Source organism: Mesoplodon mirus (assembly GCF_964341445.2).
Source record: "Mesoplodon mirus genome assembly, chromosome: X".
NCBI lineage: Eukaryota > Metazoa > Chordata > Mammalia > Artiodactyla > Ziphiidae > Mesoplodon > Mesoplodon mirus.
Window position 1 is genome coordinate 106,598,838 of NC_138981.1, and position 1,153,433 is coordinate 107,752,270.

At 38.6% G+C, this 1,153,433-nt stretch overlaps 3 protein-coding genes across 5 annotated transcripts; 2 read left to right on the forward strand and 1 right to left on the reverse strand.

Annotated features, from left to right (window-relative positions):
• Positions 1-128,474: 128,474 nt before the first annotated feature.
• On the forward strand, positions 128,475-130,213 carry TEX13D (TEX13 family member D; the record flags this gene model as incomplete). Its single annotated transcript, XM_082609319.1, is given in 4 exon segments — positions 128,475-128,690; positions 128,694-128,786; positions 128,878-129,403; positions 129,485-130,213. Coding segments are annotated over 4 exon segments (1,497 nt in total). The 3' UTR covers positions 130,147-130,213.
• Positions 130,214-141,576: 11,363 nt separating this feature from the next.
• Positions 141,577-160,566, forward strand: SH2D1A (SH2 domain containing 1A). The gene is made up of 4 exons (XM_082610508.1): positions 141,577-141,807; positions 154,333-154,396; positions 159,043-159,187; positions 160,199-160,566. Exons 1-4 carry the CDS (start codon positions 141,671-141,673, stop codon positions 160,237-160,239), a joined length of 387 nt encoding a protein of 128 aa, XP_082466634.1. The 5' UTR covers positions 141,577-141,670; the 3' UTR covers positions 160,240-160,566.
• An 8,864-nt stretch (positions 160,567-169,430) lies between these two features.
• Positions 169,431-772,752, reverse strand: TENM1 (teneurin transmembrane protein 1; the record flags this gene model as incomplete). Of its 3 annotated transcripts, none has more annotated exons than XM_082610702.1 (32): positions 169,431-170,189; positions 175,930-176,072; positions 176,653-177,873; positions 178,718-179,105; positions 185,178-185,474; positions 204,321-204,556; positions 205,696-205,868; positions 217,224-217,734; positions 219,533-219,899; positions 253,562-253,716; positions 281,914-282,146; positions 287,319-287,339; positions 295,398-295,647; positions 303,055-303,198; positions 317,724-317,991; positions 322,853-323,114; positions 327,764-327,883; positions 344,856-345,072; positions 356,293-356,439; positions 358,279-358,302; positions 359,874-360,059; positions 431,806-432,006; positions 435,702-435,896; positions 437,453-437,554; positions 442,335-442,545; positions 443,640-443,839; positions 468,186-468,335; positions 502,848-503,086; positions 528,100-528,340; positions 676,560-676,616; positions 678,242-678,502; positions 772,536-772,752. In XM_082610702.1, 32 exons carry the CDS (start codon positions 772,750-772,752, stop codon positions 169,431-169,433), a joined length of 8,196 nt encoding a protein of 2,731 aa, XP_082466828.1. The 3 variants fall into 3 exon arrangements, with proteins under 3 accessions (XP_082466828.1, XP_082466826.1, XP_082466827.1); XM_082610700.1 differs by having other exon boundaries at positions 468,186-468,338; XM_082610701.1 differs by lacking the exon at positions 287,319-287,339 and having other exon boundaries at positions 468,186-468,338.
• Between the last annotated feature and the right edge of the window lie 380,681 nt (positions 772,753-1,153,433).

Sequence of the window (1,153,433 nt, forward strand, 5' to 3'; positions counted from 1 at the left end):
CTCTAATTTGAAAAGATACATGCACCCCAATGTTCATTGCAGAACTGTTCACAATAGCCAAGGCATGGAAGCAACCTAAATGTCCATCGACAGATGAATGGATAAAGATGTGGTCTATATATATATATATATATATATATATATATATATATATATATATATATATATGTATACACACACACACACACATATATATATAATGGAATACTACTCAGCCATAAAAAATAATGAAATAATGCCATTTTCAGTGACATGGATAGACCTAGAGATTATCATATTAAGTGAAGTAAGTCCGAAAGAGAAAGACAAATACCATATGATATCACCTGTATGTGGAATCTAAAATATGACACAGGTGAACTTATTTACAAAACAGAAACAGACTCACAGATATAAAAAACTTATGGGTTTTTTATAGGAGAAAGACAGTGGAGGAGGAGTAAATTAGGCATTTGGGATTGGCAGATACAAACAACTAAATATAAAATAAACAGCAAGGTCCTACTGTATAGCACAGGGAACTATATTCAATATACTGTAATAAACCATAATGGAAAGGAATATGAAAAAGAATATATACATATATATGTATATATATATATAACTGAGTCACTTTACTGTACACCAGAAACTAATACAACATTTGTAAATCAACTATACTTCAATTAAAAAAAAAAAGAGTAACGGTGTCTTCCTCCGAAGAGGATATGGATTTGTTTCTGTTAGGCACTTGGGGGTACGAGCAATATGGGACTGCCTTAAGTCTAGTTCAAGGATTGAAGTTCTCAGAATGACCCAGAGAGTCAGATTTGGGCTGTATCCTATGTAAGGACTGTCCCAATTCTGGTTCACCATTTCCCTGAGGGTGTAGCATTTTGGGGTCCAAGCTTATTGTGGGGAGAGTCTCCTGTTTGTGAGGGCTCTGGGCTTTGACTTCTGTCCTGCTGCCACTTGTTCTGTGAGTTTCCAATGTGAAAATTTGAAGTTTTTGTAATTGTCAAAAAACCCCAGGGAAAAAGTTCCTTTTGTTCTTATTCACCTCTCTGGTGAATATTTTCCCTTTACTTTTGGTCTGGTAGTTCCACACTGTCTTGTTGGGTCTTTTATGCTTTTAAGATGGTGATTTTTATATTCTTATCCAGGGTTTTCAGTTGTTTTCAGTAGGAGGGTTGTCCAAATAATCTAGCCCTCAATGACCAGAATTCGGAAGCTAGCATTTAATTCCATCCCATTTTATTTTCTCTCTCTTCTGCAAGGTGAGAGCCATTCCTGTCTGTTCTTTCAGGCTCAACTTCTCATCTCCTGTATGTGAAGATATATTTCCACAAGAATAAGCAGTAGTTATAAGGCAAAGGACAGTTCCCCAGGGCAAAAAAACAAAACCCTGCAGAAACATAAGGTAACTCTAGTTCAACTACACCCAACGATTTTTGCAACACTTTACATTACCAAACAGAACTCAGTTCATCAGTCTAAAAACATCTTCATTCAGGTTGCTTCATAGTTTCCTTCAAGAACAAAGCATCTGGGCTTCCCTGGTGGCGCAGCGGTTAAGAATCCGCCTGCCAGTGCAGCGAGAAGCCCACGCACCGCAATGAAGAGTGGCTCCCGCTCGCCTCAACTAGAGACAGCCCGCGCGCAACAACGCAGACCCAACGCAGCCAAAAAACAAAACAAAACAAACAAAGTATCATTACTTGCTTTGCATGTCTGGAACTGAAGGGCCCGTTCAAGGGTTCTCCCCAACCTCTCCCCAGGAAGGAGCAGTTTGAACTAAAGATGGATTCACCTTTCCAGTTTCCGAGCTCTGTGCTTGTTTTTTGTAAATAACAACCTTCTCAACTTTTATGCACCAATATTTTCAAAAAATTCCTAGGCCTCACAATTCATTCTAGGCACCTTGCTAACTTTCCTTCATAACAGGCAGAGTCCAACTGACTCTTTCCTCCATTGTTCATGTTCCCAACCTTGGATAGTTTAAATGGAACAAACGTTGATAACCTGCAACGCTGCCTTTTGTAAAAGCTGCCTGTTGCTGAATAGGTCTTGCCAACACATTTGTTTATAAAAAACAGGCACCTCTGTGGCAATATGTTATTCCAATGATGCTATTTCCATTCTACCAGTACATGCCAGAAATGCAATTGTTCTGGTTAATTGCCCTTAGTACAGTGGAGTCAACTGTTTAACTTTACATTTTTTGGTCTTGTGTTTTGGCTGGCTAAGAAGCCCAAGCTGAGGTGTTTACTGAATAGGAAGAATATGAATAAGAAAGAGGGTGGTACTTGAAGGGGCTCTCTATTGGTTTTTAAATTTGAAAATTAGTGCTCACTGTCCAGCAAGTTTTCATTCATTATTTGATATAAGCACAGGATATTTCAAAGAAGCATCTTAAAATATTGAGTTTTAGAACAATTCGTTTTAACACGAGGAATTTTGTATAGTGGGTATAGATGGGAAATGGAGGGAGAGTGTCTCTGTGTAATAGAAAATCCATCAGAAAAAAGGATGAAGGGAGGGAGGGAGGGAGTCAGCTGCTTCTTAGGCAAAGGAGAAGAATGGACAATTTGGTTAAAGCTGGCCACCTGCCTCCTCCTGTCCCTCCAAGTCTGTAGGGACATTAGTTTAGGATATTCTAGGTTATGACATGGTAACAAATAACTCCCAATGTTAGTGCCTTAATGCAACAAAGATGTATTTGTCTCTCATATCCAATGTAGGCCTGAGGGACTTCCGAGCGCAACTGTACCTCTATGTGGTAACTATTCCCTCCTGACTGATGGGGACTTTGCCATCCGATAATTGTACCCTCTTAAACATCTGGTTGTTTTAACCTTAGTTGATGTAACATTGGAAGAAAGAGAGTTTGAGGATCTTGCACAAGCAATTAAATACTCTGTTCCAGAAGTGATACATGCCACTTCAGCCCGTAAGCCACTGGCCAAACTTGTCATATGGCCCTGACCAAGCTCATGATGGATGGAGAAGTGTAATCTCCTATGTGCTTGGAAGGAGAGGAGAATCAGACATCAATGAGCGTGAGAAGTCTCTACCACAGAGGCGCACAACCGAGGCTCTTTCCCTGTCTTGCAAGTTACTGTGTCATAAAACGTAAGTGTAAATGTATGGTTCTTAGCCACAAGATACAAGCCTGTCAGATGTATGGCTGTGGCACACGGTGTAGAGGAAGGAGCCATTTGTTTTTAGAAAAACTCACTCCCACTCCTACTGCCATTAGGATAAAGTCCAAGTTCTGATTTCCTGGTTTGCAAGGCTCTCCACTACCTTGTTAAAAAGAAAAGCTCCAGGCCCAAAATAGCGTCACTTGTGCTAAGGCCTATGATACCAAACCTAGATTTAATGCCTAACATAATTGCAGTGTTGACATTCACTGGAAATGTAATCTTCATCACCCAGCCTGGAACTTTCTGGTCAGCACTGACAAGGTCATTTGTCATGTGGGCTCTCTCCATCTCCTGGAGAAAAGACAGTTTATTTGTCTTCCTCACCAGGATGTGAGCTCCATAAGGGCAGAGACCACCACGTCTGTCTTGTCCAATGCCTAGCGCATGGCTTAGCAATTAATGGGTGTTCATAAACATTTGTGAATGAATTACTAAGTAAAGGAATGAATGAATGTCAGACATTCTGTAACTCCTGATGTCAGGATTCTCCCGGTACCTCAGCCTCCAAAGAAATTGCTGAGTTTTCCTGGGAAGGAACTCCCACCGATTTTCTTGTTAAATTTGACCCATATATGCAGCACAATCTTCCAGATACACACAAGGCAAAGCAGCCAAGTTCAGGGGTTGGAGGATGAGGCAATAGGGCAGTGGTGGTACTTGTGTTCCTGGTAGGTTAGTAGTATTGCCTGTGTAGATGAAGGCTGTTTTTTTCATACTTGTAATTACAAAATTTTTTAGACAATTTCAACACAATGTAATAAATGTTATCATAAAGATATGTGCAGGAAAGTTCTAGTGATTAGTTATTCATTTACACTAGTATAGTTATTCATTTACACTACCTACAGCATTTCCTCTTCATTTTTGGGTCCTCAGTGTCATGGCCATTGCCTCTTGCATCACAGAGATTTTTTTAAATTAAAGTATAATTGACCTATGACACTATGTTAGTTCTAGGTGCACAACATAGTGATTCCTAAAATTTTTCTTAATATCACATCTGTCTCTCTCAAGTGGAATGCCAATTCCATGAGGACTGGTGCCAAGTTTTCTACTACTTTTGGAGGCCTCCAACTTTGCTGGTCCAGTGCTTACCAGTAGATAAAGCAGCAGCCCCAGGGGCTGATTGAAAGTTTGTGTGCAGGGAGATTGATTGAATGCTTTGTTTAGCTCACCTGGCCAGAGGTAGCAAAGTTTGGCCATTGCTGATTGGTTGCTGATGATTTTGAGGCTCACTGGCAAAGATAACCGGATGAGAAGCGTGCTCTTGCCCTTGTTTTATAGTGGTGTGGGGTGTCCTCTTGAGTGCAGGCATGGCCATATGCTGATACTGGGTTATTGTTATAACAACTTTGCTGTGGGAATAAAGTTTCTCCCCAGGTCTTTGTTATTCATTTTAATGTGTAAACATGTCAACTACAGAGTCTCCTTGGAAAATCCCACCAGCCACTTCTGAAAAGAAAAAGGGGCGCTTTACATCTGGAGGAAGAGATTACTCTTGTCGTACCCTCTGTATAATGAATGTCACAGTTTTGATTTTACTGTGCCTTTTAGTCTTCTCCTGGAGTTTAACTAACCATGAACCCCAGAGAACCTATGGTGACTTCACCTAATAATTAACCCAGGTAGGACTGGTGCCCTCTCAGCTCTATAACAATTGGAACCCTGGAAGGTAATCTGTAAGCTGGTACAATTACCTTCCAGAAACCCTCCAATCCTGTCTCTTCCAGACCAGAGGCATACTGAACTACACTGTAGGTCTTGTAAAACAAAAATTCGAGGGCTATCTGAGTCATGATTCCTTCAGTGACTATTCTTTTGCTAACAGATCCTCTACCCTTAGTCAAGAGGTGACCACCTGACCTGAAGTGGACTAATCAGAATCCTTCCCCAGAATTTTTCATACTAATATAGGACGTGAGCTGTAAAGATACAAGCCAAGATCTGTTTAAAGCCTTCTTCCCTACCTTGTGTAGAAAATCTGACAGCAGGAGGTAGAAAAGTTAACATTCCAAGAGAAGCAACGATGAGAGGTAGAGAAATGGAGATCTAGAGACAGTGAGCAAGAGCCAGCTAACGGTATTTGTGTCCCTTCAGCCAGTCATCACTGAGGTCAGCTCCATCCCTGCCATTTATACATTTTTGGTTCTTGAGTCAATAAAGGTACTCCCCCACCCCCATTGCTTATTTGGCTCAGGCTAGTTTGAGTTGAACTTCTACCACTTACAACTAAATGAGTCCTGATTAATAAAGTGGTTTAAGCAACTCTCTCTCTTCTTATTCTTATTTTAATGTGACTTTATGTCAGTGTTTCCCAACTCTTTTACATCACAACACAAATGGAAAGTGATTACATTTGTATGGCACCTGGGGGTAAGCTGGAGGGGATTTGTGGGTGTCTATATGGGACAACATTCATTACTAGTTTGTATCATTCAATTACGGTAAGAAAAATGAATAGAAAATATTCAAGAACATATTAAATTTTTTTTTTTTTTTTTTTTGCGGTACGCGGGCCTCTCACTGTTGTGGCCTCTCCCGTTGCGGAGCACAGGCTCCGGATGTGCAGGCTCAGCGGCCATGGCTCACGGGCTCCCTAAAAGCTCCATGAGGCCAGGGCCTAAGTCTGCCTTGTTCTCCACTGTACTTGCCACACCTGGCGTAGGCTCTGCCTGGCATAGAGTCAGCATTCAGTACATATATATATATATTTTTTTTAGTATGTATGTATGTATGTATTTATTTATTTATTTTGGCTGTGCCGGGTATTAGTTGTGGTATGTAAGCTCTAAGTTGTGGCATGCAGACTCTCAGTTGCGGCCTGAAAACTTGTAGTTATGGCATGTGGGATCTAGTTCCCAAACCAGGGATTGAATCCAGGTCCCCTGCAGTGGGAGCACAGATTCTTACCCACTGGACCACTAGGGAAGTCCCCTCAATATATATTTATTGCATGAATTGAACCAAACTCTATTTGGCTTGGTGACCCAAGAAAATACATTCCTTTCTCTAAGCTCTATCTGTAAAATGAGGGCTATGGGGTAGATACTCTCCAAGGTCCTTTCAAGTCCTGACATTTTAGGGTTTACTTTCCTCAAACCTCAATCCAATCCCAGTCATATTTCTTACTGATGACTTCACCTTCCATTTTGTAATCCACAAATTGTCCACTGAGATCTTGCAATATATCCTGTCCATTTCAAAATTAGTTTGCATAGCTGCCTCTTCCCCCTTTTATTGCCTCTTGTTTCAAAGAAGAAAGCTTTCTCCTTCCAGCCAAAGCTCACTCCTTCATCCATACTCTCTACCCATCCCTGCCATTCTCCTCTGGGAGCTTACTTTCATCCATTCATTCAATGAACATTTGTTGAGCATCTACTATGTGCCAAACCCCATGCTAGACACCAAGGATAGAACTATAAGTGTCTAAGCCCTACCTTCAAAGGCTTTATACTCTTCCTCTATCATATCTCTGTAGATGCTCTCAAATCTTTATCTTCAGCCTAGATACTTTTCCAAAGCTTCTAGTTTTTTTTCCTGGGCATCTCCATATGGATGTCCCATCAGTCCCTCATATTATATATGACATAGCCCAAACTAAACTCTCTCCTCCAAACTGTTTTCACTGCTTGTTGATATTCTTACTTGTGTTAATAATTCTATCATGATTTGAGTCATGCAGATTTGAGGTCCCAGAGTTACAGTTGCTTTCCTTCTTTTTACTACCTGTGATAGGTGAATAATGCTCCTCACACAATATTCACACCCTAATCCCTGGAACCTGTGAATGTTGTCTTGTATGGCAAAGGGACTTTGTGGATATGATTAACAATCTTGAGATGGGAAAATTATCCGGGTGAGTTTGATATAATCACAAGTGTCCTTAAAAGGGAGAGGCTGAGGGAAATTTGACACAGAAGAGGAGAATGCCATGTGACTGTGCAGGCAGAGATTGGAGTGATACAGCCACAAGGCAAGGAATGCTGGCAGCCACCAGAAGCTGAAAGAGGCAGGGAACAGATTCTCCCTTGGAAACTTCAGAAAGAACCAGCCTTGCCTAAGCCTTGAATTTAGACCCATAAGACTCCTTTTGGATCTCTGGCCCCCAGAACTATAATAGAATAAATTTCTGTTGTTTTAAGCCACTAAATTAGTGGTAGTTTGTTACAGCAGTAATAGGAAATGAGTACACTGTCCTACCTCAAGTCCATTGCTAAGTCCTTTTGAGTCTCCCTCTACCTGTCTTCCAAATCCATTCTTCCCCACAGCATGGCTACCACTAAGGCCCAGTTCAAGTTCTCATGACCTTTCCCCCATGTTACTGAAATAGCTTTCTAGCTAGTCTCCCTTTCTTTTTTTTTTTAATATTTATTCATTTATTTATTTATTTGGTTGCAGTAGGTGGGCTCCTGAGTTGCGGCTCACAGGCTCCATAGTTGTGGCTCATGGGCTCCTTAGTCGTGGCTCACAGGCTCCTTAATTGTAGATCGCCGGCTCCTTAGTTGCGGCATGCATATGGGATCTAGTTCCATGACCAGGGATCGAACCCGGGTCCCCTGCATTGGGAGCATGGAGTCCTATCCACTGCGCCACCAGGGAAGTCCCTAGTCTCCCTTTCTTAAGTCTTACCTCCTCCGATTCATCTACCAGACGAATGATGTTTTTTGTTCTAAAAACAAAGTGTGGATCCTAACTGTCTTAAGTATTCCAAATATTTTGGCTGTAAATCATTACTTGAATACATCCAGAGATGAGGAGCTTCCTGACTTATGATATAGTCAAAATGATGATCAGATAACTCAAGTTGTTTGACAGTTATTCCTATAACATTTATTAGCCAGAAGTCTACCCATCAGGCCATTCCTGGTTTCCAGTCTCTACTTCTGTCCTTACTGTGCAGTTCATTTGGCTAAGCTGAACTACCTTTCCCAGAATTTCCTTCCCTGTGTAGGGAAGACAGATTCTTGTGTGACATTTGCAAGGTGGAAATGAAGCAGTAGCCATTTTGTAGCTCATACATGTTGTTCATCTGTTGACTCACTTCGTTGGTATGAGGCAGTCTGGGCCTGCCACTGCCCTACTTTCCCACGGATCTCTCTTCAGCATCTCCAACTCCTGGGACAGGTGTGTGTGTTTCTCAGGACACCCATACTACCAAAGTCAGTGGCGACCAGAACTGACGCGGGTTTTGGTTTCTCCTCCCGAGCTTCAGCTTGCGCTTGTGGGTTTCAGTGTGTCCTTGCTCTGCTGCATTTTACATCCATCTTCCCTTGCCAACTGCCTGCCCTGTGGACTTCAAGCTGGAATATCCGATGCAAAGACCACAGCCTGATAGAGATCCAGAGAATGCTTAACCAGCTTTCACAATTACATAATGTCAAATCTCTGTAGCAAACCCATATAACCTACATCTATTCAGGATATAGATGTAGGTATAGTGGCTCCTAGTGGCTAGGGCCACTCCTAGCGCCTCTGCTTCTTGAATTAAACCCTGACTGATGCACTCCCCCTGCTGGGACCATTTACTAGGGGATCATCCATTTCCTGAGCTACAGTGCCAGCTCTGTCCCAGGCTCTAGGATCCACCCTGACCACAGGCCAGAGGGAAGTCGGTGATGGTAAGCCAGCACTCTGACACTCTTCCTCAGGTCACTCTTGCTTCTGGGCCAGCCTCGAGTTCAGGTCCCACTTCTGATAACTGGGCAGCTGCCTTCTTCTTGAGACCCAGTCTCCTCCAGGTTTGATAACTGGGGCCTGAGTGAGGTACACTTTTGTTCTCACCACGTTCTCACTGCAGCCCACATATGAGACACTGAGAGGATAGAAACCAGAGAAGCTCCTGAGTGGGGACTCATGAACCGCATCCTTAGAGTGCTGTCATTGATTTACACAACTCCCATCTCCTTCGGCACTTATGTGTCTCCCCTTAAGTCAGATTCCTAGAAGAGGGAGTTAAGTTGGTCTAGCTCAGGTCACATGCACATCCTTGTGTGCTAGTGATTGGCAGTACAACAGAATCCTAAGAAGTGCAGGGGACGCAGATCCTGGGTGGACAGAAGTGAGATGTGCATCACATGTCTGCCAGCTTGGTTTATCCCCAAACCTTCAGCTCCACCCAGAAGTTCACCTTTCCTCAATTATTTATATCCCATCAGAGGGGGCCTAGCAAATTTCCAACTATAGCCCTTCCCAGTGCTGTTTGTGGACTACATTTTTTTTTTTTTTTTTTGCAGTACGCGGGCCTCTCACTGTTGCGGCCTCTCCCGTTGCGGAGCACAGGCTCCAGACGCGCAGGCTCAGCGGCCATGGCTCACGGTCCCAGCCCCTCTGCGGCACGTGGGATCTACTGGACCGGGGCATGAACCCGTGTCCCCCGCATCGGCAGGCGGACTCTCAACCACTGCGCCACCAGGGAAGCCCTGTGGACTACATTTTGCTGTGGTCTCAAGGTATGAATTATTCTGCCTTTTGGAATAACGTAGAATAAGTCAATTCCTCTTTTATACAACATTTCTTTCAAGAGTTTAAAACAAGCTTCAGACTCTGCTTGACCTCGTTCCTTCCCTCTACCTTGGAGCGGTGTCTTTTTCAGACTAGACATACTTCCCAGTTCCCTCAGCTGTTCCTCATGGTCCACTTTGAGTCTGCTTTTTGACAGCAGGAACTATACCTTAAGGCTTGGCACAGAGTAGGTGCTTAGTCACTGATCCATTAACGTGGTTACTATACTAATCACTCTCCTGGTCAGTCTTCTGGATGCAGTCAAATTGGCATTGGTTTCTTTCTTTCTTTCTTTTTTTTTTTTTTTGCAGTACGTGGGCCTCTCACTGTTGTGGCCTCTCCCGTTGCGGAGCACAGGCTCCGGACGCGCAGGCTCAGTGGCCATGGCTTACGGGCCTAGCTGCTCCGTGGCACGTGGGATCTTCCCAGACCGGGGCACGAACCTGTGTCCCCTGCATCGGCAGGCGGACTCTCAACCACTGCGCCACCAGGGAAGCCCTGGCATTAATTTCAATCGTGCACACAGACTGGTGCAGAAGAGAGTTGGGGGGATTCTTTCTTTGGCCGGGATGCTATGTTTATCTGAACATAGTCCACTGAGCTCAGACCACATTTGAGAACATGATAGCAATAGCTCCATGATGACTGATGAGCTCACTTCTACTCCTCACAAACCCCACAAAAAAAGTCCAGAAGCTTGCTTAATTGCATTTTCTTGAAGCTGCTTCAAAGGGATGCACTGGCAGCAAACCAGTTGTGCCTGTGAAGGAAAACATCTTAGCACCCACCAGCGTGTCTGCACCGCTATGCTGCCCAGGAATGTTAATTCTAGAGAAATAAGGGAAAATGAGCAAAAAGAAGAAAGTAAAATCCCACAATTCTGCCATCCTGAGGCAACCACCATTAATACTTTGGGTACAATATAGTTTATAACCTTCCAGGTTTGAATTCTGACTCTGCTAATGCTTTTTGACTTTGGGCAAGTTTTTAACTTTTCCTAGCCTTAATTTCCTCATCTGAAAAACTAAGATAATAATGCCAATCTAGCAGGGCTGTCGTGAAGATCTGACAAGATAATTTATGTAAAACACTTAACCCATAGTTACGCTGAAAATTGTAACTATTATTATTTTACCAGGTTATTCCAATTCCAAGTAACAGTCTTAACCACTCTTCTGATCTTTCTTGTGATGCTTTTCTTCCATAAAAAAAAAAAGAATGAGAATATAGATGGAACAAAATTGGCCATAAGCTGATGATTATTGAGAACGTGGGTTCATTGTACTCTTCCCTCTACTTTCTTTTTTTTTTATTAGTTTCTGCTTTATAACAAAGTGAATCAGTTATACATATACATCTGTCCCCATATCCCTTCCCTCTTGCGTCTCCCTCCCTCCCACCCTCCCTATCCCACCCCTCCAGGCGGTCACAAAGCACCGAGCTGATCTCCCTGTGCTATGCGGCTGCTTCCCACTAGCTATCTATTTTACGTTTGGTAGTGTATATAAGTCCATGCCTCTCCCTCACTTTGTCACAGCTTACCCTTCCCCCCTTCCCTCTACTTTCTATATGTGTGTGGGAATTTTCCATAAGAAAATGTTTTTAAAAGACAAAAAACAGGGCTTCCCTGGTGGCGCAAGTGGTTGGGGGTCCGCCTGCCGATGCAGGGGACACAGGTTCGTGCCCCAGTCCGGGAGGATCCCACATGCCGCGGAGCAGCTGGGCCTGTAAGCCATGGCCGCTGGGCCTGCGCGTCCGGAGCCTGTGCTCCGCAACGGGAGAGGCCACAACAGTGAGAAGCCCGCGTACCACAAAAAAATAAAAACAAACAAAAAAAAAAAAAAAAAAAAAAAAGACAAAAAACAGTAAGAAACCCTGAATTTAGATGTTGCCCCAATTTCTTGTTACAAACTCGTTTTCTACAGCTTAGGAGCTAGCAGGAAGGGACCTTGCAATTTGGGGCTTGCAAGTATGAACTGGGGCCCAGAAGTAAGGGTATTTTGAGATGTAAGTGTGTGGCCATGAGCATTCGTTTTGGATTGCATAGTTTATGGATATTGAGGTGAATGAGTGACTTTCCCCCTACAGGGCATAAAGCCTATGAGAGGTGGTCGGGGCAGTATAGAGGTCTGCGTAGAGAGGCTAATATGGTGGTCACCCGACTGTGATGTTGAATAGTTCTTGCTATGAAGACCCTCTGGTACTGCCTAGTTGCTGACCTTCTTCTGTCTCCCTTCCATCCTGTGAGCTTCTCCCTATCAGCTCTGAGGGCCTATTGTTAACTTTTCAGGAATTTTGGGAACCAGATAATGTCACGTCAGTAGCTTGCAATTGGCCATGGTGGGAGTATTTATATGATGGAAATAAGTAAACCGTACGAGTCAGATTTTTTGTTGTTGTTGTTCTGAAGAGCTGGTTGTTAAATATTTACCAGTGTACCACCGACCAGACCATTCCAGTAAATTCCCTTTTTACTCAAATGAGCCAGAGGTGGATTCTGCCACCCCTCTCCTAGCTTCTCCGAGTAAAACAATTAGTAAAAATGTATACCTCGAAGAGAGAGAACAGCTTATTACTGCTGCTGCCTCGAAGAGCTAAACGTGGCATGGGGCTCTTTTAGAGTCGGTGACTCCACAGATACCGTTAAAGTGCTTAATTTCCTTTTCTAATTGTCAAACAGCTCTTTGGGGGAATTCTAAGTGACAGGTACCAGCACTGGAGGCCTCAGAGAAGGCAAAATGCACAGCCTCTTCTTGAACACCTCCAACCTGATACATTCTGTGGTGTCATAACAAGCCTCTGTCTTTCTCTCTTTCCCTGTTCGCTGAGATGGAGGACTGGGTAGCACACGTCTCAGATTTAGTGGTTCACTGGTTCCTACTATCATTTCCAGTTTTCTCTCTGGTTTTCGAATACAGTTTTCCTATGGCATTGAGGAGACCTGGGTTGTACACTTAACTTTGTCACTAACTCACTATGTCAACTTGGGCGAGTCGCATCTCTTGAGGTTGTGATCTATAAATTCACGCTGGGCTCTGGCATTCTCTAATTATGCTTGTTGCTGTTAGAGTAATGGGGCTACTACTGATTTCCCCCATCCCAATGTGTGTTAATGTTGTCTGAAAGCTTATCTTAAACAAGTTTTTGAACTAGATGATTTTTTTTTAGTGAGCTGAATTCACTGCTGTTCTAAAGGTTCAAATATCATAGAGTTACATAGAGTAAAATGTGAGAGTCCTTCATTCCTTCCCATTCCCCCATTTCTCTTCTTAGAGGTAGCTATGGTTATTAGTTTGTGTGTTTCCATCCACTTCTATTAAAATGAATTTACATATATACGTAAATACATATACATGTATGCAGTATACACACACACACACAGGCAAACGGGATTATACTACACATCTTGGTTTATTACTTGCTTTCATGGGCTGAATCTGAGGATATCGAATCAGAACAATAGTGTAGACAAGGGACTCATCTTCAATGCCCCATTTCCCTCTACATGGCTATTTTGCTGTCTGATTTTGCTCTCCCCTCCAAGTCCCAAATTCTCTCACCCTCCCCCCTGACACTATAAGATAAGAATATTTGGCCTCCCCATCTGAGATTTGGGCAGAGGAAGAAGCCAATTGCCGATGATGTTAGGTTGGAATTTCTGTCACCATAGGGTGTATATTGCAGGGTCTGTGATGCCATAATTTACTTAACCACTCTCCTATTGGGCACCCCTGTTTGCCTTCAGATTTTCACTATTACAATCTTGCAAAAAACATCCCTGTAAATATATCTTTATGCATGTGTGTGAGTGAATCCATAAGCTAAATTCCTTGAAGTGGAATTACTGAGTTAAAAGGAATTCACATTGAAATATTTGAGAGATTATTACCAACTGCACACTAAAAGTTATTATTTCATATACCACCAATAGCATGTGAGGGCCTATTTCCTCACACATTATTGTCAGTACTAGATATTCTCAATCTTCTTAGTTTTTGCTAACTAATAGACCAAGGATAATTTCATTTTAATCAGCACTTCACTAATAACTAGTGAGGTTGAACACCTGGTATTCATGACAAGTGATCACCTATTTTTCATCTTAAGAATTGCCTGAAACATCAGTGAAATGGCAAAACAGGGAACTCCAAAAGTCCATCCCTCCAAAAAAACAATGAAAAAACCTGTGAACGCCGTCAGAATAAACTTTTTCAGAACTCTGAAAACTAAACAAATACTTACAACAACCAGGGGAATACTTAATCAAGAAACTGTATCTGAATCTCAGTAAGAGAGATTTGTGGCATTTAAACTTACCCTGGTACCACTCCCTACCCCAAGCTTGGCAGTGGCCTTGAAGACAAGAGCCCATATTCCTGGTACAAGCACCCAGTACTGGAGGAAGTAGAACAGACCTTATTCTCAAAGAACTGTGGTTAATATTTTGACCTATCTGGTATCTCCCTGGAGGATTAGCTCAAAAGGCTTGCATTAATTTTACCTAACTTGGAACTTTCCCAGGGCTAAGGTGGCTACCCAGGGGATATTGGTTGAAAATATTTAAAGGCAAGTGTTTTTAGCTGCTGCTCCCTGGAGTAAGGGATAACAGTAGTAGCAAACAATAGAAAACTGAAAAGCTTGGGAGGAGAGGCTGGGAAATGAGATGCTTTGGGGGACAAGAGCTTTGAAAAGCTATGTATTCCTGGGAATCTACAAGGCCACGTGTATGCCCAAGGCTGTGCAAATGCTCAGGAAAGATCTGAGAAGGTTGTAAGCTCTCACCTATGGCTCACTTCGAGGATCTGGAATCAGGGAGGGAAGGTCAGGCAGAGCTGTAAACTGCCTGATTGCTAGTTGATGGCTCAGCACAACACACACAGAGCCCCTCTGCACAGACCAGGAGATTGTTGCTGTAGTTCCAAGGCATTTAAGGAATTCTCTGTTAAATAACTAGCTGACCACTAAGTGTATGGAAGAAGGAGTTCAGTGGCCACACATGACAAAGAATACAAACCTTACAAAATTAGTTCAGAAAAGTCACTAAAGAAAGAAACAACAACCCTTCTCAAACTCTTCCAAATACAGAACAATAGAGAACACTTCCTAACTCCTTCTATGAGGCCAGTATTACTCTGATACCAAAGCCAGACAAAGATCCCACTGAAAAGAAGAATACAGACTAATATCCCATATGAATATAGATGTAAAAATCATCAACAAAATACTAGCAAACTGAATCCTGCAGCATATTAAAAGGATTATACTCCATGACCAAGTGGAATTTATCCAAGGTATGCAAGGGTGGTTTCAACATATGAAAATTAAACAGTGTAATATGCCATATTAGAGGATGTTAATATTCTCTAATTAACATTCTCATATTAAAAGAATGAAGGATAGGACTTCCCTGGTGGTGCAGTGGTTAAGAATCTGTCTGCCAGTGCAGGGGACATGGGTTTAAGCCCTGGTCTGGGAAGATCCCACATGCTGCAGAGCAACTAAGCCCGTGTGCCACAACTCCTGAGCCTGTGCTCTAGAGCCCATGAGCCACAACTCCTGAGCCCATGTGCCACAACTACTGAAGCCCACACACCTAGAGCCCGTGCTCCACAACAAAGAGAAGCCACCGCAACGAGAAGCCCACGCACCACAACGTAGACCCCACTCGCCGCAACTAGAGAAAGCCTGTGCGCAGCAACGAAGACCCAACCAGCCAAAAATAAATAAAGAAAAATAATTTTTAAAATAAATTTTAAAAAACTCTTTAAAAAAAAAACAAAACCACGAAGCTACAGTAATCTCAACAATGTGGTACTGGCATAAGTACACACATAGAGACCAAAGGAATAGATTTGAGAATCCAGAAATAAACCCATACATTATGGTGAATTTATTTTTGACAAGTCTGCCAAAACTGTTCAATGGAGAATAAATAGTCTTCAATAAATGATGCTGGGACAACTGGATACCCACACACAAAAGAATGAAGCTGGACCCCTATCTTAAAACATATACAAAAGTTAACTCAAAATGGATCAAAGACCTAAATGTAAGAGCTATAAAACGCTTCGAAAGAAACATAGGTGTAAATCTTTGTGACCTTGGATTAGGCAATGGTTATTTGAATATGATACCGAAAGCACAAGCAACAAAAGGAAAGACAGTAGATAAATTGGACTTCATAAAAATTAAAAACTTTGGGCTTCCCTGGTGGCGCAGTGGTTGAGAGACCGCCTGCTGATGCAGGGGACACGGGTTCGTGCCCCGGTCCAGGAAGATCCCACATGCCGCGGAGTGGCTAGGTCTGTGAGCCATGGCCACTGGGCCTGTGCGTCCGGAGCCTGTGCTCCACAGTGGGAGAGGCCACAACAGTGAGAGGCCTGCGTACTGCAAAAAAAAAAAAAAAAAAAAAATTAAAAACTTTTATGCTGCAATGGATAATACCAAGAAAGTGAAAAGACAATCTACAGAATGAGAGAAAATATTTGGAAATCATATATCTGATAAGCATCCAGAATATATAAAAACTCTTACAACTCGACAACAAAAGGAAAAACAACCAATTAAAATGTGCAAAGAAATAGACATTTTTCCAAAGAATATATGCAAACAGCCAACAAGCACATGAACAGATGCTTGATATCATTAGTTTTTAGGAGAATGCAAATCAAAACCACAATGGGATACTACTTTATACCCACTAGGATAGCTATATAAAAACTAACAAACAAAAAATCTGAGAAAATAACAAGTTGTAGCAAGGATGTGAGAAATGGGAACGTTCATACATTGTTGGTGGGAACTTAAAATGGTACAGCCGCTGTTGAAAACAGTTTGCCAGCTCCTCAGTAAATTAAACAGAATTACCAAATGACCCAGCAATTCCACTCCTAGGTATATATTTGAGAGATTTAGAAATATATGTTCACACAAAAACTTGTGTTTTTGGACAGCCCAAATGTCCATCAACTTATGAATAGATGAAAAAATGTGGTATATCTATACAATGGAATATTTCAGTCATAAAAATGATGTATGTATTGATACATAATACAATGTGGATGAACCTTAAAAACATTATGCTAAGTGAAAGTAGCCAGACACAAGAGGTCACACACTGTATGATTTAATTTACATGAAATATCCAGAATAGGTAAATCCATACATTTATGTCAGCGGTCCCCAACCTTTTAGGCACCAGGGACGGGTTTTGTGGAAGACAATTTTTCCATGGACCTGGGGTGGGGGGATGGTTCAGAGGGTAATGTGAGCACTGGTTCAGGCAGTAATGTGAGGGATGGGGAGCTATGGGGAACGGCGGGTGAAGCTTCGCTTGCTCGCCCGCTGCTCACCTCCTGTTGTGTGGCCTGATTCCTAACAGACCTCGGACCGGTACTGGTCTGTGGCCCTGGGGTTGGGGATCCCTGATTTATGTAGATTGTGGATTTATGTAGAATGTAGATTAATGGTTGCAAGGGGCTTGGGGTAGAGAGGAATGGGTTACTTATTAGGATGATGAAATGTTCTGGAATTTGCATAGTGGTGATGGTTGCACAACATTGTGACTGTATTAAAAACCCTCTAATGGAAAAAATTGCCTGTTTACATCTTTTGACTATATTTCTATTGTATAGTTGGTGTTTTATTAATTTGTGGAAACTCTTTATATTTGGTGGATATTTATCCTTTGTTTTATATGCTGCAAATATTTTCTCCCAGTCTGTTGCTTGTCCATTAAATTTGTTTGCATTATTTTTTGCTGTACAGAATTTGAAAATTTTTACATAGTATGATCTGTTAATATTTTCCATTATGGCTTCTGAATTTGAAACTTAAGAAGATATTTTCCATCCCAAGATTATAAAAATGTTTTCAACATTTCCCTCTACTCTTATTGAGCTTTTTATAAAATGTAGATTTTTAAAAGGAAGTAGAATTTTTATATGTTTAGCATAAAGTGGGAGTTTAACTTTATTTTTTTCCAAATGGTCCCACACAATTCATTGAATAATTCATGCTTTCCCCACTGATTGGAAATGTTCCCTGTACATATTTTGATAATAACATTGAAAATGTAGTCGTCTTTCACACTTAGGTCTTTCAGAGAGTCCTCCATAACAACTGATGGTCAGTGTAGCCTATTCTATTTGAATTATAGACATAAAAACAATGATTTTTATACCTATGCAGTTATTTTAACTATTTTCCCCACAAGGCACTTTTGTATCTCTTAAATTATTTGATTGTCTCAACATTTTTCATGGTGGGTGTATTTGTTTGCTAGGGCTGCCAAACCAGAATACCATAGACTTGGTGGCTTAAACAACAGAAGTTTGTTTTATCATAGTTATGGAGACTGGAAATCCAAGATTAAGGTGCCAGCAGGGTTGGTGTCTGATGTGGACTTTCCCTTTGGGTTGAAGATGGCTGCCTTCTTCCTCTGTGCTCACCCAGCCTTTCCTAGGTGTGTGCATGGGGAGAGAGAGAGAGAGAACTCTCTGGTGTCTCTTTTTATGAGGACACTAATCCTATCAGATCAAAGCCCTATCTTTATGACCTTATTTAACTTTAATTACTTCCTTAGAGGCCCCATCTCCAAGTACAGCCACCCTGAGGGTTAGGGTTTCAACATAAGAATTTGAGAGACACAAACATTCAACCCATGATACTCCATTCTTTGTCCCCCCAAATTCATGTCCTTCTCACTTGTAAAATATATTCATCCTACCTCAATAGCCCCCAAAGTCTTAACTCATTTCAGCATCAACTCTAAATTCCAAAATCTCAGCTAAATATCATTTAAATCAGATATGGGTGAAGCTCAGGTATGAGCATCCTGAGGCAAAATTCCTTTCCAGTTGTGAACCTGTGAAACTAGACAAGTTATGTGCTTCCAAAATACAGTGGGACAGGCATAGGACAGACATTTGCATTCCAAGAGGAAGAAATAGGAAAGAAGCAAGGGGTGACAGGTCCCAAGCAGGTCTGAAAGCTAGCAAATTCCATTAGACCTTGAGGTTTGAAAATAAGCCTGCCATCCAGACCAACTGGGGTTTGCAGTGTTGTCCCCATGGCCCTACGTAGTGTTCTCACCCCTGAAGCTCTGCTGGGTGGTGTTCCAGCCCCTGTGGCCCTGCTCCAGGTTGAGGCAACCTGGTCTGTTGAAACTTGAGAGGTGGGCCTACCCTCAAAAACTGAGGAGGAATCAAGTATGTCCCCTGGGACTGTGGTGGGAGTGGTGGCCCTAATGGTCTCCAGTCATTCTTCTCTTCTGTGGAAGGCTGACACACGTTCACAGCCAGATAATTCTATGATCCCACCCTATAGAACCCAAGAAGTTCAACGGCCTTCTTTCTTTTTGAAGCCTCTCTCCCCCTTCAGTGGGAACTGGCAGTGTTTCTGCTTGTCTAATCCCAACATCTCTTTATTCAGTGATAGTCTAGCCACGCCGTACATGTTCTCCTCAGAACATCCATTTTCATATTTTGCAATATGAGCAGGGTGAGAATTTTCCAAATATTTAAGTTCTGATTCCTTTTTGCTTAACAACTTCTTCAATTTCCCTCTCCTCTCACATTTTACTATAAGCAGTCAGGAGGACCTGGGCCACACCTCCAACATTTTTCTTAGCAATCTCCTCAATTAAATAGCCAATTTCATTGTTCATAAATTCTGTCTTCCACAGAACACTAGAACACAATTCAGCTGGATTCTTTGCCACTTTATAGCAGAGATCACCTTTCTTCTAGTTTCCAATAACCTGTTTCTTGCTTTCCTTCTGAGACCTCAACACCATGAACTTTAATAATATTTCTACTAACATTCTGTTCATGAATATTTATGTGTTCTCTAATAAGATGGAGGCTTTCTCTCCAGCTCTCCTCTTTTCTTTCTGAGCTCTCCCCAGAATCGCCTTTAACATTCACATTTTTACCATCAGTCCCTTTAAGGCAATCTAGGCCTTTCCTAGTCTGCACCTCAAAACTCCTCCAGTCTCTACCCATTACCCAGTTCCATAGCCACTTCCACGTTTTAGGTAGTTGTTACAGAGGCACCACACTTCTTGGTACCAAAATCTGTATTAGTCAGCATTCTCCAGAGAAACAGAAACAAACTGCCCTCCCTAATGTAGGTGGGCCTCACCCAATCAATTGAAGGCCTGAATAGAATAAAAAGGCTGACCTTTGTGTGAGTAACATAGAACTCCTCCTGCCTGAGCCTTTGAGCTGGGACATCTGTTTTTTCCTACCTTTGGACTCAAACTGAAACACTGGTTCTTCTTGGGTTTTGAGCCTGCTGACTTTCAGACTGGAGCTACACCTTCAGGTCTCCTGGGTCTCCTGGGTCTCCAGCTCACCAATTGCAGGTCCTAGGACTTCTCAGCCTCCGTAATGGTGTGAGCCAGTTCCTTATAATCACTCTGTCATTCATTCTCTCTCTCTCTTTCTCTCTCTCTTCACACACACACACACACACACACACACACACACACTATAGTTTCTGTTTCTCCCGCAAACCCTGACTAATACAGTGGGTGAAGCAAGTATTATTAACCTCATTTTGGTGATGGGTAAGTTAAAGCACAAGAGTGGTTAAGTCTTACTAAATAAAGCTCATTAAATGAGTTACAAACTATGACTAGGTCTTTCAGTTCACAGCCTCTTGTCTACTCAGTATCCCTACTGAGAATGCACATGGTGAAGGTCATTGTACCTGCCTACATTTTATAGTGTATCAACTCCTCTGAAGCAATGAAACCTCCTCTCAGTTCCTTGCATTATATTGATACTGGATAGCAAAAGCCCCTCTCACTTTAATATCCCTTTGAAAGCAATTTCCCTGTTTTGGGGTCAATGACTTGTCCCCCATAGAGAGTCCCAGGAGGCCTGACTTCTAGGGCAATACTTAAAAACATTACTTAGTAATTTTTCTTATTAAGAACTTACTTTTGGACTTCCCTGGTGGCGCAGTGGTTGAGAGTCCACCTGCCGATGCAGGGGACACAGGTTTCGTGCCCTGGTCCGGGAAGATCCCACATGCCACGGAGCGGCTGGGCCCGTGGGCCATGGCTGCTGGGCCTGCGCATCTGGAGCCTGTGCTCCGCAACGGGAGAGGCCGCAACAGTGAGAGGCCCGTGTACTGCAAAAAAAAAAAAAAAAAACAAAAACAAAAAAAAACAAAAAAACGTTTTAAAGTACTTTCTTCCTAAGTACTTTCTTATTTAGCCCTTAGAAAAAGACTTTATTCCTTTCTCCTTCCTTTCCTGCATCCATTCTACCTACTTTTGGCCAGAGGTCATCAATTTCATTTTGGGAAATTCTCTCTATATGTAATGGATAAAGTCTGGCAGGAATATTAAAGATACCTTGTCCTCTCCTAACTCAGGAGCAGTGATGTGGACCCAAGCTGGGTCAGTTAGAAGCTTCCACTTGGATTTGGCTAGTGAGTAGAGTGATAGAGACTAGACAAGATGCTAAGCAGTTCTTGCTCAACACCTTCTGGAGTTGCCTGGTTTCTGCCCTAGTTTCTGGAGAGCTGGGTTCGCCAGCCTTTTCTTAAACCTGTTTGATCCCCTGTATCTATCCTTCAATTAAATCCCTCTTTTTTCCCTAAGTTAACCAGAATTGGATTTTGTTATTCACAACCAAAAACCCCAATTCATATAGTACAGGTGATTCATTCAGCAGATATTTATTAAGTATTTACTATTTTTCAAGCACTGTGCTAGTCAGAGGGGAGGGCTTTCCAAGTGCTTAACAGGCTGATCTCTTTTTGTCAATAAGAGAGAAAACCCGGGGCTAACTCTACAAGCCTTCATTATAAGTGCCAGGAAAGAAAGAGACTCTGGGAAACTCTCAGTGAAGTACTGAGAGTTAATTATTAACTACCATTAAATAAAGTTTAATAGAAACAATAAAAACATGAATGTTGGAATTGTAATACTTTTCTCTAACTGAAATATTTAATTCAGAGCTGTAATAATTTTTAACTTTGTCATGAGTTTCTTTGGAGGTCACATGTATTGTTATATTCTGGTGAGGTTTGAGTAGATCCCTGTTGCTAACCACTCAGGAACACAGTACATAGTGTTGCCTGTATGAGAAGTAGCTCCATCACAGAACAACGTTGATTATTTGAAACATCTGTGCTTGTGATTTATTAATAGACATGAGGCGAAAGATACTCGGTATTTCAGGCATTTAAAAGATGAAGGGGTAGTTTGAGGGAATGAGTGGTTTGGGGGAGTTAAATACTGATTCCTCGCTACTGCACCCCATGGAAATATACAGTTTAAGCTCTGATATTATCTTAAAGATCTTGGAATTCTGGATGCTGCTTCATTAATAAAGATTTTAGCAATTTTGGGGGCTTAGTAATTGGCTCCGACATGACCTTTTCATTGGAACATTTAGGCTCTCCTTTCAGATTCCAGACATAGAACTGGTGTAGATTCCTTGGCATAATTGATCTGGAGCTCAAATTTAAAGGCACTATTTTCTCTAGCAGAAGCATCTGAATTCACAGCTCACATATCTCCTGATCAGTGGCCAAGTGTCTCTTTGAACTGGACTTTGGTTTCAACTGCCTGTGAAAGAACATGATTCTCCTGATCGCCCACCAAGCATTCTTCTCATTGCACTTTCATGTGCCCTTGAAAGAGCCTATCTTTCCAACTGGCCCTCACATGGGTATGCCTTTCAAATTGGGTTTCCATCTCTCTTAAAATTCTCATTTAAAAATGCTCTTGGTGACGTGAAGCTAATATTTATTACAAATCTTTGGTGTGAATTTTGTGGTATTTAATTTCTTTGTGTTCAGAGAAAAAACAAAATTAAAATTAATACGTTTGAAAAACTAATGCAATTTTGGAATGTCCTCTTCATCCATGACATTTTATTTTAGCAAAATTCATAAGGTGTACATTTCTTAACTCATACAAACCTTTCAAATGATGGGCCACATAATTCACTAAAAAAGGAAAAAATAACCAAGGCGCCCTCCAGGGTCCCCAAAGTTAGTTTTGTCAATACAGTGCATTCTAAATCACACCATCTTAAACATAGCCTGCAAATTTGGTGGAAATCTGTGTAGCTGTCTCCATACCACAAAGAAACAGACAAAACTGGATGTTAATTACATATAGATAAGACACAGGTAATCTGTCCAATCAGTGATGACTCTGGCCCTTTCTTCCTTGACTCCTGCTACTCCTTAGTAACTCCACCAGAGGGCAGGCAGTAAACGAGAAAGGAAAGGAGAGGCCTGGCTGTGAGGCCCTCACGACATGAGGAAGGACTCAAGCTACCTAAACCCACTCTGTACTCACTCCCCCATGGTCCTGGTGGGTCTAGCTTATTTGAGTGAAGTTCTTATTTCAGATAGGGACACTGGGTCCAAATCATGGCTCAGTCAGTTCAGGCAGTCAAGAACTATTTATTGAGTGTCTGCTGTATGCGAGGCACTGTTTTAGGCACTGGGGATACAAGACGAACAAAAACATTAGCTTCTGGAACTAACATTCTAGTACTGTATTTTCATAATCCCTGTGAGCCTCAGTTTCCTAATCTGTACCATGGGGGCAATAATACTAGAGTTTCTGTGAGCATTTAAATGAGATACTTACACATCTAATGAAGTTTCTGGATTTATTATAATTTACAGTTTGTACACAGTTTTACATAGTGTTTATAAAGTTTTGTGTCTGGGACTTCCCTGGTGGTCCAGTGGGTAAGACTCCATGCTTCCAATGCCCAGGTTCTATCTCTGGCCGGGGAACTAGATCCCACATTCCACAACTAAGAAGTCTGCTTGATGCAAGTAAAGATCCCACATGCTGCAGCGAAGATCCTATGTGCCACAACTAAGACCCAGCGCAGCCAAAATAAATAAATAATAAAGAAATAATAAAGAAACATTAAAAAAATAATGCTGCTTTAAAAATAAATAAATAAAATTTTGTCTTCTACTTTACATTTTCATGAACGTTTTCCTATGAATATTTCTTTTCTACTCAGTATTTTAACAGTAATGTAACATTTCATTGTGTCAATTTATCATAATATTTAAACGTGACTCTGTTCTATTGTATACTTGGTTCATAGCAGGTTCTCAGTAAATATTTGTTGAAAGAATACATGAATACCACACATTTATATTATTTGCATCTTTTCATTATCACAAATAATACTCTTTTTAGCTTTTGAATAATCTTTCTGGGAAAAGTTCTAAAAGTAGGATTATTATATCAAAATGCATGACACAAGGCATGAATATTTCCATGATCCTCAATATATATTACCATCATGCTGCCATGAAGACTGTACTAATTTACAATTAATGACAACCACATTGTGGTTTAATTTGTATTCTATAATTATTCATATTATCTAAGTTCTTTCATATAGTTACTATGTGGATATCTCTGTTGTAAAACTTATGTGTTTGGGCTTCCCTGGTGGCACAGTGGTTAAGAATCCACCTGCCAATGCAGGGGACATGGGTTCGTCCCAGGTCCGGGAAGATCCCACATGCCGTGGAGCAACTAAGCCCATGAGCCACAGCTACTGAGCCCACATGCCACAGCTAATGAAGCCCGCGTGCCTAGAGCCCGTGCTCCACAACAAGAGAAGCCACTGCAATGAGAAGCCTGTGCACCGCAACGAAGAGTAGCCCCCCGCTCACTGCAACTAGAGAAAGCTGCGTGCAGCAACGAAGACCCAACGCATCCAAAAATAAATAAATTGATAAAAAAACAAAAACAAAACAAAACAAAAAACAAAAAACAAAAAAAAAACTTATGTGTTTGAGGGGCAGGATACTTTGGGGGGAAGACAGGGAAGACCCTACATGTAGGATGCTAATTGAGGAGGGCGAGCCTCAAAACTACCCCCTAAGCCATCAGGCCAGCAGGAGCAGAGAATGAGGTGACAGAGGAAGAGTGATGCAGAAAATAAATCAGAGGGACGTTGAAGAGATATGTTACCTTTTTGCCAAAGACTAACAGATGACAGATAAAGACTGTTACCACAAAGGAGTACCTCTTTGTTACATCACAGCAGGGGTGGGGCTGTTTTGTGCAATGAGCACCTGTGACATTGGAAGTGAAGTCTGCAAACCCTGCTGTCTCGGTTGGACTTGAGAGAGCTGATGCAGCACTGGGCATGGAAATGTTGATGAATTAGTATGAATTGGGGCCTGGTTAGCAATGTGATTTGCATACCTGTGGTTTGGGGTTAGGCATGCCATATCTTTACCTCTTTGCCCTGACGAACACAATTGGTTGAGAGGTTGAAATTAAGCAATGAGCCTTTGATCTGAAATGGTTTGGTAAAATAAGCAATTGTGTGGTTTTGAAAAATAATGTATTTTGAAATGTTTTCAAACCTACAGAAAAGTCACAAGTGCAGTACAAAGAACTTCCACATCCCTTTCATCTAGTTTCCTAAGTGTTAACATTTCACTGCAATTGTGCTCACTTGCTCTCTTTCTCCCTGTATAGTCCCCAGACTGACCCAGCAATGTTTCATTTTCCTCACTGGTCCAGGATTCCATCCAGGAACATGTGTTGCATTGAGTTGTCATATCTTTCAGGCTCCTCCAATTTGATTTTTTTTTTTTTTTTTTTTTTGGCCACGCTGCACGGTGTGTGGGATCTTAGTTCTCAGACCAGGGATCAAACTTGCACCCCCTACAGTGGGAGGTGGAGTCTTAACCACTGGACTGCCAGGGAAGTCCCCAGGGTCCTCCAATTTGAAATAGTTCCATAGTCTTTTCCTATCTTTCATGTCCTTAGCAGTTTTAGAAACTTCTGGTTTTACATTTTGTAGGATGACCTACATGTTTCCTTAGGACTAGACACAGGCCATGTTTTCTTCTCAGTGCATCACATCAGAGGGCACACAATGCCAACCTGTCCTGTCACTGGTACCGTTAACCTTGATCACCTGGTCATGTTGGTGTCTGCAGGTTTCTCCACCATAAAGACACTACTTTTTTCTCTTTGTAACTAGTATTTTGTGGGGAGATATTCCCAGATTATGCCAACGTCCTGCTCCTCATCAGTCCTCCGCCAGCCACCCTTAGCCTCCTGAATCAGCCACTGTTTGTCATGGTGGCCAAATAGTGATGTTCTAGTTCCATCAATCTTTCTACATTTATCAGTTGGCATTCTACTATAAAGAAAAAACAGGATCCTCTCCTGTTCCAACTCTCTATTGCTGTGTATCAAAATATTCTCAAACTTAGTAGTTTAAAACAATAATCATTGATCTAGTTCAGGAATCTGCATCTAGGCAAGGTGACGTATCAACCAGTGCAGTCGACTGGGTCTGGAGGATCCACTTCCAAGGTGGCTCACTCACGTGGCTGACAAGTTGGTGCTGACTTTTGGCTAGGACCTCAGTTGGTCAGCCTGAACCACTACATGAAGCCTCTCCATGTGGCTGCTTGATTTCCACTGTAGCATTGTGACTGAGATTCAACAGCAAGCATCCCAAGAGAGTAAGGTGGAAGCACATGGCCTTTTTCTGATACAACCTCAGAAGTCACAGGGCTTCACTTTCATTGTACTCTCTCGTTTAAAGAAGTTACAAGTATCCACCCAGGTTCAAGGGGAGGGGACGTAGCATTTACCATTCAGTGGGAAAGTTGTTAACATCACATTGTAAGAATGGCATGTAGGATAGAATATATTGTGGTGGGCTTCGTTGTAAACTACAGTCAGCCCCATTCCCCATTTGTTTATTCATTCGTTTATATCAATATGGACTCATGGATTCCAATTTTGTATAATCGGTTGTAATCCATTACTATCATTATTTATTTTGATGCTCAAACTGTCCCACATTTGACTATTGGGAGCCCCTTCCAAGGTGGTAGCTGTATTCTTTTGACATGTTCCCATTATTTTTTGTGCATTTTCTTTGGTGGAGGGTGGTACATATAAACCATGATCTGGGTACTTGGTGTACTCATTGCTAACAGGCTGTCATTGCCTCTAGGTCCTCTTAAAGACAGAGCTAATCGTAAGAGGGCCTAGAATAAACACACACACACACACACACACACACACACATACATAGATAAATACATTTCTCCATCTCTCTGAGTATAAATGTTAAAAAAGCATGGGTTGGGCTTCCCTGGTGGCGCAATGGTTGAGAGTCCGCCTGCCAATGCAGGGGACACGGGTTCGTGCCCCGGTTCAGGAAGATCCCACATGCGGCGGAGCGGCTGGGCCCGTGAGCCATGGCCGCTGAGCCTGCGCGTCCGGAGCCTGTGCTCCGCAATAGGAGAGGCCACAACAGTGAGAGGCCCGCGTACTGCAAAAAAAAAAAAAAAAAAAAGCATGGGTTCATATCAAAACCTCCAATTTCAACTCAGAATCTTGGGGTTCAGTCTGGTCTTGCTCCTTTCCATGATTTTTCTATATTCTCCAACAGTAAGAAACCTGGTGTTTATTATCTTCAATAAAATCCTCACTTATTTGGTCAATTAATATAACCGGTCTCCCAACTACACTAGCTTTTCTCCTCCACCTACCACCCCTGCACCCTGCCACCAGCACTCTGCATTCTCAGATATCAGCAGGCACGTTGCCAGTGTGCTTCAATGTGGCATCCTATACTGCTTCAACAACCCATATCTTTGGGCACTAACAGGCACACCTCCAATGCATCTCTGTGCCGCTCCCCTCTTCTCCCCCTTACCATCCCATGCCCTTGGGTGCCACTGGGGATAATACTGACATCCCTCCATACAGCACCTCCTGTATCCATCCCTAGCGCTATATCCTCAGGCACCAGCAGGCATACCACTGACGTGTCTCCACATGGCAGCTCTCTTCACTGCCACTGACTCCTCCAAGCTTGGAAGGGAAGATGGAAAGGGAAAGTAAGCAATTGTGTTTTAACATGATTGAAACTAGCCAACACGTGGTCCAGAGTCCTCTGTCTTTGAACATCCACACTAGCTCCTTTTTAATCATTTAAAAATGCAAACTTGATCTTGCTGTTCTGTTTCTTAAAACCCTTGGATGATTTTCAGGCCCTAAGGCTAAAATCCACAAACTCTAATATGACCTACAGGACCCTACATAATTTGACCAACTGCCTATTTTTCCAGTATAATCTCTGTTTTATTTCTCTGGGTTCAGTCAGTTTCCCAGAGCAGAATCTTCCAATCTCCAACTTGGAGTGTGTAAACTTTGGCTGCCAGTATTTTTGGGAACTGAGCCAAGGAAAGGGACCGGAGGTCTCAATGATCAGAATGCAGACTTTAACTTAATCCCTATTTTCAGAATGTCATCTCGTGCTTGGTTTAAGTGTCTCATCCTTTACTCAGATGGAGGAAGGGATCTGGGAACTAGCTGCTCCTTATAAATATGTTCAAGCAATCATCCTGATTCCAACTCCATACTCCCACTTTCAGAGATACCTGGTACATTTAATGCTTGAGACTTTTGGGGTTTGCAGTACAAATAGCTTCCTTAGGGTTCAGCTTTCTCTAGTCTGCTAAATCAGTTACTACTCGTTTATCCATTTTCTAGTTTCCACATTTTGCTGAAGGTAGGTGGGGGGAGGGTGTTGTCTTGCCTGTTGTAGCCTCTCTTCCCATTTCCTTTGTCCTCATGGTGTTTGGCCTTTTAATTCCTTTACTGTCTTTTTTGTGGGGTCTCAGGAAGGAGCTAAGTGCATGTGTTCAACTCACCAAAGTTAACTGGAAGTGGAGTTGTCTTAAATAGCAAACACCCTGGTTCCTTTTAAAGCAGATTCCATGAACACAAATTGGATTTCATAGAATCATGAAATATTATATTATAATTAGAAACACTTATTCAGTCCAGTGGTTCTTTTTTTTTTTAATAGACTTGATTTTTTAGAGCAGTTTTAGGTTTACAACAAAACTGAGAGGAAGATACACACATGCATAGCCTCCCCCATTACCAACATCCTCCACCATAGTATTAGTACATTTGTTACAATTGATGAATGTACGTTGACACATCACCACCCAGAGTCCATAGTTGACCTTAGGGTTCACTCTTGGTGTTGTGCGTTCTATGGGTTTGGTCAAATGTATGATGACATGTATCCATTATTATAATAACAATCAGAGTATTTTCACTGCCCTAAAAGTCCTCTGTGCTCTGCATTCATCTGTCCCCACCCCCACCTCCAGAGATCACTGATCTTTTTACTGTCTCCATAGTTTTTCCTTGTCCAGAATGTCATATAGTTGGAATCATACAGTATGTAGTCTTTTTAATTGGCTTCTTTCACTTAGTAATATGCATTTAAGCTTCCTCCATGTCTTTTCATGGCTAGACAGCTCACTTATTTTTATTTATTTTTTAAAAACATTTTTTAAAATACTTATTTATTTTTTGGCTGCGTTGGGTCTTAGTTGTGGCTCACGGGATCTTCGTTGCCATGTGCGGGATCTTCATTGCGGCGTGCGGGATCTTCATTGCGGCATTCAGGATCTTTATTTGCAGCATGCAGGATCTTTAGTTGCAGCATGCGGATCTTTAGTTGCAACATGTGAACTCTTTTTTTTTTTTTTTTTTTTTTGCGGTATGCGGGCCTCTCACTGTTGTGGCCTCTCCCACTGCAGAGCACAGGCTCTGGACGCGCAGGCTCAGCGGCCATGGCTCACGGGCCCAGCCGCTCCGTGGCATGTGGGATCTTCCCGGACCGGGGCACGAACCTGCATCCCCTGCATCGGCAGGCGGACTCTCAACCACTACACCACCAGGGAAGCCCTGCAACATGTGAACTCTTAGTTGCGGCATGTGGGATCTATTTCCCTAACCAGGGATCGAACCCGGGCCCCCTGCATTGGGAGTGCAGAGTCTTAGCCACTGGACCACCAGGGAAGTCCCAGCTCATTTATTCTTAGTGTTATTCTTAGTGTTGAATAATATCCCATTTTCTGGATGTACCACTCCTTGTCTTTTTACCACCAGGTACCTCTTTTATTATATATTCACCTTCCCTCACCAAATACCCATATTTGAAAAGAGTTAGACTTCCAAAACTCAGTTTGAGAAACTATGGTCTAGTCAGTGCCCTCATTTTACAGATGAGGAGACTGAGCCCCAGAGAGGAGAGGTGATTCGCCAAAATCTCACAACTACTGATGGGGTTCAGGGCAGGCCATCCCAAGATGTGCCACTTTGGCATGCAGATTACTTTGAGCTGAAAACAATCAAGGCCCAAAAGCCTCAGGAAGAACTTTTGACCCCTCCTCTAACTGCCTAGAAGAATTTACATAGAGGACCTGTTCTAGGAAGGGAGGTATCACCATGGATAACTACAGCATAATATGAAGTAGGTTTGGTGGGCAGGGAGGAACCTAGCAAAGTCTGTTTGTTAAAATTTCCCTCTGTGTCCCACTGTTTCTGTTTGGCCCAGCAAACGTTTGTTTACAAACATTTGCTCTTTTTCATCTTCCTGTGAATTGCCTTCCTTCCCTTTGAAGTCCCAGACCCTTACCTGCTTCTCCTTAGTCCAGGATGACATATATACCCTACTTTACCTGACTGTCCTATGGGCCTCATAGTCCTACGGAGCCCGCATATGCACAAAATTAAATCTGATTTTCTCCTCCTATTAATTTGTTTTATGTCATTTAAATTATTTGACCAACTAAAAGAACCAAGAGGGGAAGAGGGAAATTATCTCCTCCCTGAAACTAATGAGGGGCCACATTAGGATGTGAACCCAGGTCTCCTGCCTTTTGCTCTAGTGCTCCTTTTAGATCTATGATATAAGATTTATGTTCCCCCAAACTGATAAGCAGGTGAGGGAAATCTTTCCTTCTGACTCCATGCAGTGGTTTTTTCTCAGCAGTATCATTCGTGGCATTGAAACATTACTGCTTCTGGTGCCTAGGAGGAAAACGCCTCCCTCCCATCTTGAGGGCCACAGAGGGCTAAACGCACTGGGAATCACTGAAGCTTTCTCAGGGCCCTGGGGGAACTGTTTGCTTGAAATGTAATAAAGGTTCCTCTCCACCAAACATGGAGAAAAAGCAATGCTGGGAACACGTCAGAGTCAGCGTGGGAGGTCTTGTCTCTCCTAGTCAACCAACCAATCATCAGGGATAGATTAGACTCCTACTGTGAGCTCTTCTATGCTAGAAGTTACCAAGGATACATAGGCTGTGCCCTGAAGGGATTTATGATCAAATTGCAGAGACAAAACGTTCTATCCTCTCAACCTCTCTGAAGGCACGGCCTTTGTCTTCCCCATTTCTTGCCGGCCTCAGTGCACCTGGCCTCCTTCTGGATACATGTTCGTTATCTATGGTTTGATTAAAGCTTCTTTGTTGCACTATTTCCTCTCCTACAAATGAGGGGGCTAACGATAAAACCCCTACTGTTTGTATAGGCTTTGTAGTTTACCGTGATCTCAGTTAATCTTCTATCTTATCTTTTTCCTCAGCGCTTTGTACACAAATGTTATTGATTCCCTCCAGAGGCAGCCATGTGTGGTGGAATAAACAGCATTAAAACTGGGGTCTTAGGGCTTCCCTGGTGGTGCAGTGGTTGAGAGTCCGCCTGCTGATGCAGGGGACACGGGTTCGTGCCCGGGTCCGGGAGGATCCCACATGCCGCGGAGCGGCTGGGCCCGTGAGCCATGGCCGCTGGGCCTGCGCGTCCGGAGCCTGTGCTCCGCAACGGGAGAGGCCACAACAGTCAGAGGCCCGCGTACCGCAAAAAAAAAAAAAAAAAAAAAAAAAAAAAAAAAAAAAATGGGGTCTTAGCACATAGCCCTTCAACTAACTATCTGAGTGTCACTAGGCAAGGTGCTCCCCCTCCCCGGGCCTCAATTTACCTACATGCAGAAGGAGGAAAGGGTTTGGATTCCACTGAGGCCCCTTCCAGTTTCTAGTTTGAGTGCAGCACCATTGTGTGGTTTTTGCTATGGGTGTTGGTCCAAACCAAAGGGCAGGAACAGGATGCAGTCTGATAACCAGGGACAGAGGAGGAGTGGTTGAGCAGCTTTGCACATTTGTGGGTGCCTCACTCCCTGTCCTTAGATTTCCCAGGCTGTTTAAGTTCACGATACCAGGGCACTGCTTGTCCGCCCCCTGCCATACACACCATGCCATTCAGGGTTTCTTTCCCAGGGTCTGCTTTGAAGCCAGAGGAAGATTTTCAGAGCTCTCGAATCTTCTTACTTCTTGCCCTCTTGACATCTGAGGCCTGAAAAGAACTTGGGTTGCCTGCCTAGGCAGGCTTCCGGAGGCCACAGGCTTCTGTCTTCAGGGGCTGGGGGCAGGAGGATGCCCGAGCGAGCGCAGGCAGTCATTGTTTGGGTATTGACTCAAAGGAGGCAGAGCCACAATGCACAGGAAAAAGGATGAGCTCATGACGGCGAAATGAAAAGATTCTTATCTTGGAAACAGCGGTTTCTTATGCAAAACAGGGGGCGGCAATGTGATTGTGCCCCACGGAGTACATTCAACAACAGGGATTTCAAATGAAGAAGCTGTTTTGCATACCTACGGGAGCGGCAATGGGCCAGATTGTTCATTAATTAAAAAGGGGGGGGGGCGGGTGCTGAAAAACCCACGCTCGCACTTGCTGCGGAACCGAAATAATTCATTTGCCTTCCTCTCAGTCCCAGTTGATCAGCTGGGAGACAAATGTTGTTTTTTCAACCGTAGCCACCTCTGGAGAAAGGAGGGGAGGGCAGAGGGGGAGGGAGGACGGGAGAAGGTATGGGCGGGGAGGGCAGCCCGTCACAGATAACTGGAATAGCGGAGATCTCTCAACCATTTCCACTTGGTGTTCAAATGTATTGTACAGAGGTGGGTGGCTTTTTTGTTGCCTTCTTCCCCCGCCCCCGCCCCCAGGAGATTTACCTTCCTAGTTCTGTTTGATTTCATATGAAAGAAGTCTAAGCGAATCCCCATTGATGGGGTGGAGAGGAAAGAAAAGAAGAGGGTGGGAAAGGGAGAGGCTAGGAACGTGTCCCTTAACTACACTCCCCCTTTTTCCCCAACTCTGACATGTGGTCCCCTGAGCGGATGGACCAGAGCTGTGGCTGTCCCGGAAATTCCAGAATAGAGGTCACCCACTGAATGGGTAATGTCACACGTGGAGAGCTGGGTTGAGTGTGGTTGCAGGTGGGAGGCAGTAACCCCTCCCATGTAACTTTCCTACCAGCCAGACTGCTCTGCTTCTACTGCACATGATCTTTTGATTTAGGAATAAGATTGGTTATCATTGATCAAGCACTTTCATATACATTACTTCCTATGTCATCTCCTATCACTATGTTACACCTGGTGTCAGGCACTTTCACTTATGTTACTTATTTGAGCTTCTTAGTTACCCAGGGAGATAACTGGGTATTATTGCTCCTGTCTTAGAAATGAGGAAACTGTGGCTCGGACACATTAAGTGGGTCACCCAAGGTCACAGAAGTTGGAAATAACAAAGCTAGGATTTGAACCCACATTGGTCTGATGTCAAAACCTGTGCCCTAAACTACTGGGCAACGCTGACTCTCCTCCCTTTCCTCCCTTCTTCCCTAAATAGTATTTGCCCAACTGTTAATCAAAAGGCAAACCTCCCAAGGATGGCATTCTGGCAAGCAGGGCAAGGATGGAGGTCCTTCCTGAATGTGCGACATTCCCCCCAAACACGCATACCTTCAGTATGGAAGACAAGCTAAGGAAGACAAGCTTGGTAGACCTTTTCTCTACCATAGGCTCACAATATGATTCATGTTTTTCAAAGTCCAGTTTATGGAGGTATAATTTTCATACAGTAAAATTCTCCTTTCTAAAGTGCTGTTCAATGAGTTTTGACAGACGTCTACTGTTGTGTCACCACCAACACAATCAAGATATAGAATACTTTCATTACCCCCCAGAAGTTCTCTGAGCTCCTTTGCAGTCAATCCCTTGCCCCTATACCCAACCTTTGGCAACCACTCATCTATTTTCTATTTCTGTAGTTTTGCCTTTTCCAGAATATTGTATAAATGGAATCATATAGTATGTATACTTTTGAGTTTGACTTCCTTTATTTAGCATAACGCTTTTGAGATTCATCCATGTTTTAGTTCAGTCCTTTTTATTATCAAGTAATATTCCACAGTATGATTGCACTATAATTTTTTTTTTTTTTTTTTTTTTTTTTGCGGTACAGCGGGCCTCTCACTGCTCTGGCCTCTCCCGTTGCGGAGCACAGGCTCTGGGCGTGCAGGCTCAGCGGCCATGGCTCACAGGCCCAGCTGCTCTGCAGCATGCGGGACCTTCCCGGACCGGGGCACGAACCCACGTCGCCCGCATCGGCAGGCGGACTCTCAACCACTGCACCACCAGGGAAGCCCTGCACTATAATTTTATACATGCATCAGCTGATAGACATTTGGGTTGTTTCCAGCTTGTAGTGATAATTAATAAAGCTGCTATGAATATTTATATACAGGTTTTTACATGAATATATATCTTCATTTCTCTTGGGTAAATAACTAGAAGTTGATTGCTGGGTTATAGGGTAAGTGTATACCTAACAACAAGAAAAAATCCCTGCCAAACTTTCCAAAGTGGCTGTACCATTCTGAATTCCCTTAGCAATGCATAAAAGTTCTAGTTGCTCTGCATCCTTGCTAATACTTGGACAGTCTTTTTAATTTTAGTGATTCTAATAGATGTGAATTTTAGCTGACTGTAGTTTGACTTTGCATTTTCCTAATGAGTGATGATGTTGAAGGTCCTTTCATGTGCTTATTTTCCACCTGTGTCTCTTCCTTGGTGAAGTATCTATTCAAATCATTTGCCCAATTTTTAATTGGGTTGTTTGTGTCTTTATGATTGAGTTTTGAGTTCTTTATATAGTCTGGGTATATGTCCCTTATCAGGTGTGTGTTTTGCAAATATTTTCACCCAGTCTGTGGCTCACCTTTCATTTGCTAAGCCTGCCTTTGGAAGAGCAGAAGTTTGTCATTTTGATGCAACTCAATGTATTAAATTTTTTCTTCTATTGTTCATTATTTCTTTGGTTGTATCTAAGAAATCTTTGCCTAACCAGAAGTCACAGAGTTTTCTTTTTTTTTTTTTTAGAGTTTTCTTTTTGAATATGTTTTATTCTAGAAGTTTTATAGATTCAGCTTTTACATTTATGTCTATGATCCATTTTGAATTAATTTTTATATATGTATATGGTATGAGGTAGGGGTTGAGGTTCATTTTTTGGCGCATACATGTCAAACTGTCCTGGTGCCATTTTTTTTTTTAAATAAGTTTATTTATTTATTTATTTTGGCTGTGTTGGGTCTTCATTGCTGTGCGCAGGCTTTCTCTAGTTGCAGCGAGCGGGAGCTACTCTTCGTTGTGGTGTGCGGGCTTCTCATTGCAGTGGCTTCTCTTGTTGCGGAGCACTGGCTCTAGGCACGCAGGCTTCAGTAGTTGTGGCATGCAGTCTCAGTAGTTGTGGCTCACGGGCTCTAGAGCACAGGCTCAGTAGTTGTGGTTCATGGACTTAGATGCTCCGCAGCATGTGGGATCTTCCCAGACCAGGGCTCGAACCCATGTCCCCTGCATTGGATTCTTAACCCCTGCACCACCAGGGAAGTCCGCCATTTGTTGAAAAGATTATCTTCTTCCCACTGTATTGTTTTTGCACTTTTGTCAGAAATCAACTGACCATACATATGTGGATCTACTTGTGGACCCTCTAGTCTGTTCCATTGATATATATGTCTATCTTTTTTAAAATAAATTTATTTATTTTTATTTATTTATTTTTGGCTGCATTGGGTCTTTGTTGCTGCTCACGGGCTTTCTCTAGTTGTGGTGAGCAGGGGCTACTCTTCGCTGCGGTGCACGGGCCTCTCATTGCGGTGGCCTCTCCTGCTACAGAGCATGGGCTCTAGGTGCGCGGGCCTCAGCGGTTGTGGCATGAGGGCTCAGTAGTTGTGGCTCGTGTGCTTAGTTGGCATGTGGGATCCTCCCAGACCTGGGATGGAACCTGTGTCCCCTGCATTGGCAGGCGGACTCCTAACCACTGCGCCACCAGGGAAGTCCAAATTACACTGATTGATCTTCAAATGTTTAACCAGTCTTGTGTTTCTGGGATAAACCTTACTTGGTCATGAGGTATTATCCTTTTTATGTATTGCTGAATTCGATTTGCTGATAATTTGTTGAGCATTTTTTGGCCTGTGTTCATGAAGGATATCGGCCTATAGTTTTCTTATAACACCTTTGTCTGGTTTGGTATTTGTCTGGATTGGGTTTTGAATTGAAGTTATTTTTCAAGCGGAGGGGCTGGTCTGATGCAACAGTGTTATAAGAAGGCCAAGTTTCTCAGAGGCACTCAGTTTGCCTTCCTTTACTCTGCTGAGCCACACTACTGACCTTCCCACAGCTGCAGATGGTGCTCGATCCTCAATAGTCCCTGTGCTGCTCAGAGCGCTGGAATTTTCTGTCTCCCTTCTCTGCTCCATTTCCAAACCAACAACATGATGCACAAAACAATAGAGACCTGCTCCCTATGTGTAATATTTACCTAATCAGTTACATCAAACATCAGAGGCCCAAGAGACCCGTAGTCATATCTCTGTCTATGCTTCGAGTCAACTTGAATGCGCTCCAGGGATGCCTGTACACATGGTCACCAGGGTGCAAGGGATGTCGAGGGAAGATTGCATCCAGCTTGTGAATGGGAGCACTTTCAAATCATCACCTGTACTTAGCAAAGGTTTGAGAGTTCTCTGTAGTATCCTGAGTATTTGACAACCATTCTGATGCTGAGTAATGATTACAGCCGTACATAAAATAGAAAGATTAGAGTCTCCGTTGCCTGCTTAATACGTAAATGTATCCAGTTATGTGTGAGTGCTTTTAATGAAGTAACTTGCACTTCTGTTTCCTACACTGAGAGTGATTGATGCAAAAAACACTTTATAACCCCATCAGAAGTTAGCAGCCCTTTGAAAGGGCTCTGTGGTGCTTGCCTAGCCTGGGGCTAGGAGGCAGTAGGAATGGGTTTTAGCCCTGGCTTTACAGTTAATTTCCACTTTTTTTGGGCAATAGGAAGTAGACTGCCTTATCCCCAACTGAGCTCAGAGAATTGTTGGTGATGGATTGTGAAAGAACTTCACTCACTTATTTACTTTAGATTGGTTCTCATTCCAACATACAGGAATGGATAATAAAAATAGTAGCTACCGGGCTTCCCTGGTGGTGCAGTGGTTGAGAGTCTGCCTGCCGATGCAGGGGACACGGGTTCGTGCCCCAGTCCGGGAAGATCCCATGTGCCACGGAGCAGCTGGGCCCGTGAGCCATGGCCGCTGAGCCTGCACGTCCGGAGCCTGTGCTCCACAACGGGAGAGGCCACGGCAGTGAGAGGCCCGTGTACCGCAAAAAAAAAAAAAAAAAAAAAAAAAAAAAAAGTAGCTACCACATGCTGTGCTAAGTGCTTTGCTTATATCATTTCCTTCAATCATCATACCAATCTTGGAAGAGAGGAATTAATATACCCCTGCTTTATAGATGGAGAAACTGAGGTTCAGAGGAGATAAGTCCTTTGCCCAACCTCACCTTGGTAAGTTAACGGCTAGGCTGGGATTGGAATTCAGATTTCCATGGCTACACCTCACTGTCTCCCAATACTGAGGATGCTGACATCTGTCTGAATTTTCTCACATACCCGTAACAGGATGAGCTTGGAAGGACAAGGAGCATTCTGTGTGTCTGTGATGAGGAGCTAGTTGCAGACAGTGACTAGGGTTGAGCACTTCCTTCTGCACCCTACCACACACACACTGTTCCCAGTCTTTCAGGAGAAGGGCCATGATTTGAAATGCATCTCTTCTGAAGTCCGGCTTAAGAAGCATGAATGAGTTCCACCTATCTCTGTAGCAGAGGAAGGTCTTTCTCTGCAGAGGCCTCTCAGTGGCTGTGGGAATTAATTGGAAAACAATTATATATAGCACTTATTAAGCACCAGACACTTCTCTAATCCCTTTATACATAGTAATTCCTAGAATCCTTATAACAGTCCTGTGAGAATCCTTATTATTCCCATTTCACAGATGAAAAAACTGAGGCACAGGGATGTTAAATAATTTGCCAAAGTCTCCCAGCTAATAAGAGGCAGCTCTGGGATTTGAACCCAGAGAGTTTGGTAACTCTAGACCTGTGCTGGTCCATGGTAGCCACTAGCCATATGTAGCTATTTAAGCTGAAATTTAAATGAATTAAAATTAAATAAAATTTAAAAGTCAGTTTCTCAGTCATACCAGCCACATTTCAGGTGCTTAATAGCCACATGTGGCTAGTGGCTACCATACGGGATAGTGTATTTGTAACACATTTCCATCATCACAGAGAGTTATATTGTGTAGCACTCAGCTAGATTCTGTGCTCTTAAATGGCTAAAAGGCATTTAAATGGTATGGCCCTCTCAGAGAACAACCTGAGTACAGCTCCCTATGTTCCTGGGTTGGTCTCCTCTTAACTTTCTCTCCAATTTTCTGTCCCATTCCCGCCCCTTCCTTTTTTTTTTTTTAGCTTGACTGGTGAAAGGAGAGCATTTTCAGCCCCTTTAAAAACTCTGAGCTAAGTCTCATCTGCGGACTCACTCCCGCTGCCCCCTCCACCACCCCAACCAGGCTCACCTGACCTCAGACCCCTACTTATGCTTTGATGTTTGAAAAGCCACAGCCTCTGCTCAGGACTTTGTGTTAAGCCTGCAGACCCCTCTGGAAGCCTCAAGTCATGGCAGTGAAAGGAAAGACGCCAAGTGGGTGTTGGCTGTTAAGCCCCTTGCTACTTCTGTCTCTAGACCTTGGCCCTTATCAAATCAGTGCTGCCTACAGGAGGAGAAAAAAATAAAGGAGCTTCCAAATAAGTGTCAAAGTCTGTAGCAGCTCTCCTCCGCTACACTGATTTATAGGCAATACCACAAAATTCCTCATGACTGGGGCCAGCAGCCAAGTGATGGACAATGATTACCAAAGGAGATTTTTGTGGGTTTTCAGAGGCCTAACAAAATAGGGTCCTCCTTATTAGCAGGTGGCTATCTATAGGGAAACAGACAAAACTCTATGTCCCTCCACCCCTAAAATAAATCTTCCTCTGGACCTTGCAGGAAGTCTGCGATGCTTCCTCCCCTTCAAAGTGAGTGTGCTGTTCACTCGTTGGCCAACATATCATGTCAACGTCAATGGGGCAGAGTGTTGCCTATTCTCCCCCCGCAGGGCCCTGAGATGAGGGTGGGGATGTTTTGATGAGTGGGGAGTAGTTTGCTGAAAAGTTACAAATACGCCAGACACACTCCAGTTACTTCTCTCTTTAGCCTGTGGTCCTGTCTGCAGGTTCAAATTCAGTTGCAAGGAAGGTTTGCAAGGGTTCTTCAGCAGCACAATGCCTGTCATAAATGGATATTTCTCAGGGTGTGCCAGGACCAGAACTTCGAGAATGATAATGACAAGTTTTCAAAAAGAATGGGGAGGCCACGGAATGGTTATCTGTGGGTAGGTCTTGGCATCTGTGATTGATACAGCAGGTGCTTTGCTGTCATGTTGACAGGAGGTGAGGGAGGGTGGTGACAAGTATCTTACCAAGTACCCAGCACCTGGGTGAGAGGTGACTTGGAGAGGCTACCTTTGAGTCAGGGTTGTCCCCTCTCCTTGTTATTATTCTTGGAAGCAACCTGTTGCCCTCATGTGTGTTGTTATGAAACCTTTGAAGGCGAGACACAACAAGTGTCGGCAAGGATGTGGAGAAAAGGGAACCATCACGCACTGTTGGTGGGAATGTAAATTGGTGCAGCCACTATGGAAAACAGTATGGAGGTTCCTCAAAAAACTAAGAATAGAACTACCACACAATCCAGCAATTCCACTGCTGGGTATTTATCTGAAGAGCACAAAAACACTAACTAAAAAAGATACATGCACCACTATGTCCATTGCAGCATAATTTACAGTAGCCAAGATATGGAAACAACCCAAGTGTCCACTGGCAGATGAATAGATAAAGAAGGTGTGGTATATATATACAATGGGATATTACTCAGCCATTAAAAAAAGAATGAAATCTTGCCATTTACAGCAACATGGATGGACCTAGAGGGTATTATGCTAAGTGAAATGTCAGACAGAGAAAGACAAATACTGTATGCTTTCACTCATATGTGGCATATAAAAAAAAATCAAACAAGACAAAAACAAAGGCATAGATACAGAGAACAGAGTAGTGGTTACCAGAGGGGGAAGGGTGAGGGTGAGGGCAAAATGGGTAAAGGGGATCAACTGTATGGTGATGGATGGAAACTAAATTTTTGGTGGTCAGCATGCTGAGGATATACAGAAGGAGAAAACATAATGTTGTACACATGAAACATATAATGTTACCTCAATAAAAAATAAATCTAGGGCTTCCCTGGTGGTGCAGTGGTTGAGAGTCTGCCTGCTGATGCAGGGGACACGGATTCGTGCCCCGGTCCGGGAAGATCCCACATGCCGCACAGTGGCTGGGCCAGTGAGCCATGGCCGCTGAGCCTGTGCGTCCGGAGCCTGCGCAACAGGAGAGGCCGCAGCGGTGAGAGGCCCGCATGCCGCAAAAAAAAAAAATTTAAAAACAAATAAATAAATCTAAAAAAAAAACCTTTTCAAAATGCCTTGCTGGCCCATCTGAATAGTAATAATGAGCTCTCATGCCTGATTGGAAGGATTATTCCAACTATTGATATATTGGGGGAAGGGGTGGGGATTTCCAGGAACTGGGTCACTGCCCACTTTTTGACCTTTTATGGTTAGCCTCTTCAGAGGCTGTCATAGCACCTGTGGGTGTGTCATTTAGCATATGCTACTGTATTACAATGAGCATATAATGAGGCTCAAGGTCTATTGGAAGTCGAATCTTCCGCCATCTTGTACCTAGTTGGTTCTAACCAGTTTTTGTCATGTCCTATGGCTGTCATTCTTTTAAAGGTTGTGCCCTGTCCCCTTCCCTGCTGTTTCACCTCCAGCATAACCCACCTCCCACCACTGGCCAAGGTCCAGCGAGGACAGCATAGACGCAGGAATCAGGGAATGTTCTGTGCTGCCCTGTCTTCTATCTTCCTGAGCTAGATGTCCAGCATGCCTTGCTGATTGCTGATGCTTATGGGGATTAAGCCATCCTTTCAGGACCATGGGGTGCTTGAAATGGCAGGTTAACAAAATTGAGCTTTATCTTGTAGGCAGAGGTTAGCTGTGGAAGGGTGGTGTGCTGGGAGTTAGAAGGAAACCCTGGGGGAAAGGTGTGCTCTGGGATGTTGTTGTAGAAAGATAAGCAGGAAGCAGGAGCAGCTCTGCAGGGTAAACAAGGTGAAGGCATCACCTCAGAGGGATGATCCAAGGAAGACTTTGTGCCAGTTAATCACAATAGCTGGCTCCCCACCTTCCAGCAAATGGTTACGAAAAGCTGGTCACAGCTCTCAAGTGTGCTGTAATTATCTGTTTACTTGTCTGCCTTCCCTGCTTTTCTATGAGTTTTGAGAGCAAAGGGGCCTAGTTTTATTCCCCATTTCCTAGCACAGGGCAAGACCTGGAGTAAATGCTTGTTTGAATGATGGGAATTTCATAACTTTGCTCACAGATACTGCAAACAAATGCCCATCAAGGACTGCCAATCCTTAGCAGTCTTTCCTACTTATATATTAGGCACCTGGGTAGAGCCATTGGGGTCCTGCTTAGCGGGCTGAAGCAGGCCTTGACTAACCAGAGAATAGTTGGCTAAAATGGAGTACTGGTGTCTGGCAGAGGTAGTTTTTTCCCTTAAGGGCCTGTTAAAAGTTACCCTGAGGCTTGTTAAAATGGTAAAGAAGACTTTCTTCAAGACTGTTGCAGTAGGGGAGAGAGACTGAACTCAACTCTTTTTTTCTTTTTATAAATTTATTTATTTATTTTTGGTTGCGTTGGGTCTTCATTGCTGTGTGCGGGCTTTCTCTAGTTGCAGCGAGTGGGGGCTACTCTTTGTTGCAGTGTGTGGGCTTCTCATTGCAGTGGCTTCTATTGTTGCAGAGCATGGGCTCTAGGTGCGTGGGCTTCAGTAGTTGTGGCACGTGGGCTCAGTAGTTGTGGCACACGGGCTTAGTTGCTCCACAGCATGTGGGAGCTTCCTGGACCAGGGATCGAACCCATTTCCCCTGCAGTGGCAGGCAGATTCTTAACCACTGCACCACCAGGGAAGTCCCTGAACTCAACTCTTAATGTAACAAGGACAAGTGAAGATTTAAAGCCAATGAGCAGGGTGAGGGGGTAGGTGGATGCAAAATTACTAAGAGGAATTTGATTAGATGTTGTTATGGACTGAATGTTTGTGTCTCTCCCATTCATATGTTGAGACCCTAATCCCCAATGTGATGGTATCTGGAGGTGGGGCCTTTGGGAGGTGATTAGGTTTAGATGAGGTCATGAGGGTGAGGCCCTCATGATAGGATTAGTGTTCCTATAAGAAGAGGAAGAGAGGCCAGAGCCCCTTACCCTGACCCCTCCCTCTTCCCTCTTTCCCTCTCCCATGTGAGGACACAGTGAGAAGGAGGCCATCTGCAAGCCTGGAAGAGGGTTTTCATCAGGAACTGAACCTGCCAGCTTCTTGATCTTGGACTTTCCAGCCTCCAAAACGGTAAGAAATAAACGTTGTTTAAGCTATCCAGTGTGTAGTAGCTTGTTACAGCAGCCCTAGCTAAGATAGACTAAGGGTGAGGGAATTCTTGCTAAGCTGGCTTAACAGTATTATTACTAAAGGGAAACCAAAGACTTAGAAATCAAAGGTGAGGGGTAGGAACTTGATCAGACATCAAGGGTGATCAGGAATCTCAGGTGGGGGAATTTTCCGCTAAACTGACTTTGCAGGATTCTTTGCCAAAGGCAGGCTAAGGACAGGGCTGAAGGGGAGGTCTGGCCGAAAAGAGGGCTTAGAGGAGCCTGACTAAATTTTGGTCAAGGAGGGAGTCTGCTGGGGCATAGCTTTTCTCATTATGTCTGGCATCTGCCACACCACTGTGATCTCCATTTGCCCAGGCAAATTTTGCATAGGCAGGCACACCTGGTGGGAAACCTAAGCTGATGCTGGTGGTTGCCAGGTGGAGCCGTCCATTAGAATCACCTGCGGAGCAGCTTTAACAATACCTATGCCTGGGCCCCATACCTGCTAAATCTGAATTGATGTGGGGATGAGGCATCTATATATTTAAGAAGCTTTCCTGGTGACCTTCATTATCAGGCAGGTTGGGGACCCAGAGGTTTACACGATGCATTGACCACGAGGGCGATAGAAAGGGAATTGGAACTGATTGTTGGGGAGGGGGTGGGGAGAATGCTGGAGGGGATCCGACGTCTACTTTGCTCCCTCTCCCCATAGACATGGGTTCTCTCCACATTTGCAGGGTGCCAGGACTTGCGTACTCGGCAAAATAGCAAAGTAAGTGAATAGTGTTTGTAATGTCTGCCACTTTTGCTTCTCAGGTCTTTGTTTTTTTCTTTAACCCCTTCAGAGCATCTGTTCCCCCTCAGACATCTGGTACCCTCACCTTCTCTCTACTCTCTTCTTTCTGAAAGAGGCTGTTCACTAAGGTTCGTACTTTTGATGAGGCAGATTGGCATTTTTTAAAGGGGGCAGATCCAGAAGTTAAAGAACTGGATGTTCCAAAGTAGGAAATTCAGACATCTGAGAGGTGGCAGCAAGGTTGTGTGTGTGTGTGCACGCGCGTGTGTGTATGTTCGTGTTCGTGTGTGTGTCCAGAGGTGGTGAGGGAAAGGCTCTCTAGTATCCCTACAACTGACACAGACATAGCTGCTTTCTTTCCCTGTGCCTAAGGTTGGCTCAGATACGTTGTCTATGCCCCAGATTCCTAGGACTTTCTGGGAGCTATCAGGCAGACTTCTATCTTTTCCCTAAAAGAACAGAAAAATGAAAGGTTTAAAGCTAAACACTGACTCTCAGGTAAGATGCAACCCTTACTGAAATAGCACTATGTCAGCAGAACACGGTCTCATTGGTTCATTCTCAAGCAAGGTCAGGACATTATTTCTGGCAGCTTCTGAAAGCCACAGCCTGTTAGAAAAAAGCCTTCTTCCTGAGGGTTTAATATAGCTTGCTCTCACTCACTCTTCTCTGGAGCGCACGTGCTCTCTTTCTCTCTTTTCTTGGGCCTCCTTTTAAAATGCTAATTAAATTTGTTTGATCTCTGCTGCCCCCCACCCCTAGCTAATTTTGGAGATCAAGAAAGGGAGCTTGATATCTATAAAAGATGTGCCTGTTTTTCCACCTGAGCTACCTTTGTATTTCATTCTGTTTTATTACAGGAAATTGTGAGGGGGCCCTAAACACTAACATACATAACATTGATTGTATTCTGCATAACAAATTGGATTAGGATAATTACCACACAGATGTTAAAAAACGCTGAATGCAAATCAATGCAATTAGTCATGACTTAATATACTATAATTCACACATTGGAACGTCTTATTGTGATTATACTATTTTAGAACAAAATGCTTTAACAAAAAAGAGGAAGAAAAGAATTCTTTTACTCTGGTGCTGCACGTGCTCTGAACGAGAAATTGTTTTATGCTAATTTGGAATTTCACTACTCAGAATTCTTATTAACTAATCAGATCCTTCAATTTCTCTTGCCCCCTTTTATATAGAGAAAGCTGCTTCTTTAGCAAGACAATTTCATGCGCAATTCAACTTAAATGCCACCATTATGAACAAAGGAATTTGCACACGGATGCTTTTGACAAACATGGCTTTAGAAAAACAAGCCTTGGGTGGTGGGGGGCAGGGCCACCCCCCCACCACTGATAGCCGGGACCCTGAAACAAAGCAGACAGAAAGTAAGCAGTTGGAATGAATCCAAGTCAGCCAGCAAATAGGCGGATCTGTCACAAGGGCAGTAGGCTCAGAGCTGCCACAAAGGGTTGTGCAGCTTGTGCCTAGCTGAGGGGGCCCATGGGGGCTGAACTCCAGCCCAGGATCCATGCACCAAGCTGCACAACCAGGTGACCCAAGGAAAGGATGCCTTTTTCCAATTCACACAAAGGTGTCTTATGGGTACAAGGCAGGAGTTTGGTCAAAGAGAGGAAAAAAATTCTCATGGCCAGAAACTACAGAAGCTGGGACCTCTGGAGTCTGAACTGTGAACTTGAATATAATTCCTAAATTTTCTGGTTTATCCTAGAGCACCCCCCTGCCCCCCTTGTTTAGAATTCCCCGAGATCTAAGTTTTCGACTCTGGAGTGCTTGTTCTTTGTAATTGCTATCATGTCAAAGCTTTGCACACCCAACTGAGCTGGGGGACCCTTGAGGGTGTGTGTAGGAGGAATTATTTTCCCTTTATTCTTCTAGGTTCTTGGCTTAGACTCCCCACCCCGGAATAAAAACAGATTAACAGGAGAAAAACAAGTTTAATAACATGGTGAGAGACCGGGAAAACTAACTCCTTGAAATGGGCTAAGCCACCACCTTAAATACCATCTCCAGCTAAAGACAAAAGATGCTGGGGGTAGGGTGGCCAGTTATGGGAGGATATCAGGAAGAGCACAGTAAATGAGGGTATGGTTGTTATGCAGATTGAAGTGATTGCCTTCTCCATTGATATTGGATATATTTACACTAAAATTAGTGTTGTTTATCTGATATTCAACTTCAACTTGGTGTTCTGTGTTTTATCTGGCAACCCCACCTCAGCACAGAGCACAGAGCTTGTGGATTAAAACAGATCTAGGCCAGTGGTTAGCACATTTGAGTGTGCACCAGAATCACCTGGAGGTGATTAAGACACAGACTGCTGGTTCCCACCCCCAGAGTTTCTGATTCAGCAAGTCTGGGGAGGTGCCCCCAAATTTGAATTTCTAACAAGTTCCCAGGTAATTGGGTGCTGCTGGTCTGGGGACCACACTTCAGGAAACCACTGCTCTAACACAGCCTCAATAAATACATCCAATGGGAGTGAAGCTCTTGTTGCCAAGTTGATAATAAGCAAGCAGAAAGCTTCGCAGACTGCTTGCAGCAGGTCTGGGGGCTCCCAGGCAGTGCTCCTTCAAGGGGAGTGTAGTCCCCCGTGCTGCCCTCAGCTACCTCCCTGCATAATCCCTCTTGACTGTGTTAGGTTGATGATAAGCAAAATTGTGGTTTGGATTCGTTGCTTCTGGTCTTGTTTGTACCTACAGCACCGTCAACTCCTCTACCTCTGTTCCTTCCTCTAGGTGCCAGTGTCTTTCCATTCTCTAAACCAGGGATGTGAAGACACTGATTCACTTTGAGGCTTTCTTCCTTTCTTCTGGGCAAGTCACCAGAATGGCCCTTTAGTTACAAAAATAGAGATGACTACATGCCCATTGTCATAGGATATTGACACTTGTCAGGATGTTATGGGGGAAATTTGTATAAGGAGTATCAGGATTTCTATTTGAGATTGAGATCCCGAATTTCTGACTGAGATCCTGACCCTTTCTACTTGAGGCCCAAAGTTATTGTAACATAATTGGGATGGACTAGGGTGGCCCTGGCCCATTCCAGGCTTCGAGAAAGGGTAACAAAGCTCCAGAGGTAAAAAGCATGAGGGTAGAAGGAGCCAGAACCAGGTGGCTGGCCTCTGCACTGGAGGTCCTGTGGTACAAGGGGGATTGGGAGACATTTCTGCCAAGTCTTTGAAGCCACTGATACCAAAATCTGCCTCAACATAGCCCCTCCCAGGAACAAAGTTAAGCCACAAGCAAAGATCCATGTGTATGAAAGAGTTGGAAGAGCTGCAGCCTACTTTATCTAGAAACATTTGTCTGGGGCAATCAAGTCCCATCATCCTTATGGGACATAACCGGCCCAGCAGTCAAGGTCGTATACAGTCATCCCTCAGTATCCGTGGGGGGCTGGTTCCAAGACCCCCACGGATACAAAAATCTCAGATACTCAAGTCCCTTATATAAAATGGCAGCATAGTATTTGCATATAACCTAGCACATCCTCCCCTATACTTTAAATCATCTCTAGATTTCTTATAATACCTAATACAATGTAAATGCTATGTAAATGGTTGTAAATACAATGTAAATGCTATGTAAATAGTTACCAAGGCATTGCAAATTCAAGTTCTAGTGTTTGGTACTTTCTGGAAGTTTTCTTCCAAATATTTTCGATACGTGGTTTGTTGAATGTGCAGATGTGAAACTCACTGATACAGAGGGCCAATTATTGTGGTCTCAGGGAGTGTCTGATACCCTGTGTTCTAAGGGACCCCAAGATAAAGGCTGAATTTTCTGTCAATATGGGCATATAAAAATTCAGTCATAATAATTTGAACACTGAAAGAAATGTTAAAATTTGTACTTTGAGTTGGTGAAGTGGCAAGTACTTCTTATGCATAATATATATACGTTGTCACCCCTCTCTTTTGCTCTCATGGTAGACACTGTTATGTGATCACAGCCCTCTTTCCCATTGAGCCTGAGCATGCCTTTTTGTATCCTTCTGTTATTAGTTAGGGTGTTCTTGGTTGCAAGTGACAGAAAAACTTAAATCCTTATCTAGCACTTACTATGTGCCAGGCACGGTTCTAAAGGCTTTATAAATTTTCACATTCACAGACTCTTTTAAATAAACTATAGAAGGTAGAGTTATTATCCCAATTTTACAGATTAAACCAAAAGGGGATTTTTTTTTTTTAGTATGGATTCAGGGGTGTCTCACAAAACCCAAGTGAATGTAAGTGAACTTCAGAGATGAACTGGGACTATGGGATAAATACTGTCTGGGTTCTCTCTCTACCACTTGTTTCTCTACCTCTTTGTACTGTGTTCATTCTTTTCTCTTATATTAGATCACCTTTCTCTTTCTAGTCCATATGGAGGAAAATCTGGTGGATAATACCACCCAAGTTTTACATGTTTTGAATCTGATCACCCAGAGAGAGAAACTGAGCTCTCTTAATTCACACATCCTCTTGGAGGGAACTTATTAGCTCAGTTTGGGTTAGGTGTCCAGCCCTGGATTCAGTCTCTTGGGGATAAACTTTGGCTAACCAAATGTAACTCATAAAAGAGGGATTTACAAAACCATGGACAGAGGGCTGCAAGTCATGTTGTAGGAACAAGTAGTTCCTACTGATACCATGTGGAAAGACGAAGGAAAGGGAAAAGTCCTTGAAATGAAGTATAGGGAAGACAATAGCTGTTCACAAAATCTTAACTCACCATCCCATCTGCCTTCTACCAAGTGATCAGGACTGGTACATGGTACTATTTGTCATCTCTGCTCTGACGTCTTCCCTTTAGTATAGGTAATGAATGTGGTCGCCTCATTTACATTCATTGCATTGGTCCAAAGGGAGGATCCTCATATCTGTCCCAAGTTGTCCCTGTTCTCTGCCCCTGTGGCACTTTTCTGTTCATGTGCAATATTGCTTGATCTCACCCTGCAGGTGAACTCAGTCAACTGAATGCACTTTCAATGAGCTTTTCCTAGACATGGTGACAGAGCTGTTATGGACAAGGAAATTACCCCAGATAGGGATATGGCAATTAGAGGAGTGAGGCAGGGTGGACGTGTCATTAAGAACATTTGTCTGTCTGGCAATTTAGGCAGGACCTCAGAGGGTAATAGTTAGGCCCAGAAACTGAATTTTGTTAGAGATGCTTAGAGGTCAGTAATCTCCTGGGGATGGACTCATGCTAACCAGATTTAAATAACAAGCGATAGCGATCCAAAGCCAGAATTCCAACTTATTCATTTTCAGGGGTACAGATAACTGTTAATCAGACTGGAGTTGGCATGTCAGCCTGTCAGGCCAGATTTGAAAGGGAAGTTTAATGATAGTAGAAGGCTGGGGAGAAAGGAATGAGAACTAGGGGAATTCCTTGAACTATCTCAAGGGCATCTGCCATCCACCTGTGATAGCCCCACCCTAGGAACAGATCAGAGAACAAAGACTAAATACTCATATTTGTTTATGAGAATGAGCTTTTCTGGACCAGTTGAGCAACAATTGAGAGCTTCTTGTTCTTTGACTCACCACCTTCTAGATCTCCACACTAAGCTCTGCTTTGGTTAACACATCTATCCTCAGCTTCAGTCAAATTATCATGCAATAATTACCTCAAACAAGTGTTCTGAGAAAGGAACCTGGTTCTGCCGGGTGATAACTGATGGTTGCAGCTAAAAATGTTTTCCAAGTCAACACGAGTTAAACTTAAATAGGTTTCTTTTCCATAGGATTTCTCAGAGCCTTTAGTGAACTAACATGCACTGCGAATTTCTAATAGAAGTCTGGAGATCACAGATTTATTTGACCACTTAGTTGTATTTTTCAAAAGAAGTCATGACGGCAAGTATATTGGTTTCCTACCATTGCTGTTAACAAATCAGCATAAACTTCCGGGCTTGAAATGACACAAATTTATTATCTTACAGTTCTATAGTTCAGAAGTCCTGAAATCAAGGTGTAAGCAGGGCTGTGTTCCTCCTGCAGGCTCAAAGGGAGAATCTGTTTCCTTGCTTTTTCCAACTTTTAGAGACCACCCACGTTCCTTCTCCATCTTCAAGTCCACAGAATAGCAACTTTAAATCCCTCCCCTCTTTTTTCCCCTCTACTCTGCCATCACATCTTCTGACTCTGACACTCCTGTCTCACTCTTATGAGGACTCTTGTGATTCAGGATAATCTTCTCAAGATATTTAACTGAATTGCACTTGCAAAGTCCTTTTTGCCATGTAACCTAACATGTTCATAGGTTTTGGGGATTAGGATGTAGATATCTTTGTTGCGGGGTGGGGGGCTCATTATTTTACCTACCACAGGAAACAATGGGAAACACTGGACTATGGTATTAAACACGCTAATACAATCATAGTCTTTGGAGACTGTGCTAAGGTCAAACTTCATTGAATTTGGGTGAGTTCCTGACATTTCTCAGCTAACTGTTTAGAGGTTAGAATGGGCTCCTGTACATCTCACAGAATTCTCAAAGGGTACTTACTACCTGTACGACCTAATGCTCTCTTCTTGCCGGGCAGTGGCAAAAGCTCCTGGATGGAAAAAGAGGAAGGGCTTGTGCACTGAAGAAGGGGACTTTCCCCAAGACTCCTTCCCAGAAACATGCAGTTCTCAGAGACCAAATTCATGTAGAGGAATTCCATGGCAATGGGTTAAAGTTACTTGTTTAATCGAAAGTAAAGATAATCTATTATTTGAAATGGAAATTAGGGCTCCAGAATGTCTTAAATGAGAGTGTTACCACGCTGGGAAACCCCCTGTCGACTTGTGAGCCAGAAAGTAAGGCTGCAAGCAGGTGACCTTTTCATGCCACCCAGACATATTTGTGACAGGTGCTGCTCTGCGTTTGCAGAAATTGACACCCAAAGTTCTTCACTTTCCTGCAGAGAAAATTTGATCTCTTTTTCTCTTCCTCTAAAGATATTTTAACACATGATGGTAATAATTCTTGACTTTGATCTAGTTTCTGTTGGGTATAGGGTCCCCAAAGCTGATGATGTCACCAGAAACCAAACTGAAGATGGAGTTACTGAAATTCCGTTAAACACTACTTTGACTACTTAAGCACCTGACTGTGCTAAAGATTCCATTGTAGGGCTTCCCTGGTGGTGCAGTGGTTGAGAGTCTGCCTACCGATGCAGGGGACGCGGGTTCGTGCCCTGGTCTGGGAGGATCCCACATGCCGCAGAGTGGCTGGGCCCGTGGGCCATGGCCACTGAGCCTGCGTGTCCGGAGCCTGTGCTCCACAGCGGGAGAGGCCACAGCAGTGAGAGGCCCGTGTACTGCAAAAAAAATAATAATAATAATAAATAAATTAAATAAAATAAAAAAAATAAAGATTCCATTGCAGAGGGCAAGTAACTCAGATTGTTGAGAAATAATTCCACATGAGGCTTTGGGTCTGCTTGGGAAAATACATACCAGAAGTTCCCAGACATTTTTTCTCACCAAATCTCAATAGCCTTTTCTTCACTCCCATGTTTTTCTTGTTCCCACTGACTACCCTAACTTACTAGATTTTAAAAATATTTTGGCTCCAGTGACCAAGCCCTATGCTAGTTTTCCTTCTATCCCTTTGGCCACACTTCTTGTACTTCCCAATTCTCTTTTTTTATTTTTTTAAATTTATTTGTTTGTTTTTATTTTTGGCTGTGTTGGGTTGTCGTTGCTGCGCGCGGGGCTCTCTCCAGTTGTGGCGAGGGGTGGCTGCTCTTGTTGCGGAGCACAGGCTCTAGGCGCGCAGGCCCCAGTGGCCGCGGCACGTGGGCCCAGCAGTTGTGGCTTGCGGGCTCCCGAGTGCAGGCTCAGTAGTTGTGGCGCACGGGCCCAGCCGCTCTGCGGCATGTGGATCCTCCCAGCCCAGGGATCGAACCCGTGTCCCCTGCACTGGCAGGCGGACTCTCAACAACTGCGCCAACAGGGAAGCCTTCTCTCTTTTCTTCATTCGAACTATGAATTCTCCTGAAGACACAGTCATTGGCACTCTTCTCTTTTCTTTATGTGTTCTTTCATCCATCCATCAAACATTTTTAATGTTTATTTATTTATGTTTGGAGACTTAAAGTGCACTCTGGGGATACAGAAATGTATTAGATATAATCCTTCTGAGAACTCAAATTAGGGAAGGAGACGGACAGGAAATCAATGAACACAATATAGTATAATATCTACTATGAAATATATGTGAAATCTTTTAATGGAAATCCATGGCAGAGGCATCTATATGTGTTTCCAAGTGGGACGCTTTCAGGTGCAAGTAACAGAAAACTCAAGATGACTTAAACCATAAAAACAAATATTATTTCTTATAAAAAGATATATCTAAAGGTAGAGAGGTCCCAGACCTGCTCAGTTCAGTAGCTCAAGGACCTCACTAAGAACCCAGTCATTTTCCATCTTTTCATCTGCTATCTTTAGCATATCCCTTGCAGAACTGCAAGATGGTTGTAGCAATTCCACATATTACATGTAGAAATTATGATGTTCATCTAAAAAAGTTGTTTCCTGCAGTGTGTTTAATTTTATGAGTAAGAAAATCCATCTCCCATACCCCCACCCAACTTCCCCTTGGGACTCATCAGCTATAATTACCTAAGTCAATTACTGACAAGGGGAATGAAACTACCATGATTGGTTTAGATGAGTGGATCTCAACTCACAGCTTCTCAACAGTGGATCTCAACTTCCCCTCGGGACTCATCAGCTATAATTACCTAAGTCAATTACTGACAAGGGGAATGAAACTACCATGATTGGTTTAGATGAGTGGATCTCAACTCTGCCTGCATATGAGAATCACCTTGGAGAGCCTTTTAAAAGCCCATGCCCCAGGACTTCCCTGGTGGCGCAGTGGTTAAGAATCTGCCTGCCAATGCAGGGGACATGGGTTCAAGCCCCGGTCCGGGAAGATCCCACATGCCGTGGAGCAACTAAGTCCGTGTGCCACAACTACTGAGCCTGCGCTCTAGAGCCTGCGAGCCACAACTACTGAGCCCATGTGCCACAACTACTGAGGCCCACACGTCTAGAGTCTGTGGTCTGCAACGAGAAGCCACCGCAGTGAGAAGCCCATGCACTGCAACGAAGAGTAGCCACTGCTCACCGCAACTAGAAAAAGCCTGCATGCAGCAACAAAGACCCAACGCAGCCAAAAATAAAGAAAGAAATTTATGAGATGCAGACGTAGAGAATGGACTTGAGGACGCGGGGAGGGGGAAGGGTAAGCTGGGATGAAGTGAGAGAGTAGCATGGACATATAAACACTACCAAACGTAAAATAGATAGCTAGTGGGAAGCAGCCACATAGCAAAGGGAGATCAGCTCAGTGCTTTGTGACCACCTAAAGGGTTGGGATAGGGAGGGTGGAAGGGAGATGCAAAAGGGAGGAGATATGGGGATATATGTATATGTATAGCTGATTCACTTTGTTATAAAGCAGAAACTAACACACCATTGTAAAGCAATTATACTCCAATAAAGAATGAAATTTATGGAAAAATAAATAAAAGCCCATGCCCCAGCATGTCTTAGAGCAATCAAATCAGAATCTGACTGTAGGATCTGGACATCAATGTTTTTAAAGTTCCCCAGATGACTCCCCTGTGCAGCCAAGGTTGAGAACCATTGGCCTAGACCACTCCCTCTGAGTTTTTCCTCTGCAGCAGAGGCATGCCTAGCCTCCCTTAGGAGCACAAGTATCTGCTATAGGACAAAACTGGGATTCTGTAAGCAAAGAAGAAATGAGGAAAAGCTTTGTGGTAGGCAAAGCACAATGTCTGCCACAGTAACTAAACAACATTCATGATTTCAACTAGCACTTCTATGTGGAGACTGACGCTTCTGGTTCTGACTTCATCTGAGCTCCTGACCTATTTCTTCAACTGTCTCCTAGCATTTCTACTTGGAGTTTTTGTCTGCACCTCACTCTCAATTTGTTCCAAGCCAAGCATTCCAGCCTGCTTTCTGTCCTGATGACATTATTTCTATCATGTGGTACCAGCATTCTCAGCGTACTTCAGGCTCAAATTCTTGGAATCTTTTCTTATCCATCCTATTTTTAAAGTCACCCTGTTTTTGTTTAGTTTTGTTTTGTATTTTTTTTACCCTTAAGCTGCAACATTTTAATTCTACTCCATCATATCACCTTCTCTCCTTGTTCAGGCTGCCCTACAGCACTGCATGCTTGCCTTCTGTAACAGCTACCTAGCTGGTTTCCTGATTCCAGTCTTTCACTCTTTGGGTCATTCTGCATATCACTGTAGCTTCATATTCCTAAGATAGTGCCTTCTGCAGGTGATTCTGCCTTTTGATAGTTACAGATTCTTACCTGTTTTCAAGGCCCTTCAAATTTCAAGCCCTCCACATCTTTTAAGGCCTGGTTCAAGCCCTAGTTCCTCCAGGAAGCATTCTCTGTTTACTCCAGTCCTCTTGCATTCAGACAGCTCTTGGTTGAACTCTTGACTCTGCTACTTACTACCTATGTTTCCTGGGCAATTTGCATAACCTGAGTTACGGGTTCTCATCTGTACAGTGGGGATGATACTAGTTTCTACCTTGTAGGGTTATTAGAAGGATTAAATGAGTTCCTTTTCTCCCTGCCTCTTTTCTGACCTCTTATGTTGCCTACTCTTTACTACATAACTTTGCCTTTTATTATCTAATGCCCTGTACCCTGGCCTCATTGTTTCATGGATATAAGTATCTTTTCTCCCCAACTTGATAGTAAAGCTCTTTTAAGGGCAGGCACCATACTTACCACTTGTCTCTGATGCCCTCTGAATTCTCCTATGGTACACTGAGCCAATACAGAAGGTATTCCACACATGCTTGCTCATTTTGTAAGTATTTAGTAGCACAAACTAAAAGTACTATAGGAGCTGGGAGGAAAGAACTGTCTGCAGCTTAAGGGGATGGAGCTTCCATGCAGAGTTACTTCCTTTTTCTACCTCCCTTCCTGTCAGCAACTTTCATGCTTGCTTCTCCGCACTGAGTTTCAAGCCAGAATCTTATTTGGATGGAAGAATCTCCACCCCAGTTTATATTGCTTCCACCCTTGGGGCAAGGTGGAGGCCTGAACTGCTGTGGCACTGAACTTGCATTCAGCGACCTGTTCATCACATCAGTAAAGGCCAAAGCCTTTGCCTTCTGGTAGGGTGGGTGGAGTAGTTCTATGTGGTGGTGGTATGATTTTTCTCCTTTGAATCTCTATTTGGCTGTTGCCTCTGAGTGTTACCAAAGTTGTTGCAAGATGATATTGCACATGGGGATTTAAAAAAGTGTGATTCTGGGAATTCCCTGGTGGTCCAGTGGTTAGGACTCCACGCTCTCACTGCTGAGAGCCTGGGTTCAATCCATGGTCTGGGAACTAAGATCCCACAAGCCATGCGGCGTGGACAAAAAAACAAACAAAAAAACAAACAAAAAAAAACTGAGTGACTCTTTGGAGAAAAATGTGTCATGTATTTTGCTCTGTGGCTTTACACTGTTTGGTTTCTTTTGTTTAGTTGTTTGATTCTTTATCTCAATTGTGATATTCTCCTTGCATGGAACCCCATTTGAACCTGAATCTACATAATTGGAAGTTGAGTTGAAAAAATCTCTGGGAGGAGAATTAGAAGACCTGAGTCCTGTGTGTACCTTTAGCCAAGTTACTCCCTTTCATTGTGCCTCAGTTTCATCAATAAAATAAGAATAATGCCTGCCTTACCTATCTCACACTGGTATGGAGAGAATAAGATGATTAGCTGTGTGAGCATGCTTAGGAAAGTGAAAAGCCTTAACAGCTTAGAATGTGTTATTTTAAATGGAGTTTAAACACAATCTGGCTTCAGGGGAACATTCTTTAACCACTGGGAGTTGGTAAATTTGCTTGTGTGATTAAGCATAATATATATATTATTGTCTAAAGGTATTTGATGGCTTCTCTAGCCTTCTCCTTACAGCGTTTATAGTTCTGCATGTGTGGTGGTGGTGGGCTTCTGGAACCTGTACTCTATATGATTGTACTTTGGTTAGATGTGATTTATTTAGAAATCCTCTTTTTTGCACTATAACTAAATCACACCCCTCCCTTTTCACTGTTTTTGTAGGTTTTAAATGTCATAATTAAATTCATTTCAAAGCATAATAATAACAATGAACATTCTCTGAACCCTTACCATGTATTGTAAACTGGCCTTAGTCAATTTAACTGTATCTGTGTTTATTTGTTTGGAGATAATGGGAGCTGACAAAGAAGTTTGAGTTTGAGATGGGTGAGGGTCTCACTTTTTCACAATCTCCCTATGAGGTTATAATGAAAGAAAGTCTTGGATGATGAAATTTTGTCATACACATTAACATTTATTAAATGAATATTCATTAATAACAGTGACAAAATATTTCATGCAACCAGTTCTATAAGCTTGATAATGTCCCAGCAATTAATATCCCTGTCATTTAAAAGGCTTTGACCACAACATGCCTAAGAAAGGTCACAGAAAGAAGGTACAACCACACTTCAGAAGCAGGATTTTAAAAAATTATTCCTTTTGTTAAGGTAAAATTCAGACAACAAAAAATTAACCGTTAATCATTTTAAAGTGTACGATTTGGTGACATTTAGTGCATTCACAATATTGTGTAAGCATCACCAATAATTCCAGAACATCTCATCCTCAAAGAAAATCCTATACCTATTAAGAAATCATTCCCCACTTACTTTCTCCCTCCCCCCCTTCCCAGCCCCTGAAAACCACTAATCTACTTACTGTCTCTATGGATATACTTATTCTGGGAATTTCATATAAATGGAATCATGCAACATGTGGCCTTTTGTGTCTGGCTTCTTTCCTTAGAATAATGTTTTCTTTTATTTTTTTTATAAAGATTTTTCCTTTATTCTGTGCTGTGCCTTTCAACTTGTCACAGTCTTTTTTTTTAATGTCTAAAACATTTATATTAACATATTTCCATAAAAAAACCCAAAGAAAGTTTAGTATTAGTTGTTTTTTTGTTTGTTTTTTTATACTGCAGTTTCTTATTAGTCATCAGTTTTATACACATCAGTGTATACATGTCAATCCCAATCGCCCAATTCAGCACACCACCATCCCCACCCCACTGTGGTTTTCCCCCCTTGGTGTCTATACGTTTGTTCTCTACATCTGTGTCTCAACTTCTGCCCTGCAAACCGGTTCATCTGTACCATTTTTCTAGGTTCCACATACATGTGTTAATATGCGATATTTGTTTTTCTCTTTCTGACTTACTACACTCTGTATGACAGTCTCTAGGTGCATCCACATCTCAACAAATGACTCAGTTTCATTGCTTTTTATGGCCGAGTAATATTCCATTGTATATATATACCACAGCTTCTTTATCCATTCGTCTGTCGATGGGCATTTAGGTTGCTTCCATGACCTGGCTATTGTAAATAGTGCTGCAATGAACATTGGGATGCATGTGTCTTTTTGAATTATGGTTTTCTCTGGGTATATGCCCAGTAGTGGGATTGCTCAATCATATGGTAATTCTATTTTTAGTTTTTTAAGGAACCTCCATACTGTTCTCCATAGTGGCTGTACCAATTTACATTCCCACCGACAGTGCAAGAGGGTTCCCTTTTCTCCGCACCCTCTCCAGCATTTGTTGTTTTTAGATTTTCTGATGATGCCCATTCTAACTGGTGTGAGGTGATACCTCATTGTAGTTTTGATTTGCATTTCTCTAATAATTAGTGATGTTGAGCAGCTTTTCATGTGCTTCTTGGCCATCTGTATGTCTTCTTTGGAGAAATGTCTATTTAGGTCTTCTGCCCATTTTTGGATTGGGTTGTTTGTTTCTTTAATATTGAGCTGCATGAGCTGTTTCTATATTCTGGAGATTAATCCTTTGTCCGTTGATTCGTTTGCAAATATCTTCTCCCATTCTGAGGGTTGTCTTTTGGTCTTGTTTATGGTTTCCTTTGCTGTGCAAAAGCTTTGAAGTTTCATTAGGTCCCATTTGTTTATTTTTGTTTTTATTTTCATTACTCTAGGAGGTGGATCAAAAAGATCTTGCTGTGATTTATGTCAAAGAGTGTTCTTCCTATGTTTTCCTCTAAGAGTTTTATAGTGTCCGGTCTTACATTTAGGTATCTAATCCATTTTGAGTTTATTTTTGTGTATGGTGTTAGGGAGTGTTCTAATTTCATTCTTTTACATGTAGCTGTCCAGTTTTCCCAGCACCACTTATTGAAGAGGCTGTCTTTTCTCCATTGTATATCTTTGCCTCCTTTGTCATAGATTAGTTGACCATAGGTGCGTGGGTTTATCTCTGGGCTTTCTATCTTGTTCAATTGATCTATGTTTCTGTTTTTGTGCCAGTACCATATTTTCTTGATTACTGTAGCTTTGTAGTATAGTCTGAAGTCAGGGAGTCTGATTCCTCCAGCTCCGTTTCTTTCCTTCAAGACTGCTTTGGCTATTCGGGGTTTTTTGTGTCTCCATACAAATTTTAAGATGATTTGTTCCAGTTCCGTAAAAAATGCCATTGGTAATTTGATAGGGATTACATCGAATCTGTAGATTGCATTGGGTAGTAGAGTCATTTTCACAATATTGATTCTTCCAATCCAAGAACATGGTATATCTCTCCATCTGTTGGTATCATCTTTAATTTCCTTCATCAGTGTCTTATAGTTTTCTGCATACAGGTCTTTTGTCTCCCTATGTAGGTTTATTCCTAGGTATTTTATTGTTTTTGTTGCAATGGTAAATGGGAGTGTTTTCTTGATTTCTCTTTCAGAATTTTCATCATTAGTGTATAAGAATGCAAGAGATTTCTGTGCATTAATTTTGTATCCTGCTACTTTTCCAAATTCATTGATTAGCTCTAGTAGTTTTCTGGTGGCATTTTTAGGATTCTCTATGTATAATATCATGTCATCTGCAAACAGTGACAGTTTTACTTCTTCTTTTCCAATTTGGGTTCCTTTTATTTCTTTTTCTTCTCTGATTGCTGTGGCTAGGGCTTCCAAAACTATGTGGAATAATAGCGGTGAGAGTGGACATCCTTGTATCGTTCCTGATCTTAGAGGAAATGCTTTCAGTTTTTCAACATTGAGAATGATGTTTTCTGTGGGTTCGTTGTATATGGCCTTTATTATGTTGAGGTAGGTTCCCTCTATGCTCACTTTCTGGAGAGTTTTTATCATAAATGGGTGTTGAATTTTGTCAAAATCTTTTTCTGCATTTATTGAGATATCATATGGTTTTTATTCTTCAGTTTGTTAATATGGTGTATCACATTGATTGATTTGTGTATATTGAAGAATCCTTGCATTCTTGGGTTAAATCCCACTTGATCACAGTGTATGATCCTTTTAATGTGTTGTTGGATTCTGTTTGCTAGTATTTTGTTGAGGATTTTTGCATCTATATTCATCAGTGATATTGGTCTGTACTTTTCTTTTTTTGTAGTATCTTTGTCTGGTTTTGGTATCAGGGTGATGGTGGCCTCATAGAATGAGTTTGGGAGTGTTTCTTCCTCTGCAATTTTTTGGAAGAGTTTGAGAAGGATGGTTGTTAGCTCTTCTCTAAATGTTTGATAGAATTCACCTGTGAAGCCATCTGGTCCTGGACTTTTGTTTGTTGGAAGATTTTTAATCACAGTTTCAATGTCATTACTTGTGATTGGTCTGTTCATATTTTCTATTTCTTCCTGGTTCAGTCTTGGAAGGTTATACCTTTCTAAGAATTTGTCCATTTCTTCCAGGTTGACCATTTTATTGGCATACAGTTGCTTGTAGCAGTCTCTTAGGATGCTTTATATTTCTGCGGTGTCTGTTGTAACTTCTCCTTCTTCATTTCTAATTTTATTGATTTGAGTCCTCTCCCTCTTTTTTTTGATGAGTCTGGCTAATGGTTTATCAATTTTGTTTACCTTCTCAAAGAACAAGCTTTTAGTTTTATTGATCTTTGCTATTGTTTTCTTTGTTTCTATTTCATTTATTTCTTCTCTGGTCTTTATGATTTCTTTCCTTCTGCTAACTTTGGCTTTTGTTTGTTCTTCTTTCTCTAGTTCCTTTAGGTGTAAGGTTAGATTGTTTACTTGAGATTTTTCTTGTTTCTTGAGGTAGGCTTTTATAGCTATAAACTTCCCTCTTAGAACTGCTTTTGCTGCATCCCATAGGTTTTGGATGGTCGTGTTTTCATTGTCATTTGTCTCTAGGTATTTTTTGGTTTCCTCTTTGATTTCTTCAGTGATCTCTTGGTTATTTAGTAATGTACTGTTTAGCCTCCATGTGTTTGTGTTTTTTACTTTTTTTCCCCCTGTGATTCATTTCTAATCCCATAGCGTTGTGGTCAGAAAAGATGCTTGATATGATTTCAATTTTCTTACATTTACTGAGGCTTGATTTGTGACCCAAGATGTGATCTATCCTGGAGAATGTTCCATGCGCACTTGAGAAGAAAGTGTAATCTGCTGTTTTTGGATGGAATGTCTTATAATATCAATTAAATCTTTCTGGTCTATTGTGCCATTTAAAGCTTCTGTTTCCTTATTTATTTTCATTTTGGATGATCTGTCCATTGGTGTAAGTGAGGTGTTAAAGTCTCCCACTATTATTGTGTTACTGTTGATTTCCTCTTTTATAGCTGTTAGCAGTTGCCTCATGTGTTGTGGTGCTCCTATGTTGGGTGCATATATATTTATAATTGTTATATCTTCTTCTTGGATTGATCCCTTGATCATTATGTAGTGTCCTTCCTTGTCTCTTATAACATTCTTTATTTTAAAGTCTATTTTATCTGATATGAGGATAGCTACTCCAGCTTTCTTTTGATTTCCATTGGCGTGAAATATCTTTTTCCATCCCCTCACTTTCAGTCTGAATGTGTCCCTAGGTCTGAAGTGGGTCTCTTGTAGACAGCATATATATGGGTCTTGTTTTTGTATCCATTCAGCAAACCTGTGTCTTTTGGTTAGAGCATTTGAGCCATTCACGTTTAAGGTAATTATCGATATGTATGTTCCTGTGATCATTTTCTTAATTGTTTTGGGTTTGTTTTTGTCCTTTTCTTCTCTTGTGTTTCCCACTTAGAGAAGTTCCTTTAGCATTTGTTGTAGAGCTGGTTTGGTGGTGCTGAATTCTCTTAGCTTCTTCTTGTCTGTAAAGCTTTTGATTTCTCCATCGAATCTGAATGAGATCCTTGCTGGGTAGAGTAATCTTCGTTGTAGGTTCTTCCCATTCATCACTTTAAATATGTCTTGCCACTCCCTTCTGGCTTGTAGAGTTTCTGCTGAGAAATCAGCTGTTAACCTTATGGGAGTTCCCTTGTATGTTATTTGTTGTTTTTCCCTTGCTGCTTTCAATAATTTTTCTTTGTCTTTTATTTTTGCCAATTTGATTACTATGTGTCTCGGCATGTTTCTCCTTGGGTTTATCCTGTATGGGACTCACTGCACTTCCTGGGCTTGGGTGGCTATTTCCTTTCCCATGTTAGGGAAGTTTTCGACTATAATATCTTGAAATATTTTCTCTGGTCCTTTCTCTGTCTCTTCTCCTTCTGGGACCCCTATAATGGGAATGTTGTTGCATTTAATGTTGTCCCAGAGGTCTCTTAGGCTGTCTTCATTTCTTTTCATTCTTTTTTCCTTATTCTGTTCCTCAGCAGTGAATTCCACCATTCTGTCTTCCAGGTCACTTATTGGTTCTTCTGCCTCAGTTATTCTACTATTGATTTCTTCTAGTGTAGTTTTCATTTCAGTTATTGTATTGTTCATCTCTGTTTGTTTGTTCTTTAATTCTTCTCGGTCTTTGTTAAACATTTCTTGCATCTTCTCGATCTCTGCCTCCATTCTTTTTCCAAGGTCCTGCATCATCTTCACTATCATTATTCTGAATTCTTTTTCTGGAAGGTTGCCTATCTCCACTTCATTTAGTTGTTTTTCTGGGGTTTTATCTTGTTCCTTTATCTGGTACATAGCCCTCTGCCTTTTCATCTTGTCTATCTTTCTGTGAATGTGGTTTTTGTTTCACAGGATGCAGGATTGTAGTTCTTCTTGCTTCTGCTGTCTGCCCTCTGTTGTCACTGTCTTTTTATTTGCTATATAATATTGTTAGGATAAAGCTGAGACTGGGAAGCATGGGGAAAGGTAACTGGAGGAAAGGAAAAGGTGAAGGAATAATTGCTCTGCATAGGCACAACTAAGGCACAGATTTCTTCACAGGACACTGGTCCAGAAAATCAGCATAATGTTTTCAAGGTTCATCTATACTGTAGCATATGTCAGTACTTCATTCCTTTTTATGGCTGAGTAATATTCTGCTGTATACATATTCCACATTTTAAAAATTAATTTTTATTGAAGTATAGTTGATTTACAATGTTGTGTTAATTTCTGCTATATAGCAAAGTAATGCAGTTATACATATATATTCATTATTTTTTTAACATCTTTATTGGAGTATAATTGCTTTACAATGCTCTGTTAGTTTCTGCTTTATAACAAAGTGAATCAGCTATACATATACATATATCCCCATATCTCCTCCCTCTTGCTACATTCTTTTTTAAATATTCTTTTCCATTATGGTTTATCATAGGTTATTGAGTATAGTTCCCTGTGTATATTCCACATTTTTAAATCTATTGATAGGGCCATTTGGGTTGTTTCTACATTTTATTTATTGTGAATAGTGCTGCTGTTAACATTCACATGCAAGTACTTGATTAAGTTCCTGTTTTTAATTCTTTGGGGTATATACCTAGTAGTGGAACTGCTGGGTCATATGGTAATTTTATGTTAAACTTTTTGAGAAACTGCCAAACTGCTTTCCACTGGACTGCCACATTTTACATTCTCACCAGCAATCTATGTGAGTTCCCATTTCTCCACATCCTCACCAACTCTTATTATTAATATATTTTTTAAAATTATACTCATTCTAGTGGGTATGAAGTGGTATCTCATTTTGGTTTTAATTTTCATTTCCCTAATGATTAATGATGTTGAACACCTTCTCGTGCTTGTTGGCCATTTGGATATCTTTCTTGGGGAAATGTCTATTCAGATCCTTTGCCCATTTTTTTCATTGCGTTTTTCTCCTTTGGTTGTTGGGTTAGACCTTTCTTGTTCTTCAGTTTCTCCATTACTACCTTCTTTTATGGTTAACTGATTTTTTTTCTAGAGTACAATTTTGATTCCCTTCTTGGCTTTTTTTCCCCTGTATATTTTAAAGTTTCTTTCTTTAGAGTTTACCCTAGAGATTACAGTTAATATCTTAATTTTATACCAATCAAGTTTGAATTAATACTAATTTAGTATTAATAAAATCAGTAGTATACAAAAACTGCTCCTTTACATCTCTGTGCCCCTGCATTGTGTTGTTATTTTCATAAATTACATCTTTATATATTGTGTGCCAATTAACAGGGCTTTGTAATTATTATTTTACACATTTTCTTTTAAATCATATGGGGACAGAAAAGAATGATAAAAAGGAGTTAGAAATCATATATGCAATATCACTGGCTTTTATGCTTACCTATGTAGCTTCCTTTACTATTGTTCTTTATTTCATCATGTATCTTTGGATCATTGTCTAGTGCGCTTTCATTTCATTCTGTAGGATTCACCTTAATATTTCTCGTATGGCAGATTTACTGGTGATGAACTCCCTCAGTTTTTGTTTATCTGGAAATGCCTTAATTTTTTCTTCACTTTTCAAGGATAGTTTTGCTAGATGTAGAATTATTGGTTTACATTATTTTTCTTTCAAAACTTTAAACATGTCATCCTACTTCCTCCATGGTTTCTGAAGAGACATTGGCTATTAATCTTTTGAGGCTCCCTCATATGTGATGGTCTGCTTCTATCAAGATTCTCTCTGTCTTTTGACAATTTGACTTATGTTTCTTGCTGTGAAGCTCCTTGAATTTATCATGACTGGGTTTAGTTAAGCTTCTTGGATGTGCAGATTCATGTTTTTCATCCAGTTTGGGAAATTTTTGGCTATTATTTCCAACATTCCTTGTGTTCCTTTCTGCCTCTACTCTCCCTCTGGGAATCTGTTTATGCATATGTTGGTACATACTGGAAGGTGTCCCACAGGCTTCTTAGGCTCTATTAATTTTTCTTTACTCTTTTCTCTTTCTGCTTCTCTGACTGAATAATCTCAACTGACCTATCTTTAAGTTTGCTATTTCTTTCTTCTACTTCCTCAATCAGCTGCTAAACCCCTCTAGTGGATTTTTCATTTCAGTTTCCATTTGGTTTTTTATAATTTCTATCTCTTCATTGATAGTCTCTATTTATTGAGACATTGTTCTACTGGTTTCCTTTAGTTCTTTGTCCATGGTTTCCTTAAGTCTTTGAGCATATTTGACAGTTCACTTAAAGTCTTTGTGTATTAAGTCCAACACTTAGGCTTTCTAAGGAATGGTTTCAATTTTTTCCCTGTGGATGGGCCATACTTTCCTGTATCTTTGCATTCCTTGGAAATTTTTTTTTGTTGAAAACTGGGCATTTTGAATATTATAGTGTGGCAATTCTGAAAAACAGATTTTCCACCCTACCCAGAATTTGTTGTTGCTGCCTGTTGTGGGTTTTTCTAAACTATTTTCATAAAGTCTGTATTCTTTGTTATTTGTAGCCCTGAAGCCTCTGTTCTGTTAGCTTAGTGGTCAGCTGGTATTCTGACAGAGTTACCTTAAATGCCTACAGCCAACAAAAGATAAAAGGAAGAAAAAATAATAAAGAAAGAAAAAGGACTACTCTCCTAGTCTTTGCAGGTTGGTTCTGTGTTGGGGTTCTCCTTCAGTGCTTAGCCAGGCTGTTTACAACTCTTAGTCTTTACTTCCTACTTCTATAGAGCCTGAAAGCTAGCCAGACACTAAAGCTTAGGGTCTTCTCTGGCCTTCTATGAATATGCATCCCACGTAGGGCATGTGTATGCATTCCTCGATTCCCTGGTATACATGGGAGCTTGTTAAAGCCTTTATTCCCACATGTAGCTCCTTTCCCAACCTCTTCCTTCCAAGACTTCCTGGTTTATTTCTTGTTGCAAATGTTCCTTTCCCAGACTGCTTCAGCTAATACCTGTACCTTTTTTAATGCTTTTGCCCAGTAAACTGCCCTAGCACTGGGAACTCAGAGTTGGGCAAAACAAAGGGGAGTTGGGCAAAACAAAGGGTAGCTGGGCTCTGGTTCTTGAGAGAAATACCTTACAGGTCAAGGCCCAATTTTTTGAGAATAAGGTCCATATTGCTCCCTCTGGCATTAGCAATCTGCATCAGAGGTGCAGGCTGTGGTTTGCACAGCCACTGCTAGTCTGATGTGTGGGGGGTGGTGGGTGGGTGATTTAAAACAACACTGCACTCTATTACCACAAAGCAGCCTCCTCTTTCTTCAAATCTCTCCCTGGTTATTGTCAGTTTTCGATTTTATATTCAAGAGTTCTTCAAAAGTTGATTTTGGCAGTTTTTGCTGGGTCATTAGTTGCTTTTAGGGAGGATTCTTGTAGTCCTCTATTCTTCTATATTCAGTGACATTCCTCCCAGAAGCAGGATTTTTGTGCCTTATAGTAGACATTAGACAACCAAGAAAAAAATTTTAAATCAATGGCTGGAATAAGGCTCTTTAGATATTTTCAAGTCTTTCATTAATGGTACAGAGAGGTTACAAGATTCGTTAGATTCTTATACCCTGTTCATGCAAGGATGGGAGTGTCTCTAAGATGTTTTTTTAACCAGTTAGAGCCAATTTTTATATTTATCATTCAAGTTAGCAGGCATCAATGAAACAAATTTTTGACATTTGTTATGCTAATTACCAAAGTATAGGTTCCGTTTCGGAGATATAGGTAACAGAAACACTTGTGGTCATCAGCTCTGTATTGTGGCCCTTTCTGCTATAACTCTGGCTCCCTTCCCCCATCTATATCCTGATGAGGGCAAATGACTGACCCTAGAAGTAAAGCTAAAACCTACTGTCCCATATATAATATCACACTGTGTATGCAGAAGTGTTATAAAGTTGATGGCAGACATCATACCACATATATTATGTTTCATACTCACAACAATCCCATGAAGTAGTAGTATAATTATCATCTCTACATTATAGAGTAGGAAACTGAAATTTAGGGAGATAAAGTTATTTGTTTAGGAATGCCCAGCTGGTACTGCTAGAAGTTGGATTTTAACCCAGCTCCTTGAGACTCTACATATCTTAAGTATTACTTTATGACCCAAAGCATCTATTTTATGGTATTTTTTTGGTCATGTGAAGAATGCTTTTAAAAACTTCTGAACACCAAATGTTTTTAATGGTTGGAGGCTAGCCCATAGGTAGAATGTGGTTGCCTGGCTTCATTACCTGCCTTTGGTCCTCTTACATGCTTGCCACATAGCAAGTCTCAGGTCCAAAGAAAGATTATGGGAAATGGGAGCAGTGGCCTCCTTTGGGGGGTGTCTGGGAGGATCTAGTTATGGCTTTAGTGCTTGTGTTGTCCTGCAGTGGACGATGAATTGGACTGGAGCATAACTTTCTTTTTCCCCTCTGCCCTGCCACTAGAGTACTGCAGTGCTTGCTGAGAATTTTAGTTCCTCTGGCCTGTCACAGGGCCCTAGGAGCATACACAAGATGAGATGCACTTATGTTTGATAGACATAGAGAAGGACAGTCTTTTAGGACAGACTACTAGTGATTGTTGACTGGAAATAGTTAGGAACATGAATTCAGTTTTGCTCTTGAAGTATCAGGCGGGTATGTGTTCTCATTAGGGTTTTCTGGATGGACTTTCCACTGACTGAGGGGAGCATATTCAGCTTTCTAGTAACATCTTCAAGTTAACCCCAACAGAGTTAACTTTAAGAAGTGGCAGAAGACGTGGTCATCTACAGAATGAGATTTGAGGAAACCGCTGGCAGTGCATTACTCCCCCCAGTTCTGCTGTCCGTCATTCCACCATTTCTCAATTTGCACCTAGCAAAATGCCAAATTTGGTAGATTCTACGAAAGCCTTTTCAGAATAGACCCCCAACGAAAAGTGACTTCTTTTCCTTTTCATCAACTTTTGGAAGGCAGACAACAGCATAGGGATTGTCAAACTTACACTGAGGGAAATGAGGATGTCAGGAATTTTCCAGATGGCTTGAAATGAATGCAGGTGTGCCTGGAACTCTGCCATTGCTCTTCATCTTGAAATGGTAGTCAGTAAATGCACTTTTGGTGAACAATTCCAATTTTAAATATGCCAGTGGAATATGCTAGCTAAAGAAACCCAGCTATGAATCTGTTTATTCAGCAAATAAGTGTCCCTGTTTCTGAAATTTGCATTTTTATTTGGGTTCTTTAGATTCTTAAAGTGGTTTCAGAACTGTCATCACAAAAGAGAGTTAAAATAAGTAGAAAAACTTATTTAGATGGTGTGAGTTGTAGGGGACCCAGAAGGAGAGAAGAGGAAAGATTTATACTGATGGCCTACGGGGTGTGTGTGTCTGCGTGTCTGTCTGGCAGGGAGAGGTAGCTAACATGTTTACTTTCTGCGAGGCACTGTGCTAAGTATTTTTCGTGTATTATTTCATTTAATTCTGATGTCAACTCTAAGGTAGATACTATTCGTCTCCTTTTGCTGCTTAGAGAGGTCACAGTACAGTAGAGATTTGATTCTAGGTCACAGGAGACCCAGACCCAGATCTGGCTGTGTGACCTTAGGCAAATCACTTCTCTCAGGGCTTCAGTTTCCTCACCTGTAAAATGAAAGATTATCTTTTAAGTACTTTTAGCTGTGACAGCCTATGATTCTGCACCTGCGCTTCTTTCTACTTTTTTCTGGCTGTTGTTTCCTAAAGAGACAAAGGCCAGAAGTCAACAATGACCGACTTGCAAGTAGGAATATTTCAAAATGTAGCTTTACTGTACAACTGAGCTAGTGTCAGAGATGGCAGGTTACCATGGACAATATATTTGTTTAGGTTTTTGTGTTGTTATTAGCGGTAGTTTTTCATTATGTTGATATGAGTTCTCGACACTATTAAAATGCTTTGTTATCACCATTAGCTTTTGTTTTAAGAGAGATTGACACTTACAACATTTATAATAACTTTTTTCTTGACTAAATTTGGATTCCTTTAGTGCTTTTATTACCCCAAAGTGCCGTCCCTGTTGACTGGTATTTTATAGATTCAGTCATTCAGCCACACAAATTAATTGAGCATCTGCTATGTGCAAAATATTTTTCTAGGTACTGGAGATATATCAATGAACAACAACCCCCCCCCCCACATTTCTGCCCTCATGGAGCTTACATTTTAGTGGACTGGGCAAACAATAAACAAAATATAGTAGTTCATTGTACAGTATGTTAAATAAGTTCTATGGCAGAAAATAAAGCATGATAGGGGGTTTGGAGTTCTGAGTACAGTTGCTTACTATCTCCCTGGAAAAATCAGTGTTGGTTCTCATCAGGGCTGGTGGGTGGGTAACAGGAAATTCTGTTAGGTAACAGGAAATTCTTAATTCCTAGGCAATTAAGTGTGGACTTTGGAGTCAGATAAACCTATTTGAATTTACAACTCTGCTCCAAGCTTTATGACCTTGGGCGAATAATTTTACTTCATTGAGCCTTGTATCACTCAGTGTTGAATTAGAGAAGCAGAACCATTAGGAGTGATATAAAACAAAGGATTTATCATGGGGATTTGACCTTAGACAATTGTGGGAGCAGATTAAACAGTTCACATCAGGCTGTTGCTTCTGCATTTGGTGTTGGTCCTGAAGTCAGCAGGACAGATAGTCAGTAAAGATGAATGTGAAGTAGAGGAGAGCAAGGTCAAACTAGAACTTATAAGGACCAGCTGGAACCCATGAAACAAACTGGAATCCACATCAATCTTTCATAGTCTTTTAAGTCTCCAAATTCAAAGATGGGGGTGTCCTGCAGGAGAAGGTGGTGTGCTTCATTATGGAACTAAACTCACACCTGGCCCCTGAGTCAGAGGGGCTGAAGGAGGAGGCTTAGCAGTTGCTGGGGGCTCAGACACTGCCCCACTCCAAAAGCAGAGCCAGGAGAGAAGAGGCAGATGCCTAGGCTGGAATAGCACCTGGCACCCCGCCCCTACCATCTGGGCATAAGAAAATGACGGCTGCCACTTCACTTACATCTTTCAAATTTCATGCAAAATCTCTCTCATGGCCCTGATAAAATTATTTGGAATAACGAAGGAAATTCTAGAGACCCTAGTTCCAGCTTAGCTAGGTTGACAGAATACGAATCCACCACAAGCCTATTTCTTTTTTTTTTTTTTATAAAGGACTGTTATTATTTCCAGCTTTTAAAAAAAATTTTTTTTTTAAACCCACATTTGTTTATTTATTTATTTTTGGCTATGTTGGTTCTTCACTTCTGTGCGAGGGCTTTCTCCAGTTGTGGCAAGCGGGGGGTCACTCTTCATCGCGGTGCGCGGGCCTCTCAATATCGAGGCCTCTTTTTTGTTGCTGGAGCACAGGCTCCAGATGCGCAGGCTCAGTAGCTGTGGCTCACAGGCCCAGTTGTTCCGCGGCATGTGGGATCTTCCCAGACCAGGGCTCGAACCCATGTCCCCTGCATTAGCAGGCAGATTCTCAACCACTGCGCCACCAGGGAAGCCCAAAGCCTATTTCTTAATTGGGATACTAATACCTAACTCATAGGATTGTTGTAAAAAATTAATGAGATAAAATTTGTGTAAAAGTATCTAGCGCATAGTGGGTTGTCAATTTTCTTCCTTTCTCCTACCCTTTGGCCAAGGGATAGCAGAATTTCCGGTATCAGGGCCTGTGGAGAAGGTTTTACTGTTTTGGGGTTGTTTGGGGAGTAGTACTGGGAGAGACTGGGAGGGGGACTTTTTAATCGCTAAACAATTATATCAGATTGCAAGCTGTCTGTTGTGTCTACATTTAGATTGGCCCTGTTTGAGGATGTGAAATGAAAGAGAAACTGAATGACCTAGACCACTGAAGATATATCCAGCATACAAACATACACACATGCAATGAAGATGGATTGGAAAAGATCACATAAGTTGGTGGAAGGCCAATATTTAATCAAGTCATAGTCTAGGAATGTCAGAGCTGGTAGGGAATGATGGGGAAACCGAGGCTCAGAGGGGGGCAGTTAATTTGCTAAAGGCGTAACTTGTTTGACCCAGGAACATTTTTTACAGGATTTTTTTTTAGAATCCTGCAGAGACAGTTAAATACATTTTAAGGATGTTGTCAAAGACTCCATCCACTCTATTATTCAGCGTCCTCCATATGACATCCCCACATGAGAAATTTTAGAACTAAGTGCCAGGAAAAAACTTTTTTTATCCTGAGGAACTGGTATGCTTTTATTCCTCATGGACAATACAAATCTGGTAAATAATCCTGCATGATCATATTGCTTTGGCTGCCAGGATGTTCAGAGCCAAATTTGAAGCTCCAACTTTATTAACCATGTAGGATTCTATGGCTTGAATATCTATGTCCTATTCTGCCCTCTGGCTTTGTGGCTTTTTTTTCTCCCAATTTTAATTTTTAGTTAATATAATTTTTACATGTAATGTGTTGTATGTATAAGTTTGTATACGTAAGTATGTATAAGTTGCCTCAAATCCTCTGTGGTATGAGGAAGGACATTAACATATAAACAGACGAATCCTATATTATTTTACCTCTGTGGTATAGTGAAAAAGCACTGGATTTAAAATAGCTTCTAGTCTAAGCGCTATCATTTTAATAGACTTCTTAGAACTTCAGTTTCCTTTGATCAGTTTGGATAGTGTAACCTCTGGCATCATTCAGATGATTATTAAAGAGGAGAGGTATCTGAAACCTATGTGATGATTGTCCCTGATTTATAAAAGGTGTGTGTGACTTGAAAGAAACATTTTACTCAATTCTGGATAGGAAACAAGGATTAGAGTAAGTTTTAAGATTAGTTAGAGAACAGTACTTAAAGTAAAATATATTCACTTATTTGATTTGATTTAATTTTTTTTTAGTTTTTCAAATTATCATACAGTAAAATTGACTTTTGGGGAAGTACACAGTTACATGAATTTTAGCACATGTATAGATTTATGTAAACCATCTCCCCAGAAACCTTCCTTGTCCTATCATTTTATACTCACACTCTCCTCCCACTCATATGCCTTGATTTTATTTAAAAATGTTCTACCCCAAATTTTAAGAGACTACATTAAGAAGATGAATTTGATTCAACCATTCATTTACTCTAGAGTTCCTACCAGATGCTCACCTCCATGGTAAGTTCTGCAGAAGTATCATATGCAGACCAGGGCTTCAAGGATGTTACAGTATGGTTGGCAAGATCAGCTTAACACATTGGAAGCAATTAGAGGACCATAGAAGACACTGTATAAGCAAGTGCAAATCTGGCACAGATCAGGAGATGGGGAAACATCTGTCTAGGCTGGACTAAAGGCTTCTGTAATTGATGACACACAACTTGTATGTGTATATTTCTTTCTATGTGAGGACAGGTTGGAATGTATTTAGAAATGTAAAGAGTTAAGTTTTGCCTCTGAAAGTGATATAATAGTCTAAACAGATGAAAGGGAATCACATGCTTGTGAGAATATTTACAAAAGTCTTCAGACTCTACAGTCAAGGAAGTCTACCTAAGTACAAAAAATTATTATTTTACTTTTATAAGACGTGGAGAGACATATGACTGCCAAATGGCTTTGCTCTGTGTCCAGAGAAATTTAACAAAGCTGACATCCAGATATCTATTGCAGAAGTCTAACTAGAATTTTCCATTATGAATACAGTACATGTAAATTCTGAACATATGGCTCCCATCAGTGATCTATGAGGAGGTGATAGAATGTAGGTTGGGGAAGACAAGAGGAAGGCCAAGTCTCTGACACTGAAGTGAGAGGCAGCTGGACACCATATGTGTGTGTTTGGACTTGGAGCCAGCTTTATGTCGAGGGAAATAGGCAGTCACCTAAGCCTCGTGATTTGTAGGGTGTGGGGAAAGGATCTTCCTTTGCCAAATTCTTCTCCTACAGGCAAGCCCCAAGGCCTGAACTTCCCATTAGAGAAAGAAACAAAATATTGTTTGTTCTGGAGCCCCTCTCAAAAATGTAGGGAACTGGATGGGGAGGGACACCAATACATTAAGGTGGAAACAGTTATCAGAGACTTGCTGGGGAGGGGTTTATCTAATTAGTCTAGCAGAACTAGAGGGAAGAATAGGACCCATGGGATAGGGTAGGGGTGTGTGTGTGTGTGTGTCTGTATCTGTGTGCACGTGCGTGCATGCTAAGAGTCAGTGTGTTCGCAAAAGCTGACCCCATACAGATTACAATGATAGTATTTAGTGCACATGTATATATCTCAACTCATTGACCATATGTTTGGTGTCTGCAATGGTTTACTCTCTGAGATATCAGGTTGATCGCAGAGATTTACTAAGAATTAATCGAGAAGATGGCCCACTGAAGCGTCGCTGTCCTGAACATCTCAAAGGGCTTTTTTTTTTTTTTGAGGATGAGGAAGAAGTTTATTATCTTGATTACTGTGGCAAAAGTTTCATGACTATATACATATGTCAAATCTTATAACATTATACATATTACTTACTTTCAGTCATTGTATGTCAATTATACCTCAGTAAAGCTTTTAAACCCACACATATAAAACACACATTTTTTAAAAGCCTGGTCATGGGCTAAATTGTCTCCCCAGAATTCATATATTCAAGTCCTAACCCCTAATACCAAAGAATGTGACTATATCTGGAGACAGAGTCTTTAGAGAGGTAATTAAACTGTAATGAGGTTATTACGGTGGGGCTGAATCCAGTATGATGGGGTCTTCATAAGAAGAGGAATTTAGCACAGAGACACGCATGTATACAGAAAAAAACCTTGTAAAGACACAGGGAAAGACAGCTATCTACAAGCTAAAGAGTGAAGTCTTAGAAGAAACAACACTGCCAACATCTTGATCTCAGACTTCTAGCCTCCAGCACTGTGAGAAAATGAATTTTTGTTCTTTAAGCCACCCAGCCCATGGTGATATATTATGGAAGTCCTAGCAAACTAATATACCTGGTAAGAGATTCCACAATTTATATATGTAACTCACGCTCTCCATGTGGCTATAGCATGAGTGCTTTCTTTCCTATCTCAATGATTTCCAGAAAGTGGGGGCAAAGTTAGGAGTGTGAAGCCCATGATGTGAATGGAGAGATTAGCCATTACAGAAGTTGTCACTTCTCTACAAATAACCTAGATACTTTAGGTTAGAAGCAGGACTGTCTGGTGTGTGCGATGCATGCCAGAAGCCCCACCCTTTCTAAGCAAATGAAGTGATGTGGAAAGCAAAGCTTTCTGATTGTGTCCTCTATACTCTGTACTCTAGGTATGGCCCAGCCTTGCACCCTGAAAACTGACCTTACTTCTTAAAACAAAATTGCCTCTTGGGTCTTCTTTCCAAGCTATTTTCAGCAATCAGTCCAACCTCACTAAGCTGGGAAAACATAAAGCTCCCAGTTTGAAAGTGAAGGAAAATGTACTCTAAGAAGCTATGAAGATGGGCAGGATCTCAATAAATGTTGGACTTGACTACTTGAAATGTACAAGTAAAATCAGTCTAGAGTCTTGTCTAACCCTCAGAATATAGAAGGAGCATTGGACCTACAAAGAAGGAACTTTTTGGAACTTAAAATCTAAGGCCAAAAGGAATGCCATGTTCATCGACACCTCTTTGACCTAAAATAGTTAATTTATCATCTCACAATCCCATCTCACTTTGTTAATTCTACAACTGAGCCTTTTGTATTCAGAAAGAAATGTACTTCTCAGATTGGTTTGGGGTACAGAAAATCAACAAAACCCCATGTGGGTGTGGTGTTGGCTTTTCTGAGTTTAATGTTGGATGGAAAATTCAGATTACTTCTCCATGAGTCATCTGAAAAAATTGGATTTGCTCATTTGCAGGCGGAAAATTTAATGTGCCCATTAATTTCTTCAGACGATGACATTTAAAGGTGAAAGTGATAATGGTGCTGGGAAGGTGCCTGGTGATCATGATCTTTATGGTGCGGGGCAGAGAACTACTGTTGCGGTCATGTGAATGGGCTTTGTCAAAGGCAGAAGCCAGGGTTCCCGGATGGTTTCCCAGTAGATTGATAATGGAAATTTCCCATTACAGCTGGTGGGCATGTGATGTATAAGAGATTCATAAATACAATTCTTGGGACCTGAAACCTACTTTCTGCCAGATGAATGGGTGTTTGTAACTTTTGGGTGGTATCTAGGGTTGGGGCCCCGCTGGCTTTCTCAGCAGCCTGCTCCATTTCCAGGGAAGTCAGGAAACTTTATTTCCACCCATGTCCCTCTTACTTGAATTTTGCTCATTTCTCCTTGATCAGTGTTTCATTTACAATGAGAACAGCTCCTCAGCACTGTCCCCGTCCAACCCCTTCATGGACCATTGGACCATACTCCTCAAGCCTTCTATAGGCTAAATAACTTTCTATAGTGACAACATAGGCTTTTCTCAATTCACTCCAGAAGAAATGAATCTTTAGGTTTCTTGCTTTTACAATAATAATGATAATAATAATAGCTAATAATCATCATTTTTAAAAAAGCTAACATTTATTGAGGGCAAATTGCCAGGTAGTGTGCTAAGGATTTTACATGTATTAGTTCATTTTATCCTCCCGATAATCTAATGGGGGTAGATATTATTATTTTGCCATTTTAAAGATTAGGAAACTGAGACTGAGAGTTAATTTGCCCAGGTTCACATACTCAGTTTAACCCATATCTTTCTGTGATGCTCTATAGCTTCTCTAGTTATTAAGAGTACTCTGGTTTTTGTGTATGTTAATTTTTCAAATATATATATATATTTGTGTGTATATGCATAACACATACATATATGTGTATATGTAAGTATGTATGTAAATTTGCTAAATGAGTGCCATGCTACTTTGTGCCATGCTGAGGTATTAACACTTTTTAAAGGAAAGACTAGCTGACCTTCATCTGTACTGAAATTATTCCCTCAGGAATATTCCATTTCTTTTTTCCATTAATAAGCTGCCTTGAAGAACAAATTAGTTCTATGAAGGATGCTACATTAAGTTTCAAAGTGCTAAATCCAAAGGAATTTTAATATTTTCACCTTTATTCTATCCACATGTCATAGTTGATAAAATTCTGCAGTAGCTCCTACTCTGTGCATTGCCTCCCAGTCCTAGGAAATGTCATGTGGTAACTAAGAGGAACCAATGCATATCCCCAGTGAATGGACCACAGGCCACTTTGCAACCCTTTATAGTCTGGTAGGAAGAATAAACTTAAGCATACACTGTAGGTGAAAACATCCCACGCTGCATGTGGCTTTTGTGCACTAAGTATATTTCCAGAGTTGCTCCTGGTCCTTGGAAGACTGAGGAATACAGATAGCAAAGTGGACATTTTTAGGGGGTTTAATAGTGTCTGGGAAGTCAGGGGTCCAGGATAAGCCATTCTGTTTAGGATTTGAAGGCAAGGACCCAAGGAGGATTAGAGGAGTTCCTGGAGTGGAATTCATTAGTTTTGTATTGGAATTGAGCTGCTGGCCCCAGATTGGCGCTGCTGTGTGCCATGTTAGGCTGGGGGCAGAAGGAAGAGAAGCGACACTTGAATCCTAAGCTTGGCTTTGCCATTTTTAGGTGTGCAACTTTGAGCAAGTAAAGTCTTCCCTCTGGGCCTCAGTTTCCTCACTTATAAAGTGGGCATGAGACTACATATATCTCATAGGCTTGAACAACTTAATAAATGGGAGACTGCTTTGAGTCTATAGGGAGCATTAGAAATGTTAGTAATTATTAACAATTATATTTTAGATATTTTGTATTCTATATGAAATTTCTTTATTAGCTTTTCTTTCTCAGAAACATCTACTACTTTCATAAGAATGTCTCACAATATGGAATTGAAAATATTGTTTTAGCACCTGATAGTATTAAGTTTAGCCACTGATCCTCTTTTGTCTTAGCTACTCCTTCAGCCCACTTCTGAGCAGACCTAGGATGGCCTTCCCCTGGTTAAGGACACTGTGTGAGCTTCTCAACTCTCTTAATTACTCTCCCTACCACCCACTTAGTCATTTGGCTTCAAAGTTTATGGCTTGCACTTAATCAGTAACCTAGGCCAGTGGTCTCCAAAGTGGAAGAAAGATGTATGGACCCCCAGGGGGTGTGCAAGATGACCTATTTGAGTATGGGGAAAACATTAAAATTTATATTGAATTTTTATCTCAAAAAGAAAGAAATTAAGCCTTACTAAAGTTTAATCTTTGGATTGACGCTGCTCCCCTCACTTGGATCTCTGAGTTGGATGTGTCACATATATCCATCAGCACCATGAAGGAAGAATGAGTGCTTCACAATTCAAAGTGGTTCTCAGCAGTGGCCTCACTTGTTCTTGCTTTCAGTATATTGCAACATGCTGTGGTCCACCTGTGCAGGGAGAATGTTATGGCTCATATAATCTTAAACAATAGAGTCTTTTGAATACTTTGTAGGGAGAATGACCATTGGAAATCTTTTGTACCACCCAGAGGGTTCACGAGTTATCTTGAGGAAAAGATTTGAAAAGTAGTGGAACTTAGAGACGTTATACTCTTTTCTTTTAAACAAAAACGAGTATTCCACATTTGCTGATTTTTACTTGCTAAGTAGTTGGCAATAATATGATATCCAGAAGACATTATTTAAAAAGAAAAAGACTTAATCTATCCCTTCAAGGTGACTTTTAATGAGTGAAAAGTAACTGCTTTTAAAAAAAGTGTATTTTAAAAATGGATACTGGAAAATGTTTTTATCGTTTATGTGGTTTTGTTGCTTTGTCACCTAAGAAAGATCTCTGGTATCTGCATAATTTTTAAAAATTGAAAAAATATTTCTAACCTCTTTAAAACTTTTCCAAATGAAGAATTTTGCAGGCATAACATCAGGAAATATGGAAATTTGCTAGACAAATTACAACAAAAACCCTTGCATGATTGGAGTATGAAATCTTTAAAACCGCTTTTGTGATGATACATTAAGCACAGACAATGATGTAATTTTTCTGTTTGGATCTATGTGTCTTTGTGTCCTTTCTTTTTCAACCAAGATATCCAGTAAAACCTAGTATTGAAATAACCTAAATTTAGAACCAGTCCTTCAAATGGATATAAGATTTTAAAAATTAAGAACCTGTGTTGTCATATTGCTCTCATTTAATAAATTAAGCTGAATAATACTTTTAAGTGAGAACGAAATTATTTTTGTACCATTAATAAAAATAGTCTTATTTCACTTATTTTTATGGAGGTATAGTTGATTTGCAATGCTATATTAGTTTTAGGTGTACAACATAGTGATTCAAAATTTTTATAGATTATATTCTATTTAAGGTTATTACAAAATATTGGCTATATCCCCTATGCTGTACAGTATATCCTTGTAGCTTATTTCCTTTATACATAGTAGTTTGTACCTCTTAATATCCTACCCCTATCTTGCCCCTCCCTCCTAAAGTTTTATTTTAAATACGACTGATTTTATCTTTTCTCATCCTGTTAAAATTCATATTTTGTGTATGTTTATATCATGATATATGCAATCCATTAGTATAGTTGTAGTATGTATATATAATTTGTAAATAAATTTATATTTACTTTTTTTGGGACTATACACCTTTTTTTAACTTAATTGTATTAAAAATTTGGAGGCCACTGAACTAGACTAACTAGACTACCTACTTGATAGGGAACATAACCTTGAATTGTCTGCCCTAGCTCTTATCAAGAGCCTGGCTGAGATAACTGACATTAGGTAAGGGACATGTTACCCACTCCCACCCCCTCCACTCCTGTAGGTATTATGTGTTCTATCCTTGGCTCAAGGTAGACCACTGAAAGGCTACATATCTAGGAGGTCTAAAGATGGGTTAAAGTGAAAGAGTAGAAGCTGGAAAGGTACTAGAGAATGAATATGGGTCAGTAACCAGAGAGGGAGAAATGTACCACCGTATGGTGAGACTGAAATTTTTTGACGCTCTCCATCTCCAGTTTGACCCACCTTTAATCCTTAGAAAGGTCATCCCAAGATAATATTCTACAGCACATCTCATTCTCCTTATGAACCTCCCTCCAGTCACACAAAGCACACAAGACCATAAAGAGGAATGAGAAGTGCTGAGCAGTATTATCTGGTATTGTTCCTTAATTGTTTTATGCACGTAAGCCCTGGATAATGGAGTAATAGTTAAAAGCAAGAACATCAGACAGACCTTAATTTGAATCCTGATTCCATGGGTTGCTTGCTGACTGTGACTTAGGGCAAGTAATTTAACCAATTTTTTGGTTAATCTTTTTTTTGAATCGTAGTTCCTTCATCCACAAAATGAAGATACAGTTGTCCCCTGGTATCCATGGGGGGTTGGTTCCAGGACCCCTGTGGATACCCAAATCTGCAGATGCTCAAGTCCCCGGTATGAAATGGCATAATATTTGCATATAGCCTACGCATATCCTCCCGTATACTTGAAATCAGCTCTAGATTACTTCCAATACCCAATACAATGTAAATGCTATGTAAATATTTGCTGATGCACAGAAAATTCAAGTTTTGCTTTTTGGAACTTTCTGGAATTTTTGTTCCCTGAATATTTTCGATCCATGGTTGGTTGAAACTGCAGATATGGAGGGCCGACTATAGTAAACCTATCTTATAGGGTGGTTGAGAGGATTAAATTCATGTAAATTCTTGGGTAGCATTTAGTAACGAATCTGGCACAGAGCAGGTACTTAAGAACAACAGCATTATCCCCCAGATTGTTACCTCCTGATGGTTGGGACCATGCTAGATGCTCTATGCTTCTTTCCTATCCCCACACTGCCTAACACAGAGTTCAGAGTACACTAGGTGCTCAGTTAGTACTTGCTGAACTGAGTAGAAATAGTGGGAAAGACATATCAGGACAAGGTTGATTTAGGAATCTAGTGCAAGCTGAGATTAGAAACTTTCAATCAATTTACCTCCTTCAACCCACCAAAATACCTTCTTCTGGGACAGCATTCTGAATTTTTTCTAACCTCAAATCTTAGTGCAGCATCTCTTTTCATAGATTGATACAAGTTTCATCCCTTTAGGGGAAAAACAAAAAGCTTCCCATTTCCATCAGTGGTATCACTTTTTATTAGTAAAGTTTGAAATACTTGGCTCTATTCTCTCCTTCAACCCTAATAGGCCAGTGCTAGCAATATCATTATGCTTCTCTCTGCATAAAAACCATTGAAAAATGGCTCTTCCCTGTTTGCCAGTGAAGCCCAAAGTCCTGAATCTGGCACTGAAGTCCTGACATTTAATCTGGCCACATCTGACCTATCCAAATCTGTTTCCTACCATGCCTCCTGCTCCAGCCAGATGGGCCTTACCACTGGGCTCTAAGCACTATGCACAACCCAAATTCTTATCTTTTCCTTTTGCTAGGGAGGGAATCTCCCATTTCCAAATGTGACACTCTACCTAGCTACTGAATGCCCACTGAGTTCTTGTACAATGCTCACTAGCTATACTGCTCAGATTCTTAGCTAAGTGTTGTATGTTGTATATTTGTTTTCCACAAATGAGATTTGATCCCCCCTGAAGGCAGGGAGAGTTATCTATCACCCGCAGTGCCATGTATTCTGCAGAGCCCATAGTAAGTGATTGATTAAGATGAAAGAACCACAAAAGTGCTTTGTAAACCTAAATATATATCAAAATTCATTCACACATATAATAATGGTTTACTGAACACTTGCTGTGCTGGATAAGTAGGATAGATCTAAGGAATGTGTAAGTATTCCTTAGGGACTCTCAAAGACTCCCGGGGAGGGAAATCTGGTAAAAGATTAGATTTTCTGTAGTTAAGTGGGATAATGCTCAGATTTGGTCATTAAAAGGTTGCGTGACCTCACAGATCAGTGAAATCAGAGATAATTAGGGGGCTTCCCTAGTGGTGCAGTGGTTAAGAATACACCTGCCAATGCAGGGGACACGGGTTCGAGCCCTGGTCCGGGAAGATCCCACATGCCGCAGAGCAACTAAGCCCGTGCGCCACGAGTACTGAGCCTGCTCTCTAGAGCTCGTGAGCCACAACTACTGAGCCCGCGTGCCACAACTACTGAAACCCACGCGCCTAGAGCCTGTGCTCCTCAACGAGAGAAGCCACCGCAATAAGAAGCCCGCACACCGCGACGAAGAGTAGGCCCCGCTCTCTGCAACTAGAGAAAGCCCGTGCACAGCAATGAAGACCCAACGCAGCCAAAAATAAATAAATGAAATTTATTTTAAAAAAAGAGATAATTAGGTTGTAAGTGTACTAACCTAGTTGAAAAAAGAATGCACCCATCAGAAGGGATTTGTTAATATCTGTATTACTCACCATTACATCTTACTGCCCAGAACACAGAGTCAGGCACACAGAAGGCTCTTAAGGAACACTGTTGAATGACTAAAGGTGAGACTCCTGGGAGATTCAATTTACTCTGGGTATGCTGACAAAATAAGGCTCCCGAGATCATAAGCCTGAAAGTCAGACAATGGTAAATTCACTAAGTTGCCGTTGCCCCAAAAGAGTTCTTGGAAAACACCCAGCCAGGTTGCTAAAGAGCCCCCAATCTGTCCTTTTCTATTTGAAACTTCCTTAAAAGCACCTTTTGGCAATAATAACACCTCTTCCTCTCATCTGCGAACTAAAGTAACGATATATTTTTCATACATAATTAAAACACTGGATCTTAGTTTATCTTCTTTTCCATATCTGGCCTACATTCACTGTGTTACATTTTGTAAGTACCACTCTGAAACAACCTACCTTAGTCAGTGTTTATCTCTTACTTGCGGTATTTGACACTCAAATTTTCAGTTAGCCGCCTTCTTCACTTTTAGCAACCTCATAGTAAACCACACCAAAATATGAGAAAACAGTTGCTCATTCTGTCGCCTCAGAAGGCAGGTAATTTGGGAGTCATTTAAAAATACATGTAAAAAACTCGAGCCCAAGATGGGCTTGAGGACTAATTACTATTGCTGTTTTTGCTACTCAATCTAGGGAGGGGAAGTTCCCCAAATGATTTGGGAATCATTTTCATTCCACTGCTCAGAGCCAAATCATCTGGTTTGTGTGCTGAGTTCAAAAAAAACACTGCTGCATAGTTTCCCCAAGGAACAAGCCAGGGAGAGAGAATCTGAAAGATCACAGTAGGTTTTAGGTGAGAACTTCCAGAACTTCCTCAAAAATAAAGGTTACATGTGATAAAAATACTGTTTTCCAGCCATTGCCTCTGTGTTTTCTCTCTTGTATTAAATGGCAACAGAGGCAAAATGCCATTTGCCTCTCTGTTCTCTCTTGACCTATTTTTGGTGCTATTTCCTTCACTTCAGCCTTTTAAGTTGCTGTCCTTTAGTGTGAAGAGTGTGAAAGCAAGCCTGGGGTGAGGATTGATATCTTGGGGGTTACAGGATGCATTTACCAGGCCGTATCAGCATGGGTCCTGTTACTAACTCTGGGAACAAGCACTGTGGCCTGTGTTCTGCTTGGATTGTCTTCCTTTGGCTCTTGGCATGTTGAACTCCTAGTTCTTCATGCCTCAGGTTATATGCATGTTATGTCTTCAAAGAGGCCTACCCTGACCACCCCTTCTAATGTAGCTGGTCTCTTCCCAGCCTATTCGCTCTCTGTATCATATTCCTCTAATGTCTTTCAAAGCAACTTATCACTATCTGAAATAATCTAGTTTATTACTTATTTTTCCCCTCTTTCCTCCCCACTAAACTATAACCTCTACGCAGGCAGGGACCATGTCTGTCATGTTTAGCTGTTGTGTATAACCAATGCTTAGCACAGTGCCTGGTGCATTCTAGGTGATCAGGAGCTATTGTTCGTTCAATGAATGAATGAGGGGGACAGAGGGCAATGCAGGATCGCCACAGTGTTCCTTCTTCCTGGAGTGTACAGCCACAAAACAGAGATTCTGCCAAGATTTGTCAAGCTCACTGACCTCTATCCACATTTGTTGATTCATGTGGGAACAAATGAAATAATCAAGAGACTGAACTGGTTTGTTAGTGATTCTGAAGTTGGATGTGAAACTTGAAGGGCTTGGGAGTTATAGGTAGCATTTTTATTTCTTTCATAGGGTGAAAGGGATGACCTTGGCAGAGAATAGAAGATACAAGAAATGAACAGTTGACCACATTCATGATGTTGAGCAGGATCTAATTTTCTGGACTGTGCCTCATGGTAGAACCATGAGGCTTCTGCTTAAGGATGAAATGTATCTTGTGAAGGCAGAAAAAATAGATTAGTTTAGGAGACTCATGAACCTCCTCAGTGTAGAGTTGCCAGATTTAACAAAATCAAACAAACAAGAAACCCAGGATGCCTAATTAAGTTTGAATTTTGAATTTCAGATAAACAATGAATACATTTTTTTAAAAAAAATTTTTTGCGGTATGCGGGCCTCTCACTGCTGTGGCCTCTCCCGTTGCGGAGCACAGGCTCCGGACGCGCAGGCTCAGCGGCCATGGCTCACGGGCCCAGCCGCTCTGCGGCATGTGGGATCCTCCTGGACCGGGGCACGAACCCATGTCCCCTGCATCGGCAGGCGGACTCTCAACCACTGCGCCACCAGGGAAGCCCAACAATTAATGCATTTTTAATATAAGTATGTGCCATGCAATACTTGGTGTCCTGTATTTTATGTGGCAACCCTACAATCCAGTTTTCATCCAGTTCTCATTACTCTATAGTATTCACAAGAATATTATAAGAACTTTATCAGATGCCTTGCTGACTTCTGGATATAATGTTCCGGTGGCAACATTTCCCAAAACAGTTTCCACGAAACCATAGGGTCCCACAAGATGTGGATATACCTTGATAAATGGTCAAATATGTTTGCAGAATAAACCATCCCCTTTCTTAGACAGTAACAGTGCATATTAGGATATTAAAGGTGCTGAGAAGTACCACAGGAAAGACATGCACACACACACTATCCAGCAAATTTGCTTCCATTTTAAGGCTCCACACTCTCTAGTTGAATTCTCTCTCCTTGAGATTCCCATCCTCATGTCATGTGACCAGCTTTGCTGAAAGTTTTGGCTCTGTCACTGAGCCAGGTTTTATACTGGCTGACTTTACCTTTCCTCATGGGTACAAAGAGCACAGAAACCTGAGATCTGGGCCCTGAAGAAAAATTTTACAGTCTGGCTTAGGGTCTTGCTGCTATCCTCAGCTGTGTGAGCAAGCCAGGACTGTTCAGGAGCCTTCTGAGGTTGTGTGCTCCTGACCGCATATGTGCCCAGCTTAGATGAAACCCTGTAATGGCAATCATTCATTGCTTTAGACATATTTTGTTGTTATGGTTTTTAAAGTAGAGTATAACAATCTTAGTGTGGAAAAAACTAGTTTATCGTAGGAATTAATTTGTGCATAATTTTCTAGGTAAAGTCAAGAATGCATCTTCTTCCAAGGTAAACTTAATGACATTTGGTTTATAAATACCATCATTCCTCACTGTCAGTCCTCTGTGAATGCTCTAGCCTCTGACATTAAATAGAGCAATAAAGAAATCAAACATGCCTACCTAACCTTTAGGAAAATATTTTAAATTATGATTTAATTTTTAATCTCCCATGGCGGCAGTAAAATAAATGATATAAATCTCAACAGGACCAACTGCCTGCTTTGCAATAACACTTAGGGTATGGCCTAGACAGTCAAGATTTCCTCTTAATCATAAACCAATGTGGCACAGGCTGGGAAAAGGGAGGGTGATAGATGTGAACACTCTGCATTTCCTGGGGACCATATATGGTCTTTCACAGCGGTGGAGAGTGGAGAGACGGTTTTGACATGTCCTGTGTTAACAGTTTGGGTTTTCAAATAATGTCTTGTTCTTCCTTGCCACTAAACTTCTCCCTCTTGGCATTAAATAAACAAATACCAACAACCTCAAAACACACAAAACAACCACCACAACAAGAATAAGGCGCTTCCAATGCAGGGGCTGTGAGTTCAATCCCTGGTCAGGGACCTAAGATCCCACATGCTGTGTGGTACAGCCAAAAAATTAAAAAAAAAAAAAAAAGAAGAAGGCAAGAAAAAGTGTGGTTTTTCTGTTTAAAAGAAATGAAAGAATAACTCAGTAGTCTAAAAAGATGGGATTTAAGGTTTATAGAGTCCACTGTGAAATCTCTTACACAAGTAGCTGAGGCCTGGGGCACTAAGCCACAGAAGTGGGAATGGGTAAATTGAGGGATGCCAAATTAAATAAGTTGGCTTATTGTGTTGAAATGATACTAATACAATATATTGTGGATGTAGTAACTAGTTTCTCAGTGTTTCCACAATTTAAAAAGCTAGAATCAAAAACCTCACACCCTTAGGAAGCAAATTTATTAGCTTTATAACATCTTGTGTATAATATATATTACATAAATGAATGGTTATATGAAGCTTAGGTTGTGAATACTTTGAGGCAGGCCAGAATCGGGCTCATATATACGTGCTCAGTACATGTATGTTGACCATGAATGTCTTATACATAACTGCAGTTTCAAGACAAAGTGATTAGATCTATGAGCAGTTGTCTATCCTACCAAATCTCTCTGGAACCTCTGGCAACTCAGCTAATCTCTTAGATTAAATTGACATGGTTTCTCAACCTAGGCATTGTTGACATTTGGGGCCAGATATTTCTTGTGGGTCCTGTCCTTTGAATTGTAGAATGTTTAACAGCATTTCTGGCCACTACCCACTAGATGCTACTAGCACACCCCTAGCTGTGACAACCAAAAATATCTCCAGATACTGCCAAGTATCCCCAGGGGGCCAAGGGGTTGGGTTGAAATTGCCCCCACTTGAAAACCACTGGGTTAGAAGATGGTAAAGGTTCGGGTTTCCACAAGTTGACTATAGTTCCGTATAGATCACAAGGTTCTGCCACACTTACTTTGACAGACAGGATCCAAAGACTTTCATGATTACAAGAGGAGGAGGCTCAAGATGAGAGGCCAGCCCAAAAGTCCACTAAATGGATAAATAAAATGTGATACATCCATATGATGAAATAGTATTTATCCTTAAAAAGAATGAAGTACTGATGCCTGCTACACTGTGGATGAATCTTGAAAACATTATGCTAAGTGAAAGAAGCCAGACACAAAGTCACATATTGTATGACTTCATTTATATGAAACATCCAGAATAGACAGATCCACAGAGACAGAAAGCAGCTTGGTGGCTGCCAGAGGCTGGGGGAGGGGAGATGGGGAAAACTGCTTAATGGGTACCGGGTTTCCTTTTGGAGTGATGGAAATGTTTTAGAACTACACAGAGAAGGTAGTTGTACAACATCGTGAATGTACTAAATGCCACTGAATTGTTTACTTTGAAATGGCTAATTTTATATTATATGACTTTCAATCAATAAGTTAAAAGGAAAAAAAAAGTCCAGACAGATCCAACAGAGGCTCCACCAAGGGAGAAGGGAGCAGACTGGAGGAAGTAGAATTGCCCAGGTTTAAAAACTGTGTTTCATAGAAACAGAGTGAAAAAAGTGGTTGCCAGGGGCTGGGAGGTGGGGAAATAGGCAGAGATTGGTAAAAGAGTACAGACTGTCAGTCATAAGATGAATAAGGTCTGAGGATCTAATGTAAAACATGGTGACTACAGTTGACAACATTGTACTGTATAATTGAAATTTGCTAAAAGAGTGGAACTTTATATATATATATATATGTATATATATACACACATACACACACACACACACACACACATATATATAGTGACTGATGTTTAACTAGATGGGAGGAATCCTTTCACAGTGTACATGTATATCAAACCATCACAACATACACTTTAAATATCTTACAATTGTATTTGTCAATTATACTTCAATAAAGCTGAAAAAATAAAATGCAATCTTGATAACTTTTCTCTTTCATGACACATTTCTTAAAGGGAACTATGAGAATGTGTGGGTGTAAAGGGACATGAAGAAATGTGCCTGTGAAGAGAAAAACATTGGTTGAAGGGACTTTGAAATGAAATGTATTTTGAGTGATCTCAAATTCCATACTGGGAGTTTAGGTGGCTCTTTCAGCTCTTTATGGGGAAAAAAAGGCTTTGGAGTACATCCTTTTCATTAGTATTAGACCAAGTTATTTTATATAAAGAAGAAAAAGAAAGGCAAATGGGGGCTTTATGCTTTGGGCATGCTATTACATTTTTTTCCTTCTGATGCCATCTGTCTTCCCAACAGATTCAGGAATTAGAGGGAGAGGTGAGGTAGAATTTTACCTACATAGAATCACAAACAAATGCATATTTGATCCACTGATGCTTTTCAGACTTCCTCTTTCTTTGTTTTTCCCAGTAGTATCGAAAAGTATTGGCTTCATATCAGATCTAGAAAAAGTTGGAGGGAGCTGTGCACTGACGTGAAAAAAATCACCTGATGAAAATATAATTCCTTCTATATAAGGAGATCCAAAATTGAATATAGATAAACATCTTTTATTGTTTGATTTAAGCATTCCATTTCAATGGTAAATTGTATGAGCTTTGTTATTCTAGTGATGGATGTCTATTAGGAATAAAGACCCAGTGATTGGTTTTGCCTTTTCTAAATTCTGAGAAGGAAGTCTCAGAGGTTTCTGGCACATTTCCTACAGCAAAGCACTGGCTCCTTTTGAGAGGAAGGTTGGTTCTTTGGGCTGGTCATCTGGGGCACTCCACCTCGCTGCAGACTGCCTGCCCTGGACTAGTAGAGACTTCAGCTGGCTGCAAAACATGGCCATCAGAGACACATGCTCTTGCGTCTCTCAACAGACCAGAGATCAAGAAATTAGGCCCTGGACAAGGAACCTTGTGTTCAAGCAAACAGTAGGCGTTGTGAGCACAGTAGAAGCCTAAGCAAAGTTCTGACAGTGTTTCTTGTCCCTGAGAGAAGACAAGCCCCCTCTGTTTCCAACACCTTTGTAGAGGCCTTAACAGTTGAGAGGCAAAGCCGGGAAGGGAGAGGGCCAGACCTTTCAACTCTTCTCCAGTTCCAGGAAAATAAATAAGAATGATTGATTTTTCAGGAAGGGAGCCATGTGCAAAAGAGGGCTCCAGGACCCCAGAAGAAGGCAAGGGGAGGCAGGAGGAAACAGATGTTTGAATAATGGCAAAGGGACCCAAGAGGCTGTTATGCCTTGTCAGTGATGTAATGCTCAATTGAAATGACTCCTAACTAGAGATGTGCAAGCTGTCCCTTGTCCTGGGAGTAAAGACTGTTCCCATGCAGGTGCACGTTCCTAAGTCCCAGACAGCAAGTCACAAATAAACTTGTGCGTGCTCCAATCTGTGTATGTCACTTTGGCCCAGTCTGGGTCTTAACACCTGGATGATGATTACTCTGGGGATAGAGACGAAAAAAGCTTTGTGATGTGATTCAGGAAGAGCCCACGAACCAGGGCTGGAGAGGGCTGGTGAAAGACCTTGAGCAACAGGTTTCTAGCTCTCCCAGTCTTATGCTTTCTTACCCTGCTTTCCTTGGACTGAAGTTCCCCTTTGATAAGACCCAGAACTTTTCTTATCTGTGGATTTCTCCTAGAAATCCCTGACAGTGCGCAGATCCTCCCTAAGGGCACGGATTATCCCTAAGGGCTGGACTACACACTTTATGGTGAGAACTGGCAGATGCCATGAAAGAAAAAAAAGAAAAAAACCTAGTAGAAAACCTACCATTTCCTTTCTTTTTCCCATCTCTACCCCAACTTTATGGTGAGAACTGGCAGATGCCATGAAAGAAAAAAAAAGAAAAAAAACCTAGTAGAAAACCTACCATTTCCTTTCTTTTTCCCATCTCTACCCCAACTTTATGGTGAGAACTGGCAGATACCATGAAAGAAAAAACAGAAAAAAACCTAGTAGAAAACCTACCATTTCCTTTCTTTTTCCCATCTCTATAGATTCATCTTATACCACTCTACCCCCCACTTATTATGCTCTTGTCTCTCTGGCTTTCTATCAGTTTCTAGAACACTCCAGGCTTTATCTCACTACCAGGATTTGGCACTAGCTCTTTTCTCTGCTTAGAAAGCTCTTCCCTAAGATCCTTGATGGCTGGCTCCTACTCATTCTTCAGTTTTCAGGGCCTAGCCAGTACTTAGTACGTACCTGGCACCAAGGAAACACTGATTGGGAGCAGACTGTAGTGGGATGGCTGTGTTTCTTTTGGCCTGGTGATAGGAAGGGGCTGCAGAGAGTTGGTGGAGGGGCCAGGATTGCGGGTGAGAATGAAGATAAAGATGGGGCTGTGAGGCAATTTGTAGCTAGAAGGAACAAATGGAGAGAGTAGAGTGAGCAGGGGAGGGGCAGCGGGTGATCCTTGGGTTTAATCTGTTATCCAAGGCGGGTGGAGTTCTAGTACTGGGAATTCACTGATAGGTGCTGCTATAACCTGAAGCAAGGAGTAAACACCTGGTCAGACTCACTTATTGACATAATCTAAGAAAGCCAAATAGCAGCCCCTGGGATTGCTAGGGAGAATTTCATTTACATTTTTAATTAAGAGGCTGATTATTGAATTATCATTTCTTCTTGGCTGATCTCCATCTTTGAGAGATCTTCTTCCAAACTCCTTCCCACTCATGGCTGGAATAAGTGTCCTTCCTCTGCATACTTCACAGTACTCTCTGCTTCTCTCCAACAAGACACTCATGTCACTGTACTGTGCTTGGCAGGTATGAGTCTGTCTTCCCCATCTGGCTGTGGGCTTGGTGAGGGAAGGGTCTATATCACTAGCAGGTGCCTGGCAAGTGTTAGGGATTTGTTGCTGGATGAATGAATGAAACATTCTCTGAACTTCAATATAGCTGCCCCTATAGTGTGTGTATATATGTGTGGGGGGGCACACAGTGTCTTACCATACCCACTCACTCAATCACTCATTCATTCAACAACCCTTTTTCTCTTTTAAGCAATGAACTCTATCAAGACTTCTACTAGGCGCTAGAGCTACAAAGGCAGATAGTGGAGGAGACAGACAAGCTAACAGGTTATTGCAGTGCAATGTGGTGAGTGCTAAGAGAGGGAATGTAAAAGGTGCTCTGGGGCACAGACAGGAGACTAAAGAGCATTCCAGGTGGAGGAAACAGCATGCGCAAAGGCCTAGAGGAAAGACAATATGGAGCAATTGAAAAAAAACTGGTTGGAGCAGACAGTAAGTCTATTGTTTTTAGATCTGCTGCCAGCCAGAACTTGTGGCCTTGGAAACTACGTCTTTTGGGTGTGTCATCACCCTGGGCAAGTGAGATAAGTCCTCTGACCACTAGCCCACAGACCACGTCCTCAAAGAGCTCACAGAGATGAAATGCACCTGCCTCTCACCCCATCCAAAACACCAAAAACAAAATGACTTACCATAAACAAAGTGAAAAGACAAGTATTAGTATCCAGAGTATATTGAGAACTATAAATCAAGACCAAAAAGGCAATCAACCAAATAGAAAAATGGGCAAATGAAAGGGAATTCATAGAGTAGAAAACACGAACGGACCATAAATAGGAGAAAAAATGCTCAACCTCACTAGTGATCAAGGAAATGAAAATTAAACACAATGAGAAGTCATTTTGTACCCATCAGAATGACAAAAAGTGAAAGTATGATAGTACCGATTATTGGCTGGAACGTGAAGCAAAGAGCAAACTCAAACTCAAAGCAAACTCAAACTCATGTTGAGTAGGAGCATAAGTTGGTTTTGCACACTTGAGAGAGGAATTTGACAATACGTAGTAAACTTGACGCTGTGCACATAACCTAGCAATTATACTTCTGGGTAAATACTTAGATAACTCATGTACATATGGACAAAAGCCATTCATTTTAGCATTGTCTCTAATGGCGAGAAATTGGAAACAACCTGTATATTCATATGTAGGCTTCTAAATAGCAGATGAAAGGAATGATCTATATCCATTTGCAACAAAATGTTGCATGAGAAAAGCAAGTTGCCATATATGTACATTTTAAAACATACCAAAAGTATACTCTGTTATTTATGGAAGCATGTAAATGTATTTAAAGTATAGAAGATGTTCTGGAATAACATACACCAAATTTATAATGGCAATTGCCTCTGAGGAGGGGGAAGGATAATGGTATTGGGAGTGTGGGTCCAAGACAAGCTGAATTTACCTGTAAGGGCTTTCTTTCTTTTATATATAAGCAGTAGTGTGCTGATAAATGTTTAACAACTGGTTCTCCAGGAATTAAAAAAACCCTGATTTATAGCATTTGTAGATTTCCGTGGTATAATACCCCCACCAAGGAAAATTTCAACCTACCAAAGATTTAGCAATCAGCTCTCAAAATTCCCCAAAACTTAACAAAAAGCTCTTGAGAATAAGTTATGAACTGGCTGCAGTGCAACAGTGTGTGTGTGCACGTGCGCAAACTTGAAGGCTTGATGACAATATTAACAATCCTCAGTTCTGTATAATGAAAATATAGGTATTTTTTATATTATCCTCTGAAGTTTTATATACATTTTAAATTTCTTAGAAAAAAAGACAATCTTATAAGAATCAGAGTGAGTAGAAATACCTGACAGTTTAAATTGTAATTGAAAGTAGAATAAAGCAGGGCTTTGTCTTAGATGCCCTTCTCTATACCTTCCATTTAAATAACTTGATAATTGAATATACTGAATAAACACATAGTAAGTCAAGCACCTTCTTCTCTGCTGGTGACATAGTTTTATGAACCAGAAGGAGCCTTCAGAAACAGCAAACTTTTACAATCAAATTAAAAAAAAAAAACTTGTAAGAAAAAACCCCAGCAAACTGAACAGAATGGTGTGAATAATTCCCCAGTATCTCTCACAGGGCCTGACACTTTGTTGATGTGCTGTCAGAATATGTCTCATTCCATGGATGCACCATAAAAACAATTGCTAGATTATTTGGACAATATATTTTTTAATGAGCTTCAAAATCTTAGAGAAGTGATGATATATTATCCTACTGTATATATGCTGTTACTTCTTTCTGTTACTGCAACTGAAAGAGGCTCAACTATTAGTGTGGAAGGAACAGAGCAGTTAAATGTAATAAATAATAGTGCCTTGGTTCCCCATTCCCCTGCTATTTAGTGAGTGCCGAGAATGAATCTAGTTCCTATGCCTTTAAAACAGTTGTGAACTAATCAGGCATGCACTCCACTGAAGCATACACAATGAGGAAGCTATTCTTTCCTTAGTGATTGAATCTTTCCTTTGATTTTTGGAGATCAAAATGGGAAACCAGGAATCCAGAAAGAAATGCCTCAAAATGCCTCCTTTCTCCCTCTTTTATCAACCATTTATAAAACAATTTATTTTAGAAATAATATTCAGAAATTAATTCTATAAATAAGCTATATGATATCTGTTAAAATATATTTATACTTAAAATTAATATTTTATAAACAAATTCTGTTTATAATATTACAAATCAAATTTATAAAAAATTACAAATTTATTTATAAAATAAATTAGGAATAAATGTAGATTTATAAAATATGCATTTAATAAATAATTTATTTGTAGATTTATAATGTATATATGAATTTTCTATATTTTCTAAATAAATTTGTAATTTACAAATAACACTGGAATAAAATGAATATTAATAAAGGATATTTGTGCTTTAGAATTAGATATAAAGAGAATTATTACTTGCTATGATAACTGCATGTAATAAAAAGTCCTGTTATATTAAACATTTGTGTAAAATCAAACATTATAAGTAAAATCCACCCATGGAGGTGCCACACATAGGTTGCATGTTCTTGACCATTTCTAGCTTATGCAGCATGCTTTTTAGACAGATGATCCTTCCATAGATCCAGGTTCATTATAAACAAAGATATACTCACATTCTTGATCAACTGGGAGTCCAGACCTCACTTAGCACATGCCACTGAAGAAGTTGAATTTTCTTATCTTTAATGCAGCCTATGCTTCCAAATCTTCAAATTGGATAGAGCAGAGGGAATTGTTTCTAATACATTAATTTGGACTGTACCACTTATTTTCCATGTGATGTTTTCTTTATTAAAAATACTTTATTTCTTGGAAAGATATACCGTGCTCTTGGATTGGAAGCATTAATATTGTTAAAACGGCCATACTACCCAAAGCAATCTACAGATTTAATGAGATCCCTGTCAAATTACCCATGACATTTTTCACAGAACTAGAACAAATAATCCTAAAATTTATATGGAACCATAAAAGACCCAGAATTGCCAAAGCAATCCTGAGGAGAAAGAACAAAACCGGAGGCATAACCCTCCCAGACTTCAGACAATACTACAAAGCTACAGTAATCAAAATAGTGTGGTATTGGCACAAAAAACAGACATATGGATCAATGGAACAGAATAGAGAGCCCAGAAATAAACCCCCACACAGCTACGGTTAATTAATCTTCAACAGAGGAGGCAAGAATATACAATGGAGAAAAGACGGTCTCTTCAAGTGGTGTTGGGAAAGCTGGACAGCTGCATGTAAATCAGTGAAGTTAGAACATTCCCTCACACCATACACAAAAATAAATGCAAAATGGCTTAAAGACTTAAATATAAGAAAGGACACCATAAAACTCCTAGAAGAGAACATAGGCTAAACATTCTCTGACATAAATTGTACCAATGTTTTCTTAGGTCAGTCTCCCAAGGCAATAGAAATAAAAGCAAAAATAAACAAATGGGACCTAATCAAACTTATAAACTTTTGCACAGCAAGAAAACCATAAACAAAACAAAAAGACAACCTACGGACTGGGAGAAAATATTTGCAAACGATGTGACTGACAAGGGCTTAATTTCCAAAATATACAAGCAGCTCACACAACTCAATAACAAAAAAAAAACCAAACAAGCTGGGAATTCCCTGGCGGTCCAGTGATTAGGACTCTGTGCTTTCACTGCCGAGGGCCCAGGTTTGATCCCTGGTCAGGGAACTAAGATCCCACAAGCCATGCAGGGCAGCAAAAAACAAAAAACAAACAACAACAACAAAAATAAAAAATAAAAAAATGGGCAGAATACCTAAGTAGACATTTATCCAAAGCATACATACAGATGACCATGGCACATGAAAAGATGATCATTATCGCTAATTATTAGAAAATGGAAATCAAAACTACAATGAGGTACACCTCACACTGGTCAGAATGGCCATCATTAAAAACTCTACAGGGCTTCCCTGGTGGCGGAGTGGTTGAGAGTCCGCCTGCTGATGCAGGGGACGCGGGTTCGTGCCCCGGTCTGGGAAGATCCCACATGCTGCAGAGCGGCTGGGCCCGTGAGCCATGGCCGCTGGGCCTGTGCATCCGGAGCCTGTGCCCCGCAATGGGAGAGGCCACAACAGTGAGAGGCCTGTGTACCACAAAAAAAAAAAAAAAAAGTCTACAAATAATAAATGCTGGAGAGGGTGTGCAGAAAAGGAAACCCTCCTATACTGTTGGTGGGAATGTAAATCTGGTGCAGCCACCATGGAAAACAGTATGAAGGTTCCTTAAAAAACTAATAATAGAGTTGCCATATGATCCAGCAATCCTACTCCTGGGCATACATCTGGAGAAAACTCTAATTCGAAAAGATTCATGTATCCCAATGTTCATAGCAGCACTATTTACAATAGTGAAGACATGGAAGCAACCTAAATGTCCATCGACAGATGAATGGATAAAGAAGATGTGGTATATACATACAATGGAATACTACTACTAGACCATAAAAAAGAATGAAATTATGCCATTTGCAGCAACAGGGATTGACCTAAAGAATATCATCCTAAGTGAAGTAAGTCAGACAAAGACAAATATCATATGATATCATTTACATGTGGAATCTAAAATATGATACAAATGAACTTATTTACAAAACAGAAACAGACTAACAGACACAGAAAATAAACTTATGGTTACCAAAGGGGAAAGAGGTGGTGGAGAGATAAATTAGGAGTTTGAGATTAGCAGTTACAAACTACTATATATAAAATTGATAAACAACAAGGTCCTGCCATATAGCAGAGGGGACTATATTCAATATCTGGTAATAACCTATAGTGGCAAAGAATATATATATATATATATATAACTGAATCACTTTGCTGTATACCTGAAACTAACACAATATTGTAAATCAACTACACTTAAATAAATCCTATAAATTCATTTTCCTGTTTTACTAATTGCAATTTTAGAAAATGTACATAATGCTGATTGTAGGGGGAATTCTTGTTTTGTCCCTGACTTTAAAGGAAATGCTTCTAGTGTTCTACCCTTAAGTAAGATTTTGGCATTTGGATTAAAAAACATTTTTATCTTAATAAAGAAACATCCTTGTATTTCAAGTTTATCACGAGATTTTTTTCATTCTGTTTTTTAAAAGTGAAATTAATCAAATGTACTATTGCCATTGTGTTTATAAACACAATATTTTCTTCCTTTGCTTCACTGATGTGATGAATAGTATGGATAGGTTTCATTGTATTCATTATATTCCTGAAATAAACCATATTTAGCAACATATTATTCTTTTTACATGCTGTTGGATTCATTTTGCTGGTACTTTATATGGAATTTTTGCACATATACTCATAGCTAAAATTGGTCTTATGTTTGTGTGCACACACACTATCAGCATGGAATAAGGATTATGATTACTTTGAAAAATAAATTGGAAGGTTTCCATTTTTATCCTTGCTTTTCTATTTAATAACTGTCATTTTGATTTCTTCTTTTTCTTTTCTTGTTAACCTTTTGCTTTGCATTTCTGCTTTATCCCACCTTCAATGTGACTATTACCTGGTATCATTTCACTCAACTGTGAGCTCTAAGAGGGTGGGGACAGGGTCTATATTTGCTCCCCACTCTATCCTCAGCTTCTTGGAGCAGAGATGTAAGAAGATGCATGTGGAAATGATCTATTCTATAACCCAGGGAACTTTGGTGATAGACTTTAGATATTAGGATTGGTTATTTCTTTATATTCCATCATCCTTCTATCACTTGCTTCTCCTATTTATTAACCATTCCTTTACTCCTTAACTTCTTGTAATCTTGCCTCCATTCCCAGTATCTACTGAAACCACTAGCGACATTTTAATTGGCCAGAACCTTTCTCAGTTCTCATTTGCCTTGCTCTCTCTGTAATAATTGACACTGTTGGTGTCTTTAAATTCTCTCTTCCCTTGGCTTCTGGTACTTTCCTTTCTTGCTCTTCCATCTCTAGCTGCTCCTGTCTAATGACAGAAAATAGAGATTGAATGAAATTGGTCTGCTGTAAGACAATCCAGTGGTGGGAGCTGTGGAGAATGGAGAGTACGTGCTTTGTGTAACAGGGCAGGTATATCAGCAAATTATTGTCATGTAAAAATGTGGGCCCAATATTGTAATATCTCAAGATTTTTCAGGAGAAGCTGGACTTTCTTTTTTTTTTAAACTTTAATGTCAATTTCCAAAGTTGGCAACTAATTCAGTTTAAAAAATGGAATCCAAACAAAATATATCTGTGGGCTGCCAGTTTGTGATCTCTGGGCTAGAGAGTTTTCAGACTCATAATTATGATGCTATTTTTCCTATAGGGATTTTTAATAATCAGCTTTTTTGAGATATAATTTGCATAAAATACAATGCATATAGCTTAAATGTATAGGTCAATGAGGTGGTTTTTGTTGTTATTTTTAACAAACGTGTACACTTGTGTAACCATTACTCCATATCAAGATGAATAACATTTCCTTGAAACTTTCTAGTAAATCCTTCCTGACCCACAGCTGCTGTTCTGATTGATACCACCATAATTTAGTTTTGCCTGTTGTAGAACCTGATTTAAATGGAATCAAACAGTATGTACTCTTCTATGTCTGGCTTCTTTCACTCAGAATAATATTTTTGAGATTCATTCATATTCTTGTGCATATCAATAGTTTATTTTTTAAATTGACATGCAGTATTTCATTTTATAAATATAATGCAATTTGTCTATCTAGTTTTGGGGTTGTTTCCTGTAGGAATTTTAGGTAACAACAGAGTTAAAAAATATGGCTATAAATGTTTAGTTATAAAACCTAGACATCACTGAGCAAATCCAGCTTTTGATTAGTTAGTTTTTGTTCAAAAGTAAGTTGCCTTTCTGTTCCACTCACTGCCATTTTCTTTTGCTTGGATTTCTTTCACATCCTTATCACCTTTATCATTCATCATCCATTGTTACCACCAACAAACCACCAGAGTACACTGCAAACAGAGAAACACCCCCTCCCCATTTGACATACTAGTTCCTGATGGCAGTGCTCACTACCTGGTTATAACCTTTATAGGTCTATATGATGCAAATCATATATATCCTAATTAATTAATTGTGTTTGGAAACCTTACTAGTAGGAGAAATGCCTGTTTGTCATTCCTGGATATTTGGACTAGAGACCTTGTTTGATGCATAAACAAAAGGACAGTGAGTGAATTTATTACTGCTCTTATGTTGGCTAGCCTTGAATAATTAGCCATGAAATCTTTGTGAATCTAAACATTGAGATGAAACTACTATATACAAAATATCAGGATATTTGATGTATACATTCATTAATTCACCATTCATTCAACAAACATTTAATTTTGTTTGTTCTGATTTTTAAAAAATTAACACAGTAAATTAACTGACTCAATAGATTAAAAATAGAACTACCATACAATATAGCAATTCCACTCCTGGGTATTTATACAAAGAAAATGAAAACACTAGTTCAAAAAGATACATGCATCCCTATGTTCATAGCAGCATTATTTACAATAGCCAAGATATAAAAGCAACCTAAGTGTCCATCAATAGACAAATGGATAAAGAAGTTGTAAGAGACATATTTATATACACCACACAAAATGGAATATTACTCAGCCATAAAAAATGAAATCCTGCCATTTGCAACAACATGGATGGCCCTAGAGAAGTAAAATAAGTCAGAAAGAGAAAGACAAATATTGCATGATTTCACTTATATGTGGAACCTAAAAAACAAAACAAAGTGGACAAACATAACTAAACAGAAAGAGAGTCATAGATACAGAGAAGAAACAGGTGGTTGCCAGAGGGGAGGAGGTGGGGCATGAGAGAAATAGGTGAGGGAGATTAAGAGGTACACACTTGCAGTTACAAAATAAATGAGTCACAGGTGTGAAATGTAGAGTGTAGGGAATATAGTAAAAAAGTATCTAATATCTTTGTATGGTAACAGATGGTAACTAAATTTTTCATGGTGATCATTTTGGAAGATATGGTTGAAGCACCTCCTGTACCCTTCCAGGGCCCCATTTTCCTCCATCCTTCCCTGCCCCCCCACCCCACCCCATGCACTATCCTGAACTTCATATTTAACATTTCCATGCATAGTATATACTTTCAATGTATACATATCCATAAATGGTATTTAGTATTAGTTTTCCTTAAAACTACGTAAGTGGCATCATTGTGTATTTATTGTCTTGCAACTTGCTCTTTGCTCAGTCATGTTTGAGAAATTTTCCATGTTGATACACGTAGCTCTAGTTCACTCATGTTGACTTATCTATAGTATTCAATTGAATGACTATATCACAATATTCATCCATTACCCTGCTGATAATCATTTAGGTAGCTCTAAGTTTTGTTATTGTAAGAAATACAGCAATGAACATTCTCATACTAGTTTCCTTATGTGCATATGTAAGAGATTCTCTAAAGTATTTACCTAGAAGTGGAATTGCTAGTGCTCCCTCCCCCTCCTTCTCATCAAATGCTTTATTGGCTTATTAACAATTATTTAACTTCAGTTTCTCTGAGACTTTATAAGAGTGCCTTGTATTAGAGTTTAGACTAAGTCAATATAACGGAGATACAAAATATGCTGGCCAAACAAAACAGAAGTATATTTCTCTCATGTAGTACTCTAGAGCTCAGTTCAAATAGCTGGCTCTGTTCCATGAGTTGTTTCAGAACCCCAGGTTCCTCTGTCATAATGCTCTGACATTCCCTAGGGCAGGGAGCCACAAACTATAGTCCTAGGCCAAATCCTGTCCACCACTTGTTGTTTTTTTTTCCCCACCACTTGTTTTTTTGGTTGTTTTTTTGTTTGTTTTGTTTTTCTTTGTTTTGGCCACGAACTACGAGTGGTCTTTATATTTTTAAATGATTGGGGAAAAAAGACTATTTTGTGACATGTGAAAATTAGATGAAATTAAAATTCCGGTGTCCATAAATAAAGTTTTATTGGAACACAGCCATATCCATTTGTTTCCATATTGTCCAAGGTTGCTTTTGAGCTATAGTGACAGAGCTGGGTAGTTGGGACAGAGGCTACATTGCCCACAGAGACTAAAATCTTTATTTTCTGGCCCTTTATAAGAAAAAGTTTGCTGATTCTTACCCTATGGTGTAGTCCATGTCTACATGGTTCATACTGGATAATGAGCATGACTTCTTCACTCAAGCCATGGAAAGAAGGAATGAGGGGTGGAGGATAGCCAGTTTCCTTTTCAAAGGATATAGTCCACTGATATCTCATCGGCCAGAACTTAGTTATCTTTTTGCTCTAATTTCAACTTTATTTTATTTTATTTATTTATTTTTTTTTTGCTGTATGCGGGCCTCTCACTGTTGTGGCCTCTCCCATTGCGGAGCACAGGCTCTGGATGCACAGGCCCAGTGGCCATGGCTCACGGGCCCAGCCGCTCCGCGGCACATGGGATCCTCCCAGACCAGGGCATGAACCCACGTCCCCTGCATCGGCAGGCGGACTCTCAACCACTGCGCCACCAGGGAGGCCCTCAACTTTATTTTTGAGCTCTATTTTCATTCTAATTATTTTTTTTCATTCTGTTACCCGGTTTTAAATTTCTAACAGTCTTTCCTTTTGTTCTCCAAATGTTCCTTTTTTATAGAGCCATGTTTTGTTTTGTGGATGCAAACTCCTTTCTTATCTCTATTAAGATATTAATATTTTTAAAGTTTCCCTCAAATAGTCTGTTTCCTCCAAATTGCTTTTTGAAAAATATTTTATGGTAAACCAAAGATGCAGAAAATAAACAAAACATATAGTTCAATGAACTACTATAAAGAGAACATTCTTGTAACTATTACCCAGATCAAGTGACAGAACTTCGCCAGCTACCCCAGAAGCCCTTCCATGACCCCCATCCCAATCGCAACCCCCTCATTCCTGTCCTAAGAAACCACTATGCTGACTTCCCAGTCTGGTTTTTGCTGATTTCACGCTCATGGTGGAATGCAACATGTTTCTCTGTCCTCTGTGTTTCTGGCAAATTGGCAGGTGAATGCAGAGACTGCATCAAACTCAGGGTTGATTCCTTTGGCAAAACTATAGGTGGTGTTTGGCAAGAATATGGGAGGCATATAGTGTCTGGCCGTCTCTCTTTTTGTGATGTTAGCAGCTATTGATGCTTAATGCTTATATCTATTAAGCCGTAGAAGTTGCAAAATGGTGATATTTTAATTTTATAATTTCTTTTCCACTCATTAGTTGGAATAGATTTATGAAGAGCAATCACCCTCATCTACTATTGGGTTAACCAGTGGCATAGTTCCTGTGATTTAAACATATTAGACCTGTTTCAATTCTCTGTAATTTTTATCAGCTTGGCTAAGCTGGAACGATGTTTTTCAGAATGTTCTTCCCTTTATGGTACCAGGTTAGAATTGGCCAAAAGAGAAATTTGTTTGAGATTTGGAAGGCAGAAATGAAGCAGCTATTTCACTCTCTGAAGGCTGTTGTTACATGCAGTGAGAGCCAGATGCAGAGGTGCCTGCCAGTTCCAGCTTGTCCTTGCTTTCCCCCAACTCAGAGTCCTGCTCTTCTTCCCAACTGCCAGACTTGCTGACTAAGGGTTATCCCAGGCTAGGACTGTGAGTTGCCAGGTAAATCAGGACACCAGTTAAACTGAATTCAGAAAAACAATGGATAATTTTTTAGTATAAGTATGGCTCGTGGTATACACACACACTACATATATATGTATATATACGTAATTTAAAAATAGAAAATATATTTTTATGTAAAATATGTATATAAACACATACATATACACACATACACATATGTGTAAGTTTTATACACATATTCAAAACATACATATATATACATATGTGCCTTTATACATATTACACACACAGATTTCCATAGACTTCTCCATCATCAATCCTGTGAATTCCCACTCTGACACCAGGACATGCCTGGATGTTTTGTGTCTTTCCCCTGATCTTCCAACTCTCTTTCTGATCCTTACTGTCCCAGCCTCTTTCACAATTATGTAAAGTTATATTCCTACAACAAATCTCTTATTCCATAATACATATAATGGTTCAGCTTTCTTGACTAAATCCTTTCTGCAAATACAACCACGTGTTTCATGCCTTGTCCATAGGCCAACTCTAAAATTAGGAAACTAAGTAAAAAATTATATATGTTCATATAATTGTTATTCGATACTGAGTCATGTAATGTTGGGCCAAGAAATGCCAAGCCAATCTGTGTTAAAAGTACATCACATTGGGCTTCCCTGGTGGCGCAGTGGTTGAGAGTCCGCCTGCCGATGCAGGGGACACGGGTTCGTGCCCCTGTCCAGGAAGATCCCACATGCCGCGGAGCGGCTGGGCCCGTGAGCTATGGCCGCTGAACCTGCGCATCTGGAGCCTGTGCTCCGCAATGGGAGAGGCCACAACAGTGAGAGGCCCGCATACCGCAAAAAAAAAAAAAAAAAAAAAAAAAAAGTACATCACATTCTCTATGGGTCCTACTATCAAGGTGAAATGAATTTTCTGTATGTGTGTATTTTATAGTATTTTCTTACAATACATCAGTTGAATAAAACTTATACTAATTTAGTTTGCTTGATGTTTGGAATATGGTTTCTTGTACATTTAAAATTTTTTCTGGTGTTTTATATTAGCTTTATTTCTTTCCTTCCCTCCTTCCCTCCTTCCTTCCTCCCTCTCTTCCTTCCTTCCTTCTTTCCTTCCTTCCTTCCCATGATTGGTAATGTTAGGTTTTTTTAATTTTTAAAAACTTTTTATGGGAACTCCCTGGTGGTCCAGTGGATAGGACTCCACACTTTTACTGCCAAGGGCCCAGGTTCAATCCCTGGTTGGGGAACTAAGATCCCACAAGCCGCACAGCATGGTCAAAAGAATAAATAAATAAAATCTTTTAATTAAAATATAGCACATGTCGAGAAAAATAAAATGATCATAAATTTATCACAAAGTTAACAAACCCACATAACTACAACCAGGTCAAAAAAATAACATTACTAACCTCCCAAATGTTTCCATCATATAGCCTCCCAATTACCACTCCTCATCTTCCTCCAAAATAATCACTGTCCAAACATCTAGCGTTAAAATTATTTTGCTTGTAGCTACGGTAATCAAAACAGTACAGTAGGGCTTCCCTGGTGGCGCAGTGGTTGAGGGTCCGCCTGCCGATGCAGGGGACATGGGTTCGTGCCCCGGTCCGGGGGGATCCCACATGCCGTGGAACGGCTGGGCCCGTGGGCCATGGCCGCTGAGCCTGCGCGTCTGGAGCCTGTGCTCCGCAACAGGAGAGGCCACAGCGGTGAGAGGCCCGCGTACCGCAAAAAAAAACAAAAAACAAAAAACAGTACAGTAGTGGTGCTGGGAAAACTGGACAACTACATGTAAAAGAATGAAATTAGAACATTTTCTAACACTATAAACAAAAATTAACTCAAAATGGATTAAAGACCTAAATATAAGACTGGAAACCATAAAACTCCTAGAAGAAAATACAGGCAGAACGAACACTCTTTGACATAAATTGTAGCAATATTTTTTTGGATCTGTCGCCTAAAGCAAAGGAAACAAAAGTAAAAGTAAACAAATGGGACCTAATTAAATTTAAAAGCTTTTGCACAGCAAAGGAAACCATCTACAAAATGAAAGGGCAACCTACTGAATGGGAGAAAATATTTGCAAATTATATTACTGATAAGAGGTTAATATCCAAAATATATAAACAGCTCATACAACTCAACATCAAAAAAAAAGAAAAAAAAACTTGATTGAAAAATGGGCAGAAGACCCAAATAGACATTTTTCCAAAGAAGACATACAGATGGCCAACAGGCATGTGAAAAGATGCTCAACATTGCTAATCATCAGAGAACTGAAAATCAAAACCACAATGAGATATCACTTCACACCTGTCATAATGGCCATCATCAAAAAGACCACAAATAACCAGTGTTGGTGAGGATGTGGAGAAAAGGGAACCCTTGTACACTGTTGGTGGGAATGTAAATTGATGTAGCCACTGTGGAAAACAGTACGGAGGTTCCTCAAAAAACTAAAAATAGGACTACCATATGTATGATCCAGCAATTCCACTCCTGGGCATATATCTGAAGAAAACTAAAACACTAATTCAAAAAGATACATGCACCCCAATGTTCATAGCAGCATTATTTATAATAGCCAAGATATGGAAGCAGCCTAAGTGTCCATCAACAGATGAATGGATGAAGAAGATGTGGTATATACTACACACACACACACACACACACACAATGGAAATACTACTCAGTCATAAAAAAAGAATGAAATTTTGCCATTTGCAACAACATGGATGAACTTGGAGGGTATAATGCTTAGTGAAATAAGTCAGAGAAAGGGAAATACTGTATGATATCACTTATATGTGGAATCTAAAAAATAATACAAATGAATGTATATACAAAACAGAAACAGACTCACAGATATAGAAAAAAAACTAGTGGTTACCAGTGGGGAGAGGGAAAAGGGAGGGGCAATATAGGTATAGGGGATTAAGAGGTACAAACTACTATGCACAAAATAAATAAGCTATAAGGACATATTGTACAGCAGAGGGAATATAGCCAATATTTCACAATAACTAAAAGTGGAGTATAACCTTTAAAATTGTGATCACTATGTTGTACACCTGAAACTTATACAATATTATAAATCAACTATACCTCAATTTTAAATAAATAAATAAATAAATAAATAAATGATTAGTTCAGTTAAAACAGAAAAAACACTGCTCAAAAAACCCTCAACTGCCAGCAGTTTTTTTTTAAAAAAAATTAATGTTCAGTATACTTGAAAAATTATAAATGAGTATGGTTAAACTGAAAAAAAACTATTTTGCTCATTTTGTGACTTCATATAAGTGAAATCATACAGAATATATTCTTTTATGTCTGGTTTCTTATATTCAATCTTTGTGAGATTTCATCAAACGATTGTGAATAGCTGTCATTTGTTCATTTTCATTTCTATGTTGTATCCATGGTAATATTAGTTTTGATCAATTGGTTAAGTTGCCCATTCTTTTTTTTAAATTGTGGTAGGAATACACATGACATGAAATTTACCACTTGAGAAAGATGTTTAGTACTTTTACAATGTTGTGCAAGTATCACCCCATCTAGCCTTAGAACATTTTTGTCATCCCAAAAGGAAACCTCATACCACTGAGCAGTCACAACCCATTCTCCCTTCTCCCAAGCCTCAGGGAAATGCTGATCTGTTTTCTGTCTCTATGGATTTGCCTATTTCAGATACTTCATATAAATGGAATTATATAGTATGTAGCCTTATGTATCTGGCTTCTTTCTCTCAGCATTTGAGTCCAAGGTTCATCCATGTTGTAACATGTATCAGGACTTTATTCCTATTTATGGCTAAATAATATCCCATTGTATGGTTATTCCACATCTTGTTTAACCATTCATCAGTTGATGGACATTTGGGTTGTTTCCACTTTTTGGCTACTATGAATAATGCTGCTATGAAGATTTGTTATAAATTTTTGTGTGAACATATGTTTTCAGTTCTCTTGGGTATATTTCTAGGAGGAAATTCCTGGGTCATATAATAATTCTATGTTTAACTCTATTGAGGAATCACTAAACTATTTCCCACAGTGGCTACCATATTCATTCCTACCAGGAATGTATGGGGGTGCTAATTTCTCTACATCCTCATTAGCATTTGTTATTTTCTCTTTTTTTGATTGTAACCATCCTAGTGGGTGTGAAGTGGTATCTCGTGGTTTTGATATGCATTTCCCTAATGACTACTGATGTTGAGCATCTTTTTCTGTACGGTTGATAGTAATTTCCCTACTTTCATTTCTGATTTTAGTAATTTCCATCTTCTCTCTATTTTCTTAATTGAGTTAAATGTTTAACAATTTTGTTGATCTTTTTTCAAAGTTCAGAAAACCAACTTTTGATTTAATTGATTTACTTCATTGTTTTTATATTACCTATTTCATTTATATCTGCCGTAAACTTTATTTCCTTCCTTCTGCTAGCTTTGAGTTTAGTTTCCTCTTTTTTTTTTCTTCTTATTGATTATGGTGGAAAGCTAGGTTATTAATTTGAGATCTTCTTTTTTTATTGTAGGTGTTTACATATATAAATTTCCCTCTGAGCACTGATTTCACTGCATCTTGTAGGTTGTTATGTTGTTTTTTCATTTTCATTCATCTTAAAATATTTTCTAACTTTTCTTCTGATTTCTTCTCAGATCCATTGGTTATCTGAGAGTATCCACAAACGTGTACATTTTCCCAAGTTCCTTCTGTTGTTGATTTATACGTTCATTCCATTATGGTCAGAGAAGGTACTTCATATGATTTTAAACTTTTCAAATTTATTGAGACTTATTTTGTAGCCTGCCATATGGTTTATCTGGGAGAATATTCCATGTGCACTTGAGAAGAATATACATTCTGCTCCTTTTGCATGAAATGTTCTGTATACATCTGCTAGGTCTAGTTGGTTTATAGTGTCCTCATTTCCTTATTGACCTTTTGTCTCTTTGTAATTAAAAGGGGAGTACAGAAGATTGCAACTATTATTGTAGTACTATTTCTCATTTCATTCCTGTCAATTTTTGCTTTATATATTTTGGGGCTCTGATGTTAGGTATGATATGTTTAATTACATCTTATACATTGCATGCACATTAATATAGATTTATAATTATTGTTTTATTCATTTGTCTTAAATCATATAAGAAAAAAGGAGGAGTTACAAATGCAAAATACTGGATTTTATATTTACCTCTGTATGTAAAGAATATTTACTGGTGTTCTTTATTTCTTTATAGGGCTTTTACCGTCTAGTGTGCTTTAATTTCAGCCTGCAGGACTCCTTTTAGTATTTCCTAGAGGGCAGGTGCACTAGCAATGAACTCCTTCAGGTTTTGTTTATTTGTAAATGTCTTAATTTCTTCTTCACTGTTGAAGGATAGTTTTGCCAAATATATAGAGTTCTTGGTTAACAAGTTTTTCTCTTTCAGCACTCTATAGTCCTGCCTTCTGTCCTCCAAGGTTTCTAAAGAGAAATTGGCTGTTGATTTTATGAGAATCCCTTATACATAATGAGTCACTTCTCTCTTTCTTATTTCAAGATTCTCTATCTTTCAACAATTTGATTATAATATGTTTTGGTGTGAGTCTCTGAGTTTATCCTACGTAGTGTTTGTTGAGCTTCTTGGATGTTTAGATTCATATATTTCATCCAATTTTGGAATTTGGGGGCCATTATTTCTTCAAATATTCTTTCTGCTCATTTCTCTTTCTTTCTGGGACTTCTATTATGCCTATGTTGGCATGCTTGATGGTATCCTACATGTCCCTTAGGCTCTGTTCATTTATCTTCACTCTTCTTTTTCTGCTCCTTAGAACCTATCTTTAAGTTCTCTCAACAGTTTTTCCTGCCTGCTGAAATCTGATGAACTGCTCTAGTGAATTTTTTGTTTTAGTTATTGTATTCCAGAATTTCTATCTGTTTCTTTGTTTGTTTGTTTGTTTTTTCAAACATCTTTATTGGAGTATAATTGCTTTACAGTGGTGTGTTAGTTTCTGCTGTATAACAAAGTGAATCAGCTATACATATACATACATCCCCATATCTCCTCCCTCTTGCGTCTCCCTGCCACCCTCCCTGTTTCTTTTTTATAATTTATTTTGCTTTATTGGATATTCTCTATTTGACACAGTATTCTCTTAGTTTCCTTTAGTTTTCTGTCCATGATTTTCTTTAGCTCTTTGAGCATATTTATGACATTGATTTAAAGTCATTGTTTAGTTAAGTCCAACGTCTAGGCTTTCTCAGGGAGAATTTCTATTGATATCATCTTTTCCTGGGAATGGGCCATACTTAGTTTCTTTGCATGCCTTGAAATATTTTGTTGATAACTGGACATTTTGAATATTAATGTGGTACATCTGGAGATCAGATTCTCCCCCCTTTCCATGGCTTTTTGTTGCTACTTGCTTTGGGTTACAGTTGTTTGTTTGTTTAGTGACTTTTCTAAACTATTTTTGTATGGACTCTATTCTTTGTTTTGTGTGGCCAATGAAGTCTACAATCTATGAGCTTGGTGGTAAGCTAGTGTGTTGACAGTCTTCTTAAATGCCTGGGGCCAGAGAAGGAAAAAAATCTGCTGCCATTCTTGACATATTAGTTTTGTCTTGGGCACTCCTTGAAACAGTAGCCACATTGTTTACAACTCTGCCTCAGCTTTCACTTCATGCTTATACAGAGCCTGAAGGTCAGCCATAAGTGAAACTTACGGTCTTCTCTGGCCTTCTCTGTTTAGGCATTCAGCCCTGGGTATGTACATGGCCTTCTCAATTCCCTGGAATATCTGGGAGCTTTCAAAATCTGTTATATCCACACATAGCTCCTTTCATAACCTCTTCCTTCCTATATGTTTTGGTCTATTACTTGTCCCTATTGCTGCCCCTTGCCACAATCTGCTGCAGCCAATACCTGTGCCTTTAATTGCTTTTGGTAAATACTACCTAAGAAGCTGTCCCAGTTGTGAGAATACTCTGTTTCATGTGAAACAAAGACAAGCCTTTGTGCCTGTTCTTCAAAGGGCTGCCAGATAGGTAGAAATGGACAAGTCTTTGAGAATAAGTTTTGTTGCTCCCTCTGGTACTAACGACCTACTCCAGGAGTGTGGGCTGCCATCTTTGGAGCCACCGCCAATCTGGAGATTGGGGGATGACAGGCAGGCAATTTAAAATGCTGTATCTCTTTCTTTTACCATGTAGCAACCACTTCTTTCTTCACCAAGCCTTCTCTGTTTGTTTTAAGTTTTTGAGTAGATTCCAGAGTTCTGCAGAAGTTGATCCTGACAGTTTTTGCAAGCTCAATAGTTTCTTTTGTGAAGGGATGGAGCAGTGGAGTCCCCCACTCTGCAATTTTTGGTGCTGTCACTACCCTGTCCATTTGTTTTTATTTTTATTTTTTTATTATTATTTCTTTAATTAATTTATTTATTTTTGCTGTGTTGGGTCTTCGTTTCTGTGCGAGGGCTTTCTCCAGTTGTGGCAAGCGGGGGGTCACTCTTCATCGCGGTGCGCGGGCCTCTCACCATTGCGGCCTCTCTTGTTGCGGAGCACAGGCTCAGTAGTTGTGGCTCACGGGCCTAGTTGCTCCGCGGCATGTGGGATCCTCCCAGACCAGGGCTCGAACCCGTGTCCCCTGCATTAGCAGGCAGACTCTCAACCACTGCGCCACCAGGGAAGCCCCATTTGTTTTTAAAGAAAAATTACTGGGTAGCTGATGTGGGTTTTCTTTTTGCTGTTTTGGAAACCAGGTCTGTTTCCCAGGTAAAGCAGGTCTGTTTTCCAGGTAGCTCTCTTCTCTAACGGCTGACTGGGAATTCTGACAGGGAAGTCTTTATGAGGTAAGGCAGGCTTGGCAAGCTTTATTTTCAGGGTTGGTAAGCTGGGAACTGATTATCTGGCTATGAGCCCTCTAAATGCCCAGTGAAAAGGGCATTTCTCTGAGAAGCTGATATCCAAACTAGAAGTCTTAACTTTCTCAGTGGCATTCATTAGTTTTTAGATAAAAGCCCTCTAGTTTTTGTTTTGTTTTTAATTTTTTTGCTTGTTGGCAGATGCCAGTAACTGGTACTCTGGGCACAGAATTTGGGGAGGATTTTGGTGGTGGAGACTGATGCAGCTGTTCTGTTTTACAAATCTTCAATTAATTCCCCAGTTTAAATCCCCACTTCTCATTCCTGCTCCCTTCTGTACTTGCTGACTCAGAGCCCAGAGTATCTCCAGGGTTCTGCCAGGCAGGCTGGCTCCCATCTCCTCTGTAGCTTCCTCATAATATATTCTAGACTGTGGTTTCATCCATCTGTTTCACCTGCCAACTTGCTCATATCCACTTTCCTTCTCCCAGAAATTTGTTGGAACCCCTTTTGTTGGCAGTCCCCTCACCTTCAACTCATTCTTTTTCCTGTTAGAGATTTAGTCCTTTATGTACTGCTGTACTTTTATTTTAGTGGACTATAGGAGGGATTGTGAACAATGCATATACATAGGTCAATATCTTGAACTGGAGTCTACAAATAGTTTTGAGCACCTTCCCTATACCAGATACTATGCTAGGTTCTGGGGGTATAAAAGTGAGTCAAACTTATTGCCTGGTGTCAAGGAGCTCATAGTGTAGTAGTGAATGCAGTCCTATGCAAAAAATATTAAGATAGAACTTCCCTGTTTCAGTTTTAGATGAGAATCCAAAGTTGAAAACAAAAGGATCACATATTTAAAGCAAGGTGACACACCATTTTAATGGAATTTGCTAAAGGGTGACTTCCAAAGCATGATCTGTGGCCCCTTAGCCCGAGAACTGATTGAGAGAAAAGTAGTAGAAAGGATGATTTTGAAGAGAATTTTAAGAATGCCTTGGAGTCTTTCCTGCTCCTGGGGGAGTGGAGGAGGTACTTCCCACTCACTTAAGTGGAATGAGGCTACAAGAAAAACAATCCAATGGCTCGATATGTATTCTCTGGGGATCGACATTTGCAGGGACTGGCAACTGACTTACATCTGAAAACAAAATCTTAAGGTAAGAGAGGCTATGGCTAAATCAGCCTGTGATAACAGAGGAAAGGGTTGCACTTGCGAAGAGCTGTATTTCCACCAACATATGGGCAAAGCTGTCTGTTTCTGAGGGGCCAGAAATAGTCCCCATGGTAGGAATTTAGAGTTGGGTCATCTTATAAGGGATGTCCCCTAAGAAGAATACTCAGAGGTGTGAAGCGACTGCAACAGAGGAATGGACTGACAGAAACCAGGGACAGAGGAGTTGAAAGAGGCTGTTGCCAAAATAAGTTCACGTGCCCAACACACAGTGGGGCCAAACCAAAACGTTTGGAGTTTGGAGCAGAGAAAGGTTTATTGCAGGGCCAAGCAAGGAGAATGGGTGGCTCATGCTCAAAAGACCTTAACTCTCCAATGCTTTTGGGGAAATAGTTTTTATAGGCAAAATTTGGGGTGAGGGCTACAGGATGAATCACTTTTTTCTGATTGGTTGGTGGTGAGGTAACAGGGCGGTGCTCCAGGAATCCTGTGCTCAGCCTGAAGTTGCCATCCTCCACCTGGATGGGGACATTAGTTCCTGCAGAAGAACTCAAGGATATATATATTGGGTTGGCCAAAAAGTTCCTTTGTTTTTTTTTTGTTTGTTTGTTTGTTTTTGCGGTACGCGGGCCTCTCACTGCTGTGGCCCCTCCCACTGCGGAGCACAGGCTCCGGATGCGCAGGCCCAGCGGCCATGGCCCATGAGCCCAGCCACTCCGTGGCATGTGGGATCCTCCCGGACCGGGGCACGAACCCGCGTCCCCTGCTTTGGCAGGTGGACTCTCAACCACTGCGCCACCAGGGAAGCCCCCTTTGGTTTTTAAGTAAAAATAAAAGACACATTTTTCATTTTCACCAATAACTTTATTGAACAATGTATTCACCCTTTTGTTCCACTACCTGCTGCCATTTTTCAGGCAACTTCATAATTCCATCTTCCCAAAACTTTTTATCTTTTTGAGCAAAGAACTGTTCCAGGTGCCTTTTACAGTCTTCCAGGGAACTGAAATTTTTTTCATTAAGAGAATTTTGTAAAGACCTAAATAAATGGAAATCCGAAGGTGTAACATCTGGTGAATACAGCACATAAAGCAAAACTTCCCAGACAAGCTGTAACAGTTTTTGCCTGGTCATCAAAGAAACATGCAGTCTTGCATTATCCTGATGGAAGATTATGTGTTTTCTGTTGACTAATTCTGGATGCTTTTCGTCGAGTGCCGCTTTCAGTTGGTCTAATTGGGAGCAGTACTTGTTGGAATTAATCGTTTGGTTTTCCGGAAGGAGATCATAATAGAGGACTCCCTTCCAATCCCACCATATACACAACATCACCTTCTTTGGATGAAGACCGGCCTTTGGTGTGGCTGGTGGTGGTTCATTTCACTTGCCTCACGATCTCTTCCGTTCCATATTATTGTACAGTATCCACTTTTCATCACCCATCACAATTTGTTTTAAAAATGGAACGTTTTTGGGCTTCCCTGGTGGCGCAGTGGCTGAGAGTCCGCCTGCCGATGCAGGGGACGTGGGTTCATTCCCCGGTCCGGGAGGATCCCACATGTCGCAGAGCGGCTGGGCCCGTGAGCCATGGCCGCTGAGCCTGCACGTCCGGAGCCTGTGCTCCGCAACGGGAGAGGCCCGCGTACCACAAAAAAAAAAAAAGGAATGTTTTTGTTACGTTTAAGTAGAGAATCGCATGCAGAAGTATGGTCAAGAAGGTTTTTTTCTCTTAACTTATGTGGAGCCCAAACATCAAAGTGATTAACATAACCAAGCTGGTGCAAATGATTTTCAGTGCTTGCTTTGGATATTTTGAGTATGTTGGCTATCTCCCGCATGGTATAACATTGATTGTTCTCAATTAATGTCTCGATTTGATTGCTATCAACTTCAACTGGTCTACCAGATGGTGGAGCATTGTCCAGTGAGAAATCTCCAGCATGAACCTTCACAAACCACTTTTGACATGTTCTATCAGTCACAGCACCTTCTCCAGACACTGCACAAATGTTTTTTTTTGTGTTTCAGTTGCGTTTTAATAAAGCACAATATGCCAAAAATGTTGCTTTTTCTCTTTCATCTTCAATATTAAAATGGCTACACAAAAATTCACCATAAGTTTTTTTTAAATGAACACTGAAATGACAGTTGTCACAATACAATCTAACAAAATTGTTTTGAATGAAGTTAAAGACAACTAAGTGCTACTAGAGCCATCTTATGGGAAAAAAACGAACAAACTCTTTGGCCAACCCAATATATATACATATTTTTTGGCCACGCCGGGCAGCTTGTGGGATCTTAGCTCCCCAACCAGGGATTGAACCTGGGCCATGGCAGTGAAAGCGTGGAGTCATAACCCCCAGACTGCCAGGGAACTCCCTCAAAGTTATTGTTATGTATAGTCCTTGAGAAGGAACTAGGACTCTGCTTTATTGCTGTACTATTGCTTCTTGATTGCTCCTCCTTTGTTCTTGACTGCATTCCTTCCCTTCCCTGATTAGCAACTGTTTGAATTTGCCCTTTGGTACTCAGGGAAGGTCTAGGAGGCTGAAACCTTTTTCCTGCAAACAAGAAACAGGACACAGAGAGGCTTTTGTACCGAGGAAGGCCCCACAGGGTCCTGCTCAGTTTCAAGGCCAGCCAGAGGAGGTGTTGCCCAGGCCAAGGAAACTGCAGGTGAGAGATCTCCAGTGACAGGGGAGTTCCAAGTAACCCCCTGGAGAAAGTATCAGATTTGGACATCTGTGACACTCTCCAATGCCAGGTTAAAATTGAACCAGTGAAGGAAAGCTTGTTTAGGTCCTTCCTTCTAGTCCTTCCCTGTGCTTCAACCCTGGAGGCAGGGTTTAAGGCAGTACAGTGAGTGGAGGAGGAGGGATAAAAGAGAAAAATGGATGAGGGGGGAAGCCAACCACACTCCATACCCTTCCCCCACTGCAAGTTTCCTGGCTGAGTTAGACCTGAGCTGGGAGAGGGGAGAAGCTTGGAAATAGGTGACAGATTGAAGCTGTGATATATTAGACTGGACTGGACTTTTTAATGCCTAAAAAACAAAACTATTTTTTAATATCTGAGAGTGACTGAAAAAGGTATGAGCTCTGTCTGAAATTTCATGCAGGGGTGGGGAAAAATGATTCCACAGAGCTTGTGGTGTGAAGCAGTGGTGTGAAAGAACTATATTGCTTTCTGCTTACACCCTACTGTGTCTAGCTCATTCAATAAACTAGTTTATATAAGTGCCACACTATATGTATAGTCAAGGTTCAGTGAGTGGTAGCACATAGGAGAAAGTAATAAACTCTTCCCAGGGAGGCCAGGGAAGGCCTGACACCTGCTCTCAGAGGAGTTAGTGCTTGAGCTGGATTTTAAAGTACAAGAAGGAATTTTCTGGGTGAGGATGGGGTGGGAGGACATTCCAGGAAAAGGGAATGGTATGTACAAATGTAGGTATATGTGCACGACTGCATGTGGTTTAGTGATTTTGAATTACTAAAGTATAAACTGTGGTTGGGTAGGGAAGGAGGTAGGCTAACATGTGGAAACATGCTTATGAAATGCCTTTTTTCTGAAAGCAACAGAGGGCCAGAAGAGCCAAGTATTTTAAGTAGGGGAGTGACACGATCATGTTTGCATTTTAAATGATCACTCTTGTCACAGTGTGGTGGGTAGATTGGTAGGGACTGTGGATACTGGGAAGCAATGCCAGGTTAAAACTGACCCAGTCAAGGAGATCTCTTGATTATGTAGAAATATCCTAATAATAGACCCATCTAGTTTTAAAAACATTTCATCTAAATATAGTAGGGTTCCCAGCTTGAGTCCTGGCTGGGATTTGGATTTGTCTGGGCTTATGCAATGAACTGCAGGGACGAGCAGCTATAAGTCTTTTAGGATGAGGCCCTATGAGTACTTTTTAAAGAGAACTCATTCTAAGGCAGTGATTCTTAACCTGGACTTCAGGAATAGAATTCATGGGGTCTGTGAACTTGGAAGGGAAAACAATTACAGCTTTGAAATTTAGCATTTTCCCCCAATTATGAACATAGGCAACAAACCACAATGGAGTAGCAGTATCTGTCACTCTGTCATGGAAACAAATCATAGATATTTTTATACCACACTGCAGTTTTTTTCAAATGTCTCAAAATATTATTTACTCATGCACTACTTTGAATTATTGTGGTGTTAGACTTGCTGCTAGATCATTTATTTAACAAGCTAATAAAAAGCATATATATTACCATATAAAATTTGTGTTTAAAAAGTGTTTGATAGGGACTCCCTGGTGGTCCAGTGATAAGACTTGTGCTTCCACTGCAGGGGGTGCAAGTTCAATCCCTGTTTGGGGAACTAAGATCCCACATGCCACGCAGCGAGGCCAAACAAACAAAAAAACCCAAATTGTTTGAAAAACTGTATTTCAACATAATTGGTTTCCTTTGTAATCTGATGTATTTTATTTTATGCATATAAGAACATTATTCTAAGAAAGGGTCCATAGAGTTCTCCAGACTGCCAAAGGGGTGCATGGCATACAAAAAGGTCAGGAACTCCTATTTAAGGAAAATAGAATCACTCAGATTTGTCTCCCTGTCCATTTAAATGTGAGACTGAGTACTGTAGGGGAGGAAAAATTATTTCCCCTCTACCCTCTACATTCTTGGCTGAGACCCCTCCCTGTAATGAAACACTGATTAAATGAGAAAAATGAACAGAAGTTTAGTAGCACGTATTTCTCCTGCATACATGGGAGAGACCCAGGAAAACAAAGTAACTCTGAAATGGCCCAAGTCAACACCTTAAATACCATCTCCAGCTAAAGACAAAAGATGTTGGGGGCAGGGGCAGTTATGGGAGGTTGCCAGGAAAAGCACAGTAAACAAGGGTAAGGTTGTTATGACACTTTAAGTCATTGCCCTCTCCATTGGTAAGAGTTTCTAAAGATTTAGTCACCTTCCCCTCCTTTTCTTGGGGGAAAGACAAGAGAGAAAGAGAGACGTGAGTGCCTTACAAATGGAGATTTCCTTAATGAATTCTAATATATGTAAATTTCTCTCATAAAAGGGTAACTTCTACATGGTTTTCAGGGCTTCTCCTGTGTCTGCTGTTTTTTTTTTTTTAAAAAAAAAACCAACTTAAAATAATCCTTATGCCAAAGAGGTATAGTTTCATGTTGCAAATTCTGCTCCCCTTTGGTAGCTTATGATGAAAACGATATCTGCATGCTCCCAATAAGAATGATGAGGCTTTTAGTTCACTTAAAGTATCCACTCTTCCTCCTTTCACTAAAAAAGATAATAGGGCATAAGCAGCCTTCTTCCCCACTTGTCCACACAGCACCATGCAGATCTGACATCTCTAGACTCCAGTGCCTCAGCTTCAATGAGACATCGAGAAGCCTGGTAGAAGATGGCAGAAGATGACTAGAGGGGGACAGTGGTGCCTGGCTGATGCCATAATGCCCAGCAAAGAGAGTGGGTACGGAAGGTAGAAGCAGAAAAAATGGCAGAAACCACATGGCAGTTGATTAGACAGTGGTTAGAGTTGTTTGTGCTCGTAGGTGATATCCATTCCCCAGGAATGCCTAGAAGGCCCTTAATTGAAGAAGTTGGGGTTTTGGGTGCACTGAGTGGAAGAAGCAGTAAAATTTGCTGATTACATTTAGTTCTGTAGTATCCACAGGCTAGAGGGGCCTGAAGAAATTTGTGTTGTAAAGGTATTTGTTGTGAGAGTAACAGCCATCATGTTGGCTTTTTTTTTTTTTTTTTTTTTCTTTTTGCGGTATGCGGGCCTCTCACTGTTGTGGCCTCTCCCGTTGCGGAGCACAGGCTCCGGATGCGCAGGCCCAGCGGCCATGGCTCACGGGCCCAGCCACTCCGCGGCATATGGGATCCTCCCAGACCGGGGCACGAACCCGTATCCCCTGCATCGGCAGGCGGACTCTCAACCACTGCGCCACCAGGGAGGCCCATGTTGGCTTTTATTATTACTTTTTTATATAAAAGATAAAAACCAAGTGAGTTCTCCTTTTTTGTGTTCAATATTCCATTAGCTGAACATCCTCTACATGTGTTCATAGAAATATTTTATGACCTGAGTGTAACTTCAGAGGCTGAGAGCATATTTCCCCCAGCAGTTGCTTTAGAGCTCACTCGAGTAATCACTTCCCAGCTTCCAGAACAAATCTTAGCTTTCTTGAACGGCAGTATCATCAGTCATTCACTGATGTATATTTGAATGGAAAAAATGCCAGGTGTTTCAGCTTCATCCCTCGCAGGTTTACAATTAAGCTGTCAGTAGTTTGCTGTTGGTTTTATAAGGTTTGTTTGCTTGGTTTGGTTTGTTCGTTTTATGAACAGAAAAGGAATTCTCTAATCCTTTGGGTGGAGATGTGCCACTGGAAATGCTGCTACCCTGTGACAAAAAAACGCTGGGTCTACCATCAGCGGTGTCCACTGAGATTTATCAATTGTAAACTGAGGCTCCTGCATTACAAATGCAGGGTATTCTCTTTTTTTTTTTGGCGGTACGCGGGCCTCTCACTGTTGTGGCCTCTCCCGTTGCGGAGCACAGGCTCCGGACGCACAGGCTCAGCGGCCATGGCTCACGGGCCCAGCCGCTCCGCGGCATGTGGGATCTTCCCAGACCGGGGCATGAACCCGTGTCCCCTGCATCGGCAGGCGGACTCTCAACCACTGCGCCACCAGGGAAGCCCTGGGTATTCTCTTTTTCTGCGGGGTATTAATTAAAACTAGGCCATGGTATTAAATAAAACGATACGTGACAAGTGCTTAGAACAGAGCTTATTGGTACAGAATGAGTGCTTGATAAACGTTAGCTATCATCATCATTATCACCATCACTATCACCATCATCACCCCACTCAAGAAGCATGAATTTGAATTCTACTCTCTAGGCTGCTGTCCTTCTGTATAGAGTATATATGTGAGCAGAGGGGCAGTGGAAGGGAGGAGTTACAGACAAAAAAAGTCTTCTCACTTAAGTATGTGTTTGTTTGCAAGGTTATAGTTAATGCAAAAGGAGATAAACTAAAGGTTCAGCCTGGTAAGGGCCTAATTTGTTTAGGAGACAATTTCCCTAACCTTTTTCTGTGGAAAATTAGTCCTGCATGATTCCCTAGGAGAAAAGAGGTCCCTTGTCAAATAAGTTCGTGAAGCACTACATACTTTAGTTCTCTCTCAATCCCCACTTCGGAGAGTCATAATGTCCTTTAGCACATTAAGAGAGCTGAGAAGTCCTCCAGGAAAAAAAGCTATTTAATTTTTCAAACTCAGTTTGACAAAGTTCCTTGGCCACATAACTCCTTTTTCTGTCACACTTATTAACATCACCAAGCACTACTGTTCTACCTGTAGTGAGTGTCCTATCCAATATACAATCAGCCCTCTGTATACACAGGTTCCAATTTCATGGATCCAACCAACCACTGATCAAAAATATTAGAAAAAAATTCTAGAAAGTTCCGGAAAGCAAAACTTGAATTTGCCACGCCAGCAACTATTTACATTGTATTTACAACTATTTACATAGCAGTGACAATGTATTAGGTACTACAAGTAATTTAGAGATGATTTGAAGTCTATGAGAGGATGTGTGTAGATTATGTGCAAATACTACGCCAGTTATGTAAGGGACTCGAGTATTCAGATTGTAGTATCTGGAACCAACCCCCTGAGGATACCGAGGGCTGACTGTAATTATATTTTCTCCTCTTCAGAGAAAGAAGCTGCCAGTTACTTTCCGTACAAGCAGTCAGAAGGGCACCCTGGAGCAGATCTTTGAGAGGCCATCTCAGTTACGCAGATGTTCACCAGACAGATGTACATACGTCTGGGGCAAGGGTGGGCCAGTCACCATGAGAAGTCCAGGGAGGGAAAAGAATGATATGTCCAGCCTCTCTGTCCTGAGATTTGGAGTTAGGAGGATCTATCAAGTTAGAGAGAGTGGCCATTTTTAAGGCCTAATGCCAGGGAAGGATAATAGGACCCATGAAATAAATTTACCAACAATTTAAAGAGAGGCCGGTCTGGTGGGCTGGCGCTGGCACTGAGTAAAGAGGAGTGCAGGGAGTGGCAGCAGAACTGACGATATAATTTGTGGCGCCCAGTGCAAAATGAAAATGCAGGACCGCTTGTTCAAAAATTATTAAGAATTTCAAGACAGTAACAGCAAAGCATTAAACCAAGGGCGAGGCCCTTCTAAGCATAAGGCCCTGTGCAACTGCACAGGTTGTACACCCATGAAGCCAGCCCATGGTCTTGGTTTTCTGAGGCTGTGCACAAGAGAACTGTTCTTGCCCTGGCTCCTCTAGAGCTGCCTTACTAGGGAGGAAGGAGTTAGGTGTAAAATGAGATTGCTGGCCACTAAGAGCTATAACTAGATCCACTGAGGTCAGTTGCTTCGTATTCTATTGCTGCTGTAACAAATTACTACAAACATTAGTGACTTACAACAACAAGAAGTTAGGATCTTCCAGTTCTATAACTCAGAAGTTTGAAATAGGTTTCACTGGGTTAAAATCAAGGTACTGGCAGGGCTAGTTCCCACTGAAGACTCTAGGAGAGAATGCATTTCCTTGTCTTTCCTAGTTTCTAGAGGCCACCTGCATTCCTTAGCTCATGGTCCCCTTCCTCCATCTTCAAAGCCAGATTATGTTGCATTTTTCTGATCGTTCTTCTGTAGTCACATCTCCCTCCGACTCTACTCTTCAGCATCCTGCTTCCCCTTTTAAGGACATTGGACCCACCTGGATAATCCAGGATAATCTCCCTATCTGCTGATTAGCAAATATAATTTCATCCACAACATTAATTCCCTCTTTCTAGGTAACCTATCACATTCACAGGTTCCAAGGATTAGGACATCTTTGGGGCATTATTCTGCCTACCAAACTCAGGGAGAACCAAACCAAACTGGACCTTGCCTTTAAAACAAATTATTGGTTTTAACATATAAAACATGTCCAAATTTTAAGTGTACAGCTTGATGAACTTTATATAAATATACACCTGTGTAGTGTGTAAATATACACCTGCATAACCACCACTCAAATCAAGATACGAAATAAATCTACCATGCTATCACATGCTCCTTCTCAGTCAATATCCACCCCCAAGAGGTAACCGGTATTCTGTCTTATATCAATGTATCAGTTGTCTATCACAAACCACTCCAAAACTTGGTGGATCAATACAACAAAACAACCATTTTATTTGCTCATAATTATGTGGTCAGGAATTTAGGCTGGACTCAACTGGAAATTCTTCTGCTGGTCTCACCTGTGGTCACTCATTGGTTGCAGTCATTTGACAGCTTGACTGGAGCTGGATGGTCCAAGATGGTGTCATACATGTATCTGGTGGTTGGTACTGGCTGTCAGCTGGGCCCCACTCTCCACAAGGGTATTTAATCCTCAAAGAGGTTAGACTGGGCTGCTTCACATGGAGATCTCAGGGCAGCAAGAAGGCACAGCAAATTGCCCAGAAGTTGTACAGTATCACCTCCACTGCATTCTTTCAGTCAAAGTAAAACACAAGGCCATCCCAGATTCCAGGAGTGGAGAAATAAACTCTACTGCCTGATGGCAGGAGCTGCAAAAAAGCTTGTGGCCATTTTTTTCATCACATTACAATTCATTAATTTTGCCTGTTCTCAAACTTCATATAAATGGAATCATACTGAAAGTATTCTTGTTTCTGGCTTCTTTTGTTTAACATTATGTATGTGAAATCCAACCATGTTTTTGTGTGTGGCAGTAGACTGTCCTTTTCTATTGCTGCTGCTCATATTCCATTGTATGAATATGCCACAATTTATTTATTCATTCTACTACTGATGAACATTTGACTTGTTTCTAGTTTGTGGCCATTATAAAAAAGCTGCTATTATACTCTTGTGCATGTCTTTTGAAGGGCATATGCACTCAACTATCTTGGGTATCAACTATCTTGGCTGTGTACCTAGGAATAGAATTACTGGATCTGGGAGTAGGCTAGTATTAAGCTTTAGAAAATATTGTCGAATAGTTTTCTGAAGTGATTGCATTAATTTACACACCCATAAGCAATGTATGAGAGCTTTGGTTGCTCCACATCCTTGTAAACACTTGGTACTGTCAGACTTTTAAATTTCAGCCATTCTAATAGGTACTTAGTGGTGTATCACTGTTTTGATTTGCATTTCCTTGATGACTAATGATGCTGAACATATTTTCACGTGTTTAACAGTCATTTGGCTATCCTTTTTGTGAAGTGCTTATTCAGTATTTTTGTGACGTGCCATTTAAAAAATTAGGTTGTCTGTCTTTTTCTTGTTGATTTGTAGAAGTTCTTTCTTTAGTCTGCCATGAGTCTGTTATTGTATATATCAACTGGGCCACACAGCAGGAGGTGAACAGCAGGCAAGCGAGTGAAGCTTCATCTGCTGCTCCCCATCAGTCATATTACTGCCTGAACCATCCCCCCAATCGCTCACATTACTGCCTGAACCATCCTCCCCCCCACCCCAATTTTTCGTGGAAAAATTGTCTTCCACGAAACCAGTCCCTGGTGCCAAAAAGGTTGGGTACCGCTGGTATATATGTATTACAAGTGGCTTGTCTTTTCCTTTTCTTAATGGTCTCTTTTGATGGACAGAAGTTCTTAATTTGAACAAAGTCCAAATTATCAATATTTTCTTTTTCCTTTTTCTTTTCCAATATCCAATCCAGGATACCACATTGCATTTAGTTGTCATGTGTCCTTAGTCTCCTCCAGTATGTCACAATTTGTCAGTCTTTGTCTTTCATGACCTTGGCTAAATTTGAATGATCAAGTATTTTGTAGAATGTCCATCAATTTGGGTTTGTTTGATGTGATACTTTATCATGATTGAAATTTCATGATTTCTCTGGGGTTATGGGTTTTTGGAAAGAACACCATACAAGTGAAGTACCCATCTCTTGCATCTTATGAGGGGGGTATGTGATTTCAGTATGACTCATCACCAATGATGTTAGCTCTGATCACTTGGTTAAGGTGGTGTCTGCCAGGTTTTTCCACTGTGAAGTTACTATTTTCCCTTTTTCATAGTCTATTCTTTGGAATTGAGCCATTAATTCCAGCCTACACTCAAGGAATGGGGTGTTATGCTCCCCCTCCTTTAGGGTAGGGTATCTACATAGTTTGTTTCAAATTCTTTTGCATGGGAGATTTGTCCCTTCTCCCCCATTTATATGTTTATTCAATCATTTATTTATATGTGTAGAGACTCTTGGATATTTATTTTATTCTGAGTTATAATCCAATATTATTATTTATTTTGTTGCTCAAATTGTACAATGAACAAATTTGAGCTAATGAAAGGATATTGAATACTATACCAAAAACTGCAGAATATAATTTTTTTCAAGGATATGTGGAACACTTATCAAATATGATCATGAACTGGGCTGTAATGATATGCCTAACATTTCAAATAATTAAAATCTCAGAGAATATACTTTCCAACTTTGATGCAATTGAATTAGATATGAATTACAAAAATATATCCAGAAAACCCTCACATTTGGGAAATTAAGAAATAGATTTTGAAATAAGACTTGGATCAAATAAGACATTGGAAATTAAGAGATATTTTGAACTTCACAACAATGAATATATTACATATCAAAATTTGTGGGATGCAGTTAAAGTAGTACCTGGAGGGAAAGTTACAGCCTTAAGTGTGTATATATTAAAAAGAAGAAAGTTGAAAGTTAAAAAGCTAACCTCATAAAGTTAAAAAAAAAAATTGGTCCAAAGATTGCAGAAAGAAGAAAACAATAAAGATGATGTGAAAGACAAAATCACTGGACATTTAAGGAGATAATTTTATACAAGCTATTGCAATCAGGTGAATATTCCTTAAGCATGTCTCAAAAGGAAGGGGTCTGGGGTTTTATAGAAGCAGGTAAATAAGGGAATTGTAGGTAAGTCTTATGAGATTCACGAGGAGTGATGAAGATGGATCTTACTTGAGGTGTTGAGGAAGAGTGGAGAAGGTGTGTCTTCTTTAGGGATATGTGAGGGCAGGGTGGTCCTTTGCAAGTTGGCGGGAGTACTAAAGGGTGGGAGCACAAAGCTCAGATAATGTTCAACATTGTCAGTAAGAACAGAAATTAATGAAACAGAATATAAAATAATAATACAACAGAGTAGACCAGCAACACCAAAAGTTCTTACAAAAAAAGAACAATAAAGTTAACAAATCTCTAGCAAGACTGATCAAGAAAACACGAAAACAAAAAATTAGACATCACTACATATGCCACAGACATTAAGTACATGATAAGAGTATATTATAAAAGACTATATCGAAAACATTAGATGAAATTGGAAAATTCCTAGAAAAAGATTACATCAAAACTGACTCGGGGCTTCCCTGGTGGTGCAGTGGTTGAGAGTCCGCCTGCCGATGCAGGGGACACGGGTTCATTCCCCGGTCCGGGAAGATCCCATATGCCGCAGAGCGGCTGGGCCCGTGAGCCATGGCTGCTGAGCCTGCGCGTCCGGAGCCTGTGCTCTGCAACGGGAGAGGCCACAACAGTGAGAGGCCTGCGTACTGCAAAAAAAAAAAAAAAAAAAAAAAAACTGACTCAGGAAAAATTAGGCAATTTTACTCCTACTCATCCTTGCATGCCATGTCTCTATAAATTGAAGAAAATTCATGAAAAGTTGTCAGGTTTTTGTGAACACTCCTTCTTTCCTCAGTACTAATTATGGGAATGGAGGTGGGTTTGGAAGCACTAGATACTCCTTTCCCCTGGTTATCTCTTTTGAAAATTTACAGCATAAGGTTCTTCCCCTTTCCTTGTCTGGCTGCTGTTGATGAATTTGGGGCAGTGAAAACAAGACTATTTTTTCTTAATTAGCAATCTTAATACAGAATACAGCAGAATGAAGCAGAATTACCTAATTTCAACCCTCTTCCCTCCCGATTCTTACATGGTTCTTCTATGACAGCCCTTAGTAAAAGCCAAACACATATTCTATGGTAATGTGTAAAGGGGAGCAGCTAATGCAGACATATGTGTTGCTTTCTAATAGTCTAAATTAACATATGGTTAAAGATGAAAAAAATCTTGAATAGTGAGGGTATGGTCAGAATGTAGCTGAGACCAGTGGTCTACAAACTCTAATTAACAGATCAACTGCATCAGGATCACCTGGGAGCATTTTGTCTGGGGCCAGGCCTGGAGATCTGCATTCTATAAGTCCACTGGATAATTCTGCTGGACATTGGGATGGGAATCAATGGCTTGGGAACCACTATCTTACACTGTTTCTCTTAGGCATCAGTTGTCTCAGCTCTGCTATTATGTTTAAGATGACTCTGTTTAGTAAGTTCTGAAATGCAGAAATTCTGTATTTGTAATCAGACTGAACTATAAACTATTAAGACCATTCTGGAGAACAATTCAGCAATGTATAATAAAATTGGAGGTGCCTGTATGGGGAAAATTCCACTTCTAGGCATATACTCACATATATACACCAGTAGACATGTACAGTGTTGTTGATCACAGCTGTTGCTAATGGTGAAAAAACTGGAAAATGCACATTCATAGAGTGAAATATTAAACAGCAGTTAAAAATGAATGAACTGATTTATAGTTATCAACATGTGAGGATTTAGAAAACATCATGTAAAGTGAAAAATGCAAGTTTGAAAACAGTTGATACCATTTACCACAGAGGTAATACTATATATTATTTATGGGTAAATACATATTTATAAAAGCATACCCATGAAGATATACACCAACCTTGGGTTACTTTCAGAGGAAGAAGGAGGAAGGGAGAGAAGGAGAAAATGTGTTGGAGGAGAACTGTAGTTGTATCACTAACATTACATTTCTTTAAAGAAAAAGATCAAAAACAAGTATGCCGTCTTCACCAACGTGTTAGATCCACCACTTCCTAGCTGTGTGATCTTGGGCAAATTACTTATTCTTTATGAGCCCCAGTTTCCTATCTGTAAAAAGGGATAATAATTGTACCTGTAATTCATAAAGTTGTTATGAGGATTCAATGAGGTAATATATAGGTTTTTTTTTTTTTTTTGCATAGTCACCACGTGAGCATTCCCTAAATCACAGCTGTTATTATTACCAGCAAGAAAGTGTCCAAAGCATTCACTCAGCTTGGGTCAGAGCAGATGGGAAAAAGTACATTCCAGAGAGAGATGATGGGTGGCACTTCAGAGCAGATACACCTCTGGGGAGTGTACAGTGCCGAGCGTGCCCTTGAGCAGAGAGAGCAGGGCGGGAATGTTGCCCTCTCATTGTGCTGCTCTGTTGGGTACAGTGTCTGTCTCCCCTGAAGCGTTTGTATAAGTCTGTGTTTCTTGGGGTGGTGGGTAATGAGTGCCCCTATCTAGTACAAGGTTTTAATCTCAAATTTCCGTAGAAAGAGATGGTGCCTCTAGAGTGGTCTGCTGTCTTCCTAGTCACTGACTTGTGAAGAGCAGGACAGTAGTGGAGTGTGGAGCTCAGACCCTGGCAGAGCTGGTAAAGAAGCCACCATCCTTTCTTCTCAGCCTTGAGGCAAGTCTGGAAGGATAACTGATTTCTTCTACCAATGGCTTTATGTCCTTCTCAGGTTCGGGAACTCTGGATAAAGTCCTATCAGCACTGCCTGTTGCCCATTCCTTTCTAATAGCTAAATGGAATCCACTGAGCAAGGGTCAAAAAGGTTATGGAAAAATCACAGGGATACCTTAAGTGGCATTTAAAAAAAAAAAAAAGGCTGTGAGGTGGCATGGGGTTAGGCTTGTCAGTGCTACCCTCACCAGAGAAAAACAGAAGTTGACTTCACCTCTTCCTGTTATTCAGTCATCAGCTATAGCCTATTGACCTTTAGGTATCCAGTGCCCTCAAAAGTCTCCTCCTTGCCTTCAGATCAAAACCAGAGCAGTAGTCATTTTACACTCTAGTATAAATGAATGTATATTAATAATATAAATGTATTTTGGAGATGGTGCTGTTGGTAAGCTATTTCTAAGAACTGCTAGGGCAAAAAGGGCCTGTTAATTTCCTCCAATTCTAGTCCAGTGATTTTTCCCAAAGGCTGCATCCCCAGTTTTTCTGTACCAGTCAGCCTATGCTTGTCCTGAGATAACTAGCTGCTCACAGATCTGCCACTTACTTGGTTCCTCCCCTTCTGCTTCAGCCCCCTACCTTCTGTACCAATCTTAAGACTCTCAGATCCTTGGGGACTGAGAGTCCGTTCCTCTTTGTTTCACACCGCGGCACTTGGCTGATGGCTCATCTGTCCTTGCCCTGTCCTCCAAGTGTGGTGATCCAAGCATGACTTGCCAGTCAGTTAGTCAGCTGGAGCTTAATGCCCCAGAGTTCCTGCCTCCTTGAGTTCTCCAGGGCACCTTGGAATGTGAGCAGATGTAAGAGGTTGTGTATATGAGTGTGTTTGTGGTGGGAATGGGGGTAGGAAGACATAAAATTGTGAGCGATTTCAGGGAAAATGTTCAGTAGTGATGTTACCTACAGATACTTGAGAACTAACATGGAGAAAGGAAATACAAAAATCCAGTTTGTCTGTGTAAAATGAATTTACAGAATCTACTTACTCTTCGTGGCTAATTTTACCATATAGACAATAATAACTATGCAAGTTGTCAATATGGGTCAGATGAAATTAATTGTAAGCTATATTTACTTACAATGTGATATTGTGTTCAGCTATGCTCACACTTGGGTTGATTATCTACTATGGTTTCCTGCCCATGTATTGTGCTCACATGGGGAAAAGAATTCAGGGAACGTGGCTCTAGTATTTCTGAGATTAACTGCCTAGGTGCCTCTTCTCTTTTCTTTTGGCATCTTCTGGGCAGCTATATCGCAGAGGTCACTGTGGGTGCAAAGTACAAGAAAAGAAAGCCTTTGTAATAAAAGGTGTAAATTTTCCTAAAGCAGTATAAAACTGTTCCTCAGTACTCAGCATATATAGCTTATATTTACTGTATATGCCTTTTCTCTATTCTATTTACCACCTCTGATTCCTGGGAGATTAAATCTGCACAAGCGTAGATACATACTAATATGATGAACTTTAAAATGTTATTTTCCTTCCTTTATCATCAATGATTATCATTTAAAGTTGTTATGAAGGCTTTGTGACAGAGGTTACACTAAAATTGAAAGTATATGAACTTACTGAAAATCATGTAAAAATTAGCTATGTTTTTAATGTGGTTTCTCAGATTGATTAATTTATGCAATTGAATTGTTCTATTCTCTTGTAAACATATATTCGCACTTTGCAAACTTGCACACCTGCAAAGTAAAGTGTGGTGGTATTTGTGATGTTATCATTGTTTCATCAAGAGTGATAACTCAGTCAGGTTACTTTTAAAATCTCACTTTACAGGCCATTATCTATCACTTTCCTGTTTCAGTACAGTGGAAATTGATTCCATAAAGGTCTTAAAGATCAAATGTATCTTAAATTTAATAATTTTAAAATACCTTGGCATTTATGAAGTGTTGTTGCATTAATTTAAAAATAGTTTGATGTTGTTATAAAGTTTAACATTGTATGAAAGCACTTCCCCACAAGATACATGCAACAGTTTGGCTATGGTGAATTTTTTTCTTTAGGGATGTGTATGTCTTTAACAAAATTACTTTTTTTGGGGCGGGGGGTGGTCACGTCACCGAGTCCTAACCACTGGACCACCAGGGAATTCCCAAAATTACTTTTTAAAAAAATTGAAACCATGACAAGGACATCCCCTTATAGGTTTCAGTTTGAATTTTAAACAGGATTATAGAAGTCATGGAATCGTCTGTTTCTGTTTCTCCCTCTTTCTTTACCCCCATCTTCCATTATTCTGTTCTCCTTCCCTTTGGCATTTATAAGCGCTATCATGTAAGTAGAACTATGTTAGGTGCTAGCGATCCAGAAATGAAAGGATACAGTCTCTGCTCTGGAGCGACTAGGTCTAGTTGGTGAAAAAGAAGAATAAAAAACTAATTACAGTATGGCTTGTAGAGTGGTCTTCCTGGAGGAGGTGATAGCTGAGCTGGAAGGATGAATGAGAGATGACAAGGAGATGAAATTAATCTTACTTGGATTATTAATGGTCTGGGGCTATGATAGCTTTCTTTATACCAAAAATGACAGAGTAGGGAACCCCAGGGCTCCATCCCTCCATTAAAGCAACTAATGAGCTGGCAAAACCTGTCAAAATCAACTTTTACAGAACTCTGGAGTCTAGTTGAAAACGTATAACAACCGGGGAAAGCTTAACGAAGAAAGAAGCTGCTGCATTGCAGCAAGAGAGTTCTCTGGTGTTTTAAATTGCCTACCAACCCTTCCCCACATACCAGATGGGAGGCAGCCATGAAGACAGCAGCCTGTACCCCTGGTGCAGGTTGCCGAGTACCTGAGGGAGCCATTACAGACCTTATTCTCAAAGAATTGTGGTTGTTTATTTCAATCTGTCTAGTGGCTCCTGGAAGGACTGGTACACAAGGGCTTGCCTTTGTTTCACCCAGTTCAGAGCATTCCCAGGTCTGGGATGGCTTCCCACAAGTGGCATTTGCCAAAAGCACTTGAAGGCAAAAGTATTGGCCAGAGCAGCTTGGGGCAAGGGATAGCAGTCAGGACAAGCAAGAGACAGATCAAAAAGCCTGGTAAGAAAGAATTTGGGAAAGGAAATCTACAGGGGAGTGAGAGTTTTTAAAAGCTCCTGCTTAAGTCAGGGAATTGAGAAGGCCATGCATATGCCCAAGACTGGACACATGTTCAGAAAAGGCCTAATCCTCAGAAAAGATCCTAAACTTTCACCTCTGGCTAACCTTCAGGCTCTGCACAAGCAGGAAGTAAAGGTGAGGGCAGTATTGTAAATGGCCTGGCTAAGCATTGAAGGCGTGTCCCAACACAGACAATCTTCAGAGAGTGGGGAGAGTTTTAAAAACTCTTTTAAAAAATATTATTGGGCTTTAGGTGTTTATAGATACTCTGTCAATACACTAGTTGACCACTAAACTAAGGAACACAGACTTCAGTGGCCACATATGATAAATGGAAATTTTACAAAAATAATTTAGAAAAGTAACTAAAATGACAATAACAAGTAGCAACAACAGACAAAACCAAAAAATTGAGTTAATTTTTGTATATGAGCTGAGGTAATAGTCTACCTTCATTCTTTTACCTGTGGATATCCAGTTATCTCCAAACCATTTGTTGAAGAGACTATTCCTTTCCCGTTGGCTGGTCTTGGTGCCCTTGTCAAAAATCAATTGACCAGAGGTGATAGATTTATTTCTGGACTCTCAACTCTATCCCAATGATCTGCATGTCTATCTTTATGCCAGTATCACTCTGTTTTGATACTCTAATCTTATAAGTTTTGAAATCAGGAAGCATGAAAGCATGAATCCTACAACTTTATTCTTTTTTTTTGGCCGCACTGCGCAGCATGCGAGATCTTAGTTCTCTGACCCGGGATCCAACCCGGGCCCCCTGCAGTGGAAGCACAGATTCTTAAACACTGGGCTGCCAGGGAAGTCCCTATTCTTCTTTTTAAAGATTGTTTTAGCTATTAGGGCTCCTTGAAATTCCATATTAATTTTAGGATCAGCTTTTACATTTTTGCAAGAAAAGAAAAAAGTCTGTTGGGGCGCTGCATTGAATCTGTAGATCACTTTGACATCTTCCAATTCATGAACATGAGATGTCTTTCCATTTACTTAGGTTTCCTTCACATTCAGCAGTGTTTTGTGGTTTTCAGTGTATAAGCCTTGTACCTCTTTGGTTAAATTTATTCCTAAGTATTTCATTCTTTTGATAGTATTGAAAGTGAAATTATTTTCTTAATTTTCTGGAAATGGAATCACTCATTGCTAGCGTACAGAGATACCACAGATTTTGGCATGTTGATCCTGTACCCTGCCACTGTGCTGAATTTGTTTATTAGTTTTAGTAACTTTCTTGTAGATTCTTTGGGAATTTCTCTATATAGGATCATGTCCTTTATAAAGAGAAACAGTTTTACTTATTCCTTTCCGAGCTGGATAGCTTTTCTTTTTCTCACCTAATTCCTCTGGCTAGACGTTCTAGGACAATGTTGAATAGCAGGGGTACAACTGGCATTCTTATCTGTTCCTGATATTAGCGGGGAAGCTTTGAATCTTTCACCATGGAGTATAATGTTAGCTATGGGTTTTTCATAAATGCCCTTTATCAGGTTGAGGACATTCCTTTCTACTTTGTTTTTTGAGTTCTTTTTTTTTTTTCTCATGAAAGTGTGTTGCATTTTTTCAAAAGTTTTTTTGGTATCTATTAGATGATCATGTGGGTTTTTTCCTTCATTCTAGTAATATGGTGTTTTACACCAATATTTATTGAGCCATCTTTGTTTTCCTGAGATAAATCCCACTTAATCATGTTTTATAATTCTTTTAATGTGCTGCTGGATTCCATTTGCTAGTATTTGGTTGAGAAGCTTTACATCTATATTTATAAAGGATATTGGTCTATAGTTTTCTATTCTTGTGATGTCTTTGTCTGGTTTTGGTAACAACATAATACTAGTCTCATTAATGAGTTAGAAAGTGTTCCCTCCTCTTATATGTTTACCTATTTACCTCCCTAAACTAGGGGTCTTGCAGCCCCAGTCTCCTCCACCTCAATTCCCTCCCTCCCCCAGAAGTTCTCTGACCTCCATTGACTCACCCTTCCTTTTAGAACAGGAGTGTGTGTGTGTGTGTGTGGTTGCAGGCCCTAGGTGTGGGATTGGCAACTATTAGCATCTCCAAGGGATCCGTTACGCCAGCTGCCACTGTGCGCCTGCGCCCCGCTGCCTGCTCCAACTCCCCCCTCCCTTCTGCCACGTCTGGGTTCACTGCGGCACGCAGTGCAGCTTCCGTCCTGCTCACCCGGAAGTGGGGCTCTGGCAGCGAGGTTAGTCCCAGCAGGCCTTGCGGGGGCGACTCGGAGCTCGCCCGTGACGCGTGGTCTCTGCGTCTGCCCTTTTGGGGTTGGCGCAGTGAGGGGCTCTGCTTTACTTTCTGTGAGGAAAGCCGGACCGTGACAGAGGAAAGAGGCCGAGGAAGAGGCCAGGACTGGGCTAGAACTGAAGGCGGACTGAGCCGGGAGGTGAGGGGCTTTACCGGCGGCGGCGGCAGGCGGCATCTCCCGTGAGGCGGTTGGTTGACTAGGCCGCAGCGGCCATGGCCGTGGACTTTGGGGACCGTGCCAGCGGGTTCTGCCACAACGAGGTGATCAGATTCATCAACAGTGAAGTCCTCATGAACGGGGGCGGCCCCGATTTCTATGTGGCCTTCTGCTCGCGGCCCTGGAATGAGGTAGAGGATCGGCTGCGCGTTGTCGCTGACTTGCAGGTGCCGTGCACCATCAAGAGGGCCTGTGCCTGGAGCGCGCTGGCCTAGAGCGTGCGTGTGGGCTCGAGGCAGCGGGAGCAGCAGGCGCGCTGGGTTCGGCGGCTCCAGCAGAAGCTAGAGGAACGCGAGGCGGCTTCCTGGGCCCTCTGAGCCGCGGCGCCTGCGCGAGGAGCGCGAGGAGCGCGAGGAGGTGGTCACGCAGCTGCACCTCACGCGGGCCGCCTTGCCGCAGGTGCTGAAACAGCGCGATGTGCTTTGTGGGCGGCTGCTCCTGGTCGACAGGTCGGCACAGGTCACCCCACTGGCCCAAGAGTTGGTGCCTGGGCCTCGAGCCGAGCAACTTGGGGCTGCAGAGTGGCCCATGAGCGCAGAGCAGCAGAGAGATGTGGTAGCCATGGGGGAGCATGACAGGCTGTATTTCAAGAGCCAGATGCCAGCCTCGACGGATGTCCTTTATGTGCCGGGACCCCCGAGTCTCTGGGCCCAGGCCGTGCAACCCCCTCTGCCAATGCCGATACCATACCCATTTCCATTCCATGCACCATTCCCGATGGGATTCCCATTCTTGCCACCTGTACCACCAGCAGTAGTCATGGAAACAGAAGCTGGAGTCGTCCCATTTCAGGTGCCTCCGGAGATCTATCCACCTGGCCCGTGGGCTTTCGGGGAGATGGCCCCACTGTGGAACCAGAGGAGCTACAGCCAGGGGGAAGGTCCTGAGATCCTGCAGGGTACAGTCCCCTTAGGGGATATCAGAAGTCTTAACCAGGAAGGAAGTCTATAGAGGCCCTAGGGGATGGTCCCCCTTAGGGACAGCTGTGGCCTCAGTCACGAAGAAGGTCCAGAGAGGTCCGAGGGAATGGTCCCTCTTGGGGATAGTTGGAGCCACAGCCAGGAAGAAGTCCTAGAGAGACCCCAGGGGACGGTCCACTTGAGGGCTAGCTGGAGCCTCAACCAAGAGGAAGGCCCAGAGAGCCCCCAGGGGATGATCCCCCTGGGAGCCAATGGGAGCTACAGCCAGGGAGAAGTTCCCAAAAGATCCCAGAGGACCATCCCCCTGGGGAACAGCAGAAGTCACAGGCAAGAGGATCCAGAGAGGCCCCAGGGGACTGGCCCCCTGGGGGTCAGCAGAAGCCAGAGACAGGAAGGAGGTTCACAAGGGCCCCAGGGGATGCCCCCGCCACTGTTCAACAGGAGACTCGGCCAGGAAGGAGGTCCAGAGAGGCCTCAGGCAACCGCCCAGGGGGACAGCTGGAGCCCTAGTGGGAGAGAAAACCCAAAGAAACAACAGCCTCAGGGGCAGAAGACCAAGCAGCCAAAAGGGAAAAAAGCCTCAGAATCACACCACCAGGAGAAGTCTGCCTCAGGCTGCAGTTCAGTGAATTGGGAGTGCCCGTGGTGTAAAGCAATGAATTTTCCGTGGTGCAAGGCCTGCTATGAATGCAAGAAAGTCTGCATGGCAGTTGAGAGTGGAGGCCCCGACCCAGGACAAACCCGCTGATTTCGGGAAGGTAAGTAAGAATGGAAATACTCCAAAGAAAAACCAGTTTCCTAAGACTCCCTCCTGATTAAAAAGTAACTCATTTACTTCACAGAAAATTTGTAACTAAAATTATGATATAGAAAATTAAATAAAATAATTCATTGTCCCATTACCCCAAATAACAACTTTTTATCATTGAGTACACATACACACATAGATACATATGGATTTATATGCTTTCTTGTTTTTTTTTCATTTACTTGAGCAAAGACGGATTGCTTTTGAGTATCACACTCACTCTTTAAGGAATTTCTCCTAATGCATTTATGTTTGCAAGTGCTGAATTCTGGATGGCTGAAGCTGATTGGTTGACACCCTGCAGAAGCTGAAGTCAAGACTGTTTTTTCCTTTTTCACTCTTTCCTGTTTTCTTATTAACCTTGTTTTCCAGAAAATGCCATGTCTTTGGCTGGGAACAGCCATGTGTTTTTGGTTATAAGCTATAAGGAATTTTAGGAGCACTGCTTTTCCTTGAAAATGCTATCGTTCCTTTGTAAACTACTGCGGTGTTCATGTTTGCTTCTTGTTCTCGTTTTCTAAGTTTTATAAGTGAGGGCCTATTTTTGTGTCTCTGAGCCGCACGGAATTTGCTTGTTGCTGAAGAATCTGAACCTATCCCATTAGAAGATCTTCCAAGAGCCTAAAGAAATAACTCTTCGTTTCTGACTGACTCACACCTCAGTGAGACCCCCATCCCCCCCCCCCCCCACTGGCTGAAGCCAAAAAGAGTGAGACGTCGGGGAAGAAGAGATGCTTTGGAACTTGGGGGAAAAGGAGGGCAAAATAATTTTGTTAGGATTTAATTTCTCTGTTGGGACAAGGAATTAATTCATAAGATTTGGGGGTTGCAGTGTTAAATTGTATAGATGATAGCAAACGTGACGAATTTCATTTAATTCATTAAACAGTTATTGTCTGATATGTGTTAGGAGCTGGACTTATATGTTATTATCTGGTGCACACATTATAACCTGATTTGGTGAGTTTGGTTAGATAACAGGAGAGAGCCTAATTTGGGATACAAATTATATCAGGAGTGACTTCTTTGCCTTGCATGTAATGTGGCCTTTGGGTAAGCCCAAATGAAATAACATTGAGATATTTCTGCAGTTCCGGGGGCAACAAAGAGACTTTAATGGAAGGACTTGATTGCCGAACTGCTCATCTCACTGGTCCCATGTGAGACAAATGAGTAGTGGCAGAGAGTGGAAAAGTGGCCTAACAAAATTGCAGGCAAGACTTTTCTGTTACTCTCCTGATTTCCTCCCTTGAGAGGGACAGCTAGTTTCCTGGTTGCCTGAAAGACCACTGGGCGACTGTCTTAAAGAAGGACAGTGCTTGGGGGAGTGTTTGAGCCCTCAGCTTCAGGCAGCCACCATCCCAAGCCCCTTTCTGGTCAGTAGATGAAGAACAAAATGGATTCCAAGGACAGACATCATGCTATGGATGGCGCTTCTCTTGGGAGGACTAATTGGATTAAAAATAGAACTGGACTAGGACAAGCACTCTTGAGAATGCTCCTGGGCCCTTCTCTTCCACTTGGTGTGTTCTCTGCCAGCTTCTCAGAGGCAAGTGGAGCCCAGGGGGTGGGAAGTCAGATCAGCCTCCAGTCTGAGCAAAAGGTGTCCTCGAGTTCCCCCGGGAGATCCCCATTCACCAAGCTCAACCTTTGTCAGAGGTTTTCTGATTCTACCTAGTAATACAGAGTGTGCACTTACTTGCTGTGTCTTCTGTGTAGTGTGTACCTCGTGGCAGGTTTGCTCAGAAGCGGCAGTTTGAATCTGCATGTTCCCTGCATCCCACTGAGGTGACAGAGAATCCAATCTCATTCACTATTGAAGGCCCCTCCTCTTCCTGTGAGTTACTCAAGAATGGGAGGGCAGAGGGTATTCTACAGGGTCTTCAATCCATTGTGATTGTCCCTGCTCCCCTCACTGTCCAAGTCCCCATGGTTCCTTGAAGGTGGGCATCTCTGCTACTCCTGGGCCCATAGGGCACGAGAGGTGAGGTGAGGAGGGGGCTTCTGCCTAGGCTGGGAGCCTTAATGCCTGGTGTCCAGGCTCCCTACATGCACCGAGAAGCCATCTCCCTGAGGCCCTGTCTCCCAGAGGTCCCCTGAGCAGAAATTCCCCCCCTGCATTTCTGCCCTGCAAGGCACTGCCCCCTCCCCCCATGCATAATCCCATCAAGGTGCTCAGGATTCTGGAGAACAGCCAGGCTTAGACAGTCAGCTAGCAAGACAAATGTTCCCTGAGGCAAAGGGGGGTAGAGTCTGGCTACCTGCTTGGTGTAGAGACAGGAAAGGGGCAGAGAACAGAACCTGACCCACCAGCATTCTCTTTTCCCTCGGAGTCCTGATTGCCAGGACGCCTGGGTAACTCGGGAGGGCGCTGGGGAGGAGGGGGACCATCAGGGACATCAACCCAAAGCTAGGTTTTCTGGGTTGGAGAATGGCTTTGTGATACACTTGTGTATGCTGATAGCTCTGTAGAATTCTGGGAAGATGAGACTTGGGAATTTTCCAGCATAATCCATTTTGGTGTACCAGCAGATCATTTTAGATCTCACTACATTTGCTTTAATTTATGGTTTCAAATGGACTCTGCTATTCATTGGCATGACTTTAGGTCTACATGAAAGCACTCACCCTGTGCATAGCTTTTATATAGTTTAATATGATTACAGTCTTTCAGGGCTGACTTTTTCCAAAGCAACCTGAATAACTGAGGCTGTCAAATCACTACTTTCTTCTGGAATGGGTACACACAAGAAAAGGCAGGAGGTTTCTTAGGCAAGAACCTGGGCTTTGGAATTAGACCTGAGTTTAGATACTTACTCTGCTGTTCACTAGCTATGTGAACTTAAACAAGTTATTGAACTTCTCTGAGCCCCAGTGAGTGGTTGTTCCCTTTCCCTGCCCTCAGGGTTCTGCTCTGGATGCTGTGGTAATGAGTATAAGGGATTATCAATGGTCATAAGATCATTAATACCATTGAGTGCTTACTATGTGCTAGGCACTCTAAGCACATTACCCTTTTGGTGACTGTAAGGTATAATAGGTACCTGTATTAATAGTTCTTCAAAGTGAATATTATTACCCCCATTTTTTAGATGTGATAACTCAATACCCAAATTTGGGAATTGGTGAAGCCTGGCTTCAAAATAAAATTTTACTGATTCTAATGTCTGCGCTCTTTCCATTATATCACACTGCCTTAACCTTTTACCCTTACTAAGTAATATATTTGTATGTTAACATGGATTATCAATGCCTAAGCCCACTGAAATGACTATAATGGAGAGACTTTGAGGCATAGTGGCGGTCCGGTGGTCAGGAGCTGCGCTTTTAGAATCTCTCAGGCTTTGGGATATGTGATCATCTAGGCTGCCAGTAAGTAGGACCACTTATTATCTCAGGACTGCAAAAAATAAAAAGGGGGGGATGGTAATTTAGGCAGTGGGAGTGGCTTGTATCTGATTCAGCAGACTGGCCTTATGAAAAGATCTTTGAGCTGAGTTCAGTACTATTAAGATAGAGCCCATCTTGATTGCTTAACTAAAGTCTGTCTGAATTACTCAGTTTTTAAGTGGGTAAGGTGCCAGCTGTCACAGTCCAATAGATATGCATATGTACTTTTCAGTGAGGAAGTAGGGGGAAAGGAGACTTCAAAAGCTCCAGACTCATGTTGCAAATGGTAACGGAATCGATGTTTTGAACATCATGGTACTTTACAGATCAAGCAAACAGCATCCATGGAAAGAAGACTTCCTATGCACTAGACAGCGTGTTAGACTCTGTGAAGGTGATCATTATTGCCCTCAGCGATCTCCTGTTCTGTTAGAAGAAATAAGACAAATATACACCAGACACCAGTTATCAGTCCTTTTTCTTCCATTTTTCCAGCATATTTTCTGGCCTGTAGATGTTGGTTTTCAAAGGATTCTGTGCATCAAACAGCATTATTTAATAAATGATTATTTTCTCAGTTAAAATTAAGAAACCTGGGAATTCCCTGGTGGCACAGTGGTTAAGAATCTGCCTGCCAATGCAGGGAACACGGGTTCGAGCCCTGGTCCAGGAAGATCCCACATGCCGCAGAGCAACTAAGCCCGTGTGCCACAACTACTGAGCCTGTGTTCTACAGCCCGCAAGCCACAACTACTGAGCCTGTGTGCCACAACTACTGAGGCCCGCGCGCCTAGAGTCCGTGGTCTGCAACAAGAGAAGCCACCGCAGTGAGAAGCCCACGCACTGCAACGAAGAGTAGCCCCCGCTCGCCGCAACTAGAGAAAGCCCACGTGAAGCAACGAAGACCCAACGCAGCCAAAAATAAATAAATTTTTTTAAAAAATTAAGAAAGCCTGTATAAAGTTGCCTCACACAAGGTTGATATAATTCCAACTACGAGCAGTCATTTGCCATTTAAGTTTAGGATTTTTGTGAGGATTCAATGAATATTATTATTATTACATGCAGCCTAATTGCAGGCAAATGGACCATTTTACTAGGCTGTTTGTAATACTGACAATACCTCAGAATCCATCATTATTGCCTTCTTAAACTTCTATGGACTTTGGGAACACAAGTTAGGAACAAGTTGTATAGAAAGCTAGTAGTTTTAATACATGTTAAATACCAGTAAGTGCTAAAGGATTTTAGAGCAGTCCAAGTTCAGTATGGACCATTTTAGTTTGCAAAACTTCCATGATAGCCAGATTGTGCCCTCATTTGATGAAACAGTTGCTAGAAAAGTTGAGTGTGTTTTACTTCAAAATAATATGCAATATTACAGTTTCACTTGTGACATTCTGCAGCTTTTTGTTTTTATGTTTATATCTACTATTTTATGTTTTATTCTTCATTCTGTACTACATTACAAAAATAATTGCACACGAGGCAGAAAGTTGTGATTACTTTTCTGGTAGGCAGCAATAAACCATACTCCAGTGTTTATAAGATGATGACACAAGAGCCCTCTGAGGGTTTTGTCTGTAAGTAAAAGTTTTAGGATATTTAATCTCATTTATTTTTTTGTTTGATATATATTTACTTTGATCATTTCAGTGAGCCATAGTAGTTCCAGGAAAGAAAAGACTGAGCAAATATTGAAAATTTCATACTTTTACCACTAAAGTGCCTGATATTGTCTAGACAGTTTTGAAACTTCAGAACATATATGACCTGCTTTGTAAAAGACTCATACTATTGAACTACCCGCTGAGCAATGTTTCTAACACTTTTTCATGACATATTTATTATTGAGAAGGAAAAGAAAAATAATGCCAATGTTGCATCTGTAACTACAAAATTCATCCAGAAATCCACCATTAGCTATTTTGCTTGCTGGGATATAATTTTTTTAAAAGATTTATTTATTATTTATTTATTTTGTTTATTTTTGGCTGCATTGGGTCTTATTAGTTGCGGCACACAGGATCTTCGTTGAGTCATGTGGGATCTTTCGTTGCAGCACACGAGCTCTTCGTTGTAGTGCGTGGGCTTCTCTATAGTTGTGGTGTGCGGGTTTTCTCTTCTCTAGTTGTGGCACGCGGGCTCCAGAGCACGTGGGCTCTGTAGTTTGCGGCACATGGGCTCTAGTTGAGGTGCGCAAGCTCAGTAGTTGCGGTGCACGGGCTTAGTTGTCCCACGACATGTGGGATCTTAGTTCCCTGACCAGGGATCGAACCTGCGTCCTCTGTATAGGAAGGTGGATTCTTTATCACTGGATCAGCAGGGAAGTCCCTGGGATATAATATTTCATTTGTATTTACAAAGCTGCTTAGGGAAACATTTATAAAGTCCATTTCATTCTATTCCTTTGCCAAATTTTGGTGTTTGTGGTGTATAGATCAAAGTGGTCATCCATGTTTCAAAGCATCAGAGATTTCCTAAAAAATGTTCAAGCAAAAAAAAAAAAGTATGGATAAAATAGTCTCTTGGACTTTAATCTTTTAGTTTAAGCATCAGTGGTAGAACTTTATTTTTGAGCTTCCAAGAAAGAGAATAGATTTTTACAAGGAAAGCTGGAGGCTCCCTTACAAAGAGGTGATGTTTTCTTGTCCTGATATCATACCTTGAGTGCCCCCAGCCAGGATGAAGGGAGGTAGAAAGAAGATTCAGACACGATCCAAAGGCAATGGGTTTGATGAGACCAAAAGGGCTACATGTTGATTTATTTGTCTGTCAGGTACTGAGATGTGAGTTATGAACTGTTGTTTCTATAAACCCAAATGAGGCAGACCACAGGATTGTCGTTGATGAACAGTGAATGTGAAAGAAGTCAGTGTCAGAAACGATATACTCCTTGTGACAAATTTGCAAAGGGTTCTCTACGAAGGGAAAGAGGAAGGGGAAAGCAATGGAGCTAAGTAGGTGCAGATTCTGTGTTAGGATCTGGGTATGTAAAGAGGAATACGACATCATCCCTGTCTTCTAGGAGTTCACAGACTAGTAGGAAAAAGAAACTTTGAGTGTCTCTTAGTTTCCGGGCACATCGCATATGTCATTTCATTTTATCTTCACAGGGAAAGATAAGTAAAAACTGGCTAGGAGTGGCCTTCATTTGGTGTAGAAAAATAATTGGGCAATAAGACTTTACCAGTATATCCAGGTCTTCCCAGGAGAGAAGATGGCCAGACCACTTAAAAATCAAACAAACAAACTACTCAGGGATCTATTTGCATGCATAAGCTGATGATCCAGATCCCAGATCTTAAAGCCTGGACGAATAGACCTTGACTCTGGAAGAGCCTTCCAAGGCATACTGACCAATGAGGCCCAGGATAGAACAGTGTATCTGATCTCATAAGGCATATATAGATAGACATAGACATGCTACAAGTCAGAGCATGGGAACATTTGACACTTGAGAAGTGTGAGAAGAATATTCTAGAAGTCAAAATTACGGTTGCTAGATAGGAAACTGAAGCCTGACCAATCCGGTGCAGTGACCTCAGAATTAATATTGGGAGACAGAAGAGGATATGGTGAGATGCACAGGCTCTGAAGTCAGCTGCCTGTGTTCAAATCCCAGGCCTCACACTGACCAGTTGTGAAACCTTGAGCAGGCTACCCAGGATCTCTGAGTTTTAGCTTCCGCATTGGTAAAATGGGGATAATAATAGTATTTGCTTCATAAGGTTGTTGATATAAATAAATGAGATAATATATGCAAAGTGCTTAGCAGGAAAGCCTGAAATGTAGTATTCAGTTAACATATATTAGCTATTATTCCAAGAATAAAACCTCAGAAGCAGGCAGAGTTTCAGCTAGAATTAGGGAGTACCTTCTGAGTCATGAAGGAGGTAAACTTAGGACGAGTGAAAGGAACTGTACATAACAGAAAGATAAAGACATTGTCTCGAGCAGGTTGTGCAGGTTTAGAATGTAAGTTGAGTTAAATGTCCCATTACTGTGCCTCTAGAGCCCCATCCTTCCCTCTATCGCAGCTCTTATTGAGTTAATTGTAATTGTTTGTTTGCTTGTCTGTCTTCACTAGACTATGAGCTACTTGAGATCAGGTATATGCTTTTCTTCTCTCTAACCTAAGTACCCACCACAGTGTCCATCATACAGTAGATGCTCATAAATGTTGGTTGAAAGAGTAAACATTTTTAGAAGGCTTAAATAAACACAACACTGTTTCTGAATCTTCACTTACAAAAGGGCATTAGGAAAATTAACCTCATAGGTAAACCAACATATTATCAAAAGGAGGTGCTCTTTTTTTAAAAAGATGTTGTAATTTTTTTCTTTTCTCATTTTTGTAAAGGAAGTCAATTTTAGTAAGAAAGAATGTGTAAACTCACCACAGGTGACAATATCATAACACTGTCACAGGAGAATTCACACCTATAGATGAGCTAGTTGAAGAACAAAGTTAGTTTTGAAAGGTTAGAGAAAAAGATTTTGGAATGTCAGATCCACTCTATAAAACTAACCACCCTTGCCATCATCCTTTTAATTTATCTGGGTTTGAGAATAGCCTAGGGCATTTGAAATGAAGACAATTAGCACCTCAGACAGGGCATCCACAAACAAAATGCTGTCACCTCTCAGAGACCTCAGGAGGTGACAAGTTTAGATAAGAAGATACTTTTGACCTTGGCTGACAGTTTGTCAATGCTTTTATATTTGATTTAAATGGCATTTATATTCTAAAAGGTTGTAGTTTGCTTTAAGCTGTGAAGCTCTCTTCCTCTACCTCATGGTTTTTATTTCGTAGGTTATTTAAAAACAACAAGAACAAAAATCTTTCCTCTATTGGGTAAGACCTGAGGAAACAGCCCTTGCTTCTTGCACACAAATGAGTTCAGTCCATTCTCCCCTCTGGTTCTCTCTAAAGTATGCTTGGCTTTCGTTTAAAGCACAGAACGTTAAAGTTGGAAGTAGCCTTAGGGGTCATCTGGTTCAACTCCATTTGACAGATGGAGAAAATAAGGCTCAGAGAGAGGAAGTGATTTAGTGGCAAAATATGGAGTATAATCAGACTCTCATAATTGCTGGACCAGTGCTTCCAATTCATCTTGCTATTTCAAAAGTGGGCCAGAGGCACGTAAGAACCAAATCTGTGTGTGTGCATGTGTGTATTTTTTCCTCTTATTTTCTTGAGAGCACTAATTTCACTCATTCATTCACACACTCAACAAATACATTTAGCATCTAATATGTTCCAGACACTGAGGCTCTAATGGTGACCAAGGTACACAACATCTTGCCATCATGGACCCTACGTTCTAGTTGGGGAGACAGACAATAAACAATCAGATAATTCTGCTTCTAAGGGAACTATATTTGTATTACGGGGCCCATTCTTCCTAAGTCTTTCTCTATTGGTGCCTCTGCTATCTCTGTTGCTCCCCCCTTGTATTTTTTGCCCTTTCCTCTCTTGTGGGTATGGTGAGAGAGAAGAAAGCCATTACAATTCTTCTTTCTCTATACTTCAGGCTCAGCGTGAGGTTTTGAATTTGCTAAAGTCAGGTTTAGTACTGGTGTAGCACTAGGGTGAAGATAGTATTTTTCATCAACACTGCAGTAGTGGGCTGGCTCAGCTGTCAGGTTGCTTGTGAGATGACAGCGAGGGACTGGATGTGAGAGTTGTACTATTACCTTATAATTTATCTGTTCCTTTTTCATACAGCTTTAGTTGTGCTGAACCCCATCGTACCTGACTGCTTTGACAGGCGTGCTATTTTAGCAACACAGGACAAAACAGAGAACGAAAAGAAGAATGCATGGTACACTTTTGCTGTCAGCTTGAGGTTGCTCTGTCCCTAAATTTGTGGATGATTTGTTCAGGGTTGTTCAGAGACAAAAAAGCTTAGGTTTTGTTTTTGCCTATGTGACACTGAATGTTCTCACAGTTCACCTCCTAGGTGGGCTGTTGTCCATAGGGAGTGAATGAGAGGATCCCCTTCCCTATCTTCTCCTTTCGGGTTTGAAATTCCACCACTCTGGGCTAATCATTTGCCCACTAATCTCTGGGCTAATCATTTGCCCACTCAAAACATAAAAGAGTTCAGGGTGGACTAACTTCTCAAGTCCTTAACATTGGTGTATGCATTCACTTATCACATCAATTTCTTCCTTGACCCAAAGCATGAAAAAGGGTGAGAGGTGGAGTTGGCCATAAGCAAGTGAGGTAGGGAGATAATGAGACAATCTTGGCTCAGTTCCCCAGAGCCATCCCCCAACATCATCTTGAATGCTGTTTTATATTTTTATTCTTGGTGTTGCAGATGAATGTAGGAGGCTTATGTTTACAGTTTATCTACCAAGGTTGATAGATTCTAAGGCCGAGTATGCATCAATCAAGGAGAGTAACTGCGAGCTGCCACTGAAATCGTAGAGGATTGTTTTCAACCCTAGCAGATGGACAGCAAATATCTGGCTTTTGACGTAAGGCAGCTCTGCACGTCTGATCCATCTGTAGGACTAGTGAAGATTTAAAAATTGTTCTCCCGGGCTTCCCTGGTGGCGCAGTGGTTGGGAGTCCACCTGCCGATGCAGGGGATGTGGGTTCGTGCCCCGGTCCGGGAGGATCCCACATGCCGCGGAGCAGCCGGGCCCGTGAGCCATGGCCGCTGAGCCTGTGCGTCCGGAGCCTGTGCTCCGCAACGGGAGAGGCCAGAGCAGTGAGAGGCCCGCGTACCGCAAAACAAACAAAAAATTGTTCTCCCTATTGGGCTCCCAGCTGTACCAGGTTCTCAAGGAACTAGGTGCTGATGTTGTTGAAGAGATACAACAGACAACATAACTTCGGCTACTTAAATTCCAATTTAAAAAATTATTTTACATACTCAAAAGGAAACATGTAGAAGACCGTTCAGCTTCAAACATTAAACAAAGTCTTGTTCTAGTGCAAAAGGAGGAAGTTTGGGGGAAATATTAACAGCACATCTTGAAATAGAAGAGAGAAGGAAATAAAGGTTGAAAGGTTCTAAAAAATTTATGATAGTTTAGCATCAACTGAACTAAAACCATATTCTCTATTAACAACAGATGATAAAAGTTGCAACACAATTCTCAACACTCACAGTGTGATTTCAAACAAGTTCAATGCCCCAAATGCTAGAAGGTGGGCCCTATACATCAAAGGGCAAATACAAGTCCACATAAAGAAAGACAGCACCAGTTAAATGATTTATTCTCTCATCTAAGGCCCATCAGATAGATAAATCTGGAACATTTTTGGATGCAGACTGATTTTTGTACCTCAACCAGCACTTTGGGATCTTGGACAAGAAGGTTGGGAAACTTTGATTTGTTCAGGATCAAGATTGCTGGAGATGACTAGGGCAGGGCGAGAGGAGGCACTTGTCCCAAGTCCGCCGTTCACTTACTACTTGTGGTTCTGTAGGAGCCTCCTGGCTGTGCTCAGGGGTGGCTGTTCACCGACAGTGTTTTGGTCTCAGAACTTTGGGGCCTTTCATTCTCTGTCAGTATGTTTCTGCCCCACATGAAGGTCATGTACAACTTGCCTCTATCATCAACCCCTTTGGGGACTGATTAGTTAAGCTAATTAAGTTAAGTCAGTTAGTTAAGCTAAGTCATGGTGGCCCCCCGGGAAAACCGCAAGGGCAGGAGCATTAGCAAGCATTCCTCTCGGCGTGCGTTGGGAGTACAGGCCAAATCTTGCAAAGACCTTCTTCCAAGGGTCCTCCCCTCTCTGTCCACCCACCCACCCGAACCCTGTATTGCGTGGGCGGGCCTGGGAGGGGGATCGAACCCTACGGCAATAACCAAGCTGCTAAACTGCTGAGCTGGCTTTAATTGAACCGTGAGAGGGAGGTTTTCAGGCAGGTAGACAACATCCTGTTGTTCGGGCGCTCCTCTCTCTTTTTTGCACATCTGGCTGAACTGGGAGGCGGGTGGCTGACTCGTGTTGGGTTGCGGCGGCAGCGGCAGCAGCAGCAGCAGCAGCAGCGGTGGCACCTGCCTGCTGCCGTCCCGTGCCTCGGTGCTCCCAAGAGTTCCCCAGGCCATGGACGCGGTGGCTGTGTATCATGGCAAAATCAGCCGGGAGACGGGGGAGAAGCTCCTGCTCGCCACGGGTCTGGACGGCAGCTATTTGCTGAGGGACAGCGAGAGCGTCCCGGGAGTGTACTGCCTGTGTGTTCTGTGAGTACACAGTGGGAGCCTCCAGTGCCCACCGCGCGGCCCCAGGCCCGGCCCAGGCCCCTCCCTGGGGGTTTCACGCCTGGGCCTCCTGCGGATGCCCTTTGGGGTGGGGAAACGCAGTCTAGAATTTACCTTTGCTGCCAAAAGGACTCAGGCTCCCGATTTCAGTTCTGGCCTCTAATAGAGGCCAGCAAGGTGGAGGCCTGCGATGATGGTGGAGCGGCCAGCTTTGGGGCCGCCAGCTCCTCAGGGAAGGAGAAGCCTCTCTCTCCAGCTCTCTTGAAATGGCTTTGGAGGTGCCTTCCCAAAGGAACGTCAAATTCAAGGAGAGGAAGAAGACTAAGAAACTGAATCTATTACTTTAAGACATCAATACCAGTTAGGTCAGGATGCAGAGAGAGGGATGTTTCTGAATAAAACCACCTCTCTGGATCTACTTATTGAGTTTTCTTTAGAGGAGTTGGCAGGGGGAGGGGGGTTTCAGAAATAGGGCCTTTCTTGACAAAAGCTTGGACTGACAATAGTCATAAAGGGAATGGAGGGAAAACACCCTTGTATGATTCAGTTTTGCTCTTTACCTAAGCATCTCAGTCTAACGCCCCGTTTTGAATCAGATGCACCTTCATCTTTGCTCCAGGGCTCCAGAGTCAGGCAGACCTGAGACCTAATCTTGTGCTGGTCTGATGCTGACTTTGTCAAGTTAACCTCTCAGCCCCTCAGTTTTCTTGTGCATAAAATGTAAATAATATTACTACCTACCTCATAGGCGTGTGAGGATTAAATGCCATAATGCAGGTAGAAAATTGAGCGCTGGACCTGACACACACTAAATGTTCGGTAAAAGTAAGCTGTTGTTGTTATTAGTATTATTATTTTTTCAGTCTCTTTCGGTACTCAGTGTTATTATTGTATTCTTTGTTTTTTTCAGTCTATATCTTTAAGGACTCACAGGGCATTTCTAAGGAAGTACCTAGCTCGATCACTCTTTGTTAGCAGGACAAAAACATCCACGAAAACACCAGCCCTGCACAGTACCTTCTAGACAGAAACAAAATGAGGGAAAATGCTTGGTAGTAATTTCGGTGTCTGACGATACACTGCAAGGTTTTGAAGTTCCTTCTGGGTCATTGAAGAGAGACTGTATTGAGCCTGGTGTTAGAGGATTTTCACTGTTTATTGTGTTTTTTTAAACGGTCGACATGTCTGTGGCAACTCTCAGGCCACGCTAGATACATTTGTTATAAAGGCTTCCAGGGCAATACGTGCAAGCTATTGAATCTCTTGGGCTCAGATCTTAACGTTTTCTTTATATTATTGTTTTTCCCAAGTGGAAACTGGAGACGGTCAGTGAAAGGCAACTAGTATTCCTAGGCTCTTTTCTTATCAAAAGAAGGTGGAGGAAGTGAGTAGACTGGTGAAAGGGGCTTCTTTAGGGAAGCTGACAAAGGAGGTAATGGGCCCCTTAACCTAGAGGTAAAAAATAAGGTACAAAAGAAGCCTAGGAAGGGGTGGAAGAGCAGGGGACAGTGTGTGGCAGGAGGCTCCTAAGACTTCAGACACACTGGCCTCTTTGTTGTTTCTCGAGCTTGCCAAGCTGCTCCCTGCTTAGGATCTTTGCACTTAACTATTCCTTCTGCCTCTTCCCTCAGAGAGGACTTCCTTGACCATCCTATCTAAAATAAGTGCCCTCTCCCTGTCCCAGTTACACTCCATCACTTTATTTTTCTTCAGGGAACTTTAAACTATCTGACATTTGCTTGTCTACTTTTGTCTTGCTGGGCTTTCCTGCTAAAATGTAATCTCCGTGAGGACAGGGACATTGTCTCCCACACCAGGAACACAGCCTGGCACGTAACAGGCATTGTGAGGCACGCAATAGGTGCTCAATAAACGTTTTTGAATTAACGAATGAACTGTCAAGACAAATACCGTTCTTTACTGCAGAAAGCTTTGGGGCTGATATCAGGAGGCCAGGGTGTGGACTGGGGAAATCACTCAACTTCTCTGGGTCTTGGTTTCCATATTTGTAAAACAGGAATAGTAATGTGTGTTCTACCTTCTGCATAAGATTACAGTTGGTAAAAGATGCAAGAGAGAAGGATAATCTTAGCCTTCTTCCCACGTAGGCCAGGACCACATAAGGTATTAATTTAGGCAGGTGGGAAATTCTCAAGTTTTCACCCAAAGTAAATCTTGCATAAATGCAGTTTTTATGACTCTTAGTTCTCCGTGCAAACCTCCTTATGAAGTAGCAGAAAATTGTCGGCAAATTGGGAGTCCCCGTAGCATATCTTTCGATGGGCACACTGAGGCCTCTGAGTCCTGGACGGTGATGGCCAGACTGCTCCAGAGGAAAGACACAAGGATACGTTGCCTTTTATGGCAGTTTCTCAACCTTTTTTGAGCCAAGGATCCCTTTTGATAAACATAAACATTTCATTTCCTCCTTTTTACTACTATGCTGTAGTAACAAAATCAAATTTTATTTTGAAACAAGCCACATACTCATTTTAAACCAAAACATCTATGGTTATGATATACAGCAGAAATAACAATGTAAATGGTGTCATATATATATGAGCAGCAAGGTATAGCTAACAAACATATATTTGACTGTAGGGTTCACTCAGAATAGTTTCTCAATCTGTCTTTTGTTTCTTCTCATTATCCAAGAAGGTTTGGTTGAGTTTCAGTTTCTGTATTTTTATTGTAGAAATAACACATTGCATATGCCTTTCGAACTCTACTTTAAACTATACTTTCTAACTAGGTTTGCTCCTTTCCCTAGTTCTGAGCTCCCAATCCTGGCCTTTAGATAAGGCCTTTTTTTCTCTGTTCATTTTGGGAAATTGAATCTCATAAAGTATTAAATTTTCCGTTTATAGGATTGCTCACTTTCATTTAAAGCGAGAAGTTTTTCTTCCAATTATTTTCAATAAGTAAATCTAGATTTTGGTGTAAGTCTATTAAAAATAGTTCCTAAACACTTATTCATATTGTAGAAAGTTTTTAAAATGTAGATAATGGAAATGAGGGAAAATCATCTATAGTTTTATAACCTAAAGACAATTATTGTTGAAAATTAAGTGGTTTTTCTTCTGTATTTTAATAAAACAAATTGCTTTATAAACACATGTGCTCTTACACTGTTGTATTCTGCTGCATTTTCCACTTAATGTGAAAAAAACACATTTATATATAATGTTCTTACAAATGATTTTAAAACATTATTTTTAATGATTTCATGATAGTCCAACCAGTCCAACTATATTTTCCTTAACCAGTCATCTATTTTTAGACATTTGAATCATTCCAGTTTTTTGCTATTATAAATTCTGTCATGATTCATATTTCAATCCATAAAGGTTTCCTTGTATTTATGATGACTTCCTTATAATGAATTTCAAGATGTGTAATTTTTAGGTCAGAAAACATGAACAGCTTAAGATTCTTGATGTATACATGATCACCAAATACTTTTTCCTAAATGGTTATTCCAGTTTATATATATGCTCACCAGTACTGCATGAAAGTGTCTGTCTCACCGCACCATCCCTAGAAATGGGTATTCTTGTTAAAAAAAAATTCTTCTTGAAATTTGGTGTCTCACTGTTCATTTCATATTTCTTTAGTGATTGAGTGTCTATATGGTTGGTAAACTTGTATTTCCTTGTTCATGAATTGGCTCTTTGTGTACTTTGCCTATTTAACCGTTTGGATCTTACTATTTTCCTTAACACATTATGTTTTTATATACTAATCCTTGATCTATTGAAAGTATCTTTTCGCAGTTTGGTGTTTGCCATTACTTTTCTTTGACACACAAAAAATTAACATTTTTAGTAGTCAAGTCCGTCACTCATTTTCTTTGTGTTTGACTTCCCCCTTTGCTTCCCAACTTAGAAAGTTCTTTGACATGCAGAGATGTCATAAAACTTCACTTCAATTTTTGTTTTAAATTTATGGTTTGGTTAGTTTACACTTAACTCTTTAATTCCATTTGGAATTATATTTTTGTGTGGAAAAAGGATCTAATTTGATTTTGTTTCGAAATAGCTAATAATTTATAAATAGAACTTCTATTCCTGATTGATTTATTAGCCTACTTTACTATACATTAAATTCTTACATATAGCAGTTACTGTTTTGCAGTTATCTATTTGGCTCAGTTGATCTATTTATTCTTGTACCACTAGCGCTATATATAGTATGATAATGTTTTAATACATTTAAAAAATTATTTGCTGTTCTTACCTGTTGGTTCTTCAAGATGAAATCAAGAATGATTTTGTTAAATTAAAAAAAATCCCATTGGGGTTACATTAAACTCATTAATAAGTTAAGGAGGAATTGTCATCTTTAAAGAATTTAGTCTTCCTATCCAAAAACCTGATATGTCTCTCCATTTATTAATTTTTTCATTTACATCCATCAATAGAGGTTTGTAGTTTTCTTCCCATAGGTCTTGCATAGTTTTTGTTGTTTATTTCTAGTTATTGTGAGTATGAATGTATGTGTCTATTTTTTTGTTTCTATCATGAATGGAATCTTTTCCCACTATATTTTCTTTTGCAACAGGAAAGCTACTGACTTTATGGGGGTTTTTTTTGTATCCATTCAATATACTAAATGTTCTTATTAATGCAAATAGTTTAATTTAATTTAATTTTACTCTTTTTGGTTTTCAAGGTATATCAAGTTTCTTTTCACTAAGGTACATGTGAGCCCTCACGTTTCTCCCCTTTTCACCCCTAATGTAGACAGCCATTGGGAAAGTCCTAAATGCCCACTGGGATAGTTTGATGGTGATAAGAGAAAAACAAATTTAAAATATTTAAAATAATTACTTTGAAGAAATAGTTTATTTCTGTACATCCTCTGTACATATCTGAGTTTGCTACTTTTATCTGATGGAAGATTTGGAAAAAGAAATGCTATTATATTCTTTAGCCTCAAGGACATATAATGAAGTTATTTGACATATATGTCTTTAGATAAAAGGATAATTATCTTTTTGTCCTTTAAGATTTAAAGGATGACTAGGAATAAAGTGCCTATCAAACAATTGAACTGGAGAAATGGGTGAAGGAACCGTGACAAAATAAAACTCCAGCTTCTCAGTTGTAATTGCAGGGAACAGAAGAATGAGAAATTAGAAAACTTAGTTAATTTTTGAATACAGTTGGATATGTGTGTTGGCACCACATTTATCTTCATGATAATTGAGGCTACTAGAATTACTTTGGATTATCTAAGTACAATCCATTAATGGCAGAGCAAGCCTGAAGGCCAGCCTAGGATTAAATGTGCAATACACAAACCACCAAATGGACAATTCACAGGCCAATAAATCAAGTGCTGACTCTGGTTGACAATGTAAAATTAAGTTGCAAGATTAGTCTGAAGATGTCATTTAGTTTAAACCAAAAGGAAGCCTAGGTTGACCTCTTTTGGGCTCTCCCCATCTTGTCTCTATGCTTTAACCCCTTCCTTTGCCCTTTCTCTCTGGTCGTAAGGCCAAGCAGACTCCCTCCCTTTTTGAGAACTATGCTTTTGGATTCACCGTAAGATCAATTTGTTAACTCATTCCCTCTGATATAAGAGAGAGGCAGCATAGAAAGATGGTTAAGAGCCCATATCTTACAGCCAGACCCTCTGGGTGTGCATCTCAATTCTGGCCCTTAACCAGCTATTTTACCTTGAGCAAGTTACTTAAACTTTCTGTCTCAGGTTCCTTAACTGTGGAAAGGGTGACGGCAATAATAATACTACAGTACTTACCTCATAGGGTTGTTATGAGAATTATTGCATGAGTTAACATTTATAAAGTTAATATGTAGTAGGTGTTTGTTAATATAAATAAAAGCTCCATAAATAATTGTGAGACAAAGTTAGACCATTGTATGAGTACATAAATAAAACGTTCTGTGGCACTTCAAGGGAAGAAGAGATTATATTTATTGTCATGACTCATCGAAACTGGTATCACATAGTTTTACCATCAAACTTGAAGCTGAATGACTTTTGATGGTTCTGAAAATTCAAATTCACTGAAAGAATGAAGATTGGGCCATAGGAAATTCGAAAACTTCTTGGATCAGAGTGGCTTTCTATAGGTTACCATTCCTCTGGGTATAAAAGCTATGAAATATTTGTTTAAAAAAACAGTCACATTATAATTGTGCCTTGAATTTTGCATGTAACATTCGTTTGTATAGACATAGACAGCCTGGGCACTAGCTTGCTTTATTTGTGGTGTCATGAAGAAGTCAGATGTACCTAAACCTTTTCTTTTGTGTAGTCCTTGAAGTGGTATAAAGAAGGAATTGATGTGGTTTTGTCAATTGTAAAGCAAGATCTGTCCCCAACGCTGACCCTTTGAGAAAAGAAAAAATAAGTCAGGTTGCTTTCTTCTTGTCTCTTTCTAACCAGAACACTTTTTTAAGAGTTGGGGACAGCTTTTGAAAAAATAAAGGCAAATTTTAATATTCGCAGGGACTGAATCAACACATGCTTTGTAGTCATTAAAATGCAAAATATTTGTTTTTTTTAAGAAATTAATTTTTTAAGAAAATTAATTAATGGCAACAACAACAACAAAAATTTCTATTGTTTTCTACCAATTATTTATTTTCTAGATTTTTTCATGATAAATATAAAATTCCAGGCTTATCATCAAGTGTGACAAAAAGGTTTGAAGGAGGAAGGAAGTTAAAATTACACTACATTCTTGGCTTGTCTATATTAATGGGGAGTTAGAGGAAAAATAATCCTAAAAGGGATGTAACAGTTTTTAAAGACGAATGATATTTTTCTGATTTGTGATTTGCTTAGGCTAGATTTGTAAAGCTCCAAATTGTAATCTTACTTCTGTTTCTTTAAAAAAATGTTGTTAGTCACTTGTATAACTTTATAAGGGAAATTACAAGACTTCCCTGGCGGTCCAGTGGTTAAGGCTCCGTGCTTCCACTGCAGGGGGCACAGGTTCAATCCCTGGTCGGGGAACTAACATCCTGCATGCCGTGGCATGGCCAAAAGAAAAAAAAAAGGAAAATTAATATGCAAGGATGCATTTATATTCGTTTAAATTTACTTCTAGTTTATATACATCTGGGGATAGTTTTGAACAGTAATCAGAGTGGCGGCTCTCCTTGTGTCCACTTCTTTCACATACCATCATTTTATATCAACATGGTCCAGGTGTTTAAAATTTTCTGAAAAATGTAGCTCTCTAATACCTTTGAACTTTGGTATAGTTTTGAACCATTCTTTCTGCTGCCATTTCCTTATTTTGAGTAACATTCCTTAGGTTAATTCCATTTTTCATTATTAAAATAGAACTACTATGAAAATCTTTGTGAAATTGCTTTTTCCATTTGATTCCTTAGAGTGTATGAAGATAAAGAAGGTCATTAGGTAAAAATACGCACAGTTTTATGGCTCTTGTTATAATTTGTCAGTTTATTTCCTAAAAGAGTGATTTTTCAGTGGACAGGGAGAGAGTATGTGTAGTTTGGAAAAAACATAATCAATATTTTCATTTACTTTTGTATTATAGAATTATTGTTTCATAATACAAGCTACAGAAAACAAAACTATGAAATCTTGTTGGGGAAGAGGGAGTAAAAAGTTCAGAAACACTGTTCTGTGAAGACCAAAAGCATTGAAAAAGCTTCAGCTTATATTTAAATAAAATTTCATTCTTAAAACATAGACTAAAAAAAAAATTGAGTGACTATGGGGGTGGTGAAAGAAGCCAGCTTGACTTTGGAGAAATTGCCATCAATATTCCCAATGAGGTGTGAGCATTTTCCATGCATTTTAATCAATCCTTCTGTAACTTTAATGTTCCTACAAATCATCTGGAAATTTTGTTAAAACGCAGATTCTGACTCAGCAATTCTGGAGTGGGGCCTGAGATTCTACATTTCTAGCAAGGTCCCAGGTGATGCACTGTTATTACCCTGGGAACACAGTTTGAATCGCACTGTTTTAAATCTCTTCCATCAGTGATATATGAGAGTATATCAACGAGAGTTGGCTACAGGGGATCTTTGGTCAGTGACTTCAGCAACTTGGAAGTGGAAGAGGTGAACTGCTGGCTTGTTTGAGGGGTGAAACAATTTTGCTCATTCAGAAATTTGAGGAGTTGTGGAGTAGGAGATTGTTAAAATTGGATGGGTTAATCACAACGAGCTTTATGTGCCACCAGCACCAGGTTGTTCAAGACTGAAGGAGGTAAGGACTTTTGAAGTGGTACTCAGGTTCCTGCTGCTTAACTGAAAGTGCGATAAGATCAGATTCGTTAGGAAATCATTTTCAAAACAGACTCATTTATTTTGACTAAAGGAGGCTGAATGATAGTAGGGAGATAGATTCATTGTATCTTTTAGAGACCCACTGTTTGAGAAAGTGGAAAACTGATTGCCTATGATTTTGTTTGCATCGTTGCTGAAATTTTAAATAATGCATTTCCACAACACCTTTAATGATACTGAATTATTGCCATTAATCTCTTCCCATAGGGAAAATGGAACTAAAGGCCTATGCTATTTCCCTGCTCCTACCTCCATTTTGCTGTGACTTTTTTTTTTCTTTTCTTTTCTTTTTTCAGCACCTTGTGGGTCTTAGTTCCCCGACCAGGGATTGAACCCAGGCCCTGGCAGTGAAAGCACCGAGTGCTAACCACTGGACTGCCAGGGAATTCTCTGCTGTGTGACTTTAAGAAAACCACTTAAACCCTTATGTTTGGAGTTCCCATGGTGAAAAATGGAAATCAAAGCTCTTGCTTTGTTCCCTGTAGCATACTTACTGAAATCAGTGAGGTACATTTCAATTGCTTAAAAAAACAAAAGACTTTACAATGTAATATTTTATATTTATTTAGCATATTATATATGCTAAAAAGTATACTATAGGCATATATCAAGCTATTTCATATATGATCTAAATATTCTGGCAAACCTTTATAACAAAAATGAAACATTTCCTGTAATTGCACCAGCAAATTAAATTGACCCTTTTTTTGGGTTTCACAAATCGAATGAACCTGATTAGAGTGTTTTAGACCTAATTTTTTCATACTTTAGGTAATAGTACTGATGGATAGTGATTAAAAATATAGTAATTTAATCCACATAAAGACTTTTAGTTCTATAGGGGGTTAATGGTAAGTGAGGTCAGTTACTCAAGCTTGACCCTGTTTGAGATACTTTAGGTTCTTTTTAGGTTTAAACACATTTAATTTTACCAGACTTTAGCATGTACTTTTTTTTCTTCTTTTAAAAAATTTTTGGCTGCACCATGCTGCATATGGGATCTTAGTTTCCCAACCAGGGATGGAACCTACGCCCCCTGTATTGGAAGCATGGAGTCTTAACCACTGGACTGCCAGGGAAGTCCCAGCATGTATTCTAATCAAAGATATATTTTGACCCAAACTTGTGCCAAAGAATAGCAATCAGAAAATGTCTGAAATAAAACTCTGTTAAGATTCAGATTCATAATTTGAAGTAATTCAGCATAAAGTTTACCATACTTTTCTAGGAAGCAAAGGTTTGTTAGGCAAGTTAAGTAGCAGTAAATAATCTATATCCATTACAGTGTGGGGATCAAAAGCCAGGGCTCTAGAGTCAAAGACGCCTGATTTAAATCCCATCTTTGATGCTTGATTTGTAGTGTGGCTTTGGTTACTTAACTTCTCAAAGTCTCAGTTTCCTCATCTATAAAATCAATTTCACAATATAAAGTTCATAAGATTACTGTGGGGCCCTGGGGCCCAAAAGAGATAATGCATGTGCTGTGGGCTGAATTGTGTCCTTGTCAAATTCATGTATTGAAGCCCTAACTCCCGATGGGGATGTACTTGGAAGTAGGGCCTTTAGGAGGTAATTTAGGTTAAATGAGATCATAAGGGTGGGTCCCTAATCCAATAGCGTTCTGGCCTTATGAGAAGAGAGAGAGCACCCTCTCATGTGAGCACACAGCAAGAAGGTGGCTGTCTACAAGCCAAGAGAAGAGGCCTTGGAATGAAACCTATGTTGCTGGCACCTTGATCTTGGACTTCCAGCTCCAGAACTGTGAGAAAATAAATTTCTTTTGTTTAAGCCACCCAGCCTATGGTATTTTGTTATGGCAGCCTGAGCAGACTAGTACAGATTTTGGTACTGAGAAGTACAGTGCTGCTGTAACAAGCACCTAAAAATGTGAAAGTGGCTTTGGAACTGGGTCATGGGTAGAGGCTAGAGGTGTTTGGAGATGCATGCTAGAAAAAGCCTACCAATACTGTGAACACTGTGAACACAGTATTGGTAGAATGATGGATGTTAAAGGTCATCCTGATGAGGTCTCAGATGGAAATGAGGAACGTGTTGTTGGAAACTAAAGGAAAAGCCATCCTTAATTATAAATGGCAAAGAACTTGGCTGAACTGTGTTCTAGTATTTTGTGGAAGGTAGAACTTGCAAAGTGGATATTTAGCTGGAGAGATTTCTAAGCAAGGTGTTGAAGGAATAGCTTGGTTCCTCCTGACTACTTATAAAATGCAAAAGGAGAGACATGAATTGAAGAAGGAATTGTTAAGCAAAAAGAAACCAGAATACAAAGATTTGGAAAATTCTCAGCCTACTCATAAGGCAGAAAAATGAGGAAGCTTGGTCTGGAGAGAATACCAAGGGAATGGCTGGATAATCACTCCTTAAGGAGATTGCCCATGATGTTAGCTAGTCATCTCAACAGAAGCCAGGAATAGAGTTTGGACCAAAGCATCAGAGACACTGTCGGTTTGGACCAAAGGGAACAGGACCGGACAATAGTGCAACTTGGCTGCAAACATGCTTTATCTTTCAAGAAAATGGAAAAATGATCCTGAAGTTGTTTCAGAGATTATCAGGGTTACCACTCCCACCACAGGCCCAGAGGGCCTAAGCCCAGGTGGGCAAGGCTGCTTCCACCTAGATTTCAAAGGTGGGATCAGCTGCCCAACAGAGGCAAGTGGGTGGGGCTGCCCCTGCAGAGCCATGGGGGTGACAGTGCCACCCAGTAGGCCTGGAGGGCAGAGCGTCAATCCAAAAAGGATTATTCTCAAGCATTAAGATCTAATGGAATTTGCCTTAGGAGATTGCGGACATTTTTGGGACCTGTCACCCCTTTCTGCTTCCGATATCTCCCTTTTGGAATGGGAATATCTGTCCTATGCTTGCCTTCCTGTATTTTGGAAGCACATGACTTGTCTGGTTTCACAGGTTCACAGCTGGAGAAGAATTTTGCCTCAGCAGCAGTCATATCCCCAAGTCTCACCTGTATCTCATTAGATGATATTTAGAAGAGACTTTGGACTTTATTTAGACCTCAGAGTTGATGCTGGAATGTGTTTAAGACTTTTAAGGCTGTTGGGATGGAATGAATGTATTTGGTATGTGAGAAGGATGTGAATTTGGAGGTACCAGTGTTGGAATGCTATGGACTGAATCATGTACCCTCTCCCCCCATACTCATATGTTGAAGCTCAACCCCCAATGTGGCTGTATTTGGAGATAGGCCTTTAGGATGTAATTAAGGTTAAATGAGGTTGTAAGGATGGGGCCCCAATCCAATAGGACTGGTAGACTTATAAGAAGAGAGATCTCTCTCTTCACACACACACACATACAAAGAAAAGGTCATGTGAACACAGCTAAAAGGTGGCTGCCTACAAGCCAAGAGTAGAGGCCTCAGAATAAAACCTATGTTACTGTCACCTTGATCTTAGATTTCCAGCCTCCAGGGCTGTGAGAAAATAAATTTCTTTTGTTTAAGCCACACAGACTGATATTTTGCTATGGCAGCCTGAGCAAACTAATACAACATGTAAAACTCTTGGCATGTAGTAGAAATCAACTATACAGATATACAGTATGCGTACACAGTGAATAATGGGGGAAAACGTTTACCCCATCTAAAAGGACAAGCTAATTTCAAGTACTTTAGCAGGACTCCTTTTTAATTTGAATTACTATTAGTACTATATTATAATGTATTATAAAGTTATATAGTAATAGTAATATCATATGAATATACCACATTTATTATATTTATAATTAATATTATTATTATTAACTTAAGTGGGCCTGATAGTACCTTATCCCCAGTGAAATATTTTTACCTTAAGGCTCTGTATGTACTCAAAAAATAATATTACTATGCTTTGTTGAATCTGTTTAATAATTCATAATTTTTACCAATTACAACAGGTCTCTAGTTTCTTTCTGTCCCAACAGTCTCTCACCTTGACAAATCCTTAGAAGTGTGAGCTCCCATGTTTGAAAAAAAATGAAAAGATAAAGAAGGCTTACTAGAAACTGTGATTAGCTAGATATAATATGCAAGCAAGTTAGATTCCACAGGCTTTTCTTTCTATGAATGCAGTGGTGCAATATACGTGTGTCCCAGTATATGTATCATTTATATGTAATAGTTAAAGCTCAAATTTAGAGCATCCATTGTTCTTTTGGAATTTTTCAGTAATGGAAGTTTATTCTTTCACAGGTATCAAGGTTACATTTATACATACCGAGTGTCCCAGACAGAAACAGGTTCTTGGAGTGCTGAGGTATAGCTCTTTTATTTATTTTTGCTTCTGGGGGTATCAGGGAGGTATTTGAAATTTAGACTGCTTTTATAAAAGAGCTGTCAAATCCTACATTCCCAAAATATTCATCAGATTCAAATCACTAAAGCTCCAATCCAAAATTGTTCATGGATCATTAAGAAACCTTTAGAGAATTTTGGTCCCAGTTCTGTTCAGCCACCACTGTATGGAGTGGTCTCACTTTGGGGGAAAGATAACAAAGTTAAAGGATTGTGTCAAACTTTTAGTGCCTATGTGAAATTTTAGAAAGCGTATCAAAAATATATATATAAAAAATCAAATCGACAATTATTTACCAAATGATACTAATGCAAGTGTTGGTTCTGTGGGGGATTAAACAACATGACTCCTGTTTTCTAAGAGCCTGTAAGACCCTTGAGAGATACAACATGAATTAAACAGCAATGTGAGAGCCTGGTGTTTGCTGTCAGGTGGATGTGTGTTCCAGGTCTTATCTACCCCCAACCCCTTTCTGAGAGGTCTATGACCTTGGGTAGGTTACCTAATTTTTCTTTGAACCAGTTTCTTCATCTGTAAAATAAGCCTAAAAATAGTCCCTTACTCATAGGGCTCATTTTGAAGATTAAATGAGATAATGCATATAAAGAAAGCTCTTAGTCACAGGACTAGCAAGCAAGCCCTCAAAAATGGGAACTCACCCAAGTTGCTGAACAATATGATTGTATATAGTCAAGTGCTATCTAGCACAAGCATTTGAAGAATAGAGGATTTTCCAAGTACTAATCAAGGCTGCTCTTCTGTGGAGGCGGGACTCCCAGCTTAGCCATATGGGAAGGACAAGGATAGGTAGAAAAGAGAGAGAGGGAACATTCCAGTGACTCTTAAGCTATGCTCCGCAAAATCCTAAGGTTCTTTCATCTAGTGCCTTGGAGTTGCCCAGGGGGTTACAGAAGGATAGGAGGATGTGTGGGTATGCTTTGGGTCCCCAATTTGTCTTTAATCTGAGCAGTCCTTTTTATTTTGCTTATCAATGGGGGCTCTGAGAAAGATATCATTAGAAAAATGGGTTCTTATGGCTTTGAAAACATTTGAAAGTCACAGTACCATTGCAAGAAATGCCTGTAGAGTGAATCTCTTTCCACGTACCAGGGTAGTATCAATATATTACCATGCTAGCAAAGTAGAAGTCTCTACAATGGAAACTTCTGACTTGAAATGCTTTCTCTGATTTCTGACTCTTTATAAAAATAGTCCATCTTTATAATGAAAGCACTTCATTATGAGCTGTTTGAAAACGTAAATGCTAATATCAACCTCTATTAATAATTCAATCAGTCTATGCATTTAAGAAACTCTGAAGTCTAGACTTAAAAAAAAAAAAGTAAAATAGCTCTAACCTTTACAGATGCACCGGTGAACTAGAGAGCACAAATTGCAGACTACAAATGTTTTGAACTACTGAGATGAATTAGGGCAAGTTTTCAAATACATTGTTGCTTTATATCAGGATAATTGATGCTACCATTCTAATTAGAGGAAAAGCAGTACTATTTCTAATCAAAACGGTTTATCCCCGTTTATTTTTAAAAGTTCTCTGCATCACTGCAGAGATGATTGAATAGGATATTAAATTTCATTTATTATGAGGAATAGTAGTGTATGATATATACATATATAGTTGTATATAATTTGACCAGAAATAGCCCTTCTCCCTAGAGAAGTAGCTTTCAGCTGCTGAAGAATATTCTTTATGGAAAGGATCTTAAATTAGTAGGGCTTAGGTACCATTTTCTTTAAACTTGTTTTCTTCCATTTCAAGTATAACATCATATGCAGATTGTTACATGTTTTTGATCATGTTAGGGAAGAAAGGACTTATTGAACACAAATGCTCTCTCATTCTGTTGTCTGGTCTGACCCGTTTATCTAATAATATTGTAATTATCTGCACCAAGAGAGCAGAAGATTGGCATGTTTTCTCCAAAGGGAAAACAGTTTAAAAAAAAAAAACTCTTTAGATTTATTTTTGAAATGCATATTGCATTTTTTTCTGTCTACTAAATTTGCCTTCTAGTTATGTTTTCTTATGGTGAATATTAAACTAGTGTGTATTCTCAGAGCTCATATCACCTGACTGGAAGAAATTTCTCTAGAGCATATTGAAGACCAGCTATGATCCACAGCATGTTTCCATGGATAACTAAGAGATGACTGTATGGGAAATGTGCAAATTTGAACAATAGCTGAGTTCAGTGACAGGATGGGAGATGTCAGTGGTACAATTCTTGTGGTAAATGTATTTTCAAAATGGGGTAAATAACAGATATTTATATTGCTCTTTGGAACAATGCTTTAGTTTGCCACATTGTGGGAAAAATCTTGACAGTAGCACTAAATTTTCTGTGCAAAGATTGTGCTAGAAATCTAGGTGTGTCTGCAGTTTGTTTCAAAGAGTGGAGTGAAATTGAACCCTGGATCCACTGAACTGCGAAAGACAAATATTATGTGATTTTCTAGCTTTAGGTAGACTTTTAGGTTTTATCATTGCCTAGTATATTAATTTATCTCATATGACTCAGGCTAAAGTTTTGCCAAATTGTTAATTCAGAGAATTCCACATACAGTCACCTGTCATTTATTAATATGTTCATTGTCTGCGGTACATTGTAAAAAAATGTACTAACATCTCCCTGCTGACTTCAGTGCTTTTGGGCTTTTCTGGATATTTGATCATCAGTAGATCAGTGGATGTTAAATAATTTTACTTATTGACCTAAGCAAAGCACTATAAATTCAGTCAGTTATTTGCCAATGCAACATTGCATGCCAAATTCAAATTGCTTTTTTACATTCAGTGCTATTATTCCTCTCCGTTAGCATGGAGGATCAAGTGTTAACTGCATACACATCCTCATAAAAAAGATGCTTCTGTTGATAAATGGTTTTACAAGCCACAAGAACAGGTAAAAAGATGTGTGGTTTGAAATCTTTCCACACCGGGGGAGTGGATTAGTTTCTCTTCTGGTTGGTGACTCTAAATTCACTAGAACCTGTTTGGTCTCTAATCTGCCTAATCTGAAAGGCAAGAGACTGGGTCCTGGGATCTAGAGCCAGTTCTGCCTCTGGTTATCTGTGTGACCTTGGGCAAGCTGAATTATCTCTTTGTATTTCCATTTTCTTATCTGTCAAATGGGAGTAACCAAATCAGCCAATAACTGCCAAGAGATGGGAAAGTGCTTTGAAAATGAAAAAGTACTCTAAGGAAGACATAAGAAGGTTATTTTGTGCCTATGGCCTGCCTGCCTTTGACATTTGGAGATTCTATCCTGGAGCCAAATAACTGTTTGGACCCCTGTAAGAATGGCCATATTATTTTGGATGAGGTCTCAATAGAGTTCTGGGAAGGTGTTTTGACTGTAAGGTTGGAGCTGAGTGGGAGAGTATTCTGTGTCTACTGAGTAGCTGTGTGAGCCTGTGAGCTGACACTAATTTAAAGCTAAAAAGAACTTTTTCAGTGTTTTCAATGAAAAACTCTTTACCCTAGTGTAGGAAATGACCAAGAGTTATAGTGGACAGTGTGCTGTCTTTAGCATTTTGTCTAGCTGACAGACGTCTGTATGCCAGCCTTCATGTTTTCTCATTAAATGCTAACAAACAAATAGCTCCCACCTCAAAAACTTTCTTTCTAGATGGAATAGCTGAAAAACAGCTTTCTAAAAAAACTGGTCATTGTTCAATTGCTTATAGCAATACTATTTTATTTCATGTAAAATGACAGTTTTGAGCTGATGCTTAAAGCTTGGCTCATAAGCTTTTGCAGGAAATTGTTGTTGATTTCAAGTAGTGTCTTTACAAGAGAATTGATGTCAGGAGAGGAGTACATTTTAATAGTCACCTGCAAATAATGATCCCTTCAAAACCAAACAAATAAATAAAGGTGACCTTAGTCTTTCATTTTCGTGTCATAGAGAAAACCTTGTCACAGTGAAGTGTTGACATAAAGAGCAATTTGGGGAGGATAGGGAAGTTTCCCAAGGAAGAAAAAATTTAATGTGTAGGATGAGGCAGGACATATCTTGAAGTGAAAGAGTGTGAGGACTAACTAGCCCTGCACTGTGTGCCTCATAACAGCCAATTTTTAATTTCCTGTGTAGCATTTTATACTCTGGAATGATGGCAGGGAGGATGGGTTGTAGTTGTTGTTTTATTTGTTTGTTTGCTTTTTTTTTTTTTTTTGGTTCTTTAGGCTTTTTATTAATGACCTGTAGGATCTGTGTTTTTTCTCTGTTTAACTGCATCCTCTCTGTTGGTGAATTCATTGTGGGTAATGGCCTGTATACCCTTAGAGGTTCGGGATGTATGATGGGTAGCAGGCAGGAAGGGCAGGGCGGTGAGCAGCAGCTTGTACAAACTAATACCACCCTCGGGAGAACTGAAATGACAGCTCATTAGCTCCTCTTGCAGGGAAATTCAGCCAACCAAAGTAAGCTCTTCTAGAAGGTTGTTTTTCCTTCTTCCTTATGTTTTCAAATATTTGAACAAGTTACACAAATGTTACCTCTCTAAGCATCCCTTGCACATTTTGTAGGCCCTTTTTGTATCATTATGAGGTAGGTGAATAATCTGCTTGGCCTTTTATTTTCCAGACAGCACCTGGGGTACATAAAAGATTTTTCCGGAAAATAAAAAATCTCATTTCAGCATTTCAGAAGCCAGATCAAGGTATTGTAATACCTTTGCAGTATCCAGTTGAGAAGAAGCCCTCAGCTAGAAGTACACAAGGTGCTACAGGTATGGTTTACTGTTGATTTTTGACAGGTTTGGAAGCTTAGGGCTATGAGTCACCCTAGTCATAAACATATAGTTACAGAAAAATGCAATGAGAAAGAAGATGGAGCCAGCAGCCCCAGTGAGAGGGGGCTATTCACATGCTATGATTTCCACATGCTATACTATAAACTTTTAATAAAACTCTGCAAAAATATAAAAAATTCTATGAGGCCACAACATTTTAATCTCTCTTATCCCGTCTTTTTTTCCCCAGCCTGTTTTGTTGCTCCATGAGTACCATTTCACTTCACTAATTCAGACACAAATAATTTGAAAGATGGGACAATTCAGAGAACATCTGGACTTGTCCTTTACTTTTGCTTATTATCAGATAGTGTTTTCCCTTCAGGGATGGAAAGGCTAATGTTAGCTTGGTCCACGTGATCCCGATTTCTGAATTTGTGGTGCTTGAATTAATAAAATTTTATTGTAGCAAAGGAAAGGAAGTTAGTAGACTTTACTTTTCCACTAGCGCAAATTGTTACATCTCCTGAGCAAAGCTATTTTAGTGGACATGTCAAGCTAATCACCGAATACTAGCCAATGTCCTCAGCTGTCAGATTTGTGATAGTTGATATCTATTGAAAGGGGTTAATCATCTATCTGGAGTAAGAGGATACGTGTTGATTGAAACAATAAATATTTATGATAAAATAAAATGAGTTGTTATTTCCTTTTTTGACAGGGACCCAGGCTCAGGCATAAACTGACAATTAGACTCAGACTCAAGTGGTGAATTAAATTAATGAGTAGTTAGCTTTTTTAAAAGAAATGTAAATAGAATTCCAATTTACAAACTGGCTTAGTATTCCATTCTCTATAACAGTTTTAAATACTAGTTGCTTGAGCTATATCATTGGATTGTATCTTTGTGAACTTTATGCAGTTGGAAATTTTATGTTTGAGTTAACCTGTAATTTTAATAGCTTGTAAATTTATCTCTTCTTGATTTTTGTTATTATTTTTCTTTAGGGAGAAGAGAAGATCCTGATGTCTTCCTGAAAGCACCATGAAGAAAAATAAAACACACCTTGTACTTTATTTTCAATAATTTAAATATATGCTAAGTCTTATATATAATAGATAATACAGTTCAGTGAGCTACAAAAGTATTTCTAAAACCATCATAGCCCTGTAATGGAAGCATCTAGCATGATGTTAAAGCTGAAATGGACTTTTCGGATAATGAGGAGCTTTGAAATGAGGATTGGGGAAAAATAATTCCACAGGTTATTTTCAGTTATTGTATTTACAAATGGGAAATGATTTAAAACATAATGATACTTTATAAAAGATTAATGTCAATTCTTGCCAAATAAAAATAATCCTCAGTTTTTCTCAAAAGCACCATTTTTAGTGAAATATTATTTGATAGCTACTGATTTTAAAATGTCTTGCTTGATTATATGGCAGGAAGCTGGTTCGTGTCCCTCGTCTTTGTCATGTGCGGTTCTACATTAGGTATTATGCTCTCTGATAGCTATAGTGTTATAGGCTCTCTGGGGATATATGAAGCTGTGCACTGTGTGCTAAAAACAAGTACTAGATAGAGAGTGAAGAATTTCTGTTTAATTCTGAAAGCAACCTTCTTGCCTAGTGTTCTGACGTTGGACAGTAAAATCCACAGACCAATCTGTAGTTTAAAATTCCCGTAATTTAAAATATGCTCTAAATGTTTATTATATTTGATGCTACAGGATTTGAAATTATATTACAAATCTGATGAAGTGGACTTTTCTTCTTTTCATTTACCTCTGCCCCAGTAGTTGCCACTCCATGTAAAAACAGCAGCTGCGGCTCATCAGCTGTGGCTCATGAGTAGCTGATTTACAAGCAGTCTCCCTATCAGGTGGCCCTACAAGACCATTGGAAGCTTACAGGTTACATTAATTTTTAACAATTCCAAGTAATTGTAACCTAAGTGAGAGCCAAGATTTTAGGCAGTGATGGGTATTGGTATTTTTCTTCTCACATTTATATTTTCATGACTCTTACAATTCAATTATATGTCAAGTTGCTTCAGGCCTCATAGAATTCATTCACTTAGCAAACACAATAGGCACTGGGGTAGAGAAGTAAAAACACCTGGCCTCCACGCTCAGGTGGCCCCCTGCCTAGTTGGACAAGAAAACAATAGCAATAAAAGACAAAAGAAAATAACAATAAAAGACAAGAAAATAACAATAAAAGGTGATAAGTACATGGTAAGTGAGGGTCCCAACATGTAGGTAGATCTGTCTTTTTTTTTTTAAGGTTCTACTCTATTTATAGTTACTATAAAATATTGGCTATATTCCCTGTATTGTACAATATATCCTTGTAGCTTATTTTATACAGAATAGTTTGTACCTCTTAATCCCCTACCCCTATATTGCTCCTCCCCGCTTCTCTCTCCCCACTGGTAATCAATAGTTTGTTCTCTATACCTGTGAGTTTGCTTCTTTTTTAAAATATTCACTAGTTTGTTGTATTTTTCAGATTCTACATATAAGTGATATCATACAGTATTTGCCTTTCTTTGTCTGACATTGCGCTTAGCATAATACCCTCCAAGTCCATCCATGTTGTTGCAAATGGCAAAATTTCCTTCATTTTTATGCCTGAGTAGTAGTCCATTGTATATATATACCACATCTTCTTTATCTGTTCATCTGTTCATGGACACTTATGTTGCTTCCATAGCTTGGCAGTAAATAATACTGCTGTGAACATTGGGGTGCACGTATCTTTCAAATTAGTGTTTTTGTTTTTTTCGGATATATACCCAGAAGTGGAATTGCTGGATCATATGGTAGCTCTATTTTTAGTTTTTTGAGAAACCTCCATATTGTTTTCCACAGTGGCTGCACCAATTTACATTCCCACCAACAGTGTACAAGGGTTTCCTAGGTAGATCTGTCTTTAAAGGAAGAATGAGTTAACCCAGTACTCTGGCCCATGGTCCATAGGAAGCTGGTTCATTATAAGTTTCATTATAAACCAGTAACTTGGAATTCTGGGTTGTACATGAGAGGTGGTGAGCTTGGTTAATAATTAGTGAACTGCCAAGAGACAAAGCTACTCTCTCTGCCGGCAACATCTGATTTCTGAGCATTTAACCTGGATGCTCTGGGAGTGCAAAAGTGGAGTATGGCCACAATGATGTATTGTGCTCCAGTTACCATTTCTAGAAGTAAAAGCATCACTTTAAAGGAATTCAGAAAGCTGACTTTCCAAATAAAATGCATATGTTTAGATACTTTTTAATTATTTGTAGCTTGGGTTTAAATTTTAATAGGTGTAACTAATTTTTACTCTAATTTGTTCATTATGGAATAATCCTAAATACAGGAATTGTTTGCATGTTCCTTTACCAGGGCCTTTTTTGAAAAACCTTTTTTGAATTATTTATGGTTTTTCGTATTTTAATAAAGTATTTGAAAGCTTTATTTTTCTAATTTGTCTTAAAATATTCCTTTCAAAAATATTCAAAGATAGGTGCTATTAATATACTAAATAAAGCATCGATGAAGGTCATCTTACTTATCTTATTGGACTGATTCACTGAAAAAGGTAAGTGCTTTTCTGATTTTGCTATTGTCAAATTTTCCAGTTGATGTGCCTACCCACTGTCTTCTTTTGCTGGCCTTTTATTCATCAAGTTTTTTGCACTTTTTCTTTCCTGGCGTGAGCATCCTTGCTATTTCCCAGTACATAATAGCTTGCACCTTTACAGAAAGGTCATATCCTTGCCATATCTAAAATATTGCCATGTTAACATATACCTGTAAGATGCTGAGTAAAGGTAGAAAAATGCACATATATTTCTAAGTGCACACCTTTCTTCAGGAAAAAACATATGTCAGCAAGCCCACAAGGAACATGACAGTTTATCAAATACTTGTTCATTTTCTCTGAAATTTGTTCTGAAGAGAGAAGGTCAGTAGGGAGACAAGCTTAGGTAATTGTCCATTTGGCTGTTACAGGCAGGGAACCTTTGTGGTAGTACATAGGTAGAATAGGTCTACAGAGGATGCCTCTGATTAAGTCTTCTGGTATAAATCAAGGGCTGGATTTAAGATGTTATTTGTGGTAGAATGGATAGAGAAGTTAAAATGTGAGAACCAGCTTTAAAATCTGTTAAGAATGTTTAGACATCAGCTTATGCTTTATTCGATTCACTTTATTGAGTTCAGAATCCAAAGTCTATTAATAATAAAACCCAGATTTGCCCTTGAGCATTTCAAGGTTACAGATGCCTAGTCTTCCTGTTAGTAGGCTATAAATTCAACTTTGTCGCCTATGTTTGCCCTTGCAGTAAATGGGACACCATAATTTTGCAGTTTGCAGCTCGGGGTGAAGTTAAACTGCCCAGTTTGGACACTTTCACAATTTGGGGTCATTGGCCCAACTTGTAGTAAAAGGCTGAATTTTCACCATTAGGTCATTTGCTTTTTAAATGAATATTTTTATGTGGAAAGAATATAACCTGATCGACTGGAGAGAGCCCATCAACATAGCAAATGAGACTTGAATTTGCTTTTCGGCTTTGTCACTGATTATGCCAGTGACCTTAGGTAAGTCAGTCTGTTGCTGGTATTGCATTTGCCAAATAGGAACAATTAAGTCTTGCTCACCTCACAGGATTATTGAGATACTAGAATTATATAAACTTACGGTAGTAATATTACTAAATGTTTAAATAGCATTGATATTTAAAGATCTCTAAAAGTGAGGGTGAATAGGGAAGTAACATGGAGAAATCCCTTATCTCCTTTATAATTCTCACAACGTAGGAGCTCTTGCTTCTTTCTTTTTGTACTGAGGGTGGGATGCATATTTTGAAAAAACAATCTCCTGGTGTTACCAATATCCCCCAACTCCACTCCCCACCCCCGTTGCTTTTTGCTGATCTGGTGTGTTGAAACAATCAGGATTGTCTTCTGCTCTGTCAATCTTTTCACTGCATCTCTGTATATATCAGTGAATAAAAAGGCAGCAGGGCATTTTAGAGTGGTGTAAATTCCAGGATTCCAAGCAAGTTTCAGTAACAGGCTGTTTGGACTATAGGTACCCCATTACTATCAAGATGAATTTTGGAAGATCTGTTGGCCAGCCTTCCCAGTGTCAATCGTAAATGTTTTTTTGTGAAAAATAAGTGCCAATGGCCATTGTAACTGCCCAGGACTTCGGGCCTCAGAAGAGTTGTTGTTTTTCAGTCTTTCCTGATTGCTTCCCCTGCCCCATTCATTCTTTGCCAATGTGTTGGGTTGCCTTGCTCTCTTAGCTCCCTCCCACCCCTGTTTTTCAATTCTTAATTTTCTTTCTATTGCCGAGAAAGGCATCAGCAGGACAGAGAAATTTTATGAGTCCTAGCCTAGAGGCATTTAAACTTGAAACAGCTACTCTTTTTTAATTTTTATTTTTAGTAAATGGTCATTTTTGTCAGAGATCCTATATGTATGAAAAATAAAAGTGAAGAGGCATCTGCTTAGGATTAGTGCCTTTTTGACTTCTGCACCTATATTTTCAAGGTGATGTGGTTTTATTGCTCCCTGTTAGGGAGCCACTTTTCAAATCTCAGGTGACCAGACTGACTTGAGAATGCAGTTTGGCGCATGAATAAAATGGGACACAGTGTTCATTTGCAATTTTATTTTTTAAAAATGAAATATTCAAAGTACTTTTTTCTTTCAAATATCGACACATAATGTTTAACTTTAAATATTTACAGCATGTTGTTGTGATGCTCTTGTAGAAAAATGCATGCTTCTGGCCTGAAAGCCAGAGCAAAATGCAAAAGACCATTTAACTGCAGCCAGAGAACATGAACCTGTACAGTATCCAGTCACTTTTCAGCACAGGATTGAGAGCAGGAATACAAAACTGGAACCTATTGTTTCCTAGCAACATGGCTCAGGCCATTATAACACAATTTCCTGTATGATTAGAACCTCTAACTGTTGTTATATAGAAACTGAAAATCTTGGCATACACTGTAAACATCTTTACTTCTCATGAGAAAGTAAGCAGCTAAAAAGAATATTTTTCTGACGTAAAGGCTATACTTCTCTTTTTCACCTTCTTTCTTACTGATGCTTTTGCCAGAAGAATAGTAAAGATTTAGACATTGTCATGAACCATACAAGTAAAATATTTTCAAGGACACAATCTGATATACTAACATTTATTTAAGAGGTTAAAGTCCACCACTAAATCTAAGGAAAGATTTTTTTAACTGCCAAACACGTTTCCTTTGACAAATAATGTAAGATGACAACTGCCAAGACAAAATCCACAGCAAGTTTAACTCTAACTATTTTCAGTTACTGTTTAGGAAGTAATTTCTTCTTACACACGGTAGTATAGTTGGTCCTTAATAGCTTTCACGTGAAGGACACACTGAAACAGTCACTATTTTGTGGTTGAATTCTTTTTTGTTGTTGTTTGTTATTTTCTGTTTTTTTTCTTTGTTTTGTTTTTTTGGGTTTTTTTTGTTTTTGTTTTTGTTTTTTTGCAGAATAAAGAACCTTACAGAAGGCTGTGGAAGAGCAGTCTGAGATCTGAAGTACTAGTCAGGTCAGCTATGTGTATGTGAGTTCCTCTAAGAACACAAGAACGTTGCATCCAATCTGTAGCCTTCTGTTTTTCCACAAGCTATAATACATTCCGGTCTCTCCAAAAGTTCCTTTCAATACTTGATTACTGTACTTTTGCTTCCATTACCACTGAACTCCATTACAGTTGCCCTTACAGGAATATATCTTTATAAATGCAAAAACTTTGCCCTGACTCTCTTAGGTGCTATTACAGTAGGGCCTGGTATGGTTAAAAAAATTTTTTTAAAAAGGAAAGAGAGGAAAAAAAGTAGAAACAACATGATAGGATGCTTGAAACTGTGTCAACAGTAATGAAAAAGAACAATCTTACAAAAATTAGAATTAATTGTCTACCTCTCTACATAGCATGTGAATTCCAAATTATACATCGTTAAGTTTTCATACATTTGGCTATGTTGTATATATTATATTATATATATAGTCTATATATTATAGATCTTCTAGATAAATTGACAGTAAAGGACACGCTTATTTTATACATTATTTTGTTGGGTTAAAAATAAAACATATGCCTATTTATATGGTGAGTGTTTTACTAAAAATTAGTATGACTTGGGCTTTATATCCCTTTCCTTCAGGAATCATGCTTCTAATCAGTAATGATTAGAATGACAACTAAAAATAAATATATTTAAATGTCTGTTCAACTGTGAACTTTTCAGCTCATTTGGCTCTCTAGACTGTAGTGCAAGAGTCAAAACAAAATAAAACAAAAAAAGCACAAATAAAATGGGCCTAACTAGGAAAAAGAAACAACCACGGAGTATTCCCTGCCTCCAGCCCAGAATATTCTTCATAGGAGAGCCCAACTGCTGTGCTCTCACTTGAACTTACTTGAATGGTGTGTGGCTGTGTAGTGTCAGCCACCTGTCTTCTGGGTATGAGAAATTCATATATTTCTCTTTAAAATGCTTTTACTTTCATCAAGAAATACAAATGAATTGTTCTTTCATTAATTTAAACTTCAGAACTACAAGTCAATAAAGGCATTCTTTGTAGCCACATGAATAGGAAGTGATGTACTCAATATCTCCATGTTCTTATTAAGAAATGCCAAAATGTTTCTCTTAGATTTACTACTCATTAGTGCTAACCTTTTGGGTTTTTTTTCTCCTTCCTCCTAAAAAACTTTTTGGAAGTGGTAAAGAGAACAGTAATAGTTCAAGGCAGTATTAAAACCACAGCTCTAAGTGATAAAAAGTGCATTTTCTGAATATAATACAAATATAACTTTAAGAAACTAAAGGCACAAATTAAATAAATATGTATTTCAAACTAGAAATGCACAGTTCATGGTAATTACTATTAAGTAAAAGCTTCAAATACTTGTTTCTAATGGATATTTAAAGCAGTTTGAAAATGATACATCATCAGTGAATTGCAAAAAAGTATAATCGCTTAAAGTATAAGCAAAATAGACTCTAATATTGAAATCTTGGATTAGTGATAAAATACATCATCACATTTATGAATGCACTCTTTATATACAGTTCATAAGTTATTTTTCCATTGATTTAAAAGAACATCAGAGGTTCTAGGAACTTAAGGTCCATTTTTAGGCTGGTGTGGCGGTATTCAAATTTTCAACAAGTTTGCTAGTAATTTTAGATCCTGTCCTGAATAAATACTATACCATTAACACAGGCCTGATCCAGGGAAAAAAACCCCAATATGAGTTCATCATGAATTCTTTCTCTCTCTTGGAATACATGTGTAATCCCAACCTGAAGGTTTTGAAAATGAAATGTTGGGATACACCCTCCCCTACTGTCAGCGGGCCCTTGCCTTTCTCTCATTCTACTTTGTGTAGTTAGGAGCCAGACTGTTTAAAAACCTTAATGTGAGCCTGGATTCTGACTTTGCATATTTTCAAAAAAGACTGTCATCACAAAGCAAGGCAATGACCCCACACTGCATTTAGGTAGTGGCTGGGAAGAATCCAAACTGCGACATTCCATCATAAATTCTCCTTCAGACATAGTGAGTGTCCAGACCTGGTGATGAAAGTGCTGAAGCTGGCTCAGGAGAATTTTCCACAGGCCACATTGTGCTGTCCTGTATTTTCATTTGTGGTAACTTACAATTGCACAGCAGTTTACAAACTGTTTCTTTGTCACTGGGCACAAAACTCCCAGCTCACCAAGGGGCTTCTTTTACGACAGGATTCATACAGATTGAGAAACTGCAGCCGATAGTAACACTAATCCTGATCTTTTTCTGCATTTTAAATGATCGTAGAACAAAATAACCCTTCCTGGAAAATAGCTATTTTCCTAGGCAGGAGAGATGATTAAATCAAAAATAAATGGGCAAAGACAGAGAACTAAAATAACTAACCATATAAATTATCTTAGTAAAAAATAGTCTGCCTCTCTATAATTAGTTGAAATGTTTTAGGTTGGAAAGGACTCACTTAATTAAATTTCCTGACTATGGCTGGGAGATGTTCAATACAGAATTGCACATTTGAAAGATAAATCTAAGTGGGGTGAAACAATGTGGCAGCAACTTCCCGTGATGTTTAGTTTGGTCTTCCCTTTGGTACTTTCCTTTCACCTTAGTACTATGTCTATTTTTTTTTAAAAGGTTTTGGCTCTTATGAATTTCTGCAGTAGTAGTGAGTGTAATGTGTCGGCATCCCAGGCATGTATGCCTGTGAAAGCCTATTTTTTTTTGTACCAGAATCACACTTTGTAGTAAATTACCTTTCATGTGCACAAAACCATTGGATTAGTGTATAAATACTGAATCACGAATGTGAAACTATGACCAAAACACACCCTATATATAAATGAGGAATTCCTACCCAGGTTAATAAAAGCTATGTTTTCATGACACCAATACAGCTGGACAACTGAGTACAAAATGTAGTCAAAACAAGTTGGGTGGGAGGAGTTACATTGGCCAGCTGCCTTGGTATCATGTACACACGAGCAAATAGTGGCAATTGGGTTTGGTGACCACACCCACAGGGAAGCGTGGTAGACAGAACCCAGCCACCACACGCCAAAACACAGCACAACAACACGGCATCTATTTCAACAAGCAAGGAGGAATCATCAGGGACGAAGGGCAAATGGGTCCTGACTCTAAGAGATGGTGGCCGAGGACATTTTACACTTCTTTCAAAGTTTCCTATAACAGATCTGGAACACGTGAAAGAGCTGGCAGTCTTTCGAAATGCAAGGTTCAGATATGATTGCACCACCTTTCAAATAGCCCGCAAGTTCTGCCAAAAGCTGAGTATGAAACCACGTGTCACAATTGACGTAGAGAACCTTGGGTTCTTTCTTTATATTTGAACATCTGCATGGCTCCACAAACTGAAAGCGGTGCTTGCTGAAAAAATTTTTTTTAGTTGTTTGAGTTCTACTTGTGTTATTTTGAATACTGCCACACAAGAACTAAAAATTTCTGTCATTTCTTAAAGAGTTTAAACAAACAATATTAAAATACCATCTTCCGTCACATTGAAAGGCAGTTGGATATGTTTTTCCTCCATATTTACATATACAGAGTTCTGATCTAGAAAACCAATACAATAAACCATTTTATGTTTTAAAAACAGGCAGTCTTTGGTGACGCAAAGGCAGAGATTTTTTTTGTTACCTCCTGCCTATTTCGCTCTGTCTCATAAAGTGAATATTGTTGGCACTGTCAGAAAGTTCTAAATACTGCTCAACAGACAAAACAAAATACCCATCATAACTTTGTACTCTCCCAGTGCTCAGCAGCTGCTGCTTTTCCCCCTCTGTCCATGCCCGGATACCCTCTTCCCCTTCTTGCAGCCTTCTTTGTTCCTTAGTCCAGGCCTGGGCCACGGCACGCTGTCTGGCGATCTCCAACACGTGATTCTTTTCCTCTTCGACAGTTGTCCCATACCGGATGTTAAAGCACAGAGCCCCGTGCTGGAGCTGGATATCTGCAAACCGTCTAGTCCTCCCATTCAACACCGAAGTCATCTGGGACACAGTGACATTGACACCATTCTCCAGAATGCGCCTCCCCCCAGTGTTACCGATGAGCACCAGGTCTTCCTCCAGAGACCCAAGCTTAATGAAGTAGTGCGTGTCCCTCCCCTCTATGGTAAAATGTAGGTTTTCCAGGTAATGAGCATTATTGAGAATGGCAGCCAGCCGCCTGCTATCTTCATTGGCTACTCCTATAATATCGGCTGTTACTATGCCATCCTTGATGGCGAATTTTATACCTTTGCCAAAAACAGAAGGAACAGCAGCAAACCTTGGTTGCTTCCCTCCTTCAAGGCACCGTCCATCATTATATCGGGGAGTCATAGGAAGTTGGTCCAAGGAAATGAAATTCCTGAGCTGTTTCTGGAGCTCACATTGGATACCCAGGATGGTCTAGGAAAGAAGAAAGGCACAGAGCAAAGGCAGCAGACCATTAGACACCTAGCATACGCTTGGTGATTGTAGAAAGCAAAGGCTTGCCAGGTTGCTTCCTTCTCTCTTTAATTTGCTGGTTTGTGATTTAAAAACAAACCAAATTTGGAATCTCTTCACCAGAGCTTTGGAAAAGACTAAAAGGTGACTTGATCACCTGGCATATATTTCTTGATATCTTGGTGTTAAGAGTTAAGCATAAGCAAATATGTTAACTTGATACCATAGAATCACAGAGCGAAAAGGCACTTAAGTGGGTCTAGCTCCCCCCAAAGACATTTTATTTTTACCCATTCAACGGACACTGACTAGCTGTTTCTTATTGGATGTAGAGTAATACATTAGCCACAGTGAGGTATAAAGAGACGGTATAAGGCAGCATTCTTGCTTTCAAGTAGCTTATGACCTTATAAATCACAAGGGCAAATCAGCAAGTCCATGGATCTTTTTATGTGGATTAAAAAAAAAAACTTTTTACTATGGCAGATTTCAAACATACTAAGAAATAAAGAGAAGAGAATAATGAACCTCCAAGTATCCATTACAAAGCATCAGAAATTTTCAAAATTTTGTTAAACTTTTTTCAGGACGTTTAATTACAAAAAGCATTTACATGTTATATGTATTTACAAAAAGGGATACACCTATAGTACTTATTTAGAATTTCATTTCCTTTATAATTTTTATACTTGAATTTCAAGCCCTCTCACCCAAGTTTCAGTTTTGTTAAAGCCATTTTTTTTTTTTTTTGGCAAACACAGATATTCCTCTTTCTTTCAACTGAAAGATAAAGTACTTTCTTGTTTTCATTTGTACCACACTAAGTGATGGAATTATCTGCTGAACCTTGAATGTTTTGGTATTCCTATTTTTCCAGACTTTCTCTCTGTAATATTTATTATTTTGCTTCATTACTCTTTTTTTTTCTTGTTTTTTTTAACATCTTTATTGGAGTATAATTGCTTTACAATGGTGTGTTAGTTTCTGCTTTATAACAAAGTGAATCAGTTATACATATACAGATGTTCCCATAACTCTTCCCTCTTGCATGTCCCTCCCTCCCACCTTCCCTATCCCACCCCTCTGGGTGGTCACAAACCACCGAGCTGATCTCCCTGTGCTATGCGGCTGCTTCCCACTAGCTATCTATTTTACGTTTGGTAGTGTATATATGTCCATGCCACTCTCTCACTTTGTCACAGCTTACCCTTCCCCCTGCCCATATCCTCCAGTCCATTCTCTAGTAGGTCTGTGTCTTTATGCCCGTCTTGCCCCTAGTTTCTTCATGACCTTTTTTTTTTCCTTAGATTCCATATATATGTGTTAGCATACGGTATTTGCTTTTCTCTTTCTGACTTACTTCACTCTGTATGACAGACTCTAGGTCCATCCACCTCACTACAAATAACTCAATTTCGTTTCATTTTATGGCTGAGTAATATTCCATTGTATATACGTGCCACATCTTCTTTATCCATTCATCTGCTTATGGACACCTAGGTTGCTTCCATGTCCTGGCTATTGTAAACAGAGCTGCAATGAACATTGTGGTACATGACTCTTTTTGAATTATGGTTTGCTCAGGGTATATGCCCAGTAGTGGGATTGCTGGGTCGTATGGTAATTCTATTTGTAGTATTTTAAGGAAACTCCATACTGTTTTCCATAGTGGCTGTACCAATTCACATTCCCAGCAGCAGTGCAAGAGTGTTCCCTTTTCTCCACACCCTCTCCAGCATTTATTGTTTCTAGATTTTTTGATGATGGCCATTCTGACGGCTGTGAGATGATATCTCGTTGTAGTTTTGATTTGCATTTCTCTAATGATTAATGATGTTGAGCATTCTTTCATGTGTTTGTTGGAAATCTGTATATCTTCTTTGGAGAAATGTCTATTTAGGTCTTCTGCCCATTTTTGGATTGGGTTGTTTGTTTTTTTGTTATTGAGCTGCATGAGCTGCTTGTAATTTTGGAGATTAATCCTTTTGTCAGTTGCTTCATTTGCAAACATTTTCTCCCATTCTGAGGGTTGTCTTTTGGTCTTGTTTATGGTTTCCTTTGCTGTGCAAAAGCTTTGAAGTTTCATTAGGTCCCATTTGTTTATTTTTGTTTTTATTTCCATTTCTCTAGGAGGTGGGTCAAAAAGGGTCTTGTTGTGATTTATGTCATAGAGTGTTCTGCCTATGTTTTCCTCTAAGAGTTTGATAGTATCTGGCCTTACACTTAGGGCTTTAATCCATCTTGAGTTTATTTTTGTGTATGGTGTTAGGGAGTGTTCTAATTTCATACTTTTATATGTACCTGTCCAGTTTTCCCAGCACTGCTTATTGAAGACACTGTCTTTTCTCCACTGTATATTCTTGCCTCCTTTATCAAAGATAAGGTGACCATATGTGCGTGGGTTTATCTCTGGGCTTCCTATCCTGTTCCATTGATCTATATTTCCGTTTTTGTTCCAGTGTCTTGATTACTGTAGCTTTCTAATATAGTCTGAAGTCAGGGAGCCTGATTCCTCCAGCTCCATTTTTCTTTCTCAAGATTGCTTTGGCTATTCGGGGTCTTTTGTGTTTCCATACAAATTGTGAAATTTTTTGTTCTAGTTCTGTGAAAAATGCCAGTGGTAGTTTGATAGGGATTGCATTGAATCTGTAAATTGCTTTGGGTAGTAGAGTCATTTTCACAATATTGACTCTTCCAATCCAAGAACATGGTATATCTCTCCATCTATTTGTATTATGTTTAATTTCTTTCATCAGAGTCTTATAATTTTCTGCATACAGGTCTTCTGTCTCCTTAGGTAGGTTTATTCCTAGATATTTTATTCTTTTTGTGGCATTGGTAAATGGGAGTGTTTTCTTAATTTCACTTTCAGATTTTTCATCATTAGTGTATAGGAATGCAAGAGATTTCTGTGAATTAATTTTGTATCCGGCTACTTTACCAAATTCACTGATAAGCTCTAGGAGTTTTCTGGTAGCATCTTTAGAATACTCTATGTATAGTATCATGTCATCTGCAAACAGTGACATCTTTATTTCTTCTTTTCCAATTTGGATTCCTTTTATTTCTTTTTCTTCTCTGATTGCTGTGGCTAAAACTTCCAAAACTATGTTGAATAAGAGTGGTGAGAGTGGGCAACCTTGTCTTGTTCTTGATCTTAGTGGAAATGGTTTCAGTTTTTCACCATTGAGGACGATGTTGGCTGTGGGTTTGTCATATATGGCCTTTATTATGTTGAGGAAAGTTCCCTGTATGCCTACTTTCTTCAGGGTTTTTATCATAAATGGGTGTTGAAGTTTGTTGAAAGCTTCCTCTGCATCTCTTGAGATGATCATATGGTTTTTCTCCTTCAATTTGTTAATATGGTGTATCACGTTGATTGATTTGCATATATTGAAGAATCCTTGCATTCCTGGAATAAACCCCACTTGATCATGGTGTATGATCCTTTTACTGTGCTGTTGGATTCTGTTTGCTAGTATTTTGTTGAGGATTTTTGCATCTATGTTCATCAGTGATATTGGCCTGTAGTTTTCTTTCTTTGTGACATCTTTGTCTGGTTTTGGTATCAGGGTGATGGTGGCTTTGTAGAATGAGTTTGGGAGTGTTCCTCCCTCTGCTATATTTTGGAAGAGTTTGAGAAGGATAGGTGTTAGCTCTTCTCTAAATGTTTAATAGAATTCGCCTGTGAAGCCATCTGGTCCTGGGCTTTTGTTTGTTGGAAGATTTTAAATCACAGTTTCAATTTCAGTGCTTGTGATTGATCTGTTCATATTTTCTATTTCTTCCTGGTTCAGTCTCGGCAGGTTGTGCACTTCTAAGAATTTGTCCATTTCTTCCAGGTTGTCCATTTTATTGGCATAAAGTTGCTTGTAGTAATCTCTCATGATCCTTTGTATTTCTGCAGTGTCAGTTGTTACTTCTCCTTTTTTATTTCTAATTCTATTGATTTGAGTCTTCTCCCTTTTTTTCTTGATGAGTCTGGCTAATGGTTTATCAATTTAGTTTATCTTCTCAAAGAACCAGCTTTTAGTTTTTATTGATCTTTGCTATCATTTCCTTCATTTCTTCTTCATTTATTTCTGATCTGATCTTTATGATTTCTTTCCTTCTGCTAACTTTGGGGTTTTTTTGTTCTTCTTTCTCTAATTGCTTTAGGTGCAAGGTTAGGTTGTCTATTTGAGATGTTTCCTGTTTCTTAAGGTAGGATTGTATAAACTTCCCTCTTAGAACTGCTTTTGCTGCATCCCATAGGTTTTGGGTCGTCGTGTCTCCATTGTCATTTGTTTCTCGGTATTTTTTGCCTTCCTCTTTGATTTCTTCAGTGGTCACTTCATTATTAAGTAGTGTATTGTTTAGCCTCCATGTGTTATTTTTGTTTTGTTTTTTTTTTTGCGGTATGCGGGCCTCTCACCGTTGTGGCCTCTCCCGTTGCGGAGCACAGGCTCCGGACGCGCAGGCTCAGTGGCCATGGCTCACGGGCCCAGCCGCTCCATGGCATGTGGGATCTTCCCAGACTGGGGCACGAACCCGTGTCCCCTGCATCGGCAGGCAGACTCTCAACCGCTCTGCCACCAGGGAAGCCCATGTGTTTGTATTTTTGTACGTTTTCTTTTTTTTTAATTAGTTTCTGCTTTATAACAAAGTAAATCAGTCATACATATACATCTGTTCCCGCATCCCTACCCTCTTGTGTCTCCCTCCCTCCCACCCTCTGTACGTTTTCTTTATCAGAATAATTTTTTTTTTTTGGCTGCATCATGAAGCATGCAAGATCCTAGTTCCCCAAACAGGGATTGAACATGTTCCCCGTACAATGGAGGCTCAGAGTCTTAACCACCGGACCCCCAGGGAAGTCCCATTTATCAGTATAATTTTTTTATTTTTTTTTTTTGTGGTACACAGGCCTCTCACTATTGTGGCCTCTCCTGCTGCGGAGCACAGGCTCCGGACGCGCAGGCTCAGCGGCCATGGCTCACGGGCCCAGCTGCTCCGCGGCATGTGGGATCTTCCCAGACCGGGGCACGAACCCGCATCCCCTGCATCAGCAGGCTGACTCTCAACCACTGCGCCACCAGGGAAGCCCTATTAGAATAATTTAATTTGTTATTCCCATGCTCTTAATGCACTATGCCCTGAATTATTTTGCAGTTGGAGATCTGATGTTTTAGGTCTCTTAGTGAACAATTTTCTCTATATAGAATCCATAATTGCCCCCCCCCCCTTTTTTAAGATTTTTTTTGATGTGGACCATTTTTAAAGTCTTTACTGAATTTGTTACAATACTGCTTCTGTTTTATGTTTCGTTTTTTTGACCATGAAGCATGTGGGATCTTAGCTCCCCCACCACAGGTCGAACCTACACCCCCTGCATTGGAAGGCAAAGTCTTAACCATTGGACCGCCACGGAAGTCCCCCTCCATAATTGCCCTTGGTAGCCCATTTTAGAATTGTTAAAGTTCAGTTCCACTTTCTTCTTCTGCAGCAGTCATCAAGTCACACGTTAGTCTTTTCTTTTCCCAAAGCTCCAATTCCCTGATCCTTTCCTCATGGAAGCTTTTTTCTACCTCCTCATTAATCATGGACATTTAAGTGAATATTCAAGAAGACTCAAACATAAGTAAGCAAATATATGTTTCATGGTGTTGGATGCTCTTCTGTTTTTTTTCAGCTAAATAGAGATGGTAAAACATATACTAACCTTTCCAGGATCCCACTCTTGAGTTTTTGTCTGAAGCTGTAGAAGCTCGTAAGTTAATTCCAAATTTTCTAATTCTGGTTTGGGAAATCCAGGTAGTACATTGTGTAGTTGGAAACCAAATAGCTCCAACCAACTTCCAATGTCTGTGAGACACAAATTTAAAAGAAAAAAAGATTTTAAAGCCCATACTTTACAACTTTTGTGGAAAGCTTGAAAGATGCCTCTCCTGCCTTCAATATGTATAGCCAATGGTAAGTTAGGGATAAACTCCCCCTTATGTCACCCACTCCAAACATATGATCCTTTCCCCAGGGAAACCTTTTGATTCATGGATAATCACAGAGATCAGCTCAGTTTACTGTGTGGAAATTCTCAATGTGGTAGTGGTAATAAGGCCACACAGACTGTGATATTAGATTTACTTGATGCAACAGAATCCCGATTTTTCTTCTATGAAATTATTTGTAGAAACTTTTTTAAGAGTGAAAACTACAAAAAGAAAGCTTAAAAGGAAAGAGAAAATGTACTGGGATGCAAAAGCATCATGTTTTATGCCAACGTACACAGTTCTGCTCACTCTAGAAGACTGAGGAAGAGAGTGATTGCACAATAACTTGTGGGCTAGCTGGCAGGAAGAGGAAGCATATTTACAAAGGCATTGAGATTATGTGATAAACGAGTTTTCTCTTTACCTTAGCATAAAGTATTACACCGTTTAAATACCTGTGGTATACTTTGCAACATCTTGAATTTTGCCAACTGGATAGTTATTTTCAAAAGAGTAGAGGTTGAATGGTTTAGGAAGGAGGTTCAACTGTTTCCATATGTGATGATTAGGCGTCGTCCATCTACCAGCAACAACATCATAGTCTCTTTGCCCCAGGTGCACTAATTTAGTAAGGAAATCATAGAGTCCTCCATGAAAACCAATGATGACCTGAAAGTCAGGGTAAGTGTCATGATAGATATCTCCATAAGGCGTGTACAGTATCTCTTTTATCACCTGACCTCGACTGCTGAACACAGCTAGCGGGGTTCCTGTATTATCACATGCTACGTAATATTCTTCACCACTGCTTAGCTCCATGGCAATAAGGTGACCTTGGAGATCATAATACAGGGATGTAATCTCTGAGCTCGTGTGGTTGTACAAATGAGTAACTCTTATGGGGTTGGCAAGGTCTGCATAAAAGAACTGGAGGTGCTGTCCTAGGCTGGACTTACTGGCGACACGTCGCCCAAGCCCGTCGTAGTAATACTGCACAGTCCAGCCAGAAGCCTTATTGTAGGCTTTCTGCAGCAGACCATTAGAATTATATTCAAATATGTCATTTCCCCTCTGCCTCAGAAAGCCATCTTCATCCATTTTATACTGAATTTCTCCTAGTCTGGTGATGCGATCTCGGAGGTCATATCGGAGAGGAGTAAGACGAGCACTATTCCCGTGGCTTAAGAGGTTGATGTTGCCGTTCAGATCATAACTATAACGCCACTGGGTTTTATCATTTACAGAAACAGTTTGAAGTTGCCCATCAGCATCGTATTCATAGAAATATCTTGTTATATTGGCATCTACTCCTACTCTGATATCACATATTACCATTCGGCCCATATTATCATATTGAATAGTCATCCAGTAGGCAATTGCCTTTAGGATTTCATACTGGACTTCAATGACTTGTCCATTGGCGTTGAAGATCTTGGTGTGCTTCATCACTGTAGTAGTTATGACCTGATTTAAATCGTAATTAATTACACTGAATTTTCCAAACTGCTCTGTTCTACCAGAGACATCGACATATCGGTACAGATCTATGGGCAAAGGGGTTTCATTTATCACAGCTTGCATGCTGGTGACGCGGAAGTTGTTGTAGCTGTAGTCAAACCGAGCATTCACAAGGCCTTCTTCACTGAATCTGAAAATCTGGCGCCCAATAAGAGGTCCTGAAGGGATCAAAATAAAAATAATGAGAACAAAGCTAGGCGCTCAATACTGAACAATCAGAAAGTTCTAGTGTTCTTTTCTTTAGTATGGATGCTTTTACATTCAAAATAAAATATTAGAGATTGACCTCTGATATCTAATACCTGGGCATCTCATAGATATATATATATTCTCATAGTTGTGGTCACCAAATATGAAAAAAATTTAAATACTGTATATTATAGTTATAGAATAATTTAACTATAGGAACTTTAAAAGTAATAACCCATCCAGTAGTTGAGGTGGTGAAACTGATATTATAAACATGCTTTTTTAAAAACAATTACTGACAAAAATACTTTCAGTTTATATAACCTGTGCTACAAAGTCAGAGAGTCAGGTTTTGACCAACTCCAGCATTCAAGTAACTGGATTTGGGCATTTTATAAACCAAAAGGATGAAATATAATCAAAAGTTGTGACTTTTAAAGACATGTTGCCATCAACTGAGGCTTATAGAGGTTATATAGGGCTTGAGTTAGTTTCAGTGAGACTCATATCTTGCAGCTGCATCTTTGGGAAGATTTGGTGGTGAGTAGGGACTGGTACACAGTTAGACTAGGTACCTAGAATTCAACTTTCTTGAGAGCTGAGACATAGAGAAATGTACTGTATGTTTTTAAGGAATCAGCTTTCATGTCACTTATGTTTTTCATTTTCAATGGAAGATAATTTGATAATGCAAGTGAAATTTGGTTGAATTGAAGAATGTCTATAGGTTACTGCTTATATCTCAGACTGTGGCCAGCAAAAATTTCATAAGACTGATGTGGTTGTATACATCACCACCCTTTCACAACAAACCTGTTTGCCTGTATCTGATTGTGCAAATGAAGCCATCATGCATCAGGTGTATTGTCTTAATCACTCCAGAAGACTCTTCATATGTTAATGTGACCTGGGTGGTATCATACAGAATCTCGGACAGCCTTGCTTGCTTGGTGTACTTGTATAAAACTCTGCGCCCTGTCCCCAGCTGCAGGGTCTGTAGTAGTCGGCCATCTCGACTATAGTCTTGGATAAAAGAAGTGCTACTGTCTGGTGGGGAGTAGATGTTCCGGTAGTAGCCCACTGAAAGCATGGTTTGTAAACTGTGGCGCACCATACTAGGCATGGTGACTGAGAGCAGACAATCCGATTGGTCATACTCAAAGATATAACGCCGCTGGCTATGTAAGAGAAGCATCACAGACTGAAACGAGACAAAGGCACGACAGCATAATAGTACCATTGGAGTTCAGGAGATTAAAGAAAATACACATTCATCCATTCAACACAAATTTATGGAGCACTTACTATGTGCCAGGCACTGTGGTGGACCCTAGTGGATACAGTAGTGGGCAATAATGGGTCTATCCTAAACTTACAGTTTAATGGAAGAGAAAGACAAATAACCAGACAATTATAATATAGTGTGAAATGTGTTATGACAGAGGAAGTACAGGGCGCTTATGGGAAGCGGAGGAAGAGCAGCTAACTCAGACTTAAGAGGTCAAGAAAGGCATCCTGGAGACTGGGACATCTGAGTTGAGACCTAAAGGGTGACTAGGGGTTGGCCAGATGAAGGCAGGGAGGTGGGTGGAACAGGATGGGGAGAGTATTCCTGACACAGGGCATAGCATTGTGAGGGTCAGGATAAGAAAGAGAACATGGCTTTTTCAGGGAATGACAGGAATTTTGTGTGGCCAGAGTATGGGTGTGTTGGAAGGAGTGGGTGAATGGCAAGAGATGAGGCCAGGCAGGTAGGCTGGATCTAGATCACACTGGGCTTTCTAAGCCATGCTAAGGAGTTTGGACTTTAACCTGCTGGCAACAAGGAAAACACTGAAAGCAAATCGAAGGACAGGGCAATCCAGTAGGTATTCCAGAAAGGTTACTATTGCTTCAGTGTGGAGGTGGATTGGAGGGAGGTAAATGAGGGGCAAGGCATGCCTCATATTAAGTATTAGTCACCAAAAAATACTTATTGACTTTATAGAGTAGATGCCTTTCTGAAAAGTTGTATATAAAACATTACTGTTACAGTAGTCCCCTCCTTATCTGCAGTTTTGCTTTCTGAGTTACCCACAGTCAACTGCTGTCTGAAAATATTAAATGGAAAGTTCCAGAAATAAACAATTCATAAGTTTTAAATTGCACGCTGTTCTGAGTAGTGTGATGAAATCTCACGCTGTCCTTCCCAGGATGTGGATCGTCCCTTTGTTCAGTGTATCCACGCTGTATATGCTACCCGCCCGATAGTACAGGAAATATCAGTATATATAGGGTTCCATACTATCCACAGGCATCCACTGAGGGCCTTGGAACATATCCCCTGCAGGTAAGGGGGGACTACTGTATTGCTCTGCAATTCATGTTTTAAACTATATTAGGGAAACATGCCATTAAAAGTGAAGAATTCTCTGGTTATGCAAGCCCTCTCCCCCAAACTGATCTGTATTTCAGAAACAGTTACTTGTTGAGGTATAACGCCTTGCACGTTATGGGTGTTTCATTGATATTGGTTTATCTTATTTTAATTTTAAATATAGACATAAAAAGAACACTATTGTAAGGAGAACTCAAACCCTATTTCTAATTGAAAAGCATTTAAATCTCATCTTTCAATAAAAATAAAAATTGTTGACCCCTGGAAATTCTGATATATCTCCCTAAGGGAGCTTTTACCCCTTCTTTCTTGAGAATTGGCTTATCAAGCAAAAAGATTTAGTTGAGTTTTATTTTCTGAAGTTTCTGTTATGAAAACAATAGGTATCTTTTCATTTTCTAAATATAAATTACATGAATAGTTATGAATATGAATTACATAAGCATATATAACATACTTTTAAATCTTCTAAGTATGAAATTATACTCTAATATTGAACATGCTTCTTCAAACTGCATGTCATCCTTGCTCGTCTGAGAGTTGATACGGAATCGCATGTCAGTACTGTGAAGTCAAAGTCAGCACTTATTTGCTTGTTCACTTATCCTTTCCTTCTTTTCCACCAAGTACTCTGCCTGGGGATACAGAGCTGTGTGGAAATCCTATCACCTCATCACCTGTGGACACCCTGCAGCTCCAGAAACTCTGCTGAACAGAAGGTTAGAGACTTGGAACTCCTGCGTGGGCACGAGGACACAAAAGGGACCACTGAGTCCTTGACCAAGGCAGAACTCAACAGAGCCTGGGAGGAAATTGGTGGGAAATGCCTTTGCATCACCTCTATGCTGAAAGCCAGATTTCTCAGCTACTTTCCACTCTCTTCTGTCAATATGCCATGAACAAATGACATCTGTCACCTGCGATGTGGGCCAGGGACAATCACCATATGGCTCGCACACATTATCTAGTACCAGCCTGCCTGGGCCAGGCCTTTTCCAGTCGCTGCACCAGCCTTGCCAAACATTTATAGCACATCGCCATTGTATTCTCTCCCTGCTCTCATCCTCTGCGCTGCAGTAAACTACTGCCTGACCCTGTTCCTGGGTGGTGCTGATGCTGCGCTGTCTCGAAAGCTCCCTGGTCTGTTTTAAAGCTTCCTGCCAATGGCAAAAATGTGGATGATGTGATTGGAAATCTCATGAATGTAACCATTGCGTTGCCAGACTAGCATTTAGCCCTCACTTGCCTGCTTTTTCACTTTGGGTGGGCATTATTATCAGCTTTTTCAAAAATAATACTTATGAGTCCATCCAGTGCCCATAGTGCAGCTATATGGTAAAAGGCCATTTCTTATTAGTTGAAACGATGGAGTGGGAGACTTTGTATTTTTAAAAAATTGATTGTGAGATCCGAAAAGACTGTGACATCATTGTAAAGAAGAAAACAAGAACAATCATGGCTGTTTACTCATTTGAACACGAGTAGAAATGAGAAATGGCAGAAATTTGAAAAATTTAAGCATTTGAATGACCACCAGATGGCAGTCTGGGGCCACCTGGAAGCACAAGCCAAAGGCTGCATTCTCTCCCTCGAGGCAGCCTTTGAAAATTTCAGCCCCGAAGAGGCAATTTTGTGTAAATGTATCAGACTAAAGCATCTTATTAAATGATTATAAAATATATTTAAATGTATTTAAAAATGAAGTTCTTAAGAACGATTTTAGGAAACGGAAAGATGTAAATGTAAATTTACCGTAATACAAAATTTTAGCCCCACAAGTCTTTAAAATATAATTAACTCAGGGAAGGCTCATAAATCAAGATAGAGAATTAATGACCGCACAGAGAAAATTTAAGAAACAATAATTGATTTTTTTAAATAGAGATGAGATCATTTAAGCCACCGCAGCTATTAGCCAAATAATTATTTTTCTCCTAATGGCTACAAACCATTGTGCATGAAAATGATACGAGTAATTTTTACTTACTCTAGAGGAAGTCAAACAATTTTTACAAAATTTCTGCACATTAAGGTGAAATATCTGCTGTTTGATTTTTAATATATCATGGTATAGGGATGGCAAGCAAATTTACAGAGGTACTACCAGAAGCATTTTGAGGTATAAAAAGAGACTTATATTTTTAAAGTTTGAGAATTCTTACTTCAAAATATGCTACTAGAGCCAGCCTCTTTGTCTTGCTCTGCCCCAGACATAGTGAAAGAATGTTCCAGCGAAGGCCATGTTAAAGAGAGGACTTAAAGAGAGCACGGGGAGGCAGGGAACCTCATCACCTCACTGGAAAAGTTACATGTTAACTGGATTTTGGTAAATTGAATATTCTTTACCTTTTCTTTCTAGAATCACAATTTCAAAGTTGCTTTAATTTCCTTCCTTTTTTCCTTCCTTTCGTTCTTTCCTGTTTTAATTTACCTTCAAGTAGCAGTGACTGCCAGCCTTTAAGTTCTTCGACTTATATAAATACTAGAATAAATACTAGAATGCACGATTTAAATGGAAAGGAATTAACTTTTATTGAATGACTAGATGTGCTGGGTGCTTTATATTGTTATTTCATTTAATCGCTGCTTCTATTCAGTGAATTAATTATTATCACTGGTAATAATAATGTTAATAAAATCAATCTCGTGATAGATGATTTTTGGAAATTAAAGAACCATTCCATAATTATGTGTTTTGTAGGTTCTGAGCTTTGCATAATAGCATTGCTTAAGTCAGGGCTATCTTGTAATTAGAGAACAAATTAAATGTGAAATCAAGAAAGGGAGAAATGTCAACTAAAAGGCACAAGCGATTTGGCTGTCTCACTGGTCAGTTAACTAGTCTTTGGAAGTCACTAGGGCTTTTTTCCATACATTGTTTTGTGACAATAAGGTCTTATTTCTGTCTACTGAAGACACTGACAGTCTCAGGGAGCTCTCTTTGTTGTGTTTTGTTTTTAAAGAATTATTGCCAAGTAAGTTTCTGTAGCAAAACAGATGTATGCGAAGTTTGCTTCACATCATTCTTTGCTGAAATAACTGTGATGAAATCATCAGTTAATCCAGAAAAGGGGAACAATAAAATTGCTTCATTGGTGTCAGAGAAGAGGCTAAATAACTATATGCAGGGCTGAAATTTAAGTTTCAACAGGCTCTTTTGTCATCGTATGGACACAGCCTAAAGGGAAAGTTCTACAAGACATAGAAGCAACTGTCTACAGGCAGTTAGCTCAGTGGCCAGACTGTGAAGCTAATGAGGCTGGGGCTCTGAGTTCAAAATCGTACATACTTTTTTTTTTTTTGGGCTGTCCCCCACGGCTTGGGGGACCTTAGTTCCCCCGACCAGGGATTGAACCGGGCCCTGGCAGTGAAAGTGCTGAGTCCTAACCACTGGACCACCAGGGAATTTCCTTAAAACTGTACATACTCATAAGGCGTGCCAGCTCCTTCACTAGTCACACGTAGACCTGTGGGAGGATCAGCGCAAACCTATCCTCATTCCTGGAAAAACTAATAAGCCTACATTCTGCTAGAATCAGTGGCATCTTTTTTTCATACGATGGTCATCATTACATGCCTTGCCTCTGTGAACGTACACCAAATATTTGAATTCAGTTAATTTTGTAACAAGTTTAGCACTTTGTGGACAGTAGTCATACGATTTTGCCAGTCATCCTTGTTACTAAAATTCAAAAGATAAAAGATCTACTCTGTAAAATTCAGATGTTCCCAGTGTAGAGTACAGATTAGAGATTTCATCGATTTCTTCAGCAGAAAAGGACAGGAGGTGGATAAGGCAGAGAACTCCCTCCTTTACCCTGGCTCCCAAGTGGAGCTCTGCTTTATCTCCTAGGCATTCCCAACTTGGCAAATTCCCCAGCAACTGACTCTGGGAAATAATACAATAGTTTTATAATAACATACAACCGCTGGCACACTTTTTTTTTTTTTTTAACTTTCAGGGGTATATCAGAAAGGCTTAGCATCATTTGGTGCAAATAGTGAAATTTTGCGATGTGAGCTATGAATGCCCATGACTTTTCTAAGAACTTCTAGGGGTGACTTTGCACCGACCACCCTTGAATCCTCAAGGGAAGGCATCTTCCAATTTTCCCAGAAATTAATTCAGGACTGATAAGTTGAATGGATAGATTTGGGAAAGAAGAGACAGTATCTTAGGACATCAGAAATTGAGATGGCACATAGAGATCAATTTCTCTTATTGTCTTCTGATACTGATCCGGCTAGAAATCATTTTGCTGTGGGGGGCTGATGTTTGACAAATGGATCCAGTGATGGGATTAAAATCCTTGCCCATTCCGAGCAGACAGAGGCCACGAGCTCCTATTACAGATGCTACTGGAGAGTCATTACGTACAAAGGACTATTACCAACGAGGTCCCACTGCTACCATTTCCTCAGACCGATTACTTGGGAAAATTAGTCCTCAAATGTATACCGCTAAACCTTTACTGACTATCCTAACAAAAGTAGAAGTCCTTATCCTCTGTGTAAGAGGCTCTTTTCCAGAGCTGCGATACATTAACACGCAATTTTATAATTTTCTACCTATTTCACTTCAGTGTGAGCTTTCATAATAATAAAGATACATTTTCAGGAGCATGAACAAATATGCTCAAATGAGGAGAAATCGAAGCCATTATCCTGACTTCAGTTTGAAAGAGTACCTGGCAGAGCGTGGGGTTTTGGGGAAAGTTTTCAGCTGAAAAACAGCTTATCCTTACAGGTATAATTTGTTGTTGTTACTTCTATAGAGCAGAACAGCCAGAACACAGACTTTTCTCCTGCAGGTCCTCAGCAAGGCGGGTAGTCAGTGCCGCTTTCAATATTCTCATTCGGGAACTCAGAACTAGTTTATTTCCCCTACATGCTTACCTTTTCTAAGTAGGTGTAGCTCCAAATTTTCCCATCAGCCCAAGTTCTTGAAATTATTTTTCCACTCTGGTCATATTCCATTTTTTCATTCCATGTCCCTCGTTGAATAAACGTCACCAATCCTGAAGGTGAATATGTGATATTCACGTCATTATATCTGCTTACGGGAGACCACAGAACAGGTCGTCCAGTCTGGTCATAAAGAATTCGAAGGGTGAATTTCCGATGGTCGTCATAGATCTTTCCTGTGCGAGTCATATGATCAAAATCTATGGAGAGCAGGTTTCTGTTATGGGCCTACAAAAAAGAGATAGGAAATGCATTTGAAGCACTGCCTTAGTTCCCCTCATCAAGTGCATTCACAATCGAAAAGCTTTTTCTGTTTCTCCAGCAATGGGGTCTCTCTTGCCTTTGAATCCGCCTGGCTTCTCCTCGATGAGACTTGTCTTTATTCTCCCAGCAGACTGTACAATCTTGGAAGGTTGGGGCTATGTCTTAACTACCGGTATGTGCTAGCTCCTCAACGTACGGTTATTGATTGCTTTTTCCCAACTCAAGCCTCAAGCGTGCTGATACAATTTTCAGTGATTATGTAATCTTATTTTATGTGAGTCAGATGCCTACCAAGGAACGGGATTTCCTCCCCCTTTTACCAATGAAGTGGCTAAAACACAGAATGGTGAGTTATTTACATAATTAGAAATCAGAAAAAACGAATATAGAGAGCCCCCTCTAATTTATACAGAGATTCCCTTCTTTGGCTTCCTGTTCCTCTGGGCATAGAGCTTTATTACTTCACATTTATCACGGGGGAACACAGAGCAACTCAGATTGTCTCCTGGAGATGGAAGCCCACTCAGCAATGTTTTCATGGAGGCCAGAAGGTAAATGTGGCAGGTGTTGGTAGGTCCCCCCAGTATTTGCGAGGGTGGCACCACTCAGTGAGATTAGAGCATAGAGTTCAATCTGGGTACCAAGTTTAGAAACAATTAGCTCGGCTTGGTTCTGGTCTTAGGCTTCCTTGACTGCATGCCAGCATCCCCTCTGTGTACTTCACGGCCCCGAAGTTGTCCTAGAGAAATCCTGACTCTGAGGAAATTCAGCATGGTCTACACAAGATAACCAAATAACTAAATGGTTTAGTTAAAAAGTTTTTAAATTGGCAAAAAGGCCGCTTTTACTGGGTTTTCAAAGCAACTGGACAACTGACACGATCTGTTCTACTCTTCAGCTAGTAATGCCAATGTTTGGCACTCCCACCAGTAACTGCTACAGCAAGCTGATGGCAACACAGAGCTGAAGAAGGCTCTGGAAGACAGGGGTTTTGAAGTAGGTGGGAGGGAGGCCAAGGGGAGGGCTTTAAAAATTTGTTTTATTTATTTTAGTTTAGCTCAGTTTTCATTTCAGTGAGTCGTTTGTTTTGTTTTATTATAACTTTTTATGTGGAACTAGTCTGACTCACAAGAAGTTGCAAAAGTGGGGAATTCCCTGGCGGTCCAGTGGTTAGGACTCCAAGCTCTCATGGCCCAGGGCCCAGGTTCGATCCCTGGTCAGGGAACTAAAATCCCACAAGCCTCACAGTGCGGCCAATAAAATAAAATATGTAAATTGTTGGAGCTATTAAAAAAAAAAGAATGGGCTTCCCTGGTGGTGCAGTGGTTGAGAGTCCGCCTGCCGATGCAGGGAACACGGGTTCGTGCCCCGGTCCGGGAAGATCCCACATGCTGTGGAGTGGCTGGGCCCATGAGCCATGGCCACTGAGCCTGTGCGTCCGGAGCCTGTGCTCCGCAACGGGAGAGGCCACAACAGTGAGAGGCCCGCGTACAGCAAAAAAAAAAAAAAAAAAAAAAATTGATAAAAAAAAAAGAAGTTGCAAAAATGATACAGTAGCCGTGTAGTCTTCACCCAACTTTCAAGGAAAAGACTTTTCTTTTGGGTGAAGGGGGTCCAAGCATATCTGGAAGGAACCTTCTAAGTTCTTGGCTGAGACCCCCCCCCCCACTGCCATCCTCACCCTGTAATAAAAACAGGAGAAAAACAAACAAGTTTAATAACATGTATACCTCCTGTACACATGGGAGAGACCCAGGGGAACTCAGTAATTCTCTAAAAGGGCCCAAGCCACCACCTTATATACTATCTCCAACTAAAGACAAAAGATGTTGGGAGGAGGGAGCCAGTTATGGGAGGTGACCAGGCAAAGCACAGTAAACAAGGTTGTTATGCAGATTTAAGTCATTGCTTTCTCCATCAGCCTAAAATAATCTTTATACCAAAGAGGTATGTTTTGGGGTGGCAAATTCTTCTCCCCTTCAAATAAAAAAGGGGAAACTTTGAGAAGTATAAACAACTGTGGTTCTCGGGAGTCAGGAGACTGAATTAGCTGCTTGTCTATGCACCAGCCATCTCTTGTATTCGGGCCTTAGTTTTCTTATCTGTGAAAAGGGAGTGATATTTACCACTCTACACCACACACCTGTGTTAAGAATTAAATGAGATTACATATACAGGTACCTGGTGATGTGTAAAAATAATATTAGTAATTGTTGTTTTTAGATATCATTACTTTTTGCATTTTAGTTAGGCTTCTGAATGGGCCCATGTGTCAGATTCCAAGGACTGTAGCTTGGTGTATTAGATTTCTATCTGTAGGAATTGTCAACACAATCCTGAACAGAATATTAAATATCTGTTTAATGAGGTAGGGGAAAAAAACCAACATTAGGATTTGACTACATTAATAATAGTCGGACTAAATGGATTCACTAGCTATTCAACTAAACTTCATGTTCATTTATAATTTTTGTGGTCAAGGATTCCTTTAAATATCTGAAAGCTATATACTGTGTCCCCAGAAAAATGCACATAAGTACATAAATAAACATTTTAAACAAAATCTCAAGTGGGATCTGAAACTCAAACATGAAACCTTTAGGGGTCTTGAGTCCAATTTCAAAATCCTGGCTCAGAAAGACGATTTTAAAATTTTTTTGTTAAAATTATTTTTTGCTATTTAAAAAATTGAGATATAACTGACATATAACATTATATTAGTTTCAGGTTCAATATTTGTATATATTGTGAAATAATTACCACAAAAATCTAGTTAACATCCATCACCATATGTAGTTACAATTTTTTTTCTTGTGATGAAAACTTTTAAGATCTATTCTCTTAGCAACTGTCAAATATACAAAACAGTATTATTAGCTATAGTCACCATGCTGTACATTACATCCCCAGGACTTATTAATCTTTTAACTGGAGCTTTGCACCTTTTCACCCCCTTCATCCATCTCACCCACCCTTCACTACCTGCCTCTGGCAACCACCAATCTGTTCTCTGTATCTATGACCTCTTTTTTTTTTTTTTTTTTTGATTCCACATCTAAATGAGATCCAGAGTTTTTATCTTAGTGGCCTGCATGACTGCAAAGCCAGCATTCTCATTTCAGACTCTGGTTTTCCTTTGCTCAGTAATTTTGTGCACTTTGCTTTTTAAAATAACCTCCTTAACTTCTACCCCATTATAAAAGTGATATTTTTTCATTGGAGAAAAATTGGAAAATATAGAAATATACAAAGAAAATAATCACCTGTAATCCCATCCTTCAATGTGAATCATTGTTAGTACTTTGCAGCATTTCATGCCCACTTTTTTTTTGCATAATCTATGCCCATACAGTTAAAGAATACAATTAGAATTGTACTTAAAGTTTTGTGTCCTACTTTTTCAGCTAATATTTTGTCTTGAGCATTCTTCATGTTATTAAATATTCTTAAAATGTGGATTTTAGTGTTACATAATATCTTCTACATGATAAACATTTATTTTTCCTTTCTCCTATTGTTGGAAAGTAGAGTTTTTGTTTTCCATTTTTCTATCTTTCATGTTTTGTTGAACATTTTTGTAAATAAATATTTCCTTAATACAAAACCCTATAAGGGAAATTACGGGGTCAAATGATAACATGTTAAAGACTCCTGATGCAACTCGAGATATTACTTCATGGTGCACAAAGGTTTACAAATTTATGCTCTTATTAACTAGCAGTGGAAGAGTTCATCTCATTCCATCCTTACCACCACTGAGTATTGTCATTGTTAGTAAGCTTTTCCCAACATGAGAGTGGGAAAATAGTATGTTACTGTGGTTTAAATTTGCATTTATTTGGTTACTAATGAGGTTGAACCCTTTTAAACGTCTATTTGCCACATGTACGTCTTCTATGAATTGTCTGCTATTTTCAACGTCTTTTGGTTTCAGTTTCTTCATCAGCCAGCTGGGGCTAATGATATTTGCCATTAATTTTGAGCTTCTGCAAGAAAAAAAAAAAAAAAAAAAAGGACAGGAAATGTTCCATGCCATGAATTCCAGAAGACTCGTGATTAGATACTCCAATTATTTGGGAGGAAGTCTTGTCAGTTGCAGGGGTAGGTTTCATTCAGGGAATAGAGACACAGATTGGGAAACATGACTCTTTAACCATCTGTAGCCAATGTGTGCAGTGCCGTGGTGCATAAATACACAGTAAACTGCTGTTATCACCTAAAAGGTGATAGAGAAGCGCGTATTTCCTGTCTTTTGATACACAGGGCTTGGAAACCTATACGAAACCAGGTGTTCTTTCTTCTACTACCTTTCCTGTGGTTTTATAGCCACATATCTCTAACTGTAATACTGCTCATTTACAATAGCTGTAAAATATCCATGTACTCCCAGAGACGGTTGAAACTGTTACAATTTATGTTATAATGATAGTTAAAGAGCCAAAGTAACAAGTGATTTCCAGTTCAACTAAATTTGTGGTTTTATTTGTCTGATAGATTAAGTTTACTACTCAAGAACACATTTCTTAATAAAGTCATTACAGCTACACAAGCAGGGACCACTGTTAAAAATCCACTACAGGCACTTCCCTGATGGCACAGTGGTTAAGAATCTGCCTGCCAATGCAGGGGACACGGGTTCGAGCCCTGGTCTGGGAAGATCCCATATGCCACGGAGCAACTAAGCCCGTGCACCACAACTACTGAGCCTGCGCTCTAGAGCCTGCGAGCCACAACTACTGAATCCCGCGGGCCTACAGCCCGTGCCCCGCAGAAAGAGAAGCCACCGCAATGAGAAGCCAATGCACCACAATGAAGAGCAGCCCCTCTTGCTGCAACTAGAGAAAGCCTGTGCACAGCAACGAAGACCCAATGCAGCCAAAAATAAATAAATAAATAAACAAATAAAATTTAAAAAAAAATCCACTACAAAGCGAGCAGAAGAAAACTCTGGCTAATGTTCTTTCCCTGCCTGTCAAGACTTCTGCAACCATGCTTCTGTTTCTGGATAATGCACTCGGATATTCAGATGTTGCTGAAACGCTAGGGTTTTTTTTTTGTTTTTTTTGTTGTTGTTGTTTTTGCGGTACGCGGGCCTCTCACCGTCGTGGCTTCTCCCGTTGTGGAGCACAGGGTCCGGATGCGCAGGCCCAGCGCCCATGGCCCATGGGCCCAGCCGGTCCACAGCATGTGGGATCCTCCCGGACCGGGGCACGAACCCGTGTCCCTGCATTGGCAGGCGGACTCTCAACCACTGCACCACCAGGGAAGCCCTGAAACACTAGTTTTAAAGTCAGGTTTGGAAGATAATGTAAAATTTGGCTAAGAGCTGAAAGGGGGTGAAGGAATTGAAGATGCCACAGCCCCCCACCCTGTGAGTCTCCTATGGAACCCACATGTGAGAAGGCTGAGAGAAAGAATGCTAGGCTGACCACCTCTGACTGCTGGGGTCATGAGCAAGGGTGGGAAAGCAACACGTTCATACAAACTCTTGTTTGCCTGAAAGACAATAATAGCCCTTGACCTAAGTGTGGGTCATCAATCCTTATTTTGGCTCTTCCTCCAAACAATCTATACCAATCTTTGCCCTGGAAAAGAGAGGGGCAAAGAAAAGGTTGACATTTGAGAATAGCCCCAAGTTAAAAAGAGTCTCTTTGGACATTGAGCAAGACACTTGAGTTTGGCAACTGATGAGTTGTATGTTGGGGTAAGAAAGTTGGACTTGGTAATTTTTTTAATAGGGAAAGTATTTATGCTTTAATTTATTCTTTGGTTTTCTTTAGGCTTTTTTTTTTAGCTTTGCTGAAGAGAAGTAAAGAGAAGGGCTTGCTTTTTTGTTCACACTTCGACCAGAAAGGAAAGAGGAAAGAGCATGCACTGGGGAGCCATGGGTTGTGTTGCCAGCAGAAATCAAAGTGCCTGTGAAGGGTGGGTACAGGCAGAAGCTCCAAAGAAAAGTGTCCTCTGCCTCCCCTCACATCCTTTCCTTGCTCTTTCCTAGGAGTTTGAGTTTTAATTGCTTAAGAGAAAGTCCTTTCAACCCCTTGCAATTTGAGATTCATTCAATTAGTAGGATAAAGATATATTAGGTTGATAATATATAAAGACATATTAGGTTGATATATAGATATATAAGATATATAAATATAAAGATATATAAATATCCATAGGCAGCTGCTGATATTTGATTGTTTTGGGCCTACCAAAAGGGCAGTTTCCTATGGTTCAACCCAATACACACACACACACACACACACACACACACACAATGTGCTAAACTCTAAGCTCCAATCACGGCAGTTGATTTTCTTCAGAATAAAGGAGGAGAAGGCTGAATTTTCAAGGATGCTGTCTAGCATTTCAACTCACAAGGCAACTGAGGTACCTGTTTGATTTTTGCTGAAGAAGTTGAAAGGTGAATAAGTGAGATGGGCCAAATAACCACGTTACAGTTTGGGAGATGCACTGCACTTAATTTCCATGAAGCTGTGAGAATGGACAGAATCACAGCTGCTTTTACATTGGTGCCCGCTACTCTATGCTCACTGGTTTCAAGGTAATTAGTACGTGATTTTTAGAAATCGAGCAATACAATTCTACAGATTTTATGTTTTACTGATATTGCTACGCTGACAATCAAAACCGACTTAGGCTTGCTTCTGTTTCACAGAGTTGCCTACAAATGAACAGGGCATGTATGCAGTGTTAACATCAGCCTCCACTGCTCCACCGGGAATTTCTTTATACCTGTTTTTCTTTTTTCCTCCCAAGGCACTCTCTTTACCTTGCGAGCCCACAGAATCTTAGTGCCAGAAGGAATCTTACGACATGGGCTATTGACCTGGACTGCCTGGGTTCAAATCCTGTGTCATCATTTACTAGCTGTGTGCCCTCTGTATGCCTTGGTTTCTTTATCTGTAAAGTGAGAATGTTAATAAGAAAACACACCTGAGGGCTTCCCTGGTGGCAAAGTGGTTGAGAGTCCGCCTGCCGATGCAGGGGACACGGGTTCGTGCCCCGGTCCAGGAAGATCCCACATGCCGCGGAGCGGCTGGGCCCGTGGGCCATGGCCGCTGAGCCTGCGTGTCCGGAGCCTGTGCTCCACAATGGGAGAGGCCACAACAGTGAGAGGCCCGCGTACCGCAAAACAAACAAACAAAAAAACACACCTGATAAGGTGTTATGAGTAATAAATGAGTTAATATATGGCCATACACAGATAAGATTTCAATGAATGTTAGTTGCTATGATTATGATTAATGGTAATAATACTACTAGTCATAATCATAGAGATTGTATAGCTCATATCCCTCATTTTATAGATGGGAAAAGTGGTGTAAAGTTATGGGCGTACCAGTTCTTCTTCAAAACCTTACGCATTCCTCTCACTTGATTTCTGCCATACCATTTAACTTGGACACTTTGTGCACTAAAATAATTTGCTCTTGTTTAATTACTTTCCCGTTGGCAAATTCATCTGGGTAACCGTACAACAGGCATTTAAAAATTTTAATACCAAATCATTAATGCTTATATACAAGTGAAATAGTGTGTGAAATAATACTTTCTGTCTAGCTATCTTTGTGGAGTTCACCCAAGATTAACAAATATAGTAATTTGTTAAATTTACAAATCACAGTAAATTTCTGTGATTTGAAGGCCGCAAGAATCCCCAAAAACCAACACTGCCCAGTGGCCTTGATTCCTTAAATCTCCTGTCTCCAGGTGACTCCTTAGGGGTAAATGCACTGTTACTTGGGACTGACAGCCACAGATATATTTTATTTTATTTTTTTATTTTTTTATTTTTTTTGATTTTAGCTATTTATTTATTTATTTATTTATTTTAATTTTTTTTTTATTTTTTTGCTTTATAACAAATTTAATCAGTTATACATATACATATGTTTCCATATCCCCTCCCATTTGCGTCTCCCTCCCACCCTCCATATCCCACCCCTCCAGGCGGTCACAAGGCACCAAGCTGATCTCCCTGTGCTATGCGGCTGCTTCCCACTAGCTATCTACCTTACGTTTGGTAGTGTATATATGTCCATGCCGCTCTTTCACTTTGTCACAGCTTACCCTTCCCCCTCCCCATATCCTCAAGTCCATTCTCTAGTAGGTCTGTGTCTTTATTCCTGTCTTACCCCTAGGTTCTTCATGACATTTTTTTTTTCTTAAATTCCATATATATGTGTTAGCATACAGTATTTGTCTTTCTCTTTCTGACTTACTTCACTCTGTATGACAGACTCTAGGTCTATCCACCTCATTACAAATAGCTCAATTTCATTTCTTTTTATGGCTGAGTAATATTCCATTGTATATATGTGCCACATCTTCTTTATCCATTCATCCGATGATGGACACTTAGGTTGTTTCCATCTCCGGGCTATTGTAAATAGGGCTGCTATGAACATTTTGGTACATGTCTCTTTTTGAATTATGGTTTTCTCAGGGTATATGCCCAGTAGTGGGATTGCTGGGTCATATGGTAGTTCTATTTGTAGTTTTTTAAGGAACCTCCATACCGTTCTCCATAGCGGCTGTACCAATTCACATTCCCACCAGCAGTGCAAGAGTGTTCCCTTTTTTCCACACCCTCTCCAGCATTTATTGTTTCTAGATTTTTTGATGATGGCCATTCTGACTGGTGTGAGATGATATCTCATTGTAGTTTTGATTTGCATTTCTCTAATGAGTAAAGATGTTGAGCATCCTTTCATGTGTTTGTTGGCAGTCTGTATATCTTCTGTGGAGAAATGTCTATTTAGGTCTTCTGCCCATTTTTGGATTGGGTTCTTTGTTTTTTTGTTATTGAGCTGCATGAGCTGCTTATAAATTTTGGAGATTAATCCTTTGTCAGTTGCTTCATTTGCAAATATTTTCTCCCATTCTGAGGGTTGTCTTTTGGTCTTGTTTATGGTTTCCTTTGCTGTGCAAAAGCTTTTAAGTTTCATTAGGTCCCATGTGTTTATTTTTGTCTTTATTTCCATTTCTCTAGGAGGTGGGTCAAAAAGGATCTTGCTGTGATTTATGTCATAGAGTGTTCTGCCTATGTTTTCCTCTAAGAGTTTGATAGTGTCTGGCCTTACATTTAGGTCTTTAATCCATTTTGAGCTTATTTTTGTGTATGGTGTTAGGGAGTGATCTAATCTCATACTTTTACATGTCCCTATCCAGTTTTCCCAGCACCACTTATTGAAGAGACTGTCCTTTCTCCACTGTACATTCCTGCCTCCTTTATCAAAGATAAGGTGACCATATGTCCGTGGGTTTAACTCTGGGCTTTCTATCCTGTTCCATTGATCTATCTTTCTGTTTTTGTGCCAGTACCATACTGTCTTGATTACTGTAGCTTTGTAGTATAGTCTGAAGTCAGGGAGCCTGATTCCTTCAGCTCCATTTTTCGTTCTCAAGATTGCTTTGGCTATTCGGGGTCTTTTGTGTTTCCATACAAATTGTGAAATTTTTTGTTCTAGTTCTGTGAAAAATGCCAGTGGTAGTTTGATAGGGATTGCATTGAACCTGTAGATTGCTTTGGGTAGTAGAGTCATTTTCACAATGTTGATTCTTCCAATCCAAGAACATGGTACATCTCTCCATCTATTTGTATCATCTTTAATTTCTTTCATCAGTGTCTTATAATTTTCTGCATACAGGTCTTTTGTCTCCTTAGGTAGGTTTATTCCTAGATATTTTATTCTTTTTGTTGCAATGGTAAATGGGAGTGTTTCCTTGATTTCACTTTCAGATTTTTCATCATCAGTATATAGGAATGCCAGAGATTTCTGTGCATTAATTTTGTATCCTGCAACTTTACCAAATTCATTGATTAACTCTAGTAGTTTTCTGGTAGCATCTTTTGGATTCTCTATGTATAGTATCATGTCATCTGCAAACAGTGACAGCTTTACTTCTTCTTTTCCAATTTGGATTCCTTTTATTTCCTTTTCTTCTCTGATTGCTGTGGCTAAAACTTCCAAAACTAGGTTGAATAAGAGTGGTGAAAGTGGGCAACCTTGTCTAGTTCCTGATCTTAGTGGAAATGGTTTCAGTTTTTCACCATTGAGGACGATGCTGGCTGTGGGTTTGTCATATATGGCCTTTATTATGTTGAGGAAAGTTCCCTCTATGCCTACTTTCTGCAGGGTTTTTATCATAAATGGGTGTTGAATTTTGTCGAAAGCTTTCTCTGCATCTATTGAGATGATCATATGGTTTCTCTCCTTCAATTTGTTAATATGGTGTATCACGTTGATTGATTTGCGTATATTGAAGAATCCTTGCATTCCTGGAATAAACCCCACTTGATCATGGTGTATGATCCTTTTAATGTGCTGTTGGATTCTGTTTGTTAGTATTTTGTTGAGGATTTTTGCATCTATGTTCATCAGTGATATTGGCCTGTAGTTTTCTTTCTTTGTGACATCCTTGCCTGGTTTTGGTATCAAGGTGATGGTGGCCTCGTAGAATGAGTTTGGGAGTGTTCCTCCCTCTGCTATATTTTGGAAGAGTTTGAGAAGGATAGGTGTTAGCTCTTCTCTAAATGCTTGATAGAATTCGCCTGTGAAGCCATCTGGTCCTGGGCTTTTGTTTGTTGGAAGATTTTTTATCACAGTTTCAATTTCAGTGCTTGTGATTGGTCTGTTCATATTTTCTATTTCTTCCTGATTCAGTCTTGGCAGGTTGTGCATTTCCAAGAACTTGTCCATTTCTTCCAGGTTGTCCATTTTATTGGCATAGAGTTGCTTATAGTAATCTCTCATGATCTTTTGTATTTCTGTAGTGTCAGTTGTTACTTCTCCTTTTTCATTTCTAATTCTATTGATTTGAGTCTTCTCCCTTTTTTTCTTGATGAGTCTGGCTAATGGTTTATCAATTTTGTTTATCTTCTCAAAGAACCAGCTTTTAGTTTTATTGATCTTTGCTATCGTTTCCTTCATTTCTTTTTCATTTATTTCTGATCTGATTTTTATGATTTCTTTCCTTCTGCTAACTTTGGGATGTTTTTGTTCTTCTTTCTCTAATTGCTTTAGGTGCAAGGTTAGGTTGTTCATTCGAGATGTTTCCTGTTTCTTAAGGTGGGATTGTATTGCTATAAACTTCCCTCTTAGAACTGCTTTTGCTGCATCCCATAGGTTTTGGGTCGTCGTGTCTCCATTGTCATTTGTTTCTAGGTATTTTTTAATTTCCTCTTTGATTTCTTCAGTGATCACTTCGTTATTAAGTAGTGTATTGTTTAGCCTCCATGTGTTTGTATTTTTTACAGCTCTTTTCCTGTAATTGATATCTAGTCTCATAGCATTGTGGTCGGAAAAGATACTTGATACAATTTCAATTTTCTTAAATTTACCAAGGCTTGATTTGTGACCCAAGATATGATCTATCCTGGAGAATGTTCCATGAGCACTTGAGAAAAATGTGTATTCTGTTGTTTTTGGATGGAATGTCCTATAAATATCAATTAAGTCCATCTTGTTTAATGTATCATTTAAAGCTTGTGTTTCCTTATTTATTTTCATTTTGGATGATCTGTCCATTGGTGAAAGTGGGGTGTTAAAGTCCCCTACTATGATTGTGTTACTGTCGATTTCTCCTTTTATGGCTGTTAGTATTTGTCTTATGTATTGAGGTGCTCCTATGTTTGGTGCATAAATATTTACAATTGTTATATCTTCTTCTTGGATCGATCCCTTGATCATTATGTAGTGTCCTTCTTTGTCTCTTCTAGTAGTCCTTATTTTAAAGTCTATTTTGTCTGATATGAGAATTGCTACTCCAGCTTTCTTTTGGTTTCCATTTGCATGGAATATCTTTTTCCATCCCCTTACTTTCAGTCTGTATGTGTCTCTAGGTCTGAAGTGGGTCTCTTGTAGACAGCATATAGATGGGTCTTGTTTTTGTATCCATTCAGCCACTCTGTGTCTTTTGGTGGGAGCATTTAGTCCATTTACATTTAAGGTAATTATCGATATGTATGTTCCTATTCCCATTTTCTTAATTGTTTTGGGTTCATTATTGTAGGTCTTTTCCTTCTGTTGTGTTTCTTGCCTAGAGAAGTTCCTTTAGCATTTGTTGTAAAGCTGGTTTGGTGGTGCTGAACTCTCTCAGCTTTTGCTTGTCTGTAAACGTTTTAATTTCTCCATCAAATCTGAATGAGATCCTTGCTGGGTAGAGTAATCTTGGTTGCAGGTTTTTCTCCTTCATCACTTTAAGTATGTCCTGCCACTCCCTTCTGGCTTGTAGAGTTTCTGCTGAGAGATCAGCTGTTATCCTGATGGGGATTCCCTTGTGTGTTATTTGTTGTTTTTGCCTTGCTGCTTTTAATATGATTTCTTTGTGTTTAATTTTTGACAGTTTGATTAATATGTGTCTTGGCGTATTTCTCCTTGGATTTATTCTGTATGGGACTCTCTGTGCCTCCTGGACTTGATTAACTATTTCCTTTCCCATATTAGGGAAGTTTTCAACTATAATCTCTTCAAATATTTTCTCAGTCCCTTTCTTTTTCTCTTCTTCTTCTGGAACCCCTATAATTCGAATGTTGGTGCGTTTAATGTTGTCCCAGAGGTCTCTGAGACTGTCCTCTGTTCTTTTCATTCTTTTTTCTTTATTTTGCTCTGCAGCAGTTATTTCCACTATTTTATCTTCCACCTCACTTATCCGTTCTTCTGCCTCAGTTATTCTGCTATTGATCCCATCTAGAGTATTTTTTATTTCATGTATTGTGTTTTTAATCGATGCTTGATTCATCTTTAGTTCTTCTAGGTCCTTGTTAACTGTTTCTTGCATTTTGTCTATTCTATTTCCAAGATTTTGGATCTGGGAAATAGAATCTTGGATCATCTTTACCATCATTATTCTGAATTCTTTTTCAGGTAGACTGCCTATTACCTCTTCATTTGTTAGGTCTGGTGGGTTTTTATCTTGCTCTTTCTCCTGCTGTGTGTTTTTCTGTCTTCTCATTTTGCTTATGTTACTGTGTTTGGGGTCTCCTTTTTGCAGGCTGCAGGTTCGTAGTTCCTGTTGTTTTTGGTGTCTGTCCCCAGTGGCTAAGGTTGGTTTAGTGGGTTGTGTAGGCTTCCTGGTGGAGGGGACTAGTGCCTGTGTTCTGGTGGATGAGGCTGGATCTTGTCTTTCTGGTGGGCAGGTCCACGTCTGGTGGTGTGTTTTGGGGTGTCTGTGGACTTTTTATGATTTTAGGCCACCTCTCTGCTAATGGGTGGCGTTGTGTTCCTGTCTTGCTAGTTGTTTGGCTCAGGGTGTCCAGCACTGTAGCCTGCTGGTCGTTGAGTGAAGCTGGGTGCTGGTGTTGAGATGGAGATCTCTGGAAGATTTTCGCCGTTTGATATTATGTGGAGCTGGGAGGTCTCTTGTGGACCAGTGTCCTGAAGTTGGCTCTCCCACCTCAGAGGCACAGCACTGACTCCGGGCTCCTCAATTTGGGATGATGTGTTGTCTATTCATGTATTCCACAGATGCAGGGTACATCAAGTTGATTGTGGAGCTTTAATCCGCTGCTTCTGAGGCTGCTGGGAGAGGTTTCCCTTTCTCTTCTTTGTTCTCACAGCTCCTGGGTCTCAGCTTTGGATTTGGCCCCGCCTCTGCGTGTAGGTCGCTGGAGGGCGTCTGTTCTTCGCTCAGATAGGACAGGGTTAAAGGAGCAGCCGCTTCGGGGACTCTGGCTCACTCAGGCCGGGAGGGAGGGAGGGGCACGGAGTGCGGGGTGAGCCTGCAGCGGCAGAGGTCGGCGTGACGTTGCACCAGCCCGAGGCGCGCCGTGCGTTCTCCCAGGGAAGCCGCCCCTGGATCCCGGGACCCCGGCAGTGGCGGGCTGCACAGGCTCCCGGAAGGGCGGTGTGGGCAGTGACCTGCGCTCGCACACAGGCTTCTTGGCGGCGGCAGCAGCAGCCCCAGCGTCCCACGCCTGTCACTGGGCTCCGCGCTTTCAGTCGCGACTCGCGCCCGTCCGTGGAGCCCCTTTAAGCAGCGTTCTTAATCCCCTCTCCTCGCGCACCAGGAAACCAAGAGGGAAGAAAAAGTCTTTTGCCTCTTCGGCAGCTCCAGAGTTTTCCCGGACTCCCTCCCGGCTAGCTGTGGCACATTAGCCCCCTTCAGGCTGAGTTCTCGCCGCCAGCCCCAGTCCTCTCCCTGCGCTCTGACCGAAGCCCGAGCCTCAGCTTCCAGCGCTGCGCGCCCCGGCGGGCAAGCAGACAAGCCTCTCGGGCTGGTGAGTGCCGCTCGGCACCGATCCTCCCACAGATATATTTTAAAAGTAGATGAATCTATCTGCAAGCAGGCTCCTTATCTAAATTTTCACAAAATGAAACCCTCCAGCAAACCTAGGGAGAAGGAAGTTAAAAGTGTGAAGCAAACACATTTTCTGAGAAAGGAAGGAGACGCTGGAACCCTCTTGGCTGTCTCCCACATTCCCCATCATTTGTCAGCCTGGGACCTTGTGTTTCACCTGGGCTTGTTCCCCCTTTCAGAGCTCAGCTCGCGTATGAACAGTCACATGTTGCATTTCAAAACAAATCTACCCTGTTCTCAGTTATCTTTGAATGGAGAGAAAAACAATCAATCGTGAGGGTTTTTAGATTAGTCTTGGCTTCAGTTTGCTTGTAAACACATAATCATCTTACTTGATTTGATGACTTTGGTTTGAAGTGCTAAGCTTCTTGGGGTTTTGTTTTTTCTTTAAATAAAGGAGGCTGCAGTTCTGGAGTTTTGCTCTAACCTCACATCTCAGTCTGCGAAATCTTGTAAAGAGCTCTGAGGTCCAATGCTGGGATAAGTCTCATTTAATAGCATTATTATCCACGGACACAGCAAGGTGCGATCTGGATGTAGTTCCTAAACCAGTGTGCTTTTGGTGCATGTCTAATTTCTCTATTGTCCAGGGAAATGTATTTATGGAGACAGCCTGATGCAGCAGATGAGAAGGTACATAGACTGGATGGGAAAGTACTTTGCAAGGAAGATGATTCAAATACAACTCAGGTTGGGGGGAAACGGCTTTTTAAAATAAATGAAATTTCAGGACGTTAATGTGATTTATTTCACTTAATGGAGCTGGTGAAGGATGGCCCAGAGGTAACAAATCCCTTGCCTGCTCAGGCTAAGCAGGATATCATGTTTCCCAGCAGTTTGTTTCCTCACCTTGAAGAGGACCCCGAGTGTGTATGAAAAAAGAAAATCACTGATGGTTGGAGAAAAGCAACTCTTGTTGCTTTATCTTCAAGAGAGGTCTATCATTTTCTGATTTTTTTTTCTTTCCACCTAGAAGGTCTGGGGTGGATGTGATAGGTAGCTTTGGGGAACATTTGGTGTCCATCATCTTACCAAGGGAGCCTTTAAACGAACCTGTCATTCTGTGCCCGAAAAATTAGTGTTTTATGACCTGCTGCCCAAGCACATTTGCAAATTACAAGCACACCTCTGTGTGGTTTTTCAGAGAGGAGTCCTATTTCCCCCAGGACAGCAGGGGTTTCTATGTTGTGTGATTATCTGAACCTGTAATTCTGTCTGGAGAGCTCTGGAACAGCAGCTCCTCCAGGAGAAATAGAAGATTCGGTGCAAGGTCTCCAGGTACTTGAGGGCACCAGAGAGCCTTAATCTTTACATGGATGTTTACAAATGGGTCACGACCGCATATTTGGCCCAGAGAGAGAGAAAGTTACATCTCACGTGTCATCAGCTTGCCTCTTGAAAGCTACCATAAGTGAAGGGGGCACCATCTATGAAATAATAAAGTCAGTAAGGAAAAAGAATTTGCCTGGTTAAAACTGGATCCACACCTGCCTTTGGGGAGTGTATTCATTCCATTAAATTGGATATGTCTAATCTGGGGAAACTGAGGCAGTAATATAAGCCAAAGTGCCTAAGGATGGGGAGAGCACGTAAGGATTACCCAGTTAAACAGCCTTCCTCTTGCCTGCCCGGAGGCCGGTTGTCCCGCACCACCCACACTTGCCAGTACATTAGAGTCGATTATTTGTCTCTTTTTGTCAGCACTGAAATGAGGAGTCAGGCCCTGCCAAGGTGGCTCCACTGAGCGGGGCAATGATTTATAGATTAATTATTTTAAGGAACAAGGCAGCACAGCATGATGTAGTGGAAAGAGTGCTGCGCTAGGCGAAGACCTGCATTTTAGTGCTGGCTCGGATCCTTAATAGCTGTTTGACTTTGGGCAAATCACTTAACCTCTCTGGGCCTTAGTCTCCTTATTGGGAAATTGGGAATAACAATAATTGATGGTTGTTGGATTTCCCTGGTGGCACAGTGGTTAAGAATCTGCCTGCCAAGGCAGGGAACACGGGTTCGAGCCCTGGTCCGGGAAGATCCCACATGCCACGGAGCAACTAAGCCCGTGAGGCACAACTACTGAGTCTGTGCTCTAAAGCCCGTGAGCCACAACTACTGAGCCTGCGTGCCACAACTACTGAAGCCCATGCTCTGCAACAAGAGAAGCCACCGCAATGAGAAGCCCACGCACCGCAACGAAGAGTAGCCCCCACTCGCTGCAACTAGAGAAAGCCTGCACGCAGCAACGGAGACCCAATGCAGCCAAAAATAAATATAAATAAATAAATAAATTTATAAAAAAAATTGATGGCTGTGGTGATCAAATAAAATCCTGACTATGAAAGCATTTTATTGATTGTAAGGCACTAAACATATGTAAAGGATTATTATTGTTGTTAGATTTCTAGGAACATGTACAGTAACACCACCTAGCCATTCTTCAGTCCCAGAACCTCAGGAAGGACCCTAGAAGTCATAGAGGAGAGGGCCCTGAATTTGTTGCCCTTATAAGCCGTTTCACAAATCTGCTCAACTCTAGCACGGGATGAGAAACGGGTCAATTATAAATGGTACTAACTAAATAACACTTCACTCTACTCAACACGAAAGAGCCCCCATATGTTTTATGACCACTAGCTTCTCAGTATTAAGAACAATTTGGGATATGAGGTGCAAATTACAATTTACAGTCTCTCTCCATTATCCGTGCATATGGAAGGGAGAAAACAGGGTGGGTGATCGTAGAAAGTAGAAAATACTAAAGTCACACGGTATAGAATGAGTTCTCCTAAAGAATATAAAATCCTAAAGTCACATAGTGTATGATATGATTCATAATCTTTTATTCAGACTATAAGCTGGGGAGGCACTAAGAGATCATTTATTTGATATAATTGTTCTGGGGTGAGTCCCTGAGGTTGATGAGCCATATGTAGATAATTCTGACTTTTCTCTAGTATGACATTTCATTTCACAGGTGAAGAAAATAAAGGCGTTCCTTAAGCCAGTTGTAAGACTTCCCCATCGAGGGTTCTACCCAGGAGCTCTCATTTCTAGAAGAACTCTGATAGAAACCCTCACCGCTGTCACACAGACAGGTTTGACTATTTGGACTGGTTTCACCTCCCAATTCAGTGGCATACCTAGTAAATATTCTGGCCAATGGAATCAAAACATACAAATTGACTTGTGCATGTAGACCACCTTAGTAGCTGTTACAAACAACAAGCATGGAAGTCTGTGTCTTTGTGTTACCAACAGAACTGACTGGAAAGTGAGCGCTAGTGTACATCATTTTGTCCGTATCAAGCCATGGGACTGACTTGACGGCTTGTCACTGGAATTGGGTGGTTGTTTGGCATTGCATTGCGACAGCCTAGAGGTTACCACATTTTTACTGTGAGTGAAATTTTACTGTGAGTGAAGAAAATGCAAGTGTTCCAGGTATCCCAGGCATGACACAGGTGCTCAAAGCAGGCCTCAATAGTGAGTGATCATCTCCCTCAGGCTGGCAGTTGCTCTGGGGCTGATATTGAATGTTACTATACTTGGAAAGTTGGTCACGTCATCCTAACATTGGTTCACGTTCAAGAAGGGACAGGTAGACAGAGCGCTGTGGTGTCTGTAGGCTTCGTGTGCTGCAGAAAGGCAATTGTGATTGAGAGATCCCTGGTTAACTGTGGTGAACGGTGCTTGGTAAGAACTTGAAAACCCCCAAATCTTTCATTTCCCCGGGGCAGCTGTCTCTGAGCACCATTAGCCCAATCTGAGTACTAGTCCTTGACCCCTTTGGCCCTTAATATGTATATTCATGACAATGACATCATTCACTGTTTTCGCCCTTTATCTTGCTTTTGTCCAGATGTTGCCTGATGTCTCACATCCTTCTGTGTGTGCCTGCCTGGCCTTTCCAAATGAAGTGTCAACTACCCCAAAGCAGGGGTCTGGGACAGCTCAGTGGACCTGCTGACCATCTCTAGGCCTTGTGAGGGATTCTGGAGGGCCTCCCGACTAAACACATTTCTCGATCCAGATGTTCTTGGGGCCTGAAATTGCTACTGTCAGAGCACTTTAGCTGGCTAATGACAAAGAAAGCTCCTATTAGGAGGGGGAAGGGTAAGCTGGGACAAAGGGAGAGAGTGGCATGGACATATATACACCACCCAACGTAAACCAGATAGCTAGTGGGAAGCAGCCGCATAGCACAGGGAGATCAACTCGGTGCTTTGTGACCGCCTGGAGGGGTGGGATACGGAGGGTGGGAGGGAGAGAGACACAAGAGGAAGGAGATATGGGGATATATGTATAAGTATCGCTGATTCACTTTGTTAAAAAGCAGAAACTAACACACCATTGTAAAGCAATTATACTCCAATAAAGATGTTAAAATAAATAAATACATAAATAAGAAAGAAAGCTCCTTTTAGAATGTTCATTTCAGGATACTGAACCATTATCAGCCATTAGCACCCTCTCCTGAATTAGTATATCATAGAGCCTTACCCTCAGCCTTCTTTCAAAAGCTGAAACGTTGCCTTTGTTCTGTTCCTTCCGCTGCCGCCACTCGATGAGGTTGGCGTTGTGCTCTCCGGGCAGTGAGATGTTGCATTTGCCCAGGGTGGGGTTGACCGCCCCGGACAGGATGTGGGGCTCTGAGCTGAGGTTGATCTCCATCCCGCTGGCAAAAGTGACACGTAGGGAGCCGTCTGGACTCACCCGATAGGTACTCTGGGTATTTTCTGCAGACAGAGGAGCACAGGAGGAAGACGGGGAAGAAAGGGAAGCACAGAAGCAGAGGAGAGACAAGTTTAGCTTTAGGAGGTTAAGTTTAGGAAAGGATGAGCAGGTGGGGTGCCGTGGACGTAACTGCCCTCTGGGCTAGACAACCACTCTGACAGGCCGACACGCTCTTTGTCCACTTGGGTCTCGTTATGTTCACAGCTGGGCTGTCTTGTTTCTTGGATAAAAGACTCCTGTGTAATACTGCAGGCTGTTTTTGTTTTGAAAAACTTTCTCATTTTTAAAGAATTCCCTCACAAACTCCCTTTCTGACTCGGTGGATTGGCCTCCTCCATTGGATATGCTGGGAGCTAGAATGAGCAGAGTATGAAGTTTAACTCAGCGTCATCACTGCCTCGGGACACCAGCACAGTTGCTGGACTCCACAAAATGATACGCTGACAAAGGTCGCCACCGATCCTTTTAGAGTGGCTCAGCCTAACACTAGGAGGAGTCCTTAATGATTGGGCAGAGAGAAAACAACTCCTCTGCGTCCACTTCCCTCGGCTTCCAAGACATTCTTTCCAAATCCACCTCCCTTCCTCCCTTCCTTCCTGTTTACTCCTCTCTTTCTCCCCCCTCTCTCCTTCCTTCCCTCCTTTCTTCCTTTCCTCTCTCCCTTCCTTCTTTTTCCTTCCGTTCCTTTACTTTCCTCTCTTTGAACAGAATGAGCTTTAAATTCTCTCATTTCCCTTATATTCCTGCTTGGTGTGTATCCTCATTCATCCTTTTTATTCACCCATGTCAGCATTGCTCTAGAATCCTAATCTCAGATGGGACACAGACTTCATTTCTTTAATATAACCCAATCAGAGCTTAAAGAGCTTTACAAACAGTGTTGGGAAATGACTTGATGGAAGAGTAGATTTGGCAGGGATTTAACCTCATAACTCCCACAGGGATGTGGTCCAATGTTGCTATAGGAACTTTGTGAAAGGTGTGACTTTGTCTGGGTTTCAGCCTCCATAGCTGGAATATCGGGAGAAGAAGTCATCTTCTCAGCCAAAAGTGAATTCTACTCATTGACGGTGTGCAGAGGTTTGATGGTAGAAGTAAGAGAGATGCTGTTAGAGTCAGGCAAAGTTGGAAATATTCTTACCTTGTTTTAAAATATATATGGTACTAGTTGCTGTCAAATTGGTTGACATGAGGACGTTTTCGCGGTTGGAAGTATCTAGCTCCACTTTTGTCAGCTTCTCCAGGTCACTGTGGAAGCTGCTGACCTCTCCAGTGGGAAACGTTGCATTGGTCAGATGCCCCTCGGGGTCATACCTGAGGAATGTAACCAATCCCAATGTTGAAGTCTCTTGGCAGTGATAACAGGCTTTTGCAAAATAAAAATCACTTGGCAGCTAATACAGTTTAACTTTGAGTGATAACAAGTATTATTAACCTTGTTCAATAAGAAGAAAAAGGTCAGAGAGATGATTAGTCAAACGAAGGTATTTTTTGCTGCTTCTGAATTCTTGATGACTTCCTTGAGCTGTGCTGTTTTACAGAAAAAATATATCTGGTAATGAATCACTAGGGTGGAAAACTGATTTATGAATCATGTCCTGCTGTGTGCAATGTTGCAGGGAGCCCTCCGTTTGCAATTTGGGTCGATCCCATCAGATGTGATGGGTCACAAGGACCAGCAGAGGGTGCTGTTGACAAAGAAAAAGGAGGCATGACCATCCGCCGCCCCGCCCCGCCCCGCCCCCACCAGCCTGAGAAGGCCAATAAACTGATTTTGCACTGTGATAGGAAAATTATGTTTGCTGCTCTTTAAGTTGCCAAATTTGAAATGAATTAGTCATTCTTCCAACAAAATGACCAAGCACAGAAGACAATGGAAACATGTTCATTAAAACATTCTGGAGCCCTCTGATCTCAGTGTCACTTAATTTTTTAATCTTTTTATAATATAGTACATAATGTGTTGTAATTTGCCTATATGAGTAAGACACCAAAAAGAAATAATTACCCGGGATAATAGGCAATAACCTATATCTAGAAATATAGTCTTGTGAGTCGACTTTTTAAAAAAAAAATCAGAATTATTGGCAATCTCACTGTCCTCCAAATGGAAACTGCTTCCCTGAAGGCTTTTGATGTGGAGCTGTTCTTTTATTGCCAACAGAACCATGAAAAATAAACACTTCATTGAAAGTAAGGACATGCACTTGGAAACCCATTACTGTTTTCAAGTTGCAAATTACAAAATAGTTAAGTACTTTTATTTGCTTTTAAAATGTTAAACAATTATATTCTTTTTACCCAAAGTGAGCAGGATACAGCCTGAACACAGTGGTGGAGTCTGGCTCTACTGCCTTCTCCCTCCAAAATTATGCAAAATGGCCTAGTGATTCAGTGTTAATCCACTACGCTTTAAAGAACTCAGCCTGGATAGCTGCTGAAATTTTAAAACTTAGACCAGCCTTTGGTAGGCTTGGGAAAAGGGGCTAGACATTATTTTATAGGACAAAACTGAACTTGAGGCTATACACAATGCCATCTCAAGTTCAGTTCTGTGTGCACATGAGTGTGTGCACGTGCACACACATGCTATCAGTTAAAACAGTCAGGCATGAAAATAAAAATAATCAAATAGGTCATTTGACATCATAGATATGGCAAGCCCTAGTTGTTTAATTGGATGCACCCTTTGCTTAAATGGATTTCAGTCAAAACGGTTATTGGCATGTTGCAGCTATGCTGCTAAGGCCTCATTATCGAGGAAAGGCTGAAGGGTGCTGTTTGCGCCTGGGGTTAATGGCAAAATCCTCCCCCCTGCTCAGCCCGTTTGCCCATGGCCTGCTCGGGGCTCTGTGGCTGCAAGAAGAAGACCCCTGATGAGAAAGGGGCATGGAAGGGCCTGAACACCTAACACAGCCCCGACTTTGTCTGCCTGGTCTTCCTTCCAGGAGAGAAAACAATATCCTGTTTTGATTCTTGCAAGGTACCAACCTGCTTTTCCCCGTAGGGAGGGGTTTCCAGGCAGCAGACAGAAAGAAGCTGCTGCAGGCCCCCCTCGCTAGGGAGACTGTGGTCCCACAGCCTGGACTACTCAGGCAGTTGCTCTCGGTTTCACATCCGTCACCAGCAACTCAGCCTCATTGGTTTCCCTTTCCTGATTTCTAAAGGGTTTCCTCAGCATTTGGCAAGGTCACTCTTCATTATTCCTCCAGGAGATCTGACCTAAGATGCTACGCATGCAGGTTTCCAACGGGCTTTCCAGCTCAGGGCAGTTTCTTTCTTTCCCAGTCACATAGCCCCTTGTTTTAAAGCAAGATTTCATTGAAAGGTGACGGCAGTGGTCGTGCCCACTTCTCAGGGCAAGATGACAAGATCAGATGTTAACTGAGCCATCCATGAGCAGAGGTCAAAAATCTGAATGAACCTCAGCAGTGGCCTGTGGTGTAATTCCCTGGATAGATGTAGCTGGGAGGCTGCTGCCTGGCTCCTTGTCTGCTGAGAGAGGCTATGGGGTGGGGATAAGATAGAATTTCCCATAGTCCTGCCCAGGCGCTAGAGAGCTAGAAGGTTGTATTGTCTGATTTCCTTTCTGTGGCTGGATAAGCCTCCTTATTTGAAAGTGTACATTTGACTTTATCATAAACAAAGCACTCTACCTTGAGGGCGTTATGCTAAGTGAAATAAATCGGACAGAGTACAACAAATACTGTATGATCTCACTTATATGTGGAATCTGAAAAAAAAAAAAACAAAACCAAAAACCCGAACATACAAAACTCATAGAAAGAGAGATCAGATGTGTGGTTACAAGAGGCGGGGGGTGGGCGGAGGAATGGGACAGAGGTGGTCAGAAGGTTGAAACTTCCAGTCATAAGATACATAAGTACTGGGGATGCAATGTACAACACGACAATAGTTAACTGCTGTGTGGTGTGTATGAAAGTTCCTAAGAAAGTCAATCCTAAAAGTCCTCATCAGAAGGAAAAAAATATTTTTCTTCTTTTTTTTTTGTATCTATATGAGATGACAGACATTCACTAAACTTACTGTCGTCATCATTTTGCAATATATATAAATCAAGTCATTATGCTGCATGCCTTAAACTTATATAGTGCTGTATGTCAATTATATCTCAGTAAAACTGAAGGGAAAAAAACCCAAAAGACAAAGCACTCTACCCCCCAGTACACTCACCCACCCCAATTCTGCTAGTCACAGTCAAAGCAATGGCATTTGGTGGTGTCTGCAGTGTGGTGCCTCTCCTGGGCTCAGTCAAAACCTACAGGCCCAAGTCTCTTCTGTGGGGTCATGTTCAAAGGAAGAGCAACAGGCAGATCCCACAACTTTGGAAAGATTGCTCCAAACTGGATAAGAAATAAAGGAAGCCTTTGATTTCTTATGGCTTGCTTGAGGATTTTTTGGGTTTTTTTTTTTTTTTTGCGGTACGTAGGCCTCTCACTGCTGTGGCCTCTCCCGTTGCGGAGCACAGGCTCCGGACGCGCAGGCTCTGCGGCCATGGCTCACGGGCCCAGCCGCTCCGCGGCACGTGGGATCCTCCCGGACCGGGACACGAACCCGTGTCCCCTGCATCGGCAGGCGGACTCTCAACCACTGCGCCACCAGGGAAGCCCGAGGTTTTGTTGTTGTTGTTGTTTCCCCTCCATCACAGGGGACTGCATGTTTCCAGACTGAATGTCAAAGAAACAAGTTTAATCAAAATCTCTTACGCTGTTCTGTGGGTTTCCCTCTGGTGCCTGCATCCTTTGGTGCAGTGAACACAAGCCAATATGCTGCAACTGATCCTCTCAGGCCGAAACAGGGCTGTAACTTCCACCTCCCTGCCCCGACTCCCCCTCCCTACCCTGGGCTGCAAACTCTGGTTGGTGAATTGTGTGATCAGGCATTAACTGTTGCCTTCATGGTCATCAGGAGTGAGCTTGGTAAGAGGAGATTTGCCATCACCTTGACCCTTCCCGTCCCTGATTTTACAGAGTTCCACCGTGTGCGTGCGCACACACGTCCCCGTGGATCAAAGGAAACATTTGTAAAGGAAATTCAGAATTCATTCTTGTTCTTGAGGAACATATAGTTTATGTTAGGGGAGATGATATTTACACATTATTAAAAATATATTTGGTCTGATATTCTCTCATAAGGGATAGCCTGCCCTTTCCCTTGAGGACAATTTAAGCCAGAGCTAAACCATGCAGGGTAAAAACTAGGAGCTCCTCCATCTTTGCTCTTAAGAAAATATTGAAGATTATAGAAGAAAAACTCATTACTTATTTTTTGTGAAAGGAAATAGACCCTCTTTACCCTCTCATGCCAGAAACCTGACCAACCTAATAAGCATTCTTTAGGAAATACTGGATTACCCTTTCTTCACCAATAACTTCATGTGGCTTCCTATGATTCAGCCCAAGTCCATAATACCCTTCTATCTTCACTTGTCCTTCATTCAATAAATATCAGTCTTGTGCTAGGTACTGGGGATACTGTGGTGAATGAAATTCAAAGTCTAGTAGCGTAGAGAAGATATGCACACAAATCACTCTGATGCCAGAATATTGCCATATACTTCTGTAAACAAGGAGCTGCAGAAGCTCAGAAGAGGCAGAAGTTATTTCCAGGCAGGCTGAGCAGAAGAGAAGGAGGTGGTATTTGAATCCTGGAGGGTAGCTGGAGATCAATCCCTTGGTAGGTAGAGACTGGAGACGGGAGGAAGGCATTCCAAAGGCAGGCACACCGGTGGCTAGGCTGACGATCGAGGGACGCGTGATGCTGGAGCACAAGGGTCCTCTCGCAGGGGAGTGGGAGATGAGGCCAGAGAGGCATGTTGAAAGCAGAGCACGGGGAAACTGGGGTGCCAGGCTCTGGAGGAAAGCATGCAGTCAGTAGACAATGGAGAGGCATAGGAAGCTCTTCAGGGGGAGAACAGTATGATTCAAGCACTTCTTTGGTGGCAGTGAATCTCGGAAGGGAAGCTATGGAGCAGGGAAACCTGTTGGGAGGCTAACGCCTCAGCTTGTGTAAGAGAAGATGGTGGCCTCTTGCCTTTATGAAATGCATTGTGATTGCCTATCCTTGGGACCAGCCTTCCTTCCTAGGTTGTAAACTCTTGCATCTTTAGAGACAGGACATGGTGTCTCATCACCTCTGTATTTTCGGTGTGTGGCACAGAGCAGACTCTCACTGCATATACTTGTTGAATGAGAGAAACAGGATCTGCCAGTGGGAATGGGAAGGAAGGGGTGGGTACGAGAGTCAGCGTGGTGAGAGGATAGACAGAGCCATCCCAGGTGGTGTGGAGGCTTAGCTTACACGGACGTCCTGTGACGTGCAGCTCATCTTCCCAGCCAGGCTCTGAAAGCTCGTTCGGCCAGCAGCCTCTCTTCCTTCTGTTCAGTCCCTTTCTCTTTGGTAGTTCTCTCTCCCCAGCATGAGCCACGACAGTTCTCTCTGCCCATTCCTGAGCCTTATCAAGGGCATAAAGCACAAGGGGAAGGAACTGAGCAAAGGTGTCCAGTCTGTCTCTGGAGTCCTGAAGGAACTGTTGGCAATTCTACGTTCTTCTTGCTTAAATGAAATCCCTCACCTGCCCAGAGGCAGGGGCCTGGACCATGTGGTGCCTTAGTTCTCTCCCTACTCTGAGATTCTCAAAAGCACTGGAAACACTTCGATGTGTTCGGACTGACTATTCACTTACAGAATCAGTTCTGTGTGGGAATCACATCCTCTGCTTAGGCAAATGTCTCACCCAGAGACGTGGCTTGTTTACCTTGCCCCGCCCCCCCCGCCCCCGCCCCCGTCCCACTAATCTAATCAGGGAGGAGGGAGAACCTCCCGTTAGCCATCTTCCATAAGACTGAGCATTTGTAAAACAGCCTAGAAGGCACCCGGAGCTATCGTGAGGCCATTTCCAAGTTGTCAGTGAATGGCGTTTTCTTGGGGGGTTGGGGGTGGGGAATGTGCGAACCAAGTCCCAGGATAGACAGAACACAGAAAACCAGGGATCAAGAGATCATGCTCCCACAAAGGTCAAGGGCCTGAGGAACTGTCAGCTCGGCCTGCACTGGCAGCAGTGACAAAACTGACACTTTGGCCTCAGTCTGGGACCTTTTCAGTTGAGCGTAGCAGAAGCCTTTGCCAGGGAAAAGCTTGCAGAACAAGCAAGGGCATCCTGGCTATTCTTGCAGCCTCTGCTGGGGCAGGGTCATTGCAATTAGGAGCCCGCCAGCCCCTCGGGCCAGAACCCCTGCCTCGTTCCTAGTTCTGCTTTGTCACCTCCCTGTTAGCCATTTCTCTGTGGTCAGCTTTTCCCCTGACACTCAGGACACTTAGGGGCAGTCAAGCATCAAGTACTAATACTTGGGGTGTGCAACTTTGATCCTGGTCCAAGTCAAACGGAATTATGGAAAGCAATGAACTATTTAAACAACATCACACTACACAAGACAAGCCCACATACTACCACGGCACCAGATGCATTTTAAAATCCCATTTGGACTGTCCACACTGTTCAGGGTCATCTGTGTCATTTCTCCCTGCCGTCGTTGCTGATAACCGAAAGTTGAACGGATTACTGGCTTAGCTACCTCTAGGCAGCAGTCTTCCATCCTTCCAACTTTTGCTTCTGTTTCTCTTTTTCTGTTTCTTGTCTCAGAACAGAAATCTGACGTCCACCTTGGCGAAGGATTTGTCACCTTTTGGCCAAAGAAGGCAGCCTCTCTCTCACCCCAGAGCAACGCTCAAGTTCTTTTAGGAGGGCCTGGTAACAGTGGCCCAAGGCCGCCTTCTACCGACCTCAGCGTGGCTGTAACCCTGACTGGAAGAGCAGGTCCGATTCGGTGCTCCCTGGCTTCAGAAGGAGAAGGAAAACCTCGAAGGAGTGCTCAGAAGCGGCTAAAGCGTTGGAGGATAAAAGTGAAAGGAACCAGAGTTTGTACAGAGTAGTCTGGGAAGAATTAGTTTCATTTTGAAGGTTGGGAAGTTGCTCATTCCCATATGTACAGGCAAGAACCGACGGGGACAGCATTCCGTTGGGGACAGAATGCACTGCTTCAGGAGGAAGAGGAACCTTCTCTCCACAGAGGGTTTCGGCATAATACTGGCTAGAGTTGCGAAGGTGGGAGAAGGAAGAAACGGATATCCAGCCCCCCTTCCTCTTTCATGGCGCTCTCATACTCCTCTTGTCTTGCTACCGCAGCAGAAATCTTCTAGCTCCCCAGACTTCCCATGGTCACTCTTGTAATCCCAAATCCTCTTCCTTTTTCTGGAAGGCAGTGGGGGTAGTAGTGGAACAAGCAGTGGGCTAGAAGCTCAAAGATCCGACTCTAGACCCAGCCAACCAGCAACGTGAATGGGCAAATTAGTCCCCTACTCTGGGCCTCCGTTTCCTTATTTGTAAAGTGACCTCTGATGTCTCCTTGTGGCCGTAACATTCCATGATTACCCCCACGTGAATGCCTGTGTTTCTCATCTCTTAATGCCTCAAGATTGGTTACCCAACAACAATGACGTTAGATGCTACTTTTTTCTCACTGCCCGCCGAGTCCTGGTAACAGGCCTGGGCTCCGCTTGCTGTAAGTATCCGTCGGGACCACAAACTATCCGACTACAACATCCTGCTCTCTATCTGACATCATCAGTTCTCCCCTCTGTATTGGATTATTTTCATCAGCACACAAATGTACCATTATTTCTTTCATTTTAAAAACCTCCTTCTGATTACTCTGTTCCCCCTCGACTCCAATTTCTCTGCTTCTCGTTACAGCAGTGCTCTTCAGAAGAGTTCTCTACTCGCTGTCCCCAAACTCTCCTCCCAGTTTCTCTCTTTATTATGATGATTATCATTATTGAAATATAATTAACATAGCATAAAAGTCACCATTTAAAAGTACACAGTACACAATTCCGTGGCTTTCAGTACATTCACGACATGTGCAACCATCAGCACCATTTCTAGAACCTTTCCATCACCCCCAAAATAAACCCCGTACTCACTGGCAGTCACTCCCCATTCACTCCTCTCCCTAGTTCTTGGCCACTGCTAATCTGTTATACTTGGTCTCTATGAATTTGCCTTTTCTGGATATCTCATATAAACGGAACTATATAATATTTGTCCTTTTGTGTCTGGCTTCTTTCAGTTAGCATAATGTCTTTGAGGTTCATCCATGCTGTAGCATGTACCAGAACTTCATTCCTTTTCATGGATGAATAATATCGCATTGTATGGATGTACCACATTTCGTCTGGTTATTCATGACTTGATGGACACGGTTCTCTACACTTCTTGGCCATTATGAATAACACGGCTATGAACATGTGTGTATCCATTACCTCTTAAACCTCCTCTGCTAAAGCTTCTGTCCCCCAGTGCCCACAGCACTGAAGGTAAACAATGATCTCCACAGTGTTGGATGGAACGGTCATTCTCCATGCTTATCTTACTTGACTTATCAGGAGTATTTGACATGGCTGATCACTCCTTCTTCCTTGTGTCCCTTGCTTTACTTCGCTTCCAGGACGTCCCACTCTCCTGGTTTTCTTCCTACTTCACTGGACTTTCTTTCTCAGTCTCTTTTGCTGGTTCCTCTTCATATCTTCAACTCAGTGTTGGGGTGCTCTAGGTTCCATCATCAGATCTCTTTTCTTCCTTGGCTACACTCACTTTTCCATGAAGATCTCGTGGCTTTAAACACAACCAAAACCCTGGTGGACGCTAAATCTGAATCTCCAAATTTCACATGTCCAGCCTCTCCCCTCAATTCCAGACTCATAAATCCAACTGCCAACTTGCTATTTTCCCTTGGACGTCTAAACTGATCATATCCAACCCTGAACTCTCACCCAGCATCAGGTACTCCTTGCCTGGTCTTCCCCATCCTGGTAAATGGCAAGTCCAACACCCACTTGCTCAGGCCAAAAACTTTGGAGTTATTTCTGACCCTTTTTTTCCCTCATACCCCACATCCCATCTGTCAGTCCTGACGGCTCTATTGTCAAAATATATTTAGAATATTATCACTTACTGCCCTCACTCCCTGGTCTAAGTCACCATTTTGCCTGGATTATTGCAATAGCCCCCTCCCTCCATTAGATTCCTCTACTTCCACCATACAGTCTGTTTGCAATACAGAGTGATTTACAAATGTAAGGCAGATTCTGTCACTCCTTTACTTGAAGCTCTCCAGTGGTCCCACCTTTTACTCAGAGTCAAAAAGTCTTTACAGAGGCCTGCAAAGCCCTATGTGAAGTGGCCCTGGCCACTTCGTTATCTTGTCTCCCTACTATGATTGTTCACTCCACTCCAGTCACAGTGGCTGCCTTACTATTCCTTGAACATGTCAGATTTGTTCCTGCTGCAGGGCCTTTGCACTTGCTGTTCACTCTGCTTGCAATGTTTTCCCCCTTCCTCCCCGCCAGATACCCACACGACTCACTCCCTCACCTCCTACAGATCTTTACTCAAATGTCACCTTCTGAGTGAGGCCTTCCCTGACCACCCAACCTGAAATAAAAACCCCTTCTGCTCCCAAATCTTGATTCCCCCTGACCCTGCTTTATTTCCTTCGCAGAACTTATCACCATCTGCAGTTCTGTGCATTTTACTTGTCTCCCTCCAGTACAATGTAAGCACTATGAAGGTAGGGATTTGTATCTGTCTTGTTCACGGCTATATCCCCAGCACCAGAACGCTGCCAGGCGTATACTAGCTGCTTAGCAAATATTTGTTGAATAAATAAATGAATGGTTAAATGGGTTATTTTGGGGTTTTTTTTTTCTCTAGTTTTATTGAGGTATAACTGACAAATAAAATTGCATGTATTTCAAGTGTACAATGTGATGATTGGTAAATAAGTGAACGGTTGAACTGGTTATTTTGAAAACTAGTTAATAATTCTGCCATTTCTTGTTGCTTAACTGAATTTAACCATTAGCTTTCAAAATAGTTATTCGTCGGGCTTCCCTGGTGGTGCAGTGGTTGAGAGTCCGCCTGCTGATGCAGGGGACATGGGCTCGTGCCCCAGTCCGGGAAGATCCCACATGCCACGGAGTGGCTGGGCCCGTGAGCCATGGCCACTGAGCCTGCGCGTCCGGAGCCTGTGCTCCACAACGGGAGAGGATGCAACAGTGAGAGGCCCGCGTACCACACACACACACACACACACACAAAGCTATTTGTCTAATTTCAGCTGCAGTGTGATCTTGCGTGAATTTGTGAAAAAAAGAATTCTCATTAGAACTTTTATCTTTCTTAAAGGTAGTATATTTCAAAATGTGGGCTCTTGAGTCAGACTGTTGCAGTTTGAATCCTGGACATCTCTGTGAATCAGGACAAGCTCACCATGCTGGGCCTCAGTTTCCTCATCCATAAAATAGGCAAACCAGGAGCACGTATCCCATGTTGTTATTTTGGGGATCAAACAAAATACTTTATGTAAATCACCTACCCTAGGACCTAGCACACAGTAAACCCTCAGTGAACAGTAGCTTTTATTACTTTCATTAAGATGTAAGAGAAGTTTTTCAAGAAATAGAGGAAGACCTGCAACAGAAACTGAATACATTTTCCCCAGTGAAACTAAAATAGCTGTCCAGCTCTTTTGTATAAGTGGCATTTCTTTGGGAAATGATCCAAAACTTGAAGGCCAACTGTTTTGTCCCTTTCCTCAGGAGGGTTTTGTGGGATCTATTCTCTTCATATTCCCTACATTCTCACGGAAGAGTCACACCTGGAACTCCTCGTATTTAGTATCTCCGCTTCTCACGTTCCTCAACTTGAATGCCATTTCAGGCTCTGGGTTCAGTTCCATGGATTATCTTCACTTGGTAAACTGGTTAAAAATTCAGCAGTTCCCTTCGTGGGGAAGATGCTTGCCGAGTGCTCGCAAACTAGCTTTCTAAATGGGTTGACTTGCAAATAACATTGTCCAGCCTTAAAAGGCAAGGACAATGGTCTCTATTTCCATGACAGGACACCTCCTAGTAGCCTGCCGTCAGACACACCGTCTGTTAATTCCCAGTTAAACAAAGTTATCACAGATCCGGTCTGTGAATACCCAAATGTATTGGAGTCTTTGCCTTGTGCAGGGAAACTTGGGGGGAGGGCGCAGGACTGTACTGAAGCTTTTGACTCCACATTTCCCAGAAGCAGCCAGTGGAGTGCAGCTTCTCCTGTTTCAGCATTTGCCCCACGTCATTTCACAACTTAAACTGAGTTGGGCTGGGCTGGGCTGTGCACACATTCATTCATTCATTAAACCCCACAGGGATCAATAAATACTAGTTAAACTACACTGCTTCTTTGCTACTTTAGAACTATTTTCTAGTTTTGTCATTTAATTTTCCCTTGTTTTCCCAGCTATGCCGTAAATTTCTCGAGCACATGGACTTCCACCTCATTCTTGTCTCATGCAGTGCCACGCTTGATTCTTCATTCAGCCTATGTTTTTATTATTATGCCCTGCAAAAGTGCTCTGGAGAAATGGGTTCAAAGCCTAGGAGTTGGGTAAAATTTTCTCCTTGACTTATTATTATTTTTTTAATTGTGGCTGTTAGGAGAAAATAGCATGCAACACTCAGCAATTACTAAGTCATTTTCCCACTGTAATACAATTGCAAATGCAAACCTAACAAACCCCATGTTGAGAATTTGAAACTTACTCATAAACGGTTGTCCATCCATTTTCGTTACTTTTGGTAGCCAGAAGCCCTGTGTTCCCTGGATAGGTCATCAAGGCCAGATTGTAGCCTTGGGCTGACACTCTTTTCAGGACTCCGTTGCTGCTTATGGTCAGCCAGTACACCTGCCCGCCAGGCACCACAAGCCAAAGGGGCATCCCGCTTGCGTCTCGGCGAATGTGCACAGAATTGCCGTTGTTGCTGGTAATCGCACCCAAGTCGCCTTCGGCATTGTAGGTGAAATTATACACATAGTCCCTCGTTATCAAGTTCAAGGTGTGCAGGTGGGTTCCATTGACAGTGAACTGGTACAGTTCCTGATCAGCAGGTGATGCAATCTCATAAAGGTTCATGTCATTCAAGTGGGCTTGGTTCCTGCTAATGGTACGAATTCGAACATTCCCAAGGTCTGCCACGTAGAGGGTACCATCAGGTGACACTGCTAAGGAGGAAGGGGCTTTCATCTTTGCATCTTTGGCATAGCCACCATCACCTGTGGGAGAAAGACCCTGATGTTAATAGTTGTGGTCACAAGCATTTATACAAACATACCATATACAGAAATCGCTGTGCATCAAGAATCATTTTAAAGGGAACAATCAGTGAACCAACATTCTCCACATGCCCCAGCTGGATATTTGAAACCCATTATTCACAATTCTTGAGTCAGTGCCACTAAAGATGAACAGTGAGATGCAATTCTCTCAGTTAACACCAGTTTTGTGAAATCGTCAATCCTGCTCTTCTGTATCTATTGCATTGAAAGATACAAAAACAGCAAATGATGACAGCCACCCCAGACCTAGCCAGAGACTTACGCCTGTCCGTGCTCACAGCATCTATCTCAGGGCTTTCCAGTCCTACTGTGCCCAGACACCTTTCTTCTGTTAACTTTCATTGTCACATTGTCAAAGTACACTAAGTCTGCAAGTGCAACAATGATTCAGTACATCAAATTTGATAACTGGAATAAACATTCCAGTCTTGCCTTGAAAGAAAGATACCAATTAGCAAAATAACTATAAAACTAGTTGTCGAGGAAAACATTGGAAATATCAATCAAAAGTCATATTGACCAAGTTGCTCACTCTTGATTCCTCTGTCCCAAGGAAAGGTAAAGATTAAAAGAACCATTTGGGCGTGGATGAGCGGTTTAATAGGACTGCATGCAGCATGGAGGGATGTCCACCTACCAGCAATAAATGCATCTATTGACATTTACAGGACTGTTTACTGTCTGGAATATCCACTCTGTGATTTGGAGAAAAGGCTCTTTTTCCCCCCCTATTTCAATTGGAAGTAAAGGGCACTATTGGTTATGGAGAAAATTTTGGATTAAAAAAAAAACAATGTGGGCTTCCCTGGCAGTGCAGTGGTTAATAAGAATCTGCCTGCCAATGCAGGGGACACGGGTTCGAGCCCTGGTCCAGGAAGATCCCACATGCCGCGGAGCAACTAAGCCCGTGCGCCACAACTACTTAGCCTGCGCTCTAGAGCCCACGAGCCACAACTACTGAGCCCACGCGCCACCGCTATTGAAGCCCGCACGCCTAGAGCCCGTGCTCCGCAACGAGAGGCCACCGCAATGAGAAGCCCGCGCACCACAACAAAGAGCAGCCCCTGCTGGCTGCAACTAGAGAAAGCCCGCGCACAGCAACAAAGACCCAGCGCAGCCAAAAATAAATAAATTAATAAATAAATCTATATATATTAAAAAAAAAACAGTGTAAGTAGGAGACTGATGTCCTGAGAACCCTCCATTGTGAGATTTAATTTTGCCCTTGTATCCTGAAAGCAGTCTGCTTCTAGTCCCTTTGGGTTTCAAATAGCACACATTGTTAATCTGGAAACCAGTCACTTATTGGAAGTAATTTTTTCCTTAGCTAAATCAGTAAATGTAGGTTTTACCCAGCTTCCCTTTCTCCAAAGTACAAATAATATCATGATCTTACATTTGTAGAGTGGTCTTAGCTTCTTAGAGTACCAAAACTTTTATTATACTAGTTTATCTTCAAAACAGCAAGGTGATATAACTGAGACACGTGGTCTCTCTACTTAGCAGATGAAGTGAGTCATGAAGGGGTTTTATGGCTTTCCTAGGGTCACTCAGTGAGTCAGTTGCAGAACAAGGACAAGATACTAAGCGGTCTGACCCCCAATCCATTGCTTTCTCCACTGCCTCACACCAATGTTTACAAGTAATACTTTTCTTCTTTTTTTGACTTTTCTGATGCACGTTTTTCTTTTGAAAACAGAGAGGGGGAGCTGCTGAATTGCTAAAAAGGTCATACCTGAAAAACAGTCACAGTTGGGATCAATTTTGCAGTCACAGTCAGTGGGGGCACCAGCCATGATGGAGATCTCGCCATTGGTGGTAACTTGCTGAATGCGGTTTACTTTCCTCTCGTCTGTTTCAGCTATGAAGAGCAGCCCGCTGTGGGAGACGCTGATGGCCCTTGCCGACTCCAGAGTGGAGTGAATTGCTACCTTGCTGACCAAGAAATGATCGATGCCTGGCACCTGGCAGTGAATGGGGCGCCCTGCAATGATCCGCACTCGCCTGTTCTCAGAAATTTGAAGCACAATGTTGTTATCCAAGACATACAATGAATTGTCCAAGGGATTGACTGCAAGGTCTGTTGGCCACTCTAATCGCACCTGCAAAAAGAACAGAACACACACCATTAGGTTACAATATCTTTCTGGGGCCGTTTTACCTTGAAAGAAAAATTGGTTTATTGGTTCCCCGTCTCATGAATTTCAGCAATGTTGGTGTTATCTGGCAAAGTTCGGTAGGACAGTTGATTAAGTGCTCTGGTAAACACATTTACCATTTATGCCATTTCCAACATAATGTGAATTATTTGCTGCTATAATTCCAGAAGGATCCTTCTCAGAGTGTGCTCTCTGGACCAGCAGCAAGAGCATCACCTGAGAACCAGTTAGAAATGCAAATTCTCACGCCCCAACCTAGACTTATTGAATCAGAAACTCTGGAGTTGGAGCCCAGCCAACCATGTTTTAACAAGTCCTCCACGTGATTCTGAAGCACAATAAAGTTTGAGGACCACTGCTCTAGGGCTTCTGTGGCACTATGAGATGCAAATCTCTCTCACTGCTCTGTAGATGCATGGAACAGCAAAGTCATAGAGGCATCTGGACAACAGAGTGCTAGAGAAACCCGATTTTACTCTATCAGCAACCTTTTGGGACAGGACCTTTCATTGGCACAGACCTAGCATCTGTCTTGTGGAATACTCAGGTACAGTTCATCAGCTGGGGATCTGGAATCCTAGGTTGTAATGCACTGCTCATGTGGCTTGGCCTGGTTCACTCCATATCCTTCTTTCCTCAGCAAAGAAACAGGTTGGTTTGTTCTTTCATTGGATGTTTGCTGAGCACCTTCTCAGTGCTAAGCCTTGTGCTAGGCTTTGGGCATTCAAAAGATCTCCAAAATGACACAGCTTCTGTCTTCGAATGCCTCATGGTCTACAAGAACCCTTGGAGAGCCATCAGGCAATTACTCTCCATGTCATGAGAAGGATGCAGCAGAGAGGACGTGAGAGCTCTTTACCCAGACTAGGAGTCAGGAGGCAGGGTATTTCCAGAGAAGGTGGTACCCAAATAGGGTCTGCAATGACCAGTAGGAGAGGAATGGGGTGGAAATGGCAAGCAGCAGAGTTGAGGGCAATCCAGGGAGAGGGAGCAGCATGGGTAAAGGTTCACAGATTAGAGACAGCATGGCCCATCCAGATACTACAAACAATCCAGTAAGGCTAATACAGGCTGAGTGATGGGAGAGGTGATTGGTGAGAATCAGGAGGTAGACAGTGGCTAGGTATCAGGACTGAATTGTGCCCCCCTAAGTTCATATGCTGAAGTCTAACCTCTAATGTGACTGTATTTGGAGATGAGGCCTTGACAGAGGTAATAAAGGTTAAATGAGGTCATAAGGGTGGGGCTCTCAGGTCCTTATAAGAAGAGGGAGGGCTTCCCTGGTGGTGCAGTGGTTGAGAGTCCGCCTGCTGATGCAGGGGACACGGGTTCGTGCCCTGGTCCGGGAAGATCTCACACGCCGTGGAGCGGCTGGGCCCGTGAGCCATGGCCGCTGAGCCTGCGCGTCTGGAGCCTGTGCTCCACAACAGGAGAGGCCACAACAGTGAGAGGCCTGCGTACCACAAAAAAAAAAAAAAAAAGAAGAAGGAAATACCAGGAATGTGTATGCACAGAGAAAAGCCCATGTGAAGACACAGTAAGAGGATGGGCGTCTGCAAGCCAAGAAGAGAGATCTCAGGAGAAGCCAAACCTGCCGACACCTTGATCTTGAACTTCCCGCCTCCAGAACTATGAGAGTATCACTTTCTCTTGTTAAAGCCACCTGGTCTGCGGTGTTTTGTTGTGGTAGCCCCAGCAGACTAATACACCAGGTAATGGAGAGATGTACATGTCCAGTTTTATTCTGATGGCTTTAAGTAGGGATGTGACATAATCATATTTGGGTTCTAGAGGGATCACACTGTCTGCTGTTGAGATCATATTGGAGGAGGAGGTGAGGTGGGAGACAGGCCGCTAGGTAAGAGGCTCCTGCAGTGGTTCAGGTGAGGGATGATGGTGGCCTGAATTAGGTTGGTGACAGTGGGGGTGGAGAGAAGTAGATGGATTTGAGACACATCAAGGAGTTAGAAGCAAAAGGACTGGTGTGTGTGTGTGTGTGTGTGTGTGTGTGTGTGTGTGTGTGTGTGTGTGTGTGTGTGTGTGTGTCTGGCGTGCTGGTGCCAAGTGCTGTGCTGGGCACTGGGACACACAGGCCAAGCAAACACAGATCTACTCTAGTTCCTTTCTCGACACAGGAGTCACCCCAATGCCTACCCTGACATTTCCTCGACAGCTGCTATTTATCACCGGGCACTTCTCAGAGAACTATGTTACATGCACTCTCGACTCCACCACTCACTTATTCTGTACTTTATTTCTCTTCTCTTATGGCTAAGCAAAGGCAGAAGAGTCTGCCCCATTCCTGGCCAAGATAGTAACAGTAATGTAGCTGCAATTCTTTTTGCCTTGAGTGAAAGCCCGAGGAAAGCTTTGTTTTTCTCACTGAATCCCAAAGTCTGAAAACAAGATATATGCTATCATCACGTTCTGAGGCCCACTATTTCCAGGTTGGAAGAGGCCTTCTACTCAGTAATGAAGTGGACAAAGGCCAGTCTGAGATAAAGCCCTTCTCTCTAATTCTGTCTCTTAATGGAGGGCAACTGGTGATGTTATAAAGAAGACAAAGGTTGTCTTTGACCTCCCCTCTTGTACCACTTGGGACTCTTTGCCCCCTGTCTCTGAGTGTCTCTCCCAGACACCCAGCAGCCTCAACCTGTCCTCCTGGCTCTACATGCCCTCAGCCTCGACATAGGCTGGCCTTCTCTGGTCAGTACCATATGCCTCTGGACAGCTAGGAATTTGAATGCTAATGGAGTATAAAGCTGAGCTTCTGTTATGCGTGTTCTACAGAGCCTTTCAGACTGAGGCCATTGGATAAACATTAAACACCAGCCTTAACAGCTCCCAGAGCAGTTTGCTGTGATGTGTGCCTCAGCACGTCTGTCTGAGGCCCTTGCATGTCAGCACCCTGCCACGGAGAGGGAGAGCAGGGAGATGGAGCGCCTGCGCTGTGGACCCCTCCACAGCCCTCACTCTGGACCTCTATACACACCATCAGGCTGCTACAGAAGCTGTCTGTGCACGCTGGGCCTCTGGAGCACAGTCCCCCAGGAAATAAGCTGGGGCTGGCTGAGGAAGAGGAAACCAATTGATTTCAGCCCAACACTCGTATTTTGATCAAGTCTGAAGTCAGTGACCCAGAAAAAACAAAGCTGGCAGAAATGACGTTCTAATTATCCCCACTCTGAGAGCTGAGGCCGGGGCAGAGGCCGGGGACGGCACACACCTGGCAGAAGTCAGAGAAGGACATGTCTTGGACTCTGTTCCCTGCTGTCAAGGCTGCCTCTGAGACAAAGGCTGGTAGTTGGAAGATGAGCTGTTAAATTCTCCAACTCGCCCAAGCTGATTTAAGTCAACACTATTGGTGTCATGTTTATTAGGTTTAAAATTGCCTCAAAAGTACACCAGCTATTGTGTCTGTTTGTTTTCTGTTCCATCAAATAAGTCACCCTCTGGCAGTTTCCTGTGACTAAAGTGGCCTCTGTGCTTCTGAGACACTTTCTGTACGAGCTACACAGAATCCCTTTAATTCCCATTTGATTTGTCTCTGAAAACGCCTCAGATGAAAGATGGGTGGCTACTTAGTAGTCTAGGGTCTGTCTTTTCAGAAACTTGATCTTTTCACCTCTCGTAGGTTGTTAGTTCCTTCTATCTGCTTCTCATGTTAGATACTCCCTTTTCCACGTAATTTTTCAAGGAACTGGTGCTTTATACCAAGGCATTTCCATAACACACAACGTAACATGCGGATTGGAGTCTTTGCGCTCATTCCGGCTGTCAGAATTAGCATCTGTTAGTTGCAGAGAGACCCCAGAATTATAGACTACTGAGGTGGGGCTAAGGTTAACCCCTGAGGGCTGTTGGCATTTGTCCAGGTGGAGAGAAATAAACATTTCTTTTGGGGGTGGTGGGAGAATCTTTGCACAGTAACCCGGTCTGCAGGCAAACCATTTGGCCTAATTTGTGGTCATCGCCCCACCTTGTAAAAATACATTAATTTGCTTGAAATGTCAAAATGTATTCAAGCTAAACTAGCATTAAAGGTCACTGGTGTAGCCGCCAGCTGGTAGAATGTGCCCATCTCCCAACAACCTTCCCTGAGAAATAACCCAGGGCAGAAAGGGGCTCTTGGTCTGGATGTCAAGCCTTGACAGCACCACGTCTTCCTCTGCTAATTGAAAATCTGCCTTGAAGGCACTTGGCTCTCAGGTCAGCCAGTCCCATGGCTGGTTTAAAGAGCCAGCTGATTTTGACCTAAGTAGTAGTTTATAAAGCAACAGAATCCTATCGGGGAAAATCCATGTGTAACAGCAGTATCTAAATGTGAGCCCTTGATTAGATTAAACTAGAAAATTCCTCAGTTATCTCACACTGTAGACACAGACCATAATTTGTAAACGGAGGCTGGTTCCTTCCCATACTACTGTGTAACCCTAGGCAAATGAGGTATCTTCTATGAGTCTCTGATTTCTTCATCTGCAATAAGGAAAAGAAGCTAATGATAGTCTATCTACTTTTCAGAGATATTGCGTGGATTAATTGTGATAAGGAGGCAAGGTACTTACTGAGCCCAGTGCCTGGACAAAGTATGGGATAGCAAATGGTATTAACATGAAAAATGCTCTCAAAGTCATAAACCTTTAGCGCTAGAAGGAATCTAGTCCAGTCACCATTCAATATAGTTCCTTTTCGGCTCCTTTTCCCAGACTGCAGGTGTCCACATAACAGCTTCATGAATTTTGCCTTAGCTGTCCACCACTTGCACTATTATTGCCTTAATATTTTTCTTTAGGGGCTTCCCTGGTGGCGCAGTGGTTGAGAGTCCGCCTGCCGATGCAGGGGACACGGGTTCGTGCCCCGGTCCGGGAAGATCCCACATGCCGCGGAGCGGCTGGGCCCGTGAGCCATGGCCGCTGAGCCTGCGCGTCCGGAGCCTGGGCTCCGCAACGGGAGAGGTCGCAACAGTGAGAGGCCCGCGTACCGCAAAAAAAGAAAAAATTTTTTTTAATTGACCTACTTTTTAAATATACATAGGTGCTGCCCCTTCCTTTGAACTGGTCCTAATCAATAACATCTGTAAAATTACAGGCCCACTCATCTGAGCCTTTAATAAAAGTAACTACTGTTTATTGAGTGCTTCCTATGTATGAGGCTCTTTACATGGATTATTACTTTATATGCTTAGAGCAATCACTTGAGAAAGTAACTATCAATATCCCCATTTTCAGATGTCTGCTCTTTGCCTCTATGCCGTCTGATTCCTCACCTAGAAGAGTGGACAGGTTTCTTCACGCTCTCCTCACCAAGTCTGGCCTCCCCTTTACCTGGTTAGATTCAACCTAAAGGTTGATTTCAACCTTTTTTTGTTGTTGTTGCTGCGAAGGTCAAAGCTCATTAGGAGTTGAGTGATTTGTCTTTCTCTCTGTCATTTGTTATCTTTCAGTTCAATGCTTTGTGGTGCCTACTCTGTCTCAGGCACTATTATAAAGGTAAATAAAAAAGGTCCCTGCCCTTTATGAGTTCACGGTCAAGTGACAGAAGGCAGATACAGAAACAGGTCATTTCAATATCACGTGGTTAAGTGACACGATAGACACGTGCCCAGGATGACATGGGAACACAGAGGAGGAAGTTTGGGGCAATACTCTTAGAAGAGAAATGTAAACTTAATCTTGAAGGATGAAGCAAAGGTACTGAGAAAAAGCAAGGTGGGAAGAGTGATCTCAGCAGAGGGAAAAGAATGAACAAAAGCACAGAAGCACGAAACCATACGGGAGTGTGGAGCTCACCACAGTCTGGGGTTGCTGGAGCGTAAGTAGGGTAGGTAGTGGTGGTAAATGAAGTTTCAGTGTTTGCCGAGGACTAATTTTAAGTCTCTCCACTGAGGCACTATTGTCACTTGGGACCAGATGATTCTTTGTTGTGGGGCCTGTCCTGTGCAGTACAAGATATTTAGCAGCGTCTCTGGCCTTTATTCACTAAATGCAAGTAGCACCTTCCCTTGAGCTGTGACAACCAAAAATGTCTCCAGACATTACCAAATGTCCCCTAAGGGGAAAACTGTCCCTTGTTGAGAACCGCTGCATTAAGCCATGAAGGGCTGTGTAGGCTAAGGACTTTAGACTTGAACTGAGGGTGTTGAGGAGTCAATGAAGATCTTTAAAGTTGGGGGTTGACATGGTCAGACTAGGGCTTTAGAAAGATTACTTAGGCTGCAGTTTGGGGAGCAGGCTGGAGGGAGACCAGACTCATGCAGGAGAATCAATTTGGAGGCCAGATCTTCACCAGTACATTCACACGTTAACATAGCTGTCCCTCCACCCCTCTCGCAAATATCCGAGTGCTGATTCAGATATAGTCCCTGCCTTCATGGGCTTAGAGTCTGCTACACTGTTTCTCATACTTTTTTGGATTTACAAAGCCCTTTGAGAATCTGATGGAAGCTATATACTCTCTCTGTAGAAAAAGGCTCAGATGTAGTAGAAGGAAGTGGTTAGGAGCTCAGGCTTCAGAGTTAAGACTTCCTGGGTTCAAAATTTTGTTATTTGTTAACTCTGTGACCTTGGAGCAAATCAGTTAACCTCTCTGAGCCTCAGGTTACTTATCTAGAAATTGGGTATAGTAATAATACCTTCTCAAAAATTTATTATAGGAATTATACAAAAAAAATCCACATAAAGCAGTTAGCACAGTGCCTGGTACACAGAAAGAGCTCTGCAAAGGCTACTTTTTATTATGGAACATGCCTGTATTTCTTCTCATTCCTGTCTGACTACGGACATGTTCTATTCCTTGGCTATCTCATGAACCCTTATTTGATTTTTTTTTTTTTTTTTTTGGCTGTGCCTCACGGCTTGTGGGATCTTAGTTCCCCAACCAGGGATCGAACCTGTGCCCCCTGAAATGGAAGTGCAGAGTCCTAACCACTGGACCGCCAGGGAAGTGCCTCTCGTGAACTCTTTTTTTTTTTTTTTTTTTCGGTACGCGGGCCTCTCACTGCTGTGGCCTCTCCCGTTGCGGAGCACAGGCTCCGGACGCGCAGGCTCAGTGGCCATGGCTCACAGGCCCAGCCGCTCTGCAGCACGTGGGATCTTCCCGGACCGGGGCACGAACCCGCGTCCCCTGCATTGGCAGGCGGACTCTCAACCACTGCGCCACCAGGGAAGCCCCCTCTCATGAACTCTTTTTTTTTTTTCTTTCTTTTGCGGTACGCGGGCCTCTCACTGCTGTGGCCTCTCCCGTTGCGGAGCACAGGCTCCGGATGTGCAGGCTCAGCGGCCATGGCTCACGGGCCCAGCAGCTCCGCGGCATGTGGGATCTTCCCGGACTGGGGCATGAACCTGTGTCCCCTGCATCGGTAGATGGACTCTCAATCACTGCGCCACCAGGGAAGCCCGTCATGAACTCTTAAGTGCAGTCACATCGTCATGCTCTTTCAAGGTTTCCCTTGCTTCTCTGTCACCAGCCATTCCCTCCTTGTTCATTTATTCCATTGCTTGAGAGTCCTTTTAAGCTATGTGTCCTCCAAGAAACATTTGGCTTATATTGGGATATATTATTTCACATACATTTGTCAGCCAATTTCATGGCTAATATTTCAGCTTATTACTTGGATTCCCCACTGTTATTTGTAACAGTACTCTTGGTGCAGTTCCAAGTGTAGAACATGCTACTTCATTTTCCTTTCTTCTGCCAATAAATGGCTCTTTATCCCATTTTAGGCATTATGCTAGGCACTAAGGAGCCAGCTCTAACCAAGACAGACTAGGCCCTGCCCTCATGTAATTGACAACCTTTGGCTGACTTCATTTCCTTCCTTTTCTAATAGATACAGGGTGTTGCTAGTGACACAGAGCAGTAGACTACTTCTGTTCCACTCCATCTATTTTAAGAAATTACTTTTCATGGAAAAGCCTCAGAAACACATCATGACTGTTACTATATTTTGCCATTGCTACCAAGTGCTAATAACTTCTTTTCCCCAAGTTCAACTGTGCTGAAGAAACCAGCTGTTTCCCAAACGGCCCTGTCTCCCTATCCTAAACAGGACACTTCTCATCTCCCTCCTTTAGTACATTTCCAGCCTTGTGGCTCATCTGAAAAGTGACTGTTTGCTTTTGATCTCTGAGGCCTCTTCAGCAGGAATTTCCAGGAAGCGTATGATTATCGCTTCTGTAGTACGCCAACCTGGGGGAAGATGCAGTGACGGGACGCAGTGCTCTCTGCCAGCTGTTCTGCCAACTCCATGTTAGACTTCCCCATGCTTCTAAAAGCTGACAACTGCAGACTGTTAGCATCACTTTCTGTCAGTTTGCAAATGGCCTTCTCGTTTCTTGACACTGATACTGTCTGAGCTTCTTCAAATTTATAAAAGAGGGAAAAAACCGTCTGGAGAAAGTTTGGTTTTCTGCAGTCGGAAAGCAGGATGACACCTTTGAGAGTGATGGCCCTTATTGATCTTGCTTTTAAAAAGTGGAAGTTATTAGAAGATGAAATACACTAAGACGACACGGACTCGTCAACCGGCAAATTATTTCCCATTATCTCAGATCCACATTCTTGTGTTTCTCTGAATAATGGCTGGAGAGTCTGAGGAACCCCTCAACCTTTGGTCAAGTGTGTCAGCCTGGTCTGTGTCCACGGCTGCCCAATCAGAATAACTGACACGTAAGTCACATTATTCACTGCAGATGAATAGCCAGGATCAATCTAATCAAGAGCTACAATTGCACTGATCTTTAGAATCATTTTGCTGCAGAGCCTACAGATTAAATCACACCTATCCCAATGTTTCAAAAACATTTTGGAAGTTGAGGAAACAAAGCAAAGCAAAACAAACAAACAAAAAAACCCCCAAAGCAGAGCCGGCATGTTTCATCTTGCAATAATTTACTTTTTAAAAGGAAGATCAATAGGAACCATCACTCTGAAAAGTATCATTGTGCTTTCCAAGTGCCCCAAATCAAACTTTTTCCAGATGGCTTTTAGAAATTTGAAGACGCTCAGACAGTATCAGGGTCAAAACAAAATGCTGAACTTGTGGTTACTAAGATGCCTGCGGCAGAGACTACTAGTTCTAGACATACCCTACCATTCTTCCACTCCTTCCTCCTCCTTTAGTGCACTAATCTTAAAATTTGGGCATACTGCTATCTAGAACTGAAGACATTCCAGCCTGATTTGCAGTTATCTGTAGCCATGTGATAAAGTTCAAGGCAATAAGATGTAAGAGGAGGTGTGGAAGTATCCACACTTTTAAATTGATGCTGCTTAAGGAGAGCTGACCCAACTGGAAGGAGCCTCTTTTTGCCCTTCTTCCAGTATGCAATATGGATATAAGTGGTGGGAATTTTAGCAGATGTCTTAGGCCATGAGGTGGCCATGAAAATGGAAGTTCTGTGCCAGGTGGGCAGGGCAGAATTATAGGAGCCTGGGTCCCAGACGACCTCGTGGAACTGCCATCCAGTCCTGGACTATACTAGTCTGGCTGCTATCTTGCTTATATCACTGGTGTGTGTGTGGGGGGGGGGGGGCAGGGGGAAGGGGCTCTATTATTCTCAGCTGAATCCAATCACAACCAAGAAAATGTTCTGTTGTTTTTGACTGGCGCTACTGACTATACCAATATGGTCAATCCGGTCTAACAAATTTCTAGGTTTACATCTCTGGATAAATTAAAATAAAGTGTTTGCAAAATTAAATTAAATTGACATAAATTAATGTCCCAAAGAAACTGACACATGTGCCAAAGTCCACTAGGGCAGCCCTTTGTTATGAGGATGACTAATTGCTTAAACTTAGTGATTAACCTCAAGCATTCTTGAACACCCAGGGCTCCATCTTTGGGTACTTCAAGCTGTTCTTCCAGGTCCATGACTCATTCAGATCCAATGCTTCTCCATTATACTATAAATATTTGTTTGCCTGCCTTTGTCTTCTATTAGGTCTGTGAGTCCTCAAGGGCAGGAATGAGGTCTCATTCATTTTTGTATTTCCAGTATCTGGTATTACAGTTGGCAAGTGTTTATTGAATGAGAACATTAGTGCCTCACTGACTGTAACATCTTCAGTCCATGAATGCATTTTAAAAATTGTAAAACACAAATTAGCTCTAAGAAAAACTAATTTTCATCAACATGTTTCAGTCAGTAAATCTGCGTTTCCAGGGACCCACTGAGGTTAGTGGGAGTTGCCATATTTCCTCAATCTTAAGAAGTGTATTTCCTACCCCTTCCATATTTTAAATTTTCTGAAGTGAGGTTGTGCCTTATAATCAACGCATACATTTAATGGAGCATCTCTCCTCACTACCTAAAGTTATCAAATTGATGCTATGTTTTAGAATACATGCTGTCTTAGAATTGAGGAAATATGGTATTTCCATTTTGGTCTGCAGACTTCGGGGATCCCTGAGACTCTTTCAAGGAGGTCTGTGAGGTCAAAATTATTCTTAATACTATTTGCCTTTTGTACTTTCTTATGAGTATATAGTGGAGTTTTCCAGAGGGTGCCTGAGGCTACTATAGCTTTGTGTTTAAAAAAATTCACACTTTTACTTTCTAATAAGGTAAATAGATAAAACCCACATAGAGAAAAGCTCTTTGAAGTCTCCGACAATTTTTAGGAGTGTAAAGGGGTCCTGACACCAAAAAGCTTGAGAATAGGAAAGACACAGTGAATGAAACCACTCTGTTACATAAGAGTTTCATTCAAGCTCATTAAGAAAAAAGCACGTATCCCTTCCAAGATGGTTCCTGGGGCCATAAGCTCTGTCCAAAAGCACACTGACCGAGTGGCTGAAAATCTTTCCTTCCTCTAGAGACCCAAGGCCTGATGGGTGCTATAAAAGTTTGTTCTCAGAGGCTCCCTCAGAGCAATCAGCACGTACACACTCTGTATGAGTCTGCTGTGTAATTGCCACTACCTCATCTTCATAACAGGCATAATTGCTCTGAGTTTCCGTCACCCTTTCTTGCATCTCCTCTCCGAAGCCTCAATTTTGGAAATGGCACTTGTGAATACACGGAATGTTTAACCACTTCCAGTTTTCAATTTACAGTCAAAGTCATCTATCAGCAGGAGATGAAGGCCCAGTGTGAAAACTACAGAATGTCCTTCAGACTCCACAGCTAATTTGCTTGTAAATTTGATTGTTATTGTAAGAACATATTGTACATGACGCTACTTGCCGATTTACCATTTGTATCTCTCTGTATCTTGGGCTTTATCATTACAATCAAAGAACTTAACACTTTCAGCACTTTTGCGGGTGGGGAGAGGAACATGAAAGTTTTACTGTCTTTTTGCTTTTTCTTTTGTGTCTCTATTTCAATCTAATTTTACATGTATTTCTTAAATTCCCAGTGTATAGCCAGCACTGTGGAAGATACACATACAGAAGGGGAGATGGCCAGAGAACACTCCAAGGTAACACGAAATCCAATGTGAGACCAGGTGATGAGACCATGCATTCTGAGAGAATTTGGAGTAAAGAGAAGACCACTGTGGGTCTTCATGCAGTAGCGGGTGGGGCTCTTGTTGAGAGCCAAGGCTTTGCCTGCGTAGGAGCCAGGGAATTTGAAGAAGGCCCCGGAATCATTTGGTAGCGTTTCTTCCTGTTGAGCAGTTGCAGAAACTTGTCTGTTGCAGGTTGTTAATTTTATAGTATTGGCTCGACAGGATAGACCAAGCTTCCAATTCCCTTTGGCACCTAAAGCAATTTACAGGCCAGAAGTATGACTGCACTGCTTTTATGAAATGTTCTGATTTCATTGATCAGCCACTCTGAGATTATGTTTTCATTTCTGTAGCTACTGCTAACCCTGTTTTCCGGTATAATATTTCAGGAAGGAACTATTAAAAAATTTCACCATGGAGATCTTTAGAAGTGGGCAGGGTTCTAAATGGGAAGAGAAATGTCACAAGTCATGATTGCTCTACTCAAAAGTTTATTTCAAGTTAGACTAGAATTCCACCACAGATTGTGTCTCATCTTAACTCTGTAATGTTTCCAAATGATAAGAACACTAATAAGAACAGATGGCCTAATGAACATTTAGAGGGAAGATTTAACTGGTCTTATTTTCATTAGGCCTCCAGTGCACTTCCGGGTTTTGCCCACCACTTCCCTGTGTGTAATACAAAACAGCACATCCTCAACAGATGGCCCAGCTCAGGCTTCATGCTTCTAGAACTCTGGAGACTGGCCACCTGACCACTTATCATGTGTACAGAATCATTTAAGGAAGCAGGCAGGCTACGGACTTGAGCCTGAACAAAAGCAAAAAATGGTGATGCATATTGAGTACCCGAGCTTCAACAAGAGGGGAGTCAGAATCACTCTAGCAAACAAACTGAGCAGCTCTGGTTGAGGTCTCCCCATAACAGCTTCTTATGGATTCAGTAATGATGAAATCCTCTGTGGCAAACAGTCCACTCTAATTAACATTTCATCCAAACCGTAAGCGTATGTGAGTGACTCTGGCAGCAACAATGACATGGAAATCCAACACCTCATTGCACAGTGTGTTAGTGAGCTATTGTCTCCCAGCTCCAGACTCACCCCTTTAAAGACACTGCTTTGGATGAACCGGTTTGCAGGGCAGAACTAGAGACACAGATGTAGAGAAACAAACGTATGGACACCAAGGGGGGAAGGTGGTGGGGGTGGGTGGGTGGGATGAATTGGGAGACTGGGATTGACATATATACACTAATATGTATAAAATAGATAACTAATAAGAACCTGCTGTATAAAAATAAAATAAAATTCAAAAAAATAAATAAAGGGCTTCCCTGGTGGTGCAGTGGTTGAGAGTCCGCCTGCCGATGCAGGGGACAGGGGTTCGTGCCCTGGTCCGGGAAGATCCCACATGCCACGGAGCGGCTGGGCCCGTGAGCCATGGCCACTGAGCCTGCGCGTCCGGAGCCTGTGCTCCGCAACGGGAGAGGCCACAACAGTGAGAGGCCTGCGTACCGCAAAAATAAAATAAAATAAAATAAAGACACTGCTTTGTGATACTGGGCTTGGGACTCTGCAAACTACATTTCTTTTTTTACCAGTTGGATTTTTGATCCATCCTGACAATCTGGGAAATAAAGCGACTCTGGAAGGCTAGAGGAGGGAGAAGGCACTCACTCCTTCCTGCTTGCTTTCTGTTCCAGTCAGTGTTGATGTAACAGTAGCCCTTCATCCTGGTGGCAGTGGCTGGCTGCACTTTCCAGCTCTTCTCCGTAATCGGAGAATTGGTCTCATCATGCTCCCTCTCAGGGACCGGAAGCAGGCTGACTGGCATCCTCTTCTCAGAGGAGTAGGTCCCACTTCGATGGATCGAATCCTCCACCTCTCTAGGTTCTGACAAGTCCAACCCCTTTCTTTTGTTTCCCCAGCCCTAGAGGTGGGGACTGCCTCCGGCAGATACTATCTCTTTTCTTGCAACCCTCTAACACCTGTGCAGCCCATTCCCTATATTAAATCTCTCTCTGTTAAAATAACTAATTTCTGTTTTTCTGACTGGATCTTCACTGAGATTCACAGCATCAACCCATATACAACGACAAAGGAAGAGCAATACCCACTGCAGGGCAGTGGTAATAGAAAACTAGTAAAAGTGAACCAGAACCAGCAAAGAACTATCTTGTACTGAGAGAATTTATTAGTCAGTAGCATCCTCGGTGTATCTACTGGCCTGTGAAGCTGCCATGTCCAGAAAATAGCCACATAAAATAAATCCGCTGTGTGTGGACTTTAATGAAGTTGGCTGTGATTGACTTTAACCAGAGCTTCTCTGACTCTCTGGCACTGCCATGTTGATGTCCTTACTGTTTAAAAGCTTCTCACCCTTGTGATTTTTGAGGATGATTTCATAGTGGATCATGCCACTCTCCCATACGTCTTTTGGAGAAAGAATTCTGTACTGAATGATTCATAAGGTGGACCCATGACAATAGTTCCTGTGTGCTTAGAATTTACTTATTAAATAATAACACAATGGGCGTTTACTACTAAATGTCTTTTATATTCTCTCTTGCTAGTCTCCTTGTCAGAAATTAGGATTGCTCCTTCAGAATCCTTTTCCCCTCGATTTGGAATGGGGAGTGTATTCTGAGGCGGATCAAATGAACACCTGTTTTTCTTATGTATCTCAAGATAAACACCTCTCAGCAGGTGTAGCCTCTTGGTAAGTGTTTCATATGTTCCCGTGTTCACTTTTTACAAATATACTAACTTCTGCATGAAAAGATGACACTCCTCATGACAGCTAACGGAACTTTCTCTTTGAATTGTGTTTCCATTTAATAAATATGGGTTGGCACTGATTCATGCACTTCCCCCTCCCACAGTTAACAGAGAGTAAGGCTATATTTAAAGATAAAGTCTGAAAGATAGTTAGGCCAATTGGCTCACATACGGACTTAGCCCAGGATGTTGGCCATATAAGCCCTAGATGCTAACCACTGAATCTGCCAACCAGATACCTCTGCATCTTAGAGAGTTCCAGGTTTATTTCAGGTTATGGCGCCTGCCAGGCAAAATGTGTGCAAGACTGACTGGTTCAAAAATAGTTTGCAAGCTTTGCATCTTGTGACTCTCCCTGAACTTTGAAGATGCTCTTCCTCTAGTGCTTAATAGTTTTAATAAGAGCTAACATGCCAGTGTCCTTTGTGTGGAAAGAGGACACTGCTGAGGGAGTTTTATTTATGTGATAAATTATGTTTTCGATATAGAATTGAGCACGGTACTTGACTTTTATTTTAAGGCCCCTGACAACTCTGGCTATTTGCTTGTGTGCAGACATTTCAGCAGAATTTGGATGTGCTGGAGTTGAAGATGTTGGCCTGCTGTTCTCCACTTCTTATATAAACAACCGAGCGTTCACTTTGGAGGGAGCAATGCAAATATCGTTGGTAATAGGCTATTCTACTCTGATTGTGATTTTACCTAAGAGATGTAGGCCTAAAAAGTGCAGTTAAAAGAAAAAGAGTTTGAATGAATTTGGAGAAGGGAAATGATTGATATTTAAAGAAACTCTGGGACTTCCCTGGTGGCACAGTGGTTAAGAATTCGCCTGCCAATGCAGGGGACATGGGTTCGAGTCCTGGTCTGGAAAGATCCCACATGCTGCAGAGCAGCTAAGCCCACGAGCCACAACTACTGAGCTTGCACTCTAGAGCCTGAGAGCCACAGCTACTGAGCCCACGTGCCACAACTACTGCAGCCCACGCGCCAAGAGCCTGTGCTCCGCAACAAGAGAAGCCACCGCAATGAGAAGCCCGCACACCGCAACAAAGAGTAGCCCCAGCTCACCACAACTAGAGAAAGCCTGCACGCAGCAATGAAGACCCCAACACAGCCAAAAAAAAAAAAAAGAAAGAAAGAAACTCTGTGGGTAATTTTAGTGTAATGCTTCTCCCAGTTTATAATTTTGTTAAATTTGGGTTTTTATACATTAGACTTTTTAAAACTGATTGACATGCTTGGAACCTGAATATCTTGATTAAAAAAAAGAAAAAGACAAAGCAACTCATAGACTAAACTTGCTTCAAAAATTCTAGGACACTGCTCTCTTTCTTATTATGAATATATTAGCCTCATAACTTCTTTCCTTTTGATTTTCCACTTAGCTGGGAGCCTCTGTTTTGTCTTGGGAGAGTCATATTCTTCGTATTGACCTAGAAAAACCCTGTCATCTTACTTATCTACTTTCATATTTAATTTTTTTTGTGAAATTGACCCACCTAGGATGGCCACCCACTGAATCAGCTGCTCTTTACCTCTTGATTTCAAAGTGATGGAAGATTATCTAAAATCTATACATCTCAAATTCACAGACGTATGAAACTCACACTACATTCCAACCCTAGCTCCACAGTCCACGTGACACTTCTTGAAAGTACAAAGAGAATGAAGGATTTGGGGCACCATTCAATGACTGCAGTGAACACGCTTTAAGTGATCTAGATAGAGCGTCACATCAGCATTAGGCACATGAAACATTCTGTGAAGGTCACAGTAGATTAAGACCAGTCTCTGGAGCATATGCTTGATACAGCCCATCAAACTCATATACAGGTTTATGCATGCCTCTCTGCAAAAGGTACCCCTATGTACAAAGGACGGAAGGGAAGATTACACAATTTCTATAGCAGTTCCAAACTTCTTGGTCCTTTTATATCTTGGTTCTGTAAATTATCACTTCAATTTTCTGTTCTGTGAATGGAAGGTCAAATATTACTACTGGTGCTGCTGCTGTTCCTCCTCCTAATTTATTGAGCACTTATGAGCCAGGTACTTTGCTAAGTGATTTTTTATATATCAGCATTATCTCATTTAATCCTCACAACTTCCCTATAGAGAAAAGTATCACTGTCACCTCCATTTACAGATAAGGAATTTTTCCAAGAGACACACTTCTAGCAAGTGGTGGAGCTGGGATTCAAATCCAGGTGGTCTGTTTTCCCAACCATTCAACTTTACTGACTTTTTATATTAATATTATTATGAAGGAGAATCTACCCTAAAGGCCTGATTTTTGTCTCCCGCACCCTCTATTAAAGGATTAGAGAAAAGTTTGGCTCTCCTTTGCAGTCCCAGGAGGTGTTTTCCTGCATTTGACAGAGCAAGGAGAGTAGGTCTGGACTAAATGAGCAATAAATAACATTATCCAGGAATGCATTTAAAATAGAGACTGACAATCACAGATATTATAAAATCAGAATAAACACCTTGCAGACTTATTTTGTCCTTGTGTCTTCCCATTTTAGCAAGTGTATGATGAATCAACAGAAAATATTTCCTGAAGATGCCAATTAACATCTTACATCATCCCTTATATTTGTAAAGCAGTTCATACTTTTCCAAGTGCTTTCACATGAAAAAAAGCGATGACACTTAATCAACAATTGGGTCATTTACTGAATTAGCCCTCATAAGGAGGAATAATTAACCAGCTCTAAAATTCTAATGTCTGTTTTCCAAGTGTAGTGCTGAATTGGAAATGACAGAGAAACCTCTTTTGGGTCAAGAAGTAGACAAAAATGATTTAACTTTTAAAAAATATATTGCCACAGGGAGAGACCTTCAAGAGGCAGAGGAGTAAGACATAGAGATCACTTTCCTCCCCACAAATACATCAGAAATACATCTACATGTGGAACAATTCCTACAGAACACCTACTGAAGGCTGGCAGAAGAGCTCAGACTTCCCAAAAGGCAAGAAACTCCCCCACATACCTGGCTGTGTGGCTGACAGGGTCTTCGTGCTCCAGCCGGGTGTCAGCCCTGTGCCTCTGAGGTGGGAGAGCCAAGTTCAGGACATTGGTCCACCAGAGACCTCCTGGCTCCATGCAATTTCAAATGGCAAAAGCCCTCCCACAGATCTCCATCTCAACGCCAAGACCCAGCTCCACTCAACGACCACCAAACTACAGTGCTGGACACCCTATGCCAAAAAACTAGCAAGACAGGAACACAACCCCACCCATTGGCAGAGAGGCTGCCTAAACTCATAAAGTCACAGACACCCCAAAACACACCACCGGATGCGGTCCTGCCCACCAGAAAGACAAGATCCAGCCTCATCCACCAGAACACAGGCATCAGTTCCCTCCACCAGGAAGCCTACACAACCCACTGAACCAATCTTAGCCACTGGCGGCAGATATCCTAAACAATGGGAACTACGAACCTGTAGCCCATGAAAAGGAGACCCCAAACATAGTAAGTTAAGCAAAATTGGAAGACAGAGGAACACACAGCAGATGAAGGAGCAAGGTAAAAACCCACCAGACCAAACAAATGAAGAGGAAATAGTCAGTCTACCTGAAAAAGAATTCAGAGTAATGATAGTAAAGATGATCCAAAATCTTGGAAATAGAATGGAGAAAATAAAAGAAATGTATAACAAAGTACCAGAAGAACTAAAGAGCAAACAAACAATGATGAACAACACAATAAATGAAATTAAAAATTCTCTAGAAGGAATCAATGGCAGGATAACTGAGGCAGAAGAACAGATAAGTGACCTGGAAGATAAAATAGTGGAAATAACTACTGCAGAGCAGAGTAAAGAAAAAAGAATGAAAAGAATTGAGGACAGTCTCAGAGACCTCTGGGACAACATTAAACACACCAAGATTAGAATTATAGGAGTCCCAGGAGAAAAAGAGAAAAAGAAAGGGACTGAGAAAATATTTGAAGAGATTATAGTTGAAAACTTCCCTAATATGAGAAAGGAAATAGTCAATCAATACCAGGAAGCACAGGGAGTCCCATACAGGATAAATCCAAGGAGAAACATGCCAAGACACATATTAATCAAGCTATCAGAAATTAAATACAAAGAAAAAATATAAAAAGCAGCAAGGGAAAAACAACAAATAACATACAAAGGAATCCCCACAAGGTTAACAGCTGATCTTTCAGCAGAAACTCTGCAAGCCAGAAGGGAATGGCAGGACATATTTAAAGTGATGAAAGGGAAAAACCTACAACCAAGATTACGCTACCCAGCAAGGATCTCATTCAGATTCGACTGAGAAATTAAAACCTTTACAGACAAGCAAAAGCTAAGAGAATTCAGCACCACCAAACCAGTTTACAACAAAAGCTAAAGGAACTTCTGTAGGAAGGAAACACAAGAGAAGGAAAAGACCTACAATAACAAACCCCAAACAATTAAGAAAATGGTAATAGGAACATAGATATAGATAACTACCTTAAATGTAAATGGATTAAATGCTCCCACCAAAAGACATAGACTGGCTGAATGGATGCAAAAACAAGACCCGTATATATGCTGTCTACAAGAGACCCACTTCAGACCTAGGGACACATGCAGACTGAAAGTGAGGGCATGGAAAAAGATATTCTATGCAAATAGAAATCAAAAGAAAGCTGGAGTAGTAATTATCATATCAGACAAAATAGACTTTAAAATAAAGACTGTTACAAGAGACAAAGAAGGACACTACATAATGATCAAGGGATCAATCCAAGAAGAAGATATAACAATTGTAAATATTTATGCACCCAACATAGGAGCACCTCAATACATAAGGCAAATGTTAACAGCCATAAAAGGGGAAATCGACAGTAACACACTCACAGTAGGGGACTTTAACACCCCACTTTCACCAATGGACAGATCATCCAAAATGAAAATAAATAAGGAAACACAAGCTTTAAATGATACATTAAACAAGATGGACTTAATTGATATTTATAGTACATTCCATCCAAAAAGAACAGAATACACTTTCTTCTCAAGGGCTCAGGGAACATTCTCCAGGAGAGATCATATCTTGGGTCACAAATCAAGCCTCAGTAAATTTAAGAAAATTGAAATCATATCAAGTATCTTTTCCAACCACAGCGCTATGAGACTAGATATCAATTGCAGTAAAAAATCTGTGAAAAATACAAACACACGGAGGCTAAACAATACACTACTTAATAACCAAGAGATCACTGATGAAATCAAAGAGGACATCAAAAAATACCTAGAAACAAATGACAATGAAAACACAACAACCCATAACATATGGGATGCAGCAAAAGCAGTTCTAAGAGGACAGTTTACAGCAATACAATCCTACCTCAAGAAACAAGAAACATCTCAAATAAACAACCTAACCTTACACCTAAAGCAATTAGAGAAAGAAGAACAAAAAAACGCCCAAGTTAGCAGAAGGAAAGAAATCATAAAGTCAGATCAGAAATAAATGAAAAAGAAATGAAGGAAACGATAGCAAAGTTCAATAAAACTAATAGCTGGTTCTTTGAGAACATAAACAAAATTGATAAACCATTAGCCAGACTCATCAGGAAAAAAAGGGAGAAGACTCAAATCAGTAGAATTAGAAATGAAAAAGGAGAAGTAACAACGGACACTGCAGAAATACAAAGGATCATGAGAGATTATTACAAGAACTCTATGCCAATAAAATGGACAACCTGGAAGAAATGGACAAATTCTTAGAAATGTACAACCTTCCAAGACTGAACCAGGAAGAAATAGAAAATATAAACAGACCAATCACAAGCACTGAAATTGAGACTGTGATTAAAAATCTTCCAACAAACAAAAGCCCAGGACCAGATGGCTTCACAGGCAAATTCTATTAAACATTTAGAGAAGAGCTAACACCTATCCTTCTCAAACTCTTCCAAAATGTATCAGAGGGAGGAACACTCCCAAACTCATTCTACGAGGCCACCATCACCCTGATACCAAAACCAGACAAATATGTCACAAAGAAAGACAACTATAGGCCAGTATCCCTGATGAACTAGATGTGAAAATCCTCAACAAAATACTAGCAAACAGAATGCAACAGCACACTAAAAGGATCATACACCATGATCAAGTGGGGTTTATCCCAGGAATGCAAGGATCCTTCAATATACGCAAATCAATCAATGTGATACGCCATATTAACAAGTTGAAGGAGACAAACCATATGATCATCTCAATAGATACAGAAAAAGCTTTTGACAAAATTCAACAATGATTTATGATAAAAACCCTCCAGAAAGCAGGGCACAGAGGGAACTTACCTTAACATAATAGCCATATATGACAAACCCACAGCCAACATTGTTCTCAATGGTGAAAAACTGAAACCATTTCCTCTAAGATCAGGAACAAGAGGAGGTTGTCCACTCTCACCACTATTATTCGACATAGTTTTGGAAGTTTTAGCCACAGCAATCAGAGAAGAAAAAGAAATAAAAGGAATCCAAATCGGAAAAGAAGAAGTAAAGCTGCCACTGTTTGCAGATGACATGATACTAGACATAGAGAATCCTAAAGATGCTACCAGAAAACTACTAGAGTTAATCAATGAATTTGGTAAAGTGGCAGGATACAAAATTAATGCACAGAAATCTCTTGCATTCCTGTACACTAATGATGAAAAATCTAAAAGAGAAATTAAGGAAACACTCCCATTTACCACTGCAACAAAAAGAATAAAATACCTAGGAGTAAACTTACCTAAGGAGACAAAAGATCTCTATGCAGAAAACTATAAGACACTGATGAAAGAAATTAAAGATGATACAAACACATGGAGAGATATACCATGTTCTTGGATTGGAAGAATCAATATTGTGAAAATGACTGTACTACCCAAAGCAATCTACAGATTCAGTGCAACCCCTATCAAACTACCAATGGCATTTTTCACTGAACTAGAACAAAAAATTTCACAATTTGTGTGGAAACACAGAAGACCCCAAATAGCCAAAGCAATCTTGAGAAAGAAAAACGGAGCTGGAAGAGTCAGGCTCCCCAACTTCAGACTCTACTACAAAGCTACAGTAATCAAGACAGTATGTAGTGGCACAAAAACAGAAATATAGATCAATGGGACAGGATAGAAAGCCCAGAGATAAACCCACGCACATATGGTCACCTTATCTTTGATAAAGGAGGCAAGAATATACAATGGAGAAAAGACAGCCTCTTCGATAAGTGGTGCTGGGAAAACTGGACAGCTACATGTAAAAGAAAGAAAATAGAACACTCCCTAACACCATACACAAAAATAAACTCAAAATGGATTAAAGACCTAAGTGTAAGGCCAGACACTATCAAACTCTTAGAGGAAAACATAGGCAGAACCCTCTATGACATAAATCACAGAAAGATCCTTTTGACCGACCTCCTAGAGAAATGGAAATTAAAACAAAAATAAACAAATGGGACCTAATGCAACTTAAAAGCTTTTGCACAGTAAAGGAAACCATAAACAAGACAAAAAGACAGCCCTCAGAATGGGAGAAAATATTTACAAATGAAGCAACTGACAAAGGATTAATCTCCAAAATTTACAAGCACCTCATGCAGCTTAATATCAAAAAAACAAACAACCCAAACCAAAAATGGGCAGAAGACCTAAATAGACATTTCTCCAAAGAAGATATACAGATTTCCAACTAACACATGAAAGAATGCTCAACATCATTAATCATTAGAGAAATGCAAATCAAAACTACAATGCGATATCATCTCACAGCCGTCAGCATGGCCATCATCAAAAAGTCTACAAACAATAAATGCTGGAGAGCGTGTGGAGAAAAGGGAACTCTATTGCACTGTTGGTGGGAACATAAATTGATACAGCCACTATGGAGAACACTATGGACGTTCCTTATAAAACTAAAAATAGGGCTTCCCTGGTGGTGCAGTGGTTGAGAGTCTGCCTGCCGATGCAGGGGACGCAGGTTCGTGCCCCGGTCCGGGAAGATCCCACATGCCACGGAGCAGCTGGGCCCGTGAGCCATGGCCACTGAGCCTGTGTGTCCGGAGCCTGTGCGTCTGGAGCCTGTGCTCCGCAACGGGAGAGGCCACAACAGTGAGAGGCCCGCGTACCGCAAAAAAAAAAAAAAAAAAAGATGTTCTTTTCCTCAAATCTAGATACGGCAACTAGAAGCATTGTTTATTTAGTGCTATTTTGTAATTTCCAGCCATAAACGCTAATGGATCACTCCTTTACAGGTGAGTAATGTGGAGAGTCACTAGGGACTCCTAAAGTCAACTTTCTTTATGGTTCTTGGTGCTGTTGTCAAATCAGAGTCTGAACAACATTAACTGCCACCTCATGCTGTGTGACAGTATAATTTGATTGCTATATAGCTGGAGGTTTGTGAAACCTTCTTTCCACATGCCAATCACCTAACTGGTGGGGCAAAGGAAAACAAAAGCCAAGGTTACATGTAATGCCATATGACCTCTCTCTTCACTTCTGATTAACATCAACAATTTACAGTTGCAAGTGCTTTTCAGAAAACAAAGGTCTTTCATATTTGTTTTCTTGTTTAACTATCACAATGGCCTTAGGAAACAATACGGGCTTTTATCCCACTTTCTATTGTTGAGGAAGCTCAGACACAGAGACTTTAAGTAACTTGCCTGAGGTTGCACTGCTAATAAATGGCAGAATCTGGACTCACACCCAGGACTGGCTATGTTTTTTCTACTAGACATGCTACCTTAGTCACAGGGAAGTGGGTGATTAGGAAATTGTCCAGAGAACTGGTAAAATATGCCTTAGTACTCCTGAAGAAGTGAATAATTGTTCCAAGCTTATAAACGTGTCTGACAGGAAGTTTGCTCATTTTTAGTCAATTGTCATCACTCTCTAATTTAAGTACTTTCACATTTAAAGTTATCGATATTTTGAGCTCTTTGAGAAGAGCGTGGCTAAGTTAGCAGCGCCTTCCTGCCACAGTTGGCGTAGACTAAGCTTCCTCTTTACCTTAGAGAGTAGCACTTCCCCCTCCCCCATGTTTACGTTCATGAGCCTTTGGATCTGCGGGAGGGACTGGCTGTGACTGATGTGGGTTGACAGAGTGCACGTGGCTCAAATGAATAGAGCAGAACATTCCTGACCTAGGATGCTTATATCTGGACTGCTGCAAGAACCGACTGCCGAGCAGCAAGACTGCTGCACTACTGATGCTGTCCAGGCATGAGAATAGGGAAAGAAAGTGAGAAAATCCATTGGAGGTTTGGTCGGTATGAGTTTATCATTATTATTGTAAAAAAAAAAAAAACCCACGCATAACATTTTTACCATCTTAACCTTAAGTGTGCAGCTCAGTTGTGTTAAGTATATTCACATTGTTGGGCAACAGATCTCTAGAGCTTTTTCATCTTGCAGTAATGACACCCTATATCCATTAAACATTAATTCCCTCTCTCCATTCTCCTTGGTATCTACCTTGCTACTTTCTGTCTCTATGATTTTGACTACTTTAGATACTGCATATGAGTGGACTCATACAGTATATGTCTTTTTGTGACTGGTCTATCTCACTTTGCATTTCCTCAAGTTTCATCCATGTTGTAGGATATGACAAGGTTTCCTTCTTTTTTTTTTTTTTTCTTTGTGGTACGCAGGCCTCTCACCGTTGCGGCCTCTCCCGTTGCGGAGCACAGGCTCCGGACGTGCAGGCCCAGCGGCCATGGCTCACGGGCCCAGCCGCTCCGCGGCATGTGGGATCCTCCCAGACCGGGGCACAAACCCGCGTCCCCTGCATCGGCAGGCGGACTCTCAACCACTGCGCCACCAGGGAAGCCCCAGGTTTCCTTCTTTTTAAAGGCTATATAATATTCCATTGGCTGTATGTACCAGATTTTCTTTCTTGTTATATGTTTTAATACCATCCAATTCATTATTTGGTGGTCACTATAGAAGTGGTTGATTCAGGGATTTCCCTGGTAGTCCAGTGATTAAGACCCTGCACTTCCACTGCAGGGCACGTGGGTTCGATCCCTGGTTGGGGAGCTAAGATCCCACGTGCTGCAAGGCAAGGCCGAAAAAAAAAAGTGGTTGATTTAGTTGTTTAAACTAACCAGCCAAATAGGATGAAGTAAATGGTTGGCACAAGGGCTGTCAAATAACTTTTTTGGTTTCATTTTACTACTCCCTGGGCCTCATTCATCTGCTCTTTGAGCCATTTTCCACTCCCTAAACTTCTCTTATCCTTTTTGTCACCTTTCTTTTACTCCCACCTAGCTGTCCCTGCTGCCCACTGGCATTGCTGGTTCCTGATAGAGGTGTTTACAGATATTTCAGATTAACTTGCTTACATCTTCCCTGTCTTGCCATTTACCGGCAAGTCAGTCCTTCCTTCCACCGCACATCCCTTGGTCTGAATTATCTGGAGTGTGGCCACAGACCGTTTCTTTGCTTTGACAGTGAGATAGGTTCCATAGTCACTGAGGCATTGGGAGGGGGTGGTGGAGGGGGTGGAGGTGGTGAGATTTTCATCTCTGGTGCCAAGAACTTTTAAAATAAACTTTCTTTTTTTTTTCTCCCCGGGAAACCCCTTTATTCAAGCAAACTTATTATAATTCATATTTTCTTGGTTCCCTACAGAGCTTCACAAAATTCAGAAGTCTGTCCCTGCAGGGAATTTCACTTGTAATGGCCTTCATTCCAAAGATATAATTCTGTTCTCTTTCAGTGTGCACATGGGAGAGTGATGGAAGTGCACGAAGAAAGGCAAGTAACCCCTGAAGAACTTGAGTTTCAGTAGCATCCATATCACTCAGGGTGATGGAGGACATTCTGTAGAAATGAAAAGGTTGGCAGGGGAGAGAAGAAGAGACGATGAGGTACATTAGGCAAGAGTTTAAAAAGGGGGAAAGAAGGTGCCTTTTCTGTACTAAAATTACTGTTTCTTTTCTTTGCTCTCCCTGGATTGCTGTAACTTTTCATGCATGAATGTTATTATATATAGTTTTTCAAAACTACAAGAAATGCTGAATCCACTTGTGTAAAAGTGAATTGACACGTAGATTTCAAAGAGGAGGCTTATATTTCTCCTTCTATCCAGTTGTGGTTAGGGTAGCTGAGACTTGCAAAATGTTTAAAGAACAATAGAAAATAGCTTTTCTTCAGGCACGTAGAGACATGAAGACTATCAGGGAAGGCAAAGGTCCGTGGCTTGGGGCAGGTGGTATAATGCAGATGGATGAGAGAGAGGAAAGTTTTGTTTCCTTTGTTAAACAGAATGACCACAAAGAACATTGAGTCAAAGTTACTAAAGTCCAAGATGGGTGAAGGGACTGTAAAATAGCACCAGACTTCTTTAAACTGAGTTCAAGTTTCCTGGACAGAAAGAATTACCTCTTAGAGAGAATTGCAAACGAGTTTTTAGAACCAATTTTTACAATTACTGAGAAATACTGGGCAGTAGAAGATGTGTTGGACGATTAGAGGTGGTTAAACATAGGTCTGACCTCAAGAAGAATCCAAAGATGTGCCCCACAAACTGTAAGGAGGGAACCTGATGTTGATTTAGGAAAGGTCTTGGAATGGGTTATTAAACAGTTGTTTCTTAGTTCTTAGATGAGGAAATGGTGTTTATAGATACTATGGCTGGAAACAAATTATGTCAAGGGATTCTTATTTTCTTTTAAACAGAGTTACCAACTTGGTAAGGTTTCTCATGATACCTTTGTGGATAAGTTAGGGGAAATATAGGTGAGTGTGGTGGCTTTCAAGCTTGTTTTGACTGTGACCCTCAGTAAGAATTATATTTTAGACCATTATTCAGGATATACAATTGAAATAAAAGTTTCATGAAACAATACTTATTTACCCTTATCACACATGATACACTCTGATCTTTTTTTTGTTCTATTTCATTTTTCTTGAAAACTAGTCGTAGGCCATCATATTGCTTTCCTGATCCACTATGAATCACAACCCATAGGTGATAGTTCAAACAGATGGATTCACAGTGTAAGAGATGACTACACTAGTGGTGCCACGGTTTCATCTTGGCCTATATCTATCCATCAATTTTATCATGGATGAAGACATAGAAGGCATTCATCAAGCCCATAGGTGACACAAGGCTGGGAAGGGCAGTGAAGATATTGGATAATAGCAGAATACAAAGATAGGGACTGAATCTAATGAGATGGAATTGAATACAGACTAACATAAGATCCAGTACTATGATGTATGTGTAGTAAGGGTAAGTCAGTATTGGTTCATGAAACTTTTATTTCAACTATATATCCTGAATAATGGTGTAAAATATAATTCGTACTGAGGGTCACAGTCAAAACAATCGAAAAACCAACAGTGCAAGTACAAGATGAGGAGGTGGGGACGAGAGACACGTGAATTTTTAGTCCTCTGTAATCACATCGTATGTCAAAAGTGTCCAAAAATCCAACTCAACTTTAACTGTGGTTTCTTAACCTGTGCTCTTTATTTCCCTAGCATTTTGCACAAGTGCTTTGGGGGTTGCCATGCAAACTACCACTGGGTGGGGGTGAGCTTGAATAGAGAAGGTTCTAGGATACTACTTCTTGTTTGAATTTGCTGTTTGCATCAGTTTTATAAATGGGGACTTCTTTTGTTTGAAGTAAATGTTCTTTGGCAAAAGTCCTTCTGAAAACCACCAGGCAAAATGACCCAAAACAGAGAATATAGAAAGAGGGTTCTGGTAGTCCTCATTCTACCTCTGAGTTAGTCAGAGCACATCTGGATTATTTTACTCATTTCTGGAAGCCTCACTTTCAAAGAGATATTGATAAATGGGAACATGTTCAGAGAAGAATGAGGAGAATGGTCAAGGAACTCAAAACCGTGGCAAGTGAGGTACAGTTAAGTGAATCAGGGCTGTGACTTAGGAGGCCTGAGAGAGTTGTTCACATATATTGAAAAGGCTGTCATGTGGAGAAGGCAGTTTGGTATAATAGTTTGGTGAAAAGAATGTGAACTTTGGCATCAGGTCAACCAGGTTCAAATTTCAACTCTGCCACTTATTGGTTGTGTGACCTTGACCAAGTTTCTCAACTCCTCTGAACCTTGTTTTTCATGTTTATTAAAAATAGGGGAACATAATACTTCCCTTGAAGGACTGTCATGAGGATTAAATAAGATAATATATATGAAAGTACTCAGTATAGTGCTTGGTTCACAAATATATTTATTTCATAGAAGACAGATGAATTCATACCACGAGGCCTAAAGAGTTGCAGTAAAGACTAGATGGTGAAAGTTAAAGGAAGATTAAAAAGTTAGAGGGATCCCAGAAGAGCTTTCCATCAGTCAGAGACATTCAAAGATGGAATGCGCTGCTGGGGAAGGGTAGTGAGTTCCCTATCCCAAGAGGCATTTGAGGAGAGGCTGGACTATTACTAAATGGTGAGAATATTCTGGAGGGAATGACTGGGGAGAGGAGGAGAATTCCCAGTAGACTAGCTCAATAGATTGAATGAATGGGGTCAAGGTTGGTTCCTCCAAAGAACCAGATACTGTTCTTCTTTCATAACCATGAAGGATGCTTCCTTCCACTTGTTAGGCCCATCGGACAAATGAGTGCTTTGGGGAAGCACTTTGTAGTATAAAGATGATCCAACAAGCATATACGGAGGACTGGTTATGTATTGGATACTCAAAGTGTGCACATTATGGACAGTGGGTCAACAGGATTATCTGCATACAAGAGTTCCATGTTGCTTGTGTATCTGCTATTGGGCTGCTTTTGGGGAGAGCACTGGGCTGGCCCCAAGGAGTAAATCAGCTCTCAAATTTGCTAGCACACCAAGAGACTTGGTCTAACTCCCAATTCCATTCTAGTCAGGCACAAGATGGAAGTGAGTTACCAGAGCAAGATGGTTCAAAAGCAGCAACGGAAATAAAGAGCCCAATCTCTTCATAATCAACTCATCTCCTGAAGTGAAAGGCCTGGTTCTTTATAGCAGTGCTTACAATGGGCAGTTATGCTTCAGAGTTTATACCGAGAGTTCAGTTTCACATTTCAGTAAATCAAAAAAAGATATTGATTTTGAACAAATGGCTGATTTTATTGTCAAAGCAAATTTCATTTCTTGAGATGATCAGATTTTACTAAACTCTTTCCTAAGTGCCACTAAACATGCATTCTGTGAATAAACAGCATATTCCTCAACCAAATGACATTTGTCACCCACTAAATACAATTATATTTGGTCATCTCCAGTTGTCATTGAAAATGCAGAAGCGGGAAAACTGCACACTGGGAGTCAGAAAGTTTTTGCTCAACTCTTGGCTGTATGATTTAATAACTCTATGGTCATAGCACAATACATAATCCTTCTGACTACCGGTTTTCTTCTCTGTAGATGGGGAGGGTGGCTTCTTCTCTCATGGGTGGTTGGGTAGTGGAGATAAAATGGAACAGTGTGAGTAAGATGCTTAGCATAGTTCCTGGCACATAGTAAGCTCTCAATAAATAGTAGCAGTTATTATTAGAATTAACAGAAGGAGAATATTCATAATCTGCTGAGGATTAGGGCACGCTTTTGAGGATTGATTCTTCCCAGGGGCTCAGGTTTGCCTCAGAAAAGAACAGAAAACAAAGGCATCACGTCCCAGCTTCCAAAGGTATTATACTATGCTAGCATGAATGGGCCTTCCCATGTTGGGGACTTTTTTGTGTGTGTGTGTGTGGGATTTTAGTTTCCCGACCAGGGATCGAACCCAGGCCCCCCAGGCAGTGGAAGCGCCGAGTCCTAACCACTGGACAGGCAGAGAATGCCCAGGACCTTTTGGTTTTGAAATGTAGGGAGAGTAACAAGGAACTTTAGCAATTGGGTTATATTTCTGTAGAGAAACCTTCATGATGTTGTAAGAGCCCTTGAGAAAACAGTTGATCCATCTTCCTGATTCCAGAGAGGCCTGTATTCCAAGCATTCATAGATTACTGCTATCCAACATTTGCTTTAAAAGTTTCAAAAGGTGGGGATTCTATAAGATCTTTTGATAATGTATGGTACTGCCACATTGTCTTAGAATCAGTAAGCTCTTCCTAAGGTCTGATTCAAATCTTCATGCTGTAGCACAGGCCTTATTTTTTCTCTTGCCTGTGCCTGTCAGCAGAATCTGTGTGCTCTCATTTAGACATTTGTCTCTACCCTCACCCATCAATATATTTTGATTTACTGAAATATACAACTGAGCACTGTGTAAGCTCAGCTGGATCACTGTAAGTACTACTATAAACAACTGGGGCTTTCCTCTTGGAAGGTGTTATGAAGCTCCCTACTCAGCTTTCTTCCTTCTAGCTCAAGACAGCCCATGTTCTTAAGCAGAGTCATGGGAAACCTAAGTCCCCAATCTGCCACCATTGTCTAAACAGACAGTGGAAACTCTGTCCATAGAGGCTGAGCACCTGGGAAGCTGTGCCACACGCTGGCTTCCTCCCAGTAGACACTTTGACCCAGAGCATTTCCTTTGGTGTCTTCCAGCTTTTGTCCACCTGTGCCGCACCTGAGTGCTGCTTTGCTTCAATGCCAGATCCTCCCCCTTCCCAGCTAAACATCTCAAAAGAGTGATCTATTTTCACTTTCTTCACCTCCCACTCTACCACTGCAGTCCAACTCCAATTAAATTGCACTGTACCGAAGGCACTCTTATCAGAGTCACGAATGCTGTCCAACCAAATGGCTTCTTAAAACAACAACAACAACACACCTTATTTTACGTGACCTCTAAGCAGCATTTGATATTAACTGTTCCCTTCCTTTTGAAAAGCTTGCTTCCCTTGCGTTTTTGGACCACATGCATTCCTGGTTTTCTTCCTACTTGTCAGGTCTCTTCATCTCAGTCTCCTTTTTGTAGGTTCCTATTCCTCATCCTTCTCTTGAATATTGTTATGGTTGGAGTTTGGTCTGAAGCCTTCTCTTTTTTTCTGCTTATGTACCCTCCCTGGAAGATCTCACCCACTTCCCTATTTGCCATTACCATGGGATAAAACTGATAATCCCAAATCTCATCTCCATTTTAGGCCTTGATATCCAATTGCCTGCCAGATGTATTTACCTGAACATGCAATGGTACCTCAAACTCAGTTTGCCCCCAAATAAACCCCTCACCCAACCCTCGCCCAAACCTGCTTCTCCTCCTCTTGTATTTCTTATCTCAGCGAATGGTACCACTATACATATACTTCCTTAATTCCAAAATTGTCAGTCGGCAAGTTCTTTGATTGTAGCTCCAATATTTCACTAATCTGTCTAGCTTTCTTAATCCACACTGCTGATACTTTAGGCTTGGCCATTATCATTGCGTGCCTATGTAACCCGCATGAAGCTGAGCAGCTTCACGATCAGGGTCATCACGGAGTTGTATCTCAAAGAAATGTCACCTGAACAGCCAAAAAAAAAATTGGAAAGCAATTTAATTTGCACTGAAGTTTCTTGGAAAGGGACTAATCATTTATTTATTGATGTTTTGTCCCTGTCACACCTATATTGCTTTGACTGCCTCTTAAGTGGTCTCCCTGCCTCTAACACTGTTTCCCTCCACTTGATTCTCTATACTACAGCTAGAATGCTCCTTTAAAAATGAATTTCCGGGGCTTCCCTGGTGGCGCAGTGGTTGAGAGTCCGCCTGCCGATGCAGGGGACACGGGCTCGTGCCCCGGTCCGGGAAGATCACACATGCCGCGGAGCGGCTGGGCCCGTGAGCCATGGCCGCTGAGCCTGGGCTCCGCAACGGGAGAGGCCACAACAGTGAGAGGCCCGCGTACCGCAAAAATAAATAAATAAATAAAAATAAATGAATTTCCATGTTTAAGACTATTTTAAAAATGCATTTTCCTGCGTAATGCTCTCATTGGCTCCCCGTTGTCCACTGGATAAAACTGGAACTCCATCAAGCTTATAAGGTCCTTCACCACATTGTCTGCACTTAACTCCTTCACATTCTTTGTACCATAGTGTCTTTTTCATATTGGTATATGCATTAACTATGCCTGCTGAGCACTTACTATGCATGTCCAAAGAAGGTACAGTGGGAAACTCGCTGGATACATAGTTTGGCAACAGAGAGCGGATTATATATTAAACATTGTGATATTAAATTCCAGGAAGGGAATGAGACCACAGAGAGGATTAGAAGCATTAGGGAAGGGTCCCGTGGAAGAGGTGAGGTGTAAGGAGGGTAGGGAAGGGGATTTGGATCAGCAGAAGAAGTTCTAGTCTGAAGGATTGGGGCCATGAGAAGCAGGCTCCTAATAAAAGTGGAAGGTCATACTCTGGACACTGAAGTAGACATCAGTCCAGCCTCATTGTCCTGTGCCGGCCTAAGAGGAAAAATACCAGATACTCTTTAGGGTGCTTGAAGCACACAACACAAAGAGATGGACAGCCGCGGAGATAGAAGCCAAATAATTTGGACATGAAGCCTGATTTCTCTCCCAGGCTGTCCTGCTGGTTTCGAACATGGACCCTGACCCACCCCACTTAACTCTCCATTCCTCCCCACCTCTCCCCCAAAAAACGATTGTTTTTCTCAAGCTGATGTCGTGTAAGGAATAGGGAAGGGGGCTACTGTCAGGGAAACTGAGGCTTGGAATGAAATGCCATAGAGAAACTGTGACTCTGTCTCCTGTTCAGTGGGCTGGACTCTGCCTGCCAACCTGAAAGGGATGAGGTAGCTTTTACGGTGGCAGTTATGGCTTGCGAGGTGTCGTGTGAAAAAGAACCCTTCTCATGGTGATGAGGATCCTATGTTTGCTCTATTTAGACAAAGAATTCTCTTTTCAGCATAACTTTCCACACCGAAACAGATAAATTGTTTAGAGCTGACTGACTGCAATACTAAGCGTTCTATTTTAAGTTAAAACTATCCCACAAGTGAATCATATACGTGCATCTTCTCTCTTTCATCCCCCTCCTCCATATAAACACATTCACGCCCTTCCTCACTGCCATAAATAATGCTCCTTTTGCTTGCCTCCTGCAGGACTTTGCATCGTGGAAAGTTAGGCTGCTCTAGGACTTGATAGCCTGATCCACTCTTACCTCTCTTAAAGAGGGTTCATTCATTTTGTCAGTTTTCCAGGCCTTCCAATTCCTATTTTATTTTTGTAGTTGACTCTATTTGACTATTTTCTGAGGTTCTGGGGTGAGGCAGGGGCACCTTAACCGTGGAGAATATTGCTGGTTGCCTACTGAAGAGCAATCCTTCATTCCTTGCTAACAGAACCCTGATTTGGGTTCTAGAATTAGGTAGCAGTCTGCTCAGGGAGGTTGACCCAGTTCCAGAGGGTCTGAATCCATTTTGGACATCCCATTTCCCCTTTGCCAGTGACTCACTTCTGGCCAATGTGACACAGGAAGGAAATCTGCTGGCATCTTTGCCTACTTCTGGTCATCTCACTATGTGAATTAATGAAACCTTATTGTTCAAATCACTTTTAGTTAAGTGTCTTACTACTTGCAGTGAAAACCATCCTCTCTGATACACTAACCAATTCTAAAACTCTCAACTTCTACTGTGATTCATTTGAAAAGATAAATAACCTACTTCATCAGAGTCATAGATTCATGGAATGTTAGTTTGAAAGTCCCTTTGACGACTGTCTAGTCTGTTTCCCTCACTGAACATACCAACTGCTTGTGTCTGCAAACTAAGAAACTCATCCACAAGGTGCTGGGACTGTGCTCTATGCTCTGTAATCTCTACATGTCTAATCCTGATTTTGCATAATTCTGGTAAAATCAGAATTTTGAACTCGACGGGAACTACACTGAATTTTCCCTTTTATTCTCATTGGCAAAAGGCTTTCCTAAATACATGTAAAATAGATCTCAGAGGGAATGTTGCTTTTACTTCAAAAAAAAAAAAAAAAACCCCACAAAGAACCGCCCTAGAAATAGCTATTTACATAGACATGAATAATAAGTCATGCTCATATATTCATTAAAAATGATTTCCAGACTTTAGTAGTCAGTACTTTTCCAGATGTGAGTTATTGTATTATTCAAAAAAAATAAAATTACGTATCTTGGACCATAGTCAATAAGTGACATTGGCCTTACCCTCTAATTGATTCAAATTTGAGAGACTTTCATGTTCACGCCAACATTCCACCCCCAGTGTTACTCCCATCCTAGTTTACTCTTTTCTCTCAACTGAGTTTTTCTAAGGCGGAAAAAAGTAACTTAAATAAAGAGAAACTTCTGCTATCTGGTGTTATAATGGATACGCCAGGCTTCCTTTCTACCTAATTTCTGTATGAGAAAATTGTTATCCATTTCCATGATGCCAAATGGCGATAGCGCTTGAAAACCATTGGTGCCTACCTGAGTGATGTCCATTCCCGAGTCACAGCTCAGTGGCTGTGTGGAAGTCAGACCGTTTGAGCCGATTACAGTTGTGATCACAGCATTCTCATCAATTCTCCGAATCATAGTCCCATCCACAAAGTAAATGAATCCATGCCTATCAACTGTGATGCCTGTTGGGGAAGACCAATTGAGCATTAGTAGTCTAGAGGGCCACATGTGCACCAAGATCAGTATTTTGAAAGAAGCCACAGAAATGAAAAGGCATTTTAAAGACATATGGATTCAATTTTGCTCAGCACAGACAGAACAGTAACGGGGGAGGTTTGTTTGGACACACATTCACTCCTCTGTGTATTGAGAAGAAACGACAAAACGTGATATGCGGAGAGAAAGCCAGTCTAATAATTTTGTTGTCCAGTTTTACATTTCCACCCCCCTGATACTTGCTTACTCCCACAAACAGAAAAAAAAAAATCTTCTAAGACAAATGGGAAAAGACAGGGGAGGCAGTGTATGTTACATTTCTTTTAGAGTGCAGATGCACAGGCCGCTGCTTATTTTCATAGTTGCATTAGAAATAACTGACTTGGCAAGCATTAAACTTATTTTCATCAATTCACACTCAGTTAACAGAATCTGTAATAATCCTGATAAACTGGACTGAGTTTTTTCTCTGTATTATCTGTTCAGAGGGGAGCTGGAGAGAAAAATTATGGTGTCACAAAAGGAATGGTTAAGCTTCTAGAAAAAATAAAAGTCAATAAAATTCTCACAGTAGTTTTACACACTGTGCTAATTACAGTCTTGTTTCTTGGAAAATACATAAAAGCAGTTAGAAGGCTGGGGTTCTAATACTGAATGCACCACTTACAACTGATGTGTGACTTTGATTGAGTCATTCAGCCTCCTCTTTGGTAAAATATGGAAAAGATGATCTGCCTGTGATATTGTGATTTATAATAAAGAATTTTGGTCTCCGTTCCGTTTTCTAACACAGAGCTCCTAAAACTCTTGGGATTGCTTGTGGTGAGAGAGATAAAGGTGACTTTTGTTATGTTAATGAGGTGACTTGGGCCGCACTTTGGCCGAAGAATAGGCTGGTTGCCAGGAGAAACCAACCTGGTGATTAGAGGATTGGAACTTTCAGTCCCACCTCCTGACCTGGGCTGGAGATTGAGTTCAAACGCCAATGGCCAATGATTTAATCAATTATGATTATGAGGCCTCCATTGAAAACCCAGAAGGACAGGGTTTGGAGAGCTTCCATGTTGGTGAACACAGGGCGATTTGGGGAGAATGGTGCACCTGGAGAGGGTCTGGAAGCTTCCTCTCCTTTTCCCCATACCTTGCCCCATGCATCTCTTCCATCTGGCTGTTCCTGAGTTACATCCTTTTATAATAAACCAGTTATCTAGTGAGTAAACTGTTTCTCTGAGTTAGCTGAGCCGCTCTATCAAAATAATGGAACCCAAGAAGGGAGTTGTTGGAACCTCCTATCTATAGCAGTTCTGTCAGAAACACAGGTGACAACCTGGACTTGTGATTGGCATGTGAAGTGGTGTTGGGGGGAGGCAGTCCTGCAGGACTCACCCCTTAACCTGTGGGATCTGATACTATTTACGGGTAGATCACGTCAGAATTAAGTGAAATTGTAGGACACCCAACTGGTGTAGAATTGCTTGGTGGTGTTGTTGGTGGTTCTCCCCATGTTGGAAATTGGTCTCAGAATACCTTTTATTGCTTTACTTGGCTAAAGTGACCAACTGTCCTGGCTTGCCTGGGACTGAGGCAGGGTTCAGTTTTAAACCTGCGACAGTCCTGGACAAACTAGGATGAGCTGGTTATTCTATGCCTAGGTTGTAGTAAGTATCTGATGAAATAATGCATTTAAAAAGTGTCAGACACTGATAAAGAACACATGGTTCAACTCCTGCTTCCCTTGCTACTTTGAAAATAACCACATGGCATTACTTTAAAACTAGTTTACAATTTAGTCTTTTCCTAGTTCTCCTTTATTCAGACCTTGTGAAACTCAGAATGTATGTTAAAGTTAGGAAGATCTGTGATAACCAGCATGTCCTCTTAGTGCTCATGCGTGCACCCACATACACGCACACACACACGCACAATAATTTTCCTGGCAAAGAGTGAACTCACCTAAAGACAGTTTATAAACCCAACTTAATAAACTGCTTTTAGATGAGTTAATTCATTGGCAGGAGGTTAATATTAAGGCTCAACTTTATGATGTACTTTGATTAATCCTGATGTTCCTCATGAAGTATTAATCCTTAACATCTATAAAAGTTACAGATTCATTTTTTTAAAATAAATTTATTTATTTTATTTATTTTTGGCTGCATCGGGTCTTCGTTGTGGTGCGTGGGCTTCTCATTGCGGTGGCTTCTCTTGTTGCAGAGCACAGGTTCTAGGCGCACAGGCTTCAGTAGTTGCAGCACGTGGGCTCAGTAGTTGTGGTTCGCCAGCTCTAGAGCACAGGCTCAGTAGTTGTGGCGCACGGGCTTAGCTGCTCCGCGGCATGTGGGATCTTCTGGGACCAGGGCTCGAACCCTTGTCCCCTGCATTGGCAGGCGGATTCTCAACCACTGCACCACCAGGGAAGCCCCAGATTCATCTTAACTTTCCCTGAATGCCTCTAAAGTCATCTACATTTTGGTGAGTTCTCCAAGGAAACCAGCATGTCCAAACAAGGGGAATTCCATGTCAGTAAGTCCCTTTATTATTTTTGGTGGCATAAAGACCTTAAAGAAGGTTTTTAAAAAGACTTTTAAGACCGCGGCAGGTCAAAGGATGATGGCATAGGAACATTTCTTTCATCTCCAGAGTATCTGGACTGAAGATGAATCAAGGGCTATCTCTGCTTTATATTTTTCTTTGTGTTTCAGCGAAATCAGTTTCTTTTTTTGGGGGGGGTGGGGTAGGAGTTTATTAATTAATTTATTTATTTTTGCTGTATTGGGTCTTCACCTCTGTGCAAGGGCTTTCTCCAGTTGTGGCAAGTGGGGGCCACTCTTCATTGCAGTGCGCAGGCCTCTCACCATCGCGGCCTCTCTTGTTGCGGAGCACAGGCTCCAGACGCACAGGCTCAGTAGTTGTGGCTTACGGGCCCAGTTGCTCCGTGGCATGTGGGATCTTCCCAGACCAGGGCTCGAACCCGTGTCCCCTGCATTAGCAGGCAGATTCTCAACCACTGCACCACCAGGGAAGCCCCCGAAATCAGTTTCTTAAATGCCTAGAATTTGGTCTGGTGTGTGGCAGGCCTATGATTTGGGATCACCTTCTATGACCTCTGTATTCAATATCACTGAATGTGAACTTGGAAATTTGGCTGTCATAAGAGGATGAACTGAAAAGATCAAGACTCAGATCTGGAGAGAGAAAGGCTAAGAGCAGACAGGCTTGAAGTGTATGAAATCATGAATTATTTACCAAACGCATACTGAATGGCACTGTGCCAAGTTCTGTGCACGCTAAAGGACGAAGAATTCAGGTACATGGAAAGCAAGACTAAGAGGATACTGTGCAAGTGCTGCTCTAACTGGGAGATGAAAAACTTAGAGAATCAAATCCCTGAAAATTGAAACATTCCCAAAAGGTATAGACAACTGTATTCCTCCAGAAACTAGCAGTACAGAAACATACATCTTTATGCTGACATCAGAGAGGACCGTTCTGTTCCTTGACTACTACACTCCTCACCCCCATCAGAGGGTGGAGTTTGGCCTGATCTGGGGAGGATAATCTTGGACTTACATGGTATTCCCACTTTTAATTTTTGTGAACTTCTAAACACTGAACCGCTCTCTCCCTGTTCCTGTCAGCTGAACTCCACAGATGAGGCTTATTAAATCCTCGCTGTTGGCCTTCGGGGCTCATTTGGCTGACAGCTTGTAGGATACTCTCCTTTCATATATTTGTGTAGCAATTTCTTTTATTGCAGTCCAAATTCCAAAATACTCCAATTTTTGAGATTCTTTAATTAAATTTAATTGGGTTATACTGATGTTTGGAGTTGAAAAAGAAATAGTAGAAAGGGCTTTGAGGGACTGTGTGATAGGTGTTTTATTTATGCATCTAGGCATATTTTATATGTACATATTTTCATTTCCTCTCATTCTCCTACCCCAACCAATGAACCAACCAAACAACCAACACACAGACAAATTCCCCAAACAACTAGTTTTACACTCTTCGCTGGCGAGGTTTAAAGGGTATTTAATTTTCACTGAGGTTAAAAACCAAACTGGAAATCACGGGTAAAAAAAGAGAATTATTTCTGCCATTACTTGGCTGGGGAGCGGGAGGGGGCGTGGTCATCTCCCATAATGAGTATCGTTACAGCCCAGGGATGTTGATGATGCAGTATGATCTATTACTGTTTGTTAGACTGAGTGGGAGGAGGTAGCACATGCCCAGTCTATTTTAAGTTTTATTCTTCAGAGATGGGAACGTGAGTGATTTCAGAGCACATAAAGCCATCTGGGGCTAGCAAGATCTTACAGATTCAGTATGACGTTCATATTTTGATATAGTTGTACCCAGATTTCCAAAATTTGTTACCCAATGCTGTGGGCATAATTTGTTCCAAGGGTCAGGTCCCTTGATGTGCTTACTTGACAGGGTTTTCATTAGCACTTAAAACACAATGGCAGGCACAGTCTTTGAATGAGAAAGGAATTAAACTGCATTGAAAAGACTCACTTCCAGGGTTTAACATTTTAACCAGTATTCATTTTTAGAGCAAGCAAAAAATATATAGATCTGTGCGATTACCACAAGCTTAGGCAGTGATGCAGGGTGGGTGGGATAGAGGTGGGACGAACAACCAAGGAATACACTTCCCTCAGATGCCCAGACAGCATATTTAGCTTGGAGCACATTTTTACATTTGTGAGAAAATAAATAAATCCTTGTAAATTAGTGCATATAATGAAAGCACTGACAGACCATAACCTGGAAGTGTGAATGGTGCTGTCTCCATTCATCAGCATTAAGCCCTAACAAGCTCTTTCTATGGAGGAACCTGCTCATAAATAAAGTGCATCTTGTAAAAAAAAAAAATTATTCACAGTGTCTTATGCAAAGTAGGGGACATTATATAATATCTGAACTGCAGGCTCTTTTCTCTGTGAAGCATAGCTCTGTATGAAACAGCTGCAAATTAACGGGCCAAAGTATTTGACTTCTTCCCTTGTCTTATTATCCTCCAATGAATAAATACTATAATTCTTAAGAAGACAACTGCCTAAAGCTGGGGCAGCCTGGATAGTTACTAATAAATTTATCACCTGTTGGGGAAGAGGATGCTGCTGATGGATACTGAAGCAGCAGGGGCAACCTGATGTGGTATCACTGAGAGTCCAGATGTGGAGGTTAACAGCCTGGAAATAGTAGCTAAAATCCCAAATTAGATAACAGAGAAGATCAGAGTTGTTGGCTGTGCAGAATGCCAATTTCAAATGTTGGCAGAAGGCATCTCTGCATTTAATTTATAAAAATTACAGCTGTTGAGGCCACCTACATTTTTATTATTTCTGTATTAAAAATGAACCTTCTTTCAGAATATAAGCTTTGGAAAGTAGTCATAAAATTCTCTCCATCTACAGCCCTAGCAACCAGAAAACTGAAATACTGCTTTTTTTTTTTTCCTGCCACAATCTGCTCTTTAATTTTATGAGACAGAGGTAAATGGTTAAAATAAACTTTCAGGGGAATGTCCTAAGTGCAATATGGCATCAGCTTGATCTCCAATACTGAGTGTGCTAAATTGTGTAGCTGACATTAGCCAGTTGATCATAAAGTGCCCTTTAAATCAAAGAGAGTTTAATTTTTTTGCTTTGTTTCTGTGCATTTCAATTCTCTGAAAATTGGTATCATATGTGTGGTCTATATGGAAATTCTCCACTAGGCAGAAAAGTCCATTCCCCAACTGATCTAACTACTGTCCACTTATAACTACCTACCAAAATCAGAAAGGGCCAAGTTACTTCTGTACAATAAGCCTGTTATCTTGCTAGTTAGACACCAAATGGAGCTTCTAGAATTTGGAGGGATTACAAATATCTGTGTTTTACTAGGGTTGGAAGGAAGCAGAGCTTAATGACCAGCTGAGATGATTTCACTGTGTGGTTAACAATGAGAACAGGAGTTCTCAAATAAGAGAGTCTAATAAACTTACCGTAACATTACAGGACAAGTGAATAGTGTGAGTTATTTAATCAGATGACCTCTTTAATTAAAAAAAAGTTACACTATATTCTAACAGTAAAGGTCAATTTCCAAAGAATTTAAATACAAATTAAAATGATAAGCATTCAGACTAATATGTCCTTCCTTTCAAGACTCAGAAGGCACTCAGAGACATCACGAGGAACAAGAGATTCGTGGGCTAGTTGACCAAGAATTGTGATTGAGAGAAAGACAGGTAAGGCCACTTGTCTTCACTTTCACTCCTTCTCATTCTCTTAAAGCTTTAGCCTTCCAGGCAAGGCACAGTGAATGAAGAGCTCTCCCACCTCCACCAGCACTATTTTCCTAAAAGTTTACTGGGAAAGTTGTTTTTGTCCTCAATTATTAATTTATTCAGGATTTATTTTGAACCTATTATATGTCAGGCACTGTACTAGGCACTGGGACTACTGCAGACTATAAAACAGATATGGCATTGCTCTTGAGAAGCTCAGAAACCAGTGGGGGAGATGGAGAAATACCCAGGCAATTACAGTGCCTTGAGATAAGCACTAGTTTGGGGCAAGTCCACGGTACCATGGGAGCAGCCTTGGGGGATGGGCTGGGGAAATGAAGGTCACTAGTGTTTTCTCAGATTATAAATCACAGGTAAGCAGACATCTGAAGGACTATGTTGAATTTCTGATGAGCCCAGTGTGAAATCCAGGTAAGCACTACAAAAAACCCATTAAGGCTGACTTTTATCACTAAATAATAACCATTTTCATTTGCTGAGAATACTAAGATATTCCAGGCACTGTGCTGGACTCTTTATATACATTTTCTCTTTTTAATCCTCACAGTAGCCCTGTGAAGTAGGTATTATTAATGTCATTTTTTAGAAGAGGAAATAGAGGTTCAGAGGTCAAATGACTAACTCCAGGTTGCCAATGCTAGATTTAGCTCATGTTTGTCTGACTTTCAATGTCCATTCTTTTGATCACTATCCCATGTAGCCTAAATGGGGCTATCAATCACTTTACCACAGGAGTGGTGTACAGAATGGTTTCTGAGGGTCCAGAAACTCCATGAAATTATCTGCAAAATGTTTTGTGTATGTGTATCGTCATGAGGAGATGGTCCATTGTTTTTGTTAGATGGTCAAAGTGATCCATGATCCCTCCCCTGAAATTGTAAGAATTCTTATATTCCTGTAGAGCTCCTGGACCTCTTCAGAATTATTCTTCAAAGATATTCTGCAGCTTCATTCCTACAGAGCTGGTGAGTTTCAGGAAAGCACCCAGAGCTTCCGTGTGATAGGGACTTTGGTAACTTGACTATTATTTATGATCTACTAAATAAAAAGGAGACCCCAGAAACAAGGGTCACAAACTCATATGTCATCAGGGGACAGGCAGGTGACATTAGTTTGTAAGTTAGGTCAGGTGTTAGATTACACAAGTTCTAGGGGAAACAAAGGTTAACTAAAAAAAGCATGTCCCACCTAAATGCACTCAACCTTTTTTTTTTTAATAAAGACACAGAGTGGGACAAATGAATTATATTTTGAACCAGATTTATTCTCTGAGTTGCCAATTTATGATGCTTGCTAGAGGTCAATCAAGAGGAATATATCGTCAGTGAAGAGGCTGCTGTGAGCAGACAAGATCCATGAACTTAGAATAAATCTAATAACTAGCACTGCTGTTAAAAGTTATGTCCTGATACAGAGATTTCCCATAAACCCCCTGCCTCCACACATGCATACCTCTCCCACTATCAACATCCTGCACCAGACTGGTATGTTTGTTACAATTAATGAACCCACACTGACACATCATTATTACCCAAAGACCATAGTTTACATTAGGGTTCACTCTTGGTGGTGGACACTGTCTGAGTTTGGACAAATGTATAATAGCATGTTTCCACCTTTAGAGTATCAGACAGAGTAGTTTCAGTGTATAAAGATTCTGCTTAATTTTTCTGTGAACCTAAGACTGCTCTAAAAAATGAAGTCCAGTTAAAAAGAAGTTATGTCTTGGTTTATAAGCTCTGAGAAACCAAAGATAATCAAATCTAGTTACAATTCTCCATCATGGGAAAATGAAATCCCTGGATGGCTAGTGACACAATGCTTGCTAAGCACGCAGCTTCTTTTGTTCCCACCAAGATCAAAGCTCAGAATTTATGACAAGTTCATCAAACCAGAAAAGTAGGTGTTCAAGCCGAACTTGACTTTGCTCTTGCTCTGCCCCCCTTCTCTTCCTCATCCTTCCTTCAGGAAGCTCTCCCCCTTTAGTACGGCGGAGACAATGCTATGTATTCAGGTCATCCTATCTATTTTTCTTTCTGAGAATAGAGCTAGATTACATTTCCCAGCCTCCACTGCAGTTAGGTGTGGGAAGAAGTGATATATGCTACTTCTAGGCCTGGCCCCTAACAAAACCTCTGTTGAGCTCCTTTATGGAGCCCCCCCACCCCACCCCCCTAGGCTGGCTGGATGCAGAGTACCCACTGGAGGACTCCAAGGCCTAAGAGATTGACAAGCCACTAGATGGAAGGAGCCTGGCTCCTGAGTCACTGCTAGGAGCAGGGATTTCTCCTATCCTACAGGCAACCTTTACTGGACTGTGACGTGAGCAAGAAATAAACGACTATTTTGTTAAGCCATTGAGATTGTGTGTGTGTGTGTGTGTGTGTGTGTGTGTGTGTGTAATATATAGTTGTTAGCTTGGCCTCACTATTACATTCACCAACCACCAATTCAATTCCTGTTCATCTTCTAAGGTTTTTATGAGATGTTTCTCTTCCAGAAAGCCTTTTCTGCAAACTCCACTTTCTGGTCTCTCTGTTTTCTAACCTAAAGAAGCTTCTTCTTTTTTTTTTCAAATGTGAATTATCCAGGCATGCTTTGTCTAGGCAATAAGCTCCTTGAGGGCAAGAACTGGATTTTATGCTTTAGTTTTATATCTCAACAAATCCAGTAGACCCGGGCACAAATGTTCAATAAACCTTGTTGAATTATAGGCTTAATTGCCACGCATCTATAATGAAGCACATCTATCTTGAATCAAATAAAGCATGCCACAATGTCAATATCTGCATATGAATTTCTCTAAAAATGAGTTTAGAAAGGAGGCAATGGTAATCTCTTTCTCCAAAGACCTTGAAGAGGAGTACAGCCCCCTATCAATTAGTGATGATGAGAATATGGGAAAAAGGGGAATTGACCACTCAGAGCAAATAGCATAAGGGCCATGGATCAAATTAACTGCAACTGAATTTGATCCATGTAGATAGCTACACTGAATAGCTCAGGTTCCCTGCAAATCCACTTTGCTCTATCAACACAACTTTGTGTTACGATCTTATGATCTCTTCCAACCGTACTCTAATCTTAGAAGTTCTAAGGAAACAGCAGTATCTCAAGATTTCACTTAATTTGCTTCACTCTGGACCACATAAGGGAAAGTAGAGAGAACACTGGCTCCAGGGTCACATCAGGGGATCTGGGCTTCAGGATGACCTCTGTTACAGATTAGCTGTAGGACTTGTCTTGATTTCCTAACCCACACCCTACCTACTGCACAGGGTTAAAACAGTGTGAAGCTCACAAGAGCCAATGAAATGAGAGCCCTTTTAAGAGGGCGTAAAGTCTTACAGTGGTGCTAAGTGGTGTCCTAATTGCTCAGTCATTGCTGTAATTCTTTCTGAAAGTGACTTTTCTAAGCCTTAGAACCATAGACAAAGATCTCCACATAGGCTCTGCTTCAACATTTTAGGCTCTTCTATGTTGGACAGACATAGTAGAAGCTTTAAGTCCATAACCCGGGTCAGTGGCAGAGTGCCCTATGTTAGATTCAGCACAGAGACAAGGCAGAGGTTGAAAACAATTTTGTTAGCTTAGGGGAAATACTGCACTACTGAACTACTGGTGTAAAAGCCTTCAGGCTTTTATAAGATTAGCTAAAGTTTTCATCCAGAGAATCAAATAAATGAAGCTCCATGCTGTGCAACTGGCTCAGGGAGACCCTGGGCTGGGGGTGGTGCTGGTGTCTCAACATTTAACAGTGACACCAGACACTAGGGATGGTATGAGTTATTTTTCCTTGCTTTATAGAGGTGTGTGTGTATGTGCGTGTGTGCGTGTGTGTGTGTGTAAGCGATTGGGTTAAATAGACAGTTCTAGTTCAAGTTGAAATGCATATCTCATGTTTTATTTTTGTGCTAGAGTTCTTGCTCAAAAGATGCCTATAGGCTGAGATTTAAGGGGACTCAGTACATATGGGCTAAGATAAATGAGGTTTATTGGACACGAGCTGAATATTTTATATACCCCCCCTTAAAAATTCTTCAATTATCAAGCAACTGTATCTGGGACACTAGTCAGATATATTTTGTAGAAATGCCTTTGTCATCCTAAGGAAACAAACCACCTCACAAGAACCTTATGTGAACAATTAGCTTGAGGAGGGAAAGTTCATTTATTGCCCATGGACCAGCAAAAAACTAATTGCAGATGTTACACTCTGGGGGAAAATAAGTCTCTTTCAAGATATGTGAACGACCAAGAGGTTCTGATAAAAAAGCAAACTAAGTAGAATACCTTGGCCTGAATACTCAATAAAAGGAGGATATGAGGAATTAAGCCTGACAGTGCTTACTATTCACAATAGCGGGCTAACTCAAGAAGAATGAAAATTTCTGCAGGAAAGTTATTTGCATGTAGTATCTATTCAAAGACAACGCGGAAGGCCCATTTAAAATTCTTCCAACGGCCGTACATCTTGACTAATGAAGCTAACACTAGAAGAGAAGTTCAGGAAGTCAGAAAGGCAGGGTGATGAACACTCTGTGAATACAATTTTCAAACCTTTGAAATGAGGTTTAAAGAGACACTTAGGAGGACCAATTTGGGCTTAATCAAAAATATATTATTATAACAACAACAACAAACACAAATATGACAGTTGAGTAAAAGAAAAAAATTAAGCAAAGCAGTTGTCTAATGAGACAAACCACTCTTTGACTTTTTCTTTTCCACGCTCTGACCTACAAGTTTGACAATCTGAGTGCAGAAGAAGGTTACATTGAAAGGTATTGAAAAAAACTGGGATTCGCTGTTCAAAGGGGGCTGGTGACATCTCTGGCCTTGTCTTGATTGAGACTGGGGTTTCCAAGGCCATTTCCCCACCTTTTTTCCTCTAAGTTCAATTACCCAGACATGTTCAGGAGAGCTATGAGAGTAGGAGGAAAGAGTCTGGGGGGTAGAAGCTACAAGGAGATCCTGTTGTGAGGCTGACTGTGACTTTCAAAAATTTACACAATCACCCAGTCCTTGAGATTTTGTCTTTGTCTAATTGCGAGAAGAAAAGCTGAGACGCCCATGTCAGTGGATTACTGTAAAGATCAAATAAAATCACATCGAAACAGAATAGTCTGTGAAATCTTTTTGAAAGGTTAACACAAGTGGTGTTAATATTTCTGTTTTTGATTAACTGTTAGTTTTCTGGCATCTTGCTGTGGATTATCTGTTACATGATGACCTGCTTCAGCACAGCTTGACTTAGATGGCAGGAACCCTCTGTGCCATTCTGTCAGCGTCTCCTCCATGCTGATAGTGAGGAGCAGTCTGTACAGGGGTCCTGTGTTACTTTTCCAGTCAAACTGGTCTACTCACTGTCTCTGAAACACATCTTTCTCTTTCCCTGGTTATCACTACATATTTGCCTGCACTACTCCTGTGCCTGGAATCCCCTCTCCCTCTCCCAGTATCCAGATCCTACTCATTTTTTAAGACACAGTGCCAAGTCTAGCCTCAATAATTATAATATATAAACTAACTCAAAGACTTGCAAATATCTTGATGGAGGTACTTCCTTGTCGAGTATATCAAACAATTTCATCAATCTTGTCTGATGGTAGAAATCTGAGCCTCTTAGAAGAGATGTGTTATTCCGCTGATATAAGTGGCTAGGAATGAGGATCACAGCAGGTATATGTCATTACGTTGCAAATCTAAAGCTTGGCCTGTAACTAAGAGTGTGAGGCTTTTTGACTAGACTCAAGAATGCATTTTACATACTGAGATAGGGCCATTTTAACCAATCCATTTCAAGACCGCCCCAACCTTCGTAGGAAGAGCTGAGTCATTCACTTCCCACTTAGATGGCCTCTTTGTTCTCCACTGCCCTACCCTTACTTCTTTGCCTTGTTCTTTGATCTCATTCCTTTTGGAATTCACTTCACCTACCAGGAAGAGAGGTTAGAATCTAGTCCCTAGTTTTTCTTTACCCACGTGTCCAGTCCTTTTTCAGATTCCTTTCCTTTCTTCCACATCTTCCCCCTTCTGCTCATTTTCCTCTCCCCTTTTCTCCAAATCCCAACCAGCTCTCCATTCTCTGAGCCCCTTGAGTGCTTACAGTTTATATCACACAACCTAATGCTGATTACCGTTTCCTCTGACGATTCCTTCCTTGTCTCCCTAACCAGATCATATTTCACTCACAGGCAGGGATCAAGCCTTTTTAAAGCACTTATAATTTCCAAATTTCCCAATGCAGACCAGATTGTCTGCTGCTTGAAAAGCTTAACAAAACACTGAAGGTCAGCGAACATGGTTCTTTTTCTAATAAGATATACCAGGAGCATGACATGGGTCTGACAGAGTAGCTAAAACCAGTGGGAGTCTTATAAAGAGTATAGTGGGTCACTGACACTAGTGTCTCATTGACACTAGTTAAATATGTTGAAAGTATTAGTTAAGATGATGCACACCTCTGGGCACCTGCTTGATAACCAGGAGATCTTTGTTGTAACAAGAGATGGTTGCAGTGTTTGACGACAGCACTTAGCATAGTTCCTGCCATACAGAAGTGCTTTATGTGTTTATAGAATAATAAATGGCTAAGCTCTATATTAGAAAGAGAACAATTTGAGCAATTAGAAAAAAACAAATTAATAACAGCCAGCAAGTCTAATAAAGAAGGTAAAACAAAAGGAAACAGGCATTTACAAATACTGCTAGATAACATTTTGCAGCTGCAATGGTTCCTTAATTCAACTGTTCAAAATATATTCAGCATTTCCAGGAACTAGGAAGATATCAATTTAGGGCCAATTCAGAAGGCAGCGGTTTTGGTCATGTGTGAACTGACTAATTTTGTTTTAAACATTCAAATAGATTATTTGAATAAAGTCATGCTGTTAAAACTAGACCAGATATACTTGGGAAATAAAATAGTGCCCAGCATTACTAAAAAAACCCAACCAAACAAACAAAAAACAAAAATGAACACCCCCCCCCCACAACCACATAAAGAAAGGTTTTGAGGGCGCTCAGTGTTGATCTCTGGGTTCTCAAAGATTTCAAGCCTAACAGGCTAAAATCAGAAGATTTAAAAGTAGCCCTTCTTCAGACCGCTCTCCCCAGAGATGCCCCCAGTTTTACCACTCTGGGAAAAGTGGGAGGCACCTTTTGAGGGACCTCAAGCCCTAAGGTAGGGCTGGGGCAGTTGACTGCCTACAGTTCTGGTTTTACTTTGTTCAAGAGAACACAGAGAAAAGATTATAGAAACCAAAGTAGGTAGTCTTGGCAGAAGGCATTCTGATGGGTTTTTGACTGGGGGGTGGTGATGGGGAGGAGGACAAAGCAGACCTATCAATCTATTACCATGGCTTCAGTTTCCTTGGGTTAGAGACGCCTTCCACAATGAGGAATGATTCCTGCCTTCTAAGGGAAATTACTGCTGTAATCAGCTTTCTTTCCTGAGCAAATACTGGTAAATTGGGGTACCCATCCACCTTCCTTTCCCCAAAAACCTATTATACAGTGTAACAAGCCTTTTGAAAGACCAAATGGAATAGCTAGGAAATGAAACTGGAAGAAAAATAGAGCAAAAAACACTGCAGCTTCCTGGCTAGGCTTTGATATTTGGGGCTTAAAGACAACCTCACATTTCAGTCATTAAGCCTTTGATTCCTCAGAGAGAAACTTGAAATGGCCCAGGACTCACTCCCGAGGGAACAGTGACTTTCTTTGGTCAATGATAAAGCTGACTCATTATATCAAGGCTCTTTAATATTGAGGAAGTTCAGTGTCAGCCATTTAGGGAACTCCACATATGGACACACACTAGATGTGTTGGTGAGCTCTGAAGCTAATGGAAGAGCCTCACTCACATCCAATCAGTTCAGAAAATAAGGGATTAATACTGGCCACTGTAGGGGTCCCTGAAGACCCTACTCCAGGGCCAAAGCTGGTGTGTGTTCTGATACGTTGGTTCCTGTGCTTTAAAGGTTGTTAAATATTTTGAACACTGTCTCTGTATGAGTGAAAGCCTTATTTAAAACACTTTTTAAAATGGAATTTTCAGGTATAAATTTGCAAGTTGTTTTCTAAACCCTATTTCTGACTTAACATTTTTTTTAATTATGAAAGATTTCAAATGGTCGACAACTCAGAAAATCTTTACACACTGCCATGCATCTACCACCCCAATTTAATAGGTGTTAACATTTGTTTCATATAGCTCTTAAAAAAAAAAAAGAAAATATTATGAATACAGCCAAAACCCATGTCTTTACCTCTGTTCCCTTTTCCCTTCCCTCCCCAGAGGTAAGCACTAGTCTGCAGTTAGTGTGATCGCCTTGCATGTTTTTTTTACATTTTCTACATATGTATATGTCAAAAAATAATATACAGTATGTTTTTATGCTTCAAAAATTTATGTAGGAGATGGATGGTGGTGACGGTTGCACAACAATGTGAATGTACTTAATGCCTCAGAATCGTACACTTGAAAATGGTTAAAATGGGGGAATTCCCTGCTCCAGTGGTTAGGACTCCACGCTTTCACTGCCGGGGCCTGGGTTCAATCCCTGGTTGGGGAACTAAGATCCCAAAAGCTGCAAGGTACAGCCAAAAAAAAAAAGTTAAAATGGTAAATTTTGTTTTGTATATTTTACCACAAAAATATGCTAATGATATCACATATATATTCTTTTGCAATTTTCTCTTGCATTCATGCAACCTTATGTTTTGTGACTATTAATGTTTTTACACGGGTATCTAGTTAGTTCATTTTTACTGTTGTATAATATTCCATCGTTTGACCAAACCCGATTGACAGATTATTAGGTTGTTTCCATTTTTTACACTGTAATGACAGCGTAGCATGTCTCCTTATACACATGTGTACTTGTGACTTTCCATACATTTTTCTTCAGCCAAGCTCCCTTCAGTACCTCTCTCCAAGTATTTTAAAAACATAGTTGCAAGTTTTCCTTTTAGTTGGACAATGTATTTTCCAGGCAAAGAGAATTAAAGTAGGGCTGTGTATATACAATCAACAAAGTTTGACAGAAGAGAATTTGAATACAGTAAAACAATTTTGAAAACAAAATGTTTACTACTAGTCTTGAAAACAATCCAGTTAATATTAGTTTAAAAAATTATTTACTTATCCTCCTTCTTATCATCATACTTTATTTAGTACTTAATCTGTGCCAGATACTGGCTTAACCCATATTGTGTCATTTTATCCTCTATAACCCTATAAGGAAGGTAGGAGCACTGTCTCCATCTTACAGATGAGAAAACAGTGGCTCAGAGATGTTAGTAATAAATTCGAACTCATTCCTACCTGCCTGATTCCAAAGTCTCTGGTTTTAACTACTCTAAACACTTCCCAAATTTTCCAGATTTCACGGGGCCCAAATGGGAAATACAAAGAGTACGATTTAAAGGTCATTGAAAGGCCTGCTCACTTGCCTTAAAAGTACCTTTACTACAGGAAGGCTTTTCTAGAAGGACACAAACTTTAGAGACCTTAAGGACATATATTGCATATATTGCTAAATCTGACCAAATAAAGTTAGAAAACTTCTACATTGTTAAAAGAAATGACAAACTTGGAAAATATTTGCAACACATAGGAGAGACAAAGGGATGCTTTTCTTAATTTTCAAAAGAGAAGGATCAACGGCTCAGTAGAAAAACTGGCAGAGGATATGAAAGTGAGTTTACTGGAAAAGAAATACACATGGTCACAACAGATATGAAATGACACTCCTCTTCACTTAAAATTAAAGAAATTCAAATTAAAGCTACAAGCTATGAGATAACATTTTCCACTGATCAGATGGGCATATATTAAGAGGTTTAATGATACTCAGTGTGGTTGAGGGTATGGCAGAATGGGCATCCTTACACGCTATTGGTGTAATTGTGTTCAATCTTTTGGGAGGGCAATTTGGTAATATCTACTACTGCTGAAAATTAATCCGGTGTATATACTCACAAAAGTGTTCCAAAACACATGAATTAGGTTGTTCAATGCAGTGCTACAGTGATAAAGGATTTTAAAAAAACAACATCAATCAAGAAGCAAATTACTTAATAAATTATGGTATGTCCATATGTTGTAATATCATACATCTCTTAAAAACAGAGGCAGATATATACATGCTTTTATGGAAAGATCTTCAAGAAATATAATCACATGAAAGAAGGAGGGTGAAGAGTAATGTATATGATATGATTCCTTTTATGTAAGAGAAAAATACATATAGAGGTCTCAAAGGAATTGCAAGAAACTGTTAACACTGGTTACCTTTAGAGAGAGGGACTGGGGTGTGTGTGTTTGTGGTAAAGAAGCCTAGAATGTTCTTTCTGTGATTTTCTACAGAGTTCTGACTTTCAAACCACAGACACATATTACTTTCATATTTTTATCTTTCAATATCAATGGGGCTTATCTAGATGGTGAGATTTATAGGCCGTTTTAATTTGTATTCTTTATATTCCTCTTTCTTAAAAAATAAATATAATTAAAATGTCTTTTACTACGGGCCTGCCAGGATGCCTTCAAGGTCTTCCACTGAGCTTTTTTCCTTGGCTGATGGTACAGCCCCTCCAGCACGTCTCCAGAAACATGCTCAGATGAGAGCAACCCATTGGCAACCATCAGTACTATGAGACCCTTTCTGGAGAGCTGTCATTTATGAAAGCAAAGAGACCTGGGTCCTCAGAAGTTGGTCATATGACAGGACAGAATGTGTGTGTTTTAAAATAATATGCTGGGCTTCCCTGGTGGCGCAGTGGTTGAGAGTCCGCCTGCCGATGCAGGGGACACGGGTTCGTGCCCCGGTCTGGGAGGATCCCACATGCCGCGGAGCGGCTGGGCCCGTGAGCCATGGCCGCTGAGCCTGCGCGTCCGGAGCCTGTGCTCCGCAGCGGGAGAGGCCACAGCGGTGAGAGGCCCGCGTACCGCAAAATAAATAAATAAATAAATAAATAAATAAATGAAAGAAAATAATGTTTTGTCTTTTGTTGCATTATAAAAATAATAAATGCTCAGAAAATTAAAGAGAACAAAATCAAATCACTCAAAATTCCTTATGCAGCAATTATCATTGCTAACATTTACTTTATTTTATTTTACTTAAAAAATTTTTTGGCCATGCCGCACAGCATGTTGGCTCTTAGTTCCCCGACCAGGGATTGAACCCACGCCCCCTGCATTGGAAGCATGGAGTCTTAACCACTGGACCGCCAGGAAAGTCCCATTGCTAACATTTAGATAAACTTCCTCTCAATTTTTTTTCTCTGTACATATGTACCACCCCTGCCCCCTTACAGATGTAGCAGTATACAGTATATAGTTTTGTATCCTGAACTTTCCACTGAATATTATTTTGTGAGTATTTTCCTTATACCTGCAGGTTTGGGGGCTATGGGAATGGTCTGTTCTGGGTGCAGACAATGAGGGGAGTGCATTTTTGATACGAATATTAAAAACAATAATAAAACTGATGAATAACAGGACTGTGTTTACTATCCCCATTCACCGGAAATTGTAAACAATGTCAGGATAAAATATTCTTCCCACTGTCCAGTCTCCCTTTAGCATACACCACTGTATGCCCACACAGCTCTGACTAGGGGAGAGGGAAGGGAAAGGCTGGATTTCTATCTGGGGAAGACAGGCTGAGGGCTGCAGGGAGGGGGCTCAGAGTTAGCCAGGGGAGTCCCTGAAAGAGGGAATGAAGAGGAGACATTTCAAACAGCCTCTCCTTTACTGCTAGTTTGTGGCTTAGTTAGATTCAGTTCACTTGAGAATCTGCTTGACTTAAAAAAAAAACTTAGCAGTTGTCTTATGTGCATATAACTTAAGTCATCAGTACCTTCAAAATGCTGGTCTAAATACCCTCTGTTGTGCCATCTCTAATCCTTGGTCTGAAATGGCCAAAACCCGCAATTAATTGATCAATTATAAAATAAAAATGGGCTTCCTGACTCCATTTCCAGATGTGCTTTAGCCTGTGATGATGTTAAAATAATGGATTTCCAAAGTTATCTAGGCTTGCTGCATGTTGTTTGAGTTTTACACTCTACACCTGCTAATTCATCCAGTATGGCTGGAGGATCAATGAAGCTAAAAACATCTTCTGATGACTCCTCTGTTGTGGAGCGAATATTCTTGGTTCCCTGGGAAGTCAACCCACGGTAGATTTCAGATTCCTTCAAGAATCAGCAAAGCATGCTAGACTCACCAGGAAATGACTTCCTCATTTCTTTGATTTTACAGTCAGCTCCATGCATTTGGTAAACTTGAAATTACTGGGCCATCTCATACTGATGGTGGAGCAATATGGGGCCATGATCAAAGCTTTAGCTCTAATACAGTTTCATGTTTTAGAACCTTAAAAACAAACATTTTGCATTGAAAGAAATTTCTTAATTAACTTCTGAAGAATTTGTACATTGAAACATCTTATCCTGCTGGAGAAGACTGATAGAGCAAACGTACTACCTTCTGCTGAAGAGAAACTGTATTTAGAAGGAACTTGCTATTCTCATAAAACTTTTAATAGGAAGAAGTGAATCAAATTCCTTAATTACCATTTTATGGTTGGTAAAAGGGCAAATTACATGCCATCCATTTCTAAACTTCTAAATGTCTCTGGTGCTTTTAATTAAAGCTGCCATCTAGAAACTACTAAAGCAATTTTACGCAATTAGTTATTTATAGGTTACCATAATACACTACTCAAAATATGATTTTAGTGATTTGCAGTCTGTAAGTGTGTGATCCCTGTCATTTTTGTTTGATGGAGAGGGGGTTCTTTTTTTAATCAGCTGAGGTGATGTGACACTGACGAGCTGTGATAAGGAAAGTTTTGGGGGCTAGTGATCTCAAATAAAAAGTGGAAGAATCATAATCCTATTCTGTCTGTCCTGATTTGTAGGGGTTGAAGTTTCATTCTAGACAATACTGCAGAGAAGTATATCATCGTTATTCTCCCATCTCTCTCCACTTTGCTGCCTTTCTGCCCAATACCTAGCACCGCCCTTCCTCATGCTACCTGGAGTAGCTGCCACCTTGGCTTGTCCCCCTCCAGTGATCTCATCTCTCCAAACACAGCCATCCTGTGCTCCATGTCCTTAAAGCCCCCATAAAGTGTTTTAATGAGGAATTAATGTGTTGCTCTCCTAGGCAATATCCTGCATTCAACACTGAAGTTCACATCCGAAGAAAACCCTCATGGAATGAATTTAATGGTAGGCTTCTAAGGGAATTATTTTGGTTACATGGGTCTTGGTGGGGGAGGGGGCTCCTCAAAATAAAACATGTAGAAAGAACCAGCACTAGAATTACTGCATCTCAAGGTCGGGAGGGATCAGCTAATCAAATCACATGTAATACCCGAATCCCACCCTACCTTGACTCCTGCTTCTTTTGTGGCACCATTCTACCCTAGAAATGACCAAGTCTCCTTGGACAATTTGGAACTTGCCTCCTTTAAAAGTAACTTATTCCACGTTTGGGTCACTATTATAAGCAGCATTAGTATTAGCAACCAAACAGCAAGGCTGATCATAATGGCAGGTAACACTTAATGTGTACACCCCACAGGCTGGGCACTGTGCTTTACAATACACTTCACCTGCATTACCAAACACTCTCATGTAGGCACTATTACTCGCATTCTAACTTCATAGATGAGGAAGTTGAAGCTCAGGGAAGTTAGGTGACTTACACAAGGTCACACATTTAATGAGTGGTGGATCTGGGATTTGCATCCAGTTGTTTGACTCCAGAACCTGGGAACTTAGCTCTCATGGTATTTGGCCTCTAAAGTATTATCTGTTTGCTAGAATGCATGAAAATTAAAATAAATGCAGAAGAAAAAGTCATTTAATGTTGTATTTGTAGCTTTATAAAACCTGAATGAACTTAATACAAGTTCCGCTGTATTAACCATGGATGTGACCTGGACCAATTAGCCAAGGCTAGATGTAAGTGCCTTCCTTTTGTCTGACTTCTCCACCAACAGCTTATGGCTTTAGGACTGTGACAGAAAAGGCAGAAAGGTTCTCAGATTCCAGCTGCTGACATAATGTAAGTTCTAAATCTTTTGACTACTCATAAGCAGATGCATTAGACCAACTGTGCAAATAACAAGTTAAGCTCTCATTCTGGTTGTGTCACAGGTACTAAGTCATCAGGTGTAGCTACCGTAAACTGACAGACCAATAACAGAGTTTAGGAAGGAAATACCCAGGAGTGGAAACAGCACAGGATCACTGAGTAATAAAGAACAAATATTTTGCCTGAATTCTAAGGCTTTGTCAAACATATTTTTCTCAAGATGCCTCTGATTCTAGGACAAGGATGTGGGAGGAAAGTTCTCACAGGAAATGTCTTGACACTGAGCTGGGAATTTGGCATGGGTGGTAGAATGTTGATCTTACCCAAAAAGCTGACTTCACTAAGTGGTGTTTCCAAACCATTCTCACATACCTCAAGGCCTAACTGTACTTCCTCATTTTTAGCAGAATAGACCCACTTCTCTAGGACACTGAGGCTATCAGAATGGAGTACCATCGACTTTCTAGCACCTTCTATCTACAAACAAAGTTCTCAGCCTTACACCTACACATTATCTTAGGATGGTCTCTTCAATCTCCCCTCCCATTCAAGGCCTGCTCCAGTTTCCTCAAGATCTGGTTTCATCATTTATCCTCTGTCTCCTGTATCTTCCCATTTACCTATCATCATTGCCATGTCTCCCACAGAAAAAGCCTCCCCTGAGTGCCTTGTCCTCTTACTACTTATCACTCTGTCTTTCACATCCAAGCCTCTCAGAAGAATGATCTTCACTAATCATATTTACTTCCTCACCTCTCACTGGCTCATCAAATGCCTGAAATCTGGCTTCCACCTCTACCACCATTCAGACCACCAAAGGCAGGGTCACCAATGAGCTCCTCGTTGCCTAATCCAATGGCTACAAATGTGTGACATCTGATATTGTTTTTCACACCTTCTTGAAACAAACGATTCCCTTGGCTTCCTGGATACCAAGCTTTCTTTGTTCACTTCCTCTACTTGTGAAGATTTCCTCTCTGTCTCTTTCATTAGATCCTCTTCCATTGCCTACCCTATAAATACTAGCATTCCCCATGATTTCTTTGCCCCAGCCTTGCTCCTGTGCATTTACCCTGTCACCAAAACAATTTATCAAAAATGCATCCATCAATACAGACTGCCAACAAACACATGAAAGAATGCTCAACATCATTAATCATTAGAGAAATGCAAATCAAAACTACAATGAGATATCATCTCACACCAGTCAGAATGGCCATCATCAAAAAATCTAGAAACAATAAATGCTGGAGAGGGTGTGGAAAAAAAGGAACACTCTTGCACTGATGGTGGGAATGTGAATTGGTACAGCCACTATGGAGAACAGTATGGAGGTTCCTTAAAAAACTAAAAATAGAACTACCATATGACCCAGCAATCCCACTACTGGGCATATACCCTGAGAAAACCATAATTCAAAAAGAGACATGTACCAAAATGTTCATTGCAGCTCTATTCACAATAGCCCGGAGATGGAAACAACCTAAGTGTCCATCATCGGATGAATGGATAAAGAAGATGTGGCACATATATACAATGGAATATTACTCAGCCATAAAAAGAAACGAAACTGAGCTATTTGTAATGAGGTGGATAGACCTAGAGTCTGTCATACAGAGTGAAGTTAAGTCAGAAAGAGAAAGACAAATACCGTATGCTAACACATATATATGGAATTAAAAAAAAATGTCATGAAGAACCTAGGGGTAAAACAGGAATAAAGACACAGACTTACTTGAGAATGGACTTGAGGATATGGGGAGGGGGAAGGGTAAGCTGTGACAAAGCGAAAGAGAGGCATGGACACATAAACAGTACCAAACGTAAGGTAGATAGATAGTGGGAAGCAGCCGCATAGCACAGGGAGATCAGCTCGGTGCTTTGTGACCGCCTGGAGGGGTGGGATAGGGAGGGTGGGAGGGAGGGAGACGCAAGAGGGAAGGGATATGGGAACAGATGTATATGTATAACTGATTCACTTTGTTATAAAGCAGAAACTAAAAAAAAAAAAAATGCATCCATCAAATGATCATGTCACTTTCCTGCTTCAAATCTTTTGCCTACAGGACAAAATGCAAACTTCTTATTCTTGCCCTGCTCCTATTACCTCAAATATGTTTACTTTAATAATACTGGATTATTTATAGTTTCCCAAATATACCATTCATTTTACACATGCTGCAGCTTGCCTGTAATTTTGGTGAGGGCTGGCCCTAGTGCCAATCCAAATGGTTATGTCACCATAATGGATCATGTACTAAAGGAATTTAGGAAAAGTCTTATTGCACCCTAGGTGCATAGTAGAACCAAAAGAACATTCTCATATGTGTTTGTGCACTATACTCTCTCCCTCATAGATACCAGTTACATGAACAAGATGTCACTGATGAGAGTTTTACCATCTTTCCACTAACTCCAAATTTAGCCTTTCAAAATAGCATTTAGATACCAGGGGAATCAGTAGAGCTTCAGGATGCACCTCGGATAGATCTGGGTAGGGACAAAAACATTGTTTTTGTCTAGTCTTTATCATACCCAGCTTTCTTAATTGCCAATAAAGTTAAAGGAACTCCTGTGTGATTAGTGTCATGAATAACCTAAAAACACTTTCGGAAGCCATCAAGATTTAAGGATCATTTCCCTCCTTGGGAGTGGCTCCAGGGCTGTTTGCATTTGTGGGGCTATTGCCCAATTCCTGCTGAGTTCTGAGGTCAGTATGCTTAAAGATGCACATGAAAATAGAAATATACTCCTTGGTGAGGTCCAAGAAAACAAAATTAAGTCATTGATTAATTTCATCCTGTCCAGTCGCTCCTTCACCCTCTGTAGCTACTTAAAAAAAAATAAATGTATTCAGCTTGTCACAAATTTTATTTTATATCTCCACCTAGTAGCATTTCACATTCTGCTTAAGTACTTGGTCATCTATTACATGACTCATTAGTTTGAGTTCTCTGTAGAATTAAAGAACGTTGCAGTAAAAATAATAAATGGAACCTAAGTTTCAACTACATCATTCAGGCATGTTTTAAAAGCATCTTTCAAAGTCAGTTCAAACTCATATACAATGCCAGGGATTAGCACACCATCAACTTCTTTGCTAAACTTTTTTCCTTGCCCCATTACATTGAAGTATTGATGAATAAAATGGCAAATGTTTCTCTTTACTGGGATTCAAATCAAAGTGCGTAAAACTGGATCAGATAAAGACTTCTTCCCAGGAGAAGTATCCAGGGGCTATCTTATATAAAACTCTATTCAGGGGTACTTCCATTTTTCCTTTAAACACAATTTTTAGCTACCAGTTGTAGTCAGTTTAATGAAGTTAAGGTTTCCTGACTCCATCTCTTAAGAAAAAGTTGAAGTTCCTAATTGCAGAATCTTCCAAAGAGATGTGACAAGGTTTCCTGGAGATTTATTTGAACAATTCCATTTACAGATTATGCAAATGCTATGGAGTGCATTATGGGTACACTATCAGAAAAATCAGAGGAATAGTTTTTTTTTTTTTGCGGTACGCGGGCCCCTCACTGTTGTGGCCTCTCCCGTTGTGGAGCACAGGCTCCGGACGCACCGGCTCAGCGGCCATGGCTCACGGGCCCAGCCGCTCTGCGGCATGTGGGATCCTCCCGGACCGGGGCACGAACCCGTGTCCCCTGCGTCGGCAGGCGGACCCCCAACCACTGCGCCACCAGGGAAGCCCAGAGGAATAGTTTTAATAGGAAAAGGAAACTGGACTGAAAGTCATTCATCTTCCAAATAAAAATATTTTGTTTTCACTGAATACATGTCATTAGATTGAAAAGCACTTTCCACTATTTCCTACCCTCCTAGAGAAGCCAACAGAGATCATGGATGTTAGCTGAAGGGAAGGCTACCCCGCCCCCCACCCCACCTCATGGGTTTTGGAGTCAGGCAGACCTGGTTTGAATTCCAGTGTTATCTGTAAACTGTCTGACCCTAGATAAATTTCTTAAGGTATCTGAGCCTCTATCTCCTCGTCTTTACAATGGGGATAATACTATTTACCTTGTGAATTGTGAAGATTAGAGATACCCTGTGTAAAATATCTAACACAGTGTACAGCACACAGTAGACACTAAATAAGTTAGAGCTATGGTTATTTTAATACATTAGAGCTGGGAGGGAGATCATCCCAAGCCCTTCAGTTTACAACTGAGCAATCTCAGGACCCAGTGTGTATATGACTAGCCCAATGTAACAAAACTAGTCAATGGCATCATTAAGTCTATTTCAGCGTTCAGGGAGGTACGGTGACTTTCCAAGAAACAGTGGCATTACATGGACTGAACACAAAAGCCTAGGCTCCCTAACCCAGTATTCATAACAGTTTGCTGCCATTTCTCAAAAAAAAAAAAAAAAAAAAAATCCTATGGCTTCTGACCTTTTTTTTTTTTTTCTGACCTTTTGCTGACTGGTTTTAATCCCATTTGATAATTTATTCCAACGTTAGGACAAATGATCTCAAAAGCAAATTTTATTTCATCCTATTTTTAGAATAGATTCAGAAAATAAATTAGCTGTCTTGCAGATTAACATTTATTTGACTTACCTTGCATAATTAAGGACATGCTGGAGAGCCTGCCTGTAATTGCAATATGTTGCTTGTTAAAGTCTTAGAGCGAGCTCTCTTTCCTAACCTAGAAATGATACTCCCTAGATGTACATTTCCATTTTCTACTGATCTACAGCTTTTCTTTATTAGCTTCTAGGTGGAGAGAAAAATCAAACCTCTCCTTCAAGAAATCCATTAAACATTTGCTGTCTTCTAAGGGGGAAGGATGAAGGAGCTGATGTTCATGGTAGCTGTAAAGCCAAAAAACAAACAAATTGGGCTTTCTTGAGAGATAAAGAACCTGCAGGAGAACCTCCAAGACATAATTAGCAATTAGCAATACTCTCCTCTCAATATGCACACTGTGCCCTAATGACTTCTTGCATGATATTTCCTTCCTCTACGGAAGTCTATGAAATTGCCCTGCAGCATTCCATATAATGAGAACCTCACTTCTGAGTCACTGCCAAGGGTAAGTGCTATCTAGATTCAGCGTGGAGATAGGTGCCCTAGCTAGGCATCTAAGTGTTCTGACCAGCATTTTCAGATCAACCGATGTCTGGACATAGGTTCTGCCATCTGAGTGATTTCAAAGATCACTAACAGGGTCCTCAAACACTGTGAATATGGTTGAAGGAGATGTGATGGACACTTAGTGTGAGTCACACATTCCCTCCCTTTAAACATCCTCATTCACTCACTGGATCAGAGCAGATGTTGCCAACAGCAGCTTTAGTACATTATGTGAAAGCTGTCTTGGATGGATTAGACATTCAGCTGTCTGAAGACTGGGCCAGCTGTTCTTAGGGCCCCTTGCTGCTTTGGGATGAATAAAGTGTACCAGATTACTTTAAAAGCTATGCTCAGATAGAAGGTTGCGTAAGTCAAGCCAAAGGAAAATGCGCTACTAGCTATGACAAGAAGAAAAACTTAGTTTAATGTTAACTTTAATAGATATATAAATTTTGGCACTCTCATTACTGACGTTTCCAGAGTTCATGTAAATCCTGCTCATCAGGACTCTATTATTGCTGCTTTCCAAGCCGAAAAAAAAAAAAAAAAAAAAAGCAGAGCTGCAGTGAACCAATTATTTGCTTTATTTGGAAAAGCTGACATTCATCCTCTATGTGGCAGGTTGAATGTGGTAGGTGAGATGAGTGGTTTTCATACCAGCAGCAACTCAGGAGGATGTCAATTTCAGGCACAATACAAGCTTGATTCCTCCCTATTTCTCATGCAGAAATCCTTATAATACCTGTAAGCGTTTTAAACCTGTGTAAAAGGTGGGACCCAGCCTGATGTATTTCCTTGAAAGATGAGCTGATTATATGTTGCACCTGAGTTATGCATTCACTCATCAAATATTTACTGCGGACCTACTATGTGTAAGGATCGAGCACAGGTACAAGAGGAAAAAAGAAACATTTCCAAACACTTTACCATGATACTTATGGGTGGGGACGCTTATGGCCCCTTAGGGAAAAAAGGTCATCCCCTTTAAGTGCCATTGCAATTCCTCTTAGGAATACTTGGGTATGGATAAGTTACCTAATTGGTCAATTACACAAGAAGCATGTGTAGTGGATCTCACACCGTGCAAGATATTGCTGAGGAGGTGGGGAAGAGTCATAAGAAATATTAGATATAGTTTCTCATCTCAAGCAGCTCACTTTGGTAATAAAAAACACTCCATTCATGAAAGGACTGGAAAGTAAAAGAAGGCAAAATATAATCAGGTACTAATTGGGTAGTGGAGACACTTAAAAGAAATTCAGATTTAATGGGCTGGGTTAGCCAGAGGGGCTTTATGAAAGACACATGCCTTGAGTATGGCGTTGAAGAAAGGGACGGCTTTAAACTCCGATTGTAGTTGAAATTTAATCCCCATATGGCAAATGTCAAATAGCTAAAGAGTAACCTCTTAATATTTGAAATAGTAAGTTGACCATCTAACAAATTAAACACATTGACCTCACTATATTTTTTGGCATGGAAAGGTGTTCATAATACATTAAGTATGAAAAGCAAATTACAGAACAGCATTCTATAATGTGATTCCATTATTAGAGAATAAAATATATGATATGCATAGAAAAAGGTCTAGAAGGATATATACTAAAATGTTAACAGTGGTTTTCTAGATGTGGTAGGATTATGGGTGACCTCAATTAAAAACATTTTTTGTGTTCTCTCTTTTCTAATTTTTCTGCAACAATTGTGTATTATTTGTGTAATAGTTAAAAAAAACACATTGGGTTCTTAAAACCCACTACAATGAATACTTCATAAAACCCGCTGAGATAAAAGCACACATACACACAACATCTTGGAGAAGGAACAGAGAATGATTAAATAATAAAGGAGATAGGGTGGATGATATATGATGACAGACTTAAAAGTTGACTATCCTTCAGCTTAGTGGCCTAAGATGGGAATATGATCCAAGTCTATAAAATCATGAAGCTGACTGGGAGAACACGTTTATTTACAAATCCCAGGCAACAGAATTGAGGGTTGGTCCTTAAAGATTGAGAAGCTGAATTTAGAAAAAAATAATAGTAAGGCTGAGCTCTCACAGAAGGCCAAAAAAAAAAAAAATTGGAATTTGTTATACTAGGGGTAATATAAATTGAAAATATAAATAGCTTCAAGAATGATTTAGATAAATTAATGGAAGATAGGTTCATTAAAGGTTGGTTGTTAAGGAAAAGCCAGGAATGTCTAAAGTCTGTGAGATACTCAATATATTTGAAAGCGGTAGAAGGTGGCACAGACCTGACCCCAAACCAGTGCAGGCCACAGTGCTAAAGTCTTCCTCCTGGAGGCTCTCTGCTGGCCAGGAGTTAACCCTTTAGTTGTTGGACTATTGGGAGTTTCCAGGAAGGAGATCATGGGGACAGGCTGGGGTGTCCAGGAGGCAGAGGGTTCTGGGCAATAACTATTTATCAACCAGAAGCATTCCAATATTTTAATAACAGTTATGACTACACTAATGCATATTGGCTAAAAATTAGTCCTGGGTGTGCCTATCTTCCGAGATAGACTTCAGAGATGATGTCTGTCAGAGGTACATTGGGATGGATGGACTACAGTGTGATAACGATCCTAGGATTCTGAGAAGTCAAATGAAACCTTTAAATAACCAAAGGATTTTTAATTTTTACCTCGAGGGCTGTTCAGTGAAGCTTCCGATGCTCTCCCTCCATCTCCACAGTGACTCTGGTCAAAGGGAAGGCACTGATCTCCTGTTCCTGCCACCACTTCAAAATTCTTGGTCAAATCTTTTGTTTCCACAAGAGATTTCAACTTGTAGACTTTTCGGGTATTGGTGTCTGATAGATAAAGTGATTCAGACACAGGGTCCATAGCCAGATAGTATTTGTGAGCAGGACTTGTGCTAAGGAAGAGAAAAGTAAAGTTATTCAAAGCAATTTGTTCAGCATACACTCCCTGGGGTCTGCCTTTTGTCACAAATGGAAAATTCTCTTAAGAGACAAAAGAATTAATGTATCTTCCTTATGTACCGAGGCGATAGATAACCTCTTTGTTTTTCTAGTAATGGGTCTGGTATTAAAATATAATTCAGTGCATACTGCTAACCTGTAATGTTCCTGATATTCCAATACCGTCCATTTGGGGGTAGAGAAAGAAGCAGAAGACAGAAAATCCCAGGAGATACTTTTTCTCATACATACCTTTCATAGCCCCCTCAGTTCTCCAATTACCTACTAGATGACTGCCTGGATGTCTAAGTCACCTCAAACTCAACAAATCCAAAACAGAAGTTATTCTCTTCCTGCCTTCCCCATCCTTCAAAAACCTACTTCTTGTCTTCTGGGCTTCCTGCCTCACCTGCGGTCACTACTGTCCTCCCAGGGTCCTGCTGGAAATTGAAAGGCACGTACAAAAAGTGAGGAGTGTGTCTTAGGCAGGGCTGCGCTGGAGATACTTTTCCACTCCAAGCTTCCTTTTGTTAGCTGACCACTGTACTTCTCTAATACACTTTTTCTTTTTCAGGACATAATAGAAGTGATCATATTTGACCTTGTTTTGGTTATAATTACAATCATCCATACCTCCAAAAGGTGACACTCAAGTAACCTTGATTGGATTTTGGTATTCCTGAAACTCTTCAGTTACATACTTACATAGGATCTTGTGTTATTTTTATCTGCATACGTGGCTGAGCTCATTCATTAGTTTTGACTATTCCTAATATCATTTTTCCAATAGCTGCAGGAACTTTGGTTTGGGGGACATTTTGCTTGAACTTAAGGTTCATGTACTGCTGATATCATCCAAGCTCCCAACATGGAAGTCTAACCCTTACTCTCCCCTTTTCTCTCCACATTGTGCCTAACTGTGCCTGAAAACAAGCTTTCAGAAGATTTGTCCCTCCTGCCATCACATTAGTTCTAACTCTTATCATCTGTGGCCTGGAATATTTTCTATAGTCCTGCCCATAGGAGGTGTCTTTGAAATCTTAAATCCATTTTCCCCCCATACTGACTCCAGGGTTATTCTGATCATTTGGTTCCCATCTTTAAAAACTCTACAAACTTTTAAGTGTTCCTTGGTGTGGTGCACATTCCTTTCTTCATTTAGTAATTAATTCTCTTTAACCTTTTAAGGCTTTACTCAGGCATCACCTTCTGAAGAAAGCCTTCCGGAAATGTCTAGGCTCGGTTATTTGCACTATGCTTACCTCTATTCTCGGGGATCACACATCATATTACTTTTTAAAAAATGTACTGGTATGCCCCAGTAAACCACGAAAGCTTGGAGGAGAGCAATCTTGTCTTATCTCTAACGTGCTCACTGCACAGCACTCTGCCTCACACCCAATGGTCTAAGCCAGAAACCAGAAGCCATTCTTTACTTCCTCTTTCCGCCATTCCCCATATCCAGGAAAACATCATTAAAAAAAAATTCTACCTCCTAAACTCTTTTCCGATCTGCCCACTTCTCTTTATCTCCACCGTCATTAGTCCTGACATCTCTCAGCTGCACTCCTTGCTTGGTAATACCATTTCTGTATTGTGGATTTGTTCATCAAGTCGTTCAGAAGTATCTACTAAGTGCAAACAATGTGCCAAGGAACTGTGCTATGGTCTGGAGACCTACCTGTGTGCCCAATACAACGCCTTGCTGCATGAAACTCACAGTCTAGTGGGGGAGTCAGATCAGTAAATAGGCTATGATTGTCATAAATCCAAGTCTTACAGTAGAAGTAGAAAGGGAGAGAAATGAGCAGATAGGAGGGACACGTGACCTAGCAGCAGCTATCACATTGCATTAGCATTATTTTTTTTAAATTATGAAGTCCATACTTTACTCATATTTCCTTAGTTTTTAATTAATATCCTTTTTCTGTTTCAGGATTCCACCTAGGATACCAAATTATATTTAGTCTTCGTCTCCTTAGGCTCCCCTGGGCTGTGACAGTTTCTTAGACTTCCCTTGTTTTTGATGACCCTGATAGTTTTAAGGAGTACAGGTTAGATATTTTGTAGGATGCCCCCACGGCAACATGTCTGATTTTTCTTTTTTCTCATAGTTATACAGCGATTACAGGTTTTGGGGAGGAAGACCACAAGGGTAAAGTGCCATTCTCATCAAATCAAATCAAGGGTAATAATATCAACATGACTTACTGTTGATGTTGACCTCGATCGCCTGGCTGAGGTAGTGTTTGTCAAGTTTCTCCTCTGCAAATTTACTTTCTCTCTTACTTTCCACATTGTATTCTTTGGAAGGAAGTCATTCTGCCAAGGCAACACTTAAGGAGTAGGGAGTTATACTCCACCTCCTTGAGGGTCGAGTAGCTACATAAATTATTTGGAGTTCTTCTGCATGAGAACCTTATCTTTTCTCCTCCATTTATTTATGAACTCAACCATTTATTTATATCAGTATGGACTCATGAATATTTGCTTTATACTTTGCATTAAACTCCTGTGACTTTATTTTGTTGCTCAAATTGTTCCAGCTCTAGCCATTGGGAGCTCTTTCTGTGGGCTTATGTGCCCCTCATAAACCCCCATCAATGTCGGTGCATTTTGTGTTTTTTTGAGCACTTCCTTACTTTCTGGAAGTACAAGATGTTGCAGACTCATCTTGTATAATCCCTGCTCCAGGACTAGAATGAGTCATTTCTCCAAGGACCCCTGGTTCCTTTTATTGAAGAATGGTATTAGAAACTGAGACCTGAGTGCTGGGTGTAAGCACTATTTTTTCCACATCTCTCTCTCTCCAGCTACACTGTGAACTCTTTGCAGGCAAGAACCTTATTCCTCTCTCTACCTCAGTGCCAACAGAGGGTCCGACAGGGTTGATGTTCAGGAAGTGCTGAACTAAACTGTAGGACATGAAACTAACTAAGACATAGAGGAGTTCGGGCCTTGGCTACTTAGCCAAGCAAAATGGAGGGGAGAAGGTCATTAGAATGATTAAGATACTTCTTAAGGACTGGCATGTTCCTGATTGTATTTGTAATTGCATTTGCCCTCTAAGCATATTTACATTAATGATAGTAAGGCTGGCAAATACTGATTTGAGACCCAGTTTATGGTTTTAATTGGAAAAAAATCAAATCCAATTGGAATACTTGATTTTTTTCTACTTACCTTCATCAAATAAGAGAATCCGGTAGATTCCAGGGACATCTTCAACCCTGGAACCACCATGACAGCTGCTGTAAATAAACTGTAAAGGGTCCCAACAGATTCCAGAATTGATTTGGCAGTCATATCAGACAAAGCATCTCTGTAGCAAAGACTGCTTAAATAGGGGTTTGAGTAAAAGTTTTGACATATTTACTTGCACTTTTTGCCTTCAGAATAAAATTTTTCCAGTGCCCTTAGATCTCTCTAGAATACAGAAGGGGTCACAACCCTTCCCTGAAACAACCTTCAATACTTTGGTAGCCAGTCTGTGGAAGTTTCAACTGAGCCAGATCAATCATGTTTTGTTTAGGAAAAGTCCATAGGCTATTTTTCCATGAGAAATGTTATTTGCACAAAAGCACTTTGGAATGCATTCCATTCATTTATTATTGAATATCCCCAATGTGCCTGTGAGGGAAGTTGGAATTATCATTCTTCTCAAACCTCAGCTGGGGAAACCCAGACACATAGAAGGCTCGCCCAAGGTCGCCAACAAGCCTGTGCTTGGACTAATATTAGATTAGATCATATGTGACTGTGTATGAAAATAAATACCTACAAGAATAGTCTTGTTCTGAAAGTGGCAAAAAAAAAAATCACTGTTACTGTCTTCTTCTAACTATGTTGCTCAGCGAGGCTGTTCTCAAACTTTGCACACTGGCCTTTAGAAAATGGAACAGCCCAATGCACCAAATTCAAATCTGATGGTTATTTTCTTGACAGCCAACAGTCAGGAAGGTCTCCTATATTGAGATGTAATTTCTTGCCATTTCATGCCATTTCCCAAGTGCACATCAGCTCTTTTGAGATTGTTTCTTTCTACTTTGTGAAAACATGCCAAACCTGAGAAAGAAAAACCACTGGACTACATTCCAGTTTGTTCTAATCCCTTGTGTCTAAACGTGTATTGCAATTTGAGATACGTGAAGATTTCTCTTACAGCTTCAGTGTTACACTTATTGTCACCTTCTGGTTAGTTTTATATGCAAGCAATGCCCTTCAACTTAGCAAAGATCCCTTCATTCATGCTAGTTAAAATCACACAGATTGTTAAATGGGCAATTAATGCTTATAATTAATGCTGGGCAACATTTTACCAGTAAGCAATTTGATAACCAACTTAATTTGCTTAAGGAATCAGTTATGCTAAAGTAGCAAGGCTGATCTTGTGCACTGGTATTTAGGAAGTGGCATCTCCCAAACAAAATCCAAATTACAAACCCTATCAGTGCCATTTTGATGACAATTGGCATTTGAAAGTGAACAAATTCAATTTTCTCCTTTGCAATTTCAGGTAATTTAGAACAGTTTTGACAAGTGTAATGCATAAACAAATTGAATACAAATACTCATTATGACTAATTTCAGAGTTATGTGCCCTTGTCAGTAAATGGTCAGTTTAAAGTTTATTATTTTTTGGTGGGATAAAATCGAAAACATGAGGTCACATAAGAGGAAAATGGAAAAATCTTATTCGAGAAGGTCATCATGGGCATCCTCTCTTAATACACACGTCAACTACATTCCTGGAAGCAGGAAGATTGCTGTGCTACCTCTCTTTCTACCTGCAACTTGAAAACATCGAATCTATTTGAACTTACAGACTCACTTGTGATATCACCTAAGGAAAACATAAGCCTGAAAGTTTTGCTTTCCCATGAAGTACTGAACGGCCAGCTTTCACTTATCTTGTTTTCTTTTTGGTATATTCTGATCCTCCAGCAAATTCCCACTTAGTGGAGCTCTCTCCTTTTGGAAGACACTTACCTGAGTTACAACTTCCAAGTTCATGTTCACATTATGCCTTTAACCTTATTTAAGAAGTTTCCCTGTTAGCGCATTATTAGGAGGTGGCATCTTAGGCAAGAAGGGGCATTAGGTAGCCACCCATGTGATTTGCTTACCTATGTCTGGTATCTCTGTTTCTAGGGTGCACAAGGTATCCACGAGTGGCAAGTAAAAGCAAACAGAGAGTCATCAGTATCATTCAACAAGCCAAACCTAACCAGACACACCTATTCCTAACTCAGCTTGTGGCTATTAGAGGGACTCCACAGGGATCACTTAGACATGCAAGCCAAAGTGGACCCAATCCCTCAATCCCTCCAGGCTGCTCCTCCTAAAATGGTGTCAAGGTGACTGAATATCCTGCATGGTGGGTGGGCAAAGCTCTAAGGCAGTTTTTTCAAAAAGTTCACTCGGGACTGTTTTCATTGGAATCGGTTGGGTTCTTGCCACATATGCAGTTTCCTGGGGCTCTCCCCAGTCATATGAATCAGGATCTTGAAGTGGGAGTGGAATTCCCAGGAATTCCATTTTGAACAAACTCAGGTGGTGATTCTGATGCAGAATAAGGTTTAAGAACCACTAGGCTAGGTTTTGAAGAAGTAGCCACTGCAAAGGGTCTGACTGTTCTAGGCTCTATTTTGTTTTTCTGTTTTGTTAAATTTGGAATATTATTTTATTTATTTTTTAATATAGCAGGTTCTTATTAGTTTTGAAAGCCACTTTATCAAAATGCAAACTCTTTCATTATCAAGTCTTGCGTGCAACAGACATCCCAAACCCAACTTTAAGCCACTTATATGATTGCAGAGATAAGATAGGGACATGTCTTGTGAACATTAGCACATTATTTAGCAATATTAAACAATTTAACAAATTGAAAGTATAAAAGTTTTCTCTTCGACCATGATAGAATGTCCCTGGCATCAAAACTGCTGCCTCAAAATAGCTTTGATAAAACACCATTTACATCAAACTCCTAGGGCCTTGTGTTGTCCAGTTATCCATGCACCAAGGGGGCAACCGGGGTGGGCAAAACAGAACTATGTCAGAAGCAGCAGAGCGCTTTGGGAAGCCCCTGATCTGTAATCCTCTTGGCACAGGGCACTGCCTAGGCTATTTCACTCTGGGACCTGGTATGGGTCTTCTCACACTGGGAGCGCAGTCCGTGGACAGGCCTGACTTTGGGTCAAATCTGCCCAGAACTAAAAGGCTATAATCATCTGTGAAATATAGTCATTTAAATTTTAAAATCCTTTTAAACCTGGCCCTTATGCCATTTTGAAAAACATGAAGATAACAAATCTTTTTATCTAAACTAGAAAATGTTCTTATTCTTTGGAACATCAGGAAAGAAGAAAAGATACAAAATGATTTCTTTTGAAGCCATCTGCAACTACTGATTCAAGTCTTTTTAAAGAGAATCTTTCTGGGATTTTACTAGTTGGGTTATGGTGAGGATCCACTGACTTTTCTGTTTCATGGGGCCACGTCAAAAGGGTGGGTATCCCCTGGGTTGACACAAAAGATCAAAAGGTAAGGGTGGGGAGATGTGATTAGAAATCTGGCCCCAGACATTTGAACCTCTTTGAGTTTTTTTGTCTTCAGACACTTGCTTGTTTTTGTGGTCTCTAAATTACAGGGTGAGTGTGCTTGAGGCTGGCTCTAATCACCGTTACAGGGCTGATCTTCCTGAAGGAAGCTGAGTTGTAAAAATACTAAAAGGATCTCGTTAAAGCATGGTTTCATCTACCACAGAGTCTCATGGTACAGAACCATTTGTGTGGCTACAAAGGGTTCTGAAATTCTTAGGTGATGGCAAGGTGTGGGGAGGGGGATGGTCTGACTTTCTTGCAGCTTCTTCTGATCCTGCCAATAATGTCACTGTGAATTTGGAAAGATGTCCCATATTATGCAGAGCAGCTTCTCTCATTAGCATCTCAGAGGGAGGAAGTGAAAATGACGGAATTTATTTCCGGTGTATGACCTTGTTCTGTCCCAGAATTACTTTTAGTTATAGATTTAGGATTGAGCCACCACCAAAGTCGGTCTGCTGTCTAGCTGGCAATGGACTGCATGCTGAGGTGTCAGCGTGTGAGTGCTTCACAAGTGCCTGGGCCCATCAGCGGGCATCACCACCTGGTAACTGACTGACTTGAAGCTTGCAGTGAGTTCGGAGAAAGGAGTGGAATGGCACAACTTTTTAGAGCAAGAAATGCTCCTGATGGTAGGACCTTTAAGTAGATCTCTGATTTTGTTCAGGACCTACATGATTAAAAGGGCTGTCTATTCTTTTTTAATTAAAAACTTTTTATTGAGATATAATTCACAAACCATAAAATTCACGCTTCTAAAAGGTGCAATTCAGCAGTTTCCAGTACATTCATAGAGTTGTGCAACCATCACTATCACTGAATTCCAGAACATTTTCATCATCCCATGAGGAAACCCCGTGCCCATCAGCAGTCATTCCCCATTTCCCCAGCTCCCCCAGCCCCAGGTAACCATTAATCTGCTTTCTGCCTCTATGGATTTGCTTATTCTGGACATTTTATATGAACAGAATCATATAATACGTATCCTTTTGTGTCTGGTTTCTTTCACTTAGCATCATTTCTGACCTATTCTTTGTACATCCAGTGAGGTGGGGGATGGAGAAAAAAGGGACATGCCAACTTCGGAGTTGCTGTCTCGTGACCAGTCGTCATGAGAGTTTGCCTGGCCTGCTCTGTGTTGGTTGCAGCACTTTGCTTGTTCTTCATGCTGTTTTCAGCTTCTTCCCTTATACGTAGCCAGAAATATCTGAAGTCAAAGAACAGACTTCCCTGCCTGCTCATCTTCCCATGGTAGTCTTCCTTTGAAGACCGAGTTCCCACTCCTGCCACTGGTTGACTTCTTAGATCTTCCAACTTCAGCAAACCCTCATCTAAGACTGTCCTCATTCTCTGGCTCTGTCCCTTGGCCTTATCTCAACTTACCTGTCTTGTGTTTAGGGTCCTGCTTTCAGCTAGCAGTTCGTTTGAAAAGCAATCTCACAAACGAATCCATGCCCAGGGATTAATGATGATGATAGCTTGATGGGTCATTCTAACACAGGTTCCTGTGTTGGGGACTCTCGGAGAGGCAATGTCTCAACTCAGAGGAACACATTTCTTAGAGTGGAAATTGGGGCACTGTGGAAGGCCAGCGAAGATGTTTTGGGGTGAGGTAAAGGGAGCCTTTGAGTGTCAATGCTAATACATGAGGTTACACTGGGAAGGTAACCACCTATTTCACCTACATGTAGTTTGTTTCTGTCTTTGTAGCTCCAGTGCTGCTGACAAGAGGAAGGCTCTTGGTCATTTCTCAGATATTTTCAGAGCCCTCAAAGTCCACGTTCCATATGCTCCTTCAGCAGAGTACTCTACAAGTTCCACTGCCTCTCAGCATGCTAACTGCCCCTAAGTGGGTGCTATTCCAATTCTACTCAATCCCTAGTCAATGACAGGAGTTGAGTCCTGAGAACAATGTAGGAAATATTAACCAGTCACTGTAAAAGAAACAGTAACATCTCGAGAAATTTTCATGTCACAGTGACATTTGTCAAGTCCAAATTACTCAAGGTACCAAGAAGCATCTGCCAGGCTCTTATTTTTTTTTTCTTTCTTTCATTTTTAATGAAAGGACAAAATAAATATCTGGAGAATAACAGCATCTTGAAGAATAACAGCATGAGGTTTTTATAAAGAATAAGTCATTTCCAGTTATGCTTAATAAGTTTTCTAATAGATTCGTGAAATTAGAAGATGAGAGGGGAGCAAGAGGATATTCATATTTAAATTCTTGCAAAGCACTTGACATGGTGTCTCCTGTTTTTACTTATATAACTATCCATGTAAGTTTTAGAAAACTGAAAAATGACCCTGAGGCCATAATCAAAGGAAGAGGAAACAGTCATTAATTGATGAGAAATAGTTGAAGGACTTGGGGATGTAGAGAATGAAGAAGAGAAAGCTCAGGAACCTATGGTAATCTGTCTTTACACTTGCGAAAGTTTCTCAGGTAAACGAGGGAAGTGGCTTCTGTGCTTCAGATGTTAACATTTGCCACTACTGAGTGGATGTTTCATGAAGGCAATATAAGGAAGAATTTTCAACAGAGCATTCCAAAGATGCAATGGACTGTCTAGAGAGATACGTAAGTTTTCTGTTATTGAAAAGGATCAAACAAAGTACAGATGATCAACCGTCAGGGATGCAGTGGGCACTACGTTGTACCAGATGCCTCCATGGACTCTTTCTATCGCTAAGCTCACAAATCTGTGATATCACTTTTGTGTTACTGAAATATGTGTGTGTGTTTAAAATTTTAACACGAGAAGCAAGTCACTAGGGATACCTAGACCTAAACTATCTCATATAGAAATAAATCTATCTTAAAAAAAAATCTTCACAGAATGTATTTTTGCGACTCCCTAAGGTTTAATTGCATGATCTTATAAGCTTCCCTTCTTTATCATTTTATCTCAATTTCTCACTGGAAGGAAACACTAAGATGTATATGTGCAGATGAAATCTGCAGTAAACAGGCAAAGGGATACTATATACTTAAATAACAAGAAATAATATTGTTGTTCTTGGCATGTTGCTAATAATAATCACATAACTGACTTTTCCTTGCCCTCCCCATTCAGCCAATGGGGGATCAGCTTGAGGAAATAAATGATCATCCACCAATGAAAATGAAATTATTTTTGAGGTCAGATGAAAGAAACTCAACTGGGGACAGTTTGGATCGGTAGAGCTGAGAGGAAAAATCTATAGTCTTCTAATCTTTGAAATGTCAAGGGGCATCTGGAATTGTTCAATGTGCCCCCAAATGGAACAAGAGGATGAAAGAGAAGGAAATCTAGAAGGGCATCCAGTAGGAGTAAGCTTTATGTCCTCTCAAAATGTCATCAAACTCTGGGCTGAGAAGTACACATCTGTGGATCTTAAAACAAGTTAAACCGTTTAAGACATGTAAGAGGATGCTCAAATATTAACGTGAAGCCAATTTTATAGATAGAAAAGTAGAAAAGAGAGTAGTTAAGTTATATAATGAATAACCTGACAGACAGTGAAGATCTAGAATGTTCTGTATCCCTTTCTGTAACAACTTATTGAGGATATTGCTCTTTCATTCACAGCTTTAAATGCAACCAATAACATAATGACTATATATAGTCTGTGTTTCCAAGGAAACAGGTGACTCAACCAAATAAAATGACTAATATGCACTGGAGGGGGGCAATTAAATTAACTGATTTTAACATCAACCAAAAACTGGTACGAAATGAAGTTTCTGTCTATATACAGTAGAATTCAATGAACATTATGGCTGTGAAGCTAGCAAAGCCCCTTATATCAACTTATTTCTCCCCAGGAAGTTTAAGCCTGGAAAAGTTACAAAGCAAATATAAAAATTCACCAATTGTATGTGAAAGATGCAATGTGTACAGTACAGGCTACCGATCAGGATAGATACTTTTTTTAAAAAAGTGAATCTAATAAGAACTGTATTAGTTTCTGAGTAAACATGACAGATAATGTTTGCTGTCACAGACTGGGTGGATGGTATTGACTGCAGTCAAATAGGGAGTTACCTGTTAATTAGGTCAAAATGATCATATATATATATATATATATATATATATATATATATATATATATATATTCAATCAGCTTATTTCTCCGATGGCCAGTCAGAGGAGTGTCGGAGTAGAGAAGGAAGAACTATTTTTTTCTTCTTGAACCTAATGCAGGGAATCTTAACCATGAGTCTATGAAAGGGCTTCATCCACGGGAGGTGGGGGGGAATGTGGGGAGAGGGAAAATTTGTGACCCCTGAATTTTTTGTGAATGTTTTTTTCTGGGGAGAAGGCCCATAACATACAATAGATTCTCAAAAAGATCTGAGAATTTAAAAAGAGAATGTTAGGAAGAATTGCTCTACAGGAAGTCAGCTCAGAAGAGCCAGCCAGGGAGACTCAGGCTAAGTGAGGGCCTGGGTGTATGAGCTCATTGTGTGCACTCGCCTATGCATTTGAAGAGCTGTGACAGTGAGAGAGAGCGGTGTTTTGGAGTAAGAAGGAGTAGAGGGATCGGAAAATACTTCACGCCATCAGAAATGAATTTTCCTTTCTACTGAGAAAATCACTGCAATTAGGGTCCAAGTTATTCTACTTTAGTCTTCAAATGACTTTATGTTGAAGGTCATAAGGTACTTTGGACTAAAATTCAAATTTGTGAACTGTTAAGGATCCTTGACGAGGGAGAATCTCCTTGATGAATGACAATTGCTCCACCTTAGGTAAATTTGCATTTAAATTACAACGGAAAGGACTAAATTTAGCTGGGTTTTCTTTTTTGTTTTTATAGATAATCCTATGGTTTTTTCCTCTGAGGAGTTATCTATATAGGGGCTAGCTATATAGGTTTTATAGGGTTGGCTATATAGGATCAGCAAGACAAAGTCTCTGTCTACCGGACGGCCAAGATCTGCATGCCTGGAAATATTCAGATGGTGAATGAATTGTTCAGTGCTCCACCCATGTTCCGCATCAGGTAGACAGAACTTCCCTAGGATTTTGAAAACAACATAGAATGCTGTATAAAACATTTGCAAATCCAGGCATACAGCCATCTTGGCCTTCCTTATTGACTTTCCAGTAAGTAGGTGCCCAAAGGGATATAGTGCTTGTAATGACAAATCCCAGTGAGGTATGACATCCCGAGGTACATGAACATTTGATTAGGGCAGGGTGCTATGAATTAGTACCTCTCTAGACTCTGTAGATGTGCTTTATCTTTATAAAATCTTAATTTTACAATCTATTTTTTTATCAGTCAAGGGATTTAACAGCTTCGTTCTCTATGACAGCGTTTGCAATTATAATTAAGAAATGTATTAAAACTGGAGTGAATTAATGTGAAAAATGGATGGGGGCTTGGGACTAGAAGATTTCCCCAGCTAGGTATGAAAGACTAACTCAGTCTGAGAAACAGGAGGTAGATTCCAAAGCAAAGCACGAGAATCTGAAAAATTTCGAGGACTGTCCTTATGTATTCAAATTTCCACGTTTGTGTCAACATGAGTGTTAAATGAAAATGACCCAAGATTTTGCATGTGCTTTCACTGGTCTTGACTGTGCTCCATACATACAAGTTGTTCCATCATTGTCTCTATTCTCCCAGTCACTACTTTTCAGGTCAATGAGGTGATGAATGAGGCAAGAACTGTTTTGTCGAATAGTTTATAGAGTGGCGCCAAAGTCTCCTGGAACATAGGGAAATTTTCAGCCTAATGCCCTGAAGGCATGTGTCAGGGATAAAGCTGTCATAACCAATGAGAAGAAAGGTTCTACCAGTTTACCCAGGGAAAGGGAAACAGGTCTGTTTATCTCTACTGGGATGAGAGAGGATGTTTTCCTTTTCTAGGACTCCGGGGGACATATATTTGTGTCTTATATCCTTATAAAGAGAAATAAAGCTGATTAAGCCATGGTCTATTTACTTGCTATCTTTGTGTAACTTCAAAATATGAAATACCAAGAGGTACGAATTCCTTTCAAAAGGTGCCAAAATACTTCGTACTCTCAAGAAAATTTCTAAAACAGAGGGAGAAAGCCTAAAGATGAATGCTTTAATCATTTTTTCCCAATGGATTAGAGCTTGTAAGGATAAAAAAGTAATCCTTCCTCAAAATGCCACACAAACACAGATGGCCATTTTCCTTTTGATGAAATGACCACTTCAAAAGACTGGACCTGGGGAACTTAGAAAATTTAGCCTTTTGGATTTGACAACACTTCTACCTGCTAGAATGAATACCAGATATTGCTGATCAGTCTTCATAGTGGCCAGAGCAGGGGTTGAGTGACTTACCTGAGCACTCAGAAGTACTGAGATCCACGTCAGTGACAGGAATGCACCCAGGGAAGGCCACACATACAGGGATGTCAACACTTCCTGGTTCTCCAAAGCAGTGCTCAAAGGTTTCTTCAAGTACGAGTAGCCATGGTGACCTATGTCTGTGTCCCTATTCCTGCATCTTAGCTCAGTACTACAATATGGGCAACTGCATTTTCTGCTCCTTCTGGCAATGCCTTGTCTCTTCCTGTTTTCTCATTCTTGCTTTTTCCTTATCCACTAAGCAAACAGAGATTAGAGGAGACTTACCTTAATTCCAAAATACTAACGGAGTTTCCCGAGGGAAATATTCGCCTTACAAAATTGAAGTCACCAACATACACACTACCATCAGGGCCAGAAGCTAAGGCAACGGGAGCAAAGAGTTTGTTGTTGTGGGCGAGGCCATTGCAGTTGGCGCAGGCAACACTCCGTTGGTGTCCATTACCCATTATGGTTGATATGACTGGAGGCTGCTGGGAAATGAACATATTTTCTCCATTCCCTTTATGTATGATTCCTAGATCCAAGGGGAAAAAAAAAGAATTAAAAAAATTACCACACAATATTCTCAGTGATATTTTAATTTCTCATTGTTCAAAGCAGGAAGGAGCGTTGGCCTGCTATAAAAGAACTTGAGAGTGAAGCACATTGCCCCAGGTTTTATTTGACTGCACAGCTGCAACTAATGGCAGCATAACACTTTGCCTCAGTTTGCCCATCTGTGAAATGGAGTAATATACCCAGTCCCTTTAATGTTGATTCTAAATGCCTCAATGAAGCATTTAATGACTAACTTTTAATGATCTCCTGTTCACTTTGGGCTCTGTGAATCATCTGTGGCTCATTTTTCATCTCTGGCTGACTTTCTTCTGATGCCTGGTGCACACCTGTCTGACTTCAAACCACCCACACTATGCAACGGGTTCGTGAAAAGGGAGTATCAGTCAATTTTAATATTAACCTTAGCAAAACACAATCAGGAAGGTAATCTACTTCTGTGAAAAGAAAAGAAATCATATTGCTAGAATGCACTTCAAAGATATAAGAAAAGGACTTGAATTTTCCACTCTTTTGGACCATATCTCACTATCATCAGTGCAGGAAATAGAGATACTGACTTATGAGAATGCTGGAAAATACTTTGCAGTCATTTTCTGTGGGCAATCTCATCCATTCTCACGGCTTTAACTCCCATCTCTCTATGCCGAAACTTTCTCCCGTCTAGAGTTTTCACCTGACATGCAATTTCCTAGTAGATCTCTTTACTTGGATGCCTCACAGGTACCTCAAACTCAACAAATTGAAAACTGAACTCATTATTTTTATTTTATTTTTCTGCACTCCCCTACCAAACCCTCCTCCTCCTCCTGTGTTCCCTACTGATCTTCCGAGGTATCACTAGGCGTGTATTTACCCAAGTTGGGAATGTGGGCACCACTGTGGCTCTCCTTTTCCTCACTCTCTAAACCTAATTAATTACTAAACCCCCATTGAGTCTATCTCCTAAAATATGTTGAACCAGTTTCATGGTCTCCGTTCCTACCACGACTGCTTTCGTTCAGTTTGTCTTAAGTTCTTGGTCTCCTGGTCTCCATGCATACCCATCTCCAAACCACTGTCCACACTCCTGCCATAGAGATTATTTCAATCTGTGGCTTAAAACCTTTTAATAGTTCCACACCCTCTGTGGAGTAAGGGGTCCATTCCTTATTATTAAGGAATACAAAGTCCTTCATGATTTGGCTCTTGCCTCCTTCTTCAGCCTTCTGTCTCATCGCCCTCTCCTGTGTCTCCTGAGCTTCAGCTACAGCAAACTATTTACAAGTGTTTTCACATGCTTCCATTCCTCTCTGCTTTTTAAAAAAAATTATTTATTTATTTATGGCTGTGGCGGGTCTTTGTTGTGGCACGTGGGCTTCTCTCTAGTTGCTGTGCAGCATGTGGGATCTTAGTTCCTTGACCAGGGATCGATCCCGCGTCCCCTGCACTGGAAGGTAGATTCTTAACCGCTGGACCACCAGGGAAGCCCTTCCTCTCTGCTTTTGTACTTTGCTAGTCCCTCTATCCTGAATGCCTTCCTCATCTTGTTTGTTTGGGAAACTCTTACCTATCCTCCAAAGCTCAGCTCAGTTCTTCCCCAGTGCTCTATCCAGCCAGAATTAGTTACTTCCTCCTCTGTATGTGCAGTTTTCCATAGCTCTGTTATAACACTTGCCACATGTATGATACAGTTTTCATCACTTCTCTGTCTTCCCTATTAGAACACGAGCTCCTTGAAGGCACACCCTCTGTCTTGCTCCTTCCTGCGTTTCAGTGCCCATCCCTGTGGCCAAGTTGTTATAAGTGCTCAGTAAATGTTGAAAATAGGCTTTGAGTCTCTTACAGTTTCCTTGTCCAAATTCCAATGATTTTGAAAACCTGCTGAGCCTGGGCAGAAAACCCAAGGAACAAGTACTGCTGTGCTAAATAGCTCAAGTCTGCCCAGAATGAGCCAGGACAGGTAAAAAAAAAAAAAAACAAAGCCATGTGGTGAGAAGGCATGCCAATGTGTCAGGCTGAAGTAACTGACAGCAAATGAATGAATGCAGTTATCCTGTCCAGTCTTATTTTTTTCTCCCATGACCCCTGCTATCTATCTCCTCGGACTACCTGTTACTCTCCCTAAACATTTCCTGAAATGTCTCCCTCAGTTTTCTTCCAACTTTTAGTCCCACAGTCCTACCATAGAAACTACTGATCACTCTGAAATAGGAAGGTTGCTGGCAAAAATAGATAAGAGGGTGAAACATGCACAAAACCATGGCACCAAATATAAACCTAGAAGGGGCCTTCCAGGAAACAGAAATCCCATACTCATATAGCCTTTGGATTTCAACTCTTAAGTAATTTTACTTTCCCTCCCAAGGTGATTTCTGGCTATTTTTTCAACATATGATCTGCAGGACCAGCTATGAGCTTATGCCCCAACAAATTGGTCTGTCATTGTAGAACCATAAGATAGATATCTTGAGGCTCACTACTTTCTTATTTATTTTATTAATAACTTTATTAGGCAGTAAAGAAGTTTCTAAAGATTTAGAATAGTTAATTAAGTTAGATTAATAGGATGGAATTTCATTTCTCAAAAAACACTTAATTGCAATGTGATCAATACTGCAATTTAAATGAATTGGGAGAAAGTGAATGAGAACTGGTATGACAGTTGCACAACATCATTGAAAAGAAATCTCCTGATGATCACTCACTGAATATCCTACCAATGAGACTATGATATGTTCTTTAATAAATGAGAAAACCAACTGTTTAGCATGTCAGTATTTTAGCAATGCACTACAGGGTATATCATTCAAAAATATTTCCAATTATGGGCTTGGAAATAGCAGATTTGCTATTAACATCTATTTTCACAGATCTCCATTTTTTTTATATTAATATAATGGTATAGTTAACAATTACCTTCAAAATGACATGTTATTACCAGGCTCCTGGCAATTTAAAAACTAAGGTGGCTATTCTAAACCATTCTTCTAAGCCTGCAATTCTAAAACTCCTCTTTTCTATTAGAAAGCCCAGCACTCCATCAAAGAAGAAGAATGATTAAAGGAAATAAAACATAAGGCAATGTACTTTCTGATTACATCTCAACAATTGATGTCTTGCTTTCATGCAAGGTACTAAAGTGCCCGTGTACTGAAATTACCATTCCTGTTTAAAGCTGAAGCAATCAAAACAAAAATGGGCAAACCCCTTTTGTATTGCCCCGGAAAGATAGATCATTTTGAAGGGTGTTTTTGTTGTTTCAAGAATCTGTTTAACCTTCCATTACATAGAACCGGGGCATACCATCTAGCAACAATGATTTAACACCAATTCTTCTGCAAAAGGTTGCTTTGAAAATATTTTGTTTATGTTCCTGGAAATCTTGATCAATTACTGCTGCCTCCTTTCCAGTTTATTCTGCCACACATGCTCATTTTGAAAACAGAATCAAATGATCCTGAGACTACACACATTATTTATATGAAGGCCAACTTCCTGCTAAGGATTGGGTGTCTTGTTTACAGTCAACAAAGAAACTCCACTGGCTGGAGCCCTACAGCACATTTTCTCCCTCAAGGTTTCCTTTCCTCTGCCAAAAAGTCAAGCCTGTTGTATAGTAAGTTAAGCACACTTTTAAACACACTACTCATATCTTCCTGCTACCTTGCTCAGAACTTCTTTTGAAGCTTATAAATAAGTTTGAAATAACAATTCCCCTTGGGAGCCAGTGGGTGGTGCTTTATGCTGATTTCAAAGAAGAAACCATTTTTCAGGCTTATGAACAACATGGGACCCAATACATATTTCTCTTAGGACTTGACTGAGAGGATATAAACACAAACTGGGAGATATGCCAACGTGATCAATGGAAACTTACTTGTCCTCCCACTAAAACCATTTGCCAACAAACTACTGGCCTATCTTGGAGGCTAAGTTAAAGGAAATTCTTTATCCATTTCAGACAGATGACGATACCCAATCAGAACCCTGGATTGTTTTTCCTAATAATTTTAAACACTCAACTGGCATAATTTTAAAGAACTGATTTATCTTAAAAGAATAAATATGTACTCTCTGTAATCACTAAGAAGATGTATTTTGAAGGAATAATATTGAAAAACACAAGTTCCTAGTTTTTTTTTTAATCTCACAGTGAAAGCAGGAACCATCTCGATATATCAGGCATAATATTTGGAAACAATGCTCCACAACCAATGGTTAATTGTCAGGTAAATACAATTGCTGCAACTGAAATGACAAATGGTCTGAAAACACTGCCTACTAGAAACTACCCGCTGCATAATGATGTTGGAGCCAAAGAAAAACTGCAGAATTGAATGGCAGCAGACATCCAATCTAATTACAGGTGTCTTTTTAACCAGCGAGAGGAAATTGGGGGAAGACAGATTCTTGTTTCTAATCTGCTATCTGTCTCAGATCAAAAAAGCGGGGTGTCTAAAGAGTTAGGCTCTGGCCTTAATCAGTCAGAAAAGACGGTCTGACCTGAGGGGGAAAGAGCATTGCTTTCTAATTGGTCCTCTCAAAGCTGCTCCTTCACACTTATCATTCCTGCTTCTAAAACTGCGTTTATGGGTGGGATTTAGATTCTGAAAATGTCCCAAGAGAGGTTTTCGTGTCCAAGGGCAGGCTGAAAGGCACCGGCAGAGCTGCCTTCAGATCTGTTTCCTGGCAAGTGTGACCAGTTCTTGGTTAGAAATACAATGTGCCACAAAATGAGATGATAACATGAACAAATCTTCCTTTTAAAAGATCTATCTTAAGTAAGGTTTCTTTCTCAGAATAAAAATTCTCAGAAAGAGACAGAAAGTAGATTTAGTGGGGTTGGGGTGAGTACAAGGGATCTTTTGGGGTGATAAAAACATTCTAAAACTCTGTGGTGGTGATGGTTGCACAACTCTACCATTTACTAAAAATCATTGAAGTGTACACTTAAAATGAGTAAATTTTGTGGTGTATAAGTTATACTTCAGTAAAGCTGTTAAAAAGATTCCCAGAAATAACTTGGTACCTATTACCTAAAAACCAATTACTGGTGAATCAGGGGTGAAAAGGACACATTTGTGGAAATCAGGGGGGCCCCTAAAGCCAACTTTCTGAATGGCTCCCCTCTGTTCTGAATTTTTAAACCTGGGTGAAGCAAATGGTGAGAGAATATAGGACTGGGAGCACACAGCTGGGGGCTGGACTGAGGTCATTTCCACTTTGTGTTTAATGTCAATGACAGGCATTTGAAAGAGACAATCCATACAAGCCAATAAAAGCGAGTGGAAAAGAAACGGCTGCTTAAAATGTCAAACTCTTTCAAATCAAAACAAAAAACCTAATAATTTAATAAGTGGCATCTGCCCTTTCGTTTTTATACTTTTAAAACTGTGATTCTCCTTTTGACAACAGAAAAAAAGTTGACATTTTATATCCGTGCCTGAATCTTTGCTCTTAAAAAAAAAAACAGTTGGAAGTGGAATTTAGGATCTTCCTTGAATGGGGGGAAGGAGGTATAACAAGGGCACATAGCAATGGACTCCATCTTCAGGGCCCACACTGGGACTCTGGTAGGTGGTCTCATTCTGTGGTTGAAGCAAACCTGGTTAGCTTTGCCGATCAAAATTTCCCAGCCTGTGTGGCTGGTTGGATTGGTTGATTTAACTACGGTGCAAGTGAATAAGACCATAGGTGTGGTTATAAAACGGATCTCTTAGCCTTGGTCAGTTCATGGCCTTACAAGATAACCCGGCCTTTCACAAAGGTAAGAGGGATACAAGGGCAGCTGGATGGAAGGGTGTAGCTGCCTCATATATACATTCATTTCCCCAGTCCTGGAGAAATAACCCAAAGTACACATTCTACTAAAGGTTGGTCAGAATCTGCCTCTTTAGATGAAAAGGAATATCATTTCACGGTGAAAACTTACCAGTAGATGTTCAAATGACGCTGGATGGAAACACCAACGATTGGTCTCCCAGCAAAAGGAGATGAAGTGACTTGGATGAAGCATTTATAACCAGGGTAGCAAAATCAGTCTGTCTGAGAGAAGCATGGACTTAAGGGCCACCTGTGGTCTCCTCTCCTGATTTATTTAACATTTAAATTACAAACTAGGAGAAAGTAACAGCAGGAGAAGTGGTACAAAGAAGGCAAAGGTTGAAGATGGGAGTGTCCTGATTCTCACTGCTTTTCCCTCTTTCCTAAGTCCAGGACTTAGGAGGCTTAAAACTAAGTGAAGTCCAGAGCTGTACTCTTTTCCCAGATTCTTTCTCTTCTTCCCCTGTGTTCCTCTTACCTCTTTTTCTCTATTACCCATTACTGTCCCTTTACTCTACCCCTAGCTTCTTATTGCATATACTGACATTTATGTGGATAAAAAACTGGCGTAGAGGAAGAGCACATGGACAGCCCTTGGCCACTTACTGTGAACCCTAGGGGAAAGTAACGTGACTCAGCTTCGGAGTCTTGATTTTTAAATGGGGTTAAGGCCACACTGCAGGGTTGCTGTGTTTAAAATGGGACAGAGTTCACTAAAACTCTTTAAAGACTGTATCACTTAGTTGATTCATTAATTCTAAGATGCACATTTTGCTTCCTATTTTCACATCTCTGGAATAAGTATGTATCTTGCAATCAATGTGTGTCACTGTTTAATTGACAGCATTTTCCATAAAATAATGGTGTACTTATAATCGATGGTGTCTTAGATCATATGAAATACGGCAAATATCATTCCAATTTTTAGAAGTTGGTTACAGTGTCAGATAAACTGGTTAATCACCTGGGATGGCGCACTAATGACATGATTTTTTAAAAATAAGTTTATTTATTTAATTTATTTTTGGCTGCATTGGGTCTTTGTTGCTGCGTGAGGGCTTTCTCTAGTTGTGGTGAGCGGGGGCTATGCTTCGTTGCAGTGCGCGGTCTTCTCATTCTGGTGGCTTCTCTTGTTGCGGAGCACTGGCTCTAGGCGCGTGGGCTTCAGCAGTTGTGGCTCGTGGGCTCTAGAGCACAGGCTCAGTAGTTGTGGCGCACGGGCTTAGTTGCTCCGTGGCATGTGGGATCTTCCCGGACCAGGGCTCGAACCTGTGTCTCCTGCATTGGCAGGCGGATGCTTAACCACTGTGCCACCAGGGAAGCCCCGACAGGTGATTCTTAAAACCCAGTTTCATATAACTTTGTGAAGAGGTCTCACTCTACTAGCACTGATTTGAAATCAGATCCATTTGAAAAGAAATATAATGTGGTCATCTCTAGGTGGTGGACTTATAAGTACTTTTTTCCTTGTACTTTTCCAAATTTTCTGCAATAAGTATTACATATATATGTATATAGCATTAGGAAAATAGTATTAATAAATATCAAAAAATGTGCTTACCACTTTGAGGATTCAAAATATGATGCTTATTCAATGACCAGCCTCCTAGGTTAGAAGCATCCATCTCGAAACCTTGTAAGATAACAGTCCTTTTTTCCCAGAGAATAAAGTCGGGGCACATTTCATATTCATATCCCACAGACACTGCAAACAAAGAGTTAATAACACATTAGAACATTTAAAAAGATTTGCTTCATTTTTGCACTGGTTGGTAAGCCTCTGGCTAACACACCTGCTATTGAATTCTGATTTGGGTTGAAACTTGACCACAAATACTTTTCACCTAGCATAGCATCGGGCATCCAAAAGTGACCAGTCAGTGCATATTGGATAAATATATGAATGAGTGACTCACTGAGGCTGTCATTGGGTACGCACCGTATGTTCTGGACATCAAGCTTTAGTATGGGTTTTTGGGTAAAAGGCTGTGTTGTAAAACTGAAGAAATAAGCTCCCTGAAGGCTTAAGCTGTGGTGATACAATTTCTTTCTTTACCTTTGTAGTAGAAGTGCAGGGAAAGTTGTTTTCTGTTCTCTCTGGAGTGCGAAATGCACTTAGGAAGCTGGCTTTGGAGTACTGGGCCACTTATACAACAACTGACTACACATGAGACTAATAAAAATCGATTTGCCCATTTATATTTTCTCCCATGCTAACTGGCCTTTAGTTTGCCAAGAAGTCTGAGTTTGCTTAGAGTGCTACAAGCACTGTGAGTGTAGATTCCGCTTTGTGCATGTTAGGCTTTGGTTTCTAACCAATGGGACATCACCCAACATTTGGCTCCAACCCTTATGAAGCACGGATGTCGTGCATTAAACTGGGAACCCCAGTATGCTGCTAAAATGGGAAGTGCAGAATGTGGTAACTTGGGTGCCTCTGCTCTACTGAAATATGTAGAACTCAAGTATCCCAAGTCCGAACCATTTTCTCAGCTGGTAAATCTGCTTACCTGTTGGAACCCCAGAGTTCTGACTCTTGAATTTAAAATGCTTTGTGTCCTCATAATGTTCTAAGGCTGAGAGTATTAGCTCACTACACTGCATAGCCCAAAGCTGCTTTTCCCCCTTTCTGGCAGCTTAAAATATCCCTAGCTGGTCGTATGCCATTGCTTTCGAGGACCTGCCTCTACCTGACTCTTCAGATGCCCCTGGAGAACTCGTTTCTTTTTTGGCATCTGGTTATGAAAACTGGTAATGAAAATGTGTGCTTCAACAATGCCAGTGCAATAGGTCCTAAGAGGAAAAATCCAAGCAGACTAGTGTTGGATTGGGGCATTAGGTGAAGAGAAAAGATGGTAATTTTAGTCCAACTGATTCAGGTGTGCACGTGCATGTGTGTGTGCAAGCACATGCACAGATAAGCCAAAAAGTCCTTATGATTGTGAATATACAACTCATTACCTTTGGGGGTCATCTGTGGCCAATTTCAAACCACAGGCTTACTTCTCTTTGTCCCCCCTCCATCAAGGCTTTAATAGGGATCAGGACCATCTTCACGGGTGCGTGACTTGCGTAGCCACACAGGGGCCCACGCTTAGAAGGGCCCCATACTTGGTTTAATGTTCTCCTGTCACTGTCTTGAAATCCTTAATACATTTTTAACAAGAGGCTGGGTATTTTCATTTAATACTGGGCCCTGCAAATTATGTAGCTGGTCCTGATGGGGATGCCCTTCTACCCTGCCATCAGCTGGTGAAGACTCTTGGAATGCAAACTCATTTTAGTATTAGCTCTAACCAAGCACTATTAGCAAGGGAGATCAATAGGGAACAGGAAAGACTAATCATACAGTGGAAATGATTTCTAAAGGGAAATTAGTTTGCGATCATCTGGTTCAATGCTATTCTCTATTAACATGGATAGAAACACAGAATTTCAGTGGTGAAGAGGATCTCAAAGGTAATCTAGTTCAGGTTACACGTGTGGCACAAATCACTGCTGTCTACAATCTCCTTGATATCTTATCATGTCCCCAGTGCTTTGTTAAAACAACTCTGTTATAGTAGAAATAACTGGTTTCAGACCTAGAGTCAGAAGAGACTTCAATTCTTGGGTCTGCCATTAACTAGCTGTGTGGTTGCAGGCATATTATTCTCCGTCTCTGGGGGTCTGTTCTTCATTGGTAACAAAGGAGGAAGGGAGAGGATGGACTAGAATTGGTGGTTCTTAGACCCTTTTGGGTCAGGGAACCTTTTGTTATGAATGTGATAAAAGTTATGGATCTTCCTCCTAGAAAAACGCATAGGCACACAAAATTTTATATATAATTCTAGGGGGATCACTGATCTCCTGAAGTCTAAATAAAGATCTCAGATCAAAAACTGCTGTACTAGATAATTCTTATAGTCCCCTTTTAGCATTTCACTCTATGATTCTAAAGTGCATTCTTTCAAGCTTGTATTTGATCAGTTCAAGTTGGGGAATCAAACCCAAAAGCCAAAGAGAGCACTGTATCTCATGTTGGAAAAATCAGGGGGTGAGAAAGCACACTTAGGGCCATGTTGGTGTGAAGAATAACACAGTTTCTACTTCTCTTGCCAACATTTTTTTTTTTTTTTGCGGTAGGCGGGCCTCTCACTGTTGGGGCCTCTCCCGTTGCGGAGCACAGGCTCCGGACGCGCAGGCTCACCAGGCACGGCTCACGGGCCCCAGCCACTCCGCGGCATGTGGGATCTTCCCGGACCGGGGCATGAACCCGTGTCCCCTGCATCGGCAGGCGGACTCTCAACCACTGCGCCACCAGGGAAGCCCTCTTGCCAACATTTAAAAGTCTTGATTAATAAATAATCACAACGATAATGATTACAAGTTCCCTTAAAGCCACATCTCCTTCCCTGCTATTGTCAGGATCTGCCTCTTATACATTTTAAGCCTGATGTGCTCCCCTAGAATCTCTCCTCCAGAAGGTGATTGTGCAGTTTTGCAAATAAGTAGTGTGCCCTGGTGACCTCTGATGGTGGTTTGGAGCCTGCTTTTTTCCTCTCAGGAACAAAGATCCTCCCAACTCTGTGGCAGGAAATGCTTACATAAAGTATCCTCAGTGCAATGGTAATGAGTCATTCTCTTCACCTCCTCATGTCTGAATTGCTCTCTAGCCCACCACAAAAAAGTGCACTGGCTGCAAACCCCACAATTATATTATTTTTTCCCCTAGTCATAGCAAATAGCAACAAGGAGGCCACTTAATAAGTTCCCTCTAATTTTTATTAGATTTACTTTCTCTTGAGAAAACTCTCTGAGCTAATAATGTTATGATTTATACTTAAGACTTGTCCAAAATTCCAACTGACTTTAATGAGAATGGCTGTGTGTTGGGGTATTTTTGTATGTGGCTCCTTGCTCAGAGCAACAAGGCAAGGTTTCTTTCTGACAGCAGCCGCTTTAACAGAATCCTGGAACTTGCAGTCGGTGCATGAGAAGGCAGACGTTTCACCCCACGGAGTTGAGCTGCTCTCCAAATGCACAAGGAACTGGCAAATACAGTAGCAACCAATCCTAGACTTCCTCTCATGGAAGCAGACTGTAACGCACTGAACGCCTACTCTTTTTCATATAATTAAATATGGGGGAAAAAAGGGCTACTCAGGGGCTGGCACTGAAAAGGCTGAGCCCCGACATTACACTCTGCCTGGTACTGTGACAGCTGAGTCTCAGTTAAATAAGCAGAGTGGACCCACTACCACTTCCCAGGTGGCCTGGTGCCTCTCACATCTGATCATCAACACAGCACGGTGTAGGCAAAGGATTCAGCCTCCGGCATTCTGGAGTGGGACCTGGGAAGAACAGTGTAATAGGAAAGAAAGAATAATTATTCATCAACACTTCAGAGGCGCTATGGAGGATAGACCAGTCTGGCAGTGAGTGGAGATAGGTGGGGAAGGAGGGGGTCCCAGGCTATCCTTCCTAGGAGCTGGTATAGTGGTCCCATGCTGGTGTGTACATACTGGGAAGGCAGTTGAGAAAGAGCCGTTAATATGGCAGAATACTTTCTCTGAACCATGTGACTGCCTCTCTTGTGACACCCTTAATTCCGTCTGGATTTCTGTCTTCCCCTATTCTCTCCCTCACCTTGACACAGAGATATTAATGGGATGTTCCTTAACCAAGAGTCACTGATTGTCAAGATAGCCTTGCTACTTTTGTAGAGGATGCCGTCCTCTGGTCACAGGATTTGCACCTGACTTCACTGTTAGTCATCTTGCAACAACACTGGCTTATAAACAAGACTTTATTCTACTGGCTTATAAAGAAAGACTGCAGCTTGCTCCCCCAAAGCCATTTGACATTAGAAAAATAGTAACTGAATTACACTCTACTTATCAGAGCAGCAGCATTAGTGTGATGCGGGGACTGCAAGAAGGTGGAGGGCCACAGTGCTCCTGACACCCGATTTAGTGACTGTGACATTCACCTATAAGGGCTGCGATAGGAGACTGACATTAAACAGCCAAGGTAAAGATGCCATGCAATGAAACTGATGTGCAAAATATGACAAGATTAAGCAGATGATTTTCAACAGCTTCAGGCTAAGGCTTCAGAATTCATAATGGTTGCATTTATGAAGGCAATATATAATTAAAAGTAGCCTGATAGTCAGTGTGAGAAATTTATGTTACCTTCATGAACTCAAGGAACATCTAAAAATAATTTCATCACATTTAAAAGGTAAGTAACAAGAAGATCGAAACCTTCTTATTGAAAAGAAATCACTAAATAGAACAAGAAATATTTCCCATACTTTTAAAATAGATTAATATAAAACAACAACAATAAAAGACGAGAGGCCTAACAAACCAAATGAAGGCCACGGCCACAATAGACAAAAACTACAGATAAAATGCTATCTACTGAGAACGGGTACCTGCTCCCAGAATGACTTCTACTTTCTCCTGTTCTCTAGTGATTACTCATAGGATAGGATAACCCCAGAGACTCCTCAATTTGACACAGTGCCCAGTGGCCTGAAATGCTTTGTTTATCTATTATTCCTGGCTTACTAAGAGTGTCAGAATCAGGTGATGAATTTTTACCAAGTGCCTTTTCAGTACTTATGGAGATATTCACATAGTTTTCTCCTTTAATCTATTGAGGTGGTAAATTATAGCAATACATTTCCTAACGCTGAACCATCTTTGAGGTCCTAAAATACACTCTACGGTACTTGGTTATGATGTATTATCTTTTTTTTTTTTTTTTTTTTTTTTGCGGTATGCAGGCCTCTCACTGTTGTGGCCTCTCCCATTGCGGAGCACAGGCTCTGGACGCGCAGGCTCAGCGGCCATGGCTCACGGGCCCAGCCGCTCCGTGGCATGTGGGATCTTCCCGGACCGGGGCACGAACCCGTGTCCCCTGCATCGGCAGGCGGACTCTCAACCACTGCGCCAGCAGGGAAGCCCTGATGTATTATCTTTTTAATGAGTCACTGGATTTAATTTGGTAATATTTTACTTAGGATCTGCACCTTACCGGTTTACAAAAATAACCCTACCAGTTTAAACATCATAGTGCTAAAATCGACACAGTAGTTGAATGAAGAGAAAATACAGGTAGAAAAGGTAAAAAGCATCCAGGAGTGAGGTAGCCACACAGCGCTTTGGCCAAGAGGTCCTGTACACTGACAACTTACCTAAGAATTTTTTTTTTTCGGGCTGCTTTGTCCGAGCCTAGCTGCATAAAAGCGAACCCGGAACCCAGATGACCTGTGTACCACAGAAGGCAGGGTGAACAAATTCACGATATTTAATGAGTACTTCCTGTCGTCAGGCACTGGGAATGTGAGAAGGAATAAGACAGAACAAGATAGCACTCCCCCCAGTGGAGCTCGCGTTGCTCACATTCTAGCGAGAGGAACAAATATGAAACAAGACAACACGCACACACACAAATCATGATAACTGCTATGGTGGGAAAGCGCAGGGTATTATGAGACAGCGTAACAAGGGAATTTAAGTTGGAATGGGAAGACAAGGGAAAGCCTCTTCATGTAGAAGGGGTTTACCTCATGAAGAACAGGGAAGAACATTCTAGGCAGAGAGCACGGCATGTGGGCAAGGCTTTGAGGTTTCATATCTTTGGGAGATTGAAAGAAGGTCAGGGTGGCTAGATAGTCAGTGTCTGGGTAGTGCATCAAAAACAAATGAACAGGGCTTCCCTGGTGGCACAGTGGTTGAGAGTCCGCCTGCCGATGGAGGAGACACGGGTTCGTGCCCCGGTCCGGGAGGATCCCACATGCCGTGGAGCGGCTGGGCCCGTGAGCCATGGCTGCTGAGCCTGCCCGTCCGGAGCCTGTGCTCCGCAGCGGGTGAGGCCACAACAGTGAGAGGCCCGTGTACCGCAAAAAAAAAAAAAAAAAAAAAAAAAAAAAGAACAACCCCTTCCCCGCTCCCCCGCCCCTCACCCAGTACAAAAGAAAACAAAAGGTTACTACCTTCTAGCAGTATTTAGGCATTTTTCTTTGGGAGGGGGTTTAAGAAATGGATTCACCTTGAAAATGGACTAGCTATCCTTTGAAACAATGTGATTGATTAAAGGGGATGCAATACTGTAATGGAAAGAAAGGTGCTGGTTATTTAATGACTCAGCAAACCTTCGCTGAGCAGTTCTATGTGCCAGGCAGGTGATTTGCTAAGCATTGCAGACACAGTGGATATTACACAGGGCAGGATAATTTGTCATGTCAGAGAGGCCATACCCTGAAGGGTTACCTGCCTTTTGGAACTTTCATCCATGGCCTCCTTAAAATAATATCACCTGACATTTGCATAACACCTAACAGTTAAATACATTTTTGTGTATATTACCTAATTTGAAGACTCATGCAAGCTCATGAGGAAGATATATTTACTCCCATTTGATAGATGAGATAATAGACTCAGAGAGGTGAAGTGACTAGTCCAAGGTCATCTGACTAGTAGTAAATGGCAGAACCAGAGCTCAAACCCAGTCACTTCTTAGCAAGTGCCTTTTACCTCTATGCTAGATCACAGCTATTAAGGGCAAGACCCATGATTCAGAAGTGCTTTACATAAATAACCTTTTATTTGCTCTGAATTTAAGGTATAAGGATTGGAAGCTAGGGATAACCTTGAAGCAGAAGCACCATGTATCCTGGTTGGCCCCAAACAGTATCCAGTTATGCTATTGTTAACAGCATCCTCTTTCACTCTCAAGAGTATACTGGTTTGAATGACAAATTATATATATGGTCACCTAATCTTGAAGAGATATCGCCATAATGCCCTGAGATGGGTTGGTAGAGGGGCCTGGGAGGCAAGAACAGTCATAAATGCTGACTTGGAAAATAAACCATATGGTTTGGTAAATCATTTAATTTTTCTGTCTCGACTATATTACCTTGCCAATGGCTTTCAAATTCTTATGCCTGAAAGTCATTTAATTGTGACCCAACAATGTGACCCACACATACACACATGTATAAGTGAAAGGAAGTTTTCCAAAACCATACTCTCCTCATAGTTTTACATTCTGATCTATTCTATTCTATTCTATTCTATTCTATTCTATTCTATTCTATTCTATTCACTTATGTTCCATTCCATTCCATTCCATTTTATTCCATTAAAAAATATTGATTGACTCACCAAATGGATTTCACAGTCTAATACTGGGTGTGACCAGCAGTTTGAAATGGGCACAGACCACTTGCTTACCAGAGTGTCAATCAAGGGTCATTTAAAAACCCTGGTAAGCTCTAGGTCCTCTTCGGAGGGCCGGTCTCACATTTTATGAGAAATATTAAAATGGATACAACCCACAACCCATATCCAACATTAAACACATTTCATGTGTAAGTGTGAAAACTGAGTTGGAGTGGACAAGCTGACATAATGCTCCATTTTGCAGACATTTATTTAATCGATTTATTAATGTTGATTCCTGGTTTTCTTAGTCAGCCAATAAATTTATTTTTCAGGTTGTGAAGATTTTTGTAGGTCCTTGAAAAACTCACATCCTTGGTGCTGTGCCTATAAAGCTGAATGGATAAAACAGCCCTGCTCTCAGTGAATGATTACGAATTCATGAGTGGGGAGAAATGATGAAAGATTATTATCTCTGCTAGCTTCTTTGACAGAAAGCCACTGGGGCGTTGAATTGGGTACTCAGTAAAGTGGGTTGGTCCCTTTAGTGAAGAGAGGCAGCAGTAAAAGGCATGCAGAACTCAGGACTGGGAGACCCGAGTTTGAATCCCTGCTCTGGAACAGTCTTTCGGCAAGTCACTTGTTCTTTCTGAACCTGTTTCCCGCTCTGTAACATGAAGATCATATTCATCGTGCCACACCTATCAGGCAGGAATGTTATAAGGATTAAAATGAGAAAATGTATGTGAAAGAACTTTGTAAATTGTAAAGCACTACCCATTTATTATCGAAATATTCAGTGGATGCTATTTTTCTGGCTGACCAGCCTGCTTAGGTTTTACTGAAGGGAAATTTATGAACACTAAAGCCTCATTCTTGGGGATGTTTTGTGTGCACAAAGCAAACTTAGCTTAGCGCCTATTACCATTAATGTTGCCCTGTTTCTCTCTAACACAATTTAGACAGACTCCGTTGCGTCGTGAACCTTTAGGCAGTCTAGTTCTCCCTGAAACACCACTCTTTCTTGCCAAACTACTGTACTAAATAATTATGCGATTGTTGTTGCCAATAACCTTGAAGAAAAATAGAATTGTTTATAGCAGTGCTACTAAAGGCAGATGGCTGATTTCCTGCACTTCCAGGACTCCAAACCACTGCAGTTTAATTTAATTAAAATGAAGACCGGGCAGAATGCGTTATTATATATTGATAAGGTATGCGGACACAGGCGGACATAGGGAATTATTTTGACAAAATTCATATAATGGATGCAGATCAGAGCCCCTGAACAAGCCTGTTTGTCAAATTAAATAAGCCGTCTCTAGAATTTTAACAGCACTGTGAACTTAAAAAAGTTTTTTTTTACAGTTTTGCAAGCAGCAGAGTTGGGAAAGAAACTAACTAATATACAATGATTTCCAGATATCATACCTTATTTAGAGCCAGAGAATAAAGTACTAAGGCCAAATTATTTCAAATGCTCACATGGAGTTTTTAGCAGGGGAGTCTTGTCTGTGTATCAGACAACAAAATCTTTAAGCCGGATGAACTAGTGATTGTGGTTTTTGTATTGCAACCCTGAGGGAGATTTTATTCTTCTTCCACTTGATCAATATTGTACTTGGATTAATCAATCTTATCAGCTGCCATTGATACTTCTCCAAGGAATTAGTTCACACAACCTCTGTTGGTAATTTATTCACTCTGGTATTATCCCTCTAGTTGCAAAATCTGTGTCACTGTAAAAACTGGTGGGATACCCTAGGATCTCAAGTACTCCTTTTCTCATTTTGCCTGTCTCTCAACAATCTATTCTTCTTTTATGACACTCTAGCCCTTAGAGATCACACCAATTTCCCACAGCTGAGCCATGGGGGAAACAAGAGTCCCACATTTCACACTAAGTGGGCATTTCAACTTAGATATTCACCATCATTTCAAATTCAGCTTGTTTAAATCTGATCTCTTTCTCCATCACCCAGAAACAGGTGGGAGAGGTTCATACTTAACTGGCATGGGAAGGAAGAAGAGTGGGAGATCTTTCAAGCCATAGTTTTAATTAAAATCCTAGCTATAACTGGAACTGTAAGAATAGTGGTCAAGGTTTGTTTCCTATTGCTGTTGTAACAAATTATGACGAACTTAAAAGCTTCAAACAAGACAGATTTATCATCTTATAGATAAGGAGGTCAGAAGTCTGAAAAGGGTCTCACTGAGCTAAAATCAAGGGGTCAGTGGGATGAGTTCCTTCTGGAGGCTCCAAGGGAGAATCCATTTCCTTGCCTTTTCCAGCTTCTAGAGGCCACCCACATTCCTTGGTCCTTGGCTCCCTTCTTTTATCCTCAAAGCCAGCAAAACTGCATCTTGCTGTGCCTTTCTTCTATAGTTATATTATCCTCTAACTCTGACCTCCCCTCTGCCTCCCTCTTCCACTTTTAAGGACCCTTGTGATGACAGTGGGCCCACCTGGACAATCCAGGATAATCATTCCATCTCAAGGTCAGCTGATTGGCATCCCTAACCCCATTTGTAACCTTAATTATCGTTTGCCATGTAACATAATATATTTACATCTTTGGGAGGTGGTGGCTATTATTCTACCTACCAAAAGCCTATACTAGGATTTCTGAATTTGAAGCAAATCTGAGAAGTGTCATATATAGTACCATTGTTAATATCTGGTGCAAAATTTAGCCTGTTTCTTCTAACATCAGTTAAGTGATTAAAAAATATGGCTAGGAGTACAACTAAATGTTTGCTTCTTTGTTTAGATTCAATCATATCTATTAAGGTGTGAATTCAATGGTAACATACTTGATCCCTTTGTCTCCATCCATTTATCACCTGAACTATTTATTGTCTGTTATATTCTTAAGGCACTCACAATCCATCTTCAGAGAAGTAGATTGTCCATCTTCATTCTACCACTCATCCTAATGCTTTACCACTGTCAGGAAAATTCCCTTAGTCTCCGCGGAAGTGGAAATGGAGACTAGGTAGTAAATAAAATCCCTTTAACCATGATTAAGTTATCAGGAACACTTCCTACAAGGTAAATAATCCATATTCCATCTTAGGTACCACACCTGAAATTATTTTGGCTGTTTTCCTTGGGATCCTTGCCAATTTTCTTTCTCTACTCTAAAAAAAAAATGTCCCTTAAGTACACATAAAACATCACGAGGAACATTTTTTCCCTCTCCCTTGGATATTTCTGAGTGAGTCAATTGTCTCTTGCTTTTATTACTGTTACTAGCCTTAAAAAGGAACCAACAATATATATTTCAGCATATTAATTAAGGCCATGTTTATAGTCAGAATGCTGGAGCAAGTTTTGACCAGTAACATAACTGTAGAAATAGGAAGTAAAACAACATCCATAGGCAAACAATACGGATGAAGCCTTCATCACTGGTGTGTATACTAGAACATCTTTGCTTTTCTTTGTGTTTTAGTTGTTTATTCAATCATCCATGGATATATCAGAAACTAAGTCATTAAGAGTGCTTAACTACAACAAGGAGGAAAATTTTAGAATCTTCAGCACTGGGAGTATTTAAAAGGAAGATGTATAACACATTTTTATGCATAAAGTGAGGTTGATAAAATAGTGCAGTCACTGTGGAAAACAGTTTGGCCACTCTTCAACAAGTCAAACAATTACCATATGACCCAACAATTCTACTCCTAGGTATATCCCCCAAAGAATTGAAAACAGGTATTCGAACAAATACTTGTATGCAAATGTTAATAGAAGCATTATTCACAATAGCCAAAAGGTGGAAACAACCTATAAGTCCACCAGTTGATGAACGGATAAATGAAATGTGGTATATCTATGCAATGGAATATTAGTCAGTCATAAAAAGGAATGAAGGACTGACACCTGCTATGACATGGATGAACTTTGGAAACATTATGTCAACTGAAAGAAGTCAGATACAAAAGACCACATATTATCTGATTGCATTTGTTTGAAATATCCAGAAAAGGTAAATCCATAGAGACTGAAAGGAGGTTGGTGGTTGCCAGGGCCTGGAGGGGAGGGAGGAGTGACTAGTGACTGCTAGTGTCTATAGGGCTACTTTGTGGGGTGATGATGCAAATGTTCTGGAATTAGATGTTGGTGATGGTTGTACAACATTGTGATAATACTAAAACCCACTGAATGGTACACTTTAAATGGGTGAACTTTATGGTATGTGAACTATATCTCAATAAAGCTGTTACTTTTTAAAAAAAGTCAGGCTGAGTTGCATTTATGTGAACCCTAGCAAGAAATGACTGCTAGACACTGTCTTGGTCAGCTCTTCATCAGAGTACTGGGTAAATTGCTAAGTGTCACAACTTAAGAATAAAATAAAAACAAAAAAACCCCCAAATCTCACAACTTGGCAAGGGTTCTGAGGAAAGCCACAGAGAATTGGAAAACAAAGCCCTATGGAGAAAAGTTAGAGGAATTTTAGATTATTCTAGTGAAGCAAAGGCTTTAGGATAATATCCTGGAGAGGGGAACATGAGGCTTTGAGTAGGCATTAGCCAGGCTGTGATATTTGACTCCCAGCAGGAGTCAGATATCACACTCAGAAGTGTTCACAGCAAAGAGTTGTATGAAGGGACTATTTAAAGAGGCGTGAGCAGGGTGAAGGGAATCAACAAGGGTCGTGACCCACCCAGGGATTGGCAACATTGGGAAGCTGTCTGGGCTTGCAGAGAGGGGTAAGGGGAGGGAGTGATACAGGAGACCAGAGAGAGCTTGGGGATTTGGAGGAGGGGCTACTCAACAGGAGCTCCCATCTTCCAGTGTAGTCACTGCCAGAACTGCAGTGAAGCAGGGAGAGGGATAAATACCCTGACCTCTCTCTCCTTCCACCCTGCTGTCTCCTGATGGTGCCATCCATTGACCAAATCAAGAGGGAAGCCAGAGAGCAAAGGAGTCCAGGCAATGTGGTCCATAGAAGCCAGTCTTTCAAAGCACAGAGAAGGTCACAGAAGAGACTGTGTGTGCATGTGCGTGTGTGTGTGTGTGTGTGTGTCTGGGAGGGCAAATGGAGAATAATTAACACAGTACCTACCTGTTAAGCCCACAGCTCCCTTATTAGAGAAGCTGAGGCAACAAACACCTGCATAGGCGCCATGCTATATACCTTGTGATTCCAATATGCTGACCATACCAGCAACCAGCACTCACTCACCTCATTTAATCGTCATAGCATAATAACCTGTAACATTCTCTTTATGATACCCATTTAATAGATGGAAAAACTGTGGCATTTGGAGATTAAGTAATTTACCCAGTGTTGCATAGCTGCTAGTAAGTAGAGAAGGGATGATTTGAACTCAGGGAGGGAGTCTGGCTCCAGAGTTGTTCTCTTCATCACTACACTCACTGGACTAGGGATTGGGCAGGACTCCACAGGCTGGCCACCGACCTCATTGGTAGTTAGCCTAATGGTAGAGCTCTGCCTTTGGATGTTCTCTACTGCATGGCGATTGGCTGACAAAACCCAATATTGTAAGAGAGATCTGAATGCAAGATACAGAGCAAGACACCAGATCATGGAGTTGGTAAGAGCTGAGAGAAAAAGAGGGTAGTTAGTACCACGGGAGAAGTGATGAGCTCCGTCATCAGTATGGCTGGGTCTCCATGGTGGGAAGCAGTGGACTCCTGCTGCAGAGGGGACAACCAGAGCTGTTGTTCAGCTGACAGAGCAGATGCTGATCTTCTAGGACTACAATGTATCCCGAGCCAGGCTGCAATTTGATGAGGCCCACCTTTGAGGCTGCTGATGCCTTTTCTTGTTCCTTCCTTACTTTCCCCTGTGTCGTTACAATAATTCCTCACTAACTGAGGAAATCTGAACCACTCCATGGTCCTTGTATTCTAATAAAGCCCAACAGAGATGAGTTGATTATTTAAATATATGAGGGTCTCTTGGGCAAAGAAGAGTCACCAGTCTTTTTTTTCCCCTCCCTATGCTTCCCTCTGGAAAGAAAGAGAGGAAATTGACACACTGTAGTCTAAGAAATATAGGTCAGTTATATGCGGATTATACCATGATAGACACTTCCAAGGGAGAATATGAAAAGATCTCCTCTGGAGAACTTTAAAAATAGTCTTCTCATCTGTCCAAGGGTGGTTTCCATGAGCTACTGCCTGAAGGCACAAGAGTCAATGGCTCCTAACTGTGGTTCTGAAGACCTGTCAGGTCTCTTAGGAAGTTTTCACTGTCTTCTACAGACTGAGAGAAATAAAGACATCGGTGTCTCTCTGCCTATCTGTCTGTCTCTCTGAGCATCAGTATTAGATTGCTTACTATCATTTCTTAAGACAGACTATTCCTTTTTTTGATGTTAAGGTATTCCTCCTTGATGAAATTATGGTACTGGTAGGCATTAGTAGATTGTAGGGGCTTTTTTTTTTCCTTTAAAAAATATTCTTACTTGGCAAAATAAAAAGTTGGCAAATCTGTCTCAGTCTCATTTTTAAAAAAATGCCGTTTGTCTGAAGGAATTAAATATCTGAAGACCGTAGACCCCCAAGGACCTCTTAAGGTCCCCGCTATTTGTAAGATTCTAGGTTTTAAAGTCAAAAGGACTAGGAAGGCAGGATGACTTTTTATTTAACCTACCACAGTAACAAGTTAATGGAGTCTAACTATCCTAGGCATAAAAGATAGTACATGGAGAGGGTTGTAAGTTAAAATTTTGTGTTTTCTAAGTGGAAATGACAGTCTAAATGTCAAATATGAAAATGTGACCTGAAGAACACCACACCAAAGGTCACAGTTAGAAGGCAACATTCAGCGCTGGAGACAGTTACAAGTCAGATATTGTGTGATTCCACTGGTATGCAGCCATGATGAAAGAGGAACTAAAATCGTTTTGAAGCAAAAATGTGTCAAAAGGGAACTCTAAACAGGCCCAAAGGGAGTGTTTAAATGAAAAAGTGCCTTAGATCCCTCAAATAGAAGAAAACCCATAATTATTCCAAATACAAATTAATATGCAGCTAGTACTTTCTGTTTTGTGAACACAGCACTGCTATTTACACAGAATTATTTCAACATACCCAAAGCCTCTGCCAGGCCCCAAACCTTCTGTCCATAGATGTCGGTCTTGTTCCAGGCAAATGTGTAGACAAGATTAATTGCAGCAGGAAACCACTTCTGTGTGAGTCGCCCTTCCACAGCTACTGTGAGGTGTACTTTAATCATCCCCACGGGAATGATTGAATGTGTTAAAAGGATCCGTAGCAGGGTTTTATACCCGGGGGTGCGGCTGCTTAGGTAACTCAGCCTCACAAAGCTGGAAGGAATGGGGATCTCCTCCTGTACAACCTGAAAGAAAAAAAGTCACATTGGCTCTTATCAGTGGTCACAGGTAGGCAAGGATACTGCATGCTTTTGTCTTAGAAACATGCCAAAGGAGAGAGCTTAAAGGGATTATGGATGTCAAGGCATTTGGTCTAGAATCTTTGTGAGGCTACATGACCATAGGTTTCGAATTTTGCACCAAATCTGCATGCGGACAAGATGTCCAGCCTATCCTGAGGATTGCTCTCCTTTTTCTCCTTCCAGGAGAGACTGTGAAAATAACAATTTTGGTTTTTCAACAATGTTCCAAAAATTGCTTTGTAGGAGTTGGAGAAGATCACACTGCTGAATGTCAAGGATTTCAGTGCTATGGGTTCCATCAAAGGTTTTTTCTCATATATTCAGACACAAAAGCTTGTTCGATGTGTTAAGTTATATATCACAAACCACTGTTGTAGCTCTTATTCAGGTTAGACTCTCTAAGAGGAAGGACTCTGGAAGTAGCCCCAGCAAGTGATATTTTATGACAGAGAATATGGTGTCCCTAGAACTAATCTTTCCTGATGCCATCAAACTTGCCTTCTTTGGAGCTTTGCAATGACCCCGAGGGCCAACTTTTTAATCAAATTTTGCTTGCATATTTCTCTGTGTTTGGATGTATCAATAGCTAGCAACAAGTTTTTCCAAGCTGGCACCTGTGACTGAGAAGCAAATAACTCCCATTAACTCCTCTGCAAATCTTTTACAAACGTTGGTCCCAGAGTGAAAATAACTCTTGGTTTCCTTAATTAATTACTATTACTTATTTGTTTGTTAGCATGGATGGAGTTAACCAAAAGTGGTCACTAAAACTACATCTTGTATTCTGTGACTTTCAACTTTCCAAATACAGTTGAAGAAAGAGCCCATCCTATTTAACACATTTAAGGGGACGTGGAGAGTGTGGATATTTTTCTGCCCTTACTCATTTTTATCTTAGAACCTTGTCCCTTCTTCCTTTTCCAAACTGGTGCACATAGTAGAACTGATTGTTAAATACTCTCTGTCTCATACTGTCTAGGATTTCTAGTCATTCTTTTCTTTCTGAGGGCACAAATCCCTTCTGTCTATTCTTTGCTCAGTTTTTCTTCCTCTACATTAGCTTTTTTTTTTTTTGCGGTACACAGGCCTCTCACTGTTGTGGCCTCTCCCGTTGCGGAGCACAGGCTCCGGACGCGCAGGCTCAGCGGCCATGGCTCACGGGCCCAGCCGCTCTGCAGCATGTGGGATCTTCCCGGACCGGGGCACGAACCCGTGTCCCCTGCATCGGCAGGCAGACTCTCAACCACTGCGCCACCAGGGAAGCCCTACATTAGCTATTTGATACCAAAGCTGTCCACTGGCTCTATCTTCTTAGGTGCTGGCAGAAGTACAATAGTGAAGGATAGCATGACACTCACCACCATGGTATTTCATTTCCCTAAGGAATCATGCAATCCTAGAGCAGTTTGAAAACTTGTATTGAAAGAGACCCATGCTTCCTAATATCTGTGAAAGGACTGGTGTACCCGCTCAAGGTACTCATTAAATACTATCTAACACCTATCCTTCTCAAACTCTTCCAAAATATAGCAGAGGGAGAAACACTACCAAACTCATTCTACGAGGCCAGCATCACCCTGATACCAAAACCAGACAAAGATGTCACAAAGAAAGACAATTACAGGCCAATATCACTGATGAACATAGATGCAAAAATCCTCAACAAAATACTAGCAAACAGAATCCAACAGCACAATAAAAGGATCATATACCATGATCAAGTGGGGTTTATCCCGGGAATGCGAGGATTCTTCAATATACGCAAATCAATCAATGTGATACACTATATTAACAAACTGAAGGAGAAAAACCATATGATCATCTCAATACATGCAGAGAAAGCTTTTCACAAAATTCAACACCCATTTATGATAAAAACCCTCCAGAAAGTAGGCATAGAGGGAACTTTCCTCAACATAATAAAGGCATATATGACAAACCCACAGCCAGCATCATCCTCAATGGTGAAAAACTGAAACCATTTCCACTAAGATCAGGAACAAGACAAGGTTGCCCACTCTCACCACTCTTATTCAACACAGTTTTGGAAGTTTAAGCCACAGCAATCAAAGAAGAAAAGGAAACAAAAGGAATCCAAATCGGAAAAGAAGAAGTAAAGCTGTCACCGTTTGCAGATAACATGATAATATATATAGAGAATCCTAAAGATACTACCACAAAACTACTAGAGCTAATCAATGAATCTGGTAAAGTAGCAGGATACAAAATTAACACACAGACATCTCTGGCATTCCTATACACTAATGATGAAAAATCTGAAAGTGAAATCAAGAAAACACTCCCATTTACCATTGCAACAAAAAGAATAAAATATCTAGGAATAAACCTACCTAAGTAGACAAAAAACCTGTATGCAGAAAATTACAAGACACTGATGAAAGAAATTAAAGATGATATAAATATATGGAGAGATATACCATGTTCTTGGATTGGAAGAATCAACATTGTGAAAATGACTCTACTACCCAAAGCAATCTACAGATTCAATGCAATCCCTATCAAACTACCACTGGCATTTTTCACAGAACTAGAACAAAAAATTTCACAATTCGTATGGAAACACAAAAGACCCCAAATAGCCAAAGCAATCTTGAGAACGAAAAATGCAGCTGGAGGAATCAGGCTCCCTGACTTCAGACTATACTACAAAGCTACAGTAATCAAGACAGTATGGTACTGGCACAAAAACAGAAATATAGATCTATGGAACAGGATAGAAAGCCCAGAGATAAACCCACGCACATATGGTCACCTTATCTTTGATAAAGGAGGCAAGAATATACAGTGGAGAAAAGACAGCCTCTTCAATAAGTGATGCTGGGAAAACTGGACAGCTACATGTAAAAGAAAGAAATTAGAACACTCCCTAACACCATACACAAAAATAAACTCAAAATGGATTAAAGACCTAAGTGTAAGGCCAGACACTATCAAACTCTTAGAGGAAAACATAGGCAGAACACTCTATGACATAAATCACAGCAAGATCCTTTTTGACCCACCTCCTAGAGAAATGGAAATAAAAACAAAAATAAACAAATGGGACCTAAGGCAACTTAAAAGCTTTTGCATAGCAAAGGATACCATAAACAAGACGAAAAGACAACCCTCAGAATGGGAGAAAATATTTGCTAATGAAGCAAGTGACAAAGGATTAATCTCCAAAATTTATAAGCAGCTCATGGAGCTCAATATCAAAAAAAAAAAAAAAAACCATCCAAAAATGGGTAGAAGACCTAAATAGACATTTTTCCGAAGAAGATATACAGATTGTCAACAAACACATGAAAGAATGCTCAACATCATTAATCATTAGAGAAAAGCAAATCAAAACTACAATGAGGTATCATCTCACACCAGTCAAAATGGCCATCATCAAAAAATCTACAAACAATAAATGCTGGAGAGGTTGTAGAGAAAAGGGAACCCTCTTGCACTGTTGGTGGGAATGTAAATTGATACAGCCACTATGGAGAACAGTAGGGACGTTCCTTCAAAAACTAAAAATAGAACTACCATATGACCCAGCAATCCCACTACTGGGCATATACCCTGAGAAAACCATAATTCATAAAAAGTCATGTACCAAAATGTTCATTGCAGCTCTATTTACAATAGCCAGGCCATGGAAGCAACCTAGGTGTCCATCATCCGATGAATCAATAAAGAAGATGTGGCACATATATACAATGGAATATTACTCAGCCATAAAAAGAAACAAATTTGACTTATTTGTAGTGAGGTGGATGGACCTAGAATCTGTCATACAGAGTGAAGTAAGTCAGAAACAGAAAAACAAATACCGTATGCTAACACATATATATGGAATCTTAAAAAAAAAAAATGGTCATGAAGAACCTAGGGGCAAGAGGGAGTAAAGATGCAGACCTACTAGAGAATGGACTTGAGGATATGGGGAGGGGGAAGGGTAAGCTGGGACAAAGTGAGAGAGTGGCATGGACATATATACACTACAAATGTAAAACAGATAGCTAGTGGGAAGCAGCCGCATAGCACAGGGAGATCAGCTCAGTGCTTTGTGACCACCTAGAGGGCTGGGATAGGGAGGGTGGGAGGGAGGGAGATGCAAGAGGGAAGAGATGTGGGAACATATGTATATGTATAACTGATTCACTTTGTTATAAAGCAGAAACTAACACACCATTGTAAAGCAATTATACTCCAATAGAGATGTTAAGAAAAAAAGAAAAGAAAAATGTTCAGGAATCCTAAAATATGAAGTTTCAAAAATGTCTTCCTCTGACTATAAAGCTTGAACACTTAAAAAGCAGTGTTAGACAAAATGCATAGGGTTGACAACTACCTTTACTAAACACAGCTAAACAAGAGGAGTTGTTATGACTTCTAAGAATAACGACAGCAGACGCAAATTAGACAGTGGAAGAAAACTAGATTTCTTAAGGAGCTTTAATTTCAGAACCACAAATGATCCCACCTCATTGATTATACTGTTATCACTATTGAGCCAGCAAGCTTTGTTCTTTTGAGCACAGTGTTCATCAGGTCAAGGTTTGGGGTCTAATCCTCATGACAGCTAGTTCATCTTGCTTTGTCCCATGGCCAGAGATAGCACCTTATAGCCCCGGCCAATCACCTTGCAAATGTGTGCCAGAGAGATTACATTTGAAGGCTTCTCTTGAAAAATAAAGGGCAGCACATTATAGGGCTGGCAGGAGTACCAGGAAAAGGAATCTAGCCATTATACACTGTTGAGCACCCCATGGATACTATGACTTTATACTTTCAAGGTCACTGTACCCACCTGCAGCTCAGGAACAATAGTTCCCCTCTCTGGACAGGACCCTCCAAATGATGTGAGTGGTGAAGGAAGCACAATAGGGTTTGGGCTGATAAAGTTGGAGATATCGCAGGATGGTGGGTCTGATACAACTCTCTGCATGGTCACTTTCTCCACCACAATAAACTGATTCCAAGGCAACCAGAGTGTCCTCTTCTCAGGTAGGAAAGGTGACCGATCAAAGATTAAGACGACAGAGATACCACCGACAGCTACGAGGTCAAAGCTGAGAAGGCAAAACAGAAGACAGTTTCAACCAAATGAACAACTAAAATAAACTTAAAGTTTAAAAAACAGGTAATTTCAGTGCTCTTTCCTTCTTTGGGGATGCAACTATATCCATTTGTATTCTCTATTTTATTCCTTCTATTCCGTCTAGCTAAATATTCATTCCATGGAGAGTTCTTTTCACTATCCAGTAGACTTGGTGAGAAAAAATTCCACATCACCAGTTGATATTCACCTAGGATTTATAAATCAATTTTAATGCTATCTTAAACAAAATCACTGCACGTATTTCTGCAAAGCCAAATCTGACATCACTGCTACTCCCTGTGCTAGAGAGAACTGAAAGATGGCCAATGAACATTAAGCAACATCTGTAATATGCTGCATTATTCATCTTAAAAAAAATTCCTATAATGTAACTCAATAGAAGTAAGGAGCCAAAAGGTTAAATACCTTGTTCACAGTCACAAACATAGTGTCAGAAACCTGATGGTGACTTTGAGATGTCATCTGGAGAGAGATACCAGCTGAGGAAATTTGTTCAGTGAAATTTTCTTGAACAATACCATGCTTGAACCCTCCACAGCTGGCTACCCACTTTGGCTCCTGATTCTACTTGAACTCTAGATTTAGGATTTCTGGTTCGCTCTAGAATGCCTCTTTGTTTCCTGTTGTAAGGAAGTCTGTAATGGACCCTGTCCATCTCCACTGACAACTCCTTCCATATCTCTGACTAAACAAGACTACCTCTTCTGTAAGTCCATCTCTTGATGTTGTCTCTGAAATGACTCTTCAGCTGGAGCATAATAGACTCAGATTTCAGTTCATTCTGCACTAGATGGCTCTACCTTCCTGCTCTTTTAAGTACAATGATGTCTTTGAGATAATGTACTTGAAAGCATTCAAAAAGCATAAAATACTATGTATACAAGATAATGATAAATATTATCATTATATCTTAAAAATGGATAAAGGGCAATGGATGCTCCTTAATATTCAAAGCAACCTAAATCCACAGGAGAGAGATGTAAACAATTCTGTGTTAAAAAAAAAAAAAAGAACTTTCTTAAAACACTTTTCAGTGGTAAAATGCTCTGATAGTGAATCAGACTTAATTATGGATATCTCACCACTCCCTTCGTATGACATTTATTATATTTATTATAGTATTACCAATTGTGTCCTGTTGCAGAAATCTTTCATGTAAAGATAAGTGGACAGTAACAAAGGATAGCTAATACTGTATTTTTTATTGTTGCTTTTTCAGTCAAGTAGCTGTAATATTAAGGCAGTTTCCAAAAAGAGGATTTGAAGAACTGCATTAGCTTTAGAAAATAATTTAGGTTTGAAGTAAAAAAAGAAAACCCCAAACAGCTTATGGTTTAAGACAGAGAGGCTGAATTCATGATAATACAGGAGCAGTTTAAGGCAAGCGTAGTGGGGGAAAATCCGACGTTACTTGTCAAGAGACCTTTTCTCTGGTTCACATTCTACACTGATTCAACTGTGTCCTTGGGCAAGTTTATTTGCTTCACCCAAACCTCAGCTCGAGTCCTTAAAACTGAACTGCTTATTTATTTGAAAACAAAAACAAATGCAAACACAAAAACAAAATAAACTACCCAAACAAGAACATATGTACCTGGGAATTACTCTCTACTTCTAGAAAGATTAAGCAGACAGGCCAGGCGTCTTGTTTTGTAGAAAGAATGTGATTTTGGCTTCGTACACACCTGGGTTCAAATCTCAGCTTTGCCATGTTAACTTTGTGTCTTTGGGCTAATTATTTAACCTTCATGAACTTCAGTTTCCTCATTAGTAAAATGGGGCTAATATGGTCTATCACTCAGCTACTACCATAAGTGAGTAAATAAGATAAAGACTTAAGAGCCAAGCACATAGTAGGGACTCAACAAATGTTAACTTTCTTCTCAAATCAGATCCATTGCCCTATTAAATTTACAGATGTCTTCTCTTGTAGTTCAAATGAACTCTAGGCCAGTTTTTGATTATCTCCATAAGCAGATACTGAGTTTTAAGTTCTCCTGGGAACTTCCCCTAAGCATCCTGTGTTGGGTTAGTTTTATGTGTCAACTTTGTTGGGCTACAGTACCCAGTTATTTAATCAAACACTAATCTAGGTGTTGCTGGGGAGGTATTTTGTAGATGTGGTTAATATCTACAGTTAGCTGAGTTTAAGTAAAGGGGATTACCCTTGATAATGTGGAAGGGCCTCATTCAATTAGTTGAAAGAGCAAAACTGCAGTTTTTCAGAGGAAGACTCAAGACTGCAGACGTAGCATCTACTCCTTGCCGAGAGAGTCCAGTCTGCTAGCTTACCCTGCAGTTTTTGGAGTTGCCAATCCCCACAATCACATAAGCAATTCCTTGAAATCTCTTTCTCCCTCTCTCTCTATAGTTACCCTTGAACAACGTGGGGGGTTAGGGTTCCATATCCACAGTTCCACATCCACGGATTCAACAGACTGCGAATCGTGTAGTACTGTAATACATGTTTATTGAAAAAAATCCACACGTGGACCCATGCAGTTCAAATCCATGTTGCTCAAGGGCCAACTGTATATATATTTATATATATTATATATATAATATATATATATTATATATATATTATATATATATTATATATATATATATATTTTCAACTTACGATGGATTTATCGGGATGTAATCCCATCATAAACTGAGGAAGATCTGTAGTTCCCCTATGATATTCTACTTCTGAAATGTACTTAACTCAATTTGAGGTAGCAACCAGCAGAGACATATAAATGGAAACTCTCATCACACTGTCACTTTATGTCTAAGAGATGATAGTGGGACTGTCTGGTTGGCATTTGGGGTACATATTTTGAATGCCTACACCCTTTGTGGAGCCTGAGGGAAGAGTTACTGCCAGAGGAGACTCTGGCTAGTATCTGTCATCTATATAAACCTAGTTCTCACAGTGAGCTCAGTGGGAGGGTCCTGGCATTTTACTTAAGATTAAAACCACAAAAATAACAATAAAAACTGTCCTTCTTTAATGCTTTCTGTAAACTGGAAACAGAAAATTTATAGACTTTTTAGACATCACATTTCTTTTAGGTTCTTTTGTGAATATTGAATAATTCACTGAAACCTTTGTAAACAAGCTAAAAAACCTAAGGCCCATCATTTCTCCATGAGAAGCCAAATGTCCCTGTGGGCATATTCTATTTAAAGAAATAATCCATTTCTCAATTTCTGGCACATGGTTGAACCTGCTGGCAAGGGAGAGGCCAGTTTTCTGTACCAGCTACTGGTGCATGAACTACCAAAATTCCCTCATTCAATCTAATTGAGAGAAAAGCCCATTTGAATTAGTAGAGAGCTCTGATTATAGAATATTTGAAAGGAAATAGTTTTTATTGCATATATATATATATATATATATATATATATATATATATATATTCAGACTAGATGCTCCCAGGGTAGTTCTGCTGAGCTTGTTATAATGAATAGATGGCTCATTACTAATTAGCAATATAATTTACATACAAATAATTCATATAATTTCCTAAAATCTTAAAAAGTTTTTCTTAAGTAGGTTTAAATTCTTCCTTATTATCTTCTTTAACTAGTTTTTGTAAGCCTTTTCTTGAGAGGCAGTTGAAAAAATAAATTCAGCATAGCCCAAGTTGAACAATTAACAATTCTGAAGTGGCTAGGACTAATAATAAGGTCTGACTTTAGGTTCTTGAAATGACATAGTCTCTTACACTGTGATAAAGCTTCAAGGCAATAGGTCTCTTTATATGAGTACTGAAGCAGCTTGTTATCAGTAGGACATTTCAAGGGTAGCCATCTGGAGACTAGGGTACCTCAAAGCCATCATTACAATGTTCCTGAGAATTAAAAATAGGTACCTTTAAGCTGGATACATGGGCCTATTGACTCAAATATTCTAAACAAATGTCTACCTGAAAGATGGCAACAAAAATGTTTTTGTGAGTAAATCCTTTTCCAGGAGGAAAAGATTTAACTAGTGGTCTTGCTTTCCAGGTCTCTGAGAACCTGGGGAAGCCCTTAGAGAACAGCTTGGTGGTTGGTGCTTAAGGTTAAATCACTATGGTTATATAGACACCAAGGGAAATTGGTTAAGCTGGCCATGCTTTTCGACCTGTTATAGCCACTAGTAAAACAGGCAGTCTAGGGAGGACACATTTTTTTTTTCTTTTAATGTCTTAATGTGGTTGAATTGTATACCTTTGGAAGAAACCTTTTGGACAACTTTATCTCTGAAATATTTTGAGGCTATCATGGAAGGAACAGCCTAGGTGTTCAATGCTTCATTACCTGCATCATCTCACTGGACTTTGAATTTGGATTTATAAATGATGAAGGCTTAGATGAAGGCTAGACGACTTTCCACATGGCCAGGGTTTCAGGAAGACTTGACAGTAATAGTACAGGGTTGGTTAGAAGTTAAACTTGGTTTGATTTAGATGGAGAATAGAGGAAATAAATAACACTGATGACTTTTTTAGATACAGCTTGAAGGAAGATGGGCTTATAAACAATGTATCACTGGAGCCCTGGTTTGACTCATGGCTAGAAGTCGGTATTTGGCCCGCACAATGATCAGAAGCAGTATTGACGTACCTTCCATCTTGCCGGCTGATGGTAAACCCATAATCACTGTGGTGCAAGAAACTAACATTCACCCCTACTAGAGGGGTTCCATCTACAGCCATCACTTGGCCTCGAATCACACAAGCACGCCTGCAACACAAGATCAAAGGCAAATATAAAAGCATGCAGAAACTAGATTCTAGAAGCCAAGTTGGAGAAAGTTTGGAAAACACAGTTCAGTATAACAAAGAAAACAATAATTTCACCAACGAGTAGTAACTTTTAATAACATTTTGGTGACGGTATGAATATCTTTTTTTACCAATAAAAATTGGGATTATACTCGGTATAGTTCTGAATCCTGATTTTTTTTTTTTTGCGGTATGCGGGCCTCTCACTGCTGTGGCCTCTCCCGTTGCAGAGCACAGGCTCCGGGCGCGCAGGCTCAGCGGCCATGGCTCACGGGCTCAGCCGCTCCGCGGCATGTGGGATCTTCCCGGACCGGGGCACGAACCCGTGTCCCCTGCATTGGCAGGCGGACTCTCAACCACTGCGGCACCAGGGAAGCCCATGAATCCTGATATTTTTAAGTTGGCAGTATATTATTAACATTGTCCAATGTAATTAGAAATTCCTTAATATATCATTTTGATATTATATAATATAGCCCTAAAACAGTATTCCTTGTTTAATCCATTCCCTATTTTAGGATATTTAGTTGTTTCTTATTTTTTTCCTGCATTGAATTTCTTATTATTTCCTTGGGAGATAGTCCTAGTTGTGGAAAGATACTTTTCTCTTATTAAAAGTAATTAAAATGAAAATTAGTTAATACATAAATACACTGTAGACGTGACTAAAGTCCCTGCTGACCACCTCCCTCCCAGTTCCTGGTCTTCTCCCCAGAGGTAATCAGCAATATCACTTTGTTGAGGGCATTTTCTATGCATTTACATACATAGGTGTGAACACTTTTAAGGCTCTTAATACATATTGCTAAATTGCTTTTTCTGGAAAAATATTTTTTTAAAAAAAAAGCAGACTTAGTTGGGAAAATTTTAACAGTTAAAGTCTGCAAAAGAGACATGGTCCCTGACTATATAGTACCATGTTTCTCTGGCCTGATTGAAATAAAATATTTCAGGAGATTTTCCCTTTAAACAAATGAGTTTCATCTTTGCCAAATAAGGGGATTCCATTAGACTAGCCCTTAACAGAGCTGTCTCCCAGGGACATAGTCCACTAAAACGAGTATACTTTCAGCTCTAGCTTGGCCAACAAGTTGTAACAAAGTTTAGGAGCTTGGCAGTTAAGAAGGCCCAGGGGCAACCCCCAAGCACAGATTTTTCACTTGTCTATTGTTACTGGGGTTGGGGGGAAGGGGTCTCACCAGAGTCCAGTCCTAGCGTTGGCAGCCCTGAGCTCTAGAACGTGCATTTTATAGCTGGAGCTGGTAGGGTTGAAGAGGTTGGGCAGGGTCAATGATTTTTCCTAGGGCATTAATGTCATTTTTTTCACCAAGTGAGATTCAGGGTATCCAGGCAAGCTCAATCTTGGATTAAAAGGGGCCATGTGATTTGGGCAAACATGACTTTCCAAAGTAACCATAATAATTCCACCCTGGCATTATAGATTCTTTCAATCAGCAAGTCAAGGCAATGTGTCTAAAGGCTCTTGGCCACAAAGATGGTTCAAGAGAAAAAAAAAAAAAACTGTGAAAAAGCAAACGACAGTTACCAGCCAAAGCTTATGTTATATGTTATAGCCAATAAATATCACTACTAAATTCTATTGCAATCAGAGGAACTGGGATATGTTATACTGATAGGATTTATCCTGCATTACCTAAAGCCTTCCCCCAACACAAACTATAAGCCATTAAGTATTGCACAAAGCTAAACTAGTATAATTGTTGCTATTAGTTCTTTATTGAGCTCTTCAGACCGACATTCCTAGTTCTGACATAAATTAGTGGGTTTCTTCTTTCCAATGAGCTGTCCATCTTATGAATTCTGTAAATAATGGTTCTGAATGGCATGCAAGTGGCACACTGGCACTTGCTTTGCCTTGTCTGATTCTTCCAGTTCCTTTTTGGGGAGATTTTGAAATCCCATTTGTTCTAATAGAGAAGATATTTGAAAGTCACCGAGTTCTGGATTTTGAACTAATCCTGACAGATCTGGTCCCTGGTTCTAAATCCAATGTAACAAGACATGAAAAGAGAAGGATGTCTCTAGTTTTGTACAGTAACATTTTGAAGGTCTTTACAAAGCAAAATTTGACAAACTGGGTATAGATTAAGTAGAAACCAGCTGAGAAAATCTCCTGCAAACTACACAGGGATCGGAGCCAGAGGGGCTGAGAAGAGATGTGCATTAGTGAGGCCACCTTCATTTGAAGATCAGTTCAACATTGCTTCCTGAGCCCTATGTGCTGATGGCTTTTGGGGGTGTGTGGTAGGGGCTAATTATGAACTTGCCAAGGCTTTACCAGTTAACAAGGTGGGCTTTTCAACAATGATGCCTACTTAGGTGGTCGCTGATTCCCTACTGGCAAGACAATTCTACACACACTTATTTTATTTGTTCACATTAATCTAGACATTGTGTCTCCCCACAGCTGTACTAGGCTCAATTATTTTTGTTTTTATTTTGTCAAGCCTAGTTGACATTATTTGCTCATATTTTATGACAGACACAGACCTGTCTCTTCTCTTTGCTGCTCTTTTATTTTCTATACAGCTTATATTTATGAAGGATCCAGGCTGGTGAGTGAGTCTCATAAAAGTCATCATTATTCTGTGCACTTGTGTTCTTCTCTTCCTTCATTCTGTATCTCATTCTGAGTAGACTTGTCTTTTGACTCCTCTGCTCTTTAATATTCCTCATATTTTATGAAGCACACAGATTTGTGTGATAACGACTCATCAAAGTCATCATTATTCAAGACATTGTCTACCTGTTCTCATTCATTTCACTCATCATTCATAAATAATGCTCAGACTTGTCTTTCAACTCCCCTACTTTTTTTATTCCTCATATTTTATGATCCACACCAACTTACAGCATATGATAAAGCCCCATAAAACTTACTATTTTACATTTATCAGCATTGAACTCTCTTTGTAACGTATTAGACTTTAAATGTTCTAAGATTCCCTGTATCTTGCTGCATTTGCTTCCATTATTTATACACTCCATGTCATCCATTTTTTCACAAGAATAACTCTTAGCTCCTTTCATTCCTGGGTTACTAGTACTTACTATAATCTTTGACCACCATCAGTCATCCTGCATCAGTATAAGTTGTCTAAATTTCGGGACAGTATTATTCTTTTTTAATTGGCAGTAATTTGGATTGGCACTACATGCAGAAACCTAGGATAAAAGTCTTCTCAGGCAAACTCTCCACTTCAAAAAGAATGCTCTCAAGTCTGCTCGCTTCCCCAGGCTACTCCAGCTCCAGATGGCCCTTAGGGAACCTTCAGATATAGTCTTGGCAGATATGGTGTATTGTGCCACTTCATACGGCACAATTGCCGCTTTGTGCGCTCCAGCTTCTAAACACAATTTTCTTCATAATTGTGGGGGGTAGCCTTGTATCTGCTTTATTTTTCCTGATTTACGCAACCACTAAAATATACTTTCTCCCCCATGTATATAATCTGTTTATGTTTCCAATATCCAAGGTGGCCTGCATAATTCACCTTTTTCCTAGGTTAGATCCTTGCTGAAGCAGTGAGGCATCTATGGCTGGGGTCTGTCTTCAGTAATCCCACAATCCTACTTTCCGTGTTTTTTGTCATGCCCAATTGCCGTGCCTCCCTGTTTCCTGTCCAGCTTCTTCAAATCACCCTTTAAGTGAGGCAGTCATACTTGGCCTGCCCTTGGCCTGTCCTGAGGAAACATCTTGAACTCTTAAACTTTTGCCACATGAAAAAGTTCAACGTTGAGTCCTAAACCTTTAAGGACCTGTCTTTTCCTGAAACTTTTTCAATTAAGTAATATACGGAATTCTTCTGAACCTTTCAAACTAGATTACAGAAGCTACTGTCTGGACTATCATGAAGCTGGCCCTGCTCATGTGTATAGTAGGTATGTACCCAGTGTGACTGTCTTTTGTGTTGGCTGTGTGTGTGTGTTTGTGTACTCTCAGTGGCGGGTACTGCATGCTTTCCATCTTTGTCCGGGGCCCTCCTTCTTTGATCCACAAACTTGGATGGGATATTTTGCTTCCTTGAACCTCTAAAAACAAGGACTTCTCCCTGCTATTGTGGGTTAGAGCAAGATAACTTGAACTTGGATGAACGTGTCCAATGTGACTTTAAAAAGAGGTATGGGGAAGATCACCCCTCACAAGTGTCTCTTTTCTTCTTCTCTGGATAATACAGGCCAAGCTGTCTACCTGCCGTCGCTATGCTAAAGCAGCAACCTCAGAGGAACTGCTTCTCCCTTTAACTAAATGCTGAATCCTCTAGGTGTTTGGAGCTTGGTCTGAAGAACAGGGCATCTTGGGAAATGCAAGTCAGAGTACACTTTACCAAGAGGCTTATTTAACTAACAAGCTGCTTGTTAGACAGTTCTGATGCAAAAGGTCTAATTCATTCTGTATTTGCTATTTTCGTGGCATAGTCAAATTATCCCTAGCCTTCAATAAATTCTTGGTTTCATTTTCTTCTTCCCTTCTTTGTTGTCTTTTGTCTTTGGTGTCAAATTTCCAATATTCATTCAACACCTCAGGCAAAAAACATTAACCTCAAGCACAAAAGTTGGTTTGAAAAACAAGGCTGAAAACTAAATTGCTGAAAGAAGATGTAATTTACTGCATGGTATTTCTGATTAAAATCTTTAGTAAGGAAAATGAGGCTCAAGGGCTAGGGAAGTTATAGCTATTTGCTTTTGTTGCTAACAGGAGCATAAGCAACCTTTGAAGGGTAACATTCAAAATCAAGGACCTGGCCAGCAGGGGATCTAGCAGCAGGTGGACAGGTTAGGTTGTTTTTTCCACAGGAACAGATGAAATCCTTTCCGCAGCTGACAGCTCTGGTCAAGAGATAGCATGGAGAAGGACTGGGCTGAGAGAGGCTATGTGAATCCTCTGCTCAGTGGCGTTGGAATCCTGCCCTGTAAATTCCTCTTTACAGTGAGTTGTCAGTTGGTTCAAATCTCCAAGGGACAGAAACCTGCTGCATGTGAGGTGTGTGGTTTCATGGTTCTCCTGACATCTTCTCCGCGGGCTTATTATACCGTAACATTGCACAGCTGTAGATTGTGTCATTTGGGCTAAATCACTGCTGTTTCTGGGGGCGCTACTGGAATGCAAATACCTCTGAGCGGTTGGGACAAAAGGCTTATGATGCCCTCTTATCCATCGTGGCACACAATGAATAAAGGATCTTCTTTTAAGAGTGTACTTTTGGGGCTGTAGTATTGGTCCTCAGTCCTTTCTGGTTATCTTTCTCTCGTATACACCAGTGACTCTCAAACTTGATCATGCACCAAAATCACCTGGAAGGCTTGTTCAAACACAGGCTGCTGGGCCTACCCTCCAGAGTTTCTGATTCACAGGTCTGGAGTGGGGCCTGAGAATTTGCATTTCTTGCAAGTTCCCAAGTGATGTTGATGGTGCTAAAGATGGAACTTTAGGGAAAGCAAAAACAGTATATACTAAGCCAGTTAAGGTGTATGAACTCCTGAGGAAGGAACCAGGAGGTGTAAACCACATGTATAAAGGCAGGCAAGTCACCAACTGGTTCACAATCTCACCATTATGAAATCTGAGGCATGAATTTTTAATACTTCCATACAAACCTCTGGAATAGGGTTTGCAAAACTGCAGTTTGGGGAGTCATGTTGAAACTGTCATGACAAAGTGGTGGTTGAACTACAAGATGAACTGTAGGATCCCTTCAAACTCAGAGATTATGAAATGGAAAAATATGTCTTAACCTGATTTATCTGTCCCAAATAAATGTTAATTTCTTCCCCAGCCCTATTATGCTCATTAGTGCTCATATCTGTGCTATCGCACTTGTCATAGCCTGTCTTGGATGAGAGTTATATAGGTCTGTCTTTCTCATTAGATAGTCACTCCAGGGTAGGGATGGTATGATTTTCCTTCCCAGTGTCTGGTGTACACAGCATGTGCTCAAGAAAGCTCCATCGAATTTCAACCCAAATATTTTTATATGAAGTTGTAAAATACTTCCAGCCTATCCCACAGCACTACTTCAAGGGTTTCAGAGACCACTTTGAGGTTCCTGTGTAACAGTTCATTTATTAGAAGCCAGCATTCTGGATTGTGAATTACGACCTTCTCATCATGAGAGTTTTGTCTGATAATTGACTACTTCAGGGAATTAAATAGTACCCCTGTGATTGCAAAGAATGAATGAATAGTCCTCCTCAAATGCTTAATTTATGAACACTAACCCCATTATTCCTTTATATACAACCATGTAATTACAATTTGGTATTTCATAACTCAAATACCTTTGAGGGTTCTAATATTCAGATATTTTGGGGGTTTCCACACATCACATACTAGTTTTTTTTTTTTTTGATGTATGTCATCTAAGCTGGTACAGTACCATGAAAACATTTACTTCTATAGCATAAACCTGTTTTCATGTTCTGAAAATGTGAATGCAGTGAATGTTCATATGCAAACCCAATAAAATCTCATGAGTTTTTAGTTAAATAGAGCAGGCTGATTTAATCCTACTCAGTTGGTCACTAGCCCAAATAAATAATACCTACCAAATGGGTAACATTAAAAGCAGCTGGAAGCATTACCCATCAACATTCTAGGACTTTGGGAAAGGTGGTGCTATTGCAAATGCAGATAGCTTTTTAAGCAGAATTATTTTCCTCATGGCTAGTGATGTTTCAAGTAAAACAAAATGGGGGCACTCACCCTGAGGTAGGGTGCCTATTTTCCCATCTGCCCTGGTAATTGCTTGTCAAAAGTAGGCTTGCTTTGGATGCCTGAAGTCCCCGAAGTAATGGGAAAAAGATCAAGTGTTTTGAAGCAATAAGAAAACTGACAACACAGTCACATTTTCAGGACTGCAGAAGTGCCAGTTTGCTTCATTTAGACACATGATTATTTTTGTCCAGAATTTGAATCCTGAAATATTTGCCCTGGAAGCCCTTGCAACTCTTGAATAGTCTCAAGTTTTATTTTATTTTTTTGGTTGGTTTGTTTTTGTCCTGTTTTCTGCATTACTCAAATGGTTTATCTTTGTAATCAGCCTTACGGGGTTTTGTTAACCTCATTAACCTTTCCTGTCACTTCTCTGTGAATCTGCCCTTCAAATAATGGATAGTCGTTAAATACAGGGCAAGTCTGTCTTGTTGGCTATAGCCTGGCCATGGATTACTCTTCCTTCCAGGAGGAAAAAGTGTGGCCTAACTGTCCACGCCAGTTCTAGCTCTGGCTTGTTAATAATCATCAATGTGACTTTTCCTAAGAAATGGGATTACTCTCAGCCTCCTTTGTTCCTTACGGAAAGTGACAGTGGTAGTTCTTCCCTGTCTTATCCCCAGTCACCTCACAAAGATGCTGTAACAGTAAAGTAACCCAGTAAAGTGATTGTCTTTTGAACTGGACCTTTCAAATTATATTCTATTATGTACCCTATATATATAAAGTATATATATATGTAAATATATGTTTGTATAAATAAGATATTAAGCACTTACTATGAGTCAGGTACCATGCCAGGCACTTTCCTTATTGTATTTCACTTACCATCAATATAACCCTGAGTAGGTACTACTGTTAGCCTGTTTTAAAAAATGAGGAAACACATTCAGAGAGGTTAAAAAAATTGCTCAAGATAACACAGCTAGTAAGTGGTAGAAATGGTGGACGTCTTTTTACCTGGACTCTAAATGGCCTAAGCTGTAGATTTTTTTAGTCAAGATGTAAATAATGTGGCTACAGATGAAAAGAAAATGCTCACCCACAAAGATGGCGCTATCCATAGGATGTCACTACTTTGTAGACATTTACCAGCTGCTGAGCACTTTCTACGTGCAGGGTGTACGGTGGAGATGCACCACAAGATGTCATCTGTTCTTTCTCCCTAGACTTGCATTGACTCTGCCCTCTCCAGGGACAAGATAAGATGACAGAACTAGCTAGAGTCACTGCAAGCAAATCGTATGGCTGAGAAGTAGGTATTAAGGATTTGATCCTTTCGAATTTCAATCCTAATTGAGCAGTAAGTAAGATAGATAAAATATTAGAAGACACCTATTCACACCGAGATAAGCTGTAGACAGCTACTGGTATTACTAATCACCATTAGTAAGCACCTCAGAACATCTGAGTTTCAAAGTATCACAAATAATCAATTGAACAGCTTTTGAAAGATTTGTGCTCAGATTTCTTTGCCCAAGAGCATTTGCAAAGAAGTGAAAGTCACACATTCTTTCTTTTTTGGTACATTTAGGTGTTGACTGCTGATTTCAGGAGCTAGTCAGCACTATAAATCTTGGAACCTTCAGCACTTTGTAAGTTTTTAAATGTGTCTTGAACATGTTTCCTGAACTTTAGCATTAGACAAAATAGTTCTCTGAAAATCAGGAGATCCCATCTTCACGCACCTTTCACATAAACGAGATCAAAGTGCTTTATTAGCAAGTAGCAGCAATCTTCTCACTTGGGACAACTACAGGAGTGATAAGCAAAGGAGGTTGCTTAGGAAAAGCAACATGGGAAGACAGACAGACTCACAAGGAATCATGGCAGAGCCAAACCACTCTTGGGTCCCTTTTCCAAATGTGGGCAGGTTATGTGCAGTGCCTCACTTTAGAAAGAAAGGTGAACACAAGATAGATTTGCAGGTGCTGATGCCTTAGAAAGAGCTTCCCCCAGTCCTTAGTTTATTCAATTTATTCAGCAACTGTTGCATTGTGTGTTTATCAACCCCTAGTTGTGTACCTGGCATAATGTCTTTCACATTCTTAAGATTAAAAATACACAAAGATTTGCCATTAGTTAAGTATACTTGGAGGTCCTTAACTACTAGATTCACGAAAAAGTTAAACACAAAGCAAATGAATTCAAATTTGTTCCTCAGCAAAATTATGAATGATTAGGTACAGACCTTCTGGGGGATACCTGTACATAGACTGTGAATGTTAACTCAATGAATGCTTTAATATTGTAATAACACTGCATTTCCTTATAAATATTCTAAAATATAAGCTTTCCTTACCTCTTCTTTTTCATAATTCCAAATCAGGATGTGGTTTCTACGTATCTGATTTCTTTTAGGGTCAACACTAATTGATGACAATCTGCTATTTTTTAAAATTCTTTTCATGACTTAAATGGTCGAGGGCTGTTGCTGATTTCTCTTTCAGAGGCCATTCAGTTTGTCTGAGGTATTCAGTTTTTCTCAATGTATTCCTGAAGGACAGGCACCCCATCCATTTATCAGTAAAACCTGGTACAATAACCAGTATGTAGTATTTCCTTGAGAAAGGTTTGTTCTACCTTTCTGTTTCACACAATGCCACAGAATCTTGATTCAGTGGACCCTAAAAGTGACAGCCAGGCTCTGGATTGTGTGATAAGCTGCTGCAGAAGGGTCCAGGAGGCAGGAAACATTCTTGCCAAGATCATCTAACATATAGATGAATGCTATGAGCTCTCTGCTCTAGTGTCATCTGCCCAGAGAGGATTTCCCGGACCACTCTGTCTAAAATGGTCACTCTCTGTCCCTAAATTTTCTTTATCTCGTTTGACAGTACTTATACCTACCTGACATTTACCTTTTTTATTATTGTCAGTTTTCCTCACTAGACTGTATGGGGAAGGCAATTTGTCTGCTGTAGGCCAGAGCCTAGGACAGTGCCATTATGCAAACCAAGTAAACACTGCCATGTTCATCAATCTCAAGAGTGAAATGATTAATCTTCCCCAATGTGGATTATCTTGAAAGAAACTGTAGGATCTATCATTACAAATGACACCAAAGTGTGGTTAAATGGGAATTGTTTTGGATGATTGTTTTTTCCCCTTGAATTCATCTGTTTAACACAAACATTTCAAATTGAACTAAAATTATTTATAGGCCCAGATGTCAAAGGATGAAACTTCCTGCAAATAGTTAAGCTGCTCACCGTCCAAATAAGCTTTGTTTTTTTTCTTGCAAGCCATCCAGGAGCCTCCTCAAGCTCACTTGAGTCAATTAGTCCCATCCCTGAGTTTCTGCTGAAAACTTCCAGGTCAGTCTCACTTCTGTAATTGTTTAATGACTTGGTCTCATTTGCTAGAATACCTTGTCTTACATCCATTATGGTTACCTGACTGCTTCATCAAGGCAGTCGAACTTGGGACCCTGAGTTGATGAACCCCAAGCTCCCTGATGTTCCATTATCCACAGAAGTTACTGCAATTTATAATTCATTTAATTCTTTATGCATCTACTTGATGTTTTGACTGCTCCCACCACTAGAACATAAAGGGAGTTCTGTGAATAAAGGGACTCTGTTTCTTTTGTTTACCTCCATCTGTAAAGTTCCTGGCACAGAGTGGGTGACTCAAGAAATACCTGTTGAATAAATGAGTGAATACATATCCTCATCACTTTATAAAAATGAGTTGATAGGAGGATATTAGATTACATTAGAGACAGCAGAGGACTTTGGTATCTCTTGTAGAGAAATTTAAAGTTCTCAGTTACTCTGGAAATACTAATATTTCAATAAAATGTACATTTAAAAAAATAGTAATTTGTATCTGTCAAGTATGGTTATTCTTAAGTCTTCATCAAATCTGAGATCAACAGCAATGATCATCTTCCTGCAACCTTCACCTTAACCTCATTCTTGATTTAATAACTCATTCTGCCATTCACAGGATTTCAAATGGTATACATTCCCAGATCAATTAAGTGCAGAAAGGCATAATTTATTAAACAAGTTATGATAGTAATCATGGCTGTTGCCAGGTATCATGAATAATCAGGTGTATGAATCAAGATTTCATTACTGAATGGGGTATAGTAAAGGAAGGGAAGGACTCGGGTAGGTAAAGAGTTTGCCAAGAAAGCCATGCTCAAGGCATTTGTGGTACCTCAATTTGTTTTGGGGTGCTTGTCTTTGGTTTTCTCATGAGCTGGAACACCAAAGTGAGCCAGTTCACAGCAGTATTCCTACTGACTTCCTGGTATTGCTCCTTATTTTCTAATTTTTTCTTGGTTTCAAATTTTGATTATCTAGCCCACTGAAGGCAGAGAGGATTATTGATGCTTACACAAAGTTATAAATGATGTCAATTATGGACAGGCTCTGGCAGTGGTGGAATGTCTCATAAGTTAAAAAAAAAGAGTAATTACTTTGCTACTGTTATATAATCACTTCGTCCTTTATGAATTTGTTCCTGTGCTATCTGGAGAACAGTAATCTTACCTTTAGGCTGCTTCTACATTTGGGAATCGACTTATTTGAGGTCCTAATATCATCTGTGTGTTCTAGGCAACCAAAAAGAGTTTTTCATTAGCAAATATGAGAAGAGCACTTCAATATCACTACAACTAAGCCACTCACTCATTCACTCATTTTCTTACCAATTTTCTGCCAGATGCTGTGTTTGGATCCGGGGATACAGTGGTATGGTAGATTAAGGATGGCCACAAATTCTTTGATACTTCTCTCCGCTAGAGGTAGGATTTATGACCCTCCCTTTGAATCTGGACAAACTCTGTGACTACTTTGATAAATAGTATATAACACAAGGGACACTGGGACAATTTCTGGACCCAGGCCTTAAGAGACTGGTATCTTGTTGTTTCCTGTCTCTTGGAACGCTCCCTCTTGGAGCCCTGAGCCACCATATAAGAGCTCTGACAAACTCGAGACTGGCTGCCATGCCCATAGGAAAACCAAGTAGAGAGGCTGTAGGTAGAAAGAGGGATTCCTGGCTGCTGTCCAGCTGTTCCAGCCCCCCAGCTATTTGAGTTATCCCAGCTGAGAGCCCAAATATCATGGAGAAAAGACAAGTCATCCTGGCCATACCCTGTCTGAATTTCTTTCTTTTTTCCCTGCCCGGGAAAAGAAAAGAAAAGAAAAGAAAAGAAAAGAAAAGAATTTCTTTTCTTTTTTCTAACCCACAGAATCATGAAATGTAATCATAATAAATTGTTTTAATCCATTATGTTTTGGAGTAGTTTGCTACACAGTTTGATATTTATTTGATAGATAATCAAAACAGGGAGAGAACAAATCAGACTTGATCCTTGTCCTCAAAGAACTTAGATTTTAGCAATGAGGACAGTTCAGAACTTAAATATTGCACATCCCAGTGTGGAGCAAGAAATGGAAATACAGCAACTTCACAGAAAGTTAGCACTAGAAGAAACCTATCACACTGCTCAACCTCTTCATTTTGTAGCGTGTTAACAGTGCTGTCATGTACTTAGTTCTGGATTAAGTTTGGTCCCAACTCTAGAACTTTTCAACTAAGGCTAGGGGTCCCACCAGGAGCAGGCACAAGAGGCAGCTACACCCACACCCAGCAGCATAGCTGCAAAGTTTTAGATCTTTAAATTGTTCTTAAAACTTACTCTAAGTGACAAACAATTGTCAAATGCCTCTCAACATACACATCTTTCTCATAGAAAGTGGACATTTTGCTTCTACTATGGTGGGACCTGGGGGTTTATTACTCTAAGATGTGAGGCAGAATGCACACCAACTTATTCATGAGGTGTCCACAGGTCCCCCCCGTGAACTAAGGGGGGAAACATCCTTCCATTAATGTGGTTTTTAGTTTATGTTCGGTCACTTTTTTTCTCTTTTTAAACCAACACAGCAAAGGTTCAAAAATTAAGTAAAGAGTTAAGATTGGATTTTTAAAGACTCTCAGGGAAACAGATCAGAAAGAAAAAAACGAACACTTGTGGCCTTTCCATGAAAAGCTATAGAAGCTGTGTAGTCCAGAGGTTACGAACTCAAAGGCCAGCAGGGCCAGGCAGGACCTTAAAAGTGAGGGAAGTGAGTCAGGTGCAAGGGAAACAGTGAATGGTGAGCTAGAGAGGCATGTCATAGTCATTCCAGAGGGGTAAGTGGCCCTCAGCTCTGGATGGCCTCTATCAGAGATGTCAAACTTTGTCAATTTTCTAGAGAAGGAAGACATTCCAATTTTTATGTTAGATCTCTTAGTTTCTAAACGTTGGACCAAACAAAATACATCTGTGGGCTGATATTAAGCAATGCCTGATGTAGACACTTGACATGGATTGATGTGGGGATCGGCCTCTCGTGGCTACAAAACAGACAAACGAGTTTGGCCAGACCTTGCTGTCAGCGGTTGCACTAACCCCAGTAGGATTTTGTTTTTTAAATGCACTTCTCCATTAGTGATGATGAGTGAAATGTCCGGCTTTGCAAATTACTGCTGTCATTTAGTTTAATGTACTCTTGTTTTTACATATTTATAAAAACCTTTTACATTATTAATAGTGATTAAATGCTTAGACACTGAAGATCAATAATGCTTCTGTTCACCTATTTACATTATTAAAAAGTAATAAGTCACACAGGGCACGTAGAATATGTGGTTTACTTTGTAGTCATGTTTGGAGTCGACTGAAAACAAGAAACTCAGGCTACAGGGTAAAATGTATTTAAGGAAAAAATGGTAACTGACTTGGGCTTGCTGGAGACTCTACCATGGGCAAGTGGCATGTTCCCAGTGACCTTACACCATGAGGGGCACAGGAGGTCTATGTTCTATGTGCTCTCACATGCCAGTGCAGCCAACTCAGAACAAGAAAGGCTAGTCTCACTTGGATGCACAAGGATGCACAGTTATTTAACCTTTATCTGTCCTTGCAACAGTTAGTCACCTGTATGCCACCATCTTTAGCTCAAAGGCCTCTGATGGTGGCAACACTCAGCAGCAAGTCCTCCGTGTGGGTCACATTTTGCCAGTAGGCAAATGAGCCCCTTGGCAATGCCTTCTTCATCCACCTACTCAGCTATCACTCACTTATGTGGCAAAAGCCAAAGAGGAGAGTGGTTCCCCTGATTATAGTACCTAAGTGTTCTAGATCTGTCTGAGGAGGGCAACCCCACAGTCACAGATGGATAAGGGTCATAAGTCTTCAGCAGAGCTTTCTAAGTAGCCAAAGTGGCTCAGCATAGTGGTTTAGAGGTCAGGCTCTCAGTATGAATCTGCTTGGTTTCAGATCCTGGCTCTGACACTTACTGGTTGTGACCTTGGGCAAGTGACTCACTTGAAATCTCAGTTCTTGTTTTCTCACCTGAAAAGTGGGGATCATAACGGTGCCTACCATATCGGGTTTTTGTAAGGATTAAATGAGATAACACATGTAAAAGCTTAGCAAGAGACCTGACACATAAGAAGTGGTTAATAACAATTTACGCGTAGCAAAAGGCCTGTTTTACCAGTTGTTCAAAAGTGTTCTTCTGGGCTTCCCTGGTGGTGCAGTGGTTGAGAGTCCGCCTGCCGATGCAGGGGACACGGGTTCATGCCCCGGTCTGGGAGAATCCCACATGCCGCGGAGCGGCTGGGCCCGTGAGCCATGGCCGCTGAGCCTGTGCGTCCAGAGCCTGTGCTCCGCAACGGGAGAGGCTACAGTAGTGAGAGGCCCGCGTACCGCAAAAAAAAAAAAGTGTTCTTCTACCAAGAAGCTCATTACCATTGACTCGGAGTTTGTAAATAATGTCACTGAAATGTGTTGAAATGAGCTGGATTTTACAATATCGCTCAGTTTCTAAGTTTCTTGTGTTAACCCAGATGTCATTCATCCAGTATAAATGAGATCTGAGTCACTAGGCTCATGTAAGGACAAGTTGAAATGGGGCAGCAGTGGTATAACAGAAAGATTACAAGAATTGCTACAAAGAAACTTGCTGACTGTGTGATGTTGGGCAAGTTATTTAATCTCTCTGAAGCTCAATTCCCTCATATGTACAATGCACCAAGACAATACCTACTTCACAGGGATACTGTGAGGATAAGATGAAATAATGTATGTTTGAGAGCTGCACAAACTAAAAAGTACTATGGAGATGTAAGAGCTTGTACCTATTATTACTTATACTCTACATGATCAGAATTGGATTGATTTTATCCAGAGATAACCCGAATAACACTGCATGAATTGATTTTTTAAAGGAAATATAGTTACATTGCTTGTCCTCAACCGTTTCCCTTGGAAAAGGCCTGCACCTTTTCTGACAGATTAGACATGTGTGTCAGAGCGGAGACCACTGGATGAAGGAGCCCGTCGTTCTGAATTCAAATGTGACTTACAGGCCAAATGATAACTTGGAGCCTTTTACAAAAGAATGAGGAAAACTCAATCAAACCAGGAGGAGGAGAAGGGCATTAAGTACCACAAGTAATAGGCTTGTTCACTCTGTGAGTGGCTGGCAACGCTGCTGAAGCATGAAGCTGAACCACAGGGGCTGGAGTTTCTCTTCACTTTTCTAAGTTTATTGCTCAAATGCCCTCCTCTGGATCACAGTGACTTGGTTCCTGTCTCTCTCAGGTCCTGACTTTCTCCCTTTACTTGAGTTCAGTGAGTCATTTAATACATATCTCCGTGTCATGGCGGTGGTTATTTCATTTACCTCTTTTTTTTTCTTTTGGACTGACTTTTCCTTAAGCATGAATAATGCTTTTTGTTCCCTTTGTTCCTCTGGTGTGCAATAAGTAAGGCTTCACTATCTCAAGAATTACTTTGACTACAGCCACTTGAAATTACCCCAGAGTTGTTAATGAGCTGAGGGAAATACTTCAAAATGGGGATGACTGAGTCTCTTGGGAGAAGGCAAACTTTGACTAGATCCCCTGGCAGAAAAGGCCTTTCTTGTGATGCATTGGCAGTTGGTTTGGGGTTCTGTCAAATATTTAAAAGGTTAGAACTGCACATAATAAACATAATGAGAAAGTTTTAAGTTTCAATGACAGTTCTAGTGTACAATCTGTGAGAAGGATGCTGAGTGTTTTAAATTTCCATGCACATCATTTTTTTCCCCTTTCCTAGTGTGTATAGGTCAAGATTGAGCTGTGATTTTCTTAGATTATCACTCATATCAATATAAACTCTTGACGGAGTTTTTCTTGGGGCCTGATAACACCCACCAGCATGCAACTGAGTGGGTGGGATGTAGATAGGAGCTCCTGGACAAATACTTTCCAAGTTTTTTTTTTTTTAATTTCTGTTTGTAATAGTCTAGAAGCTAGTGAAATATGAGGAACAGTCAGAGTGAAGGGAAGAGTTTATATTCCATGCTTGGGGGAATATTTTTCTCTTTCTTCCTTTGGTCCTTGTTGTGTCTGAAGTGAGCCTGCAGCTGCCACAGCCATCTTGCTACCAACCTAAGAATGAAGCTTATGCTGAAGATGGTAGAAGAGAGAAATGGAAAGGACCTGGGGCCTAGATGATGTTACTAAACCCTTAGGTCAGCCAACCCCCAAACCCAACTGCTGGACTTTCTGTTCTGAGAGATAAACATCCTTATAGTTTAATAACAATATTTAAACATGTTGAATTGTGGCATGAACAAGGCATGGACATTTTTAAGAGATCAGAAATGTTGACTTCAGTGACTTACTTATATCTAGTGCTAATGACTAAAATATATCATTGCTGAAGATGAAGCTGAGAAGAACAATGAGCAAATTCATGTTATTACACTTCAAATAAGTAAGTTAGTGTTTTAAAATTTCTTCATCTTATGGGTTAGACTTCGGTCTCGGGTCTTTAGTGACAATTCACGCATTTGAGCTTCCCTAGAAGACAGATTTTCACAAGTCTTGCATTTCACATTGGGACATCAGACTCACCCAACTCTTTCATATGGAAACATTTTACACCATGGAATAAAACTTAAAATTTGGCTTTTGAAATTCAAGAATTTTTTTAAGGGATCAATCCAGAAGCTAAACAAGAAATTTGAAAATTATACTTCTGTTTTTGTCATTAAAAGCCCCATTTATACTTTACTACGAATAATACACATCATGTGTTTTTGTGTGTGTGTGTGTGTGTGTGTGTGTGTGTATCTTCCTTTCACGGTTAAGGAAAAACATGACCACTGTTCATTAAGGAGTAGAATAAATACATATATACCTGCTGTCAAATGAGATCTCTGGAGGAATGACATGAGTACTGTCCTTGCCAATGAGGAATTTGATTCGATCATAGAAGAGTCTTGAAGTATGCTGAGAGAAGAGCGGTTGGCTTTGCTGGATGAGGTCAAGAGGATCTGGTGAGCCTTGGCAGAGAGGACTTACATAACAGTTGCTTTGTTGACAACAATCGGGGTCCACACAGTCAGTCAAACCATCTGAAAAGAAATTTTTGAAATTTAGTGTCAAGAGAAGCAACATAGTTAATAACATGCACGAATGGAGAAATATCTAGAATACAGCCAAAGGTAACGGTCCACATTTTGAGTTTAGAATCTATTAAATTCACATGTCTCTCATGAATTATCACCCATTCTGAATTTACATGGCACATCAGTGAAATTCAAACTATTTTGTTCATAAATCTTTCCTGAATCCTCCAGCAGTACTACATTGTTTAGCACTTGAAGAGAGTATTCTGTTAGTTATCACTCTTTTGAAGTTTCTTTCTTCCTCAGCAAGACCATTCCTCCGGGATTGCAACTATTTCTTATAATTTTTTTGAATTTCTCACATCATGTACATTTATGAACACATAATTAACAAATGCTTGCCAACCTGACTTTGTATTTTTTAAAAATTCTCCCAATATACTTGTCTATTCCTAATTCCCACAATAGAAGCTGGTATTCTGATGGTGACAAAGTGTCTAAAGCAGGGCAGTGATTTTCAAATGTGTAGTCAATTACCTGGGGAGTTTATTAAATTTGTATATTCTTGAGTCTCGCCTATTGAAGCAGAATTTCTTCAGAGCCCAGGATTATGCCATATTTAATCTGGGTGATTCTGAAGCATACTAAATTTTCAGAACCACTTTTTTAGGAATCTGTAGAAGTGACTAGAGCTTACTTGTTCCTAACTGCAGTTATTTGAAGCAAATACTAAGAAATTTCACTAAGTATATAGTGATGAATGGCTCTCTTTCATTTCCTAGGCCTTCACCATTTACTCCAGACTCCTGAATCCATGGTTGTTCCAACAGATAAATCACATAAAAGCTTCATTCTTTGGTAGAGGAATGATGTGGGACACAGGGGTTACAGGAGGAGGGGAGACTGTTGAGAACCTGATATAGTTGTTCTTTGGTATCTGAGGGTGATTGGTCCCAGGACCCCCACGGATACCCAAATCCGAAGATGCTCAAGTCCCTTATATAAAATGGCACAGCATTTGCACATAACCTACGCATATCCTCCCGTATACTTTAAATCATCTCTAGATTACTTATAGTACCTAATACAACGTAAATACCATGTACATAGTTGTAAATACAATGTAAATGCTATGTAAATCGTTATGAGGCATGCGCCAAATTAAAGTTTTGCTTTTAGGAACTTTCTGGAATTCTTTTTTTTCCAAATATTTTTCATCCATGGTTGGCTGGGTCCAAGGATGCAGAACCTGAGGATACGAAGGGCTGACTGTAGGTGCACAAGACTGTGTTAGATGCTTGGGGAAGGAAAGAGGTAAAAAGAACACTTTCCCTGTTTTTAGGAGCTCAGAACTTAGGAGGAATAGGTGCATAAAACAGCTGACTCTTACACTAGTTAAACCTGCTATAAGTGTTATAAGAATTACGTGCAAAGAGAAGGGGTTGGAGTGATTATTTGAGCATATGGACACTTCATTCCACACCCAATAAGCATAAAAAAAAAGGTAAAGCCCTTCCATGGTCCTTAAAGCAGACCAGTAGCTCTAATTCAGATGTTCAACAAGGGTAAATCTAAAGATGCTCATCTTCTTGGCTTGCAGTGGAATAGGGAGGTTCAGATGGATCACCCACTCCTTAAGGCTGATGATGAAAGTTACTGGCACCGGTTTCACGCAGCTCTTTTGCTCGCTCTCTCTCCTTCACATGGCTGCCCCTGTTGAGCTGGAGGGGGAAGTACCACAGCTGGGGGCAATGAAAGTCAGGAACACTAAGAGAGCAGCCGTTTGGAACAGTAGCCCTAGGGCACCCTGGAAATATTCTTCCCCACATGAGGTCCTTTCAAATTCCCTGTACCATAGACACTACTTTGATTTAAAATGCAGTTTGCTGCTTCCTGGCCTACCCTGTTTGTTCAGTGTATTTTTGCCCCTGATTTTTACTTCTCTGTATATATATTTCTTTTTCACTGATGAATAACTTTTGTGTGGATTAGTTTCACTAAGAAGTTCCCTTCTGCTCCCCTTTCTCCCCTCATTCAGCAAATTACATTAACAGGTTTTCTATAGATTTTAGATGCCACTATCACCTCTCTCTCCAATGCATTGTTCTCAGCCTCCTATTAGCACATTATCTCTTTACTCTGCCAATTAAACATCTGGATGCACTGGAAAGCTGGCAAAAATATCAATCTGATTAAAACAGTTTTCTGAGGTCTGGAATTGATGCATAATATACTAAACAATGAAAAACTGCTTTTCAGATGGGCAGTCACCTTTATCTTTCAATTGGCAGAAAATGCAGTAGTAATAATCAGATTGGGCATTCACAGGTTTCGACCTGTCAACCACAGAATTCTAACTTATTTTTGAAAAGAAATAGATTTTAAATAAATAGTAATGCCCAAACGATCTTCAAAACCGGATTCTAAAACTAAACACAGAGCCAATTCAAAATTGGGACTCACATTCTCATCTAGTTATGTGCTATAAATTCCAAGTTAATGTTTCATATTCACTAATTGCCTATTATACAGGGCTGACCCTCTAAGACCTCTGTTTTCTGAGAACAGCAAGACTTCTGTTGAATCTAGAAAGGCTGCAGGCAAGCAGACCAACAATGGTATGCAACCCCGAATTATAATTCATAGGTAAGCCCAGTACATGGGCAAAGATCTACTTACCAATTATCACATTGGATAACACTCCATACAGTATGTCTAGACTGTTACAAAGAAGTGCAAATGATATCACACTGCTTGTGTGGGTTTCCTTTTTTCTTTTTCTTTTTTTTTTTTGGCTGTTAATGGTTCTTTTATCGCCCTGAATTGGAAGCTGTGGCACCCTTGACAGCCAGGCTCAAGGTGTCAGATATGGACATATCAAATGTTAGCTTATTTTACTTTTAGGGCCTGTTCCCTTTAAAGGAATAAAAATAAAAGCTAGCAAAATAAAAGGGAGGTTAAATTGTCTTGAAGGACTAAACAGGGCATTCACTGATCCTAGCTTTGCCAGCCAGTTAGGGACTATGCCAGCTGGCTCAGTTGGGGTTGATGAAGGTCAAGGACACTGGTTTCTTCTGTACATGATCAAGTCACTCACTATTAAACTTTTACCTACTAGATGTATGCCCTTGATTGAAAGCAGGATTGGACAAGGGAATATGAACAATATAGGGAAAACCCACATTTTCCTAATCCTTAAAATGAATTTACAAATATATATCCTCTTAGGGACAGCACCCATATTATCACCTTGATAAAAACGGACAACTAGTTCCATGGCAGGCTATCCAAAAGGATTTGGCAACACGTATAGATTAGTTAATATTTGTCAGGTATGGCACTAGTTACTTCCGCATGTAGTATTTTAACTAAATCCTTGTGACAACCCTGTTAGGTAGACATTCTCATCTCCATTCTACAAATAAAGGAAGGGAAGCTGAATGTGGTTGGAAGAAATATGGGAGTCATATTAACACCCAGTGCTCTGACTACAAATCACACGTCCGACATCACCATCCAAGCAGTATGACTAGTACTACTGACCTAGGCTGTAAGACCTCCAAGTGACTGATCAGTGTAGTATTTAGAACACATGAAGTGGTTAAGGTGAAAGAATCAGACGACTTTGATTCTAATCTTGACTTTGCCACTTACAATGTACACGGTCCTGGACAAATCAGTGCAACTCCTGGATTCTCAGTTTCCTCATCTACTAGATGGGATGAGTAGAATTGTTGTAAGGATCACATGCTCTCATAATCCTATCAGCACAGTGCTTAGTGTTCAGTAGCTAGCACTCTCGATAAATGTTACCTCTTGCCATTAACCAAATTATAGACTGTACAGGCTACAAGGAGTCTAGGGATAGAGTCCTGGGGTAGATGCCAATGGTCTGCAGTGGCAGCTTAAAATGTTCAGACTCACTTCTATTTAAGTTGCCTTATCATTGGCCAGAGGGCAGTTAACTTTTCTGTAGCATATTCAGGTCGTTAGAATGTGTTCATTTTGTGAACTCTGCTTGGTTAGGTTGTCAGATGGGTAGGAATCTATGTGGCTCTAAACAGACACTAATGCTACAGTAAATCTTTATTCATTGAATTTCACAAATTCAGAATTTGTTATCATTTGGACAGGGGCTGGACTGAAGCTTAACCTTTTCAGCATCGATAGAATAGAGCGTCTACCAAGCAAATTAATAGTGAAAAAGAAATTGAAGGGCTGATCGTTCCAGTGATTCACTTGAACAAAATCTTCTCGGGCATTTTAGAAACCTACAAACAATGGACTCATTACAAATCATTCAAAAATTTTTACTAAAGCAGGCCCTCTACTAGGCACTCCTGGTAGCTTAGTTGTTGCCATTATATGCATTGAAGGTAATATGACTGTATTTCCTTTGAAAATAGTCTCTAATTCATCTTTTTTCATTTATTCAGGCTGACTTTCACCCTAGTATTTTGCTGTATTGGTAAAAAGAAAGTGGGAGAAGTTCAAGTGCACTTAGTACTGGAACTGCCCAAATCATTGTTATTTCTATAACCTATACATTTATTTTTGCTGCATCAGGAAAGTAAATTGTTTATATGCCACTAATGTTCACGTCCTCCCCACCTGCCATCAGTGGCTTCCCAAATTGCTCAGAATAAAAGCCTGTGTCCTGACCAAGACCTACTTCCTCACAGTTTGGTTCTTTACCATCTCTCTCTTACCTCTCTGACCTTACCTCCCATTACCGTATCCCACAACCCCCTTCCCCACTGTTCCTACGCCTGGAATCTTCTTTTCTCCAATGTCAGTATGGCTCACCCCTCACCTCCTTTAAGTCTTTACTCAAATGCCACCTTCTCAGTAAGGCTTCCTCTGGCCACATTATTTAAAATGCCACCTCTGTCGCACACTCCCTATCCTTTATTTATTTATTTATTTTTTGCAGTACGCGGGCCTCTCACTGTTGTGGCCTCTCCCGTTGCGGAGCACAGGCTCTGCATGCGCAGGCTCAGCGGCCATGGCTCACGGGCCCAGCCGCTCCGCGGCATGTGGGATCCTCCTGGACTGGGGCACGAACCTGCGTCCCCTGCATCGGCAGGCAGACTCTCAACCACTGCGCCACCAGGGAAGCCCTCCCTATCCTTTTTTAACCTGCTTAAAAAACAATTTCTCCATAACACTTACCATCTTCTATCAGACTATTTAAAAATTTTTTTAGTTTATTGTCTGCCTCTCAAAACTAGAATATAAGATCCATGGAACACGGATTTAGTCTTTTTTATTCATTGCTATTTCCTCAATGACTAGAATAGTGCCTGACCCCAAGTAAGCTTTCAATAACTATTTATTGAATGAATAAATGGATGTCCTAAATGTCCTATTTTTAGGACATTTATAAATGCACCTAGAGATTAATAAGTGTTCAATGAATGCATCAAAATATGTTAAGTTACAAATAGATTCTTCATTGATACCACATCTTTATCACACACTTTATATTACTGTATTTCAAACATTCTCATTCATTTTCACCACTACAAAGTAGGAAGATGTCAAGTATTACTAGTCTTAGTCGATAAATAATGTGACAGATCCAGTTATAGAGGGGTTAACTGAATTATAGAGTTTAGATTTTCCAACTTCCACTCGTATCTGGAATCACTTGGCAGTTTAGGCTCTCATAACTAAGTGATGATCTTCTAATAAATGGGTTCCTTGGAAATGAGGGGGGTACAGTCAGAAGAGGATAATTAGGAATATGCTTTCTGCTGCCAGGTCTTTTTTCCCAGCCAAATCTTAAAAGTAAATGCAGAGAGGGGCCCTTAAACAGAGCAAATGTTACCCATTCATTGCTCCTTCTATTTCATTTTCCTATTTATTAAACCCTGCAGCATGCTGGTGACATTCAAAACATGAGGCTTATTGATCCATGAGCTTATATGTGTTCATAATTCACCCATGGCGCTGATTTCTAGATCTAGAAACACTGCATCATAAAACAGGCTTGCAAATAGCTATTGTTCTTAATGAATGGTGACTTGTTATGAAGAATGATTCCTGGAAGATCATTCTCTTTTAGGCAATTAACTTATTGATTTTACCAATGAATATGAATATAGACCACCGGAAGAGTTTATATAAGAGAAGCTTGGACAAACATGTGACCAACACTTAAAAGATCGGGGGAAAAAGACTGTTTTGATTAAACACTCTGTATTGTACATCTTTTTAACCTCCGTGACAATCGTTCCACAGTATCAGAAGTCACCTTCCTTCCTCTATGACTTGAGGGACTAAACTGTAATCTTTGATAGCTGAAGATCTTTAAAAATTTACAATGTTCTGTATAATCTGGCCAGTGCCTACCTTTATATTCTCATCTCCTACCAATCTCTCCCTGACTCCAGCCACAATGACTTACCTTTCACTTTCTAGAAGAGTCTAGTATATTTCCACCTCAGGGCATTTGTACATGCTGTTTCCCTGGCCTGGAACATTCTTCCCCTGACTCATGTGAGGCCTCCCTTGCCACACAGACTTGGTTAGGTCCTGCTATACATGTTTATAGCACTCTAAAAACTTTATAGCACTCTAAACAATTGTAAATATATAGTTATTTGTGTGGTTTCTTGTTTAATACCTAAACCATAAGCTCCATGAAGGCAGAAACTTGTTTGACATTTTCTCCTCAGTGTCAAGCACAGTACTCGGCACAAAGTAGTAATGAATGAATGGAAAATTGGGTGCCCAATCTGAAATGTTTGGCTGAAAGGTAAATAAACCTTTGAGTCAAACATTTGGACCAGCGCTATCCAATAGAACTTTCTCCATTGATAGGAATGCTCTAGATGTGCACCAACACAGTAGTCACTAGCCTCATGTGACGTTGAGCACTTGAGATGTGGCTAGTGCAACGGAGAAATGGAATTTTTAATGTTATTTAAATTGTATTTAAATAGTCATATGTGGCTAGTGGCTACCATATCAGACAGTGCAGATTTTGGTATCTCCAAATAGATGTCAGATGGTCTATAAACTTAGCCAAAGAATACAAAGAAGTTGGAAACTTTTATGAAGTCCAACTTATCATTTTTTTCCTATTGTGGTTTCTTTCCTAGCTTTTATGTTTAAGAAGTCCTTTCCAATCTTGAGATCTACCACCTATATTTTCTTCTAATTGTGTTTGAGTTTTCTTTTGCCTTCAACTCATTAATCAGCTGGAATGTTTTTATTTATTTTATTCTTTTGGAATAAGATATGAATTGAAAATCTAAGGTTTTTTTTTCCTTAATAGTTGTCTCAGCACCACCTACTTCATAATGTTTCTTTTCCCCACTGATTTTTGATGCTGGTTTTATAATATCCTAAATATTTGTACCGGGGTGTGTTCCTGAAGCTTTTATTCGGTTGTACTGATCTGTCTATGCTTACATCAGTACCATTTTGTTTTAATTATCATAGTTTTAAAATATTATTTTAACATCTGATAGTTCTAGCTTGCTCTCACTATTCTTTGTTTTAGCTATTCTGATTCAGTTAATATAATGTCTAAACTTTTTTTCTCATGTCAATTCATATGTGCATGTAATGTATGGTGATTATATTTTTCAAACCCTAAATCAGGACACATGATGAACACATGAAAATGTGGTCACCATAAGGTTAAGTCTCCTCTTCCAAGCACAAGGTTGTGTCCATGGTATGTGCTTGTTAACTAAAGGGATACATGAGGTCAAGACATTTGATAGATTTGTGATTTTTGTAGTAATCAGTTCTTAAATATACAATGTAAAAGACAGTTTTCAATTTTTTGCATGTTAAGAAAAAACTCCAAGGGTTATTTGTTCTTAGTTCTGTTTTTATTATTCAAGAAGCTCTTAGGTAGCTCCTAGACCTGTGTCACCCACATATTCAATGAGCCCAACTAGTTACTAAGAGTCACAATACATTGAATCAGAGTGTAACTGAAGTCAAAGCTTCAGGAAGTAGCAGTAATACTAATGAGTATTCAAAGCTGATTAGAATGCAAAACAAAAAAAATCCTGCCATTCTTTAAGTATCAGCAATGATATGGAGTAATCAGGAAGCAGCTACTTGAAGCAACTGCTTGAAAGTGATTTTTTTTTTTTTTTTGACTGGGAAGATTTCTTAAGAATTAACATTTAAAAAATTAGGACCACTTTTTTCCCCCAAAAGGTTCAATTGGCACTTTCTGATTTAATTAAAACTCACACACATACATGCACAAACAAGTATGCAAATATTAATCATTAGGCATATACAATCATTCTGGATGGCTGGAAATGAATCCAGCCATTCTGGATAGCTGGAAAGCTGAGACCACCAAATTCTGGGCATTTAATATATTCTTAGGGATGTTACTTAAACAGTATAAAAATGGATTTATTGTCCAAAATCTTAGTCATGAGACTTTCAGAGGTTATTTAATCCATCTTTCCATCTCAAAGTAGAACTAAATATTTATTTGTCATCAGTATCATCTTAATCCTACCAAAGGAAAAAATGGTAATTGAATATCTCAAGGAGCCTCCCCCTGCCACTCCCTAAGGAGACAATCATAAAAATACACTAAACTCACATCAGCGTCTTTGATTTTTGATTCCCACATAGATACACAATTTTAAAGGAATGTTCATAGGTCAATACGCATTCAGCAATATCTTCTATACCTTTTGTATCTATATATACCACAGATATTGAAAACTGATAATCCATTATTTCATTAATATTTAATTGATCCATTCCTTAAACATTTTTGGCTCCCTTGAGGTGACCTTGAGGCCACAGAAAATGCTTGATAATTATTCAATTATTTTTATCAAGCTGTACTTTATTAAGCAGGAAACTTATTTTAGCTCAACCCTGAGTCAGAAATTATACTTGGGACTTCCCTGGTGGTACAGTGGTTAAGATTCCGCCTGCCAATGCAGGGGACACGGGTTCGAGCCCTGGTGCAGGAAGATCCCACGTGTCACGGAGCAACCAAGCCCGTGTGCCACAACTACTGAGCCTGTGCTCTAGAGCCCGCGAGCCACAACTACTGAAGCCCACGTGCCTAGAGCCCGTGCTCCGCAACAAAGAGTAGCCCCTGTTCGCCCCAACTAGAAAAAGCCTGCGTGCAGCAACAAAGACCCAACGCAGCCAAAAACAAATAAATAGAGAAGGAAAGAAAGAAAGAAATTATACTTGCATAGGTTGTTAATGTATTTTCTGAGCATAACATTTTAATCAATATATCAATTGAGAAATCTCCATTACTTCCTCCAATCTTTTTTGGAATGAAGCAGACCACCTAGGTTTACACCCTGACTCTATCGTTTACTTTCTATATGATCTTGAGCAGTTTGTTTAACTTCTCGGTGCCTCAGTTTCCTAATTTGTAAAGTAGTGTTAATAGTAGTTTCTACCTCACGAGGATTAAGTGAAATTATTCACATAAAGGACTCAGCACAGTGCCTTGTACATAGTAAACCCTGAATACAAGTAAGCTAATATTATTAGTAATTATATTGGGCATGAAACTATGGACTCTGGGTCATACTTAACATGTAACAAGGAAACGATACAGACAGGATATAATTTAGCGCTTGATTGTATGGTGCATATGATAAACACCATGGTAGGTTGGGGTGGTGGATGTCAGAGGTATCATGGGAGACATGGCTTGAGTTGGGACTTAAATGATGAACTGAGAATGATGGGTGTAGAAGATGAGTCTTGAAAAAAACAAAAAAAGAAAATGAGTCTTGGTGGACCACAGAAGTCAAGTAAATGGTTGATTATGTACCATTTAATTGAAAATCTCACTCTGGCCTCCCTAACAAAAATTTCAAATTAGATAGGAAGTAAACAGTCTCTTCAGAAAATGGTCTGTTATCCTAAATTTAGTGTGTGTGTGTGTTTGTGTGTGTGTTTGTGTGCATGTGTGCATTGATTGCTGTAATTTATCATCCTTTAAGTAGTGCACATGAATTATCTTGTTTAATTCTTATAACAACCCTATTAGACAGTTATTATTATTATCAGCCCCATTTTGAAGATAAGGAAATTGAAGCACAGAGATAGCAAGAAACTTTTCCCAAACCCTACAGCCAGAAGTACATAGCAGAGCTAATATTTGACCCCAGAAATTCTAACTTCAAAGCCCTGTGCTCTTAATCAGAAAGTTGCTTCTACTTAAAATTCATAAGGTCTTATAACTTTTAAAGGTAAACTGTTAGCCAGAACAATAAAAGAGGACACTTTGACACCTTATTTGGTGCTTAAACGATGATTGCTACCTTATTGTTTTAAGCCCCATTTGGATTCAAATGACAAGGTATATAATTGTCTAAGCACAAATAGAAACCTTAAGGAGTCAAATTTAACAACCTACTTCATTTTAAGTTAATATACAGAAATTAGAAATAAATTTTTTTGTCAATTTCATGTTTTCTTGAGTAGAAAGTAAGAGGAAAGTGAGGATTTGTTGTTTTAGGCTCATTCAGAGGTGATTTGGCTGTTTTGAGGCCTGACTGTACAATGTATTAGATGCCTTTGTTTGCTTGATTAAAACAGAAGTGGTTACCCTGAGGCCTTGGAGCCACATATGGCTTTCTAAAACATGTGCAGCTCTTGAATTAAATGTAAAATACTCTACTGTGAATTGTCATGATGCTGTGTCCTTTGAAAGATGTAAAGTGGTACTAAAAGGTAAAGACACAAGAGGGAGCTCTAAATAACTAAGAACAAAGAAAACTACCTCACGATGTGTATAGTGCAAGCTACACTAGCATCTGACAGTTTAGACAGTGGTACGCTGATTTAATTTAGTAGAATAAATGCCACAGATATGGGAGGCAGCATGGTTGTAACAATTAAGAAAACAGAAACTGAAGTCATATAGCCCTGAATTGGAACCTTGGTTCTGTTACTTTCTAGCTGTGTGATCCTGGAAAAGTCACTTACCATCCCCACTCCAAGTATTAGTTTTCCCATTTGTAAACAGGGAAAATAGTACCTATACCTGATAACATTATTGTGAGAATTAAATGAGATATAATACATGGAAAGAGTTTGGAGTATTGCCTGGTTACTGTAAATATTCAATAAATTGAGATTTACAAAATAGTATGACTTTATAAGGATTCCTAATTTTCACTCTTGGCCAGATTGGTCATCACTGTGCTAGAGGCTGGGCTATTCCTTTCTTTTATGAACATTTAATAGATGACTCACCTCCATCATTGTCCAAGTTATCTCCACAAAGCATTTCCATGACAACATTGCAGCCTGTCCCACTCCAACCCACCTGACACACACAGTGCCAACCATTTTGATCCAGGGTACATCGCCCATTTCCAAAGCAGAGCCCCGGGCAGCCATCTGAAAAGACAGCAGAGAGTAACAAATTCAGAGACATCAGAATGGGACTGGCCAACAATGATGTATCTGCCTAGAGGGAAAAATCGAATCATCTGGGCTCCATTCAGATGAGGTGTTGAATAAATGGAAGAGGAGCTTGCTTGCTTATACCACCTTCCCAGGGAACTTGTTATCCCTTACTCTGCTGTGCTTTTCCTTAGAGAGCCAATTAAACATTATTAATGCTAACCCCAATTCCCAACCTCTGATTCAGACAGGATAAAAACTATGATGGGGACAAGACATGTTTTTTGTTTCTTTTCGAAAAAGGTATCTCCTCATCTCAATCAAAACTGGATGGATGATATTGTATCTAGTTATGGCCAAAAAGTTGGGAAAAGACAGCAGTTTCTATGAAGAGATACTTCTCCTAACTACTGCTACTCTGTGCTGATTTTTCCCTTGTGATATGTTGCTTCAGGACTTAGGTATGTTGGTATACAGTTCAGACCATACCATTAATTGCCCATATGGTGCCTTAGAAATGTGCTGCAGTTGCTTTACATCTATTCAGTTCTTCTCTTCAGGATTATTATTGATCTGAAAGCTAAGGATTGATTTTTTTACTTATCTGGTATCTCTCTCAGAAACTAGCATAATAGTATACCTGTAGTAAGTGCTCAACAAATGTTTATGGAATTAATGCACACCAAATTTAGACTTTCAGAATTCTAGAGAATAATTGGATAAATATAGTCAAGAGGAAATTATAATGCTTAAATGACTTCTATCCATTGATAACCCTAACCACAAACACTAACGATGGTCTCTATTTAGACTTTTCTCAGGGATGACCTACTCTTTCTACCAGTGGTTCGGAGATAGGCTCTTCCAAAGGGCAACTCTGCATGTCCCAAGTGCTCAGTGGGCAGATGAACAGAGAGAGCAATAATGGCATATAGCTTCTGGAAATTTCCCCAGTAGCAACACAGGACCAGACCTGGATTTTACAGGAGCGAGTCCAATCAATATTCTTTCCATTTTCTGTCTTTGAAAGAAAATTCCAGAAGTATAAAAAGCAAAAGATTTTTTTTTTAATCTGTAGAAGTAATCCAGTGTTTCTTACAAATGGTTTTCCTAGCAACTCTCAACAGACTAGAGGAAGAAAAGACTTTAAAATAAAATGACAGATGGCTGTTAGAAAGTACGAAAAGATTATATATATATTCCTCACGCACATGTATAAGATTAAGAAAGAAATTTATCTAGTTCCATTCTCATGCACATACAGTGGATAAAGAGAAATTAGGGATAATTTGAGTAGGACATTTTCAATCTTCTGAGGCTGAGGTAATGAAAGGCACCAGGAAATCTGACAGAAAAATCCTTGCAGTCTCTATCGAGTGCAGATCCCTGGTGGGGATGGATGATGAGGTACTAACAGGGGAATAATTCTTCTGCCGTTGTAAGGATACTCTACCCGGACTTAAAGCTATATTGTTATGTTAGAGAAAAAGTTCAGCTGTCTACCTAACCTAGTTTATTTAATAATTACCTCTCTGTCATATAAACAGACAGACACACACACACCACTCGACATCAAGACAAAGAAAAATAATTCTTAAAACTGCTTATCAGTCTATTAAACTCTACGGCAAAAAATGAATCTTTGATATTGGGAAAGCAGATTACTTTTAAGTCTATTATGGCATGAACCTGACAATATTGCACTTAAGTAAGACTGCCAACATTAAAAATAACAACAAACAACACCCAAACCCCACCAACACTTCCTTTCCCACATGCATATTTTCGGTTTAAAATATTTTTCTGTTATAAAACTAGAGAGAACGGGCTTACCTCGGACAGCATCTAAGTAGTGAGCTAAAAAGGGGGGAAAAGAGTGATTGAATGAATTTCTGGGAGACCAAAGCTATACAACAAGTACTAATGGTTTACCATCTGTTGCCTGGGAGAACAGCAAACTGTGAATTCTGAAATGCCTGCAGCTCAAAAGTTGGTACACTGGCCTGTGTAGTTTGTGAATAATATTTTCTGTGGGAAAGATATTAATGGCTTTTCTGCAAGAAACTCTATTAGGCTTCCTAAAAAAGTGTCATATTTCATTAAAAGTATAAGAACTGCAGTTTTACATTTCAGTAATAACTCATGAAAGAGTGCTAGCTTGAACTTCTTATTAGTAATATCTTTAGAAGGGAAGTTCTGGAGTAACCACCTCTGGTAATCATGACAATATTTAAATCCTCCTATGTGAAGGCAATAAACTTACTCTAGTGCAGGAATGTAATTACTTAAGCTGCATCTGAATCTCACCCCTCACCACCTTTTTAATGAATCTTAAGTATTTTCCACAGTCACAGAACAAGACTGACTGTAGTTGAGTAGTAATGCAGTTTATTAAAATTATATGTTATATATATTATACATACTGTACATTACTTTGGCAGGTTCCAACCATTATAACAAAAATCACCTAAAAATGAAAGCTGTAGTACAGTCTAGAGGGGAAAAAAAGCCCGTAAACAATGAATTGTGTATCCAGAGGCCCACGCTTGCTTTTGCACTGTATGAATTTTCTGTGTGCTCATAGAATGACACTGGAACATTCTGTGACCCAGTTTCCTTAGCTGAACAATGGTAATCATACTTGTCCCTCTGTATACGCAGGGAACCTTTGTGGCAGATACATGTGTGTGTCAAGGGCTTTGATATTTTTCTCAGAAAAATGTATTTTATAAATGAAACTTTCATCATTATTAGTGTTTTTTGTGGTGAGAAGACCACGTGATAGATTAATTATTACATAGACTTTCTCACACCCACAGGTGTTCTCCCAGGAAGCAGCCTGAAAATTACTGAAATTGGTGACAAGGGATGAGAGAGGGTGGACGCCTTGGTACGAACTCTCTATACTACCCAATAAACAATTCAACACAGATGTTCTATTGATGGCAGGTCAGGAGTGTCTTCCTTATACACATTAAAGACAGCCCTTAATGATATTGAATGGCCCCTGATAAAGTAGTCCCATTTAATGAAACTGCCTCTAAGTGCTTTCAACCAAAACAACCTATACTTTTCAAAAGGAAAAATGGCCAGTGAATGTTAACTTTACAACAAAAGCACTTTTCTTATTAACTAATGACACTATATTCTAATGTATCATCTTTCATTTGAGTAACTCAAAGCACTTGAAAGCAGAAAATATAAAGAATAATGAAGAAATGAGAAAGGAAAAGACACAGAAATAAGTAAGATTATCAACAAAACAGGAAACCTCCCAGTTAAGGAAACTTTCAAACTTATGGCCAGCCCTCCTACTTCTTCCCTCTTCCCATCTCAAATTCTACAAACAGCTTGGTGATTGACTTGCTAGATTGCTTTACTTCTTCAATTAATCCAATTTACTTGGTTCAAAGTATGGTGGTACTTACCGATTGTACAGTGGTCGCCCTCCCATCCAGGGCTACACTCACATTTTCCATCTTTGCATTGGCCATGCTCAGCACAATGAGAATGACAGGAGCGTTCTTCACACGTTGGTCCTACCCAACCTTCTTCGCATTGGCAAATTCCCCTTGAGCAGACTCCATGGCTACCACACTCCATGGTACAGAGCTCTGTGGGGAATTCAAAGAAGATGTATTTACATATTTTATTACAACCAGAGCCTACTCTTTCAAAAACACATTAGAATTACCAAAATCTCAGTCTATACCTGTATTTAAAATATATAAATAAAATGTCACAAAGCCCTCTAGCATTTGAGTGAATGTACAAGGAACTCTGTTAAAAAAAGGTAGTTATATCTCTATGTATAAAATAAACTCTAAATCATATTGTTTTTGAGCAGTCCACAAAATGATAACAGCACTCAAGGCTTAGAAGTGAAGTCAGTGCCAAACAAATGTCAAGCGGTTTTCACTAAACATTCATTAAGATTACAGATAATGTTGTAGGGATTTTGTGATGCTACAAGAAATCACTGGGGAAAACACACAGTGCCCTAACTTCATTCGGGTTTTACAATCAGAAAGATGATAACTTTCTAATAAAATTCATAATATACAAGAGGTAAAGCTGCCAGTGACAGTAATCAACTGCTTTCTCTGATCATACTAACAATATTTGCATTTAAGGATTTAAAATGACTCTTGGTTGATTAAAACACACAGTCTTCTTATCTCAAAATGCCATTCAATATTTAGCCAATATAATCAAGGTGTATTATTAGCTCTGCCCAGTTTCTCTCTTCTGTATCCCTGACTTTTTTTTGAGAAACACTGAATATTAATAAAATCATGACAGTAGAAAACCAAAACAAAGTTTGGCTAGCTTGTTTCCTCATAAAATTCCCTTGCTGGAGGAGCAGAAGGGAGGTAAAAGCCTATCGAAAGAATGCAATAGGTTTTGGGTACAATTGGCCACATATCCTTGAATGAAAAAGAGGGTGTTCTGGAAGCCAAGTTGTCTATCTTTCATAGTCTCAAATTCTGAAACTGGTTTTATATATTGATAGATATTGACATATGATGATACAAGTATTACCCTATATTACATGTAACAAAGCTCTTCATATGTAACAAAGGTTTCTACTCTATAGATAGCAGAGTTATTTTTCAGTAGGTGAGAATATTCTTCTGATAAAGCCATGATTATGAATTTTATTACTATCTGGATCAATATATTCACAAGTATTCTTTGAGGGTCAAGATATCATAGAAAGAGTACACGGTTTGGAATAAGAATTCCCCTGCATAAAAGCTGTGTATCCTTAGGCAAATTACTAATATGCTTTCTTAATCTCTGCTTGTGTAACTACACAATGAAAGTAATAATATTTACACCTGACAGGGTCATTGGGCAGCTTGAGATACATTTTGGAGGTAGAACCCAATATGAATTCCTTAAGAGGGGATATAGGAAATGAAGGAAAGGGAAAAACAAAAGTTTTGGCTCAAACAAATGGGCGGATAATGCTGCCACTGACAAAATGGAAAAGGATAAAGGAAGAATAAGATGGAAGATCAAACAGATTAACATTGAGATAACGTATAGATAGCCAAATGAAGATGTCAATTAAGCACTAAGATATATGAATTTAACAGGCCAGGGCTAGAGATATGAAATTGGTAACCATTAGCATATAGGTGTTATTTAGCATCTAAGTTTGAGACCAGATGATATCCCCTAAGGAATGAGCCCTGAGGTGTTCCGTGATTTAAAGATAAGGTAGAAAAAGAGGATCCATCAAAGGAGACTGGGAAGGAGAGGGCAGTGAGTGATAGGAGGAAATCTAATAGATTGTGGTATAGCTAAAGCCAAAAGAGGACACTTTTTCAAGAAGAAGGGGGTAGTTATCATAGGGACAGAGTAAAGGGCCAAAGAAGGTGATTAAACAGTGAATCCCACTAGGGGATTATAAGTAAAGAAAAAAGTATAGGAGACCCCTGTAAGTTAATGATCACTCAAGAAAGCAGGTTTGCTTAACCACAAAACCAAGCAGGCTTGCTTAGCAACAAAACCAGGTAACAGAAACATGAGACATGCCCCCAAACAATGAAACAATGGTGGCATGAGACCCACATCCTTCCCAGTGAGCTCAGTAAGTTAATGATTACTAGGACACGCTCCTCTGCACGCACTAAAAACAAAAATATAAGGAAAAGGTGACATTATACTAAAACCTGAAATGATTTAACATATTTTAGTATATGTTACTGCCTTTTTGCTCATTTCCATTGCACCATGACAGTCCCAGCTTGACCATGTAGGGACAAGAAAACTCCCCCACCAACGTGGAGGAGGGACTGATGAGGACGGAATTTTGATGTCTATTCCAGAATGAGGAAGAAGGTGGTTTTCTCCCCCTCCCCACTTTTCCTTTGATTATAAAACTGTAGCCCACTAAGTTCTTGGGGTGCGGCACCCTCTCGCCCACCTGCTTGTAAGCCTCACAAGTGTCCTATTCTAATAAATCACTTCTTATCTATCACTTTGCCTCTTGCTGAATTCTTTCTGCATTGAGACATAAAGAACTGGAGCTCCTCGGAGCCCCTGAAGTGCCACCTAATGGTTTCAGTTACGTAAAAAATAGTGCTCAGAGGTCAAGTGAGACATGGGCAGAGAAGTACCCATTGGATTTACCACATGGAAATTGTTGGTAACTTTAGGAAGAGCTGTATTGATAAAGTGGTAGTTGTAAAGCCAGATTGCACTGGGTGGAAGAGTGAATAGAAAACTGTGTGTGGGATCACCAGGTTGTGAGAAAAGTCTAGGACCCAGACAGTACCAAAAAGGGGGGACTTAGCCTAATAAATGGTAGTTCAAGTAGGTTAATCTTGAATTAGCACCAACAGTCTATATCTTGATTTTGAATCTATGATTGATAATCTGGATTTTAAAATTCAGTTCTTATAGTGAATTTGATATTGTAATTCTGCTCCCCTTAATGGCCTCCCTCAAGACACTAAAAGCTGAACTGAAAGGGCCTTTCTAAGATTAGAAAGCTAAATTGGTCAAAGCCAATCAAGCCAGAGCTGACTGAAACAATGAGAGGCAAACATTTTGCATATATTGCTTTATACAACCATAAATTTTAGACATAAGAGTACATCATTCTGATGATTTCCTGAAAAGTAGTAGGACTAGATGAAATAGTATTCATCTAGTATTCATTCACTGTTCAGAACTAGATGAACAGTATTGGCAAAATGGCAGACTAGGCTATCTTTAAACCACCTTGATATAAACTCTTAGAAATGCTGAATATAATGTAATAATTTTTAAAATTGCTTGTCTTAGTTCACAAGAAATTCTCAAACACTGGAAGCAAAGAGGATGCTAACAGTCAAAGACGTAAGCATATAAGTCAACCCTCTGGCAGCATAGAGGGGTTATTATACCCAGTAATGACCAGGGGCTTGGGTATCTGTGTCCACAAAGGGAAAAGAGATGAGGTCTTTGTCCCATTTAAGATGGGGAGTTGGACGGAAACTCCTGCAGAAAGCAAGGACAATCCCTGAAAAGCTGCAATCTCAATGAGATGGGGACTACTAAACTATCCACTAGCCCAGAGACATGGCAAAGAAGCATTGACTATATAATAGTAACAACAACAACATCAATAACAATTGGGGGGTTAGAAAACAGTAGTGAAATAAAATATTATCTTATCATAATACGTGCAATGGAGTGCCCTGTGTTCAATATTTCTAAAGCCTTGTATTTTTCAGGAGTTAGGTAAGAGATACTTTGTCAAGTATGCATATAAAAATGTAAAGGTGGAGATCTGTTTCTAGTGATTGTGACCTAAGTAATTTTTACTATTCTCTTCTGATGAGAACTAGAAAATCTAGACAAAATATATTTTAAAATTTGCTGGATGTTACTACTAGAATTCACAAAAGGGTAAAGAATTGCTGGGCCAAGTTCCAGGAGAAAACGAAAACCCAGAGAGGTGTCTGATATTTTTGGATGCTTCTTTTCTAGAAGTGTCTGTCAATTCTGGTAGATGCAGCTGGAAGGCTCAAAGGTTGGGTAAAGCTTTTGTCAGTCTCATGGGGACAGAAAAAATACTTGACTGGATAATGGCTACTGAAGAAAACACCAAGCCAAATATTGAAGCAAAACTGAAGGAACAAAACAGAGAAAAAGGCAGATTCACAATTATAGTCAGAGACTTTTATGACCCCCTTTCTCACTAACTAATTGACAGAACAAGCAGACGACTTAGAAAGAATATGGAATATTTGACCAACATAATTAACAAATTTGATATAATTGATACATACAGAACACTGCATTAAATAACTACAACATACACAGAAATTCCAAGTGTACATAGAACATTTACAAATATTGCCCACATGCTAGGCTATAAAGCAAGTCTCAACGTATTTCTAAGTATTGAAATTATATATAGCATGTTTTCTACCTACTATGGAATTAAACTTGAAATCAGTAACAAAAGATAATTATAAAATCCATATAATTTGGAAATTAAGAAATAGACTTCTGAATGAACTACAGAACAGAGAAGAAATCATCATGGAAGTAGGAAAATTTTTTTTTTTTTTTGCAGAACGCGGGCCTCTCACTGCTGTGGTCTCTCCTGTTGTGGAGCACAGGCTCCAGACATGCAGGCTCAGCGGCCATGGCTCATGGGCCCAGCCACTCTGTGGCATGTGGGATCTTCCCGGACCGGGGCATGAACCCACATCCCCTGCACTGGCAGGTGGACTCTCAACCACTGTGCCACCAGGGAAGCCCCTTTCCTTTGTATTTCTAAAGACCAAGCCAGGATGGGAAATATGACTCAGTCATGGGACTTTGGGTTGTAAAAATCCTTCCATTGTGGCAAGTGAAATTAGGGTGAAACACTGGTGAAGGTAGCTTGTATTAATCATGGACTTGAGGACACAGGGATGGGGAAGGGTAAGCTGGGACGAAGTGAGAGAGCAGCATGGACATACATACACTACCACATGTAAAATAGATAGCTAGTGGGAAGCAGCCACATAGCACAGGGAGATCTGCTCGGTGCTTTGTGACCACCTAGAGGGTTGGGATAGGGAGGTTGGGAGGGAGACACAAGAGGGAGGGGATATGGGGATATATGTGTACGTATAGCTGATTCACTTTGTTATACAGCAGAAACTAACACAACATTGTAAAGCAATTATACTCCAATAAAGATGTTAAAAAAATATTTAAAAAAACATTATTCACGGATAGTATGATTGTGCATGTACAAACTACAAAAAGAATCTGTATAGATAAATTATTAGAATTAATGTGTGAATTTAGCAAGATCTCTAGATACATGGTTAATATAGATAAAAAAGTTATTTCTATATATCAACAGCAAACAATGAGAAAATTTAAAAATACCATTTACAATAGCATCACAATATCATATACCTAGTAATAATTTTAACAAAATATTTGCAAGACCTATACTGGAAAACTATAAAACTTTATGAGAGAAACTAGAGAAGACCTGGATAAATGGAAAGCTATAACATGTTCGTGAATTGAAAAACTCAAAATTAAAGATGCCAATTTACCCCAAATTCTTCTGCCGATTCAATGCAACCCCAATCAATATCTTGGCAGTTGTGTGTGTGTATGTGTGTGTTTGTACGTTTATGTAAATTTTGATCAGCCAAAGAAAGAAGCAGAATAAAGTGAGATGACGTACTCTAGCTGATAGCAAGACCTATTACAAAGCTATGTTAATTTAGACAGTGGGCTTTGGTACAATGGCAAATAGACTACTGAGAGTAAATAGAGTCCTAAAACAGATCCATACATATAAGGATACTTGATTTATGGTAAAGGTGGTACTGTAGGCAAGTGGGAAATGACTACTGTTTTATATTAAATGGTTCTGGGAAACTGAATATCCATTAAGAAAAAATTCATCTTTACCTCACCCCATATACAAAATCAACTCCAGACAGAATGTACTAAACATAAACTGATAAAGCTTCTAGAACAACATAAGGAAACAATTTCATGATCTTAGGGTACAAAAAAAATTTTTTTTAACTGTACACAAAAATGCTAGCCATAAAGGTAAAAGACAATAAATTGGACTATATCAAAATTAAGAATTTCTTTTAATGAAAAGATAGAGAAAAAAACATGCTATCAGTGGTAGAGTATATTCACAGTGGTTACCAGGTGTTTCTTACTTGGATAGTTCGCTGTGCTGTACAGTTAGGACTTTTGTCCTTTTCTCTGTGTGTGTGTTATATTTTAATGAAATGTTAAGAAATTAAAGATAATGACCACGGACTTCCCTAGTGGTCCAGTGGTTAAGAATCTGCCTTCCAATGCATGGGATGTGGGTTCGATCCCTGGTCGGGGAACTAAGATCCCACATGCCACGGGGCAACTAAGTCATGTGCCGCAACTACTGAGCCCACGTGCTCTAGAGCCCACGCGCCACAACTAGAGAGCCCGCACGCTCTGGAGGCTACATGCCACAACTAGAGAGAAGCCCACGCACTGCAATGAAGAGCCCACGCGCTGCAACAAAAGATCCCACGTGCCACAACGAAGATCCTGTGTGCCGCATCTAAGACCCAACGCAGCCAAATAAATAAATAAATTTAAAAAAATTAAACCTCCCTTTAAAAAAAATAAAGATAATGACCAAAAGAAAATAAACAGAATATATAACTTCCTAACCAGAAAAAGAGAAATAAGAATGAAGATAACCCAGTCAATCAGAGCAAAGGCAGAAAAAAGTCAATGAAAAAATAAATGATGTAAATAGGAGATACAAAAGAAGATTATAGGATATAACTCCAAACATGTCAGTAATCCTAGTAAATAAAAACAAATTGAACTTGCAATTTAAGAGTGAGACTCTGGAACTGAGTGAAGAAGAAAATCTAGTTATGTTCCTTCTGTTAATAAGAGATGTGCTGAAACACACTAATACAGAAAAGTTAGCAATAAGGGGAAAAAGGCACTGTAGTAAAGTACCAAGAGAAATTTGATATAGTTATAATATTATCAGATGAAATAGATTTCAAGGTATAAAACATTATTATGGATAGTCATTATATAATGATAAAAGGATTAATTCACCAGGAAGATGTAACAAGCCTGATCCTGTAAGAAAATACAGCTTCAAGATATATAAAGCAAAACTTGACATACTTATAATAAGACAAATTGAAAATTTCAACTTCAGGAATAAGAAGATAAAAAATTAGTGGATGTAGAAAATTTGAATAGTACAATTAACAACTTTAATATAATGGACATATATAGAACCCCAAATATATGACTATACAATACATATTCTTTTCAAGAACACACAGAATACCCACAAAACTGACAATTATTAGTTCACAAAGCAAGGCTCAACAAATGACAAAGATTCTACAACATATAGATCATGCTGTTTCAGCAAAATGCACTACAATTAGAAATCAATAAACAAAAAGCAAAAGAAAAAATGCAGAAAAGTGTTCCTTAAAAATAAACTTTAAAATAATTTATGAATCACATAAAAATTATATTGGAAACTAGGAACTGAATAACAATGAAAATACTATTTATAAAAACCTGTGGGATACAGCTTAGACAGTAACTTAGAGGAAATGTACAGCCTTTCATACATTTAATAGAAAAGAAGAACAACTGAAAATTAATGAAGAAAGCATCCAACCCAAGGAGTTAGAAAAAAGACTGCATATAAGTAGAAGGGAGGAAACAACAAAAGTAAGAGCTAAAGTTAATGAAATGAGAAACAAAGAAACAACAGAGAAGATGAACTAAACCAAAATCTGTGTCTTTGACATGAATAATAAAATAGAGAAAGCTTTGACAAAGTAGAACAAGAAATAAAGAAAGGAAATGAACAAGTAAGCATTAAAGATTAAAATATAAAAATAAATGAGAGAGTGCTATGAACAACTTTATGCCAGTAATTTTGAAACCTTAGGTGAAGTAGATTATTTTTCAAGAAAAAAAAATGGATTTGAGAAGAAATAGAAAGCCTGAATACACCTTAATGACATTGAAAATGGCCCAGATGGTTTTACAGGTGTACTTAGCCAAACTTCTAAGAGACGGATAGATAATCTCTATTTTAAGTCACACCAGAGAACACAAAAAGAGAAAAGAATTCCTGAATCATTTTATGAGACTACTATAATCTAGTTCTAAAATAAGGTAAGTAAAGAAGAAGGGACTTTTTTGTAGGCCTATCTCATTTATAAACATGGCTGCAAAAATCTCCAATAAACCATCTGAAAATCAAACCAGCAATGCACACACACGCGCACACACACACACGTGCACACACACACATATAGAAAATTACAACCAAGTAGGCATGAATGCTAGGATGGTTTAACTTTTGAAAATCTATTAATGCAATTCATCACTGAATTAATCCGTTTCACTTTAATCTCATTTCATAATGTATTAAAGAAAAATTATCATCTTATATATGGAAAGATTATTATATAATATTATATATTTATAAAATAGCTCCTATTCATGATGTAATCTCTTAGCAAAATAGGACTAGAAGGGAATTTACTGAATATGATAAAGGTGATTTACCAAAATCCTAAAGTAAGCATCAAACTTAGTAATAAAATAATAGAGTTCCCTTAAAGTCAGAAGTACTACAATTAACTGCTGCTTCAAATTCAGTGTGGTACTGGAGAATTTAGCTAGCACAATAAGGCAACCAAAAATATAAAATGCTTAATGTCTGGAAAGGAAGACACAAAATTGAATATACAGGTAAACTATGGAAACAGGAAGAGAGGATAGCAAAGTTATTGTAAACAAGATCAACAGAAAAAAATCAACAGCCTGTCTATATATCAGGAACAGCCAATTAGAACATGTAATTTTTTAAAAAAGATCTCATTCATAATAATAACAAATCTAGCAAAAAAAAGTTCAACATTCTTTTATATAAGAATTTAAAACTTTTTGAAGAACACATACCAAGACTCAATCAATGGGGAGATATACTGTTTATGGCTCACAAACCTCAATATCATTAAGATGTCAATTTTCCTCTACTAGTTCAACAACCGTTTTCATAGAGCTTGAAAACCTGATCCTAAAATCCATATGAAACAGAAAAGACTCAGAACATTTTGAAGTATATTCATTGATGCGTGTATGTGTGTGTGTATGTGTGTCCAGCCTAAATGTACATCAATAGGAAAATGGATATATAAATTTTGGTGTATTCATACAATGCAAAAAAATACAGAAGTTAAGTTGAATAAAGTAGAGGTACATGCTTCAAAATGGATAAACCTTAAAAACATAATGATAATGGAAGGAAGCAAGTTATTCATATGAAATTTAAACATACGCAGAACAATATAGTTTTATGGGTATATACATATTTGTAAAAACCTAAAAATATGTACAAGAATGATTAAATTTAGGGTAGTGGCTTCCACTGCAGGGAAGGGAGGGGACTGGAAGCACAAAAGGATACACAGGGTCTTATTTGTATTTGTTACTTTTTAAAGCTAAATTGTGGGTTTACAGTTGTTCATTATGTTATTTTATGTGTTTGGAATATTTAGTAATAATATCCAAAAGAAAAGAAATAAAGAATAGATAAGAAACGACTGTCTTAGGACTTCCCTGGCGGTCCAGTGGGTAATACTCCTTCCTCCTGATGCAGCAGTCAAGGGTTCGATCCCTGGTCGGGGAACTAAGATCCTGTATGCTGCAGGACGTGGCCACAAAAAAAAAAAAAAAAAAAAAGAAACGACTTGTCCGCTCTGGCTGCCTCTGAGTCTGAATCTCCCAAAGAACAAATTTCTAGGAGGCACTAGATTGCAAGAGTCGGGGACAGCATTCTCTCAAAGACCTTACATATTATATTGATGCCATACTCAGCAGTGAGCTGTTATAACCATTTGGGGAAATCTCCATAATTTTCAACTTGTAATCTTTTTAAAACCTTCCTGTATTTGTTACATGTGTGTGACCTGAGTGGTGTTATCAGTGGTTTTGTAAATATTTACTATGTTTTTCTATTTAGGTTAATTCCAACAATTTTGTACTTTAATAAAATGTTGTAAACAGTGCAAGAAAAAGAAAAAGAAACAACTGTCTTTAGGGACCACTCTGTTGAATAAATAAGTGGAGATGTGACTTAACCTCAACACGAAACCCCCCACAGACATAAGCCACAACTACTAATCTGATTGACAGTTTCAGCACCGCAAGGATCCAGGTGGGATGCGATATCCGCATGAGTAAGGGAATCCTCTAAGAAATAAATTACTACACACAGAGAAGCAGATCTTCAACAAGAAGCATTCCTCACTTTGAACTGCATCAACATTCCTCCAATTGCCTCCATTTCCAAATGGAGTTTCTGGACTCATACTAAGATGTTTTTCAATCCTAATCTTTTATGATTAGCAGTGGGGTGGGCGTGGGACGACTAACAGAAAACAGATGCTGGCAATTGTATAATTTATAAACATGCTAGAAATGATATTTGCTCTAATATATTTGTCTTATGAATAGTTCTATTCCATGTGTAATATTTTCTATCTGGTTGAAAATACATTAACATTACAGGCTACAAAATATGACAAAAGAATGCTAAAATATAAACATTCTTTTGTGCAAATGTATTGGAAAAGAACATGAAAAATATAGGCAGACACTTTAAAGTTCTACTGAGACATTTCATTTTTAATAAGTTTCTTTATGCATGTCAACAATGAACAACACTTGTATAAATTGAACTGGGATACAACTGGAACACTTCTTTGTTGCATGCTGACAAAGAACAATTTGATTAAACAGTAAATCCTTCAGAGCCTCCCTCAGAACCATTTCTCTTAGGTTTACTTCTTAGACAAAAGTTCCCAGTCAAGTAAATTCTGTTATTCTTAGCACTTTGGCTGTGCCCAACATTAGACAATGATAATATTGGGCACCCTGAAATATTAAATCTGGGTATTAGTTAGGCTCTAAAATACACATTTATGTAACATTTTCAATAATTCAATATGGTATTCTAAACAAAGAAATGACACTTTTGATGTAAAACTTCATGAAAATTAAGGAAGTATTACATGTCCACTTGTTCAGCATCTAGTAGAATCAGTTAAAGATCAAAGGAAATCAGGCTGGGAGCATAAGGAAAATCAAGAATTGGGAATGAATGAACCTGAATAGATAGAGACCTTCTCTTTGATAGACTATCATACAATTTTTATTGGGGAAACTATGAGATTTTCTCATTGTTTTATGTGATTAATATGGGAAATAAGAGTAAGGAAAAAAAGTAAGTTGATTTGATAAGTGTGAGCAGTACAAAGTCAAGCAGGTTAAGGACTGGAAAAGTTTTTACAGTGTATCCCAGGCTCTTCACTAAAATCAAGCAATGAATCAACCAAGAATAATAAATATTATTAAGAATAAAGGTTTGTGTACTTGGTATTATTTTTCAAATATTTGAATCATTTTTATTTTACTACTACAGGTCCTTGCATTCCTCAGTGGCAGACATTCTACTTGAGAGTGGGACTGTTATAAATAACTGTTAACTCTGTAGAACACGTGTTCAGGCTCGTACACATGCAGGTTCGCACACAGACATGCATACACACACACACTTTTGGGGTCCCTGTTTCTCTGAAAAGCAATTGGGAAAATATTATCTATTTTATTGCACAGAGTTAAATTCAATACCACCTCCACCCAATCTTTATCAGTACGTTGCTATGACCAAGATTCGGTTTTACTGTGGGCCATGTATCACATTTTCTGTGTTTCAGGTGTAATAGTGTATCTCTCATTTTAACACAGAAACCTATGACATAAGCATAACACTTGTCTTTCAGCCCCAACATTACAATGAGCTTCAATATATTTTAGTAATCTGAACACTGTCTAACATTTGAACAACAATTTGATTGAAGAGACTACAAATGATACATGTCAGTTAGCTCTTTCTGTACAAATAGCAACATAGAAGCAGCAGTAACGACAACAACACACTCCAGCCTATAAAACTCTTGAGATGAGTCTCAAATTCTCGGATAAGAACTAAATCTGAAGGAATCTAGTATGTGAAGATCAAAAGTTGAATTGACTTTCAGCTTAATGTTTCATGGATTATGGTTATCATATGGCTTTGGATTTCCTTTATAAACTGGTGAACTATTCTTCGGTAAATGTGAAAAACCTGACAAGACAGAAAAAATCATGCCTGGCTTACAACTTTTGAATTCAATAAAATACTCAACTGGGTTTTTTCAGTAGCTAGACTCTTTCCTTTGGAATAAATCCTGTTTGCTCTTTGGCCACATGAAATATCCTCCCATAACTCTAGAGATCATATTTTGTTTAACTCAGTGATCAGAAGCTGGAAACACTGAGGCTGAGGTGAATTTCTACTCATTCATGGCTACAGATGCAAAACTGTCTCAATCCTTTGATTACGAACCCAACATACTCGTCTATCCAATAATATCCCCAATTGGCAAAGAATGTTGATATCTAGACACCTGTCTCACAACTGCTTTTCACTTGACCCAATCAGGTACCAGATTGTCAGGGTAACACCATCACCATTAAGGAGAAAATATTAACTTTGGAAACTCCAAACATATGATTTGTAGCAGGCCCTGTGCTCTGAACTGATTGTTCAGCTGTGGAAAAGTTTGTGTCAGTCTATCCACAGTTTTGTGCTTAGACTTTCTTACCATCGTTGCTACCTATTTGCAGTCTGTGACCACCTAAAAGGGCAAGCCTAACTGGCTCATCAAGGTATTCAACTCATGTCCTTGGCCTCAATAAAACAGTGCCCTCACTCATTAAACTATATACAACTACTACTGGAGCAATTATCATTACATCCTGGCTCAGAGTGGCTACTTAAGAAGTATTTATCGGTTAAGTCAGAAAGCTGTTCTTTAGGGCTTCCCTGGTGGCGCAGTGGTTGACAGTCCGCCTGCCGATGCAGGGGACACGGGTTCGTGCCCCGGTCTGGGAAGATCCCACATGCCGCAGAGCGGCTGGGCCCGTGAGCCATGGCCGCTGGGCCTGTGCGTCCGGAGCCTGTGCTCCGCAACGGGAGAGGCCACAACAGTGAGAGGCCCACATACCGCAAAAAAAAAAAAAAAAAAAAAAAGAAAGCTGTTCTTTATATATAACATTTAGCATTCTTTTTCTCATGATTAGACATAATGTTAAAATTGTGCTAAGGAGAACTTTCTCTTCCTTCTGATTGATATTAGACCTCTTCTTCCCTATTGAAAAAATTTTGACATTACCTCTCTTCTTCCCAAAATGAATTTCATTAAGCACATCTAAAACTCCTGCTTAGTGTTTTTCTGAGGCAATAAGCCTTCCAAGTGAGCACAGAAAGGTCTATGTTCCCTGAAGCTCTACAAATGATGGACTGAGAGATCTTCAGACACATCCAAGCTCCAAAACACATCTGATAGCATACTTCAGGGGTGAAGCCAAAGCTGTTTGCTGGAAGGACACTTCATGCAGACTGGAAAATTTACTCTGAATGAAAGAAAGCTTATATAGCTGTTTTTACCCCATTCAGCACTGTTGCTAAGGGCTCTCTGGATTTAGAAAATGAAGTCTAATTGGAGTCCACAAGAGAGACAAAGCTAGCAGTCATCAGGCAATCTCTGAAACTGTGGTAGGTTCCACCTGCATCCTTAATGTGTAAGGTGTGTTCAAGGCATTACACAGGCACAGAAAGCAGCTTTCTGTCAAAGACCTGGGGAAGGGCTGCATACATATTTACAAAGCTGCCATCATTGCCCAGCAGACCATGCACCTACAGTTTATTTTTACCCCTATAAATAAATATGACACGGAGAAATGAAATGTAAAGAATCCAGAGTCAATAAAATCCTCTGCACGATGAAGACAAAGGCATATAAATGTCCTTATACATCAACTGAATGCACAATTTAGTGCTATTTAATACATTTAGTTTTTAATTTACAATTTTACTCTATGGCAATCACTAAAATGTTTAAATGCGGTATGGTTATTAGTGTCATCTGAACTTTAAGTGACATTCTTTATATGTTTCCTAAGAGCTACCATAATCATTCTTCTAAGAACTAATAATGGGATTATTACTACATAAAGAATTTGACTTCATGTCTATCCTTGTTCCACAATATCAACATTCCAGAGAGGTTGTACTGTACTGTGGGAAAGCTATGGGTAGGGAGTATATTAACCTGGCTATATTAAGACAAAGTTAAAGTCCTTGACTTACTTTCAATTCAATTCAGATATCATGCTACATATTTCTTCTTGGCTAGGCCATCATCACCTTAAACTCAAAATATTTATAACCTACCTTTTAATTTCTACTCTTAATCCCATTTTTTACCCTGATTTCACTTTTTTTAAACATCTTTATTGGAGTATAATTGCTTTACAATTGTGTGTTAGTTTCTGCTTTATAACAAAATGAATCAGTTATACATACACATATGTCCTCATATCTCTTCCCTCTTGCATCTCCCTTCCTCCCACCCTCCCTGTCCCACTCTTCTAGCTGGTCACAAAGCACCAAGCTGATCTCCCTGTGCTATGTGGCTGCTTCCCACTAGCTAGCTATTTTACGTATCTTAGTGTATATACGTCCATGCCACTCTCTCACTTTGTCCCAGCTTACCCTTCCCCCTCCCCATGTCCTCAAGTCCATTCTCTAGTAGGTCTGGGTCTTTATTCCCGTCTTGCCCCTCGGTTCTTCATGACCTTATTTTATTTTATTTTATTTTAAATTCCATATATATGTGTTACAATATGGTATTTGTTTTTCTCTTTCTGACTTACTTCACTCTGTATGATGGACTCTAGGTCCATCCACCTCACTACAAATAACTCAATTTCGTTTCTTTTATGGCCGAGTAATATTCCATTGTATATATGTGCCATACCTTCTTTATCCATTCATCTGTCGATGAACACTTAGGTTGCTTCCATGTCCTGGCTATTCTAAATAGAGCTGCAATGAACATTGTGGTACACGACTGTTTGTGAATTATGGTATTCTCAGGGTATATGCCCAGTAGTGGGATTGCTGGGTAGTATGGTAGTTCTATTTTTAGTTTTTTAAGGAACCTCCATAGTGGCTGTATCAATTTACATTCCCACCAACAATGTATGAGAGTTCCCTTTTCTCCACACCCTCTCCAGCATTTATTGTTTGTAGATTTTTTTTATGTTTCTAATTGAATTTATTTATTTATTTATTTATTTTTAACATCTTTATTGGAGTATAATTGCTTTACAATGGTTTGTTAGTTTCTGCTTTATAACAAAGTGAATCAGTTATATATATACATATATCCCCATATCTCTTCCCACTTGCATCTCCCTCCCCACCCATCCCACCCCTCTAGATGGTCACAAAGCACCGAGCTGATCTCCCCGTGCTTTGTGGCTGCTTCCCACTAGCTATCTATTTTACGTATCTTAGTGTAATTATGTCCATGCCACTCTCTCACTTTGTCCCAGCTTACCCTTCCCCCTTGCCGTATCCTCAAGTCCATTCTCTAGTAGGTCTGCATCTTTACTCCCTCTTGCCCCTATGTTCTTCATGACCATTTATTTTTTCTTTTTGGATTCCATATATATGTGTTAACATACGGTATTTGTTTCTCTCTTTCTGACTTACTTCACTCTGTATGACAGTCTCTAGGTCCATCCACCTCACTAGAAATAACTCAGTTTTGTTCCTTTTTAATGGCTGAGTAATATTCCATTGTATATACGTTCCACATCTTCTTTATCCATTCATCTGTCGATGCACACTTAGGTTGCTTCCATGTCCTGGCTATTGTAAATAGGGCTGCAATGAACATTTTGGTACACGACTCTTTTTGAATTATGGTTTTCTCAGGGTATATGCCCAGTAGTACGATTGCTGGGTCATATATGGTAGCTCTATTTTTAGTTTTAGTTTTTGGGTTTTTTTTGTGGTATGCAGGCCTCTCACTGTTGTGGCCTCTCCCTTTGCGGAGCACAGGCTCTGGACGTTTAGGCTCAGCGGCCATGTCGCACGGGCCTAGCTGCTCCGCAGCATGTGGGATCTTCCCAGACCGGGGCACGAACCCGTGTCCCCTGCATCGGCAGGCAGACTCTCAACCACTGCGCCACCAGGGAAGCCCTATTTTTAGCTTTTTAAGGAACGTCCATAGTGTTCTCCATAGTGGCTGTATCAATTTATGTTCCCACCAACAGTGCAAGAGGGTTCCCTTTTCTCCACACCCTCTCCAGCATTTATTGTTTCTAGATTTTTTGATGATGGCGATTCTGACCAGTGTGAGATGACATCTCATTGTAGTTTTGATTTGCATTTCTCTAATGAGTAGTGATGTTGAGCATTCTTTCATGTTTTTGTTGGCAATCTGTATATCTTCTTTGGAGAAATGTCTATTTAGGTCTTCTGCCCATTTTTGGATGGGATTGTTTGTTTTTTTGATATTGAGCTGCATGAGGTGCTTGCAGATTTTGGAGATTAATCCTTAGTGAGTTGCTTCATTTGTAAATATTTTCTCCCATTCTGAGGGCTGTCTTTTCATCTTGTTTATGGTTTCCTTTACTGTGCAAAAGCTTTTAAGTTGCATTAGGTCCCATTTGTTTATTTTTGTTTTAATTTCCATTTCTCTAGGAGGTTGGTCAAAAAGGATCTTGCTGTGATTTATGTCATAGAGGGTTCTGCCTATGTTTTCCTCTAAGAGTTTGATAGTGTCTGGCCTTACACTTAGGTCTTTAATCCATTTTGAGTTTATTTTTGTATATGGTGTTAGGGAGTGTTCTATTTTCTTTCTTTTACATGTAGCTGTCCAGTTTTCCCAGCACCACTTATCGAAGAGGCTGTCTTTTCTCCATTGTATATTCTTGCCTGCTTTATCAAACATACGGTGACCATATGTGTGTGGGTTTATCTCTGGGTTTTCTATCCTGTCCCATTGATCTATATTTCTGTTTTTGTGCCAGTACCATACTGTCTTGATTACTGTAGCTTTGTAGTAGAGTCTGAAGTTGGGGAGCCTGACTCTTCCAGCTCCGTTTTTCTTTCTCAAGATTGCTTTGGCTATTTGGGGTCTTCTGTGTTTCCACACAAATTGTGAAATTTTTTGTTCTAGTTCAGTGAAAAATGCCATTGGTAGTTTGATAGGGGTTGCACTGAATCTGTAGATTGCTTTGGGTAGTACAGTCATTTTCACAATGTTGATTCTTCCAATCCAAGAACATGGTATATCTCTCCATATATTTGTATCAACTTTAATTTCTTTCATCAGTGTCTTATAGTTGTCTGCATACACGTCTTTTGTCTCCTCAGGCAGGTTTATTCCTAGGTATTTTATTCTTTTTGTTGCAAGGGTAAATGGGAGTGTTTTCTTAATTTCACTTTCAGATTGCTCATCATTAGTGTATAGGAATGCCGGAGATTTCTGTGAATTAATATTGTATCCTGCTACTTTACCAAATTCATTGTTTAGCTCTTGTAGTTTTCTGGTAGCATCTTTAGGATTCTCTATGTAGAGTATCATGTCATCGGTAAACAGTGACAGCTTTACTTTGTCTTTTCTGATTTGGATTCCTTTTATTTCTTTTTCTTCTCTGATTGCTGTGGCTAAAACTTCCAAAACTATGTTGAATAATAGTGGTGAGAGTGGGTAACCTTGTCTTGTTCCTGATCTTAGTGGAAATGGTTTCAGTTTTTCACCATTGAGGGCATTGTTGGCTGTGGGATTGTCATATATGGCCTTTATTATGTTGAGGAAAGTTCCCTCTATGCCTACTTTCTGAGGGTTTTTATCATAAATGGGTGTTGAATTTTGTCAAAAGCTCTCTCTGCATCTATTGAGATGATCATATGGTTTTTCTCCTTCAATTTGTTAGTATGGTGTATCATGTTGATTGATTTGCATATATTGAAGAATCCTTGCATTCCTGGGATAAACCCCACTTGATCATGGTGTATGATCCTTTTAATGTGCTGTTGGATTCTGCTTGCTAGTATTTTGTTGAGGATTTTTGCGTCTATGTTCATCAGTGATATTGGCCTGTAGTTTTCTTTCTTTGTGACATCCTTGTCTGGTTTTGGTATCAGGGTGATGGTGGCCTCGTAGAATGAGCTTGGGAGTGTTCCTCCCTCTGCTATATTTTGGAAGAGTTTGAGAAGGATAGGTGTTAGCTCTTCTCTAAATGTTTGATAGAATTCGCCTAGAAGCCATCTGGTCCTGGGTTTTTGTTTGTTGGAAGATTTTTAATCACAGTTTCAATTTCAGGGCTTTTGATTGGTCTGTTCATATTTTCTATTTCTTCCTGGTTCAGTCTCGGAAGGTTGTGCATTTGTAAGAATTTGTCCATTTCTTCCAGGTTGTCCATTTTATTGGCATATAATTGCTTGTAGTAATCTCTCATGATCCTTTGTATTTCTGCAGTGTCAGTTGTTACTTCCCCTTTTTCATTTCTAATTCTATTGGTTTGAGTCTTCTCCCTTTTTTTCTTGATGAGTTTGGCTAATGGTTTATCCATTTGTTCATCTTCTCAAAGAGCCAGATTTTAGTTTTATTGATGTTTGCTATCATTTCCTTCATTTCTTTTTTATTTATTTCTGATCTGATCTTTATGATTTCTTTCCTTCTGCTAACTTTGGGGTTTTTTGTTCTTCTTTCTCTAACCGCTTTAGGTGTAAGGTTAGGTTGTTTATTTAGATGATTCTTGTTTCTTGAGGTAGGACTGTATTGCTATAAACTTCCCTCTTAGAACTGCTTTTGCTGCATCCCATAGGTTTTGGGTCATCGTGTTTGCATTGTCATTTGTTTCTAGGTATTTTTTGGTTTCCTCTTTGATTTCTTGTGATCTCTTGGTTATTAAGTAGTGTATCATTTAGCCTTCATGTGTTTGTATTTTTCACATATTTTTTTCCTGTAATTAATATCTAGTCTCATAGTGTTGTGGTCAGAAAAGATACTTGATACGATTTCAATTTTCTTAAATTTACAGAGGCTTGATTTGTGACCCAAGATATAATGTATCCTGGAGAATGTTCCATGAGCACAAGAGAAGAAACTGTATTCTGTTGTTTTTGGATGGAATGTCCTAGAAATATCAATTAAGTCCATCTTGTTTAATGTATCATTTAAAGCTTGTGTTTCCTTATTTATTTTCATTTTGGATGATCTGTCCATTGGTGAAAGTGGGGGGTTAAAGTCCCCTAGTATGATTGTGTTACTGTCGATTTCCCCTTTTATGGCTGTTAGTATCTGCCTTATATATTGAGGTGCTCCTATGTTGGGTGAATAAATATTTACAGTTGTAATATCTTCTTCTTGGATTGATCCCTTGATCATTATGTAGTGTTCTTCTTTGCCTCTTGTAATAGTCTGTTTTAAAGTCTATTTTGTCTGATATGAGAATTGCTACTCCAGCTTTCTTTTGATTTCCATTTGCATGGAATATCTTTTTCCACCCCCTCACTTTCAGTCTGTATGTGTCCCTAGGTCTGAAGTGGGTCTCTTGTAGGCAGACTATATACAGGTCTTGTTTTTGTATCCATTCAGCCTATGTCTTTTGGTTGGAACACTTAATCCATTTACATTTAAGGTAATTATCAATATGCATGTTCCTATTACCATTCTCTTAATTGTTTTGGGTTTGTTATTGTAGGTCTTTTCCTTCTCTTGTGTTTCCTGCCTAGAGAAGTTCCTTTAGCATTTGTTGTAAAGCTGGTTTGGTGGTGCTGAATTCTCTTAGCTTTTGCTTGTCTGTAAAGGCTTTAATTTCTCCATCAAATCTGAATGAGATCCTTGCTGGGTAGAGTAATCTTGGTTGTAGGTTTTTCCCTTTTATCACTTTAAATATGTCCTGCCACTCCCTTCTGGCTCGCAGAGTTTCTGCTGAAAAATCAGCTGTTAACCTTGTGGGGATTCCCTTGTATGTTATTTGTTGTTTTTCCCTTGCTGCTTTTATTATTTTTTCTTTGTAATTAATTTTCTACAGTTTGATTAATATGTGTCTTGGCGTGTTTCTTCTTGGATTTATCCTGTATGGGACTCTCCGTGCTTCCTGGACTTGATTAACTATTTCCTTTCCCATATTAGGGAAGTTTTCAACTGTAATCTCTTCAAATATTTTCTCAGTCCTTTTCTTTTTCTCTCCTTCTTCTGGGACCCCTATAATTCGAATGCTTGTGTGTTTAATATTGTCCCAGAGGTCTCTGAGACTGTCCTCAATTCTTTTCATTCTTTTTTCTTTATTCTGCTCTGCAGTAGTTATTTCCACTATTTTATCTTCCAGGTCACTTATCCGTTCTTCTGCATCAGTTATTCTGCTATTGATCCCTTTTAGAGAATTTTTAATTTCATTTATTGTGTTGTTCATCATTGTTTGTTTGTTCTTTAGTTCTTCTAGGTCCTTGTTCAACGTTTCTTGTATTTCCTCCGCTGTATTTCTAAGATTTTGGATCATCTTTACTATCATTATTCTGAATTCTTTTTCAGGTAGACTGCCTATTTCCTCTTCATTTGTTAGGTCTGGTGGGTTTTTACCTTGCTCCTTCATCTGCTGTGTGTTTCTCTGTCTTCACATTTTGCTTAATTTACTGTGTTTGGGGCCTCCTTTTTGCAGGCTTCAGGTTCGTAGTTCCCGTTCTTCTTGGTGTCTGCCCCCAGTGGCTATGCTTGGTTCAGTGGGTTGTTTAGGCTTCCTGGTGGAGGGGACTCGTGCCTGTGTTCTGGTGGTTGAGGCTGGATCTTGTGTTTCTGGTCAGCAGGTCCACATCTGGTGGTGTGTTTTGGGGTGTCTGTGACCTTATTATGATTTTAGGCAGCCTCTCTACTAATGGGTGTGGTTGTGTTCCTGTCTTGCTAGTTGTTTCGCATAGGGTGTCCAGCAGTGTAGCTTGCTGGTTGTTGAGTGGAGCTGGGTCTTGGTGGTGAGATGGAGACCTCTCGGAGATTTTCGCCGTTTGATATTACGTGGAGCTGGGAGGTCTCTGGTGGACCAGTGTCCTGAACTTGTCTTTCCCACCTCAGTGGCACAGCCCTGATGCCTGGCTGGAGCACCAAGAACCTGTCATCCACAAGGAAAAAGAGAAAAAGGCGGAAAAAAATATATATCATTGCTTCCAAAGTCCAGCTCCTCAGTTCGGGATGATTCGTTGTTTATTCAGGTATTCCACAGATGCAGGGTACATCAAGTTGATTGTGGAGATTTAATCCACTGCTCCTGAGGCTGGGAGAGATTTCCCTTTCTCTTTTTTGTTCACACAGCTCCCGGGATTCAGCTTTGGATTTGGCCCCGTCTCTGTGTGTAGGTCACCTGAGGGTGTCTGTTCTTTGCTCAGACAGGTACATGGGGAGTTTCTTGCCTTTTGGGAGGTCTGAGGTCTTCTGCCAGCGTTCAGTAGGTGTTCTGTAGGAGTTGTTCCACGTGTAGATGTATTTCTGATGTACCTGTGGGGAGGAAGGTGATCTCCACACCTTACTCCTCCGCCGTCTTGAAGCTCCTCCTGATTTCACTTTCGTTATTACCATGATAATATTCCTGTGGGGAGGAAGGTGATCTCCACACCTTACTCCTCCGCCGTCTTGAAGCTCCTCCTGATTTCCCTTTCGTTATTACCATGATAATATTCCTGGTTTCCAAACTAGGAACCTTGTCATTATGTGTTCATCTTCTTTTTCCCTTCTGCTCATATCTAGCCAGGTTTTTCAATTCTTCTGTTTTATTTTCCCTTTTTATTTCTCTCTCTGAGAGCCAGTATAGCATAGTAGTTAAGAGTCTGGACTCTGAAGCCTGAATTCGTGGGCTGGAATACTAGGTGAGCTATGGATTAACTATGTGACCTTGGGCAGGTCACTAAATCTTTCTGTGCTTTGTTTTCCCATCTATAATGTGGGCTGCTGTAAGGATCAAATGAGTAAATATATGTAAAGTGCTTACAACAGTGCAGGGTAGATAATAAGTGCTATGTATGTGTTAGCTATCATGATGATCTCTGCTTATCAGGGCTTTCATCATCTTTTGTCCTGAGTCTCACAAAAGCCTCCTTATTGGTTTCTCAAATGTTCTGTTCTCTCTTTAAACACAGCACAACCAATTATCCTCTTTCTTTCACCAATTTGTTTTATTTCTGTCCGTTTGATCTACCAGAAATTGACATACTCTCTCTTCCACTGGTCTGCCTCTCGGATAATTGAAAATAGTTACGTGATCTCAAAGTTTTTCTTCTACCATCCATGAGTTCTTTAGGTGTTCTTCATATTACATGGTTTATTTACAGTTAACATCTTGGTTTCTCTTCTCTGGACAAAGCACAGCTCTGGTCACACATTATGTGTAAAAATATTTCAGTTTCCCAAAGCACACTAATGTCCAAAATCCTTAGCCTAGAAATCGAAACTCTTCCCAACCAAATGATGCGCATTACCTTTCTGACTTTAGCTTTCATTATTCTCCTATTTGCATCCTTTGCTACAGACAAATTTGACTACCAGCCCTGTTCTGGAATCACCTTCCTCTTCATGCATCTGGAGCTACATCATGTTTTCCCTTCCTTCAGTGCTCTTCCCTCGGTCTATCTCTATCTGCCCCAATGTTCCTTCAGCTTACAGCTTGAATGACACCTTCTTAAGGCAACAGTCTATGGTCCATGATGCTCCATGGCAGGGATGATATGACCCTCTTTGTACTCCTACAGTGCTTTGTTCACACATCTATTATGGCTGTTACTGTGTATAGTCTGTTACTGTAGCTCTGTATACATATTCTCCCTACTGTATTATAAGGTGATGAAGGCAGTAGCTGAGTCTCAATCTTTTTTCTCTCGCTTACATTTCCTAACACATGATAAGCACTCAATAAATACATGTGGAATTATTTCATTAATTCACTTAGTAAACATTTATTGAGTACTTCATGTAGCTCAGGGTATAACAGGACCTTAATGTATGTTTTTTTTTTTAAGAACTTTCTGGATTGGTTTATTTAATTAATTAATTAATTAATTTATGGCTGCGTTGGGTCTTGTTGCTGTGCGTGGGCTCTCTCTAGCTGCGGCGAGCAGAGGCTGGTCTTTGTTGCGGTGTGCGGGCTTCTCACGGCGGTGGCTTCTTTTGTTGCAGAGCATGGGCTCTAGGCTCACGGGCTTCAGTAGTTTTGGCACACAGCCTCAGTAGTTGTGGCTTGTGGGCTCTGGAGCACAGGATCAGTAGTTGTGGTGCACAGGCTTAGTTGCTCCGTGGCATGTGGGATCTTCCTGGACCAGGGCTCAACCCGTGTCCCCTACATTGGCAGGTGGATTCTTAACCACTGCGCCACCAGGGAAGCCCCTTAATATATGTTTAATACATTGATTACTGATAAACATAAAAGTGTTTGACTGAAATTCTCAGTCTGGGTGACTACAAAAATGTTGGCACTATTGAGAGAAATCAGGAAGTCTAGAAAAAGCAGTATTGATTGGGATGAGCACTGTGTTTGGTTTTCGATGTGTTCAATTTAAAATGCTGGCAAAAGATGCAGAATGATAGATATTTACGAAGCTGGCACATTGCAAGCTCCATGCTAAGTGCTGTTGTGGATACAAAAAGAAAGCAGGCACTCCTGGGCATATATCTGAAAAAGATGAAAACTCTAATTCCAAAAGATACATGCACCCCAATGTTCATAGCAGCACTATTCACAGTAGCCAAGACATGGAAACAACGTAAATGTCCATCGACAGAGGAATGGATAAAGAAGATGTGGTACATATATATATAATGGAATATTACTCAGCTATAAAAAAGAATGAAATAATGCCATTTGCAGCAACATGGATGACCTAGAAATTATCATACTAAGGGAAGTAAGTCAGAGAAAGACAAATATCATATGATATCACTTACATGTGGAATCTAAAATATGATACAAATGAACTTATTTACAAAACAGAAATAGACTCACTGACATAGAAAACAAACTTATGGTTACCAAAGGGGGAGGGGAGGGATAAATTAAGAGTTTGGGATTAACAGATACACACTACTATATATAAAATAGATAAACAAAAGGACCTACTGTATATCACAGGGAACTATATTCAGTATCTTGTAATAACCTATAATGGAAAAGAATCTGAAAAAGAATATATGTATATGTATAACTGAATCACTTTGCTGTACACAAGAAACTTACATAACATTGTAAATCAACTATACTTCAGTTAAAAAAATTGTTTTTAAAAGGCAGGAAAGGGGAGAGTGTTAATTCTTACGCACTTGGCTGAGATTAACAATAAATCAAAGTAACGAGATAAAACCAGTGGCTATGAGCCACTAAGTTTCTCTGGTAGATACTTGAAACTCTATTTTCATTCTTATCCTCATTTAGTGAGGACTTCATACTATACAATCGTTGGTTTGAAAGGCCTAGAATGTGAGTATAGTTAAGTTTTGCCTAAACTTCAGAAGTCAGTTCTCAGAAGTTACAACCTCCCAAGTCACTTGCAAACCAGCAATAAACACACTAGACAAATGCCTTTGCTCTTTTGGAGGAGCAAAATTTTGTTTTAATTTGAAGTTTGGTTTCCAACTTTTACGAACACCAAGAGCAATCCAGATTCAAAGGACAGAGGTGGCTTCCACTCACTCTGTTGTCAGCTACCTCCTGGGGAAAACAATGTTTTGATCCACCTCTGAGTCAATCACCCCCAGAAACCAAAGTGTCCTTTAACTTGAAACAATATGAAATATAAATGATCAGCAAATAAGTTACAATTATGTGAACTATTCTTTTATCAAAGTAGAAAATATCAGCTAACTTGAAAATTATAGAATGTATTCGCAAATAAAAAACAAATATTTTGATCACTTTAAGGGAAAATAACCCCTTAATCTTTTTCATTTTAGCATCTAAGTCCAGGCTGAGATTTATTTGGTTGGCTCTTATAAAAGGAAATGAAAATCAAAATTCTTATTTAGGTTCTAATATAGTCAACCACATTTCAGATTTTCTTTAACAAGCCTAAATATTAAAACAGCTTTTAAAAATGAGCACATAAAATAAACAAATCATCTTTATCATGAAAGCACTCTGATTTTACTTTCCTGCATATTTAAATGATGACCCTTTTAGAGTTATCCAAACCCTGTAACTGTCAAATTCTTAACTTTCCACTTTTTAATAAAAATGATTTCCATAAAGTTAGAAATTAATCTAACCTGACTCTCAAATCTAATATATTTTAGTGCTGGAAGCTGTAAAAATTCACCTATCTAGTTTTAATAAAGACAGTTTTTTTCAATTTAAATATACATTGCATTGAATAAGCTTGCATGATAATTTCAACAATGTTCATGGGTTCTTTAAATTACCTTCCTGCCCTGTCCAGGATACAATCCAATTTCATTTTTGAGCAACTGAGTTAAGAAAACATTTCAAAATCACAGAGTGATTTCTGAACGACACAAAGTGAAATTATTAGAAGCCGGCCAATCAAATTGGATCTTATGCCTGACTTAAAAAAGTAGTTTGCCTATATTTATGTAAACTTAAAATATGTGATTATTTGGATATATCTAAATGTTTGACTGAAATCTCTTACCCAAATATTTATCTTTGGGAGGATCAGTATTCCTTCCTTTTTTACTTACTTTTAACTTTCTATCCATTCATCCATCTCATAAATATCTGTTGACTGTGCACCACGAGTTAAGCACAATGTGCTAACTGGTGAAATTATAATAAAGATAGATATGGACTCCTAGCCTTCATGAGCATAAAATCTACTGCATAAACATTCAAAGAACTATGTAGATAGAAACCACAGTTAAGTACTATGGAGGGACAATACAAAGTGCAATGAAAGAATGTAACAGGGTGACCTAATTTAATTTGAGGATGTCAGGATTTTGACCTCATTCAGGTACTGGTATTTAAGTTGAAACCCACAGGATGCGTGGGTATATGCGTGTGGTGATGGGGTAGATAAAACAGATAATGTGTGTTCGAAGCAGAGTAAGACAGAGGAGTAGAATGGTGTGAGATGAGACTGGAGAAAAGACAGAGGTCAGAGAATTCAGGGCCTTGTAAGCTTTGCTAAATATTTTGGACTTTATAGTAGTAGCAATGGAAAAGTATTGAAAGGTAGTAAGGAAGTGACAAAAATCAGATTTGTATTAAAAAGGTCTCTTTGGATACAATATAGAGAATGGGGTAGAAGGAAGAAGAAGAGATTCAAGGAGATCATTTAGGTGACTATTATAAGAGCCCAGGTGACAGACGATGGTCGCTAGGGCTAGGGTAGGTGCAATAAGACTTAGTGAATTATTAGATAAAACCAGGGTAAAGGATATGGAGGTACCATGAATGATGTCTAGATTTGGCATGGGTAACTGCATGGGTACTTAGGCTATTTCTATCAATATAGGGAATAATGGAGGAAGAGCAAGTTTTGGGGGGAAGATCATGAGTTCAGCGTTAGACATGTTAACTTCAGGTGCCTGTAAGTAAAGATATCAAGTAAGCAGATGGGTTTATGGGTCTGGAATTAACAGAGGTTAGGACTAGAGATTAAATTTGTGAGTCACAAGTAAAAATAGCAATTGAAGCTAAGGGAATGAATGTAGACTAAGACGAGAAATGAATGGGGCCTAAGACTGAGGAACTTTAACATTTAAAGGTCAAGTAAAAGAGGAAGATCCAGCAAAGGAGAGTGAGAGGGATTCGCCATAGATGTAAGAAGAAAATCAGAAAAACGTAGCATCACAGAAACCAATGGAAGTGTTTTCCATAAATATGGAACAGTTAGCTATGCCAAATGCTACTAAAAGTCAAGTAAGATAAAGATTTAAAAGTGTCCATTGTATTTAGTAAAATGATGATCACTGGTAAATTGAGTGACAGCTGTTTTGGTGAAGTGATGAGGGGTAGAAGCCTGAATCAATAGGTTGATGAATGACATATATTAAGTACATATCATATATATGTATTATATATATTAAGATATATTAAGAGTACATATATTAAGGATAAGGGAATTAAGGCTAAAAACTCTTTCAGAGAAGAGACGTACAAATATGGAAAGGGAGAAAACTAGAATAAACATTGTGGAATTAGAACTATTAATGGAAATTCATAGTTTTCTATAGATAGATAAAGTAATATAGATGTAAATAAGTATATTATGCTTGTAAATGTATGTGTATATTCCCTAGCCCTGTTCACTGTGAGGGTCTAGCAATGAACATACCTAGTGCCCAGAACTTGACTTCTAAATACCATTACAGCAAAAGGAATCAAGCTCTCTGAAGAAATCCTGATTCCAGGGCTAGAACAGGGAAAATACAAAATGAGACTGGAACATCTTATTGTGCCAGAAAGGAATGAAGTGCTCAAAGAATGATGAGGATATGTCAAAAGGACACAAAAGCCAGCTTGAAGGGGTTATTACTGGCCAAAACAAAACAATTTGAGTAACAAAATAAAAATAGCAACAAATATAATTCGTTGAATTATAGGGGAAACCATGAGTTCAAAGAGATATAAAAAAGTGAATGTATAAGGTGAAAGTTTGATGAGTAATAGAATATATACAGTTTCAAAGTACCTCCCCACAAAATACTTATTAATTACAAGTGGAAAGGGGGAGAGTACAATGGAGACACCTTGCAGATACCACCTTAAGTATTAAAAGTTAACTTCACTGGTAGTGGGACAAATCAATAATGGACACCACCTGATGGGATACAATGAGAAGAACACAGCATTAATTCTGTGATATTCTTGCCAAAGATGCATAACCTAAATCTCATTATGAGGAAATATCAGGAAACCTAAAATTGAGAATCATTCTACAAAATAACTGGTGTACAACCTTCACAAATGTTAGTCATTAAAGTCAAGGAAAGACTGAAGCACTGTTCCAAGATGAAGGAAAATAAAGGGACATGACAACTAAAATGTAATGCTTCATTATGAACCAGATCCTTTTGCTATAAGGGACATTACTGGGACAAATGGCAAAACATGAATGGGGTCTGAGCATTAGATGATAGTGATGTCTGAATGTTAATTTATTATTTTGATAGCTGCATTGTGGCTATGTAGAAAAATATCCTTATTTTAGGAAATAGACAATAAAAGAATTGGGGGAAATGGTTCGACAACTTAATCGTACAGGTTCTGGGGGAAATTCTTTACTTAAAATTCTGTACTTAAAATTTTCTGTAATCTTGTGACTGTTTCAAAATGAAAAAGAAGTATGAATGGGAGGAAGTGGAGAAGTGAAGTTGAATCATGAAAGGGAGGAAAGAGATGATTGGCTAGCTAGCAGAGAATGTAGGATTCCAGAAGAAAATTTTTTCAAATGAGAAAGACAAGATCATGTTTAAAAGCTCTTGAAAAAGATATAGCAGAAACTTTGGAGTTAAACTTGTATGTGAGAGAAAATGAAAGAGGGGTAGGGTCTTGAGCACAGGTAGAAGGACTGACATTTGACAAGCAGGAGGAAGAAAGAGGGCATGGGCGCAATCTTATTTAAGATTTGATGGCAGGAAATTGAGAGAGTTCTCATGTGATGGCTATTTTCTCTGTGAGGTAGGAGGCAAGGTCATCCATTGAGAGTGAATGGACAGTGAGGAAGTTGAAAGTTTGGGAAAAGTATTGCTGCGCAATATTACTGTTGAGGGCCAAGGTGAGGTTGGTGATCATGAATTTTTCTTGGTACCAATCTACACAAATGGTGATTTTTCTCCAACAGATTTTGGCTGCTGGGTACAGACAGGGACAAGTTTAACGGGTGACATCGTTCCTTGTTTGAGTTTTGCCAGGAAGGCCCAATGGGGCAGGGGATTTTAGGGTATTTGCAAGAGAGATTGAAATGATAGACCATTTGCATTTGAACTCAGGGGAAATAAGTATTTGTGCATTCTCCCTTAAATGAACTATTTATATAGAAATTCTGTAACCTTTTACTGATGAGGAAAAAATAAAACCCACTGAACCTATAATTTAGTAAACTTCTGAGGTGACAGAATAAATCTAAAGTTGAATACTCTCCCAGTTGAAAATCTTACTCTTCTCAATAAATTACAATAATGTTCCCTAGTTTGCTTATCGTTTGAAATCACTAATGAGAACTTTAAAGCACTAGCACATAATTACAGATTTTAGGTTGAGAAGGTCCTATCTGTTCAGTGTCATTACAAATGGGTTAAATAGATTGATTCTGGAGTCAAAGGACAGCTACTCCTTTGCAGCTAGTGCCTGGAATCTCAACAACTAAAATATTATCCCATTACAGTTCAGATACCTCCATGTCCACATGAACAGCTCCACTGTTATCTGTGTTATTTATTGGGGCTCTGAAGAAGATTTAACTGGAAGCTTCTGTTGCCAAAAATGGAGTTCAAAAGTCACTGACTGATCTAGTGAAAAGAACCCTTAGCCAGTGTGTCAGTTTTCTCACAAATTTTAATCTTAAGGCTGACATTATTTTCCTTACTAGATTTTTAGGAGAATGCACTAAAAAGCATTGTTAAAATAAATGATAATAAGATTACTGGGAATTTGCAAGGAGAAAATTAAGTCTTGAATCTGAGGTGCTGCTCAGGGTAAAGAAGACTTGGGGGGATGGCAGGTGGGTGTCCTAGGCAGAATGAGGGTGCTATGTGTAGAGGAGAGGAACAGGACAGAAGAGCCACATAGGGGAAGGCAAGAGCCTAGGGAGAGGTTATAGGCCACTGAAGATAAACTTTGCTATTTTCACAATTTTGATGAAACCATGTCTTTGAGACAAAGACAAAATGATACAACTCTTCTATAGATTGACTGTGTCCCCACCCCCCACCCCCAATTCATATATTGAAATCTCAATCCCCAGTGTGATGGTATTTGGAGGTGAGAACTTTGGGAGGTGATTAGGTCATGAGGGTGGATCCCTCATAAATGGGATTAGTGCCCTTATAACAGAGACCACAGAGAGCTAGCTCACCCCTTCTGCCACGTGAGGATGCGGCAAGAAGGCATCATCTATGAACCAGAAAGCAGGCCCACACCAGACACTGAGTCTGTCAGTGCCTTGATCTTGGACTTCCCAGCCTCCAGAAATGCAAGAAATAAATTTCTGTTGTTTGTAGGCTACCCAGTCTGTAGCATTATGTTATAGCAGCCTGAACGAAAAAGCCCTTTCCCTGATGTATCACTCGAAGAGTTGATGAAGGCAGAGGAAATGAAACTACAGATGTTTTACCTAGTGTGGTGAGTAGAATAATATGTCCTTGTCATAACCCCTAGAGCCTATGAATTTGACCCTATTTTGAAAAAGGGTCTTTGCAGATGTAATTAAGTTAAGGAGTTGGAGATAATATCATCCTGGATTAACCTGGTGGCCCTAAATCCAATGATAAGTGTCCTTCTAAGAGACAGAAAAGGAGAAGAGAAGGAAGACCATGTAAAGATGGCTGCATAGATTGGAATTATGTCATAAGCCAAGAAATGCTGACAGCTACCAGAAGCTGCAGAAAGCAAGAAAGATTTTTACTCTAGAGCCTCCAGAGGGAGTGCTTCCCTGTTGGTATTTTAATTTCAGACTTCTAACCTCCAGAACTGTGAGAGAATACATTTCTATCGTTATTTAAACAAACAGTGGTTCTACTGTAGCTATCAAGACCACATAAAGTATTCTCAACCTGTACATCTCTTGGCACTAAGCAAGAATAATGATAATAATAGCCATTGCTAGTATTTATTGGGAATTTTAGATACTAGACACTGTACTAAATGATTTAAATGAACTCTTTTCCTTAGTTCTCACAATGGCTCTATGATAGAGGAACTGTTATGAACCCCACTCTACAGATGAAGGGATCAAGGCTTAGCAATTTGCCTAAGGTAATATAACTACCAGGCAGTAGAGCAGGGATTTGAACCCATACAGTCTGACTCTAGAGCCCACACTTTTAACCCCTATACTGGATTGCTTTCAAGAGTAGTTTGGATGCCCTACAGCAGTTGGTAGGCACTTGTATTCTGATGGGCTGGATAAGAAAGGGAATTTCATTTTTAAGTACAATCTAAATTCAGATAGTCATTGCTATATAATAAGCGCAAGTGTACATCAAAATGAAATGGAAGCTTTACAAGATTTCTTATCACTTAGTTCAAGTGACCAGAGGTGACAAAAGCAGAAAAATTGTAACTTTTGCAACACCATACTTACCGCAGCCAACATTAAATTGGGATGTTATTCTAATGTGCCCAATTTTTCTTTTTTTCATTTAAGCTATTTGCTCTATAATATATGCAAATGATACTTTAATAAAATCATTACATTATAAGAATAACGTTTTCACCCTTTAATTTGACTATATTCCTCTTTTATTCTCACACCTTTGCACTAACTTCTGTTGTCAATTTATTTAATCTACATAAATTATTTAGCATAATGGAAAAAAGACACAGTGATATGGTACCATCTCAAAATCAGCAGTTCCCCCTCAAATATGAAGGCACCTCTGCTCTGCCTTGACATGTGGATTGCTCAGCTGTCATAGGAAATTCTTCTGCTTAGACACCTTCCATTCCCTTGGCATTATCTCTTGATTATATTTTTATTTATTTCAGAAGCTAACAATGACATAAGAGAGTACTAATGTGTAGTAGGTTCAATCCCATATTTTTAATATCTCTGTATGTATGAGATATCTTCAAATGTTGCCTTCCTCAAACAGAATCACATTGCTTTTTTCCAAAATTTCATTCCTTCAAGGGATAGAGTTCTTTACTGTTCTGTATTAAAATGCCCCAAATGATCAGTTTTTAAAGCATTGGGGCAGAAACTCATCTTTAGGTACAAAGTCACTGATGTGTGACGTAGAATCAAGAGACCCAGCTGGGAGTCCCAGATCTGCTAATTATCATCCAGATGAACTTGGATATGTGAATTAATCTTTCTGAGTTTACGTCTTCATTTGCAAAAGGAGTACGCTATCACCTAACCTAATTTACAGGAATATCAAAAATATGGTGTAAATATGTGCAAACATTTTGAAAGCTTAAACAATAAACCAGAATAATCTTGATATACAGGAATAGTGTGAGCTTTCATGATAGACAGACTTAGATTTGAATCCTGGATCTGCCATCTTCTAGATGTGTGGACTTGCAGAAATTAATCTTAGTTTCCTAATCTGGCAAATGAGATAAAAATAGCTACTTAAAAGTGTTGTTTTAAACAGGTGATATGGGGACTTCCCTGGTGGTCCAGTGACTAAGACTCTGTGCTCCCAATGCAGGGGGTTGGGATTTGGTCCCTGGTCAGGGAACTAGATCCTACATGCCTCAACTAAGAGTTTGCATGCTGCAACTAAGGATCCCGCATGCCACAACTAAAGATCCCACACCGGCAATGAAGATCCCAAGTGCCACAACTAAGACCCGGAGCAGCAAAATAAATAAATATTTAAAAAATAAAATAATAAATAAATATTTATTTAAAATAAATAAATAATAAATAAAATAAATATTAAAAAAATAAACAGGTGATACGTATGAAAGTATTTAGCACACCGACTGTCATATCATATCATTCCCTTCCTATCTCTCCCCTTTATGCCCTTTCTATTTCTGAAGAACACCCCTAGACCCAGGACAAATATGATAACCCATTTAGGACCAATATTCGGTTTCCTCTACATGGAGCTCATAAAAAAAAGCCCTGAGCATGTAAAGAGAGAAACCGGTCAGTGTATACCCTAGCAGGACTCTCAGGGTTTTCTGGAGACTTTATCAACAACTAAAATTGTTTTCTTTGATACCCTAGTTGGCCATCTCAAATAAAAAATTAAAAAACTCCAGCCTGAAAAGAAAAAAAAAGCCCTGAGGACAGAGCCCCAGGAACTACTGTGAAGTCAAAGTGTCAGGCTCCAAATTTTCTTAGAAAAATCAATTTGAGTCCAACCAGAAAGGAGGCTGCATTTTGGAAAATTGGCCTTTAATATCTAGAGTATGAGTTTTCAAAGTGTTCTCTAAATTCAATACCACTTTCACCATACTAGATGGGCTTTTCTTTCACTACAGATAATAAAAGGGTTGAATTTTACTACTTTTGACTGGGTGGCTTTGTGTGTATAAGAACAGTTTTGTCCTTTCTTAGGTCCAACAGAAAGTTTTACCTTAAAAATCACACATAAAACAACTTTTTTTCTCCTTTGGTCTATTGCTCAAATAACTCCAGGTGTGATCTATATATGGAGTCAAGGGGCAAGAAAATTGCTGGTGAGCTTTGGGAGCAAATTCCATTTTCTAATCTTCAGTATCTTTTCCCAATATTGAAAGCACAGCTACCTAAAATTTATGAATACCCTTCTGGTTTTGTTTTGCCAATTTCGTCTTTGGTAATGTTTGCTTTTCTCAGTATTGTATTTTCAGCCTTTGAGGACTGATGTCACTTGTCCAGTAACCTAACAATGATTTTAAACTCCATTTTCCCATAATGAAAGATTATTAATCCTTGGGGTGTTTACTGTAATACAATGTATTGGATAATATGGAACATGATCTACTGTTCCACTGGAATGCCAATGTCATGCATCATTAATAAATGCACAGTTCCCATTAAGTGAGAGGGTTTTAATTAGCATACATACTTTTGTCATCATATATCAAACCAAGCAGACTTTTTTTCATCTTGTGTTACTTTTGCTGACTTGAAAAGTTGAATTCTTACTGTGGCAGTGTGTATTAACGTCTGAAATTTATAAACCACTTCAGTACGGAAATGACAATTGGATTTTCTCCAAGCTTTCTTTTTTTTTTTTTCGGTACACGGGCCTCTCACTGCTGTGGCCTCTCCCGTTGCAGAGCACAGGCTCCGGACGCGCAGGCTCAGCGGCCATGGCTCACGGGCCCAGCCGCTCCGCGGCACGTGGGATCCTCCCGGACTGGGGCACGAACCCGTGTCCCCTGCATCGGCAGGCGGACTCTCAACCACTGCGCCACCAGGGAAGCCCTCCAAGCTCTCTTAAATAAAGCAATGTGATGATGTTTTTCTTCTTAAAAATAATTTGTGGCACCTTTGCAACAAGACCATATACTGTCACCCTAAACCTGGTGCGTTTGGATTATATAAGTTTAGCTAAGTATGGCCCCCAGACCGCCTGCTGGAGATGCATTAAATATGTAGATTATTGGGCCCTACTCCAGACCTACTGAATCAAAATGTGAGGGAGGGGCCTGGGAATCTGCCTTTTAACAATATTCTAGGTAATTTTTATGCATTCTAATATTTTAGAGCCACTGATTTGGGGGAGCAAGCACTCTTCAATCCCTCTCTTCTTTCCCTCTCTAAGAGCCTTTATCATCTTCTTCATCTGAATCCTTTCTCAGTAACTTCAAGCTGCCCAGTTCGCTGTTAAGAGATGTGTAGGTGTTCCACTGAGAATACAAGATTGGGAATAAGAAGGTTCTAGTCCTCATTTTGCCTCTTATTATCCATATGACCTTGGACAAGTCTTAATATTTCTGAGCTTTATTTTCACCAACTGCAAAATGGTGGAAGGTAGGAAAGGAAGGGGAGGAAGCAAGATTATTAGATGAGTTAATGTTTAAGATTTTGTCTGGATCCAACATTCCTGTATTTTATGAATGTTCTAGCTGCTAGAGGGAGAGTAGCAGAGGGAAAAAGAGGACAGGAGGATAAGCTGAAAAAGTCACTAGGTTTGCAGGAGTGGAATGAGCAGGAGTTTTGGAATCAGACAGACTACAGTTTAGGTCATAGCTCTAACATACTATTTGAGTCATCTTGAGCAAATTACATTACTCTCTGGGCTTTAATTTGCTTGTTTATTAACATGAGGATAATATACCTTATAGAGCTCATCATAAGGAAAAGAGTGAGAACAATATCTGCAACAGCACCCAGCAACAGGTTCCCAATACATCATAGATGTGAGGAGGAAGGAGAGCAAGGGAATGAGACAAGATGGTGGGCCTTTTCGTGCTCTGGTAGATTTGTTTGATAACGAATATTGGTTGGGAACTTATGATGTGCCAGGTACTGTTCCAGGCACTGGAGATACAGCAAAGACCAAAACAGATCATTTCTACCTTGTGGAGCTTATTTTCTGAAATGTATGTGTATGGGGAGGGGGTATGGGTAAGGAAGACAGTAAGTAAATGAATATGGAATATTTCAGGTGGTGATAACTGCTGTGATTAAATGTAAAGCAGTGTAAGGGGACAGAGCGATGGAGGGTGAGGAGTTGCCATTTACATAGGGTGGTCTCTCTAATAATGTATCAATTATTAATAATGTTTCAACTGAACAGATAATTGAAGTGAGAAAGCCTTGAAGCCATTTTGGGGAAGGGCAGAAGGAATAGCAAATAGAAAGGCCCAGAGTGTTGAGGAATAACAAGGAGGACAGAGTCCAAACTATGTAGCTGGAGAGAGTGAATGAGGGAGAGAGGAGACAGTGTGAGAGAGGCCATGGGAGTGGGAGGGAACAGGTTGTGTAGAGCCTTGTAAACTGTGGTAAGGAAGTCAGCTTTTACTCTGAAATGGGAAGACAATAGAAGGTTCTGAGCAGAAGAGTGACACGATGTGACTTACGAAGGACCACTGTGTTAAGAATAGACTCTAGGGGGACAAGGTGGAAATAGAGAGACCAGTGAGAGGCTACTGCAATAATCCAGGCAAGAGATGATGGTGGTCTGGGACCAGGATACTAGCTGCATAGGCAGTGAGAAGTGGTCAGATTCTGGATATATTTTGAGGATGGAGGCAGTAAGATGTGTTGATAGACTGGATGTGGAAGGGAGAGAGAATGATGACTTCACAGTCTTTGGCATGAGCAACTGGAAGAACAAGTTTGCATTTCCTGAGATGGGGAAGACAGTGGGCGCAGCAGGCACGGGGAAGGTAAAGTACATATGCGAATCAGTTGATATCGTGAGAAGAGTCAGTCAACTAACATTTAGTGAGCAGTTCCTGCGTGAGGAGCCCAGGAACAGGTGCTCTGGGATTTTATTAGTAAAGTGCTCTTGTTAGTATTATAAGGGAACTAGGGAATGCCGTCTTTAGCTTTAGCACAGTGCTCAGAAAATTATTTTGGGAATAAGCTGCAGTTTTCCTCATGCAAGGGAAGTACACATTCAGCGTTAATATACATCACTTTTCAGCTTTCCAAAGCCACATTCATTATCTCTGAACTTCAGCTTTAACCAAATCAAATGAAAACTAGTAAAGTTGAGGGGCTGCAACTTTGCTATTTGCTTACTCACAGTGATGCCTTACCATCGCTCCAGTAACTGCCTTAATTGCTTTCTGGAAATAATCCTACCCCATCTGGTGGGATGTTTCTGAAGCATTAAGTGCTCCAAGAAAAAGAGCTTCTGTGCTTTACAGTAAGCGCACTGCCATCAGGAGCCTCACTGACTGTTTTGTACTTCAGTTTGTGCTGCTTCCCAAAGAGCTGAATGGAACGCTATTGTGTCATTTAAATCTAAAGAAGGCATTTGCACGCTGATGATGTTATCTCAAGTCCTAATTTGTGCAAACATTGATCTGCTTTGAACAGAAAAGAAATCTCCACTCAGACAGCAAGGACTGAGCTCAGATTAATAGTCAGGGGAAAGGACTAAAGCACCAGGAAGGGTAAACTTTTTTCTTTTTTTTCATTTTAGGATGCTTTATCAGATTTTCTTTCCAGATTTATTTCTGCTCCAACGAAGAATATTCTTTTTGAGCTAAATCCAATTTGTATATAAAAAATACACACCCATATTGATTTCACTCTGGTTTAAGATGGTATTTTTGCAGTGCAAAAATCTAATCAATACAGTCTTATGAGTTGGACTGGTAATGGTAAACATACTAACAGATATTTCATTTCATCGGGCCAAAGCTCTGGAAATTGATACTACTGAAAAGGAATACTCATTCACCACTGGGTATAACTTTGTTTACCCAACCATGATATAGGTGTAAAGCAGAAATACAATTATGCTGTGGCCAACACACAAGGGGTTTTTGAATAGTAGAACTTGCCTTCCGCAGTCCCCCCTAGGGCCCATAGATTGCACAAGTTGGCAGATCAAATAAGGATATTGTGGGAAATCGTTTACAATGAATGAAGAAAAGCTTAATCTGATAGGGTGGAAAATTAGACTGACACAGTTGTTGAAGAAATAAGAGTCTCCCAAGCCAAGATCAACTTTTTAAAAGTTAAGCTTTTAGAGGAGATGGATTTGCAGATCCTTGAACCAGTGCTGTTGTTTCTTCTCTCACATGTTCTCTAAAACATTCGGTTTTGAGTAAGGCATGCTACAAGTGAAATTTAAGACAGTTGTTGCCAGGGGATCAAATTGCAGCCAACAAGACTTTTAACATGCTTAATCAAAATTGTGGCAATACCGAAGGAACTGTGTTCCATCATTTCTAGTGGACTTGGGGTGGGGAAATGAAATTCATCAAAAGATATAACTCAGACTTGCCTCTGTCTCATGCTCACGTAACCCTTGGTTGCCCTCACTGGAGTTAAGAGTACTTGAAACCTAGAGTGCAGAAGCACACAAAGAGTTGAGACTGGGAGAAATAATTCAGCTGGAGTACAGGAAAAAGCAACATTGCCCCTAAGGATTATGACTCTTGAATATAAGATTGATGCTTAAAGCCAAGGAAGCATGAAGGTAAGGAAAACATATGGCTATGGCTGTAAATATACCGTCACCATAAGAGGTAGATGTTAAAAATTCAGACATAAATTTTACCCTGGAATCACCCAAGGGCAGTCTAGGCAATAAAGATTAATGCCGGTACGCACCATGTTGTGATCACTGTGGGTGATCAGAAGATAATAATTGGTATTTCCTATAATCGATTTGTAAGTGAGGGCTTGCTCACAATGCTTTCTAATTCTCTATCCCAAGTTAACATAGGCACATAATCACCTCATTAGAGATGGATAGCTATTTTTGTTTTGATAATTGAAAAAAAGAGGCCCAGAATAATTTGTTGAAAATCCTATAGCAGTTTCATTGTATTGCTTTAGACCCCTTCAGAAAGTTGACAATGTATAAGCTCAAAATATCATCTGATTCTGCTTATAGTGTGCAAAAATAGGAGCTAATAATTCAGAAATGAATAGGGAAAAAGATTGTCTTCCATGACATACAAATTTATACAGTTTAGGAAGCAGGTATTTGCTCTTTACCTTTGAACATATGAAATAACTGTAAGAGAAACATGTATTTTAAATGTCCAAATTTCAGTGTCCTTGGAATCTACTTTGTAGTAATTGTGTCATAATACAGAAAAGCTATGAATTCTACCTTTGTTTCTTGGTCTTTTACAAGCTTTGTAAAGTTTACTGCCATGTAAATTCTTTGATTATGACATGTCTTGCATTTCTTCCTACTAAGTGTGTGTAGTCAAATCTCAAAAGGAAATATTATTTCTTGGTGGATCCTTAGTAAAATGAGTCAGCCAGATTTAGGTATACTAGTGGCTTGGAAAAGGGATGATGCCTCCTTTACATAAGATCTTTTCTACCAGGGGAGGTACTAGGCACTTGGGAGAAAACATTTAGGAATCTGGTCTTTTGTTCTTCCTTTTGGAGACATTTTCAGCATTATATTGATTTGCAAACATTTATATTGGTTAGAGTTAATAAAATACTATAATTAAATAATTATTCTTTCATATTTAATATACCATTTTATCTCCTAAACATTCTATGAAGCATGCAGCTTACTTTTTTCTGCTTTTTAATTTTTATTTATTTATTTATTTTAATGTCTTTATTGAATTTGTTACAATATTGTTTCTGTTTTGTGCTTTGGTTTTTTGGCCCCAAGGCATGTGGGGTCTTAGCTCCCTGACCAGGGATCGAACCCGCACCCCCTGCATTGGAAGGTGAAGTCTTAACCACTGGAACGCCAGGGAAGTCCCTCTGCTTTTTTAAACAAGAGGAAATAGAAGCTCCAAGAAATGAGTGACTTGACTAAAGTCACAGTGTTGGTCAGTGGCAGAGCTGGAACTAGATCTAGGGCTCCTGACATTCAGCTCTTTCCATTATAGCAGTGGCTCTGAAAGGTAACTCTTGTACTAGTCAGTATAGGTTAGATCAGGTAACAAATGAGCCCTCAGCTCTCAGTGGCTTGAAACAACAGAAGCTTATTTCTCATTTATGCAACATGTCCAAAGTAGTTCAGGAGGTGATGTTGTGATCACTATTTAGAATACTGCCATTATGACATGAGGGTTTTCTTTTAGGGTTTTCCAAGACAGAATAAAAGAACTTGGAGAATTATGCAGTGGTTCTTAAGTGCTTCCCCTTGGAAGTGTTACACCTAACATCTGCTCACATTTCATAGGCCAAAGCAAATCATGTGGTCACACCTAATTACATGGGGGCCCCATGCCCCATAAGAGAAAACAACTGGAATCTTGGTGAACACTAATATGTCTACCACAACACATTTTGTTCAAATGAAATCTTAATTAGAACCCCTGTTTATATAAAACAGATACAAAATGGTGAAGACATAAAAACCTATTTAACTTCCCCTTGCTTTTTTTTAAAAAAAAATTGTTTTTAACATCTTTATTGGAGTATAACTGCTTTACAATGGTGTGTTTCTGCTTTATAACAAATTGAATCAGCTATACATATACATATATCCCCATATCTCTTCCCTCTTGCATCTCCCTCCCTCCCACCCTCCCTATCCCATCCTTCTAGGTGGTCACAAAGCACCAATCTGATCTCTCTGTGCTATGCGGCTGCTTCCCACTAGCTATCGGTTTTATATTTGGTAGTGTATATATGTGCATGCCACTCTCTCACTTTGTCCCAGCTTACCCTTCCCTCCCCGTGTCCTCAAGTCCATTCTCTAGTAGGTCTGTGTCTTCATTCCTGTCCTGCTCCTAGGTTCTTCATGACCATTTTAATGCACAGAAATCTCTTGCATTCCTATACACTAATGATGACAAATCTGAAGGTGAAATTAAGGAAACACTCCCATTTACCACTGCAACGAAAAGAATAAAATACCTAGGAATAAACCTACCTAAGGAGGCAAAAGACCTGTATGCAGAAAATTGTAAGACACTGATGAAAGAAATTAAAGATGATACAAACAGATGGAGAGATATACCATGTTCTTAGATTGGAAGAATCAACACTGTGAAAATGACTCTACTATCCAAAGCAATCTACAGATTCAATGCAATCCCTATCAAACTACCACTGGCATTTTTCACAGAACTAGAACAAAAAACCTCACAATTTGTATGGAAACACAAAAGACCCCTAATAGCCAAAGCAATCTTGAGAAAGAAAAACGGAGCTGGAGGAATCAGGCTCCCCAACTTCGGACTATACTACAAAGCTACAGTAATCAAGAGAGTATGGTACTGGCACAAAAACAGAAATATAGATCAATGGGACAGGATAGAAAGCCTAGAGATAAACCCACGCACATATGGTCATCTTATTTTTGATAAAGGAGGCAAGACTATACAATGGAGAAAAGACAGCCTCTTCAATAAGTGGTGCTGGGAAAACTGGACAGCTACATGTAAAAGAAAGAAATTAGAACACTCCCTAACACCATACACAAAAATAAACTCAAAATGGATTAAAGACCTAAGTGTAAGGCCAGACACTATCAAACTCTTAGAGGAAAATATAGGCAGAACACTCTATGACATAAATCACAGCAAGGTTCTTTTTGACCCACCTCCTAGAGAAATGGAAATAAAAACAAAAATAAACAAATGGGACCTAATGAAACTTCAAAACTTTTGCACAGCAAAGGAAACCATAAACAAGACCAAAAGACAACCCTCAGAATGGGAGAAAATATTTGCATATGAAGCAACTGACAAAGGATTAATCTCCCAAATTTACAAGCAGCTCATGCAGCTCTATATCAAAAAAAACAAACAACCCAATCCAAAAATGGGCAGAAGACCTAAATAGACTTTTCTCCAAAGAAGATATACAGATTGACAACAAAAACATGAAAGAATGCTCAACATCATTCATCATTAGAGAAATGCAAATCAAAACTACAATGAGGTATCACCTCACACCATTCAGAATGGCCATTATCAAAAATCTAGAAACAATAAATGCTGGAGAGGGTGTGGAGAAAAGGGAATCCTCTTGCACTGTTGGTGGGAATGTAAATTGATACAGCTACTATGGAGAACAGTATGGAGGTTCCTTAAAAAATTAAAAATAGAACTACCATATTAGCCAGCAATCCCACTACTGGGCACATACCCTGAGAAAACCATAATTCAAAAAGAGTCATGTACCACAATGTTCACTGCAGCTCTATTTACAATAGCCAGGACATGGAAGCAACCTAAGTGTCCATCAACAGATGAATGGATAAAGAAGATGTGGTACATATATACAATGGAATATTACTCGCCATAAAAAGAAACGAAGTTGAGTTATTTGTAGTGAGGTGGATGGACCTAGAGTCTGTCATACAGAGTGAAGTAAGTCAGAAAGAGAAAAACAAATACTGTATGCTAACACATATATATGGAACCCCTTGCTTTTTTAGAAGATAGTAAGGTACCTTTTAAGGAACCTCAGGATTTAGTGAACACAATTCACAATTCACAATTTACTGTGTGCCCCAGTACACATACAATGCAAACATATAGAATGAGTACCTTTATATTACAGATAAGAAGACCAATAATCTCTTTCAGGGTCATGAGATAAAATGGAAGCTATAATGGGAGCAAATCACAGAATGATCTATTCTTTGTCTCTTGTTTTACTCACTATACTTTGGTTCTCCCACTGTGATACCCAATCCTCAAGAGTATTGTGACTTTTTATGTCACAATGTATTAGGTGCACATGTTACCCATGGTGAATGCTGAATCTCAAGTGCACAGCATGGTTTAGAAACTAAATTCCAAAGGAGGTACACATTTTTAGATTCATTTTGAACTCCATAGCTGCCTCTTACCACTAAGCAACTTGCCTTATATGCAAGAGTAAATGTTTTAATAAAATATGCCTGTAAGTTTTTATCCTTGCTGAATTTTAAAATATGACTGGTTCAGAAAACAAAAATTCTTTTATTGGATTATGGCTGGAAGAAAAATGATCATTTTGAATATAAGAAAGGTCATTCAGTGTCACCAGCTTTTATGAGGAACAGTTTCAATCAAGACAGAAAAAATCAAAGAGTATGTATATTTCAGGAGCACTTGTTTAGGCATAGAATAAAAATGGTTAGAACGGTGATGTCAAGGTGTGCGTGCGTGTGTGTGTGTGTGTGTGTGTGTTGGGGGACACATCAAAACCACCTGGGGGAGCTTTTTCAAACTATACCCACTCTACCACACCCATTCTGATAACTACCCCCTATTAAGAATCTATACTGTGAAAAGTTATCCTTACTGAGAGGAGGAGCCTGTCATAGCCTTCAGGTAGATCAGATAGAATAAAAACCTTCAAATCTAGTAGGTTGAAGCAATATTCTGTACTGCAAACATATGTGACAATGTTTTTCCTAGGAATTAAACCCAGAATTCTCTTTCCAGCAGTGTCATCCATCCATCACCAACTGTGGTGGTAAAAAGCATGCCAACAGCAAATCCCCAAGAGAGAAGACATTTCTTATTGTGCTATGCATTTGAAATGACAACTGATTACATAACTATACACAGAATAATGATATTTTTGTTCAAGGCCTATAATTTCCAAGTTGGGGAAATAGAGGGAAGAGGTGGACCTACTAATCTGAATGTTCTCCCTTTCTCCCTTCCTGCCTCTCTCTCACTCCCATCCATCCATCCATTCATCTACTTATCTATCTATCTATCTATCTATCTATCTATCAATCATCTAAGCACATTCTCACATCAATTTTGTGTTCACATATGAATGCAAAGAATTTTCACATATAACACATATGCAGTCGATCATACAAGAGATTAGCAAATCAATCTACTAGTCCCTCAGTCCATTTTCTTCCCAGAGCAGGAAAGAAAAGAAAATCCATATTCCATTCTATTGCCTAGATGTTACCTTTCTTTGCTTTCTACATTCTGTAAAGCTGAGTGAAGGCCTTAGCTCAAAATTCCCTTTTGGTGTTGAGTGAGGGGTACTATTTGAAGCAAGTTTGCTACAGAAAGATGCTGTCTGCTAAGATGATCAACAAGTTACATTTGTATAGAACTTTACTCTTTACCAAGCACTTTCTGATCCATTATCATAATGCCTCATGTACACCACCTTAAACTTTCCCTGCTTCCTATGCCTGAGGCATTATGAGGAAAAAATAGAAATGACCAGGGCAAGAAATAAAGTTGAGAAAATCCAGGAAAGGGCCACCTGCTGATCCCAGTGTACTTGATTTTAATGTATATGTACACTGAACTTATTACGAAAATAAAATAAAAGAAGAACAGAGTAAGTATCCTAGTTTCAATAAACCATTAAAAAAACCAAGTGTCCTTGAAAATTCAGACAGAATCCAGGCACAGAATGAAGAGACAGTGGGAAATGGAAGAACCAACTATAATATAGGTCAGGCGGTCATAAAGTATTTCATTCTACAAATTATTTTTGTAACCTTTAAATCTGCCCATCTCATCCTGTATTTCATTTCACTGCCTGATAACATCTCACCTGAATCACAAAACTCTTTTCCCCAATGTATTTTCTGTAGCACTAGATGGTTGGGCCTTAACAATACTGAAAACTCCAAGACACTATATCACCCTTAGACCTGGGCAACTAGGGTCTCCTTTGAGCCCATTTTGAATGGCCCCACCTGGCCTTCCTACAGCCACACTCCTCCTTTGGGGCAAGAAGTTCACTGGGCCAATGGTATATGCCTACCTGGAGTTTCCATCTCCAACCCCCATTAGACCACTTCCTGGGCAGCTGGGAGCCTGGAATTCCCTGTCTAAATGGCCTGAGCCTACTATATAGGACTCTGCCTAGTAGGGAATGTATTGCCAATATGTGCACCACTAAGCTTGAGCAATGGCCAAAGGACAATTGTTTTCTGGGGGTGAGAGGGCATGGTATATGGATAGGGTGTATCCAGGAACATCCGTATGAAGCCCCTCATTGATATCAGTGCTGGGAGGAGACGGAGGTCTGGACATAGGCAGGTCTCCATTTGTATCCTTGCTTGAGGCTCCACAAATATTAGCACAAATTTTAGGGGTGGCCATGTTTGCCCCTATTATACTTGTAAAGGATGCAGCCCTCACATAAGATTCTCTTTTGACAGCCTAATACGTGGAATGTCAAGGCAATCTAAAAAATTAGCTGTGGTATAGATTGTTGCACCTAAGAAGTTAATATATCTACCTCCCAAGAAGCTCCATGCTATGCTTGCTGGCCCATGAAAACAGTCTCCAATTCTTCCACTTCTAGGTCATGCATATACAACAAGACTACACTGAAATGGGGTGGCTGCACATAGGATGGCATACAGGAGGAAAGGAGCCAGGGTTTATTCAAGCTAGAAGGGAGGTTACCCAGATAGCATTTTAGACATACTGAACGGTAACTAGAAGGCAGAACCAAGGATGTAAACTAGGAGGAATTGAACATGCTTCAAACTGGAGGGAATTCGGTTGAAGGTATAAATGTAGAAGGGGGTTAAATATCATAATTAAAGAAGTTTGAAGAAAAAAACAAGAATTGAGGTATGAGATGGTCAAAGCCAAATGGTTTAGGATCTAAATCTATAAAATCTGGGCACAGAGTGGGTAATTTCTTTTTTGTGTGTTTTGGTTTGCTTAGTGCATTGGGCCAAATGCCCCTATCTGGGAAGTTATGATAAAGGTATTTCCAAGAGCAAAATAGGGTCTCTTTGCTAAGAACAGGCCAAAGATTTAATATTAGGCCAGTAACTATAAACTATGTGACGTTACGCCTAGAATCCATCTTCTCTACAGCATTCTTAATTCCTGTTTCTTCCACAAAAGGAAGAAGAAAGCAATGTGTATTGATGATAATACAAAGATTTATATTTACTTTTTTTTAAATTACAAATGCATTGGAAGTTTCCTGGGTACTCTTTATTTTTTAAATTAATTAATCCATTCATTAATTTTTATTTTTGGCTGCATCGGGTCTTCATTGCTACGTGTGGGCTTTTTCTAGTTGTGGCGAGCAGGGGACTACTCTTTGTTGCGGTGTGTGGGCTTCTCATTGCGGTGGCTTCTCTTGTTGTGGAGCACGGGCTCTAGGTGCATGGGCTTCAGCAGTTGTGGCACACGGGCTCAGTAGTTGTGGTGCACAGGCTTAGCTTCTCTGCAGCATGTGGGATCTTCCCGGACCAGGGCTCGAACCCGTGTCCCCTGCATTGGCAGGCGAATTCTTAACCACTGTGCCACCAGGGAAGTCCTATATTTACTTTTTAAAAAATGTGTAGCACTGGGTATAGCAGGACAATCAAAACAGTTGAGTAAATACTGGTTGAGGTAGCATTTCACGCCTAGATCAGACGTGTTTCTGCATGAAAGTGTCGTGGCTTCAAACCCTGAATTGAAAGGCTGTTGAAATTCAAGCACACTTTATTGATACTCAAGCATGATCTCAGTTATTAAACAACCTGTACACAGGGTGAACTGGACTTGCTCAAGAAACTTAGTCTTTACTTGAGGCACTTCATGGACTGGGTGAGCTTGAGCAAATCATGTATCTTCTCAGGACCTTGGTTTCCTCATCTGTCTAATGGTAAGAATATTTCCTTACAGGATTGTTGTATCAAATGCAATAATGATTGGGAAAGAGCTTTGAAAAGTGCAATGCCACACAAAGGTAAGGTAGCATTTTTTAAAAGCCAAAACCTCTTACAAAAGCTAACAACTTCTAGGAAATAAGGTGGAAAAAGAAAGATAATTCATATATTACCTAAGTGTTTTCTCTTACTTTATCTTTTTATTTTGGTTTTTGGTAGTGTCATATATTCTACTATCACAACTACTTAATGACTTTTTTTTTTTTTTACTTAATGGCTTTTCAATAGAGATTAACTTCTATGAAGTCTGGATCATTCTGTAGGAAAAGATATTTATTGAGCACCTACTGGAGCCATGAAATAAACATTTTTTCATATTATGTCATTTAATCCTGGCATTATTGGCATTATTATGTTCCTTTAGGAATGAGGGCATAAATATTCCTTGCCATCATTAGTTGTCAACACTCAGATCTGAATCAGCCATTGGTGGATCAAAAAATTAAACTGTTTCAATAGAAATTACTTAGAGTGTTCTTCTTTACGCTTTGTCACCGTGATTAGGAAAGAACTAAAAAACCGTCCTTGCTGTGACTTGCCAGACTTTGGACATGTCTCAGTGTTAGCATGGCACCATCAGCTCAGTTATTTCGTTGGGCATCTTAATGGTTGAATTGACCACATATCTGTTCTGATAGATTGCACAGCAACTGGCTATTAATATGGCCGAAAGCCCCAAATCAACCACAAAATGGTCAATTCCGGGCTGTGTCTAGACTTCTTATATAAAGAAGATGCTAAGCATCTGTCTTCTGTGTCCAGAGAAGACTGGACAAAAGTTAATTGCCTTAAATTAAAATATGTGAAATACTAATTAGCTATGAGCAAAAGTGGAGGCAGTGTTCTCAACGTGTTGTCCTTCTATCATCTGCATCGCAATCATCTGGGAAGCTTGTTAAACATGCTGATAACTGATCCCCATCCAAGGCTTCCCATAATAGAATCTGTGGGGGGGGAGGAGGGAGGAGTGCAAAAATCTGTATGTTCAATAAGCACTCCAGTCATTTCAGATGCACATTCAAGTGAACTTTAAGAAACATATTCAACAAGGGAGTGAGTCCTTATTCTTGGTGAGGGTGCTATGGTAGAAGTCGAATGCATGGTCTCTATGTACCAGACCACCTCAAGTGTGAGTTCTATGAAGGGAGGGAATGGGTTTGGATTCTTTCACCATCTGCATCATGTAAGCACAGTGCCTGGCATAGAGTATTTGTTAAATATCTATAGAATGAATCAGTGGAAGAACTTACATAGGAATTCAGAGAAGAGGGAAAAAAAAAAAAAAAAAAAACCTACCTGCCCAAGATATTTCTATCTGAAGGAGGGAGGCTCTACCTTATTGAGAGTCCTCCCCGCTTTTGGCCCTGATGCTAAGAAAAAAAAGCATCTAACAAGGGAAAGTGGTCTTTAGAAGAATCCTGAGACTCCTCAGAATATGAAGTTCAGTCGTTAGGCTGTTCGTATAATTTTTAGACTTCCTTTGGATCATGCCAAAGTTCTGAGTGTCATTACTACTGATATTAATTAGGTTTCCTTCTTTAAAGCAGAAATTAAGGTGCTTAGTATCTTGCCATATGTCCTAAGAGGTGTCACTGAATAGGTGTCACTAAATAGGAATGCCAAGGGTGACTTGAGACAAAAGGATACTAAGGGATTTCTAATCATCCCTCCCTAATTTTCATGCCTGACTAGATTGAACAGTGCCAAGTATGAGGAAAATGATATATGTGTAATAAAGGTAGGCTTTCTGGAGAAGGTTTATTTTTGAGATAACTGGAGCTGAAGCAGAGGGGAATTGAGAATTGACTAGATATAACACGAAGAGGAAAGGGGGCAGGGAAGAGGCAATATTTCTGACCCTCCTGCCGGTAATATCAAGCAGCAAATGATCAAGTAAAGGTTGGCAGGCTAGCCTCTGCCTTGTAGGTTGCCTCGCTGTAACTCTAATACCTTTGACATATCCTATCTCTCAAATCAATGAATGACTGCATTAGGCCCTTCTGGTTCAGCTTGGACTGGTTCCAAAAACCTAGGGCTTTCCATCTTGCTGCCCTATGATTTTTACTTTAAATTCCTCGGAGACTTGAATTAAGCTTTTGTTCCTGTTATGATGATGATTTTTTTTCCCAGAAAGGAAACTAGTTCACCAGTTAGTTTCCCCCTTCCCTGAGTTCTTTTAGAGTCTATAAGAAATACTGAGATTCCTGGACAATGAGACCTTATTTATAAATTCACCAGAAGAGGCAAGAGGCTGTGGATGAAATGAAAGTGAGGGTTATATATTAAGGAAAATAATACCTGGCTTCTATTCACAAACATATTCATTCTTGAGAACTTCCCCTATCATTTCCTGTGTCACCATAGGAAAGTAAAATCTTTAAGTAAAAATATAGAACCTAAGAACCATGAAAAATCAGTATATTTAAACCAGTACCATTCAAACTTCTTTACGCTGTGGAATTACTCCTACTCTGGGGAATTCTATTCCACCCATCATTTTCGTACTTATTCAGAGAGATGTGGTAAGACTTTCATGCTGCTTGGGCTGGGATGAAACTTTTTGGAATATATTGGTTTATTCATCCTATCCTTATTGATTTATCATACTGCAAATTCTTATGTGTACTCAGTTGCTTTCTAGACTTTCTATCCCATTCCATGATGTGTCTATTCAGGCATCAATACCAACTTGTTTTATTTACTTAAGTTTTATAACACATTTTGACACCTGGTAGGGCATTACTCAGTAGTTTGATACTTTTCTTCACAGTTCTGCACACTTTGTATTATTTAATCTTAAGAATTTTTTTTTGCTTTTGTAAGCATGATTTTTTTCCCACTATATTTTGTCTCTCCCTGCAAACCCTGTTGCCACCATCCTTTTTAGCTTTAGCCTAATCTTCCTAGTTTTTTTCCTTGTCAAATGCCATGAACATCTATTTTAAACACTTGCCTCCATTTCTATATTGTATACCCGTTTCCTAATTTTTATTTGTCTTTAATTACATGCTATTACAAGTAATTAAAAAATACATTTTCATTGTAAAACTTTTGACTACAGATAAAACAATAATACATCTTGAGCCACCAGTCGTAGTTACTTCTCAAGAGGGTAACCACCAATAACTCTTTGATAAAATTCTCTCTGGACATCTTTTTATGCAATAAATTGATATACGTACACAGAGATACATGACTAAACAGTACTTTAACCTAAATGGTATAATATTGTATATATTTTTCTAGAACTAGGAAATATTTCTAAGACAATATTATTGTTCATTTAGAACTAACTCATTCTTTTGGTATATAGCATACCCTAGTCTGGATGTTATATAGTTTAATCTTTACAAATGGACATTTAGATAGTTTGTACACTTTTTTCTATTGTAAAAAATGCCTCTTTGTGCACATGTGCCAGTATTTCTCTAGGATATTTCTTAGAAATAGAATTATTGGGGTGAAGGCTATCTGCATTTTAAATTTTGATGGATACCGACAAAAGACTGTACCAATTAATACACCCACAGGGAGAGTGAAAGAACACTTGTTTCTAGACACTTTTGACTGATATGAGTGAAAAAAGAAGTCTCTTTTTGATTTTTATTTCCCTGATTACTAGTGAATTGAGCATCTTCTCCAGTTGCTTTCCTAAAGACTATCAAGATGGATTTGAACAGAATGGCCCATAAGAAAGGGTATAATGTTCAGAGGCCAGAGTTATACCATGTGCTCTGAGGGCACAAAACAAAAGATGTAATCAAAGGAGGAAGTAATTTCAAGATTATAATCAGTTAACCCTTCTGCCTTTAGGAGACTGCCCAGATTGTTCCTGAATCGTCATAGGCAGATGAAGAAATTGCTGTTCAAATCACCTAAAAAGGAAATGCCATGATTTGCCATCATAAGCAATTCTGATTTTTAAATGATCTCCTCCCCCTATGAAATTTTCCCAGATGGCCAAACTTGATTTATTTTGCTGTATCTTACTTATATCTTTTTACTCTATATTTTTATGGGGTTGGGAACACCTGGTCACTATACCTTATCTGAAAGCTTTACAAGTACTTGAAGACTATTACTAAGTCTCTTACAAACTCTCTTTTCTCTGAATGAACAAGGGCCTTAACTTATCTTCAAGTATCTTTTTGCCCAGAATTTTATGTTGCTCTCTACATTCCTAAGTCCTGTGAGTCCCTAATACAGAAAAGAGTAAAGAAGAAAAAGACACCCCCCCCCAGTCTAGTGAAAAATGCCACTGATATTTTGGCATCTTTCCTTCTATTCTGTACTTTACGCACTTTATGGACATATTAGATACATTTTTTTAGTTTACTTTTGGAATTCCTATATCTTGAGAACCTTCTAATATAAATTAAAAATTCTTTGTAAACATTGTAACTATATTCCAAAACGCACCCTAATCTACCTAACAATCCTGATACTACGGCACATTTAAGTTGTAGCTGATTTCTCTCTCCTTTGAATATCAGGCATACTGTTTGGATTACCATTCTGTTTGTATGTCCCATTCTCACAACACATAGGATTCAGCACGTAGTAGGTGCATAATATAAGCCTGTTGCCTTACACAGAGCCCGAGTAAGTTCTTTTTTCAGAGCTGAAATCATTCTTCTTATGGAGATAATTACTATAAATGGTCAAGGTCACAACCACAAAGCATGCAGTATCACCAGCCCTGAAGTATAAATAACAGGAGCAGTTACCTAGAAGAAGGGGGTAGATTGTATCTTGTCACTCTACTCGACAGGAGTTGCTAGAGACCCAAGGAGATAGGAGAAGAATAGAATAGAACAAAACTGTAGGTACCTGTATTGACAGAGACTGGGTTCAATCCATATAATAGAGAAATCCAGATAGAGTTGAAGATTTCTTAATCCTCCTTATGCAGGGGTAGATGAAGATAAATGTTTTCAGCATGGAGATGTTTCAAATTATTAAGTATTATATTTGGCCCTGATAGTAAAAATGGAGAAACGCTTTGGGCAAGCTAGCTTACACACTGAGAACAGCCTGAATAAATGAAAGATCCAGACAAGGGAGGATGCACTTAAGTTTATTTGTATTGTAATTTGGACTGTTTAAAAACACACCTGCTATTTAATTTCATCCAGTTAACTTTTGAGTTATGTGTGGCAGGTTGGTTTTATTCCCATTTTTTAGCACATGAGCTACTAGCAATTAAGTAACTAGCTACATGTCTCAGAAATGATTTTGAGATCACTTTTATTTTCAGTATACTGCTGGGGTCAGCACTCCTTTCCCTCCGAAATCTAGTTTTATTGAAAATATTAGGTTGAATCATATGAAAATGTCACATTTATAGGTCAAGTATCAGCAATTTCATACAGTTCAATCTAATATTAGGGGTGGGAAAAGAGGAGATGAGTAGCTTGACCATTTCCTCCAGGCTAGTGTCACCAACTTCCTTTGCAAAAAGATCACAGGGTCAAGTCTTCCACTGATAAGAGGTTTGCACGTCCTTTGCAGAATGTACCTCTTACACTGATATGTAATATAAGCAAAATGACGTCCCACCAGAAACCAAAACAGAGCAGCAAACCCTCGGCACAGCTCAGTTTTCAAGAATATTTTAAGTAGACATATGTTTTCTTTTCATTGACAATCCTTGCCCTTGCCAAATCAGGATGACTGACACCATAATTTGCAATTTCCTAAATTTCAAGAGGTTTTTTCTTTTTGATTGCGATACATATAATGGTTTACCTAATTATTTTTTTTCAAGTTTCAGTTTTTGATGTTTAATTTCAAAATCAACTTAAGATGTCTCGAGCTCCATTAATACACTGTGATATTGCTTCACTCATTTTCTAGTGAGGCACTTACTTTAAAAAAATTCATCTTTCTAATGATTTTAAATTACTCTACAGTGCACATACCAATTTACAACTATTACAGAATTTTACATTTTTTTTCCCAAAGCACTTCAGTTTTAAAGATGTTCTGTATTTGGAGGTAGAATGAGAGAGTTAACTTTCAAAAGGGCATGAATACAACTTGCAGCCTCTAAAATTCTCTACACTCTCTGATGTAGAATGTAACCTAAGTAAATAAATTCTTAAGTGTTCAATGGGCACATAAAATAAGCTTAGGCTAGGATTTTACAAAATAATTTTCTTTTTATTCAAACTAATGACAATATTCTTTATAAATGGACATACACTGTGTGTGTGTGAGTGGAAGTGTGTGAATGTGTGCAAGCATGCAGGGGTGTGTATGAGGGAGCAAGCATGTGTTTGAGTGCATGCATGTGTGCGTGATGGTATATTTCAGTATATGTGTGATTGTGCAGTGTTAAAGAGTGTGTGCACGTTGTTTTTGGTGTCTTCTCCCAGTGGCTAAGGTTGGTTCAGGGGGTTGTGTAGGCTTCCTGGTGGAGGGGACTGGTGCCTATGTTCTGGAGGATGAGGCTGGATCTTGTCTTTCTGGTGGGCAGGACCACGACTGGTGGTGTGTTTTGTGGTGCCTTTGACTTTATTATGATTTTAGGCAGCCTCTCTGATAATGGGTGGGGTTGGAGAACTATGAACCGGCAGCCTGTGAAAAGGAGACATCAAACACAGTAAGTTGGGCTTCCCTGGTGGTGCAGTGGTTGAGAGTCCGCCTGCCAATGCAGGGGACACGGGTTCGTGCCCCAGTCCAGGAGGATCCCACATGCTGCGGAGCGGCTGGGCCCGTGAGCCATGGCTGCTGGGCCTGCGCGTCCGGAGCCTGTGCTCCGCAACGGGAGAGGCCACAACAGTGAGAGGCCAGCATACCGCAAAAAACAAAAACACAGTAAGTTAAGCTAAATGAGAAGACAGAGAAACACACAGCAGATGAAGGAGCAAGGTAAAAACCCACCGGACCAAACAAATGAAGAGGAAATAGGCAGTCTACGTGAAAAAGAATTCAGAGTAATGATAGTAAAGATGATCTAAAATCTTGGAAATGGAGTGGAGAAAATACAAGAAACGTTTAACAAGGACCTAGAAGAACTAAAGAGCAAACAATGATGAAAAACACAGTAAATAAAATTAAAAATTCTCTAGAAGGAATCAACAGCAGAAAAACTGAGGCAGAAGAACAGAAAAGTGACCTGGAAGATGAAATAACTACTACAGAGCAGAATAAAGAAAAAAGAATGAAAAGAATTGAGGACAGTCTCAGAGACCTCTGGGACAACATTAAACACACCAATATTCGAATTATAGGGGTCCCAGAAGAAGAAGAGAAAAAGAAAGGACTGAGAGAATATTTGAAGAGATTCTAGTTGAAAACTTCCCTAATATGGGAAAGGAAATAGTCAATCAAGTCCAGGAAGCACAGAGAGTCCCATACAGGATAAATCCAAGGAGAAACACGCCAAGACACATATTAATCAAACTATCAAAAATTAAATACAAAGAAAAAATTAAAAGCAGCAAGAGGAAACCAACAAATAACATACAAGGGAATCCCCATAAGGTTAACAGCTGATCTATCAGCAGAAACTCTGCAAGGCAGAAGGGAGTGGCAGGGCATATTTAAAGTGATGAAGGAGAAAAACCTACAACCAGGATTACTCTACCCAGCAAGGATCTCATTCAGATTTGAAAGAGAAATTAAAACCTTAACAGACAAGCAAAAGCTAAGAGAATTCAGCACCACCAAACCAGCTTTACAACAAATGCTAAAGGAACTTCTCTATGCAGGAAACACAAGAGAAGGAAAAGAGCAACAATAACAAACCCAAAACAATTAAGAAAATAGTAATAGGAACCTACATATCGATAATTACCTTAAATGTAAATGGATTAAATGCTCCAACCAAAAACATAGACTGGCTGAATGGATACAAAAACAAGACCCGTATATAGGCTGCCTACAAGAGACCCACTTCAGACCTAGAGACACATACAGACTGAAAGTGAGGGGATGGAAAAAGATATTCCATGCAAATGGAAATCAAAAGAAAGCTGGAGTAGCAATTCTTGTATCAGACAGAATAGACTTTAAAATAAAGACTATTACAAGAGACAAAGAAGGACACTACGAATGATCAAGGGATCGATCCAAGAAGAAGATATAACAATTGTAAATGTTTATGCACCCAACATAGGAGCACCTCAATAGATAAGGCAAATACTAACAGCCATAAAAGGGGAAATCGACAATAACACATTCATAGTAGGGTACTTTAACACCCCACTTTCACCAATGGACAGATCATCCAAAATGCAAATAAATAAGGAAACACAAGCTTTAAGTGATACATTAAACAAGATGGACTTAATTGATATTTACAGGACATTCCATCCAAAAACAACAGAATATACTTTCTTCTCAAGTGCTCATGCAACGTTCTCCAGGACAGATCATATCTTGGGTCACAAATCAAGCCTCAGTAAATTTAAGAAAATTGAAATCGCATCAAGTATCTTTTCCAACTACAACGCTATGAGACTAGATATCAATTGCAGGAAAAAATCTGTGAAAAATACAAACACATGGAGGCTAAAAAATACACTACTTAATAACCAAGAGATCAGTGAAGAAATCAAAGGGGAAATCAAAAAATACCTAGAAACGAATGACAAATGAAAACACGATGACCCAAAACCTATGGGATGCAGCAAAAGCAGTTCTAACAGGGAAGTTTATAGCAATAACAATCCTACCTCAAGAAACAAGAAACATCTCAAATAAACAACCTAACCTTACACCTAAAGTAATTAGAGAAAGAAGAACAAAAAACCCCCAAAGTTAGCAGAAGGAAAGAAATCATAAAGATCAGATCACAAATAAATGAAAAAGAAATGAAGGAAACAATAGCAAAGATCAATAAAACTAAAAGCTGGTTGTTTGAGAAGATAAACAAAATTGATAAACCATTAGCCAAACTCATCAAGAAGGAAAACGGAGAAGACTCCAATCAATAGAATTAGAAATGAAAAAGGAGAAGTAACAACTGACACTGCAGAAATACAAAGGATCGTGAGAGATTACTACAAGAACTCTATGCCAATAAAATGGACAACCTGGAAGAAATGGACAAATTCTTAGAAAAGCACAACCTTCCAAGACTGAACCAGTAAGAAACAGAAAATATAAACAGACCAATCACAAGCACTGAGATTGAGACTGTGATTAAAAATCTTCCAACAAACAAAAGCCCAGGAACAGATGGCTTCACAAGCGAATTCTATCAAACATTTAGAGAAGAGCTAACACCTATCCTTCTCAAACTCTTCCAAAATATAGCAGAGGGAGCAACACTCCCAAACTCATTCTACAAGGCCACCATCACCCTGATAGCAGAACCAGATAAAGATGTCACAAAGAAAGACAACTACAGGGCAATATCACTGATGAACATAGATGCAAAAATCCTCAACAAAATACTAGCAAACAGAATCCAACAGCACTTTAAAAGGATCATACACCATGATCAAGTGGGGTTTATTCCAGGAATGCAAGGATTCTTCAATATATGCAAATCAATCAATGTGATAAACCAAATTAACAAACTGAAGGAAAAAAAAACATATGATCATCTCAATAGATGCAGAAAGAGCTTTTGACAAAATTCAACACCAATTTATGATAAAAACCCTCCACAAAGTAGGAATAGAGGGAACTTACTTCAACATAATAAAGGCCATATATGACAAACGCACAGCCAACATCGTTCTCAATGGTTAAAAACTGAAACGATTTTCTTTAAGATCAGAAACAAGACAAGGATGTCCACTCTCACCACTATTATTTAACATAGTTTTGGAAGTCCTAGCCACGGCAATCAGAGAAGAAAAAGAAATATAAGGAATCCAAATCGGAAAAGAAGAAGTAAAACGGTCACTGTTTGCAGATGGCATGATACTATAAAAAAAAAAGTCTGTGCACCGGCACCCAACCACATGTTTGCCATGTACCACAATGTTCATTGCAGCACTGTTTACAATAGCCAGGACATGGAAGCAACCTAAGTGTCCATCGATAGATGAATGGGTAAAGAAGATGTGGCACATATATACAATAGAACATTACTGACCCAAAAAAGACACGAAATTGAGTTATTTGTAGTGAGGTGGATGGACCTAGAGTCTGTCATTCAGAGTGAAGTAAGTTAGAAAGAGAAAAATACCGTATGTTAACACATATATATGGAATCTAAAAAAAAAAAAAAGAAAAAAAGAAAAAGAAATGATTCTGAAGAACCTAGGGGTAAGACAGGAATAAAGTTGCAGATGTAGAGAATGCAGTTGAGGACACGTGGAGTGGGAAGGGTAAGCTGGGACGAAGTGAGAGAGTGGCACATACATATATACACTACCAAATGTAAAATAGATAGCTAGTGGGAAGCACCCACGTAGCACAGGAGATTAGCTCGGTGCTTTCTGAGCACCCAAAGGGGTGGGATAGGGAGGGTGGGAGAGAGACGCAAGAGGGAGGAGATATGGGGCTATATGTATATGTATAGCTGATTCACTTTGTTATAAAGCAGAAACTAACACACCATTGTAAAGCAATTATACTCCAATAAAGATGTTAAAAAAATGCCTTTTTAAAATCTGAAATAAAAAAAAGTGTGTGCATGAGTACAAGTGTGTTTAAGAGTGTGTGCATGAGTGTTTCGGTGTACGTGTGTTTGTGCATTTGTGTGGCTGTGAGCATGTTTGATTTGTGTGACTTTCTGGTTTAAATATGTGCTTGGAGATTAAATGCTATGTGCACTTTTATTTAGGCAGTCAGTAGAGTGTGCTCTAGCCTCAGCATAGAATGGGGGAAATGCCCCCCACCAAGTGTATCTGTAACACATCTATAAGATATTTGCATAAACACACATAGAATTTATACCTTGCTTGAAAATTTGCAGGGAAAAAATAGTGATATTTAAATTTTGCCCCAGGATTTTGCACCTGGTTATATCAGTTTAATAGATGTAAATCAGCTGCCAAAGTTGGGAAATGTTCCTTCCTCGTTGCTTTAAAACTTTTTTTGGATTACTTTATTCTCTCTGGGCTCCTTATTCTTAGTGACACATGTCATTTTCACAGCGATTGAGGATACTTTGAGATTGATAGTTAAAAGACTGTAATTAACATCGTTTCCACTTCAGACCACCTTGAGGGCGCCAGGCACATTTCTGGGACCAGACAGACGCCCATTCATCGATACATTTCCCTTTTGTTGGTTAAAGTATGCCGCTCTAGAAGGTGGAAGGCAAAGTCCTAGGGGCCAAACCTACCATGTCATGAGTGCCAGGTTCAGTGCTAGAATCTTTACATACATTACCGCATTTATCTTCATGGCAACCTTACAAAGTAGTGTTAATTCCATGTTTGAGATGAGGTGTTGTTGCTCAGAGAGGTTAAATGAGTTGCTTAAGGTCATGTGGCTAATTAGGGGTGAGGCTGGCATCAAACTCTGCCTGACACTGAATTGTGTTCTTTGTATTACACTGTGCTGAACCTTTTTGACTGAATCTGAAAGTATGATCTTTACAGAATTTATATCTTCCCTCCCTGGGCCTGGGGTTTATTTGATAGCCTGCTACTCTCTGGCCCTCAACTGCCTTCTCTAATGATGCCTAAAAACTTGATTGATATCAAGTTCACATCTATCTACCTTAGAGGTAATGAATAAATTCATGAACCATACTTCCAATGATGTTAAACCTCACTATGTGTTTTTAAAAAATATTTATTTATTTATTTATTTTGGCTGCTCCGGGTCTTAGTTGTGGCACATGGGCTCTTTAGTTGCAGCATGCAGACTCCTTAGTTGCAGCATGACAACTCAGTTGTGGCATGCATGCGGGATCTAGTTCCATGATCAGGGATTGAACCTGGGCTCCCTGCATTAGAAGCACAGAGTCTTACCCACTGGACCACCAGGGAAGTACCTCATTATGTGTTTATTTCAAAGTATACTGGCTTGATTACACTTGTTTTAGAAACTATTTACTAACCATTATGTGCCAGAGATATTACACCCATTTTACAGATACTGACATTGAAAATTCAAGAGGTTAGGTAATTTGCTTAAGACTACATAACCAGAACCGGCCAGCTCTACAGTCCTGTTGACAGCCCTGGCTAAGCTTTTCTGGCAAGGACTGGGTAAGTCATTGGATCTAATCAAGCCTCATTTTCTTCATTTATAAAATGGGAATAACAGTACTCTCACTGCAGGATTGTTACAAGGATGAAAGGCAATATACATATAGCATATTGAACATAATAGTTAATACGTGATAACAATTATCTGAGTCATTACAGTTAATGATGAGTATGGGCTTTGGCAATAAATAGACCTAGCTTCAAAGGTTCTGCCTCCAAATGGCTACGTGATCTCAGGCACACTGCTGAACTTCTTTAGGTTTTCATTTCCTTATCTATAAAATGATGATAGCATTCTATAGCACCTTTCCCCAAAGTGGTTCCAAAGAACACTTCTGTCTCCGCAGGATATAAAGAAATGTTAGGTGAAACCTGGGTTTACTGATCAAAATTTTGTGGGAAGCTCTGGTAGACAGCTTTCCTTATGCAGGGAATTTTTAGAATCTATAACATGAGAATGTGCTTTGTGAATTTTCAAGTGGGAGCTAACACGTAGATATCTCCTTTTACTTTTTCACCATAGAGTGGTTTTTGCTTGTCTATAACATCTTGCAGTAAACAGTTGTATAGAAAATACTTTGGAAATACTGACTTGTCATGAAGATTAAATAGATAATATTTGTAAAGCACATATATAGTAAGAGCTCAATAAATGTAATATCTTTGTCACTATTATTATTATCATAATCATCATTATAGTCATTAATGAGCCCCACCATGGTACAGATTACCTGGGCCAGAAAAGGTATGTCTGATACATTTGCAGAAATAGGGGGTCTTCCAACTTTGCAGACAGAGGTTTTTGTCTGCCAGATTAGGTTGAACTAGTCCAGTGTTGGTAGAAGCTTCAACAGACAATGTACTATATAATAATTATATTGGATGTATCTATCTATATAAAATAGAGTCCTCAGAGTCACCAAAGTGTTCTTTGATGACCAGGATTTTTCTGGTACATCCCAGGCTGGAATTCCACAGGTAGAGACCCTGTTGTTACACTGTCTTTTCTGATTGGTTTAAACATGTTCATGAGACCTTGTGTTTAACACAGGTATCTTCTCATATATGAGAGTTTTGCCTCTTTCCCTCTCCACTTAGCTAAGAAACAATAACAACTACAAAACTTGGCAGAGGTAAGGTGAACCGCTATTGAATGTCTGACTTATATACTGGACTGTCTTCCTTTTGGTCCTGATTCAGTTCGCTGACAATCTGGAAATGATTTGCCCTTACCCTTGTATATCTTCTGTCAAGGTGCACACAGTTTGCTTAGATATACGACCCTTTTAAAATCATCTTTAAAATTTTATCCATTCTCTGCTCCTTTTGGTAGAATTAGTCATATCTTAAGAGTTGAATTCTAGGATGGTGGTGGATCCTATTGCTTTCTACCAGAAGTCTTCAGGGATTATGTGGGTTGCTTCCCCATCAACCAATCTTTTAGAGAGAGAGAGATATTTTTAGACGGAGATGTATTAACCCAAAAGGAAATTTCCTCACACATAAAAAATGTTTTTATGCACCAAACCTGCTGGTACTGAAGAGAAGGATATGGGATAAATCTACAAGAAACTTTGTCTGTATCTAGCCTGGAGGCCAACATTATAGATTTTATTTGCTATATAGGATTATTGACTAGGATTAGCTTCTCTTTCTCACTACCTTGCTTAGATGGATATTATGAAAAAGGCAGAAATTAATAATTTTGTCACTATTTTAACCCTTGGTATAGCTGTTCTAGAGCTTTTTTGCATTTATGTTTGGACTAACAATGCCAGGAGGTTGAGACGATTGAGATGGACTGGGAGCTATCACACTCCATTGATTCCCAGAGACCATTTCAATCCTTCCCTCATGGTCCTGAAGCGAGGGACATCTCTCATTATGAATGGGTTGATGATAATTAAAATGGATACACTCTCTGTCTCTACTGTCCTAGTATCTGGTTTGCCAAGAATGTTGGATAGAGAAAAACAAACGTGGTGACCTTCCTCAATAAAAAGAGGCCATTGGATTTTTATCAAAGTCAAGCTGTGTTTATGAAAAGCTTATTGCTAAGTAAAAACTCAGATTTCATATGACCTTGTGGAAAGATCTGAATTTGGTTGTTCCATCCTGTAAAGAGGCCAGGGTCTGTGGTAGTTACACAGGTATGTACTTAGAGAACAAGGTCATGGCATCTCAGATGACAACTGACAACTTGGTGATCCCGAGCCACCTCTGTCTATGTTTTAGTAATTCCCCCTTACATAGCACACATGATTTTTTAAACAATCAAGCTAAATAAAGCAGCTGAGGAAGATTTCATGGTTGAAGAACCACCCAAGAGCCACTCTGAATGACAAGCTCTAATCCGTGCCAGTTTGCTTATTATCTCTATAGGTTTTCTGGCTGGACTCAAGAGTGTTCTAACTCATTTTATGACACAAAAACTCTTTCGTCCATCCAAGTTAGAAACCTATTACTTCATTAGACATATTATTTAAAACATATGCTGGTTTCCTTCGAGAGATTAAAAGTCTTCGAGAGATTAAAAGTCTGGGCTTCGCAGGCCTATGTTCTATACAAGAAGTAGGTTATCATTAGGCATTTAATTATTCTACTGTTGTCCCACATTTGTATTCTTTATTATATTTTGCAGAACTCTGAGTATAATGACTTGATGCTTCTCCTGTCTTAGGAAATATAAGTATAAGCATTCTTTTATACTTCTTTCTTATGGTTTTATTGTCATAAACTAGAACTGGATTTAATAATGGTTACCCTTGGTGTCTTAGTGTCAAAAAGGACTGTTGATCAATTATACTAAAACCCAAATCATCATTTTTAGTAAACCTTTTCCACATATAGCTGACTTTGTTGACAATCCTATACTACAAGGTACTTATTCAAATTACCTTGCTATCTGAATATGTTCAGTTTAATTTGGAAGATACATTTAGTTATATTATGTTCAGTTTAATTTAGAAGATACATTTAGCTATATTTTCCAGGCTAAACTTAATACTGCCATATGCTAGAGCAATGCTGTCCAATAGAAATATAATGTGAACCTCAAATGCAAGCCACAGATGTAACTTTAAATTTTCTAGTAGCCACATTAAAATATTTTTAAATACAGGTGAAATTAATGTTAATAATATATTGTATTTAACCCAATATGTCAAAAATATTATCATTTCAACATGTTATCAATACAGTAACTAATAAGGAGATACCTTAATTCATTTTCCATACTAAATCTTGAAGAGGATCCGTAGGTGAAGTGTCTCACTGTCCCAATACAAAGAAAGTTTTATTTCCATTGAGCTATGGGTTTGGTTTTATGTTGAGGACATGGTGAGTCATGGAAGTGATCTTGTTGCCCTGATGTGTTGGTTGGAAGCTAGAAAACTACAATGAAATTTGATGTTATTTAGCTGTGCACATGGCTTCCTTAAATAAAGATTACATTTCTTGGCTTCCTTTGCATCTAGGTGTGGTCACATGATTTAATTATTGGTCAATGAGATATAAATAAATGCTTCCAGCAGCAGCATCAATGAAGTCTCCTTAAAAGAGAGGAGACAGGCCCTTTTCTCCTCCATTCTTTCATCTTGCCTGAAATGAAGATGTGGTGGCTGGAGCACTGGCTGCCATTGTGTACTATGAGGATAAGGGTCCCATCTTAGGGATACTAGAGGTGTGAGCCAGCAGAAACTTTCTTTCTGGAGTCACCATATAAGCCTTGGTCTGCCTACCTCTAGATTTCTTTTGTGTGAGAGTAAGGTCAAAGTTATATCTTGTTAAAGCTACTCTTTTTTTTGCCTCCCCTGAGGGAGGTATTTCCTGTTACTGAACCTAATCTTAGCAGACAGATCAGGAATATAAATTTTCCTTGAATGTGATTTTATGATGAATAGCAGGACTTAAAATAAAGGGAGTGAAGAGATAGAATAAATACTTTTTAGCCAACTTTTCAGTGAAACATCCATTCTACAAACAAGAAATAATACCATTTGGGAAGGGACCAAAAAAAAATGTAATGACTTTGGAATAGAAAGAATTTTCATACTCCTTTAAATTAATTCAGCTTTACCACGTCTGAAAATGAATTTCTTTGAGACAGCTACTAATCTATCTTCTACTTACAAAAGATTTGTCTTTGAAATGTGTCTTTACAATGAGAATTGAAATATAATGACAATAATGGCTACCATTTATTATTATAATTTAATGTCTACTATGGGAGAAGCACTATGCTAGGTGTTTCAGATATATTATCTCATTTAACCCTTACAACTACCCTACAAAGTAAGAATTACTTCCCCATTTTACAGGAGAGGCTCGAAGAAACCAATTAGCTTACTCAAGGTTACACAGTAACTCTTAGAAGCAGAGCTGGGATTTGAGTTCATTTCTGTCTGAATTTTTCTATGCTGAATCTCTGACGATTTTCCTAACACTGTTTTTTTTTTTTCCAACACTGGCTCAGATCACTTTCATCAACCTACTTCTCCCCTAAATCATAACATTCTGATAGTCAAGGAAGAGATAGATGCTGGGATCCTGCCCTGTATATATGCTCATTGCCAATTTCCTAGAGATTCAGTAGCAGTGCTGACAAAGGAAAGGTAACATCTGTTGAATTTGAACAAGGCTCTCTGAATGGTATATTGGACAAAAGGTCTAAACCAGAAATCACGAGACTTGTCTCTCATATTAACTATATGCCTAATTAGCTACTTGACCTTACAAAAAATCATTCAACCTTTCTGGGCCTCAGTTTTCTTTTATAACAGGAAGGGCAAACCTAGGTGATCTCTAAGATAGTGTCAATATTCCATGATTATGCCAAAAGTCTGTCAAACAAGAAATAAACAAAGATGGTTGGAAATGAAAGCAGGCAGTAGTATTTAGAATGCTTTACCTTTCACTGCTTGACGTGCAGAATTCAATTTTAAAAATGAATGGACCTAGCAGAGAAGTGTGGGAAGCTCTCTTTGATTGCTGAAATTGTTTACTCTGGACTCCACCGTTAACTGACTGCTATGGCTTCAGAAATATCTTTTGAACAATACTTCTCAGAACATTCTTCCAATGCACACTAACTGAACCATTTTGCTAGCTGGAATAAACTCTTCTAGGTTTGTTGGACTCTAATGTGTTCACACATACCTTAGTAGAAGAAATTCTTGATTTAATTAGAACTTAAATATTTTTTCTCCACTTAAAGTGAAAACGTTAATTATTAAAAATAAATTGAAATGCGAATTTAGCTGAAAAACACATTTTGCAGGCGTATAAATTGAGATCCATAGTGGCTGATTAGCTTAAGATTATATGGAGAGTCAGAGGTATGCCAGTACACCAGAGGCATCTGCTGATCTGGGTGACCTAGAGTTCTGGTGAGGGTCCAGAGTGGGAAACAGATTGTTAGCTGAACCTTGGGCCTGCACAGGATCAGGGATCCATATTAAAACCAATCTAGATGAAAATGTGCCTTGCAGAAACAGACTAGAAGGAAATAATCTGTCTCAGGCTTGGGTCTGAGGATGTTAAATAACAAGCCTCCTCTGATACTTCATGGTGACTAGCCAAGTTTCATGTGGGTTTGGGGCCTGAATTTGTACCATCTGTATGGTCCGAAAAACCGTAACCTGAGATTTTTAATTTAAACTTTAAATTAGTACAAATAGTTACCATGTTGTACACCTGAAACTAATATAATATTGTAAGTCAACTATACTACAGTAAAAAAATAAAGTTTGCCCTGATCTGTAGTGCAGACAGGTTCTGACAGAAACAAATGTAAATCTTCCCCAGACTCAGAATTTAAACATATTTGAACCAACAATTAAAAAATAAAAGAAACAAAAAAGCAAGCCATCATATGCAAGAGTTGACAGAAACAAGAAACCACAGACCAGACCCACAAAGCCTTAACATGATCTATTTTCAAATATAGCATATAAAATAACTATGTTTAGTATGTTTAAAGAAAAGAGAGTAAACAAAAACAGGATTAAGGAGCAAGAAATTGCCAAAAATTAATGAGGCATATTTGAAAAAAAAACTAAATTAAAATTTTAGAAATTAAAAGATATCACTGAAATTTAAAATCTAATGGAAGGGTTAACCATCATAATAAACACAGCTGAAGAGATATTTAGTGAGCCAGAAGACAAATTTGAAGAAATCACCTACAAAACAACAGAGAAACAAAGAAATGTAAAATCGGAAAAAGAATAAAAGACATAGAGACCAGAGTGGGACAGTCTAATGGAACTTCTGAAAGGAGGTAACAGAGAAAGTGGGAAAATCAAGATTCAATGAGATGATGACTGAACATTTTCTATGATTTATGAAAGACATGGGTTCTTTTTTTTTTAACATCTTTACTGGAGTATAATTGCTTTACATTGTTGTGTTAGTTTCTGCTGTATAACAAAATGAATCAGCTATATGTATACATATATCCCCATATCCCCTCCCTCTTGCATCTCCCTCCCACCCTCCCTATCTCACCCCTCTAGGTGGTCACAAAGCACCGAGCAGATCTCCCTGTGCTATGTGGCTGCTTCCCACTAGCTATCTATTTTACATTTGGTAGTGTATATAAGACATGGGTTCTTATATTCAAGAAGCTCTGCAAGTCACAAGCAGGATAAAAACAAAATTAATCCACACTGATCCTTAGGATAGGACACTGGGCTGTGAATTCTATTGTCAACCTCAACTCTGAAGCATACACAATAAAGTAACTTTTTCCCTGTGTCTCACAGCGAATTAGTTCCTTCAGCTATAAAATGAGGAAACTTATTACCAACCCTGCTTAGACCTTATGGATGTTAGGAGAGTAATAGAAACCTGTTTGCTAGGTTATTGGGAATGTGGAAGTACAAGTACAAGTCAAGTTCTTTATAGCAGAGGCAAGTACCCATTCAGAATTTCTATGAGCTCCACCTTATTAAGTTTCCAGGTAAAAATGTATTGTCCTTACTCTTTAATGAAGGACTAATCTCTGTCCTTCCTATGTCTCTTCTCCTTCTTTCCAATGACTCAGAAGAATACATGTAGAGCAAATCTCTGGAACAGTCCTGGAGGTATTTTGTATCATCAAAGCTCAATATGCAATCCACATTCTAATAATGACCCCGGATTATGGCCATAATAATGAAATGAAGAAAATGGATATGTAAGTATTTGGAGAAGAAATTAAAACCAACAGATCAACGCAGGATGTTTTAATTACAGGAATGAAAGTATCCTTCAGTGTATTTGGGGGAGATGTATGGGGTGCTCTTCAATATCTCTAATCATTTGATTTTGCACAGGACTGGGACAACTTATTCTGATTCTTGTCCATGTCCTGGCCACCGATTGTGCACAATTGATTTCTGGCTTCCTTCGAGCCCTCTCAGCCATCTCCACTAGACAAGCAGGCGGCAGGTCAGACTGTGGAGGTGGGCACCCAGGTGGCCACTTGCCCTGCAGGATCTCACCTACAGGGCCAAATACACCTTTTAGATACACCCTTTTCTGGGTCTGTTTTCATTTCATGTAGATAAATGTGAATTGAGAAAAATGCCAAATAGAAAATGAATTGGAATTCAGAATAAGACTTTGGGTAAATGAGAGGAATGCATTTAATAGTGAAGCACAGAATTTTCCTGTTTTCTTTTGATGCCCCTATTGGTCTGTCCAAATGCATTCCTTATTATTAACTGTACTTTAACCATGTAAGTAAGCATGCATCTTCACACTCATGCTTACTTAATTACATTTTCTTGCCTCACAGTTGCCACCTTATTTTAATATATGTCCCTGGTTTCAAAAACAATTTTAAAGCTTTAATGTCCTGGAACAGTCAGTAGAGTTAGTTCAGATTTACAGAGAGGAAGCTGCAAATGTACCTCCTTTTTCAAACTTGTCAAATTGTCAAAAGTTTCACTGGATTTTTGCATTGCAGCCAGCTAATGATGGCAGAACAGGCATGGTTTTTATTGTCTCAGAACAGAATGTAAAAGACGTATTTTGAAAACATTTGATATTTGATGTGCCTTGAATCACTGCACTGTATATATAATCTTATGGCTATTAAATGAACTCTCTTTTATAAAAATAAGGGATTTTTGAATCTGAGAATATTTTGGGGTTCAATTTCTATTTTCACTTGAGACAAAAAAAAACTTCGGGGGTGTCAAACCATCTCTGAGTAGGATGTGTTGCTAGGAAATCATGATAATAGTATGATTTTTTTCCATTTCATATCTACCTCTCAAAAATATTTATGTGGATTCCATCTTACACCCTTAATTTGAATTGAAATTCTATTAAGGATGCTCTTGGGTTGTATTTCTAGTGCCACCAATGAACTTCATTTACTGATTCAGTAAATCTACAGTTAATGTTTTGACCTCACTGTAGTGTTAATGGTGTAGCCACTATGTTTCAAGCAGGGGTTTGTTTTATTAAATCAATCAAATCAGAGTCACCTTAAGGTTTACCCTTTATTTTTTTACTGAGTAGAAAAAGAAATACTTTAAAATAAATTTGATCAGAGGTTGTCATACTTTGAATGCAAGTTAAAAATAATTAAGCCTACATAGGAATTAGTCATAAGCCTTTTGTCCCTGTACGCTAAAAAGAACCTCCCATCATGTTTCGGTGACTAGTTGTCTATATTTGAGCTTTTCTTTAAGTCCAGGGAATTTGTAGCATTATAATATATTAACATTGTTTACTAATTAATAGAAACTTTTCTTCTGAGAACTCAGCTACTGTGCCTAAGAAATTCAAGTGTGTCCCCCGAACTGAAGAGGGAGAAGTACCTGCAATCCTAGGTTCCTAATCTGGGTACATTGATTATCTCTTTTCTACTGAAGATACTTAATAGTAGTTACTTTATATATGAGTGGATTTTTCTCTTCAGTGGCATGATGAATGACTATATCGTTGTGCCCGCAGCATGTACATTAGATTTGGAACAAAGCTTCTTTATCAAATGGCAGGTACAACCCTGCTGTTACTGTAATATCTGTAGGAAAAATACAGCGTACACACTAATCATCTCAAATGGCCTAATCAATACCTGGAAATTGCAGGAAAGTGATGCATTGTATGTGATAGGTATGTAGAATCAGATGAAAATCTTTTGATTATTGGCACTTTCAATAAAGGGGAAAACTAATAATGTTTTAAAAGCATATGATACTTGTGTAATCAAGGAAAGTTTTCCTAGCAATAATAATTATATGAGCCTTTTACAACTTCCTCCTCTAATTATCCATTTTATTAGTAGATGCATATCACCATCCATTAGGCAACACTTAAAAACATAACGAGACATTGTTATATATACACATGTATATGTGTGTGTGTGCATGTATATCTCTACAAATACAGGTAGATTCTCAAAGAGCATGGTCTATATATCAAAGTATGGATGTCCTTATAACGAAAACAAAACTATTTACAATTAATATTTCCTCACCATAAACAATATGGAGTTAAGAGAGTTTATGGACTGCATCCATGAACCACTCATAATCAGTGTCAACAGCTCACTAAACAGTATCAAGAATCAGAGATCTCAGTGTTGAAAGGGGCCTCAAGGGCCATTTGGCTAATCTTCTACCATTTCAAAAATGAGGCAGTTGAGACTCAAAGAAGTTAAATTAGTTACTCAAAGGCACTGTGCTGTGAAAAGACACACAGGTGCACACATACACAAATACACACACGCAGTGTCATCTCTCTGATGGACAAGATGGCCACATGTCATAGGATAGCCTGAAAACAAATATCCTTATAACAAAGCCTTATGGGATCTTCAGGAACTAACCCGGCTTGGATGGGGTACATGATGATAGTACCTCAGATGATTTCTGTTATATAGCAAAACAAACAAACAAACAAACAAACAATATATATATATATATATATATATATATCTGAGGTTCAGAAATACTTCAGGGCACAATGTTCCATCTCTCTAGCTGATTAATCCAGTTCTAAGATCCAGTATAATGAGAGGTAATCACGGTAGAAAGAGCAGAAGCTGTCTTCGCCTTGTGAATGCTTACCTTCTATGAATTTCACAGTCAGTTATCTGAGAGTAAGAATAGACGGGGTGACTCAGAGGAAGTTTCATCAGGAAGAAAGGAGTACAAAGCTCCAAACTCTGTTTTTGTGCTCCCCTTCAAAGACTATGTGACCAGGAGAAGCCAAATTTTATGAAAGACATGTAGTAGATGCATTTTACAATGCTGATATTAGAAGCCAAGGCCAGTTATCTTCAGTATAGGCTAAATGTATTACTGAGATTTCATGGCAAGGAGTTCTATTTTAAGGGAGTATGATTTGACCTGTGGTATATCCAAATCTAAACTATGTTATAACTAGCTTCTATTGTATTCCTCTTGAGGTATTTTTAAAGACTAATGAGTTAACCTTTGTGAAGTACCATGAGACCTTCAGGTTAAAGAATCCTGTATCAACTATCAATTCACTGCCACTAACAATACTCAACGTACCTAGAAAACAGACTAAAAATAATCAGTAAACCATTCACTGCAGTCCCCTTGGTATCAGAGCAGCACAGTTAACATGCTAACAGCTAAGCGTCATGCGCTTAGAGGAAGAAAATGATCAATGGCAAAGAGCATATCCACCACCTTTGAAATGACATGATCCATTATAAGAATCAGATGTTAAATTGCATCCTGTACTGAGCACACTCAAAAGTCTGCACAGTGAGATCATCTCGATGGTTAAGTATGCTCTGTGGGAACAACCTTTATGGAGCTTAAAAATCACAGAAGGACTATTCATACCATGACACCGGAGATTTGGAAGGCATTTCCTCCCCCTATTTTTCAAGTTGGTAGTTTTATTAGGAAGCCTTTTGCCTGAAAGGCTGCAAAGTTTTGGATCATACTTATTCACTCTTCTGCTTCTTTGAGCAAGAGATGTTTCCAGTGTTTTTTCTACTGGGTCTAGAATGGATGAACGTGGCTTTAGTCTGCATTCTAATTTAGTCTGCGTTTAGTCCACATTGTATCTGGACAAGAATGTGTCATTCATGCACTTGATATTTGATGCCCTTCATCTCCTCGAACTTTCCCTTTTCAGTAAGCTAATCTATACACCTGAGTCCCTGGCTCCTTGTCTAACTCTTCCTTTGGTGGGGGCGAGGGTGGAGGCTAGAAGGAACGCTAGATGTAGAATGAAATCAACAGCCCTGGTTTCTACTTGCACGTTTGCAAATTAGCCAGGTCTATGGCCTTGGACAAGTCATTGAACCTTGCTGGTCCTCAGTTTCCTCATGTTTCAAAAACTTGCACACTTCTTGTTCATTGTTTACTGTCTATCTCTCCCAGCCAGACTGCAAGCTCCATTAGTGCAGGAATTTTTGTATTCCTCACTGATGTATCCCAAGAGCTAGCACATGACACATAGTAAGTGCTCAAGGAAAATTTGTTTAATAGAAGAAGTGTAGAGATATGTGGTTCAATGTTTCACAAATGTGGTAGCCTCTAGTTCACCTGTCTCAGCATCCTTAAGGATTCTAGTACACTGAAGCCAGAGAGGTGAAGCAGTTTGCCCCTAGATGTGAGAGCTAGGGAACCATTCTCACCTCCTCATTTAATTGTCCATTGGCCAAACATTTATTGAGCCCCTATTATGTCCCTGTCATATATGTGGAATCTAAAATATGACACAAATGAACCTATCTACAAAACAGAAACAGACTCACGGACATATAGAACAGACTTGTGGTTGCCAAGGGGGGGTGAGGGAGGGATGGATTGGGAGTTTGGGATTAGCAGATGTAAACTACTATATATAGAACGGATAAATAACAAGGCCCTACTGTATAGCACATTCAAGCTCCTGTGATAAACCATAATGCAAAAGAATATGAAAAAGAATGTATATATATGTATAACTGAATCACTTTGCTGTACAGCAGTAATTAACACAACATTGTAATTCAACTATACTTGAATAAAATAAATTTAAAAAAAAAGGCTTTTCCAAAGTCTTCTTGGCTGTAGAGTTTCTTCTCAGAGAAATAACCCATGCCACCCTCTTTGTGCTCTGCAGTACATGGCCTTGGACACAGCCTAGCAATGATACCTCTTTATACATGGTGAATTAGGTGATGGGCTCCCAGAGGACAGTATAGTACAATGGTTCAGTGCATGGAGCATGAAGCCAGAATACCTCAGTCCAAATTCGGACTCTGGTACTTGTTATAGGGGTGACTATGGGCAAGTTATTTAATCTCTCTGTGCCTCAGTTTCCTCATGTGTAAAGTGGGCCTAATTACAGTACTTATCTCATAGGGTTGTTATGAAGATTAAGTGAACATAAGTCCAACAGTTAGAAAAGTGCCTAATACACAATAATTGTTATGTAAGTGTATGCTCTAGGCCATGATACTATATCTGACACATGGAAGGATGGAAGGTGTTTAATAACATTTAGTAAATAAATTAATAATCAGGTTAGAGCTATATTGTAAAGTCCCCTAATATGCAGTTACTTCCCTTTTGTTAACTATCTTCTAATTGTTCAATGTGTGTTCTCCACTAGCTCCTTGCGTGCAAGGACCACATCCATCTTGTTCATCACTATATCCCCAGCACCAAGCACCATGCCAAGCACATCGTAGGCACACTATATTTGCTAAGTGTATAAGTGAGTGATTTTTAAGATTTGCATTTTAGTTATTATTACACTGTCTTTAGCATTTTAATCATTTTCTGAAATTGTAAAATGCAATCCTTTCTCCCATATTATTTCTATGTGAGGCAACAAAATTTTGTACAGTGAAGTATTAGGTTAGAATTAATTCCCTTAACAGAGTGATTCTCCTGTTTCTTTATAGTACAGGATTACAGATTTTGGGTTCAAAACTATTTCAGGTGCTGACAGAGCACCTGTCCTTCTTGCTTATCACGTGCCATTTTACATCCTCAACAAAATTCATCAGCAGAGGCTTTGTAAGAGCTATTACTTATTAATTCTACTCACTTAATGAGCACATGGTCTGAGGATAAGAAAAAATATAAAAAGGACGATCCCTTATTTTTGGTTTAGGTGGAAAAACAAGTCACGTACTCAAATACCTACATCACAATGCCTTTTTGATTCTCTAGCAATGAGTGCGGTAGGATTTCAGAGGATCCTGTTGATGTGACCAGGAAAAGTTTTATAAAATGGCTAAAACTGTAGTTGGTCTGGGTGGATGAGTTGAATTTTTACAGGTGGAGAGGGATTAGCATCCCTGCCGAGGAAAGGGCATAAAGAAAAGTGGGGGTAAGGAGAGCATACAGATTACTTTAGTGCAAGGAGGGATCTATGCAGGAAGCAGAAGTAGAAGATAGGCTGGAGAGAGAGATATGGAATAGTTTTTACTGGGCTTTTGATAACAGGCTAGGATATCTGAAGGTTTTCTATAGACAACGGAGAACTGTGGATGATGTTAGGGTAGAGAAGCAAAGTTGTGGGACTAGTAATTGGGCAGGAACATGGCAATATAGAAATAGAGTAAAGTGCCTGGCTAAGTTGAGTTTTTACATGATGGGACACCCAGTGTAAATATTCTGCAGATGGCTGGAAAGGAAGGACTACTTAAATTTGGGGAAGACATAGATTTCAAATAATCTGTATAGAACTGATAACAAAAGACTTGAGAATGGATGAAATAACTACAGGAGAATACAGAACTATGACAATGCAAAATATGATTAAAAGCCCAGCAGTATGTTGTATATGAAAATCCAGTAAAATACTAGCCTAGGGAATACCTGGAAGCCCTTTAAAACCCACAAAGGCATACAGATCAGAGTTTAAGAGACACTACCTTAAGGTAAAGACCAGTAAGAACTTGGGAGTGAAGGAAGAAGAACAAGAAGAAAACTCTGACATACCTGTTGAGCAGTCAGATCCTGTCCACTTGGGATCGCAGCTGCATGTTCCAGTGTCCAGGAGAAAAGTCCCGTGTCCTGAGCACTGCTCTTGACATATGGGAAGTGGAGTTTCACAGTTGATTCCTCCCCAACCAGTAGAACAGTGACATTCTCCTTTTACACAGATGCCATGGCCAGAACACATTGGGTCTAAGCAGTCCTCTGAAGGCCCCAAAAAGGAGGGAAAAGGTTGAAAGTAAATAAGTGTGGCCAGTTTACCTTAGGACAACGAAACCGAGATACACTGATTTCCTAATATTATATCATTTATGCTGTTTTAATTAGGCAATAAAATGACTCATGTAAATGCTGTGTTCAAACCAGAATATTATTAGCACTTGAAAATATGGTAGGCTATCATAAAGGTTGCAACCTAAATTTAGAAGAAGGAAACCACACATATGTTATGTGAAATTATGAGCAGTGTATAGTACTCCCACGCAAATGGGTGGGTGGACCAGTGTGGGCCTTCAATAAGAATTCCTTGGCTTTGTAAGAAAGATCAAGAATTTTTAGTAAGTCATTCCTCGCCTTTTCTGAAATTGGGATCATAACTCCCAGAAATGGCTTTTATTTGATGTGTCTAGAGGAGTTTTTATATATATTTAAGTTTGGATTATTTAAGGTATTACGTGAGGTGACTGCTGTTTCATGAAATCATACAATATAATCAATTTCTTATAATTTCTCATTTATCCCTAAGAAGCACTGAAAATGCAACATTTTTAACATAATTTAAAAATTCTTTTCCTCGTGGCTTCTCCTTCTACCAGGATGCTGTGACATAGTTTTCAATGCTTTAGAATATCACAGACTCAATTATATTTGTCTCGGATTCTGTGAAGTCTGGAAAATTTTGGACACATTCTAACAAACACTCTATTTTAGAAGTAGATTCCTATGTTTGCCTTGGGGAAAATCATTTTGTGCTTTTAATTGAGCGACCATCCCATGGGAAATGGGAAAGTTGATTTCCAAATTTCTGATCTTCCCATACAAATAAGATGAGAGCAAAATAACTTAACCATGATGAGGATGTATGCTTTGAATTACTTTTCTGGCAATGGAAATAGACTGGTACAATCTGCCATCATCTGCAAGACTGGCCTACTTTTAGGGTGTGGCATGTACCATGGAACAGAGTAAGTCTAACTAAGCAGTATTATAATTAGTGTTATTGCCATTATAATTAGCCCATGATCTCAGGATCATTAGCACAATGCTTTAATACCTGAGCTAATCAGCAAATAAACACCAGAAGGTACACCTGATTTCATCTGTTCATTATTTGGAGGGAGAGGAAAAGTCTAAAATGTAGAATACTGTTTCAGAAGGAGGTAATTTTATTACATCAAAATACAATAATTTAAATAAATGAAATAGTATTTAACTTAATATAGTTTCTTTTTTTAGAAGGCCATCTTCAATGAATAGGCAAGTCATACATAAGTAAGAGGCACAAAGTCATATGGCTGAAAGGACCAGGTTGGTAGTATACATGAATGAGACGGGCTGGATGTAAGAAAACAGGGTGTCAAATGAGTTGAAAATTACACCCCCATGAAAACCTGCCCATGGATGTTTACAGTAGCTCTATTCATAATTGCCTAAATTTGGAAACAGCCTTGATGTCCTTCAATAGATGAATGGATAAACAAACGGGTATATCGAGACAATGGAAGTTCAGTGAAAAGTAAATGAGCTATCAAGCCATGGAAAGACATGGAGGAGACAAATTCATGTTGCTAAATGGAATAAGCCAGTTTAAAATTTTCCATACTGTGTGATTCGAATTATATGACATTCTGAAAAAGGAAGACTACAGAGACAGTAAAAAGCTCAGTGGTTGCCAGGGGCTGGAGTAGGACGAGGGATAAACAGGTGGAGCACAGAGGATTTTTAGGGCAGTGAAATGATTCTGGATGATACCATGATGGTGGATACATGACATTATCCATTCAGCAAAACCCATATAATGCACAATACCAGGCGTGAACCCTAAGTAAACTATGGGCTTTATTTAGTTACTAATCATAATGTACCAATATTGGTTCATCAATTGTAACAAAGGTACTTTACTAATGCAAGGTGTTAATAATAGGGGAAACTCTGTGTGTGTGTGTGTATGTGTGTGTGTGTGTGTGTGTGTGTGTGTGTGTAGGGGTGAGGGCTATATGGGAACTCTGTACTTTTTGCTCAATTTTTATATCAGTCTAAAACTTGTCTAAAAAATAAAGTACATTAATTCAAAAATTAAAAAAACAAACAAACAGGGTGTGCTGGGAATAAGTGTCCAGTTTAAAGGAAGCTGCTGCTAATTGGTTACAATCATTGCCACCACATAGGAATGTGGGCCCAAGGTTACCAGATTTTCTAGTTGTTCAAGAGAAGCTAGAAACAGAGACTTTTATATGACATGTCTCTATTTTAAATTTTGGGAAATACGTCACATTAAACAACAACGAAAACACCACCACTACCACTCTGTGAATCAAACAAAACTCATCCATGGGCCCAGTTCAACCTGTGAGCTCCTGGTTTGTGATGTCTGACTTAAAATATTTTTTGTTAAAAAACTGTATTTGAAAAGTTTATACCTTTAAACATGGCATTCCTTGCTATCTTGGTTATTCTGTAAATTTTCTTAGTGGCCCCTAGAAGGCAAACATAAGCTAAGTCTTTTTTTCAACGACTTACAAAATTTAAATTAGAAGGGTCTAAATTAATTAGGTTAAATGTTTTTCAGGGCAGATTGTAGATGTTGTGATAGACACCATTTTTTGGTGAATGTCTGTGTGTCCCTATAGCATCTGAATGTACAACTTAAAATATCATGGTTGCAGATGGATTCCCATAAAAACAGCTTCCAAAAGTAACTCAGGAACTCTACTGCCTTCCCGAGGACCAATGACATTCATATTGGAACAGATACAATCTTTACACCAAAATTCTACTGTGGCTAATGGGAAGTGGAAAGCTAAACTCTGGCTTGCTCATGGAGTGGAATGAGATTAAACCCTTTAAAATGCTATGTAATAGTCTCAATGAGCCATCTTTAAAAAGCAATTATAGCGCATTTTCAGCAGTCTCTTTCCTGAACAACAGTTGTGATGAGACCATCTCCCATGGTAATGGTTTAATATTATTTCTGAAATCAGTCTTATTTGAGGAATGTGACATGAAAAAGGTCTGATTACTAGTAAATTTATTTTCCAATGTGTCTTCTTTAAATTATAAAACTATTACTATTTTGAAGTATGTTTTGTAAATGATAAAACTATTGTGTGTGTATGTGTAAAGGCTCCTTTGGGGTGAATTTTAATATAAAGGCACTGCCTTGAAACTCATTAGTGGTAAGTCTACTTCCTTAGGCATGGAGGTCAAGTTTCAGCAGGAGGTATGTAAAAATAAACAATATAAAGCAATAATAATAATGGTAATTACAAATCACTCCCAAAGAAAACATTCATGAAATGGTTCCAAATGTGCATGTATTATTATTTTTATTATGTGCTTTAAAGTAAGATGTAGCCTAGTGCACTCTGTAATAATGAAAGCATGTAAATTAACACCTAAAATCATCAGTATGGAAATTCTCAAGTTATAAAACTGTTAAAACGAGGGGGGAAATGCCATTTTTCACTACTGCTCTGCAAGGGCCACAGATAAAGCCTCATGTTAATATTAGAGGCTGTCAGAAGAGACACGAACTCCCCCGCTCCATGTACTAAGTAGACATGTGGAGCATTTAATGGTTTGCAAAGACCACTTACATCTCTACTAGAAACCCAGAATGACACTTTGGACAATTCAGTGAGAGAAAAGCCTGGAGCAATAGATTAACACAGGGCACTGACCTTCCTCGCATATTTCTCCTTTGTATCCTGGTACACAGATGCAGACTCCCATGATGCAGGTGCCGTGGCCAAAGCACGTTGGGTCAATGCATTGCTCTTCTGGAACGTCACACTCTGGCCCCTTCCAGCCATTTCGGCAGACACAGTGTCCTTTCTCGTATTCTCCGTTCCCACCACACAGCACAGGGCACGAATCTGAAGGTTGGTAAATGAACTTGTAATGTTCGCATAATGCTTTTAAAATCTCCAAAGAGCAATTCTCTATTGATTCTCGTATAATATTTCTGGTAAAAAAAATTGTACTATTTCTGTCTTAGCCTTTATTAAATTGGCACATGTTCGTGATTACAAACAGAATTTTCCTCTTATGGGATTGGGGGAAAGATAAATTATAAAAACATCCTGAGTGGAGAAATTATTTCAAGTACTTGCTTTTGATTTTCCCTGAAAATCTGTAAAACTAGTAGGGAGTTATTCATATTATAGAATGTTATCTTTAAAAAGTTGTGCATTTAAAGAGATTTATGCTGGACAGATGTCTTTGCCTATCCCACACTGTGCAGACCTTTATTAGAACACTCACTCCGCTTTGTCACTGTATGTCTCCTTATTAAAAATATGGGCTTCCTGAGGGCAGGGCCTGTACCTTCCTTCTCTTATTCATTTTTTCAATACCAGCCATCACCTCTACTTCTACCTCCCACCTCCTCAAGATCTATCAGAGAACTTGGAACCTAGCAAATGCTGTAGGATTCTCTGTTGAAAACCAATATCGTATATTAACGCATATATTTGGAATCTAGAAAAATGGCACAGATGAATCGGTTTGCAAGACAGAAATACAGACACAGATGTAGAACAAACGTACGGACACCAATAGGGGAAAGCGGGGGTGGGTGGTGGTGGTGGTGGTGGTATGAATTGGGAGACTGGTATTGACATGTATACACTGATATGTGTAAAACAGATAACTAATAAGAACCTGCTATATAAAAAATAAATAAAATAAAATTCAAAATAAAAAAAGAATTCTCTGTTGAATAGAATTTAATCTAAAGAAACGGAGTGGCTGAGAAACCTGAGATTAAAGCATTAGCAGACTGAGAACTTAACGAACACATTGCGAACGAGCAGAAAGCATCTCTAAAGTAATAACTGGAAGTCTATGGGGAAAACACAGTGTGATTTATCTACAGCTTTTCAAGAATTAAACTATGGGCAAGTCTAGTTTAAGTCTAGTAAAGTTTGAAAGTTTAACTTCTGCCTTTCCAGTCTTTCCTTTCTAGGCTACTCACCGATTTGGTGACTGTCCACCCCTTCCAGTTTACCTTGGTGTGTATAACCGGTTACTCACTCTGCCCTTTCTTAAAGTTCATCCATTATAAATGAGTTTATGAAGGGAACAGAAGTATCATGGAGTGGTTGGGTCAGAGGATCCAGGTACAAATCCCAGCTGTTAGATAACCTTGGTATTTCACCTCTCTGAGGTTATTTCTTTGCCCATAAAACTGTGATAATAGATCTACATCGTAGGACTATCATAGGATGTGGGAATTAAAAGAAGTACTGCAAAGTGTTTAGAACAGTGCCTGGCAGAGCAAGTGCTCAGCTTTTGGTAGTGACAGTTCAGGTGTTGCTATTGCTGCTGCTACTGCCACTCCTGTCCCTCCTCTTCCTCCTATTGCTACTAATTCTGAGTTCTCAAATGACATTGAGTTCCCCAATCAATCAGTATAACAGAGCAACCTCACCTCTAGCACAGTCAGGCCCAAGGAATCCTGGGAAGCAGTGACAATGGCCAGAGATACACTCTCCATTTCCATTGCAATTGGTCGAACAGTCATCCATTATTTCTATTAATAGAGAAAAAAAGAAAAAAAAAGAAAAAACCTATAGATTGTAGAGTCCTTAATTTTTCCTAAATTGCAGAAACTCTGGGCCTGTAACAATCTTTGCCCTCTGCTGTCTACAAAGCACTTACTATTTAAAATCAGATGCCAAAGACTTCTGTAAGATGTCATATGCAGTACCAAATTATTAAAAGCATCCTGGATTTGCTGAATTGGCTATTCAGGAATGGAACTAAAAACCAACCTCACCTCTAAAGTGCATAAAGGGTCTAGTTGAGTTGTGTTCTTATGAGACGTTCATGATAAAGCTAAAAATGTACGAGGATTATAGGTCATTTCTCAAAAGCAAAATGGACTTTAAAATGTAACCCAGAAGACGAAGTCTATTGTTTATTTTTCAAATTTAGGTTGTAGCAAATAAAAATTTCTTCTCTAGCACCTAAAATGTTTAGTCTACTATCTCGACAGCTTAAATATGATAATCAGTATTTCATTTTCATTAATAAGTGACAATGGAAAGCTTTTAAAGTAAGTGTTCATATTAAATTCACCACCACTAAAAGCATTAGAACCTAAGTATTTTGTTGAGAAATGCTTTCTTGACTGTAAATGCTTATCAGTTCTTTGCCACTAATTTCCCTTCAATCCATTCTTAGAGAAGAATAGGTTTCAGGGGAATTGAGAAGGCTTTGAAGGTGCCCATAGGTAGTTGTGGTGACATAAAGATGTGCAATGCAACAGTACTTTGATAAGTCTTGTGTTAAGTAACTTGATTGAAGAGGTATAAAGTTATACAAAAATCAGTCTCTGACGATGACGTTAAAAACTGTTTTTAGTTTAAAACTGTATTTGAGTATGATAGCATCAAATTCCAAGTCCATGAACTATTATGATATGCATGTTTTACTCCTGTAGTTTAAAAAAATAATCTTCTCATTACTCTTTTCTGTAAGTTTTCCATAACTTAGCACTCCTGGATTCGGACTTTCATGTTCTAGCCCATTACACTCATACTTCTCGTATGTACCAGTTTTTTCTTTTCAATCCAAATTATCTACTTCATCTAGTTTCACCTGGATAAGCTATTTCCAATTAGAAGGAAATATTCCAGTAAGTAGTCTTGGCATCTTCCATTAAACTATGAGAATTTATAAAGAGAGTTGGGAAATAGCATTTCTTCAACTGTGGCCTTTTGACCACCTATATCAGTAGGATCACATGAGGCAATTAAAATGCAGATACCTGAGCTTCACTCCAGATTTACTGAATTTGTCTCTGAGGGATGCAGCCCAGTAATCTACATTCTAACAAACACCTCAGGTGACTCTGCAGGTGATGACCGAATTAAAGCATTAAGAACCAATGCTTCAGATAGTAAATTTCCAGGTTAGAGGAATTCTAGTCTAGACTTGGAATTCTGCAATAAAAGCAAGAGGAAGAAAGTGGTATCTAGTCCATTTAGGTGATTCTTAGAAAGCTGAGAATGAATCCAGTGGCTGTGTGGATAGCCACCCTATTATCAATCAGAGATTATTCTTCTGACATCCGTGTGAATACAACAGATTCCTTTTTGCAGGTTTATGGTGGCCTGTTTTCTGATCCCTGTGCTAGAAAACTGAACTGGATAAGAAACTGACACGTGGCATTTGCTGAACAACTGGACTGGCAGGAATGTAATATTTGACAATGAGCTAACCATTTTTAACTCATTAAAACATTAGTTATTTTCAGAAAATCATTAATTTATTTAAAAGGTCATTACGAAAAGGCACAAAGGGTCTTTTCTTCTCTTTTCATTCAGAGATGGAACAATTATTATCTATTTTCTTATCTTGCTTTCTTGTACCAAAAAGTAATGGCAGTTCTTAAATCTACATTTGGATTTCCCCTGCCCTGGATGGTTAATAGGAGGCCATGGAGGAAGCTTTCAAAGGTAAATATACTTGAATTTAATTTCACACCAGGTCCTATTGACAACTTTATGGAAGCAGCCTTGTGGGAATGTAGCTATTGTAGAAAACATGTTTAATAAAGTTTGCTACGAAAATGAATAAAAATCCCTACATCTTATTGACTTATCTAAGAACCGTTCCTGGGCCCATAATGCTACACAGAGCTTAACACCTGCAATGCAAATGAGAAGAGAAGGCAATATAGGAGGTTTTGGAAGCTGCCACCTCCACTGGGTATCAAAGAGACATCGGGATAGCCTAGGGACTCCAAAAGGAGGATGGCTACAGCAGAAACACATAAATAACTAGTGATGAAAAAGAATGTGCTTTTCTGTTTATACTGGCCTCCAGGAAGTTTGCCTTCTATCTTTTAAATCTTACTTCAGACTCACTTCCTAGACACCAGTTCATTAGAGTTGAGAATCATTTTAAAGTTCTACGCTTAAAACCCTGTTTTTATGCTACAGCCTAAAGCCCCTTGGTTTCTGCATCTGCTCTGATGATGGGTTTTGCTTCTGGCAGGTTTTCTCATGGGAAAAGCCAAAGCTAACGAATAACCGTATGGAATGAGTATGGTCTAAAGGGCAGGGGTTTGGAATCAGAGATACTGAGTGTCTCCAATCTCAATTTTGCCACTTGTTGGCTGTGAGACTTTACCAAATTATTTACTCATACCAAGCCTCTGATTCCTTACTTGTAATGTAAGTAGCACTATACCTATGCTATCGGGGTTGTGATGAGAATCAAACAAGATAACTGAATGTAAAGCATCCAGTAGAGTGCTTGGGGCAGAATGGCACTCCATAGATGGTATATATTATCATGTTATTGAGCAGGTTGGCTGAGATTAGGGGATATTGATAACTCTGTCTATACAGCTAGAAAGTAACATATAATAATATAGGCTAGTAGCTAGCCTATATTAGTCATTCAATAAATGTTGGTTATTAATGCTGTTTTGATCCCTATGAGTAGCAGACCAAATATAGTTAAGATCAATCAACTGATTCTAACATTATCATGAAATAGACAAAGGAGCAACATTTAGAAAAGTTCATACAGACCTTAATTTGTTTAATCAAATACATTATCCTCTTTTTACTATGATTAAGATAAAGTACAAAAACATAAAAATAATGGGGAGAATTTACAGTGAATAACTTATATACCCTTGACATTTTGGGAAATTTACTTGGATTCTCTTTAAGTGGAATTATAGGAGAAATGTTTCTGTTGCTTCTAATCTTAAAGATAACAGAAAAGTAAAGAAACTGATTTGCATAAGGAAAAGCAAATATGTTGTTGCAGATGAAACTAACAGCTTCATCTCTGGATAACAGAAAATTATATCTCAAAGGTTAGGTTCTTTGCGGGGAGGAAGTAAGGAACAGGAAAAAAACTTCAAGCATGTTTCTGGGTCTATTGATTTTTGAAAGGTTAATGACTTGGTTAGTGTTTTAACTTGAGCTTAGGGGTAAGGATAACAGGAAGAGAGAAAATCTTCTTCACAAATGTTTTAAATCTTCTAAATCCTCTGATTTCTTAGGAGAAACTCAACCTCTCATAACTCATTAGTATTTGCATTATCAAAACTAGGTCTTGGTGGACAAATATCATGAAAGGTGTGTCCGCTGAATTTGCCCCACTGAATCTGTGAGTGGCAAAACAGTGTCATGACTTAAATTTTTTTTTTTTCTAATTTAACAAACACTTTGTCTTTTGAAGATGTAAGATCAGTGGAGTTTTCTCTAGGGGGAAAATCATCAGTGCATTTTTATTGCCTTTCTGATTACTTTAGAGGAAAGTTTTTGATAATCTTGCAGTGGGAATACCATTTTCTACTGACAAAAGGTCTTCAGCATCAAGTAAAAATAAAACATAATTGTTATAAAGAGCAGATGGTATATCTATTAACAGTCAACACAACTTCCTAAACATATGGTTGAACAGGTTAACTAAAGGATAAAGTGGTGAGAGGTGTATAGAAAACTGACAGCTGTAAGACACTTTCCCTTCTTTTAAAAGACGTGTTTTAGGAAAATTCACACAGTAAAATACTGTGTCTATGAGTTGTTTACCCTTAGGGCTCTAAATCTGCTAAAGATCTCAGCTTTATTCGCACAAAGGGTTATGAGGAATGACTTCACCCAAAAAAATGACAAGAGCTTGCTGTCTCTGATTAACTAGGGTGAAAGTGAATAACAGTGTGTGTAGACATTGTATTAAAAAGAACATGCTTTAAAGGGCTCTGAGCGCAGTGAAAGAGCCATTGTGATGATTTTTAAACTAAACAATTCTAAAGAAAGAACTTTGATTGACCCAAGTTATTATCCTTAAGACTCTCCTCTACTCTTAGGTTGTATTTTTAAATCATAATGGTTCTAGAATCAGTTGTTGTAAAGAAGAACTGGATTGATGCTAGTTTTTTCATTTAAAAAGGTATTTATTCGCTTTTTCTTTTTTAATAGAACTTGAATTAACAGGGCTTCTCTTGCTTATTTCCCTTCTTCATGAGGTTGTTCATCTATGTATTCTCGGTAACAGTATTAATATTATCCAGGTAAGTATTCCTGTTGAAAACATATAAAAAGGAGCATGGCAAGTAACCTAAAATGGCAGCAAATAAAGGAGCATTTAAAAAATCTTAATCAGCATTTAAACAACATTACTGACAACAACAATATAAACCTTTCTCATTGTGACCTATCCCGAGTAATGACTTTAAGGTAGAATGAGCAATATGCTTACATAACATCTGTATCACTTTCATCACTGATTATGTCTTTCTGGAGTTACATTGTCAATTCAAAATCATAGCCAAGGCAGCTTACCAATCGCTGTAGTTAACACAAATACTTGCTCCATCTTTTTTCCATCGTTGTAAAATGCCAGATACCAAGGCCCTTGGTCCATATACTCTATGAAACCTGTTTCCTGCAGTGAGGTTAAGATCAGGTTCCGAGGGGAGTGCTGGGTATCATCAGAGCTCTTGGAGTCCTGTTTGACCAGTTGTTTTCCATCCATTAGTTTTACAAAATCAAACTGGAACAAATACAAACACAAATATGAGCCGCTACTTTTACTTCTAAGGCTGATAAACATCTCTCACTTCAATTGTGCTACTTCATACTTCTTTGCTTTGGAGGTGGGCAAAGTGGGAGAAGAGGTTATTCATTCTTAAGAATATCTAAACCCAAAAGCATATTATTAATTCTGAAAAAATAACTGTTTAAAAATAATAAACCAAGAAATATAAAAATTCTTACTTAGTATTATGCAAGAGAATCTTGATATTTTACTAAAGTATCTGAGAGAAGATACTTGAAAATAGACATTTCCCTTGAAATGTTACCATGACCTTCTTTACAAATTAAAAAGAGTTTTACAGTTTTTAAAACAAATAAATGAACAGTTGAAAATTTGAGAACATTCATCATAATTTACTACCTTTGTGGTAATATATTTAAACATTCAAAGACCCTGTCCTTTTTTTTTTCCTAATTGGTGGACAAGCACATGACACACGTATCCCAAGCCCCAGATGGTTATGATTCCCTATGCTACTTCTTAGATGGAGCAGGGCCTCAAATGGGTTCATGTAAGGAAGAGATAAGGGAAGGAAATTAAGGGAAATGATGTGGCAAAGGTTTATAAAAGGGTCTTGTAAACCATAGAGGTTTTACATATTTGTGTTTTTATTAACAATAACAAGGAAAAAATTTTACCTGCAAGATAAAACGTGCCTTTTTGACTCATTTCCCTCTTGATTTGCATTGCTTTATTGGGACCACAGGTCAGGAATGTATGGAAGCAGCGGAGGAGGTGTGGGCACCAAAGCTAAGTAAGAGGAGGGGGCTGGGAAGGCTCATGACCATCCTGTTCCAGGAAGCAGAACTCAAGTTGCAAGAATGTTTCCTTAAACTCCCTTTTTTGAATCTGCTCTGCTAAATGCTAGTCCTTATTTCTCAGTACCATTTTTTTTCATTCGCTTGACTGTGATTATTCTCGATATTTACTCATTACAAAAACTGTCTGCCTTCACCTTTGACTCCCACATACTTTGCAAGTCACAACCCCTAAACTATTCATCTCACCACTCTCTAAAAGGGTCAAGAAATACCTATAATATCAAATACCTGAGTATGTGTAGGTGGAATGTTTCTTCTGCCATAAATTCCCAGCAGAGAGTCCTTGGCTAAAGAAATATTGAATTTCAGATATATAGGATGGTGGATAGTAATCTGGAAGCGCCAGAATAAGCCAGGTGGAATGGTCTGCATGACCTGTGCACCAATGTCAACTTCTCCGGTGTCTATTGCCCGTCCCTTCTGAAACACTGGTTTTAAAAGTAAAGAAAATTATACATAATATTAATCTTAATTTATAAAGCAATGGTTTTTAGATTTTCAAGAACAGGTATATCAAAAAAACTTACTCAGCTCTTTCTTCCTCCTCACCCCACCCATCTTTTAAGACCTTACCCAAATTTAATATCTTCCAAGGAGCCTTCCATAACCAACCACTATATCAGTCTCTCTTTCCTCTAAACTACTATTGCATTTATTTCCATCATTTGAGTCATTTTAACCATTATTTACTGAGTTTTGTCTTGGTAGCTGTAGGAGATACAAAGATGAGTAAAATACAGTTCTCGCTCTCAAGGAACTTTGAATATAAGAGAGAAAATAGAACAAGTACACAAATATCCACATTGTAAAGGAAAATACCTGAGCTGGGTATACAAAGGAAGGAAAAGGTTTTGGTTGGAGGATACTCATCATTCCTAGTTGTCTCAGTCCCCTCAGTCCCCTTCATATTCTTTAATTTTCTCCTTAGCACTTATCACCACCTAACATAGCACATGTTTTATTTATTTATTGTTTATCACCTATTTTCTCCCGATAGAATATAAGGTCCATGAGGCTGTGGCTGTTTTGTTTATTGCTTTATCCCCAGTAACTAGAAAAATATAGGCAAATAGTATGTGATCAGTACATATTTATTCAATGAATGAATGAAAGAATGAATCAGAAAAGCCTATGTATGGGAAGTGGTACTGAAGATGGGCCTTAAAGGATGGAAAGGATTTCAACAGAGCTGTTGGGAAGGATTTTCCATGTGAAGGGAACAGCTTGAACCAAAACAAAGAGGGAAACCATAAAGCTAAGGTGCAGGGTATGGGTATATAGAGAGGAGCAGTTGGAGATAGGGCTGGAGGGAAAGGACGGCATGATAGTCTATAGCTCCTTGAGAGCCAGTCCTAAATAGTTTACTTAGTAAAGGATGGAAAGCCATTAAAGGTTTTTAGAAAGAGGGGAGAGGTTGGGTACATTAGAAAGGCTAATTTTGGGACTTCCCTGGTGGCACAATGGTTAAGAATCTGCCTGCCAATGCAGGGGACACAGGTTCGAGCCCTGGTCTGGGAAGATCCCACATGCCCCGGAGCAAGTAAGCCCATGCACCACAACTACTGAGCCCGTGTACTGCAACTACTGAAGCCCACACACCTAGAGCCCATGCTCTGCAACAAGAGAAGCCACCGGAATGAGAAGCCCACGCACCACAATGAAGAGTAGCCCCCGCTAGCTGCACCTAAAGAAAGCCCGTGCGCAACGAAGACCCAATGCAGCCAAAAAAATAAATTAAAAAAAAAAAAGGGCTAATCTTGAGGCAGAAAGTAGGATGCATTAGAACAGGAAGGCACAAGAACGATATAGGAATTATGGGGCAATAATTCAGGTGAATGACATGAAGATCTAAATTTAGGGTAGAACCAACAGCTCATGTGGAAAAAGTACATTCCAGTCAATTGTAAAATTAATAAGTGGGACTACATCAAACTAATGAGATTCTGCACAGCAAAGGGAACAATAAATAAATTGGAAAGGCAACCTACAGAATGGGAGAAAATACTTGCAAACCATATGCAGCCATCCCTCAGTTCTGTGGGGGATTGGTTCTAGTATCCCCATGGATCCTAAAATCTGTGGATGCTCAAGTCCCATATATAAAATGGCAAAGTATTTGCACATGACCTATGTACATCCTCTCATATACTTTAAATCATCTCTAGATGGCTTACAATACCTAATACAATGTAGATGCTATGTAAATAGTTGCTCACTTGTGGCAAATTCAAATTTTGCTTTTTGGAACTTTCTGGAATTTTTTCCCCCGAATATTTTTTTTTTTTTTTTTTTTTTTTTTTTTTTTTTTTTTTTTTTTTGCTGTACGCGGGCCTCTCACTGCTGTGGCCTCTCCCGTTGCGGAGCACAGGCTCCGGACACACAGGCTCCGCGGCCATGGCTCGCGGGCCCAGCCGCTCCGCGGCATGTGGGATCTTCCGGGATCGGGGCACGAACCCGTGTCCCCTGCATCGGCAGGCGGACTCTCAACCACTGCGCCACCAGGGAAGCCCCTCCCCCGAATATTTTTGATTCCAGGTTGGTTGAATCCGCAGATGCAGAACCCGAGAATATGGAAGGCTAAATGTATCTGACAAGGCATTAATATCCAAAATATATAAAGAACTTATACAATTCAATAGCAAAACAGCAAATAATCCAATTTTTAAAAATGGACAAAGGACTCGAATATATATAAGGACTCGAATATATATATTTTCCAAAGAAGACATATTAATGGCCAATAGGTATATGTAAGGTGCTTAACATCACTAATCACTGGGGGAATGCAAATCAAAATCACAATGAGATATCACCTCACACTTGTTCGGTTAGATATTATCAAAAACACAAGAGATAAATGTTGGTGAGGATGTGGAGAAAAGAAAATCCTTGTGTACTGTTGGTAGAAATGCAAAATGGTACTGCCATTTTGGAAAACAGTATGGAGGTTCCTCAAAAAACTAAAAATAGAACCATCATATGATACAGCAGTCCTACCCCTGGGTATATATCCAAAGGAATTGAAATCAGCATCCCAAAGAGATATCTGCACTCCCATATTCACTGCAGCATTATTTACAATAGCCAAGATATGGAAACAACCTAAATGTCCTTCAGTGGATAAATGGATAAAGAAGATGTGAGATTTTATATATATATATATATGTTACTCAGCCGTAAAAAAGAAGAAATCCTGCCATTGGCAACAACATGGATGAATCTGAAGGGCATTATGCTTAGTGAAATAAGGCAGACAGAAAGAAGTCGATTTCATGGAAACAAGAATAGAATGGTGGTTGCCAGGGCTGGAGGGAGGGGAAAATGGGGTGATGTAGGTCAAAGGGCACAAATTTTCAGTTATAAGATGTTTTGAGGATCTAATGTACAGCATGGTGACTATAGCTAATAATATGGTAATGTATACTTGAAAAATGCTGTGAGTAAATCTTAAGCATTTTCACCACACACACACACACACACACACACACGAGTTGACTGTGTTAACTATGCGAGGTGATGAATGTTTTAATTATCTTGATCTTGGTAATCATTCTACAATATATATGTATACCAAATCATCATGCTGTATACTTTAAATATATATGATCATATTTGTCAATTATGCCTCAATAATGTTTAAAAAAATCACATATTATCTGGGAAGTGTAAAACTGGATTACCCTGAAGAATGGTACAAATATCAACTAACTTCAGATTATTATAAATTTTAAAAATCTTATAATTTCAAGCATAAATACTAAAAACTAAAAATTTATTTTTTGAACTAGCATAGAGAAAATAATACTGAGATTAAAAATAATTTATCTAAACAAAGGTAAGAAGGGGAAGACAGACTAGATGGGACAATTAGAAAACATAAAAGAAGATGGAAGATAAATTTCATATATCTATATCTATAATTAAAAATAAATAGTAATGAGCTAAACGTTTGTGTTAAAAGGTAAGAACCACCATTCGGAATTAAGAAGTAAAATCTAATTATGTTTCTTACAAAAAACATATCTAAAATATAAAGAGTTATTTATAATAATAAAACAAATTATTTCCCCAGGAAGAAAAGACAAAAAAAAAAGAAAAAAAAAATGGAAGAAGACAATGTAAAGGACAGTTCTATAGTAGTGCTTCTCAAACTGGAATGTGTAGGGACTTCCCTGGCGGTCCAGTGGTTAGGACTCGGTGCTTTTCACTGCCAGGGCCTGGGTTCAATCCCTGGTCGGGGAACTAAGATCCTATGAGTTCCCAACTAATGCCCATGCTTCGTGGTCCACAGCCCACATGCTGGGAAGCAAGGTTCTGAGGACCCTGGGAACCTACGTGTGGGGAATGAGGCGGGGTGGTCAAAATTGTAATTTTGTGACTTAGTGACAGTAGCAAAAACAAGAAACCTAGAAGGAGCTGGTTAGTATGAGAGAATGTTAGTGTATCAGGTCTTTATTATTTCTTGCCATATTTTCTAATTATTTCAGCTGTGCTAGCTTAATATAAGTTTCTTGGGATTCTTTATTATGTGGTGGTGGGGAGGGAAGAGAGAGAAGCAGGGGGGCAAGAATTAGTTTGCCTTGATTTTAAGCAAGGAGGATTACATCTCAGGAGGGCAAGTTCAATTTGGCCTCATTTCACTCTGCCTTTATATTTTGCAGCCATCAACTCCTTTTCCACATCAAACACAGTTTAAAAACACACATGGTCTCTGTCCTTTGTGTTCACCCACTATAAAATTAACAGCCCATTAAGAAACACACCTGCAGTGGCTTTATTCAGAGGCCAATGCCTTGCAGCTTTTAACTCCCTAAAATACCTCCATTATTGCTTTCTGTGTTAAGGCTAAGAGTAATAACTATTTTAAGAATGTTCACTGTTAACTGTTAATAATAGATTTCAAATGCAATTTTGAACATAATTATGTACTACAGGACACATAATTTTGTGGAATTGACATTTATAATAAAATACGCCCTTTGAGATGATAAATGACCAACTGAGGACCTTATTTTTCAGTGGAAGTTACTTTTTTCCATGCGAGGCAGAACAGTTTGGTCCCTAAAGGGTTGATTATACATTTAACTCTTAAGGTCCTGGAGCGGACAAATCTCTTCAATCAGCAGTAATTAACAGACCATGTTTATGTGGACACGTCTGTTCTCAATTTAATGTTCAGTTTGTTCAACTGCTATCCTCATTAGGGGCTTTTATCACTTGTTAAAATGCATCATTTGGTCATGCAAACAATATTATAAACCTAAGAATTTAAAATGTTTTAGGTTTAGTTTCCCCAAAGAAGACATACAGATGGTCAAGAAGCACATGAAAAGCTGCTCAACATCACTAATTATTAGAGAAATGCAAATCAAAACATCAATGAGGTATCACCTCACACCAGTTAGAATGGGCATCATCAGAAAATCTACAAACAACAAATGCAAATCAAAACATCAATGAGGTATCACCTCACACCAGTTAGAATGGGCATCATCAGAAAATCTACAAACAACAAATGTTGGAGAGGGTGTGGAGAAAAGGGAACCCTCTTGCACTGTTGGTGGGAATGTAAATTGATACAGCCACTATGGAGAACAGTATGGAGGTTCCTTAAAAAACTAAAAATAGAACTACCATATGACCCAGCAATCCCACTACTGGGCATATGCCCTGAGAAAACCATAATTCAAAAAGACACATGCACCCCAATGTTCATTGCAGCACTATTTACAATAGTCAGGTCATGGAAGCAACCTAAATGCCCATCAACAGACGAATGGATAAAGAAGATGTGGTACATATATACAATGGAATATTACTCAGCCATAAAAAGGAATGAAATTGAGTCATTTGTAGGGATGTGGATGGATCTAGAGACTGTCATACAGAGTGAAGTAAGTCAGAAAGAGAAAAACAAATATTGTATTAACTCATATATGTGGAACCTTGAAAAATGGTACAGATGAACCGGTTTGCAGGGCAGAAGTTGAGACACAGATGTAGAGAACAAATGTATGGACACCAAGGGGGGAAAACCGCAGTGGGGTGGGGATGATGGTGTGCTGAATTGGGCGATTGGGACTGACATGTATACACTGATGTGTATAAAACTGATGACTAATAAGAACCTGCAGTATAAGCAAACAAACAAACAAACAAAACAACTAATACTAAACTTTCGTTGGGTTATTTGTATGTATAAAAAAATTAAAAAAATAAAATTGAAAAATTCAAAAAAAAACACCCAGCATGGCACATGACAAGTGCTCAATAAATGATCGTTATTATTTGTATCTAGAAATGTCATCATTCCTGGTGCTGTGCAATGTAGATTTTCGCCATAGTATTTAGCTCATTAACAGCAAATAAATTCACTTTGAAATAAAAAAAAAGTGACAAAAACATGTTTTAGTTTCAGCAAACAGTATTTTAAAGGTGCTGTGAACAGTCTCCAATGAATATAGGTTCTGTCATTTTTAAAAAATCAGGACAAAACTGGCTGATGGACATTAACCTTTATATATGAGCTTTACTGAATGCTACACCATCTCTCCCTTCTGTATTTTATAGCATCATATATTGCATAATAAGGCCACTTAAATGTTATTCACCAAATCTAAAGAAACTCGGGAAGTTGTGTTGTTGGAGTTTCCTAGTTATTAGCATTACCAAATATCCAAAGCATATATACATGTCATTTATAAAAATGATTTTAAAAGAAGATGGTCTTACTCTTTGAGAGCCTGCATCACAGTTAAGACAAGGTAGGTAAAGAGACGTGACAACATGAATGAACATGTGGGCTATAACTTAAATAAAAATAGCAAAGCAAGCTTTTTGCAGTGATTTGGTATTAGAGAAATCTTCACAGCTTGCAGATGGAAAATTTCTCAGCCCCTAACCTTTTAGAGCTTAGTGCATCAGAAAGGAAGATATCTCCCTGTTAGCAATTTACTTCACTAAATAGACTGTTCCTTTTTCACTTCTCTCAAAATTAGTTATGGATTACAATGTAGTGATTATTGGTTAATTTATTATTTCATTATTTTTCTTAATGTACTTCAAAGGAGGAAACTAAAGAGAAGGAAATTACATGCAGAAAAACAACATGTAATGTGATTTCATGATAAAATTCTGCATCAATATAGGTAAGTGGAATAATTTTGGACAAACTTAACACTGATTCTGATCCTTCATTTGCAAATCGTCAGTGGCAGAGTTAAAATACAGCACTAAGGTACAGATTTCGTTTTAATTATCATTTTAATACTCATGTTTTAATTATCATTTAATCACTTATTTTACTGAAGCATATCAGAAGGCCCAAGAGGGTCATATTCTTCAGTAACAGGCACTTCCTTGCACAAATCCAAGATGAAGTGCAGATAGCCACGGATTATATCAGACTTTGAAGTACTGTAGCTATCACAGTCTCACCAATATCCACCAATTTAGTTTGAGCTAAACACTCTCTTTATAGGTTGCAACACAGGCATCAACTGCAGAGTAGGAAAAAACAATGGCAGATAGGCTGGGTTGGAGGATGGCAAACTGATGGTGCAAAAGGAGAAGGTCAAGCTACCTGAAAGATACAATACAGAGGCTGGAATTGGTGACAGACATCATATGTAGTAGTTCTACTGACTAAACCAAAGCTTCGTTCAGACACATACCTGACTACTAATAACATGATTTTAATAGCATTGTCCTTATAAGAGAGGGGGTAAATAACTGGACATATACATGTATTTGTTTTTTCTACTTAATATAGCTAGACTGGATTCAATGATTCTGTGCAAAACTCAGTGGGACATTAGTAGAAGATACTGACACATGGTTATTTAAAAGATTCCACTATCAGGTCCTTGTGTAAAAATGACTAGGTTAAAGGCTTTGGTTGTGTCCATAACAGCAATCTTAGAAGTCTTTTAAAGACATCTGCAAATTCCATAAAAAGTACCTAAGCTAAAAAAGTACCGTTTTAACTGAAGGGAATGTTGTCCAAAGAGATGAAAAAGAAATATGCCTTAAGATTCTATTTCCCCTTCACTTCATCCTATAGCACAAAAGACACAATCAAGTGGCTTTGGTACGTCTTTCACCTGAATTAGTCCTAGTGTGTCTCTCATGTTTTAAGTACCATCTTCTTTGTGTTCTTTCAAATACAGTGATTGTTTTACAGTAACAAGTCATTGTGAAATTTAGAATAACAGTGCTTGGAGCAAAATGGGCCTATTCCCTGTGATCAAAAGGTGTTAAGAGATGAAAAGGGGATGGGGAAAAACCTAACCTGTCCATGTGGCTTTGTATAATTTTCCTTATACGAACCATTGAAGAAAAGTATGTATTCAACTCTCACTTTCTGGATGGTGTATTACACATGCCTTTTATATTGTTATACCCAGGAGTATGCAGGAGAAAGAAAAGGAAGAATGAACCTTGTACATAGTAGGTGCTTGGTAAATACTGTTTCAGTGAATTACTAAAATAGTAATCTTGATAATTTATTTAGTACTGTTGATCATTTATTTTGACATTTCAGTACAAGGTTTGGTGCGAGGAAGAATTGAAATCATCTACTTACATAGACCTTTGGGAACTGACTGTGAATAAAATATGTTCAGCAATGAAATACCTCTGTCTTACTGACAATGATAATAGCTGATTTTGTAGAAAAGTCCACTAACTAATCTTACACTTGAGAAATACACTACTGTATAAGTGTAAATAGTTATGTCCACACACTGACAGACTTCAGATTCCAGTACAGTATCTTATCGAGTATTGCATACATCTTCTCACACAGAAATAAAATGGCATTGTTAAAATCTTACCCTTAATTAAAGGACTAATTTTGAATTGCATTTTGACTCTATAGATCTATTTTTGAACACATATCAGCATTATTCATAACAGCCAAAAAAGGTGAAAATCCACAAAGATCCATCAACTAATGAATGGATAAACAAAATACGTTATATCCATACAGTGGAATATTATCATACAATGGAATATTATAAAAAGGAACAGGGCTTCCCTGGTGGTGCAGTGGTTGAGAGTCCACCTGCTGATGCAGGGGACACGGGTTCGTGCCCGGGTCCGGGAGGATCCCACATGCCACGGAGCGGCTGGGCCCGTGAGCCATGGCCGCTGAGCCTGCGCGTCCGGAGCCTGTGCTCCGCAACGGGAGAGGCCACAACAGTGAGAGGCCCGCGTACCGCAAAAAAAAAAAAAAAAAAAAAAAAAAGGAACAAAGTAGTGGCACGTGCTACAACATGGAGAAACCTTGAAAACTTTATGTTAAGTGAAGGAAGACAGAAAAGAAAAGGCTACACATTATGACCGCATTTATATGAAATGTACAAATAGGCAAATCTATAGAAACAGAATAAATTAGTGGTAGCCAGGGGCTGGGGGAGAGCTGGGGATAGGAAGTAACTGCCAGTGCCTATGAAGTTTCTTTTTGGCGTGATGAAAATGTTCTAGAATTAAATAGTAGTGATGGCTACCCAACTCTGAATATATTAAGAATCACTGAACTGTAGACATTAAATCAGTGAATTATACAGTATGTAAATTACAGTTAGCCCTCCATATCCATGGGTTCCATATCTGTGGATTCAACCAATGGTGAATCAAAAATACTCAGAAAAACAAAATCCCAGAAAGCTCCATAAAGCAAAACTTGAATTTGCTGCACTCAAATATACAACTATTTACATAGAATTTACATTGTATTCGGTATTATAAGTAATCTAGAGATGATTTAAGGTATAGGGGAGGATGTGCCTAGGTTATACACAAATACTACACCATTTTATATAAGGGACTTGAGCATCCACAGATTTTCGTCCCTGGGTAGGTCCTGGAACCAATCCCCGTGGATACCAAGGGACAACTGTATATGGATGTACATACTCCTGTCACTTGAAAAAAAAATTCTAATCATACAACTGTATATCTCAACAAAGCTATTACAAAAAATATGGTTGGAAGGTATAAATTGCCATGCATAACCTACACACACATTCACACAAACTATCGTGCACTGTCATAAGAGTTTTGATGTGTTTCTAAATGGTATTAGAAGGTCACCTGTTACCTAGAAGCTGAACTGTCTCCTGGCCAGTACTTTTAGGACATGTAATTGGTAGTTCACAGCAGGAATGCCTATTTTCTATATTTTATACAATGTTAGATGTTTGTTATATGTAGGTTACTATGATCACATCCTTCTGGACTTTGGGATAGTGGCAGGAGGGCAGGTCATGGCTCATTTTCTGTAGCTTCCCCCTTTGTATCTTAGAATATAAGTTCCCAGAGGACAGGACAATCACGTCTGTCTAAATTCTTGACATCTACGTACCAGGCATTTAATAAAGACAATTATATTATGACCCTCCTATCCCATAGCTGAGAGTAATGAGGGGGTTACATATCTTCTTGTGCCAGGTCTTGGGAAAGAGAAGCAGCCAGCATAGGCACCAGTTCTCATGGGCTGTCATATTGCTACAGATTTTGATACATTTTGAGAATCCAGAAAATCTATAATTATACCAAATTAAAACTCTGTGACTTCCCTGGTGGTGCAGTGGTTAAGAATCCGCCTGCCAATGCAGGGGACACGGGTTCAAGCCCTGGTCCGGGAAGATCTCACATGCCGCAGAGCAACTAAGCCCGTGCACCACAACTACTGAGCCCGTGTGCTGCAACTACTGAAGCCCGCGTGGCTAGACAGAGCCTGTGCTCCACAACAAGAGAAGCCACCACAAGGAGAAGCCCGCACACCACAATGAAGAGTAGTCCCTGCTCACCGCAACTAGAGAAAGCCCGTGCACAGCAACAAAGACCCAACACAGCCAAAAATAAATTAATTAATTAAAAAAAATTAAAACTTTTCTTCACAAATAAAAGTCATTACAGAGAGTAATAATAATAGTAATCATAACAGATGGTAACATCTATTGAACGTATTTTGTCTTCTTTTTGAACTCTTACCTCTTATTTCCACAATATCAAAGTGTCTCTCTCATACACAGTGTGCCATACAGTTGGTGTCAGTTTATCTCTGAGGCTCCTCCCTCCCCATCTCTCCCCCTGAGAGACTTTGTCCCTTTACCATCTCCTTTCTTACAAGCACCCTCCATGTCTCCCTCTCTATTAGTTTCTTATTCTGTATATTCAAACAACCACATGTCTCTCTTCTTTAATAAAAAAATGGAATAAAATGAAACAACTGCTCCTTCATCTAGTTATCAAACTATTTATATCCTTCCTTTCCTTGCCAAACTGTCTCCATCTGCTGCCTCTATTGCTTCATTATTCATTTACCACATAGGCTATTACCACCTGCATTTCCCCCTTACCACCCTATCATTCCAGTCTCCTAAACATGCGGTCTTTAAGGTCAACTAGGATTGATTTTTCTTGTTTCTCAAGGCTCAGCTCAAGCTACTTCTATAATAACAATCTTTTCATCTTTTCTTTTAAGCCTCTTAGTCACCTAACCATCTTATTTCTATTTCTGTACAACAGTTGGTTGCATGTTATTTTGCACTGTGTGTGTATGTATGCATGTTTCTTCCAGCTCTACTATTTAATAGGGACTTTCTCAAGGGCAAAAGCTATGTCTTCTGCTTCATTTTTTAACTTTCCACAGTACTTACTACAGTTAAAATAGCACCTTGACTCAAAGTAGCATCAAAAATCATGAGCTTCTACTCTATGTTTCTGAATACAAAGATTTCATTTTTCTTCCCTTGATATTATTTTAATGGAGGGTTTGAGGTGGTCAAGAATCTCATACAATTCAACGTTTTACATGTATTCTTCCCTCTCCCTGGACCACTGGCAATGGCAAGACGGTATCCGTGTACAGTCCTGGTGAGGACACCTTTGGTAGGATATAAAATGGAAATAGGAAAAGGCAACTAAAATGACTAAGGGAGCACAGGAGCTACAAGTAGAGTACAGAAGTAAAACCAAAGACTCTTAGTATTAGAAAAGCAAAGGCTAAGAAAGGATTTGTGATTATTATACATGGGATTGCCAAAGTTATGAATAGGAAAAAATGCAGACTTGTGCATTAGATCCTGGAACCTCAGCACTTTATTTTCAAAAGTAAATTTTACATACTAGAGTTACCCTGACTTCACAAAAAAGCTACTAAATGTTTGAACTTCCTCCAAAAATAATACAGGCCAAAAGATATAACTGGACACTCAACAGGATTAGATATACACATGGCTGATAAATTTCTACAATGGACTGCTTCTTTCAAAAAACTAAGACATTATAAACATGTTATGGGAAGATCCCGTAGCTGTCAAAGGACTACTCCAGGAGGATAAATATGTCATTCTATAGCATACCATTTAGTGCCTCTGTCAGGTGTAGACTCTTGGGGTAGAGGGACCAAAAGGCAAACATAGTTCATAGGCATCACAGGAAAGGTATGTTTAAAAAAAAAGTTTAAAAAAAAGGAAAATGAGGATTAAAATGAAACAAGAATGAAACGTAAAACATATATGGCCAAGAACATTTAACATGAATTTTTTATACTGTAAATAAGTTGGCCTTTTAGCATAGTGAACCCTTTCCATAAATCTTTTTAGAAGTCAGGCCTCCAGTATGCTTTAGAAAAGCTTTTGTTAAAACTGAGGTATATTGATAAAGTGATTTAATATAGTTGAAAACAAGTTGCAGCACTCTAGCTGGGACCCCTGAAACCTTGTGTTAGAGAAACATCTATATAGCATTATAGGAAACATTTCCTGTAATTTGCCATCAATCTTTAAAACTAATAATGTTATGCTCCCAACACTGTTGTCGTTGTTAGTGCATTACTACTATTTTATTCATGTGGTTTGTTGTGCTTATATGAATTATTCGCAATTCTACAACAATATCCTAGACTCTAGTATCCTCTAAGTAAAAGATACTGAAACTATGGGCTGACTCAAATGGCAACTGAGTGCATTTTAATATCCACAAGTCCTATGGACGAATATTGAAGAACCACAGAATTATAATACAGGACTGTGTTCCATCTGAATGCACAATGATTACCTGGGTGGGGTTGGTGCAGTTTTTTACTTTGGTACCACAAAATGAATCTTCACTTACTGACTGGGTCTGTGAAATAAATATCGGTGAAACTGTAAGTAAATTTAGAATTCAACCTGTTATTCAGGGCCCACAACTGTTATAGCATAAGTTGCCTCCAAATGTAACTATTCCGTAGGTGGAAAGAAAACAAAACAAAGCCAAAAAACAAGCAACACACACACACACACACACACACACACACACACACACACACACACACACCTCTTCAGCTAAGTCTACAAGGAAAGGAGGTCAGAAAGGTGCATTTTGTGCTGTTGTTTAATTTTCAATTCCCAAGGGTACTTGTGTGTGTGCAACTGTATGTGTTCTCCTTTGAGGAGGAGGGAGTGCTTGGGGAACCTAGATCTTTGGTGTGAAATGTAAGATTTGCAAAGTACTCTTAGGGAGAGGAGGGAGATACAGATGGCAGAGTAAGAGGACATGGAGCTCACATCCCCCTACCAACGTATCAAAAATACATCTACATGTGGAACAATCCTCACTGAAAACTAAATGGAAACTGGTTAGAAGGACTCCTGTACAACCAAGGTTGTAAGAAAGATACACACATAATCGGGTAGGACAGAAAGAAAAGTCTCGGCTTTGGACCTATGCACCTGGGAGGGGAACTGGAGGAAAAGGGATATCACATAGGTGGATACCGGCCCTGGGGAGTGAGCAGGTCGAACCACAGACTGGACGTCTCAGTCCATGGGTACTATGCGGAGAAGACAAGCCCCCTTAGCTGTCTGGAGGACTGCTGGGTCAGATAGAAAGTCTGGTGAAGCCTGGACTCTGCTTGTGAGGTCTGCCCCAGCAGTTGCTGGGTTTCCTGAGACCACCATGCCATGCACCACAGCCTGAGCTGAGTGAACGCTCTGGCCCCACTCACTCCATGCCATAGCACGGCACTGGATCTGGGGCTGATATGACCGGGGAAAAGATTAGATCACGGGCCGCAGAGGTGATCCAGTGCGGGGGCGGAGCTATTGTTGACACTTACTTAGGCAGCGCCTCAGAAGCAGCCCAGATCTCTGACGGCAGCCGCTCTACTGCAGCTCACTACTCGATACATGCAGAGTCCAAGCGGGTCCCGCCAGACCTGTGGAGCAATTCCACAAGGGGGCAGGGGTGGTGGAGGCAGTGGGCAGTGATCAACTGTGAGAAACGAAGGGGTCTCGCACCCGAGGCTGCCTCTGAGTGGAGCCTCAGACACCTACACAGGCAGTGCATCAGACCTCTGTCTGCACATGGGCCCCGCTTATTTCAGCACTCCCCTCCTCTGGGGCAGAGGTCTCAGTGTGTGGAGAGTGAAAATCACATACTTGAAACAGAGCCAGCTCGAGTCAAACCCTTGGGGCTTCTGCTCCAGCAACTTGATTAGACCCTGCCCCTGACAGGGCGGTGATAACCACTGAGCAGAGAGGAAGTCCCACCTCACACCCTGAGCAGCTCTAGTTCCTCCATTTCCAGCCCCACACCCTACCAAGGTGAGAGCTGCCAGCACACCCTGAGGAAAGATGTGATTTGCATCCACGTCAAATCCAGTCCTCCCATCAAAGGCGCTGGGCACAAGCAGTCCGTATGGGGCTGCTCCCACATAAGAACAGTCCTTCAAGACCACAATAGGTAACTGTTTCACCTAAATTCATACAGATGGAGAAAGTTAAGCAAAATGAAAATGCAGAGGAACTACTTTCAACTGAAAGAGCAAGAGAAAAGTCCTGAAAAAATGAAAAATGAAACAAATAAAGTATCAGATAATAATTTATCAGATAAAGAATTCAAAACATTGGTATAAAAATGTTAACTGAATTATGGAAAAGAAATGATCTAAACAAGGAACTAGCTGAATCAGAAATGAATAATCAAAAGCTGAAACAAAAAAAAGTATTAGAATGAATGAATAGCAGACTAAGTGATACAGAAGAACGTATAAGTGGTCTGGAAGATAGAATAATGGAAATCACCCAATCAGAACAGCAGAAAGAGAAACAAATTAAAAAAAAAAAATGAAAGCAACTTAAGAGATCTCTAAGATAACATCAAGCTTTCCAGCATTTGCACTATAGGGGTTCCAAATGGAGAATAGAAAGAGAAGGGGATCAAAAATGTATTTGAGGAAATTATGGCTAAAAATTTCACAAACCTGAAGAAGGAAACAGATATCCAGGTACAGAAAGCACAGGGGGTCCCAAACAAGATGAGCCCAAACAGAGCCACAGCAAGAAATATCATAATTAAAATGCCAAAAGTTAAAGATAAAGAGAGAATCCTAAAGGCAGCAAGCGAAAAACAAAGGTTCACATACAAGGGAATCCCCATAATGCTACTAGCTGATTTCTCTGCAGAAACTGCAGGCCAGAAGGGAGTGGCATAATATATTCAAAGTCCTGAAAGGGAAAAACCTGCAACCTGAGATACTTTCCCTAGCAAGAGTGTCATTTAGAATAGAAGGACAACAAGTAATAAAATGGCAATAAGTACATACCTATCAATAATTACTTGAAGCGTCAATGGACTAAATGCCCTGATCAAAAGAAATAAGGTGGCTGATTGGATTAAAAAAACAAGACCCTTTTGTATGCCAACAAATTGGACAACCTAGAAGAAATGGACAAATTTTTAAAAGATATAATCTGCCAAGACAGAATCAAGAAGAAATGGACAATATGAACACAGCGACCACTAGTAGTGAAATTGAAGCTGTAATAAAAAAACTCCCAGCAAACAGAAGTCCAGGATCAGACAGCTTCACAGGGGAATTCTATAAAACATATAAAGAAGAACTAATACCTATCCTCAAACTATTCAAAAAAAATTGAAGAGGATGGAACATTCCCAAATTCATTCTACAAAGCCACCATTACCCTGATACCAAAATCAGACAAAGACATGATAAAAAAAGAAAATTACAGGCCAATATCTCTGATGAATATAGATGCAAAAATCCTCAACAAAATATTAGCAAACCAAATCCAACAATACACAAAAAGAATCAGACACCATGATCAAGTTGGAGTTATGCCAAGGACACAAGGATGCTTCAAAATTCACAAATCAATCAATGTGATACACAACATTGACAAAAGGAAGAATAGAAATAGAAATCACATGATCATCTCAATAGACACAGAAAAAGCAGTTGACAAAAATTTAACATCCATTGATAAAAACTCTCATCAAAGTGGGTATAGAGGGAAAAAATCTCAACATAATAAAGGCCATTTATGACAAACCCACAGCTAACATCATACTCAAGGGTGTAAAACTGAAAGCATTTCCTCTAAATTCAGGAGCAAGACAAGGATGGCCACTCTCACCACTTCTATTTAACATAGTACTGGAAGTCCTAGCCACAAAAATCAGACAAGAAAAAGAAATAAAAGCATCCAAACTGGAAAGGAAGAATTAAAACTGTCACTCTTTGCAGATAACATGATACTTTATATAGAAAACCCTAAAGTCTCCACCGAAAAACTATTAGAACTAATAAATGAATTTCACAAAGTTGCAGGATACAAGATTAATATACAGAAATCTGTTGCTTTTCTATATAATAATAAATAACTATCAGAAAGAGAAGGAATAAAATATCTAGGAAAAACTTAATCAAGGAGGTGAAAGACCTATACTCTGAAAACTATAAACATTGATGAAGGAAACTGAAGATGATACAAAGAAATGGGAAGATACCCCGTGCTCTTTCATTAGAAGAATTAATATTGTTAAAATGTCCATACTACCTAAAGCAATCTACAGATTTAATGCAATTCCTATCAAAATATCCATGACATTTTTCACAGAACTAGAACAAATAATACTAAAACTCATATGGAACCACAAAAGACCCTGAATTGCCAAAGCAATCCTGAGGATAAAGAACAAAGCTGGAGGTATCACACTCCCAGAGTTCATACTATAATACAAAGCCACAGTAATCAAAAAGCACAGTACTGGGGCTTCCCTGGTGGCGCAGTGGTTGAGAGTCCACCTGCCGATGCAGGGGACACGGGTTTGTGTCCCGGTCCAGGAAGATCCCACATGCCGTGGAGCAGCTGGGCCCGTGAGCCATGGCCGCTGAGCCTGTGCCTTCGGAGCCTGTGCTCCGCAACAGGAGAGGCCACAACACTGAGAGGCCCGCATACCACACACACACACACAAAAAGCACAGTACTGGCACTAAAACAGACACATCGATCAATGAAATAGAATAGAGAGCCCAGAAATAAAACCCATGCACCTATCGTCAATTAATCTATGACAAAGGAGGCAAGAATATACAATGGAGAAAAGACAGTCTCTCCAACAAGTGGTACTAGGAAAACTGGACAGACACGTAAAACAATGAGATCAGAACATTTCCTCATACCATATACAAAAATAAACTCAAAATGGATTAAAGACCTAAATGTAATACCTGAAACCATAAAACTCCTAGAAGAGAACACAGGCAGAACATTCTTTGACATAAATCATAGCAATATCTTTTTGGATCTGTCTCCTAAGGGAAAAGAAATGAAAGCAAAAATAAACAAGTTGGATACAAAAATAAACTCAAAATGGATTAAAGACCTAAATGTAATACCTGAAACCATAAAACTCCTAGAAGAGAACGTAGGCAGAACATTCTTTGACATAAATCATGGAAATATTTTTTTGGCTCTGTCTCCTAAGGGAAAAGAAATAAAAGCAAAAATAAACAAGTGGGACCTGATCAAACTTAAAAGCTTTTGCACAGCAAAGGAAACCAGTGACAAAATGAACAGACTGCCTATTGAATGGAAGAAAATATTTGTAAATGATATGACCAACAAGGGGTTAATACCTAAAATATATAAATAGCTCTTACAACTCAATATAAAAAAAAAACCAAACAACCCAATCAAAAAATGGGAAAAAGACCTGAACAGACATTTTTCCAAAGAAGATATACAGATGGCTAACATGAAAAGATGCTCAACATCGCTAATTACTAGAGAAATGCAAATCAAAACAACAATGAGATCTCACCTCACACTTGTCAGAATGGCTATCATCAAAGTCTACAAATAATCAATGCTGGAGTGGATGTGGAGCAAAGGGAATACTTATACACTGTTGGTGGGAATGTAAATTGATGCACCCACTGTGGAAAACAGTATGGAATTTCCTCTAAAAATTAAACCACCATGTGATCCAGCAATCCAACTCCTGGGTATACAAATGGAAAAGTGAAAAGATACATGCACCCTAATGTTCATAGCAGCTCTATTTACAATAGCCAAGACATGGAAGGAACCCTAGTGCCCATCAACAGATGACTAGCTTAAGAAGATGTGGTATGTATATACAATGGAATATTACTCAGCCATAATAAAGAATGAAATACTGCAAGCTGCAGCAACACGGATAGGCCTAGAGAATATTATGCTTTGTGAAATAAGTGAGACAAAGACAAATACTGTATGATATCACTTATATATGGAATCTAAACAATAATACAAATGAACATATATGCAAAACAGAGGGAGATTAACAGATGTAAAAAAACTAATGGTTACCAGTGGGGAGAGGGAAGTGGCAAATTAGGGATATGGGGTTAAGAGATACAAGCTACTATGTATAAAATAGATAAGCAACAAAGATATATTGTATAGCACAGGGAGTTATAGCCATTATCTCGTAATAAATTTTAATGGAGTATAATCTGTAAAAATACTGAATCACTATGCTGTACACCTGAAATTAATATAATATTGTAAATCAACTATATTTCAAAAGAAAGTTTTTTAAATAGAAAATGCAGAACACTATGGAGACAGGTGAGAAGATTAAGTATACGTCTGAAATTAAGTAGTGATGGCAACCAGAATGTTTTAGAAAATAGATGTTAAGGATACAGCAAGAGAAAATTGATAAAACATGGTGGATATGGTGACTATATTGGTAGTGGGACTAGAAAGGGTATAACTAAAGATGACTATCCACATGGGGAAGCTATGGTAATGTATGTAGTGGGAGAATAAAAGACTTCAAAGAAATTACAAGGACAATAAAATATCAATTAAAAAAACAGTGCAGAAAATGGCAAAAAAAAAAAAGTATTCTTAGGGAAGGGATGTGACTATTAGCATTGAGATCTTTAATCAAGACAGCTGTTACTTAAACAACTGGCCTTGAGAAAAGAATTTTGTAAAAAAGAAAGAAAAGACCCAAAAAAGGGTGCTGAGATAACAGTAAAGAGATTGGATCCTAATCTCAGCTCTGCCTGTAGTTATGTCTATTATGCAAGGCAAGTCACTTAACCTTCTTGTGTTCTCCTTTTCAACTATAAACAAGGGTAACAATAGCTGCTACAGCATAAAACTGTTATGTGGATAAAAGACATTAAAGTATTCTGAAACTGCAAATGCTTTCTAAGTGCATATGATTATTGTTATATACATGTCAAAAACCGAAACTTATAATGCAGAAAACTGGGAATTAATTATTTGAATGACAACAGAATTCTCTGCAAGTACTTTAAATGGGAAGATGCGGTTTACAAATTTTACAGACACACATTTCCACCACTTCCCAGGAGTATATCCCCTTTTGCAAAAATAGGTCAACTTTTACTTGGAATGGCTAATTGATCAAAGGAGAAGGAAATGACTTAAATCTGCATAACACCCATAGTCCATTTACTGCGCTTTTCCTGATACCCTCCCTTAACTGACTCCCCTCACATCTTTTGTTTTCAGATGAGATGGTATCTAAGGTGATGGCTTGGGTCATTTCCGGGAGGTGCTCAGTTTTCCTGGGTCTCTCCCATGAAAACAGGAGATGCACATGTTATTTAACTTGCTTGTTTTTCTCCTAATTTATCTTTCTTTTTATTACAAGGGGGTCTCAGCCAAGAACCTGAAGGGTAAAGGGAAAATTATTTTTCCTTCCCTGCAAAGCCAACTCCCTTTTTTTTCAGAGGAGAAACTGGAGCCCAGACAGGTGAAGCTATAGTCACAGTTTGGTCCTGGCTGAAGCATCTTCACGACAGGCTATAGATTGTGTCATATCAATCGGCTATACGTTGTTTACATGGTCGTATATTCAACAGACATTGACTAGAAAATGTCTTTTTTTTCCTTCAACTTTGCGGAGATAGATTTTGTAGGATGAACTTAAAAGAAATGTCACTTCCTCCCAAGGCCAGCCTTTTGCAAAAATTGTAAAGGAGATAAAGGTTGTCTTTAGTGTCCTTTAGTTTTCTGTCTCTCCACCCACCCTTTTTGTTCCTGGGCATCCAACCTGCAGGAATTCAGTACCCTCATCTACCCAATAAACTTCTTCCTCATTCAGACTGTTACTGACAATGTTGGATTTTACCTGAGCCCTATGCCCCTGGAAAACAGAGTTGGTTAAGAGATTACCCCAACCTTTTGCTTTCAGATATCCTTCCACCCTTTTATGATTTAGGAAGTGGCTTACCACAAAACAAACAAATAAATAAGCAAAAATAACCAAACTGAAAACCCTTTTCCCGAAGACTTATTAGAGAAGGCTCTCTGTCCATTCTTTCTCAGCACTCCCATAAGAACTGCACATGACTCCTTTGTTTACCTGTGACAAGGCCAAAACAGACCTTTCCCCTTTTGCTGGAACCTGCTGAAAAACCAGATCCAGACCCTCCAATTTCCCGTTCTTTCACAAATAATTATCGGAGTTTAGAACTGTTTGTTCCCCTTCAACTAGCTAGACACAGAGAAAACATTTCCTGTTCATCTGACTCACTGAGATTTGCCCTGAGTACAAAACAATTCCAACTGTAAATCATCCCGCTTGTAGCTCATGTACTCCTCCTATAAAAGCCTTAGGCAAAACTGATCTTTGAACCTGGGGTGCTCTCCCTATTGCAATAGCCTGAATAAAATTAATGTTCTTACCAGCTCAGTTTCTGTCTTTGATTCCCCCTTAGAAAACCTCTTTAGGAATTTACATGTTTAGATTGTGTTGCATTATTACAATAACAGAAGAGAAAACAGAAGAGGTGGAACCAGGAGTCCTTGGTTCTAGTCCCAGTTCTCTGTGTGTTTTCTTTCTTTCTTTCCTTTCTTCCTTTCTTCCTTTCTCCCTTTCTCCCTCCCTTCCTTCCTTCCATCCTTTATGGGTGTGTTCGGTCTTTGTTTCTGTGCGAGGGCTTTCTCTAGTTGCGGCAAGCAGGGGCCACTCTTCATCGCGGTGCGCGGGCCTCTCACTGTCACGGGCTCTCATTGCGGAGCACAGGCTCCAGACGCGCAGGCTCAGTAGTTGTGGCTCACGGGCCTGGTTGCTCCGCGGCATGTGGGATCTTCCCAGACCAGGGCTCGAACCCGTGTCCCCTGCATTGGCAGGCAGATTCTCAACAACTGCACCACCATCCCTGTGTGTTCTTGACCTCTCTGGACCTCAGTTTCTTCATCTTTAAATAATGATATTGGATTTGATAATCTTTAAGATTTTAACATTCTATACTGGTTGATAAGTTACACTGTAATTATTTTCATTTCAATTTATGGACCTTACATGACTCAGGTCTAGGAACAAGTCTTTCATTTGTTCATATCTTCTGCTCTGTTTAAACCAGCTGTTACCTAATATTTACAAGTTAAAGAGAAAGAGTGAGTCATGACTAGTTTGTAAGCTTCTAAGGTAGTAGGGCCTGTTTTAGTGCAATACTTTCAATTTTACATTAGTGAACAATTGATAACTGATTTTTCTGGTAGATTCTGACATATGGTTGTGACATATCTTCTTTTTGAAATTAAGTTTAAATTATTCAAATAAATTTTAAAAAGAAAATTTTAGCATACTAAATATATATAATCAAATACACTTTTTTTCTTTCATTTTGAAAATTAAGTGGTGAGAAAATTCTTTAATCGAATGAGAAGCAGATACATATAGCTAATGTTAATGGGGAACCAATTCCAGTAGAATTTGATTATTTTTAAAGTGCCATTCTACTTATCCATGCCTTTGATGATGAAAGTGATGATAATTTGAAAATAATATATGTTAAATTGGTAAGTAAAGAGAAATCAAACTTTAAAGAGAGAAAACATCTAAATCCTAAGGAGGCCATCATTCATATAAAAGTTGATGTCAGTTTGAAAGCAGGATCTATAGTATCTAATAGGATGCCAATACAAGGTAATTTTCCAATCATCTGACCCAATAATAATTATTTTGCTAAATTAAACAATGTGCTTTACATCCATTGTCTCACTTACTCCTTACAGCCACTCTATGCGACAGGTACTATATTATCATCCATATGTTGCAGGTGAGGACACTGGTTCAGCAAGGCTGTGTCAATTAACTGCCTGAGGTTGGAGTGCCAGCAAATGACAAAGTCAGTATTCAAAGCCAAACCTGACTCCAGAGTCCAGGCTCTTAACTACAGTGCTATACTGTTCAACCCTCTAGGAGAGTAAAGAAAACAGTGTAAAAAGAATTACCTGGTTTTCGAGTTTAGAATTGTATTTATGGGGTTGTGTGATGTCTAGAAAATTGTAAAAGGATACAGGTGACCATCTGAAAATATCCTTATAGTATATTACATCTTCTGCAAGGCTTGGTTTAGTATACACAGGACTTTATAAAAAGAGGAGCTATGTGTTTACTTGGTAAGTAATACACAGTAAAGACCTAATATAATATAACAGAACTATGATGTGCAGCTATTGTTAACGTTTTGTCCAGACTTCCATAAAAAGTCAGTTTAAGATAATAATTTGGTATATATGGCATCAACCTTTAATGATTTTTCTTAATAAAGAAATTGGTTTGGCCTGCTTGTTGTTGTAATTGAGCAGAAACTTAAAAACATTTTCCATTTATGAAACTTGTCACAACACATTAAAATACAGAATTTACCTAAAATCTATCATGAATAGACACTGGGGCTTTGTTTTCAGGGCATAAAATGTCTTTTGTGGTTTTCATATATGTTTCATGTGTGGATTTCAGTATAATGCAGAAGTTAAGAGACAAGTCTCTGGAATCAGACCACCAGTTTCTAGCTCTGTGACCTTGGGCAAATGACTTAAACTCTCTGTGCTTCTATTTCTCATTTGGAAAATGAAGACCATAGCATTACTTTCATGATATAAATACATGTTTAGTGTGTGGAGTAACCCTTGGCACATGGTAACTGTTTAATACAATTTAGTCATCATCATCAAACTATTTTTTGGAAAGGAATTCTAGAAATCTGAATTAGAATAAAAAATGAATATGCTCTGATGACAACTATGGGATGACCTTCTGCTGTCTTGTATGCTTCATTTTCATCAAACAGATAATTCATGATTTTCAGTGTGACTGGCAAAAAAAATCCCTAAGCATATGATACCAAATGGTGGCTCTTGTACTTGCAGATATAAAGGAATCAAATAGCAGGAGAGGAGGTAAGGGAGAAAATGTCCAAGTGTATTCAGACCCTTTCCTCTGCCATTTCTGACCCCTGCACTACCCTCAGCCCCTCTCAGCAGCAACAATGAAATTGCTGGGAAAGTTCAGCCCAGGCTAGAAATGGTAATTCTAAAGGACATAAAGCAAACTGCACTGTGAATTGAAAACTGGAATAAACCATAATGTTTTCCTGAACCCTAAGCATTAATTTTTACTGAAGCATAGACCAAAGCAAAGCTCCTTTTTCAAAAGCAAACAAAAATAAAACAAAACCCACAAATAACTCCGCAGAAGGAACTAAAAACACAAGAGTAGTCATTGAAACAACTATAAAAATCTCTTATTTTCAACTAATGAACCAAAACTGATTTTCCACCTCTATAAAATTATAAGCTTCTTAATTTAAGGGTAGGGTTTGGGTCATTCATTCATTCATCTGTTTATATTTAATCTAAAAATGTTTAGGATAGTACTGGCTATACGTTTTGTTTTCAATTTCTACTTTTTGAATTGACATCCCGATATTTTACATGGCTCAAGGCCCTCTGTACTGTATCTTATATCAAGAGAAATCACAATACAAATTTCCAGTTATTTTCAATATTTGAATATTAAGACTAAGATCATTCAACATGAATAAAATGTTGGGACTGCTGGTACAGTACTGTGACATTTATTGTAAATGTCAGGTAGTTCAAGCTTATGTTGGTTAAATTTAAAAATTCAGTACTCAAAGTGCTTCTTTCTTTTCCCCAACTAGGAAGAATTCATGTTTCCCAACTAGGAAAAAAATTCATATTCCCCCACTTTGACATAAACATTCGCCCTTGTATTACACAATAGAAGGCATTTTCTTATTATAAACAGAAGAAATTTCCATATACCCTTTGTAAAGTGTTATATATAAATGCTGGGCTTGGACACAGAGAACTTAATCAAAATCCCACGTTGCTTCAGGGTACTTATATGCGAAATGCAATTTCCATTGTATTGAAACCTCCATCCTGTAAATATTTATCTATTTTCAAAATTGCCAACATATTTAAAAAGTTTAATTGGTTTATATTCAAGGCACTAGAGAAAGGAAAATCTGCTTTCACAAGATATTTACATGTATTTATTCTGTCCACGTAGAGTATTTCTTTCGAGTGATCATGAAATTTAATGTGAAGTGAAACCATCCCAGGTTTGGTTCTAATGACTAAATTAGAAGAAAAGTAATCAATAATCAATCAGTCACTTTGATCACTGTACCTTTTTTCTCTGATTTATTGGAAACTTTTCCTCCAATTGGAGAGTAAGTGGTATCCATGGATTCAGTCCCTCTGTTCCCCTTGCTAACTCCATTTTCATAGAGCTGTCCTTCAGCTGGTTGCAACTGCCAAGTCAGGCCGAACAAATGTACTGCTGCAAGAAAACAAGCCATACATGAACTTATTCCAGACTTGTCAAAAAGGTCTCTAAACCAGCTGTCCCTTTCCACTCAGAAATGCCATGACTGGTTTTCTTTCAGTTAGGCCAAGCAACCTGGAGTTGATACCCACATCACACATGTAGCGACTTTCCCAAACAGTGCTTAAAATTTTGAGGCTGAAGCTATCCCAGTGATAGCAGAAATTGAAATTCTGGTTAAGCAATTACAGTGGGATTGGACTCTGCTCCTCAGTGCTGTGACCCCTTCCTCTTCCATTTCCCTTAGTCGTGTAACTCTAGTTTGCACATGGAAACCGCAGAGTAATGGTGGACAGGCTATCGCGAGAACATGAGAGACCTTCTCTATGGCCCTCGTTCAATTCAATTCAGCAAATATTTCCTGAGTGCCTAGTATGCATAAGGTCCTGTGATAGCTACTGCAGATGTTAACATCTAGATGCCTATTAGGGTAGGAGCTGGAAGTAATATAAGTATAAAATAATGATAATACACAGAATAATTGAGGTAATACAGGTTCAAATTGCTATCATAGGGCTTCCCTGGTGGCGCAATGGTTGAGAATCTGCCTGCCAATGCAGAGCACACGGGTTCGATCCCTGGTCCGGGAAGATCCCACATGTTGCAGAGCAACTAAGCCCGTGCGCCACAACTACTGAGCCTGCGCTGTAGAGCCCGCGAGCCACAACTACTGAAGCCCGTGTGCCTAGAGCCCGTGCCCCACAACAAGAGAAGCCACTGCAGTGAGAAGCCTCTGCACCGCAACGAAGAGTAGCCCCCGCTCGCCGCAACTAGAGAAAGTCCCCGTGCAGCAATGAAGACCCAACGCAGCCAAAAATAAATAAATAAATTTATTTTTAAAAATTGCTATCATAGAATTAAAAAATACTCAGTGTTGATCAGCATGCAGGAAAATGGGCACTCTCATACACTTTTTTTTTTAAGTCAATCTTTTTTTAGATTGACAAATCTTTTTTTAGATTGCACGGGGGCTTTCTCTAGTTGCAGCGAGCAGGGGCTACTCTTTGTTGTGGTGTGTGGGCTTCTCACTGCGGTGGCTTCTCTTGTTGCAGAGCATGGGCTCTGGGTGCCCAGGCTTCAGTAGTTGTGGTGCATGGGCTCAGTAGTTGTGGCTTGGGGGCTCTAGAGCGCAGGCTCAGTAGTTGTGGCGCACAGGCTTAGTTGCTCCACGGCATGTGGGATCTTCCCGTACCAGGGCTCAAACCCGTGTCCCCTGCACTGGCAGGCAGATTCTTAACCACTGCGCCACCAGGGAAGCCCTCTCATACACTCTTGATGCGAGTATAAAAAACCAGTCACCTTCTGGAGGGTAATGGGCACCATTTATTAAGAAAACTTGAAATTTGGCTTAATCTTTTAGCAAACAATTCAATTTCTATGAATTAGCTATGAATGTGTACCAAACTACAAGTCTATCCATTGTAACATTTAAAAATGAGTAGAGGCTTCCCTGGTGGCGGAGTGGTTGAGAATCTGCCTGCCAATGCAGGGGACACGGGTTCGAGCCCTGGTCTGGGAAGATGCCACATGCCATGGAGCAACTGGGCCCGTGAGCCACAACTACTGAGCCTGCGCGTCTGGAGCTTGTGCTCTGCAACAAGAGAGGTCTCGACAGTGAGAGGCCCACGCACCACGATGAAGGGTGGCCCCTGCTCGCCGCAACTAGAGAAAGCCCATGCACAGAAACAAAGACCCAACACAGCCAAAAATAAATAAATAAATAAATAAATAATTTAAAAAAAATGAGTAGAAAGTTATGATCAATCTAAATATTCATCAAAAGGAGATTAATTAAATAACTGATGATATTATAAATAATACAAGATTAAGCACTTATTAAATCTTGTTGCAGAAGACTATGTAATGGCATGGGAAATATTTATGATGCATCAAATGAAAAACATCAGGCTACTAAACAGTATGAATAGTATGATCTATATTGTGTGTGTGTGTGTGTGTGTGCGCGCGTGCACGCACATGCGCACATATGTTGCTATGTGGCGAGAGAAAGGGCTGAAAGGATGTATTGCAACATAGTAACAGTATGCGGGGTTTATGCAGGATTTTAATTTTCTTTATGATTTCTGTATTGTCTATATTGTTTACAATGAACATGTGTGATGTTTGCCATCTGGGAAACAAAGAAATTTTTGTTTTAAAAGAAATGGTTTAAAGGGACAATAGATTAAAATTGGCTTGGTTGATCAGGGATGATTTAAAGAAGGAAGTAGGATTAGAGATAGACCTTGAAGGATATGTGGGGCAGGTGTCAACAATGGGTGGGGTGAGGGGGCAGGTTGAACAAAATATGACTTTGTAAAGCACAGGATGTATTTGAGGCAAAGGATGTTGATGGGATTGGTTGGAGTTTAGCTACGTATAGAAGTTAGTGGAAGTAAAGGCTGGAAGGGTAGATAAGGGCCATATTGTGGGGGGCATTGAATGCCACACTTAGGTATTTGGATTCAATTTACTGGGCAACAGGGAGGCACTGCTATTTTCTGAGCAGATGAGGGCTATGATCAATTTTCTTTAGGAAGATTAATTTAATAGCAATGAGAAGCACTGACGGTTTCTAGGCAAATAAATGATATCATCAGAGCACCCTTTGTAGAAAGATAAACCCGGTAGTAGTGTGGAGAAGGATGGGTTGGAGGCCTAAAGATGTTGCAAGAACACAAATTGGGATGGCACTGCAATAATCTAGGTGAAAAATGATGAGTGTCTCATTTAGGGCCGTGGCTGTGAGAATGCCAAGAAGGCGATTCCTTAAGGAGAAATTGCATAAATGTCATTTCAGGATTTGGCAACAAGCTCTGTGTATGAGTGGGTGGGTGTGTGCTTGCACGCTTGTGTATGTGTGTAGGTGTGCTAGGGATGGGCATAGGAAAGAGTGACGGAAAGGGAGGAATCCAAAACGGTTAAGGTTTTGAGCCTGATAACTGAAAGCACTGTGGAACCCTTAACAGAGTTAGGGAATTCACACTTAGCTCAGCACTAGCTACAAATAGTTGGTGCTGGATATGTGTTTGTTGAATGCTTACTAGTTGGTTTGGGGAAGGGTGACGTGATGGGAGGAATACAATGAATTAATATTTGGAGATTCCAGGTTCCAGGGACTGGTGGGCTATCTAGATAGTCATGCCAGACACAGGAGTTTGAAGTTCTGGAGAAATATTAGGTCTAGGGCAAGACTAGAATCACACATGCACATAAGCAACAGTTGAAGTGAGAGCAAATGAGATTACTGAGTGGAGAGAACATTAGGAGAAAACAGTGCCTAGGACAGAAGGTGGGGACATCCTTTTATTTGTTTTCTTACTGCAATTTTCAAATCAACCAAATCTTACCAAAAGGCAAAAAAAAAAAAAAAAAAAAAAAGGTGTATCTGTTCATAAGCCATCTCATATTTTTCTTTATGTTCCTAGGCAGACTGAAAGGGGCTAATTTATATGTCTAACACAAATACATAGCATATGAATTAGCAACCGAGAACCAGAAAGCTAGCCAGATAGCCTATTTAAAAATCATTCATCCACCAAATACCTAAAAGCTCACTTTTAGTTGAGCTAAAGAGATTTCTAACACCTACCTTCTAATTTATCCTTAAAACTTTTAAGCATTTAATTGGTTTCTACCCTTTTCTTTGGATTAAGGCCAGTACTGCCTGATGAATTTCTCTTGCAATGACTGGAAACAAATGAAACTCAAATGATACTGGTTTTGAATAAGGTACAGTATGGCATGCTAATAGAGCTATAGTAGGGACACCCCTGAGATTTCCTTGCCAAAAGACTCAAAGTACAGTTGGTTTAACATCCTCACTCCAATTAAAGGTATTTATCAGCTTTATAGAAAATTCAGTCTACTCAGTCCCCTAATAATTTGAATATGATGGATATTAGAAGCTAAATTGAAAATGTGTTTGACTTTCTTGGTTCAGTTACTTTTTTGAAATTAGATGGGCCATAAGGAACAAAAGGCATAGTAGTTCTCATTTTGCAGATCAAGGGGGCTATTTTATATACTTTATTTAAGTTAAGCCAGTTTCCTGAGGGCACTTAACAATGAGAGAGAAAATACATGTGCTGAGAATCACTTCAAAATAATAAAATAAGGTTTAATTTTTCACCATCAAATGAAATGGACTGCTTCTAGCCAATCATGACAGATAAAGAGGTATGCACAATTAGTCAAATACCTTTTGAGGGTGGTAAAGCTTTATAATTTTTTGAGTTTACTTATACCTTTTCTAGGCAATGAGCTGTTTGTAATGTACCCATTTTTTTGTGTGTGATGTACCTATTTGTGAATATATAATGAAAATTACTTGCTACAGACTATGGGTACTATGGCAAGGCTATGGGTCTTTTCTCTCCTCCAAACTGAACTTCCATATACTGAGTTGTGAAAGGAAATCAAAGAGTGCATTTATGTGCAGGGTAGACTGAGGTAACTAAATAACTCCAGTGTTTGAGTTCTATTAGAAATAAATAATACTTTGTTCACACTAAGACCAATACATAAAACTATGTTGAACTTTGGGATATACCAACACACCACTAGAAAGATATGGTAATATTTCTATTATGGGGATGTATTTATTGATTCATTCAACAAGTATTTTCAAAGCATATGCTGAGCACACAGGGAATGTTGGGAATACAGGAAAAGGTAATAAACAGCCAGGACTGCAAAGGTATTGGCTGACCCATATGGATGTTGAATGTAAACAACCAATATATCCTGACCAGGACCTACTGGCTGCATATCAGCCTTGGATACACAATGAGGAAGATACAGAGTCCTTACCTTCTAGTAGATCACCATTCAGATCTATGCTACGTATTTATAGCCACACTTTAAGCAAGTCCCCTAAACCCAAGTATAAACATTATGAGCCCACTGGTTAGAAATAAGGGTATAACTGGTAATGAACAAAGAGGGCAGTGTTAAGTTATATTCATATATTGATTCAACAAGTATTTCTTGAGTGCCTACTTTGTGCCAGGCACTGTTTTCCTAAGTTTACAGCAGTGAATTAAAAAAAAAATCTCTACCCTTCCAAAACTCATGTAAGAGGGTGGTAAGTTACGAGAGGCAGATAATGAATAAATATATGGTGTAATATAATATGGCTATATAGAAACAAAGAAACAAATAAGTGAAATAATGTCCAGTAGTTACAAATGCTCTAAAGGAAAAAAAATAAATCCGAGTAGTCAGGGAAGGTCTCTTGGAGTAGGTAATACCTGAACCAAGATCTGAATGAAGTGAAGCCATATGAATATCTAGTTGAAAAACCTCCTAGGAAGAAAGAACAGCAATTACAGAAAACCCTGAAGTCTTGTACGGAATATATGAAGAACACTAAGGAGCTCACTGTGGCCAGAGCTCAGTTAGGAAAGAGAAGAGTGGTAGGAAAACTCAAAAACAGGATTGGGGGCTTCCCTGGTGGCGCAGTGGTTGAGAGTCCGCCTGCCGATGCAGGGGACACGGGTTCGTGCCCCGGTCCAGGGGGATCCCACATGCCGCGGAGCGGCTGGGCACGTGAGCCATGGCTGCTGAGCCTGCGCGTCCGGCGCCTGTGCTCCGCAACGGGAGAGGCCACAACAGTGAGAGGACTGCGAACCCCCCCACAAAAAAAAAAGCAGGATTGGAACCATAATCCTGTTATCTCTGTGCTCTAACCAACTTCACAAACTGGTCACCAATAAACTACAAATGAATAGAAAGTAATAAAACTAAAATCACACATGCCCCAACATATACCTACAAATGAGCACTACTGGTAATAGTAGGTCTAATATAACTACTCCCGACCCCAAACAAAGTCAAAGTTCTTTTTCCTAAAGACATATATAAAAAATATACATACTCAATGAGCAAGGTTGGACACTAGCCAGATCTCTCAGGAAGTACCAGTTCCATTATTTGCACTTCACTAAAGTTCAACGGCTGGACAGAATGTGTCTGCCTATTCAGATATTCCAGGAGTAATGTCTTTTCAGCTGATTAAGAATGGCAGTCCCTAATGCTCTCCTCACAAATGTTCCTTAGTGCTGAGTCCTGTAGATTTTATAATTCTTATCCTTCTTGTTTTATCCAATTGCAAAGAGCTATGCTCCGAAATTATAAATTTATTACAAAGTTAAAGTAACAAATGGAGTATCTCGCTGTCCCCAAGTGTCAAACTCAATCAAGCATCTTGGATCTCAAGGCAGCCTGACTTCAGAAGAAGCTCTTCTTAACTTGCATATTTCTATAGGCTGGAGCCTCCAAGCCTCTCTGCAGTTATTTTTCTGTACTCTCTGTTAGGATGTTGGTCTTTGTTTCTCTTAAGTAAGACCGATGGTCTCTGGTAATGTTTATAATTGATAATGCTTCCCCATTCCATGTCCCTTCAAAAGGCAAATATTCACTTATAAGGGAGAGACTGCAGAAGTGCTTCAGAAGTAGATGTAGGAAATACATGCTGAATGACCTAGGTCTGTACTGTCTAATATGGCAGCCACTCACCACATGTGTCTATAAAACATTTGAAATGTGGTTAGTCAAAGTCAAAGACTCCGTATGAAAGTAAGAATGCAAATTATCCAATTAATAATTTTCATATTGATTACACGTTGAAGTGTTAATATTTTGGATATCTATTTCATTAAATTAAAAATCTATTTAAGTTAACTCCACCTGCTTCTTATTACGTTTTTAACGTGGCAACTATAAAATTTAAAATTATATGTTGGTGTGGGTTGTATTTCTATTGGACAGTACTGATCTTGACTATCTAGAACATTTCACAAAGAGATATATGGTGCTTCTCTTTTAGCACCTTGTTATAGAATGCACCATGCTATGTTGAAGATACCTATTTATATGAATGCCTCATCATTTTAAGCACTGAAAGGGCAGGTACCACGTCTTCTTCATCTTTTTGTCCCTGGTACCTAACTCAGCACCTGGTAGTCAAGAAGTACTCTTGCTTAAACACTGCTGATAAGACTGTAAAGTGGTAAATCAGCTTTGGAAAGCAATTTTGTGATTGCTATTGATTGTCTATCAAAATTTAAATTGGGAATGTTCCTTGACCAAGGAATTCCACTTCTAGGAATCTGCACTAAAGAAATAATCACATACAGGCATGCCTTGCTTTACTTCATTTCGCTTTATTATGCTTCCCAGCTATTGTATTTTTTACTAATTGAAGGTTTGTGGCCACCCTGTCTCCAGTAAGTCTATCAACACCATTTTTCCAACGGCATTTGCTCACTTCATGTCTCTGTGTCACATTTTTGTAATTCTCACAATATTTCAAACTTTTTCATTCTTATTATATTTGCTGTGGTGATCTGTGATCAATGATCTTTGATGTTACTACCTTAATTGCTTTGGGGTGCCATGAACCGAGCCCATATAAGACAGAAAACTTAATCGATAAATGTTGTGTATGTTCTGACTGCTCCATTGGCCATTCCCCCACCTCTCTTGCTCTCCTCCTGCCTCCCTATTCCCTGAGACACAGCAATATTGAAACTGGACCAGTTAACCCTACAAAGTCCTCTGGGTGTCCAAGTGAAAGGAAGAGTCACATATTGCTCACTTTAAATTAAAAGCTAGAAATGATTAAGGTTAGCAAGGAAGGCATGCTGAAAACTGAGATAGGCCTTTTGTGCCAGTTAGCCAAGTTGTGAATGCAAAGGAAAAGTTCTTAAAGGAAATTAAAAGTGCTACTCCAGTGAACACGTGAATGATAAGAAAGCAAAACTGCCTTATTGCTGATTTGGAGAAAGTCTTAGTGGTCTGGATAGAAGATCAAACCAGCCACAATATTCCCTTAAGCCAAAGCCTGCTCCAGAGAAAGTCCTCCTCCTTTAATTCTATGAAGGCTGAGAGAGGTGAGGAAGCTGCAGAAGAAAAGTTTGAAGCCAGCAGAGGTTGGTTCATCGGGTTTAAGGAAAGAAGCCGTCTCCATAACAACAAAGTGCAAGGAGAAGCAGCAAGTGCTGATGTAGAAGCTGCAGCAAGTTATCCAGAAGAATTAGCTAAGATAATGAGCTGGATACCTTAAACAACAGATTTTCAATGTAGATGAAGCAACCTTCTACTGGAAGAAGATGCCATCTAGGACTTTCATAGCGAGAGAGGAGAAGTCAATGCCTGGCTTCAAAGCTTCGAAGGACAGGCTGACCCTCTTGTTAGGGAGTAATGCAGCTGGTAACTTTCAGTTGAAGTCAATGCTCATTAACCATTCTGCAAATCCTAGGGCCCTTAAGAATTATGCTAAATCAACCCAGTCTGTGCTCTATAAATGGAGGAACAAAGCCTGGATGACAGCACATCTGTTTACAACATGTTTCCCTGAATATTTTAAGCCCACCGTTGAGACCCACTGCTCAGAAAAAAAGATTCCTTTCAAAATATTCCTGCTCACTGACAACGCATGTGGTTACACAAGAGCTCTGATGGAGGTGTACAATGAGATTCATGTTGTTTGCATGCCTTCTAACACAACATCCATTCTGCAGTCCATGGATCAAGGAGTAATTTCAACTTTCAAGTCTCACTATTTAAGAAATACATTTCATAAGGCTATAGCTGCCATAGACAGTGATTCTTCTGATGGATCTGGGCAAAGTAAATTAAAAACCTTCTGGAAAGGATTCACTGCTCTAGAAGCCATTAAGAACAATTGTGATTCATGGGAGGAGGTCAAAATATCAAAATTAACAGGAGTTGGGAAGAAGTTGATGCCAACTCTAATGGATGACTTTGAGGGGTTCAAGACTTCAGTGGAGGAAGTAACTGTAGATGTGGTGGAAATAGCAAGAGAACGAGAATTAGAAGGGGAGCCTGAAGATGTGACTGAATTGCTGCAATCTCAGGATAATACTTTAACAGAAGAGGAGTTGCTTTGTATGGATGGGCAAAGAAAGTGGTCTCTTACTACTAGAGCTAATCAATGAATTTGATAAAGTAGCAGGTTACAAAATTAATGCACAGAAATCTCTTGCCTTCCTATACACTAATGATGAAAAATCTGTAAGTGAAATTAAGAAAACACTCCCATTTACCACTGCAACAAAAAGAACAAAATATCTAGGAATAAACCTACCTAAGGAGGCAAAAGACCTGTATGCAGAAAATTATAAGACACTGATGAAAGAAATTAAAGATGATACAAATAGATGGAGAGACATACCATGTTCTTGGATTGGAAGAATCAACATTGTGAAAATGACTGTACTACCCAAAGCAATCTACAGATTCAGTGCAATCCCTATCAAACTACCAATGGCATTTTTCACAGAACTAGAACAAAATATTTCACAATTTGTATGGAAACACAAAAGACCCCTAATAGCCAAAGCAATATTGGGAAAGAAAAATGGAGCTGGAGGAATCAGGCTCCCTGACTTCAGACTATACTACAAAGCTACAGAAATCATGACAGTATGGTACTGGCACAAAAACAGAAATATACGTCAATGGAACAGGATAGAAAGCCCAGAGATAAACCCATGCACATATGGTCACCTTATCTTTGATAAAGGAGGCAAGACTATATAGTGGAGAAAAGACAGCCTCTTCAATAAGTGGTGTTGGGAAAACTGGACAGCTACATGTAAAAGAATGAAATTAGAACACTGCCTGACACCATAAACAAAAATAAACACAAGGGCTTCCCTGGTGGCTCAGTGGTTGAGAGTCCACCTGCTGATGCAGGGGACACAGGTTCATGCCCCGGTCCGGGAATATCCCACATGCCGTGGAGCTGCTAGGCCCGTGAGCCATGGCCACTGAGCCTGCGCATCCGGAGCCTGTGCTCCGCAACAGGAGAGGCCACCACAGTGAGAGGCCCACGTACCACAAAAAAAAACAAAAAAACCAAAACCAAAAAACTCAAAATGGATTAAAGACCTAAATGTAAGGCCAGACACTATAAAACTCTTAGAGAAAAACATAGGCAAAACACTCTATGACATAAATCACAGCAAGATCCTTTTTGACCCACCTCCTAGAGAAATGGAAATAAAAACAAAAATAAACAAATGGGACCTAATGAAACTTCAAAACTTTTGCACAGCAAAGGAAACCATAAACAAGACCAAAAGACAACCCTCAGAATGGGAGAAAATATTTGCAAATGAAGCAACTGACAAAGGATTAATCTCCAAAATTTACAAGCAGCTCATGCAGCTCTATATCAAAAAAATAAACAACCCAATCCAAAAATGGGCAGAAGACCTAAATAGACTTTTCTCCAAAGAAGATATACAGATTGACAACAAAAACATGAAAGAATGCTCAACATCATTCATCATTAGAGAAATGCAAATCAAAACTACAATGAGGTATCACCTCACACCATTCAGAATGGCCATTATCAAAAATCTAGAAACAATAAATGCTGGAGAGGGTGTGGAGAAAAGGGAACCCTCTTGCACTGTTGGTGGGAATGTAAATTGATACAGCCACTATGGAGAACAGTATGGAGGTTCCTTAAAAAACTAAAAATAGAACTACCATATTACCCAGCAATCCCACTACTGGGCATATATCCTGAGAAAACCATAATTCAAAAACAGTCATGTACCACAATGCTCACTGCAGCTCTATTTATAATAGCCAGGACATGGAAGCAACCTAAGTGTCCATCAACAGATGAATGGATAAAGAAGATGTGGTACATATATACAATGGAATATTACTCAGCCATAAAAAGAAACGAAATTGAGTTTTTTGTAGTGAGGTGCGTGGACCTAGAGACTGTCATTCAGAGTGAAGTAAGTCAGAAAGAGAAAAACAAATACCGTATGCTAACACATATATATGCAATCTAAAAAACAAAAACAAAATAATGCTTCTGACGAACCTAGGGGCAGGACAGGAATAAAGACGCAGACGTAGAGAATGGACTTGAGGAGACGGGGAGGGGGAAGGGTAAGCTGGGATGAAGTGAGAGAGTGGCATTGACATATATACACTACCAAATGTAAAATAGCTAGCTAGTGGGAAGCAGTTGCATAGCACAGGGAGATCAGCTCAGTGCTTTGTGACCACCTAGAGGGGTGGCATAGGGAGGGTGGGAGGAAGACACAGAGGGAGGGGATATGGGGATATGTGTACACTTCTAGCTGATTCACTTTGTTATAAAGCAGAAACACACCATTGTAAAGCAATTATACTCCAATAAAGACGTTAAAAAAAAGTGGTTTCTTGAGATGGAATTTACTCCTGGTGAAGATGCTGTAAAGATTGTTGAAATGACAACAAAGGACTTAGGATATTACATAAACTTAGTTGATAAAGCAGGGGCAGGTTTTGAGAGGACTGACTCCAATTTTGAAAGACATTCTACTGTGGGTAAAATGCTATTAAACAGCATTATGTGCTACAGAGAAATTGTTTGTGAAAGAAGAGTCAATCAGTGAGGCAAACTTCATCATAGCTTTATTTTAAGAAATTGCCCTGGCCACCCCAACCTTCAGCAACCATCACCCTGATCAGTCAGCAGCCATCAACATCAAGGCAAGACTCTCCACCAGCAAAAAGATTATGACTTGCTGAAGGCTCAGATGATGGTTAGCATTTTTTAGCAATAAAGTAGTTCTTAATTAAGGTATGTACATTGTTTTTTTAGACATAATGCTATTAAACATTTAATAGTCTACAGTATGGTATAAACATAATTTATATATGCACTGGGGAACAAAAAAATTCATATGACTCACTTTATTGCAGAGGTCTGGAACCAAGCCTGCAATATCTCTGAAGTATGCCTATACATGCATAAATGGGCATGTACAAGGAAGTTCAAAACAGCATTGTTAATATAATGATTTTGTTAATATAGTAAAGAAAAAAACCCCACCAATATATCCATCTATGAGAGAATGGTAAACCCATAATATAAAATCCCACATAAGAATCAAAAGGACTGATACTGACAAACTGTCAGATTAGAGGACACTAAGAAGACATCACGATTAAATGCAATTTGGTATACTAGATAGGATCCTGGAACAAGGAGAACAAATAGTGGAAAACTGAAGAAATCCAAAATAAACTCTGAGTTAATAGCATCATACTAATGCTAATTTCTTACTTTTAACAACTGTACTATGGTTATGCAAGATGTTAATATTGGCAGAAACTGAATGACAGGTTTACAGGAATTCTGTGCTATATTTGCAACTCTTCTGTAAGTCTCAATGCATTTCAAAATCAGATGCCAAAAAGAAAAAAAAAAAAAAAAGAGAGAGAGAGAAAGGACTGACCCAGTGGTGTGCTAGAGCCAGCTTCTACTGGTTTACAAGAGCCAACTGTGCACATCTCTTCCAATTCCACCTTCAGGGACTTCACATTGGTAGTTGACCCATCACCATGGTGGGCGTTTTAACACTCCAGGAATCAGCAAATGTTGCAAATCAAGGCTTTTTTGCCCAGAGAGCTGGTTGTTAAACATTTATCAGCACACCACTAGATGACCTATATGTACTGACATAGAAAGAGCTCTAAGATTTGTATAAAAAACAGTGTAGAACAAGGCACATCCAATGACCCTATTTAAGTAAAAGAAAAGGTATCTCTATGCATGTAAATGTATAGAAAGAGAAATGGAAGGATTAATAACAAATTATTGATCTTTAGAGTGGGGAGCTGGGGGAACTTCAACATTTTCATAGTATTGTTAGAATCTTTTACAGTGATACTGTATTCACATATTGTTATACAATAAAAAAAATAGTAGGTGCTCAACAAACCTTTTAAAAAGCTGAATGGATAGATGCATTCTTTTATTCCATCTCTTTAAGTTTTGTTTTCTGTCTAAAATAGGGCTTTTCAAAACATTTTAAAGCAGTAGAACAATCCAGCAATTAAATATGAATAACCCTCAAACCCATCAAAAGATAAAACAGAACTCTTTTGATTGAAAGGAATTGGGAGTCCAAAAGCTCCACAGATATAGTTTGAAATGTACTGGCCTAAAAACTTATCCTTGAAATATCTGAATCAGGAAAATTTGGGTGCTGGGAAGAATTCTTTTTTAGGCAATTAAATTTATTGGAATAGTTTCATAATGCCAGCGTCAGAAGATATGAAACCTTCTATGTTACTCTGTATCTCGGTGCTTTGTGTCCACTCTTTTACAGATAATATTCCAATCCACTTAATAATAAGGTAAATAGAGCTCTGATAATAAATACACAAGTAACCTTGAAATTGCAATATCTGCAAGGCAAATACAAGTTTGCTTTCAAGAAATTCATCTTGCATCTCAAACTGCACACATATTCAGCTAAGGATGCTGTTTTTTATTACAAGAAATTTTTTGGTGTTATTTTCAAATTTGACTAAATAAATTTATTTAGAAAATTTGAAATCTGTCTTACAGATAAAAGTCCTGCCCATTATAGATGATGTCATAAGCTTCAAATCATGCCAAGACAAAAGCATGTGATATTTTTCAAGGTAATTTGTTTTTCCTTTTTGTCAGCAATTTTTTTTCCCCACTAGTTCCCTTACATATCTTGCTTAATATTCCTTCAGGCTAAGGGATGCTACTACTTTTGTACTTTACTTCCAAAGCTTGTCAAAGCTACAGATCTACTTGTATGTTGGACAGTTCCCTTCCTGAAAAATATACCAGGTATGTTACCCAGATGGTGACCCCTGATGACTTCAGGCTTTCAAGTTAACTCCTGTTGGAAGCAATTTCACCAGACCAATACTTCAGTGGACATCGTGTGAAGCAAGAGGCTTCCACAATAAGGAACATCATTGCAAAAATAAATGCTACTTGAATTTAAATGCAGTGACTGCTAGCATTACAGAAACCAGGTTATCTTTCCATCTTAAAATAAATCCCATTTTCATTACATTAAACATCAAATTGGTGTATGACTGAACTATAGCCCTTTGATAAATCACCTTCAGATCTTGGCTTTATCCTGGTAATAACCAGATTATATGCAGGATTGAAAACCATTAGTTTTCAGAGAAACATTTTTTAAGAACTAAATAGAGGAAGTAATGCATGTTTATTTATGGTACCTTACTTTTGCTTCAGCAGTTTCATTCAAATTTTCTCTTTTTTTCCTAGGGTTATACATATACATTTTCTACTAAAAATATTATCTGTGGTTGCACGACATCATAAACATAAATAAAACATACTTAAATGTTCCTTTTCAAAGCAATTTGAATGGAATCAGTATGGCTGTGAGATTCCTTTCAAACACTTTTAAAAGCTGTCATGTCGGGTATGGGTAGAATTTCCTTTGAAAGAAGGACTTCATTAATTTAAAAAAAAAGTGAAAAAAAAAGCGTTTTATAATTTGAACAGTTTTACATAACACATTTTGCTAGTCTGCCACAGTGAAACAGTAAAATTAAATGCCAATTAAAGAAAAGATTGAGACAGTACAACAGAGGTAATAAGGACACCTTTCTTGTGGCTCCACATGTTTGAATCCCTACATTTCCTCTCCTAAATGAAATGAAACATTCTCTACTGCAGCATACATTTTTTTTTGCCTTAGTACAGTCCTAGTTTTATCCAACATTGAAGCTAGAAAAGATTCTATCAAGGTAATAAATCATTTTAATATCCCAGTTCTATATTATATTATCTTAAAACTTTCATTTACTATGTATTTTATATTTTCCATTCCAAGGCTGCAGCAATATTTATAAATAACATGTCTATTTGGGTACCTTATCACAGGTTTAATATATGATCTCCATTTGCAGTTGCGTAACGGGCCCATCTGCGTATTCCTTATCAGACAGACACAACTATTTAGTGTTTTCATCTCAAGTCACAGCACCAATAAGTGCTCTCCATAACTCAAATCTTATTTACTTTTGTATTATTTATTTGCCTTGTGGAGTCAGGAGAAATAAGCAGCATAATGACGGGACACTTTTTTTCCCCCCAAAACCCCCACCTTAATGAATAATGCAGCAAAAATGTCAATTTAGCCAGGACTCGGCACTCTTGATTCTTCCTTAACATTTTCTTTTTCTTTCTCATTTTACTTCGTTTTCTGCTCAACGAAGTCTCCCTTTCGCTATGGTCCAAATCATTGCCTATCACTTCATCATTACTGATGATGGAAGTCTCTTAGATTCCTCAACAGTCTCTCATCCTCTTTCGTGGTTGAATGCTTATTGGTAATAATATGCAAATTCTTTTAAAAAGATCCATATAAAACTGGTGACTGGAAAGTGAGAAACAGACTTACACAGAAGCTCTCTCCTCCTCTTACTCATTTGACCTGAATGTATTTAAATTTAAAAAATGGGAATGTATTCATTGATTTATGTCCTCAACCCCTGGTAGCTGATGCTTTGAAACTCACTTTCCTGATGTGGCATCATGTTGTCACAGCCATAGATACCTGGCATGTGCTCTTCTGCAAATTTTTAGATTTTGAGATGTTAAAACCCTTTCCATTACCTGCTTATTCAGCGTTAGCATTAAAGAGTAGGGCTCAGATGAGGTTGGGGAGTCAGAATATATAATAGAGAAGGTGGAAAACAGATGAGTAGGAGAAAACTACAGCTGGGTATGTACCAAGTCCTTCTAGCTGCCTTATAAGATTTGATCAGATGGGGCGATACAGAGAATGAACTGGTGGAGATTATAATGGCCCAGTTTGTTCTGAGTTTTCTGAGGTGGCATCATGACGGTGTTCTTCTGGAAGAGTCACCAATGTTTGGGCTTGATTCATGATCAGGATCCTCAAGCCTTTCCCTCCCTTCATGCAATAATTATTTGCTGGCAGACTACTAGGTATTAGACACCGTCCTATGTGTTGAAGATACAACAGTAACTGCTTGGTTACAAAAACGCTTGCCCTCCTGGAGCTTTACACTCTATCTAAAGGGAGGCAGTTGTCATGTGTCTGGAGCGGAAATGTCTTGTTTCAAATCTCAACTCTGCTACAGTTAGTATCAGAGTGACCTTGGGCAAGTTACTCAATCTCCGTGTCTCAGTAGCCTCACTATAAAATGTGCATAATAATAGCATCTTCCCCATAGGGTTCTAGTGAAGACCTTGTGAGTCAGTACATGTAAGGCACCTAGAAAAATGCTTGGTACATAATAAATGCTCCATAAATGTTAACCATTATTATTAGGCCTGGTTAATTGTCCCCTTAAGCTAGCCTTTCCAAAACTATCTTGGAAGTGGAGAAAGGCAGAAGGTCATTTGCCCATTGCATCCTTCGCTTTCTTGCCCTAAATGAGGTTTGTGTAGTTGCATTTTTTCGGCAAGAGCAACGTTGAGGGACTCAAGTCTCTAACAGAACTTCAGCTACCATCTTCACACAGCTCTACAGCAGAATTCAGACAAACACACCTCACCTGATTTCCTAATTCCAAATCCTTGACTTAATTTAGAACAGACATTCATTTCTCTCCTCACCCTCACCAACATCCCCCAAACCTGCTCATTTCTTTTTCTCCATCATGTTGATCACTGGGATTTGGAAGTTGTAGATTTGGGGTTCTCTTGGTAAAAGGTTTCCAAAAATTGGAGCATCCTTAAAATTTGTAAAGTCATCATTTCTTTACTAAGAAATGTAGAGTGCACTTTCTACAAAGAAAGTGGTTAGAGTCTCATTCTATGAAACATAATGGAGATTTCTCACATAGCCATATAGTATGAAATGGGTCCCAAGAAAATTTTCAGCTGAGTTACCCAGCACAAGTATACATTCCTGGGTGATGGATGCAACTCTAGCAAATTGATCTGTGCAGATAAGGGAATCTGTATGTAACATAATAAAATCATGGTATATCAGAGCTCAAAAAGACCACAGGCTAATAGTTTAGAAAAGAGGGAGGGAGTAACTTTACAGTAGAGAAACCCAGAAACACAACCTCAGCCGCGTGATCAAGGTTAACATCATCAGTGATAGCATGTACATTGATAGCATGTATCCTTGACATGATGCGATGATAATGCACCTCTGTAGTCTTCCTCCTCCAAACCCATAACCCCAGTCTAAACATGAGAACAACACTGGCAAAACTCAAATTGAGGGGCATTCTGCAAAAAACCTGACCACTGCTACTCAAAACTGTCAAGGTCATCTAAGAAACTGTCACAGACTAGAGGAGACTAGGGAGACATGACACATAATGTAATATCCTATCCTGGATGGGATCCTGGAACAGAAAAATGACATTGGGGAAAAACTGGTGAAATCTAAATCAAGTGTCAAGTTCAGTTAATAGTAATATTCAATGTCGGTTTCTTAGTTGTGACAAATGTACCATGGTGATAGAAGATGCTAATAATAGGAGACACCAGATGAGGAGTATATGGGAATTCTCTGTACTATTTTTGCAACTTTTCTGTAAATCTAAACTTGTTCTAAAATTAAAAGCTTCTTTTGGAAAAAAACAAAACAAACAAACAAACAAAAGACCACAGACCAACCATTTGGGTCAATCTCATTTTACAGAAGAGGAAACTATTTTTTTTATTTATTTATTTTTTTTTTGCGGTATGCGGGCCTCTCACTGTTGTGGCCTCTCCCGTTGTGGAGCACAGGCTCTGGACGTGCAGGCTCAGCGGCCATGGCTCATGGGCCCAACCACTCCACAGCATGTGGGATCTTCCCACACTAGGGCACGAACCCGTGTCCCCTGCATTGGCAGGCAGACTCTCAACCACTGTGCCACCAGGGAAGCCCAGAAGAGGAAACTAAAAGCTGGAGAGGAAGTGCTCTGCCCTAGGACACACAGAGACCAGCTTCTCTCTTATTCGGGACCAAGAGAGGATGTGATCCATTTCTGCTAGCCACTGACATTTTGTACTGAAGTAATTTGGTTGGAATATTGGGCTAATGACGCCAATATTATAGGTTAAGGTTTTATGCCAACCAGTTGCTTTTGCATAGAGGAAAACTCTGCTCTTTGCCCACAGAATCATTACTCAAACTAATTTCGTCCATCCTTCTCAGGTAAGTGCATAGGAGAGAATTGGAAGCTCTCTAACAATCTTTCATCAATTCAAAATACAGGAACATGAGTAGGATCATCTTTTTATATGGACACTGATTATTTTATTGGATTACTGGGTTACATGTAAGTGAAGTATACACCATATATTTTCTACTGGTTTTACAGTCTGTTTTCTTTTTTATCTCCACCTTCTTAGCATTTCTGTTAAAACTGATCACTTTGCTATCCAAGCCTTGTTTTCTATTTATTTATTTATTTTTTTTGCGGTACGCGGGCCCCTCACTGTTGTGGCCTCTCCCGTTGCGGAGCACAGGCTCCAGACGCACAGGCTCAGCGGCCATGGCTCACGGGCCTCCTAGCCGCTCTGTGGCATGTGGGATCTTCCCGGACCGGGGCACGAACCCGTGTCCCCTGCATCGGCAGACAGACTCTCAACCACTGCGCCACCAGGGAAGCCCCCTTGTTTTCTATTTTTGAAGCAGATTCAAATTTTGCTTTAAAGAAAAGGTAGGCTATAGGAAGTTTACTCAACTTCATATAATTATCGAAAATGGGTCTAAATGTTTTTTTTTTACTATTTCCTGAAATGTCTTACCAGGAGTTCAGGAGATGTGGGAAAAGAATACGGCAGTCTCTCAGTTTTATTTTTTTTCCCCTATGATTTAAAATTGTAATTTTGATTCTTTTTTAGTCAATGTTAAAATATGCAGTTTATGTCAAAATCTTTAATATATAAAATTCCTTATAAATCAATAAATATCAGCTGACCCTCTAGTAGAAACACGGACAAAAGATATCAACAGGCAATTCACAAAAGAAGAAATGCAAGTTAGCAGTGACATTTTAAAATGTTCAACCACAGTGGTAATTTTTTTTTTTTTTTTTTTGCGGTACGCGGGCCTCTCACTGTTGTGGCCTCTCCCGTTGCGGAGCACAGGCTCTGGACGCGCAGGCTCAGCGGCCATGGCTCACGGGCCCAGCCACTCTGTGGCATGTGGGATCTTCCCAGACCGGGGCACGAACCCATGTCCCCTGCATGGCAGGCGGACTCTCAACCACTGCGCCACCAGGGAAGCCCCACAGTGGTAATTTTAAAATGCAAGCTAAAACACCGAAATATCATTTTGCCTATCAAAATGGCTTTTTTTCTTTTTTTACAATTGACGATATCAAAAGTTTTCAAGGGTTCAGAGAAATGAGCATTCTTGTGTACTGCTGGCAGGAGTGTAAACTGTTGCAAAATGTTTGGGCAAATTGGCAATATATAACTAAAGTGTTGGAAATGTTTTTAAACATTTTGATCTAGGAATTCCATGTTTAGAAATTTATACTAAGAAAAGGATCTGAATAAATTTTAAAACAACAATATTCAACATGATGTTGTATTAACAGCAAGATAAGGAAAAGTACTTAAATGTCCAGCAAATAGGGACTGATTATATAAGTGACTGTATACAGTAGAGGATGATGCTGCAATTAAAAATAATGTTGTAGAAAAATGTTAAATAATAGAAAAAGATGTTCCCAAAGCAGGTTATAAAACAGTATTTGTTATATGAGCTCATTTTTAGAGGTCAGTTAGTATAATAAGGGCACCATAGGCTCTTTCTGAAAAGTCAGACAGACCTTAAGAGTGATGGTCCTTCCTCTAACTAGCTGTGCGGTTGAAGGCAAGCTGCTTAACCTCTCTGACTGTCAGTTCTCACATATAAATTAGAAATACCTAATTTGAAAGATACTATGAGTATGCATAAAGGGATCTACACGAATTACAATACAATTCAGATCTATTTCTAGAAATTAAGTGCCTTTTATTTTTAAAGTATTACAATAGACTCAGATTCTTTTTGTTGTTGTTCAATGTATAGTCCATTACCATCATTACATACTCAAATTTGGCCAGTGGGAGCTCCTCCAAATTGGTTTCTGTGTCATTTTGACATGTCTCAACTCTTCCTTGCTTTCTAGCACAAGATATTCCAGGCTTAATTTGCACTGACTTTTTCTGACAGACCTAGAATCAGCCATTTCTCTAAGGAGCTTTCAGTAGGAAATGTATTTAGAAACCAAAGTCTAGTTTTAAGATATGCTCATTATTACTGAGGTGTCATTGTTTTTAAGTCCTTTCAGGGAACAGAGCAAGGATATAGACACACAGAACAAAACTTTTAGATTTTATCTTTGTTAATGTGTGTGTGTGTGTGTGTACACATATACACATGTACATATATCTGTATGTATGTATGTTTTTAAAAGAATGAGTGCATATTGATATTCCTAATTCTAATCCAGCACAACAGAGCTCTTTCTCTCCCTAATCCCATATTTTTATCTCCTTTTTCACAGAGTGAACCAAATTCTCAATAGCATCAATGTATTTACTCATTTGCTTATTGTACAAGACACACAAAATAAGTATTAGAGTTACTACACCAATGCCACTACCAGAATTAATCCTACTAAGTTCAAAGTTTGTGGGTTTTTTCCTTAGAATATATCCTCCTGAGGGTGTACAGAGTTGTGTATTAAAAATAGTGAATCTGGGCTTCCCTGGTGGCGCAGTGGTTGAGAGTCCGCCTGCCGATGCAGGGGACACGGGTTCGTGCCCCTATCCCGGAAGATCCCACATGCCGCGCAGCGGCTGGGCCCGCGAGCCATGGCCGCGGAGCCTGTGTGTCCGGAGCCTGTGCTCCGCAACGGGAGAGGCCACAGCAGTGAGAGGCCCGCGTACAGCAAAAAAAAAAAAAAAATAGTGAATCTTCCTAATATGTAAAGAACTCTTAAAAATTGAGACAAAGAGGACCAAAAAAAATCAATAGAAAAATGGATAAAAGATATGAACATACAGTTCACAAAAAAAGATCCCTAAACACACGAAAAGATATTCAGCTTCACTGAATATTCTTTCATAATAAGAGAAATACAAACTAAAACTACCCCAAGGTACCCTTTCTAACCTATCTGATTGACAAAGATCCAAAAACTTGTGACACACTGATGGGAAGTCCATCAGGACATGGGCACTGTCACACACTGCTGGCAGGTGTACAGAATACTACACCCCCTGCGAAAGAGATTCATGCAAAGTAGCCACTTACCATGTTTTTAAACTTTCCTCTGTATCAATGGATATTTCCCGTCATTTCTTATTTTGCATACATTTCCCCCTCTCCTCTTGATTTAAGGTAGCTTGTGGTCTGTCTGTTTGTTGATTTTTTTTTTTTTTTTTTTTTGCGGTACGCGGGCCTCTCACTGTTGTGGCCTCTCCCGTTGCGGAGCACAGGCTCCGGACGCACAGGCTCAGCGGCCATGGCTCACGGGACCAGCCGCTCCGCGGCATATGGGATTCTCCCGGACCGGGGCACAAACCCGTATCCCCTGCGCCGGCAGGCGGACTCTCAACCACTGCGCCACCAGGGAGGCCCTGTTTGTTGATTTTTAACACCACTTTTCTATTATTTTTCTGTTTTCTACCCCATTTATTTCTGCTTTATTTTTATTATTTCCTTTCTTGTACCTTCTTCTAGCTTATTTTATGGCTTTTTAAGCTTTGTTTTCATTCTTTTATTTTTACTGATACAAATTTTTTCTTATAAATGGTTTACTTATATCCCATAAATTTTGACATGTGCTGGGTTCATTATCATTATTTCTTAGAAATTTTATAATTTTAAAGTTTCATTTCCCCCTTTACCCGAGACTTAAGATTTAAAAAATTTCCAGGTGGATGGACTTTCCTGGTTTTAAAATTTTCGTCCTAATTTTCAGTTTCATTTCACCATGATCTGGGAATGATGTTTGTGTAACTTCTACTTTATGAAACTCACTGAGGTTCCTGCTGTGACCTAATACATGATCAAATTCTGTGAAGGTTCCATGAGTACTTGAGAAGAAGGTATATTCTCTATTATCAGGGTGTTAAGTTCAATATACAGCCATAGATCTATCTTACTGATTTTGCTTTTTTAGGTCTTCTATATACTTAATAAGTTTCTATCCATGTGACCTGAGTGATGGGTTAAAATATTCTATTACTAGTTGTTTTTGTTTATTTCTCCTTGAGCTCTTACAGTTTCTGTTTTGTAAAGGCAGTTGTTATTCGTGCATAGATAGTCATAGCTTTTTATAGAGTATCCTCTTTGTTGTGTTTAATGGTTTTTGGCCTGAATTCTACTTTGTCTGATATAAAGATTATAAGCTTTGCTTTCTTACTGCTTCTTCCATTTGCCCGATAAACCTTTTGTCTATCCTTTAATTTTTAGCCATTTCTGACTCCTTTCATTTCAGGTGTGTCTTCTAAACAGCATAGAATTAGGTTTTGCTTTGTGAGCTCTTTTGAAAATCTTTTCCTTTTACTAGTAGGTGATTAAACCCACTTACATTTACCGATATGACAGATATGTTTAGTCTCAACATATTATTTTGTTATATTTACAGTGCTATGTTAATTTTATTTTATTTCTTTATGTAGTTTGTTTCTTTGGTTTTTAAAAATTTCTTTTGATAAATTGGAAGATTGGGATTGACACATACACACTACTATATATAAAACAGATAACTAATAAGGACCTACTGTATAGCACAGGGAACTCTACTCAGTACTCTGTAATGGCCTATATGGGAAAAGAATCTAAAAAGAATGGACATATGTATATGCATTAACAGATTCAGTTTGCTGTACACCTGAAACTAACACAACATTGTAAATCAACTATACCCCGATAAAAATTTAAAAATTTTTTTTATTTTGGTATTTAAGAAGGTTTGTATTGTTGTTCTATTGATTACCTTTATGCTATTACTTTTTATAAAGCTCTTCATGCCCCTTCTGCTTGCTTGGCTTTCTACTATTTGGTTTGTCAGCTTGAAATTATACTCTTTGACTCTATGTGACAATCATTGAGCTTATTTTACTTTTTTCTTTTCTTCTCCCAAGCTTTAATTGTAATAACTATTTTATCAAAAATACGTAACATTTGAATACAATTCCCCAGCATTGTCCTCACCTTTGTTTTAACCTTAAATCTACAATTAAGCATATTATCATTCACCAACAGCCCTTCTGCCAAAGTTTCCCTCATTAACTCTTAGGTGGATTAAGCTTGTTCTCTAGATCATAAGTCAAAAAACTACAACTCTTGGCCAAATCAGGCCTGCTTTCTGTTTTTGTATGGTCTGAGAGCTAAGAATAGCTTTTTTTTTTTAAGTTTTCTTTTCATTTTTAAAAAATTTAATTAATTTATTTATTTGGCCGCACAGCACAGCTTGTGGGATCTTAGTTCCCCAACCAGGGATCTAACCCGGGCCCCTGGCAGTGAGAGCGCAGAGCCCTAACCACTGTACTGCCAGGGAATTCCAGCTTTTACATTTTTAAATGGTTGAAAAAGATCAAAAGAATAACAGTATTTCAGGATACATGAAAATTTTATGAAATTCAAATTCCAGCGCCCATAAATAAAATTTTATTGGAACATAGTCACATTGATTCATTTACAGATTGTCTATGGCTGCTTTTGGGTATAAGCTGAATTGTTGTGATAGAGGCTGTATGGCCTGCAAAGCTTGAAATATTTACTACTATCTGGTCTTTTTTTTTTTTTTAAAATATAAATTTATTTATTTATTTATTTATTTATTTATGGCTGCGTTGGGTCTTCGTTTCTGCGTGTGGATTTTCTCTAGTTGTGGCGAGCGGGGGCTACTCTTCGTTGCAGTGCACAGGCTTCTCATTGCGGTGGCCTCTCTTGTTGCGGAGCATGGACTCTAGGCACGCGGGCTTCAGTAGTTGTGGCACGTGGGCTCAGTAGTTGTGCCTCACGGACTCTAGAGCGCAGGCTCAGTAGCTGTGGTGCACAGGCTTAGTTGCTCCACGGTATGTGGGATCTTCCTGGACCAGGGCTCGAACCCATGTCCCTTGCATTGGCAGGCGGATTCTTAACCACTGCGCCACCAGGGAAGCCCCCAAGGGCAATTTAATTGATCAATTCTGCCATCGCTAGGCCCCAGCTCTCACATCTTCTTTTCTATTTAGTCTTCGTTTCACTCTTGGCTCTGGCATGGGCTACAGAGCTAGTTCTCCTTCTTTTGAGTATTTTTTCTCTCCTTATGTGTAATCGAAAGTGTGTGGAATTCCATCTCCTAGTTATGCTATTGAAGTGGGTTATGTGTGGTTTTATTTGCTCTCCTTGCTGATGTGAATTTCTTTCTGGAGGATGGTGTGGAGAGATTTGAATTTAAGGGGCCAGCATTATTCTACGGGAACTCAGAACTCACTATTAATATCTACTTTTACATTTATATAACACATATGCAGAAACATATACTTGAACATTGTGTACCCAGTATTTACAGGACATTCATTTGAAATGAGGCTCTAATAATGAAGATGTGTTATAAATTTACCTGTCACTGTTCTTTATGTTCAATTCCATGCATCTATGAGATAGTTGGCCATGGTTAGGGCTACCATTAGTAACTGTGAACAGGGTCAGGTTTACTAATAGGGTGATTGTGTTATATTTTTCTGCCCCTTACATAATTCCTCCTCCTAAACTTCTAATGATAGGAAATTCATAATGAGTATCTCATTTCTTTGGCTGAAAGTAGTGATGGCAAATATATTCCAACTTCTGAGTAAACTCAAATTGCAGAATCTAGACTCAGCAGGAAAGAATGTTTGTTGCTTCGATTACTTATATCTTCCATGGGTCTGGGACAGGGAAGCAATGACATTAATGTCAGAGATTTGCCATTTTTGGCGTACGACTCTGTCTTCTGTTAAAATGCAAATAATCTTGGGGAGATATAATACATTTTCTTTGTCACAGCCCTTTTTACTTCAGTGTGAATTATCTTATTACATAGGTTGCAAGCGTAAATGCCAACTGAGAAGGAAGGCAGGTAGTGTAAAAAAGTGAAGAGGGCAGTATGGCTACTCTGATGGACTGGAGAGTTTATGGGCCTTTTGGGAGCAGCCCCTATTTAGCTGCAGTCAATGGTTTTCATATTATTTTTGCAAAACAAAAGACCAGAATAGTGAGTAGCACATAGGTACTCAAAAATGTGTGGATGAATGTGTGAATGCACATCTGGGAATGTCAGATCTTCTTATTTTTAAAGAGAGGCTAGAAATTTTATGTAAACCAGAGATTTTATGTAAAAATCTCTAGACTTAAGTTTTTAAATTAGTTGGCAGCATTTAACAAATTTTATGTGTGTCAAGCAAAACCTGCCTAGTTTACCAGATTCATTTCTGAGTTCAGGTTTTGTTAGGGGGTAGAAGGCAGGACTAGGTTTCTGATTTGGGGGATGGATAAAAAAGGGAGATTGAGACTGTGGGCTTTAGTAATGAAACAGAACAGAGCTAAAAGGTTGAAATAGTAACTGAGCCCATGACCTTGGCCTCATTAGTGGGAATGCTGCTGAGATAGTTAGTAAGTAATCTAAATATTTTTCTTTCCTGCCTACTCAAATCACAAAAGATACACACACTATTATTTCCAATAAAAATAGAACTATATTCACCAGTTTGCTGTGTATGCTAACAATTAATTCTGTTTATTTTGGGCCAAAAGACATACCCATTACTGGACCCCATAAACTCATGTGGTTTTTTTTTTGTGTGAATGTTTATTTATATATTTGATCTTGATTGCCCATTGCACCTCTTATTTTTAAAATTTAGTTTTTCTCCCTCTGTTGATGGGTTCTTATCTCTACATTTTATATTTCATTGTTTCAGAAGACTAGATTGGTGCCTGTCAGCAAGGAGACTTACGCCAGCTAATCCAAGGGCAGGATTTGGTCAGGGAAACCAAACTAATAACATACAGCAGACAGCAATAGAAACCAAAGACACTAATGGTTTATTTGGGTTTGTTCAATCTTGCAACAGGCTGTGTTTTAGCCATGACAAAGGAAGAATCTATTGTGCCATCTGGCTTTCAAAAACTCCCACAGCCTTCTATGTTGATAAGTCTTAACTAGTGCCATGTCTGCAATATCCTATATGGTAATCCTTGAGCATGTGCTATTACAGCCTGGAGTAGCACCGAGCATGTGCAATGCTTTACCACATTTTCCCACTGGCATAAAAATTTTCATCTCCCCAACTAGGTTTTCAACTAGGTTCAAAAGTCATCTGACCTTTCAACTACTCATGGCTTGACAAATGCTAGCTTTACCACCAAGGTCAATGATATAAAAAAACTTATTGCCTCTCTGTGAGGTGGTGGGGAAACTACTAAACTGTTTGATAACTTCAGAAGGTTTGGATTTATCAGGATTCTGTCTGGAGGCAGCACATGATCTTTTAATAAAAACTGCTTCATTTCCAAAATTTCCACTTTCTTTCATAGCAAAGTATACTTGTTCCTAATTTCTTAATAGCGGGCATCTCTCTTAAGCACTGTGCACCCAGTATTAGCTTGGTTGCTTGCTATGAGTAAAATCCAAAGTCTAATATGTACTCTCTCTTGATATTATTTTCACTTAACCCCATAATTTTATTAGTTAATGTTGCAAAGTATTTGGACATATGGAATATAGAAAAGACACTGTGGTACTGTTATTTGCTATATTTAACATCTATGTTTAATTAAAATAAAGTTCAAGATCAAAGGGAATCTAGGTTCTTCCTTCAAGGAACAAAAGGCAAAACTGAATTAAGGTTGAAACAAAGTTATCTACAACATAAAAAATGGGGCTAGTTGATTTGGTGAAACCTATGAATATCAAAAAGCAAAATCTGCCTCTTCTGTACCAGGTGGTAGAACAGCACAGATTGCTTGCTGTCAAAATCCCATTTGTACTCATTTTTGACCATAGCCACAACTAGTTTATCTGAGAACTCACAACCTCCTCTGATGTTCCATGTACATATGCTAGCCTTCAGTCTCCTGATCATTTGATCAGGACATGAAGCTCATTTAATATAAAAGAGATGAAATGGAATCAAGAGTTTTTGTTTTTTACAAAGCACCATACCATAAGTCTTTTCTTCCAGTTAAAAATTTCCTGTTGCCAATTCAACGTGATAATGAGACATTTGTGAGGCCCTTCCTTAGAAACTCTCATGGTAAGCAATTACTCTAGATGTTAACTATAATTTGCTATATAAGGTCTACTTTAATTAGATTGGCAAAGCTATAATGAGGTTTTAATCAGTAGAAAATTACAGTGGGTCATCTTGGACCCTCTTATTTTGTTCATTATTATCCCATAGAGATCAACAGGATCCCCAAGAAAGAAGCTCTTGAGGAGCCATACTGTGATCTAGAATAACACATGGGTCTTGTCTATATTGGAGGATCCAATATAATGTGGTGCTCTTATTTCAACACTATCCACACTTTGGTGAGCTTGTGAGTCTACCCAGGAAAGACCATCTTGTGAGATTATCCCTAGCTAAGAATCTAGTCTTTCCTGAACAAATGATTCATCTGGAAAGAGATCCTCATATATGTTCCTTAACTAGGTCTAAAATATACAGGGGAGTCACATTTTTAAGCTCCGAGTCTGAAATCTAAAATTCTGATACACTAGCCTCTGACCATCTCATTTTAGCTATTCAGCTCGCTCATAGCTATAACTACCCTATGATATCATTGATAGTTCTAGACACTTGGACCCACCTCTTGTTTAGAATGCCATTAGTTTCTTCTTCCTATTTGCCTTCCCTACTAAGTTTGATACTTTGGTTGACCACTTTAAAAACGTTATTAGTAGCGTCTATAATTTCCTTATCTGTTTTGTCTTCTTTCTGCACTCGCCCTGCAAGCCTCCATTTTGGTGCAACTTGGTCCTGTCTGCCAATTCCAACTTCCATACTGCCATTAGGGTGATTTTTCTAAATGTAAATCTGAGCAAATCATTTTCTTGCCCTAATGAAAAACCATAAAAAACTTCCATTTGCTCTTAGGATAAATTCCAAGCTCCTTACCATGACTTAAAAATGCCTTTCGTGATCTGTCCCTGCTTATTATCTTCATTTCCTGTCACCATATCCTCCATTTGTGCTGCCTCAGGTTTTCCAATGTATTTGTATTTAATAAAACATATGCTTTTTCATCTCTCTTTAAAGGGAATATAGCTAAGCTCCAAATGTATGTGTCTCCACCCTGTAAGATGCCACCTCTTTGTTTTGACTGTGATAAATCAGATACTCTGCTGGTGATCCTAGCCCTACCCATTCTGGCTGTTCTATATGAAAATTCAGTCACATTTCTGAAGTTTAAAATGGGTTAACCTGCCATCTGTTTCAAAGCCATTGCTCTAATTTAGTTTATTCTTATTCACTTCAGAGTAAGTATAGCTTAACGACTTACGCAATGTGGGTCTAAAAATATTCGTATAACATATCTATATATGTATCGTATATATATAATTTGGATGAGCAGAAACTAAGTTAAACAGGAGTGAAATTTCCTTTATGAAAAAGAATTCAAATTATTTATTTTGAAAGAGATTTCTTGAGAGAGAGTTTTTCCCTTGAATTTGCAAGATTGATTCTTGCTGCTGTAAAACTTCTTAAGCATGTAAACCTCCAAAATTACTAACATGCTACCCAGTCCTCTTTTACTATGCCTTCCAGTGGATCTTTAGCTTTTGGGCTGGCCAAAAAGTTCGTTCGGGTTTTTCCACACGATGGTACCAAAAACCCAAACGAACTTTTTGGCCAACCCCATATTTCACAAAGCCTCATTTTAATTTCTCTACCCAGGCTTAGACAGTGGTGTATGGGAAGTACTTAGTAGGGTGAATACCCCTCCTTGAGACAAAACAATAATCTCTTGATGCAAGACTTATGTTTAGTATCCATTACTCACTCACCCAAGAAATTATCTCTCTTTATGTCTTAAATCTACAGGATGCTAGAGTTCCAAAAAAAAAAAATATATAGAAGTATAGTATTTGCCTTTCATTAAAGTGTCTTCATTTTCAGCAATAGGTGCTAACAATGGTTCTGAAATTAGTTGTATGTAGCACAGGTTCTTCCTGTCATTTTAGTATGTTTAATTCAGATTGAATCTATACTTTTATTTATGACAGGTAAAAGTGCCACTTAACATAGTAGGGATAAAACTTATGGGACATATTACACCAAAAAGATGATGTCAGATGCAAATATAAACCTTTTTTAAAGAAGAGTTCTGATAAATGCATGGATGGCAGATTTATAATTAGACTGAAGTTATACCACCATTTCCCAGATCCCTGCCTAGAGAGATTGCTAGAAAGTTGGTAGATTCATGGGTAGGAGGCAAAGTCAATGCTAACGCAGAAACTGCCATCATTATCGTAAATGGGTCCACAAGAGTGAACTGAAAGTAGTAATAAGTATAAATGTGACACCAAAAGGATTGATAATGGTCTATAGGATAAAGTAAAATGCTTTTTTGCATTTTATGCTAAGTCATTTCTTGAATGTTATAAGCTATAATGCATTTTAAAGAAAATGTGTTTCAACCTAGATATGGCCTCCAGTTAGAAATACAAACCATTTGAAGGGCCAAAACACCAAGGAAAAGGGAAATTAGTAAAATAAAGGCAAAGTTACAGATATTATAGACCAGGCAGAAGGAAACAACAAACCCATTAGAGGATTCTTGTGAAACAGACATTCCAGCTCTGAAAAAACTGTTCTAGATGACTTTGGTAGGAAGGGAAACAAAAGTAGTTTATGTTAGGATAAACTGTATGCTCATTATGCTTACCTCCGCTCAAATTAATAATCCTATTAATAATCCTGTTCCACTAATAATAAGCATTAATCTTTACTTAGATCTGCTAAGCAATGTCCTGGGTGTTTTACATGTTTCCCTTCATTTAATTAAAAATAAAATCTATCAGGAAGGTATTATCAACATTCCCATTTTATAGATGAGGAAACTGAGGCACAGAGGCATTAATGAAGCTACTAGTAAGTGAAAGAGATGGTTTTTGTTAAGTGTATTTATCTATACTCAGCAAACTTTGTGGGAAGGGGCATTGTCTATCTAGATCTGATGGGGGAAAAAAACCTCCATTTCAATTCTCTCCATTAAAAAAAAAACTAAGTTCTTGAATTTTCCAAAATCAAAATTTGCCTTACTCTATTTTGTTTCTTCCCTGTATTATAAAGTATTTGCATTTTTTTGTGTGATGGAGGCAAAGTAAACACACTCCACTCCTCTCATTCTATCACTCTCAGCACTCTTACTCCACTGTCATAACAACCCTAGAAAGTAGAGCAATTTGGACTAGTATAAAGGAGGCAGAAGAAAGCACTAAAATCATTGTTACTCAATTTTGATGCAGAGAGCAAGGTGCAGTAGGCCCTTTGCCCTCTTGAATAGTTTCAGCCCTAAACTTTCAACCACAGAATTGGGCTCAATATTCTATCTCTCCTAATTCTGTATTAACAACCATTCTGGTCAACTTTCTACATGTGGGCTATATAGTATGTCAATGGCAAGGAGATTCACGGACTTAAATTATTTCATCGGTAGAGTTTGGACACTATCTGCATCCCCTGAAGGTGGTATGAATCACTACTAATTTCATGGCAAAAGAAAAAGAACATTGATATCATTAACTGATGATATTGGGTTTGAGAGACAGAAATCCCTACTCCCCAACTCATTCAATGCAACAGTCCATTTGACCCCAGGCACAATGTATTCTTGTGAGTTTCTACTGCCTCTTATACAAACTGCTGACTGTGGAGAAACTTGATCAAAACATCAAAGATTACCAGAGAAGCCGAGTTTGTGCCCTTCACAACCATTGATGAAGCACCTTAACCTCGCCTCCTCTTGATGCCTTGCAAATGGTCATCTGTCTTCCTGACTACTATTTCATATGGCTCACTTGTAAATTCACGCAAATGTGCTTCTGACTGCCACTGATACATCACTGATGCCAAAATATCAGAGAGGATGAAGCGTAAGGACATATTTTTTGATTCAGATGGAAAACATTACAGATTTATGGGTAAGAGATGACAATAGCCATTCCATAATATGTATCTTTCCATGCCTCCCTTCACTGAATTTTATGACCTCAAAACTTATTCAAAGAAATTATTTACTTGCTGACCCAAAAGGTATAGTGGGTAGGAGTGGGGATGGGGCTGGTTGCCTGAATAATCCAGCTCTGACTTTTCACCTGTTGGATTTCCACTGCTTTCCAATGACCACTTACAGAGCCATAATGCACAGAACATCTATTGATGTCCCATTGATATTGATGTGATTTCCCGTAGTGGATTGAGGGCAGCACAGCCTATAGCCATTCATATCTAAAGGTTATGTATAATGGATAATAGAGGAACATGAAATAGCAGAAAGAAATTTGCACGGGAAACAGAAGCGGTAAATAGTTTCAGTGAAAGATCTTACTTGGGTTAGACAGAAACTGCAAAGGGGGATTGAAAAAAAACCAGATGACTCTTATAGACTCAGCAAGAGTTGAGAGTGAAATGGTTTCATATTTAGAAATATAATACTTTTTTATTTCAACCACCGAAGGCCATTTAAAAATCATCTTGCATGTTACAGTTCTTATGCGACATCTTTCACTTAAATGCCTCTTTATGAATTCTTACTCTGTCCTCCTGAGGTGGTCAGTGATGGATGGGGTAAGTGGAGGAAGAGATTTTAACTGATTATCCAAAGTCACATAATTTCCAGTCCATGACAGAACTCAGAACAAAGTTCCAGTGTTTGCCATCAACATCTCCTCATTTTGAACCCACTCAGCCTACTGAGCTAGTATTTAGCCTGATACTTCTGCATTTTCAAAGTCACACAGAAAAGCATTTCAACAGATATCTCTCACTGATCCACAAATCTCAGTTGCAGTAACTACTGCAATGGATGACCTGGTAAATCAAATTTAATTTGTGATTTAATAAGAAAAAAAATGGTGGATTTACTTAGTAGACCAAGAAGTAAATGAACTGCAAGGTCTGCTGCAGTGCTAGAAGGGCAGCAAGGCCTAGCACTCAACAACATGTCCTCTGGGGTCAGTCTGCTGCTCTGGCTTAAAGCTCAAAGCTCAGGATCCCTACTTCTTAGTGCTGTGACCTCTATGTGATCTCTTACCTTGGCTGTGCCTCAGTTTCCTCATTTATAAAACAGATTTAATACTGATAGCTACCTTAAGGACTGTTCTGATAATGCAATGAGCTAATACAAGTAGAGTGCTTAGCATAATTCGCTTTTTTCAATAAACTTTTACCGACAGGGTTGCTATGCGCCAGGCACTGTTCTTGGTGCTGGGGTACAGCCATGAATAAAATGGCTAACTCTGAGAAGCAGTGAATTTTACTAGTGAATAATGATTATATAGGTAGTAATGGTAACAACAACAATAATAATATTTAACATTTATAGTATACTTACTGTGTTTTAAGTCCTATTCCAAGTTCTTTAGTTATATTAACTCATTTAATTCTTATGACAACCCTATGCTACAGGCACCGTTTTGGGACAGTTTTACAGATGAGGAAATGGAGGCCTTAAAAGGGTAAATAATTTGCCCAAGGTAACATGCCTAAGAAGTGGCAGAGGTCTGAAAAATCCATGCTCATAACCGTTGTACTATACGGCCTTACTGTCATATCAGATTTATATGCCACTGTTTACCCTATCAAAAAAGGCAGTCCTTGAAATAACTGAAACATTCTGCTTTCACTTTTTCTTTTTCTTCTGGCCACACCACATGGCATGTGGAACTTCCCCGACCAGGGATCAAACCCATGCCCCCTGCGGTGGAAGGCAGAGTCTTAACCACTGGACCACCAGGGAAGCCCTCCACTTTTGCTTCTGAATAAACATAATCTAATTAAACAAGTCTCAGAGTATATAATACAATTTTTTATATGAGTGGCCATATAATAAATTTAAATAGAAACATAGGTTTGAACACAGTATAAACCTATTGATAAGAAGCTTGCTATACCTGGATTTGTTTATTCCAGAGGTAAAGTCTTGAATCTAAAATATTATCTCTCTGTATAGTAAAAGTTAATAGAAGCTAACCTATAAGAGTTGGTCTCATAATTGAACAATAACATTTTAAAGGGCCTCTAATGTATTTAAACTTTTCAAATTACTCCTTGTTTTGAATGATACCGTGGTAAAACCCTGTTTATATTACAGTACTTTCTCATCTCCGACCTCCATTCCTTCAGCGCTATTCCTCATAAAACGTTATTACAAAACAAATAAACATACATGTTGGGTTATCCTGAAGTGTCTGAGATAAAGGACACATTTTTGATATTATAGGTTAATATTATCCACATATAATAGAAGCATTGTTCAAACATATTCAGATTGTACGATGAAAATAGAAAAGAGATAATCATGAACATCAATATAGGCTATGATCCTATACTGTTGACATTATCAGTGACTCCCCTACAAAATATATCTGTTTATTTAACTTACTACCCTTTGTTCTGTGACTCTTATAAAAACTGGTTATGGGAAATTTCTTATTGTTCACATTTTTTAATAAATCAGACTCAACAAAACTTACTTTTTTATAATTATTAAGAAACTCGAAATCGCTTTTTAATCTATCTCTCAGAATCATATTCAGTGTATCTTTGTGGGTAGTTCCCCTTCAATTAAGAAATCAGGCTAAACCTGAAAAGAAGATACAAGTGACATACTTAGAATTTTTTTTCTACTATGATATGCTATCCTTCTAGGAACAGTGCTTCCACAAAATACATGTTTTTTAAGTTAATTTACATCTTAGACTGTAAAACCACTCAGACAAGGAAATTAATGTTCAGTCAAAATAAAATGCCAGCCAAAAAAATCAATACGATTTGCTATCAAGTAAGGGTGACTTTAATCAAGATGCTTCAAGAACAACATTTTTCTTAAAAGTGGAAAGTGTGCCTCACTACTGTTTTCTCTTTTACCTTCACAAACACAGTAACCACACAATTTTGCAGCCATTTACCTAGTGAAAATAAGAAGACATTTTTTTCAGTCCCAGTGTAAAACTCTGCGTTCTTGGAAAGAGATTATGCCCTGGATTTTCCAATAGCTTCCAAGTAACTACTACTTTAATGAAATTGCTACCTGAAAATTCGGTAGCAGTATTATTGTTTAACTATAATTTAAGAAGCTATTGTAGATTGGTACTTATGACTTCTAATGAGAAAACCATAACAACCTTTTAATTGAAGGGGAAATGGTTAACTACAGTAATTGCAATCAATAAGACTGTGCTAGTAGCATAAATATTTCTTCTCAAAGAGCGATCCTTATGCTCCTCAGCAGTATTTAAGGTTAGGAAGTACCAAAAAATAAATAAATAACCTAATTAGAAATCTATTTGTTATTGATAATACTGAGCCTTAGTTCAAATTTGTAGGTCGCAGAGTAGAGAGGGAACCCCCCCCCGCCACCGCCCCCAACTCCACCACAAGCAAAACAAGACTTTGATTAAGAAGAAAAGCGAAGCATGGAAAAAAGGGCTTACCAATCACATAGGCTAGTAACAAGGCCAAAGTCACTGTGATTGCAGTGGCGCTCAAGGCCGTGCACTTCCAATTGCAGCACCTGTAGGGTTTGTTGAAGGTAAAGGCAGGTCTGGAAAAGGTGCTTCGGGGAAGTGGCCTGGGAGGAGGCGAGTACACAGTATTGGATGTCAGAGGGTAGTTCTGACTGGCTGCACTGAAGATGGCCGAGGAACCAGATCCATGTTTGAACAGGAAATGCCTGCGGAAAGGAAACAAAAGTTTGGGCTATCAAAACCAAAGCCACTTGCTACAGAAATACGAATTCCACTAATTTAAAACAATCATGCTATGACAAAGCACAGGGCAGCTAGGAGGAACTCAACAAAATTTTCATATACCTAACACTTAACTCCGAAGCGCCATTGGTGGTCTCCTTTTTGTTTTCCTATTTTAGACTTTTAAGAGGAGGAAAGAGGTCTTCCGTTCCCTGACTTGTTGACTAATGAAATTCTCAAATTCTGAACATTAACATTCCACATTTGATGGTATTCACTATACTGCTCCCTTTCATTAAATATAATACTCAAAAACAGAAAGAGAAGTATCATCAAGCATTTTGATAATATGAATGGCCTAGAGACCAGTATTTTATTTAGAGACTAGCTTTCACAGACATATTTTCACCCAGTATTTTATTATAAAAACTGCCATACAGCCAAAGGAAAGAATTTTATAATAAACACACATCTACTCAAGAGAATATCAAGTAAAGAGATTCAGTAAATCTGGAGTAGGTCCTAAGCATGTATATTTTAATAAAACGTCCTAGGTAAGTATGATGTGCGTATCCAGTTGAGCAGCACTGGCCTTAAAAATGCTAGATTCAAATTTTAAAAGATTGTTATCAAATAAACAATTTTAAAAATAAAAAAAACCCAGAACCACAGATGTACTTGTCAACTAGATTCTATACTTAACATATGACTATATTCACTCTATCACATATTTATCCACCTCTCCATTCCTATCTTAGTCCATCTTTTTTTAAAACATTTCATTTTTTATTTCATTTTTCAAGCATTTCAAAGTAAGCTGCATACATCAGTACACTTCCCTTCACATATTTCAACTTTCATATTATTATCCAGAGTTCAATAATTTTTTTATAGATTTGTAATGTAAAATTTATACATGATGAGTTTGAGTTTTTTAGATCCCACATATGAGTGATATCATACAGTCTTTCTCTGTCTGATTTATCTCACAGCATAATATCCTCGAGGTCCATCCATGAACTTGTTAAAACGAAGAGCAGAGTGTTGGTTACCGGGAGCTGAGAGGTGGGGGATAGGGAGATGTTTAAGGTTACAAATTTGCAACTAGCAGATGAATAAGTCTTGGAGATCTAATGCACAGTATTATTATAGACAATAATAATGTAAAATAAATATCAAACTTGCTGAGGCAGTAGATCTTAACTATTCCCACCACAAGAAAGAAATAATTATGTGACAGAGGTGTTAGCTAACACTACAAATGGCAATTAATTGTACTGCAATATATAAATGTACCAAATCAACATGTTGGACACCTTAAACTTATAAACTGTTATATGTAAATATAATATAAAAAATTATACACAATGAAATGCACAAATTTTAAGTGTACATTTACTGAGACTTGACAAATGCAATCACCTGTGCAACCTAAACCCCTATCAAGATACAGAACATTCCCATCACCCCAGGAAGTGCCCTCCTGCCTTTCGAAGTAAATCCCTATTCCCTAACCCCCAGAGACAACCACTATTTTGCATTTTTTCTACCCTACATTACTTTTTTTTTTTTTTTTTTTTTTTTTTGCGGTACGCGGGTCTCTCACCGTTGTGGCCTCTCCTGCTGCAGAGCACAGGCTCTGGACGCGCAGGCTCAGTGGCCATGGCTCACGGGCCCAGCCGCTCCACGGCATGTGGGATCCTCCCGGACCGGGGCATGAACCCGTGTCCCCTGCATCGGCAGGCGGATTCTCAACCACTGTGCCACCAGGGAAGCCCCCTACATTACTTTTGCCTGTCCTGGAACTTCATATTGCTGTCATGTTTGAATTACTAGAGGATGATTATTGACAGCTCATGACTATTGTAATATGGGTATTTCATAAACAGTAGTGATTTATTCACATGTAAGGAGTTGCCATAAACATATGTTTTTGTGCAATACTTTACCCTTATCGGGTACTAAGTGCCATGCATTGTGTTAAACACTCATTATCTCAGTTAATATTCATTCACATGAAATAGGCTACATTATTATCTGCATGGTGTATTTAAGGAAATGGAGGCCGAAAGAGGTTAAGTAACTTGCTTAAATCCACCTAGGAAGTGAATAACAAAGCCAGAATGGGATCTCAAGCCATTCCAGCTCCAAAGTCTTCAATCTACTCTACTGTGCTGCCTGGGGCAGTAAAATACACTGCTAAACAAAAAACATTCTGGTGCCACATTTTCATGTAATACATCACAAGACCCTTCCACTGAGCAAAGAGCCAACATCACCTTGTACATGTCACATATGCCCAAATGCATAAATCATTAAGAATATTTAAAGACTGATTTTAGCTTCCATTTTTAAAGAACAAAAGCATATATGTTTAAAGGAAAAAACAACTGTCAACATGCCAGTTAATGAAAATACCCACATTAGAGAGTTTTGCTTCAGTATATGAGGATAAAAGTTATTTAAAGGGCAGGATTGCTGAGGGGAGTGGAGATTCACAAGGCTTTCTGGAAGATAATTTGGCATTATGTAACAAAAGACTTAAAATATGCATATTCCTTGTCCAAAAATTATGCCTATAGGAATTTATCCTTAGGAAATGATGTGTATGACAATGTATATAAAAAGTCATTCATTGAAGTGTTATTTATAACAGCAAAAGATAAACACCCAAATGCTCATTAATAGATAGTTGGGTAAGTATATTATTTTATAAACACACAGTAGAATACTATACAACCATTACAAATTGTACTCTAAAAGAATATCTATTCACTAGGAAAAGTGTTTACAGATATCACCAGGTAAAAGCAAGTAGGTTTCAAAACAATATGGGCAATAGAATACAATTTTTAAAATAAAAAAATATATATGCTCATGGAAAGATAATAATTTGTGTTACCTTTGGATAGTAGGGATATTTTTTGAAGTTTTCTGCCTTGAGCTCGTATTGTTCTTGTAACTAGTATCAAAAAGATTGGGAGTGGGATCAGTGGGGAAAATGCAGTGACTAATACCAACCACATGAATAGTGGGTTCTATTTATGTGAACTTAATTTATTGAGCACCTAGAAAAGCCAGGCACCAAAGTAGTTACATTATATGCAATATTTTGATCCTAATATATCTGTGGGGTTGATATTATTATTGTTATAATCTTACAGATGATGAAACAGAGATCGAAAGAAGTTTAGTAGGAGCAAAGTGGTAATGATAATAGTTATCATAATAATGATAATAAGAGGTAACATTCATTAAGTGCTTACTTGTGCCAGACATTATTCTAATTAATTCAGAAAGCATTATATAATTGAATCTTCACAACAATCCCATTACAGTAAGTATGTACATTTACAGATGAGAAAACCAGTGCACAGAGAGGTTAAGTAATTTGTCCACAGTCACACAGCTAGTAACTGGTAAAGCCAACTTTCAAGTCCAAGCAGTCTGGCTCCAGAGCTATTGATCTTAACCACGACATTACAGTACAGTATACCAGGGTACTGCAGTTAGTGGACACATGAAGCTTTGAATCCAGGCCTTACAGGGCACAGAAGAAGCATGCTTTGTGTTGATTTTGGCATGTGGATGATATTGGATTGAGCCACACTTTTACCCTGTTGCCTTTGGGACCTGAGAGAAAAACGTGAGAATGATGGCTACAGAATCACAGAGCTAAAAGGGATCTCAGAAATCAGCTAGCAGCCCAACACCCTCATTTTGCAGTTAGGGAAATGGAGGCCCAGAGAATAAAAGTGGATTATTTAAAAGAAACATCAGTAGTTAATGATATCAATGTAGTTAGAATCGAGGACTTGCAAAATAGTGTATTTCCACCTCACTGTGCTACCTGCCAACCAGTCTTCACCAGATTACCACCAGGTTCTATCTAATCTTCTGGGTTAACTGACCAGGGCTAACCAAATACAATCTATTCAAACGGTACTTCATAATACATATCTATTTTTCTGTATGTCACATGTTCTCATAGTAAGTTTTAAAGACCATCTTAACTTTTTTGAATGAATGGGGAACCATTAGAAAGAGGCTAGTCTTCAGTCGTTAAGACTGTAAAGGAGTTATTGCTGCTTCTAAAGGCACTGAACGTATGCCCAGAATGGACAAACAGTATGTGGTAGAAATAAGAATAAACATATTTTATTGAAAAAGTGACTCACAGCATTATGTTTCTTCCATTTGATTGTACTTCCTCTTTAGTCCCTGAAATAATCACCTCCATGTCATAAGGAGGTAGATTTCTTCTTTAATGTCTGGTTATCTCTCCCAGCCTATGTTTTCCCCTTTGGCCATCTAATTTACTAGTTGAGGAAGAAGTATAGCACTTTACAAACAGCAGAGTGGAGAAGCCTCCCCATTTCCCCACCACAACTTTGTGGTTACACTGGAGGCGATAATATGTCACTTGCATATAACTGATCCTATACAGCAACACTCTGATATGTTCCTATGGGATAGAAGAGAAATCTAGCAGTATGGGGCTTTGTTATTCAATGTTTGGAGATAAAAATCTTCGATCCTTTGCATATTTATGAAGGAGAACAATTGGATTTTTGAGACAATGTAAGTGGCCCCATATGCTGGATATTGATTTGGTTTTGTATATCATTAAGAGGTAAAAGAAAGACAGAGAATTGTTGGCTATTATGATGGCAATTACAAGCAATAATCAATATCCCTGAGCACTGTAATTTCATCTTGATATACACCAAAGGATTTCCAAATGCAGTTTCATAAGTAAAGTATTACAACATAATGAATAAATTCAACAGTTGCAGCAGAGCAACATTTAAACTAATTCATATTTGAGTGGAATCCAAATCACAGTCCTCAGTGAGGGTAGATAATAAAATGAGTTCATATACTAAGGTTCCTGTTTTCTTATTAACAGGCTGAGATTAAGATTCTCTGCTGAAAGTGATCTATACTTTGATGTGCATCATGAACAACAGCAATGCAAATGCTATGTATTGTCAAAGGCTTTGAGTCCATTGCTGGAAAGCGAAACTACTGCCTAAATGTGTTTTCATAGTCCCTGAAAAAAGTAGGAGCTTAAAGACAAATGCACACTGCTAGACTTCAGCTATGTGCTCATAAAATCAGATCATCTGTCTAAGCACATTGCTTTTCCCAGGGGACCTGAGGATATACTAAAATGTTGCTATCAATTTCATACAATTAGGTTTTTTTCCACAGAGGAAATGATAAAAATGCAGTTCAAGAGTTTATGTGTAAGTAGTACTCTCCTTTGCATCTGTTTTAATATTCAATTTCAAATTTAAAAAGGAAAAGCAAGATATTGCCAAAAGGAAATGGGCATATAAGGAAATTGAAAAAAATATATATATCTTTAAGACTGATGAGACCCAGTGCTGGTAAATGGGAATTTAATAAATGTTCCTGTAAGGATTTTAAAATCATCTATAAAAAAGGGGAAAATGTACTTTCTCTTTTTAAACCCTACATACAACATAATTCTGAGGGTATCTGTTAGCACTAAATGATGTGATTTAATGCGGCACTTGAAATTCTATAGGAAACAGACAGAAATCTACAACTTTCTAACAACAGATGCATAAATAACCAATGAATTTTTTCTTTTACATCTTGTAAACATACTTATGAGTCTCTAAACCTGCATTCCCTTAGCTACAAACATTAGACTAATTTTTATACCCAGAGGAAGGAATTCAACTTACTTCCAGTTAGAAGCTGAGGTTGATTTAAAAAAAATAATAAAGAAGAAGACTGCAATAAAAAGGCCTTGAGTCAAGGTGTTAGGGCCAAATCACATTCAGATAGGATAGCGGAATTCAGGCATTTATTCTTTTTAAAAAATTATTAAATGCATTTTTATTGTGATAAAAAACACAGAACACAAAATTTACCATCCTATACCATTTTTAAGTGTATAGTTCAGTACTATTAAGTATATTCACATTATTGAGAAAGAGATCTCCAGAACTTCTTCATCTTGCAAATGTGAAACTCTACACTCATTAAACAACTCCTCTTTCCCCCTCTCCCCAGCCTCTGGTAACCACCATTCTCATTTCTGTTTCTACGAATTTGACTATTTTAGATATGTCATATAAGTAGAATCACACAATATCTGTCTTTTTGTGACTTGTTTACTTCACTTAATTTAACGTCCTCAAGTTTTATCCGTGTGACTGGATTTCTTTCCTTTTCAAGGCTGATTAATTGTACGTATATACCATATTTTGTTTAGCCATTCATCTGTTGGTGAACATTTGGGTTGCTTCTGCCTCTTGGCTACTGTGAATAATGCTGCTATGAACATGGGTGTGCAAATATCTCTTTGAGATCCTGCTTTCAGTTCTTTTAAGTATATACCCAGAAGTGGGATTGCTGGATCATATGTCAGCTCTACTTTTATTTTTTTGAGGAACCTCCATACTGTTTTCCATAGTAGTTGCATCATTTTACATTCCCACCAACAGTGCAAAGGGTTCCATTTCTCCACATCCTTGCTAACACTTGTTATTTCTTGTCTTTTTGATGATGGCCATCCTAATGGGTATGAGGTGATACCTCACTGTGGTTTTGATTTGCATTTCTCTGATGATTAGTGATGCTGAGCATCTTTTCATATGCTTGTTGGCTGTTTTTCATATCCTCTTTGAAGAAATGTCTATTCATAGGTATTCATCCTTATGCCTCCAAAAACATGAGAAAATAAAAGAAAATGTCATGCTGAGTCAGCCCCATTTTCTTCTCTGACAAGAATATCTAGTGAATATCTAGTTTTCTTTTGTGACAAAGCTGGTTACTGGCAAGATATCAACCTCAACATCTCTAGTTTTTGCATAATAGCCTATTCTTGATATTCCTGTTTAGGATAAATGTTCCTAAAAAGAGTATTTATCCAAACTCTGTCTGAGCCTAAATGGTATTATCAGCTTGGACAACCTCTTGGGGGTAACAATTTTTTTTTTTTTTTATTAACAGCTATATAAAGGTGGAGTTCATTTTATTTGCCCTAGGTTTCTTTCTTCCAAATTTTAAGTCACTCTGTCCATATGTCCCATTCAAACCTTATATGCCAAGTGTTCATAAAAAAGTTTATAGTCTCTCCATGTTGTTCATAATTTTTAAGAGATTTTAAAAAAAATATACTTTCAGGATATATATCTAAACCTTAAGTTTTCTAGGCTTAAGCCTTAGTTCTATAATCTATTCTTAAATGGTAATACTCTATGGTCTAGATTGGTATTCATGTGATTTTCCAAGTGAGGTAGTTAGCAGCTAATGGGAGAGCTCTTTTAAAAATCTTTATTTGTGGCTATTATGCCCTCTTGTCTTTTAATCAGAAGTAGTATCTACCTTACCTCCTCAACTGCTTCTGTATGGTATATTCCGTTAGGGCAGGGACCAAGTCAACTTCTAGGTTCCTTGTCTCATACGTCAAAGGTACTCAATGAATATATATTGATTTGCATGATGTTTTTGCTTCTAAAAGGCTCTTGATTCTCTGTACAGAATGAATGAGGCTTGGGGACTCTAAAATAACTGTTTCACTTGTGAGCAAATATCTCCTGGTTTCCTGAATATAAAAGGACAATTACAAGCTTTCATTTTAATTTCACAAAATCTAAAAGAAACAAATAAGTCAAAAAAATAGTTGAGTCACATTTCATCTCTACTTGAGACATCTGAGTAAGGAAAGAATTACTGTTAATAAAAATACTAATAATTAGAAATAATCGCTGTGAATGATAATGGCAATAGCAATGACTACTTACTGAACATCTATGTGCCAGGCACTCTGCTAAAATAATTTGTGGGGGTTTTTTTCCCACTGAATCCTCAAAGTAACCCTATAAGGTAGATGATATTATCCACATGTCATAGTTTAGGAAGCTGAGGTTGAGCTACTAAGTTTAAGTAAATTTCCCAAGGTCACGCAACCAATAAATGATAGAATCTACTTCAGTTTTTTTGATTACTAGGATGCAATCTACATGAGAGTAGAAATTTCTGTTTGTCTTATTTATCGCTGTATCCCCAGCATCTAGAATTGTGCCTCACAAAGAGTAGGTGCTCAATAAATATTTTTACTTCTATGCACGAACAATGAAACCCATTTACGTAACCACTGTGCACATACTAACTCATGACATCCCTGATGTCACTCTTACTGCTAATCATTAAGGTAATAAAATCTTCTTCAATCACATGATCATCTGGCATTTCTCTGTTCAGAATGAACATATATGAGCGTATTATTCCACTGAATATGTTTTTATGGAAATATTTATTTCAACTCTTTTAATTACAGAATTGACAAATGATATTAGGAGGATACATACTTATGAAAGTGAACTAATTGTCACGTCTCCTTGTTTAGAATACATCAGAACATTTTTCATTCAACAGTGTATCAGACTTTCCTATATAAATTAAACATTTCTGTAACAGGACATTTAGAGATACATTGGAGCTAGTAGGGTTGGAATATATATATATATATATATATATATATATATATATATATATATATATATATATATATATATATATATATACACATGGCATATATATAAATGCTAGAGAAAGAAAATACTACGTATTCTATAGTGTTTGACCAAGATGCTTTAGTAGATTCCAAAATAAATGAAAATAAACAATTATGCTCCACTTCATAATAATGCCCTTTCAAGTCATCCTCTCATTTTCTTTCTCTAAGTTAAATCCATGCTCTGTAGATGTAATTTTTAATTTAAAAATTGATATTAAAAAACCCTACACCACTTGAAGGGTAAATATCAAATTAGTATTTTCTATTAATATAAACGTTCCTGTATTAAAAGGATAAGGCCAACATATAAAAATTATTTACTTAGATTAGTAATCTTACCATTTTTTCATTCTCTTTGTATTTAAAGGTAATTTAGGTCCCGAGATATGGTGTGGAAGCTGTAATCCTTTCAAACTAGAAACAATTTGGAAAGCTACTGATGGGTGAGACTTTCAATCCTCTTATGATTTTATACATCTTCTCCATGAAGGCATAACAAAATGCCACCCCACAGTTTTCAAGAGTTCATTTCCCACCAGGGAACCATTTTAAATGGGAACAAACATGGAACCTAGGCAAAATTTATTAGCACACGTTTAAAATTAAACCAGACCCCAAATTTTCTAAGATTTAAGAGAATTTCATTCATTTTGTAAAGAAGTTCAATTATGTTTCCCTTTGCAGAAGCTGAAAGTCCATTCCCAATTTTACACACCAGAGCAACCTGCTGATTTTGTAGAATTGGTCTTCACTGGTTACTTGGCTTATTTATTTATTTCTCTTTTTAGAGGAGTGGATAGCGGGTAGAGAATTATATACCTTAATTACCTTTTTATTCACCCTCATTTTCCTCAGATATGTATTATCCTCATTTATTTTATGAGCCAGTTGACATGGTATACTTTTCTGTATCATTTCTTTTTATTGAATTGTAATCTATATTAGCAAAGACATTTTATTTTAAACAGAGTGTTTCAAACTAAATACAAAGGAGTATAATAAGGACAGAACCTGAGAGTTTACCACTCAGCTCTTCGGGTTAAAAATCTAGATTATCATTCTAATGCAACTTTTAAAGGATGTTGATCAGCACTTGCTTTCATTAGCTTTCACTTCTCTGAAAGTCTTACTCATACATGTATAATAAAGGCAAGAATGTTTTTTTACAGTGCTATAAAATAACATAAGAAATGCCACTCAAATCAGTCCTCTAACCTATTCAGCATAACATTTCTCTAAGGGACAAACTGGCAAAGGGCATGGCTGTCCTCTGAAATATCAGCCTCAAAAATCAAAGATGTGGCCTGAGGCAGAAACTGTCCACTCCTGACCAACGTCCATGTTCTTTTTCTCTTGGGCACACAGATAGACTACATTTCCCAGTCACCATTTCCATTAGGTATGGTCATGTGACTAAGTTCTGGGTAGTGAAATGTGAAGGGTGAGAAAAAGTGGTGTTTGACACTTCCAGTCTTCAGCCCTAAAAAATTCCAACCCATGATTCTCAATGTCCTTCTGCATAAGAGAGCAGATTCAAATATGGAAGGAGTCTAGTCCATTCATTCCATGGAATGTTAAGAAGTCATAAAAAATATTAAGAATTTTTAACCATAAAAGCATATTAGATATGCTGACCTTTGTCTCTCTGCAAAGAGCCCTGGACAGAGCATCCCTATCCATGACCTTCCCAAACCCACTCCCCACTGCTCACGGTTATAGTTAATTGGACCAGAATTGGACATCCAACCTCAGAGACAATGACATTTTCTCTCCCTCCCTCTCTTCCCCTCTCTCTCTTCCTCTCTCTCTCCATCTTTCTCTCTCTCTCTCAACTTCTCTCTCAGAAATCTAGACACAGAAACCTGTCAGGTAGGAAAGCCAAAATGCAAGGTCATTTTGAGCCAGAGCTGAAGTTGCAGCAGAACAGGGGAACAGATAAAAAAATCCCATTTAGAATGAAGCCTGAGAATAGAGCATGTGTGCAGAGAGAAGCACGCATGTGGCCCCAGAAAGAAACAGAACAATGGGGAGAGCTCTATCTCTCATTAGGCCTTGTTGTACTCACTGTCCTTTCCCTGTGAGACTATCCTGTATCATTTTTTAAAACCTCCTTTTCACTAGATTTGGTTTTTTAAAGCATTTCTGTTCCCATTAACCAGATAATTTCTAAGGCAATAAGTGATTTTCCATGTTGGGAAACAAAACCCAGAATTCATATATACAGCACAGCCACAACTACGTGCTGTCCTTCCCACACAAAACCAACAACAATTCCAATTTCAAATCTGTATTCTGCAGAAATCTAACCCCAAAGAAAACGTATGGAAATCTTAATAGTAACTATCTTTGGGTAACAGAATTTGTAGATATATTTTTCTTTCTGATTTCCTGTGTTTTTCCTGTTTTTGAATGAAGGTCTATTACTTTCATAAGAGCCTTCATAATTTGGCCTCTGCAGGCCTCTCTGCCTCACCTCAGCTATTGTCTCCCATGCTCTCTAAGCTCTGAACATCCTATGTCATATACGGTTTCCCAAATATGCCATTTTTTTTCAGGCGTCTGTGTTCTCATGTAAGTTTTTTAGAAATATCAGAAGAGCTAAGAAATGCCCAAGAGTGGTGTAGATATAAAGATAGGAAAGAGAGAATGAAGAGTGAATATAGGAAGAATGAAGAGTATAGGGGAAGAGAAAGGAACAGAATAAGAAAGGAAATTTTATAGAGAAGTAGATGATGGATAGATAGATAGATATCTATCTAGGTAGATAGATATGGCTGTATATGCAAGGGTAGGAGATCATTTGTTAGTTGCTTTAGGGGTCACTCTGGCCTCCCTTGTTATAGGCTGACTAGCTATTAGTCAGCAATGATACACTGACTAAATGGATTTAGTTTGGTGGTTGTTTTAGTCCGTCTGGGCTGCTATAACAAAATACCATAGACTGGGTGGCTTATAACAAACAGAAATATGTTTCTCACAGTTTTGAAGGCTGGACGTCCAAGATCAGGGTGCTAGCATGGTAGGGTTCCAGTGAAGGCCCTCTTCTGGGTTGCAGACTGACAACTTACTGCTGTGCCCTCACGTGGCAGAAGGGGGTAGGGAGCAATCTGAGCTCCCTTTTATAAGAGCACTAATCCCATTAACAAGGGCTCTGCCCTCATGAGCTAATCTCGAAAAACCCTACCTAAAAAAAATAAAAATAAAAATAAAAACAACAACAACAACAAAAAAAACCCTACCTAATACCATCACCTTGGGCGTTAAGTTTTCAACATGTGAATTTTGGGGTGATACAAACATTGAATCTATAGCAGTGGTTTCCAACCCCAATTATGTTATAGACTGGATAATTATCTAAACCCTCCAACAAAGGCTTAAGAAGAAAGGAATAGGAAGGGGGAAGGTAGGAAGGGAAAAAAGAAATAGCAAGAGTCTGAAGAGGGGTGAGTAAAGTGAGCAGGTAAGGAAACAATAGATTTCGTCTAACCATTAATCTAAAAGGGTGTTTCTCAACTGGGGACAAATGGGCCCACATTTGGCAATGTCTGGGGACATTTTTAGTTGCCATGACTGAGGAGAGGGGACTCCTGGCATCTAATGGGTAGAGGTCAGGGTTGCTGCTATACGGCCTATAATGCACAGGACAGCCTCCACAGCAATGAATTATTATTATTCAGCCTGGATTATCCAGGCTGAAATATCAACAGGGGCAAGGTTGAGAAACCTTGGTTGAAAACTATTCCTCCGATTGGAACATGCAGTTTTGAAGTATTCCATGTCCCTATGGGAAGGAATCTGTCATTCTTTAAAGACTCTCAGAGAAAGATTTTCTTGCCTTTCTCCCCAAGCTCACAGCCGTTCCTCCTATGAGACTATCTGCACTTGGGATTGTTCTATTATCCAAACAAATATCTTGAACCCTAGGGCCAGAGAGCATATACAACTCACTCATAATTACCTCCAACATTTACGCCGCTGACCAAATAAGAAATCTTTATGAAATATGGAGAATAGAAAACATTTTCTACTTTCAATTTTTTTAAATTGCTTTTCAAACTGTACCCCTCATGAACCTGTCATGAGACATAAATCCAAAACCTGAACTACTGATTAAAACATATACAGTTGGGACTTCCCTGGTGGCGCAGTGGTTAAGAATCCGCCTGCCAATGCAGGGGACATGGGTTGGAGCCCTGGTCCCGGAAGATCCCACATGCCGCGGTGCAACTAAGCCCATGCGCCACAACTACTGAGCCTGTGCTCTACAGCCCACGTGCCACAACTACTGAAGCCCGCGTGCCTAGAGCCCGTGCTCCGCAACAAGAGAAGCAACCGCAATGAGCAGCCTGTGCACCGCAGCAAAGAGTAGCCCCCGCTCGCTGCAACTAGAGAAAGCCCGCGCACAGCAACGAAGACCCAATGCAGCCAAAAAAAATAAAATAAATAAATTTAAAAAAACAACAACATGCACAATATATAATAATCACAGCAACTGAAATAACATTAACTCCCCTCAGGTTAGGCCACCTAAGAAACAGTCAAATTCAGTTTTGTGCCATGTTCTAAACTCAGTGATTATATTCCCACTTGAGCATAGAAGAATTTGTGGAAACCAGGTCTTCCTTCCACAGAAATATTCTCTCCCTGGTTCCCTGCTGAGCGGATTGAAGAACACAAAGGAGAAAGATTGGTTCACGTTAATTATTCAGGGACAACACAGAAAGATCAACAAGGTAAGACCAACTTCAAGAGTATAGTGATTTCATGTACTTCTTTGACCTCTAAACATACATCTCCATTTGGCAAATATATTATTAAACCTGAGCCTATTTTCTCTCTGCATTGTTGTCACTACACAGAAAAAAATTATCATGAATTTACACAATGCGATACAGAAGTGGCTGATTGGAACTTAAACCCAAAACAGATTGTATTTTTACCTTTGAATAAGAAACACAAAAATGAAGTTATATTTATATCACAATTAGACAAAGAATGATAATATGAAAGAAAATATTGAAACTACTGCTGCTTCACAATATGACCCAAGGCAAGATAAATTTCTGCATAAGGTGTTGCATGTTGAATCCTTTCTCTATGAAGGGTTTTGTTCTTAAATTCATTTATTCGGCAAACTTTTACTGAATACCGATTATGTATCAGGCAAAACGGAATCATAGACTAGTTTTGCACTGGCCTAAGACTGCCTTCTTAACTATACTTGCCTGTCATTATCGCTACACTCTGACACACAGGGATATATAGTGTTTTCCTCATTTCCTCTTGGCTACTGGAAATTCTGAAAGGAATCATGATTTTTCAACTTAAATTTATCTGACTTGTTTGGGGACCTCACCTAGAATTAGTAATCTTGCAATTAATTAGAATCCAACTAACTGGAAAGCTCAGTAGAGTCAAGGAGCAAATGACAAGAAGGCAAGAAGGCAAAAGCCATAGAATAACAGTTAGTAAAGCCAGAAACGATTTCAAATATCATTTAGCTTTATTCTCTCACTGGACTGTTGAGTAAAATGAAGTTGGGAGAAAGAAAGACACGTTATTGGGGCTTCCCTCATGGCGCAGTGGTTAAGAATCCACCTGCCAATGCAGGGGACACGGGTTCGTGCCCTGGTCCAGGAAGGTCCCACATGCAGCGGAGCAACTAAGCCCGTGCACCACAACTACTGAGCCTGCGAGCCACAACTACTGAGCCCATGAGCCACAACTACTGAGCCCACGAGCCACAACTACTGAGCCCACGAGCCACAACTACTAAGCCCGCAAGCCACAACTACGGAGCCTGCATGCTGCAACTACTGAGCCCATGCCCTAGAGTCCGTGCTCCGCAACAAGAGAAGCTACCGCAATGAGAAGCCCACACACCACAATGAAGAGCAGCCCCCACTCGCCACAGCTAGAGAAAGCCCACGCAGCAATGAAGACCCAATGCAGCCAAAAATAAATAAATTAAATAAATTAATTTTTAAAAAAGAAAGAGACATTATGAAGGTCACACAACTATTTAGTGGCAGAATTGGACCTGGACTCATGATTTCTAGCTCTAAATTCAGTGCTTTTTCAACTACTCACAAGAGGCCATCCAAAATTTACAAAGGATATCCTGGGACTGCTAGACATTTTGTCCTATCTACAATATCTTTTACATCTAGACAACCCTCACTTACTGTAAGATTTTCAATTATAAAAGTTTAAATTATGATCATTTGGATTAAAATGGAAAGTAGATTCACATTTAAGAATGATTTTCAACAAGAATGGTAATTTTTCAAAAGTTCTATTTAACCTTAAGCTAACCACCAAATCCAATTAACCAGAACCCCCAGTTTTCTGGGCATTTAGGCTCATCAAGATTTTAATATAAATAGAATAAAACCTAGATTATGTCTCCAGGCAGGGAAATTTAACTGAACTATAAATATTCACCAAAAGGGATGACTTGGGATTCTTTATATTCCAGAGACAAACAGTTATAGTACAAAGAATATTGGATTGGTTGCATGGAGACTTGCACTCTAGCTCCAAATCTTGTAATAAACTGCCACAGGGAGAAATGAGTAAAATTTCCCAAGACCCAGTTTCTTTATCTTTAAACTGGGCATGATTTCTATTATGTCTACCTCCCAGGGTTGTTAAGAGTTTAAAATGAGATAACGAGTGAAAGGACTTTGGACAGTAGATAATTATACATACATATTTATATATACACATATGCCTACGTGTGTGTGCACACACACATGCACATATATACAATGTTATCTAAAATCTGAGTCTTTTGAGTATTACAAATAAGGAAAAGTATTTAGCTACAAGCATATCTACTAAAAAGCAACCAGCCATGGTGTTATAAAACTAAGTTAATGATACTATTCAGTATGGTAAGTGACAGATTTGAAAGATCTGACTGTCATAGACCAAAAACAACCAATTATTTTAGTTGAAAGGTTGAACGGTAGGGGAAATAGCGGATTGCAAATATTTTATTTGAAAAGAAAATCAATTTACTTAGGAGGCTAATATAATGCCACAAAAGGAAAGAATCAATGATATCTTGATATTATTTTTATATTGTACTTGACATTTTGATAGTTCAATCAGAAATAGTCATAAGTTAGCATTTATGTTATCAATGAGGCCCTGGGCATACGTCACTATTGAGTACCTTCATCAACAACAGGGGACTGCCTAGAGTTTTGTATGTGCCAGGTGGAGACCAGAAGTCTGAATTATAATCTTGGGTTGGCCAATAATAGCTGCTTGCCCTTGGAAATGTGACTTATATTTGAAAGTCAACTTTAAATAAGCAGGGTATAATACTTCCCTCTAGTATGAGATTAGCAAAGACAAACTTTTTGTACCTAAGGGATGCATTATTCCCCAAAGGCAGTGTCATTATCAGTTGTATGCCCTTGTTGAGACTTGGCAACCCAGGATGCCTATACCACTGTGGGATCATGCAGTTTTCCTCAGCATTATGTGATCATCTCTGCAAGTTTCCATATTCTTTACCATTAAGGAAACTTGATCTTTAACTTGGTCTGTAGGTTTCCTTCTGTCAATCACATCACCATCCTGGTGACTACTGTGTACCTCCTTATTAAATGTAGTTCTCCCCTTTTCTTTTTTCTCCTTCCAATTTATAAGGACGCTTTACCCAGATTCAGCTTGTTCTCAATCTACTGTTCCATTTCAAAACAGTACTCTACCTTCTATTTCCATTTTCTTCCCTCTTACCAATCCTTCAAACCCATTGCAGTCTTGCTTCAATTTTACCACTGTACTGAAATTAGCTGCTTAAAAATCAAGAAGTCTGTAATGGACAGAATCAATGATGTTTTCTCATCCACATCCTATTTAATTCCTCTGAGACATTTGGAAATCATGATCACTATCTCCTTGAAATTTTCTTCTCCCTGGTTTTGTTCTATTCTATGATTACTCCTCAATCACCTGTACTGGCTTTCTCTCCTTCATGGACTCCCAAAAAGTGTTTCCATGGTTTGGTTTATTGTCCTCTTCTTTTTTTTTTTTTCCCTGCAGCACGCGGGCCTCTCACTGCTGTGGCCTCTCCCGTTGCGGAGCACAGGCTCCGGACGCGCAGGCTCAGCGGCCATGGCTCACGGGCCCAGCCGCTCTGCGGCACGTGGGATCCTCCTGGACTGGGGCACGAACCCGTGTCCCCTGCATCGGCAGGCGGACTCTCAACCACTGCGCCACCAGGGAAGCCCTACTGTCCTCTTCTTACACTAAACTCTCCTATAGGTTTTTCAGTATTTCCTCCATCATTCATGGAAATTCAGTTATTATGTCTACCTATGAAATTCTTAATTATCCACGTCTATCATGAGCTGGCTTCATTACATACTAACTGGTGACCTTGTGGTACATTTTTCAACTTCTATAAACCTCAGTTTTAAAAACCATAAGTTGGAATAAATGTGATAATGGCTTGGCACAATATTTGGCACACAGAAAGCATTCAGTAAGTAGTAGTAGAAAAACGTTTTCCATTTTCCTTCCTTTCCTGGGACACAGATCCATATTTGCAGCTATTTATTAGATATTGGACATTTCAAACTGGATGTCCCACATACATGTTTACAAAATAAAACTCACTGCTTCTACAAACTACTGTTTCTGATTTCAGAAATCTACTCCATCTGTAGTTCCTTGCTCAGTTACTCTATCGGTCTATCCATATACCCTATAAAAATTTTGTTGAACTATATAAGCCAAGAACTAAGGAGTCAAAGTAAAAAAAGGGCATAGTCCTTCACTCACGTTGCAACGGGGAATAAAGACAAGTAACTGAAATATTTCGAGTGCAAATATACAATGGAATAAGGTCTTCACAGACACATGAACAGGGTGCTATGAGACCATAGATAAGGGGCAATTCTATGAAAGTTGCTGTGGGGAAGTGAAGGCAGGTAAAAGAAGACTTCTAAGAGGTATCTTCGTCCCCTCTCCCCGTCTCCCATATTACATCTAGCCAGGCCACAATTCCTACAGTATTATTAGTCTGAATATAATTAACATTTTAGGGTAAAAACTGTCTCCCCCACTAGAATGTAAACTCCATAAAGACAGAGATTTTGTCTATCTTGTTCTCTGATGTAGCCCCAGCAACTAGAACAGTGGATGGTACATGGTGGGCACTCAATAAGTATTGGTCAAAGTTTGTTAAAACTTATCTATGCTAGAATTAATTCCTCATAGTGTTTAAAATGAACTGTTTTTCATTAAAAATATTCACATTGTACACATTCTTATACCTTCAGATATCACACCAAAAAAATTAACAGAATGGTGAAGCAGATGTTACTGTTTATTTGCTTATTTGTTCGCCAAAGGGGGCAATTCTTTTTGAGCTTTCCTGTTCTTTAAATGGACTACTCAGTACCACACTTTCACAATTCTTGCAGAGACATTTTAAAGACCTCAGGACTTAACCTGATCTTGTCTTTTGCTTTTAAAGCTACAAACATTTTAGTGTTGTGGAATTAATAAAAAACCAGCTGGATTTTCCCAAAGGGAGATGTTTAGTAGAATGTCTTTCTCACACACACACACACACACACACACACACGCACCCCTCTGTAGAAAATCAGGAGAATAATTGACAGGAAAATTATTTTTTGCTACTTCAAATATATTTTATACTTTTAGTAAAATATAACAGACAAGTATCTATTAACTCGACATGGCAATGAAAATATTTATTATGATTAACTGGATAAATAACTTTGTAGTCAATGAAGAACTAGTTTCTCTCTGGATCAAAACCGGATATTTTTGTTTAAACATACAACCCAGGATAGGGAAGTATATATGATGAGGGAGGGCAAAAAGGTTAGTACAGAGATTCTTCTAAAATGTATTTTTTGTTTGCTCTACTTATATATTTCACCGATCAACTCATTTTTTTAAATTCCTTAAAAACATCTGTTTAGATTCACATTTAGATTGCTAAATAAATATTCTCCATATTAAAACCAGATTTCATCTCACTTATAGTGAAATTCCTTTTCTTTATAAAATGAAACACATTATGTTTGCCTATGGTTTTAATTTTCAATTGAAACTATAAATAGTCAATTCAAAAGCATTAAAAAAAATAATACCACTACCAAAGTGACTAGAGACTATATCATGATAATCTCTAAAATATTGCTCTTCACTGTCCAAGTGCAATAGACTACTATAGATATATTTTTATTCTCAATATGTAAAATATATTTTAAAGGCTACAGAGTTCTGCTTCATGTAAATTTAACATATTCCACATCCATCATTTGGTGTAGGCTGAAAAGCTTGGTTGATTCCTGTTCATCTGTAGTAAACAGGATTTATAGGTCATAGATTAGTCCTACGAAGTCTTTTCTTGTCTTAAAAAGAATCTTTAAATCTGTGGCTGAAGATAGATTTTGCTAACCCCAGTGCTGTTAAAGGATTCAAGCATGCGATATTGTTGGATCTAAGCATTGAATATGTATATTCTGAGCTTGGAAAAAATGATCACTGAATCTATTTTTCCACAGCAAACACCCTAAGGGAAAAAAGAAAACCTACTTATAAATGTTAGGTAGATTTTAGTAGTACTATAAAATAAAGATAACTACCACTAGAGACCTTACATTTATGGGTTAATATTTAAAGAGTATTATCCCATAGATATTTAAATCACTGCCATCACCACTAATGAATATTTCTTCCAAATGATTCTTATTTCCCCAAGATAGACACTAGCTCTATAAGTCTGGTAAAAAGCATTGGTCATGTAGATTTCATTTCTCTTTCCATTCCTTGTCAACATCTCCTCCGCCAATGGCCCTGGCTCTTCTTTTGTAAAAATAACCCGTTGGCTCCCGTTAACTGTCACATTGGCCTAAAGCCACCAAGGGCAGTTAGCCTCATAACAAGCTACAGCCATCTGTCAGAATATGCTAAAAATCAATGAAGATAGTTGCTACCCATTATTCTGGCCTGACTCCTCCACACAATTCTGATTTGTCGTTGTGAGTTGAAGTGGTGATGTTAATATCAGATCCAAGTTCTCCCTGGTATTGAATATCACAGCAAAATCTTTAAGCAGGATTCATTTTGGTGAAGAGATCAGGGAGTCTACAGTAAGCCACTTGGCCAGGTGGAGGAAATAGATGCTCCAACACAGATGCTCCAAAAGTGTTCTAAGAGTAAGTGTAGTAAACATGAGTGGTTTCAGCTCCACAGACATCCGCTAGACGTATCCTTTAACTAAAGGCCAACATCTGACAAGTTTTCAACTTCCACTGTTGACAACTCCACCTCCCAGAAGGTAGAGAAAATGATAAGGATATTTGTTTCTCTCACTGACTAAAAAAGAGAAACTGGTGAGTCGAAGGCAATAGAAACCTTTAGAGAAAGCAACCATTTTAGCTGAGAGTTCATAAGTACTTTATGAAGCAAAATCCTAGACTTTAGGAAAGCAGTTCTCTAAAGTGAAGTAGGTATGATTCCACGCCCGGAGACACTCTAAAAAAGGGAGATGAATTAAGAGTCAGCTGGGGAGCTGGGGAGTTTTGCTGACTATTGAAACCAGTGTGCCTGTACTGGGTGCTCTCCATCCAGTTTTGACTTCTAAAGAACATGTACTGAGATAAAGGGATGAAAATCAAGGCTAAATAAATATAAGAGGGTGTGGTGAAAAAAATGCCAAGAAGATTCATACCCAAAATGACCCTAAAGGTTGAAAAATACCTGCTAAAGATGACAGAACAGTTTTTGGTGTTTTGCGGTACGCCGGCCTCTCACTGTTGTGGCCTCTCCCGTTGCGGAGCACAGGCTCCGGACGCGCAGGCTCAGCGGCCATAGCTCACGGGCCCAGCCGCTCCGCGGCATGTGGGATCCTCCTGGACTGGGGCACGAACCCGTGTCCCCTGCATCAGCAGGCGGACTCTCAACCACTGCGCCACCAGGGAAGCCCAACAGAACAGTTTTTAAAAAATACGTTTAGAGCAAGAAGAGCAAGGATAGGATAGATATACAACTCATGGAATAATATCGAATGACTGTATCTTTTTTGTGAAAAAGAATGATTCTAGACTTAAAAGGGTAGTCAATATCATAACCATAAATTGAAGCCTAAGATAGGCAAGGTGTCCCTAAGAAGGCACTCAACTGTTCTAAATGAATTAAAATTACATTGCAGAGTGGTGAGAGGTCTTGTGGATTGGATGGCCCTGTCATAGTTGCTAAAGCTTTGGGACTGTGGTATGGGTGACGTATGTCAGAAGACTGGAGACCTTAGTGTTGGCTTTGGTTTTGAAAAGGGACAGAAAGCACATTGGGTCCTTAGATTAGACAAGGGACATCATGTTGATTGAGTGCAAAATCCTAAAACAGGTTATTAAAAGGATGATTTGTTAACGCTTAAGAAAAAAGTAGTAACCGTCAGAAGGCAGCATAAATTCTCTAAGAACAAGTCATGTTAGACAATTCTCATTTCATTTCTATTTTTGATATCATTATTGGATTGGCAGATCAGTAAAAATGTAGGCACTCTCTATCTGGATATCAGCAAGGCATTTGACAAGGTCTCTCATGATATGCCTGTGAATAAGATGGAGAAATGTGGGTTGTATGCTAGTAAAAGAATGCTGCCTGATGGATAAATGTCAACCTGCTGGGAGGTTTCCAGTGGCATGCCACCAAGCTCTGACCTTAATATTATCCTATATAACATTTTTATTAATGACTTACATAAAAATGAAGAAAACATACCTAACAAACTTACAGATGATACAGTTATGAGAGCAATAAAATGCAAATATTGGGTTGGCCAAAAAGTTCGTTCGGGCTTGCAACATCTTATGGAAAAACCCGAACAAACTTTCTGGCCAATCCAATACTTTGTATGGCAGAATTAGAATTCAGCTACATATCCACAGGTTAACAAGATGAAATCAAATTAGGCCAAATCAAACCTCTAAACCTATTCACACCTACATCTTCCCAATCCCAAACACACAATTAAAATACCCACCAACTCTATAATTATAGGATAACTAAAATGTGGCTTAGCCTCAGAACTCGTTTAAAAGTTTTAAGAGTTTAGTTACTTAGTGTTTTCGGTGTGTATCAGTAGTGTTATGTGTTCACCAAAAATGCTGATATTGGAGTAGACGGCATTAAGAGAAACTTTTAGTTAGAACAGGGGAGACATCCGATTGTTGGTCATAGCACAAATTCCTGAATGAGTCAGTCAAGTTGATTGTCTGCTGAGACTTCCATCTAAGGTACATAGATCTGCTCCCAGCTCTTGCTCAGGGGCAGCCATAGGTGTCAATGCTGTTGCTTTTTAAATCACATGATCTTTCTCTCCCCTTAGTCTCAACTGACTGAGAGAATAACTGACAGGGCTTGCCAAGAAACTTAAACACTGCCTGGTACAAAAGGGATGAACTGGGCTAATCAAATTCACTCTCTTAGGTTTAAAAACCTAGAGCTAGCAGGAGAATTAGGCAGGTAGCAATGGGACAGGCACTGAAGGGATAAAGTAAGAGGTGCTGGGAAGTATACTTGGAGTCACATAGTGCAATGAAAACCTGACATTGCTATGAGAAGGCAGAGACTATGTGGTAGACAAAAGAAATATCAAGCTGATGATAAGCTATTGGGCAAAGAAAAAGACAGAGAGTGGCAAAACTGCAGAGAATTGCTGAGTCATATTGGTGCCAGAGATCTATAGGCCTTATCCTTCCTTGTGGGTTGACCAGTATTTCCTGGGTTCCCAGGGAGAGATAACAGTCTTAAAAAGATGTTCTCAATTATTTGAGGCAATTTGAATGACCTCTGCTCCTTTCAACCAAAGAGCCTAATAACCTATACCTGCATTCAACCTTGGCCGTGACACTTCAAGCGCAGTCTGGACAGACTGAAGTATGTTCTAAGGGAAGAGACCAGGATGGAGGATTTGACACCAGTTAATGTGAAGAGTAAGTGAAGGAACTGAGGAAACATTTAGAAGAGAAGTATCAGCAACAGTGAAGGGCTGTCAGGTGTGAGAGGGTTTTTATTTATTTTGTGAGACCCTAGAACTAGACCTGGGAGGAATGGGTGGAGTTAAGAGGTGGGAGATTTTTGGTTCAATAAGACTCTTCCGGTAGTTGTCTGAGATGAAATGGAATGCCTTATGAATGAGTCCATTCCTTATTTTGGAGATATTTAGGCAGAAGCAGGTAACTACTTAGTAGGGAGAGCAAGATTACCTTTAAATTCTATAATGCTTTATGATGTATGAGGCACATTCTGTTACACTAGCTTGATCTTCTTAACAATCTGTTGAGACAGGCATTTTTATTTATTTATTTATTTTTAAATCGAAGTATAGCTGGCTTACATATCCACTGTTTTATTTATTTATTTTTTGGCCACGCTGTGCAGCAGGCGGGATCTTAGTTTCCCAACCAGGGGGTGAACCCATTGCCCCCTGCATTGGGAGCGCAGAGTCTTAACCACTGGACTGCCAGGGAAGTCCCGAGACAGGCAATTTTATATTCATGTTTACAGATGAGGGAGCTGAGGCTCAGAGCGGTATGTCACACAGCTCATAATTAAGTGCCAGGGTACTCACAGAGTTACCTTCTATTGACTACATGTGAAATGAATACTGTAAAGGATATATTTGGAAAATCCTTGCTGATCAAGCTGATGGGGTTTCTAGGTTTTTTAAAATTCAACTTTGTGATGTTGAATATATTTTCAAATGTACTAAAAAGGTACTCTCTCTCTGCTCAGTCTCACATGAAAACTTATGTTCTTCTCTGCGTCTTATGAAACTGAGACCAATTAATACATTCCTTGCATAGATACAGAAGGTCCGTGGGTGCAGTTTGTACAAACATGCCTAGATGTACATTTCAAATAAGAATAGTTTTCTCTTCCCATTTGCCTGAGCCCATTCCCCACCCTCCTTCCAGATTTCCTGTTATTTGGCTTCTTAGATGAAAGAAGTGTGTTTGCTTATCAAGATTGCTAGTTAACCAGATTGGCCCACTGCTTTCTTAGCTATCACTAGGCACTGCAAAGGAATTAAAAGAAGAGTGAGTAAATCACCACCGTTAGTGAAAACTCCTTGAAGATATACACTGCTCTCTGCTTCTCTCACTTCATTCACTTCCCTGCCTTTCAATTTAAAAATCAAAAAAAAAAGGGAATGATACACAAACCTTATCACTAGCACAGTGATAATTCAGTTATCTTCACCACAGGCGCTGACTGCTATTTTACCTCTTGCGAAAGATTAGAAATATCAGTTTATGAAACTATTTAATCTAGTTAGTGATGGATGCCATAGAGTTTCCTGGATTTGGGCCATAGTGCCATTAGTTTGTTGGTGGTGACATATTTCTGATGCTATGGCTGGCATTTAAGTTAATATGCTGCTAAAGAAAAATAGTCTTATAATGTGAGTTTATTAGTCTTCCCCTTTCCATTCCAATTCTCAGATTATTGGGATAGAAGTTGATCAGAGTTGACACCAGACATTGCTTATGAAGTGATATATTATACCCACAGTGTTTACACACAAATGTGTTTAGAAAAAGCTTTGGTGGTAGATCTAAAGACGACATACAGAAGACAAGGGGAAGTCCTTCAGTTTAACAAGATAACAGAATACTATGTTTTATTAGTTAATGTTTTTCTACTTTAATAGAAAGTTGTAATCTTTGACTTGAGAGAGTAACTAGAAATGATGAATAATTTCTCAATTAATCGCATCTAGTGCTAAAGTCTATTATGATCAAGGCACGTAGAACTGTGGAGGAGTAGAACTTTAATCACCTGACAAAGACTTGAGGAGGAATCTGGAAACCTAATATATGAAGCAACAGAAAAACAGAGGCAAACTTTTTGCTCAAAAGATCAAACTTCATCCTAAAGGCAGAATCAAGTTTTTGAAATTACACATGGACTTCCGATGGAGCAAATGCTTTTTAAAAATGTTTGAAGGCAACTTACTTTGTCAAATAATCTTAAAATAAATAAAATGTAAACTATCGCTGTTCCTCCAATTGTGTCTCGATTCTCCTGTAATACTGCAGCATCTGAAAACAAGGGACAACTGTCTTTTCCTTCGAGGATACAATGACAGTTTGGGTAATTGCTTGGTTTCCTATGTTTTTTGTGGGTGTCCACCATAGGGGTGTTGATGCATCATCTGTGGTTTCCTCTTTACACGGGCGTCTGCTTTGGTCTGTGGCTGTGCCTGGATCTAGATGGTGTGCCTGTGGAGGGGTCTGCCTTTTTGCCCAGGCATCTGGGTGTGTAGCTGTGTGAGTATCTGTGCATCTCTGCAGATGTCTATGCGTTTCTGCACTCAGTGGAATCATCCTGTGCCAATATTTAAGTTCAGGGGATTGATAATAGCTCAAATACCTGGTCTCCAACGGAATGTTGCTATTCAAGACCCAGCTGTTATGCAGATGAACTGAATCCTGTGTACTGGTTGGGGGAGCTGGAGCGGCTGGGCTGGGCTGGCTGCGGGTAGTCATTGATCTCCTCTGGAGAGAGTCAGCCGCAGGGGGCGGCTTCCTGGCGCAGGTGCAGGCGTGCGGAGGTGGCGGCGGCGGCGGGAGGGGTCTGAAGGTGAACTGGTTGTGTGAGTTGCTCTGCATGTCTAAAGAGGAGAGAAGGAGAAAAACACAAAATAGACACAGACTCTCTCACTTGGCAGGCAGGAAAACAGCACGGCAGACTTATCAGGATTTCAGAATAATATAACCTGTGGGGTCGGGGGAGAGTCTGAAGTTCAGTCTACTTGTAAAAATGTCACTTAACTTACAAAAACACGTGCAGCATGCTTATGAAATGTAAAACATTCACAGTCGCATTTACATGTAAATTCTTCAGGGCTATAGCAGCTCAAAAGTAAATGAGGCTGCCTCACACAATTTGTCATCATTTCTGCTACTGAACAAATAAATCATCAACAAGACACTGAATTACAGAACAGAAGTGAGCCGATTTCCATCGGCTGCAAAAGTCTCACTTCGGAAAACACCAGTGAAAGGGACAAATTTGTTGCAAGGAAGATCGTTCTACACTTCAAATAAAAGTATAAGGCCACCTCTGGCTTTCCTCAGGAAAGGATGCCAGCCTGCCTACATGGGAGCAAATCCATACTTCGGAAAAACAGCTCCCAAGTGTGTAACTCAACTGTGTGAGACTGATGTCTCCGCCAGCCCCCCAACTCAGAGTGCTACTTATAAAAGGGAGGCTAGAAGGAGTTTGTTCAGGTTGTTACACATATTTCCACGGCCATGCAAAGCACAGTCCACACTCCACCCCCCTTTGCCACACCTTTCTAGAAGCTCTACCATATTAGCTGCAGCTTAGGCAGCTTATAAACTGTTCTTTCTGCCTGTTTGCAGAGGGGGCAGCCTGGGACAGCGGTCCTCAGACTTCTGTTGTTGCTATTGTTTGGTATTTTCCCTCTGTTTTCCTGGCAGGCACACGTACACACAGTAAGTTAGAATTTGGCCCATGAGAAATACCCCAATTAAACCTCTTTGAAAAGAAATCACTATTGTAGTTGATAACCACCTCTCTTTCACGGGAGAAACATAGTAGATGTCAAGTGATTTCTTGTAACACCAGCACATTCCAGATGAACTTTGTAGACAGCATGGCTTTATCCCACCTCCCAAATGACTGAGAGTTGAAAAGGAGAAAAATGCCACAGGCTTTCGATGCCCAGCAAAGGGCTCAGCTGGTTTGTGCTGAGACTCACTTTGCAGTGGCTGATCACAGAAAAAAAAAAAAAAAAAAAAAATCACTCTTTTCAACCCTTCCACCTCAAACTTGAATTTTGAAGACACTGGCATCATTTTCGTATTTTAAAACGATACTAGTGCCCCAAGAGCATGATAAATTCTTGGCTGTGTTTTCTAGTACAGGTGGCTCTCCCTTTAAATAAGCTTGCTATATGAAGAACGGAACTGTACAAAAGATAAGGAGTGGTGATCGTTCATTTTATACAAAGAATTCCTTTAGAAAGTCAGCTACCCTTGTATATGTAAAAGGAACTAAAATGCTTCATGAATTTTCTAAATCACCCCCATTACTCCAGGCCCAGCCCAAATCCCATACCCACTAAAAACATCATCACAAGTACTTAACATCTCGTTAATTTTTTTAAACCTCTGGGTTCATCCTCATAACCTTAACCAGAGCATGCTTTCCATCCTTGGGGCTCAAAGAAGCATTGAATGCTGGAACCCAAAACACCTGGGGAGACACTAATTTTGTAGATGAGAAAACTGATGCCCAGAGAATTGCTTGTCCAGACACTTGGCAAGTTAGTGGCATGGCCAAGATCAGAACCCACACCTCCTGACTCTGGCCAATCCTCCGTTCACTGTCTTGCAGATCTTTGTAATACAAGTTCTCTTTACTTCCTTAAGATACAGAGATACAGATTCCTCCACATTTTCTGGATTCTTCACTTATGACATACCACCTGCACTGCAGTTATTTGCTTCTATGTATGCTCCCCTCTTAGACCGTTACAAAGGAATGCAACACAGCATAGTGGAAAGGGCACAGAATTTGCGGGCACGAAAAGCCTGGGTTTGAGTTCTGCCTCTACCATTTGGAAGTTTTACCCCCTCATATGTTAAATAGAGATAAAAATCCTTTTTCCTAATAATTAACTTTAATTCATATAAAATGTGCTCAGACGTAGTATGTCAGTGACTGTCTTTTGAAGGTAGCAGGAGTATAAAACTTTAAGACTGGAGAATTCCTTGGTGGTCCAGTGGTTAGGATTCCGCCCTTTCACTGCTAGGAGCCTGGGGTTCAGTCTCTGGTCAGGGAACTAAGATCCTGCAAGCAGCGCAGCACGGTCGAGAAAAAAAAAAAGAGAGAGAGAGACTGGAATTGACCATAGGAATCACCTAGTTCAGCCCTCCCTCATTCCCTCTCCATTTTACAGCTGAGGAACCCAAGGCTCAGAGAGGTGAAGTGATTTGTTCAAAGTCATTCGCCTTGTATGAATTTGCCTGCCTACGTCTGATGATTCCCAGCCCAGAACTCTTTGCATTATACTACTCCAGAAAATAAATGACTCTCTTCTCTGACTTCAACACTCACTATTTTTATCATAAAATTGGCCTCTGAGTTTGCAATTTTACAACATTCCCTTGCTATTCCATGTTTTTGTCCTATCTCCCCAAAGGGACAACATGTTTCTTAGAGCAAATCACCTTCTACCTTTCTTGAATGCCACATAAGATTGAGCATAGTGCTGGGTACAGAGTAAGATCCCTAAAAGTTTTTATTGATAGAAAGGTGTTTCACTGGTCTGTGGGACCTAGAGAACCACCCTTAAGGTTCCCTTGGCTCTTTCATTCTGATATAGCCACTGGATTTCTAGACAGCTCATAGAGCACAGGTTTCCCCCTTGGAGGTCTCAGTGACATCTCTCCCAGAGCCATGGGGAAGGACAATGATACCCTGAAGACGGTGCTTAAAATCATGCCCTCCAAGATGTGAAGAGAGCAGCAGTGACACACTCTACAGATTTGTCACCTAAATACATGAACTTAATGATGCAAGGAAGGGAAGCAAAAGGTGGGAGCCCAGAGTTAGAAAGAAAAGGAATCAGTTTTAGGTCTTGTGTTCAGAACACCTTCCAAGCAACACGTGTGACATCTACTAGCCTAATGAGTAGGTGTTTCTGTCAGTACAGTTGTTCGAAAGAAAGAAAGTTCCTGTTCGGTACAATTGTTCAAAAGAAAGGATCACTCATTATCATTTGGATTTACTGCTTGTTGGATTTCCTCAAAACCTTTGCAACTCCTTTCTAATTATGAAAAATGATAAAAATTCTACTTCATTGAAAACTACAATCATTCTATTGTTATAACATATTATATCATTTCTTCCACAGGTAGTACTGCTTTGTATAGTCATTATGATTATATATATCGATTATATGTATTGAAAACATACATTTTGATTATATATATGTATATTTTTATTTATATCTATTTTATTGTCTATTTTTGTTTCCACATTTTAAATATGCAGAGGTTTCCCTACTTGTTAATACTGTCTTTAAAATTCAGAATATTGGACTGAGTGGAATATATCCGGACCTTAAGCCTTTATGAAATGTAAATCATCTCGGCTTCATTCTTTTTTTCACCTCAGGAAAAAGATGGGGAATACACTGGTTCCCTCCCAAATGAAGTAATTTAATCCTTGGGCTCCATGAAATGGGATTTCTCAACATTAAATACTAATAAAAACTACATTAGGGTTCCGTGTCAGGAGCTCTAGAACACCAGTTCCAAGGGGTTAAGAGTCACATGCACTCACTTCCAAATGTATCTGGCAACCATACGTTTCTGTGCCCAAGAGAGAGACGCAAGGGAGAAGGGGGGAGTAGTGATTATGCAAATATGGGTATCCAGACATACTTATAAAGCTTTCTGAAAGTAAATTAAGTTTTCAGATGGAAAGGTCTAATTCACATAATATACTTGGATGGGAGTCAGTTTCAGGTTTAAGGTCCTAAAATAACTTGGAAAGAAAATCTCTCGGGGGGTGGGGGGGTACAAGTCCTCCAAACTCTATATCCAAGGCATTTTAGGTGTGGCAGAGCTGTTAACTGAAGTATATGCCTTCAAAAAAACATTATCCTTGTTGTCAAAAGGTAAGTGGGAGAAGAAAGTTGTCATGCATAGACTTCTTTTTTTCTCTTTTTCTGCAAATAAACCTTCTTCTGGATCATGTGTTAGAGAAACTTTTCACCAGAAATTAGAATATATCTGCCCAGAAACACTGTGTGGGAACTTCTCAAGGTATCCGCCAGGGTGTTTTACCCCTTTCATTTCATTAATACATACGGTCAATTCAGCTATAAGGTGATGTTTGCATTTTGAAAATTCATTGCATATCACAAAATCATGCATGGGTAAGGGGCTTATGGGAAAAATGGGGTTTGGGCACAATACCTGAATGTGCTTGTGAAAGTGGGTGTCAGAAGGGTTGCAACTTGTGAGTTATTGTGAAGTGGTGGAAGGAGGGTTATCTGAATCAGACAGAAAGTTCTAACACCAGATGTGGATGGGCAAGGCTTCTAATACATGTGGTGAACGAAGATAGCTGGTGGATGTTTCAGATGTAAGCATGTGTGCATTTTGTGTATTCCTCCATGGCTCTATCTGCTGTATGCAGTTTCCTGCACTCACCTAGTATTTTTAACAGATGGAATCGCACATATGCAAACAGGCAATTTCTCTTACGTTCAAATTGTTCTCAAATATACCAATAGAATGGGAACAAACTAATGTTTTCAAAAGATGCACTGTAGCAGAACTGACAGTACAGGCAAAATAACTTTCAGTAGGCGTTAAAAAAATATTGTCATTAATATGGTAAAGTCAAATAGATAATTTTTCTTGAACAATTTGACCAAAGTGGACACAGGCCTAGTTTTTATTTTTTTATTTTTTTTTTTCTTTGCGGTACTCAGGCCTCTCACTGCTGTGGCCTCTCCCGTTGCGGAGCACAGGCTCTGGACGCGCAGGCCCAGCGGCCATGGCTCACGGGCCCAGCCGCTCCGCGGCATGTGGGATCCTCCCGGACCGGGGCACGAACCCGTGTCCCCTGTATCGGCAGGCGGACTCTCAACCACTGCGCCACCAGGGAAGCCCCAGGCCTAGTTTTTTAAACTCCATGTACTTAATTAATTAATTGATCATTCTTTTCTATAGTGACACTATGACAATACCCCCCCAAAATATGTTTTTTCCCAAAGTCACTATACAGTATACATTGCAAAAGGGGGCGTATATATTCCTATAGTTCTAGGAAAAGGTCACAGAAGGTCAGAGAACATGTCTGTACTTTCTCACTTTAGTCTCTGTTTCATTACCCCATTGGCCAAAGCAGGGATAGCTCCACAATGCTTTGACTGCAATTCTGGAATTGAAAAAACGTCTGAAAATGGAGTTTTCTTTTCTAACTCATTGGTGGGAAAACCTAACCAGAACTGATATGAGGATATTTATAGTCTTTATGTATTTCATTTAGTGAATTCTCCTACCTTTAGCTACAAAAATAGTGATGCATTTTATTAAGAGGTGCTGGCCCACATCCCAGTCCAGGGGTTGTACAATAGACAGTATATATTTATGCCATTGCTTTTATAAAGTCTGAAAAATTCTAAATTCTGAAACAAGTGGACCCCAAAGATTTTTGGATAAAGGATTATGGGGCTGTATTAGTATTTAACCACCTCTCTGAACTCTTATAAGGTACAATTAATTAATACTTCTGAAGACCTTAGTAATCTACATGAGCAAAGAACATCAGGGCACCAAGGGTTATGGCCATAACTACTTATGTCAAGTCTCTTGAGGCCAATTGTAAGCCTTTGGTTCCTTGGGTTGGTTTTCTGAGCTGTTCTCCCTCCCAGGAAGGAGAGGGGATATTAAAAAAACAGGTTTAAAAGAAAGAAGAGAGGTTTATTAGTAATATTAACTATTCCTACTAATTCTAAATGTATCAATATATTACTACTTTATAGTAATTGTCACAAGGAGCTTTCACAACCGGTGAGGACATAGTTTATACATTTGCATGTTATGGCTAATATCCATTAACTTGATAGTGTTCAGGGATCATCAAATTAGTCTTAAGTGTATCTAGCTGTGGACATTTCTGTTCTTAACCTTATAATTATTATTAGAGGCTCAAAGAATATGAAGGTAAGAAAATTGCTTTTCCAAAGAAAATTGAACAAGTATACCTTATTACTCTTCTGGCTCAAATAATACTGCCTTAACATTAATATGCTAAGAACCTTTAATAAAAGCAGATTCACTAGTTAAATAAACCATTAGATTGAGAACAGAAATAAAGTCTATCACATAGCTAATGCTTAATAGGTATTTGTGTATATGTATGGGCATGTGAATGAGTGAGACATAGAAAACAACAGAAAGAGGCAGAAGGAAAGAGAAACAGAGAGAATTTGCAATGAAAGCAGATGACTGCAGGAGAAGGGTCACAGAAGCCCTGGGGGGAAAGCCAACAATAATAAATTATAATGTTATCCAATTTACATGGTTTCAATTGGGTTTTGGATTACTGCCCTCTGCCTGCTCCCGAGCCCTGCAGTGTTTTGTACTATCTTTGAGATTGTAAAGTCCATCCCTTTGAGGACTTTGAATGGTCCTCTCACTAAGCCAGCAAGTAAGAGAGTATGCTCTATTAATTTTTGTCAGTTAAGTTGATCTTCATTACAACCACTAGAAATAAAGGTCAACGGTGAAGCACCTACTATCCTTTGACATGTTTGTGCTGAAACACATATTTGCACTTCAGCCTCTCCATAAGCTGATGCTTATCTTCAAAGGATGTGTTAGTCTACCTCCAGAAAATCTAAACTTTCTATCTTCTAGGTCTCATTAATCTCTTTTCCTGTTTTCCAGTGTGTTGTACAAGCATAACAAAGAGTTAAATATCCACAAGGCAGCCCTCCCGCAATCCATTTCTCCTTGTCTCTGTTTTTGGGGGAACCCAACTGTGCTGCACGCTGTATTGGCTTTACATAGTGCAATTAGCCAATCGCAGACATAATAGTCAATATTCCTGCCAATAAATGCCTGGTCTGTTAACTCAGTCAACTCTCTGACATAGATTAAGACAAACAAACTAGGACTTTACAACCAAAAAAAAGAGAGGACTGTGGCTAAATGCTATTTTGCTTAAATTACTAATGTAAATGTTTAAACTATCTAATTTTCTTGGTTGTGAAAATACAAGAAGGATACATCTTTGTTTATGTTTTTAGAGTAATTTGGCAATGTTAAAAAAAAAAAGAAAAGAAAAATGAAGCCAATATATTTATTACCTATTTATTTTTCTAAGCAGAATGGTAAAGAGCTCTACTTCATGGCACAATTTGAAATTTTAAATGTCAAATTCTAAATTTTTTTTTTTTTTTTTTTTTTGCGGTACGTGGGCCTCTCACTGTTGTGGCCTCTCCCGTTGCGGAGCACAGACTCCGGACACGCAGGCTCAGCAGCCATGGCTCACGGGCCCAGCCGCTCTGCGGCATGTGGGATCTTCCCGGACCGGGGCACGAACCCGTGTCCCCTGCATCGGCAGGCGGACTCTCAACCACTGCACCACCACAGAAGCCCCCAAATTCTAAATATTAATATATGATATTAACAATTAAAATTAGTGGTCGGCCAAAGCCTTCTTTCACTATGGTCTTGAAGGAAACTCTGTTATCCATTATGTATGAAACATGAAATAGATAATTGCCCTGTTTTATCTTATGCTGACAATGATGCTGTGGCTTCCATTATTAGTCAGTGAAGTATATCAAAAGGAAAATATAAAAAAGTAATGATCCTTAAAAGTTCATATTTAGTTTATACTCAAACTAAAGTCGTATGTAGGTATTTCAATTATTTTCAGTCCCCAAGTTCATTATTTATTTGCAAGTAGGTAATGGAGGGTTATGAATTAATTGACAGTGAATCATTTAATAAATTAGCTAATAACAGATATTATAGAATTTTACAAAGTTTTCATTTTCAGAGCTTCATTTTTCATTAGATTATTAAAAATGGTCACCCTATATTTGTTCAAAAAGCAATGGATGAAAATCATTCTAATGTCATTTATGAAAATGGAATTCTGAATGTTTGAAGCACAAATTAAGAAAACATTGTGACTGTGCCTAAAGCTCTAAGAAAAATATTTTTCAAACTACCATATGTTAAATAATGAGGGCAAACTATATTGAGTAATAAAAAACAAAAAGTAAAAGACAAAAAATTCCTAGAGGATAAAAAGAAAGCATGGAGAACTAGGAAAGGCTGGGGAAAGTTTTAGCCCCTCCACCCCAAGCTTTTCTTTTCAAAAAAAGACTGAAGAAAAAGTTCTTATTATTAACCATTAATAATGTTACATTAAACACCATCTAACAATCATTGCCTGGCCATTTGATGAGAAAGTTCCCCCATACCCTGTAGGTTCTCCGCCCATGAACAACAGGGACCCATGGATGCCCAGTGGAGTGGTGGAGAGGGGTTCCAACATCTATACTTGGAGACTGAAAACATACGTAGTCTCCACCAGGGACAATGGGAAGAGACAGCACTGTTATGGCAGTATTTACAAGACCCAGATGATTCTCAAATTTCACCCATGTTTTGGTCTATTGCTCTAACTCAGAACTTCTCTGCTACAGGATCTAAATAACCAATGTTTTGCAATCGCCTGTTACTACAATAGAGGACTAAAGTTCACAGACAATTTATTTTAAAAATGGTAGATGAAAGTGAATTCAAGGTGATACCTCTAATACACTCTGAGTTACATTTGGATATGCTTTCCTGGATGGGAGAAAAAGGGGTGGGGCTAGAGTTAGTGCTAGTAATTGGGTACAACTCCGATCCCATAAACCAGTTCCATATCACATGCTTGTAAAATGAGTCTATGCATATCATAGGGATGATGAAAGTTTGGTTATTCTCACCCCCCAAAAAGAAAATGGGGAGGGGGGAATTGGGAAAAAAATCTTGGCATTCTCACAGGAGTGTTTTATACATGTACATGTTATTCAAATATATTGGAGCCAAAAAAAAGGAGAATTGTGATATAAAACACTACTGGCTTCCATCAACTATTCTGCAGGATATCTTTTGGATTACTGAGGGAATCTCCCAAAAGGTATGGCTGAGAAGCGATAGTTCTGCAGGAAGGAGAGTGTATGTTTTATTTCTGTCATGCATTCAAGCGTTGCATCTACTTGTCATATATCAAGACCCAGGTCTGAATCATCTTTATAGCTCCCACACACTTAGCTCATAATTTTATTCAATACAGCTTTATAATTTTGTTTGCAAATTTAATTAATTTGAATGAATTCAAAATTTTAAAGTTTGAATTCAATTAAATTTATTTTTAAAAAACCAATTATAGCCACTATGGTGGGAGAGTATTTGATGATGACAAATACCTTATTTGACTGAATTTTTCACATTCCTACCAGCTGTTTTGGCATTGTGTGGGCACAGCCTGTATCTGAAGTTTTCTGCCTGAAGTGTTCGGAAATGTTCATTGATTAATTCACTCATTATTACAAATTTTCATTTTCTTGTTTTTCAACATGTTATTTTAGTGAGACGTTAAGTAGAGTTAATTTTTGGAGAGGTGCCGACGTTAAGACCTATTACTAAGCCTGCCTTATAAACTTTGTTTATGCTAAGCTATGCATATTTAACTCATTTTATTTTTCCTTCAAATTCTGATTCATTCCCTCAGTTACATTACTGCTTATCTCCCTGGACTCCCTCCAATTTAACTAGGTCTTTACGGTTCCCCAAACAAAATGCAACATTCTGGATGAACATCGCCCAGAATACAAAAAAGTTTTCTGAAAAATTCTTTTGTAATGATGTCTTTTCACATGTATCCTCAAATTATGTATAGATTGCACTTGAGACTTCATTAACTGGAAGATGGCTAATAAAGTCATGAGAACGTGGCTCAATTAGGAAATATACTGATATATTGGTATAGATGTGTCTGCTAGTGGATCAAGTGAAAGGTCCATCAAAAATAAGCAAATTAGTGAAATCTATTAATATAACGTTAGACTTGAATGAACAACTGGTGAATTCAGACAAGTTCCTCCCAACTCTCACCCACTGAGATTTAATGTATAGATGCCTTAGGAAAACTAAAAAATTAACTTGTCTCAAGAGGAAGAGTGTCAGCCTGCACAAACAGAAGGAAAAATGAGAACATATGTTGAGGAAACTATGAATATCTGAGACTGCAGTAACAAATAAATATAAATGGTAATCCTAGAAATTAAGAAAAATATTTCATAGGTAGTGATTGATCAGTGTTTCCTTTAAGAAAGTATCTTAAGCAACTTAATTCTTAGTTAAGGTCATTTAAATAACCTTTTTCAAACGGTACTCAGGGGAAACATTTTATGTATGATAGATGAGATGCTGAGAGGGACAGAGGATTTAAACACACATTGCTTATGTGAAACAGTTCTCAAAGAGACCTCTTGTAGTGCCTGAAATCAGTGAATGAGTGCACAGAAGCTCCTTCCTGTGTATTAATAAGGGGGGTCTGCACCAGGCCAAGCTGCAGTGGGATCTGGGTTCATGGTGGGGTGTGATGACAACCTGGACTTGACTCAAGTTTGCTTTGTCAACTGCAAGTAAGCACTACAAAAGATATTAAATAAAATTTGAACACAGGCATGTGTACATGGCTCCATTTGCCTCCCTTGTACTTCATGAAAGCAAGCCTTGATTTGGTGGTTGGTAGCCTACACAGAGTGAAATGTCTAACGGGGGAAAGAACATAGTATTACAGGATTGTTGTCTTTTGTACTCCCAGATTCATTAGCATTTGGAAACAGCTTATGTAAAGCATAATTCTGTGACTCAGTCATATCACGCAGGGTAAATGTCCAACCAGCTCCCTGATCTTCAAGTTCTTGCTATGGCCACATTAGGGAAATGTCCCCTTATCTCTCTGCACAATACAAGTTCTAGGTGTTTCCCATTTATTCCCACTTAGGGGATTTACATGGGCAAATTGGGCCACAGTATACCACAGGGCCTTCTAGTAGTAATCATAAAAAGTCAGGTGCAGGTCAAGGTATAGAAATAAAAGGTCAAGTGTGAACCACTATTGAAATATACTTTTTGGGGGGGGACTTCCTTGGTGGCACAGTGGTTAAGAATCCACCTGCCAAGGCAGGGGGCACGGGTTCAAGCCCTAGTTCAGGAAGACCTCACATGCCCTGGAGCAACTAAGCCCGTGCACCACAACTACGAAGCCTGCGCTCTAGAGCCCGCGAGCCACAACTACTGAGCCCGCGAGCCACAACTACTGAGCCCATGAGCCACAACTACTGAAGCCTGCTCGCCTAGAGCCTGTGCTCCACAACAAGAGAAGCCACTGCAATGAGAAGCCCACGCACTGCAACGAAGAGTAGCCCCCACTCACCGCAACTAGAGAAATCCCGTGAGCAGCAACGAAGACGCAACGCAGTCAAAAATAAATAAATAAAGTAAATAAATTTTAAAAAAAGAAATACACTTTTTTTTAAAAGTAGGGCTCATATCTTATGAATATGTTATTACTGCTTATAATGTTCAAAAGAAATGACAGAGGAGCCAAATAAGAGAGGGAATTAAACCTAATTAGTATGGAACACCTTTCATTCAGTAGCAGAAGACAAAGGAGGGGGTGTTTTGGTTTCATTTGTTTATTTTCAATAAGGTGAAACAAGTATAGAGTACTTTCTCTACTACTCATCTACTTATTTAGAGAACTCAATCTGCACATAACTTGTTTAAATTTGTAAGTACATCCTGACATTTCCAAATGACACAGACATTAAGATGAGATCAATCTGAGTTTAAATCGTAGCTCTGCCGTTTACTATCAGTTTGATGTTGAGCAATCAAACCTTTTTGAGACTCTATTTCCTTATCTGTAAAATAGGGATAGTACTAAACATCTCTTAACGTTTTTGTGAAAATTAAACGAGGTCATGTGTATAAAACACTTAGTAGAGTACCTGGCACATAGTAACCACTAAATAATGTTATTAAATGAATGATCAGTTATTGAATCCAACAAAATCTATAAAATTCAGGCACTAGCTAGTAAGTAACCTAAGAAAAAAATCTATCTGATTCTAAGCTTTTTGATTATTTAAAACTTCTCCATTATAGTTAAAAAATATTTTACAATTTTCACACGTTTCTTATATTCTTCCCAATGGTTCTAAGAAGCTATTATTGAAATCATGAGTCAATATAAGAACAGTTGAATCCTATCCTTTCCTCTTCCTCCAAGTCACACCAAACATTCTCTATTGATTAGCTTTATTATGCTCTCAGTCCCTTTTACTTCAGATAACAGACTCTATTTCTAAATGATAACACCTCGGGATTTTAACATTAGAGCAAAGGATGTGAAGAAAAACCATTTTCATGAATACAACATTAGTGCTTTGTATTTAGGAAGCAGCTTTCACCTGCATCTCTCAAAGACCTTCAGAATATTATCTGATGCTTTATTCACTGGGCCAAGCTGCAAACAAAACCGCCTTTCAATGAAGTCCATCAAAGTACATAAAACCCCACGAGGGAAGGAACTGTAGATAGCTGGTTAAAGTGTCAAGAATATTCAGAGACATTTACAAATAGTATACACGAAAATATCAGCAAACAAACTATGACTACTACTTAGAAGTATGGGGTCCCATAGGTATAGCTTTCATTGTAAATACATACACAGGAACTTTGCTGTATTGGCACTGAGACCAACATCTACATTATATGCTAATGATATTTGATCAATATTGTAACCTAATTTGGGGTAGATGACTTGATATATATATATATATATATATATATATATATATATATATATATATATGTAAACATTGCATATTAATGATAGTCCCTAGTACATATAAAAAGCATGGGCGTCAGACCAGAATTGTATGCCAAGTACTTAGCACAGTGCCTGGTCCTCAATGTTAGTTACCAAAATAATTATTACTGTAATTATTATCATTATGAATTTAGATTAGGAAAACCGTTTTCTTTAAAAGGATTCAGTGAAAGCTTACCTGTATTCACATAGTTGATGCTGCTGCTAAAATATGTACCTGTGAACTAAGAAGGAAAGAAAAATTCACCCCCTTTCTCTCTAGGAAGAGCAGCTCAAGATGGAGAGAGGCATGGCTACTTGCACGTTGAGACCTCTTCCAGCCTTCTGACTGGAATCATTTACATTTGTCACAGAGACTATGGTTGTGGATATGTCATTAAAACACATGGGTAATTCTGGGGGGGAGGGGAGGAGAGACTGTATCAAGTGAGAGCCTTTTTATAATCCAAATGAAATAACTGACAAAGAATTTTAATCAATTGTATTGGTGCCATGAAAACACAACATTAGTCTACACACATTCCCTGTGGAGATACCATCAGCTTCATTTACTGCTTCTTAGGGTTATTATTTTTGGTCCTCTATACTCTATTATTGTACCTTCTTGTTCACATAACTAATACGTTGTGAAATTGGACTATGAAAAAAATGTTAAGAATGTGGGATTATGAAAGTCTTCTGAGGCGATGAATAATTTCCACTTCTTTGAAGAAAATGCATTGTTTTAAAGTCATATATTGTTCCGCCTTTAGAGATGACGAATATGAGGCTAAATGAAGTAAAGAACCTGGTCCAAGGCCTTGATACCATAGTACTGAACTAACTCCATTAGCTGCCACTCAGCCATCTCTCCTGGGATTCCAAGCAAATCACACCAACGGTGCTTCTATCACACTTGCCATTCATATTTATTGCAACCAATGAAGATAAAATGCTGTGACTGAATTAGCTATGTAACAACTCATAATGAAATCTAGGTAGTGGGTTACTCTATTTGTAAACCCAGTTCAGTATGCTCGTTCACACATCATTAAGTTCTTCTTTTTAATTCTCAGTAGCAAATATCCTCATTTCAGAAGTGTCTATATAATTTACGTGATCCTTATTAACAGTCTTTAACTTAGTTGGTATATGATTTTATCCGAAGTTGATCCTGAAAATATCAGAAGAGATTGCTTAATGGGCTTGCTTTAAAAAGACAACTGAGCAATTTATTTATGTTATTTTTCTTCCTGCATGTTAAAACCTAATCATATTTATTAATGAAATACTATGGCTCTAAAATAAATTCTTGTACGACTGGCACTCATGATGACCATCTCTCTACTTATGGAGAGTACAAAATTGGTTTCAAACACATGCTATTAAAATAAAATGGATTTCCTTCAACTACGAATCACATGTAGGGATTTTCGCTTACTAAATATGTGTTAGAGTTACAACAATGGATAATCATGAGGATGGCTTAAGTTAGGGTAGTTCAAGTAGCAACCCTAGAAGTAGGACCACTACATGTCACTCAGTAAAATAGCTCTAACGGTTGGCTATATTATACAAATCCATACTGTAATGCTTCATGGATATGTCAAAATCTAAACTCTAAAAATACTAGGGATATTAGAGGTGGCTTTTGTTTTTAAAGAGGAATTAAACGTTATTTTATATTTTATGGATTTTAGTAACTTGTTATGCATCCATTACTGTATTCTTTATAACACAACCATTCTAATGTAATTTGTATTGCACTTCCATTTGAAAGACCTGAAAATGTAAAAAAAAAAAAGAAAATAAACCAAAACACAACATTCTCTAACACCATATACAAAAATAAACTCAAAATGGATTAAAGGCCTAAATGTAAGACGAGAAACCATAACATTCCTAGAGGAAAACATAGGCAGAACACTCTTTGACATAAATCGTAGCAATATTTTTTTGGATCTGTCTCCTAAAGCAAAGGAAATAAAAGCAAAAATAAACAAGTGGGACCTAATTAAACTTAAAAGCTTTTGCACAGCGAAGGAAACCATCAACAAAACGACCTACTGATTCAGACAACCTACTGAATGGGATAAAATATGCGCAAATGATATGATCGATAAGGGGTTAATATCCCACATGTACAAACAGCTCATACAACTCAACATCAAAAAAACAAACAACCTGATTTAAAAATGGGCAGAAGAACTAAATAGACATTTTTCCAAAGAAGAAATGCAGATGGCCAACAGGCACATGAAAAATGCTCAATATTGCTAGTCATCAGGGAAATGCAAATCAAAACCACAATGAGGGGACTTCCCTGGTAGTCCAGTGGTTAAGAATCCGCCTTCCACTGCAGGGGGCATGGGTCCGATCCCTGGTCGGGGAACTAAGATCCCACATGCCACAAGGCAACTAAACCCATGTGCGGCAACTACAGAGCCCATGCGCCACAAAGAAGAGCCCGTGTGCTGCAATGAAAGATTCCGCATGCCGCAACTAAGACCTGACATGGCCAAAGATAAAATAAATAAATAAATATTATTTTAAAAACCCACAATGAGATATCACCTCACACCTGTCAGAATGACTATCATCAAAAATAACACAAATAGCCAACATTGGTGAGGATGTAGAGAAAAGGGAACCCTTGTACACTGTTGGTGGGAATGTAAATTCGTGCAGCCACTGTGGCAAACAGTATGGAGGTTTCTCAAAAAAGTAAACATAGAACTATCATACGACCCAGCAATTTCACTCCTGGGTATATACTGGAAGAAAACAAAAACACTAATTCAAAAAGATACATGCACCCCAATGTCCATAGCAGTATTATTTACAATTGCCAAGCTATGGAAGCAACCTAAGTGTCCATCAACAGATGAATGGATAAAGTAGATGTGGTATATATACACGATGGAATACTGCTCAGCCATAAAAAAGGAAATTTTGTCATTTGCAGCAACATGGATGGACTTGGAGGGTATTATGCTAAGTGCAATAAGTCACACAGAGAAAGACAAATACTGTATGATATCACTTATCTGTGGAATCTCAAAAATACAACAAACTAGTGAATAAAACAAAAAAGAAACAGACTCACAGATACAGAGAAAAAACTAGTGGTTACCAGTGGGGAGAAGGAAGGGGGGAGGGGCAACATAGGGGTAGAGGAGTAAGAGGTAAAAACTATTAGGTATAAAATAAGCTACAAGGATATATTGTACAACATGGGGAACATAGCCAATTTTTTATAATAACTATAATTGGAGTATAAAAAGTTGACAAATTGTGAATCCCTACACTGTATACCTGTAACTTATAAAATATTGTATAGCAACTATACTTCAATTAAAAGAAAGCAAAAAACAAAACCAAAAATGAACCCCTAATGCCCTAAACATTACAACAAGTTTGTTTATCCAGGAATCCAATGAGCAGAAGTATCAGAACAACATATTTTTCCTAAAAATTACTTTTTAAATGATTGTTCATTCTGTGAAGCAAAGGAAACAACCCACAGAATGAAAAGGCAATCTATGAAATAGGAGAAAATATTTTCAAACTATATATCAGATCAGCGGTTAAAATACAGAATATGTAAAGAACTCCTATAATTCAACAACAACAAAAAATCTTATTTTAAAATAGGCAAAGGAATTGCAAAGACATTTATCCAAAGAATATATACAAATGTCCAACAAGGCTACAAAAAGATGTTCACCATCACTAATCGTCATGAAAATGCAAACCAAAACCACAATGAGGTATCGCCTCATACCCATTAGGATGGCCACTATCAAAAAACATGAGATAATGAGTGTTGGTGAAGACATGGAGAAATTAGAACTTTGTGAACTGTTGATGGGAAGAATGTAAAATGTTGCAGTGCTATGGAAAACATTATGGAGGTTCTTCAAAAAATTAAAAATAGAATTACCATATGATCTGGCAATCCCACTTCTGGGTGTACACCCAAAATAATTGAAAACAGGATCTCAGAGAGACATTTGCACACCCGTGTTTATTGAAGCATTAGTCAACAACAGCCAAAATGTGGTAGCAAGGTCAATGTCCACTGGTGGATGAACTGAAAAGGAAAATGTGGTATATACATACTATGGAATACTATTCAGCCTCAATAAAGAAGAAAATCCTGTTGTATGCTACAATATGAATGAACCTTGAGGATATTATACATGAAATAAGCCTGTCACAAAAATACTGCATGATTCTACTTATATGCGATATCTAAAGTAGTAGTCAAACTATTAGAAAATGAATGGTGGCTTCCAAGGGTGGAGGGGAACTGGGGAGCTGTTCAATGGGTATAGAGTTTCAATTCTGCAAGATGAAAAAGAGACCCACTGCAAAACGATGTGCATATAGTTAACACAACATCACTGTACGCTTAAAAATGGTTAGGATGGTAAATTTTGTATGTTCTTTTACCTCAATAAAACTCACTAACTGAATCTTTATTTTACCTTAGTCATATAGTCATAGTGTGATAATGTGGGTTAGTGATATCACAGTGGCCAAATCCAAGCACTATGGACAGGGTGGACAAATTGTAATAGATGATGACATGGTCATCATCATAGATCTTGCTGGTAACACAAGAATTGTGGTGTTCCTGGCCATTTATGCTTTAATGGGCAAGAATAGTTTTAATGCACTGAATTGTGTAAATATGTACAGCCTGTTCCTTAATTTATACAATGGAAAGAGAAAACAAGTGATTGCATTTGGAAAATTTGGGCCAAATATTTACATAAGTAGGATGATAAGCAGCCAACTCTCTTCATCAGATCAGGCTGCTATAACAAAATGCCATAGACTGGGTGGCTTAAACAATAAAAATTTATTTTCTCACAGTTCTGGAGGATAGAAGCTTCAGATCAAGGTGCCAGCATGGTCAGGTTCTGGCCTTACTTGTAGATGGCCACCTTCTCACTGTGTCTTCACATGGCAGGGAGAGAGAGAGAGAGAGAGAGAGAGAGAGAGAGAGAGGGAGGGAGGGAGGGAGGGAGGGAGGGAGAAACCTCTCTGATATCTCTTTTTATTAAGGCAATGATCCCATCGTTAAGGCCCCTCCCTCATGACCTCACCTAAACCTAATAATCTCCCAAAGGCTCCATCTCCAATATCACACTGGGGGTTAGGGCTTCAGCATATGAATTTTGGAGGGATGCAATTCATTCCATAGCATTCTGCTCCTGGTCCCCCCAAATTCATGTTCTCACATGCAAAATATTTTCACTCCATTCAAACAGCTCCAAAAGTCTTAACACATTCCATCATCAACTCAAGTCTAAAGTCCAAATTCTTATCTAAACATCATCTAAATCAGATTTGGGTAAGACTAGAGATATCATTTATCCAGAGGCAAAAAAAAAAAAAAAAAAAAAGAAAGAAAGAAAGGGAAGGAAGAAAGGAAGGAAGGAAAGAAGGAAGGAAATAAAGAAAGAAAAAGAAAGAAAGAAAGGGAGAGAGAAAGGGAGAGAGAAAGAAAGAAAGAAAAAAGCAAGGAAAGAGAGAGAAAAGGAGTGCTAATTCTCTGGTGTCTCTTGTTATAAGGGCACTAATCCCATCATTACGACCCTGCCCTCATGACCTCGTCTAAACCTAATTGTCTCCCAAAGATCTCATCTCCAAATACCATCACACTAGCGGTTAGGATATCAACATATGAATTTGGGAGGGGGGATGGGACACAATTAAGCCCCTAGCACCAACATATTCCTTAATTGATCTAGATAATAATATAAAAACACTAAATAAACATTTTCTAAGACTCATGCTTTAAAATCTTCTTTTCTAACATATCTTGCATTCCATATTATGTTTCATACTTCCTAAAACTGTTGATTTAAAAAATTATTTCTCGGGCTTCCCTGGTGGCGCAGTGGTTGAGAGTCCGCCTGCCGAAGCAGGGGACACGGGTTCGTGCCCCGGTCCGGGAAGATCCCACATGCCGCAGAGCGGCTGGGCCCGTGAGCCATGGCCGCTGAGCCTGCGTGTCCGGAGTCTGTGCTCCGCAACGGGAGAGGCCACAGCAGTGAGAGGTCCGGGTACCGAAAAAAAAAAAAATTATTTCTCACTATACTTTACCATCCCACACTACATGGCATAATTTATGAGCTAACATCCCTTTAAAAATTGTTATGCTCATTTAGAATTAGGATATCTAAACACTGATATAATTAATGTAGAACAGATCAGGTCTCAGACTTCCCGAGTAAATGTTTTTCTACTGTATTTAATTACTCTCAGTTCTCTGACACGGAGAGAAGTGCAAACATCATTCCATTTACATATCATTCCCATTATAAGATGTGGTAAATTATTATGATTTTACAGTTGCTGGTGCAATACATAAATGCATTTAAATATAAGATGAAAATGAAGCACAGAAAATTTATGTTATTTGCCCAAGATCACACAGTCAAACAAGGGTGGCATTTCTGATGAAGGTAGCTTTACTCCATGTCATAATCACTTTCCACCTTTATACCAAATGATCTGCATCTTATGTCTTTCCCAAAACACACTATAGGCTGAACTAAGGAAGAACAAAAGATACATTTGTGTACTCTTTACTGACTAACCTCATTCCAAAGATTACAGACATAGATGTGCCATTCAACCCTTTCACCCTTCCCCTAACATAGGCATTGGCCTGAAAAATCACCATAAGAAACAATGGGTGGTCATCAGAGAAGGTAATACAACCGACACAGGGGGAGGGGAAGCACATTCATATGAACCTAACTGACTTAACCAGCAAGGAACAGTAAAGAGTGATACAGTTAAAAAGAGAGAGTGAGAGAACAGACGCGTCTATAAGGTTTCACAGAAAAGTTGAGTGATAGGGAAGGGAAATGGCCTGAGTGAAAGGGATCAGAGTTTGTTGGTGGCTTAGTGAATGACATGGGAAGAGCAAGGTGGCAGAAGCAAATAATGAGAAAAAAGACGGGACAAAAAACTATACACATACTAATGCTGAGTTAGTATTTTCCCTACTCCAAGCCGGTTATTTAATTCTCTAACTAAGCATCTATAGACTACTTATTAAGGATTAGGCATGTTTTATACACAAGATATAATGGTGAAAGTGAATGTCACGGCTCTCAAAAGCTCACAGTGTGATGGGTTGGGGGCCGGAGCATGGGGGACAGACATGTATACAGTTAAAGCATATTACAAGACCATAGTTTTTTAAGTGCCAAGTCCATTTGTTTTAGAAATATTTTCTTATTGCTGTAAATTATTTTCCATGAATCTATTATAACTTTTTATACTGAACTAACGGTATCTTGTTTCAATACCTTATAAATACTATTAATTCAAGATACTAGAAAGAAGTTCAATAAAACCAATTACATGTTAAATCTTCAGCTTACATAAGAAAGCTTATTTCTATTATTTTATTTTATTTTATTTTATTTATTTATTTATGGCTGCGTTGGGTCTTTGTTGCTGCGCTCGGGCTTTCTCTAGTTGAGGTGAGTGGGGCTACTCTTCGTTGTGGTGCACGGGCTTCTCATTGCAGTGGCTTCTCTTGTTGTGGAGCACGGGCTCTAGGCAGGCAGGCTTCAGTAGTTGTGGCATGCAGGTTTCAGTAGTTATGGTGCACGGGCTTACTTGCTTTGCAGCTTGTGCTATCTTCCCAGGCCAGGGATCGAATCCGTGTCTCCTGCATTGGCAGGCGGATTCTTAACCACTGCGCCACCAGGGAAGCCCCAAGAAAGCTTATTTCTATTATCATGCAGTCATACACACACATACACATACATCTTCCTAGAGTCAATTTGAAGAAATGGTGAGACATGAGGTTCTTTGTTTCTGTAGAAACGTGTCTGCTATTCTCAGTAGAGCTGCCACTACTAATGGCCACATCATTAATCTGTATATAGTCACTCCACAAATATTCTAAGTTTCATGTGAGGACACATCTCTGTTTCTTTCCAGAGCCATTTATATGTGTGCTTTACAAGGTGATCAGTGCTATGGCAGTAGTTGAATTAGGTATTAGGCATAGAGATATCACTTGGGTTTGAAATTAATTTGGAATAGGTGTGGATGCAGTCTTCTCTTTCTGGAGGGCGTTCAAGAGAAGCAAGAAGATACCTTTCTATCCTGGAACAGACTGGGACTTTGTTGAATCCTATTGAATTAGTTAGCCTCTATTTCCTGGAGAATTAGTAAGAAAAATAAAACACTTTTGCTAGTACATCTCAACTATTAAACATATAACTGTTATTTGCAGGGTTTGGTTAAGCTTTGACCCAACACTTATCAAGGAATTTATGTGTTAAGCTCTTATTCATGTTACTTTATCAAAGACAATCAAATTTTATCAGTCATTCATTGTTTGCTCTTCTGCCTTCTATTAAGAAAGACACTGAGATCCTCAAAAGACAGTATTTTCCAATGATGAATAAGTCTGAGACTCTGGACAGCAGAGCACGGCTAAGTACAAATGGGAACGACATAGTCAGATGAGTTTGGGGGTGGGCAGCAATTGATTGTTGGCCTTTAAGCCCAGGACTAGATATTTCAACCTGAGAACCAATTAGGTGTCTCTTTGTGCTGCTGAAGGGAAGAGGATGAAGGGATCTGAAAAAAGGTAAGGGGACAAGAAAGCTAATAAGGGAGTTGGGTAGTACTACCTGTGTACAATGGTTAGGGATTATGCAAGCACTTGGTGACAGCTGTCTGTAAGTACCTGCTTCTGATACCATTATGTTTGTGTTTGTGCTTGTTTGTCTTGTCCCTCAACTAAATGGTGAATTCTAAGGACAGGGAATTTCTTATTTTATCAGTCCACACACTGCCTATTGCCGTGCCTCACTAAATAACCTTGTCAATGGAGTGACAAATGTCTTCCAATTTCTGCAAAATAAACAGAAGAAAAGGCCAGTGGAAGACATTTTTTTGAAGTATGCTCTGTACAAACTGTTTCTTAAAATGGAAAACTATTTATATATACAATCATTTTATAAAATATATTATTATAATTTAATATATATAGAGAGACTGGTTACATTCCAATTCAATTCAAAATTTAAAAAAATATATTTGGGAGGTTAAAAGGGCATCATTTTGCTGCAGTCTACCTGTCCATACTTCCTCTTCTCCAACCAAATTGCAATGTTTGTCATTTAACAGACAATTAGTCCATTCCATCTCTGAATGTTTATTTTCATACTTGAATTTCCACTTTGAGTGTGCTTTCATCCCATATTCTGTCTACAACCCACTCCTCTGAGGCCAGTTACCAATGTTACTCCTTTCGTTAAGCATTCCTTGAAATCTGAATAAAGAAGGAATGTTTTTCTCTGCTGACCTCCTACAGCACTGTATTCCTCTTATGCTCTCAGCACCTCCTAAGACATGTGAAGCTAGGTGGTGGCGGGGAGAGAAGCAGATGGTCACAGAAAAAAGCAGACACGAGGCCAGTCACTGCGTCATACCAACAGCAGAAGTCTAGGTGAAGATTCACAAATTTGTACTGCTGAGGTTTCTAGAGCTGGATTCATTTTCAGTCTTTGGATATGCACGCTGACAATAAATCCTTATCACCTGAGCTACTCTGAGCAAGTCTATGTTTCAAGCAACCAAAACAGCCTAATATTGTGCCTTGTGTTTATGTACTTGTTTTACCTTCCCTAACAGGCCATAAATTCTTTGCAAGACAGTGACCACGGCTTCTTTTTTTCTCATGACTCCACTAGTACCTGCAGTGTGGCACAGTCAGTGTGCCATTTATTGAGTCAGCGCTCAATAAATGCTTGCTGGAAGGATGGAGAAAACTGGGCAATTGATCATCACGTCATACTGAATTTCAGGTCATTTGTAGCAAGGCAAGAACCAAACACAGGTAGTTCATAATAATATTTTACTAAACATTGCTTTTTCAGATGAGTGGCTTGTCTGTCTCTCTCTTTCTATTAGAGTTCTGCAAACGTGTTTATGACATATCTTTGCCAAAGGCTAACTTTAGCAGTAGTACCATGTATCATAAAAGATATGTCATATAAGCAAATTACATAATATGAAGCCATGCATTCCTCCCATTATTTTAACAAGTATCCTTGTTTAAAGGGTGGTGATCTGTATCAGGTTCTCTTCTGAGAGGCCAGAAATGTAAACTGTATTGAACTAATGTCACTGTTGTCTCTTATTCAGAATGGGAAACACTTTGTCAATCTTATTTTCATATATATCTGGTGTGACTAGATACCCTCAAGGAAATTATTTTTCAAGAACGAATTTGAAGGATTAAAAGATTCGCTAAAGTCACATGAAATACATAACAATGAAGTATAGTCTCATTTCATGGATATCACCTTCTTACACCTACATAGTGTTTTACGGTTTGTAAAGCACTTTGAAATATATTATCTCATTTGTTCCTCACAACAGGAGTCTGTGAGACAGACACAGAAGGCATCATCCCCACTTTGTATATTAAAAAATGGAGAAGTTAACTGTCTTTGCCAAGGTCACAGAGGTAGTAAATAGTGAAGAGAACTAGGAAAAGAACCCAAGTCTTTCAACTTCTAATCCAGTAGTCTTTTGACTTCAGATCCAGTTTTCTTTCAACTAGTCTATCTATGACAGTGCTTTTTAAACTTCTGGCTATGACCAATTGATCGGTTGTGAGACCAACTTTGACCATCATTTAAAGAATGAAAGAACAGGGCTTCCCTGGTGGCGCAGTGGTTGAGTGGACGCCTGCCGATGCAGGGGACACGAGTTCGTGCCCTGGTCCAGGAAGATCCCACATGCCGCGGAGCGGCTGGGCCCGTGAGCCATGGCCGCTGAGCCTGCACATCCAGAGCCTGTGCTCTGCAACAGGAGAGGCCACAACAGTGAGAGGTCCGTGTACCACAAAAAAAAAAAAAAAAAAAGAATGAAAGAACAGAATATATCATAGAGCATTAGCTCCATGATTTCATTTTTTACTGAAAGTATTTGTTTAGTAAAGGAAAGAAGTGTTTCCTGAAACTTTTGTTTCAGTTTTGTCTACTATAATGTAAAATATATTTCTGTGAGAAATTTTGAGAAAAGTACATCGAAAGTCACTGATCAATATACCATGTCGCCCATTAAATCAAGTTGCTCAAAAGTAATTTATGATGCCAAAAGTCTCCATGTTTTTGGTTTTAACATTAAAATAATTGTGGATAATAAAAATGTATTTTCCAGCAATCCTTCAGTTAGGTATTAATTATGTGGGGTAAGCTCATTGTTTGACCTCTTTTAAGAGTTCTACTTGAATATTATATTTAAAAATTGAGGGTTTCTATATAGACATGATACTGATTATATTCAAGCTTTTATGGGAAAAAATGTTAATCATGCTTTACTAAGAAATCATCTTAGAAAATCTTTACCTGACTAAATATATTCAGGGTAATGTAGGAAACACTGAATATAGATAACACCCTGGAATTCAAATATTTGATTCCTATCAAAGTAAGAATATCTGATAGCTCTGGGATTTATTAACAACGTATTTAATTACATATATGTATTATCAATGTATAATCAAAATGAATGAATCCACAACTGTTTTCTTAATTACGACTAATACAGTGGCTCTTCATTGCCTATAACAGGGGTTCCCAACCCCTGGGCCGCGGACCATTACCGGTCTGTGGCCTGTTAGGAACCCGGCCGCACAGCAGGAGGTGAGCAGCGAGCCAGCGAAGCTTCATCTGCCGCTCCCCTTCACTCGCATCACCACCTGAACAATCCCCTCCCCCGCCCCTACCCCCGGTCCATAGAAAATTTGTCTTCCACGAAACCTGTCCCTGGTGCCAAAAAGGTTGGGGACCGCTGGTCTGGTCTATAAGATATAGTGCAAAATCCTTAGTAGAGCATATAAGTGCCGGGAGCTTTATCTCCTGTCCCTCCACTTCATATAGGCCACGCTCTTCCATGTCTCTATAATTTTGTACATGCTTCCTTTGCTTGGATGCCATTGCCTCCCACCTTCCTCAATGAAGCTGGGTCTTAAAGGATGAATACAAGTCTTCTAGGCAATGTTACCTCCTCTGTGATGCCTTCATCCATTCCTTTTCAAGTGTTCTCACATAACTTATTACAGTTTATCTATCAGAGATCTCACATTACTATAATTATTTCTTTGTGTGAGTTTCTTCAGCTAGGCAAGGAGGTACTTGAAGGTGAAGTCTCTGTCTTATACATTCTTGAATCCTTGGTGCCCAGAACAATGCCTAGGACATAACAGACACCTGATTCGTTGCTAAATATGTGAGATATATTATTTAGTTTTAATGGACATTTTGCATTTTGTAAATGCAAAACACAAAGCATTTTACAAGAGGTCATAAGAATTTTAATCTATCATCTATTATCTATTATTTTTCACATTGAAATCTTCATTGTTCTCTTCTAAATTAAAATATTAATTTAGGGGCAGAAGATTATATTTCTATCTATTATTCTGTGGTCCATACATCGGCAAAAGAGCTGGCTGATTTGGTCTGTTCAAACCAACATTTAATCAAATTGCTGACATCATTTTATCTGATTATGTGCAAGATACAGACCAAGTCATTTTTACTTTTCTATAGGCTGAGATGGTGGCTTAGAGATATAGCCTACATGTTAGAATTTTCCCTCCAAATTTTAGTCATCATTGTATTAAGAAAAAAATGAAAAGATAAGCAATTTTTCAAGGATAGTTGGGTCATTTAGTATTTTGTGATATGGTACCATTAAAGTTTCATTTATATTCCTACAGGGTTTTCTCCTCACTGTTTCAGCTAATAGAGTTTGAAGTCCCAGTGTGTCTATCACTCCTTTGAGGGATTTTTTTTTTAATTGTTGCTCTGAAAACAGCACTAACTTCCTCAAAAGATAAAACAGAGAAACCACAGCTGGAGAAGTGTGAATGCCAATTTACCCTTCATAGCACAAAAAATTACACTCTATGATTGTAGAGGAAGGCAATATTTAATTGACAGATATTCTAATACATAAATGTATTAGGGTACCATCTGTTTGAGGGCTCTACTGTGTATATCTATGCTACAAAATATTTTCAAAAAATATATGGTAGGCTACGAATTCCTAACTCACATGAGTGAATCTGAGAGACAAGTATTTTTTATTTTCCTCATTTGAATTCTTCATACATTTCTTCCTTGTATTACGGCTGATTGTTTACATGTTTAACCTTCAACTCAATAGAAAGCTTAGGATGGTATCCAAATCTTACTCAGCTCCAGATTCCCAGTGTGGTCAACATCATGTTGACACATAATAAGTGTTCAGCAAATGTTTATTGGAAAAATAAATGAATAGATTATTAAAGCCCTGATGCTTTAAACATTTCCCCTAGGAGCCATTTGATATTTTCTCCTGTGTTATAATGTCACAAAGATAAAAACCTCACAATTTCTTTCTCTGCTTATTGAAAAAGATGGCAGTAATGACAGAGGGAGAAGTTGGATTACTCATAACACACAAGACAATCTTTTATAAATATCTAACACTTTGGCCTCCAGGTGTGAAGCACCTGAACCAAAGGTGAAAAATTCAATAAAATATTTGGATTTGTATCTTCAACTAAAAACCAAACTGTTGGATAGTAGGAAACATCTAGGTGACTAAACCATTCACATATTTATTCAGTATTCACCCAGAGCCTCAAGAGTGTAAATGTCGGCTTTTGCTTTCAGATTACTTGTAGAAATCACAACTGGCTTCCCTGCCTTTTCATCTGAACTTCAGTGTAACCGAGGATTCATTATTTTTTTTATATTTTGAGGAGCTGGCAAGTCATATTATGTATTTTTTCAGAACCTTGCCTTCTAGGTTAGTAAAATGCCTTTTAAATAACATTTTTGGATAATAATAGAAATTATACCTATCTAATATTAAATAAAACCATTACCATAACAAATATAAAGAAGTATTCAGCAAAACATACTTTATCATCTGAGTCTAACCAACAAAATATTTTTAATGAGTGCACATCTATTAAAAGAATCCTCAAGATGCTGTAATTATTATTCATTTTCTAGAATTGTTTCACCATGAAGCTTTATGCTACTATGGGGACTTTAATGTTTATGTTTTGTGACGGCTGCATTGACTATTAAAAAGCAATTTGGCTGACATTTTAGGTCTTTTGTTGCCAGTTTTAATTGGATTGTTCATCAAGCATCAACTCCCCCGTTAACTGCAAAAATTTCAGGCCAACGTCAGTTTACAGTAATGACTGTTTAATGATTTTATCCCGTCAGTATGCAAGCTTCGTATGGATATATGCATGATTAGTTTCATATCAAGACCTGTAATTAAATAATTGAAGCTTAAACAGAATGGATATCAAACATGAACACATATTTAATAAAGACTCAGAAACTTATCAAAATACTGATTAACAAGTAAAGTCAATGTTTTGAGTTCATCTGTGTTAGTACACTTACGGTATCTTAAAAAATATTTGTATAAAGTTTTTACCCAACGTTAAAAGAAATTCTCTTTAGCATAGCAGTAAATTTGGGTTTTCAAAAGGTAATTTATATCTACTTTCAAAAGGTAATTTATATATAGGCATCTATCTGCCTGAGTAAGAAAACTCACTTTAACTGTTACTTTTTCTGGAGAAAAATTAGCCAAAATAGAACACCCTAGAGCAGCAATAAATATTCTTATCAGCCACACACAATTCCAGTCCTTAAGAAGTTGACTTATATATACCCATATTATGCTGTCACCTATTTGCATTTCATAGAATGTTAGAGCTGGAAGGGACCTTGGAAACCATCTCTTCTAAATTTCTTATTTTACAACATTGAAGTCCAGATGAGTTGCTTAAGGTCATATAGCTAATTAGTGGCACAGCCAAGAAAAAAATCTAGGTCCAACATGTAAACTTATGTATTCCTGGAGAATCAACAGGTAAAAAAGAATTTTATGTATTGGTATTGGTAAATTCCTTTTCTCCTGATTCCAATAATTAACGTTTCAAAACTAAAAACAAACCAACAAACCCCAACCTGTATACAGAGATATACACTAAGAAGTTTCATTTTCTCTTGTTTCCCAGTCAACCCCATTCTTCCTCCAACCCCTGCAGGTAACCATTTTTACTAGTTTCTTATTCAGCTTTCCAGTATTTTTTCATGCCAATGCACAATGTATGAATGTATATTATTATTTTCTCCCTTTCTGTATGTAAATATAGTACACCCTACATACGTCTTTACATCTTGCTTTTATTCACTGAAAAATACATCTTGAGATCATTCCATATCAGTGCATAGAAATCTTCCCTGTTATTTTTTTCTTTTAAGCTGCACAGTGCTCCCTTGCATATATATTACAGTTTATTCAATGTGTTGGCAAATTACAAATAATTAATTGAAAATGTTTTAGATGCTAAAAATTATTTCACTCTACCTATAAGAAATACTTATCTGCATAATGGAAAATGTAGAAAAAATACATATCACGACAAAGGCAGGGCAGTGTGCACAGCACTGAAGAAAAACTAGAAAAGCCATTACTTTCCCTTTGATTTAAAGTCCTAGTCTTGAAGCTCATTGCATAATTAAGATGTTTTCCCAGGGTTTACTGGTATGGGTAAGTGAAAATATGTGTTATAATGAAAATGTCTGTAATGCAGCACATAGAAACTTTTATTTTTATGTTATGTTCAGTAAGCATAGCATTTCAAAACCCTTTTCAGTCCAATAGATCATACTACTTATCCTCTGCTCATGGTAACCCACATATACCTTGTATTTTAAAATAGTTTCATTTCACATTGGAATGGAAGGCCTGCCTACACTGCTGTAGTATAGTGAAAGACATTAGGGGGACAGACCAATTAAGGTAGAAGCAGAATTCTTATCAAATGACAGGTCCCAGATTCCCATTTCATGAAACATGTACTCCTGCCACATGCCAAATTCCCATTAACTTCAAGAAGGAATTATGCACAGAAGAAATACATAGGCTGAAGAGGGCAGGATAAATTAGTCCAGAACGATCCTTAAATGTCAGTTTAAAATTCAGTGAATGCTTTAAATTATGTGTAGTCATGTTGTTTGCATTGAATATTACCCACTCACACCCTGTCTCTGACCACATCTTCAAAATAAATGAGACAAAAGATTACTAGAAATAGAGAAGAGACACGAGCAGCTCGATTTGGGATTGTAAATAAAAATGGAATCCAAAGGTGTGAGTCATGAAAATGTAATGATTCCTTAAGAAACAGCTTAAGAAAAAGAAACTGTGCTTTCCCTCAGTTTACAAAATATTTACATTAAAAAAAATGGGTAGAAATATTTTTCACCTCTATGAATTCAGCCTAATTCAGAGTCAAGTTTCATTGTTAAGTTTGAATCATATTTAAAATACAAGTATGTTGTATTTACTTTCACGTGCACTACAAATATGTTGCTACTACTAATGTCCTGTAGAGGCACTTAGATTCACGGATAAACAAAAACTGTAAAAATGTCTATTGTATTCTTATTACTGCTTTTAATGTGCTTAAAATGGTTTATGCTCTTAAGCAGGTGAAACAAGCTAGCTGTAATCTTCATAGTACCCTTTTCATGGGGTATTTCAAGGTAAATTTCAGCTCAACCCTGTCAATGTAAATCTTAAAATTATCAGATTTTGCTATATTAAATTAAATTAAAAATTGTCCCTTAAATGGCATATAAAAGGTGTAAACATTTTAAAAAGCCAATCTCTAATTTCCAAAAGTTACTTGGTAGACAACAATTTAAAATCCCCTTTCTAGGAACTCTAAAACAATATCACAACATACGGTACAGGAGATACCTTATTAAAAAGCAGATGTTGAAAGGCAGATATATGTCATTCTGTGTCAATTATATCAAAGAATGAACCCGTTTTTATTTTTATTTTTTTTTAATTTTTTTATTTTTTTTGCTGTACGCGGGCCTCTCACTGTTGTGGCCTCTCCCGCTGCGGAGCACAGGCTCCGGACACGCAGGCCCAGCGGCCGTGGCTCACGGACCCAGCCGCTCTGTGGCATGTGGGACCTTCCCGGACCGGGGCATGAACCCGTGTCCCCTGCATCGGCAGGCGGACTCTCAACCACTGCACCACCAGGGAAGCCCCCATTTTTATTTTTGTTAATTGTATGGACCTCAGTTTGCATTTGTCACTAGATAGGACCTTGAATCTGTGGTAATAATCTAGCAGCTGATTTCTTTTCACCCAGCACTTACAGGATTCAGTAACATAAACTTTCTTAAGAAAAGTAAGTCTTTATTGACAAAATAGAACTTTATAACTTACACAACTAGCCAACTGGGTCACAATAGGCTTATTTCCTCACTGTTTCTTACCAGATGATAGGAAACAGATAACATTAAGAGCAATTTCCTTGAAACCATGGCCTATGCTAAAAAAGGAGCAATGTACCTTTCCAAGTACTCTCTCTAAAAAAGACCACTGCTTTTTCAGTGATGTAATGGTAAGCTTGGTTAAAACATTTCAAGCATCTCTCTGCCTAGAATGTCTGAGACCTCTCTAGTTCCCCTAGAAGCACTACAGTTTTCTCTGAAGTTAGAGGAATCAAGATTTTTTCTAATAACATGATTTCTTAAACTTTAAAGAGAAGATGTGTCAATGGCAAGTGAAGTTTGATGCTTGGAAACCAAACTACAGGGAGATAGTATAGAGGAAGAATTAAGAATTCAGCTTCTGGAAATACTAGTAGACTAGAAAACCTAAAATTTTACACTACAAAATACTTAGAAATTCTGGACGAACACAGCATACCTCTACTCACATGAAGAATGGCACTCAGAAGAAGTAGGAAAAAAACAACAAAAGCCAAAGCCAAGATGGGAACTGTAAACAAGAGTGGCATGCCCACGAGTTGATGTTGCAGCTTCCCTTCAAGTGGTGATCTAAGGACATAGGTTTTAAGGCTACAGTGAGACAGGCAGGAGGTAGGCTTTGGGTCTTTGCAAGGCAGGCAGTTGCCCATATATATATGGACCTTTATATACACTACAGGCCAAAAAAGGGTGTGGGTATGTTACAAAAAGAGTCTGGTCTTTTGTGGGGCTAATGGTGGACTCTGGGATGGCTCACGCCAAGGAGTACTTCCCAGAACTTCTCCTACCACTGTCCTTGTCCCCACGGTGAGCCACAGCCACCCTCTGCCTCTGCAGGAGACCTTCCAACACTAGCAGAATAAGTTGAGACCAGAGGGCAGACAGCAGAAGCAAGAAGAACTACAATTCTGCAGCTTCTGGAACAAAAACCACATTCACAGAAAGATAGACAAGATGAAAAGGCAGAGGGCTATGTACCAGATGAAGGAACAAGATAAAACCCCAGAAAAACAACTAAATGAAGTGCAGATAGGCAACCTTCCAGAAAAAGAATTCAGAATAATGATAGTGAAGATGATCCAGGACCTCGGAAAAATAATGGAGGCAAAGAACAAGAAGATGCAATAAATGTTTAACAAAGACCTAGAAGAATTAAAGAACAAACAAACAGAGATGAACAATACAATAACTGAAATGAAAACTACACTAGAAGGAATCAATAGCAGAATAACTGGGGCAGAAGAACGGATAAGTGACCTGGAAGACAGAATGGTGGAATTCACTGCTGCGGAACAGAATAAAGAAAAAAGAATTATAAAAAATGAAGACAGCCTAAGAGACCTCTGGAACAACATCAACCGCAACAACATTCCCATTATAGGGGTCCCAGAAGGAGAAGAGAGAGAGAAAGGACCAGAGAAAATATTTCAAGACATTAGAGTCGAAAACTTCCCTAACATGGGAAAGGAAATAGCCACCCAAGTCCAGGAAGCGCAGCGAGTCCCATACAGGATAAACCCAAGGAGAAACACACCAAGACACATAATAATCAAATCGGCAAAAATTAAAGACAAAAAAAATTTATTGAAAGCAGTAAGGGAAAAACGACAAATAACATACAAGGTTAACAGCTGATTTCTCAGCAGAAACACTACAAGCCAGAAGGGAGGGGCATGATATACTTAAAGTGATGAAAGGGAAGAAGCTACAACCAAGATTACTCTACCTGGCAAGGATCTCATTCAGATTCGATGGAGAAATCAAAAGCTTTACAGACAAGTAAAAGCTAACAGAATTCAGCACCACCAAACCAGCTCTACAACAAATACTAAAGGAACACCTCTAAGTGGGAAACACAAGAGAAGAAAAGGACTTACAAAAACAAACGCAAAACAATTAAGAAAATGGTCATAGGAAAATACATATCAATAATTACCTTAAACGTGAATGGATTAAATGCTCCAACCAAAAGACACAGGCTTGCTGAATGGATACAAAAACAAGACCCATATATATGCTGTGTACAAGAGACCCACTTCAGACCTAGGGACACATACAGAGTGAAAGTGAGGGGATGGAAAAAAGATATTCCATGCAAATGGAAATCAAAAGAAAGCTGGAGTAGCAATACTCATATCAGATAAAATAGACTTTAAAATAAAGAATTTTACAAGAGACAAGGAAGGACACTATGTAATGATCAAGGTATCAATCCAAGAAGAAGACATAACAATTATAAATATATATGCACCCAACATAGGGGCACCTCAATACATAAGGCAACTGCTAACAGCTATAAAAGAGGAAATCAACAGTAACACAATAATAGTGGGGGACTTTAACACCTCACTTATACCAATGGACAGATCATCCAAAATGAAAATAAATAAGGAAACAGAAGCTTTAAATGACACAATAGACCAGATAGATTTAATTGATATTTATAGGACATCCCATCCAAAAACAGCAGATTACACTTTCTTCTCAAGTGCGCACAGAACATTCTCCAGGATAGATCACATCTTGAGTCACAAATCAAGCCTCAGTAAATTTAACAAAATTGAAATCACATCAAGCATCTTTTCTGACCACAATGCTATGAGATTAGAAATCAATTACACGGAAATATATGTAAAAAAAAAACACATGGAGGGTAAACAGTACATTACTAAATAACCAAGAGATCACTGAAGAAATCAAAGGGGAAATCAAAACATACCTAGAGACAAATGACAATGAAAACACAACAATCCAAAACCTATGGGATGCAGCAAAAGCAGTTCTAAGAGGTAAGTTTATAGCTATACAAGTCTACATCAAGAAACAAGAAAAATCTCAAATAAACAATCTAACCTTACACCTAAAGGAACTAGAGAAAAAAGAACAAACAAAACCCAAAGTTAGAAGAAGGGAAGAAATCATAAAGATCAGAGCAGAAATAAATGAAATAGAAACAAAGAAAACAATAGCAAAGATCAATAAAACTAAAAGCTGGTTCTTTGAGAAGATAAACAAAATTGATAAACCATTAACCAGGCTCATCAAGAAAAAGAGGGAGAGGACTCAAATCAATAAAATTAGAAATGAAAAAGGAGAAGTTACAACAGACACCACAGAAATACAAAGCATCCTAAGAGACTACTACAAGCAACTCTATGACAATAAAATGGACAACCTGGAAGAAATGGACAAATTCTTAGAAAGGTATAACCTTCCAAGACTGAACCAGGAAGAAATAGAAAATATGAACAGACCAATCACAAGTAATGAAATTGAAACTGTGATTAAAACCTTCTAACAAACAAAAGCCCAGGACCAGAGGGCTTCACAGGTGAATTCTATCAAACATTTAGAGAAGAGCTAACACCCATCCTTCTCAAACGTTTCCAAAAAATTACAGAGGAAGGAACACTCCCAAACTCATTCTATGAGGCCACCATCACCCTGATACCAAAACCAGAAAGATACTACAAAAAAAGAAAATTACAGACCAATATCACTGATGAATACATATGCAAAAATCCTCAACAAAATACTAGCAAACAGAATCCAACAACACATTAAAAGAATCAGACACCATGACCAATTGGGATTTATCCCAGGGAAGCAGGATTCTTCAATATACACAAATCAATCAATGTGATACACCATATTAACAAATTGAAGAATAAAAACCATACAATCATCACAACAGATGCAGAAAAAGCTTTTGACAAAATTCAACACCCATTTATGATAAAAACTCTGAGAAAGTGGGCATAGAGGGAACCTACTTCAACATAATAAAGGCCATATATGACAAACCTACAGCAAACATCATTCTCAATGGTGAAAAACTGAAAGCATTTCCTCTAAGATCAAGAACAAGAGAAGGATGTCCACTCTCACCACCATTATTCAACATAGTTTTGGAAGTCCTAGCCACAGCAATCAGAGAAGAAAAAGAAATAAAAGGAACCCAAATTGGAAAACAAGAAGTAAAATTCCCACTGTTTGCAGATGACATGATACTATACATAGAGAATCCTAAAGATGCCACCAGAAAACTACTAGAGCTAATCAATGAATTTGGTAAAGTTGCAGGATACAAAATTAATGCACAGAAATCTCTTGCATTCATCATACACTAATGATGAAAAATCTGAAAGGGAAATTAAGGAAACACTCCCATTTACCATTGCAACAAAAACAATAAAATACCTAGGAATAAACCTACCTAGGGAGACAAAAGACCTGTATGCAGACAACTATAAGACACTGAAGAAAGAAATTAAAGATGATACCAAGAGATGGAGATATATACCATGTTCTTGGATTGGAAGAATCAATATTGTGAAAATGACTATACTACCCAAAGCAATCTACAGATTCAATGCAATCCCTATCAAATTACCAATGGCATTTTTTATGGAACTAGAACAAAAAATCTTAAAATTTGTATGGAGACACAAAAGACCCTGAATAGCCAAAGCAGTCTTGAGTGAAAAAAACGGATCTGGAGGAATCAGACTCCCTGACTTCAGACTATACTACAAAGCTACAGTAATCACGACAACATGGTACTGTCACAAAAAAAGAAACATAGGTCAATGGAACAAGATAGAAAGCCCAGAGGTAAACCCACACACCTATGGTTAACTAATTTATGACAAAGGAGGCAAGGATACACAATGGAGAAGACAGTCTCTTCAATAAGTGGTGCTGGGAAAACTGGACAGCTGCATGTAAAAGAATGAAATTAGAACACTCCCTAACACCATACAGAGAAATAAACTCAAAACGGATTAGAGACCTAAATGCTTACATTACACTATAAAATGTATAGTTTTATATGTATTACCTAAATGCTTACCAGACACTATAAAACTCTTAGAGGAAAACATAGGAAGAACACTCTTTGACATAAGTCACAGCAAGATCTTTTTTGGCCCACCTCCTAGAGTAATGGAAATAAAAACAAAAATAAACAAATGGGACCTAATGAAACTTCAAAGCTTTTGCACAGCAAAGGAAACCATGAACAAGACGAAAAGACAACCCTCAGAATGGGAGAAAATATTTGCAAACGAATCAACAGACAAAGGATTAATCTCCAAAATATAGAAACAGCTCATGCAGCTCAATATTGAAGAAACAAACAACCCAATCAAAAAATGGGCAGAAGACCTAAATAGACATTTCTCCAAAGAAGACATACAGATGGCCAAGAAACACATGAAAAGCTGCTCAACATCACTAATTATTAGAGAAATGCAAATCAAAACTACAATGAGGTATCACCTCACACCAGTTAGAATGGGCATCATCAGAAAATCTACAAACAACAAATGCTGGAGAGGGTGTGGAGAAAAGGGAACTGTCTTGCTCTGTTGGTGGGAATGTAAATTGGTACAGCCACTATGGAGAACAGTATGGAGGTTCCTTAAAAACTAAAAATAGAATTACCATACGACCCAGCAATCCCACTACTTGGCATGTACCCGGGAAAACCATAATTCAAAAAGACACATACACCTCAATGTTCATTGCAGCACTATTTACAAGAACCAGGTCATGGAAGCAACCTAAATGCCCATCGACAGACAAATGGATAAAGAAGATGTGGTACATATATACAATGGAATATTACTCAGCCATAAAAAGGAACGAAATTGGGTCATTTGTAGAGATGTGGATGGATCTAGAGACTGTCATACAGTGTGAAGTAAGTCAGAAAGAGAAACACAAATATCGTATATTAACGCATATATGTGGAACCTAGAAAAATGGTACAGATGAACCGGTTTGCAGGGCAGAAGTTGAGACACAGATGTAGAGAACAAACGTATCGACACCAAGGGGGGAAAGCCGTGGTGGGGTGGGGATGGTGGTGTGCTGAATTGGGTGATTGGGATTGACATGTATACAGTCGTGTGTATAAAATTCATGACTAATAAGAACCTGCTGTATAAAAAAATAAATTAAATTAAATTAAAAAAAAAAAACAAGTCTGCTCACTGGCATAAGGGGACAAGAAAGAATCTTTTCTGTCCTGGAATGACCTCCGGGTGAAAATAATAAACACTCATTCCTGAGAATTCATAAGCATGGGCCTATGTCATACATGGATTTACTGTTGAGTTTACAGGGACTTCCTTGGCATCCAGTGGTTAGGACTCTGTCCTTCCACTGCAGGGGGCATGGGTTTGATCCCTATTTGGGGAACTAAGATCCCACAAGCTGCACTAGAAGGCCAAAAAGAAAAAAAAACGAATAGAGTTGGGTTTACAATTTCTGTGTGGTCTCAAAATTAGCAATATGAGACCTTAATATGGAAGTATCTGGAGGCCTTGGCAGAGGCAACTGCAAATAAGATCACAATCCAAAGTTAAACATTATATGAGGAAACAGTTTACCTAAACAAAAGTCAACAGATTCAACAAACTATAAGATTAGATCCCTGAGAATTTCAGATAATAGTGCCATTATTTAAAGACTGTAAAAAAGCATATGTTTATATTCCTGTTCTGCCCCCAGCTCGGTGCTTTGTGACCACCTAGAGGGCTGGGATAGGGAGGGTGAGAGGGAGGGAGACGCAAGAGAGAAGAGATATGGGGATATATGTATACATATAGCTGATTCACTTTGTTATACCACAGAAACTAGCACAACATCGTAAAGCAATTATACTCCAACAAAGATGTTAAAAAAAAAAAAAGTCTGTGCACATGCACCCAACCACATGTTTGCCATGTACCACAATATTCATTTCACCTCTATGTACAATAGCCAGGACATGGAAGCAACCTAAGTGTCCATCGACAGATGAATGGATAAAAAAGATGTGGCACATATATACAAAGGAATATTACTCAGCCATAAAAAGAAACGAAAATGAGTTGTTTGTAGTGAGATGGATGGACCTAGAGTCTGTCATACAGAGTGAAGTAAGTCAGAAAGAGAAAAACAAATACTGTATGCTAACACATATATATGGAATCTAAAACGAAAAAAAAAGGTTATGAAGAACCTAGGGGCAGGACAGGAATAAAGACGCAGATGTAGAGAATGGACTTGAGGACACGGGGAGGGGGAAGGGTAAGCTGGGATGAGGTGAGAAGTAGCATGAATATATACACACTACCAAATGTAAAATAGATAGTGGGAAGCAGCTGCATAGCACAGGGAGATCAGCTCGGTGCTTTGTGACCACCTAGAGGGGTGGGATAGAGAGGGTGGGAGGAAGACACAAGAGGGAGGGGATATATATATACATATAGCTGATTCACTTTGTTATATATAGCAGAACTAACACAACATTGTAAAGCAATTATAGTCCAGTAAAGATGTTAAAAAAAAGTATATGTTTAAAATGGTCAAATAAAGAATGGAAAACATAAGAACAAAGCAGTATTTGAAAAAAAAAAAGATCATGTAGACAATAAAAAGAACTAAGAGAAATTCTAAAATTAAAAAATATATAATATTGAAGTGAAAAACTCAATGGAAACTAAAACATAAAGGACAAGTTAAATAGCAAGTAAGGCACAAATAAAGGAAGAATTAGTGAACTTGAATGTCTGTCTCAGGAAATTACACAGAATGCAGTTCAGACAGAGAGAGAGATGGAAACTTTAAAAGAAAGGGTAAGGGTCAAGGAAGACAGAATGACATGGTACAATATAGCTTTAATAAACGTTCTAGCAATAGAAAATAAAGAAAATGGGAAGAAGCAATGATGGCTGAGAATTTCCCAAGACTGATTCAAGAATCTCAGATTCTAGGAAAATTCTCAGATTCAGGAAGCACAACCCCCAAGCAGGAAAAATAAAAGTAAATCCATACCTAAAGAACATCTGAGGCAGCCATGAAAATGCACCACACAGATCTTCTATGGGTGCAGAATTGACCAGTTCTGGCCCTTTTGAATCCAGTACCAGGTTCATGCTAAGGCCTACTCCTAGGCAATGGCTGAATGAGGTTTAGGTACTAGTGTAGGCCATTCCTGCAAGATGGGGGACTCCTTTAATTGTAAGTTTGGTTCTAGGACTCTACATCAGCCTGGCTAAAACTTTCCTGGATCCACATTGTAGTATGAAATTCTTCCCACTCAATTTTTCCTCCCCTACAGGACAGACCTTGCATCTTGGTCTGAAAATCCTTCCTGGCTTCAGCTCTCTCTCCTGTGTCCTTCAAAGAGACTTCCAAAAAACTCTTGCACATCTAATCCCATCTTGGCATCTGCTTCTTGAATTATGTGAATTATCACAATATCAAAGAGAAAGGGAAAATCTTAAAACAACTAGATAGAAAGAGATAACCTACAATGGAACTATATATACTTAATTAGACTGACAGCTGATTTCTCAATTGCACCACTGGACCTGTAAGACAATGTGTGGCAACCACTGTAGTTTGCCTACCCAACAGTCATTAACCTCTCCTGCATTGCTAACAGAACCCTTAGTTGTTCGGGTATGAAGGATGTACCCCACCCTGAGTTCCATTACTGGTTTAAGCAAATCAGGGTATTTCATTCTCTTTTTGCCAGTGACTGGGTTAGAGGGTGGACATGTTTCTGGCAGAGAGGAAGTCTGAAAGAGGCTTTGGGGAAAGATTATCCTATCTGATATAGAGAGAGAGACAAGGAGAAATCTGTCCTATCCAGCCTCTGGACATTGTCATTGTGAGGACATGATGTTTGGAGCTGTTAGCCATTTAGCAAGTAAAACAGACAAGCCAAAAGAGTCACAGAGAAGCTGATGAACAGCTCTCAATTAATCAGCTGCTCTCAATTAATTGAGCTTCTCAATTAATCAATGCTGGCCTTGCCTAGCTCTGAACTGCTTGTTATGTGAGGAAAATACATATCTCTATATTTTAAGCCATCATTTCTGGATATTATACTACTCGTACCACACAATCGAACTGATAGAATTTTTTCAAAATGCTTAGAGAAAACTGTCAATACTGGATTCTATATCTAGTGAATTTGTTAGTCAAGACTGATGCTGAAATGAAGGCAATTTCTGACAAGGAAGGAGAAATTACCACCAACAGACCCTTGCTGAAAGCACTATGAGAGGAGGTACTTCAGGAAGCATAAAGCTGAGTCTAGAAAAAAGGAGTGAGCTACAAGGAGTGGTGAGTAAAATAACTGGTAAACACATGGGTAAATCTAAATGAATGTGTAAAATATTATAATAAATAATTTTGGTGTGTTAAGAAAAAGTGGTACCAAAAAACTAGATAATAATTACATGTAAGTGAAGAGGGGAGGATCAAATTAAAGCATTCTAAGTTCCATCTATTATTAAGGAAAAGAGTAGAGAAACTAATTTTAGACTTCAAGCCAAAAAAGACTGATAAAAATTAAAGTTACCTCCTAAAATAATGGAATTAAAATGAATAATTATTAATAGAGGGAGAAAAGAATAAAATCAATTCAATAGAGAGCAGGAAAAGATAACAATTAAAAAGTAGTGATCATCTTTACTATTACTCTGAATTCTTTTTCAGGTAAATTGCTTACTCCTCTTCATTTAGTTGTGCTTGTACTCAGCCATAAAAAAGAACAAAATAATGTCATTTGCAGCAACATGGATGGACCTAGAGATTGTCATACTGAGTGAAGTAAGTCAGACAGAGAAAGACAAATATCATATGATATCGCTTATATGTGGAATCAAAAAAAGGCTACAGGGGCTTCCCTGGTGGCACAGTGGTTGAGAATCTGCCTGCTAATGCAGGGGACATGGGATCGAGCCCTGGTCTGGGAGGATCCTACATGCTGCGGAGCAACTAGGCCACAACTACTGAGCCTGCGCATCTGGAGCCTGTGCTCTGCAACGAGAGAGGCTGTGATAGTGAGAGGCCCGCGCACCGTGATGAAGAATGGCCCCCGCTTGCCACAACTAGAGAAAGCCCTCGCACAGAAATGAAGACCCAACACAGCAAAAATAAATAAATAAAAATTAATAAACTCCTACCCCCAACATCTTCTTTAAAAAAAAAAAAAAGACTAGAACTGAACTTATTTACAAAACAGAAGTAGAGTCATGGATGTAGAAAACAAACTTATGGTTACCAGAGGATAAGGGAGGGAGGAATAAATTGGGAGATTGGGACTGATGTATACACATTACTATATATAAAATAGATAACTAATAAGAACCTGCTGCATAGCACAGGGAACTCTACTCAATACTCTGTAATGGCCTATATGGGAAAAGAATCTAAAAAAGAGTGGATATATGTATATGTATAACTGATTCACTTTGCTGTACACCTGAAACTAACAAAACATTGGAAATCAACTATACTCCAATAAAAATTTTTTTTAAAAGTAGTGATTGTGAGAGAATGAAAGAAAGCACACTATAGCCAAACTTAGTTCAAAGGCCTAATCCCAGCTCTGCCACTCACTTGCTAGGTAACCTTGAATAAGACACTTAACTACTCTGTGTTTCAGCTTCTTCAATTTCAAATGAAGATAATAACAGATTCTATGTCATAGGGATTTTGTAAAGATTAATGAATTAAGCCACAGAACATACTGGGAATAGTGCCTGGCATATAGTTAGTACTCAGTAAGTCACATCCGTTGTTGTTATCATTATTCATTCTTGCGATAGTACTGGTTTAATCAATTAAACATAGAAAAACATATTAATGTCATGAACAGAATGTCAAAAAATACTGTTTTTTTCAAAGAAGTAATAAACTTTTCCCACGAATACTGGCTGAAAAGCATTCCAAACTATATCTCTGTTCACATGCAAATTTATTAGGTTTAACATTTTATAAAATTTGATGAGTAAATATTAAACACAACTTTTTTTCAGTATGTCACAAGTATTTCATAACAGGAAAACAAAGGACAAAATAAGTGGGAGAGAGCAACCGAGCATAAGCCTATCAGGACATGCTGTAAATTAGATGGGCTGGACACACATATTCCATTTCTTTGAGTAAGCTTTCTGATTCACTTTCAGTAAGACACTGCTAACTGAAAATACATACTTCCTCTCCACGGAAGACATAGACAGAAGAGAGAGATCCAAGCAAGCAGAACTTTAAGACTCATCTTCCCTAGCTTCATCATCACCTTTACTTCTTTGTTTTTCATATCTTGCCTTTCCACTTGAAATTTTGTGAAGAAAGGGTTCTGCAAATAAAGTCTGAGTACCACTCCATCTAATTGTTTCCCTGTCTTCCTGATGCTGAACTCCTGTATTTCAGAACTGACTTTCTGCTTCTCCCTCAGATTCTGAGTGTCACAATAGCTCCCTCTGTGGGATGGTTTGATATCAGTGCTGGCGTTTGTTTGATGCCATTGAGTGATATTATGTCTGAGTGCATTAAGGATGTACAACAGGGAGGTTAAAATGTTCTGTTTAATTTTCAATACCCTTTCTGATAACAATTAACATTTAAAGTAAAGTGGTGTCAGGAAACTATAAGACACTGATGAAAGAAATAAAAAATGACACAAACAGATGGAGAGATATACAATGTTCTTGGATTGGAAGAATCAATACTGTGAAAATGACTATACTACGCAAAGCAATCTATAGATTCAGTGCAATCCCCATCAAATTACCAATGTCATTTTTCACAGAAATAGAACAAAAAATTGACAATTTATATGGAAACACAAAAGACCCTGAATAGCCAAAACAATCTTGAGAAAAAAAAAACGGAGCTGGAGGAATCAGACTCCCTGACTTCAGACTATACTACAAAGCTACAGTAATCAAGAGAGCATGGTACTGGCACCAAAACAGACATACAGATCAATGGAACAGGATAGAAAGCCCAGAGATAAACCCACGCACCTAGGTCACCTAATCTATGACAAAGGAGGCAAGAATATACAATGGAGAAGACAGTCTCTTCAATAAGTGGTGCTGGGAAAACTGGACAGCTACATGTAAAAGAATGAAATTAGAACACTCCCTAACACCATACACAAAAATAAACTCAAAATCGATTAAAGACCTAAATGTAAGAGCAGACACTATAAAACTCCTAGAGGAAAACATAGGAAGAACATTCTTTGTTATAAATCACAACAAGATTTTTTTTTTTTTTTTTTTTTTCTGTATGCGGGTCTCTCACTGTTGTGGCCTCTCCCTTTGCGGAGCACAGGCTCCCGACGCGTAGGCTCAGCGGCCATGGCTCACAGGCCCAGCCGCTCCGCGGCATGTGGGATCTTCCTGGACCAGGGCACGAACCCGTGTCCCCTGCATCGGCAGGCAGACTCTCAACTGCTGCGCCACCAGGGAAGCCCAGTAAGATTTTTTTGACCCAACTCCTAGAGTAATGAAAATAAAACCAAAAATAAACAAATTGGACTTAATTAAACTTAAAAGCTTTTGCACAGCAAAGAAAACTGTAAGTGAGATGAAAAGACAACCCACAGAATGGGAGAAAATATTTGCAAATGAAGCAACTGGCAAGAGATTAATCTCCAGAATATAAAAACAGCTCATGCAGCTCAATATCAAAAAAACAAACAACCCAATCAAAACATGGGCGGGGGCTTCCCTGGTGGCGCAGTGGTTGAGAGTACGCCTGCTGATGCAGGGGACACGGGTTCGTGCCCCGGTCCGGGAAGATCCCACATGCCGCTGAGCGGCTGGGCCTGTGAGCCATGGCCACTGAGCCTGCGCTCCGCAATGGGAGAGGCCACAACAGTGAGAGGCCCACGTACCGAAAAAAGAAAACAAAACCAAAAAAACCTAAAACTAGAACTACCATATGACCCAGCAATCCCACTACTCGGCATATACCCTGAGAAAACCATAATTCAAAAAGAGTCATGGACCACAATGTTCATTGCAGCACTACTTACAATAGCCAGGACATGGAAGCAACCTAAGTGTCCATCAACAGAGGAATGGATGAAGAAGATGTGGCACATATATACAATGGAATATTACTCAGCCATAAAAAGAAACGAAATTGAGTTATTTATAATGAGGTGGATGAACCTAGAGTCTGTGATACAGAGTGAATTAAGCCAGAAAGAGAAAAACAAACATCACATATTAACGCATATATTTGGAATCTAGAAAAATGGTACAGATGAACTATTTGTAGGGCAGGAATAGAGACACAGATGTAGAGAATGGACATATGGACACGGGGCTTGGGGGGAGGGGGGTGAGATGAATTGGGAGATTAGGTTTGACATATATACACTACCATGTGTAAAAACAGTTAGCTAGTGGGAACCTGCTGTATAGCACAGGGAGCTCAGCTCAGTGCTCTGTGGTGACCTAGATTGGTGGGATGGGGGGGGAAGGTCCAAGAGGGAGGGGCTATATGTATGCGTATAGCTGATTCACTTTGTCGTACAGCAGAAACTAACACAACATTGTAAAGCAACTATACCCCAATAAAAAAATATAAAAAAATAAAGTGGTGTAGAATATTCTCCCTATATTTATGAATTTGCTTCCATAATCCTATAATTTAATATTGAAATATTAAATTAGAATTTAATATTTACCTGAAATAACTTAATACTGCATAAGTCAGCAAACGTTTTCTGTGAAGGACCAGACAGTAAATATTTTGGGCTTTGCAGGTCTTTATGGTCTCTGTCCAAGTATTTCACTCTCCAAAGCAACCAATACATAATTAATGGGTGTGCCTGTGATCCAATTAAACTTCATTTATAAAAACAGGCAGTAGGCCAGGTTTGGCCCACGGGCGATAGTTTGCTGACCCCTGTTGTACTGGTTTGGTTTTCATTACTCAGTGAATTCATTTCACAAAACGGAGTTCACTTCCAGGATTATTTAATTGTCCTCTTAAACTGAAAACTATTTTTGTTCCACCGAGTGGAACTTTTGTGAAAAATTTGCTTTTAAGGACTGAAAGAAATGCTGCCTTGGTTTTTCAATATTCTAAAGGTACTTCAGCTTACAAGTCAACAGCATGCATTTATTATTTTTTTAACATCTTTACTGGAGTATAATTGCTTTACAATGTTGTGTTAGTTTCTGCTGTATAACAAAGTGAATCAGCTATACATATAACATATATCCCCATAAGGGGATGCATTTATAGTTCCAATGTATTTTAAGTCATAAAAAAAGTAAAAGAAGGAATTTCATCTGTCAATGTGCGTAAATTATATTCAACTCAATCACCTCCAGGAAGATTATTACAAAATTTACATTTAAATTCATAGATAGCACCTAATCTGCTTATAATTTTGTTGACAGCTGAAATTCTGTTCTTTTACCTACCTACAGAGAAGCCCTAGAAATTCAAGAATCTATGTAGTTTTAATGCTTTATTTGAACACAGTTCCTAAAGATTTCGTAAAAATTTTAAAGTGAAACTTACATTTTTAATTAGCTGCCATTTTAAATTACCCAAACAGTTCATCTTCATTAAAAAATGTGGATATTGGCAGGGTCACTGTGTAATGGTCAGGAGGTTGCACACTACAAAGAGTGCACCACCCCAGGGAGTGACAGTTCACACTGGGACACTATGGATCATTGAGTATACTGAAAATCTACAGATTTATTAAAACAGTTTTCTGGAAAATGGCTGTAGAGAGTCTTATTCTAACAACCAGTATTTTACAGTCATGTTTTGATGGATTGTAATAAAGTGTCTCGAGGAAGGGATGAAGTTTATATTCACATTAGAAACAAAAAACAAAAAATCCATAAACATTTGTTCCAGTAGTAGCCTTGCATTATATGAGGGAATTAGTCCCTTCCTCTAATAATTGTGGGCACGGGTGGTAGCTATCCTCCTTGGCAAGACTGCAAGAAAGATAGGAAACCATGAAAAGTTTATACCTCCCTATTCAAAGGACATCCATTTCCATTTTCTTCTTTTTGAAATGCTAAGGTCAGTAGGCATAGTGCACAATTTTCTTGTAGGTTTCTACTGCAGTGATTTCATCACACCAACCATAGAATAAATATTTAGCTCATACAGGGATCTATCAGAAACTATACAGTGTTTTCCTAATCATCTTGCTATTGTTCTTAAAGTTACATTTTAAATTTCCCCAGTCCTTTTAAATGTGTGCCACTGAGGGAATGGTTTTCAAATTGTGTTTCAGGAACATGTCTTAGGGACTAGGATGGGGGTTGGCGTTTTGAGGTCCTCACTTTCTCTTTTATCTGTTGTGTATATTGCAGTTGCATATAATACCTTGGTGCAAAGGGGGGAAAGTTTTAAAAGTGTTATATATGCAGAGGACAGTTCCAAACACACTTTCCTCCTCCCCCAGAAAGAATAACTTTAATTGAAAGATGCAGACAACAACACTGGCAGCAATAGAAGTTTCCAATCTTTAAACACCTCATACTTGGTGATTTCCACAATATAATCTCTAAGCCTCAAACAATCCTGCAAGAGGGTAGCTGTTACTTACAGACTGCTATGGAAGGAATGTTTTGTCCCCTCAAAATTCATATGTTGAAACCTGATCCCCAATGTGATAGTATTAGGAGGTGGGGCCTTTGAGGGGTGCTTAGGTCACGAGAGTGGAGCCCTCATGAGTGGGATTAATGCCCTTAAAAAGAGATCGCACAGAGTTCCCTGGTCCCCTCCACCATGTGAGGGTACAGTACAAAGAGGGCCATCTATGAATTAGGAAGTGGGTTCTCACCGTAAGGCCAACTGGCCCGAGGCAGGGGAACGCAATCAGATTCACAGGTTGCATCAGACCGAAACTCTCCGGACCACCCAGTTCCAGAAACTGACCTGGAGACTTTCCGGACCACCCAGTTCCAGGAACTGACCTGGGGACCTTCCACCCGGCCCAGCCTTCGCGGTCTCAAGACTGATGTAACCGGCACCAGATATTGCCACGATACCCGAAGAGACCACCAAATAAGGAATACCCTGTGCTCTCCTAGATTCACCACACCCCTTTCCCTTCTTCCCCTATAAAATCTTGCCCAACCCTCGCCCGGGTGTGACTTCTCTGGCCCCTTTCTCTCGGACCAGTGAACCTGGCCCGGGAGCGCCCCCTAATAAAGCTCACTTGAAGCTTTCCTCTTGTTTCGCGGTGCCATTTGTTAAGATCCGACCTTACACTCACCAGACACTGGTTCTGCTGCTTTCTTGATCTTGGATTTCCCAGCCTCTGAAACTGTGAGAAATAAATTTCTGTTGTTTATAAGTGACCCAGTCTATGGAATTCTGTTATAGCAACCCAAATGGACACAGATGAAGAAACCAAGGCTCAGAAAGGCTACCTTGTTAGTAAGTGGCAAACCTGAGAGCTGAACTTCAGTCTGTCTGACATCAAATATTCACCCTACCCTTTTTTATTAATGTAAGGTATTTATTAGTAGGAAAACACCAAAGAAGCTTTAGGTATACCTCATTTTAAAAGAGCATCAATTCTGCCCAGGTAGATTAGGAATTGACCTCATGGAAGATTAAACCACAAAGTTTAAATTATAATAGATACTTGTTTTATGCATAAACACACAAATGAGGATAGATACCAAAATTCCAATGAAATAAAATTACATTTTCAAACACCTTGCCCAAGTGCTCATTTCTTAACTTATTATCCTATTCTGAAATATTCCAGGTTAAAATTATTACCCTTTAAGGACCAAAGGGTACTTACATACTTCAAGTAGTAAATTTCACTAAGAAAATATGGTTGTTAGCTTTTAAGAAATATAGTTCTGCTACAGTAAGAGGAATTCAAACCACTGGTGATTCACATCACACAAAACTTTATTTGTTGCCTCAATCTGATTTTGACTTCAAGATGGTATTTGGTGACACTATTATTTCAGTTAGGCATCTCACTTTGAACAGAAATTGGGATTCAGATGGCTTATATCAGTGATGGTTTGCAACTGTGATTTAAAGCAACCACATACACCAGAAAATGACTTTGTAGCCTTAGGGGAATGCAAAGCGAGGTCACCAGCAGGGACAAGCAGACCCTTCAACTACTGATGGAAAAATCATTATTTTACCACCTCTGTTAATTACTTTGATGTCTGAAGTTGGAGAGAAGTAAACTTAAACATACTAGCATGGACTACGAAAATGCATACAGGGATAGAATCCAACCTTTCTGAGCATCTGCGAAGGGCTAAGGACTATGGTAGGCAAGAGGGTACAGATATTAACACAACCTGGTTCTTACCCTCAGGAGCACTATACTTCACCTTCTGCCTACTCGTCATTTTTCCTTCTTTACCTCTGTATTGGAAAGAGCTTTCTTCACTCATCTTTCATCTTTGGTTTGTGTGATCACCTGCGCTCTTATTTCAAGACAAGCTCAAGGGTCTCCTTTACAAATACTTTCCTGAACACTCCTTCTTTTGTGCCCTGACTGGACCATTCTAGCCTACCACCCGTTACACTTTTTCATACTAGTTGATTTACCTGTATGTTAATCCTATTAAACATATTACTTATTTCAAATAAGTCCCTCAAAAGCAAGGACTGTGGGCTTCCCTGGTGGCGTAGTGGTTGAGAGTCCGCCTGCCGATGCAGGGGACATGGGTTCGTGCCCCGGTCCGGGAGGATCCCACATGCCGCGGAGCGGCTGGGCCCATGAGCCATGGCCACTGAGCCTGCACGTCTGGAGCCTGTGCTCCGCAATGGGAGAGGCCACAACAGTGAGAGGCCTGCGTACCGCAAAAAAAAAAAAAAAAAAAAAAAAGCAAGGACTGTGTTTTATTTGTCTCATTAAACAACTAATATTTAATTCAATAAAAATATTAATTCAGCCCCTTTATGAGCCAGGCACTACAGTTATCAAGCACACCATACATTTAATACATGTTTGTTAAATGAAGGAATAAAATCTAAACCCCAAACTTAGTCCAAATGATCCCATGTACCCCTGATCACAACTCTCCCCTGAATATCTCTAGCACTCTGGATTCAGTTTGTGGTGAATTAATTTATGTTACTGATACACACAGAATTCTCAAATTCTTCTTTTGGTATATTCTCCCTCCCCGGATAGATGAAAAACTCCTTGAGGGAAAGGGCTCTATCAAATATTTCTACTCTATTTGCCTATAGTTCTTAGTAAAGGGCACTGATCAATTAAGCACTCAGTAATTATGAGTCTAAGAAAGCAACCTTTTACTTTTGGATGCGCATTATTGACATGAAATAGAGAATTCACTGTTCATCTAGCTGGTCATGTTAACAACCTCCCCACCCCCAAAATCTCAGTCACCTAATTCTGCCTCTGCAGTATATCCCTGTTTTACCCTGCTGCAAATGCCTTAGGCATTGCCTGAGGGGCCTCATTATGTCTCATCTGAACTATTACAACAACCTGCCTTTAGTATCCTCCCCTCCAATCTAGCAGTAACATTGCCACCAGAACATGCTTTCTAAAAACTAAATCTGACTGTGCAGGACACAGACTACCTAGCTGTTCACCATCTTTTCCATCTTCCAAGGAACACAGTTAGACCACATTTTCCAGCCTTTCTTACAGGTAGGTCTAGGTATATGTCTGAGTCTAGAAAACAGAAGTGTTGCAGAGCACCATTTCCAGGTCTGATCCATAAAAAACTCCTATTCATGATCTTATTTGCCCCTCTCCCCTCCTCTAGCTTAATGCAGACAAACATGGCAACTTTTCAAGCCATGTGTAGAAGACAGTGGAGCCATAGAGTGGAAAGAGCCTGGGACCTGGGTCAAACCTGGGAAAACTGCCTACTAATGAGGAATTCTCAGGTTGCATTTAGATGAACAAGAAAGAAATTACTATTTTTGAGCCAGTGTACATTTTTAGATTAGTTTGTAACAGAAGCTGGTACCGTCTTAACTAACACACCATGCTATTCTTCTGGTCAAAATCCTCCACCCATTGGCTATCATGCTCTACACAAATTCCTTAGAAGGACGTGTATAAGGCCCTTTATAATCTAAATGTGAATCACTCTACCAGTCTCATTCTACTTTAAATCCTTAACTTTTACCCTCCCACGGTCATATACCATAACTTCTGCTTCTACCACAATGAATTACTGTAGTTGGCATTCTCAGAAGGAAAAAGAATACATTCATGCCAACACCCAAGCTGTTCTCTCATCTTAGAATCCATTCTCTTTCTTCTGTTGCATACTTGAAATTATTTTTATCATTCATGGTCCAGTTCACATGTCATCATCTCTGAAGACATCTTTCTCTGTTCCTCTTTGTCAGAATCAATTGCCTTCCCGTTGGCACTTCCATAACACATTAAAAAAAATCTGTATCATTAGCATTAACTTTATTTCTAAATTGAAATACATTGTGGCTGTTCATATGCCTATTTTCAAAACTAGATTGCTATCACCTTGAGGATAGGGATTGCTTCTCATTTATTCATATAAACCCCAGGAATCAGCACAGACTCTTATACACAGTAATCACTGAAGAAATATATGTTGAATTGATATTACTTGGTTTGTTTAGCAATTTAAACTTTTCAAAGTATTTTTCATATATATTATTTCATTGTTAGCCTTATAATGATTATGTAGCCTTAAATGATTTGATTAAAATAAGGACAGTTGGTTAAATGTATAGTCTAGATCTCAGTATTCTGACACTGGTCATGGGCATGGTTTAGCCACCTAAGGGAGGAGGAAAAGAAAATTAGTTAGCGATGCTACCCTAACCTTAAAAATTCATTCATAAAAATGACCATTGCAACTTTCTCTATGAAAGTACTCAGTCTGTGAGTGTGTATGTGTTTGTGTGTGTGGATTGCAGTAGTAGTAGTAGTAGCAAATTTCTTTTAGATAATTCAAGATTTAAAGTGACTTGGAGAGATATCTATAACATAGTGTGAGTGTGAAAAAAAAACATATTGCAGAAAGATGATATATAGTATAATCTCATTTGTGTAAAAATTATCAGGAAGAATACTCACCTCTCAGGGAGGAGAATGACAGGAGAAGTTAAACTTTTAAATGTACTTTACATCATTTTGTGGTACTCGATTTCATGAATTAGTTAATATATGTAAAGTGCTTAGAACAGGGCCTAGCACAAAGTAAGTGGTATATACATGCTAGCTACTTTTATTATATTGTTTTTACAGTAAACATGTGTAACATTAATTTGAAAAATGAAAAAAGTTAACTTATCATAAAGAGCAGTGAGAGTTATCCAATAAGTGAAGAGAAGTGTATAGCTGAGTAAACTTCTACCTTACTCTGCCCTCCTATAGACAATAACCACTGGACAAACTTCAATTTAAAAAAAAATCAATGACCTTAGTCACTGGAAACTAAACAGAGGCAAGCAGATTCTGGTGGGGAATTGAAACTTGGAAGAAAAGAAAGTGTGAGTGAGTTTCCATTTTTTATGTTTTTTTAACCTGAGGGTAGGGAGTGGTCAGAGCTGCAAAAAGTGGCAAAAACTTTGACAGAAAACTCTTAGTATCTGTGAGTTAAAGAACCAGAAGACAGGGACTTCCCTGGTAGCACAGTGGTTAAGAATCCTCCTGCCAACGCAGGGAACACGGGTTCAAGCCCTGGTCTGGGAAGATCCCACATGCCACAGAGCAACTAAGCCTGTGTGCCACAACTACTGAGCCCGCGAGCCACAACTACTGAGCCCACATGCCACAACTACTGAAGTCCTCATGCCTAGAGCCCATGCTCCGCAACAAGAGAAGCCACCGCAAGGAGAAGCCTGTGCACCACAGTGACGAGTAGCCCCTGCTCACCACAACTAGAGAAAGCCCACACGCAGCAATGAAGACCCAATGCAGCCAAAAAGAAAAAAAGAAAAAAAAAAAAAGAACCAGAAGACAGAGTTCAGGCAATGACAGTCACTGAAAAATAAAGAGGGTGCCTCCAAAAGGAAATAGAGAAGCTACACCCCACATTCTTCATATAAACTCTGCCCCAATCTCTGGCTGACCCAGGAGCCATGCACGTGTGGGGCAGACTCCAACTGAGAATAAAGGAACTGAATTGAGATTTGAGCTGCAACCCAAGAGGCAGAGTTTGCTGACTGAGTGAAAAAAAAAAAAATTGAATTGCTTGCTAAAGATAAAAAGGAAAAAGAAAATCAAAATTCTTTAGCAGAATATAACAGAATCCATTTTTTTTTGCATCCAAAGGTCCAAAGTTTTATTGTTTTGAATACATTCTCCAGCAGCCCCCAACTTCCCTCCCCCCAACCTCCATCCCCAATACAGAATAAGGCTTGACCACAGACCCCCCAGCCCAGGGGCCCCAGCTGGGAGGCAGAGGGGGCTTCCAGTTTGGTTTCAGGACACCCCCTTCCCACCTGCCTGCCTACAGGCTAGTCCTAGGAGCAGCTGGGGGTGAAGGGGTTGGACTGGTGCTGGGGTGGGGAGTAGGAGAGGGATAGCAGGCACTTGTAGAGATTTGTGGCCTATGGGCGGCACCTCTCACCCTCCTCCACCCCCAACTCCCCCACCCACAGAATTTTTGTTTCATCATAAAATGTTCCTCCCTCCTCTGCTGCAACCCTGTGGGGGGGGTATGAGAAACCCAGGCACTCATGGCCCCTGGAGTAACATAACAATCACAATGTCCAAGATATAATCCAAAATTAATAATATGATAAAATAGGAAAAAATGACCCATTCTCAAGAGAAAAGATGACCTTATAGAAACTCACCCCAAGGTAACCCAGATGCTGGAATTAGCAGACAGGGATTTCAAAGCAGCTATTGTAACTATGCTCATGAATATGAAGGAAGATATGCTTATAATAAATGGAAAGAAAGTAAATCTCATCAGAGAAATAGAAAATATTTTAAAAGACAAATGGAAGTTCTAATGTAAAAATTACAATAATTGAACTAAAAGGTGAGGATGTGTAAGTCAAGAACATGACTAATTCTCATTACCCTCTTCACAGGTAACAGTCAATTTGGGGGTATTTGCTTAGTTCACCCTCCCTTTTGTTTGAAAACTGCCCAACACCTACAGAGAAAGGGCTCCTGTGACACTTACGTGATTCTTCTTCTAATATTCTAAGGGCTAAATATCTTGGCAGTGGGCCCCTGATCCAAGATTTACTAATCAGATATCTCTCCTGGGACTTTAGAATTAGAACAGAGCCTTAGTCTCAGTCAAGTTTTTAAATTGAGATGTCATATCAATTCTAAATCAGAGGTGTGGCCCTTCCCAGCCATGTACAGATTTAAGCAAACAGAACTCATCTGCAGAGAGAAATACATGGAGAAACTGAGACTTTGGGAGTTACTGATTTTTTTTTCCAATTCCTGGTTCCAGTCCCTCATTAGGCCTTATAATGATTTACGTTCTTGGGTTCTCTGATATGACCCTTTATTTTTATAAGAAATTCAGTTTCCCACTTTTCTTGTTTACATTTCTGTTACTTGCTATCAAAGGAGTCTTGATTATGTGGCTATGTATATATCTGTTCTTTGGCTATTCACCTATGCGTGAAGTGCGGGATGCGGCAATAACTCAAGGCTGAGAAGTGGAAGCAATAAGAACATGAAAATAAGGTATCTTCTCAAATTTAAAAGTAAAGGCCATTAATTGAGAATGAAATTAGGAAAATATGTAATGAGTGAGATCAGTTATTTGTAGAAGAAACCCATCCTGAACAATAATCTATAACTGAGTGGTCAAGTATTTCAGGAACAGCCAGATGTGATTAAATTGACATGCTAATATAGTTATAGTAGTTTATCTGAAGAAAGAACATGCTATCAGAAACATGAGTCATAGAAAAGGGGAATCAGAGGAAGAATTCATCATTGTCCCCCTTACCCATTTTGTCTAGTTAAAGGGGTCCCCTGATTCAGGAACCTAAGTATCTGGCATTAGACTAGGTCTATCCCATACTGGGATATTCAGTTTGATCTTCCAAACTAACTCCTTTTTTCTCTCAAATCCATTGTTGTCAAGTGAGGGGGAGCAGAACACACTGTCCCAAAATGTAACACTTTGGCACATGTATTGTTTTGAGATGAAGGCAATTAAGACCAGCAGACTCAGGAAAAGCTTTTTACCTCCCCCTTAACTGCCTAGAAGAATTGAGGTAGGGGGCCAGTACCAGGAAGACAGCTATTACCAGAGAGAACTTCTATATCACAAAGCCTTATCTGCATGGCATGGCAAAAATTTGTTTGCCAAACATTTGCTCTTCTCATCTTCCTGTGAATTGTTTTCCTTCCCTCTGAGGCCCTAGACCCCTACCCCCTTCTGCATAGCTCAAGATGGTATATGAGTATTTTTATGGGCTCCTATATGTATGAAATTTGTTTTTCTCCTGTTGATCTATCTTGTGTCATTTTAATTATTAGACGAGCCAAAGAACCTAGAAGGGAAGAAGGAAAAAATTTTCTACCCCTACACAAGAAGCCTTCTGGTTATCATTTGATTTCCCATGTAGCTTCCCAAAGGAAATTAATGCTTGGACCACTGACAAGAATATTTTAACCTGTTTAATAGCTATATTTCACATTTTAAAAGAATCAATTCACCTACTGGTTTTATACATCAGTATCTTATGAGTTTGGCTAAGGAAAGGCAGACTCCTGCTGGTCAAATAACTCTAGATGTCAAAACAAAATAAAATAGACTTAATGTGCCAAATAGTGGTATAGGATAGTACCTCCCCAAGAGGCCCAGATTTGCAATCCAGTCTTTCTAGGTAATGACTCTACCTTGTCATTCACCCAAAAAAAATATCCAAGTAGGTTAAATTTCAAATTATTCACAAATATTGTATTGTGCTCAACTGTGTTTACTCTAGTCCATGAATATTTGGAACTTCTTATAGGAGCTTCATACTGAAAATACATTTGTCTCAAGTAGGAACTATATATAGCTCATGTATTGTATTATTAGTGTAATAGACCAATGTTACTTTTGAATATAAAAAATATATAGATATATACAAATGTTCTAGGGCATTTCCAGGTAAAACTGGAAAATGTACATTGTAAGAATGTTGACTATAAAGCAAAATATATATTCACTATGATGTTATCTTACTTAGAAGCAGGGAAAGAAAACCGCTCTATATTCTCTACCTTAACTCTGCACTTTCAAAGTGGGGAGCAGCTGATATTTATACAGGAAGACAAATTAATAAAGGATATTTGCTTTTGCCAATGAGTTTTCAGACATATCTCTTCCGTATGCAACATATATGCTCTGGCAAGTGTATATACATAATCAGTGCTCTGTTAAATTATATTTTAACCACATGATTTAAAATGAACTTATAATAAATTGTACTGCAAAATAAATTTTTTTTTCTGTAGATTACTCCCTCTAATACCTATACACACCAATTTAGGTTTATGGTATGCAGGAAGACTGTGTGGTCAACTTCAAAGGATTTAGTGGACCATCAGTCAACATTCAAATTATTTTCTCAAACATTCAGGGAATTCTTAAGTGAACACTACCCGCAAATTGAACATTTTGGAAATCAACTGTATCCAAATGAAAGAGCTTAAAAGAAATATATATAATTGTTACAAAGCAGAAATGAAAAACCAGTGGAAGCCTGGTGCTCCTATAGCTGAGTTTTAATATGGAATGCAATATTATCATGGTCCAACAACTTGCTAGATTTTCATTTGAGCCACTATTTATATGGACAAAGCAAGTTATTATACAATGCTTGCCCTTCCTCTTCTTATCCATGATAATGCAAAAAGCAAGTCAGAAAGACGAAGCAAAGGAATGAACATGGCCTAACAACAACTCAATGCAAATATGGGATGGAGAGACTTCTTTCTATTCTTTAAAAAATAATGGGGCTTCCCTGGTGGCGCAGTGGTTAAGAATCTGCCTGCCAATGCAGGGGGCACAGGTTCGAGCCCTGGTCCAGGAAGATCCCACATGCCGCAGAGCAACTAAGCCCGTGTGCCACAACTACTGAAGCCTGCGTGCCACAACTACTGATGCCTGCGCGCCTAGAGCCCATGCTCTGCGACAACAGAAGCCACCGCAATGAGAAGCCCGTGCACCGCAATGAAGAGTAGTCCCCGCTCGCCGCAACTTAAGAAAGCCCGGGTGCAGCAAAGAAGATCCAACGCAGCCAAAAATAAATAAATACATAAATAAATACATAAATAAATTTATTAAAAAAATAATGTAACTCACTATGAAAATGTGACACCAAAATCTCACTTTGAAAGAGGTTAATAGTTCTATAATCACAGGAGTTCTATACTTTCCTCTTAGTGTTAATGAAAACATTAGTAATTTCATTCAATACCCCTTACTCTATCATTTAAATGAAAATGTTATTGCTCACCCAACACAAATCTCAGTTTTAAATGTTATACAGCATTTCATTGTGGTGCTAATCGTTAACACTTCTATACAAAAGCAGATGCATGTTAGTTGCAAATGAAATATCTGAGATCAGCTATGGTATTGATCAGGCATCGAAGTTAATATTCTGCGAAACTGGGAAGTGTAATCCTACTAACAATTAATGTCTCTCTATAAACATTTTGTGTGTACCTTCACCATATGGAATTAATTCAGTTAAAGGATTTCACAAACTTTGGGAAAATTATCCTCTTGTAAATCTTGTCTTGATGTTATTGGCTATGAGCAGAATTTGAGATCAGATTGTTTGTTTTTGGCTTCTTTCCAGTTTCTTTTAATTCTCTGACTTCAGGCCCTGCCTTTAGTAATACTCTTGATGTGGCCTGATATTCATAGTTTAGTACCAGGGTCAACCTCTATCAAAATGGTATTGGAGGGTCGCCACTTCCCAATAAGTTCTCGCTTGTCCCTAGAGATCATATTCAAATAACAGCATCAAACTACACTAGAGAAGCTCCTAAAACCAAGTAGAAGTTATCCTTTTGTAAGAGATATTTACATTTATGTGGAAAATCTCCATTTGTAAGGGTATCTCTCAGTCTGTACCAGGGAAAGAAGGATGGCCCTAAATATCTAGAAACGCTTTTATAATAGAGTGTAACGACTTAAATCTGCATAACAACCTTACCCTTGTTTACTGTGCTTTTCCTGAACCTCCCATAACTGCCGCCCATACCACCACAACATCTTCTTGTCTTTAGTTGGAGAAGGTATTTAACTTGGTGGTTTGGGCAATTTCGGGGAGTTACTCAGTTTTCTTGGGTATCTCCCAAGGTATACATATTATTAAACTTCTGTTTGCTTTTCTCCTGTTAATCTGTCTTTTATTATAGGGGTAGGGCTCTCAGCCAAGACCCTAGAAGGGTAGAGGGAAAATTGTTTTTCCTTCCCCACAAACTTTTAATATTATTTTATAAATTTCCAATTAAAACTACTTTAAACCTCCTCCCAGTTCCCTAAAGATGTGCTAAATGATTTACAGAAATCTAGAAAACAGTGAAATAAAGAGCTAGAATGTAAAAGTACATGCACTTGAACAGGAACAAATAGACTAGCAGTTTTAAGGCAGCACAAATTTGGCTAAGGCTTTCATCTGGAAAGTCTGTGGTTGCACTTTGTCATACCTTCCCATATTCTACTTTTCCTAACACTTGATGACAATTGTGTGGTGCTTTATACTTTATAAAATGCTTTCACCTGATCACTGGGTACAGTCAGAGAAAGTCAGGGACTACAAAAAGCTACTTCATAAACCATTTCCAAATGCAGTGTCATTTTCTCCAAAAGCTGTGAGGAATACTACTTCTCCAGAAACTTTTATTGAGAACATATCTAAAAAAAAGAATAGTCAATGGAAAAGAGGAACATTGAAGACTATTATTTCTATTAGCTGTCCCCAATTAAATACAACTTAACTTGATTAAGGACAAGTTTGTTTTCTCTTCCATACAGCAAAGAAAAACTCAAAAGCAAAACTACAGGAATAGCATTTAGTTTTGGCTGAAAGAGTTTTGTAATTTTATTATTTGACTATGTATTATTTACCTCATTTTAATTTATATATACACTATTTACAGCCAACGACCAAACAGTAGGTAATGCTAGTAACAGAGACAAACAAGAAGTAAATGAATGAATCAGCATTTTACCTAGGCTTCTACTGTGATGAATACTAATTTGTTAATGTTCAAGTTTCTGCATTAAAGTGCTAAATTAGCCTTGGTCCTTGTTGTGAAATTTAGGCAATAAGAAAAGTTCAAATACATTATCACATATTAATTGCCAATAATGACTTGCATCAAGATAATCTGTGTTATTTAAAATAGGTTAACAGATACAGAAAGAATCCTAATTAATGAATTTACCAATTATCTGTCTTGCTATAAGTATGAGCTTGTGTTTTGTTTTTAGCCCTATCCACATCTTCTTTTGAATTCTACTTATAATGATTTCTGAAGCTACAAAGGTTGGCTACGTGACCTGTCCTATTCTCTGTGGCCATCATTTCTTTATTCACTCAATGCTTTGTCAGAGAATGAAGGTATCAAAGCAAATCAGAGTGTGTGTATATACAAAATATTTCATTAGGAAACAAATTCTTAAAAAAAATAACTTCATAAGGCACCCAAACAATACCACACATAAAAGAGAAATAATTCAAGTGAGGCATTGTATGATGAGACTTAATTTTCTCCCATTCTCTTAATATGCGTAGACCAAAAAAAAGCTGCTTTTCCATTACCTCATCTTAAGTAGTTTTTCAAATCAAACCCATACTCACACTCATGCTGTCACTGATAATGGATCTTGTGTCAAAGGAAAAGAGTATAAAGGACCCGATAATAAGTGCAATTATCAAACATCAAAAATGTAGATCAAAGTGGATTTCCTGACTCTTCCATATGCAGTCACTTCACAGCATTTTAGTATTCATATCATGTGGCCCTGACAGGATATATTAATTTTCTGTATTATGAGAGCAATGGGATTGGCATACTTCAGTCAGAAGCTGGGAATAAGTAGATTCATTATTTCTCTATCTTATTTTAGTGGTGTGTGTGTGTGTGTGTGTGTGTGTGTGTGTGTAAAATATACCCCCCAGACACATCACACTGTGTCTCCAGAGGTGATAGCAAGCCTTCAGGGAAATGTTAACCTCCCTATGAAGGATGGATCCAGGCAAGGATTTTATTTCTTTCAGATAGTACAAAATTTCCTCTCTCTGACCTATCTTTGGGAGGACTGAATTATCTCAGAGGGAAACTGGGAGTATTTCTAGAAACTTGCCAGCCTGAATCATTTCAATAACTCAAGTAATCTGATTTTCCACCTCCCTAAATCCCATACTTTCTCCTTTCCCCAACACTTTTCCTTATACATTTTTTTCTTTGAGAGAATTTGCATTTTCTTTTCCTACTCAATGCTGAATAAAAATTGTGTGCTAAGTATTCCGTAGGTAGATTTCCAGAATCCTGATAGCCTGCCTGCAAGCTTCCGGTAACTGTAGGTCATTTTGTTTTATAGATTTTTGTCTATTATTTGGTCAGGGCATTAAAAAAACATGTCAGTGACACAGGAATTACCTCTAAACCGACCTTCCACTGAAGTACTATTGATGGCGATCAAAAGAGAGAAAAATTTCTCATAATTTTTGCAAAGATCCATCAATAACTTCAAGAGACAGACTTTCTCAGTAATAAACTCTTTAGAGTCATAAGTTTTTACCATTTCTCAGCCACAGAATAAGAGCAAACTCTGTTTCATATTTACTATAAAAATTGGGAACATATTTATTAAAAGGGAAATAGATCATTTGCAAAAGAAAAAGGGCAAGACCATAGGCACAGGGACAGATGGGAACCAGGCATAAGGAGAAAGAAAAAGGTTTCTTTAAGATTTTTAAAAAAACATTAAAAAAAGGCAAAACATTTTCAAATTAGTAAGTTGAAAATCAATTGATTATAATAAAGTTTCAATGAGTTTTAAGTATTTTCAGGTTAAAAAACAGCCAGTCATTAACATATAACTTTAAACTCAATAAAAGATCATTTTTGTTTTGTTTTAAACATCTCAATCAAGCTTTTCTCTACACTTGGGTAGTTCTTGAATGTTAGTTTGAAAACAGACTGGTTTCTAAACATGGGCTTAAATATATGACCAAACTAACTTAAAACTATCCCATTAAATAAATAAATATTATAATATATAGATTAGCCAATTAGCATGCTTCATTTCTCTCTATGGGGTAAAATGGCTCGGAATCTGGCACAGCTGCTGAGGTTGTTCACCACAATACCAGTTAGATACAAGTTTCTGGAATTAAATGTGCCAGGTAAGAAAATAATTTTATAGTCTTCTCCCCATGGGAGGAAATACAGTTAAAGAGTTTGAGATGGCAGACTTCATCAATAAATTATGGTCAGTATAACAGGGTTGCAGAATTGCATGGTGGTTTCTATCCCAACCAGTGAATACTGCTCTTGTTACTGTTTTTAAAGGGCAAAGAGCTAGGAAATATGAAAAGAAAACAAAAATAAAATAAAGTAAAATAAAAATCATGAAATATGTAGACCAGGAAGCAGACATCTTCATGTTACAGAACCATCATCACAATTATTCTCCATGCCATAAAATATGTGGAGCTTACAGAATGAAAAATAATGAATATTAAGATGTCAGTGGCACTCATGTTGAGAGACTGACTTATTAGAGATACAGAAGGCCATTTACAATCACATTTTTATATTACATGCAAACTTAAGTGTATAGTGTAGTGTTTAGACCAAGGGTTCTGGAAACTGACTACCATGGTTTTAATCCTAGCATACCACTTAATATCTCTGTTAATTTAGGCATTACTGAATATCTCTGGGCCTGTTTCCTCATGTAAAAGTGGTCAAATAACAAATATCCCATAGATTTCTGGAGAGAATTAAATGAGTTAATTCATATACTTAAAATGGTGCCTGGCATATAGTAAGTGCTCACTAAATTTTGCAATTCTTATTAATAAAGAGGAATTCAGAATAATTTACATATAGATATTTGGTAGTAGGCATGGTTCTATGCAAAGTTGTGAAATGACTCAAAGTTTTGTTTAGAGCATTTTCTTCCCTCTTTCTTTAAAACCCCCTTTCCTTTACAGCTTCCTCTTTTCCTCCCAAGTGGCCCTTTCCCCTCTGGCTAAGAAATCTCACCCAAATATACATTCTTAAATAAGACTATAATCGAGTCCCTTTAAAAAAAATTTCTGTATCCCAACAAAACTCATTCATCCTGTGGCACATTCTCTCAAGCCAGTGCCATGAGACAGCATCTGGAATGATCAACTACCATGGAGGTGGTGCCGATATTTTGAGTAGAGCCTTCAATGCCTGAATCCAAAGGGGTAAGTATTCAGGGACTATCATCAAGAAATGATGACTCTAAATGCAGCTGTTTGCTGACTCCTCCCAGTTAGTTGAAGGCTAACTCCAGAACTCCTAGAGCCTAGGTTTGTATATCCAACTGAAATTCAAGATATAGTCTGGGTATCTCATAAACATGCATTTAACATCCCTAAACTATAATTCTTGATTTCCTTAATCTCACCACACTCTTTTCCTCATCTTACCTAGGTGACATCACAAGGTACCCAGTTGCTTAAATAAGAAAATGGAATTATCACAGATTTCACCTTTTTCCATACCTCCTACATCCAATTAATCACCAAATTCTATTGGCTTCCTTCAGAAATGTATCTTGCACCTATCCACTTCTCCCTGTTTCCTATTCCAAGCTACTTTCATGTCTCACCTGAATAACTGCAATAATCTCCTTCTTGGTTCCCCGCTTCCAATCTTACCCCCTTCAATCTATTTCTTGTACAATAACCAGCCCTAGACACACCCTTCCCTTGCTTAAATCCCTTCAAAGCCTTCTTATTGCATTTAGGAAGACTTTTGAACTCATCATCATGGCCTCCAAAGCCTTGTGACTTGACCACTGTTTAGTTTATAGCTTCCTGCTGAGCTGTTCTCCATCTAGTCCACCACATTTTTGACATACTGGTCCTCTAGAAGTCCCTAGATGGGGTCATCTTTTCCCACAAGTCCTTTGCCTATGCTTCAAAGATTCTCCCTACCTTACCCTTGCCTCATCACATCTTGTATATTTCCTTCATAGTACTTACATCTTTAATTCAAAATTTTGTCTTTGTTTTTTTGATGTTTCCCTCTTTTTCCCACTAGAATATAAGCTCCATAAGCAGCATTATTCAATGTTGTACATCTAGTGTCTGGCTGTAGTTGGTGCTCAACAAATATATGAATAAATAGTACGTTTCATACTTGTTTAATGAATGGTTGGGAAGGAACATGTTTTTTTATCTCCTCTAAAACTGAAAGATGTACATAGCTTCTCATTGCCACCATGTATAAGACCAACCCATCATCTAAAAATAGTTATCTCAGTACAACACTCACTTGTCATTTTGATTATCTAAAAGCTAACTATCCTTCAGAAGGAGTTAATACTTTAAACATGACAGTCAGTAAGTGTAATACTGCCTGCTTTTAACTGTCATACAACGTGTTCCAGTTAATACCTATAATATTTGCAAAATGTCTTTGCTTTAAACCTCCTGTTGAAATAGTAGGTTCAGTCATTCCTTTTACAGATAATTCAAAAAAACACACTAAGAAATGAAATGTCACTTTAACCTAAGGTGGTAGTTTCTGAGTACCTAATATGTAATGAGATGCTAAAATCTTGGAAGAAAATTAAGTTTAAAATGAAAGGCATGAGATGGCTCTGGACTCAAACTTATCTTGGGGATTTATTTTCTAAAGATGGCCTCAAAAAGCAACAAAAAGAAATTAGAATAGTAACTTTATAATAGGCACTTTCCTTTTAAAGATCAATAAGGGTTACTTGGTTCTATTTCATTCTAATAATATTCTAATGATGTCAATTAAAAGTCACTCTCATCTACTCTCAAGGACTGAGATAGTCTCTTAATCAAAGTCACTTTATTAGCTTTAGATTTGATCCGTGCCATGACATTCAAAAATAATTTTTTCTTTTTTTTAAAGAAATTTTTAGAAAATTCAAAATAGAGACAATAATATACTTTCACCTCCAGACTTACTATTCAAGCCTAAAGAGAATCTTATTTGTGTTATCTTCTGGTACCATAATTGCTGTCTGTGAGGAAGCAGTCATTTCTTACGGGGAACTCATATCCCTAACTCCTTTAAGTGCTTTTGGTATCAGATTAAATATTAATTTGAAGTACATCTGTGCTTATTCAGTTCAGCAGGTCCTGCTTATGAAGGGCGGTATAACACATTTTCATTTTGCAGCACATGGCAATATGCACTTCACTGCTTTTCCACCAGGGATCACTATTTTGGAACAGATAACAGACCCCTATGACCTTTGCATTATATTTTATGCACTTTTCTATCCAAGCCAATTTATAAAATCAGGACTTCTCAATCTTAAAACACAAGATAACCTTTCTGTTTTCTTCTTTCTAAAACAAGTACCTTGAGTACCACCGTCTTGCGACCAGCATCAAACATTAGATTTCGAGAATGTTGTGCTCTGCTGGAGAGAGCTCATTATTACACTAAATATGGAAGATATACTTTGTCAAACAAAATAAAATTTCTGTTTGAAATTTTATAAAATATAATGTACAAAGCTATATCTTCTGGAGTACAACCTCAGTTATTTAAACCACAACTGTAAGATTTATACTTACAGGACCTTGACATTCATTGTTATAAATGGACTTTTTATGAAGAAAAAAAAAGTTTCCCTGGATTGCAAAAGATAATCATACATCATTAATTTCACTTTGGTATTTAAAACAGCCATTTAAACTACAATGAATATTTCTAGATTTCTACTAATTTGTCTTCCATGAAAATGTGATAAGAATAAGGGGTATCAGTCTAACTGGAACCGTTTTATCTAGGAATTGAAAGAAATAATAGTCATTTCCCATTCCCTGGCTACCTTTGCATGTCCCACTCTCCCATTCTTACTCCTATTCTGAAGTTAAGTAGAATCTGTATTTCATCTCCGCAAGTAGACTATAAACTCCTTGTGTATTCAGGTTGTATCCTACTCAGTTTTAGCCCATGAAGTGCCTTGCATATGGTAATGACTCAAATATTTGTTGAACTGAAATTTAGTCCTACTGTGAGTGAACTGGATGTGAATTTGGGTGGCGGTGTCCCACGCAAATTCTCTTTTCAAGTCATGTCAAGAATTTCAATTGCTGACAACTTTTATGAACAATTCTCCATGTTTCTGTCATTGAGGGAAAAGGAGGAAACAGTCTCCCTGGTGTATTTCTCGTCAGAGAGGCATGAGTATTTTGTACCTTCTCAATTTTTGAAGTAAGCTACATTTCAGGAGATGAAACAAAGGAAACTGTTAACATCTGTCAATATGTTTCCAGTTCTTATATCAAAGAAAGTGAAATAGCCACCAATCCTAAAGAAAGAAATCAAGTTTTATAATTTACTTAATTAGAAGATGTGAAGTCTACTTTGGCAAGCAAAGTGTTGTTGACAGAAGCTTTCAGGAAGAAGCACCTTAACTGCATGAGCCTTTTTGGTTATGTTTCGAAAGCCTTTGGGCTTAGCTGAGCTCCCCAGATGCTCTAGCAAGTGTGTGTGTGTGTGTCTTCATTTTATTTTATTTTTTAAGCATCTTTATTGGAGTATAATTGCTTTACAATGTCATGCTAGCTTCTGCTGTAAAACAAAGTGAATCAGCTATATGTATACATATATCCCCATATCCCCTTGTAAACCCATCATGTGCATTTCTCAAAATAAGCTTTAGTCCCAAATTCATTTTCACGTAGGTGAGTAGATGAACAAGAGCAATTTCCAGTTGATTATTTTCTAAGTGGTTTTCCATATCACATAGTTTTGGGGGGCTTCGCAAAATGATTTATAGGAACCGTTTTCTCTCCAGCTTTTCACTCACTAGATATTCCTAGAGATTTTTTAATCCAGGTATAAAACCTTGATAAAGCCTAAAATACCACAAGAAATTCAAGAAATTCCTTTCAAGGATCTCCTATTTACTTGACTGCAGTTTTCAGAGAGGGTGGCATGATTTATTTTTCCCTGGGAACACAATTAAAGTCTTAACACTATAACTGAGCTAGCTAGGTGTTAACAGCATTTGATGCAGGATTGGCTTATTTAGTTGTTCTTAATACGGGGATTTGGCTACCTGAAAAAGTCCCACTATTTAAGTCCCACTGTTTTAGCCCCAAGTGGTCTTATAACTATAAAAACAAATTATGGGACCTAGGAGTGGGGTGCGGCAGAAAGATGTGCTTACTGCCGTGTTACATCTATTAATATCACAGTATTTATGTCATCTATAGGTAATGGGGTTTCCTAATAAGTGTCACTAGCAGCTAAGGATGTTGACTACCTCAAGCATATAAAGAGTATTTTTCTAAAGACTAAATTGAGGCAAAAACAGATTAAAAATTTTAACTCTACCTTATAGCAAATTAAACCCAGTTTATGATACTGAAAGAAAATTTCAACTCCATCTCTTCTCATTTGCTTTTTCCCTTCACTGATCAGGTATTTCAATCACACAGGAAAGTACTGAGAGTAGATAACAAACATCCATAAATCCACCATGGGAAATTAACAAAAGTTAACCTTTCATCATATTTGCTTCATATCTCTTATTAAAGAATTAAAACATTACAGTTACTCTTGACGTCCCATTCTTACCTCTGCTAAATTCTATTCTGCTCCCTTGTTCCCCAGAGGCAACCACTATCTTGAAGTGGGTATTGTATTCTTTTTGTCAGTTCTTTGGAAGACATCAAGCTCTTTCCTGCTTCAAGGCCTTCCTAAGCCCTGCTCTCTCTTGCTAATATGCTCTTCTTCACTCTCTTCACTAGTATATCATCACCTGCTCATCCTTTGGGTTTCAGCTGAAATGTTGCTTATTAATAGATAGCTTCCTAACTCTACCCAAATTGTGTCCACTTGACCCCATCATGTTTTCAAATGGCACCCTCTCATTTCACATGAGTGCTAATAACGATATTAATATATTTGTGTGTTTATCTGTATGTTTGTGTGTTTACTTGTGGAGCCCAACTAGACTATGAGCTCTGTGAGGCACAGACCATTTCTGCCTTGTTTATCGCTGAATGCCTTGCACTTAATGCAATTCTTTACACACGGTAGGAACTGAATAAATATTATAACCCATAATAAAATCTCAATATTTGGCTACGATCAGTAACCAGCCAATGTACTTTTTACTTACCATTCTAAGCTCATACATGACATTCTGCAAAGGAATAGCAACTTGATGCACTGTGTAATTAAAAGTACAAGTTGTACATTATATGCCTTCTATGAACCTAAAGCACTAAGATGTATATATTTTTTAAAATTTTATAGGTGCTATAACTGTGTTCCCATAGACGTTAATGTTTTTAAAAATATTAATTGGCAGTCATTGCATTATTTACATGTTAATGAACAACACCTGGCCTCAGCTGGGTATAAAGACGCTGACAATGTTTTTCTCTCACCTCCTTGGCAAGGAACTAAGCATATGCAATTTTAAAGAGACCTGCTTGCCAGAAATAACACATTCATAATTGGTAGGACTATACGAAATTAGTTGACTCATTTCACCATTCTCAAACAAATGCATAATATTTTTCATGTTTAAAAGCTTTATGATTCAAAGAGGACCTTATTTCCTACACTTGGTGATTATTCACAATCATTAAATTATTCTTGTCAATGAATGTGCCAGTAACTGGCTAAATGGAGGCCCAAGTGGCCTCCTGTAATAAGGGCCCAGTTCCTGGCTTAATCCCTTGAAAAAAACTGAGTTTCCTTTGAAGTCATTCAAAATCTGTAATTAAATATGTTAATTTCCTGGTCCCTCTATCCTATGATATTTTAAATCACTACAGCTTTTATTCCATTTTCCCCTACAATCATAAAACCAATTAAGAGGTATTGAAAAATGACTTTGAATAATGAAGATTTTGTGAGTCACAAAATGGTTCTTGCTAAATTTGTGTATCCAGTCATCTATAAACCAATAGACATTAGCAGGGACCACAACAAGACGAAAAAAGAAGTACCAGGTCCTCAAATTATATGTGTTCCTAGAATTATATCTTACCAATTGAAGAAAGTTTGACGCTGCTATCCTATTTTCACATATAGACAAACTAACCACCAAATATTTATTGAGTGCCTCGTATCCTCGGCATTATAACACGTGTTTTGGGGAGGGGGGTAGTGGACATACAAGGAGAAAAGTTTCACTTCAAGATGTTTATAATCTAGTTAGGGAGAAAAAAAATTACAAATAGTATCATTGCAAGATAGCATTGGTTTGTGTGACACAGGGAGTATTTGCAGTTAAGAGGAGAGAGAGATTAGTTCAGAGGAGTGTGTATTCAGTGAAGTCCTCATCGAAAACTATGTGGAGTGAGGTTGGAAAGAAAAAAATTTAGTGTCCTCTAATGTGCCAGGAAATATGCTACCTGCTTTATCTCTTTTAACTTGCTCAAGGTCACACAGTTATTAAGAGCTAGTAAGATCTGGGACAAGAATCCAGATATCACATTATGTGTATTTCTCACTCAGAAACATGTTAGCCTTGAAGGATGGAGAAAAGAGATAAGGTGAGAAGAACAACATGAGTAATGAGAAGAGTGATTTTGAAGTGTGCTGTGCTGAGGAGATTACTGCAAGAGCAAATATGTTGAGGAGTCATAGGAAAATAATATCAAATAGATACAAAGGGAAGTGACAGATGATATTTCTAACCTTGAAAGCCTCAAAGAAGAATTTGGATGTAATGAGGTAGAAATTCAAATCAAATGAGATACATGGTAAAATGGAACATACTAGTTTTTCAGAGGTTGATAGGGTAATAAGAGGTGAGAAAGGAATGGAGTCAGTATTATAGAGTAGAGCTGGAGAGTCATGATGATAAAAAAAGGCGACTTCATTAAATAAGTCAGAACATATGCACCTCAGTGGAGCTGTATCTCCAGCCCTTAGCACAGTGCCTATATAATAAATGCTCAATAAAATTATGGTGATTATCATAATGAGTGAATAAAGGAATGAATGATTATGGGAGATATTTGTGATATCATGGACGTAAACCAGACAGAAATTTAACTTGACACTAAGAAAATGCTTTGGAACACAAATGAAATTATTTGTGCTAATAACTAACAACCATTTAAATCATTTCTTAACAGTTATCAAATAGGCTTGGCATGTAATAATGAGTGCTCAAGATAGTATTTCAAAAATTAAAAGCAGCTAAAATAAGAAAGCATTTAATGTGTCATTATTGATGACTTTTTTTTTTTTTTTTTTGCATTACCCGGGCCTCTCACTGTTGTGGCCTCTCCCGTTGCGGAGCACAGGCTGCGGACGCGCAGGCTCAGCAGCCATGGCTCACGGGCCCAGCCGCTCCGCGGCATGTGGGATCTTCCTGGACCGGGGCACCAACCCGTGTCCCCTGCATCGGCAGGCGGACTCTCAACCACTGCGCCACCAGGGAAGCCCTGATGACTTTTAAAATATTCATGTTTGGCCGGAATGAAAAGAAACAGGTGATCTCAATCATTGCTAAATATTAAGGTTTTATTTTACATTCCTATAGATAAATACAACTACCTAACAAATGGCATGACTTTATCAGTAGGATTAATGACAGTATCAGTATCATAAAATTTGATAACTTTTTATAATCCATTTTGGAAAAAGTTTTCCAATTTGTTTCCACAAATCAGAAACAAGGATCACAACAAAAAAATTATGCTGAAAGGTTTTCTTGTTTCTTCTTATTCTGTTTTTACATTTATATGAATACACTGTGGTAACAAGAAAATTTTTTTTTTTTTTTTTGCGGTACGCGGGCCTCTCACTGCTGCGGCCCCTCCCGCCGTGGAGCACAGGCTCCGGACGTGCAGGCTCAGTGGCCATGGCTCACGGGCCCAGCCACTCTGCGGCATGTGGGATCCTCCCAGACCAGGGCACGAACCCGTGTCCCATGCATTGGCAGGCGGACTCTCAACCACTGCGCAACCAGGGAAGCCCAAGAAAAAATATTTTTATGTATTTTATATGACACACTGTTCCAAGCATACAATGAATGCTTATACAAAATCATTTTTAGAATTAAAAATCTAGAATAGAAAATTTGAAATAAAGGATAAAAGTAAGTAGTTTTGCTTAAAATAAAACAAACCACTAGAACCTTCCCAACTACATCAAAAATGAGCCAGCCAATTTTGAAACTTTTTTCCTTCAGATTTCTTGATTAGTAAGTATAGTCTGCTTTTCCCAGTACAGGTATTTTTAAACCATATAGAACATTTTTTAAAAACTATTATTCATACACACACACACACACACACACACACACACACACACACACACACGCACCATTAAAAACATAAAAGAAACACAATGAAATAGAAAAAGTATTTGCAAATCAAATCCCAAATAAATGACTGGTTTCCTTAATATACAAAGAGCACCCTACAAGTCAATAATAAAAGACCAACAATCCAATGTGGTAAACAATATGGTTTATAGAAAATAAAATATCAGTGGCTTTTGAACATATGAAAAATCCCCCATCATTCATCATTAGTAAAATGCAAAATGAAAATACAGTAATATTGGATTTTGACTCTATCAGATTGGCAGAATTCAATAGGTTTGATAACACCCTGTGTTTGCAAGTGTTTGAGGAAACCGGCACTCTCACACATTGGTGATGAAATCAAATTCATCTAACTTCTGTTGATGGCAATTTAATAATATTTGACAAATATTGTTAATGTTTATCAAAATTTAAAATGCACAGATACTTCAGAACAGAAATTCTACTTCTAGCACTTTTTCATGTATAAATGACATGCATAAAAATATTAACTATAGTATGTTTTTATAATAGCAAATGAAAAAAATGAAAAAAATAGCAAATGAATGAAACTAACTTAAAGCAGTATTGGTAAACACATTACAGTACACTTGTGTAACTGGAAACTTGGCAGCTGTTTAAAATAAGGATCTTTAAGATACTGCTAAATGACAAAACACGAGGTGTAGAACAGTAAGTATAGTGTGCTTCTATTTAGGCCAAAAGAGGGAATATATCTGCATATGTGATTGTATATTTACATAATATCTCTGGAAAGATACCTAGTATCTAGTAGGAGTGGTTGATTTCAGAGAAACTGGGAGGGGGGGAATGGGAGATATTTATCTTTACTGGATAACCTCTACATTAGGTTGAACTATAAGAAACTGCCAATACTGAACTGTTTTTGATATACAAAAACATCAATTTCATATGGTTCAAAAATAACATTACAATATCTACTCCTCCATGCATGTGTTTCCTATTATTAAAAAAGCATTTTTTTCCTTTTTTTATTGAAGTATAGTTGATTTAAAATATTATATTAGTTTCAGGTATACAACATAGTAATTCAAAATTTTTATAGATTATACTCCATTTAAAGTTATTATAGGGCTTCCCTGGTGGCGCAGTGGTTGAGAGTCTGCCTGCCAATGCAGGGGACATGGGTTCGTGCCCCGGTCTGGGAAGATCCCACATGCCGCGGAGCGGCTGGGCCCATGAGCCATGGCCGCTTGGCCTGCGCGTCCGGAGCCTGTGCTCCACAACGGGAGAGGCCACAACAGTGAGAGGCCCGTGTAACGCAAAAAAAAAAAAAAAACCAAAAAAAGTTATTATAAAATATTGGCTATATTCCCTGTGCTGTACAATATGTCCTGGTAGCTTATTTATTTTATACATAGTAGTTTGTACGTCTTAATCCCCTACCCCTGTCATGTCCCTCCCCTCTTCCTTCTTCCCACTGGTAACCACTGGTTTGTTTATATCTGTGAATCTGTTTCTGTTTTGTTACATTCATTCATTAAGTTTTACCTTTTAGATTCCACATATAAGTGATAACATACAGTATTTGTCGTTCTCTGACTTATTTCACCAAGCATAATAACCTCTAGGTCCATCTATGTTATTGCAAATGGCAAAACTTCATTCTTTTTTATGGCTGAGAAATTTTCCATTGTATATATATATATATATATATATATATATATATATATATATATATACATATATACCACATCTTCTTTATCCATTCATCTGTTGATGGACACTTAGGTTGCTTCCACGTCTTGGGCTCTTGTAAAAAATTCTACTATGAACACTGAGGTACATGTATCTTTTCTTTTTTTTTTTTAAATTTATTTTATTTATTTATTTATTTTTGGCTGCATTGGGTCTTCATTGCTGTGCACGGGCTTTCTCTAGTTGTGGCGAGCGGGGGCTACTCTTTGTTGTGGTGTGGAGGCTTCTCACTGCGGTGGCTTCTCTTGTTGTGGAGCACAGGCTCTAGGCACACGGGCTTCAGTAGCTGTGGCTCACAGGCTCTAGAGTGCAGGCTCGGTAGTTGTGGCACCTGGGCTTAGTTGCTCCGCGGCATGTGGGATCTTCCCGGACTAGGGCTCGAACCTGTGTCCCCTGCATTGGCAGGCAGCTTCTTAACCATTGTGCCGTCAGGGACGCTCACATGTATCTTTTTGAATTACTGTTTTCATTTTCTTTGGCTATATACCCAGAAGTAGAATTGCTGGATCATATGGTAATTCTATTTTTTGTGTTTTGAGAAACCCCATACTGTTTTCCATAGTGGCTGCACCAATTTACATTCTCATCAACAGCGTTCAAGAGTTCCCTTTTCTCCACATCCTCTCCAACATTTGTTATTTGGGGGGTTTTGATGATAGTCATTCTGACAGATGTGAGGTGATATCTCATTGTGGTTTTGATTTGCCTTTCCCTGATGATTAGTGCTGTTTGAGCATCTTTTCATGTGCCTGTTGATCATCTGTATGTCTTCTTTGGAAAAATGTCTATTCAGATATTCTGTCAATTTTTTAATTGGGTTGTTTGTTTTTAAATATTGAGTTGTATGGGCTGTTTATATATTTTTGACATTAACCTCTTATCAGTCATATTATTTGCACATATTTTATCCCATTCAGTAGACTGTCTTTTCATTTTGTTAATGGTTTCCTTTGTTGTGCAAAAGCTTTTAAGTTTAATTAGATCCCATTTGTTTATTTTTTGCTTTTGTTTCCTTTGCCTGAGGAGACAGATCCAAAAAACTATTGCTACAGTTTCTGTCAAAGAGTGTCTGCCTATTTTTTCCTCTAGGGGTTTTATGGTTTTCAGTCTTACACTTAGGTCTTTAATCCATTTTGAGTTTATTTTGTAGATGGTGTGAGAAAATGTTCTAATTTCATTCTTTTAAATGTAGCTGTCCAGTTTTCCCAGCAGCACTTATTGAAGAGATTGTCTTTCTCCCATTGTATATTCTTGCCTCCTTTGTTATAGATTAATTGATCTTAAGTGCATGGATTTATTTGGGGGCTCGCTATTCTGTTGCATTGATCTATGTGTCTGTTTTTGTGCCAGACTACAGTGTTTTGATTACTATAGCTTTGTAGTATAGTCTCTAGTCAGGAAGCATGATACCTTCAGCTTTGTTCTTTTTTCTCAAGATTGCTTTGCCCAAAAAGGAAGTGTTTTAATAAAAGCTGCAAGGCATGCAAAAGGTTTTGTTGTCTCTTACCAAAATTATTATAGTGTCATCAAATTAACTTAGGACACGGTCAATTATGTAGATGGCTGGGGAATGGAATGGCCAAGAGGGAAGCAGCATAGTTTTTCTTTGGGAGGTAGTGTAGAGTAGAGGTTAAGAGCCCCATTTATGGAATGAGACTGCCTAGATTTGAATCTTAGCTGTGTGACTTTGGGAAAGTTAAGTTATCTTTCTGTACCCCAGCTCTGTCTGTACAATGGAGATAGTAGTAGTGCCTAACTCAGCAGGCTATTGTTGGATAAAATAGACCTAATGTCTAATGTGCTTGGATCAATGCCTGACACATAGTGCTCCACAATGTTAGCTACTACTATCATCATCATCACCACCATTATCATTGTTATTATTATTATTAACATGGATTACTCACTTCTCCAGAGCTTCAAGCTCACTTTCATCCTTTTGTTCTCTCCTCATTTTCCTTCCAAAAGCCCACAGCAATTGTGCTTGTTTTGGATCTGTTTGCCCTCAGGTGCAGTATTCATGGTTCTCCTCCTCTGTTCCTTATCCCTGCTCCCCATTCCTAGGTTTCCATATCAGTTGACTCTTCCCTTGTCCCTTCACCCCAAGAGGCAGCGGTGGCTTCCTTCCGTTGCTTATCATGGTGGCCTCAGTGTCCCATATTCAGTTCTTCAGTTCCTCCACGATTTGTGTAACCAAGTTCCAATGTTAACTCCCTCTATTTTAATTTCTATTTCTCTCTTCCTGATTAGACCTTAACTGACACAGTAGGGCCAACACAAAGAGGTGTGATAAAGGATGGAGGGTAGGCAGGATGTGATTCACGTTGGTGGCCAGGAATGATTCCAGTTCCTGACCAGTCTTATTTAACTGAATCCTATGGATATGAACTTACACTGAAAGTATTCTCCAGTGTTAGTACTGTGGTAACCAAGTCTTAACAGGATTTAACATTTTCACTAAATCAAACAAATAAGTTATGTCTGCCTTGATGGCATATATCTAATGTTTCCATTAGCAAGTGCTGGAAACTATTAATTAAAACTCTAGAGTAGGCCTAACCAGTACTGAAAGGCAATGCAAGCATCAGTAGTAATGCATAATCAATTGAATGTATTTATGACTGTTTCCTCATTATTTCCTAATGAGGAATTCAAGAGGCTATGCATGACTGTAAATGGCTGGCAGGCTGCTACATCAATACCTTGGGTCTGTCAGAGCCAACTCAGGGTTTTAGAAATGCTTGTTTATACACTCCACGGAGCCCATGTGCATAAAATAAAAGGTTTACTCTCCACTTATCCTCCATCAAATCATATGCTGTAGCCCAAGTAAATACAAATAAATACATAAAACAATGTAACTTACAGTGCTCTACAATGTTTATAAAGACAATTTTCAATTTGGTCGCATGAAACAATACATTAAGGAAACTTTCCTAAAACCAAGACACAATTGACTTAATCTGTTAAATCCAGGGATTTTTATTCCAACAGTGATTTCATTATACAGTAAATTATAACGTTCTAATTTGGACTCTACAAAACACCAGACAATATTAAATTTTAAATGACTATTGTCCTCTGAAATTGTTGCCAGAAAAATTATGGGCAGAAGCTAAATAGATTCTATTTTTTTTCTTTAAAATACCATCAGTATGTACATAGCATTTTATACTTCAGAGATAATTTTCAATAATAAAAGATTCTCTGTTAATTAAAAAAGAAGTAGTTTAGGTGAATAAAGCAAATTTTATCTAAACACTGTACTCAGGGAAATAAAACTGATTTAAGACATTGTGAATTGTTCGATGAAACAGAATCGTTCAATTAAACAATCTGAAAAGACTTGGCAAATAGTTATTTGAACATTGGATAGACTAGAACAACTCGTATGAAACAAAAGCATGTAAAATAGCTGAGAGAAGGATTCCTCTGTGCAAAAAATAGTATTTGTTTCAAATTTTAAGCAATTTTAAAGGAAATTACTTTTACTTAGGGGTTTAACATATTTGAAAATAAGTAAAAGTATTTTAAAATCTTGTAAAACTGTGTTAATGAAAATAAATTGGGGGCTTCCCTGGTGGCACAGTGGTTGAGAGTCCTCCTGCCAATGCAGGGGACACGGGTTCGTGCCCCAGTCCGGGAAGATCCCACATGCAGCGGAACAACTAAGCCCGTGTGCCATGGCCACTGAGCCTGCGCGTCCGGAGCCTGTGCTCTGCAATGGGAGAGGCCACAGCAGTGAGAGGCCCGCGTACCGCAAAAAAAAAAAAAAAAAAAAAAAAGAAAAGAAATTGGGTATGAAGTTTGAAAATGAACAGAACATGTTTCTGTTTCTATCTAAATATTTTGGAAATTATTCTATCTGTGAATGTATCAAGAGATGATTACAAAGATGAAAATCATACAGCTGTCATAAAGACAAAATCAATCACTGGGCATAAAATGGTAATTACATTAGCATGCTGGAAAGAAAGGAGATGATAAAATACAACAAAATAACCTTTTTTTTCAGACCAATTTGTAAAAAGACTCATAAGAATTATAGTTCATTAAAAAGCAAACGATTAATATATGCATGTATGTATATATTTGTGCATGTGTGTATGCAGTTGTGTATGTGTTCATGCAACATATTTTAAATATATACAAGAGTTCAACATAGGCTAAAGAAACACTCCTAAGCACTTGCTTTTGGAAATATAGAAGAATGATTCACAATTTGCATATCAGTTATTTCTATGTAAACAAGTGCTTACCAAGTGTTTGAAAACACTTTGGTTTCCCTCAAGTATTTTATGCTATTTGCCAACTTATTCTATGTCTGAATTTGCTTATCACCTTACACAGAGCAATGGGATGTAGCCTAGCCACTGCACTCATAATCATAAATAATTAATAGTTTCAGGATTAATAGATTTTACTATACAGAATTCATAAAATGGACCATTTGCTGTAAAACTTTAAAAATCACCTTAGTTATTTTGGATTAGTATTTATCATTGTCATTTGTTATAAAAGGAACAAAGTACTTTCGTAATTAATTATTTGTATACAGCCCATTCAAGATTTGTCAACTTTCAAAGAATATTCTCTTGCCTATGCATCATACTTCATGTGTTTCTAAAGCAAGATATATGTTTTAAGTTGCCTTTCAGAGTGCATGAGATTCTCACAGCAGCAGCAACTATGTGATTTACATACACTACTCGTTCAGTCTTCACAACAAACCTGAGACTAAGTGGGATTCTCCCCATTTCATAGAAGGGGAAATTAAGACTCCGAGATGTTAAGACAACTGCCTAAATTACATGACAGCTAAATGACAGAACCAGGATTCTAATGTAATCTTTTCACACTCCAAAACCTGTGTTTTCTCCACTGTGCACTACTGGCTCTCCATGAGACCACTGGCAGAGGAAAACAAGGCTATATTACAACATTAACAGCGTAACCCTGCCAACACTGGCGAGAAGGAAAAAACAACTTCTAGAGAATGTTATGAGATTATTTATGCATTTAATCTAATGTATTACACCTTCTCCATTTATGATTCTGTGTGAAACAACTGATGCTTGAAGCTTCTCCTGGGACCCTGAGAAAACCTTCAATCAGCTAATCAAAAATTCAAGAATGTCCTCTAGATTCTATTTAGTGAGCCAGGAAAGTCACTGATTTTTTTTTTTAATTTGCAATGAAAAGGGTTAAGATAAAAAGGAATTGAAGTGTGATGCTCTGTTAACTATAAAATTCAATCAATTAATATACTTCATTTCTAGAACATTTATATTAGTAAAAGCTTTACTCTATTTAACTTGCTTTTCACATAGGTTTATATGGTGAGTAAATGTGATAATGCCTAGAACAGTGCCTGGCCCATCAGTTACTGAAATTTTTAGCTGTTGCTGTTGTCCATTTGTTCATGCAACAAAAAGTTACTAAGTGCCTAGTATGTTCCAAGCACAATTCTAGGTGCTGGAGATAAACTGGTAAATAAAACAAAGTTCCCGCCCTCATGAAATTCACCTTTTGGGGATATCAATGTGATGTAGTAATGTGGTTGCTACTTTTATTGTTATCTTCTTTCTTATCATGCTTATCATTGTCATTTCTCAACCAACCAACAACCAAGGATACACTATCTCTGAACTTAATACCATGATTACATAGTCTTCTCACTATCAGGAGCACCTTTTATAAGACAGGATTAACCCATAATATCTTTTAGAACTCTCAGAGAAGTTGTCTGGCTGAATCTCTTAAGCACCTGAAAGGACAGTGAACTGGGATTTCCTTGAGTTTAGATAACACGCTGAACAAATTGTTTTATATGCTGAACTGCTAATAAATGTTTAAATAATATATGTGTATATGGCAGGATTTGGTTTGAGATTTGCTTTTACTGTAACCTGATAGTGAGATTTTGGAGACAGTAACCCTCAATCATCTCAAGACTTCTCCAGAGGCTACCGTTACTTATTAAAAAACCCTAAAAGTTCTGCATGCTCAGGTCAGTCCACAGCAGAAAGCTGTCAGGTTGTGTAAGAATACTTTAAACATTAAAGAAGAACTAAACAATTTGCCTAAGAGCAAATAGTAACCTCACAGTAAGGTCATTGCAAAGCTATACACCCCAGGCCAATTTTTGACAAAATAAGATAATGATGACATGAAGATAAATGATTCTGGGAAGATAACAATTTAATCTAATCCAAAAAGTTTTAAACAATCCAGCCACAAATTTCAGTGCCTCCTGGTCTTAATCAGGCTATGGATTATTCTTATTATTAACAGCAATATCAAGAAGGACTTGCATGAAATAATTTGAGAAATTTATCTGAATTTCAAAACTTCCAGGTGCTCCAACCAATCCTAAATTTAAAAATATTTTCATTGCACAATCTTATGAACTAAGTCACTTAAAATTAAAAAAAAATAGGACAGCAAAGAAAGAAGGTATAAGAAATTGGTGAATTTTTATAGCACCTTAAAAATCCCAAAGTGATATACCCCCTATTTGATTCTTATGACATTCAACTCCATGAGGTGCAATCCCTATTGGCTATATGAGAAAAGTTAGATAGGTTTAGTGACTTGGCTAAAAGCTTGACATGTCATTGATGTCACTGGCAGAGTGTAGACCAGAGTCTAGAATTGCCACTAGATCATGTGGTCTCAATGGTTTGACACCTAGAGTCTAAAGCTCTAATTCTTTCTTTATTACAGAGTGTTATAATGGAAACTTTTCCAATACAAAGTCTTTTTCAGGCAACAGGCAAAAGAACATAATTCCTGAGAGAGGAGGAGAAAATGTTTCTGGCCTATATAATTGTAAGAAACTTCTTCCCCTTCTTTAATTACTGCTAACCTTCACTCTCTCTCAGGCACAAGCACCATGAAGTTCTCAAGTTCCAAGTTTTTAAATTAATCTGAATGATACTGGGCCATATGAATTTAAAATATTCCAGCCCCATTCCTTTTTCATATATCGGTCAATGTATTTTTGTCCTAGTGTTGCTGTCCCAATTTCACTTTCTGACATGCAGCCCATCACTTTCATTCCAGTTCTTCCCTGTATCAGACAACTCATTTCTCTTTCTGCTTGGCTTTTACTTACACTTTTCAGTAAGTCATACATTATTTTCATGTCTTCTCTTATTCTGATTACATAAATTAGAGTTTATTATCTTACCCAAAGTCAGAGAACCAACCCCCGTCCCTTCACTGTTGAACACACACAGACCTTCAATTTTTATTCTTTCCATCTGGGTTCTCTCTTAATTCATCTGATGAGTAGAGATTCAGTTGTGAAAATAGCATCCAATGTATATCTTCTAAGGGTTTCAGAGAGAAGAAGAGAGATCTCACTGTTTGCCCAACAGTAATCATAAAGTCCTCGCATTAGAAGCATTCTTGAAGGTCACTGAAAGCAATCACTCGAAAAATCTTAGATAATATTTCTCCATTAAATCTTATCATTACTGGGAAAGTGAACTTCTCACACTTGTATTGTTTTCCCTCAGTGTTCTCTATTCTCTATCAGTAGGTAGTTTCTATTAAGTGTACAGCTACATAATTCAAATAACCACATAATCTCTTTGGGATCATAGTCGACTTAATGCAACCCCCTCATATTGCAGGTGGGGAAACTAAGGCCTAGAGAGAAGCAGAAACCTGCTCAGAGTCGCATACTCAGGTGGAAGATATCCCGGAAGCCACATCTCCTGCCTTACAGGCCAGTCCTTTTCTTCTAATATAACCTATACTTAACATATTGCCTTGTCCTTTTGAGTAAGTATATGCTGTCTTCTATTGGATAAAGGCAAAGATCAACCAAAGGCTGAGTTCACTCTTCCTCCTTTATGTAACCCTCTACAACATCTAGAATAATATCTGGGACCAGCAGTTAATTTATAAAATTTCATAAATATGCTCTTATTTCCTTCTCCTAATTTTCAAATTTCTCAACACATTAAGATAAAACAGATTTACCAGTGACTTACTAAATACTTCCCTTATTTGTCATTTATCAATATCTTGTACTTATCATCATTTAGTTGACTATCTAACTCCAAGACTGAATTAGCATTGCAATTAAAATTCCATAAGACAAGTGATCACTACAGACAGGTGGCTTCTTGTCCTTCCATTTCTGAGTTACAAATAAATCATTATGTCAACAGGATACAGAATGAAAAGTTGCTTAAAAATAGACATTTCTGCGCAGCGTTCAATAGGTATAATTCCCAAGCTTGGATAAGATGATGCGCTACTTCCTATCCAAGATGACTATGAAAAATTAGAACAATTAGAAAAGTACACATTGTGAAAGCTATAAACTTCTATGACATTGATTATTATCCATTTAATTCACTATAAAATATTTCACAAATAGACAACTATTATTTTAAATTTCAAAATGAACTGTTGGAAGATTTTTTTCTGTAAGTGATTTTTAAAAGGCAAAGGAGGGCTTCCCTGGTGGCGCAGTGGTTGAGAGTCCGCCTGCCCATGCAGGGGACACGGGTTCGTGCCCCAGTCCGGGAAGATCCCACGTGCCACGGAGCGGCTGGGTCCATGAGCCATGGCCGCTGAGCCTGCGCGTCCGGAGCCTGTGCTCCGCAACGGGAGAGGCCACAACAGTGAGAGGCCCGCGTACCGCAAAAAATAAAATAAAATAAAATAAATAAAAGGCAAAGGAGAAGAATTCAGTATAGAATAAAATATTTCACCCAATGTTCCCTTGCCACTCTACTGTGAAATAAATTAATCAAAAGAGCAGGGCATTTGGTGCTGGTGGATGCACTGGTTTTGCAATTCACTCTTTTATAACCCATTGCTTCACAGCCTGATACTTAGGGGCAAAGGTATGAGCTTTAAGCAGTCAAGGAAGTTTACTCAGTGATAGCTTGAGCTAGGCTTGGGAATGGTTTAGATCCTATTCTATAGAAATAATGACAAGAATATCTTGGGTTTGAGTCACTTACATAATAGAAAATTCACTGCTTAGGGAGATGGACTAGCCATCTCAGATCACTGTGGTCCATTTATGGCATGGTAATAATAGTGTACTGTGCAATAGGAATAATAGCTGTGGCAGACTACAAGCTCTATCCACCAAAATCTGTCTTCTCTTTCTTCCTAACATTTATAGAAATCACATGACCACCCAGCCAGAGACCACATTTTCCAGCCCAGTTCAACCAGGTGACCATGTGCTCACCAATGGAAGCCTTAACACATTGCAAGTATATTCCTCCATTCTTTCCAAATTCCTGCCTGGAATTATGATGTAGTAAGAGAAGCTTCAACTATCCAGATGATAACAGTGGCCCTAGGGATGATGGAATAACATGAAGAGATGAATCTGGGTCTCTGCATGGCTGTGTGCAGCAGAGGTGTCTGCTCACCCACCTTGGACTGTTGCATAAGAATGCAATAATTTTCTTTGCTGGGTCATTTTGTTACAGCAGCTAAGCCTTTTACCCTAATAAATGTACAAATATGCCAGAAACTTATGACACACCAGAAAGTATTTAAAGAGCTTATTATTACTTCTGTTCATTGCATCCATCTACTTGTGCCAACACTGTCCCCATACTTTGGGTCATAACTGAAATGCAACTTCTCCACAAATCTTCTCCCCATTTACGTCCAAGCTTCCACTAGCTGACCATAACCTTGCTTGTTCCTTTCTCATGGGACTTCTCATTTTCTAACCTCATAATGTAAGTTTTGTTTGTGTTTGTCTTATCTCTTCTACCAGAGCAAACTTCATGAGAGTGAGTTCATGTTTATTTCTCCTGTGTAACCTCTAAAGTGCTAGTACTGTGCCCTTCTCAAGAATTGCTTATTGTCTGAATGAAGGACGGAAACATTTGAGCTTCATGCTGTTTGTCTATAATCCACTGTTGTAGCTGAGTGAACCTGGAGCAAGGACATATTTGTCATAGGCAACAGAAGCAGAAAAGAATCTAGGCCCCTGAATCGATGACAAGTTGACCTCAGAACAACTTTTACCTATGACCTTGCTATCTTATGTCTTATGCTGCTTTCTGTTTCCAGCATTTCATAGCACCAAAGAAGATAAAGGATGCATGTTAGTTACCTTAAAGAGTTTACATTCACTTCTGACCATCCCCTGACTGGACTGTGGCAAAGTGCTCCTTCATGACAACTTTTGTCCCTTTACAAAAGCTTAGTAGAGTCAGGCACTGAATAGGCCAAGAACCATTTCGAGTCGAAAACCTACACTGTTATGTTAAGCTGCTTTTCTTTCACTTGTCCTCACGTGCCACCATCATTTTTACAATATGGCAGAGACCTATGTGTTATATTTCATACTAAGGAGCAATAGGCATTGGTAAAAATGGCAATTTACCTGAACTTTTCAAAGAAATTACTCAGAAACAGATAAATAAATATGCTTACCAATTTGCACATGAGATCTTGGGCTGAGATTTATTATTTTTTTCCTACCATTCTAAATCAATGTAAAACAGGAAAGTTTGAGCAGTCTAACAAACTTATTTTCTTCTTTGTACTTTGATATATCATCATTCAATAACATTTCTCAATTCCCTGTGCCAGGCAAAGAGGAAAGTGAAAAGACAAAAGTGTAAAACACTAAATAATAGTTTTTTTTTATCTGTGAGCCTAAAAGGCTAGTATGGGAATATACTATCCTTACAGAGTTCGTTTTCTTCCTTTACCTGAAAATATTTTAAATTTATGAAAGTAATGTAGGTTTCATACACTCATTGCCCAGAGATGACCATCCTAAACAATTTTGTGGACATTCTTCTGGTTGATTTAAAACACATATAATTATGTTTTCCAAGAAATCGTGATCATTACATAGACACTGTTTTATAATTAGTTTTTTTTCCACTTAACACATCATGAAAAATGTCTCATGTCATTAGTCTTCTAAAGCATTATGGTTAATGCTGCATAATGTTCTGCTGTACAGATATACCCTAACTTATTTAACTAGACCTCCATTATAGGACTTCCCTCCTGTCTCTATGTCTCTTTCTTCCCTCACATTTATTTCATTTATATCTAATTCACAAAATGTGGGGGTAAAAATACTTATCAATTATTTAATAAGATATTTTAAGAGGAGTTTGCTTTTGTCAAAATTTTTCTTTAAAAGTTTTAAAAAGAAAATTGCTGCTTCTTTAGCTCAGCCAATTAAAGGTAAATGAGGCAATGGGCTGGCTGTCTAGTCATTAAGATTCCACACTTCCAATGCAGGGGGCACGGGTTCCATCCCTGGTTGGGAACTCAGATCCCATATGCTACACGGCGTGGCCAAAAAATAAAAAAATTAAAAGGTAAATGAAGCAAATATCCTTGACTATGGCTCTCTGCACCTGTCAGCGTATCTTTTTCTTAGCTGCTATATCCACTATAGACCATTTTTGTTCATGCACTTCACGGAGGGCCACAAAACAAACACATGAAGTGGGGTTAGTAGCCACGTGATGGAAGGAAGAACCAAATAGGTAAGTATAAGAGGGAGTATCACATACATGCATTTACATGGGCAGCCTGTAATGAAATGTGTGTGTACTTAATTCCCAATAATCTTATAATTTTCATCCCCAGTCTTAAAATTACTATTATTTCCATTTTACAGATTAGAAAACTTAGTTTCCAAGTATTTAAACTAAGATCACACAGCTGGTAAGGGGCAGCATCAGAATTTGAGACTTTGAGTCTGTTTGACTTCAAAGTCCATGCTCCAAACCACTGCCAGGGTGTTCTTATCATGTCCAAATAAAACAATAGCAGGATGTAACTTAGAAAATTACAAACACAATCCATTTAATGTGCAATATTACTAATGTGCATTATTACTTCCTTTTTGAAAATTCTGCTTTACAATGTTGTGTTAGTTTCTACTGTACAGCAAAGTGAATCAGCTATACGTATACATATATCCCCACTTTTTTTGGATTTCCTTCCCATTTAGGTCACCACAAAGCATTGAGTAGAGTTCCCTGTGCTATACAGTAGGTTCTCATTAGTTATCTATTTTATACATAGTATCAGTAGTGTATATATGTCAATCCTGCATTATTACCTCTTACCTTCCATACTTTAAGGCTAGAGTAATGTTATTAAAGGACAGCATTTTTTCCAATTAGAGGATTTCTAGAAATAAACTGATTTCACATCCCAAACTTTTCCTTACCAAAAATAAAATTTTAAAAAGGACAGAAATTCTTTTCTCATTTACACACATTTCCTTCCGCTGAAATAAAAAAATGAAATGGGAAGGTGATGAAATATAGGAAAGTGAGGAAAATATTATTATTATTTTTACCAGATACAGTTAATTTCTTAACTCTCTACCCAGGCTTCCAGGTCTGGTTGAAAGAAAACATTTATCGCACATTCAGGCCTGGCCACAAACATCACACCAAACCAAACCAAAGCACTCCAGGATGGGAAAGACAATGCTTAACATTTTTTTCTCTCAAGCTCTTCCCAGAAAGGTGATAATTTGGAAAACACTGTTATACTATAGACTGATTTTGAATTGAATGATATTCTAACAAGTAGAAAATGACAAGTTTCTCTTTCACACGAGTCAACTTTCTTTATCCCTTTTTAGGTAGAAAACTGGGCAGAAAATATCAATCCCAAAAGATCCAAACAATTCAGGATGACAACTTCTGCATGTTTTTACTCGTTAAGTCTATGGCTTATGATATCCATGATCCTTTTGAACCATCCTAATACCTAATTAACCATTTTTTGCATTTAACTGATATAAAATATGTGTGCATGATATACTTTTTATATCATTTCAAATATGCAGCAATACTGAATAGGCAATTTTTACTGTAAAGAACGTGTCTCACCTCCTGAAGAAGAGCCTGTGGTACAGGATCTGGCCTTCAGGTCTGTCATCAAGTTTATATTAGTTTGAAAATTGATCAAAGGCAAAAAAGGTTATTAAAACACAAAACCACCCTTAACCAACAAAATTAACAAAGATTAAAAACATATTAAAACAGCGTTGGGGAAAGTGAGTAATGAGACACGTCCTCTCATACATTGTTGTCTGTAATATAAATTAGTTATGTTTTTCTGGAAATTAATTTGAAACCATAATAACAGAAATCTTAAAAATGTTCCTCTGTTTGACCTATTATTTTATTGCTGGAAGCTCTCCTGGGGAGATAATCTGAAATGTACGCAAAAATTCATGCAAAAAGTAGTCAGTGTAGAATTATTCAGAATACCGAAAAATTGGAGACACCCTAAATATCCAGCATCAGGGGAATATTTAAGTAAATTACAGAACATGATAGAGCTATTAAAATAATTTCCAAAAAGTTGTTTACTGGTATTATAACTTACATGTGGCTAGTGTTGAACAAAAGGCAAGATATGATATAAATAATACGATACATGTTAAATAAAAAATGAAAAACCTGTAAGAAAATAAGCCAAAACGTTGACAGTTGTTCCTTCTGGCTTGTGGGAAAATAAACAGTTTTCCCCCTTCCACTTTTATACTTTTCTGTATTTTTGAAATTTATTGCTCTGTGCTTTCTAAATTTTCTAGTGATCATCTATTTCCTCAAAAATCAGAAAAAAAATTTTTTTAAATCACCTGACAGCAAAGGTTTGGACTCTTTTATTGACAGGACCAATATTGGTGAAGGTCACACTTCTGTCCACTGCAACATCCCTTGGTTGTTTCTTACACTAGTGTTGTTTCAAATAGCGAAAATGTGTCACTTCTCTCCAAATTGCAGATTCTTTACAAGAGCACAGCAAGGCAAGAAAAGTGAATTTGCTAAAAAGTCTATGTGGGTTTTCTGATTTTTATCAAGCCCACCTGGATGACTTTCACTTTCTAGTTGAGAGGTTTGCAGGCAGTCAATATGGAAGCGTAAATACTGCCCAAGCAGCCCCATGTGACAAAGGGGCTTCTCACACTAAACCTGGGAGGGAGTGAAAATGCGATTATGTTGCAGTGAAGTGAACCTGAGGAATTCTTGTGTGAAAATTTTGCTTGGGAGCCCCAAATAAAACTTAGACCTTTGGCTCAGATCCAAAGTCTGTGACCTTCCCAACAGCCAAGGTTCACATTATTATTTTTTATATGAGGGAAGCCCTGACGCTGGGATTTACACCAAAGTCAATAAAACTATCTCCTGCTTCTGAAAAAAATGTCAATCAGATAAGCAGCATGTGTGTGCCCTTATTATCCTGAGAAGAGCCTGGTTATAATGCCAAGTCAAAGGCTATTATCTAGCCTCACTGCATTAAAAAAAAATTAATGTGCAGTTTAAAATATTTTTGGCCTGATTTAACTAGTCGCAGGTTTTCCCCTTTAGGAAAAGTCAATATAGTGAACACAGACTTAAAAGAATAGGCAAAAAAAGGTAAATTATTATTCACATAGAAAGTCAATCCTTTTCTTTCTATGTATATATTTCAAAAGAAGGTGACCCTTAAAACAGAAATGGCCCCAGTGCTAGTACTATCAGATGATATAAAGAAAGCAAAAAATTAAAAACTTAAGATAAAACATTAGGAGTCATGGTCAATTTCAGAGCAATCAGAATGGAAGGTAACAGATTTCAGAAATTTGAAAGTAAATCAAATCAATTTAAAGACAGGCTTTGATTAACAACCATTTACACACATTTTCCAATGATATTTTCATTTCAAACAGTGACTTATCTTACTCTAGGGTTATCTCCTGGAATACTACAGTCCTTCTGCTCTGATATTAAAATCTAAGTATTTATAATGGCTAAAGGATACATTAGAATATCATTCTTTTGAAACACATTTTTCATAATTCTCAGATCTGTTAGAGTCAAGCATGGACCACTAGCAGTGTCTGCTGTATGCTATACTCCTAGTATACTCACTATCCAATTGTTTTAGCCATGACTAAATAAGAGATAAATTTAATTTCTGGCAAGCATTTGCAATTTATGAGTCAAGAACTCTCCGAGAAGAGAATTTGATGCACTTTCCACCTGCCCTTTTATCAACATTAAACAAACAGTATGTTTTACTACAACTCACTTCTGACATTTATCAGTTGCTTTTATTTGTTTCTCTGCCAACCTCAGCCGTGTCAGCGGGACTTCAACGTGACAGCAACGGCAGCTCATGCCAGTTAGACCCTTTTCAAATAAACTGTTCTTTTTAGCACAGTACACATTTGATTAGACAAAAGGAATGTAGAGAATGATTATCAAAGAGGCCGAAGGCAAGGAACTAACCCATTCTACATGTACCCATTCCTTTCCTTATTGAAGCAACAGAGACTCCCAACAGAAAGAAAGAAAGAAGGAAGGAAGGAAGGAAGGAAGGAGGAAAGAAAGAAAGGAAGAAAGAAACCACAGAATGTAAGTTCTTTGGTGACTTGAAACACACCATGATATTTATATGTTGTTTGGAAACAATATTGATGATTAGAGTATATTCCCAGGGCTTGAATTAATAACAAGTGATAGAACTCCATTTTTTCATGAATTATTATGAAAGTAGTAGACGGGAATTTTTGTCCTGAGGATTCTACCCACACTCTTCCCACACACATATGTACAAATCCTCTGAAAAAATGGCCTCAAGAAAGTCTCCCCTCTTTTATTTAACAAGGCACAATGCAGCTTGCCATCCTGGGCTAACAGCCAGAAGAAGATTACGGCAAAAATAATCACCTTTGCAACATTAAGGAAAACTTGAAACTGGCACTATGATTCAGGGGCTTATTTCTTTCCCTCTAAATATGATACCACGTTTTTGTATTTTATTTGGGAAATGCTTTTCCGCAAGACGTATCTGAAAAAAAAAAAAAGAGTCGTTTTCTTTTCAACAAATAGCTAGAAGTGCTGAGAGATTTCCTGTTAACACCATGTAAGGCATTCCACTACTTAAAAGGGAATTTAGTGTTGATGAAAGATGCCAGTTTGACAGCCATGGAAAATGAAGGAAGCATCCTTTATTCCCAGGGCACATCATCAAAACGAGGAATCATTTCTTATGGTTAAGAGGGTCATACCTTATTGTATAATATTCATTGAGAGTACACGCATGCTAGATGACAGAAAGATACACAGGAGACACAGTCTGTGTCCTCTAAGACATTACATTCTTCAAACCAACATATCTCAAGTCTCAGGGGCATCATATATGAGACCAGTGGCCTCTACTTTTAAAAGGTCCAAGGCGGGGCTTCCCTGGTGGCGCAGTGGTTGAGAGTCCGCCTGCCGATGCAGGGGACACGGGTTCGTGCCCCGGTCCGGGAAGATCCCACATGCCGCGGAGCAGCTGGGCCCGTGAGTCATGGCCGCTGAGCCTGCGCGTCCGGAGCCTGTGCTCCGCAACGGGAGAGGCCACAACAGTGAGAGGCCCGTGTACCACCAAAAAAAAAAAAAGGTCCAAGGCAACAAAAGCTAGTGGGTGAGAGATTAAAGGGAGGGTGAAATCACTCAGTTCAGAAATCTTTACTATTTCCTGTAAGTGTTCACCCTATGTAATTAAAAGTTGGGACTTCTTGGGCTCATAGTTGTGTGCTGGCTGTTACATAGTTTATTATGTTATGATCTGTGGGCAATATTCATCACATACTACCTCTACCCCACCTCCCCATAAAACAAAAACCAAACCCAAAACACCTCTTCTTAAATACTCATTCCTCATGTTTCTTCAAATAGCACATAAAACCTAGAAAAATCCATTTGGCCCCAGTACCTCAAACACAGTAAGTATCCGTGGCACTAGGTAACCCAAGTTAGGTGGTTAGGTGGTTAGGTGGTCCTGACTTAGCATAAACTGAGAGTGAGCATGGGAGATATAAGAACTCCCAGGGGAGTTTATTTGTATGAATGAATTAGATAGGGAGTAGGGAGGAAAGATCTTTGAGTACATGTATTGTATGGAAATTTGTAGCGAGGGATATCTGGCAGTCAGAGATGCAGAACTGAGACTGGCCTGACAGAACACATTTTCTCTGCCTGCCCCCGGGAGCCTGTATGTTAATAAGGGCTGCTGACAAAAACGGAAGGATCTGTGTTCATGAAAGATTGAGCAAAAGTAAGTGGTGATGCTTCAGGGACCAGATGGCAAAAATGGACATAGAATAGGGGAGAGGGACAGTTTGCTCATTTCTGTATGGGACATAGTATGACTCTGGCAACACAGCAAGGGCTGAGAAGTAGTGGTAGAGTTTGGTACATTGAAGGGGTGGGTAACATTTGGAGTCCTGAAGGGGAAACTGGCTACATAAAGAGTGTAGCATTAGTTGCAGCAATGGCAATAGAAAGGCAGAGCAGAAAACCGTGAAAGGATTGGCCTTGAGCATGTAAGGTACTGGGTGATTCCAGAAATAATCGGAGAGACAAAGGCAGCAAGAAGCTGTGATCCTGCACATTGCGGGGAAAACCTGTGAGTGCTTATTGGGATGTTAGGGAAATCTGAGTACTGACATCCACGTGACCTCATTCGTTTCCAGACAGATGAAGGCCTATGGTCTTTGAATAATGAAAAAATTCAAGGCATTTTCTAAACAGGCTGTTGAGCTTATTCGCAACCAATCCCACCTCTTACACACACAAGGCTGGCTACAAAGTTAGGATACTGAACTCCACAAGCCCTCGCAAGGGGACCAAAGAGCATCACATACATGTCAAAAGACACTGGAGTTCCAGACTGGTTTTGTTTGTGTTCCAAGTTTTCAGATATTCCTGGGAGTAATAGGTTGTGATGATTTAGCACGGAGGCAAGTCCGTAGTTGTCTTCGTCTTAGTGAAGGACAATTTTTGAAGATCTGAATGTCCCTTGACTTTGTTCCTTGTTCCCAACACAACATTTTCACAGCTTCATTCTCTGTCCCGACTGCTCTACCTCTGGAGATTGTTTCTTTAGTTTTCACAATCCACTGGAGCCTTCTGCCTCTCCTCCCTTAAATTTCTTCTTAGGGCCTGAACTGAGAGCTTCCCTAGACAGCCTCTCTTTCCTAATCTCTTACTCAAAAGTTCTGAACAAAATCCTAGAGCATCTGGAAGTTCCTGCTGATTTAAGGCAGCTCACTCACTGTACCAGTATCCCACAGGCCGCACTGAATACTGAAGTGTATATGTGTGTGATGAGAAATGGTACTCAATGACTCTTGTAAATTTGGAAGCTGCTTCTTTTTCACTATCATATCTTATTCATCAGTGACCAGAAGGCTGAGACTCTAATGAACTTTGTACCAACAGAAATGTATTATATAAGGAACTTCACTCACTGTTTATCCAACAGTCCAGAGAAAAAGGAAGTTTATAGTCTATTAAGGCATGATGAAGAAGAACTTCGGAATTGTCTTCAAAACAGAGTAGTATTTAAAGGATTCTAAACCTTGGAAGTACTTTAATATAGGATCTGCTGTTTTAAAACTATGAAACCCCGAATTCCTATCCTGCGAACTAATAGTGCAACATGTTAGCATCAAGCTTCAGATGGAGTGGTATTTACTGCATTATGAAAATTGTGCCCTCTGTGAAGTCACCTAAGCATAGCTTGGGAGGGAAAAAGGAAAACCTTCAAGATACGGCAGCAGTCAGTGACTTTCCAACCTCTCCAAGTACATGTTTATCTCAGAGAAATATTTCACTGACTAGCACTTTGTCACACGGCTCACTTCTCATTACCATTTCAAATGCACTTTCTATGCTCTGAGGTACCTCTCTGCTACCCCAGGCTTTTGCCAAGACACTAAAAAGTTTAGTTGCCATGCATAATATACAACACAAGTTATTAGTATGAATTTTTAACATTGTTCTGCTTTATCACATTCCAGAGTCCCTGGAGATCCTGGCAGGGGGTGCTTATTTACTTATTTATCCCCACCCCCTTCCTTTTTTTGTTAATGCAACCCTTGTTATTGCCCTGAGCGTATATTCATAATAAAAAACTTAAACAAAATTTGAACAAATGAATGCATCTTAAGGCAACTGGCAAAACAGAAATAAAGGCCTGGATGAAAACTTTAGCAGAGGAAAATGAGAGAAATAAATATTATTAAGGGAGTTATAATCATACCTGAACAGAACAGTGCTGTGTAATGTTCAAAACAGTGTCTGTTTCTTAGCCAGCAAAACATATTGGTTAGTATGATGAGGGGATAAGAGCCTGGCTCTGGAGTCAGACTGCCACTGCATGTGTTTGAACACAGGCTCTGCAATTTACTAGCTGTGTGGCCTTGGCCAAACTACTGAAGTTCTCTGACTTCGGTTTCCTCTTTTGTGAAATGGGAAACATAATAGGGTCTCTCTCACGTAAGGATTAGAGGAGTTCATATACGCAAAGCACTTAAAACAGTGTCTGGCAGATAGTAAGTACGCAATGAACACATTAGGTGTTATTGACACTATTAGATGTAATAGGAAAAAAGTTTTTGGTGACATGCCTTGTGGCCATCAAAGGACGTCTTTTATGGAAATAGCAAAAAAATAAAACTAGCTGAAAGAAAGGTCAATAGAAATTTTATGTCCTGTACTGATAAGGTGGAAATTGCCAAGAGCCAAAAGCTAAAAGTTAGGTACACATTACAGGTGAAATTGGTAGAGAGAAAGATGAACTTCTAAATGTAGGCTGAATCAGCTCAAGAGATTTTTACTAACACTTTTCAATGCTAGATCTATGAGTGGTTATCAAATGATCCCTCTAGGTCTGGAGAAGCATTTCATGGAAAATCACCACCTTACTTTCCAAAAAGGCTCTGCCCAGGAGATACTGAGTTGAGTGAACCACAAGTAGAGATGCTTATATGCTTAGTGGATTCTTGGAGTTGTAGGTTTGGCAACTGAACAGGACAGACTCTACAGTTCATTTTGGCTTTAGGATTCTATGATTCTATGACACACAATATTTCTCATACTTTTAGTACATTACTTTCATGCTTAAAACTGTCCATTAGCTTCCTACAAAGAGTAACTCATTACCTCAATGTCCCAGCTATCTTGCTTACCTTTCTTTATATCCCTAGTTCTCTACCCCATAGTCACCAGACACTGTTCCTATTTTTAAGCCATATCCCCAAATACAAACGCACAAATAAGATTGTATACTTTTTCTCTCATTATTGAGAAACAACCATTTATGCCACTCTTCAACTTCTCAGGGGCTTTGCTTGCCACTGACAACTTTATCTGAAGGGAAAACTTGGGGGTCATCGTAGATTATGTTCTGTCTTTCAACCCCTAGGTACAACTGGTTACCAACTTCTGTAGATCACAGCATCCAAATAGTAAAATAATATTACTTATTAATTGAAAGCTCACACCAGGCACCATGCCACATCACTGTATGCTCAAAGAAGTTAATAACTTTCCCAAAGCCACAGAGATAGTAAATGGTAATTGCTGGAATTAATAGTTATTTCGGACAGACTCCAAAGCCCATGCTCACACCATGCTGCCTCTTCCGTCACCTTATTTCATCTTCCACAATGTTAGTCCAAACCATTATTTCTAATTTGGATCAATGGAACAATCTCTTAATTGGCTTCCTTGTCTCCAGATTTAACCATCTTTCATTCAGTCTTTATTTCAAGCTGCTGCTAGATTTAGCTTTCTGAAATGCAAATGCAATCATGTCACTTGCGTGTTCCCCATTGACTTTAGAATGAAGTCCAAATTCCACAGAGGACATAGAAGGAAGGCCCTTGGTAAAGTAGTCCCTGCCCACCTCTCTAGTCTCAACTACCCCATGGGTACCTTTTGTTCTGGGTAAACTAAGCTGGCCTTAGATTCTCGAATAATTCCATGCTCTCATGTCTCTGGGTTTTTTTTTTTTTTCCACTTTTTTATTTTTATTTTATTTTTTTATTAGTTTCTGCTTTATAACAAAGTGAATCAGACAAACATATACATCTCTTCCCCCATCCCTTCCCTCTTGCATCTCCCTCTCTCCCACCCTCCCTATCCCACCCCTCCAGGCGGTCACAAAGCACCGACCTGAGCTCCCTGTGCTATGCGGCTGCTTCCCACTATCTATCTACCTTACGTTTGGTAGTGTATATATGTCCATGCCTCTCTTTTGCTTTGTCACAGCTTACCCTTCCCCCTCCCCATATCCTCAAGTCCATTCTCAAGTAGGTCTGTGTCTTTATTCCTGTTTTACCCCTAGGTTCTTCATGACGTTTTTTTTTCTTAAATGCCATATATATGTGTTAGCATACGGTATGTGTCTTTCTCTTTCTGACTTACTTCACTCTGTATGACAGACTCAAGGTCTATCCACCTATTTACAAATAGCTCAGTTTCATTTCTTTTTATGGCTGAGTAATATTCCATTGTATATATGTGCCACATCTTCTTTATCCATTCATCCAATGATGGACACTTAGGTTGTTTCCATCTCCTGGCTATTGTAAATAGAGCTGCAATGAACATTTTGGTACATGACTCTTTTTGAATTATGGTTTTCTCAGGGTAAATGCTTAGTAGTGGGATTGCTGGGTCATATGGTAGTTCTATTTGTAGTTTTTTAAGGAACCTCCATACTGTTCTCCATAGTGGCTGTACCAATTCACATTCCCGCCAGCAGTGCAAGAGGGTTCCCTTTTCTCCACACCCTCTCCAGCATTTATTGTTTCTAGATTTCTTGATGATGGCCATTCTGACTGGTGTGAGATGATATCTCACTGTAGTTTTGATTTGCATTTCTCTAATGATTAATGATGTTGAGCATTCTTTCATGTGTTTGTTGGCAGTCTGTATATCTCCTTTGGAGAAATGCCTATTTAAGTCTTCTGACCATTTTTAGATTGGGTTGTTTGTTTTTTTGCTATTGAGCTGCTTATAAAATTTGGAGATTAATCCTTTGTCAGTTGCTTCATTTGCAAATATTTTCTCCCATTCTGAGGGTTGTCTTTGGTCTTGTTTATGGTTTCCTTTATGTGCAGAAGTTTTGAAGTTTCATTAGGTCCCATTTGTTTATCTTTGTTTTTATTTCCATTTCTCTAGGAGGTGGGTCCAAAAGGATCTTGCTGTGATTTATGTCATAGAGTGTTCTGCCTATGTTTTCCTCTAAGAGTTTGATAGTTTCTGGCCTTACATTTATATCTTTAATCAATTTTGAGCTTATTTTTGTGTATGGAGTTAGAGAATGATCTAATCTCATACTTTTACATGTCCCTGTCCAGTTTTCCAGGAAACCACTTATTGAAGAGGCTGTCCTTTCTCCACTGTACATTCCTGCCTCCTTTATCAAAGATAAGTTGACCATATGTGTGTGGGTTTATCTCTGGGCTTTCTATCCTGTTCCATTGATCTATCTTTCTGTTTTTGTGCCAGTACCACACTGTCTTGATTACTGTAGCTTTGTAGTATAGTCTGAAGTCAGGGAGCCTGATTCCTCCAGCTCTGTTTTTCGTTCTCAAGATTGCTTTGGCTATTTGGGGTCTTTTGTGTTTCCAAACAAATTTTGAAATTTTTTGTTCTACTTCTGTGAAAAATGCCATTGGTAGTTTGATAAGGATTGCATTGAATCTGTAGATTGCTTTGGGTAGTAGAGTCATTTTCACAATGTTAATTCTTCCAATCCAAGAACATGGTATATCTCTCCATCTATTTGTATCATCTTTTATTTCTTTCATCAGTGTCTTATAACTTTCTGCATACAGGTCTTTTGCGTCCTTAGGTAGGTTTATTCCTAGATATTTTATTCTTTTTGTTGCAATGGTAAATGGGAGTGTTTTCTTGATTTCATTTTCAGATTTTTCATCATTAGTGTACAGGAATGCCAGAGATTTCTGTGCATTAATTTTGTATCCTGCTACTTTACCAAATTCATTGATTAGCTCTAGTAGTTTTCTGGTAGCATCTTTAGGATTCTCTATGTATAGTATCATGTCATCTGCAAACAGTGACAGCTTTACTTCTTCTTTTCCAATTTGGATTCCTTTTATTTCCTTTTCTTCTCTGATTGCTGTGGCTAAAACTTCCAAAACTAAGTTGAATAAGAGTGGTGAGAGTGGGCAGCCTTGTCTTGTTCCTGATCTTAGTGGAAATGGTTTCAGTTTTTCACCATTGAGGACGATGCTGGCTGTGGGTTTGTCATATATGGCCTTTATTATGTTGAGGAAAGTTCCCTCTATGCCTACTTTCTGGAGCGTTTTTAACATAAATGGGTGTTGAATTTTGTCGAAAGCTTTCTCTGCATCTATTGAGATGATCATATGGTTTTTCTCCTTCAATTTGTTAATATGGTGTATCACATTGATTGATTTGCATATATTGAAGAATCCTTGCATTCCTGGAATAAACCCCACTTGATCATGGTGTATGATCCTTTTAATGTGCTGTTGGATTCTGTTTGCTAGTATTTTGTTGAGGATATTTGCATCTATGTTCATCAGTGATATTGGCCTGTAGTTTTCTTTCTTTGTGACATCCTTGCCTGGTTTTGGTATCAAGGTGATGGTGGCCTCATAGAATGAGTTTGGGAGTGTTCCTCCCTCTGCTATATTTTGGAAGAGTTTGAGAAGGATAGGTGTTAGCTCTTCTCTAAATGTTTGACAGAATTCACCTGTGAAGCCATCTGGTCCTGGGCTTTTGTTTGTTGGAAGATTTTTAATCACAGTTTCAATTTCAGTGCTTGTGATTGGTCTATTCATATTTTCTATTTCTTCCTGAGTCAGTCTTGGCAGGTTGTGCATTTCTAAGAATTTGTCCATTTCTTCCAGGTTGTCCATTTTATTGGCATAGAGTTGCTTATAGTAATCTCTCATGATCTTTTGTATTTCTGCAGTGTCAGTTGTTACTTCTCCTTTTTCATTTCTAATTCTATTGATTTGAGTCTTCTCCCTTTTTTTCTTGATGAGTCTGGCTAATGGTTTGTCTATTTTGTTTGTCTTCTCAAAGAACCAGCTTTTAGTTTTATTGATCTTTGCTATCGTTTCCTTCATTTCTTTTTCATTTATTTCTGATCTGATCTTTATGATTTCTTTCCTTCTGCTAACTTTGGGGGTTTTTGTTCTTCTTTCTCTAATTGCTTTAGGTGCAGGGTCAGGTTGTTTACTCGAGATGTTTCCTTTTTCTTAAGGTGGGATTGTATTGCTATAAACTTCCCCCTTAGAACTCCTTTTGCTGCGTCCCATAGGTTTTGGGTCGTCGTGTCTCCATTGTCATTTGTTTCTAGGTATTTTTTTTATTTCCACTTTGATTTCTTTAGTGATCACTTCGTTATTGAGTAGTGTATTGTTTAGCCTCCATGTGTTTGTATTTTTTACAGATCTTTTCCTGTAATTGATGTCTAGTCTCATAGCATTGTGGTCGGAAAAGATACTTGATACAATTTCAATTTTCTTAAATTTACCAAGGCTTGATTTGTGACCCAAGATATGATCTATCCTGGAGAATGTTCCATGAGCACTTGAGAAAAATGTGTATTCTGTTGTTTTTGGATGGAATGTCCTATAAATATCAATTAAGTCCATCTTGTTTAATGTATCATTTAAAGCTTGTGTTTCCTTATTTATTTTCATTTTGGATGATCTGTCCATTGGTGAAAGTGGGGTGTTAAAGTCCCCTACTATGATTGTGTTACTGTCGATTTCCCCTTTTATGGCTGTTAGTATTTGCCTTATGTATTGAGGTGCTCCTATGTTGGGTGCATAAATATTTACAATTGTTATATCTTCTTCTTGGATCGATCCCTTGATCATTATGTAGTGTCCTTCTTTGTCTCTTGTAATAGTCTCTATTTTAAAGTCTATTTTTTCTGATATAAGAATTGCTACTCCAGCTTTCTTTTGATTTCCATTTGCATGGAATATCTTTTTCCATCCCCTTACTTTCAGTCTGTATGTGTCTCTAGGTCTGAAGTGGGTCTCTTGTAGACAGCATATATATGGGTCTTGTTTTTGTATCCATTCAGCCAAACTGTGTCTTTTGGTGGGAGCATTTAGTCCATTTACATTTAAGGTAATTATTGATATGTATGTTCCTATTCCCATTTCCTTAATTGTTTTGGGTTCGTTATTGTAGGTATGTTCCTTCTGTTGTGTTTCTTGCCTAAAGAAGTTCCTTTAGCATTTGTTGTAAAGCTGGTTTGGTGGTGCTGAACTCTCTCAGCTTTTGCTTGTCTGTAAACGTTTTAATTTCTCCATCAAATCTGAATGAGATCCTTGCTGGGTAGAGTAGTCTTGGTTGCAGGTTTTTCTCCTTCATCACTTTAATTATGTCCTGCCACTCCCTTCTGGCTTGTAGAGTTTCTGCTGAGAGATCAGCTGTTATCCTGATGGGGATTCCCTTGTGTGTTATTTGTTGTTTTTGCCTTGCTGCTTTTAATATGATTTCTTTGTGTTTAATTTTTGACAGTTTGATTAATATGTGTCTTGGCGTATTTCTCCTTGGATTTATTCTGTATGGGACTCTCTGGGACTCCTGGACTTGATTGACTATTTCCTTTCCTATACTAGGGAAGTTTTCAACTATAATCTCTTCAAATATTTTCTCAGTCCCTTTCTTTTTCTCTTCTTCTTCTGGAACCCCTATAATTCGAATGTTGGTGCATTTAATGTTGTCCCAGAGGTCTCTGAGACTGTCCTCTGCTCTTTTCATTCTTTTTTCTTTATTTTGCTCTGCAGCAGTTATTTCCACTATTTTATCTTCCACCTCACTTATCCGTTCTTCTGCCTCAGTTATTCTGCTATTGATCCCATCTAGAGTATTTTTTATTTCATTTATTGTGTTTTTAATCGATGCTTGATTCATCTTTAGTTCTTCTAGGTCCTTGTTAACTGTTTCTTGCATTTTGTCTATTCTATTTCCAAGATTTTGGATCTGGGAAATAGAATCTTGGATCATCTTTACTATCATTATTCTGAATTGTTTTTCAGGTAGACTGCCTATTTCCTCTTCATTTGTTAGGTCTGGTGGGTTTTTATCTTGCTCCTTCTCCTGCTGCGTGTTTTTCTGTCTTCTCATTTTGCTTATCTTACTGTGTTTGGGGTCTCGTTTTTGCAGGCTGCAGGTTCGTAGTTCCCGTTGTTTTTGGTGTCTGTCCCCAGTGGCTAAGGTTGGTTCAGTGGGTTGTGCAGGCTTCCTGGTGGAGGGGACTAGTGCCTGTGTTCTGGTGGATGAGGCTGGATCTTGTCTTTCTGGTGGGCAGGTCCACGTCTGGTGGTGTGTTTTGGGGTGTCTGTGGACTTTTTATGATTTTAGGCAGCCTCTCTGCTAATGGGTGGCGTTGTGTTCCTGTCTTGCTAGTTGTTTGGCATAGGGTGTCCAGCACTGTAGCTTGCTGGTCGTTGAGTGAAGCTGGGTGCTGGTGTTGAGATGGAGATCTCTGGAAGATTTTCGCCGTTTGATATTATGTGGAGCTGGGAGGTCTCTTGTGGACCAGTGTCGTGAAGTTGGCTCTCCCACCTCAGAGGCACAGCACTGCCTCCTGGCTCCTCAATTTGGGATGATGTGTTGTCTATTCATGTATTCCACAGATGCAGGGTACATCAAGTTGATTGTGGCGCTTTAATCCGCTGCTTCTGAGGCTGCTGGGAGAGATTTCCCTTTCTCTTCTTTGTTCTCACAGCTCCCAGGTCTCAGCTTTCGATTTGGCCCCACCTCTCCATGTAGGTCGCCGGAGGGCGTCTGTTCTTCGCTCAGACAGGATAGGGTTAAAGGAGCAGCCGCTTAGGGAACTCTGGCTCACTCAGGCCGGGGGGCAGGGAGGGGCACGCAGTGCAGGTGGAGCCTGCAGCAGCAGAGGCCGGCGTGACTTTGCACCAGCCCGAGGCGCGCCGTGCATTCTCCCAAGGAAGCCGTCCCTGGATCCCGGGACCCCGGCAGTGCCGGGCTGCACAGGCTCCCTGGAAGGGCGGCGTGGACAGTGACCTGTGCTTGCACACAGGCCTCGCGGTGGCGGCAGCAGCCCCAGAGTCCCACACCCGTCTCTGGGGTCCGCGCTTTCAGCCGCGGCTCACGCCCGTCTCTGGAGCCCCTCCAAGCAGCGCTCCTAATCCCCTCTCCTCGCGCACCAGTAAACAAAGAGGGAAGAAAAAGTCTCTTGCCTCTTTGGCAGGTCCAAACTTTTTCCCGGACTCCCTCCCGGCTAGCTGTGGCGCACTAGCCCCCTCAGGCTGTGTTTACGCCGCCAACCCCAGTCCTCTCCCTGCGCTCCGACTGAAGCCCGAGCCTCAGCTCCCAGCGCCGCCCGCCCCAGCGGGCAAGCAGACAAGCCTCTCGGGCTGGTGAGCTCCGGCCGGCACCGATCCTCTGTGCGGGAATCTCTCCGCTTTGCCCTACCCAGGTACTTGGGGAGTTTCTTGCCTTTTGGGAGGTCTGAGGTCTTCTGCCAGTGTACAGTAGGTGTTCTGTAGGAGTTGTTCCACGTGTAGCTGTATTTCTGGTGTATCTGTGGGGAGGAAGGCGATCTCCGCGTCTTACTCTTCCACCATCTTCCCCGGAAGTCATGCCTCTGGGTTTTTGCTCATGTGAGTCCCCCTGCTTGAAAAGGTCAACCTCGTTTCGTGACCTAGACTCCCATCTGTCCTTTAAGACTCCTCAGCACATAGGATGTGCTCAGTAAGTATCTTTTGGCTAAAATAACAATAATAAAGCCTATTTCCTTTTCAGAATTAAGGGCTAGAGATGAACATGGGTAAATACAGTAATCTGATTTGCTAAAATGCTATGAAAAGTACATTTGGGGCTTATGCTTCTAGAAATTGTTTTCCCAGCCATGACCTCTCATCTGTAAAATGTTGCCCAGTGAGCAGATCATAATTATGAAATATCATATTTGGATATTAGGCAGTAGAATCCTTGCCATGTTCATTAAATATACATTACTTGATATTTATAAATGTTTCATATATATTGCAAAATGTTAAAATACATTTCTGCTCTATGAATGAATTCATTACAACATTTGACTCTAGTTTTTATTAACATCTTACCCTAAGTGTTAATATTTCCCATCCTACTGGGAGCAATAGGATGCATTCCCCACATTAGCTTCTAAGAGGTCACTGATTTGTTTTCAGTTTGCTGGTCACTAAAAGTTGGCACAGAGAGTTACCTTCATAAATGATTCAACGTAACGGGAAATATTAAAATTAAAGAAATAACAGCAAAAATGGGGCTCCAGAAGTGAAAAATGATCATTGGACTATCACTCCTCAGGGGAATCATCTCACATAGCCATTCATTAAAAGTTGCTTCAAGGACATAGGAAAGAGGCACAGCTGTTGCATGCACAATAGGGATGTTTTTGGAGGGGGTGAAATTCAGTTTAAAATACATAGCGTGGGCTCTGGAAAGGCTCATGACGACTCTGCCCATAAAATGATTTTCCACGGACCACAGGTGGCTTAGTGATATTGGTTTAAGGGATAAGCAGGTGAACATTTTAAATCACAATCTCATGTCAGACCAGTAAAGCAGGTTCAACATAACTTGATTTTAAGAACTGTTGTCTAAAATATATCACTTCCCAGGCCCACATCAGTACTTTGTACAGAAGAGTACACATATACCCAAATGATAAATATATTTGTGATTATGTAGGAAAAATACGCCTTCCCTCCTTTCAAAGTACCATCTCTCTTTTACCTCCAGGTCCTTTACAACCCCCGCTTCATCATTAGTGTCCGAGTCTCTCTCCCAGCTCCCTTACAACCCTTACTTCAAAAACTTTGTATCTTCCTCCTCTTTCTCCTCCTACCTTTTCCCTCCTTCTCCCACTCCTCGCCAGAGTACTTGTAATCAGTCTGACTATTACCCTTTATCTCTACACAAGCATAATAAAATCTTTATCCTTTTGAGAAGGGAGACATTTTTCTTGTAATTTTTTACCTCTTGCATATCCAAGCTCTAGAAAATATATAAAGATTAAAAATGCAGAACAACCACCTAAGTATTCTGCACCACCATCTTATTTGCCTGACTGTTGAACTGCCCCTCTCATAAAAGTAGACAGTTTCCTGATATCTGGATTTAGCATTAGTCCTCTTTCATGTGTCACATCCTAGAATCAGACTTAAAACACTTAGGAAAACAGCCTCCATGCAATCTCTTGATTTGCTATTACTTTATCTTTGCTTTACTTCCTAGTGCTCTGGCTTTCTAAGTTTGGATCTTTGTCACTCTTAAAGGATTTGTTTGGATCCTTGCTCTCTATCTGGATTTGGACTCTTACTCTACTGATTCCAGTTTGTTAATCCCATGACTTGTGCTGTTAATCAGGTTATGTCCCTGGGCTGCTCACTTGCCTCAACCTGGTATGATCTAGATTGTAGTTTGCGCCTTAAGTTTTGCCATCCAACTATGACACATAGATCTTATTCTCTCTTACTCGCTCTGTCTTGACCAGTTGGTTCAGTGACACATACTTCTAATAAAACAGAGTTGAAAAAAAAAAACTACTTCTTTCCCTTTAAGGCAATTATGTCTAAAGATGTGAATATGGCTCCATCAGCGTAGGAAACAAAGGCAGAAATGTTCTTTGCTTGGTGCAAATCAGTGAAGTGTAAAATGGGTTATGCTCAAACTATATAAATGCTGCCTCTAAACATATCATATTACCATTCATCAGGAACCTGAAACAATCAAATCTGAGTGAATGCAACACAGCCTCTTCCATACCTAAAATGTCTACTGGGCTTATGGGATAACAAAAGAGAATTACTGAAACTCACAAGGATGATGACAATGGAAAAATATTTTTAACGTGGCTTTATTTTAATTATAGGTTAGACAGGGGAAAAAAACACATAGAGTTTTGCAACACTGCAGAGAGGGATGTTAACGGTTGCATAGTTAAGGTGCAAAAAACCAAAAACGCATTGCCAAATATTTTGTATTTTACAGATGTGTATTGGAAAAGTATGCTCCCTAATGTTATTCACAAACAGAAAATACATTGCTCACACTTAAAGAAAATGAAATCAAACAGGATAAAACATGAGCAGAGAGACTTCAGACATATCCCCCAGGCATACCAGCTCGTCAAACTTGTGAAGAAGAGCAGTTCTCTAGCTAGATAGAGAGATTCTTCCTCCACCTGAGCAGATGCGCCTGGTAAATGCATAAGCAATTAGCTTTTGTGCTGAAGCAGAAAGACCAAGAGGAAAAGAAATAAATGTGCACCACATCAGTGCAATCCAAAATTAATCTTATTTTGCTCTGTAATCATAGAGATGCAGTAATCGTTTTAGAATTTGAGCTGGGTGTTTTTTTTTTTTTTAAGTTTGAAAGTTATATGGAAGACAGGAAGATCAAAACAATTGTATTTACAGAAGGCATCTGTCTCTTAATAGGGTATGAAGCTAAGTTTTCCATAATTCGTTTTCCATCAGAAAATTGAAATAAAAGAAAAAGATTGGAAAAGGTTACAAACCATAAACAAAGTGAAAAGACAAGCCATAGACTGAGAGGAGATATTTTCAATGTATACAGCTGACAAAGGATCATATCCAGAATATATAAAGAATTCCTACAATCAATTAGAAAAACATTAATTACTCAAAAGAAGAAACAGGAAAAGGACAAAATGAGGCAATTTACAGAGGAAGAAACTCCACTGGTAATTGGTTAACTCTGGGAAGGAAAGGAGGGGGTAGAGCTTTACATAGGTCTTTAACATTTTATTTCTTTAAAAAGAAAGAGCGTTGTGGAACAAATGTGGCAAGATGTTAATATAGGTTTAATATTGGTTGTGGACACATAAATTTTATATTTTCTGCACTTTTTTGATATGGTTAAAAGGTTTCATACAGAAAAATAAAGTCTGTGTTTGTCTTTAGAAAAGACTAGGGACAGAAAATGGAGTGCCTCTGTACAAAAGGGCAATGGAGAGTTGCTGATTAGACAGAAGTGACATCATCTGCTCTGTTCACCCAATGAAAATGTTTATCAGCTAGTCATAAAAGGATACTATATTCAGAACAGGGAAATTAATGAAACATCTTCACAGCACTTTTTTCTAAATGAAGTACATCAGTGGTCATTTTAGGCATGGACCAAAAAAAAAAAAGTCCTTTTAAATCATCTGGTCCCTGTCCTTCAGATGTAATCAGCCTCAATCCATTCTGTCAAGTGATTGGAACTTATCTCTTTGGCATATCATAAGTGAAGGAGATCCTGCTGTTTTTAGTTCTGCTTATAGTAGATCCTTGGCTTCACAGCCTAGTGACAGAAGTGGATAGAGTACAGGACTAGAGCCTTGAGAATTCAATCTCTGGCAATGACTTCTTAAAAGTTGGACATGTGGTTTGACCTCTCTGGACCTCTGTTCTTCCATCTTTCAAATGAAGATGATAATATCGACACTACTTTTAAAATATACTTCTTTTCTTGGATACTCATCATTAGATAAATGCACGGTGCTACACAAAAGCCTTATGATAATGATGTCATTGGAACACGTGGCATAAGATTCCCTTACAGTCAAAGGCCACCTTGATAAGTTCTTTTGGTACCCACCCCCATCAAATAAACTGTCTTGGGAGGGCCTAGAGATTCATCTACTTCACAGTGGTTATAATATGATTATAAAGTATTTAGTAAATTTCCCGATTAACCTTCACTGAGCTATGAGTATTCGCCATTCATTTTGCAATGAGACTTAGTAATAAACATAGCGGAAACATGGAAAAAAACATTCAGACATTTATTTAACTCTCAGAATGACTTCTAAGGTATCTTTATGTGTTCAAATTATGTTAGATGGTAAACTTTAGAAACGGCTTAGGACTAACCTCTTGAATGCACATTTGTAGATAAATGTGAAAAAGATAAAGGAGAGGGGCTGCCATATAGCTCAAAAATCATAAAAATCTGCCAATAAAATAAAAATCTGCATGTAGGACATCTCTGAAATGCCTTATATTCCAAAAAGCTGCTGATCTATTCTCTTTAGGTTAATCAGATCATTCTTAAAATATGTGATAATCAGTACCCAACTGCCTATTTGACAACCTCAAGTGAAAAGAGATTTGCATACATATCTTCAGGTACACACACACACACACACACATATTATAATTTTACTTAGGCATTAATATGTTACAGCAAAGTTAATATGCCATTTTACTTTTACATTTCAGCTTGATTTCTCTAGCAAAAAAGGAATGAGGTTAGAATATGATTCGCTCTGCTTATTTCAAGGTGATTTACACTTTTTTGTTGATCAAAATAGGGACTTAGTCACCGTGGGTAAGATATTTCTATGCCTAAAATTACTTCTAGAGAGTTTATACCCAAGGGCTCAGAAAAGTAACACCTTTCCATGTAACTAGATACTTTTGGTAAAACGACAGGCAACAAAAATAGAAAATAGTTAGCTGTTTCTAAACATTATCCTCAGTTGGGTGGAGAAAGCATTTTTCCTGATGCCTTCCTACCTCAGTGGAAAGCAAACAGTTAGATAAACACACCATCTTTTGTCCTTTTGGCTAAAGAAAGGGAAAACAGGAGAGCAACCAGATAAGCAATAGAATTTAAACTAAAACTAAACCTATCTACAATATTTAGGGAGCTTGTATTCTGTAAATGAAAGCAAGGACTCCTGGACTCCTGCAAAGGCAAAAAGACTTCCTTGGTACACAACATGTGTTCCCCATTATTAGAAAAGAGTGGACAAAACTCAGCTCAGAGGAGTACCAATCGTGTACAATTGCTTCTGCATCATTCCCAGTAACCTGGGGCTTCTCAAAAGCTCTGCATGCAGAGCATAGGTTGTGACCCATCTTGGCTAGCAGGTAAGTAATCTGGCTGCTTCTTTCTGAGAATGATTAAGAAAAAAAAGGAATGAATTTGGAGAGGATTTGATAGACACAGAATCAACATGCCACCTACTGGTCCTTTTACCTGTGGTCAAGACCTACTATGTCTTTATCACCTCAGATGCTCTCAAACCACCACCCACTTACGGCACAGGAAGATGTGTGATGCCAGGATCACCTTGATGGAAACAAGAGACCCTGCTGGGGATTATATAAATTTCTGAAGATCTGTAAATAAAACCTCCAGGACATATCAAGAACATGTTGAATAACTTTGTCTCTCATGAATAATCACCTTAGGTTTATTTAGGTGATCTGTTTTGTTTTGTTTTCATTTTTATTGGGGTATAGTTGATTTACAATGTTGTGTTAGTTTCAGGCATACAGCAGAGTGAATCTGTTATACATATACGTATATCCACTCTTTTTTAGATTCTTTTTCCATATAGGCCATTACAAAGTATCAAGTAGAGTTCCCTATGCTATACAGTAGGTCTTTATTAGTTATCTATTTTACATATAATAGTGTGTTTATGTCTGTGATCTGTTTTTCAATAGCTAGTTATACTTGCCATTGAGCAGTTGGCCTCTAGAAAGTCAATGTGGTTTCCTAGAAATATTTCCAAGTTTGCAGCACTTAATGTCTTACTTGCAGTGTTATCAGAGCTGAGTGTAGACAAAATCATGACACAGGTGTTTACCTTTCTTCCCCCTAAGTTTTCTATGTCTCTTCTGATATTTTTTCATCACACCTTGGGATTTCCATGCTCTCAGTCTACTGCCTAGAAATCCATATTACCATGGCCAAATGCCTAGTCTACCCTCTGATGCAAAGTATGCACTTAACAAATATTTGTGAAATAAATAAATGAATCAATGAAAAAAACTCCAAGGCCTGACAATTTCTCAGAGATGTGGGAAATGACTAGAAAAATGAGATAAACTCATGGGTTTGAAATAATTAAGTTTGATATGCAAACATCGTCCATTCTTTACTCCCAAGCAGCAGATTCCTTTGCTGATGCTCTATTTATGAAAAGGAAACTAAGTTGGAAGTTGAATGACAACTACACTGTGTCTTAGTCAGCTTGGGCGCCATAACCAAATACCACAGATGGGGTGACTGAAACAACAGGAATTTATTTTCTCACAGTTCTGGAGGCTGGAAGTCTGAGATAAGCGTGTCAGCATGGACAGATTCTGGTGAGGACTTGCGGATGGTCACCTTCTTGCTGTGTCCTTACATGACAGAACAAACACAGAGACAGCAAACTCTCTGTGTTTTGCCTTATAAGAGCGCTAATGCCATCATGAGACTCCCACTCTCATGACCTCATCTAAACCTAATTACCTCCCAAAGGCTCGATCTCCAAATACCATCACATTGGGGGTTAGGGTTTAAACATGTAAAATTTCAGGGACACAATTCAGTCCACAGCACACTGGTTTCGTTTTTAAGTTAATTACTAAGGATTTCTAGTCTGAAGGTCAGAATACAGTTAGAATAAATTTCTGGAAAAAAAAACTGCATAGATTTCTTTGACACCATTACCATCAGCCATTCTATTCGGGTTCCCTTGTATCAACTGATGCCACTGCCTACATAGTCCCACCTCTTTCAAACCTCAGGTCCTCTCATCAAGCATGAACATATCTGTATTAATGAAAGCCTCAAATGCTGTCATTCATTTTGCCTTATCCGAGCTCAAATGCAAGCAGTAACAAGAAGTAATCATGTACTAAGTATTCCTATTGGCACACCAGCCATATTAGAACTAGATAGCTAACAGCATTTCTATTACCTGTAATTAACAAATAAAATTTGTTCCCACTAAGCGTTGTTTCACTTTCAAAATTAGATAGTGTTGTGTTTTTTTTTAAATCCAAGCTGCACTCTCTTCGACTTTTCTAGACCTATGCCATGAACTCTTGGAGCAGCTTTGCCCAGCATTCTATTCATCTGGAACCCCTTGTTCTTACAGCTATTTGCCACTTCATTCAGAGCCTAGGAGTGTGTTAGCCACAGCTGATTCCTGTTGCCTCTCCACTCCTCCTTTCCCTATCCCAACCTCCCCCATTTCAGAGATCCGATCCTAACAGCACAACTCCTCCTTAGTTGTTCTGCAGCTAATTTGAACGATGCTCAAAGCTGAGTGGAAGCTAATCAATTTATTTTTCACCTATTTCATAAAACACTGCAGCAGCCCACTGGGAGGAAATTCGGATATCATTAGCAGTTTTCTTTCAACCAAAAAAACTGCTTTTTCAAAGGAAGCGTCCAAACTTGATTCTGTTTCTTCTTTATAAATCCGTGTAAGTAATGACGCAGCTCTCTGCTGGGCTCCCCTACCTCCTAAGCGGCACCATGTGGTACTCATAGATCCATTCACTGAGATGCCTACTTTTCTTAGTGTTCTAGTTTGTGTTTTTGTTGAACTTCCTTGAGGTTTTATGTTTGATGGTCCTCTCCTCCTGGGATGCCCGAGGAATGCAATGAACAGATGCATTCAATGATTCATTACCATTAGCAGCCAGAGTGGAATCAAGAACTTTATCAACTTCCCTGCCGTCTCGTTTGGTTCACAGTGGAAGTACATTATGCCTCACCTTCCTCTCTAGATGCACAGTTTATGTAACAGACTTACTTCCTCTAGTTCAGTGCTCTGTGGAATCTTTACTTACCATAGGCAAAGCCTCTCCTTTACTGCTACATCTAGAGTTTACAGCACTGGACCTTCTAGCCAAGTAGAAAGGAATTTTCAAGGGCACACAACTACAGAAATACTTTACTATTTTTAGCACACAAACTATTGTAAATGTGTCTTCGAGGTTATTATTTCCGATGTATCTAATAACTCAATACTAGAATCTGTTGCTAGGCAATAACCCAAGTTATTCTCAAGTTCTTATAAATGCACGGGCTACAGTCTATAGATCTACATTGGATCTTTAAGGGAAAGTTCCCCTTCTGCAACATTCCCTTTGGTGCTCCCAGCAGCAATTTCTCAGTCTTGACGGACTATGTGGTTGAATGGGGTGGTAGCAGTGGAGGAGGAGGGGTGGTCATTTTGTACTACGTTTTGAGTGCTTCCTGTAAAAGACTATATACACTCTGATAGCTAATGATAGCTAAGGCTTTTAACCACAGGCCCTTCCACAGAACTAATACTTCATGTTGAAAAATTATGTGTCACTAACTGTGGAGCTTTGGCAAACATGAATAAAAGTTGTGCTGGAGGTAAAACATGTTGTTCACCGGGTCCCTTGAAAATAAACTATTTGGCATTTGGTATTGTATTTTTAAGGAAGTATCTACAATTGGCTTGATGCAGATGGTGTTTATTTTACTATATTTATATTGCTTTCTATCTCCTTATCACTCCCAATCTCCCACTGTTTTTCAAAATGAGATCCATGGACCACCTGCATCACACTCACCTTTGCAGCTTGTTGAAACGGGAGATTCATGAACCCATCATAGGCCACATAATACAGAATCTCTGGGGCTGTGGTTGAGAAATCTGCATGTATAATAAGCACTCCAGGTGACAAGGGGGTTAAAAATAAAAAACACAATTATTCTAAAAATTAAAAATTAATACTTTGTCTCATTTTATAAAACACTGGGACTTATACTTTTTTAAAAAAAGTTTGACAAGGCGGGGAAATTACACGGTGTGACTGGATGTGTACGGGAGTGGGTATGGGAAGAGTCGGGGAGAAACTAGCATTGAAGTTTAGATCTAAAGGCTGCATAGGAGTCTGGTAGGCTGGGAAGGAGATGGGTGAGTGGATGGGGGGAGAAGAGAGAGGAGGAGAATGTTTCAGGCACAGGGAACAGATTATACGAAGGCTTAGAAGTGATAAAAGTTTTGCATGAATAAGCACTTGGCCAAAATGTACCTTTCACAGAAAATATATTTAGACCCAAAGGAGAAGGTAATATGAAATTTCAGGCCTTGTGACAATTGTATAAATACTTTTTTTTTTCTTCTTGGGGGGAGCAGAGTAGTTGGAGGGAGGTTAGGAAGATATATGCCCCAAATCAGACTAGGTGTAAGCCTTGCCCATGATATAGTGCAGGGAAAAAAGGAAGCTTTAGTACTTTCGTCCTGCTAGGAAATTGCTGACCTGCTTCTTTTGATTGGGGAGAAAAACGACTTCAGTGGGTGTCAAGCGGCAGGTGGTGACCACTGTTTCTTTAAAGACAATGTATGAAACACTGAAAATTTATTTCCTCATAAACTTGACTTTCTGAGCTGAACCAAAAAAAAAAGTGCCATACGATAAAAGCATAAGGAATAAGAATATTTCCAATTGCTATTAAATATAATCCAAGTGAAGTGATTCACTGTGGCTCAGGTGCAGGCTCCCCATCAATACAATTTATAATGGTTCAGCTTCAAAGCTACACTTCCATTTGACAGTAATTTCCTTCTTTATTTTGTTTTGTTTTAAGTTGACTACAATTTTCAATCACAGTTATCAGTTCATCACTTGGATGAAGGTGACCCAGCAGCCCTTCTTTATCAAATTCCCGAGGTGCCCTTAGATTATCTTTCACAAGCAAAGTCTACAATGGTAACAGGAAAAATAAATTCAAAGATGAGGGTTTATCAAATGCCATCTTCTGTGGGCTGTGTTTTTTATTAAACATGAATCAAATAATCTTTTGAAATGAGGGGTGTGGTGATCCAGAATCACCTTCTTCCCCATTGCATGGCTAATTCAACAGCCTTAATTAATAAGGCTTTTATGATGAGTTTTATAAACAAAAGCTGTCATCAATTTGCCAGCCAAATGTATTATCTTATTATTTTGGGATATATTTGTATTTTTAAAAGGAATGAAATTTTTCATCAAATGAATCAAAAGGAATGACATGAAACTAGCATGGTAAATGTTGAAATAAATATTTTACAGCTAAATAATTCTAATACTAGTAATGATATCTCTTAAATCAGCATTTCCTAATGTATGGGAATGTTCATGAGTGTTTCAAGAGAAAAAAGTTCTCAATACAAATAAATTTGGGAAACTTTGTGTTAAACACATGTTTAACAGGTTTCTTAATTACAGGACGTCTCAGAGTCTTTAATATGCTGATAGGTATCATCAATTACCAAGAGAAGGATATGGTAAGCAGCATTTCCTAGACACATTGACTGTTTATCTTTTTCAGTGCATAGTTCAAAACTTGGGCTTCACTTTAACATATTTTGAGAAATTAGAATATATTGGAAATAATCATTATTTCTAAACTTAAGAAATGGTATAAATCTTGTTTAATCACTCCTTTAAAAACTGCCTGTATTAAAAATATCTTCAAATCTCTCAAAACATTTCACCAATGCTGTCCTCTAATCAGCAACTTTCAGCATTGGCAATGTAGTGTGTCTATAACTTCCAGATTGGACATGTAATTCAGGGTAATTAAACAAATTGGACTAAGCCAAGATTACCACTTTACATGATCGATCCACAAACTGTCGACATAAAATTAATTAAAAGTGTGTGTGTGCAAAACAGAAAGCATGGAGAAAGAAGGTTTATTTGCTTGTTGTATTCCTCCTATACACTCTCGTTCAAAACAGAGAAACTAAATTGGAGTAGCTATCGGAATGGAGTTGTCTAGAAATTGGATAAAATTGAGTATTTCTGCAGCATTGATAATTACTTTCAGAAGACTAAACAAGAAATGTGGGTCTCAACAAGCCACAATGGTTTGGAATGAGCCTTGGTATTCTGAGTAGGCTTTGTAATCAGCAAATTGAAAAATCTCCATGCAGCCCCAGAAATACCACCCTACAGTGTATCTTTTGGCATTATTATATATTATGAAGGCCACTGTATTTCTTTTTTGGGGGTTATGTATTGTGACATTTTTACATGATAGCTCTCAACAGGCTTTTTAGTACTCTGAGAGATAACCTAGTTTACAGAACTATTTTACTTGTTTTAAGAGGTCTCTAATCATGTAATCATAGGTGATTTGGAAATGGCTTTGAAGAAGGACTCTTAGAGCTGTTGAGTTAATAACATGCGTTACCAACATTCCATGATACTTCTTATACTCCCAAAATGTTCACTCTCTAAATGAGCCATTCTCATTCTCTTTCCCTCCTCCTCCTCTCTCCCCGTCTATGTAGGTATGTGTACATAATGTGGGCTGAATTAGAATGAGTACTCTAATTTTATATACCACAAGAGATAGCATCTCTTGATATAATACAGCCCTGAAAGTCATTTTCAAACACTGTTAGTATACTTAAGTTTTTTGGGGCCAGCCAAAAGGGCACTAACCTTGCCCATCGTTTCCAGTGCTTTCCCACTCCTACTCATGCCTATGCTCATCGACTTCTACTGCTCTCCCTATGGAGTTGCTAAAATGTAAAATGTTACTGATTTTGGAAAAGGCCATTCTCTGAAAAAGAATGGGTACCCTTGTGTACACACTGTTGGTAGGACTGTAAACATATGTGGACTTTGGGAAGGACCTTTTAGCACTATATATATATCAGATATCTTTGATTTATTTTCCTATCAAGATATTAAATGCATATACCCTTGGACTCATCAATTCCACTTCCTAAAGGATAATTACGCAGCTGCACAAATATGTATGCACATGGAATTCACTGTAGTGTTGCTCATGTAAGTAAAAAAATTAGAAATGGCCTAATTGCCCCTACATATAAAGGAATATCAAGCAGCAGAGGTAGATCTATATACACTGACATAAAAGGATCTCCAATGTACATTGTTAAGAAAGGGAAGAAGCCAGTCATAAAACACATATAGCATGATCCTATTTAGGTTTTGAAACTATTACAGAAGCATACTTCCCAAACTATTATCATTGAGTACCTCTGGATAGGGGGATGGGTTAAGACAGGGTGGGGTGGAAAATAAAGGACTTTTCAGCTTTATACTTTTGTATGGTTTGTTTCATTTTTGCAATAAGCGTATAATGCTGTATTGTGTAACTAATAGTTTTACAGTAAAATGATACTGCAATAATCTCCAAAACATTAGTTTCAAAAGTCATACACTCAGAGAAAAGAAATGAGAGGCATTTGATAATAGTTCTCATCAGGCAGATTAAAGAATTATTAAAGGACACACCCATTATTTCTCTTAGGTTTTAGGCCAGTGAAATATCTATTACAGTAAGTCCCCCACACACGAACCTTCAAGTTGCCAAATTTCAAAGATGCAAATGTGCGTTTGCATGTCCAATCATGTAAGTTAGTTCATGTGTCTGGTGTACATTGTCACATGTGTGCATCCTCTACAAGTGGTTGTGCTTCTGTGTACTTTACTGTACAATACTGTATACAGTACAGTATCTTTATTTCAAGCTCAGGATGTCTGGAAGCAAGTGTAAAAGAAGTGGTGATGTAGCTGGTACTACTGTACTTTTCAAGGTACTGTACTGTAAGATTAAAAATGTCTTCTTTACTTTTTGTGTTTGTTTTTTAAGTACTATTTGTGTGAAAATTATTATAAACCTATTACAGTACAGTAATATATAGCCATGTTAGTTGTGTTAGTTGGGCACCCAGGATAACTTTGTTGGACTTACAAACAAATTAGACTTACGAACTCACTCTTGGAATGGAACTCATTCGTATGTAGGGACTTACTGTACTTCTTTGAGTACTGTGGCTCATGGACCCTAGAATGTCCCCCATGTTCATGCCCTTATATAACCCCCTCCTTTGAGTGTAGGCACAGTCTATGACTTGCTTCTAACTGATAGAATATGGCAAAGGTGATGGAATATCACTCCCCTAATTATATTACCACTTAGACATGTAAGACTCATTTTACCAGCATATAATAGAGAGTCTCTCTCTCTCTCTCTCTCTCTCTCTCTCTCTCTCTCTCTCTCTCTCTCTGATGCTGTCTTTGAAGAAGCTGCTGTGCTGTGAATGGGCCTATGGAGGTGGTGTTGGAGGAGGTCATCGAAAAGACATGACCGCCAGTTAACCCTGGAGCTGAACCTGGGCAATCAGAGGCTCCTCATCCCCTCCCCTGCCCTTGGATTGTACGTTCTGCCCACAGTTCCCACAGTAGGAGTTCTTTCAAAGAAGCAGCCTTGAGAAAGTAAAATGTTGTGGAGACCATCTGGATGGTATAAGTGACCAAACCCAGTTAAGGTCTCTATGTAAACTTTTAAGATTCTGACGAGCTGGTGCAGAGATTTACTCATCTTGCAGCCACCCAAGACAAACCTTGTGTGTAAGTTTCCTTGCTTATTAAAACTGCTACCTACCAATCTGGAGTGGCCTGCATCTTTCTTCAGTCTCTCCTTACCCTCCATGTATGGGGGCATTTCAGATTTTACCTGGGGAACTCCTGAGTTTGCATACCAACGAGGGGGCCATGTGGCGAGGACTGGAGAGTAGCCTCTGGTATCTTGAGAGCGATCCCTGGCTTATAGCCAGCAAGAAAATAGGAAAGTCAGTCCTACAACCACAGGAATTTAATTCTGCCAACAACCACATGAGCTCAGAAGAGGATCCTCAGATGAGACGTCAGTCTCAGCTAACATCATGATTTCAGCCTGGTAAAACCACGCACAGATAATTCATATGAGTGTGCCCAGACTCTTGACTCATTGCAATTGTGAGATAATAAATGTTTGTTGTTTTAAGTCCTTAAGTTTGCGCTCATTTGGTACACAGCAATAGGAAACTAATATAATTACATTGTTTTACAATCTGATGCCACAGTAAGGAGTAGAAGACAAGAGAATGCACTCAATCAGCTAATTTGTCTACCAACTCCCTCTCACTGAATCATTAATGAGTGCACACATGCAAACTTTATAAATCACTTTCTGTATGTTAGGCACTATCCTATGCATTTACATCCCTTATCTTACAACATCCTCACATGACTCCTATGAAGTGGCCACACATAAGGATGCTGTGGCTTTAAAACGTTACAAAATTTGCCCAAGGTGGCACAGCTAGTAAGTAGCTAAGCCAGGATTCATACCCCAAATCTGTGTTTAACATGACTAAAAAAAAAAAAAAAAGAAAAAAGAAAAATCAACAAATGACCCAACGTTTAAAAAACTCACTTCACTTTCAGATAATACATTCAAAATCAGTGATTAAAAAACAAGATGGTAGTCTGGTAATCCACCCAAATAGTAGATCAAATGCTACTTCCTTCCCCTCAAATATGTTACATTTTCCAGTGATTTAAAATAAAAACTCAGTAAGAGTTATTAACAGTAGAACTTGGCTACAATACCACACAGCTTTATGTATTCTGCCATTCACATAATTTCCTCTTTCAGTTACACCAAACAGAGTAGTGGTTGATAACCCATGTCAAGGGTAGTTCTGTTCCTTAGTATCAGGAGATCAGTGATTTTTTAAGTTCACATGGACTTCCTTTTAAAGGAAGTAAACCCTACAAAACTAAAAAGCCAGAAGCATAGAGCTGCATATCAGAATATGACACAATCAATGTAATCATCAATAGGCAAGTTGAGATAAACATCATACTGACAGGATATGCTGCTGAAAAAGGCCAGAGGAAGAATGACTCAATTTCATTTTTCCCATGGGCAAAGGCAGAAAGAGTGTCATCATGAACAAATTAAAGTCCTACCACAAAGCATTTGTACACTGTGCCACGCCAGAAAGCAAAGGGCAAACCACTAATCTCCACAGATAATAATTATAAAAAAACAGTACAGAAAATATCAGGAATACTAAGGGCAAAAGGATGTTAGGAAATACCATTATCAATTGTGATTACTCTTCTAGAATGTGCATTTTGACTGATTTTATAGGTTGTGATTTTCTTACCGCAGGCACTGAGAATTGGCATTCATACACTAGGAGAGCAAAGTTTAATTAACATAGACTTCTGAATAAAGAGACAACCAGAAAGCAAAAGGGACATTCAACGCTATGGCTCAAATTTGCAGTTCAAACTGCAGACTATATGCACTGCTGCTTTTATTGCCTCTTCACCTTACCAGCTGAAAATTGTTGCCACATCAAGAAAATGATCTCTGTGATCCACACTTTATCCCATTTATGACCTCTCATCTTTCTGCTTTCCCTTCAGAATCAGTGCAATGTATAACTTGGACCCCGAGATCAGAGACTGAGGTCAAAATGAATGGAGTAGACTCCAGAAGGACAGCATTGAATATTACAGGATAATGCAAGAGGATAACCAGATAGATTCTCTGAGGACTCCAGAGAACTTTTGGTTTAGATCTGGTCATATTAGGATGAGAGTGGATAGAAAAGGACAGATAATAGGGCAAAATATATCTTGTATCTAAGTGGCACGCATGTGCCTAGGCACACACATACCCAATACGAAAATAAATTCATGATATTCAGGCAACCCATAATCAAGTTCAAATTTGCCTATCCCAATATGCATCTCACTACTCTTCCACTTGACCTTGAGCAGGATGATGAAGCGACATCAGTGGAGTCTAAAAATTTTGGAAAACCTAGAGAAATCATTTTTCCCAAGGGAACAATTGGATAATAGTACTAATTTCTATGGAAAGTTTAAGTAGGATGAGAACTAAAATGAGGATTTGGCCAAAATGTTAGTGATGATCTTTATGACTAATAGAATAGTGGAAATAGAAGTCAAATTACAGTTTATTTTATTCATTTGATTCAATAACTTATTTTTCTCCTACTATGTGCCAAACATTGTTATAGCTGGTAAGGATTCAGACAAAAAACTCTGCCCTATGGAGTTATATTCTAGTGGGGAAAGCAGATATAAATGATAAGACAGTTAAAGTATGTTAGATGGTGACAAGGGCTAAAGGCAAAATTAAAACAGAGAAGGGGGATAGGGTGTACATGTATGGGTAAGGAATCCAAAGTTGTCATTTTAGATTACATGGTCAGATAAGGACTCACGGAGCAGGTTATCATTAGGTAAAGACCTGAAAAAATTAAGGAATAATCCATGAAGACTGAGGGCTTACTGGTAAAGGAAGAAGTATTTACAAGGTAACGGAGAAATTAATAATACAAGTGAGAGAGAAGTAAAGGTTTAAGCTCCAAAGGAAGTGAAGAATGTACAGGATTGAAAACACAGAATGGGAATTGACATTGAAAAGGGGGAAGGCAACTTCTGACTGTGAAATTTCTGGTGAGACTGAGTATAAATACAGGAATGTTAAAGGTGGGGTGATAGGAAGTTGAGACAGGAAGCAAGATTTTCTGCTGTCTGTGAGGGTGTGAGTAAAGCAAGTAGTTCAAAGAAGATGGCAACAGAGCAGTAAGAATGGAGTGCTTAGAAAAGAAGCTGACTTAGGGATAAAAATAAAGACGAGGGGTAGTCTTAAAGACTTGACTAAGGTTTGATATTATGAATTTGAAGTGGCACCAATCAATCAGGCATGCGATTTTCTTTGACAGTTGTCAGCACAATGGGAGAAGGAAGAAAGAAAACATCAAGTGAAAATGATCAATGTTGAGGACTGGCAAGATGGTGCAATACAAGGATGTCAATGAGTTAATGGTTAAGAATGTGTTGGGATTAGTAAGAAAGAAAGCATGAAAAGATCTGAATGGTAGATAGGTAGCTAGGGAGTTGTGAGGGCCTAGAGTTCTTGATGATACCAGAGGCGATTTAATGAGAGGAAAGGAGTGGAAGCAGTGGAAGTGACTTGCTGATGAGGAGTGCAGGCAATGATCACCGGCCTGAAGAAGGTCAAGGAAGTATGAAGTAAGATAGGGTTTCAGATGAGTTATCTATTAAAACATACAGGCAAATTATTTCAGATGAATACTTTTTTTATCAAAAAAGTAGATTTCAGTCCAAACCAAAAATTCAGCAGAGTATAAATCTAGTACATGTTGTATCATCCTCATGATCCAAAAAAACACTGAAATGCCAATTATAAAAGCACAGCTAGAATTTCCCTTCAAGTGAAGGCTCCTTGCATCCCTCTTTATTCTGTCTCCTGGCCAAATTACTTACTTCCTCCTCTGCATTCCTTTACTCCTTTCTTCATATCTCAAGTATGGCATATATTACACTGTTATTATAGGATACTTACTTTTCTGCTTGTACCTTAATCTTATGGAGAGCAGGTACAATATATTGTTTATCTTTTCATCATTAGAGGCCGGCATGGTGAAAGAGGTAAATAAATGAACTGAATCATAGATCTATTTACAATTGTCAACAGCCATTTAATAAATGAGAAAATATCCCCCAAAATGCCAATTATAAAAGCTCACTTCAATAGAACAACAAAAAATGTTTTGGAAATACTATTTGGAGAAAGAATCTCAAAATCTGAAGACACACTTTAACTAAATAGATACTCTCACTGTTGTTAGGTAAAATAGTGGAAAACACGTTTAAGTTTCAATAATGACTTTCAAAGTAATAAAATGCATTAACTCTGGGCAAGTAGGATAAACTTATTCAGTAAAAGATAACATGAGTCCAGCTATACTGCATTAAACTCTGCCTGGTAGGATAAGAGAAAAATGTAAAATTGAATTGGGTTAAAAATGATTTTTTTTGGAAATGAACATGGAAAGAATATTTTATACTTGAAGACTGAATATTAGCCAACATCACTAAAGAAAAAAACTCATTAATTCAAGTCCACTTCATAGTCATCTAACCTATGTAATTGTCATTAGTGTTATTTTGAGATGTTCTGGCTTAAAGTCATTAGTCCCCAAGAATAAATGAAAGCATGTTTGCAATTTCGCAGGTAGGTGAGACTTTCATACACTTTACATTTGACAACTTTCATATATTTTACATTCTTATATTTACCTTTATAAGTCATAATTCTTAACTGAAATCAGGATAAAGCTTGACTATAGAAGCACATACTAAACTTTTCATCTATGTTTTTTCTTACCTTATTTGGGCATTATCTGCCATTTAGAAAATATATATACAAAACCGTCTTTCCTAGCCATTACTGGGCATTACTTAAATGCAGTGCTTTGTGTGAAATTCTCCACCCAAAGAAATAACAAATTGATACAAAAAAGGCTAAAACTGGATGTTTGATGGAGCTGTTATGATGACCCATGCTGGAAATATAGATTTTAAAAAGGATAGAGTTTGAATAAATAAAATGAAGAACATGTAACATGCTGGAGGGTTCTAATATCTTTACGTTCTTCCATTGTAGGATTCCCTCAGCCCTCACTGTGTGTGGTTACTTCTCAGTTTTGATTTTGCAGTAATTTTGCAATCAAAACTTAAGTTCCCTGAAATATCAGGGTGATAGGTAAAGAAGAAAAAAGGGAAGTTGAAGTTTCTGCCCTTCCCTCTAATCCAGATTGTATTTCCTGTCAGTTTTACATTTTGGATTCTTTTGGAAATGAAGGCCACAAGTATAAGAGGGAAAAGAAGACTCTGGATGGGGTGGTGCGGGAGGAATAGGAAATAAAGATAAGGGGAAAGGAAGGTTTGTGTATACGAGGTAGGAAGGTACTTTAGAGCAGTTTTCCCAGCTTATATGTGTTTGGGGAGAAGTGTGGGAAGGGGAAAAGAGTAAATTCAGCAATAATGTCATACAGGAAGAGAATAAGAGTACTCTTCTACTTAGGAACCATGAAGAGGTGCTATGTAAGGTTGTAGGAATTGTAGTTTTTAAAAAAATACGTTGCTATTATATATTATCATATTGTGTCCTAGACACACATTTTATTCACAGCTATTTCAATTCTTTTTTTTTTATTTTTTGCTTTATAACAAATTTAAACAGTTATACATATACATATGTTCCCATATCCCCTCCCTTTTGTGTCTCCCTCCCACCCTCCCTATCCCACCCCTCCAGGCGGTCACAAAGCACCGACCTGAGCTCCCTGTGCTATGCGGCTGCTTCCCACTAGCTATCTACCTTACGTTTGGTAGTGTATATATGTCCATGCTGCTCTTTCACTTTGTCACAGCTTACCCTTCCCCCTCCCCATATCCTCAAGTCCATTCTCTAGTAGCTCTGTGTCTGTATTCCTGTCTTACTCCTATGTTCTTCATGACATTTTTTTTCTTAAATTCCATATATATGTGTCAGCATACAGTATTTGTCTTTCTCTTTCTGACTTACTTCACTCTGTATGACAGACTCTAGGTCCATCCACCTCATTACAAATAGCTCAATTTCATTTCTTTTTATGGCTGAGTAATATTCCATTGTATATATGTGCCACATCTTCTTTACCCATTCATCCGATGATGGACACTTAGGTTGTTTCCATCTACGGGCTATTGTAAATCGGGCTGCTATGAACATTTTGGTACATGTCTCTTTTTGAATTATGGTTTTCTCAGGGTATATGCCCAGTAGTGGGATTGCTGGGTCATATGGTAGTTCTATTTGTAGTTTTTTAAGGAACCTCCATACCGTTCTCCATAGTGGCTGTACCAATTCACATTCCCACCAGCAGTGCAAGAGTGTTCCTTTTTTTCCACACCCTCTCCAGCATTTATTGTTTCTGGATTTTTTGATGATGGCCATTCTGACTGGTGTGAGATAATATCTCATTGTAGTTTTGATTTCCATTTCTCTAATGAGTAAAGATGTTGAGCATCCTTTCATGTATTTGTTGGCAGTCTGTATATCTTCTGTGGAGAAATGTCTATTTAGGTCTTCTGCCCATTTTTGGATTGGGTTGTTTGTTTTTTTGCTATTGAGCTGCATGAGCTGGTTGTAAATTTTGGAGATTAATCCTTTGTCAGTTGCTTCATTTGCACATATTTTCTCCCATTCTGAGGGTTGTCTTTTGGTCTTGTTTATGGTTTCCTTTGCTGTGCAAAAGCTTTTAAGTTTCATTAGGTCCCATGTGTTTATTTTTGTCTTTATTTCCATTTCTCTAGGAGGTGGGTCAAAAAGGATCTTGCTGTGATTTATGTCATAGAGTGTTCTGCCTATGTTTTCCTCTAAGAGTTTGATAGTGTCTGGCCTTACATTTAGGTCTTTAATCCATTTTGAGCTTATTTTTGTGTATGGTGTTAGGGAGTGACCTAATCTCATACTTTTACATGTCCCTATCCAGTTTTCCCAGCACCACTTATTGAAGAGACTGTCCTTTCTCCACTGTACATTCCTGCCTCCTTTATCAAAGATAAGGTGACCATATGTCCGTGGGTTTATCTCTGGGCTTTCTATCCTGTTCCATTGATCTATCTTTCTGTTTTTGTGCCAGTACCACACTGTCTTGATTACTGTAGCTTTGTAGTATAGTCTGAAGTCAAGGAGCCTGATTCCTCCAGCTCCATTTTTCGTTCTCAAGATTGCTTTGGCTTTTCGGGGTCTTTTGTGTTTCCATACAAATTGCGAAATTTTTTGCTCTAGTTCTGTGAAAAATGCCAGGGGTAGTTTGATAGGGATTGCATTGAATCTGTAGATTGCTTTGGGTAGTAGAGCCATTTTCACAATGTTGATTCTTCCAATCCAAGAACATGGTACATCTCTCCATCTATTTGTATCATCTTTAATTTCTTTCATCAGTGTCTTGTAATTTTCTGCATACAGGTCTTTTGTCTCCTTAGGTAGATTTATTCCTAGATATTTTATTCTTTTTGTTGCAATGGTAAATGGGAGTGTTTCTTTGATTTCACTTTCAGATTTTTCATCATTAGTATATAGGAATGCCAGAGATTTCTGTGCATTAATTTTGTATCCTGCTACTTTACCAAATTCATTGATTAGCTCTAGTAGTTTTCTGGTAGCATCTTTAGGATTCTCTATGTATAGTATCATGTCATCTGCAAACAGTGACAGCTTTACTTCTTCTTTTCCAATTTGGATTCCTTTTATTTCCTTTTCTTCTCTGATTGCTGTGGCTAAAACTTCCAAAACTATGTTGAATAAGAGTGGTGAGAGTGGGCAACCTTGTCTTCTTCCTGATCTTAGTGGAAATTGTTTCAGTTTTTCACCATTGAGGACGATGCTGGCTGTGGGTTTGTCATATATGGCCTTTATTATGTTGAGGAAAGATCCCTCTATGCCTACTTTCTGCAGGGTTTTTATCATAAATGGGTGTTGAATTTTGTCGAAAGCTTTCTCTGCATCTATTGAGATGATCATATGGTTTTTCTCCTTCAATTTGTTAATATGGTGTATCACGTTGATTGATTTGCGTATATTGAAGAATCCTTGCATTCCTGGAATAAACCCCACTTGATCATGGTGTATGATCCTTTTAATGTGCTGTTGGATTCTGTTTGCTAGTATTTTGCTGAGGATTTTTGCATCTATGTTCATCAGTGATATTGGCCAATAGTTTTCTTTCTTTGTGACATCCTTGTCTGGTTTTGGTATCAAGGTGATGGTGGCCTCGTAGAATGAGTTTGGGAGTGTTCCTCCCTCTGCTATATTTTGGAAGAGTTTGAGAAGGATAGGTGTTAGCTCTTCTCTAAATGCTTGATAGAATTCACCTGTGAAGCCATCTGGTCCTGGGCTTTTGTTTGTTGGAAGATTTTTTATCACAGTTTCAATTTCAGTGCTTGTGATTGGTCTGTTCATATTTTCTATTTCTTCCTGAGTCAGTCTTGGCAGGTTGTGCATTTCTAAGTATTTGTCCATTTCTTCCAGGTTGTCCATTTTATTGGCATAGAGTTGCTTGTAGTAATCTCTCATGATCTTTTGTATTTCTGCAGTGTCAGTTGTTACTTCTCCTTTTTCATTTCTAATTCTATTGATTTGAGTCTTCTCCCTTTTTTTCTTGATGAGTCTGGCTAATGGTTTATCAATTTTGTTTATCTTCTCAAAGAACCAGCTTTTAGTTTTATTGATGTTTGCTATCGTTTCCTTCATTTCTTTTTCATTTATTTCTGATCTGATTTTCATGATTTCCTTCCTTCTGCTAACTTTGGGATGTTTTTGTTCTTCTTTCTCTAATTGCTTTAGGTGAAAGGTTAGGTTGTTTATTCGAGATGTTTCCTGTTTCTTAAGGTGGGATTGTATTGCTATAAACTTCCCCCTTAGAACTCCTTTTGTTGCGTCCCATAGGTTTTGGGTCGTCGTGTCTCCATTGTCATCTGTTTCTAGGTATTTTTTAATTTCCCCTTTGATTTCTTCAGTGATCACTTTGTTATTAAGTAGTGTATTGTTTAGCCTCCATGTGTTTGTATTTTTTACAGATCTTTTCCTGTAATTGATATCTAGTCTCATAGCATTGTGGTCGGAAAAGATACTTGATACAATTTCAATTTTCTTAAATTTACCAAGGCTTGATTTGTGACATAAGATATGATCTATCCTGGAGAATGTTCCATGAGCACTTGAGAAAAATGTGTATTCTGTTGTTTTTGGATGGAATGTCCTATAAATATCAATTAAGTCCATCTTGTTTAATGTATCATTTAAAGCTTGTGTTTCCTTACTTATTTTCATTTTGGATGATCTGTCCATTGGTGAAAGTGGGGTGTTAAAGTCCCCTACTATGATTGTGTTACTGTCGATTTCTCCTTTTATGGCTGTTAGTATTTGCCTTATATATTGAGGTGCTCCTATGTTGGGTGCATAAATATTTACAATTGTTATATCTTCTTCTTGGATCGATCCCTTGATCATTATGTAGTGTCCTTCTTTGTCTCTTCTAGTAGTCTTTATTTTAAAGTCTATTTTGTCTGATATGAGAATTGCTACTCCAGCTTTCTTTTGGTTTCCATTTGCATGGAATATCTTTTTCCATCCCCTTACTTTCAGTCTGTATGTGTCTCTAGGTCTGAAGTGGGTCTCTTGTAGACAGCATATATATGGGTCTTGTTTTTGTATCCATTCAGCCACTCTGTGTCTTTTGGTGGGAACATTTAGTCCATTTACATTTAAGGTAATTATCGATATGTATGTTCCTATTCCCATTTCCTTAATTCCTTTGGGTTCGTTACTGTAGGTATATTCCTTCTGTTGTGTTTCTTGCCTAGAGAAGTTCCTTTAGCATTTGTTGTAAAGCTGGTTTGGTGGTGCTGAACTCTCTCAGCTTTTGCTTGTCTGTAAACGTTTTAATTTCTCCATCAAATCTGAATGAGATCCTTGCTGGGTAGAGTAATCTTAGTTGCAGGTTTTTCACCTTCATCACTTTAATTATGTCCTGCCACTCCCTTCTGGCTTGTAGAGTTTCTGCTGAGAGATCAGCTGTTATCCTGATGGGGATTCCCTTGTGTGTTATTTGTTGTTTTTGCCTTGCTGCTTTTAATATGATTTCTTTGTGTTTAATTTTTGACAGTTTGATTAATATGTGTCTTGGCGTATTTCTCCTTGGATTTATTCTGTATGGGACTCTCTGTGCCTCCTGGACTTGATTAACTATTTCTTTTCCCATATTAGGGAAGTTTTCAACTATAATCTCTTCAAATATTTTCTCAGTCCCTTTCTTTTTCTCTTCTTCTTCTGGAACCCCTATAATTCGAATGTTGGTGCGTTTAATGTTGTCCCAGAGGTCTCTGAGACTGTCCTCTGTTCTTTTCATTCTTTTTTCTTTATTTTGCTCTGCAGCAGTTATTTCCACTATTTTATCTTCCACCTCACTTATCCGTTCTTCTGCCTCAGTTATTCTGCTATTGATCCCATCTAGAGTATTTTTTATTTCATGTATTGTGTTTTTAATCGATGCTTGATTCATCTTTAGTTCTTCTAGGTCCTTGTTAACTGTTTCTTGCATTTTGTCTATTCTATTTCCAAGATTTTGGATCTGGGAAATAGAATCTTGGATCATCTTTACCATCATTATTCTGAATTCTTTTTCAGGTAGACTGCCTATTTCCTCTTCATTTGTTAGGTCTGGTGGGTTTTTATCTTGCTCCTTCTCCTGCTGTGTGTTTTTCTGTCTTCTCATTTTGCTTATGTTACTGTGTTTGGGGTCTCCTTTTTGCTGGCTGCAGGTTCGTAGTTCCCGTTGTTTTTGGTGTCTGTCCCCAGTGGCTAAGGTTGGTTTAGTGGGTTGTGTAGGCTTCTTGGTGGAGGGGACTAGTGCCTGTGTTCTGGTGGATGAGGCTGGATCTTGTCTTTCTGGTGGGCAGGTCCACATCTGGTGGTGTGTTTTGGGGTGTCTGCGGACTTTTTATGATTTTAGGCAGCCTCTCTGCTAATGGGTGGCGTTGTGTTCCTGTCTTGCTAGTTGTTTGGCATAGGGTGTCCAGCACTGTAGCTTGCTGGTCGTTGAGTGAAGCTGGGTGCTGGTGTTGAGATGGAGATCTCTGGAAGATTTTCGCCGTTTGATGTTATGTGGAGCTGGGAGGTCTCTTGTGGACCAGTGTCCTGAAGTTGGTTCTCCCACCTCAGAGGCACAGCACTGACTCCTGGCTCCTCAATTTGGGATGATTTGTTGTCTATTCATGTATTCCACAGATGCAGGGTACATCAAGTTGATTGTGGAGCTTTAATCCGCTGCTTCTGAGGCTGCTGGGAGAGATTTCCCTTTCTCTTCTTTGTTCTCACAGCTCCTGGGTCTCAGCTTTGGATTTGGCCCCGCCTCTGCGTGTAGGTCGCCGAAGGGCGTCTGTTCTTCGCTCAGACAGGACAGGGTTAAAGGAGCAGCCTCTTCGGGGACTCTGGCTCACTCAGGCCGGGCGGGAGGGAGGGGCACAGAGTGCGGGGCGAGCCTGCAGCGGCAGAGGTCGGCATGACGTTGCACCAGCCCGAGGCGCGCCGTGTGTTCTCCCAGGGAAGCCGCTCCTGGATCCCGGGACCCCGGCAGTGGTGGGCTGCACAGGCTCCCGGAAGGGCGGTATGGACAGTGACCTGCGCTCGCATACAGGCTTCTTGGCGGCGGCAGCAGCAGCCCCAGCGTCCCACGCCCGTCACTGGGCTCCGCGCTTTCAGTCGTGACTCGCGCCCGTCTGTGGAGCCCCTTTAAGCAGCGCTCTTAATCCCCTCTCCTCGCGCACCAGGAAACCAAGAGGGAAGAAAAAGTCTCTTGCCTCTTCGGCAGCTCCAGAGTTTTCCCGGACTCCCTGCCGGCTAGCTGTGGCACATTAGCCCCCTTCAGGCTGAGTTCTCGCCGCCAGCCCCAGTCCTCTCCCTGCGCTCTGACCGAAGCCCGAGCCTCAGCTTCCAGCGCTGCGCGCCCCGGCGGGCAAGCAGACAAGCCTCTCGGGCTGGTGAGTGCCGCTCGGCACCGATCCTCTGTGCGGGAATCTCTCCGCTTTGCCCTACCCAGGTATGTGGGGAGTTTCTTGCCTTTGGGGAGGTCTGGGGTCTTCTGCCAGCGTTCAGTAGGTGTTCTGTAGGAGTTGTTCCACGTGTAGCTGTATTTCTGGTGTATCCGTGGGGAGGAAGGTGATCTCCGCGTCTTACTCTTCCGCCATCTTACCCGGAAGTTCACAGCTATTTCAATTCTAACTGGCAATTATCCTTCCTTCTAGAACCTAAACTGTTAAAACCAAATTTAGTAAAGCAGGGCATATGAAAAAAAATCTCAATAGTCTTTCAGGTTATTCTAGTTTCCATAGGGAACATTTTACTAATGTTTCCTTTGGACTTGTCACTCCAGAGAAACCTTGTCACCTTAAGACATCCTTTAAAATACAGGTGGAGCACATGAAAAGATGCTCAACATTGCTAATCATCAGAGAAATGCACATCAAAACTACAATGAGATATCACCTATCACCTCACACTTGTCAGAATGGCTATCATCAAAAAGATCACAAATAACAAATGTAGGGGACGATGTTGAGAAAAGAGAACCCTCGTACACTGTTCATGGGAATGTAAAGGGCAACGCGGGGTTAGGGTATTATGAGGGACAAACTATTACGTAAAAAAATAAGCTACAAGGATATATTGTTCACCACAGGGAATATACCCAATTTTTTTATAATGACAATAAATGCAGTATAACCTTTAAAAACTGTGAAACACTATTGCACACTTGTAACTTATATAATATTGTAGAGCAACTATACTGCAATCAAAAAAAGGAAAAAAATTTAGTGCACATGACAAATAACAAAATAAAATAAAATAAAACACGGATGGGAAGTCCCATAAAGAGTTTGTCATGGTAACAACATTTAAATGGTAAATCTTAGATTCTTGGTACAAAAGAAATATTATGGGTCATAATAGGGAAGTTGATTCCTAAGAGAAGGGAATAATATGCATAGCACAGTTACTCTAATTGTTCCCAACATGACAAATTATGCCAATAATTACTCTTTTGCTTCTCAAGGTCAGTAGGTTTAGAACGGAGTTGTCATCATAAGGGCTTTCTATTATCCACAAACATTTGATGGGTATCAGACAATAAAAAATCATTCTTTAGCCATTACCTCAGAAAGATGAGAAAGTATCTTTCTGGATAGTGTTTTTGAATCTTCAGGTGGTGATCCATTAGTGGGTTGTGAAATCAATGTATGGGGTGATGAAGGGCACTTTAAAACAAAAGAATATTGTAGGGTAGGGTAGAAAAGAATAGACTAGAATAGGATAGGATATCACAGTGCATTGGCATGTAGTGTTTGGTGAACTGTTTTGTGAAACTTTAGTATATTCATATATATTATGTGCTTACTGGGTTGCAATGGAAAATGTATTTATTACGGTGGATCATTGCCAAAAAAGTTTGAAAGTTACTGTTTTAGGAGCTGCTCTACATCTCACAGAGAGTAGAGAAAAGCTTTACTTATGACCACAGATATGACCAGAAGATTATTTTCCTCTGAGGGAAAACCACATTTATCTCATTCTCAGGAGAACAAATACTTCTCAACTGGGAAAAATGATATAGATGCATATGAATCTCCAAGATGATAAAAAAATTCAGCAAGATGGAACAATAGAAAGATAAAAGAAAAAAGAGTAAACTCCCTGTGAAAATTTCCAAGAACTGGTGGATAGATAAAAAGATGTGTTGTATCCATACAATGGACCATTATTTGGCAATTAAAAGGAATAAAATGCTGATGCATATTATGCCATGAACAAACCTTGAAAACGTACAAAGGGAAAGAAGCCAGATGCAAAATGCCACATAGTATATGATTTCATTTCTGTGAGATGTTCAGAATAGGCCAATCTATAGAGACAGCAAGTAGATTAGTGGTTTCATAGGGTTGGGAGATACAGGGTTTAGGGGTGTGATAGCTAAAGGGTAGGAGTTTATTTTTGTGGTAATGAAAATGTTCTAAAATTGACTGTGGTTATGGTTGCATATAACTGTGAGTATACTGAAAACCAGTGAATTGTATGGCATGTGAACTATATCTCAATAAAGCTGTTGAAAAAACAAAGAACATTCTTCAAAAACAAGAGGCTCAGTAGCAATCTGAGTATCAATATTAAGCACAGGTCAGGAGAAAGAACAACTAAGCCAAACAGTGTTGATGAGCTGTTGTTTTTGCTAGCCAGTACTTTTCAACCTTCTTTTTGTAAAACTGTACCTTAAATATTTTTTTGTAAACTACCCCTCTACAACTCTCATGTTTTGGATGAGATTGATCTCATTCTCAGCTCCATAGGTAGGCCCTTAATGGGCTTAAACAATCAGCAAATCTCACTCCTCTGGCCATGGTGATTAGTTCAGGGTTGGGCAAATGACTAACAACTAACCAAAGGGAATGAGATGCACTTAGACATTTCCTAGAGTTTCTGGGAAAGAAGAAGGTTTTCCTCCCCCCTCCAGAAAAGTTTCTGTCACCACTACATAGCCTGACAATGTAGCTAAGACCCCAAGAGTAGACCTGAGCCAAGAAACAGAGATAAATTAGATCTTGGTGACATAAATTGAGCCCTGATCAAGCCATATCTGAAGACAAATACAAACCTGAAGTCCAACATTCATCTCGTCCTTAGGCCAAATTAAATCAGGTGATCTGTCACTCTCAAGCTGAAGGGTACTAACTGATATAGATACTAGTGCATGTATGCACAAACACACATACATACACACACACTTATACAAGAAAATAAAGAAAAATACAGATGCTTGTTGTGAGGAGAATAAGACTTGCTAGAAACCACAAGAAAAAGTACAATTTACTTGAAAAGTATATCCATCCTGCTATGGTAACCTTAACTAACTGCCTATCACTTCATCAATTCAGTTCAAGTGCAAAACCACCACCACCTAGTATTTGCAGTACATAGGATTATTGCAAAAATGTACTTAAAAATTAACTCAGCAAAATCAGAGGTACCTCTCTGTTTCCAAACAGACCTATATGTAAACAAGTGTGGAAGAGGGAAAAAAACAAAACAGTGGGCTTCCCTGGTGGTGCAGTGGTTGGGAGTCTGCCTGCCAGCGCAGGGGACACAGGTTTGAGCCCTGGTCCGGGAGGATCCCACATGCCGTGGAGCAACTAAGCCCGTGCGCCACAGCTACTGAGGCTGCACTCTAGAGCCCGTGAGCCACAACTACTGAGCCCACGTGCCACAACTACTGAAGTCCACGTGCCTAGAGCCCGTGCTCCGCAATAAGAGAAGCCACCGCAATGAGAAGCCCACACACCGCAATGAAGAGTAGGCCCCGCTTGCTGCAACTAGAGAAAGCCTGCGCACAGCAAAGACCCAATGCAGCCAAAAATGAATTAATTAAAAGAAAAAACGTTTAAAAGAAAATCAATAAAATTAAAAAAACAAAAACAAAACAGGGACCTAAGAGCCTAACATATAATGTATTTAGGTTAGTAAAAGTTCATTAAAGATATGTATTTACAGAATAGACAGGTAAGGCAGTTATTGTCTGACTTGAAGAGGCATCAACAAGGGTCCTTTTGACTAACAAATACATTACCAACTAGCCTCATTGCCTGAAATCAATGAATAACTACATATACTGCCTGTCTACATTAGACAAAGCATTGTGATAAATCCTGTGGGATTGTATAAGGCATTCTTACTGTCTAGGAGCCTACAAACTATATGGGGAGAGAGGAAAATACGTGCACAAACACGCACATAAAAAGAACAATGAAAGATAGTATACAGAGTTAAGAAAACAGAGATAGAACAAAATGTGAGTACTGCAGGAGTTAAGAAAAGGTCAGTGTGGGCTAGAATACATAACAAGCAGACTCCTGATGACCCCATATATGAGATACACTTTGAAGAAGGGGTAGGATATGCCTAAGTAGAGAAAAGATTCAAGCCTATTCTCAGTAGAACAATCTAGGTAAAATCAAAGAGACAGAGCTGACTATAATAGAATTTTCACATTGTTAAAATTAAATTAGAGATGAAGAGGAGTCAGATGATGGATCATTTTAAATGCCAGGAAGGAAAGTTTAAATTTATTATAAGAGAAATTAGGAAGTAGAAGGGATTCAATGTGAAGAAGGTTCTCTGTTGCTGAGATGGAAGAGGCTATAGGACAAAGACCTGAGACGTGTTTCTAGGAGCTAAGAGTGGTGCCTTCTTTTCTCTTAATTGATATGGTATATATTTTCTCTGCTGTGTTTATTATACGTGCATATTTCTTCTGATAATGTGGAAGTTTTATATTCTGTTTTTAGTTCTACTATTACCTACGGATGGTTACCTTTGCAGTTATAAATTATATATTTACATTTATAAAATATTATATACTTTCGTAGCCAGTATCTGGGGCTGGTATTAGGGAGAGGCAAGTGAGACTCCTAGAGCACAGAATTCAAGAAGGCACTAACTCTTTTGTGAAGAGTAGTGTTGGCATCTGAGATTGAGTGCTACCTTAAATTCAGTGGTCTAGACACCTTGCTTGCCTCACATTTCTTGAGCTCTATTTTTTACCCCAATGACTTTGTAGGCACTGATTCACTATTTGCTAGTGTTGAACTTTATTGTGAAGTAGTCTCAGGGCACCCTGTTTTACCTAGATGTGCTAAAGATTCTTGAAGTCTCATCACTTTACCAGTGTGTGTCTCAGTGATCATCCTTTTAACACTTTTCCTGGGATATGCTGTGCTTTTTCAACCTACAAATTCAAGTTAAATTTCTAGAATGTTTTCTTGAATTTTATCTTCACATATTTTTGTTACTTTTGTTTGGTTCTCATCTTTGGGAATAACGTGCACTTAGATGGGATCTACTTTGTCCACATTAAATAGATTTGACTTTCTATTTCTTTAAAACTATTTGTTTATCCCATTAATTTCTTTCGCTTTTTTCTGTTCTGTTCTTCATGTGTCTTAACTGTATTTTTGGCAATGTCTGTTCTCCTTACTGCTGCTTCCAATGTTTTCTTCATTTTCATGATTACTTTTTGCTCTTTTGTTATTTTCATGAGCTTCACTGTCTCACATTATTTCCCTTTATGTTGTTTGGTTATAACGTTATCACTCTCTTTGAGCTCTCTGATTTATATACTATGTCCTTTCATGGCTATATCGTTTGTTCCAACTTTTTTCTGCTTGTGGGTCGTATTTCTCTAGCGAGTGCTTAACTGCCATTTGTTTTTCCTATTTTTTATTTTTCTTCTAGTTCCTTTGTATAGATTATGTTCTGGTTCCATTTAGATTATTACTCATCTTTGAATAAGGTTAGTTCTTTCTAGACCAGCTATTAGTAATAGGTTCAGGTAGGGGACAGGATAATGCACTGTTCCTGACTAACAGAAATTTTCCCTGGTTCAGAATAAAGATCCTTTCAACACGGGGTGTGCATGTGTGTGTGTGTGTGTGTGTGCGCGCACGCGCGCGCGACAGAAAGAGACAATTGTTTTAGCTTTTATTTATCTCCAGTCAATGAATATTGGAAGTTGAATGGCTACTCAAAATTCAATCCCTCTTGTCTATCATTCCTCAAAATGATTACTGCAAAGATGATGTATGTACATGCTTCCTTATTCAGGCTTGAACTCTCTTTGGCCCATGGGAACTTCCACCAACAGTCTATAACCCTATTCCCATCTTTCTAAATAAAGGATTATTGGTTTATTTCACAGTATGAGCTGATTACTTTGAGAATGTATGCTCTGCTTTGTCTGAAAACTAGTCATCTCTAGGCATCTTCCCACACTCCTTGATCATTATGGCACTTGGCAGGCTTTATCCATTCATTGTGATTCAGACATAAGGTTATTCTGCTTTTCATTCTCCTTTTGTATTTGGGTAATTTTAGAGAAAAGAAAGGGCAGGGTCCACTTTACTATGCCACTGTAAAAATGTAAGTCACCTCTAGATTTTCCTTATGCCACAATGTCTTTCTTCTCTGCCCATGTGACAAAGTTCTACTTTTCCTTTAAGTCTTAGCTAAACTGTCAACATACTTTCTGAACCGTTATCTTACTTCCTCAAGATAACTTAGGCACTCTTTGCTCTCTGTTCTCATTGTATTTTGGGCATAGTTATAATAAAGGACATATTATGTTGAATTGTAATCGTCTGCATATCTGTCTTTCTAACCAGGCTGAGTTTTCTAGGGCAGGGGCTATGATTTATTGGTCTTTTTATCTCTACCACTTGCTTGACAAATGGTAAGTATTCAATAAATACTGTTGAATTAGTGAATGAATTCCAATCAATACTCTGCAATGCCATAAAAGTTGTCTTTCTAAAGTACAAATCTTATCACATTAACAAATTGGTGGAGCTCCATATTTTCAGGAGAAAAATGACAAGCATATGAGGCCCTTGCAAACTGTCCCCAAATTATCTTGACGTATCATCTTTTATCTGTCTCTGTTAGTATGCTATCACTTAGCCAGACTCAAATTCTTGCAATTTCTAGAATATGCCATGCCCTTTAATGCCTCTGTGCTTATGCACATTCAGTTCACTCTGCCTGAAATATCCTTCCTTTCCTTTTCTGTGGTAAATCTGTATTCATACTTCAAATATCACCTTCTGTGTGATGGCTTCCCAGATTTCCCCTGTTTGTTATTTTATTCTCTATGCTTTCATTGCATGCATTTTGCTTATATCTTTATTATAAAACTTATTACATCAAACCATAATTATTAGTTTGTCTACTCCTCCACCCTACCAGCTGACTGTGAACTTCTCAAGGTCAGGGAAAATGTCTAATTATTCATTTCTGGGTCCCCAGTCCTTTGCATATGGTAGGTGCTTGACAAATGCTTGTTGAATAAATAAATTCTAGTGTTGAAACATTCTTTAATAAATGCTAAAAATGTTTTCACTTTAAATTGCTAAAAACATCTTTTTCTACTTATATCTTTAAGACCCTTCAAATGACTTTGCTCACTGAATCAATTCTGGATATAAATAATGACTTGCAGAAATCATTTGATGAGCTTGCTCTTATGGAACTGTTCCACCACATGGTACTTGCCTACTAACTTGCATTTGAGTTTCCTCCAAGTGTGATTTATTTCAGTAATCTTAACTAATGAATTGGATCAACTGTGCAGTGATCCAATCAAACCCATGGTGATTGGCTGTCTTGACAATTGGGAAAAAATACTGATCTTATTTGGTCAATTGGCCTAGTTGTATAGAGATAGGCTAATAATGCCATCAGAATTACTTTTATCAACACCATTAGGTCCAAGTAAGCAAGCTGCTAAGTAGAAGGCCTGTGACCACATTTGTTTTTAATCCTTATCTCTCCCAGCACAACACCTCCCCGTATCTTTCCTATAACAACGCCTTGCCCTCAAAGGGAATTCTAAAGTGTTTAATAACTTTAGAAGTCTCACAAAATGGTAATAATGTTTCATACAATATCTGAAGTAAAGCAAATTCATACATTGTAGTTAATTATGTTTAAGGCATCAAACTGATTCTTTTTCTCATTAACTCACTAGCATATGCAGTGTGCTGCTAATTATATAGGGAAATCTTGTCACAATGGCTTGGTCTAGAGAAGATTAAGATTGCAACATTTATATTTAATAGTCCAAACATATATCCATAATACATTTTTCTCTTTTAGAAAATGTTTTCCAAAAGAAATTTATTTCCCTTCTGAACCAATAAAACTAAATTTAACTGAGTTTCTTACTAAAATTCCTCCTTTTGTAAATATGTTCACCATTTCCATCTTAATTTTTTAATCTTTTGGCTAGAGGTACCTGGGAGTTTAAATATTTCTGGAGTCTAGATGAGCAATTAAACATAGTAAGGCTTCAATTTGGTATGGGGTACATCATGTAGGAAAACATTTATTACTACTTAATATATATACTATCCCCAAAATGTGTGAAAAGTTTGAGGTTCATTTCTTTATTACTCTAACTGTTGAGGTGCACTGTTAATATAAGACTTCAAGTTTTGCAAAATATATGGGATAAATATAACCAGTAATTTAAATATTGTTCACAATGCAGTATCTTGAGAAATGATCCTGCCTGGAGCAAGTGTTTGGTTTTCTTATGTCCATATCCCTCCTGGGTTAATTAAAAATGTATTTTATCATATCCATGTTAGAAAATGTGACATTTAACACAACTAATTTATTTAACAGAAAAAGAGGAACAAACTGCTGACCTAATTTTTTCTCCCACACATTTCACATATTTGAACGTCACACCTATCACATAGAATAAGAGTTATATGATGAAACAACTAAAATCATAAGAAACTTGAAAGAAACACTAAATATTTTTCCATCAAAAAACACAAATTTCTCCTTTTCTGCAAATGGCTACTAAGTTTTAATTGCACTAGAAATAGGGGCCACCTTAAATAAATCCAGCAAACAAAAAGCCCAAGTCATGAAAATCATCAATTTGGGAACAGGGTAATTATTTGCATGATAATGTGACCAGATTTTCTAAAAAATTAGTTTATATACTGATCCCCTACAGCAGGTAAACTATGAAAAGATTTGCATATGACGCTTTTTAAGAACACGCTTCGTGCGGGGATTAAGAGACACCTGAGCTTCAAAGGGGCACTTAAAAATCTACATTCTTAAACAAGCTAGCAAGTACTCAAATGCACCATGATAAGGCAGCAATTGCTATGCATTAAAGTTACAAGACCTATAAATATATTATTGGAGAATGATTTTCTGAAGCAAAACAAAAATTGAACTGGCATGGAGAGGGAAAAAGCCAGAACAGTGAAGAACAAGCAGCAGTCTTTTCTCATCCATATCAGGACTGTGTAATAAATTACCCTCTTCTCTCTCATACTGTCAGGAGAAAACGATGTTTAGATTAAACCTCGCTAAGGCCTAAAAGGATAATTTGTCAGTATTTTCCAGTTTACTACCAATGCAGTATTGATTTGCTAGGGCTCTTCTTTCTATTTTATTTACACTAATTCAATCTGGAACAACTGAAACTTAACTTGTTGGAAGGCAAGATATTTCTTTAAGTCTCACAGGCCCGAGGTATAAGGTACAAGAAAATATGTCCAAATTATTCTTTCTAGTTCTTGTGGGTAAAGACCAACCTCTTCATTGGAGGCAAACCATTATCAGAGAAAACCACTTTTCTGCTGAGATTTACCTTGGGCTAATTTCTTTTTAGAAAAAATTATGGTTCTTAGAAGAACATGATAAAAAACAAGTTCCAAGTGACTGCCCAATTTATCAGACTCGTGACTCAATTTCTAGGCAGCTGCTTAGAAACAAGAAGTGAAACAGAAACACCTTGATAAACCTTCTTGTGGCTGAAGCTGATAAAAATGGCAGTGTTAGTTTGATGTACAAATGACAGAGCTCAGGGAGAAAACTACACTTGAGGGAAAAGATAAAATTACTTTCCAAATCCTTAGTGCTTCCTGTGCAAGTTATACAAATTAATAAACGGTATCCTACAGATCCAGGACTAAAATGAAAGCAGCCAAAGGTTAAAATAATTTATGCACATATGTTGTGGGTAAGTAAACACATATATATCAAGTACTTAATCCATAGAGCTACTGTTTCCTTTCTTTCTTGTTTGTGGTTGTTTTGTCTTGCTTTTCCTTCCTGAGGTACTTCAATATCGGTTGTGGCACTGTTTTGACACCAGTAAGTATGGGAGAACTGGTGAAAATGTCATGAGTTGATGGGTTCATGACTCTTTCAAGGCTGAAATGTTGAAATTTCATTTCCCACTGTTTTTTCAACTTGTACAGACACTTCCTCAAACTCTGACATGACTCAGGATTAGTAAAATCTCACTTTAACATCTTCATATAATTTCTTATCCTAGTTTTAATTTAGACTTGACTGTCCTATAGACTCACATTTCAATTTTGACTGAATTGATTGATCAATTCTAATTGGAATTTTTTTAAAAAATAAATTGATGCATCATTTGACAAAATATGGTTGTATCTTCATAAACAAAAGGTTCAATAACTTCCACCGGAATGAGCAGGCAATTCAGTCAAACAACATATCAATTTAGGCAATGTCTTAAATGAATCAAACTGTTTGACAATTTTGATTGACTTGCTTATTTTCATAAATCACTCAAAAAGATATATGTATGTGCTTATTTATTTATTTATTTATTTATGGATATGCAACCAATTGGTATTTGCTATTTCTTAGTCTTAAAACGAACTATGCTGACTATAAAGTTCTCCTACAATACTCATTTGACTTGTAGTCTAATTGTGATTGAATATGGTTATGTCTACATGCATTGATTTGGCATATCAATTGCAGTGGTTTTTCCATGCATAAATTAGCTTGAATATTTTACCTATAAAAGCCAGTACAGTCATCACAAACTGAAACTAAACAAATCCAGGAAACAAGTAAACAGGTCTGACTGATTCAACTATTAACAAAGGGGATAAAAAACTACTGAGTTTATTGAGCTGACTGATCAAATCATTCAGAAACCAAATTGGTTTACGCATATAGACAAGGCACTCAAAAAATCATTTGTGCAAGAAATAACAGTTCAAATCAATCAAAAACAGTTATTCAGTTCTGTGCAAAGACACAGTCAAAACATATATAGCAAGAATTACATCTCTATATTTATTTATTTGTTCAAAATATTTGTTGAATACTTACTAAGTGTCCAAAACTATTCTGATAGAAGCTTTAAATACTTCAGTGAACAAAACAGACAAGGATTCCAGTCCTTGTGGAACTTATAATTCTGATGGGGGGAACAGACAATAAACAATCATCACAGTACACAAGTAAATTATATAGAAGATGATACATGCTATGGAGGAAAAAAGGGCAGGGTAAAGGGTACTGGGAGTTTGGGGTTGGGTGAAAGTTGCAGTATTATATAGTATGGGTCAGAGTCGGCCTCACTGAGAAGGAGACATCTGAACAAAGACATGAGGATGTGTGAGAGTTAAAGATGCAAGATCTGGAGGAAGAGAGTTCCAAGCAGAGGACTTAGCTAAGACAAAGTCCCTAAGACAGAAGTGTGCTCCAGTTTTTCTGGAGAGGGACAAAGATGCCATTGAAGTGGGAGCAGAAATAATAAGGGGAAGTGTAGAAGGAAGTGAGATCAGAGAGATATCAGGGAGGGAATTTTAGACCACTGTAAATATTTTACTCTGAGTGAAATGAGAAGCCACTGCAATATGTTTAAGCAGAATAGACTGACATTTTAAAAGGATCATTCTAGGAAGGAGGGAGACCTATTAGAAAGTCTTAACCAGGCGAGAGATGACAGTGGTTTGGACAAGGGTGAGAGCAGTAGGGTTGGTAGTAAAGGAACAGTGTTTGCTGATAGAGTGGATGTAAGGTGTGAGAGTAAGACAGCTTTCAGGACGATGCCAAGGTTTTTGGCCTGAGCAAGTGGTAGGCTGGCATTTCCATCAACTGAAATGGGTGAGTCTGCAAGTGGAGCAAGTTTGAAGTAGAGGGAGGGTTAGGAGCTCAGTTTTGGACAGGTGAGATTTAAGATACCCATTAGCCATCCAGGTGCAATCATCAAGTAAGTTGAAAATGGATGTTGGAAGAGACGTCTTGGCTGAGATATGAATTTAGGACTCATTTGTGTATTAGATGGTGTTTTAAGCATCAAGACCAAATGAGATCACTCAGTGAGTGAGTGTAAATGGAGAAGACTCTAGGACAAAGACAGCACTGGGACATTACAATATTAAAAGGTCAGAGAGAAGAGGAAGAATCAGCTAATAAGACAGAGAAGTGACTACTGAGATAAGAGGAAAACGAGGAGCATGGTAATCTGGAAGCCAGGTGAAGTAAGCACAGAGAACTCACGAATTCATCAGGAAATGAGATACTCCCTTAGTTTTAACCTTCTCTTGTCTTGGTCCTTCTTTAGCAGAGGTAACCCAAGGTTTATAAAAAATGTGGTAGAAGGGAAATTCTTGGATTATTTCACAAGGCTGCCAATTTTCTCATAGTAAAAGTTATTAAACTTTTGCACAGAAGATTTCTACAGGCCACACAACCTCTCTAGCTGCAGGATTATTTCAGCAAATATAAACTTGCCAAGGGACAATGAAAATAAAAGATAAGTTATCTCAAAAAAACTAGTTTTGCACTTACAAACAACAAAATAAATGAAAATTATTTAAACACAAATTTCTAGATGATAGGAGAATAAAAGTGAAAACAAAAAATTAAAAATATAGACCTTGGAGAATAAAGAAATGCTATTTAAAGTCAACCGCCTAGTATAATAGTGATTTGTTCATGCAAACACAATTATGTGTACACCACTGAAGCTGTTAAATGACAAATACATGTTTTTGGTTTCAAAGGAAAATAGTATGGTATATATTACATGAAAGGTTTGAAATTCTCAGCTGTCTTTGTTTTAAAACTGCTAATTTTGGCAGACAACTTTTAAACATAAAACTGCTGGTTGGCTGGATAACAATACTTCAATGCCTTCCTTGCTTTCTCTGTAAGACAGAAACAATCTCCAAATACAGCTTTTGTCCAAGTAAATAGAAGAATATGGCTCTTCCATAGATGTGGCTCTAATTTCATAATGACAATTAAAATGAGCAAGTGACTTAATAGTAATGTAAAGAGCAAAATATTACCCTTGGTCTAACAGATTTGTTTCTCATCTTATTTTTACAAGGAACACACATCAAAAAAGCTGTGTTAAAGAAACAAATCAAGAGCTACACCTGGAGATTGCCATAAAGGGAATATTTAATAATCTTGCGCTCATTTTTTTAGGGAAGCTTTTATTTTTTTCATTTAGTTTCAAACATTGGAAAGAACCCTGTAAGCAGCAATTAATTATTGGTTATTTTTCTTTTTTTTTCTTTAAACATCTTTATTGGAGTATAATTGCTTTACAATGGTGTGTTAGTTTCTGCTGTATAACAAAGTGAATCAGCTATACATATACATATATCCCCATATCTCTTCCCTCTTGCATCTCCCTCTCTCCCACCCTCCCTATCCCACCCCTCTAGGTGGATACAAAGCACCGAGCTGATTTCCCTGTGCTACGTGGCTGCTTCCCATTAGCTATCTAGTTTACATTTGGTTATTTTTAAAAAGTGGTCTAGAAAGCAAGTGAGGTGGATTCATTCCTCCTTCATACCATTGTCATTTTATTTACTTTTTAGTTATGTTAAATTAAAAATTTTAATAACACATGGTACAAAGTTCTAAAAGTACAAAAGAGCACAGATGAAAATAAATCTCCCTCCAACCCTATCCCACTGTCACCTACTTCCCTTCCACAAATGCAATCAGAATAATCCATCTATTGTGAATATTTCAAGAGAAATTCTATATACCTACAAGCATATATACATGTTGTTCCATTAAAAATCACACATCAAGTGTAGTGTACTGGACACCACAGTTTTTAAATTGCAGGTTGTGACCTATGAATTGGTTAAGAAATAAATTTACTGGATCACAGTTAACATTAGAATGACAAGAAATAAAACAGAACAGAAAATGTCAGAGTGCGCTGTTCATAGTAAGCGTAGGTATTGTCTTATGAAAATTTTTTCTAGTTTTTATTTTTGCTTATAGATTCATTGAGAATTGGATCACAATGTAAATTTTATTTCTTACTCTGGGTCACAGACAAAAAGGCCATTTCTATATACAATGATTCAAACCCTGTGGTTTTTGTTTAATGATGTATGTTGAAGATAGTTTTACTTTGATACATAGTTGTCTCATTTTGTTTGTGTTAAATTTATGAAAAAATATTTCAGACGTCCATAAAAGTGTATAAAGAGCAATAATGTAAACACTAATGTACCCCTACCACCTAGTTTAAGAAATAAAATATTATAAATAAATATGCAAATATAGTGTCAATAGAGTTGAAATCCCCCTGTGCAATTCCTGCTAAGGCATTCCACTTCTCCTTCCAACATGTATATTCACTCTTTGTAAGGCTACAGAGTATTCCATTGCATGACTCTACCATAAATTATACAAGTAGCCTCCTATTGATTTACATTTTGATTGATATCCCTGATTTTTTGATATTTCAAACGATGCTACTATGAACATCCTCACACGTTTCACTGCATACCCACTGACTAGCTGTAGGATAAATTCCGGGAAGTGAAATTGCTAAGTAAAAGGAGGTATATTTTTTGCTAGATATTGCCAAATTTTCTTTCATAGAGATTGTATCTATTTATACTCCTATAACCAACATTTTATACACATTTGCCAACAAAGTATATTATCAAATTTTTTATTTCCAATGTGATCAGTGATAAATAACATAGTTCTATTATGCATTTCTCTTAGGAGTCAGGTTAACATATTTCATATGCTCATGAACCATTCTTATTTCCTTTTCTATGGCCTAGAGTCACTTTATTTTTCATTTTATTGTTGAGACATTTTTCTTATTGACTATGAGTACTTTTTACATAAGAGAAATTAACCCTTTGTCTTTGGATGCTAATAAAGATAGCATGACAACATTTTTGTTTATGGCTTCTTTTTTCTTTTTCTTTTTTTTTGTTGCTGTATCTATAAAAGCTTTCCTACTCTAGGTTAGGACAAAATTCTTCCATATTTCCTTCTACTATTTATTTTCACATTTAAAATTTGATTCACCAGAATTTATTTTGGTTTAGGGAGTGAGGTACAGAATCCATTTTATTGTTTTCTCGACAGCTACCCAATTGTCTCAACACCTTTTTAAACAATCCATGTTTTCCCTATTGATCTGAAATACTATCATTATCATATATTATATTCCTATTTGTATTGGGTCCATTTGCAGGCTTCCTTTGCCATTCTAACACTTTATTCATGTATTAGAATATTAGTTTAATTAAAATGAACTTAAATATATTTAAACATCTGGCAAACTTATTATCACAACATTATGTTTTTTTCCAAATATTTTCAAGGTATTCTTGCATTTGGCTTTTTTTTTCCCATTTGAACATTAGCGCCAGTAAATCAGAGTTTTTACATGACCAATTGATATTGGTACTGGAGCTATGTTAGAATTACAGATTAATTTAGGGAGAATTTTATGATAGTGATACTTATCATCCAAGAACAGGGTAAGGCTTTCCATTTATTTATGTTTTCTTCTATATTCCTCAATAGCATTGTTGTGTGTGTGTGTGTGTGTGTTTGTGTGTGTAAATGTATGTGTGTGTGAGTGTGTGTCTTGGCCTTTTTGCTAGTTTATTCCTAGGCATTTTGGTTGTCATTGTTGCTTTTGTAAAAGTAATAATTTATTCAACCATATTTTCTAATTGGTTGTGATTTGTATGGAAGAAAACTATTAATTTGGTGTCCTAATGTTATACCAAATTAATTTACTGAATTTTTATCATTTGTATTAATTTATTGTTCAGTTTTCTTAGATTTTTTTAGATATACAACTGTATAACTTACAAATAATAATTGACCTCATTGTTTCTAATTTTATTCCTCTCAGTTCAGTCTCTCTTCTCATGGCTACAGTTGCTACCTTCATTATAAGTTTAAAGTAATTGGTGAAAATGGACATCCTTGTTCTGTTCTTGACTCTAACAGAATTCTTTGTAGTGTTTCCTCACTTAGAGTAAAACTGGATTTTGTGATTTTACATAAGAAATTATATATATTATATATTTTTTAAAATTAAGAGTCTCTATCAAAAATTAATGAGCAATAGTATAGTATAGTGGATAAATGCAAGGGTTTGGAATCGGACTGGGTTTAAATCCTGGCTTTGTCACGTACTAGCTAAATGACTTTTTACTTAGCCTCACTGTGCCTCAGTTTCCACATTTGTAAATGGGGATGTTATTAGTACCCAAGTCATAGAGTGGTTGTGAGAATTAAACTCATTAATATCTAAAATACTTAACAGTATCAAGCAGAGAGTAAATATTATGTGTTTGTTTAATACAACATTGGGTTTTATGAAATGCCTTTTTGTTATCTATGCAACTTTTCATATGGTTTGTCTATACTTACCTATTCATATGATAAATTAGAGTAACAGAATTCCTAATATTGAACTATCCTTGCATTCCCTAGTATGAACTGCACTTAGTTGTACTGTATTCTTCTTTTACTATATTGCTGGACCTTGTTTGCCAGTATTTTACTTAAAAATTTTGCATCAGTATTCACAACTACAATTGGTTTGTAGATTTACTTTGTGATTTCTTTTTCTGCTTTAGATCTCATTACTTTTCTTCCTTTCAAAAAATTTTAAAAAAGGTTTGGAAGCTTCCACTTTTGTTATGCTCTGAAAACATTTAAGTAGCATTGAAATGATGTATGTGTTCCTTAAACTTTTGGCAGATTTTGTCTATCAAACTGTCTAGATCTGCCACTTTTTTTGGTTTGGGTGGTTCTTTGGAAATTTTATTTCTGTAATATAAATTAGAAAGTTTATATTTATCTATCTTCTCAGAGCATTTTGGTCATTCATATTTGTTCTATAAAATCATCTATTCCACCCATGTTTTCAAGCATATCTTAAAAGAGGTACACAAAGTAGTCTCTTATGAAGCAGTTGCCTCTTTATTTATAGTTATTTTGACATGCTTTTTTTTTTTTTTTTTTTTTTTTTCGATACGTGGGCCTCTCACTGTTGTGGCCTCTCCCATTGTGGAGCACAGGCTCCGGACGGGCAGGCTCAGTGGCCATGGCTCACGGGCCCAGCCGCTCTGTGGCATGTGGGATCTTCCAGGACTGGGGCACGAACCTGTGTCCCCTGCATCGGCAGGTGGACTCTCAACCACTGCGACACCAGGGAAGCCCTGACATGCTTATTTCTTATCTTCTCCCATTTTCTTGATTGTCTTATCTATTTTATGCCCCCCATCCCAGAATTGGCTCTTGGATTTATTCATTAGTTCTAGATTTTTATGATACATATTTTCATTTTAACTAATATATTTTAAAATACTATGAACATGCCTATGTTTTAATTCAACTAAAATATCAAGTTGCATGGATCCTTATAAAGTAACGTGATGTACTGTAAGCACATTAACTCATTTTGGGTTTTGTTTGTTTGTTTGTTCGGTTGGTTGGTTGGTTGGTTTTTTTTGGCCTCACCTCGCGACTTGCAGGATCTTAGTGCTCCGACCAGTGATTGAAACCGGGCCCTCAGCAGTGAAAGCGCTGAGTCCTAACCACTGGACTGCCAGGGAATTCCTCACATTAACTCATTTTGGCTTCTTAGTACACTACTCATTAGTACACTATTTAATGTACTAATAAATAAGTGATTAAACAATATATCAAGATCAATCATGAAGACTAACCTAAATAATTCTAATTTAAAAATTACATTATTTATGCTGTATTTATACTGAAACTACTTCCACATTGAAGTCTGTTTTCAGGTAAATATAACCATGATGCATACTACATGCATGCATACCATCCATTTAGATTTATGATCTGTATGTAGATATTTATATTCTAACCTAAAATTAAAATAAATTTTCAAGCAGGTTACTTTTAGAATTGGGGATATTATAATATTGTTAACAATTATATCTGTATCTTTACCTACTATCTATCTATCTCTATATCTATCTATCTAATCTTCATATACTTCCATAAGCTATAAAGTATAGATGGTTGAATTTGACCACTTAAAAATATAAAGCTCTATATCTACAAACACAAATGCATCATATGAACCTATTTCAAAAGGCAAATGACAAACTAGGAAAAATGCATAATGTGTTCAAGGTTTTTTTTTTTACCTCATATAAAAAATGTTCTTGAAAATTAATAAGAAATGTGAAAATTTGTATTACATATAGAATGGATAAACAACAAGGTCCTATTGTATAGCACAGAGAACTATATTCAATATCCTGGGATAAACCATAATGGAAAAGAATATAAAAAAAGTATGTATGCGCATAACTGAGTCACCTTGCTGTATAGCAGAAATTAGTACAACCTTGTAAATCAACTGTACTTCAACTTAAAAAATTAATTTAAAAAGAAATAGAAAAATTCAAATAGAAAAAATTGGTAGAGGATGTCAACAGACAATTTAGGAAAAAGAAAAGTATATGGTCCATTAACATACAAAAAGATGCCCAAGCTCACTCATAAGTAAATTGCAAAATAATAGCACAAAAAGATACCATATTTCATCTAGCAGAATGGGTATTAGAAATCTTTTTCATTCCTTGCCAGTGTTGAAAAGGATACAGGAAAACAGATGCATTAGTAGTATATAGCATTAGTAGGAAGATAAACTGGTTGTTTAAAGGGGAAATTTGGTAATATCTATAAAAAATGTCAAACGTACATATCCTTGGCCCATCATTTCTACTTCTAAGAAATTATCCAACAGGTATGCAAAAAGATGTGTACAAAGATGTTAAGTACAGCATTGTTTTTAATATCAAAGCCCTGGAAACCTAGATTTCCATAAACAGGGGACTAAGTAAAAAATGATACATACAGAAACAGAATACTATACAGCTATTAAAAAGAATAAGGCAGGGGAATTCCCTGATGGTCCAGCAGTTAGGACTTGGCGCTTTCACTGTCGGGGCCTGGGTTCGATTCCTGGTCGGGGAACTAAGATCCCGCAAGCCACTCAGTGTGGCCAAAAAAAAAAAAAAAAGAATAAGGCAGATCTATACTGCAAACATGGGAAAATATAATATTAACTAGATAATAATATTATATCTATTATATAGATATAATTTAATATTATATATTTATATATTTAATATTATATAGGTATAATATTAACTAGAAAAATGTTATTGGTCTTTTTTTTTACTATGTTATCCCATTTGTACATGTACAGAACATTTGGGGAATGATACATAATACACTGTTAACACTGGCTACCTCTCAAGAGCGTCTTGATAATTTCTTGCCCTGGTAATACAATTGGAAGTCCTAGTTATAAAATTACCTAAAAGATTTATATGCCGGTTAATAATTTTTATTTTCTTGCATATGCACGATGGAATGTTTGTAATCCTATGACTTTTATACTTTATATAGAAGCGTAAAGAGGGAGAGGATTTTCACTTTAAACATGTTTTTACTGTTTTAATTTTTAAACCATCAACTGATATTACTTTCATACTAAAAAAATAGTAGTTAAAATTCCCTACTAAAAAGGAAAATATAAGCTTGTTATATCTAACTTTATAATGGCTTGAAATTTCAATATCATCAAAATTGTCTTCAACTGTAAGAGTATCATGGTCATCACAGAAGTGTCTCACCCACACATAAAGTAATCCCAATGACTTACACTCTTCCTCTGATCGTGTAACATCTCCAAAGGAGCCATTACAAAGTCATCTGCACTGTCTTATACATGCCTAATGGGTCCAACAGAGCCATTAGGATGTCAGTTATAGGCAGGGCTCCTGCCAAAGCTATTACCAAGTCATTGCATTGTTCCACACACTTCCTTCGACATTCAGATGGTTCCCAAGGAACTGTTATCATGGCTATGGAAGTGTCCTGTATAACTTACACTACCAAGGGAAAACAAAAAAAAGCAAAAGAAAGAAGTGTAGAACAAACAAATCCCTTCCATTAAATGCACATGAATGGCCCCACATGGTCAAATATCAGAAGGCATAACTCCTCATTTGGGTATAACTATTACATGTCATTCAAGAAACCCAGGTGTTAGGCTAGCTATTTTTTCACCACTCCTGCCTGCTGTTCCAATGAAGCAATTCAGGGTCTGAGAATGACAAAGGCATGGCTATGATGGTATGGTGTTTATTGGTAGCACATGGTATATTACCAGGTTTCTGTGGTATGCAGTACAGAAGCAATAGGGAGAAGTACTAACGGATTTTTTGGCTATCATGGGATTGTATCAGATAATCCGGTACCTGTAAAGTTCCTGAGCAGTGCATAGGGAGCTCAGCTGCCCAACAATCATGGAAATCAATGGGGCTTCTGAGTCGTTGAAATCCCAGTTCTACCTTAAGGGGCTACTACAATGACAATAGGACATACAATAGTACAAAGTTAACCCTCAGCCAGGTCTGAAGTGCTTCATTGAATTCCCTCTCATAGTCTTCTCTACTTAGCAGAACAAGATTGTTGGCTATTAAAATGATGTATTATTTAAGGTAAGACAAGTGCAAGGAATTTTACCCATTTTGAAATGAGAAGGTAGGCTGAATTCTGCTACGCTAGTGTTTCCTGGGACACCAGATGTTTCAGAAGCCACACTGCATGTCTGGCTAATCCTCCCCCCACCCCCCGGTACGCGGGCCTCTCACTGTTGTGGCCCCTCCCGTTGCGGAGCACAGGCTCCGGACGCGCAGGCTCAGCGGCCATGGCTCACAGGCCCAGCCGCTCCGCGGCATGTGGGACCCTCCAGGACCGGGGAACGAACTCCCGTCCCCTGCATTGGCAGGCGGACTCTCAACCACTGCGCCACCAGGGAAGCCCTGGCTAATCCTTGATAAAAGAGACTTCACCCTGTAGCACCTACCTCACAATACATGCATAATAAATTCTTGTTGTGTGAAAGATAACCACGACTAAGATTTATTGAGCATTTAATTTAATATAAAACACTGTAAAGTGCTACATGCCCATTTTCTCATTTAATCCTCACATACAAAAACTAAAATAGGTAATGTCTCCATTTGACAGACAAGGGAACTGAGGCTTGGAGAGCTTTAGTTACCGGTCCAAGGACACACAGTAAAGTGGCAGAACCAGGGCACAAACCTAGGTCTATCTTATACCACAGTCCATGTTCTTAATCACTCACCGTCCGGAGAACACTGTTATTTAGATTGCATTAATACAACAATTTTTACTTTAATAAATGACTTCACATCCCTTGTGTTCTCATAGCAAGCTGCACATATTTTTTTTATCAGGGTACTAACTAAATCGTATTAAAGTTAGCTCTTTATCTTCTCTGGTAGACCTCACTGGGTATACATGCTCACTTGACTCTGACCGCCTGCATTGCAAACTGCTCCAAGAATCCAGTGGATGGGTTCCCAGAAAGCAACATTTGTATTGCTGACCTTACTCCCTGGTTGTAGCTGATGGGACCAGTGATAGACGTCTGACTCAAGCTGGGAAAATTAATGTCTCATTGGAATTTAGAAACGGCATTGAAAAACATCCAGTTAATCTCAACTTCTTTCCTGAACAGAAGAAATATAAACTGGAGAACTGTATGAGGTTTTATGCCTGCCTTGTGGATGGAGATTTAGAGAAAGTAAATCTGCAGAGACAGGACTGAAGGAAATGGATTCAGAAGCAAGAGGCAAAGCCCAGGCAATTCTTCAACTCTAGTTCCTTCTTTGTCCTGGTCCCATGAAGCATTCACATGCCCTTTTTATGAATTTGTTTTTCTCTCTTTAAGCTAGCTCAAGCTGTTACCTGCAATAACAATAATAAATAATAATAAACAATCCTAATTAATAGGGCATCAATCTTGCCCACTAGACTGTAAATTCCTTGAGGGTGGAGATCGTGTACTGGTCATCTTTTATATATCCCCAGTCTCCAATACAGAGCCTGGCAAAGAGTAAGTGCTCAATAAATATTGCTTACACAGAAATAGCATTATCAACAAGAGCATAGCTATAAATAATTTCTTTGCAACTTATACTTTATTAGTTAAAGGTTATAAATGTCTTTTCTCTACCTATTTCCCTCTATTTACCTTCTTGATAAGCAATTTCGTTTTCACATTTTCTAATCCAAGTGTTTCATTTAGGCCATATGTGAAAAACACATTCTTGGAAATTGATTATTCAGATTTAGCTGCTGATACAGTTTTTTGCTCCAGCCTAATGTAGAGTCAAATGTAATTATTGAGGAACACCCTAATCACTGAGGTTAATGCTCAAGTAGGACTGCGAAATCCTTCTAAGAAAAGCCCACTGGATCACCTGTCAGAGGCAGAGTTGTGTGTTAGATGACCAGAGGTTTGACCCACTGTAGCATTTCTATTAGAGAAGATCTACAAAATATATTATCTCTCAGTTTTAATTCTTCCCCTCAGAGCAAAGCATATTTTTCATTTATTTAGTGCCTACTGGGCTCCAGATCCAGTGGCTAAGTACTGAAGCAAAAATATGGAATAAACCAGGCTTTGTCTTCAGGTAGCTTCCTATCTAGTACTTATTAAAAACCATCGTGAAGATAGAAAATACACAACTCAAGTATTAGACTATAATGAATAGTAAGGTTGGTAGTAACGTGGAATGGGAGTAGAAAAGGAGTAACATGAATAAAGTATTATGACTGATATCAAAGTGTCCTGCTCATGGGCCTCAGGCTGAAGCTAACTTGAGTAAATCTGCATTTTTCCTAACAGCCAATTAAGCGTCAATAGACGACAAAGGGTTTACTTAGGACAAATTTCAGGGAATGGAAATAAAGTGCATTAGTGTTCTGATTGCCCTGTGAAAGACGAGAAATCCACATTCTCTTCTGTTACCTGCTGCTCTCCCTTCCTTGCACTGCAGACCTCTCGGTCTGTTTCGGTACTGAAATGGAAGGTTATTTATTTTAATTTTTCATGGGTTAAAGCATATCAGAAACTTCAATTCAATTAAGGGTAACCAAATAGAGTTTACGAAAATGAGAAAAAATAAATATTTTCAAAGGCTTGATCGATTAATTAAATGAAAGAAATAAGTCCTTATAGACATGATTTTGGAAATATAAGTAGAAAATCCAAGACATTATAGCCTAGGATGGATAGAATTGAAAGTGTCTTTGAAATCACATCTCAGAATCTTTCTCAGTTGAACAAAACACCCAAATTAACAATTTCCCCTATCTTCACTTCTCTCCCAAATTTACAGGAGTGAAGCTTAAATCATCCTAAGCCGATCCATGATATTGTGCCCATTGCCTCATCAATAATCTAAAAATCAGAATGTATATAGGAACACAGAAACAAAATAAAATGTCATTGACACTAACTGAGACACAGGGATGGAGTGGCATGGAGTCTGAGGTAGTGAAGTATATAAATCCCCCAAATTTTAAGCTATTTACTCTTTTCAAACATAGTATATAGAAACTCAAATTACTGAAATAGATTCCTTGCTAGGCCTGCTTTCATGAATGTATGAGATCAATGGGAAATAAATAGCCACATGTGCACACAAATGTTAATTCGTTAAAAATAACTTGTTTTTTCAAATTAACATTTTTTTAGAAAAACCATTTACACTCTCAACTCAAACCTCCTCTGTGAGAATCTATGGAAATGTTGAAGGCAGGCCAGGCCTGGTTATCACTGACTGAAAATTTTTGGAATCTAAATTGGTGAAATCTTACTCTAGGTCGTAAGATTCCAAACTGTATACTCCTTACTGAAAATTACTAGTAGGAGCAGAGTAAAACTTACAGAACTCTGAGTAGAGAAAAGTTGTTCAAGTTCATATCTTATATTCATTCATGATCCAAGGGAGGAAAAAAGTGGCTATTTGGAAAATAATCAATTGTATTTAGCTAACTTGTTTCTGAATTGCTGTTTAACTCTTTCTCCTATGTAAAATGCTGATAACAACAGAATCATTCCACAGATGGGTCAGGAGGATGAACTGAGATAAAGATATTAAAAGTGTGTTTGGAAATTGTGAAGTGCTGATCAGTAAGAATAGTGAACATTCTTATTGTACTTATATGTTACAAGTAGTATTCTAAACCTTTATATACATTAATTTATTCAATCATCACAAAATCTTAGAGGTAGATAGCAATATTCTCCTTGTTTTACAAATGATGAAGTTCAGGCACAGAAACTTTAGACAACTTTCCCAAGACCACACAGCTGGGATTTAAATCTAAGCTGTCTGGCTTCACAATACAAACTTTTAATCACTATGTTCTATTGAAATCCTCCTTGGAGGTGCACATTGGGTCAAAAGAGGCTTACAGTTAAGGACTAATTTTTTGCAGAGTGGATCATAGTTTTATATTGGTGCCCTGCCCAATTTTGTGGTAGTGCATCCAGTTCCTAAAATAAATCATAAGGAAAATAAACCTATAAAGAAAAGAAAAGATACACGGCCTTTACTCCTGAGTCTTCCAACTCTGTCTCAGTAAATAGTGTTACATGATCAAGGTAGATGGCTGATTATAGACTGAAGGCGAAACGAAACTGAACAGCCCCAAACATTCCTGAAGGTTCCTAACACATCCAAGGGACGTGGCACGTGAACACAGTGCGTATAGTGGCTCATCACAGTGAGCAGTTCTCATGGTGGAAGAAGGGGAGGATAATGCGCATTTTGATGAAGCTGATTCTAATACATCTTCCCTCTGATCCATTTCCCCCAGTTCCTTACGTATTTTGAGTCATTGCCCTGTGGTCAGATGTGAGGATTCCCTCTGCCACAGAGTGTTTGATTTTCATTAAAATCATTAATAAATATTGCTTTCAGTATCCCTCTGCAAAAGGGCAAAGCCCAGTGAGCACAATCAAGGCAAAAATAAAAGGACACCAATGTCCCCCCACTGAGGAATGACACAGTATAAAAACAGGTCTACAGAAAAGAATGAACGACATTTCCTTCATCTGAAGGTGTTATTTATAATTGATGACATGGGTATAGTGTGATTCTTAAGTCAAGCCAGAGCATCGGAAGGAAAAGACCAAGACCATTTGCTAGGTGTAAAGTTATGACAGTATCTGAACTATACTATGTTAATGGCTAGAGTCATGCTAAAAATCATAGATAATGTATTGATACAATAGAAAGTCATGAGGCCAAAACCAACCCAACCTGATGTAAATCTCTGCCCTCATGCTAAATCAATGTTTCCCTATTCTACCTAGCTCCCCCCCACACCTCCTCATTACTATCAACATACACATACATGAAGTCTTCCAGAGGAAAGCAAACCAACAAGCTACCAATAAACTAATCTTTGACAGGTTAATTAACCAGGCCTGTGTGTTGTTTATCAGACGGGCAGGGTTGAATGTTGTAGGGTGGGTGTCAGGGATGGGGTGAGGTAAAATAATTTGTCGTCAAATATTTGGAAACACTTGCCTTGAGTAGATCCAGCTTGAGCCTCCATGTCACAACAAACAGGAGAGAACTTAAAACCTGTAATAGCAAACATTTTTACTAATTAATCCTTGTCCAAGTCATCTGGGATTCTTCAATCTTCAATCCTTACCCTTCATCCAGTAGTATTTTTTAAATAACAAATTCAGTGAAATACGATTCACATACCATAACGTTCACACTCTTATTAAAGTGTACAGTTCAGTGGCTTTTAGTATTTTCACAGAGTTGTGCAACTACTACCACTATCTAATTCCAGAAGTTTCATCACCCCAGAAGAAACCCCATACCTAGGGTCTTGCAGGAGTAGAAGAATGGTGGAGCCCTACGGGGAAATTCCTTTCTTTTATTTTAATGTTTCAACCCAGTGAACTGGCTATAACTTCCTTATATCAGGAGTGAGATGAGGAAGAACAATAAGTCTTTGAAATACAGGAGAGCCTCTATCACCCCATTTCACATAAATTTGGTCGTTATTTTTCCTGTTTGACAGCTAGCTGAAGCCCAAAAACTGTAGGGACTAGTCCAAGGTCTCCCAACTTCCATCCTAATGCTGCTTCACTTACATGAATATGCATGACATAGATCAAATATGTTCCCTTCTCACTTCCACACTTCACCTCCTCTACACTCTTCGCCTAAGTCAACAATACATACATACATACATGAAAATAAACCTAAAATATCAAGACCCTCAAGGATATTTGGTGATAGGATATTAAGTGATATTACAAATATTCCTGATTATATCCTTGTGGCCAATGTCTCCTACAGGCTGAAGGAGGCAGAGGAAGATAGAACAGAAAAAGCTGCAGGTACAGGGCTGTTGGCTACCTCTCTGACATCTGAGAAAATACTCATTAGCCACTGCTAACAGACCAGGCTTTGTGGTCATGGTGATGGGACCTATGAAATTTAGACAAACAGAATGAGGAGGAGATTCATGTGTTTAATAAGCATTAATGTGATTTTTATGAAAGGACTTTGTTCTTCGGTAGAGACAGAAAAGCAGACAACAAAATAAATTAACCTCTTTCCAACAAATCAAAATGACAAAACTTTTCCATTTCTAAAAGTTGTAAGAAAATAATACATAACTACAATTTAATGATACTGCTGTTACTACTTATTGTCTGGCAAATGGCTGATGTTCACCTTCTGGTTTTTTTAAATCATTTCAGTCCAATCTGGTTAATTTGCCTTTCTCTGTACACTTGACAGGTTAATCTGAATCAAAGTAGAGAGCACATACAGAAAAAGCTTGCTATACGGCTGTTCGTCTCATTGTTCATATACTGATACAAAGCCAAAATACATGACATGAGTACTTCTAAAATAAATATCACTAGTATTGCACTGGAAAATAAAGATGAAAATAAAAGGTGAGTAATGAATAAGACATGCACGATATTGCTGACTCTATGGGATTTATTTCCTTTGGGGGAATCACCAGAAATAAAAAGTACTTCGTCTATTATTGTAAATGAACGTGTCTATTTGCCAGATACTTAGGTACATGCCTTGTCCATGGGACCCTGCTAACCTGCATCTCCATTCTGCAGACGAAATGAAGGGTAGGCAGACATAGGGAAGGAAGACAAATCAAAGGCTAAAACCTGCATCCTCTCTGGGTTTTATGTAAACAATATAGATAGTTCTATTACCATTCTCTCCGTCAGACTTCCTTTCATGGTCAGTGTCAGTCAAGGACAATGCGGAGTTGGCCCGGCTGGACAAACAGGAACTATGCTCTGACTTCATCCCCCTTATCCACATTCTCAGCGCATGGTCAGGTGAGGCAGCACCTTCTGTCTCCGTGTCCACATCGGATCCCATCTCTAGCTGGTAGCCATGCCGAGAAACACTGTGCATGTCTGTCTGGTAGCCAGAGCACAGAGTGTGAGGGGTTTCACAAAATTCCATCTCTGAGAAGACACAACGTTCAGAGAAAAGGTTTATAAACATACAGAAATACCCGGTAAAATTCGACCTTTTTGTCCTTATGTCCTTCTCCCCCATTGCTAGTATTTACGTGTTTTTGCCAAGTTAGAATTCTGGCCTTTATATTTATGGTAGCTAGGATTCTGTGCTTATTTTGCATTTCTGTAGCTTAAAATTATACTCCTGTTGACTCTTACAAGGTTCTGGAAAAAGCATGCCCAAAATAGCTTTATACCTACAATTTTAGGTTGCACAAATGTAATGAAATAAGTGAGTGCAGGGGAGCATAAAGTGTAGAGAGCTGTCCCTTAAAAGATATTTCTCTTCTAGGAAGAATATATATGATCTGCAGAGCATACCTATGCTTAAAACATTAAAATTATTGGCTTTTCTAAGTACTTAATACACCTTAGGGTTAAGAATAAATAATTCAATGTGAAAACTCTGAGGAAAAAACATTAAGTATACTTTTTGAAAGTATTTTTCCTAAAACACATTAGTCTAAACTCTAAAATTATGAGTACTTAATATCACTATTTTCCATTGTCTCCAAAGAAGTATGAGGCTGACTTTATGCTAATTATTCTGTTTCATTCATTCTTTCAAGAAATACATAAAAAAACTTTCAATCGTATATTGCACCTCAGCAGTGCTTCAAGGCTTGGATTCTCCCCCCAATTCCCCCTAAGCCTTAGAATCATAAAATGTTTAAGATCTTAGAGATGCTGTAATGAATCCCTTCTGTTTACAGTTGAGGAAAATGAAGTCCACAGGGTAGATGTCACTTGTCCATAGCCAATGTTAGATAGCAACAGAGCCCCTTTTCCTAAAACACCCATCTGGGCATGGTGTCTGCTAGACACCAAGGAAGCCCCATCAACTTACTGCATGAATATCAGGCATTCATTCAGTCTTACAGTCAATTTTGCATTCAATTATGGCAAGGTGTCAAAAAGGGGAAAAGATGCTTTAACAGACTTTAATAAGTTAATGAAAAATGACCACATGCCAAGACATATCATCTGAAATGTCCATGTAATACTTAGATAAGGTAATCCGGGGATGTTGTACACTATATAGGATTTTCTCAGACTGACATCAGAGACAGGGTATGTCACCTGGCCAGGAAGAAGCTTAACTGAGCACATCTAATCCTTAGCACATATCAATAAAATGCAAACCCTAAAATGAATTTAATTCTTTGAATACAGAAAGTGCTAGAATTTAGACTGACCATATACTAGAAAGAAGAGTACAGAATACAAATATATTTTTTAAAATAGCAATTTTTGTGACATGTAATTGCCAAACAAGGGTTTAACAAATCAAATCTTAATGCTTATTCAACAGCCATTAGGTACCCAGCACCGTGTTCTCTGAAACAGGTATTACAGGTAAATAAAGCTACTATATTTTATTATGAAAAGTCAATTATAAATTCTTTCAGGGTTATATGTCACTGCTGAGGATGTTACTTATGATTTCTATGATGAATGTCTTTTTTTAAAATAAATTTATTTATTTTTATTTATTTATTTTTGGCTGCATTGGGTCTTCGTTGCTGCGCGCGGGCTTTCTCTAGTTGCGGCGAGCGGGGGCTACTCTTCGTTGTGGTGCACGGGCTTCTCATTGTGGTGGCTTCTCTTCTTGCGGAGCACGGGTTCTAGGTTTGCGGGCTTCAGCAGTTGTGGCACGCGGGCTTCAGTAGTTGTGGCTCGCGGGCTCTAGAGCGCAGGCTCAGTAGTTGTGGTGCATGGGCTTAGTTGCTCCACGGCATGTGGGATCTTCCCGAACCAGGGGTAGAACCCGTGTTCCCTGCATTGGCAGGCAGATTCTTAACCACTGTGCAACCAGGGAAGTCCTGTGATGAATGTCTTTAAGAGTAATTCTATTTTTCTATCAAAATTGTCTAAATTCTATAGGAGTGATCCTTAAAAAATGGCATGGTTTCCACTTATCAAACATAAAACCTTATGAAACTGTGCTTCTTGACATAAGGCTAAAAGTAAAAATCCATTTTGCCCAATATAAATCTTAGTGATCTAGAATATGGGATTGGTTAATATTCATGCCTCTTAATTTCACAAAGTTTCATTATCCAATCCTATTGTGCAGTTGTTGCTACAGCAACCTCATCATGAACCTGTCAGCTTGGAGCTGTAGGAAAGGAATTTTATATAGGCCTGCATTCACAACTTCCTTCATTCCCCTAGACCAGTGGTTCCCAAACTTTGGCATGCTTCAGAATCACCTGGAAGGCGTGTGAAAACACAGACTGCTGGGCCTGCTCTCCCCACACCCCCAGCTTCAGTGTCTGATTCAGGTGGTCTGCAGTAGGGCCAGAGGATCTGCATTTCTAACAAGTACCCAGGTAAGGCCTATGCTATTTGTCCAGGGACTTTGAAAACTTTGAAAACTGCTTCTCTAGAGATTTCTCTGAAATCAGTGGGAGCCAGGAAAAGGGGAGAAGTGAGAGAGCAACTTTATTGTGGCATTACCAAAGATTTTTCAACAACAGCTCAAATTCTATTCGGAGACACTAGCAAGAAAGTGTTTGAACTGAATTACTGTGAACTGCCACCCCCCCCAACCCCCCGTTTATTTGCCATGGATTCAGGGCACTAATTAGGAAATTTACTTTAGGAATTAACTTTACTTTAGGAATTAAATTTGCTTTAGTGAATTAAATTTACTTTAGGAATATTTAGGAAATAAATTTACACACTTGCATTTATTTTCACTCATACGATGGCATATGAGATGAGACTTTCCAAAGATTTTAATATGAGCATCTGAGTCATAGTAAAGACATTCATTGGAAAAGGATGAGCAAATAAAAATAAATACATGGCTAATCTGTCATTTCAGATAATAACAGAGAAGTTTTTAAAAATAACCACTGATGGATGTAAGCACAATCCCTCTTTGTTAAAGAGATTTGTTTCCCATTCAAAAAGAAACTTGAACATGGATTTGTTCCCTTGTAAGGAAATGTGGTGTAACACGATAAAAAAATTACATAAGATTTCTATTGGAACTATGATTTGAATACAAAGACTAAACCCCACATTCTCTTAGATACAGTCAGATAAAAGTACACTGCCTTGCTGATAAATAACTTTTGAATGAAACAATGCAAGTAAGTTATCAGTTGTTCATTTTTTAATGATAAAGAAAGAAATTAATAAATAAATAAGGAAAGAAAGAAAAGGAAAAGTTTCACTTATTTACAGCAAGTGTTATTCATTGAACAGCCTCGCTTCCCATTCTTGAAATCAATGTTACCATTGTAAATTATTTCCTTAAATACACAAATGTCTTGGCGGCGTTCAAAATTCCCACAGGATGCATTTTCTATAAAGCACTTACAAAGCACCATAAGTGGATGTTTTTAGCCTTGCACATATAACCTTGTTACCTAAAATGCTACAGATTCCCTAGAGAAGATAAAGTTCAATGGATTTATTATAGATCTATTCTTACCAAAAAGCTAGTCACAAGAGAAATGTAAGTATAATCTTAGAATATCTAGGATTTAAATGGATAGACTGGAAACATGAGAAACTACATTTCAGGAGTAAGCAGACACAGATGTTGCCAAGTGAATGATGTATGTGGGCCTTACAAACATGTATTTAATTCTTATTGTAAGGAAAACCTATTTTGCAGCCTTGTAGGAGACAAAATCTGAGCAAATTAATAGTTGAAATCCAGTTTTTAAAATGGGCAAAAGATTTGAAGAGATACTTCACAAAAAAAGATACAGGAATGACCAATAAATGAATGAAAAGATGCTCAACCTCATTAGTTATTAGGAAAGTGCAAACTAAAACCACAATGAGATACAACTACAGACCTACCAGAACGGCTAAAAAATTGTGATCACACCAAGTGTGGAGCAACTACATACACTGCTGGTAAGAAAGTAGAATGGTACAACCACTTTGGAAAACAGTTTGGCAGTTCCCTAAAAAGGTGAAGCTAAATTTAACAGGAGAGCAAGGCACTTCTGGTCATTTATCACAGAGAAATAAAAATTTCTGTCCACACAAAAATCTGTACGAGGTTATTCAGAAGGTTTACTCATTAACAGCTAAAATTAGAAACAACCCAAGTGTCCATGAATAGCTGAAATGATAAATCATCTGTGGTATATGCACACTATGGAATACTACTCAGTCAAAAAAAATGAACTATTGATATATAACAAGATGCACGGACCTCAGAATAAGTGAGTGAAAAAAGACCAACAGAATGTGTATGTAATGCATGCTTCCATTTAAATAAAGTTCTAGAAAATGCAAACCAACCTATAGTGACAGAAAGTAGATCAATGGTTATCTGGGGAAGACAATAAGGGAGAAATGGAGAACAAAGGGGCACAAGGAAACCTTTGGGATGATCTAAATATCTGCTATCTTGACTATGGCAATAGTCACACATGTGTATACATACCAAAGTTTATCATATTGTACACTTTGAGTATGTGTAGTTTATTGTACTTCAATTATACCTCTATAATTGTTTTTTTAGTGGATTGTACCCCACCAGATAGTAAGAGAGTGGAGCTAAGGGTCTCTGAGCCAGAAGGAGGCCCTGCTTTTTTCCTCCTAGTGGAAGAAAGCACATGTAATATGAACAAAAAGGTAGTCAAAATTCTGTTTTGCTTATTTATAAGTCAAGAGGCAATCAAGGCTAAGTGACTCATGATTTCTCACTGATCCTCTAGGGAGCACATTTTTCCTAGGAACATTATTGAAAACCATTTTTCGAAAACCAGTTTTAGGGGGGAAACTGAAGATGAAACTGATCACTGGTCAGCTTTCAGCAGCTAAGGGAACATTCTGTAGTTGGAAATCATGTGACTAGATTGAGTGGATTGGCACGAAGGATCACTTTAGGCCTCTATTAATGCTAATAATTTAAAAAATTTTTTAAAATTCTATGGAGTGCTGAATAAAATGAACTACTGTATATTCTCTCTGAATCTAGGGCTTGATCTTCAGGTGTTCAGCCTGGAGAAGTCATTTATCAGAACTTGAAAGGGAAAGTAATACTTATATCAGCATTTTTCTAGAACTTCTGAGTTTCTGATGAGCTCAAGACTTTATTTTTCTTTAAATGCTACCCATCGACACTTCCTCTTAAAATGGAGCTTTAAGTCATCACACTCCAAATAAATAACTGGAGGCCAAAAAGCATGGTAAATCTTAGCCATGACCTGAGTGATCTGGAATATAACTTCCAAAGAGTGTAGTCCATTTCCAAAATAAGAAAGAGGGAGAGGGGATAAAATTATTAGCTTTAACTACTGTAATGCATAACAAGCCTTACAGACTATATGCAAAGACAGCTGTCATTAATTAGCCATGCAGTTTTTGGGTAAGTCACTTAATATCTTGGAGCCTCAGTTTTCTCATTTGCAAAATGTTCAGGTCCAACTAGAAACAGATCTCTAGGTGACCTCCCTTGACCTCTATAAATTTCTGTAATTATAACTTAAGCCTGTTATGGCAAAATGTGGAATGGTTAATATTTTCAAATTGGAATGGGAAAAGAACTAGTGGTTTTATGAGTCAAGGTGCTACTCATACTTCTACTGTGAAAGATAATCAGTCACATTAGCTAAGTAAGATCTTGTGTCATGATTACAAGTCTTGCTATGTTAAAGTACTGATACAGCCTAGGTATCCATTGTGAATTGCAAGATTATTAATAACCCGAGTACATAAAATATATCATGTAAAAAGTCTACTTAATAAATAGTTCCTCATCAAACATGAAATTATCAGTTTATAAACATGGCTATTACAAACTGTACTCTATGGCATAGTGAATAGAAATTCACACAATTAAAAATACTACAGGGCTTCCCTGGTGGCACAGTGGTTGAGAATCTGCCTGCCAATACAGGGGACACAGGTTCGAGCCCTGGTCTGGGAAGACCCCACATGCCGCGGAGCAACTAGGCCCGTGAGCCACAACTACTGAGCCTGCGCGTCTGGAGCCTGTGCTCCGCAACAAGAGAGGCCGTGATAGTGAGAGGCCCGTGCACCGCGATGAAGAGTGGCCCCCACTCGGCGCGACTAGAGAAAGCCCTTGCACAGAAATGAAGACCCAACACAGCCAAAAATAAATAAATAAATAAATAAATTTTTAAAAACCCTACAGACCCACTAATAATTCATTACTGGCTCTAGGGAAAAATACAATGAGTTATTACAGTCTTAAGCAAGAAATACAAAGGAAGGAATGAAGGAAGGAATGAAGGAAGGAAGGAGGGAAGGAAGGGAGGGAGGGAGGGAGGAAGGAAGGAAGGAAGGAGCAACACTAGACAGGAGGCAGATAATTTTCATAACTGGGTACCATTTTATATTTCTCAGTTTGGGGGCTTTGAAGGGGAAATGATATCAAATTGTCAAACAAATCAGTTCATCTAAGTTTACTTAAACACAGCTCTGCTGAACACCCACTCAATTTCAAGTTAAGAAAACAAAATAAAATAGACATCTCTGATTTCTCCTAGTCTTAGAAAATCAGCCCAATTTAATTTCCTCTTCTGTTACTTTGTGAAAAAGCTGTATCAAATGCACAGTACTGTACTAGGCACTAAGCAGAGTGAGTTAACAGGACCATGTCATGTCCTTTGGCAAGTATCACAGAGAGCCTTTTTAAAGGTCTAAATGACAACGGAGTATTAAAGGCACACCACCCAGACCTGACCTTTGTTTTTCTGCTCAGGGCTCATCAGCCTTTTCTGGGGCACCAGAGTGAGAGATGGAGTGCTCCCACATGCAAGTCTGGAGCCTGTGGATATCAGATGACTTAAATAACTAAGCTTCCTGAAGCCTAATCTCCCCCCTCACAGTTCCAAATGCACCCATTATTTCGGTACTCAGGACCTACCAATTTTGCCTTATTTAATTTTCAAGATTTCCCCATCTGTCAGTATAGTGAAAAGTAAGGCAAAAAATCTGGCAGAGTTAAAAGCCCGAAGTATAAACATTCATCCTTTGTGACTGATATTGGCTAACTGGAACCATCCCAGAACATAGTTAAAAGACTATGTTAATGTAAAAAAAAGATGCTCTCAAAAGTATAGTGATTTGTACACACTGCTATATTTAAAATGGATAACCAACAAGGACCTACTGTATATAGCACAGGGAACTCTGTTCGATATTCTGTAATAACCTAAATGGGAAAAGAATTTGAAAAAGAATAGATACATGTATATGTATAACTGAATCACTTTGTTGTACATCTGAAACTAACACAACACTGTTAATCAACTGTACTCCAATATAAAGTAAACAGTTAAAAAAAAGTATACTGATTTGCAAATCTGTAAAAATGGCTCAAACCAGAGAAGGACACAGAATTATAGCATAAAGTCAAAAGGAAAGGAGATGAGATAGGAACCTAGAAGAAATCAAAAGGGACTCCAGTCTTATTTAGAAAGAGATGAAAATATCCTTCAGCAATCTAAGAAGGAAGGAAATTTGATGTGGGAATAAACAACTTCTATTTATTTCCTTGAACTAATATTCATCTTAGTGCAGGGTCCAGCTTAGACAGTACTCACATAAGATGGGAGAATTTGCTCTGAAGCTAACTCAGACAGCAGTTACCACTACAATAAAAAAAGGTGAGGCCTGCTCTATACCCTTCATAACAAGAGTCTGGAAAAAGAATCAAGGACTAGAAAAGATGGTGGGAGGTCCTGGACTTCAACAGAAATTTAGATCAATGAGAACCTGTGCACGTTCTCTTTATTTCAACATTTCAAATGAGACTGAGACTTCCTGGCCTAAATGAGAGATTTTCAGGGCTACTGAACACTGAAAATGCATGATGTTCAATGGCCCTAAAAATTTCTCATTTCTTACCTGTGCTGGCCCAATTTTCTGGCTGTTCATATCACTTTGGTGCCTGAATCCTTACTGACCACTGTGGTCTTCCATGTATACTTCCATATTTTCATTATGTTCACAAAGTATGTGAAGCTGTTTAATGTATGTATTTGTATGTGTACGTGTGTGTGTGTTAAACTGCATTAATCTGCAGCACAATTTCATCTAGAGAAGTGAGAACAGTGAGCTAAAAAGTTAGATGACCACTAAAAACACTTGAGAGTGCTTCAAACACATACTCTTAAAAGCAAACAATGTGACTTCTGTAACATTCTACCCTAATCTGTAAGCATTTATTTTGTGATGGTTCAGTAAAGATGTCAAGGTAGAACTGTGTACCAGAGTCACTGTCCACAAAGAACTACTGAATAAACTACATTCTGCTCCATTAGGGGACTCCTGTTACCATCTTTCAAAGATGACCTATTTATCTGTGCCTCAGTATCTTTGGACATGTTGTGTCAACCACCTGGAATATGGCCCTCTGATTTTTCACCAATCTAATTCCTAATATCCAGTTTGGGTCAGTACCTTCACAAAGTATTCTCTGACTTTCTTCTCCCTCCTCCCAATAATCTCATCCTTCCTTATAGCATTTCTATTCTTTACTACATGGTTTTAAGCCTGATTTTATATTTTTTCTCTATATGTATATCATCTGTATTACCTCCTGAATCAGACCTCTGGATCCTAGAGTTTTCTAAACTTTTTAGTATCTCTCAAAATCAAATGAGATAATTTCTGCAAAGTGTTGTATGATCTGTGAAGGAACATATAAATATAAGGTAGTATTGCCATCCCTTCCAGCCTTAGAATAATTCTAGGCAAGGAGTGAGCATAAAATACCAAAGTTTTAAAGTCAGTACTTAATATGAAACCACTCTTGAAAGGGTTAAATTCTTGAATCCAATTCTGACACATATGAGATGGTTTCATTTAACATAAAACAATGCCTACCACTGCAAATTGAAAAAATGCTATTTTGGTAAATTAGCTATGCATTTTGACTGATGCTCCACAAATGTGGCAGAAAGAGAAAGACAGCAACACACTGGCTGTGGATTTAGGGAAAAAAACCAATTTATAGCAATCTTAAACTAATGCGGAACAAGTTCTCTGTACCATCTTCTGACTGAGATAGTCTCACCAAGGAAGCTGTCCTCACTATTCTTTTTGGCTTAAAGAATTGGGAAACTAATTCCTATTAAAATTCTTCAAAATATACCCTAGGGTATAGAACTGGGAGACCTTTGATCAAACCAGCCACAAAGCCTGACTTGAGTCAAAACTTCTTTTGTCCTTCTTACCCATTGGTTCCATCCCATATACCAGAAAGAAATTACCATCTTGGCAAATTTGTAGAGTGTCCTGGAGTAAATAGGTGGCTCCTCTGAGAGACTCTGTTTTCATGAACTCAGAGAATGTGTCTTTTTTTTTTTTCCCCAGAGATAGAAGAAACTTTCCAAATGGGCAAAAGTTGTAGAAAGAAATTTTAGGATACTCATCAGGGACTTCTGAATTTGAATTGTTTAGAGAAAAACATTAAATTCTGGAGAAGAATTCTCCAGAGAAGAATTCTCCAGAATTTAATGTTCTCTTGCTTCCAATCAAGAAAAACATGTTTAGAGAAAAACATTAAATTCTGGAGAAGAATTCTCCAGAATTTAATGTTCTCTTGCTTCCAGTCAAGATAGGGTGACAGGGACAAAATTTCTTCTCATGCATGAAACAGCAGCAAGAAAAACCAGACAAAATATATGTAACAATGGTTTTCAGACATTGGGCAAAAAAGGACGGTAATCCCTGAGATGTGGGAAACAACTGGGATGAGCCCTATGAGTGCGCCAGCTTACTGCCTGCAAAGAGTTTCCAGGCCTTAGCACAGGGGAGGGAGACTGTAGGAGAGCCTGGCAGTCTCTCTGAGTTGTGGAGACGGACCTGGTAGTCTGGGCAAGCCAAGACAGCTAGAGTTGGCAGTACAGAGTACCAAAGAGGAGAGAGCTGCAGAGAAAGAAAATTCCAGAGATCTGCAGAGGGTCCCCCTGGATGTTCACCGGAGTCCGGAACAGCACATGGATGCAAGGAAACAACTTGAGACTGGAGAAAGAACCATCTGAAAGGATTAAAGGAAGCAACTTTGAATCTGAAACAGGGCTGCAAATCTGAAACAGGACTGCCAATAGTCCCTGTTCTCAACCAGAGTGAAAAATCTCATAATTCGTGAGCACTGAGCAGAGTACGCAAAAAGGGTTTTGCATTCCTATATCTATTATTGAACTTTGTTTTGGTGTGTGGTCCATACTTGGCAACGGTTTTATCCTTTTGGGTCCTGCTATTAAGCTTTGTTAGGTGGGTGGAGTGCAACGTTTGCTCTAGGGCTAATTAGACCTTCACGTGTTATCAAGTTAAACATACACCTACCATATGATCTAACTATTTACCCAAGAGAAATGAAATCATGTGTCCATACAAAGACTTGTACATAAACAACAGGTTTTTTTTTGTTTTTTTTTTTTGGCGGTACGCGGGCCTCTCACTGTTGTGGCCTCTCCCGCTGTGGAGCACAGGCTCCAGACGCTCAGGCTCAGCGGCCATGGCTCACGGGCCCAGCCGCTCCGCGGCATGTGGGATCTTCCCAAACCGGGACACGAACCCGTGTCCCCTGCATCGGCAGGCGGACCCTCAACCACTGCACCACCAGGGAAGCCCCTAAACAACAGTTTTATTTGTAACAGCCAGAAGTTGGAAATAGCTCAAACAGCCATCAACAGGTGAATAACTGTAAACTCTCATATATCCATACAATGGACTACTATTGAGCCATAAAAAGGAATGAACTATTGATACATACAAAAACATGGGTAAATATCAAGCTATGCTGGATTTTTTTTAAAAGGTCAAAAAGTCTACATACTATATGCTTCCATTTATGTAAAACTCTAGAAAATGCAAACTAATCTACAGAAAGCAGATCCCAGGTTGCCTGGGAGTGGAGTAGGTTGGGAGTGGTAGAGGAAAAAGCATTACAGAGTGGCAAGAGGAAACTTTGGGGTGTTATCGATATGCTCACTATGATGATTGTGGTGATGCTTTTGTGGGTCAAAATTTGCCAAATTGCACACTATAAATATGTACAGTTTATTGTATATTAATTATACCTTAATAAGCAAGTTTTTAGAAAATGGAGAAGAATGTTTTAGTTGCCTAATTCAAATGTCACAATTGAACACTGGAAGCAGTGAAACAAAGTAACATAATTGATAAGACTGAAAAACCAATCTGTGTTCACAAACCACCATGAATGAGGGAAATCACAGGTGAATTTCTCTTGACTTGTCTGCCATTTTGCCTTCATTATGGTGAAATCAGAAGGACTTCGATTCCGGACACTAAAATTCCTGAATGCTTTGATTGTTAGACTGATGCAAACATGATCAACAAATTAGGTATGATCCTAATGTGGCAGGAAGGATTCATGGGCCAATCTGAGCTCAGCGATAAAGTACCGCGACAGATCAGGTGGACTCAATACCAGTGACACACATTTGCCATTCCTACCTTAACAGGCTAGTTGCCTTTGTTTAGTCTACAGCTATAGATTTCTCACATAATCCTGGCTAACTATTCTGTCCAACTGCATGTTATTTGTTTCAAAGAAGACTTAGATGAGAGAAAATGGTTAACTCAGTGCAAATGCAGCCCTAACCTTCAAAAGCTACCTCTCACTAATGGGAGGTTAGTAATGTCCCCTTTGTTTACCACTAATTTCTACAAGGGCTCTTTAGTAGCATAGTGTATATAAAGTCAATGGTAGAATAGGTTATTACACAGAAACAGTAGCACAGTAGTCAAATACTCTAGTAATCAGGGCCAGTCTTGACCTCATTCTAAAGTACAGTTCAACTGAACTAATAGAATTATTTTTGAGAGTTGTGTTTACATTACAATCCTACCTGTACAAACCTATATTTAGAAAGAAAGGCCATTCTCTATTTGCTGTGGAAATTGAGAAACTAATCTACCCCATGTACCAGGAAATTCATTTGTAACTGACAAAGTACAAGGTTTTAGACTTAAACACCTGGACTAGTAATTCTGATTTCAAAGCACACATTCTCCAGTCCTAGGGCACAAGCGGATGGAACTCAAGCTACCAAGGAACATGCAGGGGTGTTTTTTTGCTTTTTTTTTTTTATGTATTGAAAAAAAAGTACATCTGAGGCAGGAGATAGGTGGGCCCCAGGCTGATACTCCAAGATAAAGATAATGGCAGGAGCAAGGTGGAACTGAGTCCTGCTTGGATAAAAGATAAAGAGACCACATATTTCTCCTTCTTGAGGTCAAGGAGACCTCCCAGACTACACATGCACAGGAAGCTCCTCAGAGGTCAGAGAAGGGAGGGGGCGCCAGACCATAATATGTTTGGTCTATTTTCCAGAAACCCTTGGAATCCATCTGGCTAAAAGATGCGTGCACACACAGGGGAGGGCCCTGACTGAGACCAAATATGGACACAGAGCCTGGCAAAGCAAGATGATTGGCCAGAGGAAACCCGGAAGAATTGCCTCCATATAAGTGATTTAAACTACCACAAAGACGTGACTCTTTCTCTGAGCCTGCCCATATGTATCTATCCACACGTGCTTTTTTCCACCTAGTAAACACTTTACTTGTTTCACTACTTTCCGTCTTTCTGTTGAAATTCCTTTCTCCAAAGTAGACGAGCCAGGGCCTTGTAACAAGCCACTGGCCCTCATGGTCTAGTGGCTAGGATTCAGCGCTCTCTCTGCCGTGGCCTGGCTTCAGTCACTGGTCGGGGAACTGAGATGATGCTTCAAGCCGCCGCAGGCCGAGGCCACCAAGATCACATCCAGATGTAAATTTAGCATCTTCAATGTACCAGGTCCCAAGACATACATTACTTTATATAATTCTCATAGTATGCCCTGTGAGAAAGGTTATTATTATCCCTATCATTTAAATAAAGCAACTGAGGCTCAAATAGAGTTTATGTAAATTGTCCAAGGCCACATAGATACCAAGTGGCAAAGCCAACTTGGAACAATTTTATCACTGAGTCCTAATCACCTTATACAGCATGTTAAGTTATAAGTAGCACATTCGAATTCACAGCCTAGTTTTCCTCTTTTGTACAGTGTGCATGTGGCTCATGCTAGAACTTCCTGCTTCACGCCTTCCCAGGTTTCATTCACCTCGCTGCTGTTTCCATCTGGATTTTCACAGCCAGCGGCCAAAATACTTTGAGGGATATGGCAGCTGGGAGGCAATGAGCATTTCCTTTGTTACTGACAGTATGAAAAAGAGATCCTTAAACTATGCATATATAAGCTCATTGTTCTTATAAGAGTTTAACATATTTTTGTACCTTTTGAAGTATTATTTCACTTTGTACAAATTCTTATGGATTCACTTCATCACCACCATGGCACTTTAAGTCACTGAAAATAACAGTGGTATTTCAGAGCATATTACAGGCTTCCAGACAACACAAACAACATCTGTGTCTACAGGCGGACAAATAAAACGCTGGCCTCTCCTGTGTTTAGATCCCTAGCTCACAGCAGCTGCCTTGAGTTTTGAAATTATTTAACATTAACAAAATTGAGAGGAATATTATTCATTGGGAAATGCGTGTTGGAGTATTACTTCATCACATTATCACCCCGCCAGAGGAGACCATCAGATCAAAATTGGGGGCATTTCCTGTTTACAAGGTAGCATTACCATTTCAAGCTAAATAGATTGAGGCTAAATCTGTGATCTACATTCAGAACTTCACATGTAGTACAGCATTCAGAGAATGGTTTTGAGTTCAAAATATTCCAGTTTCTGATTAAATGTTGAGGAAGTTTCTCTTTATTTTAAATTTATCAAGGAGGTATGAACTTAGATAAAGGCATGCTTCTCTTTAGCTATCATTTAGTGCTAACACCGCAGGCGATTTCTACAAAATGTGTTTTCCAAAACCTCTTAAAGCTAGAAAGCAAATACAAACAGCAACAATAACATTAATGCTTTTGAATTGGACATTCATATGGCCCAATTCCTTATTAACGTTGGCCTACATATTTAACCCAAACAAGCAAACGAACATTTCAGGCACTTAAAAAACAATGGTCAATCTATATACACGAATGCAATTGTGTTCATTTTACAGATTTTGGAAAGATATGCGGGTGAATCAGTCTATGAGAATTGCCCAATGACATTAATGATATAAGGACAGATATAATATGAGTCTACATAATGCCTGAACAGTTGACTCCATTCAGTCCCCAAATCATCACCTTGGGGGAAAAAAATCAACCTACATAAACAGCCAAACAGTGATTTGATGTTGTATTGACAAAACATCTGCTTGGAAACATCTGTTCCTTTTGTCCACCCACTTGCCCGTTAGCCTCTCTGACTCCATATCCAGCATCCATTATTTTTATTGTGTCACCTCCTTGCCTAGAACTTTAACTCCATCTGTTTATTCTTTCTTTTTCAACTGTTCCTTTGTGTGGCCAGTTACCTCAAACCACAGCACTGTGCTAGCAAATCTGATAAATCTAAGCCAGGTTTAGTACACTTACTTTTTCCAAACTCATGCCAAATTATATATTATCATTTTTAATAGAACACTCCCACCTTTAGTTTTCATACACTCAGTTCGTAAGTTATTCAATAAGCATTTATTAAGCACCTACTGTGTGATATACACTATGATATGATCCAGGCAGATAAGAAAGAAAGGGAAAAAAGACAGGTCCTCTGCCCTTGAAGGGCTGACAATCTAGTGCAGACCTGGAAATGATGACAGGACAAGGAGGTAAACGCCATGACAAATTTATGCATAAAGGACTGTGGAGTCCAAGGGACGTGAGGGACTCCTCCTGCCTGGAAGATTGAGAACGGCTTCAGAGAAGAGATGCTACCTTGAGTCGCACCTTAAAAAAGGATGAATATGCCTCTGGCAAGTTAAAAAGGTGGTAAGAGCATTTCTAGCAGAGAGGAAAGCAAAGGTATGTGCAAGGAAATGGTAAATTCAAAGAATAGCAAATGATTTGCTGTGTCTATGCTATAGGTGTATAGGTAGAGGGGCCAGTTTGCAAAGGGCCTTACTTGTCTCAAATTATATCCCATGCTGCTTACTGTGCCTTATATGTAAGGGTGTCAGAATCATTACACACAAATAATCAAATTTTAAGAAATTTTAAAAAATCTATGAAGCATCCTGGAAATTCTGGAGCTCTGAGTTTTCATCCAGAATGTAAGAAAATTCATTTTTTTTAGCAAATATTTATTAACCATATAATTTGGCAGGCACTGTTCTAGGTACTAGCGAAAAAGCAACGAACAAGACAGACAAAAATCCCTGCCATCATGGAGCTCATATTCTACTTGGAATAAATTTGTAAGAATGGTGTTCAGACCAAACTCAGTATCAGTGTTACACAGATTTTCATCTGTATATTAACCTGTGTATTATTGTCTGTGTATTTCATCTGGGTATTAATTTAAGGTCTTTCGGGAGGCTTCATTAAACCTTGTGTGTATGGAAGCAGTGACACGCAGGAATTTAGCTTCTTGTAACACCTGAACCTACTATGTGAAAACAATGTCTTCTGTGCATCCTCCAGCAGGGAAGTTGAGGACCTCAGGAAGCTAGGCTGAGATATGCTACATATGGCCCTGCTATATGTATTCACTTTGCTTCCAAAAATATTTTTGGCTAAATACTTGAGAGGTTAAAATAATCTTGAGTGCAGGGGAGGAAGTGGGAGGCTAGCCTGCAGTGACTGGAATTTGGTAGGGGGGAGGAAGAGAAAAACTGAATTATTCCACAGTTTATCTATAAAATGATACGCATATCACTGTTCTACTTCATGATATATAATCAATAAAAAAAAGTACATTCTGGATAGGGTGCCCCATTTAAATACCAAATAATAGTTGCTCTAAGAATTTCAAGTCTGGGCAGGGTTATTTAAAACAGTCGATTTGTGAAGAGTTTAATTTTAGCATTACGCTAAAATTATGGAAAGATAACTTTCACTCATCTAGGAAATCAGTTTTATTTCTTAACCTACATAAAATTCAAATGGGCCTTAGGAGAAGTGTGAAAAGAAAACTGGAAAGGCCATTTGGAATTCTAATTATTCATATATGAAATTGAAATATATATTATCTACTGGTATATTAAAAATGCAACTGGATTCCAAATTCACATTTCAATAAAAAAGCCCTTTACATTAAGAATTAGTAGAATAATTTAAGTATAAAATTAGACTCGGTATGTAAAAGATTGGAAGAACGTTTATCGTAACTTTTTTTTTGCTACTACTATTCATGTAAAAGAGACACTGGATTTTTATAAGCAGAGGTAGCAATTTATGTCTACTATGCACTTATATACATTCCCAACATGATTCCATACATAAATATTTCATTAATTTAAATAAGGGGAAAAAATCCACACGACCTCCCAAGGCTCTTCATGTTAAAAAAGAAATATCCTAGTTCTCTTGGTGAGGTGACAGAAAACTACTTAGTCTTCAGAGATACATTACTGGGGGGGGGGGGTGACTAGGGCACCATTAAGGCAACTGGAACAAGTAATTTATAAAAAGCACCCCCTACTTGTTTAAAGAGTTAATATGCTTCTCTCCTCTAAAATGAGTGATTTCTTTTTAGTTGTTAGTAACATAAAAACCAGTACATGGCACGCACCATAAGCAATGGGTCCTCTTAATAAAAATGATTAATAGGTACATATTTATGTACATATAGCCACATGTGCACACAACTCAACACATTGCGATTTCCAGCCATACCTTAATTTATGCTTTCTGAAACCCAAGAGACTGGCTCCACTAGAACGTTCTCTAAAACCAGGAGCCAAGCTCCAACCAGGGATAATGAGGACAAATTGACGGCTGATCTCCACTAGATGTCACATTAAATTATGGTACCTTCTGATCCTTACCAAAATGATAATAACAACAACAGCAACAACAAAAAAGTTACTCTAATGCTTACCAGGTGCCAAACACTATGCTATGCACTTGGCAGACATTATGCATTTAATCCTAACAAGAACTCTCTGAGAGAGGCATTAGTATTATCCTGAATTAACAAATGAGGAAACTGAGAAGAGGTTAAAATACTTGACTATAGCCACCATTGCTAGTTAGAAGTGAAGTCAAAATTCAAATCGCAGCAGAGGGGGAAGATGGCGGAAGAGTAAGACGCGGAGATCACCTTCCTCCCCACAGACACATCAGAAATACATCTACACGTGGAACAATTCCTACAGAACACCTACTGAAGTCTGGCGGAAGACCTCAGACCCCCCAAAAGGCAAGAAACTCCCCATGTACCTGGGTAGGGCAAAAGAAAAAAGAAAAAACAGAGACAAAAGGATAGGAACGGGACCTGCACCAGTGGGAGGGAGCCGTGAAGGAGGCAAGGTTTCCACACACTACAAGCCCCTTCGCGGGCGGAGACTGAGGGTGGCGGAGGGGGGAAGCTTCGGAGTAGCGGAGGAGAGCACAGCAACAGGGGTGTGGAGGGCAAAGCAGAGAGATTCCCACACAGAGGATCGGTGCCGACAGGCACTCACCAGCCCGAGAGGCTTGTCTGCTCACCTGCCGGGACGGGCAGGGGCTGGGAGCTGAGGCTCGGGCTTCGGTCGGAGCACAGGGAGAGGACTGGGGTTGGCTGCGTGAACACAGCCTGCAGGGAGTTAGTGCGCCATGGCTAGCGGGGAGGGAGCCCGGGAAAAACTCCGGAGCTGCCAAAGAGGCAAGAGACTTTTTCTTCCCTCTTTGTTTCCTGGTGCGCGAGGAGAGGGGATTAAGAGCGCTGCTTAAAGGAGCTCCAGAGACGCGGACCCCAGAGACGGGCATGAGACGCTAAGGCCGCTGCTGCCGCCACCAGGAAGCCTGTGTGCGAGCACAGGTCACTCTCCACACCTCCCTTCCGGGGAGCCTGTGCAACCCGCCACTGCCAGGGTCTCGGGATCCAGGGACAACTTCCCCGGGAGAACGCACGGCGCGCCTCGGGCTGGTGCAACATCACGCCGGCCTCTTCCGCCGCAGGCTCGCCCCGCCTCCGTGCCCCTCCCTCCACCCGGCCTGAGTGAGCCGGAGTCCCTGAATCAGAGGCTCCTTTAACCCCGTCCTGTCTGAGCAACAGACGCCCTCCGGTGACCTACACGCAGAGGTGGGGCCAAATCCAAAGCTGAACCCCGGGAGCTGTGCGAACAAAGAAGAAAAAGGGAAATCCCTCCCAGCAGCCTCAGGAGCAGCGGATTAAATCTCCACAATCAACTTGATGTACCCTGCATCTGTGGAATACCTGAACAGACAATGAATCATCCCAAATTGAGGAAGTGGACTTTGAGAGCAAGATTTATTATTTTTTCCCCTTTTCCTCTTTTTGTGAGTGTGTATGTGTATGCTTCTGTGTGAGATTTTGTCTGTATAGCTTTGCTTTCACCATTTGTCCCAGGGTTCTATCCGTCCGTGTTTTTTTGTTTGTTTTTTTACTTTAAAAACTTTTTTCTTAATAATTATTTTTTTATTTTAATAACTTTATTTTATTTTATTTTATCCTCTTTCTTTCTTTCTTTCTTTCTACTTTTTCTCCCTTTTATTCTGAGCTGTGTGGATGAAAGGCTCTTGGTGCTGCAGCCAGGAGTCAGTGCTGTGCCTCTGAGGTGGGAGAGCCAACTTCAGGACACTGGTCCACAGGAGACCTCCCAGCTCCATGTTAATATCAAACGGCGAAAATCTCCCAGAGATCTCCATCTCAACGCCAACACCCAGCTTCACTCAACGACCAGCAAGCTACAGTGCTGAACACCCTATGCCAAACAACTAGCAAGACAGGAACACAGCCCCACCCATTAGCAGAGAGGCTGCCTAAAATCATAAGTCCACAGACACCCCAAAACACACCACCAGATGTGGACCTGCCCACCAGAAAGACAAGATCCAGCCTCATCCACCAGAACACAGGCACTAGTCCCCTCCACCAGGAAGCCTACACAACCCACTGAACCAACTTTAGCCACTGGGGACAGACACCAAAAACAACGGGAACTACGAACCTGCAGCCTGCAAAAAGGAGACCCCAAACACAGTAACATAAGCAAAATGAGAAGACAGAATAACACACAGCAGATGAAGGAGCAAGATGAAAGCCCACCAGACCTAACAAATGAAGAGGAAATAGGCATCTACCTGAAAAAGAATTCAGAATAATGATAGTAAAGATGATCCAAAATCTTGGAAATAGAATAGAGAAAATGCAAGAAACATTTAACAAGGACCTAGAAGAACTAAAGAGAAAACAAGCAACGATGAACAACACAACAAATGAAATTAAAAATACTCTAGAAGGGATCAATAGCAGAATAACTGAGGCAGAAGAACGGATGGGTGACTTGGAAGATAAAATAGTGGAAATAACTACTGCAGAGCAGAATAAACAAAAAAGAATGAAAAGAACTGAGGACAGTCTCAGAAACCTCTGGGACAACATTAAACACAACAACATTTGAATTATAGGGGTTCCAGAAGAAGAAGACAAAAAGAAAGGGACTGAGAAAATATTTGAAGAGATTATGGTTGAAAACTTCCCTAATATGGGAAAGGAAATAGTTAATCAAGTCCAGGAAGCACAGAGAGTCCCATACAGGATAAATCCAAGTAGAAACACTCCAAGACACATATTAATCAAACTGTCAAAAATTAAATACAAAGAAAATATATTAAAAGCAGCAAGGGAAAAACAACAAATAACCCACAAGGGAATCCCCATAAGGTTAACAGCTGATCTTTCAGCAGAAACTCTGCAAACCAGAAGGGAGTGGCAGGACATATTTAAAGTGATGAAAGGGAAAAACCTACAACCAAGATTACCCGGCAAGGATCTCGTTAAGATTCGATGGAGAAATTTAAACCTTTACAGACAAGCAAAAGCTGAGAGAATTCAGCACCACCAAACCGGCTTTACAACAAATGCTAAAGGAACTTCTCTTTCAGTAATCCCTGGCTTAGATGACTGCAGTAACCTAACTGGTCTCCTTGCTTCTAATCTTGTTCCGTTCCAATCCATTCTCTGCATAGCCACCAAAGATATGATAAAACTAACCACATCACCCCCTTTCAGTACTTTATTGTAATGTTTAGGGTAAATCCCAAAGTCCTTAATATACTGTTCAAAGCCCTGTATGATCTGGCTCCCTATCTATTTCTGTAGCCTCTTACTCTCTTCCTCCAGCAACCTTGTACTTCTTCCACTTTCTCAGATGTGTCATCCTCCTCTTCACCTCATGATATATGTACATATCATTCCCTCTTCTCCTTCCCATCTCTTTACTCTTTACCTGGTTAATTCCTTCTTATCTTTCAGATTTCAGCTCACTTCTTTGGCCCTTCAGCCCAGATTAGGTCCTTCTTTCTTCATAGCACTTACCACAGTTATAATTTTTGGATTATTTATATAATTATGCAATGACTGTCTAACATGACCAGAGTGTGAATTCCTTGAGAGCAGGGACCACATCTGTCTTGATCATCATTGTATATCATTGTATACAGCCGTGTCCAAAACAACTTTTTTTTTTTTTTTGCGGTATGCGGGCCTCTCACTGTTGTGGCCTCTCCCGTTGTGGAGCACAGGCTCCGGACGTGCAGGCCCAGCAGCCATGGCTCACGGGCCCAGCCGCTCCGCGGCATGTGGGATCTTCCCGGACCGGGGCACGAACCCGCGTCCCCTGCATCGGCAGGCAGACTCTCAACCACTGCGCCACCAGGGAAGCCCCAAAACAACTTTTTATACAAAGAAGCATCAGTATATACTTGGTGAATAAAGGATTGCATTGGGAAAGCATTCTAAGTGAAGACAGTAGCATAAGCAGACAGATGCAAATGAGGATGTCAAATCTAGGGGACCGATGATAGCATGAGAGTAGCTTCAGCACATGGTTCTCTGCTCAGGAAATACACCAGTCTGGCTGGATTAGAGAGTTCATATTGAGCATGAAAAGAAAGATAATATTATGAAGGACCTTAATTAATAAGGTAAGTATTTCAGAATTTATTCTGTAGGCAATAGAGAACAACTGAAGGCTTGAGGTGGTCCAGACATGCCTCTTGGTATCTGCTGCTCTCACAATCGCTCATGTAGTCTCCATTTCAGCCTAGAGTTTCCAAATACCTGTCCCAACCTTCAGTATCTCTAGACCAGCTGTGTTTGGAAAGGTTCCTGCCCAGTGGAACTGCCACATGTTTGAATGACTGGCTCACAGTGATTATCCCAGTGACCACTCTATCTGTAATCTCACTTCTTTAAGGAAATCATTCTTTTTATCACCATTTTAGACTTGTGCTTTTGGAAAACAAGCTCCTACCTTTGTGTTGAAGTCTTAGCCACAGCGATTATTCAAGAGGTGGACAGCTGATCTAGTCTGGGACCTAGGCCAGGCCAATCCAGGTATGTCCTCAGGTTCTCTTCCTTTGCTTTTTAAATGTTTTCTGCAAATAGGCAGAAGAGGACCCTTTCCTCTTAGTCAGCTAGGTAGGTTGATGGCCCAGAGCAGTCAGCACGGCCAGATTTCCAATTTTTGTACACAATGAAGCTGACATGCAGAGAGAGCTAGGCTTAAGAAGAGGTCTTGGCTTTCCTCAAGTCCATGGCTCTGACCTGTGTTCTAGCTTTCCCTAAGACCATGTCCACCTCGTTGATTGGTTATATGAACCAAAAAAATTCTTTTCTTTTCTTAAGCTAGTTGGGGTTGGGTTTCCATCGTTGCAATCGGAGTTCTGACTACTAAAAAAAATCAGAGGAAATAGTTGTAGAGTTGGATTTGGAAAATATCTTCATGGTCAAGTCTCTGCTAATGGATGTTTGTACCTCATCCCTTAACCCCACACAGATTTACTGGCTCTTGTTTCTTGACTTGGATTTTTAACTGTCCTTGGGTGTATTCCCTGTACATCCCAGGACCAAGAGGAGAGCCTGGTCCATAATTAGTGCCTGATAACTGTCTACTGAATTGAATTGTGGTAGATTCCTCCTGTAGATTTTTAATTTTCTTATCTCTTCAACTCCAATAAACTCTGTTTATGTGCCTGTTCTGCTAGCTGGTCACACTATTTTGCTATCGCCTGATATGATTTAACTCTGGACACCCCTGTTTAACTTATTCACCCTCTGCTTCTTTCTAGTACATTCACTGGCTCATCTGACTTTCTCACCTTTATCAAGTAAAATTAAGTCGCTTGGCTCAATACCCTTCCGTGGTAGCCAGGTAATGTATATACTCACAGCTCTCTATACTCTGACATCAGCTCTGCCCCCTAGGAACGAAACAGAAAGGGAACGTGTAGCTTATCAGATCTGGACTCAAATCTCAAACCCAATTGTGATGCTGGTTTCTCAGCTCAGGTTAACCAAACAAAAACCTTGTCTACATTCTTCCTTCTTTCTATCCAAACTCCTTGGACTGAGTTTCATATCCTGGCTTGGGCTGTCTCTGAAGTACAGGAATTAATATTTACATATAAGAATTAGGAAGAGGAAGACAACTTGATGAGGATGCTGAAAACTTGAGTCAGAGGACTTCCGGGTAAGATGGCGGAAGAGTAAGACGCGGAGATCACCTTCCTCCCCACGGATACACCAGAAATACAGCTACACGTGGAACAACTCCTACAGAACACCTACTGAACGCTGGCAGAAGACCCCAGACCTCCCAAAAGGCAAGAAACTCCCCACATACCTGGGTAGGGCAAAGCGGAGAGATCCGCACACAGAGGATCGGTGCCGAGCGGCACTCACCAGCCCGAAAGGCTTGTCTGCTCGCCCGCCGGGGCGCGCAGCGCTGGAAGCTGAGGCTCGGGCTTTGGTCAGAGCACAGGGAGAGGACTGGGGCTGGCGGCGAGAACTCAGCCTGAAGGGGGCTAATGTGCCACAGCTAGCCGGGAGGGAGTCCGGGAAAACTCTGGAGCTGCCGAAGAGGCAAGAGACTTTTTCTCCCCTCTTGGTTTCCTGGTGCGCTAGGAGAGGGGATTAAGAGCGCTGCTTAAAGGGGCTCCACGGACGGGCGCGAGTCGCGACTGAAAGCGCGGAGCCCAGTGACAGGCGTGGGACGCTGGGGCTGCTGCTGCCGCCGCCAAGAAGCCTGTGTGCGAGCGCAGGTCACTGCCCACACTGCCCTTCCGGGAGCCTGTGCAGCCCGCCACTGCCGGGGTCCCGGGATCCAGGGGCGGCTTCCCTGGGAGAACGCACGGCGCGCCTCGGGCTGGTGCAACGTCACGCCGACCTCTGCCGCTGCAGGCTTGCCCCGCACTCCGTGCCCCTCCCTCCCGCCCGGCCTGAGTGAGCCAGAGTCCCCGAAGAGGCTGCTCCTTTAACCCTGTCCTATCTGAGCGAAGAACAGACGCCCTCCGGCGACCTACACGCAGAGGCGGGGCCAAATCCAAAGCTGAGACCCAGGAGCTGTGAGAACAAAGAAGAGAAAGGGAAACCTCTCCCAGCAGCCTCAGAAGCAGCGGATTAAAGCTCCACAATCAACTTGATGTACCCTGCATCTGCGGAATACATGAATAGACAACACATCATCCCAAATTGAGGAGCCCGGAGTCAGTGCTGTGCCTCTGAGGTGGGAGAGCCAACTTCAGGACACTGGTCCACAAGAGACCGCCCAGCTCCACATAATATCAAACGGCGAAAATCTTCCAGAGATCTCCATCTCAACACCAGCACCCAGCTTCACTCAACGACCAGCAGGCTACAGTGCTGGACACCCTGAGCCAAACAACTAGCAAGACAGGAACACAACGCCACCCATTAGCAGAGAGGTGGCCTAAAATCATAAAAAGTCCACAGACACCCCAAAACACACCACCAGACGTGGACCTGCCCACCAGAAAGACAAGATCCAGCCTCATCCACCAGAACACAGGCACTAGTCCCCTCCACCAGGAAGCCTACACAACCCACTAAACCAACCTTAGCCACTGGGGACAGACACCAAAAACAACAGGAACTACGAACCTGCAGCCTGCAAAAAGGAGACCCCAAACACAGTAACATAAGCAAAATGAGAAGACAGAAAAACACACAGCAGGAGAAGGAGCAAGATAAAAACCCACCAGACCTAACAAATGAAGAGGTAATAGGCAGTCTACCTGAAAAAGAATTCAGAATAATGATGGTAAAGATGATCCAAGATTCTATTTCCCAGATCCAAAATCTTGGAAATAGAATAGACAAAATGCAAGAAACAGTTAACAAGGACCTAGAAGAACTAAAGATGAATCAAACATCGATTAAAAACACAATACATGAAATAAAAAATACTCTAGATGGGATCAATAGCAGAATAACTGAGGCAGAAGAACGGATAAGTGAGGTGGAAGATAAAATAGTGGAAATAACTGCTGCAGAGCAAAATAAAGAAAAAAGAATGAAAAGAACAGAGGACAGTCTCAGAGACCTCTGGGACAACATTAAACGCACCAACATTCGAATTATAGGGGTTCCAGAAGAAGAAGAGAAAAAGAAAGGGACTGAGAAAATATTTGAAGAGATTATAGTTGAAAACTTCCCTAATATGGGAAAAGAAATAGTTAATCAAGTCCAGGAGGCACAGAGAGTCCCATACAGAATAAATCCAAGGAGAAATACGCCAAGACACATATTAATCAAACTGTCAAAAATTAAACACAAAGAAATCATATTAAAAGCAGCAAGGCAAAAACAACAAATAACACACAAGGGAATCCCCATCAGGATAACAGCTGATCTCTCAGCAGAAACTCTACAAGCCAGAAGGGAGTGGCAGGACATACTTAAAGTGATGAAGGAGAAAAACCTGCAACCAAGATTACTCTACCCAGCAAGGATCTCATTCAGATTTGATGGAGAAATTAAAACGTTTACAGACAAGCAAAAGCTGAGAGAGTTCAGCACCACCAAACCAGCTTTACAACAAATGCTAAAGGAACTTCTCTAGGCAAGAAACACAACAGAAGTAAAAGACCTACAATAATGAACCCAAAACAATTAAGAAAATGGGAATAGGAACATACATATCGATAATTACCTTAAATGTAAATGGACTAAATGCTCCCACCAAAAGACACAGAGTGGCTGAATGGATACAAAAACAAGACCCATCTATATGCTGTCTACAAGAGACCCACTTCAGACCTAGAGACACATACAGACTGAAAGTAAGGGGATGGAAAAAGATATTCCATGCAAATGGAAACCAAAAGAAAGCTGGAGTAGCAATTCTCATATCAGACAAAATAGACTTTAAAATAAGGACTACTAGAAGAGACAAAGAAGGACACTACATAATGATCAAGGGATCGATCCAAGAAGAAGATATAACAATTGTAAATATTTATGCACCCAACATAGGAGCACCTCAATACATAAGGCAAATACTAACAGCCATAAAAGGAGAAATCGACAGTAACACAATCATAGTAGGGGACTTTAACACCCCACTTTCACCAATGGACAGATCATCCAAAATGAAAATAAATAAGGAAACACAAGCTTTAAATGATACATTAAACAAGATGGACTTAATTGATATTTATAGGACATTCCATCCAAAAACAACAGAATACACATTTTTCTCAAGTGCTCATGGAACATTCTCCAGGATAGATCATATCTTGGGTCACAAATCAAGCCTTGGTAAATTTAAGAAAATTGAAATTGTATCAAGTATCTTTTCCGACCACAATGCTATGAGACTAGATATCAATTACAGGAAAAGAGCTGTAAAAAATACAAACACATGGAGGCTAAACAATACACTACTTAATAACGAAGTGATCACTGAAGAAATCAAAGAGGAAATTAAAAAATACCTAGAAACAAATGACAATGGAGACACGACGACCCAAAACCTATGGGATGCAGCAAAAGCAGTTCTAAGAGGGAAGTTTATAGCAATACAACCCCACCTTAAGAAACAGGAAACATCTCGAATAAACAACCTAACCTTTCACCTAAAGCAATTAGAGAAAGAAGAACAAAAACATCCCAAAGTTAGCAGAAGGAAAGAAATCATAAAAATCAGATCAGAAATAAATGAAAAAGAAATGAAGGAAACGATAGCAAAGATCAATAAAACTAAAAGCTGGTTCTTTGAGAAGATAAACAAAATTGATAAACCATTAGCCAGACTCATCAAGAAAAAAAGGGAGAAGACTCAAATCAATAGAATTAGAAATGAAAAAGGAGAAGTAACAACTGACACTACAGAAATACAAAAGATCATGAGAGATTACTATAAGCAACTCTATGCCAATAAAATGGACAACCTGGAAGAAATGGACAAATTCTTAGAAATGCACAACCTGCCAAGACTGAACCAGGAAGAAATAGAAAATATAAACAGACCAATCACAAGCACTGAAATTGAAACTGTGATAAAAAATCTTCCAACAAACAAAAGCCCAGGACCAGATGGCTTCACAGGCGAATTCTATCAAGCATTTAGAGAAGAGCTAACACCTATCCTTCTGAAACTCTTCCAAAATATAGCAGAGGGAGGAACACTCCCAAACTCATTCTACGAGGCCACCATCACCTTGATACCAAAACCAGGCAAGGATGTCACAAAGAAAGAAAACTACAGGCCAATATCACTGATGAACATAGATGCAAAAATCCTCAACAAAATACTAGCAAACAGAATCCAACAGCACATTAAAAGGATCATACACCATGATCAAGTGGGGTTTATTCCAGGAATGCAAGGATTCTTCAATATACGCAAATCAATCAACGTGATACACCATATTAACAAATTGAAGGAGAAAAACCATATGATCATCTCAATAGATGCAGAGAAAGCTTTCGACAAAATTCAACACCCATTTATGATAAAAACCCTGCAGAAAGTAGGCATAGAGGGAACTTTCCTCAACATAATAAAGGCCATATATGACAAACCCACAGCCAGCATCGTCCTCAATGGTGAAAAACTGAAACCATTTCCACTAAGATCAGGAACAAGACAAGGTTGCCCACTCTCACCACTCTTATTCAACCTAGTTTTGGAAGTTTTAGCCACAGCAATCAGAGAAGAAAAGGAAATAAAAGGAATCCAAATTGGAAAAGAAGAAGTAAAGCTGTCACTGTTTGCAGATGACATGATACTATACATAGAGAATCCTAAAGATGCTACCAGAAAACTACTAGAGTTAATCAATGAATTTGGTAAAGTTGCAGGATACAAAATTAATGCACAGAAATCTCTGGCATTCCTATATACTGATGATGAAAAATCTGAAAGTGAAATCAAGGAAACACTCCCATTTACCATTGCAACAAAAAGAATAAAATATCTAGGAATAAACCTACCTAAGGAGACAAAAGACCTGTATGCAGAAAATTATAAGACACTGATGAAAGAAATTAAAGATGATACAAATAGATGGAGAGATGTACCATGTTCTTGGATTGGAAGAATCAACATTGTGAAAATGACTCTACTACCCAAAGCAATCTACAGGTTCAATGCAATCCCTATCAAACTACCACTGGCATTTTTCACAGAACTAGAACAAAAAATTTCACAATTTGTATGGAAACACAAAAGACCCCGAATAGCCAAAGCAATCTTGAGAACGAAAAATGGAGCTGGAGGAATCAGGCTCCCTGACTTCAGACTATACTACAAAGCTACAGTAATCAAGACAGTATGGTACTGGCACAAAAACAGAAAGATAGATCAATGGAACAGGATAGAAAGCCCAGAGTTAAACCCACGGACATATGGTCACCTTATCTTTGATAAAGGAGGCAGGAATGTAGAGTGGAGAAAGGACAGTCTCTTCAATAAGTGGTGCTGGGAAAACTGGATAGGGACATGTAAAAGTATGAGATTAGATCACTCCCTAACACCATACACAAAAATAAGCTCAAAATGGATTAAAGACCTAAATGTAAGGCCAGACACTATCAAACTCTTAGAGGAAAACATAGGCAGAACACTCTATGACATAAATCACAGCAAGATCCTTTTTGACCCACCTCCTAGAGAAATGGAAATAAAGACAAAAATAAACACATGGGACCTAATGAAACTTAAAAGCTTTTGCACAGCAAAGGAAACCATAAACAAGACCAAAAGACAACCCTCAGAATGGGAGAAAATATTTGCCAATGAAGCAACTGACAAAGGATTAATCTCCAAAATTTATAAGCAGCTCATGCAGCTCAATAACAAAAAAACAAACAACCCAATCCAAAAATGGGCAGAAGACCTAAATAGACATTTCTCCACAGAAGATATACAGACTGCCAACAAACACATGAAAGGATGCTCAACATCTTTACTCATTAGAGAAATGCAAATCAAAACTACAATGAGATATCATCTCACACCAGTCAGAATGGCCATCATCAAAAAATCTAGAAACAATAAATGCTGGAGAGGGTGTGGAAAAAAGGGAACACTCTTGCACTGCTGGTGGGAATGTGAATTGGTACAGCCGCTATGGAGAACGGTATGGAGGTTCCTTAAAAAACTACAAATAGAACTACCATATGACCCAGCAATCCCACTACTGGGCATATACCCTGAGAAAACCATAATTCAAAAAGAGACATGTACCAAAATGTTCATAGCAGCCCTATTTACAATAGCCCGGAGATGGAAACAACCTAAGTGTCCATCATCGGATGAATGGATAAAGAAGATGTGGCACATATATACAATGGAATATTACTCAGCCATAAAAAGAAATGAAATTGAGCTATTTGTAATGAGGTGGATAGACCTAGAGTCTGTCATACAGAGTGAAGTAAGTCAGAAAGAGAAAGACAAATACTGTATGCTAACACATATATATGGAATTTAAGAAAAAAAAAATGTCATGAAGAACATAGGGGTAAGACAGGAATAAAGACACAGACCTACTAGAGAATGGACTTGAGGATATGGGGAGGGGGAAGGGTAAGCTGTGACAAAGTGAAAGAGCGGCATGGACATATATACACTACCAAACGTGAGGTAGATAGCTAGTGGGAAGCAGCCGCATAGCACAGGGAGATCAGCTTGGTACTTTGTGACCGCCTGGAGGGGTGGGATAGGGAGGGTGGGAGGGAGACGCAAAAGGGAGGGGATATGGAAACATATGTATATGTATAACTGATTAAATTTGTTATAAAGCAAAAAAATAAAATAAGTTAAAAAAAAAAAAAAAAAAAAAAAAAACACTTGAGTCAGAGAGTAGTCAGTTTTCTAACAGAAGCAAGGAAAAGTGTCATGGTGGGGCTCTAAGCCTGAAGAGAAATTCCAAGAAAAATATACTGCCCATTACCTATTCAGCCAAGTGAAAGAGGCCTTACTCAAGTCAATGTCAAGGAAGAGATGGGAACTGACTTCAGTAAGGGCCTACTTTGTGCCAAGAAAGAGCTTTACATAGATTTCACATTTAAAGATATAGTCATCACAGTTACTCAGAGAGGTAGCCATTATTAACTTTATTTTACAGATGAGAGAACAGGGTCAAGCTAAGTAACCTGGCAAGTTAAGTAACATTGCCAATTTTTTAAAATGGAGCTAGAATTTTAGAATAGAATTAAAATGGAGGTAGAAACATATCTGTTTCACTCTAAAGCCGGTTCCTGCCTAGCCTGAGTAAGGCAGGTCTTCAAGTACCTACACTCCAACCACACCTATGCTATTCAGTATTTGAATATTGTCCTTAAATTCCCACTTTTGCACTCAAGTGACTCTTTTGCACAGAAAGTTCAACCTCTCTATATTTGCCTGTTGAAAGTTATAATCATTTTTCAAGGCTCACTTCAAATCATCTCTTTTCAAAGTCTTGTTCTAACCACTTAGTCTTCTATTTAGTTTTATTTTACTCATTACTAAATACTCATTATTAAATGCCCTGTAGTAGTTCAGAAAAGGAATCAATTTTAAAAGATTTTCAACAATTAAAGGTTGAAATTTTTAAAAAGTAATGGTTAACCCTGAATCAACCAAAAATATGGATTTACTTGAATTCCTCGTTCTGTAAGCATCATATTAACTGATACATATCACAAGTTCTGTAACTTGTCTCTCTCACCTCTCAATACTATATCATGGACCTTTACCATGTCAGAATATATAGATCTACTTCCTTCTTTTTAATACTTGCAAGGAATTCCATTGTCTGAGGATATCATGATTTATTTAACCAGACCTGCATATTTAGATTGTTTTGAAGTATTTACTATTACAATCAAAGTTCAGTGACCCTCCTTGTACAGACATCTTTCTGCACTCTTGCTATATTTATGTAAGATATATTCCTGAAAGCCTGATTGCTGGGTCACAGCATATATGCTTTTTAAGTTTTGTTAGGTTCTGCCACGTTATGCTACAAAAGATGATTCTAATTCACATTCCCACCAACAGTGTGCCCAAGTGCCAGCTTCCTTATGTCCTTGCCAACAGTAGATCTTAGTCATCTTTTTGTTCCTTTTGCCAAATAAGAAGGTAAAAATGTTATTTCATTTTTATTTGCATTTTATTTATATGTATTTATATTCTTTTTATTTGAATGTCTTTTTATATATTTATTGGTAATATGTAATTCTTTCATTTGTATATGAAATGTGCTATCCCGTTGCATTTTATATGTGCCAAATATTATCTCTCAGCCTATTGCTTCTCCCTTATTGTTGCTTACGAGTGTTCAATTTTCATGTTATCAAATTTGTCAAGTTTTATCCTTTACAGGTTCTGGGTTGCATGCTTTGCTTAGGAAGGCCTTCTACATAACAGAATTGTTTTTACACTTTTTTCCCCTTTAATCCCACCCTCCCTTTATTTTTTATTTTTTTTTTTTTTTTTGCGGTATGCGGGCCTCTCACTGTTGTGGCCTCCCCCGTTGCGGAGCACAGGCTCCGGACGCGCAGGCCCAGCGGCCATGGCTCACGGGCCCAGCCGCTCCGCGGCATATGGGATCCTCCCAGACCGGGGCACGAACCCGTATCCCCTGCATCGGCAGGCGGACTCTCAACCACTGCGCCACCAGGGAGGCCCCTCACCCTCCCTTTATTAATGACTGAATTATGCTATTAACTCAGGCTTTGACTCCATCAAGAGAGATCAAATCCTTTCTACTCACCAAGAGCCATTGCTGTTTATTTCTCTTTCTCAGTCCATTTATACTATATAAGATGTTTTTGAAATTACCAAAACATTCCTCATTATAACGATTCAAACAATACAGATGTTCAAAAAGACAAAATGAATTAATAACTGCTTCTCTGCCTCCTCCAATCCCATTACAAGGCAACTGATATTCATTAAAGAGTGACTGTCTTTCCTTACCTTTCTCTAGGCCCATAAACATATATACAAATGTATAGACACATATGAAGAGACTTTCCTCTTATGTTTATGAAAATGGGATATTTTATAAATTACATTCACTTGTTTATTTTACTTAATGATATAATATGGATGTTCTTCTATAATAGGATATGCATCTAATTCATGCTTTCCATATCTAGGAATATTCGATGTTATGAATGTGCCGTTAATTATTTAAACTAGTGTTCTATTGTTAGATATCCAGGTTGTTTCTTTTTCTTATTATTGTTAACCCTAAAAACGATATTACATTCAATATCTTTCTCCCTTATCTTCCTGACCTCATGAGATCTTCTGAGTGCTGTTACTTCCCCCCTTTTCCTCACCCCCAACTCTTATGTTTTGCTGAGATGGTTTAGTATTTTTAGTTATAGGTTTGCATTGTCCAATTATGGTAGCCTGTGACTACTGAGCACTTGAAATGTGGCTAGTCTGAACTGAGATGCGTTATGAGTATACAATATATATGTGGGGTTCCTAAGATTTAGCATAAAAAGTAAAGCAAAATATCTCATTAATAATTTTTTACACTGATTACACATTGAAGTGTTTTAGATATATTGAGTTAAATAAAATATATTCATCTGTTTCTTTTTTACTTTTTAAAATGTGTTTACTGAAGAGTTTTAAATTAGATTTCATATTTCTATTGGAGAGTCTGTTCTGAATGTTATTACATTTCCCTTATAAAATATCCTTTCTGTTTAAAGAATACTAATTTAGACCTTTATCCGAAGCAATCTGCCTTTCTATTTAGATTTAAATATTTTTCCAGAGAGCAAGGTTCATTGCTCATCCTTGTTTCCTCCCTTATTTATCTTCTCTCACCTTGAGGTCTCTGTTCTGATTAATTTATTGTTGGGTTTGAGTTTTTTCTCAAATATTTTTTTCAATGCTGTATGAGAGTGATATACTTTCTGAATTCTGGTATGTCCTCAAATATCTCTCTCTGAATCAAACAGGTGAATGATATCCTGATTGGGTAATAAGATGCTTGGATTATCCTTTTTTCTTGGAAATTTCTAGATGCTATTACATTATATTCTAGCTTCCACAATAGAGATGAGAAAACCAATACCTGTCTTAATTTTTTTCTTTGTAGATAACTTGCTCCTTCTGCCAGGAACACTGCAAGATTTTCTCGTTATCCCTGGAGTTCAGGAAATTTATCAATGTATGTTTAAGTGTAGAACAAAGAACTCCTGTTCTATACATCTTTTTGTAGAACCAACTTTTGGCTTTTAAATTCTTTAAATAATTTTACCTTAGTTTCGTATGACTACTTTCATGTGATATATATATATTGTTTCTTTTTCTGTTCCCTTGAATTGGATGTTTTTTTTCCAATATTTCCTTAAATTCATTTAATGCTATAAAATTTCCTTTGTGCTGTTTTTAGCCATATCCTTAGGCTTTTTATGAAGTAATCTGATTTTTGTTTATTTTTAAATAATTTTAAATTTGTTTAGACTTCCTTTCTCATCCAAAAATTATTTACAAAAAGTATTTTATGATTCCAAGGTTTTTTCCTATTTACTTTTTTGTCACATTTTTTATTGTTTATTTCTAAGTTTTATAAAATTCTCATCAGAGAATGTCACCTGTCAGTTCTCTACTTGGGAATTTATCCAGGTTTTTCTTGTGGCAAAGTACATGATCAATTTTTTTTTGATGGTCCAGGGCATACAATATGAATGTGTATTCTTTTCCATTAAAGTCTATAATTCTATGTACTTGTCAAAATATTAGGTCAAGTTTCTTAATTATATTATTCAAATACATTGTATTGTTACTTTTTTGCCTACTTATTTGTCAAATTGTGAGAGTTGCATCCCACAACTGTCTTTGTAGTTTTACCAAATCATTTGTGTATCGTTCCAAAGTTATGTATAATAAATATTTCTTGAATAAATGAATACATGTAGGTTCTACTTTAACGCTTTTGGCCTTAAATGCCACATTACCTGATACTGGCATCTCTCTACTTACTCACTATTTATTGAAAGTTTTCTTACACCTCTTTGTTTCTTTATTTTGAAACACTTTCACCATTTTGTTTAATGTTTCTCTCTTTTAGGCATACATAGTTAAAATTTATAAACCTGTGTGTTTTACTCCAGGAATAAGAGATGTCAACCCATTTTTATTATGGTGACAAACCCAATGTCTTAATCAGTGTAATAATTTATATTTATTATATTTGTGGTTCACAGGATAATGGTCCCCCCAAAGATGTCTATGTCCTAATCCTGATGCCTTGATTTTAGCCCAGTGAGACTCATTTCAAACTTCTGACTTCCAGAAGTGTAAGATAACAAATTTTTGTTGTTTAAACCCAGTAAATTTGTGGTAATTTTATTGCAGCAGCAACAGAAAACTAATACAATATTGTAAAATGTAGATAACAGTACGTTTCCAAATTACTGGGGGCAGAAGGGAGAGGTAGATGGATAATGAGCAAAAGTCAATTCAAGAATTAAATAAGGATATTAATGTTCACCTTTGTTATTTATTCTTTACATTTTCTTATTTAATTTTTAAATTGGCTTTTTCTCCCTTACCTGCCCCTTCACAGCAATTTGCAACTTTACTGGTATCTTTATTTTACAGTATATCTCAATCTAAATTAACAAAAGCTTTCAGTTATAGTGGCCCATTCCTCAAGCACTAATACTAACTGAAGTCTTACTATCCTTTTAATTTATAACCAACAGATAACATGAGGGTTAGCCCCAGGGAGGGAGTAGCAGGAAGTAGGTGAAATTTAACCTTATTTCACTTTTACCTCCCCATTTTACTGTCCCTGTCCTTTATCCCCAACCAAGAATGGACTGTTCAAGGCTCTCCACCAAAGAGTGCCATCCCAGGCATGACCTTCCTGGTGAATATCTTATATCTGGATCCAATTATTCTCTCTCTTCCCTTAAGAGTTACCTGTTCTGTGTCCTGTTCCCCTAGGGACTTGCTCTATGCTCCATGACACTTTGGCATGCAAAGCAATGAACAAGTTCATGTTGTTAATGAAACATATATTATTTATATGGGGGACAATGGCTTCACCTTTTTTCCTAAGCAGTTTTGCTTTCCAAAAGGGAACAATAACTATACTCAAAGAAATGGCTCTCCAAGGCTGGGAATCCCAGGCATTGTGGCCGGCTACATAAGGAGACATTTGTGGCTGGGACAAGGGAAGGGAACTTCACATCATACTTCACCCTGCACTATGTAAGTGAGCTCCTACTACACCTGTGTGAAATCAAACAAGTAACAACAGAGTATGAACCACCAACCAAGACTTAGAGGCGATTGTGCCTCAGGGCAGCTCTAAGGCAACTATACGGACAGATAATTGGGCCTGTGAGATGACAAAACAACTTGTACCCATAACATTAAACACAACTGTAATTCACTCTGACTCTAGCAGAGGTTCCATTGTTTACCACTATAAAATAAATGCTATAAATCTTATAAATATGGAGAGAGAAAGAATTTAACATAATAATGCAATAGGGTACCTTATATCACAGAATACTAATAAAAACTTTTATATTATAGAAATACATTTTAATAATGCTGTGCTTAAGAATAATTATACTTTGATTTTCATGAAAGAGATCTTTTCCCACACACTTTTCAGTATTATCATTGGATTTCTCTTCTCACTAAAATTAGCTTAATAAATTATTTGGATCTTAAAGGTTATGGTGAGTGACAGACTTAACTAAAACATGGACTTCTAAACTGGCTTACATGCTTCCACACTGGCAGAATTCAACTACCATTATGAATTACTTGTTAATTATGCTGTTTATATTTTATATGCATGCTTGAGACTTAACATGTTTAGCATGTCTCAAATTTTTTTCCTTCATAAAGACTCACTAGATCATATTTTTAAATGGAAAAATAAAGGAGTTAGTGTGCAGTTTTGATTACCACTTACATGGTTGCTAAACCATAAAATATAAGCAAAGTGAGAAATACATGAAGGAAGAAAACTCACTGAAATATAGCTAAGGCTGTCAAATAAATAGTTAAAAGCTTAAAAGAAAAATATAACGTTTATAACTGAATTTTCAACATTGGATTATATTTTGGAATTGGAAGGGGCTTTTCAGACCATGTGGTCTAGTGAGTCACACATTCAAATACCTGCATGGGTTGGGTAAGTGAGTAATATAAGCGAGGGAAGTGGGTGGGTTACGGCCATAAGGATTGGTGGAGAGCCAGAGAATATACTCTGTCTGAAAGAGGTGCTACTGCTCAGCTTCAGCTGGTGTTGACAAGTGGTAATACAGGCCCGGAGGGGGCGGGGGGCAGACTTTCCAATACTTAAAGACAAGTTGGAAATCAATAATTTTAGATGAAATATTTTACTTTTCAATGCTAACTACTTCATTTTTTAAAATGTTACTATCTGCAAGACATATAGGGTGCATAACATGCCAGATTTAAATTTCTGATCAAGAACATTCTTTTTTTACAGAAAGGAATATGGAAACATAGATGAAGTCACTTAAGTACTTAGCCACATGTAGCAGAAAGAAAATGAGATTTGAACTCTGGTACATCTGAGTTCAATTCTAATTCTGTTACATAGCTACTATGTAACCTTAGGCAAGTTTCTTGAACTCTGAGCCTAGTTTCCCTCTCCTTAAAACAAAGGTAATAATATACATGACATAAGATACTTATGAAGATTATATAAACATAACATATGGGAGATGCCTATAGTGGATCTTTACACATAGCAAACATCCACTATTTTAGCCTCATTCATCACTCTATGACCCTACTGTGCTCTATTTTTTTTCCAATAGTAATTCTGTGCACCTGTAGTTATATTATGCCCCACCTCTTAACTAGAAAGTAAGTTTCATGAGGGTAGGAAATGTGTCTATTTTTTTCACTACTTTATTGAAGGCTCTAAAATATTGCTGGGCATATAATAGGTGTTGAATAAATATAGGCTGAATAGATTAATTAATGATTTCAACAAATGATAATGCCTTGACTCCTTCCCTTTAATGAATAAACAAATGCAAGTACATGTATGTGTATGCTGCCCAAGTTCAAAATGCAAGTTAATAACTGTACCTTGAACTTAAATTCATATCAACTTTCTTCTTTAGGATTATTTCCATAGCACTAATGAAAGCTGCCAAAATTACGTAATGTCCTACAAGGACATAATCTTTCAGCTTTATAGAGGGCACAACCTTTGAGGAAAGAAGCCTTTCAAAAACAGTCTATTTCTTTCACTTCTACTGAATTTGATGGTTAAAGGCACTTATAGTGCTCTATTGATTCTTCCAGGCTTTTCATCCTGACAAAAAGTCTATTCGCTGGCTTTATAAATCATAATAACAATTTTACATATATCTAGCTTATTGTACTTAAAAATACTGTCAAATGAACACTCATAACTAAATTTCAACTGAATTGCACATCAACTCTATGAAGTAGATAGAGCTGAAACTATTTTCCTCAATTTACAAAGATCAGAGACATCCAGTGACAAGTGCCTTACCTAAAGTCACAATGCAAATAACTAAAAGATCTAGCAATAGACTACAGTTCTAAAGTGGCATTTTCTATCCACAGGATCTAGCCAGGACTTTCCCGCTACAGCCACCACTAGTGCCTCCTACAATCTGGATTTTTCCTGCCCCTCACCCCTTATATAAAAACTCATGTGTCCTGGGTCCTATTTCCAATCCCAGTTACCACTTATACATCTACTTAATATTAATTTAATGAACTTTACTGACCACAGCCCAGTGAGTGACATAAAAGGGAACAAAACTAGGATCTGCCCTCGAGAGCTTGCAATCATCAGTGTAACATTAGTTTTTAGTCTCGTTAAAATATATGTCCTTTGCAAAAAGTGTTATGCCTTAAGGGACTATATAAGGAGGGAAGAAGGAAAGATGCTGGCTACCTGTTACAATCCCCTAGGGACCTTTGGAAAATACCAAAGCTTGAATTAATCTAGGGTGGAGTCCGGGTAGTGAAATTTTTTGAAAGTTCCCATAGAAATCCTAATGTACAGCCAGTGTTGAGAACCACTGGTCTAAAGGAAAGAAATCATGCTGTAGGGGAAGAACAGAGGAAGGCAAAAGACAAATAAGTAAAGATATACTTGACTTTTTCCCTTACAGTGTCATTTAATTACCCTCTCTTCTTGATATCAATTATCTTTAAAAGGTTTTCATTGTAGAAGTAGCTTTCCTGAGTCTTCATTTCCAATTTTTTTAAAGAAAAGTACTTCCTTCCCTCAAATCTAGCAATCAAGTACACTTTGATGGTGATATAAATATAATGAAGTTCACGCTTACCAAGTTTAACAGGGAAATAACCAAGTGCATGAATCAAAACTGAAATAACTAATTGTCTTAATGTTTATGTATAATTCTGTGATATTTAGTTTATGTCCTGAGTTCTCTGCAGTGCCCATCTTCTTATTCTAGTTTGTCTTTCTTTGGGATGGCACTTGTTTGCTTTTCTCTTTTCAGCTACATCCTGGGTTTTGGGTCACCCACCTAAATTATTTTGATTTGCTTATATTTTCCTCTTGAAACATACTGTTTCTCCTAAAAACAAACAAACAAAAGAACTCCATCTTTTTTTATATGCTCCACTTTTCCTACAGTAAGAGTTGCCAAGCTATTTCATCAGCCTTGGAGAAAATTTGAGCGGTAGCTCTAATAAAAAGGAGTGATAATTCCTAAAGGAAATCTGTAGAAACCGAATCAAAATTAAGAACTGGAGATTTTCTACCCCGAGGTAAGTGCATGGTCCCTCTAACAACGGAATCTAGGATGTTGTTAGGAATGGCCTGCATGACTTCTTTGAAAGGTGGGATTCAAGTCAAATATGTGCTTCTTTTTTTTTTTTAACATCTTTATTGGAGTATAATTGCTTTACAATGGTGTGTTAGTTTCTGCTTTATAACAAAGTGAATCAGTTATACATATACATATGTTCCCATATCTCTTCCCTCTTGCGTCTCCCTCCCTCCCACCCTCCCTATCCCAGCCCTCTAGGTGGTCACAAAGCACCTAACTGATCTCCCTGTGCCATGCGGCTGTTACCCACTAGCTATCTATTTTATGTTTGGTAGTGTATATATGTCCATGCCACTCTCTCACTTTGTCACAGCTTACCCTTCCCCCTCCCCATATCCTCAGGTCCATTCTCTAGTAGGTCTGTGTCTTTATTCCTGTCTTACCCCTATGTTCTTCATGACCTTTTATTTTTTCCTTAGACTCCATATATATGTGTTAGCATACGGTATTTTTTTTTCTCTTTCTGACTTACTTCACTCTGTATGACAGACTCTAGGTCCATCCACCTCACTACAAATAACTCAATTTCATTTCTTTTTATGGCTGAGTAATACTCCATTGTATATACGGGCCACATCTTCTTTATCCATTCATCTGTTGATGGACACTTAGGTTGCTTCCATGTCCTGGCTATTGTAAATAGAGCTGCAATGAACATTTTGGTACATGACTCTTTTTGAATTATGGTTTTCTCAGGGTATATGCACAGTAGTGGGATTGCTGGGTTGTATGGTAGTTCTATTTGTAGATTTTTAAGGAACCTCCATACCGTTCTCCATAGCAGCTGTACCAATTCACATTCCCACCAGCAGTGCAAGAGTGTTCCCTTTTTTCCACACCCTCTCCAGCATTTATTGTTTCTAGATTTTTTGATGATGGCCATTCTGACTGGTGTGAGATGATATCTCATTGTAGTTTTGATTTGCATTTCTCTAATGAGTAAAGATGTTGAGCATCCTTTCATGTGTTTGTTGGCAGTCTGTATATCTTCTGTGGAGAAATGTCTATTTAGGTCTTCTGCCCATTTTTGGATTGGGTTGTTTGTTTTTTTGCTATTGAGCTGCATGAGCTGGTTGTAAATTTTGGAGATTAATCCTTTGTCAGTTGCTTCATTTGCAAATATTTTTTCCCATTCTGAGGGTTGTCTTTTGGTCTTGTTTATGGTTTCCTTTGCTGTGCAAAAGCTTTTAAGTTTCATTAGGTCCCATTTGTTTATCTTTGTTTTTATTTCCATTTCCCTAGGAGGTGGGTCAAAAAGGATCTTGCTTTAATTTATGTCATAGAGTGTTCTGCCTATGTTTTCCTCTAAGAGTTTGATAGTTTCTGGCCTTACATTTAGATCTTTAATCCATTTTGAGCTTATTTTTGTGTATGGTGTTAGGGAGTGATCTAATCTCATACTTTTACATGTCCCTGTCCAGTTTTCCCAGCACCACTTATTGAAGAGGCTGTCTTTTCTCCACTGTACATTCCTGCCTCCTTTATCAAAGATAAGGTGACCATATGTGTGTGGGTTTACCTCTGGACTTTCTATCCTATTCCACTGATCTATATTTCTGTTTTTGTGCCAGTACCATTACGTCTTGATTACTGTAGCTTTGTAGTATAGTCTGAAGTCAGGGAGCCTGATTCCTCCAGCTCCATTTTTCTTTCTCAAGATTGCTTTGGCTATTCGGGGTCTTTTGTGTTCCATACGAATTGTGAAATTTTTTGTTCTAGTTCTGTGAAAAATGCCATTGGTAGATTGATAGGGATTGCATTGAATCTGTAGATTGCTTTGGGTAGTAGAGTCATTTTCACAATGTTAATTCTTCCAATCCAATAACATGGTATATCTCTCCATCTATTTGTATCATCTTTTATTTCTTTCATCAGTGTCTTATAACTTTCTGCATACAGGTCTTTTGCCTCCTTAGGTAGGTTTATTCCTAGATATTTTATTCTTTTTGTTGCAGTGGTAAATGGGAGTGTTTTAATTTCATTTTCAGATTTTTCATCATTAGTGTACAGGAATGCCAGAGATTTCTGTGCATTAATTTTGTATCCTGCTACTTTACCAAATTCATTGATTAGCTCTAGTAGTTTTCTGGTAGCATCTTTGGGATTCTCTATGTATAGTACCATGTCATCTGCAAACAGTGACAGCTTTACTTCTCCTTTTCCGATTTGGATTCCTTTTATTTCTTATTCTTCTCTGATTCCTGTGGCTAAAACTTCCAAAACTATGTTGAATAAGAGTGGTGAGAGTGGGCAACCTTGTCTTGTTCCTGATCTTAGTGGAAATGGTTTCAGTTTTTCACCATTGAGGACGATGTTGGCTGTGGGTTTGTCATATATGGCCTTTATTATGTTGAGGAAAGTTCCCTCTATGCCTACCTTCTGCAGGGTTTTTATCATAAATGGGTGTTGAATTTTGTTGAAAGCTTTCTCTGCATCTATTGAGATGATCATATGGTTTTTCTCCTTCAATTTGTTAATATGGTGTATCACGTTGATTGATTTGTGTATATTGAAGAATCTCTGCATTCCTGGAATAAAGCCCACTTTATCATGGTGTATGATCCTTTTAATGTGCTGTTGGATTCTGTTTGCTAGTATTTTGTTGAGGATTTTTGCATCTATGTTCATCAGTGATATTGGCCTGTAGTTTTCTTTCTTTGTGACATCTTTGTCTGGTTTTGGTATCAGGGTGATGGTGGCCTCGTAGAATGAGTTTGGGAGTGTTCCTCCGTCTGCTATATTTTGGAAGAGTTTGAGAAGGATCGGTGTTAGTTCTTCTCTAAATGTTTGATAGAATTCATCTGTGAAGCCATCTGGTCCTGGACTTTTGTTTGTTGGAAGATTTTTAATAACAGTCTCAATTTCAGTGCTTGTGATTGGTCTGTTCATATTTTCTATTTCTTCCTGGTTCAGTCTTGGCAGGTCGTGCATTTCTAAGAATTTGCCCATTTCTTCCAGGTTGTCCATTTTATTGGCATAGAGTTGCTTGTAGTAATCTCTCATGATCTTTTGTATTTCTGCAGTGTCAGTTGTTACTTCTCCTTTTTCATTTCTAATTCTATTGATTTGAGTCTTCTCCCATATGTGCTTCTTTTACAGCTATGGTAATATTTGTATACCCTTCTCTCCCCTCTCTAACCTGTCCTGTATATCAGTATCATATTCACCTTCTTAAGATACTCCCTTAACGATCATGCTATACTCCTATCTTGCAACTGTCAATGGTTCCCCATTTCTCAATATATCTAATTCAAAATATTTGACCTGGTTGTTAAGGTTCTTTGACAATCTGGCCCTACCTAACTTATTTTCTACTGATCTCAAACCTGTCTTCCATGCCAATCTAACCGGTCTCCTTGTTAAACTATAAAAACACCAGGTTTCTTCTTTGCCTTCCTTTGAATTATTCTCCACATAAACAGATTTCCTTTTTCCACTCTGTTTCTTTAAATTCTACCTATCTTTTGAGTTATAGGACCAGTTTATTTCCTTCATGAAGACTTCCCCAATCTATTGAGCTAACTGATCTCTCCGTTTCCTAACATCCTAAAATACTCACCCTTCTCCCAACATGGCACTTGATTCAGTATAGCCTTGTCACTATTTTAGTTACTTTAAGTATGTCAGCTTGGTTGCTCAAACTAGACTAAAGTATTTGAGGGGATTGTGTATGCCTCTTCTTTTATACCCCCCTCATTTCTAGGTTGGTGCTAGGCACACAGTCAAGACATAATAAATATTTGCTGACTGCTAACTGATTGCTGGTGTTGTCTAGTAGCCTGGGCCGATAGACACTGTCAGTTTTGTCAGCAGAAGCTGTGAAATTTCTGCCAGAGATTATGTCTGCATAAATATAAGCCTCTGGGAGCTTCCTTGGTGGCGCAGTGGTTGGGAGTCCACCTGCCGATGCATGGGGCGCGGGTTTGTGCCCCGGTTCGGGAAGATCCCACATGCTGCAGAGCGGTTGGGCCCGTGGGCCATGGCCACTGAGCCTGCGCGTCCGGAGCCTGTGCTCCACAACAGGAGAGGCCGCAACAGTGAGAGGCCCGCTTACCGTGCAAAAAAAAAAAAAAAAAAAAAAAGCCTCTGGCATAAATTGTGATAACAGCCACTAGAGCATTCACCTGCAGGAAAGGGACCTCAGGTATATTACTTGGTGCTCTAGGAGGCTCTTATGCCAGCTTTTCCAGTGTCATAATACAGCTAAGCCATGTGCTAATGTGATGATGTGAGTTTCTTAAATAATTCACTGCAAATCTCTACCTGCTTAGTTTTCTGACATGGCTTTGGCATTCTAATTTCCAATAGGCTATGCCCTAGACTAACCATGGATTACAAATATGTGGAAAAATTGGACATACTCTAGAAGTCAAGAATTTAACATTTTAAAGAAACACTTTATTTTCTGTGAAAACACTCTTTTGAAATTTAAATGTTCTATTTCATTATGCATGAGCAAAATAAGTCCAAGGTTTCACTGACAAATCCATTCAGAAGGTAAAGAATTTAACCCCAAGATATAGAACTATGAATTCTTCTCTTTTCTTGTGCTCCTTTCCTCATTTAACTTACTATTCACCTATACTGTAATCCCTAATTCCCAGACCCTGCCCTATTCTCCAAGTTTCTCTCTCTCCCTCTCTCTGTCTCTCTTTGCTTGTCTTTGTTTCTCTGCCTCTCTCCCTTTCCATCTGTTTCTGGCGCTCTCTCTCTCTCTGTCTCACACACACACACACACACACACACACACACACACCACCCACCTCCCCAGGTAGACTGCAACACATGGTCATACACTTAACACTTCAAGAATGTATTTCTTGGTAATTGCCTGTGGTCCAGTGGCTAGGACTGCACACCTCCACTGCCATGGCCTGTGTTCAATCCCTGTTCAAGGGACTAAGATCCCGCAAGCCCTGTGGCGCAGCCAAAAAGTTTTAAAAAAAATGTATTTATCTAAAGCTTATATTTTTTCGTTCTCTTAATTTTTCCACTCATTGTACACTGACACAGAGTAAAAATTCAATTAATAGTAGCAGTTATTATTATTATCCTATAACTCTATCAGAAGACAAACCTGTTTTCTGCACTGTTCATTCATCACCTTTACTGAAGTCCCTGAAAAGCCTCATGAGAAAATCTCTTCCACTCACACCTTTCACTCTTCTGAAGCTCTCACTAAAGACGCCTACCTCCTTGCAACTGTGATCACACATTCATTTTATGCATCCCCCCCGCCCCGTTATGTACCCGATGGGCACTTGTGTCACTCTTCCCCATCCGGTGCCTTCAAAATACACATAAGCCTTTTATTTGTATGCACTCTGTCTCCCTCAGTTCATCTTAAGTTCCAGGTCCCTTGATTCCTTGAGTGTTGGAATGGTATGCTTGCTTCTTTTGTATCTTACCAGGGGACCACTATAATGGTCCTGCACACTGTTCGGGCTCAGTAAATGTTGTTATACTGAGAGCCGAGTGAATGCCTGAAAGTATCCCTTTAAAGCTAACTCTCAAATATCTACAAAATGCCCAAGGGAGCCCAACAGAGGCAGAGGTAAGATTGAGCAGCAGTACTTATTAAAAATGATCTGGGTCTGTAATATAATTTCCTTGGGACTGGATTTTTCCTTAGGCTTAGGACATGTGCTAAGTCTCTCAGCTGCTTTAATCATGTAGATATTAAACAACATGGGGGCATCAAATAGTCCTTTAGAGTTATGAGAAGCACACGCTATGAATAGAAACAAGGGAGGATAAAAGCCAAGCATGTTGTGACTGGCGGTCCCAGCAGCAGGTGTCTTGACTGAGGACAGATCTCAAGATCTACTGGAAGAGGCAAAAATGGAGAAACCCAAAGCTGTCACAGAAGAAGCCTTCAAAACTCAATCCAAATCAAAGAGGGCTGCAGACTTTCATGGAGGCTTTTAAAAGGAAAACGTTAAGTTTGTCTGAATTGTAAATAGAATCCATCTGAAGACATATTTTCCCTTTTAAAAAATCAACCCAAAATACAAAGGCAAAGAAACAAACAAACCAACAATGACATTTCAACAGAATATAAAGTCCAACGATGGCGGTTGACAGCCAAACCTTTTTTAAAGTAATGGTAGCCAGGAAAGAAGATGATGGGTTGTAAGAATTCACCACCTGGAAAAGGGAGTTACCTGGGGAGTGACAGCTGCCATATGAAAAGTAGAACAAACACACCTGCTGTCAGGCACACCTGTTCTTTTCAGGGAGAGGAACCATGAGGCTGAAACAGCAGAAAACGCCCAAGTGCAGGATAGGATTCCTTTTGCGACCCTGAACTATTGTCCCTGATTCCTCTGGAGTTATTTCCTTGGCAGGGCTGGCTTGCATAAGATTCCATGCAGGTCTCTCAAATTTTATAGTATCTCAAGTTGTTTTTCTGGCAGATAGAGGGAAATTTCTTAAAGATCTGAGCATAGGAGGGAGGCAAACATTTTCTATGGCCTACGTTGGAGAAAGAAGATAAATTGTTATGTGCTATATTAAAATATGACATAGGTATTAGAGCTCAGGTGGCATGAGGCCTACTGGGACTGGTGGAGTAGATAGAGGCCAAAAGGCCCTTCGTCACCACAGGAAGTGTTTGGCCTTTAAAAGTGTAGATGGTCACTTGTGAACATGCCATAACTTCTGGTTCCACAAGTTACTACCTGGTCACTGATGCTTGCAAAAGTCGAATTCTGAGCTTCCACAGTCACCTAGAGAATACTGCAGTCCCATGAAAATAAATCAGACCAAAAGGGTAAGATAGCTCTATAACAGATTAGCTATACTAGCTTTGTAAACGCTCACAGTGCCCTACAGGAAAGCCTGCTGCCAGCAGATAAGCCAAACTAGAGTTCAGTATCGGTGGCAATATTTTGTCCTGCTTTGTAAAAAAAAAAAAAAAAAAATGATATAGTAAGCGATGGAACTAATTGAGGCAGTGGCAATAGTGAGATACAAAGAATTTTTAATGTAACTTGCATTAACAGCCTAAAAATGGACTAAAAATAAATCCAATATTACTGAGCACCCACTAAGTCCTCTATGTTAGGTGCTATAAGGAATTCAACAGACCTCTATGTCAATACAATTAAAACTATTTACAGTTCCTACCCTTAAGGAAGCTACCATTTCTTTGGAGAGACAAGCTTTATTACCAATGCTTTAGCTAGTAGTAAACAGTCAACTGCAAGACTGTGAATGTCAGACAATAAAAACCATAGGAGTTCACATAAGGCAGTGCGCAATACATGTGGAAGTGGGGAAGGAAGACTTTATCAAAGGCAGGAGACTTGAGTTAGGCCTTGAGGGATGGGTAGGATTTGCAAACGCAAGAAAGAATCCCAGAAAGAATGTTTGTCACCAAAACTCAGGGGAAATATGAGATTCCAAATATGACCTTCAGCATGAGTCACAGTTACTATGTTTACTCTTCAGTATAAGAATCAGTGGAGATATTCTTATTAATATGGAAATTAAAGTCCCTAGAGATTAAAATGAAATAAATCACAATTCACGTGGGGTTTTTTCTAAACTTGCCTATGACGCAAACAGAAAAGTAAATTAAAATTTTTTATTTTAATTAAATTTCAGGCATCTCTGCATACTTCCGTTCAAGATCAGAATCAGTGCCAGAGTAAAAAAAATCCCAAGAGGTGCCTCTGAATGTGTTCCATAATAAAGTCAGTACACTTGGTGAGTTCATGTTCAAATCAATCATAAATTCTGTTTAAAAATAATCCCAGGAGTAATCGTAAAACCAAATCCTCCAACTCTACAGATTCTGACTCTTGATTATCCATGTGGTAGCAGTAGAGAAAATTAACCTGTGGTTTTCATAGAACCCTCCTCCTAGATTTTTATCCTGGGGGCAGCAGTATTAACCAGTTTGTATTTCACCTTTCCTTTCAGTTCCCAGCACTCTCAGGAAGGTGTTAATGAGCAGCTAAAAGGCCAAAGGCCAGAAGCCACAGAAAGAAAGGCACCCACAGTCTACCAACTGGGAAAGCCCTCTTTCAACAACCCAAAGTTGTGAGCATCTGGCTCACCAAACAGAACATATCTATGATTTCAAAGAGGAAAAATAAATCTAAAGACACATCAAGGGTGATTAGAGCAATCGAGTGACTTCTCAACTTACAGACAATATTCAATTCAGTGTTTCAGAGTACTTTAAAAGAGGGATTAGATATTATCCATTGTTAATTTTTTAAAATGGGTAAAATCTTCTTTCATGGTCTACAAATCCAGAATTTGTTAAAATTCCAACAGGCTTTGCCAGAAATTTACTATTAGTGAAAAAATACACGTAAGACAAATTAATTGCAAAATTAAAATTTGAAGAGAAAAAGCTTCAGCTATTTAAAATAAGCCTTTTAAAAAGTGTTTTAAAGGCATGCATTTACATTTCCAACAATTGGTAATCATTCTTATCTGTTCATTAAAGCAGACACCAAAGAATCTCTATTTGGCCACACTTTATTTACCCAGTTTAAGTTCCTCTGCATTTAAAAATCATTTTGATGTATTTTATTCCATAATTTTTATATAGCTATATAACACTATGTATATTATTTTGCACGATATATTTTCCATACAAATATTTTCACGTTATTTCATACTTTTTCATTATAAAAAAAAAAGTACCTGCACATGGTAAACATTTCCAAAAGAATAAAAAAAAGTATAGAATGAAAAGTGATACTTCCTCTATCGCTGTTCCTAAGTGTTACTCTCCATAGGTAATAGTTAAGAATATCTGTGTATCTTTTACGCATATACACACCTATATGTGTTTGTAATTGTGTGTGTGCACCTTTGTATATGTGGATCAAAGTATAGTGCATGCATATTTTTTGTATGAGTGTATGTATAATATATTTTAAGTAAAATTTGGGAACTTTTCACATAGACTATTCTATACTTTGTTAATTTTGTTTAACAATATAATATCTTGGAGATATATCCATCCACATCCTTTTTAAGGGCTGCAGAGTATCCCATTATATGGAAGAATTGTTTGGTTTTTTTGAACCAGTCCCTACTGACAGAGATTAAGATGATTCCATTTTGTTTTTGTCAGATACTAGCACAATCTTCCCCCAAAGAGACTGCATGGACTTGCATTACACAAGAGTGTTGATTCACTATATTTTAGAGTAGTAAGACTGCAATTCTTACTAATACATTCAAACATTCTGAGGAGCTTCTTCTCAACTGGTCTAAATTAGTGAGGACCAGTATACAATCCTTTCCTTTGATTCTGAAGATACTGCTGCTACTGTGACATATTTTGCCCTCTTTGCTAGTTTTCAGCTCATTTATACTGTGTTTGGCATTACAGGGAGAGGAAGAAGATGAAAACTGTGTTATTCTCTGCTTTTGTATTATTTTGACTATATGGTTTGTGAGCAGCTGCTTTTCCTAGTATGTACAAAACTACAAACAATGGTGGCAGAACAAGTAGGAAATCAATGGTACAGCTGAACAGAGAGTTAGTCTGGCAAAGGATAGGAGCAGTAGAAACAAAGGGCTAAGAGACAACCAAATGTAACTTAACTATGAATAGTCAGTTCTTTCATCTTTCCCCCAAAACACTGGTATGTCCTGTGCAAGAAATGGAAACATAAATGGCTTAGGAGGTAAAAAGAATGTTTAACATTCTTAACAGTTAAGAACATTCTTTTGAAAGACTATATGTTAATGTTGCCCTATAATGTTAAACAGGCTGCTTAATTGCAGATACCACTCACTGAAGGATTGCTTCACATTATTCCCTGTGAATTAAGGGGGAAAAAATAACAGAGCAGAATCAGGGTATAAACGCAATCTGCCTGAGAATAAAATACTCTTTTGTAATAAGTGAACAATTCAGTGGTTTAAATTAATGCTTTGGGAGAGGGACCTTCAAGATAGCAGAGGAGTAACACGTGGAGATCACCTTCCTCCCCACAGATACATCAGAAATACATCCACATGTGGAACAACTCCTACAGAACACCTACTGAACGCTGACAGAAGACCTCAGACCTCCCAAAAGGCAAGAAACTCCACACGTACCTGGGTAGGGCAACAGAAAAAAGAATAAACAGAGACAAAAGGATAGGGACGGGACCTGCACCAGTGGGAGGGAGCCGTGAAGGAGGAATGGTTTCCACACACTAGGAAGCCCCTTCGCGGGCGGAGACTGCGGGTGGCGGAGGGGGAAAGCTTCGGAGCCACGGAGGAGAGCACAGTCACAGGGGGGCGGAGGGCAAAGCGGAGAGATTCCCGCACAGAGGATCGGTGCTGACCGGCACTCACCAGCCCGAGAGGCTTATCTGCTAACCTGCCAGGGCGGGCGGGGGCTGGAGCTGAGGCTCAGGCTTCAGAGGTCGGATCCCAGGGAGAGGACTGGGGTTGGCGGCGTGAACACAGCCTAAAGGGGTTAGTGCGCCACGGCTAGCCGGAAGGGAGCCCGGGGAAAAGTCTGGAGCTGCAAAAGAGGCAAGAGACCATTGTTTTTGGGTGAGTGAGGTGAGGGGATTCCTCTCCTGTCTGGCCACAGAAGGCAGAGCACCACCTAGACGAGCTCCAGAGATGGGCACGAGCCGCAGCTATCAGCTCGAACACCTGAGATGGGAATGAAACGCTAACACTGCTGCTTCAGCCACCAAGAAGCCTGTGTGCGAGCACAGGTCACTCTCCACACCTCCCCTCCCGGGAGACTGTGCAGCCCGCCACTGCCAGGGTCCCGTGATCCACGGACAACTTTCCCGGGAGAACACACGGCGCGCCTCAGGCTGCTGCAATGACATGCTGGCCTCTGCCGCCACAGGCTCACTCCACATTCCAATTATAACTACTGTATCCCTCCCTCCCCCCGGCCTGAATGAGCAAGAGCCCCATAAACACCCGCTGCTTTAACCCCATCCTGTCTGGGTGGGAACAGAAGCCTAAGAGCAACTTACACGCAGAGGCAGGGCCAAAACCAAAGCTGAATCCCAGGAGCTGTGCGGACAAAGAAGAGAAAGGGAAATCTCTCCCAGCAGCCTCAGGAGCAGTGGATTAAATCTCCACAATCAACTTGATGTACCCTGCATCTGTGGAATACCTGAATAGATAACAAATCATCCCAAAATTGAGGTGGTAGACTTTGGGAGCCACTGTAGACTTGGGATTTGCTGTCTGCATCTGACATGTCTCTGACTTTCATTTTTATCTTAGTGGAGATTTTACTGCCTGTTATCATTGGTGCGTTTGTTTACTGGTTTGGTTGCTCTCTTCTCCTTTTATTTTTTATTTTAATAACTTTATTTATTTATTTATTTAGTCAGCCTTTGTTTTTTCTCCCTTTTCTTCTGAGCCAAGTGGATGACAGGGTCTTGGTGCTCCGGCCTGCTGTCAGGCCTGAGTCTCTGAGGTGGGAGAGCCAAGTTCAGGACACTGCTCCACCAGAGACCTCACAGCTCCACATAACATCAGTTGGCGAGAGCTCTCCCAGAGATCTCTGCCTTAACACTAAGACCCAGCTCCACCCAATGGCCAGCAAGCTGCAGTGCTGGACACCCTATGCCAAACAACTAGCAAGACAGGAACACAACGCCACCCATTAGAAGAGAGGCTGCCTAAAATCATACTAAGGTCACAGATACCCCAAAAAACACAACAGACACAGCCCTGCCTACCAGAAAGACAACATTCTGCCCCACCCACCAGATAACAGGCACCAGTCCCCTCCACGAGGAAGCCCACACAACCCACTGAACCAACCTTACCCATTGGGGGCAGAAACCAAATACAACGGGAACTACGAACATGCAGCCTGTGAAAAGGAGACTCCCAAACACAGTAAGTTAAGCAAAATGAGAAGACAGGGAAATATGTAGCAGATGAAGGAGCAAGGTAAAAAGCCACCAGACCAAACAAATGAAGAGGAAATAGGCAGTCTACCTGAAAAAGAATTCAGAGTAATGATAGTAAAGATGCTCCAAAATCATGGAAGTGGAATGGAGAAAATACAAGAAACGTTAACCAAGGACCTAAAAGAACTACAGAGCAAACAAACAATGATGAACAACACAATAAATGAAATGAAAAATTCTCTGGAAGGAATCAAGAGCAGAATAACTGAGGCAGAAGAAGGGATAAGTGACCTGGAAGATAAAATAGTGGAAATAACTACTGGAGAGCAGAATAAAGAAAAAAGAATAAGGAGAATTGAGGACAGTCTCAGAGACTTCTGGGACAACATTAAACACACCGACATTCGAAGTATAGGGGTTCCAGAAGAAGAAGAGAAAAAGAAAGGGACTGAGAAAATATTTGAAGAGATTATAGTTGAAAACTTCCCTAATATGGGAAAGGAAATATTCAAAATCAAGTCCAGGGAGCTCAGAGAGTCCCATTCAGGATAAATCCAAGGAGAAACACACCAAGAAACATATTAATTAAACTATCAAAAATTAATTAAAAAGAAAAAATATTAAAAGCAGCAATGGAAAAGCAACAAATAACATACAAGGGAATCCCCATAAGGTTAACAGCTGATCTTTCAGCAGAAACTCTGCAAGCCAGAAGGGAGTGGCAGGATATATTTAAAGTCATGAAGGGGAAAAACCTACAGCCAAGATTACTCTACCCAGCAAGGACTTCATTCAGATTCGATGGAGAAAGTAAAACCTTTACAGACAAGCAAAAGCTAACCAGTTTTACAACAAATGCTAAAGGAACTTCTCTGTGCATCAAACACAAGAGAAGGAAAAGACCTGCAATAAAAACCCAAAACAATTAAGAAAGTGGTAATAGGAACATACATATCGATAATTACCTTCAATGTAAATAGATTAAATGCTCCAACCAAAAGACATAGACTGGCTGAATGGATACAAAAACAAGACCCATATATATGCTGTCTACAAGAGACCCACTTCAGACCTAGGGACACATACAGACTGAAAGTGAGGGGATGAAAAAGATATTCCATGCAAATGGAAATCAAAAGAAAGCTGGAGTAACAATTCTCATATCAGAAAAAATAGACTTTAAAATAAAGGCTATTACAAGAGACAAAGAAGGACACTACATAATGACCAAGGGACCGATCCAAGAAGAAGATATAAAAACTGTAAATATTGATGCACCCAGCACAGGAGCACCTAATACATAAGGCAAATACTAACAGCCATAAAAGGGGAAATCAACAGTAACACAATCACAGTAGGGGACTTTAACACCCCACTTTCACCAATGGACAGATCATACAAAATGAAAATAAATAAGGAAACACAAGCTTTAAACGATACATTAAACAAGATGGACTTAATTGATATTTATAGGACATTCCATCCAAAAACAACAGAATACACATTCTTCTCAAGTGCTCATGGAACATTCTCCAGGATAGATCATATCTTGGGTCACAAATCAAGCCTTGGTAAATTTAAGACAATTGAAATCATATCAAGCATCTTTTCCAACCACAATGATATGAGATTAGAACTCAATTACAGGGAAAAAAATGTAAAAAAGCACAAACACATGGAGGCTAAACAATACACTACTAAATAACCAAGAGATCACTGAAGAAGTCAAAGAGGTAATCAAAAAATACCTAGAAACAAATGACAATGAAAACACGATGACCCAAAACCTATGGAATGCAGCAAAAGCAGTTCTAAGAGGGAACTTTAGAGCAATACAATCCTACCTCAAGAAACAAGGAACATCTCAAATAAAACTTAACCTTACACCTAAAGCAATTAGAGAAAGAAGAACAAAAAAACCCCAAAGCTAGCAGAAGGAAAGAAATCATAAAGATTAGATCAGAAATAAATGAAAAAGAAATGAAGGAAATAAGAGCAAAGATCAACCAAACTAAAAGCTGGTTTTTTGAGAAGATAAACAAAATTGACAAACCATTAGCCAGACTCATCAAGAAAAGAAGGGAGAAGACTCAAATCAATAGAATTAGAAATGAAAAAGGAGAAGTAACAACTGACACTGCAGAAATACAAAAGATCATGAGAGATTACTATAAGCAACTCTATGCCAATAAAATGGACAACCTGGAAGAAATGGACAAATTCTTAGAAATGCACAACCTGCCAAGACTGACTCAGGAAGAAATAGAAAATATGAATAGACCAATCGCAAGCACTGAAATTGAAACTGTGATTAAAAATCTTCCAACAAACAAAAGCCCAGGACCAGATGGCTTCACAGGCGAATTCTATCAAACATTTAGAGAAGAGCTAACACCCATCCTTCTTAAACTCTTCCAAACAATATCAGAGAAAGGAACACTCCCAAAGTCATTCTACGAGGCCACCATCACCTTGATACCAAAACCAGGCAAGGTTGTCACAAAGAAAGAAAACTACAGGCCAATATCACTGATGAACATAGATGCAAAAATCCTCAACAAAATACTAGCAAACAGAATCCAACAGCACATTAAAAGGATCATACACCATGATCAAGTGGGGTTTATTCAAGGAATGCAAGGATTCTTCAATATACGCAAATCAATCAATGTGATACACCATATTAACAAGTTGAAGGAGAAAAACCATATGATCATCTCAATAGATGCAGAGAAAGCTTTCGACAAAATTCAACACCCATTTATGATAAAAACCCTGCAGAAAGTAGGCATAGAGGGATCTTTCCTCAACATAATAACGGCCATATATGACAAACCCACAGCCAACATTGTCCTCAATGGTGAAAAACTGAAACCATTTCCACTAAGATCAGGAACAAGACAAGGCTGCCCACTCTCACCACTCTTATTCAACATAGTTTTGGAAGTTTTAGCCACAGCAATCAGAGAAGAAAAGGAAATAAAAGGAATCCAAATCGGAAAAGAAGAAGTAAAGCTGTCACTGTTTGCAGATGACATGATACTATACATAGAGAATCCTAAAGATGCTACCGAAAAACTACTAGAGCTAATCAATGAATTTGGTAAAGTAGCAGGATACAAAATTAATGTACAGAAATCTCTGGCATTCCTGTACACTAATGATGAAAAATCTGAAAATGAAATCAAGAAAACACTCCCATTTACCATTGCAACAAAAAGAATAAAATATCTGTGAATAAACCTACCTAAGGAGACAAAAGACCTGTATGCAGAAAATTATAAGACACTGATGAAAGAAATTAAAGATGATACAAATAGATGGAGAGATATACCATGCTCCTGGATTGGAAGAATCAATATTGTGAAAATGACTCTACTACCCAAAGCAATCTACAGATTCAATGCAATCCCTATCAAACTGCCACTGGCATTTTTCACAGAACTAGAACAAAAAATTTCAAAATTTGTGTGGAAAAACAAAAGACCCCGAATAGCCAAAGCAATCTTGAGAACGAAAAACGGAGCTGGAGGAATCAGGCTCCCTGACTTCAGACTATACTACAAAGCTACAGTAATTAAGACAGTGTGGTACTGGCATAAAAACAGAAAGATAAATCAGTGGATCAGGATAGAAAGCCCAGAGATAAACCCATGCACATATGGCCAACTTATCTTTGATAAAGGAGGCAGGAATGTACAGTGGAGAAAGGACAGCCTCTTCAATAAGTGGTGCTGGGAAAACTGGACAGGGACATGTAAAAGTTTGAGATTAGATCATTCCCTAACACCATACACAAAAATAAGCTCAAAATGGTTTAAAGACTTAAATGTAAGGCCAGAAACTATCAAACTCTTAGAGGAAAACATAGGCAGAACACTCTATGACCTAAATCACAGCAAGATCCTTTTGGACCCACCTCCTAGAGAAATGGAAATAAAAACTAAAATAAACAAATGGGACCTAATGAAACTTCAAAGCTTTTGCACAGCAAAGGAAACCATAAACAAGACCAAAAGACAACCCTCAGAATGGGAGAAAATATTTGCCAATGAAGCAACTGACAAAGGATTAATCTCCAAAATTCACAACCAGCTCATGCAGCTCAATAGCAAAAAAACAAACAACCCAATCCAAAAATGGTCAGAAGACTTAAATAGGCATTTCTCCAAAGAAGATATACAGACTGCCAACAAACACATGAAAGAATGCTCAACATCATTAATCATTAGAGAAATGCAAATCAAAACTACAATGAGATATCATCTCACACCAGTCAGAATGGCCATCATCAAAAAATCTAGAAACAATAAATGCTGGAGAGGGTGTGGAGAAAAGGGAACACTCTTGCACTGCTGGTGGGAATGTGAATTGGTACAGCCACTATGGAGAACAGTATGGAGGTTCCTTAAAAAACTAAAAATAGAACTACCATATGACCCAGCAATCCCACTACTAGGCATATACCCTGAGAAAACCATAATTCAAAAAGAGACATGTACCAAAATGTTCATTGCAGCTCTATTCACAATAGCCCAGAGATGGAAACAACCTAAGTGTCCATCATCGGATGAATGGATAAAGAAGATGTGGCACATATATACAATGGAATATTACTCAGCCATAAAAAGAAACGAAACTGAGCTATTTGTAATGAGGTGGATAGACCTAGAGTCTGTCATACAGAGTGAAGTATGTCAGAAAGAGAAAGACAAATACCGTATGCTAACACATATATATGGAATTTAAAAAATGTCATGAAGAACCTAGGGGTAAAACGGGAATAAAGACACAGACCTACTTGAGAATGGACTTGAGGATATGGGGAGGGGGAAGGGTAAGCTGTGACAAAGCAAAAAAGAGGCATGGACATATATACACTACCAAACGTAAGGTAGATAGTGGGAAGCAGCCGCAGAGCACAGGGAGATCAGCTCGGTGCTTTGTGACCGCCTGGAGGGGTGGGATGGGGAGGGTGGGAGGGAGGGAGATGCATGAGGGAAGGGATGTGGGAACAGATGTATATGTATGACTGATTCACTTTGTTATAAAGCAGAAACTAATAAAAAAATAAAAAAAATAAAATAAATGAAAAGAAATGAAGGAAACAATAGCAAAGATCAATAAAACTAAAACCTGGTTCTTTGAGAAGATAAACAAAATTGATAAACCATTAGCAAGACTCATCAAGAAGAAAAGGGAGAAGATTCAAATCAACAGAATTAGAAATGAAAAAGGAGAAGTCACAACTGATATTGCAGAAATACAAAGGATCATGAGGGATTAGTATGAGTAACTATATGCCAAAATAATGGACAACCTGGAAGAAATGAACAAATTCTTAGAAAATACAGCCTTTGGAGACAGTACCAGGAAGAAATGGAAAGTATAAGCAGACCAATAACAAGCACTGAAATTGAAACTGTGATTAAAAATCTTCCAACAAACAAAAGTCCAGGACCAAATGGCTTCACAGGCTAATTCCATCAAACATTTAGAGACGAGCTTACACCGATCCTTCTCAAAGTCTTCCAAAATATAGCAGAGGGAGGAGCACTCCCAAACTCATTCTATGAGGCCACCATCACCCTGATACCAAAACCAGACAAGGATGTCACAAAGAAAGAAAACAAGAGGCAAATATCACTGATGAACATAGATGTAAAAATCCTCAACAAAATACTAGCAAACAGAATCCAACAGCACATTAAAAGGATCATACACCATGATCAAGTGGGGTTTATCCCAGGAATGCAAGGATTCTTCAATATACGCAAATCAATCGATGTGGTATGCCATATTAACAAACTGAAGGATAAAAACCATATGATACTCTCAATAGATACAGGAAAAGTGTTCTACAGAATTCAAAACACATTTGTGATAAAAACCCTGAAGAAAGTAGGCATACAGGGAACTTTCCTCAACATAATAAAGGCCATATATGACAAACCCACAGCCAACATTGTTCTCCGAGGTGAAAACCTATAACTATTTCCTCTAACATCAGGAACAAGACAAGGATGCCATTCTCACCACTATTATTCAACATAGTTTTGGAAGTTTTAGCCACAGCAATCAGAAAAGAAAAAGAAATAAAAGGAATCCAAATCAGAAAAGAAGAAGTAAAGCTGTCACTGTTTGCAGATGACATGATACTATACATCAAGAATCCTAAATATGTTACCAGAAAACTACTAGAGCTAATCAGTGAATTTGGTCAAGTAGCAGGATACAAAATTAATGCACAAAAATCTCTTGCATTCCTACACACAAATGATGAAAAATCTGAAAGAGAAATTAAGGAAACATTCCCATTTACCATTGCAACAAAAAGAATAAAATACCTAGGAATAAACCTACCTAAGGAGACAAAAGACCTGTATGCTGAAAACTATAAGATGCTAATGAAAGCAATTAAAGATGATACAAACAGATGGAGAGATATACTATGTTCTTGGATTGGAAGAATCAACATTGTGAAAATGACTATACTACCCAAAGCAATCTATAGATTCAATTCAATCTCTATCAAACTACAATGGCATTTTTCACAGAACTAAAACAAAAAATTTCACAATTTGTATGGAAACACAAAAGACCCCGAATAGCCAAAGAAATCTTGAGAAAGGAAAACGGAGCTGGAAGAATCAAGCTCCCTGACTTCAGACTATACTACAAAGCTACAGTAATCAAGACAGTATGGCACTGGCACAAAAACAGAAAGATAGATCTATGGAACAGCATAGAAAGCCCAGAGATAAACCCACGCACATATGGTCACCTTATCTTTGATAAAGGAGGCAGGAATGTATAGTAGAGAAAGGACAGCCTCTTCAATAAGTGGTGCTGGGAAAACTGGACACGGACATGTAAAAGTATGAGATTAGATCACTCCCTAACACCATACACAAAAATAAGCTCAAAATGGATTAAAGACCTAAATGTAAGGCCAGAAACTATCAAACTCTTAGAGGAAAGCATAGGCAGAACACTCTATGACATAAAACACAGCAAGATCCTTTTGGACCCAACTCCTAGAGAAATGGAAATAAAAACTAAAATAAACAAATGGGACCTAATGAAACTGCAAAGCTTCTGCACAGCAAAGGAAACCATAAACAAGACCAAAAGACAACCCTCAGAATGGGAGAAAATATTTGCAAATGAAGCAACTGACAAAGGATTAATCTCCAAAATTTACAAGCAGCTCATGGAGCTCAATAACAAAAAAACAAACAACCCAGTCCAAAAATGGGCAGAACACCTAAACAGAGATTTCTCCACAGAAGATATACAGACTGCCAACAAACACATGAAAGAATGATCAACATCATTAATCATTAGAGAAATGCAAATCAAAACTACAATGAGATATCATCTCACACCAGTCAGAATGGCCATCATCAAAAAATCTAGAAACAATAAATGCTGGAGAGGGTGTGGAGAAAAGCGAACACTCTTGCACTGCTGCTGGGAATGTGAATTGGTACAGCCCCTATGGAGAACAGTATGGAGGTTCCTTAAAAAACTAAAAATAGAACTACCATATGACCTAGAAATCCCACTACTGGGCATATACCCTGAGAAAACCATAATTCAAAAAGAGTCATGTACCAAAATGTTCATTGCAGCTCTATTTACAATAGCCAGGAGATGAAAACAATCTAAGTGTCCATCATTGGATGAATGGATAAAGAAGATGTGGCACATATATACAATGGAATATTACTCAGCCATAAAAAGAAACGAAATTGAGCCATTTGTAATGAGGTGGATGGACCTAGAGACTGTCATACAGACTGAAGTAAGTCATAAAGAGAAAGACAAATACCATATGCTAACACATATATATGGAATTTAAGAAAAAAAATGTCATGAAGAACCTAGGGGTAAGACAGGAATAAAGACACAGACCTACTAGAGAATGGAGTTGAGGATATGGGGAGGGGGAAGGGTAAGCTATGACAAAGTGAGAGAGTGGCGTGGACACATATATACACTACCAAACGTAAAATAGACAGCTAGTGGGAAGCAGCCACATAGCACAGGGAGATCAGCTTGGTGCTTTGTGACCTCCTAGAGGGGTGGGATAGGGAGGGTTGGAGGAAGGGAGATGCAAGAGGGAGAAGATATGGGAACATATGTATATGTATACCTGATTCACTTTGTTATAAAGCAGAAACTAACACACCATTGTAAAGCAATTATACTCAAATAAAGATGTACAAAAAAAAAAGAATAAAATACCTAGGAATAAATCTACCTAAGGAGACAAGAGACCTGTATGCTGAAAACTATAAGACACTGATGAAAGAAATTAAAGATGATATAAAGAGATGGAGAGATATACTATGTTCTTGGATTGCAAGAATCAACATTGTGAAAATGACTATACTATCCAAAGCAATCTACAGATTCAACTCAATCTCTATCAAAGTACCAATGGCATTTTTCACACAACTAGAACAAAAAATTTCCCAATTTGTATGGAAACACAAAAGACCCCTAATAGCCAAAGCAATCTTGAGAAAGAAAAATGGAGCTGGAAGAATCAGGCTCCCCGACTTCAGACTCTACTACAAAGCTACAGTAATCAAGACAGTATGGTACTGGCACAAAAACAGAAAGATAGATCAATGGAACAGTATAGAAAGCCCAGAGGTAAACCCATGCACTTATGGTCACCTTATCTTTGATAAAGGAGGCAAGAATACACAGTGTAGAAAAGAGAGCCTCTTCAGTATGTGGTGCTGGGAAAAACTGGACAGCTACATGTAAAAAAGGAAATTAGAACACTCCCTAACACCATACACAAAAATAAAATCAAAATGGATTAAAGACCTAAATGTAAGGCCAGACACTGTAAAACTCTTAAAGGAAAACATAGGCAGAACACTCTATGACATAAATCACAGCAAGATCCTTTTTGACCCAACTCCTAGAGAAATGGAAATAAAAACTAAAATAAACAAATGGGACTGAATGAAACTTAAAAGCTTTTGTACAGCAAGGGAAACCATAAACAAGATGAAAAGACAACTCTCAGAATGGGAGGAAATATTTGCAAATGAAGCAACTGACAAAGGATTAATCTCCAAAATTTACAAGCAGCTCATGCAGCTCAGTATCAAAATAACAAACAACCCAATCCAAAAATGGGCAGAAGACCTAAATACACATTTGTCCATAGAAGGTATACAGATTGCTAACAAAGAAATGAAAGGATGCTCAACTTCCCTATTCATTACAGTAATGCAAATCAAAACTACAATGAGGTATCACCTCACACCATTCAGAATGGCCATCATGAAAAATGTACAAACAATAAATGCTGGAGAGGGTGTGGAGAAAAGGGAACCCTCTTGCACTGTTGGTGAGAATGTAAACTGTTACAGCCACTACGGAGAACAGTATGGAGGTTTGTTAAAAAACTAAAAATAGAACTACCATATTACCCAGCAATCCCACTGCTGGGCATATACCCTGAGAAAACCATAATTCAAAAATAGCCATGCACCACAGTGTCATTGCAGTACTATTTACAATAGCCAGGACATGGAAGCAACTTAAGTGTCCATCAACAGTTGAATGGATAAAGAAGATGTGGCACATATATACAATGGAATATTACTCAGCCATAAAAAGAAACGAAATTGTGTTATTTGTAGTGAGGTGGGTGGAGCTAGAGTCTGTCATACAGAGTGAAGTAAGTCAGAAAGAGAAAAACAAATACCGCATGCTAGCACATATATATGGAATCTAAAAGACTAACAAAAAAATGGTTCTGAAGAACCTAGGGGCAGGACAGGAATGAAGTTGCAGGTGTAGAGAATGGACTTGAGGACACGGGGAGGGGGAAGGGTAAGCTGGGACAAAGTAAGAGTGTGGCGTGGACATATATACACTACCAAATGTAAAATAGATAGCTAGTGGGAAGCAGCCGCATAGCACAGGGAGATCAGCTCGGTGCTTTGTGTCCACCTAGAGGGGTGGGATAGGGAGGGTGGGAGGGAGACACAAGAGGAGGATATATGGAGATACATGTATACATACAGCTGATTCACTTTGGTATACAGCAGAAACTAACACAACATTGGAAAACAAACTCCAATAAATGTTAATAAATAAATAAATAAAATTAAGGAAAATGAAAAACAATAAAATAAAAAAATCAATGCTTTGGGGCACCACTTAGACTTTGCATTCACAGCATACTTACAATATTTGTAAAGGAAAAAGTAACGGTGGAATTGATTCTTTAGACAGGCCTCTTTTTTCAGTCTAATTCTGCACCTGTAAAACTAGGTGGCTATGCTGGATGATTTCTAACAGCTCTTTCACTTCTACGATTCTGATATTGGGGACATATTCAATAATCATATTGTATAGACATAAAATATTCTGTGGTCAGAAAAATACTAAAATGCTCCTTTTCAGATTTATCAGAAGTCCGTTATTGACACTATTCTTTCCAATAAAGATAGTCTGGAACGACTTTTGCTTCTCTGTGCCTGGCTAGATTTTACTTTTGAACCAAACTCAGATATCATATTTCTAGGAATCTTTCCCTTACCCTTCCAACCCCCTATTTGAGTTAGATGTTCCTTCTACTGTTATTATCACACTGGATTTTAAATTATTCATGTTTTTTTCCCAGTCTCCTCATTAGATTATAATAAACTCCTTATCGGCAGTGACTATGACTTACTATTCCTAGTGCTTAGTATAATACCTGCCACATAGCAGAGACTCAACAAATGTTTGCTGAATTAATTAAAGCATGACAGTCAAACCACTCTTGTCGATTATTTTCATGGAAGAAACTTCGGAACTTCCTACATCATTGTCTAGCAAATAAAAATACCTATTTATATTCTTAGATATCTAATGAGTGTCTCTACTCTAAGTGAAGATGTTTAAAACAAAATTCTTCATTCACAGCCTAAAACCCATTCATTTCTTATTCTTCTTCATATCAGTTGCTCCAGCCAGAAACCTGACTCGTTCTTGATTCTTCTCTCTCCCTCTCCACTTAAATATAACCTGGAACAGAAAGTCCTATAGGTTGTATCTCCAGAATATATATCAATTTAGTCCACTTCCCTCTAACTTTACCTCTTACATGAACCTCTGCAATAACTTTATAATTGATTTCTCCTATCCATCTTTTGTATTCTCCAGTCATTATCCAAACAGCAGCCAGAGTAATCTTTTAAATGTGTCAATCCCCTCCTATCACAGATTAAAACCCATCAATATCTTCCTATTACCCTTAAGAGAAAGACTAAAATCTTTAGCATGACCTACAGAGCCCTAAGTCTGGTCTTTTCCTATCTCCCCAGCTTCAAGTAGCACCTTTTCCCTCTTTCTTTGCAGCACAGCCACAGAGGTCTCCTTAAAGTTTCTGAAACATACCAAACTTTTTCATGCGTTTGAGACTCTGCATATGCTGTTCCCCCTGCTCAGAGTGCTCTGTCCCTAGTTCTTCACGTGCTTGGTTCTTTCTTATTCTCTTTTCTCAGTTTAAAGATTACTTCTTTAGACAGGCCATCCCTGAACACACTAAGTAGGCCCCTAGCCTCATCCTCACATCTTCTAACAGTACACTCTGTTGGTTACCTTCATAGCACTGTTTGCCGTGTATATCCCCTAGTAGACCATTAACTCCATGAAGGTAGGATCTATATTTCTTTCGTGTACCACAATAGTCAGCACATGCATTTCAGTATGTTGAAATGTAATCCTAAGCAAATGCATAATAGATACCGATGGAGAGCACAAATAATGACAACACTGTCTTTGGTGCAAAAGCAAAATATGGTTAATCATGGGGGAGGGGTGTTCTTAATAAATAGATCTTTAGTGGTTAGTCACAATTGCTTAAAATGACCTGTAATTATTTAGCACTTATCCACCACACCTCACCCATAAATATTGGCAAGAACCACTGAAAACATTCACCCATTTATTCAGTCATTCATTTAAAAAATGATATAGTAATATGGAATCAATAATGACTATGATAATCTATATGTATAAAAACTGTTATAAATGAATGGAGCCAGTTAAAAATAAAATGGAACTTTTTTTTTTTTTTGGTAAATTATATTTAACTGCCTGTAAACTCCTCCACAGGTATGTGCTTATTCTTCCTATATATTGAGAATAGACTCTATATGTGGAGAGTAGCAACTGTAGATTCTATTTTTATCGTTCCAAGAGTGCCTATTGCAATGCTCAACAAATAAACGATGATGCTCATGTCAGGGCTTCTCCCTGTATTAACAGACACAGACCATGAACTTTTCCATTAGGAAATTCACACTAAGATTCAAATGGAAAAGTTCCCTGAGAAAGCACAGAGAAAATATAGATAAAAAGAAAAAACCCTAATGAGAACTGGAAACTTAGTCAGTGCTGATGGGCACAGTCACACTAGGAGAAGCACTATCATGTGGCATCGAATGCACATTCACATTTTTTGTTTTGTTTTCTTTTGTTTTGTTTGTTTTTTTGCGGTACGGGGGCCTCTCACTGTTGTGGCCTCTCCCGTTGCGGAGCACAGGCTCCGGACGCGCAGGCTCAGCGGCCATGGCTCACGGGCCCAGCCGCTCCATAGCATGTGGGATCTTCCCGGACCGGGGCATGAACCCGTGTCCCCTGCATCGGCAGGCGGACTCTCAACCACTGCACCACCAGGGAAGCCCCCACATTCACATTTAATTTAGGAGTGGTACTAGGCTCACCACTGTATGTATACTAAGTTGTTTTCTTTTTTTAATAAATTTATTTATTTTTGGCTGTGTTGGGTCTTCGTTTCTGTGCGAGGGCTTTCTCTAGTTGTGGCAAGCGGGGTCACTCTTCATCGCGGTGCGCGGGCCTCTCACTGTCACGGCCTCTCTTGTTGCGGAGCACAAGCTCCAGACGCGCAGGCTCAGTAGTTGTGGCTCACGGGCCCAGTTGCTCCGTGGCATGTGGGATCCTCCCAGACCAGGGCTCGAACCCGTGTCCCCTGCAATGGCAGGCAGATTCTCAACCACTGCGCCACCAGGGAAGCCCCTGTATGTATACTAAGTTTGATTATCCCTTCTAGTAGCTTACCATCCAAGATGCTGATCATACTGTAAGGTACATAAATAAATCAAGGGCTATTATTCATGCTGCCTCATATAGCAACTCGATGGGCTATGTCATTGCAGTATATTATTTGTTATTGAACTTCCTCATTTTCATTTGCTGAGCTGATTTTTATCAATACTATCACAGCTTCTTTTTATTTATAGCTTCTATTAATCTTGACTGTGTATTGTTTGCATTAAAGAGTGGTCTGAAGTGTTTCTATTAAAATGATTAACTTTTTTTTCCACTGAAATTTAGCCAAAATACTAAAGAAAATACATTGTGATAGAACGCCATATATGTTGGTGAAAAGAAAAATGTAATTTAATTTCAGTTGTAAACAACCCATTCTCCATAATATTATAAAACACAAATATAATATAAACTCATAAATGCTTGGACATGGGTGCCATCCCCAAAGTAGCATAGCAATGAGGTAATATTTGACCAGAGAGAAAAAGCAAGATTTGGAAAATATCTTCTTAAAGGTAGTAATATCCTTACAATTTCAACTTCAAATTATAAGGACAAACTTGGGTAATTCAAACTGTTTTCAATAAGAAAAAGGAATTTAGGAGTGCCCTCGTGTTTTTTCTGCCTATGAGATGTCAAGTATCTGGTTTATTTAAACTGTTCAACTTTCAAGTGACTATTTCAGTATCATATAAACATTGCCAAATGACCTTTACAATGAGCAGGCCTGTGATATGTGTGGATGACTACCACAATTTTAGGTTTCACAATAGCCACAGTAAGTGATTCGCGTCTAGCAATTCCATCTACCTACATGTCAGGAGAAGGACATGGTTTAATAAATTTGAATTGGTTCGGAAATAAGAATTGCATAAGGATGACGATAGTGAGAAATATGGTAAAATGGAAGAACTATTTTGAAATCTCTTTTCTTCATGTAGAAGACTACTGAGAGTTTGAAGAATTACTGAAAAGGGCGAAAACTGCATTTGTGGATTTCTTAGTGAACTTAATCTCTCCACAGATTCCTGGCTAAGTTGTAAAACTGCAGCATTCTGGTAAGTAATTGTATATACAGCAATGCTCAAATGAAGGCATTCTGTAGAAGTTGTATGCACAATAAATTACCATCTGTACTTGGTCCTTGGAGTCTATTTGAATGCCTGTTCAGTCCAAGGCGGTTGGCTAGATATGTCATTGATTTTCTTCTTCAGTACCATCCCTGGGAAAAAAGCCAGTGTTTAATAATGGAAAAGATCACAATTTAAAAACGGAGGGAGAAAAAGAGAGGGTATTTTGAACTCACATCAGAAAGTTCCTGGAAATTAGGTACATTAACAAAGTATTCAAGCATGTAGGTTAGACATAGGTAAAAATATGAAAACAAATATTTATCTGAACGAGAAAGGGCATTACAACACCTTTAACTAGGAAATCCCCCTCTGACAATGACTTCCTACCCTTCTACCTACTGGATTTTATCATGGCCGTAAAACCTACTCTTCAATTTGGTGGTCCAAAAACCACAAGGCTGAGGACATCTTCCTATTCTCCCAGTCTATCAGCCCCATTCTGTTTTACTTTATTCAGCCTATCAATAGCCAGAAACATCTTGTTTATTATCAGCCTCCCTTTACTAGAGTGTAAGCTCCCAGAAGTAGGGACCATAGGGACCATGTCTATGCTTTTTATCACTGTGTAACCAACACCTGCAACAAGACCTGGCACACTCTAAGCACCCAATAAATATTTACTGAATTGATGTAATGAATTGCCACAGTTGATCAGTTCATATGTGAGCACCTGACCCAAGCTTTATCAATCAAGGTACATTTCACAGGTCCCACCCACCTTGGTCATAACTGATGGATCCAGAAGTAGGCAACTGAACCATGCAGGAATAATCAGAGTCCTTGCTTACTGTTTTAGGACTTAGAGTCCATAGAATAGACTATAAGAGGAGAAGCTCATAAGTCCTTACCAGCCATGTTTCTGACTCTGTGGAGAAATTCTATGTGCATAAAAGAAAATGAAGCTTAAATATAAATACCACTAGAAAGATTTAAAGACTATGCTGGTAATATTTGGTTCATTAGCTCTAGTTGTTTTTGGTGTCAGTCACAACCCTACCTTTTCCGAAGTTTGATATTCAAAAATTTTTTTCTAAAATTCTCTGAACCAATAAGTTCCCCTTTTCTGCTTTGGTTAGTTTGAGTTGACTTTATCACTTAAAACCAAGATCCTAATTTATATGTTAACCTTCCTTGCAATCCTAATACCACTTAGCATATTTATTCCTAGTCTGTTCAATGTCTTAATTATTCACTCTGCTAATGTCTTACTCCATTCACAACCGTCTCTCACTGAGTATTGGTAAATGACATTGTCTCCTACTTAAACATAGAAAACAGATACTAAGAGACATCATGAATGCCTTCAATTATCCCTCCTTCTCTCATGTTTCAGAGACTAACTCTTTCATCTGTATTCCAGATCCCATCCCTTTTGGCTTTCTCCAGGACCTTGCTCTATCATTTATTACCTGTCTTTCCTATCACTTAAAATTTTCTTTCTTCATTAGTCCTTTTCTTTCATTGTATAAGCATCCATTCATTCACACTTCAAATATTTATTCATTGCCACTGTGGGAGATACAGGACTAGGCCAGCCTACATGCTCAAGTTTTTCTTTTTTTCCCATAAAATAAACAAACAAGATGAGAAAAATTCCTTCCTGGAACCTGTGCCTTCCTTAAGCTACTGCCCCTATCCTTGACCATCCCATCCCTTCTCAGCCAAGCATATTAAAAGCTTATACTTAATGTCCCCACTTCTTTCCTTTCCTCTCATTCTTCAATCCACTGGAATCTGTCTTCTGCCTTTAATATTCCATTAAAAACTCTCTTGGTGAAGTCAGCAATGAACTCCTAATTGCCAAATCTGGTAAAGGTTTCAGAGACCTTTTTTCATATATGATACTGTTATCCCCTCTTTCTGGATTCTATTCTTTTTTGACTTCTGTAATTCTACTTTGTCTTCATTCTCCATCTAGTTCTCTAACTACTCAGCATTTTTCCTGGGCTCCTCTTCCTACCAGTCCTTTAAATGTTTGTGTACACTATGATTTTGTCCATTATCTGCATTTTTCTGTGTTCTTCTCACTGTATATGCTCTTTCTGTGTGATCATATCCAATCTCATGTATCAATTATACATCAACAACTCCCAAATCCATTTTCCAGCACCACTACTCCAAGTTTATATCTAACTTCATACTAGATATTTCTACCTGGAAAACCTGCAAAGTCATGTTCAAATGAGAACACTTTTTCTCCAAAACACTGTCTTTCTTGCTTCCCTACCTTAATTGTTAGCACCTCTCTTCACTCACTTACCAAAGATGGAAACCTTCACTCCTCTCTCTCCTTCATCACCCACTTCCAGTCAGCTACCAAGTCCTGCAAACTCTAATTTCTCTCTCATGTATGTCTCCTTTTCTTTACTCAGAAATTCAATGCTTATGTTAAGCTCTTCATCATCTCTTCCTCTGGATTATTGCAATGCCTTCCTAACTGGGAACTTTTCAACCTGTCTTTTACTCTTCCAATGGGCCCACTACATTCCCAACAGAAACCACAAAAGTTAGGAAATCTCCCCCAATGTACAGGAATGTGCTTAAAATACACCAAAGTCCACCTTGAGGACTGTAAATTTTCCCCCCACCAGGCTCATTATAAATGATTCAAAAATGTACCTTTGAATGTTTCAAAGTTATTTTGATAAGGCTGTAATTAACTAAGTAAAGTAGAAGTCTATTAGTAGCAATAAGAAGTCACTGAATACTGGTAATAGCATTAGACAAAGAGGTAAAACAGTAGAGAAAAAGAGATGGAAATGTAATTTAGAGGAGAATTAAATTCTTATCTGACTTCTTATTACAATTTGGATATTGCTAGAGTTCAATCACTTCTTCTGAACCATATCTATATGCAGATCAAGCCTGATATTATATGATTAGCATATATTGGAAGTAATTGCTGTTCTCTTGTACCTTAACACAGGCATCATAAAGAAATATCACCAGTTTTACTATTTTTATTTCAAATAGATGTCAGTCTCGTCATTTTCTAAGGTCTGTTCTTCAAATGAGGAATTATAAAGAAGAATCTCAGAAATGAGTATTTCAGTTTTAGGAGACTAAGGAGGATCAGACAGGCCAGTGGCAAAAAACAAAATCATCACACAGAGATATTGTTGATTATCTTAGCAAATCTCCCTTTCCATTTCACTTTTCTTCTTTGGTTCAAAGATTCTCTCTAGAGGCAGAAGGGAGGGCTGCACAGTTCAAATTATTTTTAGGACTTTGATTAACTGTGCCACAAGACCCCAGGTGACTATTAATATACTAGTAAAGGCAGTTAAAAGAAGACCTAAGGTCATTCAGTGAATGAATGAAGCAAAATTGAAAGCATGAGTCTTGACCCAGTGATGTGATCTTTCTGGTAGACAATATAGTAGAGGCTATCCAAAAGGGGGCAAATGGGAATAAGGGACACTATCTGCACAAAAGGTTAGAAGACAAGGCTTCTCAGCATGGAATTCTATATTAAAATAAAAGAAGTTACCACGTGAACTTTCAACGCATCCATTCTATCTCAATAAAGCACAATCCTGTTACAATGCAGCCCATGATTATAAGACTGCAGATATACTATAGAGGAAATCCTGTGCCTTGAAATACAAAGGCTCAGTAAGACAAAAGCCAAAATAAAAAAGCTATCAGCTATGCTTCCAAACATTAGCTTTACAAAGGGCTGCTGCTGTATTTAATTTGTGACAGTGACCAAAAGGAAATTCTCTGAATAGTAAATGCCCCATAAATGCTTGTCCAACTGAATTATCTAACTGGCTAATGGCAATTTTTTTTAATGTTTAAGGAGCATTTGGGATTATACATTGATTAGCTAACAAGTACTTCTCATCCAAAGAAAACCGGAAGCTCATGCCATAGCTTGCCAAGGTGTTCGCAAGAGGAGACAAACATTTATAAGATCGCTGTTAATTATGTTTCCACTTCTCATGAATTGTTTACTTTTATTATTTACCTATGTCTTGAATGGTATTGAAGCAAGCCATGTAAGTCCCTTTGTCAACTGCCAGAAGTATAATTCTCCACAATTAATCAGTAAAAAGAGAATTAAGCGTTGCTTCTTTAGAATTAGGAAAAACCTGCTGCTGATAAATTGAAGGCATTAAGAAATTAACATACCAGTAAATGATTGATCATTATAATTACCTGAATTTGCATTTCTAGAACTCTACTGAAAGAACTCAAAATCACTCTTCTAAGATATTTATAGCCACATTCCCCAACTGGATAAAGTGCACAAGAGATGTGCTACTTTTTATTACAATTAGAAGTTCAAGCTTTTTAAAAATATGTTCACAACTGGACTTTAAATAAGCTAATCCAATGTTCTAAAACACGAACTTCCTACAAGGTTTTACCAGTTAATTTTTTTTATCTGCTCTGACGTATAAAAGAACAGTTCATCAGTATGTCAGGAATCACAAAGGATTGTAAGTCACCCAACTATGAGGCATCTTGATTAAAAAACTGGAGGAGAGCAGGCCATTTCAATAAAAATTATTTGGCAGTTGCAAGCAGCTCCATACAGGTGGCCCATGAAGATATTACTGGAGAGTAAATAAAATAGAGTAATGCCACCCGATACACCATTCTCAGTCAGAGCTAAAAGCAGTCACTTCTGTTTGATGATAAATAGTAAGTAGTGGTAACAATAACTAATATTCATTGAGAGCTAATTATGTACCAGACACTCTTCTAGTGGGTTTGCATTACTTCAATAAATATTTATCAGATGCCTAATATGTTCCAGGCAATGTTCTAAGTACCAGGATTCAGCAGAAATCAAAACAGACAAAAAGTCCTGCTCTCATAGAACTTAATTCTAGGGGAGGAGATAGAAAATAAACGAGCAAAGTAAAATATAGTAAAAATATAAATAAGTATGTATTTAATTATACATTATGGTATACATACATAGTAAGTATAAATATATACAACATAAATAAAAATAAGCAAAATAGTACGTCAGATGGTGATAAGTAGGGTGACCATAGCATCTCCGTTGTCTCAAACAGTCTTGGCTTATATCTGTGGTCCTAGTGTGATTTTTCCTAGTGTGCTCTTTCACTCTCAAAAATGTCCCAGTTTGGACAATAAATTATACAGTCACCTAAGTGATAAGAACTATGAAAAACAAAAAAAGCAGAAAAGGAGTGTATGGGGGGAAGATTGTAATTTTCAGTAGTATGGGCAGGGAATGCCTCACTGAGGTGACATTTGAGTGTGGACCTCCATCAGGTGATAGACAAAACCTGGTAGTTATCAAGGGGAAGAACACGCCAGGCAGAGGGAATAGCAATTACAGAGGCACTAAGGCAGAAATATGCCTGTATTGAGAACTATCATAGAGGCCACTGTGGTTTTAGCAGGATGACTGAACAAGTTAGTAGTAGATGAGGTCACAAATGTGAAGGGAGACATTACGTAGATTCTTGTGTTCTGAGTTAGATGGAGAGCCATTGCAGCTTTTTTTTTTTCCTGCACCGTGCGGCATGTGGGATCCTAGTTCCCCGACCAGGGATCAAACCAGTGCCCCCTGCATTGGGAGCGCAGAGTCTTAACCTCTGGGCCGCCAGGGAAGTCCTGCCATGGCAGCTTTTGACTGGGGGGTGGGCATGATCTGCCTTAGGTTTTAAAATTATCATTCTGACCATTGTATTGAGAATAAATGTTGGAGTAGAAGGGCAGAAGCAGGGAGACAGGTTAGGAGACTACTGCAAAAATCAATATGAAAAATGATACTGGCTTAGACTAGGCGAGTAACAGAGGAAGTGGGAAAAATTAGATTCTGAACCTATGTTGAAGGTAGAGATGACAAGGTCTCCTGATAAAATAGATGAGGTTAGTGACCTCACCAAGGTTTTTGAAAAGAGGACCTGGAAAGAAGAGTTGCCATAATCTGAGATAGAGAAGTAAGTTTTGGAGGGAGAACCAGGAGTTTGGTTTTGAATAATGTCTCAGTCAGGTTTCCCATAAAGCAGAACCTGAGACAAGAGATTGTGTTGCCGGGAGTGAACTTTGGGAAGTGATTCCCAAACAGGAATGGAAGACCAGTATGGAAAGTCAGTCCAAGGGTGAGTGTTTGAGCCAGTCACAGCTATGGGTAATTGAAGCTTAATCTTACTGGGGGCCCTCTGAGGAGCTTATAAAATGCCTGGAAGATTATCTGCTTGAACTTAGAAGAGGGAGACGTTCATGACTGGCTTTCTGTCTCTTACAGGTCAGGAATTGTCCCATGCCATATTAACTCTCTCATACTTCCCTGTTTACACATGCTTCAAATTGACTGAGTGGGCTGCCACAGGCATTCCACACAGAGGTAGCAGAAAAGGCAGAAAATAGAGCTATCTGGTGCAGCTGAGAGGAGATGTTGTTAGTGTACATATGCACAAAGCTGGTAGCTGCAGTAACAGCTGGAATAAAAAGGTGGGATGAGAGAATGTGAGGTGGAGAACAAGAGGTGTTTGGTATAGATATGTTAAGTTTGAGATACTTATCAGCCACCCAAGTGGAGATAAAAAATAGCCAGCTGGATATACGAATCTGAATTTGAGGGGAAAGTTACAAGCCGGAGCTGTGAATTTTTTTTCAGCATATAAATGGTATTAATATCGTAAGACAGGATGATAGGACCGAGGGAATAAGTGTATCAAAGATAAGAGAAGAAGTCTTCAGGCCCTCCAATGTTTCATGGTTGGGAAGATGAGGAAGATCCAACAGAGAATCATAGGATGACTCAGAAGAATACAGATATCCTGAAAATCAAGTGAAGAGGAAGGAGGCGTGATCAACGGTGTCAAATGCTGCTGAAAGGTCAAGATGAGAACTAAGAACTGACCACTGAATTTAGCAACGTGGAGGCCTTGGTGATCTTGACAAGTGCATTTACTAAAGATGTCAAAGAACTCTAAGGGTTAGATGTTAGAAAAATTGTTAACCTCAATGTTGGATTTCATGTAGATATTAGTAGAGAATGAAATGATGCAACATTCAGACACTGAAAAACACCTGTCAGTAGTCTGAAGATTGATAGACCACTTTAATGAGGCAGAAGGAAGGAGAAAACAAAAGTCAGATGGTATGAATTTCAACAGAAGAAAGGCTGTTAAACTGAAGGCCTGGAATAAATTGTTTATCAGTGAGTACACTACCTCTGGCTCAGTTAATTCAAGTAGTTAGAGCATAATGTCAGAATAAAGTCAAGAATTTGACCTTAATCCTAGATAGCTATTCTGACAAAGAAAAGAACACTGTCCCATGGCCATGGCATACACTATAGTCATGCACAGCCATACTGGCCTGATGCCAATCACAGTGGATTCCTGCATTAAAGAGCAGAAGGCTCAGGGTGTTTCCCTATATCTAGGAAAACCATACAGATATTTCTAATGGTAGGTAAAGAGCATCATCCTCTATTATAGACCTACTTGAACATCAACTACTATATCTGATGAATGAATTTTATATACACAGTATATTGATTAAGAACATGACCTTTAGGGACTTCCCTGGTGGTCCAGTGGCTAAGACTCCACGTTCCCATCACAGGGGGCCCGGGTTCGATCCCTGGTCAAGGAACTAGATCCCACATGCCACAACTAGGAGCCCGCATGCCACAACTAAAGAGCCCACATGCCGCGACTAAGATCTGATGCAGCCAAGTAAATAAATAAATAAATAAATAGTTTTATAAATAAAGCAAGTATTTACCCTGTGTTTAAAAAAAAATAAAGGACATGATCTTTAGTATCCAGCAGACATATGTTTAAGTCTCAACTAGGCCACTTACTATATGTGTTATATTGGGAAAGGTAACTTCCCTCTCTAAGTCTCAATTTCATCACCTGTGAACTGGGATTATAAGTGTGTCTAAATGTCATAGGGTTGTCTTAAAGTTCATGCTTAGCACAGTGTCTGGCACATAATAAATATTAGATCTTACTGTTCTTGAAAATGGGAAAGCATGAGCATTTATTTGCTGAGATATAATTGTTTACAGGGTCCTACTGTGCTGTCTTTGTTAGCCGAGAAGCGTTTTTCTGCAACAGCTTTCAACTTTATTTTAAACTTGGGAACTCAACAGAGACTGATTTTTGTTTTGTTTCAGCTTTTCAGAAGTCACCTATGAAGTTAAGCCTCTTATGTGGATTAAGTCAATGGCAATATTGATTTGGGCTTTTTATGAGCTACGAATTCTAGTTATCATAACCTTTCAAGGAAGAAAGAAAAATCCCCTAGAAGATTAGAAACTCTCCCATTCTCACTCTGAGTAGACTAAATTGTAAAACAATCCAGTGGATGCTTACTTAGGAAGGTCGTCAGGATAATAAAGAGCAATATTTCCATTTATTCAAACTACAACATCAATTAGAATGCGCCTCCTATATTCTACCAATGAAGGGAAGTGTTCAGATAAATTTGTTCCATTTTTTAACAGTTCCTGAGAACTCCCAACATAATAGACCTATTAATATGTACAGAGTTTTGATTATATATATAGGTGTGCAATGATAGTAACTGAAATGAGATTGGATCACAAAACTTTTCAAATGGGTTTGTGGCATGAAGGCAATAGAAGGTGATAAAGAATCCAACAGGAAAAGACTCATCTGCTACTGAAAGGTCTTTGAGGTCAGTGTCATTGGCAAGTATTAGAGGGGGTCCATGCTGAACTACTTTGGATAGAGTTTTTAGAGACCTACAGTGTAACGAAAGCCATGATGCTTCTGGTAGATTATAGCAGAGGAAGACTCTTCTAATCGAATTGGTTAATATGCATGACTACAATACTGAAAAAGATGGATGTTAGACATTTGATTTTCATCAATATTCTTTCAGGATTTAAAATTTTTATTATCTGGTGTTAATCACGTCATTTTTAGCAGACATTCTCAAGAAGATCTGAAGTGAAAACCATTCTCTGGTGGTCCACAGCAACTTAATTGGAGGTCTTACAATTACAGTCACTATGACAGAGCCAAAAAGTTTGTTAAGCCTGTTTCCACTACTGCTCATCCATATAGTTAAGCTACAGAGCAAATACATGAGAATTTACGATCCTCAATGAACTCAGACCAGCATGTGTGGACATAGCATGTGCCCTTATTCCCATACATAATGTTCTGCTTCATTCATTTTCATATTATTTCCAGTGACACAATTTCCTAGATCCTAAGAATGGGCAGGAAGTCACTCTCTGAAAATGGCTGCAATTGGTATTCTGTGAGTAGAAGACACCTGTGAAAGGATTTGACAATTGGGAATAATATTTGTGTCCCAGCAGCTTTCAGAATGATTTATGTATACAATCTCAGTTGATCCTCTGTACCACAGTAAGCAAATATCATCTTCATTTTACATAAGAGGAAACAAAACCTTGTAAAAGTTATCTTATTAAAAGAAAAAATATGTTTTGAGAACTTACCTATGTAGCAAAGTCTACAAGAGTAAAAAAGACAGTCCCGGGCTTCCCTGGTGGCTCAGTGGTTGAGAGTCCGCCTGCCGATGCAGGGGACACGGGTTCGTGCCCCAGTCCGGGAAGATCCCACATGCCGCGGAGCGGCTGGGCCCGTGAGCCATGGCCGCTGAGCCTGCGCGTCCGGAGCCTGTGCTCCGCAACGGGAGAGGCCACAGCGGTGAGAGGCCCGCGTACCGCAAAACAAACAAACAAACAAAAAAACAGTCCCTGCCCTCAAGATGTTTACAGTTTAGTTGGAGACACAAACAAGTTAATAGTCAGTTACAATTAAGAGTGATTGGTGCTTTGGTAGGAATATGTACTGAGTGCTGTAGGAGCACATAGGAGGGGCATCTAGCTGAGACTGCACAGAACCAAGAGAGGCTTTCCAGAGCAGGCAGTGTCTAGATGGAGACATGCAGGCTAAGAAGGACCTAGCCAGGTGATGAGATAGGAAGAGCAGGTTTATAACAATGCTTCAGCCACAAATGAAAGCTGGTGCAAGCAAACCTGGGGCTATACCAACATTTGGAATGAACAGGAAGAATTTTACCAGTTCCCAAGACAATACAGAAATAAGGGACCATGCCAGTAGGGTTGGAAAAGTGGTATAGCTAGATGGCATGCACCACAGAGGAGCAGGATTTTTGTTTTATTGAGGTTTGTTGGTTTTTAACATAAGGGTTTTAGTGCTGCAGTGGGAACTGAGGTTTGTGGAGTGTGAGAGAGTGAAGAGTAGCTCCAAGAAAGTGGCTGATGGAGAAATAGTAGCCTCAGAGGAGAGTCATGTCTGAGGCAGGACGGAAGGTATGAGGAATTGCCTGAGAGGGTTGCAGGGGAAGGGGTGCCCAAGGCTTCATTCATTCAATTCAATGCCTTCATTCTTTGAGGAAATAGTTACTAAGCACTTATTCTGTAATGACACTGTGCTAGGCTATTAAGTAAATCACTGTTAGTTCAGTAGTCTTTCTCTTATACCATCCTGAATAATTTATCAACAAATACATCAAAACCAAAGTATTCAACTTTTTAATTCAACTTATAAATATTTGTTCAATTCCTGGCTCACTATGTGCAAAATATTGCACTATAAAAAATGCCCAGTTACTGGTTAATAATGTCTGGTTTTAATCCATAATCTCCAAGGATGGGACAAGGGGAAAGGGGCTTAAAGTTTCTACCTGTGGAATTCTGGTAAAATACCCTCAGCAATAAACATTGTCAAACACTAGAAAACGGTACAAATTCCTTGATGCCTTCAAAATCAATATCAACAAATACTTATTGAATGCTTCCTCTGGAAAACAATGATTACTGCATTGAACTCTGGTGAGACTTAGGGTATAAAGAATGAATAATTAGAATTGCTACACTTACATAAGGAGGGAAAAATCAACACACCCCACTATCACCAAAGCTTGGTGATACAACTGAAATAGAACCAAATTTCACAAAACTCATAGAGGGGTAGGTTTAGTGTGTTCCCACCTGAAGGCATGTCCTCTGAAGGTCCTTGGCAGCCTTGTGATTCAATTTTAAGTGCTTTGAACTTTGGTTCAGAACCTGAGTAATAAAAACTGCTTAATTGGGTTCCTTTTTACAGCTTCTATTTTTTTAAGCTTTATTTTAGCAGAAGTTCAAGTGTTTTACCAAGAGGATGACTCATGAGAGTTTGTTTAGTTTGTTGAAAAGGTAACTTTCTGATGGTACTCTTGTTGAATCTGAACATCACATAAGATTACAAATCCAGGACAACAGCCCTCCACAGTGTTCTTAGGAAGGCAGAATCCTAACAACGTGGGCTCCAAACTTTACACTGAAATGTACATTTCAATCCCACAATATTTAAGTATGTGCAAATAAGAATTGCAAATAGACCTTTTAGATCATCTTATTAGTACAGTATAACCATGATTAAAAGTCTAAATAATAGGGAGTCTCAGTTAATTGGAATTATCTCCCTTTCCACTCATCACTGGCAGCTGGCATTGATAAGAATGAGATAAATATGAACAATACAAAGCCACCTCTGAGCTTTGTTTCTATATTTCTACACTGAGGTCATTCTTCATTGGCTTCTACACCTATAGCCTAGTACAATAAAACTGGAAGTAACTGATCAGAATAACACCCTCCTCATACACAGAAAGTCACTTAAACCAATCCCACATCCAAATCCAACTCTACAAACTAAGGCATGGGAAAAAAGAAGACTCACACATTTTAGAAAGCTTTTTGTCAATGAATTTTATGCTAACTGTTGTTAACTGCAAAAGGTTTTGAACTTATATTTCAATTTTATCTAAACTTGTTATTTATGGTATGGCAAAGACTACAAACCATTCAGACAAAGCATCATACACTAAAACTATCAAATACTCTTCTATGAAAAGTAAAAAAGATATATAGCAATCAAGGTGGGCAAAATTCAAATTTGAGCCTCTTACAAATTTAATTTACCAGAAGAGAATATTAAGTGCAACATAGTTAATGAATTCATTTGTTCAATAAATATTCATCAAACACCTATTATGTGCCAAATACTGTTCTAGGCTCTAAAGTTAATTCCAAAAGCATGGTGGCAGAAAGATGGCATAGCCAGCCCAATTGTAAGTCAAATAGATCAGACAGGTTGCATAGCCCATTGACCATATATACTGGCCCTGCCAATCACAGTGTGGCTTGGAAACAGCATGCTGACTGATGGACTTGGCAATGTGTTACAGTTAGGATGTAGCAGAAATCAGCTTTATTGCCATCTATATAAGAGGTAGTTTGAGAGGAACAATTGAGAAACACATAGTTTGCCAGCCACTAACACTTGCTGAGAGTACTTGGAGCTTAGGGCATTTGGAGTGGGAAACTATGGGAAAAACAGGAGGCATGTATCCATGTTCGAATTTTAGATGCTACTTCATATAGCTTCTCTTCTGTTTTGCCTCTCCATTATTATATACAAGTATGTCTTGCTTAAGAAAATGCAATCAATAGGAAAAAAATCAGAGAGCCATTCCATTAAAAATTAATCTACCTCACTGTTTCTTTAAGTTACATATATAAATTATATAAATATAAAACTATAAATTATGTTACATACATATAAATGATGATCACAAAGTATATGATATAAATATGTGTATTTATACATAGAAAATGTACAATAAAATTCTGCATTTCCTGTGACTCTCTCATTTTTCAATACCACAGATTACTTTTTTTCCAATTAGTGAAGGTGGTTTTGGACCATATTTATTGATTAATTTCAGACACATTAGCATTCAGCCTACTTGTATGTCAATGTGATAATTTTTTAAAGTGTTCTTGAAACTCTAGACTTGAACCATTAGACATAATTGGACTTTAGTATCGAAGCCTTGTAAATGTCTTAGTTGAAGGTAGAGAAATGAATCTTACCTTACACCTTTAAATTCTATGAAAGGTTTGGGCGTGTCCTTTATTAATTTCATTTTTTTTTTTGCCTTTGAGCTCATTTCTAACTTTTTCTTACATGACAAGACACAAACGGTCATTTGCTCAAACAGTTAAAGGCTCAAGATTAATAAAATTAAATACTTCATGTGTTACAGGAATGACTGGCACCAAAATAGCACTGCATATGGTTCAGTTTATACTGACAGGACAGCAGAATCCTCAGCTTTTAGTATGAAGGCTTCAAATGAGACTATTTCCAAGGTTCCAGAAGATTCAAGATTTATCTTCTGTCACCTCTAGACCCTTTCAGAATTATAATGAGAAAGAAAAGTGCTGTAGATAATAAATAGAACTTATTTGTATATGGAGCTAGTTCTGCATCACAGATGACCAAAAAAGCAGAATAACCGTTTTCTGACAGGGCAATTTCCTCACAGGACATGTTGGCATACCTCACAGTCATTCCTTTGCAAATATTTAAAACTGTTTTTTTGCTGTTCACAGAAATATAAAGCTACATTTTCAAATGCCAATTCTGAAATCTTGTTCAAATCTTTGTAATAAAAGAGAAGCAACATGTAACATGAATATAGTCTCAATCAACTCTATGAATCCTTCAAGATGCCACAGCTTCTCTGTTATGTATTGAAACAAATCCATGCCCCTTCACTTCACTTTTTAGGTTTAGCAACTGCTTTCTTCTATATTTCACCAACCTCCCTTTTTCATCAATCTTCAATAGTCTCTCTGCCTCAGCCATGTTATCTATCATGTTTGTCATTCAAATGATCTGACTTACCCTTGTCTGGCCTTTGTGTTAACCATATAATAAATGGGCCCTAAAGAGTTAAAAGGAAAAGAACAAAGCTTTTTTTCCCCAGTCTTCACAACCCCAGGGTATATATCCCCTTTGAGCCTGCCCTGTAGCTGAAGCAGTTCAAAAAGAGGAACCAAATTATGCACCTAAAAAGAGGACAGTTGCTTTGTTTCCCAGGGCATAGTCATTTCTGTGACACTCAGCCAGGGAGCCAGTCTTTTCCTTCTGAAATCATGTAGATCCTCAAAGGAAAATACATAATTCCACTGAGTAAAGAGTTATTTGAGAAGAAAACACCAGAATTATTCTCCATACTGTGGTGTAGGTTTTAATCTAGATTGAGAAAGAAGCATTAAAGGGTTAAACAAAGTATTAAGCAAAGTGGGCTCAGGGATAGGCAGTTGAATGGATGAGTGTGCAGAGATGAGATATTTTCAGACTGAGAGCAAAAGGCCATGTAGCCTCAGAAGCAGCAAGTCTGAAGAATTGGGAAACTGACCTAGCTATTCCTGGATAAAGAGTGTCCATCAACCAGAGAGATGGTCAGAGGTAAAACCACACTGTGTAATATGTCTATAATTAGTGGTAACTGCGTATTGTTTTATAAAGTTAGTTTAAGAATCTATATAGGGCCTCCCTGGTGGCGCAGTGGTTGAGAGTCCGCCTGCCGATGCAGGGGATACGGGTTCGTGCCCCGGTCTGGGAGGATCCCATATGCCGCGGAGCGGCTGGGCCTGTGAGCCATGGCCGCTGGGCCTGCGCATCCGGAGCCTGTGCTCCGCAACGGGGGAGGCCACAACAGTGAGAGGCCCGCATACCGCAAAAAAAAAAAAAAAAAAAAAAGAAAAAAAAAGAATCTATATAGAGAATTACTTCCATGAAATTTAGCCCTACTAGGTGAACCTCCCATTTGATAATGACTTGGTATCTAGGAAGCGACGAATTGTGACTGACTTTGGCTACCTATACTCGTGGCTAAATGAAGAGCAAAGGGGAGTTTTACAGAAATGAGGACTTCCTGAAGGTTGCATGAAGGTACAACTTCTATAGTGCATCACTGTAAATATCCTTCCTCCAATTTTCCACCTATTTGGTTCCCTTCCCTTCTCCAAAGTTGGCTTCCAAACTTACCTGTGCAATATATATTTTTGTACATATCAGCCTAACTTAAAATCGTTTGTATGTAGGGGTGTGTTATATACATGTCTATATAAGGAAATATTGTCTCTCTTGTCGGAAACAAAATGCAGACCACCTGTGGATTTAGCACTGGGTAGAAAACTTCCTAGCTGATGATGAACATAATAAATCAAGGTGACTGAGTGCCAAGGGAAGGTGAAATTCAGAGGCTGAGTCTTCCACCCCCAACAGCTTCTCCTTGTAGCTTCTACTTTTAGTACTAGATCGTGGAAGATCTAAGTTGCATTAACTCAGAGGAGATGAAATTCCCTTAGAGAATCTTAACCCATGGTCCATGGATGTAGAATGACTTCAAGCTCCCTGAAACCCTTGAAATACACGGCAGATATTGTGTGTGTGTGCATTTTTTTCTGCAAAGAAGATACAGAGCTTTGACTAGACTCTCAAAGCATTTAGTAGTGCGCCCCCCTCTGCCCCCTGCTGTGAAGAACCACTTCTCTGGACATTGGGATGTGCTGAAGGATTTTCAGAAGAATGGTGTAATCTGATTTGTGTTTTTACAAAGATCACCGGTAACAATATGGAGCAGAGTCTGGAGTTCTCTTTTCATTAGAAGAAGAAACTTTAACACATAAAGTAAATACCCTATCTCCTTTAAATCTGTTACAGAGTGGCACCCCCCAAAATAAAGAATTTCCAACTTCAAGTTGGCACTCAATACTGTTTGGAAACCATTTTTTCAAATGAGAACACATATTGAAAGCATGGAGCACAGTGTGGACATCATGTACTAGGGCTGCACCTAATAATGTAGTGGAAAGAACATCAGTCACGGATTTAATTTTTAGCTCTGCTATTTACTCAAGCTATGTACTTCTATAAAATAGGGGTCATGATGATTATCACTACATCATAGGGTTATGACAAGGACTAAATACAAGCGATATGTGAACCCACTCAGCAGACTACTTGACACATAGTGGTCAATGATATTTATCGTCATTAATATTCCCACATCTCCATCTTCCGTCCTGCGTCACCTGAGCTGCAGGTATGTATGTACACTCCATCTTGGCCAGGTCAAAAACCTCCCTCATTACTCATCTGAAGCTGTTGACTTGATGCACGCTTTCAGCAGACAACCTTCCCCTCCTTTATCCAAGGCTCGAACTTCAACATTTGCCACTCCGTTTTGGAATTTACTTCCTGTCTCAGAGGAAGCAATGAACCCTTTCAAAGCCTTTCCTTCCACCTGAGATTCCGAAACATTCTCCAGTAGAGCCTTATTCCAGTCATTATATCCAGTTGTACTCACTCTTCAAATCCTTGGATTTGGTGTCTTTCTCTAAGATTATTGAAACTGTTTACTCTAAGGCAGTGGATCCTCATCTGAATGCACATTGGAATTCCCTGAGGAGATTTTTTTAATGCCTGGGACCCACCACTGAAAATTCTGATTTAATTGGTCTGAGGAGCAGTGTTGGCACTGGGATTTGTAAAACTCCCTAGGTAATTTTAATGTCCAACCAAGGTAGAGAATCTCTGGTCTAAAGTCAGAAATGACCTTCTAATTGCCTGTTTTATTGCTTTTTCTCAATTTTCATTCTATTTGTTGAAGTGTTTGACTATTTAGTCACATCTTCCCACTGGAAAGCCTCTTCCCTTAGCTTATGTGATACCACTTCCCCTTGATTCTTCTCTGACGTCTCAAGACCAACTCTTTTCTTCTGCCCACTACTTTAAATTCAGATGTTTCTCAGGGTATTATATTTGGCTCTCTTTATTTCTGACTGTACATATTCTCACTGGATGATTTTTTCTACTCTCACTACTTCAGAAACCATCTATTTCTAGATGATTACACACACACACACACACACACACACACACACACACAGTGACACCATTTCCTTGAACTTAAGATCTGAATTTGGAGCAATCTCTGCATACAGCAGTTGGATCTAATGTCAGACTGCCTGGGTTCCAATCCCAGTCCTATGACTTACTACCTCTGTAATATTGGGCAAGTTATTTAGCATCTCTGTGCCTCACTTTTCTCATCTTTACAATGGGGATAACAATGATCCCAACCTCATAGCATATTGGGAAGATTAAATAACATAATCCATCTAAAGTGCCTTACTCAATGCCTAGTGCTTAATGAATGTTAGATATTTCACTTATAATCATCATTATCATTCCCCAAAGAGAGTACATGTTTCTAGCTTCTAGACTCTCATAATACTTTACCTACACCACTATTGCAACATCAATCATACTGCAGCACTGTAGCTGGTTTATACCTGCTTTCCTAAACGTACTCTGAATTCTTTGAGGGCAAAGATTGCTTCTTATTCATTTATATCTTCAGAGTTTAACACAGAACTTGGCACAGATAAGCAGACCACAGATAGGAAATAGGTTTCATCTCTCTTGCCAACTCTAATTGACTGACAATGTTTACATGGAATGCTGTGTTGATAAGGATGTGAGGCCGCAGTTGGGCTCAACAAGAAAGAGCACCACTGTTTGATCAGGGATGTCTGCCATGGGACAGGTAGAGAGAGCAGTGGCACAAGTGCCGCTGATATCCCATACCAGTTTTAGACGCTACATAAATAACTGTTTATTGATTAAGTTTTCATGAACAAATTATGCTGGCTGAAAGACATGAGCAAATTGGAGATGTTGCTAAATAATTTACTTTTCTCTTAGAGTTTAATTTTTGGGGCAGTCATTATAGATTTTTATGCTAGAAACTTGTGACAACTAGAGGCATAACATGCTTACAGCATAAAATTCATCACAGGTGATCAAATGCTGTTGAAATTTTCATTTCATAGGCCTTGCTACATTATATTACACCTGACATCTGTGATATTTACCACATAAATACAGATTCTGAGGTTGAGTTCTTTCAAAATTTTTGTAGGAACTGTTATCCAAACTGTTTAGACATCAGCCAACAATAGTTTATACTACTGCTAAGTGCTTGAAATAAGAGTCAAGAAATGTGCTTTTCAAATCTGGGCTTCTGTCTACACCTTGAACCCACAAGTGGCAATACTGTTTGAGCAGCTTCTGCTGTGGGATGAAGTGGCTTATTAGCCAGGGGCAATTAAGAGGAAAATAATAGTCACTTGTGCCCATTTGTTTCAAGATGAACTGCATTCACCTAACAAAGTACCTGGAACAGTTGACACTAAATGAATGTTTGATGCATAAATGAGTAACTGAAAAAATGGATGGATGGATAGATGGATGACAGATAAGCTTTGCTCCCATGTAATCTTGGTAAATACAGATTGGCAGTTTTAGTTTTTATCCACCAGATGGCGATAATGTGAGATTTAGGTTTAGGTTGTAATACAGAAAGCAGAAAACAACCAAACAAACAAAAACCATAGTAGGAGAAAGAGAAGCCACAAAAGAGACGTTAAGAAGGGAGAAATGAAATGTCTGTGTCAGCTGCAGTATCTCAGGAGTCTACGATCTTCTGGGATTTGTAATAGGTCCTCCATATACCTTTTTTTATGCATGGGTGACTTTCATTCATAATTACTTTTCAGTAAAACGGCTATACTCAAAACTAATCTTACCTGTTATAAAAATTATAGGGCAATTCTCATAACTAAAATTATTATCCTTGATTTATATATCCATATTTTTTTCCATTTGTTTTTTACTAATTTCTTAGTTAACGGATGCCTCCCTTGGAATTGAGGCTGCTTGGGAAGAGTTGCTAGCCTGTGTGCCTCCAGGAAATGTACACCTGCTATTAGACCTATCAAAAATCATATAAAGTAAGCTTGCCTAAGCCTCATTCATCCTATTAGCAAAGAATTGTGAATAATATTAGATTAGTGTCCATCTCTTAATTCGAAAGCTTTTGGAAAATAAGAAAACCAGTTTTAAAATCCAGCACTCTGTGTACATGGTGGAGGGGGGATTCTGCTTTCTTGGCAAATAAAGATAAGAATATGAAGATACTGTCAAATGGGATCAAGTATTTCCTCTTATTAGTGTTTCCCCCCAACAAGCCCTGAATTGAATGACACAGTAACTTCCCTAAAAAGTGGAAAACAACAAACAGACTCAGGAATATTTCATTAAAAATTACATAGCATACCATCTACCCTTTACTAAAGAAAATCAGAACAGAAAGCCTTTTTAAACCTCCTAAACCCTTGGTCATCGGAACACAAAGAGGTTGACAAGGCTTTTAGGGAAGGAAATGAAGGGAAACTAACAATTACTGAGTCCCTAAAAACTTTCACACTTATGATCACAATTAATCCACATCACAACCTCATGATGTACATACGAGAGTCACAGACTTGATTTCCAAACCCAACTCTTACTACTTCTTAGCTGCAGAAACTGGAAAAGTACTTCTCTCCAAGCTTCAGTTACCTCATTGGTAAACTGGAGATAACATTTCATATCTCATAAGGCATGCATGAGCAGTAAATTTAAGCATGTAGCAGAGTCCTGGAACAGAGCAGGTACTATTCAAGTTTTATTATTATTATTATTACTACTTTTATTTTTATTATTGTGATTATGGTGTTGATGATGATGATGATGATGAAGTCAACTTTGCAGGGAACTTTACAGGCTCAGAGGGCTAAAGTAACTTGCTTAAGGCTGTACAGCTGGTGAGCTTAAAAGGCATCTAGCACAGTGTCTGTCACTGGAGCAGGTGCCCAATCAACACTATGTTACCTTTCTTCCTTCCTATCTTAAAACTCAATGATTTTCTGAGAATTTTACTCCTTAAAAATAATGTCAGGCTCACCTTTAGCTAGGTTGATGCAAGATGCTACCATATATTTGTGAAAATCAACATTTTTTTTTACACATAGGTAGCAATATATGGACTAGAACAACAAAGAGGATTCCAGACTTCACAAAAAAGATGATCATGGGGCCCACAATTTTGCCTAATGTAGGTTAATTCATTTCTCCCCCAAAGAGGCACATATTTTCCTTCCTAGGTGTCTCTAAAGATCATGAAGTCAGTGGCAAGAAGACCCTAAGTTTCTAGACCTTCACCTCCTGGATCTTTATATTTTACATAAGTCAATATAGCAAAGGATGGTGCTAGGTAAAAATTTAAATAGGTTGAAAACATGTTTATTTCAGTTCATGACAGAATCAGGTTTTTGTCCTTGACTATTTTCAGGTCTCACTCTACACATTCTACCTGGGTAATCTCATCCATCCCCAGGCATCTCCTACTATAAGAAACCTGTGAATTCAAATCTACTTATATCAACAGTCCAGATCGTTCCTGAACTCTAGGCACACATTAACAACTGCTTGACAAGAAAATCCACCTGGATGCCACCCAAGCAACTTAAATTTAACATGTTCAGAAAGAAACTCATTCTCTTCCCTTCCAAACCCACTCGTATTTTACTTCTCTTGGTAAATGGATCGCCATCCTCCCAGTTTTCCAACCTTGAAATTTAGAGTCATCCTTGACTCTGTTATCTCTTTCAACCTCGACAAGTAATCAATTACTCTTATCAATTCTACCACACTAATACCTCTTGAATATGTTTCTTCACCTCTACTGATACAGCCAGAGCTTAGACATTCATCACCATTCTTACCCTGGGCTAATTCAGTTCCTTCATAGATTGTCTCCCTGCACCCAATTTCCCCCAATTGCAATCAATCTTCTATACGGCTGCTTACACATCTACAATTCGCTTCTACAATTATCATCCTAAAAATTATAATTCATCGTGAAATTCTCTATCACTTAAAAGCTTTAAAAAAAAAAAGTTTAAGGAAAAAAAGGAACTCCTAAATTGGGCATGCAAGACTTTTTGTCATCTGGCGCCAAGGCACCTCACTCTTTTCATATTGAAAGTTTCATCATCCTAGGCCTTTTCACAGTTTTATGCTTTTGCACCTGCTAATCTACCCTCTTGGAATGTCCTTTTCCTAGTAAACTCTTATTCAAATGTTAAGACCTTGATCAAATATCACCTTTCTATGGACCCTGACTCACCCATGTACTTCCATAGCACTTTATCTGTAAAAGTACTTATTACATTTAATTGTAATGATTTGTTGGATATCTATTTTCTCCACCACAATATGAGTTTCCTACAAGCAGAAACTATCATGGTCATCTCCATCCCCAGCATGTGACTTGAGGCCTAACACACAGCAAGTGCTAAATAAAAAATTAATGAGTAGAGAGCACTTCAAGATGGTGGAGGAGTAAGAAGTGGAGATCACCTTCCTCCCCACAAATATATCAGAAACACATCTACATGTGGAACATCTCCTACAGAACACCTACTGAACGCTGGCAGAAGACCACAGACCTCCCAAAAGGCAAGAAACTCCCCACGTACCTGGGTAGGGCAAGAGAAAAAAGAAAAAACAGAGACAAAAGAATAGGGATGGGACCTGCACCTCTGGGAGGGAGCTGTGAAGGAGGAAAAGTTTCCACACACTAGGAAGCCCCTTCACTGGTGGAGATAGGGGGTGGGCCGCGGGGGGGAAGCTTCGGAGCCACAGAGGAGAGCACGGAAACACGGGTGCGGAGGGCAAAGAGGAGAGATTCCCGCACAGAGGATCGGTGCCAACCAGCACTCACCAGCCCGAGAGGCTTGTGTGCTCACCCGCCGGGGCAGGCGGGGGCTGGGAGCTGAGGCTTGGGCTTCGGTCAGATCACAGGGAGAGGACTGGGGTTGGCTGCATGAACGCAGCCTGAAGGGGCTAGTGCACCACAGCTAGCCGGGAGGGAGTCTGGGAAAAAATCTGGACCTGCCTAATAGGCAAGAGACCATTGTTTCAGGATGCGCGAGGAGAGCGGATTCAGAGCACCGCCTAAACAAGATCCAGAGACAGGTGCAAGCCACGGCTATCAGCACGGGCACCAGAGACAGGATGAAATGCTAAGGCTGCTGCTGCAGCCACGAAGAAGCCTGTGTGCAAGCACAGGTCACTCTCCACACCTCCCCTCTGGGAGCCTGTGCAGCCCGCCACTGCCAGGGTCCCGTGATCCAGCGACAACTTCCCCGGGAGAGCACACGACACGCCTCAGGCTGTTGCAAAGTCACACTGGCCTCTGCCGCCACAGGCTTGCCCCGCATTCCATACTGCTCCCTCCCCCGGCCTGAGTGAGCCAAAGCCCCTGAATCAGCCGCTCCTTTAACCCCGTCCTGTCTGAGCGAAGAACAGACCTCAGAGGGTGACCTACACACAGAGGCGGGTCCAAATCCAAAGCTGAATCCCAGGAGCTGTGCGAACAAAGAAGAGCAAGGGAAATCTCTCCCAGCAGCCTCAGGAGCAGCGGATTAAATCTCCACAATCAACTTGAGGTACCCTGTATCTGTGGAATACCTGAATAGACAACGAATCATCCCAAAATTGAGGCAGTGGATTTTTGGAGCAACTGTAGACTTGGGGTTAGCTGTAAACGACTCAGTAGTTTCTGATTTTTTTGTCTATCTTAGTATAGTTTTTAGCGCTTGTTATCATTGGTGGATTTGATTATTCGTTTGGTTGCTCTCTTCCTTTTTTTAAATTACTTTTTAAACGTTTGTTAAATTTTAATTATTTTATTTTATTTATTTATTTTTTTTTTTTTTTCTCCCTTTTCTTCTGAGCCATGTGGCTGACAGGGTCTTGGTGCTGCAGCCAGGTGTCAGGCCTGAGACTCTGAGGTCGGAGAGCTGAGTTCAGGACAATGGACCATGAGAGACCTCCTGGCCCCACATAATATCAAGCAGTGAGAGCTCTCCCAGAGATCTCTGTCTCAACAGTAAGACCCAGCTCCACTCAGCGACCAACAAGAACCAGTGCTGGACACCCCATGCCAAACAAATAGCAAGACAGGAACACAACCCCACCCATTAGCAGAGAGGCTGCCTAAAATCATACTAAGGTCACAGATACCCCAAAACACACCACCGGAAGCAGTCCTGCCCACCAGAAAGAAAAGATCCAGCCTCATCCACCAGAACACAGGCACGAGTCCCCTCCACCAGGAAGCCTACAAAACTCACTGAACCAAACTTACCCACTGGGGGCAGACATCAAAAACTATGGGAACTAAGAACCTGCAGCCTGTGAAAAGGAGACCCCCAAACACAGTAAGTTAAGCAAAATGAGAAGACAGAGAAATACACAGCAGATGAAGGAGCGAAGTAAAAACCCACCAGACCAATCAAATGAGGAGGAAACAGGCAGTCTACCTGAAAAACAAATAAGAGTAATGATAGTAAAGATATACAAAATATTGGAAATAGAATGGAGAAAATACAAGAAACATTTAACAAGGACCTAGAAGAACTAAAGAGCAAACAAACAATGATGAACAACACAAAAAATGAAATTAAAAATTCTCTAAAAGGAATCAATAGCAGAATAACTGAGGCAGACGAAAGGATGGGTGACCAGGAAGATAAAATAGTGGAAATAACTACCACAGAGCAGAAAAAAGAACAAAGAATGCAAAGAATTGAGGACCATCTCAGAGACCTCTGGGACAACATTAAATGGACAAACATTCGAATTATAGGGGTGCCAGAAGAAGAAGAGAAAAAGAAAGGGACTGAGAAAATATTGGAAGAGATTATAGATGAAAACTTCCCTAATATGGGAAAGGAAATAATCAAGTCCAGTAAGTGCAGAGAGTCCCATATAGGATAAATCCAAGGAGAAACATGCCAAGACAAATATTAATCAAATTATCAAAAAATAAATACAAAGAAAAAATAATGAAAGCAGCAAGGGAAAAACAACAAATGACATACAAGGGAATCCCCATAGGGTTAACAGCTGATCTTTCAGCAGAAACTCTGCAAGCCAGAAGGGAGTGGCAGGATATATTTAAAGTGATGAAAGGGAAAAACCTACAACTAAAATTACTCTACACATCAAGGATCTCATTCAGATTTGACGGAGAAATTAAAACTTTACAGACAAGCAAAAGCTAAGAGAATTCAGCACCACCAAACCACCTTTATAGCAAATGCTAAACAAACTTCTCTAGGCAGGAAACACATGAGAAGGAAAAGACCTACAATAACAAACCCAAAACAATTAAGACAATGGTAATAGGAATATGCATGTCGATAACTACCTTAAATGTAAATGGATTAAATGCTCCAACCAAAAGACATAGACTGGCTGAATGGATACAGAAAAAACACCCATATATATGCCATCTATAAGAGACCCACTTCAGACCTGGGGACACATACAGACTGAAAGTGAGGGGATGGAAAAAGATATTCCATGCAAATGGAAATCAAAAGAAAGCTGGAGTAGCAATTCTCAAATAAGACAGAATAGACTTTAAAATAAAGACTATTACAAGAGACAAAAAAGGACACTACATAATGATCAAGGGACCAATCCAAAAAGAAGATATAACAATTGTAAATATTTTTGCACCCAACATAGGAGCACCTCAATACATAAGGCAAATGCTAACAGCCATAAAAGGGGAAATGGACAGTAACACAATCATAATAGGGGACTTTAACACCCCACTTTCACCAATGGACAGATCATCCAAAATGAAAATAAATAAGGAAACACAAGCTTTAAATGATACATTAAACAAGATGGAGGTAACTGAGATTTATAGGATATTCCATCCACAAACAACAGAATACACTTTCTTCTCAAATGCTCATGGAATATTCTCCAGGATAGATCATATCTTGGGTCACAAATCAAGCCTTGGTAAATTTAAAAACGTCAAAATCATATCAAGTATCTTTTCCAACCACAAGGTCATGAGACTAGATGTCAATTACAGGAAAAAAACTGTAAAAAATAAAGACACATGGAGGCTAAACAATATGCTATTAAATAACCAAAAGATCACTGAAGAAATCAAAAAATACCTAGAAACAAATGACAATGAAAACACAATGACCCAAAACCTATGGGATGCAGCAAAAGCAGTTCTATGAGGGAAGTTTATGGCAATACAATCCTACCTCAAGAAACAAGAAAATCTCAAATAAACAACCTAACCTTACACCTACAGCAATTAGAGAAAGAAATACAAAAAAACCCCAAAGTTCACAGAAGGAAAGAAATCATAAAGATCAGATCAGAAATAAATGAAAAAGAAATGAAGGAAACAATAGCAATGATCAATAAAACCAAAAGCTGTTTCTTTGAGAATACAATAAACCACTAGCCAGACTCATCAAGAAAAAAAGGGAGAAGACTCAAATCAACAGAATTAGAAATGAAAAAGGAGAAGTAACAACTGACACTGCAGAAATAAAAAGGATCATGAGGGATTAGTACAAGTAACTATATGCCAATATAATGGACAACCTGGAAGAAATGGACAAATTCTTAGAAAAGTACAGCCTTCCAAGACTGGACCAAGAAGAAATAGAAAATATAAACAGACCAATCACAAGCACTGAAATTGAAACTGTGATGAAAAACCTTCCAACAAACAAAAGCCCAGGACCAGGTGGCTTCACAGGCGAATTTTATCAAACACTGAGAGAAGAGCTAACACCCATCCTTCTCAAACTCTTCCAAAATATAGCAGAGGGAGGAATACTCCCAAACTCATTCTACAGGGCCACCAACACCATGACACCAAAACCAGACAAAGATGTCACCGAAAAAGAAAACTAGAGGCAAATATCACTGATGAACATAGATGCAAAAATCCTCAACAAGGAGCCTGTGCTCCACAATGGGAGAGGCCACAACAGTGAGGGGCCCGTGTACTGATAAAAAAAAAAAAAAATTCCTCAACAAAATACTAGCAAACAGAATCCAACAGCACATTAAAAAGATCATATACCATGATCAAGTGCGGTTTATCCCAGGAATGCAAGGATTCTTCAATATACGCAAATCAATAAAAGTGATACACCATATTAACAAACTGAAGAATAAAAACCATATTCTAATCCCAATAGATGCAGAAAAAGCTTTCAACGAAATTCAACTCCCAAATATGATAAAAACCCTCCAGAAAGTAGGCATATAGGGAACACACCTCAACATAATAAAGGCCATATATGACAAACCCACAGCCAATATCGTTCTCAGTGGTGAAAAACTGAAACCATTTACTCTAAGATCAGGAACAAGACAAGGTTGCCCACTCTCACCACTTTTATTCAACATAGTTTTGGAAGTTTTAGCCACAGCAATCAGAGAAGAAAAAGAAATAAAAGGAATCCAAATCAGAAAAGAAGAAGTAAAACTGTCACTGTTTGCAGATAAAAGATACTATACATAGAGAATCCTAAAGCTGGCACCAGAAAACTACTAGAGCTAAACAAGGAATTTGGTAAAGTCGCAAGATACAAAATTAATGCACAGAAATCATTTGCATTCCTATACACTGATGATGAAAAATCTGAAAGAGAAATTAAGGAAACACTCCCATTTTCCACTGCAACAAAAAGAATAAAATATCTAGGAATAAACCTACCTAAGGAGACAAAAGACCTGTATGCAGAAAACTATAAGACACTGATGAAAGAAATTAAAGATGATACAAACAGATGGAGAGATATACCATGTTCTTGGATTGAAAGAATCAACATTGTGAAAATGACTATAGTACCCAAAGCAATCTACAGATTCAATGCAACCCCTATCAAACTACCAGTGGCATTTTCCACAGAACTAAAAAAAAATTTTCACCATTTGTATGGAAACAAAAAAGACCCCGAATAGCCAAAGAAATCTTGAGAAAGAAAAATGGAGCTGGAGGAATCAGGCTCCCTGACTTCAGACTATACTACAAAGCTACAGTAATCAAGACAGTATGGTACTGGCACAAAAACAGAAAGATAGATCAATGGAACAGGATAGAAAGCCCAGAGATAAACCCATGCACTTATGGTCACCTTATCTTTGATAAAGGAGGCAAGAAAATACAATGTAGACAAGACAGCCTCTTCAATATGTGGTGCTGGGAAAAACTGGACAGCTACATGTAAAAGAATGAAATTAGAACACTCCCTAACACCATACACAAAAATAAACTCAAAATGGATTAAAGACCTAAATGTAAGGCCAGACACTATCAAACTCTTAGAGGAAAACATAAACAGAACACTCTATGACATAAATCACAGCAAGATCCTTTTTGACCCACCTCTTAGAGAAATGGACATAATAACATAAATAAACAAATGGGACCTAATGAAACTTAAAAGCTTTTACACAGCAGAGGAAACCATAAACAAGACAAAAAGACAACCCTCAGAATGGGAGGAAATATTTGCAAATGAATCAACTGGCAAAGGATTAATCTCCAAAATTTACAAGCAGCTCATGCAGCTCAATAGCAAAAAAACAAACAACCCAATCCAAAAATGGGCAAAAGACCTAAATACACATTTCTCCAAAGAAGATATACAGATCGCCAACAGACACATGAAAGGATGCTCAACATCATTAATCATTAGAGAAATGCAAATCAAAACTACAATGAGGCATCACCTCACACCGGTCAGAATGGCCGTCATCAAAAAATGTACAAACAATAAATGCTGGTCGGGGTGTGGAGAAAAGGGCTCTTGCACTGTTGGTGGGAATGTAAATTGATACAGCCACTATGGAGAACAGTGTGGAGGTTCCTTAAAAAACTAAGAATAGAACTACCATATGACCCAGCAATCGCACTACTGGGCATATACCCTGAGAAAACCATAATTCAAAAAGAGTCATGTATCACAATGTTCATTGCAGCCCTATTTACAATAGCCAGGTCATGGCAGCAACCTAAGTGTCCATCGACAGATGAATGGATAAAGAAGATGTGGCACATATATGCAATGGAATATTACTCAGCCATAAAAGGAAATGAAATTGAGTTATTTGTAGTGAGGTGGATGGACCTAGAGTCTATCATTCAGAGTGAAGTAAGTCAGAAAGAGAAAAACAAATACCGTATGCTAACACATATATATGGATCTAAAAAAAAATGGTTCTGAAGAACCTAGGGGCAGGACAGGAATAAAGATGCAGATGTAGAGAATGGACTTGAGGACACGGGAATGGGGAAGGGTAAGCTGGGACGAAGTGAGAGAGTGTCATGGACATATATACACTACCCAATGTAAAATAGATAGCTAGTGGGAAGCAGCCGCATAGCACAGGGAGATCAGCTCAGTGCTTTGTGACCAGCTACAGGGGTGGGATAGGGAGTGTGGGAGTGAGACACAAGAGGGAGGAGAAATGGGGATATATGTATACATATAGCTATATGTATACTGTGTATGTATATGTATAACATATACATATAGTATATGTTATACATATACTATATGTATAACATCACTGTGTTATACAGCAGCAACTAACACAACATTGTAAAGCAATTATACTCCAATAAAGATGTTAAAAAATAAGCTTATTGAGTAATAATAGGTTATTAAAAGGAAATGAGGATGACATCTTTAAAGACAAACTTCTCTCGTCTCAAAATTGATTTTGATCACAATGCAGAGAGACAAAATCCGAGGCTGGCTAGCTCTTTATATTGACTTAATATAAAATTGCTTATACTTTTAGAATAAACTGTCACCAGAAATACATTTTTATTTAAATTCACAACATTATTAGGTCAAGCACTCTACACTCCAATTCCATAAGCCACTAGTCACAATTGTAAGTTCATATTCTGTAAAGACAAACTTAATAGAGAAATATTTTAATGGTAACTACACATTTCTTAAAGCATAATAGAACACCCCCAAAAAAATTCCCATAAGAAGACATTTTCCAATTTCCAGTTACGCAGAAGAATAAAATTACTCATAACAAAGTTTCAGTCTTTAGCTGAATAAATAGGGAAGATTAAAATGAATTACTTGAAAAGACAGATATAAGACCTTTAGCAAGTATGTTAAGAGCTAAAAAATGAGTAACATAGTTAATATAGACATTTAGTGTATATCTAAATGTTGGTATGAATATCTTAAATCTGTGGCTCCATTTAAAGTTTTTCTAACATAAGGTTCCAATGCTAATTAGAATACAGCAATTTTCATTTGTAATAACCACACTTTACATGATTTGTTGTGGTCCCTGAGAATTTGCCTTTCTAACAAGTCTGTGGGTGATGCTGTTCCTGCTGGTCCAGGGTCCATGCTTTGAGAACCACTGATCTAGATAATCAAATTAATTTTTTTTAAATCTCAACACAGACTTATTCTTTTTTTAAAAAAGTAACCTGTGCCAATGTCAGTATCTTTTTTTCCCTGTGTAGTTAAAATAGTCTAATACCGTGTATCTATCAATTGAAAAGAAATAAGGAAATAATATTTCTATCTACCTGTTTTCTATTTATTAGAAACTGTCTTGTCAATCCATAATTGAAAAACCAAGGCTGTCCAAAGGATATGCCCCACATTATGGCTGTGGTAGGAAGGGGTCCAACCAATTCTTACCTTCCCTTAGGACTGTGTTGCACAAGGTTTCAGCATTCTGTGGACAAACTTTCTCGACCTTTGCTTGGTAGTCCCCACTAACCTTTTTAAAGCTCTTTTAGATGCCAAATATTTATTTGAGACTTTTGTCCCATATAGGCAATGGCTTGAAAAGCACTTAGCTGTTTACTTTTCATCTTACTATAAATTATTTATCCTTCGGTCTGTAAATGGCTATTTGTAGGATTAGACAAATTTTGAATGCTCTGATAAGAGGATTGTTGCATCCAAATTCATGCACAATTGGACAACCTCAGCTGGATTGGCATATGAAACAGATTCACTAAGCATATGTAAGTAGCGCGAATTATTAACCAGTTAACATCAGCAAATTTGTTTTTGAAACTTATGTTTATGTATACAAACATTCCCTAATGAGAAATAATATTAGCTATAAAAATCCAGTAAAAACATACCTTGAGTAGATTTCTCTACTTCCTTCCTCTTCCTACTCTGGCTATTGTAATTCATCCTCAGCTCTTGGTTATACTCATGCAGAGTTTCTCTGGAGTTGTATGACTGCCTTGGTTTTCTTCCATCTTCACTCTCATCGGAAGAACTAGTATAAGCTAGGTCCATTTCATGCTTGACTTTTGACAGAGGCTGATAGGGTTTGCAGTCTGTTTGCTCCATCTCTGATTAAGCAAGCTCAGTTTCATGAAAAAAGGAACTCCTTTAATGTAAGCAGTCCTGAAAGAAAGAGGGAAAAACACAAGTCTTAGATTTGTCCTTTTGTGAGAAAATGCATCTGGCCGATGCACAATTGGTCCTGATAATACTATCAAAGGAGGGGAGCAAAAGACAAACTAGATGACATGAAGCTAGCCGGAGGCAATAATAACACTGTGTTACACGCATACCTTGTCAAGCAGTTAGGATTAAGCTGGAGGTAGCAGTATTAGAAAATACTCAAGGTGAAAGAGAGCCTTCAAAAATATTTGTATTGGAAGGCAAATAAAGGACAGCGTTGCTCTATGGTGTGTGCATGATTTTAATGTTAAAGTCTGTGGTCAGATTAAAAAAACATGATAAGACTTGAAAGTGGCCAGAAGTACAAATATTAACCCAGCACATCCTACATCTGAAATGAAAACTGGTAAGAGAACTACATTCAGAAAAAAACACATACTTGCCTCTGGTTTAATATTGCATTTAAGAAAGGGGCTCTGAGGAAGAGAATGATTCTGAGTTAGAGAGGCTCATGAAATAAAGTGTCCTTAAGGGGGATTGAGCTCTCTGTGTTCATACTGTGGCTTCTGCGCCTCAGGCTTGCAGAGCATTTTTAATGAGTTAGGTGGTGGTAAATTTTTGTTCTTCATAGTACCGAGAGGATATAAACAACACTTCTGGTGAGTATACTGGTGTAGGAACAGCAGGATCTAAATTGGGTTTAGAAACAGAGATTTAACACTTCATGATAAATCACGGAAAGAACCCCCCTTCCCCACAGAATGCTGAGCTAGGAGCCACTAAGGCTCTTTAAGACGCATAGAGGCATTATCCACCTTACTTAGCCCAGAGTGGTTTGAGAAGATCAAACGCCACCTGAGATGTCAAAGTCTTCTGAAAAGTTTAAAGTCCTGTCAAAATGTCCTTATTTTCATTCTCTGCATTATTTTATCATCATTTTCATCCACTGTTGCAACTCTGCAACTTGGTCCTTTCATACAATGTTAAAGAAACCTAGCTTGAAATCAAATAATGCCATGATTTTATTTTGCAGTGAAAATGACTCCCTTATTTTTCTTCAGCTCTTCACCATATGCATTGTCAAAGAAATCTTCAGGCATCTAGATAGTGGCTCCTTTATCATGTACAGTATCTCACTTTTTGGAATTTCTATTGCATGTACAGAAAAAAGAACACTGAAATCACTCAATAAAGCTTATCGATTGGCTGATATGCATTCAGTGGTACATAATGCTTCGTAGTATGAGCAAAGTTTCACCAGTTGAAGCCTTAGTTCCCTAACCAGGTCCTTGAAGGCAGACTCTGAGTCTTATTCCTCTTTATGTTCCCCATACCACTTAGCACTACTCTAGGCACATACATAGTAAAAACTATTTAACTCCTGAATCTACAAATTCCATTAAGTGGCCCACGGAGACACCTAGCTTGGTTGAATTGACAGCAGAGTTGCGCATCCTTGGAGAGAAAGCAGATAAAGTATTATAAATGAATATATACTGATGATTCAACAATAATCTAAGCTCATGCCATCTCATGGCTTCACATACTGACTATATACTCACAGTCCCCCAATCTGTAGCTCCAGCATAGGTCCCTCCCCTGAGCCATAGACTTGAATATCCAACTGCTTACTCAGTGTCTCTACTTGGATATCTAAAAGGCATCTCAAACTTACTATGTTCAAAACTGCTTCCCTTCCCCAAACTGCTCCTTTCATAGTCTTCTCCACCTTGGCAAATGGCAACTTCATTCTTCTGTTTGCTCAGGCCACACTACTTGAAGTCATCCTTGATTCCTGTCTTTCACATCCCACATGCAATCCCATCAGTTCATCCTGTAGGTGTTACCTTTGAAATATATCCAGAATCCAACAACGTCTCTCCACTTCCCCACTACCACACCAGGATTATTGCAATAGCCTCCTAATTGATCCGCTGCTACACCATCAGTCCCTTATAGCACTTTCCCCACACTCCAGCCAGAATGAAGCTTGTAAATCTAAGTCGTATCATGTCTCTTCTTGGCTCAAAAGTAGCAATGGCACCCTATTTCCTTTAAAATAAAAGCTGAAATTCTTACAATGACCAAGTAGCAATGGCACCCTATTTCCTTTAAGATAAAAGCTGAAATCCTTACAATGACCTAGGTGGACCCCTACAATGTCCACCTCTCCCTCCCCTAACATCTCCAAACTCATCCTCTGATATTTCCCCCATCTCATGCACTCTAGATGTATTAGCCTTCTTGCTGTTTCCAAAAATACCAGGCACGATTCCACCTCAGGGCCTTTGCAATCTCTCATTGTGAACCGCTGAAAAGTATCATTTCTCATCCTCCTTCCTGTCTTTCATAGCACTTGTCACTAAATGATATACTGTATATTTTGTTTATTGTCTGCCACCTGTCTCTCCCCTCTAAAATGCAACCTCTATGAAGGTAGATATTTTTATCTGTTCTATTCATTCCTATATCCCCAAAATGAGCACAGTGCCTTGCATATAGTAGACCTTTGATCAATACCTGTTAAATGAAGTGAATAAACCATTGCCAAGACTCACAAGAGGGGCCAGAGAGAATATAGAAATGAATAGGCCATAGCCTCTGCCCCCAAGGAACTCACAGTTGTTATGTAATATAAGTGATAAATAAACAACTCTACTACAAAGCAGAATGAAATGACTCAAAAAAAAAAAAAAGACAAAGTAACGTTTGAGCACCAAAGATGAAGATATTGGGAAAGGACTGCTTATTTGTTCATCACTAACACCATCACCACAACCACTGAAATTCCATTGAGCCCCTAAAGCCAATTTTAATCTCTTTCTTCTTAGGTTCCCATAGCATATTCTTCAGAAAGTAAACAGTTGCCTGGATTTTAGACCTTGACTTAGCTACAAACAGTGCAAAGTGAGAAATGTACCAATAGCAGACTTCCCGAGATGCATTGTTGCAGCTGAAGATTGGGCTTTCACCCAGAAAAGGAGGCATCAATAAAATTCACTTCACTTCATTGTAACCAACACATACAGTTCTTTGTTCATTAAAGACTGAAAGTTTACTGAGCAGGGGTGGAGAGTTATTTTCCACATAAGGCCATTGATAATGCAAAAATATCAATCAAGGACCTTATAATTAAAAATAACAGTAACATGCTTGATAAAATGTTATCATAAGGAGATAAATAGATATTATTTTATTTTCTAAAGCACACTTCTGATCTCTCACTTGCTCTTTCAGTAAAATCTTTGGTTCACTCTGCTTGGGATTAACACAGCAGAGGTATGGCCAAAATAATGCTCCCTCTTAAGCCTCAGCTGGTTATAAATTTACACCACTCGAACCTGACAAGTTAAATTTAAAAATGAAAAACATCTCACTTCTAATGCCTAACGTTGTGCTTTAGTTACTATGATTTATCATGTTAAAATCACCTGTATTTTTATGTATGGAAATCTAGACATTCTTCTTTCCCTCAGTATGTGTACTTGCAACATGAAAATGAGATGAGAAGAGAGAGAGAGAGATTCCTATAACCATTCTTGAAGTTCTAATCACAGCTATTCACAGCTATAATCATTGAGTGTCCCTTGGAAACACTCTTACACCACAAATTGGTAAAAACCAAGAGAAAATAATCTTTCCCTGTTCCCTGGCCCTCAACCACAATTTCTTATGTTAAAATCTACGTCAGTGGACAGAGATGGCAGAAGATATACTCCAGCTCTCTTTAGACACATGATACGGAGGCATACATAATCGTGTGCCTAGAGCTGTGAAAGTATACAACTGTGAGATTTACCAAGGTCTTGAGAGACAAAGCTTGACGTTACTCAAAACTAGTTCACCTTTTGAAAATAAAACATTAAGAAAGAGATTAATATTTTAAATGTAACAAAGTTTGAAAACACAATAATTCTGAAAAGATGCTGTTCTAAATACTCTAAGGTAAAGAATAGGTTCATATCTGCTTAATTGACTTTTTCATTCAGTGCCTGGAGGTCCACTGACAAGCCAATGTCATTTAGACACGACGATGACATTATCAACTCGTAGAAAAACCAAAGGTACATATAATGCAATTCACATCAAAATAATTTTTAATTTCTCTATTATTTTGATAATGATAAACTTTTTTAAAAAAGCAATTGTGTAGGTAAACGCACGCTGCTAATGTAACAGAGTAAAAAACAAAGAAGTCAATTATCTTTGCTACTGCAGAAGATCCATTCAGATAGATCACATAGTATAAATTCAAAGGTCACCACCTGTGGTTTACCCTCATGTTTTCCACTTTCTACTTGCTAACAAGATAAACTCCAAGGTGACTTCAGAGGAGACCCAAGGAGGTTTTATGTTTATTTCTTTAGTCACATAAGGCTATGGAGAGACAATTTAGTATGGGGAAATCACTGGCCTTGGAATGGCAGGATTATCACAACAAAAGCAGCAGCTGCCCCAGCAGCAGCTAACTCACGGCAGTTACCAGGTATCAGGTCTACCAGACACTGTTGTAAATGCTTTTCATATATTACCTCTTTTCATTCTTATAGCACCCTATGAGGTAGGTACTACTTTTATACCAATTTTATAAAGAAAACCAAGGAACAGAACAGTTAGGTGACTTGCCCAAGGTCACACAGCTAGTAAGCAGGAGAGCTGAGATTTCAATTCATACAATCTGTCTCCAAAGGCCACACTCTTGATCACTATTCCACTTTGTCTTTCAGAAGAATATCTGGAATACTGGCCTAAGGTACATCATCTTCCCTCTCTCGGGGCCTCTAGTTTACCTAAATATAAAAGGAGATTAGATTATCTCAAAGAGCTCTTCCAGCTCTAAAATCCCATGATTGTATATGAAATTGAAGGGAAGCTTAAATTGATTGCCCCCCAAAATGGTGGGTATATTCAAAGCCAAGTTTACATTATTTATCACTCCTCCTCCTATCAGCTTGCCTTCATTTCTTTCCCCTCCCTTTTCCCAACCCTTCATACTCATTCCAATCTATTATAGGGTAGTTTAAGTAAAATACTGCTTTTGAATCCGTGGGTCTGTGTATACATCTATGCATTGAGGATAACCTCTCTTCCTCTTCCTCTATTCCTGTTACTTTCTTTCCATATCTTGTTCTTTATCATATATGGCTGCCCTCTCAAATCGGAAAACAGACTTGTCCTACTCATAGCAACTGTTGGGGCTTTCACCAAAAAGGCTCACTCCACCCTAGAAAAAAAATTAAAGGGTACAGAGCATATTACCCAAGGAAAACAGGCCTTCATAGCACACCAGACAAAACCAAATGAGGCCACCAAGTACCTGGAGAACAGCTAGCAAAAGGGGGATCATACTCTTTGGAATTATTACAATAATTTCCCTTAATAAGGACCTTTTATTTTAATGCAGATTGACTGACTCAGAAGACATTGGACTTAGGAAGTAAATGTGAATTCTTGGCTGATTCTTCTCTCACCTGTCTGTTTTTCTTAAGAAACATTTAAGTAGTGAACTGTTGGGGGGCGGGGGGAAGCTTTAAAAGTAACATGATCACTTGCATCTTTGCAAAATTGAGGGAGGAATCTCCCCCATAATCCTACCAGCCTGTAAGAGTGACTGCTGTCATTCTGGCCCATTTCTTTACAGTCATAATATACACATTTTTTTTTCATGTTGTTTCCTTCACAGTAGATGTTTTTTGCATGTTTCTGTAGAATTTGTGTAACTATCATTTTTAATAGCAGTGTAGTGTGGATGTACCATAATTTACACACCCATTCCCCTATTATTGGGTATTTATATTCTTCCCTTTCTATTTACAAGTATTCTAACTGGAGTCAAATAAAAATAACATGAACATCTTTGATATTTTTTATTATTTCCTTAGGGTAGATTCCAAGAAGTTGAATTAATGAGTCAAAAGGTTTGGAGGATTATAATGATTTACCCTGCTATTAGCAATGTATGGGAACACTCTCCTTTTGCTGTACCCTTGTCAACTTTGAGTATTAATTTTTAATGTCTACTTGAAATAAGTAAATTAAAGGTATCTTCACTTTTACTTTGCATTTCCTTGATTATTAGTGATGTTGAATATTTCCTCTGCATGTGTTAGCTAGTTCTTTATCCTCTTTTGTGAACTATTTATGGCTTTTGTGCATTTATCTACTGGGGTCCTTAGTGAGTTTTTAAAAAATTAAACTATATTGGTACAATACGGCAAATAAATTAAGCCTTTATAATATTTGCTGAAACTGCCTTTCATAGTTTGTTGTTTGCCCTTTTTATTTTTGTCCTTTTTAGATGAATGAACTTTATACTAAGAGGAAAGCATGATCACTGGCTGGACATAAATCAGTTGCTTTAGATGCTTTAGAAAAATATGACAAACTTGATAAAACCAAGAGCCTTTCTGAAGACAATCTGTTAGTATCTAACTACCCAGCAGCTGTTTGATTGACTCCATTTACTTATACACCAAATGAATTGTAGTTTGACTGAATTCTATTATTTAAAAAAAAAGAAAACCTATCAATATGTGTATGATGAGAGCCTAGATAGGTACATAAAGCCTAAAGCACTAGTTTGCTTTGTTATGGAATTGGCCAGGTATTATGGTGTCTCATGGATACTGCTATAACATTTTAGTAATTAAAAAGAGAAATAAATCATCATTTTTCAGGAGATAGGCTGAGAATTTTATGTACTGCATATGGGGCTTCTTATCCAGGAAATGATACCTTTAGAAGTAGACTGCTTTTGTGGTACATAGATATCCTATTATATCAAAGAGATAATACTCAAGAGTTGAAATGAAATTCTGTTTACCGCATTGGTTCACATGAGTTTGTTTAACCTAATTGTTCTATTAGTGCTTTTAAAGTCTTACAATGGAAGCATGAAAGGTCCCTCCTGGAAAAATATTCCTCTAAAACTGATTTGACTCAGTTGTGAGAACAGCTGCAGTGGATTTCCTCCCAGTGCCTCAGCAGGCTCTTTAGGCCATTTTGAAAAAGAAAAATGGAAGTCATTTAATTCCACAACTAAATAGTGATGATTAATCTCACATCTCTTTCTGTAGATGCTCTGTTTTCCTCTGGCTTCTTGTGTCTATTTTTTCTCATTATTTTTGGATAAAAACTCTAAACACTTTTATGGATATGGATGCTAGATCACATGAGACAAGCAGGGAGAGAGAAGAATTAGTGAATGGCTAAGTTGGTGTTGTTGCCAGACTCCACAAAACACTCTAATCTGGAAAATGACTTTAAAAGGAAAACATCTAGAATTCTAGACCAATTATTTTAGACACTCTAATTTTGTATTCCCCATTGCTGCTTAGGGAATTTGGACTCCAAAACTCACACACAGACACAGACACACAGACACACACACACAGACGTTCGGGCAAAGTTCTTGGGAACTGGAACAATATATATCATAATTTTAAAGATTTATTGAGTATTTCATAATATCCCATTAGATAAATGGCAACAGCTTACCACATGCCAAAATGAGGGCCTAGAATCTCTGGTTCATATTTCAAATTTGTTGAGGCAGGGATGTTTTAAAAACTGTGTACAAATACCTAGCACATCTCTATACCTTAGTAATTTGAAAATAATAATACATCTCTGAGTTGCAGTGACATCTATCTGCATCACACCATCCCTGTTTTGGAACTCCAACAACTACCTGAAGTAATTTCAAATTATCTTTCTCTTATAACTTCTCAATATCCTTTGTGGTGGATTATGTAGATCAGCTAAACACTTAATATGGGGAACACTTCAAAAAAACTGAAGGTAACTCAATGTATAAAAGTCTTTTCACTCTTTGGAGAAGAACAATAGCTGCTTATTTCCCCAAATAAACAATCACAGTCGATTCATTTTTCTTACAATGAAATCCACTGGGGTGGTGTAAATTTCATAGTAATTTTAGCATTAACACACTTATCCAAAATGTAGCATCAAATTTAATACAGTATCTTGAAAAGTAATAGGCTTTAAACATGACATTGAACAACCAGAGATATCACTTTCTTCCATAGTTTGCAAATAGCAAATATTAATCATAACTTTCTGTTGCCACCCATCTTCTACATTAGTTCAGTGAAATTCGCACTTTATCAGTAACCCTCTCAAGTTTCATGTAAAACAATTGGGAGCAGAAACATTTTCACTACTTACTGCTTGAACTTCAATTTCAATTATGTTAAATATTAGGTGGAAAAGAAGCTAATCAAATTAGCATAACATATGCTACAAAGATGTAGACCCTTTAGTGACTTAATTGTAGAGGTGGATACAGGGGTTGATAATGATTGCTGAGTTTTGCACCAAGTATTTTGCTCCTTTGGGCAAATGCTAACTATGTTAAAGACAGCAGACTGTATTAGAAAGAGCCCTATGAGAGAATCTTAAAATGTGTGTTCCAGACCCAGCTTTATGACAAAGTAGTGTACCACTATTTTCTTTTCTGTAAAGTGGGGGAAATACCTAATATCATTAATCCTATGAGCCTCACAGGGCTGGTATGGCTAGCACATGAAAATAATATGATTGAAAGTTGTAAAAAACAAGTACCAGAGGAAAGCCTGTAGTATAAGTTCAAGTTTTCAGCTTGCTTAAATAATGATTCTTCCTCTTCTTCTTCTCCATCTCCTTCTCCTTCTTCCTTCTTCTCCTCCCCCTCCTCCTCCTTATTATTATTATCAGAAGTAAAATGACTAAAAAGAAGATCCAGGAACTTTTTTAAGCAATATGCATCCATGATTGCATTTAATCCTCAAAATTTTCATAATGAGATATGTTTTCCTCATTGACAGATAAAGAAACAGAAGCACTGAAAGGTAAAGTAATTTCACCAAGATCACACAGCTAGTGAAGCTAGAATTCAAATCCAAAATGTCCAGCTCCATAGCCTGTACTCTTAATCTCTTTGCTATGAGGGTCAGATTCTTCAAAATAAGATTCAGAGGAAGCTGCTGGAACCAGAGTGGGAAACTCAGGCAAGATTTTAGTTTGCAGCTTAGCAGCTTAGAAGGAGACTAAGTGGCTTCTAGATCCTACAAAGCATCTGAAAGGTATTGCATATGTAACAAAGAGAATAAGCTTCATGGACAAGGATGGCATAAAGATGCCCAGGAAAGGAGGAATTCAGATCTAAGTGGAAGGGTCCTACAATGCCATGAGTGATACCAGTAAACCTATAAAAACATGGCTGTTCTGCAAACGCTATTGGATATAAATCTCCAACACAATTTCTCCTGCCTACCGCATTTTGCCTTTACTAGACACCCAGAGGAAAGAGGCCTAGAACAGGCTTGGTGTTGCTGGGTCAACGTGTGATCAGTTTGATACAGATTTCTGCACCATTCCAGGCCACAAGCCGGAAGTTTACTAGACTTCCTCAGCCTCCCTACCAACAAATGCCCAGTAAGAACACAGCACACATTGAGTTGTAATTTTCACCTTTGTGATTCCCTCTTCTAATATCTAAGTTTCCATATTTACCTACAGGGAGTAGTACAATGTAACTGCAATTGGGTTGCTACCACAGAGAGTGGAGTTGATATAATATAGCAGAAAGGGCACTGAACTTGGAGTCAGAAAGTCTGAGTTTGGGCCCATCTTGTGTCACTTACTGTATGGCATTGGATAAATCAGCTAACCTCTTCTCCTTTTTGCATAATAAAGGCTAAACGACCTTCCTCCCCCAGAGTGCTGGCAGATGACTCCAATAAAATACATGAAATATATGAAAGCCCCATGTAAACTGCAAAACAATTTATACAGTTATGATTATTAATTAATGACTTTTGCAACTGTAAATGTAGCAATCCTAGGTTATCTATTGTTTTGAAAAAATAATATTCAGGGAGTCAATTGTTACTGATCTTTTTGTTTTGTTTCTGTTGTTGGTTTACTATTTCTTTTTTAAACTGCTTTATTTAGATATATAATTTATATAACATTTATAGAGTTCATTTATAGAGTTGTGAAACCATCACCACCATCCAGTTTTTAAACATTTCCATCATCCTAAAAATAATCCCTAAATCCATCAAGCAGTCACTTCCAATTCAACCTCCCCCCAGCACCTGGCAACTACTAATACACTTTCTGTCTATGGATTTGCCTATTCTGGACATTTTCTATAAATGGAATCACACAATATGTGGTCTTTTTGCATCTGGCTACTTTCACAATGCTTTCATAATGCTCTTGTTCATCCATGTTGGAGCATTTATCAGTCTTTCATGTCCTTTTTATTTCTGAACATAATCTTTTTTGTATGTTGTGTTAAATCTGCAAATATTTTTATTAAGCATGTTCTGCCACCCCTTTCTTTTTCCACTTCCTTCTGGGATTCATACTATGCATATGTTGGGGTTTTTTTTGTGTTTTTTTTTTTTTTTTGTATTCTTAATGTTGCCCCACATGTCCCTGAGGCTCTGTTCATTTTTCTTTGATTTTTTTTCTCTCTGTTCTTCAGATTAAATAATTTCTATAGATCAATCTTCAAGTTAACTGTTTCTTTTGTCATCTTGAATCTGCTGTTGAGTCCCTCTAGTGAATTTTTTATTTCAATTATTTCCGTTTGGTTCTTTTTATATTTCTACTTCTTTGTTGAAAATCACTAGTTTGTTCATTTTTCTCACAATTTCCATTGTCTTTATTCATGGTTTCTTTTTCTTCTTTGAACATATTTATAATAGCTACTTTGAAGTCTTGTCTGTTAATTACAACATCTGGAGATATTAAGAGACAGTTTATATTGACTGATTTTTTTTCTTTGCATATTTCATAATTTTGTGTTGAAAACTGGACATTTTGGAAATATAACAATTCTGGATTCTGACTTTTCCCCTGAAGGTAACTGTTGCTGATTTTTAAATTTATTTACTAACCTGCCTGGGCTAAATCTGTGAAATATGTCATCTGATGATGTATGGCTGGTTTCTCTGGTCAGCATTTTTGTTATATTCTTTTTTAAGCTTGGTTTCCTAAGGGTGAACTCTGTGTCCCTGTAGCTTTGTGATCAGTCAATAATTGCAAAGAGGTTGTCCTCAACCACCTCGAACCTATAAGGGTTCTATCTTCTGCCAATGGATCTGTGTGTGGAAAAGGGAGCACATTCAAAGTTCATCACTTTTTTTTTTTTTTTTTTTTTTTTTTTTTTTTGCAGTACACGGGCCTCTCACTGTTGTGGCCTCTCCCGTTGCGGAGCACAGGCTCTGGACGCACAGGCTCAGCGGCCATGGCTCACGGGCCCAGCCGCTCCACGGCATGTGGGATCTTCCCAGACCGGGGCACGAACCCGTGTCTCCTGCATCGGCAGGCGGACTCTCAACCACTGCACCACCAGGGAAGCCCTCATGACATTTTTAAGTTTGCCAAAGCTTTCATTTTCCACTGGGCCTCTTCACGTCTCCTCTGTGCACTGCCTCAGGGTTGATGAATAGAGCTGGCTTGAGGCTCTCTCAAGTCTCCATTGCCTACTGCACATGTGCACAGTCTCAGACAGGAATACGCTTACCACAATCTCAGATTAGCAGAACGGTTGGCCCGCCCCACTGGTCAAATTCCACTGAGATTATCACTTATACCAGCAATATCACTGGACGTGGGCATCGTGCACCTCTCCACATTAAGTGAACCACTGTCAACCATGGCAGTGCAGCTACAATTCTTACTGCCTGTCCCACCATGGGCACCTACCAGTCTGTGTGTGTGCGTGCGTGTGTGTGTGTGTGTGTGTGTGTGTAAAGAAGGGGGGAGGGGTGTGTGTAGAGCACGAGTATTCCCAGGCCAAAAAACCACAGAGTCCCACTACTGTTACTTAAAGTCCAATAGTTTACTCAAGTATGGGTGACTTTTGGATTGTTGGAGGCTTTTGGTTGATTTCCAGGGTGCTTAAATGGTTGTTTTTGTCAACCTGTAGAGCTTCATAGTTTACAGCTGTTTTTTAGGAAGTGGTTTTGTAGATCCTTACTAGGCCACAGCCAGAAATCTAGCCCAAATCACTGATCTTTTAACGGCAGGACTTTATAAAAATGCTACACATTAGGGATTTATAGCCTTTTTGCTTAGTGTTTCAAAGAATATAATAAAAACCATTTTAAATGCCTCATTAATAATTTTATATTGATGTGATAACAATTGGGCATACTGGGTTAAGTAAAATATATTATTAAAATTAATTTCACATGTTTTTTTCCCTTTTTCAATGTGGCTCCCAGAATTTAAAAACTACATATGTGTCCTGCATTATATTTCTATTAACCAGTGGTGGTCCAGATCTAACATCCAGTTAATAGGAAATACTAAAGACAGAGAAACACATCAAATAATGCAACAGGAATGCAAACAGCAAAATCAAGAGTGTGAGAAATGATCGAGTTTCCTCAACAAATAAATTGCAAGGAAAAAAATTAATAGCAGGAAGGGAAATACAGGAATTGAAAGAGATTTAAGAGACATAGCTATAAATTGTAATATGTGCATCTTACTAGGATTCTCATTTGAACAAAGAAATGAAAAACTACACATACATTTATGAGATAGTCTGAGAAATCTGAAAATGTACAGCATATCTGATGATATTAAAGATTTATTGTATATTTTTAAGGTGCAATATGGTATCAAAATTAGGTTAAGGGAGAGTCTTTATATCTTGTAGTCATATACTAAAGTTTTATGGATGAAGTGATATGATATCTTGGACTTCAAAAAAGTCTAGGGAGGCAACAGAGGGAAATGAGTGAGATGTAGATAAAGCATGATTGCCCATGAGTGGAAAATTACTGAAGTTATGTGATGGCTAAATATTGGATTCATTCAATCATGCTCTCTACTTCAATATATATTTAAAATTTTACGTACTAAAAAGTTAAAATAGTTTCAGAGAATTTTTAATGATTTGGGGAAACACTAGAATACAATGTTAAATGAAAAAAATAAGGTACAAAACTGAAATACTGAAAAATTGTTAAAACTAGTTTCATGGGAAGAGGGGTTGATTACAGAGAACTATTAAATTTTCTATAATTAACTTCTATTAATTTTTAACCAGAAAAGCAGTACCCCTCATACACAGAGGTTTATTACCAATTATTTTTTGAAAATTAAAAACTGAAAGGAAATACATCAAAATACTAATGGCAATTATCTTTGTGTTGTGTGACTATGAATGATTTTTATTTCCTTTATATTTTCCCTATTCTCTACATTGAGGATGTATTACTTTTTCACCAGAATATTAGGAATGACAAGTTTTGTGTGGAAAACTTGAAATTTTTACTGTCCTTCCTGCTTTTCCTATCCATGTTCATATATGCATGGCTAGTTGGCCATTCATTAGAAGGTATATATTAAGAGTACCTTGCACTTTGCAAAGTACTTTAGACATTTTCAACTTTTAAATTTCACATACAGTATTACAATTTATACGCTTACGCCCCTCTGACATAGCACGTCGGCAGGATATTATTACTCCCACTTCCAGATGAGAAAACAGAGCCTCAAATATTTGCAAAACACAGCAAGGCAGTAGCAGACTTTGGACGAGAACCCAGGTTTCATTATTCCTAGTCTGCTCCTCTTTTCACTATAACATGTTACCTCCCATAAAGAGTATCAAACTCAGAATACTGTTAATTTAGCAAATAACTAACTTAGGCCCAAATGAATTCAAGTTATTTACATCAATTAACTGTACTATTCATTTTACTTAACTGCAACTGAGAGCCATGTGCAGGAAAGAGGCACTCAGATGAAATAACAGGGAGGAAGCAGTAGAATTTTGTGACATATGGCATGCTTGCCGATGAAATCAAAGGTATGTTTCATGCCAGCTTTTGGTCTGCAAAGTGTCTTTCATTTCACTAAGAGGTATACTCCATGCCAGGAAATGCACCAACCTCCTAGCCCTTTCTTTTAAAATCTAAACCTGTGAGAGCATGGACTTGGCATGACTTGATGGAACACTGAATGCAATATGCTTGACCCATTTGTGGGTACAAACTATCCAGATTATCCACTGTGGAGAAGGACTCTAGGTTGTCATCTGGATTCGTCATCAGTTCAAGGAAAGTGGAGATACAACTGAGCCTTATGTTTACCTCTGGCTAGAGAATGGGGATTTATCATTTCAGAAAATGAAAGTAACCCCCAGGAAAGAAAATGAAAGTTAAACCAGGAAGCAACCCAGAATACTAAAAGCGTAAGGGCAAAAGTAGCTAAGGGCTCCTATGCAGAATACTATCTTTGCCCTTTTTGCCCTCGGAGGTTGTAAAATCTCCAAGTAGCCCTTAGTTTGATACAAAGGATTTAATCATTGCAAGTGAGTCTACTTCTTCTCTAACAGGGAGGGAAGATGCTGGAGAGCAGGGCACTGTGGAATATCTGAAGAAGACGTTTCTGGTCTTGTCTGTTTGTTTGTTCTTGGCTGCGCCACATGGCTTGCGGGATCTTAGTTCCCCGACCAGGGATTGAACCAACGTCCCCTGCAGTGGAAGCATAGAGTCTTAACCACTGGACCACCAGGGAAGTCCCATGAAGAAGACATTTCTGTAGATTTTTAAGAATAAGAAAATTTTGCTTTATCTGCTACAAGAACATTTGCTATCAGTTTAATAGAAACTCTCAGGGAAAATACCTCCTGTTTAAGTGAAGGGGTTCACTGAGTGAGACAGGGGACTTTTCCAGAAATATCACTGTCACTTTGGATGACAGACAGTGTCACTTGGTCCTCCAGCAGGTATGATCAATCTTTTTTATTTGGTAAACCTTGTCTTACATGCATATGACTCCTTACTGGCAAGTTGTTTTGTATAGGGGAAGAAATGAAATATTTTGGAGTTCAGTCTAAGTGCAGATGTCTACTTGGCTAAAGGGAGGAGTATGTATCCTCAAATACCTCTATTACAGAAGAGTGAGAAGAAGCATATTGGAGAATGCTCTTGAGTCAGAGAGACCTGGGTTCTACTACCATCTCTTCCATTCACTTAACTTCATGTTTGCTCATCTATAAAATTAGAATAACAATATCTACCTTGCAATGTTGATGTGAGAATTAACAAAAACATACGCTGGATGTATTTTGTAGCAAAAAGTTTGAAAGTATATATATCATCAAGGTATCAACAATGGATAAGATGGTAGAATTCTTAGGTTAATTATTAAATAATAGCACTAAGGTAAATTTTTACTGTTTTCTATCATCTTATTTTTTCTTACAATGAACATATTCTAATATTATAATGAGGAAAAGGATATCACATACTATTTTAAAATAATATATGTGAAGTTCCTATTCTAGTGTGGGGAACAGAATAAGGACTCATTCCTCATTGGTGGCTGCCATCATCATTGTCATTGATATCATCATCATCTTATTCTTCCTATTACAGGTGTGAAAATAGAGGCCTAAAGAGGTTTGGTAGCTTACTTATTAATTACATGTATCTCAGAAGCAAGCAAAATGCCTAACATACTGCTTGAAATCTACACATATATAAACACATCTCATTTTATGAATCATGAATAAGTAGATTTGGTTGAGAAAGTCACCAACCGAAACTTGAGCAACACATAAGCCCTCACTCAATCAGACTGCTTAAAATGGAGCAAAATTTTGACAAGGGGACAATGTATGCAAGAAATTATATGAAGATTTGACAGAGTCATAAAATCACATCAAGAAAAGGAAGGGATTTCCAATACTGAAAATTAAGGAATAACAATAGTCTTCAATAATAATTTGCCAATTCTCATAGATTTCCATCAGTAGGTAAAGCTTTTCTCTCTCTCTAAATCTTGTATAGGTGTCTGAGCACCCACACCCACACCCACACCCACGATCCCTTCCCCTTGCTTCTTTGGAATTCCAGTGGCTTTTTGTTGCTCCCAGACTGAATAAAAGATCCTACTACAGTATCTTTCCTTCATCCCTACTCTAAATCTATCCCTCTTTCCTCTCCTTCATCAAAGGTTACTTGATCTGTCTATATATCCCTTTCTCTCATGTCTTTTCCAGATGTTACCTGTCAACAATTTATTCAAAGTGATTAATGACTAATCAGAACTAAATGGGTTATCCCTACCAGAAGTTAATTTTTACAGAGGGCATTTGGAAATTCAGTATCTTTGACTAAAGGTATTAATTTCTAGTTTTGAAAAATAAGCCCCATAGTAGACCATTAAGAAGATATCCTGTGACTAGAGAGTGCTTTCCTTTGTGTTTCTAAAATCAAAGTATTCCAGCAACCACCAACTTTACAGGGCTGAGTTCTAGCCAGGCATGATTCTTTAAGCCTTAGGACAGAGACAGGACTGGCCTGAATCCTCACGGAATGTCTTCCATGGGTTTAATATTAAGTGAGGAGAATTGAGCTCATCTCTAGATAGAAACTAACAAATGATAAAATTTTTCCCCTCTGCAGCCTCAGAGGGACTCAGTGTTACATCACTGGTTGCTTAAATATATGATTTAACACTGCTGAATAAGATTAAGAGTTTGTAACTTCCTATGAATTGTTGTATTCCTGTGCTTATATAAAATTCCTCTAATAGGATTCAGTGATGCAAAGCTAGGGCTCCTTTCCCCCTCTGCCAATGCTGTAAGAGTCCTGAAGAAGCTACTGGCCTCAAGTTACTGAGAAGGAATTGGTATTTCTAGAATTTTTTTTTCCACTGAGTCTCATTTAGTGTTTGTTTCAAATATCTAAGGTTAAAAATGCCCACAGTAACTGACTCTGACCCTTTTGTCATCAACAAAGCATGTGAATTACAGTCAACACTCTGTGTTCTGGCATTCTGTCAGTAAGAAATCTCTCTTGATTGGGGCTTCAGCCAGTACTATAATAGATAATTCTAATGATGACCCTGAAGAAGAGCCTCAACTGGAAGTGCCTTCTGAATATTCAAAGAAAGACTGTACTCCACTCATTGAAGTTTTACATTTAAATATTGTTTACTAAATTCTCATTCCTTGGAAGTGCTACAAAGTATATTATTTGATTAAGCTGGGCATCTGATTATTCACTCATACTGAAATTATAAAAACACTGCCATCAAGACACAGACCTCTGAATCACCCTCTAGGACCACTATAACTTTCTTTGATGCAGTGTCACCTTAAAACATTTACTCATGAGCAACTGTGACTAACACATGGGTGACATCCACTATGCTTAGAGATAAGTAGTCATTTGTATCTCTAAAGTATCTTGACATCAGAATATACATAGGTTGACAAATGTGGCATGAGCTGTAATCATTTACAAACTCCTTGTCACAGAAAATGAATTGGGTGTGGGCTATCTTTTGGCAATGCTGTCAGTGTTTCATATAATACGTAGCCTGGACCTCCAACCGTGTTTAATTAAGAGAATATTATAAACACTAATTGGCTGCATTTAATTTTTAAAGCAATTCAAAGTTCATAGTTTAAGGGGAAAAAAACTGAAAACAATAGACATGGCCTCTGTGCAATGTAATTAATGTTTGGGAAAAGCACAGCATAATGAGGCTGACAAGTCAGTAGCCCTGACATTTCTACACAACATCACAACTCAAACATCATTTTGAAAAGCATGGAAAATTAAATGTGGCACATCAAATGTGCTCAGCTGCAGTGCCAGTGATGGAGGGAAATCTGGTAGTTAAAAGTTTGCAGTCTCTTACTGACATTCAGGACATAGGTTAGAAAGAATGGTGTATGAGCTGACACAGTGGGGGAAATATAAGGAGAGGTGATCACTATTAATTTTTAAAATAATACTACTACTAATAGCTCTAGGGGCTTCCCTGGTGGCGCAGTGGTTGAGGGTCCGCCTGCCAGTGCAGGGGACACGGGTTTGTGCCCCGGTCCGGGAAGATCCCACATGCCGCGGAGCAGCTGGGCCCGTGAGCCATGGCCACTGAGCCTGCACGTCTGGAGCCTGTGCTCCGCAACGGGAGAGGCTTATATAAAATTCCTATGAACCAAAAAAAAAAAAAAAAAAAAAAAAGATGACATAGACTATCTTCAAAGACATTTATGTAATTTTCAGCAAAGATTTTATACTTCCTAACAAGCTTTATGTTTCTCCCCCTAGGAATTTAGAAGACAATCTCTAGAACCATGAACTCTGGCTGATTAATTCAAGCATTTACATTAACACCAGATTTTTGGTTGTTCCTCAAACAATCTGAAAACTTACTGTAGCTTAAAGTTCAAAGTGGTAGCTATTTTTGGAGTCAGGTTTGATTGGCTCAAGGTAATGGATTATTTCTTAATGATTAAAAATTCCCTGAAAAAAAATAGCAGTAGTTTTTGTTTGTTTGTTTGTTTTTGTTTTTTTTGCAGTATGCGGGCCTCTCACTGTTGTGGCCTCTCCCGTTGCGGAGCACAGGCTCCGGATGCGCAGGCCCAGCGGCCACGGCTCACGGGCCCAGCCGCTCCGCGGCATGTGGGATCCTCCCAGACCTCAGCACAAACCCGCACCCCCTGCATTGGCAGGCGGACTCTCAACCACTGCGCCACCAGGGAAGCCCAACAGCAGTAGTTTATACAGAAAAAAATTGTTTTTCTGTCACAGACATAGAGAATAAATCTGTGGTTGCCAAGGGGGGTCGGGGGTGGGGGAGGGAAGGATTGGGAGTTTAGGATTAGCAGATGCAAACTAGTATATATAGGATGGATAAATAATGAGGTCCTACTGTATAGCACAGGGAACTACAGTATATTCAGTATCCTGTGATAAACCATAATGGAAAAGAATATATATATGTATAACTGAATCACTTTGAAGTACAGCAGAAATTAACACAACATTTTAAATCAACTACACTTCAATAAAATATTTTTTATAAATGGTTTTTCTGGGTAATTGTAGAATTTTGGGAAGGATGGAGTGGTGGATTATTGAAGAGAAGGAGAAACAAGTGCCTAGAGTTTAAGAAGCACTGGCTATGGAATTCAGGATTGACCTATTTCATCCCTACCACCAAATAAAGTGGAAGACATATCAGGAATGAAGGTAGGGATATCAATACAGATCCCATAGACATTAAATAGGACAGGGACAGCTTTACAGCAATAAAAACATAGATAAAATGGGCAAATTCTCTTAAAAATTGGCAAACTTACATAAGAAGCAATAGAAAATCTAATTACGCACATATCTATTAAAAATATTGAACTTGTAGTTTTCAAACCAATTTCAGAAAAGAACTTTTGACCCAGATGGTTTTACTGGTAGATTCTATCAGACATTTAAAAAATAAATAAATAATAATCATCTTAGACTATTTCAGAAAATAGAGGAGGAAATATTCCCAACTCATTTTACAAGGCCACTATAACACCAATACCCAAACCTGACAAGGACATTACAAGAAAAAACATTATGCATCATTATCTGTCATAAACATAGACATAAAATCATCAGTGTAATATTATCAAAGGTAATCAAGCAATATATAAAGAAGGACAATAAATCATAAATACATAGGGTTTATCACAGGGATGCAAGGTTAATACAACATTCAAAAACCAGTCAGTGTTATTCACACTATTGAGAGGATAAAAGATAAAATTCATATGATCACCTCAAAAAATGCATGCAGAAAATATTTGACAAAAATTAACACCCATTTATGATTAAAAAAACCTTTTGGCAAAGTATTAAAAAAGGGAACTTTCTCAACCTGTAAAGGGAATCTATAAAAAATTTATAGTTAATATCATAATAGTGAAAGACTAAAAACTTTTCTCCTATGATCAGGAACAAGCAAAGGATGTATGGATTCACCACTTCTAGTCAATATTGTACTACAGGACCTAGACTATGCAATAAGGTAAGCAAAAATACAAAATAAAAGAGATACCGGTTTTGAAGAAGGAAGTAAAACTGCTTTTATTTGCAAATTACAGGATACATAGAGAATCCTACAGTGCTAACAAATTAACTACTAGAAACTAATAAGTGAATTTAGGAGGGTCACATGATTCATGATCAATATATGAAAATCAGCTGTATTTCTACATACTGGCAACAAACAACTGGAAAAACAAATTTAAAATGCCAATAACTATAGCATAAGCGAAAACAAAATATTTAAGAAAAAGTTTAACAAAAATGTGCAAGACCTCTATGCTTAAAACTATGAAATGTTACTGAGAGAAACTAAACAATATTTAGATAAATGAAGAAATATACTATGTTCATGGATATATATCATTAAGATGTTGATTCTCCCCAAATTGCCTCCCCAATCAAAATAACAGGCTTTTTTTTTTGTAGAAACTGACAAGCTGATTTTAAAATTTAGGTAGAAAAACACATAACTCAGAATAGTCAGAGCAATCTTGAAAAAGAACAATGTTGAAGGAGTTATGCTACTTGATTTTAAAATGCATTACAAAATGGCAATAACCAAGAATGTATAGTATTGGTGTAAGAAAAGACAAATAGACCAATGGAACCAAATGGAAGCAATTTCTTAAAGAAGCCTTATGCAGGAAAAAAAAGTCTGAAACCCCAGGTTTGGCTTGAGGATATATGAAATGTATTCACTTATTAATAATCTTCACATTCCCCATAATGCCTTTCACAGTTCTGGTACATAGTTGGTATCCATCAAACATTTGTTGAATAAATCCATCTTAAGCATTCACGCTAGGGCAATAATCCATTTGGCAGAAATTTAATTAATTCTCTGTGGTAACTGACATCATCATATTATTTGAAAATAATCTAACTCCATCAACCTCAAAATTAATCATTTATGTGTAAAAGCAGATTATGTGCATATATCTTAGCAAAGTAAAATTAGCAAACCTTTTAAAATCTGTGGTAATATACTTCTTATGACCTCTTTTTTTAAATACAATTTTTAAAGGTTATTTTTACGACCTCTTAAAGATATAATTGACCCCAAATGGAATACACCACGGTGAGTTAATCTGAAGCCTCCTGGATAATAGAAAGGTATAGAGTGAGATATTTTTCTCCTCTTCCAAGATGTCCCACTACATGCTCCCCTTCCCAGTACCAAGAGAAAAATTACATTCAAAGTGGCATACTGTACGCACTACAAACAAACATTTCATAAGAATACATTTTGGATAAATTTTATCTGGAAAACAATTTCAATTCAAATCCTAGCTAATCTAATTTCACAGCACCATTCATCTTATTAGGCTTAGCCATTCATCTTTGCCCAAAAGGTCTTGAGGTTTTGCTCTAGAGAATCCACAAATCTAATAAAATACTAAGGAAGGACAGCCATAGATCATAATTCTGGCTTTTAAAATTACTCATCAAAGCTGGCACAACACATAAGTGGAGTAGGTAGCTGTCTGTCTATATAGTGTCACTTCTGAGATATGTACATCACCACCTTCCTCCCAACCCCTACAACTGCAGCTTGGCACTGACTCTGGCTTTCTTACCCTCAAGATTCAGTCCTTTGCCTTAAGGGATTATCTCCAGAATTGCTCCATTAAAATGCAAATAAGGTATGTAGGAGGGGTGACACATTAACATACTCACAGTAATTACCTGCTGCTCTCATCCTATCAGGATTAATTTATCAACTGTCCAGCAGAAACAAAAGCCCTGAGGGTATCTAATGTAGGAAAGATACAACTTAATGTGGGTGGAGCTAGGGATGAGCTCAGGTGTTGAAACCTAGGTAGAGCACTGTGGTGGCGGAGTTTGAGCATCAAGGGAACAGCACTCACTCCCTCAACCATTAATCTTCCATTGAGTGCCTATAACATGACAGCCACTGTGTTAGTCACTAAGGCTAGAAACAAAAATAAATTCATTTTTCACCTTCCTCACAGACATGGAGAAGAACTGGTGCCTGGAAAGACAGAGAATGTGCCTCCCTCACAAAACTGTGGTAAGGACTGAATGTGATAATGCATTAAGTGCTTAATATTGTGCTTGGCATGACATAAGAACTCAAAAAATGGTTGCTGTTATTATTATTATTAAGTTGGTTCTAGTACCAATTCCAATGTGGCAGTGGGGGTGAGTCCCCACACAAAAAAGCACTTCTCAGGACACCAGCTGGGTGGCCTACAATGAATTCAACTCAATTCTAACGCCTGTCTACCCAGGGACAGCATTACATTCCACAGGTTAAGACTGCCCCCCCCACCCACTTTGGCCAGCAGTTGCAAGCCCAAACTATTTACCTGTGCTTCTGATAGACCAGCTATAGACTGGAGATTCCCATGACCTACTCCTTGGACCTTAGATGGCAGTTGCAAGTCCAGGTTGTTACCTGTACTTGTGACCAACTGGCTGTAAATCAGAGGATCCTAAGACCCCCTCCTTGGGTTCGATTCATTTGCTAGAGCAGCTCACAGAACTCAGAGAAACATTTTACTTACTAATTACTGGTTTATTATAAAAGGATATAATTCAGGAACAACCAGATGGAAGAGATGCATAGGGCAAGGTATGAAGAAAGGCTGCAGAGCTTCCATGCCCTCTCCCAGCACCTCCACATGTTCACCAACCCGGAAGCTCTCTGAATCCCATACTTTTGAGTTTTTATGGAGGTTTTATTACATAGGCATGAATAATTAAATCATTGGCCTTTGGTGATTGAACTCAATCTCCAGCCCCTTTCCCCTCCCCAGAAGTCAGGGGAGTAGGACTGTAAGTTACAATCCTGTAGTCACAGGGTTGGTTCTCCTGGCAACCAGTCTCCATCTTTAGGTGAGGTTCAAAAGTCACCTCATGAACATAACAAGAGACACCTTTATGGCTCTCATCACTTAGGAAACTCCAAGGGTTTTAGGAGCTCTGTGCCAGAAAAAGTGGATGAAGACTAAATATCTATTTCTTATTATAAATCACAATATCACAATTATCTATTATCACTGAGTGACAGTTAATTAAAAAGTTAATTAACAAAGTGAAAGGAAATGTTGAAATAGGTCCAAAGCACATGAAATAATATCAAGAAGAAATTTCATGAAAGAGATAGGGTATTTAAGATATGATCATAAAACTAATTAGAGTTATTATATATTGAACATATTCTATGTGTCAGGCACTGTGCTCTGCACTTTTTATTCATTTCTCATTTAATTCTCACAACCCTCCTACAGGAAAGGGACTATTATTACCATTTTATACATGAGGAAATTAAGGTTTACAGAAGGTGAAATAACTTGCTCACAGTCACACAGTAAGTGAAAGAACCATGATATAAATAAGAGGGGTTTCTGGGCATAGGGAACAGTTTGAGCAAATGCAGTGTAGTGGGAATATGCTGATGTTATTCACAGAATGTTCAGTGGGTCTATTTGTCTGAAGTAGAGGGACAGTATAGGAGAGCATGGAGTGATAAAGCTAAATAGGGAGATTAAAGCTGTATGATTGGGAGTTTTGTTATTGTGCAGAGGAGTCTGAATATAATTTGGCAGACTTGCCATATTGGGAAGAAGGGTATGAAAGGGGAGGTGGGAGAGAGGCAAAGATCGATTGATTTCACCCCTACTTAAGAATTTTGGGGCTTCCCTGGTGGCGCAGTGGTTGAGAGTCCGCCTGCCGATGCAGGGGACACGGGTTCGTGCCCCGGTCCGGGAAGATCCCACGTGCCGCGGAGCAGCTGGGCCCGTGAGCCATGGCCGCTGAGCCTGCGCGTCCGGAGCCTGTGCTCCGCAACGGGAGAGGCCACAACAGTGAGAGGCCCGCGTACCGCAAAAAAAAAAAAAAAAAAAAAAAAAAGAATTTTGTACAGGACTAGCCCTGGACAAAGTGACACTTGCTACCCATTCTGTGTCTTCCCTTAAATATCTGGAATATCTCAAAGAAACCATTTAGCAACCATCTCTTTTTCTTCCTAAAGGAGCAGCCAGTGCAGGAATTTCAGGCCAGTCATAGTCGGAAATGGATACAGTTGGGGGAGAGCACAGCTCACCACAGACAAGACTATGTACACTTAAGGCTGGCTCTGCTGTCTTCTTGTGGATCCATATATTTGTGAGAGTGGAAGTGTTTTGTGTGTGTGTGTGTGTGTGTGTGTGTGTGACAGAGAGAAAGAGAAAGAGCATTCAAATTCATGTAGCAAAATTGTTCTCATGACTCTATCATTTTCAGTCAAATGATTGATGGAAAAGGGAAACTTATCATCCTGCTCTGATAATGATAGGATACTTGACTCCATATTCTTCTAATATGAGCAGCCAGTGTCACTAGGTACCCACATTTGTGTTCAATGCTCCCCCCTCCCATCCTTGAATCTGGGACCAGTTAGACAAGCGGAAAAATTTTTTAAAGTTCTAAGTGACTCAAGTGTATGGCATCCAATCAACTTTGCTGCTAGACTTGCTCTAACCCTGTGAACTCTTAGTATTTCACTATTGCTCCTTTACAATTAAGCCCCACCCATGATCCTGGTTCCAGGAACCAAGTCTTTGTCTTGCCTTCTCATAACTCTCTAGCCTAAAACTACAGTTCCCCAGTCATGGCTAGTACCTTCACTCTAGTGTTTCTGGAGAATGGAAACCTGGCTCTGAATCTCAGGCCCCATCACCTCCTGGTAGAGCTAGACCTGACATTTAGCGACTACCAGAATACCTGAATATCTGTCACTGGCCTTCTCTGATACATGTTAAACTTGCTTATTAAGACTTTTATCTACTGCTTGGTTTCCCTGAGGACAATTCTCTACATGTCTAGATTTCCTTCTATTTATTCCCCACAACCAAGACCTTCCTGGGTTTTTGTAATGCTCTGTCTAGTCCCTCTCCATCTGCCTGGCTTTCAGATTTTGGTCTCTTTAGTTCGCCTTCACTGCTGGTCATGTTCCACTCATGATAGGCAGAGACAGTGGCTTTGACTCAATGCTAGAGCAAAACTTTTGCTCAGAATTGGTGTCAACTAAGACTTGACAAACTCCCTTCTTTTCCCCCTGCAACCATCTCAGTCTATAGTGTTCAATAAATATAAAAGAACAATAATATAGCATGAAGTAAAAGTATCTCATTAAATAAATCATGGAAATTGCAACCTACCTGTCTCAAATTGAAAGAATTTTATGAAAACTATCTTTGGTTTTAGGCTTAGCTTCCTTACATTCATTCATGACAAGCTGTAAAGAATGGAAACGAGCTAGTATTTCATAAGGATGAATTATGGGTATGATTCGATTAAAATTTTTACTTTTTCCTGAGATACTCAATTATTCACCCAATTGCCATAGTCCATATACTCAGAAGCCTCATTTTGCACGCCTATTGCATAAGTCATGTTCATGGTTAACCCTTGATCATCTCTGTTAATGGTGAGAAGCAGAAAAACATTTCATCAACAATAGTATATTATTCAAAACTTAAATCTTCTGAGCTTTGGGAGTACATTATATGATGCTTCTACCCCATTCCCACACAAACATTTATTGAGCAGTGGCTACAGACAAAATATACACCAATTAAGGATGAGAGGAAGCTGTTTCAGAAAACTTTGAGTGGCAAGGATAAAGCCAAAGGAGACTTAAATACAGACAATTCACGAAGCTAAGAATAAGCATTTTTCAACAAAAAAGTTTATAAAATTAAGAGATGTCCAAAACATTCATTAAGTTGAAAAATCAGATCACAATATAATATTCTTCATATAGTTTTATTTTGCCAAACGTGCACGTACACACATATCATTTATGTACCTGGGCTGTCCCACTAATCTGAGGCTGCAAAACAAGAGGCAAAGGCAACACCCATGACTGGAACAGGAAGTAACATCTGCAAAAACAATAACTTCTATTCAGAAAGTAAATGCCTAGTATAGCCCTCATTTCACAAGGATTGCTCTGATTTGCTTTGTTTAGTTATTGCATTGGTGGGGGTAATCCATACCTTCCTGATTGCCACCCCTTAAGTTGGCAGCTGGGTCTGTTATAGTCATAATACATATACTTATGTCCATTCAAGTCTACTGCTTCAATTAATTTTACTGATTTGACTCATTAACTGAATATACAATCAGTCCTTCATTGAATTGACTGATTATCTCCTGCAATTGATCAAATCCGTTGGCAGGTTTATGTTGACATGGTCTAAGGACGTTATATCTGATAACTGAGGTAGAAAGCTTTAATCCAGCTACAACAGCTAAGTGGAGTAGTTGCAACAGAGGCCGCATGTTTCACAAAGTCAAAAATACTGTCTGGTCCTTTACAGAAAAAACTTGCTAACCTCTGCTCTAGAGGAGACAGAGACCTCAATGAATCATCACCCTCATCTTATAGATTAGGAAATTGAGGCCCAAACAGGTTAAATGACTTCAATATATCTGATTTAAGAATGCATGGTTTTTGTTACCCTCCTGGACCCCCAAAATAATCACAATTCTTCTACAGTGTTCTTCATTTCAAGGAACGACACACCATCAACCTAGTTAGACAAGCCTGATCCACAAGTCATCTAACAGACCCCTCTATATCATCCCTAGATCCAGTCTAAGCTCTTCCAATTTTGTGTCCTCCCTGTTGAAGCTTTCCACTTCTCTCCACTGCCACCATTCTAGTCCAAGCTGCCACCACACACACACACCCCGCCCCTGTACCACTGCAACAGTCTCCTAAGTACTCTCCCTGCTTCTCATCTGGCCCTACTCTGATTTGCTCTTCATGCTGTAGTCAGAGTGATCTTTCACAATGCAAATCTGATCACAACTTACCTCTGCCTAAAAGTCTTCAAAGGCCTCTGACTGATCTTAGGATGAACAATAAACTTTTAATGTGGCCCAAAAGGCCCTATACTATCTAGCCTCTGCAGACCTCTGCAGTCTCATCTTGTTCCACCTGCATCCTCACTCTTTCTGCTCTAATCATTCTAACTTGCTTTCAGTCCCTTAAACTTGCCAAGCTCCCTCACACCACAGGGCCTTTGCACATGCTTTTCCTATGTCTGGAATGATCTTCCCTTCCCCTCTTTGCCTAATTTGTACCTTCAGGTATTAATCAACACTTCTTCAGGGAAGCCTGTTCTGACCTTCCTGACTTGTTCAAATTCTCCTATTTTATGCTCTTATTTAGCACTGTGTCTTTCCTTTCACATACTTATCACAGGTACAGTTTTATAGTGTAGATGTGTGATTATTTTAATAATGTCTGTCTTCACCACCAGACTATAAGTTACATCAGGGCTGGGATCCTGTCTATTTTATTTTACTGTAGCCCCAATACCCAGCTCAATGCCTGCCCTTAGCTCAATAAATATTAATTTAATAAATTAATGCATGAATTTCCAGAAGTTCACAGAGTTAGAATTCAAGTTTCCTGAGTCCTAGTTTGGAACTCTTCACGGCACAATGCTGCTTTTATTTAGGCCAACAACACAGGATTGGGACAGTTTTCTATTTCTTGGCTTTATATTAACCCCTTAACTTCTGCCAGCTGCTACACATATGTATGACATTTTTCACCAAGGGGAGTGTATGAATGCATTAGCAACTCAGTCCCACTGGTAGAACAATAAATCACATGCTTTAAAGAATGTGAGCACAAAGTGTTTTTATTATCATCAAAGTAGTACGTATATATGTGAATTTTAAAGGTAAGTATTTGAGCATTGACCATAAAAGAAAAGAATGTAGTACTATTACAACTGCATTTAAGTTTCTTTTGAAAGTTTTTCCTCAATACTTTCAGTTTGCTGACCTGGGTTTCTGAATTTCATTTTTCTTTAAAATGCCTAATGTTTTTATAGAAACATCACAAACAACCTTTCACAGACTAAGTTGTTTACTTATTTGGAAGGAAAAAACAAAACAGAACACTGTTCTTTCTTAAAAAAACATAAGTGGAAATATGTATTTACATTTTTAGATGTTTAAACTTAAGTGACATAATAAAGAAAACTGATGAAATGCTTTTCTGGAAAAACTACTTATAGAAGGTTTTTATTTTAAACTCGTAAGTAGACTTTTAATAGTGAAATCTGAGAATTGTGCATATTCTTTAGAAAATCCAAGTTATAATCCTGAAGTACTAAAAGCATCTAATAGGTGCCTGATCTTTCAAATTCTTTAATCCTTCTCCATATTAACTTTTTGACCTAGCTTTTTGCAAACCCTCTTAAGTCCCTGAAAATATGTTAGTGACACAAAAACCTAATTTATTCAGGTTGCCCTATGTTAGCAACTATCTTACAGATGTAGTTTGGTTCTGAGTAGTCCATATGAAAACATATGTCTAATACAGCACTCCTAAAAATAGATATTCCAGTCGAAAGTCCAATTTTATTTTCTGGATTGCAGGATTAGAAACCTAACAGCTGCTTACCAACAGATTCCATGTTATATCAGAAGGGGATTTACTGATTCCATTACAGCTAAAAGGCAAATAACCAAATAACAACAACAACAAAAAAAAACCCCAAACAAACAAATAAAAAACCACAACTACCACCACCACAACAACCAACCACTTTTATCCTTCCAGAATAATACAATTGCATTTTCAAATGAAATTCAACCCTGTATTACATTCACATGAAATTCTCACTTTCTCAGAATCCTCCTTATAGTAGGCAATATATACTCATCAAATAAACAATTTCAAAGGTACATCAGGCCAATCAACTACTCGGTCATAGATCAGTAAGTGTTGTTTATATGCTTAGCACTGTGCCGGGCACTCTGGAGGATTTATAAGTGAATAAGATGTGGTCCTTGGGCTTCCCTGGTGGCGCAGTGGTTGAGAATCTGCCAGCTAATGCAGGGGACACGGGTTCGAGCCCTGGTCTGGGAGGATCCCACATGCCATGGAGCAACTAGGCCCGTGAGCCACAACTACTGAGCCTGCACGTCTAGAGCCTGTGCTCTGCAACAAGAGAGGCCGCCATAGTGAGAGGCCCGCGCACTGTGATGAAGAGTGGCCCCCACTTGCCACAACTGGAGAAAGCCCTCGCACAGAAACGAAGATACAACACAGCAAAAATAAATAAATTAATTAATAAACTCCTACCCCCAACATCTTCTTTAAAAAAAAAAAAAAGAAAGAAAAAAAGATGTGGTCCTTGCCCCTTTAGCCATTATAATCTTGTTAAAAAGGTCTATCTTTGTAAAAACATTTATCAACTAGCCAGCAGAATCTAGCACCTAGCCCCCAAAAAATTAAAGAGGGAAAGCATAGAGGAGGCTATACTACAAGGAAAACTTTCAAGAAAAGGTGGGATTTCAGTAGACTTTAAAAGACAGGTAGTTTGAAAGCACAGAAGTATGAAGACAGCAGCTTGATTAAAGTACCCGGAAAGCTGGGAAAAGGAGGAACATACTTGGTTCATAAAGCAACTACCTTGTGCAGGGAACTTACAAGGGAATTTATGAAAGGAAAAGGCAAATTGGGACCCGATTTTGGAAGGTCTGAAATGCTAGTGGATTAAGGAGTTTGAATTTGAGCCAATAGCAATTAGCAACTCTATTCCAAAACCTCTCCAAAGCACAACTTTAGATGAGAGTGCCATTTGTCTATGGCCCTGAGATACAGTTAATTCCAACTCTTCAAGGTGAATGAGTTGAATAATGGTCCAGAATATGGTAAGTATAATTAATTAAAGGAAGAAGGTCTTTTAATTTTATGTTGGGGCAACAGGATGCTTGACTATAGAAATGAAATCCAAATGGCAGCAAATAAATTGGATCACAGGAGAGTCCAACCCAGATTAAATATGGGTCCTCTTAAGTCTCACTTTAAAACCAAATGTCAAGTATCAACAAACGCAGATGTACATAGTGATTTGGCTGTTTCATTACTTTGTGTAATGAGAAATCTCAAAACAGAACATTATTCTGCAGAGACAAAAGGTCTCAGTTTAATGTGATTTAACATAACTGGTGTGCTCTCATCACAAATGCTTCCATTAATTTAGGTCAAGTGAACGATAAGAACTTTGACCATGTGCTCTGTCAAATGCCAAAGTCTCAAATTCCCTGGTACAGTTAGTGCCAGGTGTGAGGCAGTGGTTCTGGACACCACACGAAGACACAGAGGAGACCTGAACACAAACTGGGCTGTAATTTTCGACTTTAGATCTGATTGCTCCCTTGTCCCATTTTCAACATGGATAGTAAGGTTGTTCAAGTAGAACAACATCTGACCATTTTTTAAACCACTCTGAAAAGCCTCCATCTCCTAAACCACTCTGTTTTCATCTATGTACAAGGTCAAGGCAATGATCCCTGAGTTTGTTTATTAACAGCATCAGTTGTCCATGTTCATTTTAGAAGGGATGAGTTTTTCAACTGCTTCACCTGTGATTCTATATTATGGCCAATCACCATGTGGCTTTGAACTGGGGAGTTTCATTTCAGAAAAAAACTTTTGTTTCCCACAAGTGCCTTTCTGGTTACTGCTAGTTCTTCAACGTAGCTCATTATGGTATTACTGTTATTTATTAACATAATTTACATGATGCTAGATACCATAAAGATGTATAGTCTCTGACTTCAATGAGTGTAATAGAATATAAGCACTGAAACTGGCATCAAGGGGTTTTAAGTTAGAACAGAATTAAATAGGAAGCTACTGAGAGGTTTCAAGAATAAGAGAAAGCTCGGAAACAGATAAAGATGATTTTAGCAGGAGTGTTGTGCATGGTCACTTAACATAAGACGACTGGGATCCAAAATATGAAATGTGACCAGAGGATTTGAGAAAAGAAGGTAGACAAGAACAAGGATTTACAAAGAACCAATGTTAACAATAACAAGAGCAGTTAATATTTACTGAATATTTACTGCATGGCAGGCTCAATGTATAACTGCTTTCTATGTATTCGTATTTAGTGTTCATAGTATCCTATGAGACAGGCCTTATTATAACCATTTGACTTATGGGAAAAGTAAGGCACAGAGAACTTAAGTAAGTTTCCTGAGATTAAATGTCAGGTTGAGGCATGAGGTTACATTCTGGTTGAGGCAATTTAACATATGCCTCCTGAGAACACAGCAACCATGGATGATTTTTAACAATACAGCAGAATTTATACAAACAAATGAGGACTGTCTTGTTCAAAGAAGTCACCTTAGGGAGCCATACACTTATTACACTGCTGCAAACATTTCAAAACTCTTTTTAGTGACTGTGTTCTAAACCTGAAACACACTTACCCTATTCACTAGTGGAAACCTTCTATCCTTGAGGTGAAGTTTAACTTTTGTAAATACCTGAAAATAAATAAATAAATTGGAATAAAGTCTGTCAAATGAAGTAAGCTATCAAGCTATATAATTTCATTGGGGATCAAGAACATGATGTGACATGAAGAAATCAGACGGAATTTTTCTCGGAAAGGACTCCCCCCGAATTCTGGAGCAGTGGCAGCATCTTTAAAATCAGCAATAACTTCCCGAGAAGAAAACCGAACTCTATAAATTCTGGTTCTAATATGTGCACTCATATTAAAATGCAAATCTTTATACTAAAATTAAGAGGTTATACATTTTACATCACACATTTCATGTAAGACCATTAGAGAATAATATTCCTACATGTGGATATCCATGCACAGATACATTATAAATACTATGGGTATTCAAATTATGTGGAGATCAGTATGGACTAGACTAGCTGACAAGGGTTTTATTGGAGAGATGTAGGGATGACCCGGGCTTGAAGAATGAGGGAAATTACAGTAAGGGAAAAGATCTTCCATGTAGTGTAGAAGAATCTACCTTGATGAGTTAATAAAAGTGGACTTGAAAAAGATTTTAATCCATGAAATAGAAGCCCACCTGAAACTCATTTTTAAACCAAACATCAGCAAAAGCAGGCGTTAATATTAGACCCAGATTACAGGGGGAGGAGGGCTGCCAATGAATGCTAGCTGGGGAGTTTGAGCATGATCTAAAGTTAGCCTAGGGACTTCCCTGGTGGCGCCGTGCTTAAGAATCCGCCTCCCAATGCAGGGGACACAGGTTCATTCCCTGGTCTGAGAAGATCCCACATGCTGCGGAGCAACTAAGCCCGTGCGCCACAACTACTGAAGCCCGAGCGCCGCAAGGAGAAGCCCGTGCACCTCAACCAAGAGTAGCCCCCCGCTCCCTGCAACTAGAGAAAGCTGGCACACAGCAACGAAGACCCAATGCAGCCAAAAAAAAAAAAAAAAAAAAGTAGAAAAAAACCAAAGTTAGCCTATTATCCCTCCACCTGTGATTTTGTAAATCTCAAGGATGTCAAGGCCCATTAATAAATGTCTTGCTCTACAAAGGCAATTTAAGAAAAGAAAAGTAACATGGATACTTCAAATTCTCTCTCCCTTGAGTAAAGGCCCTCCCACTGACCTTGCTTTAAAGACAGGGCGAGCTGGCAAGATCGAAAAGGGGCCATCAGCAGCGTGTAGATAAGCTTTTATAAATGCCTTATTGGCTTTCAAAAGGATGAACGAGTTTTCAGGTAGAATTCAGTACATGCAGAGAATTCTTTTTACCAAGTATGAGTTTCCTTGGTTATTGGATAATCCTTTTCTATATAAAATATGGCCCTAAAAAAATCCTTGCTATTTTCTTAATTAAATACTTGTTTACACTACTCTACTGAAAATCTTTAAAATGCAAGACAATAATGAATCCCATTTCACAGTGCATTGTAAATCATATTAGTAACTTCTGGTGCTCTCCAGGTTCAATAGGTGATAGTTTATTATTCATGTTCAGCATAAACTAAGTCATTAAAATTACAAATCTACAAGTAAGCTACAAAAATTATGCTTATCTTCAAGATTATGATTTTAATAATTGAAAATACTATCTGACCTAGAGGAAGGAAAATGTTGAAACTTGAAAGTTCATCTGAAATTCATGGTTGAGAATAACAGAAGTCTCTGAACACTGGGGCCATCTTTTTATTTATGTCAGAATAGAAAAATATAGAATACATGAACAAAGAAAATTACATTGTTTTGTGGAATTTATAGTTCCAGAATTCCTTTAAAACCATCATACTTCCAAAATGCATGTTACAAATATGAGAGGAGCAAGTTAATGTACATCGAGTTAGAGTCTGGCATGAACAGAAGATGTTTGCCCTAATATCAAAATAGTAAGTTTGTTTTTTTTCACTAAGTGATAAACTGTATGGAAAATTCTGAACCCTGTTTGAGTCTGTTTTTTCATATAAAATGAGAAATGACCATGTACACGTTGTATTTGTTGCAGCCAGATGGTTTCTTGCTGGCCCGCAAGCCCAGCCATCTAAGAAGTATATTCTGAAATAAAGCCTCTCCCAAACTCACCTTGAGCTGCTGACGCTATGACGGTGAGGGTTCTGTTTCTCGTTTTTGAGACTTCCAAAGGCTTCTAATCACAATCAGAGACTGACCCCACTGGAATTCAATTTACTGTACTTGAATGAACTCAATTTTTCCCCCCACCTGTTTCAATTCAAATTAGTGTCTTGATTAAATTCCAGAGAGGACTTTGCTTACAAGCCTGCCAAGGGCTTGCCCGCTGTCCTAAGAGTGTATTCCAGTCATCCCATACATACATGTGCAACCTTGTTTTTATTTATTTTTGTCTAATTTCAATTCTTTTCAAATTCTGCTATATATTTGAAAGGATCCTTGCACATATAAATTTATGAGATGAGGGAGGCGAATCCAAGCATCAGAAACAGTGAATAATGTGGATTAACTAAAACACCCCTCCAGCCTCCCTTGCAAAGTAAAAGGAAGCAGGGCCCACCATAGTTAACTACCTTTTATCATCTCCTTTGGTCCCACAATAGCCTTTCCATATGAGATAGGACACACTTGGCTGACTGTGTCAGGTGAGGTTTATTGACTGAAATGATAGTCTTAGAACTATTTGCTAGACTTCAGTTTTCTTGTCTGTAAAATGAGGTAGTTGGGACTAAATGATGTGCAAATTCTTTCCCCTGCTTTAACCATCTACGATTCGACTCACTTTAAATGTGCTCTATCATTTGATTTAATAATCTACACACATTTAGAAAATTATCTTCAACAAACATGATAGGCACTGGGGAGACAATGAGGTCTAAGATTCCACAGGTGGCTAGAAACCCAGTTAGAGAAATAAGATTATATCCGTACAAGGATACAAAACAGTGCAGGGTAGGAAAAGGCTACTATGTACCAAAATGAGAAGCATGGTGCATAGAGTGGAGTCTCACCAATCCACATTGGACTAAGAAGTAAGCAAAAAAATAAACTTTCATTGTGTTTAACCACTGTGATTTGAGGGTGGTTTGTTCCAGCAGTATTACTTACCCTAACTTCGTATATACTTCTACATATACCTTTACCTCTATTTGTCTAAAGAGGTTACACACACACAGGCACACGCACACACTTCAGGTCAAAGCATGAGGCCCTACTGCTCATCAGGAAGGTATCTATCAATGCGACCCCCATCCCCCCACCCCCATGACTAAATTGATCGCACTGGGGAGTACAGCTATAGCTATTGAATTTTCATCCCTCCTAGACTATAAGCCCCAGGAAGGCAGGGGTCCTGCCTTTTATATTCATCACTGCCTTCTCAGTACCTAGTGCCAGGATCATAGTAGGTGTCCAGTAAATATTTGTTTAGTCAATGAAAGAGGCCTTAAATTACATGGTGCTTCTCACCTGGGCTTCCTGCACCATCCTTGCACCTATCACTTTATACTGTAATTGCTATATATTGTCTGTCTCCTTCTTTAGAGAGCAAGGTGCTCAATAAGTATTTGTTTAATCAAGGTCTGAACTCAGTGAATGTTTTCATACTGTAAGTGGAGAATGCCTTCTGGGGCCAACAAAAGGGTTCTTGCCTTGTGTACATAAAGGCCCTCAGTCAAACCTGCCCTCTAAGTTGCTTTCCCTTCCCCTGAGTGACTGAGGGTCCTTCCCTGCTTAAGACAAAGCTCAAAAGTGTCTTGGTACCCCCAAATCTCCTGCACCTTGTCCTTGTTCATTGCAAACTGGCCTGTAACCTGTCCTAGACTGAAAGCCTGGTTTTCTGCCAGAGGACCCAATATCATTAAGAATGGTGGTGGCCAGGGGCTGGGGGGTGGGGGGAATGAGGGAGATGTTGGTCAAAGGGTACAAACTTCCACTTATAAGATGAATAAGTTCTGGGGACCCTGCAGTGTGGTGACGATAGTCAACAATACTCTACTGTGCACCTGAAATTTGCTGAGAGTAAATCTTGCGTTCTCACCACACAAAAAGGGTAACTATGTGAGGTGATGGATGTGCTGATTAGCTTGATTGTGATCAGCATTTCTCAGTGTATACATATATCCAATCACATGTTGTACACCTTAAATATTATACAATTTTTGTCAATTATACCTCAATAAAGCTTAAAAATAGCCTCAACATTTATTGGTGTACATTTGACTCATAAAAGTAAGCCCTTTCCAAATGGGTTTCAGTTAAAATACTTCATATAGATTTAGATGAAAATAAAGTAAAAGAAGAAAATGAACCACTTTCATAAGACCTGCTCCTTCATCTTTTCCTCTTTACTAGACTCTGTTGTAGCAACTGCCAGAGAAAGACCCAGTAAATGGGTCCTTCCTTTACACACCCAAGTGATTCTACTAATTAAAGGGCCCTCTGGTTTCTACAATTCACTTCTTCATAACTTGACTTAACTCTTGACTGTCCCAAGAGATTTGTTAAATGGAACTGGAAATTTTTCACAGTCCTAATTGCTCTAGAATTGAATAAATTAAAAGTAGGCAGGAAAGGAAACACTGTAAATGATAAAACCTATTGCAATACTGACTCATTGTACAAAGTGAGAACATGCCCTTGATTTGCCAGCAGGATAGTGCCAGTAAATCTCATACTACAGCTGTCAGGATTAGAAATGGCCACGGTGTCTATGAAGCCAAAAGCTTCTGCCATTTTTTGATGGGGCAACAGAAATAGGGAGAAGGTTTGAGGAAATTACCTGTAATGCTATGTCTGATCCTGTGTTTCCATGAACATTTGGGAAGAACTTTTGCCAAGTGTTAGCATAAAAAGTGAAATGTGATCAACAAAATGGCCTTCCTCATTAAGAAATGTAAGAACAGAGGGTTATATTGCTTTGCATTTAGAATACATATATAATGCCAAGTATGCAATTAGAGAAAAGTTCCCAAATTTCCATTTTCTCATCAATCCCCTCCCCCGTATGGAAATAATTCTCCTCTTCTCTAATTCAACAAGTTAATAGAGGAATGTAGAGCATTGTGAATTCCTCTGAAGAAGCTTGATTTAGGATTTTATTTTCAAGTTATAAGATGTTAGCCACCTCTACCATAAAGCCTCAAAGGACAGAGTTTGGGCTGCTTTATAATTTTTGGAAGCCTCAGCCTGATGACTATGGTTTCCTTTTGCTTTTTACCAAAACTGAGAAGGACATTTCTACTTTAGTAACTAGTTCTAGTTAAATAGTAAATGAACCCGAACTCTGTGATCCAGTAACTTGAGTGCTTTTATATATGCTGCGGGCATGGAGATGGGATGCGACCCATCATCTATAGATAAGCAGACCCTGCTAGAGAATATCCTTGTCACAAAAAAACAATAAGCCGTCCACAACAACTCAGAAAATGTGTCTAAAAATACCTGCACAATGAAAGGTTCTCACTGCATGCCATAAGCATGCCTTGTGTGGATGGGGCTATCGTGGCACGCAGCAAGGCTCTCAGGTCATTAAGATAGTAGACACATTCTCAGCTCCTACCTCAATCTACTCACCCTGTGTAAACAGTGCTCAAAAGATGGAGAAGCAGCAGGTTAAGTCAAGCAATGATACAATCTCTGTTAACTTCTTCCTATTACTATAGAGTTAAGAGAGAATTTACACAATGCTAACGATAGTTTTCATACTGCACTTCAGTCTATGTAGATCGACACAATAGGTTAGAGCAGTGATTTGTGATTTTAAAAACTGAGCATGCATCAAAATCATTTTGGGGGGCTTGTTACAACACAGATTTCTAGACTCCACCCCCAGAGTTTCTAACTCAGTAAGTCTGGGATAGGACCTGTGGATTTGCATTTCGAGCCAGTTCCCAGATGATGTCAATGCTGCTGGTTCAAGGAACACACTTTGAGAATTACTGTGCTAGAGCACGGTCATAATCAGCCTAAGGTTTTAAGTTCAAATCTCATTTCAATGAGTTGGTTTTACACAGATGAAAATTCTGATGTGATCACCCTAACCAGATATGACAGTTCAACATTTGTCTGCCCTAGGTTACAGGGAGGACAAGATGGCAAGATAGGCACGCTTCTTTGTAATCTTATGCCCTGTTCTGTACAGTCATGCAAACATGTCTAAACTGTAACTGCAGCTTTACATACAAAGAGCATACCATTTTTTTTAATTTTTAAAACTTTTAAGTCAAAAAATTTTCAAACATAGATTAAAAATAGAATAGTATAATAGACACCAACATACCTATCACCTAGATTGAATAATTATTAATATTTTGCTAAATTTGCTTTATTTTTCTTTTTTGCTGGAGTATTTTAAAGTAAATCCCAGAAATATCTTTCCCCGAAGCATTTCTGTATATAAAAAGAACATAACCTTTTATATTGTACTTTTACTTTCAAAATATTTCAATTTCTACCATTTTCTCAACATCTATTAAGAACGTAGGTCAAGAGATCTTCCTTTTTTTAAGACAAAGAAATTTAAGAAATGTTCAAAAGACTGGTCCGAGATACCAAGGCAAGTTTGTAACAGAACAGAAACGATGGACCCCTTTTCTGTGTCAGACACTGGGCTAGGCACTAGGAATAAGGTAATGACAACTTGCCTGCCTCTTAGCTCAATGCCCTTTCCAGGAAACTAAGTTGCTGTTCAAAATTCATTCCAAAAGAATATTGAAAGAAATTAGACTGAGTCAGCATTAGCCAAAGCGTGTTCCACGTAATACTCATTCATTAGGATGCTAATAGGTGTTACACACACCCACAAAAAGACTGCTATGGTCGGGCTTCCCTGGTGGCGCAGTGGTTGGGGGTCCGCCTGCCGATGCAGGGGATGCGGGTTCATGTCCCGGTCTGGGGGGGTCCCGCATGCTGCGGAGCGGCTGGGCTCGTGGGCCGTGGCCGCTGGGCCTGTGCGTCCGGGGCCTGTGCTCCGCGGCGGGAGAGGCCACAGCGGTGAGAGGCCCGCGTACCACAAAAAAAAAAAAAAAAAAAAAAGACTGCTATGGTCAAATAAGTTTGGGAAACTGTGGTTCAGATAAACGGGTTTCTTTGTTGCAGAACTTTATAGAGCCTCTAATTAACTAATATACATTGGGAATCTCCAAGATAATATTACAGTTTGTATGCAGTATTTCTCCATTGTATTAAACGATGAACTTTTGATTGTTGTTGTTGCTGTGTGTATTATTTTTGTTGTTTAAGGGGTATCTTGAGAAAACATTTTGCTAAATGCTCCACTAAGAGAATCTAGGGTTTGCTTTACTTTACATGTTGGAGAAAACTTTCAAGGAAAAATGATGGAATATTCCAGTGATAGAAACTAAGAACAGATTCCTGTCCATTTTCAAATATTAAAATGAGACTACACATGTAGAAGTGAATTGCTTCATTACAACTTAAAAATATTAAAGTAGATACTCAAATTAAATATATTTATAACTGTACTTTAAAATAAAAGTATCATATAATTATAATAATTTAATCATACCATCATACCCAGAGCCAGTTTTTTTAGGTTGTAATAATTTAATTAAAGTGTTCTTTTTGATATATATCTTGATAATCTCATTATAGTAAATTGGAAAGTGACTTAGATATTCACAGAATAGTATAATAATTATATTTGCAAAAAACACTCTAAATCAAGTGAGAATTATATTTAACGTGAATTATACTTTGTTATCCCTAAAATCAATTTAAATAAAGGCTAAAGGAAGGAAACATGAAAACACTGATATGGCACAAGACCAAAGATGGATGTGCATGAGATCAAAACAATTCAGATATTAGCTGAGGTCATTTGGTGTCTAGTTGATTGATTAACATGGTATTTTAGCTTTATCTAAAAATATACGAGATGGCTGGGGCAACAAGTTTGTCAAGCATCTGATTTACAGATGAAAATAAACAACCAGATATTTTCAAAGTATCTGAAAGTTGGGCATTTTATAGATTGACTACCTAGTTAACAGGCAACATTTCACTTTTTCTATGAATGGTTTTTTTTTATCTGGAAGACAGAACACCCAAATATTCAATATCTACAATTCTGTCTAGTGCTGGCTGAGGACGAAGATTCAGAGAAGTCCTTTATGAAGTTACCTAATCTTCCTGCACCTCACTGTCCCTCGTCTCCAAAGGAGCTGGTAACATTTTTAGATTTATATAATGATAAACAGAAAAGACAAAACTGGTTATCTCAGAAATCAAGATGTCTACGCAAATGGTGATGGGCAATCATAAATGTAGAGTAACTACAAAATGATTGCTTTAGGTTAGAATTTTAGACACTTTATCTGAATTTTATTGCTGTAGAAATTTTGTTTCAAGACAGTGAATTTTAAAGTGAGCCTGATAAATATCTTAGTATTTAATTTTAATAATAATCAGTGCTTAATACTTTAATCTGCAATAACCCTAAAATACATAATTCATATTACAGTAACCACTAAAGATCCTGATTCTTCATTTCTGCCTTTGGTTAACATGAAGAGCTAATATTGGATGTCAATTAGTAAAATGGTGTTTTCACACCTTTCTACCAAAAAATTTCACGGGGTAATTTGTGTTTTCCTTTATTTAGGAGGCCAGGATATGCCACAATGATAAACGATGCTCTGTGCTTGAGTGATATTATGTGATAAACTCAGAAATCAGTTTAAGTTTGGTATTTATTTTAGGTTGATTAAATCAAAGGGTAAAGATTTCTGAGTCACAGTGCTCTCCAACCTGAAAAAAATCAGTAAGTCCTAGTTAACTGGCAGGCAACAGCCTAACCCAATTAAGCGTGTGAACCCTGGGCTGCTACAGCATTTCAGCAAGCTTAATCCACAAGTGGATGATACAATACAAAACACTGCTATTACATATTTTTTGCATGATGATAAACCTATCATTTGGATGAAAATAAAACAAATATCTACAAGGAGAATTAATACATATCTCTAAGCTTCTTTCCTAGAGCTGTAATTGCCTAGATATTAATCTTCTCATAAAAACTTCCTCCTTTAAATCTAATAGTTCATATATCAATAGACACTTGAAGCACAGAAATGTGCAATAATGTAATTTTTAAAATTAATTCAATAGAAATAAAAACAAGCTATGGTTTATAATAAAGATTATGATCTGATCCTCAATAGTTTAACCAGGTATCTCTCCACTCTGAGTTTTAGTTTTTTCATCTGCAAAATGGGAATAATATAATCATATCCCAGTGTTGAAAAGATAAATTGAGAAAAAATGCTAGGTATTATAATTTTACACTTGTTAACAATAAAAGTCTTTTCAGATTTGTATGTGGCCATTTTTAAAGGCAGCAGTCTTCTGCTTACCTATTTCTGGGCTTTCATATGGACCAGTGGTTTCCAAAATGAAGCTTTCTACCTCTACAACAGAATGGAAAACTGTAATTTTGTAACACACATTAAAATAACTATATAATTATTATTTAACCTTTGTTGAAGTTACTCTTTGAGAAACACTGATTTAGCAAAAAAGAAAGAGAAAAATTTAAATGGGTAGCTTGATTGAATACTTGACTTTTCACTGATTGGTTTTGGCATCTCTTAGACCACTGATTCTCAATTGGGGGCCTAATTCTCCAGGGTTGGATTTCAAAATCTCAAGAACAATGTTATGTGGAGTGTAACTTGAAAAAGCATACTTACTATCATAATATAATTTTATATATGTAAAATGGAAAAGATTAAATATTTTCACAAAAGAATCTACAGAAAATAACACTCTCAAGGGAGTTCAGAGCCATAAGTTTTTATGTTTCTTAAAAGGAGACATGTGCTTGAATAGGTTAAAAAATAGTTCAAAGGTTTAGCCCCAGCTCCCAAAAGGCTCTGGGAAAAGGTTTCTGTTATGCCTGGATCACTAATCTGTTAACAGGTCCTGTAAATTGCTAGCATTAGCAACTGGCCCACAGTGATTCTCTGAAGATTCACTGACACACAGTAAAGAGAACAGCGAGCAAAGCAATCACCACCACTATTAAAATCAAGCGATGAAGAGAAGGCTGTCAAAAAGCAAATCAAGACAACCTTACATGGTAGATAATCTAGGATTGCCAGATTCAGCAACTAAGTCCCAGATGGGACATACTTACACTAAAAAGAAATATTAATTGTTTCTCTGAAGTTACAATTGACTGGGCATCTTGTATTTTATCTGGCAACACTTAGTGAAACCTTCCCTCTAGTGCATCAATAAGATAACACTTCCCAAGGGATTATGCAATATATCATAGAGCATACATGTAATATATCAGAGCAAGCAATTCAACTTGATCATTTATTCAGAAAATGTTCTTGCTCCCAGTGTTGCCCAATAGCCCTTTAATGAGAAAAAGCTGTGCTGTACATTAGTTTCAGCTGTCACTGCTGAGATCCAACCTATAAAATAAAAACTGACCCCTTTATGGAGGAATCATTATTAACCTTAAAAGCTCCATATATATGCTTTGATATATTATCTATACTTTCTTTGTTTTGAGAGTGCAGCCTTATACTGGGACAGAGTCTAAATAGCCAATCACCTACCCAACCCAAGTCATTGGAAATTAGGATTGAGGAAGCAAGGTAAATTAATTGAAAGAAACATGGTGCTGTAGAGGAAAGGGCAGTGAGTGGAAGGGGATTCAATTCTTTCCTCTTCTACCATTAACTTGTGTGACCATGTAAAAGTCATTTCACCTCTTTGGGCCCCAGGTTCAAAAACAGTAAATAATAATAAGTTAGACAACTGACTTACTCATCAACTTGTTTACTGAGCACCTTTTATACACTAGAGCCAGAGCTAATCAGTTGAGACACACCTCTCAAGGGGCTCATAGTCCACTATGCTTCTGGTTCGAATATTCTACAATTTGGATTTTGAAATGACTTTTCAGGTCTTATCTATAGGGGAAAAAACATCTCTAAAACTCACAACGTTGCTTATCCAAACTTCTCCAAATTCTCTGTAAAAGTCTGAGTAATCTAAAAATTAAAAGCAGACTATTTCGATGGTAAATTTCCTAACTCCTTCCTCAAAACTAATACTACACGCATCTAAAATTAACTAAGTTACAACCTTAGAGATGATGACACTGCAGTCTTTGAAATTTGCATCCTTTCTTTAGAGTGTGTCACAACTGTAACGTTAAAGTGTAGATAACCTTTTGAATATTGTTTTATTAAGAATCACTTGAATTATAGGTCACATGTAAAGCAGTTTAAAGGCCTTATTGACAAGCACCTCCCTGCAGACTAATATGAGTGGACAGATCTTAGCTTGTCAGTTCAGCTTGGATGAAAACATACAATTAACAGACTGAACAAGCAATATAGATGTTTCACATCAACCTTTGACAAATGAAAGGTAAGCAGAGCTGTATGACTCTCATAAATTGCTGATTTTGTTGCGCTGAAGCTTGTGTTATATTGAAAATGCTTTACATCTGTGAATGGAAAATGAAAATCCTGTCAACCATAGCCAGATGTGTTTTGCACATAAGACAATGTGCACTACTTCAGTATGGACATAAAGTCAATGAATACCCCACAAACCCAGGCCACTGCAGGTGGGCATTTTAGCATTAGTGCCAGGGAGGCTCAAAAATAAAAACAAAAAGCAAAACAGAAAAGAAACCAAACAAACCTCACTGAATTGCAAATTTACACTATGACTAATTCTATGCTCAAAGAACAATTCCCCTTTTAAAAATAAACCAATAACAATATTGATATTTACACAGGTTGAGTTACTTTGAAAAGAGGAAGCCCAAAAAACTAAACATGGGTAATCATGTGTGATACTATATAAAATCAATCATATCCTCTATTTTGATCATAAATCATTGTGAAGTTTCAGATGGAAAATTTTGTTCTGATTATTTTTCCTAAGTAGCAAATATTAAACCATCTTATTTTATCAGACAGAAATATGTTGTCTGTTGTGGATATTAATTAGTATTCAGACATTTATAATTCCAGGTATAGCTTAAGGTGGAATGGTATAATAAAATGAGCAATTTGGAAATTTGGAACAAAAAGTCTGAATTCAAGGCCCTATCTGCACAATTACTAAACTGTTCTCTCAGCGGATTTGGGTAAGCTACTTGAGCTCCCTGAATGCCAAGTCTTCTTTTCTATAAAACGGGGATATTATTAGGACCCACACCACATGAGGTTCAAATGGTATGATATATGTGAAAACATCCCTTAACTCTAAGAGTTATAAAATCTTAATCATAATCTAACAAAAATAATGATAGCAATAAAATCCATGTCATAATTGTCCCTCAAAGGTGTTTTTGAGAATTGATTGGAAAACGTAGGTTGGGTTTCAATGTTGAGCAAAATCAAATAGTCTCTGGAATGAAATCTGCCTCCATACTGGGGTTAATTTCACATATTTCCATGTATCTTCTCTATAAACTCCCCATGACCAGCTCCTTTTCATCTTTCAGGTCTCAGCTCAAAAGCTACTCCTCAGGGAGGCCTTTGCTGACCATAGAGTAGTACCCTCTTATCTCAGTCTCTGTGGAATGACCTGGTTTTTTTTTTAATTACATGAAACTCATTGCTTCCTGAAATAAGTTTTTTAAATACAGTTTTCATCTATCTCCCCCAACAAGAATGTGAGCCCCAAAGAGGCAGAGAACCTATTTGTCTTATCCACATGTTTACCTCTGTATTCCCAATAGTTCCGTAAGTACTTCGTATATAGAAAGATTTCATAAATATTTACTAAATAAACAACTGAATAGATCTGCTAACTTCATGAAGCAATATAACTGAATTTTTTTTTTTTTTTTTTGATCAAGAAAGGGTTTGGGGGCTTCCCTGGTGGCGCAGTGGTTGAGAGTCCGCCTGCCGATGCAGGGGACGCGGGTTCGTGCCCCGGTCTGGTTAGATCCCACATGCCGCGGAGTGGCTGGGCCCGTGAGCCATGGCCGCTGAGCCTGCACGTCCGGAGCCTGTGCTCCGCAACGGGAGAGGCCACAACAGTGAGAGCCCCGCGTACCGCAAAAAAAAAAAAGGGTTTGGGCCTGTCGCTTCTGGGCTCAAATGTTTCCAAACTTGTTCCCTGGAGAGTTTTTCTAAATGGAAGGCCCGGGTTTATTTTTTTTTCCTAGTCAAATGCTTCAAAATTCAAGTTAATTCTCCAGGTGAGTAATTAGGATAAAACTTAAGTCTTCAGATGAATTCTAAAGAATTGATTATTTCTCTAGAGGCCATTGGGCTGCATTTAAATCACCATTTCACTTTGGACTCTGAATGATCCAATTTACAAATCCCCATGAATCAAATTAACTAGGTAACTGCCAAAATGTAATCCCATTTGGGGAGTTAAGTATCTGGTTTTAGTGTCTACATTAGTTAAACGAACTCCATTAGTTAAACTTCACTTCCATTTGTGCAGTTTTAAGATAGCCTATGTTGTAAGTTTGTAGTCCTAAAAATGGCTGTAGTCCTAAAATCTGCCGAATTTTCCTTGTATTATTCAAAATTTAATATTCCATTCTTTTTCTCCCTCCACCACTGAATTAATATGCTACACGCTTACCCCATAGGAATATAAATATCTCACCAAGGCTTTATGTTGTGATTGTAAATAAATTGCCAAAATTTTCTACATGACTCATTGTTAATAAAATAAAATGTAACTTTTACTTGAACTGGTTGATGTTATGTAAATTTTAAGGAAGTTAAGGTTTTGCCTTAGAAAACTGCTTTATGGTCTAGTAAAATTTATTGAGCTTTTGTTGGGCTGTCTATTAAAAATCCACCCCAGGGATTATACACATGAATTAAAGACAAACAATTATTTTGCCTGTGCTTCTTAACAGGTCTTTGGTGCAATTCCTATTATCATTTATCCTTTTTTTTTTCCCCAGCGAAGACTTTCACATTTCCGTTTCAGTTCCTATTCTTTAAACATCTGGCTGCAGCTATACCTGTAGTTTTGTATGAATGTGGACAATTATGATAGGAATTATTGTTCTATTCTTGTGCATTATCACCTGTTACCATTAAAAAGGCCTGCAAGCAAATAGCTCAGAAATAATAGCAACAGATTTAGAAATGAAAGTCATAACGATTTGTGTTTATGTTGCACTGTTTTTCCCCTAGTTGGTTTCTTTATGAGAACCATTTCATCAATCCTCTAAGTCAGGGGTTGGTAAACTTTTTTTTTTCTGTAAAGAACCAGATACTAAATTTTTTAGGCTTTGCAGTTCATACAGAATCTGTCATACACAGCTCTTCCTTTGTAGTGTGAAAGCAGTAAGTATGTAAGTAAATGAACGTGGCTGTGTTTCAATAAAACTTTGTTTATGGGCACAGAAACTGGAATTTCATATAATTTTTACATATCACAAAATATTATCCTCCTTTTGATTTTTTTGTTTCGACCATTCAAAAATCCTTCTTAGCTCACAAACCACACACACACACAAAAAAAAACAAAAGAAACAGGAGGCAGGCTGCATCTGGTTGAGGGTTGTAGTTGGCCCAACCCTGCTCTAAGTTGTTCTGTGACACTTGTACATGGCAGAAATTATTATCCTTTTCTCCTCTGATGATGATACAACACTAAAAAATTAAGGAAGTTGTAGCAAGTACTAGCACAATATATGGTCATTCATTCATTCAGCAAATTATTTGTTGAGTGTTTCTTTGGCTAGAAATGAATGTGTTAGCAACATCAAGCCCCTCCACCCCAATATTCAAATAATTGATATGTGCCTCACCCCTGTAGGGCAAATAAGTAGTTTTTCCACAAGGAAAAAGACCTCACTTTAGAGATTAGTGACTCTATACTCGGTGGCTGAAAGACCCAGAGAAACTTAAATGGTAGAAAAAAATAAAACCAGAATCTTACAGGTTTCAGTCTTCTTAGTATTGACCATATCTAGTGTCCCTCTGCAAAGAGGAAGCCAAAGAACTAGCAGAAGTGGTGCTCAGGGTTCCGTAAAAATAGGCTGAATACAAGATGAAAGCTCTCAGGTCAAAATGTATAAAATACATGATCTTCTTTTAGGTTAACTCCTCAGAGATTCGGGTGGTATTATAATATGGGGGGCAAGTAGCAAAATTATTACAGTAAACAGAGTTTGATGCTTGGTCTTAGCAACTTCAGTAATAGCCCAGTGCTCTAAAACCTCCAGTCTCAAATATGATATATAATGAACCTTTCAAAGAGCACTTCTATGACTACTACAAAATTACTTTAAAAATTTTCTGCTTAGCATCCCAAGCATCAAGGGGCTTAATTAATTTAGAGTAAGGCACTTTCTACTAAAACAGACCATTTATCCCTCCGAGGTATGAGTTAAAGTACAATTGATTTTATATTTGAGAAACTTAGGCCTGCATTAAATGTGCATATATTCTCTGTGGATCCCCAAGAAATACAACTTAATTCTGTAATTTCTTGTGTTATCTTTTTAAATGTAGATTTATTATACATCACATATTCTGCATATTGAATGTACAAAAATAATATGCAGGATTAAAGGAATAAGTTGTCCACTAAGCTTTGGGCCACATGAGTTCTGAAAGCCACAAGTATCAGGTTGTAAATCCACCATTTGGCTAAGTTTTAGGCATGGACATGTGACAATATATTTCGAAGACTGACCAGAGTCTTACAGCTCTTCATCAACTGGGCAGGTTAAGATTCTGGAAAGGAATAATGCTCCAGAAGAGTAACATTGGATGATGACAGATGATAACATGCATACACTTTTACTGAGTAGATTGTGCCTCATGAATAAGGACAAAAGAACCTAAAAAAAAAAATTCACTGGATGGGTCAGTGGTATAAATAATGCTCCCAGATGACTCAGTATAAAGCATGTAGCCACTGTTCTCAGTCATGGATGCTGGTAGAAGAGATGCATTCTACAATGCCTCCTTTAACCCAAAACTTACACTCTTACTACCCATTAAAATATGCTTAGAATAATGCAGTTAGTTAGCTTTATTATTCTCAACTAATTACTATCAATATGCTTTACCTAATGCAAAAGAGATCTTTACATTTTTAGCTGTTTTTGCAGTGAAGTGATTAGCTTTCACTAAATCTCCTGATAAGCCCTGAGAATGCAGAGTCCTGCCAATTCCCAATCAATTCTGTTTGGCCTTATGATTCACTGTTACTTGAGTGAGCTGGTTATCAACAGGCAGCATGACCTTCAGTTTTATATTGAAAAGTTGAAAGTTTTAAAAAAATTATGTTGAGAATATTCGACACAAAAGTATTATTTTATTTGGGAATAATCACTTCTGAAGGCTCCAAAAAACAGGGTAATGTTCCTATAAGTATTGAGCTGCCTGACCATAAAGCAAAGAGCAATTTTCAACATTGCATGAAGAGGGGTGTTTAGTCAAAATAGAAGATTAATTGAGGCTATAAGTATATATACTGTTGCTTGCGGGGCAGGGAAGTGAAAGTGAAGATGTTATACCAGTTCTTTATCTTTATAAAGGAATAAAGTGCCTTAACAATATGAAAGCTACTGGAAGTCAAAATGACTCATCCCTCTATTCTAAATACACAGAAATGATAGATAATTCATACAAAGGGAAAAGCAAAACAGAAAAAAAAACATAGCTGGTTTCAAAGATGAGATTAGCATCTCCTTGGACTAGGAACAGAAGAGAAACTGCAAAGTGGTGTGAAGCAAGTGATGTGCTAGGTTCTGAGTCCAAAAGTATGTGGTGCTAACCAAGACTTCAGTTCCAGAGGACTGTCAGCAATAGAAGTGCTCTCAGGCAGGCTAGGTGAATAGTAAAACGTCTTGATGGCAGGCCACCTGAACAGGGTCACAGATTTATAAGAAACTGCTGACCTAGGGAGAAAAGAGAACAAGGCACAGACGCCAGCACTAAGCTAAGTACCCACTGGCTCAGGGACAGGATTAGTGAGAGCCCTTGAACACAGTGATGAGCACTAAGAAATCAATGTTAACAGGACAGTCCTTAACCCATAGATGTATGAAAACTTTAAGTGTACTGCTAAATATCTAATGAGTTAAATATGAAATCATAATGGAAATTAAAAAACACATTTAGAACTTAGAGACAGCAAGAGTCCATGTATCAACATCTATGGGACACACCTAAAGTTATACAATGAAGGAAAGAGATAGCATTAAATGCCTTTATTAACTAACAAGAAAGATGGAAATATAAGTGAGTTAATATTTATTTCAAAAAGTTAGAAAAATAACCTCAGACTAAACTTACAGAAAGTAAAAGGAAGGGAGTATAGAAATATGCACAGAAATTATTGCAATAGAAAAAAGAAAGCAGAGAAAGGAACAGTAAAGCTAAAAGCTGGTTCATTAAAAAAAAATACATAAAATGAACAATCCTTTGGCAAAACTGATAAATAAAAAAGGAGAAAAGGCAAAGTAAGACCAAAAAGAAAAAATACTGCTATAATGAAAACTACAAAAACCATAAAAGAAAACAATACACATCTCTATGCAAATACATTTGAAAAATTATATAAAAGGAATATTTTTTAGGAAAATGTAAATTACCAAAGCACTTTAAGGAAGAAATAAAAAACTAAAAATGAACAATAACCATTATACAAATGGAATGTGTAATCAAAAATCTCCCACTCTAAGATACAAGAGGCTCACACAATTTTAAATGCAAAATTTATAAGACTTTCAAGGAATAGATAACTTCTGTCTATATAAACAGTTCCAGAGACTAAAAAAAGAGGGAAAGCTATCCAACTCATTCACTGAGGCTTGTATAACCATGATAGAAGAACCTGACAAGGGCAATTTAAGAAAGGAGAATTACAAACTAATCTTACTCATGCAAAAATCCTTTAAAAAAAAAAAAGAACAAACCAATCCAGGAATGTGTAAGAAAAGATAATATATCATAGCCAAGCTGAGTTTATCCAAGAAATGAAAGGCTGGTTCCACATTAGAAAAATTAATCAGTGTAATTAACCAAATTAACAAATATGGAAACAAAAATGCATGTTATCGGAATAGATAGAGAAATAGCATTTAACAAAATCAGCATCTTTTTATGTTTAAAAATCTATTTTTATATAACAAATTAGGAATACAGCAGTAGTCCTTTGACTTCTTAAAGGGTATCTATTAAAAACCTGTGGTAAACAGAATAATCAATGGTGTAATTTTGGAAGTGTTTCCATTAAAGTCAGGACAAAGACACCCACTCTCACTACTTCCATTCAACATTTTAATGGAGGTCCTGGACAATGCAGTAAAATAAGGAAAATAAATCAGGTATAAAAATGGAAAGGATGAGACAAAATTGTTATTATTTGCAAATGATATAACTGTCTACATAAAAAAAAAATCCAAGAGCCAGTAAAAACTATTAGAACTAACAAGAAAGTTTAGCAAGGTTTCTGGAAACAAAATCAATATACTAAAATCAATAGCAAACCCCTATACAAGTAATAACCAATTAGATAATTCAATAGAAAAAAAAAGTAAGATCCTATTTATAGAATTAACAAAAGCTGAAAAGAACCTAAGAATAAATCCAGCAGAAGCTATGCAAAACCTTTATGGAGTAAGCGGCAAAAGTTACTGAAGGACATAAAAGATTATAATGAATGGACGAGTTAAAATATGTTCATGAATTAGAAGACTCAATATCAGAAAGATATGAACTGTACTCAAATTAATCTATAAACGTGTTGCAATGCCAATCAATCAAAGACACAAGAAACAAACTGAAAACACAAATCACAAACTTGGAGACAAAAACTGCAAAGATCCTAACTACAAAGATTAGTGTCCAGGATTTACTTCTTTAAAAGCTACAATTAAAAAAAAAAAAAAGTAGAAAAATAAACAAATGATACCAACAGGCAATTCTCTGACAAAGAAATCTGAAAAAGCCCTTTACTTCACAAGCAATCAATGACATATAAATTAAATCAGTGAGTAACAATAACATGCATGCAGACTGCAAAAATTTAACAAAAATAAATGTTGATAAGAATATAGAGAATTAGGAATTTCAGGTACTGATGGTGGAAGTCTCACCTCGTGCACCTTGGAGAGCAATTTGACAATATCTAGTCAAGTCGAAGGTACTCATGCTCTTTGACTCAGAAATTCCACTTCTAGGTATATACTCTAAAGACTCTCACACATACACACAAAAAACACTCACGAGAATTTCTACTGCAGCTGTTTGTAAAATTAAATTTGAGGAACAGTCTAAATGTCTATTAGTAGGGGAGGATTAGTATATTAATTTATATAAGTTAACAGATTGAAACAGAGCCTCACGTACCAGTATAGTTAAATCACAGAAACAATGTTAAGAGACAAAAGACCATTGATGAAGGATATGTATTTAATGAAAACTTATGGGGATGCTGAAAAAAAAGTATACATGAGAATGATAAATATCAAATTCAGGATACTGGTTACATCTGAGAATTGTATTTGAGAGGGAGGAAAATGAGATGGGGGATACAAAAAAAGTTTCAATTTTGTCTGTAATGTTTTATTTCCTGAAAATAAATCTAAAGAAAATATGGTGACGTTAGATCTGAGCTGAGAAAAGAATGATGGGTATACGCATGTTTGCCATGTGAAATTCCTGTATATTTGACATATTTCATCATTAATAAAAATATTTAGAGGAAAATAAAAACCATTTCACCCAATGTTCCTAAAAATTTCTCCCAAGTTTAGGAACCAGCCTGGCATTAAAAACCCAGGATAAACTCATCCAGAATTAAAAGTTTTATCTGAGGTACTAGTTAAGTTGGCATTTAGCAGCTGTATGCTGACTTCACATGCCACTAAAGATTTCCAAATATTGACTCCAAAGATACCAAATTCTATAAAACATCAAATGATTTAAATGAACAGAGAAGTTGGTTTAAATATATATTAATGCATCTTAATGCCCCCCCCCAAAAAAAAACAGCAGCAGTTAAAAGAGAAACCAAAGAAGCCTAAAAATTGTGAGCTGAGCAGAAATTTTTAAATTTCTTATGAATTGCTGCTAGGTTAAAGATGCCTTTTAATGATATTTGACTTTAGAAGTCAAATATCTTACACAGTAATTACCCAAAGCTTCACATAAAGAAGACAGTAGAGAGAGGGAGAGGAAGATAGGGAGGGGGAGGGAGAGACCATGTTCTGGGTGTCCAAAACCCTGGAATTCCCCAAAGAGCTAGAAACCATTTCCAAGATTTTTAAGGGTTTCTTCCCCAAGTCCTTAGCCCTAATGGCAGACATGATTTCTGTGTCCATATCCCCAGGTCCACTGTGGTCAAGAAGTAGCTGTTTGCAGGAGATGTGGATGGAGTTTACACATTGGCTGGAATGTCAACTGTGTATATGTGAGGACACTTAGAAGTGTTCTAAATTTGAACCTGACCCTCTAGGTCACTATTAAGATAAATTTCATAGGCAGGAAGGTATAATACATTTTATTTAAAAGTATGTCAGTTTAATATACAGCTTTAAAATTTTTAGTCATATGATAATATATATATTCTTACCCTGAGGCCTGGCAAATGTTAGGGGTGGGCCTGTCTTGATCTTTTATCCTTTTACTGCTTCTCCCAAACCTGTTTCCTGTCTATTAAAAAAGACTTTTTAAAAAAGATAAAAATAGCTGTCATGCCTCTCCCACAGATTTGTGATGAGAATTAATTGGCTTTATGGATGTGAATCCTATTGTCATTAGATAAAAATATCACTCTTGTTTTCCTGGTATAGTCCTCCATTTTATAGATGCTGGCCATGAAATATTCTGAATTCCTGCTCTGCGACTACCTTGGGCACTGCTGATCCTGCCCTGATGCACACTGAGTAATGATGACACTGGGCTTCAGGCTGGTCCTCAGGCTGCCTGATGGTGAACTTATAGGTAGTTCTTTCACCCTTCTTCTGGAGAGCTCTCTGGCTCCAGTCCATCGAAGTCTCACTTTTATCCTGATCTATGTTCTATTTGATTTTCCTTAAATCTATTCATAAGCCAGATGTTAAGAACAGTCCTTATTTATTTTTATCATCATGCTAAATCTCAACAACAGGTATTAATCACTCTTGGAAGCAGTCTATATTATATCAACTCTTTCCAACATCCAGAAAATACCCCATCTCTTCTTATGTCTTGCCACCCTTTAAAATCAAAGCATTCTAGCAGGTAATAGGCATACTTTTGGCCATTTTACACATGGGGAGCCTAGACTCAGAGTGGTATAGCAACTTGCCTAAGGTGACATGGCAGAGCTCATGTGTGTCAAACCTGGGATTGGAATTTAGGTTGGTCTGATTACAAAGTCCATGTTCTTCTCCTATGTTTACGATAACTTAGTTAACCTCAAAAGTAAATATTACACTGCTCTGCTCTTCTACTTTTTGGAACTCATGCAACCAGCACAATAAGAAAGCAGCAGAATCCTCCTGTAGGGAACACAGGCCCAAGTTCACCACAGGCCTCTTAGAAGGCCAAGAGGAAACAAGTGGCACTGCATATCCCTATAGTCTGCCCATGGCCTAGGCAAATAGAGACCTTGCAGTTGACACATGGACCAACCCAGTTCCCAAAGTAGGGCACTGATGAGAACTGAGGACCAATGTTACCAAGCAGGGGGCACATTGGCCACGGTAGATATTAGGAGGCCTTTTTCTCCCTCTTCAAATTGCAGAATCATAATTGGCTAAATATTACCAAAATTAAATCCTGAAAGGTTCAAAGGTTGGCATTTAGGGACACATGAAGCTCAAATGAACTCTTATGGGAAAAATACATTTCTCACTCTTAACTACATTGTTGTCTTTGCTTCCTAAATGTATTTACTTTAACCATTCTTTTATCGGCTTCCCAAAAGACTTCAGTTCAAAAAGATGTCAAAGAAAATTTAATTATCAAGGTAAAAAGCCACTACTCTAGTTTTGAGCCACCAGAGTGGCTTCCTATATCATGTAGGATTTTGTATTCCATACTTTCTTAACTACCTGTTCATGAAAAACGTTCAATCTTATATTTTCTTTTCCCCAGAATTCTCTTTCAAACTATATATATGACAGATGTCAGAAGTTCATTTATCTCTACCCAAACAGTCTAACAGTTGTTCTGCTTAATGTTATATGTTAACACATGTAACATACGGAGGGTAAAATCTTAGTGGTATAAGAAAATTGTGACTTTTTTTAAAAAGGTGTAAATTTTAAAATATTTTAATTAATGCAATAGTTTCATTAATTTGTAAACAATGATTCTTGTTAACTGCTACATGATGTTCCCTTAGGGACATTTAATGACTAGTTAAATATAATATGAAATTGGTATATTGATTGTATATAAATGGGCACTTGAGTAAACCTATGTTTTGGAAATGTATTTCTTCCAAAGTTTAAATCACCAGCCTAGGAACCTTATATTAGTTATTAATCTGAATTGTTTTATAAATTAATAGACATTAATGAGTTGTTGCCATATTATATTGCTATATTAATAACTATATTGCCCCTTTTCTCGTTACCTTAAGTAAGTAACAATTGTTCTGAGAAGTAAGGACATATATCATTCCTTCTTCTAACCCTCTTCCAACTGAAATTTTAAAACACTGACAATTGAATAAAAGAATCTGCTAAGAAAAACACGAGTTAATACAGTCCAATTCATCGTCAAGTTTTTTGTTTTTCAGAAATTAGAAGGCATTGTTCTTCTGTGAACTTCATCCATTCATATTTAAGAATTAAATTTTAGAGTTAAATGTTTCCTCTTATGCTCCCATTTCTCCTAGGAGCAGAGCAGATTGATGACTGAGTTGATTCTTGTTTCCATCTTCCAGTACTTTGATTTTAAGGTTTTAAAATGTGAAATAAAGACTAGAAGATAAAACTATGCAGATTTTTAAAAATTATGCAAGTAATAGAATATGTTCCATTGGTACTAGAAAGGCAAGGAGAAGTAAAAAAAAACATTAACAAATTTTGGTATCAAAATACCCCAAAGAGATGAAGGAACAGTAAAAGAAAAATGTGGATGGGAAAACAAAAAAGAAGAGGGAATGACATATTTTCCAACTAGATTATGGTAACAATTCCTCACTAGTCACCACTATGTGCCTTCTTATATCCAAATTATACCCAAATAACCAAATTCATCTTCATAAAATAAGACTTCCACCTTGTTATAACCTTGTACGCAAGCCTTTGGGAGCAAGGCTCAAGTTTAGACTCTTCAGCTGTCTACAGTCCGGTCCACTCCTACATAAACAAACATTTCTTATACTATCTCCCCAAACAGTCTTCCAACCCAGTCAGCATGGCACCTTCCAAAACCTACTTTTATTTAATTTTGCTACTCTTACTTACAGGGGCTGCTAATCTCCCATTTAGTTTTGAAAGTCTACCTAGCCTTTAAGGCACAACCCAAGGTAACAATTCATACAGCCCAACGTAATACAGTATTGCTTCCCAGAGCCCTAATGTACCAGTATTCTGTTCCAAAGATTCTTACATGTGATTTCATGTTCTTTTGAATTATTCTCCAATTGTTATGTTTTATGAATTCATTCCTTCAGAAAATATAAACTGAGCTCCCATCATGTGCAAGGTAACATCTATGAGGCTATAAAACAGTGACTCTCAGTTGAGGGGACAGTTACCCCAAGTGTGGAAATGTGCGGGGGTGGTTTTGGTTGTTACAGTGACTGAGAGATGCTACTAGCATTCAGTGTACAGGGTCCAGGCATAATAATTCTCATGCAATGGTGTGGAGCAGTCCCATATATGAAGAATTCTCCCTCCCAAAAGGTGAGTGAAGACCCCAAGATGAATGAGACATGGCTCATGGCCTCAGTGAGCTTACTGGTTCAAAGGGAAGATAGCATGAGTGTTATACATAAAAATGTTACATCTCAACATGTAAACTCTTTGGTGTCAGGACTGTGTTGGTTATTTTCCATCAGTCCCTTGTGGTATCTAACACTAGTCTGGATACACGGTAGACACTAGGTAAAGACTTACTGACTTGAAATCTATTTTTTTTTAAAAACCCAAAATTCAATGTTTATTATGTCATCCAGGGGAAGGATAGTTCTACAGATAATCATATCATCCTTACTGCATTTTAAAATCAGTGAAGAAGACAAAGCTGTGACAGTAGAGCCTGCTAAACCTCCTGAGGGACAGCAATGGGGTTTTAAGAGTGGAAAAAGCAGCCTCTGGCAATAAGTAGTAGGAGACAGGGAACAACAAAGGGTGGGTAAAACAGTGGAAGTCACAATTCCTTCTCTTGAACCATGAGTTTGCTATAGAACATTTTACTTTATAGAGGTTGGTGCTGAATTACTGCCGATTTACTTTCTTTTTTCATATCCTCTTCCTGACTGTAACAATCATAAACTGCATGCACTGCAGAAGAAAAATGTACTCAGCTCATCTACACAATATTCTTCCTTTGTTCATAACCAAATTTTCTTCATCTGTACCTCTTGTTGGGCTGCAACAGTTAAATAAAATGACAAATAGTTTTCATTATACATGCCAACAATGAAAAAACACATCATACGTGCATATCTAAGAATACTACTTTGGATGTATATTGTGCCTTTCTTCTGAAAGGAACACGTTTTTGTTTTTTTTTTTGCATTTGTCCTTATACTAGCACTATGAGATAGACATCATCATCCCATTTTATAGCTGTAGAAACCGTGGCCCCTAGAGATAAAGTAACCTGCTAGAAGTTACATAGTCTGTGTCAAGGCCTGGACTAAAAGCTAGAGTCCTTGACTCCGTAGACAATATATAACTCAGGAGACTTTATTTATCTGCCTTTATTGCTTCACAGATAAGAGTCCTCCAGGAAAAGCAACAAATCTACATACCGTCCGAGATGCTAGACTTCTGCAATCTGTTTGGTTTTGCAGGATTTTCTTAGTTAAGTATACACCAGAGGAGGCGGGAGACCAAAAATTGTCATTTGCAAAAGTTGGCATCAATATGCACCGATCAACAAATTCTAATTCAGTAAGTTGAGCCTGCTCTAAAGGAACAAGCTTGGGACTGCCTCATGCCTGCAACTCCCATGGAAAAAAAGTGAAATTTTGATCTAAGATCACCGGTAGGATTATAGTAAACTCACAAACTAACACAAACCCAACAGGGCTGTAGACTACTTAATAGAAGACAAAGATCCTGTTATATGTAATGAAAAGCTTTGGAATAAAAAGCACAAAGGTAGATTGGTCAAATGAAGATTAAGATTTTACTATAATATCCTACTATATTCTTGATAAATCATTATAATATTCTATAAATCATTTAAAATTAGACATACAAAGGTTTTAACTTCAGAGACACCTACTTGAATTACCAGAAATTCTAAATTAATTGGTTTGTGAAAAAAATGAGAATGCAATTGACTTGGAAAGCTGGATGTTGGACTTCCAGTTTATTTTCAGGTAAAACCCCTTATGCCTCTCAGGCCATCCTAAGGAACCAATCAGATATAACTTTTATGACATCACTTCAAACAGATTACAGACTCCTTAAGAGCAAGGAGAATCCCTCATATGCTCATCATTAAAAGTAATAAGATATAATGCATGTAAAGGGATTACCCAATGTCTGACATATGGTGAGTGAACAACAAATGAAAGCTTCTATATTAATATCTTTATACACTGTAGTGCCAAGCACAGTGTTTGGATATGGCAGGTATTTAGGGCTTATACATACTGCTATTTAGCATCTAATTTTCAGATAAATAGAATGCTCTCTAAATTCTTAATAGTAATATAAGTAAAATTTACTAGAAATGATATACTACTTTTGGGGGTATCAAAAAGTGAGCATGGATAGCAGCATTTTAAAAATCTTTTTTAAGAAGCCCTCTTTGGGGATTCTTTTGTGCAGAAAATCTCTTAATTTGCAATCCATAATCTCCACATTATTAAAGTAAAGGTACATTGATTCTTTTAAAAAAGGCCAGTACTGGTCTTCAACACCTATGACGTAAAACATTTTTCTAGATTTCTTTGTAGAGTTGATATTAGCACCAAGAGTTCGTTAAGATTCAGATGCTTCTGATACTCTGCTCTAATAACCAGTGAAGAGCGACTTCCAAGCTCATTAAGGTAGTAAATACAGTAGATCCTTGGAATTTATGGATTTAACATTCGCAATTTTGACTATTCATGAAGTGACTCCATGGGTCCATGACCTGTAGTAACCGGTTGTGTTGCTGACACAGGAATTTGGATCTTTGGTGTTGAGAGGCTGGTCTACTAAAGTTGGTATAGCTACTGAGTAGCTGGCCAACTACCCAGCATCCAAAACTCTATGCCCTTCTATATGTGTTGGGGTGTATGCAGCAAGTCTACTGAAGTGATAAAAGCTAACTTTATTTCTGTGTGAAAAATGGCCCTGAAAAGAAAAACAACTGCTAGTGAGAATCCTGGCAGTGAAAAGAAAGTGCTAGTTCTTAGCTAGAAAATGGCTTTGTAAATGACTTCGGTCTTGTATTTATAGAATCATTAATGGTCTGAAAAGGGTCTGTTAAATTTTTCAGTTATACTTTACTACATTTTATGAGGGAAATTATATGCTAAAGTGATATTTGAGGACGTGGGGAGTCAAGAAGGTCTCAGGGCCTATCCCTCGCGAATGGAGAAGGTGTGCTGTCCTCCCATTACGGTGCTCCACTAGAAACAATAGCATGTCACTCTCAATGGACAACTTTATAAAAAAAGACTGCAGGAACTATCTTGTGTATTATCTCAGGCTACTCTGGAGACTGAGGGCTAGTAATTGGGTTAAAAGGACAATCTAATCGTTATTAAAATTCCACAGAAACAATTAAAATGCATGCTCACTCTAACAAAAACTGCAGGTCCTTATTAATTGACATTTCACAAACAGAGATGCCTTTAATCTTTCCTAAATAAATGTAAATGTATTCTTTAAGTCTTAGCAACATTATGTAGCAGTTGGCACTTAGTCAAAATTTTCTATTTCCACCTGATTTATCTTTTAATGTAATTTATGCTTGGTACTGCTTTTGCTATACTCATTTTAAGGATGAATTTGTTGAAAGCTCAACCACTGTATCTTTAAAAAGAATGATTTTTCACCCTAAATAAAGCATCATGGTTTTGCAACATATTTGTGTTGATTTTAAACATCTGAGAGTTAAAAAAAAAACATTTAAGTTTGAAATGTTTACGAGTTAAGGTGTCAAAATGTGCAAAGAATTGTAAAGGGGAAACAAAGACAAAAACCCCATAGAGTTCAACCATAATACAGGGTACTGGGGAGAGGTTAGACACGATACACTTGTATTTACATGTACAGCAATGCCCACCACAACTTGGAGTGTCTATGAGAATATTCGAATGGCCAGCTGGGACTTTCAACTTAATGAACATGCGTGATTTCTAGTGACAGAGAATCAAAAGGATAAGCAAATGCTTTGGCAAGCTATTGTATAAAATAATCTTCATTTCTTCTACCAGGACAATGTTGTTAAACATGGTGATTTATTTTTCTTTTCGGCGGCACCGTCAGGCTTCTACTCTGTGCAGAATGACTTAATTTGAATCCAAAAGTGAGTGCTTCAATAGTGGCTCATTCTGAAGTCCTGATGTCAGGCTCCACACACAGTAGTTAACTGACCTAATGAGTATGTATTTTTTGCTAACCATGTTTTACAGATTAGGATATTTTGATCCAATGAGATTTGTTCATTCATCCATTTATTCAGTCTATAAATAAGTGAATACTTACTATGTTAAGTAAAATGCCCAATTTGCAATGTCTAATCCCCTGAGTTCCAGCCTCTGGTCTCTGCTTGAAACAACACTTCCTCCCTCAGGAGAACAGGTTTTGATTCTCACTGATGCCCCTCTTGCTGTAGCAACACCTATCCAGGGAACCAGGCACAAAAACTACTGGACATGCCACTGGGCAATAAAAAGAAAAACATAACAACCTTAACCCTCACTATAACATTGTTATGAGCTAGATGGACAATGGCCTTCCCAACTCTAAGGGATATCAGACTCTAGAACCAGAGTATTTAACCTAGACTACACCTCTTGATATACGTCACTGCACCTTCTTGTAAAACCTACTGATATTCTTAAAACCCATATTGGGACCTTTTATGTTTTGTTTTATTTTCTGAATCTATTTTACAGTATAGTAGATATCACCTGTCAAGAAGGTTTATACACCCAATGATCCATTCCGTAATTTCAACTAATGTTTCTAGTTCATCTATAAGTAAATCCCTTCTCTCCTTGTTATATTTGTTCTTCAAATACTTATAGACAGGTCTCATGTTTCTCATTAGTCATTACTTAACCAAGCTGTATATAATTAATTCTTTTAATCTTTCCCCATAAATTAGTCTCTCTAGGCTCTTGAAATATTCTCAGTACTGTGCACTACTTTCTCCCAGACTTTTGTTATAAGCTGCCCTGTCTTCCTCATGCCATTACGACAGAACCAAGTGGGAAAGAACTTTATCTGTTTCACATTGGTATATGGAACACCACATTCACAGGTGTATTTCTGCAGGGGCTGTAATCATTATCCCAAGGCAGAAAGACAGAGTCAGTAAAACAAGAGCCTCACAGCCCTGTTTTCCACACTTCTCCAGCCATGCTTGTCTCACATTTCCTCTCTGTCTCATACTAGCCAATCTTGTAGATTATTATGATAAGTAGCTCTTAATAACTACATATTCTTTAGAATATAGCTTTGTAGATGTGAAATAGCTTTGCTTGGCTACTTCCAGAGATGTTTCTACACCCTTTGACAGCTTAGCCTTCCTTTGTTTTCCTTTATTCAGTATGACTCTGGAGTCAGAAAGTTCAATCCTTCCATCTGCCACTTTGAGCTCTGTGAGCTTAAACAGGTTACTTAGCCTCTCTGTGTCTCAATTCTATCATCTGTCAAATGGACATAATAAGAGTGCCAAACCTCACTGATGTATTAAAAAGAGCAAATCAGTAAATATATTAAAGCACTCAGAATGGTGGCTGACTCATAGTAAGTGCTATATACATACATTTACTATACAAAAAGCACCTTATTGTTTATAACAGCTATTATAGGCACATGGCATTCTCTGCTATTTAAACTGAGACCTCTACTATACTTTTCTCTGAGGGCCACATCTAACTATCTGCAATAGACATCATGGTCACAGGGACATTCACACCTGTTTTGAAGTAGGACATGCATGTCTACAGTAGATGATTTTCAAGTTAAAATTTTAAATCAGCCTATAAAGTTGTCATTTTTCAATTTATTTTTCTTCTCACAAAACCACTGTAATTGACCTAGACCTCTATACCAAAAGTGAATAGCAGAAAAGGGAGAGTAAATATGAATTTAGTAGCGCATGAGCAGATGGTGACTGCAAGGCTCATCAGTGGCAAGTGGCTTACAGACCTCAGTTTAAAGAACTCCAGATTAATATTCCAGAAGACTAAGCTAAAAAAAGTTTGATGCTCAACATGTATTTAACTAAACAGACTTTTGTCACTGGAAGGGACTAATTCCTATATGTTACAGAGAGGGACAACTTACAGAATTCAAGTGACGTTCCTGAAGTCATACAGTTAGCTAGTAACCAAGTCAAAGAGTAGAACTAAGGTCTCATTCCCAATGAGCCAATTTATCACACTTATATCCTTAAATTCAAGTTGCGTGTGTATGAATACATTCCAATAACATTCATTATCTTCTTCTTGACTACACACCTTTAACTGGATTTATAGCCAAGCTCTTATCAGTTTTACATTTGACATGGGTCGATATCAGATAAGGTTTTTTTCCTTCCAGCAGGTTTAATTTTTCTGATGATTTGTGTTTTCAGACCAGTGTTTTAACCCCAAACCATAGCCAAAATGGTGAGAGGAATTTCAGGCACCAGTGCAGAACAGAGGGGGAGACATTCTGCAAGTGATCTTGTGGTGATCTTGTGGTCCCCCACAAATGGTACTACTCAGCGAGCCAAAAGCTTCCCTAACCTATATCACTGGTCCCAAAAGCATGAATCAATTGTGCTCATCCACCATTAGTAACCATCAACATATATTCTAACTTTTCTGCTAGTAATGATATACATAGACCTTAAAAAAAGCTTCTAATGAATTACAGAAAAAAAAGACATAATTAAACTTGAAACTGATAGATAAAAAAGTGTGTGTACAAAGGTTATTGAAGCTGAAATCAACTCGATGCTGTTACTTTGTGAACTGCCCAGACAATAGACTCAGATGCCTAAAACTACAGTGATTCTAGATTAAATTGCAGACTATATATCACAAATTAAAAAATGAATCATTACTTTAATCCTAGATTTCATTTTACATGTTATACAAGACCATCTGTTTAAGAGGGCATTTATGAAAATGTTGAGCCTTTTCTTATTAACCTGGATCAGACTGAATGTATTTCTTGGTAATTCCCATTTCATTGGTATAAAATGTACTACCAATGATTTAAAATAATTGTAACTAAATTCCTCAAGATGCACTGCATAAAGATATACCAGATTGTCACAGCACTATCAAAGTTTAATTGATCTAATTTAGATCTCATCAAACTGTGCATTATAATTTCGTCTTTCTTTGACCAAATGATTGCAATCTTGTCACTTGTATTTATACATGTCATTAGCATATCAAAAACACTGCCAATATCAAAGGGTTGTGGCTTTTGAAAAATTTCCCTTTCCTTCACTGATCAACTACTGAATTATTTAGTGGTGTGTTCTGCATGCCAGAGTGGATTTACCTTGAAGCTTAAGCCTCAGGGCACCTCACTTGCATAGGCCCCTTCTAAATATTCACTTTCATATCTAATTTCGCATTTGTGATCTTGTATTCTTTTTTTAAAGAGGGGCCCCCAAATTGTATAAACCTCAGGCCTCCAAAAAACCTGATCTTCACCTTCCTGCATGTCTTCCAGAAGTGTTTCTGAAGGAAAAGCTGTAGAAACTTGGACACCAATAACCGAATAATTGGAACTCTATGGAAACTAAACGTAATGATATGATATTTATTTCTCTCCCTCATGGTCAGCACCTCTTTAATGCTCCGATTGCAATTCTCAAAAACTGGGCAGTCTCCCATCCATTGCAAAAATCCATTCACATGCTTAATATAGGCAACTTTCATCAGTTACAATATTTTAAAACATCTAGATACATGTTATGACATTAACTGTCTTCCTAATTAATATGACATATTTTAATTAATAAGATTCCATTTGGATCCACTGTTTCACTGCACAATAACTGTTCTATTTGGATTCACTAATTACATCTGTTTTGCCATATATAACATCCTTTCCTCCGATTTTAAAAATCTGAGCTGAAGGAAAAAAATGGATACTATTCATCATTTGGAACTTTGCAGTAAAATTTAGGCACATGACCTCAGTAAACTGGTTTTCACCAGATATTGCTATTTGTTTTCAGAAAGTAATCTTCTAGAGTTGGGAGAATCTGACCTACAATTCACTCTCCTTTCTATTAAAGGCCACTTTCATTGAATACTGTTTAATGTCAATTAGGGAGTCATTAAAAACAATAAAAATTGCTAATAATACAACACCCCTCCCCAATCTTCCTAGCCATATTTCAGAGATTCTCTTAAAAGTTGTAGACCCTGCAAGGAAGGGTTCTATTTCAGAACCACCCTGATTCCTTCCCCTTTGGATTATTTTCCCTATGGTTGTCATTTCTCTATTTAGTATTACTGCAGTATTATTATGTAGCATGTTCATATGCATATTTCCACAGAATAGAAGAAATTTGAGGGAGTTAAACAAAAAGTAATCACTGGACTAGTTCAATGGATAGAAAGAGGATGGATTAGGAATCAGAATCAGGGCTTCTAGTAACACCTTTCTCCACAAAATAGTTCCAGGACTATGAGTTCATTTTAAAGTAAATGGAAGAACTAAGCTTCCACAGAACTGATAATGACCAGAGAAGGTGAGCCCTAATGTTCTCTCATTCATCTATTTTACTCACTGAACTTTCATATCAAATCTCATTTAATGAAAGAATTCTGAAACAAAACAAAAAGAAACAAAAAAAAATCCAACTTTAATTAAAAACTGGAGAGGACCTCAAAGACCCTTTCCAACTCTAACATGCCAGGTTACCTAAGTCTTAAGGAAATGGAACATTTAATCTTCTCTCTGCCTTCTAAGAAATAAATGTAAGTATACTTACTTTGGACATAGGCACTACCCGTATGGGTTTTTTTGTTTGTTGTTTTTTTTATTTTTTAGGCTTAGCCACAAACCATAACCAAAATGGTGGAAATTTCAGGCACCAGTGCAGGACAGAACAAAAGACACTAGCAAGTAGACCTTGTGGCATCCCTCAAATGGTACCATTCAATGGTACCAGTCAGGGGACTATATATTACTTTAGCCTAGCAATGTTGTGAACAGCTGAAGGAAGCATGAATGAATAGTAAGGAGGATAAAAGGGAGAAAGAATAGAAAAAAAAATTGAAGAGGATACACCCACAAAGGTATATACCGGCAAAGCTTATGTAAACATAACAGGTCAAGTAGAATGTGTGCGCTTTAATGACTTTTAATGATTATTCATTGTACTTTCCAAAGGATAATAAAACCTCTCATATCAGCACATATCCCACACTTCAATTAATGGGCACTTTCTATTCAACAGCTTTAAGTATGACTCTAGTGCACTTTAAAAAGATACCGAAAAGCTGAGGTTGTTCATTAATTTCTCTTCATCACAGAATTAGACACAGTTTAAGTTTAAAAGCAGCAATATACCTTGAAGTGAATGCCAGTAATGAGCTGAGTTACATTTTTGAATCAGTCTTGGGCAGAACAGTAAAGTAGGTAATGTTGGTCTTTGCAGATCTGCTTTTCCTTCTAAGTCCTCTTTCCCTGTTTCTATAGCCCTCCCCTTGTTTATCTTAATAGGTAACACTAGTAATTTTAAACAGTCTTCTCACTTAATAGCAGAATGGACAATAATAGGATCTTCAGACTTGTTCCTCTCATTCCCAAGCCAAGCCAAAACTTAACCTTTCCCTTAGGACTCTGCTCTCAAATGAGAAACCTGAAAATGACTTGGATAAACTAATCAAACAAAATATGTCAATACAAGTAATTGCATTTATAGCATGGGACTCCTAGAGCAATGATGCCTTAACTCTCAAGAAGGAATTTTAGGCACCATAGTGGGGTTGGTCAGAGATGTTTGGGGAGAAAATAAAAATATGTAGATACCTAAGGAGAGGGCATTGATATGAAATTCCTCCTCTTTTATAATATATACCAAGTGGAGCTCTTAAAAGAAATATGATGGACCCATTAGAAGAGGATATCATTAGGTAACAAAGTTCAAGACCCTGACTAGATGCTAACATTTAAAAAATACCTGGAGGGATGGATGGTAGGTGACAAAAGTCAGATTCAGGCCTAGAGTTGAACAACAGGTTGGTCAGCACACTATACAGACTAGGGTATTACAAGGCAAGAAAACCATATCTGGGTATAAAGTTTAGGAACAGGTTAACTTGACCTTCATCTTTAAAGATGAGTAAGTACCTAACAAATTACAGAGACTTAAAAATTATAAAATCATCAAATCATATGTAATCTTCCTTAATAAACCCCAAAATAGAAATATATCTCTTTGGCAGAAGGATTCCTCACTAACCACAACAGAGACTATATAAATTCCAGGTGGTGGTGTATTATCAGCCTAGAAAGCATTCACATCTCTCTATTAAATCCAACTCATTATACAAGGATATTCTTCTACATTAAATGACAAATGACAACAACCATTTGCAGGAATGGAGAGCTAACATACTACCAAATCTTGCAACTTGATGAGTAATTTCAAATTTGTTACAAGACATGACAATGACTTTATTATCTTTATACTAACGTTCGTATTCCATTACTGATTCAATTCTTAATAGCTAGTTCTTTGATTTCTTTCTGAAATATACCTAAGAATAATGATATTCTACATAATCTCAAAGTTACGGAGTGGTCTCTAGTTTTGTTGTTGGTTGAAAGTAAGCTAGGTTGTAGATTGACATATTCCATTCCTATGCATATATCCAAAGGGAAAGGTGGAATGATGTTTGTTTGTTTGTTTATTTTTCCTTTTTCCTTTACTCCTGAATGTTTTACTACCTGTGGCTATAGCTCAGCATTAAATGCCAGAGAAATTATCAAATCTATCTTCAGGATTCAGCAAATCCACATTCCTTAATCATTATGCCAGTTAGGCATAACTCTTGTCAATGGAAATTCTGACCATCATTGTGACTTCAGTGAAAGTAGAAAATAGTCCCAACACTCAAGTTACTGAATTATTGTCACGAGTCAGCTCCAGATTCTTTTCTCCATCAAATTCTTCATTTTTTGCAAGAGTTTAAAGCACATTAATGACTCATTCAGTTTAAGCCAAAAACAGTTTTACCAATTAATTTCAACTTAATTTCAATTAAAATATTTTCTCTCCTGAGAGAGGTGTGATCAACAAGGGCTTAATTTCCAAAATATACAAACAGCTCATATAATTCAGTAACAAAACAAACAACCCAATCCAAAAATGGGCATAAGACCTAAATAGACATTTCTCCGAAGAAGATATATAGATGGCCAATAGGCACATGAAAAGATGCTCATCACTGTTAATTATTAGAGAAATGCAAATCAAAACTACTATGAGGTACCACCTCACACCAGTCAGAATGGCCATCATCAAAAAGTCTACAAATAATAAATGCTGGAGAGGGTGTGGAGAAAAGGGAACCCTCCTACACTGTTGGTGGGAGTGTAAATTGATGCAGCCACTATGCAAAACAGTATGAAGGTTCCTTAAAAAACTAAAAATAGGGTTACTATATGATCCAGCAATCCCACTCCTGGGCATATATCCAGAGAAAACTCCGATTCGAAAAGATACATGCACCCTAATGTTCACTGCAGCACTATTTACAATAGCCAAGACATGGAAGCAACCTAAGTGTCCATCGACAGATGAATGGATAAATGAGATGTGGTATACATATACAATGGAATATTACTCAGCCATGAAAAAGAAGGAAATAATGCCATTTGCAGCAACATGTATGGAGCTAGAGATCATCACATTAAGTGAAGTAAGTCAGACTGAGAAAGACAAATATCATATCACTTATATGTGGAATCTTAAAAAATGATACAAATGAACTTATTTCCAAAAAGAAATGGACTCAGAGACAGAGAAGACAAACTTATGGTTACCAAAGGGGAAAGGGGGTGGGGGTGGGATAAATTAGGAGTTTGGGATTAGCAGATACAAACTACTATATATAATATAAAACAGATAAACAACAAGGTCCTGCTGTATAGCACAGGGAACTATATACAATAACCTGTAATAAACCATAAGGGAAAAGAATATGAAAAAGAAATATATATATATATTATATAAAGTATATATATAACTGGATCACTTTGCTGTACACCAGAAACTAACACAACATTGTAAATCAACTATACTTCAATTAAAAAAAAGAAAACTTGGGGGTGGGGGTGTAATGAACTGGGAGATTGGGATTGACATATATACACTAATATGTATAAAATGGATAACTAATAAGAACCCGCTGTATAAAACAATAAATAAAATTCAAAACAAACAAAAGAAAACTCTCATATGCATTAGTATACCATTTTCCACCTACAAATACTAGAAACATTTCTTTGTCTCTTGAAGAAGCAGAGCATCCACGTCCTATCTTTGCACTCCTGACTTGGAGGTAGTTTGGAAAAAGCAAAATATTGGAAGAGTAGTACTAAAAATAAACAAAACCTCAAATTCTAACTTTTGCCTGTCCATTTCTGGTGATAGAAACTAAACTGAGAGGAGGTCCACTAGGTAACCAAATCTGTTCACTTTTTACTGATGTTATTAAAGGATGAAGGAACTAAGTACAAAAACACAACCCTTTTAGAAAGTGTTATTTTTATCTGTATGCCTGCATGTAAAAAAGAGACAAACTTGCTCATGCACTCATAACAACTAAAAATCTCTCTTTGACCTCAGTCCAAAAACCTACAGTGTGTCTGAATTCAGTTTGAATCCGTTTGAAACCTTACACGTGAGATATCTTAAATGGCTCTCCAAAGAACTCAAGCCCTTGAGCCTTTCAGAGGCATTCCTAATGAAGAAAATGTCCTCGATATCTACACTGTATCTCTGTCATATAGCCATGAACTTGCTAGTTGCCCTTTGCTACTTGCTCACTTCTATATAATCCCATATCCATTGGCTAAAGCCCAGCACTAATGAGGCCAAGGTAGGGGTTTGATCTTCAAATGGGCCAGTTCCCTTTTCTCTCTTCCATGGATACAGAAGAAAGCCTAACCCCAACCAGCTGCTGAAGAAATGTTCACCACAGGGAACAGAGGAACTGGCAAGGTCATCTGCATTTCTAAACTCAAGGGACATGGCCTACTGACTGTGGGTCAGTGGGGTCATCTTCATTTCACCTCTAAATCCTTCCATGCCTCCAAATGAACGTCCCTAAAAACGTGGCAACTGAGAAGGTTAAGGCAATGGAACCCACAGCGTATCTGCTCATTCAAACGTGTGTGTTGGGGGATGGGGTGAGAGGAATACATTTGAATAAGTAAATAAGGCTTATTACTACCCAGGCACCATTTAATAGAAATACCAGAAGAGAGCATGTGCACTTCTGGGGGAACAGTTCAGTTTTGAATATTCCAAAAGAGCAGTGATATTTTTCAATCCTTTCCCCAATGTTTCCTGTTCAGTAGATGATTATATTTATATATTTCTGCTCCTAGAGGTCACAAACTGACTTCCAAAAAATGAGATTCTAAATGCTATTTTAGAGTAAGAACCTTGTTGCATTTAGAACCAATTTTTAGAATTATTTAAAAAACGCTGGCATGCCTGAATTATTAAATATTTTAAGCATCCACCATGCTTTGAGTATATCAAGCATAAAATAGGTGCTTAAGGTTTACATAATAAGAATAACAATATTGTTACCCACTTTTAGCTCAGAGTTGACAAGCTACAGGCCTCCATTATGAGTAATGCATATTAGTTAGAATTCACTACTAAGCTGTAAGTTCACTATAAATCATTTTTAGAAACCCCAGCTATATTTATTATGCTATCTTTAAAAATAAATCATGAAGAATTTCTCAGGGCAATGTGACATTACCAAATATCTGGCCAGGTTAAATGAGAAAACACTAATTCTTAATTCCAATGATATAACACTCATAAACATATTTCAGAAATCAGTGGTAATTAAAACTCAAGGGCATTAGTATGTGCACTGTGAATGCGATCACAGAAAAAGATTCCCAGAAAGAATATCTTTCTACTCGTTTTGCCTAAACCACTAATCCCTACTAAACTATACAGATCCTCTCTCAAGCATATACCCTCTCTCAAATACCTAGCCTGGTACTTAGTCAAGTACGGTCAGTTTCATTAATTCAAAGGTGACTTTCTAAATCCAACTCCAATTTAGAAACTCCCTTTCATGTTTTTGTTATACTTAATGAGGATTTTAAACTCCACCTTTTAATTTTTAGGTTAATTGTAACCCAGGGGGCACTAGTTACCTTTTGACACTCCCCCAAATTACTTGTTAACTGGAAGACATGCACTCAAACTGAAGTCAAGAGGGTCAGGAGGAAAAGCAGTAGCTTCGGGACAAGGAGGGTAAGAAAGGTTTTCTTGCAAAGCCACTTAGCAAAACCATTTAGCTAGAGGGCATTGTGCCAATTTCAAAGTCAAGGAAAGTGCCTAACAATTTCTGTATCCTTGCTCAGAAGCAAAATATACTTTTTGCAATCAAGATTTCCTTTTTTTCCTTTTTTTTTTTTGGTTAGACCCAGCTCCTCAGTAAAATAATGTAATTCCAGAAACAGGGCAAATCGACACCTGCAATGTCCCTCCTTTGCCTTCGGTCCATTTAAATCATATTCAGTTATTCCCTTTTCTAGCCATGGAGGTTTCCAAGCCATTTTTAAAAGGAATTCTACAGTCTCAATTCCTTGGTTGTATCTGTATCGACTAACACAATTTTAACAGATAATACAGTGATGCAAGTAGCTACAGGTAGCATTATCAATCTACCAGCACAGTGACAGATTAGTGGTTACTTAGGGCTGGGGGTGGGGGTAGGGGTTGTATGTGTTATAAGATGAAAATGTCCTAAAATTGACTAGGGTGACAGTTGCATATATCTGTGAGTATACTCAAGCAAAGAAACAAACAAACATTGATGGGTGGTTCATTTAAATGGGCAAACTATATGGTATGTTAATTATATCCTAAAGTTATTATAAAAAATATAGGCAGGAAGAAAATGTGGTAGTCAAGACGGCCAGATGGCGATCTAGATGCTAAATTCCAGTCCTTGGACTTTTTAGCCTATGGGACCTTGGGTACATTATGAAGTAACTTAAGTAATGTTACTAAGCTTCAATTTTCAGATCTGTAAAAAGGAGAAAACGTATATTATCTATGCACATGCAGTTGTTCTGAACATTAAATATGATCATGTGTTGCAAAATGCTTAGCCTAATGCCTAGAATCCAGTAAGTGCTCAATGTTGGCTATTATTCTCTCCCTTTAAAAAAATTAGTAACAGCTTTATTGAGATCTAATCTACATACTATAAAATTCACCCTTTTTTTAAAAAAAGTGTACATTTCAGTGATTTTTACTATAACCACATAATTGTGCAACTATCACCAGTATCTAAACCCAGAATATTCCCATCACCCGAGAAAGAAACCCCATACTCATTAGCAGTTAACTCCCCATTGTCCTCTCCTCCCTCAGTGGCAACCAATAATCTTACTTTCTATCTCTTTGGATTTGGCTATTCTGGACATTTCATATAAATGGAATCATATAGTACGTGGCCTTTTGTGTGTGGCTTTTTCACTTAGCATAATATTTTTGAGGCTTACCCACATTGCAGCATGTATCAGAACTTTATTCCTTTTTATGGCTAAATAATATTCCCTGGTAAGGATATTTCACATTTTGTTTTATCCATTCATCACATGATGGACATTTTGTGAATTTCTATTTTTTCACTATCATGAATAATGCTGCTTTGAACACTCAAGTAAAATGGACATAGGTTTTTTGTTGCTGTTGCTTTTTTCATCAAGAGGGGGAATCAAAACTCCTGTGTGCCTTCCTACCCAACATCCCATATAAATATAGACGGTCTTAATGGCAAAGATATGTGTATAGGATAAAATGGTAACATTTTAAATGTTCATCACTGACAGGATATAAAAGTAAATGAAATCATCTTTTTAAGTTATGAAAAAGGAAAATATCTACTTCTATTTTATTTACTTATTTATATTTTAAATTGAGGTATAAGTAACATAGAACATTATATTAGTTTCAGGTGTATTAATGATTCGATATCTGTATACATTGTGAAATGATCACAACATGTCTAGTTAACATCTGTCACTAAAGAGTTTCAATTTTTTTGTGTTGAGAACTTTTAAGATTTACTCTCTTAGCAACTTCCAAAGATGCAACCTGTACGTTACATCCCCGTGACTTACTTTATAACTGGATGTTTGTACCTTTAGACCCCCTCCACCCATTTCGCCCAACCCCTGTCCTCCACTTCTGGCAACCACCAATCTGTTCTTTGTACCTAGGAGCGCGGAGCTTTTTTTAAAGGTTCCACATATAAGTGAGATCATAGGGTATTTGTTTTTCACTGTCTGACTTATTTCATTTAGTATAATACCCTCGAGGTCTACCCATTTCGCAGATGGCAAGATTTCATTCTTTTTTTTATGGCTGAAGGATATTCCACTGTGTGTGTGTGTGTGTGTGTGTATTTATATATAAAATCACATTTACTCTCTCCATTAATCCATCAGTGGACACTTACATTGTCTCCAAGTCTTGGCTATTGTAACTAATGGTACAATGAACATGGGGTGCATAAATCTTTTCTAATTAGCGTTTTCATTTTCTTTGGATACATACCCAAAAGCGGATTCCTGGATCATATCATAGTTTTATTTTTAATTTTTTAAGGCACCTCCACAGTGTTTTCCATAATGGCTGTACCAGTTTATATTCCCACCAACAGTGTACAAGGGTTCACTTTTCTCCACACCCTCACCAATAATTGTTATCTCTTGTGTTTTCGATAATAACCACCCTAACAGGTATGAGGTGATAATATCTCATTGTGGTTTGGATTTGCATTTCCCTGATGATTACTGATATTGAGCACCTTTTCATGTACCTACTGAGCATTTGTGTGTCTTATTTGGAAACATGTCTATTCAGGTCCTCTGTCCGTTTTTAAAATCACGTTATTTGTTTTTTACCTATTGAGTTGCAGGCGATCCTTTTATATTTGGATATTAACCCCTTATCAGATACATGATTTGCAAATATTTTCTCCCTTCCCCTAGTTTGCCTTTTAATTTTGTCAATTGTTACCTTTGCTATACAGAGCTTCTTAGTTTGATATAATCCCACACTTCTATTTTTACTTTGTTTGCGTGTGCTTTGGTGTCATATCTAAGAGCATTGTACATTAAAAAAAGATAATCATTGCCAAGACCAATATCAAGAAGATTTTACTTTATGCTTCTTCAAGAAGTTTTATGGTTGTAGGTCTTACATTTACATCATTAATCTATTTCAAGTTAATTTTTGTGTATGGTGCAAGATAAGGGTGCAATTTCATTCTTTTGCATGTGGATATCCAGTTTTCCCAACACCATTTATTGAAGACACTATCCTTTCCCTATTGTATATTCTTGGCTCCTTTGACTATATACGTGTGGGTTTCCATTCTTTTTTCTTTTTGTTCCTTCAACTGTCTAATTTCAGATGACCTCTGTGAGTTTGATGACTCTTCCTTCTGCATGATCAAGTCTGCTGTTGAAGCTCTCTACTGAATTTTTCTGTCCTATCATTGTATTCTTCAGCTCCAGGATTTTTATTCCACTCTTTTATGGTTTATATTTCTTTATTAAACTTCTCATTTTATTAACACATTGTTTTCCTGATTATTTTTTAGCTGTCTATCCATGTTCTCTTACAACTCATTGAGCTTCTTTAGGAGGATTATATGAATTCTTTGTTAGGCAATTCATAGATCCCCATTTCTTTGGGGTCACTTACTGAAACTTTATTAGTTTCTTTTGGTGATAGCATGTTTGCCTGATTCTTCATGATCTGTATAGCCCTGCATTGGTGTTTGTGCATTTGAAGAAGCAAACATCTCTTCCAGTCTTTAAAGAATAGTTTTGGCTGGTAAAGTCTTTATGTCAGGTCCCTCATCTGATGGTACAGTGTCATAGTCAAGCCATTTGGAGCTAGGTCATGTGGCTGTTTTTAAGTCCACAGTGGAGTGCATGGTTGGCGGGCCTATGACCAGGGTCGCAGGTGAGTGTGGATTCTGTCTGGTCCCTGAGTGGACGAGACTGCCTCCAGGACCTTGGTCAGTAGCAGTGGCACTGTGACAAGAGTTCCCCAGTGTCTTCAGAAAGCAAGCCTGTTTTCCAGGTATGCAAACAGTTGTGGCTCCTTCTGAGTCCCTGGGAAGGATCCCAACAGGTCACTGGGCGGGTGGGATTGGCCCCGGATCACAGCTGAGTGGGGCTGAAACTGAGTAACAGGACTTCTTCAGGGCCCACAATTGGGACCAAAGATTATAGGCCTGGCTCAGGGCCACAGACAGGCATATCTCCCTCTGGGTCCCTGGGCAGACAGGACTATTCCCAGGCCATGGCTGCAAGCAGCTGGAGCCAGGTTACAGGACTGTTTCAAGGCCCACAATTGGACCAAGGTCAACAGGTCTATCTCCAAAGGCACAGGCAGGCATGGCTCCCAGTTGGCTCCTGGGTAGACAAGAATATTCTTGGCCCATGGCTGAGAGGGACTTGAGCTGAGTTACAGGGATCTGCAGTTGGACCAATGTCACAGGGCCTGCTTCAGGGACATGGATGGGTGCATGTCCCACCCGGTCTCTGAGCAGGCCATGGCTAATGTTGCCATGTGTTGTCAACCCATGGCTGAGAGGGGCTGGAACTGAGTCATAGGCCCATTTCAGGATATGAAGGCCTGTCTCAGGGCACAGTCAGGCATGTCTCCTGCCCAGTCCCCAGGCAGGACTGATGACTGTGTGGGACTGGAGCCGGGTCATAGTCACAGTCAGGATTAAGTTCAACAGGCCTGTCATCTGGGGCACGAGTGGGCATGATTTCTGCTAAGTTCTTCAGCAGATGGTGCTGGTAAGGCAGGACCAAAGCCAAACAGGGCTATAGCTGAGTCCACGAGGAGACAGAACTGTTTTGGGGGACCATGGTTGGGGAATCTGCCACCTGGGCAGGGGCCTGACTTCTCAAAATGCCCTCCTCAGTGTTGGACTCCACCAAGGTTTTACAATCTCCTACCTGGAGCTCAAAGCTCTCACAAAGGTGCTTTTGTCCTTGGATGGCTGTCAAATTATTTTTGCTGAGGAGACATATGAGTGTGATACCTTCTATCCCACCATCTTGCTGATATCTGCCCATTTTTTAATTGAGTTATTTATTTTTATATTATTGACTTCTAAGAGTTCCTTATATATTCTGGACATAAGTCCTTTATCAGACATACGGTTTGCAAGTATTTTCCCCATTCATTTCACTTTCTTGATGGTATCTTCCCCTTCCCCATCCTTCACCTTCATCCTCCATCTTCCATTATTATTATTGTTGTTATTGTTATTATTACTATTACTTCATCTATAGGAAGTAAAAAAGTGCTCATGAGAAACACTGATGCAATCACATTCATGTTTCCCTGTAATTTCTAAATGATTCTGATGTAAGCAACACAGGCAGGTTACTCCAGAACCCGACAGCTGGAGAAGTATAGAATCTTCAAAGTGACAGCAGAAACAGTATCAAATGTCAGCCAGAAAGCAGGGTCTCAGGGGACATTTAATGTGCTGTTGAAAATAACGAGTGAAGCTAACCAACCATGCTTAGGGAGACAGACCAAAATCACAGAAAATCTGGAAATATCAAATGAACGGGGTCAAACAGGAACAGCACCAAATGGCTCTTCAAATGGTTTTTTTTGCATTGCTTTACTTTTTATCATCCCATAAATTAAAAGAAATGCAGAAACGAGAAAACATAAGTACAGTGGAATGCTATCCTTTTCAATTACTGAAGTAACTGGATGCAGTGGAGAAATTTAACACATTCAGTTTTAACCAAAGACACTTTATAGGGGAGAGAGCAAGCTCAACTGCTACCATAGTGCCACACAACAAGCAACCAGATTTCTCCCCTCCTTCAAAGACATCACCACCATCATCATCATCATAACAATAATAATATGAAAAGGACATTTAGTTCATTTTGCACATGAAGACCAATATTGTTAAAATTTTTTAAAAGACCTGAAATCCAATGGATAGATCCCTCAAATAAAGCAGACAATCCAACTCCCACTCCACTGCTTGCCAGCACCAAGTACTTTTATGAGCTGAACACAAATGTTTCAGGCTTTGCCAACAGAAAACAGAAGCAGAGAAATGGTTGTTCTCCCAAACACGTTTTCCAAAAGTGGCACAAATTTAATTAAATAAATTTTAAGGTAGCATGTTGACATGATAGTTGCTAAAACTATTATAAAAAACAGTAGAAAGTGACTGAAAACTGTAGGAAAGAAAAATACTAGGTAATATTGATTGAAAGTTTACTATATTCTAATTTACTATGCTCTAATTTAATTGAGATTAAACAAAGTTGAGATGACTTCAAAATCAAATATCTAATCTATGACAAAGTCCTCTTTGGGGAAAATGGTAGATGTGGGAGCCAACATGTAAAAATACCTGTATCCTTTGACATGCTTTTCTGCATGGGTTCAAATTCCATCTCTGCAGTTTACTAGTAGCATGACCTTGAGCAAGTTATTGAACTTTTTCAAAATGGGAACTTTTGTGAGGATTAACTGAGTTAATACACCTAAAGCAATTTTCTCATTTGCAAAAACAGGTGACTGGCTTAGATTGGTGGTTTTCAAATTATTTCCAGGTTTTCAAAGTCTCTCCAGACTGCCTCTACTGGAAGAAAAAGGAATGGCTCCACATTGGTAGTGGCTGTAGGGTGGAGTGTGGCTGAGCAGCGCTGTCACTTCTGTCACCCTCTCCCATTCAACCAAAATGGTTTTCTTTTGTCTGCTGTATAGGTTTGGGTTCTATAAAAGATTATTTTTTGGAAAAATATTACACATTTTAATGACACTTTCTTGGGTGCCAAGCAGTGTTCTAAGCCTTTTTTTATGCATTAGCTGATTTAATCAGCACATGATCTCCATTTTCTCAGATGAGACAATTGAGACACAGAGAAGTTAAGGATCTTGCCCACGTTCTCATAGCCAGTAAATAAAAGATGCAAATTTGAACCCAGGCAGTCTGGCTCCACCACGCACACTGTTCACCACTACGGCTATGCTGTCTGAAAAACAGAAGTTTCTGTTGCTTAAAAAATAAAAGGTAAAATTTTGAACCCCATTAGACTATATAAGCTCTAAAGACCTCTTTAGCTTTAAAAAATTCCATAGCTCTACAATGAGCTAATTAAATTAACATCAGAATTTACAGCATGGACACAAGGGTCACGATACAATCAACTAAACCACCTATACCATCCATCTCTAGGTACAATCCTGCACAGCAAAAAAAGTGTTTCAGAAGAATGAACATTATATACCCCAAATTTTGAATTATTTTGAAGAAATATTCACTTATCTACAATACTTTTGTATTTGTTCCTTCACTAGCAGGAGATACACAAGAAGCTTCTAGTTGAGACAGTTGTTTCAGAGGTTGGGGCCTCAGGATGAAGATGTCCTTGCTAACAGTGTCTCATGTTTACTATCCAAAAGCTATCTTAAATCCAGAGTATATCCATTACCTAAAGTAATCTGTGTTTTCTGTGCCCTGACTTGTAACTACTTAACTGACTCCAAGCCTCTAGCTGCATTTTCTGGGTTTTCCAGCTGCTGACACCCCGGCCTTGCACTTCACCTTAGAGGACCCTAGATACTCTCCTGCTCACAGAATGAGAATGTTGCAGAGCCCAGGGAGCCATGCCCACACTGAGCCTGATCTTCCCCTCCATCCAGACCATGTTGTGCCCCACAGTTCTTTGCCCAAAGTGTCTACAAAGAGCTGTGGATGGCAAGGAAGGGGGTCAGTTCTCAGGCCTGAGGCTACATTTGTATTTTTGTTCCAGGACCCACTGGGATGAGCCTGCTTGCTAGCTGAGGGAATGTCATACCCTTCTCTTGTGTTCCTAAGCCTTAATTTTGGCTCCCTAGTCCATTTCTAAGGTTCTGTAGTCCATTTTCTAATTCTCTGCCCTCAGTGATTCCAAAGGTTTCAGAAAGATTAATTCTTATTCACAATTTAAAATCTATTCAAGTGTCTTATCTGTAGGGAAACTTTTCCTGACCTCTTCAAAATGTGTTAGTCACCCCTTCTCAATGTGTCCTTTGCACAGTATAATTATTTATATCACTTGTACTATTTCTTGAGTTTACCTATGTTTTCCCTAGTAGATTAAGCTCATTAAGGAGAGGAACGATGTCTTTCACCCTCATGCCTAGTACACAATACATACTCAATAAAGTTTGCTGAACTGAACTCAGGTTTCTCTTGTACTATTTCTGTACTTTTCCCCGGTACACTGATCTTCCCTTCTTTTATTAGAATCCAATGCAAGGCTTCTCAACCTCAGCACTATTGACATTTGGGGCTGGATAATTCTTTGTTGGGGGAGGGAGGAGCCCTGTGCATTGTATGTTTAGCAGCATCCTTGGCCTCTGTGCGCCAGATACTAAGTAGCATCCCACCCTCAAGTTGTGACAATTAAATATGTCTCCATGAATATCCAAATGTCCTCTGGAGGGCAAAATCACCCCCAATTGAGAACCACTGTCCTAACGCAACAAATTGTTGTCCTTTCTTTGCATTGATCATTCCTGCCTTTCCTCCACCTTTCAACTTAAATGTCACTTGCTTAGGGAAGACTTCCCTGCCCACCAGAATGAGTTTAAGGCCAATATATATATATTTTTTTGGGGGGGGCATGCCACGCGGCATGTGGGATCTTAGTTCCCCGACCACAGATCAAACTGCACCCCCTGCAGTGGAAGCGCGGAGTCTTAACCACTGGACTGCCAGGGAAGTCCCCTCTGATATATTTTTATACTATTCGGTAATTATCCTTCAGCATACTTATTACAATTTTAATTTTATAACTATTTCTTATCTGTCTCATTATTAATTCCAGAAAGCAGAGACTGAGCCTGTTTTTTCATTGCTAATTACCCAATGCTTTGCATAGTAACTAGCATATAGTAGGTGCTCAAGAAATATTTAAGTGAATGAATGATAGTTATTGAAAAGATAACTGCCCTATCTTATCTGTTCATATTTCTATCATAGCACTCACCAAATTTCTACAGTAAGTCTCTATTTACACTGTGACCCTTCTTCAAGATGAGGGAAGGAGGTAGCATCTTATCTGCTTCCTCAGTATGTTTCACAATAGCTGGCACATGATACACACGTATTCCTTAATATACACATATACAGTGTGCTATCCACGCCTTTATTGAATTTACTAAGGAAGTAAAATTACTTACTGGGCTTTTTACTAGTAATAAACTAAAAATGAATTTAGGCTTAATAGCTAACAAAAACAAAATGTGATTAAGTTGACACTCCTACTCCAATGCAAATATTATCTCTCATTGGAAAGATACATTTAAGTCTGTACCAACATATCATAAAGTCAAAAAGCTCGAGAAGTGCAGTCAGTTAAAAAAAAAATCTGTCTATAAACTGCCAACTAATTTGGCTGATTTTTTCCCAATGACTGAATGTTTCAACATTAAGTAGAGAAAGCTTGAAACCAGAGACATAAAGGACAGAGACAGGAAAACAGCACATAAAACTTTCTGCCATAAGTCAGGTTGAAGTATTTCTGTTTCTTTATTCAATGCTGGCTTTTCATGTCCTAAAGTGAGTCCAATTTTAAGGCTTCAATTTGACAGGGAAGGTATCAGAGACTAGAAAGGAGACATGTGGAGGAAGGGAGGGTAACGTTTTTCTGTGCACACTTTTCCTTGGCATGACCCTTACAAGGGAAGTATGAAGGAAAAATGTGTGAGACAGGAGTTAAGTGGCAAATGAAATTATTGTGTTTAAGGCAAGCGTAATATGCATTCCATGCTGGACAGATAGGAAATGTGTCACCATAAAAGCATGTTTGGTGTGATCTATAAGCACTTGTAAGGCTTTGGGAAAACAGTCATTTTCTTTTCTAATGTTTGTCACTTTTTAAATTGTAAAAATCATGTTTCCAAAAAGAAAAGAAAAGAAAAAAAACCCTCAGCCACACAATTGCAATCCATATAAGCAAATTATATATTAATAATCATGATCTTACCATTTATTTGACTGTTCACAAAAGACTAGTCACACTATATGCATAAATTATAAAGCTCACTGAAATTCTGTGAGGTAATTATTATGGGATTTGAATTCAGGTGTGCCTTTTATTTATTTAATGGAGGAGGAGTTGAAGAAAGCCTTTAGTATAGTCAATCAATACCATAAAGACACTTCTTTCTCAGCACCTTCCTCCAACCTCTGTCCTCAGACTATGAGTTCCTCAAGGGCATATGCCATCTTCTTCATTTCTATATTCCCAGCACCTACCACAGTGACGGGCACATAGTACGTATTCAACACATGCTTTTTGAATGAAGGAATGACATCTTGTCAACATAAATTCTATAAAACCATTTGAAGACGATTCTACCCACATTTTGCCCATTCAGTTGCAGTGAAGGGCCATGTTCCAAAAAGGAACAAACTAGTGAATAGGAACATGGAAGCCCGTATTTAACAAGAACTGGGACTGCCTGGCATGGGCTTCACTGTATATAGACATGAACAGTTGTATATTTAAAACAACGTATTAACAACATAGGATTAACAACACAGGGTTGCCCCATCACATTTCATCTGAAAAAAAAAATATGTTGATGGAAATGTGCAGTTAATTTAGAGGACTATTCTTCATTTTGAAAGTCAGGGCTCTTACTAAGAATCCAAATCATTGGCCTCCTCCTATCTACCCTGTCATATTTAGAAACCAAGTTTCACTTCTTATGAATGGCTTTTATAATTACTTTCTTTCATGCCCAACACATGGTACCACAAATCCTCTTTATAATCACAGTGCAATGTTTTTCCTAGTTCTACTGCATCTAGCATTTGTACATGTTACAGAATGAAAAACAAAGAGCAATTATTTGTGCCACAATTCTTACCTAAACCAGGAAAGATTGACCATAGATTATTATTGTGCCCTTCATTAATTTAAATCTTAAGCTTCTATACAGGCCATCAAAGTCAATGAAAAGAGCAGCTGTCCTGAAGCAAGAAACTCTTGAATATTAGGACATAATAATGATTTCATTAAGTGACAGCTTTTGAAAAGTTTTCTTAAGTGTCTCAATGTGAATGATGATAGAGAATGTCATAAGATGTATATCTTACTTCTCTGAAGAGATAAGAGATGAATTTAAGCCAAACTAAAACAATATATCTGTGTCAGAAACAGACTATAATCAGACATCCTTTTAAAAATAGGTTTCTTTTTTTAAAAAAGAGTCTTTGTACAACAGGTTATTAAAGACTGCCAAAAAAATTCAGGGGGCTCTTCCTCACCTCTGCGATTGTCATTATACCCCTCAGGGCTACTGTCAGAAGCAGAAGTCTATGCTGGATGGCCCACACTGCTGACCTAGAATGAGGCTTCTTCTCTTAAGCAGGGGAACTAAGGCAAATTTTATAAGTTGAACTCTGACATCCAAACACCAGTACAGTGGAATTCATACATTCAAATGAGCCTTGGCTCCTTCATTGATTCTGTCATCTTGTGATGCCATAAACATACAAACAATGTTGTCATTACTCAAAATACAATTCCTCATTGATGATTATCTTTAGTGTTTGTTTATGGGCTGCTTAAAAAATCAGCTTTACTGTTCTGGAGTTTTTGATCAAAGGTCATACTACATATTTTGAACACCTATAGTCAACAGACTTGACTCCAAATAGCATTTGCTTATTCCCCCCAAATCAGCTCCATCTTCAAAGAAAACAAATTCCACCAGTGAGTACATTTCGTGATAATTTGCAAGGTCTAAAAGCAGTTGTCAGAAAGAAACCCTAAGAAAATGTTTAGCAGTGATGGCACTAGATTTAGTGTATAGGCTGAGATGATTATTCCTAAGGGAATCACACTCATTTGTATGCATATATTCTTGCAAGATGATATACTGCACACTCACACCCACATACCCATTTGTATTTCCATAGGAAATTTCAAGAAAAATACATAAAAAAAACCTTGTACCTTCTGGGGCATTTCAGTGGAGAGTTGGGGGGGATGCAGAGTAGGGGAGGTTTTACTTTATGTATCCTGTTTCTAATGATATATCTATATCTATCTACACACACACACACACACACACACACACACACACATTTTTTACCGTGTGTGTAATTGCTTTCATAACATGGAAGGGAGGGAGGAAGAAAGGAAAGAGGGAAGGGAAAAAAAACAAAAATGAAAAAACTAAAATAGAAATGAAGGAGAGAAGGAGGGGGAGATGAAGAGAGGGAGGAAGGGAAGAGAAAAGGAAAGTAGTACTAATAGCTAATACCCTATTGTCAGGTCTTCTGTGTTTTTAATTGCATTTTCTACTTTAAACCATTTTCTGTGCCTTTTTGTCTCCATTACAAAATTGTGTGCTGTAAAGACTCTTATCTGGTACATAAGAAAAGAGTAATAGAGTTAAATTAGCATATAATGTAAGCACTGTGGCAGCTGTTATATTGAGTGAAGTGAGAATGACCTGGCAAAAGAAAAATGATCTGAAATCTGTTCAATGTTATCATGTTTTTATTGATCAATCTGTGTCCAATTAAAAAATAAACAACCAAAAATACCCTTAAACTTGAGGATGAGAATTAAGGAATATCTGATATCTATGAGGACAAGGGTCTGTGAAGTGGAGTATTGACAGCACTGGTAATTTGAGGGTTTCCTCCAGAGGGGACTTCATGGCCTCATCGAAAAAAAATAAGTCACATAAAGGTGTGATTTTAGTGTGAACTATATTTTCTATTGTACATCCCAGTCTCTTTGAAAGCAACAAAGCAAACACTTTAAAGAAGTACCCATCAAAAAAAATATCATAAACAGACAATAAAGAAAAATGAAAAAGTGGGCAATCTTGGCAGCATTTATGACAGACAAGGGGCTAATTTCCTTAATGTTTGAGAGCTCTTACAAATCAATAATAAAAAGACCAACAGCCCAATAGAAATGTGAACAAAGCATACAGAAAATTCACATGAAGAAAACATATGAGAAAATATAAGATGTTCAACTTTCTTCACAATTAAAAACTGAAATGAGAAAAAAATTTTTTTACTCATCATATTGACAAAGATTAACGAGTTTGATAATACCCAGTGTTAATTAGGAGAAATAAGTGCTCTCAAGCCCTGTCAATGGGAGTCTAAATTGGTCCAACTATTGTATAGGGCAATGAAGCAATCAATACTTATCAAAATCTAAAATGCACATTCCAGAAATAGAGACACAGATGTAGAGAACAAATGTGTGGACACCAAGGGGGGAAAGCAGCAGGGGGTGGTGGTGGTGGTGTGCTGAATTGGGCGATTGGGATTGACATGTATACACTGATGTGTATAAAATGGATGACTAATAAGAACCTGCTGTATAAAAAATAAATAAAATAAAATTCAAAAATAAAATAAAATAAAATGCATATTCCCTTTCACTAGACAACTTCATGTCTCAGAATTTATCTTACAGACATGTTTCTACTGTCTTGTGAATAGATATGAAAGAATGACTATGCAGCATCTTTGCAAAAACTGGAAAGAACTAAGAATTCTGCACGAGGGAAACGTTTAAAAAGATTGTGATGTACCCACATAAAGGACTACTAGACAGCTGTTCAAAAGAATGTTAAAGCTGTATATGTGCTGATACAGAAAGTTTTAAAACATCATGGAGTGAAAAATCAAGGGACAAAACAGTGTTTCACCACTGAGTGAAAAATCAAAGACAAGACATATTAACAGTGGTTACCAGAAAGGAATGAGTCCCGGGGTGAGTGCAGATTGGGATGGGAGTGAAAGGGAGACTTTAACTTTCCAATATATATTCTTCAGTGTTGTTTGAAACTTTTCCTATGTGTACATTACTTTTCAACAGCTTTAGTGAGATATATTTCACATACCATACAATTCACCTATTTAATATGCACAGTTCAGTGGTTTTTAGTCTCTTCAGAGTTGTGCAACCATCACCACAATTGATTTTAAAATATTTTCTTCACCTCAGAAAGAAACCCTGTACCCATTTGCAGTCATTCCCCATTTCCCACTCTCCCCCTCAGCCCCTGATAACCACCAATCTAGTTTCTGCTCTATGATTTACCTATTCATGATACTTCATACACATGGAATCATACACTATGTGGCCTTTTGTGAATGTCTTATTTCACTTAGCATGTTTTCAATGTTCATCATTACTGTAGCATGAATCAGAACTGCACCCACTTTTATGGCTGAATAATATTCCATTGTATGTATATACCACATTTTGTTTACCTATTGACCAGTTGATGGATATTTGGGTTGTTTCCACTTTTTAGCTATTAAGAATAGTGCTGCTATGAGCATTAATGTACATGTGTATGCATTACTTTTAAATAAAAACTACTTCAAATATTAAAAATTAATATAGCCACCACAACTATTAGTTACTCAGAGGAAACCTCCATAAGATGGTAAGATGGTGGAAAAGCAGATAAGGGTGGGTTTTCTACGGAGAGTTACTGTACCATCAGTTACTTATAGAATAGAAAATTCGAGGAAGTCTTCAATAGGAAACAGATATAAACACATTTTTCTTTTCTGAAGGCATATTTCTTAGGATGAGTTTGTTACAAATAAAAATATCTACTTTTATATATTATATTCATGACAATGTTGAATTATACCAAAGCTTCAGAGCTAAAGTTTCACCTTCCCAATTTACATTCACGTTCCTAAAAGATAATCCACAATCTGGAGAAGCAGACCCTGAATAGTACAAAATTCTCTTGCTATAAAGACTTAGATGGTTATTTTTATGTGTAAACTTGGCTAGGCCATAGTATTCACTTACTGGTCAAACACCAGTCTAGATGTTGCTGTGGAAGTATTTTTTTGGATGTGATTAACATCTAAATCATTAGACTTTGAGTAAAGAAGATTATCTTCCATAATGTGAATAAATCTCATCCAATCAGTTGAAGGCCTAAGAGAAAAGACTGAGGTGGCCTGAGGAATAAGGAATTTTGCTTCCAGACTTCAGACTCAAGCTGCAACACTAACTCTTCCCTGGTTCTCCAGTCTGCCAGCCTACCCTGCATGTGAGCCAATTCCTTAAACTCCCTCTCTCTCACTCGTGCTCTCTCTATCTCTCTATATATATTTATATATATAGTTCTATATATACGATATATATTTTTATCATAGATCAATCAATAATCAATTGATCCTATTGGTCTTCTTCTCTGAAGCACCCTAATTGTTGGAAAATACTTTAAATATCATCTAAATCGAATATATCATTTTATAGTTGGGAAAATTGAGGACTAAAGAGTTTAAGTGATGTGTATGTATGTACAGATAATCCTACAATCAAAGGAGAGTAAGCTAAGGACTTCCCAGGATGATAATTTATTCCAAAAATTTTTTAAAGTACATGAGACTAATGTCACAAAACGTGCCCCCATACCTGCGTGATTAGGAAAGGTGAGAGGGGAAGGAAAATTATCAAATTATCATTTAAACATATACAGAGTGTTGAAAAACATTCAGTTCCCCAGTTTCCCCAAACTACTTTATAATATGATTATATAGTTCCTGGAGGCTAGTTATAACTGAATTATAGGGTGTCTTGTTCACATTCTAGCTGGTGAAAAAAAAATTGCTCAGCTCTGCTTCATGGTTCTCTAAACCCTGGCTAGAATACTCATGAGGCAGCTTATAATTCAATTATAACTCCCCTCTGGGAACCATATAATTATATATAAAAGACCTAAGCCATCATATATTCTCCATTTATTTTTTGTTATGAAAAGATTTGTCTAAAGTCATATTAAAATCTGAATAGGTCTGAGTCAATTTTTACCTCAAGATTTACCCAGATACTAAGATAATAAACTGTATTCACCTACCTGAAACACACTACAAGTTGATCTGTTTACCCAAACAAAAAACACATAATATTCTTATCTGCCTTTGGAGATTATATAGATAAACACACATCCCATACAGATACACACTTGTGTTTTTAATTGAACTTGTGATGAGACAGTATAGTAAACTGCTGGCATAATTACTATGACTCAGATCTGAATAAAAGACATTAACACACTGGATCAATTAGTTAATGGTTCAAAAGAGTATATATTTTGCAGAAATAAGGTAGGGGGGCCACTGATATGGATCTTAATCCAAGGAAACTCTCTCTGCCTCTCTGACTCATTCATTTATTCATTTAGCAGTCAATGAGCACTGCTCTATGCCAGGTATTGTGTTTCCCCTCACTACTCACAGCTCATTTGAGAATGTGTTTCAGCTCCTGATGTGCACAGGCACACACAACTCCTCTAGAACACAGCCCATTATATTTTTTTGAACAATGAATTCCAAAGTTTGTCACTTATTTAATTCCACAAGGATTTCACATACACCCCACATTTAACATTGTGCTTGGCTATAGTATGTGGGAAACATAAACCATACCCTCTAGAACTTTACAATTTAGCTGAAGATCTAAGGATAGCTTACAAGTAGAGAAAACCTAGAGGCTGGCAGCAAGAAGCAGTAGGGTAGTTAAATGTGCAGAAGAGGAGATGAGGCATGCCAAAAACTAATTCTGTACACCCCACAAGTTTGCCTGTAAGATGTTCTGAGACTGCATCATGATTCCCCTGACAATTCAGCCTTTCAGTGTCTGACCTGTGTTCTCAAGCAGCAGAGTAAAAGTTTAGATCCCAGGCTACGGAATCAGAATGCAGGGCTTCCAGCTCTGAGACTTACTAACCATGGGATTTGGGGCAAGCTACTTTACCTCTCTGTGCCCTCATATGCTCATATGTGAAATGGAGATGTTAGGATTGATCTCAAAGGGTTGTTGTAAAAATTAAGAATTAACAAGGGAAAAGCACTAGGAATATGTTATGGATTAAATGTTTGCATCCACACAAAACTCATGTTGAAATCCCAACCCCCAATGGGGCAACGTTAGGAGGTGGGGCCTTTGGAAGGAGATTAGGTCATTTGGGTGGAATCCTCATAAACAGGATTAGGACCCTTATAAAAGAGACCCCAGAGAGCTCTCTTGCCCCTTCCACCATGCGAAGGTACAGAAAGAAGTGGGCCCTCACCAGAACCTGAGTCAGCGGGCACCTTGATATTGGACTTTGCAGCCTCCAGAACTGTGAGAAATACATGCTTGTTGTTTATAAGCCATCCAGTCTATGGTACTTTGTTACAGCAGTCTGAACAGACTAAAACAGAATAGCTCTTGGCACCTAGTAAGTGCTTAATAGCTGTTAGCTCCTAGAATACTTTTGTTGCTGTCACTGTCATTTTCATAACCTTCATCATCATTATCTTAGTATTCTTGACAGGAGATAAAAGGGAAATTTCCTTAAGATTAAGATATGGCTACAATTGGGAACTTTTTCACAAAGTCAGATTTTTTTTAAAGATGATGCTAAAAGATGAGGATAATAGCGTATCATCAAGAATAGGGTCTGATTAGCTAAACCTAATATAACCTAGGAAAGATGTGGAGGCCAAAAAATTCAGGGGTGGAGGGTTTTTAAGGTATATCCAGGGCATGATGAAAAATGAGTGAATATGAACCCTGCTCGAGTCAGTGGTGTAATGATGATAGTCGTCAAACAAACCCTGGAATCACTTAGTAAATAACCCCTATTTTGCACCTGTCTTTTCTGTCAAAGAGATTTTTGAACTCGAAAGAATAACAGAATCATTAGTAAGAATAAATTGAAGCCCAGGTTCATGAGGAAGTACTGTTAAAAGCACTTATGTTTCTTGGCCCGCATGAGAGACTTCTGAGAGTACTGACTTAGCTCTGAGACTAGGATGCATCCAGAACCATTAGCCAGCCTAGGCAACTCTGAATATGTCTTGACAGACTAACTTCACTTTCCTTTTGAGCAGGCTGACTGATTGACAGAACAGGGAAATAGGTAGATGTGTTTCATATTCAGCAAAGCATTCTGCAAAATCTTTCGCGATATACTATTAGATGAGTTTAAACAATATATGAGACAAATGACAGTGCCGATTAACACATAAATGAATGAAAAACCATACCAAGGTTTAATTTGGTTAATTTGTCTCTAGCGATCTCCTTTCCTTCATCCTATTTAACACTTTTTTAAATCCATGCCATGGGTGAGGAAGTAGTTTTTAGGTGACACAGAGCTAGCCAGAATAGCTAACATGTTGAATAATACTATCATGATGCCCCAAATTCATGCCAGGATGGAACTATGAGCCAAATATGACATGTTATAATTTCATACACAGATATATAAAATCTTGCATTTGCATTAAAAAATATCTATACTCCATAAGTACCTCGTGGGAGAAATTGGCTTTAAAATAGTGTGTGTATAGAGACTAAGAGATAAGCACAATGAGTTGGCAGGATGATGTGGCTGACGTGAGCATAGGCTGTGTGACTGGAAACGTAGACTCTAGGAAGAGAAAGATGATATTCTTGATCTAATTTGGGCAGCCCAAACTATACCTAGAGTGTTGTATTCAACTATGGGTTCCCTGTCCTTAAAAGGCCATGGACCAAATAGAGCATGTTCAGAAGAGAGTGACGAGGATAGTTGAACAGCATGAAGGTATGTCATCCCTGCATGTTTTTAATTGCCACTTGTCAAGAAAGTTGTGGGGCTTCCGTGGTGGTGCAGTGGTTGAGAGTCCGCCTGCCGATGCAGGGGACGTGGGTTCGTGCCCTGGTCCGGGAAGATCCCACATGCTGCGGAGCGGCTGGGCCCGTGAGCCATGGCCACTGAGCCTGCACGTACGGAGCCTGTGCTCCACAACGGGAGAGGCCACAACAGTGAGAGGCCCGCGTACCGAAAAAAAAAAAAAAAAAAAAAAAGAAAGTTCTGGAAAGGACTCAAACAACTGGAATAGATGACTTACATACCTATAAGGATTTTGCCAAGCCTATGTCTGTGCCTTTAAGAGACAAACTGGTGGGAAGCTGGGAACTAAGGCATACGAAATTGGTACAGAATTAAGGGTATTTCACAGATAAATTTCTGTCTGGGTCAGCTTTTCTCTGAAACTCAGAGGGTCTGTGACAACCTTCCCCAGTTCCATCTACTACCGGCTTCTAGCCAGGAGTCCCTCCCGCCAATAAGCCTGATTCTGAGCCTAGCTACTTATGCTAATGAAGAGGAACAGAAACTTAGTGGCAACTTTTAACGCCCTTCATTATTGTTCTCTTCAAATTACAATCCCCAAAGAGTTGACTACAGAGGGAGCAACTTGCAGTATTGGAAAGATCACTGAACTGAGAGGATACCAAGGTTATATAAGACCTGCCTTAGTTCATTTTCTCTGGGTCTCAATTTTGTCATCTGAGAAAGGAGGCAGTCAGATGAGTCTCTAAGGTCATTTTCAAATTGAAAATATACTATAATTCTATCACTATTGTGTTAATTTTTAAAGAATATCTTATGATTTTTTTCAAAGGCAGCAACAAAACATGAAAATAAGCCATCATTTGACTTAGTGAATTAAACTGAATGAAATAACTCCACACTACATATTCAGTTCAGATAATGCTAAGAACTTTAAGTTCAGTGATTCAGGCAAACATAGTTTTATTTCCAGTTCTAATTGCTTTAAATGGTCTCTTGTTTGTTGTTTGGTTGGTTGGTTTAAACTCAGGTCCATTTTTTACAACATTAGTTTAATCTGGTAGAAATTCACACTATCCTTCTTTAAAGAGCTGTCTCTTAGCAGAGCAAATGCCAGGACAAGCCAAAAAGGAACTTGGAGCCAAAATTCTATGCTTGAGACAGAAGGTCAGAAGCCCTAAAAGGCCACAGAAGAAGAATGAGCCTGCTATGAATTTTCCCAAGCAGGGTTTCTTCAAATTAGAATAGCTCCTTCTAGTTTTTGATTAAGGTTACATATTTGAACTTAAATGTGTCATTTATTTAAAGGCAGAAATATCTCACATTAGGAAAAAGTAAAAGGCCTAAACATCCAGTATTTATAGACATAGAATTTAAAGCATAAATGCTTCATTTTCAGTGACTTTCAAATGTAATTTTTCTCAGAAATAGAAATGGCAGCTCAGAGATCAATGTTCACTTCTCACCATAATAAGACATCAGTTTGCAGAGATGCACACCAAATGTTAACAGCTCATTCTTGCCTCAACACCCCCAAAGAAAGGGTTCATTCTCCCTAGAATTCAAGTCAAGGGATCTGGGGGAAAATCCAGTCTCATAAAAAATCCAGTGACATGAAGAGCTTCCCAAGCATTTTAGGGCATTTATTCCCAAAATAACATTGGGGTTCAAATAGATTTCAGTTTATCATGTTGGAGCCTTCTGGGTAAGGGACATTTTGCCAGAGACTCTAGGTTAAAGAATTTGAAATACTATTTGTTGACAGGGAAGGGAAAATATAGTTTATCTAATGAGAGCTTTTCCTATTGCTCCCCTGTATTTTAAAAACCATTCAACTTTGCTCATCACTTCTTGGGTTCCAGTTGATCGACTGTTATCGCTTATCTGGGCTTTCAGTAACTCAAGTTCAGTCATTAAAAGGAATTGTTATTCAAAGACTGGTGAGGCAGGCAAACTTCTATCATGTCTGATCTATGTAGCAGGCCACAGCTTTCTTCCTGCTGCCAAAGTTTGAAATGGCCTCTCTAGGTGGTTGTTTCTTGCTTTTGTTCTGTTTTTTGTTTCAGAAGGAGACTGTTTCTGTTTTCAAGTTTTCACCTAAAGAAACTGACTTCAGGCTCCCATTCAACCTTTATACTTTTCCTTCTCATCCTTCCTCTCCTTTTTTGAGAGAATAAAAGTTGGCTTTGAAATATCCTGTAATTTTATAGAAATTCCAGTGAAAAGTTGATTTAGAATTGATCTGCAATGCTTTGGAAGATGCATGTTCAAAGGAAGAGTAAGAACTAACATTCTAGTACCACACACTAAAATGCACATAATTTTAAGGACGACACTCTCTGGATTTGCATTATTGAGGAAAAAAAGACAAACTAATAATAAGCCACTGACCAGGAAATAATCACAACTGCTATGTGATTCAGTGAGAATCAGAAGCTGTCCTGGGGGAAGCCAGCAAGAATGAAAGAAGTAGTGATGGTAGTAGAACTACGCTTAGAATTTTCACCTAGGATGAATGGTGCTATCAGTTGCCATGGTGCCTCTCTCCCCGCCCCTACCCCAATTATTCCTGCTCAGTGTTCTGCTCCACAACAGTTATGGAAAAGATGCAGAAAAAACCTTAATTAATGGAATGGAGAACAAAAGAAGGTTCTTCAATCTGGAAAGACAAAGGTTGAGAAGAGAAGTATATGATAGAAATCTAACAAAAGAAGTTACAGATTGAATGAATCACATTTCAGAAAGGTAAAATTAGGTAACATCCTATGAAACTGATGAATGAAGTTTATGACCAATGAAATGAAATACTACTTTATATATCATTTATACATTAATTTTTTTTCAAATATGTTAAATCTATGGGAAAGAAATATGAACAAGATATGGTATTTAACCTCAAGAGTTCACATACCAGCTGGGCAAATACATAAAACCTAAACATGATAAAATGTTATAAATGATTTAAAAGAGTTATGGTCTGTGAGTATAAGAACATATTAGGGGACTTCCCTGGTGGTCCAGTGGTTAAGACTCCATGCTTCCAATGCAGGGGGCATGGGTTTGATCCCCGGTCAGGGAACTAAGATCCCACATGCGGCGTGGCCAAAAAAACAAAACAAAACAAAAAAAAGATGCTGTACATATATACAATGGAATATAACTCAGCCATAAAAAAGAATGAATTTTTTTTTTAAAGAACATATCAGGGAATAGTTTTCTGATGGAAGGAGATGGGAATGAAGAGAAGCATAGGAAGATTTGACAAAACAGAGGACATTTGACCTGGACCTTGAACTTGAAAGTTCACTGGTCTCAGAAGCGAAAGAAGGCTATTCTAGAAGAGGGGCATGAATGGAAACAAAATAAATAACTCATTAATAAAACAGAGAAAGGTCAAAGGAGGTTGGAGTAAAGCTGGCATGGGAGAAATAATGGGAATTAAGGCCAAAGGTAGGCAGATCCTTAAATGCCATGATAAGGAACTTGGTACAATATCTTGGGCAACAGAGAGCCAACAGCAGATTTTAAGCAGTGGAGTGTTCTTGGTGCTACCTCCACCCTCTGGAGAACCAGTCTACTTGTTAAGATTCTGGGGCAAAAATCAGATCCAATAAGAGGACATGATTAACTGTTATTCAAGTATCTGAGGGGTTATGGTATGAAAGGGGTATGGTATGAAAGCTGTATTCTGTACAGCTTAAACCAGCAAGCAGATGGACATATTTGAGATCAACATAATGAAAAGCTAACAAGGGCAATCATGGGTGGAATGGGCTGCGTCAGAAGTTCTCCAGATGATCTCAGTCACTTAATGGAATGCTGTAGAAGGGATTCAAATATTATACGGATATGTATAAGAGGAGGTATTGGAATAGGCAATTTTTCAGATCCCTTCCAAGTGGAATTCTACTCACTCTTCCATAAGAGAGCTCTTCAAAGAGATGAAAGATAGATCTATCTCCTGCTCTTTTTTCTTCAACCCGAATATATATATACATATATATGTGTGTGTGTGTATATATGTGTATGTATGTATATGTGTGTGTGTGTGTATATATATATATATCTATATACATATAGATATATATAGATATATATATAGTTTTTGTGGGGGGTTTTGCCGTGCCACGCAGCTTGCAGGATCTCAGTTCCCCAGTCAGGGATTGAATCCGGGCCACGGCAGTGAGAGCACCAAGTCCTAACCACTGGACTGCCAGGGAATTCCCTCAACACAAATATTTTAAATTTCTTTATCCATTTTGCATAATACATCTTAAACTTACACAATCTTATATGCCAATTATATCTCAATAAAGCTGGGTAAAAAAACAGCAACTCCTGCATGCTTTACCTTTACTTTCTGGTTCATCTCTTCTGGATACCATCATGTAGTCAGCCCATGTTCCTAACCAAATCTGGCACTGAAAGCTGAATGTACTAATTCCCAAAAACCCAACCAGATTCCCATGTTACTAATTAGGATTTTATGTACAGTAAAACCTTAATTAACTGAAGCCAAACTGATGAAACATTTTATTTCATGTTCTATACTCAACTTTTATGAGAAAAAGAAACATGGTGACTAAGCAAGCAGATATCTTGAATGTACTTAAAGAAAACCAAACTCATCTCCTAAGAAATAGTGTGGTCCAATATAAATTCATCACAATCTCTTGCTTTTCCTGTACAATAAGGACTGATTTCAGAATTATGAACTTGAGACCCTGAAAAAATATTCCAAATACTAAAGTAAAACTCAATTATGTTCACTAAACTACTTATTAAGGTAGTAAAATGGACTACAGTTTTATAAAATGTTTTAAACACAAAGACTGAAATAAACGATAGCTGTACTACTTAATTTTTTAAAAGCCTCAGTTAACATCCCTTTCCCTAAGTATCCAGTTAGTCAAGAATTTTCTAGATTATAGAACCATGTCCTTCACTATTATGTGTGAAGGGAAAGAGACTATTTCATTTCCACTTCTATATTGTTGTCACGTCATACAACTAAGGTACATAATTGTAAATAAGGTACATATGTATTATGTAAATTAATCATTTTAGACTATAAGATTAAAACCAAAAGGGAACCTGAAGGTCATCTAATTTAACCATAAAATTGTACAGAGGTGGAAACTAAGGTGCAGAGAACTTAAGTGGCTTGTTAAAGGTCATACAGCTTGTTAGTGATAGCAGTAGGACTGAAACATTGGCTTTTCTTTCTCTTGGTCCTGTGATTTTTCTTCTACAACAAACTGGCTCTGCATATTTTAAAGTCAGGTATGAAATAGGTATACATTTTTTTGTGCTGAAACAGAAGTTTCTCAGAAAAGTCATTCCATTTTGACACTAGAGTGCTCAAGCACAAAGAAGGCTGGTTTTCCTCTCCTTTATGAGAAGGTATCTTGTGTATTTAATATTATATTCTTGCTACTCTAAAAATCAACCTGATGATGTTTTAAGAGACAATAAAAGCTGTAATAATATGTCATAGATTTATCTTTTAGTGGTAGTAATGCAGGAACTGCCATCTACTATCATATATCAGTAATTCATAAGCATACCTGTTGAGCACCACGATATGAAGAATTGATTTGTGTTATCAAACTAGTATCTTCTCACTTTCTTTTTAAGAAATTATAATTCTTGGTAAATGAGTTGCTTACACAGGGACTGTCATGAAGCAAGGTTTGGGGCTGTAGTATTCAAATTTTGAGGGTCTGTAATGAACAAAAAACGTTCGAAGCCTAGGGAAGAAACTTCAAGGCAACGCTGGTAAGCCTTCCATCTCTAGTGGAATCTTCCATGCCACCTTGGTTTTATATCTCATTTGGTTTTGACCATTATGAATGTTACATTATGTTCATGTTCGGTAAAGCCTTTTTATGATGAAGGGGGAGGTTTTCATTCATTTGCCTTATGATCACATCAAGAGAATATCTCTAGAAAGAAGTTTCAAAAACTATATATAGGGGCTTCCCTGGTGGCGCAGTGGTTGAGAGTCCGCCTGCCGATTCAGGGGACAAGGGTTCGTGCCCCGGTCCGGGAAGATCCCACATGCCGTGGAGCGGCTGGGCCCGTGAGCCATGGCCGCTGAGCCTGCGCGTCCGGAGCCTGTGCTCCGCAATGGAAGAGACCGCGGCAGTGAGAGGCCCGCGTACCACAAAAAAAAAAAAAAAAAAAAAAAAAAAAACTATATATAGTCTGGAATGACGTGCTAAAATCTAACCTGGACAAAAAAAAAAAAAAAAGAGTTACTCATGGCAAACAAGCCTCAATAGGGATTCATGAGCTGCTAGTCTATAAGAGTATCAAATATTTCAGACTGTACCCTGTGTATCACATTGAGGCACAAAAGCAGGAGGCAGAAAAACGAATATGCTGTATGCTGTCAATCCTCTAAGCACTCAATAATCTTTGTGGATACAGAGGGAAATTGTAACAGAAAGAAACTTGATAACTCATGAAAATATTAAGAAAAGCAATAATGACCAAAATAATCCCATTTCTTCAGTTTGTGAACTGTAGTATCTATGGTCTTTGGGAAAATGGGACACATTGATGAAGAAGAGATTAAAAGCATTCTAAAACTTAATGGATGATCAACTCAAAAAATATCACACACTTACTTTGTTGTTATGACCAATCATAAAGTGTACCCGAAAAAATAAAGATGCAATTTCAATCCCCTTGATCTTTTATGTTTGTATTATCAAAAAATGATAGCATAGCTCTTTAATTTATACATCAGAACAGCCCTTTGAGGAAAGATGGGCTTTCACAACTTTAATCCTTTATAGGCACTTTTTTTCACTTTTATAATGGTGATTAAAACTCAAGATAGGAGTTACCCGCAGTATTTTTCATTTCTGTATCTGTTGATTGTCAACATTGGTTTTTCTGAGTCATTGTAGGTATGTGGGTAAGAAAATGAACAGTCATCATTTTCAAAATAAATCACAGTATGGATAGTGGGCAGGAGGGACTAATGGCTGTCAAGGTTTCTATTTAGTTTATCACTTCAAGGTCTACTTAGTGCATTTTTACTTCATTAATCAATGGCCAAATACTTAATAATTTCCTTCCAAGTTAAAGAACATCACTCACCAGACCCCATCATTGCAGAGCTGAGTTGCAGCAGATTATTGCCACAGTAGATTACTGAGATGCTTGACAAACTAGCTTATAATGTTTCATTCTTCCCCTGTCACGTAAAATTTAGCGGAATTGGGACTGACAGCAAGGGCATTTCTGAAAAGGTCATGATCTTATCACATCGCTTAGATTAAGCACTGTAAGGATTAGATTCAAGTTGGGTGGGAAATCTTTAAAATTCTAGACAACTTCGGGAAGACATGTGGAGACTTCTCCCCCAGAGACCTCACTGAATTTGTTGGAAAGCCATAAAGCAGCCGGGGCTGCTTACGTAATTAACTCATAAGACTGGAAGGTAGTGTAGTCAGCACTTCTTACCTAATTCTGGAGCAGCCAGAGAAAAGATAGCCAGCTGGATCACCACTTTTTTTTACCTACATGTCTCCACAACTCTATCTTTACCTTGCCTGCTCCCAAGCTAGTCACTCTGGGCCTGACTCCTCAGGCTGGCCCTTCTAGCATACTTGCTCAGGCATAAAACTGATCTTACTATGTAAGTTACTGCTTAGACACCTGTCACACCACATCACACCCCACCAGTATCACATCCTATCACCTAAGCTCTTCCGAACGAAATCGGCCTCTAAATGGTTTGGATCAGCACCAGCCAGCTGACAAACTGTCACTATCACCCGGGTCCTCTATCACTCAGACCTCTTCATTTCTACCTACTCATCACCGGTATGTGTCAGCTGTGCACTACCAGTCTTCAGTCTGATTGCAGCAGTTCCTTATCTACCAATAGCCCCTAGAAGACTCCATACTCTAGTTAGCTCTAAAGCAATACTCATTACATTAGGCCTATTTCTCACTCCAGGCCACTACTCACACTATTTCCTTATCCTTCCTTCTTTCCTTCCCCATTATCTAGCCAAAACCTACCCACCACCCATCATCAAAGGTCCCTTTCTTCAGAAGGCCTTCCCTGATTGCTTCAACAAAGATAAAAGCAATTATATTATAATATATTAAGCATATATTACTTGACACTTTGAATCCATTACAGTTTTACTGTGGTATAATTTACATACCATAAAATGCACCTATTTAGAATGTACAATTCAATGGTTTTTAGTTAACTTACTGAGTTGTGCAACCATCACCACAAACCAATTTTACAATACTTATATTACCCCCCAAATATCCTTTGTGCCCATTAGCAGTCACTCCTTGTTCCCACCCCCAGGCCCTGGCAACAACTAATCTATTATTTGTCTCTACAGATTTGCCTTTTCAGGACATTACCTATGAATGGAATCATACAATATGTGGTCTTTTGCATCTGGCTTCTTTCACTTACCATGACATTTTTGAGATTTATCCATCAGAACTTCATTCCTTTTTATGGCTGAATAATATTCCACTGTGTGGATATTTTACATTTTACTCATCAGTTCACCAATTGATAGACATTTGGGTTGCACCTGCTTTGGGGCTATTAGTAATGACACTGTTATGAACATTCAAATATGTTTTTATTATTCTTGTCTCTATACCTAGGAGTAGAATTATTGGATCATATGGTAAATTTTTTCAATTTGGTAAATTTATGTTTAACTTTTTGGAGATATATATATATATATATATATATATACACACACACATCACCTTATAATTCACCCATTTAAAGTATACAATTCAATGGATTTTAATATATTAACAGAGTTGTGCAACCATCACCACAATCAACTTCTGGACATTTTCACTACGCCAAAATGAAGTCCCAAACCAATGCATCCATTATTGACAATCTTCACAGGATCCCCTACAAGTTAGGTATTACACCCCTAGTTTTACAGATAAAGAAACAAGGGATCAGCAAAGTCACACACCCGCTAAGCATCAGAGCCTGCATTTGAACACAATCTGTATGACTCCATAGCTCACAATATTTCCACATCACCATGTAGTCACTAATCCTCTTCTTTGAGATCACTCTAGGATATTCACTTGATTTTCTGTTTACATCTTTCTTTTAGTATTTAATCATCAACTTTCTTATCTATGTCTTACACTTCAAAACAAATGCCCTGTATCTACGACCAAACCGTAAGTTTATGAAGAGCAAGAAGTATGTACAGTAGCCCGCCCCTTATCCTTGGGGGGGTGATGGGGGGATATGTTCCAAAAGCCCAAGTGGATGCCTGAAATCTCGAATAGTACCAAACCCTATATATACCTTTTCTCCTATACATACATACCTATGATAAAGTTTAATCTATAAATTAGGCACAGTGAGAGATTAACAACAACTAATAATAAATAGAACAATTATAACAATATACTGTAATAAAAGTTATGTGAATGTGATCTCTCTCTCAAAATATCTTCTTGTACAGATTTAATGTCTTTTCCCTCTTAACTAACCGCTTATCATGCACTGTGGCCGTAACTTTAGCAGTTTGAGGTGCAACAGCAAAACTAGCACGAATTTCTTTTTCTTTCTTCACAGTTTTGTGGAGAGGTTTGTTCTTACCATAGAGCTTAGCAACCTTAGCATGCAATTTTTTTTCTTTCCTTATGAAGTCAAGAACTTTCACCTTTTCACTTAAAGGAAGCACTCTACAGATTCTCTTTAGCACATCAGAATTGCCAACATCACTCCACTCGCGCGCTGAGGCCGTTATCAAGTAAAATAAGGGTTACCTGTTGATCTGATACCCTAGGTGGCTACTGAAAGGCAGGCAGCGGGTTACGGCGGACAAAGGCCAAAGGCAGCATGAGATTTCGTCACACTACTCAAAATGGCACGTGATTTAAAACATGAATTGTTTATTTCTGGAATTTTCCACTTAATATTTTCAGACCACAGTTGACTGCAGGTAACTGAAACCACGAAAAGCGAAACCGTGGGTAAGGCAGAACCACTTACTATATTTCCTTTGACTTCTCCTCAGCCCCAGAAAGTAGCATAAACAGAGCTCAGTATTTTTTTTTAATTAATGAAAGTTATTCCCTAATATTAACCTAAATCTTACTCGTATTAAGGTCAATATTCCGTCGTTTCCTTTAGTGTCAGTATGGCACCAGCAGCTGAAGCACCATCATATTTAGTCACGTCACCCCATAACAATCTACCTTTACTCGGAATTGCTCCAACAGCATGTATTTAGTCTGCTCCAGGTAGTCTTTTAGAGCCTTATGTTTTACCTGAACTTGGACTTGTCCTCTAGGTGTTGCTGTAAATGTTAGACCCTTGTCTTCCCTAATTGATAAAAAGCTTCTCATGGGAAAATACCATGTCTTTTTGTTTTGGATCCCCTGTGTTAACCAGCATAGTGATGAATAAACAGCATGTTTCTAATAAATGCTTCTTCCCGTGTTTGCATACTACCATCATCTCTCATGAGGATGTGTTATTTTTCTCTAGAAGAGTGGAGCTTGGCATTCTTCTATATGCTGAGGCTGCTACTATTTCGCTGTGTGCCTTTGGAGAAATTGCTGCCCAGCCCCGGGCCCGTTTTGCCATCTGTATCATGGGCATCGTTTGAATGAGAAAAATCTCAGCAGTGCTTCCCACTCCTGAATCATCTGTTCAATATGCTTACTAAAACTCCTCAGTTATACATTCAATAGTTTCAATATTCAATCATTTTTGCCTTATATTAATGATGTGGTAACTAAAAACTCTTACCGCCTTCCTAAATTCATTTTTATTAACCTGGGCCAGTTTTCACTTCTTTGTGGAAAATAAGTATGTAATATCTTTCACTCAACTTGAGATACTTTTGTATCCTTATCATACTTTCAAATTGCAAAAATATTTTCTCATGTCTAAAATTCTTTCCTTCAGAGGACAATCTGCTCTCCTGGATTCCCTTCTTAGACACATCCTATAGCAACTTTCCCACGTCATTATGCTTGTGTTTGCATTTTTCTTTTCTGCTAGTTTTTTTCTTTAGAAAAAACTGAGACAGAAATAAGACTTGGACATTAAATGCTGTCGTATTTCAAAAGAAATGGAGCCTTTTCTCATTAACTGATAGAAAAATGAGCATAAAATTTGATAAGGAGTAAAATAATTGAGAGAAACTGGAAGTTTTCCAAAATTTTCATCCAGAGAAACCATTTAAACAGACTATTTTATTTTTTTATTTTTTTAACAGCACCTTACCTTTATATATAGTCTTGAGAGTACCTAAACTAGCATGTTAATTTCCAAATGTTATTAGATAACATTCATACAGTTAATAATAGATCTTGTTGCCATGGAACCTTAACTGAATTTTCTAGCTCTGAGAGTTGATTTTTCAGCAATTAAGTCCTTAGCGCTAATGTTTCATTAACAGATTTTTTATATGAATGTAATTATTTGGATGAGGATATTGAAAACATTTCCTAGTTTGCAAATGATACTCAAATTGGAAGAAAAGCAAATGATGAAGGAACTGTAATCAACCTTAAAGACACATATTATTCAGGTGACTGAATCAATATAAGGCAAAGTATATTCTCATATTAAGGATACTCGGGCATAAAAAAGTACATTCAGGATCTTCCTACCCTCTGATCTATCACCATCTCTATACCTAGCCTTGACCAACTCCCCCACTGAACACACACTCCATAAGAATAGTAAGAAATAGAAGTGATCAGGAGAGAAAGGAAAAACTCTTGAAATTATTGGCCCCAGGCAAAGTAGAACTAGGAGATTATTAGTGGTTTAATAATCTGCCAATGCCAAGACTATAAGTCAACCGAAGTAATCCTATTTATAGCCAAGATACTGATTATAGTACAACTGCACTTGAACCAGCAGTATTGATCATTCTCTTCCTGTTCCAAACCACTGCTTCAGAGTAGTACTTACTAATTAAAATGTGATCGCTAGCCCAAGTATTGAAATAGATGGAGAAATACAATGTTTTCACATTTGGATTATTCTCACTGAATGGAAAATCAGAAATGCATTATCATAACTCATACCTACGAAGAAAAAGAAGACAAATCCTGGGGCATAATAACAGAGGATGTGCCGTCTTGGGTTGGCAGTAACTAGGGAATTTGGAGGAAATGGTCAACTCGTGTGGTTCTGGAGGCAAGAGCAGCAGCCTAGCAGGGAAATGGCAAAGGATGAAGTCTTTTACAAAGAAGCCTCAGATGCAGATTTAGAGAGTCTTTCTGTACAAACATGGGTTCTGAATTCCAAGTTGTCACGTGGTTAGTGAGAAGCAGAACTGTTATGTGAACTCAATTCAGCTGTTTTAACCAAGAATCATATCTCAAAAAATTTTTAAAGGGATAAGGCAAAGGAGTATTTGCAATTAGTAAGTAATCAGTCTGAATCCTATCTGAGTGGCCTGAAACTTGCTACTAAATTTCTGTGAGTTTCAGTTTTCTAATTCATATAATTAATGTGAAGAATAAAGGATATGACATAGTGTCCAACACAGTAAAGCAGGTACTTGATAAATAGGATTATTATAATTAGTATTAATTATTAGTGAGAAAATGTTTTCCATTTACCCCACCTCATTACTTGCTTATTGATGGCAGCGTTTCCTAATTGCAGTTTCTAATTTTTTATGTATAATTTACTTCATGGTAGTTGCATCTGCAAACCAAATCTAAAGTGATGATGGCAAATGTACAGAAATAATAATGCATTGAAGGAAATAAACAGAAAATAAAAGATATTGCTCCCATAATTAAAATGTATTTGTAGTCTGGCTGGGGAGATAAAACATGAGCACTGATATGAAATGGTTTACCATTTAACATCATTAATCAGATTATCCAAAATATTTTGAATGCTTAGTAAGTGTTCACAAGCATACTGGTCATAGTTTAGGTTGGTTTAAAGTATTAACTCATTTATTACTTACAACAGCACTATAAATTAAGGGCTATTATTATTCCTATGACTATTATTATTCATCATTTCACAGATGAAGAAACTGACATCAGGACCTTAAGTTAGTTCTCCAAAGTCACACAGGCAATAAGTGGCAACGGCAGCATTCAAATCGGTCTCTAAAGGCTATGCTCTTAAACACTTCGCTATACTGCCTCTCGTATCGATCAATCAAGTACAGAAAAAATTCCTAAAGGGCTGTGGATTGAAGACTAAACAATTTTAAACAACAAAGAAAGACTGAACAATATACAAAGATAATAAATGCCTCTAAAGTAATGGGATAAAACTCAATGTTTTATTCATTAAAAGGGTGGCTCATGTTGAAAAGGCCAAGATATCTAAGGATATTCAGCAGTATCTGAATATACTGTCTATTTCAATCTCCATTTATCAGAGGCCTTTCTTGAGGAAGGACTATTTTTGCAAGAAAATATGCTGGTCATACTGGAACAATATATTTGAAAGCCACATTTTTTACCTCAATAATCATAATGAAAGTCTTTCTGTATGTTACAAATATTTCTGATTAAAAATATGCAATTTATATTGAATGATTTTTCAACTTGCCCGAATTTCATTTTTAATGGTTGCTTATGTTCTGCCACAAACACTTCTCAGATAAACTTCTTTTAGTTGTGGGAACACTTTCTTGGCTACATTATTTCTCCATTGTCCTATCCATTCAAACAGGTTACAATAAAATCCCATTATGTGATTTTTCATGGAATTGAGAAAACATCATAAGGAGGAAAATGATAAAAGTAAGATATATTGCTCCATGGAGACTTTCCTCAGAAGCTCTCTTTGTAGTAGACAGCCGTGCACTCACATCTGTTTCAGGACAACATGGAGGCAGTAAGGGATCACATGCAGCGTTCTTATTTTTGTTACCGGGGTTCCCCACCCTGAAATGCTCTCCTTACATGGGATGTAATGTGAGAGAACCACTTGAGGCTGAGATGAGAAGCAGAAGTAATCATGGCAAGTGTGCCTCACTTATTTGAGGCTCACATCACTGATTGTCCCAGCTCTATATTTTCTAGTGTTCTCCAGATAGGTTTCCTAGCTCAATGCTACTCAAAGTTTGGTTCATGGAAAGCAGAACCAGCATCAGCAACTCCTGGGAACTTGTTAGAAATGCAGAATCTCAAGCCCCACCCTAGACCTACTGAATTGAGATCCGTATTGTAACAAGATCCCATGGTGATTCCTGAGCACATTTAAGAAACACTGCTCTAGAGATAGTAAGATGCCCAGTCGAAGAAAATATTTTCTTTCTCTCTGAGATAGCTGAGAGTGGACATATGAAAAGATCTTGACCCACAAACAATGAAAAATGAAAGGATGAAATTAAGAAAAAAATTTAAAAGTGCAAAACCAGACATATTTACCAAGCATTGACATCGATTACCTATGAGCCTCAATTAACCCAGTTTCTTCCCTCAGTTTGTTGGGAGGAAATATTAGACTGATGGAAAGCAATACTAGCTCAGTTGTAGAAGATTCTCAAACTTTATTATCATCAGAAGCAGTATTATTATAAGATAACATTTATTCACTGTGTACTATATACCAGGCAACTTCTTAGATACTTTCCATACTTTTCCATACTTTTCACTTTAATCCACACATGACTTTGGAACCTGAGCTCATAACCAGTTACTGCCTTTTTGATCTTTTCTCTACTTGTGACTCTAGGATGCCTTTTCTGGCACAATGTGAATGTACTTCTATTCCATATCTACCCTGAGTAAGAAAGATATTTTCCCATAGACTCAAAAACTTCTATCCAAGGCTTCCTCTCTGCCTGTATGTTCTCCAGAGATACCTAACCTCACTTCTGGAGGGGGTCCCTGACTCTGATCCTCTTCTGCTTCCCCACAAATATCCTGAATACTCATTTTCTCTGTCTTCCGGTTTAACTGGAGGATATTGACTTAGCAATTGTTATGTTTGTTTTATTCTTTGTAAAGCTCAACGTTTTAATCTATCTTTCTGGGCGACACTTTTCTCCTGATCCTTTTATCAGCCATGCAGCTTTTCATTCTAAGCTCTGTAAGGACAGAAGCTCTATTTGGTTCTCCACTATATTCCCAGAGTTTAGAACAGTGTCTAACCTGTAATAAGCGCTCAGAAACATTTGCTGACTGAACAAATAAATCTCAGTGAGAGCAATGTCTGTGGAATGCATATCTGTTGGAGCTCTTCTCTATCTACACCCATTCCCTAGATTATTACATCCAGTCTCACAGTTTAAATACTATGTATCCACTCCTCAAACTGTAACTTCAATCCTGACCATACCCTGAACTCATGCATCCAACTACTTACTCCTAATGGCCACTTGGTAACAGTACAGACATCTCAAATTTAACATGTTCAAAATCTGTCCCTTGATTTGCATCCCAAACCTTCCCCACCTTTATAACCCCACCTCTATAAATGGCATCACTACTTACCCAGTTACTCAGACCAAAAACCTTGGTGCCCTCCCTGGTTCCTCTCTCCCTTTCATCGCACAGCCAATCAATCAGCAAATTGTATCAAGTTTACCTTCAAAACATCTGAATCTAGCCAGTCCTCACCACACCCACTCTCATCCACCCACTCTCATCCACACCACTATTAGCCTGCATCTAGACTATGGCAATAACCTCTTAACCGGCCTCACCATTTCAATTCTTGCCTCCCTAAAGTCTCTTCCTACCTAGCAACCAGGGTAATCTTTTTAAAACATAAATCAGATCACCTAACTCCTCTGCTCAAAGGCCTCCAATGGCTTTCCATCAAACTTGAAGTGAATTTCCCACCATGGCCTACAGGGTCCCACACAAACTGCCCCTGCCTCCTTCAAAATCACTCAGCTCCAACCTCACCGGCTTGCTTTCTGTTCTTCTAACACTCCAAGCTTAACACCACCCCGGGGCATATTCATTTATTGATCAATCTGTTTGCAATGCTGGTCCCTTCCCTGCTAGGCTTTGTATGGCTGCCTCCTGCACTTCATTCATGTCTGTTCAAGTGTCACCTCCTCAGGAAGAAGGCCCCTGATGACCATCACAACCAAAATAACACTCCAACTGCACTATACCATTCTTTATCCCCTTGTCTTGGTTTATTTTCTTTATAACATTTATCCCTAGCTAACACATTATACATGTATTTGTTTATTCATTTATTGTTTGTCTTCCCATTAGAACGCAAGTCCCATGAAAGCAGGAACTTGGTAGATCTTGCTTCCTGTTGTATCCCTGGTGCCTAGAACACTATCTGGCACATGGAAGGCACGCCAAAAAATATCTGGTAACGGAATGAATACTGGCGGACACCACCTTTGTCTTTGAAACCTTCCTCATTCTAGTATTCTCTTTTCAAGCCAGCTAAGTATGTGTCCTTTTCCTCTTTCATAAAGCCTGACATCTCTTGTGGTCTTTCCACAAAGATTCACTTTCTCTTTGAACAAGTGTATGCACTTTTTGGTTTATTTACAAAGCATACATAATTATCATACTCCAATCCCAAAAAATGCTTAATCCTCCCTTTGAGTCCCATTTTTATTCCTTAATTCCTGGGGTCTAGATTCTATTATGTTACCCTTAACAGTCAAGTCTGCTTAACATCACATCTATTGGCCCCCACTCCTCCACCACTTCTGAAGCTGAACGTGTCCTACCTGGGCTTTTGTACCTTGGTCATGACTATGGACAAATCTACCAGTCTGAAATCCTCATAGGACTTCCTACAATAAAGAAATGTGTGTGGGGCTTCCCTAGTGGCGCAGTGGTTGAGAGTCCGCCTGCCGATGCAGGGGACACGGGTTCGTGCCCCGGTCCGGGAAGATCCCACATGCCGCGGAGCGGCTGGGCCCGTGAGCCATGGGCGCTGAGCCTGCGCGTCTGGAGCCTGTGCTCCGCAACGGGAGAGGCCACAACAGTGAGAGGCCCGCATACCGCAAAAAAAAAAAAAAAAAAAAAGAAGTGTGTGTGTGTGTGTGTGTGTGTGTGTGTGTGTGTGTGTGTGTGTGTAATCTGGGAGATTACTGAATTTTTTGAAAGCCCCTCAGACTCCTTGTATTTTAAAAGATTCCAAAAACCATGGCAACCATGTGCTTCCAACTTTTTAGGACAGCCTTAATTTCAGACAATTTTATTATTTCCAATAATGGTAATTTATTAAAGGATATATGACATATATATCTTTTGAGATTGTCACCATGAATGCATTCACATATTAAAAAAAAATCTTTGGTCAGACCATGTGTCCCAATTTAAGGCTCAGAAAATAGGTCACTCTGGCCATGGTCCCTCTGCTCTGTTAGCCTAGATTCTGGATCCCCACAGACTTCAGAAATAGCTCCCTGGAGTAGTCTCTGCCTTGTCATCTTGTCACTAATTTTCACTAGGAGGGTGGAAGTGAAGGAGCGGATTCTCAAGTTCATCAGTAAGGCCATAAGAGTTTGCCTTTCTTACAGTATGTTCCCTGCTATTTTAGTTGGGTGTGAAAACAACATAAAGGACATGAGCATCGTAATTCAAAAAGTTGAAGATGTCTTCACACCCTTGCATCTCCCTTTATTGTACCTTTCCCCTCTCTTCCCAGTTACCTATGTCGTCTCTTCTCCAGGCACACATGCACTATATTCCTTCACACTACTCCCTGGCTACAAGGGGCTTTGATTTGTCACACCTCAGCCAGCCAGCCAGCCAGTCAGCCATCCATCCATCCATCTATTCAACAAATCTTTGTGTACTACTACCTGCTGGGAACTATGCTAGGTGCTGGGGATAGAGAAATGGAAGTAATGGATGAAGTCTCTAAGAGCTACTTGCTTAGAACATTTCCTGAGAGCTACTTCTTTCTTTTATAACTTAAGTACTTAGACTGGCAGCTCAGCTGATATTCTGTCCTTCTGGTAGCATTAGCTGTTAATGATAACAATAAAGTACCTTTTCCTAAAAACCTCAGTATTTTCTTTAGAAATTCATTGTCTCCTCCAGTCCCTGATACACAATAGTAGTAACAATAGCTACCATTTTAATCGCCTACTATATCTCAGGCAATGAACTAAGTGTTTTATATATATTTTATCTTTTAATCCATAACAAACTAAGGCTCAGAGAGGTTAAGCCATTTGCCTAAAGTCACTACCTAGCTGGTAGAAAAGCTAGGTATATCTGACCCCAAATTCTATGCTCATCATTCTGTTTCATGATTGATTAAGTGTCTTAACCCAAAGTACAGTCATTTTCAATGGCAGAGGGTTGTTTGGGAGACCTACATGGTATCTCCCCCTTCATACTAGGGAGACAGTAGAGGACAAATTTGAAATATGGGTGAACAACCAGAAAGAGTAGTGACCCAGCAGTAAGGAAAAGAGAGTTTCAGGAAAGTGAATGATCAACCTTTTGATGTACCTATTTGGGAGCAGAAACTGCGTTCTTTACTGGGACATAGTTTCTGAAATCTTTTCAGCGTTAAGTGATCTAAGCAGGTCGCAAGTGCAAGTGTAATTTGATACCTACAAAACCGCAAGAGCACGATCCTGACCCAGGCCAAAAAATCCAACTGGAAACAGTGAATAGCACCTGTGTATAGTTTTGGAAATTCTATAAAGTTTCCTTGCTTCAAATATCAATCTTTTAATTTGATAAGGCTCAGGGATGAAAAGTGCAGGATGAGAAAAAGTTACCTACTCAAATGACTACTCAAATCATGGTTGTAAACGCCTGCACATTATTCTAATGGGTGCACTATAATTTTCTTTTAATATTTCCATCTTGTAGGCATTTAGATTTTCCCCAGTCTTTCACCACTGGTAATAATAATAAAATGACTGACCTTGCAAATATCTGTCCACATCCTGATCATTTTCTCTTGATTGTTTTCTAGGTACAAGATTCCTGGATTAAAGCTTAATAGCTTTGTAAATCTCTTTGTACATATTACCATTTGCTTTCCAGAAAAAATATATTAATTTACACTCTTCTAGTAGTACAGGAGATTGCCTGTCTCACAGTACCTTCACAATAACTTCACAAGAACTAATCTCTGTGAATATCATTGGCAAAAAAAAAAAAAAATCTGCTTTTCCAAATGTTTATTGTCCATGTGCATTTCTTTGCATTTTCTACTCAGATCTTTGCCTTTTTCCTACAGGGGTGTTCACCTTTTTCTTAATGATTTATGAGAGATATTTATATATTATTAGGCCTTTGTTATATACATTGCATATATTTTGCATGTTTATGATTTGCCTTTTCATTTTGTTAATTATGTTTTTTAAGAAAAAATATTGGTTGTTATAGATTTAAACCCATCAACCTTTTCTTCTCATCATAAAATTAGTTAATAGCCAACTCTATTTGTTTTTATTTTGAAACTTTTAAAACATTTAACTCAAATGTTTCAAAAATTTATTTAGGCATATAGTGTGAAGTGAGGCTCTAACCTGAGATTCTACAGTAAATTCCCTCACCTCTCAAACAGCCAATTTTCAAAGAACTATTTATTGAATTATTCTTTTCCCCCTTTTTCATGTTTTTTATCATAAAAATAATACTTTTTCAAGGCTATCTGGTTCATTTTATTCACCTTTCCATTCTTACAACCTTACCACGCTAATAATTATAACTCTGTGATACATTTTAACATCTTTTATTGATGTTTTTAAAACACATTTTAACTATTAAAATCTGCTTATTCTTCCAAAATGAACTTTAGAAACATTGTCCAAAAAGTAAACAGAAATTTTTGTTGAATTTATATGAAACTCACAAATTAATTTTTAATTTCCTACACTTGTAAACCTATAAATTAATTACATTGGAAAAACTTACATATTTTAGATATTCAGATATCCTAGCCAAGAACATGATGCATCTTTCCATTTAATCAAATTTTACTTTATGTTTCTCCAGAAATTTCGGTAATTTTGAAGAAAATATAGGCCTTATATTTTTCTTGTTAAAACTGTCCTTAGAATTTGAAGATATTTATTTTTAAGTATTGCCAATAAACTTTTTTCATATTTATAATTTCTAACTGGTTATTGTGGATACATCAACAGAGAAGTATAGCACAGCCCATAGGGACTACATTAATAGGCTATTTTTTAAAAAAAGGAAGACGAAACACTGTCATTTCAGAAACATATTCTCTGCTGGAAGTTGCCTTCTGTAGAATCAAAGAGTTATGATATTACACATCACCCATCAAACTCAGAGAATTTAAGGCCATGTTCTCATTCCACAGTCATCATTCTCAGATGAGAGAGAAACCATTTATCAAGACACAGGAAGAAAGTAGCTATTCACAAGTCAAAGCACTGGGACAAAAACAATGATTCTGATTAAATTTTCAAAGGAAATTTTCACAGTTTGCAATTGTGTTTGGCAAGTTTAAATCCCAAATGAAATTTTAGAGATGTTATATGCCCTTGAAAAGCAAGTTTACAGTGAAAATGCTGACAGACCTTATGAGAGAAAACTGTAGCATCATGAGCACCTCTAATGTCACTTACGTGTAAGTGACAATCTCTGTATACATAGGCAGTATATGTAAATTGATAAGGTTTTTTTTTTATCTGAAAATCATTTTCTTATTTATCATATCCAGTGTCCATTGTCTCCCTTAAAGTTACTATTAGGACATAATCAATCTACATAGCCTTTCAATTATTTAGACAATATATCATATTTTCAATATTTTATACTGAAAAATGTCTTCTTCTAACTCATTAATTGTAACTAATGCCTATGATGTCTGGGCACAAACATATCAACTACTTTTTTCTAAAGACTAAGGTTGATTCAGTGAATCTAAAATCCACAGAAGGCTTTGTAAATTTATGAAAGTCATCACCCACAAATTCCAGTTTAGTAGTATAGAAAACAGTTTAATTTTTTGGGAAATCAATATAAAGCATGAGAATAATTCTTATTAACTGCAATCTGAAGTCACAGATGAGAGACTAGTAAAGGCTTAAGTCATCCCACTTTTCTAAACTATTAATCAGCTTGTTCTGGTCATCTGTGATCATCTAACAGATTCACAAAAATCAGTAAGATTAAAAGCAAAGAGCTAAAGGTACAAAATGAAATGGAAATGAAAAACAGGAGCATCCCATTGTTCCAAAAAATAAGTAAATGCTTAAAAAAAATAATAACTGACATTGATGGGAGTATGTCAGAGGGTCGGAGGAACCAAGTGAAAGATCTCTTAAGTTGGAACAATTTGAGCAACAAAAAAAATAGTATTGGACTATAACCCAAAGTATAAAATAAATATCCATGAGTCCCTACTGATATAAATGAATGATTGAATAAATAAATGAATGAGGGAGAAGAGACAAATATCCTGTGCAGTATTGCAAATAACTTGTATAGATATTCTACCTTCAAGGAGGTAGACTCTAACTCTGCTCATTAAGTGTGGGCTGCATATAATGATTTCTTTCCAGAGAGTATACTATAGAAAGGAGGAAAAAGAGTAAGTTTACAATGGAGAACCCTAACAAACACTATCCCAGTAAGGTGATGCAAGGCCAATATCAACAATAAGTCTTGTCGATAATATGTACCTGTGATAATTTGTGAAGAAGATTTTATTTGCCTCTGTGGTCTTCCTCCCAAACACCCATGACCCCAGTCTAATCATGAGGAAAACATAATACACATTCCAATAGAAGGCCATTCTACAAAATGCCTGACCTATACTCCTCAAAACTGTCCAAATCATCAAAAAAAAAAAAAAAATCTGAGAAACTGTCACAGCTAAGAGGAATATAGGGAGACATGACAAGTAACTCTAATGTGGTAACCTGGGTGGGATCCTGGAACAGAAAAAAGGCATCAGGTAAAAACTAAGGAAATCTGAATAAACTATGGACTTTAGTTAATGAATCAATGTAAATTTCACTAATTGTAACAAATGTACCATAATAATGCAAGACGTTAATAAGAGGGGAAATTCTGTTGGAGGGGGGTATAATGGCAAATCTCTGTACCATCTGCTTAATTTTTCTGTAAACCTAAAACTATTCTAAACATAGCCTATTAATTTTTTTACTTCATTTTGTAAAACAGCAGAAGTCAGAAAACTTAGGAGATTATAGTGAAGAAAGAGGAAAAAACTGAACTCCTGGACCTCTTGGAGGAAAATGGGTATAAAGACAACACCAGACAAGCTTTTCCTAACATCAAATCCACTTCATCTAAATGTCAATGTCATAACATAGCTCATTACAGTAGGATAAATTACAATATGAACAAATTCATATATCATGAGTCAAGTCATAGCTTCAAAAATCCCTATACATAGTAAAATCTTGATATAAAACAGTTCTCCCCCATCACCAGTGATGTAAAGAGGGCTCACTGTATTCCAAATTAGCCCAAAGACTTCACTTTCCTAAATGGGATGCCAAAAAAGGGATAAGAGAGCTGAATAGAGGTTTGTCCTAGAATGTATGATATCAAGCATGCATTCTAACCATAGGATCTTAGACCTCAAAGGACTTCAAAAAGATAATCTGGTCCAAGTTTATTATTGTCTGTAACATTTTACTGGGATGTTGATCTTTTATAAAGATCTCCAGAGAAGGTTCATAAATTATCAGGGTCATCCTCACAGTTAAAGATCCCTCTGTTATGGTTTTAGCAATTACTTTGTGAGACCCTATTTTGTCAAACTTTTCTTGGAGTTACCTGCACTAAGATAGTTTTAAGACTGTTGGCTCTAAGATTATTGATTAGTAACACCTAACTTTAATCACCCTTATAAATGACTGGTAACTAAATTCCAAAAAACTACTTAAAAATTAAAAAACAAGAGGAATGCATCATTTCAAACTAGTATATGGGAATATGACATCCACATAGGGCATGATGAACATTTTTCTGAGTACTCTGTGGTTTGGCACACAGTAGGTACTCTTAATCTGACTGTTGAATTAATGAATAAATGGGGCAGTCTCTCAACACATTTGGTTTAGAAGCTCATAATTTAAACTCATGTTATGCCTCTTAGTGGGCGGTTAGATCTGTTTAGAGTCTTTTGAGACAGACAGAAGTCAATAAAAATATTAGGCATGCTGTATGGGATAAAGCCAAATGGGAGGAGTCCGATGATGGTAGCAGATGAGGAAGGGAGTAAGTTGAACCATCCTCCTTTTGGTGTTTCTACCATGGAGAAGCACAAGGAAGGACATTCAGGAACACCACAGTCAAGCGGTAGACATGACCCTTTGGGAAAGTATTTCTGGAGAGAAATGAAAGATACGGACTTCCTATATCCATCTAAGAGGACTACAGGAAGTGCCAGATAGAAAATCTAGAAGTGTGTGTGGAAGTCATGGGATGGACAGGGGACCCATCATTGTCGGCCATTTTGCCTCCCTGTTTCTCTTTCTATCCCTGCACCCCTACTCCCCCACCACCAACACAAAAGCCTCAGCTTGTGTACGGCTTTAGCAATCCCATAACTATCTCTGCCACTATCCATGTCATCTCCAACTTTGACTTTGCCAGTTTTGTTGTAATGCTGTTTATCTTTTCAAGTGTCTGGAGTTTGAGGCTTCAAGTTATGCTTGACTATCCAAAATGAAACATGTTCTGCTCACTTGTACTTCTTCTACTTGCTCATTCAATAATATGGAGTATCCAATGCATGTCAGGCACTCTGCTAGAAAACTGAGAAACAAACATGATTAGGACACGATGCTCACCAAGCTAGTAAGGATAGAAAGGCATGTAAACACATAATCGAAGGCAATGTGGAGACCCTGTACAGAAATATGCAAACGGGGCCATGGAAATGTATAGAAATTGAATGCTGCCTAGAGGTGGTCTTGAAAAGGCTTCATATGGAGGCAATATTTCAACGAGGTCTTGTAGGATGAATAGGAACTTACTATGTCCAGAAGATGGGTAAGTCATTGTAGGAAAAGGGAATAGGGATAGCTTCATGAGCAAAGCACAGAGATATAAAATTACCACTCAAGTGGCAAATCGCTCCGGCTACACTGAAGAGAATGGATCGGTGGGCTGGGGGACAAGACTGGAGACAATGGTAGTTATAAGATGACAGATGATGACAGTCTGAATTATGGGATTGTAGCAAGAAAGTAGAAAGCAAAGGGACAAATGAGCAAATACTGGTGAAACAGGTTTGTTACTCAAAAACAGGGAAAGAGGAAAAATGCTTTGAGCATATTTTTAAGCCTATTTTGAAGCCTATTTTGAAGACAGAGGTGAGGAAAGTTGAGGGCGTTCATGCTTGACAACCTCCATTTTCCTGGTGAAATTAGAAGGTCTAATCATCTACTGTGAGGCAGACATGGCTGGAGACAGCTATTGAAAGGAATGGAAAAAGAAGCTTGTCTTATAAAAGAAATGCAGAGAGCTCAGTAAGTTGGGAAGTGTTAAATGGTAGTATAGTCAACTCACAGGAGACCAGGTAGGTTAAGTGTGTTAAGTAAATGACACAGGGTGTCAGGAGAATTGATCCATGGGGGAGCATAAAGACAGGTGGCCAGAAACCTGCTCCCAAGCAGACAGAATACCAAGAAGGCCATCTAGGGGTCAGGAGGGCTAGCCCAATGTTCATTCACAATAAAGAGTCATAAGATCCAAATCTATCAGCTAGGGGACATAGGATAGAAAAGAAAGTGTTTCCTCTGCATCTAATGTGGACCTATAATCCAAACCATGAGTAGTATTTCTAAGGGGAGAAATGGATGATTTTGTGGTAATTAGGACAAAGGATTGTTAAAACTTTTTTTTTTTTTTGGCTTGGGATATTTACACCATTATCTGCCAAAGTGATGTTTTGAATAGAAAGATAACCACATGAAAGTAGGAAAAGAAAATGTCCAAATAATCCCTACCAACGGCAGAAATCTTGTCCCACCCTTGTATATAAATTCTTTCAATCAAAGCACACATCAAATGAAACTCTCTAGAATGTGACAACTCAAACAATCTACCAAACAAACACATGCCTTGCTTAACTAGCTTATCAATCTAAGGATCCCAACAGAAGGAAGCTATTCAATCAAGAAAACGAAGGGGGGGGTGCAGAGTCAAGATGGCAGACTAGGAGGACTTGGAATTCGCATCTCCACACAACTAGGGCACCTATCAGGCATCAGTGGGGGACCACGGACACCTAAAGGGATGGGAGGAACCCACAGTGACCGGGTAGGATGTGGGCCATGGGGGGAGTGAAGGGGGAGGAGAAGTGGAGGTGGGATGGGACTGGCGCCCCTGAGGGGCAGCTGGGGGAGGGGACGGGATCCAACGCCAGAAGGGGGAAATTGGGGGACCATTGGGAGGGCAGAGGATCAAAAGGGAGTGTGGCCAGGTTTCCCCTGCCCACTGGGACCCCCAGGAACCTGCTGAGATCTGGGGCCTGATCCTCTGCCCACCGAGGCCCCCTCCAGCGGGGCGGATCCTGAGGGAGTGGGAGGGACGGAAGGGGGAGCAAAGGTAAAGGCTGGATCTACAGGACCGGCACCCCTGAGGGGTGGCTGGAGGAGGGGAGGAGTTCATACACCCAGTGGGACCCACCCACAGTTAGGGGTGCAGAGGGGACGGGGGGACCCTGAGGGAGATGATGGGGGGCACGGAGGAACAGAAGGGAACGCGGCCAGCGCTTTCCCTGTCCACTTAGGCACCAGGGAGCCTGTTGAGCTCCCAGGCCTAATCCTCTGCCCTCGGTGCCTCCCTCCTGCCTCGCAGAGCCCAAGCCCCGCCCCTACACCCCCACCCAGGGCCCCACCTCTACACTCAGAGACCCCCTCCAATGGGCTGGGCCTAAACCCCACCCACACACCCTCACTCAGGGCCCTAACTCCAAACTCTGGAACCCCACACTCCAGAGGCCCTCCTTTCCATGTGCTGCCTCCCCCTTCCACTCAGGTCCTAAGGAGAGGCCCTGCCCCATGCTTGAACTTAAATGTTGCCCTGCCTAAGCCCCGCCCCCAAGTCCTTTTCCAGCTGCGTGTGTCCTGAGCCTAGGTCCCGCCCCACCCTAAACCCCACCCCTGCCTAAGTTCCACCCCCACCTAAACTCCACCCCAAGAGACAAGGCTTTTTTTTTTTTTTCCTCTTTTACACGGGGGTTCTGTTTTACCTCGTTGATTCATTGTTCTTGATTCATTTATATTTTTATTTCTCCTAATAAATATTTTATTATTCTAATTTTATTTTATTCTTTATACTTTCTTATTGTTCTTTCCTTGTGGCTTGTTCCCCCACACCCCCTATTTTTTTTTTCCTTTTTCTGTTGTGGTTTTATTTTAACTTGTTGCAGGTGTTTTAATTATAATTTTATTTTTTCCAACTATACTTTTATCTTTCTAATTTTATTTTGTTTTTTATTCTTTCATATTGTACTGCTCCTTTTTTTCTTTTTTTCTTTTTTTGCCATGTTATGCAGCTGGCGGGTTCTTGGTTCCCAGGCCGGAGGTTGACCCAAGCTCCTGTGGTGGGAGCTCCGAGTCCAAACCACTGAACTAACAGAGAACCTCAGACCCCAGGAACTATTAATTGGAGTGAGGCCTCCTGGAGGTCGTAACTCAACATGAAGACCCAGCTCTATCCAACTGCCTGCAAACTCCAGTGCTGGACGCCTCAGGCCAAACAACCAATAAGAAAGGAATACAGCCCCAACCATCAAAAAAAAAAAAAAAAAAAGAAAAGAAAGAAACAACAAAAAAATACGTTACAGATAAAGGAGCAAGGTAAAATCCTACAAGACCAAATAAATGAAGACGAAATAGGCAACCCACTTAAAAAAGAATTCAGAGTAATGATAGTAAAGATGATCCAAAGTCTCAGAAACAGAATGGAGAAAATACAAGAAACATTTAACAAGGGTCTAGAAGAACTAAAGAGCAATCAAACAGAGATTAACAACACAATAACTGAAATTAAAAATACTCTAGAAGGAATCAATAGCAGAATAACTGAGGCAGAAGAACAGATAAGTGAGCTGGAAGAGAAAATGGTGGAAATAACTGTCAGGGAGCAGAATAAAGTAAAAAGAATGAAAAGAATTGAGGACAGTCTCAGAGACCTCTGGGACAACATTACACGCACCAACATTTGAATTATAGGGGTCCCAGAAGAAGAAGAAAAAAGAAAGGGTCTGAGAAAATATTTGAACAGATTATAGTCAAAAACTTCCCAAACATGGGAAAGGAAACAGTCAATCAACTCCAGAAAGTGCAGAGAGTCTCACACAGTATAAATCCAAAGAGAAGCAAGCCGAAACACATATTAATCAAACTATCAAAAGTTAAATACAAAGACAAAATATAAAAAGCAGCAAGGGAAAAGCAACAAATAACATACAAGGGAATCCCCCATAAGGTTAACAGCTGAACTCTCAGCAGAAACTCTGCAAGCCAGAAGGGAGTGGCAGGACATATTTAAAGTGACAAAGGGAAACACCTACAACCAACATTACTCTACCCAGCAAGGATTTCATTCAGATTAGACAGAGAAATTAAAACCTTTACATACAAGCAAAAGCTAAGAGAATTCAGCACCACCAAACCAGCTTTACAACAAACGCTACAGGAACTTCTCTAGGCAGGAAGCACAAGAGAAGGAAAAGACCTACAAAAAGAATCCCAAAACAATTAAGAAAATGGTAATAGGAACATACATATCGATAATTACCTTAAATGAAAATGGATTAAATGCTCCAACCAAAAGACATAGACTGGCTGAATGGATACAAAAACAAGACCCATATATATGCTGTCTACAAGAGACCCCCTTCAGACCTAGGGACACATACAGACAGAAAGTGAGGGGATGGAAAAAGATATTCCATGCAAACGAAAATTAAAAGAAAGCTGGAGTGGACTTCCCTGGTGGCGCAGTGGTTGAGACTCTGCCTGCCGATGCAGGGGACACGGGTTCGTGCCCCGGTCCAGGAAGATCCCACATACCGCAGAGCAGCTAGGCCCGTGAGCCATGGCTGCTGAGCCTGCGTGTCCAGAGCCTGTGCTCTGCAACGGGAGAGGCCACAACAGTGAGGGGCCCGCGTACCGCAAAAAAAAAAAAAAAAAAAAAGCTGGAGTAGCAATTCTCATATCAGACAAAATAGACTTTAAAATAAAGACTATTACAAGAGACAAAGAAGGACACTACATAATGATCAAGGGATCAATCCAAGAAGAAGATATAACAGTGGTAAAGATAAACGCACCCAACATAGGAGCACCTCTATACATAAGGCAAATGCTAACAGCCATAAAAGGGGAAATCAACAGTAACACAATCAGAGTAGGGGACTTTAACACCCCACTTTGACCAATGGACAGATCATCCAAAATGAAAATAAATAAGGAAACACAAGCTTTAAAAGACACATTAAACAAGATGGAATTAATTGATATTTATAGGACATTCCATCCAAAAACAACAGAATACACTTTCTTCTCAAGTGCTCATGAAACATTCTCCAGGATAGACCATATCTTGGGTCACAAATTAAGCCCTGGTAAATTTAAGAAAATTGAAATCATACCAGTTATGTTTTCTGACCACAATGCTATGAGACTAGATATCATTAGCAGGAAAAAACTGTAAAAAATACAAACACATGGAGGCTAAACAATACACTACTAAATAACCAAGAGATCACTGAAGAAATCAAAGAAGAAATCAAAAAATAGCTAGAAACAAATGACAATGAAAACATGACAACCCAAAACCTATGGGATGCAGCAAAAGCAGTTCTAAGAGGTAAGTTTATACCAATACAATCCTACCTCAAGAAGCAAGAAACACCTCAAATAAACAACCTAACCTGACACCCAAAGCGATTAGAGAAAGAAAAACAAAAACCCCTCAAAGTTAGCAGAAAGAAAGAAATCATAAAGATCAGATCAGAAATAAATGAAAAAGAAATGAAGGAAATGATAGCAAAGACCTGTAAAATTAAAAGCTGGTCCTTTGAGAAAATAAACAAAATTGATAAACCATTAGCCAGACTCATCAAGAAAGAAAGGGAGAAGACTCAAATCAATAGAATTAGAAATGAAAAAGGAGAAGTAACAACTGACACTGCAGAAATACAAAGGATCATGAGAGATTACTACAAGCAACTCTATGCCAATAAAATGGACAACCTGGAAGAAATGGACAAATTCTTAGAAATGCACAACCTTCTGAGACTGAACCAGGAAGAAACAGAAAATATAAACAGACCAATCACAAGCACTGAAACTGAAACTGTGATTAAAAATCTTCCAACAAACAAAAGCCCAGGACCAGATGGCTTCACAGGTGAGTTCTATCAAACATTTAGAGAAGAGCTAACTCCTATCCTTCTCAAACTCTTCCAAAATATAGCAGAGGGAGGAACACTCCCAAACTCATTCTACGAGGCCATCATCACACTGATACCAAAACCAAACAAAAATACTACAAAAAGAGGAAATTACAGACCAATATCACTGATGAATATAGATTCAAAAATCCTCAACAAAATACTAGCAAACAGAATCCAACACACCTTTAAAGGATCATACACCATGATCAAGTTGGATTTATCCCAGGAATGCAAGGATTCTTCAATACATGCAAATCAATCAATGTGATACACCATATTAACAAACTGAAGGAGAAAAACCATATGATCATCTCAATAGATGCAGAAAAAGCTTTTGACAAAATTCAACACCCATTTATGATAAAAACGCTCCAGAAAGTAGGCATGGAGGGAACCTACCTCAACATAATAAAGGCCATATATGACAAACCCACAGCCAACATCACCCTCAATGGTGAAAAACTGAAACCATTTCCTCTAAGATCAGGAATAAGACAAGGTTGCCCACTCTCACTACTATTATTCAACATAGTTTTGGAAGTTTTAGCCACAGCAATCAGAGAAGAAAAAGAAATAAAAGGAATCCAGATCAGAAAAGAAGTACAGCTGTCACTGTTTGCAGATGACATGATACTATACATTGAGAATCCTAAATATGCTACCAGGAAACTACTAGAGCTAATCAATGAATTTGGTAAAGTAGCAGTACACAGAATTAATGCACAGAAATCTCTGGCATTCCTATACACTAATGATGAAAAATCTGAACGAGAAATTAAGGAAACACTCCCATTTACCACTGCAACAAAAAGAATAAAATACCTAGGAATAAACCTACCTAAGGAGACAAAAGACCTGTATGCAGAAAAGTATAAGACACTGATGAAAGAAATTAAAGATAATGCAAACAGATGGAGAGATATACCATGTTCTTGGATTGGAAGAATCAACATTGTGAAAATGACTATACTACCCAAAGCAATCTACAGATTCAGTGCAAGCGCTGTCAAACTACCAATGGCACTTTTCACAGGATTAGTACAAAAAATTTCACAATTTGTATGGAAGCACAAAAGACCCTGCATAGCCAAAGCAATCTTGAGAAAGCAAAATGGAGCTGGAGGAATCAGGCTCCTGGATTCAGACTCTACTAAAAAGCTACAGTACTCAAGACTGTATGGTACTGGTACAAAAAAAGAAATACAGGTCAATAGAACAAGATAGAAAGCCCAGAGATAAACCCATGCACATATGGTCACCTTATCTTTGATAAAGAAAGCAAGAGTATACAATGGAGAAAAGACAGCCTCTTCAATAAGTGGTGCTGGGAAAACTGGACAGCTACATGGAAAAGAATGAAATTAAAACACTTCCTAACACCATACACAAAATAAACTCAAAATGGATTAAAGACCTAAATGTAAGGCCAGACACTATCAAACTCTTAGAGGAAAACATAGGCAGAACACTCTATGACATAAATCACAGCAAGATCTTTTTTGACTCACCCCCTAGAGAAATGGAAATAAAAACAAAAATAAACAAATAGGACCAAATGAAACTTAAAAGCTTTTGCACAGCAAAGGAAAACATAAACAAGATGAAAAGACAACCCTCAGAATGGGAGAAAATATTTGCAAATGAAGCAACTGACAGTGGATTAATCTCTAAAATATACAAGCAGCTCATGCAGCTCATATCAAAAAATCAAAACAACCCAATCCAAAAATGGGCAGAAGACTTAAATAGACATTTCTCCCAAGAAGATATACAGATTGCCAACAAACACATGAAAAGATGCTCAACGTCACTAATCTTAAAGAAATGCAAATCCACGCTACAATGAGGTATCACCTCACACCGGTCAGAATGGCCATTATCAAAAAATCTAGAAACAATAAATGCTGGAGAGGGTGTGGAGAAAAGGGAACCCTCTTGCACTGTTGGTGGGCATGTAAATTGATACAGCCACTATGGAGAACAGTATGGAGGTTCCTTAAAAAACTACAAATAGAACTACCATACGATCCAGCAATCTCACTACTCAGCATATACCTTGAGAAAACCATAACTCAAAAAGAGTCATGTACCACAATGTTCATTGCAGCTCTATTTACAATAGTCAGGATATGGAAGCAACCTAAGTGTCCATCAACATATGAATGGATAAAGAAGATGTGGCACATATATACAATGGAGTATTATTCAGCCATAAAAAGAAATGAAATTGAGTTATTTGTAGTGAGGTGGATGGACCTAGAGTCTTTCATACAGAGTGAAGTAAGTTAGAAAGAGAAAAATAAGTACCGTATGCTGACACATATATATGGACTCTAAAAAAAAAACTGTTCTGATGAACCTAGGGGCAGGACACGAATAAAGATGCAGACGTAGAGAATGGACTTGAGGACATGTGGAAGGGGAAGCTGGGACGAAGTGAGAGAGTAGCATTGACATATACACACTACCAAATGTAAAATAGATAGCTAGTGGGAAGCAGCTGCATAGCACAGGGAGATCAGCTCGGTGCTCTGTGAGCACCTACAGGAGTGGCGGGGGGGAGACACCAGAGGGAGGGGATATGGGGATATATGTATGCATGTAGCTGATTCACTTTGTTTTACAGCAGAAACTAACACAACATTGTAAAGCAATTATGCTCCAATGAATATGTTAAAAAAAATTGAAAAAAAAAACACTCAAAAAAAAAGAAAATGAAAGGGAAAGTTCAAATTAAATTTAAGTGTTTTATGCATTATAAAATTACTATTTTTGCCAATATTACTTTTCAGTTAAAGGTATGTAGACTTTATAGCAGCCAAAAAAACTGCGGAACTAATTTAACGTTTCTCCCAAAAATGTTGTCAATAAAGGCAACAATAAAAAACCAAAGACACATTAAAAGTAATCATATGAAAGACAATATTCTTCAGGAACATAAAAGCCAACTGCAGATGTGATTTCAATTTTTGGATGACGCTTAATTCTATGGTCTAATATCGGAGTAAGGTGCTTCAGAAAAGTAGAAATTTGTGAACCAGGGAAACTACAAGTTAATATGGGTTCTGACCCAAGTACCACCAGAAAATAACAAGGATCATATATGGAACAGAACTAAATATATGGATCACATCAAATTATAAAAACAACTAGCAAACAACACGCAGAACATTCTCTATGGATTCAATGTTCTTTACTAAAAGTATTTACATGAAAGGAAATCATTTTTTGTAAGACTTCTTCCCATATTCCTAGAGCTAGTAAGAATTATGGGGATATTATTGGAGCTTGATATTTTTAGTTATGTATTTCTTAGGTTACACCTCAGGATTCCTGCAGAACATCTTGTGCCTGACTAACAACTGCAGAATCTATATACACTGCATATTCAAATGATGAAAACTACCTAGAACCTTCAGTTGGTTTTTCCCATTCCTGTGTAAACAAGAACTTTGGAATATTGTTGCTGATAAGTATATTCTATATGCAATAGGCTCTTCCCCCAGAGAACTATCTCTACTTGGAAAATTAAAGGAAAACACAAAAAACTTTGTTAACAGAATAGGATTTTTGTAGGTCACCTATCCATTTCTGAAATATACTTGTAAGGCTGGCAAAGTGGACATTGCAATGTGACCTGGTTTGCTGCTCTTGAATCTCAAGCTATTCAAAATGTAGTAGTGTAGGGCATCACCCCTGTGCAGCTCAGACCCCAGTGGGCCAGATAACAGCACGGGGAGTCACTCCTTCTAAATCCTAGAGGTAGTCATTATATAGGAGATGGTTCTCTGAATTCCAGAATTCACACAGTTGTAAGAATCATACATATATTCTATCAGTCAACGTGAACCAGAGGTGATTTTTACCTATAGCAAATATTGTAGGCAGGATGACTCGTTTGCTTTAAAATAGCAATCTAGTCATTTCTTTGTCTCAAAAATCATTCCTTTCTACTTATGTACCAAATTTCACCAAAATTTAGTAAAATTCACAGCATGCATGATCATTTAAAATGTTATAGAGATGATGTACATCCCAAATTTTTCATTAACTTGACCAAGGTCACAAAGCAGTAACTGTTGAAATTAGGATTAAAATCCTGGGCTTTCTGACTACAAAGTCTCAGTTCTTTCTATTATAACACAAACGTGACCCTTGTATGATTTCTAGAAATATTATGGAACTCTTCTGGTATTCTGAGACTCAATTTCCAATGGGCGGGGGTGGGTGAGTGGGGGAACACCAGCTGGGTGTCCTACAATTTAACTCAATTCTGACACTATCCACCTGGAGACATAATTGAGACAGGAGCTCGATGGGCCCGAGGCTGAGCAGCTGGAGCTCTTCCCCTGTGGACAGACTCCAAGATGAAGTCAATAACAGGAGGGAGGAAAAGCTAAGCCCTGCCCAGATAAGAGATAAAAGACCACTTATTCGTCATTCCTGAAGTCAAGGAGACCTTCCTGACTACACACGCGCAGAGAGCCTCCCTGAATGTCAAAAAGGGAGGGGACGCCACCCAAAGTAGGTGATGTCAACCTACCCATAGGCCTCTTCACTAGAATCCATCTTGGCTAAATGATGCACACGCACACACATGGGAGGACTCTGAGATAAACCAAATATGGACTCAGAACCAAGCAAAGCAAGATGACTGACCAAAGGAAACCTGAGAGAAATGCCCCATAAACGTGATTCAAACTACCACAAGGGGGCTTCCCTGGTGGCGCAGTGGTTGAGAGTCCGCCTGCCGATGCAGGGGACACGGGTTCATGCCCCGGTCCGGGAGGATCCCACATGCCGCGGAGCGGCTGGGCCCGTGAGCCATGGCCGCTGAGCCTGCGCGTCCGGAGCCTGTGCTCCGCAACGGGAGAGGCCACAACAGTGAGAGGCCCGCGTACCGCAAAAAAAACAAAAAAACAAAAAAACCACCACAAGGGCTTGACTCTCAGAGTCCACCCGAGTGTCTATCAACTTGTACTCTTTTTCCTCCTAATAAACACTTTACTTGTTTCACTACTTTCCATCTGTATGTTGAAATTCATTTCTACACAGCTGATGGGCCAGGGCCTTGTCACTGGCCACTGGTCCCTGTTGGTCTAGTGGCTAGGATTCAGCGCTCTCACTGCCACGGCCTGACTCAATCTCTGGCTGGGAACTGAAATCCTGCTTCAAGCTGCTGCAGGCCGAGGCCACCTGAGATCAAAATCAGCTTCCCCACAGGTAAAAGGCTCAGTCCCACAAGACTGTCCCCCTGCCGCCCCCTCCCCCAACTTCAGAGGGAAGTTGCAAGTTCAGGTTATTACCTGTACTTCTGACCAACTGGTTATAAATCAGAGGTTCCCATGACCACCTCCTCAGGTTTGATTAATTTGCTAGAGCGGCTCGCAGAACTCAGAGAAACATTTTACTTACTATGTTACCGGTTCATTATGAAAGGATATAACTCAGGAACAGCCAGATGCAAGAGATGCATAGGGCAAGGTATGTGGAAAACGGCGAGGAAGCCTGCATTCCCTCTCGGAGCTCGCCATTCTCCCCAAATCTCCACGTGTTCACCAAACCAGAAAATTGCCTGTTGGGGTTTTATGGAGGCTTCGTAACGTAGTAATGTTCAGTGAGATCACTGGCTATTGTCCAGTAATTCAACCTCAAGCTCCTCTCCCCTCTCCGGAGGTTGGAGGGTGGGGTGGAAATAAAAGTTCCAACCCTCAATCACTAGGTTGGCTCTCCCAGCAACCAGCCCCGCCCTTAGGCTCTTTCCAAAAGCAATCATTAACATAACAAAAAACACCTTAATCTCCCTCAACACTTGAAATTCCAAGGGTTTGGGGAGCTGAGATCCAGACACCATGGATAATGGCCAAATATATATGAGAAATATATTTTGGTCATCTATATGACCAAATATATATTTTTCTTATAAATCACAATATCACAGAAACCAAGAGGGACCAGGTTATGCCTTTTCAGCCCTTACTGTAGCACAAGTTCTTCATGAAAGTGTTCTGTATCTTTAAGGTACAGTCAGAGGCACATGAGAGTAGAAATATCTTTGTGCAAAATAGAACAAGGCACTCCCTCGAGTTGGAGGAATTACCACAGGGTACCATCTCCAGGTAGAACAACTACAAAGGGCCCACAGTGAGTGGAGCGCAGACTAAATTTCAACCCAAATTCATGTCCCCTCAGTAGGGCATCCTTGTACACAAAACAAATCGCACAAGCATCTGTGAGGCCCTGCTGACTGCCTAAAATCATCTATTGGATTTGTTCTCTGGAGCTATCACTCCAGAGGACTTGGGCTGTTGGCTGGTATTTTCACCTTAGGTCCTCACAGGATTGGTGATCAATAAACCTGTATATCGCCAGCCACTTCAGTAAACAAAGGATGTGGCCATAATGCCACCTGCCCCTGGTGCACCCTGAAGGGAATTCAAGATGGAAAAAGACAGGATAGTGGCTCTAGATAGTTAAGGTTTATATCAAAGGAATAATTTCAATTAGCCCAGACTCTTGCCTCTTCCCATCCGTAGAAAAGCACTAAAATTATTAACTTGAGATGTCTGTTTTTTGTGATTAGCAGTAATCTTTTGATGTCCAACTACATGTTTGGTTTTTTTTTCCCAGCAAAAACTCCTACAAATTCTGGCTCCTCCCTCACCTTGTTGAACAGTTTCTCAGAGCTCTCTACATGGCTGTATCCTAGGCTTACAGTCCTCAGTAATGCCCCGAATAAAACATCATTCTCAACTTTTAGGCTGTGCATTTTTTTTCAATCGACAAACCTCACGGTCCTTTTAATATTAAATAGGGGTCTACTCTACCCAAAGACATTTTACTCTGAGCCATGATGCACCCTGCTGTATTTTTGTAACTTAGGCTGTTCCTAAGAAATGAAAAATACCCAGAAAAAATTTTAATCAAACTAGCTGGCTTTGATAAGGAAACAAAATATCCAGAACCATGTCCTAAACTTAAATTAACTTAAAAAAGCCCATTTGCACTTTGACAAATTCAGACTAGTCAGATGCCCCATGGAAAGGGCCTGTCGTTTTGTTTTGTTTTGGTTTTTTCCTACAGACTGAATAGTGCACTGTGGTAAGTGCTGTGATTGAGATATGTTTTGGATATTATTGGATGGTGGCTATATGAAATAGACTGTCTAGAACAGTCTGAATTCCAACTATGCTGCCATGTCGTATGACTGTGAGTCAGATAATATAAATCCACAGTCATCATGAAAATTGAAGACTTTTGAGAAATATAACCATTTTGATTGCCAGAGCACTGTGGAAATAAAACTTTGACATAATATGCCAAATTTTTCTGGACATTTTAAGAGTTTTGCTTATAGATGAAACTTAACAGATTGATTATCACTCATCCAATTCTCAGTGTGTGTAAAGCAATGTGGTAAGTGCTTTCTATAAATACTCTCATGTAATCTTTAAAGCAATCCTATGAGGTAAGTATCCATCATCATCCTCATCTCATAAATGAAGAACTGAGGTTCAGAAACATTAAATAACTTACTCCAGGTACCTCAGCTAGAAAATTGCATGGTGTCAATTATGAACTCACGTGTTTTCAGTCTCAGAACTTGAGGTTTCTACTGCTTCTAACACATTCCTTTCTAAGTCAAGCTTAACAATGAACCTATAAAGATGCTCTGATATTGAAAAGTAGATTCAAAATCTCAATAATACTACCCTAGTGATTTGCACACAATGCAAAAATTCTTCTCCAGGATTCGATTTGGTGGAAATAAATAGTTGGGGCTAAACTTTTGCAAATATACTTGCACAAATATAAATAAACTATATTAAAAATAGTATATTTGGGGCTTCCCTGGTGGTGCAGTGGTTGAGAGTCCGCCTGCGGATGCAGGGGACACGGGTTCGTGCCCCAGTCCGGGAAGATCCCACATGCCGCGGAGCAGCTGGGCCTGTGCGTCTGGAGCCTGTGCTCCGCAACGGGAGAGGCCCGTGTACCGCAAAAAAAAAAAAAAAAAAAAAAAAATAGTATATTTGGGGCAAGTTTGGGAAATCATTGGACTTTTTTTTTTTTTTTTTTTGCTTTGTGCGGAGACTAATTAAAGTAGACCCCCCCAGGGACTTCCCTGGTGGTCCAGTGGTTAAGAATCCACCTTCCAATGCAGGAGACGTCGGTTCGATCCCTGGTGGGGGAACCAAGATCCCACATGCTGCAGGGCAACTAAGCCCGCATGCCGCGATGAAAGATCCCACATGCCGCAACTAAGACCCGACGCAGCCAAAAATAAATGAATAAATAAATATAACAATAGACCACCCCAAACCTGCAGTTATAAGAAAAATTAATTAATACATGTCTTTTAAGTGAAATGATGTTTAAAGAGCAATTATTTTTAAATGCTGCATTTGAAAGCCTTACCTCCCACACATTCAAAACTATTATTTTACAAACTACACTAATTAGTGTATACAATTTCAAAAGACTATTCCTCCAGATAGAAAATTACAATACAAGTATACTGAAACCACACCAACTAAATTATCTAGGCACAGAAAGACACCCCAGTGTTATAAGACATTCCAAAAATATTTTCTGCAAAAATAAAGCAGGATTTTGACCAACATTACTTCCTGAAAAGAGGTGGCATTGGCTTTATGAAGAGTTGATGAGCCACTATATTTAGAAACAAAATTATTACCAGTTTTGCTCTGGAAAAAATTGGGAGAGCTAATAATAGGAAAAGATGATTTGCCTCTTGAAAAAAAAAAAGGTTTGCAAACCACAAAGACCAGAGGCCTGGGCAACTGGAAATTCTCTTCTCAAGGATTTGTTACTGATTAGGGAAATTAGCAATCAGAACCAAAGGGTGATGGTTTATGGAATGATACCAACCTTGCCCAGTCCTGTTCATCATTTCTAATCAACAATTTGAATAAAGATGTAGATGGCATGCTCATGACATCAGTGAATAGCACAGATCTCAGACTGCTGATGAATGTACGGGATGACACAGTCAGGATCCAAAGAGGCAAGCTGGAGAGGTGGGCTGGATCCAATAAGATGAAATGTAAAAAAGAAGACCAATACTTGAATCCAAAAAGCCAAGTGCAGCAAAACAGGAAGAAGATGTGACTGAACAGCAAGTTTTAGTAGAGAATAAGACTCAAGAAGTCTAAGGTCAGCTTGATATGAGTCCAAAAAGTCAATGCAATTTTAAGTTGCTTTAATAAATATGTATTATCTGGAAAGACATACACTGAAGCATTTTCTGTAGAATGGATATTAAAATATGTTATATGGGAGAAAGAGGTTTCATGACCAAATCAGTTGAGGGAAGCTCTAGGTTAATTTAAACAAGTCTATTTTCTGTAGGAATACTCAGAGCCTAAATGGTGACCATTACTTCTCAAACTTATTTGACCATGGAACACTTCTTTTTGTAAAATACCTCTTGGGACTGCCACTAAAGAGGATACCCCTTAGGAAACACTGACTAAGGGCTGTCTCAGGAGGCAATGAGTTCCTTGCGAGGTTCTTTTTAAAAACAGAAGACAACCAAACATCAGATGAATGTTGGCCTAAAGACCAGAAGGTTTCCTCCTACCGTGGAAGTCTGTGATACCTGATTAACTAGACCTAATACATAGCACTAATTCCGTATGACACCTGGAGCACGGTATCTAGTGAGGAAAATTTCTCTGGAGAACTACCACAGTAGCAGAGTGATGGGAAAAACAGTTTCTCCAACAAGCACATGCTTCAGAAAGGCTATCTTGGGACTTCCCTGGCTGTCCAGTGGTTAAGACTTCACCTTCCAATGCAGGGGGTGTGGGTTCGATCCCTGGTTGGGGAGCTAAGATCCCACATGCCTCGTGGCCAAAAAACCAAAACATAAAAAACAGAAGCAATATTGTAACAAATTCAATAAAGACTTTAAAAATGGTCTACACCAAAAAAGAATCTTTAAAAAAAATACATTTAAGATGCAATCACTCAGGCTGTATCATAAACACACATGTGTACAAATACACACTGACATTTAGAAAAAAAAAAGGCTATCTTTTCAACTATCTTAATGGTAAAATATTAGGAGAAGGATTATTAAGACTGGTGAAAAGAGACAGCAGTGTGAAAACAAGAGCCCGGTAAGTCACAGAAAAAGCTGGTCAAAGAGTGGCACCGTGTTTCGTGTGCTCAGCCACCATAGAAGAGTGCGGCCCTGCGCTCCAGGGCTGTCCGGTCTCCACATTCACCAACCACCACTACCCGACCCTCCTACTAGAAAGCTGGCTCCTCATCTGGGCCTACCTACTGAAGACTGGGTTTCTGGTACTGAGTGGTAGTTGTGACCAGATGCCTGAGAACAAGTTGACGTGAGAGGGTATTTTCTGTTCCTTCTTTACCCCTTTCAGGATAATGTAAACTAGCTCAAACTCCAGAATATTTTGCTGGCCTACACCATAACCAATCAGGAGGTATACACTGAATTAGACAAGTGGATTCATTAACTATGCTGTGTCTACCAGTTTTGACTGAATCCAACCTTCTTTTCTCAACTGGGGTCTCAACTGGTGTGTGTGTGTGTGTGTGTGTGTGTGTGTGTGTGTGTGTGTGTGTGTGTGTGTAGAAACAATCACAAAGCCCCATTTCTACAAATTCAAACAATGTTGTAAAGCAACATTAAGCATTTTTTAAAATCTCACCTAAGGTGCAAAGACCTGTTACCAAAAATTCCAAATAACCTTCTCACAACCCAAAAGTCTCACTGATTTTTAATTTGTTCAATTTTATTTACTAAATGCATTAAAACTGAGGTCTGTGACACAAACATAGTACAGTATTTCTTTTTTTTTTTTTTTTGTGGTACGCGGGCCTCTCACTGTTGCGGCCTCTCCCGTTGTGGAGCACAGGCTCCAGACGCACAGGCTCAGCGGCCATGGCTCACGGGCCCAACCACTCCGTGGCATGTGGGATCTTCCCAGACCGGGGCATGAACCCGTGTCCCCTGCATCAGCAGGTGGACTCTCAACCACTGCGCCACCAGGGAAGCCCATAGTACAGTATTTCTTATTTTGATCCTGAGGTAATGTGCCTTCCCAGGAAAAAAAGCTTAGCAATGTAAATCACATGATTACACAGACCATTACAGAAAAGTCTGTCAGTGTTTTCTTAAAAGACTACCAGTCAAGCAATTTAAATTTTCAAAAAAGTCACTAATTCAGCAAATATGTTGCTCTTTGCACAGTTACTAAGTATTAAAGTTTTGAAGCTATACCATGCTTACTGATAAATATTGCCACCAATTTGGCCTCATTCTGCTAAAAATCTGGTATTTAAAATTTTTAATTTTATTAACTTCAAATTTTAAACTTAAGAAATTGTCCTGCTATGTTCGCAAAAAGCATCATAAGGTATATTTAGCACAATGCCTTGAACAATGTGGTCAGACATAAATATTTGTTGAGTGACAGAATAAATGAGTGAATGGATAAGTTTCAATGTTGAAATTTACTTTTAAATCGTACTGGTAGACAAACTGATGGAATGATTATAATTGTACTTGACACTTATGTAGGAAGAACAAAATAAGTGAATATTGGCTTAAATTGCGGCCAAAAATAGTCTTATTTCTTTTCAAGTTCATAAGTAGGGATTATCAAGCCTAAAGAAAACATCAAGGAAATGAAAAACATATTATCAAAGCAAAAAGGAGCATCTTCATCTCTGTATCTTTACAAGGCATGGAAAACTTTTGCTTAGCAAGCTGAAGCCAAAGTTTTGTTCTGCAGCTCTGTGGATCAGAGACTGTGATTAGACACTATCTTTTGCCCAGGAAAACAAGCTAATGAAATTTACCATCCAATTCATGTAAAGAGTAACAGCAATTGCTGATTAGGGACTAAAAACTAGTTGCAACAACATTTTAATTACATTTCAATGCAAGACCATAAATTAATTTATCCAGATGAAATACTGTACTATATTGGTTTACAAAATGGCTAATTAGCCCATCCAGAACTTGAAGGAGACCAAAGGACTTTCTATTTAATATATAAAGAAAATAATGAACAAACAACCACCAGCAAATTACTTCAAGGACATAAACATTTATTTCAGGCCAGAATCAATATTAGCATAGATCTTACTTCAACCTCAGGCCTTCCTAAGTCACTGCTTAGCAGCAGAAGGCTCAGTATTTAATGAGTGTTAAGAAGTACTTCTGATACTTGCTTCATCTTTTGAGCTGCATAAAGACCAAAGGGTTTAGAAAAGAGTGAAAGAGGTTTTTGTTTTTATGTCTGTCTGTTTGTTTTTTATTGTCCATCCCACTCAGTCCCATAAGCTCTATTGAGCAGAACCCGGACGGTAGCATTAATCTACCCTACCCATGCGGCTGCCTTTAGAGAAATGCTTTTAGCAGAGTATAAGCTCGTTTAGGTTATGTACAGATTCCACGGCAATTCCCCTTTTTAATATATTGAAACCATTCTTTAAACAGTGGCATTATTTCTCTTCTATTATTTACAGTAAAGATACGGATGCACACCTTTCAAGAAATCACAGTTATCAGAGAATGAAGCTTGTAATTTGAGGCTCTAACAAAGGACCTGGAATGTCATCACATCAAAGGCAGTTCTGCCCTCTCCAGTACATCTGGCACTACACCTCAGAGACCAAGTGGCCAAAGAAAGCAGCTTTCGGTGAATCTGAATGCTATCAGTTCCATCTCCTCTTTTTAGGATGCATTCTGTGTGTCTAGAAACCAGAGGTAACAGTAGTGCCTAATCATATCAGAAACTTTTTAAAGGTTAATGAATTCTGGCATAAAGTAATGTCAGAGCCATAAACAACGCATAAATACAAAATCTAGGAAAACCACGGAAACACCACACTTTTGAGAATAGTAGAACCCCGGATGATAAAACCACCATGGACTTTTAAATTATTCTTTTAATAAACGTGGTGGAGTATTATACTATATATCAATATTTATGATACCAGCTAATGATAGTTTAGGGATACAGAATGCAAAATTCAGTCTGCCTCAGTTTAGTTGTGCACTGCCTTGGTAATTACTTCTAGATTGGAAACAGGATTCAGTTCAACTTAGGTAACAAGGAAATCAGTTTCCAATTTGGCAACGTAGACATCTAATTAGCAGTCTTCTTCCTCTTTGTCATAAACCCATCACCACATTCAGGTCAGTATGTGGAGTAAGCTTGGAGAGAACTGGAATTATGTGTTATATTATACATTGTGTTATTTATTTATCTGTAGAATTTACAGGTAGAACACATTTTTAAAGTCTCTCGAAATTTAGGGGGAAAATGTATCTACATCCAAATTACTCAAAATTAAGCTTGCAAGGGGCTGAGTAGAAATGAGTTTACCTCATATGGTGAACTTGACAAATTAAGAGAGACAATAGAGTCCTAAGAATCAGGTACCATACGGTAGAACTGGTAGAGTGAGGCTTAAAGCCATAGAAGCAAAGAAAGTTGCAGTTAAGGATCAAAGTTCCAATATCTAGTCTCATGTATTTCTAGTCTTAACATTTCAAAACAGTACCACTGGGTGCTTTAATGCTGTACTACCCAATTTGATCAATCTGTGAATCTGAGAATCTATACCAAAACTTTACAGCATTTACAAAATGAAAATATATGTGCTCTGGTAAACATTCAGGGTAGCTGCAACTATTTGTGTGTGTGTGTGTGTGTGTGTGTTCTTAAAAGTCTAGCACTTAGCATTATATGTTATGAGTGAACATGTTTCCTGGGACTAGTTGTTGCCTTCTTCTTCCTCCTCCTCCTCTTATTTTTGTAAAGTACAAATGCTACTTATGTGGCACTTCTTTGTCAAAATATGGTAATATAAATTCAATTCCTTTTATCTTTAAACCAGCATTATTATTTTGATGTGACTCATAGATAAGGAAATTAAGGCAAGATTGACTGATTTGTCCAAAACGCTCGTGCATAGCTAATTGGTGGCAGAGTCAAACATGAGAACCCACTATACAAGACTCTGTCACTGTTTGATCTGGAACAAATCATTTAATATAGCGGAACCTCAGTTCCTTATCTTTAAATATAGATAGTAGTACCTAATTTAGGGTCTTATTGTGAAAATTCGATAAGCTAATATATACCTGACACAGAATACCCACTAAATGTTATTTCTCTTCCTAAGATCAAATATGTTTGCTAAATGCCAAGTTAAACAAATTAAACAGATCTTTTTGCTGCAAGACTCTTTGGAGGCTTTAATATGCTATGTGATGCTCCAAGAGGCAGAGTATGTCACATTTCTCCTAGCAACCAAGCAAGCAGTTATTTTTTCAGGAAGCATCTATTCATATCTCATGAAATACTAATATTCCATAGGACACACTTTGAGAACTCTGCTGCAGACCATAAAATAATTTGGGAAATATGTGAATAAGGTATTTAGGTATATAATTAATAAATCACTCGTTTAAATAGTCTGATCGGAATTCCTAAGCACCTTTTTGAGGTCACCCAAAATATCTAATACATAGGAAGTAACAAAGACTTGGAAATGGAGCCCCAAGCTCAGGAAAACACTTGAGTGGGTCAATTTTATTGCAGGTCTCTGTGAATGTTGGACACATTGTATGGTTATTTGTGCCTCCAAAGTAAAAATACAGGCAGCTTTCAAAAGAAGAAAGGTTCTTAGTGATTCTGCCTATTTCCCCCAGTGTGCTACATCACCTTTTCTGTGGTTTGTTACTATATGGGTCAAATCTTCAGGACAGTAAAGTGAAAGGGGAAAAGTGGGGGAGGTTTTTCATTTTTTCTCTATCACTCTTAATTAACTAGAATCCTTTGTGTCACAATGGATGAACTCTGCTCATTGAGTGGGGTACTGACCATTAAAACTGTGCTCCAGGGCTTCCCTGGTGGTGCAGTGGTTGAGAGTCCGCCTGCCGATGCAGGGGACACGGGTTCATGCCCCGGTCCGGGAAGATCCCACGTGCCACAGAGCAGCTGGGCCCGTGAGCCATGGCCGCTGAGCCTGCACGTCCGGAGCCTGTGCTCCGCAACGGGAGAGGCCACAACAGTGAGAGGCCCGCGTACAGCCAAAAAAAAAAAAACAAAAAAAAACTGTGCTCCAGTGCGTGGGAGCTGTGACCCACATATGTGTCATCAATTCAACAACAGTTATTAAATGCCCAATTCTGTGCTAAGTAGTTCAGGTTGTAAGAAAATAGATTTGAGCAACTTAGAATCCTGCAGGTGAGATAAGACATATTCAAAGGGAGAAGTGCAGGGAAAGTAGACCAAAGAGTACCTAATGAAGAGCTAGATCTTGAGGAACAAACTGTAACTGTCATATGAACCCAGAGAAAGAGGAAAGATCACTGAGCATCATGGGCTGGAGTTGGCACTTGAGCTGGACCTTGAAAGCCTGTAAGGGGGTTGCCACAGGGTTTCTGTAAGCAAAGCCAGTTCACCCCCTAATGTGCACCAACTGTCAAGGGAGTATTGGGGCCACTCTCCCTTTTCAGGAACAATAGAGGAAATGCAGAGATTTTTGCTTCTTTGCCTCTCCTCCTCTCTGCAGCGGATGGATGTATCAGCTAAAGAGCCTCAAATCAGTAGCCCTTCCCTCTGGGTCACAGTGAGGATTTGGCTGCTTGCTTGCCCAATAAAGAAATAGAAAAAAAAAAAAAAAAACATCAACCATAACAACAACTTGAGGGTTAGAGCTGCGTAAGAACAATTCTGCAATAAGAGAATCTACACGGGCTTGTGTGGAAAGACAAGTGCTATTTTCTGCTTGAGTCTGTGACTGGTAGAGAATCACTCAACCCTATGATTGTATTATTTATACAGAACTCACGAGGGCACCATCTGGTGCTAAGCTAACCGCAAAAACAGGAAAATCAAACCCAAAGCCAACTGTCTTCATTGGAGTTTTTGCTAATGACCTGTTCCTCGCCAATATTCCAACTGATCACATTCTAGTTTGAAACAGGAAAAGACATTTAATGCTTTAAAGGTAAGCTTAAAGGGAATTTAGTTAGACATACCCTTGAAAAGATTCTGTACCTATCTAGATCTTCTCAGTTGAGAGGGCACTGCCCCTATTTCAGGTCTTATTACATCTTATTAAGTTGTCAGATCAAGTTCATAATGTCCCATCTCAGTACCCAGTCACCAAGAGATAAGGGTGACAGCTGATCTTGCAAGATTATGTCCTGGAGATGGAAACTTAAGCCAAAACAGTGAGGAAATTTCTGCTGAAGTATAAGAAACAAACTAACAAATGGCATGATGAAAATAATTCTAATCTGAAATGATTTTTAAATCCCACATTTTGACTCTCAATAAATTATTCTCATTGAGGTAGCAGACTTGACATTGCACATTTTCCTTTGTAATCAAAAAAATTTTAAACTATGATGCAAAAGGTAAGTGTGTGTGTTGAATTTATATATACTCTTAATTTTTAAAAATCCAAATATAAAGATTTTCCATTTTAGTTTTTTAAAATTTATTTATTTTATTTATTTTATTTTTTGGCTGCATTGGGTCTTGTGTGTGTGTGTCATATTTTATTTTACTTTTTTATTATTTTTTTAAATGTTTATTTATTTATTTATTTATTTTCTTATTAGTCATCCATTTTATACACATCAGTGTATACATGTCAATCCCAATCTCCCAATTCATCACACCACATGCATTGGGTCTTTGTTGCTGCACGTGGGCTTTCTCTAGTTGTGGTGAGTGGGGGCTACTCTTCATTGCGGTGCGTGGGCTTCTCATTGCCGTGGCTTCTCTTGTTGCGGAGCACGGGCTCTAGGCGTGCAGTCTTCAGTAGTTGTGGCTCACAGGTTCTAGAGCGCAGGCTTAGTAGTTGTGGCGCAAGGGCTTAGTTGCTCCGCATGTGGGATCTTCCCAGACCAGGGCTCGAACCCGTGTCCCCTGCATTGGCAGGCGGATTCTTAAGCACTGCACCACCAGGGAAGCCCTCCATTTTAGCTCTTATTGGTTTTTCTTAGATTCTCCCAGCTCTAGTAATTTTCTTTTTGACATAGGTATTGTAAAATGGTACCCCAAGTTAATTTGGTTTCAATATTATAAATTCATCATGAAAGCTGTGAACATTTCTAGTCCCATTTTGTTCTCATTTGGAGCTAACACTTCAGGTCTTAATGATACCTCAGTACATAATCAGGTGCCTTGGTTCCCATGCTGGCTAGTGTTTGGAGTTCTCTTTGGCCCATGGTGTAATTGTTCACATTTTTAGGGCTCTGTTTTCCTTATAACCCTTTAGATATTTTTGACAATCCCAAGAAGAAGCTAATCACATAGCCCAAAACTGTGATATTAAGATGGATTGCTCTCCTAAACTTGACAGCAAAATGAAGTATCATATAGAGTGGTTCCATAAAGTATCTTTCCATAATTCAACCATCTAATTTCCAGAGTTAGGGAGGTCAATCTTGCTTGCTTAATGTAAAATTGAGACTTACTTACAGTCAGAAGCTTAGTTATGATGCACATTTAAAAATACAAATAAACCAGGGCTTCCCTGGTGGCGCAGTGGTTGAGAGTCCGCCTGCCGATGCAGGGGACATGGGTTCGTGCCCCAGTCCGGGAGGGGCAGCAATTTTATTTTATTTTATTTTTTTATTTTTTGCTGTACGCGGGCCTCTCACTGCTGTGGCCTCTCCCGTTGCGGAGCAGAGGCTCCAGACGCGCATGCTCAGCGGCCATGGCTCGCGGGCCCAGCCGCTCCGCGGCATGTGGGATCTTTCGGGATCGGGGCACGAACCCGTGTCCTCTGCATCGGCAGGCGGACTCTCAACCACTGCGCCACCAGGGAAGCCCCAAACCAGCAATTTTAAATAAGGCAGTTCATTCATGTCATCACAAGGGCTGTAGTGTAAAGAGAAGGTAGGCTGTGGTTTGAATCAGGAGTCTGCCACTTACCAGCTTTGTTCCTTCAGCAAGTTACTTAAACTCTTTAAGGGTGAGTGGCATCCTTTCATCTGTTAAGAGGGCTTTATGTTTCCTCCCAGTGTTTTTGTGGAAAGTGGATGGGATAATATTTAGAAAAATCTTGCAACAGTTCCTGGCACATTGTAGGAGGTTTGTAAATCTGAGTTCAATTGCTCTTTCTCAGTTACTTCCAAAACTTTTCCTTAAGACCAACAACTCTGAAAGGGAAGTGATTTACATGTAGCACATCACTGATTACAAAAGCCTAGGGAAACTAAGATCTATCTCTAACTCCATCCTTCATTTAAGATATCGTCAAATGTCCTTGACAAAATTCCGGACCTCCTTGGACCCAATTTGTCACTGTATAGCTGAAGTGTGCTCTTCATTAGTAAGAGCTTCTTCAAAGATCCAATTCCCTCCATCTTCAACCATATCAACCCACTAAGGGAAACAACCAATTTCCTCACATTAAAAAAGAAAGTTTTACATTAGTAAACAGAGTACTTATAAGCAAACAGAATACTTACAATTGGATGACTTAATCTAGAGCTACCCCAAGGATGAAATAACTAGAAAGGAAAAAAAAGAGAAAAGCCTTCCTAAAAGTTTTTATTTTAGTTGTCGGAAACCTAAACCAACAATGTGTTGGAAGAATTAATAACTGCTTTCTAGCAAGAACTATAGACTAACCCTAACTAATTCAATTTCTCTGTCTGTAACAATGACAAAGCAGCTATATTATTCATCTTCCACATCTAATCCATAAAAAATATCCTCTTGGCTCTATTTCCAAGATATTCACCACATTTTTTGTTCATTTCCCTACATTTTATGTAAAGATTGATATTTTCTTGGGGGCACTTTCTATGAGCTTTAATTTCATAATCTTTGATGTATAATAAACCCTACCTTATAGGATTGGTTTGATGACTAAACTAGATTGCATATATGGCAATATTTGTGAGCATAGTACAAATAGAAGTTGCTTTTCACAATAAGAAGGCAGTTTGGTGGGCATAGAATCTGAGAAAGTGGCTTGGAGAATTCAGTAGGCAATATTATCCCCACTCTGGTAGAACCAAAAAAAAAAAAAATCCTTACTGCACTATAGAGACAGCTTTTCTAAGGACTCAAAGCCACCACATGTAGTCTCTGTGCCTTGGACATGTAGAGAAATCTCAGTCTCTAACACCTTTTTCAAAATTCCTTATTAGACACCCAAAGCTTCCATCCTCCTGCTGTCTCCTCACGAAGCACATGCTGAAATGACTGATGCTGGCTGCAGGGTCACTGCCATGAGCTCCCTCTGAGATGGACACCCTCCTGGAGACACTGCCTTGTCTGGTGTCAGACACTACCCCCCCCCACCCCGCACCGCGACAGCTGCACCTTCACTCCTCTGTCTTGAGGTTCGGCTGCAAGAAGTGGCACTGACCTACTCCAGGAAGATTCATGTTGCCTTCCATCTTGGGGGGGGTTCTCTTTCTGATCTGGCCCCCCAGTTCTGGCTGTGCCCCTCTGTTGAGAACAATGAGGGGTTCCCACTCTGAGCTGGGGCAGGGGTGAAATTGGGGAGGGGCAGTGACAGCCTAGAATGGATGGTTCTAGAATACCGGAGATCCGAGCATTCCTCTGGGACACTGAAAAACAGGATATCATTCACTATAGCAAGAAACAGGATGAGGGGACACAAGGGGGCCCAAAGGCAAATCTCAGAAGCCGGACTGGTAAACCCAGTGTGGACTCCCCACTGTCCTTGGAATCAAACCCAAGCTGCATAGCCCTTGAGGCCCCAAGTGACCCACACTCCACCTGCTTCTCCAACGTCACCTCATATACTCACTCCCCCCCATCCCATCACTAGCTCCATCCACACTGACCTTCTTTAGGTTATTTAGACCTGCCAACTCATTCCCAGCCTGGAGTCTGTGCACCTGCTCTTCCTCCCGTCTGGGACCCTTTTCTCCTGTATGTTCTATATCTTTGCCTGGCCGAGTCCTTCCCCCCATTCAGGTTTCAGCCCAAATGTCACCTCCTCGGGGGGGGCCTTCTCTGACAATCTTAGTTGATGTTTCCCAGCTATCCAATACCACCACCACCAAATCATTCTATCCCGTTATCTTGTTCTATTGTCTACATGACACTAATCTGAAATTACCTCATTTACTTATGTATTTGTTTGTCTGTTGCCTTTCTGTCTCATTACAGAATGTATAGTCAGGATCCTTGTCAGTTTTGCTCACCACGACAGCTCCAAGGCCTAGCGTGCTACTATAGTAGCTGACACATAGCAGGTACTCTATACACGATTGTTAAAGTTTGAATGATTTAATGAATATTTAAGGACATGAGAAACGGCAATTTATAAAACTATCTGGGATATTAAGAAAGGAAACAACCTTTACTATGATGCAAAATACCACTGGGGGTAGGAAGATCTCATTTATGAGCTGTGTTATAAAATGGGTAGTAGGGGCGGCTACCCTGGCGGTCCAGTGGTTAAGGCTTCACCTTCCAATGCACGGGGTGTGGCTTCCAGCCCTGGTCAGGGAGCTAAGATCCCACATGCCTCACGGCCAAAAAACAAAACATGAAACAGAAGCAATATTGTAACAAATTCAATAAAGACTTTAAAATTGGTCCACACCAAAACATATCTTACAAAAATAAAATGGGTAGTAGGGATAGGGAGAAGGGGAAGGAGCATGGGAATGCCAATTAGTTAACGTTCTACTTCAGACAGAATGATAGAAAACTATTAAGACCTTCGGCATCAGTGCAGCTGCACGCTTTCCAAATGGGCTCTGCATCGGTTAATTCTCTATTTCTAAATGTTACTGTTGTAGGTTGGGTCATGGTCCTACATTTAGTTAATCTGAGGTTAAAGATTTGCATGGCTGCATGTACTAATTCAGAGTAATCAAGTATTGATTTTGTCTTTTAGCAACAATGAAATAACAATAGTCGGCTTTTATTCGGTGCCCTGAGGCTTCTCAAATCCCAGAATAACCAGTGAATAGTTCATTTAAACAGTTGCATTGTGAGGCACAGTTGAAATATTATTCCTAAATTTTAAAACAAATAAAAACTCAGTTTGTTCAATATCTTGTAATAACCTATAATGGAAAAGAATCAAAAAAAGAATATATATATCCGAATCACTTTGCTGTACACCTGAAACTAACACAATATTGTAAGTCAACTATACTTCAATTAAAAAAAAAAACTCAGTTTGTCAAAACTTTACAGAAGTTTTCTTCACAATGTGAAAGTTCAAAATGAAGACTTCTCTCTGCCTCCATTAAATTCTATCAAACATCAAGCCTGAGAATATTTACTTAACAAAACACAAAATTAATACTTTCAGAAATGACTATATTTCCACCTTTAAATGAGGGAAGTAGACCAACCCTTGGTAAGACTGGAGCAGTAGACACTTTCTCCTCGATTCCATTGCTCCCGATGCACAGCTCTCACCCAAAGCCCCTCATTTATGGTTTCTCACAGTCCTATCTCTAACACCATCCCATGTTCCAAGGCAATCCAATATAATGAATTCACACTATGCACAAGGCTCTCTGCTAAATGCATGCAGAAATTAATCAGAACTGTCTCGGTCCTCAAGTAGCTGATAATCCACAGACATCAGACAAATTTAAAACAAAACTCTATATAACACTAGGAAGCTTATGCTATTTAGCAAGGAAAATGTAAACAATTTTCAAAGGAAGGAGCATTCTATCCTTGGTGCTCCACTCTTTTACTTTTACGCTAAACTCCTATTATTGCCAATATACTGATGGTTCCAGATCTGTATATCCAGTCCAGATTTCTCCATGTGTATTTATAAATCTCTAGTGACCAGCTTCAATCCCCTGGAAGATCCTGAAGTTTATGAAACATCCAAATCCAAATTCATGAATGCTTCCCACCACTCCTCTCCCTCCTAATGCAAATGGGTTTACCATGTCCCCAAAACCACATCTCCCCAGGTGGAAACCTTAGAATCATCCTCTATGCCTCACTCTACTTTATCCCTCTACATCAAGCCAATTACCAAGCCACATCAACACTATCTTTCTACCTCATAGGATGCCTCAGAGGATGCAACTCCCCCTGCTCTATATCCGTGTTGCTAACATCACTGCTTCATTCATTCATGTTCATGGACTCTGCGGTCATTCAGACCTAGGTTTGAGTCTTAGCTCTGCCTTTCCCAGTTGGTGATCTTGGGCAACTACTTATTTTCTGCCTCGGTTTCCTCAACTATAAAATGGGGATAATAATATTCCTTATATCTCATATGGTTGATAGAAATCTTTGGAAAAGGCAACGTATATACAGCATTTAACACACAGCAGGTGTTCATAAATTATAATTGCAATTATTACTGTAATATGATCCATAAACTGGCTCTAATCTACCTTCAGAGCCTCATTTCTCATTATTTTCCACTCCCTCCTCACCCCAATTCTATACTGAAACCTCATTAGACTCTGTGATTCCCTGGACACACAGAACCCTTTCACATCCTCAATCCTTCTGCATCTTCTGTTCCCTCTGTCTCAAATGTCCTCCCTGTCTTACCATTACTCAGTGCTCTTACTCACCTTGAAATTTTACATACCTCCAGTTCACACTCAAATGTTACCTTCTTAGTGAATGATTACCTACATCCATTTGCCACACCTTCCTCTGTGTTTCCATAGAAGACACACACAAGGGTACACACACACACACACACACAGAAGGCTAGTACCACATCATATTACAATTTGTAAAAATTGTTTTCATGTGTGTCTCCTGTTTGTGATGAACTCTCAGGTCACTTTGGTCCTCATTTCTAAAGTAATATCTTACATACAGAGTTGGTGCTCAGTACCTGGTCTTTTAAAGTAACACTCCCTAGCTGAGATAATCTGGACATACTTCATAAAAGGATATTTTACTGGGAGAGGGGAGCAGAGAGAAAAAGAGAAAATTTTTTCTCAATCCTGCCCTCCCCTCTCTGAAATGCTATCAGCACTTCCATCATCACACCACCATCCACCCCTGCAATACCAAACCTCCCTATCCTTAAACAACAAGCGCTCTGACCTACTGAAGAAACCCTGGGGTCTACTAATCGAGCTTGAGCGAAATGTTCACGTAGCGTGGTAGGGAGGAAACAGCTGGGGTCAGATTGTGGAGGACCTTGAATTTTGAGCTAAGAAGTTTGAACTTTACCCAGTAGATAATAGAACACCATTGGACACTGTGGCAGGGCACAGCAGGATCCAAAAGCTATTTTTAGGAGATTGCTATGGTCGTAGTATACAGGATAGTTTGGACTGGGGAAGGATGGGATGTATACAAGTTTATTAAAGAATAAAGTCAATTCTTAGGGGGACAGAAGAGAAGGACTAACATTTGTGGGAAACATCTATGTGGCAGTCATTATTGTAAAAGCACTTTATAACTCATTCAATCCTAGCAATAATAATATATCCATAAAGTACTATCATTAATTCTGAGTTAAGAAAGCAATACTTTAGAGTGGTTAAATAACTTGCAAAAGTAAAAAGGTAGTAAATGGAAGAGCTGGGACTCAAATGCTAGTCTGCTTGATGTCAAAGTCTAGACTGGATATTCTTGATTTACTTATGTACCCTGGAGGCATTTGAGGACAGAAACTCAACAAAATGAAAAGGCAACCTACAGAATGGGAGAAGGTATTTGCAAACCATCTATCTGATAAGGGGTTAGTACCCAAAATATATACAAAAACTCATACAGCTCAATAGCAAAAAAAAAAAAAACCTGACTGAAAAATGGGAAAAGGATCTGAGTATAGACACTTCTCCAGAGAAGATATACAAATGGCCAACAGTTACATGAAAAAGTGCTCAAAGTCACTAATCATCAGGGAAATCCAAATCTAAATCTCAATAAGATATCACCTCACACCCCTTAGGATGGCTATTATCAAAAATACAAGGGATAAGTACTGGCAAGGATGTGGAGAAAACAGAACAGAACCCTTCTACTCTGCTGGTAGGAATGTAAATTGGTACGACCATTTTTGAAGATAGTGTGAAGGTTCCTCAAAATATTAAAAATAGAACTACTCTGTGATCCAGCAATCCCACTTCCGGGTATAAATCCAAAGAAAAGAAATCAGGATCTCAAAGAGATACCTGCACTCCTATGTTCATTGCAGCATTGTTCATGCTATTCAAAAATATGGAAACAACGTAAATGTTGATGGATGAATGGATAAAGAAAATGTGGTATATAAAACATATATATACAGTGGAATATTATTCTGCTTTTAAAAAGAAGAAAATTCTGCCATTTTCAACAACACGGATGAACCTGGAGGACTTTTGGCTAAGTGAAACAAGCCAGACACAGAAAGACAAATACTGCATAATCGCACTTACGTGGAATCTGAATAGTTGAACTCATAGAAGCAAAGAGTAGAATGGTGGTTGTCAGGAGCTAGGGGGAGGAGGAAATGGGTGATGTTGGTCAAAAGGTACAAAGTTTCAGTTATGGTAAATGAATAAGGTCTCAAGATCTAATGGCAGCAAGGTGAATATAGTTAACAATACTGTAATGAATACTTGAAATTTGCCTAGAGGGAAGATCTTAAGTATTCTCACAGAAAGGAAGGAAGGAAGGGAAGGGGGGAGGGAGAAAGGAAGGAGGGGAGGGAAAATGGTAACTTTGTGAGGTGATAGGTATGTTAAATAGCTTGACTGTGCTATTTCACAATGTAGACATGTATCAAAACATCAAGGTGTACACCTTAAACATACACAATTTTTTATTTGTCAGTTATACCTCAGTAAAGATGGAAAAACAAACCCAAAAAAACCCTCATTCTAAGTGAAAGAAGTCATATACAGAAGAGTAAAGACTATACGATTACACTAATTTGAAATTCTAGAAAAGGCAAATTTAATCTATGGTGACAGAAGGCAGATCAGTGATTCTCTGAGACTGGGGATAGTGCAGAATTGACCAGGAGGGGGCAAAAAAAAAAAAAAAAAGAAGAAGGAAATCTACCTTAAGAGATGATGGAAAGTCTTGAACAGTGGTGGTGATTTTATGGGTATATATATTTATCAAAACTCATTAATGTATGTACTTAAGATGAGTGCATTTTATTGTATGGTAATTATACCTAAATACATTTGATTTAAAAGGGAACAAAAAATGTTCTCTAATTCCCTCAAAACTTTTTGCACAAATTTTCCAATTTAAATTTAGTAGTTAATTAGAAGGAACACCAGGAGACTTACTTTTACGTGAAAAAGGGTTATATGAAAATATCATAATACTTATTTAGAAATATTTGGGTTTTCTAAATGCACACTTCTCTGGGATCTCAGAATCAACGATTTTTGTCATTTAGTGCTTTTTCTCTTCATGGTAATGGATCTAACACCTTCTATTCACATTTTCTTCTGTACTACCCAAAGCAGAACATAAAGAGCATCTGACCCAAGACAGATTTTCTCATCTAAGTGTCCAGTGTACTTGTTAGGGGTGCTTTGACTTTAAGGTAAGAAATGCAGAATGCTTTCCAAGTTTGTTAATTAATAGCATCCCTAGACAAATACCTTCTTACTGCTGTGCTTGATTACTAAATCTCTCTGCTTCAAGGCAACAGATGGCTTAAGTTCTCCCAGAATTAAAAAGGAAATAATCTAGAATTCCTTGTGATTCAAGGGACTAAATTTAATCAGGTTATCCTATTTTACAAGCTATAAATATCCTAGAAAAAAATGAAGATGATCAAAATGGAAATGAATGGTTGCTATCTTCTAATTGTGTGAGTAGTGAGTAATAATCTTTATAGCACCAGTTGATGACATACTGTTACCATAAAATCAGCATGTACTAAACCCAACCAAAGCCTCCAATGGTCTTTCTTCATGAACTTTTTCTTATGATAGCACTCTTCCACTCTGGACTTAGGAGATAATATAGATTGCAGGGTTCCTTGAGCAGTCTTCAATACATCTGATTCAAAAGTACGAGTAACAAAACCCTTTCTGAGAAATTTCCTCTTAAGTTTCACTTGGTTCAGAGACCTTTTCTGGATTAATCTGGATTACAACAATTCTATGCACTAACAATATTTAAATATCTGTCTGAGCAACATTTAAAAAATTGTTCGTCTTTACAGTGTCATATGGTCCCCTCTAGACCGAAAGTCGTCTAAAGGCAAGAATCAAAATGCCTGCATCCATTATATTATAAAAACACACTGCTCATAGATCCTCAACAAATGCATAATTATTGACACTATTTTAACATCTGCCTGTTGTACGGGATATGCCATGGCCAACGTGGCCTTATAAAGTATATCACCAGCTTGTTCCATATTGGTATTTTCTTTTCTTTCTTTTTATTGGAGTATAGTTGATTTACAATGTTGTGTTAATTTCAGGTGCACATCAAAGTGATTCAGTTATACATATACATGTATTGGTATTTTCTATTATCATTCTACTCACTCAAATCTTTGTCTGTTACTATATAACTATAGTCAGGCAGGTTGCTTGCAAAAATAGGGCCTGTTTTTTCACACAAATATCTCTCCAAATCTCTCTCATCTGTATTTCTTGCAGATGTTCTGGTCTTTCCACTGCATTTTCCAAGACATTCTCTTTGAATAGAGATTAATTTTTACTTCGAAAGCACATTTTAATATTCTTTATTATTTAGCAATACATTACAGTTCTTTAGTTATACAATTTTATAAGTTTTACTTGTTTTATGACACAGAAGCAGGGAATCAAAATTTTTTTAAAAATCAAGGAAAATGATGCCCAGCCTCTTATACCAACTGCATACATCATTCTCCACTCCATCCCCACCTACCAACCCCGACCTGTAGCACAACTATCAACCACTTGCTCTTTGGTAGAGAGAGGAGACAAGAATATTGAAAAGAAAGGAAGTGGGTACCTTATATTTTAATAATGTGACAAGGTTTAACCAACAAAATTAACCAACAAAATTATTAAATATTCAGATTATTTTAAAGCAAGCAATATGTGAAACAGTCATCCTCAGCCTGTCTTTGAGCCTCACCCCATCCCTGATCTACATGCCGGAAGAGTATGAGATGACAAGAAGCTCAGAAATAGAGTAAAAGATGAGGTTGGCCTTCGGCACCATCTGGCATCCACATGGCATAAAACTAGGAGCCACGTGCTTATCACACATGCTCTTCTCACAACGGAGTATCAGTCATAATTCATTTTGTTTACTGAATGGTCACCATTTCAAATTGGATGATCTCTTAAAGTTACAATGGTCATGCTTAATCTCTAGTGATATACAGATTTAGCCTTGTAATCATGGAATTTGTCCTCTTTTCCAGTAGAATATGTTTTTTAAATGGCTATTTGTTTTTTGGTAGGTTTCTTGATTTTGCTAACCCCATAAGACACTGGGGATGATGGATGAGAATAATTCTTCTAACCATTTCCACAGTGGTATACATACATTATATGGTAGCACTCTTATAATCATGGTTTTGGAAGACAAAACTACCCCTCTCCCTTGGAGGTTAACTCAATTGTATGCATTTTTAAAATAGTTCTGTTTTTTATGACTATAAAAGCAGTACATTTTAATGAAAAAAAATCAAACAATTTAAATACGAGTAAAGCAGGAAGAGAAAGAGCCATGCAGTCTGAGTGGTAGAGACAGAACTAGGTTCAGTAATCTTTGATAAGATATACAATCCTTGGAAGGAAAAAAAAACAGTGATTTTATATTTGAAAGTATTATTTAGATGTGGTTATGTCAATATGTTCCATCAAAACAGTCATGTCAAAGAGCCATATCAAAACGCTCTGCTTTGAGAGGGAAACTAGTGAAACACAAGAGGGAAAGTATAGGGTACGATGTGGTAAAGGAGGCATGCTCTTGAGAGGTCTATGTCATTTTGATCAATGTTGGGGAAGCTATCAAAGGGATCTGATAAGCAGCTGCAGTGTAATTGAGGGTTCATTCATTTTAAAGATCAATTTCTGAATCAGATTTTAAGACATTCCTAAATCATGTTTCAAAAATGCTAAATTATATGCACAAACATTAATTGATTCCATAATAATTTGATAGCTACTCATTGCTAGGCACTGTTCATTACTCTCTTGTACACTATATCGGGTAATTATCATAGCAGCCCAGAGTCGTAGTTATTACCCCATTTCATAGATAAGAAAGGAAAGCTATGGCCTCAGAGAGGTTACAGAACTACAAGGTCATATGGACTTCAAGGGTTATCATAGGTACTTAGCACTGATTCATCTGGTAAAGAAATAAGAACTTATTTTGCTGCACTTTCTGGCATAGTTACTATTTCTAATAAATACATTTCTAAGTTTAGGCTATTCTTTCTATAAGTCTGCAAAAAAAGTGTCATTTAAATTGAAAGTGAAAAAAAATAAAAACATTCATAAATGATTAGTAGCAAAATAACAGGAATGCAATTATATTGTAAGATTTCTACACATGTAGAATGATACAATTGCTTTCCATAGTAATTGGCCTCTTTCTCCAGCAGAAATATGTCAATATTAAATTGCAGTGAAATAACTGTATTACACCCTAAAGCCAAAAGTATATTATACAATTAAACATATTTAAGTCCTCTTTTTAAAGAGTAATTTGCATCAGAATATCTTTAACAATCTTCACACCTAGCAACAGATAGTTCAAATCTGAAGCAATATCATTTTTCAGTTTTGGTAGTTGGCTTATTTTATTTTATTTTATTTTTTATTTTTTTTTTTTGCTGTACGCGGGCCTCTCACTGCTGTGGCCTCTCCCGTTGCGGAGCACAGGCTCCGGACACACAGGCTCCGCGGCCATGGCTCGCGGGCCCAGCCGCTGCGCGGCATGTGGGATCTTCCGGGATAGGGGCACGAACCCGTGTCCCCTGCATCGGCAGGCGGACTCTCAACCACTGCGCCACCAGGGAAGCCCTGGCTTATTTTATATATGAGGTTGTACAAGATAGAAATTCCAGCTTTAAAACCCATAATTTTATCAATGTGTGGGTGCAAATAACTTTATTTTTTCCATTAAGTAGTTGTGTAGACTGTTTCTATATGAAAATCGTTACTATAATTTATAAAATAGCATGAATATAATAAACTCAATTCTGTACATTCTGATATCATTCATGCATTTAATTTATCCCAGCAGCTTAAATAAAGCAATTTAACAAACTAAACACATACTTTACCTTGATGAATGGTATTATACAGATTTACTCCAATGTATTACAATATAACCACTATTATCAAACATATTCTCCACGTTTATTTAAAAGCTATGCAATGTGGTAGTTAGAACCAGGCAGATGTACATTTGAATATTGGCTCTGCCACTGAGTAGCTGGTGTGTCACTGGAGAAGCTCCTTAACATCTCTGAGGTTGGGTTTCTTCCTCTATAAAAAGAGCGATAAAAATAACTACCGCACAATGTTGCTGTGAAGTTGCTGTTAAATAAGTTTACATACATGACACTGTTTGGCCCAGAGCAGGCACTCAGTGCACGTAAGTATATTTCCTTTCTCAAAATATTACATGACTAATTTGGAATGGGATGCTTCCAAGTATTCAGTTAAAAAGGCTTATCTCTGTGTTTTAATTTAACTACCCTATATAAGCAACCAATTCTCAATATTGTTTAAAATCAGTTAGTATAAAAAATACACTCTAGCTATTCTTTGTCAATTGTCACAAGATCTGAGAACTTAGTGACATGCATTTTGGATTGGACTAAAAAACCCAGGGTTTTCTTCAAAATGACTATGAGTATGCATTCAGGTAACAATAAAAATGAATGCTGGGTCATTAGGTTCATCTTTTGGCTTTTCCATTGTTTAAAAAGATAGATTAAATAATTATTACACAAATCACTTGGGTGTTGTGATGAGAGAATGAGATTAGGAAGGAGCTTTATTACCAGCCTATAAATGTGTCATAAAAGTACAAAGTCATTTTATTGCCTTTTCTATTTCAAGCAGCTGTCATTTTAGTCATATGTGTTTTCTGCCATCCATGATACATAAGTATGTATTTTCAATATTTCTGACCAGTTAACAAGACAGGTAAGTAAAAGGCAGAATTTCCTAAGTCCAAATTCGAAGTTTTTAAGAGGCGGATGCAATTTTTTAAAGCTAAAGCAATTTTTAAAGCAATTTAAGGAAAAAAAGTCACTTGCTTCATGTTTATGTATCTTTGTCTAACCTAGTGAATTGTAGACATCTTAAAGTGGAAATAACCTCTAAGCCTCTTTTGACAGTTGGTGAATATTTCTGTCTGTGGTCTACATATTAACGAGTGTCCTGGCATAAAAGTGTTACCTATTTCAAAGGACTAGGTCAAAATAGTCCTTAATTCTTATTTCAGAAGGACACTTCAACCCCCCACAGAGAGTAAATAACAGTGTTAATGATGGCCTGTACAATTAGAAAAACATTTCTGAATCATTTGATCATTTCACTGAAAAGGATGGTCAAGATATCATTAAAAAAAATAAATGTCAAACTGATTATTTAAAGTGCAATGAATGGCTGTTTACTTGCATTGACTCATATCTAGATAATTCTGAGTGAGAGCGACACATAATCTACCTTAAATAAATGTGTCCCTTTGATCCTGCCAAGAAATCCACAAATGACCTCCTCGGGTTTGGCTAATAATAGACTAGTGAAGAAATAACTTGAAACAAGTATCCAATGCAAACCTTTTAGTGGAGAATTCCTATAAAAATAACCTCTCTCTTGCTACATCTGAGCCAGTGCTCACCTATTTGTCCTATGTTCAAATTTCAAGAAAACAAGGGCACTTACAGAGCCAAAATGGCAGTTTGAGGTTTACCTTTTCCAAGGCTTTAGATGTCAGGGTGCTTTAACATTGCCCAGCTGTTCCAGTTACTTCCACATGTCTTAAATTTCCCGTTCACTGCGACCTTAATGTGCCTGTCTAATGTACAGCTGTACTCTCTTGAGTAGGCAGGTTCCTCCCACAGCATAGTTAGTAACTTAGTGGTACAGAATCAATACATCATAAGAATCGTTTGACTCACTTTGGAGGAAGGCAGGTAAACTTGACATCTGTAGCCATGATTCTTTACTTTCCAACCAACAGGAAACTTTAAAGCCTATCAAAAGATGCCATTCAAATACTATGGCTACAGATAAATAAATCCCATCACGAGCCTATGAGCCTATATGCCAGTCCCAAAGCATTGCTTTTTTTCCCCATCTTAAACTCAAAAATATATTTTTAAAATAGTTCAAACTGGCTGTTTCTAAACTTTTACTTTAATGCACACTAAGCCTTCAGAAATAATTATTCATAGCAAGCCAATTTATGTGTAATGTGAGTCTAGGAGATTATCACACTTATCTTACCATTTATTTGAAAATACTTTATTCCAGGAAGACTCCTTCTGTGTCACATTTAATTGCCTTTGAAGCTCCTGCCATTTGAATCTGTCTTCTGGAACATGCATTTCATCATTATTTTTTAGCCTTGTTACATCAATCACCACAACTGCTATAGAAGATTTCTGGGCTGTGAAGTGATAATTTGTTCCAGTGGTATTAATGAGGCAAGCAGTGGTCTTGAGGGAGGTGACAGCCCATTGCTTTACAGACAGCACTAGATTAAGGTGCTGGACAACATACGAGGATTTCAACATATACTCTAGAGCCTTTGGAGCGTTTTATAACTTTCCTTATCAAACTTAACATAGAAGAGATACCTCTGACACCTTATCTACAATGAGCTAGGCATATCTAATCACCAAGGGGGGAGCGTTATTAGTGTTGCTCAACTTACCTTGAGTCACAGACACATAAGAGAAACTTTGTACTGCTCCCAACTTGAAGGCTCCCTAATGCCTTATAGGCTCTGAATTGGTCTATTTCCATTACCATGGTTGTAATGGCATGTCCCTAGCCACAGAGGAGTCTAATTCCCTGAAGTGCAGCCCATGAAAGCTTGTATTTCTGGGAATTAAGTCCCAGAACTAGGAATGCCGATTTGTTGTTGTTATAATACCATGCCCATGAATACTGCCTCTAGGAAGTAGTACATCTGGAAACAACAGATGGTACATGTGGAAATGGGTCGGATGGAGTATTTTAATACCCACACATCTCTAATTTGGTTCTACAAGTCTGGTTTCAATGTTTTCTCAGATTATAAAGTGTTTCAGAACTGGTAAGACAGGCCTGATCCATATTATTGCTACTATCAACAGCACCAGATGAAAGCCTAATGTTGTAATGTCATTGTCTATGAACTCTCATTTGACCACATATATATGCACAGGCAACAATCTGGACTTAGCTTTTAATAATGGAACAGGTCGGTCCAGTGCACTTCCCTATCTCTTTACCAACAACCACAGAACACAAATTTATTTTAAGATGAAAGTATCCCAGTGTGCTACTCTCCTTAATATAGGAAGGAAACATTTAAGCTCTTTCACACTCTGTCTAAACACTTTATCTCCCTCCACCTTCAAAAGCTACCAGAACTATTGTAGTATTGGAGAGATTTCACTTAATATGGTAGGAGAACAGCTTTACTAGAGCAATACTTCCTTCTTGTGCTTCAAGAAGGCTGAATTAAATTGTCTTTGAGATATGTTGGCACTTTTAAGAAACATACCATCTGAATGGTAGAAAAATAACTTTTAGGAGCTTAGAATTTCATATTCTGTAGTTTGTTAGTGCAACTTAGCTAGAATTAGGATAGTATTGTACTATCTATCAAAAGAAAATGAACTCTCTTCATAGACTGGAAGAATTAATATTGTTAAAATGATCATACTACCCAAGGCAATCTACAGGTTCAATGCAATCCCTATCAAAATACCAATGGCATTTTTTCACAGAAATAGAACTAATGATTCTAAAATTTGTATGAAAACGCAAAAGACCCTAAATTGCCAAAGCAATCCTGAGAAAGAAGAACAGAGCTGGAGATATCATGCTTCCTGACTTCAGACTAGATTACAAAGCTACAGTAATTAAAATAGTATAGTACTGGCACAAAAACAAACACATAGATCAGTGGAACAGAATAGACAGCCCAGAAATAAACCCACTCACTTATGGTGAATTAATCTACAACAAAGGAAGCAAGCATATACAATGGGGCAAAGGCACTCTTTTCAATAACTGGTGCTAGGAAAACTGGACAGCTACATGTAAGAGAATGAAATTAGAACATTTTCTCACGCTACATACAAAAATAAAGTCAAAATGGATTATAGACCTAAACGTAAGATCGGAAACCATAAAACTTCTAGAAGAGAACATAGGCAGAACACTCTTTGACATGAATTGTAGCAATATATTTTTGGATCTGTCTCCTAAGGGAAAAGAAATAAAAGCAAAAATAAATGAGACCTAATTAAACTTGAAAGGTTTTGCACTGCAAAGGAAACCATCAACAAAACAAACAGACAACCTATTGAATGGGAGAAAATATTTGGAAATAATGTGACTGATTGGGGTTAAAATCCAAAATTTATTAACAGCCCATACAACTCAATATCAAAAAAACAAACAATGCAATTAAAAAAATGGGCAGAAGATCTGAATAGACATTTTTCCATAGAAGACATACAGATGACCAACAGGCACATGAAAAGATGCTCAGCATCACTAATCATCAGGGTAACGCAAATCAAAACTACAATTAGATATCACCTCACACCTGTCAGAACGGCTATCATCAAAAAGACCACAAATAACAAATGCTGGCAAAGATGTGGATAAGAGGGAAACCTTGTGCACTGTTGGTGGGGATGTAAATTAGTGCAGCCACTATGGAAAACGTATGGAAGTTCCTCAAAAAACTAAAAATAGAACTACCATACGATCCAAAAATTCCACTCTTTTGTATATATCTGGGAAAAAAGAAAACACTAATTCAAAAAGATACATGCACCTAAATGTTCACAGCAGTATTATTTACAATAGCCAATATATGGAAGCAACCCATGTGTTCATCAACAGATGAATGGATAAAGGAGATGTATCAAGAGTATATATATACAATGGAATACTACTCATTCATAAAAAAGAATGAAATTTTGCCATTTGCAACAGCATGGATGGACCTGGAGGGTATTAGGCTAAGTGAAATAATTAGGACAGAGAAAGACAAATATGGTATGTTTTCACTTATACGTGAAATCTAAAAAATAAAACAAATGAATGAATGTAGCAAAACAGAAACAGACTTATAGAGAAAAAATTAGTTGTTACCAGTGGGGAGAGGGAAGTGGAGAGGGAAAAGATAGGTGTAGGAGATTAACAGGTACAAACTACTATGTATAAAGTAAATAAGCTACAAGGATATATTGTACAGCACAGGGAATATAGCCAATATTTTATATAATAACTTTAAATGAGTATAATCCATAAAAATTTGAATCGCTATGTTGTACACGTGAAACTAATATAATACTGTAAATCACCTATACTTCAATAAAAAAAAATTTTTTAACTCTCAACTACAATATAAGAATGGAAAAAATAGATGTTTATTGAATATTGCAAATCAACCAATGCACCATTTAATGTGGTACAATGGAAAGGAAGCCCAATCCAAGTGGCTGTACATCACCCCAGATACAAAAAACAAGTGGCAGCCTACCTACTGTCATTTATACTTAGTACTGTATTCACTTAGATAAAAGGGATGGGGGAGTCTCTTATCCCCCCCTGTCTTGGATCACTTCAGGAACCTCTTAGCTCAGTGGGAAGCAGTATCCTAGTTCTTGACCTTTCTACTTCTGGTCAACACAGACAAATGGATTCAGATTCCGAGATGAGTTTGCGTGGTCTCTCTGGACAGTACAACCTCCTTTGTTGAAGAGGTAGTTATGGGGGGACAGACAAAAGACTTCATATACTTTGATATCACCATCATACCCTAAACACATTCCAAGTAACTCTATTAATTTATGCCAATGAGGAAAAGACCCTAATGGTGAATAAGCTTCTATTAACAAGTACACATAAGATTGAATATAATGAACATCATCCAACACTTCCACCAAAAGCTTGTTATTTTTGTTTGTTCTCCCTCTCTCCTTCCTTTAATTCCTTTCTTCTTTCCTGTTTTGTTTCCTTCTTTCCTTCCTTCCTTCAGCAACAAAACAAATTAAAACTAAACAAACTGATCTATTATCCAAACATAGCAACTTGCTAAAACATCTTTGAGGGATGGTTGAAACATTTCAAACATTCCTTATAGTAATGAAATAATACTTTTATCCCTAGTTCAGAAAGAACAGCATAGCATTTAAAAGCAAACCTCTGGGGCTTCCCTGGTGGCGCAGTGGTTGGGGGTCCGCCTGCCGATGCAGGGGACGCAGGTTCGTGCCGCGGTCTGGGAGGATCCCACGTGCCACGGAGCGGCTGGGCCTGTGAGCCATGGCCGCTGCGCCTGCGCGTCCGGAGCCTGTGCTCCGCAACGGGAGAGGCCACCAACAGTGAGAGGCCCGCGAACCACAAAAAAAAAAAAAAAAAGCAAACCTCTGAAGTTAGACTGAGTTCAACCCCAAATTACTAGTTGTGTTACTTTCAGCAAATTACTCATCCTTTCTTCAGTGGTAAAATAAGCACAATGATGGTATCTACCTCAGTGGCTTACTGTGAAGAGAAAAGAGTATGCTAGAGATTGCTAAAGCTCGCCAAGCTCTGTATTTCTTTGTTGTCCTCTTCCTCAACACACAGGTAGACTGCATCTCTCAGCTGTTAGGTATAACCATGTGATTAAGTTCTTGCTAATGAAAAGTGGTAAAGTATCATTTTCAGGCATAGACCATAAAAACCTCCTTTTGCAATCCTCACTTTTTTTTTTTTTTGCAGTACGCGGGCCTCTCACTGCTGTGGCCTCTCCCATTGCGGAGCACAGGCTCCGGACGCGCAGGCGCAGTGGCCATGGCTCACGGGCCCAGCTGCTCCGCGGCATGTGGGATCCTCACAGACCGCGGCACGAACCCGTGTCCCCTGCACTGGCAGGCGGACTCTCAACCACTGCGCCACCAGGGAAGCCCCTCAGTCTTTTTTAATCACCCACTGGCTGGACTCCTAGGACTTAGAGGAAACCAGAGCCATGAGATGGAAAGAGTCTGTGTTTTAAATAATTACATGGAAAAGAGCTCCTCTCACTGACCCTCATGGGATTGTGATGTGAATGCCAAATAAATATTTATTGTGGGAAGTTACCAAAATATTTGACTACTACACTGGGATCATTCATTTAAAGTGCCTATTACAGTACCTGGCACATCCAAAAAAGTGCTTAATAAAAGTTACTCTAGACATTACTGTGGTGATGCTCTTGCAGTTTGTTATGGATTCAATGTTTGTGCCCCCCCTCAAATTCTTATGTTGAAGCCCTAACCCCCAGTGTGGCTATATTTGGAGATAGGGCCTCTAAGGAAATAATTAAGGTTAAATAAGATCATAAGGGCGGGTCCTGATCCAATAGGACTGAGGTCCTTATAAAAAGAGACGCCAGAAAATGCTACACAGCTGCTCAAAACAGAAATAAAAACTGAAATTAAATAGTAAATTGTAGTGTTATCACTCCATTTTGGTTAACTTACTACTGGAATTTCTTCAAAATGGCATTATGTAAAGGAACAGTAACCTTGTTTTATTATTATTAAATCCTAGACTGCTGTGCTTAACAAAAAGGATTTCTTTCCTCATAGGTTCTGTTTCAATATTTCATGGGCTCACATTTTCATGTATTCTCCTTTCTCTAAAATGACAGCTTTATTGATGCATTGGTCTAAACATGCATTTATAGAAATCCCTTACATTTATATTAAGGATCTCCTACCACGTAGTGAATAAAGAGAACACTACTTTGATTATGGTATCAACTGCCCCACAGGTCGAAAGTCCCAAGTCTCAGAATGTGGGAAATTTCTACTCAGAACTTAAAAGTCCCACTTGACCAAAAATGGTTAACTCTTCATCAGCTATTGTCCAATAATTTTGTATGTTGAACTTCAATACTCATGAAAGTAACTCAAGCTTGGAACCAGGAATTTCTCAGGTGGAAGGCATCTGGCTGGATACCCTTGGAAAATGGTGTAGAGACTAAGAATGAATTAGTAGAAATGGTGATCAATTACTAGAGGAACAAGTGAAAAGGATCGTATTTATTCTCACTTTTGTATTAAAATGAAGGTCAAACCAGCAATCGCAGGAATCAGGCTAATTTAGCTCCATCTGCACACAGTTGGTTACTTTGTTGAGTGCTGTAAGAAGAAACATGGACGTTCAGGCAAATGATTTGAAATTGAGTTAAAGTGGTCCAACCTAATAGTTTCACATAGCTTTTGCACAATTTGAATAATATTTGTCACACAAAAAATCCATGGCTTTGAAAGTTCAATAGATTTAATTGATCAATTTAATACTTAATGATCATTCCTTATATCTCACAGGTAATGGAACTGATTTAATTCAGTCATTAACACAGATAAACATGTTGGGTTGACCATTATTTTCCATTGCATGTGCATGTCCTTACAACTAGTTTTGAACCTCTTTGAGTTACAGGCCAGAATATTAGATGAATTTTACGTAGTAGGTTTCTCAAACAGAGCTTAATGAAAGCCAATCAATCAATCTCATTGATTGATCACATTTGTTTGTTTTTTCTCTACAATCTAATGACCTTAGGGGTTTAGAAAGGAAGGGTTGTTTTAGTGTAGGACACACTGAGTGTGGCACCTGAGACAATTGCTAGCCAGTGGCTTTCTAGTGACCATGCCTCTTAGTATAAAGTTCCCTTTATCTTTGTTTTTAAATTTTGCCCTAATTTTTTTCTCACTGCCTTATTTTTTCATCTTCTGCTTGTACACACTGACTTACCCTGTCTCTTCTTACCAACACTCTTACCACTTGGAAGCACTATAATGTTGTGGAAATAGCAAGAGCTTTAGTGCCTGACATGTTTGGGTGGTAAAAGGGTGGTGATGATGATGATGATGATGACAAAGATGATGACTACAAATAGATATCCTTTCTGAGCACTTACTAACAGTATGGGACAGTGCTAAGTGACTTATACACATATGTCATTAAATATCCACAAAATGCCTTTGACTATAGGTGCTATTAAAATGTCTGTTTCAGAGATGGTGAAAACAAGGTACAGAGAAAGTTTAATGATCTGTCCCAAGGTCATACTGCTAGAAATTAGGGGCAGCTAGAATTCACACTCAGCTTCCTCTGCCTCCAGGGCCCTAATTCTTAACCACAATGTTTAACTGAGTTACTTAACCTCTCTGAGCTTCAGTTTACTCAACTGTAAACTGAGCATACAGTTTACTCAGACAAGGATGATAATATATACCAACTCATAATGTTATTATGAAGATCAAATGCACAAATGGTGGGTGGTTTTCTCTCCCATTTCTCCCTCTCCATTTCTTAGGAACCCAGGAGAAGCTTCAATTCTTCAGGTATCACTGAGAACTTATTTTTGTCAGACTCAAATGGAGCCCTAACTTTCTTGGACTTATTGCCCCAGAATTCTTTAGGGCAGTCTCCCCTATCATCTTTCCTGCCCTCAGGGTTCCAAGTGATACTCTCTGGTTCATTGCTTCAACATCAAGATAATCCTTAATGCATGTACAATGGCATAATGCCATCAAAAGTAATTAGCAGCTTGTTAAGCATCCCCTTAAAGACCTTGCCTCCTTCCCCTCTCACTCGCCCAAGGGCTTATGTTTGCCTTTATTCCACAAAGGGCACTGGTATCTGTTTATCAAATCACAGTTGACACTATGAAGAAATAGTATACATCACTGTCTAAGTTGAAACCAGTATAGTAGCCAATGTGCATCAAACTAAATGATGACTAGAAGTACAAGTTGAATATTTTAAAATAAATAAAAATTGAAAAAAAATTTTAAACAGGGACTAATTTGGTACTTACCACTGTACTTAACAGATTCACTGATCACCTGGAATTTACCACAATCCAAGAACTCTTTCTGGGAAATCTACTGTCTTTAGGGACTAAGAGATAGGAAAAAAAGTTCTGTTCAGATAGCAATTGGTTTCCTCTGTTCTAAATGTTAAAACTGCTTTGATGGGAGTCAGCCTATATTCTGTATTTCATTGCCAAGAAAGAAGGAATTGTAAGAAAAGGTCCGATTCACTGTAGCCCTCAGACACTAGATATCATTTGACCTTCAAATGAATGTTTATTCATATTAATATGGTGCCAAAGGTAAAATTACAAGAGCTCACTCCAGGATCCCAGTTTGTGTTGCAATACCCAGGATCAGTAGCAGCCTGCCTCACCTGAGGAAGTAGCCGAAACCAGTATTCCTAAACCAAATATATCAGAAAAGTTGTTTAAAATCAGGGCAAGGGGAGGAATATAGATTCCCACCATGGCTGTGTTATTAAGTAGACATGCCTATCTGTTTTGAATCTGGGTCAAAACTCTATCACCTGTTTCTTCTTATCTGACATGAATGTACTTGGACTCCATTCCTGCCTGTACCCTCTAGCTGTGCTTGATCCTCTGGATGCAGTTCTTTCTCCCATCTACACAAACTAACCAGGCTTCCATTTGTGTCCCTATCATGGCTGGACTTCTTATATGGCCTCCCAGCTCCCCTGACATTCCCAATTGTGACACAGGTCCTCTGGTTTGAACTGACAGCCTGACCCCAAGTTTGCTCACCAAGATCACGCATCACCTCGTCCTTCTGCACAGTGACCCACCAAACCTGGCACTTACTCTTAAACTTGAACACTCAGAGGGCAGAAAATGTGTCTCTGTAATTCTCTTGGCATAGCACACACGCAGTTAAGTGCTTTTTGATTATGATAACTGAATGTGCTCAGAAGTTCTCATAATGGAAACAAATTAAGTCCCTTCACAATGAAATTTATGAAGGCTTAGCAGATTAATACTACCTCAGAGTGGTGGAAGAAAATGCCTTTTCACCACCAGTAGAAATGAATCACCCTCAACTAACAGGGCAATGTCTTTAAGAACAGGTAGAAAAGGAAAGTTGATGGGGGAGGAGAAGCAGAAAAGGCCCTGAATAGCAAAAGGCACACAGAGACCTGCAGAAACCAAACAAGAAGCTTACTAACACCCACTGCCTTCAACATCCTTTATCTAGATTCACTTCAGTTAGTGCAATTTCTTTAGAAAAATCAGGAGAAACAATGGTGTTGGGTGGGTATTCTATGAACATGATTGCAAAGTGTTTTTTATCACTGAAAGTTGCTGGGTTTCCTCCTTATTAATACAACTTTTTCAAAAGCCTAAATTATATAACATTCAGAGTAAAAAGAAGATCATTCTACACGTGTGATCTGTGTTTTAGCTCCCTGGGGATCTGACTGTTTCTAACACAGGGCTATAAAGCAAATTCTGCATTGTTGGCTCTCAAATGTTTTGCAGCAATGATTGAAAGAAATTGGATAGGAAGTTTAAAAATTAAAGTTCTCGTTACAATGGTAATTGGTTATATGCAGGATTTTGGATTCACTGGATGACTACTAAATGATGTCTATCAAACCCTGGGGCTAATTATCTTTTTCCCCCCTCTGAATATGCATCACTTTTATCAACACCAAAATTTAGGCAAAGCATGTGTTTCTGTAAACTGAGCATTGCATTAATAAGAGTTCTACAAGTGAAGCTATACACCAGAAATCCAAGGAAACTCTAGAATGACGTTATTAACATTGCAATAGATGTTAATCACCTTCTACCTTCTACTTTTCAAGGAGATTCGAAAGATCACTGATAGGCTTTTACTGGAAAGAAGGATGTGGAGTAGCACATGTCCCTGATCTTCTGGAGAGTTCAACTCTATGGAATTCCTATATTTTTTCCCATAAAAGTGATGCATAAAATGTATAAACGCAATTTAATTGTTACACATCCATAAATCTTAGCCTATATATCAGACTAAAAATCTGAAAAAAAAAATTCTTTGTTAGACCATGTGTCCCAATCTTTGTTTTGGAATATATAAGAATCACAGGGCCAGGTAAATAGGCATGAATTCTGCTCTTACAATATTTTAAAGGTTTATAGTGCCAGAACACATATGATTTGATTTGATTGGGGTTAGTTTATATTTTTGTGGTTATTCTTTGGACCTTAAGGATGGGAAGACAGGCTCCTAAAAAATCTAAGTTTGAGAAACAAGATTCTTTTGCAATGACAGCCTCCATTGAACAGGTGAACCTAAACTCTGGGTGATAAGAAACATTTTCTGGCCCTGTTGGAACAAGAAAGCTTTCTGAGGGAGGCAATCAGGTTAAATATTGAGCAGGGGAAGAGAGACTGCCAAGGTCCTATAAGTTCAAAAACCATTCCTAGTATCATTGTTATTAATATTTCTTGAACACTTACTACGTGCTCTTTATTATTTTGATATATGCTTTCATTTGCATCATCTCATTTAATCCTTAAGCTAGCTCTGTGAGGTTGGTTCTATTATTTGATCGACTTCACAGAAGAGGAAGCTGAAGTTCAAAGAGGTTAATTAACTTGCTACAGGTCACATAGGTGACAGGAGGAAAAGGCAGGCTTCAAACCTAGGACTATCCAATTCTAAAACCCAGTCTTACCAATATGTCAAAAATGACTGGGAAACAAATCAGTTGAATGTAGAAATATATCCAAATCAGCAGTTGTGTCTGTTTCAGAGACCTATTTTAAATACGCCAGGGTTCTTAAAGTATTAGGAAAGTATAATGCAGAAAAGAAATGTGGGCCTTGGAGTCAGATAGACCTGAGTTCATAATTCAGTGCTTGGAAAAACCAGCTATGTGACTGAGGGTTAGTTATCTGACTTGGCCAAGACATACTTCCCTCATTTATAAGGGAAGTAATAATGATACCTACTTTGCTGGATCACTGAGAGAATTAAATGAGATAATATATGTAAAGTGCCTACCGGTTCCTGGCACCTAGTATACACCCAGTAAGTAGTCTAAGTGGTATTGATTACTATTGTGTATGGAGCCATAGTGGCCTGCAAAGACCTCTCAAGTGGTGTCTGGCCTGGTTCAATATGCAGTTCACACAAAATTGTGGGTTTTAAAAGTGTCATTTTGACCACTTTAAAAGGCAATAAAAACATTTTAAAATGAGGCCCAGTAAATAATAGCTCTTTATTCAAGCAACAGCACAACACCTTTTTTTTCTTTTTTTTTTAAATGTGCGGTGCTAAGAGTGGAAGGAGGAAAATAAATGGTGTCTTTTGCCTCCAAGTGGTCTCTGGCATAAAGTCTGAAAATGCTTGAGAGGGAGACAGACACACTGCATGAGCCAAAGGCACATCTTATTTCATTCCTTAAGTTTTAAAGCATTTTTCAGACTTGAAGAACCCTGATCACCATCAAATGTAAAGCGAAAGGCCTTTGCCTTCTAAGATCATGTCAACCAGCCCCCTGGCTCCAGGCACACTTGCCTGAGACTCATGCTGAATAGATGGCCACCGATTCCCCAGCTTTCTTCAGTAATTTGTGCAAGTGTTTGGCAACCTTGTCTGTCAGTGAGTGCTTCCTCATTATATTGGACTCTAGAAGAGTTACTCCTCACCATCCATAGATTATTTGATGCCACATGTATTTTTAAAAAGAGATTTTCTAAGGGAAGGTTATTAAGGTGTATTTAATTAAAGCTTCTACCTTTCACTGTCACAAAAACATATAACTCATGATTAATAACTCAAAGAGATTTCTTCATCCCGAAGGCCTGTCCTTGCCAATTTTAAATCACACATAGTATCCTATTTTTATCTGTCTCTGTGTTAAAGTCCAGAAACTTAATCAGTTTTTTCATCGCCCCTCCCCCCTGTAGGTCTTCTCATAACCTCATGCATTGAGAAGGAAAGAACAATGTTCCAAAACTCAGTTTAATAAACACCTTCAGGACATATGCATTAAGAATCAATAATTAAATGGTGCCCCTGGTATAAAGAAGTGGTACTACTGACACACCTCAGGGAGAGAGAATGGGCTCAAAAGATTTTTTATTGTTTTGTAGTAGCAGAGACGGACTTCAGTGGATCAGTAAGTATTTTTCCCAAGGGAAAATATTTGTAAGCTACACGTCTAAGATTTGGGAAGCAAGGGTAGAGGAAGCAAAGAAGGCCAAATGAATTTAATAGAACATGGCTCACCTCAGTACATAAATCCCCAATCTTCACTCTGTATGACTAACCTCTTTCTCCCATTACCGTGGCCTCTCACTATGTCTTGGAATTCACTTCCACTATTTAAGAAGATTAAGTGCGGACATGCAACAATATGGCTGATGGATGAATCTCACAAACACGATACTGAAAGGGTACAAACTATGATTCCATTTATATAAAGTTAAAATGGACAACTAATGTATGCTGTTAGAAGACAAGATGGTGGTTAACCCTGAAGGGATAATAACTGGAAGAAGGCATGAGGGGAGCTGCCAGGGTATTGGGGATATTCAGTTTCTTGATCTGTGTGTTGGTTACATGTTCAATGTATGAAAAACATTGGCCTGCACATTTATACTAAGAGAGCCTTCCTACATTTATATTAAACTTTGATAAATATTATTTTTAAAAGGTAGGTGTGAGGACTTTCCATGGAGTAAGATTTGCTCAAGTTCCTCATCCCTTTCTGCATGGATGACACTAATACTAACCAAGTGAATATGAGAGACACAGCCAGTGTGGCAATAGATTTCTTATATGTTTTCTAAAGTGAAACAATGGCTTCTGTGGCTCCTTTGTAATCGTGGGTGATAGTGTTCCATTGCTTTCTTCATTCATCCATCCATCAAATACTTACTGAGCACCTTTTACGTGCGAGGCACTGTGTAAAGCACTGGGGATACCAATGGTGACTGACATAGATATGGTCCTTGCCCTCTCAGAGCTTACAGTCTGATGGGAAAACATTCAATAAAGTATAAAATGATTAACTAACTGTAGATTGTGATAAAGAAAATGTAGAAACTTAAACAGAGTGTAAAGTGAGATAATACGAGGGGTGAGGGGGTCTGTTGTAGACAGGATAGGTGGGGAGGGCCTCCCTGAAGTGACAAGTCATCATCCATGAAGTCTAGGGGACTCATCACATATGAAGGCCCTGAGGTAGAAAAGCTTGAGCAACCACAGAGTGGCTAGCCCTCGCTAAGCTAGCACTAAACCTGCTGACACTGTGGGGAAGGCAAGAGGTAGTATCTAGAAGCAAAGCATCTCCAGGAAAAACTCTCAAACCTGAAAGTGATATGCTGCCAAGTTTGAGGAGCTGTTGATTATGACCATCTTCTTTACTTCCTCAGTTAAATGTTCATAGTGAAAGATGCCCGAGGGGTACCAAGGAAGACTTTTTAGGCTTTTTAGAAAATTAAAGAGTTGCAAACTCACAACATGATACATCAAGACTAGACTCATGTACCCTAGAATTATCTTAGCCACTTCCTTATATATCACAACTCTTATCATCTAGTTAAATCATAAGGGCCAAAGTTTGATATAACCTTATTAGCCTATAATGAAAGCATTACTCCAGCCTCACACTGCAATTCTCCATTCTCAACATAGACAGACACGCACGCACACACACGCACACACACACACACGAGTATAAAAGGGCTGCACTGTAGTTTGAGGATGTTCTTTGAAGTCCTGGGCCTTAAACGGCAGCAGCATTATGGATACTTCTCTTTCATGTATGGATGAACCTACGAGAAACAAAGCATCCAGTACATCTTATTCATAGAAATACGTTTCCTTCTATTTGCACAAGTAAGAAAACCCCAGGCAAGGTGAACTACATTCATGTTTCTTACCCATGACTAAAGCAACTGTTCAACATGGTAAAGGCTTTTTATGTTGTTCATTCTAATTCAAAAAGTAGTTTTATAAGGATTGACTCCATACAAAAACAAATACCCAAGAACATTGTTTTCCATTTATTTTCCTACAAAGGTCTCTGAGCCCTCTGCCACTCTCTGGGATGCCCAGGTCCAATTGAACTTAACATGTCTCCTACTACGAGTCGTGCATGGAACAATGTGACCTCCTTTGTAGGAGAAAGTCCTGCTAGCTGCCACAGTCCCTCCTTCCCTCCTATCCTAGAGTCATTCGGGTACAGGGGAGAAGAGTACACGTGGAAGCAAAGTCCAGTAAAAAGGAAAGTATACATGACATGTCTTGGGTTCAGGCCCTACCTAGAGCCTCTACCGAAGGGACTATATCTGAACCTGTGAGCTGCCACACCAATATAGCTGACTGGACCAGGGATGAATACCTAATGCAAGAAGGAGGGACTCTTCCAGAGCTGGGCCGAGCCAATCATAAGCCATCAGGAACTTAAACGTAGAGATGTAGAGGAAAAGTCCAGGTACTGGATCTGAAAGCTCATGCCAAGTTAGGGCTTGGACATCCATAGTGACCAATGCTTCAGAGGACTAAGAAGTGGAATCCAATTAAGGGGAGTAGAGGTGTGAGGGGAGAAAGAGCAGATGTTCTGTGAGAATCCGGGAGAAAGAAGCGGGCATAAGAAAAACCATGCACTTGCAGAGAGGTGGAAAGAGATGCCTAAGTTTCTAATATAGTATTCGTGGGTTTTTTGTTTGTTTGTTTGTTTTTTGGTCGTGTCACACGGCATGTGGGATCTTAGTTCCCCGGCCAGAGATCGAACCCATGTCCCCTGCGGTGGAAGCGGGAAGTCCTAACCACTGGGCTGCCAGGGAAGTCCCTAGTATTCGTGTCTTGCCTTTGCATTCTGTGAGATAGCTCTATGTTTTTTTCAATAACCTCTCCACTTTACTACCTTAAGTGAATTTCCATTTTTTGTAATCAAAAAGAACCTTGACTAGAGGAGAGGAGGACCTAGCCCCCTTAAGACTGTGCAACTCTCTCCCTACTGAGAGAGAAGGGAAAGGAGAAAGAATCTACTAAATATATTGCAAATGAAAGGAAGAGATACTAACATAGTAGTACACTGGCAGTAAATGAAAAAGACTGCATTTGTGGTCAAAGGCATCCTTATGCAGATTTTCCAGAACTCTCTTGTATTTCCCTTTCCTGATATCCTTGCCTCCCCTCATTATATTATTGGGAAGGTAGCATAACATTGGGGAAAGCATATGGGCGTGTCAACCAGCCAGTTTAGGGTTCAGAATCCAGATACTTCACTTCCTAGCTGTGCGACCTTAGATAAGTTTCTTTATCTCTACAAGCCAAATTTTCATTATTTGTTAAATAAGAATAATGGCTATCTCCCAGGGTTGTTGTGAGAATTAAATTAGAGAATATAATACACATGGCAGGGCACCTGGCAGGCCGTAGATGCTCAACAAAAATTAGTTCCCCTCCTGCCAACGGGGTGGATATGGGGGTAGGTGTGGAATCCAGTTTTCAAATTACATGAAACTTCATCACATTTCTTATATTTACTTAATCTTTTGTTAAGATGGTAAAGATGGACAGGTTTTTAATTCTTCCTGCATCCACTTTGCATAGCAGGACTATTATTTTTATGTGAACTGATATGACTTTCCTAAACAGCTGACACTCCAATTTTAAAATGTAAAAAAAAAACTTTTAAACATTCCAAAGTCAATGATCAATGATTTTCCAAAAAATTCTATTATTACCCCAGTGGTTTTCAATCTCATTTTTCAGAGCACTCAGGACTCCAAAGAGGTATGGGATGACGAGGAGGTCACGCAGAAGGCAGAGCAGATGAGAGACTGCTCTAATCCAGGCAAGTTCATTTTCTTAATTATTTTAGATATTGGAGTTCCACATAGGATTTTACTTAAAAAGATGGCTGTATTTCTTTAAGGAAAAAAGCTGTAAAACCCCACTGCTATACAACATGGCCTCTTTCCCTTGGCATGGACAGTCAAGCCTGGTCTGCAATTCCACTTGAGTCTAACTCTTCCACATTTCTAGCCATCTCATTCTAGTACAGATATAACCGTAAGGCTTCAGGTCATTGTAACATGAATCAGAATTGCTATCTGAAAATATAACCTATCTTAAGTATACTGGTATAAGTGTATGCTGCCCAAACACAGTCATGAACAAACTTATGAACAAAGGAAATAGCAGTAGGGGTTTGGATTCACCAGACCAGTGGTATGCAAGAACCCTTTGGAAATAATATGTAGGCCCCTGAACTGGCTCTCCAAGAAAATGTCTGTTAATGATCAGTAATACTTGACAGGCTCTACCAAAGGAGAAAAAAGAATGAGATAAAAGAATATGAACACTGAAGACAGTTCAAGTATGAAGCATCATCATGGGATTCATACACATGCACAAGCAAAAAATATAAAAAATAATAATCTCAGAAAGAGAGTCAAACAGGGTTTTTCAGGCAAGAGAAGCTATCTCAGAGGGTCCTTCTGGAACTGAACAAACTGATTGTTTTTCAAGTTGCCCAGAGTGTGTATGACTATTAATAACATGATTAGTCTCAGAGTCACAGATAAATGGGTTCCCAACAGAGCAAGAGTATGTATCTCCACTGTACACAGTATTCCAATATATTTTTTTACTCAGTCTCAAACCAACTCTAATTTTATTTAAAGGAAAGGTTGTTATTCCTGAATGTGTAATGATACCAGAGCTAAAAGATTTCCCAATATAGACTCAGCTGGGATGTTACTCTAATATTATTAACCTAAATGAAAACTTTCTTGAGCAAAGCTGATCTTATTTCTATATTGTCAAGACTGACAATAGCTTATGTATCTTCTGCCATGGAAACTAATGTTAGCTACTAGGTAAAAGTAGTACAACCATTTGTGACTTTCTTTAAAGTACCTATCACCAAAATACCTACATGCTAACATAGCGGTATTAGAAATCTGAAATTCTGTCAAGGAGAAATTAACTATCCTCTACCAAAGCAAAGGCACTTAACAGTCTAGATTGTGAAACAAGAATTTTTCTAATACTGTAATGATTAATCCCATGAAGAAAAAAATCAGAAAAAAAGCCATAAGTCTTCTTGGAAAAGAGACTAATATAGCATTTACTTTTTCTCCCTTTACATTATCTAAAGTATCAATAGCAGATTTGGGAAAAATAGACAATGTAGAGGTTAATTTTCCTAGACCATGAAATTAAACACCTGGATGTCTCAAAAAACATATGGATAATTTATACACTTCTATTTTTCAGAGTTTAAAAAAAATTTTTATTTTATGCTGGAGCATAGTTAATTAACAATGTTGTGTTAGTTTCAGTGTACAGCAAAGTGATTCAGTTATACATATACATATATCTATTCTTTTTCAAATTCTTTTCCCATTTAGGTTATTATAGAATATTGAGCAGAGTTCCCTGTGCTAGACAGTAGGTCCTTGTTGGTTATCTATTTTAAATATAGCAGTGTGGTGTACATGTCAATCCCAAACTCCCAGTCTATCCCTCCCCCCCAACCCTCCCCCCCCCCGGTAACCATAAGTTCGTCAGATATATTTCTGATGTCTTATTGACACTGAGGAATTCTGAGTCATAATGCAAATCCTTTTATTTAAGAGAGCAAGAAGTAACTAAATTCCTCAAAACAGAATGATTTTGAAATGTTTTTGTTCCCTAGTAAAGTACAGAATGGTATGTTACTAAATCCAAATGTACACGATGTCTGAGGATCATTCTGATGATAACTTTTGGTCAAATTCATTAGCATTGTTAGTGATCCTGAGTCATCTGTAAGTTAGGAACACTAACCTTCCAATAAATCCAAAGATGTAGCTCACTTTTTACATTGTTCCTCTCTTATACATTAATGCTTGTTCTGATAATATATAAAAATGTAAACACTGAATAAAACAGTTACATTTATAATCACAGCTTACATCATAAAACTAAAATAAGAAAGAAAATGGTCTGAAATAAATGTCACTTCTACCTCCTGTGTAGCCAAACTGGGCTTCTAATTCCTGTCACTTTCCAAAACAATCATGAAAAACTTGAAATGGAGTCCTGTGCTGCCTATAGAATACATCCTATTTGCTAATCCATTGTGAAAGTTTAGGCAGGCAGTCAAAAAGGGAAAGAGGTAAGGAGAGAACAGCTAAGTTCTTCACATCAGTTTTGCTCAGCAATAACTCTCCTCCCTTCTCTCCACCTCTAAATCTTAATCATCTTTACTAAGTTAGGACTTTGACCAGAAAGATCCATCCAAATTCTGCAAACAACTAACAATACTATGGAAGCACATGAGCACCACATTTGAGAAGTAAAGGGATGAATATCCATGAGGGCAAGAAATGTCTTATTCACAGGACCCGTCATAGACCTGACTCACAATAAAAGTACTCACAAATATTAATGAATGAATGAGTGAAATGAAGACATGTCCAAGGCTTTCTCCTTTCCCACTTTCCATTTCCCCCCTAACTATTATTTTAACTACCATCTCCCACAGAAAATCTGGGCCTGACTTTTTCTTTGAGGCTGTAAGCATTTCACTGCAGCCAGAACATGTGACTCCCTTATGGGGTTCATGGTGGTGGGACTGACTTGTATTAGAGCATGGAGGTTTCTGCTTTTCAATTACCAGATACCCATATGTTTTGCATTAGTCCTCATTGTTTAAGTATGATGATTGAGACATCACTACAAATACTGGAAATCATTAAAGCTATAACCAGATTTTCTCATAAATATTTCAAATAAATCCAAGTGATTCTCCAATTTTTAAAAATTTACCAACAAATAAAATGCACCTGAAAATTACAACTTAGCCTTAAGCTCTATAATTGTTATAGATTCTTAGTTTGCAAAATGTAACCTTGTATTTATTTAGCAAAGCTACATTATGTGCAACTTCAATATTAATAAAACAAGCCATCTCATTTATCTTTATTAACAAGACTGTCACTTCATAAATTTTCAACTAACACTCAATGACTTTTTATATTTGAATGCAAAAAAGACAAATTAAAATTCCTCATCCATTTCACTTCCACTGAGGGAAATCAAGCAGAAAACACTGAGAACAAATGCCCTCTTAGATCTGAGAACTTGAGTTTGGTTTGATCAAGGTTGGGTTCACTGGCATAGGACAAAGTTAAATTTTTACAACTTGCTTTCTAACTTTCTTAATCATGGAAACCATACTGATTTAGGACACTATGATAGCAAAACTAACTAGAATACTGTCCCTTTTCAGAGAGAGCCTTTATACCTTTTAATCAGCACAAATGATCAGCAAAATTTACTAGGCAACATATGTGAATTTTACACAAACATGAAGTCAATACATCAACATAGAGGTATAAAGATCAATTCAAGAAGACATTTCTGAGGTACAACCAACCATAATTAGGGACCAACTGGATAGGGGATGAGAGAGAGTTAATGGTAAATAGAGTGAAGGGTAGAGTTAATTGGCAGTTTTTTCATATTAATAAGGAAAATTTATTCACATTTTAAGTTAATGCAACACATATTTAGTGAGGTGTAAAAAAACTTAAAAGGTTCATGATTAGCAAGCCAGACCTTCCTCATCCATGGTTCGTTTTTGCCTCCCAGTTACCCCAAAATATGCCATAATTGAATTTGGTTGATTTCTAACCATTTCTTCAATATATAAAAGTCATTTTTGAATTCTAAGCCCACCTACCAAGAATCTAAGCATAGCCCCTAATAGTTTCTGTTAGCTTCTCTCAGGTCCAATCTTTCCCTTTTCAGTTAAACACAGATTCATCTATTTGTTCAAGCTTTTCTTGTTTCAAATAGGCTGAAAGAAAAATATATCATATATATCATATATAATAAATATTAATATATATAACAATGTATATATGTTTGTGTATATATAAACACACACAATATATATACAGAGAGAGAAAGAGTATTCCATTTCCAGCTTCAGTTTTTCTGATTTTACTCCTATAAACTTGTGCAACTCTAATCACAGGCACACACACTTCATGGGAGTCTAAAGATGCTTTTCATGTTCTACTCAACATTACTTTTTAGTTATAAAAATTAGTTAAGCCATAATAGACTCTTTGTTTACATCTGCAAGACTCTAACATTATAATTAGATGTTAAAATATACTTTTTCACTCCCGCTAAATCTGTTTTTCAACCTCAATGAAACCTCCAATTACATCCTAGTCTATCAGCCTCTTCCTGACTACCCTTACATGCCCACCTGACCCTCATCAGTAATCACAGTTCCCTTATGCCCCTGACCTGCCAACACATCGGACCTGCCAATTCACAACCCTGCACCCATCCTTCCTTCGTTTTTTGTTTTCTTCTTTTTTTTAACTCTTCAAGCTCACGGGCAGCTGAAAGCAAGAGAAAACTCACATGTCCTTGCTGATTGGTTCCACTGTAGAGCTGGAATTTTTTTTAACAACGGTTGGTCCTTAAAAATCTAACATTGATGCTTTTACTCAGCCCTACTTCATTCAGGCCAACTCACTCTCTTGGTCATGGATGACTTTTTCCCTTATTCTTACAGAAATCAAGGGTCATCAGGTCTGAACTCTCAAATTCCCTTACCTATACCTTCAAAATGTATTTTCATCTATTCTTACTCTTTTCTGCATCAGAGGAAGAAATGTCCTCCTTATTTTCCAAGAATCTTCCCACATCTGTGCTTTTAATTCCATCTCACTGTATGGTCTTTTCTGAAAATTTGCTGTCAGCTATATGTCCTTTCAAAATTCTGTCTCTAACTTTGTGTGTGTGTATCTATCTATCTATCTATCTATCTTTCTCTCTCTTGCTCATTCTCTTGCACTCTCTCTCTCCCTCCAGCATTCAATATCTTTCTCAATCACTCTGTCTCAATTTCTCTCTCAATCTTTCTCCCTATCTTAATTTCTCTCTTCTCATTCCTTCTGTTTCTTCTCATTCTCTTCTTTCAAGTTCCTCAGCAGCACTGTATCCTAGTTCTCCTCTAGTTTGATCACGACACCTCTAGCTTTACCTGCTTCTTTTTCTCTACCAGCTTCTTAAAACCTGTCTTTCCCCTGAGTTTTGTCCTCTTCCCTGCACTCTTCACAATTCTATATGCTCTCACTGAGCAATTTCACTCAGGTCATGGTTTTAACTACCCATATATGCTGATGACTCTCAAATCTGTGTCTGGCTCTAAATTCTCTCTTGAACTCCAGTTCCATTGTTCCGAATGTTCTGCATGCCTAGCGTTCTACAGTAATCTTATAACAAACACATCCAGCTTCCCCTTCCCCAATCAAACCTCCTCCTCCTCCTCCCCCTCCCCTCCTCTTCCTCCTCCCCCTCCTCCCCCTCCCCCTCCCCTCCCCCTCCTCCTCCTCCTCCATTCCCCTAGGTGGTAGCTGAAGCCTTTGGGTCATTCTTCTCTATTGTTCCTTATGCCCCAAATGTAATTAGTTACTAAGTTCTGTCTATCATATTTACAAAATATTTCTTCCTTTCCATTTATATTGCCCATGAACTAATTCAGACACTCATTATCTATCACCTGTATAATTGCAGTGAACTCCTAACTGATTCCTTTACATCCCATATCCTTTCCCTCTAATGCATCTTCAATACTGCTACCAAAATTCTCTCTATAAAATGGAGATCATGCCAGAATCCTGCTTAAAACACTTCCAATGGCTCTCTATGCCTACAAAATAAAGTCCAAATTAATTAATTGGCATTCGAGGTTCTATCTTTCTAGTATTATATACTTTAAATTGTCTCAATGCAACACTGGAACATATGACACAGATGTCAAGCAAGTCATGTACTTCCATGCAACAAAGGATAAATTCTAATATACCTCGAGTGCTATGGAATAGAGCATATCTAAGCAATTGTACTGTAATGCTATATAAAACATTTTTCTGTCCCCATCTGGGAAGAGGAGTTAACTGTGATCATTGAAGGAAGTAAACGGAGAAGAAAACAGAATCATTTTTCACTTCTAATGTAAGAATACCCTAATCAAAGGAAATAAAAGTACCTTTCAGGGGCCTCCCTGGTGGCGCAGTGGTTGAGAGTCCGCCTGCCGATGCAGGGGATACGGGTTCGTGCCCCGGTCTGGGAGGATCCCATATGCCGCGGAGCGGCTGGGCCCGTGAGCCATGGCCGCTGGGCCTGCGCATCCGGAGCCTGTGCTCCGCAACGGGGGAGGCCACAACAGTGAGAGGCCCGCATACCGCAAAAAAAAAAAAAAAAAAAAAAAAAGTACCTTTCATATGTGAGGCACTGAACTAGGATGGAAGTGTACAATGAGGGAATATAACATACAATCTAACCACAACTTACATCTTTTAGGTGTCTGAGGACCCACTTCCTCTAGGGTCCAACACAGGCAACATTCTTATTTTTTAGCCTAATTATACCATTATTTCAGCAACAAACACATGTTTGTAAAATGTGTAATGAGGATCATCACTAGCTAAATATTTCTATAAGAAATGCAAGGAAGGAAGAGAGGAAGGGAGATAAGGAAAAGTCCAAAATGGTGGTTAGCTGTGAAAAAGGACTTTTCACATAGCAAACACAGACTCTGTTTACGTAAAGCCAGAATGAATAATCTGAGTTATTATTTGGTTTTCACTTCTATTTCCTCCTCTCAACTGTTCTAAATAGATCTACATGAGCTGTAAAAATTAAGGCCTAGTCAAAACTCACAGAAAGCATATTGTAGTTGAAAAATACTAAAGTAAATAAACCTAGTACTTTATATTATTCTAGCAAATTTTCTCTATGGTGACTGAACTCTGCTGAGTCTACATTCCTTTCACATGGTCTCTGTTGTGACAGCTGGCCTGGGTAAGAGGGCACAGCCTGGCAAGAAGACAGAGTGAAAATAGGTGGCTCATTTGGGGGAATTCTAGCTTATTTGCTTCAAAGCAACCAGTCATATACTATTAAACATACATGTGGCTATTCTACCACATCTCCTAGTGAATATTTAACCTAAAATAAAGTTATAATCTTATTTTGTCTCTAAATATATCTACAGATAAAGATTTAATAAATTAAAAGCTATCAATATATTAAAAGTATGCTTTTTATTCATAAAAATATGGGTAAACAAGCAGGACAAAGCATCGCAATAGATTTTAACCAGACATAATTTCTAGCAAAATTTGAGCACGGAGAAAACTTCTGTGTGATGAAAGTCTTTCTAAGAAAAATTGTTTCAGTGAGATCGTGATTCAATGTTTGACATTCCCTATTGTTTTCTATTAAAAGGCTTTTAGCAGTTCTCAGCAGAAAGTCAAACCAGTTCATGCACCAATATTTATTACTTAAATGGCACAGTGAGGTTTATAAAAAATCAAAGTTATCTTTAAATAGGAAATCTGTCTGTATAAAATTCCTGCAAATGTGACAGGAAAAAAATCGAAATTCTGGTGGGCTGACTGTTCTTGAAAATGTATGATGCATCTCAAGCTTATAGCAGCAGTTATGTTGAAAGGGTACACTTAACAAATAAATCATCAGAACATGATACCCTAAAAAGCAATGCTGGCTAAAAATCCTTAGTAAAAAAGAAATCCCCCAAAATATTAAAATAAAGTGTCTTTAATCTTTCCAGCAAAGTTACAAAGCAATGAAAGTATTTATCCAAAATAGTTTAGCATCACTGCTTTAAAAATAATGGCAAGTCAGCATAACACACGGATCAGAGACCAATGCAGAAAACAACACAGATGAACTGTTTGTGGTATATTATAGATTATTGCTTTGTAAGAGAAAATGCTTGACAATGGGGCTTGGGTAAGGATATTATAAATTACTTTCATAATCATGTCACAGTCATAGAAAAGCGATGAGGCTATTTTTAACTCTTCAAATATAGGAAGTATATTCAGAGTCATGAGGGTATTGTATATATAGTTTATATTGGAAAGTGATTGTATCTTTTTAATGAAAGGCCAGGCCCAAGATACTCAAACCCAGTAGGTATCAACTGGAGGAAATTTTCTCCCCATCACCCCCCACCCCCCGCACGGGGACATTTGACAATGTCTGGAGAAATTTCTGATTGTCACAGTTAGTGGGGGATATGCTACTGGCATGTAGCAAGTAGAGGCCAGGGATATTGCTAAATATACTACAACACAGAGGACAACTTCCTCACAACAAAGGATTGCCAACCCCAAATATCAATAGTGCCTCTGCAGAGAAACCCTGTTCTAAGTGACTATACTGAGACCTCACAAACCTTAGATAACATCAATTGAAATTTGTCACAAAGAATGTCATCTTAGATCGCATGTCCAAGCATTGTACAAAACATATTAAAATATATTTTTAGCTAGGGGTTGATTTTACTTTTAATATGTGTGTCTTCCTAGAAAGCATTATAATAAATCTACTCTGTGTATTCATCTAGTAGGGCAGTACACTCCATGGAAGGCAGTGAAGAGTCAGAAGTACTGTGAACATGCAGAGGAATATGTGTGTGAATGTGAGTGGGTTTAAGAAGATAAGAGATGACTTGATCAATTGAAGGGGAGCAGAATATACCATCCCAAAATGTGCCTCTTTGGCATAAGAATTATTCTAGGCTGATTATTTTTAAGAAACAGTAGATATAGGCTCTTCAGGCAAGGGAAACAAAATAAAGAATAAACCAATAGGACTACATCAAACTAAAAAGCTTTTGCACAGTAAAGGAAACTATCAACAGAACTACAGCACAGCCGACTAAATGCGAGAAAATATTTGCAAATGGTACATCTGATAAGGGGTTGATACCTAAAATATACAAAGAATGCATACAAATTAACATCAGAAAAACAAACAACCCAGTTAAAAAGTGGGCAGAGAACCTGAATAGACATTTTTCCAAAGAAGACATACAGAAGGCCAACAGACACATGAAAAGTTGTTCAACATCACTAATTATCAGGGAAATGCAAATCAAAAGCACCATGAGATATCACCTCACACCTGTCAGAATGGCTATCATTGAAAAGACCACAAATAACAAAGTGTTGGTGAGAATGTGGAGAAAAGGAAACACTTGTGCACTGTTAGTGGGATTGAAATTGGTGCAGTCACTATGGAGAACAATATGGAGTTTCTTCAAAAAATTAAAAATAGAACTACCATACGATCCAGGAATTCCACTTCTGGGTATTTCCACAAAGGAAACAAGAACACCAATTTGAAAAGATATATGCACCCCTATGTTCATTGCAGCATCATTTACAATAGCCAAGATATGGAAGAAATCCGTGTCCATTGATACATGAATGAAGATGTGCTATATACATTTTACACACACACACACACACACACACACACACACACACACACACAGTGGAATATTACTCAGCCATAAAAAAGAATGAAATCTTCCCATTTGTGATAACACGGATGGACCTAGAGGGTACTGTGCTAAGTGAAATAAGTCAGACAGAGAAAGACAAATACAGTATGATTTCACTTATAAGTGAAATCTAAAAAACAAAACAAACATAACAAAACAGACTCACAGAGAACAAACAGGTGGTTGCCAGAGGGGAGGGAAGTGGGGGGATAAGTGAAATAGGTGAAGGAAATTAAGAGGTACAAACTTCCAGATACAGAATAAATAAGTCAGGGGGATGTGATGTACAGCACAGTGAATATAGTCAATACTATTGTAATAATTTTGTATGATGACAGATGGTAACTAGGCTTATTGTGGTGATCATTTTGTAATGTATAAAAATATCAAATCACTATGTTGTACATCTGAAAGTAAAATAAGTCAATTATACTTCAATAAAAAATTTTAATAAATAAATAAATGAATGAAATAGCAGACAAAGGGAAAGCTTGAAAACCCCTTTTGTAAGAGATATTTACAAGGGAAATCTCCATTTGTAAGGGTGTCTCTGTCTCTGTATAAGGAAGAGAAACATGACTCTAAATCTCTAGAAACTCTTATCAATGGAGAAGGCAAGGACTTAAATCTGCATAACAACCATACCCTTGTTTACTGTGCTTTTCCTGGTAACCTCCCATAACTGCCCCCCACCCAAATCTTCTTTTGTCTTTAGCTGGAGATGGTATTTAAGATGCTGGCTTGGGCCTGGAGTTATTCAGTTTTCCTGGGTATCTCCCATGTGTACAGGAGGTATACATGGTAGTCCACTTCTGTTTGTTCTTCTCCTGTTAACGTGTCTTTTATTAAGTGAGGTCTCAGCCAAGAACCCAGAAAGGTACAGGGGAAATTATTTTTCCTCTCCCACACAATGCAGATATGGTTGAAGAAGAAAAAACAGTTACAAGTACTACTTAGTTGTCATTAAAGGAGAGGACATGAATTATACAACAGAAAAATGATTATTTTTGTTCATTTGGTCAAAAACAACACATGCACTTTGAATCTCTGTTCACAATATTCAAAGAAAGCTTTCCATATGACTTAGGAGCCCTCCTTACATAAAAAAATTTTGAAGAAGAGAGCTACAGCCATATAGTTCTAGGAATACACAGAAGCAGATTTTCCTGACCAGTTTGTGCAAACTATGATATTGTGAAGAAGGAAGCTTGTGAAGACCAAGATTACTGCCACCCAAAAATACCTTCTGGATTCAAGATGTGTTATATGGTAGATGTTATCAAAAAGGACAGTATGACGAGGCTAATCCAAAGTATACACACTGGAAATGTTGCTTCAGAAAAGGGAAAAGAGGGAAGGAATAGAGAACGATTAAGTCAGTGATAATACAAAAAATGGAGGTGTGCCTTAAAATCCCAAAGAAACAATTCCTTCCTGAGCAAGCTGAGTCTCAAACGAAAAAGCAAATCATAAGGCTAGAGTCCCCCAACTGCTGTTTCCTCACCGGAAGAAATGTCTTAGTAATTCAGTTACCGCTTAAAGGAGAAAGGAATCTGTCAGGAGCCTAGGAAAAGCTTGAGGGAGACTCTTGTTTCCCCCAGAAATAGCTAAATCAAGGAAATTTGGTGCTTAAGAAGGACTGCCACCAAGTGTTCTTTTTTAACACTGGAAAGGTAAAACAAGTTGAGTTCTCCAAGTTTCAACTGTTAGAATGCCCTTGGGCCGGGGTGGGGGTGGGGGACGGGGGACGGGGGACAGGGATTCTATTCAAACGCAGTTTCCAGAATCACTTACTGCATTAACTATAGGCCTTTCTACACTAGTTCAATCCTTTGGAGAAAAAGGTTTTTTCCGCTTTTAGATGTAAACTGAATTAATCTCCTGAGTGAAAAATAATAATAAAAAAAGCCTAACTGGCTTAAATTCCTCAGGTGAGTCTACTAGAACAGAAGTGAAAGTTACTTCTTTTTTTCCCCGTTTCTTCATGGGTAATCAGAGAAAGTTTACTAATCAGCAAAAAAGAGGGTGTTTTAATGCCAAGCATACTTGAGTACAATAACCCCATCTAACATTCTGAAGCTTTCATTTTCACAAAGCACTTCCTCACTGGAGTCCTCTTATACCAACTGTATCTACATAAAGCTGAGATTTTCAGATTAAGCTATTCTTTGACCCTTAGTTTCTCCCTACTCTGGTACTGTGATTCTGCTAAAAGTCAAATTGGGTGTTAAATGTAAGGCACAAATTCACAGACAGCAATTCAGCATGAAAGTGCTTCAAAAGGGAACACTTGGAAAGGATTTGAATGTAGTGTCTGAGCAGAGATGAATAATGCACACTCACGTCTTCCAGCAATGACATAGAAATCTTTTACACAAGACATTTGTCTCCACACTTAATAGATAGGTTGATTGTCATTTTCACTGCATGTAAGTTGTATTGACTATTGTTGAGTGGTATTTCTTCCATAAGCTAAAACTGCATTTTAATCCTCACGTTGTCTCCTTAAACATTAGTATTCTCAAGACACTGTGTGATAAAATATAACACCATTCTCAAAGAACAGCAGGATGTTTTTACTGCTTCATACATAACTCAATTGCAAACATGGAATTAATAAAAAGAAAATACAATCAATTAGTTAAATGTTACCTGATTCACTACCTAACTAGATTTACTATAGGCCAAAGTAATTATCAAATCCCAGCTATGCCAGCATTTGGAGCCAATCTACACTAAAAAGAAAGGGCACTGGCATTACATTTCTTAAATTTACATATTTAAATAGGAGTCATAACCCTGGGGTATGGGATAAGACTCTGAAGTCATTGAAGTTATGACAAAGAGTAAGAGATGGAAACTAGTTTGAAAATTTTCTGTTTGGAAAAGTTTCTGAGATGCAATTAAGAGTAAGCTAGATCTCAAAGTAGGAAGTTACACCGAGAATATAAACCAGAGACATTACTGTGCTACCAGACTTAGAAACTACCTTGAAAATTCTACAGAGGTCTCTTGCTCTGTTTACTCAACATATTTTCACCTTCCTCCTCTTTATATTATTATGAAAAGAAAAAGCAGACCCACCTGAAGTAGTATTTGTTCCCATTTCTTAAAGGAGTAAAGACCAGGAAGGAGAGCACACAAAATGGAGAACATGGAAAATTAGTAAAACTATGTAGGTTACAAACACTTTGAGGTCAAAGCCTGTATATTTTTGTTTTTTGACACTTCTGCATTTTAGGCAAGACACAAACATAATGGGCCATTAGTTAAGAAACCCTCCTAATGAGGGCTTTTGTGAGATTATATTCTTTGTAACCACTCACAGCTCTCATTAAACATTTAGCAAATGTTGCTATTTGAATGCCTAAAAAACTGAATCTAAATGTTCATCTTTCTACCAACTCAACTGCTGATAACTTTGCATTTAACAAGTATTTATTGTGTCAGGCACTGGCCTATTCGCACAAGGTATACAGTTAAGCCCAGCAATTCTCAACTTTGGTTCAACATTAGAATCATCTCGGGGACTTAAAAAAAATACTGATGCCTGGGCCCCACTCCAGAGCAATTAAATCAGAATTGGTGAGAGCAGAGAGTGAGTGTCATTATTTTTTTAAAATTTCCCTAGTGGATCCTAATATGCAGGCAGAGTTGAGGTAGTCATACATGTAGACATAGGCTGTTTGCCTTATATTAGAAGCACTGGGACAATGTTATACTTCTGTTTAACTAGCTTGTTATAGCAATCACCCCAATATGCAATACAGTTTGAAAATAGCAGCACCAGGTCACAATCCAAGTACTCAGCACAAGGCTGCACGCAGATAGACACTTATACATTACATATACTTTTGTATCCATTGACTGATATCATGTTTTTGTTGCTCTTATAGATTTTGGAGCACTTTACACTATGCACATGTAATAAAATTTGATGATGATTGTTTTCCCTGGGAGTAATTTCCAAGAATGGCTGACCTCCTAACAAGTCTATCTGGTGTGAACAAACATGCCACAATTTCCAAATAACTTTGCATTATGAATTCAACACTGATGGCCGTGTTTGGAATGCATTTCTAAAGTGAAAGGAGTCCACAACCAAGGTATAAAAATAAAATCATGTTATTCAGAGCTTAATTAGATTACAATTCACAAAAGAAAACCTAGAAATGTCGAAATATGTTCCCCAGCACACTACACTGGAACATATATCTGAGCAATAATCTCACTAAATCAGGGGGAAAGGGTCATCATTTGAACAAACTCACTAGCTGATAAAAAGTAAAAGAGCAGAATACTCAATATGCTTCAGTATTCCTAAAACCCATCTTTTCAACTGAATGTATACAGCATATATCACACCAATGTGAAGAAACTGAACTTTCTATGATACACATCCCTAAACCAAAAATAAAGACATGGAATTTATGGATGGGAAGGAGTATTTTTTTGGATGTGTTCTTACCTACATCCTGACATAGATAACAAATATATTTTTTGAAAATCACAGAAAATACCAAACTGAATCAATAGGGTCCTTCCCAGGCAAGATGGTCTCTGTAGAGGTATCAAGGAGCATTTTGGAGTAGGGATGAAGGGTTGTGAGTGTCTACATGATATCAACCAGAAAAATTTAGGGTAGTATCCGAGCATAGCCCTTTATGGCATTAATATCCATACTTCTCAAAGCAATTTTTTAGGAAGTTAGACTAGCTTGCAGCTCTCAACACTAGAGGCACATTTTAATTACTCTTGGGAGCTCGTAAAGTACCAATTTTGGGTTCCACTCCTAGAGATTCTGATTTAACAGGTTCCCAAGAGAGAGCAAGGGCCCATATGGTATTAGTAGGCAAAATATGATGCTCAGACCTGTTTCAAGGAACCACTGTATAAGTGTGAACCTGACTTCTAATAGAGGTTAGTGTTTGAGATGTCAAGCCTATAGGCTTGAATGTAGTTCCTACAGTTAGAAAATGAGGACTAAACGACTTTTAAGTTCCCTCCATGTATAAAATATCAAGTATGATTATGACTCTAGGATTCTAGGATTCCTGAAAAATATCTGATAGTAACAAAAAAGAGCAGATGGTTGCTGGATAGGCAAGTAGTGGTATCTGATCTTATTTATGTGCTTATTCAAACAAGGAGAGTTACAGTCATCTCCAGAGATCCAAGCTGTGTAGGAGAGCCAAGGCAGAAACAGTCCACAAACACATGAAGAGGTGAGATTTTGAGATGCAAAAAGGGCACAACTAACCAGTAGGAAACCAAGTTCAGTCAAAAAAGAAATTGTACAATGACCCATAAATAATCAGGGAGGTACACATAAAGCACTATGGGCATATAATTGCTAATCACAAGAAAGAAGCTATAGACTCTCATTTGGTTTTAAGCCCCTTAACTTCTCATGTTAACCCCCTTGACATTCTCAGATTGAACTTAGCTTTGGCCTATGGATTTACAGGACTCACACCCCCATCTCCTGAATAAGTCTTCCTAAGTGCATGATCATGGTTCTAAAAATATTTAACTTTGCCATTCTTCACCAAACCCAACTCCCAGTCCTGGGATAAATGGACCTGACAAGTATTCCTGGTCTTCTGGGAATTGATGTTATAACATTGATCATTTCTTGTATCATCATACCATCTACTGGGGGTAATTAATACATCAGCCCAAATGAATTTGAAGAGTTATATTTTTCATACGATATTTTAGTTATAGAATTGATTATTCATGGTCTTACATTTAGGTCTTTAATCCATTTTGAGTTTATTTTTGTACATGTTGTGAGAAGATGTTCTAATTACATTCTTTTACATGTAGCCATCCAGTTTTCCCAACACTACTTATTGAAGAGACTGTCTTTTCCCCATTGCATATTTTTGCTTCCTTTGTCATAGGTTAATTGACCATATATGTGTGAGTTTATTTTTGGGCTCTCTATTCTGTTCCATGGACCTATGTGTCTGTTTTCATGCCAGTACCATGCTGTTTTGATTTCTGTAGCTTTGTAGTATAGTCTGAAGTCAGGGAGCTTGATGCCTCCAGTTTTGTTCTTTTTTCTTAAGATTGCTTTAGCTATTTGGGATCTTTTGTGGTTCTACACAAGTTTTAGGATTACTTGTTCTGGTTCTGTGAAAAATGTCTTGGGTATTTTCATAGGGATTGCACTAAAACTGTAGATTGCCTTGGGTAGTATGGACATTTTAACAATATTAATTCTTCCAATCCATGAACATGGTATATCTTTCCATTTATTTGTATCATCTTCAGTTTCCTTCATCAATATCTTACAGTTTTCAGAGTATAGGTCTTTCACCTCCTTGGTTAAGTTTATTCCTGGGTATTTTATTCTTTTGATGCAATTATAAGTGGTATTGTTTTCTTGCTTTCTCTTTCTGGTAGTTCATTATTATTGTACAGAAAAGCATGAAATTTTGCCATTTGCAAAAACATGGATGGACCTCAAAGGTATTATACTTAGTGAAGTAAGTCAGACAAAGACAAATACTGTATGTTATCACTTTTATGTGGAATCTAAAAAATAAAACAAATGAATGAATATAACAAAACAGGAAGACTCATAGATACAGAGAACAAACTAGTGGTTGCCGGGGGGAGGGGGTGGTGAGAGGGGCAAGATTGGGGAATGGGATTAAGAGGTACAAACTACTACGTATAAAATAAATAAGACACAAGGATGTAATGTATAGCACAGACAATATAACCAATATTTGATAATAACTTTAAATGGAATATAGTCTATAAAAATATTGAATCACTATGTTGTATACCTGAAATTAATATAACATTGTAAATCAACTATACTTCAGTTTTAAAAAAGGATGATTATATCCAGATATGTTTGCTTATTATACTGAATCTTTCTTGAGTCAGTAACTGAGAAATTCTGAGAATTCAAAGAAATGGATAGAATATGAAGTTGAAGGGGGACTAGAGAGTGACTACTTAAAGGGTATAGGATTTCCTTTAGGGGTGATATAAATGTTCTAAAATTGACTGTGGTAATGGTTGCACTACTCTGTGAATAGACCAAAACCATTGAATTGTACACATTAAATGTGTGAATTGTATTGTGAGTTATATCTTAATAAAGCTGTTTAAAAAAGTCCATCCACAGCCCCATCCTCAGTCCCAGCTAAGGCTGCAAGCCCAGACTCAGACCCAGACTCAATCACAGAGTGTCACTCTTGATTAGTGTACGTAGATTATGGTAACTCCACTTTCTTTGGTCAGCAATTGGCTAAGGAAAACTCATGCGACCCAATTTTAGCCAATAGGATGTAAGGGAATGGCTTCTTGAGGATAAAAGGATGAGAAAGATTTCTTAGCACTTAGAGACTTACAAGAAACAAATAATTCTTTTTTCTGCCCCTTTCTGCATTGTTGTATGACGATGTGATACCTGGAGTTGTTGCAGCCATATTGATATTATGAGGGGCAAATTACTCTACGTATTGTGGATGCAAGAGCAGGAAATAAAATGATGTCTTTATGCTACAGAAGTGACAAACACTACCTTTGGAGTTCTTGTTATGGTGAGATAATAAATCTCTTCATTGTTAAAGCCATTCTGAGTTGCATTTTTTTCAATTTGTAGTTGAGAACATCCTAAATAATAAGAAATATTTATTTACATTCCATCTTATACCGAAATCACTTGAAGTACCTAAATAATCGTTTAAAATTAAGCGTTAGAAAAGTCTTTAGGAGCTCATATTACCATGTCCATCAACCCTATCTGACAGTGAACCCTGCACCCCATTATTGAAGAGATGATAATTATTTAAATCATTAGTAGACTTTTAGAGAATGAATGCATTCCTCTCTCTCCATCACTTTTCAGTGTTTAACAGATCTCCCAGAAAGTTCTTCCTTGTATATAACCTGATGTGAAAAATCTTAATATTATATAGAAACATGCAAAACCACTGGTGGTATAAATTTTAGGCACTACAAATGTTTAGAATTTGTAAGTTAACAAGTAGTTCTAATGATAATAACCAGGTTAAGTAGATATGATGCAGATGCTTAAGTCTGGATGATAAACAAATTAGATGAAAGAATGTCAGCAATGTTTTGTCTGAGAAATCATGACAAATGTTTAATGAAACAAAACTCTAAATCATTCTCAGTTCTAGACAGAAAAGCCTCCATTTCACAATAGACTTTAAGTCAGTGTGTGTGCATGTGTATTTAGGTGAGGGAGTTTCTGTTAAGATCATTTGCTAATATACATGAAGTCCCTAGTTATTACAATTGCTTTGTAAAACAGACAAAGAAACTAGGGGCATTTCACCACAAGCCCAGTACCAAACACTGACACTGAAGAATAAAAATGTCAACTTCTCCTTTCTCAAAAGACATGGGAGCATGTGTGAGCCCTTGCCAGTGGAAAAGCTTTTATTTGGTTGTTTTTCCCTGAGGCAATCAGTGTGTTAAGACAGAGATTCTCAAGGGAGTCCATTCAATTCAACTAACAGTTGTTGAGTGCCTACTATGTGCCAGGTGCTGGGAGACCCAGAGGAACTCAGAAAAGGATTCACTAAGGGAATGGCTTCCTTGACTTCATCTCTGTTGCTCCCTGTTTTGGCTGCAAAAATTACAATGGCTGTTGACAGAATTTCCCAGTGCTATACTGGATTCATGGGAGATACGCATACGGACTTGGGGATATACCTGACGAAGCATTTGTGCACTGTCAGAATTAAAATCCATAACCTTAAGGAAGTTTTCATATTTTTTTTTCCTTTATCACCATAGTTCCTATCACTGATGATATGTGCCCTAGCATGTATTTCCTACTTCTACTTCTTCAATAACTCATTGCAATCTGATATCTGCTCTTTCCACTCCACTGAAATTGCTCCTGAAATAAAGGTCACCAAAGTGTCAAAGTGCCAAGTGCCTTTTTCAGTCCTCAGTCTCTTCAACTTTTCTGAAACATTTCATAGTGCTGACCACCCTCACACCTCTTGTTTCCCTCTTTTCCCTTAGACTCCAAAACACTACATTATCATGGTTCTCATTCTATCTCTTTTTTTTTTTTTTTTTTTTTTTTTTGCGGTACATGGGCCTCTCACTGCTGTGGCCTCTCCCGTTGCAGAGCACAGGCTCCGGACACGCAGGCTCAGCGGCCATGGCTCACGGGCCCAGCCGCTCTGCGGCATGTGGGATCCTCCCGGACCGGGGCATGAACCTGTGTCCCCTGCATCGGCAGGCGGACTCTCAACCACTGTGCCACCAGGGAAGCCCTCATTCTATCTCTTTGACTGCCCCTTCACTAACTCTTTGATTGGCTACTCTTCCTCCACCAGCACCTCAAGGTCTTTTCCTCAGTCCATTTTATTTTGTTTTGTTTTCTTTGCTCTCTATATTCTCTCCATGGACAATTGTATCCATTGCCACAGATTCAGTTAACACCCAAACTCTGAATATACTGATGACTTCCATATCTACATCTCCGGCCCTAATCTCTTACCTAAACCCCAATCTCACAATCCCAACAGTCAGTTGACTTTTACCCCTTGGGCACCTCAAAGACATGTCCAGGATGGAACATCTTTCCCCATCACAAACCTACTCCACCTCCTAAATATCCAATTTCATTTAATGGTACCCACACTCCCAGTTGCCCAAGATTGAAACTTTGGAGTCATTTTACCTTCCCTCTCACTCTTAACATTGCATATTCCCAGAGTTACCAAAGTTTGAATGTCTCAATCATATGTCCATCTCTTAACTACCCACACTGCCAATCCTTTAATTTGGACAAATGTCAACTCTTTCCTGGGCTGTGCCAATGGCCTCTTAAATAGTATTCCTGCCTCTAGTCTCTCTGGATGCTGTATTACTGATATAGCTATAAATTGGAAGCTGGAAATAAATTAGTAGTGGCAGCATGTGGTTATTGGGCAAGAACTGCCACAGAGAAGTGCTTCTTTTCTCAAAGGGACTTTCTTGCTTCATATTGCCCCACTTACCCTAGGGCACATGCCATTAGTCAGTGAGTAACCCTTGCCATTGGTTGTCACAACCAGATTAACTTACTCAGCATTGACAATGTCATCATAATAGCTATCTAGAAAGCATTGATAGCTAATGTTCAAGAGAGACTGATATAACTAACTATTCTATGTAGATTGGCTATGAGAAGAAAAAATAAAGATGTCCCAGGATATCATTAAGGATAGAGCAGTTGGTTGGTATTCCTTCAGGAAAAGTAAGTTTGAAACATCATTCAGATCTGAGAAAATGAGTGTTTAAAAAAATATTCATGACCTCTGCTTAATGTTTAGCATGGTACTAACACTTTGGAATATGGTTTTGACAAATGAACTCCTTCTCTTCAGAAAAGACTGTTTCCTAGCAATATGGATTAGTTTCAACATGATATATAAAATAAAGTGCGTTTAAGTCACCTTTTTCTCCTCAACCAGTCTCCATTCTGTAAATTTTAATTTATAAGTTAGCAAATTCTAAACCACTGAAAGTAATTTAATATACCATATGGGGTTTTGTAATTTCTTTGCTCAAGGATTTATTTTGCTACGGGAGATAACTTAAGTCTTTCCTAACACCTAGAAATTCTAACATATCTCAGTACTGCCTGCCAATATCTTATGTAACTCTTAAAAGGCTGTATCGACACAACACTGAAACTTCCAGCTGAAAAGCCAAATTTTTAGGTAATCTACAAGCTGGTTTGCTTGTGAGCCATGAAATAACAAGCTTAAGTGATTTTTTTCTGAGTGTAATTAACACATAGTGCTTCTATAATAATGAGCTGATTTGGAGAGAACCAACTGAATTCAATCAAACTGGTTGCTTGCACAACAGTTCCAAGTCAATTTCAAAACAACTAGGTCTTTGACTTATTGCAGTCACCTGTGAACACAAAACCTGAACTGGCCATTTGTTTAAGTAATGTACAAACATAGCTTACTGTGGTACCCTTTTAAATGATAAACCCCCATCCTCCCAAGCCACTTTCAATCCTTCCAATACTATCATTTATCATGTCACATACCTGCTTAAAATCCTCAAGTAATTTTTTCTTGCCTACAAATAAAGTCTGAGCCTTTGATTATGTCATTCTGCCCAAATGGAAAATTTTCAATCTTCTTCTCAGTCTCTCCAGATTATAGATTCTCCTCAAGCCCCAGTGTCTCAACTCCTCTACAAAAGCAACCATAACAACTACAGTGTGCACTAAGTTTCTCTTCTCTGAGTATGTACTGCACTGAAAATCTAAAGAACAGAAAGTTAACACGTGAAAAACACGTGTCAAAATTATTGCTCTGTACCTGGCAGAGTACCTAACAGAGCACCTAGCACATAGTAGATACTCCATGGACACTTGTAAACTTGCCTCATCGACTTCTTCCAATGGAGTAAGAATGCACCTAAGGTGTAATAACAACCTTCCAAATTATACTTCACTTAGTAAATAACAGGGAAAATCTCCTTTCCTGTGTGCCTTTAATTCTCCACTGAATCAATGTTTATTTGTATAAGTATACCATAGTTGTAGGCACTGTTCTATCACTGAAGACATAACAGAGTGGGTCAGCCTGCAATGGGCAGTAAGTTTCTGGAGAAGGAGTTAGGGCTTACTTCCAATACCAACCACCTCCTCCATTCAACTTCTACCAAAGAGGTATTCATGACTGAATATCATGTTTATGACTAGAAAACAGACTTGATTCAGTAGGACAAGGGTTGCAAAAGCTGGCATAAAAAGCTGTCAGTGACACAAATGATACTGAGTATCATTACAGATTAGTTTACAGTGAGAAAGCGATTCTCATTCACATTACCTGGGCCATCAAAAGAAACCTTCTGTATTAATTTGCACAACCTCTATTTAATGAAATTATACCAATTCTTAACACCATTATGAGGATAGAAGAGACACAGGAGGAGAAGGCGGGAAAGAACAGGATGGAGAAGGATTGGTTTTGCATATTAAACAGAAATGTGGAGGAAGTTGGATTTTTGCCATATTCTCTGGCTCTATTAATAGACAATACACCAATGGTTCAAAACAAAATCATCAGACACTACCATAGAGAAATGTGCATGCAGATCTGAGACATTATTTTATTTACAAGATGTCCTCTCCATAGGAAGACTAAATTTACTACACTGCATGAAATAAAAAGTGGAAAAAGAAATATTTAGACATTTGCATCATAAAGGCATCACAATGACAGGTAATATTCCTTGGTGTGGTGAGACTCCCATGGATACAGGTAGGGGGAAGAGAAGCAGAGATGCTTTTAATGACAATAGGAAGACAAAAGCTGAGCTACTTTTCTGTTCAACTTCTGAGAGACTGGTGGTACCAGGTCCACAATTCAGGAAGTGCATTATGCTAACTCCTTAAGCTTGCTTCAACAGAGAACACAGGTAGTGAAAATTACATGGACTTTTTTTTTCTGGGAAAACATTTTGTCTTCTCCCTGTTCACCATATATTTTATCACTACTATAATTAACAAAGTAGTCACATTTTTAAGCCATCATGGTTGGTCTGAGGTACTTTCTGGGTGCTTCAAGAGCCACAATTCTTGCCATTAGAGAGAAAAACAATTTTAGTAAAGAATGAATCAAATGACTTGGTGCTGATGACATTCAAGTTTTGCACATGTGATATATACTGACATAGAGCATGTTTTGAAATGCACATGGATGCACAACAGCACTGCAAGCAGAGCAAACCAGTATCTGTTCCTCATTCTGTACCCTACTTGTTAGGAAGTAGAATCTAGTAACATATAATGCCTTATTTAAAAAAAACATATCATTAGGAATCTTTGAGAAACTTGGCCCTTTTCATTTACACCTGATAACTTTAAAACATCATAATCTCTTTAGGAAACAACATTGAAGTTCAGATGAAGCAATGTTAACTTAAGAATGCACATATTCACACTAGGGAATGAACACCATTTACAAAAGTTTTACCATATGAATTTACCATATGAATTTAAATAGTAACCCCAAACAAGTTATCAACATTTGCTATTATTATTAATAGCTACTCCTTCCACTCCACTTCATTTTCTGCAGAGTATTTCTGTACACACTATCTTGATTTTTCATCACAGTAGCCTTGGGAAATAAACTAGAAAACCAAGGCTTAGAGAGGTTATGTGAATTCTTCAATGTCACACAGCTAGTTAGTAATAAAGTCAGCAACTGAAATTAAAGGGCCCAGATTACTAATCTAATGTACTTATAGTGTAAAATGAAAGGCTCATTATGTTTATACTATAACATTAAATATTGAAAAACTAGAAACATTTAAATTTATTCTTCTTAAAGAGATTTTTAGAGAAACAGGATACCAAAAATGGCTGGCTGTAAGGGTTGGTATAACTTTAATGTGTCTGTGAAATGAGATACAAATAATTGAAGACAGATAAAATTGCATATTAGGTGGTATCTAAATGGCTATGGAATCATAAATTCCATTTCCCCATAATCAAATCCCCATAACTAGTTTGGTCTGAGGCTGTTAGCTTCAGCCAGATATGACACTGTTGTTTAATCTTTGAGTTTCACCTGCAGAAAACAAACAAACATTGCAATAGAATCCTGAGAGGGCTTTTGCAATTACCTTTTGAGATACCTATATGAAGCAAATGCCCATTCCTCTCAGGATTTAGTGCCCAGCACACTCTCTCACTGACAGGATGAGGCAGCTCTAGGTGACTAAGCAGTATCTCCAGTATACCACGTAAAGTCTGGATGCAGACAGTAAGGATATAAAACTCTTAGAGGAAAACATAGGCAGAACACTCTATGACATAAATCACAACAAGATCCTTTTTGACCCACCTCCTAGAGAAATGGAAATAAAACCAAAAATAAACAAATGGGACCTAATGAAACTTCAAAGCTTTTGCACAGCAAAGGAAACCATAAACAAGACGTAAAGACAACCCTCAGAATGGGAGGAAATATTTGCAAATGAAGCAACTGACAAAGGATTAATCTCCAAAATTTACAAGCAGCTCATGCAGCTCCATATCAAAAAAACAAACAACCCTATCCAAAAATGGGCAGAAGACCTAAATAGACATTTCTCCAAAGAAGATATACAGACTGCCAACAAACACATGAAAGAATACTCAACATCTTTAATCATTAGAGAAATGCAAATCAAAACTACAATGAGATATCATCTCACACCAGTCAGAATGGCCATCATCAAAAAATCTAGAAACAATAAATGCTGGAGAGGGTGTGGAGAAAAGGGAACCCTCTTGCACTGCTGGTGGGAATGTGAATTGGTACAGCCACTATGGAGAACAGTATGGAGGTTCCTTAAAAAACTACAAATAAAACTACCATATGACCCAGCAATCCCACTACTGGGCATATACCCTGAGAAAACCATAATTCAAAAAGAGTCATGTACCAAAATGTTCATTGCAGCTCTATTTACAATAGCCAGGAGATGGAAACAACCTAAGTGTCCATCATTGGATGAATGGATAAAGAACATGTGGTACATATATACAATGGAATATTACTCAGCCATAAAAAGAAACAAAATCGAGTTATTTGTAGTGAGGTGGATGGACCTAGAGTCTGTCATACAGAGTGAAGTAAGTCAGAAAGAGAAAGACAAATGCCGTGTGGTAACACATATATATGGAATCTAAGAAAAAAAAATGTCATGAAGAACCTAGGGGTAAGATGGGAATAAAGACACAGATCTACTAGAGAATGGACTTGAGGATATGGGGAGGGGGGAGGGGGAAGGGTAAGCTGTGACAAAGTGAGAGAGTGGCATGGTCATATATACACTACCAAAGGTAAAATAGATAGCTAGTGGGAAGCAGCCGCATAGCACAGGGAGATCAGCTCGGTGCTTTGTGACCGCCTGGATGGGTGGGATAGGGAGGGTGGGAGGGAGGGAGATGCAAGAGGGAGGAGATATGGGAACATATGTATATGTATAACTGATTCACTTTGTTATAAAGCAGAAACTAACACACCATTGTAAAGCAATTTTACTCCAATAAAGATGTAAAAAAACAAACAAAAAAAAATTAAAAACTGACTAAACATTTGGCCTAAAGTAGTCTGAATAATATTTAGCACATAAAATCTGGGGCAAAATTGGATGAACTGCAAACATCCCAAAGTGGATTTGAAAAAGCAGACAGCAGTGTCCTGAAATTTATTATCATCACTGTCAGTTGTGCAATAGCCTATATGAAATGATTTGGTGATTTCAGTCTCATTCCCAACGGGGCAGATATTCACGTCATTACAATCACTGTGAAAACGGTATGCTTGTTTGTAGTCTCAGTAGAAATATCAAGAAACTTATGGGGCATGGAGAACCTAATCGTAAGAAGTGGTCTCTCTAGGTGTGTGTGAGGACACTTTTTAGGGACAATGACTTTTACTTTCATAAACTCTTGAGTATAAATACTCTGACTCCATAAAGAACTCCAACCTCCATGACTTGGAGCTTCAAAATGAATAAGGTTAAAAAAGGGCCCACCAAACACAGAATAAAATGGGAAATCTTGTATTACAAAATAGAACTAGAGAAGCTGGATACTTTTGTTTTCTATACTATTTTTTTTCTCTCCACCTTACTTCCTTCCTGTTAAATTGTAAGTATCCTATAGAAAACTCTGGATATGGAGTAAGAGAGACCTAGGTTTTTGCCCTTGTTTTCTGCTATATTGCTTATGTAATTCTGGACAAAGAATTCCTCTGTAAATTGGGAGTGGAACTTTGCTCTGTGTATGTGATAGGATTCAGATCCAAAAGAGTCAAACAAATTGTAAGTGATATGTTAAGTGCCCTGACTGATCTGAGAAGCTTCTTTGCCCACCACATACATTACCTGAATAGACTCAATAGTGAGAACTTCAAACCCTGGCCTGGATCCTTACAATTTCCCACCTTCCTCACATACTAAATAAAGAGGCCAGAATAAAGCAATCACAATTTTGTGTCTGGGGATATATTTGCAGATTGTTATATACAGTCAAACTCACTTATGTTGCTTTGTTGACATGCTTATGTGTGTGTCTGTGTCTGTCTGTATTGTACCTCCACAGCAAGATATAAAGAACTCATGGTTATAAGTAAACATACTATTATCATCTATTTATTTAGTATTTCTTTTTCAGACAAACACATCTAATAGGGTTCTGGAGTGTTCTGGAATTGAACATTGTTTGTCTTCAAGAGTAACCTGAGGTACTTGCCATTCAGCATTTACTTCAGCCTTAGAGCTTAACAGAGGGCCTGGTGTATGGTAAGCATACAGTAAACATTTGCTGAATAAATGAGCTACCCCCATGCAGGGTTTAGCCATTTTTTCTGTGTTCCCTCAGTCCCTGTGCACACTTTATACTTAGATTTGTTGTCTGGACCAAGGTACTTGTATAGCCTTTGCTTGTATTTAGTGTCTGCTGTATGTGGCAAACACATCCTAGGATAACACCCAATAAGTCATGCCCTTATGTAATCCCTGCCCCTTGTGTGTGGATAGAATCTGTCACTTGCTTCTAATCAATAGAATATGGAAAAGGCAAAAGGATTTTTCAGGTAAAATTAGAACCCCCTAATGAGTTGACTTTAGTTTAATCAAAAGAGAGATTATCCTGGGTAGACCTAATGTGGACAGGAGAGCCCTTTAAAACACTGTTAAGGCCATCTCTGAAATTAGAGATTTGAAGTAGCAGAGTCTCTCTCTCTCTCTCTCTCTCTCTCTCTCTGTGGCTGACTTTGAAGAACCAACCTGCCATGAATTTTATAGTTGGAAAGAAATTAACTCCAACAACAATATAAGGGAGTTGGAAGTGGATTTTTTCCCCAGTCTAGCCTCCAGATGAGAACAACCCCAGCCAACAACCTGAGTGCACCCTTGTGAGACTCTGAGCAGAGAAATCATGGAAGTCATGCCCAGACGTCTGATTTACAGAAATTGTGAGCTAATAAATTGGTGTCATTTTCAGCCACTCAGGTTGTGATCATTTGTTACAGGGCCATAGAAAACCAGTACACGCTGTGTGTGTACAGATCATACCTCTCATCCTAGAGGATAAACACTTTGAGGGAAGAAAGCACATCTTTTGCTTTCCCTCTCTCTCAGTGCCAAGTGCCCAGCCATGTACACAGCACAGGCATACTTGCAGGCTAAAATAAATCGTTTCTACTTGTGAGCACTAGGTATTATACTGTACTTCCTGGTGAAACTGTTTTCTACTGAGGAAGTAAAACGCAATATACTGACTTCTGTTTTGTCACATATTTTTCAGCAGAGTGGCAAAAATTAGACACACATGAAAAACAGTGGGAGTTGTGTACCTACTTATCAATGCATGAAGCTGAAAAATGACCACATTCCTTTTAAAGATGGCAATAATGTAAGATGAAAAAAAATAATTCAGCAATCCAATTACAATGAACTGACTAACAAACTGGCTATGGTGGCCACACATGGCTGGTATAAATCAGAATTATTTTCCTCTTTCTTAATTTGCTTCTTAGTCAGGCTACAGCTTTGCTTTTAAAGTAACAGAGGTATCTATTTCCTATCTGACCCTTGGATAGTTTTTAAGAGATTTAGTTTTATCTTAAAACTAAACACCCCAAGCCTGTGCTAATTTCCTTACAAAAAATGCAGTTCTCTTAATAGCTAAGTTTCTGTTCAAAATCTTAACACTCTTCTTGCCAATCAAAGATCAGTTTCTTAAACTCAGCAACATGTAGGAGAAGCCAAAGTAAAGGTCTTATAGCAAAGAACCCAAGGCCCGGAAGACCATTTCTTCATTCAGTCTGTTTTTTTTTTTCTTTTGTTCTCACTCTCTTCTTCTCTCCAGCTAAAATATTGTTTATTCATTACTATAAAGGGAAACAATAAGTGTGGGAAATAGTATGGAGAATCAAATCCTTCATACAGTTTTTATTACAGAAATCTAGCTATATATTCTCATTTCAGTTGCAAGAAATATCAAACCTCAAGTAGCTTAATATTATGGGACAAGATGAAAGGACATAAAGTGTTATCAGTGACTTCTTGTTAATGTTGAGGTAGCAACTGCCAGGGAATTCTGAAGTCTGTTATTTAAGTTAAGCAAGGCCTTTATCCCCTTGTTAAAATGCAAACAGCACTGGGAGACCATCCCTCAGAGCCTTAAGTCACTTTAGGGTTCCAAATGACAAAGTTTATCAGCTTCTTTTCTGAAAGTAGGCTTTATGTTTTCCAGGGAGTAGACACAAAGGAAGAGCGTAAACTTAAACTCCCTGGTTGCCTGAGGGAATAGGAGACGTCCACCACTGAGACTTGAAAAAGTACACAAGAAATCGAGATCCGCATTCCAAACTGCCTGAAGAATTTTTCTGTATTCAAGCCTGAATGTGATGTAGTGTCAGCTGTCTGGGTGGCTGCCTACTGCTATGAGTTGTAAGATTTCAGTTTCGGGTGCATACTTGTTCTTTCCATTTTAATTAGTCATTAAAATGAATTAAGACAATCTCATCATTCCTAATGCAATGGAAAAGGACAAAAAATTATTGTGTGGAATATATAGAACAGTTGAAGAAGTTGACTGAAAATTTTATGGCAGAAAGGAATATATTTCCACAAGTTCCTCTTGTATACTATCTCCCCCACCGCATGGCCTTCATCACTTTTAGAAAATGCTCTATGATATATAACCTCTAGTGAATTAAATGTACTTGGAAGATCAGTGATAAGCTAGGAAGCAGGCCTGCTACTCCAGTCCATTCTTCTGAAACGTTTTCCTTAAACATCCTATAATTTAGCCATACCAGATGGTCCCTCAGACATACCATAGATTGCATGCCTTTATGCTTTTACTTATTATAATATATCCAAGTTAGATTCACTTTTCTATCTTTTCTAACAGCCAAGTTCCTAGTCATTTTCTAAAGTCCAAATAAATGTCACCTTTCTACATTATATTCCCAGATATAAAACATGAGATACAGTCAGAAACTTCCTTCTCTGTGATTCTAAATCACTTCATATATACCTCTATTACTGTTCATTTTACATTATATTGTAGGGGGTTTTGTTTGTTTGTTTTTATGTCAGTTGTACCTCAACTTCCACACTGTGAATGCCTTGGGGCTAAAAATGATGTCCCATCAGTCTTTACACACACCAGTCTTCCTCCAAACCCATCACAGTGTCTACAACAGAACATGACCATAGTGTGTGCTCAAATTATGTTGGCCGGATTGGATTAGAAAATTGATATTAGAGGTCCAGAGAAGAAAAATAACCAAAATAGCTCTTTCTTGCCAAACAGGTACTTGTTTCTCACAAATGGAATCCCCCAGATCTAAAGAACCAGAAACATTCTTTTTGGTTGGAATATTACTTCAATTTAAGAGCTCTAGAGCAGTAATTTCAGAGGAGGCCTCTATAACCTTTTTTAGCTACCAAAGAATCAACCACCCATGAAAAGACGTTATCTTTGTTTATACTCCAAATTCTTTCAATACAGGTGAGAAGTGATTCACATCTCATCCAAATCAATTAATAATTTTATGTACTTCATAATGTAACAGATTTAATGAAGGAAATAGGAGAAATATAAGACATATTCTTATATTAAAAACTCCTGCAATATAGTGGGGGAGATCATTTTAATGCACAACAAAGAATTAGATAAAATATGACTATACAAACATGCAAAATTCTGCATTCTGACTATAAAAAAGCTGTACGAATTCAAAAAATGGGAAAGTCAAGTTAGAGTCATGCAGCTTAGAATATTTCATGGGCCTGAAGATGGAAAGAATTTAATAATGCAAAGAGAGTTGAAATAAAGGCTGCCTAAGACTTAAAAACATCTCAAAGAATTCTAGAACATGCAAGGAAATTAAGAGATGATTCTTCCTAAACTCCGTATTTTATATAAGAAATAAACCCAGATAGAGAAACTGACTTACCCAAGGTCCCACAGTGAATGTGTGCAATGCTGGGAGAGAATCTTCATTGCTCCTATCTATCACCTCAAGTAGTCTCCTACAAACTCACTTAAATTACATAGAGGCTATTTGTTTTCTATTTATGTGGGGGAAGATGTGCTCAGATGCATACTTTTTTTTTTTTAACATCTTTATTGGAGTATAATTGCTTTGCCATGGTGTGTTAGTTTCTGCTTTATAACAAAGTGAATCAGTTATACATATACATATATCCCCATTTCTCTTTTCTCTTGTGTCTCCCTCCCTCCCACCCTCCCTATCCCACCCTTGTAGGTGGTCACACAGCACTGAGCTGATCTCCCTGTGCTATGAGGCTGCTTCCCACTAGCTATCTGTTTTACATTTGGTAGTGTATATATGTCCATGCCACTCTCTCACTTTGTCCCAGCTTACCCTCCCCCCTCCCCGTATCCTCAAGTCCATTCTCTAGTAGGTCTCAGATGCATACTTTTTTGCTAGGAAAAACGCCCTGTTAAAACATTGTCTAGACCAATTTCTAAAAGAGAACCTGGAAATGTTGACAATATAACCATAAAAACTTGAGTAAATCTATTGCATTTAAACAACAACAGAAAATGACTTCTGGGGAGGGAGAGGCATAAAACCAGAATAACATTTCTATTATACACTTTGTGTTACAGAGATGAGTTATATCATCACATACGTAGGAAACAAGAGTTCCCCAGAAATATAACTGAGCTTGTATTATAAGTGAATTATACCTTTTTCTTTTTTCAAAATTAGCCAATGGTTAACAAAAATGGCACTGCCCAGCAGAGACTATTGGCCCTCTGATAGAAGGTGTCTTCTGTTTTTACATGCTAATCCCTGACACACAGAAACAATTTTAATTTATGTTCTGGCAGCATCTGAGCTGCAAGAAACTGAGGCTACCGACATCTGGCTTGATAAACCACATAGCTGTAAGCAAGCTTATAAATTAAATTATTTAAGTATCCCCATTTAATTTCCAGCATCTCTAAGGACAGGATGACAGACTGAAATGTGTCAAACTCAAAGAAACCAGCCTAAACTCATCTCAAACATGACACTTAAAGTAAATCAATAACAGTCCACATTTCACAAACGGACATGAAAACACATTTCACCCCATCAATATAATTTGTAGTGCCCAAGCAGAATCATGCCATGATATCCCACAAGAAGCATAATTTAGAATGGACATAAATTTTACTTAAAGATTCAATTATTGCCTTAAATATATGACTGTGTGGAAAAATCTCAGTATGTTTGGTACAATCCCCTCAGTCTAATATATTAGAGCGAATGAGGCAAGTCATCAGGAAACTTTTGTTCTCCCATTTGGCGACAGCATAGTTATCATTATTATTGGCATTTATTCATTAATTCATCCAACATATATTTGTAAATACCTACTAGATGCTAGGTACATAGCTAGGTGCTGGGGATCTGGCAGTGAATATAGTCTAGATAGTTTCCACCGTCATGGAGATTATTATCTCACCCTTACTAGATAAAATGTACTGATTGTCAACAGGAACTCTCATTCATTGCTGGCAGGAACACAAAAATGGTGCAGCCACTTAGGAAGACATTTTGGTGCTTTCTTAAAAAACTAAACATAGTTTTACCAGACGATCCAGCAATCACACTCCTTGGTATTTATCCAAAGGAAATGGAAACTTATGTTCACACAAAAACCTGCACAGAGATGCGTATAGCAGCTTTATTCATAATTGCCAAACGGAAACAACCAAAAGATGTCCTTCAGTCCTTCAGTGATGGATAAATAAACTATGGTACACTCAGACAATGGAATATTATTCAAGGCCAAAAAGAAATGAGCTGTCAAGCCATGAAAAAACTATGGAGAAACCTTAAGTACATATTACTAAGTCAAAGAAGCCAATCTGAAGAGGATTTCAACTATAGGACATTCTGGAAAAGGCAAAACTATGGAGAAAGTAAAAAGATCAGTGGTGCCAGGGCCTGGGGAAGGGAGGGGAGGGATGAATATGGGGGGTGGGTGCGCAGAGGATTTTTAGGGCAGTGGAACTATTCTGTGTGATACTATTATGGTGGATTCATGTCATTTTACATTCGTCCAAACCCACAGAACATACACTACCCAGAATGATGCTGATGTAAACTGTGGGCTTTAAGTGATTATGACATGTCGGCATAGGTTCATCATTTGTAACAAATGTCCACACTATGGGGATGTTGATGCTGGGGGAGGCTGTGCATCTGGGGGGGGCGGGGGCAGGGGGCATATGGGAAATCTCTGTACCTTCCTCTCAATTTTGCTGTGAACTTTAAACTGCTCTAAAAATTTGTCTTGTACTGATTGTCCTTCTAAAGCATTGGAACTCATTAATTCAGGATCTATTTAAATCCCTTTCCCCTTAGCAGCTCACGAAAGATAGATATATAATACTGACCCTGATAAAATATATACACTTGGCTACAAAAGGAATATTGCACACGTGCAGGAAAAGATGGACTTCAAAAAATCTGGTTCCAAAAGTGACTTGCTCATTGTTGCTAGAGGTAGGAGGGAACTTGTGCCTCAGTCAATCACAAAACCAAAATACACTGAGTTCCTGCTATGGGCAAGGCAACACATTAAGCTTTGGTAGGGCACTAATGAGCAAGATGCTAAACTGTCTAAACTAGAGGTAAATCTCATGGCAGTGATATAAAAAAGAAAGGAGGGACGTGAAAGACATTACGAACTACCAATGGGACACAGTGACTGATTATATACAGAATGCAAAGTACAAGGAGGGGGCAAAGAAAGCCTCAAGGTTTTAAGCCTGGGTAGCTAGAAGAATAATGGAATTTCTGACAGAAAGCGAGAAGGTGAATAGGGGATCCAACCTCTATGTTTCCAACCTCGGAAACATGATGTGCTCACCTTTACAAACGCGATGCGTTTCCCACATCAGCAGAATATCCAAGCATACACATGTGGCAGGAAGTTGGAGATTACGGGACCATAGTGCAGGAAACAGATTTTTTAAAAATAATTTATATAAGAAATGGTAGTTAGACTCACAAAGGTAGATGAAATCTCCAAGGAAGAAAAGGTAGAGGAAGAAAAATAATGGATCTTGAGTATATCCATAGTTTGAGTATAAGAAACAAAATAATCCAGGAAGAAATCTCCATTTTCTTTACTCAAGAAAGCTTCACGGGAAATGAACAACACTGATATCAGGCAAAGAGAAGACAAACAAGTTCTTCTCAGAATGGTGATATGAGTAGGCAAAAGATTAGGGGACACCAGAAAACCAAGTTACTCTGACTCATTTTTCCTTCCTTCCTTCCTTCCTTCCTTCTTCTTTCCTTCCTTCCTCTCTTTCTTCCTTTCTTTCTTTCTCTTTCTTCCTTTCTTTTTATTCAGACTACTGCAAACATTTTTAAGACTATATTTCAGAATATACCCACTAGAATTATACTTTGGAGGCATCACATTAGGATCCTTTAGTTGAGGTATTCTACAATAAAAGCACTCTCTGTGCAGGTGTCTGAAATTCATCTGCCATATCCAAAGGTCCAGTCCAATATTCAGATGCCTTAACTTAGGAATTCCAAAATTTGGAATTTGAAAACAAGTCAGAAAACAAGAAAAACAAGTCAGATTTTTCAAAACCAGATTTCTTTTCTTAATTGATTTAGTAACAAATAGAGATATAAGAGTAGCTGAAACCATATTTGTATACTGGCTATACCACTTAGTTTCTATGTAACCTGAGCCAAATTACTTAACCTCTCTTGGCCTCAGTCTTCTAAACTTTATAACTGGAGATGATAGTAGTACCGGCTTCATAAAGTTATTGTGGGGATTAAATGAGAAAACAGTTGTAAAATGAATGGAATAGTTCTTGGCATAAAGCAATTGTTCATAATTTGTTATATCACACCCATCAATAAGCAACACATAGAAAATTCTACATGATTTTTTAAATACTAGGTCAAAAACTGAATTTTCTACTGTTATTTAAAATACAAGTATGTCAGTCACATAGGATTATCTACCTTCTAGGCAGAAAACTGAGAGAACAAGATGAAAAGTTATTTATAAAGACCTACTAAGTTTATAAAATAAAAAAACCCCACAAACTCAAGAATGAGAAGAGAAAATATAAAATGAAGAAAGTATATTCACCCTCTTTTGCCAAATGTCAAGAATGAGAAAAAAAGATTCTCATGTGATTTGGCAAACTGGAAATTTAAGATGGGAAATCATTATTTAAGGAATAGTCTATATGCAGTCCCCTTTCCAATTCTAGTCTTATCCAAAAGTATTATCATTAAAGAAATGATCTTAAGACACTGGAAGTAACTATCAATGCTACGTGGATATCAAATTATTCTAGGCCAATTTTATCCCTTTCCAAGATAAAATGACAAGTCACAGAGATGAAGGTAAAATGATAAAATAATCTGTCTTGATTTCTATAAGAAATTTGACTTCAATTACGTGACATTCTTAAAAGCAATGAGAAAAAAGGAGGCTTACGCTAGAGTTCAGTAACCTCATTACCCTGGAAGAGTGCTAAGGAAGGCCTGTGGCAAAACAAAGAAACAAGCAGTGGAAAAGGGAAGCAGAAAAAGATGTACTAAGAAAAAATACGGGAAAAAAGAAAGACTAGAAGGAGGGAGAAGCAATGCCATGACAAATGTGTCCAGTTAATGTTTGTTAAGTGCTCAGAACAGTGCCTGACACACAAATGCTATATATATTATATATATATATATATATATATATTATATATATATATATATATATATATATATATACACATATTTGCTAAATAAAGAATTCTATACTCGTAACGCTGACAACATGACTCCCTTACCCTTTGTATAGACATTCACATGCTTGAAAGCAGAAGCCTAGAGCAAATGATTTCTCAAGGTCCTCTGCAGCTCATAGCTCTGTTTTCCATCATTTTAAGAGATTTCACTAGAGAAAAAAACTGATGGCATTGTTGATGCATCAGAAATCTATTTTCTACATCATCATTTTCCATTTTACCTAAAGGTATGATAGAACTACTTTTTTACTAGACAGCACTCATTTGGTAGATTTCTTAGAATTTGTGGGCTTCATCTAATACTAAACACATTAACAGCTAGTATTCTTTAAACAGCCCGTTCATTTATAAGGTACCCCTGTCAGTAAGCTCTACTGTAGATCATTTGGTACACCGAACTCTGTGTTCCCATCAGTAATGAAGTAGGCATTTTTATTCAAATGTAGCAGGATGTTCAGCTCCCAGGATAATGATTAAGTGAAGATCTTTTTTATTCTGCAGACAAAGCAGATACCATACTTACAGTTCAGGCTCTCAGGGACAAAAATCTTAATGGAGGCCAAGATTTCTCAGACTTTATGGAAATAACCTTTTTGAAAGTTTGCATTCTGTGGTCCCTCTCTATGGCAATTCTGATTTCTTTTTCCTAGGGTCAGAATATTCTTGACAGGCCTCCCACTCCCTTGCTATTCTTTAATAGTACTGTGATTTCCTCACTACTCTTTCTAATGAATATTTCATCTGTCTGAAGGAATAATCATTGTGTGTTTACCAAATGACAGAATGACTTACAAAAATGTACTTAACTGAAAATCAGCCTGTCTTAGAATTACCAGTCTTCTTTCAGCTCCTTCCTCCACCTCCTCAAACTACTGTCAACAATAAAATGAGTAGTAACTTCATGTGCTCTCTTATGATTAAAACTATAAGCTTGATGCAAATTAGTACTCATAGGTAGCATTCACATCATACAGTATGTAGATGCAAGCTTAGATCACGGCATGCAAAGAAGTGCATCTTTCATTTTGTGTTCATACACAGGATACAAAGAGTCAAGCATGAATCAGAGTGCTTTTGAACAAAGCAGTGTAAAAAATTAAATAAAATTAAGAAGGGCATTGAAAACTTGTATTCTTTACATTCATTTATCATTGAAGGTTTACATCATACACTATGAATTATATCTAACCCATTTAACCAGGTGAGAATTTTGCAAATAGGAAGAGAACAAATCAGTCATCTATTACACACAGTGATAGTCAACCATGTCATTTAAAGTGTATCTTTCAGTGATAGTCAACCATGTCACTTAAAGTGTATCTTTCAAAATTAAAGTTCGCATGCAGTCGTACAGATGAGTCTGGGACAAAATAGGTAGCTGATGTGTTCTCGGAAAACAGCCATTTAAAATCATATAAGTTGAATAGCTTCATCAGACATATGTCAGACATCTAGCGAAAGTAGGACAATATTTGAAGGTCACCAATTCAATGCCTATCCTATAGAAAAGACCCTGACTACTTCGGATAGTGCACCACACAGCAAGGGATTACATTGCCCCTTTATACTGATTTCAGAATTTTTGTCATTTATTTTTCATTTTTTTTACCTTTAAAAAAATAATATATAATGATTCTCAATATACTTTGGAATTACGTTAGGCTGAAGAAATAGTGATTTCAAATTTATAATGGTGAGATGGAGGGCTGGACTTTGCCTCACCCAAAAGACACTTTGCCACATTCGGTTGTCAGGTTAGTAATATTATGGGGCTGAAATAACACTCCTAAGGAAGATCATCTACTCAAAGGGATTTTCCAGAAACCCTAAGAGCCATTTCTATTAACTCTGATTCCATATCCTAAACATCCAATGTTGGACTTTCTGTTGGCAAATAATGGATGCATTTCAGATTCTGGCTTATCTAGAAACATTTAGGAAAAGCCCAAGGCTTTGTTTCCAGTTTTGTGATTGTTTTGTGTGTGTGTGTGTGTGTGTGTGTGTGTGTGTGTGTGTGGTGAGTGTGTGTGTGTTTCCTGGAGTAGAGGAATAAGTACCAACTAAGCAATACTTCCATTTTCCTTAAAAGATTAGAGCTAAATGCTACAAGAAAATGAATTGAATCTACAAGTTAAGTATTTCTGTTCCAAATTAAGATAATTCTACAGTTTCATGGAACTATAAGCTGACAAGTGAATTGAGAATCTATATATATCTATATATCTCTATCTACCTGTTGCTATCTATCTATCTATCTATCTATCTCTGTAAGGATATACTCTATGCCAGAAAAGATCGACTTACCTGTACAACTGCCCCCTTGCAACAAAATCAAGTCTATCGGTTTAATTCTTCTTGCTTAGTATCCACTTCTTCTGCTTCTCCAAAGTCTAATAGGCTGTTTTATTCCTCATCTCACCGTTGCACGTAGGTACTTCATCCTATTGTAAGATCTTTTCTTTGCCTACTCTCAACCTTACAGAGATAGCTTGTAGCTTTGGTGAAAAATCTGAACATTACTGAAATAGGCCACACACAAAAAAAGAAAAGTAGAAAAAAGGGCAACCTAAATGATACTCTCTTACTCTCTCCTACTTAACAGCATGGATATTCTGCCATACTTTGATTTTTCTTTTAGGTGAAGCGGCAATATAGAGAAAGCTAGGTCACAGGAAGGTTCAAGGGGAATTTAAAAATGAACATGTTTGGATTCACCGATCTATACTATAAAAAGGATGAGTGTCAGCTACGAGCAAATTTAGCACTGAGAAATCCTTATAGGATTGACTGCAAATATACAGGAAGTCACTAGATGAAAGCTCAAACTAACTACAGGACCTGTACCTTGACTATTCTGATTTTACATAAAGAAAAGAGGATGACCAAACTGAAATGAGGTAAACTTATTTTAAATTCAAAAAACCTAAAAAACCCTAAGGCTTTAATTATTTTTTTGAGATTCCCTCATTTAGATGCCCCATAGGCCCCTTAAACAAACAGGTATAAAATGGAACTCCTTAACCTACCTCTCCTAGACCTCTACTTTCACTTCTATCACCAAGGCAGGTAAATGGGATTGGGGTGGGGTGCGGTAGGGTTGGGAAAAACTGGTACAAAAGTACAGGGTCAAGATATCTAAAAGAGGGCCCAGCATCTGACTACAAATCCTATTTAAAGATTTTTAGCTGAGCTTCCCTTGCTAGGGTCATGAAAATGAATTTTTCAACTCAGCCTAAACTTGATCTCAGTAACACTGAATGGTATCACCATCCACTCAGTCTCCCAAGCCAGAAAGCTTTCCCCTACTCCTCATATCTACTGAGTGACCCATGCCTGTCAGTTCTACAATTAGCATATCTCAAATCTCAAGATTCCCAAACTGTAGTCCCTGAACCAGTGGCATCAGCATCCCCTGAGAACTTGTTAGAAATGCAAATTCTTGGGCCCCACCCCAGACTAACTGAAACAGAATCTCAAGAGTAGGCAGGGTCTAGAGATTTGCAACTTAACAAGCCCTCCAACAAACCCTCAAGTTTGAGAACCACTGTTCAAACCTATCCCTTTATCATTGTTCCCACTGCTAATGGCCACCTGGCCCTCGTCATCTCTCATCTGGCCTATAGTAATAGTTTCCTAACTGGTTTCCTGGCCATCAGAAGTTCTGCCCCCGCCAATCCATTCTCCATACTATCACCAGGGTGAACCCTCTATATCACAAATATGATTATTAAAGTCCTTTCCTAGATCCTCTATGACTATAGAAGTGGCTTTTAAGTTGTGTTCCTAGGTAAACCTGTTTCAAGGATTGCCTGACAGACAAGACAAAAGCTCAGTGGGCAGTACACCAAACTTCAAAGTTCATAGTAGCATTAAAAAAACACTGGCCTCCTGGAAAAAGGAGATGTTCTTAGGTCAGAGAAGTCCCTCTTCATCTGTCCCCAGCCTACCTCTCCAGCCTCATCTTCTCTCATGTCTACCTTCTACATCACCCTTTAGCTGAACAGGATGATTGCAGTTCCTCTAAGAGACCAGGCTATTTGGTGTTTTTGTGCCACTGCTTCTTTTTCATAGAACATCTGCCCATCTCCACCATGTGTTCATCAGATAATACCAAATTGCTAGTCCCTACCCCCCACCAGTGCATACTTACAGAATAGCTCCAGTACTAGCATTACTTTCTCCATGAAAACTTTTCAGATGCCTGCTTCTCATCCTTTCACTAGATGGACTTGATTAACCCCCCTCTGTGCCCTCACAGTGGTGATAATAGTAGTGGGAGTGACAACTAATATTTATTGAGGATGTACTATGTTGTATGTGCAAAGTGCTTTATGTGTCATGTGCAGGCTATTTTAAACTTCACAAGTCTATGAAGTGTGAGGTATAATTATTATCCCATTTTAGAGGTGAGAAGACTAAAGTTAGAAAGACTATGCTTATTCTACTTGCCCAAGTTGTACAGCCAATATGTGGCAGAATTGAATCATCTCACCTATTTAAACTCCAAAGCATTTGCACTTAGCCTCTACAGCACAGGGACCAGGATCATAACACACAAGTCAGGTAAGCAAGGAATAAGACAGTACGGGGGGTGGCAGACACTATGGAATTGAACAGGTTACACTCAAGCTATAAGCATTTTAAAAAGGAAGGGGAGAGGAGAGGAAGGAGTGAGGAAAAGAAGAGTCCTGGGATGCAAACAAAATATATCTGAGGAATGATCCTGAGCAGTAGGCCACTAGCTTGAGACTCCTGTTCATACTATATTCAATTCCCAACTTTATGCTTGTCGTAAAGCCCCTGCCAGGATAATTTATTAGATAGTAGTGCTTGCATCTTTCTCACTGCTGTAGGTACCCCATGAAAGAAAGATAATTTTCCACTTTTCACCTGTCCACAAACCTTGCATCCTAGACCTCAAGGCAGAGGGATGAAGGGCAAGGGGAGGGGAGGAAAGGGCATAAGTGGTCTACAGAAGAAGAGGGAAAGAGGGCTACTTTCTCCTTGAGACTCGGGGTGGGAGCAAAGGAGAACTGCCAGGTATTTCAGGGATCTCATAGTGGTTGTACTTCTAATAGAGGGGCCTGATATGGATATCCAGGAAAAATAATCACTAGACAAATATCTCTGTGTACCAAGATCAGCACAAACCATACCTTTCAGCCACAGCAATTGCTAACAACTAGAGACTTCTCCCCAGATTTTCTGTACCGGACAAACCTCAATATACTTGTTCTCTATTACCATTGTAATAAACTACCACAGACTTGGTGGCATAAAACAACACAGATTTATCTTACAGTTCTCTAAGTCAGAAGTAATAAATGAGTCTTGATGGGCTAAAATCAAGGTGTCAGCAGGGCTACATTCCTTTCTAGAGTCTCTAGGAGATAATCCTTTTCCTTACTCTCTCCAGATTCTAGAGGCTACCCCCGATTCCTAGGCTCATAGCCACTGTCTTCAAAGCCAGCGATATCAGGCTGAGTTAACCAGGATAATCTCCTTATTTTAAGGTCAGCTGAATAGCAACCTTAAATCCATCTGCAATCTTAATTCCCCTTTGCCATGTGATGCAACATATTCACAGGTTCCAGGGATTAGAGCATGGACATGTTTGGGGGCCATTCTGCCTACCATGACCAGTGATTCCTGTAGATTTTTTGAGTGGGGGGTTATTGAGACTATACACCTCACTGCCCTACTGGTTAGGTTCTGATGTGTGAAGTTTTTTTAATTTAGAAAAAAGAATATGAATGCCATGAGCAAATAAATTCATATGCATTCCACACCTACAACACTTGATTATTTTACTTCTTTCTATATAGGTCAGTCCTCACCTCTCTATCAATAGCTTGTGATTGGGGACCGTGTCCCTCACTGATTTTTGTTTCCCCAGCAACTAGCACCATGCCTGGCACACTGCAGAAACTTATTGTTATCACAGTAATAAATAAATGAAAAATGCTTTCTTCTGCAGAAACTTATTGTTATCACAGTAATAAATAAATGAAAAATGCTTCTTCTGGGAAAAAAAAAATCATAGAGTTGTATTTGTTACTTATTTCAGAACTGTACATATCTCGAAAGCTGAATCTACTGCTAAAAAGGGAGAAGGAAGCTGAACATACACGATTTTTAAAAATCTATTTAAAATAGATGTCAGAGGTATTTTATAATTATTTCTAAAATGGATCATTCATCAGTGGAATAAGAAGCAAAAGAAAGGGAACTGTTCCCCTAAACCATATGAATTCTCACTTATATTTCATTTCAACCAATAAGGGGAAAGTCACTTCTAAAATATTATGATTCATGAACTTCATTTACCGCTCCTTCTCTTGGTTTGATCAGAATAGACATCTTTATATAGTACTAGAATTGTTGACATTTTATTGCATTACCACATCTCATTATTATGTATTAAACGCTATTATTTATGGCTACTACTTAATCTGATATGAGACAGAAAAATTATTGAAGGCTTGGCATCTCAGGAATAGGCATTTTATAGGGATGAAGGACTGACTAGGAAGAGTCAATGGTCCTTCAGCTGCCCCTCAGATCATTAACTCCAAGTGGTTATTTGCTCCCAGGCACTGTCCTGTGCCCAGGGTGTTATTGCTGTGATATGTAGATGAAGGCGAATATATTTTAAGTGCTTTAATATGAATTCAATGCTCATGAAGGGTGCCAGATTGAAAGCATTGGAGTCTGAAGTCATCGGGTTATGCACTTGGCTGGTTCCAAGTTTCAGAGAGATACTTGACCTTGAATGACCACCTTGCAAGAGGGAGAAAACATACAGTTTTGCTGAACTTCAACAGACTGACAGAGGAGTGGCACAGCAGCACCCCAAAGTTGAGCATTTTTATCAAGGAGGAAAATGAGACTACTAACTAAACTTCTACTTGAATCTATTTAGTATAATGCCAATACTGGTGTGCACAGTGGAGGGTAGGGGGGTGGGCAATGGTGTTAGCATACACAGTTGCTTTAAGATAAAAAGTAAATAAATGCCCTATTACCAATGCATTAAACCACTTAAACAAGCAGCAGTCATTTTAACAACTGGTGTGTGTATTCCAACTTAATGGCCAATCTTGACTCCATTTTGCATACTTGAGAAGAGTCCTTAATTTTTTAAAAATCATCGACTGTTTTATCAGGAAGAAAGTGTTTATTATAGATGTGAGAAAACCAAGGCTCAGAGCAGATAAGTGACCAAAGAGGAGCATATCGCTCTTATAAGACTGGGAGTAAATCCTATGTTTTCTGATTGACAGGCAAGGGCTTTTCTGCTATACCATGTTGTCTCTCTAAGGGAGGGGAAAGTAGCTGCTCTCTGAAGCTTTTAAATATTTAGTGCCAATTATTTTCATAAGTGTGCGTTCTTTTGGCCTGCTAGGCATTTTTCCTCCATTCTGATTTTTCACTCACATTAGCTTTGCAAGACCATCATTTTTCACACATTTAAACCTTTTTAGTATGAAAAAATACCTTTCAGTTAATATTACACAACTGGCAGACTCACAATTCCCAAATTAAGAAAATTATTTTCACAAATGACACAATATGCAAAAATCTCTTATTCCTTCCCAGTAAGTTTCTTTTTAAATGTCATTTTATTTTCTGATCTTACTTTTTTTTTTTTTCCTGTAGTGAAATGAACTTTTGGCAATGGTATCCCCTTAAAGGCAGTACCTCTAGAAGAATGGCAAATAGAACTAAGTGCAGAGTTAAAACTGGCAAATCCATTTTAAATTTCCCTAACTTTTTAATTTCCCTAATTGAGACTAATCTCAATTAACTGGAACCCAATTAAAAAACAAAAACAAAAAAAACCCTTAATGTATTTGTACTGTATTTTTTTTTTTTTTTTTTTTTTTTTTTGCAGTACGCGGGCCTCTCAGTGCCGTGGCCTCTCCCGCCGCTGAGCACAGGCTCCGGACGTGCAGGCCCAGCGGCCATGGCTCACAGGCCCAGCCGCTCCGCGGCATGTGGGATCTCCCCAGACCGGGGCACGAACCCCTGTCCCCTGCATCGGCAGGCGGACTCTCAACCACTGTGCCACCAGGGAAGCCCTGTACTGTATTTTTTGAAGGGCAATGCAAATTCCAAGATTTTAAAGATTTCATTTTTTATGTAATTTCATTGTTTAATGTTCTTTAAAGGAAGTATCAAGTGATTCCAAAATCTTAACACAAATTCAGGACATTCTTTTGATTTTTTTTGTAAGTGTGGTGAGAATTCATATTTAAATAATGATACGTAGCACTGCCAGATACAGGTATTAAAGAAAATAAGTCAATGCTTCCTATTCCCTACTTACTAAGAACTTAACAATGATGAATATTTTTAATAAGAATGAAGCCCAATGAGGGAAGTCTTTTAAGTAACTGAAGATTTTGATTAATCTGAAAATCTTCCCCATCTTGCCACATTTTCTCACATATTTCACCTAACATAGGACTGAACATAGAAGTAGTCACTTTCTCAATATTCCAGGTGAATTCTATCTACATTGGCATATTTACCAAAGGAAAAGACACAATGACTTGCAACCAGTATGGTTCAACAGATGGATAGATTAAAGGAAGTAAAAATGGAAGGGTAAATAAATTAATGTAATACCATGACAATACAGATATTTTACTTCAGACTTTCCTAAAAAATTAAAACATTCTTTTCGGGAGGCAAATATTTGTTTTGTCAGTAAAATTATCTGAATGGAAATACTTTTGCCATTGTTAGGGAGAAATGCCACGTTTATTTGCAGTCAATGTTAACTACTAATTGGTTTAGCAAACATCCTCATTGGCCACTGCTGTTCCCTTGTAATCTGCAGATATTCCCATTAGTTAAAGAGTCTCCTGGTTTTAGTAGCTGTGTGTGGAAAAGGTCACAGAATCATTCAAATACAGAGGGCAGCCTGCACATTTGGTTTTGCAAAGACTCAAGCAATTATGGAGTACAGATACAAGCTTATCTATACAATGGCCGAATGGTTTTTTTAAAGTTTAAAACAATGTATTTCATTCACATGGCATGCAATAAATATAACTGATTATAAAGGTGGAACATTCTGTTCTTTTCACCTTATATATCTATGTGTTCAATTTCCAAAGTAAATTTCAGTGTAGAATGCACATACCTTGATAGATCCAGAAGTTATGGGAATCAAAAAGGAGACAGCTGAATAAAGGTCACCCTTGTAATTCCTGTAAACAAATTAGGCCAAATTATCCTTCAAACATATGTACAAGCAGGTCCAAAGCAGTCCTTATATGAGGGAAAGGAAGAGACACGTGGGGTGGGGGTGGGAGTGGGCGTGGGAGTTGTGAATATGAGGGAAATGAAGAGACACGTGGGGTGGGGGTGGGAGTGGGCATGGGAGTTGTGAATATAAGGTTTCATTTTGCAATTCACAAAGGATAAAGGGGTCAGTTTCTTAAAAGATCTGCTTGAAACTCCAAACAATTATATTAACTATGTTGCTAATAAAGAATTTCTTAATTACGAATGAGTATACCTGGAGGGCTATGGAATTCTCACCTACAAAGACTCTTCCAACTTAGTACTATTGAATTTTTGCTCAATATACCACTCATTTTGAGATGAAATGCCCACAATTTCAAGAAATTTTCACCAATGTAAACAATTTATAATAATTGTAATTTCTTATATTAAAATAGTCCTTTACAATTTACAGAAAACCTTCATATATACATTTCATTTAATTCTCAGGAAAGTGAGGCCCAGAGGGATTAAATGGTTTGCATAAAGTCACATAATGTGGTTAGTGGCAGAGCCAGGACTAGAATCCATGTCTCCTCACTTTGGTTTCCCAAGTCCCACATGACTTCCTTTATTCAAGTTATAAAATGGAGCATATGTCTCCATGTGCCACACTTGGTACTGGGCAATAGGGCAGGAAGTGTACCCTATAATGATCCCCATTAATTTATTCCACCTGACAGAGATACTTCTCCCTCTGATTTATATAGGGCCCAATATGAGGTCACATAGATGTTTAACATATGAACTTTAAAAAAACCTTCAGCAGTAATATAAATTGGTACAGTATTTTTGGAGGGGAACTTGTCAATAGGTACCCAAAGCCTTAAAAATATGCGCTCCCTTCAATCGACTTACTGCATGTTTATATATTTATAAGGCAATTATCAGAGATGTATACAAAGAAGTATAAGAATTTTTTCATGATGTTTTTTACATAAATACTGGAAATTACCTAAATGCCCAATAATTGGAGTTTGGTTAAATAAATCAAGGAACAACCATAGGATGTTTTACTAAGAAGCCATTAAATATGATGTGAGAACTGTCAGGATATTAATTGTCATTCCATATCATCTCTACCTATGGCTTAATTTGCTGCTTTTAAACTATACTCTGGAAGAGCTGGGGGAGTGGAGAATTACAATTATTTTTTTACATTTTTGGTTGGTTTTTCACCTCTCTGTGTCTCTGTCTCTCTGTCTCTGTATGTGTGTGTGTATACATATATATTTTATTGCAATAGAAATATGTTAACAATATATTGATAAACAAAAAAGCACATTATTTTCTAATTTTTCTAAAATGAACTTATATCACCCATATATTAAAAAGCTACATGTTTTAAATTCTTCAAAAATCCATTTCAGAAAAGGCAGTGTGGGGACTTCGCCGGTGGCGCAGTGGTTAAGAATCCGCCTGCCAATGCAGGGGACATGGGTTCGAGCCCTGGTCTGGGAAGATCCCATATGCCGCGGGGCAACTAAGCCCATGTGCCACAATTACTGAAGCCCACGTGCCTAGAGCCCACCACAACGAGAAGCTTGCGCACCTCAGTGAAGAGTAGCCCCTGTTCGCCACAACTAGAGGAAGCCTGAATGCAGCGACGAAGACCCAACGCAGCCAAAAGTAAATAAATTAATTTAAAAAAAGAAAAGAAAAGGCAGTGTGATGAATTATAAAGCAAAAGAAAAAGGAAAACATTAACATTCCAATATTTTATGACTGGCACTTAATTAACCTGATGGCCCCAATTTATCAATCAATTCCCAAACCTATTTTTTTAATATTTGAGGCAAAAATCTTAGTAATAAGGGCAAACAATTTAAAATTTCTACACAGTGAATCAAGACAGAAGACAATATCTAAATGTAATTTTTTAAAAATGTAGGTCAATAACATCAATGTCACCTTTGACAAAGATCACCAAGGTGACCTTGCAATGATAATAGAGTATAATATTATTAGTAATGATCTCCATATCCAGTACACTATATATAAATCATTCATAATAGACGAAAGTGGTGCTCTTGATTAGTTGCAATCTAATTGCCCGATGTGCATTTTTCATCACTGTTAATGTTGCTCAAAAAAGACATGGTTCTGCTCAAGTGTTCATGTAGTTCCATAATAGTGCTAAGATAGAATCTTTTAAGGGAAGACATTTCAGAAAGTACTTAGATCTAGACTACAAAAAGTATTTCTGGCTCTTCTGCCACATATACCAGAGCAAGTCTGTAGAAATTGGCTTCATACTCATCAGGCTGATTCTGCAAGGCAGCTAGCAAAATTGCTTTAAAAAACAGACCACCCTATATGCAGCATTTTGCCTGGGTGAGATCCACAGAGGACTGGGAAGCAAGAGGGCTTTAGAATCATATAGCTCTTCTCTGCTCAGTTCTCAATTGCCTTCTGACTGAAGCCTTTAGGAGTCTATCTCCCCCTTTATGATTAGAGAAGGCCAGTTCACACGATCTATATAAGATACCCCAGGTTACTTGCAATCACTTACCAGTTCCCAACACATACCACTTCCCTCACCTTTTACCTTTTTGTTTGACTCAAGAATTCATTTCCACAAAAGAAACTGTTGACTGTCTTAATACTGCATGAGGGCTAGCTACCCTTAGAGAAAAAACAAGTTAGAATGTTTGACAGGACCATCATTGAACGCAACCAAATAATGCATACCAGAGGCAAAAACAGCAGGAGCCACAAATGTTAGAAATGCATCTCAGAGAACAAGCTCTAGTCCCAAATCCAAATTGGAAAAGCTCATCAAGGGATCATCTAACCAAACTTTCATCAGTGCCACTACCTCTTGTTTGGGCCCACCTAGAGAATAAAATACTACATCCTTCAGTTCTCAGCTTCTTAAAATGAAACTATCATCTGAAACTGGCTATGGAGATAAAATGCATAAACTGGAGGTGAGCAGAAGAAAGGTCTAAAACTCTGGTTCAAAAAATATATACATATATATGAACATGCATATATGTGTGTATAGATAGATATCTTTCTCAGATGCATTTAAAAAGTATAATTCCTGCTCATTTAGAAAATGGGACTTTTTAAACTTGTTTTTCAATAATTGCTCAATTATAAACTAATTATAACTATAACACCTATATTAACACTATATTTTCAAAGGACTTTGGGATGCATACAGGTCACACTTTATTTTACTAATGAGTGTATCTTTACATATTGCTACACATGCTTTGACACCCCTAATGCTATTTTTCTAATGGAACATTTACTCAAAGACCTTGTAGAAAATAATTGTGTTAATAACAGAGACAGTTTCCCCATTACAATGATCAGTGCTCTCAGACAATTAATGCTGCAACACTCTGTACTGTCAGTTTCTTCCTCAGGGCCTAGAGAACATCTAGGTTTACATTATTGGCTGCAGCTTCTTTTTTTTCTGGCAATATGGGCATTTCTAATGATGAGACCTGCCAAAACTTGTCAATGCTATTTTTCTTCTTTTCCATTAGAGGTGACTGTGGCTGAATAGCCAAGTAATCTATAGTCTAACTTCACTTAATTGTTTTTACTACATGACATGAAGAAATATAGTGAGTAATCGCTTCTGTTTTACATGAAGCAAATTGCTAGTGCTTTCCACAGCAATATGAAGAAGACTTAACTTGCCTAATCTCCCTCGAACATCCTGTTTAAATCCTGACATGATAAACTCAACCCTCCTTGGTTCTCCAGTGAGTGAAGACTAGATTGGATCAGTGGATCTCAATTATTTTCCCTGGCTGTGGACCTCTTCAAAGTAAAGCTGCCACAGAACAGTTGGCCCCAATTACAATTGGTATATTCCTCTCCCTCCAGCACCGTCTCTCAAGGAGAATAGGTTTATTCTCCTTTTTTTTTTATTACCTAAACCTCACTTGTAAGGTGGCAATATTTATATTTGTGTTTTTGTTTCCTCTTTGTTTTGTAAATGTATTTTTTCTGTAGTGAAAGTTATATGGACTTATTACAGAAAATCTGAAAAATACAGAAAGGAAAATATCACCTATTACCCACCTCCTCCAAACAGAGATAATTATTTTTGGCACTTTTGTGCATCTTTTTCCAGTCTTTCTTTTCTTACCTATTGGGTATATATAATTTGGTATCCTGCTTTACCACTTGATAGTATAACATAAATGTTCTCATTTTATCATAAAATATTTGTAAACATCATCTGTAACAGCCATAAAATATTACATTGTCTAAACGTACTATAAATCACTTAGCAATTCCCTTGTTGAACATTTAAGTTCCTTCATTTTTTCTACTATTACAAATAATGCTTGGTGAAAATCTTTGCAAATAATGCTTTTTCTGCCTTTCACTTTATTTCTTTAGGACAAATTCCCAGAAGTAGAATTACTGGGTCAAAAAGTATGAGCATTTTTAATGCTTCTGCTGCAAACTGCCAAATCTATACCAACTAACATTTCATCATGTCCTTATTATTCATTCATTTATTCAACCAACTCTTATTAAACACCTACTGTGTACCAGGCACTGTGCTTGCTAGTGATATGGATGCAGTAGTGAGCAAAACAGACATCAAGTCCATGCCCTCAGAGAGCTAGTATGTTAGTAGATTTCATAAATCTAAATAAACAAACATACAGTGTGATACCAGGTAGTGATGAGTAATATGAGGAAAAACAGAAGTGGATAAAGACATAGAAAATAAACCACGATAGGACTCTTTTGTCCGGGAAGGCCTCCATGATGAAGGAAAATTTGATCAAAGATTTGAATGAAGTGAGAATTCATTTCAGGCAAAGGAAATAGCAAGTGCAAAAGCCCTGAGAGACAAAAATGCATGGCATGTTTACAGAACAGAATGGAAGGCATTTTGGCTAGAATGTTATGAGCAAGGTTTGGTGGGAAAAATGGAATGATATGAGACTGGATAAATAGGGAACAAATCCTGTAGGACTGTGTAGGACATGGTAAAGATTTTTTTACTTATTTAAAAAATTTTTATCTTATGTGTGATAAGAAGCCAGCCATCAGATGACAGAGAGTGGGAAAATCAGAAGATCTTAATTATTTTTTAAAAGGATCACCCTAGCTGCTGTGTAGAAAACTATGTGGAGGCAAAAATGTATGTAAGGGCATCAATTAGAAGGCTATTTCAGTAGTCCAGGTTAGCGGTGATGGTGGTTTAGACTAAAACACTAATGGTGAATGAGAGGAGAGGCAAATGATTCAAAGGATATGGCTTGAAGGTAGAGTCATGTCAGGTGTGAACAAAAAGAGGCATCAAGAAAACTCTAAGGTTTAGGACTTGAGCAATTACACCGAGCATTATCTTACAAAACAAACAAACAAAAAAACCCTTGTATTTATTTTTTCTAATTTGCATTTATCTGATTACTGAAGACTAAGCTTTTTTCACATTTATTAGCCATTTTAATTGCCTCTTATGAATTAGCTTTCCACGCCTTTGCCCAGATGGCACTTATAAAATCCTTTCCTCCCTTAGCTTCTATTTCATTATTTTCTGGTTTGCCTCCTACCTCTCTGACCTTATTCTTGACCTGCTCTCTCTTGAAGTCTCCTCTTACTTCACCAACCTCTTTAGTTCAGTGTGTCTCGAGATTTAATCCTTACTTCTCTTCTCCCTCTACATATACTCCCTAGGTGAACCCACCTTCCTATGATTTCAACTACTACATTGACTGATGACACACAAATCTCTACTTCCAGACCTGATCTTCAGATCTGTAATTTCCATCTGTGACAAATCATCTCTATCTGGATGTCAAGATAGTGCCTCATATTAAATAAATCCAAACCTGGCCTCATTATTCCCACCCAAAGTGGCTTTTTCTTCTATGTTCCCTGTATTGCTTAATGGCATTACCTAATTTTCCAAGCCAAAAGCCTCAGTGTCTTTCCTCTCTCTCCCTCAGCCTCTAAATGTAATCAATTTCCACGTCCCACTGATGTTACCTTATGAGTGGCTTTCAAATTTTCCCCCTCCTCTCCATCTTTACTGTCACTGCCATGGTTCACACCTTCATAACCGCTCACAGTTGCAACATAGCCCCTTAATCTCTCACTGCTACTACTCTTAATGCACTTTAATCCATCCTTCATACAGGTGCCATCTTTCTAAAACTCAAAGTTGGTGACCTGCCCCCCTCAGTTTAAAGCTCTTCATCTAATTCAGTAGATTCTGCTACAATGCATTACATTGTGTAATTTTGGATAAACATCATAAAAACCACAATTCTCCAATATAATTCTCCATGCAGGAAAATCCTAACACATCTAGTCATTCAATAAATATGTACTAAGCCCCCTCTGGGTGTCAGACACATGTAAGGAAATAAAATAAGACATTATCCCTAACGTCTGTTCCCCAGACCTGGGTAGGAAATAAAATGACACTCTATTTTCCTGGGTTGGTATTCCCCAATGCTAATTTAGCCTTGTACCCTTTCACGATCTTTTAGCCCTGTGGACTGTGGGTCTCCATATTCTCTGACTGAAAAATTCTTAGCTATTCTTTAAGAGCCAATTCAAATGTCTGTCTCCCCCATTAGATGGTAAGGTTTTTTTTTATGTCTTTGTAGCACTGGGTAAACAGAGACATTTAAAAAGTTTTGATGAATGAATGAATGAATGATTGAACAGATGAAGTTCTTTCTTCATGAAGATTGTTTTATGATGTATAACCAAAACCCTGTAATACTGAAGTCTTCAGTAAAAAAAGAAGCCAGTCCATGAGACTTGGAGAGTCTCACTTCTAAGGGTTGACATTTTATTAGACTAAACATGAAAGATCAATCACAAATGCACTCACAACGAATGGATACATGCACAGAGTAAATCTGTAATAAAGGGTACCAATCCAGAAAATCGGTATGTTATTTTAGCTCCTACCCAAGATAACTGAATGTATGAGCCAAAAACAATATAAAAATAATATTTCACTTTATAGTTATATTCGCTAGTATATACCTAAGGAATTGGTCAGATTTAGAAAAAGAATAAAAAGATTAATCACTCCGAAAACTTTAGTGAATGTTCCAGAGCTTCTTTTCTCATAAATCTATATACTACCTCAACTCTTGGAAATAGCTGAAAGAAAGAAAAAGAAAAAGAAAGGAAGGAAGGGAAGGAGGGAGGAAGAAAAGAGAGTGATGTTATTGGTATTTCAAGGTACAAGAGTTTTCTTAAGTCGAAGTAATAGGTATCAAGTGGCCAATCAACTGCACAGCCTTCTCCCTTAGAGGTCACTAGATCTCATTAGTGAAATTTATAAAAGGAGTTTCTTATTTGACTTGCACAGCAATTCTGTCAATGTTTCCCTACATCACTTAAAGCTCTAAAGATATGAGTCACAATCAAAAAATATATTCATTTCAAGCACACAGTAAGCAAATAGGTGATGTATGTTTCTGTGAACGATGCTTGCAAAATCCACATCAAAAATGTACACATAATTTTTAATAAATATTCCTTTAGTCAAAAAATCCCATCCCCACACACATAAATACAAGTATATTTGGGGTCTAGTTAATGGAGCAGGAGATCACACATCAATATCACTGAAATGCCTGCAATTAAGCAGAGCAGCTTTAAAAAAAGAAAATCATTAATGCTAAAGGGGGGTAATGCACAGATATAAATTCAAAATGTTGATAAGAAACATTTTGTTGATAGCAATTGAGTTAGCTAGGAACACTTTGGGTTTAGAAAGCTTCCAGCCACTGTGTGGTTGTAGTGTATTTATACACCTCTATATTTAAACACAGGTGGTAATTAGCAAGATTGAGACACCTTTAATAAGGCATCATCATAGGTGCAAAGGATGTGTAGCATGAGTTCATTATCAATAACTTTCCTGAATTAATCATCTCTCAGGACATTTAATTTTAAATGTACCTGAAAAAACCTGGATTACTGAGATAGGCCATCTGCAGTATCTTTTTCTAATTTCCCTGAACAACTGAAGAGTTTTCTTAAAATGTCTATATACATCTGGGACACAGGGAAGGCAATATCTAATAAACCAATTGTCCAGCTAATCTGGCACCTTCTCTTTGACAGGTGTCTAAACCAGATAGAGGCATTAGAAGTAATATAAACACTTAGAATCCACCAATTATACAAAACCTTGGAACTGGGAAATTTTCTCCTTGACCTTAGCCTGCGATCATATTTTCCCTGACGTATGCAAACTGATAGCAACGTATTTTTTATTTTGGTTGCTTTAAAAACCCTCATTCACACAGGCAGTTAAAAACACTAAGCAGTGATTCCAAACATTAAAATGAAACTGGATTTCCTTTGATAAAACCATATAGGGGTTCTACTTAAAGTCACACACATATACATGCACACACACACATATATATATGCAATCAACATTCTGAATATCCACAGTACCTTTCATCTAAATAGGAAACCAATTTAAGAGTAAAGATACAGTCATTTCTAAAGGGAAACTGAAGCTGTGTCTTCACAATATCATTTGGATGAACAGTTAAAATTCATTGATCAGATCTTTGGAACTATTCAGATGATTGACTAATTTTTTTTTTCACTGTACATCCAAATGCCAAGCATCTGCTGAAAGGTTAGAGGAAATCGACATGACAAAGAAGATATGACATAGATAGATACTAGGAAATCTACCTGTTCAATAATGATGATTGACTGAATTTTTCATGTTTTACTCAGATATTTTGGTATTTTTACTCAGATATAGCTCAAGTAACAAAAATAAACCAGTTAACAAAATATATGCAATTCAATACCCAACAACTGGATACTGATATCGAGAATATTCCCTAACATGTAAAAATGAGAATATTATTTTGCCTAAACTTTTTTTTTTGGCCGCACAGCGCGGCATGCGGGATCTCAATTCCCAGACCACGGATTGAACCTGGGCCCCCTGCAGTGGAAGCACGGAGTCCTAACCACTGGACTGCCAGGCAATTCCCAATTTCTCCTAAACTTTTAAATCCTACTTCATTCTATCTTTAATAATTCTGTCTGGGACATTTGTATTTTGAAATTATAGTCCCTTTAAAACAGAAAATTATCTGGTGACATATAAATATAGATATAGATTTAGATCTCCATTCTTTTTTTCCTTACCAAAATCCTTTTTGGGAATCACTCTTTCTTAGCCATAATACAGAAATTTGTTTACAGTTATAAATTCAGACAAACAAATATTAGTTTATCAGAACCCATAGCTGATAATATTGCAAAAGGCTTAACATGGATTGAAATTCAGCTCATATTAGAGTTTGTGATCCCAAAGTTCAATTTTGCAAGTCATAATCAGCCACAAAAATGTTACAACAGAATATGAGAAACATTAAAAGGCAATTTCCTCATTGTTGACTATTTATCCACTGACAACTTAGTCAATTAAAATTAAAACAATCAGTATGTTTTATGGTGATGGGTAAAATGAGTGTTTTACAGATTTCAAATAAATGTATTCAAATCCATTTGGTCTCTGTAATAAAAAAAGTGGGGCACAGATATTTTAATAAAATTGTTTTTATACTTGAAAAGGAAAAATAACTAATCTTACCAGAAAATTCAAGCATCATTTATATTTAGCTTTACTGTGATCTCTAACTAGGCTTCTTCAAAGTCTACAAAATCATAATTTGACTGAACATATTTTTTCAGTGTAATAGCTATTGGGAAACTATTTTACAGTTGTGAATGTCCTCATAGAACAAAAAACTCTCTGTAGCATACACATAAATACCAATAGGAATGCACAAATCAAAGCTCTATTTCTGTGATTATTTTTAAAGAACTGCTTGAGTAGGGACAAGGCAGGTTGCATAAAATCTTCAGGAAAATGACAGAGATGGCACTGATTTTTGTTCTGCTTAATCATTTATTGCTCGGAAATTCAATCCCCCAGCCTTTTACAGTTACTCTCAGGGACCAACAGGCTGGCATGAAATTAAATTAACAAGCAGGTTCCCATCCTGAATTAGTGACTCCCAGCTGTCTGTCCCATCTAGTTTCCATGGCAGTAGAAGAATCGGTGAAAAGTGAGGTGCAGGAAACTGTAAGAAGCCAACATATCAAACTCTTTAAGTCGATTTCTTTAAGCTGATGAATCAGTACCGGGGGCGGCGGGGGGCGGGGGGGAGGTAGAACTGAAGTTAAAGTGTTTTATTTCCTGGCTTTTTGAAAAGGCCAGTGTGTTTCTGTTTTTGTCACTGCAAGCAACAGCTCCTTACACATTTCATAGAAGGCTGTAGATTCAGGATGGCATTTGGCTCATTATGTATTTTATAGTAACCCAAGAATGTTTAAGGGTCTCTACATGTATTTTAAAGCGTTTCATTTTATGTTTTTCTTTCCTTTTTGACATAGATATTAAGATTCATCAGCCTGTTAAATGACTCCAAAACATCCAGAAACTAAGTAAAAAATTCTCTCAACCAACCAGATGTTTGTTTGCATCACCTCAAACAGCTGGATGGTTGACGGAACTTTTCACTCACATATTTGGGTGTCACCTAGATACAGCCATAGAGACCTGTCACAAGTACCCAGGAAAAAAATATTAATCTTGGCACATACCTACCATAAACACAGATATGAAGGCTCTGAGTAAGAGCTTCACAGGGCATAATTCACTGACATAAAAAGAGATGATTTAACACATTTTCCTGTGTCCATTTTCCAATTACCTTCTCCACTCCACTTAGAGTAAGTGGGAATGGAGAACCCAATATTTCAGAATCATTACATCACATTGAAAACATCATCCAAGAGACAGTGGTTAGTTGGCATATATGCATGTTTCACCATATGCTATTGTTTACCTAAAGTGGAGGCCTGGACAGGAAGTAAAAGTCAGAATTTTTTTTAAGTTGTAAATTATCCAAGATTACACTCCCAGGTCTAGAAATGTGTCCTGAAGTTACATAAGAATTTAACAGGCTTTATTTATCAGACTCTAAATTATTATTTTTAAAACATTAGTGATCCAACGTCAATTGTAAAAATATTTACTAGCTCCAATTAAAACTAGTTTGCTTTGATTATATATAGAAATGTTAGCAGTACAATTAGTACAAATATTGTTATAAAACAATTTTCAGTTTATGCCATTATATTCCAATTTCCTCAGCCCTATTTTTCATGGGTTCCAAATGTAAGCAATTTCATTGGTCTTGCTAAATTGTACCATAGTACAACTAGCAAACTACAAAATCTCTATACATTATATAAATTGTCATAACAGGGTACCACATTTGGAAGAGACACATATGGTTGGACCATCAAGGTTGTTAGGAATAATCAAAAGCTGTGTGAAAGCTTTTATAGCATTCACCTGCTCAAACTAAGCACAATTCTAGCTGGTTCTATTTGATATTTACTTTCCTCAGTTCTAAAAAAAAAAAATCAATGGAAAACAGAAAGGAAAAGAAATAATATATTAAGCCAGGATTCAGAATGTTTTACTGTTTAGGGGAAGGAAACAGACTAATTTCAATTCAAAATAATGATTTAATCTAAAACTCAGAATCTGCAGATGATTTAAAGCAGTTTTTGTATATGGAGACAGTTCTGAAATCTGATTCCTTTTAATTTTTTATAATCAGCAGCTATATTTCTAGCTATTGATATATGTTGTTGATCATAACTGCTAAATACTATCCCTTACAATATTCTTCACCATTTAATCTGCCTGTAGTTGTGCTAGTAATCCAATTCAAACCACTCTGGTAAAGGATGGGAAGCTTCTTTAAAAAAAAAAAAAAAACCACGCACGGATTACTACTTTTAAGGGTAAATCGACAGGAACTTAAATGTATGTAATATTAATAAAATTATCATAATGCCTCATATCTGACGCACAGCATTCTCATGAGATTGCTTCTAAAAGTGTGTGTGTGTATGTGAGAGTGCTAGAACAAATATGTGAATATTATAAGAAAATCTGTTTTCGTTAAAATAATTAATCATTTTGTCAAGTATTCAAAGTACTGTTCTTCTTTTGACCTCAGGTCAGTAAGTACGTAAGTAAATAAATAGATAAATAAATCACTTGTTTGAGAAACCTTAGGAAATTTATTAACCATAATCTATACCAAGTACTTGATAACTATACTGGAAACTGAAACTGATGGACTTTCCAGAAAAGCAAGCTTCAAGTAAAAATTACATGGATTCTAATTGCTATCTCTAACATAAAATGGAAAAAAATCTTTGTTAATACTGAACCTTCTTACCATTTCCAAGTTTTTAAGGCTGTCATGGAAAATAAATTTCCACTAAGCCTTCTGTTTTCAGAGGCAACATATCAAAAGAATATTTTGCAGTTTGACAATTTAAAGTCATATTGTACAGAATAAACTTGAATGTTGGACTGTTCTGCTTCAGCAAGAATCTTTGTATTAAAAGCATCAGAAAGGTGCAATGACTATAAGGGAAACTATGATCATGTCAGCATTATTTACACGTATGATAGCTGAAATGAAACACCGAGACCTTTAGAGTACTCAGATTTCTAATTAGGCCTTTGAAAGAGATGGTAGTTAACATATAATCTGATTTTACTTTTTAACACACCTATTTGTTTGAATATTTGGAATCTCACTTAATCTTACAGCACAATGATTCCACAAAGCATTCTTTCCTTCAGCTCCATTGTATATTTTGTCAAATGACATGATGGTTCTTAATTCATAATGGGGACTTAGAACTAATGGTAAATACTAATTCATGTGTTCAAAAAATACTCATTGCCTACTATGTGTCTGGCATGGTTCTAGGGACTAGACTCTATTGGTTTTATTATACAAATGTTAACATTTGTTCGTTGAGTTGTTTTCCCAGAAACACCTGTTTTTCAAAAACATTCTGGGGGACAATCTGAAAACTTTTAAATAACATTTAGAACATGGATTCACTTTAGAAATTACCCAAACCCCTTTAAAATGCATCTTGTGACTTTCTTTTATTATCATTAAAAGGTTCCAACATGACTTTGGCATACTTGCAAGCTTTTAACTACCTTTTAAAAAAACTTTGCAAAGGTAAATTATTTAACGCATCACACACACAAAAAGTCTTATGAACTTGGACGAAAATGGCAAAACTAGGATTCTGCTCTTCCAGTTAACTACTTAAAGGGTCATACTATGCCTTATGAAAATTCATTTTTCCCCACGTTGAAAATATTAAGAGCAAGGGTGAGGGGGCGGTGAGCAAGCAAGCAAATGCTCGGTAACCATGGAGCAGAATGTAAAGCTGTGGATCTCATCACCATCATCATCATCATCATAAGCCTTTTCTTCTTAGACTGTCATCTTTCTTGGCGGCACTGGAGTACCCTATGCTCCAAATCTTAAGTCTTTGGACTAAGAAGATGGACAAGGATATTTCAGCCAAAAGACAATAATAGAGCAGACATTTGCAATGTTTTCCCCAAACAGGTTAAGAGTAGCGATTGATTCTCACAGTACAGTGTACCTGGTTTGTTAATTATAATCATAGAACAACAATCTAAAATTCAAGGAAGCTGTCTGTGACCCTTACCACGAACGCGATCAATTAAATGCTAATCTAACAGTACCTAACAGGATCCACTGGAGTGTTTCGTTTCCTTTTGGTTTCTAAACCCGAGGGGCTACTAATTTCCCTTCTATGGCACTAGGAACTTCTCTTTGTATTTCTTCGGGCCACCTCAAATACTCCTCCGGATTAACATCCCAGGGGAAAAAAAAAAACCGGGAAAGTTCAGGACGTCTCCTGACCAATTGCTTCATTTTGAAGACCTACCCATATTATCATATCGCCCGTAGCAGTGATGCAGATCCGCTAAACCCAAAGCTGCCGACGGCAAGCATAAGCTGCAAAACAGCCCCCGCCCCCGCCCCTACTCTCCCGGTGGCGAAATAGATGTCGAGAAGACTTGTACTAGTGGAGTGAGATCGTCTGTCTCAGCAATTGTAAACAACCGGCTGCACTGGGTTTGCTGAAATCTTTAAATACACTCCTAACTGCAAACACATCCACTCACCAAGTCGCGCTAACAGTCTCCCCTTCTCCACCTCTAGGAAAAGCATCCTAAAACTGAACTGGCAATCCGCCCGTTGTGGAGTGAAAGAAAGTGAGGTTACATTTCCTCAGGCATGCCTAGTGGGTACTTGGCAGTCCGCGGAGGTGCTGGCCGCTGCTAGATTGCCGGTACCGTGTCTCAAGATGAAATGCGAAAACACACAAACCCGCGCAGCTTAAGCGCGTGGTTAAAGCCAACACCGACGGCTCCCAGAGCACCGACTGCTGCGTAATGACTGTCTCTTATGACAGAGATTGGGGTGTGGGAAGGACGCATTGGGTAGGGCCCCAGACGGCGTAGGTTAGAAGGAAGTCCTGCAGTTCCCCCCGGAACATGGGCTCCCCGAGTGAGGTTCAAAGAGAAATTCAAAAGCAAACTGGTACTAAGCGCCTCCTAGCCCCTGAGCATCTTCTCTCAGAGAGACGGCAGGAGCGGGACCCGAGTGGCCGAGCCCCTGGAGGACGCTCCTGGTGGGAAGGATGCTGGAGAAGAGGCGCCCCCCTTGTCTCTTCTCGGACCGAGCCCACCCCCCTTCCCAGCGTCCAGGTCCACTTGTTAGAGCGCCAGGGCTCTGAGCGAGAGCTGAGGAGAGGGCCCCCCTTTCAGAACTGGAGGAGTTGGTTGGCAAAAGTGTCGCCTGAGAAGCCTAATGAGCCCTCGAAGGGCAGCGCCCCCAGGGCCCGCTGAAAGCTTGAACTGCGAACAAGGCCGACCTCCCATCTCCCCCGGGTGGTCCAGAGCCCCGGGCCGGGCGAAGAGCAAGAGAAGAAGGAGCCGAGGTTATGCCACCTCAGGCAGGACTCCCAGAGCGGACGCTGCCCGCCACTCACGGCCGGGAACCGCCATCCGCCGCCTGCAGCCTTGGGGCGAAGTTCGCCGAGAGTCCTTGGGGTGGGAAGTGGGGGGTTGGGGGCCGCGAGCCAGAGGGAAGGAGGTGGGAGCCGGCAGCAACGCACCTACCTAGTCCAGGCGTAAGTTTCGATGGCGTCCCCAGGTGCGGTCCCCCGCCCCCTCGCCAGGTGCTCAGCCCCGCCGGGCGCTGCCCGTGCCCGGGACCTCAGGCGTCTCAGCCGGTTCCTGCGGGAAACGACTGTAAATCCACATTACTGTTCGAGCTGCCGCTCGGGCCCCCGCATCGCTCTCCTCCGGTTGGCGGCGGCGGTGCTCTCAGCCGGCAGCCGCCGGGGGCAGGGACCGAACCTGGCTACTACCGCGCCAGCGGACGATTGCTGCCAGGAGGGTGCTTGCGCCCGGGGTCGTACGTGGGTGCGAGAGTGTGTATACGCGTTTGTGTCCGTGAAAGAGAGTGTGCGTGTGTGTGCGAGCAGAAGGGGTGAGCCCAGCCTCCGGGGCACTCGGAGGTGAACTCCGGGCTAAGCCGGAGCCCGCCGCGCTCCCGGGTGCGGGGCCTCTGCACGGCTGATGGCTGTGCTGATGTTGCCGTGGCCGCCGCCGCCGCGCTCTAAGGCTGGTCGCGGTGGTGCAAAAAATGTTTCTCCGCTACTCGAGACCAAAAAACCTGCCCTGTCTACTGAGCATGCCCGGTTTGACAGCTCCACAGCCAAGGTTTTTTTTTTTTCCTTTTCCACTAAGACTCCAGGTTTTAGCCGCAGCTGAGATGGGGGGGCGGGGGGGGAGCTCCGGAGGAGGAGGGCTTAGGGACCAGGTAGTGGGCAAAGGAAGGGAAATCGAGATGAGAAAGATCAGGGTGTTAGAGGGTGGAGAGAGGGAAGGAGAAAGCTGGGGGTGGGAGCAGAGGAAGGAAATAAGGATCAACAAAATTTAGATTTCGTACCACAATGAGTTCCCGGCCAGGGTACTCTCATGACCAGATTCTATTTTTTCCGGAGGGTTAGGTGGGGTGGGGGTGGTTCGGAGGAGTGTTTGTCATCCCCAAAGCAACCTGGAACAGTGTTTTATAGTCATGACATACACAAACGCGCGCGCTGTTGCACACACACACACACACACACACACAACCCCCCCCCACACACACACAGGAGCGCGAACGCTACCGCGATGTGTAAAGCCTGAGGACTGACTTAGAAAGAATGCAAAGTCTCTTGCCAGTATAACTTTGGGAAAAAAAAAAAAAAAAAGCGAGCGAGCGAGAGACCGAGAGAGAGAGAGAGAGAGAGAGAGAGAGAGAGAAATTTGTTTGGATTCCTCCTCTTCCCCGCCTTCCAGAAAAGCCAAGCCCGTGAGTGCGGTGCGTAAGAGGCCCCCAAGCTTTCTAGCGTGCGTGCGTGTGAGAGCACCGCCGACTGCCTCCCGCTGACAGTGTGACCCCAGCGCGCCAAGGCCGGCCGGCCACATGCAGCAGCCTCCTGGCGGCGCGTCGGGTCAGCGCTGATAATCTCCCCCTGGAGAGGGGCCCTGCGCTCCAGCTTCGACCCAGCCTGGCCGCCCAGGTCCCTGGGCTCCCCAACCCGCTCCGCCCCTCACCCAGCCAGGCACGAGGGCAAGTACCCGGACGAACCCAGCCCGCTGCCCCAAGCCCTGGATCCCTCCCTTCCCGCTGTCTTCAGCTTCCTCGAAAAAGCGGAAAAGCGGAATCTGCATGCCCAGAGACTCTCTTTGGGAGCCTAAGGAGTCCTACTGGGCATGCTCAGGACTTGGGGCGCCTCGCGTGGAGGAACTCTCCAGCCGCCAACATCTGCACGGCTGGGCCAGATGTGAGTCTGAGGTGGGAGAAGTTGGTCCGGGATTGGGGTTTGGCTCCGGTTCCGTGAAGGGCGGCGGCGACGCCCACAGTCGCCTTCTCCTTCCTGGCTTCCCAGCTAGAGGAAGACCGTGGGAGATACCAAGTGCCGAGCCAGGGGAGCTGCACCAACAGGAGTCTAGTGTACTCCCAGACCCCCGTTCCCCCCAGCGCCACCCCCGCCGTAGGCAGGTAGGGGGCGCGCAAAGCAGCAAAGAGAGCCTCGTGTGTGTTTGCAGGGGCTGCTGGCCTCTAGGTAAAGAAAAGAGAGCGCGAAGAGTTGAATCTTTAGGAGACAGACGTTACTGATGGTTTTCTTGAGTGAAGAAAGAAGGGCATGTGTGAATGCGTATGTGTGCACGCATGTTTGTAATTTTTCTCCTCAAGAGCAGGGACAGGAAAGCGAGAAGCTACTGCTGAGTTGAGAGCCCGCTAGGGGTTGCAATAAGGCACATTTGGAGCCTTGGCTGGCGCTAATTACCGGGAAGAGTTGCTCGCGGCGCGGTGGGCGCGCACCAAAGCTTCCAGCTGTTCTTCTCCCTGGGTGGTGGCAGCTGCGTGAGAACGGCTTCCGGGCTGGATGGTCTCTGCGCTCCCTAGCAGGGGGACCGGATTCAGTTTCCTAAAAAGAGAGAGTATAGGGTGACGCCAGGGATAGATCTCGGAACCGTGTGTTCCCATCTTCCTGGTTTTTGATACAGGTATTTGCAAAGAGGGAGCATTGTAAGCCCAGCACACTAACGAGGGGAGGAAATATAGCGAGCTGAACACTCTCAGGGTAAGAATCGGGGAAGCAAGAGCATGTTTATTCCCATCGTCCCTTTTTAAACACTGCCTTCAGCTTCGGGCAGGAATCGTTTGGATCCCAGCCGCTCACCATCACCCCTCCCACGCCCACCCCATCGCTCTGCCGACAAAGAAACAAAAGATGACAACTCGACTCTGTAGGGGGATAGCAACTGCTTCCAGAACCATCTCTCTGTTGGGCGGCTGAAAAAGCAGCGGGGAAGGGATGGCTATAAAACCTGTGTCTAGCCACCAATATGTAAACGAACCTTCCTAAAACCCCCTACTCTCCTCCAAAACAAAACGAAAACATATATTTAGGAGATATAGGAGATATGTTTACATATATCTCCTAAATAAAATATAGATTTCTCATTAAGAACTACCTGAACCATGAACTGTGGAGGGAAAAGACTTTCAGGATACCTCCCCAGTTCCCATCTAAGAGTTCTGGAAGGAGGAAAAAGAAACATCTGGCCAGTTAGTTCTCCAGTGACTGGAAACACTCTGAGTCTAAGGAAACTCTGTCACCAATGATTAAAGAAAGAGCTCCTCATTAATGAAAAGGGAATTCTGGCAGAATGAGACTTGGACAAATCATAACAGCCATGGAAATGGAATATAGGATTTAAAACCATGATCATCATCACGCTCAGACTCGCTGCCTCTTTGTTACTCTTTTCGAAGACATAGGGAGGAAGGGACAGTTGATCCCCAGGGATTTCATGAAAGGAAACTCAGCTTGTTTCTCTCCTGGCGATTCGGCAGTCTGTTTAATCATTTTTTAAAAACTCTCTCCTCTACCGCCTCGTCCTTATGTTTTCTCTCACGTTCTTCCCTCTCATTTTCCTTATCCATCTTCCACAGCTCCCTGGAGTCCTTAATTCATTTGGTCTGCGCCTGTCTCCCTTTAGTCCCTTCAAAAACATTGTTTCCCTTTCTAATTCCAAAGTACAGAGGGCTCTGTGACTTTTCTCCATTTCCAAAGAACTGATTTACTGCTTCTGGAGGTCCATAGCCTGATACTGTAGGTGGATTTCCTAAAGCGTTTATTCAACTTCAGAGATTCCCTAGACACATTTAAGCGACAGGAAATTGCTGAATTTTTAAGTCGTTTTGCTCATGGGACCAAGAATTTCTATTTCAAATGTGGATATCAGGAAGAAGCCACACTAAATTGCCAGTTTCAGAATGGCCAATGTGAAGGAAAATATAACCAATTGTAATGGAGCATGCAGTCTGTATAAGACAGTTACCCAGTTGCCTGGGTTATATTATTCAAATAATTTGCTAGGAATTGTTAAGAGATTTGCCTTTTCATTAACAAAGACCACACACATGCATGCATACCTACCCTTATACATTTATTCCCAGAACTAATGTAATTACATAATTCAATTCAGCAAATGCTTATGGAGCATCTCCTATATGCCAGGAACTGTGCCAGCACTGAGAATAGGTAAAGAAATTACAGAAGCTAAGATATGTTCAAAGATTTGTGAACAATTCACTAATCAACAAGCATAAAATGAGTGACTGTTACCATGTACCTAGAACAATTCAGTCCTAGAGAATAGTATTTAGATTTGATTTTTTGAAGTATTTGTTTAATCCATAGGTTGCATTCTCTGCAAAGAATGGAAAATGGAAAATATCACTTATTTCAATCTTGTTTCTAAGTACCCTCATAAGTAAAAGTGTAAGTACAATAATATTAAAAGACTGAATTCAATAACAATTACATAAAGAAAATCAATGTGAACCATCTGAAATGGAGGAGTTTTGTTTGGTTGCTTGTCTAATGGCAAGATGATTTCAAAGGCACACCTTCAATACATACTTGTTGTGGTGAACCATCATTTCCTATTGCAACTGATAACAGTGTCGTCTAGAGATTAACTACCAGAGATTATGAATGGTGCTGGCACCTCAATTTTTGGCTACAATGATTGGAAGCAGGAAAGGTAGCTTAATGATTTTCTACCCATACAGTTTTCATAAACAGAGTTGTAAAATTGCAGTCACCAGTTTGCTGCTAGAGAGTACCCATTTCCAGTTAGCTATGGACCCCTCTGGGGGAAGCAGCCACATTGAAGGAAGTTCACTTGAGCCTGGATGTGGACAGGTTGTGGCCATGATTCTGCATCCATATGTTCAGAGCAGATAGACACATTTTTCACACTGAAGCCTCAGGAGAACCACAGACAAGGCAATTAAAGTCTTCTCTTTACCTATCCCTATTTAGTACCCAAATGGATCCTCTGGATCCACTTCTCTGGCTAGAGTTCCAAGGAGAAGCAAAATACTTTTTTTTTTTAACTTTGGGCTTTAGCAAGTCACTTTGTATTCCATATAGCAAGCTCTGTTCATGGAAGTGTACATTCATACAGAATATCCCTTACTGGAAGGGCTCCAACAATGCTTCTGCACCTTACTCTCTGCACCTTACTCTTAAAATAAAATGTATCCCTAATACAGATTAATCATAACCTTCAGAAACCAAGGTTTCTCAATAGGGTGTAGTGGCAATTCATTTGTATTACTGATATAATGGATTCAAATAATTGCCTAAATTTAAAATTATAGACAATTAAAAGAATGGCACCTTGGTCTTTAATTTATATGAAATTCACATATATTTGATATGCATACACATAAAAATATGGCAATAACAATAATTTGTACCCTCATAAAGATGACATAGTACCTTCCCTTGCAGATCTGAAAGCTGGCTTTATGCTAGTGTTTGCCTTTTTATCATAAATACTTTTAAGAATATTACTTTTTGGCACATTTTAACTATCACAGTTGTTGAAAAGGAGAAATACTGATTTCAAAATGTACCATGATTTCCGTTTGAGAGATGAAATTACACTCCAGAAAAAGAATTTGAAAAGAGTATAGAACAATTAGGATTGTTCTGTTGGCATTTAAATGCACTTGAACTTCTCTCTAACTTTTGACCTCATCGTCATAACCTTTTAAGTGAATTATTATCATGATTGACTTACAGTTAACTATTAATTTGTATTGAAATAACTAAAGCATTTAGTGCTTCTAAAATGCATGCTTAATCATGGCCATAAGAAGACTTTTATAGCCACATACATTAACAATTGCTATTAGATGCTAACAATTATTAGGATAGTCTATCATAAACAGATTTTAAACACATTTTATAAGAAAATTGGGAACTAAGATGCTATCGTTGCATGCAACACAATAAACACGAAAAATTTCTTCTCAGATTAAGGAAACACGTTCTCCATACGTATCTTCATTCTCTCATTCATACTTTCTTTAGGCAAAGATTTATAGAATACCTACTATGTACCTACTCAGTGCTAAGTACTGGGAAGAGAGTGATAAAGAAAACATATCTGTTCCTGCCTTTGTGGAGAGTACAGTCCACTGGCAGGAGATGGACAAAACCAATCCCACAATGAGGGCTCTGAAAGAAACACAGTATTGGCAAGAGAACGGAAGAGACTCCATTTAGATTGAGGTAGGCGTCCCTGAGGCAGCAGCTACTAATCTGAGGCATGAATGAGTAGTAGTTAGCATTCCAGGCACCGAGTAAAGAATCTATGGTATTCGACATGAGAAATATGCAATGTCAAGGTACACAAGGACAGCCTGTGCATCTGGAGTGTAGTGAACATAAGTAGTGTCCTGGGGGTGGCGGGTGGCGGAGAGTGACATAAGATGAGGAAGGAGAGGCAGGAAGGAGCCAAATCATACAAGGGTTTAGGGGCCTTGATAAGCATTTTGGATTTTGCCGTAAGGACAATGGGAGGATGTGTTATGATCTGATTTACAGTTCAATGGCTCTTTACCTGTGTCAAATTCTGATACTTGCCAACTCTCAAATAGTAACCCCTTTTCTATCCTTATTCCTCCTGACCTCTCTCTGGTCCAGAGACTCCTGGGAGTTCCTTAGAGACTTAAGGTGTCTGTGTAGTCAACATTATTTTCACAATAATACCAAGATAATATTTGCCTTTCACTCACATTCTCTTACAAATGTACATCAATTAATTGAATGCAAAAACAAATATGAGAATTTAGCTGTGCTCTATTAAGCCAGGTATTTAAGATAACAATATAACTTCTCAATAATTGGGAAAATATAGTACTTTTTCATGAAACTCATTTATTTTAACATGTATTAAGTTTATTACTGTTATATTAAGTACATCAGTACATAAATATTTAATTTCTTTCTGCTTTAACTTCTGATAAATAAATATCAATAGAGATAACCTGCAAAGACAACAGCACTTTGGGGTCTTCAAAAAATTTTTAGAGTATAAAGGGGTCCAGAGACCAGTGCCAACCACTGATCTTCTTCTTTTCTGAAAACTGCTTGTGGTTTCCCTCCTATCAGTATTTTTTTCTGTTCCTAAAGGCTCAGTCTTAGATTTACAATAAGAAATTGACTTTTACATTGCAATCCAGAATGATTACTTACAACTACTCTATGATGCATTTTGAAATTATCTATTCTATTCCAACCAAATCAATTGCTTTCTTAACCCAGTAAAAAGTTTGGGTGATCTCACCCCATTTCCAGGGTGCAATAATTACTTCTAGTTTGATACCTTTGAGACCATATTCCCTGTCCCAGCATTCCTCCCAGGTGCCACCTCTAACAGCTGGCTAGACATTTCCTCCTTCATATTTCACAATTACCTCAAATTCAACTTGTTTAAAACTGAACTGATCCCCCAAATATTTTTAAATAGGAAATATGGGAGATTACAAAAGCACATAATCTGAGATTTATATGAATTGACTAAAAATAAATTATTTACAAATAGATGCATGGAGAAAGGACTAGGAAAAGGAAATCACAATATTAATAGTGATTCATGAAATTGTTAGTAAGTTTAATTTTCCTTTTTCTATCTCTATATTTAATTTTCCATAATAAGTATGTACTAATTCATAATCAGAAAGTTACAATTAAAAAATTAAAACAGAACTAATCTCCCTTACATATCCTATACGTCTTCATGCCTTTCATTTAAAGGTATGATTTTATTTATCTCAAGATTTGCTTTAAACACATTTTTTCAGTCATGATCATTTTAATAATGCAGACTCCTCCAAGACCACTTTATTTTATTACCAAAGGAATTCCAATTGCAGGATGGGTATAGGTAGGAGTCACATACCACCACAAAGTAGGTTCATCAATTTTCTAGGACACCTAATACATTGGTTGAAGTTCTAGATGCTATAGGCTACTGCAGTTCTCTCTCTTTTTTTTTTTAACATCTTTATTGGAGTATAATTGCTTTACAATGGTGTGTTCGTTTCTGCTTTATAACAAAGTGAATCAGCTATACATATACATATGTCCCCAAATCTCTTCCCTCTTGCGTCTCCCTCCCTCCCACCCTCCCTATCCCACCCCTCTAGGTGGTCACAAAGCACCGAGCTGATCTCCCTGTGCTAGGCGGCTGCTTCCCACTAGCTATCTATTTTACATTTGGTAGTGTGTATATGTCCATGCCACTCTCTCACTTCGTCCCAGCTTACCCTCCCCCCTCCCCATGTCCTCAAGTCCATTCTCTATATCTGCGTCTTAATTCCTGTCCTGCCCCCAGGTTCTTCAGAACCTTTCTTTTTTTTTTTTTAGATTCCATATACCTGTGTTAGCATACGGTATTTGTTTTTCTCTTTCTGACTTACTTCACTCTGTATGACAGTCTCTAGGTCCATCCACCTCACTACAAATAACTCAATTTCATTTCTTTTTATGGCTGAGTAATATTCCACTGTATATATGTGCCACATCTTCTTTATTCATATTCATCTGTCGATGGACACTTAGGTTGCTTCCATGTCCTGGCTATTGTAAATAGAGCTGCAATGAACATTGTGGTACATGACTCTTTTTGAATTATGGTTTTCTCAGGGACTCCCTCCCAGCTAGCCGTGGCGCACTAACCCCCTTCAGGCTGTGTTCACGCCGCCAACCCCAGTCCTCTCCCTGCGCTCCAACCGAAGCCCGACCCTCAGCCCCACCCCCCCGGCGGTTGAGCAGACAAGCCTCTCGGGCTGGTGAGTGCCGGTCGGCACCGATCCTCTGTGCGGGAATCTCTCCGCTTTGCCCTCCGCCCCCCTGTGGCTGTGCTCTCCTCCGCGGCTCCGAAGCTTCCCCCCTCCGCCACCCGCAGTCTCCGCCCGCGAAGGGGCTCCTAGTGTGTGGAAACGTTTCCTCCTTCACGGCTCCCTCCCACTGGTGCAGGTCCCGTCCCTATTCTTTTGTCTCTGTTTTTTCTTTTGCCCTACCCAGGTACGTGGGGGAGTTTCTTGCCTTTTGGGAGGTCTGAGGTCTTCTGCCAGCGTTCAGTAGGTGTTCTGTAGGAGTTGTTCCACATGTAGTTGTATTTGTGATGTATTTGTGGGGAGGAAGGTGATCTCCACGTCTTACTCCTCCGCCATCTTGAAACTGTGTAAAGTACAGTTTATCCCACGGGCCATCAAATGGACAGTTAGTTACAGTGGGGCAGTCTATCCTTCCGTTCAAGTACAATTGTGAATAAAACCTATGAATTATGTAGGTAAAAAGAATCCTGCATCCTTCTCCATCTCTAGCTGTCTATTCATATTTATCAGACTTATATCCATTACTACCTTTTCCAAGAAGCCCTCCCTGAACTTCCATCCTGAAATGCTCTCTCTCCTCTGAACTGCTAAAGTACTTTTCCTCTCTTGGCCCGTATCCCATTCTCCTTTGTATTACAGTTAGTCATTTAGATGCTTATTTCTCCCATTGTACTTTTATTTCTTCAAGGGCAGGGACATGGCCTTCTATATGTCTTAGTTATACATAGTAGGTCCTTGAGAAATAACTGGGGATAAATCCTGAATTTAACAACTTTACTTCTAAAACAAAGGATTAAAATAATGAGAAGAATTAAGAGAAGTCTGTAATATGTTTTTTTGATCAAGTTTAATTGTAATTATCAAGCTTCCTACCTCATATTCTTTAAAATCTGGTGCCTTGATTTAACATTGTTCTTAGTCCATGTCGTGGGAATGTCTAAGAGGTAATATTGTGCTTGAAAGAGATTCTCTCTATGTATCTAATAAATTAGGCTTTTTGGATATGGTATCAATTATCTACTGCTGCATAACAAATTACCTCAAAACTTCATAGCTTAAAACAACATTTTACCATTTCTCACGATTTTGTGGGTGAGATGGGAATTTTTTTCTGCTAGTCTTGTCTGGGCTCACTCAAGTAGCTGCATTTAGTTGGCAGATCACATGGCCTTATGTGTCTGGTGACTTAGCTGGGTTGGCACGAACAACTGAGGTGTCAACCTCTCTCCGTGTGGTGTCTCCATGAAATGCCATATCCTCTGTATCGGTTAACTGTTGTTGCATAACAAATGACCCTAAAACTTAGTGGCTTAAAACGACAGCAGTTTATCATTTCTCATGATTCTGTAGGTTAACTACACGTTTGCTCTGCTGATTTTTCCTTGACACATTCATGTGGCTACATTCAGCAGGAGGGTTGGCTGAGCTCAAAGGTACAAGGTGGCAATAGGTACTGGGTGCTGTCTGCATGCCTTAGTTGGCAGTTCTTCTCCACATGGTCTCCACAGGGCAGCATCCCAGGATGGCAAATGTAGAAGCTACAAGGCCTGGAAAGGCCTAGGCTCTAGAACACACACAGTGTTGCTTCTTCTGGGTTCTATTATTCAAAGAAAATCACAGGACTGGAGAAATAGACTGTTCATCTCTTGGTATGAGGAGCTGCAAAATAATGTGGCCATGCTTTTCTTTGTACCATAGGCACAATTTCAGATATGAATTATTATAAATTCAATGTTCTACTGGATTCTGATATAGTTAAAATTCCAGTGCAGGTGATATAATTTTTTCCTTTTTTCCCTTTTTTATTTAGAAGCATTTCTGTCCCATTCTCATTTTTTTTTCCTTTTTTGTTAATAAGAAATCCATGAATGCATTCTTGTTGCAAAATGTTTAAGACATACAATAATAGCAGACTCTTACACAGTAAGCTTATACTATGACCAGGCTTCATTTTAAGTGCTTTATATAACATTGCCTCAGTTAAACCTCACAAGTCTTTGAGGTAAGCAATAATATCACCACCATCTTGTAGATAAAGAAACTGAGGCACAGAGAGCTTAACTTAGAGGTCTAACTTGCCAAGGTCACATAGCTAGTAAGTAGCAGGCCACTAAATTCTGTGACCACAGAGCCTATGTACTTAACTACTCTGCTATAACTCTCCTTAATCTTGCTGCTACTTTCACCCTGTTGACAATTTGATATGCATTACTTTAGTCCTAGTTCTACACATTTATGTATATAAATATGTTCAGGTGCATTTTCCTTACCTAAATTGGATCACATTATATGGTAGATTCTGAAACTTGCCTTTTCTACTTAAAAATCAGTCAAGGTGATATATCAGTATCTACAGATCTATCTCCTTTTTTAAACAGCTGCATAGTATTCCATTTTGTGGATGTACTATAATTTATTTAACCATTTTCTATTGATGGACATGCAGGTAGTTTCCAATTATTTCCTTTTACAAATAATGCTATAATAAACATTCTTGAATTCGTTCTTTTTTTATTTATTAGAAATCTTTGCATACTTGTATGAGAGTTTCCTTAGAATAGATTCCAAGAGTGGCTGTGATGAGTTAAAGACCGAGCTCTATACTGCCAAATTTCCCTTCAAAAAGGCAAAAGTGTGTGAAAGTGTGCATTTCCCCTATACTCAACAACATTGTACATCATCAAACATTTTAAATTTGGTGGACAAAAATATCTTATTGCTTTGTTGTTGTTTGTTTTTGTTTTTTCTCACTGACGTTTTACTACGTATTTGCTTGATTACTACATATTTGCCGAACTTTTTTTCATATGATTATTGCCTTTTAAAATTTCTTTTGTGAAGTACCTATGTCATTGTCTCATTTTTCTAATAAATTATCTTCCTTTTCCTCATGAGTTTGTTGGAACTCTGTTATATTCTAGGCATTACTCTTTTGTATATGTTGTCGGTATCTTCTCTCAGTCTATCATTTGGTGTTGTCAAATCTGTCAGTCTTTTCTTTCATGGAGTCTGGGTTTTGTATTTTGCTTAAGAATATTTTACCACCCACATATTTTTAGAATATCCATTATTTTCTTCTACTATTTTCAATATGTTTTAAGACCATGACTCTAATGTTTATTTTTTTAGTGGCTTCTAGTTAGGGTACAGCCTATTTTTTTTTTCCATTTGATTGACCACTTGTCCCAAAACCTTTAATGACAGGTCCGTCCTTTTCTCAGTAATCTGAAGTTCATGATAAACCAAATGAGCATACGTTTATACATTTTTTAAAAATTTATTTATTTAATTTATTTATTTCTGGCTGCATTGGGTCTCCGTTGCTGAGTGTGGGCTTTCTCTAGTTGTGGGGAGCAGGGGCTACTCTTCGTTGTGGTGCGTGGGCTTCTCATTGCGGTGGCTTCTCTTGTTGCGGAGCATGGGCTCTAGGCGCACGGGCTTCAGTAGTTGCAGCATGTGGGCTCAGTAGCTGTGACACACGGGCTCTAGAGCACAGGCTCAGTAGTTGTGGCATACAGGCTTAGCTGTTCCGTGGCATGTGGGATCTTCCCAGACTAGGGCTCGAACCCGTGTCCCCTGCATTGGCAAGTGGATTCTTAACCACTGCACCACCAGGGAGGCCCTACATCTTTTTTAAAAATTCTCAGTTATGCTCCATGGATTTGACTGACTTTCCTGAATGAATACCATCCTATATTAACATTGTTTTATAGTGTGTTTTGACATCTCTCCAGGAAGGCATTCCGCTTCCTCTCTCATCCTTCTTTTTTAAACTTTTTTTGTGGTTAAAAAAAGAAGAGTATTTGTGCACTTTTTTCACCTATATGAACTTTCAAGATCTTTCCACTACACAGAATTTTTTATAATGACCCCACATGTCTATCAGGAATGCTCTGGAAAATTGATTATGAATTTGGATTATTGTTACATAACAATATTTGATAATGTATTTCCCAGAAGAAAATTATCTGTAACACCAAGGAATAAACTTTCATCAGAAAAGAGAGTCCATGTGAGAAATTCACAGAGAAATTCGGTTGGGAGCCCCATGAGGCAGATAAAGAGGATCAAATTATTATCTTGAGTGAAGGGCCCAAGAGCTAGGACACATAAGCTAAGCTTCTTGCTCTCATTGTCCTACTTACTCAACCATACCTAATACATGTTTCAGATAAACAACTTTGGAACGGAGCTACTCACTGGAAAACTTTCACTTTCACCAGGGATTGCTCTTGGTATCCACCTGACCCCCAGGAGCCCCAAACTACTTGGACCTGTCTGTCTATCTATAGTAGACACCCTCCTTTACCAAACATCAAGTAAACCAAACACTAAGCAGCCAGCAGTTTGTTACTCTTACCCCCTTTTCTTTTGTTTGTCTAATCTGAAGGAAAGGAGGAAGAAAGAAGGATGAGTAAAGCCACGTTAGAGACATACAACACTCTCATCATGGCAGAATCTTCTAGAAAGATGGGGGAGCTACTAGTTATATCATTATGCAGAGTTGTTGTTGTTTTGACTATTTACTTTATGCTTCTTTTTGATATACCTGGTAGTAATATATGCCATTAACAAACTATTGGTTAGTAAGTATATTCAACTCATATTTTTAAACTTAGAATCTCCTCAAAGCAGGAGTAGCCTATTTAAGTATAGCCTCTAAAATTGTCCCACTAGCAAAGCAAATGTAATCTACCAAGTGTTAGTTTACAATATGCCTGTTTTCTAAGTAAGGTAACGATGTTGCACATTGTACCTTCACAGGAAGACTGCCAAAATTATTAATATAATTTCTTTGGAGGAAAGGAGGAGAAATTGTTTCCCTGACGTCTGTGTAAAATTTAAATGGAAATGAATGTGATTTGAGTGTTAGTATTCAGGACTGCTAGTTCTCTGTTAATTTACATTTATATTCTTAATGTCTAGGTTGAGCCTAGGGAAATTTAAAACTCAATTTCATTAATGCTATAACTTCCATAGGAATCTCAATATGCACAGAAGTTCCTAGATTGTGGAGTTATTGGATGAGAATATAGCAGCTAAGCATAACTGCTGAGTGGTTATGGTAGTTAAATATGTACTGTCAATTTTGATTTTCGAAATTCCTCTGGGCCTAAACCCAGTGTCCAAAAAATTTAAAAATATGACGCTAATATAGTAATGAATTTTAACATCTTTTAAATGGAAACATTACATTTCTGAACTATTGCCCATCTCATTAATTATGATTTAAAGTAGATCATGTTTCACATTTGCAACTATTACATTGACATACATAGTGTTTGCAATTACTGTATAACTTGAGGTTTGTAAGTTCAGCTCACTAGAGTTAGGGTTTTTTTCATTTAGTTGCTTTTATCACAAATAGGATCACTACTCCCAGTTGGCAAAGGTACTATGAATAGGAATACTGGGTCCAAACAATAATGTTTTCCCCTGTGTCTCAAATAGATATACCTTTATTTTTCTTCTTTATAAGATATGTATAGATATACTTTTAAAATATAATATTTAAAGATTATGCTTATGAAGTAAGCTTTTGGGGAAGAAAATCCCTGAACATCCCAGAAATCCTCAACAGAAGCAAAACTTTAAACTTATTCTTAATTCTCACTTTGGTTGTTTTGATAATACTACTCATTAGATCACCCTGAATTGTGCTTTAGAATTATATCCACCCCAGAGAAGTTCTATAGCTCTAAGACTTCAGACTTTTAAGCCTCTTGCAACTCTAGGCCATGAGAACTTCGCTTCAGGACTCATTTATCTTACTGCCTTCTTTCATAACCTGAAGCTGAAGTCCTTTTTATAAGTTTCAATTAACTTGCAACAGTAGTAAGGTGAAAATAAGGGAGAGAAAAAGGAGGAGGGAAGAGGAAGGGAAGGAGGGGGAAAGGGAGGGAAATACTATACTATTACACAGTGGTTATCAACTGCTCTGTCTCTAATCACACTCATGGCTATACTGAAGGCTACAGCAATGATTCTTTACCAAGGAAACAACCTCCCCTAGCGGGTAATATCATAAGGTGGGGCAGAAAGGGAGGAAAAGAAGAGGGCAGATGTGTCAGGTTTGAAAAGTTTTTGTGTGTGTGTGTGTGTGGTACGCGGGCCTCTCACTGCTGTGGCCTCTCCCGTTGTGGAGCACAGGCTCCGGACGCGCAGGCTCGGCGGCCATGGCTCACGGGCCCAGCTGCTCTGCGGCATGTGGGATCCTCCCGGACTGGGGCACGAACCCGTGTCCCTTGCATCGGCAGATGGACTCTCAACCACTGCGCCACCAGGGAAGGCCCGGTTTGAAAAGTTTTGCAAGTGCTATGGAAAGTAAAAAAAAAGTTTTATGGCTAATTTTTTTTCATAGAGAAAGAATTGTCTACTTTCCTCTTATCAGAAAAATGAAACAACAGACCTAATGGCTTTCTGCTCTTTGTTTCTGAAGCTGCAGCCAGGGGTAAATTTATTTAGACAAATATGTCCTTTAACAACTTCCTAGAAATAAGACGGACACAAATTTATTTGATATAATGCATTATGGTCTTCTCAATGTTTCTATTCTGTGAGATATTTTAAGTACAATTGAAATGAATTATACTGAAAGAAGACTTTAACTTCATGGTAACATAGTTTAATATCCCGCTTCCATTAATAATTTTGAAAATTTGATTTTTTTTTTTTTTTTTTTTTTTTTTTTGCGGTACGCGGGCCTCTCACTGTTGTGGCCTCTCCCGTTACGGAGCACAGGCTCCAGACACGCAGGCCCAGCAGCCATGGCTCACGGGCCCAGCCGCTCCGTGGCATGTGGGATCCTCCCGGACCGGGGCACGAACCCGTGTCCCCTGCATCGGCAGGCAGACTCTCAACCACTGCGCCACCAGGGAAGCCCCCTGAAAATTTGATATTTTAACGGGGAATAAATGCATGATATGCATTCAGCTAGGAGTCTAAGAACCTAAATTTTTTATTGTTATCAATATTGCAAATGAAATATGGTTACATGTAAATATATATTAAAGGTTCACTCATCCAGCATGGTTAAGTGGGGCATAAGCCCTTCTAGGTACACATCTTCAGGGTATACTGAGGGTCTTGCCTGCCACTGTTCATTAGAGATTGTGTGTGGTGTAAGGCCTAAAATTAAGGCCTCAAATTATGTGCTGCTTTGGCATCTCGTGAAACCAGGAGCGCCTCAAATAGCCCAACCATATTTTTCCTCCCTCCTCTGCTCCCTTGGAGGAGGTCCCCTTGTCTAACAACTGTCCTTATCCAGGAGAGCAGGCACAGTTCCTGCTTATCCCTGAGTAGTGAGCTTCAGTTCTTTGTCAGTCTGTGGAATTATTCAAACAAACCAATCACATCCTCCAAGGGCACCAGGGGTCACCCCTCCCTCCTGATAATATAAAGCCTGCTTCCTGCAGCCCCTGGTTCTTCACTTGGTTCCTGAGTACAACCCCATCCCCACTCTGTATGATGTTGCATAGCATGTGGTGTCTCCTGCCCCAGACTGTGAGTATATGTGATTAATATACTGCATCTAATCTCATCTGTCCTGTGTTGGGTGTAATGTGTTCAGCCTTCTCCATAACCATAGGGTGGGAATACCTCCCTCACCAGTAGGGTGAAGAGGATGAAACCCAAACATAGTGAGGCCTTGTAGAATATGTTTTATTACCAGACTAAACAATAGTAAAATCTCCAGTAATTTTTCAATTTGGGGTAGGAAATGGAAGGTGTTGGGACACAAGTGGAATTTTCATTTTTTCCAGTTGACTATCATGATTTTGTAAGCATTAAGGAATACAGTGATTTATCAGGTGGTTCCATAGCTGTGTCAAATAAGATAAGCTGGTTTTCTGGACCATGGTATAAACCAGCATTTCCCCAATTTCCTGGATAAGATTCACTAGAAGGAATGATTGACAAAACAGATAACCGAGCCCCTCCTCCTGAAGATCCTCATTCACTGGGTGTGGGGTCTTAAAGCTGCCCACATTTCCTTGTCATGTGATCTATCACTGATGGAGGTTCACAACATGGATTCTTATCATCAGGGAAATTTGGGAAACACTGTTAAACTGTAGTAGTGATAGGCTCAGAAAAGTGGAGAAAGTGAATTTTCTGGGTCAGCAGAAGTGTCTCTGATGTTTCACCTTCTTTTAAAGAGCTCACCTGATTATGCCAAGCCCATTTGCTTTTGATTAACTCACAGTCAACTGATTAGTAACCTAATCAGAGAAGTGATATCTCATCATATTCATAGATTTGATCATATTTAAGAAGAGGAGCTTATGTAAGGCCTGTACACCAGAGGGAAGGAATCTTTGGGCCCATCTTAGAATGCTGCCTACTACAAATGTGATTCATAATTAGAAGGCAATGATGGAAATAAAGAATAAGAATTGTGTTATGACACAGTTCATCAAAATGAGCACCCATATGAAAATCCAAGAATCTTAGTGTAGAAATGTGGTGCAGATATTTTATTAGGTTAAAGGAAAAAGAGGGAGAATTTATATGATTTTTAAAAGCATATATACACTACCCAAATAGACAGAGACTATGGTAGATATCTGTTTTAAAATACCCCAGTTCTTACCTAGGCAAGACATCATAGGGATTAGAGTTTCACCTATATACATATTTTAGAGTTATTTATGCTAAAAGTAAAAACACTTAAATATTCCTGTCTTAATTGTTGTTGACGATTTAATTCCTCACAAGGAAAGAAGGAGAAAGCACCAATGGGAAACATTGCTTTGGACTTTATGTTTACTAACAATGCAAAACTAATTGAGGAAATGATAGCAATAGATGCATTCAGAGAGAATGACCTCTTTTAAACTGAATAAACAAGGAAAAAAAAAAAACGTAGACAGTTAACATACCATAGGCCTTAAAGAAAGTAACATTCAAAAAGTTAAGACAAAATAAAGTTAAGATCTAATGAATATATATTCTAAAGGCAAAGAACTGTAGGAGGCTCTAAGAGGCAGAAGGGAAATGAGTCAAGAAAGAGTCCTTAGAGGAAAGAACTCCTGGGCTGAACCTTGAAGGACCAGAGAGAACAGACAGGTTCAGAATCAGGGGAATGGTGGTGAATGGAGTGAGATGAGAAGAAAGGGATTCTGTTTCCAAAAGAAAAGGTATAAAGTAAAAACAGAAGAGGGGCTTCCCTGGTGGTGCAGTGGTTGAGAATCTGCCTGCCAATGCAGGGGACACGGGTTTGAGCCCTAGTCCAGGAAGATCCCCACATGCTGTGGAGTAACTAAGCCTGTGTGCCACAACTACTGAACCTATGCTCTAGAGCCCCCGAGCCACAACTACTGAAGCCCGCACACCTAGAGCCCGTGCTCCACAAGAAGAGAAGCCACCGCAATGAGAAGCCCACGCACCACAACGAAGAGTAGCCCCCGCTCACCACAACTGGAGAAAGCCCGCGCACAGCAACGAAGACCCAATGCAGCCAAAAATAAAATTAATTAATTCTTTTTTTAAAAAGTAAAAACAGAAGAGACCCTAGGACAGAATGGGAGGAACATCAACATGTAGGGGATGGTCAGAGGAGTATAAGAGATAAAAGGATAACCTAGAGCAAAATAGTGTCATAAGAGCCAAAGTAAGAGATCATTTAAGAATGACCTACAGCCTTTGACTGGTATGTCTAAAAAAAAATGTATCAACTAGATTTGTCAACAAGCAGACATTGAAGACCTTGGTGAGAACCCCTTACTTGCAAATCCTGATTGTTGCCTAGGGTAGTTTAGCAAAAGGAGGCAAGGAAGCATAAATGAAGACAATGAATGAATATACTCTAGATATCAGGAGAGTCAGTAGCAGGTGGCAACAGACTCCAAACTCAGTCCTACAAATTTTTGTTTGTTTCATCCTAACTTCCAGATATAACTGTCTTCTATCCCAGAAAAAGCATCTGCAAGCTGATTGAGCTTCTAAAAACTAAACTTTGGAAAACTGACCGGGAAATCTGTGGATTCTAGTAATGGAGTACGTTAGAGAATGGTAAAGCCATCCTCAAGAACAAGAGATGTTAGCAGGAAGGTGAAGTAAAGTTTTGAAAGCAGTAAAGGAGAGCTAGCTAATACTTATTCCCAGGAACACCGTGTCCTCTCCCCTCACCCAAAGCATAAGGATGAGTAGCTTTTCCTCCAGAGGACTTCTTAGGGGAAACTTCCTTGTCTTTGGGAGAGAACAAACAACAGGAACAAAGGAGAAGAGGTAGGTTGTTTATCATGAAACAGATTGGCATAGTGGAAAGCATTGTAAGGGTGGAAGATGTTGGAAGGTTGGAGAGGGGAACCCTATCCCCACTGGAAGAATGGGAGGAAGGAGGAAGTTCAAGGCAATAGAGGGTTGAGAGTTTGAGAAAGCATATGTGATGAGAAGACTGGAGACAAGTAAATGGCTTCAGGTTTCTGAATAGAACGTTGGTCTCAGGGGATAAGAGATAGGCTATCCTTAATTTTTGAATGCTTGACTTTCAAGCCTTCTCCTCACCTCATCTTGACTCAGATCCACACAGTGAAAAAAAAAAAACAAACTCATGTTTATGGCATCCTAGGGACTGTAATTGATGCCAGTATGAGGATGAAACTGTAAGGTAGGCACAAAGCCAATATAATCAACAGTTAAAAGAAAGTGTGCTGGGCTGATACGTGAGGTGGAAAACCTTTTAACTGCATGGATGCATGATCAGATACAACAAATTCAAATGCCTCTGAATCAAGCAAGAATTTTGGCAAAGACATTCTCTTTTCAGATTGCTTAAGAACATGCATAGTGAAATATCAGAGGAAGATTTTTTTTCTCATGAGATCTGCTTCAGGAAAAAAATAGATAATAACTTCAGTATTGAGGGAAAGCTGCAGATATGAAACAGGGGACTCCTTTCTCTCTTAAAACTTACAAGGTTCATCTTGTGATCTTTGGCCCAGAATAAATGGGGAAGTAAATTAAGAGTTGCATATTCTTTCTATGAAAACATTCCATACGAAGAGTGGTTAACATAATCTGCAGTGATTAGCCGAAGGAAGAGAAAAAAACATAGTTGCTACCTTAAAATACTGTCATGCGGGGCTTCCCTGGTGGCGCAGTGGTTGAGAGTCTGCCTGCCGATGCAGGGGACACGGGTTCGTGCCCCGGTCCGGGAAGATCCCACATGCTGCGGAGCGGCTGGGCCCGTGAGCCACGGCCGCTGGGCCTGCGTGTCCGGAGCCTGTGCTCTGCAACGGGAGAGGCCACAACAGTGAAAGGCCCGCGTACCACAAAAAAGTATATATATATACTGTCATGTGGAGAACAGATTACGTCTAATTTTGTCTTCTTCAGAAAGCCAACTAGGCCTAATAAATGGAAGTACAGACAGTCTGCTAAAACAACAAAATCTAAAATTACTGTACAATAATGGAATGAACTACTTTTCATGCTGCTAGTCACTGGCAGTGTTAAGCAGAGACTGGATATCTACCTACCAGGCATAATGTAGAGGGAAACTCTGCACTGCTCATAAGCTGTGCTCAGGAACTCTCACAATCTCTTCCAACTCCTAGATTCTGTGGTATCAAAACGATTTGTGAATTTGAGCAGCATGAGGGGGTGAGCCAAAGAGTGCTTTGGCATTCTGCAAACATTCATACATGTATTATTATTATTTTTCTTCTTATTATTATCTTACTTCTTCTGGTATCATGTAGTAATAGAGATACCCCCATTTTTAAAACAGCAATGGATAGCAAACAGTGCTTTCAATTAAAGCCTTTGGCTCTTTTATGTTTTAATGTTGTCCTCTGATTGTAATGTGGCACTACTGTTACCTCCTCAGCGGGACATAATCTTTGGTTTCCTTTTTAGTAGAAACAACAGATTTGTTATGAGTTGTCCATCTTCTCTGCCCAAATCCTCTTTGTGTCTTCCATATATTTATGAAACTGATGGGGTTACTGGTCCAGTCTGTTACTTTGTAACAAAGTAAAACAAACAGCTTTATCTACAAGGCTATCAAAATGTTGTCATTTTTAATCCCATTCTTCAGCCCACTAAACTGCAAACTTTAGTTAACTTGCTGAGTGTATTCTGCATTTGATTCATGACATACATGTGTCTTACTAATTGAATTTGGTTATTACTTTGCAGTCATCGAAAACTTTGTATGATCACTGGCATTTTCAACAGAAAAGTAGAATACTAAAATATTATAATAACATGGAAAGATAGTCTATGTGGAAGCAGTATAATATGGTGGTTAAATGTATAGGCTCTGTAGGCAGACAGACCTAACTTAGGGTTAAATCCCAACTTCATTACTTACTAGCTTTGTGATCTTTACAAATTACTTAACTGCTCTGTGCCTCAGTTTCCTCACCAATAAAATGGAATAATGAAAGAAACTGTTTCAAATTTTGTCATGAGCAGTGAATGAGATAATACATGTGAAGCCAAAAGTTTAACTATTGTTATTACTACTCTGATTTCATAACTATGTGAGACTGAGAATGTTGTAAACTGTATAATAGCATGAAAAATTTAATTCAATTTGAAAATAACATAGGAATAGTCTTTAATAAGTATATTTTATGATATATTCATCTATCCTTTCCATATGTAATTACTCATTCTGTTCTCCCAAAGAAAGCAATGAATAAATATAAAGTGTGCAATAGCACATTTTAGTTTAGGTGTAGATAAAACTGTCCTGGAGGTAATAAAATATAATATAAAATATCATCTGTTGCATTATGTAAATCAGAAGAGCTTATTAAAACTAATGAACTGAGTTTGTGAAACAAAGCTTACGTTTTATAAAAATATGTGGTTGTTGAATTCCTAGTTGAAAAGCCATGCACAATAATAATAGCATTTTCCTACTACAGGAGAAAAAAACAAACTTTGATTTGCTGTTAGATACCCAAGCTTGATTTTTTTGATTAACATAATCTTTCATAACACAGTGAAAATAAAAATTTGTATGATTTCTCACTCTCCTTGTATTGCCAAAGGAAATGTAGTTCTGCAAACCACAAATGAACTGTGTTAGCAATTATGAACCATTTGATAGTAGAACAACATTATTGTTGAGAAACCTAATTTGGACAAGGCGTAAATTGGGTGACGTCCAACCAGGTCACATTGAAGCTGTGTGATTTAGTTCAATGTTATTAGTGTTACTTCTCTCTTACACCCAATCTTTAAAATTTTAAAAGAAAGCAAACACAATGGGGTATGTATTGTTACGTGCAGAATCTGCAGTGAGATGACACAGAATGAAACAATTTTTATCACATTTTTTAAAATCATACACATTATTTTTCTCAGTTTTCGTATCAGTGAGGTATGGAAGAAATAGACTTAAAAAGATTTCATCTTTTCCTTTTTAATGATTACATGATAGAAAAATGATAGAGCCTAGAAAATGGAAAACATCTAAACTGGAGCAGAAATCATGTGAATTTTGAAAACCTAAGTGCAATTAAGAAACATATGTATATATTAGAATTCTTTCCCGAGCTTGTGTACTTTTATTTTTTTATTATTTTTTAAAGTCTGTTTATTTATTTATTTATTTATTTATTTATTTATTTATTTATTTATTGGCTGCATTGGGTCCTCGTTGCTGCGTGTGGGCTTTCTTTTAGTTGTGGCGAGCAGGGGCTACTCTTCATTGTGGTGCGTGGGCTTCTCATTGCGGTGGCTTCTCTTGTTGCGGTGCCCGGGCTCTGGGCGCATGGGCTTCAGTAGTTGTGGCTCGCAGGCTCTAGAGCACAGGCTCAGTAGTTGTGGTGCACGGGCTTAGTTGCTCCACGGCATGTGGGATCTTCCCAGACCAGGGATTGAACCTGTGTCCCCTGCATTGGGAGGTGGGTTCTTAACCACTGCGCCACCAGGGAAGCCCACTTGTGTACTTTAAAATTTTATCAGCTGCTGAGGTCCACAGACCTTATAGGTTTTCTATATACAGGACTGACTTTTCCATTAAGCAGAGTTCCTAGAGCCCATAGCACTTTTAGGGGTCCACAAAAATGTTTTCATTTTAATTTCTTTTAACATCAGAAGAAAAAATGAACACAATAATAATACACATATATTAATGATAATGGTGAGTATATGAATATTTATGTTTATATCACTGCAGTCAAAATATAATTTTAAATTTCTTTTTGGAGGAAAGGACCACAAAAACAAAAGTGTCTATGGCCCACAGAAATCATATGTGGCCCTGTATGTACTTCAGAAGGGAATGGTAGGTTGAATAGTGGCCCCCTTAAAGATATCAATGGGTTAATCCCTGGAACCTGTGAATGTTGCCTTATATGGAAAAAAAGGACTTTGCAGGTGTGGTTAAATTAAGAATCTTGAGATGAGAAGACTACCTTGGATTATCTGGGTAGATCTTAAATGTAATCACATGTATCCTCATAAGAGGGAGGCAGAGGAAAGTTTGACACACAGAAGAGAAGAAGGCAGTATGACCATGGAGGGAGAGATTGGAGCGATGTGGCCACAAGCCAAGGAATGTGGACAGCTACCAGAAGCTGGAAGAAGCAAGGAATGGATTCTCCCCTAGAGCCTCTGGAGGGAGCATGGATGGATCTGCCAGTACCTTCATTTAGGCCCAGCGAAACAGTCTTCACAATTCTAGCCTCCCAAATTGTAACAGAACAAACGTCTGTTGTTCCAAGTTACCTAGTTTATAGTAATTTGTTATAGCAGCCATAGGAAACTAATACAAAGTGTACTCAACTTTAATTTGAATTTGTTTATTCCTTAAATACATTTTCCCATTTGTACTGAAAAAGAAAAATAAATGGTATGAAAAATAATAAACACTGATGAAAGAATTATCCATTCAGAATATTTAAATAAAGCAAAAATTGTCAGTATGTTTGAAACTAAAATGAATTACGGTTAAATGAGTTAGTAGCACTTGTGTTTTGTTAATGCTAATTAACCAATGATAACATTTTGTCTAAAATTAACAGAAACTAAAAAATATGCTTTATATCAACATCAATTATACTTTGAACATATAGACAAAGACACTTTTTAAAAAGACAAGTTGATTAACCACAGAAACCACTCATAATCGTGAACACTAAATCTTTACCTCATTACCCCTTTCCCTGCTGGAAAAAAATGTATTTCTTTTCATCACAAGAGGAATGGAAGGGTACAAATTTTCTGAGCTGCTGAACCTTGTGATTGAAATTAAGCTTTATGACACTGCTTACAGAAATAAGAAGGGCAAATGTCAATGCACTTTCAAAAGCAAAAGGCAAGGAATGGATTGTTAAATGGACAGAGTTAAGTGTTCTCCCGAAAAGGGCATCTACTGAATGTGATATGTCAAAGAAGTAGTCTTAATGTGTTGCTACAGATTTGTTACTGTAAGCTCTGCATTCAACAATATCTTTGCTTTAAAACTTAATATCTTTGGGCTTCCCTGGTAGCGCAGTGGTTAAGAATCCGCCTGCCAATGCAGGGGACTCGGGGTCGAGCCCTGGTCTGGGAAGATCCCACATGCCGTGGAGCAACTAAACCCATGCGCCACAACTACTGAAGCCCGTGTGCCTACAGCGCATGCTCTGCAACAAGAGAGGCCACCGCAATGAGAAGCCTAGGCACCGCAATAAAGAGTAGCCCCTAGGGAGGGAGACGCAAGAGGGAAGGGATATGGGAACAGATGTATATGTATGGCTGATTCACTTTGTTATAAAGCAGAAACTAATAAAAAAAAAAAAGGAAAAAAAAAAAGAGTAGCCCCTGCTCACCACAACTAGAGAAAGCCCACACGCAGCAACGAAGACCCAACGCAGCCAAAAATAAATAAATAAATAAATAAATAAATAAATTTTAAAAACCATTTAATATCTTTGAATCTCAATGGTTTTCAGTGAGATTGATCCATTTAAATGCTGAATGACTTGGAAAATACCTGTCCCTTTGCTCATCTTTAAAGAGATGTGTATTGTAGAGTTTAACAAGAAGTGGGGAGGTAGTGCCCTTATTTTTCTAACATAATCCAGTCAATTTCCTTTCCAAATTCACAGAACCCAATAAACCATATTGATTTGGACATCCTCCAAAGTTCCTCATTCAAAAAGTAATTCATCGCAGAAGAATGCTTTCTAATTCACAATACTTTCTTGTGGATTTAAAAAATTAATTTATTCTTCATGTGAAAACTAAGCATGTTTGCAGAGTGATTTAGATTATTTTACAACTAGGTTATAACAATATCTTTGCCTATAATATATATGTAGACAGAAATAGCCATTGCTGTATGTTCTAAGTAATACTTATACTTAGAAATTCATCATGTCTAATTATTCTATAACCCTGAGGCCAAAGACAATATCAGTCTCATTCACCATTGCATTTCCAGTGCCTTGCACAGTGTATGACTCTTAGTATTTCTTAAATGGATGACTGAATGAATGAATGAACTAAACAACCACCGTTATCATACCAGAAACTGTGGATGCTATAGTTAAAAGATGTGACAGGTTAGAGAACTGGACGTCAGCCTCTACACAAGTGGAGAAAGTGCCTACCTACCCAATGTAGTTTTAGAAGTACAGTCAAAAGTCCCATGTGGCTAAAAATAGTGCCTACCTGTTCTTTTTTAGCACTAGCAATCCCAACGTTAGAGAATCAATCCTTTGGTATGAATTTTTGCATTCTCCAATGTTGTCTTTTGAAATACAGACACCTTGCGAAGAAGATAGCAATTTCCTTTACTCTTAATCATTAACACAACGACCAGAATTTGTTTATAGACTCAGCATCCTTTAGGGTTAACGACAGGACTTTAAAAGTTAGATACATCTGGGTTGGAATCCTGTTCTTGCACATAGGAGCTATGGAATATCAGCTGAATTAACTTCACTGAGACTGTTTCCTTAACCATAAAATGAGGAATAAAATATTTTCCCAGGATTGTGAAAATTAAATGAGATATGGAAATGTTAAGCAAGGAGCTTGACACTTACAAAATGCTCAATATGCCATAGTAGCCCTAATTGTTATTTTAATGATCTCCAACAAGCTGTCTGTTTTAAAAAGGAGCAAGATGAGGAATTAAAAGCTCCTTTTAGGGTCCTAGAGGCACAAGTTGGTACTGAGAGTCTAGAATGGTGGATTCTGAAAAAAAGAGTGAGAAGGAGCCAAAGGAAACCTCTCTAGCTTTGCGATATTACTTGAAGTCAATCTTGTCCACTGATGGCCATTAATTGGGGGCGATAGGATTGCTTTACCTTCCCCATCCAAGGCACTGGGTTGTTTTGGAGAGGTTTGTTTTGTTTTGTTTACGTCCTGTCCACATAGGCAGTATCTTTACCTAGCAAAGGTGATATTATGGGGAAAAAAAAGAACGTATGGCCAAGAGGCCAAAAGGCTCGTAAACTGCTAACAGTATAAGGAGATTCCTTCTGACAAACTTAGTGGAGAGCCAAGGTTCATACTTCTGTCACTGGTATTACCTTTCTATCTGTACCATATATTTTTTTAAAAATAATTGAAATTTATTTTTAGTGAAAAACAAATCCAAATCACATTTCGATATAATATTTCACTCATCATATTGATACGTAAAAGGCTTGAAAATTATGTGAGTTTGAGGAAGCATGTACTATTTCTATGCCTGCATGTTGTCAAGCCCTTTGAGGGAAAATTTTGCAAAGTTTAAAAATTATACAGGCTTTACTATGGAGAATAATATAGAGGTTCCTTAAAAAACTAAAAATAGAACTACCATATGACCCAGCAATCCTTCTACTGGGCATATACCCAGAGAAAACCATAATTCAAAATGACACATGCACCCCAATGTTCATTGCAGCACTACTTACAATAGCCAGGATATGAAAGCAACCTAATGTCCATTGACGGAGGAATGGATAAAGAAGATGTGGTATATATATATACAATGGAATATTACTCAGCCATAAAAAGGAACAAAATTGGGTCATTTGCAGAGACGTGGATGGACCTAGAAACTGTCATACAGAGTGAAGTAAGTCAGAAAGAGAAAAACAAATATCGTATGTTAATGCATATATGTAGAATCTAGAAAAATGGTAAAGATGATCTTATCTGCAAAGCAGAAATAGAGACACATAGGTAGAGAACAAACATATGGATACCAAGGGGGAAGTGGGGGGGTGGGATGAATTGGGAGATTGGGATCGACATATATACACTACTATGTATAAAATAGATAACTAATGAGAACCTACTGTAGAACACAAGGGACTCTACTCAGTGCTCTGTGGTGACCTAAATGGGAAAGAAATCCAAAAAGAGGGGATATATATATACGTATGGCTGATTCACTTTGCTGTACAGCAGAAACTGACACAGCAGTGTAAAACAACTATACTCCAATGAAAAAACAACTACAACAAAAAAACCTTTTGTGCTTCACCATTAAGAAGTGAGTGACCAGGCTTCCCTGGTGGCGCAGTGGTTGAGAGTCTGCCTGCTAATGCAGGGGACACGGGTTCGAGCCCTGGTCTGGGAGGATCCCACATGCCACGGAGCAACTAGGCCCGTGAGCCACAACTACTGAGCCTGCGCATCTGGAGCCTGTGCTCCGCAACAAGAGAGGCCACGATGGTGAGAGGCCCGCGCACCGCGATGAAGAGTGGCCCCCACTTGCCACAACTAGAGAAAGCCCTCGCACAGAAACGAAGACCCAACACAGCAAAAATAAATAAATGAAAGTTAATAAATAAATAAATAAATAAAAATTTTAAAAAGCCCAATTATAAAGCTACAGTAATCAAGAGAGTATAATTTTAGCATAAGAATAAACATATAGATCAATGGAACAGCACTGAGAGTTCAGAAATAAAGCCTTACATTTAAAAAAAAAAAAAAAAGAAGTGAGTGAGCACCCATAGAAGGAGAGAAAATATTGACTCATATAACTGATAAGGAATGTTTATCTGGAAAACATAAAGAGCTCTCACAACACATCAATATAAACACAAATAATCCATTTAAAATATGGGCAAAGGATCTGACTAAATTTTCTCCATATTTTTCCAAAGAAGATACAAATGACAAATAAGTTCATGGAAAGATACTCAGCATCATTAGTAATCAGGGGAATGCAAATCAGAACCACAATGTGATACCATTTCACATCCACTAGCATGGCTATAACCAAAAAACAGATAATAAGAAGGCAAGATAATAATAATGGCAAGGATGTGGAGAAATTAGTACCCTAAGCAACTGCTGCTGATGAGAATGTAAAATGGCGCAGCTGCTTTTGAAAACAGCCTAGTACTTCCTCAAAAGGCTAACCATAGTGTAACCATATGACCCAGCAATTCCACTCCTAGGTATATATCCAAGAGAAATAAAAACATGTGTCCACACAAAAACTTGAACATGAATGTCCACAGCAGCATATTTATAATAGCCCAAAATTAGAAACAACCCAAATGTCCATCAACTGATGAATGGATAAAAAAATATGGTATATTCATGCAATAAAATACTATTTGGCAAAAAGAAATGAAATATTGACACTTGCTACAACATGGGTAAACTTTAAAAACTTTATGCTAAGTGAAAGAAGCTAGTCACAAAAGACCATATACAGTATGGTTCCATTTATTTGAAATGTCCAGAATAGGCAAAATCTATAGCCATAGAGAGTAGATTAGTGGCTTGCAGAAGGGTGGGTGGAGATGGGGAGTGGCAGCTAATGAGTGTGATTTTTTGTGGGAAGGGCGGGTAATGAGAATGTTCTAAAACTGATCGTGGTGATGGTTGAACAACTCTGTGAATACACTAAAAACCACTGAGTTGTACACTTTAAATAGGAGAATTGTGTGGTTATGTGAATTTTATCTGAATAAAACAGTTCTTTAAAGAAATAAAAACTAAAAAATATATAGGCTTTGATAAAGCAATTCATGCATGGGAATTTGCCCTAAACATGCATTCACACATATATGGAAAATATAAAGTGTACAATTGTATTTTATGCATTATTGCTTATGGTTGCTAAAAGTCAGGGGAAAGCCTAAATATCTCATAATAGGAGGATGATTAGTCTGCTCTGGCAAATGCATGCAGTAGAATATTGTGCACCTGTTAAAAAGAAGTTTAAAGATTGTATACCATGTATTAATACCATCTGGTCTCCTATAGTCTCCTGTACTGGATTTTAAGGTACTTTAAGATATGGGCCCTGCCTTATTTATCTCTGTATCTTCTATGCCTAGTGCAGAGCTTGGCAGATACTAAGTGCTCAGTAAATATGTGATAAATTGAAGCAAACATAAAAAATGATGATGTTTAACAAAACTTTTAAAAACTATACAAAACAGCTTAAGTTAGCTTTATCTTGATGCCTTTTAATTTCAGGGGGTGGGGAGTGGATATTATCTCTGAGAGTCTGAAAAGAATCCTTGTCCACATCAACACGGGCTGTTATAATAAATACTGTAGATTGGCTGGGTTAAACCACCAACATTTGTCATAGTTTTGGAGGCCAGGAGGTCTACCATCAGGGTGCTGGTGGTAATGCGTGTATGATGAGAGCTCTCTTCCAGCTTGCTGCGTCCTCACAAGGCAGAGACAGAGAGAGGTCTGATCTTATAATCACATCATGGGGGCTCCACTCTCATGATCTCCTCTAAACCTAATTACCTCCAAAGGCCCAACCTCTAAATACTATCACATTGGGGATTAGGGCTTTAACATATGAATTGGGGATGGGGCACAAACATTCAGTCCATAGCAACCCCACTGAGACACCATTTCCTTTACAGTATGGTCCCATGCCATGAACCGCGAAGGCAACATCATAATAAGATGTTGGTCTCCACATGGACCTGTGTGGCTATTTTCACTCATTGCCTGCATTTTCAGGCAGGACACAATACTCGGTAGAGAGCTTCCTTACTGTGCTTGTTTATGAATCAAGCACTTTGTTCACTTAGAAGAATTTAATATTCTTAATGTGCACTTTGATTCTTTATGCCTTTATCTTTGTTCTGAATTTCTGGGGAGTTTCCTTCTTCGGGGAGCATTAGCTTTCCAGTGGATACCATTTCTGTTCTGCCTGGGGTATTCTGTTTCATCTTGTTCAAGTGCTGCTTTTGTTGCAATAGTCTTTTTTGACTTCGAGATTTTTTTTTAATCAAGCTTTTTGCTCATTTTTTTAATCCCTTGCAGGGGGTATGGATTAATTTATTTTTTTCTGTCTTCCTTCTAGTAATTTTGAGTTAATCTTGGTCACACATGCTAAGCTTGTGTCTCACTAATGCTTTTCCAAATTCTCTTCTTTGATTAGTCTGTATAGCGAAGGTCTTTGATAACGAGGAGGAGGATAAACATTCGTGTAGCCTTGTGTTTTTGAAACAGTCATTGTTTTAGTCTATAGCAAACTGAATATAATGGGAACAAAGCTATTGATATGACTGAATATTTCAGATAATTGAGATGAATCCAAATAATGCATGCGTATTAACACCAGACTTTGGTGTTTATCTCCACTATTTTTCCATGTAAATCTATACCCTTCTCCCAGTGGAGTGCTGGGACCTGCAACTGCTTGCTTGGCTACTCCCAATAAGCCCTATTACCTGAAAATCTGGATTCTTTGCACTCAGACATCAGGAAAATACTTTTTATTTTTATTAGTTATATTAGCCCTGTATTGCCTTGCTTCCACGGTGAGTAGCACACATTAAATAAAAGACAGGTCAGAGGGCAAAACAAAGTTCTGAATTAATTTGTTTCATGGGCCCAATGTCATTTAAAAATTTATTCAATGGAGTGAAAAATTAAGTAATGTATTTTCTAGGAAATTCCAGTGTGTACCATAGACTCATAGAATATCAGAGCTGTTCTTACAGGTGTGGAAATTTTTAAGGCCCAGAGAAACAAAGTGATGGGGTTCAGATCAACTGGCAAAAAATGTTGCCTAGCTAGCATATTTTCCAGGCATTCAGACTTCAAGTCGAGGATTCCTTTAGTCTTGCAGGACATGTGACCTCTGCATTCTCCAAGGGCCCATGTGCAGAAGGGACCTACACTTGGTTTAATGCTCTGCTGTCACTGCCTTGAAATTCTTACTACATTAAAAAAAAATTTTTGGGGGGGGATATAGTTGATTTACAACGCTGTGTTAGTTTCAAGTGTACAGCAAAGTGAATCTGTTATACATATACATCTATCCACTCTTTTTTAGATTCTTTTCCCATATAGGCCATTACAGAGTATTGAGTAGAGTTCCCTGTGCTATACAGTAGGTCCTTATTAGTGATCTATTTTATATATAGTAGTGTGTATATGTCAGTCCCAATCTCCCAATTTGTCCCTAGCCCCCTTTTTAAAATACTTTTTTGATTAAAGAGTTCCCACATATTCATTTTGCATTGGGCCCCTCAAATAATATAACTGGTCTAAAGTCTTATTATTACAACATCAAAACTCTATTGTTTAATAAAGTAAGACATTTAATTGTTCTGTTTGATTTGCCTAAATTACTTGTTAGGTGTTTTGTTTCTTTTTAAGAATATCCAGTTTCTTGCGCCTAAATGAGTTAAAGTAGGGAGGGCATTTGGAAATCAGTTAGATAGCTCTGAAGTGAATTGGGAACTTCCTCAAGGAGGAAAATAGGAAAGAAAAGGAAAAGTTATTGAGAATCTGTTTTGTGCGAGGCTGTAGGCTAAGTGCTTCCCCCACGTAATTTCTTTTATACCCACAAGATCACTGAGCATAATAGCTCTCCAGCCTGCCCTATTCATGGGATTTTGTTCTTGCACTGGAGTGCTTGTTAATGTCTGTTGCATGATGCATGTTGCCTTCCAGGTTCCCACCCTCTGCTCTTTTCTGAGGTTATTTTACAGGTGTCCCCTCTCCAGTTTATTACTCTTCCCACCTCTGGAGATCACTGCCTCCAGATCTAATGGATTAGACTCTTCATGTGTCGCAGGCTCGTCAGATATTTTGTAATAACTCCCTCTGTGAATTCTGATGTGTGTTCCTGGTTAAGAACCATAGGCAGAGTTTAAGTCTTTCATTTCGTAAATGAGGAAAAGGGCTGAAATAAATTATTTGTATAAGGTCAATCAGCTTGTCAGTGGAAGATTCAAATGTAAGCGTTGATTTTCTGACTCCCAATCCAATGCCCTTTCCAAAACGCTGTGCTACCTTCTTGGACATCCTATTTGTCACCACTCTGATAATATTTGCATTACATGAAAACACTCAACCACCACATATAGTAGGGCAGTGCTTCTCAAATTTCAGCATGTTTAAGAATCACCTGGGAATCTCTTTAAACAATAGATTCTGATTCTGTACGTCTGGGGCAGGGTTTACATCTCTAACAACATCCTAAAATTTGCCAATTCTGCTGGTCCATGGGTTATATTTTGAATAACTGGTTATTAGTGCATTATCCAAAGCTTGACTTAAGCAGGCCAAATTTCTGACATGAATCTGTAAATGCAGTGCATTGTTAATAATGATAATTGCCAACATTTATTGAGAAATTTGTTAAATATTCTATAGAATTATATAATTTAATCCTCCTAAAAACCCTATGAGGTAAGTATTGACCCTTACTTTATAGATAAGAATGTTGAAGGTCAGGAGGTTTAAGTAATTTTCCCAAGATTATGCACTAGTGAGTAACAGCTAAGATGCAAGCTGTGTATTTTCAGAGTTTAATCCTATAACCACACAAGTTCTTTCTTCTCCCTGGAAAGGGCTAATATTTAGAAAAGTGAGGGAAGAAGGAAGAGGAGATAGAGAAAAGAACTAGTATTTATTAAGAATCTGGTGTGTGCCAGAGACAATGCTAGTTCATTTTCCATAATATCTCATTTACTCTTCAAAATAACCATGGAAGTTTGGCATTATCGTCTTCCTTCTACGGATGAGAAAATCAAAGATTAGAGATACTAAGTCATTTGTTCAAAAACACACGCCCACAGAGTTAGTATACGGTGAACTTGAGAATTAAACACAAAATTCATGTTAAATTCATTAAATGATTCTGTTTCTTATTGGAATCAGTTGAGTGAAAGTTGGATTTATAACTTTTAGAAAGTAAATCAAGAGTCCTTAACTAGGATCCCAAAGAACACTACAGTGTCTTTGATTTCCTTCTCACTTCTTTGAAGAATATTTCTCTTCATCCTAAGGGAGTCTAGAAGGGTATAGTAGACATTATTACTACTCACCAATATCCAGTTCTGTTCTCCTCTGAGAAACTGCAAAACTATACTTCCCAGATCCCTCACATGTAAGTGGGGTCATCTTCATATTTCTGTTCAAAGGGCTGTGCAGACATGATGTGTGTCACTTCTGGGCTGAAACACTTATGACATAGTGCACAATTCCTCAGCTCCCACTCCTCTTCTTTGGCAATTCTGGAACCTTCTGTTTAAATGGTTGAGTCAATCAAGAAAAAGAGGGAGAGGACTGAAATCAATAAAATTAGAAATGAAAAAGGAGATGTTACAACAGACACCACAGAAATACAAAGCATCCTAAGAGACTGCTACAAGCAACTCTATGCCAATAAAATGGACAACCTGGAAGAAATGGACAAACTCTTAGAAAGGTATAACCTTCCAAGACTGAACCAGGAAGAAATAGAAAATATGAACAGACCAATCACAAGTAATGAAATTGAGACTGTGATTAAAAATCTTCCAACAAACAAAAGTCCAGGAACAGATGGCTTCACAGGTGAATTCTATCAAACATTTAGAGAAGAGCTAACACCCATCCTTCTCAAACTCTTCCAAAAAATTGCAGAGGAAGGAACACTCCCAAACTCATTCTGTAAGGCCACCATCACCCTGACACCAAAACCAGACAAAGATACTACCAAAAAAAGAAAATTACAGACCAATATCACTGATGAATATAGACGCAAAAAAACCTCAACAAAATACTAGCAAACAGAATCCAACAACACATTAAAAGGATCATACACCATGACCAAGTGGGATTTATCCCAGAGATGCAAGGATTCTTCAATATACGCAAATCAATGTGATACACCATATTAACAAATTGAAGGATAAAAACCATACGATCATCTCAATAGATGCAGAAAAAGCTTTTGACAAAATTCAACACCCATTTATGATAGAAACTCTCCAGAAAGTGGGCATAGAGGGAACCTACCTCAACATACTAAAGGTCATATACGACAAACCCACAGCAAACATCATTCTCAATGGTGAAAAACTGAAAGAATTTCCTCTAAGATCAAGAACATGACAAGAATGTCCACTCTCACCACTATTATTCAACATAGTTGTGGAAGTCCTAGCCATGGCAATCAGAGAAGAAAAAGAAATAAAAGGAATACAAGCTGGAAAAGAAGAAGTAAAACTGTCACTGTTTGCAGATGACATGATACTGTACATAGAGAATCCTAAAGATGCCACCAGAAAACTACTAGAGCTAATCAATGAATTTGGTAAAGTTGCAGGATACAAAATTAATGCACAGAAATCTCTTGCATCCCTATACACTAATCATGAAAAATCTGAAGAAGAAATTAAGGAAACACCCTCATTTACCACTGCAACAAAAAGAATAAAATACCTAGGAATAAACCTACCTAGGGAGACAAAAGACCTGTATGCAGACAACTATAAGACACTGGTGAAAGAAATTAAAGATGATACCAACAGATGGAGAGATATACCATGTTCTTGGATTGGAAGAATCAATATTGTGAAAATGACTGTACTACCCAAAGCAACCTACAGATTCAATGCAATTCCTATCAAATTACCAATGGCATGTTTTACAGAACTAGAACAAAAAATCTTAAAATTTGTATGGAGACACAAAAGACCCCGAATAGCCAAAGCAGTCTTGAGGGGAAAAAACGGAGCTGGAAGAATCAGACTCCCTGACTTCAGACTATACTATAAAGCTACAATAATCAAGACAATACGATACTGGCACAAAAACAGAAACATAGATCAATGGAACAGGATAGAGAGCTCAGAGATAAACTCACATACTTATGGTCAACTAATCTATGAAAAAGGAGGCAAGGATATACAATGGAGAAAAGGCAGTCTCTTCAATAAGTGGTGCTGGGAAAACTGGACAGCTACATGTAAAAGAATGAAATTAGAACACTCCCTAACACCATACACAAAAATAAACTCAAAATGGATTAGAGACCTAAATGTAAGACCAGACACTATAAAACTCTTAGAGGAAAACATAGGAAGAACACTCTTTGACATAAATCACAGCAAGATCTTTTTTGATTCACCTCCTACAGTAATGGAAATAAAAACAAAAATAAAGAAATGGGACCGAATGAAACTCAAAGCTTTTGCACAGCAAAGGAAACCATAAACAAGACAAAAAGACAACCCTCAGAATGGGAGAAAATATTTGCAAATGAATCAAAGGACAAAGGATTAATCTCCAAAATATATAAACGGCTCATGCAGCTCAATATTAAAGAAACAAACAACCCAATCCAAAAATGGGCAGAAGACCAAAATAGACATTTCTCCAAAGAAGACATACAGATGGCCAAGAAGCACATGAAAAGCTGCTTAACATCACTAATTATTAGAGAAATGCAAATCAAAGCTACAATAAGGTATCACCTCACACCAGTTAGAATGGGCATCATCAGAAAATCTACAAACAACAAATGCTGGAGAGGGTGTGGAGAAAAGGGAACCCTCTTGCACTGTTGGTGGGAATGTAAATTGATACAGCCACTATGGAGAACAGTATGGAGGTTCCTTAAAAAACTAAAAATAGAACTACCATATTACCCAGCAATCCCACTACTGGGCCTATACCCAGAGAAAACCATAATTCAAAAAGACACATGCACCCCAGTGTTCATTGCAGAACTATTTACAATAGCCAGGTCATGGAATCAACCTAAATGCTCATCGATAGACGAATGGATAAAGAAGATGTGGTACATATATACAATGGAATATTACTCAGCCATAAAAAGGAACGAAATTGAGTCATTTGTAGAGACGTGGTTGGATCTAGAGTCTGTCATACAGAGTGAAGTAAGTCAGAAAGAGAAAAAGAAATATCGTATATTAATGCATATATGTGGAACCTAGAAAAATGGTACAGATGAACCGGTTTGCAGGGCAGAAACAGAGACACAGATGTAGAGAACAAATGTATGGACACCAAGGGGGGAAAGCAGTGGGGGGTGGGGGTGGGGGGGATGAATTGGGAGATTGGGATTGACATGTATACACTGATGTGTATAAAATTGATGACTAACAAGAACCTGCGGTATAAAAAAAATAAAATTAAAAAATTAAAAAAAAACATAGATAACTAATAAAGACATGCTGTATAGCACAGGGAACTCTACTCAATACTCTGAATGACCTAAAAGAATATAAAAAAGAGTGGATATATGTATGTGTATAACTGATTCATTTTGCTGTACACCTGAAACTAACACAACATTGTAAATCAACTATACTCCAATAAAAATTTTTAAATAAAAATAAATAAATAAATAAATGGTTGAGTCAAGTTATTGCAGGAGTCTAGTCTAATTATTGCAGGAATTACCACCACATGGAGGGAAACTGTCCTGGAGAGCTGTCTCAACCCACACTGGATTTTGTGGGAATGAGAACTAAATATTTTCTGTGTTAGGCCATTAAGGTATGGTCGTTAATGCTACACCAGCCTAGCCTATTCTGATTAATATAGGTGGCCCGGTATGCTAAATGAGCACCACCAGTATATGATCCTTATTATTGCCACATTATGACATCTAGAATTATTTCTCTTGTTAGGAATTAAAGAAAATGTATCCAGCTATTATAATCACAGATGATTGCTTTTGTTTACAATGAACCTAGCTTAGGTTAGAAAATTTCCAAAGTAAGAAAGCACAACATCTAAGTATGCACTGATTTCCTTTCATTGCAGTACATGATAGAATACAAAAACTGTGACACTTCTAATGTGACACAGTTCTAGCCAATGAAAACTGAAAGAGTATATCTGTGCATTTTGAAAATTACTTTATTTTTGATGGAAATATTTATAGAAAGGATTACTCATCCTCTGAATTTATAGAGTCTACTGAATATAACTCCAATTGAGATAATGATTCTAGGTCCTCATTATGGACACCCATATTCTGTGATCTCTATTATATAGTCATGTTCATAGGAGCTGTAAAAGTGTATAGCAGTTACTGTTAATTGTTAACAGGGTAAAATTATATGTGTATACACACACACATACACACACATGCATACATAAACATATATGTGTAAATATCTATAACTTCAGTGTTTTTCCTATTACTTTAGAAATTCTGTGAAAAAATGCATTCAAATAATGTTGTTAAGGGTCATGAGGTATGAAATATATATGTGTGTCTATAGATGTGTGTACTTACATGTGTATGAATATATTTTCCCTTTGATTTTGAAAACTGTGTTGAAATATTTTATCCTAACTATGTTATTAACTGTGGGGTGGAATGAAAGGTCACATCAGGTAATATTACAATGCTCCGACTTTTCATACAGTTTCATGTTAATTTAAATTAAAGAAAACATAGTTAACAATAATGGACATATTGTTGTTTATATCTGCCCAAGCCTAAGTGGGAAAACACACAACAAAATTAAAATAATGTATTAAAATACTTAAGGTGTACTTTGGTTTCACTTTCATTACTGATTATGATGTGACACAAAGCCATAATACTTAACTATGTGCCAAAGATTTTGTCAGTGGAAACATGAAGCCAACAGTGTGGATTTTTAAAAAGATAGTTCAGTTTGAAAAGACAAGGAAATAACCAGGACTTAAATTTGCCTCAGCACAAAAACCTTTCTAGTATTTTCCTATAAGATTGCTTGTCACACTGTCAGCCAAAAGAAGCCACATATACTTTGAGAGATTTGGTGAAGCCATGTGCTCTGGAAAAGGATGAACTGGATTATGACTTAGGGAAACCAGAGAAAATATGAGCAGTGCTTCTGTCAAACCCATCGACTCCATAATTGATGATTTTTCTTCAAATATTTTGAAATGAGACATGAAGAAATAGGCAGCTAAAACATTTGCCTCCAGCAAGAACTGGAACTGGATAGCATCACTCATATCTCAGTGCAGACTGCATCTAGTATTTATATGTTATATGCATGCTAATGTCATAAAAGAATTCCTGTTTTTGTGAGCCCCTTTTAGAAACTCAGACGTTGTTGCTGTCTTTAAAATGGAAGGTTATTTGCCAAGCAAAAGTTCAATAGGGGAAACAATCTTGGTAGTCTTTTATCCAGTATCTGCAATGTTTGACCGTACATCTGGTTTTACAAAATACCATAGACTGGGTGGCTTATAAACAGCAGAAATTTGTTTCTCACAGTTCTAGAGATTGGAAGTTCAAGACCAAGGCACCAGCAGAATCTGTCTGGTGAGGTTTGGTGTCTGGTGAGAGCCTGCTTCCTTGTTCATAGATGGACTTCTTGTTGCACCCTCCCATGGCAGAAGGGGCAATGAAGTTTTCTAGGGTGTCTTTTATAAGGGCAAGAGTCCCATTCATGAGGGCTCTGCTCTCATGACCTAATCACCTCCCAAAGGCCCCACCTCCTAATACCATCACATCAGATATTAGATTTCAACTTACAAATTTGCAGGGACACATTCTCTCTATAGGAAGCTCAATCTCTATACCATAGTCCCCCCTTATTTGCCGTTTCTATTACCCAAGGTCGACAGAGGTCCGAAAACATTAAATAGAAAATTCCAGAAATAAACAGTTCATAAGTTCTAAATTGCTAATATCTATGGTAAGAACAAATCTTCTCGGGACTTCCTTGGTGGCGCAGCAGTTAAGAATCCACCTGCCAATGCAGGGGACACAGGTTCAATCCCTGTTCTGGGAAGATCACACATGCCGTGGAGCAACTAAGACCGTGCACCACAACTACTGAGCCTGCGCTCTAGAGCCCATGAGCCACAACTACTGAACCCATGTGCCACAGCTACTGAAGCCCGCGTGCCTAGAGCCCGAGCTCTGCAACAAGAGAAGCCCGTGCACTGCAACGAAGAGTAGCCCACGTTCACTGCAACTAGAGAAAGCCTGCATGCAATGAAGACCCAACACAGCCAAAAAAAAAAAAAAAAAAAGAACAAATCTTCTCTCCATGAAATTGTGAAGAAGGAAAAAGAAATTCATGCTAGTTTTGCTGTCACACTTCAAACTGCAAAAGTTACAGCCACAGTGCATGACAAGTGCTTAGTTAAGATGGAAAAAGCATTAAATTTATACAGTAAGACATTTTGAGATAGAGAGGCCACATTCACATAACTTTTATTACAGTATATTGGCATAATTGTTCTATTTTAGTAATGGTTGCCTAAATTATAGATTAAACTTCATCATACATATGTATGTACAGGAAAAAATAGTATATATATGTGTGTATATATATATCTGTGTGTGTATACATATACGTGTGTGTGTATATATATATATATATGTGTGTGTATATATATTTCATACTATCTTCTGTTTTAAGCATCCACTGGGGGTCTTGGAATGTATCCCCTGCAGATAAAGGGAGACTACAGCCAAGCCTAAATTGCCATCTTTGTGGTACACCTGTAGATTAGCACCAGGAGACTTACCCCTTCTGTTCTTTTTTGGCTAGACCTAAGATATTGTAGAATTTGTCAACTTTCTGAAAGCCTGAACCTGGAATCACCTTCTTTTCAAGAGGCTTTGTGAAGAAAGGTGAACAGAATTGGAAATTTTTTACTACATAGGCTTTCCACAAAACAAGTTCTAAAGTGTTTGATTGATTAATTAACTTATAGCTTACTTACCAGATGATGGTTTGGCTTATTTGAAGATTTTTGGCCATAGGGTTAAGAAAAATCTTTTCACTCAAAATCCTGCAGTCACAACTATGGTTGCCATGGAAAAAACATAAAAATTTTGTGTTATTGTTGTTGTTTTGTTTTGCCAAGCTTGCTATTCTGGAAGAGGGGATTGGAAGCAGGCAACTTTACAAACTTTTCAAACTTGGACAAACTTCTGCTGGGTGGAGCCAAGACTGACAAAACTGGGTCAATTTTTCTTCAGGCAGAAATTTGCTGATACTTAAAACATTACCTAATTCTTTGAAAGTTCTTGCTCAGATGATGTTGAAACTGAAGTATCGATTTTTAAAATAAATTTATTTATTTATTTTTGGCTGCAGTGGGTCTTCGTTGCTACACTCGGGCTTTCTCTAGTTACAGCGAGTGGGGGCTACTCTTCGTTGCGGTGTGCGGGCTTCTCATTGCGGTGGCTTCTCTTGTTGTGGAGCATGGCCTCTAGGCATGCGGGCTTCAGAAGCTGTGGCACGGGAGCTCAGTAGTTGTGGCTCACGGGCTCTAGAGCACAGGTTCAGTAGTTGTGGCTCATGGGCTTAGTTGCTCTGCGGCATGTGGGATCTTCCCGGACCAGGGCTCGAACCCATGTCCCCTGCACTGGCAGGCAGATTCTTAACCACTGTGCCACCAGGGAAGTCCCTGAAGTATTGATTTCTAAACTCTCCCTTAGTAAAATGGACAGCATCAACAAAGTAAATTCTGACAGAAGATGTCTTTATTCATTTGAGAACAAACGACATGTTGGGACATGATTTCAACTGGAAGAATTCTGGGGAATTCTGAGGCTCATTGACACAAGTTTACTTTCATCCGGCAAAGCTGTCTGGTTCAATTTGTTATTCAACATAATTTTGTCAGTCAGAGTTTTCAGCACTTGTGGCCGTCAAAAGTCACTTGGTGACTCAAATTGCATGTGCTGTCATCTAAATTTTAAACTCATTTGAAACAAAACAAAGATATTCTCATTGAAATTTACTTTTGAGCAAAATTAAAATTTGCTTTTTGTTATTTTCAGAATTTCAATGTGTTTTCATGAGTAAGGCAGACATACTTAAAAAAACATTTTATAGTATCTTTATGTGAAGGAAACTATAATTGCTAGCATTTTCTGGAAGAGGGGCAAAATTTATATCAGATTCTCAGAGGTATCAGCAAACCCAAAGAGGTTAGAAACCTCAGCATTAAGTTTTTTTATTTTCCAACAGATTTTTTAATTCATCCAATAGTTCCTCATCTAGGAATTTACCCTGAGGAAATAATGAGGAAATTGTACAGAAATTTAAGTATCAAGATTTATACAGTGTTATTTATAATAATGAAAAATTAAAAGCAAACTAAATTCTGAACATTAGAGGAATGTTTAAAAATTTATGGACTGGGCTTCCCTGGTGGCGCAGTGGTTGCTAGTCCGCCTGCCGATGCGGGGGACATGGGTTCGTGCCCCGGTCCGGGAGGATCCCGCATGCCGCGGAGCGGCTGGGCCCGTGAGCCACGGCCGCTGGGCCTGCGCGTCCGGAGCCTGTGCTCCGCGGCGGGAGAGGCTGCAACAGTGAGAGGCCCGCATAATGCAAAAAAAAAAAAAAAAATTTATGGACTGTCCGTATGAAAGAATATTACATAGCCATTTAATATTATATTTTTAAAACTTTTAGGAATATAAGAAGATACTTATGACATAATCTTAAGTTAAAATGATACAAAAATCATATATTTAAACTCCATAATATTTATAGAAGTATTTGGAAAGAAGTTTGCTGAAATGTTAGCAGTAATCATCTCAAGTTGGTGGGTTTATGAAAAGGCTATTTCTTTTCCTGATACATTTTTACAAAATTTACAGAATGACTACACATTATTTTTATAATCAATGTGGAAACATTAAAAAGAAAAAAATCCATAAAAAAAGGGTTTGGCACAGTAATCTTCTTGCAACATCTAGGTTATTTTTAAAATCTTTCCAATTAAAGAAATAATATGCTCTAAAGAAACAATAATTCTGAAGACAAATTTTATTCATCCTTCAGCATTAGGCAGTCTTTTATTTTATTTATTTTTTATAAATTTATTTATTTATTTATTTTTGGCTACATTGGGTCTTCGTTGCTATGCATGGGCTTTCTCTAGTTGCAGTGAGTGGGGGCTACTCTTTTTTTTTTTTTTTTTGTACACGGGCCTCTCACTGTTGTGGTCTCTCCCGTTGCGGAGCACAGGCTCCGGGCGTGCAGGCTCAGCGGCCATGGCTCCCGGGCCTAGCTGCTCCGCGGCATGTGGGATGGCAGGCGGACTCTCAACCACTGTGCCACCAGGGAAACCCGAGGGCTACTCTTCATTGCGGTGTGCGGGCTTCTCATTGCGGTGGCTTCCCTTGTTGCGGAGCACGGGCTCTACGTGCGCGGGCTTCAGTAGTTGCGGCACGCGGGCTCAGTAGTTGTGGCTCACAGGCTTAGTTGCTCCGCGGCATGTGGGATCTTCCTGGATCAGGGCTCAAGCCCATGTCCCCTGCATTGGCAGGCGGATTCTTAACCACTGTGTCACCAGGGAAGCCCAGGCAGTCTTTTAGACACTGAAGCATCAAGTACACATTTTTTTCTGGATTTTGTGATAGACACATTTGAAATTCTTGTTTTCAAGAGCTGTACGTTAACAATGAACACACAGAACTCATAGATTTTTGTTTGTTTTCAATGCAGGTTTAGGATATTTTGGAATTCGAACTCCTCAAATAATCTGTAGTCAGATGCCACTGAAATATGCAAAGAAAAGTGTGGCAAGTATCTATTTTTAAATCACTGCAATTCTTCCTGGAGGATTTCCACTGAAAGCACAAAGGATATAGAAATCTAAGTTAAGCACATTTGGGAAAACAGAAGAATCTCAAGCAACATAGTATCTCATCAGCTAGATGTGTTCAGATAGGTCCGTAGAATTTTGCCTAAGGGTCTATGAGCTGTCTTGCCCCAGAGACATCAATTTCAATTCTCTCTTTGGTATTCACTGGTGTACAAAGTTCTTCAGAGGATTCTTTTTCTCACTAGAAATAGTTTCTCCTTTACCCATGCCACCTTCTTATCCCTCAAAAATCTAAGCCATTTACCTGGAATTTTCATAAAACTTGATAGTGAAAAGATTCCAAAAACTGTTATAGAAGAAACTATATCACAAAACCACAGAAACACTTATTTTGTTATATAAGAGTTTACAGTACAGAGTTGTATCGTCTGATAAATGGCTCAATTTTTAAAAAGTACAGTTGACGAGGGGTGGGAGCAATGATATATTAAAATTTAGTAAAAGACATGAAAAATTTAATTAATTTAAACAAATCTCATGATAGTGTTGTCAGTGAGTGACTTCAGCTCTTCAGGTTCAGGTTCAATGTTAAAAATAACTGTATTTGGGCTTCCCTGGTGGCACAGTGGTTGGGAGTCCGCCTGCCGATGCAGGGGACACGGGTTCGTGCCCCGGTCTGGGAGGATCCCACATGCCACGGAGCAGCTGGGCCCGTGAGCCATGGCCACTGAGCCTGCGCGTCCGGAGCCTGTGCTCCGCAACGGGAGAGGCCACAGCAGTGAGAGGCCCGCGTACCGCAAAAAAAACCACAAAAAAACACAAAAAAACCCTGTATTTTATCCTTCAAAAAACTGAGCTTTCATGGGTTACCACTGTCTCCCCAAAATTTGTATGTTGAAGCCCTAACTCCCATTGTGATTGTATTTGGAGATAGGCCTTTAAGGACGTAATTAAGGTTAAATGAGGTCATAAGGGTAGGGCCATAATCCGATGGGACTGGTGGCCTTTTAAGAAGAGGAAAAGACACTAAAGATCTCTCTTCATGCAGAGGAAAGGCCATGGGAGGACATAGTGAGAAGGTGGCCATCTACAAGTCAGGAAGAGAGCTCTCAGCAGGAATCAACTCTGCTGGCGCCTTGATCTTGGACTTTCAGACTCCAGACTGTGAGAAAATACATATTTTTTGTTTAAGACACTCCAGTCTATGGTATTTTGTTGTGGCAGCCCAAGCAGACTGCTCCATGAACCTGAGCAGCTGGAGAAGAGCCAAAGAGATAATTGACTCTGATGGTGAGCTCATCTGAAGCTCTGAGTTGGGGGCTCTTACTTCTGGCTCTTCTGGTTTATTAGGGCTGAGAGGTGCTTCAAGGCCATGTTAGGTGGATTCTGATAGCCACTTTCTCAGTAATAGCATTCTTCCAATTCTGAGAACTGAGCACTTTAAAAATAAGATTTTATTTATTGGATTTAAAGTGATTTCATGATAGACCTAAAGGTAACAACAGATAAAGAGATGGGGATTAAAGCAAAAGTAGATATATTTCATAATAGAGAGTATAGACGTATTAAGGATGTGAAAATGGAGAAGAGAAAATGTTGTTTGTGTGTCACACAGGTAGAAAGCCGCACTGGAGAACCTGTATAATGAGCCCCATAAGAATTAGATATTTTAAAGAATGACAAAAATCATTTTCTAAAGAATAGTTTTAAAATTGTCCTATTAAATGAAATCGGCACTCTAAGGAGAAGGAAAGACAATTAGTAAAGGGAAAAATTTCTCTTCCCTCCATAGATACAAAGACACAAAGAACTCTGTTAGAACAGCAATTACAGCAATTCTTCCCAGAACATCAGTTTTATGATTTACCAGAACCCATTCTGACCCTTAGAGAAAAGATTAACACCTTCTGTAATATTAGGAACTGAGCATTCAGGCTAAACTAATAAACTACATAGAAGGGGTGGGTGGGGAGAATAAAACTGGTAAGAGTTCTGGTAATCTGAGTCACGAGCATGATGCAAAGACAGTACATACTGTCTTTTGTACGTGAGGGTGGCACCTGTGGCTCATTTATTAGGAACAGTGTTGTTTCTCTCCTAGACAAGGGGATACTCTGTTTTGAGCCCTCCGTGCTCCCCTAAATACATGCATTTGCACAGTGGCTGATGAGGGGGGTAACCGTGACAAGGGAAAAGAGATTTTCTCTCTGATTACCAAACATCCTCTAAAAGGAACAAATTGGCAATTCTGTATTCTAGCTTACATTAGGCAGACTAACTAGTCCAGACCAAAAGATAGAAAGTCCACTAGTAGGAATATTTAGTAATATAATATTTATAATTAAACATTATAATATTTTACTATGTCAGCTTTTCCTTCTCAGGCATGAGTTTCTTTTAAGAACCCAGAAACTACATAATGAATAATTAATATGTTTGACTAAAATTTCTTTCATCTGCAGTGGTTTTATATACATCACCATCCAAATTTCTTAGGCTTTGTCAGCAAATGCTTTTTTTCTTGTTATTCACAACTTAAATAAACGTGTACATTCTATTTTCCGTGCTCCTAAAAATAAATTGCTGCATTCTTATTAATTGGAAAGAAAAAATGATTTTGCTTTGTTGACCACTTTTACCAGGCACAGTGCCAGCAGGGCACAAAATCCAAACAGGAAGAGATACTTTGTAATATACATGGTCTAAGTTTGTACCACTATGAAATAATGTATTATTCTAGTAAAGAGGCAAAAAAAAAAAAAAAAATCATGGTTACTTTCACCTCTAGGCTTTTGTGTTGAAATAGACCAGCTGTTTCTACAATCAACCTAAATGAGAAGATCCATAATAAAAAATATTGAAGGCTATTAAGGCTAAGTCTAGGATTTAGGGCCAGGCAAGTTTCAAACTTAATTCCTTAACATTATTTGAAAGTAGGAAGCAGTGTGAAAGGCAGGGTGTTTCTGATATATAAGATAGTGCTTTTTTTTAAGAGTAGAGGTTTAAATATAAGTTCTTTACTCTGCAGCCTATAACCATTTTGCTATTCACTTTGCATAAGAGTATATATAGCTTTCAAACTCTTCTCATGTTTTACATTTGTTAAATGCAGAATGTAAGATGATCTTCTAGGGCAGAGATCTTTGTTCTATTGACAGTGTTTCTCGAGTACTTAGAACAGAGCCTGGCACATAGTAGAAACTTAATAAATATTTATTAAACAATTGAAGTGTATATTTTTTGTGCCAACTGAGATATAAGCTCTTCATCGATAGACCCTTGTATGAAAGTAGTTTGTAAGGTATGTGATGTGTGATAGTATGTAAGGCATTGTAAATACTATAATCATCATAATTCTATGCCTTTGTGTCTTCAAAGTCAAGTTTGAGTCACTGGATATATATGGACACTCAATCAATTGTACATTCTTATACATTTGTAGACAGTTTCAGGGAGTTTAAGAACCACACCTCTGAAAGCATCCATGTACCCCTATAGGAGCCACAGATCCCTTTCAGAGCTCCTTAACAAACCAAGAAAACAAAAAGGAGGTGGGTCCTCCAGGGCAGGATTGAGGACCATTGGCAAAAAAACTAAAAACCGTAGAAGAGCACTTTAGCTGTCTGATACGAAACAAGGCAGGATATCCCCAGAAAGCTGATTGTTTTGGTTGGCCAGCTGGCTAGAGAGAATCCACATGTTTTTACCCTATTCTGAAAAAGACACTTGTGCCTGGGTGGGGTACCTGTAAACTTTTCCAAGTGCCCTACTTTTCCAAGGACTTATTTAACCTGCTTTGTGACAGTCATTTCACCCTAAATATGACTGTAGTTTCTATGTTGTTTGCTTAGAAATATATTAGAGTCATTAAGTACAGATATGATTGAAAAAACTATTGAAAAAGAATATTGTCTTATTGCTATTGCTCAGTTTTATTCTTAGCAATCCGTCAATTCTAAACTGGCATATTCTGCCCCTTCTGTGTGCATTCATTCCTACGGCTCTTTGGTAACTACTGTTTCTTTTTAAATTACATTGTAAAGTCTAGTGCTTTCTCCATCTGCATGGCTGATGCAATATTTCTGATTCTAGAATGTTAAACATGGGAACATAGTGTTTTAGTTAGAATAGAAACTCCCTAAGTATGAAAATGCTGCTCCATATTTTAAAAGATAATAACATTCTTAACTTTCATTTATCAATTTCTGGCATTTAAAGATCTCAATGATTTGCAGTATTAAAATAGACAATGTACAACCAGAATTTAAATATTCAATTAAAACAATGAATTTTCATCCATTAAATACCATAATCAAAACAAAGGCATGACATCAATATATAAATTAATAGCAACCCTTTAAAATTTTGTTGCTCTGTCACTCATTTCCCTCTACCGTATATTAAGTTCTTGCTGTTTTTAAAAGGATCTATGTCTTCATAGAGAACAGACTTATGGTTGCCAAGAGGGAGGGGATTGGGGGAGGGATGGAGTGGGAGGTTGGGGTTCGAAGATGTAAGCTAATGTATATGGAATGGATAAACAACAAGATCCTACTGTATAGCACAGAGAACTATATTCAGTATTCTATGATAAACCATAATGGAAAAGAATATAAAAATGTATATATATGTGTAACTGAATCATTTTGCTGTACAGCAGAAATTAACACACTGTAAATCAACTATATTTCAATTTTAAAAAAAAAGGATCTTTTTCTTCAGGTGGGAGATAATGCATGAGATAAGATCAAGAGTTCTTTCTGAATTCTGGTTGAAGCCAATCTGTTATTGTCACTATTTTACCAGGATGATTTGAGACAGAATTGTGTGACTAAATGAAGCCACATTGTGATTCCTCTGACTTAAAAGGCATTTTTCTCAATGAATGATAAGTAGCTAACATTTCTTTAGTGTTGACCATCTTTCTTTTTTTTTTTTCCCTCTACTAAGAGTCTCTTATACCTGTACTACACTGAATTTTCTATTTTTAAAAGTGTACAGGGAGAAAGAAATTCTATTCCTTGGAGAAGAAAGGAATCTACCTATGGAAGGAACCTAGGTCTACTAAAAGAACAGAATTCATTCCCCAGTTAGCTCTCCCAGTTTTGAAAAAGCCAAAAGTAATATTTATGAGTTGCCTAGGTATCAAGAATTCAGTGCTTGGATCAGAGGAAGAATATGTACCCTTTGGAATTATGATGAAGAATATGCCAAAATAAGGAGGTTAAGCCTTCGTTTTAAAGAAACAGTGACTCATCTTTTAAGGAAGTTTACAGAGGTATATGGGAGGAACCAACAAATGTGGAAACACCTGCATTCTGTCCAGCTCTGATGGTAATTTGTGGTATGATTGTGATGTCATTCTGACTCTCCATTCCTTCCTCTGTAAAGATATCGAGTCAAACTAGAAGATATTTAAGGTCATTAAGCCCTAAAACTACTTGATTTTAAGAGATGGAATTCCAAATGATTCAAGTATTAGAAAGAAAGCTTGTGAGGATTTTTAACTTAGATCATTGTTACGTTGATTTGTGCAAATTGTAATCCAAAGTGGACTCATCAAAATATATCACTAATTGTATAATTTAGCATAGTTAGACTTGTCTCTATCATACGAATTTGGGTGGGAACATTATTGCATAATATAAACTTTCTCGGGATAACTTCTCATCTGATTCAAGTCTCAAGTTAAAGTGAACTTCTTCTAAGCAAATCATCGATTGTTATAAAATGAATACTACGATAGCATATAGTATCCTTAGAACTGATCAGGCTTCCCTCTTTGCATTGGCTACTAGAAAGCTAGAGCTCACCTGTAATATATGTATGTATGGTATGCATTTTTGTATTAACCTCATTCTTAGGCTTCATTTTATGTTGCTGTCCTTGATTTGCTTTTCTACCCCTTTTGTGCCAATGTTTAATTTATACTGTCTTGTTTTATGGTATGCATCCTTGTACACTACTTTAGCCTTTTAGGAACAAAGCAGGTTTTAAATAAAACAGCCTGTAAATGGGTTGTTAACTGGAGTGGTTTGTCACTACTGCTGCTGTAACAGATGCCATAACAAGTTTGTGTAATGGCTTAAACAATATAAATGTGTTATCTTATAGTTCTGTGGTTCAGAAGTCCAACACAGGTCTCACTGGGATAAACTCAAGATATCAGCAGGGCTGCATTCCTTTTTGGACATCCCAGGTGAGAATTCATTTCCTTGCCTTTTTCAGCCTCTAGAAGCTACCTACATTCTTTGGCTCATGGCTCATTTTTCCATCTTTAAAGTAAGCGACATCACATCTAGCTGACAATTATTCTGTAGTCATATCTCCCTCTAACTACATCCTGGAAAGGTTCTACACTTTTAAGGACCCCTGTGATTATATTAGGTCCACCCAGATAATCCAGGATAATCTCCCATCTCAAGGTTCTTACTCTTAATCAAACCCGCAAAGTACCTCGTGTCATGTAAGGTAGCATATACAAAAGTTACAGGTATTAGGACATGGACATCTTGTGGGGGGGGCATTATTATGTCTACTAGACTAACCCTGACTAATTTTTAAGAGAAAAAGTGGGAAAAATGAATAGGAAATAGTTAAATTTTTATTCATAGTCATAGTAGTTAAAGACTGAAATCTTACATGACATTTCCTGTGGATCAAGAATGTAGTGCTGGGGCTTCCCTGGTGGCACAGTGGTTGGGAGTCCGCCTGCCGATGCAGGGGACGCGGGTTCGTGCCCCGGTCTGGGAGGATCCCACGTGCAGCGGGGCGGCTGGGCCCGTGAGCCATGACCACTGGGCCTGCGTGTCTGGAGCCTGTGCTCCGCAACAGGAGAGGCCCACGTACCACAAAAAAAAAAAAAAAAAAAAAAAAAAAAAAAGAAATGTAGTGCTTACTATTGGTGGAAATATAAATTGGTACCACCACTATGGAAAACAGTATGGAGGTTCAATAAAAAATTAAAAATACAGCTACCATATGATCTGTGATCTCACTTCTGGATATATATCTGAAGGACATGAAATATCACTATCTCAAATAATTATCTATACTTCCATGTTTATTGAAGCTTTGTTCACAATAACCAAGGCATGGAAACCACCTAAGTGTCCATCAACAGATGAACAGATAAAGATGATATATAAAATATATATGTATATATATTTGAATATTATGCAACCATAAAAAAGAAGGAAATGCTGCCATGTGCAACAATGTGGATGGATCTTGAGGGCCTTATGTTAAGTGAAATAAGTCAAACAGAGAAAGACAAATACTGTATGATCTTGCTTATATGTGCAGTGTAAAAACATCTAACCCATAGAAACAGAGAGTAACGTGGTGCTTGCTAGGGGCTGAGGGATGGGGTATATGGGAAGATGTTGGTCAAAGGATACAAACTTTCAAGTCTAAGATGAATAAGTCCTGGGCATGTAGTGTACAGCATAAGGACTATAGTTAACAATACTGTATTGTATACTTGAAAGTTGCTAAGAGAGCAGACCTTTACTGTTACCACCACAACAACTGAATGGTAATCTTGTGAGGTGAAGGTTAACTAACCTTATTGCGGTAAACTTCACTATATATGCATATATCAAATGATCATATTGTATACCTTAAACCTACACGATGTTGTATGTCAATTTTATCTCAGCAAAGCCAGAGGGGGAACAAAGAATGTATTGCTTGGATTAGAAGAAGATGTGTTCTTATATTAAATCTTTATTACCAGAATAAGAAGGTTATAGGAAAGGCTGGACTAAAGTAATAAAAAAAGTTTCTTCTATAGAATTTTTACATCAGGAAATCTTAGTTTGAGAAATAGACTGATCATCTTAGAGCTCTACTATCTGGGCATATCTGGAGGGTTGGTAGAATAAACTGCAAGGTAACTATTTTTATGAAGGGTTAGAGACCATCCTGGATTGGGAGTGAGGATGGAGCTCATTATTAGCAAAGAGAAAATTGTGGCAGATAAGCCTTGTCCAAGGGACAATAGTCAGTTTCTTATGGGTAGAATGATCTTGTCACTTTCACTATCCCATTGTCCAGTCCTCATGTTCTTCTGCCAGAGTCCAAAGGAGAGGAGCTGCACTAAATTCGTAAAAATCTGCTTCACTAAATCTCTGTAGGACTTAGTAATGTGATAGATATGTTCTTCATTTGTGGTCACTTTTAGAATATAGCATGTGCACAGCACCCGGAACAACAAACCAAACCAGCTTACAGAAGGGCATAAAGGAGACACCAAAGAGGACATCATCTGTTTGGGCTCTTGTGATTGCAGGTGAGAGCTGTTAATTATAGCAGCCAGGGAAAGAAAATGGCAGAACATATCCAAGAAGATTACCCTCCAGAGAACTACGATCTTGAGGACATCTGAAAGGAACGTGATGGACACCATGTGATAATCAAGCAATGCACATGTTCATGTTCATGTGAGATATGCCTCAGGGACTCACCAAATGGAACAAGTTGAAGGGAGCAGCAAGCCAAGGTAAATACTTTGCCATTGTTACTGCGCCCCAGTTAAGAGCCCATGGGTTGTACTAGCTTTATTAGTATAAGCACAAAAGCTCAGTTCTAGTTCTGAATATGGTACTAACTTGCTATGTGATCTTGGACATGCCAGTTACTGTCATTGGGCCTGTATACTCGTTCGTAATATGAGGGATTTGGACTAGATAGTCTCTGAGTCCCCTCAGCTCTAAACTATGCTGTACAAGATGTGAGGTTAATGCATTCAGTAACACAGACTAATTGTTAACAGGGTATGGTCAAATACAAGCAATCTAAAATAGGTTAGAATGACTTATAGCAATTTATATGTGTGTATATAGCATTATTAAGGGGACTTAAATAGGGGGAAATACTTGGAGACATCTAAAAACATAATGTTGAATGTAAAACACAAGGTACATATAATACAATTATTTTACATAAATTTAAAAATCACACAAAACAGTATCATTATGGGTATATGTAGAAATAGTAAAAGTCTAAAAATTATGTGCAGGAATAATATATACATAACTTCAGGAAAATAAAACCTCTAGAACTTGATTCCTGGGGAGGGCGTGAGACTTCAGCTGCATCTGTAATACTGAGTTCTTTTTGAAGGAAGAGTTAAAATAAGATTCAGCAAAGTTTAATACTGAAAATTGGTAATGTAAAATATTAATATTTTAAATATTGTTTTTGAGTGTTTAAAATATTTTATATTGAAAAGAATAATCTTTAAAAGAAAAATGACCTTTAGGGATATACACTAAAATGGGGTTGGCAAGCTTATAGCCTGTGGGCCAAGTCCAGTTCAGGATCTGTTTTTGTATGACCTTTGAGCTAAGAAGAAGAAGGGTTTTTACATTTTAAAAGGTTTGTTAAAAACAAAATAAAACAAAACAAAAACAAAATGCAAAACTGACAGAGATCTTATGTGGCTCACAAAGACTAAAATATATATTATCTGGTTCTTTACAGAAAGTTTGTCAACCTCTGCTGTCTAAAATATTAACAGTGGGTATCTGAGTTATTGGATTATTGGAAATTCTGATTTTGATTTTTCTTTCTGCGTTTGTATTTTTCCCAAGTTTCCCATGGTGCTTTTATGATGAAGGAAATAAAAACCATCAAAGTGATTTTTAAAGAGGGCTTGAAAAGTGTACTTTCTTATCAAATTGAACATTTCCCTCGGTTATCTGATTCAAACCCTTAATTACATGGAAAATCTTTCTTTCACAGTTATTACAAAAGCAAACTTCAAACCCAAATCCATTTTGATCATCAGAAATTCTGAATTTGGAATTTTCAGATGAATAAGGTGTTAATGCTTCTGACAATGCTGATGGTGCAAAAGTTCTACCTCAGATGAGTACAATTACTTTTAAGAGCCTGAGGCTAGGCACCCTAACCTCTTCAGATCTCTTCCCACTCCCTGGTTCGTTGTTGCTGATTTTTATCTCCATCAGGAATTTCTAAGGATCTCTTATTTTGTGCTGCTGACACACAGTGAAATAGTGTTAGAATTTTTGGTTATTGACATACCTAAATGTTATCTAAATGTTTCCATTTGCTCTGTTATGCAAAGGATCTATAATAGAAACAGAATTCCTGAGAGTTCACCTGACATATTTTATTTTATAAATGTTTTTATTAGCTGCATTCCCATATCCCTGAAACACCTTGTGACTTGGAGCAGTGTTTTGTATGCAACACGATTAACTTCCTCTATATCATGCACACATATTTAATCAAAAAAAAAAAAGATTTGAACAAATGTGTACTACCCTTTCCCAGAACTTTCCAAGGGTGTATGAATTTCCTGTAAACCAATATCTGCAATATGAAGGCAGTGAGAAATTCTTTGCCAGTAAAAGCCCTGCAAAATACTTTGGGGAAGAGTGTGGCCTATAACTGCAGAAAGTAGACTGCAGTGTAAGTATTGTTTTAAAACAACATTTCCAATGTGGGTATCTCAAAAAGGATACTTATAAGCATAATGCATTTTAAATATTCTGAAATCTCAAAGATAAGCCTATCTAGATACACAAAGTGCTAACACATAGCACTTTCCTGGAAAGTGCATGTTATTGTAGGTTGTAATTTTACAGATTCCGGTTCTAAGGTTTGGGGCATATTCATGTGGGAAATGGAATGAATGAATAAAGAGAATTGTAAAATGCTAAATAGCTTACTCTTTCATTGATTCATTTGAGAGTTACTTTCCTATATAATTTCTTCATGCCTCAGTGGAAGAATTGGTTCCATAGAGTTGATTTATTTACATGGTAAATAAAAATATTAATGCATGCATATTGGTGCATATTCAAAATTCTCTTTATAGAACACAAAGCTTTAAGTGTATTTTTTTCCATTGAGCACCAATGCCTTAGTTATTTTTCTAATTTTAATTAAAAATATTGTCATTTCCACTCAAGTGTATCTCTTTCAAATTTTTGCCAAATGCCTCACTACTTTGATATGTCATGCCTAGTTCTCACAATCTTTTAAAGTAATAAATCAGTCAGGTTATATTTTGCCACAGATATATTGTTATAAATTCTAAAGCATAAGGATTTCCTCATGTTAGAGGTAAAAATTACTGCTTCTTTTCTTTCCTTTCTTTTCTTTCTTTCTTTCCTTTTTTCTTTCTCTTTCTCCTTTTTTTCTTTTTTATACATTTATCTATTTATTTATTTTTGGCTGTGCTGGGTCTTCGTTGCTGCACGCAGGCTTTCTTTAGTTGTGGCGAGCGGGGGCTACTCTTCTTTGCGTGCACAGGCTTCTCATTGCGATGGCTTCTCATGTAGCAGAGCACGGGCTCTAGGCACGCGGACTTCAGTAGTTGTGGCACGTAGGCTCAGTAGCTGTGGCTCACGGGCTCTAGAGTGCAGTCTCAGTAGTTGTGGCACATGGGCTTAGTTGCTCCATGGCATGTGGGATCTTCCAGAACCAGGGATCGAAACTGTGTCCCCTGCATTGGCAAGCAGATTCTTAACCACTGTGGCACCCAGGGAAGTCCCTCTTTCTCCTTTTTTAATCAAAAGACTCAATTTTTTAAACATCCATGATACAATTCTAATTCAAAGGTGAATCCAGGGTGAACACTGAATCCTGACTCTTGTGAAAGACACTATTATAAGCACTCTTATACTTCAGGTAAGATGGGTCTGTCTAAGAAATCAACCATCTATTAATTGATAGAATTTCAAAAATCTTTGAATACCAGATTAAATACATATTCCAGATTTAAAATAACAGAATGAAAAGTATACTTTAATATCCACTTAAACATTTATATGAACAGGTCTGCATATATGTCAAAGAAGAGATATGATTTTTGTCTGTAAGGGAGGGATAACCTGTAAAGCCATTTGATTTACCGAGGTAGAAGGAAATGATTCAATCTTATCAATTACTCAATAAAACTTACATTTTTAACATAAAATATTTCTGTACTGATGAGTGAATGGAGGAACACTAAATATTAATAGTAGTTGTTTCTAGGTGGCAGGATTTGGAGAGTTATTATTTTTCTTTTTCCTTGCCTGTTTTTCTAAATACAGAAGAAATGTTGCTATTTCAATAAGAAAATTTAAAAAAAGAGAACAACAAAATTCACTTAAAAAACATAATATTTCTATTTTAAAACAATTAGATGACAATGCTATAAATACAAAAAATATAAGAAAAAATGAAATATAACAAGGGTATCAAATACTGATCTGGATATATATATATATATATATATATATATATATATCCATCTTCTTCCCAGATCAGTGTTTGGTATCCTTGTTATAAGTGATTTTTCCTTATATGATCATATGACAGAGCAATGGAGAACCACCCCTTGCTGGGCTATTAAATAATTCTCGGTGTAAGAGAAAATAAGAATACTCACTTGTTCCAGGTAGATTAGCTCCTGTTTCTTCCTTTGGGAAACATGGCCCACTGTGGTTTCTGGAGGATTGTTTTTCAGCTAGGCTAAAAGTTATGTCATGCTGACTGTATCCCTTGCATATCTAGAATACAGTCATTCCTCGATATCCAAATGCTGAAGATTGGTTCCAGGATCCCCAGGGATTTGCTACGTCCCTTATACAAAATGGTGTAGTATTTGCATATAACCTATGCACATCCTCCCCTATACTTTAAATCATCTCTAGATTACTAACACAATGTAAATGCTATGTAAATAGTTATAAATACAATGTAAAGGTGATATAAATAGTTGCTGGGAGCATGACAAATTTAAGTTTTGCTTTTTGGAACTTCTGGAATTTTTTTTTTATGTAATATTTTCGATCTGTGGTTGGTTGAATCTGCAGATGCAGGGCCTGGGGATATGGAAGGCTGACTGTAATACTTCCTTTGTACCTTTAACACTTGATCAAGCTTTTTATATAATCTGGAGGTTAATATTCCCAGTAAGTCTCTCCTTAGAAGTAAGTTAGAGGTTTAGGGAGCCCACTAAGGCTCTTCTAGCAGTTATGCAGTAAGTAGCCTAAAAACATTAACCACTTCGCTCACTTCCCAGAGAGAGACTTAGGCACAGGAGAGAATATGGCTAAATATATTTTATTTTATTCATTAGGTTTATCATGCTTATTACCCTCTAGGCACACATAAATACTGTACAAAAATCTGGTTTGGATAAAGTCAGCTATGATCAAGGAAAGTCTGGCTGATAAGGTTTAAAAAACCGCTTATACTTTTTTGTTAAGACCTGGCTCCTCTATTTTGAAACCTCTGCTGCACAATCATCAGCTGAGATGACAGTTACAAAATGAGATAAAAGTCTTATTCTTCAGCAACAGAAATGATTTTTTAAGGTCTAGTAAAAATCCTTGATTTGTACTGAAGAAACTTCTCTGGTTTCTACCAATGTGCTTCACATGAAATTTCCTGTAGGGCTGGAAAGGTTGATCTGTATTTGAGTATTCCATGTCACTGTAAACTGTCACAAGGCAGGCAGCATCCAAAGGGTTATCTTCTAAAGTAAAAATAATTACTTTCATTCTGCATCACTGTTCTGACATATGTTCTTTTTCAAAATGCCCCCATTTTGTCTTGTTTTATTTTTTTTGTTTTTGTCAGTAAACTAATCGTACCTTGATGAGGCCAGCATGACCTAACTTTTCAATTCCTTATTTAATAACATGTTTACAATCTTCTTTTATCCTTAAAGTTTCCATCCGGCTGCTGATATTTTTTCTCCTTATATTCATGTGCTTAATACATTCATGACAGTTTGACCTCTTTTTATTAGCCGCCCATTAGTAAGAATATCTGGAGCAGTCTCGCATAGCATTTTTTGTTTTCATGGTTTTATGAAGTAATGTATTAGTGGTTTGAAACTCTGTTTTTTTTTTTTTTTTTTTTTTTTTGCGGTACGCGGGCCTCCCACCGCTGTGGCCCCTCCCGTTGCGGAGCACAGGCTCCAGACGCGCAGGCTCAGTGGCCATGGCTCACGGGCCCAGCCGCTCCGCGGCATGTGGGATCTTCCCGGACCGGGGCATGAACCCGCGTCCCCTGCATCGGCAGGCAGACCCTCAACCACTGAGCCACCAGGGAAGCCCCATGAAACTCTGTTTATCAATAAAGATTATTATCTTTTTCATATAATGAATGCACCAGTGTGGACCTGCTGTGCACTTGGATTTGTAGCTCAGTGACTGACTTATTTGCAAGAGGGTTGGACTAAACAAACTCTTCTGAAGATGAGTTTTTTTTTTTTTTAAATAAGGCAGCATTCAGTGAGGGTAGAATTCAGAAAAAACTCCAATTAAAGACTTTTTTTCTTCCCTTTTTCTTTCCTCTAAAGGAGAGAAAAATCAATTTGTCCAGTGCTTGCCACCTTGAGTGGGTTTCAGTGAAGGAGGTAGCATAATGCAGTGGGGGGAAGACACTTGGTCTTAGCAGACTTGGTTTCTGGGCTAGGTTCTGTGATTGTGTTAGCTCTAGGCAAGCTTACACACAAATTAGTTAATATCTAGACCTTAACTTGCACATCTATAAAATGGAAAAGTTAATATTAGACATTCCTACGTCACATATTCCTCGAAGGGTCTAATAAAATAAGAAAATGTATGTATGTGAAAGATTTTTGAAAACCATGAAGAACTAGAAAGAGGTTAGGTATATTTATTAAAAGGTTTCTTGTGTAATTATTTTTGAATTTGAGGGAACTGCCAGTTTCTACATAATTTCATTTACCAATAAAAGAATCACAGAACATTTTATTATAATTAAGGTTCATGAGCCTCAATCCTACCTCTCAATGGGGTGGTAAATAAATTTAGTCAAATTAGCTTTAAAATTTCAATCCTTTGGTTTTATACATGTATAACCTACTCACAGTAGATCACTCATATTTGCTGTTAATGTTCAGTCTAACCAATGTGCCACAGTTTATTTGCACAATGCAATTAACAGAAATCAGTGTCAGTGGAGCTAATGATACACTGCTGCACCCATGAGCAAGTCTCTATAAGATGTCATAGTGATCAGCATTTTGATCAATTTCCTAAAACATGAAACAAAACAAAAAACATGCAGTTTCATTCTATGGCATACTCAGGGGCCTGGAAAAATGAACTTCTAGGTAGAAAGGAAAACTAGTTCAGAATGAAAACCTTGGCCTACCATGTAGTCTAGACCAGAGGCTTCCAAACATAACTGGCAAATAGCAAAATGGCCCGAAAATGTTAAAAAATCAGACAAATTCCCACATCCTTTCCCCAGAGATTCTGATTCAGTAGGTATGATGTGGAGTCTGAGAATGTGTGCTTTAAAAATCTTCCCAGGAGGGGCTTCCCTGGTGGCGCAGTGGTTGAGAGTCCACCTGCTGATGCAGGGGACACAGGTTCGTGCCCCGGCCCGGGAAGATCCCACATGCCTCGGAGCGGCAGGGCCCGTGAGCCATGGCTGCTGGGCCTGCGCGTCCGGAACCTGTGCTCCGCAATGGGAGAGGCCACAACAGTGAGAGGCCCACGTACTGCAAAAAAAAAAAAAAAAAAAAAAATCTTCCCAGGAAATTCTGAGACTCAACCAGATTTGAGATGCACTAGTCTAAATTACCACAAGAGGCATAATGGGAGGGGTTTGTCCTCAGCACTGTGTTCCTCAGAGACAATTGAGTCCTTAATTTGAGTTTTGCAGTCCAACTGCATCCTCCTTTATGGTTCTATTTTGTGAACATAAAAAATATTTCATTGTCAGAGACTAAATCTTACCTCTAGGACAGTGATCATAAAACTTTAGTACGCTTAACATCATGTAGGGAGCTTGCTGAAAATTCATATAACATGGTCTCCACTCCCAGAGATTCTGACTCAGTTAGTTTGGGAGGGGACCCAGGATTCTGCATTTTTAACAAGTACCACAGATGATTCTGATACACATAACTAGAGAATCACACTTGGAGAAACACTGGTTTAGACAGTGTTCTATATCAACTTCAATATGTTGCCTTTACTAGAGTATAAGACCCTATTTTCAAATTAATATTTTTAGTGAATATACACATTCTCAAAAAATATTATAACCTCTTTCAAATTCATTATACTTCATTCAAATCCTTCCTGTTAAATATGGATCAGAATTAAATGGGCCTCTTTGGATTTACATAACACAAAGTTGAAAAGTGCTGTTGAGTTCTATTTTTGTATCCTTAGCATTGGCTACTTCAATCTAATTTTAGGAGAGTAGTAATGGATCAGTAAGGGTTACATATATATGACCATTTAGCTCATTAGAACAAAGGAAAATGCTTGGATTGTCTCCTACACATTTTATTATGAATTAAATATAGCTCCCAGATCACCAGATTATCAACTGAAACTGGATCAACGATTTTTATAACCTCTTCTTCTTCTGCTTTGGAGTATTAATAACTAACATACAATACATTTTTCTATCAAGCCAGTCCACATCCTTCATGTGATTTTTGTTAATATTCTATTGTCATGCTAAGTTTGTGGATGCTGCTTGGGTTCAAAACATTCAGAGTGTATAAAGAAGGAAATGAAAATCACCTGAAATTCCATTATCTAGAGGGAATGCTATGGATATTGGGTGAACTTCCTCTCTCTATATATACATGAATATGCACCTGTATAAAATAGAGCTAATATAACACTGTATATAGAGTTTAAGCATTAAATCATATTTTCCATGTCACTAAATAATTTTTTTAAGCATCATTTTCAGAGTTTCATCTTAATGTTAACATAGAGCCATGGAATCAATAAAAAATTAAACCTAGAAGTAGGTTAGGCATATTTATTTGTGTTCACTGTTCAATTGTTTCTACCTCATAAGGGTGTTTTGAATATTAAATAGGTAAATACATATTCAGCACTTAGAACAGTGTCTGGCATATAGCAAATGCTCAAATAATGTTGGCTATTATTATTCAAAAGCGTTTTTGGTCTTTTTATATTAGCAAAAGATACTAATGTCTTAGATAAACAGATGACATTACATTTCTCCTGGTTTCTCTCATTAAAGCAGCAAAGTTGAATATTAATAAGTATAGAGAATTATGTTGTCATGCATGTTAGTCTGGAAAATATAAATTCATCTCATAAAAAAAGTCAAAGGATCAAAGAAGGTTTTTACTGTTAATTGGAAACAAAGTGTCATTGGTGTCCTGATTTAAGGGGCACTCAATCATGATTAGCTAATAAAAGAAGAAAAAATAAATAAAGAAAAATAATTAATGTTAAAGTGAAGTTATTATTAGCTCTTATTTCACTAAAATCTTTTCCTCATAGCCCATGGCACCAAATAAAATTAAATAAAGAAAAGTTTCATAATTCACAATGACATTCTCAATGTTAAGACATTTTTAAATAAAAAATGCATTACTGAAAGCACACTTCAAAATTATTAGATGTAATATTTTTATAGCCAAAAGCATTTAAATTTTAAGAGTTGAACAACTGGAGGACTGGAATGCTATTTATAGATTTAGAAAGATTTAGTCACTTTCATAAGTTAAAATTCTTTCTCTCTTTAAGCCACCTGTTCTCTCTCTCTCTTTAGAAATGGTTTTGTTAAAAATAATCTCAAGGTTCTGACTATTTTCTATTCTAAGGAAACCACATCAAGAGGAAAGTAGGATATTTTTCTTAATTATTGGTAAAGAATTTCGACAGGTTCATGGACAGACAGTTCACTAATTTGTTATAGTCCTTCCCCAGCATTTGAAAAACTGGTCTGGAAAATCTCAGAATAGACACTGTCTGAAATAAAACCAAGGAACTGACCTAAGTCCAGTGAAGTGCTGAGAATATGTGTTACCTGAAACTTTAGCTTAATGAGTTCCTTAATTAGGGAAGACATAATTTAAGGTGCTAAAAAGTCCTGTGGCTGAGTATTTGAATTATTGTATGTTTACACCAATTTAACTAGAAGCTATAATTATCAGTTAGGGGAAGTCCGAATTAAAAGTCTGCTCCCACTTACACTACAGCTAAAATATTTCTGAGGAAGTATTAATGACATGCTTTTGTTATATGCTTTAGACACATTTATTCACAGACATAGTTATTCATTTCCATAAATGAGAGCTCAAGTAAATGAACAACACTAGAAAGGATAAGTGTTTTAGAATGTAGTATTATCCAACAAACAACAAATAATAGTCTCTGGTTACATACATTCTTTCTCAACATAGTGTAGTTTTAAATATGTTTAATATACTTCTAAGTGTAACCTTTTATTTCGGCCATTTTTGTAAGTTACTGTTAAAAAGAAACTCTGAAAATGATGTTTACAAAGAATTATAAAGTACCTGGGAAAATGCATAAGATATGCAATGTGTGAGAAAAAAAGAAAATGGGATACAACTGTATATAGAATATTAGCTTTAAACTTTCCTGTTTTCCCAATTTTCTATGATGAGCATATACTATATTTACAGTCAGGTAACATATTTATTTAATGGGACCCTAGTCAAAACCACAATTAGAAGAGAACAATTACAACATCTGTCTATTTTGTTTCATGACTCTATGAAAGTAAAATTTATTATTTCAGCATTTCACATCATGGAACCCAACTTAGAAAATACATTCATTATCTACCCTTTTATATATTGATGATGATAATCAAGGCAGAACCCCTTCCCCTTTTCTTTTTTTTTGGTTGCACTACGCGGCTTGTGGGATCTTAGTTCCCTGACCAGGGGTCGAACCCATGTCCGCTGCAGTAGAAGCACTGAGTCCTAACCACTGGACAGCCAGGAAATTCCCAAGGCAGGACCTTTTTATAAAACACATTTTTAGCCTTTAGCATGGCAAGTTAAACAGAAGCAAGATTTTTTTCTAAGCACAGTTATTATCTGAAATCATCAACAATAATAGGTTGTTGGCTAAATAAGCAAGCAAAACTTAGTACCATAACCATTTTGTCAAGATGCCCATGAACTTGGATATTTTATCACATACAAAACATTGATCCATGACTGAAAAAGAGACAGGGTTTGCATAGACACATCTTAAACCTTCTGCTTCCCATTGACTAAAATATTTTCGTTGTATATTTCATTCTACTTTTAAAAATCCAGTTTACCAGCTGTTTTCTTACATAATAATATGTACTTAGTTATATTTTTTTCTTACACCATAATATTTAGGAGATATAGGACTTATTTAACTTTTTATTTCTCCTCTGGAAGAGAACTGCTGCATTACTCTTTCACGAGGGCGATGTCTGGCATTTTCCCCATATGTCAGATATCCCACACTCCATTCTCAAGACAACACCTAGGAAACAATCAGGAGAATCAAGTAAATCATTATGAAAATAATAGTAATTGTGTTTTCTAGCCCTTGATGTTTTCTTTTAATGAATTATGAGAATAAAGCCTATTAAATTATTAACCAGAAAATAATTAAATCAATAGTTTTTTTCTGTTTTTTTTTTTTTTTTGCGGTACGCGGGCCTCTCACTGTTGTGGCCTCTCCCATTGTGGAGCACAGGCTCTGGAGGCGCAGGCTCAGCGGCCATGGCTCATGGGCCCAGCCGCTCCACGGCATGTGGGATCTTCCCGGACCGGGGCACGAACCCGTGTCCCCTGCATCGGCAGGCGGACTCTCAACCACTGTGCCACCAGGGAAACCCAAAATCAATAGTAATTTTTAAGAACTGCAAATAGAAATCAAGCCAATTTTAAGAATCCATCAATAAAAAAGAATTTGCAACAGTACATTACAAATGGACAGGATTTAGAATGTTTATAGATCCTTTTAGATTTAAACAGGCATTGGTTTACCTTCTGAATAAAATCTTTTTGCAAACAATCACCAGAGTTGTAAAATATGAAAAAGTGAAACTAGGATTCTGCATATATAAAAATAATTTTCAGATTCTGATTTCAAGAAGGGGTTTGGTTAGGCCATGGCCTCAACACACATGAAGTTAGTGATTCTGTATACTCGTTTGATCACTTACTGAAGTTCTCTTTTCATGACATTTATTCCTAGATATAAATCAGTTTTCTTATTTTTAGTTACTAATAAATATTTATTTGATATCTGGTACTTAGCATTTTATATATCATAATTTCAGCCTACGACAGTATTTACTACAAAACTAAAATTACCTTGGCTTTCAACAAAAGTATCATGTGAAAATCTTTTCTCACAAAAATAATCATGACTTTTCAGAGAAGTTAATCTTAGGGAGATGGTAATCTTCTCTTTAATAAATTTTTAAGAACTCTACATGAGATTACATGTAGGTGTGATGAATAAATCAATGAACGTTACTTGGTAGATACCTACTGTGTTCAATTCTATTTTGGGACATAAGAGAGGCAAGACAAGGGTGGATGTTGAAGAATCAGAAAACTATCAGTGTCCTCAAGGAACTTAAAATAGAATTGGATAAAATGATTGATGAATGATCCAAGATAGAACCAAATTAAGTGATAAGTTGTGAGATACAGACAGAGATGGTTATATTCATGAAGCTAATGAAACTTGAACTTCAGAGACCCTTACTAGAATGGGTCCCTTGCAAGGTCCTAAGAGGCACTGTGTTAGTTCATTAGGACTGTGTTAGTTCATTAGGGCTGTCCTAACAAAGTACCACAGACTGATGACCTAAACAACAGAAATTTATTTTCTCATGATTCTGGAGGATAGAAATATGAGATCAAGGTGTCAACTGGTTTGGTCTCTTCTGAGGCCTCTCTCCTTGGCTTGTATACGGCCATCTTCTCCCTGTGTCTTCACATAGTCCGTATCTGTGTCCTGATCTCCTCTTTTTATAAGGATACCAATCATATTGCATTAGGGTCCACCTATGTAACCTCATTTTTACTCAAGTACCTCTTTAAAGACCTTATCTTCAAATACAGTCACATTCTCAGTTACTGGAAGTTAGGAATTCAACATATGAATTTGGGGGGGAGAGAAAATTCAGCCCATAATACTCTGCCCCCTGGATTCCCAAAATTCATGTCTTTGCCACATGCATATTACATTCATCCCAACTCAACAGCCACAAAAGTCTTAACTCATTCCAACATGAATTCTAAGTTCAAAGTCTCATCTGAATCAAATATGGAAAGATTCCAGGTTTGATTCATCCTGAGGTACAGTTCCTCTCCAGCTGTGAACCTATGAAAACAGCAAGTTATCTGCTTCCAAAATACAATAGGGGGGAGGCATAGAATAGAATTTTCCAAATCTTCAAGTTCAGGTTCCTTTTTGCTTAACAATTTTTTCTTCAATTTATCTCTGTCTTCTTGCATTTTACTGTAAGCAGCAAGGAGAAACCAAGCTGTGCCTTCGACACTTTGCTTACAAATTGCCCCAGCTAAATATCCAGATTCATCACTTACAAGTTCTACTTTCAACAGAACACTAGAAAACAATTTGGCCAAATTTTTGCCAACTTATGACAGGGATTGCCTTTCCTCCAGTTTCCAATAACATGTTTCTCATATCTGAGATCTCAACAGAAGCACCTTTAACATTCATATTTCTACCAGCATTCAGTTCATGATGATATATGTATATCTCTCAGATTATATAAGCTTTATCCACAGCTCTCCTTTTTTCTTTCTAAGTCCTCACCAGAGTTTACCTTTAATGTCCATATTTCTATCAACACTCTCTTCAAGGCAATCTAGGCTTTTTCTAACATGCACCTCAAAACTCTTCCAGTCTCCATCCATTAACCAGTTCCATTTCTATATTTCACCTTTGTCTTCCCACCCCCTTTGCCTTGTATAGACTGGGGTTGGTGTAGCCACAGGCACATTAGAGATCTGGCTAAGAGGAAGATCATTTAGTCTGGCATTAGTAGGATGTATCTATGTGGTTCATAGTCCCTTTTCTGTATAGTTATTACTAGCTGCCCCAGGGTAGGAGTGGCTTCCAGGAATACTCCTGTCACCTCTGTGCCTACCACATGAAGATGCAAAGCTAAAGCTGTGTTGTGATATGAATATGACCCTATAGCTGCTGGCACTGGAAATACAAAGGCAATGAAGGATAAGCAAGATTTGAAATGTATGAAGTCAGAAGCCTGTCTATACAAAAGTCTTCCAAACATTAAACATATAAAATTATAAGCAAAGGATTTGGTTCTCACAAGAGCCTAGTCAAATATTCTCTCCTATCAGCAATATTCTTGAAAATGTGACTATAAAAGGACCATATGTTTCTTTTCATTTTTGATGGAAATTATATGAAATATAATTTATCAAAATTTCTGTTTGTAGGTCACTTATCTATAGCAGTATTATAAGCAGTGAATATGTCTGTATGAAGTTACATGCGTTATGCATATTTATTAACAATAATAGAAAAGGCACCAGTTTTGATCTTGTGAAAAACTAAATTATCTTTCTAGTCTCTCTATAGACAATGAAATTTACAAAATAATTGTCATCTTAAGAGGTGATCAAGGGTATGCATTCAAGAAATGAATGTCAGGCAGTTGAGTAATAAAATGTGTTATTTTTCCTGATTTTTGTGATGTTTGTGGTATTTGTCAGTTATTGAAATGTGTAATTTGTTGTGACTTATTTCCTAATTCTAAACAAATTTTCACTTCTGAACCTAATTGTATATTATTTTCCTTAAAGAGGATTCTCCAAATTGTATATAAGTTCAGTCCCCACAAACTTTGGATCTGGCCCTGTATATAGGCTATTCATACTTAAAGAAATCATAGGAGACACCAATAAAAAATGGAATAATCAGGGAAAATCACCAGTTATTTTTATGGAAAGAAATCAGTTTTATTCTTCAAACACTTGGGTCCTCTATGTAGAGGCAGGAAGTCAGTACTATATTCAGAGTTATTAAGAACTATTAAGTCTTTCTGAGACCAGTCACATTGTGGCAAAAGATTTTGGCTACTCTGTGGCAGGCATTTTCCAATCATTTGACAACACAGACCCCTTAATTTCATTCCAGCTCTAGCAAATGAATCATGATTGTTCTAAGTTACCCTTTGATTTGTTAGTAATTAGTCTAGGTGTAGGCCCATTACCTAATTCTTGCAAATAAAAGTCTGATGGGGCTTTCTGGGAAAGATTTTTATCTCTAAAAAAAAAAGGGCATGAGCCGAGTAAGAAGAAATTCCTTTTTACCTCGCACTCTTTCAGATATTGGTGTAAGGGTGTAGTATTTGGAGCTGTGGCAACAATCTTTTGATCACAACACAATGGCCAAGTGAATTGAAGTGATACCAACCCAACAGTAGTACTGTGATATCACTGAACCCCAAAAGCAGCTCTAGGACAGCCTAGTTCCAGACTTCTAGTTACGAAATATAATCAAATACTATCTAAAACACTGTTGGCCAGAGATTTTTTGTTAGATAGAGCTGAAAATATTTCCAATTAAGGGGTGGGAGGGAGATGCAAGAGGGAGGAGATATGGGGATATATGTATACGTATAGCTGATTCACTTTGTTATAAAAAAGAAACTAACACAATTGTAAAGCAATTACACTCCAATAAAGATGTTAAAAATTAAAAATAAAAGACGATGATGGATAAAATGTGGAATGGAGAAAGCTTTGAATTAGCTCTCATACTAGCAAATACCTTCCCTCAAAACACAACTGCGAAGAGGTGCCTTATTGTCTGAAATACTCATTTTAATATTTGAAATTTTTTATTAATTTTCATGTGGCATGCCAAACTAAAATGGAAAAATTAAATGAAAAACTTTAAATAAAAATTTTATTGAGATATAATTTACATACCATAAAAATTACCATTTTAAAGTTTACTATTTAGTGGTTTTTAGTGTATTTACAAAGTTGTGCGTTGATCATCAATATCTAATTCCAGAACATTTTCATCACTCCTAAGAAGAACTCCATATCTCTTAGTAGTCACTCCCCATTCCCCCATCTCTCAGCCCCTGGCAACCACTAATCTACTTTCTGCCCCTATAGATTGGCCTATTCTGGACATTGCATATAAATGCAGTCACACAATATGTGGCCTTCTGTGTCTGGCTTTTTTCACTTAGTATAATGTTCTCAAGGTTCATCCATGTGGTATCATGAATTAGTACTTCATTTCTTTTCTTTTCTTTTTTTTTAAAACATCTTTATTGGAGCATAATTGCTCTACAATGGTGTTAGTTTCTGCTTTATAACAAAGTGAATCAGCTATACATATACATATCTTCATTTCTTTTCATGGCTGAATAATATTCCATTGTATGGATATACCACATTATGTTTATCCATGAATCTGTTGATGGATTTTTGAGTTATTTCAACCTTTTGGCTAACGTGAGTGCTGCTATAAACATTGGTTTACAAGTTTTTGTTTGAACATCTGTTTTCACTTATTTTGGGTATGCCTCTAGGAGTGGAATTTCTGAGTCATTTGGTAATTCTATGTTGAATTTATTGGGGGAACTGCAAAACTTTCCCAAAGTGGCTACACATTTTACAGTACTACTAGGAGCATATGAGGATTTCAATTTCCACATCCTTGCCAACACTTGTACTTTTTTTGTCTGTCTTTTTGATTACAGCCATCATAGTGGGTGTAAAGTGGTATCTCATTGTGGTTTTGATTTGCATTTCCCACATTATTTCATGTACTTATTGGCCATTTATATATCTTCTTTGGAGAAATGTCTATTCTGATCTTTTGCCCACTCTTAATTGGGATAATTGTCTTTCTGTTCTTGAATTGTTAGAATTTTTATATATTCTGGATTCTAGACCCTTATCAAATATATGATTTGCAAATATTTTGTCCCATTCTGTGGGTTGTCTTTTCATTTCTTTGATGGTGTTCTTGGAAGCACAAACATTTAAAAATCTGGTGAAGATCAGTTTATCTAGTTTTTCTTTGGTTGTTTGTGCTTTTGGTATCGTGTTTAAGGAAACATTGGAAATGCTGGAGGCTGAGATATGGTGACAAATTTCCACAGTAGAGAAGATGGGAGCTTGAGACATTTTGCCTGGATATTAAAAGGGACCTGATAACATCTATGCTATATTTAGGTACATGTTTGGAGTACAATATTAAATACTGATTACCTATATCAGAATCACCTAAAAATTCTTGTTAAAAATACAGATCACATGGCTCCCTCCAACATATCAAAACAAATCCCTGGGCTTAGGGCCAAGGAATATGAATTCTAAACAAGTTCTTAAACAGATTCTGCTGTATATGGACGTTTGAGAACCACTGAACTATGCCATGTGCCCTCCAGTAAGCATAAATGCATATTTCTTTAGTTCTTGATAAATGTCAGCACTGTTGTCAACTTCTCCTAGATTCAATGCAACATTATAAAATGTGCTCTTACTTTGTGCCAGGCACTGTGCTAGGCAATAAATATAACCCACAAAGAAAATTTTGGGAGAATATTTATTTATTTATAATATTTAATTAATTAATTACTTAATTTAATTTTGGCCATCTTGGGTCTTAGTTGTGGCACGCTGGATCTTTTGCTGTGGCCCACAGGCTCCTCCTTGCAGTACACGGGCTTCTCTCTAGTTGTGGTGCACAGGTTCCAGAGCTCATGGGCTCTGTAGTTGTGGCGTGCGGGCTCCAGAGTGTGTGGGCTCTGTAGTTGTGGCACGTGGGCTCTCTAGCTGTGGCACGTGGGCTCTCTGGTTGTGGTGTGTGGGCTTAGTTGCCTCGCAGCATGTGGGATATTAGTTTCCCAACCAGGGATCGAACCGGCATCCTCCGCATCGCAAGACGGATTCTTAACCACTGGACCGCCAAGGAGGTCCTGAGAACATTTAAATGTGATAATTATTGTGGTACATACAACTATCTATCGATACACAAACACAGGCAGATACATCAGGTGCAAAATTGTCATTTCGAAGCTAATTGTGTTGATTCATTTATGATTCCACAGAATCTCATTATGGGAGGCTAGGTGTCAGCTTCCATTTAGTCATAACAATGATTTACTAATCAGAATAACATTTTAAAATGTTACATAAGTTTTGGTCGATACAAGAATAGGAGCACTACAATAAGTTGTGAGCTCTCCATGAGGAGTTCATGTCTTAAACACAATTTATTGTATTTGAGAAAGAAATCTACATACACTTGTATATATTTTCAGCCTTTGAGCATGCTGTGGTTTGCAATATAATTAAGATCTTGCAGCAACAGAAATGAAGATATATGAGATACATATTAATCTAGACACTACTGTAATGCGATTAAAGTGTTAGGAGAAAATGAGAATAGGTGCTGAAAGACTCTATGGGCAGATGTATCTAAATCCATAGTCACTGATCGTGGTGACCAGTCTCCAATATGACCCCCAATGATACCCATCTCCCGGTATTCTCATCCTTGTGTAGCCCACATCACATGGTACCAGAATTGGCCTGTGTGACCAATAGAATATGGCAGAAATGATGTAAATGGCTGTGGCTTCTGTCTTGGGCATGCTCACTGCCACTTGCCTTCCTTCTGGCTTTCTTGGATTACTTACTCTTGAGAAAGCCATGTCAGAGCAGGCTAATGGAGGGGCCCATGTGCTGATGAGCTGAAGCCTCTTGCTAAAAGCTATAGGAGTGAACTTGGAAGTGGATTTTTCAGCCTCTTGTCAGTGAGTCTTCAGATATTCCATCCCTAGCTGAGAGCTTGACTACAACCTTATGAGAGAACTGAACAAGGCCACCTAACTAACCTGCTCCTGGATCCCTGACTAACAGAAATCATGAGGTATTTGTTGTTTTAAAGCTCTAAATTTCATAGTAATCTGTTATATAGTGACAGATAACTTAGCATGCAGATCAAAGAAATATTATTGGATGCAAATGAACAGATTTCTATAAAGTAATACTTTGAGGAAATGTGTAACCTTAAAATTCCTACAGTTATCTCAGTACTAAAAAGGTTAAAAATTTCCCCAGCAACATAGTCAAAACCTATATAAGACAAAATTCCATATTAGTCAATATTTCTTAAAAATTGTATTACAATTCTAGTCATAAAGAAACATTATGAATTGCTCAATAATATAATATGGATTTTATGTGGAGTAAATTCTCCCTTGGTCATACAATGTCTACAGTCTTAAATTATCATTATTACTTTATTTTTAATACCAGTTAACATTCAGATGCTTACTATGTGGTAGACATTGTATTTCATTGTTGCATGCCCTCATGCTTACTGCCTGTAATATATTCCCACTTATTTCTCATAATAACCCCACAAGAGAGGCACTATTTATTATCCCTTTTTAAGTTCACACAGCTAGCAAGTGGCAGAACATAGATTTGACCCTAAAACTCCTTTTCCAGAGCCCAAGCTTATGAAAGGGTATATTGAAATAGTTTTATATGAAGTAATCCCTGACAAAGACTCATTAACCAAACTTCAGTCAGGCTCCTCTAAGTCCTTTATCATTATGTTATGTACATATTTCTCCCTGATAATTTTCCTTGATCTTAATTCTGCTCTTTCTGAAATTTATGTAGCTACTTATGCTTTCTTTTGATTAGTGTTAACATGGTCTATCTTTCTCTTTCCATTTACTCTTAATCTATGTGTGTCTTTACATTTAAAGTTGGTTTCTTGTAGACAGCATATAGCTGGGTCTTGTTTTTGATTCACTCTGACAATCTCTGTCTTTTCATTGGTATATTTAGACCATTGACATTGAAAGTGATTATTGATATAGTTGGATTAATATCTACCACATTTGTTACTGTTTTCTGTTTGTTGCCCTTGTTTTTGTTCCTATTCTTATGTTCCACACTCTTTTCTGCTTTTTTTGGTTTTAATTGAACAGTTTATATGATTTTATTTTCTCTCCTTTCTTAGACTATCAATTATACCTCTTTTTACTTCTTTTTATAGTTGTTGCCCTAGAGTTTGCAATACATATTTACAACTAATTCAAGTCCAGTTTCAAATAACACTATACTGCTTCATGGGTAGTGGAAGTACCTTGTAATAAAATATTCCTAATTCCTTCCTCCCATCCTTTGTATCATTGCTGTCATTCATTTCACTTATATATAAACATACCTAAGCATATATAAATATATGTATGTCCACACATAAAATTAAATACATTGTTTCTTTTATTATTTTGAACAAACTGTTATCTGTTGGATCAATTCAGAATTTTTAAAATTAAAGTTTTTATCTTACCTCCTTTTCTCTATTCTTTGATGTTTTTCCTTTCTTTATGTTGATCTGAATTTCTGACCTATGTTATTTTCCTTCTCTCTGAAGAACTTCTTTTAACATTTCTTGCAAGCCTGGCTTTACTGGCAATAAATTCCCTCAAATTTTGTTTGTCTGAGAAAGTCTTTATTTCTCCTTTAATTTTGAAGGATAATTTCATAGGAATAGGATTGTAGGTTGGTGGTTATTTCTCTCAATACTTTAAATATTTTATTCCACTCTCTACTGCTTTCATGGTTGGATGTAATTCTTATATTTGCTCCACTATACGTAAGATCTTCTTTTTTCCTTTAGCTTCTCTCAAGAATTTTGTTTTAGCTTTTATTTTCTGAAGTTTAACTATGATATATATTTGTTGTTGTTGTTGTTGTCATTTATCCTGCTTAGTGTTCTCTGATCTACCTTACTCAGGGGAAATTCTCATTCATTATTGCTTCAACTATTGCTTCTGTTCCTTTCTTTCTTTCTTCTCCTTCTGATATTCCCATTACACATATATTACACCTCTTGTAGTTGTCCCGCAGTTCTTAGACGTCCTTTCCTGTATTTTTTCAGTCTTTTTTCTCTTTGCTTTTCAGTTTGGGAAGTTTCTATTGTCATATTCTCAAACTCAGATTCTTTCCTGAGCTGTGCCCAGTCAACTAATAAGCCAATCAAAGGCATTTTTTATTTCTGTTATGTGTTCCTGATGTCTAGCATTTATTTTTGATTCTTTCTTAGAATTTCCAACCCTCTGCTTACATTATGCATCTGTTGTTTCATGTTGTCTACTTTTGGCATTAAAGTCCTTAGCATAATAATCATAATCTTTTTGAAATTCCCAGTCTGGTAATTCCAACGTTCCTGCCATATCTGACTCTGTTTCTGATGCTTGTTTGGTCTCTTCAGATTGTGCTTTTTGCCTTTTAGTATGCCTTGTAATTTTTTTCTTAAAAGGTAGATATGATATACAGGGTAAAAGGAATTGCAGTAAATAGGCCTTTAGTGGGGGAGGTGAAGCATCGCAAAGTCTGGTGATTAGGTCTCAGTCTTTTGGTGAGCCTGTGCCCCTGGATTGTGAACCTCATCAGTGCTTCTCTATCCCCCCTCTCCCCAAGGCCTTACCCCTGCCCCCTGCTTAGGTGGGACAGGATGGCTGGAGAGGGCTGGAATTGTATACTTCCCTTCCCCCACATAGAAGGTTAAAGGGGCCTGGTGTTGGATATCCCTCCTCTTCCCCAGGTAAGCTAAGCTCTGATATAATGTCAGCAGGTTAGGCTCTGGTAAGATCATTTTTCCTACAGCAAGCCTTGCTAAGAGAAATAGAATTCTCTGGCATATTTAAAAATGGTTCCTTTTCCATTCCCCCTGCCCAAAGCATGAGAAGACTTTTTTCTGATATTCACTCTGAGGACCTGGTAGGGCTCCTGGAGGTAAAACCCACAGAAGTGTGAGAGCCCCTCTATGACTAGGTCCTCCTGGATTTTTTATTCCTTAGGCTTGTCTATACTGAGCCTCTAGCAATTTGCAATTACATTTTAGGTTTTCCAGCCACAGCACTGATTCCCATAGAGGTTTCTGCTCATGGATTTCTGCCCCTGTAAATTGTGCTTCTCTGTATCCACCTGTCTGTCTCTCTAATTCTGGGGACAGTGGTTTGCCCTGTGACTTCACTTCTCTGATAGATCTAAGTAGTGTTGGTGATTTTTCATTTTGATCAGCTTTTTATTTGTTGTTAGGATGGAGTGAAGACTTCTAAGCTCCTTACCTGCAGGACTGAAAATCAGAGACCCTTGAGACATAATTTTCATGTCTGTCTGGCATTTGCTTTTTAGAGACAATGTACTATATCTCCACCAAGATTACCTGAAACACAATGGGTCCCTCTTGTTGCAAATTCTACTCTAATAGTTCACTTCCATTCCAGATTAAATTTATTTCAAGTGTTTCGAGACAAAAAGCATCTGATAAGGAAAACTTTAAAGAAGTTATCCTTCTTGGGCTTCCCTGGTGGCACAGTTGTTGAGAGTCCGCCTTCCAATACAGGGGACGCGGGTTCAGGCCCTGGTCCGGGAAGATCCCACATACCATGGAGTGGCTAGGCCCGTGAGCCATGGCCACTGAGCCTGCGTGTCTGGAGCCCGTGCTCCGCAACGGGAGAGGCCACAACAGTGAGAGGCCCGTGTACCGCAAAAAAAAAAAAAAAAAAAAAAAAAAAAGAAGTTATCCTTCTTGTCCTCTTGGCTGCCCTGGAACGGGTGAAGAGGGGGAAGGGCATATTTGTGAGACCCTTGGGAATGGACAGCAATGTTGCAGCAGGAACTTGAGATTCTCCCAGTGGAAGTTAAATTCTAAGTTTTTCTAGGAACTATACCTTTACTGGATCACAACTTTCTGTCAAGACCTTACATTATATTTTTGAGTCTGTATAAGAAATGGCCATGTGGAAAATATTTCTGTACGTTCTATCAAATCAAAGTGGAGGTCAATGCCTGTCATGTTCCTCCATATCTGTGTCATGTTCCTCAAACACTTATGTAATAGTTTAATGCCAGTAACATTAGTCTCTGCAAACAAATACTTTTGTTTCCTTTTGCAGAAAATAAGAACTATATAACCCCATAATGTTTCCCATTTTACCTTTGAGTCCAGGAAGATTAGAACTAGATTGAAAGCTCAATTGCAACTAGATCAAGCCTAACCTCCCAGCAAAATTCAAATTTTACTGACTAATGTCATTTGATTGTCACATATACTTTAATATTTAAGTTAATTCAGTAATTTTAATGGATGATGGTACTGATTAACATTACAAATCAATTTAAAATAAGATAAAATATATTATAACCTTGGAATAATTTTCAGATTTTGAGCAAAATAATGTGAAGATAAGAATGAAGAGAAAATGTTTTGAATTTGGAAGAACTAGAAATGGAAATATAAATGCTTCTTTTCAGATGCTTTTTTATATTAAAAAAATTCAAACTAGGAATTTAAAGTTCTCTGCTTATTTTAGAGTTATGCCAGAACAGTTGGGAATGTTGTGAACAATTGGGAATGTTGTGAGTTAATTTTATCTTTTAACTCATAGGACAAATGTTTTTAAAGAAGAGTTAAGCTCGTTTGTTGGTGTGGAATTGTAACTAATGAGTTTATGGTGGAAATAAAAATTTCAACTCTTTGGTGCCCTTCCTTGAAAGCTATACAGTCCCCATTGGTGTTCTCCTCAAGGTTCATGTCATGTAGCTGTCCTATATGGAAAAGTTCTTTAGAACTACTTCCTTCTGATACTTACAGAACTAGTGCCCTTGTACTAGTATCTTTGTATGAGTTTTAATTTTCCATTTCACTGCAATCAGTTTTATGTCATGTGGGGAACAAATTCAGGGTCATTCTTTTTAGATGTAAGGCAAGTATCTGTACTATTTAAGTAAAAAGTAAACTGTGTGGGTGCTCCAGAGTGGCTGTCAATATTGACTAAATTGACAGAGCAATTACTCAACTTTCTATTTCATTTGCCTTTGTACACATAGCTGCAAATCAACTGGCTCAGTTAACTTACTCTGAGGAATTCATTTCCTATGAAAAGGTAACTTTTAAAATGATACAATTTAATAATAGACTGGAAATCTTCGTGGGCAAATCTTTGCCCACTGGAAATAGAGTGGGCAAACTTTGAAACTAAGGGTAACATTAAATTTGGTACTCAGATTCTTGAGGGCAGTTACAGTTAGGTTTATTTTAACAATTTCAATGACTCAGGCAGTTTTATTCAATCAACAAATGTTCACTGAGGCTTCCTATGTGCTTTTCACAGTGTTAGATCTGGGGGTACAATTTAAAATGTCAAGTCTCAGCCTTCAACAAATTCACAATCCAGTGGGAAAATCAGACAAGTAAAGAGATAATTATGCAACAATATTATAAGTACAGTCAGTGGCGGGGTTGTATATATAAGATAGTATTTCAAGAAAATTAATGTGGTAGCACTATGTAAAGTGCACTTGAGTTAAGGATATCAAATTAGTGGTATAAAGTAGGTACTATTACTATTCCTATTCTGAACATAAGGAAATTTCAGAGGGTTAGAGAGATTCAGTAATAGCCTGGAATCACTCAGGTTATTCATTAATGTGTTCATTCATTGACACATTTATTCATCAGAAACTGTTCTAGGAACTATGAATAGAGCAGTGATCAAGACAGACTGGACCCTGCCTTAAGGATCTTATAAGAGATCCAGAAGTGCTGTGATAATTCAGAGAAAGAGATAGTGATAGTGGGTTTGAAATTCTAGTAGGGACAGTGGGCATAAATACTCAATTATACATTAAAGGGCAGAGCTTAGAGTCAAACTGGGTTCATCCCAGTTGTCTGTGAAAGGTAGCTCTCCCACAGCCTGGCAGCCAGGTTACAGAGTGTGGGGAGGGCTTTACTGACATTAACACATATGTGGGCCTGCAGGAGTCAGTGAGTTATACTGTTTGAGTGGGAATTTAAAATACTTCAGGGCTGTGTTAGCAGTGTGATGGGTAAGAGAAAAGAAGTTAATTCTAATTAAAATCCTAGGGTTGACTAGTTACCAAATGAAGTGTCTTTAATATGTAGCAACACTTGGGGGCTAGCTAATTAGCTGGTGAACTATCTTAAATAAATAGCAGTGTTAAGATATGTTATTGGTTAGGAATAGCACAAGAGGACCAAACTCCTTCATATGAATGAGATGTTGGAAATCGGTAAGCCCAAAAGCCTTAGGCACAATGCTTAATGTCTGAAGCTTTTTGACCCTGCACCTCCTATTCATCGAAAATATTGCCACTTGGTATGGCTACAAGGCTTCCACATTCTGCCATTTGGGGTGGAAGAATATAATTGTATTTGTTTCAGAGTGAGCCTTTCATGCAAGGTAGACTTGAGGGCAGAGAAAAGGACCTCTTTTATCTATAAATGGGTTGCCAAGAAATATTAGTTCCTTTGGTGAAATTTGGTTTGAGAATTGCTTTCTCCTGGTAGTAAACTTCAGGATTAAAGATAGGTAACCTCCATTTATTTTCTAATCACTAGAGGTTGCCGATATTTACCAGCAGAACCTGACATTCCCAGAATTGCCAAAATATTGGGTTGGCCAAAAAGTTTGTTTGGGTTTTTTGTTACATCTTACAGAAAAACCCGAACGAACTTTTTGGCCAACCCAATAGCTTAGACCTATTTGCTACAGTAGGGAATTCATTGCTAAACGGCAACCAGAATCAACATTTCCCCCAATATTGGGATTGACATGTACATGCTGCTATATTTAAAAAGGATAACCAACAAGGACCTACTGTATAGCATAGGGAACTCCGCTCAATGTTATGTGGCAGCCTGGATGGGAGGGGAGTTTGGGGGAGAATGGATACATGTATGGTTGAGTCACTTTGCTGTGCACCTGAAACTATCACAATGATGTTAATCGGCTATACTCCAATATAAAATAAAAAGTTAAAAAAAATCCCCCAAATATCAAGTTATCCATGATCAGAATGTTGGGGGTCAATGAAAGGGAAGGAATTGCTTTGTTGAGGGAAGCTCAGTAGGCTTGTTGGTTTCTATACGTTCTATCCTCTGGGGTAAGTTAGAACAGAGCAACAATACTTTGCCTTTACTCCTGAATGCTTCCCAAAGATAGTGAGGGTTCATCATTTCAATTCACCTAATACTTATTTTTTCCTACTTAAGGTATTTGGTCGTTAAGCTAAACATTATTCAACCCTGATTGCATACTGAAATTGAATTCTTATGGATCCCTAATTTCTAATTGGTTGTAGATGTTAATTAAGACATTTCATAGCATTGCAAGTTTCACTTTCAGTTTTACCAATGGTTTCCAAATCTTTCTCTCCCATCATTTGTCTTGCAATTTAACCTTTTCTTTCTACATTGCCATTCTGGAAGTTGTACAACCCTAAACGTCAAACTAATGATTAACTAATACATTGTTTAATCTACAGATCTATTCTTTCATTCAGGAAACTACCTGTATGAAAGATTAGATCTGTAGGGTCAGAGCAATTGACCAATGTCTCTTTACTGCTAGGCTTACCAACAGTAAATTACAGATGAATTAGTGTCCTTTTATTTCTCTCACTCTCCTTGTCCAGAGACATTTTGTTGTAAAGTTTCAGTTCACCTCCAGCCAAAGGTATTCTTCAGTCTATGGGAGGAATAGCCCTTACAGAGAGGGCTTAAGCACTCTCCTTTTAATTCTTATTATCCTAAACCTCTCACACATGACAATTATGATCACTCCATCCAAAAAGAAGTCCCCTCTCATTTGTTGGCTCTGAGACACAGTAATATCTTATTTCTCCTATTTTTCTTCTTACTCTCTGTGAATGTTCTCCTTGGCCATCTTCTAGTCTCATGCTATGTGACCCTGCTCAACTACTTCCTCATTAGGCCAGTCTCATCACTTTTTGGAGAGTTTCATCAAAGTGATTCATAAAGTAAATAGGTAGTACGTGGGGACTAGTTGAATATTGGGAGTAGGGGAGGAAAAATAATTTTCCTTCTACACTTCCCGGTTCTTGGCTGAGACACCCCCGCTGCGCCTATAATAAAAGTCAGATTAACAGAAGAAAATCAAACAAGTTTAATAGCATGTGTTCCTCCTGCATACCCAGGAAAACTGAGTAACTCCTGAAAATAGCCCGTCATCACCTTAAATACCATCTCTAGCTAAAGACAAAAGAAAGATTGGGAAAATGAGGGTATGGTTGTTACACAGATATAGGTCATTCCTTTCTCCAGGAGTTTCTAGAGATTTAGTCATCCTCCTCTTCCTATTGCAGAGAGGGAGAAACTCTTATAAATGGAGATTTCCCTTATAAATGTAAATAACCCTTACAAAAGGGTAACTTTTACTAGGGCTTCAGAGCTTCTTCTGTGTCTCCTCCTTCTTGAAAATAACGAGCTCAAGGTAATCCTTATGCCAAAGACGTATATTTTGGCGTGGCAAATTCTGCTCCCCTTTAGAGTGATTTTGAAAGAAGAATTAGGAATAGTGCCTAGGGTTCAAATCTGAGATTCCTGAAACATATTAATTCCATCAATAAAATGGAAACTGGAAATAGGAGCTGGTATAGCAGGCAGCCAGAGTAAATGAGACTGAGTCTTGTAGATGCTGTTTGAAAGTTATTGGAATAGAAGTGAGAACAAACTTCCTGTAAGCATACTGCTTATTAAGATCCAGAACTAAGGTGGTCGATATTAACATTACTAGTACAGCAAATTTTTCCTTAGGAAAATAAAGTTGTAAATAACTTTATTGCTTGTTTCAGGAACTTTCTGAAAAGTTATTTATTAAAATAATAAGCTGACTTAACTAGTTGCCCTTCTCAAGGCAAGAGGTTACGGGTCAGAGTAAATATCACCATTCTCAGATGCGCAAATTGCTCACTCATCAAATGATTATTCAACAGGAGATACTTCAAAACTCTTGCCTTGCTATAGTCACCAATCTAAGAATCTATATCACAAATTTTGTCCAATTCCAATCAGATCCCTGCATTGAAAGAGGTTCCTTAAACCAAACCCCTAAACTTTATAAATATCTGCCTTTGACTTTCCCCTTCCAAGATACTACTAAGACTCTGTCAAGGTGATAGTTCTCCTTACTAAAACAGGTAATACATTGTTTCGTTTGTGAAACCAAGCAGGACCCTATGGGGCCCTCTTGGGCACAAAAGCCTTTCTGTGTCCCCCATTTCTTATTTTCAGGAAATAAGAGTGCCTGAAATTGCAGCATCTAAAGGCAGCTCTTCATTCTCCCCAAGGAAAACTATTATAGGGCTGATGCTGATATCTGATCTGCATGTGTCTTGATCACCATACTGGATCATCCTACACTGAAATAAATAAATCTTTGTGTGACACCATATTTTGCATAAAATTTATGCTTCCCAAATTAATAGCCTTTGTCAATTTAGAATTTTAATCAATGCATGCTACTTTGCTATTTAAATCTCTTGAAAATTAGACTAGAAAAAAGGTAAGATAATTACTACAAATTAGCAAGATAGTTGATCTATTGAATACTTCTAAGTTCACATTCAGACTTAAATAATATTAGTCCCCAAAAGAAGTTTAGATAGTACTATTCTCAAAAGGGAAGTAAATGGGGAAAAACGGAGATTGCAATGGGTGTGACCTGTCAAGCTCAACTACAGAAGTAACAACTTACTTTGTAATGCATTTTAACTTTGATATTCTATGAACCATTCAAGTTTCATAAACTAGATGCTTGCAAATAATGTGGTTGTGGTATCAATCTTAAGGTCAAAGCAAATAGAGATATTTAGGAGTAACTTCATTAAAAAGTGCTGTCTGTAGGCCTTTCTTATTTAATCATGAAAGCATACCATCACAGCATCGCACATGCCTTTTATTTGCTATAGATCATGCTGTTCTGATTATTTAATCACCTGCCGGTACTTCTTATACTTTATTTTAACTTAGAATTAGGAAAAACAACAAAATTTAAAATATATTACATTGCAGGGCTTCCCTGGTAGTGCAGTGGTTAAGAAGCCGCCTGCCAATGCAAGGGACACGGGTTCGATCCCTGGTCCGGGAAGATCCCACATGCCGTGGAGCAACTAAGCCCATGTGCCACAACTACTGAAGCCCGTGTGCCTAGACCCCAAGCGCCGCAACAAGAGAAGCCACCGCAATGAGAAGCCCGCGCACTGCAACAAAGAGTAGCCCCTGCTCCCTGCAACTAGAGAAAGCCCATGCACAGCAACAAAGACCCAACGCAGCCAAAAATAAATAAAAATAAAATATATAACATTGCAAAATATAGGCCAAGTGCTTTATATTGAAATAGTACATTTAGTCCTCACACCAAATCCTGTGAGATAAGTACTGTTATTATCCTCGTACTCCAGAAAAGGAAAGTAAGGCACAAAAAGATTATGATACTTTATAGTAGTAGAAGAGCTCATAAGTGGCAGAATTGAGTCTTGACCAAGTTCTTTTTATCCCAAGATCCCAATCTCTTAACTACCCTAAAATATCACTTCTGAATAAGACTATTGGGGGTGAGGGTGGAGAGTGCAGCAATACAGCTGGTTACTTAAGTGTCCATTATGGGCCAGGTTTTAGTACTGCACTGGATGTGGCAGATTTCCCGTGGAGGGGGGGGTCTTTCTTATCCAGTTAGTTACTTTATCATTTGATAAAAATTAAAATATGATGAAATATATAAACAATGTGCACTTTGAGATCCTTTTGTAAGGATAGTTAATACAAACCTACCACCAGACCAGTCATTTCAACAGGATGGAATGGGGCATAGGAGAATTGAGGAGTATGTCTTTGTGAACCATTGCACTAGACTCGGAATTCTTTGAGAGCATTTTGTTCACCTTTGCATCTCCAATGCCAAATATGGGGCCTATCATAAAATAGAAAATACAGGATGTAAAGGGGAACCGGTCTGTGACGGGATGCTTACATTTGTATAACCTTGGGTCAATCATATCCTCTGAACCTCAGTTTTATTATTTCTGAAATATAGTTGGCTGCTGGCTAATTATAAAATTTGAAAAAGATAAAGATTTTTCCCTTATGAAGTTTGCCATCTAATGCATGGAAAACAAGCCATAGTAATACTTATTCTACCTTGTTCACAGAATTGATGTGAAGGTCAAATGAGATACTGTATGTATTTTGCACATTATGAAATACAATTGACCCTGAACAACATCGAGTTTAGGGGCACTGACCCTTCAGGAAGTGAAAAATCTGTGTATAATTTATAGTTGACCCTACGTATCCACAGATTCAACTAAACCCTGGATTGTATAGTACTGTAGAATCTACTATTGAAAAAAATTCGTGTATAAGTGGATCTGTGCATTTCAAACCAGTGTTGTTCAAGGGTCAACTATACTCTACAAAAGTTAGCATTAGAATTTTGATCATATAAAGTTGTTGTCATCTATCTATTAGTCTGGGTTATTTTGGTTGCAAGAGATGGAAATCCAACTCCAACTAAATTAAGGGGGTAATATGAATGTATCGAAAGTGCATAGCGTAGCTCTCTGAATCAAGAAAGAAGGAAAAAATAAACTGCAAGGACAGGGTAGCTCTAGGAATATCAGGTATGTAAAGTAAGGTCTCATTGCCATGGGTTTCTTTTTCTCTTGCTTTCTCTTTTTCTCCTGCTTCTCTCTCCCATTGGAGAATACAGTATTCCCCCTTTATCTATGGGGGATACGTTCTAAGACTCCCCAGTGGATGCCTAAACCACAAAGAGTACCAAACTCAATATATTCTATGTTTTTTCCTATACATACATACCTGATAATGTTTAATTTATAAACTAAGCACAGAGAATATCCAAAATGCCAGCATCACGACTCTTATGCTTTGGGGCCACTGTTAAGTAAAATAAGGATCACTTGAACACAAGCACTGAGATACTTTGACAGTTGATCTGATAACCAAGACAGGTACTAAGTGATTAATGGACACGATACGCTGGCAAAGGGATGATTCATGTCCCAAGTGGGATGGACCAGGACAGTGCGAGATTTCAACGTGCTGCTCAGAATGGTGCACAATTTAAAACTTATGAATGGTTTATTTCTGGAATTTTCCATCTAATACTTTTGGACCATGTTTGACCTTAGGTAACTGAAGCTGCAGAAGGCAAAACCATGGATAAGGGGGGGACCATTGTATTAGCTATTTCCTCTCAGGCTTCTCTACTTGGGGGAAAAAATAGCCTATGGTACCCCTAGAGTCATATCCTTACAGTTCTTTGATATCCTTACAGTTCCTTGACTAGAGTTAAGAGAGACACTTCACCACCACCTCCAGCTGAAAAATCCTGAGGAAGGACTCTGATTGCATGCAAGAATGGCATGCTCATCCCATTGCTAATCACCAAGGTCAAACAACTGGGTTGCTATGATGGTCTCAGCCTGAGTCACATGTTCACTCATTTTTATTAAAAAATGGAGCTAGGAAAATATCCTGAGCAGACAAAGATAAGAATTATTACATATCATAGTTTTATTTGCTTGATGATTTATGTATTAAAAATACAAGGGAGTTCCCTGGTGGCCTAGTAGTTAGGATTCCAAGCTTTCACTGCCATGGCCTGGATTTGATCCCTGGTCGGGGAACTGAGATCCTGGGGAAAAAAACCAAAAAAACAAAAGAAATTTATTTGTAGAATGCCTTATATTCTCCCTGTTTCTCTTACTCTATGGTAATACTTGCAACAAGAGTGGGATACGTAATTTTCAAGGCCTGTGCAAAATGAAAGTGTATGGTCTCATTCAAAAAGCAGGAAAAAGTAGTTGAAAGTACTAAAATATAAAGCTTTTTTCTTTGAAATATTTTTTTACTTATAAAACTTAATAGGGGTAATAAAAGCACATGAATAAAAACATAACCTTGCAAATTGAAAAAAATATTTTGGAGTAATAATTTTATAAAATACAATAAATAGTACTTTATTAGTGTGATATCTTGATCCATCAAAAGATTTTTCTGGCTCATTGCTCTGTAAATTCATTTATTAGGTCATCAAAATGTGTACTTTTAGCCACTTTATTTCCTTTTCCTTTTTTAAAAAATTGAGGTACAGTGAACTTATATTAGTTTCAGGTGTATAACATAATAATTTGATATTTTTATATAATATACCTCATACAAAGTTATTATAAAATATTGACTATATTCCCTGTGTTGTACATTACATCCTTGGAACTTATTTATTTTCTACCTAGTAGTTTGTACCTCTTAATCCCCTTCACCTATTTTGCCCCTCATCCCACCCCTCTCCCCTATGGTAACCATTAGTTGGTTCTCTGTATCTGAGCCACTTCATTTTCAATTGCTGGAACTGAAAATGACATCAGTTGCTCTTGGCAAATGCAAGATTGCAAATAATTTTTGATAATTTTTGTTTGATAAGGATCTTTCTGCTGATGCAACTGTTAAGAGTATTTTAGAGGCCATGATGACATTGAGACAATTTCTGATAAATTAGTTCTAAATAAAAATTTTAGTACATCTAAAGCTGATATTTTTTTTCAGAACAATTTTTCTAAAAATATTTAACTCTTCATACAGTTCAGTTTCATGTAAGTCTGAATTTAATTTTAAATGCGAACTCATATAATGGCATTTTAATGTGTCCTCTGACATTTTCTGTAACTTGTTAAGGTTGTAGAAGAAACTGAAAGTGTGTCCATAGCTCAAAATGCCTGTTTATACATTCTATTGCTTTATCTTCAATTATAAGGAAAATTAATTTTTAAATTTTCTTCCCCATTAATAATTGGTTCATGTGATGCTCAAATGGAAATAGTGTTCTTTAAATTTAATTTCTATTACTAAGCCTGTAGATATTTGCTTTACAATGTTGCAGCAATTTTCAAATCCAGAAATTCTAAACTCTTAAAAGAATTCTAATAATTCCTTGATATGTTTTATTACAATGTCCATGTATATGCTTTTACTTTGTAAAAATTAACTGAAAAAATTTACTGCCTGTTCCCGAGCTCTTGCAGTTCCTGCTCAGAGAGTTAATATTTGTACAGATGCTGCAGGGGTGGGATGCCAGGATGGACAGGCAAGCTGACCTCCCACTGCAGTTCTCAGCATTGCCCCCATGAGGAACCCCTCATCTTCCCCAAGCCACAGCCACTGCCACCACCGCTGCTAATTCTACTGCTGCTGCCATCACTGTAGCTGCATATATATGGGTCTGGGTCGTGACCCCAGTCATTCCTTAGGGTCCAGCAGAGCCCCAGACTGCCCTAAGGTAGCAACTGGGTCTCAGGCAATCGAGTACAGTGCTCGTTGTGCTCCTGAGCCTGAGCTTTTGGTGTGTATGCTGGCGCCATGCATATTTCCTCCGCTCATGCCCATACTCCATTGTACCTTTGGATTTGATTTACGAAACACAAGTTCAAAGGCAAAACTATTAAGAATTTCATGATGGTGACAGCAGAACATTAAATTAAGTGTGGGACTCATGAGATCAGGGCCTCCTTACTACACAGGTCTTAAGCACATAAAGCCTATCTTCCAAGATGGGCTCACTTGGGAACACAAGGTCCCTGTTTATTCTCTGAACAGGTAGTTGCTCAAAAGTGCTTAAGAAATGTTGAAAAAAAGAAATGAGAATAGTCTTCTACTTGGGTTTTACTTATACACATGCATGTGCGTGTACACCCACCCACCTACACCCACACACCACATTTCTGAAACAAAAATATTATGAAAAAATACTGAATCTTACTATGTTCTTTTTAAAAATGCTGGTCCTGACTCACTATACGCATACAATTTCCTTGAAATTTGACCAACTTATCCTGGTTTGCCTGGGACCTTCCTAATAGCATTATAAGTCCTGTGTCTCAGGAACCCCTTCAGTTCTGGGAAAAGCAGGATGAGTGGTCATCCTGTCTCCATGTCTTTATTCTATGCCTACAACTCCCTGTCTTTGCCTTGACTTGTTTTCAAACAACAGCTTGAAGGCTTGGCCTAAGCAGTCCATCTCCTCCATGAAACTTTCTGATACTTACTGGCTAAGTGCTCCTTTTTCTCTGCTCCCATAGAACACTGGATATCACTTTTACAGAATTTACCACATTGCTTCCTTGGTCGTTTTTCCCATTAGACAAGAGCTCCTTAGGGCAGAAACTGAGGTTTCTTTCATCTCTGTTTTTTTGGGTGCCTAACAGTGCTGGGTACATAACAAATAATCAATACCAGTTTCCCCCTCTATCCAAAAGTAGAGCGTTCCTATGAAAACTTTCATAAGCCAAAATGGTGAAAAGTGAAGAAGCAGTTACCTTAAGACACATCTTGCTAACAGATGCACAAAATAAACTGAGATAAAGCACAGATACTCACAATCCCGGTACAAAGCTACGGTGGCTTGATGCTGAGATGCTGAGTGTAGTTCGTGGGGAAGGAGCTTCCACTCCCACTGCTTGGGGTGCCCACTGCTTCTGTAATGGCTCACTGAAAAACAAACACCAAATCCTATTTTCACTTTTTGCCTTTTTCTTTCGTAAAAGTGAAAATCCTATTAGGATTTCTTTCTGTTAGTGAAAACAGATGCTAATGTAGGTCTTTAGTAAAACAGAAGTGGCATCGAGTGAACTTTTGAAAAGTGGAGGATAACTGTAAAAATTTATTGAAGAGATGAATGAAGCACTGGATCTAAAACTGCTCTTTATCATGAGGACTGGAAAACTGAACTAAGCGCTAATGGTCAATAGTCCTTCACTTTGTTAGAAAATCAGATTGGACAGTCTCAGCTTCCTTCAGAAACACTAAACCAATCGACCCACCCTCTAAATGCTGAGGATGAGTTCAATTAATTCCTTATTTAACCCTAGTCTTCTTTTACTTAATGCGATGTGTTTTCTTTAAACTTGATTTAGGAAATCTATTACAGTCAGCAAGCAAAATGGCCTTATTTTGTTCTGAAAACAAGTTTCAGTATCACTGGACATAGTTGCAGAACTCTCATGTTACTGAAAACTTAACACTATTATCTGCATATTACATATTAAGGGTTTTTCCTAACCATATTGATGTCACTATAAGCTGAGTTTGAAGAACACAGATATAAGATTAAAGTTTGGACTCAGACTCAGTGAGAAAAAAGTTTTGTTTGAAAATTACCTGTCTAATGCTGACATAAAGCTGATGAATATAATCAGTTTATTTAGTGAGATGAAAATATCTTGGTCAAAAGGCTTTGATTTTAGTGAAAAAAAGAAACAGCGCATGTTTTTGTTTACACCAAAAATTCAGTTTTGTGCACTGAAATGTATGATTTCATAAATGAGTTTGATTTAATGATTGACTAGAAAAGTTATTTTGGCAACATTATTATGATTTATGGTGTTGAAAAAATTTATAAATATATATTTGAAGAGTTGTTTGTATAGTCCTGATGCATTATGGAAATCTGCAGTGGTCAACTTTTATTAAATATTTCTGATGTTATAGTCTAAGTGAGTTTTTACTGGATTATTGAAAAGACTCCTGGTGCTAGCCATGTGGAGTTAAGCCAAACTTCACAGGTTAAGGGCACAATCCTCCCCAGACCGTCCTCACCTCAGACATCGGCCACCAGCCTGAGGGAGGTCTCAAACCATGCACATTTCTGACCAATAGGCTATAAATTCAAGATTTCCCACTACCCCATTAGGTTCAATAATTCACTAGAATGACTCACAAAACTCAGGAAAGTGCTATACTTAGGATTACAGTTTTATAATAGTAAAAAGGATACAAATCAAGATCAGCCGAAAGAAGAGATGCATGTGGCAAGATCTGGTAGGGTCTCAAATGTGAAGCTTCCAGGGTCCTCTCCCAATGACTCAGGATGTGTCATCTTCCTGGCACATCTGTGTGTAACAATATGCACACAGTATTGTTAACCCAGGAAGCTCACCTGAGCCTCACTGTCCAGACTTTTTATTGGAGTTTCATTATATAGATATGATTGACTGAATCTCTGGCCATGTGACGGAACTCAATCTCCCGCTTTCCGCCCCTCCCTGGAGGTCACATGGCTTAAAGCCTTGAACTTCTAATCATATAGTTGTTCTTTCTGGCGTGGCCAGCTCTCCTACCCTAAGTCATCTTAGCTAGCTTCTATAGAAACCCACCATGTGTCCCCTCATTAGCATAAACTATCAGTACCTACCATGAGTAACAAAGGCACTCTTATCACTCAGGAAATTCCAAGAATATAGAAGTTACTTCCCAGGAACTGAGGACAAAGGCCAACTAAATTCTTTGTTATACAAGTATTCATTGACATGTTGGAAACTATTAAGATTTCTTACGTGCATACAGGCTAGCATTCTTTATCTATGGAGAACACACATTTTATTTTATATGTTCCAAACAGAATATACAAAAGGAAAACATTTTATCCATAAGCTTTTGCAACAACACACTGATCTATTTTCTTAAGTGCAGTCCAGAGAATAAGGATTTGAGGCCACTAAATCTTATTCTTTATTAGTGTCTTTCTTTTACTGGATAGCTTTCAGAGCAGCAAAACAGCTTCCTGAGTGCTTCACATTGTTCCAACTGTGTAATACCACTCAAGTTCTTGACATATATATGGAATATGCAACTACTGAAATTGATTACTTAGACTGTTCTCCTTTTTCTTTCTTTTTCTTTTTTTTTTCTTTTGGTCCCATCTTCTCTCTTTGTGGGAGTATTTATGTCTTCAGTTTCTTTTATACTGTAGGAGAGAAAAAATAATTTTTCCTCTACCATTCTAGGTTCTTGGCTCACCTCCCCACCCCGTAATAAAAGACAGATTAACAGGAGAAAAATAAAGTTAAATTTATTAGCATGTATACTTCCTGTATACATGGGAGATATCTGGGAAAACTGAGTAACTCTCCAAAATGGCTCAAGTCACCACCTTAAATATCAATTCCAGCTAAAGACAAAAGAAGATGTTGGGTGTTGGGGAGCCAGTTATGGGAGGCTATCAGGAAAAGCACAGTAACATGGGTATCATTGTTATGCATATTTAGGTCTTTGTGTTTTCCATTGATAAGTGTTTCTTGAGATTTAGTCATCCTTTTCTTCCTGTTACAGAGAGGTAGACACTCTTACAAATGGAGATTTCCCTTCAAGATAATCCTTATACCAAAGAAGCATATTTGGGGGTGACAAATTCTGCCCCCCTTCAACACCTTGGTTAATCTCAGAGTTTCTGAAGTCAGAATACCTAGGTTCAAATCTCTGCTCTTCCATTCATTAGCTGCATAACATTGGGCAAGTTACTTGGCCTCTATATGGCTCAGATGTTTTCATCTATAAAACAGGGATAATAGTAATAGTTACTCTTAGGATTTTAGTGAGGATCCAAATAAATAATATATGTAAGACACACAGAAAAATTATTGTACAATAAAACTCATTAAATGTTAGCAGTTATACTTTTGATTTGAGCATAACACATGCTTTGTACAGTAGCTCAAGGATAACAATTGCTTCTATATAACTAAAAGATTCCTTTGAGGTCAGCTGGCCTACACTTTATTCTCTCTCAGTTATAAATGTAGGCAACAAACCACATACAAAAGTGCAAGGGAGGCTAAATTGAAACTGTGCAACTCAGATTGGGACTTGAACCCACAGGCCAGGACTTGAACCCAGCCAAAACCCAGATTGAGACTTGAACCCATGGTCTTTTTTTTTTTTCCCCTTTAATTAATTAATTAATTAATTTTTGGCTGCATTGGGTCTTCGATGCTGCGCTCAGGCTTTCTCTAGTTGCGGCAAGCGGGGGCTACTCTTCGTTGCGGTACGCGGGCTTTTCATTGCAGTGGCTTCTCTTGTTGCGGAGCATGGGCTCTAGGTGTGCAGGCTTCAGTAGTTGTGGCTCATGGGCTTAGTTGCTCCACGGCATGTGGGATCTTCCTGGACCAGGGCTCAAACCTGCATCCCCTGCATTGGCAGGCAGATTCTTAACCACTGTGCCACCAGGGAAGTCCAACCCATGGTCTTTTAACTGAGATCACACATCTGGTCTCAGGACTTAATGAAGTTCAGGTTCTTGATGTCTCATCACAGAAAGAATTCAGTGAGAGACAAAGTGATAGGTAAGAAGTAGATTTATTTAGAGAGAAACACACTCCCCAGTCAGAGTGTGGGCCATTTCAGAAAGTGAGAAAGGCACCAGGGTATGGTGTTGTCAGTTTTTATAAGGGTGGGTAATTTCATAGGCTAATGAGTGGGAGGGGTATTCCAGCTATTTTGGGGAAGGGGTGGGGATATCCAGGAATTGGGCCACTGCCCACTTTTTGACCTTTATAGTCGGCCTTGGAACTGTCATGGTGCCTGGGGGTGTGTTACAATGAGCATATACTGAAGCTCGAGGTCTGGTGCTAGTCAACCTGTTTGCCATCTTGGACCTATTTAATTCTAATCAGTTTATGTCATGTCCTCGGACTATGTCATTCTTTTAGAAGTTGTGCCCTGCCCCCTTCCCTCCTGTTTCAAAATGACTTGCCTAAGGTCACATAGTGAGTAGCATTGTTGTGATTGGGATCCCCCTTACATGTTTCCAAGCCGAGTGTTCTTTTCACCACACTGTACTGCATCAAGTCGAATGCAACTTATAATCATTCCAAAGCATATAGTACTACCTCAGAAATCTTGGGAAAGAAAGATGCAAAAGGGCTGATATGCTGAACAAGACTCAACCTAGAAGTACCTTCTCTAAGAATATTCAAAAGAGCATGCAAATGCTTAAATTTCTTTAAGTGTGTGTTTATGTGCATAAGTTTGTGAAGAGAATTCTGTACATATCTCATGGTAAGTGTATGTGTGCATCTCTCTTTCTCTTTCTCTTTCTGTGGATATATATATATATATATATATATATATATATATATATATATATATACTTTTTTTTTTTTTTTGCTATGTTCCGTTAAATTGATTCTCCTTTTCCTCAGAACATTTTTATTTTTTCTTTTGCTTTGGTTGTTGACAGATTTATTTTCAATTCAGTACATCTCACTGAATTGCAAAGGAAAATAATGAGTGTGAAAATGTTACAGTACACCCACATAGCCCTTCCACCTGGTTGCCTTATCCTTCCAAACAGACTCCACCCCAAAGCAAACTATGTAGCTCAAAAACAATGATGAAAGGAAAGTGGTAACAGTCTGATGCAATATCCTTATTCAAATGCTATCTTGAATGCTTTTCTTGGGCTCTTGTGATAAGAGCTGACATGATTCTGTGATGAACAAGGCAGCACTTTCAAAGTGGAGTCTGTGGAATGCAAGTCTGTTTGAGATACTAGTAAGTATTCCACAAAAATAAGGTTTTTGGGGGCAAATAGTCTTGGACAAGTCTGACTTAGAGTTTTTAAAAAAATATTTCTTGACTTCTTAGTACCTTTCAATGCCTTGGAACACATCTTCGAGACACTTGGGGAAATACTACATCAAGATTTTGATATTGTGAATGTTTGTTGGGGAGGAAGAAATTTTCTCTCCCCTTCTAGGTTCTTCTGGCTGGTCTAAGAATTAAATTGACATGAGAGATTAACAGGTGAAAATAAAACAAAAGTTTAATAACATGTATACGTGGGACAGACCCAGGAAAACTGAGTACAAAATGACTTAAGTCCTCACTTTAAATACCATACTCAGCTAAAGACAAAAAGGATGTTGAGGATAGGGAGAGTCAGTTATGGGAGATTACCAGGAACAGCACAGTGTTGTTATGCAGATTTAAGTCATTGCCTTCATTTCACTGATGAGTTTCTAGAGATTTGGTCATTCTCCTCTTCCTGGTACAGGGAGGGAGACACCCTTACAAATGGAGATTTCCCTTATGAATGTAAATGTTTCTTACAAAAGGGTAACACTTACTTGGTTTTCAGAGCTTTTCCTTTGTCTGCTGCTTCTTGGAAAATAACCAGCTTAAAATAATTAATATGCTAAAGAGGCATATTTTGGGGTGGCAAATTTTGCTCCCCTATAGGTTCTTAACCTGGAGTATGAATTTTTTAACTGGAATTTTTATTAAGGTAATTATAGATGCACATTCAGTTGTAAGATACAGAGAGGTCTTGTATACCCTTAATCCAATTTCCCCCAATGGTAATATCTTACAAAACTATAGTACAATATCAAGGCCAGGATATCAATATTTACACAATCTATTGATCACAATCAGATTTCCTCAGTTTTATAGTCAAGTGCACGTGTGTGTGTGTGTGTGTGTGTGTCTAGTTCTGTACAGTTTTATTACATGTGAAGGTTCAAATATCTGGTATCCATGAATTTTTATGGGAAAATTATTACTTCTTTACTTCCACTACTCTGTTACTGAAATTTAGCACTTCCTTCAATTATCAATTTAGGTTAAAAAAAAACAAAAACGACCCACACAGTTGTATTAGTTGTACCTGTGACTTTTTCATCAATGGAAATCACATTTAGTTTTTGTAGATATCTCAAAATATCATTCATGCTCATCACTACTTCAAAATTAGGATAGCTACGAAACCTGCCAATAGATCTTGTTACTTACTGCTTTAATGAACATGTATTTTATTATATCACAATTTTTTAATAATTTGATAGCTTTATTTCAATATATTTAGTTTCTTTGTGATCCTATGTATTTTATTTATTTAAAAGTGTTATTTTGAGAAGAGGCTCATAAGCTTCACCAGACTGTCAAAGGGGTCTATGGCCCAAAAAGGGTGAAGAACTCTCTTGTTGTGGGGAAAAAACACACTGAAAAGAGAGACAGAAGAGGTTGTTTTGATTTCCAGCTCTGCTGCTTATTACCTACAATACATACCTTAGACAAGTATGTAAATGCCAAGCCTTAGTTTCCTGAACCAGTAAAATGAAAGTGAATCTAATAGATTGCTATTGTTCCCTTATAGCTCTAAACCTCACAGAATCTATACAAAAGCAAACAAATCACCTTTGCACCATTTTCTGAACTAGTTCAGATCTTATAAAATAAAATTTTTCCTTTGAATTTCTAATGATATATGGATAACTTGGAGATTTTTTAGAAAATAGCTTTAGACCATTCATTCATTCAAAAATTATCTCTACTCACACTCCACACACACTAAAACTGTGCACCTGGACCTTTGGGAACACCTAAGAAGGTCAACAAGATTAATTGTTAATTAACAATTAAATAATTATTTCTTTGTTAACAACTGATGGACATAACCAATCTTGGAACAAATTGTTATCAGCAAAGAATTCCTAGAGGAGGAATTTGAATTTGAATTGAGTTGAATTGACCATGTGAATTGAGTCCTGCAAGATCACTGAGCAATGGGACCATGGTGTACTTGGAAAACAACAAGTCATTGTCTGTATCTTGTGGGAGGGTCAGAAAATGACCCTGGACATCATTAAGGGCCTCCTATGTCTGCCAGGCTATGCTAAGAGATCATACATTGTATTCTGAAGTCAGTGGTGACTGACAAACAGTTTTAAGAAGGAAAGTGAGGTAATCTCTCTCTTTCATTTATTTATTTTTTAGCCGGTGACGTGCCATGCGGGATCCTAGTTCCCAGACCAGGTATCCAACCTGTGCTTCCTGCAGTGGAAGTGCAGAGTCTTAACCACTGGACCACCAGTGAAGTCCTGAAAAGTGACATAATCTCATTTGCAATTAATATGAGTCCTTTGACAGTAGACTGAAGGAAGAACTGAAAGGAAAACTGGAGGTAGGTAAAGTAGTTAGGAGACTTGCAACAGTCCCATTGTAATAATTTGAGGGCTTCAAATAAAGACACGGTTGTAGGAACATGGAATAAGAAATGTATTTGAAAGAAATGGAGTCAAAAAGGCTTCTAGGTTTCTATCTTAGAAAACTTTGTATTTAACAAAAGTAGGAAACATATGAGGAAAAATAGATTGGGGAAATAGAGAGGAACAAACAACTGGTTCATACTTAGGTAGACTTTGAGATAACTCCAGAACACCTAGGTGGGGATATACAGTAGCTGGTTGAAAATTTAAATGTGAAGGTCAGGAGTTTGGGCTCAAAATATAGAGTCATCTGTACTTATGTGTTAGTTGATGCTACAGAAGTGGATACTATCATTTAGAGAAATCATGAAAAGTGAAAAGAGAAAAGCAATACGTTCCAAATTTTACTGGTGATGTATTTCATCCATAAAAATGTTTGGCTTCTATGCATGTGTGGGTATATTCATTTAACTGTATATTGTATATTTTGTAAATATTTTTATTACAGATACCACCAAAATGTCAATATTAAAAAGATGATATAAGAATATATACACATAAGAGTTCTAATATTTTCCACACTCCAAAGCACCATCTTGTGTAATCCCTCAAGTGTGCACTCCTCACTGTGGAAATCAATGGAGAATGAGAAAAACAATGGAAACCTGGAATTTGGTGATGCATCATATTTAAAAATCTATGTGTTACTGGAAGTTTCCCTAATGATGTTATTTCTGAGAAACTCAGGTTAACAGAAATGAATGCATTTTAGAATGTTTTTTCCCCTTCACAGTTAACCCTGACATAGCTAGTTCTGCTATGTAAAAGGATAAAAAGGTTAGAAATGAATAACAATGCCATTAATCTTATTTGATAATTCAAGAATTAAATTAACATTTACTCCAAATATTATTCAGTTTGAGTAAAAATGGTTTATAGATTCAGCAGAATAAAGATATTCTAGAATAAATAATAGCTAACAATTTATTTATTGTTTTTTTAATAGATCTTTATTGGAGTATAATTGCTTCACAATACTGTGTTAGTTTCTATTGTACACCAAAGCGAATCAGCCATATGCATACATAGTCCCCATTTCCCCTCCCTGTTGAGCCTCCCTCCCATCCTCCCTATCCCACCCTTCTAGGTCATCACAAAGCACAGAACTGATCTCCCTGTGCTATGCTGCTGCTTCCTACTAACTATTTTACATTCGGTAGTGTATATATGTCGATGCTACTCTCACTTTGCCCCAGCTTCCCCCTCCCACCCCGTGTCCTCAAGTCCATTCTCTGTCTACATCTTTATTCCTGCCCTGCAACTAGGTGCACCAGTACCACTTTTTTTAGATTCCATATATATGTGTTAGAAAACGGTATTTGGTTTTCTCTTTCTGACTGACTTCACTCCGTGTGACAGACTCTAGGTCCATCCACCTCACTACAAATAACTCAATTTCGTTTCTTTTTATGGCTGAGTAATATTCCATTGTATATATGTGCCACATCTTCTTTATCCATTCATCTGTTGATGGACATTTAGGTTGCTTCCATGTCCTGGCTATTGTAAATAGTGCTGCAGTGACCATTGTGGTACATGTCTCTTTTTGATTTATGGTTTTCTCAGGGTATATGCCCAGTAGTGGGATTGCTGGGTCAGATGGTAGTTCTATTTTTAGTTTTTTAAGGAACCTCCATACTATTTTCCATAGTGGTTGTACCAATTTACATTCCCATCAACAGTGCAGGAGGGTTCCCTTTTCTCCACACCCTCTCCAGCATTTATTTTTTCTAGATTTTTTGATAATAGCCATTCTGACCAGCATGAGGTGATACCTCATTGTAGTTTTGATTTGTATTTCTCTAATGATTAGTGATGTTGAGCATCTTTTCATGTTTCTCTTGGTCGTCTGTATGTCTTCCTTGGTGAAATGTCTATTTAGGTCTTCTGCCCATTTTTTAATTGGATTGTTTGTCTTTTTGATATTGAGCTCCATGAGCTGTTTGTATATTTTGGAGATTAATCCTTTGTCTGGTGTTTCATTTGCAAATATTTCCTCCCATTCTGAGGGATGTCTCTTCATCTTGTTTATGGTTTCCTTTGCTGTGCAAAAGCTTTTAAGTTTAATTAAGTCCCATTTGTCTTTTTTTGTTTGTTTTTTAAAAAATATTTACTTATCAAACAACCCATACATTGTTAGTATAGACATTGTGCAAGGTTAAAACGTATTCAGACATCAAGATCCACATTCAGGGCTTCCCTGGTGGTGCAGTGGTTGATAGTCCGCCTGCCGATACAGGGGACATGGGTTTGTGCCCCGGTCCGGGAGGATCCCACGTGCCGCGGAGCGGGTGGGCCCGTGAGCCATGGCCGCTGGGCCTGCGTGTCCAGAGCCTGTGCTCCGCAGTGGGAAAGGCCATGGCAGTGAGAGGCCTGCGTAAGTTCTAGAGGCTGGAAGTCTGGGGTCAATGTGCCAGCATGGTTGGGCTCTGGTGAGAGCTCTCCTCTTGGCTTGCAGATGGTTGCTTTTTTATTGTGTCCTCACATAGCAGAGAAAGAGAAAGAGAAAGAGGAAGAGGAAGAGGAGTAAGAGAGAAAAAGAGAGAGAGAGAGAGACAGAGACAGAGAGACAGAGAGCTGTTTATTTTTGTTTTTATTTCCATTACTCTCGGAGGTGGGTCAAAAAAGATCTTGCCGTGGTTTATGTCATAGAGTGTTCTTCCTATGTTTTCCTCTAAGAGTTTTATAGTGTCTGGTCTTACATTTAGGTCTTTAATCCATTTTTAGTTTATTTTTGTGTATGGTGTTAGGGAGTGTTCTAATCTCATACTTTTACATGTACCTGTCCAGTTTTCCCAGCACCACTTATTGAAGAGGCTGTCTTTTCTCCATTGTATATTCTTGCCTCCTTTATCAAAGATAAGGTGACCATATGTGCATGGGTTTATCTCTGGGCTTTCTATCCTGTTCCATTGATCTATATTTCTGTTTTTGTGCCAGTACTATACTGTCTTGATTACTGTAGCTTCGTAGTATAGCCTGAAGTCAGGGAGCCTGATTCCTCCAGCTCCATTTTTCTGTCTCAAGATTGCTTTGGCTATTCTGGGTCTTTTGTGTTTCCATACAAATTGTGAAAATTTTTGTTCTAGTTCTGTGAAAAATGCCATTGGTAGTTTGATAGGGATTGCATTCTATCTGTAGATTGCTTTGGGTAGTATAGTCGTTTTTACAATATTGATTCTTCCCATCCAAGAACATGGTATATTTCTCCATCTGTTTATGTCATCTTTGATTTGTCTCAATAGTGTTTTATAGTTTTCTGAGTACAAGTCTTTCACCTCCTGAGGCAGGTTTATTCCGAGATATTTTATTCTTTTTGTTGTGATGGTAAATGGAATTGTTTCCTTAATTTCTCTTTCTGATTTTTCGCTGCTGGTGTATAGGAATGCCAGAGATTTCTGACCATTAATTTTGTATCCTGTGAGCTTACCAAGTTCATTGGTTAGTTGTAATAGTTTTCTGGTGGCATCTTTCAGATTTTCTATATATAGTATCATGTCTGAAGTGAGCATTTGTAGTTGTTTACATTAATATATGCTGAGAGACAGTGTAGTGTGGTGATAAGAGTACTGGACTGATAATTGAGAAATTTTTTCCAGTTTACTTCTGCCCCTAATTAGTTCTATGATTGCCCTGATTAAAATAGTGTTATAGTGATGCCAATCTATTCTTCCCAAGGAGTAACAAATTGGATAAAATTATCATTACTCTAAGTCTAAGAAAAATATTGAGATTTGAAGGCCACTCAAATGGAAAACATGATGAAAGTAAAATAACACTGATGAGTGGCCTAATCAAAATGCTTAAATAGAATTCAGCTACCAGGAATGTTTGTCATGATAGGTAATATGGCACTTGGGTGAGTAAAAATTTTGAGATTATATGGCAAAATTTTGGGAGAAAATGTAAGAATTTGGTTCTCCTTTCACATAGGAAGCAGAGCTCTAGAAGTGAGATATACAAACCTCCTTGAATATCACAATTTCATAAAAGGGACATAAAAGCAAGTAAGAAAGAGAAAGGGATAAAAACATTTATCAAGTACCTATTATTTGTGAAAAATTTTCCAATCTATTTTCATGCAATCTTTATCCTATGAGGAAAATAATATAGATCAGTGTTTCCCAATCTTGTCAGGTCATTATATTCACCCGGTACAATTGTTAAAAATACAGATTCCCTGCCCTCAGCTTACTTCCTGAATGGTAATCAGGAGGAGTGGCCTGATATAATGTAACCCAGGTGATTCTTATGGTAAGCCAATTTTAGAAAATGCTTCTGTAGACCCTCAATGTTCACAAAGGACATATCCAGAGACTTTTGGAAATTCTCAATATAGCAAATACCACTATAATCATTGCAATTTCACACATAGAAGTTCTATTTTGCTGGCTCAGAACCATCACTACCTTAGAGCTTCTCATTTTCTCTTTTTCTTCATTTCTATCACAAACACCAGCAGTTGTATATTTTGGGGTATTTTTCACAAAGAAACAGGAGTTTTATTACTTTAAAGGGAGTTACTGAGCTCATGAGGAGAAAAGAGCTACAAAGACATACTGATGCTAGGCATGTACTTCTCTAGATAAAGTGGGAACTGGGATGTCTCACAGGTATAAATGCTAAGATTAATCTTATTTTTCATATATTTATAATATAATGTTTTCTAAATGTTTGTTGAATAAAACTATGTGGAAGAGCGAATCCATAATACATTTGCCAAGTTGGCAGTTAATATCACAGTCTTTTAGGTTAGTGAAATGCTAAGTTGGAGGTTGTAAAACAAGGAAAATGCATCCTCTGTGAGATCACTCTAACGTTCTGTAATGCAAAGACATGAATTCAACCAGGGACTTTGAGGGACCACTTTTAACATTTCCCTGACTAAAATGAATTAGAAGATGTGATTAAAGAAAGGAGGTATGACTTTTAAAGGTGAGTGGGCAGGAAAGTGGCGAGTGAAAGTCCATATGGTATGCAGCATGAGGGTAATAATCCAAATTATACTCATAGGCTAATGGATTCCTAGTTTATCAGTTACATCTATAGAATGGAGCTGTGAGTCTGTCTAATATAGCCTCTCCAGACACCCAAGGACACTTTATCATATCCACCTGTTTTATTTTCTTTATAGCACTTGTCATTCATATTTTATTATTCCTTATTTGTTTGTTGTCTATGTCGACTTCTCCCATCTCCAAATCAAGATGAAAGCTCCATGAGACTAGGTACCCTGGTTTTAGTTGTTATTATCTGTTGTGCTGAATCATCAGCTCCTAGCAAAAAAAAAAAATAGACACTTGTTAAATATTTGTTGAATGCATGAATATCCTGAAGACCTCAATTTAGCGTGCTACTGTGGCTAAAAGTTCAAGAAAATAAAAAGCATAATCACAGTGGATATCAAACATAAAAAATACAGCATTCTACTTTGTTTAAAAAATTAAAAATTTATCCCCATATCTTGAAGATGTGTTTGAATTGGAGAAGTTCTAACTATAAGTAACAAGTAATCAGGATGATTGAGGAGCAAATCTTCAAGAGTAGACTATGAAGAGTAAGCTTGTTTAATCTGATAAGACAGAAGCTGAAGGTTAGACATTGTAAGGGAAAGAATGAGTTTAGGACTGTTCATTGCATGTCCATATTTAATAACTAGGGGTTGCCCTTCGGAATTCCTTCTTTCAATAGTCATGCATTGTGTAACAGGTACTGTGCTAGATGCTGGAGACACGAAGATGAATAAAATAAAATAGTTCATAGGATAGTCCATAAAAGCCTGATGTGGGAATTTTAGGAAATGCTCTCTGGATAAGGTGATACTTATTTTGAATATTAAAATATGATTAGAAGATAACCAGGTGAAGAGTATTTGGAGCTAGGCAGAGAAGACAGCAGAAACAAAGGAAATACAAGAGAAACAGGAAGGGGGAATTCCCTGGAGGTCCAGTGGTTAGGACTGCGTGCTTCCACTGCAGAGGGCACAGGTTTGATCCCTGGTTGGGGAACAAAGATCCCGCCTGTCACATGGCTTGGCAAACAAACAAACAAAAAAAGAGAAACAGGAAGGCATGTGTAAGGGACTACAAGCAGTTCAACATTGTTTGAATGTAGCATTTGATAGGGGAATGGATGAAAAATGAGATTGGCAAGGCCAATAGGGATAATCATGAAGAGATTAAATAACATATTAAGGAGTTTGGGCATTATTGTTAAGGAAATATGGGCATTCATTTATTTTTAGGCATAGTATTTATATATAAATTTTAAAATATATCATCCTGGAAGCTTTTTGGAAGATAAATTTGAAAGGGAATATATAAGAGTTTGGGAGAACAGTTAGGAAGCTGTTGTACTAGTCTAGGCAAATGATGACAGTTGCCTTGGATAATGGTGGTATGGATGTTAAAGTGATGACAGACCCAGGGAATATTAAGGAGGATATAGCCACCAATTGGATATAGGAGGAGGGAAGGAGAGGGAGGAGTCTAGATGACTTTAAAATTTCTAGTTTTGGTGATTGAATAGATGATGACAATAGATACCAAATAATTACAGAGGGAGGAGAGGATGTGACATAAGATTTAGAGATGAGCTCAGTTGTGGTATTAAGTTCTGTAAGACATTTAGTGTATAATTTAGTACAAGTCTTAAGCCTGAAGGAGTGATATAGGTTAGAGATATAGATGTAGGAGTTATGAATATATAGGTAATATTTAAGAACTTGTGCATGAATTTGATCATCTGGGGAAAGGTATAAAGTGAGAAGATAAGAGGAATGATACAGACTCTGGGAAACATCAATATTTACTGAGCAAATGCAAACAAAAAAAAATGGTTGAAGATATACTAAATTAACTGGAGGAATTTGGGGGCCTGGGGGTCAAGAATGAAGAATTTCAGGAAAAGAGAGTGATTATCGTTACCAAATACAGTAGAGAGGTCCAGAAAAGTAAGGGTTAAAAAAATCTCCCTCGGAGCTTACAATTAAAAGCTTTGCAAGATCAGTTATGATAGTGAGTATAGAATCTAGAATCCAGGAAATTGAGGATTGAGTAGGAAGCTAAGAGGGCAATATTTAGGATTAATAGAAGGATGTTCCCTTCATTTCTTTTACATAGACCAGGTAGAAGAGCCCTGGAATTTCTAACTTCCAAGACATGATACAGATTGAAAAAAACGCTTACATTTTTTAGATAATTTTGTGAGTTGCAGATCCATGGTATTTATTAATAAAATAAAGGTTGTTTGCAGTAGCTTCATTAAACTGACATGCATAGACATAAAGGCATTTCTTATGTTTTTGTCATAACACTCACCCATAGGACCATTTGTAATGTTGTCTGGATTAATACCAAATGGGTGATAACTCATGGGTTTATTTACCCTATTGACATACTATAAGCACAGGGATGGGAACACATGACTGCATCCTAATTTTCCTGTCAATTTAGAATGCAATCTCAGAAGGGTAATGCAATATTTTTAGCTTTCTGACAAAGACTATTGAGAGGAAAACAACAGAAGCAAGACCACAGGGGTAGAGTAGGAAATAACTCTCCTGGGAAGTAAAACACACTAAGCTTGCCACTAGAATATGAACAATGATGACCTAATTGGTGGATCAAAAGCAATAGTATTCTATTACAGCCATCTAAAATTAATTGCTAATACTCATTAGTTATAGAAGGTCAATTCTTGAAGTAGAACATCAGAGAGGGTGTTGATTTAGTGGAATATTGGCAGTTATTATAACATGTAGCCAAACATTTTTTATTTTTTACAAATGCTATTATTTGTAGGGCTTTCAGACAATGAGAAACATTACAAATGGCACTATATATCTGATTCTCCCTAATATTATAATGATTATCTTGATGAGTTTAGGTCAAGTAGGTGAAACTTGTGGCTGCATGAATCATGACATAGAGTTGTTACCTGGGATGGATATATCTTTGTGGGGATACTCCATCCAGGATATGCTTCTCAGCTCTGTAGATCAGATGCTCAATTTGATCAGGTTCCCAAATATTACCAATTTATACAAGACTAGATTACATTAGTTTAATTCAAAAGGGATCAACGTTTAAAATCAGAGTGCTGCTTTATTTGTTTACAATTATAAGCATAACTGTCAAGCAGATTGCAACACTTAGGTTGATGATGAGGGAGTTCCCTCCGTGTTTGTAAGTTAAACTGGAAGTTCAAATATTATCAGGAAACAATAGATGAACATGTAATGAGAAAAACTGGAATAGGTTGGAAGATTTTCATAGAATTTTGTCATGGAATGCTCTGATCTGATGCCTCTGTTTCCACTATAGAGACAGATCTGACCAGAGGACCAGAATGTTACCATCCATTGGTTAGAACAACCTCTACACTGTACAGGTTTTAATGCCAATTTCAATTTGTACCCTCTGATTCCTGCTTTCCTATGTTTCAAATTGTTCATTTCTCTTCATTCAACTCATTGTTAAAATATGTTTAGGCTACCTAATAGGTTATAGGCAAGAGTTGTTTTTGTTTCTGGATTGAAAGACATTTTCTCTTTTAGTATGAGTTTTGCACATGTATAATCACATCTATCATGTGTTGACTTTATTAGTTTGGGTCTCAGCATTCTGGGGAAATGTGTCATTGAAGGCAGTAGAGTGTAATGTTAGGAGCATGGGTTTTGTACTCAGACCAATCACGGTATTAGTTCTGGCTTCACCACATACTAGTGGTGGGTCCTTGTAAAAATTATTTAGCTTTCTTAAGCCCCAATTTCCTTATTTAAAAAATGAAGGTAATACTGTTACTTAACTCACATGGTTGTGGTGATGATTGCATGAAATAAAGCTCACAAACTATGCACAGCATCTAGCACATAGTAAGTAATAAAAAGTTATCTATTATTTATTACTATATAAAAAGCCCAGAAGAGAAACTTTTTATTAACACCATTATTATTGTTTATAATATAAATACGCAAGAAACTATTGAAAAGATCATCAGTGAACAACTTTAGTTTTAGTTTAAATGGAATCACTTCTACCTTCACATAATATGCAACAATGACTAGTGTCAATTTGGAAATTAGATCTGGTAATATTGATAATTGCTCCTGTTACACCTGAATGCTTTTTTATATAGCTAGCAAAACAGTGCAGTTATTTATAATATTTATTCTATACTTGGTAAGTTGAACAGGTCCAAGCATGAAAATGTTTTTATTCTCAGGGAAAGCTGTTATCTGGTTATCTACATAGAGACATATGTAAACACATTGAATGCAGCTTTTTAATATTTCAGGGTCATACCAGATTTTTCCATTTTATTTTCATTTTTCTATTACTGACCTAAGAAGATATGATTCTTATTATATATAAAATCATTTATCCTCATAATTATATCCTCTTAATATGTTTTCTTTTTTTCCTCTATATTCCAATTATATGCAAAACAAATTGAGGGGGGAATTTGTTCCTGGTTATACACACCAGAGCAACTTATCCAGCAAAGGTCGAGTCCGTCAACTCACAGAAGTTCGTCAATTCCTTGCTCCAACTGCCAAGTGCTGGGGTAGCCGGTGCCGCTTCAGGGAATTTTGAAGGGAATATCTCAGGACAAATGGTCCCAGCAGCTGCTAGGGCCTTGCCCCAAAATTCCCTGACCCGGGCCTGCTAGCCATGAGCAGCAAGGCTCCTGGATGGCTAAGCCAAATTTGTTACCGAGTCCAAGCTCACTCTGCTTGCTGCACAACAGGCCAATAAATCGGGAGACGAGGTGTTGAGGCAAGGAATAGCGACTTTATTAGGAAAGCCAGGCATCTGAGAAGAAGCCAGACTAGTGTCCTAGAGTACCATCTTATCGGGGTCTGGATGCTAGTTTCTTTTATAGAACAGAGAGGGGGAGGAGGTGAGGAATTAAAAGTAAAAAGGCCATAAGTCTTGCAAAATATCTCCTAGTTTTTATCAGCCTCAGGGAGGGGATGTGTTAATTTCTTCTTTTCTGCAGCCATTCAAAGGTGGGCAGGGTCAGGGTGTTTCCTTGTGAGCTGAACAAAGGCACTTTGTTTTTTTTTTATTAATTAATTTTTATTGGAGTATAGTTGCTTTGCAGTGTTGTGTTAGCTTCTACTGCACAGCAAAATGAATCAGCCATACATATACATATATCCCCTCCCTTTTGGATATCCCTCCCATTTCGTATACTACAGTGCATTAAGTAGAGTTTCCTGGGCTATAAAATATGTTCCCATCAGTTGTCTATTTTATACATAGTATCAATAGTGTATATGTGTCAGTCCCCATCTCCCAATTCCTCCCACTACCCCTCTCCCCCTTGGTATCCATACATTTATTCTCTACCTCTGTGTCTCTATTTCTGCTTTGCAAATAAGATCATCTATACTATTTTTCTAGATTCCACATATTTGCATTAATATATGATATTTGTTTTTCTCTTTCTGACTTACTTCACTCTGTATGACACTCCCTAGGTCCATCCACGTGTCTACAAATGACCCAATTTCGTTCCTTTTAATGGCTGAGTAATATTCTATTGTATATATGTACTATACCTTCCTTATCTATTCCTTTGTTGATGGACATTTAGGTTGCGTCCATGTCCTGGCTATTGTAAATAAAAGGCACTTTACCTTAACATTCAGGCAGAGGGGAAGGTTTCCCTGAGGCAGGCCATTATGTATGCCTATAGCTAGAGACGGAACAAAAAGAATGGAAAGCAAAGGTCAAAGTAAAAGAAATGGATCCAAATGGAGTCAGATTTTCTTCTTCCCTGTTACAGTAGAACAAGCAGCCTTCTCTCTCAAGTCTCTCCCAACACTGTCCCTCCCCTTTTCTGGGTTTTGATAGACGCCAAGCTTGCACCCTATTTACCTCCCTAAACTAGGGGTCTTGCAGCCCCAGTCTCCTCCACCTCAATTCCCTCCCTCCCCCAGAAGTTCTCTGACCTCCATTGATTCACTCTTCCTTTTAGAACAGGAGTGTGTGTGTGTGTGTGTGTGTGTGTGTGTGTGTGTGGTTGCAGGCCCTAGGTGTGGGATTGGCAACTATTAGCATCTCCAAGGGATCTGTTACGCCAGCTGCCACTGTGCGCCTGCCCCCCGCTTCCTGCTCCAACTCCCCCCTCCCCTCTGCCACGTCTGGGTTCACTGCGGCACGCAGTGCAGCTTCCGGCCTGCTCACCCGGAAGGGGATCTCTGGCAACGAGGTTAGTCCCAGCAGGCCTTGCGGGGGCGACTCGGAGCTGGCCTGTGATGCGTGGTGCCTGCGTCTGCCATTTTGGGGTTGGCGCAGTGAGGGTCTCTGCTTCGCTTTCTGCGAGGAAAGCCGGACCGTGACAGAGGAAAGAGGCCGAGGAGGAGGCCAGGACTGGGCTAGAACTGAAGGCGGACTGAGCCGGGAGGTGAGGGGCTTTACCAGCGGCGGCAGGCGGCATCTCCCGTGAGGCAGTTGGTTGACTAGGCCGCAGCGGCCATGGCCGTGGACTTTGGGGACCATACCAGTGGGTTCCGCCACAACGAGGTGATCAGCTTCATCAACAATGAAGTCCTCATGAACGGGGGCGGCCCGGATTTCTACATGGCCTTTTGCTCGCGGCCCTGGAATGAGGTAGAGGATCAGCTGCGCATCGTCGTCACTGACCCGCAGGTGCCGTGCGCCATCAAGAAGGCCTATGCCTGGAGCGCGCTGGCCTTGAGCGTGCGTGTGGGCGCGAGGCAGCGGGAGCAGCAGGCGCGCTCGGTTCAGCAGCTCCAGCAGAAGCTAGAGGAATGCGAGGCGGCTTCCTGGGTCCTCTCCGCTGAGGTGAGGCGCCTGCGTGAGGAGCGCGAGGAGGCAGCATTTCAGCTACGATGCACGCAGGACACCTTGCAGCAGACGTTGGGTGAGCGAGATATGTTGTCTCAGCAGCTGTTGCAGCTCGGGAGGTCGGTCCATGTAGCCCCATTGGCCCATGAAATGGTGCCTTGGCCTCGACCTGAGCAGCTTGGGGCCACAGCATTGACCATGGTTGCAGGGAAGCAGGGTAAGATGGTAGCTACGGGGGCACAGGGCATGCCTCAGTCAGAGGGCCAGATGGCAGCCACAGCAGCTGTGGTTTATGAACCGGGATCCCAGAGCCCCTGGGTCCAGGTCATGCAACCTCCTGTGCCATCGCTGGTGCCACAGCCATTCCTATTCCATGTGCCATACCCAACGGGATTCCCGTACTCTGCATCTTTACCATCCTCAGCAGTTATGGAAGGAGCAGCCCCCGCGGCAGCAACAATAGCAGCAGGCACACCCCAGAACTCTACTCCGGAAACCTACCCACCTGGCGTGTGGGCTGCAGTGGGGGCCCAGGAAGAGATGGCCCTACTGTATGACCAGAATTGCTGTGGCCAGGAGATATATTCTGAGACCCTCCAGGGGAAATATTCCCTGGAGGACAGCGGAAGCCACAGACAAGAGAAAGATCCTGTGGGTCCCCAGGAGACAGCCCCCCCGGGAGACAGCACGAGCCACAGCCGGAACGAATGTCCAGTGCTGCTCCAGCAAAAGTATCCCTGGAGGAAGAGCAAGAGCCACAAGCAGGAAGAAGGTCCAGAGAATTCCCAGGGGACATCTCCCCCGGAAGGCGGCACAAGCCGTGATGTGAGAAAAAGCCCAAAGAAACAGCAGCCTCAGGAAAAGAAGACCAAGCAACCAAAAGGGAAAAACGCCTCAGATTCCAAGCATCGGGGGAAGCCTGCCTCCTGCTTCAGTCCTAAGAATTGGGAGTGCTCGCGGTGTAAAGCGATGAATTTTTATTGGCGCAAGGTGTGCTATAAATGCAAGAAACTCTCCGTGGCAGTTGAGAGTGAAGGCCCGGACCCAGGACAAACCCACTAATTTCAGGAAGGTAAGTAAGAATGGAAACACTCCAAAGAAAAACCAATTTCCTAACAACCCCCCTTCTTTTGATCAAAAAGTAATTCATTTACTTCACAGAAAATTTGAAAACCAAAAATCATGATATAGAAAATTAAATGAAATACTTCATTATCCCATTACCCAAATTAAGCAATTTTTATCATCTGAGTACACACACAAATATATATACACACACACATTTATGTTCTTATTTTGTACATTTATTTTAACAAAGATAGACTACTTTGAGTATCACACTTTTAAAATAAGGGATTTCTCCGAATTTCCTAGTTTGCAGGGGCTGGATCCTGGATGGCTGATGCTGATTCGTTGACACCCTGGAGATGCTGAAGTCATGAAGAATTTATTTTCTTTTTCACTCATGTCTGTTTTATTAACCTTCTTTTCCTGAAAATACCATGTCTTTGCCTGGAACAGCCATGTGTTTTTTTTTTGTTTTCTTTTGGTTTTTTTTGCCTTTCCTTATTCTTTTTTTTTTTTCTTTTTTTTTCTTTTTATTTTTTATTAGTTTCTGCTTTATAACAAAGTGAATCAGTCATACATATACATCTGTTCCCACATCCCTTCCCTCCTGCATCTCCCTCCCTCCCACCCTCCCCATCCCACCCCTCCAGGCGGTGACAAAGCACCGATCTGATCTCCCTGTGCTATGCGGCTGCTTCCCACCATCTATCTACCCCACGTTTGGTAGTGTATATATGTCCATGCCTCTCTTTCGCTTTGTCACAGCTTACCCTTCCCCCTCCCCATATCCTCAAGTCCATTCTCAAGTAGGTCTGTGTCTTTATTCCCCTTTTACCCCTAGGTTCTTCATGACATTTTTTTTTTTTTTAAATTCCGTATATGTGTGTTAGCATACGGTATTTGTCTTTCTCTTTCTGACTTACTTCACTCTGTATGACAGACTCTAGGTCTATCCACCTCATTACAAATAGCTAAGTTTCGTTTCTTTTTACAGCCATGTGTTTTTAGAGTTAAAAGCTGTATTGAATTTTAGGAGCACTGCTTTTCCTTGAAAATGCTATTGTTCCTTTGTAACCTACTGCAGTGTTCATGTTTTCTTCTTGTTTTTAAGTTTTATAAGTGAGGGCCTATTTTTGTGTGTTTGAGCCCCACGGAATTTGCTTGTTGCTGAAGAATCTGAACCTATTCCATTAGAAGATCTCCCAAGAGTCTAAAGAAATAACTTCGTTTCTGACTGACCCACACCTCAGTGAGACCCCCATCCCCCCCCCCACTGGCTGAAGCCAAGAAGAGTGAGAAGTCGGGGAAGAAGAGATGCTTTGGCACTTATTAGGGGGAAAAGGGGGGCAAAATAATTTTGTTAGCATTTAATTTCTCTTGGGACATGGAATTAATTCAGAAGTGTTGGGGGGGGTTGCAGTGTTAAATACTATAGATGTTGGCAAATTTGTTGGATTTCATTTAAGTAATGGTTATTGAATGCCTAGTGTATGATAGGAGCTAGAATTATGTGGAATTATCTAGTGCGCACATAACTCTCTTTGGTGAGTTTGGTTAGATGACAGGAGACAGCATAATTTGAGATACATTACAGATCAGAGGTGACTTATTTGTCTTGCATGTATTGTAACCTTCAGGTAAACCTAATTGATACAACATCCAGATATTTTTGCAGTTCTGGGAGCAACCTCAAAGAGACTTTAATGGAGGGACTTGATTGCCGAACTGCTCATCTCACTGGTCCCATGTGAGACAAATGAGTAGTGGCAGAGAGTGGAAAAGTGGCCTAACAAAATTGCAGGCAGGACTTTTCTGATACTCTCCTGATTTCCTCCCTTGAGAGGGACAGCTAGTTTCCTGGTTGCCTGAAAGACCACTGGGCGACTGTCTTAAAGAAGGACAGTGCTTGGGGGAGTGTTTGAGCCCTCAGCTTCAGGCAGCCACCATCCCAAGCCCCTTTCTGGTCAGTGGATGAGGAACAAAATGGATTCCAAGGACAGACATCGTGCTATGGATGGCGCTTCTCTTGGGAGGACTAATTGGATTAAAAATAGAACTAGACTGGGACAGGCACTCTTGAGAATGCTCCTGGGCCCTTCTCTTCCACTTGGTGTGTTCTCTGCCAGCTTCTCAGAGGCAAGTGGAGACCAGGGGGTGGGAAGTCAGATCAGCCTCCAGTCTGAGCAAAAGGTGTCCTCGAGTTCCCCCAGGAGATTCCAGCTCACCAAACTCAACCTTTGTCAGAGGTTTTCTGATTCTAACTAGTAATAAAGAGTGTGCACTTACTTGCTGTGTCTTCTGTGTAGTGTGTACCTCGTGGCAGGTTTGCTCAGAAGCGGCAGTTTAAATCTGCATCTTCCCTCTATCCCACTGAGGTGATGGAAAGTTCAATTTCATTCACTATTGAAGGTCCTCTCCTCTTCCTGTGAATTACCCAAGAATGGGAGGGGGAGGGCCTTCTATGGGGCTTTCAATCCATTGTTACTGTCCCTGGTACTCTCACTGTCCTAAGTCCACGTGGTCCCTTGAGGGTGGGCATGTCTGCTTCTCCACAGCCAGTGGGGGTTGGAGGTGTCTTCCAGTGCTGGAAGCCCTAATGTCCAGGGTCCAGTCTCTCTAAATACCCCATGCAGCCATTTCCCTCTGGGGCTCTGCTTTCTCCCTGGGGTCCTGGCACGGAGTAAGAAGTACTTAAGTGTCATAAGCAGCATTCTCCTCCTTTCTGTTCTCTAAGTCACTGCTGTCTCTCTTAGCCTAATTCGATTCAAGTGGTCAGGATTATAGAAAACCAAATACAGGCTGGCAGCATAAACCTCCCCTGGGATAAGGGGGGCCAAGATCTGAACACCTTTGGAATGGGTATGGTGAGATGAGGGGGTGGATGATAAAAATGACCCTGTCGTACCAGAACTCTCTTCTTTCAGAGATGACTAACCGTTAACAGCCTTGGTTACTTGGGATAGGAGTAAAGGAAAAGAAGAGGGCTGTCGGGGGAATAAACGTGAAACTATTAGAGGGGGAGGAGAGGAGATACTATGATATTTTGTAGATCCTAATGTCCACTGTACACTTGGAAAGATGGGCATGTGCTGGTATTTTTCCTGCTGTATCTAAATTCAGTGCTGGTGCAATAGAGGAAGAGTATAAATGGTGGTGGAGCAAAGGAGGAAAGAATCAGGGCTGGCAGCGGCTAATGCCATTATTGATGGCAGGGGTGGGCCTGGTACTCCTCCCTTACAGGCACTTATGAAGGTGGTGATGCTGGAGGAGGGATATGGGTATTTCTCTGAGCAGGAGAGCACAGGGGAGGTGGGAAGAGGCCTTTTAAATCCTGTGGGAGCTTCAGAGCAAGAGAAGAAAAATTCTGTGTGGAGAAAGTGAAGGATCATAGCAATATTCTCTTCCACTCCACCTCCTCACCCATTCTACCACTCATACCTGCTACTGGACCCTACACAGAAGCAGTGCCTTCAAACGCCCATTTCCATTTCCACAATTAGTATACCATCTATCATTTAACCCCTTCCACTCCCACTAACAAAAGCAGAATCAGAAGCACCTCAAATAAGAGTACTTCCTGTGAGAGCATCTGCTGCTAGCATAGCATATTGGCAGGTGTGGGTTACGGAAAAAAGTCCCTGTGGTAGACAAGAGGTTGCGGCAGCTTCAGTGGCAGAATGGACAGGAACAAAGGGCTCAGCATTTCTTAAGATCCCTTAGGGATGAGAGAATTATACCTTGTGAAAACCAAGGGACTGGAATGATGAAAGTGGTAAAAAATGATTCCTGGGATGCAACCATGCTTCAAATGGAGATGTCTGATCCTGGACAGGAGTTCTGTCTCCTTATGGGGCAGTCCTCTTTGATTTCAGAAATGTAAGAGAGAACCAAGGAGATCTGAAACAAAAGAAATCAATTTCCTGGGTAGGTCTTTGGTTATAAATATAGCTATATTTTTAAAAAGCTATAAACATAGCTTAATTTCACTTCAGAAAAATTAGAAAACAGAAAAAAATAAAAAAAAAAAGGTTCAACCAGAATCTCACCACTAGAGGTACCACTGTTTATATTTTTATGTGTTTAATTCCATATCTGTACACATACACACACAGACTGGAATGATAGATTTTTTAAAAACATCCTTTACATGCAGTTGTACATATGGCCTTTTTTTATTGTGATAAAAAACCAACATGAGATCTACCCTCTTCACAAAATTTTAACTGTAAAATTTAACTACACTGTTAACTATAAACACAATGTTGTACAGCAGGTCTCTAGAACATTTTCATCTTGCATAGTTGAAACTTTATACCTATAGCCTTATTTTAATTAATTTTTTTTTCTTTTACACCTGGGTGCCCCAGTGTTGGAGGCCCCTTGTCCCAGACTCCTTCGTAAGGAGTGTGGCTCATGCCACCTATTAAGCAAACCCCAATCCTCCTCAATGCCTTCCCTCCTACTCAAGAGTCACAGTGCAGCACCGCCTCCGCTCAGGGCCTGTGGCCAGGTGTCCGGGACAGGGCTCTGGCTCCGAGGCTGTGTAGGGGCAGGACTGCCGGAGGCCAGAACGGGGGAATGAACTGCACATGCAAGGGGCGCAAGTCTCTGCTGGGGCAGTGACGTGGGCCTCTGGCCAGGAACCATGGGGCCTCAAGGTCCAAGGCCAAAGCAACCCGAACACACCGGTTCCACTGCACATCGTTGGGGCCAGTTGTTCCTCCCAGCAGTAGTTAGGTGTCTAGAATTCGTCCCAGGAGACCATCGCTGCCTCTACCTGGAGCCTCTCCCCTGAAGAACAGACTCAGGGCACTGCTCTCTAGAACCCAGCCCAACTGCCAGCACCCTGCAATGGGGAAACGGGCCCATTTACCCAAGCCCCTCCATCCGTAAATGTTCCCTTTTCAACAGCATAGGGGACGCCTGCAGGCCGGGGCGAGGACCAGGGCCTGGTCCGGGTGGGTGGAGTGTGGGGTTTGCCGGGAAGGTAAAAACAGAGTTCAGTTGGAGCGCGCAGGGTATACTTTGTGGCTTCAGGTGTGTGTGGAGGTGTAAACGTGAGTACGGATGGAGGGGCAGGGAGAGAATGGGCTGGGGCACGCTGACTGCAAGGCGGGGCTCACAGGATGGCAGAATTAGGCTCAAAGTGTGGCCACCGTTACTACACTCCCCAGAGGACGCCAAATCTCGCGGGATATCGCGGGATCTCCAGGGATCTCGCGGGATCTCGGGGGTTCTACCGGGGCTGGCAGGACAGCCCTAGGGTGAGAAATAGCGGGGTGTGGCGGAGGCTAGAGGCCTCTGGTCGCAGACTCGTTCACAAGGAGTCTGGTTCGCACCACCTATCAAGCAAACCCCATCCTCATCGATGCCTCATCCCCCCTACACTCCCCCACTGAGAGTCACTGTGTGGCGCCTGTTCGCAGGGGCCCGTGGCCCGGTGTTGGGGACCGGGCTCAGGCCCCGAGGCTGAGCAGAGGCGGGACCGGGACTGCTGACACCAGAATGGGTGAGTAAACTGTGCATGTGATATATTAATATTAACATTTTAATATTAATCCATGAACAGCATCTGCAAAAATGTATGTGATAAGATGTTCTCATAAGCCTTAAGTATAAGAGGCTGGGGACAAATGACAGCTACACGACCCGAGCGGTCTGTGAGGGAAGGAGCATAGGGAAACAATGGATCATCTCACAGACCAGAAAATAGGAAAACCCTAAAATACTCTGCGAACCAAAGTACTCTACAGGTATTTACTAGAGAGCACAGTGGACCAATTTGAGAAAAGCAAGTGGAACTAGAATGGGTGCAAGCGGTATGTGGTAAGGATGATGGGGTTGGATCACCTAGGCGTTATGAACTCTCAAAACTGCATCCCAGGCTCCCTTCCAGGACAAACGCACATTGAGAGGAGAGAGGTCATTCTGCTCTGTATTCTCTTTTATAATAACTTTGTTTGGGATTTTACTTCTGTCATTTTCTGTTGCTCATTTTTAAATGAAATTAGTTTTCCTGAACTTGTAGAAAGAGGCACGATTCAGTAGAGCTTTTTAAACATCTCACAGCTCATATCTTTTGTTTCGGTGTGGTCTTCAAAAAGCAGCTTGGTTTCTTACGGTTCTGGAGGCTGGAAGTTCAAAATCAAGGTGTTAGCAGAGTTGGGCTATGAGGGGTGTGCAGGAAGGATCTGTTCCAGACCTCTCTCCTTAGCTTATAGATGGCCATCTTCTACCAGTTCCTCTTCAAATCATCTTCTCTCTATGTGTGTCTCTGTCTCTGTGTCCATATTTCCTCTTTTTATAAAGATACCAATCGTATTGGATTAGGGCCCACCCTAATGACCTCATCTTTAATTACATCTGCAGTGACCCTGTTTCCAAGTAAGATCACATTTTGAGGTACTGGAGTTTAGTACTGCTTCATCTTGTAAATTTTTAGGGGACACAATTCAACCCGTGAGAATCCTAAATAGGGTTTTTTCTACTTAGACATCTGAATTTAAGAACAATTAAAACTCTCAAAGCTCTTAGAACTCTTTTCTAGTATAGTGAGTAGATTTGAATCTCAGCACTGCCAATTGTTAGCTGTGTGATATTAAGCCAGTTCCTTATCACTTCTGTGCCTCAGTTTTCCCATCTATAAAATGGGAATAATAATACCTACTGAATAAGGATGTTATGGGGATTAAATGAAGTAATATATGAAAACGCACTTAGAACAATACTGGCTTCAGTTTATAAAATAATTTGTATGATTTTTTTTTCTCAGAAGTAACAACAGAACCTAACTGATTAGTATTAAACAGGTAATCTCTCTGAATAGTTAACAAATACAAGCATATGGAAATGTACAATTTTAGACTTTCTTACTAATGAGAGAGTTTCAACTAATATTCCTGATGTTTTTGTTTTTTCCCCGTAAATTTATTTATTTATTTATTTATTTATGGCTGTGTTGGGTCTTTGTTGCTGTGTGCGGGCTTCTCATTGCAGTGGCTTCTCTTGTCGCAGAGCACGGGCTCTAGGCGCGTGGGCTTCAGTAGTTGTGGCTCGCAGGCTCTACAGCGCAGGCTCAGTAGTTGTGGCACACGGGCTTAGTTGTTCCCTGTGGCATGTGGGATCTTCCAGGACCAGGGATCGAACCCGTGTCCCCTGCACTGGCAGGCGGATTCTTAACCACTGCACCACCACGGAAGTCCCTCCTAGTGGTTTTTTAAAAGAGTGATCATTTGGCTGATGGGAACATAGTGCTAAAGAAACAAAGTCTTGAGCTCTAGTCTACCTAGGGCAATTAGCTTCACTCATTATCTCCATGATTTAACCAATTGAGTGAATCAGTTACAGATCAATTGGTATAGATATCACCCATTGAATATAACAAAAGTTTTAAAAGATAAATCAACTTTTCACTTTTTAAAGCAATATTGTCTCTTGGTGTTCCTTGTTTTACAAAGAAGAAAAAAGCATTCTTAATTTCTGAAGAAGAAAAAATTTAACTAGCAACACATTAATTTGATTTAAGCAGCTAAAATTTCAGTTGAATGTACCACAATTTCTTTATAATTACAAGCATTGTGGTGTAGCTGGGCCACCATGCCTTTTCTTCTGACTGATCATCTTTCTATACTATAATCATATTTTGAGGATCAGTCTGTTGCTAAAAGAAGAGTGATTTGTATTGTTGATGTAATAGAATTACTGTGTGAGTGTTGCAAATTGGAGCTTTTCATTACAAACACTGTCATAATTGATCATTTTAGCTATTGAACTTAAATGTAACTCCTAATTTCCACAACTTGAAATCAGTGGAGTACATTTATTTTTAATTAAAAGGATGCCAAAATAAAATCAAGGGAAAATGTGCAAATAAAAACAATAATTTAAAGTACTGTATTAGTTGTTGCTGTGTAATAAATTACCCAGAATTTCACAGTTTAAAGCAATATACATTTATTATCTAACAGTTTATATGGGTCAGGAATCTGAATATGGTTTAGCTGGGTCCTCTGCTTCAGGGTCTCTTATGAGGCTGCAGTCAAAGTGTCAGCCAGGGTTAGAGGCTCATGTGAAGGCTCCACTGTGGAAGGATTCACTTCCAAGCTCACTTACTTGGTTATTGGCAGTTGTGGTAAGCAGAATAATGGTTCCCTAAAGAAGCCTATGTCCTAATCCCTGGAACATGTGAATATGTTATGTTACATGACAAAGGGGAATTAAAGTTGCAGATGGAAATTAAGGTTGTTAATCAGCTGACCTTAAAATAGCGAGATCATCCTGGATTATCTGGGTGAGCCCAGTGTAATCACAAGGGGCATTAAAGGTAGAAGTGGGAGACAGAAGAGAAATCAGTGTGAGAGTGACACAGTGAGATAGAGCTGTCCATTCATTGCTGCATGGCTTTGAAGATAGAAAAGGGTGGGGTGTGAGTCAAAAAATGTGGTCATGTTGTCAAAGCCAAGTTCATGTGCCCTACGCACAGTGAGGCCAAACAAACCAAAACGTAGGAGTTTGGAGCAGAGCAAGGTTTATTGCAGGACCAAGGAATGAGAATGGGTGGCTCATGCTCAAAAGACCTGAACTCCCCAATGGTTTTCAGGGAAGAGTTTTTATAGGCAAAATTTGGGAGGAGGGCTGCAGGGTGTGTGACCTTCCTCTCATTGCTTGGTGGGGAGGTAACAGGGTGATGTTCCAGGAATATCTATCATCAGCCTTCTGGTTCCAACCAGTCTGGGGTCCATGTGCTTGTGCTCAGCCTGAAGTTGCCATCCTCCACCCGGATGGGGGGCTTAGTTCCTGTAGAAGAACTCAGAGATATGTATCAGATTGTTATGTATAGCCCTTGAGGAGGAACCAGGACCCTGCCACATTGTCTGCATTATCATTTTTTGACTTTATTTCTGCATTCCCTCACTCCTCTAATTAGTTAACTGTTTGAATCTGCCCTTTGGAACACAGGGGAGGTCTAAGAGGCTGAAACCTTTTTCCTACAAACAAGAAACGGGGGACAGGAAAGGCTTTTGTACTTGGGAGGGCCCCACAGGGTTCTGCTTGATTTCAGTTAGCCTCTAGAAACTGGAATGGGCAAGGAAATGGATTCTTCTCTAGAACCTCCAGAAAGGAATGCAGCACTGCTGATGCCTTGAGTTTAGCCCAGTGAGATTCAATTCAAACTTCTGATTTCCAGAACTGTAAGATAATAAAGTTGAGTTGTCTTAAACTGCTAAGTTTGTGATAATTTTTTATAGCAGCAGTAGGAAACTAATGCAGCAGGATTCAGTTCTTCAGGGGTTATTGGAGTGAGGGCCCCAGTTCCTTGCTGGTGGTTGGCTGGAGGCCATCCTTAGTTCCTTGCGATGTGGACCTCTCCAGCTTGATTCATCAGAGCAACCACTCAAAAAGAGCAAAAACAAGAGAGAGCAAGAGAGAGCAAGAGAGCAAGAAAGCAAGCAAGAGAGAGAACTGAAAAGATGGAATTCACAGTGTTTTGTAACGTAGTTACACAAGAGATATCTCATCACTTTTGGTGTATTCCATTTGTTGGAAGCCAGTTATTAGGTCCAGCCCACAGTGGAGGGGAGGGGATTACATAAGATTGTGAACTTGGGGAGACAGCGATCATGGGACTATGTTAGAAGCTGCCTACTACAAGTACTGATACAGAACTCACAGTATTTTCTTCATGTTTAAAATCATGTGAACTTCCAGCTGGCTCACTGTTCTTTGTTTAGTTTTCTTTCTCATCTGCTGTACTTTCTTGAAAATATGTAGGCATGTGGATATATAGAAATATGAAGAGAATGAAATATTAAATGTTGTCATCTCTGGTGGAAGGATTTCAAGGCCTTTAAAATGTTGTTCTTTTCAAGTTTTACAATGAGCATGGTTTATATATATAATCAAAATTAAAATTTTATGAAACTATTTGAAAAATTAGAAGATAAAACTCTCCACATTTATGAACACCCTGAACTAATTTTGATATGTGCATTGGGTTCTTAGCTTACTTTTTGTTGAATACAGGTCATATTCTGCATTCATGAACCATACACCCCAACACTGTTTTTCATTGCAGAATAAGTGGGTCATAGGTTTCACTGGAAAAATAAAGGACTTAGAATAAATTAAAAATTTATTATGAAAACACAGAAACCTCTCTTAACCTCTTATGAGAGATACGTAGCAACAGAACTTTGAAATAAACTGATTCTTTAAAACCACACACACAAAGGTCTTATATGTATCTAACACCTTTCAGCTGTTTTTTTTTGTTTCTTTGTTTTTTTGTTTTTTGCAGTACGCGGGCCTCTCACTGTTGTGGCCTCTCTCGTTGCGGAGCACAGGCTCTGGACGCACAGGCTCAGCGGCCATGGCTCACGGGCCCAGCCGCTCCGCGGCACGTGGGATCTTCCCGGACCGGGGCACGAACCCATGTTCCCTGCATCGGCAGGCGGACTCTCAACCACTGCGCCACCAGGGAAGCCCCCTTCAGCTGTTTTTTTATGGAATTTGTCATACCTCTGGATAGTTCCATATTTAGACATGTAGAAGAAAGTCTTAACTGAAAAAAAGCCACTTTTCCCCTGATTTGTTATAAGTAAGAAGATTTGTTGTAACACTGAAGGTGAAGAATTCTGCTCTGAGGTTTCTCTGAAAAAAAATGACAACGTGGCAGTGATTCAAATTGGGCATACTTTTGCCTTTATAAGAGAAGCAAAGTGAACATATTGATTTGATTTCCTCATAATAATGGGTCACATGACCAGCTAAAACACTAGCAAAGAATAATTCACATATAATTACATTCTGTCCCTAGGAAAAATTGAGTGCTTTATAAAACTGCTTTGAGCTAAGATAATATGAAAAGAAAAACATATTGTCTTTTGGAAAAATATATTCACAACATGGCTCTTTGTTATATTCCTCACTTTTAAAAGAAAGATATAGTATCCATTATTAGATAGGAGTAATCACCTTTTCTTCTGCCTGCAATTTGGTTTTACACACTGAATTCTTTATGTTTAATTAAAATAATTCATAGTTGTGTGTGTGTGTGTGTGTTTGTGTATGTGATCTCATATGAGAGGCCAATATTTCTCTGAAGCTTAAAGACATAGCTTCTCCTGGCCAGAGAAAAGGTGACCAAATAAACGAATGACTTTATCTGCTGTGACATTTAACAGATGCACGTAACATTCGTTTTCTTTTGATCCCTGTTGTTTGCACTTGTAATACTCTGTGAGATGATAAAAGGGCAAAATAAAACTAATAGTGCCTAATAATAATGATGAGAAAGTGATTGAGGGGATATTTGAAAATGTGTTTATCCTCTATAGCATGAGAGACAACACATGACGCTGTAGAACTACTTTTATTTTTTACCTTTAAAAAAATAAATGCAGGGCTTCCCTGGTGGCGCAGTGGTTGAGAGTCCGCCTGCTGATGCAGGGGACACGGGTTCGTGCCCCGGTCCGGGAAGATCCTGCATGCCGCAGAGCGGCTGGGCCCGTGAGCCATGGCCGTTGAGCCTGCGCGTCCGGAGCCTGTGCTCCGCAACGGGAGAGGCCGCAACAGTGAGAGGCCCACATACCGAAAAAAAAAAAAAATGCAAACATGCATAAGGTTCACTGAGTAAAGGGAACTATATATATTAGAGTATTTGTGTTCATTTATTGTTATTATTTTCTGGTAACTTTTGATATTTATAGCTGTGGCTTTAAACTACACAGAACACATCACTCCTGGAAATCATTGGTTTATGTGTAATTATGTACATTCACGTGGATAAGATTTATGTTTTGAATACCTAATATTTTAAGTACCTAAGTTTCATGATGATCATATGATATGCTTTGGGATGCCAAACTATGCTATGATATATTGAAGGATACCTTACTGCCTAGTGGCCATATAGCTGCTTTCCCAGAAGCAGTGATAAACATGGCTAGGAATGTAACAGTGATTAATACCATTAATGACATGATTAGTGGAACCGGTCATTTTCTTTCAGGTGCTTTTTTCTTTTAACATCTTTATTGAAGTATAATTGTGTTACAACGGTTTGTTAGTTTCTGCTTTATAACAAAGTGAATCAGCTATACATATACATATATCTCCTCCCTTTTGCGTCTCCCTCCCACCCTCCCTATCCCACCCCTCCAGGTGGTCACAAAGCACCCAGCTGATCTCCCTGTGCTATGTGGCTGCTTCCCACTATCTATCTACCTTACGTTTGGTAGTGTATATATGTCCATGCCTCTCTCTCACTTTGTCCCAGCTTCCCCTTCCCCTTCCCCCTGTCCTCAAGTCCATTCTCTAGTAGGTCTGCATCTTTATTCCCATCCTGCCCCTAGGTTCTTCATGACCATTTTTTTTTAAAATCCATGTATATGTGTTAGCATACGGTATTTGTTTTTCTCTTTCTGACTTACTTCACTCTGTATGACAGACTCTAGGTCCATCCAACTCACTACAAATAACTCAGTTTTGTTTCTTTTTATGGCTGAGGAATATTCCATTGTATTTACGTGCCACATCTTCTTTATCCATTCATCTGTCGATGGACACTTAGGTTGCTTCCGTGTCCTGGCTATTGAAAATAGAGCTGCAGTGAACATTGTGGTACCTGACTCTTTTTGAATCATGGTTTTCTCAGGGTATATGCCCAGTAGGGGGATTGCTGGGTCGTATGGTAGTTCTATTTCTGGTTTTTTAGGGAACCTCCATACTGTTCTCCATAGTGGCTGTATCAATTTACATCCCCATCAACAGTGCAAGTGGGTTCCCTTTTTTCCACACTCTCTCCAGCATTGATTGATTGTAGATTTTTTGATGATGGCCATTCTGACTGGTGTGAGGTGATATACCTCACTGTGGTTTTGATTTGCAATTCTCTAATGATTAGTGGTGTTGAGCATCCTTCCATGTGTCTGTTGGTAATCTGTATATCTTCTTTGGAGAAACACCTATTTAGGTCTTCTGCCCATTTTTGCATTGGGTTGTTTGTTTTTTTGATATGGAGCTGCATGAGCTGCTTGTAAATTTTGGAGATTAATCCTTTGTCAGTTGCTTCATTTGCAAATATTTTCTCTCATTCTGAGGGTTGTCTTTTTGCCTTGTTTATGTTTTCCTTTGCTGTGCAAAAGCTTTTAAGTTTCATTAGGTCCCATTTTATTTTTGTTTTGATTTCCATTTCTCTAGGAGGTGGGTCAAAAAGGACCTTGCTGTGATTTATGTCATAGAATGTTCTGCCTATGTTTTCCTGTAAGAGTTTTATAGTGTCTGTCCTTACATTTCGGTCTTTAATCCATTTTGAGTTTATTTTAGTGCATGGTGTTAGGGAGTGTTCTAATTTCATTCTTTTATGTGTAGCTGTCCAGTTGTCCCAGCATCACTTATTGAAGAGACTGTCTTTTCTCCATTGTATATTCTTGCTTCCATTGTCAAGGGTAAGGTGGCCATATGTGCGTGGGTTTATGTCTGGGCTTTCTATCCTGTTCCATTGATCTATATTTCTGTTTTTGTATCAGTACCATACTGTCTTGATTACTGTAGTTCTGTAGTATAGTCTGAAGTCAAGGAGCCTGCTTCCTCCAGCTCCTTTTTTTTTTTCTCAAGATTGTTTTGGCTATTCGGGGTATTCTGTGTTTCCATACAAATTGTGAAATTTTTTGTTCTAGTTCTGTGAAAAATGCCATTGGTAGGTTGATAGGGATTGCATTGAATCTGTAGATTGCTTTGGGTAGTATCATCATTTTCACAATATTGATTCTTCCCATCCAGGAACATGGTATATCTCTCCAACTGTTTGTATCATCTTTAATTTCTTTCATCAGTGTCTTATAGTTTTCTGCATACAGGTGTTTTGTCTCCTTAGGTAGGTTTATTCCTACGTATTTTATTCTTTTTGTTGCAATGGTAAATGGGATTGTTTCCTTAATTTCTCTTTCAGATTTTTCATCATTAGTGTATAGGAATGCAAGAGATGTCTGTGCATTAATTTTGTGTCCTGCTACTTTACCAGATTCATTGTTTAGCTCTAGTAGTTTTCTGGTAGCATCTTTAGGATTCTCTATGTATAGTATCATGTCATCTGTAAACAATGGCAGCTTTACTTTTTCTTTTCCGATTTGGATTCCTTTTATTCCTTTTTCTTCTCTGATTGCTGTGGCTAAAACTTCCACAACTATGTTGAATAATAATGGTGAGATTGGGCAACCTTGTTTTATTCCTGATCTTAGAGGAAATGGTCTAAGTTTTTCACCATTGAGAACGATGTTGGCTATGGGTTTGTCATATATGACCTTTATTATGTTGAGGTAAGTTCCCTCTATGCCTACTCTCTGGAGGGGTTTTATTATCATAAATGGGTGTTGAATTTTGTTGAAAGCTTTTTCTGCATCTATTGAGATGATCATATGGTATTTCTCATTCAGTTTGTTAATATGGCGTATCACATTGATTGATTTGCATATAGTGAAGGATCCTTGCATACCTGGGATAAACCTTGCTTGATCATGGTGTGTGATCCTTTTAATGTGCTGTTGGATTCTGTTTGCTAGTATTTTGTTGAGGATTTTTGCATCTATGTTCATCAGTGGTATTGGCCTGTAATTTTCTTTGTGATATCTTTGTCTGGTTTTGGTATCAGGGTGATTGTGGCCTTGTAGAATGAGTTTGGGAGTGTTTCTCCCTCTGCTGTATTTTGGGAGAGTTTGAGAAGGATAGGGATTAGCTCTTCTCTAAATGTTTGATAGAATTCACCTGTGAAGCCATCTGGTCCTGGGCTTTTGTTTGTTGGAAGAGTTTTCATAACAGTCTCAATTTCAGTGCTTGTGACTGGTCTCCTTATATTTTCTATTTCTTCTTGGTTCAGTCTCAGAAGGTTATGCTCTTCTACGAATTTGTCCATTTCTTCGAGGTTGTCCATTTTTTTGGCATATAGTTGCTTGTAGTAATTTCTCACGATCCTTAGTATTTCTGCAGTGTCAGTTGTTCTCCTTTTCCATTTCTAATTCTGTTGATTTGATTCTTCTCCCTTTTTTTCTTGGTGAGTCTGGGTAATTGTTTATCAATTTTGTTTATCTTCTCAAAGAACGATCTTTTAGTTTTATTGATCTTTGCTATTGTTTCCTTCATTTCTTTTTCATTTATTTCTGATCTGATCTTTATTATTTCTTTCCTTCTGCTAATTTGGGGTTTGTTTGGTCTTCTTTCTCTAATTGTTTTAGGTGTAAGGTTAGGTTTTTATTTGAGATGTTTCTTGTTTCTTGAGGTAGGATTGTATTGCTGTAAACTTCCCTCTTAGAACTGCTTTTGATGCATCTCATAGGTTTTCGGTCATCGTGTTTTCATTGTCAATTGTTTCTAGGTATTTTTTGATTTCCTCTTTGATTTCTTCAGTGACCTCTTGGTTCTTAAGTAGTGTATTGTTTAGCCTCCATGTGTTTATATTTTTTACAGATTGTTTTCCTGTAATATCTAGTCTCACAGCATTGTGGTCGGAAAAGATTCTTGATAGGATTTCACTTTTCTTAAATTTACCAAGGCTTGATTTGTGACCCAAGATATGATCTATCCTGTAGAATGGTCTATGAGCACTTGAGAAGAAAGTGTATTCTGTTGTTTTTGGATGGAATGTCCTATAAATATCAGTTAAGTCTCTCTGGTAGTTCTGTGTCATTTAAAGCTTGTGTTTCCTTATTTATTTTCATTTTGGATGATCTGTCCATTGGTGAAAGTGCGTTGTTAGAAAGTCCCCTACTATTTGCTCCCAGAAATCCATCTGCAATTGGGGCTTCAGGTTCCATTTACCCAATAGTAAAATAAAAGTGAAAAGAAAATCTGCCATAGCCTTAGTTTTTTTTTTTTTTTTTTTTAATATGTGTGAGTGCACGTATACAGATATTTTGAAAATATTCAGGTGAAATTTTATCTCCTTTAATCTGTCAGTCATCAGAGACATATATTACTTTTCATGTAACTACTTGAAGTTTATCATGGAGTTTATTATACTTTTTGCTTTAAAATATACATTTCTACTGCTAGTTTCAAATTTGTTTAATGCCAATAGAGTGTCAGCTAATAGGTATCATGTAAAAGGTTTAATGTAAGGATTTGCAGTCCTGTGGAGTTTTAATATTCTATCTTTTAAAATTATTGTTTTTTAGAGACAATGCTAAGTCTACAAAAGGATGTATAGCATATATATTTATTTTTAAAAGTATTTACTTTGGAAGTTGGAAAGGACCTTAAAGGTCATTGGACATCAGAACATTCCAATACTTCAATCCTGTTTGCAACATTCCTGAAAGTGATTGTTTGGTTTCCAAGTGTCCAAGTAAATAGTTTACTCCCTCATTCTACCCAGGAACTTATAACCCCTGGAGAAAGCAGAGTTTTTCCTTGTACCAAGATGAAAGCTGACATGTGGCAACTTTCACCCAGCGGTCCCAATTTCTTCTTTTGGGAGTTACAGAAGTAATCTAGTGTCTTTCTGTTGGATTCTCTTTTTCAGATTAAACATTACTAGTTCCTTTACCTATTCTTCATGTAAAATGATTTCAAGTTTTCTCATCATTTTGACTGCTTTCATATAAACAGATTCTTAAATTATTGCTCACAAAACTGAACACCATACTCAGGTGTGGTCCAAGCAAGATTATTGACTCCCATCTTTTAAATACTATGCTTGTATTAATATAACCTAAATTGTAACCCACTTTTTGAAGGCTAACTCATTTTGTATTAATTTTAAATTAAAATGTCCAAATCTTTTTCTTTTCTATATTTTATTAATATGTATTGTTGCTGAGTCATGTCTTTCCCATGCTGCACTTGTAGAGTTTGTTTTTTGAATCCAAATTCAGGACCTTACACTTATCTCTGTAATTATTCATCTTGTTAGATTTCACCTGTCATTTGCCAAACCTGTGATGATCAATCCATAGTGATCTGATTTTTGCCAACAAAAGCATTTTCTCCTCTGCCCAGATATGTGGCATCTACCAATTTGCTAGATATGTCATTCATATTTTCAGAGAATTCACTAATCAAATTATTAAACAGGCCACAGATCAGAGAACTTCTTTGGCATATTGTTGATCTCCTTTTAGGTTAACATTATTCCATTTTAGGTCGACATTATTTTGTTAAATTGCATCCTTTGTTTTAGTTATTCAACTAGTTGTACATTCCCTTAACTTTAGTGTCATCTGGCCCACATGATACTATCCTGTTAAAATTTCTCTATCCTGTTAAAATCTGGCAAAAATCTGATATCTAAAGATGCTATTTTGGATTGTATCCTTTGTCTCCCAATTATTTACCCTTCCAGAAGAGAAAATTAAAGTTAAAGTGAAGTGGGTTTTGTTTGTTTGTTTTTTTTTGGAAAATTTGTTGAGGCAGCAAAAAAGTTCTTCAGTGGCTGCTCTAGGACATGGTTCTGAAAGCATCATGGTGGTGCTTTACCTGTTATTGAATTACTTCATGAAATCAAATCAAACATTATTTACTGACCACTTACTCTGTTCAGAGTACTGCGATAGACAAGTAGGACACCAAGAAATAACTATATGATCCTTTTAAATGAAACACATTGTATTTTTACTGTCATAGACTGCTCTATACCTCAGTGTTAGCTACTCACCTTACAATTCTGTGGCCGTGATCACAAGGGGGACTTTGTGATCAGGGCCAGTCTCTCTCTGAGAGATTATGAATGGCACATTGTGAACACATCCTGTCAGAAATGAAAACCAAATCCCAAACTTTAATGTAGTCCTTTTCAATTTTTTTTAACTACAAAAGATACACATTTTATATCAAGGCCTATTGTATATATATATATGTATGTGTGTGTGTGTGTGTATGACTGTATGTTTATATATGTGTGCACATAAGTATATGTGCATATATATAATTATATTGAACATGTGTATGTAATGCGAAACAAATATTTCACAATATAATATTTACCCTTCTTTGCTGGTTTTTCTAAGCTTGTGTAGTCTATTAAAATTGTTTAATTTGGTGACACTAAATTTCTCTGATGATGGTGGGCTTGCCATATCATCCTTAGTCTTGAAGTAGGAAGACATATACTCAAAGGTAGCAGAGATACATTCCTAGTCGAAGCACAATGAGGATGTATAGCCCTCTATATTGTCTAGGCCACCGTCTCGTCTATGTGATCTAGGGTATGGTTCTTTGTAGGTTAGCGTATTCCAAGGAGAGCGTTTATTTGTCTAGTCTTCCTTGGAGAAGGATAGATGTGAGCACAATGTTGGCAGCAAGGATGCAACTGAACATTTATAAAGTGACTATTATGTACCAGCCACCGTTTAAGGTATTTTGCAAATCTGGTTAATTTGGCCTTCAAAAAGAAGTGAGGATCAGAGACTACAGTAATCTGCCTAAGGTCACTGAATTCCTTTATCTAAGAAGCCTGAATTTAGGCCCAGAAGTCTTTCTGACTTCAGAGCCTATGTACATTCTTCTATGCTGCATTAACTTCCACTTTAAAATCGGACTAGCTTTTATGTATTTGAACTGCATTTTCCTTTCCACCCAATTCATAAAACTTCAGTTGTCTTTCGAGCAAGATTTCTCCTTTGGAATACAGACTGTTGTACTCCAATCCCTTCTGTATTCCTTATTTGAGACTCAGATTTGTATGGTGGTTAATAGCATAGACTCTAGAGACTCTGGAGCCAGATATCCTGGGTTTGAATCTTGGCCCTTCCACTTTGTTAGCAGTGTAAACGTAGACAAGTTATTTGGCCTCTCAGTGCCCAAATTTTTTCATCTGTAAAAATAAGATATTAGTAGCTACTTCATAGGGTTCGTGTGGGGATTAAAGTGAGTGAGTAATGTAAAGCACTTAGATGGTATAGTGCCTTGCACATAGTGCTATATAAGTGTTATTATACATGTCCTGTGTGCTTACCTGTAGGCTGCTTCTATCACTGGGCTGTTTGCCTCCTCCACTCCTAGAGGCAAAATTAGTAGTCTCCCTCCCCCTTGTGTATATATCCTGGGTCACTCGCTGAGCCCTAATTAAAGTTAACGTCCAAATAGTCAGTTTGAACCATATAATTGAGAGTTGACTGTATTATTCCCATTTTAAATATGAGGAAGCATAAAAAGGCTAAATAATTTGCCTTATGTGACAAATGGATATGTGGATATGTGTGGCATTATTGACGTTTTGGTACAGATAATTCTCTGTTCTAAGGGGCTATCTTGTGCATTGTAGGATGTTTAATACCTTCCCTAGTCTCTACCAGTAGATACTAGTTGTGCTCACCAGCTGTGCTAACCAAAAATATCTCTAAACATTGCCAAATACTCTGGGCATTTGAGGACAGGGTATAAAATTACCTCCTGTTGAGAACCACTGCCTTAGGTCATAAGCTTGTAAGGTGGGAGCTGGGATTCAAACTCAAGTCTACCTGGTTCAGAATCCCATGATTTTTAACATTATGTGAAACTGTTCCTAAGAATGACATAGATATGCCCTGAATGGCCAAGCAGAATAAAGGAGTACATGCTATGAGAAGTCAGGTGTGGATGCCCAACTTGACCTAACTCATGATGACTGAAAAACTCGTTATAAATGGCTTCTTACATTACAGCTTCACACTGCTAAGGGGAATGTAGCAAGTGTGAGGCCTTGAGGCCCTTTCTGAAGTGAATTAAAGAAGCTTCCACAGCAGGGACACAAATGTGCCGGTGGTGTAGGAAAACCTTCAGGACATTAGGCTCTTTAACATTTGCTTCGACTACCCAAAGCATTTGAAGTAATTATGCGGAGTTCTGATATGGACCAAAATGCCTGGATACACCCAATCTATTTTATGTTTACTCACCAGAGTGAAGGTACTTGAGGAACTGGGCAGACGTCTAAATTTATTTGAAAATAGTATGGATCTGAGATTCTCCAGGAAATGTACTTAGTTTCCAGAGACAGTTATATTCTACACCCCCTTTCAGTACTTGAAAAACACTAAGAACAAAACGAAAACAAAAAGAAGGCAAATTTTGGAGCCTGGAACCCTGCATCCAGGCATCTTCCACATGATTTACTGCTCACAGTGCAGGATACAAATAATGGCCATGCCAGTATGTGAAAGCTTAAAATACATTCTAATGAAGATCACATTGTGAGCATTGTCAAAGCAGAATAAAATGCAATCAGGATTTAAATGTAGCTAAAATAATCGCTCCTTGGATTCAAACACACTGATTAATGCCAGAGACACTTATGAAATGATGATGTGTGGTCATCAGTGTTATTTTTCTTGTGGAACACTTTGTACTAAAAGCAATAAAAGAGGACTAATAAACTAAGAAAAGAATCCCTTATTCCATAAAATTAAGATGACTCAGGTGAAGTGCTTCTGTTACAGATGATCTACGTTCCAAGATTGATAGGTTATCAGCATAACTTACTTTGAAATGTGCATACTCCCAATATTTCTGAAATATTCACCTTTCACAGCATATTCTCTTGCTTTTCTCATGTCTGCATATAAATGTAAATTTTGTGCTTACTGTATACTCAGCTTTTTTTATTTGAGGAGCCAAAATTAGCTTTAAAGATGTTACTCATATCATTTGAAGAGGAAAACGTGCCTAAATTTAACAAGAACATTGAAGCAACTGGTAAGCATTCCTTACTTCAATTTCATAAGTTAAGATGGTAGTTAATCAAACACATGTCCACAAAGGCTGACAAAAGACTGGGTCACGAGAGTTACTGATAAGAGTACATGGTAAATACTCTTTATTACTCTACTTTGTTTGAAACACAAAACAATAATGAGCACAACAAAATAAAGCCCGCCGTGTGCATCCCTCATATCTCCTGTATATTCTTTCTTTCTCATGAGGTAAGAGTTGTTATGGAGCAAGCAGAAACTTGTTTGTTCTCATAAAATCACCTACTGAAACTACTACCCATTGCTAAGAATGAATTGAGTTGGTAAAGCTGTTTACTTGTTGCTCTTTTCAAATAACACTTGGATGTAGCTGATTTAGTAAGAAAAAGTGCTAGTCATGATAAAATTTCAGCATAGCAATGTAGCATTAACTACACTGTGTCTTTACTAACTATAAAGATACTCCCACTATTACCATTGTGTAGCACAAAGAGGAAGAGATTGGGAAGTGACACCTAGGTGCTAACCCTGGCTTTATGTGTGTTTACACTTTTACTCTGCTTTCATTTGTAAAATGAAACTTGATAAAGACAATGAGGAATGTAGCTAAAATAAATGGAATATTGGTAGATTTTATTTATTAAATTATTAATACAACTAATAGGTTTGGCCTGTTGTAGTACAGTTGGAAGACTACTAGACTAAGAACCAAGAGACCTGGATTCTAGCTGTGGTTCTGTCACTAATTAGTATGTGATTGTAAACAATTTATTTAGTCTTTCTGTGACTCAACTTTTTCATCTTTAAAATGAAGCATTGGATCAGATGATTTAGCTTCAAGTTTCCTTCCCCTCAAACATAGTACATTTCACTGACTTTGGCTTATATAGGAAGACCCGGTCTTGGCCATAGCCAGCTAAGTACTACTTTATTACCATTCATTGGGAAATTACTACTGGAGTTTAAAAGAGTTCTTTAAGAATTAGCCCAGTATACTTGAAATATAAACTATTTCAGCATCCTGCTCATTGATAAAAAACTAAGCCTAGCAGTTCAGGCAACATGATATATTAAACTACTGCACATGCCCTTTTAAAAGTTGTTATATAAATGAACCAAGGATAGCCTCTGTATATTGGCCCCTAGGTTGTTTATTCCTACAGAGCAGGCTGACATCCTAGCCCAAATGCCCTCTGGCACCAACTCAAATTTTTACACATCTGATTGTTTTAAGCATACCCAAATAAGCAGATTTTTAGCCATTTAGAGAGTCTGCCTGTTTTGCATACCCAGTGAAACTGTAAGACATCTGTTAGCCACAGATAAGATAAACCCTGTGGCCATAAAGACTCCCAGCCACTGCTGCCCTTCAGAGCGCTCTGACCCAGAGACTCCCTGCAGTGCTGCTGAGCCACATCACCTAGACATGTGGACCTCATCTCTGATTGCCTCTCCTGGAGTTCCCTTGCCCACATTCTCTTCTGGATGGTAACCATGCACCAGCACCAAACCCTTGGGCAGTCTCATGCTGTGAGGGACTTCTAGCATGCATGCAAACCTGTCATTGTGTAACCCAAATAAAGCTTGCATGTGCAACTGCCATATGTGGAAATTAAAAGCACCTGAAGGAAGAAATTTCTAAATAAATAAATGATCCAAATAAGAAACCATAATGGATATTACTAAATACTTATAACTGAAGAATAATTAAACCACTATAAATCAAAACTTGTAGAATGCAGAAAAAGCAGTTAAAGAAGGACATTTATAGCCTAAAAGGAACGTATTTGAAAAGAAATATTGAAAATTACTGAGGCGAGCATTCACTTTGAAAGTTGGACAAAGAACAGTATAAAGCAACCCCCCCGCCCAAAAATAGAAGTAACTCAGAAAAGCAGATATTAATTCAAAGAAAAGACAGAGAAACAATAGAGAGGATAAAAAACTGAAATACTAAATATTTGAAATAATTATTAAGATATAGGAACTTCTGGCAATATTGTTGAACAAATAGAAGGCACAATTAAATAGTATTAGTATGAAAGGGGGCCATTGTATTGCTTTGGTAGGAACTTTTGAAGTTATAACATTACTATCAATAACTCTATTCCAGTAGATAAGAAAACAAAGATGAAATGGAAAAACTTCCAGGTAAATATGTATTAACAAAGTTAGACCAATTTACTCAATTACTCAGAATAGTCCTACAAACATTAAATATACTGAATTTATGTTATTAATCTACTTCTCCAAAGTACCAGGTCCAGAGGGTGTAAAAACGCATGTTTTAGAAACCCTCCAGGAACAGATAATCCCTTTCTTTATTCAAACAGTTCCAGAGAATAGAAAAAGGGAGTGTTTTTCCTTATTTTATTAGAAATTTGTGACCCTGATACACCATATTGATAAGAATAATAAAATAAAGGACAATAATAGGCAAATATCAGAAACATAGATGTAAAAATACTGAGATGTATATTAGCAAATATAATCCAGCAACATTATTTTATTTTATTTTTGACTGCGTTGGGTCTTCGTTGCTGCACGCCGGTTTTCTCTAGTTGCGGCGAGGAGGGGCTACTCTTCGTTGCAGTGTGAGCGCTTCACATTGCGGTGGCTTCTCTTGTTGCGGAGCACAGGCTTTAGGCACGTGGGCTTCAGTAGTTGTGGCATGCCGGCTCAGTAGTTGTGGCACGTGGGCTCTAGAGCGCAGGCTTAGTAGTTGTGGCGCATAGGCTTAGTTGCTCCGCGGCATGTGGGATCTTCCCGGACCAGGGAATGAACCCATGTCCCCTGCATTGGCAGGCAGATTCTTAACCACTGTCCCGTGAGGGAAGTCCCAGCAACATATTTTTAAAAAGTAACTCAAATATATTATATTCTAACAATTAAGAATGATTTAATATTAGAGAATCTATTAATAAAATTAGCAGAAGAGGGATAAATAGTATCATCTTAAGAGATACAGGAAAAGCTTTTAATAAAATTAACATCTAATCATAGCAGACTATTAACTTCTTTAACCTTATCAATGGTATCTATCTACCAAAAACCTATTTAGATATCATAGTGAAATATTAAGTACATTCTTTAATGTCAGCAAGTGGAAATGCCCATTCTCATCTTTTTCAACATTGCAATAGAAATTCTAGCCAGTACAAAAATAAAAGGAAAAAAGAAAAACAGTTATCAGAAGGGAAGGAATAAAAATTCTCTGCATTCAAAGATGATTTAAGTATCTAAATAAAAATCCAAACAAATATTAAGACCAAATATTAAAACTAATCAGCAGTCTTGTTGGACCTAATTATATTTGTTTGTTTTATGGATAAATGATTTTATATTTATTTTTTATTTTATTTTATTTATTTATTTATTTATTTTTTTGCGGTACACGGGCCTCTCACTGCTGTGGCCTCTCCCGTTGCGGAGCACAGGCTCCGGATGCGCAGGCTCAGCGGCCATGGCTCACGGGCCCAGCCGCTCCGTGGCATGTGGGATCTTCCCGGACCGGGGCACGAACCCGTGTCCCCTGCATCAGCAGGCGGACTCTCAACCACTGTGCCACCAGGGAAGCCCTATTTTTAAATTTTTTAACATCTTTATTGGAGTGTGATTGCTTTACAATGTTGTGTTAGTTTCTGCTATATAACAAAGTGAATCAGTTATATGTATACATACATACCCATATCCCCTCCCTCTTGCGCCTCCCTACCACCCTCCCTATCCCACCCCTCTAGGTGGTCACAAATCACCTAGAGCTGAACTCCTTGTGCTATGCAGGTGCTTCCCACTAGCGATCTGTTTTACATTTGATAGCGTATATATGTCCATGCCACTCTCTCACTTCATCCCAGCTTACCCTTCCCCCTCCCTGTGTCCTCAAGTCCATTCTCTATGTCTGCGTCTTTATTACTGTCCTGCCCCTAGGCTCTTCAGAACCATTTTTTTTTTAGATTCCATTTATATGTGTTGCATATGGTATTTGTTTTTCTCTTTCTGACATACTTCACTCTGTATGACAGACTCTAGGTCTATCCACCTCACTACAAATAACTCAATTTCGTTTCTTTTTATGGCTGAGTAATATTCCATTGTATATATGTGCCACATCCTCTTTACCCATTCATCTGTCGATGGACACTTAGGTTGCTTCCGTGTCCTGGTTATTGTAAATAGAGCTGCAATGAACATTGTGGTACATGTCTCTTTTTGAATTATGGTTTTCTCAGGGTATATGCCCAGTAGTGGGATTGCTGGGTCAGATGGTAGTTCTATTTTTAGTTTTTTGAGGAACCTCCTTACTGTTCTCCATAGTGGCTGTACCAATTTACATTCCCATCAACAGTGCAGTAGGGTTCCCTTTTCTCCACACCCTCTCCAGCATTTATTGTTTGTAGATTTTTTAAAAGATGACCATTCTGTCTGGTGTGAGGTGATACCTCATTGTAGTTTTGATTTGCATTTCTCTAATGATTAGTGATGTTGAGCATCCTTTCATGTGTTTCTTGGCAATCTGTGTATCTTCTTTGGAGAAACGCCTATTTAGGTCTTCTGCCCATTTTTGGATTGGGTTGTTTGTTTTTTTGTTATTGAGCTGCATGAGCTGCTTGTAAATCTTGGAGATTAACCCTTTGTCAGTTGCTTCATTTGCAAATATTTTCTCCCATTCTGAGGGTTGTCTTTTTGTCTTGATTATGTTTTCCTTTGCTGTGCAAAAGCTTTTAAATTTCATTAGGTCCCATTTGTTTATTTTTGTTTTTATTTCCATTTCTCTAGGAGGTGGGTCAAAAGGGATCTTGCTGTTTTTTATGTCATGGTGTGTTCTGCCTATGTATTCCTCTAAGAGTTTTATAGTGTCTGGCCTTATATTTAGGTCTTTAATCCATTTTGAGTTTATTTTTGTGTATGGTGTTAGAGAATGTTCTAATTTCATTCTTTCACATATAGCTCTCCAGTTTACCCAGCACCACGTATTGAAGAGGCTGTCTTTTTTCCACTGTATAGTCTTGTGTCCTTTATCAAAGATAAGGTGACCGATCATATATGCATGTGTTTATCCCTGGGCATTCTATCCTGTTCCAGTGATCTATATTTCTGTTTTTGTGCCAGTACCATACTGTCTTGATTACTGTAGCTTTGTAGTATAGTGTGAAGTGAGGGAGCCTGATTCCTCCAGCTCTGTTTTTCTTTCTCAAGATTGCTTTGGTTATTCGGGGTCTTATGTGTTTCCATAGAAATTGAGAAATTTTTGGTTCTAGTTCTGTGAAAAATGCCACTGGTAGTTTGATAGGGATTGCATTGAATCTGTAGATTGCTTTGGGTAGTAGAGTCATTGTCACAATGTTGATTCTTCCAATCCAAGAACATGGTATATCTCTCCATCTATTTGTATCATCTTTAATTCCTTTCATCAGTTTCTTACAGTTTTCTGCATACAGGTCTTTTGTCTCCTTAGGTAGGTTTATTCATAGGTATTTTATTCTTTTTGTTGCAGTGGTAAATGGGAGTGTTTTCTTAATTTCTCTTTCAGATTTTTCATGATTTGTGTATAGGAAGGCAAGAGATGTCTGTGCATAAATTTTATATCCTGCTACTTTACCAAACTCATTGATTAGCTCTAATAGTTTTCTGTTGGCATCTTTAGGATTCTCTATGTATAGTATCATGTCAACTGCAAACAGTGACAGCTTTACTTCTTCTTTTCTGATTTGGATTCTTTTGATTTCTTTTTCTTTTCTGACTGCTGTGGCTAAAACTTCCAAAACTATGTTAAATAATAGTGGTGAGAGCGGGCAACCTTGTCTTGTTCCTTATGTTAGAGGAAATGGTTTAAGTTTTTTACCATTGAGAATGATGTTGGCTGTGGGTTTGTCATATATGGCCTTTATTGTGTTGAGGTAAGTCCCTTCTATGCCTACTTTCTGGAGGGGTTTTTATCATAAATGGTGTTGAATTTTGTCAAAAGCTTTTTCTGCATATATTGAGATGATCATATGGTTTTTCTCCTTCAATTTGTTAGTATGCTTTATCACATTGATTGATTTCCATATACTGAAGAATCCTTGCATTCCTGGGATAAACCCCACTTTATCATGATGTATGATCCTTTTAATGTGCTGTTGGATTCTGTTTGCTAGTATTTTGTTGAGGATTTTTGCTTCTATGTTCATCAGTAATATTGTCCTGTAGTTCTCTTTGTTTGTGACATCTTTGTCTGGTTTTGGTATCAGGGTGATGTTGGCTTCCTAGAATGAGTTTGGGAGTGTTCCTCCCTCTGCTATATTTTGGAAGAGTTTGACAAGGATAGGTGTTAGCTCTTCTCTAAATGTTTGATAGAATTCGCCTGTGAAGCCATCTGGTCCTGGACTTTTGATTGTTGGAAGATTTTAAATCACAGTTTCAATTTCAGTGCTTGTGATTGCTCTGTTGATATGTTCTATTTCTTCCTGGTTCAGTCTCGGAAGGTTGTGCTTTTCTAAGAATTTTTCCATTTCTTCCAGGTTGTCCATTTTATTGGCATATAATTGCTTGTAGTAATCTCTCATGATCCTTTATATTTCTGCAGTGTCAGTTGTTACTTCTCCTTTTTCATTTCTAATTCTATTGGTTTGAGTCTTCTCCCTTCTTTTCTTGATGAGTCTGGCTAATGCTATATCAATTTTGTTTATCTTCTCAGAGAACCAGCTTTTAGTTTTATTGATCTTTGCTATTGTTTCCTTCATTTCTTTTTCATATATTTCTGAGCTGATCTTTATGATTCCTTTTCTTCTGCTAACTTTGGGGTTTGTTTGTTCTTTCTCTAATCGCTTTGGGTGTCAAGTTAGGTTGTTTATTTGAGGTGTTTCTTGTTTCTTGAGGTAGGATTGTATTGCTATAAACTTCCCTCTTAGAACTGCTTTTGCTGCATCGCATAGGTTTTGGGTTGTCGTGTTTTCATCCTCATTTGTTTCAAGGTATTTTTTGGTTTCCTCTTTGATTTCTGCAGTGATCTCTTGGTTATTTAGTAGTGTATTGTTTAGTCTCCATGTGTTTGTATTTTTTACAGTTCTTTTCCTGTAATTGATATCTAGTCTCGTAGCGTTGTGGTTGGAATAGAAACTTGATATGATTTCAGTTTTCTTAAATTTACAGAGGCTTTGTGACCCAAGATATCTATTCTGGAGAATGTTCCATGAGCACTTGAGAAGAAAGTGTATTCTGTTGTTTTTGGATGGAATGTCTTATAAATATCAATTAAGTCCATCTTGTTTAATTTATCATTTAAATCCAGCCTTCTTTTGATTTCCATTTGCATGGAATATCTTTTTCCATCCCCTCATTTTCAGTCTGTATGTGTCCCTTGGTCTGAAGTGGGTCTCTTGTAGACAGCATATGTATGGGTCTTCTTTTTGTATCCATTCAGCTAGTCTATGTCTTTTGGTTGGAGCATTTAATCCCTTTACATTTAAAGCAGTTATCAATATGTATGTTCCTATTACCATTTTCTTAATTGTTTTGGGTTTGTTATTGTAGGTATTTTCCATCTCTTGTGTTTCATGCCTAGAGAAGTTCCTTTATTGCACAGCTGGTTTGGTGGTGCTGAACTCTTGCTTGTCTGTAAAGGTTCTAATTTCTCCGTCAAATCTGAATGAGATCCTTGCTGGATAGAGTAATCTTGGTTGTAGGTTTTTCCCTTTCATTGCTTTAAATATGTCCTGCCACTCCCTTCTGGCTTGTAGGGTTTCTGCTGAAGGATCAGCTGTTAAGCTTATGGGGATTCCGTTGTATGTTATTTGTTGCTTTTCCATTGCTGCTTTTAATATTTTTTCTGTGTATTTAATTTTTGGTAGTTTGATTAATATGTGTCTTGGTGTGTTTCTCTTTGGATTTGCCCTGTATGGAACTCTCTGTGCTTCTTGGACTTGATTGACTATTTCATTTCCCATATTAGGGAAGTTTTCAACTATAATCTCTTCAAATATTTTCTCACTCCCTTTCTTTTTCTTTTCTTCTTCTGGAACCCATATAATTTGAATTTCGTGAGTTTAATATTGTCCCAGAGGTCTCTGAGACTGTCCTCAATTCTTTTCATTCTTTTTTCTTTATTCTGCTCTGTGGTAGTTATTGCCACTATTTTATCTTCCAGGACACTTATCCGTTCTTCTACCTCAGTTATTCTGCTATTGATTCCTTCTAGATAATTTTAAATTTCATTTATTGTGTTGTTCATCATTGTTTCTTTGCTCTTTAGTTCTTCTAGGTCCTTGTTAAATGTTTGGTTTATTTTCTCTATTCTGTTTCCAAGAGTTTGGATTATCTTTACTATCATTACTCTGAATTCTTTTTCAGGTAGACTGCCTATTTCCTCTTCATTTGTTTGGTCTGGTGGGCTTTTACCTTGCTCCTTCATCTGTTGTGTCTTTTTCTGTCTTCTCATTTTGCTTAACTTACCATGCTTCGGGTTCCTTTTCATAGGCTGCATGTTCGTAGTTCTTGTTGTTTTCTGTGTCTGCCCCCAGTGGGTAAGGTTGGTTCAGTGGGTTGTCTAGGCTTCCTTGTGGAGGGGACTGGTGCATCTGTTCTGGTGGATGAGGCTGGATCTTGTCTTTCTGGTGGGCAGCACTGCATCCGGTGGTGTGTTTTGGGGTGTTTGTGAACTTATTATGATTTTAGACAGCCTCTCTGCTAATGTGTGTTGTTGTGTTCCTGTCTTGCTAGTTGTTTGGCATAGAGTGTCCAGCACTGTAGCTTGCTAGTCGTTGAGTGGAGCTGGGTCTTAGCCTTGAGATGGAGATCTCTGGGAGAGTTTTTGCTGTTTGATAATATGTGGAGCTGGGAGATCTCTGGTGGACAAATTTCCTGAACTCAGCTCTCCCACCTCAGAGGCACAGGCCTGACACCCGGCTGGAGCACCAAGACCCTGTCAGCCCCACGGCTCAGAAGAAAAGTGAGAAAAAAAGAAGGAAAGGTAGAAAGAAAAAATAAAATAAAAAGAATTAAATTTATTAAAATTAAAAAAATATTTAAAATTAAAAAGTATTAAAAAAAGAGAAAAAAGAAAGAGAAGAGAGCAACCAAACCAAAAAACAAGTTCACCAGTGATAACAAGCATTAAAAAGTATACTAAAGCAAACAAACAGTCTAACAAAAAAAATATACAGACAGAACCCTAGGACAGATGGTAAAAGCAAAGCTATATAGACACAATCACACAAAGAAGCATACACATACACACTCACGAAAAGGAAAAAGGAAAAAAAAATATTTATATGTAAAAAAACCAAAGAGAACAACCAAATCAATAAAGAAATCTACCAATGATAATAAACTGAAAATACTAAACTAAGATAAACATAAAACCAGAAACAAATTAGATGCAGAAAGCTAACCCCAAGTTTACAGTTGCTCCTGAAGTCCACTGCTTCAATTTTGGGATGATTCGTTGTCTATTCAGGTATTCCAGAGATCCAGGGTTTATCAAGTTGATTGTGGAGATTTAATCCGCTCCTCCTGAGGCTGCTGGGAGAAATTTCCCTCTCTTTTCTTCATTCACACAGCTCCTGGAGTTCATCTTTGGATTTGTCTCCTCCGTGCGTGTCGGTCCCCTGAGGGCATCTGTTTTTTGTCCGAACAGGTCAGGGTTAAGGTAGCAGCTGATTAGGTAGCTCTGGCTCAGTCAGGCTGGCAGGAGGGAGGGGTACAGAATGCTGGGCGAGCCTGTGGTGGCACAGGCCAATGTGACATTGCAACAGCCTGAGGCACGCCATGTATTCTCCTGAGGAAGTTGTCCCTGGATCACGGGACCCTGGCAGTGGCAGGTTGCACAGACTCCTGGGAGGGGAGGTGTGGATAGTGACCTGTGCTTGCACACAGGCTTCTTGGTGGCTGCAGCAGCAACCTTAGTGTCTCATGCCCATCTCAGGTGTCTGCGCTGATAGCCGCGGCTCGTGCCCATTTCTGGAGCTCGTTTAGGGAGTGCTCTGAATCCCCTCTCCTTGTGCACCCCTAAACGATGGTCTCTTTCCTCTTCGGCAATTCCAGACTTTTTCCTGGACTTCCTCCCGGCTACCTGTGGTGCACTAGCTCCCTTCAGGCTGTGTTCACGAACCCAACTGCAGTCCTCTCCCTGGGATCTGACCTCCAAATCCCGAGCCTCAGTTCCCAGCCCCCAACCACCCCACCCCTCTCAGGCTGGTGAGTGCTAGTCGGCACTGGTTCTCTGTGCAGTAATCTCTCCGCTCTGCCCTCTGCACCCCTATTGCACTCTCCTCCGTGGCTTTGAAGCTTTACCCCTGCCACCTCACGTCTCCGGCAGTGAAGGAGCTTCCTAGTTTGTGGAAACTTTTCCTCTTTCACAGCTCCCTCCCAGAGGTGCAGGTCCTGTCTCTAGTCTTTTGTCTCTGTTTTTTCTTTTTTCTTTTGCAGTACCCAGGTACGTGGGGAGTTTTTTGCCTTTTGGGAAGTCTGAGGTCTTCTGCCACTGGTCAGGTGTTCTGTAGGGTTTGTTACACATGTAGATGTATTTGTGGGGAGGAAGATGATCTCCACGTATTACTCCTCTGCCATCTTGAATGTCTCTCTACCATAGAGTTTATGTGGTGGGATGCTTACATTTTGTTTGGAATCTAATTATGTTGTTTCCGTTTATGGAGGCAAAATCATTCTATGAGCTAATTTTTTACAGTAAAAATCTAAAGGAGAAGCTGATTAGCTTTTTAAAGAAAAGTTGGATATTTATTTATATTATTTTTATAATGATGTGTAATTTCTGAGAAATGCTGAATTCATTTTTTCCCCTCCATTTCTAACCAGAGGACCAGAAAATAGATAAAGAAACATGTCAAATGAGTTCTACTACATTTGCTGCCAAATAGCATCTTGTTTGGTTATCAAAATGATCTCTTCTATTTAAAATGTACACATGACTAAATAAAATGAATTTTATTACTCTCAGAGATATCTTTACTTGGCTGTATGTTGGAAAATTAAAAAAGGAATATGATATAGCTACAGAAAGATTTTGGAAGATTCTTACATAAAGTAATAAAATATACACATTAGAAATAGCCTTCTAGTTTGCAAGTATGCATGAAAAATATATTTATATGTATAAACTACACTCTATGTGGGTAAAAATACATTCTAAGTAAAGGTAAAAGTGCAACTTACTTTAAAACAGCCTCTTATTAAAAAAAATACAGGTTTAAAATAAATAGAGCAGGAAATTAATAAATAATCACAATTAGGTTTCAAATGAACATTAAGTATTCCACTAAATGTGCAGGGTGATAATTAGCAATCTCAACTTCAGGTTTATGGTGTTTCTGTGTCTATCCTATTTTCAAAACAGAGAATTTTTAAATAGTGATTTATAAAAGACATATTTCTTATTTTTAAGAGCAAAATGCTCTTTGATGCCATTCCACTGGTACACCATGCTGTTCTATCTGGGTGCTACTATAAAAAAAGTTCTTTTGAATTTAAATCCAGTAGAACACATGCAGTGTACTATTTGTACTCCCAAGGGTTCCTTCATGGATGACAGAACTTAGAGATGGGGTTTCTCTAACATGATTCAATTCACAAAAATATAATTTGAACACAAACATTTATAAATATCACTATTTTATATAAAGAAGAATGTCTACACAAGCCAATAATGAGAACTAACTATAGCATAGAGGAGGGTAGGCAAATTTTTTTCTATAAAGGACCAGATAATAAATACTTTGTAGGCCATATGGTCTTAGTAACAGCTACTCAGCTCTGCCACTGTACAATGAAAATAGGCCTAGATAAAATGAATAAGTGTGGCCATATTCGAATAACACCTTAATAAAAACACGTGATGAGTCAATTTGGAGCTGGGCCATAGTTTGCTAAGCTCTGTGGACTCTGTTTCTCCTAAGCCCCCTAACTAAAGTGCAGAATGTTAATAAATAAATTAGAGAATGGATGAATAAAAGAATGAATAAGTAATAAACTAAACTAAAGTAGACGAAAACTAAAGGATACTTAGTCAAGACATTCTGTTGTGAAGTTGGGTGGTTAAAATAGGCGAAGTTTAGGTGTTTGATTCCTGTTAAAAAGAACATGACAAACGTGTATTTTGATCCTAGAAAAGTCTAACTTAACATAGTACTTTGGAAATCCCCTTTAATTCCATGGGAATTAAAATAATATTCCCAAATAATTCTATCTATATTCTACCAGTCAAGATGAGGTTTTCACAGAAGTGACATCAGCAAGATGGCAGAAAAGTAAGCAACAGACCTTCCTTTCACAGAGACACCAATTCAATAATACATGCACCAGTTTCCTTTGTGAGAAGGTTAAGAGGCTCCTGCACCCCAGGTGAGTGTGAAACTGACCACATTGAAGCCAGTAGGAAAATTCATGTCACCTCCTCATGATACTCTCTTTCCCTGGCATAGTGCCATCCTATTGGGAGGAAACTCCCAGCTTCTCCCTGGGGAGGAAAAGAGTAATCATATGTCCAGTGTTCTGACATTTCAGGGGGCTGCCCAAAGTACTAGCTTCTGTCTCACCTTCTTGGAGCACTGATATGGTCCATCATGCTTTAGATGCATGGAGACCACTAAGACTTAAAAAAAAAATTCTGGGCAACATGTTGCTGCTCCAGAGGATCTGCAGTACAGAAGACAAAGGTCAGTACAGCTTAATAGTCTCTTCCTCATGGGGAAAGAGAAGAATGGAACATTCTGGCTTTTTTTAGGGGTGACCTGAGGGACTGGTGTCTGTCTCACCTCTCTCAAAACATGAACAGGATCTGACATACCCTAGAAGCCTGGGGCACTGAGCACGTAAAAGAGCTGGACTCATGCTACTGTTCCCAAGGGCCTGTGGTAAATTAGACAGAGGATAATACAGCTTGTGGCCTTTCCCTTAGGGGGAAAGAGAAGAGTGGAGCAAGTGTACAATGTTCTGGCTTTTTGGAGAGCTGCATGAGGAACTGGATTCTGTCTCACCCAACAGGATGTAGATAGGACTGAGGATACTCTACCACCTGGGAGCCACTGGAAACAATAAAAGGGATGGGTGGTGTGTTGCTACTCCATGGTCCAAAGGGACAGCAGAGAGATACCAGAAGGAACAAGAGATAGCAAGCTCCTGAAAAAAAGAAACTGGCAAATCCCTCTAATAAGGAACCTACACACAGAAGGTTAGAGAAGTCACATCCACAGAAAAGGTTTGAGAGGCCCTCCCAAATCTCTAGTCAGGATGATTGATGATCTTTCCCTATACAAAGTCAGTCTATACAGCCTGGTTTCTTCAAATGTATGGATACTGACACAAAGTTACAAGGTACACTAAGAAATGGAAAAATTGTCCAAAGGAACAAAATAAATCTCTAGAAACTGACCCTAAAGAAATGGAGGGGGCTTCCCTGGTGGCGCAGTGGTTGAGAGTCCGCCTGCCGATGCAGGGGACACGGGTTCGTGCCCCGATCCCGGAAGATCCCACATGCCGCGGAGCGGCTGGGCCCGCGAGCCATGGCCGCGGAGCCTGTGTGTCCGGAGCCTGTGCTCCGCAACGGGAGAGGCCACAGCAGTGAGAGGCCCGCGTACAGCAAAAAAAAAAAAAAAAAAAAAAAAAAAGAAATGGAGGGTATTTGAATTGCCTGACAAAGAATTAAAAATAACCACCATAAAAAAAAAAAAAACATCATGAAGGTGCTCTGTGAGCTCAGGAAAGCATTGTGTGTACAAAACAAGAATTTCAGCAAAGAGAAAATACATAAAAGAACAAAACAAATTTTACAGCTAAAAAATGCAATAACTGAACTGAAAAATTCACTAGAGGGGTTCAGGAGCAGACTTGATCAAGCAGAAGAAAGAATCAGTGAACTTGAAGATAAGTCATTTGAAATTATTCAGTCAGAAATGCAAAAAAGAAAAGAGAATGAAAAAGAGTGAAGAAAGCCTAAGGGACTTACGAGACAGCAAATTTTAGGAGAAGGAGAAGAAAGAGAGAAAGGGGCAGAAACCTTATTCAAAGAAACTGGTTGAAGACTTGCCAAATCTAGGGAAGGAAGTGGACATCCATATTCAAGAATACCACTGGACTGGTGTTTAAAAAGAGAGCACACTGAGACACAGTCTAATCAAATTGTCAAATTCAAAGACAAAAACTTGAAAAGAGCAAGAGAAAAGTGACTTAGCATATACATGGGAACCCCCATAAGACTATCGGTGAATTTCTCAGCAGAAACATTGCAGGCCAGAAGGGAGCAGGATGGTAGTCTTTCAAAGTCCCCAAAGAAAAAAACCTGTCAACCAACAATATTATACCTGGCAAAAATTAATCTCCAAAATTTATAAGCAGCTCATGCAGCTCAATAACAAAAAAACAAACAACCCAATCCAAAAATGGGCAGAAGACCTAAATAGACATTTCTCCACAGAAGATATACAGACTGCCAACAAACACATGAAAGGATGCTCAACATCTTTACTCATTAGAGAAATGCAAATCAAAACTAGAATGAGATATCATCTCACACCGGTCAGAATGGCCATCATCAAAAAATCTAGAAACAATAAATGCTGGAGAGGGTGTGGAAAAAAGGGAACACTCTTGCACTGCTGGTGGGAATGTGAATTGGTACAGCCACTATGGAGAACGGTATGGAGGTTCCTTAAAAAACTAAAAATAGAACTACCATATGACCCAGCAATCCCACTACTGGGCATATACCCTGAGAAAACCATAATTCAAAAAGAGACATGTACCAAAATGTTCATAGCAGCCCTATTTACAATAGCCCGGAGATGGAAACAACCTAAGTGTCCATCATCAGATGAATGGGTAAAGAAGATGTGGCACATATATACAATGGAATATTACTCAGCCATAAAAAGAAACGAAATTGAGCTATTTGTAATGAGGTGGATGGACCTAGAGCCTGTCATACAGAGTGAAGTAAGTCAGAAAGAGAAAGACAAATACTGTATGCTGACACATATATATGGAATTTAAGGGAAAAAATGTCATGAAGAACATAGGGGTAAGACAGGAATAAAGACACAGACCTACTAGAGAATGGACTTGAGGATATGGGGAGGGGGAAGGGTAAGCTGTGACAAAGTGAAAGAGCGGCATGAACATATATACACTACCAAACGTAAGGTAGATAGCTAGTGGGAAGCAGCCACATAGCACAGGGAGATCAGCTCGGTGCTTTGTGACCGCCTGGAGGGGTGGGATAGGGAGGGTGGGAGGGAGACGCAAAAGGGAGGGGATATGGGAACATATGTATATGTATAACTGATTAAATTTGTTATAAACCAAAAAAAAAACTTAAAAAGATGACAAAAAAAATAGAAAAATAAAAAATAAAAAAAATAAAAATGAAGAAGAGATAAAGACATTCCCAGACAAACAAAAGCTGAGCGAGTTCATTAATAGACTTGCTAAGTGCTAAAGAGAGTCCTTCAAATTGGAACAAAAATATGCGGAACAGCAACATAAAAGCATATGAAAGTATAAAGCTCACTGGTAAATGTAAATATATAGACAAATACAGAATATTGTAATACTGTAACAGTGGTACATAAATCACTTTTAATTCTGGCATAGAAATTAAAAGTAAATAAACTAAAAATATGTTAATGAATATACAATATAAAAAGATGTGATTTGTCACATCACTATCATATAGTGTTGGGAAAGGAGAGCGCAAAGTGTAGAGTTTTTGTATGCAATTGAACTTAAATTATTATTGGTTTAAAATAAATAGTAATTGTTATAACTTCAAGACGCTTTATATAATCCCCAGGGTAACCACAATGAAAATACCAATAGAAAATATGCAAAAGGAAAAGAGAAAGGAAGCAAAGTGTGTCAATACAAAAAAATCAGTGAAACACAATGGAAGACAGCAAGAGAGGAAAAGACAGACAAAAGAACTATAAGACTAACAGAAAACAATCAACAACATGGCAATAGTAAATAGTAATAGTAAATCCTTCCCTGTTAATAATTACTTTAAATGTAAATGGATTAGTCTCCCCAATCAAAAGACATGGAGTGGCTGACTGAATTAAAAACAGGATCCAATTCTATGCTGTCTACAAGGAGACTCACCTCAGTTTTAAGGATACCCATACTTGAAAGTGAAAGGATGGAATATGACACCAAAAATAAAAATAAACAAGTGGGACTATTTCAAACTAAAAAACTTCTGTACAGCAAAAGAAACAATCAATAGAGTGAAAAACCAACCTATGGAATGGGTGAAAATATTTACAAACCATATATTTGATAAGGGGTTAATATCCCAAATGCATAGGGAACTTCTGTGACTTAGCATAAAAACATATATCCTGATTAAAAAATGGGCAAACAACTTCAATAGACATTTATCCAAAGTGGAGACACAAATGGCCAACAGACACATTAAAAGATGCTCCACATCACTAATCATAGGAAATGCACATTGAAAGCTCAATGAGATATCATCTCACATCTGTTAGAATGGCCATTATCAAAAAACCAGAAAATAACCAGTGTTGGTAAGGATGTGAAGAAATTGGAATGTTGGCGGGGATGTATAATGTTGCAGCTGCTATGGAAGACAGTATGGAGGCTCCTCAAAAAGTTAAAAACAGAACTGCCATGTTATCCAGCAATCCCAATTTTGGGTGTTCAAAAACATTGAAGTCGGGATCTGCCGGAGATATTTGCACTCCCATGTTCATTGCAGCAGTATTCAGAGCCAAGAGGTGGAAACAACCTAAATGTCCATTGACGGATGAACAAATAAAATGTGATATATAAATACAGTGGAATATTATTCAGACTTTAAAAGGGAGGAAATTCTGTCATATGCTGTAGTATGAATGAACCCTTGAGGAAATTATTCTGAGTGAAATAAACCAGCACAGAGGGACAAATACTGCTTGATTCCAGTTATATGAGGTATCTAAAGTAGTAAAACTCACAGAAGCAGAAAGTAGAATGGTGGTTGTTGGCAACTGGGGGGAGGAGGAAATGGGGAGGTTCTTCCATTGCATATAAAGTTTCAGTCATGCAAGATGAAAAATTCAGAGATATGCTGTAAAACATTGTGCTTATAGTTAATACTGTATTGTACTTAAAAATTTAAGAGGGTAAATCTCATGTGTTTATTTTATAATATAATATTTTTTAAAATGAGCTTTGCATGGATCAATTACTGCAGTGGAGAATTATTCCTTCTTCCTGACTCTTCCAATAGAAAAGTAATGTTTCTGTCATATAAATGTTCTTGGAACACCAAGAAGAAATGTTTAAAAAGAACAAATTTCCTTAACCTCTCTCTCTCTCTCTCTCTCTCTCTCTCTCTCTCTCTCTCTCTCTCCCTCTCCTCTCTCTCTCTCTCTCTCTCCCCCCCTTCCTCCCTTCTTCCTCCTCCTCCTCCTCTCCCTCCTCTCTCTCTGACTACTGGAACCTTTAATATCTACAACTGAAGAGAGTAGAGCAAACATCAGACTTGTCTCTTTTGAAGAGAAACAGTAATCCTTGTAGTGCATACTATTTTAAATATGCTATTTAAAATTCCATAAATATTTTTTCAATTTTGGAAATCAAACTCAGTTGATTATAGTAACGTCACACATCACCATTCAGTATTGCACACGTGACAAGCTTGACATTTGAAAATAAAATTGTTTTGAATCATTTAGCAGTGAGAAAAGCATATAAATTATTTCGTAGTGACTAGAATATGTATTTTAGGCCAGACACTACAAAATGTTGACGCATTTTCTAAAATAAAATGGACAGTTAGACTAAGAACAACCATGAAAACGTTTACCTTCACAAATCCTCCTGTGAGAAATAAAAGCCTTAAAATTATGTGCTTATAGTCTAATTGCCTTTTTAGCCTTAAGTATAGCATTCATGGTGACACTGTATTTTCTGACACGACACTCATTTAAATGTGTTTTTACGTTAATTCCCTTTTATAACCAGACTCTTGAGTTATTTAAGAAACAACTGTGATTACAAATGTCCTGAAACTAAGGATTGGCAATGCAATTTAAGGGAAATGAGAGTGACAAACCAATATTTGCACTATTAGGTATTAATCTTTACTTATGCAACTTTTAAGCTGCTATGTCCATTGTTTATATTGCTCAGATATGATATCTGTAATAACCGTGTGCATGTTTTATGTTACTAGGAGAAATAGTCTCATCTGAATGTTTGTTTATTCATTCAGTAACACTTCACTATGGGCCTAATGTGTACTAGTCACAGAATTAGAGATACAGATACAAAATATAAAGTCAGAGTCTCCAGGGCACTTGGTCTGTGCATTACAGTTCATGCATAAGCTAATTGTTCCAAGTGACAGTTGCTAATGAAGTATATAACAAGCTTGTGACACAAATATCTAAATAAGAACACAGGTAAAATAGGGGAAACAATTATATAATTGCCATCTAGAGCTAGCAGGATTTCATTCAGCAAACATTGTTGATGTTTAAAGTACTGGAAAGGATGATGTGGTCTCTGCCTTCAGGGAGTGTGTAATTTAGTGGGGGTGGGGGGGAAAATGAAGTATAATACAAGATGGAACAAAATAAGTTGAAATAAGCTTTATTATAGCTGATGTAGACTGCAGAGGAAGGAATAATTAATGCCAAATGGATGGGAAAATGGGAGAAATGGGTATTCCATAAGTGATGAGGCCTGAAAATACATGGCTTACTATGGCTAGCGCATAGGATATGTGTTAGGATGCAGTCATTGAAAAAGCTAGGAGGTACATTTAAGGCCAGATGGTGACAGACCCTAAATATCATTGATAAGAAGTTTGAATTTCATTCTACAGGCAATGTGATGATGGGTAGGTAAGACAGAACAGTGAAGGTTTTTGAGCAGTTTCCAAAAATGGTTCTAAGTCCTTTTTGTTCATTTAAAGGAACAGTGCTATATGGATTAAGTTTCTTGAACGTTCTACAACAATAATTTTATACAACAAAGGCTTCTCTGTTCTCTGCAGTATATCAGTATTCCATACTTTATTATAATATTCATTTTATTTTGCCTTGTATTATAATTAGTTATTTTTTAATGCATGTATCTCCTCCATGCTAGATTAAAAGTTCCCCAAAGGCAGAGAGCATGTTTATATATTCATTTATCATTTATCTATAACATGCATTTAATAAGAGTACCCACCTCTCTGGGTTATTATAAAGATTAAACAAAAGAAAACACATGAGAGGCTACGGATATGCTGGGTAAAAGTTTGAACTCAGGGACCCAACTGCCTGAGTTTGAATCCCAGTTCTGTCAGTTACCAGCTGTGAAATCTTGAACAGGTTACTTAATCTTTTTTTAAAACAGTTTTATTGAAATATAACTCATACCATACAATTTGTCCCTTTAACGTTTACAATACAGTTGTTTTTAGTGTATTCATAGATGTGCAACCATCATCACAGTCAATTTTAGAACATTATTATTGCCACAAAAAGAAACTCCCATACCATTTTGCTATCATCCCAGCATCCCCCTTTCCCTTTCCCTCAGCCCTATCAACCAGTAATCTACTTTCTGTGTCTGTAAATTTCCCTGTTCTGGACATTTCATATGAATGGAATCATATAATATGTGGTCTTTGGTGACTGGCTTCTTTCATTTAGCATAAGGTTTCTAAGATCCATTCATATATAAGCACGAGTTAGAACTTCATTCCTTTTTAAGGCACAATGATATTCCACTGTATGGAAAATCAGATTTTGTTTATCTGTTTGTTAGTTGATGAGCATTTTAGTTGTTTCCATCTTTTGGCTATTGTGAATAATATTGCTATAAACATTTATATATAAGGTTTTGTGTGGACGTATGCTTTCATATCTATTTGATATATTATATATCTGGGAGTGGAATTGCTGGGTCACATAGTAACTCTATATTTATCATTTGTGACAGACACTGCCAGTCTATTTTCAGAAGTGACTGTACCATTTTACATGGTGCGCTAGAACAGCTGAAGGGTTTTAATTTCTCTACATCCTTGGCAACACTTGTTATTTTCTGATTTTTTGATTCTAGCTAGCCATACTAGCGGGTGTGAAGTTGTATTTTATTGTGGTATTGTTTTGCATTTCCATGATGACTAATGATGTCATTTGTGTATCTTCCTTGGAGAAATGTCTATTCAAGACCTTTCCCCAATTTTTAGTTGGGTTATTTGTCTTTTATTATTAAAGCATAAGTATTCTTATGTATTTGGGATACAAGTCGCTTAGACATATGATTCGCAAATAGTTTCTCCCATATTGTGGGTTATCTTTTTACTTTCTTGGTGGTTTCCTTTGAAGAACAAAAGTTTTTAATTTTGCTTTAATTTTTCTTTATAATGACAAAGGGCTTTGCTTAGTTCTTAGGGTCCCTCCTTAACATAGTGGAATTAATGTTATCATATTGGAATTAATGTTAGCTCTTATTATGTAACAAGAATTTCCTGTTTCTGATTAAATAATAAAATATGCATTGAGGGAAAATAAATATAAATATTTTGGAAGGAAATATTTTTAGGAGAAAAAGATCCATTTTATTTAAAAAAAGATGGAAAGGGCATAATTCTAAATATTTTATCTAAAGTTCTTTATATTAAAACAATAAGACCGGGACAATGATGAATAGTTTAAAATTTTCCTTTAATATGGTGCCTTTTATTCTGTCTTTAGCTCTGACTTGGGTGGTCATCAGGGATAATTTGGATTTTATGATAATAGAGGAAATGGCAAGTCAGTTGTGAAATGTTATGGCAATAATGACTTTGTACTAAAGATAAATCCTTTATCTTCTCCAAAGTAATATGATGTGTCAATAAATGTAAAGTAAAAAGACATACATATTTGTTTAGCCAACAACCTTTAGGGAAGCTTGCCATGTATAGTAATAAAACAATTTTAATAATTTTCATTTAGACAAAAGAAGTTTGGGAAAATGCATCAAAATTTCTTTCTGTTTTTCTTTAGGCTTAGTCCTAAGCATGTGTGCTATATAGATAAACATTCATTCAAATGAAAATATAATTGTGTCAATATGAAAAAAAATTGTTCACAACCAGGAGAAATGTACATGTAAATTATATACACAGGAGAGAAAGATGGAACTGGAAGATCCATAGCTAAAGAGGAAATTGGGATTCTTATTAAAGAGAGACCAATTATTAACTCATTGATCGTTCACATTTATTTTTCTTTTGTCCACTACAATTCTTACTTCCCCATCACAGGTCTCCTTGTTTATTATAGCATTAATTGCTATCAGTGACAGACAGTGTTTCTGAATATTACAACTATGTGAAAATTGCACACTTGCTTTCTCAATCTGGGCTTTTCTCATAATCAGAGTAAACAGGATGGTCTTAAGGAGACTTCCTGAGCTAAGGAGTGATTATTTTTCTCTCTTTAGTAATAATTTAATACTAGGGCTTTGGTATCAGGTAAAGCTGAATCGTTGTGAAGAGAGATTGGGATCTGTTTTTTGTAAGTTTTGATATCGCTGACTAGACAGGGAAATGGCTGAGGCTGTCCCTACTCCTGTGGGAATCTAATATGAAAGCACCCGATCAAGGCTCTGTTGAGAAAAGGACTCTCTGCTCTTGGCTATCTCACTAGGGACCTTTGAAGGGGTTATTCATTCTGACTCTGTTCTTCAAACCAGAGGATCAGAGCAGGAGACCAGGTTTTTCACCTTAGTTGATAGGATGTTTGGTAGTTTTTTATTTGCTTTAATTTTTCTTTATAATGACAAAGGGCTTTGCTTAGTTCTTAGCATCCCTCCTTAACATAGTGGAATTAATGTTATCATATTGGAATTAATGTTACGATTTCCAAGTAACGTGCTTCCCCCCTCTTTACGGAATGCCATCTTGTTATTATCTGTATGGCAAATTTCCCCTACTGCTCTTAGAGTCTACGGAGTTTTTCTGTCTTCTAGGAAAATTTCCCTGACTCCTCTGCTCCCTCTTCTATGTTCCCAGCTGCCCTGTATATTTCTCCATTAAAGTAATTATCATATTGTATTCAGTTTATATTTACCACTCCTTTCATAATTTAAACAGTAAGCTCATTGAAGGCAAGACTCACGTTTTCAAACCATGTATCACTAAATTCTGTCCTCATATAATAAGTAGTCAATTCATATGTATTCAGTAGTTCAAACACTTAAATACCAAAATTTCTTCAGTTAAAAAATGTTTCTGCTAGGTTTGGCAGATTAAAGATAGCTGCAAAGTATTTGACATTCCTCTCTTTAAATGTGGGCTGGTTTATGATTGTTTTGACTAACAGAATATGATGACCTAACCATTAAAAGAGCTTCCACGATGGTCTCTCAGAACCCTGAACTGTCATGTAAGGAATCTAACAATATGGCTGGAAAGACCAGTGGGAGAGCTCTAGAAACAACAAGGAAAGGGAGAAGGGCCTACTTATGGCCAGCCTTCTAGCCAATTCTGCCAAGGTTCCAGGCATGTGAGTGAAACTGTCTGGTACCCTCCAGATCAGTCTAGCTGCTTGTTGAATATTACAGAGTGATTCCAGTCAACAATACGTGAAGCAGAATTGTCAAGCCAAGCCCTGACCGTATTCCTGACTCCCAAAATCATGTGGGAAAGCAAAATGGTTTAATTACCAAGCTTTGGGATAGTGTTTTTCTTTTTGAATTTTATTTATTTATTTATTTTTATACAGCATGTTCTTATTACTTACCTATTTTATACATAATAGTGTATATATGTCAATCCCAATCTCCCAATTCATCCCCGCCCCCTTTACCCTTAGGTGTCCAGATGTTTGTTCTCTACATCTGTGTCTCTATTTCTGCCTTGCACACCGGTTCATCTTTACCATTTTTCTAGATTCCACATGTATTTGTTTTTCTCTTTCTGACTTACTTCACTCTGTATGACAGTCTCTAGGTCCATCCACGTTTCTACAAATGACCCAATTTCGTTCCTCTTTATGGTTGAGTAATATTCCATTGTATATATGTACCACATCTTCTTTATCCATTTATCTGTTGATGGGGATTTAGATTGCTTCTATGGCCTGGCTATTGTAAATAGTGCTGCAGTGAACATTGGGGTGCATGTGTCTTTTTTCATTATGGTTTTCTCTGGGTATATGCCTAGTAGTGGGATTGCTGGGTCATATGGTAGTTCTATTTTTAGTTTTTAAGGAGCCTCCATACTGTTCTGCATAGTGGCTGTATCAATTTACATTCCCACTAACAGTGCAAGAGCGTTCCCTTTTCTCCACACCCTCTCCAGCATTTGTTGTTTTTAGATTTTCTGATGATGCCCATTCTAACTGGTGTGAAGTGATACCTCATTGTAGTTTTGATTTGCATTCCTCTAATAATTAGTGATGTTGAGCAGCTTTTCTTGTGCTCTTGGCCATCTGTATGTCTTCTTTGGAGAAATGTCTATTTAGGTGTTCTGCCCATTTTTTGATTGGGTTGTTTATTTTTTAATATTGAGCTGCATGAGATGTTATATATTTTGTCCATTGATTCATTTGCAAATATTTTCTCCCATTCTGAGGGTGGTCTTTTTGTTTTGTTTATAGTTTCCTTTGCTGTGCAAAAGCTTTTAAGTTTCATTAGGTCCCATTTGTTTATTTTTATTGCCATTACTCTAGGAGGTGGGTCAAAAAAAATCTTGCTGTGATATATCAAAGAGTGTTCATCCTATATTTTCCTCTAAGAGTTTTATAGTGTCTGGTCTTACATTTAGGTCTTTAAACCATTTTGAGTTTAGTTTTGTGTACGGTGTTAGGGAGTGTTCTAATTTCATTCTATTACATGTAGCTGTCCAGTTTTCCCAGCACCACTTATTGAAGAGGCTGTCTTTTCTCCATTGTATAACCTTGCCTCCTTTGTCATAGATTAGTTGACCATAGGTTCATGGGTTTATCTCTGGGCTTTCTATCCTGTTCCATTGATCTATGTTTCTGTTTTTGTGCCAGTGCTGTATTGTCTTGATTACTGTAGCTTTGTAGGATAGTCTGAAGTCAGAGAGTATGATTCCTCCAGTTCCGTATTTTTCCCCTCAAGATTGCTTTGGCCATTTGGGGTCTTCTGTGTCTCCATACAAATTTGAAGATTTTTTTGTTCTAGTTCTATAAAACTGTCATTGGTAATTTGATACGGATTGCATTGAATCTGTAGATTGCTTTGGGTAGTATAGTCATTTTCACAATATTGATTCTTCCAATCCAAGAACATGGTATATCTCTCCATCTGTTGGTATCATCTTTCATTTCTTTCATCAGTGTCTTTTAGTTTTCCTTTTTTTTGTTGTAAACATCTTTATTGGAATATAATTGCTTTACAATGTTGTGTTAGTTTCTGCTGTATAACAAAGTGAATCAGCTATATGTATACATATATCCCCATGTCTCCACCCTCTTGTGTCTCCCTCCCACCCTCCCTATCCCACCCCTCTAGGTGGTCACAAAGCACCGAGCTGATCTCCCTGTGCTATGCGGCTGCTTCCCACTAGCTATCTATTTTACATTTGGTAGTGTATATATGTCCATGTCACTCTCTCACTTCGTCCAAGCTTGCCCTTCCCCCTCCCCATGTCCTTAAGTCCATTCTCTACATCTGCATCTTTATTCCTGTACTGCCCCTAGGTTCTTCAGAACCACTAAAAAAAATGTTTAGATTCCATATATATGTGTTAGCATACGGTATTTGTTTTTCTCTTTCTGACTTACTTCACTCAGTATGACAGACTCCAGGTCCATCCATGTCTGTACAAATAACTCAATTTTTTTCTTTTTATGGCTGAGTAGTATTCCATTGTATTTATGTGCCACATCTTCTTTATCCATTCATCTGTTGATGGACACTTATGTTGCTTCCATGTCCTGGCTATTGTAAATAGGGCTGCAATGAACACTGTGGTACATGACTCTTTTTGAATGATGCTTTCCGCAGTACATGCCCAGTAGTGGGATTGCTGGATCATATGGTAGTTCTGTTTTTAGTTTTTTAAGGAACCTCCATATTGTTCTCCATAGTGGCTATATCAATTTACATTCTGACCAACAGTGCAAGAGGGTTCCATTTTCTCCACAACCTTTGCAGCATTTATTGTTCGTAGATTTTTTGATGATGACCATTCTGATTAGTGTGAGGTGATACCTCCTTGTAGCTTTGATTTGCACTTCTCTAATGATTAGTAATGTTGAGCATCCTTTCATATGTTTGTTGGCAATCTGTATATCTTCTTTGGAGAAATGTCTATTTAGGTCTTCTTCCCATTTTTGGATTGGGTTGTTTGTTTTTTTGATATTGAGCTGCATGAGCTGCTTGTATATTTTGGAGATTAATCCTTTGTCAAGTTGCTTCAGTTGCAGATATTTTCTCCTATTCTGAGGGTTGTCTTTTCATCTTGTTTACTGTTTCCCTTGAGCAAAGAATTTGAATAAACAAAGAGGATTCTTGCCTCTATGTTCATCAGTAATATTGGTCTGTAGTTTTCTTCTTTTTGTGACATCTTTGTCTGGTTTTTGTATCAGGGTGATGGTGGCCTCGTAGAATGAGTTTGGGAGTGTTCCTCCCTCTGATGTATTTTGGAAGAGATTCAGAAGGAAAAGTGTAGCTCTTCTCTAAATGTTTGATAGATTTCACATGCAAAGCCATCTGGTCCTGGGCTTTTGTTTTTTGGAAGATTTTTAATCACAGTTTCAATTTCAGTGGTTGTGATTGGTCTGTTCATGTTTTCTGTTTCTACCTGGTTCAGTCTCGGAAGGTTGTACTTTTCTAAGCAATTGTCCATTTCTTCGCGGTTGTCCATTTTATGGGCATGGAGTTGCTCGTAGTAATCTTTCATGATCCTTTGTATTTCTTCAGTATCAGTTGTTATTTCTCCTTTTTCATTACTAATTTTTTTGATTTGAGTCTTCTCCCTTTTTTTCTTGATGAGTCTAGCTAATGGTTTATCAATTTTGTTTATCTTCTCAAGGAACCAGCTTTTAGTTTCATTGATCTTTGCTGTTGCTCATTTCTTTTTCATTTATTTCTGATCTGATTTTAATGACATCTTTCCTTCTGCTAAATTTGTGTTTTTTTCTTCTTCTTTCTCTAATTGCTTTAGGTGTAAGGTTAGGTTGTTTTTTTGAGGTTTTTCTTGTTTTTTGAGGTAGGATTGTATTGCTGTAAAATCCCCTCTTGGAACTGCCTTTGCTGCATCCCATAGGTTTTGGATCATCGTGTTTTCATTGTCATTTGCCTCTAGGTATTTTTTGATTTCCTCTTTGATTTCTTCAGTGATCTCTTTGTTATTTAGTAACGTATTATTTAGCCTTCTTGTGTTTGTGTTTTCTACATTTATTTCCCTGTAATTGATTTCTAATCTCATAGCATTGTGGTCGGAAAAGATACTTGTTATGATTTCAATTTTCTTAAATTTACCGAGGCTTGTTTGGTGACCCAAGATGTGATCTGTCCTGGTGAATGTTACTTGTGCACTTGAGAAGAAAGTGTAATCTGCTGTTTTTGGATGGAAAGTCCTATAAATATCAATTAAATCTATCTGGTTTGTTGTCTCATTTAAAGCTTGTGTTTCCTTATGAATTTTCTGTCTGGATGGTCTGTCCATTGGCGTAAGTGAGGTGTTAAAGTCCCCCACTATTATTTTTTTACTTTCAATTTCCTCGTTTATGGCTGTTAGCATTTGCCTTATGTATTGAGGTACTCCTATGTTGGTTGCATATATATATATATATATATATATATATATATTTTTTTTTTTTTTTTTTTTTTTTTTTTTTTTTTGCGGTACGCGGGCCTCTCACTGTTGTGGCCTCTCCCGTTGCGGAGCACAGGGTCCGGACACGCAGGCTCAACAGCCATGGCTCACAGGCCCAGCCACTCCATGGCATGTGGGATCCTCCCGGAACAGGGCACGAACCCATGTCCCCTGCATCGGCAGGCGGACTCTCAACCACTGCGCCACCAGGGAAGCCCTATATTTTTAATTGTTATATCTTCTTCTTGGATTGATCCCTTGATCGTTGTGTATTGCCCTTCTTTGTCTCTTGTAACATTCTTTATTTTAAAGTCTATTTTATCTGATATGAGTACTGCTATTCCAGCTTTCTTTTGATTTCCATTTGCATGGAATATCTTTTTCCATCCCCTCACTTTCAGTCTGTATGTTTCCCTCGGTCTGAAGTGGGTCTCTTGTAGACAGTATATATATATGGGTCTTGTTTTTGTATCCATTCAGCGAGCCTGTGTCTTTTGGTGGGAGCATTTAATCCATTCACATTTAAGGTAATTATCGATATGTATGTTCCTATGACCATTTTCTTAATTGTTTTGGGTTTGTTTTTGTAGATACTTTTCTTTTCTTGTTTTTCCCACTTAGAGAAGTTCCTTTAGCATTTGTTATAGAGCTGGCTTGGTGGTGATGAATTCTCTTAGCTTTTGCTTGTCTTTAAAGCTTTTGATTTCTCTTTCAAATCTAAATGAGATCCTTGCTGGGTAGAGTAATCTTGGTTGTAGTTTCTTCTCTTTCATCACTTTGAATATATCATGCCACTCCTTTCTGGTTTGTAGAGTTTCTGCTGAGAAATCAGCTTTTAACCTTCTGGGAGTTCCCTTGTATGTTATTTGTCGTTTTTCCCCTGTTACTTTTAATATTTTTTCTTTCTTTAATTTTTGTCAATTTTATTACTGTTTCTCGGCATGTTTTTCCTTGGGTTTGTCCTGCCTGGGACTCTCTTCACTTCCTGGACTTGGGTGGCTGTTACCTTTTCCATGTTAGGGAAGTTTTTGACTATAATCTTTTCAAATATTTTCTGGGGTCCTTTCTCTCTTTATTCTCCTTCTGGGACGCCTATAATGTGAATGTTGGTACGTTTAATGTTGTCCCAGAGGTCTCTTAGGCTGTCTTCATTATTTTTCATTCTTTTTTTCTTTATTCTGTTCCATGGCATTGAATTCCACCATTCTGTCTTCCAGGCCACTTATCCGTTCTTCTGCCTCAGTAATTCTGCTGTTGATTCCTCCTAGTGTATTTTTCGTTTCAGTTATTGTATTGTTCATCTCTGTTTGTCCTTTAGTTCTTCTAGGTGTCTGTTCTTTAATTCTTCTAGGTCTTTATTAAACATTTCTTGCATCTTCTCGATCTTTGCCTCCATTCTGTTTTTGGGGTCGTGAATCTTCACTATCATTATTCTGAATTGTTTTTCTGGAATGTTGTCTATCTCCAGTTCATTTAGTTGTTTTTCTGGGGTTTTATCTTGTTCCTTTATCTGGTACATAGGCCTCTGCCTTTTCATCTTGTCTCTCTCTCTGTGAATGTGGTTTTCGTTCCACAGGCTGCAGGATTGTAGTTCCTCCTTACTTTTGCTATCTGCCCTCTGGTGGATGAGGCTATCTAAGAGGCTTGTGCAAGCTTCCTGATGGGAGGAACTGGTGGTGGGTTGAGCTGGGTGTTGCCCTGGTGGGCAGAGCTCAGTAAAACTTTAATCTGCTTGTGTGCTGATGAGTGGGGCTGAGTCCCCTCCCTGTTGTTTTGCCTGAGGTGACCTATCACTGGAGCATAGAGGCTCTTTGGTGAGGCTAATGGCAGACTCCAGGAGGGCTCAGCCAGGGAGTACTTCCCAGAACTTCTGCTGCCAGTATCCTCCCCCCGGTGAGCCACAGCTGCCCCCTGACTCTGCAGGAAACCCTCCAACATTAGCAGGTACGTCTGGTTCAGTCTCCTTTGGGGTTATGGCTCCTTCCTCCTTGGTCCTGATGTGCACACTACTTTGTGTGTGCCCTCTAAGAGTGGATTCTCTGTTTCCCCCAGTCCTGTTGAAGTCCTGCAATCAAATCCTGCTAGCCTTCAAATTCTGATTCTCTGGGAATTCCTCCTCCCATTGCCGAATCCCCAGGTTGGGAAGCCTCACATGGGACTCGGAACCTTCACTCCAGTGGGTGGACTTCTGTGGTATAATTGTTCTCTAGTTAGTGAGTCACCCACCCAGTGGTTATGGGATGTGATTTTATTGTGATTGTGCCCCTCCTACCATTTCATTGTGGTTTCTCCTTATCTTTGGATGTGGGGTGTCTTTTTTGGTCAGTTCTAGTGTCTTCCTGTTGATGATTGTTCAGCAGTTAGTTATGATTCCGGTGCTCTCGCAAGAGGGAGTGAGTGCACGTCCTTCTTCTCCGCCATCTTGAACCAATCTCCCCTGGCATAGTTTTTAATTGTTAATAGATAACTAAAAGACCAAGTTTCTTCAACCATATACTTCTTTTTCAACATTTTTTATGAAAAATTTCAAACATACAGAAAAGTAGAAAGAATCATACAGTGAACACCCATATATCACCATCTAAATTTTCCAATGAAATTTTTGCCATATTTGCTTTATCATATGTTTATCTCTCTTACCATGGTTCTATTGATGCATCAAAATACCTTATCTTTTGATACATTTCAAAATAAGTTGTCATCAGTATACTTCATCCCTAAACATTTTAGTATGGATACTGTTAACTAGAGTTCAATATGTGGTTATATATATATTTTTCTTTTGAGAGAAAATTGATATACAGTGAAACACAGAGATCTTAAGTGAAATTTGCTGAGTTTTAACCAGTTCGTGCACATGTATAACCCCAAGCTTTCATGAAGATATAGGATGTTAACATTGCTGCAGAAAATTCCTTTATGTCCCTTGTAAGTCATGTAGCTAGCACCCCAAGAAGGCATTTGCCTAATTTTTTTTCTGCTATAAATTTAGTCTGTTCTAGAACTTAATATAAAAGTTACTATAGATTTTCTACATTTTTGTGTAAGACATTTCATTCAGATTAATGGTTTTGAGATTCATCCATGTTGTATTTAGTAGAGGTTTATTTCCTTTATTATTAAGTAGAATTCCATTGTATGAATGCATCCTATTTTGTCTACCCATTTTTCTGGTCGTGGATCCAAATTGATTCCAGATTTTAGTTATTATGAATAAAACTGTTCTGAACATTCTCATATAAGTCTTTTTGTGAACATAAACTTTTACTTCTCTTTGGTAAATACTAAGGAGTAGAATTGCTGGGTGATAATGTAAGTGTATGTTTAATTTTATAAGAAATTGCCTGATGCTTTTTCCAAGTAGTTATATCATTTACATTCCTAATAACAATGTATGAGAGTTGTAGTTACACTACATCCTTGCCAGCATTTGATGTTGTAGTCTTTTAATTGTAACTGGAGGGTGTCTAATGGTATATCATTGTGGTTTTAATTTGCATCTGCTTGGTGATTAATGATGAGCATTTTTTCATGTGCTTATGGGCTGTTTGTGTATCTTCTTGGTCAAATGTCAGTTCAAATCTTTTGTCCCTTAAAAATGCTTTTGTCTTTTTATTATTGAGTTAGAAGAGTTCTTTATATATTCTGGATGAATATTTTATCAGACTATGATTTTCAAATGTTTTCTTCCAGCCTATGTTTTGGCCACTCATTTCTTTAATTGTGTCTATCAACAAGCAGAAGTTTTATTTTTAATCAAGTCAAATTCATCACAGTTTTCTTTCATTGTTGCTTTTTGTGTCACGTCTAAGAAACCTTTGCCAACCGCCAAGTAAAAAAATATTTCTTCTGTTTTCTACTAGAAATTTTATAGTTTTAGTTTTTAGTTTGGGACTATGGCACATCTTAATTTAATTTTTTTTTGCAGTACGAGGGCCTCTCACTGTTGTGGCCTCTCCCGTTGCGGAGCACAGGCTCCGGACACGCAGGCTCAGCAGCCATGGCTCATGGGCCCAGCCGCTCCGTGGCATGTGGGATCCTCCCGGACTGGGGCACGAACCCGTGTCCTCTGCATCGGCAGGCCGACTCTCAACCACTGCGCCACCAGGGAAGCCCTTAATTTAATTTTGTGTGTGATGTGAGGTAGGTTGTTCTAGTGACATTTATTGGATTGCTTTGGTACCTTTACCAAAAATCAATAGACCATATAATGTGGGTATACTTCTAGGCCCCCTGTTCTGCTCCCTTGATACATTTATCTGTCCTTATGCCAGGACTATATTCTCTTGATTTTTATAGTTTATAGTAAGTGTTGAAATCAAGTAGAATAGTTCTCCAACTTTTTTTTTCCTTCCAGTTTAATGCGATGTAATTGACATACAGGTAATTCCTTCAACTTTATTCTTCCTTTGCAAGATTATTTTAGATATTCTGGGTCTTTTGACTCCACATAAATTTTAGAATCAATTTATCACAGTCTAAAGAAGGCCTGGGAATGGATGTGTATGTGTGTGTATATGTGTGTGTGTGTGTGTGTGTATGTGTGTATGGGGGGGCAAGGAATATTTTATATAATATATAGTACTATGTATATCTTATAAGATATATATGACACATATATATCTTATAAGCCTTAGGTATATAGATATAAAATATTACATATCTATTTTTTAGCAAAATGACATGATATATCTTGGTATGGATTTCCTTGTATTAACTTGACAGGGTTTGCTGAGTTTTGTGAGTCTCTAAATTTATATTTTTCACCAAATTTGAGAAAATTTTAGTCATTTTTCTCTTTATATGTTTTGTTTTCCGGACCTATTTTCTCTCTCTCTTCTCCTTCTGGTACTAAATTTACATACATGTTTAACCTTTTGATATTATCCTTCAGGTTATTGCGACTTAATCATTTTTCTCCCAGTCCTTCAGATTGGATACTTTCTATTGATATATCTTCATGTTCATTGACTTTTTCTTCTGTCATCTCCCATGTGATAATAAATCTAGCCATGTGATATTCTTTCTCAGAAATTATGTTTTCTTTTCTCAATTTCCCTTGGCTCTTTTTTTTAAATAGTTCTATTTCTTTGCTGAATGTTTCTATTATGTAATTTCTTACAAGCAGAGTTTCCTGTGTTTTTGAGCATAGTTATAATAGCTACTTTAAAACTCTTGTATGTTAATTCCAACATCTGGTTCATCTTGATACAGTCTCAGTTGGTTCCCTTTCCACTTGAATATTGGTCACATTTTCCTGCTTCTTTATATGTCTGGTAGTCTTAGATTATATTCTGGACGTTATAAATGATACAATCCAGAAATTCTGAATTCTGTTTTATTCCTCTGAAGGGTATTGCTTTTTGTCATTGTTGTTTTTGTTACAACAGGCAGTTAACTTTGCTCGTAGCTCTGTCTCCCCTGTGGTGGCCAGGAGTTGAAATCTCTGTTTAGTTCTTTTAGTCATAATTGGGGTGCTTTCAATCTGTCTCACACCTGTGTAATTCAGAAGTCAGCTAGATATATAGCAAGATTTTACACACTAAATCCCCCTCTGTAGCTCTCTTTTTTATGAGATACTGCCTTCACTTTCCAGCTGCTGTCATTGCTCCTAAGTTTCTTGTTTATTTCTTCAAGTCATTATGGTTTGGGGTATTCTGTTCAATTTTATCTATGTCAGGTGGGATGGCCTAGGGCCTGCCTTCAAGCAGAAAGCTCTAAAATATGGAAACTCAACCACTGCCCTTTCCTTCTTCCAAGTATAATCTCCCTAAAGTATCTGCTTGCTTCTGCTTGCTCTCTAGTACCTTCAGGCATTTTTTTCCCTAGAGTTGTATCTCTAGGAGTGTTGGTCTTATAGTAGTTAATCCTCCGTTATCAGACAGGGAATATTCAAACTATGTGATTTTAGAATATATAAATAAGATAGTAAATGGTACTAGCTGATTCCCAATCTATATTTTGTTGACTGTTGTACAAATATAACCTTATTTCAGACATAATATATCAGTAGAAGGAGTTGGAGGTTGATTGATTGATTTTAATGTTTCTTTATTTCTTATGTTTGCCCCTTTTTAATTGTATATTTTGCAGAATGAGAATTTAAGTATTATATTTTAACTTGTATATTTTTCTTTTGGT

What these genes read in the sequence shown, in the direction of transcription:
- SH2D1A (XM_082610508.1), top strand. Translation starts at nt 141,671, where the DNA reads ATGGACGCGGTGGCTGTGTATCATGGCAAAATCAGCCGGGAGACGGGG. An exon ending in GTGTACTGCCTGTGTGTTCT is followed by an intron (nt 141,808 to 154,332) that starts GTGAGTACACAG and finishes ATTCTTTCACAG; the next exon opens with GTATCAAGGTTACATTTATA. An exon ending in CAGGTTCTTGGAGTGCTGAG is followed by an intron (nt 154,397 to 159,042) that starts GTATAGCTCTTT and finishes TTTATTTTCCAG; the next exon opens with ACAGCACCTGGGGTACATAA.